Here is a 1,121,733-nt window from a genome sequence, read left to right on the forward strand (position 1 = left end):
GATGATATCAAAGATGCCAAGAAGCAAGCCCTCCTCTTGTTACTGGGCCTGTCTGCAGCCTTCGACCATGTATACATATTGAATAAATCAAAAAGGCAGCCTATGATCGAGCCAGCCAGGAGTCAACCTGGAATTAGTCAAATGTGTTATCCATTGCGCCACTGGACCGCTGCTACAGCGTGAGCAGGAGTCAGCACTTTTGTAACGAAACAGAAGTTTCCTGCTTGAGACACAGTGAGAAACGTACTTCTCATTTTTACAAGGAGAGGTAGAAAAAAACGCTACAAGCCCACAATGAGCAGGTGAGCGAGCGTGTGCCATCATGAGAAACTTAGTTCTCATTTTTCCCAGATGAGAGGTAGAAAAAACGCACTAACTACGAACAAACAATGTGCTTTTGTGTGCCATGCGTGACAAGGCTCATTTTTAAATACTTTCTAGAACAAAAAGGCAGCATGCGAACGAGCCAGCCAGGAGTCGAACCTGGAATCTTCTGCTCCGTAGGCAGACGCGTTATCCATTGCGCCACTGGCCCTCTGCTGCAGTGACTCTTGGAATCAGCACTTTTGTTACGACGCAGAGGCTCATCATGCGGATTGAGCCATCATGAGCAACTTAGTTCTCATTTTTATAAGGAGAGGTGGTTGAAAACACGCCTACGAACTGACAATGAGCAGGCGTGTGCCATGTGTTAGAGACATCATGAGAAATAACGTAGTTCCCATTTTTTCTCCCGAGTAGAGGTAGAAACACGCTGCAACAGTGACTACAAACACACAATGAGCTTTCGAGTGCCTTGCGTGAGAAGGCTCATTTTTAAATACAGAACAAAAAGGCAGCATTTGAACGAGCCAGCCAGGAGTCGAACCTGGAATCTTCTGCTCCGTAGGCAGACGCGTTATCCATTGCGCCACTGGCCCGCTGCTGCACTGTGAGCTGCATTCAGCACTTTTGTTACGAACCAGAGGCTCAGGTCGGGCTGCCTGAGACATCACGAGAAACTTTGTTCTCATTTTTACAGCGAGAGGTAGGAAAAACGCTACCAACACACAATAAGCAGGCGTGTGACATGTGTTAAAGAAGGCTCATTTTTAAATACTTTATTGAAAACAATACATACAAACATCTGACAAAGAACGCATTTGGCATCAGATACTGCCCGGATTGCAACTCTCTGCACGTATTTTCTGGCGAGTTTTACGGACCAAGCATCTCATTTATTGTACTATAGCACTCACATTTTCATGCGCAAATAACAGATTTAGACTGTTTTCACTTTTTAGTATTGTACCATTTTATGTGCTCGGTGCTCTTCAGTGTTAAATCCGCGGGAGAGGATGATCTGTACCCAGATCAACCCCAAAAGTGCCATACAGATATGAAACAGATAAGGCCTGAGTGATAGGCGTGCCAAGGAGTACTCAACGTGCATGCCACAGAAACGCGAAACATGCAACAAGTGAGAGACATAAAATGGGGTTTTTCACTTTAAGAAAATAACATATAATATATTGAATACAATTTTTTGTTTACTTCTTAAAAGGTGTTTTATTGAGCTGTAGCCTTTCTCTTAGAGAGCAGGACTAAGAAGCCCGGCTGGAGCATTTCAGCACATTTTTATTTCCTTTTGGCGATCGCTGTGTCAGGGTGTTGGGTTGGGGCTCCAAGATTGCCGAACACCAGGCGAGCAGTCTATCATGGGGAACAGTTTAGTATACAACACCGGTGCGATGAAGGCACATGGCCTACTGTGCATTTTAAGCACCACCTATAAGCCGAAACCGTTGCATTGAAGTACAGGTAGGAGGGAGATGACATGTGAAGAGGGACACACGACTTGTTTTTTTTTGGGTTATTTATTTGTTAAATATTGTTGGTTGTTTATCGTCTAATTGACTGCCTTGGGCCATGCTTACCTCTTTGGCCATTCCCACCCACTCCTTGCCCCTCCCACCCAAAACTCAACCCCTGGTATCTATGTTGTTTCTAAGCAGTCTGCTGTGAGTTAATGGCTTAATTGCCGCTGTAAATGGCTACCGGTATAATAACAAAAATCTTACCCAATTCTACCTGTCCTTAACTCACTACCCCACCCCCTCTATTCCCACCTCTCCCCTCTCACCCAATCTACCCTTATCCCCACCCTACTCTACCACCACTGACTATACCCCAAACCACTCTACACCTACCCCACTCTTCGCTACCCACAATATCCCACACCACTGTACACCTACCCTACCCACTGCCCCACCCCACTGTACCCCTATCCATCAAACCACTGTAGACTGGCAAGGTGACACGAGGTCCTTTGATCCCAATAGATTTCGCCCAGCCTTTCCATATCTTCAGATCACTACCGAGTTAAGGTACGTGTTTGTTGAGTCTTCAACTTACCCCAGACCTACGCTAGTTGTTCAAGATCAGACAGGCAGTCAAAGTGAACAGGCACGCCTTTGACAGTGTCTCTTCGGATGTAGGTAGATGCACAAAGTATTCTATTCTGAGGTCCATGCATTCTGCCATGTAAGCGCCAAACAGCCCTTTCACGGGAAGACCCTTCAAAAAGTAAAGACTCCGCTTTCTGTATGTTGGCATGTAGCACGTAGCCCATCTTGGCAGATAGCGTACATCACATTGCATCTAGTGGTGGCCCCATGTTGTGATTCTTCACTTGCCAAATCATAGCAGTGCTAAAAGGTCATGGCCAAGAGGCCTCAGCGGCAGGGGATCTGCGTCCAGTGCAAATTGGCACATGCCAAAACGTCCTGAACAATGGAGAAGGCAAAGAAGTTTCATTAGTGGTGTAATGGGAGGATAAATCGTGTTCCAGATGTTGGGGACATCCCTCAGACCTGTTAAGGGCCTCCATCACACCACTGAGGAATCATCCTTGTTTGTTACTGTTTGCAATGAATGATTGAAGGAGTTGCGTATCTTCAGATCTATAGATTCCTGCTATGATATGACATGATATTGTATTTGAATCGTACTCATACACGCGTGTTTCAGAGCGTGACGAGGCAAGGGAGGGGAAGAAGGGAGGACAAAACAGCGATCTTCCTAGGCCCAGTGACATTGAGAATGCTCAAGTGCAGGGGAGAGGGAGGGAGGAAAGTGCAAGGAGAGGGGCGAGGTGGAACGTGCCGAGGAAGGGATAAAAACAACAACAACTGGTAGCGCAGCCAGCAGGGTGGCAAGTTCGAGGTTTAAAGCGCAGACAAGGGGTGTCTGATAAGTGCCGGTAAGGGCACTGTAGGGTTACAGATACAGACCCAAGTGCAAGGATTGCGTGCAAGGGTTGCCAGGAGGCAGTGCAGGTGTGCGGCTGGGTGGGCAGGGACCTTGGCCCGAAATCAGAGGGTAGCCAGGTGCACGGAGCCGAAGCAGACAGATCAGCAGGGGAGCGGAAGAGCAAAGGCAGAAGCAAAGAGGAAGGTCTTGAGGTGCTTCCGGAAGCAGAGATGGTTCTCCTCAAGTTTCAGTGTGGCAGGCAGGCTGTTCCAGAGGGAGGCCCCAGCTGAGGAAAGAGATCTACCCCCAACTCGTTGCTTGGAGAAGCGACCGGCCCTGAGGGAGTTGGAGGTGGAGGAGAAAAGAGCTCAAGTGGGAAGGTATTTACGGAGGGAGAGTTGAAGGTATTTTGGACCCAGGCCCCAGTAAGCCTTGTGGACAATGCAGAGGGACTTGAATTTAACCCTTGCAGCCACTGGGAGCAATGAAAAGATTTCAGGGCTGGAGAGATACGATCCCTGGGCTTCAGACCAAGGAAACGTCTTGCAGTCCTGTTCTGGATGAGTTGCAGAGGACAGAGAGAAGAAGCAGGCAGATTTAGAAAGAGGCTGTTGCAGTAGTCTAGCCTAGAGAGAATCAGAGCTCTAGATACAGTAAGCTTCTGGGGGAAGGAGAGGAAAGGAACAATACCTCTGCAAATGTACAGTTGGTAGTTTGACTTCTTAGAGATGTCAGAGATGTGAGAAGAAAAGGAGAGTGTGGAGTCGAAGATGACCCCAAGGTTCTTAGCCTCAAAGGTGGGAGCAGGAAGAGGGCCAAGGGAGGCCGGCCAGAGAGTGGCAGGAAAGGAGGGTGCAGGTGTGCCGATGAGGAGAATCTCTGCCTAAATGGGATTAAGGCAGAGATCATTGGCGGCAGACCAGTCCTGGATGGCAGACAGACGGTCAGAGATGAGGGAGGGAAGCCTGAAAACAAGCAGAGTGTCATCCGCATAGCACTGAAAGTTGAAGCAGAGAGCTGCAATGCAGTGGGAAATGGGTGCCAGGTATTGGTTGAACAGCCAGGGAGAGAGGTTAGACCCGTGGGGAACACCACAAGTAGAGAATGAGATGGCGAAAAGGAAGGACCCAAGTTGGACCTGGGAGGGCCGATCAGAGTGGAAAGAGGTCATCCAGGCCAGGGCCTGATCAGTGATACCCGGCTTATCACGGAGACAGTTGAGCAGGATGGCATGGTTGACCGTGTCAAAGGCAGAAGAGAAATCGAGTAGGATGAGGACCCAAAAGGGATGTTAGAGTCATGGTTGGACAGCAGGTCTTCACAGGTGTTCAGGAGAGCAGTTTCCATGCTTCTGACAGCTCTGAAGCCAGGCTGATGGTCATGGAGACAACCAACAGAGTCGGTGTGAAGATTAAGCTGGGAGATGGTCAGCTTTTCCAAGAGTTTGCCCTGGAAAGGAGTGATAGAAACCTGCGAAGTTAGCCGGGCCGGAGGGGTCGGCTGTGGAATTTTTGAGAAGAGGGTGCACAAGAGAATGCTTCAGAGTGGAGGGGAAGATTCCACAGGTGATGGAATGGTTACAGAAGTCGGCCAGATTCAGAGCAAGGGTGTCAATGTGGTCCTTGATGGTTTTGGACGAACAGGGAAGAACCTGTTTTGACTGGAATCACACAATCTCCTGGGCTTGCGCCAATCTGGTTTCCAACCAAGCCACGGCACTGAATCGGCCTTACTGGACCTAAAGATTCAACAGGATGATATCAAAGATGCCAAGAAGCAAGCCCTCCTCTTGTTACTGGGCCTGTCTGCAGCCTTCGACCATGTATACATATTGAATAAATCAAAAAGGCAGCCTATGATCGAGCCAGCCAGGAGTCAACCTGGAATTAGTCAAATGTGTTATCCATTGCGCCACTGGACCGCTGCTACAGCGTGAGCAGGAGTCAGCACTTTTGTAACGAAACAGAAGTTTCCTGCTTGAGACACAGTGAGAAACGTACTTCTCATTTTTACAAGGAGAGGTAGAAAAAAACGCTACAAGCCCACAATGAGCAGGTGAGCGAGCGTGTGCCATCATGAGAAACTTAGTTCTCATTTTTCCCAGAGGAGAGGTAGAAAAAACGCACTAACTACGAACAAACAATGTGCTTTTGTGTGCCATGCGTGACAAGGCTCATTTTTAAATACTTTCTAGAACAAAAAGGCAGCATGCGAACGAGCCAGCCAGGAGTCGAACCTGGAATCTTCTGCTCCGTAGGCAGACGCGTTATCCATTGCGCCACTGGCCCTCTGCTGCAGTGACTCTTGGAATCAGCACTTTTGTTACGACGCAGAGGCTCATCATGCGGATTGAGCCATCATGAGCAACTTAGTTCTCATTTTTATAAGGAGAGGTGGTTGAAAACACGCCTACGAACTGACAATGAGCAGGCGTGTGCCATGTGTTAGAGACATCATGAGAAATAACGTAGTTCCCATTTTTTCTCCCGAGTAGAGGTAGAAACACGCTGCAACAGTGACTACAAACACACAATGAGCTTTCGAGTGCCTTGCGTGAGAAGGCTCATTTTTAAATACAGAACAAAAAGGCAGCATTTGAACGAGCCAGCCAGGAGTCGAACCTGGCATCTTCTGCTCCGTAGGCAGACGCGTTATCCATTGCGCCACTGGCCCGCTGCTGCACTGTGTGCTGCATTCAGCACTTTTGTTACGAACCAGAGGCTCAGGTCGGGCTGCCTGAGACATCACGAGAAACTTTGTTCTCATTTTTACAGCGAGAGGTAGGAAAAACGCTACCAACACACAATAAGCAGGCGTGTGACATGTGTTAAAGAAGGCTCATTTTTAAATACTTTATTGAAAACAATACATACAAACATCTGACAAAGAACGCATTTGGCATCAGATACTGCCCGGATTGCAACTCTCTGCACGTATTTTCTGGCGAGTTTTACGGACCAAGCATCTCATTTATTGTACTATAGCACTCACATTTTCATGCGCAAATAACAGATTTAGACTGTTTTCACTTTTTAGTATTGTACCATTTTATGTGCTCGGTGCTCTTCAGTGTTAAATCCGCGGGAGAGGATGATCTGTACCCAGATCAACCCCAAAAGTGCCATACAGATATGAAACAGGTAAGGCCTGAGTGATAGGCGTGCCAAGGAGTACTCGACGTGCATGCCACAGAAACGCGAAACATGCAACAAGTGAGAGACATAAAATGGGGTTTTTCACTTTAAGAAATAACATATAATATATTGAATACAATTTTTTGTTTACTTCTTAAAAGGTGTTTTATTGAGCTGTAGCCTTCCTCTTAGAGAGCAGGACTAAGAAGCCCGGCTGGAGCATTTCAGCACATTTTTATTTCCTTTTGGCGATCGCTGTGTCAGGGTGTTGGGTTGGGGCTCCAAGATTGCCGAACACCAGGCGAGCAGTCTATCATGGGGAACAGTTTAGTATACAACACCGGTGCGATGAAGGCACATGGCCTACTGTGCATTTTAAGCACCACCTATAAGCCGAAACCGTTGCATTGAAGTACAGGTAGGAGGGAGATGACATGTGAAGAGGGACACATGACTTGTTTTTTTTTGGGTTATTTATTTGTTAAATATTGTTGGTTGTTTATCGTCTAATTGACTGCCTTGGGCCATGCTTACCTCTTTGGCCATTCCCACCCACTCCTTGCCCCTCCCACCCAAAACTCAACCCCTGGTATCTATGTTGTTTCTAAGCAGTCTGCTGTGAGTTAATGGCTTAATTGCCGCTGTAAATGGCTACCGGTATAATAACAAAAATCTTACCCAATTCTACCTGTCCTTAACTCACTACCCCACCCCCTCTATTCCCACCTCTCCCCTCTCACCCAATCTACCCTTATCCCCACCCTACTCTACCACCACTGACTATACCCCAAACCACTCTACACCTACCCCACTCTTCGCTACCCACAATATCCCACACCACTGTACACCTACCCTACCCACTGCCCCACCCCACTGTACCCCTATCCATCAAACCACTGTAGACTGGCAAGGTGACACGAGGTCCTTTGATCCCAATAGATTTCGCCCAGCCTTTCCATATCTTCAGATCACTACCGAGTTAAGGTACGCGTTTGTTGAGTCTTCAACTTACCCCAGACCTACGCTAGTTGTTCAAGATCAGACAGGCAGTCAAAGTGAACAGGCACGCCTTTGACAGTGTCTCTTCGGATGTAGGTAGATGCACAAAGTATTCTATTCTGAGGTCCATGCATTCTGCCATGTAAGCGCCAAACAGCCCTTTCACGGGAAGACCCTTCAAAAAGTAAAGACTCCGCTTTCTGTATGTTGGCATGTAGCACGTAGCCCATCTTGGCAGATAGCGTACATCACATTGCATCTAGTGGTGGCCCCATGTTGTGATTCTTCACTTGCCAAATCATAGCAGTGCTAAAAGGTCATGGCCAAGAGGCCTCAGCGGCAGGGGATCTGCGTCCAGTGCAAATTGGCACATGCCAAAACGTCCTGAACAATGGAGAAGGCAAAGAAGTTTCATTAGTGGTGTAATGGGAGGATAAATCGTGTTCCAGATGTTGGGGACATCCCTCAGACCTGTTAAGGGCCTCCATCACACCACTGAGGAATCATCCTTGTTTGTTACTGTTTGCAATGAATGATTGAAGGAGTTGCGTATCTTCAGATCTATAGATTCCTGCTATGATATGACATGATATTGTATTTGAATCGTACTCATACACGCGTGTTTCAGAGCGTGACGAGGCAAGGGAGGGGAAGAAGGGAGGACAAAACAGCGATCTTCCTAGGCCCAGTGACATTGAGAATGCTCAAGTGCAGGGGAGAGGGAGGGAGGAAAGTGCAAGGAGAGGGGCGAGGTGGAACGTGCCGAGGAAGGGATAAAAACAACAACAACTGGTAGCGCAGCCAGCAGGGTGGCAAGTGCGAGGTTTAAAGCGCAGACAAGGGGTGTCTGATAAGTGCAGGTAAGGGCACTGTAGGGTTACAGATACAGACCCAAGTGCAAGGATTGCGTGCAAGGGTTGCCAGGAGGCAGTGCAGGTGTGCGGCTGGGTGGGCAGGGACCTTGGCCCGAAATCAGAGGGTAGCCAGGTGCACGGAGCCGAAGCAGACAGATCAGCAGGGGAGCGGAAGAGCAAAGGCAGAAGCAAAGAGGAAGGTCTTGAGGTGCTTCCGGAACCAGAGATGGTTCTCCTCAAGTTTCAGTGTGGCAGGCAGGCTGTTCCAGAGGGAGGCCCCAGCTGAGGAAAGAGATCTACCCCCAACTCGTTGCTTGGAGAAGCGACCGGCCCTGAGGGAGTTGGAGGTGGAGGAGAAAAGAGCTCGAGTGGGAAGGTATTTACGGAGGGAGAGTTGAAGGTATTTTGGACCCAGGCCCCAGTAAGCCTTGTGGACAATGCAGAGGGACTTGAATTTAACCCTTGCAGCCACTGGGAGCAATGAAAAGATTTCAGGGCTGGAGAGATACGATCCCTGGGCTTCAGACCAAGGAAACGTCTTGCAGTCCTTTTCTAGATGAGTTTCAGAGGACAGAGAGAAGAAGCAGGCAGATTTAGAAAGAGGCTGTTGCAGTAGTCTAGCCTAGAGAGAATCAGAGCTCTAGATACAGTAAGCTTCTGGGGGAAGGAGAGGAAAGGAACAATACCTCTGCAAATGTACAGTTGGTAGTTTGACTTCTTAGAGATGTCAGAGATGTGAGAAGAAAAGGAGAGTGTGGAGTCGAAGATGACCCCAAGGTTCTTAGCCTCAAAGGTGGGAGCAGGAAGAGGGCCAAGGGAGGCCGGCCAGAGAGTGGCAGGAAAGGAGGGTGCAGGTGTGCCGATGAGGAGAATCTCTGCCTAAATGGGATTAAGGCAGAGATCATTGGCGGCAGACCAGTCCTGGATGGCAGACAGACGGTCAGAGATGAGGGAGGGAAGCCTGAAAACAAGCAGAGTGTCATCCGCATAGCACTGAAAGTTGAAGCAGAGAGCTGCAATGCGGTGGGCAATGGGTGCCAGGTATTGGTTGAACAGCCAGGGAGAGAGGTTAGACCCGTGGGGAACACCACAAGTAGAGAATGAGATGGCGAAAAGGAAGGACCCAAGTTGGACCTGGGAGGGCTGTGGGTGCGATTTCTCGCCGTCCATAACCAGTACAAGAGGGACCCTGCAATAACTCAGACAGAAAAGAGCCAAGTTAACATTACTTTATTAATGCACAAGCATTCGCGAATGGGCAGCAAGTTCAAACGTCTCGCAAAGCAAGTCGTCAAAGTGCCGCGCTTTGCCCTGCACATCGTGGTCCTTTTATACCCATCTGTTTTACATTGTCATACATTGCTGCACATAGATTATGTCCACCACAAGGCGGTTCCTCCCAGTCATGACTTTGCATCAAGGTCAACAGTTCAACATCTGCTATTGTGGTTTCCTGTTATCTGTTATTCGCTCTCTCTCGTGCCCCTCTGTGTATCTCTGTGCACGAGGCTGTGCTTACTCATTCCTTCCCCACCCGTAATCTGCAGATAGTTTTAGCAGGCTCAACATGCTTCGACATACAGTGACCAAACACAATTCTTCTGTTAAAAACAAGTTCTTGCCAGGTCAGCAGGTCTCTTTCTAGTTTGCAATTGCTATTCATATATGGCCATTAAACGCCACCGTATAAAAGAGAAGGCCTCTTCTTTTAGCAAAAAGTACATTCTTTTAACGCATATGATGATTAGTACAAACTCCAAGTGTGAGCACAACATTACATATGTATGCGTACCTTCAATCCACCCTTTGCTCACACTTGAGCATCAATCTAAACCTTCCTAGCATAAGCAGATGGCAGGAAAGCAACATCATCACATACTGTATGTACCATAATCTTCTCCAGGCCTCCCATGTCAAAAAATTCCTGTTGTACATGGCTTTTATCCATTGGATTTAGGCGCGTTATGCTGGAAGAACACATGGAAACACAGCACGACACACATACCGGGAAACATTGGATGCAGAGACAAATACCTACAACTATTGCCGCTAGAACCAGTATAGGCGTAAGAAGTTGCCATCCAATTTCTTTCAGGAGCTTCATCCACCAGCTATCTCCTGACCCTTCCTCCTGGTGGATGCTATCCGCCACTTTATGCAGTTTGTTTACTCCATCCAGGATTCCTGTACTCCCTTCTGGTATGTAAACACAGCATTGGGATCCCACCAAAAAACAGACTCCGCCCCTTTCTGCAGTGAGTATGTCTAAGACATACCTATTTTGGAGAGCCACTAGCCGAATTGCTTTCATTTCATAAGTGATGTTTTCCATTAGGTCTGCAGATTCTTCGATTACGAACTCAAGGGCCCTGCTTAGCTTTTGGATTTCTTGACTGTTCATAAAGATGCCCGCTGGAGGAACCAGGACCCCCATCAGATCTATAAACGTTTCCCATCCTGTAGGTTGATACGTAGGAATTTTTGGGTTTACTGCTCGTTTATTTCTGCTGTGTATTTCTTTATGCAGAGTAGACGGGGCATATACCATCACAGCCGGCATTATTCTGGCTATGTAACATACCCCAACAAAATCTTTGGCTAACCACAAATAAGCCCTCTTGTTACAGACGTAGGCATGTCCTTCAATCTGTAACAATCCCTTTGTGTAGTTATTTAGATTCACCATTTGACTGCACCCCGAGATCATTCTTTGATTACCTCTTGCGCTCCTCTTAAAACATATATTCTTTGGCCTAAACTCTTGTGTGATGGTGATAGGGGGAGGAGGTTCTCTTACTATCTGTACCATAGCAGGTGCAAGCCCGATTCCCTCAGTTTTGATTTTATAGCGTATCTTTTCCTTTAGAAGGGTTTTGTTCTCTCCTCTAACATAACAAGCGGTATTCGGTATCATATATTGCTGTGCTGACACTATTCTCATGTAAATTAATGTACACCCCGCATCCTCAGTAACTGGCGATGCGTACACTGGGATGCCTTCACTGCTATGTCGGGGCATGTGGGTGCAGATCCAGCAATCAGTTTTATTCACTACCCCATATGTTGTGTTTATTATCTTCACGTATTCATTTTTAGCATAGTCTTCCGGGTCGTGTTGGTCATAGGCATCTCGATTCCTGCTCTTGACCCAATCTGTTCTCCCTGTTTCATTTGACTCGGGCAACAGGTTCTTTAATTCATATCTAGATGGATGTTCCAGATACCAGAATATTATGGCAAATGCTATTAGTACTACTATCGTGCATACAGAAAACAAAATTTTGCCTCTTGTGGTACAAACTGGTATTTTCCTCTTACCTTCTGTGTTTGAGGAGCATACACTTATCCGTTCAGGGACTAAACCAGCATACACGGGTGTAGACATAGTTCAGTATATGGCTCAGTATACAGCGTATATCAGTTGCAACCTAGCGATATAGCAATATCCCCTATTTAAAGCACCAGTGTCCTTATTACTCTAGTAGTGGTAGGTCTCACTGAAAACCTTCATCCGATCTGTCCCACGTCTCGTAGTGCCTGTCCCAGGAGGGGAACGCCGAAGGCCCTTCAGGCTACAAGCCCGTCGTCTTCAGTAAGGCACAATTCTGCTAAAACCAACAAGAGAGTCCAAATGTTCATCTCCCTAATGATCAAAGTTCAAAACAGTGTCCTTACACGTTGCTTGGCACATACACGTCACGGGATCGGAGGCGATGGGCACACCTGTCACTGGCATCTGGCAGTACACTTGCAACCTGCGGTTTGTCGGTTCCCTTTTCTGGAGGAATCAATAGTGGCAGCGTCTTCTTGACGTGATTCACGTGGTACCAGTGCGGTTTGCCATCAACTTTTACCGCAGTTTGTGTTGCGAGGAGAACCTGAAACGGGCCCCTCCATCTGGGTTGCAGTCCGCTGGTGCGATCGAAGGCTTTTATAACAACCCAGTCACCGGGCTGCACGTCGTGACCTTCTCCTATCAGAGGAGATGGAGCTACTGCGTTCACCTGTGCATTAATAGAAATCAGTCTATTAGTTAACCCAATACAGTACTGTTGTAATGCAGGCCATGCTTGCTCAGACAATCTCTTAGGTGATATGGGGGTCCCAATACTTGGTGGACGCCCCATAACAATTTCGAAAGGAGATAAACCATGTGTACGCTTAGGCATAGTACGCATACTCAATAATGCAATAGGCAATGCATCCGGCCATTTCAGTCCCGTTTCAGCACAAGCCTTTGCCAGTTTGTTCTTCAATACCTTATTTGTGCCCTCTATAATCCCAGCTGATTGAGGATGAAAAACTGCGTGGAAACGTTGATCAATACCAAGGGCCTTGCAAACTTTGCGTACTACTTCACCAGTAAAATGAGTCCCATTGTCAGACCATAGATATCTGGGGACCGTATACAAGGGCACCCAGTGTTTCAATATGCATTGTGCTGTGGAGGTGGCACTATTGTCCCGCAGGGGATATGCTTCCACCCATCCTGAGAACCCACATTTCATCACCAAACAGTAGGAATGTTTATTTACAGGCTCCAGCTGTATAAAGTCCATATACACCACCTCAAAAGGGCAGGTGGGTAACTTACTGTGGCCCGCCGGGGCCGGTACACCTTTCCCCACATTATATAAAACACATATTTCACATTGTTTTGCCCATTGGCGACAATACATTCCCAATCTTTTGTTGTACCACACAGTACTTAAAACTTCTTCCATAGTTCTTGCGTTAACGTGGGTTGGACCATGAGCCACGCTCACTATCACAGGTAAGTATGCGTCAGGTAGTACCCAGGTGTTCGTTTTGGTATGTGCCCATAGCCCATCTACCGTCTCCTCATATTGATCATCCTTGTGCCAAGATAGTCTTTCTTCAATGGTTGCATCTGCTTGGATTTCCTTTACGCGCTCCTTCGTCCCTTCCATAGTCACATCCCTCCCCACTATGAGCTGTCGGGCTTCCCACCGAGTGTCCCTTGTGGCAGCTAGTTTAGCCATCTGGTCAGCCAAAGAATTTCCCTGCGTGACATAATCCAGTGTTTTTTTATGCGCTGCGCACTTCACTACGGCCACCATTTTGGGCAGCGTAAGGGCTTGCAATAATTCAGCAATCAATCGGGCATGTTTAATAGTATCACCTTGAGAGGTTAAGAAGCCACGCTCTCCCCAGAGTTTACCAAAACTGGAAACCACCCCGTGCGCGTAGGCTGAATCAGTATAAATTGTCACTTTCATGCCGCTGCTTAACACTAATGCTCTAGTTAGCGCAATCAATTCTGCCGCCTGCGCCGATTTCTCACACACTTTCCCACTCTCAATCAACTGTTCCCCTGTAGTTACTGCATACCCTGCTGTTGTCTCCCCATTTGGCAGTTTGAAACAGGAACCATCACAGAATAATATACCCTCATTATCAACCAGCGGGGTGTCTTGCAGGTCTGCTCTACCCTTAGTGTGTTCTTCCATTTGAATCACACAATCATGCCTAATGTCATCAGGTGAGGTGGGCAAAGGAAGCAGTGTCGCTGGATTCAAAGTGTTACACCGTTCAATTTTTACATTACTGGCAAACAGGATCATCTCATACTGTGTGAGTCTAGCTGTAGTCAAATGCTGTGTATGCACTCTATTCAGAAGAACATCTACCGTATGTGGAACTTTTACTGTTACTTCACTCCCTAGGATGATACCTGCACTTTGTTTTAGGGCTGTCGCTGCTGCAGCTACTGCTCTCATGCATGGGGGTAGGCCTCGAGCTACTGAGTCCAGAGTGCTAGAAAAATATGCACATGGTCTCTGTTTACCCCCTTGTTCCTGTGTCAAGACTGACACAGCGCAACCTTCCTGTTCATCAACAAAAAGGCAAAATCTCTTAGTATAATCAGGTGTGCCTAAGGCCGGTGCGTGGCATAGAACATCTTTCATAGCTGTCAGGGCTTTTTCCATCTCAGGTGTCCATTCTAATGGGCCGTTTTCTTGTACTTCTTTTAAGGCTTTTAGCATGGGCTGGATCAATACAGAGAATTCAGGAATCCAGTGCCTACAGTAGGATAAAACACCAATTATCCTTCGGAGACCCTTTGCCGTGTCTGGACCTTTTATGGACTGTATCAAAGCAATGCGATCAGTAGACAGGGTTCGCCCCTCTTCGGACAGCTCAAAGCCTAAATAATGGACCTTTTGTTTTACATACTGCATTTTGGCTAGGGCTACCTTGTGCTTATTCTCTGCTAAGTGCATTAGCACCAATCTGGTCACATAATGGCATTCCTCTTCGGTGGCTGCACATAATAGCAAATCATCAACATATTGTATCAGAGCAGTGTTAGCGGGTAGGGCTAGGTTATCCATCTGTGTTTTTAGTGCTTGGCTGAATATGGCGGGACTTTCTGTATATCCCTGCGGGGCTCTAGTAAATCGATACTGTCTATCTCGAAGAGTAAAACTAAACAGGTACCTGCTTTCTTCGGCAATAGGAATGCTGAAGAAGGCATTTTTCAAATCAATTACCGTAAACCATTTTGCTGTTTTGGGAATTAAAGTGAGTACACTTGAAATATTAGGGACAACTGGATATCTGGGTTCTACTATTTTGTTTATTTCTCTTAAATCAATAATAAAACGATAGGGTACGGCTTCATCACCTTTCTTGTGTACTGGAAGGATCGGAGAGTTACAAGGGCTATCATTTGTTGGCTCTACCACCCCTAACCGTATCATGTCCTGTACTATTTGATATAGTGCCTGCTCTCCCTCGTGTGATATGCGATATTGTTTTATCCTGGGCAACCTGGCACCGGGCTTTAGTTTGATTACTACTGGGGAAACATCCAATACTCCTACATCATTCCCATGAGTGGCCCATAGTTCATTCGGGATGTCTTGGAGTTCCGGGGGCAGGGTTTGCATTACTCCTATCATACTCATAGGTTTGCTTATGGTCATTCTCACTCCCTGGGGGGAGCAATATATTGTGGCCCCTAGCGTTTTTAATGCATCAATACCTAACAAGTTTTCTGGGCAGTGATTGGTCAACAGCCACCCATTCTCCCATTTTACCCCATGAAGTTCCGCTTCTACTATTTCACTTACAGGAGTCTTTATTGGATTTCCCCCAAATCCAACTGATACCTTGCTTTTATCCGATAATGGGACAGCGGGGACGGCTCTGATATTCACGGAACTGTTTCCAGCTCCTGTGTCTACCAGACATCTCAAGTTTCGGTGGGGGCCGATCCTAATAGAGGCATAAGGCCCCCTTTGGTCTATAGGAACCTGCACCACTCCCGCTATCTCATTCCGGCATCCTCAGGACATATCGCTTGTGTTATCCTGAAAATCATCGCTATAGTATACCCCTTCTCCACATTCTTCACCCTGGCATACACCTTGTACTTGTGGTGTTTGTTGTGGCTGATACAGTAGATTGGGGGGAGGCGGGGCCGGCCAGGGAACATCCCCTCTTGCTTGTCCGTCAAAGGCATTGGGTTGAGGGGGTTTAAACATTCTATTGTCTTGGTTGCCGTACCCACCAGTCCTATTTCCTGGGGCAAATGTTGTCTGTGAAGGGGGCCGTACGCCCCTTCCTCTCCCACCACTCTGGGGACACTGGGATTTCCAGTGTCCGGGTCTCTTGCAGAAGGCACATACATCTTGGGGTAGCCCATCACTCCTCCCATATAGCGCACCTCCTTGCACTGTACCTCTTCCTGTCCCTTGGCCCCCTATCATGTTGCTGCTATAGCCCTGTGACGGGCCGTTATTATTGTAGTTATACCTGCCTTGGGGCCCTTGATGCAACTGTTGCATCAACACTTTGGTTTTTAAATCCTTCTCTTGTCGTGCCTTTTGTTGTCCCTTTACTCTTTCCCCTCTTTCATAATACCTGGCCATTTCGAGGAGATCCCGGGGGTTTCTAGTCATCCATGTACTTTCTGCCCTCCTAATGTTCTCCTGAATTGGCCCGTGGAGCCCCTCTACAAAGTTTGTGGCAAAGTACCGTTGGCCCGTTTCAGACCCTATCTCTAGCCCACTGTGCGCTTTGAATGCTGCTTCATAACGCAGAAAGTACTGTGCTACCTCCTCACTTGCACCCTGTATCACAGCGGACAGTTTCTCCACATTCACATCAAATGGGGGTAACACCTTTTCTAGAGCCCTCAGGACTGCCATGCCATGCCCCCTTAGGGGTTCAGGATATTCCTCATGCAGTTTTCTATTTTTGCTCGCATCCATTACATCTTTCCATTTTATTGTTTCATTGTCTTTGGCACGAAAGGGGGTCCATATTTCTTCTGGGACAATGGCTAACAATATGTTATCTACATCCTCTACGGTAAATAACCCTGGTCTGAATAACTTTCCCACTTCTTTGTAGAATCCTGCCGGGTCTATACGGGGGTCGGGGATGGACTTGGTGATATGCATTAATTCAATTCGGGATAAAGGGACATACACATAGGTGCGCATCATGTTACCAGTGGCTGCCTCTATGGTGGGTTGGCACTCTCTCATTGGCATTAATAGTGACTTTTCTGTATTTGTTTGTTCACTCACAAGGGCCTGCACTGGTGATGAAGCAGAGGACTGGTGACTAAGAGTTTTCTCTTTTATTTTTTTATAATCTTTTAATAGTTTCTCCACCTTAGCCATCCTCCATTCTTCCGCCCCTGAATCATCCACTCTTATATTAGATAGCAGTTTCTTATCCAATTCCGTCCTAATCCTATTCCACTGGGACACATATCTAGGCTCCTTTTCCTCTTCTATATCATCCACCCTAATAAGAAGATATTTAATTACGTTTACTTGTATAGGCCAGCCAAGGCCCTCCATCAGACTCACCAGGGTGGACATGGACTGCGAGTGTATGGATGCTATCATACGATTAGCTACGTTTTGGCCCGCCTGGTCTGCATCTTTGAGTTTAGCCTCTCTTTCCCTCACCTCTCTTTCCCATGCCCTCTTTTCCTTCTCCCATTCAACACTGCCCCTTATGACTTCCTCTATTATGTCTGACATACATCCCCATAACTGAACACTGGACGCAGTCACTGGTAGTAACGCGACAGCGTCCTGATATGCTGAGGGCAGATCCGCAGTACTCTGTCCTCTCAATTTACAGTTACCCTCATGAAAGGTATATAGTTTAGTGGCCACTGTCCTAAATTCCAAAGGTGTCAAACACCCCAATTGGTCCCGTAGGCTGTCATTGAGGGGTGTGCCATACAGCCCGGTCATAAGGATTTGCAAGTCTCCATCTCTATCCTTTTCTACAGTAGTCGTTCTCCTATGGTCTATCAACCTATCTGGGTCCCCATACTTCATTGGGAATTCCACCCTTTCACCCTCACTGTCTGCCGGTGGAGCTGTAGCTCCTGGAAACAATAATTCAGTCGTTGTTTGTTCTGCTTCTAGCCCTATCACATCTTCATATCGAGGCACCGGCACGGCAGGATACATACCCCCACTGTTCTTAATCATCATATGTCTATCCAACTGATCTAGCCTCTCACCCTTCTCTTTTATCTCTAGATCATGTAATTTTTGATTTACCGTTCTCTTCTGCTCCTTTGCTTTTTGTTTATTCTGAGCATTGCGCCTGCGCATTGCTTCTACCCTCCATAGTCGTATAGCCTCAAACTGTGCGGGTCTAACCCGTCTTTTTACTAACTCTATTTCTACTTTGGATATGCGGTCCACATCAAAGGACCCGGTGTCTGGCCATTTATGCTCAATCAAATCTTTTGTGTATTCGGACCATTCTTTTAAGAACAATGTTGAATTCAATCCATGTTTAATCAACATATCAAATGCAGGGGTTCCTTCAAGAGGGGCATAGTGTCTCTTGCCTATACCACTCTTGCTGGAAGCCGCTTGACCCATTTTGTTGGTATACCGCAATTGCCTAAAACACTCACCTTTCCCAAATATGCACCTATTGGTTAACAATAATAATACATCCTCCTGGCGTATCTAACATATCATATCATCATTTCAACATTACTTCTTCATAGACGGACTTACCACCGTCCTCTTCACAAACCCTGAATCATTATTCCCTTATTCCATCATGCATCCGTCCATACCACTTATCTTAAGGGTCCCGCCAGAGTGTTCCGGACCCGAAGGGCGACAGCCTGCTGTTCCACCGCCAACGGAGCCGGAAAAACAAGGATGACGCGTTGGTTGCAATCAAAGGTGCGGATTCAGTTGTTGGGGCCCCGTGATCAATTCCTTCTCCGGTTCCGCCGCGGCGTTCCTCACCCAGTGACGGACTGTCGCTCCTTCGCGTCCCACTTCTGACACCAAAATTGTGGGTGCGATTTCTCGCCGTCCATAACCAGTACAAGAGGGACCCTGCAATAACTCAGACAGAAAAGAGCCAAGTTAACATTACTTTATTAATGCACAAGCATTCGCGAATGGGCAGCAAGTTCAAACGTCTCGCAAAGCAAGTCGTCAAAGTGCCGCGCTTTGCCCTGCACATCGTGGTCCTTTTATACCCATCTGTTTTACATTGTCATACATTGCTGCACATAGATTATGTCCACCACAAGGCGGTTCCTCCCAGTCATGACTTTGCATCAAGGTCAACAGTTCAACATCTGCTATTGTGGTTTCCTGTTATCTGTTATTCGCTCTCTCTCGTGCCCCTCTGTGTATCTCTGTGCACGAGGCTGTGCTTACTCATTCCTTCCCCACCCGTAATCTGCAGATAGTTTTAGCAGGCTCAACATGCTTCGACATACAGTGACCAAACACAATTCTTCTGTTAAAAACAAGTTCTTGCCAGGTCAGCAGGTCTCTTTCTAGTTTGCAATTGCTATTCATATATGGCCATTAAACGCCACCGTATAAAAGAGAAGGCCTCTTCTTTTAGCAAAAAGTACATTCTTTTAACGCATATGATGATTAGTACAAACTCCAAGTGTGAGCACAACATTACATATGTATGCGTACCTTCAGGGCCGATCAGAGTGGAAAGAGGTCATCCAGGCCAGGGCCTGATCAGTGATACCCGGCTTATCACGGAGACAGTTGAGCAGGATGGCATGGTTGACCGTGTCAAAGGCAGAAGAGAAATCGAGTAGGATGAGGACCCAAAAGGGATGTTAGAGTCATGGTTGGACAGCAGGTCTTCACAGGTGTTCAGGAGAGCAGTTTCCATGCTTCTGACAGCTCTGAAGCCAGGCTGATGGTCATGGAGACAACCAACAGAGTCGGTGTGAAGATTAAGCTGGGAGATGGTCAGCTTTTCCAAGAGTTTGCCCTGGAAAGGAGTGATAGAAACCTGCGAAGTTAGCCGGGCCGGAGGGGTCGGCTGTGGAATTTTTGAGAAGAGGGTGCACAAGAGAATGCTTCAGAGTGGAGGGGAAGATTCCACAGGTGATGGAATGGTTACAGAAGTCGGCCAGATTCAGAGCAAGGGTGTCAATGTGGTCCTTGATGGTTTTGGACGAACAGGGAAGAACCTGTTTTGACTGGAATCACACAATCTCCTGGGCTTGCGCCAATCTGGTTTCCAACCAAGCCACGGCAATGAATCGGCCTTACTGGACCTAAAGATTCAACAGGATGATATCAAAGATGCCAAGAAGCAAGCCCTCCTCTTGTTACTGGGCCTGTCTGCAGCCTTCGACCATGTATACATATTGAATAAATCAAAAAGGCAGCCTATGATCGAGCCAGCCAGGAGTCAACCTGGAATTAGTCAAATGTGTTATCCATTGCGCCACTGGACCGCTGCTACAGCGTTAGCAGGAGTCAGCACTTTTGTAACGAAACAGAAGTTTCCTGCTTGAGACACAGTGAGAAACGTACTTCTCATTTTTACAAGGAGAGGTAGAAAAAAACGCTACAAGCCCACAATGAGCAGGTGAGCGAGCGTGTGCCATCATGAGAAACTTAGTTCTCATTTTTCCCAGATGAGAGGTAGAAAAAACGCACTAACTACGAACAAACAATGTGCTTTTGTGTGCCATGCGTGACAAGGCTCATTTTTAAATACTTTCTAGAACAAAAAGGCAGCATGCGAACGAGCCAGCCAGGAGTCGAACCTGGAATCTTCTGCTCCGTAGGCAGACGCGTTATCCATTGCGCCACTGGCCCTCTGCTGCAGTGACTCTTGGAATCAGCACTTTTGTTACGACGCAGAGGCTCATCATGCGGATTGAGCCATCATGAGCAACTTAGTTCTCATTTTTATAAGGAGAGGTGGTTGAAAACACGCCTACGAACTGACAATGAGCAGGCGTGTGCCATGTGTTAGAGACATCATGAGAAATAACGTAGTTCCCATTTTTTCTCCCGAGTAGAGGTAGAAACACGCTGCAACAGTGACTACAAACACACAATGAGCTTCGAGTGCCTTGCGTGAGAAGGCTCATTTTTAAATACAGAACAAAAAGGCAGCATTTGAACGAGCCAGCCAGGAGTCGAACCTGGAATCTTCTGCTCCGTAGGCAGACGCGTTATCGATTGCGCCACTGGCCCGCTGCTGCACTGTGAGCTGCATTCAGCACTTTTGTTACGAACCAGAGGCTCAGGTCGGGCTGCCTGAGACATCACGAGAAACTTTGTTCTCATTTTTACAGCGAGAGGTAGGAAAAACGCTACCAACACACAATAAGCAGGCGTGTGACATGTGTTAAAGAAGGCTCATTTTTAAATACTTTATTGAAAACAATACATACAAACATCTGACAAAGAACGCATTTGGCATCAGATACTGCCCGGATTGCAACTCTCTGCACGTATTTTCTGGCGAGTTTTACGGACCAAGCATCTCATTTATTGTACTATAGCACTCACATTTTCATGCGCAAATAACAGATTTAGACTGTTTTCACTTTTTAGTATTGTACCATTTTATGTGCTCGGTGCTCTTCAGTGTTAAATCCGCGGGAGAGGATGATCTGTACCCAGATCAACCCCAAAAGTGCCATACAGATATGAAACAGATAAGGCCTGAGTGATAGGCGTGCCAAGGAGTACTCAACGTGCATGCCACAGAAACGCGAAACATGCAACAAGTGAGAGACATAAAATGGGGTTTTTCACTTTAAGAAAATAACATATAATATATTGAATACAATTTTTTGTTTACTTCTTAAAAGGTGTTTTATTGAGCTGTAGCCTTCCTCTTAGAGAGCAGGACTAAGAAGCCCGGCTGGAGCATTTCAGCACATTTTTATTTCCTTTTGGCGATCGCTGTGTCAGGGTGTTGGGTTGGGGCTCCAAGATTGCCGAACACCAGGCGAGCAGTCTATCATGGGGAACAGTTTAGTATACAACACCGGTGCGATGAAGGCACATGGCCTACTCTGCATTTTAAGCACCACCTATAAGCCGAAACCGTTGCATTGAAGTACAGGTAGGAGGGAGATGACATGTGAAGAGGGACACACGACTTGTTTTTTTTTGGGTTATTTATTTGTTAAATATTGTTGGTTGTTTATCGTCTAATTGACTGCCTTGGGCCATGCTTACCTCTTTGGCCATTCCCACCCACTCCTTGCCCCTCCCACCCAAAACTCAACCCCTGGTATCTATGTTGTTTCTAAGCAGTCTGCTGTGAGTTAATGGCTTAATTGCCGCTGTAAATGGCTACCGGTATAATAACAAAAATCTTACCCAATTCTACCTGTCCTTAACTCACTACCCCACCCCCTCTATTCCCACCTCTCCCCTCTCACCCAATCTACCCTTATCCCCACCCTACTCTACCACCACTGACTATACCCCAAACCACTCTACACCTACCCCACTCTTCGCTACCCACAATATCCCACACCACTGTACACCTACCCTACCCACTGCCCCACCCCACTGTACCCCTATCCATCAAACCACTGTAGACTGGCAAGGTGACACGAGGTCCTTTGATCCCAATAGATTTCGCCCAGCCTTTCCATATCTTCAGATCACTACCGAGTTAAGGTACGTGTTTGTTGAGTCTTAAACTTACCCCAGACCTACGCTAGTTGTTCAAGATCAGACAGGCAGTCAAAGTGAACAGGCACGCCTTTGACAGTGTCTCTTCGGATGTAGGTAGATGCACAAAGTATTCTATTCTGAGGTCCATGCATTCTGCCATGTAAGCGCCAAACAGCCCTTTCACGGGAAGACCCTTCAAAAAGTAAAGACTCCGCTTTCTGTATGTTGGCATGTAGCACGTAGCCCATCTTGGCAGATAGCGTACATCACATTGCATCTAGTGGTGGCCCCATGTTGTGATTCTTCACTTGCCAAATCATAGCAGTGCTAAAAGGTCATGGCCAAGAGGCCTCAGCGGCAGGGGATCTGCGTCCAGTGCAAATTGGCACATGCCAAAACGTCCTGAACAATGGAGAAGGCAAAGAAGTTTCATTAGTGGTGTAATGGGAGGATAAATCGTGTTCCAGATGTTGGGGACATCCCTCAGACCTGTTAAGGGCCTCCATCACACCACTGAGGAATCATCCTTGTTTGTTACTGTTTGCAATGAATGATTGAAGGAGTTGCGTATCTTCAGATCTATAGATTCCTGCTATGATATGACATGATATTGTATTTGAATCGTACTCATACACGCGTGTTTCAGAGCGTGACGAGGCAAGGGAGGGGAAGAAGGGAGGACAAAACAGCGATCTTCCTAGGCCCAGTGACATTGAGAATGCTCAAGTGCAGGGGAGAGGGAGGGAGGAAAGTGCAAGGAGAGGGGCGAGGTGGAACGTGCCGAGGAAGGGATAAAAACAACAACAACTGGTAGCGCAGCCAGCAGGGTGGCAAGTGCGAGGTTTAAAGCGCAGACAAGGGGTGTCTGATAAGTGCAGGTAAGGGCACTGTAGGGTTACAGATACAGACCCAAGTGCAAGGATTGCGTGCAAGGGTTGCCAGGAGGCAGTGCAGGTGTGCGGCTGGGTGGGCAGGGACCTTGGCCCGAAATCAGAGGGTAGCCAGGTGCACGGAGCCGAAGCAGACAGATCAGCAGGGGAGCGGAAGAGCAAAGGCAGAAGCAAAGAGGAAGGTCTTGAGGTGCTTCCGGAACCAGAGATGGTTCTCCTCAAGTTTCAGTGTGGCAGGCAGGCTGTTCCAGAGGGAGGCCCCAGCTGAGGAAAGAGATCTACCCCCAACTCGTTGCTTGGAGAAGCGACCGGCCCTGAGGGAGTTGGAGGTGGAGGAGAAAAGAGCTCGAGTGGGAAGGTATTTACGGAGGGAGAGTTGAAGGTATTTTGGACCCAGGCCCCAGTAAGCCTTGTGGACAATGCAGAGGGACTTGAATTTAACCCTTGCAGCCACTGGGAGCAATGAAAAGATTTCAGGGCTGGAGAGATACGATCCCTGGGCTTCAGACCAAGGAAACGTCTTGCAGTCCTGTTCTGGATGAGTTGCAGAGGACAGAGAGAAGAAGCAGGCAGATTTAGAAAGAGGCTGTTGCAGTAGTCTAGCCTAGAGAGAATCAGAGCTCTAGATACAGTAAGCTTCTGGGGGAAGGAGAGGAAAGGAACAATACCTCTGCAAATGTACAGTTGGTAGTTTGACTTCTTAGAGATGTCAGAGATGTGAGAAGAAAAGGAGAGTGTGGAGTCGAAGATGACCCCAAGGTTCTTAGCCTCAAAGGTGGGAGCAGGAAGAGGGCCAAGGGAGGCCGGCCAGAGAGTGGCAGGAAAGGAGGGTGCAGGTGTGCCGATGAGGAGAATCTCTGCCTAAATGGGATTAAGGCAGAGATCATTGGCGGCAGACCAGTCCTGGATGGCAGACAGACGGTCAGAGATGAGGGAGGGAAGCCTGAAAACAAGCAGAGTGTCATCCGCATAGCACTGAAAGTTGAAGCAGAGAGCTGCAATGCGGTGGGAAATGGGTGCCAGGTATTGGTTGAACAGCCAGGGAGAGAGGTTAGACCCGTGGGGAACACCACAAGTAGAGAATGAGATGGCGAAAAGGAAGGACCCAAGTTGGACCTGGGAGGGCCGATCAGAGTGGAAAGAGGTCATCCAGGCCAGGGCCTGATCAGTGATACCCGGCTTATCACGGAGACAGTTGAGCAGGATGGCATGGTTGACCGTGTCAAAGGCAGAAGAGAAATCGAGTAGGATGAGGACCCAAAAGGGATGTTAGAGTCATGGTTGGACAGCAGGTCTTCACAGGTGTTCAGGAGAGCAGTTTCCATGCTTCTGACAGCTCTGAAGCCAGGCTGATGGTCATGGAGACAACCAACAGAGTCGGTGTGAAGATTAAGCTGGGAGATGGTCAGCTTTTCCAAGAGTTTGCCCTGGAAAGGAGTGATAGAAACCTGCGAAGTTAGCCGGGCCGGAGGGGTCGGCTGTGGAATTTTTGAGAAGAGGGTGCACAAGAGAATGCTTCAGAGTGGAGGGGAAGATTCCACAGGTGATGGAATGGTTACAGAAGTCGGCCAGATTCAGAGCAAGGGTGTCAATGTGGTCCTTGATGGTTTTGGACGAACAGGGAAGAACCTGTTTTGACTGGAATCACACAATCTCCTGGGCTTGCGCCAATCTGGTTTCCAACCAAGCCACGGCACTGAATCGGCCTTACTGGACCTAAAGATTCAACAGGATGATATCAAAGATGCCAAGAAGCAAGCCCTCCTCTTGTTACTGGGCCTGTCTGCAGCCTTCGACCATGTATACATATTGAATAAATCAAAAAGGCAGCCTATGATCGAGCCAGCCAGGAGTCAACCTGGTATTAGTCAAATGTGTTATCCATTGCGCCACTGGACCGCTGCTACAGCGTGAGCAGGAGTCAGCACTTTTGTAACGAAACAGAAGTTTCCTGCTTGAGACACAGTGAGAAACGTACTTCTCATTTTTACAAGGAGAGGTAGAAAAAAACGCTACAAGCCCACAATGAGCAGGTGAGCGAGCGTGTGCCATCATGAGAAACTTAGTTCTCATTTTTCCCAGAGGAGAGGTAGAAAAAACGCACTAACTACGAACAAACAATGTGCTTTTGTGTGCCATGCGTGACAAGGCTCATTTTTAAATACTTTCTAGAACAAAAAGGCAGCATGCGAACGAGCCAGCCAGGAGTCGAACCTGGAATCTTCTGCTCCGTAGGCAGACGCGTTATCCATTGCGCCACTGGCCCTCTGCTGCAGTGACTCTTGGAATCAGCACTTTTGTTACGACGCAGAGGCTCATCATGCGGATTGAGCCATCATGAGCAACTTAGTTCTCATTTTTATAAGGAGAGGTGGTTGAAAACACGCCTACGAACTGACAATGAGCAGGCGTGTGCCATGTGTTAGAGACATCATGAGAAATAACGTAGTCCCCATTTTTTCTCCCGAGTAGAGGTAGAAACACGCTGCAACAGTGACTACAAACACACAATGAGCTTTCGAGTGCCTTGCGTGAGAAGGCTCATTTTTAAATACAGAACAAAAAGGCAGCATTTGAACGAGCCAGCCAGGAGTCGAACCTGGAATCTTCTGCTCCGTAGGCAGACGCGTTATCCATTGCGCCACTGGCCCGCTGCTGCACTGTGAGCTGCATTCAGCACTTTTGTTACGAACCAGAGGCTCAGGTCGGGCTGCCTGAGACATCACGAGAAACTTTGTTCTCATTTTTACAGCGAGAGGTAGGAAAAACGCTACCAACACACAATAAGCAGGCGTGTGACATGTGTTAAAGAAGGCTCATTTTTAAATACTTTATTGAAAACAATACATACAAACATCTGACAAAGAACGCATTTGGCATCAGATACTGCCCGGATTGCAACTCTCTGCACGTATTTTCTGGCGAGTTTTACGGACCAAGCATCTCATTTATTGTACTATAGCACTCACATTTTCATGCGCAAATAACAGATTTAGACTGTTTTCACTTTTTAGTATTGTACCATTTTATGTGCTCGGTGCTCTTCAGTGTTAAATCCGCGGGAGAGGATGATCTGTACCCAGATCAACCCCAAAAGTGCCATACAGATATGAAACAGGTAAGGCCTGAGTGATAGGCGTGCCAAGGAGTACTCGACGTGCATGCCACAGAAACGCGAAACATGCAACAAGTGAGAGACATAAAATGGGGTTTTTCACTTTAAGAAATAACATATAATATATTGAATACAATTTTTTGTTTACTTCTTAAAAGGTGTTTTATTGAGCTGTAGCCTTCCTCTTAGAGAGCAGGACTAAGAAGCCCGGCTGGAGCATTTCAGCACATTTTTATTTCCTTTTGGCGATCGCTGTGTCAGGGTGTTGGGTTGGGGCTCCAAGATTGCCGAACACCAGGCGAGCAGTCTATCATGGGGAACAGTTTAGTATACAACACCGGTGCGATGAAGGCACATGGCCTACTGTGCATTTTAAGCACCACCTATAAGCCGAAACCGTTGCATTGAAGTACAGGTAGGAGGGAGATGACATGTGAAGAGGGACACATGACTTGTTTTTTTTTGGGTTATTTATTTGTTAAATATTGTTGGTTGTTTATCGTCTAATTGACTGCCTTGGGCCATGCTTACCTCTTTGGCCATTCCCACCCACTCCTTGCCCCTCCCACCCAAAACTCAACCCCTGGTATCTATGTTGTTTCTAAGCAGTCTGCTGTGAGTTAATGGCTTAATTGCCGCTGTAAATGGCTACCGGTATAATAACAAAAATCTTACCCAATTCTACCTGTCCTTAACTCACTACCCCACCCCCTCTATTCCCACCTCTCCCCTCTCACCCAATCTACCCTTATCCCCACCCTACTCTACCACCACTGACTATACCCCAAACCACTCTACACCTACCCCACTCTTCGCTACCCACAATATCCCACACCACTGTACACCTACCCTACCCACTGCCCCACCCCACTGTACCCCTATCCATCAAACCACTGTAGACTGGCAAGGTGACACGAGGTCCTTTGATCCCAATAGATTTCGCCCAGCCTTTCCATATCTTCAGATCACTACCGAGTTAAGGTACGTGTTTGTTGAGTCTTCAACTTACCCCAGACCTACGCTAGTTGTTCAAGATCAGACAGGCAGTCAAAGTGAACAGGCACGCCTTTGACAGTGTCTCTTCGGATGTAGGTAGATGCACAAAGTATTCTATTCTGAGGTCCATGCATTCTGCCATGTAAGCGCCAAACAGCCCTTTCACGGGAAGACCCTTCAAAAAGTAAAGACTCCGCTTTCTGTATGTTGGCATGTAGCACGTAGCCCATCTTGGCAGATAGCGTACATCACATTGCATCTAGTGGTGGCCCCATGTTGTGATTCTTCACTTGCCAAATCATAGCAGTGCTAAAAGGTCATGGCCAAGAGGCCTCAGCGGCAGGGGATCTGCGTCCAGTGCAAATTGGCACATGCCAAAACGTCCTGAACAATGGAGAAGGCAAAGAAGTTTCATTAGTGGTGTAATGGGAGGATAAATCGTGTTCCAGATGTTGGGGACATCCCTCAGACCTGTTAAGGGCCTCCATCACACCACTGAGGAATCATCCTTGTTTGTTACTGTTTGCAATGAATGATTGAAGGAGTTGCGTATCTTCAGATCTATAGATTCCTGCTATGATATGACATGATATTGTATTTGAATCGTACTCATACACGCGTGTTTCAGAGCGTGACGAGGCAAGGGAGGGGAAGAAGGGAGGACAAAACAGCGATCTTCCTAGGCCCAGTGACATTGAGAATGCTCAAGTGCAGGGGAGAGGGAGGGAGGAAAGTGCAAGGAGAGGGGCGAGGTGGAACGTGCCGAGGAAGGGATAAAAACAACAACAACTGGTAGCGCAGCCAGCAGGGTGGCAAGTGCGAGGTTTAAAGCGCAGACAAGGGGTGTCTGATAAGTGCAGGTAAGGGCACTGTAGGGTTACAGATACAGACCCAAGTGCAAGGATTGCGTGCAAGGGTTGCCAGGAGGCAGTGCAGGTGTGCGGCTGGGTGGGCAGGGACCTTGGCCCGAAATCAGAGGGTAGCCAGGTGCACGGAGCCGAAGCAGACAGATCAGCAGGGGAGCGGAAGAGCAAAGGCAGAAGCAAAGAGGAAGGTCTTGAGGTGCTTCCGGAACCAGAGATGGTTCTCCTCAAGTTTCAGTGTGGCAGGCAGGCTGTTCCAGAGGGAGGCCCCAGCTGAGGAAAGAGATCTACCCCCAACTCGTTGCTTGGAGAAGCGACCGGCCCTGAGGGAGTTGGAGGTGGAGGAGAAAAGAGCTCGAGTGGGAAGGTATTTACGGAGGGAGAGTTGAAGGTATTTTGGACCCAGGCCCCAGTAAGCCTTGTGGACAATGCAGAGGGACTTGAATTTAACCCTTGCAGCCACTGGGAGCAATGAAAAGATTTCAGGGCTGGAGAGATACGATCCCTGGGCTTCAGACCAAGGAAACATCTTGCAGTCCTGTTCTGGATGAGTTGCAGAGGACAGAGAGAAGAAGCAGGCAGATTTAGAAAGAGGCTGTTGCAGTAGTCTAGCCTAGAGAGAATCAGAGCTCTAGATACAGTAAGCTTCTGGGGGAAGGAGAGGAAAGGAACAATACCTCTGCAAATGTACAGTTGGTAGTTTGACTTCTTAGAGATGTCAGAGATGTGAGAAGAAAAGGAGAGTGTGGAGTCGAAGATGACCCCAAGGTTCTTAGCCTCAAAGGTGGGAGCAGGAAGAGGGCCAAGGGAGGCCGGCCAGAGAGTGGCAGGAAAGGAGGGTGCAGGTGTGCCGATGAGGAGAATCTCTGCCTAAATGGGATTAAGGCAGAGATCATTGGCGGCAGACCAGTCCTGGATGGCAGACAGACGGTCAGAGATGAGGGAGGGAAGCCTGAAAACAAGCAGAGTGTCATCCGCATAGCACTGAAAGTTGAAGCAGAGAGCTGCAATGCGGTGGGAAATGGGTGCCAGGTATTGGTTGAACAGCCAGGGAGAGAGGTTAGACCCGTGGGGAACACCACAAGTAGAGAATGAGATGGCGAAAAGGAAGGACCCAAGTTGGACCTGGGAGGGCCGATCAGAGTGGAAAGAGGTCATCCAGGCCAGGGCCTGATCAGTGATACCCGGCTTATCACGGAGACAGTTGAGCAGGATGGCATGGTTGACCGTGTCAAAGGCAGAAGAGAAATCGAGTAGGATGAGGACCCAAAAGGGATGTTAGAGTCATGGTTGGACAGCAGGTCTTCACAGGTGTTCAGGAGAGCAGTTTCCATGCTTCTGACAGCTCTGAAGCCAGGCTGATGGTCATGGAGACAACCAACAGAGTCGGTGTGAAGATTAAGCTGGGAGATGGTCAGCTTTTCCAAGAGTTTGCCCTGGAAAGGAGTGATAGAAACCTGCGAAGTTAGCCGGGCCGGAGGGGTCGGCTGTGGAATTTTTGAGAAGAGGGTGCACAAGAGAATGCTTCAGAGTGGAGGGGAAGATTCCACAGGTGATGGAATGGTTACAGAAGTCGGCCAGATTCAGAGCAAGGGTGTCAATGTGGTCCTTGATGGTTTTGGACGAACAGGGAAGAACCTGTTTTGACTGGAATCACACAATCTCCTGGGCTTGCGCCAATCTGGTTTCCAACCAAGCCACGGCACTGAATCGGCCTTACTGGACCTAAAGATTCAACAGGATGATATCAAAGATGCCAAGAAGCAAGCCCTCCTCTTGTTACTGGGCCTGTCTGCAGCCTTCGACCATGTATACATATTGAATAAATCAAAAAGGCAGCCTATGATCGAGCCAGCCAGGAGTCAACCTGGTATTAGTCAAATGTGTTATCCATTGCGCCACTGGACCGCTGCTACAGCGTGAGCAGGAGTCAGCACTTTTGTAACGAAACAGAAGTTTCCTGCTTGAGACACAGTGAGAAACGTACTTCTCATTTTTACAAGGAGAGGTAGAAAAAAACGCTACAAGCCCACAATGAGCAGGTGAGCGAGCGTGTGCCATCATGAGAAACTTAGTTCTCATTTTTCCCAGAGGAGAGGTAGAAAAAACGCACTAACTACGAACAAACAATGTGCTTTTGTGTGCCATGCGTGACAAGGCTCATTTTTAAATACTTTCTAGAACAAAAAGGCAGCATGCGAACGAGCCAGCCAGGAGTCGAACCTGGAATCTTCTGCTCCGTAGGCAGACGCGTTATCCATTGCGCCACTGGCCCTCTGCTGCAGTGACTCTTGGAATCAGCACTTTTGTTACGACGCAGAGGCTCATCATGCGGATTGAGCCATCATGAGCAACTTAGTTCTCATTTTTATAAGGAGAGGTGGTTGAAAACACGCCTACGAACTGACAATGAGCAGGCGTGTGCCATGTGTTAGAGACATCATGAGAAATAACGTAGTCCCCATTTTTTCTCCCGAGTAGAGGTAGAAACACGCTGCAACAGTGACTACAAACACACAATGAGCTTTCGAGTGCCTTGCGTGAGAAGGCTCATTTTTAAATACAGAACAAAAAGGCAGCATTTGAACGAGCCAGCCAGGAGTCGAACCTGGAATCTTCTGCTCCGTAGGCAGACGCGTTATCCATTGCGCCACTGGCCCGCTGCTGCACTGTGAGCTGCATTCAGCACTTTTGTTACGAACCAGAGGCTCAGGTCGGGCTGCCTGAGACATCACGAGAAACTTTGTTCTCATTTTTACAGCGAGAGGTAGGAAAAACGCTACCAACACACAATAAGCAGGCGTGTGACATGTGTTAAAGAAGGCTCATTTTTAAATACTTTATTGAAAACAATACATACAAACATCTGACAAAGAACGCATTTGGCATCAGATACTGCCCGGATTGCAACTCTCTGCACGTATTTTCTGGCGAGTTTTACGGACCAAGCATCTCATTTATTGTACTATAGCACTCACATTTTCATGCGCAAATAACAGATTTAGACTGTTTTCACTTTTTAGTATTGTACCATTTTATGTGCTCGGTGCTCTTCAGTGTTAAATCCGCGGGAGAGGATGATCTGTACCCAGATCAACCCCAAAAGTGCCATACAGATATGAAACAGGTAAGGCCTGAGTGATAGGCGTGCCAAGGAGTACTCGACGTGCATGCCACAGAAACGCGAAACATGCAACAAGTGAGAGACATAAAATGGGGTTTTTCACTTTAAGAAATAACATATAATATATTGAATACAATTTTTTGTTTACTTCTTAAAAGGTGTTTTATTGAGCTGTAGCCTTCCTCTTAGAGAGCAGGACTAAGAAGCCCGGCTGGAGCATTTCAGCACATTTTTATTTCCTTTTGGCGATCGCTGTGTCAGGGTGTTGGGTTGGGGCTCCAAGATTGCCGAACACCAGGCGAGCAGTCTATCATGGGGAACAGTTTAGTATACAACACCGGTGCGATGAAGGCACATGGCCTACTGTGCATTTTAAGCACCACCTATAAGCCGAAACCGTTGCATTGAAGTACAGGTAGGAGGGAGATGACATGTGAAGAGGGACACATGACTTGTTTTTTTTTGGGTTATTTATTTGTTAAATATTGTTGGTTGTTTATCGTCTAATTGACTGCCTTGGGCCATGCTTACCTCTTTGGCCATTCCCACCCACTCCTTGCCCCTCCCACCCAAAACTCAACCCCTGGTATCTATGTTGTTTCTAAGCAGTCTGCTGTGAGTTAATGGCTTAATTGCCGCTGTAAATGGCTACCGGTATAATAACAAAAATCTTACCCAATTCTACCTGTCCTTAACTCACTACCCCACCCCCTCTATTCCCACCTCTCCCCTCTCACCCAATCTACCCTTATCCCCACCCTACTCTACCACCACTGACTATACCCCAAACCACTCTACACCTACCCCACTCTTCGCTACCCACAATATCCCACACCACTGTACACCTACCCTACCCACTGCCCCACCCCACTGTACCCCTATCCATCAAACCACTGTAGACTGGCAAGGTGACACGAGGTCCTTTGATCCCAATAGATTTCGCCCAGCCTTTCCATATCTTCAGATCACTACCGAGTTAAGGTACGTGTTTGTTGAGTCTTCAACTTACCCCAGACCTACGCTAGTTGTTCAAGATCAGACAGGCAGTCAAAGTGAACAGGCACGCCTTTGACAGTGTCTCTTCGGATGTAGGTAGATGCACAAAGTATTCTATTCTGAGGTCCATGCATTCTGCCATGTAAGCGCCAAACAGCCCTTTCACGGGAAGACCCTTCAAAAAGTAAAGACTCCGCTTTCTGTATGTTGGCATGTAGCACGTAGCCCATCTTGGCAGATAGCGTACATCACATTGCATCTAGTGGTGGCCCCATGTTGTGATTCTTCACTTGCCAAATCATAGCAGTGCTAAAAGGTCATGGCCAAGAGGCCTCAGCGGCAGGGGATCTGCGTCCAGTGCAAATTGGCACATGCCAAAACGTCCTGAACAATGGAGAAGGCAAAGAAGTTTCATTAGTGGTGTAATGGGAGGATAAATCGTGTTCCAGATGTTGGGGACATCCCTCAGACCTGTTAAGGGCCTCCATCACACCACTGAGGAATCATCCTTGTTTGTTACTGTTTGCAATGAATGATTGAAGGAGTTGCGTATCTTCAGATCTATAGATTCCTGCTATGATATGACATGATATTGTATTTGAATCGTACTCATACACGCGTGTTTCAGAGCGTGACGAGGCAAGGGAGGGGAAGAAGGGAGGACAAAACAGCGATCTTCCTAGGCCCAGTGACATTGAGAATGCTCAAGTGCAGGGGAGAGGGAGGGAGGAAAGTGCAAGGAGAGGGGCGAGGTGGAACGTGCCGAGGAAGGGATAAAAACAACAACAACTGGTAGCGCAGCCAGCAGGGTGGCAAGTGCGAGGTTTAAAGCGCAGACAAGGGGTGTCTGATAAGTGCAGGTAAGGGCACTGTAGGGTTACAGATACAGACCCAAGTGCAAGGATTGCGTGCAAGGGTTGCCAGGAGGCAGTGCAGGTGTGCGGCTGGGTGGGCAGGGACCTTGGCCCGAAATCAGAGGGTAGCCAGGTGCACGGAGCCGAAGCAGACAGATCAGCAGGGGAGCGGAAGAGCAAAGGCAGAAGCAAAGAGGAAGGTCTTGAGGTGCTTCCGGAACCAGAGATGGTTCTCCTCAAGTTTCAGTGTGGCAGGCAGGCTGCTCCAGAGGGAGGCCCCAGCTGAGGAAAGAGATCTACCCCCAACTCGTTGCTTGGAGAAGCGACCGGCCCTGAGGGAGTTGGAGGTGGAGGAGAAAAGAGCTCGAGTGGGAAGGTATTTACGGAGGGAGAGTTGAAGGTATTTTGGACCCAGGCCCCAGTAAGCCTTGTGGACAATGCAGAGGGACTTGAATTTAACCCTTGCAGCCACTGGGAGCAATGAAAAGATTTCAGGGCTGGAGAGATACGATCCCTGGGCTCCAGACCAAGGAAACGTCTTGCAGTCCTTTTCTAGATGAGTTTCAGAGGACAGAGAGAAGAAGCAGGCAGATTTAGAAAGAGGCTGTTGCAGTAGTCTAGCCTAGAGAGAATCAGAGCTCTAGATACAGTAAGCTTCTGGGGGAAGGAGAGGAAAGGAACAATACCTCTGCAAATGTACAGTTGGTAGTTTGACTTCTTAGAGATGTCAGAGATGTGAGAAGAAAAGGAGAGTGTGGAGTCGAAGATGACCCCAAGGTTCTTAGCCTCAAAGGTGGGAGCAGGAAGAGGGCCAAGGGAGGCCGGCCAGAGAGTGGCAGGAAAGGAGGGTGCAGGTGTGCCGATGAGGAGAATCTCTGCCTAAATGGGATTAAGGCAGAGATCATTGGCGGCAGACCAGTCCTGGATGGCAGACAGACGGTCAGAGATGAGGGAGGGAAGCCTGAAAACAAGCAGAGTGTCATCCGCATAGCACTGAAAGTTGAAGCAGAGAGCTGCAATGCGGTGGGCAATGGGTGCCAGGTATTGGTTGAACAGCCAGGGAGAGAGGTTAGACCCGTGGGGAACACCACAAGTAGAGAATGAGATGGCGAAAAGGAAGGACCCAAGTTGGACCTGGGAGGGCCGATCAGAGTGGAAAGAGGTCATCCAGGCCAGGGCCTGATCAGTGATACCCGGCTTATCACGGAGACAGTTGAGCAGGATGGCATGGTTGACCGTGTCAAAGGCAGAAGAGAAATCGAGTAGGATGAGGACCCAAAAGGGATGTTAGAGTCATGGTTGGACAGCAGGTCTTCACAGGTGTTCAGGAGAGCAGTTTCCATGCTTCTGACAGCTCTGAAGCCAGGCTGATGGTCATGGAGACAACCAACAGAGTCGGTGTGAAGATTAAGCTGGGAGATGGTCAGCTTTTCCAAGAGTTTGCCCTGGAAAGGAGTGATAGAAACCTGCGAAGTTAGCCGGGCCGGAGGGGTCGGCTGTGGAATTTTTGAGAAGAGGGTGCACAAGAGAATGCTTCAGAGTGGAGGGGAAGATTCCACAGGTGATGGAATGGTTACAGAAGTCGGCCAGATTCAGAGCAAGGGTGTCAATGTGGTCCTTGATGGTTTTGGACGAACAGGGAAGAACCTGTTTTGACTGGAATCACACAATCTCCTGGGCTTGCGCCAATCTGGTTTCCAACCAAGCCACGGCAATGAATCGGCCTTACTGGACCTAAAGATTCAACAGGATGATATCAAAGATGCCAAGAAGCAAGCCCTCCTCTTGTTACTGGGCCTGTCTGCAGCCTTCGACCATGTATACATATTGAATAAATCAAAAAGGCAGCCTATGATCGAGCCAGCCAGGAGTCAACCTGGAATTAGTCAAATGTGTTATCCATTGCGCCACTGGACCGCTGCTACAGCGTTAGCAGGAGTCAGCACTTTTGTAACGAAACAGAAGTTTCCTGCTTGAGACACAGTGAGAAACGTACTTCTCATTTTTACAAGGAGAGGTAGAAAAAAACGCTACAAGCCCACAATGAGCAGGTGAGCGAGCGTGTGCCATCATGAGAAACTTAGTTCTCATTTTTCCCAGATGAGAGGTAGAAAAAACGCACTAACTACGAACAAACAATGTGCTTTTGTGTGCCATGCGTGACAAGGCTCATTTTTAAATACTTTCTAGAACAAAAAGGCAGCATGCGAACGAGCCAGCCAGGAGTCGAACCTGGAATCTTCTGCTCCGTAGGCAGACGCGTTATCCATTGCGCCACTGGCCCTCTGCTGCAGTGACTCTTGGAATCAGCACTTTTGTTACGACGCAGAGGCTCATCATGCGGATTGAGCCATCATGAGCAACTTAGTTCTCATTTTTATAAGGAGAGGTGGTTGAAAACACGCCTACGAACTGACAATGAGCAGGCGTGTGCCATGTGTTAGAGACATCATGAGAAATAACGTAGTTCCCATTTTTTCTCCCGAGTAGAGGTAGAAACACGCTGCAACAGTGACTACAAACACACAATGAGCTTCGAGTGCCTTGCGTGAGAAGGCTCATTTTTAAATACAGAACAAAAAGGCAGCATTTGAACGAGCCAGCCAGGAGTCGAACCTGGAATCTTCTGCTCCGTAGGCAGACGCGTTATCGATTGCGCCACTGGCCCGCTGCTGCACTGTGAGCTGCATTCAGCACTTTTGTTACGAACCAGAGGCTCAGGTCGGGCTGCCTGAGACATCACGAGAAACTTTGTTCTCATTTTTACAGCGAGAGGTAGGAAAAACGCTACCAACACACAATAAGCAGGCGTGTGACATGTGTTAAAGAAGGCTCATTTTTAAATACTTTATTGAAAACAATACATACAAACATCTGACAAAGAACGCATTTGGCATCAGATACTGCCCGGATTGCAACTCTCTGCACGTATTTTCTGGCGAGTTTTACGGACCAAGCATCTCATTTATTGTACTATAGCACTCACATTTTCATGCGCAAATAACAGATTTAGACTGTTTTCACTTTTTAGTATTGTACCATTTTATGTGCTCGGTGCTCTTCAGTGTTAAATCCGCGGGAGAGGATGATCTGTACCCAGATCAACCCCAAAAGTGCCATACAGATATGAAACAGATAAGGCCTGAGTGATAGGCGTGCCAAGGAGTACTCAACGTGCATGCCACAGAAACGCGAAACATGCAACAAGTGAGAGACATAAAATGGGGTTTTTCACTTTAAGAAAATAACATATAATATATTGAATACAATTTTTTGTTTACTTCTTAAAAGGTGTTTTATTGAGCTGTAGCCTTCCTCTTAGAGAGCAGGACTAAGAAGCCCGGCTGGAGCATTTCAGCACATTTTTATTTCCTTTTGGCGATCGCTGTGTCAGGGTGTTGGGTTGGGGCTCCAAGATTGCCGAACACCAGGCGAGCAGTCTATCATGGGGAACAGTTTAGTATACAACACCGGTGCGATGAAGGCACATGGCCTACTCTGCATTTTAAGCACCACCTATAAGCCGAAACCGTTGCATTGAAGTACAGGTAGGAGGGAGATGACATGTGAAGAGGGACACACGACTTGTTTTTTTTTGGGTTATTTATTTGTTAAATATTGTTGGTTGTTTATCGTCTAATTGACTGCCTTGGGCCATGCTTACCTCTTTGGCCATTCCCACCCACTCCTTGCCCCTCCCACCCAAAACTCAACCCCTGGTATCTATGTTGTTTCTAAGCAGTCTGCTGTGAGTTAATGGCTTAATTGCCGCTGTAAATGGCTACCGGTATAATAACAAAAATCTTACCCAATTCTACCTGTCCTTAACTCACTACCCCACCCCCTCTATTCCCACCTCTCCCCTCTCACCCAATCTACCCTTATCCCCACCCTACTCTACCACCACTGACTATACCCCAAACCACTCTACACCTACCCCACTCTTCGCTACCCACAATATCCCACACCACTGTACACCTACCCTACCCACTGCCCCACCCCACTGTACCCCTATCCATCAAACCACTGTAGACTGGCAAGGTGACACGAGGTCCTTTGATCCCAATAGATTTCGCCCAGCCTTTCCATATCTTCAGATCACTACCGAGTTAAGGTACGTGTTTGTTGAGTCTTAAACTTACCCCAGACCTACGCTAGTTGTTCAAGATCAGACAGGCAGTCAAAGTGAACAGGCACGCCTTTGACAGTGTCTCTTCGGATGTAGGTAGATGCACAAAGTATTCTATTCTGAGGTCCATGCATTCTGCCATGTAAGCGCCAAACAGCCCTTTCACGGGAAGACCCTTCAAAAAGTAAAGACTCCGCTTTCTGTATGTTGGCATGTAGCACGTAGCCCATCTTGGCAGATAGCGTACATCACATTGCATCTAGTGGTGGCCCCATGTTGTGATTCTTCACTTGCCAAATCATAGCAGTGCTAAAAGGTCATGGCCAAGAGGCCTCAGCGGCAGGGGATCTGCGTCCAGTGCAAATTGGCACATGCCAAAACGTCCTGAACAATGGAGAAGGCAAAGAAGTTTCATTAGTGGTGTAATGGGAGGATAAATCGTGTTCCAGATGTTGGGGACATCCCTCAGACCTGTTAAGGGCCTCCATCACACCACTGAGGAATCATCCTTGTTTGTTACTGTTTGCAATGAATGATTGAAGGAGTTGCGTATCTTCAGATCTATAGATTCCTGCTATGATATGACATGATATTGTATTTGAATCGTACTCATACACGCGTGTTTCAGAGCGTGACGAGGCAAGGGAGGGGAAGAAGGGAGGACAAAACAGCGATCTTCCTAGGCCCAGTGACATTGAGAATGCTCAAGTGCAGGGGAGAGGGAGGGAGGAAAGTGCAAGGAGAGGGGCGAGGTGGAACGTGCCGAGGAAGGGATAAAAACAACAACAACTGGTAGCGCAGCCAGCAGGGTGGCAAGTGCGAGGTTTAAAGCGCAGACAAGGGGTGTCTGATAAGTGCAGGTAAGGGCACTGTAGGGTTACAGATACAGACCCAAGTGCAAGGATTGCGTGCAAGGGTTGCCAGGAGGCAGTGCAGGTGTGCGGCTGGGTGGGCAGGGACCTTGGCCCGAAATCAGAGGGTAGCCAGGTGCACGGAGCCGAAGCAGACAGATCAGCAGGGGAGCGGAAGAGCAAAGGCAGAAGCAAAGAGGAAGGTCTTGAGGTGCTTCCGGAACCAGAGATGGTTCTCCTCAAGTTTCAGTGTGGCAGGCAGGCTGTTCCAGAGGGAGGCCCCAGCTGAGGAAAGAGATCTACCCCCAACTCGTTGCTTGGAGAAGCGACCGGCCCTGAGGGAGTTGGAGGTGGAGGAGAAAAGAGCTCGAGTGGGAAGGTATTTACGGAGGGAGAGTTGAAGGTATTTTGGACCCAGGCCCCAGTAAGCCTTGTGGACAATGCAGAGGGACTTGAATTTAACCCTTGCAGCCACTGGGAGCAATGAAAAGATTTCAGGGCTGGAGAGATACGATCCCTGGGCTTCAGACCAAGGAAACGTCTTGCAGTCCTGTTCTGGATGAGTTGCAGAGGACAGAGAGAAGAAGCAGGCAGATTTAGAAAGAGGCTGTTGCAGTAGTCTAGCCTAGAGAGAATCAGAGCTCTAGATACAGTAAGCTTCTGGGGGAAGGAGAGGAAAGGAACAATACCTCTGCAAATGTACAGTTGGTAGTTTGACTTCTTAGAGATGTCAGAGATGTGAGAAGAAAAGGAGAGTGTGGAGTCGAAGATGACCCCAAGGTTCTTAGCCTCAAAGGTGGGAGCAGGAAGAGGGCCAAGGGAGGCCGGCCAGAGAGTGGCAGGAAAGGAGGGTGCAGGTGTGCCGATGAGGAGAATCTCTGCCTAAATGGGATTAAGGCAGAGATCATTGGCGGCAGACCAGTCCTGGATGGCAGACAGACGGTCAGAGATGAGGGAGGGAAGCCTGAAAACAAGCAGAGTGTCATCCGCATAGCACTGAAAGTTGAAGCAGAGAGCTGCAATGCGGTGGGAAATGGGTGCCAGGTATTGGTTGAACAGCCAGGGAGAGAGGTTAGACCCGTGGGGAACACCACAAGTAGAGAATGAGATGGCGAAAAGGAAGGACCCAAGTTGGACCTGGGAGGGCCGATCAGAGTGGAAAGAGGTCATCCAGGCCAGGGCCTGATCAGTGATACCCGGCTTATCACGGAGACAGTTGAGCAGGATGGCATGGTTGACCGTGTCAAAGGCAGAAGAGAAATCGAGTAGGATGAGGACCCAAAAGGGATGTTAGAGTCATGGTTGGACAGCAGGTCTTCACAGGTGTTCAGGAGAGCAGTTTCCATGCTTCTGACAGCTCTGAAGCCAGGCTGATGGTCATGGAGACAACCAACAGAGTCGGTGTGAAGATTAAGCTGGGAGATGGTCAGCTTTTCCAAGAGTTTGCCCTGGAAAGGAGTGATAGAAACCTGCGAAGTTAGCCGGGCCGGAGGGGTCGGCTGTGGAATTTTTGAGAAGAGGGTGCACAAGAGAATGCTTCAGAGTGGAGGGGAAGATTCCACAGGTGATGGAATGGTTACAGAAGTCGGCCAGATTCAGAGCAAGGGTGTCAATGTGGTCCTTGATGGTTTTGGACGAACAGGGAAGAACCTGTTTTGACTGGAATCACACAATCTCCTGGGCTTGCGCCAATCTGGTTTCCAACCAAGCCACGGCACTGAATCGGCCTTACTGGACCTAAAGATTCAACAGGATGATATCAAAGATGCCAAGAAGCAAGCCCTCCTCTTGTTACTGGGCCTGTCTGCAGCCTTCGACCATGTATACATATTGAATAAATCAAAAAGGCAGCCTATGATCGAGCCAGCCAGGAGTCAACCTGGTATTAGTCAAATGTGTTATCCATTGCGCCACTGGACCGCTGCTACAGCGTGAGCAGGAGTCAGCACTTTTGTAACGAAACAGAAGTTTCCTGCTTGAGACACAGTGAGAAACGTACTTCTCATTTTTACAAGGAGAGGTAGAAAAAAACGCTACAAGCCCACAATGAGCAGGTGAGCGAGCGTGTGCCATCATGAGAAACTTAGTTCTCATTTTTCCCAGAGGAGAGGTAGAAAAAACGCACTAACTACGAACAAACAATGTGCTTTTGTGTGCCATGCGTGACAAGGCTCATTTTTAAATACTTTCTAGAACAAAAAGGCAGCATGCGAACGAGCCAGCCAGGAGTCGAACCTGGAATCTTCTGCTCCGTAGGCAGACGCGTTATCCATTGCGCCACTGGCCCTCTGCTGCAGTGACTCTTGGAATCAGCACTTTTGTTACGACGCAGAGGCTCATCATGCGGATTGAGCCATCATGAGCAACTTAGTTCTCATTTTTATAAGGAGAGGTGGTTGAAAACACGCCTACGAACTGACAATGAGCAGGCGTGTGCCATGTGTTAGAGACATCATGAGAAATAACGTAGTCCCCATTTTTTCTCCCGAGTAGAGGTAGAAACACGCTGCAACAGTGACTACAAACACACAATGAGCTTTCGAGTGCCTTGCGTGAGAAGGCTCATTTTTAAATACAGAACAAAAAGGCAGCATTTGAACGAGCCAGCCAGGAGTCGAACCTGGAATCTTCTGCTCCGTAGGCAGACGCGTTATCCATTGCGCCACTGGCCCTCTGCTGCAGTGACTCTTGGAATCAGCACTTTTGTTACGACGCAGAGGCTCATCATGCGGATTGAGCCATCATGAGCAACTTAGTTCTCATTTTTATAAGGAGAGGTGGTTGAAAACACGCCTACGAACTGACAATGAGCAGGCGTGTGCCATGTGTTAGAGACATCATGAGAAATAACGTAGTCCCCATTTTTTCTCCCGAGTAGAGGTAGAAACACGCTGCAACAGTGACTACAAACACACAATGAGCTTTCGAGTGCCTTGCGTGAGAAGGCTCATTTTTAAATACAGAACAAAAAGGCAGCATTTGAACGAGCCAGCCAGGAGTCGAACCTGGAATCTTCTGCTCCGTAGGCAGACGCGTTATCCATTGCGCCACTGGCCCGCTGCTGCACTGTCAGCTGCATTCAGCACTTTTGTTACGAACCAGAGGCTCAGGTCGGGCTGCCTGAGACATCACGAGAAACTTTGTTCTCATTTTTACAGCGAGAGGTAGGAAAAACGCTACCAACACACAATAAGCAGGCGTGTGACATGTGTTAAAGAAGGCTCATTTTTAAATACTTTATTGAAAACAATACATACAAACATCTGACAAAGAACGCATTTGGCATCAGATACTGCCCGGATTGCAACTCTCTGCACGTATTTTCTGGCGAGTTTTACGGACCAAGCATCTCATTTATTGTACTATAGCACTCACATTTTCATGCGCAAATAACAGATTTAGACTGTTTTCACTTTTTAGTATTGTACCATTTTATGTGCTCGGTGCTCTTCAGTGTTAAATCCGCGGGAGAGGATGATCTGTACCCAGATCAACCCCAAAAGTGCCATACAGATATGAAACAGGTAAGGCCTGAGTGATAGGCGTGCCAAGGAGTACTCGACGTGCATGCCACAGAAACGCGAAACATGCAACAAGTGAGAGACATAAAATGGGGTTTTTCACTTTAAGAAATAACATATAATATATTGAATACAATTTTTTGTTTACTTCTTAAAAGGTGTTTTATTGAGCTGTAGCCTTCCTCTTAGAGAGCAGGACTAAGAAGCCCGGCTGGAGCATTTCAGCACATTTTTATTTCCTTTTGGCGATCGCTGTGTCAGGGTGTTGGGTTGGGGCTCCAAGATTGCCGAACACCAGGCGAGCAGTCTATCATGGGGAACAGTTTAGTATACAACACCGGTGCGATGAAGGCACATGGCCTACTGTGCATTTTAAGCACCACCTATAAGCCGAAACCGTTGCATTGAAGTACAGGTAGGAGGGAGATGACATGTGAAGAGGGACACATGACTTGTTTTTTTTTGGGTTATTTATTTGTTAAATATTGTTGGTTGTTTATCGTCTAATTGACTGCCTTGGGCCATGCTTACCTCTTTGGCCATTCCCACCCACTCCTTGCCCCTCCCACCCAAAACTCAACCCCTGGTATCTATGTTGTTTCTAAGCAGTCTGCTGTGAGTTAATGGCTTAATTGCCGCTGTAAATGGCTACCGGTATAATAACAAAAATCTTACCCAATTCTACCTGTCCTTAACTCACTACCCCACCCCCTCTATTCCCACCTCTCCCCTCTCACCCAATCTACCCTTATCCCCACCCTACTCTACCACCACTGACTATACCCCAAACCACTCTACACCTACCCCACTCTTCGCTACCCACAATATCCCACACCACTGTACACCTACCCTACCCACTGCCCCACCCCACTGTACCCCTATCCATCAAACCACTGTAGACTGGCAAGGTGACACGAGGTCCTTTGATCCCAATAGATTTCGCCCAGCCTTTCCATATCTTCAGATCACTACCGAGTTAAGGTACGTGTTTGTTGAGTCTTCAACTTACCCCAGACCTACGCTAGTTGTTCAAGATCAGACAGGCAGTCAAAGTGAACAGGCACGCCTTTGACAGTGTCTCTTCGGATGTAGGTAGATGCACAAAGTATTCTATTCTGAGGTCCATGCATTCTGCCATGTAAGCGCCAAACAGCCCTTTCACGGGAAGACCCTTCAAAAAGTAAAGACTCCGCTTTCTGTATGTTGGCATGTAGCACGTAGCCCATCTTGGCAGATAGCGTACATCACATTGCATCTAGTGGTGGCCCCATGTTGTGATTCTTCACTTGCCAAATCATAGCAGTGCTAAAAGGTCATGGCCAAGAGGCCTCAGCGGCAGGGGATCTGCGTCCAGTGCAAATTGGCACATGCCAAAACGTCCTGAACAATGGAGAAGGCAAAGAAGTTTCATTAGTGGTGTAATGGGAGGATAAATCGTGTTCCAGATGTTGGGGACATCCCTCAGACCTGTTAAGGGCCTCCATCACACCACTGAGGAATCATCCTTGTTTGTTACTGTTTGCAATGAATGATTGAAGGAGTTGCGTATCTTCAGATCTATAGATTCCTGCTATGATATGACATGATATTGTATTTGAATCGTACTCATACACGCGTGTTTCAGAGCGTGACGAGGCAAGGGAGGGGAAGAAGGGAGGACAAAACAGCGATCTTCCTAGGCCCAGTGACATTGAGAATGCTCAAGTGCAGGGGAGAGGGAGGGAGGAAAGTGCAAGGAGAGGGGCGAGGTGGAACGTGCCGAGGAAGGGATAAAAACAACAACAACTGGTAGCGCAGCCAGCAGGGTGGCAAGTGCGAGGTTTAAAGCGCAGACAAGGGGTGTCTGATAAGTGCAGGTAAGGGCACTGTAGGGTTACAGATACAGACCCAAGTGCAAGGATTGCGTGCAAGGGTTGCCAGGAGGCAGTGCAGGTGTGCGGCTGGGTGGGCAGGGACCTTGGCCCGAAATCAGAGGGTAGCCAGGTGCACGGAGCCGAAGCAGACAGATCAGCAGGGGAGCGGAAGAGCAAAGGCAGAAGCAAAGAGGAAGGTCTTGAGGTGCTTCCGGAACCAGAGATGGTTCTCCTCAAGTTTCAGTGTGGCAGGCAGGCTGTTCCAGAGGGAGGCCCCAGCTGAGGAAAGAGATCTACCCCCAACTCGTTGCTTGGAGAAGCGACCGGCCCTGAGGGAGTTGGAGGTGGAGGAGAAAAGAGCTCGAGTGGGAAGGTATTTACGGAGGGAGAGTTGAAGGTATTTTGGACCCAGGCCCCAGTAAGCCTTGTGGACAATGCAGAGGGACTTGAATTTAACCCTTGCAGCCACTGGGAGCAATGAAAAGATTTCAGGGCTGGAGAGATACGATCCCTGGGCTTCAGACCAAGGAAACATCTTGCAGTCCTGTTCTGGATGAGTTGCAGAGGACAGAGAGAAGAAGCAGGCAGATTTAGAAAGAGGCTGTTGCAGTAGTCTAGCCTAGAGAGAATCAGAGCTCTAGATACAGTAAGCTTCTGGGGGAAGGAGAGGAAAGGAACAATACCTCTGCAAATGTACAGTTGGTAGTTTGACTTCTTAGAGATGTCAGAGATGTGAGAAGAAAAGGAGAGTGTGGAGTCGAAGATGACCCCAAGGTTCTTAGCCTCAAAGGTGGGAGCAGGAAGAGGGCCAAGGGAGGCCGGCCAGAGAGTGGCAGGAAAGGAGGGTGCAGGTGTGCCGATGAGGAGAATCTCTGCCTAAATGGGATTAAGGCAGAGATCATTGGCGGCAGACCAGTCCTGGATGGCAGACAGACGGTCAGAGATGAGGGAGGGAAGCCTGAAAACAAGCAGAGTGTCATCCGCATAGCACTGAAAGTTGAAGCAGAGAGCTGCAATGCGGTGGGAAATGGGTGCCAGGTATTGGTTGAACAGCCAGGGAGAGAGGTTAGACCCGTGGGGAACACCACAAGTAGAGAATGAGATGGCGAAAAGGAAGGACCCAAGTTGGACCTGGGAGGGCCGATCAGAGTGGAAAGAGGTCATCCAGGCCAGGGCCTGATCAGTGATACCCGGCTTATCACGGAGACAGTTGAGCAGGATGGCATGGTTGACCGTGTCAAAGGCAGAAGAGAAATCGAGTAGGATGAGGACCCAAAAGGGATGTTAGAGTCATGGTTGGACAGCAGGTCTTCACAGGTGTTCAGGAGAGCAGTTTCCATGCTTCTGACAGCTCTGAAGCCAGGCTGATGGTCATGGAGACAACCAACAGAGTCGGTGTGAAGATTAAGCTGGGAGATGGTCAGCTTTTCCAAGAGTTTGCCCTGGAAAGGAGTGATAGAAACCTGCGAAGTTAGCCGGGCCGGAGGGGTCGGCTGTGGAATTTTTGAGAAGAGGGTGCACAAGAGAATGCTTCAGAGTGGAGGGGAAGATTCCACAGGTGATGGAATGGTTACAGAAGTCGGCCAGATTCAGAGCAAGGGTGTCAATGTGGTCCTTGATGGTTTTGGACGAACAGGGAAGAACCTGTTTTGACTGGAATCACACAATCTCCTGGGCTTGCGCCAATCTGGTTTCCAACCAAGCCACGGCACTGAATCGGCCTTACTGGACCTAAAGATTCAACAGGATGATATCAAAGATGCCAAGAAGCAAGCCCTCCTCTTGTTACTGGGCCTGTCTGCAGCCTTCGACCATGTATACATATTGAATAAATCAAAAAGGCAGCCTATGATCGAGCCAGCCAGGAGTCAACCTGGTATTAGTCAAATGTGTTATCCATTGCGCCACTGGACCGCTGCTACAGCGTGAGCAGGAGTCAGCACTTTTGTAACGAAACAGAAGTTTCCTGCTTGAGACACAGTGAGAAACGTACTTCTCATTTTTACAAGGAGAGGTAGAAAAAAACGCTACAAGCCCACAATGAGCAGGTGAGCGAGCGTGTGCCATCATGAGAAACTTAGTTCTCATTTTTCCCAGAGGAGAGGTAGAAAAAACGCACTAACTACGAACAAACAATGTGCTTTTGTGTGCCATGCGTGACAAGGCTCATTTTTAAATACTTTCTAGAACAAAAAGGCAGCATGCGAACGAGCCAGCCAGGAGTCGAACCTGGAATCTTCTGCTCCGTAGGCAGACGCGTTATCCATTGCGCCACTGGCCCTCTGCTGCAGTGACTCTTGGAATCAGCACTTTTGTTACGACGCAGAGGCTCATCATGCGGATTGAGCCATCATGAGCAACTTAGTTCTCATTTTTATAAGGAGAGGTGGTTGAAAACACGCCTACGAACTGACAATGAGCAGGCGTGTGCCATGTGTTAGAGACATCATGAGAAATAACGTAGTCCCCATTTTTTCTCCCGAGTAGAGGTAGAAACACGCTGCAACAGTGACTACAAACACACAATGAGCTTTCGAGTGCCTTGCGTGAGAAGGCTCATTTTTAAATACAGAACAAAAAGGCAGCATTTGAACGAGCCAGCCAGGAGTCGAACCTGGAATCTTCTGCTCCGTAGGCAGACGCGTTATCCATTGCGCCACTGGCCCGCTGCTGCACTGTGAGCTGCATTCAGCACTTTTGTTACGAACCAGAGGCTCAGGTCGGGCTGCCTGAGACATCACGAGAAACTTTGTTCTCATTTTTACAGCGAGAGGTAGGAAAAACGCTACCAACACACAATAAGCAGGCGTGTGACATGTGTTAAAGAAGGCTCATTTTTAAATACTTTATTGAAAACAATACATACAAACATCTGACAAAGAACGCATTTGGCATCAGATACTGCCCGGATTGCAACTCTCTGCACGTATTTTCTGGCGAGTTTTACGGACCAAGCATCTCATTTATTGTACTATAGCACTCACATTTTCATGCGCAAATAACAGATTTAGACTGTTTTCACTTTTTAGTATTGTACCATTTTATGTGCTCGGTGCTCTTCAGTGTTAAATCCGCGGGAGAGGATGATCTGTACCCAGATCAACCCCAAAAGTGCCATACAGATATGAAACAGGTAAGGCCTGAGTGATAGGCGTGCCAAGGAGTACTCGACGTGCATGCCACAGAAACGCGAAACATGCAACAAGTGAGAGACATAAAATGGGGTTTTTCACTTTAAGAAATAACATATAATATATTGAATACAATTTTTTGTTTACTTCTTAAAAGGTGTTTTATTGAGCTGTAGCCTTCCTCTTAGAGAGCAGGACTAAGAAGCCCGGCTGGAGCATTTCAGCACATTTTTATTTCCTTTTGGCGATCGCTGTGTCAGGGTGTTGGGTTGGGGCTCCAAGATTGCCGAACACCAGGCGAGCAGTCTATCATGGGGAACAGTTTAGTATACAACACCGGTGCGATGAAGGCACATGGCCTACTGTGCATTTTAAGCACCACCTATAAGCCGAAACCGTTGCATTGAAGTACAGGTAGGAGGGAGATGACATGTGAAGAGGGACACATGACTTGTTTTTTTTTGGGTTATTTATTTGTTAAATATTGTTGGTTGTTTATCGTCTAATTGACTGCCTTGGGCCATGCTTACCTCTTTGGCCATTCCCACCCACTCCTTGCCCCTCCCACCCAAAACTCAACCCCTGGTATCTATGTTGTTTCTAAGCAGTCTGCTGTGAGTTAATGGCTTAATTGCCGCTGTAAATGGCTACCGGTATAATAACAAAAATCTTACCCAATTCTACCTGTCCTTAACTCACTACCCCACCCCCTCTATTCCCACCTCTCCCCTCTCACCCAATCTACCCTTATCCCCACCCTACTCTACCACCACTGACTATACCCCAAACCACTCTACACCTACCCCACTCTTCGCTACCCACAATATCCCACACCACTGTACACCTACCCTACCCACTGCCCCACCCCACTGTACCCCTATCCATCAAACCACTGTAGACTGGCAAGGTGACACGAGGTCCTTTGATCCCAATAGATTTCGCCCAGCCTTTCCATATCTTCAGATCACTACCGAGTTAAGGTACGTGTTTGTTGAGTCTTCAACTTACCCCAGACCTACGCTAGTTGTTCAAGATCAGACAGGCAGTCAAAGTGAACAGGCACGCCTTTGACAGTGTCTCTTCGGATGTAGGTAGATGCACAAAGTATTCTATTCTGAGGTCCATGCATTCTGCCATGTAAGCGCCAAACAGCCCTTTCACGGGAAGACCCTTCAAAAAGTAAAGACTCCGCTTTCTGTATGTTGGCATGTAGCACGTAGCCCATCTTGGCAGATAGCGTACATCACATTGCATCTAGTGGTGGCCCCATGTTGTGATTCTTCACTTGCCAAATCATAGCAGTGCTAAAAGGTCATGGCCAAGAGGCCTCAGCGGCAGGGGATCTGCGTCCAGTGCAAATTGGCACATGCCAAAACGTCCTGAACAATGGAGAAGGCAAAGAAGTTTCATTAGTGGTGTAATGGGAGGATAAATCGTGTTCCAGATGTTGGGGACATCCCTCAGACCTGTTAAGGGCCTCCATCACACCACTGAGGAATCATCCTTGTTTGTTACTGTTTGCAATGAATGATTGAAGGAGTTGCGTATCTTCAGATCTATAGATTCCTGCTATGATATGACATGATATTGTATTTGAATCGTACTCATACACGCGTGTTTCAGAGCGTGACGAGGCAAGGGAGGGGAAGAAGGGAGGACAAAACAGCGATCTTCCTAGGCCCAGTGACATTGAGAATGCTCAAGTGCAGGGGAGAGGGAGGGAGGAAAGTGCAAGGAGAGGGGCGAGGTGGAACGTGCCGAGGAAGGGATAAAAACAACAACAACTGGTAGCGCAGCCAGCAGGGTGGCAAGTGCGAGGTTTAAAGCGCAGACAAGGGGTGTCTGATAAGTGCAGGTAAGGGCACTGTAGGGTTACAGATACAGACCCAAGTGCAAGGATTGCGTGCAAGGGTTGCCAGGAGGCAGTGCAGGTGTGCGGCTGGGTGGGCAGGGACCTTGGCCCGAAATCAGAGGGTAGCCAGGTGCACGGAGCCGAAGCAGACAGATCAGCAGGGGAGCGGAAGAGCAAAGGCAGAAGCAAAGAGGAAGGTCTTGAGGTGCTTCCGGAACCAGAGATGGTTCTCCTCAAGTTTCAGTGTGGCAGGCAGGCTGCTCCAGAGGGAGGCCCCAGCTGAGGAAAGAGATCTACCCCCAACTCGTTGCTTGGAGAAGCGACCGGCCCTGAGGGAGTTGGAGGTGGAGGAGAAAAGAGCTCGAGTGGGAAGGTATTTACGGAGGGAGAGTTGAAGGTATTTTGGACCCAGGCCCCAGTAAGCCTTGTGGACAATGCAGAGGGACTTGAATTTAACCCTTGCAGCCACTGGGAGCAATGAAAAGATTTCAGGGCTGGAGAGATACGATCCCTGGGCTTCAGACCAAGGAAACGTCTTGCAGTCCTTTTCTAGATGAGTTTCAGAGGACAGAGAGAAGAAGCAGGCAGATTTAGAAAGAGGCTGTTGCAGTAGTCTAGCCTAGAGAGAATCAGAGCTCTAGATACAGTAAGCTTCTGGGGGAAGGAGAGGAAAGGAACAATACCTCTGCAAATGTACAGTTGGTAGTTTGACTTCTTAGAGATGTCAGAGATGTGAGAAGAAAAGGAGAGTGTGGAGTCGAAGATGACCCCAAGGTTCTTAGCCTCAAAGGTGGGAGCAGGAAGAGGGCCAAGGGAGGCCGGCCAGAGAGTGGCAGGAAAGGAGGGTGCAGGTGTGCCGATGAGGAGAATCTCTGCCTAAATGGGATTAAGGCAGAGATCATTGGCGGCAGACCAGTCCTGGATGGCAGACAGACGGTCAGAGATGAGGGAGGGAAGCCTGAAAACAAGCAGAGTGTCATCCGCATAGCACTGAAAGTTGAAGCAGAGAGCTGCAATGCGGTGGGCAATGGGTGCCAGGTATTGGTTGAACAGCCAGGGAGAGAGGTTAGACCCGTGGGGAACACCACAAGTAGAGAATGAGATGGCGAAAAGGAAGGACCCAAGTTGGACCTGGGAGGGCCGATCAGAGTGGAAAGAGGTCATCCAGGCCAGGGCCTGATCAGTGATACCCGGCTTATCACGGAGACAGTTGAGCAGGATGGCATGGTTGACCGTGTCAAAGGCAGAAGAGAAATCGAGTAGGATGAGGACCCAAAAGGGATGTTAGAGTCATGGTTGGACAGCAGGTCTTCACAGGTGTTCAGGAGAGCAGTTTCCATGCTTCTGACAGCTCTGAAGCCAGGCTGATGGTCATGGAGACAACCAACAGAGTCGGTGTGAAGATTAAGCTGGGAGATGGTCAGCTTTTCCAAGAGTTTGCCCTGGAAAGGAGTGATAGAAACCTGCGAAGTTAGCCGGGCCGGAGGGGTCGGCTGTGGAATTTTTGAGAAGAGGGTGCACAAGAGAATGCTTCAGAGTGGAGGGGAAGATTCCACAGGTGATGGAATGGTTACAGAAGTCGGCCAGATTCAGAGCAAGGGTGTCAATGTGGTCCTTGATGGTTTTGGACGAACAGGGAAGAACCTGTTTTGACTGGAATCACACAATCTCCTGGGCTTGCGCCAATCTGGTTTCCAACCAAGCCACGGCAATGAATCGGCCTTACTGGACCTAAAGATTCAACAGGATGATATCAAAGATGCCAAGAAGCAAGCCCTCCTCTTGTTACTGGGCCTGTCTGCAGCCTTCGACCATGTATACATATTGAATAAATCAAAAAGGCAGCCTATGATCGAGCCAGCCAGGAGTCAACCTGGAATTAGTCAAATGTGTTATCCATTGCGCCACTGGACCGCTGCTACAGCGTTAGCAGGAGTCAGCACTTTTGTAACGAAACAGAAGTTTCCTGCTTGAGACACAGTGAGAAACGTACTTCTCATTTTTACAAGGAGAGGTAGAAAAAAACGCTACAAGCCCACAATGAGCAGGTGAGCGAGCGTGTGCCATCATGAGAAACTTAGTTCTCATTTTTCCCAGATGAGAGGTAGAAAAAACGCACTAACTACGAACAAACAATGTGCTTTTGTGTGCCATGCGTGACAAGGCTCATTTTTAAATACTTTCTAGAACAAAAAGGCAGCATGCGAACGAGCCAGCCAGGAGTCGAACCTGGAATCTTCTGCTCCGTAGGCAGACGCGTTATCCATTGCGCCACTGGCCCTCTGCTGCAGTGACTCTTGGAATCAGCACTTTTGTTACGACGCAGAGGCTCATCATGCGGATTGAGCCATCATGAGCAACTTAGTTCTCATTTTTATAAGGAGAGGTGGTTGAAAACACGCCTACGAACTGACAATGAGCAGGCGTGTGCCATGTGTTAGAGACATCATGAGAAATAACGTAGTTCCCATTTTTTCTCCCGAGTAGAGGTAGAAACACGCTGCAACAGTGACTACAAACACACAATGAGCTTCGAGTGCCTTGCGTGAGAAGGCTCATTTTTAAATACAGAACAAAAAGGCAGCATTTGAACGAGCCAGCCAGGAGTCGAACCTGGAATCTTCTGCTCCGTAGGCAGACGCGTTATCGATTGCGCCACTGGCCCGCTGCTGCACTGTGAGCTGCATTCAGCACTTTTGTTACGAACCAGAGGCTCAGGTCGGGCTGCCTGAGACATCACGAGAAACTTTGTTCTCATTTTTACAGCGAGAGGTAGGAAAAACGCTACCAACACACAATAAGCAGGCGTGTGACATGTGTTAAGGAAGGCTCATTTTTAAATACTTTATTGAAAACAATACATACAAACATCTGACAAAGAACGCATTTGGCATCAGATACTGCCCGGATTGCAACTCTCTGCACGTATTTTCTGGCGAGTTTTACGGACCAAGCATCTCATTTATTGTACTATAGCACTCACATTTTCATGCGCAAATAACAGATTTAGACTGTTTTCACTTTTTAGTATTGTACCATTTTATGTGCTCGGTGCTCTTCAGTGTTAAATCCGCGGGAGAGGATGATCTGTACCCAGATCAACCCCAAAAGTGCCATACAGATATGAAACAGATAAGGCCTGAGTGATAGGCGTGCCAAGGAGTACTCAACGTGCATGCCACAGAAACGCGAAACATGCAACAAGTGAGAGACATAAAATGGGGTTTTTCACTTTAAGAAAATAACATATAATATATTGAATACAATTTTTTGTTTACTTCTTAAAAGGTGTTTTATTGAGCTGTAGCCTTCCTCTTAGAGAGCAGGACTAAGAAGCCCGGCTGGAGCATTTCAGCACATTTTTATTTCCTTTTGGCGATCGCTGTGTCAGGGTGTTGGGTTGGGGCTCCAAGATTGCCGAACACCAGGCGAGCAGTCTATCATGGGGAACAGTTTAGTATACAACACCGGTGCGATGAAGGCACATGGCCTACTCTGCATTTTAAGCACCACCTATAAGCCGAAACCGTTGCATTGAAGTACAGGTAGGAGGGAGATGACATGTGAAGAGGGACACACGACTTGTTTTTTTTTGGGTTATTTATTTGTTAAATATTGTTGGTTGTTTATCGTCTAATTGACTGCCTTGGGCCATGCTTACCTCTTTGGCCATTCCCACCCACTCCTTGCCCCTCCCACCCAAAACTCAACCCCTGGTATCTATGTTGTTTCTAAGCAGTCTGCTGTGAGTTAATGGCTTAATTGCCGCTGTAAATGGCTACCGGTATAATAACAAAAATCTTACCCAATTCTACCTGTCCTTAACTCACTACCCCACCCCCTCTATTCCCACCTCTCCCCTCTCACCCAATCTACCCTTATCCCCACCCTACTCTACCACCACTGACTATACCCCAAACCACTCTACACCTACCCCACTCTTCGCTACCCACAATATCCCACACCACTGTACACCTACCCTACCCACTGCCCCACCCCACTGTACCCCTATCCATCAAACCACTGTAGACTGGCAAGGTGACACGAGGTCCTTTGATCCCAATAGATTTCGCCCAGCCTTTCCATATCTTCAGATCACTACCGAGTTAAGGTACGTGTTTGTTGAGTCTTCAACTTACCCCAGACCTACGCTAGTTGTTCAAGATCAGACAGGCAGTCAAAGTGAACAGGCACGCCTTTGACAGTGTCTCTTCGGATGTAGGTAGATGCACAAAGTATTCTATTCTGAGGTCCATGCATTCTGCCATGTAAGCGCCAAACAGCCCTTTCACGGGAAGACCCTTCAAAAAGTAAAGACTCCGCTTTCTGTATGTTGGCATGTAGCACGTAGCCCATCTTGGCAGATAGCGTACATCACATTGCATCTAGTGGTGGCCCCATGTTGTGATTCTTCACTTGCCAAATCATAGCAGTGCTAAAAGGTCATGGCCAAGAGGCCTCAGCGGCAGGGGATCTGCGTCCAGTGCAAATTGGCACATGCCAAAACGTCCTGAACAATGGAGAAGGCAAAGAAGTTTCATTAGTGGTGTAATGGGAGGATAAATCGTGTTCCAGATGTTGGGGACATCCCTCAGACCTGTTAAGGGCCTCCATCACACCACTGAGGAATCATCCTTGTTTGTTACTGTTTGCAATGAATGATTGAAGGAGTTGCGTATCTTCAGATCTATAGATTCCTGCTATGATATGACATGATATTGTATTTGAATCGTACTCATACACGCGTGTTTCAGAGCGTGACGAGGCAAGGGAGGGGAAGAAGGGAGGACAAAACAGCGATCTTCCTAGGCCCAGTGACATTGAGAATGCTCAAGTGCAGGGGAGAGGGAGGGAGGAAAGTGCAAGGAGAGGGGCGAGGTGGAACGTGCCGAGTAAGGGATAAAAACAACAACAACTGGTAGCGCAGCCAGCAGGGTGGCAAGTGCGAGGTTTAAAGCGCAGACAAGGGGTGTCTGATAAGTGCAGGTAAGGGCACTGTAGGGTTACAGATACAGACCCAAGTGCAAGGATTGCGTGCAAGGGTTGCCAGGAGGCAGTGCAGGTGTGCGGCTGGGTGGGCAGGGACCTTGGCCCGAAATCAGAGGGTAGCCAGGTGCACGGAGCCGAAGCAGACAGATCAGCAGGGGAGCGGAAGAGCAAAGGCAGAAGCAAAGAGGAAGGTCTTGAGGTGCTTCCGGAACCAGAGATGGTTCTCCTCAAGTTTCAGTGTGGCAGGCAGGCTGTTCCAGAGGGAGGCCCCAGCTGAGGAAAGAGATCTACCCCCAACTCGTTGCTTGGAGAAGCGACCGGCCCTGAGGGAGTTGGAGGTGGAGGAGAAAAGAGCTCGAGTGGGAAGGTATTTATGGAGGGAGAGTTGAAGGTATTTTGGACCCAGGCCCCAGTAAGCCTTGTGGACAATGCAGAGGGACTTGAATTTAACCCTTGCAGCCACTGGGAGCAATGAAAAGATTTCAGGGCTGGAGAGATACGATCCCTGGGCTTCAGACCAAGGAAACGTCTTGCAGTCCTGTTCTGGATGAGTTGCAGAAGACAGAGAGAAGAAGCAGGCAGATTTAGAAAGAGGCTGTTGCAGTAGTCTAGCCTAGAGAGAATCAGAGCTCTAGATACAGTAAGCTTCTGGGGGAAGGAGAGGAAAGGAACAATACCTCTGCAAATGTACAGTTGGTAGTTTGACTTCTTAGAGATGTCAGAGATGTGAGAAGAAAAGGAGAGTGTGGAGTCGAAGATGACCCCAAGGTTCTTAGCCTCAAAGGTGGGAGCAGGAAGAGGGCCAAGGGAGGCCGGCCAGAGAGTGGCAGGAAAGGAGGGTGCAGGTGTGCCGATGAGGAGAATCTCTGCCTAAATGGGATTAAGGCAGAGATCATTGGCGGCAGACCAGTCCTGGATGGCAGACAGACGGTCAGAGATGAGGGAGGGAAGCCTGAAAACAAGCAGAGTGTCATCCGCATAGCACTGAAAGTTGAAGCAGAGAGCTGCAATGCGGTGGGAAATGGGTGCCAGGTATTGGTTGAACAGCCAGGGAGAGAGGTTAGACCCGTGGGGAACACCACAAGTAGAGAATGAGATGGCGAAAAGGAAGGACCCAAGTTGGACCTGGGAGGGCCGATCAGAGTGGAAAGAGGTCATCCAGGCCAGGGCCTGATCAGTGATACCCGGCTTATCACGGAGACAGTTGAGCAGGATGGCATGGTTGACCGTGTCAAAGGCAGAAGAGAAATCGAGTAGGATGAGGACCCAAAAGGGATGTTAGAGTCATGGTTGGACAGCAGGTCTTCACAGGTGTTCAGGAGAGCAGTTTCCATGCTTCTGACAGCTCTGAAGCCAGGCTGATGGTCATGGAGACAACCAACAGAGTCGGTGTGAAGATTAAGCTGGGAGATGGTCAGCTTTTCCAAGAGTTTGCCCTGGAAAGGAGTGATAGAAACCTGCGAAGTTAGCCGGGCCGGAGGGGTCGGCTGTGGAATTTTTGAGAAGAGGGTGCACAAGAGAATGCTTCAGAGTGGAGGGGAAGATTCCACAGGTGATGGAATGGTTACAGAAGTCGGCCAGATTCAGAGCAAGGGTGTCAATGTGGTCCTTGATGGTTTTGGACGAACAGGGAAGAACCTGTTTTGACTGGAATCACACAATCTCCTGGGCTTGCGCCAATCTGGTTTCCAACCAAGCCACGGCACTGAATCGGCCTTACTGGACCTAAAGATTCAACAGGATGATATCAAAGATGCCAAGAAGCAAGCCCTCCTCTTGTTACTGGGCCTGTCTGCAGCCTTCGACCATGTATACATATTGAATAAATCAAAAAGGCAGCCTATGATCGAGCCAGCCAGGAGTCAACCTGGTATTAGTCAAATGTGTTATCCATTGCGCCACTGGACCGCTGCTACAGCGTGAGCAGGAGTCAGCACTTTTGTAACGAAACAGAAGTTTCCTGCTTGAGACACAGTGAGAAACGTACTTCTCATTTTTACAAGGAGAGGTAGAAAAAAACGCTACAAGCCCACAATGAGCAGGTGAGCGAGCGTGTGCCATCATGAGAAACTTAGTTCTCATTTTTCCCAGAGGAGAGGTAGAAAAAACGCACTAACTACGAACAAACAATGTGCTTTTGTGTGCCATGCGTGACAAGGCTCATTTTTAAATACTTTCTAGAACAAAAAGGCAGCATGCGAACGAGCCAGCCAGGAGTCGAACCTGGAATCTTCTGCTCCGTAGGCAGACGCGTTATCCATTGCGCCACTGGCCCTCTGCTGCAGTGACTCTTGGAATCAGCACTTTTGTTACGACGCAGAGGCTCATCATGCGGATTGAGCCATCATGAGCAACTTAGTTCTCATTTTTATAAGGAGAGGTGGTTGAAAACACGCCTACGAACTGACAATGAGCAGGCGTGTGCCATGTGTTAGAGACATCATGAGAAATAACGTAGTCCCCATTTTTTCTCCCGAGTAGAGGTAGAAACACGCTGCAACAGTGACTACAAACACACAATGAGCTTTCGAGTGCCTTGCGTGAGAAGGCTCATTTTTAAATACAGAACAAAAAGGCAGCATTTGAACGAGCCAGCCAGGAGTCGAACCTGGAATCTTCTGCTCCGTAGGCAGACGCGTTATCCATTGCGCCACTGGCCCGCTGCTGCACTGTGAGCTGCATTCAGCACTTTTGTTACGAACCAGAGGCTCAGGTCGGGCTGCCTGAGACATCACGAGAAACTTTGTTCTCATTTTTACAGCGAGAGGTAGGAAAAACGCTACCAACACACAATAAGCAGGCGTGTGACATGTGTTAAAGAAGGCTCATTTTTAAATACTTTATTGAAAACAATACATACAAACATCTGACAAAGAACGCATTTGGCATCAGATACTGCCCGGATTGCAACTCTCTGCACGTATTTTCTGGCGAGTTTTACGGACCAAGCATCTCATTTATTGTACTATAGCACTCACATTTTCATGCGCAAATAACAGATTTAGACTGTTTTCACTTTTTAGTATTGTACCATTTTATGTGCTCGGTGCTCTTCAGTGTTAAATCCGCGGGAGAGGATGATCTGTACCCAGATCAACCCCAAAAGTGCCATACAGATATGAAACAGGTAAGGCCTGAGTGATAGGCGTGCCAAGGAGTACTCGACGTGCATGCCACAGAAACGCGAAACATGCAACAAGTGAGAGACATAAAATGGGGTTTTTCACTTTAAGAAATAACATATAATATATTGAATACAATTTTTTGTTTACTTCTTAAAAGGTGTTTTATTGAGCTGTAGCCTTCCTCTTAGAGAGCAGGACTAAGAAGCCCGGCTGGAGCATTTCAGCACATTTTTATTTCCTTTTGGCGATCGCTGTGTCAGGGTGTTGGGTTGGGGCTCCAAGATTGCCGAACACCAGGCGAGCAGTCTATCATGGGGAACAGTTTAGTATACAACACCGGTGCGATGAAGGCACATGGCCTACTGTGCATTTTAAGCACCACCTATAAGCCGAAACCGTTGCATTGAAGTACAGGTAGGAGGGAGATGACATGTGAAGAGGGACACATGACTTGTTTTTTTTTGGGTTATTTATTTGTTAAATATTGTTGGTTGTTTATCGTCTAATTGACTGCCTTGGGCCATGCTTACCTCTTTGGCCATTCCCACCCACTCCTTGCCCCTCCCACCCAAAACTCAACCCCTGGTATCTATGTTGTTTCTAAGCAGTCTGCTGTGAGTTAATGGCTTAATTGCCGCTGTAAATGGCTACCGGTATAATAACAAAAATCTTACCCAATTCTACCTGTCCTTAACTCACTACCCCACCCCCTCTATTCCCACCTCTCCCCTCTCACCCAATCTACCCTTATCCCCACCCTACTCTACCACCACTGACTATACCCCAAACCACTCTACACCTACCCCACTCTTCGCTACCCACAATATCCCACACCACTGTACACCTACCCTACCCACTGCCCCACCCCACTGTACCCCTATCCATCAAACCACTGTAGACTGGCAAGGTGACACGAGGTCCTTTGATCCCAATAGATTTCGCCCAGCCTTTCCATATCTTCAGATCACTACCGAGTTAAGGTACGTGTTTGTTGAGTCTTCAACTTACCCCAGACCTACGCTAGTTGTTCAAGATCAGACAGGCAGTCAAAGTGAACAGGCACGCCTTTGACAGTGTCTCTTCGGATGTAGGTAGATGCACAAAGTATTCTATTCTGAGGTCCATGCATTCTGCCATGTAAGCGCCAAACAGCCCTTTCACGGGAAGACCCTTCAAAAAGTAAAGACTCCGCTTTCTGTATGTTGGCATGTAGCACGTAGCCCATCTTGGCAGATAGCGTACATCACATTGCATCTAGTGGTGGCCCCATGTTGTGATTCTTCACTTGCCAAATCATAGCAGTGCTAAAAGGTCATGGCCAAGAGGCCTCAGCGGCAGGGGATCTGCGTCCAGTGCAAATTGGCACATGCCAAAACGTCCTGAACAATGGAGAAGGCAAAGAAGTTTCATTAGTGGTGTAATGGGAGGATAAATCGTGTTCCAGATGTTGGGGACATCCCTCAGACCTGTTAAGGGCCTCCATCACACCACTGAGGAATCATCCTTGTTTGTTACTGTTTGCAATGAATGATTGAAGGAGTTGCGTATCTTCAGATCTATAGATTCCTGCTATGATATGACATGATATTGTATTTGAATCGTACTCATACACGCGTGTTTCAGAGCGTGACGAGGCAAGGGAGGGGAAGAAGGGAGGACAAAACAGCGATCTTCCTAGGCCCAGTGACATTGAGAATGCTCAAGTGCAGGGGAGAGGGAGGGAGGAAAGTGCAAGGAGAGGGGCGAGGTGGAACGTGCCGAGGAAGGGATAAAAACAACAACAACTGGTAGCGCAGCCAGCAGGGTGGCAAGTGCGAGGTTTAAAGCGCAGACAAGGGGTGTCTGATAAGTGCAGGTAAGGGCACTGTAGGGTTACAGATACAGACCCAAGTGCAAGGATTGCGTGCAAGGGTTGCCAGGAGGCAGTGCAGGTGTGCGGCTGGGTGGGCAGGGACCTTGGCCCGAAATCAGAGGGTAGCCAGGTGCACGGAGCCGAAGCAGACAGATCAGCAGGGGAGCGGAAGAGCAAAGGCAGAAGCAAAGAGGAAGGTCTTGAGGTGCTTCCGGAACCAGAGATGGTTCTCCTCAAGTTTCAGTGTGGCAGGCAGGCTGTTCCAGAGGGAGGCCCCAGCTGAGGAAAGAGATCTACCCCCAACTCGTTGCTTGGAGAAGCGACCGGCCCTGAGGGAGTTGGAGGTGGAGGAGAAAAGAGCTCGAGTGGGAAGGTATTTACGGAGGGAGAGTTGAAGGTATTTTGGACCCAGGCCCCAGTAAGCCTTGTGGACAATGCAGAGGGACTTGAATTTAACCCTTGCAGCCACTGGGAGCAATGAAAAGATTTCAGGGCTGGAGAGATACGATCCCTGGGCTTCAGACCAAGGAAACGTCTTGCAGTCCTTTTCTAGATGAGTTTCAGAGGACAGAGAGAAGAAGCAGGCAGATTTAGAAAGAGGCTGTTGCAGTAGTCTAGCCTAGAGAGAATCAGAGCTCTAGATACAGTAAGCTTCTGGGGGAAGGAGAGGAAAGGAACAATACCTCTGCAAATGTACAGTTGGTAGTTTGACTTCTTAGAGATGTCAGAGATGTGAGAAGAAAAGGAGAGTGTGGAGTCGAAGATGACCCCAAGGTTCTTAGCCTCAAAGGTGGGAGCAGGAAGAGGGCCAAGGGAGGCCGGCCAGAGAGTGGCAGGAAAGGAGGGTGCAGGTGTGCCGATGAGGAGAATCTCTGCCTAAATGGGATTAAGGCAGAGATCATTGGCGGCAGACCAGTCCTGGATGGCAGACAGACGGTCAGAGATGAGGGAGGGAAGCCTGAAAACAAGCAGAGTGTCATCCGCATAGCACTGAAAGTTGAAGCAGAGAGCTGCAATGCGGTGGGCAATGGGTGCCAGGTATTGGTTGAACAGCCAGGGAGAGAGGTTAGACCCGTGGGGAACACCACAAGTAGAGAATGAGATGGCGAAAAGGAAGGACCCAAGTTGGACCTGGGAGGGCCGATCAGAGTGGAAAGAGGTCATCCAGGCCAGGGCCTGATCAGTGATACCCGGCTTATCACGGAGACAGTTGAGCAGGATGGCATGGTTGACCGTGTCAAAGGCAGAAGAGAAATCGAGTAGGATGAGGACCCAAAAGGGATGTTAGAGTCATGGTTGGACAGCAGGTCTTCACAGGTGTTCAGGAGAGCAGTTTCCATGCTTCTGACAGCTCTGAAGCCAGGCTGATGGTCATGGAGACAACCAACAGAGTCGGTGTGAAGATTAAGCTGGGAGATGGTCAGCTTTTCCAAGAGTTTGCCCTGGAAAGGAGTGATAGAAACCTGCGAAGTTAGCCGGGCCGGAGGGGTCGGCTGTGGAATTTTTGAGAAGAGGGTGCACAAGAGAATGCTTCAGAGTGGAGGGGAAGATTCCACAGGTGATGGAATGGTTACAGAAGTCGGCCAGATTCAGAGCAAGGGTGTCAATGTGGTCCTTGATGGTTTTGGACGAACAGGGAAGAACCTGTTTTGACTGGAATCACACAATCTCCTGGGCTTGCGCCAATCTGGTTTCCAACCAAGCCACGGCACTGAATCGGCCTTACTGGACCTAAAGATTCAACAGGATGATATCAAAGATGCCAAGAAGCAAGCCCTCCTCTTGTTACTGGGCCTGTCTGCAGCCTTCGACCATGTATACATATTGAATAAATCAAAAAGGCAGCCTATGATCGAGCCAGCCAGGAGTCAACCTGGAATTAGTCAAATGTGTTATCCATTGCGCCACTGGACCGCTGCTACAGCGTTAGCAGGAGTCAGCACTTTTGTAACGAAACAGAAGTTTCCTGCTTGAGACACAGTGAGAAACGTACTTCTCATTTTTACAAGGAGAGGTAGAAAAAAACGCTACAAGCCCACAATGAGCAGGTGAGCGAGCGTGTGCCATCATGAGAAACTTAGTTCTCATTTTTCCCAGATGAGAGGTAGAAAAAACGCACTAACTACGAACAAACAATGTGCTTTTGTGTGCCATGCGTGACAAGGCTCATTTTTAAATACTTTCTAGAACAAAAAGGCAGCATGCGAACGAGCCAGCCAGGAGTCGAACCTGGAATCTTCTGCTCCGTAGGCAGACGCGTTATCCATTGCGCCACTGGCCCTCTGCTGCAGTGACTCTTGGAATCAGCACTTTTGTTACGACGCAGAGGCTCATCATGCGGATTGAGCCATCATGAGCAACTTAGTTCTCATTTTTATAAGGAGAGGTGGTTGAAAACACGCCTACGAACTGACAATGAGCAGGCGTGTGCCATGTGTTAGAGACATCATGAGAAATAACGTAGTTCCCATTTTTTCTCCCGAGTAGAGGTAGAAACACGCTGCAACAGTGACTACAAACACACAATGAGCTTTCGAGTGCCTTGCGTGAGAAGGCTCATTTTTAAATACAGAACAAAAAGGCAGCATTTGAACGAGCCAGCCAGGAGTCGAACCTGGAATCTTCTGCTCCGTAGGCAGACGCGTTATCCATTGCGCCACTGGCCCGCTGCTGCACTGTGAGCTGCATTCAGCACTTTTGTTACGAACCAGAGGCTCAGGTCGGGCTGCCTGAGACATCACGAGAAACTTTGTTCTCATTTTTACAGCGAGAGGTAGGAAAAACGCTACCAACACACAATAAGCAGGCGTGTGACATGTGTTAAGGAAGGCTCATTTTTAAATACTTTATTGAAAACAATACATACAAACATCTGACAAAGAACGCATTTGGCATCAGATACTGCCCGGATTGCAACTCTCTGCACGTATTTTCTGGCGAGTTTTACGGACCAAGCATCTCATTTATTGTACTATAGCACTCACATTTTCATGCGCAAATAACAGATTTAGACTGTTTTCACTTTTTAGTATTGTACCATTTTATGTGCTCGGTGCTCTTCAGTGTTAAATCCGCGGGAGAGGATGATCTGTACCCAGATCAACCCCAAAAGTGCCATACAGATATGAAACAGATAAGGCCTGAGTGATAGGCGTGCCAAGGAGTACTCAACGTGCATGCCACAGAAACGCGAAACATGCAACAAGTGAGAGACATAAAATGGGGTTTTTCACTTTAAGAAAATAACATATAATATATTGAATACAATTTTTTGTTTACTTCTTAAAAGGTGTTTTATTGAGCTGTAGCCTTCCTCTTAGAGAGCAGGACTAAGAAGCCCGGCTGGAGCATTTCAGCACATTTTTATTTCCTTTTGGCGATCGCTGTGTCAGGGTGTTGGGTTGGGGCTCCAAGATTGCCGAACACCAGGCGAGCAGTCTATCATGGGGAACAGTTTAGTATACAACACCGGTGCGATGAAGGCACATGGCCTACTGTGCATTTTAAGCACCACCTATAAGCCGAAACCGTTGCATTGAAGTACAGGTAGGAGGGAGATGACATGTGAAGAGGGACACACGACTTGTTTTTTTTTGGGTTATTTATTTGTTAAATATTGTTGGTTGTTTATCGTCTAATTGACTGCCTTGGGCCATGCTTACCTCTTTGGCCATTCCCACCCACTCCTTGCCCCTCCCACCCAAAACTCAACCCCTGGTATCTATGTTGTTTCTAAGCAGTCTGCTGTGAGTTAATGGCTTAATTGCCGCTGTAAATGGCTACCGGTATAATAACAAAAATCTTACCCAATTCTACCTGTCCTTAACTCACTACCCCACCCCCTCTATTCCCACCTCTCCCCTCTCACCCAATCTACCCTTATCCCCACCCTACTCTACCACCACTGACTATACCCCAAACCACTCTACACCTACCCCACTCTTCGCTACCCACAATATCCCACACCACTGTACACCTACCCTACCCACTGCCCCACCCCACTGTACCCCTATCCATCAAACCACTGTAGACTGGCAAGGTGACACGAGGTCCTTTGATCCCAATAGATTTCGCCCAGCCTTTCCATATCTTCAGATCACTACCGAGTTAAGGTACGTGTTTGTTGAGTCTTCAACTTACCCCAGACCTACGCTAGTTGTTCAAGATCAGACAGGCAGTCAAAGTGAACAGGCACGCCTTTGACAGTGTCTCTTCGGATGTAGGTAGATGCACAAAGTATTCTATTCTGAGGTCCATGCATTCTGCCATGTAAGCGCCAAACAGCCCTTTCACGGGAAGACCCTTCAAAAAGTAAAGACTCCGCTTTCTGTATGTTGGCATGTAGCACGTAGCCCATCTTGGCAGATAGCGTACATCACATTGCATCTAGTGGTGGCCCCATGTTGTGATTCTTCACTTGCCAAATCATAGCAGTGCTAAAAGGTCATGGCCAAGAGGCCTCAGCGGCAGGGGATCTGCGTCCAGTGCAAATTGGCACATGCCAAAACGTCCTGAACAATGGAGAAGGCAAAGAAGTTTCATTAGTGGTGTAATGGGAGGATAAATCGTGTTCCAGATGTTGGGGACATCCCTCAGACCTGTTAAGGGCCTCCATCACACCACTGAGGAATCATCCTTGTTTGTTACTGTTTGCAATGAATGATTGAAGGAGTTGCGTATCTTCAGATCTATAGATTCCTGCTATGATATGACATGATATTGTATTTGAATCGTACTCATACACGCGTGTTTCAGAGCGTGACGAGGCAAGGGAGGGGAAGAAGGGAGGACAAAACAGCGATCTTCCTAGGCCCAGTGACATTGAGAATGCTCAAGTGCAGGGGAGAGGGAGGGAGGAAAGTGCAAGGAGAGGGGCGAGGTGGAACGTGCCGAGGAAGGGATAAAAACAACAACAACTGGTAGCGCAGCCAGCAGGGTGGCAAGTGCGAGGTTTAAAGCGCAGACAAGGGGTGTCTGATAAGTGCAGGTAAGGGCACTGTAGGGTTACAGATACAGACCCAAGTGCAAGGATTGCGTGCAAGGGTTGCCAGGAGGCAGTGCAGGTGTGCGGCTGGGTGGGCAGGGACCTTGGCCCGAAATCAGAGGGTAGCCAGGTGCACGGAGCCGAAGCAGACAGATCAGCAGGGGAGCGGAAGAGCAAAGGCAGAAGCAAAGAGGAAGGTCTTGAGGTGCTTCCGGAACCAGAGATGGTTCTCCTCAAGTTTCAGTGTGGCAGGCAGGCTGTTCCAGAGGGAGGCCCCAGCTGAGGAAAGAGATCTACCCCCAACTCGTTGCTTGGAGAAGCGACCGGCCCTGAGGGAGTTGGAGGTGGAGGAGAAAAGAGCTCGAGTGGGAAGGTATTTACGGAGGGAGAGTTGAAGGTATTTTGGACCCAGGCCCCAGTAAGCCTTGTGGACAATGCAGAGGGACTTGAATTTAACCCTTGCAGCCACTGGGAGCAATGAAAAGATTTCAGGGCTGGAGAGATACGATCCCTGGGCTTCAGACCAAGGAAACGTCTTGCAGTCCTGTTCTGGATGAGTTGCAGAGGACAGAGAGAAGAAGCAGGCAGATTTAGAAAGAGGCGGTTGCAGTAGTCTAGCCTAGAGAGAATCAGAGCTCTAGATACAGTAAGCTTCTGGGGGAAGGAGAGGAAAGGAACAATACCTCTGCAAATGTACAGTTGGTAGTTTGACTTCTTAGAGATGTCAGAGATGTGAGAAGAAAAGGAGAGTGTGGAGTCGAAGATGACCCCAAGGTTCTTAGCCTCAAAGGTGGGAGCAGGAAGAGGGCCAAGGGAGGCCGGCCAGAGAGTGGCAGGAAAGGAGGGTGCAGGTGTGCCGATGAGGAGAATCTCTGCCTAAATGGGATTAAGGCAGAGATCATTGGCGGCAGACCAGTCCTGGATGGCAGACAGACGGTCAGAGATGAGGGAGGGAAGCCTGAAAACAAGCAGAGTGTCATCCGCATAGCACTGAAAGTTGAAGCAGAGAGCTGCAATGCAGTGGGAAATGGGTGCCAGGTATTGGTTGAACAGCCAGGGAGAGAGGTTAGACCCGTGGGGAACACCACAAGTAGAGAATGAGATGGCGAAAAGGAAGGACCCAAGTTGGACCTGGGAGGGCCGATCAGAGTGGAAAGAGGTCATCCAGGCCAGGGCCTGATCAGTGATACCCGGCTTATCACGGAGACAGTTGAGCAGGATGGCATGGTTGACCGTGTCAAAGGCAGAAGAGAAATCGAGTAGGATGAGGACCCAAAAGGGATGTTAGAGTCATGGTTGGACAGCAGGTCTTCACAGGTGTTCAGGAGAGCAGTTTCCATGCTTCTGACAGCTCTGAAGCCAGGCTGATGGTCATGGAGACAACCAACAGAGTCGGTGTGAAGATTAAGCTGGGAGATGGTCAGCTTTTCCAAGAGTTTGCCCTGGAAAGGAGTGATAGAAACCTGCGAAGTTAGCCGGGCCGGAGGGGTCGGCTGTGGAATTTTTGAGAAGAGGGTGCACAAGAGAATGCTTCAGAGTGGAGGGGAAGATTCCACAGGTGATGGAATGGTTACAGAAGTCGGCCAGATTCAGAGCAAGGGTGTCAATGTGGTCCTTGATGGTTTTGGACGAACAGGGAAGAACCTGTTTTGACTGGAATCACACAATCTCCTGGGCTTGCGCCAATCTGGTTTCCAACCAAGCCACGGCACTGAATCGGCCTTACTGGACCTAAAGATTCAACAGGATGATATCAAAGATGCCAAGAAGCAAGCCCTCCTCTTGTTACTGGGCCTGTCTGCAGCCTTCGACCATGTATACATATTGAATAAATCAAAAAGGCAGCCTATGATCGAGCCAGCCAGGAGTCAACCTGGAATTAGTCAAATGTGTTATCCATTGCGCCACTGGACCGCTGCTACAGCGTGAGCAGGAGTCAGCACTTTTGTAACGAAACAGAAGTTTCCTGCTTGAGACACAGTGAGAAACGTACTTCTCATTTTTACAAGGAGAGGTAGAAAAAAACGCTACAAGCCCACAATGAGCAGGTGAGCGAGCGTGTGCCATCATGAGAAACTTAGTTCTCATTTTTCCCAGAGGAGAGGTAGAAAAAACGCACTAACTACGAACAAACAATGTGCTTTTGTGTGCCATGCGTGACAAGGCTCATTTTTAAATACTTTCTAGAACAAAAAGGCAGCATGCGAACGAGCCAGCCAGGAGTCGAACCTGGAATCTTCTGCTCCGTAGGCAGACGCGTTATCCATTGCGCCACTGGCCCTCTGCTGCAGTGACTCTTGGAATCAGCACTTTTGTTACGACGCAGAGGCTCATCATGCGGATTGAGCCATCATGAGCAACTTAGTTCTCATTTTTATAAGGAGAGCTGGTTGAAAACACGCCTACGAACTGACAATGAGCAGGCGTGTGCCATGTGTTAGAGACATCATGAGAAATAAGGTAGTTCCCATTTTTTCTCCCGAGTAGAGGTAGAAACACGCTGCAACAGTGACTACAAACACACAATGAGCTTTCGAGTGCCTTGCGTGAGAAGGCTCATTTTTAAATACAGAACAAAAAGGCAGCATTTGAACGAGCCAGCCAGGAGTCGAACCTGGAATCTTCTGCTCCGTAGGCAGACGCGTTATCCATTGCGCCACTGGCCCGCTGCTGCACTGTGTGCTGCATTCAGCACTTTTGTTACGAACCAGAGGCTCAGGTCGGGCTGCCTGAGACATCACGAGAAACTTTGTTCTCATTTTTACAGCGAGAGGTAGGAAAAACGCTACCAACACACAATAAGCAGGCGTGTGACATGTGTTAAAGAAGGCTCATTTTTAAATACTTTATTGAAAACAATACATACAAACATCTGACAAAGAACGCATTTGGCATCAGATACTGCCCGGATTGCAACTCTCTGCACGTATTTTCTGGCGAGTTTTACGGACCAAGCATCTCATTTATTGTACTATAGCACTCACATTTTCATGCGCAAATAACAGATTTAGACTGTTTTCACTTTTTAGTATTGTACCATTTTATGTGCTCGGTGCTCTTCAGTGTTAAATCCGCGGGAGAGGATGATCTGTACCCAGATCAACCCCAAAAGTGCCATACAGATATGAAACAGGTAAGGCCTGAGTGATAGGCGTGCCAAGGAGTACTCGACGTGCATGCCACAGAAACGCGAAACATGCAACAAGTGAGAGACATAAAATGGGGTTTTTCACTTTAAGAAATAACATATAATATATTGAATACAATTTTTTGTTTACTTCTTAAAAGGTGTTTTATTGAGCTGTAGCCTTCCTCTTAGAGAGCAGGACTAAGAAGCCCGGCTGGAGCATTTCAGCACATTTTTATTTCCTTTTGGCGATCGCTGTGTCAGGGTGTTGGGTTGGGGCTCCAAGATTGCCGAACACCAGGCGAGCAGTCTATCATGGGGAACAGTTTAGTATACAACACCGGTGCGATGAAGGCACATGGCCTACTGTGCATTTTAAGCACCACCTATAAGCCGAAACCGTTGCATTGAAGTACAGGTAGGAGGGAGATGACATGTGAAGAGGGACACATGACTTGTTTTTTTTTGGGTTATTTATTTGTTAAATATTGTTGGTTGTTTATCGTCTAATTGACTGCCTTGGGCCATGCTTACCTCTTTGGCCATTCCCACCCACTCCTTGCCCCTCCCACCCAAAACTCAACCCCTGGTATCTATGTTGTTTCTAAGCAGTCTGCTGTGAGTTAATGGCTTAATTGCCGCTGTAAATGGCTACCGGTATAATAACAAAAATCTTACCCAATTCTACCTGTCCTTAACTCACTACCCCACCCCCTCTATTCCCACCTCTCCCCTCTCACCCAATCTACCCTTATCCCCACCCTACTCTACCACCACTGACTATACCCCAAACCACTCTACACCTACCCCACTCTTCGCTACCCACAATATCCCACACCACTGTACACCTACCCTACCCACTGCCCCACCCCACTGTACCCCTATCCATCAAACCACTGTAGACTGGCAAGGTGACACGAGGTCCTTTGATCCCAATAGATTTCGCCCAGCCTTTCCATATCTTCAGATCACTACCGAGTTAAGGTACGTGTTTGTTGAGTCTTCAACTTACCCCAGACCTACGCTAGTTGTTCAAGATCAGACAGGCAGTCAAAGTGAACAGGCACGCCTTTGACAGTGTCTCTTCGGATGTAGGTAGATGCACAAAGTATTCTATTCTGAGGTCCATGCATTCTGCCATGTAAGCGCCAAACAGCCCTTTCACGGGAAGACCCTTCAAAAAGTAAAGACTCCGCTTTCTGTATGTTGGCATGTAGCACGTAGCCCATCTTGGCAGATAGCGTACATCACATTGCATCTAGTGGTGGCCCCATGTTGTGATTCTTCACTTGCCAAATCATAGCAGTGCTAAAAGGTCATGGCCAAGAGGCCTCAGCGGCAGGGGATCTGCGTCCAGTGCAAATTGGCACATGCCAAAACGTCCTGAACAATGGAGAAGGCAAAGAAGTTTCATTAGTGGTGTAATGGGAGGATAAATCGTGTTCCAGATGTTGGGGACATCCCTCAGACCTGTTAAGGGCCTCCATCACACCACTGAGGAATCATCCTTGTTTGTTACTGTTTGCAATGAATGATTGAAGGAGTTGCGTATCTTCAGATCTATAGATTCCTGCTATGATATGACATGATATTGTATTTGAATCGTACTCATACACGCGTGTTTCAGAGCGTGACGAGGCAAGGGAGGGGAAGAAGGGAGGACAAAACAGCGATCTTCCTAGGCCCAGTGACATTGAGAATGCTCAAGTGCAGGGGAGAGGGAGGGAGGAAAGTGCAAGGAGAGGGGCGAGGTGGAACGTGCCGAGGAAGGGATAAAAACAACAACAACTGGTAGCGCAGCCAGCAGGGTGGTAAGTGCGAGGTTTAAAGCGCAGACAAGGGGTGTCTGATAAGTGCAGGTAAGGGCACTGTAGGGTTACAGATACAGACCCAAGTGCAAGGATTGCGTGCAAGGGTTGCCAGGAGGCAGTGCAGGTGTGCGGCTGGGTGGGCAGGGACCTTGGCCCGAAATCAGAGGGTAGCCAGGTGCACGGAGCCGAAGCAGACAGATCAGCAGGGGAGCGGAAGAGCAAAGGCAGAAGCAAAGAGGAAGGTCTTGAGGTGCTTCCGGAACCAGAGATGGTTCTCCTCAAGTTTCAGTGTGGCAGGCAGGCTGTTCCAGAGGGAGGCCCCAGCTGAGGAAAGAGATCTACCCCCAACTCGTTGCTTGGAGAAGCGACCGGCCCTGAGGGAGTTGGAGGTGGAGGAGAAAAGAGCTCGAGTGGGAAGGTATTTACGGAGGGAGAGTTGAAGGTATTTTGGACCCAGGCCCCAGTAAGCCTTGTGGACAATGCAGAGGGACTTGAATTTAACCCTTGCAGCCACTGGGAGCAATGAAAAGATTTCAGGGCTGGAGAGATACGATCCCTGGGCTTCAGACCAAGGAAACGTCTTGCAGTCCTGTTCTGGATGAGTTTCAGAGGACAGAGAGAAGAAGCAGGCAGATTTAGAAAGAGGCTGTTGCAGTAGTCTAGCCTAGAGAGAATCAGAGCTCTAGATACAGTAAGCTTCTGGGGGAAGGAGAGGAAAGGAACAATACCTCTGCAAATGTACAGTTGGTAGTTTGACTTCTTAGAGATGTCAGAGATGTGAGAAGAAAAGGAGAGTGTGGAGTCGAAGATGACCCCAAGGTTCTTAGCCTCAAAGGTGGGAGCAGGAAGAGGGCCAAGGGAGGTCGGCCAGAGAGTGGCAGGAAAGGAGGGTGCAGGTGTGCCGATGAGGAGAATCTCTGCCTAAATGGGATTAAGGCAGAGATCATTGGCGGCAGACCAGTCCTGGATGGCAGACAGACGGTCAGAGATGAGGGAGGGAAGCCTGAAAACAAGCAGAGTGTCATCCGCATAGCACTGAAAGTTGAAGCAGAGAGCTGCAATGCGGTGGGCAATGGGTGCCAGGTATTGGTTGAACAGCCAGGGAGAGAGGTTAGACCCGTGGGGAACACCACAAGAAGAGAATGAGATGGCGAAAAGGAAGGACCCAAGTTGGACCTGGGAGGGCCGATCAGAGTGGAAAGAGGTCATCCAGGCCAGGGCCTGATCAGTGATACCCGGCTTATCACGGAGACAGTTGAGCAGGATGGCATGGTTGACCGTGTCAAAGGCAGAAGAGAAATCGAGTAGGATGAGGACCCAAAAGGGATGTTAGAGTCATGGTTGGACAGCAGGTCTTCACAGGTGTTCAGGAGAGCAGTTTCCATGCTTCTGACAGCTCTGAAGCCAGGCTGATGGTCATGGAGACAACCAACAGAGTCGGTGTGAAGATTAAGCTGGGAGATGGTCAGCTTTTCCAAGAGTTTGCCCTGGAAAGGAGTGATAGAAACCTGCGAAGTTAGCCGGGCCGGAGGGGTCGGCTGTGGAATTTTTGAGAAGAGGGTGCACAAGAGAATGCTTCAGAGTGGAGGGGAAGATTCCACAGGTGATGGAATGGTTACAGAAGTCGGCCAGATTCAGAGCAAGGGTGTCAATGTGGTCCTTGATGGTTTTGGACGAACAGGGAAGAACCTGTTTTGACTGGAATCACACAATCTCCTGGGCTTGCGCCAATCTGGTTTCCAACCAAGCCACGGCACTGAATCGGCCTTACTGGACCTAAAGATTCAACAGGATGATATCAAAGATGCCAAGAAGCAAGCCCTCCTCTTGTTACTGGGCCTGTCTGCAGCCTTCGACCATGTATACATATTGAATAAATCAAAAAGGCAGCCTATGATCGAGCCAGCCAGGAGTCAACCTGGAATTAGTCAAATGTGTTATCCATTGCGCCACTGGACCGCTGCTACAGCGTTAGCAGGAGTCAGCACTTTTGTAACGAAACAGAAGTTTCCTGCTTGAGACACAGTGAGAAACGTACTTCTCATTTTTACAAGGAGAGGTAGAAAAAAACGCTACAAGCCCACAATGAGCAGGTGAGCGAGCGTGTGCCATCATGAGAAACTTAGTTCTCATTTTTCCCAGATGAGAGGTAGAAAAAACGCACTAACTACGAACAAACAATGTGCTTTTGTGTGCCATGCGTGACAAGGCTCATTTTTAAATACTTTCTAGAACAAAAAGGCAGCATGCGAACGAGCCAGCCAGGAGTCGAACCTGGAATCTTCTGCTCCGTAGGCAGACGCGTTATCCATTGCGCCACTGGCCCTCTGCTGCAGTGACTCTTGGAATCAGCACTTTTGTTACGACACAGAGGCTCATCATGCGGATTGAGCCATCATGAGCAACTTAGTTCTCATTTTTATAAGGAGAGCTGGTTGAAAACACGCCTACGAACTGACAATGAGCAGGCGTGTGCCATGTGTTAGAGACATCATGAGAAATAACGTAGTTCCCATTTTTTCTCCCGAGTAGAGGTAGAAACACGCTGCAACACTGACTACAAACACACAATGAGCTTCGAGTGCCTTGCGTGAGAAGGCTCATTTTTAAATACAGAACAAAAAGGCAGCATTTGAACGAGCCAGCCAGGAGTCGAACCTGGAATCTTCTGCTCCGTAGGCAGACGCGTTATCCATTGCGCCACTGGCCCGCTGCTGCACTGTGAGCTGCATTCAGCACTTTTGTTACGAACCAGAGGCTCAGGTCGGGCTGCCTGAGACATCACGAGAAACTTTGTTCTCATTTTTACAGCGAGAGGTAGGAAAAACGCTACCAACACACAATAAGCAGGCGTGTGACATGTGTTAAAGAAGGCTCATTTTTAAATACTTTATTGAAAACAATACATACAAACATCTGACAAAGAACGCATTTGGCATCAGATACTGCCCGGATTGCAACTCTCTGCACGTATTTTCTGGCGAGTTTTACGGACCAAGCATCTCATTTATTGTACTATAGCACTCACATTTTCATGCGCAAATAACAGATTTAGACTGTTTTCACTTTTTAGTATTGTACCATTTTATGTGCTCGGTGCTCTTCAGTGTTAAATCCGCGGGAGAGGATGATCTGTACCCAGATCAACCCCAAAAGTGCCATACAGATATGAAACAGATAAGGCCTGAGTGATAGGCGTGCCAAGGAGTACTCAACGTGCATGCCACAGAAACGCGAAACATGCAACAAGTGAGAGACATAAAATGGGGTTTTTCACTTTAAGAAAATAACATATAATATATTGAATACAATTTTTTGTTTACTTCTTAAAAGGTGTTTTATTGAGCTGTAGCCTTCCTCTTAGAGAGCAGGACTAAGAAGCCCGGCTGGAGCATTTCAGCACATTTTTATTTCCTTTTGGCGATCGCTGTGTCAGGGTGTTGGGTTGGGGCTCCAAGATTGCCGAACACCAGGCGAGCAGTCTATCATGGGGAACAGTTTAGTATACAACACCGGTGCGATGAAGGCACATGGCCTACTCTGCATTTTAAGCACCACCTATAAGCCGAAACCGTTGCATTGAAGTACAGGTAGGAGGGAGATGACATGTGAAGAGGGACACACGACTTGTTTTTTTTTGGGTTATTTATTTGTTAAATATTGTTGGTTGTTTATCGTCTAATTGACTGCCTTGGGCCATGCTTACCTCTTTGGCCATTCCCACCCACTCCTTGCCCCTCCCACCCAAAACTCAACCCCTGGTATCTATGTTGTTTCTAAGCAGTCTGCTGTGAGTTAATGGCTTAATTGCCGCTGTAAATGGCTACCGGTATAATAACAAAAATCTTACCCAATTCTACCTGTCCTTAACTCACTACCCCACCCCCTCTATTCCCACCTCTCCCCTCTCACCCAATCTACCCTTATCCCCACCCTACTCTACCACCACTGACTATACCCCAAACCACTCTACACCTACCCCACTCTTCGCTACCCACAATATCCCACACCACTGTACACCTACCCTACCCACTGCCCCACCCCACTGTACCCCTATCCATCAAACCACTGTAGACTGGCAAGGTGACACGAGGTCCTTTGATCCCAATAGATTTCGCCCAGCCTTTCCATATCTTCAGATCACTACCGAGTTAAGGTACGTGTTTGTTGAGTCTTAAACTTACCCCAGACCTACGCTAGTTGTTCAAGATCAGACAGGCAGTCAAAGTGAACAGGCACGCCTTTGACAGTGTCTCTTCGGATGTAGGTAGATGCACAAAGTATTCTATTCTGAGGTCCGTGCATTCTGCCATGTAAGCGCCAAACAGCCCTTTCACGGGAAGACCCTTCAAAAAGTAAAGACTCCGCTTTCTGTATGTTGGCATGTAGCACGTAGCCCATCTTGGCAGATAGCGTACATCACATTGCATCTAGTGGTGGCCCCATGTTGTGATTCTTCACTTGCCAAATCATAGCAGTGCTAAAAGGTCATGGCCAAGAGGCCTCAGCGGCAGGGGATCTGCGTCCAGTGCAAATTGGCACATGCCAAAACGTCCTGAACAATGGAGAAGGCAAAGAAGTTTCATTAGTGGTGTAATGGGAGGATAAATCGTGTTCCAGATGTTGGGGACATCCCTCAGACCTGTTAAGGGCCTCCATCACACCACTGAGGAATCATCCTTGTTTGTTACTGTTTGCAATGAATGATTGAAGGAGTTGCGTATCTTCAGATCTATAGATTCCTGCTATGATATGACATGATATTGTATTTGAATCGTACTCATACACGGGTGTTTCAGAGCGTGACGAGGCAAGGGAGGGGAAGAAGGGAGGACAAAACAGCGATCTTCCTAGGCCCAGTGACATTGAGAATGCTCAAGTGCAGGGGAGAGGGAGGGAGGAAAGTGCAAGGAGAGGGGCGAGGTGGAACGTGCCGAGGAAGGGATAAAAACAACAACAACTGGTAGCGCAGCCAGCAGGGTGGCAAGTGCGAGGTTTAAAGCGCAGACAAGGGGTGTCTGATAAGTGCAGGTAAGGGCACTGTAGGGTTACAGATACAGACCCAAGTGCAAGGATTGCGTGCAAGGGTTGCCAGGAGGCAGTGCAGGTGTGCGGCTGGGTGGGCAGGGACCTTGGCCCGAAATCAGAGGGTAGCCAGGTGCACGGAGCCGAAGCAGACAGATCAGCAGGGGAGCGGAAGAGCAAAGGCAGAAGCAAAGAGGAAGGTCTTGAGGTGCTTCCGGAACCAGAGATGGTTCTCCTCAAGTTTCAGTGTGGCAGGCAGGCTGTTCCAGAGGGAGGCCCCAGCTGAGGAAAGAGATCTACCCCCAACTCGTTGCTTGGAGAAGCGACCGGCCCTGAGGGAGTTGGAGGTGGAGGAGAAAAGAGCTCGAGTGGGAAGGTATTTACGGAGGGAGAGTTGAAGGTATTTTGGACCCAGGCCCCAGTAAGCCTTGTGGACAATGCAGAGGGACTTGAATTTAACCCTTGCAGCCACTGGGAGCAATGAAAAGATTTCAGGGCTGGAGAGATACGATCCCTGGGCTTCAGACCAAGGAAACGTCTTGCAGTCCTGTTCTGGATGAGTTGCAGAGGACAGAGAGAAGAAGCAGGCAGATTTAGAAAGAGGCTGTTGCAGTAGTCTAGCCTAGAGAGAATCAGAGCTCTAGATACAGTAAGCTTCTGGGGGAAGGAGAGGAAAGGAACAATACCTCTGCAAATGTACAGTTGGTAGTTTGACTTCTTAGAGATGTCAGAGATGTGAGAAGAAAAGGAGAGTGTGGAGTCGAAGATGACCCCAAGGTTCTTAGCCTCAAAGGTGGGAGCAGGAAGAGGGCCAAGGGAGGCCGGCCAGAGAGTGGCAGGAAAGGAGGGTGCAGGTGTGCCGATGAGGAGAATCTCTGCCTAAATGGGATTAAGGCAGAGATCATTGGCGGCAGACCAGTCCTGGATGGCAGACAGACGGTCAGAGATGAGGGAGGGAAGCCTGAAAACAAGCAGAGTGTCATCCGCATAGCACTGAAAGTTGAAGCAGAGAGCTGCAATGCGGTGGGAAATGGGTGCCAGGTATTGGTTGAACAGCCAGGGAGAGAGGTTAGACCCGTGGGGAACACCACAAGTAGAGAATGAGATGGCGAAAAGGAAGGACCCAAGTTGGACCTGGGAGGGCCGATCAGAGTGGAAAGAGGTCATCCAGGCCAGGGCCTGATCAGTGATACCCGGCTTATCACGGAGACAGTTGAGCAGGATGGCATGGTTGACCGTGTCAAAGGCAGAAGAGAAATCGAGTAGGATGAGGACCCAAAAGGGATGTTAGAGTCATGGTTGGACAGCAGGTCTTCACAGGTGTTCAGGAGAGCAGTTTCCATGCTTCTGACAGCTCTGAAGCCAGGCTGATGGTCATGGAGACAACCAACAGAGTCGGTGTGAAGATTAAGCTGGGAGATGGTCAGCTTTTCCAAGAGTTTGCCCTGGAAAGGAGTGATAGAAACCTGCGAAGTTAGCCGGGCCGGAGGGGTCGGCTGTGGAATTTTTGAGAAGAGGGTGCACAAGAGAATGCTTCAGAGTGGAGGGGAAGATTCCACAGGTGATGGAATGGTTACAGAAGTCGGCCAGATTCAGAGCAAGGGTGTCAATGTGGTCCTTGATGGTTTTGGACGAACAGGGAAGAACCTGTTTTGACTGGAATCACACAATCTCCTGGGCTTGCGCCAATCTGGTTTCCAACCAAGCCACGGCACTGAATCGGCCTTACTGGACCTAAAGATTCAACAGGATGATATCAAAGATGCCAAGAAGCAAGCCCTCCTCTTGTTACTGGGCCTGTCTGCAGCCTTCGACCATGTATACATATTGAATAAATCAAAAAGGCAGCCTATGATCGAGCCAGCCAGGAGTCAACCTGGAATTAGTCAAATGTGTTATCCATTGCGCCACTGGACCGCTGCTACAGCGTGAGCAGGAGTCAGCACTTTTGTAACGAAATAGAAGTTTCCTGCTTGAGACACAGTGAGAAACGTACTTCTCATTTTTACAAGGAGAGGTAGAAAAAAACGCTACAAGCCCACAATGAGCAGGTGAGCGAGCGTGTGCCATCATGAGAAACTTAGTTCTCATTTTTCCCAGAGGAGAGGTAGAAAAAACGCACTAACTACGAACAAACAATGTGCTTTTGTGTGCCATGCGTGACAAGGCTCATTTTTAAATACTTTCTAGAACAAAAAGGCAGCATGCGAACGAGCCAGCCAGGAGTCGAACCTGGAATCTTCTGCTCCGTAGGCAGACGCGTTATCCATTGCGCCACTGGCCCTCTGCTGCAGTGACTCTTGGAATCAGCACTTTTGTTACGACGCAGATGCTCATCATGCGGATTGAGCCATCATGAGCAACTTAGTTCTCATTTTTATAAGGAGAGGTGGTTGAAAACACGCCTACGAACTGACAATGAGCAGGCGTGTGCCATGTGTTAGAGACATCATGAGAAATAACGTAGTTCCCATTTTTTCTCCCGAGTAGAGGTAGAAACACGCTGCAACAGTGACTACAAACACAATGAGCTTTCGAGTGCCTTGCGTGAGAAGGCTCATTTTTAAATACAGAACAAAAAGGCAGCATTTGAACGAGCCAGCCAGGAGTCGAACCTGGAATCTTCTGCTCCGTAGGCAGACGCGTTATCCATTGCGCCACTGGCCCGCTGCTGCACTGTGTGCTGCATTCAGCACTTTTGTTACGAACCAGAGGCTCAGGTCGGGCTGCCTGAGACATCACGAGAAACTTTGTTCTCATTTTTACAGCGAGAGGTAGGAAAAACGCTACCAACACACAATAAGCAGGCGTGTGACATGTGTTAAAGAAGGCTCATTTTTAAATACTTTATTGAAAACAATACATACAAACATCTGACAAAGAACGCATTTGGCATCAGATACTGCCCGGATTGCAACTCTCTGCACGTATTTTCTGGCGAGTTCTACGGACCAAGCATCTCATTTATTGTACGATAGCACTCACATTTTCATGCGCAAATAACAGATTTAGACTGTTTTCACTTTTTAGTATTGTACCATTTTATGTGCTCGGTGCTCTTCAGTGTTAAATCCGCGGGAGAGGATGATCTGTACCCAGATCAACCCCAAAAGTGCCATACAGATATGAAACAGATAAGGCCTGAGTGATAGGCGTGCCAAGGAGTACTCGACGTGCATGCTACAGAAACGCGAAACATGCAACAAGTGAGAGACATAAAATGGGGTTTTTCACTTTAAGAAATAACATATAATATATTGAATACAATTTTTTGTTTACTTCTTAAAAGGTGTTTTATTGAGCTGTAGCCTTCCTCTTAGAGAGCAGGACTAAGAAGCCCGGCTGGAGCATTTCAGCACATTTTTATTTCCTTTTGGCGATCGCTGTGTCAGGGTGTTGGGTTGGGGCTCCAAGATTGCCGAACACCAGGCGAGCAGTCTATCATGGGGAACAGTTTAGTATACAACACCGGTGCGATGAAGGCACATGGCCTACTGTGCATTTTAAGCACCACCTATAAGCCGAAACCGTTGCATTGAAGTACAGGTAGGAGGGAGATGACATGTGAAGAGGGACACACAACTTGTTTTTTTTTGGGTTATTTATTTGTTAAATATTGTTGGTTGTTTATCGTCTAATTGACTGCCTTGGGCCATGCTTACCTCTTTGGCCATTCCCACCCACTCCTTGCCCCTCCCACCCAAAACTCAACCCCTGGTATCTATGTTGTTTCTAAGCAGTCTGCTGTGAGTTAATGGCTTAATTGCCGCTGTAAATGGCTACCGGTATAATAACAAAAATCTTACCCAATTCTACCTGTCCTTAACTCACTACCCCACCCCCTCTATTCCCACCTCTCCCCTCTCACCCAATCTACCCTTATCCCCACCCTACTCTACCACCACTGACTATACCCCAAACCACTCTACACCTACCCCACTCTTCGCTACCCACAATAACCCACACCACTGTACACCTACCCTACCCACTGCCCCACCCCACTGTACCCCTATCCATCAAACCACTGTAGACTGGCAAGGTGACACGAGGTCCTTTGATCCCAATAGATTTCGCCCAGCCTTTCCATATCTTCAGATCACTACCGAGTTAAGGTACGTGTTTGTTGAGTCTTCAACTTACCCCAGACCTACGCTAGTTGTTCAAGATCAGACAGGCAGTCAAAGTGAACAGGCACGCCTTTGACAGTGTCTCTTCGGATGTAGGTAGATGCACAAAGTATTCTATTCTGAGGTCCATGCATTCTGCCATGTAAGCGCCAAACAGCCCTTTCACGGGAAGACCCTTCAAAAAGTAAAGACTCCGCTTTCTGTATGTTGGCACGTAGCCCATCTTGGCAGATAGCGTACATCACATTGCATCTAGTGGTGGCCCCATGTTGTGATTCTTCACTTGCCAAATCATAGCAGTGCTAAAAGGTCATGGCCAAGAGGCCTCAGCGGCAGGGGATCTGCGTCCAGTGCAAATTGGCACATGCCAAAACGTCCTGAACAATGGAGAAGGCAAAGAAGTTTCATTAGTGGTGTAATGGGAGGATAAATCGTGTTCCAGATGTTGGGGACATCCCTCAGACCTGTTAAGGGCCTCCATCACACCACTGAGGAATCATCCTTGTTTGTTACTGTTTGCAATGAATGATTGAAGGAGTTGCGTATCTTCAGATCTATAGATTCCTGCTATGATATGACATGATATTGTATTTGAATCGTACTCATACACGCGTGTTTCAGAGCGTGACGAGGCAAGGGAGGGGAAGAAGGGAGGACAAAACAGCGATCTTCCTAGGCCCAGTGACATTGAGAATGCTCAAGTGCAGGGGAGAGGGAGGGAGGAAAGTGCAAGGAGAGGGGCGAGGTGGAACGTGCCGAGGAAGGGATAAAAACAACAACAACTGGTAGCGCAGCCAGCAGGGTGGCAAGTGCGAGGTTTAAAGCGCAGACAAGGGGTGTCTGATAAGTGCAGGTAAGGGCACTGTAGGGTTACAGATACAGACCCAAGTGCAAGGATTGCGTGCAAGGGTTGCCAGGAGGCAGTGCAGGTGTGCGGCTGGGTGGGCAGGGACCTTGGCCTGAAATCAGAGGGTAGCCAGGTGCACGGAGCCGAAGCAGACAGATCAGCAGGGGAGCGGAAGAGCAAAGGCAGAAGCAAAGAGGAAGGTCTTGAGGTGCTTCCGGAACCAGAGATGGTTCTCCTCAAGTTTCAGTGTGGCAGGCAGGCTGTTCCAGAGGGAGGCCCCAGCTGAGGAAAGAGATCTACCCCCAACTCGTTGCTTGGAGAAGCGACCGGCCCTGAGGGAGTTGGAGGTGGAGGAGAAAAGAGCTCGAGTGGGAAGGTATTTACGGAGGGAGAGTTGAAGGTATTTTGGACCCAGGCCCCAGTAAGCCTTGTGGACAATGCAGAGGGACTTGAATTTAACCCTTGCAGCCACTGGGAGCAATGAAAAGATTTCAGGGCTGGAGAGATACGATCCCTGGGCTTCAGACCAAGGAAACGTCTTGCAGTCCTGTTCTGGATGAGTTGCAGAGGACAGAGAGAAGAAGCAGGCAGATTTAGAAAGAGGCTGTTGCAGTAGTCTAGCCTAGAGAGAATCAGAGCTCTAGATACAGTAAGCTTCTGGGGGAAGGAGAGGAAAGGAACAATACCTCTGCAAATGTACAGTTGGTAGTTTGACTTCTTAGAGATGTCAGAGATGTGAGAAGAAAAGGAGAGTGTGGAGTCGAAGATGACCCCAAGGTTCTTAGCCTCAAAGGTGGGAGCAGGAAGAGGGCCAAGGGAGGCCGGCCAGAGAGTGGCAGGAAAGGAGGGTGCAGGTGTGCCGATGAGGAGAATCTCTGCCTAAATGGGATTAAGGCAGAGATCATTGGCGGCAGACCAGTCCTGGATGGCAGACAGACGGTCAGAGATGAGGGAGGGAAGCCTGAAAACAAGCAGAGTGTCATCCGCATAGCACTGAAAGTTGAAGCAGAGAGCTGCAATGCAGTGGGAAATGGGTGCCAGGTATTGGTTGAACAGCCAGGGAGAGAGGTTAGACCCGTGGGGAACACCACAAGTAGAGAATGAGATGGCGAAAAGGAAGGACCCAAGTTGGACCTGGGAGGGCCGATCAGAGTGGAAAGAGGTCATCCAGGCCAGGGCCTGATCAGTGATACCCGGCTTATCACGGAGACAGTTGAGCAGGATGGCATGGTTGACCGTGTCAAAGGCAGAAGAGAAATCGAGTAGGATGAGGACCCAAAAGGGATGTTAGAGTCATGGTTGGACAGCAGGTCTTCACAGGTGTTCAGGAGAGCAGTTTCCATGCTTCTGACAGCTCTGAAGCCAGGCTGATGGTCATGGAGACAACCAACAGAGTCGGTGTGAAGATTAAGCTGGGAGATGGTCAGATTTTCCAAGAGTTTGCCCTGGAAAGGAGTGATAGAAACCTGCAAAGTTAGCCGGGCCGGAGGGGTCGGCTGTGGAATTTTTGAGAAGAGGGTGCACAAGAGAATGCTTCAGAGTGGAGGGGAAGATTCCACAGGTGATGGAATGGTTACAGAAGTCGGCCAGATTCAGAGCAAGGGTGTCAATGTGGTCCTTGATGGTTTTGGACGAACAGGGAAGAACCTGTTTTGACTGGAATCACACAATCTCCTGGGCTTGCGCCAATCTGGTTTCCAACCAAGCCACGGCACTGAATCGGCCTTACTGGACCTAAAGATTCAACAGGATGATATCAAAGATGCCAAGAAGCAAGCCCTCCTCTTGTTACTGGGCCTGTCTGCAGCCTTCGACCATGTATACATATTGAATAAATCAAAAAGGCAGCCTATGATCGAGCCAGCCAGGAGTCAACCTGGAATTAGTCAAATGTGTTATCCATTGCGCCACTGGACCGCTGCTACAGCGTGAGCAGGAGTCAGCACTTTTGTAACGAAACAGAAGTTTCCTGCTTGAGACACAGTGAGAAACGTACTTCTCATTTTTACAAGGAGAGGTAGAAAAAAACGCTACAAGCCCACAATGAGCAGGTGAGCGAGCGTGTGCCATCATGAGAAACTTAGTTCTCATTTTTCCCAGAGGAGAGGTAGAAAAAACGCACTAACTACGAACAAACAATGTGCTTTTGTGTGCCATGCGTGACAAGGCTCATTTTTAAATACTTTCTAGAACAAAAAGGCAGCATGCGAACGAGCCAGCCAGGAGTCGAACCTGGAATCTTCTGCTCCGTAGGCAGACGCGTTATCCATTGCGCCACTGGCCCTCTGCTGCAGTGACTCTTGGAATCAGCACTTTTGTTACAACGCAGAGGCTCATCATGCGGATTGAGCCATCATGAGCAACTTAGTTCTCATTTTTATAAGGAGAGGTGGTTGAAAACACGCCTACGAACTGACAATGAGCAGGCGTGTGCCATGTGTTAGAGACATCATGAGAAATAACGTAGTTCCCATTTTTTCTCCCGAGTAGAGGTAGAAACACGCTGCAACAGTGACTACAAACACACAATGAGCTTTCGAGTGCCTTGCGTGAGAAGGCTCATTTTTAAATACAGAACAAAAAGGCAGCATTTGAACGAGCCAGCCAGGAGTCGAACCTGGAATCTTCTGCTCCGTAGGCAGACGCGTTATCCATTGCGCCACTGGCCCGCTGCTGCACTGTGAGCTGCATTCAGCACTTTTGTTACGAACCAGAGGCTCAGGTCGGGCTGCCTGAGACATCACGAGAAACTTTGTTCTCATTTTTACAGAGAGGTAGGAAAAACGCTACCAACACACAATAAGCAGGCGTGTGACATGTGTTAAAGAAGGCTCATTTTTAAATACTTTATTGAAAACAATACATACACACATCTGACAAAGAACACATTTGGCATCAGATACTGCCCGGATTGCAACTGTCTGCACGTATTTTCTGGCGAGTTCTACGGACCAAGCATCTCATTTATTGTACGATAGCACTCACATTTTCATGCGCAAATAACAGATTTAGACTGTTTTCACTTTTTAGTATTGTACCATTTTATGTGCTCGGTGCTCTTCAGTGTTAAATCCGCGGGAGAGGATGATCTGTACCCAGATCAACCCCAAAAGTGCCATACAGATATGAAACAGATAAGGCCTGAGTGATAGGCGTGCCAAGGAGTACTCGACGTGCATTTCACAGAAACGCGAAACATGCAACAAGTGAGAGACATAAAATGGGGTTTTTCACTTTAAGAAAATAACATATAATATATTGAATACAATTTTTTGTTTACTTCTTAAAAGGTGTTTTATTGAGCTGTAGCCTTCCTCTTAGAGAGCAGGACTAAGAAGCCCGGCTGGAGCATTTCAGCACATTTTTATTTCCTTTTGGCGATCGCTGTGTCAGGGTGTTGGGTTGGGGCTCCAAGATTGCCGAACACCAGGCGAGCAGTCTATCATGGGGAACAGTTTAGTATACAACACCGGTGCGATGAAGGCACATGGCCTACTCTGCAGTTTAAGCACCACCTATAAGCCGAAACCGTTGCATTGAAGTACAGGTAGGAGGGAGATGACATGTGAAGAGGGACACACGACTTGTTTTTTTTTGGGTTATTTATTTGTTAAATATTGTTGGTTGTTTATCGTCTAATTGACTGCCTTGGGCCATGCTTACCTCTTTGGCCATTCCCACCCACTCCTTGCCCCTCCCACCCAAAACTCAACCCCTGGTATCTATGTTGTTTCTAAGCAGTCTGCTGTGAGTTAATGGCTTAATTGCCGCTGTAAATGGCTACCGGTATAATAACAAAAATCTTACCCAATTCTACCTGACCTTAACTCACTACCCCACCCCCTCTATTCCCACCTCTCCCCTCTCACCCAATCTACCCTTATCCCCACCCTACTCTACCACCACTGACTATACCCCAAACCACTCTACACCTACCCCACTCTTCGCTACCCACAATATCCCACACCACTGCACACCTACCCTACCCACTGCCCCACCCCACTGTACCCCTATCCATCAAACCACTGTAGACTGGCAAGGTGACACGAGGTCCTTTGATCCCAATAGATTTCGCCCAGCCTTTCCATATCTTCATATCACTACCGAGTTAAGGTACGTGTTTGTTGAGTCTTCAACTTACCCCAGACCTACGCTAGTTGTTCACGATCAGACAGGCAGTCAAAGTGAACAGGCACGCCTTTGACAGTGTCTCTTCGGATGTAGGTAGATGCACAAAGTATTCTATTCTGAGGTCCATGCATTCTGCCATGTAAGCGCCAAACAGCCCTTTCACAGGAAGACCCTTCAAAAAGTAAAGACTCCGCTTTCTGTATGTTGGCATGTAGCACGTAGCCCATCTTGGCAGATAGCATACATCACATTGCATCTAGTGGTGGCCCTATGTTGTGATTCTTCACTTGCCAAATCATAGCAGTGCTAAAAGGTCATGGCCAAGAGGCCTCAGCGGCAGGGGATCTGCGTCCAGTGCAAATTGGCACATGCCAAAACGTCCTGAACAATGGAGAAGGCAAAGAAGTTTCATTAGTGGTGTAATGGGAGGATAAATCGTGTTCCAGATGTTGGGGACATCCCTCAGACCTGTTAAGGGCCTCCATCACACCACTGAGGAATTATCCTTGTTTGTTACTGTTTGCAATGAATGATTGAAGGAGTTGCGTATCTTCAGATCTATAGATTCCTGCTATGATATGACATGATATTGTATTTGAATCGTACTCATACACGCGTGTTTCAGAGCGTGACGAGGCAAGGGAGGGGAAGAAGGGAGGACAAAACAGCGATCTTCCTAGGCCCAGTGACATTGAGAATGCTCAAGTGCAGGGGAGAGGGAGGGAGGAAAGTGCAAGGAGAGGGGCGAGGTGGAACGTGCCTAGGAAGGGATAAAAACAACAACAACTGGTAGCGCAGCCAGCAGGGTGGCAAGTGCGAGGTTTAAAGCGCAGACAAGGGGTGTCTGATAAGTGCAGGTAAGGGCACTGTAGGGTTACAGATACAGACCCAAGTGCAAGGATTGCGTGCAAGGGTTGCCAGGAGGCAGTGCAGGTGTGCGGCTGGGTGGGCAGGGACCTTGGCCCGAAATCAGAGGGTAGCCAGGTGCACGGAGCCGAAGCAGACAGATCAGCAGGGGAGCGGAAGAGCAAAGGCAGAAGCAAAGAGGAAGGTCTTGAGGTGCTTCCGGAACCAGAGATGGTTCTCCTCAAGTTTCAGTGTGGCAGGCAGGCTGTTCCAGAGGGAGGCCCCAGCTGAGGAAAGAGATCTACCCCCAACTCGTTGCTTGGAGAAGCGACCGGCCCTGAGGGAGTTGGAGGTGGATGAGAAAAGAGCTCGAGTGGGAAGGTATTTACGGAGGGAGAGTTGAAGGTATTTTGGACCCAGGCCCCAGTAAGCCTTGTGGACAATGCAGAGGGACTTGAATTTAACCCTTGCAGCCACTGGGAGCAATGAAAAGATTTCAGGGCTGGAGAGATACGATCCCTGGGCTTCAGACCAAGGAAACGTCTTGCAGTCCTGTTCTGGATGAGTTGCAGAGGACAGAGAGAAGAAGCAGGCAGATTTAGAAAGAGGCTGTTGCAGTAGTCTAGCCTAGAGAGAATCAGAGCTCTAGATACAGTAAGCTTCTGGGGGAAGGAGAGGAAAGGAACAATACCTCTGCAAATGTACAGTTGGTAGTTTGACTTCTTAGAGATGTCAGAGATGTGAGAAGAAAAGGAGAGTGTGGAGTCGAAGATGACCCCAAGGTTCTTAGCCTCAAAGGTGGGAGCAGGAAGAGGGCCAAGGGAGGCCGGCCAGAGAGTGGCAGGAAAGGAGGGTGCAGGTGTGCCGATGAGGAGAATCTCTGCCTAAATGGGATTAAGGCAGAGATCATTGGCGGCAGACCAGTCCTGGATGGCAGACAGACGGTCAGAGATGAGGGAGGGAAGCCTGAAAACAAGCAGAGTGTCATCCGCATAGCACTGAAAGTTGAAGCAGAGAGCTGCAATGCAGTGGGAAATGGGTGCCAGGTATTGGTTGAACAGCCAGGGAGAGAGGTTAGACCCGTGGGGAACACCACAAGTAGAGAATGAGATGGCGAAAAGGAAGGACCCAAGTTGGACCTGGGAGGGCCGATCAGAGTGGAAAGAGGTCATCCAGGCCAGGGCCTGATCAGTGATACCCGGCTTATCACGGAGACAGTTGAGCAGGATGGCATGGTTGACCTTGTCAAAGGCAGAAGAGAAATCGAGTAGGATGAGGACCCAAAAGGGATGTTAGAGTCATGGTTGGACAGCAGGTCTTCACAGGTGTTCAGGAGAGCAGTTTCCATGCTTCTGACAGCTCTGAAGCCAGGCTGATGGTCATGGAGACAACCAACAGAGTCGGTGTGAAGATTAAGCTGGGAGATGGTCAGCTTTTCCAAGAGTTTGCCCTGGAAAGGAGTGATAGAAACCTGCGAAGTTAGCCGGGCCGGAGGGGTCGGCTGTGGAATTTTTGAGAAGAGGGTGCACAAGAGAATGCTTCAGAGTGGAGGGGAAGATTCCACAGGTGATGGAATGGTTACAGAAGTCGGCCAGATTCAGAGCAAGGGTGTCAATGTGGTCCTTGATGGTTTTGGACGAACAGGGAAGAACCTGTTTTGACTGGAATCACACAATCTCCTGGGCTTGCGCCAATCTGGTTTCCAACCAAGCCACGGCACTGAATCGGCCTTACTGGACCTAAAGATTCAACAGGATGATATCAAAGATGCCAAGAAGCAAGCCCTCCTCTTGTTACTGGGCCTGTCTGCAGCCTTCGACCATGTATACATATTGAATAAATCAAAAAGGCAGCCTATGATCGAGCCAGCCAGGAGTCAACCTGGAATTAGTCAAATGTGTTATCCATTGCGCCACTGGACCGCTGCTACAGCGTGAGCAGGAGTCAGCACTTTTGTAACGAAACAGAAGTTTCCTGCTTGAGACACAGTGAGAAACGTACTTCTCATTTTTACAAGGAGAGGTAGAAAAAAACGCTACAAGCCCACAATGAGCAGGTGAGCGAGCGTGTGCCATCATGAGAAACTTAGTTCTCATTTTTCCCAGAGGAGAGGTAGAAAAAACGCACTAACTACGAACAAACAATGTGCTTTTGTGTGCCATGCGTGACAAGGCTCATTTTTAAATACTTTCTAGAACAAAAAGGCAGCATGCGAACGAGCCAGCCAGGAGTCGAACCTGGAATCTTCTGCTCCGTAGGCAGACGCGTTATCCATTGCGCCACTGGCCCTCTGCTGCAGTGACTCTTGGAATCAGCACTTTTGTTACGACGCAGAGGCTCATCATGCGGATTGAGCCATCGTGAGCAACTTAGTTATCATTTTTATAAGGAGAGGTGGTTGAAAACACGCCTACGAACTGACAATGAGCAGGCGTGTGCCATGTGTTAGAGACATCATGAGAAATAACGTAGTTCCCATTTTTTCTCCCGAGTAGAGGTAGAAACACGCTGCAACAGTGACTACAAACACACAATGAGCTTTCGAGTGCCTTGCGTGAGAAGGCTCATTTTTAAATACAGAACAAAAAGGCAGCATTTGAACGAGCCAGCCAGGAGTCGAACCTGGAATCTTCTGCTCCGTAGGCAGACGCGTTATCCATTGCGCCACTGGCCCGCTGCTGCACTGTGAGCTGCATTCAGCACTTTTGTTACGAACCAGAGGCTCAGGTCGGGCTGCCTGAGACATCACGAGAAACTTTGTTCTCATTTTTACAGCGAGAGGTAGGAAAAACGCTACCAACACACAATAAGCAGGCGTGTGACATGTGTTAAAGAAGGCTCATTTTTAAATACTTTATTGAAAACAATACATACAAACATCTGACAAAGAACGCATTTGGCATCAGATACTGCCCGGATTGCAACTCTCTGCACGTATTTTCTGGCGAGTTTTACGGACCAAGCATCTCATTTATTGTACTATAGCACTCACATTTTCATGCGCAAATAACAGATTTAGACTTTTTTCACTTTTTAGTATTGTACCATTTTATGTGCTCGGTGCTCTTCAGTGTTAAATCCGCGGGAGAGGATGATCTGTACCCAGATCAACCCCAAAAGTGCCATACAGATATGAAACAGATAAGGCCTGAGTGATAGGCGTGCCAAGGAGTACTCGACGTGCATGCCACAGAAACGCGAAACATGCAACAAGTGAGAGACATAAAATGGGGTTTTTCACTTTAAGAAAATAACATATAATATATTGAATACAATTTTTTGTTTACTTCTTAAAAGGTGTTTTATTGAGCTGTAGCCTTCCTCTTAGAGAGCAGGACTAAGAAGCCCGGCTGGAGCATTTCAGCACATTTTTATTTCCTTTTGGCGATCGCTGTGTCAGGGTGTTGGGTTGGGGCTCCAAGATTGCCGAACACCAGGCGAGCAGTCTATCATGGGGAACAGTTTAGTATACAACACCGGTGCGATGAAGGCACATGGCCTACTGTGCATTTTAAGCACCACCTATAAGCCGAAACCGTTGCATTGAAGTACAGGTAGGAGGGAGATGACATGTGAAGAGGGACACACAACTTGGTTTTTTTTGGGTTATTTATTTGTTAAATATTGTTGGTTGTTTATCGTCTAATTGACTGCCTTGGGCCATGCTTACCTCTTTGGCCATTCCCACCCACTCCTTGCCCCTCCCACCCAAAACTCAACCCCTGGTATCTATGTTGTTTCTAAGCAGTCTGCTGTGAGTTAATGGCTTAATTGCCGCTGTAAATGGCTACCGGTATAATAACAAAAATCTTACCCAATTCTACCTGTCCTTAACTCACTACCCCACCCCCTCTATTCCCACCTCTCCCCTCTCACCCAATCTACCCTTATCCCCACCCTACTCTACCACCACTGACTATACCCCAAACCACTCTACACCTACCCCACTCTTCGCTACCCACAATATCCCACACCACTGTAGACCTACCCTACCCACTGCCCCACCCCACTGTACCCCTATCCATCAAACCACTGTAGACTGGCAAGGTGACACGAGGTCCTTTGATCCCAATAGATTTCGCCCAGCCTTTCCATATCTTCAGATCACTACCGAGTTAAGGTACGTGTTTGTTGAGTCTTCAACTTACCCCAGACCTACGCTAGTTGTTCAAGATCAGACAGGCAGTCAAAGTGAACAGGCACGCCTTTGACAGTGTCTCTTCGGATGTAGGTAGATGCACAAAGTATTCTATTCTGAGGTCCATGCATTCTGCCATGTAAGCGCCAAACAGCCCTTTCACGGGAAGACCCTTCAAAAAGTAAAGACTCCGCTTTCTGTATGTTGGCATGTAGCACGTAGCCCATCTTGGCAGATAGCGTACATCACATTGCATCTAGTGGTGGCCCTATGTTGTGATTCTTCACTTGCCAAATCATAGCAGTGCTAAAAGGTCATGGCCAAGAGGCCTCAGCGGCAGGGGATCTGCGTCCAGTGCAAATTGGCACATGCCAAAACGTCCTGAACAATGGAGAAGGCAAAGAAGTTTCATTAGTGGTGTAATGGGAGGATAAATCGTGTTCCAGATGTTGGGGACATCCCTCAGACCTGTTAAGGGCCTCCATCACACCACTGAGGAATTATCCTTGTTTGTTACTGTTTGCAATGAATGATTGAAGGAGTTGCGTATCTTCAGATCTATAGATTCCTGCTATGATATGACATGATATTGTATTTGAATCGTACTCATACACGCGTGTTTCAGAGCGTGACGAGGCAAGGGAGGGGAAGAAGGGAGGACAAAACAGCGATCTTCCTAGGCCCAGTGACATTGAGAATGCTCAAGTGCAGGGGAGAGGGAGGGAGGAAAGTGCAAGGAGAGGGGCGAGGTGGAACGTGCCTAGGAAGGGATAAAAACAACAACAACTGGTAGCGCAGCCAGCAGGGTGGCAAGTGCGAGGTTTAAAGCGCAGACAAGGGGTGTCTGATAAGTGCAGGTAAGGGCACTGTAGGGTTACAGATACAGACCCAAGTGCAAGGATTGCGTGCAAGGGTTGCCAGGAGGCAGTGCAGGTGTGCGGCTGGGTGGGCAGGGACCTTGGCCCGAAATCAGAGGGTAGCCAGGTGCACGGAGCTGAAGCAGACAGATCAGCAGGGGAGCGGAAGAGCAAAGGCAGAAGCAAAGAGGAAGGTCTTGAGGTGCTTCCGGAACTAGAGATGGTTCTCCTCAAGTTTCAGTGTGGCAGGCAGGCTGTTCCAGAGGGAGGCCCCAGCTGAGGAAAGAGATCTACCCCCAACTCGTTGCTTGGAGAAGCGACCGGCCCTGAGGGAGTTGGAGGTGGAGGAGAAAAGAGCTCGAGTGGGAAGGTATTTACGGAGGGAGAGTTGAAGGTATTTTGGACCCAGGCCCCAGTAAGCCTTGTGGACAATGCAGAGGGACTTGAATTTAACCCTTGCAGCCACTGGGAGCAATGAAAAGATTTCAGGGCTGGAGAGATACGATCCCTGGGCTTCAGACCAAGGAAACGTCTTGCAGTCCTGATCTGGATGAGTTGCAGAGGACAGAGAGAAGAAGCAGGCAGATTTAGAAAGAGGCTGTTGCAGTAGTCTAGCCTAGAGAGAATCAGAGCTCTAGATACAGTAAGCTTCTGGGGGAAGGAGAGGAAAGGAACAATACCTCTGCAAATGTACAGTTGGTAGTTTGACTTCTTAGAGATGTCAGAGATGTGAGAAGAAAAGGAGAGTGTGGAGTCGAAGATGACCCCAAGGTTCTTAGCCTCAAAGGTGGGAGCAGGAAGAGGGCCAAGGGAGGCCGGCCAGAGAGTGGCAGGAAAGGAGGGTGCAGGTGTGCCGATGAGGAGAATCTCTGCCTAAATGGGATTAAGGCAGAGATCATTGGCGGCAGACCAGTCCTGGATGGCAGACAGACGGTCAGAGATGAGGGAGGGAAGCCTGAAAACAAGCAGAGTGTCATCCGCATAGCACTGAAAGTTGAAGCAGAGAGCTGCAATGCGGTGGGAAATGGGTGCCAGGTATTGGTTGAACAGCCAGGGAGAGAGGTTAGACCCGTGGGGAACACCACAAGTAGAGAATGAGATGGCGAAAAGGAAGGACCCAAGTTGGACCTGGGAGGGCCGATCAGAGTGGAAAGAGGTCATCCAGGCCAGGGCCTGATCAGTGATACCCGGCTTATCACGGAGACAGTTGAGCAGGATGGCATGGTTGACCGTGTCAAAGGCAGAAGAGAAATCGAGTAGGATGAGGACCCAAAAGGGATGTTAGAGTCATGGTTGGACAGCAGGTCTTCACAGGTGTTCAGGAGAGCAGTTTCCATGCTTCTGACAGCTCTGAAGCCAGGCTGATGGTCATGGAGACAACCAACAGAGTCGGTGTGAAGATTAAGCTGGGAGATGGTCAGCTTTTCCAAGAGTTTGCCCTGGAAAGGAGTGATAGAAACCTGCGAAGTTAGCCGGGCCGGAGGGGTCGGCTGTGGAATTTTTGAGAAGAGGGTGCACAAGAGAATGCTTCAGAGTGGAGGGGAAGATTCCACAGGTGATGGAATGGTTACAGAAGTCGGCCAGATTCAGAGCAAGGGTGTCAATGTGGTCCTTGATGGTTTTGGACGAACAGGGAAGAACCTGTTTTGACTGGAATCACACAATCTCCTGGGCTTGCGCCAATCTGGTTTCCAACCAAGCCACGGCACTGAATCGGCCTTACTGGACCTAAAGATTCAACAGGATGATATCAAAGATGCCAAGAAGCAAGCCCTCCTCTTGTTACTGGGCCTGTCTGCAGCCTTCGACCATGTATACATATTGAATAAATCAAAAAGGCAGCCTATGATCGAGCCAGCCAGGAGTCAACCTGGAATTAGTCAAATGTGTTATCCATTGCGCCACTGGACCGCTGCTACAGCGTGAGCAGGAGTCAGCACTTTTGTAACGAAATAGAAGTTTCCTGCTTGAGACACAGTGAGAAACGTACTTCTCATTTTTACAAGGAGAGGTAGAAAAAAACGCTACAAGCCCACAATGAGCAGGTGAGCGAGCGTGTGCCATCATGAGAAACTTAGTTCTCATTTTTCCCAGAGGAGAGGTAGAAAAAACGCACTAACTACGAACAAACAATGTGCTTTTGTGTGCCATGCGTGACAAGGCTCATTTTTAAATACTTTCTAGAACAAAAAGGCAGCATGCGAACAAGCCAGCCAGGAGTCGAACCTGGAATCTTCTGCTCCGTAGGCAGACGCGTTATCCATTGCGCCACTGGCCCTCTGCTGCAGTGACTCTTGGAATCAGCACTTTTGTTACGACGCAGATGCTCATCATGCGGATTGAGCCATCATGAGCAACTTAGTTCTCATTTTTATAAGGAGAGGTGGTTGAAAACACGCCTACGAACTGACAATGAGCAGGCGTGTGCCATGTGTTAGAGACATCATGAGAAATAACGTAGTTCCCATTTTTTCTCCCGAGTAGAGGTAGAAACACGCTGCAACAGTGACTACAAACACACAATGAGCTTTCGAGTGCCTTGCGTGAGAAGGCTCATTTTTAAATACAGAACAAAAAGGCAGCATTTGAACGAGCCAGCCAGGAGTCGAACCTGGAATCTTCTGCTCCGTAGGCAGACGCGTTATCCATTGCGCCACTGGCCCGCTGCTGCACTGTGTGCTGCATTCAGCACTTTTGTTACGAACCAGAGGCTCAGGTCGGGCTGCCTGAGACATCACGAGAAACTTTGTTCTCATTTTTACAGCGAGAGGTAGGAAAAACGCTACCAACACACAATAAGCAGGCGTGTGACATGTGTTAAAGAAGGCTCATTTTTAAATACTTTATTGAAAACAATACATACAAACATCTGACAAAGAACGCATTTGGCATCAGATACTGCCCGGATTGCAACTCTCTGCACGTATTTTCTGGCGAGTTTTACGGACCAAGCATCTCATTTATTGTACTATAGCACTCACATTTTCATGCGCAAATAACAGATTTAGACTGTTTTCACTTTTTAGTATTGTACCATTTTATGTGCTCGGTGCTCTTCAGTGTTAAATCCGCGGGAGAGGATGATCTGTACCCAGATCAACCCCAAAAGTGCCATACAGATATGAAACAGGTAAGGCCTGAGTGATAGGCGTGCCAAGGAGTACTCGACGTGCATGCTACAGAAACGCGAAACATGCAACAAGTGAGAGACATAAAATGGGGTTTTTCACTTTAAGAAAATAACATATAATATATTGAATACAATTTTTTGTTTACTTCTTAAAAGGTGTTTTATTGAGCTGTAGCCTTCCTCTTAGAGAGCAGGACTAAGAAGCCCGGCTGGAGCATTTCAGCACATTTTTATTTCCTTTTGGCGATCGCTGTGTCAGGGTGTTGGGTTGGGGCTCCAAGATTGCCGAACACCAGGCGAGCAGTCTATCATGGGGAACAGTTTAGTATACAACACCGGTGCGATGAAGGCACATGGCCTACTGTGCATTTTAAGCACCACCTATAAGCCGAAACCGTTGCATTGAAGTACAGGTAGGAGGGAGATGACATGTGAAGAGGGACACACGACTTGGTTTTTTTTGGGTTATTTATTTGTTAAATATTGTTGGTTGTTTATCGTCTAATTGACTGCCTTGGGCCATGCTTACCTCTTTGGCCATTCCCACCCACTCCTTGCCCCTCCCACCCAAAACTCAACCCCTGGTATCTATGTTGTTTCTAAGCAGTCTGCTGTGAGTTAATGGCTTAATTGCCGCTGTAAATGGCTACCGGTATAATAACAAAAATCTTACCCAATTCTACCTGGAGAGCAGTTTCCATGCTTCTGACAGCTCTGAAGCCAGGCTGATGGTCATGGAGACAACCAACAGAGTCGGTGTGAAGATTAAGCTGGGAGATGGTCAGCTTTTCCAAGAGTTTGCCCTGGAAAGGAGTGATAGAAACCTGCGAAGTTAGCCGGGCCGGAGGGGTCGGCTGTGGAATTTTTGAGAAGAGGGTGCACAAGAGAATGCTTCAGAGTGGAGGGGAAGATTCCACAGGTGATGGAATGGTTACAGAAGTCGGCCAGATTCAGAGCAAGGGTGTCAATGTGGTCCTTGATGGTTTTGGACGAACAGGGAAGAACCTGTTTTGACTGGAATCACACAATCTCCTGGGCTTGCGCCAATCTGGTTTCCAACCAAGCCACGGCACTGAATCGGCCTTACTGGACCTAAAGATTCAACAGGATGATATCAAAGATGCCAAGAAGCAAGCCCTCCTCTTGTTACTGGGCCTGTCTGCAGCCTTCGACCATGTATACATATTGAATAAATCAAAAAGGCAGCCTATGATCGAGCCAGCCAGGAGTCAACCTGGAATTAGTCAAATGTGTTATCCATTGCGCCACTGGACCGCTGCTACAGCGTGAGCAGGAGTCAGCACTTTTGTAACGAAATAGAAGTTTCCTGCTTGAGACACAGTGAGAAACGTACTTCTCATTTTTACAAGGAGAGGTAGAAAAAAACGCTACAAGCCCACAATGAGCAGGTGAGCGAGCGTGTGCCATCATGAGAAACTTAGTTCTCATTTTTCCCAGAGGAGAGGTAGAAAAAACGCACTAACTACGAACAAACAATGTGCTTTTGTGTGCCATGCGTGACAAGGCTCATTTTTAAATACTTTCTAGAACAAAAAGGCAGCATGCGAACGAGCCAGCCAGGAGTCGAACCTGGAATCTTCTGCTCCGTAGGCAGACGCGTTATCCATTGCGCCACTGGCCCTCTGCTGCAGTGACTCTTGGAATCAGCACTTTTGTTACGACGCAGATGCTCATCATGCGGATTGAGCCATCATGAGCAACTTAGTTCTCATTTTTATAAGGAGAGGTGGTTGAAAACACGCCTACGAACTGACAATGAGCAGGCGTGTGCCATGTGTTAGAGACATCATGAGAAATAACGTAGTTCCCATTTTTTCTCCCGAGTAGAGGTAGAAACACGCTGCAACAGTGACTACAAACACACAATGAGCTTCGAGTGCCTTGCGTGAGAAGGCTCATTTTTAAATACAGAACAAAAAGGCAGCATTTGAACGAGCCAGCCAGGAGTCGAACCTGGAATCTTCTGCTCCGTAGGCAGACGCGTTATCCATTGCGCCACTGGCCCGCTGCTGCACTGTGTGCTGCATTCAGCACTTTTGTTACGAACCAGAGGCTCAGGTCGGGCTGCCTGAGACATCACGAGAAACTTTGTTCTCATTTTTACAGCGAGAGGTAGGAAAAACGCTACCAACACACAATAAGCAGGCGTGTGACATGTGTTAAAGAAGGCTCATTTTTAAATACTTTATTGAAAACAATACATACAAACATCTGACAAAGAACGCATTTGGCATCAGATACTGCCCGGATTGCAACTCTCTGCACGTATTTTCTGGCGAGTTTTACGGACCAAGCATCTCATTTATTGTACTATAGCACTCACATTTTCATGCGCAAATAACAGATTTAGACTGTTTTCACTTTTTAGTATTGTACCATTTTATGTGCTCGGTGCTCTTCAGTGTTAAATCCGCGGGAGAGGATGATCTGTACCCAGATCAACCCCAAAAGTGCCATACAGATATGAAACAGGTAAGGCCTGAGTGATAGGCGTGCCAAGGAGTACTCGACGTGCATGCTACAGAAACGCGAAACATGCAACAAGTGAGAGACATAAAATGGGGTTTTTCACTTTAAGAAAATAACATATAATATATTGAATACAATTTTTTGTTTACTTCTTAAAAGGTGTTTTATTGAGCTGTAGCCTTCCTCTTAGAGAGCAGGACTAAGAAGCCCGGCTGGAGCATTTCAGCACATTTTTATTTCCTTTTGGCGATCGCTGTGTCAGGGTGTTGGGTTGGGGCTCCAAGATTGCCGAACACCAGGCGAGCAGTCTATCATGGGGAACAGTTTAGTATACAACACCGGTGCGATGAAGGCACATGGCCTACTGTGCATTTTAAGCACCACCTATAAGCCGAAACCGTTGCATTGAAGTACAGGTAGGAGGGAGATGACATGTGAAGAGGGACACACGACTTGTTTTTTTTTGGGTTATTTATTTGTTAAATATTGTTGGTTGTTTATCGTCTAATTGACTGCCTTGGGCCATGCTTACCTCTTTGGCCATTCCCACCCACTCCTTGCCCCTCCCACCCAAAACTCAACCCCTGGTATCTATGTTGTTTCTAAGCAGTCTGCTGTGAGTTAATGGCTTAATTGCCGCTGTAAATGGCTACCGGTATAATAACAAAAATCTTACCCAATTCTACCTGTCCTTAACTCACTACCCCACCCCCTCTATTCCCACCTCTCCCCTCTCACCCAATCTACCCTTATCCCCACCCTACTCTACCACCGCTGACTATACCCCAAACCACTCTACACCTACCCCACTCTTCGCTACCCACAATATCCCACACCACTGTAGACCTACCCTACCCACTGCCCCACCCCACTGTACCCCTATCCATCAAACCACTGTAGACTGGCAAGGTGACACGAGGTCCTTTGATCCCAATAGATTTCGCCCAGCCTTTCCATATCTTCAGATCACTACCGAGTTAAGGTACGTGTTTGTTGAGTCTCCAACTTACCCCAGACCTACGCTAGTTGTTCAAGATCAGACAGGCAGTCAAAGTGAACAGGCACGCCTTTGACAGTGTCTCTTCGGATGTAGGTAGATGCACAAAGTATTCTATTCTGAGGTCCATGCATTCTGCCATGTAAGCGCCAAACAGCCCTTTCACGGGAAGACCCTTCAAAAAGTAAAGACTCCGCTTTCTGTATGTTGGCATGTAGCACGTAGCCCATCTTGGCAGATAGCGTACATCACATTGCATCTAGTGGTGGCCCTATGTTGTGATTCTTCACTTGCCAAATCATAGCAGTGCTAAAAGGTCATGGCCAAGAGGCCTCAGCGGCAGGGGATCTGCGTCCAGTGCAAATTGGCACATGCCAAAACGTCCTGAACAATGGAGAAGGCAAAGAAGTTTCATTAGTGGTGTAATGGGAGGATAAATCGTGTTCCAGATGTTGGGGACATCCCTCAGACCTGTTAAGGGCCTCCATCACACCACTGAGGAATTATCCTTGTTTGTTACTGTTTGCAATGAATGATTGAAGGAGTTGCGTATCTTCAGATCTATAGATTCCTGCTATGATATGACATGATATTGTATTTGAATCGTACTCATACACGCGTGTTTCAGAGCGTGACGAGGCAAGGGAGGGGAAGAAGGGAGGACAAAACAGCGATCTTCCTAGGCCCAGTGACATTGAGAATGCTCAAGTGCAGGGGAGAGGGAGGGAGGAAAGTGCAAGGAGAGGGGCGAGGTGGAACGTGCCTAGGAAGGGATAAAAACAACAACAACTGGTAGCGCAGCCAGCAGGGTGGCAAGTGCGAGGTTTAAAGCGCAGACAAGGGGTGTCTGATAAGTGCAGGTAAGGGCACTGTAGGGTTACAGATACAGACCCAAGTGCAAGGATTGCGTGCAAGGGTTGCCAGGAGGCAGTGCAGGTGTGCGGCTGGGTGGGCAGGGACCTTGGCCCGAAATCAGAGGGTAGCCAGGTGCACGGAGCTGAAGCAGACAGATCAGCAGGGGAGCGGAAGAGCAAAGGCAGAAGCAAAGAGGAAGGTCTTGAGGTGCTTCCGGAACCAGAGATGGTTCTCCTCAAGTTTCAGTGTGGCAGGCAGGCTGTTCCAGAGGGAGGCCCCAGCTGAGGAAAGAGATCTACCCCCAACTCGTTGCTTGGAGAAGCGACCGGCCCTGAGGGAGTTGGAGGTGGAGGAGAAAAGAGCTCGAGTGGGAAGGTATTTACGGAGGGAGAGTTGAAGGTATTTTGGACCCAGGCCCCAGTAAGCCTTGTGGACAATGCAGAGGGACTTGAATTTAACCCTTGCAGCCACTGGGAGCAATGAAAAGATTTCAGGGCTGGAGAGATACGATCCCTGGGCTTCAGACCAAGGAAACGTCTTGCAGTCCTGTTCTGGATGAGTTGCAGAGGACAGAGAGAAGAAGCAGGCAGATTTAGAAAGAGGCTGTTGCAGTAGTCTAGCCTAGAGAGAATCAGAGCTCTAGATACAGTAAGCTTCTGGGGGAAGGAGAGGAAAGGAACAATACCTCTGCAAATGTACAGTTGGTAGTTTGACTTCTTAGAGATGTCAGAGATGTGAGAAGAAAAGGAGAGTGTGGAGTCGAAGATGACCCCAAGGTTCTTAGCCTCAAAGGTGGGAGCAGGAAGAGGGCCAAGGGAGGCCGGCCAGAGAGTGGCAGGAAAGGAGGGTGCAGGTGTGCCGATGAGGAGAATCTCTGCCTAAATGGGATTAAGGCAGAGATCATTGGCGGCAGACCAGTCCTGGATGGCAGACAGACGGTCAGAGATGAGGGAGGGAAGCCTGAAAACAAGCAGAGTGTCATCCGCATAGCACTGAAAGTTGAAGCAGAGAGCTGCAATGCGGTGGGAAATGGGTGCCAGGTATTGGTTGAACAGCCAGGGAGAGAGGTTAGACCCGTGGGGAACACCACAAGTAGAGAATGAGATGGCGAAAAGGAAGGACCCAAGTTGGACCTGGGAGGGCCGATCAGAGTGGAAAGAGGTCATCCAGGCCAGGGCCTGATCAGTGATACCCGGCTTATCACGGAGACAGTTGAGCAGGATGGCATGGTTGACCGTGTCAAAGGCAGAAGAGAAATCGAGTAGGATGAGGACCCAAAAGGGATGTTAGAGTCATGGTTGGACAGCAGGTCTTCACAGGTGTTCAGGAGAGCAGTTTCCATGCTTCTGACAGCTCTGAAGCCAGGCTGATGGTCATGGAGACAACCAACAGAGTCGGTGTGAAGATTAAGCTGGGAGATGGTCAGCTTTTCCAAGAGTTTGCCCTGGAAAGGAGTGATAGAAACCTGCGAAGTTAGCCGGGCCGGAGGGGTCGGCTGTGGAATTTTTGAGAAGAGGGTGCACAAGAGAATGCTTCAGAGTGGAGGGGAAGATTCCACAGGTGATGGAATGGTTACAGAAGTCGGCCAGATTCAGAGCAAGGGTGTCAATGTGGTCCTTGATGGTTTTGGACGAACAGGGAAGAACCTGTTTTGACTGGAATCACACAATCTCCTGGGCTTGCGCCAATCTGGTTTCCAACCAAGCCACGGCACTGAATCGGCCTTACTGGACCTAAAGATTCAACAGGATGATATCAAAGATGCCAAGAAGCAAGCCCTCCTCTTGTTACTGGGCCTGTCTGCAGCCTTCGACCATGTATACATATTGAATAAATCAAAAAGGCAGCCTATGATCGAGCCAGCCAGGAGTCAACCTGGAATTAGTCAAATGTGTTATCCATTGCGCCACTGGACCGCTGCTACAGCGTGAGCAGGAGTCAGCACTTTTGTAACGAAACAGAAGTTTCCTGCTTGAGACACAGTGAGAAACGTACTTCTCATTTTTACAAGGAGAGGTAGAAAAAAACGCTACAAGCCCACAATGAGCAGGTGAGCGAGCGTGTGCCATCATGAGAAACTTAGTTCTCATTTTTCCCAGAGGAGAGGTAGAAAAAACGCACTAACTACGAACAAACAATGTGCTTTTGTGTGCCATGCGTGACAAGGCTCATTTTTAAATACTTTCTAGAACAAAAAGGCAGCATGCGAACGAGCCAGCCAGGAGTCGAACCTGGAATCTTCTGCTCCGTAGACAGACGCGTTATCCATTGCGCCACTGGCCCTCTGCTGCAGTGACTCTTGGAATCAGCACTTTTGTTACGACGCAGAGGCTCATCATGCGGATTGAGCCATCATGAGCAACTTAGTTCTCATTTTTATAAGGAGAGGTGGTTGAAAACACGCCTACGAACTGACAATGAGCAGGCGTGTGCCATGTGTTAGAGACATCATGAGAAATAAGGTAGTTCCCATTTTTTCTCCCGAGTAGAGGTAGAAACACGCTGCAACAGTGACTACAAACACACAATGAGCTTTCGAGTGCCTTGCGTGAGAAGGCTCATTTTTAAATACAGAACAAAAAGGCAGCATTTGAACGAGCCAGCCAGGAGTCGAACCTGGAATCTTCTGCTCCGTAGGCAGACGCGTTATCCACTGCGCCACTGGCCCGCTGCTGCACTGTGAGCTGCATTCAGCACTTTTGTTACGAACCAGAGGCTCAGGTCGGGCTGCCTGAGACATCACGAGAAACTTTGTTCTCATTTTTACAGCGAGAGGTAGGAAAAACGCTACCAACACACAATAAGCAGGCGTGTGACATGTGTTAAAGAAGGCTCATTTTTAAATACTTTATTGAAAACAATACATACAAACATCTGACAAAGAACGCATTTGGCATCAGATACTGCCCGGATTGCAACTCTCTGCACGTATTTTCTGGCGAGTTTTACGGACCAAGCATCTCATTTATTGTACTATAGCACTCACATTTTCATGCGCAAATAACAGATTTAGAATGTTTTCACTTTTTAGTATTGTACCATTTTATGTGCTCGGTGCTCTTCAGTGTTAAATCCGCGGGAGAGGATGATCTGTACCCAGATCAACCCCAAAAGTGCCATACAGATATGAAACAGGTAAGGCCTGAGTGATAGGCGTGCCAAGGAGTACTCAACGTGCATGCCACAGAAACGCGAAACATGCAACAAGTGAGAGACATAAAATGGGGTTTTTCACTTTAAGAAATAACATATAATATATTGAATACAATTTTTTGTTTACTTCTTAAAAGGTGTTTTATTGAGCTGTAGCCTTCCTCTTAGAGAGCAGGACTAAGAAGCCCGGCTGGAGCATTTCAGCACATTTTTATTTCCTTTTGGCGATCGCTGTGTCAGGGTGTTGGGTTGGGGCTCCAAGATTGCTGAACACCAGGCGAGCAGTCTATCATGGGGAACAGTTTAGTATACAACACCGGTGCGATGAAGGCACATGGCCTACTGTGCATTTTAAGCACCACCTATAAGCCGAAACCGTTGCATTGAAGTACAGGTAGGAGGGAGATGACATGTGAAGAGGGACACACGACTTGGTTTTTTTTGGGTTATTTATTTGTTAAATATTGTTGGTTGTTTATCGTCTAATTGACTGCCTTGGGCCATGCTTACCTCTTTGGCCATTCCCACCCACTCCTTGCCCCTCCCACCCAAAACTCAACCCCTGGTATCTATGTTGTTTCTAAGCAGTCTGCTGTGAGTTAATGGCTTAATTGCCGCTGTAAATGGCTACCGGTATAATAACAAAAATCTTACCCAATTCTACCTGTCCTTAACTCACTACCCCACCCCCTCTATTCCCACCTCTCCCCTCTCACCCAATCTACCCTTATCCCCACCCTACTCTACCACCACTGACTATACCCCAAACCACTCTACACCTACCCCACTCTTCGCTACCCACAATATCCCACACCACTGTACACCTACCCTACCCACTGCCCCACCCCACTGTACCCCTATCCATCAAACCACTGTAGACTGGCAAGGTGACACGAGGTCCTTTGATCCCAATAGATTTCGCCCAGCCTTTCCATATCTTCAGATCACTACCGAGTTAAGGTACGTGTTTGTTGAGTCTTCAACTTACCCCAGACCTACGCTAGTTGTTCAAGATCAGACAGGAAGTCAAAGTGAACAGGCACGCCTTTGACAGTGTCTCTTCGGATGTAGGTAGATGCACAAAGTATTCTATTCTGAGGTCCATGCATTCTGCCATGTAAGCGCCAAACAGCCCTTTCACGGGAAGACCCTTCAAAAAGTAAAGACTCCGCTTTCTGTATGTTGGCATGTAGCACGTAGCCCATCTTGGCAGATAGCGTACATCACATTGCATCTAGTGGTGGCCCTATGTTGTGATTCTTCACTTGCCAAATCATAGCAGTGCTAAAAGGTCATGGCCAAGAGGCCTCAGCGGCAGGGGATCTGCGTCCAGTGCAAATTGGCACATGCCAAAACGTCCTGAACAATGGAGAAGGCAAAGAAGTTTCATTAGTGGTGTAATGGGAGGATAAATCGTGTTCCAGATGTTGGGGACATCCCTCAGACCTGTTAAGGGCCTCCATCACACCACTGAGGAATTATCCTTGTTTGTTACTGTTTGCAATGAATGATTGAAGGAGTTGCGTATCTTCAGATCTATAGATTCCTGCTATGATATGACATGATATTGTATTTGAATCGTACTCATACACGCGTGTTTCAGAGCGTGACGAGGCAAGGGAGGGGAAGAAGGGAGGACAAAACAGCGATCTTCCTAGGCCCAGTGACATTGAGAATGCTCAAGTGCAGGGGAGAGGGAGGGAGGAAAGTGCAAGGAGAGGGGCCAGGTGGAACGTGCCTAGGAAGGGATAAAAACAACAACAACTGGTAGCGCAGCCAGCAGGGTGGCAAGTGCGAGGTTTAAAGCGCAGACAAGGGGTGTCTGATAAGTGCAGGTAAGGGCATTGTAGGGTTACAGATACAGACCCAAGTGCAAGGATTGCGTGCAAGGGTTGCCAGGAGGCAGTGCAGGTGTGCGGCTGGGTGGGCAGGGACCTTGGCCCGAAATCAGAGGGTAGCCAGGTGCACGGAGCTGAAGCAGACAGATCAGCAGGGGAGCGGAAGAGCAAAGGCAGAAGCAAAGAGGAAGGTCTTGAGGTGCTTCCGGAACCAGAGATGGTTCTCCTCAAGTTTCAGTGTGGCAGGCAGGCTGTTCCAGAGGGAGGCCCCAGCTGAGGAAAGAGATCTACCCCCAACTCGTTGCTTGGAGAAGCGACCGGCCCTGAGGGAGTTGGAGGTGGAGGAGAAAAGAGCTCGAGTGGGAAGGTATTTACGGAGGGAGAGTTGAAGGTATTTTGGACCCAGGCCCCAGTAAGCCTTGTGGACAATGCAGAGGGACTTGAATTTAACCCTTGCAGCCACTGGGAGCAATGAAAAGATTTCAGGGCTGGAGAGATACGATCCCTGGGCTTCAGACCAAGGAAACGTCTTGCAGTCCTGTTCTGGATGAGTTGCAGAGGACAGAGAGAAGAAGCAGGCAGATTTAGAAAGAGGCTGTTGCAGTAGTCTAGCCTAGAGAGAATCAGAGCTCTAGATACAGTAAGCTTCTGGGGGAAGGAGAGGAAAGGAACAATACCTCTGCAAATGTACAGTTGGTAGTTTGACTTCTTAGAGATGTCAGAGATGTGAGAAGAAAAGGAGAGTGTGGAGTCGAAGATGACCCCAAGGTTCTTAGCCTCAAAGGTGGGAGCAGGAAGAGGGCCAAGGGAGGCCGGCCAGAGAGTGGCAGGAAAGGAGGGTGCAGGTGTGCCGATGAGGAGAATCTCTGCCTAAATGGGATTAAGGCAGAGATCATTGGCGGCAGACCAGTCCTGGATGGCAGACAGACGGTCAGAGATGAGGGAGGGAAGCCTGAAAACAAGCAGAGTGTCATCCGCATAGCACTGAAAGTTGAAGCAGAGAGCTGCAATGCGGTGGGAAATGGGTGCCAGGTATTGGTTGAACAGCCAGGGAGAGAGGTTAGACCCGTGGGGAACACCACAAGTAGAGAATGAGATGGCGAAAAGGAAGGACCCAAGTTGGACCTGGGAGGGCCGATCAGAGTGGAAAGAGGTCATCCAGGCCAGGGCCTGATCAGTGATACCCGGCTTATCACGGAGACAGTTGAGCAGGATGGCATGGTTGACCGTGTCAAAGGCAGAAGAGAAATCGAGTAGGATGAGGACCCAAAAGGGATGTTAGAGTCATGGTTGGACAGCAGGTCTTCACATGTGTTCAGGAGAGCAGTTTCCATGCTTCTGACAGCTCTGAAGCCAGGCTGATGGTCATGGAGACAACCAACAGAGTCGGTGTGAAGATTAAGCTGGGAGATGGTCAGCTTTTCCAAGAGTTTGCCCTGGAAAGGAGTGATAGAAACCTGCGAAGTTAGCCGGGCCGGAGGGGTCGGCTGTGGAATTTTTGAGAAGAGGGTGCACAAGAGAATGCTTCAGAGTGGAGGGGAAGATTCCACAGGTGATGGAATGGTTACAGAAGTCGGCCAGATTCAGAGCAAGGGTGTCAATGTGGTCCTTGATGGTTTTGGACGAACAGGGAAGAACCTGTTTTGACTGGAATCACACAATCTCCTGGGCTTGCGCCAATCTGGTTTCCAACCAAGCCACGGCACTGAATCGGCCTTACTGGACCTAAAGATTCAACAGGATGATATCAAAGATGCCAAGAAGCAAGCCCTCCTCTTGTTACTGGGCCTGTCTGCAGCCTTCGACCATGTATACATATTGAATAAATCAAAAAGGCAGCCTATGATCGAGCCAGCCAGGAGTCAACCTGGAATTAGTCAAATGTGTTATCCATTGCGCCACTGGACCGCTGCTACAGCGTGAGCAGGAGTCAGCACTTTTGTAACGAAACAGAAGTTTCCTGCTTGAGACACAGTGAGAAACGTACTTCTCATTTTTACAAGGAGAGGTAGAAAAAAACGCTACAAGCCCACAATGAGCAGGTGAGCGAGCGTGTGCCATCATGAGAAACTTAGTTCTCATTTTTCCCAGAGGAGAGGTAGAAAAAACGCACTAACTACGAACAAACAATGTGCTTTTGTGTGCCATGCGTGACAAGGCTCATTTTTAAATACTTTCTAGAACAAAAAGGCAGCATGCGAACGAGCCAGCCAGGAGTCGAACCTGGAATCTTCTGCTCCGTAGGCAGACGCGTTATCCATTGCGCCACTGGCCCTCTGCTGCAGTGACTCTTGGAATCAGCACTTTTGTTACGACGCAGATGCTCATCATGCGGATTGAGCCATCATGAGCAACTTAGTTCTCATTTTTATAAGGAGAGGTGGTTGAAAACACGCCTACGAACTGACAATGAGCAGGCGTGTGCCATGTGTTAGAGACATCATGAGAAATAAGGTAGTTCCCATTTTTTCTCCCGAGTAGAGGTAGAGACACGCTGCAACAGTGACTACAAACACACAATGAGCTTTCGAGTGCCTTGCGTGAGAAGGCTCATTTTTAAATACAGAACAAAAAGGCAGCATTTGAACGAGCCAGCCAGGAGTCGAACCTGGAATCTTCTGCTCCGTAGGCAGACGCGTTATCCATTGCGCCACTGGCCCGCTGCTGCACTGTGAGCTGCATTCAGCACTTTTGTTACGAACCAGAGGCTCAGGTCGGGCTGCCTGAGACATCACGAGAAACTTTGTTCTCATTTTTACAGCGAGAGGTAGGAAAAACGCTACCAACACACAATAAGCAGGCGTGTGACATGTGTTAAAGAAGGCTCATTTTTAAATACTTTATTGAAAACAATACATACAAACATCTGACAAAGAACGCATTTGGCATCAGATACTGCCCGGATTGCAACTCTCTGCACGTATTTTCTGGCGAGTTTTACGGACCAAGCATCTCATTTATTGTACTATAGCACTCACATTTTCATGCGCAAATAACAGATTTAGACTGTTTTCACTTTTTAGTATTGTACCATTTTATGTGCTCGGTGCTCTTCAGTGTTAAATCCGCGGGAGAGGATGATCTGTACCCAGATCAACCCCAAAAGTGCCATACAGATATGAAACAGGTAAGGCCTGAGTGATAGGCGTGCCAAGGAGTACTCGACGTGCATGCCACAGAAACGCGAAACATGCAACAAGTGAGAGACATAAAATGGGGTTTTTCACTTTAAGAAAATAACATATAATATATTGAATACAATTTTTTGTTTACTTCTTAAAAGGTGTTTTATTGAGCTGTAGCCTTCCTCTTAGAGAGCAGGACTAAGAAGCCCGGCTGGAGCATTTCAGCACATTTTTATTTCCTTTTGGCGATCGCTGTGTCAGGGTGTTGGGTTGGGGCTCCAAGATTGCCGAACACCAGGCGAGCAGTCTATCATGGGGAACAGTTTAGTATACAACACCGGTGCGATGAAGGCACATGGCCTACTGTGCATTTTAAGCACCACCTATAAGCCGAAACCGTTGCATTGAAGTACAGGTAGGAGGGAGATGACATGTGAAGAGGGACACACGACTTGGTTTTTTTTGGGTTATTTATTTGTTAAATATTGTTGGTTGTTTATCGTCTAATTGACTGCCTTGGGCCATGCTTACCTCTTTGGCCATTCCCACCCACTCCTTGCCCCTCCCACCCAAAACTCAACCCCTGGTATCTATGTTGTTTCTAAGCAGTCTGCTGTGAGTTAATGGCTTAATTGCCGCTGTAAATGGCTACCGGTATAATAACAAAAATCTTACCCAATTCTACCTGTCCTTAACTCACTACCCCACCCCCTCTATTCCCACCTCTCCCCTCTCACCCAATCTACCCTTATCCCCACCCTACTCTACCACCACTGACTATACCCCAAACCACTCTACACCTACCCCACTCTTCGCTACCCACAATATCCCACACCACTGTACACCTACCCTACCCACTGCCCCACCCCACTGTACCCCTATCCATCAAACCACTGTAGACTGGCAAGGTGACACGAGGTCCTTTGATCCCAATAGATTTCGCCCAGCCTTTCCATATCTTCAGATCACTACCGAGTTAAGGTACGTGTTTGTTGAGTCTTCAACTTACCCCAGACCTACGCTAGTTGTTCAAGATCAGACAGGCAGTCAAAGTGAACAGGCACGCCTTTGACAGTGTCTCTTCGGATGTAGGTAGATGCACAAAGTATTCTATTCTGAGGTCCATGCATTCTGCCATGTAAGCGCCAAACAGCCCTTTCACGGGAAGACCCTTCAAAAAGTAAAGACTCCGCTTTCTGTATGTTGGCATGTAGCACGTAGCCCATCTTGGCAGATAGCGTACATCACATTGCATCTAGTGGTGGCCCTATGTTGTGATTCTTCACTTGCCAAATCATAGCAGTGCTAAAAGGTCATGGCCAAGAGGCCTCAGCGGCAGGGGATCTGCGTCCAGTGCAAATTGGCACATGCCAAAACGTCCTGAACAATGGAGAAGGCAAAGAAGTTTCATTAGTGGTGTAATGGGAGGATAAATCGTGTTCCAGATGTTGGGGACATCCCTCAGACCTGTTAAGGGCCTCCATCACACCACTGAGGAATTATCCTTGTTTGTTACTGTTTGCAATGAATGATTGAAGGAGTTGCGTATCTTCAGATCTATAGATTCCTGCTATGATATGACATGATATTGTATTTGAATCGTACTCATACACGCGTGTTTCAGAGCGTGACGAGGCAAGGGAGGGGAAGAAGGGAGGACAAAACAGCGATCTTCCTAGGCCCAGTGACATTGAGAATGCTCAAGTGCAGGGGAGAGGGAGGGAGGAAAGTGCAAGGAGAGGGGCGAGGTGGAACGTGCCTAGGAAGGGATAAAAACAACAACAACTGGTAGCGCAGCCAGCAGGGTGGCAAGTGCGAGGTTTAAAGCGCAGACAAGGGGTGTCTGATAAGTGCAGGTAAGGGCATTGTAGGGTTACAGATACAGACCCAAGTGCAAGGATTGCGTGCAAGGGTTGCCAGGAGGCAGTGCAGGTGTGCGGCTGGGTGGGCAGGGACCTTGGCCCGAAATCAGAGGGTAGCCAGGTGCACGGAGCTGAAGCAGACAGATCAGCAGGGGAGCGGAAGAGCAAAGGCAGAAGCAAAGAGGAAGGTCTTGAGGTGCTTCCGGAACCAGAGATGGTTCTCCTCAAGTTTCAGTGTGGCAGGCAGGCTGTTCCAGAGGGAGGCCCCAGCTGAGGAAAGAGATCTACCCCCAACTCGTTGCTTGGAGAAGCGACCGGCCCTGAGGGAGTTGGAGGTGGAGGAGAAAAGAGCTCGAGTGGGAAGGTATTTACGGAGGGAGAGTTGAAGGTATTTTGGACCCAGGCCCCAGTAAGCCTTGTGGACAATGCAGAGGGACTTGAATTTAACCCTTGCAGCCACTGGGAGCAATGAAAAGATTTCAGGGCTGGAGAGATACGATCCCTGGGCTTCAGACCAAGGAAACGTCTTGCAGTCCTGTTCTGGATGAGTTGCAGAGGACAGAGAGAAGAAGCAGGCAGATTTAGAAAGAGGCTGTTGCAGTAGTCTAGCCTAGAGAGAATCAGAGCTCTAGATACAGTAAGCTTCTGGGGGAAGGAGAGGAAAGGAACAATACCTCTGCAAATGTACAGTTGGTAGTTTGACTTCTTAGAGATGTCAGAGATGTGAGAAGAAAAGGAGAGTGTGGAGTCGAAGATGACCCCAAGGTTCTTAGCCTCAAAGGTGGGAGCAGGAAGAGGGCCAAGGGAGGCCGGCCAGAGAGTGGCAGGAAAGGAGGGTGCAGGTGTGCCGATGAGGAGAATCTCTGCCTAAATGGGATTAAGGCAGAGATCATTGGCGGCAGACCAGTCCTGGATGGCAGACAGACGGTCAGAGATGAGGGAGGGAAGCCTGAAAACAAGCAGAGTGTCATCCGCATAGCACTGAAAGTTGAAGCAGAGAGCTGCAATGCGGTGGGAAATGGGTGCCAGGTATTGGTTGAACAGCCAGGGAGAGAGGTTAGACCCGTGGGGAACACCACAAGTAGAGAATGAGATGGCGAAAAGGAAGGACCCAAGTTGGACCTGGGAGGGCCGATCAGAGTGGAAAGAGGTCATCCAGGCCAGGGCCTGATCAGTGATACCCGGCTTATCACGGAGACAGTTGAGCAGGATGGCATGGTTGACCGTGTCAAAGGCAGAAGAGAAATCGAGTAGGATGAGGACCCAAAAGGGATGTTAGAGTCATGGTTGGACAGCAGGTCTTCACAGGTGTTCAGGAGAGCAGTTTCCATGCTTCTGACAGCTCTGAAGCCAGGCTGATGGTCATGGAGACAACCAACAGAGTCGGTGTGAAGATTAAGCTGGGAGATGGTCAGCTTTTCCAAGAGTTTGCCCTGGAAAGGAGTGATAGAAACCTGCGAAGTTAGCCGGGCCGGAGGGGTCGGCTGTGGAATTTTTGAGAAGAGGGTGCACAAGAGAATGCTTCAGAGTGGAGGGGAAGATTCCACAGGTGATGGAATGGTTACAGAAGTCGGCCAGATTCAGAGCAAGGGTGTCAATGTGGTCCTTGATGGTTTTGGACGAACAGGGAAGAACCTGTTTTGACTGGAATCACACAATCTCCTGGGCTTGCGCCAATCTGGTTTCCAACCAAGCCACGGCACTGAATCGGCCTTACTGGACCTAAAGATTCAACAGGATGATATCAAAGATGCCAAGAAGCAAGCCCTCCTCTTGTTACTGGGCCTGTCTGCAGCCTTCGACCATGTATACATATTGAATAAATCAAAAAGGCAGCCTATGATCGAGCCAGCCAGGAGTCAACCTGGAATTAGTCAAATGTGTTATCCATTGCGCCACTGGACCGCTGCTACAGCGTGAGCAGGAGTCAGCACTTTTGTAACGAAATAGAAGTTTCCTGCTTGAGACACAGTGAGAAACGTACTTCTCATTTTTACAAGGAGAGGTAGAAAAAAACGCTACAAGCCCACAATGAGCAGGTGAGCGAGCGTGTGCCATCATGAGAAATTTAGTTCTCATTTTTCCCAGAGGAGAGGTAGAAAAAACGCACTAACTACGAACAAACAATGTGCTTTTGTGTGCCATGCGTGACAAGGCTCATTTTTAAATACTTTCTAGAACAAAAAGGCAGCATGCGAACGAGCCAGCCAGGAGTCGAACCTGGAATCTTCTGCTCCGTAGGCAGACGCGTTATCCATTGCGCCACTGGCCCTCTGCTGCAGTGACTCTTGTAATCAGCACTTTTGTTACGACGCAGATGCTCATCATGCGGATTGAGCCATCATGAGCAACTTAGTTCTCATTTTTATAAGGAGAGGTGGTTGAAAACACGCCTACGAACTGACAATGAGCAGGCGTGTGCCATGTGTTAGAGACATCATGAGAAATAAGGTAGTTCCCATTTTTTCTCCCGAGTAGAGGTAGAAACACGCTGCAACAGTGACTACAAACACACAATGAGCTTCGAGTGCCTTGCGTGAGAAGGCTCATTTTTAAATACAGAACAAAAAGGCAGCATTTGAACGAGCCAGCCAGGAGTCGAACCTGGAATCTTCTGCTCCGTAGGCAGACGCGTTATCCATTGCGCCACTGGCCCGCTGCTGCACTGTGTGCTGCATTCAGCACTTTTGTTACGAACCAGAGGCTCAGGTCGGGCTGCCTGAGACATCACGAGAAACTTTGTTCTCATTTTTACAGCGAGAGGTAGGAAAAACGCTACCAACACACAATAAGCAGGCGTGTGACATGTGTTAAAGAAGGCTCATTTTTAAATACTTTATTGAAAACAATACATACAAACATCTGACAAAGAACGCATTTGGCATCAGATACTGCCCGGATTTCAACTCTCTGCACGTATTTTCTGGCGAGTTTTACGGACCAAGCATCTCATTTATTGTACTATAGCACTCACATTTTCATGCGCAAATAACAGATTTAGACTGTTTTCACTTTTTAGTATTGTACCATTTTATGTGCTCGGTGCTCTTCAGTGTTAAATCCGCGGGAGAGGATGATCTGTACCCAGATCAACCCCAAAAGTGCCATACAGATATGAAACAGATAAGGCCTGAGTGATAGGCGTGCCAAGGAGTACTCGACGTGCATGCTACAGAAACGCGAAACATGCAACAAGTGAGAGACATAAAATGGGGTTTTTCACTTTAAGAAATAACATATAATATATTGAATACAATTTTTTGTTTACTTCTTAAAAGGTGTTTTATTGAGCTGTAGCCTTCCTCTTAGAGAGCAGGACTAAGAAGCCCGGCTGGAGCATTTCAGCACATTTTTATTTCCTTTTGGCGATCGCTGTGTCAGGGTGTTGGGTTGGGGCTCCAAGATTGCCGAACACCAGGCGAGCAGTCTATCATGGGGAACAGTTTAGTATACAACACCGGTGCGATGAAGGCACATGGCCTACTGTGCATTTTAAGCACCACCTATAAGCCGAAACCGTTGCATTGAAGTACAGGTAGGAGGGAGATGACATGTGAAGAGGGACACACGACTTGTTTTTTTTTGGGTTATTTATTTGTTAAATATTGTTGGTTGTTTATCGTCTAATTGACTGCCTTGGGCCATGCTTACCTCTTTGGCCATTCCCACCCACTCCTTGCCCCTCCCACCCAAAACTCAACCCCTGGTATCTATGTTGTTTCTAAGCAGTCTGCTGTGAGTTAATGGCTTAATTGCCGCTGTAAATGGCTACCGGTATAATAACAAAAATCTTACCCAATTCTACCTGTCCTTAACTCACTACCCCACCCCCTCTATTCCCACCTCTCCCCTCTCACCCAATCTACCCTTATCCCCACCCTACTCTACCACCACTGACTATACCCCTAACCACTCTACACCTACCCCACTCTTCGCTACCCACAATATCCCACACCACTGTAGACCTACCCTACCCACTGCCCCACCCCACTGTACCCCTATCCATCAAACCACTGTAGACTGGCAAGGTGACACGAGGTCCTTTGATCCCAATAGATTTCGCCCAGCCTTTCCATATCTTCAGATCACTACCGAGTTAAGGTACGTGTTTGTTGAGTCTTCAACTTACCCCAGACCTACGCTAGTTGTTCAAGATCAGACAGGCAGTCAAAGTGAACAGGCACGCCTTTGACAATGTCTCTTCGGATGTAGGTAGATGCACAAAGTATTCTATTCTGAGGTCCATGCATTCTGCCATGTAAGCGCCAAACAGCCCTTTCACGGGAAGACCCTTCAAAAAGTAAAGACTCCGCTTTCTGTATGTTGGCATGTAGCACGTAGCCCATCTTGGCAGATAGCGTACATCACATTGCATCTAGTGGTGGCCCCATGTTGTGATTCTTCACTTGCCAAATCATAGCAGTGCTAAAAGGTCATGGCCAAGAGGCCTCAGCGGCAGGGGATCTGCGTCCAGTGCAAATTGGCACATGCCAAAACGTCCTGAACAATGGAGAAGGCAAAGAAGTTTCATTAGTGGTGTAATGGGAGGATAAATCGTGTTCCAGATGTTGGGGACATCCCTCAGACCTGTTAAGGGCCTCCATCACACCACTGAGGAATCATCCTTGTTTGTTACTGTTTGCAATGAATGATTGAAGGAGTTGCGTATCTTCAGATCTATAGATTCCTGCTATGATATGACATGATATTGTATTTGAATTGTACTCATACACGCGTGTTTCAGAGCGTGACGAGGCAAGGGAGGGGAAGAAGGGAGGACAAAACAGCGATCTTCCTAGGCCCAGTGACATTGAGAATGCTCAAGTGCAGGGGAGAGGGAGGGAGGAAAGTACAAGGAGAGGGGCGAGGTGGAACGTGCCGAGGAAGGGATAAAAACAACAACAACTGGTAGCGCAGCCAGCAGGGTGGCAAGTGCGAGGTTTAAAGCGCAGACAAGGGGTGTCTGATAAGTGCAGGTAAGGGCACTGTAGGGTTACAGATACAGACCCAAGTGCAAGGATTGCGTGCAAGGGTTGCCAGGAGGCAGTGCAGGTGTGCGGCTGGGTGGGCAGGGACCTTGGCCCGAAATCAGAGGGTAGCCAGGTGCACGGAGCCGAAGCAGACAGATCAGCAGGGGAGCGGAAGAGCAAAGGCAGAAGCAAAGAGGAAGGTCTTGAGGTGCTTCCGGAACCAGAGATGGTTCTCCTCAAGTTTCAGTGTGGCAGGCAGGCTGTTCCAGAGGGAGGCCCCAGCTGAGGAAAGAGATCTACCCCCAACTCGTTGCTTGGAGAAGCGACCGGCCCTGAGGGAGTTGGAGGTGGATGAGAAAAGAGCTCGAGTGGGAAGGTATTTACGGAGGGAGAGTTGAAGGTATTTTGGACCCAGGCCCCAGTAAGCCTTGTGGACAATGCAGAGGGACTTGAATTTAACCCTTGCAGCCACTGGGAGCAATGAAAAGATTTCAGGGCTGGAGAGATACGATCCCTGGGCTTCAGACCAAGGAAACGTCTTGCAGTCCTGTTCTGGATGAGTTGCAGAGGACAGAGAGAAGAAGCAGGCAGATTTAGAAAGAGGCTGTTGCAGTAGTCTAGCCTAGAGAGAATCAGAGCTCTAGATACAGTAAGCTTCTGGGGGAAGGAGAGGAAAGGAACAATACCTCTGCAAATGTACAGTTGGTAGTTTGACTTCTTAGAGATGTCAGAGATGTGAGAAGAAAAGGAGAGTGTGGAGTCGAAGATGACCCCAAGGTTCTTAGCCTCAAAGGTGGGAGCAGGAAGAGGGCCAAGGGAGGCCGGCCAGAGAGTGGCAGGAAAGGAGGGTGCAGGTGTGCCGATGAGGAGAATCTCTGCCTAAATGGGATTAAGGCAGAGATCATTGGCGGCAGACCAGTCCTGGATGGCAGACAGACGGTCAGAGATGAGGGAGGGAAGCCTGAAAACAAGCAGAGTGTCATCCGCATAGCACTGAAAGTTGAAGCAGAGAGCTGCAATGCGGTGGGAAATGGATGCCAGGTATTGGTTGAACAGCCAGGGAGAGAGGTTAGACCCGTGGGGAACACCACAAGTAGAGAATGAGATGGCGAAAAGGAAGGACCCAAGTTGGACCTGGGAGGGCCGATCAGAGTGGAAAGAGGTCATCCAGGCCAGGGCCTGATCAGTGATACCCGGCTTATCACGGAGACAGTTGAGCAGGATGGCATGGTTGACCGTGTCAAAGGCAGAAGAGAAATCGAGTAGGATGAGGACCCAAAAGGGATGTTAGAGTCATGGTTGGACAGCAGGTCTTCACAGGTGTTCAGGAGAGCAGTTTCCATGCTTCTGACAGCTCTGAAGCCAGGCTGATGGTCATGGAGACAACCAACAGAGTCGGTGTGAAGATTAAGCTGGGAGATGGTCAGCTTTTCCAAGAGGTTGCCCTGGAAAGGAGTGATAGAAACCTGCGAAGTTAGCCGGGCCGGAGGGGTCGGCTGTGGAATTTTTGAGAAGAGGGTGCACAAGAGAATGCTTCAGAGTGGAGGGGAAGATTCCACAGGTGATGGAATGGTTACAGAAGTCGGCCAGATTCAGAGCAAGGGTGTCAATGTGGTCCTTGATGGTTTTGGACGAACAGGGAAGAACCTGTTTTGACTGGAATCACACAATCTCCTGGGCTTGCGCCAATCTGGTTTCCAACCAAGCCACGGCACTGAATCGGCCTTACTGGACCTAAAGATTCAACAGGATGATATCAAAGATGCCAAGAAGCAAGCCCTCCTCTTGTTACTGGGCCTGTCTGCAGCCTTCGACCATGTATACATATTGAATAAATCAAAAAGGCAGCCTATGATCGAGCCAGCCAGGAGTCAACCTGGAATTAGTCAAATGTGTTATCCATTGCGCCACTGGACCGCTGCTACAGCGTGAGCAGGAGTCAGCACTTTTGTAACGAAACAGAAGTTTCCTGCTTGAGACACAGTGAGAAACGTACTTCTCATTTTTACAAGGAGAGGTAGAAAAAAACGCTACAAGCCCACAATGAGCAGGTGAGCGAGCGTGTGCCATCATGAGAAACTTAGTTCTCATTTTTCCCAGAGGAGAGGTAGAAAAAACGCACTAACTACGAACAAACAATGTGCTTTTGTGTGCCATGCGTGACAAGGCTCATTTTTAAATACTTTCTAGAACAAAAAGGCAGCATGCGAACGAGCCAGCCAGGAGTCGAACCTGGAATCTTCTGCTCCGTAGGCAGACGCATTATCCATTGCGCCACTGGCCCTCTGCTGCAGTGACTCTTGGAATCAGCACTTTTGTTACGACGCAGAGGCTCATCATGCGGATTGAGCCATCATGAGCAACTTAGTTCTCATTTTTATAAGGAGAGGTGGTTGAAAACACGCCTACGAACTGACAATGAGCAGGCGTGTGCCATGTGTTAGAGACATCATGAGAAATAACGTAGTTCCCATTTTTTCTCCCGAGTAGAGGTAGAAACACGCTGCAACAGTGACTACAAACACACAATGAGCTTTCGAGTGCCTTGCGTGAGAAGGCTCATTTTTAAATACAGAACAAAAAGGCAGCATTTGAACGAGCCAGCCAGGAGTCGAACCTGGAATCTTCTGCTACTTTTGTTACGAACCAGAGGCTCAGGTCGGGCTGCCTGAGACATCACGAGAAACTTTGTTCTCATTTTTACAGCGAGAGGTAGGAAAAACGCTACCAACACACAATAAGCAGGCGTGTGACATGTGTTAAAGAAGGCTCATTTTTAAATACTTTATTGAAAACAATACATACACACATCTGACAAAGAACACATTTGGCATCAGATACTGCCCGGATTGCAACTGTCTGCACGTATTTTCTGGCGAGTTTTACGGACCAAGCATCTCATTTATTGTACGATAGCACTCACATTTTCATGCGCAAATAACAGATTTAGACTGTTTTCACTTTTTAGTATTGTACCATTTTATGTGCTCGGTGCTCTTCAGTGTTAAATCCGCGGGAGAGGATGATCTGTACCCAGATCAACCCCAAAAGTGCCATACAGATATGAAACAGGTAAGGCCTGAGTGATAGGCGTGCCAAGGAGTACTCGACGTGCATGCCACAGAAACGCGAAACATGCAACAAGTGAGAGACATAAAATGGGGTTTTTCACTTTAAGAAATAACATATAATATATTGAATACAATTTTTTGTTTACTTCTTAAAAGGTGTTTTATTGAGCTGCAGCCTTCCTCTTAGAGAGCAGGACTAAGAAGCCCGGCTGGAGCATTTCAGCACATTTTTATTTCCTTTTGGCGATCGCTGTGTCAGGGTGTTGGGTTGGGGCTCCAAGATTGCCGAACACCAGGCGAGCAGTCTATCATGGGGAACAGTTTAGTATACAACACCGGTGCGATGAAGGTACATGGCCTACTGTGCATTTTAAGCACCACCTATAAGCCGAAACCGTTGCATTGAAGTACAGGTAGGAGGGAGATGACATGTGAAGAGGGACACACGACTTGTTTTTTTTGGGTTATTTATTTGTTAAATATTGTTGGTTGTTTATCGTCTAATTGACTGCCTTGGGCCATGCTTACCTCTTTGGCCATTCCCACCCACTCCTTGCCCCTCCCACCCAAAACTCAACCCCTGGTATCTATGTTGTTTCTAAGCAGTCTGCTGTGAGTTAATGGCTTAATTGCCGCTGTAAATGGCTACCGGTATAATAACAAAAATCTTACCCAATTCTACCTGACCTTAACTCACTACCCCACCCCCTCTATTCCCACCTCTCCCCTCTCACCCAATCTACCCTTATCCCCACCCTACTCTACCACCACTGACTATACCCCAAACCACTCTACACCTACCCCACTCTTCGCTACCCACAATATCCCACACCACTGTACACCTACCCTACCCACTGCCCCACCCCACTGTACCCCTATCCATCAAACCACTGTAGACTGGCAAGGTGACACGAGGTCCTTTGATCCCAATAGATTTCGCCCAGCCTTTCCATATCTTCATATCACTACCGAGTTAAGGTACGTGTTTGTTGAGTCTTCAACTTACCCCAGACCTACGCTAGTTGTTCAAGATCAGACAGGCAGTCAAAGTGAACAGGCACGCCTTTGACAGTGTCTCTTCGGATGTAGGTAGATGCACAAAGTATTCTATTCTGAGGTCCATGCATTCTGCCATGTAAGCGCCAAACAGCCCTTTCACAGGAAGACCCTTCAAAAAGTAAAGACTCCGCTTTCTGTATGTTGGCATGTAGCACGTAGCCCATCTTGGCAGATAGCGTACATCACATTGCATCTAGTGGTGGCCCTATGTTGTGATTCTTCACTTGCCAAATCATAGCAGTGCTAAAAGGTCATGGCCAAGAGGCCTCAGCGGCAGGGGATCTGCGTCCAGTGCAAATTGGCACATGCCAAAACGTCCTGAACAATGGAGAAGGCAAAGAAGTTTCATTAGTGGTGTAATGGGAGGATAAATCGTGTTCCAGATGTTGGGGACATCCCTCAGACCTGTTAAGGGCCTCCATCACACCACTGAGGAATTATCCTTGTTTGTTACTGTTTGCAATGAATGATTGAAGGAGTTGCGTATCTTCAGATCTATAGATTCCTGCTATGATATGACATGATATTGTATTTGAATCGTACTCATACACGCGTGTTTCAGAGCGTGACGAGGCAAGGGAGGGGAAGAAGGGAGGACAAAACAGCGATCTTCCTAGGCCCAGTGACATTGAGAATGCTCAAGTGCAGGGGAGAGGGAGGGAGGAAAGTGCAAGGAGAGGGGCGAGGTGGAACGTGCCTAGGAAGGGATAAAAACAACAACAACTGGTAGCGCAGCCAGCAGGGTGGCAAGTGCGAGGTTTAAAGCGCAGACAAGGGGTGTCTGATAAGTGCCGGTAAGGGCACTGTAGGGTTACAGATACAGACCCAAGTGCAAGGATTGCGTGCAAGGGTTGCCAGGAGGCAGTGCAGGTGTGCGGCTGGGTGGGCAGGGACCTTGGCCCGAAATCAGAGGGTAGCCAGGTGCACGGAGCCGAAGCAGACAGATCAGCAGGGGAGCGGAAGAGCAAAGGCAGAAGCAAAGAGGAAGGTCTTGAGGTGCTTCCGGAACCAGAGATGGTTCTCCTCAAGTTTCAGTGTGGCAGGCAGGCTGTTCCAGAGGGAGGCCCCAGCTGAGGAAAGAGATCTACCCCCAACTCGTTGCTTGGAGAAGCGACCGGCCCTGAGGGAGTTGGAGGTGGATGAGAAAAGAGCTCGAGTGGGAAGGTATTTACGGAGGGAGAGTTGAAGGTATTTTGGACCCAGGCCCCAGTAAGCCTTGTGGACAATGCAGAGGGACTTGAATTTAACCCTTGCAGCCACTGGGAGCAATGAAAAGATTTCAGGGCTGGAGAGATACGATCCCTGGGCTTCAGACCAAGGAAACGTCTTGCAGTCCTGTTCTGGATGAGTTGCAGAGGACAGAGAGAAGAAGCAGGCAGATTTAGAAAGAGGCTGTTGCAGTAGTCTAGCCTAGAGAGAATCAGAGCTCTAGATACAGTAAGCTTCTGGGGGAAGGAGAGGAAAGGAACAATACCTCTGCAAATGTACAGTTGGTAGTTTGACTTCTTAGAGATGTCAGAGATGTGAGAAGAAAAGGAGAGTGTGGAGTCGAAGATGACCCCAAGGTTCTTAGCCTCAAAGGTGGGAGCAGGAAGAGGGCCAAGGGAGGCCGGCCAGAGAGTGGCAGGAAAGGAGGGTGCAGGTGTGCCGATGAGGAGAATCTCTGCCTAAATGGGATTAAGGCAGAGATCATTGGCGGCAGACCAGTCCTGGATGGCAGACAGACGGTCAGAGATGAGGGAGGGAAGCCTGAAAACAAGCAGAGTGTCATCCGCATAGCACTGAAAGTTGAAGCAGAGAGCTGCAATGCGGTGGGAAATGGGTGCCAGGTATTGGTTGAACAGCCAGGGAGAGAGGTTAGACCCGTGGGGAACACCACAAGTAGAGAATGAGATGGCGAAAAGGAAGGACCCAAGTTGGACCTGGGAGGGCCGATCAGAGTGGAAAGAGGTCATCCAGGCCAGGGCCTGATCAGTGATACCCGGCTTATCACAGAGACAGTTGAGCAGGATGGCATGGTTGACCGTGTCAAAGGCAGAAGAGAAATCGAGTAGGATGAGGACCCAAAAGGGATGTTAGAGTCATGGTTGGACAGCAGGTCTTCACAGGTGTTCAGGAGAGCAGTTTCCATGCTTCTGACAGCTCTGAAGCCAGGCTGATGGTCATGGAGACAACCAACAGAGTCGGTGTGAAGATTAAGCTGGGAGATGGTCAGCTTTTCCAAGAGTTTGCCCTGGAAAGGAGTGATAGAAACCTGCGAAGTTAGCCGGGCCGGAGGGGTCGGCTGTGGAATTTTTGAGAAGAGGGTGCACAAGAGAATGCTTCAGAGTGGAGGGGAAGATTCCACAGGTGATGGAATGGTTACAGAAGTCGGCCAGATTCAGAGCAAGGGTGTCAATGTGGTCCTTGATGGTTTTGGACGAACAGGGAAGAACCTGTTTTGACTGGAATCACACAATCTCCTGGGCTTGCGCCAATCTGGTTTCCAACCAAGCCACGGCACTGAATCGGCCTTACTGGACCTAAAGATTCAACAGGATGATATCAAAGATGCCAAGAAGCAAGCCCTCCTCTTGTTACTGGGCCTTTCTGCAGCCTTCGACCATGTATACATATTGAATAAATCAAAAAGGCAGCCTATGATCGAGCCAGCCAGGAGTCAACCTGGAATTAGTCAAATGTGTTATCCATTGCGCCACTGGACCGCTGCTACAGCGTGAGCAGGAGTCAGCACTTTTGTAACGAAACAGAAGTTTCCTGCTTGAGACACAGTGAGAAACGTACTTCTCATTTTTACAAGGAGAGGTAGAAAAAAACGCTACAAGCCCACAATGAGCAGGTGAGCGAGCGTGTGCCATCATGAGAAACTTAGTTCTCATTTTTCCCAGAGGAGAGGTAGAAAAAACGCACTAACTACGAACAAACAATGTGCTTTTGTGTGCCATGCGTGACAAGGCTCATTTTTAAATACTTTCTAGAACAAAAAGGCAGCATGCGAACGAGCCAGCCAGGAGTCGAACCTGGAATCTTCTGCTCCGTAGGCAGACGCGTTATCCATTGCGCCACTGGCCCTCTGCTGCAGTGACTCTTGGAATCAGCACTTTTGTTACGACGCAGAGGCTCATCATGCGGATTGAGCCATCGTGAGCAACTTAGTTATCATTTTTATAAGGAGAGGTGGTTGAAAACACGCCTACGAACTGACAATGAGCAGGCGTGTGCCATGTGTTAGAGACATCATGAGAAATAACGTAGTTCCCATTTTTTCTCCCGAGTAGAGGTAGAAACACGCTGCAACAGTGACTACAAACACACAATGAGCTTTCGAGTGCCTTGCGTGAGAAGGCTCATTTTTAAATACAGAACAAAAAGGCAGCATTTGAACGAGCCAGCCAGGAGTCGAACCTGGAATCTTCTGCTCCGTAGGCAGACGCGTTATCCATTGCACCACTGGCCCGCTGCTGCACTGTGTGCTGCTTTCAGCACTTTTGTTACGAACCAGAGGCTCAGGTCGGGCTGCCTGAGACATCACGAGAAACTTTGTTCTCATTTTTACAGCGAGAGGTAGGAAAAACGCTACCAACACACAATAAGCAGGCGTGTGACATGTGTTAAAGAAGGCTCATTTTTAAATACTTTATTGAAAACAATACATACAAACATCTGACAAAGAACGCATTTGGCATCAGATACTGCCCGGATTGCAACTCTCTGCACGTATTTTCTGGCGAGTTTTACGGACCAAGCATCTCATTTATTGTACTATAGCACTCACATTTTCATGCGCAAATAACAGATTTAGACTGTTTTCACTTTTTAGTATTGTACCATTTTATGTGCTCGGTGCTCTTCAGTGTTAAATCCGCGGGAGAGGATGATCTGTACCCAGATCAACCCCAAAAGTGCCATACAGATATGAAACAGGTAAGGCCTGAGTAATAGGCGTGCCAAGGAGTACTCGACGTGCATGCTACAGAAACGCGAAACATGCAACAAGTGAGAGACATAAAATGGGGTTTTTCACTTTAAGAAAATAACATATAATATATTGAATACAATTTTTTGTTTACTTCTTAAAAGGTGTTTTATTGAGCTGTAGCCTTCCTCTTAGAGAGCAGGACTAAGAAGCCCGGCTGGAGCATTTCAGCACATTTTTATTTCCTTTTGGCGATCGCTGTGTCAGGGTGTTGGGTTGGGGCTCCAAGATTGCCGAACACCAGGCGAGCAGTCTATCATGGGGAACAGTTTAGTATACAACACCGGTGCGATGAAGGCACATGGCCTACTGTGCATTTTAAGCACCACCTATAAGCCGAAACCGTTGCATTGAAGTACAGGTAGGAGGGAGATGACATGTGAAGAGGGACACACGACTTGGTTTTTTTTGGGTTATTTATTTGTTAAATATTGTTGGTTGTTTATCGTCTAATTGACTGCCTTGGGCCATGCTTACCTCTTTGGCCATTCCCACCCACTCCTTGCCCCTCCCACCCAAAACTCAACCCCTGGTATCTATGTTGTTTCTAAGCAGTCTGCTGTGAGTTAATGGCTTAATTGCCGCTGTAAATGGCTACCGGTATAATAACAAAAATCTTACCCAATTCTACCTGGAGAGCAGTTTCCATGCTTCTGACAGCTCTGAAGCCAGGCTGATGGTCATGGAGACAACCAACAGAGTCGGTGTGAAGATTAAGCTGGGAGATGGTCAGCTTTTCCAAGAGTTTGCCCTGGAAAGGAGTGATAGAAACCTGCGAAGTTAGCCGGGCCGGAGGGGTCGGCTGTGGAATTTTTGAGAAGAGGGTGCACAAGAGAATGCTTCAGAGTGGAGGGGAAGATTCCACAGGTGATGGAATGGTTACAGAAGTCGGCCAGATTCAGAGCAAGGGTGTCAATGTGGTCCTTGATGGTTTTGGACGAACAGGGAAGAACCTGTTTTGACTGGAATCACACAATCTCCTGGGCTTGCGCCAATCTGGTTTCCAACCAAGCCACGGCACTGAATCGGCCTTACTGGACCTAAAGATTCAACAGGATGATATCAAAGATGCCAAGAAGCAAGCCCTCCTCTTGTTACTGGGCCTGTCTGCAGCCTTCGACCATGTATACATATTGAATAAATCAAAAAGGCAGCCTATGATCGAGCCAGCCAGGAGTCAACCTGGAATTAGTCAAATGTGTTATCCATTGCGCCACTGGACCGCTGCTACAGCGTGAGCAGGAGTCAGCACTTTTGTAACGAAATAGAAGTTTCCTGCTTGAGACACAGTGAGAAACGTACTTCTCATTTTTACAAGGAGAGGTAGAAAAAAACGCTACAAGCCCACAATGAGCAGGTGAGCGAGCGTGTGCCATCATGAGAAACTTAGTTCTCATTTTTCCCAGAGGAGAGGTAGAAAAAACGCACTAACTACGAACAAACAATGTGCTTTTGTGTGCCATGCGTGACAAGGCTCATTTTTAAATACTTTCTAGAACAAAAAGGCAGCATGCGAACGAGCCAGCCAGGAGTCGAACCTGGAATCTTCTGCTCCGTAGGCAGACGCGTTATCCATTGCGCCACTGGCCCTCTGCTGCAGTGACTCTTGGAATCAGCACTTTTGTTACGACGCAGATGCTCATCATGCGGATTGAGCCATCATGAGCAACTTAGTTCTCATTTTTATAAGGAGAGGTGGTTGAAAACACGCCTACGAACTGACAATGAGCAGGCGTGTGCCATGTGTTAGAGACATCATGAGAAATAACGTAGTTCCCATTTTTTCTCCCGAGTAGAGGTAGAAACACGCTGCAACAGTGACTACAAACACACAATGAGCTTCGAGTGCCTTGCGTGAGAAGGCTCATTTTTAAATACAGAACAAAAAGGCAGCATTTGAACGAGCCAGCCAGGAGTCGAACCTGGAATCTTCTGCTCCGTAGGCAGACGCGTTATCCATTGCGCCACTGGCCCGCTGCTGCACTGTGTGCTGCATTCAGCACTTTTGTTACGAACCAGAGGCTCAGGTCGGGCTGCCTGAGACATCACGAGAAACTTTGTTCTCATTTTTACAGCGAGAGGTAGGAAAAACGCTACCAACACACAATAAGCAGGCGTGTGACATGTGTTAAAGAAGGCTCATTTTTAAATACTTTATTGAAAACAATACATACAAACATCTGACAAAGAACGCATTTGGCATCAGATACTGCCCGGATTGCAACTCTCTGCACGTATTTTCTGGCGAGTTCTACGGACCAAGCATCTCATTTATTGTACGATAGCACTCACATTTTCATGCGCAAATAACAGATTTAGACTGTTTTCACTTTTTAGTATTGTACCATTTTATGTGCTCGGTGCTCTTCAGTGTTAAATCCGCGGGAGAGGATGATCTGTACCCAGATCAACCCCAAAAGTGCCATACAGATATGAAACAGATAAGGCCTGAGTGATAGGCGTGCCAAGGAGTACTCGACGTGCATGCTACAGAAACGCGAAACATGCAACAAGTGAGAGACATAAAATGGGGTTTTTCACTTTAAGAAATAACATATAATATATTGAATACAATTTTTTGTTTACTTCTTAAAAGGTGTTTTATTGAGCTGTAGCCTTCCTCTTAGAGAGCAGGACTAAGAAGCCCGGCTGGAGCATTTCAGCACATTTTTATTTCCTTTTGGCGATCGCTGTGTCAGGGTGTTGGGTTGGGGCTCCAAGATTGCCGAACACCAGGCGAGCAGTCTATCATGGGGAACAGTTTAGTATACAACACCGGTGCGATGAAGGCACATGGCCTACTGTGCATTTTAAGCACCACCTATAAGCCGAAACCGTTGCATTGAAGTACAGGTAGGAGGGAGATGACATGTGAAGAGGGACACACGACTTGTTTTTTTTTGGGTTATTTATTTGTTAAATATTGTTGGTTGTTTATCGTCTAATTGACTGCCTTGGGCCATGCTTACCTCTTTGGCCATTCCCACCCACTCCTTGCCCCTCCCACCCAAAACTCAACCCCTGGTATCTATGTTGTTTCTAAGCAGTCTGCTGTGAGTTAATGGCTTAATTGCCGCTGTAAATGGCTACCGGTATAATAACAAAAATCTTACCCAATTCTACCTGTCCTTAACTCACTACCCCACCCCCTCTATTCCCACCTCTCCCCTCTCACCCAATCTACCCTTATCCCCACCCTACTCTACCACCACTGACTATACCCCTAACCACTCTACACCTACCCCACTCTTCGCTACCCACAATATCCCACACCACTGTAGACCTACCCTACCCACTGCCCCACCCCACTGTACCCCTATCCATCAAACCACTGTAGACTGGCAAGGTGACACGAGGTCCTTTGATCCCAATAGATTTCGCCCAGCCTTTCCATATCTTCAGATCACTACCGAGTTAAGGTACGTGTTTGTTGAGTCTTCAACTTACCCCAGACCTACGCTAGTTGTTCAAGATCAGACAGGCAGTCAAAGTGAACAGGCACGCCTTTGACAATGTCTCTTCGGATGTAGGTAGATGCACAAAGTATTCTATTCTGAGGTCCATGCATTCTGCCATGTAAGCGCCAAACAGCCCTTTCACGGGAAGACCCTTCAAAAAGTAAAGACTCCGCTTTCTGTATGTTGGCATGTAGCACGTAGCCCATCTTGGCAGATAGCGTACATCACATTGCATCTAGTGGTGGCCCCATGTTGTGATTCTTCACTTGCCAAATCATAGCAGTGCTAAAAGGTCATGGCCAAGAGGCCTCAGCGGCAGGGGATCTGCGTCCAGTGCAAATTGGCACATGCCAAAACGTCCTGAACAATGGAGAAGGCAAAGAAGTTTCATTAGTGGTGTAATGGGAGGATAAATCGTGTTCCAGATGTTGGGGACATCCCTCAGACCTGTTAAGGGCCTCCATCACACCACTGAGGAATCATCCTTGTTTGTTACTGTTTGCAATGAATGATTGAAGGAGTTGCGTATCTTCAGATCTATAGATTCCTGCTATGATATGACATGATATTGTATTTGAATTGTACTCATACACGCGTGTTTCAGAGCGTGACGAGGCAAGGGAGGGGAAGAAGGGAGGACAAAACAGCGATCTTCCTAGGCCCAGTGACATTGAGAATGCTCAAGTGCAGGGGAGAGGGAGGGAGGAAAGTACAAGGAGAGGGGCGAGGTGGAACGTGCCGAGGAAGGGATAAAAACAACAACAACTGGTAGCGCAGCCAGCAGGGTGGCAAGTGCGAGGTTTAAAGCGCAGACAAGGGGTGTCTGATAAGTGCAGGTAAGGGCACTGTAGGGTTACAGATACAGACCCAAGTGCAAGGATTGCGTGCAAGGGTTGCCAGGAGGCAGTGCAGGTGTGCGGCTGGGTGGGCAGGGACCTTGGCCCGAAATCAGAGGGTAGCCAGGTGCACGTAGCCGAAGCAGACAGATCAGCAGGGGAGCGGAAGAGCAAAGGCAGAAGCAAAGAGGAAGGTCTTGAGGTGCTTCCGGAACCAGAGATGGTTCTCCTCAAGTTTCAGTGTGGCAGGCAGGCTGTTCCAGAGGGAGGCCCCAGCTGAGGAAAGAGATCTACCCCCAACTCGTTGCTTGGAGAAGCGACCGGCCCTGAGGGAGTTGGAGGTGGATGAGAAAAGAGCTCGAGTGGGAAGGTATTTACGGAGGGAGAGTTGAAGGTATTTTGGACCCAGGCCCCAGTAAGCCTTGTGGACAATGCAGAGGGACTTGAATTTAACCCTTGCAGCCACTGGGAGCAATGAAAAGATTTCAGGGCTGGAGAGATACGATCCCTGGGCTTCAGACCAAGGAAACGTCTTGCAGTCCTGTTCTGGATGAGTTGCAGAGGACAGAGAGAAGAAGCAGGCAGATTTAGAAAGAGGCTGTTGCAGTAGTCTAGCCTAGAGAGAATCAGAGCTCTAGATACAGTAAGCTTCTGGGGGAAGGAGAGGAAAGGAACAATACCTCTGCAAATGTACAGTTGGTAGTTTGACTTCTTAGAGATGTCAGAGATGTGAGAAGAAAAGGAGAGTGTGGAGTCGAAGATGACCCCAAGGTTCTTAGCCTCAAAGGTGGGAGCAGGAAGAGGGCCAAGGGAGGCCGGCCAGAGAGTGGCAGGAAAGGAGGGTGCAGGTGTGCCGATGAGGAGAATCTCTGCCTAAATGGGATTAAGGCAGAGATCATTGGCGGCAGACCAGTCCTGGATGGCAGACAGACGGTCAGAGATGAGGGAGGGAAGCCTGAAAACAAGCAGAGTGTCATCCGCATAGCACTGAAAGTTGAAGCAGAGAGCTGCAATGCGGTGGGAAATGGATGCCAGGTATTGGTTGAACAGCCAGGGAGAGAGGTTAGACCCGTGGGGAACACCACAAGTAGAGAATGAGATGGCGAAAAGGAAGGACCCAAGTTGGACCTGGGAGGGCCGATCAGAGTGGAAAGAGGTCATCCAGGCCAGGGCCTGATCAGTGATACCCGGCTTATCACGGAGACAGTTGAGCAGGATGGCATGGTTGACCGTGTCAAAGGCAGAAGAGAAATCGAGTAGGATGAGGACCCAAAAGGGATGTTAGAGTCATGGTTGGACAGCAGGTCTTCACAGGTGTTCAGGAGAGCAGTTTCCATGCTTCTGACAGCTCTGAAGCCAGGCTGATGGTCATGGAGACAACCAACAGAGTCGGTGTGAAGATTAAGCTGGGAGATGGTCAGCTTTTCCAAGAGGTTGCCCTGGAAAGGAGTGATAGAAACCTGCGAAGTTAGCCGGGCCGGAGGGGTCGGCTGTGGAATTTTTGAGAAGAGGGTGCACAAGAGAATGCTTCAGAGTGGAGGGGAAGATTCCACAGGTGATGGAATGGTTACAGAAGTCGGCCAGATTCAGAGCAAGGGTGTCAATGTGGTCCTTGATGGTTTTGGACGAACAGGGAAGAACCTGTTTTGACTGGAATCACACAATCTCCTGGGCTTGCGCCAATCTGGTTTCCAACCAAGCCACGGCACTGAATCGGCCTTACTGGACCTAAAGATTCAACAGGATGATATCAAAGATGCCAAGAAGCAAGCCCTCCTCTTGTTACTGGGCCTGTCTGCAGCCTTCGACCATGTATACATATTGAATAAATCAAAAAGGCAGCCTATGATCGAGCCAGCCAGGAGTCAACCTGGAATTAGTCAAATGTGTTATCCATTGCGCCACTGGACCGCTGCTACAGCGTGAGCAGGAGTCAGCACTTTTGTAACGAAACAGAAGTTTCCTGCTTGAGACACAGTGAGAAACGTACTTCTCATTTTTACAAGGAGAGGTAGAAAAAAACGCTACAAGCCCACAATGAGCAGGTGAGCGAGCGTGTGCCATCATGAGAAACTTAGTTCTCATTTTTCCCAGAGGAGAGGTAGAAAAAACGCACTAACTACGAACAAACAATGTGCTTTTGTGTGCCATGCGTGACAAGGCTCATTTTTAAATACTTTCTAGAACAAAAAGGCAGCATGCGAACGAGCCAGCCAGGAGTCGAACCTGGAATCTTCTGCTCCGTAGGCAGACGCATTATCCATTGCGCCACTGGCCCTCTGCTGCAGTGACTCTTGGAATCAGCACTTTTGTTACGACGCAGAGGCTCATCATGCGGATTGAGCCATCATGAGCAACTTAGTTCTCATTTTTATAAGGAGAGGTGGTTGAAAACACGCCTACGAACTGACAATGAGCAGGCGTGTGCCATGTGTTAGAGACATCATGAGAAATAACGTAGTTCCCATTTTTTCTCCCGAGTAGAGGTAGAAACACGCTGCAACAGTGACTACAAACACACAATGAGCTTTCGAGTGCCTTGCGTGAGAAGGCTCATTTTTAAATACAGAACAAAAAGGCAGCATTTGAACGAGCCAGCCAGGAGTCGAACCTGGAATCTTCTGCTACTTTTGTTACGAACCAGAGGCTCAGGTCGGGCTGCCTGAGACATCACGAGAAACTTTGTTCTCATTTTTACAGCGAGAGGTAGGAAAAACGCTACCAACACACAATAAGCAGGCGTGTGACATGTGTTAAAGAAGGCTCATTTTTAAATACTTTATTGAAAACAATACATACACACATCTGACAAAGAACACATTTGGCATCAGATACTGCCCGGATTGCAACTGTCTGCACGTATTTTCTGGCGAGTTTTACGGACCAAGCATCTCATTTATTGTACGATAGCACTCACATTTTCATGCGCAAATAACAGATTTAGACTGTTTTCACTTTTTAGTATTGTACCATTTTATGTGCTCGGTGCTCTTCAGTGTTAAATCCGCGGGAGAGGATGATCTGTACCCAGATCAACCCCAAAAGTGCCATACAGATATGAAACAGGTAAGGCCTGAGTGATAGGCGTGCCAAGGAGTACTCGACGTGCATGCCACAGAAACGCGAAACATGCAACAAGTGAGAGACATAAAATGGGGTTTTTCACTTTAAGAAATAACATATAATATATTGAATACAATTTTTTGTTTACTTCTTAAAAGGTGTTTTATTGAGCTGCAGCCTTCCTCTTAGAGAGCAGGACTAAGAAGCCCGGCTGGAGCATTTCAGCACATTTTTATTTCCTTTTGGCGATCGCTGTGTCAGGGTGTTGGGTTGGGGCTCCAAGATTGCCGAACACCAGGCGAGCAGTCTATCATGGGGAACAGTTTAGTATACAACACCGGTGCGATGAAGGTACATGGCCTACTGTGCATTTTAAGCACCACCTATAAGCCGAAACCGTTGCATTGAAGTACAGGTAGGAGGGAGATGACATGTGAAGAGGGACACACGACTTGTTTTTTTTGGGTTATTTATTTGTTAAATATTGTTGGTTGTTTATCGTCTAATTGACTGCCTTGGGCCATGCTTACCTCTTTGGCCATTCCCACCCACTCCTTGCCCCTCCCACCCAAAACTCAACCCCTGGTATCTATGTTGTTTCTAAGCAGTCTGCTGTGAGTTAATGGCTTAATTGCCGCTGTAAATGGCTACCGGTATAATAACAAAAATCTTACCCAATTCTACCTGACCTTAACTCACTACCCCACCCCCTCTATTCCCACCTCTCCCCTCTCACCCAATCTACCCTTATCCCCACCCTACTCTACCACCACTGACTATACCCCAAACCACTCTACACCTACCCCACTCTTCGCTACCCACAATATCCCACACCACTGTACACCTACCCTACCCACTGCCCCACCCCACTGTACCCCTATCCATCAAACCACTGTAGACTGGCAAGGTGACACGAGGTCCTTTGATCCCAATAGATTTCGCCCAGCCTTTCCATATCTTCATATCACTACCGAGTTAAGGTACGTGTTTGTTGAGTCTTCAACTTACCCCAGACCTACGCTAGTTGTTCAAGATCAGACAGGCAGTCAAAGTGAACAGGCACGCCTTTGACAGTGTCTCTTCGGATGTAGGTAGATGCACAAAGTATTCTATTCTGAGGTCCATGCATTCTGCCATGTAAGCGCCAAACAGCCCTTTCACAGGAAGACCCTTCAAAAAGTAAAGACTCCGCTTTCTGTATGTTGGCATGTAGCACGTAGCCCATCTTGGCAGATAGCGTACATCACATTGCATCTAGTGGTGGCCCTATGTTGTGATTCTTCACTTGCCAAATCATAGCAGTGCTAAAAGGTCATGGCCAAGAGGCCTCAGCGGCAGGGGATCTGCGTCCAGTGCAAATTGGCACATGCCAAAACGTCCTGAACAATGGAGAAGGCAAAGAAGTTTCATTAGTGGTGTAATGGGAGGATAAATCGTGTTCCAGATGTTGGGGACATCCCTCAGACCTGTTAAGGGCCTCCATCACACCACTGAGGAATTATCCTTGTTTGTTACTGTTTGCAATGAATGATTGAAGGAGTTGCGTATCTTCAGATCTATAGATTCCTGCTATGATATGACATGATATTGTATTTGAATCGTACTCATACACGCGTGTTTCAGAGCGTGACGAGGCAAGGGAGGGGAAGAAGGGAGGACAAAACAGCGATCTTCCTAGGCCCAGTGACATTGAGAATGCTCAAGTGCAGGGGAGAGGGAGGGAGGAAAGTGCAAGGAGAGGGGCGAGGTGGAACGTGCCTAGGAAGGGATAAAAACAACAACTGGTAGCGCAGCCAGCAGGGTGGCAAGTGCGAGGTTTAAAGCGCAGACAAGGGGTGTCTGATAAGTGCCGGTAAGGGCACTGTAGGGTTACAGATACAGACCCAAGTGCAAGGATTGCGTGCAAGGGTTGCCAGGAGGCAGTGCAGGTGTGCGGCTGGGTGGGCAGGGACCTTGGCCCGAAATCAGAGGGTAGCCAGGTGCACGAAGCCGAAGCAGACAGATCAGCAGGGGAGCGGAAGAGCAAAGGCAGAAGCAAAGAGGAAGGTCTTGAGGTGCTTCCGGAACCAGAGATGGTTCTCCTCAAGTTTCAGTGTGGCAGGCAGGCTGTTCCAGAGGGAGGCCCCAGCTGAGGAAAGAGATCTACCCCCAACTCGTTGCTTGGAGAAGCGACCGGCCCTGAGGGAGTTGGAGGTGGATGAGAAAAGAGCTCGAGTGGGAAGGTATTTACGGAGGGAGAGTTGAAGGTATTTTGGACCCAGGCCCCAGTAAGCCTTGTGGACAATGCAGAGGGACTTGAATTTAACCCTTGCAGCCACTGGGAGCAATGAAAAGATTTCAGGGCTGGAGAGATACGATCCCTGGGCTTCAGACCAAGGAAACGTCTTGCAGTCCTGTTCTGGATGAGTTGCAGAGGACAGAGAGAAGAAGCAGGCAGATTTAGAAAGAGGCTGTTGCAGTAGTCTAGCCTAGAGAGAATCAGAGCTCTAGATACAGTAAGCTTCTGGGGGAAGGAGAGGAAAGGAACAATACCTCTGCAAATGTACAGTTGGTAGTTTGACTTCTTAGAGATGTCAGAGATGTGAGAAGAAAAGGAGAGTGTGGAGTCGAAGATGACCCCAAGGTTCTTAGCCTCAAAGGTGGGAGCAGGAAGAGGGCCAAGGGAGGCCGGCCAGAGAGTGGCAGGAAAGGAGGGTGCAGGTGTGCCGATGAGGAGAATCTCTGCCTAAATGGGATTAAGGCAGAGATCATTGGCGGCAGACCAGTCCTGGATGGCAGACAGACGGTCAGAGATGAGGGAGGGAAGCCTGAAAACAAGCAGAGTGTCATCCGCATAGCACTGAAAGTTGAAGCAGAGAGCTGCAATGCGGTGGGAAATGGGTGCCAGGTATTGGTTGAACAGCCAGGGAGAGAGGTTAGACCCGTGGGGAACACCACAAGTAGAGAATGAGATGGCGAAAAGGAAGGACCCAAGTTGGACCTGGGAGGGCCGATCAGAGTGGAAAGAGGTCATCCAGGCCAGGGCCTGATCAGTGATACCCGGCTTATCACAGAGACAGTTGAGCAGGATGGCATGGTTGACCGTGTCAAAGGCAGAAGAGAAATCGAGTAGGATGAGGACCCAAAAGGGATGTTAGAGTCATGGTTGGACAGCAGGTCTTCACAGGTGTTCAGGAGAGCAGTTTCCATGCTTCTGACAGCTCTGAAGCCAGGCTGATGGTCATGGAGACAACCAACAGAGTCGGTGTGAAGATTAAGCTGGGAGATGGTCAGCTTTTCCAAGAGTTTGCCCTGGAAAGGAGTGATAGAAACCTGCGAAGTTAGCCGGGCCGGAGGGGTCGGCTGTGGAATTTTTGAGAAGAGGGTGCACAAGAGAATGCTTCAGAGTGGAGGGGAAGATTCCACAGGTGATGGAATGGTTACAGAAGTCGGCCAGATTCAGAGCAAGGGTGTCAATGTGGTCCTTGATGGTTTTGGACGAACAGGGAAGAACCTGTTTTGACTGGAATCACACAATCTCCTGGGCTTGCGCCAATCTGGTTTCCAACCAAGCCACGGCACTGAATCGGCCTTACTGGACCTAAAGATTCAACAGGATGATATCAAAGATGCCAAGAAGCAAGCCCTCCTCTTGTTACTGGGCCTTTCTGCAGCCTTCGACCATGTAAACATATTGAATAAATCAAAAAGGCAGCCTATGATCGAGCCAGCCAGGAGTCAACCTGGAATTAGTCAAATGTGTTATCCATTGCGCCACTGGACCGCTGCTACAGCGTGAGCAGGAGTCAGCACTTTTGTAACGAAACAGAAGTTTCCTGCTTGAGACACAGTGAGAAACGTACTTCTCATTTTTACAAGGAGAGGTAGAAAAAAACGCTACAAGCCCACAATGAGCAGGTGAGCGAGCGTGTGCCATCATGAGAAACTTAGTTCTCATTTTTCCCAGAGGAGAGGTAGAAAAAACGCACTAACTACGAACAAACAATGTGCTTTTGTGTGCCATGCGTGACAAGGCTCATTTTTAAATACTTTCTAGAACAAAAAGGCAGCATGCGAACGAGCCAGCCAGGAGTCGAACCTGGAATCTTCTGCTCCGTAGGCAGACGCGTTATCCATTGCGCCACTGGCCCTCTGCTGCAGTGACTCTTGGAATCAGCACTTTTGTTACGACGCAGAGGCTCATCATGCGGATTGAGCCATCGTGAGCAACTTAGTTCTCATTTTTATAAGGAGAGGTGGTTGAAAACACGCCTACGAACTGACAATGAGCAGGCGTGTGCCATGTGTTAGAGACATCATGAGAAATAACGTAGTTCCCATTTTTTCTCCCGAGTAGAGGTAGAAACACGCTGCAACAGTGACTACAAACACACAATGAGCTTTCGAGTGCCTTGCGTGAGAAGGCTCATTTTTAAATACAGAACAAAAAGGCAGCATTTGAACGAGCCAGCCAGGAGTCGAACCTGGAATCTTCTGCTCCGTAGGCAGACGCATTATCCATTGCGCCACTGGCCCGCTGCTGCACTGTGTGCTGCATTCAGCACTTTTGTTACGAACCAGAGGCTCAGGTCGGGCTGCCTGAGACATCACGAGAAACTTTGTTCTCATTTTTACAGCGAGAGGTAGGAAAAACGCTACCAACACACAATAAGCAGGCGTGTGACATGTGTTAAAGAAGGCTCATTTTTAAATACTTTATTGAAAACAATACATACAAACATCTGACAAAGAACGCATTTGGCATCAGATACTGCCCGGATTGCAACTCTCTGCACGTATTTTCTGGCGAGTTTTACGGACCAAGCATCTCATTTATTGTACTATAGCACTCACATTTTCATGCGCAAATAACAGATTTAGACTGTTTTCACTTTTTAGTATTGTACCATTTTATGTGCTCGGTGCTCTTCAGTGTTAAATCCGCGGGAGAGGATGATCTGTACCCAGATCAACCCCAAAAGTGCCATACAGATATGAAACAGGTAAGGCCTGAGTGATAGGCGTGCCAAGGAGTACTCGACGTGCATGCTACAGAAACGCGAAACATGCAACAAGTGAGAGACATAAAATGGGGTTTTTCACTTTAAGAAAATAACATATAATATATTGAATACAATTTTTTGTTTACTTCTTAAAAGGTGTTTTATTGAGCTGTAGCCTTCCTCTTAGAGAGCAGGACTAAGAAGCCCGGCTGGAGCATTTCAGCACATTTTTATTTCCTTTTGGCGATCGCTGTGTCAGGGTGTTGGGTTGGGGCTCCAAGATTGCCGAACACCAGGCGAGCAGTCTATCATGGGGAACAGTTTAGTATACAACACCGGTGCGATGAAGGCACATGGCCTACTGTGCATTTTAAGCACCACCTATAAGCCGAAACCGTTGCATTGAAGTACAGGTAGGAGGGAGATGACATGTGAAGAGGGACACACGACTTGGTTTTTTTTGGGTTATTTATTTGTTAAATATTGTTGGTTGTTTATCGTCTAATTGACTGCCTTGGGCCATGCTTACCTCTTTGGCCATTCCCACCCACTCCTTGCCCCTCCCACCCAAAACTCAACCCCTGGTATCTATGTTGTTTCTAAGCAGTCTGCTGTGAGTTAATGGCTTAATTGCCGCTGTAAATGGCTACCGGTATAATAACAAAAATCTTACCCAATTCTACCTGGAGAGCAGTTTCCATGCTTCTGACAGCTCTGAAGCCAGGCTGATGGTCATGGAGACAACCAACAGAGTCGGTGTGAAGATTAAGCTGGGAGATGGTCAGCTTTTCCAAGAGTTTGCCCTGGAAAGGAGTGATAGAAACCTGCGAAGTTAGCCGGGCCGGAGGGGTCGGCTGTGGAATTTTTGAGAAGAGGGTGCACAAGAGAATGCTTCAGAGTGGAGGGGAAGATTCCACAGGTGATGGAATGGTTACAGAAGTCGGCCAGATTCAGAGCAAGGGTGTCAATGTGGTCCTTGATGGTTTTGGACGAACAGGGAAGAACCTGTTTTGACTGGAATCACACAATCTCCTGGGCTTGCGCCAATCTGGTTTCCAACCAAGCCACGGCACTGAATCGGCCTTACTGGACCTAAAGATTCAACAGGATGATATCAAAGATGCCAAGAAGCAAGCCCTCCTCTTGTTACTGGGCCTGTCTGCAGCCTTCGACCATGTATACATATTGAATAAATCAAAAAGGCAGCCTATGATCGAGCCAGCCAGGAGTCAACCTGGAATTAGTCAAATGTGTTATCCATTGCGCCACTGGACCGCTGCTACAGCGTGAGCAGGAGTCAGCACTTTTGTAACGAAATAGAAGTTTCCTGCTTGAGACACAGTGAGAAACGTACTTCTCATTTTTACAAGGAGAGGTAGAAAAAAACGCTACAAGCCCACAATGAGCAGGTGAGCGAGCGTGTGCCATCATGAGAAACTTAGTTCTCATTTTTCCCAGAGGAGAGGTAGAAAAAACGCACTAACTACGAACAAACAATGTGCTTTTGTGTGCCATGCGTGACAAGGCTCATTTTTAAATACTTTCTAGAACAAAAAGGCAGCATGCGAACGAGCCAGCCAGGAGTCGAACCTGGAATCTTCTGCTCCGTAGGCAGACGCGTTATCCATTGCGCCACTGGCCCTCTGCTGCAGTGATTCTTGGAATCAGCACTTTTGTTACGACGCAGATGCTCATCATGCGGATTGAGCCATCATGAGCAACTTAGTTCTCATTTTTATAAGGAGAGGTGGTTGAAAACACGCCTACGAACTGACAATGAGCAGGCGTGTGCCATGTGTTAGAGACATCATGAGAAATAACGTAGTTCCCATTTTTTCTCCCGAGTAGAGGTAGAAACACGCTGCAACAGTGACTACAAACACACAATGAGCTTCGAGTGCCTTGCGTGAGAAGGCTCATTTTTAAATACAGAACAAAAAGGCAGCATTTGAACGAGCCAGCCAGGAGTCGAACCTGGAATCTTCTGCTCCGTAGGCAGACGCGTTATCCATTGCGCCACTGGCCCGCTGCTGCACTGTGTGCTGCATTCAGCACTTTTGTTACGAACCAGAGGCTCAGGTCGGGCTGCCTGAGACATCACGAGAAACTTTGTTCTCATTTTTACAGCGAGAGGTAGGAAAAACGCTACCAACACACAATAAGCAGGCGTGTGACATGTGTTAAAGAAGGCTCATTTTTAAATACTTTATTGAAAACAATACATACAAACATCTGACAAAGAACGCATTTGGCATCAGATACTGCCCGGATTGCAACTCTCTGCACGTATTTTCTGGCGAGTTCTACGGACCAAGCATCTCATTTATTGTACGATAGCACTCACATTTTCATGCGCAAATAACAGATTTAGACTGTTTTCACTTTTTAGTATTGTACCATTTTATGTGCTCGGTGCTCTTCAGTGTTAAATCCGCGGGAGAGGATGATCTGTACCCAGATCAACCCCAAAAGTGCCATACAGATATGAAACAGGTAAGGCCTGAGTGATAGGCGTGCCAAGGAGTACTCGACGTGCATGCTACAGAAACGCGAAACATGCAACAAGTGAGAGACATAAAATGGGGTTTTTCACTTTAAGAAATAACATATAATATATTGAATACAATTTTTTGTTTACTTCTTAAAAGGTGTTTTATTGAGCTGTAGCCTTCCTCTTAGAGAGCAGGACTAAGAAGCCCGGCTGGAGCATTTCAGCACATTTTTATTTCCTTTTGGCGATCGCTGTGTCAGGGTGTTGGGTTGGGGCTCCAAGATTGCCGAACACCAGGCGAGCAGTCTATCATGGGGAACAGTTTAGTATACAACACCGGTGCGATGAAGGCACATGGCCTACTGTGCATTTTAAGCACCACCTATAAGCCGAAACCGTTGCATTGAAGTACAGGTAGGAGGGAGATGACATGTGAAGAGGGACACACGACTTGTTTTTTTTTTGGGTTATTTATTTGTTAAATATTGTTGGTTGTTTATCGTCTAATTGACTGCCTTGGGCCATGCTTACCTCTTTGGCCATTCCCACCCACTCCTTGCCCCTCCCACCCAAAACTCAACCCCTGGTATCTATGTTGTTTCTAAGCAGTCTGCTGTGAGTTAATGGCTTAATTGCCGCTGTAAATGGCTACCGGTATAATAACAAAAATCTTACCCAATTCTACCTGGAGAGCAGTTTCCATGCTTCTGACAGCTCTGAAGCCAGGCTGATGGTCATGGAGACAACCAACAGAGTCGGTGTGAAGATTAAGCTTGGAGATGGTCAGCTTTTCCAAGAGTTTGCCCTGGAAAGGAGTGATAGAAACCTGCGAAGTTAGCCGGGCCGGAGGGGTCGGCTGTGGAATTTTTGAGAAGAGGGTGCACAAGAGAATGCTTCAGAGTGGAGGGGAAGATTCCACAGGTGATGGAATGGTTACAGAAGTCGGCCAGATTCAGAGCAAGGGTGTCAATGTGGTCCTTGATGGTTTTGGACGAACAGGGAAGAACCTGTTTTGACTGGAATCACACAATCTCCTGGGCTTGCGCCAATCTGGTTTCCAACCAAGCCACGGCACTGAATCGGCCTTACTGGACCTAAAGATTCAACAGGATGATATCAAAGATGCCAAGAAGCAAGCCCTCCTCTTGTTACTGGGCCTGTCTGCAGCCTTCGACCATGTATACATATTGAATAAATCAAAAAGGCAGCCTATGATCGAGCCAGCCAGGAGTCAACCTGGAATTAGTCAAATGTGTTATCCATTGCGCCACTGGACCGCTGCTACAGCGTGAGCAGGAGTCAGCACTTTTGTAACGAAATAGAAGTTTCCTGCTTGAGACACAGTGAGAAACGTACTTCTCATTTTTACAAGGAGAGGTAGAAAAAAACGCTACAAGCCCACAATGAGCAGGTGAGCGAGCGTGTGCCATCATGAGAAACTTAGTTCTCATTTTTCCCAGAGGAGAGGTAGAAAAAACGCACTAACTACGAACAAACAATGTGCTTTTGTGTGCCATGCGTGACAAGGCTCATTTTTAAATACTTTCTAGAACAAAAAGGCAGCATGCGAACGAGCCAGCCAGGAGTCGAACCTGGAATCTTCTGCTCCGTAGGCAGACGCGTTATCCATTGCGCCACTGGCCCTCTGCTGCAGTGACTCTTGGAATCAGCACTTTTGTTACGACGCAGATGCTCATCATGCGGATTGAGCCATCATGAGCAACTTAGTTCTCATTTTTATAAGGAGAGGTGGTTGAAAACACGCCTACGAACTGACAATGAGCAGGCGTGTGCCATGTGTTAGAGACATCATGAGAAATAACGTAGTTCCCATTTTTTCTCCCGAGTAGAGGTAGAAACACGCTGCAACAGTGACTACAAACACACAATGAGCTTCGAGTGCCTTGCGTGAGAAGGCTCATTTTTAAATACAGAACAAAAAGGCAGCATTTGAACGAGCCAGCCAGGAGTCGAACCTGGAATCTTCTGCTCCGTAGGCAGACGCGTTATCCATTGCGCCACTGGCCCGCTGCTGCACTGTGTGCTGCATTCAGCACTTTTGTTACGAACCAGAGGCTCAGGTCGGGCTGCCTGAGACATCACGAGAAACTTTGTTCTCATTTTTACAGCGAGAGGTAGGAAAAACGCTACCAACACACAATAAGCAGGCGTGTGACATGTGTTAAAGAAGGCTCATTTTTAAATACTTTATTGAAAACAATACATACAAACATCTGACAAAGAACGCATTTGGCATCAGATACTGCCCGGATTGCAACTCTCTGCACGTATTTTCTGGCGAGTTTTACGGACCAAGCATCTCATTTATTGTACTATAGCACTCACATTTTCATGCGCAAATAACAGATTTAGACTGTTTTCACTTTTTAGTATTGTACCATTTTATGTGCTCGGTGCTCTTCAGTGTTAAATCCGCGGGAGAGGATGATCTGTACCCAGATCAACCCCAAAAGTGCCATACAGATATGAAACAGGTAAGGCCTGAGTGATAGGCGTGCCAAGGAGTACTCGACGTGCATGCTACAGAAACGCGAAACATGCAACAAGTGAGAGACATAAAATGGGGTTTTTCACTTTAAGAAAATAACATATAATATATTGAATACAATTTTTTGTTTACTTCTTAAAAGGTGTTTTATTGAGCTGTAGCCTTCCTCTTAGAGAGCAGGACTAAGAAGCCCGGCTGGAGCATTTCAGCACATTTTTATTTCCTTTTGGCGATCGCTGTGTCAGGGTGTTGGGTTGGGGCTCCAAGATTGCCGAACACCAGGCGAGCAGTCTATCATGGGGAACAGTTTAGTATACAACACCGGTGCGATGAAGGCACATGGCCTACTGTGCATTTTAAGCACCACCTATAAGCCGAAACCGTTGCATTGAAGTACAGGTAGGAGGGAGATGACATGTGAAGAGGGACACACGACTTGTTTTTTTTTGGGTTATTTATTTGTTAAATATTGTTGGTTGTTTATCGTCTAATTGACTGCCTTGGGCCATGCTTACCTCTTTGGCCATTCCCACCCACTCCTTGCCCCTCCCACCCAAAACTCAACCCCTGGTATCTATGTTGTTTCTAAGCAGTCTGCTGTGAGTTAATGGCTTAATTGCCGCTGTAAATGGCTACCGGTATAATAACAAAAATCTTACCCAATTCTACCTGTCCTTAACTCACTACCCCACCCCCTCTATTCCCACCTCTCCCCTCTCACCCAATCTACCCTTATCCCCACCCTACTCTACCACCGCTGACTATACCCCAAACCACTCTACACCTACCCCACTCTTCGCTACCCACAATATCCCACACCACTGTAGACCTACCCTACCCACTGCCCCACCCCACTGTACCCCTATCCATCAAACCACTGTAGACTGGCAAGGTGACACGAGGTCCTTTGATCCCAATAGATTTCGCCCAGCCTTTCCATATCTTCAGATCACTACCGAGTTAAGGTACGTGTTTGTTGAGTCTCCAACTTACCCCAGACCTACGCTAGTTGTTCAAGATCAGACAGGCAGTCAAAGTGAACAGGCACGCCTTTGACAGTGTCTCTTCGGATGTAGGTAGATGCACAAAGTATTCTATTCTGAGGTCCATGCATTCTGCCATGTAAGCGCCAAACAGCCCTTTCACGGGAAGACCCTTCAAAAAGTAAAGACTCCGCTTTCTGTATGTTGGCATGTAGCACGTAGCCCATCTTGGCAGATAGCGTACATCACATTGCATCTAGTGGTGGCCCTATGTTGTGATTCTTCACTTGCCAAATCATAGCAGTGCTAAAAGGTCATGGCCAAGAGGCCTCAGCGGCAGGGGATCTGCGTCCAGTGCAAATTGGCACATGCCAAAACGTCCTGAACAATGGAGAAGGCAAAGAAGTTTCATTAGTGGTGTAATGGGAGGATAAATCGTGTTCCAGATGTTGGGGACATCCCTCAGACCTGTTAAGGGCCTCCATCACACCACTGAGGAATTATCCTTGTTTGTTACTGTTTGCAATGAATGATTGAAGGAGTTGCGTATCTTCAGATCTATAGATTCCTGCTATGATATGACATGATATTGTATTTGAATCGTACTCATACACGCGTGTTTCAGAGCGTGACGAGGCAAGGGAGGGGAAGAAGGGAGGACAAAACAGCGATCTTCCTAGGCCCAGTGACATTGAGAATGCTCAAGTGCAGGGGAGAGGGAGGGAGGAAAGTGCAAGGAGAGGGGCGAGGTGGAACGTGCCTAGGAAGGGATAAAAACAACAACAACTGGTAGCGCAGCCAGCAGGGTGGCAAGTGCGAGGTTTAAAGCGCAGACAAGGGGTGTCTGATAAGTGCAGGTAAGGGCACTGTAGGGTTACAGATACAGACCCAAGTGCAAGGATTGCGTGCAAGGGTTGCCAGGAGGCAGTGCAGGTGTGCGGCTGGGTGGGCAGGGACCTTGGCCCGAAATCAGAGGGTAGCCAGGTGCACGGAGCTGAAGCAGACAGATCAGCAGGGGAGCGGAAGAGCAAAGGCAGAAGCAAAGAGGAAGGTCTTGAGGTGCTTCCGGAACCAGAGATGGTTCTCCTCAAGTTTCAGTGTGGCAGGCAGGCTGTTCCAGAGGGAGGCCCCAGCTGAGGAAAGAGATCTACCCCCAACTCGTTGCTTGGAGAAGCGACCGGCCCTGAGGGAGTTGGAGGTGGAGGAGAAAAGAGCTCGAGTGGGAAGGTATTTACGGAGGGAGAGTTGAAGGTATTTTGGACCCAGGCCCCAGTAAGCCTTGTGGACAATGCAGAGGGACTTGAATTTAACCCTTGCAGCCACTGGGAGCAATGAAAAGATTTCAGGGCTGGAGAGATACGATCCCTGGGCTTCAGACCAAGGAAACGTCTTGCAGTCCTGTTCTGGATGAGTTGCAGAGGACAGAGAGAAGAAGCAGGCAGATTTAGAAAGAGGCTGTTGCAGTAGTCTAGCCTAGAGAGAATCAGAGCTCTAGATACAGTAAGCTTCTGGGGGAAGGAGAGGAAAGGAACAATACCTCTGCAAATGTACAGTTGGTAGTTTGACTTCTTAGAGATGTCAGAGATGTGAGAAGAAAAGGAGAGTGTGGAGTCGAAGATGACCCCAAGGTTCTTAGCCTCAAAGGTGGGAGCAGGAAGAGGGCCAAGGGAGGCCGGCCAGAGAGTGGCAGGAAAGGAGGGTGCAGGTGTGCCGATGAGGAGAATCTCTGCCTAAATGGGATTAAGGCAGAGATCATTGGCGGCAGACCAGTCCTGGATGGCAGACAGACGGTCAGAGATGAGGGAGGGAAGCCTGAAAACAAGCAGAGTGTCATCCGCATAGCACTGAAAGTTGAAGCAGAGAGCTGCAATGCGGTGGGAAATGGGTGCCAGGTATTGGTTGAACAGCCAGGGAGAGAGGTTAGACCCGTGGGGAACACCACAAGTAGAGAATGAGATGGCGAAAAGGAAGGACCCAAGTTGGACCTGGGAGGGCCGATCAGAGTGGAAAGAGGTCATCCAGGCCAGGGCCTGATCAGTGATACCCGGCTTATCACGGAGACAGTTGAGCAGGATGGCATGGTTGACCGTGTCAAAGGCAGAAGAGAAATCGAGTAGGATGAGGACCCAAAAGGGATGTTAGAGTCATGGTTGGACAGCAGGTCTTCACAGGTGTTCAGGAGAGCAGTTTCCATGCTTCTGACAGCTCTGAAGCCAGGCTGATGGTCATGGAGACAACCAACAGAGTCGGTGTGAAGATTAAGCTGGGAGATGGTCAGCTTTTCCAAGAGTTTGCCCTGGAAAGGAGTGATAGAAACCTGCGAAGTTAGCCGGGCCGGAGGGGTCGGCTGTGGAATTTTTGAGAAGAGGGTGCACAAGAGAATGCTTCAGAGTGGAGGGGAAGATTCCACAGGTGATGGAATGGTTACAGAAGTCGGCCAGATTCAGAGCAAGGGTGTCAATGTGGTCCTTGATGGTTTTGGACGAACAGGGAAGAACCTGTTTTGACTGGAATCACACAATCTCCTGGGCTTGCGCCAATCTGGTTTCCAACCAAGCCACGGCACTGAATCGGCCTTACTGGACCTAAAGATTCAACAGGATGATATCAAAGATGCCAAGAAGCAAGCCCTCCTCTTGTTACTGGGCCTGTCTGCAGCCTTCGACCATGTATACATATTGAATAAATCAAAAAGGCAGCCTATGATCGAGCCAGCCAGGAGTCAACCTGGAATTAGTCAAATGTGTTATCCATTGCGCCACTGGACCGCTGCTACAGCGTGAGCAGGAGTCAGCACTTTTGTAACGAAACAGAAGTTTCCTGCTTGAGACACAGTGAGAAACGTACTTCTCATTTTTACAAGGAGAGGTAGAAAAAAACGCTACAAGCCCACAATGAGCAGGTGAGCGAGCGTGTGCCATCATGAGAAACTTAGTTCTCATTTTTCCCAGAGGAGAGGTAGAAAAAACGCACTAACTACGAACAAACAATGTGCTTTTGTGTGCCATGCGTGACAAGGCTCATTTTTAAATACTTTCTAGAACAAAAAGGCAGCATGCGAACGAGCCAGCCAGGAGTCGAACCTGGAATCTTCTGCTCCGTAGGCAGACGCGTTATCCATTGCGCCACTGGCCCTCTGCTGCAGTGACTTTTGGAATCAGCACTTTTGTTACGACGCAGAGGCTCATCATGCGGATTGAGCCATCATGAGCAACTTAGTTCTCATTTTTATAAGGAGAGGTGGTTGAAAACACGCCTACGAACTGACAATGAGCAGGCGTGTGCCATGTGTTAGAGACATCATGAGAAATAACGTAGTTCCCATTTTTTCTCCCGAGTAGAGGTAGAAACACGCTGCAACAGTGACTACAAACACACAATGAGCTTCGAGTGCCTTGCGTGAGAAGGCTCATTTTTAAATACAGAACAAAAAGGCAGCATTTGAACGAGCCAGCCAGGAGTCGAACCTGGAATCTTCTGCTCCGTAGGCAGACGCGTTATCCATTGCGCCACTGGCCCGCTGCTGCACTGTGTGCTGCATTCAGCACTTTTGTTACGAACCAGAGGCTCAGGTCGGGCTGCCTGAGACATCACGAGAAACTTTGTTCTCATTTTTACAGCGAGAGGTAGGAAAAACGCTACCAACACACAATAAGCAGGCGTGTGACATGTGTTAAAGAAGGCTCATTTTTAAATACTTTATTGAAAACAATACATACAAACATCTGACAAAGAACGCATTTGGCATCAGATACTGCCCGGATTGCAACTCTCTGCACGTATTTTCTGGCGAGTTTTACGGACCAAGCATCTCATTTATTGTACTATAGCACTCACATTTTCATGCGCAAATAACAGATTTAGACTGTTTTCACTTTTTAGTATTGTACCATTTTATGTGCTCGGTGCTCTTCAGTGTTAAATCCGCGGGAGAGGATGATCTGTACCCAGATCAACCCCAAAAGTGCCATACAGATATGAAACAGGTAAGGCCTGAGTGATAGGCGTGCCAAGGAGTACTCGACGTGCATGCTACAGAAACGCGAAACATGCAACAAGTGAGAGACATAAAATGGGGTTTTTCACTTTAAGAAAATAACATATAATATATTGAATACAATTTTTTGTTTACTTCTTAAAAGGTGTTTTATTGAGCTGTAGCCTTCCTCTTAGAGAGCAGGACTAAGAAGCCCGGCTGGAGCATTTCAGCACATTTTTATTTCCTTTTGGCGATCGCTGTGTCAGGGTGTTGGGTTGGGGCTCCAAGATTGCCGAACACCAGGCGAGCAGTCTATCATGGGGAACAGTTTAGTATACAACACCGGTGCGATGAAGGCACATGGCCTACTGTGCATTTTAAGCACCACCTATAAGCCGAAACCGTTGCATTGAAGTACAGGTAGGAGGGAGATGACATGTGAAGAGGGACACACGACTTGTTTTTTTTTGGGTTATTTATTTGTTAAATATTGTTGGTTGTTTATCGTCTAATTGACTGCCTTGGGCCATGCTTACCTCTTTGGCCATTCCCACCCACTCCTTGCCCCTCCCACCCAAAACTCAACCCCTGGTATCTATGTTGTTTCTAAGCAGTCTGCTGTGAGTTAATGGCTTAATTGCCGCTGTAAATGGCTACCGGTATAATAACAAAAATCTTACCCAATTCTACCTGTCCTTAACTCACTACCCCACCCCCTCTATTCCCACCTCTCCCCTCTCACCCAATCTACCCTTATCCCCACCCTACTCTACCACCGCTGACTATACCCCAAACCACTCTACACCTACCCCACTCTTCGCTACCCACAATATCCCACACCACTGTAGACCTACCCTACCCACTGCCCCACCCCACTGTACCCCTATCCATCAAACCACTGTAGACTGGCAAGGTGACACGAGGTCCTTTGATCCCAATAGATTTCGCCCAGCCTTTCCATATCTTCAGATCACTACCGAGTTAAGGTACGTGTTTGTTGAGTCTCCAACTTACCCCAGACCTACGCTAGTTGTTCAAGATCAGACAGGCAGTCAAAGTGAACAGGCACGCCTTTGACAGTGTCTCTTCGGATGTAGGTAGATGCACAAAGTATTCTATTCTGAGGTCCATGCATTCTGCCATGTAAGCGCCAAACAGCCCTTTCACGGGAAGACCCTTCAAAAAGTAAAGACTCCGCTTTCTGTATGTTGGCATGTAGCACGTAGCCCATCTTGGCAGATAGCGTACATCACATTGCATCTAGTGGTGGCCCTATGTTGTGATTCTTCACTTGCCAAATCATAGCAGTGCTAAAAGGTCATGGCCAAGAGGCCTCAGCGGCAGGGGATCTGCGTCCAGTGCAAATTGGCACATGCCAAAACGTCCTGAACAATGGAGAAGGCAAAGAAGTTTCATTAGTGGTGTAATGGGAGGATAAATCGTGTTCCAGATGTTGGGGACATCCCTCAGACCTGTTAAGGGCCTCCATCACACCACTGAGGAATTATCCTTGTTTGTTACTGTTTGCAATGAATGATTGAAGGAGTTGCGTATCTTCAGATCTATAGATTCCTGCTATGATATGACATGATATTGTATTTGAATCGTACTCATACACGCGTGTTTCAGAGCGTGACGAGGCAAGGGAGGGGAAGAAGGGAGGACAAAACAGCGATCTTCCTAGGCCCAGTGACATTGAGAATGCTCAAGTGCAGGGGAGAGGGAGGGAGGAAAGTGCAAGGAGAGGGGCGAGGTGGAACGTGCCTAGGAAGGGATAAAAACAACAACAACTGGTAGCGCAGCCAGCAGGGTGGCAAGTGCGAGGTTTAAAGCGCAGACAAGGGGTGTCTGATAAGTGCAGGTAAGGGCACTGTAGGGTTACAGATACAGACCCAAGTGCAAGGATTGCGTGCAAGGGTTGCCAGGAGGCAGTGCAGGTGTGCGGCTGGGTGGGCAGGGACCTTGGCCCGAAATCAGAGGGTAGCCAGGTGCACGGAGCTGAAGCAGACAGATCAGCAGGGGAGCGGAAGAGCAAAGGCAGAAGCAAAGAGGAAGGTCTTGAGGTGCTTCCGGAACCAGAGATGGTTCTCCTCAAGTTTCAGTGTGGCAGGCAGGCTGTTCCAGAGGGAGGCCCCAGCTGAGGAAAGAGATCTACCCCCAACTCGTTGCTTGGAGAAGCGACCGGCCCTGAGGGAGTTGGAGGTGGAGGAGAAAAGAGCTCGAGTGGGAAGGTATTTACGGAGGGAGAGTTGAAGGTATTTTGGACCCAGGCCCCAGTAAGCCTTGTGGACAATGCAGAGGGACTTGAATTTAACCCTTGCAGCCACTGGGAGCAATGAAAAGATTTCAGGGCTGGAGAGATACGATCCCTGGGCTTCAGACCAAGGAAACGTCTTGCAGTCCTGTTCTGGATGAGTTGCAGAGGACAGAGAGAAGAAGCAGGCAGATTTAGAAAGAGGCTGTTGCAGTAGTCTAGCCTAGAGAGAATCAGAGCTCTAGATACAGTAAGCTTCTGGGGGAAGGAGAGGAAAGGAACAATACCTCTGCAAATGTACAGTTGGTAGTTTGACTTCTTAGAGATGTCAGAGATGTGAGAAGAAAAGGAGAGTGTGGAGTCGAAGATGACCCCAAGGTTCTTAGCCTCAAAGGTGGGAGCAGGAAGAGGGCCAAGGGAGGCCGGCCAGAGAGTGGCAGGAAAGGAGGGTGCAGGTGTGCCGATGAGGAGAATCTCTGCCTAAATGGGATTAAGGCAGAGATCATTGGCGGCAGACCAGTCCTGGATGGCAGACAGACGGTCAGAGATGAGGGAGGGAAGCCTGAAAACAAGCAGAGTGTCATCCGCATAGCACTGAAAGTTGAAGCAGAGAGCTGCAATGCGGTGGGAAATGGGTGCCAGGTATTGGTTGAACAGCCAGGGAGAGAGGTTAGACCCGTGGGGAACACCACAAGTAGAGAATGAGATGGCGAAAAGGAAGGACCCAAGTTGGACCTGGGAGGGCCGATCAGAGTGGAAAGAGGTCATCCAGGCCAGGGCCTGATCAGTGATACCCGGCTTATCACGGAGACAGTTGAGCAGGATGGCATGGTTGACCGTGTCAAAGGCAGAAGAGAAATCGAGTAGGATGAGGACCCAAAAGGGATGTTAGAGTCATGGTTGGACAGCAGGTCTTCACAGGTGTTCAGGAGAGCAGTTTCCATGCTTCTGACAGCTCTGAAGCCAGGCTGATGGTCATGGAGACAACCAACAGAGTCGGTGTGAAGATTAAGCTGGGAGATGGTCAGCTTTTCCAAGAGTTTGCCCTGGAAAGGAGTGATAGAAACCTGCGAAGTTAGCCGGGCCGGAGGGGTCGGCTGTGGAATTTTTGAGAAGAGGGTGCACAAGAGAATGCTTCAGAGTGGAGGGGAAGATTCCACAGGTGATGGAATGGTTACAGAAGTCGGCCAGATTCAGAGCAAGGGTGTCAATGTGGTCCTTGATGGTTTTGGACGAACAGGGAAGAACCTGTTTTGACTGGAATCACACAATCTCCTGGGCTTGCGCCAATCTGGTTTCCAACCAAGCCACGGCACTGAATCGGCCTTACTGGACCTAAAGATTCAACAGGATGATATCAAAGATGCCAAGAAGCAAGCCCTCCTCTTGTTACTGGGCCTGTCTGCAGCCTTCGACCATGTATACATATTGAATAAATCAAAAAGGCAGCCTATGATCGAGCCAGCCAGGAGTCAACCTGGAATTAGTCAAATGTGTTATCCATTGCGCCACTGGACCGCTGCTACAGCGTGAGCAGGAGTCAGCACTTTTGTAACGAAACAGAAGTTTCCTGCTTGAGACACAGTGAGAAACGTACTTCTCATTTTTACAAGGAGAGGTAGAAAAAAACGCTACAAGCCCACAATGAGCAGGTGAGCGAGCGTGTGCCATCATGAGAAACTTAGTTCTCATTTTTCCCAGAGGAGAGGTAGAAAAAACGCACTAACTACGAACAAACAATGTGCTTTTGTGTGCCATGCGTGACAAGGCTCATTTTTAAATACTTTCTAGAACAAAAAGGCAGCATGCGAACGAGCCAGCCAGGAGTCGAACCTGGAATCTTCTGCTCCGTAGACAGACGCGTTATCCATTGCGCCACTGGCCCTCTGCTGCAGTGACTTTTGGAATCAGCACTTTTGTTACGACGCAGAGGCTCATCATGCGGATTGAGCCATCATGAGCAACTTAGTTCTCATTTTTATAAGGAGAGGTGGTTGAAAACACGCCTACGAACTGACAATGAGCAGGCGTGTGCCATGTGTTAGAGACATCATGAGAAATAACGTAGTTCCCATTTTTTCTCCCGAGTAGAGGTAGAAACACGCTGCAACAGTGACTACAAACACACAATGAGCTTCGAGTGCCTTGCGTGAGAAGGCTCATTTTTAAATACAGAACAAAAAGGCAGCATTTGAACGAGCCAGCCAGGAGTCGAACCTGGAATCTTCTGCTCCGTAGGCAGACGCGTTATCCATTGCGCCACTGGCCCGCTGCTGCACTGTGTGCTGCATTCAGCACTTTTGTTACGAACCAGAGGCTCAGGTCGGGCTGCCTGAGACATCACGAGAAACTTTGTTCTCATTTTTACAGCGAGAGGTAGGAAAAACGCTACCAACACACAATAAGCAGGCGTGTGACATGTGTTAAAGAAGGCTCATTTTTAAATACTTTATTGAAAACAATACATACAAACATCTGACAAAGAACGCATTTGGCATCAGATACTGCCCGGATTGCAACTCTCTGCACGTATTTTCTGGCGAGTTCTACGGACCAAGCATCTCATTTATTGTACGATAGCACTCACATTTTCATGCGCAAATAACAGATTTAGACTGTTTTCACTTTTTAGTATTGTACCATTTTATGTGCTCGGTGCTCTTCAGTGTTAAATCCGCGGGAGAGGATGATCTGTACCCAGATCAACCCCAAAAGTGCCATACAGATATGAAACAGGTAAGGCCTGAGTGATAGGCGTGCCAAGGAGTACTCGACGTGCATGCTACAGAAACGCGAAACATGCAACAAGTGAGAGACATAAAATGGGGTTTTTCACTTTAAGAAATAACATATAATATATTGAATACAATTTTTTGTTTACTTCTTAAAAGGTGTTTTATTGAGCTGTAGCCTTCCTCTTAGAGAGCAGGACTAAGAAGCCCGGCTGGAGCATTTCAGCACATTTTTATTTCCTTTTGGCGATCGCTGTGTCAGGGTGTTGGGTTGGGGCTCCAAGATTGCCGAACACCAGGCGAGCAGTCTATCATGGGGAACAGTTTAGTATACAACACCGGTGCGATGAAGGCACATGGCCTACTGTGCATTTTAAGCACCACCTATAAGCCGAAACCGTTGCATTGAAGTACAGGTAGGAGGGAGATGACATGTGAAGAGGGACACACGACTTGTTTTTTTTTTGGGTTATTTATTTGTTAAATATTGTTGGTTGTTTATCGTCTAATTGACTGCCTTGGGCCATGCTTACCTCTTTGGCCATTCCCACCCACTCCTTGCCCCTCCCACCCAAAACTCAACACCTGGTATCTATGTTGTTTCTAAGCAGTCTGCTGTGAGTTAATGGCTTAATTGCCGCTGTAAATGGCTACCGGTATAATAACAAAAATCTTACCCAATTCTACCTGGAGAGCAGTTTCCATGCTTCTGACAGCTCTGAAGCCAGGCTGATGGTCATGGAGACAACCAACAGAGTCGGTGTGAAGATTAAGCTGGGAGATGGTCAGCTTTTCCAAGAGTTTGCCCTGGAAAGGAGTGATAGAAACCTGCGAAGTTAGCCGGGCCGGAGGGGTCGGCTGTGGAATTTTTGAGAAGAGGGTGCACAAGAGAATGCTTCAGAGTGGAGGGGAAGATTCCACAGGTGATGGAATGGTTACAGAAGTCGGCCAGATTCAGAGCAAGGGTGTCAATGTGGTCCTTGATGGTTTTGGACGAACAGGGAAGAACCTGTTTTGACTGGAATCACACAATCTCCTGGGCTTGCGCCAATCTGGTTTCCAACCAAGCCACGGCACTGAATCGGCCTTACTGGACCTAAAGATTCAACAGGATGATATCAAAGATGCCAAGAAGCAAGCCCTCCTCTTGTTACTGGGCCTGTCTGCAGCCTTCGACCATGTATACATATTGAATAAATCAAAAAGGCAGCCTATGATCGAGCCAGCCAGGAGTCAACCTGGAATTAGTCAAATGTGTTATCCATTGCGCCACTGGACCGCTGCTACAGCGTGAGCAGGAGTCAGCACTTTTGTAACGAAATAGAAGTTTCCTGCTTGAGACACAGTGAGAAACGTACTTCTCATTTTTACAAGGAGAGGTAGAAAAAAACGCTACAAGCCCACAATGAGCAGGTGAGCGAGCGTGTGCCATCATGAGAAACTTAGTTCTCATTTTTCCCAGAGGAGAGGTAGAAAAAACGCACTAACTACGAACAAACAATGTGCTTTTGTGTGCCATGCGTGACAAGGCTCATTTTTAAATACTTTCTAGAACAAAAAGGCAGCATGCGAACGAGCCAGCCAGGAGTCGAACCTGGAATCTTCTGCTCCGTAGGCAGACGCGTTATCCATTGCGCCACTGGCCCTCTGCTGCAGTGACTCTTGGAATCAGCACTTTTGTTACGACGCAGATGCTCATCATGCGGATTGAGCCATCATGAGCAACTTAGTTCTCATTTTTATAAGGAGAGGTGGTTGAAAACACGCCTACGAACTGACAATGAGCAGGCGTGTGCCATGTGTTAGAGACATCATGAGAAATAACGTAGTTCCCATTTTTTCTCCCGAGTAGAGGTAGAAACACGCTGCAACAGTGACTACAAACACACAATGAGCTTCGAGTGCCTTGCGTGAGAAGGCTCATTTTTAAATACAGAACAAAAAGGCAGCATTTGAACGAGCCAGCCAGGAGTCGAACCTGGAATTTTCTGCTCCGTAGGCAGACGCGTTATCCATTGCGCCACTGGCCCGCTGCTGCACTGTGTGCTGCATTCAGCACTTTTGTTACGAACCAGAGGCTCAGGTCGGGCTGCCTGAGACATCACGAGAAACTTTGTTCTCATTTTTACAGCGAGAGGTAGGAAAAACGCTACCAACACACAATAAGCAGGCGTGTGACATGTGTTAAAGAAGGCTCATTTTTAAATACTTTATTGAAAACAATACATACAAACATCTGACAAAGAACGCATTTGGCATCAGATACTGCCCGGATTGCAACTCTCTGCACGTATTTTCTGGCGAGTTTTACGGACCAAGCATCTCATTTATTGTACTATAGCACTCACATTTTCATGCGCAAATAACAGATTTAGACTGTTTTCACTTTTTAGTATTGTACCATTTTATGTGCTCGGTGCTCTTCAGTGTTAAATCCGCGGGAGAGGATGATCTGTACCCAGATCAACCCCAAAAGTGCCATACAGATATGAAACAGGTAAGGCCTGAGTGATAGGCGTGCCAAGGAGTACTCGACGTGCATGCTACAGAAACGCGAAACATGCAACAAGTGAGAGACATAAAATGGGGTTTTTCACTTTAAGAAAATAACATATAATATATTGAATACAATTTTTTGTTTACTTCTTAAAAGGTGTTTTATTGAGCTGTAGCCTTCCTCTTAGAGAGCAGGACTAAGAAGCCCGGCTGGAGCATTTCAGCACATTTTTATTTCCTTTTGGCGATCGCTGTGTCAGGGTGTTGGGTTGGGGCTCCAAGATTGCCGAACACCAGGCGAGCAGTCTATCATGGGGAACAGTTTAGTATACAACACCGGTGCGATGAAGGCACATGGCCTACTGTGCATTTTAAGCACCACCTATAAGCCGAAACCGTTGCATTGAAGTACAGGTAGGAGGGAGATGACATGTGAAGAGGGACACACGACTTGTTTTTTTTTGGGTTATTTATTTGTTAAATATTGTTGGTTGTTTATCGTCTAATTGACTGCCTTGGGCCATGCTTACCTCTTTGGCCATTCCCACCCACTCCTTGCCCCTCCCACCCAAAACTCAACCCCTGGTATCTATGTTGTTTCTAAGCAGTCTGCTGTGAGTTAATGGCTTAATTGCCGCTGTAAATGGCTACCGGTATAATAACAAAAATCTTACCCAATTCTACCTGTCCTTAACTCACTACCCCACCCCCTCTATTCCCACCTCTCCCCTCTCACCCAATCTACCCTTATCCCCACCCTACTCTACCACCGCTGACTATACCCCAAACCACTCTACACCTACCCCACTCTTCGCTACCCACAATATCCCACACCACTGTAGACCTACCCTACCCACTGCCCCACCCCACTGTACCCCTATCCATCAAACCACTGTAGACTGGCAAGGTGACACGAGGTCCTTTGATCCCAATAGATTTCGCCCAGCCTTTCCATATCTTCAGATCACTACCGAGTTAAGGTACGTGTTTGTTGAGTCTCCAACTTACCCCAGACCTACGCTAGTTGTTCAAGATCAGACAGGCAGTCAAAGTGAACAGGCACGCCTTTGACAGTGTCTCTTCGGATGTAGGTAGATGCACAAAGTATTCTATTCTGAGGTCCATGCATTCTGCCATGTAAGCGCCAAACAGCCCTTTCACGGGAAGACCCTTCAAAAAGTAAAGACTCCGCTTTCTGTATGTTGGCATGTAGCACGTAGCCCATCTTGGCAGATAGCGTACATCACATTGCATCTAGTGGTGGCCCTATGTTGTGATTCTTCACTTGCCAAATCATAGCAGTGCTAAAAGGTCATGGCCAAGAGGCCTCAGCGGCAGGGGATCTGCGTCCAGTGCAAATTGGCACATGCCAAAACGTCCTGAACAATGGAGAAGGCAAAGAAGTTTCATTAGTGGTGTAATGGGAGGATAAATCGTGTTCCAGATGTTGGGGACATCCCTCAGACCTGTTAAGGGCCTCCATCACACCACTGAGGAATTATCCTTGTTTGTTACTGTTTGCAATGAATGATTGAAGGAGTTGCGTATCTTCAGATCTATAGATTCCTGCTATGATATGACATGATATTGTATTTGAATCGTACTCATACACGCGTGTTTCAGAGCGTGACGAGGCAAGGGAGGGGAAGAAGGGAGGACAAAACAGCGATCTTCCTAGGCCCAGTGACATTGAGAATGCTCAAGTGCAGGGGAGAGGGAGGGAGGAAAGTGCAAGGAGAGGGGCGAGGTGGAACGTGCCTAGGAAGGGATAAAAACAACAACAACTGGTAGCGCAGCCAGCAGGGTGGCAAGTGCGAGGTTTAAAGCGCAGACAAGGGGTGTCTGATAAGTGCAGGTAAGGGCACTGTAGGGTTACAGATACAGACCCAAGTGCAAGGATTGCGTGCAAGGGTTGCCAGGAGGCAGTGCAGGTGTGCGGCTGGGTGGGCAGGGACCTTGGCCCGAAATCAGAGGGTAGCCAGGTGCACGGAGCTGAAGCAGACAGATCAGCAGGGGAGCGGAAGAGCAAAGGCAGAAGCAAAGAGGAAGGTCTTGAGGTGCTTCCGGAACCAGAGATGGTTCTCCTCAAGTTTCAGTGTGGCAGGCAGGCTGTTCCAGAGGGAGGCCCCAGCTGAGGAAAGAGATCTACCCCCAACTCGTTGCTTGGAGAAGCGACCGGCCCTGAGGGAGTTGGAGGTGGAGGAGAAAAGAGCTCGAGTGGGAAGGTATTTACGGAGGGAGAGTTGAAGGTATTTTGGACCCAGGCCCCAGTAAGCCTTGTGGACAATGCAGAGGGACTTGAATTTAACCCTTGCAGCCACTGGGAGCAATGAAAAGATTTCAGGGCTGGAGAGATACGATCCCTGGGCTTCAGACCAAGGAAACGTCTTGCAGTCCTGTTCTGGATGAGTTGCAGAGGACAGAGAGAAGAAGCAGGCAGATTTAGAAAGAGGCTGTTGCAGTAGTCTAGCCTAGAGAGAATCAGAGCTCTAGATACAGTAAGCTTCTGGGGGAAGGAGAGGAAAGGAACAATACCTCTGCAAATGTACAGTTGGTAGTTTGACTTCTTAGAGATGTCAGAGATGTGAGAAGAAAAGGAGAGTGTGGAGTCGAAGATGACCCCAAGGTTCTTAGCCTCAAAGGTGGGAGCAGGAAGAGGGCCAAGGGAGGCCGGCCAGAGAGTGGCAGGAAAGGAGGGTGCAGGTGTGCCGATGAGGAGAATCTCTGCCTAAATGGGATTAAGGCAGAGATCATTGGCGGCAGACCAGTCCTGGATGGCAGACAGACGGTCAGAGATGAGGGAGGGAAGCCTGAAAACAAGCAGAGTGTCATCCGCATAGCACTGAAAGTTGAAGCAGAGAGCTGCAATGCGGTGGGAAATGGGTGCCAGGTATTGGTTGAACAGCCAGGGAGAGAGGTTAGACCCGTGGGGAACACCACAAGTAGAGAATGAGATGGCGAAAAGGAAGGACCCAAGTTGGACCTGGGAGGGCCGATCAGAGTGGAAAGAGGTCATCCAGGCCAGGGCCTGATCAGTGATACCCGGCTTATCACGGAGACAGTTGAGCAGGATGGCATGGTTGACCGTGTCAAAGGCAGAAGAGAAATCGAGTAGGATGAGGACCCAAAAGGGATGTTAGAGTCATGGTTGGACAGCAGGTCTTCACAGGTGTTCAGGAGAGCAGTTTCCATGCTTCTGACAGCTCTGAAGCCAGGCTGATGGTCATGGAGACAACCAACAGAGTCGGTGTGAAGATTAAGCTGGGAGATGGTCAGCTTTTCCAAGAGTTTGCCCTGGAAAGGAGTGATAGAAACCTGCGAAGTTAGCCGGGCCGGAGGGGTCGGCTGTGGAATTTTTGAGAAGAGGGTGCACAAGAGAATGCTTCAGAGTGGAGGGGAAGATTCCACAGGTGATGGAATGGTTACAGAAGTCGGCCAGATTCAGAGCAAGGGTGTCAATGTGGTCCTTGATGGTTTTGGACGAACAGGGAAGAACCTGTTTTGACTGGAATCACACAATCTCCTGGGCTTGCGCCAATCTGGTTTCCAACCAAGCCACGGCACTGAATCGGCCTTACTGGACCTAAAGATTCAACAGGATGATATCAAAGATGCCAAGAAGCAAGCCCTCCTCTTGTTACTGGGCCTGTCTGCAGCCTTCGACCATGTATACATATTGAATAAATCAAAAAGGCAGCCTATGATCGAGCCAGCCAGGAGTCAACCTGGAATTAGTCAAATGTGTTATCCATTGCGCCACTGGACCGCTGCTACAGCGTGAGCAGGAGTCAGCACTTTTGTAACGAAACAGAAGTTTCCTGCTTGAGACACAGTGAGAAACGTACTTCTCATTTTTACAAGGAGAGGTAGAAAAAAACGCTACAAGCCCACAATGAGCAGGTGAGCGAGCGTGTGCCATCATGAGAAACTTAGTTCTCATTTTTCCCAGAGGAGAGGTAGAAAAAACGCACTAACTACGAACAAACAATGTGCTTTTGTGTGCCATGCGTGACAAGGCTCATTTTTAAATACTTTCTAGAACAAAAAGGCAGCATGCGAACGAGCCAGCCAGGAGTCGAACCTGGAATCTTCTGCTCCGTAGACAGACGCGTTATCCATTGCGCCACTGGCCCTCTGCTGCAGTGACTTTTGGAATCAGCACTTTTGTTACGACGCAGAGGCTCATCATGCGGATTGAGCCATCATGAGCAACTTAGTTCTCATTTTTATAAGGAGAGGTGGTTGAAAACACGCCTACGAACTGACAATGAGCAGGCGTGTGCCATGTGTTAGAGACATCATGAGAAATAAGGTAGTTCCCATTTTTTCTCCCGAGTAGAGGTAGAAACACGCTGCAACAGTGACTACAAACACACAATGAGCTTTCGAGTGCCTTGCGTGAGAAGGCTCATTTTTAAATACAGAACAAAAACGCAGCATTTGAACGAGCCAGCCAGGAGTCGAACCTGGAATCTTCTGCTCCGTAGGCAGACGCGTTATCCATTGCGCCACTGGCCCGCTGCTGCACTGTGAGCTGCATTCAGCACTTTTGTTACGAACCAGAGGCTCAGGTCGGGCTGCCTGAGACATCACGAGAAACTTTGTTCTCATTTTTACAGCGAGAGGTAGGAAAAACGCTACCAACACACAATAAGCAGGCGTGTGACATGTGTTAAAGAAGGCTCATTTTTAAATACTTTATTGAAAACAATACATACAAACATCTGACAAAGAACGCATTTGGCATCAGATACTGCCCGGATTGCAACTCTCTGCACGTATTTTCTGGCGAGTTTTACGGACCAAGCATCTCATTTATTGTACTATAGCACTCACATTTTCATGCGCAAATAACAGATTTAGAATGTTTTCACTTTTTAGTATTGTACCATTTTATGTGCTCGGTGCTCTTCAGTGTTAAATCCGCGGGAGAGGATGATCTGTACCCAGATCAACCCCAAAAGTGCCATACAGATATGAAACAGGTAAGGCCTGAGTGATAGGCGTGCCAAGGAGTACTCAACGTGCATGCCACAGAAACGCGAAACATGCAACAAGTGAGAGACATAAAATGGGGTTTTTCACTTTAAGAAATAACATATAATATATTGAATACAATTTTTTGTTTACTTCTTAAAAGGTGTTTTATTGAGCTGTAGCCTTCCTCTTAGAGAGCAGGACTAAGAAGCCCGGCTGGAGCATTTCAGCACATTTTTATTTCCTTTTGGCGATCGCTGTGTCAGGGTGTTGGGTTGGGGCTCCAAGATTGCCGAACACCAGGCGAGCAGTCTATCATGGGGAACAGTTTAGTATACAACACCGGTGCGATGAAGGCACATGGCCTACTGTGCATTTTAAGCACCACCTATAAGCCGAAACCGTTGCATTGAAGTACAGGTAGGAGGGAGATGACATGTGAAGAGGGACACACGACTTGGTTTTTTTTGGGTTATTTATTTGTTAAATATTGTTGGTTGTTTATCGTCTAATTGACTGCCTTGGGCCATGCTTACCTCTTTGGCCATTCCCACCCACTCCTTGCCCCTCCCACCCAAAACTCAACCCCTGGTATCTATGTTGTTTCTAAGCAGTCTGCTGTGAGTTAATGGCTTAATTGCCGCTGTAAATGGCTACCGGTATAATAACAAAAATCTTACCCAATTCTACCTGTCCTTAACTCACTACCCCACCCCCTCTATTCCCACCTCTCCCCTCTCACCCAATCTACCCTTATCCCCACCCTACTCTACCACCACTGACTATACCCCAAACCACTCTACACCTACCCCACTCTTCGCTACCCACAATATCCCACACCACTGTACACCTACCCTACCCACTGCCCCACCCCACTGTACCCCTATCCATCAAACCACTGTAGACTGGCAAGGTGACACGAGGTCCTTTGATCCCAATAGATTTCGCCCAGCCTTTCCATATCTTCAGATCACTACCGAGTTAAGGTACGTGTTTGTTGAGTCTTCAACTTACCCCAGACCTACGCTAGTTGTTCAAGATCAGACAGGCAGTCAAAGTGAACAGGCACGCCTTTGACAGTGTCTCTTCGGATGTAGGTAGATGCACAAAGTATTCTATTCTGAGGTCCATGCATTCTGCCATGTAAGCGCCAAACAGCCCTTTCACGGGAAGACCCTTCAAAAAGTAAAGACTCCGCTTTCTGTATGTTGGCATGTAGCACGTAGCCCATCTTGGCAGATAGCGTACATCACATTGCATCTAGTGGTGGCCCTATGTTGTGATTCTTCACTTGCCAAATCATAGCAGTGCTAAAAGGTCATGGCCAAGAGGCCTCAGCGGCAGGGGATCTGCGTCCAGTGCAAATTGGCACATGCCAAAACGTCCTGAACAATGGAGAAGGCAAAGAAGTTTCATTAGTGGTGTAATGGGAGGATAAATCGTGTTCCAGATGTTGGGGACATCCCTCAGACCTGTTAAGGGCCTCCATCACACCACTGAGGAATTATCCTTGTTTGTTACTGTTTGCAATGAATGATTGAAGGAGTTGCGTATCTTCAGATCTATAGATTCCTGCTATGATATGACATGATATTGTATTTGAATCGTACTCATACACGCGTGTTTCAGAGCGTGACGAGGCAAGGGAGGGGAAGAAGGGAGGACAAAACAGCGATCTTCCTAGGCCCAGTGACATTGAGAATGCTCAAGTGCAGGGGAGAGGGAGGGAGGAAAGTGCAAGGAGAGGGGCGAGGTGGAACGTGCCTAGGAAGGGATAAAAACAACAACAACTGGTAGCGCAGCCAGCAGGGTGGCAAGTGCGAGGTTTAAAGCGCAGACAAGGGGTGTCTGATAAGTGCAGGTAAGGGCATTGTAGGGTTACAGATACAGACCCAAGTGCAAGGATTGCGTGCAAGGGTTGCCAGGAGGCAGTGCAGGTGTGCGGCTGGGTGGGCAGGGACCTTGGCCCGAAATCAGAGGGTAGCCAGGTGCACGGAGCTGAAGCAGACAGATCAGCAGGGGAGCGGAAGAGCAAAGGCAGAAGCAAAGAGGAAGGTCTTGAGGTGCTTCCGGAACCAGAGATGGTTCTCCTCAAGTTTCAGTGTGGCAGGCAGGCTGTTCCAGAGGGAGGCCCCAGCTGAGGAAAGAGATCTACCCCCAACTCGTTGCTTGGAGAAGCGACCGGCCCTGAGGGAGTTGGAGGTGGAGGAGAAAAGAGCTCGAGTGGGAAGGTATTTACGGAGGGAGAGTTGAAGGTATTTTGGACCCAGGCCCCAGTAAGCCTTGTGGACAATGCAGAGGGACTTGAATTTAACCCTTGCAGCCACTGGGAGCAATGAAAAGATTTCAGGGCTGGAGAGATACGATCCCTGGGCTTCAGACCAAGGAAACGTCTTGCAGTCCTGTTCTGGATGAGTTGCAGAGGACAGAGAGAAGAAGCAGGCAGATTTAGAAAGAGGCTGTTGCAGTAGTCTAGCCTAGAGAGAATCAGAGCTCTAGATACAGTAAGCTTCTGGGGGAAGGAGAGGAAAGGAACAATACCTCTGCAAATGTACAGTTGGTAGTTTGACTTCTTAGAGATGTCAGAGATGTGAGAAGAAAAGGAGAGTGTGGAGTCGAAGATGACCCCAAGGTTCTTAGCCTCAAAGGTGGGAGCAGGAAGAGGGCCAAGGGAGGCCGGCCAGAGAGTGGCAGGAAAGGAGGGTGCAGGTGTGCCGATGAGGAGAATCTCTGCCTAAATGGGATTAAGGCAGAGATCATTGGCGGCAGACCAGTCCTGGATGGCAGACAGACGGTCAGAGATGAGGGAGGGAAGCCTGAAAACAAGCAGAGTGTCATCCGCATAGCACTGAAAGTTGAAGCAGAGAGCTGCAATGCGGTGGGAAATGGGTGCCAGGTATTGGTTGAACAGCCAGGGAGAGAGGTTAGACCCGTGGGGAACACCACAAGTAGAGAATGAGATGGCGAAAAGGAAGGACCCAAGTTGGACCTGGGAGGGCCGATCAGAGTGGAAAGAGGTCATCCAGGCCAGGGCCTGATCAGTGATACCCGGCTTATCACGGAGACAGTTGAGCAGGATGGCATGGTTGACCGTGTCAAAGGCAGAAGAGAAATCGAGTAGGATGAGGACCCAAAAGGGATGTTAGAGTCATGGTTGGACAGCAGGTCTTCACATGTGTTCAGGAGAGCAGTTTCCATGCTTCTGACAGCTCTGAAGCCAGGCTGATGGTCATGGAGACAACCAACAGAGTCGGTGTGAAGATTAAGCTGGGAGATGGTCAGCTTTTCCAAGAGTTTGCCCTGGAAAGGAGTGATAGAAACCTGCGAAGTTAGCCGGGCCGGAGGGGTCGGCTGTGGAATTTTTGAGAAGAGGGTGCACAAGAGAATGCTTCAGAGTGGAGGGGAAGATTCCACAGGTGATGGAATGGTTACAGAAGTCGGCCAGATTCAGAGCAAGGGTGTCAATGTGGTCCTTGATGGTTTTGGACGAACAGGGAAGAACCTGTTTTGACTGGAATCACACAATCTCCTGGGCTTGCGCCAATCTGGTTTCCAACCAAGCCACGGCACTGAATCGGCCTTACTGGACCTAAAGATTCAACAGGATGATATCAAAGATGCCAAGAAGCAAGCCCTCCTCTTGTTACTGGGCCTGTCTGCAGCCTTCGACCATGTATACATATTGAATAAATCAAAAAGGCAGCCTATGATCGAGCCAGCCAGGAGTCAACCTGGAATTAGTCAAATGTGTTATCCATTGCGCCACTGGACCGCTGCTACAGCGTGAGCAGGAGTCAGCACTTTTGTAACGAAATAGAAGTTTCCTGCTTGAGACACAGTGAGAAACGTACTTCTCATTTTTACAAGGAGAGGTAGAAAAAAACGCTACAAGCCCACAATGAGCAGGTGAGCGAGCGTGTGCCATCATGAGAAACTTAGTTCTCATTTTTCCCAGAGGAGAGGTAGAAAAAACGCACTAACTACGAACAAACAATGTGCTTTTGTGTGCCATGCGTGACAAGGCTCATTTTTAAATACTTTCTAGAACAAAAAGGCAGCATGCGAACGAGCCAGCCAGGAGTCGAACCTGGAATCTTCTGCTCCGTAGGCAGACGCGTTATCCATTGCGCCACTGGCCCTCTGCTGCAGTGACTCTTGGAATCAGCACTTTTGTTACGACGCAGATGCTCATCATGCGGATTGAGCCATCATGAGCAACTTAGTTCTCATTTTTATAAGGAGAGGTGGTTGAAAACACGCCTACGAACTGACAATGAGCAGGCGTGTGCCATGTGTTAGAGACATCATGAGAAATAACGTAGTTCCCATTTTTTCTCCCGAGTAGAGGTAGAAACACGCTGCAACAGTGACTACAAACACACAATGAGCTTTCGAGTGCCTTGCGTGAGAAGGCTCATTTTTAAATACAGAACAAAAAGGCAGCATTTGAACGAGCCAGCCAGGAGTCGAACCTGGAATCTTCTGCTCCGTAGGCAGACGCGTTATCCATTGCGCCACTGGCCCGCTGCTGCACTGTGAGCTGCATTCAGCACTTTTGTTACGAACCAGAGGCTCAGGTCGGGCTGCCTGAGACATCACGAGAAACTTTGTTCTCATTTTTACAGCGAGAGGTAGGAAAAACGCTACCAACACACAATAAGCAGGCGTGTGACATGTGTTAAAGAAGGCTCATTTTTAAATACTTTATTGAAAACAATACATACAAACATCTGACAAAGAACGCATTTGGCATCAGATACTGCCCGGATTGCAACTCTCTGCACGTATTTTCTGGCGAGTTTTACGGACCAAGCATCTCATTTATTGTACTATAGCACTCACATTTTCATGCGCAAATAACAGATTTAGACTGTTTTCACTTTTTAGTATTGTACCATTTTATGTGCTCGGTGCTCTTCAGTGTTAAATCCGCGGGAGAGGATGATCTGTACCCAGATCAACCCCAAAAGTGCCATACAGATATGAAACAGGTAAGGCCTGAGTGATAGGCGTGCCAAGGAGTACTCGACGTGCATGCCACAGAAACGCGAAACATGCAACAAGTGAGAGACATAAAATGGGGTTTTTCACTTTAAGAAAATAACATATAATATATTGAATACAATTTTTTGTTTACTTCTTAAAAGGTGTTTTATTGAGCTGTAGCCTTCCTCTTAGAGAGCAGGACTAAGAAGCCCGGCTGGAGCATTTCAGCACATTTTTATTTCCTTTTGGCGATCGCTGTGTCAGGGTGTTGGGTTGGGGCTCCAAGATTGCCGAACACCAGGCGAGCAGTCTATCATGGGGAACAGTTTAGTATACAACACCGGTGCGATGAAGGCACATGGCCTACTGTGCATTTTAAGCACCACCTATAAGCCGAAACCGTTGCATTGAAGTACAGGTAGGAGGGAGATGACATGTGAAGAGGGACACACGACTTGGTTTTTTTTGGGTTATTTATTTGTTAAATATTGTTGGTTGTTTATCGTCTAATTGACTGCCTTGGGCCATGCTTACCTCTTTGGCCATTCCCACCCACTCCTTGCCCCTCCCACCCAAAACTCAACCCCTGGTATCTATGTTGTTTCTAAGCAGTCTGCTGTGAGTTAATGGCTTAATTGCCGCTGTAAATGGCTACCGGTATAATAACAAAAATCTTACCCAATTCTACCTGTCCTTAACTCACTACCCCACCCCCTCTATTCCCACCTCTCCCCTCTCACCCAATCTACCCTTATCCCCACCCTACTCTACCACCACTGACTATACCCCAAACCACTCTACACCTACCCCACTCTTCGCTACCCACAATATCCCACACCACTGTACACCTACCCTACCCACTGCCCCACCCCACTGTACCCCTATCCATCAAACCACTGTAGACTGGCAAGGTGACACGAGGTCCTTTGATCCCAATAGATTTCGCCCAGCCTTTCCATATCTTCAGATCACTACCGAGTTAAGGTACGTGTTTGTTGAGTCTTCAACTTACCCCAGACCTACGCTAGTTGTTCAAGATCAGACAGGCAGTCAAAGTGAACAGGCACGCCTTTGACAGTGTCTCTTCAGATGTAGGTAGATGCACAAAGTATTCTATTCTGAGGTCCATGCATTCTGCCATGTAAGCGCCAAACAGCCCTTTCACGGGAAGACCCTTCAAAAAGTAAAGACTCCGCTTTCTGTATGTTGGCATGTAGCACGTAGCCCATCTTGGCAGATAGCGTACATCACATTGCATCTAGTGGTGGCCCTATGTTGTGATTCTTCACTTGCCAAATCATAGCAGTGCTAAAAGGTCATGGCCAAGAGGCCTCAGCGGCAGGGGATCTGCGTCCAGTGCAAATTGGCACATGCCAAAACGTCCTGAACAATGGAGAAGGCAAAGAAGTTTCATTAGTGGTGTAATGGGAGGATAAATCGTGTTCCAGATGTTGGGGACATCCCTCAGACCTGTTAAGGGCCTCCATCACACCACTGAGGAATTATCCTTGTTTGTTACTGTTTGCAATGAATGATTGAAGGAGTTGCGTATCTTCAGATCTATAGATTCCTGCTATGATATGACATGATATTGTATTTGAATCGTACTCATACACGCGTGTTTCAGAGCGTGACGAGGCAAGGGAGGGGAAGAAGGGAGGACAAAACAGCGATCTTCCTAGGCCCAGTGACATTGAGAATGCTCAAGTGCAGGGGAGAGGGAGGGAGGAAAGTGCAAGGAGAGGGGCGAGGTGGAACGTGCCTAGGAAGGGATAAAAACAACAACAACTGGTAGCGCAGCCAGCAGGGTGGCAAGTGCGAGGTTTAAAGCGCAGACAAGGGGTGTCTGATAAGTGCAGGTAAGGGCATTGTAGGGTTACAGATACAGACCCAAGTGCAAGGATTGCGTGCAAGGGTTGCCAGGAGGCAGTGCAGGTGTGCGGCTGGGTGGGCAGGGACCTTGGCCCGAAATCAGAGGGTAGCCAGGTGCACGGAGCTGAAGCAGACAGATCAGCAGGGGAGCGGAAGAGCAAAGGCAGAAGCAAAGAGGAAGGTCTTGAGGTGCTTCCGGAACCAGAGATGGTTCTCCTCAAGTTTCAGTGTGGCAGGCAGGCTGTTCCAGAGGGAGGCCCCAGCTGAGGAAAGAGATCTACCCCCAACTCGTTGCTTGGAGAAGCGACCGGCCCTGAGGGAGTTGGAGGTGGAGGAGAAAAGAGCTCGAGTGGGAAGGTATTTACGGAGGGAGAGTTGAAGGTATTTTGGACCCAGGCCCCAGTAAGCCTTGTGGACAATGCAGAGGGACTTGAATTTAACCCTTGCAGCCACTGGGAGCAATGAAAAGATTTCAGGGCTGGAGAGATACGATCCCTGGGCTTCAGACCAAGGAAACGTCTTGCAGTCCTGTTCTGGATGAGTTGCAGAGGACAGAGAGAAGAAGCAGGCAGATTTAGAAAGAGGCTGTTGCAGTAGTCTAGCCTAGAGAGAATCAGAGCTCTAGATACAGTAAGCTTCTGGGGGAAGGAGAGGAAAGGAACAATACCTCTGCAAATGTACAGTTGGTAGTTTGACTTCTTAGAGATGTCAGAGATGTGAGAAGAAAAGGAGAGTGTGGAGTCGAAGATGACCCCAAGGTTCTTAGCCTCAAAGGTGGGAGCAGGAAGAGGGCCAAGGGAGGCCGGCCAGAGAGTGGCAGGAAAGGAGGGTGCAGGTGTGCCGATGAGGAGAATCTCTGCCTAAATGGGATTAAGGCAGAGATCATTGGCGGCAGACCAGTCCTGGATGGCAGACAGACGGTCAGAGATGAGGGAGGGAAGCCTGAAAACAAGCAGAGTGTCATCCGCATAGCACTGAAAGTTGAAGCAGAGAGCTGCAATGCGGTGGGAAATGGGTGCCAGGTATTGGTTGAACAGCCAGGGAGAGAGGTTAGACCCGTGGGGAACACCACAAGTAGAGAATGAGATGGCGAAAAGGAAGGACCCAAGTTGGACCTGGGAGGGCCGATCAGAGTGGAAAGAGGTCATCCAGGCCAGGGCCTGATCAGTGATACCCGGCTTATCACGGAGACAGTTGAGCAGGATGGCATGGTTGACCGTGTCAAAGGCAGAAGAGAAATCGAGTAGGATGAGGACCCAAAAGGGATGTTAGAGTCATGGTTGGACAGCAGGTCTTCGCAGGTGTTCAGGAGAGCAGTTTCCATGCTTCTGACAGCTCTGAAGCCAGGCTGATGGTCATGGAGACAACCAACAGAGTCGGTGTGAAGATTAAGCTGGGAGATGGTCAGCTTTTCCAAGAGTTTGCCCTGGAAAGGAGTGATAGAAACCTGCGAAGTTAGCCGGGCCGGAGGGGTCGGCTGTGGAATTTTTGAGAAGAGGGTGCACAAGAGAATGCTTCAGAGTGGAGGGGAAGATTCCACAGGTGATGGAATGGTTACAGAAGTCGGCCAGATTCAGAGCAAGGGTGTCAATGTGGTCCTTGATGGTTTTGGACGAACAGGGAAGAACCTGTTTTGACTGGAATCACACAATCTCCTGGGCTTGCGCCAATCTGGTTTCCAACCAAGCCACGGCACTGAATCGGCCTTACTGGACCTAAAGATTCAACAGGATGATATCAAAGATGCCAAGAAGCAAGCCCTCCTCTTGTTACTGGGCCTGTCTGCAGCCTTCGACCATGTATACATATTGAATAAATCAAAAAGGCAGCCTATGATCGAGCCAGCCAGGAGTCAACCTGGAATTAGTCAAATGTGTTATCCATTGCGCCACTGGACCGCTGCTACAGCGTGAGCAGGAGTCAGCACTTTTGTAACGAAATAGAAGTTTCCTGCTTGAGACACAGTGAGAAACGTACTTCTCATTTTTACAAGGAGAGGTAGAAAAAAACGCTACAAGCCCACAATGAGCAGGTGAGCGAGCGTGTGCCATCATGAGAAATTTAGTTCTCATTTTTCCCAGAGGAGAGGTAGAAAAAACGCACTAACTACGAACAAACAATGTGCTTTTGTGTGCCATGCGTGACAAGGCTCATTTTTAAATACTTTCTAGAACAAAAAGGCAGCATGCGAACGAGCCAGCCAGGAGTCGAACCTGGAATCTTCTGCTCCGTAGGCAGACGCGTTATCCATTGCGCCACTGGCCCTCTGCTGCAGTGACTTTCGGAATCAGCACTTTTGTTACGACGCAGATGCTCATCATGCGGATTGAGCCATCATGAGCAACTTAGTTCTCATTTTTATAAGGAGAGGTGGTTGAAAACACGCCTACGAACTGACAATGAGCAGGCGTGTGCCATGTGTTAGAGACATCATGAGAAATAACGTAGTTCCCATTTTTTCTCCCGAGTAGAGGTAGAAACACGCTGCAACAGTGACTACAAACACACAATGAGCTTCGAGTGCCTTGCGTGAGAAGGCTCATTTTTAAATACAGAACAAAAAGGCAGCATTTGAACGAGCCAGCCAGGAGTCGAACCTGGAATCTTCTGCTCCGTAGGCAGACGCGTTATCCATTGCGCCACTGGCCCGCTGCTGCACTGTGTGCTGCATTCAGCACTTTTGTTACGAACCAGAGGCTCAGGTCGGGCTGCCTGAGACATCACGAGAAACTTTGTTCTCATTTTTACAGCGAGAGGTAGGAAAAACGCTACCAACACACAATAAGCAGGCGTGTGACATGTGTTAAAGAAGGCTCATTTTTAAATACTTTATTGAAAACAATACATACAAACATCTGACAAAGAACGCATTTGGCATCAGATACTGCCCGGATTGCAACTCTCTGCACGTATTTTCTGGCGAGTTTTACGGACCAAGCATCTCATTTATTGTACTATAGCACTCACATTTTCATGCGCAAATAACAGATTTAGACTGTTTTCACTTTTTAGTATTGTACCATTTTATGTGCTCGGTGCTCTTCAGTGTTAAATCCGCGGGAGAGGATGATCTGTACCCAGATCAACCCCAAAAGTGCCATACAGATATGAAACAGATAAGGCCTGAGTGATAGGCGTGCCAAGGAGTACTCGACGTGCATGCTACAGAAACGCGAAACATGCAACAAGTGAGAGACATAAAATGGGGTTTTTCACTTTAAGAAATAACATATAATATATTGAATACAATTTTTTGTTTACTTCTTAAAAGGTGTTTTATTGAGCTGTAGCCTTCCTCTTAGAGAGCAGGACTAAGAAGCCCGGCTGGAGTATTTCAGCACATTTTTATTTCCTTTTGGCGATCGCTGTGTCAGGGTGTTGGGTTGGGGCTCCAAGATTGCCGAACACCAGGCGAGCAGTCTATCATGGGGAACAGTTTAGTATACAACACCGGTGCGATGAAGGCACATGGCCTACTGTGCATTTTAAGCACCACCTATAAGCCGAAACCGTTGCATTGAAGTACAGGTAGGAGGGAGATGACATGTGAAGAGGGACACACGACTTGTTTTTTTTTGGGTTATTTATTTGTTAAATATTGTTGGTTGTTTATCGTCTAATTGACTGCCTTGGGCCATGCTTACCTCTTTGGCCATTCCCACCCACTCCTTGCCCCTCCCACCCAAAACTCAACCCCTGGTATCTATGTTGTTTCTAAGCAGTCTGCTGTGAGTTAATGGCTTAATTGCCGCTGTAAATGGCTACCGGTATAATAACAAAAATCTTACCCAATTCTACCTGTCCTTAACTCACTACCCCACCCCCTCTATTCCCACCTCTCCCCTCTCACCCAATCTACCCTTATCCCCACCCTACTCTACCACCACTGACTATACCCCAAACCACTCTACACCTACCCCACTCTTCGCTACCCACAATATCCCACACCACTGTAGACCTACCCTACCCACTGCCCCACCCCACTGTACCCCTATCCATCAAACCACTGTAGACTGGCAAGGTGACACGAGGTCCTTTGATCCCAATAGATTTCGCCCAGCCTTTCCATATCTTCAGATCACTACCGAGTTAAGGTACGTGTTTGTTGAGTCTTCAACTTACCCCAGACCTACGCTAGTTGTTCAAGATCAGACAGGCAGTCAAAGTGAACAGGCACGCCTTTGACAATGTCTCTTCGGATGTAGGTAGATGCACAAAGTATTCTATTCTGAGGTCCATGCATTCTGCCATGTAAGCGCCAAACAGCCCTTTCACGGGAAGACCCTTCAAAAAGTAAAGACTCCGCTTTCTGTATGTTGGCATGTAGCACGTAGCCCATCTTGGCAGATAGCGTACATCACATTGCATCTAGTGGTGGCCCCATGTTGTGATTCTTCACTTGCCAAATCATAGCAGTGCTAAAAGGTCATGGCCAAGAGGCCTCAGCGGCAGGGGATCTGCGTCCAGTGCAAATTGGCACATGCCAAAACGTCCTGAACAATGGAGAAGGCAAAGAAGTTTCATTAGTGGTGTAATGGGAGGATAAATCGTGTTCCAGATGTTGGGGACATCCCTCAGACCTGTTAAGGGCCTCCATCACACCACTGAGGAATCATCCTTGTTTGTTACTGTTTGCAATGAATGATTGAAGGAGTTGCGTATCTTCAGATCTATAGATTCCTGCTATGATATGACATGATATTGTATTTGAATTGTACTCATACACGCGTGTTTCAGAGCGTGACGAGGCAAGGGAGGGGAAGAAGGGAGGACAAAACAGCGATCTTCCTAGGCCCAGTGACATTGAGAATGCTCAAGTGCAGGGGAGAGGGAGGGAGGAAAGTACAAGGAGAGGGGCGAGGTGGAACGTGCCGAGGAAGGGATAAAAACAACAACAACTGGTAGCGCAGCCAGCAGGGTGGCAAGTGCGAGGTTTAAAGCGCAGACAAGGGGTGTCTGATAAGTGCAGGTAAGGGCACTGTAGGGTTACAGATACAGACCCAAGTGCAAGGATTGCGTGCAAGGGTTGCCAGGAGGCAGTGCAGGTGTGCGGCTGGGTGGGCAGGGACCTTGGCCCGAAATCAGAGGGTAGCCAGGTGCACGGAGCCGAAGCAGACAGATCAGCAAGGGAGCGGAAGAGCAAAGGCAGAAGCAAAGAGGAAGGTCTTGAGGTGCTTCCGGAACCAGAGATGGTTCTCCTCAAGTTTCAGTGTGGCAGGCAGGCTGTTCCAGAGGGAGGCCCCAGCTGAGGAAAGAGATCTACCCCCAACTCGTTGCTTGGAGAAGCGACCGGCCCTGAGGGAGTTGGAGGTGGATGAGAAAAGAGCTCGAGTGGGAAGGTATTTACGGAGGGAGAGTTGAAGGTATTTTGGACCCAGGCCCCAGTAAGCCTTGTGGACAATGCAGAGGGACTTGAATTTAACCCTTGCAGCCACTGGGAGCAATGAAAAGATTTCAGGGCTGGAGAGATACGATCCCTGGGCTTCAGACCAAGGAAACGTCTTGCAGTCCTGTTCTGGATGAGTTGCAGAGGACAGAGAGAAGAAGCAGGCAGATTTAGAAAGAGGCTGTTGCAGTAGTCTAGCCTAGAGAGAATCAGAGCTCTAGATACAGTAAGCTTCTGGGGGAAGGAGAGGAAAGGAACAATACCTCTGCAAATGTACAGTTGGTAGTTTGACTTCTTAGAGATGTCAGAGATGTGAGAAGAAAAGGAGAGTGTGGAGTCGAAGATGACCCCAAGGTTCTTAGCCTCAAAGGTGGGAGCAGGAAGAGGGCCAAGGGAGGCCGGCCAGAGAGTGGCAGGAAAGGAGGGTGCAGGTGTGCCGATGAGGAGAATCTCTGCCTAAATGGGATTAAGGCAGAGATCATTGGCGGCAGACCAGTCCTGGATGGCAGACAGACGGTCAGAGATGAGGGAGGGAAGCCTGAAAACAAGCAGAGTGTCATCCGCATAGCACTGAAAGTTGAAGCAGAGAGCTGCAATGCGGTGGGAAATGGATGCCAGGTATTGGTTGAACAGCCAGGGAGAGAGGTTAGACCCGTGGGGAACACCACAAGTAGAGAATGAGATGGCGAAAAGGAAGGACCCAAGTTGGACCTGGGAGGGCCGATCAGAGTGGAAAGAGGTCATCCAGGCCAGGGCCTGATCAGTGATACCCGGCTTATCACGGAGACAGTTGAGCAGGATGGCATGGTTGACCGTGTCAAAGGCAGAAGAGAAATCGAGTAGGATGAGGACCCAAAAGGGATGTTAGAGTCATGGTTGGACAGCAGGTCTTCACAGGTGTTCAGGAGAGCAGTTTCCATGCTTCTGACAGCTCTGAAGCCAGGCTGATGGTCATGGAGACAACCAACAGAGTCGGTGTGAAGATTAAGCTGGGAGATGGTCAGCTTTTCCAAGAGGTTGCCCTGGAAAGGAGTGATAGAAACCTGCGAAGTTAGCCGGGCCGGAGGGGTCGGCTGTGGAATTTTTGAGAAGAGGGTGCACAAGAGAATGCTTCAGAGTGGAGGGGAAGATTCCACAGGTGATGGAATGGTTACAGAAGTCGGCCAGATTCAGAGCAAGGGTGTCAATGTGGTCCTTGATGGTTTTGGACGAACAGGGAAGAACCTGTTTTGACTGGAATCACACAATCTCCTGGGCTTGCGCCAATCTGGTTTCCAACCAAGCCACGGCACTGAATCGGCCTTACTGGACCTAAAGATTCAACAGGATGATATCAAAGATGCCAAGAAGCAAGCCCTCCTCTTGTTACTGGGCCTGTCTGCAGCCTTCGACCATGTATACATATTGAATAAATCAAAAAGGCAGCCTATGATCGAGCCAGCCAGGAGTCAACCTGGAATTAGTCAAATGTGTTATCCATTGCGCCACTGGACCGCTGCTACAGCGTGAGCAGGAGTCAGCACTTTTGTAACGAAACAGAAGTTTCCTGCTTGAGACACAGTGAGAAACGTACTTCTCATTTTTACAAGGAGAGGTAGAAAAAAACGCTACAAGCCCACAATGAGCAGGTGAGCGAGCGTGTGCCATCATGAGAAACTTAGTTCTCATTTTTCCCAGAGGAGAGGTAGAAAAAACGCACTAACTACGAACAAACAATGTGCTTTTGTGTGCCATGCGTGACAAGGCTCATTTTTAAATACTTTCTAGAACAAAAAGGCAGCATGCGAACGAGCCAGCCAGGAGTCGAACCTGGAATCTTCTGCTCCGTAGGCAGACGCATTATCCATTGCGCCACTGGCCCTCTGCTGCAGTGACTCTTGGAATCAGCACTTTTGTTACGACGCAGAGGCTCATCATGCGGATTGAGCCATCATGAGCAACTTAGTTCTCATTTTTATAAGGAGAGGTGGTTGAAAACACGCCTACGAACTGACAATGAGCAGGCGTGTGCCATGTGTTAGAGACATCATGAGAAATAACGTAGTTCCCATTTTTTCTCCCGAGTAGAGGTAGAAACACGCTGCAACAGTGACTACAAACACACAATGAGCTTTCGAGTGCCTTGCGTGAGAAGGCTCATTTTTAAATACAGAACAAAAAGGCAGCATTTGAACGAGCCAGCCAGGAGTCGAACCTGGAATCTTCTGCTACTTTTGTTACGAACCAGAGGCTCAGGTCGGGCTGCCTGAGACATCACGAGAAACTTTGTTCTCATTTTTACAGCGAGAGGTAGGAAAAACGCTACCAACACACAATAAGCAGGCGTGTGACATGTTTTAAAGAAGGCTCATTTTTAAATACTTTATTGAAAACAATACATACACACATCTGACAAAGAACACATTTGGCATCAGATACTGCCCGGATTGCAACTGTCTGCACGTATTTTCTGGCGAGTTTTACGGACCAAGCATCTCATTTATTGTACGATAGCACTCACATTTTCATGCGCAAATAACAGATTTAGACTGTTTTCACTTTTTAGTATTGTACCATTTTATGTGCTCGGTGCTCTTCAGTGTTAAATCCGCGGGAGAGGATGATCTGTACCCAGATCAACCCCAAAAGTGCCATACAGATATGAAACAGGTAAGGCCTGAGTGATAGGCGTGCCAAGGAGTACTCGACGTGCATGCCACAGAAACGCGAAACATGCAACAAGTGAGAGACATAAAATGGGGTTTTTCACTTTAAGAAATAACATATAATATATTGAATACAATTTTTTGTTTACTTCTTAAAAGGTGTTTTATTGAGCTGCAGCCTTCCTCTTAGAGAGCAGGACTAAGAAGCCCGGCTGGAGCATTTCAGCACATTTTTATTTCCTTTTGGCGATCGCTGTGTCAGGGTGTTGGGTTGGGGCTCCAAGATTGCCGAACACCAGGCGAGCAGTCTATCATGGGGAACAGTTTAGTATACAACACCGGTGCGATGAAGGTACATGGCCTACTGTGCATTTTAAGCACCACCTATAAGCCGAAACCGTTGCATTGAAGTACAGGTAGGAGGGAGATGACATGTGAAGAGGGACACACGACTTGTTTTTTTTTGGGTTATTTATTTGTTAAATATTGTTGGTTGTTTATCGTCTAATTGACTGCCTTGGGCCATGCTTACCTCTTTGGCCATTCCCACCCACTCCTTGCCCCTCCCACCCAAAACTCAACCCCTGGTATCTATGTTGTTTCTAAGCAGTCTGCTGTGAGTTAATGGCTTAATTGCCGCTGTAAATGGCTACCGGTATAATAACAAAAATCTTACCCAATTCTACCTGACCTTAACTCACTACCCCACCCCCTCTATTCCCACCTCTCCCCTCTCACCCAATCTACCCTTATCCCCACCCTACTCTACCACCACTGACTATACCCCAAACCACTCTACACCTACCCCACTCTTCGCTACCCACAATATCCCACACCACTGTACACCTACCCTACCCACTGCCCCACCCCACTGTACCCCTATCCATCAAACCACTGTAGACTGGCAAGGTGACACGAGGTCCTTTGATCCCAATAGATTTCGCCCAGCCTTTCCATATCTTCATATCACTACCGAGTTAAGGTACGTGTTTGTTGAGTCTTCAACTTACCCCAGACCTACGCTAGTTGTTCAAGATCAGACAGGCAGTCAAAGTGAACAGGCACGCCTTTGACAGTGTCTCTTCGGATGTAGGTAGATGCACAAAGTATTCTATTCTGAGGTCCATGCATTCTGCCATGTAAGCGCCAAACAGCCCTTTCACAGGAAGACCCTTCAAAAAGTAAAGACTCCGCTTTCTGTATGTTGGCATGTAGCACGTAGCCCATCTTGGCAGATAGCGTACATCACATTGCATCTAGTGGTGGCCCTATGTTGTGATTCTTCACTTGCCAAATCATAGCAGTGCTAAAAGGTCATGGCCAAGAGGCCTCAGCGGCAGGGGATCTGCGTCCAGTGCAAATTGGCACATGCCAAAACGTCCTGAACAATGGAGAAGGCAAAGAAGTTTCATTAGTGGTGTAATGGGAGGATAAATCGTGTTCCAGATGTTGGGGACATCCCTCAGACCTGTTAAGGGCCTCCATCACACCACTGAGGAATTATCCTTGTTTGTTACTGTTTGCAATGAATGATTGAAGGAGTTGCGTATCTTCAGATCTATAGATTCCTGCTATGATATGACATGATATTGTATTTGAATCGTACTCATACACGCGTGTTTCAGAGCGTGACGAGGCAAGGGAGGGGAAGAAGGGAGGACAAAACAGCGATCTTCCTAGGCCCAGTGACATTGAGAATGCTCAAGTGCAGGGGAGAGGGAGGGAGGAAAGTGCAAGGAGAGGGGCGAGGTGGAACGTGCCTAGGAAGAGATAAAAACAACAACAACTGGTAGCGCAGCCAGCAGGGTGGCAAGTGCGAGGTTTAAAGCGCAGACAAGGGGTGTCTGATAAGTGCAGGTAAGGGCACTGTAGGGTTACAGATACAGACCCAAGTGCAAGGATTGCGTGCAAGGGTTGCCAGGAGGCAGTGCAGGTGTGCGGCTGGGTGGGCAGGGACCTTGGCCCGAAATCAGAGGGTAGCCAGGTGCACGGAGCCGAAGCAGACAGATCAGCAGGGGAGCGGAAGAGCAAAGGCAGAAGCAAAGAGGAAGGTCTTGAGGTGCTTCCGGAACCAGAGATGGTTCTCCTCAAGTTTCAGTGTGGCAGGCAGGCTGTTCCAGAGGGAGGCCCCAGCTGAGGAAAGAGATCTACCCCCAACTCGTTGCTTGGAGAAGCGACCGGCCCTGAGGGAGTTGGAGGTGGATGAGAAAAGAGCTCGAGTGGGAAGGTATTTACGGAGGGAGAGTTGAAGGTATTTTGGACCCAGGCCCCAGTAAGCCTTGTGGACAATGCAGAGGGACTTGAATTTAACCCTTGCAGCCACTGGGAGCAATGAAAAGATTTCAGGGCTGGAGAGATACGATCCCTGGGCTTCAGACCAAGGAAACGTCTTGCAGTCCTGTTCTGGATGAGTTGCAGAGGACAGAGAGAAGAAGCAGGCAGATTTAGAAAGAGGCTGTTGCAGTAGTCTAGCCTAGAGAGAATCAGAGCTCTAGATACAGTAAGCTTCTGGGGGAAGGAGAGGAAAGGAACAATACCTCTGCAAATGTACAGTTGGTAGTTTGACTTCTTAGAGATGTCAGAGATGTGAGAAGAAAAGGAGAGTGTGGAGTCGAAGATGACCCCAAGGTTCTTAGCCTCAAAGGTGGGAGCAGGAAGAGGGCCAAGGGAGGCCGGCCAGAGAGTGGCAGGAAAGGAGGGTGCAGGTGTGCCGATGAGGAGAATCTCTGCCTAAATGGGATTAAGGCAGAGATCATTGGCGGCAGACCAGTCCTGGATGGCAGACAGACGGTCAGAGATGAGGGAGGGAAGCCTGAAAACAAGCAGAGTGTCATCCGCATAGCACTGAAAGTTGAAGCAGAGAGCTGCAATGCGGTGGGAAATGGGTGCCAGGTATTGGTTGAACAGCCAGGGAGAGAGGTTAGACCCGTGGGGAACACCACAAGTAGAGAATGAGATGGCGAAAAGGAAGGACCCAAGTTGGACCTGGGAGGGCCGATCAGAGTGGAAAGAGGTCATCCAGGCCAGGGCCTGATCAGTGATACCCGGCTTATCACGGAGACAGTTGAGCAGGATGGCATGGTTGACCGTGTCAAAGGCAGAAGAGAAATCGAGTAGGATGAGGACCCAAAAGGGATGTTAGAGTCATGGTTGGACAGCAGGTCTTCGCAGGTGTTCAGGAGAGCAGTTTCCATGCTTCTGACAGCTCTGAAGCCAGGCTGATGGTCATGGAGACAACCAACAGAGTCGGTGTGAAGATTAAGCTGGGAGATGGTCAGCTTTTCCAAGAGTTTGCCCTGGAAAGGAGTGATAGAAACCTGCGAAGTTAGCCGGGCCGGAGGGGTCGGCTGTGGAATTTTTGAGAAGAGGGTGCACAAGAGAATGCTTCAGAGTGGAGGGGAAGATTCCACAGGTGATGGAATGGTTACAGAAGTCGGCCAGATTCAGAGCAAGGGTGTCAATGTGGTCCTTGATGGTTTTGGACGAACAGGGAAGAACCTGTTTTGACTGGAATCACACAATCTCCTGGGCTTGCGCCAATCTGGTTTCCAACCAAGCCACGGCACTGAATCGGCCTTACTGGACCTAAAGATTCAACAGGATGATATCAAAGATGCCAAGAAGCAAGCCCTCCTCTTGTTACTGGGCCTGTCTGCAGCCTTCGACCATGTATACATATTGAATAAATCAAAAAGGCAGCCTATGATCGAGCCAGCCAGGAGTCAACCTGGAATTAGTCAAATGTGTTATCCATTGCGCCACTGGACCGCTGCTACAGCGTGAGCAGGAGTCAGCACTTTTGTAACGAAATAGAAGTTTCCTGCTTGAGACACAGTGAGAAACGTACTTCTCATTTTTACAAGGAGAGGTAGAAAAAAACGCTACAAGCCCACAATGAGCAGGTGAGCGAGCGTGTGCCATCATGAGAAATTTAGTTCTCATTTTTCCCAGAGGAGAGGTAGAAAAAACGCACTAACTACGAACAAACAATGTGCTTTTGTGTGCCATGCGTGACAAGGCTCATTTTTAAATACTTTCTAGAACAAAAAGGCAGCATGCGAACGAGCCAGCCAGGAGTCGAACCTGGAATCTTCTGCTCCGTAGGCAGACGCGTTATCCATTGCGCCACTGGCCCTCTGCTGCAGTGACTTTCGGAATCAGCACTTTTGTTACGACGCAGATGCTCATCATGCGGATTGAGCCATCATGAGCAACTTAGTTCTCATTTTTATAAGGAGAGGTGGTTGAAAACACGCCTACGAACTGACAATGAGCAGGCGTGTGCCATGTGTTAGAGACATCATGAGAAATAACGTAGTTCCCATTTTTTCTCCCGAGTAGAGGTAGAAACACGCTGCAACAGTGACTACAAACACACAATGAGCTTCGAGTGCCTTGCGTGAGAAGGCTCATTTTTAAATACAGAACAAAAAGGCAGCATTTGAACGAGCCAGCCAGGAGTCGAACCTGGAATCTTCTGCTCCGTAGGCAGACGCGTTATCCATTGCGCCACTGGCCCGCTGCTGCACTGTGTGCTGCATTCAGCACTTTTGTTACGAACCAGAGGCTCAGGTCGGGCTGCCTGAGACATCACGAGAAACTTTGTTCTCATTTTTACAGCGAGAGGTAGGAAAAACGCTACCAACACACAATAAGCAGGCGTGTGACATGTGTTAAAGAAGGCTCATTTTTAAATACTTTATTGAAAACAATACATACAAACATCTGACAAAGAACGCATTTGGCATCAGATACTGCCCGGATTGCAACTCTCTGCACGTATTTTCTGGCGAGTTTTACGGACCAAGCATCTCATTTATTGTACTATAGCACTCACATTTTCATGCGCAAATAACAGATTTAGACTGTTTTCACTTTTTAGTATTGTACCATTTTATGTGCTCGGTGCTCTTCAGTGTTAAATCCGCGGGAGAGGATGATCTGTACCCAGATCAACCCCAAAAGTGCCATACAGATATGAAACAGATAAGGCCTGAGTGATAGGCGTGCCAAGGAGTACTCGACGTGCATGCTACAGAAACGCGAAACATGCAACAAGTGAGAGACATAAAATGGGGTTTTTCACTTTAAGAAATAACATATAATATATTGAATACAATTTTTTGTTTACTTCTTAAAAGGTGTTTTATTGAGCTGTAGCCTTCCTCTTAGAGAGCAGGACTAAGAAGCCCGGCTGGAGTATTTCAGCACATTTTTATTTCCTTTTGGCGATCGCTGTGTCAGGGTGTTGGGTTGGGGCTCCAAGATTGCCGAACACCAGGCGAGCAGTCTATCATGGGGAACAGTTTAGTATACAACACCGGTGCGATGAAGGCACATGGCCTACTGTGCATTTTAAGCACCACCTATAAGCCGAAACCGTTGCATTGAAGTACAGGTAGGAGGGAGATGACATGTGAAGAGGGACACACGACTTGTTTTTTTTTGGGTTATTTATTTGTTAAATATTGTTGGTTGTTTATCGTCTAATTGACTGCCTTGGGCCATGCTTACCTCTTTGGCCATTCCCACCCACTCCTTGCCCCTCCCACCCAAAACTCAACCCCTGGTATCTATGTTGTTTCTAAGCAGTCTGCTGTGAGTTAATGGCTTAATTGCCGCTGTAAATGGCTACCGGTATAATAACAAAAATCTTACCCAATTCTACCTGTCCTTAACTCACTACCCCACCCCCTCTATTCCCACCTCTCCCCTCTCACCCAATCTACCCTTATCCCCACCCTACTCTACCACCACTGACTATACCCCAAACCACTCTACACCTACCCCACTCTTCGCTACCCACAATATCCCACACCACTGTAGACCTACCCTACCCACTGCCCCACCCCACTGTACCCCTATCCATCAAACCACTGTAGACTGGCAAGGTGACACGAGGTCCTTTGATCCCAATAGATTTCGCCCAGCCTTTCCATATCTTCAGATCACTACCGAGTTAAGGTACGTGTTTGTTGAGTCTTCAACTTACCCCAGACCTACGCTAGTTGTTCAAGATCAGACAGGCAGTCAAAGTGAACAGGCACGCCTTTGACAATGTCTCTTCGGATGTAGGTAGATGCACAAAGTATTCTATTCTGAGGTCCATGCATTCTGCCATGTAAGCGCCAAACAGCCCTTTCACGGGAAGACCCTTCAAAAAGTAAAGACTCCGCTTTCTGTATGTTGGCATGTAGCACGTAGCCCATCTTGGCAGATAGCGTACATCACATTGCATCTAGTGGTGGCCCCATGTTGTGATTCTTCACTTGCCAAATCATAGCAGTGCTAAAAGGTCATGGCCAAGAGGCCTCAGCGGCAGGGGATCTGCGTCCAGTGCAAATTGGCACATGCCAAAACGTCCTGAACAATGGAGAAGGCAAAGAAGTTTCATTAGTGGTGTAATGGGAGGATAAATCGTGTTCCAGATGTTGGGGACATCCCTCAGACCTGTTAAGGGCCTCCATCACACCACTGAGGAATCATCCTTGTTTGTTACTGTTTGCAATGAATGATTGAAGGAGTTGCGTATCTTCAGATCTATAGATTCCTGCTATGATATGACATGATATTGTATTTGAATTGTACTCATACACGCGTGTTTCAGAGCGTGACGAGGCAAGGGAGGGGAAGAAGGGAGGACAAAACAGCGATCTTCCTAGGCCCAGTGACATTGAGAATGCTCAAGTGCAGGGGAGAGGGAGGGAGGAAAGTACAAGGAGAGGGGCGAGGTGGAACGTGCCGAGGAAGGGATAAAAACAACAACAACTGGTAGCGCAGCCAGCAGGGTGGCAAGTGCGAGGTTTAAAGCGCAGACAAGGGGTGTCTGATAAGTGCAGGTAAGGGCACTGTAGGGTTACAGATACAGACCCAAGTGCAAGGATTGCGTGCAAGGGTTGCCAGGAGGCAGTGCAGGTGTGCGGCTGGGTGGGCAGGGACCTTGGCCCGAAATCAGAGGGTAGCCAGGTGCACGGAGCCGAAGCAGACAGATCAGCAAGGGAGCGGAAGAGCAAAGGCAGAAGCAAAGAGGAAGGTCTTGAGGTGCTTCCGGAACCAGAGATGGTTCTCCTCAAGTTTCAGTGTGGCAGGCAGGCTGTTCCAGAGGGAGGCCCCAGCTGAGGAAAGAGATCTACCCCCAACTCGTTGCTTGGAGAAGCGACCGGCCCTGAGGGAGTTGGAGGTGGATGAGAAAAGAGCTCGAGTGGGAAGGTATTTACGGAGGGAGAGTTGAAGGTATTTTGGACCCAGGCCCCAGTAAGCCTTGTGGACAATGCAGAGGGACTTGAATTTAACCCTTGCAGCCACTGGGAGCAATGAAAAGATTTCAGGGCTGGAGAGATACGATCCCTGGGCTTCAGACCAAGGAAACGTCTTGCAGTCCTGTTCTGGATGAGTTGCAGAGGACAGAGAGAAGAAGCAGGCAGATTTAGAAAGAGGCTGTTGCAGTAGTCTAGCCTAGAGAGAATCAGAGCTCTAGATACAGTAAGCTTCTGGGGGAAGGAGAGGAAAGGAACAATACCTCTGCAAATGTACAGTTGGTAGTTTGACTTCTTAGAGATGTCAGAGATGTGAGAAGAAAAGGAGAGTGTGGAGTCGAAGATGACCCCAAGGTTCTTAGCCTCAAAGGTGGGAGCAGGAAGAGGGCCAAGGGAGGCCGGCCAGAGAGTGGCAGGAAAGGAGGGTGCAGGTGTGCCGATGAGGAGAATCTCTGCCTAAATGGGATTAAGGCAGAGATCATTGGCGGCAGACCAGTCCTGGATGGCAGACAGACGGTCAGAGATGAGGGAGGGAAGCCTGAAAACAAGCAGAGTGTCATCCGCATAGCACTGAAAGTTGAAGCAGAGAGCTGCAATGCGGTGGGAAATGGATGCCAGGTATTGGTTGAACAGCCAGGGAGAGAGGTTAGACCCGTGGGGAACACCACAAGTAGAGAATGAGATGGCGAAAAGGAAGGACCCAAGTTGGACCTGGGAGGGCCGATCAGAGTGGAAAGAGGTCATCCAGGCCAGGGCCTGATCAGTGATACCCGGCTTATCACGGAGACAGTTGAGCAGGATGGCATGGTTGACCGTGTCAAAGGCAGAAGAGAAATCGAGTAGGATGAGGACCCAAAAGGGATGTTAGAGTCATGGTTGGACAGCAGGTCTTCACAGGTGTTCAGGAGAGCAGTTTCCATGCTTCTGACAGCTCTGAAGCCAGGCTGATGGTCATGGAGACAACCAACAGAGTCGGTGTGAAGATTAAGCTGGGAGATGGTCAGCTTTTCCAAGAGGTTGCCCTGGAAAGGAGTGATAGAAACCTGCGAAGTTAGCCGGGCCGGAGGGGTCGGCTGTGGAATTTTTGAGAAGAGGGTGCACAAGAGAATGCTTCAGAGTGGAGGGGAAGATTCCACAGGTGATGGAATGGTTACAGAAGTCGGCCAGATTCAGAGCAAGGGTGTCAATGTGGTCCTTGATGGTTTTGGACGAACAGGGAAGAACCTGTTTTGACTGGAATCACACAATCTCCTGGGCTTGCGCCAATCTGGTTTCCAACCAAGCCACGGCACTGAATCGGCCTTACTGGACCTAAAGATTCAACAGGATGATATCAAAGATGCCAAGAAGCAAGCCCTCCTCTTGTTACTGGGCCTGTCTGCAGCCTTCGACCATGTATACATATTGAATAAATCAAAAAGGCAGCCTATGATCGAGCCAGCCAGGAGTCAACCTGGAATTAGTCAAATGTGTTATCCATTGCGCCACTGGACCGCTGCTACAGCGTGAGCAGGAGTCAGCACTTTTGTAACGAAACAGAAGTTTCCTGCTTGAGACACAGTGAGAAACGTACTTCTCATTTTTACAAGGAGAGGTAGAAAAAAACGCTACAAGCCCACAATGAGCAGGTGAGCGAGCGTGTGCCATCATGAGAAACTTAGTTCTCATTTTTCCCAGAGGAGAGGTAGAAAAAACGCACTAACTACGAACAAACAATGTGCTTTTGTGTGCCATGCGTGACAAGGCTCATTTTTAAATACTTTCTAGAACAAAAAGGCAGCATGCGAACGAGCCAGCCAGGAGTCGAACCTGGAATCTTCTGCTCCGTAGGCAGACGCATTATCCATTGCGCCACTGGCCCTCTGCTGCAGTGACTCTTGGAATCAGCACTTTTGTTACGACGCAGAGGCTCATCATGCGGATTGAGCCATCATGAGCAACTTAGTTCTCATTTTTATAAGGAGAGGTGGTTGAAAACACGCCTACGAACTGACAATGAGCAGGCGTGTGCCATGTGTTAGAGACATCATGAGAAATAACGTAGTTCCCATTTTTTCTCCCGAGTAGAGGTAGAAACACGCTGCAACAGTGACTACAAACACACAATGAGCTTTCGAGTGCCTTGCGTGAGAAGGCTCATTTTTAAATACAGAACAAAAAGGCAGCATTTGAACGAGCCAGCCAGGAGTCGAACCTGGAATCTTCTGCTACTTTTGTTACGAACCAGAGGCTCAGGTCGGGCTGCCTGAGACATCACGAGAAACTTTGTTCTCATTTTTACAGCGAGAGGTAGGAAAAACGCTACCAACACACAATAAGCAGGCGTGTGACATGTTTTAAAGAAGGCTCATTTTTAAATACTTTATTGAAAACAATACATACACACATCTGACAAAGAACACATTTGGCATCAGATACTGCCCGGATTGCAACTGTCTGCACGTATTTTCTGGCGAGTTTTACGGACCAAGCATCTCATTTATTGTACGATAGCACTCACATTTTCATGCGCAAATAACAGATTTAGACTGTTTTCACTTTTTAGTATTGTACCATTTTATGTGCTCGGTGCTCTTCAGTGTTAAATCCGCGGGAGAGGATGATCTGTACCCAGATCAACCCCAAAAGTGCCATACAGATATGAAACAGGTAAGGCCTGAGTGATAGGCGTGCCAAGGAGTACTCGACGTGCATGCCACAGAAACGCGAAACATGCAACAAGTGAGAGACATAAAATGGGGTTTTTCACTTTAAGAAATAACATATAATATATTGAATACAATTTTTTGTTTACTTCTTAAAAGGTGTTTTATTGAGCTGCAGCCTTCCTCTTAGAGAGCAGGACTAAGAAGCCCGGCTGGAGCATTTCAGCACATTTTTATTTCCTTTTGGCGATCGCTGTGTCAGGGTGTTGGGTTGGGGCTCCAAGATTGCCGAACACCAGGCGAGCAGTCTATCATGGGGAACAGTTTAGTATACAACACCGGTGCGATGAAGGTACATGGCCTACTGTGCATTTTAAGCACCACCTATAAGCCGAAACCGTTGCATTGAAGTACAGGTAGGAGGGAGATGACATGTGAAGAGGGACACACGACTTGTTTTTTTTTGGGTTATTTATTTGTTAAATATTGTTGGTTGTTTATCGTCTAATTGACTGCCTTGGGCCATGCTTACCTCTTTGGCCATTCCCACCCACTCCTTGCCCCTCCCACCCAAAACTCAACCCCTGGTATCTATGTTGTTTCTAAGCAGTCTGCTGTGAGTTAATGGCTTAATTGCCGCTGTAAATGGCTACCGGTATAATAACAAAAATCTTACCCAATTCTACCTGACCTTAACTCACTACCCCACCCCCTCTATTCCCACCTCTCCCCTCTCACCCAATCTACCCTTATCCCCACCCTACTCTACCACCACTGACTATACCCCAAACCACTCTACACCTACCCCACTCTTCGCTACCCACAATATCCCACACCACTGTACACCTACCCTACCCACTGCCCCACCCCACTGTACCCCTATCCATCAAACCACTGTAGACTGGCAAGGTGACACGAGGTCCTTTGATCCCAATAGATTTCGCCCAGCCTTTCCATATCTTCATATCACTACCGAGTTAAGGTACGTGTTTGTTGAGTCTTCAACTTACCCCAGACCTACGCTAGTTGTTCAAGATCAGACAGGCAGTCAAAGTGAACAGGCACGCCTTTGACAGTGTCTCTTCGGATGTAGGTAGATGCACAAAGTATTCTATTCTGAGGTCCATGCATTCTGCCATGTAAGCGCCAAACAGCCCTTTCACAGGAAGACCCTTCAAAAAGTAAAGACTCCGCTTTCTGTATGTTGGCATGTAGCACGTAGCCCATCTTGGCAGATAGCGTACATCACATTGCATCTAGTGGTGGCCCTATGTTGTGATTCTTCACTTGCCAAATCATAGCAGTGCTAAAAGGTCATGGCCAAGAGGCCTCAGCGGCAGGGGATCTGCGTCCAGTGCAAATTGGCACATGCCAAAACGTCCTGAACAATGGAGAAGGCAAAGAAGTTTCATTAGTGGTGTAATGGGAGGATAAATCGTGTTCCAGATGTTGGGGACATCCCTCAGACCTGTTAAGGGCCTCCATCACACCACTGAGGAATTATCCTTGTTTGTTACTGTTTGCAATGAATGATTGAAGGAGTTGCGTATCTTCAGATCTATAGATTCCTGCTATGATATGACATGATATTGTATTTGAATCGTACTCATACACGCGTGTTTCAGAGCGTGACGAGGCAAGGGAGGGGAAGAAGGGAGGACAAAACAGCGATCTTCCTAGGCCCAGTGACATTGAGAATGCTCAAGTGCAGGGGAGAGGGAGGGAGGAAAGTGCAAGGAGAGGGGCGAGGTGGAACGTGCCTAGGAAGAGATAAAAACAACAACAACTGGTAGCGCAGCCAGCAGGGTGGCAAGTGCGAGGTTTAAAGCGCAGACAAGGGGTGTCTGATAAGTGCAGGTAAGGGCACTGTAGGGTTACAGATACAGACCCAAGTGCAAGGATTGCGTGCAAGGGTTGCCAGGAGGCAGTGCAGGTGTGCGGCTGGGTGGGCAGGGACCTTGGCCCGAAATCAGAGGGTAGCCAGGTGCACGGAGCCGAAGCAGACAGATCAGCAGGGGAGCGGAAGAGCAAAGGCAGAAGCAAAGAGGAAGGTCTTGAGGTGCTTCCGGAACCAGAGATGGTTCTCCTCAAGTTTCAGTGTGGCAGGCAGGCTGTTCCAGAGGGAGGCCCCAGCTGAGGAAAGAGATCTACCCCCAACTCGTTGCTTGGAGAAGCGACCGGCCCTGAGGGAGTTGGAGGTGGATGAGAAAAGAGCTCGAGTGGGAAGGTATTTACGGAGGGAGAGTTGAAGGTATTTTGGACCCAGGCCCCAGTAAGCCTTGTGGACAATGCAGAGGGACTTGAATTTAACCCTTGCAGCCACTGGGAGCAATGAAAAGATTTCAGGGCTGGAGAGATACGATCCCTGGGCTTCAGACCAAGGAAACGTCTTGCAGTCCTGTTCTGGATGAGTTGCAGAGGACAGAGAGAAGAAGCAGGCAGATTTAGAAAGAGGCTGTTGCAGTAGTCTAGCCTAGAGAGAATCAGAGCTCTAGATACAGTAAGCTTCTGGGGGAAGGAGAGGAAAGGAACAATACCTCTGCAAATGTACAGTTGGTAGTTTGACTTCTTAGAGATGTCAGAGATGTGAGAAGAAAAGGAGAGTGTGGAGTCGAAGATGACCCCAAGGTTCTTAGCCTCAAAGGTGGGAGCAGGAAGAGGGCCAAGGGAGGCCGGCCAGAGAGTGGCAGGAAAGGAGGGTGCAGGTGTGCCGATGAGGAGAATCTCTGCCTAAATGGGATTAAGGCAGAGATCATTGGCGGCAGACCAGTCCTGGATGGCAGACAGACGGTCAGAGATGAGGGAGGGAAGCCTGAAAACAAGCAGAGTGTCATCCGCATAGCACTGAAAGTTGAAGCAGAGAGCTGCAATGCGGTGGGAAATGGGTGCCAGGTATTGGTTGAACAGCCAGGGAGAGAGGTTAGACCCGTGGGGAACACCACAAGTAGAGAATGAGATGGCGAAAAGGAAGGACCCAAGTTGGACCTGGGAGGGCCGATCAGAGTGGAAAGAGGTCATCCAGGCCAGGGCCTGATCAGTGATACCCGGCTTATCACAGAGACAGTTGAGCAGGATGGCATGGTTGACCGTGTCAAAGGCAGAAGAGAAATCGAGTAGGATGAGGACCCAAAAGGGATGTTAGAGTCATGGTTGGACAGCAGGTCTTCACAGGTGTTCAGGAGAGCAGTTTCCATGCTTCTGACAGCTCTGAAGCCAGGCTGATGGTCATGGAGACAACCAACAGAGTCGGTGTGAAGATTAAGCTGGGAGATGGTCAGCTTTTCCAAGAGTTTGCCCTGGAAAGGAGTGATAGAAACCTGCGAAGTTAGCCGGGCCGGAGGGGTCGGCTGTGGAATTTTTGAGAAGAGGGTGCACAAGAGAATGCTTCAGAGTGGAGGGGAAGATTCCACAGGTGATGGAATGGTTACAGAAGTCGGCCAGATTCAGAGCAAGGGTGTCAATGTGGTCCTTGATGGTTTTGGACGAACAGGGAAGAACCTGTTTTGACTGGAATCACACAATCTCCTGGGCTTGCGCCAATCTGGTTTCCAACCAAGCCACGGCACTGAATCGGCCTTACTGGACCTAAAGATTCAACAGGATGATATCAAAGATGCCAAGAAGCAAGCCCTCCTCTTGTTACTGGGCCTGTCTGCAGCCTTCGACCATGTATACATATTGAATAAATCAAAAAGGCAGCCTATGATCGAGCCAGCCAGGAGTCAACCTGGAATTAGTCAAATGTGTTATCCATTGCGCCACTGGACCGCTGCTACAGCGTGAGCAGGAGTCAGCACTTTTGTAACGAAACAGAAGTTTCCTGCTTGAGACACAGTGAGAAACGTACTTCTCATTTTTACAAGGAGAGGTAGAAAAAAACGCTACAAGCCCACAATGAGCAGGTGAGCGAGCGTGTGCCATCATGAGAAACTTAGTTCTCATTTTTCCCAGAGGAGAGGTAGAAAAAACGCACTAACTACGAACAAACAATGTGCTTTTGTGTGCCATGCGTGACAAGGCTCATTTTTAAATACTTTCTAGAACAAAAAGGCAGCATGCGAACGAGCCAGCCAGGAGTCGAACCTGGAATCTTCTGCTCCGTAGGCAGACGCGTTATCCATTGTGCCACTGGCCCTCTGCTGCAGTGACTCTTGGAATCAGCACTTTTGTTACGACGCAGAGGCTCATCATGCGGATTGAGCCATCATGAGCAACTTAGTTCTCATTTTTATAAGGAGAGGTGGTTGAAAACACGCCTACGAACTGACAATGAGCAGGCGTGTGCCATGTGTTAGAGACATCATGAGAAATAACGTAGTTCCCATTTTTTCTCCCGAGTAGAGGTAGAAACACGCTGCAACACTGACTACAAACACACAATGAGCTTTCGAGTGCCTTGCGTGAGAAGGCTCATTTTTAAATACAGAACAAAAAGGCAGCATTTGAACGAGCCAGCCAGGAGTCGAACCTGGAATCTTCTGCTCCGTAGGCAGACGCGTTATCCATTGCGCCACTGGCCCGCTGCTGCACTGTGTGCTGCATTCAGCACTTTTGTTACGAACCAGAGGCTCAGGTCGGGCTGCCTGAGACATCACGAGAAACTTTGTTCTCATTTTTACAGCGAGAGGTAGGAAAAACGCTACCAACACACAATAAGCAGGCGTGTGACATGTGTTAAAGAAGGCTCATTTTTAAATACTTTATTGAAAACAATACATACAAACATCTGACAAAGAACGCATTTGGCATCAGATACTGCCCGGATTGCAACTCTCTGCACGTATTTTCTGGCGAGTTTTACGGACCAAGCATCTCATTTATTGTACGATAGCACTCACATTTTCATGCGCAAATAACAGATTTAGACTGTTTTCACTTTTTAGTATTGTACCATTTTATGTGCTCGGTGCTCTTTTTTTTGGGTTATTTATTTGTTAAATATTGTTGGTTGTTTATCGTCTAATTGACTGCCTTGGGCCATGCTTACCTCTTTGGCCATTCCCACCCACTCCTTGCCCCTCCCACCCAAAACTCAACCCCTGGTATCTATGTTGTTTCTAAGCAGTCTGCTGTGAGTTAATGGCTTAATTGCCGCTGTAAATGGCTACCGGTATAATAACAAAAATCTTACCCAATTCTACCTGTCCTTAACTCACTACCCCACCCCCTCTATTCCCACCTCTCCCCTCTCACCCAATCTACCCTTATCCCCACCCTACTCTACCACCACTGACTATACCCCAAACCACTCTACACCTACCCCACTCTTCGCTACCCACAATATCCCACACCACTGTAGACCTACCCTACCCACTGCCCCACCCCACTGTACCCCTATCCATCAAACCACTGTAGACTGGCAAGGTGACACGAGGTCCTTTGATCCCAATAGATTTCGCCCAGCCTTTCCATATCTTCAGATCACTACCGAGTTAAGGTACGTGTTTGTTGAGTCTTCAACTTACCCCAGACCTACGCTAGTTGTTCAAGATCAGACAGGCAGTCAAAGTGAACAGGCACGCCTTTGACAGTGTCTCTTCGGATGTAGGTAGATGCACAAAGTATTCTATTCTGAGGTCCATGCATTCTGCCATGTAAGCGCCAAACAGCCCTTTCACGGGAAGACCCTTCAAAAAGTAAAGACTCCGCTTTCTGTATGTTGGCATGTAGCACGTAGCCCATCTTGGCAGATAGCGTACATCACATTGCATCTAGTGGTGGCCCTATGTTGTGATTCTTCACTTGCCAAATCATAGCAGTGCTAAAAGGTCATGGCCAAGAGGCCTCAGCGGCAGGGGATCTGCGTCCAGTGCAAATTGGCACATGCCAAAACGTCCTGAACAATGGAGAAGGCAAAGAAGTTTCATTAGTGGTGTAATGGGAGGATAAATCGTGTTCCAGATGTTGGGGACATCCCTCAGACCTGTTAAGGGCCTCCATCACACCACTGAGGAATTATCCTTGTTTGTTACTGTTTGCAATGAATGATTGAAGGAGTTGCGTATCTTCAGATCTATAGATTCCTGCTATGATATGACATGATATTGTATTTGAATCGTACTCATACACGCGTGTTTCAGAGCGTGACGAGGCAAGGGAGGGGAAGAAGGGAGGACAAAACAGCGATCTTCCTAGGCCCAGTGACATTGAGAATGCTCAAGTGCAGGGGAGAGGGAGGGAGGAAAGTGCAAGGAGAGGGGCGAGGTGGAACGTGCCTAGGAAGGGATAAAAACAACAACAACTGGTAGCGCAGCCAGCAGGGTGGCAAGTGCGAGGTTTAAAGCGCAGACAAGGGGTGTCTGATAAGTGCAGGTAAGGGCACTGTAGGGTTACAGATACAGACCCAAGTGCAAGGATTGCGTGCAAGGGTTGCCAGGAGGCAGTGCAGGTGTGCGGCTGGGTGGGCAGGGACCTTGGCCCGAAATCAGAGGGTAGCCAGGTGCACGGAGCCGAAGCAGACAGATCAGCAGGGGAGCGGAAGAGCAAAGGCAGAAGCAAAGAGGAAGGTCTTGAGGTGCTTCCGGAACCAGAGATGGTTCTCCTCAAGTTTCAGTGTGGCAGGCAGGCTGTTCCAGAGGGAGGCCCCAGCTGAGGAAAGAGATCTACCCCCAACTCGTTGCTTGGAGAAGCGACCGGCCCTGAGGGAGTTGGAGGTGGAGGAGAAAAGAGCTCGAGTGGGAAGGTATTTACGGAGGGAGAGTTGAAGGTATTTTGGACCCAGGCCCCAGTAAGCCTTGTGGACAATGCAGAGGGACTTGAATTTAACCCTTGCAGCCACTGGGAGCAATGAAAAGATTTCAGGGCTGGAGAGATACGATCCCTGGGCTTCAGACCAAGGAAACGTCTTGCAGTCCTGTTCTGGATGAGTTGCAGAGGACAGAGAGAAGAAGCAGGCAGATTTAGAAAGAGGCTGTTGCAGTAGTCTAGCCTAGAGAGAATCAGAGCTCTAGATACAGTAAGCTTCTGGGGGAAGGAGAGGAAAGGAACAATACCTCTGCAAATGTACAGTTGGTAGTTTGACTTCTTAGAGATGTCAGAGATGTGAGAAGAAAAGGAGAGTGTGGAGTCGAAGATGACCCCAAGGTTCTTAGCCTCAAAGGTGGGAGCAGGAAGAGGGCCAAGGGAGGCCGGCCAGAGAGTGGCAGGAAAGGAGGGTGCAGGTGTGCCGATGAGGAGAATCTCTGCCTAAATGGGATTAAGGCAGAGATCATTGGCGGCAGACCAGTCCTGGATGGCAGACAGACGGTCAGAGATGAGGGAGGGAAGCCTGAAAACAAGCAGAGTGTCATCCGCATAGCACTGAAAGTTGAAGCAGAGAGCTGCAATGCGGTGGGAAATGGGTGCCAGGTATTGGTTGAACAGCCAGGGAGAGAGGTTAGACCCGTGGGGAACACCACAAGTAGAGAATGAGATGGCGAAAAGGAAGGACCCAAGTTGGACCTGGGAGGGCCGATCAGAGTGGAAAGAGGTCATCCAGGCCAGGGCCTGATCAGTGATACCCGGCTTATCACGGAGACAGTTGAGCAGGATGGCATGGTTGACCGTGTCAAAGGCAGAAGAGAAATCGAGTAGGATGAGGACCCAAAAGGGATGTTAGAGTCATGGTTGGACAGCAGGTCTTCACAGGTGTTCAGGAGAGCAGTTTCCATGCTTCTGACAGCTCTGAAGCCAGGCTGATGGTCATGGAGACAACCAACAGAGTCGGTGTGAAGATTAAGCTGGGAGATGGTCAGCTTTTCCAAGAGTTTGCCCTGGAAAGGAGTGATAGAAACCTGCGAAGTTAGCCGGGCCGGAGGGGTCGGCTGTGGAATTTTTGAGAAGAGGGTGCACAAGAGAATGCTTCAGAGTGGAGGGGAAGATTCCACAGGTGATGGAATGGTTACAGAAGTCGGCCAGATTCAGAGCAAGGGTGTCAATGTGGTCCTTGATGGTTTTGGACGAACAGGGAAGAACCTGTTTTGACTGGAATCACACAATCTCCTGGGCTTGCGCCAATCTGGTTTCCAACCAAGCCACGGCACTGAATCGGCCTTACTGGACCTAAAGATTCAACAGGATGATATCAAAGATGCCAAGAAGCAAGCCCTCCTCTTGTTACTGGGCCTGTCTGCAGCCTTCGACCATGTATACATATTGAATAAATCAAAAAGGCAGCCTATGATCGAGCCAGCCAGGAGTCAACCTGGAATTAGTCAAATGTGTTATCCATTGCGCCACTGGACGGCTGCTACAGCGTGAGCAGGAGTCAGCACTTTTGTAACGAAATAGAAGTTTCCTGCTTGAGACACAGTGAGAAACGTACTTCTCATTTTTACAAGGAGAGGTAGAAAAAAACGCTACAAGCCCACAATGAGCAGGTGAGCGAGCGTGTGCCATCATGAGAAACTTAGTTCTCATTTTTCCAAGAGGAGAGGTAGAAAAAACGCACTAACTACGAACAAACAATGTGCTTTTGTGTGCCATGCGTGACAAGGCTCATTTTTAAATACTTTCTAGAACAAAAAGGCAGCATGCGAACGAGCCAGCCAGGAGTCAAACCTGGAATCTTCTGCTCCGTAGGCAGACGCGTTATCCATTGCGCCACTGGCCCTCTGCTGCAGTGACTCTTGGAATCAGCACTTTTGTTACGACGCAGATGCTCATCATGCGGATTGAGCCATCATGAGCAACTTAGTTCTCATTTTTATAAGGAGAGGTGGTTGAAAACACGCCTACGAACTGACAATGAGCAGGCGTGTGCCATGTGTTAGAGACATCATGAGAAATAACGTAGTTCCCATTTTTTCTCCCGAGTAGAGGTAGAAACACGCTGCAACAGTGACTACAAACACACAATGAGCTTTCGAGTGCCTTGCGTGAGAAGGCTCATTTTTAAATACAGAACAAAAAGGCAGCATTTGAACGAGCCAGCCAGGGAATCTTCTGCTCCGTAGGCAGACGCGTTATCCATTGCGCCACTGGCCCGCTGCTGCACTGTGTGCTGCATTCAGCACTTTTGTTACGAACCAGAGGCTCAGGTCGGGCTGCCTGAGACATCACGAGAAACTTTGTTCTCATTTTTACAGCGAGAGGTAGGAAAAACGCTACCAACACACAATAAGCAGGCGTGTGACATGTGTTAAAGAAGGCTCATTTTTAAATACTTTATTGAAAACAATACATACAAACATCTGACAAAGAACGCATTTGGCATCAGATACTGCCCGGATTGCAACTCTCTGCACGTATTTTCTGGCGAGTTTTACGGACCAAGCATCTCATTTATTGTACGATAGCACTCACATTTTCATGCGCAAATAACAGATTTAGAATGTTTTAACTTTTTAGTATTGTACCATTTTATGTGCTCGGTGCTCTTCAGTGTTAAATCCGCGGGAGAGGATGATCTGTACCCAGATCAACCCCAAAAGTGCCATACAGATATGAAACAGATAAGGCCTGAGTGATAGGCGTGCCAAGGAGTACTCGACGTGCATGCTACAGAAACGCGAAACATGCAACAAGTGAGAGACATAAAATGGGGTTTTTCACTTTAAGAAATAACATATAATATATTGAATACAATTTTTTGTTTACTTCTTAAAAGGTGTTTTATTGAGCTGTAGCCTTCCTCTTAGAGAGCAGGACTAAGAAGCCCGGCTGGAGCATTTCAGCACATTTTTATTTCCTTTTGGCGATCGCTGTGTCAGGGTGTTGGGTTGGGGCTCCAAGATTGCCGAACACCAGGCGAGCAGTCTATCATGGGGAACAGTTTAGTATACAACACCGGTGCGATGAAGGCACATGGCCTACTGTGCATTTTAAGCACCACCTATAAGCCGAAACCGTTGCATTGAAGTACAGGTAGGAGGGAGATGACATGTGAAGAGGGACACACGACTTGTTTTTTTTTGGGTTATTTATTTGTTAAATATTGTTGGTTGTTTATCGTCTAATTGACTGCCTTGGGCCATGCTTACCTCTTTGGCCATTCCCACCCACTCCTTGCCCCTCCCACCCAAAACTCAACCCCTGGTATCTATGTTGTTTCTAAGCAGTCTGCTGTGAGTTAATGGCTTAATTGCCGCTGTAAATGGCTACCGGTATAATAACAAAAATCTTACCCAATTCTACCTGTCCTTAACTCACTACCCCACCCCCTCTATTCCCACCTCTCCCCTCTCACCCAATCTACCCTTATCCCCACCCTACTCTACCACCACTGACTATACCCCAAACCACTCTACACCTACCCCACTCTTCGCTACCCACAATATCCCACACCACTGTACACCTACCCTACCCACTGCCCCACCCCACTGTACCCCTATCCATCAAACCACTGTAGACTGGCAAGGTGACACGAGGTCCTTTGATCCCAATAGATTTCGCCCAGCCTTTCCATATCTTCATATCACTACCGAGTTAAGGTACGTGTTTGTTGAGTCTTCAACTTACCCCAGACCTACGCTAGTTGTTCAAGATCAGACAGGCAGTCAAAGTGAACAGGCACGCCTTTGACAGTGTCTCTTCGGATGTAGGTAGATGCACAAAGTATTCTATTCTGAGGTCCATGCATTCTGCCATGTAAGCGCCAAACAGCCCTTTCACAGGAAGACCCTTCAAAAAGTAAAGACTCCGCTTTCTGTATGTTGGCATGTAGCACGTAGCCCATCTTGGCAGATAGCGTACATCACATTGCATCTAGTGGTGGCCCTATGTTGTGATTCTTCACTTGCCAAATCATAGCAGTGCTAAAAGGTCATGGCCAAGAGGCCTCAGCGGCAGGGGATCTGCGTCCAGTGCAAATTGGCACATGCCAAAACGTCCTGAACAATGGAGAAGGCAAAGAAGTTTCATTAGTGGTGTAATGGGAGGATAAATCGTGTTCCAGATGTTGGGGACATCCCTCAGACCTGTTAAGGGCCTCCATCACACCACTGAGGAATTATCCTTGTTTGTTACTGTTTGCAATGAATGATTGAAGGAGTTGCGTATCTTCAGATCTATAGATTCCTGCTATGATATGACATGATATTGTATTTGAATCGTACTCATACACGCGTGTTTCAGAGCGTGACGAGGCAAGGGAGGGGAAGAAGGGAGGACAAAACAGCGATCTTCCTAGGCCCAGTGACATTGAGAATGCTCAAGTGCAGGGGAGAGGGAGGGAGGAAAGTGCAAGGAGAGGGGCGAGGTGGAACGTGCCTAGGAAGGGATAAAAACAACAACAACTGGTAGCGCAGCCAGCAGGGTGGCAAGTGCGAGGTTTAAAGCGCAGACAAGGGGTGTCTGATAAGTGCAGGTAAGGGCACTGTAGGGTTACAGATACGACCCAAGTGCAAGGATTGCGTGCAAGGGTTGCCAGGAGGCAGTGCAGGTGTGCGGCTGGGTGGGCAGGGACCTTGGCCCGAAATCAGAGGGTAGCCAGGTGCACGGAGCCGAAGCAGACAGATCAGCAGGGGAGCGGAAGAGCAAAGGCAGAAGCAAAGAGGAAGGTCTTGAGGTGCTTCCGGAACCAGAGATGGTTCTCCTCAAGTTTCAGTGTGGCAGGCAGGCTGTTCCAGAGGGAGGCCCCAGCTGAGGAAAGAGATCTACCCCAACTCGTTGCTTGGAGAAGCGACCGGCCCTGAGGGAGTTGGAGGTGGATGAGAAAAGAGCTCGAGTGGGAAGGTATTTACGGAGGGAGAGTTGAAGGTATTTTGGACCCAGGCCCCAGTAAGCCTTGTGGACAATGCAGAGGGACTTGAATTTAACCCTTGCAGCCACTGGGAGCAATGAAAAGATTTCAGGGCTGGAGAGATACGATCCCTGGGCTTCAGACCAAGGAAACGTCTTGCAGTCCTGTTCTGGATGAGTTGCAGAGGACAGAGAGAAGAAGCAGGCAGATTTAGAAAGAGGCTGTTGCAGTAGTCTAGCCTAGAGAGAATCAGAGCTCTAGATACAGTAAGCTTCTGGGGGAAGGAGAGGAAAGGAACAATACCTCTGCAAATGTACAGTTGGTAGTTTGACTTCTTAGAGATGTCAGAGATGTGAGAAGAAAAGGAGAGTGTGGAGTCGAAGATGACCCCAAGGTTCTTAGCCTCAAAGGTGGGAGCAGGAAGAGGGCCAAGGGAGGCCGGCCAGAGAGTGGCAGGAAAGGAGGGTGCAGGTGTGCCGATGAGGAGAATCTCTGCCTAAATGGGATTAAGGCAGAGATCATTGGCGGCAGACCAGTCCTGGATGGCAGACAGACGGTCAGAGATGAGGGAGGGAAGCCTGAAAACAAGCAGAGTGTCATCCGCATAGCACTGAAAGTTGAAGCAGAGAGCTGCAATGCGGTGGGAAATGGGTGCCAGGTATTGGTTGAACAGCCAGGGAGAGAGGTTAGACCCGTGGGGAACACCACAAGTAGAGAATGAGATGGCGAAAAGGAAGGACCCAAGTTGGACCTGGGAGGGCCGATCAGAGTGGAAAGAGGTCATCCAGGCCAGGGCCTGATCAGTGATACCCGGCTTATCACGGAGACAGTTGAGCAGGATGGCATGGTTGACCGTGTCAAAGGCAGAAGAGAAATCGAGTAGGATGAGGACCCAAAAGGGATGTTAGAGTCATGGTTGGACAGCAGGTCTTCACAGGTGTTCAGGAGAGCAGTTTCCATGCTTCTGACAGCTCTGAAGCCAGGCTGATGGTCATGGAGACAACCAACAGAGTCGGTGTGAAGATTAAGCTGGGAGATGGTCAGCTTTTCCAAGAGTTTGCCCTGGAAAGGAGTGATAGAAACCTGCAAAGTTAGCCGGGCCGGAGGGGTCGGCTGTGGAATTTTTGAGAAGAGGGTGCACAAGAGAATGCTTCAGAGTGGAGGGGAAGATTCCACAGGTGATGGAATGGTTACAGAAGTCGGCCAGATTCAGAGCAAGGGTGTCAATGTGGTCCTTGATGGTTTTGGACGAACAGGGAAGAACCTGTTTTGACTGGAATCACACAATCTCCTGGGCTTGCGCCAATCTGGTTTCCAACCAAGCCACGGCACTGAATCGGCCTTACTGGACCTAAAGATTCAACAGGATGATATCAAAGATGCCAAGAAGCAAGCCCTCCTCTTGTTACTGGGCCTGTCTGCAGCCTTCGACCATGTATACATATTGAATAAATCAAAAAGGCAGCCTATGATCGAGCCAGCCAGGAGTCAACCTGGAATTAGTCAAATGTGTTATCCATTGCGCCACTGGACCGCTGCTACAGCGTGAGCAGGAGTCAGCACTTTTGTAACGAAACAGAAGTTTCCTGCTTGAGACACAGTGAGAAACGTACTTCTCATTTTTACAAGGAGAGGTAGAAAAAAACGCTACAAGCCCACAATGAGCAGGTGAGCGAGCGTGTGCCATCATGAGAAACTTAGTTCTCATTTTTCCCAGAGGAGAGGTAGAAAAAACGCACTAACTACGAACAAACAATGTGCTTTTGTGTGCCATGCGTGACAAGGCTCATTTTTAAATACTTTCTAGAACAAAAAGGCAGCATGCGAACGAGCCAGCCAGGAGTCGAACCTGGAATCTTCTGCTCCGTAGGCAGACGCGTTATCCATTGCGCAACTGGCCCTCTGCTGCAGTGACTCTTGGAATCAGCACTTTTGTTACGACGCAGAGGCTCATCATGCGGATTGAGCCATCATGAGCAACTTAGTTCTCATTTTTATAAGGAGAGGTGGTTGAAAACACGCCTACGAACTGACAATGAGCAGGCGTGTGCCATGTGTTAGAGACATCATGAGAAATAACGTAGTTCCCATTTTTTCTCCCGAGTAGAGGTAGAAACACGCTGCAACACTGACTACAAACACACAATGAGCTTTCGAGTGCCTTGCGTGAGAAGGCTCATTTTTAAATACAGAACAAAAAGGCAGCATTTGAACGAGCCAGCCAGGAGTCGAACCTGGAATCTTCTGCTCCGTAGGCAGACGCGTTATCCATTGCGCCACTGGCCCGCTGCTACACTGTGAGCTGCATTCAGCACTTTTGTTACGAACCAGAGGCTCAGGTCGGGCTGCCTGAGACATCACGAGAAACTTTGTTCTCATTTTTACAGCGAGAGGTAGGAAAAACGCTACCAACACACAATAAGCAGGCGTGTGACATGTGTTAAAGAAGGCTCATTTTTAAATACTTTATTGAAAACAATACATACAAACATCTGACAAAGAACGCATTTGGCATCAGATACTGCCCGTATTGCAACTCTCTGCACGTATTTTCTGGCGAGTTTTACGGACCAAGCATCTCATTTATTGTACGATAGCACTCACATTTTCATGCGCAAATAACAGATTTAGACTGTTTTCACTTTTTAGTATTGTACCATTTTATGTGCTCGGTGCTCTTCAGTGTTAAATCCGCGGGAGAGGATGATCTGTACCCAGATCAACCCCAAAAGTGCCATACAGATATGAAACAGGTAAGGCCTGAGTGATAGGCGTGCCAAGGAGTACTCGACGTGCATGCTACAGAAACGCGAAACATGCAATAAGTGAGAGACATAAAATGGGGTTTTTCACTTTAAGAAAATAACATATAATATATTGAATACAATTTTTTGTTTACTTCTTAAAAGGTGTTTTATTGAGCTGTAGCCTTCCTCTTAGAGAGCAGGACTAAGAAGCCCGGCTGGAGCATTTCAGCACATTTTTATTTCCTTTTGGCGATCGCTGTGTCAGGGTGTTGGGTTGGGGCTCCAAGATTGCCGAACACCAGGCGAGCAGTCTATCATGGGGAACAGTTTAGTATACAACACCGGTGCGATGAAGGCACATGGCCTACTGTGCATTTTAAGCACCACCTATAAGCCGAAACCGTTGCATTGAAGTACAGGTAGGAGGGAGATGACATGTGAAGAGGGACACACGACTTGGTTTTTTTTGGGTTATTTATTTGTTAAATATTGTTGGTTGTTTATCGTCTAATTGACTGCCTTGGGCCATGCTTACCTCTTTGGCCATTCCCACCCACTCCTTGCCCCTCCCACCCAAAACTCAACCCCTGGTATCTATGTTGTTTCTAAGCAGTCTGCTGTGAGTTAATGGCTTAATTGCCGCTGTAAATGGCTACCGGTATAATAACAAAAATCTTACCCAATTCTACCTGTCCTTAACTCACTACCCCACCCCCTCTATTCCCACCTCTCCCCTCTCACCCAATCTACCCTTATCCCCACCCTACTCTACCACCACTGACTATACCCCAAACCACTCTACACCTACCCCACTCTTCGCTACCCACAATATCCCACACCACTGTAGACCTACCCTACCCACTGCCCCACCCCACTGTACCCCTATCCATCAAACCACTGTAGACTGGCAAGGTGACACGAGGTCCTTTGATCCCAATAGATTTCGCCCAGCCTTTCCATATCTTCAGATCACTACCGAGTTAAGGTACGTGTTTGTTGAGTCTTCAACTTACCCCAGACCTACGCTAGTTGTTCAAGATCAGACAGGCAGTCAAAGTGAACAGGCACGCCTTTGACAGTGTCTCTTCGGATGTAGGTAGATGCACAAAGTATTCTATTCTGAGGTCCATGCATTCTGCCATGTAAGCGCCAAACAGCCCTTTCACGGGAAGACCCTTCAAAAAGTAAAGACTCCGCTTTCTGTATGTTGGCATGTAGCACGTAGCCCATCTTGGCAGATAGCGTACATCACATTGCATCTAGCGGTGGCCCTATGTTGTGATTCTTCACTTGCCAAATCATAGCAGTGCTAAAAGGTCATGGCCAAGAGGCCTCAGCGGCAGGGGATCTGCGTCCAGTGCAAATTGGCACATGCCAAAACGTCCTGAACAATGGAGAAGGCAAAGAAGTTTCATTAGTGGTGTAATGGGAGGATAAATCGTGTTCCAGATGTTGGGGACATCCCTCAGACCTGTTAAGGGCCTCCATCACACCACTGAGGAATTATCCTTGTTTGTTACTGTTTGCAATGAATGATTGAAGGAGTTGCGTATCTTCAGATCTATAGATTCCTGCTATGATATGACATGATATTGTATTTGAATCGTACTCATACACGCGTGTTTCAGAGCGTGACGAGGCAAGGGAGGGGAAGAAGGGAGGACAAAACAGCGATCTTCCTAGGCCCAGTGACATTGAGAATGCTCAAGTGCAGGGGAGAGGGAGGGAGGAAAGTGCAAGGAGAGGGGCGAGGTGGAACGTGCCTAGGAAGGGATAAAAACAACAACAACTGGTAGCGCAGCCAGCAGGGTGGCAAGTGCGAGGTTTAAAGCGCAGACAAGGGGTGTCTGATAAGTGCAGGTAAGGGCACTGTAGGGTTACAGATACAGACCCAAGTGCAAGGATTGCGTGCAAGGGTTGCCAGGAGGCAGTGCAGGTGTGCGGCTGGGTGGGCAGGGACCTTGGCCCGAAATCAGAGGGTAGCCAGGTGCACGGAGCCGAAGCAGACAGATCAGCAGGGGAGCGGAAGAGCAAAGGCAGAAGCAAAGAGGAAGGTCTTGAGGTGCTTCCGGAACCAGAGATGGTTCTCCTCAAGTTTCAGTGTGGCAGGCAGGCTGTTCCAGAGGGAGGCCCCAGCTGAGGAAAGAGATCTACCCCCAACTCGTTGCTTGGAGAAGCGACCGGCCCTGAGGGAGTTGGAGGTGGAGGAGAAAAGAGCTCGAGTGGGAAGGTATTTACGGAGGGAGAGTTGAAGGTATTTTGGACCCAGGCCCCAGTAAGCCTTGTGGACAATGCAGAGGGACTTGAATTTAACCCTTGCAGCCACTGGGAGCAATGAAAAGATTTCAGGGCTGGAGAGATACGATCCCTGGGCTTCAGACCAAGGAAACGTCTTGCAGTCCTGTTCTGGATGAGTTGCAGAGGACAGAGAGAAGAAGCAGGCAGATTTAGAAAGAGGCTGTTGCAGTAGTCTAGCCTAGAGAGAATCAGAGCTCTAGATACAGTAAGCTTCTGGGGGAAGGAGAGGAAAGGAACAATACCTCTGCAAATGTACAGTTGGTAGTTTGACTTCTTAGAGATGTCAGAGATGTGAGAAGAAAAGGAGAGTGTGGAGTCGAAGATGACCCCAAGGTTCTTAGCCTCAAAGGTGGGAGCAGGAAGAGGGCCAAGGGAGGCCGGCCAGAGAGTGGCAGGAAAGGAGGGTGCAGGTGTGCCGATGAGGAGAATCTCTGCCTAAATGGGATTAAGGCAGAGATCATTGGCGGCAGACCAGTCCTGGATGGCAGACAGACGGTCAGAGATGAGGGAGGGAAGCCTGAAAACAAGCAGAGTTTCATCCGCATAGCACTGAAAGTTGAAGCAGAGAGCTGCAATGCGGTGGGAAATGGGTGCCAGGTATTGGTTGAACAGCCAGGGAGAGAGGTTAGACCCGTGGGGAACACCACAAGTAGAGAATGAGATGGCGAAAAGGAAGGACCCAAGTTGGACCTGGGAGGGCCGATCAGAGTGGAAAGAGGTCATCCAGGCCAGGGCCTGATCAGTGATACCCGGCTTATCACGGAGACAGTTGAGCAGGATGGCATGGTTGACCGTGTCAAAGGCAGAAGAGAAATCGAGTAGGATGAGGACCCAAAAGGGATGTTAGAGTCATGGTTGGACAGCAGGTCTTCACAGGTGTTCAGGAGAGCAGTTTCCATGCTTCTGACAGCTCTGAAGCCAGGCTGATGGTCATGGAGACAACCAACAGAGTCGGTGTGAAGATTAAGCTGGGAGATGGTCAGCTTTTCCAAGAGTTTGCCCTGGAAAGGAGTGATAGAAACCTGCGAAGTTAGCCGGGCCGGAGGGGTCGGCTGTGGAATTTTTGAGAAGAGGGTGCACAAGAGAATGCTTCAGAGTGGAGGGGAAGATTCCACAGGTGATGGAATGGTTACAGAAGTCGGCCAGATTCAGAGCAAGGGTGTCAATGTGGTCCTTGATGGTTTTGGACGAACAGGGAAGAACCTGTTTTGACTGGAATCACACAATCTCCTGGGCTTGCGCCAATCTGGTTTCCAACCAAGCCACGGCACTGAATCGGCCTTACTGGACCTAAAGATTCAACAGGATGATATCAAAGATGCCAAGAAGCAAGCCCTCCTCTTGTTACTGGGCCTGTCTGCAGCCTTCGACCATGTATACATATTGAATAAATCAAAAAGGCAGCCTATGATCGAGCCAGCCAGGAGTCAACCTGGAATTAGTCAAATGTGTTATCCATTGCGCCACTGGACCGCTGCTACAGCGTGAGCAGGAGTCAGCACTTTTGTAACGAAATAGAAGTTTCCTGCTTGAGACACAGTGAGAAACGTACTTCTCATTTTTACAAGGAGAGGTAGAAAAAAACGCTACAAGCCCACAATGAGCAGGTGAGCGAGCGTGTGCCATCATGAGAAACTTAGTTCTCATTTTTCCAAGAGGAGAGGTAGAAAAAACGCACTAACTACGAACAAACAATGTGCTTTTGTGTGCCATGCGTGACAAGGCTCATTTTTAAATACTTTCTAGAACAAAAAGGCAGCATGCGAACAAGCCAGCCAGGAGTCGAACCTGGAATCTTCTGCTCCGTAGGCAGACGCGTTATCCATTGCGCCACTGGCCCTCTGCTGCAGTGACTCTTGGAATCAGCACTTTTGTTACGACGCAGATGCTCATCATGCGGATTGAGCCATCATGAGCAACTTAGTTCTCATTTTTATAAGGAGAGGTGGTTGAAAACACGCCTACGAACTGACAATGAGCAGGCGTGTGCCATGTGTTAGAGACATCATGAGAAATAACGTAGTTCCCATTTTTTCTCCCGAGTAGAGGTAGAAACACGCTGCAACAGTGACTACAAACACACAATGAGCTTTCGAGTGCCTTGCGTGAGAAGGCTCATTTTTAAATACAGAACAAAAAGGCAGCATTTGAACGAGCCAGCCAGGAGTCGAACCTGGAATCTTCTGCTCCGTAGGCAGACGCGTTATCCATTGCGCCACTGGCCCGCTGCTGCACTGTGTGCTGCATTCAGCACTTTTGTTACGAACCAGAGGCTCAGGTCGGGCTGCCTGAGACATCACGAGAAACTTTGTTCTCATTTTTACAGCGAGAGGTAGGAAAAACGCTACCAACACACAATAAGCAGGCGTGTGACATGTGTTAAAGAAGGCTCATTTTTAAATACTTTATTGAAAACAATACATACAAACATCTGACAAAGAACGCATTTGGCATCAGATACTGCCCGGATTGCAACTCTCTGCACGTATTTTCTGGCGAGTTTTACGGACCAAGCATCTCATTTATTGTACGATAGCACTCACATTTTCATGCGCAAATAACAGATTTAGAATGTTTTCACTTTTTAGTATTGTACCATTTTATGTGCTCGGTGCTCTTCAGTGTTAAATCCGCGGGAGAGGATGATCTGTACCCAGATCAACCCCAAAAGTGCCATACAGATATGAAACAGATAAGGCCTGAGTGATAGGCGTGCCAAGGAGTACTCGACGTGCATGCTACAGAAACGCGAAACATGCAACAAGTGAGAGACATAAAATGGGGTTTTTTACTTTAAGAAATAACATATAATATATTGAATACAATTTTTTGTTTACTTCTTAAAAGGTGTTTTATTGAGCTGTAGCCTTCCTCTTAGAGAGCAGGACTAAGAAGCCCGGCTGGAGCATTTCAGCACATTTTTATTTCCTTTTGGCGATCGCTGTGTCAGGGTGTTGGGTTGGGGCTCCAAGATTGCCGAACACCAGGCGAGCAGTCTATCATGGGGAACAGTTTAGTATACAACACCGGTGCGATGAAGGCACATGGCCTACTGTGCATTTTAAGCACCACCTATAAGCCGAAACCGTTGCATTGAAGTACAGGTAGGAGGGAGATGACATGTGAAGAGGGACACACGACTTGTTTTTTTTTGGGTTATTTATTTGTTAAATATTGTTGGTTGTTTATCGTCTAATTGACTGCCTTGGGCCATGCTTACCTCTTTGGCCATTCCCACCCACTCCTTGCCCCTCCCACCCAAAACTCAACCCCTGGTATCTATGTTGTTTCTAAGCAGTCTGCTGTGAGTTAATGGCTTAATTGCCGCTGTAAATGGCTACCGGTATAATAACAAAAATCTTACCCAATTCTACCTGTCCTTAACTCACTACCCCACCCCCTCTATTCCCACCTCTCCCCTCTCACCCAATCTACCCTTATCCCCACCCTACTCTACCACCACTGACTATACCCCAAACCACTCTACACCTACCCCACTCTTCGCTACCCACAATATCCCACACCACTGTACACCTACCCTACCCACTGCCCCACCCCACTGTACCCCTATCCATCAAACCACTGTAGACTGGCAAGGTGACACGAGGTCCTTTGATCCCAATAGATTTCGCCCAGCCTTTCCATATCTTCAGATCACTACCGAGTTAAGGTACGTGTTTGTTGAGTCTTCAACTTACCCCAGACCTACGCTAGTTGTTCAAGATCAGACAGGCAGTCAAAGTGAACAGGCACGCCTTTGACAGTGTCTCTTCGGATGTAGGTAGATGCACAAAGTATTCTATTCTGAGGTCCATGCATTCTGCCATGTAAGCGCCAAACAGCCCTTTCACGGGAAGACCCTTCAAAAAGTAAAGACTCCGCTTTCTGTATGTTGGCATGTAGCACGTAGCCCATCTTGGCAGATAGCGTACATCACATTGCATCTAGTGGTGGCCCCATGTTGTGATTCTTCACTTGCCAAATCATAGCAGTGCTAAAAGGTCATGGCCAAGAGGCCTCAGCGGCAGGGGATCTGCGTCCAGTGCAAATTGGCACATGCCAAAACGTCCTGAACAATGGAGAAGGCAAAGAAGTTTCATTAGTGGTGTAATGGGAGGATAAATCGTGTTCCAGATGTTGGGGACATCCCTCAGACCTGTTAAGGGCCTCCATCACACCACTGAGGAATCATCCTTGTTTGTTACTGTTTGCAATGAATGATTGAAGGAGTTGCGTATCTTCAGATCTATAGATTCCTGCTATGATATGACATGATATTGTATTTGAATCGTACTCATACACGCGTGTTTCAGAGCGTGACGAGGCAAGGGAGGGGAAGAAGGGAGGACAAAACAGCGATCTTCCTAGGCCCAGTGACATTGAGAATGCTCAAGTGCAGGGGAGAGGGAGGGAGGAGAGTGCAAGGAGAGGGGCGAGGTGGAACGTGCCGAGGAAGGGATAAAAACAACAACAACTGGTAGCGCAGCCAGCAGGGTGGCAAGTGCGAGGTTTAAAGCGCAGACAAGGGGTGTCTGATAAGTGCAGGTAAGGGCACTGTAGGGTTACAGATACAGACCCAAGTGCAAGGATTGCGTGCAAGGGTTGCCAGGAGGCAGTGCAGGTGTGCGGCTGGGTGGGCAGGGACCTTGGCCCGAAATCAGAGGGTAGCCAGGTGCACGGAGCCGAAGCAGACAGATCAGCAGGGGAGCGGAAGAGCAAAGGCAGAAGCAAAGAGGAAGGTCTTGAGGTGCTTCCGGAACCAGAGATGGTTCTCCTCAAGTTTCAGTGTGGCAGGCAGGCTGTTCCAGAGGGAGGCCCCAGCTGAGGAAAGAGATCTACCCCCAACTCGTTGCTTGGAGAAGCGACCGGCCCTGAGGGAGTTGGAGGTGGAGGAGAAAAGAGCTCGAGTGGGAAGGTATTTACGGAGGGAGAGTTGAAGGTATTTTGGACCCAGGCCCCAGTAAGCCTTGTGGACAATGCAGAGGGACTTGAATTTAACCCTTGCAGCCACTGGGAGCAATGAAAAGATTTCAGGGCTGGAGAGATACGATCCCTGGGCTTCAGACCAAGGAAACGTCTTGCAGTCCTGTTCTGGATGAGTTGCAGAGGACAGAGAGAAGAAGCAGGCAGATTTAGAAAGAGGCTGTTGCAGTAGTCTAGCCTAGAGAGAATCAGAGCTCTAGATACAGTAAGCTTCTGGGGGAAGGAGAGGAAAGGAACAATACCTCTGCAAATGTACAGTTGGTAGTTTGACTTCTTAGAGATGTCAGAGATGTGAGAAGAAAAGGAGAGTGTGGAGTCGAAGATGACCCCAAGGTTCTTAGCCTCAAAGGTGGGAGCAGGAAGAGGGCCAAGGGAGGCCGGCCAGAGAGTGGCAGGAAAGGAGGGTGCAGGTGTGCCGATGAGGAGAATCTCTGCCTAAATGGGATTAAGGCAGAGATCATTGGCGGCAGACCAGTCCTGGATGGCAGACAGACGGTCAGAGATGAGGGAGGGAAGCCTGAAAACAAGCAGAGTGTCATCCGCATAGCACTGAAAGTTGAAGCAGAGAGCTGCAATGCGGTGGGAAATGGGTGCCAGGTATTGGTTGAACAGCCAGGGAGAGAGGTTAGACCCGTGGGGAACACCACAAGTAGAGAATGAGATGGCGAAAAGGAAGGACCCAAGTTGGACCTGGGAGGGCCGATCAGAGTGGAAAGAGGTCATCCAGGCCAGGGCCTGATCAGTGATACCCGGCTTATCACGGAGACAGTTGAGCAGGATGGCATGGTTGACCGTGTCAAAGGCAGAAGAGAAATCGAGTAGGATGAGGACCCAAAAGGGATGTTAGAGTCATGGTTGGACAGCAGGTCTTCACAGGTGTTCAGGAGAGCAGTTTCCATGCTTCTGACAGCTCTGAAGCCAGGCTGATGGTCATGGAGACAACCAACAGAGTCGGTGTGAAGATTAAGCTGGGAGATGGTCAGCTTTTCCAAGAGTTTGCCCTGGAAAGGAGTGATAGAAACCTGCGAAGTTAGCCGGGCCGGAGGGGTCGGCTGTGGAATTTTTGAGAAGAGGGTGCACAAGAGAATGCTTCAGAGTGGAGGGGAAGATTCCACAGGTGATGGAATGGTTACAGAAGTCGGCCAGATTCAGAGCAAGGGTGTCAATGTGGTCCTTGATGGTTTTGGACGAACAGGGAAGAACCTGTTTTGACTGGAATCACACAATCTCCTGGGCTTGCGCCAATCTGGTTTCCAACCAAGCCACGGCACTGAATCGGCCTTACTGGACCTAAAGATTCAACAGGATGATATCAAAGATGCCAAGAAGCAAGCCCTCCTCTTGTTACTGGGCCTGTCTGCAGCCTTCGACCATGTATACATATTGAATAAATCAAAAAGGCAGTCTATGATCGAGCCAGCCAGGAGTCAACCTGGAATTAGTCAAATGTGTTATCCATTGCGCCACTGGACCGCTGCTACAGCGTGAGCAGGAGTCAGCACTTTTGTAACGAAACAGAAGTTTCCTGCTTGAGACACAGTGAGAAACGTATTTCTCATTTTTACAAGGAGAGGTAGAAAAAAACGCTACAAGCCCACAATGAGCAGGTGAGCGAGCGTGTGCCATCATGAGAAACTTAGTTCTCATTTTTCCCAGAGGACAGGTAGAAAAAACGCATTAACTACGAACAAACAATGTGCTTTTGTGTGCCATGCGTGACAAGGCTCATTTTTAAATACTTTCTAGAACAAAAAGGCAGCATGCGAACGAGCCAGCCAGGAGTCGAACCTGGAATCTTCTGCTCCGTAGGCAGACGCGTTATCCATTGCGCCACTGGCCCTCTGCTGCAGTGACTTTCGGAATCAGCACTTTTGTTACGACGCAGAGGCTCATCATGCGGATTGAGCCATCATGAGCAACTTAGTTCTCATTTTTATAAGGAGAGGTGGTTGAAAACACGCCTACGAACTGACAATGAGCAGGCGTGTGCCATGTGTTAGAGACATCATGAGAAATAAGGTAGTTCCCATTTTTTCTCCCGAGTAGAGGTAGAAACACGCTGCAACAGTGACTACAAACACACAATGAGCTTTCGAGTGCCTTGCGTGAGAAGGCTCATTTTTAAATACAGAACAAAAAGGCAGCATTGGAACGAGCCAGCCAGGCAGGAGTCGAACCTGGAATCTTCTGCTCCGTAGGCAGACGCGTTATCCATTGCGCCACTGGCCCGCTGCTGCACTGTGAGCTGCATTCAGCACTTTTGTTACGAACCAGAGGCTCAGGTCGGGCTGCCTGAGACATCACGAGAAACTTTGTTCTCATTTTTACAGCGAGAGGTAGGAAAAACGCTACCAACACACAATAAGCAGGCGTGTGACATGTGTTAAAGAAGGCTCATTTTTAAATACTTTATTGAAAACAATACATACACACATCTGACAAAGAACACATTTGGCATCAGATACTGCCCGGATTGCAACTGTCTGCACGTATTTTCTGGCGAGTTTTACGGACCAAGCATCTCATTTATTGTACGATAGCACTCACATTTTCATGCGCAAATAACAGATTTAGACTGTTTTCACTTTTTAGTATTGTACCATTTTATGTGCTCGGTGCTCTTCAGTGTTAAATCCGCGGGAGAGGATGATCTGTACCCAGATCAACCCCAAAAGTGCCATACAGATATGAAACAGGTAAGGCCTGAGTGATAGGCGTGCCAAGGAGTACTCGACGTGCATGCCACAGAAACGCGAAACATGCAACAAGTGAGAGACATAAAATGGGGTTTTTCACTTTAAGAAATAATATATAATATATTGAATACAATTTTTTGTTTACTTCTTAAAAGGTGTTTTATTGAGCTGTAGCCTTCCTCTTAGAGAGCAGGACTAAGAAGCCCGGCTGGAGCATTTCAGCACATTTTTATTTCCTTTTGGCGATCGCTGTGTCAGGGTGTTGGGTTGGGGCTCCAAGATTGCCGAACACCAGGCGAGCAGTCTATCATGGGGAACAGTTTAGTATACAACACCGGTGCGATGAAGGCACATGGCCTACTGTGCATTTTAAGCACCACCTATAAGCCGAAACCGTTGCATTGAAGTACAGGTAGGAGGGAGATGACATGTGAAGAGGGACACACGACTTGGTTTTTTTTGGGTTATTTATTTGTTAAATATTGTTGGTTGTTTATCGTCTAATTGACTGCCTTGGGCCATGCTTACCTCTTTGGCCATTCCCACCCACTCCTTGCCCCTCCCACCCAAAACTCAACCCCTGGTATCTATGTTGTTTCTAAGCAGTCTGCTGTGAGTTAATGGCTTAATTGCCGCTGTAAATGGCTACCGGTATAATAACAAAAATCTTACCCAATTCTACCTGTCCTTAACTCACTACCCCACCCCCTCTATTCGCACCTCTCCCCTCTCACCCAATCTACCCTTATCCCCACCCTACTCTACCACCACTGACTATACCCCAAACCACTCTACACCTACCCCACTCTTCGCTACCCACAATATCCCACACCACTGTAGACCTACCCTACCCACTGCCCCACCCCACTGTACCCCTATCCATCAAACCACTGTAGACTGGCAAGGTGACACGAGGTCCTTTGATCCCAATAGATTTCGCCCAGCCTTTCCATATCTTCAGATCACTACCGAGTTAAGGTACGTGTTTGTTGAGTCTTCAACTTACCCCAGACCTACGCTAGTTGTTCAAGATCAGACAGGCAGTCAAAGTGAACAGGCACGCCTTTGACAGTGTCTCTTCGGATGTAGGTAGATGCACAAAGTATTCTATTCTGAGGTCCATGCATTCTGCCATGTAAGCGCCAAACAGCCCTTTCACGGGAAGACCCTTCAAAAAGTAAAGACTCCGCTTTCTGTATGTTGGCATGTAGCACGTAGCCCATCTTGGCAGATAGCGTACATCACATTGCATCTAGCGGTGGCCCTATGTTGTGATTCTTCACTTGCCAAATCATAGCAGTGCTAAAAGGTCATGGCCAAGAGGCCTCAGCGGCAGGGGATCTGCGTCCAGTGCAAATTGGCACATGCCAAAACGTCCTGAACAATGGAGAAGGCAAAGAAGTTTCATTAGTGGTGTAATGGGAGGATAAATCGTGTTCCAGATGTTGGGGACATCCCTCAGACCTGTTAAGGGCCTCCATCACACCACTGAGGAATTATCCTTGTTTGTTACTGTTTGCAATGAATGATTGAAGGAGTTGCGTATCTTCAGATCTATAGATTCCTGCTATGATATGACATGATATTGTATTTGAATCGTACTCATACACGCGTGTTTCAGAGCGTGACGAGGCAAGGGAGGGGAAGAAGGGAGGACAAAACAGCGATCTTCCTAGGCCCAGTGACATTGAGAATGCTCAAGTGCAGGGGAGAGGGAGGGAGGAAAGTGCAAGGAGAGGGGCGAGGTGGAACGTGCCTAGGAAGGGATAAAAACAACAACAACTGGTAGCGCAGCCAGCAGGGTGGCAAGTGCGAGGTTTAAAGCGCAGACAAGGGGTGTCTGATAAGTGCAGGTAAGGGCACTGTAGGGTTACAGATACAGACCCAAGTGCAAGGATTGCGTGCAAGGGTTGCCAGGAGGCAGTGCAGGTGTGCGGCTGGGTGGGCAGGGACCTTGGCCCGAAATCAGAGGGTAGCCAGGTGCACGGAGCCGAAGCAGACAGATCAGCAGGGGAGCGGAAGAGCAAAGGCAGAAGCAAAGAGGAAGGTCTTGAGGTGCTTCCGGAACCAGAGATGGTTCTCCTCAAGTTTCAGTGTGGCAGGCAGGCTGTTCCAGAGGGAGGCCCCAGCTGAGGAAAGAGATCTACCCCCAACTCGTTGCTTGGAGAAGCGACCGGCCCTGAGGGAGTTGGAGGTGGAGGAGAAAAGAGCTCGAGTGGGAAGGTATTTACGGAGGGAGAGTTGAAGGTATTTTGGACCCAGGCCCCAGTAAGCCTTGTGGACAATGCAGAGGGACTTGAATTTAACCCTTGCAGCCACTGGGAGCAATGAAAAGATTTCAGGGCTGGAGAGATACGATCCCTGGGCTTCAGACCAAGGAAACGTCTTGCAGTCCTGTTCTGGATGAGTTGCAGAGGACAGAGAGAAGAAGCAGGCAGATTTAGAAAGAGGCTGTTGCAGTAGTCTAGCCTAGAGAGAATCAGAGCTCTAGATACAGTAAGCTTCTGGGGGAAGGAGAGGAAAGGAACAATACCTCTGCAAATGTACAGTTGGTAGTTTGACTTCTTAGAGATGTCAGAGATGTGAGAAGAAAAGGAGAGTGTGGAGTCGAAGATGACCCCAAGGTTCTTAGCCTCAAAGGTGGGAGCAGGAAGAGGGCCAAGGGAGGCCGGCCAGAGAGTGGCAGGAAAGGAGGGTGCAGGTGTGCCGATGAGGAGAATCTCTGCCTAAATGGGATTAAGGCAGAGATCATTGGCGGCAGACCAGTCCTGGATGGCAGACAGACGGTCAGAGATGAGGGAGGGAAGCCTGAAAACAAGCAGAGTGTCATCCGCATAGCACTGAAAGTTGAAGCAGAGAGCTGCAATGCGGTGGGAAATGGGTGCCAGGTATTGGTTGAACAGCCAGGGAGAGAGGTTGGACCCGTGGGGAACACCACAAGTAGAGAATGAGATGGCGAAAAGGAAGGACCCAAGTTGGACCTGGGAGGGCCGATCAGAGTGGAAAGAGGTCATCCAGGCCAGGGCCTGATCAGTGATACCCGGCTTATCACGGAGACAGTTGAGCAGGATGGCATGGTTGACCGTGTCAAAGGCAGAAGAGAAATCGAGTAGGATGAGGACCCAAAAGGGATGTTAGAGTCATGGTTGGACAGCAGGTCTTCACAGGTGTTCAGGAGAGCAGTTTCCATGCTTCTGACAGCTCTGAAGCCAGGCTGATGGTCATGGAGACAACCAACAGAGTCGGTGTGAAGATTAAGCTGGGAGATGGTCAGCTTTTCCAAGAGTTTGCCCTGGAAAGGAGTGATAGAAACCTGCGAAGTTAGCCGGGCCGGAGGGGTCGGCTGTGGAATTTTTGAGAAGAGGGTGCACAAGAGAATGCTTCAGAGTGGAGGGGAAGATTCCACAGGTGATGGAATGGTTACAGAAGTCGGCCAGATTCAGAGCAAGGGTGTCAATGTGGTCCTTGATGGTTTTGGACGAACAGGGAAGAACCTGTTTTGACTGGAATCACACAATCTCCTGGGCTTGCGCCAATCTGGTTTCCAACCAAGCCACGGCACTGAATCGGCCTTACTGGACCTAAAGATTCAACAGGATGATATCAAAGATGCCAAGAAGCAAGCCCTCCTCTTGTTACTGGGCCTGTCTGCAGCCTTCGACCATGTATACATATTGAATAAATCAAAAAGGCAGCCTATGATCGAGCCAGCCAGGAGTCAACATGGAATTAGTCAAATGTGTTATCCATTGCGCCACTGGACCGCTGCTACAGCGTGAGCAGGAGTCAGCACTTTTGTAACGAAACAGAAGTTTCCTGCTTGAGACACAGTGAGAAACGTACTTCTCATTTTTACAAGGAGAGGTAGAAAAAAACGCTACAAGCCCACAATGAGCAGGTGAGCGAGCGTGTGCCATCATGAGAAACTTAGTTCTCATTTTTCCCAGAGGACAGGTAGAAAAAACGCATTAACTACGAACAAACAATGTGCTTTTGTGTGCCATGCGTGACAAGGCTCATTTTTAAATACTTTCTAGAACAAAAAGGCAGCATGCGAACGAGCCAGCCAGGAGTCGAACCTGGAATCTTCTGCTCCGTAGGCAGACGCGTTATCCATTGCGCCACTGGCCCTCTGCTGCAGTGACTCTTGGAATCAGCACTTTTGTTACGACGCAGAGGCTCATCATGCGGATTGAGCCATCATGAGCAACTTAGTTCTCATTTTTATAAGGAGAGGTGGTTGAAAACACGCCTACGAACTGACAATGAGCAGGCGTGTGCCATGTGTTAGAGACATCATGAGAAATAAGGTAGTTCCCATTTTTTCTCCCGAGTAGAGGTAGAAACACGCTGCAACAGTGACTACAAACACACAATGAGCTTTCGAGTGCCTTGCGTGAGAAGGCTCATTTTTAAATACAGAACAAAAAGGCAGCATTTGAACGAGCCAGCCAGGAGTCGATCCTGGAATCTTCTGCTCCGTAGGCAGACGCGTTATCCATTGCGCCACTGGCCCGCTGCTGCACTGTGAGCTGCATTCAGCACTTTTGTTACGAACCAGAGGCTCAGGTCGGGCTGCCTGAGACATCACGAGAAACTTTGTTCTCATTTTTACAGCGAGAGGTAGGAAAAACGCTACCAACACACAATAAGCAGGCGTGTGACATGTGTTAAAGAAGGCTCATTTTTAAATACTTTATTGAAAACAATACATACACACATCTGACAAAGAACACATTTGGCATCAGATACTGCCCGGATTGCAACTGTCTGCACGTATTTTCTGGCGAGTTTTACGGACCAAGCATCTCATTTATTGTACGATAGCACTCACATTTTCATGCTCAAATAACAGATTTAGACTGTTTTCACTTTTTAGTATTGTACCATTTTATGTGCTCGGTGCTCTTCAGTGTTAAATCCGCGGGAGAGGATGATCTGTACCCAGATCAACTCCAAAAGTGCCATACAGATATGAAACAGGTAAGGCCTGAGTGATAGGCGTGCCAAGGAGTACTCGACGTGCATGCCACAGAAACGCGAAACATGCAACAAGTGAGAGACATAAAATGGGGTTTTTCACTTTAAGAAATAATATATAATATATTGAATACAATTTTTTGTTTACTTCTTAAAAGGTGTTTTATTGAGCTGTAGCCTTCCTCTTAGAGAGCAGGACTAAGAAGCCCGGCTGGAGCATTTCAGCACATTTTTATTTCCTTTTGGCGATCGCTGTGTCAGGGTGTTGGGTTGGGGCTCCAAGATTGCCGAACACCAGGCGAGCAGTCTATCATGGGGAACAGTTTAGTATACAACACCGGTGCGATGAAGGCACATGGCCTACTGTGCATTTTAAGCACCACCTATAAGCCGAAACCGTTGCATTGAAGTACAGGTAGGAGGGAGATGACATGTGAAGAGGGACACACGACTTGGTTTTTTTTGGGTTATTTATTTGTTAAATATTGTTGGTTGTTTATCGTCTAATTGACTGCCTTGGGCCATGCTTACCTCTTTGGCCATTCCCACCCACTCCTTGCCCCTCCCACCCAAAACTCAACCCCTGGTATCTATGTTGTTTCTATGCAGTCTGCTGTGAGTTAATGGCTTAATTGCCGCTGTAAATGGCTACCGGTATAATAACAAAAATCTTACCCAATTCTACCTGTCCTTAACTCACTACCCCACCCCCTCTATTCCCACCTCTCCCCTCTCACCCAATCTACCCTTATCCCCACCCTACTCTACCACCACTGACTATACCCCAAACCACTCTACACCTACCCCACTCTTCGCTACCCACAATATCCCACACCACTGTAGACCTACCCTACCCACTGCCCCACCCCACTGTACCCCTATCCATCAAACCACTGTAGACTGGCAAGGTGACACGAGGTCCTTTGATCCCAATAGATTTCGCCCAGCCTTTCCATATCTTCAGATCACTACCGAGTTAAGGTACGTGTTTGTTGAGTCTTCAACTTACCCCAGACCTACGCTAGTTGTTCAAGATCAGACAGGCAGTCAAAGTGAACAGGCACGCCTTTGACAGTGTCTCTTCGGATGTAGGTAGATGCACAAAGTATTCTATTCTGAGGTCCATGCATTCTGCCATGTAAGCGCCAAACAGCCCTTTCACGGGAAGACCCTTCAAAAAGTAAAGACTCCGCTTTCTGTATGTTGGCATGTAGCACGTAGCCCATCTTGGCAGATAGCGTACATCACATTGCATCTAGTGGTGGCCCTATGTTGTGATTCTTCACTTGCCAAATCATAGCAGTGCTAAAAGGTCATGGCCAAGAGGCCTCAGCGGCAGGGGATCTGCGTCCAGTGCAAATTGGCACATGCCAAAACGTCCTGAACAATGGAGAAGGCAAAGAAGTTTCATTAGTGGTGTAATGGGAGGATAAATCGTGTTCCAGATGTTGGGGACATCCCTCAGACCTGTTAAGGGCCTCCATCACACCACTGAGGAATTATCCTTGTTTGTTACTGTTTGCAATGAATGATTGAAGGAGTTGCGTATCTTCAGATCTATAGATTCCTGCTATGATATGACATGATATTGTATTTGAATCGTACTCATACACGCGTGTTTCAGAGCGTGACGAGGCAAGGGAGGGGAAGAAGGGAGGACAAAACAGCGATCTTCCTAGGCCCAGTGACATTGAGAATGCTCAAGTGCAGGGGAGAGGGAGGGAGGAAAGTGCAAGGAGAGGGGCGAGGTGGAACGTGCCTAGGAAGGGATAAAAACAACAACAACTGGTAGCGCAGCCAGCAGGGTGGCAAGTGCGAGGTTTAAAGCGCAGACAAGGGGTGTCTGATAAGTGCAGGTAAGGGCACTGTAGGGTTACAGATACAGACCCAAGTGCAAGGATTGCGTGCAAGGGTTGCCAGGAGGCAGTGCAGGTGTGCGGCTGGGTGGGCAGGGACCTTGGCCCGAAATCAGAGGGTAGCCAGGTGCACGGAGCCGAAGCAGACAGATCAGCAGGGGAGCGGAAGAGCAAAGGCAGAAGCAAAGAGGAAGGTCTTGAGGTGCTTCCGGAACCAGAGATGGTTCTCCTCAAGTTTCAGTGTGGCAGGCAGGCTGTTCCAGAGGGAGGCCCCAGCTGAGGAAAGAGATCTACCCCCAACTCGTTGCTTGGAGAAGCGACCGGCCCTGAGGGAGTTGGAGGTGGAGGAGAAAAGAGCTCGAGTGGGAAGGTATTTACGGAGGGAGAGTTGAAGGTATTTTGGACCCAGGCCCCAGTAAGCCTTGTGGACAATGCAGAGGGACTTGAATTTAACCCTTGCAGCCACTGGGAGCAATGAAAAGATTTCAGGGCTGGAGAGATACGATCCCTGGGCTTCAGACCAAGGAAACGTCTTGCAGTCCTGTTCTGGATGAGTTGCAGAGGACAGAGAGAAGAAGCAGGCAGATTTAGAAAGAGGCTGTTGCAGTAGTCTAGCCTAGAGAGAATCAGAGCTCTAGATACAGTAAGCTTCTGGGGGAAGGAGAGGAAAGGAACAATACCTCTGCAAATGTACAGTTGGTAGTTTGACTTCTTAGAGATGTCAGAGATGTGAGAAGAAAAGGAGAGTGTGGAGTCGAAGATGACCCCAAGGTTCTTAGCCTCAAAGGTGGGAGCAGGAAGAGGGCCAAGGGAGGCCGGCCAGAGAGTGGCAGGAAAGGAGGGTGCAGGTGTGCCGATGAGGAGAATCTCTGCCTAAATGGGATTAAGGCAGAGATCATTGGCGGCAGACCAGTCCTGGATGGCAGACAGACGGTCAGAGATGAGGGAGGGAAGCCTGAAAACAAGCAGAGTGTCATCCGCATAGCACTGAAAGTTGAAGCAGAGAGCTGCAATGCGGTGGGAAATGGGTGCCAGGTATTGGTTGAACAGCCAGGGAGAGAGGTTAGACCCGTGGGGAACACCACAAGTAGAGAATGAGATGGCGAAAAGGAAGGACCCAAGTTGGACCTGGGAGGGCCGATCAGAGTGGAAAGAGGTCATCCAGGCCAGGGCCTGATCAGTGATACCCGGCTTATCACGGAGACAGTTGAGCAGGATGGCATGGTTGACCGTGTCAAAGGCAGAAGAGAAATCGAGTAGGATGAGGACCCAAAAGGGATGTTAGAGTCATGGTTGGACAGCAGGTCTTCACAGGTGTTCAGGAGAGCAGTTTCCATGCTTCTGACAGCTCTGAAGCCAGGCTGATGGTCATGGAGACAACCAACAGAGTCGGTGTGAAGATTAAGCTGGGAGATGGTCAGCTTTTCCAAGAGTTTGCCCTGGAAAGGAGTGATAGAAACCTGCGAAGTTAGCCGGGCCGGAGGGGTCGGCTGTGGAATTTTTGAGAAGAGGGTGCACAAGAGAATGCTTCAGAGTGGAGGGGAAGATTCCACAGGTGATGGAATGGTTACAGAAGTCGGCCAGATTCAGAGCAAGGGTGTCAATGTGGTCCTTGATGGTTTTGGACGAACAGGGAAGAACCTGTTTTGACTGGAATCACACAATCTCCTGGGCTTGCGCCAATCTGGTTTCCAACCAAGCCACGGCACTGAATCGGCCTTACTGGACCTAAAGATTCAACAGGATGATATCAAAGATGCCAAGAAGCAAGCCCTCCTCTTGTTACTGGGCCTGTCTGCAGCCTTCGACCATGTATACATATTGAATAAATCAAAAAGGCAGCCTATGATCGAGCCAGCCAGGAGTCAACCTGGAATTAGTCAAATGTGTTATCCATTGCGCCACTGGACCGCTGCTACAGCGTGAGCAGGAGTCAGCACTTTTGTAACGAAATAGAAGTTTCCTGCTTGAGACACAGTGATAAACGTACTTCTCATTTTTACAAGGAGAGGTAGAAAAAAACGCTACAAGCCCACAATGAGCAGGTGAGCGAGCGTGTGCCATCATGAGAAACTTAGTTCTCATTTTTCCCAGAGGAGAGGTAGAAAAAACGCACTAACTACGAACAAACAATGTGCTTTTGTGTGCCATGCGTGACAAGGCTCATTTTTAAATACTTTCTAGAACAAAAAGGCAGCATGCGAACGAGCCAGCCAGGAGTCGAACCTGGAATCTTCTGCTCCGTAGGCAGACGCGTTATCCATTGCGCCACTGGCCCTCTGCTGCAGTGACTCTTGGAATCAGCACTTTTGTTACGACGCAGATGCTCATCATGCGGATTGAGCCATCATGAGCAACTTAGTTCTCATTTTTATAAGGAGAGGTGGTTGAAAACACGCCTACGAACTGACAATGAGCAGGCGTGTGCCATGTGTTAGAGACATCATGAGAAATAACGTAGTTCCCATTTTTTCTCCCGAGTAGAGGTAGAAACACGCTGCAACAGTGACTACAAACACACAATGAGCTTTCGAGTGCCTTGCGTGAGAAGGCTCATTTTTAAATACAGAACAAAAAGGCAGCATTTGAACGAGCCAGCCAGGGAATCTTCTGCTCCGTAGGCAGACGCGTTATCCATTGCGCCACTGGCCCGCTGCTGCACTGTGTGCTGCATTCAGCACTTTTGTTACGAACCAGAGGCTCAGGTCGGGCTGCCTGAGACATCACGAGAAACTTTGTTCTCATTTTTACAGCGAGAGGTAGGAAAAACGCTACCAACACACAATAAGCAGGCGTGTGACATGTGTTAAAGAAGGCTCATTTTTAAATACTTTATTGAAAACAATACATACAAACATCTGACAAAGAACGCATTTGGCATCAGATACTGCCCGGATTGCAACTCTCTGCACGTATTTTCTGGCGAGTTTTACGGACCAAGCATCTCATTTATTGTACTATAGCACTCACATTTTCATGCGCAAATAACAGATTTAGAATGTTTTCACTTTTTAGTATTGTACCATTTTATGTGCTCGGTGCTCTTCAGTGTTAAATCCGCGGGAGAGGATGATCTGTACCCAGATCAACCCCAAAAGTGCCATACAGATATGAAACAGATAAGGCCTGAGTGATAGGCGTGCCAAGGAGTACTCGACGTGCATGCTACAGAAACGCGAAACATGCAACAAGTGAGAGACATAAAATGGGGTTTTTCACTTTAAGAAATAACATATAATATATTGAATACAATTTTTTGTTTACTTCTTAAAAGGTGTTTTATTGAGCTGTAGCCTTCCTCTTAGAGAGCAGGACTAAGAAGCCCGGCTGGAGCATTTCAGCACATTTTTATTTCCTTTTGGCGATCGCTGTGTCAGGGTGTTGGGTTGGGGCTCCAAGATTGCCGAACACCAGGCGAGCAGTCTATCATGGGGAACAGTTTAGTATACAACACCGGTGCGATGAAGGCACATGGCCTACTGTGCATTTTAAGCACCACCTATAAGCCGAAACCGTTGCATTGAAGTACAGGTAGGAGGGAGATGACATGTGAAGAGGGACACACGACTTGTTTTTTTTTGGGTTATTTATTTGTTAAATATTGTTGGTTGTTTATCGTCTAATTGACTGCCTTGGGCCATGCTTACCTCTTTGGCCATTCCCACCCACTCCTTGCCCCTCCCACCCAAAACTCAACCCCTGGTATCTATGTTGTTTCTAAGCAGTCTGCTGTGAGTTAATGGCTTAATTGCCGCTGTAAATGGCTACCGGTATAATAACAAAAATCTTACCCAATTCTACCTGTCCTTAACTCACTACCCCACCCCCTCTATTCCCACCTCTCCCCTCTCACCCAATCTACCCTTATCCCCACCCTACTCTACCACCACTGACTATACCCCAAACCACTCTACACCTACCCCACTCTTCGCTACCCACAATATCCCACACCACTGTACACCTACCCTACCCACTGCCCCACCCCACTGTACCCCTATCCATCAAACCACTGTAGACTGGCAAGGTGACACGAGGTCCTTTGATCCCAATAGATTTCGCCCAGCCTTTCCATATCTTCAGATCACTACCGAGTTAAGGTACGTGTTTGTTGAGTCTTCAACTTACCCCAGACCTACGCTAGTTGTTCAAGATCAGACAGGCAGTCAAAGTGAACAGGCACGCCTTTGACAATGTCTCTTCGGATGTAGGTAGATGCACAAAGTATTCTATTCTGAGGTCCATGCATTCTGCCATGTAAGCGCCAAACAGCCCTTTCACGGGAAGACCCTTCAAAAAGTAAAGACTCCGCTTTCTGTATGTTGGCATGTAGCACGTAGCCCATCTTGGCAGATAGCGTACATCACATTGCATCTAGTGGTGGCCCCATGTTGTGATTCTTCACTTGCCAAATCATAGCAGTGCTAAAAGGTCATGGCCAAGAGGCCTCAGCGGCAGGGGATCTGCGTCCAGTGCAAATTGGCACATGCCAAAACGTCCTGAACAATGGAGAAGGCAAAGAAGTTTCATTAGTGGTGTAATGGGAGGATAAATCGTGTTCCAGATGTTGGGGACATCCCTCAGACCTGTTAAGGGCCTCCATCACACCACTGAGGAATCATCCTTGTTTGTTACTGTTTGCAATGAATGATTGAAGGAGTTGCGTATCTTCAGATCTATAGATTCCTGCTATGATATGACATGATATTGTATTTGAATTGTACTCATACACGCGTGTTTCAGAGCGTGACGAGGCAAGGGAGGGGAAGAAGGGAGGACAAAACAGCGATCTTCCTAGGCCCAGTGACATTGAGAATGCTCAAGTGCAGGGGAGAGGGAGGGAGGAAAGTACAAGGAGAGGGGCGAGGTGGAACGTGCCGAGGAAGGGATAAAAACAACAACAACTGGTAGCGCAGCCAGCAGGGTGGCAAGTGCGAGGTTTAAAGCGCAGACAAGGGGTGTCTGATAAGTGCAGGTAAGGGCACTGTAGGGTTACAGATACAGACCCAAGTGCAAGGATTGCGTGCAAGGGTTGCCAGGAGGCAGTGCAGGTGTGCGGCTGGGTGGGCAGGGACCTTGGCCCGAAATCAGAGGGTAGCCAGGTGCACGGAGCCGAAGCAGACAGATCAGCAGGGGAGCGGAAGAGCAAAGGCAGAAGCAAAGAGGAAGGTCTTGAGGTGCTTCCGGAACCAGAGATGGTTCTCCTCAAGTTTCAGTGTGGCAGGCAGGCTGTTCCAGAGGGAGGCCCCAGCTGAGGAAAGAGATCTACCCCCAACTCGTTGCTTGGAGAAGCGACCGGCCCTGAGGGAGTTGGAGGTGGAGGAGAAAAGAGCTCGAGTGGGAAGGTATTTACGGAGGGAGAGTTGAAGGTATTTTGGACCCAGGCCCCAGTAAGCCTTGTGGACAATGCAGAGGGACTTGAATTTAACCCTTGCAGCCACTGGGAGCAATGAAAAGATTTCAGGGCTGGAGAGATACGATCCCTGGGCTTCAGACCAAGGAAACGTCTTGCAGTCCTGTTCTGGATGAGTTGCAGAGGACAGAGAGAAGAAGCAGGCAGATTTAGAAAGAGGCTGTTGCAGTAGTCTAGCCTAGAGAGAATCAGAGCTCTAGATACAGTAAGCTTCTGGGGGAAGGAGAGGAAAGGAACAATACCTCTGCAAATGTACAGTTGGTAGTTTGACTTCTTAGAGATGTCAGAGATGTGAGAAGAAAAGGAGAGTGTGGAGTCGAAGATGACCCCAAGGTTCTTAGCCTCAAAGGTGGGAGCAGGAAGAGGGCCAAGGGAGGCCGGCCAGAGAGTGGCAGGAAAGGAGGGTGCAGGTGTGCCGATGAGGAGAATCTCTGCCTAAATGGGATTAAGGCAGAGATCATTGGCGGCAGACCAGTCCTGGATGGCAGACAGACGGTCAGAGATGAGGGAGGGAAGCCTGAAAACAAGCAGAGTGTCATCCGCATAGCACTGAAAGTTGAAGCAGAGAGCTGCAATGCGGTGGGAAATGGGTGCCAGGTATTGGTTGAACAGCCAGGGAGAGAGGTTAGACCCGTGGGGAACACCACAAGTAGAGAATGAGATGGCGAAAAGGAAGGACCCAAGTTGGACCTGGGAGGGCCGATCAGAGTGGAAAGAGGTCATCCAGGCCAGGGCCTGATCAGTGATACCCGGCTTATCACGGAGACAGTTGAGCAGGATGGCATGGTTGACCGTGTCAAAGGCAGAAGAGAAATCGAGTAGGATGAGGACCCAAAAGGGATGTTAGAGTCATGGTTGGACAGCAGGTCTTCACAGGTGTTCAGGAGAGCAGTTTCCATGCTTCTGACAGCTCTGAAGCCAGGCTGATGGTCATGGAGACAACCAACAGAGTCGGTGTGAAGATTAAGCTGGGAGATGGTCAGCTTTTCCAAGAGTTTGCCCTGGAAAGGAGTGATAGAAACCTGCGAAGTTAGCCGGGCCGGAGGGGTCGGCTGTGGAATTTTTGAGAAGAGGGTGCACAAGAGAATGCTTCAGAGTGGAGGGGAAGATTCCACAGGTGATGGAATGGTTACAGAAGTCGGCCAGATTCAGAGCAAGGGTGTCAATGTGGTCCTTGATGGTTTTGGACGAACAGGGAAGAACCTGTTTTGACTGGAATCACACAATCTCCTGGGCTTGCGCCAATCTGGTTTCCAACCAAGCCACGGCACTGAATCGGCCTTACTGGACCTAAAGATTCAACAGGATGATATCAAAGATGCCAAGAAGCAAGCCCTCCTCTTGTTACTGGGCCTGTCTGCAGCCTTCGACCATGTATACATATTGAATAAATCAAAAAGGCAGCCTATGATCGAGCCAGCCAGGAGTCAACCTGGAATTAGTCAAATGTGTTATCCATTGCGCCACTGGACCGCTGCTACAGCGTGAGCAGGAGTCAGCACTTTTGTAACGAAACAGAAGTTTCCTGCTTGAGACACAGTGAGAAACGTACTTCTCATTTTTACAAGGAGAGGTAGAAAAAAACGCTACAAGCCCACAATGAGCAGGTGAGCGAGCGTGTGCCATCATGAGAAACTTAGTTCTCATTTTTCCCAGAGGAGAGGTAGAAAAAACGCACTAACTACGAACAAACAATGTGCTTTTGTGTGCCATGCGTGACAAGGCTCATTTTTAAATACTTTCTAGAACAAAAAGGCAGCATGCGAACGAGCCAGCCAGGAGTCGAACCTGGAATCTTCTGCTCCGTAGGCAGACGCGTTATCCATTGCGCCACTGGCCCTCTGCTGCAGTGACTCTTGGAATCAGCACTTTTGTTACGACGCAGAGGCTCATCATGCGGATTGAGCCATCATGAGCAACTTAGTTCTCATTTTTATAAGGAGAGGTGGTTGAAAACACGCCTACGAACTGACAATGAGCAGGCGTGTGCCATGTGTTAGAGACATCATGAGAAATAACGTAGTTCCCATTTTTTCTCCCGAGTAGAGGTAGAAACACGCTGCAACAGTGACTACAAACACACAATGAGCTTTCGAGTGCCTTGCGTGAGAAGGCTCATTTTTAAATACAGAACAAAAAGGCAGCATTTGAACGAGCCAGCCAGGAGTCGAACCTGGAATCTTCTGCTACTTTTGTTACGAACCAGAGGCTCAGGTCGGGCTGCCTGAGACATCACGAGAAACTTTGTTCTCATTTTTACAGCGAGAGGTAGGAAAAACGCTACCAACACACAATAAGCAGGCGTGTGACATGTGTTAAAGAAGGCTCATTTTTAAATACTTTATTGAAAACAATACATACACACATCTGACAAAGAACACATTTGGCATCAGATACTGCCCGGATTGCAACTGTCTGCACGTATTTTCTGGCGAGTTTTACGGACCAAGCATCTCATTTATTGTACGATAGCACTCACATTTTCATGCGCAAATAACAGATTTAGACTGTTTTCACTTTTTAGTATTGTACCATTTTATGTGCTCGGTGCTCTTCAGTGTTAAATCCGCGGGAGAGGATGATCTGTACCCAGATCAACCCCAAAAGTACCATACAGATATGAAACAGGTAAGGCCTGAGTGATAGGCGTGCCAAGGAGTACTCGACGTGCATGCCACAGAAACGCGAAACATGCAACAAGTGAGAGACATAAAATGGGGTTTTTCACTTTAAGAAATAACATATAATATATTGAATACAATTTTTTGTTTACTTCTTAAAAGGTGTTTTATTGAGCTGCAGCCTTCCTCTTAGAGAGCAGGACTAAGAAGCCCGGCTGGAGCATTTCAGCACATTTTTATTTCCTTTTGGCGATCGCTGTGTCAGGGTGTTGGGTTGGGGCTCCAAGATTGCCGAACACCAGGCGAGCAGTCTATCATGGGGAACAGTTTAGTATACAACACCGGTGCGATGAAGGTACATGGCCTACTGTGCATTTTAAGCACCACCTATAAGCCGAAACCGTTGCATTGAAGTACAGGTAGGAGGGAGATGACATGTGAAGAGGGACACACGACTTGTTTTTTTTTGGGTTATTTATTTGTTAAATATTGTTGGTTGTTTATCGTCTAATTGACTGCCTTGGGCCATGCTTACCTCTTTGGCCATTCCCACCCACTCCTTGCCCCTCCCACCCAAAACTCAACCCCTGGTATCTATGTTGTTTCTAAGCAGTCTGCTGTGAGTTAATGGCTTAATTGCCGCTGTAAATGGCTACCGGTATAATAACAAAAATCTTACCCAATTCTACCTGACCTTAACTCACTACCCCACCCCCTCTATTCCCACCTCTCCCCTCTCACCCAATCTACCCTTATCCCCACCCTACTCTACCACCACTGACTATACCCCAAACCACTCTACACCTACCCCACTCTTCGCTACCCACAATATCCCACACCACTGTACACCTACCCTACCCACTGCCCCACCCCACTGTACCCCTATCCATCAAACCACTGTAGACTGGCAAGGTGACACGAGGTCCTTTGATCCCAATAGATTTCGCCCAGCCTTTCCATATCTTCATATCACTACCGAGTTAAGGTACGTGTTTGTTGAGTCTTCAACTTACCCCAGACCTACGCTAGTTGTTCAAGATCAGACAGGCAGTCAAAGTGAACAGGCACGCCTTTGACAGTGTCTCTTCGGATGTAGGTAGATGCACAAAGTATTCTATTCTGAGGTCCATGCATTCTGCCATGTAAGCGCCAAACAGCCCTTTCACAGGAAGACCCTTCAAAAAGTAAAGACTCCGCTTTCTGTATGTTGGCATGTAGCACGTAGCCCATCTTGGCAGATAGCGTACATCACATTGCATCTAGTGGTGGCCCTATGTTGTGATTCTTCACTTGCCAAATCATAGCAGTGCTAAAAGGTCATGGCCAAGAGGCCTCAGCGGCAGGGGATCTGCGTCCAGTGCAAATTGGCACATGCCAAAACGTCCTGAACAATGGAGAAGGCAAAGAAGTTTCATTAGTGGTGTAATGGGAGGATAAATCGTGTTCCAGATGTTGGGGACATCCCTCAGACCTGTTAAGGGCCTCCATCACACCACTGAGGAATTATCCTTGTTTGTTACTGTTTGCAATGAATGATTGAAGGAGTTGCGTATCTTCAGATCTATAGATTCCTGCTATGATATGACATGATATTGTATTTGAATCGTACTCATACACGCGTGTTTCAGAGCGTGACGAGGCAAGGGAGGGGAAGAAGGGAGGACAAAACAGCGATCTTCCTAGGCCCAGTGACATTGAGAATGCTCAAGTGCAGGGGAGAGGGAGGGAGGAAAGTGCAAGGAGAGGGGCGAGGTGGAACGTGCCTAGGAAGGGATAAAAACAACAACAACTGGTAGCGCAGCCAGCAGGGTGGCAAGTGCGAGGTTTAAAGCGCAGACAAGGGGTGTCTGATAAGTGCAGGTAAGGGCACTGTAGGGTTACAGATACAGACCCAAGTGCAAGGATTGCGTGCAAGGGTTGCCAGGAGGCAGTGCAGGTGTGCGGCTGGGTGGGCAGGGACCTTGGCCCGAAATCAGAGGGTAGCCAGGTGCACGGAGCCGAAGCAGACAGATCAGCAGGGGAGCGGAAGAGCAAAGGCAGAAGCAAAGAGGAAGGTCTTGAGGTGCTTCCGGAACCAGAGATGGTTCTCCTCAAGTTTCAGTGTGGCAGGCAGGCTGTTCCAGAGGGAGGCCCCAGCTGAGGAAAGAGATCTACCCCCAACTCGTTGCTTGGAGAAGCGACCGGCCCTGAGGGAGTTGGAGGTGGAGGAGAAAAGAGCTCGAGTGGGAAGGTATTTACGGAGGGAGAGTTGAAGGTATTTTGGACCCAGGCCCCAGTAAGCCTTGTGGACAATGCAGAGGGACTTGAATTTAACCCTTGCAGCCACTGGGAGCAATGAAAAGATTTCAGGGCTGGAGAGATACGATCCCTGGGCTTCAGACCAAGGAAACGTCTTGCAGTCCTGTTCTGGATGAGTTGCAGAGGACAGAGAGAAGAAGCAGGCAGATTTAGAAAGAGGCTGTTGCAGTAGTCTAGCCTAGAGAGAATCAGAGCTCTAGATACAGTAAGCTTCTGGGGGAAGGAGAGGAAAGGAACAATACCTCTGCAAATGTACAGTTGGTAGTTTGACTTCTTAGAGATGTCAGAGATGTGAGAAGAAAAGGAGAGTGTGGAGTCGAAGATGACCCCAAGGTTCTTAGCCTCAAAGGTGGGAGCAGGAAGAGGGCCAAGGGAGGCCGGCCAGAGAGTGGCAGGAAAGGAGGGTGCAGGTGTGCCGATGAGGAGAATCTCTGCCTAAATGGGATTAAGGCAGAGATCATTGGCGGCAGACCAGTCCTGGATGGCAGACAGACGGTCAGAGATGAGGGAGGGAAGCCTGAAAACAAGCAGAGTGTCATCCGCATAGCACTGAAAGTTGAAGCAGAGAGCTGCAATGCGGTGGGAAATGGGTGCCAGGTATTGGTTGAACAGCCAGGGAGAGAGGTTAGACCCGTGGGGAACACCACAAGTAGAGAATGAGATGGCGAAAAGGAAGGACCCAAGTTGGACCTGGGAGGGCCGATCAGAGTGGAAAGAGGTCATCCAGGCCAGGGCCTGATCAGTGATACCCGGCTTATCACGGAGACAGTTGAGCAGGATGGCATGGTTGACCGTGTCAAAGGCAGAAGAGAAATCGAGTAGGATGAGGACCCAAAAGGGATGTTAGAGTCATGGTTGGACAGCAGGTCTTCACAGGTGTTCAGGAGAGCAGTTTCCATGCTTCTGACAGCTCTGAAGCCAGGCTGATGGTCATGGAGACAACCAACAGAGTCGGTGTGAAGATTAAGCTGGGAGATGGTCAGCTTTTCCAAGAGTTTGCCCTGGAAAGGAGTGATAGAAACCTGCGAAGTTAGCCGGGCCGGAGGGGTCGGCTGTGGAATTTTTGAGAAGAGGGTGCACAAGAGAATGCTTCAGAGTGGAGGGGAAGATTCCACAGGTGATGGAATGGTTACAGAAGTCGGCCAGATTCAGAGCAAGGGTGTCAATGTGGTCCTTGATGGTTTTGGACGAACAGGGAAGAACCTGTTTTGACTGGAATCACACAATCTCCTGGGCTTGCGCCAATCTGGTTTCCAACCAAGCCACGGCACTGAATCGGCCTTACTGGACCTAAAGATTCAACAGGATGATATCAAAGATGCCAAGAAGCAAGCCCTCCTCTTGTTACTGGGCCTGTCTGCAGCCTTCGACCATGTATACATATTGAATAAATCAAAAAGGCAGCCTATGATCGAGCCAGCCAGGAGTCAACCTGGAATTAGTCAAATGTGTTATCCATTGCGCCACTGGACCGCTGCTACAGCGTGAGCAGGAGTCAGCACTTTTGTAACGAAATAGAAGTTTCCTGCTTGAGACACAGTGATAAACGTACTTCTCATTTTTACAAGGAGAGGTAGAAAAAAACGCTACAAGCCCACAATGAGCAGGTGAGCGAGCGTGTGCCATCATGAGAAACTTAGTTCTCATTTTTCCCAGAGGAGAGGTAGAAAAAACGCACTAACTACGAACAAACAATGTGCTTTTGTGTGCCATGCGTGACAAGGCTCATTTTTAAATACTTTCTAGAACAAAAAGGCAGCATGCGAACGAGCCAGCCAGGAGTCGAACCTGGAATCTTCTGCTCCGTAGGCAGACGCGTTATCCATTGCGCCACTGGCCCTCTGCTGCAGTGACTCTTGGAATCAGCACTTTTGTTACGACGCAGATGCTCATCATGCGGATTGAGCCATCATGAGCAACTTAGTTCTCATTTTTATAAGGAGAGGTGGTTGAAAACACGCCTACGAACTGACAATGAGCAGGCGTGTGCCATGTGTTAGAGACATCATGAGAAATAACGTAGTTCCCATTTTTTCTCCCGAGTAGAGGTAGAAACACGCTGCAACAGTGACTACAAACACACAATGAGCTTTCGAGTGCCTTGCGTGAGAAGGCTCATTTTTAAATACAGAACAAAAAGGCAGCATTTGAACGAGCCAGCCAGGGAATCTTCTGCTCCGTAGGCAGACGCGTTATCCATTGCGCCACTGGCCCGCTGCTGCACTGTGTGCTGCATTCAGCACTTTTGTTACGAACCAGAGGCTCAGGTCGGGCTGCCTGAGACATCACGAGAAACTTTGTTCTCATTTTTACAGCGAGAGGTAGGAAAAACGCTACCAACACACAATAAGCAGGCGTGTGACATGTGTTAAAGAAGGCTCATTTTTAAATACTTTATTGAAAACAATACATACAAACATCTGACAAAGAACGCATTTGGCATCAGATACTGCCCGGATTGCAACTCTCTGCACGTATTTTCTGGCGAGTTTTACGGACCAAGCATCTCATTTATTGTACTATAGCACTCACATTTTCATGCGCAAATAACAGATTTAGAATGTTTTCACTTTTTAGTATTGTACCATTTTATGTGCTCGGTGCTCTTCAGTGTTAAATCCGCGGGAGAGGATGATCTGTACCCAGATCAACCCCAAAAGTGCCATACAGATATGAAACAGATAAGGCCTGAGTGATAGGCGTGCCAAGGAGTACTCGACGTGCATGCTACAGAAACGCGAAACATGCAACAAGTGAGAGACATAAAATGGGGTTTTTCACTTTAAGAAATAACATATAATATATTGAATACAATTTTTTGTTTACTTCTTAAAAGGTGTTTTATTGAGCTGTAGCCTTCCTCTTAGAGAGCAGGACTAAGAAGCCCGGCTGGAGCATTTCAGCACATTTTTATTTCCTTTTGGCGATCGCTGTGTCAGGGTGTTGGGTTGGGGCTCCAAGATTGCCGAACACCAGGCGAGCAGTCTATCATGGGGAACAGTTTAGTATACAACACCGGTGCGATGAAGGCACATGGCCTACTGTGCATTTTAAGCACCACCTATAAGCCGAAACCGTTGCATTGAAGTACAGGTAGGAGGGAGATGACATGTGAAGAGGGACACACGACTTGTTTTTTTTTGGGTTATTTATTTGTTAAATATTGTTGGTTGTTTATCGTCTAATTGACTGCCTTGGGCCATGCTTACCTCTTTGGCCATTCCCACCCACTCCTTGCCCCTCCCACCCAAAACTCAACCCCTGGTATCTATGTTGTTTCTAAGCAGTCTGCTGTGAGTTAATGGCTTAATTGCCGCTGTAAATGGCTACCGGTATAATAACAAAAATCTTACCCAATTCTACCTGTCCTTAACTCACTACCCCACCCCCTCTATTCCCACCTCTCCCCTCTCACCCAATCTACCCTTATCCCCACCCTACTCTACCACCACTGACTATACCCCAAACCACTCTACACCTACCCCACTCTTCGCTACCCACAATATCCCACACCACTGTACACCTACCCTACCCACTGCCCCACCCCACTGTACCCCTATCCATCAAACCACTGTAGACTGGCAAGGTGACACGAGGTCCTTTGATCCCAATAGATTTCGCCCAGCCTTTCCATATCTTCAGATCACTACCGAGTTAAGGTACGTGTTTGTTGAGTCTTCAACTTACCCCAGACCTACGCTAGTTGTTCAAGATCAGACAGGCAGTCAAAGTGAACAGGCACGCCTTTGACAATGTCTCTTCGGATGTAGGTAGATGCACAAAGTATTCTATTCTGAGGTCCATGCATTCTGCCATGTAAGCGCCAAACAGCCCTTTCACGGGAAGACCCTTCAAAAAGTAAAGACTCCGCTTTCTGTATGTTGGCATGTAGCACGTAGCCCATCTTGGCAGATAGCGTACATCACATTGCATCTAGTGGTGGCCCCATGTTGTGATTCTTCACTTGCCAAATCATAGCAGTGCTAAAAGGTCATGGCCAAGAGGCCTCAGCGGCAGGGGATCTGCGTCCAGTGCAAATTGGCACATGCCAAAACGTCCTGAACAATGGAGAAGGCAAAGAAGTTTCATTAGTGGTGTAATGGGAGGATAAATCGTGTTCCAGATGTTGGGGACATCCCTCAGACCTGTTAAGGGCCTCCATCACACCACTGAGGAATCATCCTTGTTTGTTACTGTTTGCAATGAATGATTGAAGGAGTTGCGTATCTTCAGATCTATAGATTCCTGCTATGATATGACATGATATTGTATTTGAATTGTACTCATACACGCGTGTTTCAGAGCGTGACGAGGCAAGGGAGGGGAAGAAGGGAGGACAAAACAGCGATCTTCCTAGGCCCAGTGACATTGAGAATGCTCAAGTGCAGGGGAGAGGGAGGGAGGAAAGTACAAGGAGAGGGGCGAGGTGGAACGTGCCGAGGAAGGGATAAAAACAACAACAACTGGTAGCGCAGCCAGCAGGGTGGCAAGTGCGAGGTTTAAAGCGCAGACAAGGGGTGTCTGATAAGTGCAGGTAAGGGCACTGTAGGGTTACAGATACAGACCCAAGTGCAAGGATTGCGTGCAAGGGTTGCCAGGAGGCAGTGCAGGTGTGCGGCTGGGTGGGCAGGGACCTTGGCCCGAAATCAGAGGGTAGCCAGGTGCACGGAGCCGAAGCAGACAGATCAGCAGGGGAGCGGAAGAGCAAAGGCAGAAGCAAAGAGGAAGGTCTTGAGGTGCTTCCGGAACCAGAGATGGTTCTCCTCAAGTTTCAGTGTGGCAGGCAGGCTGTTCCAGAGGGAGGCCCCAGCTGAGGAAAGAGATCTACCCCCAACTCGTTGCTTGGAGAAGCGACCGGCCCTGAGGGAGTTGGAGGTGGAGGAGAAAAGAGCTCGAGTGGGAAGGTATTTACGGAGGGAGAGTTGAAGGTATTTTGGACCCAGGCCCCAGTAAGCCTTGTGGACAATGCAGAGGGACTTGAATTTAACCCTTGCAGCCACTGGGAGCAATGAAAAGATTTCAGGGCTGGAGAGATACGATCCCTGGGCTTCAGACCAAGGAAACGTCTTGCAGTCCTGTTCTGGATGAGTTGCAGAGGACAGAGAGAAGAAGCAGGCAGATTTAGAAAGAGGCTGTTGCAGTAGTCTAGCCTAGAGAGAATCAGAGCTCTAGATACAGTAAGCTTCTGGGGGAAGGAGAGGAAAGGAACAATACCTCTGCAAATGTACAGTTGGTAGTTTGACTTCTTAGAGATGTCAGAGATGTGAGAAGAAAAGGAGAGTGTGGAGTCGAAGATGACCCCAAGGTTCTTAGCCTCAAAGGTGGGAGCAGGAAGAGGGCCAAGGGAGGCCGGCCAGAGAGTGGCAGGAAAGGAGGGTGCAGGTGTGCCGATGAGGAGAATCTCTGCCTAAATGGGATTAAGGCAGAGATCATTGGCGGCAGACCAGTCCTGGATGGCAGACAGACGGTCAGAGATGAGGGAGGGAAGCCTGAAAACAAGCAGAGTGTCATCCGCATAGCACTGAAAGTTGAAGCAGAGAGCTGCAATGCGGTGGGAAATGGGTGCCAGGTATTGGTTGAACAGCCAGGGAGAGAGGTTAGACCCGTGGGGAACACCACAAGTAGAGAATGAGATGGCGAAAAGGAAGGACCCAAGTTGGACCTGGGAGGGCCGATCAGAGTGGAAAGAGGTCATCCAGGCCAGGGCCTGATCAGTGATACCCGGCTTATCACGGAGACAGTTGAGCAGGATGGCATGGTTGACCGTGTCAAAGGCAGAAGAGAAATCGAGTAGGATGAGGACCCAAAAGGGATGTTAGAGTCATGGTTGGACAGCAGGTCTTCACAGGTGTTCAGGAGAGCAGTTTCCATGCTTCTGACAGCTCTGAAGCCAGGCTGATGGTCATGGAGACAACCAACAGAGTCGGTGTGAAGATTAAGCTGGGAGATGGTCAGCTTTTCCAAGAGTTTGCCCTGGAAAGGAGTGATAGAAACCTGCGAAGTTAGCCGGGCCGGAGGGGTCGGCTGTGGAATTTTTGAGAAGAGGGTGCACAAGAGAATGCTTCAGAGTGGAGGGGAAGATTCCACAGGTGATGGAATGGTTACAGAAGTCGGCCAGATTCAGAGCAAGGGTGTCAATGTGGTCCTTGATGGTTTTGGACGAACAGGGAAGAACCTGTTTTGACTGGAATCACACAATCTCCTGGGCTTGCGCCAATCTGGTTTCCAACCAAGCCACGGCACTGAATCGGCCTTACTGGACCTAAAGATTCAATAGGATGATATCAAAGATGCCAAGAAGCAAGCCCTCCTCTTGTTACTGGGCCTGTCTGCAGCCTTCGACCATGTATACATATTGAATAAATCAAAAAGGCAGCCTATGATCGAGCCAGCCAGGAGTCAACCTGGAATTAGTCAAATGTGTTATCCATTGCGCCACTGGACCGCTGCTACAGCGTGAGCAGGAGTCAGCACTTTTGTAACGAAACAGAAGTTTCCTGCTTGAGACACAGTGAGAAACGTACTTCTCATTTTTACAAGGAGAGGTAGAAAAAAACGCTACAAGCCCACAATGAGCAGGTGAGCGAGCGTGTGCCATCATGAGAAACTTAGTTCTCATTTTTCCCAGAGGAGAGGTAGAAAAAACGCACTAACTACGAACAAACAATGTGCTTTTGTGTGCCATGCGTGACAAGGCTCATTTTTAAATACTTTCTAGAACAAAAAGGCAGCATGCGAACGAGCCAGCCAGGAGTCGAACCTGGAATCTTCTGCTCCGTAGGCAGACGCGTTATCCATTGCGCCACTGGCCCTCTGCTGCAGTGACTCTTGGAATCAGCACTTTTGTTACGACGCAGAGGCTCATCATGCGGATTGAGCCATCATGAGCAACTTAGTTCTCATTTTTATAAGGAGAGGTGGTTGAAAACACGCCTACGAACTGACAATGAGCAGGCGTGTGCCATGTGTTAGAGACATCATGAGAAATAACGTAGTTCCCATTTTTTCTCCCGAGTAGAGGTAGAAACACGCTGCAACAGTGACTACAAACACACAATGAGCTTTCGAGTGCCTTGCGTGAGAAGGCTCATTTTTAAATACAGAACAAAAAGGCAGCATTTGAACGAGCCAGCCAGGAGTCGAACCTGGAATCTTCTGCTACTTTTGTTACGAACCAGAGGCTCAGGTCGGGCTGCCTGAGACATCACGAGAAACTTTGTTCTCATTTTTACAGCGAGAGGTAGGAAAAACGCTACCAACACACAATAAGCAGGCGTGTGACATGTGTTAAAGAAGGCTCATTTTTAAATACTTTATTGAAAACAATACATACACACATCTGACAAAGAACACATTTGGCATCAGATACTGCCCGGATTGCAACTGTCTGCACGTATTTTCTGGCGAGTTTTACGGACCAAGCATCTCATTTATTGTACGATAGCACTCACATTTTCATGCGCAAATAACAGATTTAGACTGTTTTCACTTTTTAGTATTGTACCATTTTATGTGCTCGGTGCTCTTCAGTGTTAAATCCGCGGGAGAGGATGATCTGTACCCAGATCAACCCCAAAAGTACCATACAGATATGAAACAGGTAAGGCCTGAGTGATAGGCGTGCCAAGGAGTACTCGACGTGCATGCCACAGAAACGCGAAACATGCAACAAGTGAGAGACATAAAATGGGGTTTTTCACTTTAAGAAATAACATATAATATATTGAATACAATTTTTTGTTTACTTCTTAAAAGGTGTTTTATTGAGCTGCAGCCTTCCTCTTAGAGAGCAGGACTAAGAAGCCCGGCTGGAGCATTTCAGCACATTTTTATTTCCTTTTGGCGATCGCTGTGTCAGGGTGTTGGGTTGGGGCTCCAAGATTGCCGAACACCAGGCGAGCAGTCTATCATGGGGAACAGTTTAGTATACAACACCGGTGCGATGAAGGTACATGGCCTACTGTGCATTTTAAGCACCACCTATAAGCCGAAACCGTTGCATTGAAGTACAGGTAGGAGGGAGATGACATGTGAAGAGGGACACACGACTTGTTTTTTTTTGGGTTATTTATTTGTTAAATATTGTTGGTTGTTTATCGTCTAATTGACTGCCTTGGGCCATGCTTACCTCTTTGGCCATTCCCACCCACTCCTTGCCCCTCCCACCCAAAACTCAACCCCTGGTATCTATGTTGTTTCTAAGCAGTCTGCTGTGAGTTAATGGCTTAATTGCCGCTGTAAATGGCTACCGGTATAATAACAAAAATCTTACCCAATTCTACCTGACCTTAACTCACTACCCCACCCCCTCTATTCCCACCTCTCCCCTCTCACCCAATCTACCCTTATCCCCACCCTACTCTACCACCACTGACTATACCCCAAACCACTCTACACCTACCCCACTCTTCGCTACCCACAATATCCCACACCACTGTACACCTACCCTACCCACTGCCCCACCCCACTGTACCCCTATCCATCAAACCACTGTAGACTGGCAAGGTGACACGAGGTCCTTTGATCCCAATAGATTTCGCCCAGCCTTTCCATATCTTCATATCACTACCGAGTTAAGGTACGTGTTTGTTGAGTCTTCAACTTACCCCAGACCTACGCTAGTTGTTCAAGATCAGACAGGCAGTCAAAGTGAACAGGCACGCCTTTGACAGTGTCTCTTCGGATGTAGGTAGATGCACAAAGTATTCTATTCTGAGGTCCATGCATTCTGCCATGTAAGCGCCAAACAGCCCTTTCACAGGAAGACCCTTCAAAAAGTAAAGACTCCGCTTTCTGTATGTTGGCATGTAGCACGTAGCCCATCTTGGCAGATAGCGTACATCACATTGCATCTAGTGGTGGCCCTATGTTGTGATTCTTCACTTGCCAAATCATAGCAGTGCTAAAAGGTCATGGCCAAGAGGCCTCAGCGGCAGGGGATCTGCGTCCAGTGCAAATTGGCACATGCCAAAACGTCCTGAACAATGGAGAAGGCAAAGAAGTTTCATTAGTGGTGTAATGGGAGGATAAATCGTGTTCCAGATGTTGGGGACATCCCTCAGACCTGTTAAGGGCCTCCATCACACCACTGAGGAATTATCCTTGTTTGTTACTGTTTGCAATGAATGATTGAAGGAGTTGCGTATCTTCAGATCTATAGATTCCTGCTATGATATGACATGATATTGTATTTGAATCGTACTCATACACGCGTGTTTCAGAGCGTGACGAGGCAAGGGAGGGGAAGAAGGGAGGACAAAACAGCGATCTTCCTAGGCCCAGTGACATTGAGAATGCTCAAGTGCAGGGGAGAGGGAGGGAGGAAAGTGCAAGGAGAGGGGCGAGGTGGAACGTGCCTAGGAAGGGATAAAAACAACAACAACTGGTAGCGCAGCCAGCAGGGTGGCAAGTGCGAGGTTTAAAGCGCAGACAAGGGGTGTCTGATAAGTGCAGGTAAGGGCACTGTAGGGTTACAGATACAGACCCAAGTGCAAGGATTGCGTGCAAGGGTTGCCAGGAGGCAGTGCAGGTGTGCGGCTGGGTGGGCAGGGACCTTGGCCCGAAATCAGAGGGTAGCCAGGTGCACGGAGCCGAAGCAGACAGATCAGCAGGGGAGCGGAAGAGCAAAGGCAGAAGCAAAGAGGAAGGTCTTGAGGTGCTTCCGGAACCAGAGATGGTTCTCCTCAAGTTTCAGTGTGGCAGGCAGGCTGTTCCAGAGGGAGGCCCCAGCTGAGGAAAGAGATCTACCCCCAACTCGTTGCTTGGAGAAGCGACCGGCCCTGAGGGAGTTGGAGGTGGATGAGAAAAGAGCTCGAGTGGGAAGGTATTTACGGAGGGAGAGTTGAAGGTATTTTGGACCCAGGCCCCAGTAAGCCTTGTGGACAATGCAGAGGGACTTGAATTTAACCCTTGCAGCCACTGGGAGCAATGAAAAGATTTCAGGGCTGGAGAGATACGATCCCTGGGCTTCAGACCAAGGAAACGTCTTGCAGTCCTGTTCTGGATGAGTTGCAGAGGACAGAGAGAAGAAGCAGGCAGATTTAGAAAGAGGCTGTTGCAGTAGTCTAGCCTAGAGAGAATCAGAGCTCTAGATACAGTAAGCTTCTGGGGGAAGGAGAGGAAAGGAACAATACCTCTGCAAATGTACAGTTGGTAGTTTGACTTCTTAGAGATGTCAGAGATGTGAGAAGAAAAGGAGAGTGTGGAGTCGAAGATGACCCCAAGGTTCTTAGCCTCAAAGGTGGGAGCAGGAAGAGGGCCAAGGGAGGCCGGCCAGAGAGTGGCAGGAAAGGAGGGTGCAGGTGTGCCGATGAGGAGAATCTCTGCCTAAATGGGATTAAGGCAGAGATCATTGGCGGCAGACCAGTCCTGGATGGCAGACAGACGGTCAGAGATGAGGGAGGGAAGCCTGAAAACAAGCAGAGTGTCATCCGCATAGCACTGAAAGTTGAAGCAGAGAGCTGCAATGCGGTGGGAAATGGGTGCCAGGTATTGGTTGAACAGCCAGGGAGAGAGGTTAGACCCGTGGGGAACACCACAAGTAGAGAATGAGATGGCGAAAAGGAAGGACCCAAGTTGGACCTGGGAGGGCCGATCAGAGTGGAAAGAGGTCATCCAGGCCAGGGCCTGATCAGTGATACCCGGCTTATCACGGAGACAGTTGAGCAGGATGGCATGGTTGACCGTGTCAAAGGCAGAAGAGAAATCGAGTAGGATGAGGACCCAAAAGGGATGTTAGAGTCATGGTTGGACAGCAGGTCTTCACAGGTGTTCAGGAGAGCAGTTTCCATGCTTCTGACAGCTCTGAAGCCAGGCTGATGGTCATGGAGACAACCAACAGAGTCGGTGTGAAGATTAGGCTGGGTGATGGTCAGCTTTTCCAAGAGTTTGCCCTGGAAAGGAGTGATAGAAACCTGCGAAGTTAGCCGGGCCGGAGGGGTCGGCTGTGGAATTTTTGAGAAGAGGGTGCACAAGAGAATGCTTCAGAGTGGAGGGGAAGATTCCACAGGTGATGGAATGGTTACAGAAGTCGGCCAGATTCAGAGCAAGGGTGTCAATGTGGTCCTTGATGGTTTTGGACGAACAGGGAAGAACCTGTTTTGACTGGAATCACACAATCTCCTGGGCTTGCGCCAATCTGGTTTCCAACTAAGCCACGGCACTGAATCGGCCTTACTGGACATAAAGATTCAACAGGATGATATCAAAGATGCCAAGAAGCAAGCCCTCCTCTTGTTACTGGGCCTGTCTGCAGCCTTCGACCATGTATACATATTGAATAAATCAAAAAGGCAGCCTATGATCGAGCCAGCCAGGAGTCAACCTGGAATTAGTCAAATGTGTTATCCATTGCGCCACTGGACCGCTGCTACAGCGTGAGCAGGAGTCAGCACTTTTGTAACGAAACAGAAGTTTCCTGCTTGAGACACAGTGAGAAACGTACTTCTCATTTTTACAAGGAGAGGTAGAAAAAAACGCTACAAGCCCACAATGAGCAGGTGAGCGAGCGTGTGCCATCATGAGAAACTTAGTTCTCATTTTTCCCAGAGGAGAGGTAGAAAAAACGCACTAACTACGAACAAACAATGTGCTTTTGTGTGCCATGCGTGACAAGGCTCATTTTTAAATACTTTCTAGAACAAAAAGGCAGCATGCGAACGAGCCAGCCAGGAGTCGAACCTGGAATCTTCTGCTCCGTAGGCAGACGCGTTATCCATTGCGCCACTGGCCCTCTGCTGCAGTGACTCTTGGAATCAGCACTTTTGTTACGACGCAGAGGCTCATCATGCGGATTGAGCCATCATGAGCAACTTAGTTCTCATTTTTATAAGGAGAGGTGGTTGAAAACACGCCTACGAACTGACAATGAGCAGGCGTGTGCCATGTGTTAGAGACATCATGAGAAATAACGTAGTTCCCATTTTTTCTCCCGAGTAGAGGTAGAAACACGCTGCAACAGTGACTACAAACACACAATGAGCTTTCGAGTGCCTTGCGTGAGAAGGCTCATTTTTAAATACAGAACAAAAAGGCAGCATTTGAACGAGCCAGCCAGAAGTCGAACCTGGAATCTTCTGCTCCGTAGGCAGACGCGTTATCCATTGCGCCACTGGCCCGCTGCTGCACTGTGAGCTGCATTCAGCACTTTTGTTACGAACCAGAGGCTCAGGTCGGGCTGCCTGAGACATCACGAGAAACTTTGTTCTCATTTTTACAGCGAGAGGTAGGAAAAACGCTACCAACACCATAAGCAGGCGTGTGACATGTGTTAAAGAAGGCTCATTTTTAAATACTTTATTGAAAACAATACATACAAACATCTGACAAAGAACGCATTTGGCATCAGATACTGCCCGTATTGCAACTCTCTGCACGTATTTTCTGGCGAGTTTTATGGACCAAGCATCTCATTTATTGTACGATAGCACTCACATTTTCATGCGCAAATAACAGATTTAGACTGTTTTCACTTTTTAGTATTGTACCATTTTATGTGCTCGGTGCTCTTCAGTGTTAAATCCGCGGGAGAGGATGATCTGTACCCAGATCAACCCCAAAAGTGCCATACAGATATGAAACAGGTAAGGCCTGAGTGATAGGCGTACCAAGGAGTACTCGACGTGCATGCTACAGAAACGCGAAACATGCAATAAGTGAGAGACATAAAATGGGGTTTTTCACTTTAAGAAAATAACATATAATATATTGAATACAATTTTTTGTTTACTTCTTAAAAGGTGTTTTATTGAGCTGTAGCCTTCCTCTTAGAGAGCAGGACTAAGAAGCCCGGCTGGAGCATTTCAGCACATTTTAATTTCCTTTTGGCGATCGCTGTGTCAGGGTGTTGGGTTGGGGCTCCAAGATTGCCGAACACCAGGCGAGCAGTCTATCATGGGGAACAGTTTAGTATACAACACCGGTGCGATGAAGGCACATGGCCTACTGTGCATTTTAAGCACCACCTATAAGCCGAAACCGTTGCATTGAAGTACAGGTAGGAGGGAGATGACATGTGAAGAGGGACACACGACTTGGTTTTTTTTGGGTTATTTATTTGTTAAATATTGTTGGTTGTTTATCGTCTAATTGACTGCCTTGGGCCATGCTTACCTCTTTGGCCATTCCCACCCACTCCTTGCCCCTCCCACCCAAAACTCAACCCCTGGTATCTATGTTGTTTCTAAGCAGTCTGCTGTGAGTTAATGGCTTAATTGCCGCTGTAAATGGCTACCGGTATAATAACAAAAATCTTACCCAATTCTACCTGTCCTTAACTCACTACCCCACCCCCTCTATTCCCACCTCTCCCCTCTCACCCAATCTACCCTTATCCCCACCCTACTCTACCACCACTGACTATACCCCAAACCACTCTACACCTACCCCACTCTTCGCTACCCACAATATCCCACACCACTGTAGACCTACCCTACCCACTGCCCCACCCCACTGTACCCCTATCCATCAAACCACTGTAGACTGGCAAGGTGACACGAGGTCCTTTGATCCCAATAGATTTCGCCCAGCCTTTCCATATCTTCAGATCACTACCGAGTTAAGGTACGTGTTTGTTGAGTCTTCAACTTACCCCAGACCTACGCTAGTTGTTCAAGATCAGACAGGCAGTCAAAGTGAACAGGCACGCCTTTGACAGTGTCTCTTCGGATGTAGGTAGATGCACAAAGTATTGTATTCTGAGGTCCATGCATTCTGCCATGTAAGCGCCAAACAGCCCTTTCACGGGAAGACCCTTCAAAAAGTAAAGACTCCGCTTTCTGTATGTTGGCATGTAGCACGTAGCCCATCTTGGCAGATAGCGTACATCACATTGCATCTAGTGGTGGCCCTATGTTGTGATTCTTCACTTGCCAAATCATAGCAGTGCTAAAAGGTCATGGCCAAGAGGCCTCAGCGGCAGGGGATCTGCGTCCAGTGCAAATTGGCACATGCCAAAACGTCCTGAACAATGGAGAAGGCAAAGAAGTTTCATTAGTGGTGTAATGGGAGGATAAATCGTGTTCCAGATGTTGGGGACATCCCTCAGACCTGTTAAGGGCCTCCATCACACCACTGAGGAATTATCCTTGTTTGTTACTGTTTGCAATGAATGATTGAAGGAGTTGCGTATCTTCAGATCTATAGATTCCTGCTATGATATGACATGATATTGTATTTGAATCGTACTCATACACGCGTGTTTCAGAGCGTGACGAGGCAAGGGAGGGGAAGAAGGGAGGACAAAACAGCGATCTTCCTAGGCCCAGTTACATTGAGAATGCTCAAGTGCAGGGGAGAGGGAGGGAGGAAAGTGCAAGGAGAGGGGCGAGGTGGAACGTGCCTAGGAAGGGATAAAAACAACAACAACTGGTAGCGCAGCCAGCAGGGTGGCAAGTGCGAGGTTTAAAGCGCAGACAAGGGGTGTCTGATAAGTGCAGGTAAGGGCACTGTAGGGTTACAGATACAGACCCAAGTGCAAGGATTGCGTGCAAGGGTTGCCAGGAGGCAGTGCAGGTGTGCGGCTGGGTGGGCAGGGACCTTGGCCCGAAATCAGAGGGTAGCCAGGTGCACGGAGCCGAAGCAGACAGATCAGCAGGGGAGCGGAAGAGCAAAGGCAGAAGCAAAGAGGAAGGTCTTGAGGTGCTTCCGGAACCAGAGATGGTTCTCCTCAAGTTTCAGTGTGGCAGGCAGGCTGTTCCAGAGGGAGGCCCCAGCTGAGGAAAGAGATCTACCCCCAACTCGTTGCTTGGAGAAGCGACCGGCCCTGAGGGAGTTGGAGGTGGAGGAGAAAAGAGCTCGAGTGGGAAGGTATTTACGGAGGGAGAGTTGAAGGTATTTTGGACCCAGGCCCCAGTAAGCCTTGTGGACAATGCAGAGGGACTTGAATTTAACCCTTGCAGCCACTGGGAGCAATGAAAAGATTTCAGGGCTGGAGAGATACGATCCCTGGGCTTCAGACCAAGGAAACGTCTTGCAGTCCTGTTCTGGATGAGTTGCAGAGGACAGAGAGAAGAAGCAGGCAGATTTAGAAAGAGGCTGTTGCAGTAGTCTAGCCTAGAGAGAATCAGAGCTCTAGATACAGTAAGCTTCTGGGGGAAGGAGAGGAAAGGAACAATACCTCTGCAAATGTACAGTTGGTAGTTTGACTTCTTAGAGATGTCAGAGATGTGAGAAGAAAAGGAGAGTGTGGAGTCGAAGATGACCCCAAGGTTCTTAGCCTCAAAGGTGGGAGCAGGAAGAGGGCCAAGGGAGGCCGGCCAGAGAGTGGCAGGAAAGGAGGGTGCAGGTGTGCCGATGAGGAGAATCTCTGCCTAAATGGGATTAAGGCAGAGATCATTGGCAGCAGACCAGTCCTGGATGGCAGACAGACGGTCAGAGATGAGGGAGGGAAGCCTGAAAACAAGCAGAGTGTCATCCGCATAGCACTGAAAGTTGAAGCAGAGAGCTGCAATGCGGTGGGAAATGGGTGCCAGGTATTGGTTGAACAGCCAGGGAGAGAGGTTAGACCCGTGGGGAACACCACAAGTAGAGAATGAGATGGCGAAAAGGAAGGACCCAAGTTGGACCTGGGAGGGCCGATCAGAGTGGAAAGAGGTCATCCAGGCCAGGGCCTGATCAGTGATACCCGGCTTATCACGGAGACAGTTGAGCAGGATGGCATGGTTGACCGTGTCAAAGGCAGAAGAGAAATCGAGTAGGATGAGGACCCAAAAGGGATGTTAGAGTCATGGTTGGACAGCAGGTCTTCACAGGTGTTCAGGAGAGCAGTTTCCATGCTTCTGACAGCTCTGAAGCCAGGCTGATGGTCATGGAGACAACCAACAGAGTCGGTGTGAAGATTAAGCTGGGAGATGGTCAGCTTTTCCAAGAGTTTGCCCTGGAAAGGAGTGATAGAAACCTGCGAAGTTAGCCGGGCCGGAGGGGTCGGCTGTGGAATTTTTGAGAAGAGGGTGCACAAGAGAATGCTTCAGAGTGGAGGGGAAGATTCCACAGGTGATGGAATGGTTACAGAAGTCGGCCAGATTCAGAGCAAGGGTGTCAATGTGGTCCTTGATGGTTTTGGACGAACAGGGAAGAACCTGTTTTGACTGGAATCACACAATCTCCTGGGCTTGCGCCAATCTGGTTTCCAACCAAGCCACGGCACTGAATCGGCCTTACTGGACCTAAAGATTCAACAGGATGATATCAAAGATGCCAAGAAGCAAGCCCTCCTCTTGTTACTGGGCCTGTCTGCAGCCTTCGACCATGTATACATATTGAATAAATCAAAAAGGCAGCCTATGATCGAGCCAGCCAGGAGTCAACCTGGAATTAGTCAAATGTGTTATCCATTGCGCCACTGGACCGCTGCTACAGCGTGAGCAGGAGTCAGCACTTTTGTAACGAAACAGAAGTTTCCTGCTTGAGACACAGTGAGAAACGTACTTCTCATTTTTACAAGGAGAGGTAGAAAAAAACGCTACAAGCCCACAATGAGCAGGTGAGCGAGCGTGTGCCATCATGAGAAACTTAGTTCTCATTTTTCCAAGAGGAGAGGTAGAAAAAACGCACTAACTACGAACAAACAATGTGCTTTTGTGTGCCATGCGTGACAAGGCTCATTTTTAAATACTTTCTAGAACAAAAAGGCAGCATGCGAACGAGCCAGCCAGGAGTCGAACCTGGAATCTTCTGCTCCGTAGGCAGACGCGTTATCCATTGCGCCACTGGCCCTCTGCTGCAGTGACTCTTGGAATCAGCACTTTTGTTACGACGCAGATGCTCATCATGCGGATTGAGCCATCATGAGCAACTTAGTTCTCATTTTTATAAGGAGAGGTGGTTGAAAACACGCCTACGAACTGACAATGAGCAGGCGTGTGCCATGTGTTAGAGACATCATGAGAAATAACGTAGTTCCCATTTTTTCTCCCGAGTAGAGGTAGAAACACGCTGCAACAGTGACTACAAACACACAATGAGCTTTCGAGTGCCTTGCGTGAGAAGGCTCATATTTAAATACAGAACAGGCAGCATTTGAACGAGCCAGCCAGGGAATCTTCTGCTCCGTAGGCAGACGCGTTATCCATTGCGCCACTGGCCCGCTGCTGCACTGTGTGCTGCATTCAGCACTTTTGTTACGAACCAGAGGCTCAGGTCGGGCTGCCTGAGACATCACGAGAAACTTTGTTCTCATTTTTACAGCGAGAGGTAGGAAAAACGCTACCAACACACAATAAGCAGGCGTGTGACATGTGTTAAAGAAGGCTCATTTTTAAATACTTTATTGAAAACAATAAATACAAACATCTGACAAAGAACGCATTTGGCATCAGATACTGCCCGGATTGCAACTCTCTGCACGTATTTTCTGGCGAGTTTTACGGACCAAGCATCTCATTTATTGTACGATAGCACTCACATTTTCATGCGCAAATAACAGATTTAGAATGTTTTCACTTTTTAGTATTGTACCATTTTATGTGCTCGGTGCTCTTCAGTGTTAAATCCGCGGGAGAGGATGATCTGTACCCAGATCAACCCCAAAAGTGCCATACAGATATGAAACAGATAAGGCCTGAGTGATAGGCGTGCCAAGGAGTACTCGACGTGCATGCTACAGAAACGCGAAACATGCAACAAGTGAGAGACATAAAATGGGGTTTTTCACTTTAAGAAATAACATATAATATATTGAATACAATTTTTTGTTTACTTCTTAAAAGGTGTTTTATTGAGCTGTAGCCTTCCTCTTAGAGAGCAGGACTAAGAAGCCCGGCTGGAGCATTTCAGCACATTTTTATTTCCTTTTGGCGATCGCTGTGTCAGGGTGTTGGGTTGGGGCTCCAAGATTGCCGAACACCAGGCGAGCAGTCTATCATGGGGAACAGTTTAGTATACAACACCGGTGCGATGAAGGCACATGGCCTACTGTGCATTTTAAGCACCACCTATAAGCCGAAACCGTTGCATTGAAGTACAGGTAGGAGGGAGATGACATGTGAAGAGGGACACACGACTTGTTTTTTTTTGGGTTATTTATTTGTTAAATATTGTTGGTTGTTTATCGTCTAATTGACTGCCTTGGGCCATGCTTACCTCTTTGGCCATTCCCACCCACTCCTTGCCCCTCCCACCCAAAACTCAACCCCTGGTATCTATGTTGTTTCTAAGCAGTCTGCTGTGAGTTAATGGCTTAATTGCCGCTGTAAATGGCTACCGGTATAATAACAAAAATCTTACCCAATTCTACCTGTCCTTAACTCACTACCCCACCCCCTCTATTCCCACCTCTCCCCTCTCACCCAATCTACCCTTATCCCCACCCTACTCTACCACCACTGACTATACCCCAAACCACTCTACACCTACCCCACTCTTCGCTACCCACAATATCCCACACCACTGTACACCTACCCTACCCACTGCCCCACCCCACTGTACCCCTATCCATCAAACCACTGTAGACTGGCAAGGTGACACGAGGTCCTTTGATCCCAATAGATTTCGCCCAGCCTTTCCATATCTTCAGATCACTACCGAGTTAAGGTACGTGTTTGTTGAGTCTTCAACTTACCCCAGACCTACGCTAGTTGTTCAAGATCAGACAGGCAGTCAAAGTGAACAGGCACGCCTTTGACAGTGTCTCTTCGGATGTAGGTAGATGCACAAAGTATTCTATTCTGAGGTCCATGCATTCTGCCATGTAAGCGCCAAACAGCCCTTTCACGGGAAGACCCTTCAAAAAGTAAAGACTCCGCTTTCTGTATGTTGGCATGTAGCACGTAGCCCATCTTGGCAGATAGCGTACATCACATTGCATCTAGTGGTGGCCCCATGTTGTGATTCTTCACTTGCCAAATCATAGCAGTGCTAAAAGGTCATGGCCAAGAGGCCTCAGCGGCAGGGGATCTGCGTCCAGTGCAAATTGGCACATGCCAAAACGTCCTGAACAATGGAGAAGGCAAAGAAGTTTCATTAGTGGTGTAATGGGAGGATAAATCGTGTTCCAGATGTTGGGGACATCCCTCAGACCTGTTAAGGGCCTCCATCACACCACTGAGGAATCATCCTTGTTTGTTACTGTTTGCAATGAATGATTGAAGGAGTTGCGTATCTTCAGATCTATAGATTCCTGCTATGATATGACATGATATTGTATTTGAATCGTACTCATACACGCGTGTTTCAGAGCGTGACGAGGCAAGGGAGGGGAAGAAGGGAGGACAAAACAGCGATCTTCCTAGGCCCAGTGACATTGAGAATGCTCAAGTGCAGGGGAGAGGGAGGGAGGAAAGTGCAAGGAGAGGGGCGAGGTGGAACGTGCCTAGGAAGGGATAAAAACAACAACAACTGGTAGCGCAGCCAGCAGGGTGGCAAGTGCGAGGTTTAAAGCGCAGACAAGGGGTGTCTGATAAGTGCAGGTAAGGGCACTGTAGGGTTACAGATACAGACCCAAGTGCAAGGATTGCGTGCAAGGGTTGCCAGGAGGCAGTGCAGGTGTGCGGCTGGGTGGGCAGGGACCTTGGCCCGAAATCAGAGGGTAGCCAGGTGCACGGAGCCGAAGCAGACAGATCAGCAGGGGAGCGGAAGAGCAAAGGCAGAAGCAAAGAGGAAGGTCTTGAGGTGCTTCCGGAACCAGAGATGGTTCTCCTCAAGTTTCAGTGTGGCAGGCAGGCTGTTCCAGAGGGAGGCCCCAGCTGAGGAAAGAGATCTACCCCCAACTCGTTGCTTGGAGAAGCGACCGGCCCTGAGGGAGTTGGAGGTGGAGGAGAAAAGAGCTCGAGTGGGAAGGTATTTACGGAGGGAGAGTTGAAGGTATTTTGGACCCAGGCCCCAGTAAGCCTTGTGGACAATGCAGAGGGACTTGAATTTAACCCTTGCAGCCACTGGGAGCAATGAAAAGATTTCAGGGCTGGAGAGATACGATCCCTGGGCTTCAGACCAAGGAAACGTCTTGCAGTCCTGTTCTGGATGAGTTGCAGAGGACAGAGAGAAGAAGCAGGCAGATTTAGAAAGAGGCTGTTGCAGTAGTCTAGCCTAGAGAGAATCAGAGCTCTAGATACAGTAAGCTTCTGGGGGAAGGAGAGGAAAGGAACAATACCTCTGCAAATGTACAGTTGGTAGTTTGACTTCTTAGAGATGTCAGAGATGTGAGAAGAAAAGGAGAGTGTGGAGTCGAAGATGACCCCAAGGTTCTTAGCCTCAAAGGTGGGAGCAGGAAGAGGGCCAAGGGAGGCCGGCCAGAGAGTGGCAGGAAAGGAGGGTGCAGGTGTGCCGATGAGGAGAATCTCTGCCTAAATGGGATTAAGGCAGAGATCATTGGCGGCAGACCAGTCCTGGATGGCAGACAGACGGTCAGAGATGAGGGAGGGAAGCCTGAAAACAAGCAGAGTGTCATCCGCATAGCACTGAAAGTTGAAGCAGAGAGCTGCAATGCGGTGGGAAATGGGTGCCAGGTATTGGTTGAACAGCCAGGGAGAGAGGTTAGACCCGTGGGGAAAACCACAAGTAGAGAATGAGATGGCGAAAAGGAAGGACCCAAGTTGGACCTGGGAGGGCCGATCAGAGTGGAAAGAGGTCATCCAGGCCAGGGCCTGATCAGTGATACCCGGCTTATCACGGAGACAGTTGAGCAGGATGGCATGGTTGACCGTGTCAAAGGCAGAAGAGAAATCGAGTAGGATGAGGACCCAAAAGGGATGTTAGAGTCATGGTTGGACAGCAGGTCTTCACAGGTGTTCAGGAGAGCAGTTTCCATGCTTCTGACAGCTCTGAAGCCAGGCTGATGGTCATGGAGACAACCAACAGAGTCGGTGTGAAGATTAAGCTGGGAGATGGTCAGCTTTTCCAAGAGTTTGCCCTGGAAAGGAGTGATAGAAACCTGCGAAGTTAGCCGGGCCGGAGGGGTCGGCTGTGGAATTTTTGAGAAGAGGGTGCACAAGAGAATGCTTCAGAGTGGAGGGGAAGATTCCACAGGTGATGGAATGGTTACAGAAGTCGGCCAGATTCAGAGCAAGGGTGTCAATGTGGTCCTTGATGGTTTTGGACGAACAGGGAAGAACCTGTTTTGACTGGAATCACACAATCTCCTGGGCTTGCGCCAATCTGGTTTCCAACCAAGCCACGGCACTGAATCGGCCTTATTGGACCTAAAGATTCAACAGGATGATATCAAAGATGCCAAGAAGCAAGCCCTCCTCTTGTTACTGGGCCTGTCTGCAGCCTTCGACCATGTATACATATTGAATAAATCAAAAAGGCAGCCTATGATCGAGCCAGCCAGGAGTCAACCTGGAATTAGTCAAATGTGTTATCCATTGCGCCACTGGACCGCTGCTACAGCGTGAGCAGGAGTCAGCACTTTTGTAACGAAACAGAAGTTTCCTGCTTGAGACACAGTGAGAAACGTACTTCTCATTTTTACAAGGAGAGGTAGAAAAAAACGCTACAAGCCCACAATGAGCAGGTGAGCGAGCGTGTGCCATCATGAGAAACTTAGTTCTCATTTTTCCCAGAGGAGAGGTAGAAAAAACGCACTAACTACGAACAAACAATGTGCTTTTGTGTGCCATGCGTGACAAGGCTCATTTTTAAATACTTTCTAGAACAAAAAGGCAGCATGCGAACGAGCCAGCCAGGAGTCGAACCTGGAATCTTCTGCTCCGTAGGCAGACGCGTTATCCATTGCGCCACTGGCCCTCTGCTGCAGTGACTCTTGGAATCAGCACTTTTGTTACGACGCAGAGGCTCATCATGCGGATTGAGCCATCATGAGCAACTTAGTTCTCATTTTTATAAGGAGAGGTGGTTGAAAACACGCCTACGAACTGACAATGAGCAGGCGTGTGCCATGTGTTAGAGACATCATGAGAAATAACGTAGTTCCCATTTTTTCTCCCGAGTAGAGGTAGAAACACGCTGCAACAGTGACTACAAACACACAATGAGCTTTCGAGTGCCTTGCGTGAGAAGGCTCATTTTTAAATACAGAACAAAAAGGCAGCATTTGAACGAGCCAGCCAGGAGTCGAACCTGGAATCTTCTGCTCCGTAGGCAGACGCGTTATCCATTGCGCCACTGGCCCGCTGCTGCACTGTGAGCTGCATTCAGCACTTTTGTTACGAACCAGAGGCTCAGGTCAGGCTGCCTGAGACATCACGAGAAACTTTGTTCTCATTTTTACAGCGAGAGGTAGGAAAAACGCTACCAACACACAATAAGCAGGCGTGTGACATGTGTTAAAGAAGGCTCATTTTTAAATACTTTATTGAAAACAATACATACAAACATCTGACAAAGAACGCATTTGGCATCAGATACTGCCCGGATTGCAACTCTCTGCACGTATTTTCTGGCGAGTTTTACGGACCAAGCATCTCATTTATTGTACTATAGCACTCACATTTTCATGCGCAAATAACAGATTTAGACTGTTTTCACTTTTTAGTATTGTACCATTTTATGTGCTCGGTGCTCTTCAGTGTTAAATCCGCGGGAGAGGATGATCTGTACCCAGATCAACCCCAAAAGTGCCATACAGATATGAAATAGATAAGGCCTGAGTGATAGGCGTGCCAAGGAGTACTCGACGTGCATGCCACAGAAACGCGAAACATGCAACAAGTGAGAGACATAAAATGGGGTTTTTCACTTTAAGAAAATAACATATAATATATTGAATACAATTTTTTGTTTACTTCTTAAAAGGTGTTTTATTGAGCTGTAGCCTTCCTCTTAGAGAGCAGGACTAAGAAGCCCGGCTGGAGCATTTCAGCACATTTTTATTTCCTTTTGGCGATCGCTGTGTCAGGGTGTTGGGTTGGGGCTCCAAGATTGCCGAACACCAGGCGAGCAGTCTATCATGGGGAACAGTTTAGTATACAACACCGGTGCGATGAAGGCACATGGCCTACTGTGCATTTTAAGCACCACCTATAAGCCGAAACCGTTGCATTGAAGTACAGGTAGGAGGGAGATGACATGTGAAGAGGGACACACGACTTGGTTTTTTTTGGGTTATTTATTTGTTAAATATTGTTGGTTGTTTATCGTCTAAATGACTGCCTTGGGCCATGCTTACCTCTTTGGCCATTCCCACCCACTCCTTGCCCCTCCCACCCAAAACTCAACCCCTGGTATCTATGTTGTTTCTAAGCAGTCTGCTGTGATTTAATGGCTTAATTGCCGCTGTAAATGGCTACCGGTATGATAACAAAAATCTTACCCAATTCTACCTGTCCTTAACTCACTACCCCACCCCCTCTATTCCCACCTCTCCCCTCTCACCCAATCTACCCTTATCCCCACCCTACTCTACCACCACTGACTATACCCCAAACCACTCTACACCTACCCCACTCTTCGCTACCCACAATATCCCACACCACTGTAGACCTACCCTACCCACTGCCCCACCCCACTGTACCCCTATCCATCAAACCACTGTAGACTGGCAAGGTGACACGAGGTCCTTTGATCCCAATAGATTTCGCCCAGCCTTTCCATATCTTCAGATCACTACCGAGTTAAGGTACGTGTTTGTTGAGTTTTCAACTTACCCCAGACCTACGCTAGTTGTTCAAGATCAGACAGGCAGTCAAAGTGAACAGGCACGCCTTTGACAGTGTCTCTTCGGATGTAGGTAGATGCACAAAGTATTCTATTCTGAGGTCCATGCATTCTGCCATGTAAGCGCCAAACAGCCCTTTCACGGGAAGACCCTTCAAAAAGTAAAGACTCCGCTTACTGTATGTTGGCATGTAGCACGTAGCCCATCTTGGCAGATAGCGTACATCACATTGCATCTAGTGGTGGCCCTATGTTGTGATTCTTCACTTGCCAAATCATAGCAGTGCTAAAAGGTCATGGCCAAGAGGCCTCAGCGGCAGGGGATCTGCGTCCAGTGCAAATTGGCACATGCCAAAACGTCCTGAACAATGGAGAAGGCAAAGAAGTTTCATTAGTGGTGTAATGGGAGGATAAATCGTGTTCCAGATGTTGGGGACATCCCTCAGACCTGTTAAGGGCCTCCATCACACCACTGAGGAATTATCCTTGTTTGTTACTGTTTGCAATGAATGATTGAAGGAGTTGCGTATCTTCAGATCTATAGATTCCTGCTATGATATGACATGATATTGTATTTGAATCGTACTCATACACGCGTGTTTCAGAGCGTGACGAGGCAAGGGAGGGGAAGAAGGGAGGACAAAACAGCGATCTTCCTAGGCCCAGTGACATTGAGAATGCTCAAGTGCAGGGGAGAGGGAGGGAGGAAAGTGCAAGGAGAGGGGCGAGGTGGAACGTGCCTAGGAAGGGATAAAAACAACAACAACTGGTAGCGCAGCCAGCAGGGTGGCAAGTGCGAGGTTTAAAGCGCAGACAAGGGGTGTCTGATAAGTGCAGGTAAGGGCACTGTAGGGTTACAGATACAGACCCAAGTGCAAGGATTGCGTGCAAGGGTTGCCAGGAGGCAGTGCAGGTGTGCGGCTGGGTGGGCAGGGACCTTGGCCCGAAATCAGAGGGTAGCCAGGTGCACGGAGCTGAAGCAGACAGATCAGCAGGGGAGCGGAAGAGCAAAGGCAGAAGCAAAGAGGAAGGTCTTGAGGTGCTTCCGGAACCAGAGATGGTTCTCCTCAAGTTTCAGTGTGGCAGGCAGGCTGTTCCAGAGGGAGGCCCCAGCTGAGGAAAGAGATCTACCCCCAACTCGTTGCTTGGAGAAGCGACCGGCCCTGAGGGAGTTGGAGGTGGAGGAGAAAAGAGCTCGAGTGGGAAGGTATTTACGGAGGGAGAGTTGAAGGTATTTTGGACCCAGGCCCCAGTAAGCCTTGTGGACAATGCAGAGGGACTTGAATTTAACCCTTGCAGCCACTGGGAGCAATGAAAAGATTTCAGGGCTGGAGAGATACGATCCCTGGGCTTCAGACCAAGGAAACGTCTTGCAGTCCTGTTCTGGATGAGTTGCAGAGGACAGAGAGAAGAAGCAGGCAGATTTAGAAAGAGGCTGTTGCAGTAGTCTAGCCTAGAGAGAATCAGAGCTCTAGATACAGTAAGCTTCTGGGGGAAGGAGAGGAAAGGAACAATACCTCTGCAAATGTACAGTTGGTAGTTTGACTTCTTAGAGATGTCAGAGATGTGAGAAGAAAAGGAGAGTGTGGAGTCGAAGATGACCCCAAGGTTCTTAGCCTCAAAGGTGGGAGCAGGAAGAGGGCCAAGGGAGGCCGGCCAGAGAGTGGCAGGAAAGGAGGGTGCAGGTGTGCCGATGAGGAGAATCTCTGCCTAAATGGGATTAAGGCAGAGATCATTGGCGGCAGACCAGTCCTGGATGGCAGACAGACGGTCAGAGATGAGGGAGGGAAGCCTGAAAACAAGCAGAGTGTCATCCGCATAGCACTGAAAGTTGAAGCAGAGAGCTGCAATGCGGTGGGAAATGGGTGCCAGGTATTGGTTGAACAGCCAGGGAGAGAGGTTAGACCCGTGGGGAACACCACAAGTAGAGAATGAGATGGCGAAAAGGAAGGACCCAAGTTGGACCTGGGAGGGCCGATCAGAGTGGAAAGAGGTCATCCAGGCCAGGGCCTGATCAGTGATACCCGGCTTATCACGGAGACAGTTGAGCAGGATGGCATGGTTGACCGTGTCAAAGGCAGAAGAGAAATCGAGTAGGATGAGGACCCAAAAGGGATGTTAGAGTCATGGTTGGACAGCAGGTCTTCACAGGTGTTCAGGAGAGCAGTTTCCATGCTTCTGACAGCTCTGAAGCCAGGCTGATGGTCATGGAGACAACCAACAGAGTCGGTGTGAAGATTAAGCTGGGAGATGGTCAGCTTTTCCAAGAGTTTGCCCTGGAAAGGAGTGATAGAAACCTGCGAAGTTAGCCGGGCCGGAGGGGTCGGCTGTGGAATTTTTGAGAAGAGGGTGCACAAGAGAATGCTTCAGAGTGGAGGGGAAGATTCCACAGGTGATGGAATGGTTACAGAAGTCGGCCAGATTCAGAGCAAGGGTGTCAATGTGGTCCTTGATGGTTTTGGACGAACAGGGAAGAACCTGTTTTGACTGGAATCACACAATCTCCTGGGCTTGCGCCAATCTGGTTTCCAACCAAGCCACGGCACTGAATCGGCCTTACTGGACCTAAAGATTCAACAGGGTGATATCAAAGATGCCAAGAAGCAAGCCCTCCTCTTGTTACTGGGCCTCTCTGCAGCCTTCGACCATGTATACATATTGAATAAATCAAAAAGGCAGCCTATGATCGAGCCAGCCAGGAGTCAACCTGGAATTAGTCAAATGTGTTATCCATTGCGCCACTGGACCGCTGCTACAGCGTGAGCAGGAGTCAGCACTTTTGTAACGAAACAGAAGTTTCCTGCTTGAGACACAGTGAGAAACGTACTTCTCATTTTTACAAGGAGAGGTAGAAAAAAACGCTACAAGCCCACAATGAGCAGGTGAGCGAGCGTGTGCCATCATGAGAAACTTAGTTCTCATTTTTCCCAGAGGAGAGGTAGAAAAAACGCACTAACTACGAACAAACAATGTGCTTTTGTGTGCCATGCGTGACAAGGCTCATTTTTAAATACTTTCTAGAACAAAAAGGCAGCATGCGAACGAGCCAGCCAGGAGTCGAACCTGGAATCTTCTGCTCCGTAGGCAGACGCGTTATCCATTGCGCCACTGGCCCTCTGCTGCAGTGACTCTTGGAATCAGCACTTTTGTTACGACGCAGAGGCTCATCATGCGGATTGAGCCATCATGAGCAACTTAGTTCTCATTTTTATAAGGAGAGGTGGTTGAAAACACGCCTACGAACTGACAATGAGCAGGCGTGTGCCATGTGTTAGAGACATCATGAGAAATAACGTAGTTCCCATTTTTTCTCCCGAGTAGAGGTAGAAACACGCTGCAACAGTGACTACAAACACACAATGAGCTTTCGAGTGCCTTGCGTGAGAAGGCTCATTTTTAAATACAGAACAAAAAGGCAGCATTTGAATGAGCCAGCCAGGAGTCGAACCTGGAATCTTCTGCTCCGTAGGCAGACGCGTTATCCATTGCGCCACTGGCCCGCTGCTGCACTGTGCGCTGCATTCAGCACTTTTGTTACGAACCAGAGGCTCAGGTCAGGCTGCCTGAGACATCACGAGAAACTTTGTTCTCATTTTTACAGCGAGAGGTAGGAAAAACGCTACCAACACACAATAAGCAGGCGTGTGACATGTGTTAAAGAAGGCTCATTTTTAAATACTTTATTGAAAACAATACATACACACATCTGACAAAGAACACATTTGGCATCAGATACTGCCCGGATTGCAACTGTCTGCACGTATTTTCTGGCGAGTTTTACGGACCAAGCATCTCATTTATTGTACGATAGCACTCACATTTTCATGCGCAAATAACAGATTTAGACTGTTTTCACTTTTTAGTATTGTACCATTTTATGTGCTCGGTGCTCTCCAGTGTTAAATCCGCGGGAGAGGATGATCTGTACCCAGATCAACCCCAAAAGTGCCATACAGATATGAAACAGGTAAGGCCTGAGTGATAGGCGTGCCAAGGAGTACTCGACGTGCATGCTACAGAAACGCGAAACATGCAACACGTGAGAGACATAAAATGGGGTTTTTCACTTTAAGAAATAACATATAATATATTGAATACAATTTTTTGTTTACTTCTTAAAAGGTGTTTTATTGAGCTGCAGCCTTCCTCTTAGAGAGCAGGACTAAGAAGCCCGGCTGGAGCATTTCAGCACATTTTTATTTCCTTTTGGCGATCGCTGTGTCAGGGTGTTGGGTTGGGGCTCCAAGATTGCCGAACACCAGGCGAGCAGTCTATCATGGGGAACAGTTTAGTATACAACACCGGTGCGATGAAGGTACATGGCCTACTGTGCATTTTAAGCACCACCTATAAGCCGAAACCGTTGCATTGAAGTACAGGTAGGAGGGAGATGACATGTGAAGAGGGACACACGACTTGTTTTTTTTTGGGTTATTTATTTGTTAAATATTGTTGGTTGTTTATCGTCTAATTGACTGCCTTGGGCCATGCTTACCTCTTTGGCCATTCCCACCCACTCCTTGCCCCTCCCACCCAAAACTCAACCCCTGGTATCTATGTTGTTTCTAAGCAGTCTGCTGTGAGTTAATGGCTTAATTGCCGCTGTAAATGGCTACCGGTATAATAACAAAAATCTTACCCAATTCTACCTGACCTTAACTCACTACCCCACCCCCTCTATTCCCACCTCTCCCCTCTCACCCAATCTACCCTTATCCCCACCCTACTCTACCACCACTGACTATACCCCAAACCACTCTACACCTACCCCACTCTTCGCTACCCACAATATCCCACACCACTGTACACCTACCCTACCCACTGCCCCACCCCACTGTACCCCTATCCATCAAACCACTGTAGACTGGCAAGGTGACACGAGGTCCTTTGATCCCAATAGATTTCGCCCAGCCTTTCCATATCTTCATATCACTACCGAGTTAAGGTACGTGTTTGTTGAGTCTTCAACTTACCCCAGACCTACGCTAGTTGTTCAAGATCAGACAGGCAGTCAAAGTGAACAGGCACGCCTTTGACAGTGTCTCTTCGGATGTAGGTAGATGCACAAAGTATTCTATTCTGAGGTCCATGCATTCTGCCATGTAAGCGCCAAACAGCCCTTTCACAGGAAGACCCTTCAAAAAGTAAAGACTCCGCTTTCTGTATGTTGGCATGTAGCACGTAGCCCATCTTGGCAGATAGCGTACATCACATTGCATCTAGTGGTGGCCCTATGTTGTGATTCTTCACTTGCCAAATCATAGCAGTGCTAAAAGGTCATGGCCAAGAGGCCTCAGCGGCAGGGGATCTGCGTCCAGTGCAAATTGGCACATGCCAAAACGTCCTGAACAATGGAGAAGGCAAAGAAGTTTCATTAGTGGTGTAATGGGAGGATAAATCGTGTTCCAGATGTTGGGGACATCCCTCAGACCTGTTAAGGGCCTCCATCACACCACTGAGGAATTATCCTTGTTTGTTACTGTTTGCAATGAATGATTGAAGGAGTTGCGTATCTTCAGATCTATAGATTCCTGCTATGATATGACATGATATTGTATTTGAATCGTACTCATACACGCGTGTTTCAGAGCGTGACGAGGCAAGGGAGGGGAAGAAGGGAGGACAAAACAGCGATCTTCCTAGGCCCAGTGACATTGAGAATGCTCAAGTGCAGGGGAGAGGGAGGGAGGAAAGTGCAAGGAGAGGGGCGAGGTGGAACGTGCCTAGGAAGGGATAAAAACAACAACAACTGGTAGCGCAGCCAGCAGGGTGGCAAGTGCGAGGTTTAAAGCGCAGACAAGGGGTGTCTGATAAGTGCAGGTAAGGGCACTGTAGGGTTACAGATACAGACCCAAGTGCAAGGATTGCGTGCAAGGGTTGCCAGGAGGCAGTGCAGGTGTGCGGCTGGGTGGGCAGGGACCTTGGCCCGAAATCAGAGGGTAGCCAGGTGCACGGAGCCGAAGCAGACAGATCAGCAGGGGAGCGGAAGAGCAAAGGCAGAAGCAAAGAGGAAGGTCTTGAGGTGCTTCCGGAACCAGAGATGGTTCTCCTCAAGTTTCAGTGTGGCAGGCAGGCTGTTCCAGAGGGAGGCCCCAGCTGAGGAAAGAGATCTACCCCCAACTCGTTGCTTGGAGAAGCGACCGGCCCTGAGGGAGTTGGAGGTGGATGAGAAAAGAGCTCGAGTGGGAAGGTATTTACGGAGGGAGAGTTGAAGGTATTTTGGACCCAGGCCCCAGTAAGCCTTGTGGACAATGCAGAGGGACTTGAATTTAACCCTTGCGGCCACTGGGAGCAATGAAAAGATTTCAGGGCTCGAGAGATACGATCCCTGGGCTTCAGACCAAGGAAACGTCTTGCAGTCCTGTTCTGGATGAGTTGCAGAGGACAGAGAGAAGAAGCAGGCAGATTTAGAAAGAGGCTGTTGCAGTAGTCTAGCCTAGAGAGAATCAGAGCTCTAGATACAGTAAGCTTCTGGGGGAAGGAGAGGAAAGGAACAATACCTCTGCAAATGTACAGTTGGTAGTTTGACTTCTTAGAGATGTCAGAGATGTGAGAAGAAAAGGAGAGTGTGGAGTCGAAGATGACCCCAAGGTTCTTAGCCTCAAAGGTGGGAGCAGGAAGAGGGCCAAGGGAGGCCGGCCAGAGAGTGGCAGGAAAGGAGGGTGCAGGTGTGCCGATGAGGAGAATCTCTGCCTAAATGGGATTAAGGCAGAGATCATTGGCGGCAGACCAGTCCTGGATGGCAGACAGACGGTCAGAGATGAGGGAGGGAAGCCTGAAAACAAGCAGAGTGTCATCCGCATAGCACTGAAAGTTGAAGCAGAGAGCTGCAATGCGGTGGGAAATGGGTGCCAGGTATTGGTTGAACAGCCAGGGAGAGAGGTTAGACCCGTGGGGAACACCACAAGTAGAGAATGAGATGGCGAAAAGGAAGGACCCAAGTTGGACCTGGGAGGGCCGATCAGAGTGGAAAGAGGTCATCCAGGCCAGGGCCTGATCAGTGATACCCGGCTTATCACGGAGACAGTTGAGCAGGATGGCATGGTTGACCGTGTCAAAGGCAGAAGAGAAATCGAGTAGGATGAGGACCCAAAAGGGATGTTAGAGTCATGGTTGGACAGCAGGTCTTCACAGGTGTTCAGGAGAGCAGTTTCCATGCTTCTGACAGCTCTGAAGCCAGGCTGATGGTCATGGAGACAACCAACAGAGTCGGTGTGAAGATTAAGCTGGGAGATGGTCAGCTTTTCCAAGAGTTTGCCCTGGAAAGGAGTGATAGAAACCTGCGAAGTTAGCCGGGCCGGAGGGGTCGGCTGTGGAATTTTTGAGAAGAGGGTGCACAAGAGAATGCTTCAGAGTGGAGGGGAAGATTCCACAGGTGATGGAATGGTTACAGAAGTCGGCCAGATTCAGAGCAAGGGTGTCAATGTGGTCCTTGATGGTTTTGGACGAACAGGGAAGAACCTGTTTTGACTGGAATCACACAATCTCCTGGGCTTGCGCCAATCTGGTTTCCAACCAAGCCACGGCACTGAATTGGCCTTATTGGACCTAAAGATTCAACAGGATGATATCAAAGATGCCAAGAAGCAAGCCCTCCTCTTGTTACTGGGCCTGTCTGCAGCCTTCGACCATGTATACATATTGAATAAATCAAAAAGGCAGCCTATGATCGAGCCAGCCAGGAGTCAACCTGGAATTAGTCAAATGTGTTATCCATTGCGCCACTGGACCGCTGCTACAGCGTGAGCAGGAGTCAGCACTTTTGTAACGAAACAGAAGTTTCCTGCTTGAGACACAGTGAGAAACGTACTTCTCATTTTTACAAGGAGAGGTAGAAAAAAACGCTACAAGCCCACAATGAGCAGGTGAGCGAGCGTGTGCCATCATGAGAAACTTAGTTCTCATTTTTCCCAGAGGAGAGGTAGAAAAAACGCACTAACTACGAACAAACAATGTGCTTTTGTGTGCCATGCGTGACAAGGCTCATTTTTAAATACTTTCTAGAACAAAAAGGCAGCATGCGAACGAGCCAGCCAGGAGTCGAACCTGGAATCTTCTGCTCCGTAGGCAGACGCGTTATCCATTGCGCCACTGGCCCTCTGCTGCAGTTACTCTTGGAATCAGCACTTTTGTTACGACGCAGAGGCTCATCATGCGGATTGAGCCATCATGAGCAACTTAGTTCTCATTTTTATAAGGAGAGGTGGTTGAAAACACGCCTACGAACTGACAATGAGCAGGCGTGTGCCATGTGTTAGAGACATCATGAGAAATAAGGTAGTTCCCATTTTTTCTCCCGAGTAGAGGTAGAAACACGCTGCAACAGTGACTACAAACACACAATGAGCTTTCGAGTGCCTTGCGTGAGAAGGCTCATTTTTAAATACAGAACAAAAAGGCAGCATTTGAACGAGCCAGCCAGGAGTCGAACCTGGAATCTTCTGCTCCGTAGGCAGACGCGTTATCCATTGCGCCACTGGCCCGCTGCTGCACTGTGAGCTGCATTCAGCACTTTTGTTACGAACCAGAGGCTCAGGTCGGGCTGCCTGAGACATCACGAGAAACTTTGTTCTCATTTTTACAGCGAGAGGTAGGAAAAACGCTACCAACACACAATAAGCAGGCGTGTGACATGTGTTAAAGAAGGCTCATTTTTAAATACTTTATTGAAAACAATACATACAAACATCTGACAAAGAACGCATTTGGCATCAGATACTGCCCGGATTGCAACTCTCTGCACGTATTTTCTGGCGAGTTTTACGGACCAAGCATCTCATTTATTGTACTATAGCACTCACATTTTCATGCGCAAATAACAGATTTAGACTGTTTTCACTTTTTAGTATTGTACCATTTTATGTGCTTGGTGCTCTTCAGTGTTAAATCCGCGGGAGAGGATGATCTGTACCCAGATCAACCCCAAAAGTGCCATACAGATATGAAACAGGTAAGGCCTGAGTGATAGGCGTGCCAAGGAGTACTCGACGTGCATGCCACAGAAACGCGAAACATGCAACAAGTGAGAGACATAAAATGGGGTTTTTCACTTTAAGAAAATAACATATAATATATTGAATACAATTTTTTGTTTACTTCTTAAAAGGTGTTTTATTGAGCTGTAGCCTTCCTCTTAGAGAGCAGGACTAAGAAGCCCGGCTGGAGCATTTCAGCACATTTTTATTTCCTTTTGGCGATCGCTGTGTCAGGGTGTTGGGTTGGGGCTCCAAGATTGCCGAACACCAGGCGAGCATCTATCATGGGGAACAGTTTAGTATACAACACCGGTGCGATGAAGGCACATGGCCTACTGTGCATTTTAAGCACCACCTATAAGCCGAAACCGTTGCATTGAAGTACAGGTAGGAGGGAGATGACATGTGAAGAGGGACACACGACTTGTTTTTTTTTTTTTGGGTTATTTATTTGTTAAATATTGTTGGTTGTTTATCGTCTAATTGACTGCCTTGGGCCATGCTTACCTCTTTGGCCATTCCCACCCACTCCTTGCCCCACCCACCCAAATCTCAACCCCTGGTATCTATGTTGTTTCTAAGCAGTCTGCTGTGAGTTAATGGCTTAATTGCTGCTGTAAATGGCTACCGGTATAATAACAAAAATCTTACCCAATTCTACCTGACCTTAACTCACTACCCCACCCCCTCTATTCCCACCTCTCCCCTCTCACCCAATCTACCCTTATCCCCACCCAACTCTACCACCACTGACTATACCCCAAACCACTCTACACCTACCCCACTCTTCGCTACCCACAATATCCCACACCACTGTACACCGACCCTACCCACTGCCCCACCCCACTGTACCCCTATCCATCAAACCACTGTAGACTGGCAAGGTGACACGAGGTCATTTGATCCCAATAGATTTCGCCCAGCCTGCCCATATCGTCAGATCACTACCAAGTTAAGGTACGTGTTTGTTGAGTCTTCAACTTACCCCAGACCTACGCTAGTTGTTCAAGATCAGACAGGCAGTCAAAGTGAACAGGCACGCCTTTGACAGTGTCTCTTCGGATGTAGGTAGATGCATAAAGTATTCTATTCTGAGGTCCATCCATTCTGCCATGTAAGCGCCAAACAGCCCTTTCACGAGAAGACCCTTCAAAAAGTAAAGACTCCGCTTTCTGTATGATATGATATGATATGATAGTTTATTTATATAGCGCCTATACACAATGTGTTTCAAAGCGCTTCAAGGCAAGGGAGGGAACAAGGGAAAATACAACCACATTCTTACAGGCCATGAACAGTAAGGATGTGAAATTAACTATCGTACTCGGCCTGACGACATTTCAGATAGTGCAAGAGCTAAGACATAGATAAGGAAGGGAGGGGGAGAGTGGGAAGGAAATGGAAACAGACAGACGACTACCGTACTAGGCCTGACGCCATTTCTGGTAGAACCGGAGAAAAACAAAAGGTGAGGGAGAGGGGTGCAGAAAGGGAGGGGAGGAACAAAACAAGCGACTATCATACTAGGCCTGACGACATTTCAGATAGTGCTGGAGGGGCGGTGGGGAGGAAAAAAACAGTAATGGAAAGGTGGAGGAAACAGACGAGGTTGCTATCATATTAGGTCCAGGGACAATTCTGATAGATTAAGTGCATAGAAGAAAGTAAGGGGAGGAGATAGGAAAAGGGAGAAGGGAAAGGAGGAGAGAAAAGAGAGTAAGCAGTCAAAAAGAGTGGAGAAGCAAGAGTGGAGAGCGAATACAATTGCAGAAGTCAGTAGTAACACATAATGTTGCAAGCCAGGATACAAGATGAAGATGGGAACAGCATGATTCAGGGCCACCATGAGTACAAGATGCAAAGGAAGTCCAGCATGAGAGTTGAGAAAGAGTGTTGGCATGTAGCACGTAGCCCATCGTGGCAGATAGCGTACATCACATTGCATCTAGTGGTGGCCCCATGTTGTGATTCTTCACTTGCCAAATCATAGCAGTGCTAAAAGGTCATGGCCAAGAGGCCTCAGCGGCAGGGGATCTGCGTCCAGTGCAAATTGGCACATGCCAAAACGTCCTGAACAATGGAGAAGGCAAAGAAGTTTCATTAGTGATGTAATGGGAGGATAAATCGTGTTCCAGATGTTGGGAACATCACTCAGACCTGTTAAGGGCCTCCATCACACCACTGAGGAATCATCCTTGTTTGTTACTGTTTGCAATGAATGATTGAAGGAGTTGCGTATCTTCAGATCTATAGATTCCTGCTATGATATGACATGATATTGTATTTGAATCGTACTCATACACGCGTGTTTCAGAGCGTGACGAGGCAAGGGAGGGGAAGAAGGGAGGACAAAACAGCGATCTTCCTAGGCCCAGTGACATTGAGAATGCTCAAGTGCAGGGGAGAGGGAGGAAAGTGCAAGGGAGAGGGGCGAGGTGGAACGTGCTGAGGAAGGGATAAAAACAACAACAACTGGTAGCACAGCCAGCAGGGTGGCAAGTGCGAGGTTTAAAGCGCAGACAAGGGGTGTCTGATAAGTGCAGGTAAGGGCACTGTAGGGTTACAGATACAGACCCAAGTGCAAGGATTGCGTGCATGGGTTGCCATGAGGCAGTGCAGGTGTATGGCTGGGTGGGCAGGAACCTGGGCCCAAAATCAGAGGGTAGCCAGGTGCACGGAGCCGAAGCAGACAGATCAGCAGGGGAGCGGAAGAGCAAAGGCAGAAGCAAAGAGGAAGGTCTTGAGGTGCTTCCGGAACCAGAGATGGTTCTCCTCAAGTTTCAGTGTGGCAGGGAGGCTGTTCCAGAGGGAGGCCCCAGCTGAGGAAAGAGATCTACCCCCAACTCGTTGCTTGGAGAAGCGACTGGCCCTGAGCGAGTTGGAGGTGGAGGAGCGAAGAGCTCGAGTGGGAAGGTATTTACGGAGAGACAGTTGAAGGTATTTTGGACCCAGGCCCCAGTAAGCCTTGTGGACAATGCAGAGGGTCTTGACTTTAACCCTTGCAGAACCTGGGAGCAATGAAAAGATTTCAGGGCTGGAGAGATACGATCCCTGGGCTTCAGACCAAGGAAACGTCTTGCAGTCCTGTTCTGGACGAGTTGCAGAGGACGGAGAGTAGAAGCAGGCAGATTTAGAAAGAGGCTGTTGCAGTAGTCTAGCCTAGAGAGAACCAGAGCTCTAGATACAGTAAGCCTCTGGGGGAAGGAGAGGAAAGGAATAATACCTCTGCAAATGTGCAGTTGGTAGTTTGACTTCTTAGAGATGTCAGAGATGTGAGAAGAAAAGGAGAGTGTGGAGTCGAAGATGACCCCGAGGTTCTTAGCCTCACAGGTGGGAGCAGGAAGAGGGCCAAGGGAGGCCGGCCAGAGAGTGGCGGGAAAGGAGGGTGCAGGTGTGCCGACGAGGAGAATCTCTAACTGGGATTAAGGCAGAGATCATTGGCGGCACACCACTCCTGGATGGCAGACAGATGGTCAGAGATGAGGGAGGGAAGCCTGAAAACAAGCAGAGTGTCATCCGCATAGCACTGAAAGTTGAAGCAGAGAGCTGCAATGCGGTGGGCAATGGGTGCCAGGTATTGGTTAACAGCCAGGGAGAGAGGTTAGACCCCTGGGCAGTGGTCGAAGTGTACGAAAAGAAGTAGTGGAACTATGTTCCTACTGGCCTGCACCCACTCCCCACAAACCCCACCGCCACGCCCTCTCCCACACACAATACAAACCCCCAACCACTAACACCTGCTGTTTAAGGGAACGTTCAGTGCAGTGCACTGAAAGTGCAAGCTGCAACGTCTTCCTACACTTTTTTTTTAAAACGAAAGCATTCTGGAACGGTTTCTTTTTAAAATAACAGTACAGGAGCTGTAAAACGTAATTTAAAAAAGTAGAGGAGCACCGCTCCCGACCGCTCCCGCTCACTTCGACCACTGCCCCTGGGGAACACCACAAGTAGAGAATGAGATGGCGAAAAGGAAGGACCCAAGTTGGACCTGGGAAGGTCGAACAGAGAGGAAAGAGGTCATCCAGGGCCTGATCGGTGATACCCGGCTTATCACGGAGACAGTTGAGCAGGATGGCATGGTTGACCATGTCAAAGGCAGTAGAGAGATTGGGTAGGATGAGGACACAAAAGGGATGTTAGGGTCATGGTTGGAGAGCAGGTCTTCACGGGTGTTCAGGAGAGCAGTTTCCATGCTCCTGACAGCTCTTAAGCCAGGCTGATGGTCATGGAGACAACCAACAGAGTCGGTGTGAAGATTAAGCTGGGAGATGATCAGCTTTTCCAAGAGTTTGCCCTGGAAAGGAGTGATAGAAACCTCCGATAGTTAGCCGGGCCGGAGGGATCGGCTGTGGGATTTTTGAGAAGAGGGTGCACAAGAGAGTGCTTCAGAGTGGAGGGGAAGATTCCAGAGGTGAAGGAATGGTTACAGAAGTCGGCCAGATTCAGAGCAAGGGTGTCAATGTGGTCCTTGATGGTTTTGGACGAACAGGGAAGAACCTGTTTTGACTGGAATCACACAATCTCCTGGGTTTACGCCAATCTGGTTTCCAACCAAGCCACTTCACTGAATCGGCCTTACTGGACCTAAAGATTCAACTGGATGATATCAAAGATGCCAAGAAGTAAGCCCTCCTCTTGTTACTAGGCCTGTCTGCAGCCTTTGAATAAATCAAAAAGGCAGCCTATGACCGAGCCAGCCGGGAGTCAACCTGGAATTAGTCAAATGTGTTATCCATTGCGCCACTGGACCGCTGCTACAGCGTGAGCAGGAGTCAGCACTTTTGTAACGAAACGGAAGTTTGCTGCTTGAGACACCATGAGAAAGGTACTTCTCATTTTTACAATGAGAGGTAGAAAAAAACGCTACAAGCCCACAATGAGCAGGAATGAGCAGGTGAGCGAGCGTGTGCCATGCGTTAGAGACATCATGAGAAACTTAGTTCTCATTTTTCCCAGCGGAGAGGTAGAATAAACGCACTAACTACGAACAAACAATGTGCTCTTGTGTGCCATGCGTGACAAGGCTCCTTTTTAAATACTTTATAGAACAAAAAGGCAGCACTTGAACGAGCCAGCCAGGAGTCGAACCTAGAATCTTCTGCTCCGTAGGCAGACGCGTTATCCATTGCGCCACTGGCCCTCTGCTGCAGTGACTTTTGGAATCAGCACTTTTGTTACGACCCAGAGGCTCATCATGCGGATTGAGCCATCATGAGCAACTTAGTTCTCATTTTTATAAGGAGAGGTGGTTGAAAACACGCCTACGAACTGACAATGAGCAGGCGTGTGCCATGTGTTAGAGACATCTTGAGAAATAACGTAGTTCCCATTTTTTCTCCCGAGTAGAGGTAGAAACACGCTGCAACAGTGACTACAAACACACAATGAGCTTTCGAGTGCCTTGCGTGAGAAGGCTCATTTTTAAATACAGAACAAAAAGGCAGCATTTGAACGAGCCAGCCAGGAGTCGAACCTGGAATCTTCTGCTCCGTAGGCAGACGCGTTATCCATTGCGCCACTGGCCCGCTGCTGCACTGTGAGCTGCATTCAGCACTTTTGTTACGAACCAGAGGCTCAGGTCGGGCTGCCTGAGACATCACGAGAAACTTTGTTCTCATTTTTACAGCGAGAGGTAGGAAAAACGCTACCAACACACAATAAGCAGGCGTGTGACATGTGTTAAAGAAGGCTCATTTTTAAATACTTTATTGAAAACAATACATACAAACATCTGACAAAGAAAGCATTTGGCATCAGATACTGCCCGGATTGCAACTCTCCGCACGTATTTTCTGGCGAGTTTTACGGACCAAGCATCTCATTTATTGTACGATAGCACTCACATTTTCATGCGCAAATAACAGATTTAGACTGTTTTCACTTTTTAGTATTGTACCATTTTATGTGCTCGGTGCTCTTCAGTGTTAAATCCGCGGGACAGGGTGATCTGTACCCAGATCAACCCCAAAAGTGCCATACAGATATGAAACAGATAAGGCCTGAGTGATAGGCGTGCCAAGGAGTACTCGACGTGCATGCTACAGAAACGCGAAACATGCAACAAGTGAGAGACATAAAATGGGGTTTTTCACTTTAAGAAAATAACATATAATATATTGAATACAATTTTTTGTTTACTTCTTAAAAGGTGTTTTATTGAGCTGTAGCCTTCCTCTTAGAGAGCAGGACTAAGAAGCCCGGCTGGAGCATTTCAGCACATTTTTATTTCCTTTTGGCGATCGCTGTGTCAGGGTGTTGGGTTGGGGCTCCAAGATTGCCGAACACCAGGCGAGCAGTCTATCATGGGGAACAGTTTAGTATACAACACCGGTGCGATGAAGGCACATGGCCTACTCTGCATTTTAAGCACCACCTATAAGCCGAAACCGTTGCATTGAAGTACAGGTAGGAGGGAGATGACATGTGAAGAGGGACACACGACTTGTTTTTTTTTGGGTTATTTATTTGTTAAATATTGTTGGTTGTTTATCGTCTAATTGACTGCCTTGGGCCATGCTTACCTCTTTGGCCATTCCCACCCACTCCTTGCCCCTCCCACCCAAAACTCAACCCCTGGTATCTATGTTGTTTCTAAGCAGTCTGCTGTGAGTTAATGGCTTAATTGCCGCTGTAAATGGCTACCGGTATAATAACAAAAATCTTACCCAATTCTACCTGACCTTAACTCACTACCCCACCCCCTCTATTCCCACCTCTCCCCTCTCACCCAATCTACCCTTATCCCCACCCTACTCTACCACCACTGACTATACCCCAAACCACTCTACACCTACCCCACTCTTCGCTACCCACAATATCCCACACCACTGTACACCTACCCTACCCACTGCCCCACCCAACTGTACCCCTATCCATCAAACCACTGTAGACTGGCAAGGTGACACGAGGTCCTTTGATCCCAATAGATTTCGCCCAGCCTTTCCATATCTTCAGATCACTACCGAGTTAAGGTACGTGTTTGTTGAGTCTTCAACTTACCCCAGACCTAAGCTAGTTGTTCAAGATCAGACAGGCAGTCAAAGTGAACAGGCACGCCTTTGACAGTGTCTCTTCGGATGTAGGTAGATGCACAAAGTATTCTATTCTGAGGTCCATGCATTCTGCCATGTAAGCGCCAAACAGCCCTTTCACGGGAAGACCCTTCAAAAAGTAAAGACTCCGCTTTCTGTATGTTGGCATGTAGCACGTAGCCCATCTTGGCAGATAGCGTACATCACATTGCATCTAGTGGTGGCCCTATGTTGTGATTCTTCACTTGCCAAATCATAGCAGTGCTAAAAGGTCATGGCCAAGAGGCCTCAGCGGCAGGGGATCTGCGTCCAGTGCAAATTGGCACATGCCAAAACGTCCTGAACAATGGAGAAGGCAAAGAAGTTTCATTAGTGGTGTAATGGGAGGATAAATCGTGTTCCAGATGTTGGGGACATCCCTCAGACCTGTTAAGGGCCTCCATCACACCACTGAGGAATCATCCTTCTTTGCTACTGTTTGCAATGAATGATTGAAGGAGTTGCGTATCTTCAGATCTATAGATTCCTGCTATGATATGACATGATATTGTATTTGAATCGTACTCATACACGCGTGTTTCAGAGCGTGACGAGGCAAGGGAGGGGAAGAAGGGAGGACAAAACAGCGATCTTCCTAGGCCCAGTGACATTGAGAATGCTCAAGTGCAGGGGAGAGGGAGGGAGGAAAGTGCAAGGAGAGGGGCGAGGTGGAACGTGCCTAGGAAGGGATAAAAACAACAACAACTGGTAGCGCAGCCAGCAGGGTGGCAAGGGCGAGGTTTAAAGCGCAGACAAGGGGTGTCTGATAAGTGCAGGTAAGGGCACTGTAGGGTTACAGATACAGACCCAAGTGCAAGGATTGCGTGCAAGGGTTGCCAGGAGGCAGTGCAGGTGTGCGGCTGGGTGGGCAGGGACCTTGGCCCGAAATCAGAGGGTAGCCAGGTGCACGGAGCCGAAGCAGACAGATCAGCAGGGGAGCGGAAGAGCAAAGGCAGAAGCAAAGAGGAAGGTCTTGAGGTGCTTCCGGAACCAGAGATGGTTCTCCTCAAGTTTCAGTGTGGCAGGCAGGCTGTTCCAGAGGGAGGCCCCAGCTGAGGAAAGAGATCTACCCCCAACTCGTTGCTTGGAGAAGCGACCGGCCCTGAGGGAGTTGGAGGTGGATGAGAAAAGAGCTCGAGTGGGAAGGTATTTACGGAGGGAGAGTTGAAGGTATTTTGGACCCAGGCCCCAGTAAGCCTTGTGGACAATGCAGAGGGACTTGAATTTAACCCTTGCAGCCACTGGGAGCAATGAAAAGATTTCAGGGCTGGAGAGATACGATCCCTGGGCTTCAGACCAAGGAAACGTCTTGCAGTCCTGTTCTGGATGAGTTGCAGAGGACAGAGGGAAGAAGCAGGCAGATTTAGAAAGAGGCTGTTGCAGTAGTCTAGCCTAGAGAGAATCAGAGCTCAAGATACAGTAAGCTTCTGGGGGAAGGAGAGGAAAGGAACAATACCTCTGCAAATGTACAATTGGTAGTTTGACTTCTTAGAGATGTCAGAGATGTGAGAAGAAAAGGAGAGTGTGGAGTCGAAGATGACCCCAAGGTTCTTAGCCTCAAAGGTGGGAGCAGGAAGAGGGCCAAGGGAGGCCGGCCAGAGAGTGGCAGGAAAGGAGGGTGCAGGTGTGCCGATGAGGAGAATCTCTGCCTAAATGGGATTAAGGCAGAGATCATTGGCGGCAGACCAGTCCTGGATGGCAGACAGACGGTCAGAGATGAGGGAGGGAAGCCCGAAAACAAGCAGAGTGTCATCCGCATAGCACTGAAAGTTGAAGCAGAGAGCTGCAATGCGGTGGGAAATGGGTGCCAGGTATTGGTTGAACAGCCAGGGAGAGAGGTTAGACCCGTGGGGAACACCACAAGTAGAGAATGAGATGGCGAAAAGGAAGGACCCAAGTTGGACCTGGGAGGGCCGATCAGAGTGGAAAGAGGTCATCCAGGCCAGGGCCTGATCAGTGATACCCGGCTTATCACGGAGACAGTTGAGCAGGATGGCATGGTTGACCGTGTCAAAGGCAGAAGAGAAATCGAGTAGGATGAGGACCCAAAAGGGATGTTAGAGTCATGGTTGGACAGCAGGTCTTCACAGGTGTTCAGGAGAGCAGTTTCCATGCTTCTGACAGCTCTGAAGCCAGTCTGATGGTCATGGAGACAACCAACAGAGTCGGTGTGAAGATTAAGCTGGGAGATGGTCAGCTTTTCCAAGAGTTTGCCCTGGAAAGGAGTGATAGAAACCTGCGAAGTTAGCCGGGCCGGAGGGGTCGGCTGTGGAATTTTTGAGAAGAGGGTGCACAAGAGAATGCTTCAGAGTGGAGGGGAAGATTCCACAGGTGATGGAATGGTTACAGAAGTCGGCCAGATTCAGAGCAAGGGTGTCAATGTGGTCCTTGATGGTTTTGGACGAACAGGGAAGAACCTGTTTTGACTGGAATCACACAATCTCCTGGGCTTGCGCCAATCTGGTTTCCAACCAAGCCACGGCACTGAATCGGCCTTACTGGACCTAAAGATTCAACAGGATGATATCAAAGATGCCAAGAAGCAAGCCCTCCTCTTGTTACTGGGCCTGTCTGCAGCCTTCGACCATGTATACATATTGAATAAATCAAAAAGGCAGCCTATGATCGAGCCAGCCAGGAGTCAACCTGGAATTAGTCAAATGTGTTATCCATTGCGCCACTGGACCGCTGCTACAGCGTGAGCAGGAGTCAGCACTTTTGTAACGAAACAGAAGTTTCCTGCTTGAGACACAGTGAGAAACGTACTTCTCATTTTTACAAGGAGAGGTAGAAAAAAACGCTACAAGCCCACAATGAGCAGGTGAGCGAGCGTGTGCCATCATGAGAAACTTAGTTCTCATTTTTCCCAGAGGAGAGGTAGAAAAAACGCACTAACTACGAACAAACAATGTGCTTTTGTGTGCCATGCGTGACAAGGCTCATTTTTAAATACTTTCTAGAACAAAAAGGCAGCATGCGAACGAGCCAGCCAGAAGTCGAACCTGGAATCTTCTGCTCCGTAGGCAGACGCGTTATCCATTGCGCCACTGGCCCTCTGCTGCAGTTACTCTTGGAATCAGCACTTTTGTTACGACGCAGAGGCTCATCATGCGGATTGAGCCATCATGAGCAACTTAGTTCTCATTTTTATAAGGAGAGGTGGTTGAAAACACGCCTACGAACTGACAATGAGCAGGCGTGTGCCATGTGTTAGAGACATCATGAGAAATAACGTAGTTCCCATTTTTTCTCCCGAGTAGAGGTAGAAACACGCTGCAACAGTGACTACAAACACACAATGAGCTTTCGAGTGCCTTGCGTGAGAAGGCTCATTTTTAAATACAGAACAAAAAGGCAGCATTTGAACGAGCCAGCCAGGAGTCGAACCTGGAATCTTCTGCTCCGTAGGCAGACGCGTTATCCATTGCGCCACTGGCCCGCTGCTGCACTGTGAGCTGCATTCAGCACTTTTGTTACGAACCAGAGGCTCAGGTCGGGCTGCCTGAGACATCACGAGAAACTTTGTTCTCATTTTTACAGCGAGAGGTAGGAAAAACGCTACCAACACACAATAAGCAGGCGTGTGACATGTGTTAAAGAAGGCTCATTTTTAAATACTTTATTGAAAACAATACATACAAACATCTGACAAAGAACGCATTTGGCATCAGATACTGCCCGGATTGCAACTCTCTGCACGTATTTTCTGGCGAGTTCTACGGACCAAGCATCTCATTTATTGTACGATAGCACTCACATTTTCATGCGCAAATAACAGATTTAGACTGTTTTCACTTTTTAGTATTGTACCATTTTATGTGCTCGGTGCTCTTCAGTGTTAAATCCGCGGAGAGGATGATCTGTACCCAGATCAACCCCAAAAGTGCCATACTGATATGAAACAGATAAGGCCTGAGTGATAGGCGTGCCAAGGAGTACTCGACGTGCATGCCACAGAAACGCGAAACATGCAACAAGTGAGAGACATAAAATGGGGTTTTTCACTTTAAGAAAATAACATATAATATATTGAATACAATTTTTTGTTTACTTCTTAAAAGGTGTTTTATTGAGCTGTAGCCTTCCTCTTAGAGAGCAGGACTAAGAAGCCCAGCTGGAGCATTTCAGCACATTTTTATTTCCTTTTGGCGATCGCTGTGTCAGGGTGTTGGGTTGGGGCTCCAAGATTGCCGAACACCAGGCGAGCAGTCTATCATGGGGAACAGTTTAGTATACAACACCGGTGCGATGAAGGCACATGGCCTACTGTGCATTTTAAGCACCACCTATAAGCCGAAACCGTTGCATTGAAGTACAGGTAGGAGGGAGATGACATGTGAAGAGGGACACACGACTTGGTTTTTTTTGGGTTATTTATTTGTTAAATATTGTTGGTTGTTTATCGTCTAATTGACTGCCTTGGGCCATGCTTACCTCTTTGGCCATTCCCACCCACTCCTTGCCCCTCCCACCCAAAACTCAACCCCTGGTATCTATGTTGTTTCTAAGCAGTCTGCTGTGAGTTAATGGCTTAATTGCCGCTGTAAATGGCTACCGGTATAATAACAAAAATCTTACCCAATTCTACCTGTCCTTAACTCACTACCCCACCCCCTCTATTCCCACCTCTCCCCTCTCACCCAATCTACCCTTATCCCCACCCTACTCTACCACCACTGACTATACCCCAAACCACTCTACACCTACCCCACTCTTCGCTACCCACAATATCCCACACCACTGTAGACCTACCCTACCCACTGCCCCACCCCACTGTACCCCTATCCATCAAACCACTGTAGACTGGCAAGGTGACACGAGGTCCTTTGATCCCAATAGATTTCGCCCAGCCTTTCCATATCTTCAGATCACTACCGAGTTAAGGTACGTGTTTGTTGAGTCTTCAACTTACCCCAGACCTACGCTAGTTGTTCAAGATCAGACAGGCAGTCAAAGTGAACAGGCACGCCTTTGACAGTGTCTCTTCGGATGTAGGTAGATGCACAAAGTATTCTATTCTGAGGTCCATGCATTCTGCCATGTAAGCGCCAAACAGCCCTTTCACGGGAAGACCCTTCAAAAAGTAAAGACTCCGCTTTCTGTATGTTGGCATGTAGCACGTAGCCCATCTTGGCAGATAGCGTACATCACATTGCATCTAGTGGTGGCCCTATGTTGTGATTCTTCACTTGCCAAATCATAGCAGTGCTAAAAGGTCATGGCCAAGAGGCCTCAGCGGCAGGGGATCTGCGTCCAGTGCAAATTGGCACATGCCAAAACGTCCTGAACAATGGAGAAGGCAAAGAAGTTTCATTAGTGGTGTAATGGGAGGATAAATCGTGTTCCAGATGTTGGGGACATCCCTCAGACCTGTTAAGGGCCTCCATCACACCACTGAGGAATTATCCTTGTTTGTTACTGTTTGCAATGAATGATTGAAGGAGTTGCGTATCTTCAGATCTATAGATTCCTGCTATGATATGACATGATATTGTATTTGAATCGTACTCATACACGCGTGTTTCAGAGCGTGACGAGGCAAGGGAGGGGAAGAAGGGAGGACAAAACAGCGATCTTCCTAGGCCCAGTGACATTGAGAATGCTCAAGTGCAGGGGAGAGGGAGGGAGGAAAGTGCAAGGAGAGGGGCGAGGTGGAACGTGCCTAGGAAGGGATAAAAACAACAACAACTGGTAGCGCAGCCAGCAGGGTGGCAAGTGCGAGGTTTAAAGCGCAGACAAGGGGTGTCTGATAAGTGCAGGTAAGGGCACTGTAGGGTTACAGATACAGACCCAAGTGCAAGGATTGCGTGCAAGGGTTGCCAGGAGGCAGTGCAGGTGTGCGGCTGGGTGGGCAGGGACCTTGGCCCGAAATCAGAGGGTAGCCAGGTGCACGGAGCCGAAGCAGACAGATCAGCAGGGGAGCGGAAGAGCAAAGGCAGAAGCAAAGAGGAAGGTCTTGAGGTGCTTCCGGAACCAGAGATGGTTCTCCTCAAGTTTCAGTGTGGCAGGCAGGCTGTTCCAGAGGGAGGCCCCAGCTGAGGAAAGAGATCTACCCCCAACTCGTTGCTTGGAGAAGCGACCGGCCCTGAGGGAGTTGGAGGTGGAGGAGAAAAGAGCTCGAGTGGGAAGGTATTTACGGAGGGAGAGTTGAAGGTATTTTGGACCCAGGCCCCAGTAAGCCTAGTGGACAATGCAGAGGGACTTGAATTTAACCCTTGCAGCCACTGGGAGCAATGAAAAGATTTCAGGGCTGGAGAGATACGATCCCTGGGCTTCAGACCAAGGAAACGTCTTGCAGTCCTGTTCTGGATGAGTTGCAGAGGACAGAGAGAAGAAGCAGGCAGATTTAGAAAGAGGCTGTTGCAGTAGTCTAGCCTAGAGAGAATCAGAGCTCTAGATACAGTAAGCTTCTGGGGGAAGGAGAGGAAAGGAACAATACCTCTGCAAATGTACAGTTGGTAGTTTGACTTCTTAGAGATGTCAGAGATGTGAGAAGAAAAGGAGAGTGTGGAGTCGAAGATGACCCCAAGGTTCTTAGCCTCAAAGGTGGGAGCAGGAAGAGGGCCAAGGGAGGCCGGCCAGAGAGTGGCAGGAAAGGAGGGTGCAGGTGTGCCGATGAGGAGAATCTCTGCCTAAATGGGATTAAGGCAGAGATCATTGGCGGCAGACCAGTCCTGGATGGCAGACAGACGGTCAGAGATGAGGGAGGGAAGCCTGAAAACAAGCAGAGTGTCATCCGCATAGCACTGAAAGTTGAAGCAGAGAGCTGCAATGCGGTGGGAAATGGGTGCCAGGTATTGGTTGAACAGCCAGGGAGAGAGCTTAGACCCGTGGGGAACACCACAAGTAGAGAATGAGATGGCGAAAAGGAAGGACCCAAGTTGGACCTGGGAGGGCCGATCAGAGTGGAAAGAGGTCATCCAGGCCAGGGCCTGATCAGTGATACCCGGCTTATCACGGAGACAGTTGAGCAGGATGGCATGGTTGACCGTGTCAAAGGCAGAAGAGAAATCGAGTAGGATGAGGACCCAAAAGGGATGTTAGAGTCATGGTTGGACAGCAGGTCTTCACAGGTGTTCAGGAGAGCAGTTTCCATGCTTCTGACAGCTCTGAAGCCAGGCTGATGGTCATGGAGACAACCAACAGAGTCGGTGTGAAGATTAAGCTGGGAGATGGTCAGCTTTTCCAAGAGTTTGCCCTGGAAAGGAGTGATAGAAACCTGCGAAGTTAGCCGGGCCGGAGGGGTCGGCTGTGGAATTTTTGAGAAGAGGGTGCACAAGAGAATGCTTCAGAGTGGAGGGGAAGATTCCACAGGTGATGGAATGGTTACAGAAGTCGGCCAGATTCAGAGCAAGGGTGTCAATGTGGTCCTTGATGGTTTTGGACGAACAGGGAAGAACCTGTTTTGACTGGAATCACACAATCTCCTGGGCTTGCGCCAATCTGGTTTCCAACCAAGCCACGGCACTGAATCGGCCTTACTGGACCTAAAGATTCAACAGGATGATATCAAAGATGCCAAGAAGCAAGCCCTCCTCTTGTTACTGGGCCTGTCTGCAGCCTTCGACCATGTATACATATTGAATAAATCAAAAAGGCAGCCTATGATCGAGCCAGCCAGGAGTCAACCTGGAATTAGTCAAATGTGTTATCCATTGCGCCACTGGACCGCTGCTACAGCGTGAGCAGGAGTCAGCACTTTTGTAACGAAACAGAAGTTTCCTGCTTGAGACACAGTGAGAAACGTACTTCTCATTTTTACAAGGAGAGGTAGAAAAAAACGCTACAAGCCCACAATGAGCAGGTGAGCGAGCGTGTGCCATCATGAGAAACTTAGTTCTCATTTTTCCCAGAGGAGAGGTAGAAAAAACGCACTAACTACGAACAAACAATGTGCTTTTGTGTGCCATGCGTGACAAGGCTCATTTTTAAATACTTTCTAGAACAAAAAGGCAGCATGCGAACGAGCCGCCAGGAGTCGAACCTGGAATCTTCTGCTCCGTAGGCAGACGCGTTATCCATTGCGCCACTGGCCCTCTGCTGCACTTACTCTTGGAATCAGCACTTTTGTTACGACGCAGAGGCTCATCATGCGGATTGAGCCATCATGAGCAACTTAGTTCTCATTTTTATAAGGAGAGGTGGTTGAAAACACGCCTACGAACTGACAATGAGCAGGCGTGTGCCATGTGTTAGAGACATCATGAGAAATAACGTAGTTCCCATTTTTTCTCCCGAGTAGAGGTAGAAACACTGCTGCAACAGTGACTACAAACACACAATGAGCTTTCGAGTGCCTTGCGTGAGAAGGCTCATTTTTAAATACAGAACAAAAAGGCAGCATTTGAATGAGCCAGCCAGGAGTCGAACCTGGAATCTTCAGCTCCGTAGGCAGACGCGTTATCCATTGCGCCACTGGCCCGCTGCTGCACTGTGTGCTGCATTCAGCACTTTTGTTACGAACCAGAGGCTCAGGTCGGGCTGCCTGAGACATCACGAGAAACTTTGTTCTCATTTTTACAGCGAGAGGTAGGAAAAACGCTACCAACACACAATAAGCAGGCGTGTGACATGTGTTAAAGAAGGCTCATTTTTAAATACTTTATTGAAAACAATACATACAAACATCTGACAAAGAACGCATTTGGCATCAGATACTGCCCGGATTGCAACTCTCTGCACGTATTTTCTGGCGAGTTTTACGGACCAAGCATCTCATTTATTGTACTATAGCACTCACATTTTCATGCGCAAATAACAGATTTAGACTGTTTTCACTTTTTAGTATTGTACCATTTTATGTGCTCGGTGCTCTTCAGTGTTAAATCCGCGGGAGAGGATGATCTGTACCCAGATCAACCCCAAAAGTGCCATACAGATATGAAACAGGTAAGGCCTGAGTGATAGGCGTGCCAAGGAGTACTCGACGTGCATGCCACAGAAACGCGAAACATGCAACAAGTGAGAGACATAAAATGGGGTTTTTCACTTTAAGAAAATAACATATAATATATTGAATACAATTTTTTGTTTACTTCTTAAAAGGTGTTTTATTGAGCTGTAGCCTTCCTCTTAGAGAGCAGGACTAAGAAGCCCGGCTGGAGCATTTCAGCACATTTTTATTTCCTTTTGGCGATCGCTGTGTCAGGGTGTTGGGTTGGGGCTCCAAGATTGCCGAACACCAGGCGAGCAGTCTATCATGGGGAACAGTTTAGTATACAACACCGGTGCGATGAAGGCACATGGCCTACTCTGCATTTTAAGCACCACCTATAAGCCGAAACCGTTGCATTGAAGTACAGGTAGGAGGGAGATGACATGTGAAGAGGGACACACGACTTGTTTTTTTTTTTTTGGGTTATATATTTGTTAAATATTGTTGGTTGTTTATCGTCTAATTGACTGCCTTGGGCCATGCTTACCTCTTTGGCCATTCCCACCCACTCCTTGCCCCACCCACCCAAATCTCAACCCCTGGTATCTATGTTGTTTCTAAGCAGTCTGCTGTGAGTTAATGGCTTAATTGCTGCTGTAAATGGCTACCGGTATAATAACAAAAATCTTACCCAATTCTACCTGACCTTAACTCACTACCCCACCCCCTCTATTCCCACCTCTCCCCTCTCACCCAATCTACCCTTATCCCCACCCAACTCTACCACCACTGACTATACCCCAAACCACTCTACACCTACCCCACTCTTCGCTACCCACAATATCCCACACCACTGTACACCGACCCTACCCACTGCCCCACCCCACTGTACCCCTATCCATCAAACCACTGTAGACTGGCAAGGTGACACGAGGTCATTTGATCCCAATAGATTTCGCCCAGCCTGCCCATATCGTCAGATCACTACCAAGTTAAGGTACGTGTTTGTTGAGTCTTCAACTTACCCCAGACCTACGCTAGTTGTTCATGATCAGGCAGGCAGTCAAAGTGAACAGGCACGCCTTTGACAGTGTCTCTTCGGATGTAGGTAGATGCATAAAGTATTCTATTCTGAGGTCCATCCATTCTGCCATGTAAGCGCCAAACAGCCCTTTCACGAGAAGACCCTTCAAAAAGTAAAGACTCCGCTTTCTGTATGATATGATATGATATGATAGTTTATTTATATAGCGCCTATACACAATGTGTTTCAAAGCGCTTCAAGGCAAGGGAGGGAACAAGGGAAAATACAACCACATTCTTACAGGCCATGAACAGTAAGGATGTGAAATTAACTATCGTACTCGGCCTGACGACATTTCAGATAGTGCAAGAGCTAAGACATAGATAAGGAAGGGAGGGGGAGAGTGGGAAGGAAATGGAAACAGACAGACGACTACCGTACTAGGCCTGACGCCATTTCTGGTAGAACCGGAGAAAAACAAAAGGTGAGGGAGAGGGGTGCAGAAAGGGAGGGGAGGAACAAAACAAGCGACTATCATACTAGGCCTGACGACATTTCAGATAGTGCTGGAGGGGCGGTGGGGAGGAAAAAAACAGTAATGGAAAGGTGGAGGAAACAGACGAGGTTGCTATCATATTAGGTCCAGGGACAATTCTGATAGATTAAGTGCATAGAAGAAAGTAAGGGGAGGAGATAGGAAAAGGGAGAAGGGAAAGGAGGAGAGAAAAGAGAGTAAGCAGTCAAAAAGAGTGGAGAAGCAAGAGTGGAGAGCGAATACAATTGCAGAAGTCAGTAGTAACACATAATGTTGCAAGCCAGGATACAAGATGAAGATGGGAACAGCATGATTCAGGGCCACCATGAGTACAAGATGCAAAGGAAGTCCAGCATGAGAGTTGAGAAAGAGTGTTGGCATGTAGCACGTAGCCCATCGTGGCAGATAGCGTACATCACATTGCATCTAGTGGTGGCCCCATGTTGTGATTCTTCACTTGCCAAATCATAGCAGTGCTAAAAGGTCATGGCCAAGAGGCCTCAGCGGCAGGGGATCTGCGTCCAGTGCAAATTGGCACATGCCAAAACGTCCTGAACAATGGAGAAGGCAAAGAAGTTTCATTAGTGATGTAATGGGAGGATAAATCGTGTTCCAGATGTTGGGAACATCACTCAGACCTGTTAAGGGCCTCCATCACACCACTGAGGAATCATCCTTGTTTGTTACTGTTTGCAATGAATGATTGAAGGAGTTGCGTATCTTCAGATCTATAGATTCCTGCTATGATATGACATGATATTGTATTTGAATCGTACTCATACACGCGTGTTTCAGAGCGTGACGAGGCAAGGGAGGGGAAGAAGGGAGGACAAAACAGCGATCTTCCTAGGCCCAGTGACATTGAGAATGCTCAAGTGCAGGGGAGAGGGAGGAAAGTGCAAGGGAGAGGGGCGAGGTGGAACGTGCTGAGGAAGGGATAAAAACAACAACAACTGGTAGCACAGCCAGCAGGGTGGCAAGTGCGAGGTTTAAAGCGCAGACAAGGGGTGTCTGATAAGTGCAGGTAAGGGCACTGTAGGGTTACAGATACAGACCCAAGTGCAAGGATTGCGTGCAAGGGTTGCCATGAGGCAGTGCAGGTGTATGGCTGGGTGGGCAGGGACCTGGGCCCAAAATCAGAGGGTAGCCAGGTGCACGGAGCCGAAGCAGACAGATCAGCAGGGGAGCGGAAGAGCAAAGGCAGAAGCAAAGAGGAAGGTCTTGAGGTGCTTCCGGAACCAGAGATGGTTCTCCTCAAGTTTCAGTGTGGCAGGGAGGCTGTTCCAGAGGGAGGCCCCAGCTGAGGAAAGAGATCTACCCCCAACTCGTTGCTTGGAGAAGCGACTGGCCCTGAGCGAGTTGGAGGTGGAGGAGCGAAGAGCTCGAGTGGGAAGGTATTTACAGAGAGAGAGTTGAAGGTATTTTGGACCCAGGCCCCAGTAAGCCTTGTGGACAATGCAGAGGGTCTTGACTTTAACCCTTGCAGAACCTGGGAGCAATGAAAAGATTTCAGGGCTGGAGAGATACGATCCCTGGGCTTCAGACCAAGGAAACGTCTTGCAGTCCTGTTCTGGACGAGTTGCAGAGGACGGAGAGTAGAAGCAGGCAGATTTAGAAAGAGGCTGTTGCAGTAGTCTAGCCTAGAGAGAACCAGAGCTCTAGATACAGTAAGCCTCTGGGGGAAGGAGAGGAAAGGAATAATACCTCTGCAAATGTGCAGTTGGTAGTTTGACTTCTTAGAGATGTCAGAGATGTGAGAAGAAAAGGAGAGTGTGGAGTCGAAGATGACCCCGAGGTTCTTAGCCTCACAGGTGGGAGCAGGAAGAGGGCCAAGGGAGGCCGGCCAGAGAGTGGCGGGAAAGGAGGGTGCAGGTGTGCCGACGAGGAGAATCTCTAACTGGGATTAAGGCAGAGATCATTGGCGGCACACCACTCCTGGATGGCAGACAGATGGTCAGAGATGAGGGAGGGAAGCCTGAAAACAAGCAGAGTGTCATCCGCATAGCACTGAAAGTTGAAGCAGAGAGCTGCAATGCGGTGGGCAATGGGTGCCAGGTATTGGTTGAACAGCCAGGGAGAGAGGTTAGACCCCTGGGCAGTGGTCGAAGTGTACGAAAAGAAGTAGTGGAACTATGTTCCTACTGGCCTGCACCCACTCCCCACAAACCCCACCGCCACGCCCTCTCCCACACACAATACAAACCCCCAACCACTAACACCTGCTGTTTAAGGGAACGTTCAGTGCAGTGCACTGAAAGTGCAAGCTGCAACGTCTTCCTACACTTTTTTTTTAAAACGAAAGCATTCTGGAACGGTTTCTTTTTAAAATAACAGTACAGGAGCTGTAAAACGTAATTTAAAAAAGTAGAGGAGCACCGCTCCCGACCGCTCCCGCTCACTTCGACCACTGCCCCTGGGGAACACCACAAGTAGAGAATGAGATGGCGAAAAGGAAGGACCCAAGTTGGACCTGGGAAGGTCGAACAGAGAGGAAAGAGGTCATCCAGGGCCTGATCGGTGATACCCGGCTTATCACGGAGACAGTTGAGCAGGATGGCATGGTTGACCATGTCAAAGGCAGTAGAGAGATTGGGTAGGATGAGGACACAAAAGGGATGTTAGGGTCATGGTTGGAGAGCAGGTCTTCACGGGTGTTCAGGAGAGCAGTTTCCATGCTCCTGACAGCTCTTAAGCCAGGCTGATGGTCATGGAGACAACCAACAGAGTCGGTGTGAAGATTAAGCTGGGAGATGATCAGCTTTTCCAAGAGTTTGCCCTGGAAAGGAGTGATAGAAACCTCCGATAGTTAGCCGGGCCGGAGGGATCGGCTGTGGGATTTTTGAGAAGAGGGTGCACAAGAGAGTGCTTCAGAGTGGAGGGGAAGATTCCAGAGGTGAAGGAATGGTTACAGAAGTCGGCCAGATTCAGAGCAAGGGTGTCAATGTGGTCCTTGATGGTTTTGGACGAACAGGGAAGAACCTGTTTTGACTGGAATCACACAATCTCCTGGGTTTACGCCAATCTGGTTTCCAACCAAGCCACTTCACTGAATCGGCCTTACTGGACCTAAAGATTCAACTGGATGATATCAAAGATGCCAAGAAGTAAGCCCTCCTCTTGTTACTAGGCCTGTCTGCAGCCTTTGAATAAATCAAAAAGGCAGCCTATGACCGAGCCAGCCGGGAGTCAACCTGGAATTAGTCAAATGTGTTATCCATTGCGCCACTGGACCGCTGCTACAGCGTGAGCAGGAGTCAGCACTTTTGTAACGAAACGGAAGTTTGCTGCTTGAGACACCATGAGAAAGGTACTTCTCATTTTTACAAGGAGAGGTAGAAAAAAACGCTACAAGCCCACAATGAGCAGGAATGAGCGAGCGTGTGCCATGCGTTAGAGACATCATGAGAAACTTAGTTCTCATTTTTCCCAGCGGAGAGGTAGAATAAACGCACTAACTACGAACAAACAATGTGCTCTTGTGTGCCATGCGTGACAAGGCTCCTTTTTAAATACTTTATAGAACAAAAAGGCAGCACTTGAACGAGCTAGCCAGGAGTCGAACCTAGAATCTTCTGCTCTGTAGGCAGACGCGTTATCCATTGCGCCACTGGCCCTCTGCTGCAGTGACTCTTGGAATCAGCACTTTTGTTACGACCCAGAGGCTCATCATGCGGATTGAGCCATCATGAGCAACTTAGTTCTCATTTTTATAAGGAGAGGTGGTTGAAAACACGCCTACGAACTGACAATGAGCAGGCGTGTGCCATGTGTTAGAGACATCTTGAGAAATAACGTAGTTCCCATTTTTTCTCCCGAGTAGAGGTAGAAACACGCTGCAACACTGACTACAAACACACAATGAGCTTCGAGTGCCTTGCGTGAGAAGGCTCATTTTTAAATACAGAACAAAACGGCAGCACTTGAACGAGCCAGCCAGGAGTCGAACCTGGAATCTTCTGCTCCGTAGGCAGACGCGTTATCCATTGCGCCACTGGCCCGCTGCTGCACTGTGAGCTGCATTCAGCACTTTTGTTACGAACCAGAGGCTCAGGTCGGGCTGCCTGAGACATCACGAGAAACTTTGTTCTCATTTTTACAGCGAGAGGTAGGAAAAACGCTACCAACACACAATAAGCAGGCGTGTGACATGTGTTAAAGAAGGCTCATTTTTAAATACTTTATTGAAAACAATACATACAAACATCTGACAAAGAACGCATTTGGCATCAGATACTGCCCGGATTGCAACTCTCTGCACGTATTTTCTGGCGAGTTTTACGGACCAAGCATCTCATTTATTGTACGATAGCACTCACATTTTCATGCGCAAATAACAGATTTAGACTGTTTTCACTTTTTAGTATTGTACCATTTTATGTGCTCGGTGCTCTTCAGTGTTAAATCCGCGGGAGAGGATGATCTGTACCCAGATCAACCCCAAAAGTGCCATACAGATATGAAACAGATAAGGCCTGAGTGATAGGCGTGCCAAGGAGTACTCGACGTGCATGCTACAGAAACGCGAAACATGCAACAAGTGAGAGACATAAAATGGGGTTTTTCACTTTAAGAAAATAACATATAATATATTGAATACAATTTTTTGTTTACTTCTTAAAAGGTGTTTTATTGAGCTGTAGCCTTCCTCTTAGAGAGCAGGACTAAGAAGCCCGGCTGGAGCATTTCAGCACATTTTTATTTCCTTTTGGCGATCGCTGTGTCAGGGTGTTGGGTTGGGGCTCCAAGATTGCCGAACACCAGGTGAGCAGTCTATCATGGGGAACAGTTTAGTATACAACACCGGTGCGATGAAGGCACATGGCCTACTCTGCATTTTAAGCACCACCTATAAGCCGAAACCGTTGCATTGAAGTACAGGTAGGAGGGAGATGACATGTGAAGAGGGACACACGACTTGTTTTTTTTTGGGTTATTTATTTGTTAAATATTGTTGGTTGTTTATCGTCTAATTGACTGCCTTGGGCCATGCTTACCTCTTTGGCCATTCCCACCCACTCCTTGCCCCTCCCACCCAAAACTCAACCCCTGGTATCTATGTTGTTTCTAAGCAGTCTGCTGTGAGTTAATGGCTTAATTGCCGCTGTAAATGGCTACCGGTATAATAACAAAAATCTTACCCAATTCTACCTGACCTTAACTCACTACCCCACCCCCTCTATTCCCACCTCTCCCCTCTCACCCAATCTACCCTTATCCCCACCCTACTCTACCACCACTGACTATACCCCAAACCACTCTACACCTACCCCACTCTTCGCTACCCACAATATCCCACACCACTGTACACCTACCCTACCCACTGCCCCACCCCACTGTACCCCTATCCATCAAACCACTGTAGACTGGCAAGGTGACACGAGGTCCTTTGATCCCAATAGATTTCGCCCAGCCTTTCCATATCTTCAGATCACTACCGAGTTAAGGTACGTGTTTGTTGAGTCTTCAACTTACCCCAGACCTACGCTAGTTGTTCAAGATCAGACAGGCAGTCAAAGTGAACAGGCACGCCTTTGACAGTGTCTCTTCGGATGTAGGTAGATGCACAAAGTATTCTATTCTGAGGTCCATGCATTCTGCCATGTAAGCGCCAAACAGCCCTTTCACGGGAAGACCCTTCAAAAAGTAAAGACTCCGCTTTCTGTATGTTGGCATGTAGCACGTAGCCCATCTTGGCAGATAGCGTACATCACATTGCATCTAGTGGTGGCCCTATGTTGTGATTCTTCACTTGCCAAATCATAGCAGTGCTAAAAGGTCATGGCCAAGAGGCCTCAGCGGCAGGGGATCTGCGTCCAGGGCAAATTGGCACATGCCAAAACGTCCTGAACAATGGAGAAGGCAAAGAAGTTTCATTAGTGGTGTAATGGGAGGATAAATCGTGTTCCAGATGTTGGGGACATCCCTCAGACCTGTTAAGGGCCTCCATCACACCACTGAGGAATCATCCTTGTTTGCTACTGTTTGCAATGAATGATTGAAGGAGTTGCGTATCTTCAGATCTATAGATTCCTGCTATGATATGACATGATATTGTATTTGAATCGTACTCATACACGCGTGTTTCAGAGCGTGACGAGGCAAGGGAGGGGAAGAAGGGAGGACAAAACAGCGATCTTCCTAGGCCCAGTGACATTGAGAATGCTCAAGTGCAGGGGAGAGGGAGGGAGGAAAGTGCAAGGAGAGGGGCGAGGTGAAACCTGCTGGGGAAGGGATAAAAACAACAACAACTGGTAGCGCAGCCAGCAGGGTGGCAAGTGCGAGGTTTAAAGCGCAGACAAGGGGTGTCTGATAAGTGCAGGTAAGGGCACTCTAGGGTTACAGATACAGACCCAAGTGCAAGGATTGCGTGCAAGGGTTGCCAGGAGGCAGTGCAGGTGTGCGGCTGGGTGGGCAGGGACCTTGGCCCGAAATCAGAGGGTAGCCAGGTGCACGGAGCCGAAGCAGACAGATCAGCAGGGGAGCGGAAGAGCAAAGGCAGAAGCAAAGAGGAAGGTCTTGAGGTGCTTCCGGAACCAGAGATGGTTCTCCTCAAGTTTCAGTGTGGCAGGCAGGCTGTTCCAGAGGGAGGCCCCAGCTGAGGAAAGAGATCTACCCCCAACTCGTTGCTTGGAGAAGCGACCGGCCCTGAGGGAGTTGGAGGTGGAGGAGAAAAGAGCTCGAGTGGGAAGTTATTTACGGAGGGAGAGTTGAAGGTATTTTGGACCCAGGCCCCAGTAAGCCTTGTGGACAATGCAGAGGGACTTGAATTTAACCCTTGCAGCCACTGGGAGCAATGGAAAGATTTCAGGGCTGGAGAGATACGATCCCTGGGCTTCAGACCAAGGAAACGTCTTGCAGTCCTGTTCTGGATGAGTTGCAGAGGACAGAGAGAAGAAGCAGGCAGATTTAGAAAGAGGCTGTGTCAGTAGTCTAGCCTAGAGAGAATCAGAGCTCTAGATACAGTAAGCTTCTGGGGGAAGGAGAGGAAAGGAACAATACCTCTGCAAATGTACAGTTGGTAGTTTGACTTCTTAGAGATGTCAGAGATGTGAGAAGAAAAGGAGAGTGTGGAGTCGAAGATGACCCCAAGGTTCTTAGCCTCAAAGGTGGGAGCAGGAAGAGGGCCAAGGGAGGCCGGCCAGAGAGTGGCAGGAAAGGAGGGTGCAGGTGTGCCGATGAGGAGAATCTCTGCCTAAATGGGATTAAGGCAGAGATCATTGGCGGCAGACCAGTCCTGGATGGCAGACAGACGGTCAGAGATGAGGGAGGGAAGCCTGAAAACAAGCAGAGTGTCATCCGCATAGCACTGAAAGTTGAAGCAGAGAGCTGCAATGCGGTGGGCAATGGGTGCCAGGTATTGGTTGAACAGCCAGGGAGAGAGGTTAGACCCGTGGGGAACACCACAAGTAGAGAATGAGATGGCGAAAAGGAAGGACCCAAGTTGGACCTGGGAGGGCCGATCAGAGTGGAAAGAGGTCATCCAGGCCAGGGCCTGATCAGTGATACCCGGCTTATCACGGAGACAGTTGAGCAGGATGGCATGGTTGACCGTGTCAAAGGCAGAAGAGAAATCGAGTAGGATGAGGACCCAAAAGGGATGTTAGAGTCATGGTTGGACAGCAGGTCTTCACAGGTGTTCAGGAGAGCAGTTTCCATGCTTCTGACAGCTCTGAAGCCAGGCTGATGGTCATGGAGATAACCAACAGAGTCGGTGTGAAGATTAAGCTGGGAGATGGTCAGCTTTTCCAAGAGTTTGCCCTGGAAAGGAGTGATAGAAACCTGCGAAGTTAGCCGGGCCGGAGGGGTCGGCTGTGGAATTTTTGAGAAGAGGGTGCACAAGAGAATGCTTCAGAGTGGAGGGGAAGATTCCACAGGTGATGGAATGGTTACAGAAGTCGGCCAGATTCAGAGCAAGGGTGTCAATGTGGTCCTTGATGGTTTTGGACGAACAGGGAAGAACCTGTTTTGACTGGAATCACACAATCTCCTGGGCTTGCGCCAATCTGGTTTCCAACCAAGCCACGGCACTGAATCGGCCTTACTGGACCTAAAGATTCAACAGGATGATATCAAAGATGCCAAGAAGCAAGCCCTCCTCTTGTTACTGGGCCTGTCTGCAGCCTTCGACCATGTATACATATTGAATAAATCAAAAAGGCAGCCTATGATCGAGCCAGCCAGGAGTCAACCTGGAATTAGTCAAATGTGTTATCCATTGCGCCACTGGACCGCTGCTACAGCGTGAGCAGGAGTCAGCACTTTTGTAACGAAACAGAAGTTTCCTGCTTGAGACACAGTGAGAAACGTACTTCTCATTTTTACAAGGAGAGGTAGAAAAAAACGCTACAAGCCCACAATGAGCAGGTGAGCGAGCGTGTGCCATCATGAGAAACTTAGTTCTCATTTTTCCCAGAGGAGAGGTAGAAAAAACGCACTAACTACGAACAAACAATGTGCTTTTGTGTGCCATGCGTGACAAGGCTCATTTTTAAATACTTTCTAGAACAAAAAGGCAGCATGCGAACGAGCCGCCAGGAGTCGAACCTGGAATCTTCTGCTCCGTAGGCAGACGCGTTATCCATTGCGCCACTGGCCCTCTGCTGCACTTACTCTTGGAATCAGCACTTTTGTTACGACGCAGAGGCTCATCATGCGGATTGAGCCATCATGAGCAACTTAGTTCTCATTTTTATAAGGAGAGGTGGTTGAAAACACGCCTACGAACTGACAATGAGCAGGCGTGTGCCATGTGTTAGAGACATCATGAGAAATAACGTAGTTCCCATTTTTTCTCCCGAGTAGAGGTAGAAACACGCTGCAACAGTGACTACAAACACACAATGAGCTTTCGAGTGCCTTGCGTGAGAAGGCTCATTTTTAAATACAGAACAAAAAGGCAGCATTTGAACGAGCCAGCCAGGAGTCGAACCTGGAATCTTCTGCTCCGTAGGCAGACGCGTTATCCATTGCGCCACTGGCCCACTGCTGCACTGTGAGCTGCATTCAGCACTTTTGTTACGAACCAGAGGCTCAGGTCGGGCTGCCTGAGACATCACGAGAAACTTTGTTCTCATTTTTACAGCGAGAGGTAGGAAAAACGCTACCAACACACAATAAGCAGGCGTGTGACATGTGTTAAAGAAGGCTCATTTTTAAATACTTTATTGAAAACAATACATACAAACATCTGACAAAGAACGCATTTGGCATCAGATACTGCCCGGATTGCAACTCTCTGCACGTATTTTCTGGCGAGTTTTACGGACCAAGCATCTCATTTATTGTACGATAGCACTCACATTTTCATGCGCAAATAACAGATTTAGACTGTTTTCACTTTTTAGTATTGTACCATTTTATGTGCTCGGTGCTCTTCAGTGTTAAATCCGCGGGAGAGGATGATCTGTACCCAGATCAACCCCAAAAGTGCCATACAGATATGAAACAGGTAAGGCCTGAGTGATAGGCGTGCCAAGGAGTACTCGACGTGCATGCCACAGAAACGCGAAACATGCAACAAGTGAGAGACATAAAATGGGGTTTTTCACTTTAAGAAAATAACATATAATATATTGAATACAATTTTTTGTTTACTTCTTAAAAGGTGTTTTATTGAGCTGTAGCCTTCCTCTTAGAGAGCAGGACTAAGAAGCCCAGCTGGAGCATTTCAGCACATTTTTATTTCCTTTTGGCGATCGCTGTGTCAGGGTGTTGGGTTGGGGCTCCAAGATTGCCGAACACCAGGCGAGCAGTCTATCATGGGGAACAGTTTAGTATACAACACCGGTGCGATGAAGGCACATGGCCTACTCTGCATTTTAAGCACCACCTATAAGCCGAAACCGTTGCATTGAAGTACAGGTAGGAGGGAGATGACATTTGAAGAGGGACACACGACTTGTTTTTTTTTGGGTTATTTATTTGTTAAATATTGTTGGTTGTTTATCGTCTAATTGACTGCCTTGGGCCATGCTTACCTCTTTGGCCATTCCCACCCACTCCTTGCCCCACCCACCCAAAACTCAACCCCTGGTATCTATGTTGTTTCTAAGCAGTCTGCTGTGAGTTAATGGCTTAATTGCCGCTGTAAATGGCTACCGGTATAATAACAAAAATCTTACCCAATTCTACCTGACCTTAACTCACTACCCCACCCCCTCTATTCCCACCTCTCCCCTCTCACCCAATCTACCCTTATCCCCACCCTACTCTACCACCACTGACTATACCCCAAACCACTCTACACCTACCCCACTCTTCGCTACTGTAGGGGAGGACAGGCCTTAGGGCCCCCCTCTCCTACATTATTCTCCCCCGGTGAGGACCATGGCTCGCCGGGCGTTCCCTCATGCCACCCGGGCCCAGGTGGAGGAGGGCTTGCCCGCCGATGACATTGCCCCCACGTATCCAGCATACATACACACTAACGTTTAGACAGGCCTAGAAGCCTTTTTGCCCAGCAAAGATGGCGTGAGTTCAGCGCGCTGCGGTGCTGCCCCCACCTTTGGAGGGCTTTCCAAGTATCCCTGCCGCAGTAGCCCTGGTAGATCCGCTGCGAGCGCGTTCCCATGAGAAAGTCGGGTATGAGCTAAACCCGAGATGCCAACACTGTAACATTTTATCGTTCACAATGTAATATTGCACCCCGCATGACCTGGTCCGCGAGGCCGGGGTGACGGGGAAAAAGCTGAAGCATCACTATCTGAAGAAAGTAGAAAATAATTCAAGTATTGGTATTAACGAACTACCTCTGTTTAAACAGATCCTGTAAACTGTGAACAAACCATAAAGATGTAACGTTATATGATATCACCCCAGGTCTGGACTAGTGCTGCTATAACCACAGAGAAAGATGTCGACCAAACGTATAGCCTTTATCTGTATAAATGTTCTTTCAATTTTATGTAGAAACCTGAACTCGTATATGTTTTCTTAATCACCCAAAGCGGCGAGTATCAATCTCTGTAGGCCATAATCTAGAACTACCTCATGTAACGTCTAATGTACATAAAATAATCAAACTCTGTAGCAAATGTAATGTTAGGTAACGAAAAGGTACTTGGACTGAATATATTAACAGAATGTTTAATGAACTCGTAGAATATGTGTATGGTATAGTAGTTTAAAGAAGACCAATGATATAAAAGTTTTGTATTCAAAAATTAGACAACACACGAGGAAAATACCTTTTGTGAATATATGCAAGGCCATTCTCCCTCCTATCCTACGAAGCCTGCCAAGTAGAAAAAAGCTAAGGCCTGTGCCGTGCTCCCCCACCTCCCCCGACCAAGCTGGAACCGCTTCAGAGAGTCAGAGGCCCCAACGCAGCATCCAAGGCCACCGGCCGCCACCTGCGTTATTTACAGCACAGTAATAAACTTACGTTTGAATCCACTGATCTACCAGCCCCCTCTCGTAAATCCCACAATCCCCCAGACCACCCCAAGAAGCCTGACCCCGCACAAAGGCTACCCCCGACAATGAGACAAGACACAGAACCCCCCTTTATAGTAGAAAACATGTACCACCCGCCACAAGCCCCCAGAGCCCAGCCCCTCGACCTGGAATACCAGACGTCAGAACACCGGTAAATCCAACCGACGACCACCAGACCCCTCACAAGGTGCATTCCTCCTGTGTTGTATTGATTGAAAGATTTACTGTAGAAGTTAGATATGGGGTTTTAAGTAACTGCAATGTGCATGATCTAGGGCACCTAAGTCAGGGAAGGCATTCATCTTGGTCACAGGCTGCCCCAGCGTACCAACACCGCCCGGATGACCTCAAGCCGGCCTGCCAGGCCAAACCCAACCCACGAGGCTGACCAGTGACGTCCTTTCACCCGGACCAACCACGCTGCAGCAACACCTATAGTTAGTCGACGCCACCCAATCCCAATTAACTTGTGCCCCCTATAGTGTGTAGGTTCTGATGACGTTTTTTGTATTAGAAATACGCCTGCCTTTGCGATTGTCAGGCAGAGCGCTCTCGGAGGTTGCAGAGTTCTTTGCATGCCATATTCTTTTGATAAACTCCCACTTACGCTCACCCGCACTCTGTCTTGGCTTTATTCCCATTGCGGGAGTGTCCATTATTGTCTCCCATTGCGGGGAGGATCGTGCTAACTTGGGGGCGCTTCCACTCAGTGGTGACCCCGATAGCGTGATATTTCCTAATTTATTTTTCCTGAACTCCTTTTAACGACCCCCTTTTGGCACGAGAATCTCCGGTCAGAAAGGGAAACGCACGGTGGGCCGGCTCCGGGAAGCTACCCGCCAACGGCGACCGGTACGCTTAGAAGTGCGCACTCAAACTAGAAGGGGTACGGGATCCCGGTTGCAAAATCCCCTTTGAGTACCGCTCGCCGGAGCCGGGGCTGACTGTTGAGCAGAAAGGCAACACCGCCTGGACGGACCCAGTTTCGGAGACTATCGGTTCAAGACGGGCACGTGAGTACCGAGTGCGAGCGATCATAAAGGGAGAGGGAGGGGAACTTGTGAACAGGAGAACGTGAGCAGGTAGAGGAGAGAATAACGGGTGTCTACTAAAGACAGGTCTTAAAACTTTCTTTATCTTTTCTTTGCATATGGCCATTAGGAGTAAGAAATAAGTGAAGAGGTAGAAGTGACGGAAACCTAGCTCCGAAAGGGGGTGGAAGGCGGCGCCGCATAGTGCTATCTAAACTAGTACTGGGAATATATGAAGAAGTAAGAAATAAGTTATTGGTGTCTGGCAAAGGGAGACACCGGGAATATTTTTAGTGATTGCTACTCTTTCTATTTCTTTTTTCCATTCCACAGGGCAAGGGGTGAAAGCGAAAAGGGTATAAGGTAAATATACTTGTAGAAGAACTATAAAATAGGGAGCACATTTGGAGGAGTGGGGATTAAGTAGTGGCACGTACAGACGTGAACACAGTAACCTTAGCAGAAAAACAGAGACAGCTGGCCAGGGAGGAAAGGGAGGAAAAAAGACGAGGTGTGAGTGGGAAAGCATTGTGAGGGGTGCGCGCACCGTGTGAGTATTGGAGAAGAACGGTTGACCAAGAGGGGGTGCTAGAGAGTGTTGGCCATAACTAGTAATTGATTGGTTGTAAGAGAAATCACATGAGAGTGTGTGGGAATGGGAAGGGGATGAGTTGTGGTGAGTAAGAAAGGATCTGCGCAGTGAATAACTTTGGGTGATATTGTTGAGACGTCCGCTCTTGTCTGTGCCACAAAGATATAGATACATATATCTACACCTAACTAAAGGTAAAGGAGGTGGACACGGTTGTTGCTAGTGATTTAGAATATGGGGGCAGAAACTCCCTTGTCACATATTTGTAAGAGCTTACCGGGATACGCTGAACGAATAAATAAATATCACGATCAATGGGTAACAGAATTGAAAGGGGAGGGTCTGCCCCAGATTTGGCCCGAGGGAGGGTCTTTTGACAAAAGCGTTCTTGATATGGTACGAGCATGCATTAGCCTCAAGTATAAGGGGAAACAATGGCAAAATAGGAAGGAGATATTAGACCTCTGGAGATTGTTTGAGGAAGTACCCCCACCCAAAGATCCGGCACCAAATGTCGATCTGCCGTCCACAACAGACAACCCACTCATGATTCCAAGAGGGGAAAAGGACCAGTTAAATACAGAACAACCTACGGAGGTGATTAGCTTGTACCCACTATTAAACAAACCAGCCCCCGCAGCAGGATATAGCGACCCTACTTATGTGCCTCCCCCCACAACTGTTACACCACAAAGACCAACAGCCCCCCCGCCATACGAAAGCACCAGAGAGCGCGCCCAGGGAAGCACACAGAGGGTGGATATAGAGAAGTTAACGAGTGACTTAGAGTCGAGGCTTACTGTGGCAAGGGATGAACTCTCAAGAATAAAAGACATATGTGAGCGCACAGCGTGCGCCCCTACACAATCAGGACGCACGTCTAGAGCGTCAAGCGAAAGTAGACAAATTGAGGAAGGATGGAAAAAGGGGGAAATACTGTTCAGAATTGAGGAAGAGCCGACACGAATAATAGAGGTAGGAGCAGTAGAAGGGAGCATTGGTGATGTATCACGAGAGAGAGGGATCAGAGAGGACTTGTTATGTGATGTCAGAGGAGGGATGGATGAGAGTGATAGGTTGAGTATGGCAGTAGGAGGGGAAAGCGAGGAGGTGGACGGTGCATGCTCGCTAGGGACTATAGACGACGAATGGATGGGACGACTAAGAAATAGGGTGGGGAAGATGGCGTCATTGGAGTCAGCAGCGACTAAGGCAGGGGAGGGTGCAACTGCAAAAGGGAAGTTACAACTTCCATTGATACACAGAGGGGGGGGGAGACCAAACTATATACCGTGGGCCCAGATGGACAAGGCTAATTTAATGAAATTATTGCCCCAGCTGTCAGGAGGGGCGAGCAAGTGGATATATGCATTTGAGAAACATACCGCCGGCATACCGTTGGCAGTAGGCGATGTGAAAAGCCTACTAGTATCCGCAGTAGGAGATCAAGCGGACAGAGTATGGGCTAAGGCTGGTTTCCCGGCCGTGACGTTAGACTGTGATCGCCATGATGGGGCTTCCTTTAATACAGTACGAGCAAGGGTGTGGGACGCACTGCGGGAGACATTCCCAGATACCCCTGATTTACAGTCAGTAATGCAATGTACAATGAATGACGGGGAGGATGCTATGGATTACATTCTCCGGGTGCAGGAGATGTGGAGAGCGGAAACGGGCACGCCCTGGCATCAGTCAACGTCTCTGTTTTACTTTATCATCAAGAGAGGGCTCCCAAAAGAGGTGCAGAAGGCACTCGACAAAATAGCAGGTGTTGAGGCGAAGGGGTGGCCGGAGATCCAAAGCATAATAGTGCACCATTGCAAAAGAATAAAAGAAAGAGAGAAGGAAGTAGCACAGAAAAGGTTGGCAGACGAAGCGAAGTTGGTACAGTCAAAGTTAGTGAAGGTTACAGCAGCGGTAGCCGGACTCCCACTCATGAGGGAGGGAGACGAAGGAGAGGAGGGGCAGATAGCAATACAAGGGAGAATAGCAGCTAATTGGGCCGGACAAGGACAGCGACAGTGGAACGAACAAGAGCAGAACGGAGGTCTCGCGTGGCAAGAGTGGGCCCCAAGAGGGGGAAGAGGTGGGTACAGGGGCCGAAGAGGAGGACAAGGGTATGGAGGAATGGGAGGACATGGGTGGCAGGGTCCCAGAGGTCCACAGGGGAGCTGCTGGAATTGTGGGAGATGGGGGCATTACTCAAGAGAGTGCAGGAGCAGACAAAACAACGGGTTCCAGGAGACAGAGCAGTACGGTCACCCCCACCCAGGAAGCCCCTACGGCCTCCCCATGGGACAATACCAGCAACCAGAAAATGTAGGACAAAGAAGTAACGCACAACTACACGGACATCAGTACAGAACACAAAACCACCCACAGAATAATGACAATATGCAATACACGCCAGGTAACACTTTCGCCACAGTAGCTAATGGAGCGCCTGCCCCCGCACCTTATAGCGGGGTATCAGTAGTTTCGGGGAACATTTTTGATCAAGGGGGGGCAATGAGACACCCCGCATAGGACAGCCCACAGAGAGCACTTGCGTGTCCAGTACTATCTACGACCCACAATGCATCAGAGGAACCATTGATAGGAGCGCAGATAGGAGACAAGCAGTTCATATTCATGGTGGATTCGGGAGCGGAGAAATCATGTATTAGAGAGGGCCGGTTCCCGTTATCTAATAGAACGTTAGAGACGCAGGGGTTCTCTGGGGCTGTAATTGAAGTTCCTTACACAGAGGCATTGGATGTGACAGTGGGGGGTAAAACAGTGAAAGCACCCTTACTGTACTATGAACACTCTCCCATTAATTTGCTGGGGAGGGATCTCTTAAGCAAACTAAATATGACAATATCATTCACAGAGAGCGGTATCGTATGTTCGACACCAGGCATATGCCCCCTCCGCATATTAGCAGTAATACACGGCCACACAATCATGCAAGAGATCAGAGGGTTAACAAGAAACGAGGAGATGTTTGTTGAGGGCATGAGAACATTGGCTCTCATAGTACCAGAACTAAAAAGGATGGATTGGAGGATTCCAGCCGAATTCCTTTTCCGCCCCATAGTGAGCCCCGACACTGCTCCCGGGTCAGTGCTATCGTTGGATTTGCACGCAGTACACGTGTCAGCGAACAGAATATGTGTGATTGGCGTTGACATGGAAGGATGTGAGTGGCGGACAGTACTGTGTACAAATGCAAATATCCCACTGAGGGAGCTCTCGGACGAGGAGCTATTTTCTGACACTGAGACAGATGGCGAAATAGTGATGGAACTAGCAATGCCGTGCGACATTGTAGTTACAGCCAGAAAAACTAAAGTTGAATTAATGGCAGTAGTAGGAGCACCACATACATTTTTTGATGATGACATGAGGTTAGTACCCACTAACATATGGACAAATGGCCCCCACGATGTGGGGTTACTACATGGGGTTCAGCCTGTGGTAATAAAACTTAAACAGGGAGCAATTCTACCCCGGGTAAAACAATATCCATTGTCACGCGAAGCAGAAGAAGGGATCAGAGAGACAATAGATGCACTGCTAGCGCAAGGAATAATAGTGCCCTCAAACTCCCCATGTAACACATGCATTTACCCGATTAAAAAGGCGAAGGGAGGTTCCTGGAGGATGATACAAGATTTACGCCCACTAAATGATGTGATTCAGAAGGAGTTCCCTCTAGTGCCGAACCCGGCGACAATACTATGCAACATTCCGAAAACGGCATCCCACTTCACAGTTATTGACTTGAAAAATGCATTTTTCTCGATTCCCTTAGCAGAAGAGAGCAGGTACTTAACAGCGTTTACACTAGGGGGGAGGAGGTTCGAACACTGCAGACTACCACAAGGATATTGCGAGAGCCCAAGCATATTCAACAGGGTACTACATGAAGATCTGGGGAATTTGTCTGTAGAAAGCACAGTGATTCAGTACGTTGATGATTTATTGGTTTGTGCACAAACTGAGGAGGAGTGTAGAAAGGACTCAATAACACTCCTGACATTATTGGCCAATAAAGGGTACAAGGTGGACAAGGGGAAGTTACAATACTGTCTGACAGAGGTCCTATACTTGGGACAGCTGATATCAAAGGATGGCAAGCGGATCATACCAGACAGGGCACAGGCGATTAGAACAGTTGGGGAGCCCAAAACAGTAAAAGAGATGCAGAAATTTCTGGGTATGTGCAACTATTGCCGAGCATGGATATTGGATTATGCAGCGTACACAAGGCCCTTGTTACAGGCACTAAAAGAAGCACAGCAGGAAAACAAACACATAGAATGGACAGAAGAAATGAACACATCATTTAACTCACTAAAAGAGCTGATATCAAGCGCTCCAGTACTGGCAAATCCAGATTATGGGCGCGAATTCTTCTTATTTTCACACTGCAAAGGAACACTGATGACAGCAGTACTGACACAAAAGACATCGTTAGGGCACAAACCACTGGCTTACTATAGTGGCACCCTAGACGCAGTAATGCAAGGTCATTTCGCGTGCGAGCAATCCCTAGCTGCAGCCGCGTTCGCTATTGAAAAAAGTGCCACGATAGTAATGGGCTGTCCTGTGACACTGTTTGTGGAACACTCACTCTTTGCAATATTAGAGCGATCAAAGAGCACATTGACGACACAACGCGCCACAGCATATGAAATAATATTGTCCAGCGCAAACATCCATATAGTAAGATGTAAAACAGTGAACCCGGCCACATTCATCACAGAGGCGTGCACCATAGAGGACATGCAGAACCACAACTGCGCTACGTACACAGGTGACGAAGGTCAGGACCAAGTGATTTTTGAGAATGCCCTGAACGAGGGAGAGGTGTATTCCGTGGACGGGTCAGCATCAATAGACATGGAGACAGGAGAGAAACATGTGGGTATGGCAGTTGTACGATTAGAGGAAGATGAATACGAGACACTAGTGCAACACCGCCTCCCATCACACTATTCAGCCCAAGCAGCAGAACTAATAGCGCTAATAGAAGCATTGCATGCCGCCAAGGGGTGCGCAGTGACAATATATACAGACTCAGCATACATGACAACAACAGTACACGGCGGGTTGGCACGGTGGGGGCGGAGAGGGTTTCGACGAGCAGATGGAACACCGGTCCAGCATGCAGAATTATTGAAAGAACTGATTGAGGCCCTGCAAGACCCCACGGCAGTGGCCATCGTAAAATGCCAAGCCCACACCACAAATACAGATTTTATATCTTTGGGGAACGCGGCAGCAGACGCCGCTGCCAAAGAAGCTTCATATTTACAGAAAGGTGAAGTAGGAGAGTACATGTTGCACCACACAGCAAGCCAAGAGGTCCCCACAGGATACAACATGATGCCCACACAGGAAATAATAGAGCTGCAAGAGGGAGCTAGTGCAGAAGAAAAATTGCTGTGGACTAAGAGGGGATGCAGCAAATCGCCGACTGATTTATTGTGGCGACAAGAAAGTTCAGGAAAAGCGGTAATGCCAGTTACATTGTTAGAAATAGCATTTCAACAACTACACTTTCCCGCACATAATGCAAAGCAACACATAATGGCGGAGATACAAGAAGATTGGTTTGCACCTTGCCTCCAGGAACACATCACAAGGCTGGCTTTGGAATGCACGACATGTCAAATTTACAACTCAGGTATGACATTGCGCACACTAAGAGGTACGATACCAAAACCAAATGGCCCATTCAGAGAGCTCCACATTGATTATGTAGACATGGGAGAAAGATGTAACGGGGCTCGCTACATGATTGTGGTTGTATGTCCATTTTCGAGGTGGGTGGAGGCAGGCCCCTGTGCGCGCCCTGATGCGAAGGGCGCCGCAAAGTTCCTAGTGCGGGAAGTATTCCCGCGCTGGGGAATTTGCGAAGTTATTCGCTCAGACAACGGCACGCATTTTGTTAATGAACTATTCAAAGAAGTGACTACGTTATTGGGAATAAAGCACAAATTATGTTCGATTTATCATCCTCAAAGTAATGGCGTAGTGGAAAAGATGAACGGTCTGTTAAAAAGCAGATTGTCAAAACTGTGTTTTTCCCTTAAAAAGACCTGGATGTACTGCCTGCCTTTGGCCCTGTTCGAATTGCGAAATCAGCCAAGTAAAGACCACCATTTGTCCCCGCATGAGATCGTCACGGGAAGGAGAATGCACACAGCGCATTCGCCTCTCCGTGAACGTTCTGATGCACACAGAAGCGCAGCGATATTGGGAGAGGAGTTCACAGAGTACTTGAAAAAACTGACACGGGCAGCGCGCGTAATTGCGAAGCAACTAGCCCCCCCCTCTACAAGAGAGGAGGGGAACACAACAGAAACAGGGACACTGCCTGAAAAACCATCACAACTAATGCCTGGTGACTTTATATATGTCAGAAGTTTTGTGCGAAGGTGGAATGCGCCACGTTTCCATGGCCCTTATGAGGTAGTGTTTTGCACGCCCACGGCAGTAAAGGTGAAGGGCCTACGATACTGGGTGCATTTGACAGACGTACGCAGAGCCTATAGCGCCGTGGAAGGTGAGGTGCAGGACGAGGCACAGGCAACAGCGGACAGTGCAGTTGAGCAGAATGAGTGAAGGTGATTTTCTGTATGTGCAGCGATTGACAATGAATGCAAATGAGGACATGGCATTTGTGCGAAAAAAAAAAAAAAAAGAATATATTTTTTTGCTCTTTAAATTGAATGGGTTTTTTGATCTCACGGTTTTTGACGTTTTTTCTTTCTTTTTAACGAAGATTTTTCTATACAATGCACAATGATCTAAAAGTATTAATTGTAAATACCTGTGTCTGTGGAAACAAAACCCTTCCCCCACCCACGTCCATGTTTTTATGAAAGAGAAAAAAATAATAAAAAAAAAAAAAGGTTATGTTGACATGCCTGTACTTAATGCACTTTTGTATCTCAAACAGGAATCACCATGGCATCTAATGGGCAGCCTGCAACGAATAGATTTGTTAGGATTAAAGAAATGTTAATAGATAGACTTACATATTCATACGAATGTGGATTGTCAATTTGTATTATTGCATTTTTCATATCAATGTTTTGCCTGGTGACATATTGGGTTATAGCGCTCATCTCTATCGAGATGACCGAGGGGGGAGGGGGGATTAACATCACTCGAGCTCCTGGGAGCAACGCAACCACAAGTGTAAATATTAAAGAAGGTGATTTTCTGATATGGGATGGATCACATTTTGTATGGGGTTATTACACTGAACCACCAACTGTCGTCCTGTCTGATTCAAGAGGTATACAAACAGAAATGGAAAACAACACAATGTCCATACTTGAACTATATAACAGCCCCAACACCCTCCCCACCCCATCTGAAGGAAGTGACTTGTTGTTTATTGAAGAAGATGGGAATATTATAACCATTAAAGAACATAAGGAAACATATCAGAACTTTGACAAGGGGGGTGGGAAGGAGAAAGGGGGGCCCATTTTTTCATCTATTAAAAACAGCAGACGTAGGAGAAGAGAGACAAGCAGGAGGGGGTATGATGAGTACTATGGGTTAGGTCTAGACAAAATGGAAGACCCTCGGCACCCCCACCAAGCAAATAAATGGTATGCTGATATGAGTGCCACAGCCAAACAAACGACAAATGAGAGCTGTTATGTCTGCTCGCTCATTCCCCATGCATCAGGCACACCTAAAGTGTTGTTGCCCAGAGAATTGCCCATTGTAGATGCCCAGTGTCTCTTTCATCTCACGCTATGCCGAATAAAAAACACCTTCCAGGCACACGACGTCACTTTCAAGATTATACAGACTGAAAAAACGTGCTACCCAAAAGCAGCTGGAGTGGTATGTCTCAAAGAACCATTTTTTGCGATACAAGGGACACTGTTTTCTGAAAACAAATGGAAAGATGAAGAAGTACTGTGCAAAGCGGAAGCACTGAGAGGTGTCCAACCAGCCAGACTGCGATGGATGGAAGAAACATGCACACCAGTATGGAAGGAGCACATTTCCAAACTGACATGGGTAACAGCAATGGAAAAACCCTTCAAGCTACAAAGCGAGATCAAGAACGAACTATGTTTTAAGGGAGAAGGAAAAGTGGCGATAGGGACGAATAAAAACTGCAACAAAACCCTCACCATCCCAGAGATGAGAAAAGGAACAGCTGCATTGATGGACACATACTGGGTATGTGGGAACCAGGCCTACCTGCACCTTCCCCAGGCATGGAGTGGCAGCTGCTCGATGGCCACTCTGCACTCGGCCCTGATGGTGATTCCAGAAAGCCACGTTGACGGAAATAAAAAGATGCCAGGGAACATGCACCAGGGTGTGGTTCCTCCCACTGCAAAATCACACCTCTATGTCCTGTCCTCCGGAGAAAAGGGAGAAGAGCTATCACGGAACAGACGGGCATCAAATTACATATCTCAAGCTTCGTCTGATTTATTGGCACAGATTCCAGACAGGTACCGGCTGTTCAGCTCTGTAGAAACATTCTTTGCCTCGCTAATTTCAAGTGTCCAAGCAAGGGCAAACGCAAAATGGCTCCAGATAACACGGTGGGAACTGATTCAGTTAGCCAATGATACTGAAGAAGGGTTCAACATAATAAAAGTAGAACTGCGAGCTCTACGCCTAATGACCATGCAGAACAGGTATGTTCTGGACCTACTGACAGCGATGGACGGAGGTGTTTGCCGAAAAATAGGAAGTGCCTGCTGCACTTTCGTACCTTCTGAAGACGCGGAAAATGGGTCCTTATCCCACGTGATCGAAGCAGTACATAATCTGGGAGAGAAGATGAAGATGGAAGGTGGAGCAGAAGCCAGCACGTGGTTCGACAATATCTTCTCCTGGGTTCCCTCTTGGCTTGGAATGACGATGAAATTTCTGGTACCAGCTGTGGTGTTCCTCCTCGTGGCGTTCTGCCTGTGCCAGTTGGGCCTCCGATGTTGTGCAAATGCGGTCCCTAACGGCGCAATGATGATGGTGACAATGGGCAACTCTGGTGGTACAATGAGGGCAACACAAGAAGTACATGTGCAGACAGGAATAGACAACACCCCCCAGTACCGGTTAGTGCCTATGTACCGTGACAAGTACATAGTAGACAAGCTATGGCATACCACTATCAAGGAGCCCCGAGATGTGGAATTAGAATGGTACACAGAGGTCTGGGTAGATTTGGAGGAAAGTGGTGACTGTATATATTTAACGTGCACACCAGACGAATACGCTAGAAGAGGAGAGAGCTTAAGGGGTGTGTGTAGGGCATGGATGCCCATCAAGGGAACACCTGCATGGGATGACGCGATAGTTGAGGAGCAAGAGTGTAGAAGGTTGGAAGAGCTGAAGAATTCGTTACTTTAGTAACGAAAGGGGGGAAATGTAGGGGAGGACAGGCCTTAGGGCCCCCCTCTCCTACATTATTCTCCCCCAGTGAGGACCATGGCTCGCCGGGCGTTCCCTCATGCCACCCGGGCCCAGGTGGAGGAGGGCTTGCCCGCCGATGACATTGCCCCCACGTATCCAGCATACATACACACTAACGTTTAGACAGGCCTAGAAGCCTTTTTGCCCAGCAAAGATGGCGTGAGTTCAGCGCGCTGCGGTGCGGCCCCCACCTTTGGAGGGCTTTCCAAGTATCCCTGCCGCAGTAGCCCTGGTAGATCCGCTGCGAGCGCGTTCCCATGAGAAAGTCGGGTATGAGCTAAACCCGAGATGCCAACACTGTAACATTTTATCGTTCACAATGTAATATTGCACCCCGCATGACCTGGTCCGCGAGGCCGGGGTGACGGGGAAAAAGCTGAAGCATCACTATCTGAAGAAAGTAGAAAATAATTCAAGTATTGGTATTAACGAACTACCTCTGTTTAAACAGATCCTGTAAACTGTGAACAAACCATAAAGATGTAACGTTATATGATATCACCCCAGGTCTGGACTAGTGCTGCTATAACCACAGAGAAAGATGTCGACCAAACGTATAGCCTTTATCTGTATAAATGTTCTTTCAATTTTATGTAGAAACCTGAACTCGTATATGTTTTCTTAATCACCCAAAGCGGCGAGTATCAATCTCTGTAGGCCATAATCTAGAACTACCTCATGTAACGTCTAATGTACATAAAATAATCAAACTCTGTAGCAAATGTAATGTTAGGTAACGAAAAGGTACTTGGACTGAATATATTAACAGAATGTTTAATGAACTCGTAGAATATGTGTATGGTATAGTAGTTTAAAGAAGACCAATGATATAAAAGTTTTGTATTCAAAAATTAGACAACACACGAGGAAAATACCTTTTGTGAATATATGCAAGGCCATTCTCCCTCCTATCCTACGAAGCCTGCCAAGTAGAAAAAAGCTAAGGCCTGTGCCGTGCTCCCCCACCTCCCCCGACCAAGCTGGAACCGCTTCAGAGAGTCAGAGGCCCCAACGCAGCATCCAAGGCCACCGGCCGCCACCTGCGTTATTTACAGCACAGTAATAAACTTACGTTTGAATCCACTGATCTACCAGCCCCCTCTCGTAAATCCCACAATCCCCCAGACCACCCCAAGAAGCCTGACCCCGCACAAAGGCTACCCCCGACAATGAGACAAGACACAGAACCCCCCTTTATAGTAGAAAACATGTACCACCCGCCACAAGCCCCCAGAGCCCAGCCCCTCGACCTGGAATACCAGACGTCAGAACACCGGTAAATCCAACCGACGACCACCAGACCCCTCACAAGGTGCATTCCTCCTGTGTTGTATTGATTGAAAGATTTACTGTAGAAGTTAGATATGGGGTTTTAAGTAACTGCAATGTGCATGATCTAGGGCACCTAAGTCAGGGAAGGCATTCATCTTGGTCACAGGCTGCCCCAGCGTACCAACACCGCCCGGATGACCTCAAGCCGGCCTGCCAGGCCAAACCCAACCCATGAGGCTGACCAGTGACGTCCTTTCACCCGGACCAACCACGCTGCAGCAACACCTATAGTTAGTCGACGCCACCCAATCCCAATTAACTTGTGCCCCCTATAGTGTGTAGGTTCTGATGACGTTTTTTGTATTAGAAATACGCCTGCCTTTGCGATTGTCAGGCAGAGCGCTCTCGGAGGTTGCAGAGTTCTTTGCATGCCATATTCTTTTGATAAACTCCCACTTACGCTCACCCGCACTCTGTCTTGGCTTTATTCCCATTGCGGGAGTGTCCATTATTGTCTCCCATTGCGGGGAGGATCGTGCTAACTTGGGGGCGCTTCCACTCACTACCCACAATATCCCACCCCACTGTACACCTACCCTACCCACTGCCCCACCCCACTGTACCCCTATCCATCAAACCACTGTAGACTGGCAAGGTGACACGAGGTCCTTTGATCCCAATAGATTTCGCCCAGCCTTTCCATATCTTCAGATCACTACCGAGTTAAGGTACGTGTTTGTTGAGTCTTCAACTTACCCCAGACCTACGCTAGTTGTTCAAGATCAGACAGGCAGTCAAAGTGAACAGGCACGCCTTTGACAGTGTCTCTTCGGATGTAGGTAGATGCACAAAGTATTCTATTCTGAGGTCCATGCATTCTGCCATGTAAGCGCCAAACAGCCCTTTCACGGGAAGACCCTTCAAAAAGTAAAGACTCCGCTTTCTGTATGTTGGCATGTAGCACGTAGCCCATCTTGGCAGATAGCGTACATCACATTGCATCTAGTGGTGGCCCCATGTTGGGATTCTTCACTTGCCAAATCATAGCAGTGCTAAAAGGTCATGGCCAAGAGGCCTCAGCGGCAGGGGATCTGCGTCCAGTGCAAATTGGCACATGCCAAAACGTCCTGAACAATGGAGAAGGCAAAGAAGTTTCATTAGTGGTTTAATGGGAGGATAAATCGTGTTCCAGATGTTGGGGACATCCCTCAGACCTGTTAAGGGCCTCCATCACACCACTGAGGAATTATCCTTGTTTGTTACTGTTTGCAATGAATGATTGAAGGAGTTGCGTATCTTCAGATCTATAGATTCCTGCTATGATATGACATGATATTGTATTTGAATCGTACTCATACATGCGTGTTTCAGAGCGTGACGAGGCAAGGGAGGGGAAGAAGGAAGGCAAAACAGCGATCTTCCTAGGCCCAGTGACATTGAGAATGCTCATGTGCAGGGGAGAGGGAGGGAGGAAAGTGCAAGGAGAGGGGCGAGGTGGAACGTGCCGAGGAAGGGATAAAAACAACAACAACTGGTAGCGCAGCCAGCAGGGTGGCAAGTGCGAGGTTTAAAGCGCAGACAAGGGGTGTCTGATAAGTGCAGGTAAGAGCACTGTAGGGTTACAGATACAGACCCAAGTGCAAGGATTGCGTGCAAGGGTTGCCAGGAGGCAGTGCAGGTGTGCGGCTGGGTGGGCAGGGACCTTGGCCCGAAATCAGAGGGTAGCCAGGTGCACGGAGCCGAAGCAGACAGATCAGCAGGGGAGCGGAAGAGCAAAGGCAGAAGCAAAGAGGAAGGTCTTGAGGTGCTTCCGGAACCAGAGATGGTTCTCCTCAAGTTTCAGTGTGGCAGGCAGGCTGTTCCAGAGGGAGGCCTCAGCTGAGGAAAGAGATCTACCCCCAACTCGTTGCTTGGAGAAGCGACCGGCCCTGAGGGAGTTGGAGGTGGAGGAGAAAAGAGCTCGAGTGGGAAGGTATTTACGGAGGGAGAGTTGAAGGTATTTTGGACCCAGGCCCCAGTAAGCCTTGTGGACAATGCAGAGGGACTTGAATTTAACCCTTGCAGCCACTGGGAGCAATGAAAAGATTTCAGGGCTGGAGAGATACGATCCCTGGGCTTCAGACCAAGGAAACGTCTTGCAGTCCTGTTCTGGATGAGTTGCAGAGGACAGAGAGAAGAAGCAGGCAGATTTAGAAAGAGGCTGTTGCAGTAGTCTAGCCTAGAGAGAATCAGAGCTCTAGATACAGTAAGCTTCTGGGGGAAGGAGAGGAAAGGAACAATACCTCTGCAAATGTACAGTTGGTAGTTTGACTTCTTAGAGATGTCAGAGATGTGAGAAGAAAAGGAGAGTGTGGAGTCGAAGATCACCCCAAGGTTCTTAGCCTCAAAGGTGGGAGCAGGAAGAGGGCCAAGGGAGGCCGGCCAGAGAGTGGCAGGAAAGGAGGGTGCAGGTGTGCCGATGAGGAGAATCTCTGCCTAAATGGGATTAAGGCAGAGATCATTGGCGGCAGACCAGTCCTGGATGGCAGACAGACGGTCAGAGATGAGGGAGGGAAGCCTGAAAACAAGCAGAGTGTCATCCGCATAGCACTGAAAGTTGAAGCAGAGAGCTGCAATGCGGTGGGAAATGGGTGCCAGGTATTGGTTGAACAGCCAGGGAGAGAGGTTAGACCCGTGGGGAACACCACAAGTAGAGAATGAGATGGCGAAAAGGAAGGACCCAAGTTGGACCTGGGAGGGCCGATCAGAGTGGAAAGAGGTCATCCAGGCCAGGGCCTGATCAGTGATACCCGGCTTATCACGGAGACAGTTGAGCAGGATGGCATGGTTGACCGTGTCAAAGGCAGAAGAGAAATCGAGTAGGATGAGGACCCAAAAGGGATGTTAGAGTCATGGTTGGACAGCAGGTCTTCACAGGTGTTCAGGAGAGCAGTTTCCATGCTTCTGACAGCTCTGAAGCCAGGCTGATGGTCATGGAGACAACCAACAGAGTCGGTGTGAAGATTAAGCTGGGAGATGGTCAGCTTTTCCAAGAGTTTGCCCTGGAAAGGAGTGATAGAAACCTGCGAAGTTAGCCGGGCCGGAGGGGTCGGCTGTGGAATTTTTGAGAAGAGGGTGCACAAGAGAATGCTTCAGAGTGGAGGGGAAGATTCCACAGGTGATGGAATGGTTACAGAAGTCGGCCAGATTCAGAGCAAGGGTGTCAATGTGGTCCTTGATGGTTTTGGATGAACAGGGAAGAACCTGTTTTGACTGGAATCACACAATCTCCTGGGCTTGCGCCAATCTGGTTTCCAACCAAGCCACGGCACTGAATCGGCCTTACTGGACCTAAAGATTCAACAGGATGATATCAAAGATGCCAAGAAGCAAGCCCTCCTCTTGTTACTGGGCCTGTCTGCAGCCTTCGACCATGTATACATATTGAATAAATCAAAAAGGCAGCCTATGATCGAGCCAGCCAGGAGTCAACCTGGAATTAGTCAAATGTGTTATCCATTGCGCCACTGGACCGCTGCTACAGCGTGAGCAGGAGTCAGCACTTTTGTAACGAAACAGAAGTTTCCTGCTTGAGACACAGTGAGAAACGTACTTCTCATTTTTACAAGGAGAGGTAGAAAAAAACGCTACAAGCCCACAATGAGCAGGTGAGCGAGCGTGTGCCATCATGAGAAACTTAGTTCTCATTTTACCCAGAGGAGAGGTAGAAAAAACGCACTAACTACGAACAAACAATGTGCTTTTGTGTGCCATGCGTGACAAGGCTCATTTTTAAATACTTTCTAGAACAAAAAGGCAGCATGCGAACGAGCCAGCCAGGAGTCGAACCTGGAATCTTCTGCTCCGTAGGCAGACACGTTATCCATTGCGCCACTGGCCCTCTGCTGCAGTGACTCTTGGAATCAGCACTTTTGTTACGACGCAGAGGCTCATCATGCGGATTGAGCCATCATGAGCAACTTAGTTCTCATTTTTATAAGGAGAGGTGGTTGAAAACACGCCTACGAACTGACAATGAGCAGGCGTGTGCCATGTGTTAGAGACATCATGAGAAATAAGGTAGTTCCCATTTTTTCTCCCGAGTAGAGGTAGAAACACGCTGCAACAGTGACTACAAACACACAATGAGCTTTCGAGTGCCTTGCGTGAGAAGGCTCATTTTTAAATACAGAACAAAAAGGCAGCATTTGAACGAGCCAGCCAGGAGTCGAACCTGGAATCTTCTGCTCCGTAGGCAGACGCGTTATCCATTGCGCCACTGGCCCGCTGCTGCACTGTGAGCTGCATTCAGCACTTTTGTTACGAACCAGAGGCTCAGGTCGGGCTGCCTGAGACATCACGAGAAACTTTGTTCTCATTTTTACAGCGAGAGGTAGGAAAAACGCTACCAACACACAATAAGCAGGCGTGTGACATGTGTTAAAGAAGGCTCATTTTTAAATACTTTATTGAAAACAATACATACAAACATCTGACAAAGAACGCATTTGGCATCAGATACTGCCCGGATTGCAACTCTCTGCACGTATTTTCTGGCGAGTTCTACGGACCAAGCATCTCATTTATTGTACGATAGCACTCACATTTTCATGCGCAAATAACAGATTTAGAATGTTTTCACTTTTTAGTATTGTACCATTTTATGTGCTCGGTGCTCTTCAGTGTTAAATCCGCGGAGAGGATGATCTGTACCCAGATCAACCCCAAAAGTGCCATACAGATATGAAACAGGTAAGGCCTGAGTGATAGGCGTGCCAAGGAGTACTCGACGTGCATGCTACAGAAACGCGAAACATGCAACAAGTGAGAGACATAAAATGGGGTTTTTCACTTTAAGAAAATAACATATAATATATTGAATACAATTTTTTGTTTACTTCTTAAAAGGTGTTTTATTGAGCTGTAGCCTTCCTCTTAGAGAGCAGGACTAAGAAGCCCGGCTGGAGCATTTCAGCACATTTTTATTTCCTTTTGGCGATCGCTGTGTCAGGGTGTTGGGTTGGGGCTCCAAGATTGCCGAACACCAGGCGAGCAGTTTATCATGGGGAACAGTTTAGTATACAACACCGGTGCGATGAAGGTACATGGCCTACTCTGCATTTTAAGCACCACCTATAAGCCGAAACCGTTGCATTGAAGTACAGGTAGGAGGGAGATGACATGTGAAGAGGGACACACGACTTGTTTTTTTTTGGGTTATTTATTTGTTAAATATTGTTGGTTGTTTATCGTCTAATTGACTGCCTTGGGCCATGCTTACCTCTTTGGCCATTCCCACCCACTCCTTGCCCCACCCACCCAAAACTCAACCCCTGGTATCTATGTTGTTTCTAAGCAGTCTGCTGTGAGTTAATGGCTTAATTGCCGCTGTAAATGGCTACCGGTATAATAACAAAAATCTTACCCAATTCTACCTGTCCTTAACTCACTACCCCACCCCCTCTATTCCCACCTCTCCCCTCTCACCCAATCTACCCTTATCCCCACCCTACTCTACCACCACTGACTATACCCCAAACCACTCTACACCTACCCCACTCTTCGCTACCCACAATATCCCACACCACTGTACACCTACCCTACCCACTGCCCCACCCCACTGTACCCCTATCCATCAAACCACTGTAGACTGGCAAGGTGACACGAGGTCCTTTGATCCCAATAGATTTCGCCCAGCCTTTCCATATCTTCAGATCACTACCGAGTTAAGGTACGTGTTTGTTGAGTCTTCAACTTACCCCAGACCTACGCTAGTTGTTCAAGATCAGACAGGCAGTCAAAGTGAACAGGCACGCCTTTGACAGTGTCTCTTCGGATGTAGGTAGATGCACAAAGTATTCTATTCTGAGGTCCATGCATTCTGCCATGTAAGCGCCAAACAGCCCTTTCACGGGAAGACCCTTCAAAAAGTAAAGACTCCGCTTTCTGTATGTTGGCATGTAGCACGTAGCCCATCTTGGCAGATAGCGTACATCACATTGCATCTCGTGGTGGCCCCATGTTGTGATTCTTCACTTGCCAAATCATAGCAGTGCTAAAAGGTCATGGCCAAGAGGCCTCAGCGGCAGGGGATCTGCGTCCAGTGCAAATTGGCACATGCCAAAACGTCCTGAACAATGGAGAAGGCAAAGAAGTTTCATTAGTGGTGTAATGGGAGGATAAATCGTGTTCCAGATGTTGGGGACATCCCTCAGACCTGTTAAGGGCCTCCATCACACCACTGAGGAATTATCCTTGTTTGTTACTGTTTGCAATGAATGATTGAAGGAGTTGCGTATCTTCAGATCTATAGATTCCTGCTATGATATGACATGATATTGTATTTGAATCGTACTCATACACGCGTGTTTCAGAGCGTGACGAGGCAAGGGAGGGGAAGAAGGAAGGCAAAACAGCGATCTTCCTAGGCCCAGTGACATTGAGAATGCTCAAGTGCAGGGGAGAGGGAGGGAGGAAAGTGCAAGGAGAGGGGCGAGGTGGAACGTGCCGAGGAAGGGATAAAAACAACAACAACTGGTAGCGCAGCCAGCAGGGTGGCAAGTGCGAGGTTTAAAGCGCAGACAAGGGGTGTCTGATAAGTGCAGGTAAGGGCACTGTAGGGTTACAGATACAGACCCAAGTGCAAGGATTGCGTGCAAGGGTTGCCAGGAGGCAGTGCAGGTGTGCGGCTGGGTGGGCAGGGACCTTGGCCCGAAATCAGAGGGTAGCCAGGTGCACGGAGCCGAAGCAGACAGATCAGCAGGGGAGCGGAAGAGCAAAGGCAGAAGCAAAGAGGAAGGTCTTGAGGTGCTTCCGGAACCAGAGATGGTTCTCCTCAAGTTTCAGTGTGGCAGGCAGGCTGTTCCAGAGGGAGGCCCCAGCTGAGGAAAGAGATCTACCCCCAACTCGTTGCTTGGAGAAGCGACCGGCCCTGAGGGAGTTGGAGGTGGAGGAGAAAAGAGCTCGAGTGGGAAGGTATTTACGGAGGGAGAGTTGAAGGTATTTTGGACCCAGGCCCCAGTAAGCCTTGTGGACAATGCAGAGGGACTTGAATTTAACCCTTGCAGCCACTGGGAGCAATGAAAAGATTTCAGGGCTGGAGAGATACGATCCCTGGGCTTCAGACCAAGGAAACGTCTTGCAGTCCTGTTCTGGATGAGTTGCAGAGGACAGAGAGAAGAAGCAGGCAGATTTAGAAAGAGGCTGTTGCAGTAGTCTAGCCTAGAGAGAATCAGAGCTCTAGATACAGTAAGCTTCTGGGGGAAGGAGAGGAAAGGAACAATACCTCTGCAAATGTACAGTTGGTAGTTTGACTTCTTAGAGATGTCAGAGATGTGAGAAGAAAAGGAGAGTGTGGAGTCGAAGATGACCCCAAGGTTCTTAGCCTCAAAGGTGGGAGTAGGAAGAGGGCCAAGGGAGGCCGGCCAGAGAGTGGCAGGAAAGGAGGGTGCAGGTGTGCCGATGAGGAGAATCTCTGCCTAAATGGGATTAAGGCAGAGATCATTGGCGGCAGACCAGTCCTGGATGGCAGACAGACGGTCAGAGATGAGGGAGGGAAGCCTGAAAACAAGCAGAGTGTCATCCGCATAGCACTGAAAGTTGAAGCAGAGAGCTGCAATACGGTGGGAAATGGGTGCCAAGTATTGGTTGAACAGCCAGGGAGAGAGGTTAGACCCGTGGGGAACACCACAAGTAGAGAATGAGATGGCGAAAAGGAAGGACCCAAGTTGGACCTGGGAGGGCCGATCAGAGTGGAAAGAGGTCATCCAGGCCAGGGCCTGATCAGTGATACCCGGCTTATCACGGAGACAGTTGAGCAGGATGGCATGGTTGACTGTGTCAAAGGCAGAAGAGAAATCGAGTAGGATGAGGACCCAAAAGGGATGTTAGAGTCATGGTTGGACAGCAGGTCTTCACAGGTGTTCAGGAGAGCAGTTTCCATGCTTCTGACAGCTCTGAAGCCAGGCTGATGGTCATGGAGACAACCAACAGAGTCGGTGTGAAGATTAAGCTGGGAGATGGTCAGCTTTTCCAAGAGTTTGCCCTGGAAAGGAGTGATAGAAACCTGCGAAGTTAGCCGGGCCGGAGGGGTCGGCTGTGGAATTTTTGAGAAGAGGGTGCACAAGAGAATGCTTCAGAGTGGAGGGGAAGATTCCACAGGTGATGGAATGGTTACAGAAGTCGGCCAGATTCAGAGCAAGGGTGTCAATGTGGTCCTTGATGGTTTTGGACGAACAGGGAAGAACCTGTTTTGACTGGAATCACACAATCTCCTGGGCTTGCGCCAATCTGGTTTCCAACCAAGCCACGGCACTGAATCGGCCTTACTGGACCTAAAGATTCAACAGGATGATATCAAAGATGCTAAGAAGCAAGCCCTCCTCTTGTTACTGGGCCTGTCTGCAGCCTTCGACCATGTATACATATTGAATAAATCAAAAAGGCAGCCTATGATCGAGCCAGCCAGGAGTCAACCTGGAATTAGTCAAATGTGTTATCCATTGCACCACTGGACCGCTGCTACAGCGTGAGCAGGAGTCAGCACTTTTGTAACGAAACAGAAGTTTCCTGCTTGAGACACAGTGAGAAACGTACTTCTCATTTTTACAAGGAGAGGTAGAAAAAAACGCTACAAGCCCACAATGAGCAGGTGAGCGAGCGTGTGCCATCATGAGAAACTTAGTTCTCATTTTTCCCCAGAGGAGAGGTAGAAAAAACGCACTAACTACGAACAAACAATGTGCTTTTGTGTGCCATGCGTGACAAGGCTCATTTTTAAATACTTTCTAGAACAAAAAGGCAGCATGCGAACGAGCCAGCCAGGAGTCGAACCTGGAATCTTCTGCTCCGTAGGCAGACGCGTTATCCATTGCGCCACTGGCCCTCTGCTGCAGTTACTCTTGGAATCAGCACTTTTGTTACGACGCAGAGGCTCATCATGCGGATTGAGCCATCATGAGCAACTTAGTTCTCATTTTTATAAGGAGAGGTGGTTGAAAACACGCCTACGAACTGACAATGAGCAGGCGTGTGCCATGTGTTAGAGACATCATGAGAAATAACGTAGTTCCCATTTTTTCTCCCGAGTAGAGGTAGAAACACGCTGCAACAGTGACTACAAACACACACTGAGCTTTCGAGTGCCTTGCGTGAGAAGGCTCATTTTTAAATACAGAACAAAAAGGGAGCATTTGAACGAGCCAGCCAGGAGTCGAACCTGGAATCTTCTGCTCCGTAGGCAGACGCGTTATCCATTGCACCACTGGCCCGCTGCTGCACTGTGAGCTGCATTCAGCACTTTTGTTACGAACCAGAGGCTCAGGTCGGGCTGCCTGAGACATCACGAGAAACTTTGTTCTCATTTTTACAGCGAGAGGTAGGAAAAACGCTACCAACACACAATAAGCAGGCGTGTGACATGTGTTAAAGAAGGCTCATTTTTAAATACTTTATTGAAAACAATACATACAAACATCTGACAAAGAACGCATTTGGCATCAGATACTGCCCGGATTGCAACTCTCTGCACGTATTTTCTGGCGAGTTCTACGGACCAAGCATCTCATTTATTGTACGATAGCACTCACATTTTCATGCGCAAATAACAGATTTAGACTGTTTTCACTTTTTAGTATTGTACCATTTTATGTGCTCGGTGCTCTTCAGTGTTAAATCCGCGGGAGAGGATGATCTGTACCCAGATCAACCCCAAAAGTGCCATACAGATATGAAACAGGTAAGGCCTGAGTGATAGGCGTGCCAAGGAGTACTCGACGTGCATGCTACAGAAACGCGAAACATGCAACAAGTGAGAGACATAAAATGGGGTTTTTCACTTTAAGAAAATAACATATAATATATTGAATACAATTTTTTGTTTACTTCTTAAAAGGTGTTTTATTGAGCTGTAGCCTTCCTCTTAGAGAGCAGGACTAAGAAGCCCGGCTGGAGCATTTCAGCACATTTTTATTTCCTATTGGCGATCGCTGTGTCAGGGTGTTGGGTTGGGGCTCCAAGATTGCCGAACACCAGGCGAGCAGTCTATCATGGGGAACAGTTTAGTATACAACACCGGTGCGATGAAGGTACATGGCCTACTCTGCATTTTAAGCACCACCTATAAGCCGAAACCGTTGCATTGAAGTACAGGTAGGAGGGAGATGACATGTGAAGAGGGACACACGACTTGTTTTTTTTTGGGTTATTTATTTGTTAAATATTGTTGGTTGTTTATCGTCTAATTGACTGCCTTGGGCCATGCTTACCTCTTTGGCCATTCCCACCCACTCCTTGCCCCACCCACCCAAAACTCAACCCCTGGTATCTATGTTGTTTCTAAGCAGTCTGCTGTGAGTTAATGGCTTAATTGCCGCTGTAAATGGCTACCGGTATAATAACAAAAATCTTACCCAATTCTACCTGTCCTTAACTCACTACCCCACCCCCTCTATTCCCACCTCTCCCCTCTCACCCAATCTACCCTTATCCCCACCCTACTCTACCACCACTGACTATACCCCAAACCACTCTACACCTACCCCACTCTTCGCTACCCACAATATCCCACACCACTGTACACCTACCCTACCCACTGCCCCACCCCACTGTACCCCTATCCATCAAACCACTGTAGACTGGCAAGGTGACACGAGGTCCTTTGATCCCAATAGATTTCGCCCAGCCTTTCCATATCTTCAGATCACTACCGAGTTAAGGTACGTGTTTGTTGAGTCTTCAACTTACCCCAGACCTACGCTAGTTGTTCAAGATCAGACAGGCAGTCAAAGTGAACAGGCACGCCTTTGACAGTGTCTCTTCGGATGTAGGTAGATGCACAAAGTATTCTATTCTGAGGTCCATGCATTCTGCCATGTAAGCGCCAAACAGCCCTTTCACGGGAAGACCCTTCAAAAAGTAAAGACTCCGCTTTCTGTATGTTGGCATGTAGCACGTAGCCCATCTTGGCAGATAGCGTACATCACATTGCATCTAGTGGTGGCCCCATGTTGTGATTCTTCACTTGCCAAATCATAGCAGTGCTAAAAGGTCATGGCCAAGAGGCCTCAGCGGCAGGGGATCTGCGTCCAGTGCAAATTGGCACATGCCAAAACGTCCTGAACAATGGAGAAGGCAAAGAAGTTTCATTAGTGGTGTAATGGGGGGATAAATCGTGTTCCAGATGTTGGGGACATCCCTCAGACCTGTTAAGGGCCTCCATCACACCACTGAGGAATTATCCTTGTTTGTTACTGTTTGCAATGAATGATTGAAGGAGTTGCGTATCTTCAGATCTATAGATTCCTGCTATGATATGACATGATATTGTATTTGAATCGTACTCATACATGCGTGTTTCAGAGCGTGACGAGGCAAGGGAGGGGAAGAAGGAAGGCAAAACAGCGATCTTCCTAGGCCCAGTGACATTGAGAATGCTCAAGTGCAGGGGAGAGGGAGCGAGGAAAGTGCAAGGAGAGGGGGGAGGTGGAACGTGCCGAGGAAGGGATAAAAACAACAACAACTGGTAGCGCAGCCAGCAGGGTGGCAAGTGCGAGGTTTAAAGCGCAGACAAGGGGTGTCTGATAAGTGCAGGTAAGGGCACTGTAGGGTTACAGATACAGACCCAAGTGCAAGGATTGCGTGCAAGGGTTGCCAGGAGGCAGTGCAGGTGTGCGGCTGGGTGGGCAGGGACCTTGGCCCGAAATCAGAGGGTAGCCAGGTGCACGGAGCCGAAGCAGACAGATCAGCAGGGGAGCGGAAGAGCAAAGGCAGAAGCAAAGAGGAAGGTCTTGAGGTGCTTCCGGAACCAGAGATGGTTCTCCTCAAGTTTCAGTGTGGCAGGCAGGCTGTTCCAGAGGGAGGCCCCAGCTGAGGAAAGAGATCTACCCCCAACTCGTTGCTTGGAGACGCGACCGGCCCTGAGGGAGTTGGAGGTGGAGGAGAAAAGAGCTCGAGTGGGAAGGTATTTACGGAGGGAGAGTTGAAGGTATTTTGGACCCAGGCCCCAGTAAGCCTTGTGGACAATGCAGAGGGACTTGAATTTAACCCTTGCAGCCACTGGGAGCAATGAAAAGATTTCAGGGCTGGAGAGATACGATCCCTGGGCTTCAGACCAAGGAAACGTCTTGCAGTCCTGTTCTGGATGAGTTGCAGAGGACAGAGAGAAGAAGCAGGCAGATTTAGAAAGAGGCTGTTGCAGTAGTCTAGCCTAGAGAGAATCAGAGCTCTAGATACAGTAAGCTTCTGGGGGAAGGAGAGGAAAGGAACAATACCTCTGCAAATGTACAGTTGGTAGTTTGACTTCTTAGAGATGTCAGAGATGTGAGAAGAAAAGGAGAGCGTGGAGTCGAAGATGACCCCAAGGTTCTTAGCCTCAAAGGTGGGAGCAGGAAGAGGGCCAAGGGAGGCCGGCCAGAGAGTGGCAGGAAAGGAGGGTGCAGGTGTGCCGATGAGGAGGTTCTCTGCCTAAATGGGATTAAGGCAGAGATCATTGGCGGCAGACCAGTCCTGGATGGCAGACAGACGGTCAGAGATGAGGGAGGGAAGCCTGAAAACAAGCAGAGTGTCATCCGCATAGCACTGAAAGTTGAAGCAGAGAGCTGCAATGCGGTGGGCAATGGGTGCCAGGTATTGGTTGAACAGCCAGGGAGAGAGGTTAGACCCGTGGGGAACACCACAAGTAGAGAATGAGATGGCGAAAAGGAAGGACCCAAGTTGGACCTGGGAGGGCCGATCAGAGTGGAAAGAGGTCATCCAGGCCAGGGCCTGATCAGTGATACCCGGCTTATCACGGAGACAGTTGAGCAGGATGGCATGGTTGACCGTGTCAAAGGCAGAAGAGAAATCGAGTAGGATGAGGACCCAAAAGGGATGTTAGAGTCATGGTTGGACAGCAGGTCTTCACAGGTGTTCAGGAGAGCAGTTTCCATGCTTCTGACAGCTCTGAAGCCAGGCTGATGGTCATGGAGACAACCAACAGAGTCGGTGTGAAGATTAAGCTGGGAGATGGTCAGCTTTTCCAAGAGTTTGCCCTGGAAAGGAGTGATAGAAACCTGCGAAGTTAGCCGGGCCGGAGGGGTCGGCTGTGGAATTTTTGAGAAGAGGGTGCACAAGAGAATGCTTCAGAGTGGAGGGGAAGATTCCACAGGTGATGGAATGGTTACAGAAGTCGGCCAGATTCAGAGCAAGGGTGTCAATGTGGTCCTTGATGGTTTTGGACGAACAGGGAAGAACCTGTTTTGACTGGAATCACACAATCTCCTGGGCTTGCGCCAATCTGGTTTCCAACCAAGCCACGGCACTGAATCAGCCTTACTGGACCTAAAGATTCAACAGGATGGTATCAAAGATGCCAAGAAGCAAGCCCTCCTCTTGTTACTGGGCCTGTCTGCAGCCTTCGACCATGTATACATATTGAATAAATCAAAAAGGCAGCCTATGATCGAGCCAGCCAGGAGTCAACCTGGAATTAGTCAAATGTGTTATCCATTGCGCCACTGGACCGCTGCTACAGCGTGAGCAGGAGTCAGCACTTTTGTAACGAAACAGAAGTTTCCTGCTTGAGACACAGTGAGAAACGTACTTCTCATTTTTACAAGGAGAGGTAGAAAAAAACGCTACAAGCCCACAATGAGCAGGTGAGCGAGCGTGTGCCATCATGAGAAACTTAGTTCTCATTTTTCCCAGAGGAGAGGTAGAAAAAACGCACTAACTACGAACAAACAATGTGCTTTTGTGTGCCATGCGTGACAAGGCTCATTTTTAAATACTTTCTAGAACAAAAAGGCAGCATGCGAACGAGCCAGCCAGGAGTCGAACCTGGAATCTTCTGCTCCGTAGGCAGACGCGTTATCCATTGCGCCACTGGCCCTCTGCTGCAGTTACTCTTGGAATCAGCACTTTTGTTACGACGCAGAGGCTCATCATGCGGATTGAGCCATCATGAGCAACTTAGTTCTCATTTTTATAAGGAGAGGTGGTTGAAAACACGCCTACGAACTGACAATGAGCAGGCGTGTGCCATGTGTTAGAGACATCATGAGAAATAACGTAGTTCCCATTTTTTCTCCCGAGTAGAGGTAGAAACACGCTGCAACAGTGACTACAAACACACAATGAGCTTCGAGTGCCTTGCGTGAGAAGGCTCATTTTTAAATACAGAACAAAAAGGAAGCATTTGAACGAGCCAGCCAGGAGTCGAACCTGGAATCTTCTGCTCCGTAGGCAGACGCGTTATCCATTGCGCCACTGGCCCGCTGCTGCACTGTGAGCCGCATTCAGCACTTTTGTTACGAACCAGAGGCTCAGGTCGGGCTGCCTGAGACATCACGAGAAACTTTGTTCTCATTTTTACAGCGAGAGGTAGGAAAAACGCTACCAACACACAATAAGCAGGCGTGTGACATGTGTTAAAGAAGGCTCATTTTTAAATACTTTATTGAAAACAATACATACAAACATCTGACAAAGAACGCATTTGGCATCAGATACTGCCCGGATTGCAACTCTCTGCACGTATTTTCTGGCGAGTTCTACGGACCAAGCATCTCATTTATTGTACGATAGCACTCACATTTTCATGCGCAAATAACAGATTTAGAATGTTTTCACTTTTTAGTATTGTACCATTTTATGTGCTCGGTGCTCTTCAGTGTTAAATCCGCGGAGAGGATGATCTGTACCCAGATCAACCCCAAAAGTGCCATACAGATATGAAACAGGTAAGGCCTGAGTGATAGGCGTGCCAAGGAGTACTCGACGTGCATGCTACAGAAACGCGAAACATGCAACAAGTGAGAGACATAAAATGGGGTTTTTCACTTTAAGAAAATAACATATAATATATTGAATACAATTTTTTGTTTACTTCTTAAAAGGTGTTTTATTGAGCTGTAGCCTTCCTCTTAGAGAGCAGGACTAAGAAGCCCGGCTGGAGCATTTCAGCACATTTTTATTTCCTTTTGGCGATCGCTGTGTCAGGGTGTTGGGTTGGGGCTCCAAGATTGCCGAACACCAGGCGAGCAGTTTATCATGGGGAACAGTTTAGTATACAACACCGGTGCGATGAAGGTACATGGCCTACTCTGCATTTTAAGCACCACCTATAAGCCGAAACCGTTGCATTGAAGTACAGGTAGGAGGGAGATGACATGTGAAGAGGGACACACGACTTGTTTTTTTTTGGGTTATTTATTTGTTAAATATTGTTGGTTGTTTATCGTCTAATTGACTGCCTTGGGCCATGCTTACCTCTTTGGCCATTCCCACCCACTCCTTGCCCCACCCACCCAAAACTCAACCCCTGGTATCTATGTTGTTTCTAAGCAGTCTGCTGTGAGTTAATGGCTTAATTGCCGCTGTAAATGGCTACCGGTATAATAACAAAAATCTTACCCAATTCTACCTGTCCTTAACTCACTACCCCACCCCCTCTATTCCCACCTCTCCCCTCTCACCCAATCTACCCTTATCCCCACCCTACTCTACCACCACTGACTATACCCCAAACCACTCTACACCTACCCCACTCTTCGCTACCCACAATATCCCACACCACTGTACACCTACCCTACCCACTGCCCCACCCCACTGTACCCCTATCCATCAAACCACTGTAGACTGGCAAGGTGACACGAGGTCCTTTGATCCCAATAGATTTCGCCCAGCCTTTCCATATCTTCAGATCACTACCGAGTTAAGGTACGTGTTTGTTGAGTCTTCAACTTACCCCAGACCTACGCTAGTTGTTCAAGATCAGACAGGCAGTCAAAGTGAACAGGCACGCCTTTGACAGTGTCTCTTCGGATGTAGGTAGATGCACAAAGTATTCTATTCTGAGGTCCATGCATTCTGCCATGTAAGCGCCAAACAGCCCTTTCACGGGAAGACCCTTCAAAAAGTAAAGACTCCGCTTTCTGTATGTTGGCATGTAGCACGTAGCCCATCTTGGCAGATAGCGTACATCACATTGCATCTAGTGGTGGCCCCATGTTGTGATTCTTCACTTGCCAAATCATAGCAGTGCTAAAAGGTCATGGCCAAGAGGCCTCAGCGGCAGGGGATCTGCGTCCAGTGCAAATTGGCACATGCCAAAACGTCCTGAACAATGGAGAAGGCAAAGAAGTTTCATTAGTGGTGTAATGGGAGGATAAATCGTGTTCCAGATGTTGGGGACATCCCTCAGACCTGTTAAGGGCCTCCATCACACCACTGAGGAATTATCCTTGTTTGTTACTGTTTGCAATGAATGATTGAAGGAGTTGCGTATCTTCAGATCTATAGATTCCTGCTATGATATGACATGATATTGTATTTGAATCGTACTCATACACGCGTGTTTCAGAGCGTGACGAGGCAAGGGAGGGGAAGAAGGAAGGCAAAACAGCGATCTTCCTAGGCCCAGTGACATTGAGAATGCTCAAGTGCAGGGGAGAGGGAGGGAGGAAAGTGCAAGGAGAGGGGCGAGGTGGAACGTGCCGAGGAAGGGATAAAAACAACAACAACTGGTAGCGCAGCCAGCAGGGTGGCAAGTGCGAGGTTTAAAGCGCAGACAAGGGGTGTCTGATAAGTGCAGGTAAGGGCACTGTAGGGTTACAGATACAGACCCAAGTGCAAGGATTGCGTGCAAGGGTTGCCAGGAGGCAGTGCAGGTGTGCGGCTGGGTGGGCAGGGACCTTGGCCCGAAATCAGAGGGTAGCCAGGTGCACGGAGCCGAAGCAGACAGATCAGCAGGGGAGCGGAAGAGCAAAGGCAGAAGCAAAGAGGAAGGTCTTGAGGTGCTTCCGGAACCAGAGATGGTTCTCCTCAAGTTTCAGTGTGGCAGGCAGGCTGTTCCAGAGGGAGGCCCCAGCTGAGGAAAGAGATCTACCCCCAACTCGTTGCTTGGAGAAGCGACCGGCCCTGAGGGAGTTGGAGGTGGAGGAGAAAAGAGCTCGAGTGGGAAGGTATTTACGGAGGGAGAGTTGAAGGTATTTTGGACCCAGGCCCCAGTAAGCCTTGTGGACAATGCAGAGGGACTTGAATTTAACCCTTGCAGCCACTGGGAGCAATGAAAAGATTTCAGGGCTGGAGAGATACGATCCCTGGGCTTCAGACCAAGGAAACGTCTTGCAGTCCTGTTCTGGATGAGTTGCAGAGGACAGAGAGAAGAAGCAGGCAGATTTAGAAAGAGGCTGTTGCAGTAGTCTAGCCTAGAGAGAATCAGAGCTCTAGATACAGTAAGCTTCTGGGGGAAGGAGAGGAAAGGAACAATACCTCTGCAAATGTACAGTTGGTAGTTTGACTTCTTAGAGATGTCAGAGATGTGAGAAGAAAAGGAGAGTGTGGAGTCGAAGATGACCCCAAGGTTCTTAGCCTCAAAGGTGGGAGTAGGAAGAGGGCCAAGGGAGGCCGGCCAGAGAGTGGCAGGAAAGGAGGGTGCAGGTGTGCCGATGAGGAGAATCTCTGCCTAAATGGGATTAAGGCAGAGATCATTGGCGGCAGACCAGTCCTGGATGGCAGACAGACGGTCAGAGATGAGGGAGGGAAGCCTGAAAACAAGCAGAGTGTCATCCGCATAGCACTGAAAGTTGAAGCAGAGAGCTGCAATACGGTGGGAAATGGGTGCCAAGTATTGGTTGAACAGCCAGGGAGAGAGGTTAGACCCGTGGGGAACACCACAAGTAGAGAATGAGATGGCGAAAAGGAAGGACCCAAGTTGGACCTGGGAGGGCCGATCAGAGTGGAAAGAGGTCATCCAGGCCAGGGCCTGATCAGTGATACCCGGCTTATCACGGAGACAGTTGAGCAGGATGGCATGGTTGACTGTGTCAAAGGCAGAAGAGAAATCGAGTAGGATGAGGACCCAAAAGGGATGTTAGAGTCATGGTTGGACAGCAGGTCTTCACAGGTGTTCAGGAGAGCAGTTTCCATGCTTCTGACAGCTCTGAAGCCAGGCTGATGGTCATGGAGACAACCAACAGAGTCGGTGTGAAGATTAAGCTGGGAGATGGTCAGCTTTTCCAAGAGTTTGCCCTGGAAAGGAGTGATAGAAACCTGCGAAGTTAGCCGGGCCGGAGGGGTCGGCTGTGGAATTTTTGAGAAGAGGGTGCACAAGAGAATGCTTCAGAGTGGAGGGGAAGATTCCACAGGTGATGGAATGGTTACAGAAGTCGGCCAGATTCAGAGCAAGGGTGTCAATGTGGTCCTTGATGGTTTTGGACGAACAGGGAAGAACCTGTTTTGACTGGAATCACACAATCTCCTGGGCTTGCGCCAATCTGGTTTCCAACCAAGCCACGGCACTGAATCGGCCTTACTGGACCTAAAGATTCAACAGGATGATATCAAAGATGCCAAGAAGCAAGCCCTCCTCTTGTTACTGGGCCTGTCTGCAGCCTTCGACCATGTATACATATTGAATAAATCAAAAAGGCAGCCTATGATCGAGCCAGCCAGGAGTCAACCTGGAATTAGTCAAATGTGTTATCCATTGCACCACTGGACCGCTGCTACAGCGTGAGCAGGAGTCAGCACTTTTGTAACGAAACAGAAGTTTCCTGCTTGAGACACAGTGAGAAACGTACTTCTCATTTTTACAAGGAGAGGTAGAAAAAAACGCTACAAGCCCACAATGAGCAGGTGAGCGAGCGTGTGCCATCATGAGAAACTTAGTTCTCATTTTTCCCCAGAGGAGAGGTAGAAAAAACGCACTAACTACGAACAAACAATGTGCTTTTGTGTGCCATGCGTGACAAGGCTCATTTTTAAATACTTTCTAGAACAAAAAGGCAGCATGCGAACGAGCCAGCCAGGAGTCGAACCTGGAATCTTCTGCTCCGTAGGCAGACGCGTTATCCATTGCGCCACTGGCCCTCTGCTGCAGTTACTCTTGGAATCAGCACTTTTGTTACGACGCAGAGGCTCATCATGCGGATTGAGCCATCATGAGCAACTTAGTTCTCATTTTTATAAGGAGAGGTGGTTGAAAACACGCCTACGAACTGACAATGAGCAGGCGTGTGCCATGTGTTAGAGACATCATGAGAAATAACGTAGTTCCCATTTTTTCTCCCGAGTAGAGGTAGAAACACGCTGCAACAGTGACTACAAACACACACTGAGCTTTCGAGTGCCTTGCGTGAGAAGGCTCATTTTTAAATACAGAACAAAAAGGGAGCATTTGAACGAGCCAGCCAGGAGTCGAACCTGGAATCTTCTGCTCCGTAGGCAGACGCGTTATCCATTGCACCACTGGCCCGCTGCTGCACTGTGAGCTGCATTCAGCACTTTTGTTACGAACCAGAGGCTCAGGTCGGGCTGCCTGAGACATCACGAGAAACTTTGTTCTCATTTTTACAGCGAGAGGTAGGAAAAACGCTACCAACACACAATAAGCAGGCGTGTGACATGTGTTAAAGAAGGCTCATTTTTAAATACTTTATTGAAAACAATACATACAAACATCTGACAAAGAACGCATTTGGCATCAGATACTGCCCGGATTGCAACTCTCTGCACGTATTTTCTGGCGAGTTCTACGGACCAAGCATCTCATTTATTGTACGATAGCACTCACATTTTCATGCGCAAATAACAGATTTAGACTGTTTTCACTTTTTAGTATTGTACCATTTTATGTGCTCGGTGCTCTTCAGTGTTAAATCCGCGGGAGAGGATGATCTGTACCCAGATCAACCCCAAAAGTGCCATACAGATATGAAACAGGTAAGGCCTGAGTGATAGGCGTGCCAAGGAGTACTCGACGTGCATGCTACAGAAACGCGAAACATGCAACAAGTGAGAGACATAAAATGGGGTTTTTCACTTTAAGAAAATAACATATAATATATTGAATACAATTTTTTGTTTACTTCTTAAAAGGTGTTTTATTGAGCTGTAGCCTTCCTCTTAGAGAGCAGGACTAAGAAGCCCGGCTGGAGCATTTCAGCACATTTTTATTTCCTATTGGCGATCGCTGTGTCAGGGTGTTGGGTTGGGGCTCCAAGATTGCCGAACACCAGGCGAGCAGTCTATCATGGGGAACAGTTTAGTATACAACACCGGTGCGATGAAGGTACATGGCCTACTCTGCATTTTAAGCACCACCTATAAGCCGAAACCGTTGCATTGAAGTACAGGTAGGAGGGAGATGACATGTGAAGAGGGACACACGACTTGTTTTTTTTTGGGTTATTTATTTGTTAAATATTGTTGGTTGTTTATCGTCTAATTGACTGCCTTGGGCCATGCTTACCTCTTTGGCCATTCCCACCCACTCCTTGCCCCACCCACCCAAAACTCAACCCCTGGTATCTATGTTGTTTCTAAGCAGTCTGCTGTGAGTTAATGGCTTAATTGCCGCTGTAAATGGCTACCGGTATAATAACAAAAATCTTACCCAATTCTACCTGTCCTTAACTCACTACCCCACCCCCTCTATTCCCACCTCTCCCCTCTCACCCAATCTACCCTTATCCCCACCCTACTCTACCACGACTGACTATACCCCAAACCACTCTACACCTACCCCACTCTTCGCTACCCACAATATCCCACACCACTGTACACCTACCCTACCCACTGCCCCACCCCACTGTACCCCTATCCATCAAACCACTGTAGACTGGCAAGGTGACACGAGGTCCTTTGATCCCAATAGATTTCGCCCAGCCTTTCCATATCTTCAGATCACTACCGAGTTAAGGTACGTGTTTGTTGAGTCTTCAACTTACCCCAGACCTACGCTAGTTGTTCAAGATCAGACAGGCAGTCAAAGTGAACAGGCACGCCTTTGACAGTGTCTCTTCGGATGTAGGTAGATGCACAAAGTATTCTATTCTGAGGTCCATGCATTCTGCCATGTAAGCGCCAAACAGCCCTTTCACGGGAAGACCCTTCAAAAAGTAAAGACTCCGCTTTCTGTATGTTGGCATGTAGCACGTAGCCCATCTTGGCAGATAGCGTACATCACATTGCATCTAGTGGTGGCCCCATGTTGTGATTCTTCACTTGCCAAATCATAGCAGTGCTAAAAGGTCATGGCCAAGAGGCCTCAGCGGCAGGGGATCTGCGTCCAGTGCAAATTGGCACATGCCAAAACGTCCTGAACAATGGAGAAGGCAAAGAAGTTTCATTAGTGGTGTAATGGGGGGATAAATCGTGTTCCAGATGTTGGGGACATCCCTCAGACCTGTTAAGGGCCTCCATCACACCACTGAGGAATTATCCTTGTTTGTTACTGTTTGCAATGAATGATTGAAGGAGTTGCGTATCTTCAGATCTATAGATTCCTGCTATGATATGACATGATATTGTATTTGAATCGTACTCATACATGCGTGTTTCAGAGCGTGACGAGGCAAGGGAGGGGAAGAAGGAAGGCAAAACAGCGATCTTCCTAGGCCCAGTGACATTGAGAATGCTCAAGTGCAGGGGAGAGGGAGGGAGGAAAGTGCAAGGAGAGGGGGGAGGTGGAACGTGCCGAGGAAGGGATAAAAACAACAACAACTGGTAGCGCAGCCAGCAGGGTGGCAAGTGCGAGGTTTAAAGCGCAGACAAGGGGTGTCTGATAAGTGCAGGTAAGGGCACTGTAGGGTTACAGATACAGACCCAAGTGCAAGGATTGCGTGCAAGGGTTGCCAGGAGGCAGTGCAGGTGTGCGGCTGGGTGGGCAGGGACCTTGGCCCGAAATCAGAGGGTAGCCAGGTGCACGGAGCCGAAGCAGACAGATCAGCAGGGGAGCGGAAGAGCAAAGGCAGAAGCAAAGAGGAAGGTCTTGAGGTGCTTCCGGAACCAGAGATAGTTCTCCTCAAGTTTCAGTGTGGCAGGCAGGCTGTTCCAGAGGGAGGCCCCAGCTGAGGAAAGAGATCTACCCCCAACTCGTTGCTTGGAGACGCGACCGGCCCTGAGGGAGTTGGAGGTGGAGGAGAAAAGAGCTCGAGTGGGAAGGTATTTACGGAGGGAGAGTTGAAGGTATTTTGGACCCAGGCCCCAGTAAGCCTTGTGGACAATGCAGAGGGACTTGAATTTAACCCTTGCAGCCACTGGGAGCAATGAAAAGATTTCAGGGCTGGAGAGATACGATCCCTGGGCTTCAGACCAAGGAAACGTCTTGCAGTCCTGTTCTGGATGAGTTGCAGAGGACAGAGAGAAGAAGCAGGCAGATTTAGAAAGAGGCTGTTGCAGTAGTCTAGCCTAGAGAGAATCAGAGCTCTAGATACAGTAAGCTTCTGGGGGAAGGAGAGGAAAGGAACAATACCTCTGCAAATGTACAGTTGGTAGTTTGACTTCTTAGAGATGTCAGAGATGTGAGAAGAAAAGGAGAGCGTGGAGTCGAAGATGACCCCAAGGTTCTTAGCCTCAAAGGTGGGAGCAGGAAGAGGGCCAAGGGAGGCCGGCCAGAGAGTGGCAGGAAAGGAGGGTGCAGGTGTGCCGATGAGGAGGTTCTCTGCCTAAATGGGATTAAGGCAGAGATCATTGGCGGCAGACCAGTCCTGGATGGCAGACAGACGGTCAGAGATGAGGGAGGGAAGCCTGAAAACAAGCAGAGTGTCATCCGCATAGCACTGAAAGTTGAAGCAGAGAGCTGCAATGCGGTGGGCAATGGGTGCCAGGTATTGGTTGAACAGCCAGGGAGAGAGGTTAGACCCGTGGGGAACACCACAAGTAGAGAATGAGATGGCGAAAAGGAAGGACCCAAGTTGGACCTGGGAGGGCCGATCAGAGTGGAAAGAGGTCATCCAGGCCAGGGCCTGATCAGTGATACCCGGCTTATCACGGAGACAGTTGAGCAGGATGGCATGGTTGACCGTGTCAAAGGCAGAAGAGAAATCGAGTAGGATGAGGACCCAAAAGGGATGTTAGAGTCATGGTTGGACAGCAGGTCTTCACAGGTGTTCAGGAGAGCAGTTTCCATGCTTCTGACAGCTCTGAAGCCAGGCTGATGGTCATGGAGACAACCAACAGAGTCGGTGTGAAGATTAAGCTGGGAGATGGTCAGCTTTTCCAAGAGTTTGCCCTGGAAAGGAGTGATAGAAACCTGCGAAGTTAGCCGGGCCGGAGGGGTCGGCTGTGGAATTTTTGAGAAGAGGGTGCACAAGAGAATGCTTCAGAGTGGAGGGGAAGATTCCACAGGTGATGGAATGGTTACAGAAGTCGGCCAGATTCAGAGCAAGGGTGTCAATGTGGTCCTTGATGGTTTTGGACGAACAGGGAAGAACCTGTTTTGACTGGAATCACACAATCTCCTGGGCTTGCGCCAATCTGGTTTCCAACCAAGCCACGGCACTGAATCAGCCTTACTGGACCTAAAGATTCAACAGGATGGTATCAAAGATGCCAAGAAGCAAGCCCTCCTCTTGTTACTGGGCCTGTCTGCAGCCTTCGACCATGTATACATATTGAATAAATCAAAAAGGCAGCCTATGATCGAGCCAGCCAGGAGTCAACCTGGAATTAGTCAAATGTGTTATCCATTGCGCCACTGGACCGCTGCTACAGCGTGAGCAGGAGTCAGCACTTTTGTAACGAAACAGAAGTTTCCTGCTTGAGACACAGTGAGAAACGTACTTCTCATTTTTACAAGGAGAGGTAGAAAAAAACGCTACAAGCCCACAATGAGCAGGTGAGCGAGCGTGTGCCATCATGAGAAACTTAGTTCTCATTTTTCCCAGAGGAGAGGTAGAAAAAACGCACTAACTACGAACAAACAATGTGCTTTTGTGTGCCATGCGTGACAAGGCTCATTTTTAAATACTTTCTAGAACAAAAAGGCAGCATGCGAACGAGCCAGCCAGGAGTCGAACCTGGAATCTTCTGCTCCGTAGGCAGACGCGTTATCCATTGCGCCACTGGCCCTCTGCTGCAGTTACTCTTGGAATCAGCACTTTTGTTACGACGCAGAGGCTCATCATGCGGATTGAGCCATCATGAGCAACTTAGTTCTCATTTTTATAAGGAGAGGTGGTTGAAAACACGCCTACGAACTGACAATGAGCAGGCGTGTGCCATGTGTTAGAGACATCATGAGAAATAACGTAGTTCCCATTTTTTCTCCCGAGTAGAGGTAGAAACACGCTGCAACAGTGACTACAAACACACAATGAGCTTCGAGTGCCTTGCGTGAGAAGGCTCATTTTTAAATACAGAACAAAAAGGAAGCATTTGAACGAGCCAGCCAGGAGTCGAACCTGGAATCTTCTGCTCCGTAGGCAGACGCGTTATCCATTGCGCCACTGGCCCGCTGCTGCACTGTGAGCTGCATTCAGCACTTTTGTTACGAACCAGAGGCTCAGGTCGGGCTGCCTGAGACATCACGAGAAACTTTGTTCTCATTTTTACAGCGAGAGGTAGGAAAAACGCTACCAACACACAATAAGCAGGCGTGTGACATGTGTTAAAGAAGGCTCATTTTTAAATACTTTATTGAAAACAATACATACAAACATCTGACAAAGAACGCATTTGGCATCAGATACTGCCCGGATTGCAACTCTCTGCACGTATTTTCTGGCGAGTTCTACGGACCAAGCATCTCATTTATTGTACGATAGCACTCACATTTTCATGCGCAAATAACAGATTTAGAATGTTTTCACTTTTTAGTATTGTACCATTTTATGTGCTCGGTGCTCTTCAGTGTTAAATCCGCGGAGAGGATGATCTGTACCCAGATCATCCCCAAAAGTGCCATACAGATATGAAACAGATAAGGCCTGAGTGATAGGCGTGCCAAGGAGTACTCGACGTGCATGCTACAGAAACGCGAAACATGCAACAAGTGAGAGACATAAAATGGGGTTTTTCACTTTAAGAAAATAACATATAATATATTGAATACAATTTTTTGTTTACTTCTTAAAAGGTGTTTTATTGAGCTGCAGCCTTCCTCTTAGAGAGCAGGACTAAGAAGCCCGGCTGGAGCATTTCAGCACATTTTTATTTCCTTTTGGCGATCGCTGTGTCAGGGTGTTGGGTTGGGGCTCCAAGATTGCCGAACACCAGGCGAGCAGTCTATCATGGGGAACAGTTTAGTATACAACACCGGTGCGATGAAGGCACATGGCCTACTCTGCATTTTAAGCACCACCTATAAGCCGAAACCGTTGCATTGAAGTACAGGTAGGAGGGAGATGACATGTGAAGAGGGACACACGACTTGTTTTTTTTTGGGTTATTTATTTGTTAAATATTGTTGGTTGTTTATCGTCTAATTGACTGCCTTGGGCCATGCTTACCTCTTTGGCCATTCCCACCCACTCCTTGCCCCACCCACCCAAAACTCAACCCCTGGTATCTATGTTGTTTCTAAGCAGTCTGCTGTGAGTTAATGGCTTAATTGCCGCTGTAAATGGCTACCGGTATAATAACAAAAATCTTACCCAATTCTACCTGACCTTAACTCACTACCCCACCCCCTCTATTCCCACCTCTCCCCTCTCACCCAATCTACCCTTATCCCCACCCTACTCTACCACCACTGACTATACCCCAAACCACTCTACACCTACCCCACTCTTCGCTACCCACAATATCCCACACCACTGTACACCTACCCTACCCACTGCCCCACCCCACTGTACCCCTATCCATCAAACCACTGTAGACTGGCAAGGTGACACGAGGTCCTTTGATCCCAATAGATTTCGCCCAGCCTTTCCATATCTTCAGATCACTACCGAGTTAAGGTACGTGTTTGTTGAGTCTTCAACTTACCCCAGACCTACGCTAGTTGTTCAAGATCAGACAGGCAGTCAAAGTGAACAGGCACGCCTTTGACAGTGTCTCTTCGGATGTAGGTAGATGCACAAAGTATTCTATTCTGAGGTCCATGCATTCTGCCATGTAAGCGCCAAACAGCCCTTTCACGGGAAGACCCTTCAAAAAGTAAAGACTCCGCTTTCTGTATGTTGGCATGTAGCACGTAGCCCATCTTGGCAGATAGCGTACATCACATTGCATCTAGTGGTGGCCCCATGTTGTGATTCTTCACTTGCCAAATCATAGCAGTGCTAAAAGGTCATGGCCAAGAGGCCTCAGCGGCAGGGGATCTGCGTCCAGTGCAAATTGGCACATGCCAAAACGTCCTGAACAATGGAGAAGGCAAAGAAGTTTCATTAGTGGTGTAATGGGAGGATAAATCGTGTTCCAGATGTTGGGGACATCCCTCAGACCTGTTAAGGGCCTCCATCACACCACTGAGGAATTATCCTTGTTTGTTACTGTTTGCAATGAATGATTGAAGGAGTTGCGTATCTTCAGATCTATAGATTCCTGCTATGATATGACATGATATTGTATTTGAATCGTACTCATACACGCGTGTTTCAGAGCGTGACGAGGCAAGGGAGGGGAAGAAGGGAGGACAAAACAGCGATCTTCCTAGGCCCAGTGACATTGAGAATGCTCAAGTGCAGGGGAGAGGGAGGGAGGAAAGTGCAAGGAGAGGGGCGAGGTGGAACGTGCCGAGGAAGGGATAAAAACAACAAGAACTGGTAGCGCAGCAAGCAGGGTGGCAAGTGCGAGGTTTAAAGCGCAGACAAGGGGTGTCTGATAAGTGCAGGTAAGGGCACTGTAGGGTTACAGATACAGACCCAAGTGCAAGGATTGCGTGCAAGGGTTGCCAGGAGGCAGTGCAGGTGTGCGGCTGGGTGGGCAGGGACCTTGGCCCGAAATCAGAGGGTAGCCAGGTGCACGGAGCCGAAGCAGACAGATCAGCAGGGGAGCGGAAGAGCAAAGGCAGAAGCAAAGAGGAAGGTCTTGAGGTGCTTCCGGAACCAGAGATGGTTCTCCTCAAGTTTCAGTGTGGCAGGCAGGCTGTTCCAGAGGGAGGCCCCAGCTGAGGAAAGAGATCTACCCCCAACTCGTTGCTTGGAGAAGCGACCGGCCCTGAGGGAGTTGGAGGTGGAGGAGAAAAGAGCTCGAGTGGGAAGGTATTTACGGAGGGAGAGTTGAAGGTATTTTGGACCCAGGCCCCAGTAAGCCTTGTGGACAATGCAGAGGGACTTGAATTTAACCCTTGCAGCCACTGGGAGCAATGAAAAGATTTCAGGGCTGGAGAGATACGATCCCTGGGCTTCAGACCAAGGAAACGTCTTGCAGTCCTGTTCTGGATGAGTTGCAGAGGACAGAGAGAAGAAGCAGGCAGATTTAGAAAGAGGCTGTTGCAGTAGTCTAGCCTAGAGAGAATCAGAGCTCTAGATACAGTAAGCTTCTGGGGGAAGGAGAGGAAAGGAACAATGCCTCTGCAAATGTACAGTTGGTAGTTTGACTTCTTAGAGATGTCAGAGATGTGAGAAGAAAAGGAGAGTGTGGAGTCGAAGATGACCCCAAGGTTCTTAGCCTCAAAGGTGGGAGCAGGAAGAGGGCCAAGGGAGGCCGGCCAGAGAGTGGCAGGAAAGGAGGGTGCAGGTGTGCCGATGAGGAGAATCTCTGCCTAAATGGGATTAAGGCAGAGATCATTGGCGGCAGACCAGTCCTGGATGGCAGACAGACGGTCAGAGATGAGGGAGGGAAGCCTGAAAACAAGCAGAGTGTCATCCGCATAGCACTGAACGTTGAAGCAGAGAGCTGCAATGCGGTGGGAAATGGGTGCCAGGTATTGGTTGAACAGCCAGGGAGAGAGGTTAGACCCGTGGGGAACACCACAAGTAGAGAATGAGATGGCGAAAAGGAAGGACCCAAGTTGGACCTGGGAGGGCCGATCAGAGTGGAAAGAGGTCATCCAGGCCAGGGCCTGATCAGTGATACCCGGCTTATCACGGAGACAGTTGAGCAGGATGGCATGGTTGACCGTGTCAAAGGCAGAAGAGAAATCGAGTAGGATGAGGACCCAAAAGGGATGTTAGAGTCATGGTTGGACAGCAGGTCTTCACAGGTGTTCAGGAGAGCAGTTTCCATGCTTCTGACAGCTCTGAATCCAGGCTGATGGTCATGGAGACAACCAACAGAGTCGGTGTGAAGATTAAGCTGGGAGATGGTCAGCTTTTCCAAGAGTTTGCCCTGGAAAGGAGTGATAGAAACCTGCGAAGTTAGCCGGGCCGGAGGGGTCGGCTGTGGAATTTTTGAGAAGAGGGTGCACAAGAGAATGCTTCAGAGTGGAGGGGAAGATTCCACAGGTGATGGAATGGTTACAGAAGTCGGCCAGATTCAGAGCAAGGGTGTCAATGTGGTCCTTGATGGTTTTGGACGAGCAGGGAAGAACCTGTTTTGACTGGAATCACACAATCTCCTGGGCTTGCGCCAATCTGGTTTCCAACCAAGCCACGGCACTGAATCGGCCTTACTGGACCTAAAGATTCAACAGGATGATATCAAAGATGCCAAGAAGCAAGCCCTCCTCTTGTTACTGGGCCTGTCTGCAGCCTTCGACCATGTATACATATTGAATAAATCAAAAAGGCAGCCTATGATCGAGCCAGCCAGGAGTCAACCTGGAATTAGTCAAATGTGTTATCCATTGCGCCACTGGACCGCTGCTACAGCGTGAGCAGGAGTCAGCACTTTTGTAACGAAACAGAAGTTTCCTGCTTGAGACACAGTGAGAAACGTACTTCTCATTTTTACAAGGAGAGGTAGAAAAAAACGCTACAAGCCCACAATGAGCAGGTGAGCGAGCGTGTGCCATCATGAGAAACTTAGTTCTCATTTTTCCCAGAGGAGAGGTAGAAAAAACGCACTAACTACGAACAAACAATGTGCTTTTGTGTGCCATGCGTGACAAGGCTCATTTTTAAATACTTTCTAGAACAAAAAGGCAGCATGCGAACGAGCCAGCCAGGAGTCGAACCTGGAATCTTCTGCTCCGTAGGCAGACGCGTTATCCATTGCGCCACTGGCCCTCTGCTGCAGTGACTCTTGGAATCAGCACTTTTGTTACGACGCAGAGGCTCATCATGCGGATTGAGCCATCATGAGCAACTTAGTTCTCATTTTTATAAGGAGAGGTGGTTGAAAACACGCCTACGAACTGACAATGAGCAGGCGTGTGCCATGTGTTAGAGACATCATGAGAAATAACGTAGTTCCCATTTTTTCTCCCGAGTAGAGGTAGAAACACGCTGCAACAGTGACTACAAACACACAATGAGCTTTCGAGTGCCTTGCGTGAGAAGGCTCATTTTTAAATACAGAACAAAAAGGCAGCATTTGAACGAGCCAGCCAGGAGTCGAACCTGGAATCTTCTGCTCCGTAGGCAGACGCGTTATCCATTGCGCCACTGGCCCGCTGCTGCCCTGTGAGCTGCATTCAGCACTTTTGTTACGAACCAGAGGCTCAGGTCAGGCTGCCTGCGACATCACGAGAAACTTTGTTCTCATTTTTACAGCGAGAGGTAGGAAAAACGCTACCAACACACAATAAGCAGGCATGTGACATGTGTTAAAGAAGGCTCATTTTTAAATACTTTATTGAAAACAATACATACAAACATCTGACAAAGAACGCATTTGGCATCAGATACTGCCCGGATTGCAACTGTCTGCACGTATTTTCTGGCGAGTTCTACGGACCAAGCATCTCATTTATTGTACGATAGCACTCACATTTTCATGCGCAAATAACAGATTTAGACTGTTTTCACTTTTTAGTATTGTACCATTTTATGTGCTCGGTGCTCTTCAGTGTTAAATCCGCGGGAGAGGATGATCTGTACCCAGATCAAACCCAAAAGTGCCATACAGATATGAAACAGGTAAGGCCTGAGTGATAGGCGTGCCAAGGAGTACTCGACGTGCATGCCACAGAAACGCGAAACATGCAACAAGTGAGAGACATAAAATGGGGTTTTTCACTTTAAGAAATAACATATAATATATTGAATACAATTTTTTGTTTACTTCTTAAAAGGTGTTTTATTGAGCTGCAGCCTTCCTCTTAGAGAGCAGGACTAAGAAGCCCGGCTGGAGCATTTCAGCACATTTTTATTTCCTTTTGGCGATCGCTGTGTCAGGGTGTTGGGTTGGGGCTCCAAGATTGCCGAACACCAGGCGAGCAGACTATCATGGGGAACAGTTTAGTATACAACACCGGTGCGATGAAGGCACATGGCCTACTGTGCATTTTAAGCACCACCTATAAGCCGAAACCGTTGCATTGAAGTACAGGTAGGAGGGAGATGACATGTGAAGAGGGACACACGACTTGTTTTTTTTTGGGTTATTTATTTGTTAAATATTGTTGGTTGTTTATCGTCTAATTGACTGCCTTGGGCCATGCTTACCTCTTTGGCCATTCCCACCCACTCCTTGCCCCTCCCACCCAAAACTCAACCCCTGGTATCTATGTTGTTTCTAAGCAGTCTGCTGTGAGTTAATGGCTTAATTGCCGCTGTAAATGGCTACCGGTATAATAACAAAAATCTTACCCAATTCTACCTGACCTTAACTCACTACCCCACCCCCTCTATTCCCACCTCTCCCCTCTCACCCAATCTACCCTTATCCCCACCCTACTCTACCACCACTGACTATACCCCAAACCACTCTACACCTACCCCACTCTTCGCTACCCACAATATCCCACACCACTGTACACCTACCCTACCCACTGCCCCACACCACTGTACCCCTATCCATCAAACCACTGTAGACTGGCAAGGTGACACGAGGTCCTTTGATCCCAATAGATTTCGCCCAGCCTTTCCATATCTTCAGATCACTACCGAGTTAAGGTACGTGTTTGTTGAGTCTTCAACTTACCCCAGACCTACGCTAGTTGTTCAAGATCAGACAGGCAGTCAAAGTGAACAGGCACGCCTTTGACAGTGTCTCTTCGGATGTAGGTAGATGCACAAAGTATTCTATTCTGAGGTCCATGCATTCTGCCATGTAAGCGCCAAACAGCCCTTTCACGGGAAGACCCTTCAAAAAGTAAAGACTCCGCTTTCTGTATGTTGGCATGTAGCACGTAGCCCATTTTGGCAGATAGCGTACATCACATTGCATCTAGTGGTGGCCCCATGTTGTGATTCTTCACTTGCCAAATCATAGCAGTGCTAAAAGGTCATGGCCAAGAGGCCTCAGCGGCAGGGGATCTGCGTCCAGTGCAAATTGGCACATGCCAAAACGTCCTGAACAATGGAGAAGGCAAAGAAGTTTCATTAGTGGTGTAATGGGAGGATAAATCGTGTTCCAGATGTTGGGGACATCCCTCAGACCTGTTAAGGGCCTCCATCACACCACTGAGGAATCATCCTTGTTTGTTACTGTTTGCAATGAATGATTGAAGGAGTTGCGAACCTTCAGATCTATAGATTCCTGCTATGATATGACATGATATTGTATTTGAATCGTACTCATACACGCGTGTTTCAGAGCGTGACGAGGCAAGGGAGGGGAAGAAGGGAGGACAAAACAGCGATCTTCCTAGGCCCAGTGACATTGAGAATGCTCAAGTGCAGGGGAGAGGGAGCGAGGAAAGTGCAAGGAGAGGGGCGAGGTGGAACGTGCCGAGGAAGGGATAAAAACAACAACAACTGGTAGCGCAGCCAGCAGGGTGGCAAGTGCGAGGTTTAAAGCGCAGACAAGGGGTGTCTGATAAGTGCAGGTAAGGGCACTGTAGGGTTACAGATACAGACCCAAGTGCAAGGATTGCGTGCAAGGGTTGCCAGGAGGCAGTGCAGGTGTGCGGCTGGGTGGGCAGGGACCTTGGCCCGAAATCAGAGGGTAGCCAGGTGCACGGAGCCGAAGCAGACAGATCAGCAGGGGAGCGGAAGAGCAAAGGCAGAAGCAAAGAGGAAGGTCTTGAGGTGCTTCCGGAACCAGAGATGGTTCTCCTCAAGTTTCAGTGTGGCAGGCAGGCTGTTCCAGAGGGAGGCCCCAGCTGAGGAAAGAGATCTACCCCCAACTCGTTGCTTGGAGAAGCGACCGGCCCTGAGGGAGTTGGAGGTGGAGGAGAAAAGAGCTCGAGTGGGAAGGTATTTACGGAGGGAGAGTTGAAGGTATTTTGGACCCAGGCCCCAGTAAGCCTTGTGGACAATGCAGAGGGACTTGAATTTAACCCTTGCAGCCACTGGGAGCAATGAAAAGATTTCAGGGCTGGAGAGATACGATCCCTGGGCTTCAGACCAAGGAAACGTCTTGCAGTCCTGTTCTGGATGAGTTGCAGAGGACAGAGAGAAGAAGCAGGCAGATTTAGAAAGAGGCTGTTGCAGTAGTCTAGCCTAGAGAGAATCAGAGCTCTAGATACAGTAAGCTTCTGGGGGAAGGAGAGGAAAGGAACAATACCTCTGCAAATGTACAGTTGGTAGTTTGACTTCTTAGAGATGTCAGAGATGTGAGAAGAAAAGGAGAGTGTGGAGTCGAAGATGACCCCAAGGTTCTTAGCCTCAAAGGTGGGAGCAGGAAGAGGGCCAAGGGAGGCCGGCCAGAGAGTGGCAGGAAAGGAGGGTGCAGGTGTGCCGATGAGGAGAATCTCTGCCTAAATGGGATTAAGGTAGAGATCATTGGCGGCAGACCAGTCCTGGATGGCAGACAGACGGTCAGAGATGAGGGAGGGAAGCCTGAAAACAAGCAGAGTGTCATCCGCATAGCACTGAAAGTTGAAGCAGAGAGCTGCAATGCGGTGGGCAATGGGTGCCAGGTATTGGTTGAACAGCCAGGGAGAGAGGTTAGACCCGTGGGGAACACCACAAGTAGAGAATGAGATGGCGAAAAGGAAGGACCCAAGTTGGACCTGGGAGGGCCGATCAGAGTGGAAAGAGGTCATCCAGGCCAGGGCCTGATCAGTGATACCCGGCTTATCACGGAGACAGTTGAGCAGGATGGCATGGTTGACCGTGTCAAAGGCAGAAGAGAAATCGAGTAGGATGAGGACCCAAAAGGGATGTTAGAGTCATGGTTGGACAGCAGGTCTTCACAGGTGTTCAGGAGAGCAGTTTCCATGCTTCTGACAGCTCTGAAGCCAGGCTGATGGTCATGGAGACAACCAACAGAGTCGGTGTGAAGATTAAGCTGGGAGATGGTCAGCTTTTCCAAGAGTTTGCCCTGGAAAGGAGTGATAGAAACCTGCGAAGTTAGCCGGGCCGGAGGGGTCGGCTGTGGAATTTTTGAGAAGAGGGTGCACAAGAGAATGCTTCAGAGTGGAGGGGAAGATTCCACAGGTGATGGAATGGTTACAGAAGTCGGCCAGATTCAGAGCAAGGGTGTCAATGTGGTCCTTGGTGGTTTTGGACGAACAGGGAAGAACCTGTTTTGACTGGAATCACACAATCTCCTGGGCTTGCGCCAATCTGGTTTCCAACCAAGCCACGGCACTGAATCGGCCTTACTGGACCTAAAGATTCAACAGGATGATATCAAAGATGCCAAGAAGCAAGCCCTCCTCTTGTTACTGGGCCTGTCTGCAGCCTTCGACCATGTATACATATTGAATAAATCAAAAAGGCAGCCTATGATCGAGCCAGCCAGGAGTCAACCTGGAATTAGTCAAATGTGTTATCCATTGCGCCACTGGACCGCTGCTACAGCGTTAGCAGGAGTCAGCACTTTTGTAACGAAACAGAAGTTTCCTGCTTGAGACACAGTGAGAAACGTACTTCTCATTTTTACAAGGAGAGGTAGAAAAAAACGCTACAAGCCCACAATGAGCAGGTGAGCGAGCGTGTGCCATCATGAGAAACTTAGTTCTCATTTTTCCCAGATGAGAGGTAGAAAAAACGCACTAACTACGAACAAACAATGTGCTTTTGTGTGCCATGCGTGACAAGGCTCATTTTTAAATACTTTCTAGAACAAAAAGGCAGCATGCGAACGAGCCAGCCAGGAGTCGAACCTGGAATCTTCTGCTCCGTAGGCAGACGCGTTATCCATTGCGCCACTGGCCCTCTGCTGCAGTGACTCTTGGAATCAGCACTTTTGTTACGACGCAGAGGCTCATCATGCGGATTGAGCCATCATGAGCAACTTAGTTCTCATTTTTATAAGGAGAGGTGGTTGAAAACACGCCTACGAACTGACAATGAGCAGGCGTGTGCCATGTGTTAGAGACATCATGAGAAATAAGGTAGTTCCCATTTTTTCTCCCGAGTAGAGGTAGAAACACGCTGCAACACTGACTACAAACACACAATGAGCTTCGAGTGCCTTGCGTGAGAAGGCTCATTTTTAAATACAGAACAAAAAGGCAGCATTTGAACGAGCCAGCCAGGAGTCGAACCTGGAATCTTCTGCTCCGTAGGCAGACGCGTTATCCATTGCGCCACTGGCCCGCTGCTGCACTGTGAGCTGCATTCAGCACTTTTGTTACGAACCAGAGGCTCAGGTCGGGCTGCCTGAGACTTCACGAGAAACTTTGTTCTCATTTTTACAGCGAGAGGTAGGAAAAACGCTACCAACACACAATAAGCAGGCGTGTGACATGTGTTAAAGAAGGCTCATTTTTAAATACTTTATTGAAAACAATACATACACACATCTGACAAAGAACGCATTTGGCATCAGATACTGCCCGGATTGCAACTCTCTGCACGTATTTTCTGGCGAGTTTTACGGACCAAGCATCTCATTTATTGTACTATAGCACTCACATTTTCATGCGCAAATAACAGATTTAGACTGTTTTCACTTTTTAGTATTGTACCATTTTATGTGCTCGGTGCTCTTCAGTGTTAAATCCGCGGAGAGGATGATCTGTACCCAGATCAACCCCAAAAGTGCCATACAGATATGAAACAGATAAGGCCTGAGTGATAGGCGTGCCAAGGAGTACTCGACGTGCATGCCACAGAAACGTGAAACATGCAACAAGTGAGAGACATAAAATGGGGGTTTTCACTTTAAGAAAATAACATATAATATATTGAATACAATTTTTTGTTTACTTCTTAAAAGGTGTTTTATTGAGCTGTAGCCTTCCTCTTAGAGAGCAGGACTAAGAAGCCCGGCTGGAGCATTTCAGCACATTTTTATTTCCTTTTGGCGATCGCTGTGTCAGGGTGTTGGGTTGGGGCTCCAAGATTGCCGAACACCAGGCGAGCAGTCTATCATGGGGAACAGTTTAGTATACAACACCGGTGCGATGAAGGCACATGGCCTACTCTGCATTTTAAGCACCACCTATAAGCCGAAACCGTTGCATTGAAGTACAGGTAGGAGGGAGATGACATGTGAAGAGGGACACACGACTTTTTTTTTTTTGGGTTATTTATTTGTTAAATATTGTTGGTTGTTTATCGTCTAATTGACTGCCTTGGGCCATGCTTACCTCTTTGGCCATTCCCACCCACTCCTTGCCCCTCCCACCCAAAACTCAACCCCTGGTATCTATGTTGTTTCTAAGCAGTCTGCTGTGAGTTAATGGCTTAATTGCCGCTGTAAATGGCTACCGGTATAATAACAAAAATCTTACCCAATTCTACCTGTCCTTAACTCACTACCCCACCCCCTCTATTCCCACCTCTCCCCTCTCACCCAATCTACCCTTATCCCCACCCTACTCTACCACCACTGACTATACCCCAATCCACTCTACACCTACCCCACTCTTCGCTACCCACAATATCCCACACCACTGTACACCTACCCTACCCACTGCCCCACCCCACTGTACCCCTATCCATCAAACCACTGTAGACTGGCAAGGTGACACGAGGTCCTTTGATCCCAATAGATTTCGCCCAGCCTTTCCATATCTTCAGATCACTACCGAGTTAAGGTACGTGTTTGTTGAGTCTTCAACTTACCCCAGACCTACGCTAGTTGTTCAAGATCAGACAGGCAGTCAAAGTGAACAGGCACGCCTTTGACAGTGTCTCTTCGGATGTAGGTAGATGCACAAAGTATTCTATTCTGAGGTCCATGCATTCTGCCATGTAAGCGCCAAACAGCCCTTTCACGGGAAGACCCTTCAAAAAGTAAAGACTCCGCTTTCTGTATGTTGGCATGTAGCACGTAGCCCATCTTGGCAGATAGCGTACATCACATTGCATCTAGTGGTGGCCCCATGTTGTGATTCTTCACTTGCCAAATCATAGCAGTGCTAAAAGGTCATGGCCAAGAGGCCTCAGCGGCAGGGGATCTGCGTCCAGTGCAAATTGGCACATGCCAAAACGTCCTGAACAATGGAGAAGGCAAAGAAGTTTCATTAGTGGTGTAATGGGAGGATAAATCGTGTTCCAGATGTTGGGGACATCCCTCAGACCTGTTAAGGGCCTCCATCACACCACTGAGGAATCATCCTTGTTTGTTACTGTTTGCAATGAATGATTGAAGGAGTTGCGTATCTTCAGATCTATAGATTCCTGCTATGATATGACATGATATTGTATTTGAATCGTACTCATACACGCGTGTTTCAGAGCGTGACGAGGCAAGGGAGGGGAAGAAGGGAGGACAAAACAGCGATCTTCCTAGGACCAGTGACATTGAGAATGCTCAAGTGCAGGGGAGAGGGAGGGAGGAAAGTGCAAGGAGAGGGGCGAGGTGGAACGTGCCGAGGAAGGGATAAAAACAACAACAACTGGTAGCGCAGCCAGCAGGGTGGCAAGTGCGAGGTTTAAAGCGCAGACAAGGGGTGTCTGATAAGTGCAGGTAAGGGCACTGTAGGGTTACAGATACAGACCCAAGTGCAAGGATTGCGTGCAAGGGTTGCCAGGAGGCAGTGCAGGTGTGCGGCTGGGTGGGCAGGGACCTTGGCCCGAAATCAGAGGGTAGCCAGGTGCACGGAGCCGAAGCAGACAGATCAGCAGGGGAGCGGAAGAGCAAAGGCAGAAGCAAAGAGGAAGGTCTTGAGGTGCTTCCGGAACCAGAGATGGTTCTCCTCAAGTTTCAGTGTGGCAGGCAGGCTGTTCCAGAGGGAGGCCCCAGCTGAGGAAAGAGATCTACCCCCAACTCGTTGCTTGGAGAAGCGACCGGCCCTGAGGGAGTTGGAGGTGGAGGAGAAAAGAGCTCGAGTGGGAAGGTATTTACGGAGGGAGAGTTGAAGGTATTTTGGACCCAGGCCCCAGTAAGCCTTGTGGACAATGCAGAGGGACTTGAATTTAACCCTTGCAGCCACTGGGAGCAATGAAAAGATTTCAGGGCTGGAGAGATACGATCCCTGGGCTTCAGACCAAGGAAACGTCTTGCAGTCCTGTTCTGGATGAGTTGCAGAGGACAGAGAGAAGAAGCAGGCAGATTTAGAAAGAGGCTGTTGCAGTAGTCTAGCCTAGAGAGAATCAGAGCTCTAGATACAGTAAGCTTCTGGGGGAAGGAGAGGAAAGGAACAATACCTCTGCAAATGTACAGTTGGTAGTTTGACTTCTTAGAGATGTCAGAGATGTGAGAAGAAAAGGAGAGTGTGGAGTCGAAGATGACCCCAAGGTTCTTAGCCTCAAAGGTGGGAGCAGGAAGAGGGCCAAGGGAGGCCGGCCAGAGAGTGGCAGGAAAGGAGGGTGCAGGTGTGCCGATGAGGAGAATCTCTGCCTAAATGGGATTAAGGCAGAGATCATTGGCGGCAGACCAGTCCTGGATGGCAGACAGACGGTCAGAGATGAGGGAGGGAAGCCTGAAAACAAGCAGAGTGTCATCCGCATAGCACTGAAAGTTGAAGCAGAGAGCTGCAATGCAGTGGGAAATGGGTGCCAGGTATTGGTTGAACAGCCAGGGAGAGAGGTTAGACCCGTGGGGAACACCACAAGTAGAGAATGAGATGGCGAAAAGGAAGGACCCAAGTTGGACCTGGGAGGGCCGATCAGAGTGGAAAGAGGTCATCCAGGCCAGGGCCTGATCAGTGATACCCGGCTTATCACGGAGACAGTTGAGCAGGATGGCATGGTTGACCGTGTCAAAGGCAGAAGAGAAATCGAGTAGGATGAGGACCCAAAAGGGATGTTAGAGTCATGGTTGGACAGCAGGTCTTCACAGGTGTTCAGGAGAGCAGTTTCCATGCTTCTGACAGCTCTGAAGCCAGGCTGATGGTCATGGAGACAACCAACAGAGTCGGTGTGAAGATTAAGCTGGGAGATGGTCAGCTTTTCCAAGAGTTTGCCCTGGAAAGGAGTGATAGAAACCTGCGAAGTTAGCCGGGCCGGAGGGGTCGGCTGTGGAATTTTTGAGAAGAGGGTGCACAAGAGAATGCTTCAGAGTGGAGGGGAAGATTCCACAGGTGATGGAATGGTTACAGAAGTCGGCCAGATTCAGAGCAAGGGTGTCAATGTGGTCCTTGATGGTTTTGGACGAACAGGGAAGAACCTGTTTTGACTGGAATCACACAATCTCCTGGGCTTGCGCCAATCTGGTTTCCAACCAAGCCACGGCACTGAATCGGCCTTACTGGACCTAAAGATTCAACAGGATGATATCAAAGATGCCAAGAAGCAAGCCCTCCTCTTGTTACTGGGCCTGTCTGCAGCCTTCGACCATGTATACATATTGAATAAATCAAAAAGGCAGCCTATGATCGAGCCAGCCAGGAGTCAACCTGGAATTAGTCAAATGTGTTATCCATTGCGCCACTGGACCGCTGCTACAGCGTGAGCAGGAGTCAGCACTTTTGTAACGAAACAGAAGTTTCCTGCTTGAGACACAGTGAGAAACGTACTTCTCATTTTTACAAGGAGAGGTAGAAAAAAACGCTACAAGCCCACAATGAGCAGGTGAGCGAGCGTGTGCCATCATGAGAAACTTAGTTCTCGTTTTTCCCAGAGGAGAGGTAGAAAAAACGCACTAACTACGAACAAACAATGTGCTTTTGTGTGCCATGCGTGACAAGGCTCATTTTTAAATACTTTCTAGAACAAAAAGGCAGCATGCGAACGAGCCAGCCAGGAGTCGAACCTGGAATCTTCTGCTCCGTAGGCAGACGCGTTATCCATTGCGCCACTGGCCCTCTGCTGCAGTGACTCTTGGAATCAGCACTTTTGTTACGACGCAGAGGCTCATCATGCGGATTGAGCCATCATGAGCAACTTAGTTCTCATTTTTATAAGGAGAGGTGGTTGAAAACACGCCTACGAACTGACAATGAGCAGGCGTGTGCCATGTGTTAGAGACATCATGAGAAATAAGGTAGTTCCCATTTTTTCTCCCGAGTAGAGGTAGAAACACGCTGCAACAGTGACTACAAACACACAATGAGCTTTCGAGTGCCTTGCGTGAGAAGGCTCATTTTTAAATACAGAACAAAAAGGCAGCATTTGAACGAGCCAGCCAGGAGTCGAACCTGGAATCTTCTGCTCCGTAGGCAGACGCGTTATCCATTGCGCCACTGGCCCGCTGCTGCACTGTGAGCTGCATTCAGCACTTTTGTTACGAACCAGAGGCTCAGGTCGGGCTGCCTGAGACATCACGAGAAACTTTGTTCTCATTTTTACAGCGAGAGGTAGGAAAAACGCTACCAACACACAATAAGCAGGCGTGTGACATGTGTTAAAGAAGGCTCATTTTTAAATACTTTATTGAAAACAATACATACAAACATCTGACAAAGAACGCATTTGGCATCAGATACTGCCCGGATTGCAACTCTCTGCACGTATTTTCTGGCGAGTTTTACGGACCAAGCATCTCATTTATTGTACGATAGCACTCACATTTTCATGCGCAAATAACAGATTTAGACTGTTTTCACTTTTTAGTATTGTACCATTTTATGTGCTCGGTGCTCTTCAGTGTTAAATCCGCGGGAGAGGATGATCTGTACCCAGATCAACCCCAAAAGTGCCATACAGATATGAAACAGATAAGGCCTGAGGGATAGGCGTGCCAAGGAGTACTCGACGTGCATGCCACAGAAACGCGAAACATGCAACAAGTGAGAGACATAAAATGGGGTTTTTCACTTTAAGAAAATAACATATAATATATTGAATACAATTTTTTGTTTACTTCTTAAAAGGTGTTTTATTGAGCTGTAGCCTTCCTCTTAGAGAGCAGGACTAAGAAGCCCGGCTGGAGCATTTCAGCACATTTTTATTTCCTTTTGGCGATCGCTGTGTCAGGGTGTTGGGTTGGGGCTCCAAGATTGCCTAACACCAGGCGAGCAGTCTATCATGGGGAACAGTTTAGTATACAACACCGGTGCGATGAAGGCACATGGCCTACTCTGCAGTTTAAGCAGCACCTATAAGCCGAAACCGTTGCATTGAAGTACAGGTAGGAGGGAGATGACATGTGAAGAGGGACACACGACTTGGTTTTTTTTGGGTTATTTATTTGTTAAATATTGTTGGTTGTTTATCGTCTAATTGACTGCCTTGGGCCATGCTTACCTCTTTGGCCATTCCCACCCACTCCTTGCCCCTCCCACCCAAAACTCAACCCCTGGTATCTATGTTGTTTCTAAGCAGTCTGCTGTGAGTTAATGGCTTAATTGCGGCTGTAAATGGCTACCGGTATAATAACAAAAATCTTACCCAATTCTACCTGTCCTTAACTCACTACCCCACCCCCTCTATTCCCACCTCTCCCCTCTCACCCAATCTACCCTTATCCCCACCCTACTCTACCACCACTGACTATACCCCAAACCACTCTACACCTACCCCACTCTTCGCTACCCACAATATCCCACACCACTGTAGACCTACCCTACCCACTGCCCCACCCCACTGTACCCCTATCCATCAAACCACTGTAGACTGGCAAGGTGACACGAGGTCCTTTGATCCCAATAGATTTCGCCCAGCCTTTCCATATCTTCAGATCACTACCGAGTTAAGGTACGTGTTTGTTGAGTCTTCAACTTACCCCAGACCTACGCTAGTTGTTCAAGATCAGACAGGCAGTCAAAGTGAACAGGCACGCCTTTGACAGTGTCTCTTCGGATGTAGGTAGATGCACAACGTATTCTATTCTGAGGTCCATGCATTCTGCCATGTAAGCGCCAAACAGCCCTTTCACGGGAAGACCCTTCAAAAAGTAAAGACTCCGCTTTCTGTATGTTGGCATGTAGCACGTAGCCCATCTTGGCAGATAGCGTACATCACATTGCATCTAGTGGTGGCCCTATGTTGTGATTCTTCACTTGCCAAATCATAGCAGTGCTAAAAGGTCATGGCCAAGAGGCCTCAGCGGCAGGGGATCTGCGTCCAGTGCAAATTGGCACATGCCAAAACGTCCTGAACAATGGAGAAGGCAAAGAAGTTTCATTAGTGGTGTAATGGGAGGATAAATCGTGTTCCAGATGTTGGGGACATCCCTCAGACCTGTTAAGGGCCTCCATCACACCACTGAGGAATTATCCTTGTTTGTTACTGTTTGCAATGAATGATTGAAGGAGTTGCGTATCTTCAGATCTATAGATTCCTGCTATGATATGACATGATATTGTATTTGAATCGTACTCATACACGCGTGTTTCAGAGCGTGACGAGGCAAGGGAGGGGAAGAAGGGAGGACAAAACAGCGATCTTCCTAGGCCCAGTGACATTGAGAATGCTCAAGTGCAGGGGAGAGGGAGGGAGGAAAGTGCAAGGAGAGGGGCGAGGTGGAACGTGCCTAGGAAGGGATAAAAACAACAACAACTGGTAGCGCAGCCAGCAGGGTGGCAAGTGCGAGGTTTAAAGCGCAGACAAGGGGTGTCTGATAAGTGCAGGTAAGGGCACTGTAGGGTTACAGATACAGACCCAAGTGCAAGGATTGCGTGCAAGGGTTGCCAGGAGGCAGTGCAGGTGTGCGGCTGGGTGGGCAGGGACCTTGGCCCGAAATCAGAGGGTAGCCAGGTGCACGGAGCTGAAGCAGACAGATCAGCAGGGGAGCGGAAGAGCAAAGGCAGAAGCAAAGAGGAAGGTCTTGAGGTGCTTCCGGAACCAGAGATGGTTCTCCTCAAGTTTCAGTGTGGCAGGCAGGCTGTTCCAGAGGGAGGCCCCAGCTGAGGAAAGAGATCTACCCCCAACTCGTTGCTTGGAGAAGCGACCGGCCCTGAGGGAGTTGGAGGTGGAGGAGAAAAGAGCTTGAGTGGGAAGGTATTTACGGAGGGAGAGTTGAAGGTATTTTGGACCCAGGCCCCAGTAAGCCTTGTGGACAATGCAGAGGGACTTGAATTTAACCCTTGCAGCCACTGGGAGCAATGAAAAGATTTCAGGGCTGGAGAGATACGATCCCTGGGCTTCAGACCAAGGAAACGTCTTGCAGTCCTGTTCTGGATGAGTTGCAGAGGACAGAGAGAAGAAGCAGGCAGATTTAGAAAGAGGCTGTTGCAGTAGTCTAGCCTAGAGAGAATCAGAGCTCTAGATACAGTAAGCTTCTGGGGGAAGGAGAGGAAAGGAACAATACCTCTGCAAATGTACAGTTGGTAGTTTGACTTCTTAGAGATGTCAGAGATGTGAGAAGAAAAGGAGAGTGTGGAGTCGAAGATGACCCCAAGGTTCTTAGCCTCAAAGGTGGGAGCAGGAAGAGGGCCAAGGGAGGCCGGCCAGAGAGTGGCAGGAAAGGAGGGTGCAGGTGTGCCGATGAGGAGAATCTCTGCCTAAATGGGATTAAGGCAGAGATCATTGGCGGCAGACCAGTCCTGGATGGCAGACAGACGGTCAGAGATGAGGGAGGGAAGCCTGAAAACAAGCAGAGTGTCATCCGCATAGCACTGAAAGTTGAAGCAGAGAGCTGCAATGCGGTGGGAAATGGGTGCCAGGTATTGGTTGAACAGCCAGGGAGAGAGGTTAGACCCGTGGGGAACACCACAAGTAGAGAATGAGATGGCGAAAAGGAAGGACCCAAGTTGGACCTGGGAGGGCCGATCAGAGTGGAAAGAGGTCATCCAGGCCAGGGCCTGATCAGTGATACCCGGCTTATCACGGAGACAGTTGAGCAGGATGGCATGGTTGACCGTGTCAAAGGCAGAAGAGAAATCGAGTAGGATGAGGACCCAAAAGGGATGTTAGAGTCATGGTTGGACAGCAGGTCTTCACAGGTGTTCAGGAGAGCAGTTTCCATGCTTCTGACAGCTCTGAAGCCAGGCTGATGGTCATGGAGACAACCAACAGAGTCGGTGTGAAGATTAAGCTGGGAGATGGTCAGCTTTTCCAAGAGTTTGCCCTGGAAAGGAGTGATAGAAACCTGCGAAGTTAGCCGGGCCGGAGGGGTCGGCTGTGGAATTTTTGAGAAGAGGGTGCACAAGAGAATGCTTCAGAGTGGAGGGGAAGATTCCACAGGTGATGGAATGGTTACAGAAGTCGGCCAGATTCAGAGCAAGGGTGTCAATGTGGTCCTTGATGGTTTTGGACGAACAGGGAAGAACCTGTTTTGACTGGAATCACACAATCTCCTGGGCTTGCGCCAATCTGGTTTCCAACCAAGCCACGGCACTGAATCGGCCTTACTGGACCTAAAGATTCAACAGGATGATATCAAAGATGCCAAGAAGCAAGCCCTCCTCTTGTTACTGGGCCTGTCTGCAGCCTTCGACCATGTATACATATTGAATAAATCAAAAAGGCAGCCTATGATCGAGCCAGCCAGGAGTCAACCTGGAATTAGTCAAATGTGTTATCCATTGCGCCACTGGACCGCTGCTACAGCGTGAGCAGGAGTCAGCACTTTTGTAACGAAATAGAAGTTTCCTGCTTGAGACACAGTGAGAAACGTACTTCTCATTTTTACAAGGAGAGGTAGAAAAAAACGCTACAAGCCCACAATGAGCAGGTGAGCGAGCGTGTGCCATCATGAGAAACTTAGTTCTCATTTTTCCCAGAGGAGAGGTAGAAAAAACCCACTAACTACGAACAAACAATGTGCTTTTGTGTGCCATGCGTGACAAGGCTCATTTTTAAATACTTTCTAGAACAAAAAGGCAGCATGCGAACGAGCCAGCCAGGAGTCGAACCTGGAATCTTCTGCTCCGTAGGCAGACGCGTTATCCATTGCGCCACTGGCCCTCTGCTGCAGTGACTCTTGGAATCAGCACTTTTGTTACGACGCAGATGCTCATCATGCGGATTGAGCCATCATGAGCAACTTAGTTCTCATTTTTATAAGGAGAGGTGGTTGAAAACACGCCTACGAACTGACAATGAGCAGGCGTGTGCCATGTGTTAGAGACATCATGAGAAATAACGTAGTTCCGATTTTTTCTCCCGAGTAGAGGTAGAAACACGCTGCAACAGTGACTACAAACACACAATGAGCTTTCGAGTGCCTTGCGTGAGAAGGCTCATTTTTAAATACAGAACAAAAAGGCAGCATTTGAACGAGCCAGCCAGGAGTCGAACCTGGAATCTTCTGCTCCGTAGGCAGACGCGTTATCCATTGCGCCACTGGCCCGCTGCTGCACTGTGTGCTGCATTCAGCACTTTTGTTACGAACCAGAGGCTCAGGTCGGGCTGCCTGAGACATCACGAGAAACTTTGTTCTCATTTTTACAGCGAGAGGTAGGAAAAACGCTACCAACACACAATAAGCAGGCGTGTGACATGTGTTAAAGAAGGCTCATTTTTAAATACTTTATTGAAAACAATACATACAAACATCTGACAAAGAACGCATTTGGCATCAGATACTGCCCGGATTGCAACTCTCTGCACGTATTTTCTGGCGAGTTTTACGGACCAAGCATCTCATTTATTGTACTATAGCACTCACATTTTCATGCGCAAATAACAGATTTAGACTGTTTTCACTTTTTAGTATTGTACCATTTTATGTGCTCGGTGCTCTTCAGTGTTAAATCCGCGGGAGAGGATGATCTGTACCCAGATCAACCCCAAAAGTGCCATACAGATATGAAACAGATAAGGCCTGAGTGATAGGCGTGCCAAGGAGTACTCGACGTGCATGCCACAGAAACGCGAAACATGCAACAAGTGAGAGACATAAAATGGGGTTTTTCACTTTAAGAAAATAACATATAATATATTGAATACAATTTTTTGTTTACTTCTTAAAAGGTGTTTTATTGAGCTGTAGCCTTCCTCTTAGAGAGCAGGACTAAGAAGCCCGGCTGGAGCATTTCAGCACATTTTTATTTCCTTTTGGCGATCGCTGTGTCAGGGTGTTGGGTTGGGGCTCCAAGATTGCCGAACACCAGGCGAGCAGTCTATCATGGGGAACAGTTTAGTATACAACACCGGTGCGATGAAGGCACATGGCCTACTGTGCATTTTAAGCACCACCTATAAGCCGAAACCGTTGCATTGAAGTACAGGTAGGAGGGAGATGACATGTGAAGAGGGACACACGACTTGGTTTTTTTTGGGTTATTTATTTGTTAAATATTGTTGGTTGTTTATCGTCTAATTGACTGCCTTGGGCCATGCTTACCTCTTTGGCCATTCCCACCCACTCCTTGCCCCTCCCACCCAAAACTCAACCCCTGGTATCTATGTTGTTTCTAAGCAGTCTGCTGTGAGTTAATGGCTTAATTGCCGCTGTAAATGGCTACCGGTATAATAACAAAAATCTTACCCAATTCTACCTGTCCTTAACTCACTACCCCACCCCCTCTATTCCCACCTCTCCCCTCTCACCCAATCTACCCTTATCCCCACCCTACTCTACCACCACTGACTATACCCCAAACCACTCTACACCTACCCCACTCTTCGCTACCCACAATATCCCACACCACTGTAGACCTACCCTACCCACTGCCCCACCCCACTGTACCCCTATCCATCAAACCACTGTAGACTGGCAAGGTGACACGAGGTCCTTTGATCCCAATAGATTTCGCCCAGCCTTTCCATATCTTCAGATCACTACCGAGTTAAGGTACGTGTTTGTTGAGTCTTCAACTTACCCCAGACCTACGCTAGTTGTTCAAGATCAGACAGGCAGTCAAAGTGAACAGGCACGCCTTTGACAGTGTCTCTTCGGATGTAGGTAGATGCACAAAGTATTCTATTCTGAGGTCCATGCATTCTGCCATGTAAGCGCCAAACAGCCCTTTCACGGGAAGACCCTTCAAAAAGTAAAGACTCCGCTTTCTGTATGTTGGCATGTAGCACGTAGCCCATCTTGGCAGATAGCGTACATCACATTGCATCTAGTGGTGGCCCTATGTTGTGATTCTTCACTTGCCAAATCATAGCAGTGCTAAAAGGTCATGGCCAAGAGGCCTCAGCGGCAGGGGATCTGCGTCCAGTGCAAATTGGCACATGCCAAAACGTCCTGAACAATGGAGAAGGCAAAGAAGTTTCATTAGTGGTGTAATGGGAGGATAAATCGTGTTCCAGATGTTGGGGACATCCCTCAGACCTGTTAAGGGCCTCCATCACACCACTGAGGAATCATCCTTGTTTGTTACTGTTTGCAATGAATGATTGAAGGAGTTGCGTATCTTCAGATCTATAGATTCCTGCTATGATATGACATGATATTGTATTTGAATCGTACTCATACACGCGTGTTTCAGAGCGTGACGAGGCAAGGGAGGGGAAGAAGGGAGGACAAAACAGCGATCTTCCTAGGCCCAGTGACATTGAGAATGCTCAAGTGCAGGGGAGAGGGAGGGAGGAAAGTGCAAGGAGAGGGGCGAGGTGGAACGTGCCTAGGAAGGGATAAAAACAACAACAACTGGTAGCGCAGCCAGCAGGGTGGCAAGTGCGAGGTTTAAAGCGCAGACAAGGGGTGTCTGATAAGTGCAGGTAAGGGCACTGTAGGGTTACAGATACAGACCCAAGTGCAAGGATTGCGTGCAAGGGTTGCCAGGAGGCAGTGCAGGTGTGCGGCTGGGTGGGCAGGGACCTTGGCCCGAAATCAGAGGGTAGCCAGGTGCACGGAGCTGAAGCAGACAGATCAGCAGGGGAGCGGAAGAGCAAAGGCAGAAGCAAAGAGGAAGGTCTTGAGGTGCTTCCGGAACCAGAGATGGTTCTCCTCAAGTTTCAGTGTGGCAGGCAGGCTGTTCCAGAGGGAGGCCCCAGCTGAAGAAAGAGATCTACCCCCAACTCGTTGCTTGGAGAAGCGACCGGCCCTGAGGGAGTTGGAGGTGGAGGAGAAAAGAGCTCGAGTGGGAAGGTATTTATGGAGGGAGAGTTGAAGGTATTTTGGACCCAGGCCCCAGTAAGCCTTGTGGACAATGCAGAGGGACTTGATTTTAACCCTTGCAGCCACTGGGAGCAATGAAAAGATTTCAGGGCTGGAGAGATACGATCCCTGGGCTTCAGACCAAGGAAACGTCTTGCAGTCCTGTTCTGGATGAGTTGCAGAGGACAGAGAGAAGAAGCAGGCAGATTTAGAAAGAGGCTGTTGCAGTAGTCTAGCCTAGAGAGAATCAGAGCTCTAGATACAGTAAGCTTCTGGGGGAAGGAGAGGAAAGGAACAATACCTCTGCAAATGTACAGTTGGTAGTTTGACTTCTTAGAGATGTCAGAGATGTGAGAAGAAAAGGAGAGTGTGGAGTCGAAGATGACCCCAAGGTTCTTAGCCTCAAAGGTGGGAGCAGGAAGAGGGCCAAGGGAGGCCGGCCAGAGAGTGGCAGGAAAGGAGGGTGCAGGTGTGCCGATGAGGAGAATCTCTGCCTAAATGGGATTAAGGCAGAGATCATTGGCGGCAGACCAGTCCTGGATGGCAGACAGACGGTCAGAGATGAGGGAGGGAAGCCTGAAAACAAGCAGAGTGTCATCCGCATAGCACTGAAAGTTGAAGCAGAGAGCTGCAATGCGGTGGGAAATGGGTGCCAGGTATTGGTTGAACAGCCAGGGAGAGAGGTTAGACCCGTGGGGAACACCACAAGTAGAGAATGAGATGGCGAAAAGGAAGGACCCAAGTTGGACCTGGGAGGGCCGATCAGAGTGGAAAGAGGTCATCCAGGCCAGGGCCTGATCAGTGATACCCGGCTTATCACGGAGACAGTTGAGCAGGATGGCATGGTTGACCGTGTCAAAGGCAGAAGAGAAATCGAGTAGGATGAGGACCCAAAAGGGATGTTAGCGTCATGGTTGGACAGCAGGTCTTCACAGGTGTTCAGGAGAGCAGTTTCCATGCTTCTGACAGCTCTGAAGCCAGGCTGATGGTCATGGAGACAACCAACAGAGTCGGTGTGAAGATTAAGCTGGGAGATGGTCAGCTTTTCCAAGAGTTTGCCCTGGAAAGGAGTGATAGAAACCTGCGAAGTTAGCCGGGCCGGAGGGGTCGGCTGTGGAATTTTTGAGAAGAGGGTGCACAAGAGAATGCTTCAGAGTGGAGGGGAAGATTCCACAGGTGATGGAATGGTTACAGAAGTCGGCCAGATTCAGAGCAAGGGTGTCAATGTGGTCCTTGATGGTTTTGGACGAACAGGGAAGAACCTGTTTTGACTGGAATCACACAATCTCCTGGGCTTGCGCCAATCTGGTTTCCAACCAAGCCACGGCACTGAATCGGCCTTACTGGACCTAAAGATTCAACAGGATGATATCAAAGATGCCAAGAAGCAAGCCCTCCTCTTGTTACTGGGCCTGTCTGCAGCCTTCGACCATGTATACATATTGAATAAATCAAAAAGGCAGCCTATGATCGAGCCAGCCAGGAGTCAACCTGGAATTAGTCAAATGTGTTATCCATTGCGCCACTGGACCGCTGCTACAGCGTGAGCAGGAGTCAGCACTTTTGTAACGAAATAGAAGTTTCCTGCTTGAGACACAGTGAGAAACGTACTTCTCATTTTTACAAGGAGAGGTAGAAAAAAACGCTACAAGCCCACAATGAGCAGGTGAGCGAGCGTGTGCCATCATGAGAAACTTAGTTCTCATTTTTCCCAGAGGAGAGGTAGAAAAAACGCACTAACTACGAACAAACAATGTGCTTTTGTGTGCCATGCGTGACAAGGCTCATTTTTAAATACTTTCTAGAACAAAAAGGCAGCATGCGAACGAGCCAGCCAGGAGTCGAACCTGGAATCTTCTGCTCCGTAGGCAGACGCGTTATCCATTGCGCCACTGGCCCTCTGCTGCAGTGACTCTTGGAATCAGCACTTTTGTTACGACGCAGATGCTCATCATGCGGATTGAGCCATCATGAGCAACTTAGTTCTCATTTTTATAAGGAGAGGTGGTTGAAAACACGCCTACGAACTGACAATGAGCAGGCGTGTGCCATGTGTTAGAGACATCATGAGAAATAACGTAGTTCCCATTTTTTCTCCCGAGTAGAGGTAGAAACACGCTGCAACAGTGACTACAAACACACAATGAGCTTCGAGTGCCTTGCGTGAGAAGGCTCATTTTTAAATACAGAACAAAAAGGCAGCATTTGAACGAGCCAGCCAGGAGTCGAACCTGGAATCTTCTGCTCCGTAGGCAGACGCGTTATCCATTGCGCCACTGGCCCGCTGCTGCACTGTGTGCTGCATTCAGCACTTTTGTTACGAACCAGAGGCTCAGGTCGGGCTGCCTGAGACATCACGAGAAACTTTGTTCTCATTTTTACAGGGAGAGGTAGGAAAACGCTACCAACACACAATAAGCAGGCGTGTGACATGTGTTAAAGAAGGCTCATTTTTAAATACTTTATTGAAAACAATACATACAAACATCTGACAAAGAACGCATTTGGCATCAGATACTGCCCGGATTGCAACTCTCTGCACGTATTTTCTGGCGAGTTTTACGGACCAAGCATCTCATTTATTGTACTATAGCACTCACATTTTCATGCGCAAATAACAGATTTAGACTGTTTTCACTTTTTAGTATTGTACCATTTTATGTGCTCGGTGCTCTTCAGTGTTAAATCCGCGGGAGAGGATGATCTGTACCCAGATCAACCCCAAAAGTGCCATACAGATATGAAACAGGTAAGGCCTGAGTGATAGGCGTGCCAAGGAGTACTCGACGTGCATGCTACAGAAACGCGAAACATGCAACAAGTGAGAGACATAAAATGGGGTTTTTCACTTTAAGAAATAACATATAATATATTGAATACAATTTTTTGTTTACTTCTTAAAAGGTGTTTTATTGAGCTGCAGCCTTCCTCTTAGAGAGCAGGACTAAGAAGCCCGGCTGGAGCATTTCAGCACATTTTTATTTCCTTTTGGCGATCGCTGTGTCAGGGTGTTGGGTTGGGGCTCCAAGATTGCCGAACACCAGGCGAGCAGTCTATCATGGGGAACAGTTTAGTATACAACACCGGTGCGATGAAGGCACATGGCCTACTGTGCATTTTAAGCACCACCTATAAGCCGAAACCGTTGCATTGAAGTACAGGTAGGAGGGAGATGACATGTGAAGAGGGACACACGACTTGGTTTTTTTTGGGTTATTTATTTGTTAAATATTGTTGGTTGTTTATCGTCTAATTGACTGCCTTGGGCCATGCTTACCTCTTTGGCCATTCCCACCCACTCCTTGCCCCTCCCACCCAAAACTCAACCCCTGGTATCTATGTTGTTTCTAAGCAGTCTGCTGTGAGTTAATGGCTTAATTGCCGCTGTAAATGGCTACCGGTATAATAACAAAAATCTTACCCAATTCTACCTGTCCTTAACTCACTACCCCACCCCCTCTATTCCCACCTCTCCCCTCTCACCCAATCTACCCTTATCCCCACCCTACTCTACCACCACTGACTATACCCCAAACCACTCTACACCTACCCCACTCTTCGCTACCCACAATATCCCACACCACTGTACACCTACCCTACCCACTGCCCCACCCCACTGTACCCCTATCCATCAAACCACTGTAGACTGGCAAGGTGACACGAGGTCCTTTGATCCCAATAGATTTCGCCCAGCCTTTCCATATCTTCAGATCACTACCGAGTTAAGGTACGTGTTTGTTGAGTCTTCAACTTACCCCAGACCTACGCTAGTTGTTCAAGATCAGACAGGCAGTCAAAGTGAACAGGCACGCCTTTGACAGTGTCTCTTCGGATGTAGGTAGATGCACAAAGTATTCTATTCTGAGGTCCATGCATTCTGCCATGTAAGCGCCAAACAGCCCTTTCACGGGAAGACCCTTCAAAAAGTAAAGACTCCGCTTTCTGTATGTTGGCATGTAGCACGTAGCCCATCTTGGCAGATAGCGTACATCACATTGCATCTAGTGGTGGCCCCATGTTGTGATTCTTCACTTGCCAAATCATAGCAGTGCTAAAAGGTCATGGCCAAGAGGCCTCAGCGGCAGGGGATCTGCGTCCAGTGCAAATTGGCACATGCCAAAACGTCCTGAACAATGGAGAAGGCAAAGAAGTTTCATTAGTGGTGTAATGGGAGGATAAATCGTGTTCCAGATGTTGGGGACATCCCTCAGACCTGTTAAGGGCCTCCATCACACCACTGAGGAATCATCCTTGTTTGTTACTGTTTGCAATGAATGATTGAAGGAGTTGCGTATCTTCAGATCTATAGATTCCTGCTATGATATGACATGATATTGTATTTGAATTGTACTCATACACGCGTGTTTCAGAGCGTGACGAGGCAAGGGAGGGGAAGAAGGGAGGACAAAACAGCGATCTTCCTAGGCCCAGTGACATTGAGAATGCTCAAGTGCAGGGGAGAGGGAGGGAGGAAAGTACAAGGAGAGGGGCGAGGTGGAACGTGCCGAGGAAGGGATAAAAACAACAACAACTGGTAGCGCAGCCAGCAGGGTGGCAAGTGCGAGGTTTAAAGCGCAGACAAGGGGTGTCTGATAAGTGCAGGTAAGGGCACTGTAGGGTTACAGATACAGACCCAAGTGCAAGGATTGCGTGCAAGGGTTGCCAGGAGGCAGTGCAGGTGTGCGGCTGGGTGGGCAGGGACCTTGGCCCGAAATCAGAGGGTAGCCAGGTGCACGGAGCCGAAGCAGACAGATCAGCAGGGGAGCGGAAGAGCAAAGGCAGAAGCAAAGAGGAAGGTCTTGAGGTGCTTCCAGAACCAGAGATGGTTCTCCTCAAGTTTCAGTGTGGCAGGCAGGCTGTTCCAGAGGGAGGCCCCAGCTGAGGAAAGAGATCTACCCCCAACTCGTTGCTTGGAGAAGCGACCGGCCCTGAGGGAGTTGGAGGTGGAGGAGAAAAGAGCTCGAGTGGGAAGGTATTTACGGAGGGAGAGTTGAAGGTATTTTGGACCCAGGCCCCAGTAAGCCTTGTGGACAATGCAGAGGGACTTGAATTTAACCCTTGCAGCCACTGGGAGCAATGAAAAGATTTCAGGGCTGGAGAGATACGATCCCTGGGCTTCAGACCAAGGAAACATCTTGCAGTCCTGTTCTGGATGAGTTGCAGAGGACAGAGAGAAGAAGCAGGCAGATTTAGAAAGAGGCTGTTGGAGTAGTCTAGCCTAGAGAGAATCAGAGCTCTAGATACAGTAAGCTTCTGGGGGAAGGAGAGGAAAGGAACAATACCTCTGCAAATGTACAGTTGGTAGTTTGACTTCTTAGAGATGTCAGAGATGTGAGAAGAAAAGGAGAGTGTGGAGTCGAAGATGACCCCAAGGTTCTTAGCCTCAAAGGTGGGAGCAGGAAGAGGGCCAAGGGAGGCCGGCCAGAGAGTGGCAGGAAAGGAGGGTGCAGGTGTGCCGATGAGGAGAATCTCTGCCTAAATGGGATTAAGGCAGAGATCATTGGCGGCAGACCAGTCCTGGATGGCAGACAGACGGTCAGAGATGAGGGAGGGAAGCCTGAAAACAAGCAGAGTGTCATCCGCATAGCACTGAAAGTTGAAGCAGAGAGCTGCAATGCGGTGGGAAATGGGTGCCAGGTATTGGTTGAACAGCCAGGGAGAGAGGTTAGACCCGTGGGGAACACCACAAGTAGAGAATGAGATGGCGAAAAGGAAGGACCCAAGTTGGACCTGGGAGGGCCGATCAGAGTGGAAAGAGGTCATCCAGGCCAGGGCCTGATCAGTGATACCCGGCTTATCACGGAGACAGTTGAGCAGGATGGCATGGTTGACCGTGTCAAAGGCAGAAGAGAAATCGAGTAGGATGAGGACCCAAAAGGGATGTTAGAGTCATGGTTGGACAGCAGGTCTTCACAGGTGTTCAGGAGAGCAGTTTCCATGCTTCTGACAGCTCTGAAGCCAGGCTGATGGTCATGGAGACAACCAACAGAGTCGGTGTGAAGATTAAGCTGGGAGATGGTCAGCTTTTCCAAGAGTTTGCCCTGGAAAGGAGTGATAGAAACCTGCGAAGTTAGCCGGGCCGGAGGGGTCGGCTGTGGAATTTTTGAGAAGAGGGTGCACAAGAGAATGCTTCAGAGTGGAGGGGAAGATTCCACAGGTGATGGAATGGTTACAGAAGTCGGCCAGATTCAGAGCAAGGGTGTCAATGTGGTCCTTGATGGTTTTGGACGAACAGGGAAGAACCTGTTTTGACTGGAATCACACAATCTCCTGGGCTTGCGCCAATCTGGTTTCCAACCAAGCCACGGCACTGAATCGGCCTTACTGGACCTAAAGATTCAACAGGATGATATCAAAGATGCCAAGAAGCAAGCCCTCCTCTTGTTACTGGGCCTGTCTGCAGCCTTCGACCATGTATACATATTGAATAAATCAAAAAGGCAGCCTATGATCGAGCCAGCCAGGAGTCAACCTGGAATTAGTCAAATGTGTTATCCATTGCGCCACTGGACCGCTGCTACAGCGTGAGCAGGAGTCAGCACTTTTGTAACGAAACAGAAGTTTCCTGCTTGAGACACAGTGACAAACGTACTTCTCATTTTTACAAGGAGAGGTAGAAAAAAACGCTACAAGCCCACAATGAGCAGGTGAGCGAGCGTGTGCCATCATGAGAAACTTAGTTCTCATTTTTCCCAGAGGAGAGGTAGAAAAAACGCACTAACTACGAACAAACAATGTGCTTTTGTGTGCCATGCGTGACAAGGCTCATTTTTAAATACTTTCTAGAACAAAAAGGCAGCATGCGAACGAGCCAGCCAGGAGTCGAACCTGGAATCTTCTGCTCCGTAGGCAGACGCGTTATCCATTGCGCCACTGGCCCTCTGCTGCAGTGACTCTTGGAATCAGCACTTTTGTTACGACGCAGAGGCTCATCATGCGGATTGAGCCATCATGAGCAACTTAGTTCTCATTTTTATAAGGAGAGGTGGTTGAAAACACGCCTACGAACTGACAATGAGCAGGCGTGTGCCATGTGTTAGAGACATCATGAGAAATAAGGTAGTTCCCATTTTTTCTCCCGAGTAGAGGTAGAAACACGCTGCAACAATGACTACAAACACACAATGAGCTTTCGAGTGCCTTGCGTGAGAAGGCTCATTTTTAAATACAGAACAAAAAGGCAGCATTTGAACGAGCCAGCCAGGAGTCGAACCTGGAATCTTCTGCTCCGTAGGCAGACGCGTTATCCATTGCGCCACTGGCCCGCTGCTGCACTGTGAGCTGCATTCAGCACTTTTGTTACAAACCAGAGGCTCAGGTCGGGCTGCCTGAGACATCACGAGAAACTTTGTTCTCATTTTTACAGCGAGAGGTAGGAAAAACGCTACCAACACACAATAAGCAGGCGTGTGACATGTGTTAAAGAAGGCTCATTTTTAAATACTTTATTGAAAACAATACATACAAACATCTGACAAAGAACGCATTTGGCATCAGATACTGCCCGGATTGCAACTCTCTGCACGTATTTTCTGGCGAGTTCTACGGACCAAGCATCTCATTTATTGTACGTTAGCACTCACATTTTCATGCGCAAATAACAGATTTAGACTGTTTTCACTTTTTAGTATTGTACCATTTTATGTGCTCGGTGCTCTTCAGTGTTAAATCCGCGGAGAGGATGATCTGTACCCAGATCAACCCCAAAAGTGCCATACAGATATGAAACAGGTAAGGCCTGAGTGATAGGCGTGCCAAGGAGTACTCGACGTGCATGCTACAGAAACGCGAAACATGCAACAAGTGAGAGACATAAAATGGGGTTTTTCACTTTAAGAAAATAACATATAATATATTGAATACAATTTTTTGTTTACTTCTTAAAAGGTGTTTTATTGAGCTGTAGCCTTCCTCTTAGAGAGCAGGACTAAGAAGCCCGGCTGGAGCATTTCAGCACATTTTTATTTCCTTTTGGCGATCGCTGTGTCAGGGTGTTGGGTTGGGGCTCCAAGATTGCCGAACACCAGGCGAGCAGTCTATCATGGGGAACAGTTTAGTATACAACACCGGTGCGATGAAGGCACATGGCCTACTCTGCATTTTAAGCACCACCTATAAGCCGAAACCGTTGCATTGAAGTACAGGTAGGAGGGAGATGACATGTGAAGAGGGACACACGACTTGTTTTTTTTTGGGTTATTTATTTGTTAAATATTGTTGGTTGTTTATCGTCTAATTGACTGCCTTGGGCCATGCTTACCTCTTTGGCCATTCCCACCCACTCCTTGCCCCTCCCACCCAAAACTCAACCCCTGGTATCTATGTTGTTTCTAAGCAGTCTGCTGTGAGTTAATGGCTTAATTGCCGCTGTAAATGGCTACCGGTATAATAACAAAAATCTTACCCAATTCTACCTGTCCTTAACTCACTACCCCACCCCCTCTATTCCCACCTCTCCCCTCTCACCCAATCTACCCTTATCCCCACCCTACTCTACCACCACTGACTATACCCCAAACCACTCTACACCTACCCCACTCTTCGCTACCCACAATATCCCACACCACTGTAGACCTACCCTACCCACTGCCCCACCCCACTGTACCCCTATCCATCAAACCACTGTAGACTGGCAAGGTGACACGAGGTCCTTTGATCCCAATAGATTTCGCCCAGCCTTTCCATATCTTCAGATCACTACCGAGTTAAGGTACGTGTTTGTTGAGTCTTCAACTTACCCCAGACCTACGCTAGTTGTTCAAGATCAGACAGGCAGTCAAAGTGAACAGGCACGCCTTTGACAGTGTCTCTTCGGATGTAGGTAGATGCACAAAGTATTCTATTCTGAGGTCCATGCATTCTGCCATGTAAGCGCCAAACAGCCCTTTCACGGGAAGACCCTTCAAAAAGTAAAGACTCCGCTTTCTGTATGTTGGCATGTAGCACGTAGCCCATCTTGGCAGATAGCGTACATCACATTGCATCTAGTGGTGGCCCTATGTTGTGATTCTTCACTTGCCAAATCATAGCAGTGCTAAAAGGTCATGGCCAAGAGGCCTCAGCGGCAGGGGATCTGCGTCCAGTGCAAATTGGCACATGCCAAAACGTCCTGAACAATGGAGAAGGCAAAGAAGTTTCATTAGTGGTGTAATGGGAGGATAAATCGTGTTCCAGATGTTGGGGACATCCCTCAGACCTGTTAAGGGCCTCCATCACACCACTGAGGAATCATCCTTGTTTGTTACTGTTTGCAATGAATGATTGAAGGAGTTGCGTATCTTCAGATCTATAGATTCCTGCTATGATATGACATGATATTGTATTTGAATTGTACTCATACACGCGTGTTTCAGAGCGTGACGAGGCAAGGGAGGGGAAGAAGGGAGGACAAAACAGCGATCTTCCTAGGCCCAGTGACATTGAGAATGCTCAAGTGCAGGGGAGAGGGAGGGAGGAAAGTACAAGGAGAGGGGCGAGGTCGAACGTGCCGAGGAAGGGATAAAAACAACAACAACTGGTAGCGCAGCCAGCACGGTGGCAAGTGCGAGGTTTAAAGCGCAGACAAGGGGTGTCTGATAAGTGCAGGTAAGGGCACTGTAGGGTTACAGATACAGACCCAAGTGCAAGGATTGCGTGCAAGGGTTGCCAGGAGGCAGTGCAGGTGTGCGGCTGGGTGGGCAGGGACCTTGGCCCGAAATCAGAGGGTAGCCAGGTGCACGGAGCCGAAGCAGACAGATCAGCAGGGGAGCGGAAGAGCAAAGGCAGAAGCAAAGAGGAAGGTCTTGAGGTGCTTCCGGAACCAGAGATGGTTCTCCTCAAGTTTCAGTGTGGCAGGCAGGCTGTTCCAGAGGGAGGCCCCAGCTGAGGAAAGAGATCTACCCCCAACTCGTTGCTTGGAGAAGCGACCGGCCCTGAGGGAGTTGGAGGTGGAGGAGAAAAGAGCTCGAGTGGGAAGGTATTTACGGAGGGAGAGTTGAAGGTATTTTGGACCCAGGCCCCAGTAAGCCTTGTGGACAATGCAGAGGGACTTGAATTTAACCCTTGCAGCCACTGGGAGCAATGAAAAGATTTCAGGGCTGGAGAGATACGATCCCTGGGCTTCAGACCAAGGAAACGTCTTGCAGTCCTGTTCTGGATGAGTTGCAGAGGACAGAGAGAAGAAGCAGGCAGATTTAGAAAGAGGCTGTTGCAGTAGTCTAGCCTAGAGAGAATCAGAGCTCTAGATACAGTAAGCTTCTGGGGGAAGGAGAGGAAAGGAACAATACCTCTGCAAATGTACAGTTGGTAGTTTGACTTCTTAGAGATGTCAGAGATGTGAGAAGAAAAGGAGAGTGTGGAGTCGAAGATGACCCCAAGGTTCTTAGCCTCAAAGGTGGGAGCAGGAAGAGGGCCAAGGGAGGCCGGCCAGAGAGTGGCAGGAAAGGAGGGTGCAGGTGTGCCGATGAGGAGAATCTCTGCCTAAATGGGATTAAGGCAGAGATCATTGGCGGCAGACCAGTCCTGGATGGCAGACAGACGGTCAGAGATGAGGGAGGGAAGCCTGAAAACAAGCAGAGTGTCATCCGCATAGCACTGAAAGTTGAAGCAGAGAGCTGCAATGCGGTGGGAAATGGGTGCCAGGTATTGGTTGAACAGCCAGGGAGAGAGGTTAGACCCGTGGGGAACACCACAAGTAGAGAATGAGATGGCGAAAAGGAAGGACCCAAGTTGGACCTGGGAGGGCCGATCAGAGTGGAAAGAGGTCATCCAGGCCAGGGCCTGATCAGTGATACCCGGCTTATCACGGAGACAGTTGAGCAGGATGGCATGGTTGACCGTGTCAAAGGCAGAAGAGAAATCGAGTAGGATGAGGACCCAAAAGGGATGTTAGAGTCATGGTTGGACAGCAGGTCTTCACAGGTGTTCAGGAGAGCAGTTTCCATGCTTCTGACAGCTCTGAAGCCAGGCTGATGGTCATGGAGACAACCAACAGAGTCGGTGTGAAGATTAAGCTGGGAGATGGTCAGCTTTTCCAAGAGTTTGCCCTGGAAAGGAGTGATAGAAACCTGCGAAGTTAGCCGGGCCGGAGGGGTCGGCTGTGGAATTTTTGAGAAGAGGGTGCACAAGAGAATGCTTCAGAGTGGAGGGGAAGATTCCACAGGTGATGGAATGGTTACAGAAGTCGGCCAGATTCAGAGCAAGGGTGTCAATGTGGTCCTTGATGGTTTTGGACGAACAGGGAAGAACCTGTTTTGACTGGAATCACACAATCTCCTGGGCTTGCGCCAATCTGGTTTCCAACCAAGCCACGGCACTGAATCGGCCTTACTGGACCTAAAGATTCAACAGGATGATATCAAAGATGCCAAGAAGCAAGCCCTCCTCTTGTTACTGGGCCTGTCTGCAGCCTTCGACCATGTATACATATTGAATAAATCAAAAAGGCAGCCTATGATCGAGCCAGCCAGGAGTCAACCTGGAATTAGTCAAATGTGTTATCCATTGCGCCACTGGACCGCTGCTACAGCGTGAGCAGGAGTCAGCACTTTTGTAACGAAATAGAAGTTTCCTGCTTGAGACACAGTGAGAAACGTACTTCTCATTTTTACAAGGAGAGGTAGAAAAAAACGCTACAAGCCCACAATGAGCAGGTGAGCGAGCGTGTGCCATCATGAGAAACTTAGTTCTCATTTTTCCCAGAGGAGAGGTAGAAAAAACGCACTAACTACGAACAAACAATGTGCTTTTGTGTGCCATGCGTGACAAGGCTCATTTTTAAATACTTTCTAGAACAAAAAGGCAGCATGCGAACGAGCCAGCCAGGAGTCGAACCTGGAATCTTCTGCTCCGTAGGCAGACGCGTTATCCATTGCGCCACTGGCCCTCTGCTGCAGTCACTCTTGGAATCAGCACTTTTGTTACGACGCAGATGCTCATCATGCGGATTGAGCCATCATGAGCAACTTAGTTCTCATTTTTATAAGGAGAGGTGGTTGAAAACACGCCTACGAACTGACAATGAGCAGGCGTGTGCCATGTGTTAGAGACATCATGAGAAATAACGTAGTTCCCATTTTTTCTCCCGAGTAGAGGTAGAAACACGCTGCAACAGTGACTACAAACACACAATGAGCTTTCGAGTGCCTTGCGTGAGAAGGCTCATTTTTAAATACAGAACAAAAAGGCAGCATTTGAACGAGCCAGCCAGGAGTCGAACCTGGAATCTTCTGCTCCGTAGGCAGACGCGTTATCCATTGCGCCACTGGCCCGCTGCTGCACTGTGTGCTGCATTCAGCACTTTTGTTACGAACCAGAGGCTCAGGTCGGGCTGCCTGAGACATCACGAGAAACTTTGTTCTCATTTTTACAGCGAGAGGTAGGAAAAACGCTACCAACACACAATAAGCAGGCGTGTGACATGTGTTAAAGAAGGCTCATTTTTAAATACTTTATTGAAAACAATACATACAAACATCTGACAAAGAACGCATTTGGCATCAGATACTGCCCGGATTGCAACTCTCTGCACGTATTTTCTGGCGAGTTTTACGGACCAAGCATCTCATTTATTGTACTATAGCACTCACATTTTCATGCGCAAATAACAGATTTAGACTGTTTTCACTTTTTAGTATTGTACCATTTTATGTGCTCGGTGCTCTTCAGTGTTAAATCCGCGGGAGAGGATGATCTGTACCCAGATCAACCCCAAAAGTGCCATACAGATATGAAACAGATAAGGCCTGAGTGATAGGCGTGCCAAGGAGTACTCGACGTGCATGCTACAGAAACGCGAAACATGCAACAAGTGAGAGACATAAAATGGGGTTTTTCACTTTAAGAAATAATATATAATATATTGAATACAATTTTTTGTTTACTTCTTAAAAGGTGTTTTATTGAGCTGCAGCCTTCCTCTTAGAGAGCAGGACTAAGAAGCCCGGCTGGAGCATTTCAGCACATTTTTATTTCCTTTTGGCGATCGCTGTGTCAGGGTGTTGGGTTGGGGCTCCAAGATTGCCGAACACCAGGCGAGCAGTCTATCATGGGGAACAGTTTAGTATACAACACCGGTGCGATGAAGGCACATGGCCTACTGTGCATTTTAAGCACCACCTATAAGCCGAAACCGTTGCATTGAAGTACAGGTAGGAGGGAGATGACATGTGAAGAGGGACACACGACTTGGTTTTTTTTGGGTTATTTATTTGTTAAATATTGTTGGTTGTTTATCGTCTAATTGACTGCCTTGGGCCATGCTTACCTCTTTGGCCATTCCCACCCACTCCTTGCCCCTCCCACCCAAAACTCAACCCCTGGTATCTATGTTGTTTCTAAGCAGTCTGCTGTGAGTTAATGGCTTAATTGCCGCTGTAAATGGCTACCGGTATAATAACAAAAATCTTACCCAATTCTACCTGTCCTTAACTCACTACCCCACCCCCTCTATTCCCACCTCTCCCCTCTCACCCAATCTACCCTTATCCCCACCCTACTCTACCACCACTGACTATACCCCAAACCACTCTACACCTACCCCACTCTTCGCTACCCACAATATCCCACACCACTGTACACCTACCCTACCCACTGCCCCACCCCTCTGTACCCCTATCCATCAAACCACTGTAGACTGGCAAGGTGACACGAGGTCCTTTGATCCCAATAGATTTCGCCCAGCCTTTCCATATCTTCAGATCACTACCGAGTTAAGGTACGTGTTTGTTGAGTCTTCAACTTACCCCAGACCTACGCTAGTTGTTCAAGATCAGACAGGCAGTCAAAGTGAACAGGCACGCCTTTGACAGTGTCTCTTCGGATGTAGGTAGATGCACAAAGTATTCTATTCTGAGGTCCATGCATTCTGCCATGTAAGCGCCAAACAGCCCTTTCACGGGAAGACCCTTCAAAAAGTAAAGACTCCGCTTTCTGTATGTTGGCATGTAGCACGTAGCCCATCTTGGCAGATAGCGTACATCACATTGCATCTAGTGGTGGCCCTATGTTGTGATTCTTCACTTGCCAAATCATAGCAGTGCTAAAAGGTCATGGCCAAGAGGCCTCAGCGGCAGGGGATCTGCGTCCAGTGCAAATTGGCACATGCCAAAACGTCCTGAACAATGGAGAAGGCAAAGAAGTGTCATTAGTGGTGTAATGGGAGGATAAATCGTGTTCCAGATGTTGGGGACATCCCTCAGACCTGTTAAGGGCCTCCATCACACCACTGAGGAATTATCCTTGTTTGTTACTGTTTGCAATGAATGATTGAAGGAGTTGCGTATCTTCAGATCTATAGATTCCTGCTATGATATGACATGATATTGTATTTGAATCGTACTCATACACGCGTGTTTCAGAGCGTGACGAGGCAAGGGAGGGGAAGAAGGGAGGACAAAACAGCGATCTTCCTAGGCCCAGTGACATTGAGAATGCTCAAGTGCAGGGGAGAGGGAGGGAGGAAAGTGCAAGGAGAGTGGCGAGGTGGAACGTGCCTAGGAAGGGATAAAAACAACAACAACTGGTAGCGCAGCCAGCAGGGTGGCAAGTGCGAGGTTTAAAGCGCAGACAAGGGGTGTCTGATAAGTGCAGGTAAGGGCACTGTAGGGTTACAGATACAGACCCAAGTGCAAGGATTGCGTGCAAGGGTTGCCAGGAGGCAGTGCAGGTGTGCGGCTGGGTGGGCAGGGACCTTGGCCCGAAATCAGAGGGTAGCCAGGTGCACGGAGCTGAAGCAGACAGATCAGCAGGGGAGCGGAAGAGCAAAGGCAGAAGCAAAGAGGAAGGTCTTGAGGTGCTTCCGGAACCAGAGATGGTTCTCCTCAAGTTTCAGTGTGGCAGGCAGGCTGTTCCAGAGGGAGGCCCCAGCTGAGGAAAGAGATCTACCCCCAACTCGTTGCTTGGAGAAGCGACCGGCCCTGAGGGAGTTGGAGGTGGAGGAGAAAAGAGCTCGAGTGGGAAGGTATTTACGGAGGGAGAGTTGAAGGTATTTTGGACCCAGGCCCCAGTAAGCCTTGTGGACAATGCAGAGGGACTTGAATTTAACCCTTGCAGCCACTGGGAGCAATGAAAAGATTTCAGGGCTGGAGAGATACGATCCCTGGGCTTCAGACCAAGGAAACGTCTTGCAGTCCTGTTCTGGATGAGTTGCAGAGGACAGAGAGAAGAAGCAGGCAGATTTAGAAAGAGGCTGTTGCAGTAGTCTAGCCTAGAGAGAATCAGAGCTCTAGATACAGTAAGCTTCTGGGGGAAGGAGAGGAAAGGAACAATACCTCTGCAAATGTACAGTTGGTAGTTTGACTTCTTAGAGATGTCAGAGATGTGAGAAGAAAAGGAGAGTGTGGAGTCGAAGATGACCCCAAGGTTCTTAGCCTCAAAGGTGGGAGCAGGAAGAGGGCCAAGGGAGGCCGGCCAGAGAGTGGCAGGAAAGGAGGGTGCAGGTGTGCCGATGAGGAGAATCTCTGCCTAAATGGGATTAAGGCAGAGATCATTGGCGGCAGACCAGTCCTGGATGGCAGACAGACGGTCAGAGATGAGGGAGGGAAGCCTGAAAACAAGCAGAGTGTCATCCGCATAGCACTGAAAGTTGAAGCAGAGAGCTGCAATGCGGTGGGAAATGGGTGCCAGGTATTGGTTGAACAGCCAGGGAGAGAGGTTAGACCCGTGGGGAACACCACAAGTAGAGAATGAGATGGCGAAAAGGAAGGACCCAAGTTGGACCTGGGAGGGCCGATCAGAGTGGAAAGAGGTCATCCAGGCCAGGGCCTGATCAGTGATACCCGGCTTATCACGGAGACAGTTGAGCAGGATGGCATGGTTGACCGTGTCAAAGGCAGAAGAGAAATCGAGTAGGATGAGGACCCAAAAGGGATGTTAGAGTCATGGTTGGACAGCAGGTCTTCACAGGTGTTCAGGAGAGCAGTTTCCATGCTTCTGACAGCTCTGAAGCCAGGCTGATGGTCATGGAGACAACCAACAGAGTCGGTGTGAAGATTAAGCTGGGAGATGGTCAGCTTTTCCAAGAGTTTGCCCTGGAAAGGAGTGATAGAAACCTGCGAAGTTAGCCGGGCCGGAGGGGTCGGCTGTGGAATTTTTGAGAAGAGGGTGCACAAGAGAATGCTTCAGAGTGGAGGGGAAGATTCCACAGGTGATGGAATGGTTACAGAAGTCGGCCAGATTCAGAGCAAGGGTGTCAATGTGGTCCTTGATGGTTTTGGACGAACAGGGAAGAACCTGTTTTGACTGGAATCACACAATCTCCTGGGCTTGCGCCAATCTGGTTTCCAACCAAGCCACGGCACTGAATCGGCCTTACTGGACCTAAAGATTCAACAGGATGATATCAAAGATGCCAAGAAGCAAGCCCTCCTCTTGTTACTGGGCCTGTCTGCAGCCTTCGACCATGTATACATATTGAATAAATCAAAAAGGCAGCCTATGATCGAGCCAGCCAGGAGTCAACCTGGAATTAGTCAAATGTGTTATCCATTGCGCCACTGGACCGCTGCTACAGCGTGAGCAGGAGTCAGCACTTTTGTAACGAAATAGAAGTTTCCTGCTTGAGACACAGTGAGAAACGTACTTCTCATTTTTACAAGGAGAGGTAGAAAAAAACGCTACAAGCCCACAATGAGCAGGTGAGCGAGCGTGTGCCATCATGAGAAACTTAGTTCTCATTTTTCCCAGAGGAGAGGTAGAAAAAACGCACTAACTACGAACAAACAATGTGCTTTTGTGTGCCATGCGTGACAAGGCTCATTTTTAAATACTTTCTAGAACAAAAAGGCAGCATGCGAACGAGCCAGCCAGGAGTCGAACCTGGAATCTTCTGCTCCGTAGGCAGACGCGTTATCCATTGGGCCACTGGCCCTCTGCTGCAGTGACTCTTGGAATCAGCACTTTTGTTACGACGCAGATGCTCATCATGCGGATTGAGCCATCATGAGCAACTTAGTTCTCATTTTTATAAGGAGAGGTGGTTGAAAACACGCCTACGAACTGACAATGAGCAGGCGTGTGCCATGTGTTAGAGACATCATGAGAAATAACGTAGTTCCCATTTTTTCTCCCGAGTAGAGGTAGAAACACGCTGCAACAGTGACTACAAACACACAATGAGCTTTCGAGTGCCTTGCGTGAGAAGGCTCATTTTTAAATACAGAACAAAAAGGCAGCATTTGAACGAGCCAGCCAGGAGTCGAACCTGGAATCTTCTGCTCCGTAGGCAGACGCGTTATCCATTGCGCCACTGGCCCGCTGCTGCACTGTGTGCTGCATTCAGCACTTTTGTTACGAACCAGAGGCTCAGGTCGGGCTGCCTGAGACATCACGAGAAACTTTGTTCTCATTTTTACAGCGAGAGGTAGGAAAAACGCTACCAACACACAATAAGCAGGCGTGTGACATGTGTTAAAGAAGGCTCATTTTTAAATACTTTATTGAAAACAATACATACAAACATCTGGTCAAAGAACGCATTTGGCATCAGATACTGCCCGGATTGCAACTCTCTGCACGTATTTTCTGGCGAGTTTTACGGACCAAGCATCTCATTTATTGTACTATAGCACTCACATTTTCATGCGCAAATAACAGATTTAGACTGTTTTCACTTTTTAGTATTGTACCATTTTATGTGCTCGGTGCTCTTCAGTGTTAAATCCGCGGGAGAGGATGATCTGTACCCAGATCAACCCCAAAAGTGCCATACAGATATGAAACAGGTAAGGCCTGAGTGATAGGCGTGCCAAGGAGTACTCGACGTGCATGCTACAGAAACGCGAAACATGCAACAAGTGAGAGACATAAAATGGGGTTTTTCACTTTAAGAAATAATATATAATATATTGAATACAATTTTTTGTTTACTTCTTAAAAGGTGTTTTATTGAGCTGCAGCCTTCCTCTTAGAGAGCAGGACTAAGAAGCCCGGCTGGAGCATTTCAGCACATTTTTATTTCCTTTTGGCGATCGCTGTGTCAGGGTGTTGGGTTGGGGCTCCAAGATTGCCGAACACCAGGCGAGCAGTCTATCATGGGGAACAGTTTAGTATACAACACCGGTGCGATGAAGGCACATGGCCTACTGTGCATTTTAAGCACCACCTATAAGCCTAAACCGTTGCATTGAAGTACAGGTAGGAGGGAGATGACATGTGAAGAGGGACACACGACTTGGTTTTTTTTGGGTTATTTATTTGTTAAATATTGTTGGTTGTTTATCGTCTAATTGACTGCCTTGGGCCATGCTTACCTCTTTGGCCATTCCCACCCACTCCTTGCCCCTCCCACCCAAAACTCAACCCCTGGTATCTATGTTGTTTCTAAGCAGTCTGCTGTGAGTTAATGGCTTAATTGCCGCTGTAAATGGCTACCGGTATAATAACAAAAATCTTACCCAATTCTACCTGTCCTTAACTCACTACCCCACCCCCTCTATTCCCACCTCTCCCCTCTCACCCAATCTACCCTTATCCCCACCCTACTCTACCACCACTGACTATACCCCAAACCACTCTACACCTACCCCACTCTTCGCTACCCACAATATCCCACACCACTGTACACCTACCCTACCCACTGCCCCACCCCACTGTACCCCTATCCATCAAACCACTGTAGACTGGCAAGGTGACACGAGGTCCTTTGATCCCAATAGATTTCGCCCAGCCTTTCCATATCTTCAGATCACTACCGAGTTAAGGTACGTGTTTGTTGAGTCTTCAACTTACCCCAGACCTACGCTAGTTGTTCAAGATCAGACAGGCAGTCAAAGTGAACAGGCACGCCTTTGACAGTGTCTCTTCGGATGTAGGTAGATGCACAAAGTATTCTATTCTGAGGTCCATGCATTCTGCCATGTAAGCGCCAAACAGCCCTTTCACGGGAAGACCCTTCAAAAAGTAAAGACTCCGCTTTCTGTATGTTGCCATGTAGCACGTAGCCCATCTTGGCAGATAGCGTACATCACATTGCATCTAGTGGTGGCCCTATGTTGTGATTCTTCACTTGCCAAATCATAGCAGTGCTAAAAGGTCATGGCCAAGAGGCCTCAGCGGCAGGGGATCTGCGTCCAGTGCAAATTGGCACATGCCAAAACGTCCTGAACAATGGAGAAGGCAAAGAAGTTTCATTAGTGGTGTAATGGGAGGATAAATCGTGTTCCAGATGTTGGGGACATCCCTCAGAACTGTTAAGGGCCTCCATCACACCACTGAGGAATTATCCTTGTTTGTTACTGTTTGCAATGAATGATTGAAGGAGTTGCGTATCTTCAGATCTATAGATTCCTGCTATGATATGACATGATATTGTATTTGAATCGTACTCATACACGCGTGTTTCAGAGCGTGACGAGGCAAGGGAGGGGAAGAAGGGAGGACAAAACAGCGATCTTCCTAGGCCCAGTGACATTGAGAATGCTCAAGTGCAGGGGAGAGGGAGGGAGGAAAGTGCAAGGAGAGGGGCGAGGTGGAACGTGCCTAGGAAGGGATAAAAACAACAACAACTGGTAGCGCAGCCAGCAGGGTGGCAAGTGCGAGGTTTAAAGCGCAGACAAGGGGTGTCTGATAAGTGCAGGTAAGGGCACTGTAGGGTTACAGATACAGACCCAAGTGCAAGGATTGCGTGCAAGGGTTGCCAGGAGGCAGTGCAGGTGTGCGGCTGGGTGGGCAGGGACCTTGGCCCGAAATCAGAGGGTAGCCAGGTGCACGGAGCTGAAGCAGACAGATCAGCAGGGGAGCGGAAGAGCAAAGGCAGAAGCAAAGAGGAAGGTCTTGAGGTGCTTCCGGAACCAGAGATGGTTCTCCTCAAGTTTCAGTGTGGCAGGCAGGCTGTTCCAGAGGGAGGCCCCAGCTGAGGAAAGAGATCTACCCCCAACTCGTTGCTTGGAGAAGCGACCGGCCCTGAGGGAGTTGGAGGTGGAGGAGAAAAGAGCTCGAGTGGGAAGGTATTTACGGAGGGAGAGTTGAAGGTATTTTGGACCCAGGCCCCAGTAAGCCTTGTGGACAATGCAGAGGGACTTGAATTTAACCCTTGCAGCCACTGGGAGCAATGAAAAGATTTCAGGGCTGGAGAGATACGATCCCTGGGCTTCAGACCAAGGAAACGTCTTGCAGTCCTGTTCTGGATGAGTTGCAGAGGACAGAGAGAAGAAGCAGGCAGATTTAGAAAGAGGCTGTTGCAGTAGTCTAGCCTAGAGAGAATCAGAGCTCTAGATACAGTAAGCTTCTGGGGGAAGGAGAGGAAAGGAACAATACCTCTGCAAATGTACAGTTGGTAGTTTGACTTCTTAGAGATGTCAGAGATGTGAGAAGAAAAGGAGAGTGTGGAGTCGAAGATGACCCCAAGGTTCTTAGCCTCAAAGGTGGGAGCAGGAAGAGGGCCAAGGGAGGCCGGCCAGAGAGTGGCAGGAAAGGAGGGTGCAGGTGTGCCGATGAGGAGAATCTCTGCCTAAATGGGATTAAGGCAGAGATCATTGGCGGCAGACCAGTCCTGGATGGCAGACAGACGGTCAGAGATGAGGGAGGGAAGCCTGAAAACAAGCAGAGTGTCATCCGCATAGCACTGAAAGTTGAAGCAGAGAGCTGCAATGCGGTGGGAAATGGGTGCCAGGTATTGGTTGAACAGCCAGGGAGAGAGGTTAGACCTGTGGGGAACACCACAAGTAGAGAATGAGATGGCGAAAAGGAAGGACCCAAGTTGGACCTGGGAGGGCCGATCAGAGTGGAAAGAGGTCATCCAGGCCAGGGCCTGATCAGTGATACCCGGCTTATCACGGAGACAGTTGAGCAGGATGGCATGGTTGACCGTGTCAAAGGCAGAAGAGAAATCGAGTAGGATGAGGACCCAAAAGGGATGTTAGAGTCATGGTTGGACAGCAGGTCTTCACAGGTGTTCAGGAGAGCAGTTTCCATGCTTCTGACAGCTCTGAAGCCAGGCTGATGGTCATGGAGACAACCAACAGAGTCGGTGTGAAGATTAAGCTGGGAGATGGTCAGCTTTTCCAAGAGTTTGCCCTGGAAAGGAGTGATAGAAACCTGCGAAGTTAGCCGGGCCGGAGGGGTCGGCTGTGGAATTTTTGAGAAGAGGGTGCACAAGAGAATGCTTCAGAGTGGAGGGGAAGATTCCACAGGTGATGGAATGGTTACAGAAGTCGGCCAGATTCAGAGCAAGGGTGTCAATGTGGTCCTTGATGGTTTTGGACGAACAGGGAAGAACCTGTTTTGACTGGAATCACACAATCTCCTGGGCTTGCGCCAATCTGGTTTCCAACCAAGCCACGGCACTGAATCGGCCTTACTGGACCTAAAGATTCAACAGGATGATATCAAAGATGCCAAGAAGGAAGCCCTCCTCTTGTTACTGGGCCTGTCTGCAGCCTTCGACCATGTATACATATTGAATAAATCAAAAAGGCAGCCTATGATCGAGCCAGCCAGGAGTCAACCTGGAATTAGTCAAATGTGTTATCCATTGCGCCACTGGACCGCTGCTACAGCGTGAGCAGGAGTCAGCACTTTTGTAACGAAATAGAAGTTTCCTGCTTGAGACACAGTGAGAAACGTACTTCTCATTTTTACAAGGAGAGGTAGAAAAAAACGCTACAAGCCCACAATGAGCAGGTGAGCGAGCGTGTGCCATCATGAGAAACTTAGTTCTCATTTTTCCCAGAGGAGAGGTAGAAAAAACGCACTAACTACGAACAAACAATGTGCTTTTGTGTGCCATGCGTGACAAGGCTCATTTTTAAATACTTTCTAGAACAAAAAGGCAGCATGCGAACGAGCCAGCCAGGAGTCGAACCTGGAATCTTCTGCTCCGTAGGCAGACGCGTTATCCATTGCGCCACTGGCCCTCTGCTGCAGTGACTCTTGGAATCAGCACTTTTGTTACGACGCAGATGCTCATCATGCGGATTGAGCCATCATGAGCAACTTAGTTCTCATTTTTATAAGGAGAGGTGGTTGAAAACACGCCTACGAACTGACAATGAGCAGGCGTGTGCCATGTGTTAGAGACATCATGAGAAATAACGTAGTTCCCATTTTTTCTCCCGAGTAGAGGTAGAAACACGCTGCAACAGTGACTACAAACACACAATGAGCTTCGAGTGCCTTGCGTGAGAAGGCTCATTTTTAAATACAGAACAAAAAGGCAGCATTTGAACGAGCCAGCCAGGAGTCGAACCTGGACTCTTCTGCTCCGTAGGCAGACGCGTTATCCATTGCGCCACTGGCCCGCTGCTGCACTGTGAGCTGCATTCAGCACTTTTGTTACGAACCAGAGGCTCAGGTCGGGCTGCCTGAGACATCACGAGAAACTTTGTTCTCATTTTTACAGCGAGAGGTAGGAAAAACGCTACCAACACACAATAAGCAGGCGTGTGACATGTGTTAAAGAAGGCTCATTTTTAAATACTTTATTGAAAACAATACATACAAACATCTGACAAAGAACGCATTTGGCATCAGATACTGCCCGGATTGCAACTCTCTGCACGTATTTTCTGGCGAGTTTTACGGACCAAGCATCTCATTTATTGTACTATAGCACTCACATTTTCATGCGCAAATAACAGATTTAGAATGTTTTCACTTTTTAGTATTGTACCATTTTATGTGCTCGGTGCTCTTCAGTGTTAAATCCGCGGGAGAGGATGATCTGTACCCAGATCAACCCCAAAAGTGCCATACAGATATGAAACAGATAAGGCCTGAGTGATAGGCGTGCCAAGGAGTACTCGACGTGCATGCTACAGAAACGCGAAACATGCAACAAGTGAGAGACATAAAATGGGGTTTTTCACTTTAAGAAATAACATATAATATATTGAATACAATTTTTTGTTTACTTCTTAAAAGGTGTTTTATTGAGCTGTAGCCTTCCTCTTAGAGAGCAGGACTAAGAAGCCCGGCTGGAGCATTTCAGCACATTTTTATTTCCTTTTGGCGATCGCTGTGTCAGGGTGTTGGGTTGGGGCTCCAAGATTGCCGAACACCAGGCGAGCAGTCTATCATGGGGAACAGTTTAGTATACAACACCGGGGCGATGAAGGCACATGGCCTACTGTGCATTTTAAGCACCACCTATAAGCCGAAACCGTTGCATTGAAGTACAGGTAGGAGGGAGATGACATGTGAAGAGGGACACACGACTTGTTTTTTTTTGGGTTATTTATTTGTTAAATATTGTTGGTTGTTTATCGTCTAATTGACTGCCTTGGGCCATGCTTACCTCTTTGGCCATTCCCACCCACTCCTTGCCCCTCCCACCCAAAACTCAACCCCTGGTATCTATGTTGTTTCTAAGCAGTCTGCTGTGAGTTAATGGCTTAATTGCCGCTGTAAATGGCTACCGGTATAATAACAAAAATCTTACCCAATTCTACCTGTCCTTAACTCACTACCCCACCCCCTCTATTCCCACCTCTCCCCTCTCACCCAATCTACCCTTATCCCCACCCTACTCTACCACCACTGACTATACCCCAAACCACTCTACACCTACCCCACTCTTCGCTACCCACAATATCCCACACCACTGTACACCTACCCTACCCACTGCCCCACCCCACTGTACCCCTATCCATCAAACCACTGTAGACTGGCAAGGTGACACGAGGTCCTTTGATCCCAATAGATTTCGCCCAGCCTTTCCATATCTTCAGATCACTACCGAGTTAAGGTACGTGTTTGTTGAGTCTTCAACTTACCCCAGACCTACGCTAGTTGTTCAAGATCAGACAGGCAGTCAAAGTGAACAGGCACGCCTTTGACAGTGTCTCTTCGGATGTAGGTAGATGCACAAAGTATTCTATTCTGAGGTCCATGCATTCTGCCATGTAAGCGCCAAACAGCCCTTTCACGGGAAGACCCTTCAAAAAGTAAAGACTCCGCTTTCTGTATGTTGGCATGTAGCACGTAGCCCATCTTGGCAGATAGCGTACATCACATTGCATCTAGTGGTGGCCCCATGTTGTGATTCTTCACTTGCCAAATCATAGCAGTGCTAAAAGGTCATGGCCAAGAGGCCTCAGCGGCAGGGGATCTGCGTCCAGTGCAAATTGGCACATGCCAAAACGTCCTGAACAATGGAGAAGGCAAAGAAGTTTCATTAGTGGTGTAATGGGAGGATAAATCGTGTTCCAGATGTTGGGGACATCCCTCAGACCTGTTAAGGGCCTCCATCACACCACTGAGGAATCATCCTTGTTTGTTACTGTTTGCAATGAATGATTGAAGGAGTTGCGTATCTTCAGATCTATAGATTCCTGCTATGATATGACATGATATTGTATTTGAATTGTACTCATACACGCGTGTTTCAGAGCGTGACGAGGCAAGGGAGGGGAAGAAGGGAGGACAAAACAGCGATCTTCCTAGGCCCAGTGACATTGAGAATGCTCAAGTGCAGGGGAGAGGGAGGGAGGAAAGTACAAGGAGAGGGGCGAGGTGGAACGTGCCGAGGAAGGGATAAAAACAACAACAACTGGTAGCGCAGCCAGCAGGGTGGCAAGTGCGAGGTTTAAAGCGCAGACAAGGGGTGTCTGATAAGTGCAGGTAAGGGCACTGTAGGGTTACAGATACAGACCCAAGTGCAAGGATTGCGTGCAAGGGTTGCCAGGAGGCAGTGCAGGTGTGCGGCTGGGTGGGCAGGGACCTTGGCCCGAAATCAGAGGGTAGCCAGGTGCACGGAGCCGAAGCAGACAGATCAGCAGGGGAGCGGAAGAGCAAAGGCAGAAGCAAAGAGGAAGGTCTTGAGGTGCTTCCGGAACCAGAGATGGTTCTCCTCAAGTTTCAGTGTGGCAGGCAGGCTGTTCCAGAGGGAGGCCCCAGCTGAGGAAAGAGATCTACCCCCAACTCGTTGCTTGGAGAAGCGACCGGCCCTGAGGGAGTTGGAGGTGGAGGAGAAAAGAGCTCGAGTGGGAAGGTATTTACGGAGGGAGAGTTGAAGGTATTTTGGACCCAGGCCCCAGTAAGCCTTGTGGACAATGCAGAGGGACTTGAATTTAACCCTTGCAGCCACTGGGAGCAATGAAAAGATTTCAGGGCTGGAGAGATACGATCCCTGGGCTTCAGACCAAGGAAACGTCTTGCAGTCCTGTTCTGGATGAGTTGCAGAGGACAGAGAGAAGAAGCAGGCAGATTTAGAAAGAGGCTGTTGCAGTAGTCTAGCTTAGAGAGAATCAGAGCTCTAGATACAGTAAGCTTCTGGGGGAAGGAGAGGAAAGGAACAATACCTCTGCAAATGTACAGTTGGTAGTTTGACTTCTTAGAGATGTCAGAGATGTGAGAAGAAAAGGAGAGTGTGGAGTCGAAGATGACCCCAAGGTTCTTAGCCTCAAAGGTGGGAGCAGGAAGAGGGCCAAGGGAGGCCGGCCAGAGAGTGGCAGGAAAGGAGGGTGCAGGTGTGCCGATGAGGAGAATCTCTGCCTAAATGGGATTAAGGCAGAGATCATTGGCGGCAGACCAGTCCTGGATGGCAGACAGACGGTCAGAGATGAGGGAGGGAAGCCTGAAAACAAGCAGAGTGTCATCCGCATAGCACTGAAAGTTGAAACAGAGAGCTGCAATGCGGTGGGAAATGGGTGCCAGGTATTGGTTGAACAGCCAGGGAGAGAGGTTAGACCCGTGGGGAACACCACAAGTAGAGAATGAGATGGCGAAAAGGAAGGACCCAAGTTGGACCTGGGAGGGCCGATCAGAGTGGAAAGAGGTCATCCAGGCCAGGGCCTGATCAGTGATACCCGGCTTATCACGGAGACAGTTGAGCAGGATGGCATGGTTGACCGTGTCAAAGGCAGAAGAGAAATCGAGTAGGATGAGGACCCAAAAGGGATGTTAGAGTCATGGTTGGACAGCAGGTCTTCACAGGTGTTCAGGAGAGCAGTTTCCATGCTTCTGACAGCTCTGAAGCCAGGCTGATGGTCATGGAGACAACCAACAGAGTCGGTGTGAAGATTAAGCTGGGAGATGGTCAGCTTTTCCAAGAGTTTGCCCTGGAAAGGAGTGATAGAAACCTGCGAAGTTAGCCGGGCCGGAGGGGTCGGCTGTGGAATTTTTGAGAAGAGGGTGCACAAGAGAATGCTTCAGAGTGGAGGGGAAGATTCCACAGGTGATGGAATGGTTACAGAAGTCGGCCAGATTCAGAGCAAGGGTGTCAATGTGGTCCTTGATGGTTTTGGACGAACAGGGAAGAACCTGTTTTGACTGGAATCACACAATCTCCTGGGCTTGCGCCAATCTGGTTTCCAACCAAGCCACGGCACTGAATCGGCCTTACTGGACCTAAAGATTCAACAGGATGATATCAAAGATGCCAAGAAGCAAGCCCTCCTCTTGTTACTGGGCCTGTCTGCAGCCTTCAACCATGTATACATATTGAATAAATCAAAAAGGCAGCCTATGATCGAGCCAGCCAGGAGTCAACCTGGAATTAGTCAAATGTGTTATCCATTGCGCCACTGGACCGCTGCTACAGCGTGAGCAGGAGTCAGCACTTTTGTAACGAAACAGAAGTTTCCTGCTTGAGACACAGTGAGAAACGTACTTCTCATTTTTACAAGGAGAGGTAGAAAAAAACGCTACAAGCCCACAATGAGCAGGTGAGCGAGCGTGTGCCATCATGAGAAACTTAGTTCTCATTTTTCCCAGAGGAGAGGTAGAAAAAACGCACTAACTACGAACAAACAATGTGCTTTTGTGTGCCATGCGTGACAAGGCTCATTTTTAAATACTTTCTAGAACAAAAAGGCAGCATGCGAACGAGCCAGCCAGGAGTCGAACCTGGAATCTTCTGCTCCGTAGGCAGACGCGTTATCCATTGCGCCACTGGCCCTCTGCTGCAGTGACTCTTGGAATCAGCACTTTTGTTACGACGCAGAGGCTCATCATGCGGATTGAGCCATCATGAGCAACTTAGTTCTCATTTTTATAAGGAGAGGTGGTTGAAAACACGCCTACGAACTGACAATGAGCAGGCGTGTGCCATGTGTTAGAGACATCATGAGAAATAACGTAGTTCCCATTTTTTCTCCCGAGTAGAGGTAGAAACACGCTGCAACAGTGACTACAAACACACAATGAGCTTTCGAGTGCCTTGCGTGAGAAGGCTCATTTTTAAATACAGAACAAAAAGGCAGCATTTGAACGAGCCAGCCAGGAGTCGAACCTGGAATCTTCTGCTACTTTTGTTACGAACCAGAGGCTCAGGTCGGGCTGCCTGAGACATCACGAGAAACTTTGTTCTCATTTTTACAGCGAGAGGTAGGAAAAACGCTACCAACACACAATAAGCAGGCGTGTGACATGTGTTAAAGAAGGCTCATTTTTAAATACTTTATTGAAAACAATACATACACACATCTGACAAAGAACACATTTGGCATCAGATACTGCCCGGATTGCAACTGTCTGCACGTATTTTCTGGCGAGTTTTACGGACCAAGCATCTCATTTATTGTACGATAGCACTCACATTTTCATGCGCAAATAACAGATTTAGACTGTTTTCACTTTTTAGTATTGTACCATTTTATGTGCTTGGTGCTCTTCAGTGTTAAATCCGCGGAGAGGATGATCTGTACCCAGATCAACCCCAAAAGTGCCATACAGATATGAAACAGATAAGGCCTGAGAGATAGGCTTGCCAAGGAGTACTCGACGTGCATGCTACAGAAACGCGAAACATGCAAAAAGTGAGAGACATAAAATGGGGTTTTTCACTTTAAGAAATAACATATAATATATTGAATACAATTTTTTGTTTACTTCTTAAAAGGTGTTTTATTGAGCTGCAGCCTTCCTCTTAGAGAGCAGGACTAAGAAGCCCGGCTGGAGCATTTCAGCACATTTTTATTTCCTTTTGGCGATCGCTGTGTCAGGGTGTTGGGTTGGGGCTCCAAGATTGCCGAACACCAGGCGAGCAGTCTATCATGGGGAACAGTTTAGTATACAACACCGGTGCGATGAAGGTACATGGCCTACTGTGCATTTTAAGCACCACCTATAAGCTGAAACCGTTGCATTGAAGTACAGGTAGGAGGGAGATGACATGTGAAGAGGGACACACGACTTGTTTTTTTTTGGGTTATTTATTTGTTAAATATTGTTGGTTGTTTATCGTCTAATTGACTGCCTTGGGCCATGCTTACCTCTTTGGCCATTCCCACCCACTCCTTGCCCCTCCCACCCAAAACTCAACCCCTGGTATCTATGTTGTTTCTAAGCAGTCTGCTGTGAGTTAATGGCTTAATTGCCGCTGTAAATGGCTACCGGTATAATAACAAAAATCTTACCCAATTCTACCTGACCTTAACTCACTACCCCACCCCCTCTATTCCCACCTCTCCCCTCTCACCCAATCTACCCTTATCCCCACCCTACTCTACCACCACTGACTATACCCCAAACCACTCTACACCTACCCCACTCTTCGCTACCCACAATATCCCACACCACTGTACACCTACCCTACCCACTGCCCCACCCCACTGTACCCCTATCCATCAAACCACTGTAGACTGGCAAGGTGACACGAGGTCCTTTGATCCCAATAGATTTCGCCCAGCCTTTCCATATCTTCATATCACTACCGAGTTAAGGTACGTGTTTGTTGAGTCTTCAACTTACCCCAGACCTACGCTAGTTGTTCAAGATCAGACAGGCAGTCAAAGTGAACAGGCACGCCTTTGACAGTGTCTCTTCGGATGTAGGTAGATGCACAAAGTATTCTATTCTGAGGTCCATGCATTCTGCCATGTAAGCGCCAAACAGCCCTTTCACAGGAAGACCCTTCAAAAAGTAAAGACTCCGCTTTCTGTATGTTGGCATGTAGCACGTAGCCCATCTTGGCAGATAGCGTACATCACATTGCATCTAGTGGTGGCCCTATGTTGTGATTCTTCACTTGCCAAATCATAGCAGTGCTAAAAGGTCATGGCCAAGAGGCCTCAGCGGCAGGGGATCTGCGTCCAGTGCAAATTGGCACATGCCAAAACGTCCTGAACAATGGAGAAGGCAAAGAAGTTTCATTAGTGGTGTAATGGGAGGATAAATCGTGTTCCAGATGTTGGGGACATCCCTCAGACCTGTTAAGGGCCTCCATCACACCACTGAGGAATTATCCTTGTTTGTTACTGTTTGCAATGAATGATTGAAGGAGTTGCGTATCTTCAGATCTATAGATTCCTGCTATGATATGACATGATATTGTATTTGAATCGTACTCATACACGCGTGTTTCAGAGCGTGACGAGGCAAGGGAGGGGAAGAAGGGAGGACAAAACAGCGATCTTCCTAGGCCCAGTGACATTGAGAATGCTCAAGTGCAGGGGAGAGGGAGGGAGGAAAGTGCAAGGAGAGGGGCGAGGTGGAACGTGCCTAGGAAGGGATAAAAACAACAACAACTGGTAGCGCAGCCAGCAGGGTGGCAAGTGCGAGGTTTAAAGCGCAGACAAGGGGTGTCTGATAAGTGCAGGTAAGGGCACTGTAGGGTTACAGATACAGACCCAAGTGCAAGGATTGCGTGCAAGGGTTGCCAGGAGGCAGTGCAGGTGTGCGGCTGGGTGGGCAGGGACCTTGGCCCGAAATCAGAGGGTAGCCAGGTGCACGGAGCCGAAGCAGACAGATCAGCAGGGGAGCGGAAGAGCAAAGGCAGAAGCAAAGAGGAAGGTCTTGAGGTGCTTCCGGAACCAGAGATGGTTCTCCTCAAGTTTCAGTGTGGCAGGCAGGCTGTTCCAGAGGGAGGCCCCAGCTGAGGAAAGAGATCTACCCCCAACTCGTTGCTTGGAGAAGCGACCGGCCCTGAGGGAGTTGGAGGTGGATGAGAAAAGAGCTCGAGTGGGAAGGTATTTACGGAGGGAGAGTTGAAGGTATTTTGGACCCAGGCCCCAGTAAGCCTTGTGGACAATGCAGAGGGACTTGAATTTAACCCTTGCAGCCACTGGGAGCAATGAAAAGATTTCAGGGCTGGAGAGATACGATCCCTGGGCTTCAGACCAAGGAAACGTCTTGCAGTCCTGTTCTGGATGAGTTGCAGAGGACAGAGAGAAGAAGCAGGCAGATTTAGAAAGAGGCTGTTGCAGTAGTCTAGCCTAGAGAGAATCAGAGCTCTAGATACAGTAAGCTTCTGGGGGAAGGAGAGGAAAGGAACAATACCTCTGCAAATGTACAGTTGGTAGTTTGACTTCTTAGAGATGTCAGAGATGTGAGAAGAAAAGGAGAGTGTGGAGTCGAAGATGACCCCAAGGTTCTTAGCCTCAAAGGTGGGAGCAGGAAGAGGGCCAAGGGAGGCCGGCCAGAGAGTGGCAGGAAAGGAGGGTGCAGGTGTGCCGATGAGGAGAATCTCTGCCTAAATGGGATTAAGGCAGAGATCATTGGCGGCAGACCAGTCCTGGATGGCAGACAGACGGTCAGAGATGAGGGAGGGAAGCCTGAAAACAAGCAGAGTGTCATCCGCATAGCACTGAAAGTTGAAGCAGAGAGCTGCAATGCGGTGGGAAATGGGTGCCAGGTATTGGTTGAACAGCCAGGGAGAGAGGTTAGACCCGTGGGGAACACCACAAGTAGAGAATGAGATGGCGAAAAGGAAGGACCCAAGTTGGACCTGGGAGGGCCGATCAGAGTGGAAAGAGGTCATCCAGGCCAGGGCCTGATCAGTGATACCCGGCTTATCACGGAGACAGTTGAGCAGGATGGCATGGTTGACCGTGTCAAAGGCAGAAGAGAAATCGAGTAGGATGAGGACCCAAAAGGGATGTTAGAGTCATGGTTGGACAGCAGGTCTTCACAGGTGTTCAGGAGAGCAGTTTCCATGCTTCTGACAGCTCTGAAGCCAGGCTGATGGTCATGGAGACAACCAACAGAGTCGGTGTGAAGATTAAGCTGGGAGATGGTCAGCTTTTCCAAGAGTTTGCCCTGGAAAGGAGTGATAGAAACCTGCGAAGTTAGCCGGGCCGGAGGGGTCGGCTGTGGAATTTTTGAGAAGAGGGTGCACAAGAGAATGCTTCAGAGTGGAGGGGAAGATTCCACAGGTGATGGAATGGTTACAGAAGTCGGCCAGATTCAGAGCAAGGGTGTCAATGTGGTCCTTGATGGTTTTGGACGAACAGGGAAGAACCTGTTTTGACTGGAATCACACAATCTCCTGGGCTTGCGCCAATCTGGTTTCCAACCAAGCCACGGCACTGAATCGGCCTTACTGGACCTAAAGATTCAACAGGATGATATCAAAGATGCCAAGAAGCAAGCCCTCCTCTTGTTACTGGGCCTGTCTGCAGCCTTCGACCATGTATACATATTGAATAAATCAAAAAGGCAGCCTATGATCGAGCCAGCCAGGAGTCAACCTGGAATTAGTCAAATGTGTTATCCATTGCGCCACTGGACCGCTGCTACAGCGTGAGCAGGAGTCAGCACTTTTGTAACGAAATAGAAGTTTCCTGCTTGAGACACAGTGAGAAACGTACTTCTCATTTTTACAAGGAGAGGTAGAAAAAAACGCTACAAGCCCACAATGAGCAGGTGAGCGAGCGTGTGCCATCATGAGAAACTTAGTTCTCATTTTTCCAAGAGGAGAGGTAGAAAAAACGCACTAACTACGAACAAACAATGTGCTTTTGTGTGCCATGCGTGACAAGGCTCATTTTTAAATACTTTCTAGAACAAAAAGGCAGCATGCGAACGAGCCAGCCAGGAGTCGAACCTGGAATCTTCTGCTCCGTAGGCAGACGCGTTATCCATTGCGCCACTGGCCCTCTGCTGCAGTGACTCTTGGAATCAGCACTTTTGTTACGATGCAGAGGCTCATCATGCGGATTGAGCCATCATGAGCAACTTAGTTCTCATTTTTATAAGGAGAGGTGGTTGAAAACACGCCTACGAACTGACAATGAGCAGGCGTGTGCCATGTGTTAGAGACATCATGAGAAATAACGTAGTTCCCATTTTTTTCTCCCGAGTAGAGGTAGAAACACGCTGCAACAGTGACTACAAACACACAATGAGCTTTCGAGTGCCTTGCGTGAGAAGGCTCATTTTTAAATACAGAACAAAAAGGCAGCATTTGAACGAGCCAGCCAGGAGTCGAACCTGGAATCTTCTGCTCCGTAGGCAGACGCGTTATCCATTGCGCCACTGGCCCGCTGCTGCACTGTGAGCTGCATTCAGCACTTTTGTTACGAACCAGAGGCTCAGGTCGGGCTGCCTGAGACATCACGAGAAACTTTGTTCTCATTTTTACAGCGAGAGGTAGGAAAAACGCTACCAACACACAATAAGCAGGCGTGTGACATGTGTTAAAGAAGGCTCATTTTTAAATACTTTATTGAAAACAATACATACACACATCTGACAAAGAACACATTTGGCATCAGATACTGCCCGGATTGCAACTGTCTGCACGTATTTTCTGGCGAGTTTTACGGACCAAGCATCTCATTTATTGTACGATAGCACTCACATTTTCATGCGCAAATAACAGATTTAGACTGTTTTCACTTTTTAGTATTGTACCATTTTATGTGCTCGGTGCTCTTCAGTGTTAAATCCGCGGGAGAGGATGATCTGTACCCAGATCAACCCCAAAAGTGCCATACAGATATGAAACAGGTAAGGCCTGAGTGATAGGCGTGCCAAGGAGTACTCGACGTGCATGCCACAGAAACGCGAAACATGCAACAAGTGAGAGACATAAAATGGGGTTTTTCACTTTAAGAAAATAACATATAATATATTGAATACAATTTTTTGTTTACTTCTTAAAAGGTGTTTTATTGAGCTGCAGCCTTCCTCTTAGAGAGCAGGACTAAGAAGCCCGGCTGGAGCATTTCAGCACATTTTTATTTCCTTTTGGCGATCGCTGTGTCAGGGTGTTGGGTTGGGGCTCCAAGATTGCCGAACACCAGGCGAGCAGTCTATCATGGGGAACAGTTTAGTATACAACACCGGTGCGATGAAGGTACATGGCCTACTGTGCATTTTAAGCACCACCTATAAGCCGAAACCGTTGCATTGAAGTACAGGTAGGAGGGAGATGACATGTGAAGAGGGACACACGACTTGTTTTTTTTTGGGTTATTTATTTGTTAAATATTGTTGGTTGTTTATCGTCTAATTGACTGCCTTGGGCCATGCTTACCTCTTTGGCCATTCCCACCCACTCCTTGCCCCTCCCACCCAAAACTCAACCCCTGGTATCTATGTTGTTTCTAAGCAGTCTGCTGTGAGTTAATGGCTTAATTGCCGCTGTAAATGGCTACCGGTATAATAACAAAAATCTTACCCAATTCTACCTGACCTTAACTCACTACCCCACCCCCTCTATTCCCACCTCTCCTCTCTCACCCAATCTACCCTTATCCCCACCCTACTCTACCACCACTGACTATACCCCAAACCACTCTACACCTACCCCACTCTTCGCTACCCACAATATCCCACACCACTGTACACCTACCCTACCCACTGCCCCACCCCACTGTACCCCTATCCATCAAACCACTGTAGACTGGCAAGGTGACACGAGGTCCTTTGATCCCAATAGATTTCGCCCAGCCTTTCCATATCTTCATATCACTACCGAGTTAAGGTACGTGTTTGTTGAGTCTTCAACTTACCCCAGACCTACGCTAGTTGTTCAAGATCAGACAGGCAGTCAAAGTGAACAGGCACGCCTTTGACAGTGTCTCTTCGGATGTAGGTAGATGCACAAAGTATTCTATTCTGAGGTCCATGCATTCTGCCATGTAAGCGCCAAACAGCCCTTTCACAGGAAGACCCTTCAAAAAGTAAAGACTCCGCTTTCTGTATGTTGGCATGTAGCACGTAGCCCATCTTGGCAGATAGCGTACATCACATTGCATCTAGTGGTGGCCCTATGTTGTGATTCTTCACTTGCCAAATCATAGCAGTGCTAAAAGGTCATGGCCAAGAGGCCTCAGCGGCAGGGGATCTGCGTCCAGTGCAAATTGGCACATGCCAAAACGTCCTGAACAATGGAGAAGGCAAAGAAGTTTCATTAGTGGTGTAATGGGAGGATAAATCGTGTTCCAGATGTTGGGGACATCCCTCAGACCTGTTAAGGGCCTCCATCACACCACTGAGGAATTATCCTTGTTTGTTACTGTTTGCAATGAATGATTGAAGGAGTTGCGTATCTTCAGATCTATAGATTCCTGCTATGATATGACATGATATTGTATTTGAATCGTACTCATACACGCGTGTTTCAGAGCGTGACGAGGCAAGGGAGGGGAAGAAGGGAGGACAAAACAGCGATCTTCCTAGGCCCAGTGACATTGAGAATGCTCAAGTGCAGGGGAGAGGGAGGGAGGAAAGTGCAAGGAGAGGGGCGAGGTGGAACGTGCCTAGGAAGGGATAAAAACAACAACAACTGGTAGCGCAGCCAGCAGGGTGGCAAGTGCGAGGTTTAAAGCGCAGACAAGGGGTGTCTGATAAGTGCAGGTAAGGGCACTGTAGGGTTACAGATACAGACCCAAGTGCAAGGATTGCGTGCAAGGGTTGTCAGGAGGCAGTGCAGGTGTGCGGCTGGGTGGGCAGGGACCTTGGCCCGAAATCAGAGGGTAGCCAGGTGCACGGAGCCGAAGCAGACAGATCAGCAGGGGAGCGGAAGAGCAAAGGCAGAAGCAAAGAGGAAGGTCTTGAGGTGCTTCCGGAACCAGAGATGGTTCTCCTCAAGTTTCAGTGTGGCAGGCAGGCTGTTCCAGAGGGAGGCCCCAGCTGAGGAAAGAGATCTACCCCCAACTCGTTGCTTGGAGAAGCGACCGGCCCTGAGGGAGTTGGAGGTGGATGAGAAAAGAGCTCGAGTGGGAAGGTATTTACGGAGGGAGAGTTGAAGGTATTTTGGACCCAGGCCCCAGTAAGCCTTGTGGACAATGCAGAGGGACTTGAATTTAACCCTTGCAGCCACTGGGAGCAATGAAAAGATTTCAGGGCTGGAGAGATACGATCCCTGGGCTTCAGAGCAAGGAAACGTCTTGCAGTCCTGTTCTGGATGAGTTGCAGAGGACAGAGAGAAGAAGCAGGCAGATTTAGAAAGAGGCTGTTGCAGTAGTCTAGCCTAGAGAGAATCAGAGCTCTAGATACAGTAAGCTTCTGGGGGAAGGAGAGGAAAGGAACAATACCTCTGCAAATGTACAGTTGGTAGTTTGACTTCTTAGAGATGTCAGAGATGTGAGAAGAAAAGGAGAGTGTGGAGTCGAAGATGACCCCAAGGTTCTTAGCCTCAAAGGTGGGAGCAGGAAGAGGGCCAAGGGAGGCCGGCCAGAGAGTGGCAGGAAAGGAGGGTGCAGGTGTGCCGATGAGGAGAATCTCTGCCTAAATGGGATTAAGGCAGAGATCATTGGCGGCAGACCAGTCCTGGATGGCAGACAGACGGTCAGAGATGAGGGAGGGAAGCCTGAAAACAAGCAGAGTGTCATCCGCATAGCACTGAAAGTTGAAGCAGAGAGCTGCAATGCGGTGGGAAATGGGTGCCAGGTATTGGTTGAACAGCCAGGGAGAGAGGTTAGACCCGTGGGGAACACCACAAGTAGAGAATGAGATGGCGAAAAGGAAGGACCCAAGTTGGACCTGGGAGGGCCGATCAGAGTGGAAAGAGGTCATCCAGGCCAGGGCCTGATCAGTGATACCCGGCTTATCACAGAGACAGTTGAGCAGGATGGCATGGTTGACCGTGTCAAAGGCAGAAGAGAAATCGAGTAGGATGAGGACCCAAAAGGGATGTTAGAGTCATGGTTGGACAGCAGGTCTTCACAGGTGTTCAGGAGAGCAGTTTCCATGCTTCTGACAGCTCTGAAGCCAGGCTGATGGTCATGGAGACAACCAACAGAGTCGGTGTGAAGATTAAGCTGGGAGATGGTCAGCTTTTCCAAGAGTTTGCCCTGGAAAGGAGTGATAGAAACCTGCGAAGTTAGCCGGGCCGGAGGGGTCGGCTGTGGAATTTTTGAGAAGAGGGTGCACAAGAGAATGCTTCAGAGTGGAGGGGAAGATTCCACAGGTGATGGAATGGTTACAGAAGTCGGCCAGATTCAGAGCAAGGGTGTCAATGTGGTCCTTGATGGTTTTGGACGAACAGGGAAGAACCTGTTTTGACTGGAATCACACAATCTCCTGGGCTTGCGCCAATCTGGTTTCCAACCAAGCCACGGCACTGAATCGGCCTTACTGGACCTAAAGATTCAACAGGATGATATCAAAGATGCCAAGAAGCAAGCCCTCCTCTTGTTACTGGGCCTGTCTGCAGCCTTCGACCATGTATACATATTGAATAAATCAAAAAGGCAGCCTATGATCGAGCCAGCCAGGAGTCAACCTGGAATTAGTCAAATGTGTTATCCATTGCGCCACTGGACCGCTGCTACAGCGTGAGCAGGAGTCAGCACTTTTGTAACGAAACAGAAGTTTCCTGCTTGAGACACAGTGAGAAACGTACTTCTCATTTTTACAAGGAGAGGTAGAAAAAAACGCTACAAGCCCACAATGAGCAGGTGAGCGAGCGTGTGCCATCATGAGAAACTTAGTTCTCATTTTTCCCAGAGGAGAGGTAGAAAAAACGCACTAACTACGAACAAACAATGTGCTTTTGTGTGCCATGCGTGACAAGGCTCATTTTTAAATACTTTCTAGAACAAAAAGGCAGCATGCGAACGAGCCAGCCAGGAGTCGAACCTGGAATCTTCTGCTCCGTAGGCAGACGCGTTATCCATTGCGCCACTGGCCCTCTGCTGCAGTGACTCTTGGAATCAGCACTTTTGTTACGACGCAGAGGCTCATCATGCGGATTGAGCCATCATGAGCAACTTAGTTCTCATTTTTATAAGGAGAGGTGGTTGAAAACACGCCTACGAACTGACAATGAGCAGGCGTGTGCCATGTGTTAGAGACATCATGAGAAATAACGTAGTTCCCATTTTTTCTCCCGAGTAGAGGTAGAAACACGCTGCAACAGTGACTACAAACACACAATGAGCTTTCGAGTGCCTTGCGTGAGAAGGCTCATTTTTAAATACAGAACAAAAAGGCAGCATTTGAACGAGCCAGCCAGGAGTCGAACCTGGAATCTTCTGCTCCGTAGGCAGACGCGTTATCCATTGCGCCACTGGCCCGCTGCTGCACTGTGAGCTGCATTCAGCACTTTTGTTACGAACCAGAGGCTCAGGTCGGGCTGCCTGAGACATCACGAGAAACTTTGTTCTCATTTTTACAGCGAGAGGTAGGAAAAACGCTACCAACACACAATAAGCAGGCGTGTGACATGTGTTAAAGAAGGCTCATTTTTAAATACTTTATTGAAAACAATACATACAAACATCTGACAAAGAACGCATTTGGCATCAGATACTGCCCGTATTGCAACTCTCTGCACGTATTTTCTGGCGAGTTTTACGGACCAAGCATCTCATTTATTGTACGATAGCACTCACATTTTCATGCGCAAATAACAGATTTAGACTGTTTTCACTTTTTAGTATTGTACCATTTTATGTGCTCGGTGCTCTTCAGTGTTAAATCCGCGAGAGAGGATGATCTGTACCCAGATCAACCCCAAAAGTGCCATACAGATATGAAACAGGTAAGGCCTGAGTGATAGGCGTGCCAAGGAGTACTTGACGTGCATGCCACAGAAACGCGAAACATGCAACAAGTGAGAGACATAAAATGGGGTTTTTCACTTTAAGAAAATAACATATAATATATTGAATACAATTTTTTGTTTACTTCTTAAAAGGTGTTTTATTGAGCTGTAGCCTTCCTCTTAGAGAGCAGGACTAAGAAGCCCGGCTGGAGCATTTCAGCACATTTTTATTTCCTTTTGGCGATCGCTGTGTCAGGGTGTTGGGTTGGGGCTCCAAGATTGCCGAACACCAGGCGAGCAGTCTATCATGGGGAACAGTTTAGTATACAACACCGGTGCGATGAAGGCACATGGCCTACTGTGCATTTTAAGCACCACCTATAAGCCGAAACCGTTGCATTGAAGTACAGGTAGGAGGGAGATGACATGTGAAGAGGGACACACGACTTGGTTTTTTTTGGGTTATTTATTTGTTAAATATTGTTGGTTGTTTATCGTCTAATTGACTGCCTTGGGCCATGCTTACCTCTTTGGCCATTCCCACCCACTCCTTGCCCCTCCCACCCAAAACTCAACCCCTGGTATCTATGTTGTTTCTAAGCAGTCTGCTGTGAGTTAATGGCTTAATTGCCGCTGTAAATGGCTACCGGTATAATAACAAAAATCTTACCCAATTCTACCTGTCCTTAACTCACTACCCCACCCCCTCTATTCCCACCTCTCCCCTCTCACCCAATCTACCCTTATCCCCACCCTACTCTACCACCACTGACTATACCCCAAACCACTCTACACCTACCCCACTCTTCGCTACCCACAATATCCCACACCACTGTACACCTACCCTACCCACTGCCCCACCCCACTGTACCCCTATCCATCAAACCACTGTAGACTGGCAAGGTGACACGAGGTCCTTTGATCCCAATAGATTTCGCCCAGCCTTTCCATATCTTCATATCACTACCGAGTTAAGGTACGTGTTTGTTGAGTCTTCAACTTACCCCAGACCTACGCTAGTTGTTCAAGATCAGACAGGCAGTCAAAGTGAACAGGCACGCTTTTGACAGTGTCTCTTCGGATGTAGGTAGATGCACAAAGTATTCTATTCTGAGGTCCATGCATTCTGCCATGTAAGCGCCAAACAGCCCTTTCACAGGAAGACCCTTCAAAAAGTAAAGACTCCGCTTTCTGTATGTTGGCATGTAGCACGTAGCCCATCTTGGCAGATAGCGTACATCACATTGCATCTAGTGGTGGCCCTATGTTGTGATTCTTCACTTGCCAAATCATAGCAGTGCTAAAAGGTCATGGCCAAGAGGCCTCAGCGGCAGGGGATCTGCGTCCAGTGCAAATTGGCACATGCCAAAACGTCCTGAACAATGGAGAAGGCAAAGAAGTTTCATTAGTGGTGTAATGGGAGGATAAATCGTGTTCCAGATGTTGGGGACATCCCTCAGACCTGTTAAGGGCCTCCATCACACCACTGAGGAATTATCCTTGTTTGTTACTGTTTGCAATGAATGATTGAAGGAGTTGCGTATCTTCAGATCTATAGATTCCTGCTATGATATGACATGATATTGTATTTGAATCGTACTCATACACGCGTGTTTCAGAGCGTGACGAGGCAAGGGAGGGGAAGAAGGGAGGACAAAACAGCGATCTTCCTAGGCCCAGTGACATTGAGAATGCTCAAGTGCAGGGGAGAGGGAGGGAGGAAAGTGCAAGGAGAGGGGCGAGGTGGAACGTGCCTAGGAAGGGATAAAAACAACAACAACTGGTAGCGCAGCCAGCAGGGTGGCAAGTGCGAGGTTTAAAGCGCAGACAAGGGGTGTCTGATAAGTGCAGGTAAGGGCACTGTAGGGTTACAGATACAGACCCAAGTGCAAGGATTGCGTGCAAGGGTTGCCAGGAGGCAGTGCAGGTGTGCGGCTGGGTGGGCAGGGACCTTGGCCCGAAATCAGAGGGTAGCCAGGTGCACGGAGCCGAAGCAGACAGATCAGCAGGGGAGCGGAAGAGCAAAGGCAGAAGCAAAGAGGAAGGTCTTGAGGTGCTTCCGGAACCAGAGATGGTTCTCCTCAAGTTTCAGTGTGGCAGGCAGGCTGTTCCAGAGGGAGGCCCCAGCTGAGGAAAGAGATCTACCCCCAACTCGTTGCTTGGAGAAGCGACCGGCCCTGAGGGAGTTGGAGGTGGATGAGAAAAGAGCTCGAGTGGGAAGGTATTTACGGAGGGAGAGTTGAAGGTATTTTGGACCCAGGCCCCAGTAAGCCTTGTGGACAATGCAGAGGGACTTGAATTTAACCCTTGCAGCCACTGGGAGCAATGAAAAGATTTCAGGGCTGGAGAGATACGATCCCTGGGCTTCAGAGCAAGGAAACGTCTTGCAGTCCTGTTCTGGATGAGTTGCAGAGGACAGAGAGAAGAAGCAGGCAGATTTAGAAAGAGGCTGTTGCAGTAGTCTAGCCTAGAGAGAATCAGAGCTCTAGATACAGTAAGCTTCTGGGGGAAGGAGAGGAAAGGAACAATACCTCTGCAAATGTACAGTTGGTAGTTTGACTTCTTAGAGATGTCAGAGATGTGAGAAGAAAAGGAGAGTGTGGAGTCGAAGATGACCCCAAGGTTCTTAGCCTCAAAGGTGGGAGCAGGAAGAGGGCCAAGGGAGGCCGGCCAGAGAGTGGCAGGAAAGGAGGGTGCAGGTGTGCCGATGAGGAGAATCTCTGCCTAAATGGGATTAAGGCAGAGATCATTGGCGGCAGACCAGTCCTGGATGGCAGACAGACGGTCAGAGATGAGGGAGGGAAGCCTGAAAACAAGCAGAGTGTCATCCGCATAGCACTGAAAGTTGAAGCAGAGAGCTGCAATGCGGTGGGAAATGGGTGCCAGGTATTGGTTGAACAGCCAGGGAGAGAGGTTAGACCCGTGGGGAACACCACAAGTAGAGAATGAGATGGCGAAAAGGAAGGACCCAAGTTGGACCTGGGAGGGCCGATCAGAGTGGAAAGAGGTCATCCAGGCCAGGGCCTGATCAGTGATACCCGGCTTATCACAGAGACAGTTGAGCAGGATGGCATGGTTGACCGTGTCAAAGGCAGAAGAGAAATCGAGTAGGATGAGGACCCAAAAGGGATGTTAGAGTCATGGTTGGACAGCAGGTCTTCACAGGTGTTCAGGAGAGCAGTTTCCATGCTTCTGACAGCTCTGAAGCCAGGCTGATGGTCATGGAGACAACCAACAGAGTCGGTGTGAAGATTAAGCTGGGAGATGGTCAGCTTTTCCAAGAGTTTGCCCTGGAAAGGAGTGATAGAAACCTGCGAAGTTAGCCGGGCCGGAGGGGTCGGCTGTGGAATTTTTGAGAAGAGGGTGCACAAGAGAATGCTTCAGAGTGGAGGGGAAGATTCCACAGGTGATGGAATGGTTACAGAAGTCGGCCAGATTCAGAGCAAGGGTGTCAATGTGGTCCTTGATGGTTTTGGACGAACAGGGAAGAACCTGTTTTGACTGGAATCACACAATCTCCTGGGCTTGCGCCAATCTGGTTTCCAACCAAGCCACGGCACTGAATCGGCCTTACTGGACCTAAAGATTCAACAGGATGATATCAAAGATGCCAAGAAGCAAGCCCTCCTCTTGTTACTGGGCCTGTCTGCAGCCTTCGACCATGTATACATATTGAATAAATCAAAAAGGCAGCCTATGATCGAGCCAGCCAGGAGTCAACCTGGAATTAGTCAAATGTGTTATCCATTGCGCCACTGGACCGCTGCTACAGCGTGAGCAGGAGTCAGCACTTTTGTAACGAAACAGAAGTTTCCTGCTTGAGACACAGTGAGAAACGTACTTCTCATTTTTACAAGGAGAGGTAGAAAAAAACGCTACAAGCCCACAATGAGCAGGTGAGCGAGCGTGTGCCATCATGAGAAACTTAGTTCTCATTTTTCCCAGAGGAGAGGTAGAAAAAACGCACTAACTACGAACAAACAATGTGCTTTTGTGTGCCATGCGTGACAAGGCTCATTTTTAAATACTTTCTAGAACAAAAAGGCAGCATGCGAACGAGCCAGCCAGGAGTCGAACCTGGAATCTTCTGCTCCGTAGGCAGACGCGTTATCCATTGCGCCACTGGCCCTCTGCTGCAGTGACTCTTGGAATCAGCACTTTTGTTACGACGCAGAGGCTCATCATGCGGATTGAGCCATCATGAGCAACTTAGTTCTCATTTTTATAAGGAGAGGTGGTTGAAAACACGCCTACGAACTGACAATGAGCAGGCGTGTGCCATGTGTTAGAGACATCATGAGAAATAACGTAGTTCCCATTTTTTCTCCCGAGTAGAGGTAGAAACACGCTGCAACAGTGACTACAAACACACAATGAGCTTTCGAGTGCCTTGCGTGAGAAGGCTCATTTTTAAATACAGAACAAAAAGGCAGCATTTGAACGAGCCAGCCAGGAGTCGAACCTGGAATCTTCTGCTCCGTAGGCAGACGCGTTATCCATTGCGCCACTGGCCCGCTGCTGCACTGTGAGCTGCATTCAGCACTTTTGTTACGAACCAGAGGCTCAGGTCGGGCTGCCTGAGACATCACGAGAAACTTTGTTCTCATTTTTACAGCGAGAGGTAGGAAAAACGCTACCAACACACAATAAGCAGGCGTGTGACATGTGTTAAAGAAGGCTCATTTTTAAATACTTTATTGAAAACAATACATACAAACATCTGACAAAGAACGCATTTGGCATCAGATACTGCCCGTATTGCAACTCTCTGCACGTATTTTCTGGCGAGTTTTACGGACCAAGCATCTCATTTATTGTACGATAGCACTCACATTTTCATGCGCAAATAACAGATTTAGACTGTTTTCACTTTTTAGTATTGTACCATTTTATGTGCTCGGTGCTCTTCAGTGTTAAATCCGCGGGAGAGGATGATCTGTACCCAGATCAACCCCAAAAGTGCCATACAGATATGAAACAGGTAAGGCCTGAGTGATAGGCGTGCCAAGGAGTACTTGACGTGCATGCCACAGAAACGCGAAACATGCAACAAGTGAGAGACATAAAATGGGGTTTTTCACTTTAAGAAAATAACATATAATATATTGAATACAATTTTTTGTTTACTTCTTAAAAGGTGTTTTATTGAGCTGTAGCCTTCCTCTTAGAGAGCAGGACTAAGAAGCCCGGCTGGAGCATTTCAGCACATTTTTATTTCCTTTTGGCGATCGCTGTGTCAGGGTGTTGGTTGGGGCTCCAAGATTGCCGAACACCAGGCGAGCAGTCTATCATGGGGAACAGTTTAGTATACAACACCGGTGCGATGAAGGCACATGGCCTACTGTGCATTTTAAGCACCACCTATAAGCCGAAACCGTTGCATTGAAGTACAGGTAGGAGGGAGATGACATGTGAAGAGGGACACACGACTTGGTTTTTTTTGGGTTATTTATTTGTTAAATATTGTTGGTTGTTTATCGTCTAATTGACTGCCTTGGGCCATGCTTACCTCTTTGGCCATTCCCACCCACTCCTTGCCCCTCCCACCCAAAACTCAACCCCTGGTATCTATGTTGTTTCTAAGCAGTCTGCTGTGAGTTAATGGCTTAATTGCCGCTGTAAATGGCTACCGGTATAATAACAAAAATCTTACCCAATTCTACCTGTCCTTAACTCACTACCCCACCCCCTCTATTCCCACCTCTCCCCTCTCACCCAATCTACCCTTATCCCCACCCTACTCTACCACCACTGACTATACCCCAAACCACTCTACACCTACCCCACTCTTCGCTACCCACAATATCCCACACCACTGTACACCTACCCTACCCACTGCCCCACCCCACTGTACCCCTATCCATCAAACCACTGTAGACTGGCAAGGTGACACGAGGTCCTTTGATCCCAATAGATTTCGCCCAGCCTTTCCATATCTTCATATCACTACCGAGTTAAGGTACGTGTTTGTTGAGTCTTCAACTTACCCCAGACCTACGCTAGTTGTTCAAGATCAGACAGGCAGTCAAAGTGAACAGGCACGCCTTTGACAGTGTCTCTTCGGATGTAGGTAGATGCACAAAGTATTCTATTCTGAGGTCCATGCATTCTGCCATGTAAGCGCCAAACAGCCCTTTCACAGGAAGACCCTTCAAAAAGTAAAGACTCCGCTTTCTGTATGTTGGCATGTAGCACGTAGCCCATCTTGGCAGATAGCGTACATCACATTGCATCTAGTGGTGGCCCTATGTTGTGATTCTTCACTTGCCAAATCATAGCAGTGCTAAAAGGTCATGGCCAAGAGGCCTCAGCGGCAGGGGATCTGCGTCCAGTGCAAATTGGCACATGCCAAAACGTCCTGAACAATGGAGAAGGCAAAGAAGTTTCATTAGTGGTGTAATGGGAGGATAAATCGTGTTCCAGATGTTGGGGACATCCCTCAGACCTGTTAAGGGCCTCCATCACACCACTGAGGAATTATCCTTGTTTGTTACTGTTTGCAATGAATGATTGAAGGAGTTGCGTATCTTCAGATCTATAGATTCCTGCTATGATATGACATGATATTGTATTTGAATCGTACTCATACACGCGTGTTTCAGAGCGTGACGAGGCAAGGGAGGGGAAGAAGGGAGGACAAAACAGCGATCTTCCTAGGCCCAGTGACATTGAGAATGCTCAAGTGCAGGGGAGAGGGAGGGAGGAAAGTGCAAGGAGAGGGGCGAGGTGGAACGTGCCTAGGAAGGGATAAAAACAACAACAACTGGTAGCGCAGCCAGCAGGGTGGCAAGTGCGAGGTTTAAAGCGCAGACAAGGGGTGTCTGATAAGTGCAGGTAAGGGCACTGTAGGGTTACAGATACAGACCCAAGTGCAAGGATTGCGTGCAAGGGTTGCCAGGAGGCAGTGCAGGTGTGCGGCTGGGTGGGCAGGGACCTTGGCCCGAAATCAGAGGGTAGCCAGGTGCACGGAGCCGAAGCAGACAGATCAGCAGGGGAGCGGAAGAGCAAAGGCAGAAGCAAAGAGGAAGGTCTTGAGGTGCTTCCGGAACCAGAGATGGTTCTCCTCAAGTTTCAGTGTGGCAGGCAGGCTGTTCCAGAGGGAGGCCCCAGCTGAGGAAAGAGATCTACCCCCAACTCGTTGCTTGGAGAAGCGACCGGCCCTGAGGGAGTTGGAGGTGGATGAGAAAAGAGCTCGAGTGGGAAGGTATTTACGGAGGGAGAGTTGAAGGTATTTTGGACCCAGGCCCCAGTAAGCCTTGTGGACAATGCAGAGGGACTTGAATTTAACCCTTGCAGCCACTGGGAGCAATGAAAAGATTTCAGGGCTGGAGAGATACGATCCCTGGGCTTCAGAGCAAGGAAACGTCTTGCAGTCCTGTTCTGGATGAGTTGCAGAGGACAGAGAGAAGAAGCAGGCAGATTTAGAAAGAGGCTGTTGCAGTAGTCTAGCCTAGAGAGAATCAGAGCTCTAGATACAGTAAGCTTCTGGGGGAAGGAGAGGAAAGGAACAATACCTCTGCAAATGTACAGTTGGTAGTTTGACTTCTTAGAGATGTCAGAGATGTGAGAAGAAAAGGAGAGTGTGGAGTCGAAGATGACCCCAAGGTTCTTAGCCTCAAAGGTGGGAGCAGGAAGAGGGCCAAGGGAGGCCGGCCAGAGAGTGGCAGGAAAGGAGGGTGCAGGTGTGCCGATGAGGAGAATCTCTGCCTAAATGGGATTAAGGCAGAGATCATTGGCGGCAGACCAGTCCTGGATGGCAGACAGACGGTCAGAGATGAGGGAGGGAAGCCTGAAAACAAGCAGAGTGTCATCCGCATAGCACTGAAAGTTGAAGCAGAGAGCTGCAATGCGGTGGGAAATGGGTGCCAGGTATTGGTTGAACAGCCAGGGAGAGAGGTTAGACCCGTGGGGAACACCACAAGTAGAGAATGAGATGGCGAAAAGGAAGGACCCAAGTTGGACCTGGGAGGGCCGATCAGAGTGGAAAGAGGTCATCCAGGCCAGGGCCTGATCAGTGATACCCGGCTTATCACAGAGACAGTTGAGCAGGATGGCATGGTTGACCGTGTCAAAGGCAGAAGAGAAATCGAGTAGGATGAGGACCCAAAAGGGATGTTAGAGTCATGGTTGGACAGCAGGTCTTCACAGGTGTTCAGGAGAGCAGTTTCCATGCTTCTGACAGCTCTGAAGCCAGGCTGATGGTCATGGAGACAACCAACAGAGTCGGTGTGAAGATTAAGCTGGGAGATGGTCAGCTTTTCCAAGAGTTTGCCCTGGAAAGGAGTGATAGAAACCTGCGAAGTTAGCCGGGCCGGAGGGGTCGGCTGTGGAATTTTTGAGAAGAGGGTGCACAAGAGAATGCTTCAGAGTGGAGGGGAAGATTCCACAGGTGATGGAATGGTTACAGAAGTCGGCCAGATTCAGAGCAAGGGTGTCAATGTGGTCCTTGATGGTTTTGGACGAACAGGGAAGAACCTGTTTTGACTGGAATCACACAATCTCCTGGGCTTGCGCCAATCTGGTTTCCAACCAAGCCACGGCACTGAATCGGCCTTACTGGACCTAAAGATTCAACAGGATGATATCAAAGATGCCAAGAAGCAAGCCCTCCTCTTGTTACTGGGCCTGTCTGCAGCCTTCGACCATGTATACATATTGAATAAATCAAAAAGGCAGCCTATGATCGAGCCAGCCAGGAGTCAACCTGGAATTAGTCAAATGTGTTATCCATTGCGCCACTGGACCGCTGCTACAGCGTGAGCAGGAGTCAGCACTTTTGTAACGAAACAGAAGTTTCCTGCTTGAGACACAGTGAGAAACGTACTTCTCATTTTTACAAGGAGAGGTAGAAAAAAACGCTACAAGCCCACAATGAGCAGGTGAGCGAGCGTGTGCCATCATGAGAAACTTAGTTCTCATTTTTCCCAGAGGAGAGGTAGAAAAAACGCACTAACTACGAACAAACAATGTGCTTTTGTGTGCCATGCGTGACAAGGCTCATTTTTAAATACTTTCTAGAACAAAAAGGCAGCATGCGAACGAGCCAGCCAGGAGTCGAACCTGGAATCTTCTGCTCCGTAGGCAGACGCGTTATCCATTGCGCCACTGGCCCTCTGCTGCAGTGACTCTTGGAATCAGCACTTTTGTTACGACGCAGAGGCTCATCATGCGGATTGAGCCATCATGAGCAACTTAGTTCTCATTTTTATAAGGAGAGGTGTTTGAAAACACGCCTACGAACTGACAATGAGCAGGCGTGTGCCATGTGTTAGAGACATCATGAGAAATAACGTAGTTCCCATTTTTTCTCCCGAGTAGAGGTAGAAACACGCTGCAACAGTGACTACAAACACACAATGAGCTTTCGAGTGCCTTGCGTGAGAAGGCTCATTTTTAAATACAGAACAAAAAGGCAGCATTTGAACAAGCCAGCAGTCGAACCTGGAATCTTCTGCTCCGTAGGCAGACGCGTTATCCATTGCGCCACTGGCCCGCTGCTGCACTGTGAGCTGCATTCAGCACTTTTGTTACGAACCAGAGGCTCAGGTCGGGCTGCCTGAGACATCACGAGAAACTTTGTTCTCATTTTTACAGCGAGAGGTAGGAAAAACGCTACCAACACACAATAAGCAGGCGTGTGACATGTGTTAAAGAAGGCTCATTTTTAAATACTTTATTGAAAACAATACATACAAACATCTGACAAAGAACGCATTTGGCATCAGATACTGCCCGTATTGCAACTCTCTGCACGTATTTTCTGGCGAGTTTTACGGACCAAGCATCTCATTTATTGTACGATAGCACTCACATTTTCATGCGCAAATAACAGATTTAGACTGTTTTCACTTTTTAGTATTGTACCATTTTATGTGCTCGGTGCTCTTCAGTGTTAAATCCGCGGGAGAGGATGATCTGTACCCAGATCAACCCCAAAAGTGCCATACAGATATGAAACAGGTAAGGCCTGAGTGATAGGCGTGCCAAGGAGTACTTGACGTGCATGCCACAGAAACGCGAAACATGCAACAAGTGAGAGACATAAAATGGGGTTTTTCACTTTAAGAAAATAACATATAATATATTGAATACAATTTTTTGTTTACTTCTTAAAAGGTGTTTTATTGAGCTGTAGCCTTCCTCTTAGAGAGCAGGACTAAGAAGCCCGGCTGGAGCATTTCAGCACATTTTTATTTCCTTTTGGCGATCGCTGTGTCAGGGTGTTGGGTTGGGGCTCCAAGATTGCCGAACACCAGGCGAGCAGTCTATCATGGGGAACAGTTTAGTATACAACACCGGTGCGATGAAGGCACATGGCCTACTGTGCATTTTAAGCACCACCTATAAGCCGAAACCGTTGCATTGAAGTACAGGTAGGAGGGAGATGACATGTGAAGAGGGACACACGACTTGGTTTTTTTTGGGTTATTTATTTGTTAAATATTGTTGGTTGTTTATCGTCTAATTGACTGCCTTGGGCCATGCTTACCTCTTTGGCCATTCCCACCCACTCCTTGCCCCTCCCACCCAAAACTCAACCCCTGGTATCTATGTTGTTTCTAAGCAGTCTGCTGTGAGTTAATGGCTTAATTGCCGCTGTAAATGGCTACCGGTATAATAACAAAAATCTTACCCAATTCTACCTGTCCTTAACTCACTACCCCACCCCCTCTATTCCCACCTCTCCCCTCTCACCCAATCTACCCTTATCCCCACCCTACTCTACCACCACTGACTATACCCCAAACCACTCTACACCTACCCCACTCTTCGCTACCCACAATATCCCACACCACTGTACACCTACCCTACCCACTGCCCCACCCCACTGTACCCCTATCCATCAAACCACTGTAGACTGGCAAGGTGACACGAGGTCCTTTGATCCCAATAGATTTCGCCCAGCCTTTCCATATCTTTAGATCACTACCGAGTTAAGGTACGTGTTTGTTGAGTCTTCAACTTACCCCAGACCTACGCTAGTTGTTCAAGATCAGACAGGCAGTCAAAATGAACAGGCACGCCTTTGACAGTGTCTCTTCGGATGTAGGTAGATGCACAAAGTATTCTATTCTGAGGTCCATGCATTCTGCCATGTAAGCGCCAAACAGCCCTTTCACGGGAAGACCCTTCAAAAAGTAAAGACTCCGCTTTCTGTATGTTGGCATGTAGCACGTAGCCCATCTTGGCAGATAGCGTACATCACATTGCATCTAGTGGTGGCCCTATGTTGTGATTCTTCACTTGCCAAATCATAGCAGTGCTAAAAGGTCATGGCCAAGAGGCCTCAGCGGCAGGGGATCTGCGTCCAGTGCAAATTGGCACATGCCAAAACGTCCTGAACAATGGAGAAGGCAAAGAAGTTTCATTAGTGGTGTAATGGGAGGATAAATCGTGTTCCAGATGTTAGGGACATCCCTCAGACCTGTTAAGGGCCTCCATCACACCACTGAGGAATTATCCTTGTTTGTTACTGTTTGCAATGAATGATTGAAGGAGTTGCGTATCTTCAGATCTATAGATTCCTGCTATGATATGACATGATATTGTATTTGAATCGTACTCATACACGCGTGTTTCAGAGCGTGACGAGGCAAGGGAGGGGAAGAAGGGAGGACAAAACAGCGATCTTCCTAGGCCCAGTGACATTGAGAATGCTCAAGTGCAGGGGAGAGGGAGGGAGGAAAGTGCAAGGAGAGGGGCGAGGTGGAACGTGCCTAGGAAGGGATAAAAACAACAACAACTGGTAGCGCAGCCAGCAGGGTGGCAAGTGCGAGGTTTAAAGCGCAGACAAGGGGTGTCTGATAAGTGCAGGTAAGGGCACCGTAGGGTTACAGATACAGACCCAAGTGCAAGGATTGCGTGCAAGGGTTGCCAGGAGGCAGTGCAGGTGTGCGGCTGGGTGGGCAGGGACCTTGGCCCGAAATCAGAGGGTAGCCAGGTGCACGGAGCCGAAGCAGACAGATCAGCAGGGGAGCGGAAGAGCAAAGGCAGAAGCAAAGAGGAAGGTCTTGAGGTGCTTCCGGAACCAGAGATGGTTCTCCTCAAGTTTCAGTGTGGCAGGCAGGCTGTTCCAGAGGGAGGCCCCAGCTGAGGAAAGAGATCTACCCCCAACTCGTTGCTTGGAGAAGCGACCGGCCCTGAGGGAGTTGGAGGTGGAGGAGAAAAGAGCTCGAGTGGGAAGGTATTTACGGAGGGAGAGTTGAAGGTATTTTGGACCCAGGCCCCAGTAAGCCTTGTGGACAATGCAGAGGGACTTGAATTTAACCCTTGCAGCCACTGGGAGCAATGAAAAGATTTCAGGGCTGGAGAGATACGATCCCTGGGCTTCAGACCAAGGAAACGTCTTGCAGTCCTGTTCTGGATGAGTTGCAGAGGACAGAGAGAAGAAGCAGGCAGATTTAGAAAGAGGCTGTTGCAGTAGTCTAGCCTAGAGAGAATCAGAGCTCTAGATACAGTAAGCTTCTGGGGGAAGGAGAGGAAAGGAACAATACCTCTGCAAATGTACAGTTGGTAGTTTGACTTCTTAGAGATGTCAGAGATGTGAGAAGAAAAGGAGAGTGTGGAGTCGAAGATGACCCCAAGGTTCTTAGCCTCAAAGGTGGGAGCAGGAAGAGGGCCAAGGGAGGCCGGCCAGAGAGTGGCAGGAAAGGAGGGTGCAGGTGTGCCGATGAGGAGAATCTCTGCCTAAATGGGATTAAGGCAGAGATCATTGGCGGCAGACCAGTCCTGGATGGCAGACAGACGGTCAGAGATGAGGGAGGGAAGCCTGAAAACAAGCAGAGTGTCATCCGCATAGCACTGAAAGTTGAAGCAGAGAGCTGCAATGCGGTGGGAAATGGGTGCCAGGTATTGGTTGAACAGCCAGGGAGAGAGGTTAGACCCGTGGGGAACACCACAAGTAGAGAATGAGATGGCGAAAAGGAAGGACCCAAGTTGGACCTGGGAGGGCCGATCAGAGTGGAAAGAGGTCATCCAGGCCAGGGCCTGATCAGTGATACCCGGCTTATCACGGAGACAGTTGAGCAGGATGGCATGGTTGACCGTGTCAAAGGCAGAAGAGAAATCGAGTAGGATGAGGACCCAAAAGGGATGTTAGAGTCATGGTTGGACAGCAGGTCTTCACAGGTGTTCAGGAGAGCAGTTTCCATGCTTCTGACAGCTCTGAAGCCAGGCTGATGGTCATGGAGACAACCAACAGAGTCGGTGTGAAGATTAAGCTGGGAGATGGTCAGATTTTCCAAGAGTTTGCCCTGGAAAGGAGTGATAGAAACCTGCAAAGTTAGCCGGGCCGGAGGGGTCGGCTGTGGAATTTTTGAGAAGAGGGTGCACAAGAGAATGCTTCAGAGTGGAGGGGAAGATTCCACAGGTGATGGAATGGTTACAGAAGTCGGCCAGATTCAGAGCAAGGGTGTCAATGTGGTCCTTGATGGTTTTGGACGAACAGGGAAGAACCTGTTTTGACTGGAATCACACAATCTCCTGGGCTTGCGCCAATCTGGTTTCCAACCAAGCCACGGCACTGAATCGGCCTTACTGGACCTAAAGATTCAACAGGATGATATCAAAGATGCCAAGAAGCAAGCCCTCCTCTTGTTACTGGGCCTGTCTGCAGCCTTCGACCATGTATACATATTGAATAAATCAAAAAGGCAGCCTATGATCGAGCCAGCCAGGAGTCAACCTGGAATTAGTCAAATGTGTTATCCATTGCGCCACTGGACCGCTGCTACAGCGTGAGCAGGAGTCAGCACTTTTGTAACGAAACAGAAGTTTCCTGCTTGAGACACAGTGAGAAACGTACTTCTCATTTTTACAAGGAGAGGTAGAAAAAAACGCTACAAGCCCACAATGAGCAGGTGAGCGAGCGTGTGCCATCATGAGAAACTTAGTTCTCATTTTTCCCAGAGGAGAGGTAGAAAAAACGCACTAACTACGAACAAACAATGTGCTTTTGTGTGCCATGCGTGACAAGGCTCATTTTTAAATACTTTCTAGAACAAAAAGGCAGCATGCGAACGAGCCAGCCAGGAGTCGAACCTGGAATCTTCTGCTCCGTAGGCAGACGCGTTATCCATTGCGCCACTGGCCCTCTGCTGCAGTGACTCTTGGAATCAGCACTTTTGTTACGACGCAGAGGCTCATCATGCGGATTGAGCCATCATGAGCAACTTAGTTCTCATTTTTATAAGGAGAGGTGGTTGAAAACACGCCTACGAACTGACAATGAGCAGGCGTGTGCCATGTGTTAGAGACATCATGAGAAATAACGTAGTTCCCATTTTTTCTCCCGAGTAGAGGTAGAAACACGCTGCAACAGTGACTACAAACACACAATGAGCTTTCGAGTGCCTTGCGTGAGAAGGCTCATTTTTAAATACAGAACAAAAAGGCAGCATTTGAACGAGCCAGCCAGGAGTCGAACCTGGAATCTTCTGCTCCGTAGGCAGACGCGTTATCCATTGCGCCACTGGCCCGCTGCTGCACTGTGAGCTGCATTCAGCACTTTTGTTACGAACCAGAGGCTCAGGTCGGGCTGCCTGAGACATCACGAGAAACTTTGTTTTCATTTTTACAGCGAGAGGTAGGAAAAACGCTACCAACACACAATAAGCAGGCGTGTGACATGTGTTAAAGAAGGCTCATTTTTAAATACTTTATTGAAAACAATACATACAAACATCTGACAAAGAACGCATTTGGCATCAGATACTGCCCGGATTGCAACTCTCTGCACGTATTTTCTGGCGAGTTTTACGGACCAAGCATCTCATTTATTGTACGATAGCACTCACATTTTCATGCGCAAATAACAGATTTAGACTGTTTTCACTTTTTAGTATTGTACCATTTTATGTGCTCGGTGCTCTTCAGTGTTAAATCCGCGGGAGAGGATGATCTGTACCCAGATCAACCCCAAAAGTGCCATACAGATATGAAACAGATAAGGCCTGAGTGATAGGCGTGCCAAGGAGTACTCGACGTGCATGCCACAGAAACGCGAAACATGCAACAAGTGAGAGACATAAAATGGGGTTTTTCACTTTAAGAAATAACATATAATATATTGAATACAATTTTTTGTTTACTTCTTAAAAGGTGTTTTATTGAGCTGTAGCCTTCCTCTTAGAGAGCAGGACTAAGAAGCTCGGCTGGAGCATTTCAGCACATTTTTATTTCCTTTTGGCGATCGCTGTGTCAGGGTGTTGGGTTGGGGCTCCAAGATTGCCGAACACCAGGCGAGCAGTCTATCATGGGGAACAGTTTAGTATACAACACCGGTGCGATGAAGGCACATGGCCTACTCTGCATTTTAAGCACCACCTATAAGCCGAAACCGTTGCATTGAAGTACAGGTAGGAGGGAGATGACATGTGAAGAGGGACACACGACTTGTTTTTTTTTGGGTTATTTATTTGTTAAATATTGTTGGTTGTTTATCGTCTAATTGACTGCCTTGGGCCATGCTTACCTCTTTGGCCATTCCCACCCACTCCTTGCCCCTCCCACCCAAAACTCAACCCCTGGTATCTATGTTGTTTCTAAGCAGTCTGCTGTGAGTTAATGGCTTAATTGCCGCTGTAAATGGCTACCGGTATAATAACAAAAATCTTACCCAATTCTACCTGACCTTAACTCACTACCCCACCCCCTCTATTCCCACCTCTCCCCTCTCACCCAATCTACCCTTATCCCCACCCTACTCTACCACCACTGACTATACCCCAAACCACTCTACACCTACCCCACTCTTCGCTACCCACAATATCCCACACCACTGTACACCTACCCTACCCACTGCCCCACCCCACTGTACCCCTATCCATCAAACCACTGTAGACTGGCAAGGTGACACAAGGTCCTTTGATCCCAATAGATTTCGCCCAGCCTTTCCATATCTTCAGATGACTACCGAGTTAAGGTACGTGTTTGTTGAGTCTTCAACTTACCCCAGACCTACGCTAGTTGTTCAAGATCAGACAGGCAGTCAAAGTGAACAGGCACGCCTTTGACAGTGTCTCTTCGAATGTAGGTAGATGCACAAAGTATTCTATTCTGAGGTCCATGCATTCTGCCATGTAAGCGCCAAACAGCCCTTTCACGGGAAGACCCTTCAAAAAGTAAAGACTCCGCTTTCTGTATGTTGGCATGTAGCACGTAGCCCATCTTGGCAGATAGCGTACATCACATTGCATCTAGTGGTGGCCCTATGTTGTGATTCTTCACTTGCCAAATCATAGCAGTGCTAAAAGGTCATGGCCAAGAGGCCTCAGCGGCAGGGGATCTGCGTCCAGTGCAAATTGGCACATGCCAAAACGTCCTGAACAATGGAGAAGGCAAAGAAGTTTCATTAGTGGTGTAATGGGAGGATAAATCGTGTTCCAGATGTTGGGGACATCCCTCAGACCTGTTAAGGGCCTCCATCACACCACTGAGGAATTATCCTTGTTTGTTACTGTTTGCAATGAATGATTGAAGGAGTTGCGTATCTTCAGATCTATAGATTCCTGCTATGATATGACATGATATTGTATTTGAATCGTACTCATACACGCGTGTTTCAGAGCGTGACGAGGCAAGGGAGGGGAAGAAGGGAGGACAAAACAGCGATCTTCCTAGGCCCAGTGACATTGAGAATGCTCAAGTGCAGGGGAGAGGGAGGGAGGAAAGTGCAAGGAGAGGGGCGAGGTGGAACGTGCCGAGGAAGGGATAAAAACAACAACAACTGGTAGCGCAGCCAGCAGGGTGGCAAGTGCGAGGTTTAAAGCGCAGACAAGGGGTGTCTGATAAGTGCAGGTAAGGGCACTGTAGGGTTACAGATACAGACCCAAGTGCAAGGATTGCGTGCAAGGGTTGCCAGGAGGCAGTGCAGGTGTGCGGCTGGGTGGGCAGGGACCTTGGCCCGAAATCAGAGGGTAGCCAGGTGCACGGAGCCGAAGCAGACAGATCAGCAGGGGAGCGGAAGAGCAAAGGCAGAAGCAAAGAGGAAGGTCTTGAGGTGCTTCCGGAACCAGAGATGGTTCTCCTCAAGTTTCAGTGTGGCAGGCAGGCTGTTCCAGAGGGAGGCCCCAGCTGAGGAAAGAGATCTACCCCCAACTCGTTGCTTGGAGAAGCGACCGGCCCTGAGGGAGTTGGAGGTGGAGGAGAAAAGAGCTCGAGTGGGAAGGTATTTACGGAGGGAGAGTTGAAGGTATTTTGGACCCAGGCCCCAGTAAGCCTTGTGGACAATGCAGAGGGACTTGAATTTAACCCTTGCAGCCACTGGGAGCAATGAAAAGATTTCAGGGCTGGAGAGATACGATCCCTGGGCTTCAGACCAAGGAAACGTCTTGCAGTCCTGTTCTGGATGAGTTGCAGAGGACAGAGAGAAGAAGCAGGCAGATTTAGAAAGAGGCTGTTGCAGTAGTCTAGCCTAGAGAGAATCAGAGCTCTAGATACAGTAAGCTTCTGGGGGAAGGAGAGGAAAGGAACAATACCTCTGCAAATGTACAGTTGGTAGTTTGACTTCTTAGAGATGTCAGAGATGTGAGAAGAAAAGGAGAGTGTGGAGTCGAAGATGACCCCAAGGTTCTTAGCCTCAAAGGTGGGAGCAGGAAGAGGGCCAAGGGAGGCCGGCCAGAGAGTGGCAGGAAAGGAGGGTGCAGGTGTGCCGATGAGGAGAATCTCTGCCTAAATGGGATTAAGGCAGAGATCATTGGCGGCAGACCAGTCCTGGATGGCAGACAGACGGTCAGAGATGAGGGAGGGAAGCCTGAAAACAAGCAGAGTGTCATCCGCATAGCACTGAAAGTTGAAGCAGAGAGCTGCAATGCGGTGGGCAATGGGTGCCAGGTATTGGTTGAACAGCCAGGGAGAGAGGTTAGACCCGTGGGGAACACCACAAGTAGAGAATGAGATGGCGAAAAGGAAGGACCCAAGTTGGACCTGGGAGGGCCGATCAGAGTGGAAAGAGGTCATCCAGGCCAGGGCCTGATCAGTGATACCCGGCTTATCACGGAGACAGTTGAGCAGGATGGCATGGTTGACCGTGTCAAAGGCAGAAGAGAAATCGAGTAGGATGAGGACCCAAAAGGGATGTTAGAGTCATGGTTGGACAGCAGGTCTTCACAGGTGTTCAGGAGAGCAGTTTCCATGCTTCTGACAGCTCTGAAGCCAGGCTGATGGTCATGGAGACAACCAACAGAGTCGGTGTGAAGATTAAGCTGGGAGATGGTCAGCTTTTCCAAGAGTTTGCCCTGGAAAGGAGTGATAGAAACCTGCGAAGTTAGCCGGGCCGGAGGGGTCGGCTGTGGAATTTTTGAGAAGAGGGTGCACAAGAGAATGCTTCAGAGTGGAGGGGAAGATTCCACAGGTGATGGAATGGTTACAGAAGTCGGCCAGATTCAGAGCAAGGGTGTCAATGTGGTCCTTGATGGTTTTGGACGAACAGGGAAGAACCTGTTTTGACTGGAATCACACAATCTCCTGGGCTTGCGCCAATCTGGTTTCCAACCAAGCCACGGCACTGAATCGGCCTTACTGGACCTAAAGATTCAACAGGATGATATCAAAGATGCCAAGAAGCAAGCCCTCCTCTTGTTACTGGGCCTGTCTGCAGCCTTCGACCATGTATACATATTGAATAAATCAAAAAGGCAGCCTATGATCGAGCCAGCCAGGAGTCAACCTGGAATTAGTCAAATGTGTTATCCATTGCGCCACTGGACCGCTGCTATAGCGTGAGCAGGAGTCAGCACTTTTGTAACGAAATAGAAGTTTCCTGCTTGAGACACAGTGAGAAACGTACTTCTCATTTTTACAAGTAGAGGTAGAAAAAAACGCTACAAGCCCACAATGAGCAGGTGAGCGAGCGTGTGCCATCATGAGAAACTTAGCTCTCATTTTTCCCAGAGGAGAGGTAGAAAAAACGCACTAACTACGAACAAACAATGTGCTTTTGTGTGCCATGCGTGACAAGGCTCATTTTTAAATACTTTCTAGAACAAAAAGGCAGCATGCGAACGAGCCAGCCAGGAGTCGAACCTGGAATCTTCTGCTCCGTAGGCAGACGCGTTATCCATTGCGCCACTGGCCCTCTGCTGCAGTGACTCTTGGAATCAGCACTTTTGTTACGACGCAGAGGCTCATCATGCGGATTGAGCCATCATGAGCAACTTAGTTCTCATTTTTATAAGGAGAGGTGGTTGAAAACACGCCTACGAACTGACAATGAGCAGGCGTGTGCCATGTGTTAGAGACATCATGAGAAATAACGTAGTTCCCATTTTTTCTCCCGAGTAGAGGTAGAAACACGCTGCAACAGTGACTACAAACACACAATGAGCTTTCGAGTGCCTTGCGTGAGAAGGCTCATTTTTAAATACAGAACAAAAAGGCAGCATTTGAACGAGCCAGCCAGGAGTCGAACCTGGAATCTTCTGCTCCGTAGGCAGACGCGTTATCCATTGCGCCACTGGCCCGCTGCTGCACTGTGTGCTGCATTCAGCACTTTTGTTACGAACCAGAGGCTCAGGTCGGGCTGCCTGAGACATCACGAGAAACTTTGTTCTCATTTTTACAGCGAGAGGTAGGAAAAACGCTACCAACACACAATAAGCAGGCGTGTGACATGTGTTAAAGAAGGCTCATTTTTAAATACTTTATTGAAAACAATACATACAAACATCTGACAAAGAACGCATTTGGCATCAGATACTGCCCGGATTGCAACTCTCTGCACGTATTTTCTGGCGAGTTTTACGGACCAAGCATCTCATTTATTGTACTATAGCACTCACATTTTCATGCGCAAATAACAGATTTAGACTGTTTTCACTTTTTAGTATTGTACCATTTTATGTGCTCGGTGCTCTTCAGTGTTAAATCCGCGGGAGAGGATGATCTGTACCCAGATCAACCCCAAAAGTGCCATACAGATATGAAACAGGTAAGGCCTAAGTGATAGGCGTGCCAAGGAGTACTCGACGTGCATGCCACAGAAACGCGAAACATGCAACAAGTGAGAGACATAAAATGGGGTTTTTCACTTTAAGAAATAACATATAATATATTGAATACAATTTTTTGTTTACTTCTTAAAAGGTGTTTTATTGAGCTGTAGCCTTCCTCTTAGAGAGCAGGACTAAGAAGCCCGGCTGGAGCATTTCAGCACATTTTTATTTCCTTTTGGCGATCGCTGTGTCAGGGTGTTGGGTTGGGGCTCCAAGATTGCCGAACACCAGGCGAGCAGTCTATCATGGGGAACAGTTTAGTATACAACACCGGTGCGATGAAGGCACATGGCCTACTGTGCATTTTAAGCACCACCTATAAGCCGAAACCGTTGCATTGAAGTACAGGTAGGAGGGAGATGACATGTGAAGAGGGACACATGACTTGTTTTTTTTTGGGTTATTTATTTGTTAAATATTGTTGGTTGTTTATCGTCTAATTGACTGCCTTGGGCCATGCTTACCTCTTTGGCCATTCCCACCCACTCCTTGCCCCTCCCACCCAAAACTCAACCCCTGGTATCTATGTTGTTTCTAAGCAGTCTGCTGTGAGTTAATGGCTTAATTGCCGCTGTAAATGGCTACCGGTATAATAACAAAAATCTTACCCAATTCTACCTGTCCTTAACTCACTACCCCACCCCCTCTATTCCCACCTCTCCCCTCTCACCCAATCTACACTTATCCCCACCCTACTCTACCACCACTGACTATACCCCAAACCACTCTACACCTACCCCACTCTTCGCTACCCACAATATCCCACACCACTGTACACCTACCCTACCCACTGCCCCACCCCACTGTACCCCTATCCATCAAACCACTGTAGACTGGCAAGGTGACACGAGGTCCTTTGATCCCAATAGATTTCGCCCAGCCTTTCCATATCTTCAGATCACTACCGAGTTAAGGTACGTGTTTGTTGAGTCTTCAACTTACCCCAGACCTACGCTAGTTGTTCAAGATCAGACAGCCAGTCAAAGTGAACAGGCACGCCTTTGACAGTGTCTCTTCGGATGTAGGTAGATGCACAAAGTATTCTATTCTGAGGTCCATGCATTCTGCCATGTAAGCGCCAAACAGCCCTTTCACGGGAAGACCCTTCAAAAAGTAAAGACTCCGCTTTCTGTATGTTGGCATGTAGCACGTAGCCCATCTTGGCAGATAGCGTACATCACATTGCATCTAGTGGTGGCCCCATGTTGTGATTCTTCACTTGCCAAATCATAGCAGTGCTAAAAGGTCATGGCCAAGAGGCCTCAGCGGCAGGGGATCTGCGTCCAGTGCAAATTGGCACATGCCAAAACGTCCTGAACAATGGAGAAGGCAAAGAAGTTTCATTAGTGGTGTAATGGGAGGATAAATCGTGTTCCAGATGTTGGGGACATCCCTCAGACCTGTTAAGGGCCTCCATCACACCACTGAGGAATCATCCTTGTTTGTTACTGTTTGCAATGAATGATTGAAGGAGTTGCGTATCTTCAGATCTATAGATTCCTGCTATGATATGACATGATATTGTATTTGAATCGTACTCATACACGCGTGTTTCAGAGCGTGACGAGGCAAGGGAGGGGAAGAAGGGAGGACAAAACAGCAATCTTCCTAGGCCCAGTGACATTGAGAATGCTCAAGTGCAGGGGAGAGGGAGGGAGGAAAGTGCAAGGAGAGGGGCGAGGTGGAACGTGCCGAGGAAGGGATAAAAACAACAACAACTGGTAGCGCAGCCAGCAGGGTGGCAAGTGCGAGGTTTAAAGCGCAGACAAGGGGTGTCTGATAAGTGCAGGTAAGGGCACTGTAGGGTTACAGATACAGACCCAAGTGCAAGGATTGCGTGCAAGGGTTGCCAGGAGGCAGTGCAGGTGTGCGGCTGGGTGGGCAGGGACCTTGGCCCGAAATCAGAGGGTAGCCAGGTGCACGGAGCCGAAGCAGACAGATCAGCAGGGGAGCGGAAGAGCAAAGGCAGAAGCAAAGAGGAAGGTCTTGAGGTGCTTCCGGAACCAGAGATGGTTCTCCTCAAGTTTCAGTGTGGCAGGCAGGCTGTTCCAGAGGGAGGCCCCAGCTGAGGAAAGAGATCTACCCCCAACTCGTTGCTTGGAGAAGCGACCGGCCCTGAGGGAGTTGGAGGTGGAGGAGAAAAGAGCTCGAGTGGGAAGGTATTTACGGAGGGAGAGTTGAAGGTATTTTGGACCCAGGCCCCAGTAAGCCTTGTGGACAATGCAGAGGGACTTGAATTTAACCCTTGCAGCCACTGGGAGCAATGAAAAGATTTCAGGGCTGGAGAGATACGATCCCTGGGCTTCAGACCAAGGAAACGTCTTGCAGTCCTGTTCTGGATGAGTTGCAGAGGACAGAGAGAAGAAGCAGGCAGATTTAGAAAGAGGCTGTTGCAGTAGTCTAGCCTAGAGAGAATCAGAGCTCTAGATACAGTAAGCTTCTGGGGGAAGGAGAGGAAAGGAACAATACCTCTGCAAATGTACAGTTGGTAGTTTGACTTCTTAGAGATGTCAGAGATGTGAGAAGAAAAGGAGAGTGTGGAGTCGAAGATGACCCCAAGGTTCTTAGCCTCAAAGGTGGGAGCAGGAAGAGGGCCAAGGGAGGCCGGCCAGAGAGTGGCAGGAAAGGAGGGTGCAGGTGTGCCGATGAGGAGAATCTCTGCCTAAATGGGATTAAGGCAGAGATCATTGGCGGCAGACCAGTCCTGGATGGCAGACAGACGGTCAGAGATGAGGGAGGGAAGCCTGAAAACAAGCAGAGTGTCATCCGCATAGCACTGAAAGTTGAAGCAGAGAGCTGCAATGCGGTGGGCAATGGGTGCCAGGTATTGGTTGAACAGCCAGGGAGAGAGGTTAGACCCGTGGGGAACACCACAAGTAGAGAATGAGATGGCGAAAAGGAAGGACCCAAGTTGGACCTGGGAGGGCCGATCAGAGTGGAAAGAGGTCATCCAGGCCAGGGCCTGATCAGTGATACCCGGCTTATCACGGAGACAGTTGAGCAGGATAGCATGGTTGACCGTGTCAAAGGCAGAAGAGAAATCGAGTAGGATGAGGACCCAAAAGGGATGTTAGAGTCATGGTTGGACAGCAGGTCTTCACAGGTGTTCAGGAGAGCAGTTTCCATGCTTCTGACAGCTCTGAAGCCAGGCTGATGGTCATGGAGACAACCAACAGAGTCGGTGTGAAGATTAAGCTGGGAGATGGTCAGCTTTTCCAAGAGTTTGCCCTGGAAAGGAGTGATAGAAACCTGCGAAGTTAGCCGGGCCGGAGGGGTCGGCTGTGGAATTTTTGAGAAGAGGGTGCACAAGAGAATGCTTCAGAGTGGAGGGGAAGATTCCACAGGTGATGGAATGGTTACAGAAGTCGGCCAGATTCAGAGCAAGGGTGTCAATGTGGTCCTTGATGGTTTTGGACGAACAGGGAAGAACCTGTTTTGACTGGAATCACACAATCTCCTGGGCTTGCGCCAATCTGGTTTCCAACCAAGCCACGGCACTGAATCGGCCTTACTGGACCTAAAGATTCAACAGGATGATATCAAAGATGCCAAGAAGCAAGCCCTCCTCTTGTTACTGGGCCTGTCTGCAGCCTTCGACCATGTATACATATTGAATAAATCAAAAAGGCAGCCTATGATCGAGCCAGCCAGGAGTCAACCTGGAATTAGTCAAATGTGTTATCCATTGCGCCACTGGACCGCTGCTACAGCGTGAGCAGGAGTCAGCACTTTTGTAACGAAATAGAAGTTTCCTGCTTGAGACACAGTGAGAAACGTACTTCTCATTTTTACAAGGAGAGGTAGAAAAAAACGCTACAAGCCCACAATGAGCAGGTGAGCGAGCGTGTGCCATCATGAGAAACTTAGTTCTCATTTTTCCCAGAGGAGAGGTAGAAAAAACGCACTAACTACGAACAAACAATGTGCTTTTGTGTGCCATGCGTGACAAGGCTCATTTTTAAATACTTTCTAGAACAAAAAGGCAGCATGCGAACGAGCCAGCCAGGAGTCGAACCTGGAATCTTCTGCTCCGTAGGCAGACGCGTTATCCATTGCGCCACTGGCCCTCTGCTGCAGTGACTCTTGGAATCAGCACTTTTGTTACGACGCAGAGGCTCATCATGCGGATTGAGCCATCATGAGCAACTTAGTTCTCATTTTTATAAGGAGAGGTGGTTGAAAACACGCCTACGAACTGACAATGAGCAGGCGTGTGCCATGTGTTAGAGACATCATGAGAAATAAGGTAGTTCCCATTTTTTCTCCCGAGTAGAGGTAGAAACACGCTGCAACAGTGACTACAAACACACAATGAGCTTTCGAGTGCCTTGCGTGAGAAGGCTCATTTTTAAATACAGAACAAAAAGGCAGCATTTGAACGAGCCAGCCAGGAGTCGAACCTGGAATCTTCTGCTCCGTAGGCAGACGCGTTATCCATTGCGCCACTGGCCCGCTGCTGCACTGTGTGCTGCATTCAGCACTTTTGTTACGAACCAGAGGCTCAGGTCGGGCTGCCTGAGACATCACGAGAAACTTTGTTCTCATTTTTACAGCGAGAGGTAGGAAAAACGCTACCAACACACAATAAGCAGGCGTGTGACATGTGTTAAAGAAGGCTCATTTTTAAATACTTTATTGAAAACAATACATACAAACATCTGACAAAGAACGCATTTGGCATCAGATACTGCCCGGATTGCAACTCTCTGCCCGTATTTTCTGGCGAGTTTTACGGACCAAGCATCTCATTTATTGTACGATAGCACTCACATTTTCATGCGCAAATAACAGATTTAGACTGTTTTCACTTTTTAGTATTGTACCATTTTATGTGCTCGGTGCTCTCCAGTGTTAAATCCGCGGGAGAGGATGATCTGTACCCAGATCAACCCCAAAAGTGCCATACAGATATGAAACAGATAAGGCCTGAGTGATAGGCGTGCAAAGGAGTACTCGACGTGCATGCCACAGAAACGCGAAACATGCAACAAGTGAGAGACATAAAATGGGGTTTTTCACTTTAAGAAATAACATATAATATATTGAATACAATTTTTTGTTTACTTCTTAAAAGGTGTTTTATTGAGCTGTAGCCTTCCTCTTAGAGAGCAGGACTAAGAAGCCCGGCTGGAGCATTTCAGCACATTTTTATTTCCTTTTGGCGATCGCTGTGTCAGGGTGTTGGGTTGGGGCTCCAAGATTGCCGAACACCAGGCGAGCAGTCTATCATGGGGAACAGTTTAGTATACAACACCGGTGCGATGAAGGCACATGGCCTACTGTGCATTTTAAGCACCACCTATAAGCCGAAACCGTTGCATTGAAGTACAGGTAGGAGGGAGATGACATGTGAAGAGGGACACATGACTTGTTTTTTTTTGGGTTATTTATTTGTTAAATATTGTTGGTTGTTTATCGTCTAATTGACTGCCTTGGGCCATGCTTACCTCTTTGGCCATTCCCACCCACTCCTTGCCCCTCCCACCCAAAACTCAACCCCTGGTATCTATGTTGTTTCTAAGCAGTCTGCTGTGAGTTAATGGCTTAATTGCCGCTGTAAATGGCTACCGGTATAATAACAAAAATCTTACCCAATTCTACCTGTCCTTAACTCACTACCCCACCCCCTCTATTCCCACCTCTCCCCTCTCACCCAATCTACCCTTATCCCCACCCTACTCTACCACCACTGACTATACCCCAAACCACTCTACACCTACCCCACTCTTCGCTACCCACAATATCCCACACCACTGTACACCTACCCTACCCACTGCCCCACCCCACTGTACCCCTATCCATCAAACCACTGTAGACTGGCAAGGTGACACGAGGTCCTTTGATCCCAATAGATTTCGCCCAGCCTTTCCATATCTTCAGATCACTACCGAGTTAAGGTACGTGTTTGTTGAGTCTTCAACTTACCCCAGACCTACGCTAGTTGTTCAAGATCAGACAGGCAGTCAAAGTGAACAGGCACGCCTTTGACAGTGTCTCTTCGGATGTAGGTAGATGCACAAAGTATTCTATTCTGAGGTCCATGCATTCTGCCATGTAAGCGCCAAACAGCCCTTTCACGGGAAGACCCTTCAAAAAGTAAAGACTCCGCTTTCTGTATGTTGGCATGTAGCACGTAGCCCATCTTGGCAGATAGCGTACATCACATTGCATCTAGTGGTGGCCCCATGTTGTGATTCTTCACTTGCCAAATCATAGCAGTGCTAAAAGGTCATGGCCAAGAGGCCTCAGCGGCAGGGGATCTGCGTCCAGTGCAAATTGGCACATGCCAAAACGTCCTGAACAATGGAGAAGGCAAAGAAGTTTCATTAGTGGTGTAATGGGAGGATAAATCGTGTTCCAGATGTTGGGGACATCCCTCAGACCTGTTAAGGGCCTCCATCACACCACTGAGGAATCATCCTTGTTTGTTACTGTTTGCAATGAATGATTGAAGGAGTTGCGTATCTTCAGATCTATAGATTCCTGCTATGATATGACATGATATTGTATTTGAATCGTACTCATACACGCGTGTTTCAGAGCGTGACGAGGCAAGGGAGGGGAAGAAGGGAGGACAAAACAGCGATCTTCTTAGGCCCAGTGACATTGAGAATGCTCAAGTGCAGGGGAGAGGGAGGGAGGAAAGTGCAAGGAGAGGGGCGAGGTGGAACGTGCCGAGGAAGGGATAAAAACAACAACAACTGGTAGCGCAGCCAGCAGGGTGGCAAGTGCGAGGTTTAAAGCGCAGACAAGGGGTGTCTGATAAGTGCAGGTAAGGGCACTGTAGGGTTACAGATACAGACCCAAGTGCAAGGATTGCGTGCAAGGGTTGCCAGGAGGCAGTGCAGGTGTGCGGCTGGGTGGGCAGGGACCTTGGCCCGAAATCAGAGGGTAGCCAGGTGCACGGAGCCGAAGCAGACAGATCAGCAGGGGAGCGGAAGAGCAAAGGCAGAAGCAAAGAGGAAGGTCTTGAGGTGCTTCCGGAACCAGAGATGGTTCTCCTCAAGTTTCAGTGTGGCAGGCAGGCTGTTCCAGAGGGAGGCCCCAGCTGAGGAAAGAGATCTACCCCCAACTCGTTGCTTGGAGAAGCGACCGGCCCTGAGGGAGTTGGAGGTGGAGGAGAAAAGAGCTCGAGTGGGAAGGTATTTACGGAGGGAGAGTTGAAGGTATTTTGGACCCAGGCCCCAGTAAGCCTTGTGGACAATGCAGAGGGACTTGAATTTAACCCTTGCAGCCACTGGGAGCAATGAAAAGATTTCAGGGCTGGAGAGATACGATCCCTGGGCTTCAGACCAAGGAAACGTCTTGCAGTCCTTTTCTAGATGAGTTGCAGAGGACAGAGAGAAGAAGCAGGCAGATTTAGAAAGAGGCTGTTGCAGTAGTCTAGCCTAGAGAGAATCAGAGCTCTAGATACAGTAAGCTTCTGGGGGAAGGAGAGGAAAGGAACAATACCTCTGCAAATGTACAGTTGGTAGTTTGACTTCTTAGAGATGTCAGAGATGTGAGAAGAAAAGGAGAGTGTGGAGTCGAAGATGACCCCAAGGTTCTTAGCCTCAAAGGTGGGAGCAGGAAGAGGGCCAAGGGAGGCCGGCCAGAGAGTGGCAGGAAAGGAGGGTGCAGGTGTGCCGATGAGGAGAATCTCTGCCTAAATGGGATTAAGGCAGAGATCATTGGCGGCAGACCAGTCCTGGATGGCAGACAGACGGTCAGAGATGAGGGAGGGAAGCCTGAAAACAAGCAGAGTGTCATCCGCATAGCACTGAAAGTTGAAGCAGAGAGCTGCAATGCGGTGGGCAATGGGTGCCAGGTATTGGTTGAACAGCCAGGGAGAGAGGTTAGACCCGTGGGGAACACCACAAGTAGAGAATGAGATGGCGAAAAGGAAGGACCCAAGTTGGACCTGGGAGGGCCGATCAGAGTGGAAAGAGGTCATCCAGGCCAGGGCCTGATCAGTGATACCCGGCTTATCACGGAGACAGTTGAGCAGGATGGCATGGTTGACCGTGTCAAAGGCAGAAGAGAAATCGAGTAGGATGAGGACCCAAAAGGGATGTTAGAGTCATGGTTGGACAGCAGGTCTTCACAGGTGTTCAGGAGAGCAGTTTCCATGCTTCTGACAGCTCTGAAGCCAGGCTGATGGTCATGGAGACAACCAACAGAGTCGGTGTGAAGATTAAGCTGGAAGATGGTCAGCTTTTCCAAGAGTTTGCCCTGGAAAGGAGTGATAGAAACCTGCGAAGTTAGCCGGGCCGGAGGGGTCGGCTGTGGAATTTTTGAGAAGAGGGTGCACAAGAGAATGCTTCAGAGTGGAGGGGAAGATTCCACAGGTGATGGAATGGTTACAGAAGTCGGCCAGATTCAGAGCAAGGGTGTCAATGTGGTCCTTGATGGTTTTGGACGAACAGGGAAGAACCTGTTTTGACTGGAATCACACAATCTCCTGGGCTTGCGCCAATCTGGTTTCCAACCAAGCCACGGCACTGAATCGGCCTTACTGGACCTAAAGATTCAACAGGATGATATCAAAGATGCCAAGAAGCAAGCCCTCCTCTTGTTACTGGGCCTGTCTGCAGCCTTCGACCATGTATACATATTGAATAAATCAAAAAGGCAGCCTATGATCGAGCCAGCCAGGAGTCAACCTGGAATTAGTCAAATGTGTTATCCATTGCGCCACTGGACCGCTGCTACAGCGTGAGCAGGAGTCAGCACTTTTGTAACGAAACAGAAGTTTCCTGCTTGAGACACAGTGAGAAACGTACTTCTCATTTTTACAAGGAGAGGTAGAAAAAAACGCTACAAGCCCACAATGAGCAGGTGAGCGAGCGTGTGCCATCATGAGAAACTTAGTTCTCATTTTTCCCAGAGGAGAGGTAGAAAAAACGCACTAACTACGAACAAACAATGTGCTTTTGTGTGCCATGCGTGACAAGGCTCATTTTTAAATACTTTCTAGAACAAAAAGGCAGCATGCGAACGAGCCAGCCAGGAGTCGAACCTGGAATCTTCTGCTCCGTAGGCAGACGCGTTATCCATTGCGCCACTGGCCCTCTGTTGCAGTGACTCTTGGAATCAGCACTTTTGTTACGACGCAGATGCTCATCATGCGGATTGAGCCATCATGAGCAACTTAGTTCTCATTTTTATAAGGAGAGGTGGTTGAAAACACGCCTACGAACTGACAATGAGCAGGCGTGTGCCATATGTTAGAGAGATCATGAGAAATAACGTAGTTCCCATTTTTTCTCCCGAGTAGAGGTAGAAACACGCTGCAACACTGACTACAAACACACAATGAGCTTCGAGTGCCTTGCGTGAGAAGGCTCATTTTTAAATACAGAACAAAAAGGCAGCATTTGAACGAGCCAGCCAGGAGTCGAACCTGGAATCTTCTGCTCCGTAGGCAGACGCGTTATCCATTGCGCCACTGGCCCGCTGCTGCACTGTGAGCTGCATTCAGCACTTTTGTTACGAACCAGAGGCTCAGGTCGGGCTGCCTGAGACATCACGAGAAACTTTGTTCTCATTTTTACAGCGAGAGGTAGGAAAAACGCTACCAACACACAATAAGCAGGCGTGTGACATGTGTTAAAGAAGGCTCATTTTTAAATACTTTATTGAAAACAATACATACAAACATCTGACAAAGAACGCATTTGGCATCAGATACTGCCCGGATTGCAACTCTCTGCACGTATTTTCTGGCGAGTTTTACGGACCAAGCATCTCATTTATTGTACTATAGCACTCACATTTTCATGCGCAAATAACAGATTTAGACTGTTTTCACTTTTTAGTATTGTACCATTTTATGTGCTCGGTGCTCTTCAGTGTTAAATCCGCGGGAGAGGATGATCTGTACCCAGATCAACCCCAAAAGTGCCATACAGATATGAAACAGATAAGGCCTGAGTGATAGGCGTGCCAAGGAGTACTCAACGTGCATGCCACAGAAACGCGAAACATGCAACAAGTGAGAGACATAAAATGGGGTTTTTCACTTTAAGAAAATAACATATAATATATTGAATACAATTTTTTGTTTACTTCTTAAAAGGTGTTTTATTGAGCTGTAGCCTTCCTCTTAGAGAGCAGGACTAAGAAGCCCGGCTGGAGCATTTCAGCACATTTTTATTTCCTTTTGGCGATCGCTGTGTCAGGGTGTTGGGATGGGGCTCCAAGATTGCCGAACACCAGGCGAGCAGTCTATCATGGGGAACAGTTTAGTATACAACACCGGTGCGATGAAGGCACATGGCCTACTCTGCATTTTAAGCACCACCTATAAGCCGAAACCGTTGCATTGAAGTACAGGTAGGAGGGAGATGACATGTGAAGAGGGACACACGACTTGTTTTTTTTTGGGTTATTTATTTGTTAAATATTGTTGGTTGTTTATCGTCTAATTGACTGCCTTGGGCCATGCTTACCTCTTTGGCCATTCCCACCCACTCCTTGCCCCTCCCACCCAAAACTCAACCCCTGGTATCTATGTTGTTTCTAAGCAGTCTGCTGTGAGTTAATGGCTTAATTGCCGCTGTAAATGGCTACCGGTATAATAACAAAAATCTTACCCAATTCTACCTGTCCTTAACTCACTACCCCACCCCCTCTATTCCCACCTCTCCCCTCTCACCCAATCTACCCTTATCCCCACCCTACTCTACCACCACTGACTATACCCCAAACCACTCTACACCTACCCCACTCTTCGCTACCCACAATATCCCACACCACTGTACACCTACCCTACCCACTGCCCCACCCCACTGTACCCCTATCCATCAAACCACTGTAGACTGGCAAGGTGACACGAGGTCCTTTGATCCCAATAGATTTCGCCCAGCCTTTCCATATCTTCAGATCACTACCGAGTTAAGGTACGTGTTTGTTGAGTCTTAAACTTACCCCAGACCTACGCTAGTTGTTCAAGATCAGACAGGCAGTCAAAGTGAACAGGCACGCCTTTGACAGTGTCTCTTCGGATGTAGGTAGATGCACAAAGTATTCTATTCTGAGGTCCATGCATTCTGCCATGTAAGCGCCAAACAGCCCTTTCACGGGAAGACCCTTCAAAAAGTAAAGACTCCGCTTTCTGTATGTTGGCATGTAGCACGTAGCCCATCTTGGCAGATAGCGTACATCACATTGCATCTAGTGGTGGCCCCATGTTGTGATTCTTCACTTGCCAAATCATAGCAGTGCTAAAAGGTCATGGCCAAGAGGCCTCAGCGGCAGGGGATCTGCGTCCAGTGCAAATTGGCACATGCCAAAACGTCCTGAACAATGGAGAAGGCAAAGAAGTTTCATTAGTGGTGTAATGGGAGGATAAATCGTGTTCCAGATGTTGGGGACATCCCTCAGACCTGTTAAGGGCCTCCATCACACCACTGAGGAATCATCCTTGTTTGTTACTGTTTGCAATGAATGATTGAAGGAGTTGCGTATCTTCAGATCTATAGATTCCTGCTATGATATGACATGATATTGTATTTGAATCGTACTCATACACGCGTGTTTCAGAGCGTGACGAGGCAAGGGAGGGGAAGAAGGGAGGACAAAACAGCGATCTTCCTAGGCCCAGTGACATTGAGAATGCTCAAGTGCAGGGGAGAGGGAGGGAGGAAAGTGCAAGGAGAGGGGCGAGGTGGAACGTGCCGAGGAAGGGATAAAAACAACAACAACTGGTAGCGCAGCCAGCAGGGTGGCAAGTGCGAGGTTTAAAGCGCAGACAAGGGGTGTCTGATAAGTGCAGGTAAGGGCACTGTAGGGTTACAGATACAGACCCAAGTGCAAGGATTGCGTGCAAGGGTTGCCAGGAGGCAGTGCAGGTGTGCGGCTGGGTGGGCAGGGACCTTGGCCCGAAATCAGAGGGTAGCCAGGTGCACGGAGCCGAAGCAGACAGATCAGCAGGGGAGCGGAAGAGCAAAGGCAGAAGCAAAGAGGAAGGTCTTGAGGTGCTTCCGGAACCAGAGATGGTTCTCCTCAAGTTTCAGTGTGGCAGGCAGGCTGTTCCAGAGGGAGGCCCCAGCTGAGGAAAGAGATCTACCCCCAACTCGTTGCTTGGAGAAGCGACCGGCCCTGAGGGAGTTGGAGGTGGAGGAGAAAAGAGCTCGAGTGGGAAGGTATTTACGGAGGGAGAGTTGAAGGTATTTTGGACCCAGGCCCCAGTAAGCCTTGTGGACAATGCAGAGGGACTTGAATTTAACCCTTGCAGCCACTGGGAGCAATGAAAAGATTTCAGGGCTGGAGAGATACGATCCCTGGGCTTCAGACCAAGGAAACGTCTTGCAGTCCTGTTCTGGATGAGTTGCAGAGGACAGAGAGAAGAAGCAGGCAGATTTAGAAAGAGGCTGTTGCAGTAGTCTAGCCTAGAGAGAATCAGAGCTCTAGATACAGTAAACTTCTGGGGGAAGGAGAGGAAAGGAACAATACCTCTGCAAATGTACAGTTGGTAGTTTGACTTCTTAGAGATGTCAGAGATGTGAGAAGAAAAGGAGAGTGTGGAGTCGAAGATGACCCCAAGGTTCTTAGCCTCAAAGGTGGGAGCAGGAAGAGGGCCAAGGGAGGCCGGCCAGAGAGTGGCAGGAAAGGAGGGTGCAGGTGTGCCGATGAGGAGAATCTCTGCCTAAATGGGATTAAGGCAGAGATCATTGGCGGCAGACCAGTCCTGGATGGCAGACAGACGGTCAGAGATGAGGGAGGGAAGCCTGAAAACAAGCAGAGTGTCATCCGCATAGCACTGAAAGTTGAAGCAGAGAGCTGCAATGCGGTGGGAAATGGGTGCCAGGTATTGGTTGAACAGCCAGGGAGAGAGGTTAGACCCGTGGGGAACACCACAAGTAGAGAATGAGATGGCGAAAAGGAAGGACCCAAGTTGGACCTGGGAGGGCCGATCAGAGTGGAAAGAGGTCATCCAGGCCAGGGCCTGATCAGTGATACCCGGCTTATCACGGAGACAGTTGAGCAGGATGGCATGGTTGACCGTGTCAAAGGCAGAAGAGAAATCGAGTAGGATGAGGACCCAAAAGGGATGTTAGAGTCATGGTTGGACAGCAGGTCTTCACAGGTGTTCAGGAGAGCAGTTTCCATGCTTCTGACAGCTCTGAAGCCAGGCTGATGGTCATGGAGACAACCAACAGAGTCGGTGTGAAGATTAAGCTGGGAGATGGTCAGCTTTTCCAAGAGTTTGCCCTGGAAAGGAGTGATAGAAACCTGCGAAGTTAGCCGGGCCGGAGGGGTCGGCTGTGGAATTTTTGAGAAGAGGGTGCACAAGAGAATGCTTCAGAGTGGAGGGGAAGATTCCACAGGTGATGGAATGGTTACAGAAGTCGGCCAGATTCAGAGCAAGGGTGTCAATGTGGTCCTTGATGGTTTTGGACGAACAGGGAAGAACCTGTTTTGACTGGAATCACACAATCTCCTGGGCTTGCGCCAATCTGGTTTCCAACCAAGCCACGGCACTGAATCGGCCTTACTGGACCTAAAGATTCAACAGGATGATATCAAAGATGCCAAGAAGCAAGCCCTCCTCTTGTTACTGGGCCTGTCTGCAGCCTTCGACCATGTATACATATTGAATAAATCAAAAAGGCAGCCTATGATCGAGCCAGCCAGGAGTCAACCTGGAATTAGTCAAATGTGTTATCCATTGCGCCACTGGACCGCTGCTACAGCGTGAGCAGGAGTCAGCACTTTTGTAACGAAACAGAAGTTTCCTGCTTGAGACACAGTGAGAAACGTACTTCTCATTTTTACAAGGAGAGGTAGAAAAAAACGCTACAAGCCCACAATGAGCAGGTGAGCGAGCGTGTGCCATCATGAGAAACTTAGTTCTCATTTTTCCCAGAGGAGAGGTAGAAAAAACGCACTAACTACGAACAAACAATGTGCTTTTGTGTGCCATGCGTGACAAGGCTCATTTTTAAATACTTTCTAGAACAAAAAGGCAGCATGCGAACGAGCCGGCCAGGAGTCGAACCTGGAATCTTCTGCTCCGTAGGCAGACGCGTTATCCATTGCGCCACTGGCCCTCTGCTGCAGTGACTCTTGGAATCAGCACTTTTGTTACGACGCAGAGGCTCATCATGCGGATTGAGCCATCATGAGCAACTTAGTTCTCATTTTTATAAGGAGAGGTGGTTGAAAACACGCCTACGAACTGACAATGAGCAGGCGTGTGCCATGTGTTAGAGACATCATGAGAAATAAGGTAGTTCCCATTTTTTCTCCCGAGTAGAGGTAGAAACACGCTGCAACAGTGACTACAAACACACAATGAGCTTTCGAGTGCCTTGCGTGAGAAGGCTCATTTTTAAATACAGAACAAAAAGGCAGCATTTGAACGAGCCAGCCAGGAGTCGAACCTGGAATCTTCTGCTCCGTAGGCAGACGCGTTATCCATTGCGCCACTGGCCCGCTGCTCCACTGTGAGCTGCATTCAGCACTTTTGTTACGAACCAGAGGCTCAGGTCGGGCTGCCTGAGACATCACGAGAAACTTTGTTCTCATTTTTACAGCGAGAGGTAGGAAAAACGCTACCAACACACAATAAGCAGGCGTGTGACATGTGTTAAAGAAGGCTCATTTTTAAATACTTTATTGAAAACAATACATACAAACATCTGACAAAGAACGCATTTGCCATCAGATACTGCCCGGATTGCAACTCTCTGCACGTATTTTCTGGCGAGTTTTACGGACCAAGCATCTCATTTATTGTACTATAGCACTCACATTTTCATGCGCAAATAACAGATTTAGACTGTTTTCACTTTTTAGTATTGTACCATTTTATGTGCTCGGTGCTCTTCAGTGTTAAATCCGCGGGAGAGGATGATCTGTACCCAGATCAACCCCAAAAGTGCCATACAGATATGAAACAGATAAGGCCTGAGTGATAGGCGTGCCAAGGAGTACTCGACGTGCATGCCACAGAAACGCGAAACATGCAACAAGTGAGAGACATAAAATGGGGTTTTTCACTTTAAGAAAATAACATATAATATATTGAATACAATTTTTTGTTTACTTCTTAAAAGGTGTTTTATTGAGCTGTAGCCTTCCTCTTAGAGAGCAGGACTAAGAAGCCCGGCTGGAGCATTTCAGCACATTTTTATTTCCTTTTGGCGATCGCTGTGTCAGGGTGTTGGGTTGGGGCTCCAAGATTGCCGAACACCAGGCGAGCAGTCTATCATGGGGAACAGTTTAGTATACAACACCGGTGCGATGAAGGCACATGGCCTACTGTGCATTTTAAGCACCACCTATAAGCCGAAACCGTTGCATTGAAGTACAGGTAGGAGGGAGATGACATGTGAAGAGGGACACACGACTTGGTTTTTTTTGGGTTATTTATTTGTTAAATATTGTTGGTTGTTTATCGTCTAATTGACTGCCTTGGGCCATGCTTACCTCTTTGGCCATTCCCACCCACTCCTTGCCCCTCCCACCCAAAACTCAACCCCTGGTATCTATGTTGTTTCTAAGCAGTCTGCTGTGAGTTAATGGCTTAATTGCCGCTGTAAATGGCTACCGGTATAATAACAAAAATCTTACCCAATTCTACCTGTCCTTAACTCACTACCCCACCCCCTCTATTCCCACCTCTCCCCTCTCACCCAATCTACCCTTATCCCCACCCTACTCTACCACCACTGACTATACCCCAAACCACTCTACACCTACCCCACTCTTCGCTACCCACAATATCCCACACCACTGTAGACCTACCCTACCCACTGCCCCACCCCACTGTACCCCTATCCATCAAACCACTGTAGACTGGCAAGGTGACACGAGGTCCTTTGATCCCAATAGATTTCGCCCAGCCTTTCCATATCTTCAGATCACTACCGAGTTAAGGTACGTGTTTGTTGAGTCTTCAACTTACCCCAGACCTACGCTAGTTGTTCAAGATCAGACAGGCAGTCAAAGTGAACAGGCACACCTTTGACAGTGTCTCTTCGGATGTAGGTAGATGCACAAAGTATTCTATTCTGAGGTCCATGCATTCTGCCATGTAAGCGCCAAACAGCCCTTTCACGGGAAGACCCTTCAAAAAGTAAAGACTCCGCTTTCTGTATGTTGGCATGTAGCACGTAGCCCATCTTGGCAGATAGCGTACATCACATTGCATCTAGTGGTGGCCCTATGTTGTGATTCTTCACTTGCCAAATCATAGCAGTGCTAAAAGGTCATGGCCAAGAGGCCTCAGCGGCAGGGGATCTGCGTCCAGTGCAAATTGGCACATGCCAAAACGTCCTGAACAATGGAGAAGGCAAAGAAGTTTCATTAGTGGTGTAATGGGAGGATAAATCGTGTTCCAGATGTTGGGGACATCCCTCAGACCTGTTAAGGGCCTCCATCACACCACTGAGGAATTATCCTTGTTTGTTACTGTTTGCAATGAATGATTGAAGGAGTTGCGTATCTTCAGATCTATAGATTCCTGCTATGATATGACATGATATTGTATTTGAATCGTACTCATACACGCGTGTTTCAGAGCGTGACGAGGCAAGGGAGGGGAAGAAGGGAGGACAAAACAGCGATCTTCCTAGGCCCAGTGACATTGAGAATGCTCAAGTGCAGGGGAGAGGGAGGGAGGAAAGTGCAAGGAGAGGGGCGAGGTGGAACGTGCCTAGGAAGGGATAAAAACAACAACAACTGGTAGCGCAGCCAGCAGGGTGGCAAGTGCGAGGTTTAAAGCGCAGACAAGGGGTGTCTGATAAGTGCAGGTAAGGGCACTGTAGGGTTACAGATACAGACCCAAGTGCAAGGATTGCGTGCAAGGGTTGCCAGGAGGCAGTGCAGGTGTGCGGCTGGGTGGGCAGGGACCTTGGCCCGAAATCAGAGGGTAGCCAGGTGCACGGAGCTGAAGCAGACAGATCAGCAGGGGAGCGGAAGAGCAAAGGCAGAAGCAAAGAGGAAGGTCTTGAGGTTCTTCCGGAACCAGAGATGGTTCTCCTCAAGTTTCAGTGTGGCAGGCAGGCTGTTCCAGAGGGAGGCCCCAGCTGAGGAAAGAGATCTACCCCCAACCCGTTGCTTGGAGAAGCGACCGGCCCTGAGGGAGTTGGAGGTGGAGGAGAAAAGAGCTCGAGTGGGAAGGTATTTACGGAGGGAGAGTTGAAGGTATTTTGGACCCAGGCCCCAGTAAGCCTTGTGGACAATGCAGAGGGACTTGAATTTAACCCTTGCAGCCACTGGGAGCAATGAAAAGATTTCAGGGCTGGAGAGATACGATCCCTGGGCTTCAGACCAAGGAAACGTCTTGCAGTCCTGTTCTGGATGAGTTGCAGAGGACAGAGAGAAGAAGCAGGCAGATTTAGAAAGAGGCTGTTGCAGTAGTCTAGCCTAGAGAGAATCAGAGCTCTAGATACAGTAAGCTTCTGGGGGAAGGAGAGGAAAGGAACAATACCTCTGCAAATGTACAGTTGGTAGTTTGACTTCTTAGAGATGTCAGAGATGTGAGAAGAAAAGGAGAGTGTGGAGTCGAAGATGACCCCAAGGTTCTTAGCCTCAAAGGTGGGAGCAGGAAGAGGGCCAAGGGAGGCCGGCCAGAGAGTGGCAGGAAAGGAGGGTGCAGGTGTGCCGATGAGGAGAATCTCTGCCTAAATGGGATTAAGGCAGAGATCATTGGCGGCAGACCAGTCCTGGATGGCAGACAGACGGTCAGAGATGAGGGAGGGAAGCCTGAAAACAAGCAGAGTGTCATCCGCATAGCACTGAAAGTTGAAGCAGAGAGCTGCAATGCGGTGGGAAATGGGTGCCAGGTATTGGTTGAACAGCCAGGGAAAGAGGTTAGACCCGTGGGGAACACCACAAGTAGAGAATGAGATGGCGAAAAGGAAGGACCCAAGTTGGACCTGGGAGGGCCGATCAGAGTGGAAAGAGGTCATCCAGGCCAGGGCCTGATCAGTGATACCCGGCTTATCACGGAGACAGTTGAGCAGGATGGCATGGTTGACCGTGTCAAAGGCAGAAGAGAAATCGAGTAGGATGAGGACCCAAAAGGGATGTTAGAGTCATGGTTGGACAGCAGGTCTTCACAGGTGTTCAGGAGAGCAGTTTCCATGCTTCTGACAGCTCTGAAGCCAGGCTGATGGTCATGGAGACAACCAACAGAGTCGGTGTGAAGATTAAGCTGGGAGATGGTCAGCTTTTCCAAGAGTTTGCCCTGGAAAGGAGTGATAGAAACCTGCGAAGTTAGCCGGGCCGGAGGGGTCGGCTGTGGAATTTTTGAGAAGAGGGTGCACAAGAGAATGCTTCAGAGTGGAGGGGAAGATTCCACAGGTGATGGAATGGTTACAGAAGTCGGCCAGATTCAGAGCAAGGGTGTCAATGTGGTCCTTGATGGTTTTGGACGAACAGGGAAGAACCTGTTTTGACTGGAATCACACAATCTCCTGGGCTTGCGCCAATCTGGTTTCCAACCAAGCCACGGCACTGAATCGGCCTTACTGGACCTAAAGATTCAACAGGATGATATCAAAGATGCCAAGAAGCAAGCCCTCCTCTTGTTACTGGGCCTGTCTGCAGCCTTCGACCATGTATACATATTGAATAAATCAAAAAGGCAGCCTATGATCGAGCCAGCCAGGAGTCAACCTGGAATTAGTCAAATGTGTTATCCATTGCGCCACTGGACCGCTGCTACAGCGTGAGCAGGAGTCAGCACTTTTGTAACGAAACAGAAGTTTCCTGCTTGAGACACAGTGAGAAACGTACTTCTCATTTTTACAAGGAGAGGTAGAAAAAAACGCTACAAGCCCACAATGAGCAGGTGAGCGAGCGTGTGCCATCATGAGAAACTTAGTTCTCATTTTTCCCAGAGGAGAGGTAGAAAAAACGCACTAACTACGAACAAACAATGTGCTTTTGTGTGCCATGCGTGACAAGGCTCATTTTTAAATACTTTCTAGAACAAAAAGGCAGCATGCGAACGAGCCAGCCAGGAGTCGAACCTGGAATCTTCTGCTCCGTAGGCAGACGCGTTATCCATTGCGCCACTGGCCCTCTGCTGCAGTGACTCTTGGAATCAGCACTTTTGTTACGACGCAGATGCTCATCATGCGGATTGAGCCATCATGAGCAACTTAGTTCTCATTTTTATAAGGAGAGGTGGTTGAAAACACGCCTACGAACTGACAATGAGCAGGCGTGTGCCATGTGTTAGAGACATCATGAGAAATAACGTAGTTCCCATTTTTTCTCCCGAGTAGAGGTAGAAACACGCTGCAACAGTGACTACAAACACACAATGAGCTTCGAGTGCCTTGCGTGAGAAGGCTCATTTTTAAATACAGAACAAAAAGGCAGCATTTGAACGAGCCAGCCAGGAGTCGAACCTGGAATCTTCTGCTCCGTAGGCAGACGCGTTATCCATTGCGCCACTGGCCCGCTGCTGCACTGTGTGCTGCATTCAGCACTTTTGTTACGAACCAGAGGCTCAGGTCGGGCTGCCTGAGACATCACGAGAAACTTTGTTCTCATTTTTACAGCGAGAGGTAGGAAAAACGCTACCAACACACAATAAGCAGGCGTGTGACATGTGTTAAAGAAGGCTCATTTTTAAATACTTTATTGAAAACAATACATACAAACATCTGACAAAGAACGCATTTGGCATCAGATACTGCCCGGATTGCAACTCTCTGCAAGTATTTTCTGGCGAGTTTTACGGACCAAGCATCTCATTTATTGTACTATAGCACTCACATTTTCATGCGCAAATAACAGATTTAGACTGTTTTCACTTTTTAGTATTGTACCATTTTATGTGCTCGGTGCTCTTCAGTGTTAAATCCGCGGGAGAGGATGATCTGTACCCAGATCAACCCCAAAAGTGCCATACAGATATGAAACAGGTAAGGCCTGAGTGATAGGCGTGCCAAGGAGTACTCGACGTGCATGCTACAGAAACGCGAAACATGCAACAAGTGAGAGACATAAAATGGGGTTTTTCACTTTAAGAAATAACATATAATATATTGAATACAATTTTTTGTTTACTTCTTAAAAGGTGTTTTATTGAGCTGTAGCCTTCCTCTTAGAGAGCAGGACTAAGAAGCCCGGCTGGAGCATTTCAGCACATTTTTATTTCCTTTTGGCGATCGCTGTGTCAGGGTGTTGGGTTGGGGCTCCAAGATTGCCGAACACCAGGCGAGCAGTCTATCATGGGGAACAGTTTAGTATACAACACCGGTGCGATGAAGGCACATGGCCTACTGTGCATTTTAAGCACCACCTATAAGCCGAAACCGTTGCATTGAAGTACAGGTAGGAGGGAGATGACATGTGAAGAGGGACACACGACTTGTTTTTTTTTGGGTTATTTATTTGTTAAATATTGTTGGTTGTTTATCGTCTAATTGACTGCCTTGGGCCATGCTTACCTCTTTGGCCATTCCCACCCACTCCTTGCCCCTCCCACCCAAAACTCAACCCCTGGTATCTATGTTGTTTCTAAGCAGTCTGCTGTGAGTTAATGGCTTAATTGCCGCTGTAAATGGCTACCGGTATAATAACAAAAATCTTACCCAATTCTACCTGACCTTAACTCACTACCCCACCCCCTCTATTCCCACCTCTCCCCTCTCACCCAATCTACCCTTATCCCCACCCTACTCTACCACCACTGACTATACCCCAAACCACTCTACACCTACCCCACTCTTCGCTACCCACAATATCCCACACCACTGTACACCTACCCTACCCACTGCCCCACCCCACTGTACCCCTATCCATCAAACCACTGTAGACTGGCAAGGTGACACGAGGTCCTTTGATCCCAATAGATTTCGCCCAGCCTTTCCATATCTTCATATCACTACCGAGTTAAGGTACGTGTTTGTTGAGTCTTCAACTTACCCCAGACCTACGCTAGTTGTTCAAGATCAGACAGGCAGTCAAAGTGAACAGGCACGCCTTTGACAGTGTCTCTTCGGATGTAGGTAGATGCACAAAGTATTCTATTCTGAGGTCCATGCATTCTGCCATGTAAGCGCCAAACAGCCCTTTCACAGGAAGACCCTTCAAAAAGTAAAGACTCCGCTTTCTGTATGTTGGCATGTAGCACGTAGCCCATCTTGGCAGATAGCGTACATCACATTGCATCTAGTGGTGGCCCTATGTTGTGATTCTTCACTTGCCAAATCATAGCAGTGCTAAAAGGTCATGGCCAAGAGGCCTCAGCGGCAGGGGATCTGCGTCCAGTGCAAATTGGCACATGCCAAAACGTCCTGAACAATGGAGAAGGCAAAGAAGTTTCATTAGTGGTGTAATGGGAGGATAAATCGTGTTCCAGATGTTGGGGACATCCCTCAGACCTGTTAAGGGCCTCCATCACACCACTGAGGAATTATCCTTGTTTGTTACTGTTTGCAATGAATGATTGAAGGAGTTGCGTATCTTCAGATCTATAGATTCCTGCTATGATATGACATGATATTGTATTTGAATCGTACTCATACACGCGTGTTTCAGAGCGTGACGAGGCAAGGGAGGGGAAGAAGGGAGGACAAAACAGCGATCTTCCTAGGCCCAGTGACATTGAGAATGCTCAAGTGCAGGGGAGAGGGAGGGAGGAAAGTGCAAGGAGAGGGGCGAGGTGGAACGTGCCTAGAAAGGGATAAAAACAACAACAACTGGTAGCGCAGCCAGCAGGGTGGCAAGTGCGAGGTTTAAAGCGCAGACAAGGGGTGTCTGATAAGTGCAGGTAAGGGCACTGTAGGGTTACAGATACAGACCCAAGTGCAAGGATTGCGTGCAAGGGTTGCCAGGAGGCAGTGCAGGTGTGCGGCTGGGTGGGCAGGGACCTTGGCCCGAAATCAGAGGGTAGCCAGGTGCACGGAGCCGAAGCAGACAGATCAGCAGGGGAGCGGAAGAGCAAAGGCAGAAGCAAAGAGGAAGGTCTTGAGGTGCTTCCGGAACCAGAGATGGTTCTCCTCAAGTTTCAGTGTGGCAGGCAGGCTGTTCCAGAGGGAGGCCCCAGCTGAGGAAAGAGATCTACCCCCAACTCGTTGCTTGGAGAAGCGACCGGCCCTGAGGGAGTTGGAGGTGGAGGAGAAAAGAGCTCGAGTGGGAAGGTATTTACGGAGGGAGAGTTGAAGGTATTTTGGACCCAGGCCCCAGTAAGCCTTGTGGACAATGCAGAGGGACTTGAATTTAACCCTTGCAGCCACTGGGAGCAATGAAAAGATTTCAGGGCTGGAGAGATACGATCCCTGGGCTTCAGACCAAGGAAACGTCTTGCAGTCCTGTTCTGGATGAGTTGCAGAGGACAGAGAGAAGAAGCAGGCAGATTTAGAAAGAGGCTGTTGCAGTAGTCTAGCCTAGAGAGAATCAGAGCTCTAGATACAGTAAGCTTCTGGGGGAAGGAGAGGAAAGGAACAATACCTCTGCAAATGTACAGTTGGTAGTTTGACTTCTTAGAGATGTCAGAGATGTGAGAAGAAAAGGAGAGTGTGGAGTCGAAGATGACCCCAAGGTTCTTAGCCTCAAAGGTGGGAGCAGGAAGAGGGCCAAGGGAGGCCGGCCAGAGAGTGGCAGGAAAGGAGGGTGCAGGTGTGCCGATGAGGAGAATCTCTGCCTAAATGGGATTAAGGCAGAGATCATTAGCGGCAGACCAGTCCTGGATGGCAGACAGACGGTCAGAGATGAGGGAGGGAAGCCTGAAAACAAGCAGAGTGTCATCCGCATAGCACTGAAAGTTGAAGCAGAGAGCTGCAATGCGGTGGGAAATGGGTGCCAGGTATTGGTTGAACAGCCAGGGAGAGAGGTTAGACCCGTGGGGAACACCACAAGTAGAGAATGAGATGGCGAAAAGGAAGGACCCAAGTTGGACCTGGGAGGGCCGATCAGAGTGGAAAGAGGTCATCCAGGCCAGGGCCTGATCAGTGATACCCGGCTTATCACGGAGACAGTTGAGCAGGATGGCATGGTTGACCGTGTCAAAGGCAGAAGAGAAATCGAGTAGGATGAGGACCCAAAAGGGATGTTAGAGTCATGGTTGGACAGCAGGTCTTCACAGGTGTTCAGGAGAGCAGTTTCCATGCTTCTGACAGCTCTGAAGCCAGGCTGATGGTCATGGAGACAACCAACAGAGTCGGTGTGAAGATTAAGCTGGGAGATGGTCAGCTTTTCCAAGAGTTTGCCCTGGAAAGGAGTGATAGAAACCTGCGAAGTTAGCCGGGCCGGAGGGGTCGGCTGTGGAATTTTTGAGAAGAGGGTGCACAAGAGAATGCTTCAGAGTGGAGGGGAAGATTCCACAGGTGATGGAATGGTTACAGAAGTCGGCCAGATTCAGAGCAAGGGTGTCAATGTGGTCCTTGATGGTTTTGGACGAACAGGGAAGAACCTGTTTTGACTGGAATCACACAATCTCCTGGGCTTGCGCCAATCTGGTTTCCAACCAAGCCACGGCACTGAATCGGCCTTATTGGACCTAAAGATTCAACAGGATGATATCAAAGATGCCAAGAAGCAAGCCCTCCTCTTGTTACTGGGCCTGTCTGCAGCCTTCGACCATGTATACATATTGAATAAATCAAAAAGGCAGCCTATGATCGAGCCAGCCAGGAGTCAACCTGGAATTAGTCAAATGTGTTATCCATTGCGCCACTGGACCGCTGCTACAGCGTGAGCAGGAGTCAGCACTTTTGTAACGAAACAGAAGTTTCCTGCTTGAGACACAGTGAGAAACGTACTTCTCATTTTTACAAGGAGAGGTAGAAAAAAACGCTACAAGCCCACAATGAGCAGGTGAGCGAGCGTGTGCCATCATGAGAAACTTAGTTCTCATTTTTCCCAGAGGAGAGGTAGAAAAAACGCACTAACTACGAACAAACAATGTGCTTTTGTGTGCCATGCGTGACAAGGCTCATTTTTAAATACTTTCTAGAACAAAAAGGCAGCATGCGAACAAGCCAGCCAGGAGTCGAACCTGGAATCTTCTGCTCCGTAGGCAGACGCGTTATCCATTGCGCCACTGGCCCTCTGCTGCAGTTACTCTTGGAATCAGCACTTTTGTTACGACGCAGAGGCTCATCATGCGGATTCAGCCATCATGAGCAACTTAGTTCTCATTTTTATAAGGAGAGGTGGTTGAAAACACGCCTACGAACTGACAATGAGCAGGCGTGTGCCATGTGTTAGAGACATCATGAGAAATAACGTAGTTCCCATTTTTTCTCCCGAGTAGAGGTAGAAACACGCTGCAACAGTGACTACAAACACACAATGAGCTTTCGAGTGCCTTGCGTGAGAAGGCTCATTTTTAAATACAGAACAAAAAGGCAGCATTTGAACGAGCCAGCCAGGAGTCGAACCTGGAATCTTCTGCTCCGTAGGCAGACGCGTTATCCATTGCGCCACTGGCCCGCTGCTGCACTGTGAGCTGCATTCAGCACTTTTGTTACGAACCAGAGGCTCAGGTCGGGCTGCCTGAGACATCACGAGAAACTTTGTTCTCATTTTTACAGCGAGAGGTAGGAAAAACGCTACCAACACACAATAAGCAGGCGTGTGACATGTGTTAAAGAAGGCTCATTTTTAAATACTTTATTGAAAACAATACATACAAACATCTGACAAAGAACGCATTTGGCATCAGATACTGCCCGGATTGCAACTCTCTGCACGTATTTTCTGGCGAGTTTTACGGACCAAGCATCTCATTTATTGTACTATAGCACTCACATTTTCATGCGCAAATAACAGATTTAGAATGTTTTCACTTTTTAGTATTGTACCATTTTATGTGCTCGGTGCTCTTCAGTGTTAAATCCGCGGGAGAGGATGATCTGTACCCAGATCAACCCCAAAAGTGCCATACAGATATGAAACAGATAAGGCCTGAGTGATAGGCGTGCCAAGGAGTACTCGACGTGCATGCCACAGAAACGCGAAACATGCAACAAGTGAGAGACATAAAATGGGGTTTTTCACTTTAAGAAAATAACATATATTGAATACAATTTTTTGTTTACTTCTTAAAAGGTGTTTTATTGAGCTGTAGCCTTCCTCTTAGAGAGCAGGACTAAGAAGCCCCGCTGGAGCATTTCAGCACATTTTTATTTCCTTTTGGCGATCGCTGTGTCAGGGTGTTGGGTTGGGGCTCCAAGATTGCCGAACACCAGGCGAGCAGTCTATCATGGGGAACAGTTTAGTATACAACACCGGTGCGATGAAGGCACATGGCCTACTGTGCATTTTAAGCACCACCTATAAGCCGAAACCGTTGCATTGAAGTACAGGTAGGAGGGAGATGACATGTGAAGAGGGACACACGACTTGGTTTTTTTTGGGTTATTTATTTGTTAAATATTGTTGGTTGTTTATCGTCTAATTGACTGCCTTGGGCCATGCTTACCTCTTTGGCCATTCCCACCCACTCCTTGCCCCTCCCACCCAAAACTCAACCCCTGGTATCTATGTTGTTTCTAAGCAGTCTGCTGTGAGTTAATGGCTTAATTGCCGCTGTAAATGGCTACCGGTATAATAACAAAAATCTTACCCAATTCTACCTGTCCTTAACTCACTACCCCACCCCCTCTATTCCCACCTCTCCCCTCTCACCCAATCTACCCTTATCCCCACCCTACTCTACCACCACTGACTATACCCCAAACCACTCTACACCTACCCCACTCTTCGCTACCCACAATATCCCACACCACTGTACACCTACCCTACCCACTGCCCCACCCCACTGTACCCCTATCCATCAAACCACTGTAGACTGGCAAGGTGACACGAGGTCCTTTGATCCCAATAGATTTCGCCCAGCCTTTCCATATCTTCAGATCACTACCGAGTTAAGGTACGTGTTTGTTGAGTCTTCAACTTACCCCAGACCTACGCTAGTTGTTCAAGATCAGACAGGCAGTCAAAGTGAACAGGCACGCCTTTGACAGTGTCTCTTCGGATGTAGGTAGATGCACAAAGTATTCTATTCTGAGGTCCATGCATTCTGCCATGTAAGCGCCAAACAGCCCTTTCACGGGAAGACCCTTCAAAAAGTAAAGACTCCGCTTTCTGTATGTTGGCATGTAGCACGTAGCCCATCTTGGCAGATAGCGTACATCACATTGCATCTAGTGGTGGCCCTATGTTGTGATTCTTCACTTGCCAAATCATAGCAGTGCTAAAAGGTCATGGCCAAGAGGCCTCAGCGGCAGGGGATCTGCGTCCAGTGCAAATTGGCACATGCCAAAACGTCCTGAACAATGGAGAAGGCAAAGAAGTTTCATTAGTGGTGTAATGGGAGGATAAATCGTGTTCCAGATGTTGGGGACATCCCTCAGACCTGTTAAGGGCCTCCATCACACCACTGAGGAATTATCCTTGTTTGTTACTGTTTGCAATGAATGATTGAAGGAGTTGCGTATCTTCAGATCTATAGATTCCTGCTATGATATGACATGATATTGTATTTGAATCGTACTCATACACGCGTGTTTCAGAGCGTGACGAGGCAAGGGAGGGGAAGAAGGGAGGACAAAACAGCGATCTTCCTAGGCCCAGTGACATTGAGAATGCTCAAGTGCAGGGGAGAGGGAGGGAGGAAAGTGCAAGGAGAGGGGCGAGGTGGAACGTGCCTAGGAAGGGATAAAAACAACAACAACTGGTAGCGCAGCCAGCAGGGTGGCAAGTGCGAGGTTTAAAGCGCAGACAAGGGGTGTCTGATAAGTGCAGGTAAGGGCACTGTAGGGTTACAGATACAGACCCAAGTGCAAGGATTGCGTGCAAGGGTTGCCAGGAGGCAGTGCAGGTGTGCGGCTGGGTGGGCAGGGACCTTGGCCCGAAATCAGAGGGTAGCCAGGTGCACGGAGCTGAAGCAGACAGATCAGCAGGGGAGCGGAAGAGCAAAGGCAGAAGCAAAGAGGAAGGTCTTGAGGTGCTTCCGGAACCAGAGATGGTTCTCCTCAAGTTTCAGTGTGGCAGGCAGGCTGTTCCAGAGGGAGGCCCCAGCTGAGGAAAGAGATCTACCCCCAACTCGTTGCTTGGAGAAGCGACCGGCCCTGAGGGAGTTGGAGGTGGAGGAGAAAAGAGCTCGAGTGGGAAGGTATTTACGGAGGGAGAGTTGAAGGTATTTTGGACCCAGGCCCCAGTAAGCCTTGTGGACAATGCAGAGGGACTTGAATTTAACCCTTGCAGCCACTGGGAGCAATGAAAAGATTTCAGGGCTGGAGAGATACGATCCCTGGGCTTCAGACCAAGGAAACGTCTTGCAGTCCTGTTCTGGATGAGTTGCAGAGGACAGAGAGAAGAAGCAGGCAGATTTAGAAAGAGGCTGTTGCAGTAGTCTAGCCTAGAGAGAATCAGAGCTCTAGATACAGTAAGCTTCTGGGGGAAGGAGAGGAAAGGAACAATACCTCTGCAAATGTACAGTTGGTAGTTTGACTTCTTAGAGATGTCAGAGATGTGAGAAGAAAAGGAGAGTGTGGAGTCGAAGATGACCCCAAGGTTCTTAGCCTCAAAGGTGGGAGCAGGAAGAGGGCCAAGGGAGGCCGGCCAGAGAGTGGCAGGAAAGGAGGGTGCAGGTGTGCCGATGAGGAGAATCTCTGCCTAAATGGGATTAAGGCAGAGATCATTGGCGGCAGACCAGTCCTGGATGGCAGACAGACGGTCAGAGATGAGGGAGGGAAGCCTGAAAACAAGCAGAGTGTCATCCGCATAGCACTGAAAGTTGAAGCAGAGAGCTGCAATGCGGTGGGAAATGGGTGCCAGGTATTGGTTGAACAGCCAGGGAGAGAGGTTAGACCCGTGGGGAACACCACAAGTAGAGAATGAGATGGCGAAAAGGAAGGACCCAAGTTGGACCTGGGAGGGCCGATCAGAGTGGAAAGAGGTCATCCAGGCCAGGGCCTGATCAGTGATACCCGGCTTATCACGGAGACAGTTGAGCAGGATGGCATGGTTGACCGTGTCAAAGGCAGAAGAGAAATCGAGTAGGATGAGGACCCAAAAGGGATGTTAGAGTCATGGTTGGACAGCAGGTCTTCACAGGTGTTCAGGAGAGCAGTTTCCATGCTTCTGACAGCTCTGAAGCCAGGCTGATGGTCATGGAGACAACCAACAGAGTCGGTGTGAAGATTAAGCTGGGAGATGGTCAGCTTTTCCAAGAGTTTGCCCTGGAAAGGAGTGATAGAAACCTGCGAAGTTAGCCGGGCCGGAGGGGTCGGCTGTGGAATTTTTGAGAAGAGGGTGCACAAGAGAATGCTTCAGAGTGGAGGAGAAGATTCCACAGGTGATGGAATGGTTACAGAAGTCGGCCAGATTCAGAGCAAGGGTGTCAATGTGGTCCTTGATGGTTTTGGACGAACAGGGAAGAACCTGTTTTGACTGGAATCACACAATCTCCTGGGCTTGCGCCAATCTGGTTTCCAACCAAGCCACGGCACTGAATCGGCCTTACTGGACCTAAAGATTCAACAGGATGATATCAAAGATGCCAAGAAGCAAGCCCTCCTCTTGTTACTGGGCCTGTCTGCAGCCTTCGACCATGTATACATATTGAATAAATCAAAAAGGCAGCCTATGATCGAGCCAGCCAGGAGTCAACCTGGAATTAGTCAAATGTGTTATCCATTGCGCCACTGGACCGCTGCTACAGCGTGAGCAGGAGTCAGCACTTTTGTAACGAAATAGAAGTTTCCTGCTTGAGACACAGTGAGAAACGTACTTCTCATTTTTACAAGGAGAGGTAGAAAAAAACGCTACAAGCCCACAATGAGCAGGAGAGCGAGCGTGTGCCATCATGAGAAACTTAGTTCTCATTTTTCCCAGAGGAGAGGTAGAAAAAACGCACTAACTACGAACAAACAATGTGCTTTTGTGTGCCATGCGTGACAAGGCTCATTTTTAAATACTTTCTAGAACAAAAAGGCAGCATGCGAACGAGCCAGCCAGGAGTCGAACCTGGAATCTTCTGCTCCGTAGGCAGACGCGTTATCCATTGCGCCACTGGCCCTCTGCTGCAGTGACTCTTGGAATCAGCACTTTTGTTACGACGCAGATGCTCATCATGCGGATTGAGCCATCATGAGCAACTTAGTTCTCATTTTTATAAGGAGAGGTGGTTGAAAACACGCCTACGAACTGACAATGAGCAGGCGTGTGCCATGTGTTAGAGACATCATGAGAAATAACGTAGTTCCCATTTTTTCTCCCGAGTAGAGGTAGAAACACGCTGCAACAGTGACTACAAACACACAATGAGCTTCGAGTGCCTTGCGTGAGAAGGCTCATTTTTAAATACAGAACAAAAAGGCAGCATTTGAACGAGCCAGCCAGGAGTCGAACCTGGAATCTTCTGCTCCGTAGGCAGACGCGTTATCCATTGCGCCACTGGCCCGCTGCTGCACTGTGTGCTGCATTCAGCACTTTTGTTACGAACCAGAGGCTCAGGTCGGGCTGCCTGAGACATCACGAGAAACTTTGTTCTCATTTTTACAGCGAGAGGTAGGAAAAACGCTACCAACACACAATAAGCAGGCGTGTGACATGTGTTAAAGAAGGCTCATTTTTAAATACTTTATTGAAAACAATACATACAAACATCTGACAAAGAACGCATTTGGCATCAGATACTGCCCGGATTGCAACTCTCTGCACGTATTTTCTGGCGAGTTTTACGGACCAAGCATCTCATTTATTGTACTATAGCACTCACATTTTCATGCGCAAATAACAGATTTAGACTGTTTTCACTTTTTAGTATTGTACCATTTTATGTGCTCGGTGCTCTTCAGTGTTAAATCCGCGGGAGAGGATGATCTGTACCCAGATCAACCCCAAAAGTGCCATACAGATATGAAACAGATAAGGCCTGAGTGATAGGCGTGCCAAGGAGTACTCGACGTGCATGCTACAGAAACGCGAAACATGCAACAAGTGAGAGACATAAAATGGGGTTTTTCACTTTAAGAAATAACATATAATATATTGAATACAATTTTTTGTTTACTTCTTAAAAGGTGTTTTATTGAGCTGTAGCCTTCCTCTTAGAGAGCAGGACTAAGAAGCCCGGCTGGAGCATTTCAGCACATTTTTATTTCCTTTTGGCGATCGCTGTGTCAGGGTGTTGGGTTGGGGCTCCAAGATTGCCGAACACCAGGCGAGCAGTCTATCATGGGGAACAGTTTAGTATACAACACCGGTGCGATGAAGGCACATGGCCTACTGTGCATTTTAAGCACCACCTATAAGCCGAAACCGTTGCATTGAAGTACAGGTAGGAGGGAGATGACATGTGAAGAGGGACACACGACTTGTTTTTTTTTGGGTTATTTATTTGTTAAATATTGTTGGTTGTTTATCGTCTAATTGACTGCCTTGGGCCATGCTTACCTCTTTGGCCATTCCCACCCACTCCTTGCCCCTCCCACCCAAAACTCAACCCCTGGTATCTATGTTGTTTCTAAGCAGTCTGCTGTGAGTTAATGGCTTAATTGCCGCTGTAAATGGCTACCGGTATAATAACAAAAATCTTACCCAATTCTACCTGTCCTTAACTCACTACCCCACCCCCTCTATTCCCACCTCTCCCCTCTCACCCAATCTACCCTTATCCCCACCCTACTCTACCACCACTGACTATACCCCAAACCACTCTACACCTACCCCACTCTTCGCTACCCACAATATCCCACACCACTGTACACCTACCCTACCCACTGCCCCACCCCACTGTACCCCTATCCATCAAACCACTGTAGACTGGCAAGGTGACACGAGGTCCTTTGATCCCAATAGATTTCGCCCAGCCTTTCCATATCTTCAGATCACTACCGAGTTAAGGTACGTGTTTGTTGAGTCTTCAACTTACCCCAGACCTACGCTAGTTGTTCAAGATCAGACAGGCAGTCAAAGTGAACAGGCACGCCTTTGACAGTGTCTCTTCGGATGTAGGTAGATGCACAAAGTATTCTATTCTGAGGTCCATGCATTCTGCCATGTAAGCGCCAAACAGCCCTTTCACGGGAAGACCCTTCAAAAAGTAAAGACTCCGCTTTCTGTATGTTGGCATGTAGCACGTAGCCCATCTTGGCAGATAGCGTACATCACATTGCATCTAGTGGTGGCCCCATGTTGTGATTCTTCACTTGCCAAATCATAGCAGTGCTAAAAGGTCATGGCCAAGAGGCCTCAGCGGCAGGGGATCTGCGTCCAGTGCAAATTGGCACATGCCAAAACGTCCTGAACAATGGAGAAGGCAAAGAAGTTTCATTAGTGGTGTAATGGGAGGATAAATCGTGTTCCAGATGTTGGGGACATCCCTCAGACCTGTTAAGGGCCTCCATCACACCACTGAGGAATCATCCTTGTTTGTTACTGTTTGCAATGAATGATTGAAGGAGTTGCGTATCTTCAGATCTATAGATTCCTGCTATGATATGACATGATATTGTATTTGAATTGTACTCATACACGCGTGTTTCAGAGCGTGACGAGGCAAGGGAGGGGAAGAAGGGAGGACAAAACAGCGATCTTCCTAGGCCCAGTGACATTGAGAATGCTCAAGTGCAGGGGAGAGGGAGGGAGGAAAGTACAAGGAGAGGGGCGAGGTCGAACGTGCCGAGGAAGGGATAAAAACAACAACAACTGGTAGCGCAGCCAGCAGGGTGGCAAGTGCGAGGTTTAAAGCGCAGACAAGGGGTGTCTGATAAGTGCAGGTAAGGGCACTGTAGGGTTACAGATACAGACCCAAGTGCAAGGATTGCGTGCAAGGGTTGCCAGGAGGCAGTGCAGGTGTGCGGCTGGGTGGGCAGGGACCTTGGCCCGAAATCAGAGGGTAGCCAGGTGCACGGAGCCGAAACAGACAGATCAGCAGGGGAGCGGAAGAGCAAAGGCAGAAGCAAAGAGGAAGGTCTTGAGGTGCTTCCGGAACCAGAGATGGTTCTCCTCAAGTTTCAGTGTGGCAGGCAGGCTGTTCCAGAGGGAGGCCCCAGCTGAGGAAAGAGATCTACCCCCAACTCGTTGCTTGGAGAAGCGACCGGCCCTGAGGGAGTTGGAGGTGGAGGAGAAAAGAGCTCGAGTGGGAAGGTATTTACGGAGGGAGAGTTGAAGGTATTTTGGACCCAGGCCCCAGTAAGCCTTGTGGACAATGCAGAGGGACTTGAATTTAACCCTTGCAGCCACTGGGAGCAATGAAAAGATTTCAGGGCTGGAGAGATACGATCCCTGGGCTTCAGACCAAGGAAACGTCTTGCAGTCCTGTTCTGGATGAGTTGCAGAGGACAGAGAGAAGAAGCAGGCAGATTTAGAAAGAGGCTGTTGCAGTAGTCTAGCCTAGAGAGAATCAGAGCTCTAGATACAGTAAGCTTCTGGGGGAAGGAGAGGAAAGGAACAATACCTCTGCAAATGTACAGTTGGTAGTTTGACTTCTTAGAGATGTCAGAGATGTGAGAAGAAAAGGAGAGTGTGGAGTCGAAGATGACCCCAAGGTTCTTAGCCTCAAAGGTGGGAGCAGGAAGAGGGCCAAGGGAGGCCGGCCAGAGAGTGGCAGGAAAGGAGGGTGCAGGTGTGCCGATGAGGAGAATCTCTGCCTAAATGGGATTAAGGCAGAGATCATTGGCGGCAGACCAGTCCTGGATGGCAGACAGACGGTCAGAGATGAGGGAGGGAAGCCTGAAAACAAGCAGAGTGTCATCCGCATAGCACTGAAAGTTGAAGCAGAGAGCTGCAATGCGGTGGGAAATGGGTGCCAGGTATTGGTTGAACAGCCAGGGAGAGAGGTTAGACCCGTGGGGAACACCACAAGTAGAGAATGAGATGGCGAAAAGGAAGGACCCAAGTTGGACCTGGGAGGGCCGATCAGAGTGGAAAGAGGTCATCCAGGCCAGGGCCTGATCAGTGATACCCGGCTTATCACGGAGACAGTTGAGCAGGATGGCATGGTTGACCGTGTCAAAGGCAGAAGAGAAATCGAGTAGGATGAGGACCCAAAAGGGATGTTAGAGTCATGGTTGGACAGCAGGTCTTCACAGGTGTTCAGGAGAGCAGTTTCCATGCTTCTGACAGCTCTGAAGCCAGGCTGATGGTCATGGAGACAACCAACAGAGTCGGTGTGAAGATTAAGCTGGGAGATGGTCAGCTTTTCCAAGAGTTTGCCCTGGAAAGGAGTGATAGAAACCTGCGAAGTTAGCCGGGCCGGAGGGGTCGGCTGTGGAATTTTTGAGAAGAGGGTGCACAAGAGAATGCTTCAGAGTGGAGGGGAAGATTCCACAGGTGATGGAATGGTTACAGAAGTCGGCCAGATTCAGAGCAAGGGTGTCAATGTGGTCCTTGATGGTTTTGGACGAACAGGGAAGAACCTGTTTTGACTGGAATCACACAATCTCCTGGGCTTGCGCCAATCTGGTTTCCAACCAAGCCACGGCACTGAATCGGCCTTACTGGACCTAAAGATTCAACAGGATGATATCAAAGATGCCAAGAAGCAAGCCCTCCTCTTGTTACTGGGCCTGTCTGCAGCCTTCGACCATGTATACATATTGAATAAATCAAAAAGGCAGCCTATGATCGAGCCAGCCAGGAGTCAACCTGGAATTAGTCAAATGTGTTATCCATTGCGCCACTGGACCGCTGCTACAGCGTGAGCAGGAGTCAGCACTTTTGTAACGAAACAGAAGTTTCCTGCTTGAGACACAGTGAGAAACGTACTTCTCATTTTTACAAGGAGAGGTAGAAAAAAACGCTACAAGCCCACAATGAGCAGGTGAGCGAGCGTGTGCCATCATGAGAAACTTAGTTCTCATTTTTCCCAGAGGAGAGGTAGAAAAAACGCACTAACTACGAACAAACAATGTGCTTTTGTGTGCCATGCGTGACAAGGCTCATTTTTAAATACTTTCTAGAACAAAAAGGCAGCATGCGAACGAGCCAGCCAGGAGTCGAACCTGGAATCTTCTGCTCCGTAGGCAGACGCGTTATCCATTGCGCCACTGGCCCTCTGCTGCAGTGACTCTTGGAATCAGCACTTTTGTTACGACGCAGAGGCTCATCATGCGGATTGAGCCATCATGAGCAACTTAGTTCTCATTTTTATAAGGAGAGGTGGTTGAAAACACGCCTACGAACTGACAATGAGCAGGCGTGTGCCATGTGTTAGAGACATCATGAGAAATAACGTAGTTCCCATTTTTTCTCCCGAGTAGAGGTAGAAACACGCTGCAACAGTGACTACAAACACACAATGAGCTTTCGAGTGCCTTGCGTGAGAAGGCTCATTTTTAAATACAGAACAAAAAGGCAGCATTGGAACGAGCCAGCCAGGAGTCGAACCTGGAATCTTCTGCTCCGTAGGCAGACGCGTTATCCATTGCGCCACTGGCCCGCTGCTGCACTGTGAGCTGCATTCAGCACTTTTGTTACGAACCAGAGGCTCAGGTCGGGCTGCCTGAGACATCACGAGAAACTTTGTTCTCATTTTTACAGCGAGAGGTAGGAAAAACGCTACCAACACACAATAAGCAGGCGTGTGACATGTGTTAAAGAAGGCTCATTTTTAAATACTTTATTGAAAACAATACATACACACATCTGACAAAGAACACATTTGGCATCAGATACTGCCCGGATTGCAACTGTCTGCACGTATTTTCTGGCGAGTTTTACGGACCAAGCATCTCATTTATTGTACGATAGCACTCACATTTTCATGCGCAAATAACAGATTTAGACTGTTTTCACTTTTTAGTATTGTACCATTTTATGTGCTCGGTGCTCTTCAGTGTTAAATCCGCGGGAGAGGATGATCTGTACCCAGATCAACCCCAAAAGTGCCATACAGATATGAAATAGATAAGGCCTGAGTGATAGGCGTGCCAAGGAGTACTCGACGTGCATGCCACAGAAACGCGAAACATGCAACAAGTGAGAGACATAAAATGGGGTTTTTCACTTTAAGAAAATAACATATAATATATTGAATACAATTTTTTGTTTACTTCTTAAAAGGTGTTTTATTGAGCTGTAGCCTTCCTCTTAGAGAGCAGGACTAAGAAGCCCGGCTGGAGCATTTCAGCACATTTTTATTTCCTTTTGGCGATCGCTGTGTCAGGGTGTTGGGTTGGGGCTCCAAGATTGCCGAACACCAGGCGAGCAGTCTATCATGGGGAACAGTTTAGTATACAACACCGGTGCGATGAAGGTACATGGCCTACTGTGCATTTTAAGCACCACCTATAAGCCGAAACCGTTGCATTGAAGTACAGGTAGGAGGGAGATGACATGTGAAGAGGGACACACGACTTGTTTTTTTTTGGGTTATTTATTTGTTAAATATTGTTGGTTGTTTATCGTCTAATTGACTGCCTTGGGCCATGCTTACCTCTTTGGCCATTCCCACCCACTCCTTGCCCCTCCCACCCAAAACTCAACCCCTGGTATCTATGTTGTTTCTAAGCAGTCTGCTGTGAGTTAATGGCTTAATTGCCGCTGTAAATGGCTACCGGTATAATAACAAAAATCTTACCCAATTCTACCTGACCTTAACTCACTACCCCACCCCCTCTATTCCCACCTCTCCCCTCTCACCCAATCTACCCTTATCCCCACCCTACTCTACCACCACTGACTATACCCCAAACCACTCTACACCTACCCCACTCTTCGGTACCCACAATATCCCACACCACTGCACACCTACCCTACCCACTGCCCCACCCCACTGTACCCCTATCCATCAAACCACTGTAGACTGGCAAGGTGACACGAGGTCCTTTGATCCCAATAGATTTCGCCCAGCCTTTCCATATCTTCATATCACTACCGAGTTAAGGTACGTGTTTGTTGAGTCTTCAACTTACCCCAGACCTACGCTAGTTGTTCAAGATCAGACAGGCAGTCAAAGTGAACAGGCACGCCTTTGACAGTGTCTCTTCGGATGAAGGTAGATGCACAAAGTATTCTATTCTGAGGTCCATGCATTCTGCCATGTAAGCGCCAAACAGCCCTTTCACAGGAAGACCCTTCAAAAAGTAAAGACTCCGCTTTCTGTATGTTGGCATGTAGCACGTAGCCCATCTTGGCAGATAGCGTACATCACATTGCATCTAGTGGTGGCCCTATGTTGTGATTCTTCACTTGCCAAATCATAGCAGTGCTAAAAGGTCATGGCCAAGAGGCCTCAGCGGCAGGGGATCTGCGTCCAGTGCAAATTGGCACATGCCAAAACTTCCTGAACAATGGAGAAGGCAAAGAAGTTTCATTAGTGGTGTAATGGGAGGATAAATCGTGTTCCAGATGTTGGGGACATCCCTCAGACCTGTTAAGGGCCTCCATCACACCACTGAGGAATTATCCTTGTTTGTTACTGTTTGCAATGAATGATTGAAGGAGTTGCGTATCTTCAGATCTATAGATTCCTGCTATGATATGACATGATATTGTATTTGAATCGTACTCATACACGCGTGTTTCAGAGCGTGACGAGGCAAGGGAGGGGAAGAAGGGAGGACAAAACAGCGATCTTCCTAGGCCCAGTGACATTGAGAATGCTCAAGTGCAGGGGAGAGGGAGGGAGGAAAGTGCAAGGAGAGGGGCGAGGTGGAACGTGCCTAGGAAGGGATAAAAACAACAACAACTGGTAGCGCAGCCAGCAGGGTGGCAAGTGCGAGGTTTAAAGCGCAGACAAGGGGTGTCTGATAAGTGCAGGTAAGGGCACTGTAGGGTTACAGATACAGACCCAAGTGCAAGGATTGCGTGCAAGGGTTGCCAGGAGGCAGTGCAGGTGTGCGGCTGGGTGGGCAGGGACCTTGGCCCGAAATCAGAGGGTAGCCAGGTGCACGGAGCCGAAGCAGACAGATCAGCAGGGGAGCGGAAGAGCAAAGGCAGAAGCAAAGAGGAAGGTCTTGAGGTGCTTCCGGAACCAGAGATGGTTCTCCTCAAGTTTCAGTGTGGCAGGCAGGCTGTTCCAGAGGGAGGCCCCAGCTGAGGAAAGAGATCTACCCCCAACTCGTTGCTTGGAGAAGCGACCGGCCCTGAGGGAGTTGGAGGTGGATGAGAAAAGAGCTCGAGTGGGAAGGTATTTACGGAGGGAGAGTTGAAGGTATTTTGGACCCAGGCCCCAGTAAGCCTTGTGGACAATGCAGAGGGACTTGAATTTAACCCTTGCAGCCACTGGGAGCAATGAAAAGATTTCAGGGCTGGAGAGATACGATCCCTGGGCTTCAGACCAAGGAAACGTCTTGCAGTCCTGTTCTGGATGAGTTGCAGAGGACAGAGAGAAGAAGCAGGCAGATTTAGAAAGAGGCTGTTGCAGTAGTCTAGCCTAGAGAGAATCAGAGCTCTAGATACAGTAAGCTTCTGGGGGAAGGAGAGGAAAGGAACAATACCTCTGCAAATGTACAGTTGGTAGTTTGACTTCTTAGAGATGTCAGAGATGTGAGAAGAAAAGGAGAGTGTGGAGTCGAAGATGACCCCAAGGTTCTTAGCCTCAAAGGTGGGAGCAGGAAGAGGGCCAAGGGAGGCCGGCCAGAGAGTGGCAGGAAAGGAGGGTGCAGGTGTGCCGATGAGGAGAATCTCTGCCTAAATGGGATTAAGGCAGAGATCATTGGCGGCAGACCAGTCCTGGATGGCAGACAGACGGTCAGAGATGAGGGAGGGAAGCCTGAAAACAAGCAGAGTGTCATCCGCATAGCACTGAAAGTTGAAGCAGAGAGCTGCAATGCAGTGGGAAATGGGTGCCAGGTATTGGTTGAACAGCCAGGGAGAGAGGTTAGACCCGTGGGGAACACCACAAGTAGAGAATGAGATGGCGAAAAGGAAGGACCCAAGTTGGACCTGGGAGGGCCGATCAGAGTGGAAAGAGGTCATCCAGGCCAGGGCCTGATCAGTGATACCCGGCTTATCACGGAGACAGTTGAGCAGGATGGCATGGTTGACCGTGTCAAAGGCAGAAGAGAAATCGAGTAGGATGAGGACCCAAAAGGGATGTTAGAGTCATGGTTGGACAGCAGGTCTTCACAGGTGTTCAGGAGAGCAGTTTCCATGCTTCTGACAGCTCTGAAGCCAGGCTGATGGTCATGGAGACAACCAACAGAGTCGGTGTGAAGATTAAGCTGGGAGATGGTCAGCTTTTCCAAGAGTTTGCCCTGGAAAGGAGTGATAGAAACCTGCGAAGTTAGCCGGGCCGGAGGGGTCGGCTGTGGAATTTTTGAGAAGAGGGTGCACAAGAGAATGCTTCAGAGTGGAGGGGAAGATTCCACAGGTGATGGAATGGTTACAGAAGTCGGCCAGATTCAGAGCAAGGGTGTCAATGTGGTCCTTGATGGTTTTGGACGAACAGGGAAGAACCTGTTTTGACTGGAATCACACAATCTCCTGGGCTTGCGCCAATCTGGTTTCCAACCAAGCCACGGCACTGAATCGGCCTTACTGGACCTAAAGATTCAACAGGATGATATCAAAGATGCCAAGAAGCAAGCCCTCCTCTTGTTACTGGGCCTGTCTGCAGCCTTCGACCATGTATACATATTGAATAAATCAAAAAGGCAGCCTATGATCGAGCCAGCCAGGAGTCAACCTGGAATTAGTCAAATGTGTTATCCATTGCGCCACTGGACCGCTGCTACAGCGTGAGCAGGAGTCAGCACTTTTGTAACGAAACAGAAGTTTCCTGCTTGAGACACAGTGAGAAACGTACTTCTCATTTTTACAAGGAGAGGTAGAAAAAAACGCTACAAGCCCACAATGAGCAGGTGAGCGAGCGTTTGCCATCATGAGAAACTTAGTTCTCATTTTTCCCAGAGGAGAGGTAGAAAAAACGCACTAACTACGAACAAACAATGTGCTTTTGTGTGCCATGCGTGACAAGGCTCATTTTTAAATACTTTCTAGAACAAAAAGGCAACATGCGAACGAGCCAGCCAGGAGTCGAACCTGGAATCTTCTGCTCCGTAGGCAGACGCGTTATCCATTGCGCCACTGGCCCTCTGCTGCAGTGACTCTTGGAATCAGCACTTTTGTTACGACGCAGAGGCTCATCATGCGGATTGAGCCATCATGAGCAACTTAGTTCTCATTTTTATAAGGAGAGGTGGTTGAAAACACGCCTACGAACTGACAATGAGCAGGCGTGTGCCATGTGTTAGAGACATCATGAGAAATAAGGTAGTTCCCATTTTTTCTCCCGAGTAGAGGTAGAAACACGCTGCAACAGTGACTACAAACACACAATGAGCTTTCGAGTGCCTTGCGTGAGAAGGCTCATTTTTAAATACAGAACAAAAAGGCAGCATTTGAACGAGCCAGCCAGGAGTCGAACCTGGAATCTTCTGCTCCGTAGGCAGACGTGTTATCCATTGCGCCACTGGCCCGCTGCTGCACTGTGAGCTGCATTCAGCACTTTTGTTACGAACCAGAGGCTCAGGTCGGGCTGCCTGAGACATCACGAGAAACTTTGTTCTCATTTTTACAGCGAGAGGTAGGAAAAACGCTACCAACACACAATAAGCAGGCGTGTGACATGTGTTAAAGAAGGCTCATTTTTAAATACTTTATTGAAAACAATACATACACACATCTGACAAAGAACACATTTGGCATCAGATACTGCCCGGATTGCAACTGTCTGCACGTATTTTCTGGCGAGTTTTACGGACCAAGCATCTCATTTATTGTACGATAGCACTCACATTTTCATGCGCAAATAACAGATTTAGACTGTTTTCACTTTTTAGTATTGTACCATTTTATGTGCTCGGTGCTCTTCAGTGTTAAATCCGCGGGAGAGGATGATCTGTACCCAGATCAACCCCAAAAGTGCCATACAGATATGAAACAGGTAAGGCCTGAGTGATAGGCGTGCCAAGGAGTACTCGACATGCATGCCACAGAAACGCGAAACATGCAACAAGTGAGAGACATAAAATGGGGTTTTTCACTTTAAGAAAATAACATATAATATATTGAATACAATTTTTTGTTTACTTCTTAAAAGGTGTTTTATTGAGCTGTAGCCTTCCTCTTAGAGAGCAGGACTAAGAAGCCCGGCTGGAGCATTTCAGCACATTTTTATTTCCTTTTGGCGATCGCTGTGTCAGGGTGTTGGGTTGGGGCTCCAAGATTGCCGAACACCAGGCGAGCAGTCTATCATGGGGAACAGTTTAGTATACAACACCGGTGCGATGAAGGCACATGGCCTACTGTGCATTTTAAGCACCACCTATAAGCCGAAACCGTTGCATTGAAGTACAGGTAGGAGGGAGATGACATGTGAAGAGGGACACACGACTTGGTTTTTTTTGGGTTATTTATTTGTTAAATATTGTTGGTTGTTTATCGTCTAATTGACTGCCTTGGGCCATGCTTACCTCTTTGGCCATTCCCACCCACTCCTTGCCCCTCCCACCCAAAACTCAACCCCTGGTATCTATGTTGTTTCTAAGCAGTCTGCTGTGAGTTAATGGCTTAATTGCCGCTGTAAATGGCTACCGGTATAATAACAAAAATCTTACCCAATTCTACCTGTCCTTAACTCACTACCCCACCCCCTCTATTCCCACCTCTCCCCTCTCACCCAATCTACCCTTATCCCCACCCTACTCTACCACCACTGACTATACCCCAAACCACTCTACACCTACCCCACTCTTCGCTACCCACAATATCCCACACCACTGTAGACCTACCCTACCCACTGCCCCACCCCACTGTACCCCTATCCATCAAACCACTGTAGACTGGCAAGGTGACACAAGGTCCTTTGATCCCAATAGATTTCGCCCAGCCTTTCCATATCTTCAGATCACTACCGAGTTAAGGTACGTGTTTGTTGAGTCTTCAACTTACCCCAGACCTACGCTAGTTGTTCAAGATCAGACAGGCAGTCAAAGTGAACAGGCACGCCTTTGACAGTGTCTCTTCGGATGTAGGTAGATGCACAAAGTATTCTATTCTGAGGTCCATGCATTCTGCCATGTAAGCGCCAAACAGCCCTTTCACGGGAAGACCCTTCAAAAAGTAAAGACTCCGCTTTCTGTATGTTGGCATGTAGCACGTAGCCCATCTTGGCAGATAGCGTACATCACATTGCATCTAGTGGTGGCCCTATGTTGTGATTCTTCACTTGCCAAATCATAGCAGTGCTAAAAGGTCATGGCCAAGAGGCCTCAGCGGCAGGGGATCTGCGTCCAGTGCAAATTGGCACATGCCAAAACGTCCTGAACAATGGAGAAGGCAAAGAAGTTTCATTAGTGGTGTAATGGGAGGATAAATCGTGTTCCAGATGTTGGGGACATCCCTCAGACCTGTTAAGGGCCTCCATCACACCACTGAGGAATTATCCTTGTTTGTTACTGTTTGCAATGAATGATTGAAGGAGTTGCGTATCTTCAGATCTATAGATTCCTGCTATGATATGACATGATATTGTATTTGAATCGTACTCATACACGCGTGTTTCAGAGCGTGACGAGGCAAGGGAGGGGAAGAAGGGAGGACAAAACAGCGATCTTCCTAGGCCCAGTGACATTGAGAATGCTCAAGTGCAGGGGAGAGGGAGGGAGGAAAGTGAAAGGAGAGGGGCGAGGTGGAACGTGCCTAGGAAGGGATAAAAACAACAACAACTGGTAGCGCAGCCAGCAGGGTGGCAAGTGCGAGGTTTAAAGCGCAGACAAGGGGTGTCTGATAAGTGCAGGTAAGGGCACTGTAGGGTTACAGATACAGACCCAAGTGCAAGGATTGCGTGCAAGGGTTGCCAGGAGGCAGTGCAGGTGTGCGGCTGGGTGGGCAGGGACCTTGGCCCGAAATCAGAGGGTAGCCAGGTGCACGGAGCCGAAGCAGACAGATCAGCAGGGGAGCGGAAGAGCAAAGGCAGAAGCAAAGAGGAAGGTCTTGAGGTGCTTCCGGAACCAGAGATGGTTCTCCTCAAGTTTCAGTGTGGCAGGCAGGCTGTTCCAGAGGGAGGCCCCAGCTGAGGAAAGAGATCTACCCCCAACTCGTTGCTTGGAGAAGCGACCGGCCCTGAGGGAGTTGGAGGTGGAGGAGAAAAGAGCTCGAGTGGGAAGGTATTTACGGAGGGAGAGTTGAAGGTATTTTGGACCCAGGCCCCAGTAAGCCTTGTGGACAATGCAGAGGGACTTGAATTTAACCCTTGCAGCCACTGGGAGCAATGAAAAGATTTCAGGGCTGGAGAGATACGATCCCTGGGCTTCAGACCAAGGAAACGTCTTGCAGTCCTGTTCTGGATGAGTTGCAGAGGACAGAGAGAAGAAGCAGGCAGATTTAGAAAGAGGCTGTTGCAGTAGTCTAGCCTAGAGAGAATCAGAGCTCTAGATACAGTAAGCTTCTGGGCGAAGGAGAGGAAAGGAACAATACCTCTGCAAATGTACAGTTGGTAGTTTGACTTCTTAGAGATCTCAGAGATGTGAGAAGAAAAGGAGAGTGTGGAGTCGAAGATGACCCCAAGGTTCTTAGCCTCAAAGGTGGGAGCAGGAAGAGGGCCAAGGGAGGCCGGCCAGAGAGTGGCAGGTAAGGAGGGTGCAGGTGTGCCGATGAGGAGAATCTCTGCCTAAATGGGATTAAGGCAGAGATCATTGGCGGCAGACCAGTCCTGGATGGCAGACAGACGGTCAGAGATGAGGGAGGGAAGCCTGAAAACAAGCAGAGTGTCATCCGCATAGCACTGAAAGTTGAAGCAGAGAGCTGCAATGCGGTGGGAAATGGGTGCCAGGTATTGGTTGAACAGCCAGGGAGAGAGGTTAGACCCGTGGGGAACACCACAAGTAGAGAATGAGATGGCGAAAAGGAAGGACCCAAGTTGGACCTGGGAGGGCCGATCAGAGTGGAAAGAGGTCATCCAGGCCAGGGCCTGATCAGTGATACCCGGCTTATCACGGAGACAGTTGAGCAGGATGGCATGGTTGACCGTGTCAAAGGCAGAAGAGAAATCGAGTAGGATGAGGACCCAAAAGGGATGTTAGAGTCATGGTTGGACAGCAGGTCTTCACAGGTGTTCAGGAGAGCAGTTTCCATGCTTCTGACAGCTCTGAAGCCAGGCTGATGGTCATGGAGACAACCAACAGAGTCGGTGTGAAGATTAAGCTGGGAGATGGTCAGCTTTTCCAAGAGTTTGCCCTGGAAAGGAGTGATAGAAACCTGCGAAGTTAGCCGGGCCGGAGGGGTCGGCTGTGGAATTTTTGAGAAGAGGGTGCACAAGAGAATGCTTCAGAGTGGAGGGGAAGATTCCACAGGTGATGGAATGGTTACAGAAGTCGGCCAGATTCAGAGCAAGGGTGTCAATGTGGTCCTTGATGGTTTTGGACGAACAGGGAAGAACCTGTTTTGACTGGAATCACACAATCTCCTGGGCTTGCGCCAATCTGGTTTCCAACCAAGCCACGGCACTGAATCGGCCTTACTGGACCTAAAGATTCAACAGGATGATATCAAAGATGCCAAGAAGCAAGCCCTCCTCTTGTTACTGGGCCTGTCTGCAGCCTTCGACCATGTATACATATTGAATAAATCAAAAAGGCAGCCTATGATCGAGCCAGCCAGGAGTCAACCTGGAATTAGTCAAATGTGTTATCCATTGCGCCACTGGACCGCTGCTACAGCGTGAGCAGGAGTCAGCACTTTTGTAACGAAACAGAAGTTTCCTGCTTGAGACACAGTGAGAAACGTACTTCTCATTTTTACAAGGAGAGGTAGAAAAAAACGCTACAAGCCCACAATGAGCAGGTGAGCGAGCGTGTGCCATCATGAGAAACTTAGTTCTCATTTTTCCCAGAGGAGAGGTAGAAAAAACGCACTAACTACGAACAAACAATGTGCTTTTGTGTGCCATGCGTGACAAGGCTCATTTTTAAATACTTTCTAGAACAAAAAGGCAGCATGCAAACGAGCCAGCCAGGAGTCGAACCTGGAATCTTCTGCTCCGTAGGCAGACGCGTTATCCATTGCGCCACTGGCCCTCTGTTGCAGTGACTCTTGGAATCAGCACTTTTGTTACGACGCAGATGCTCATCATGCGGATTGAGCCATCATGAGCAACTTAGTTCTCATTTTTATAAGGAGAGGTGGTTGAAAACACGCCTACGAACTGACAATGAGCAGGCGTGTGCCATGTGTTAGAGACATCATGAGAAATAACGTAGTTCCCATTTTTTCTCCCGAGTAGAGGTAGAAACACGCTGCAACAGTGACTACAAACACACAATGAGCTTTCGAGTGCCTTGCGTGAGAAGGCTCATTTTTAAATACAGAACAAAAAGGCAGCATTTGAACGAGCCAGCCAGGAGTCGAACCTGGAATCTTCTGCTCCGTAGGCAGACGCGTTATCCATTGCGCCACTGGCCCGCTGCTGCACTGTGAGCTGCATTCAGCACTTTTGTTACGAACCAGAGGCTCAGGTCGGGCTGCCTGAGACATCACGAGAAACTTTGTTCTCATTTTTACAGCGAGAGGTAGGAAAAACGCTACCAACACACAATAAGCAGGCGTGTGACATGTGTTAAAGAAGGCTCATTTTTAAATACTTTATTGAAAACAATACATACACACATCTGATAAAGAACGCATTTGGCATCAGATACTGCCCGGATTGCAACTCTCTGCACGTATTTTCTGGCGAGTTCTACGGACCAAGCATCTCATTTATTGTACTATAGCACTCACATTTTCATGCGCAAATAACAGATTTAGACTGTTTTCACTTTTTAGTATTGTACCATTTTATGTGCTCGGTGCTCTTCAGTGTTAAATCCGCGGAGAGGATGATCTGTACCCAGATCAACCCCAAAAGTGCCATACAGATATGAAACAGGTAAGGCCTGAGTGATAGGCGTGCCAAGGAGTACTCGACGTGCATGCCACAGAAACGCGAAACATGCAACAAGTGAGAGACATAAAATGGGGTTTTTCACTTTAAGAAATAACATATAATATATTGAATACAATTTTTTGTTTACTTCTTAAAAGGTGTTTTATTGAGCTGTAGCCTTCCTCTTAGAGAGCAGGACTAAGAAGCCCGGCTGGAGCATTTCAGCACATTTTTATTTCCTTTTGGCGATCGCTGTGTCAGGGTGTTGGGTTGGGGCTCCAAGATTGCCGAACACCAGGCGAGCAGTCTATCATGGGGAACAGTTTAGTATACAACACCGGTGCGATGAAGGCACATGGCCTACTGTGCATTTTAAGCACCACCTATAAGCCGAAACCGTTGCATTGAAGTACAGGTAGGAGGGAGATGACATGTGAAGAGGGACGCACGACTTGGTTTTTTTGGGTTATTTATTTGTTAAATATTGTTGGTTGTTTATCGTCTAATTGACTGCCTTGGGCCATGCTTACCTCTTTGGCCATTCCCACCCACTCCTTGCCCCTCCCACCCAAAACTCAACCCCTGGTATCTATGTTGTTTCTAAGCAGTCTGCTGTGAGTTAATGGCTTAATTGCCGCTGTAAATGGCTACCGGTATAATAACAACAATCTTACCCAATTCTACCTGTCCTTAACTCACTACCCCACCCCCTCTATTCCCACCTCTCCCCTCTCACCCAATCTACCCTTATCCCCACCCTACTCTACCACCACTGACTATACCCCAAACCACTCTACACCTACCCCACTCTTCGCTACCCACAATATCCCACACCACTGTAGACCTACCCTACCCACTGCCCCACCCCACTGTACCCCTATCCATCAAACCACTGTAGACTGGCAAGGTGGCACGAGGTCCTTTGATCCCAATAGATTTCGCCCAGCCTTTCCATATCTTCAGATCACTACCGAGTTAAGGTACGTGTTTGTTGAGTCTTCAATTTACCCCAGACCTACGCTAGTTGTTCAAGATCAGACAGGCAGTCAAAGTGAACAGGCACGCCTTTGACAGTGTCTCTTCGGATGTAGGTAGATGCACAAAGTATTCTATTCTGAGGTCCATGCATTCTGCCATGTAAGCGCCAAACAGCCCTTTCACGGGAAGACCCTTCAAAAAGTAAAGACTCCGCTTTCTGTATGTTGGCATGTAGCACGTAGCCCATCTTGGCAGATAGCGTACATCACATTGCTTCTAGTGGTGGCCCCATGTTGTGATTCTTCACTTGCCAAATCATAGCAGTGCTAAAAGGTCATGGCCAAGAGGCCTCAGCGGCAGGGGATCTGCGTCCAGTGCAAATTGGCACATGCCAAAACGTCTTGAACAATGGAGAAGGCAAAGAAGTTTCATTAGTGGTGTAATGGGAGGATAAATCGTGTTCCAGATGTTGGGGACATCCCTCAGACCTGTTAAGGGCCTCCATCACACCACTGAGGAATTATCCTTGTTTGTTACTGTTTGCAATGAATGATTGAAGGAGTTGCGTATCTTCAGATCTATAGATTCCTGCTATGATATGACATGATATTGTATTTGAATCGTACTCATACACGCGTGTTTCAGAGCGTGACGAGGCAAGGGAGGGGAAGAAGGGAGGACAAAACAGCGATCTTCCTAGGCCCAGTGACATTGAGAATGCTCAAGTGCAGGGGAGAGGGAGGGAGGAAAGTGCAAGGAGAGGGGCGAGGTGGAACGTGCCTAGGAAGGGATAAAAACAACAACAACTGGTAGCGCAGCCAGCAGGGTGGCAAGTGTGAGGTTTAAAGCGCAGACAAGGGGTGTCTGATAAGTGCAGGTAAGGGCACTGTAGGGTTACAGATACAGACCCAAGTGCAAGGATTGCGTGCAAGGGTTGCCAGGAGGCAGTGCAGGTGTGCGGCTGGGTGGGCAGGGACCTTGGCCCGAAATCAGAGGGTAGCCAGGTGCACGGAGCCGAAGCAGACAGATCAGCAGGGGAGCGGAAGAGCAAAGGCAGAAGCAAAGAGGAAGGTCTTGAGGTGCTTCCGGAACCAGAGATGGTTCTCCTCAAGTTTCAGTGTGGCAGGCAGGCTGTTCCAGAGGGAGGCCCCAGCTGAGGAAAGAGATCTACCCCCAACTCGTTGCTTGGAGAAGCGACCGGCCCTGAGGGAGTTGGAGGTGGAGGAGAAAAGAGCTCGAGTGGGAAGGTATTTACGGAGGGAGAGTTGAAGGTATTTTGGACCCAGGCCCCAGTAAGCCTTGTGGACAATGCAGAGGGACTTGAATTTAACCCTTGCAGCCACTGGGAGCAATGAAAAGATTTCAGGGCTGGAGAGATACGATCCCTGGGCTTCAGACCAAGGAAACGTCTTGCAGTCCTGTTCTGGATGAGTTGCAGAGGACAGAGAGAAGAAGCAGGCAGATTTAGAAAGAGGCTGTTGCAGTAGTCTAGCCTAGAGAGAATCAGAGCTCTAGATACAGTAAGCTTCTGGGGGAAGGAGAGGAAAGGAACAATACCTCTGCAAATGTACAGTTGGTAGTTTGACTTCTTAGAGATGTCAGAGATGTGAGAAGAAAAGGAGAGTGTGGAGTCGAAGATGACCCCAAGGTTCTTAGCCTCAAAGGTGGGAGCAGGAAGAGGGCCAAGGGAGGCCGGCCAGAGAGTGGCAGGAAAGGAGGGTGCAGGTGTGCCGATGAGGAGAATCTCTGCCTAAATGGGATTAAGGCAGAGATCATTGGCGGCAGACCAGTCCTGGATGGCAGACAGACGGTCAGAGATGAGGGAGGGAAGCCTGAAAACAAGCAGAGTGTCATCCGCATAGCACTGAAAGTTGAAGCAGAGAGCTGCAATGCGGTGGGAAATGGGTGCCAGGTATTGGTTGAACAGCCAGGGAGAGAGGTTAGACCCGTGGGGAACACCACAAGTAGAGAATGAGATGGCGAAAAGGAAGGACCCAAGTTGGACCTGGGAGGGCCGATCAGAGTGGAAAGAGGTCATCCAGGCCAGGGCCTGATCAGTGATACCCGGCTTATCACGGAGACAGTTGAGCAGGATGGCATGGTTGACCGTGTCAAAGGCAGAAGAGAAATCGAGTAGGATGAGGACCCAAAAGGGATGTTAGAGTCATGGTTGGACAGCAGGTCTTCACAGGTGTTCAGGAGAGCAGTTTCCATGCTTCTGACAGCTCTGAAGCCAGGCTGATGGTCATGGAGACAACCAACAGAGTCGGTGTGAAGATTAAGCTGGGAGATGGTCAGCTTTTCCAAGAGTTTGCCCTGGAAAGGAGTGATAGAAACCTGCGAAGTTAGCCGGGCCGGAGGGGTCGGCTGTGGAATTTTTGAGAAGAGGGTGCACAAGAGAATGCTTCAGAGTGGAGGGGAAGATTCCACAGGTGATGGAATGGTTACAGAAGTCGGCCAGATTCAGAGCAAGGGTGTCAATGTGGTCCTTGATGGTTTTGGACGAACAGGGAAGAACCTGTTTTGACTGGAATCACACAATCTCCTGGGCTTGCGCCAATCTGGTTTCCAACCAAGCCACGGCACTGAATCGGCCTTACTGGACCTAAAGATTCAACAGGATGATATCAAAGATGCCAAGAAGCAAGCCCTCCTCTTGTTACTGGGCCTGTCTGCAGCCTTCGACCATGTATACATATTGAATAAATCAAAAAGGCAGCCTATGATCGAGCCAGCCAGGAGTCAACCTGGAATTAGTCAAATGTGTTATCCATTGCGCCACTGGACCGCTGCTACAGCGTGAGCAGGAGTCAGCACTTTTGTAACGAAATAGAAGTTTCCTGCTTGAGACACAGTGAGAAACGTACTTCTCATTTTTACAAGGAGAGGTAGAAAAAAACGCTACAAGCCCACAATGAGCAGGTGAGCGAGCGTGTGCCATCATGAGAAACTTAGTTCTCATTTTTCCCAGAGGAGAGGTAGAAAAAACGCACTAACTACGAACAAACAATGTGCTTTTGTGTGCCATGCGTGACAAGGCTCATTTTTAAATACTTTCTAGAACAAAAAGGCAGCATGCGAACGAGCCAGCCAGGAGTCGAACCTGGAATCTTCTGCTCCGTAGGCAGACGCGTTATCCATTGCGCCACTGGCCCTCTGCTGCAGTGACTCTTGGAATCAGCACTTTTGTTACGACGCAGATGCTCATCATGCGGATTGAGCCATCATGAGCAACTTAGTTCTCATTTTTATAAGGAGAGGTGGTTGAAAACACGCCTACGAACTGACAATGAGCAGGCGTGTGCCATGTGTTAGAGACATCATGAGAAATAACGTAGTTCCCATTTTTTCTCCCGAGTAGAGGTAGAAACACGCTGCAACAGTGACTACAAACACACAATGAGCTTTCGAGTGCCTTGCGTGAGAAGGCTCATTTTTAAATACAGAACAAAAAGGCAGCATTTGAACGAGCCAGCCAGGGAATCTTCTGCTCCGTAGGCAGACGCGTTATCCATTGCGCCACTGGCCCGCTGCTGCACTGTGTGCTGCATTCAGCACTTTTGTTACGAACCAGAGGCTCAGGTCGGGCTGCCTGAGACATCACGAGAAACTTTGTTCTCATTTTTACAGCGAGAGGTAGGAAAAACGCTACCAACACACAATAAGCAGGCGTGTGACATGTGTTAAAGAAGGCTCATTTTTAAATACTTTATTGAAAACAATACATACAAACATCTGACAAAGAACGCATTTGGCATCAGATACTGCCCGGATTGCAACTCTCTGCACGTATTTTCTGGCGAGTTTTACGGACCAAGCATCTCATTTATTGTACTATAGCACTCACATTTTCATGCGCAAATAACAGATTTAGACTGTTTTCACTTTTTAGTATTGTACCATTTTATGTGCTCGGTGCTCTTCAGTGTTAAATCCGCGGGAGAGGATGATCTGTACCCAGATCAACCCCAAAAGTGCCATACAGATATGAAACAGATAAGGCCTGAGTGATAGGCGTGCCAAGGAGTACTCGACGTGCATGCTACAGAAACGCGAAACATGCAACAAGTGAGAGACATAAAATGGGGTTTTTCACTTTAAGAAATAACATATAATATATTGAATACAATTTTTTGTTTACTTCTTAAAAGGTGTTTTATTGAGCTGTAGCCTTCCTCTTAGAGAGCAGGACTAAGAAGCCCGGCTGGAGCATTTCAGCACATTTTTATTTCCTTTTGGCGATCGCTGTGTCAGGGTGTTGGGTTGGGGCTCCAAGATTGCCGAACACCAGGCGAGCAGTCTATCATGGGGAACAGTTTAGTATACAACACCGGTGCGATGAAGGCACATGGCCTACTGTGCATTTTAAGCACCACCTATAAACCGAAACCGTTGCATTGAAGTACAGGTAGGAGGGAGATGACATGTGAAGAGGGACACACGACTTGTTTTTTTTTGGGTTATTTATTTGTTAAATATTGTTGGTTGTTTATCGTCTAATTGACTGCCTTGGGCCATGCTTACCTCTTTGGCCATTCCCACCCACTCCTTGCCCCTCCCACCCAAAACTCAACCCCTGGTATCTATGTTGTTTCTAAGCAGTCTGCTGTGAGTTAATGGCTTAATTGCCGCTGTAAATGGCTACCGGTATAATAACAAAAATCTTACCCAATTCTACCTGTCCTTAACTCACTACCCCACCCCCTCTATTCCCACCTCTCCCCTCTCACCCAATCTACCCTTATCCCCACCCTACTCTACCACCACTGACTATACCCCAAACCACTCTACACTTACCCCACTCTTCGCTACCCACAATATCCCACACCACTGTACACCTACCCTACCCACTGCCCCACCCCACTGTACCCCTATCCATCAAACCACTGTAGACTGGCAAGGTGACACGAGGTCCTTTGATCCCAATAGATTTCGCCCAGCCTTTCCATATCTTCAGATCACTACCGAGTTAAGGTACGTGTTTGTTGAGTCTTCAACTTACCCCAGACCTACGCTAGTTGTTCAAGATCAGACAGGCAGTCAAAGTGAACAGGCACGCCTTTGACAGTGTCTCTTCGGATGTAGGTAGATGCACAAAGTATTCTATTCTGAGGTCCATGCATTCTGCCATGTAAGCGCCAAACAGCCCTTTCACGGGAAGACCCTTCAAAAAGTAAAGACTCCGCTTTCTGTATGTTGGCATGTAGCACGTAGCCCATCTTGGCAGATAGCGTACATCACATTGCATCTAGTGGTGGCCCCATGTTGTGATTCTTCACTTGCCAAATCATAGCAGTGCTAAAAGGTCATGGCCAAGAGGCCTCAGCGGCAGGGGATCTGCGTCCAGTGCAAATTGGCACATGCCAAAACGTCCTGAACAATGGAGAAGGCAAAGAAGTTTCATTAGTGGTGTAATGGGAGGATAAATCGTGTTCCAGATGTTGGGGACATCCCTCAGACCTGTTAAGGGCCTCCATCACACCACTGAGGAATCATCCTTGTTTGTTACTGTTTGCAATGAATGATTGAAGGAGTTGCGTATCTTCAGATCTATAGATTCCTGCTATGATATGACATGATATTGTATTTGAATCGTACTCATACACGCGTGTTTCAGAGCGTGACGAGGCAAGGGAGGGGAAGAAGGGAGGACAAAACAGCGATCTTCCTAGGCCCAGTGACATTGAGAATGCTCAAGTGCAGGGGAGAGGGAGGGAGGAAAGTGCAAGGAGAGGGGCGAGGTGGAACGTGCCGAGGAAGGGATAAAAACAACAACAACTGGTAGCGCAGCCAGCAGGGTGGCAAGTGCGAGGTTTAAAGCGCAGACAAGGGGTGTCTGATAAGTGCAGGTAAGGGCACTGTAGGGTTACAGATACAGACCCAAGTGCAAGGATTGCGTGCAAGGGTTGCCAGGAGGCAGTGCAGGTGTGCGGCTGGGTGGGCAGGGACCTTGGCCCGAAATCAGAGGGTAGCCAGGTGCACGGAGCCGAAGCAGACAGATCAGCAGGGGAGCGGAAGAGCAAAGGCAGAAGCAAAGAGGAAGGTCTTGAGGTGCTTCCGGAACCAGAGATGGTTCTCCTCAAGTTTCAGTGTGGCAGGCAGGCTGTTCCAGAGGGAGGCCCCAGCTGAGGAAAGAGATCTACCCCCAACTCGTTGCTTGGAGAAGCGACCGGCCCTGAGGGAGTTGGAGGTGGAGGAGAAAAGAGCTCGAGTGGGAAGGTATTTACGGAGGGAGAGTTGAAGGTATTTTGGACCCAGGCCCCAGTAAGCCTTGTGGACAATGCAGAGGGACTTGAATTTAACCCTTGCAGCCACTGGGAGCAATGAAAAGATTTCAGGGCTGGAGAGATACGATCCCTGGGCTTCAGACCAAGGAAACGTCTTGCAGTCCTGTTCTGGATGAGTTGCAGAGGACAGAGAGAAGAAGCAGGCAGATTTAGAAAGAGGCTGTTGCAGTAGTCTAGCCTAGAGAGAATCAGAGCTCTAGATACAGTAAGCTTCTGGGGGAAGGAGAGGAAAGGAACAATACCTCTGCAAATGTACAGTTGGTAGTTTGACTTCTTAGAGATGTCAGAGATGTGAGAAGAAAAGGAGAGTGTGGAGTCGAAGATGACCCCAAGGTTCTTAGCCTCAAAGGTGGGAGCAGGAAGAGGGCCAAGGGAGGCCGGCCAGAGAGTGGCAGGAAAGGAGGGTGCAGGTGTGCCGATGAGGAGAATCTCTGCCTAAATGGGATTAAGGCAGAGATCATTGGCGGCAGACCAGTCCTGGATGGCAGACAGACGGTCAGAGATGAGGGAGGGAAGCCTGAAAACAAGCAGAGTGTCATCCGCATAGCACTGAAAGTTGAAGCAGAGAGCTGCAATGCGGTGGGAAATGGGTGCCAGGTATTGGTTGAACAGCCAGGGAGAGAGGTTAGACCCGTGGGGAACACCACAAGTAGAGAATGAGATGGCGAAAAGGAAGGACCCAAGTTGGACCTGGGAGGGCCGATCAGAGTGGAAAGAGGTCATCCAGGCCAGGGCCTGATCAGTGATACCCGGCTTATCACGGAGACAGTTGAGCAGGATGGCATGGTTGACCGTGTCAAAGGCAGAAGAGAAATCGAGTAGGATGAGGACCCAAAAGGGATGTTAGAGTCATGGTTGGACAGCAGGTCTTAACAGGTGTTCAGGAGAGCAGTTTCCATGCTTCTGACAGCTCTGAAGCCAGGCTGATGGTCATGGAGACAACCAACAGAGTCGGTGTGAAGATTAAGCTGGGAGATGGTCAGCTTTTCCAAGAGTTTGCCCTGGAAAGGAGTGATAGAAACCTGCGAAGTTAGCCGGGCCGGAGGGGTCGGCTGTGGAATTTTTGAGAAGAGGGTGCACAAGAGAATGCTTCAGAGTGGAGGGGAAGATTCCACAGGTGATGGAATGGTTACAGAAGTCGGCCAGATTCAGAGCAAGGGTGTCAATGTGGTCCTTGATGGTTTTGGACGAACAGGGAAGAACCTGTTTTGACTGGAATCACACAATCTCCTGGGCTTGCGCCAATCTGGTTTCCAACCAAGCCACGGCACTGAATCGGCCTTACTGGACCTAAAGATTCAACAGGATGATATCAAAGATGCCAAGAAGCAAGCCCTCCTCTTGTTACTGGGCCTGTCTGCAGCCTTCGACCATGTATACATATTGAATAAATCAAAAAGGCAGCCTATGATCGAGCCAGCCAGGAGTCAACCTGGAATTAGTCAAATGTGTTATCCATTGCGCCACTGGACCGCTGCTACAGCGTGAGCAGGAGTCAGCACTTTTGTAACGAAATAGAAGTTTCCTGCTTGAGACACAGTGAGAAACGTACTTCTCATTTTTACAAGGAGAGGTAGAAAAAAACGCTACAAGCCCACAATGAGCAGGTGAGCGAGCGTGTGCCATCATGAGAAACTTAGTTCTCATTTTTCCCAGAGGAGAGGTAGAAAAAACGCACTAACTACGAACAAACAATGTGCTTTTGTGTGCCATGCGTGACAAGGCTCATTTTTAAATACTTTCTAGAACAAAAAGGCAGCATGCGAACGAGCCAGCCAGGAGTCGAACCTGGAATCTTCTGCTCCGTAGGCAGACGCGTTATCCATTGCGCCACTGGCCCTCTGCTGCAGTGACTCTTGGAATCAGCACTTTTGTTACGACGCAGATGCTCATCATGCGGATTGAGCCATCATGAGCAACTTAGTTCTCATTTTTATAAGGAGAGGTGGTTGAAAACACGCCTACGAACTGACAATGAGCAGGCGTGTGCCATGTGTTAGAGACATCATGAGAAATAACGTAGTTCCCATTTTTTCTCCCGAGTAGAGGTAGAAACACGCTGCAACAGTGACTACAAACACACAATGAGCTTTCGAGTGCCTTGCGTGAGAAGGCTCATTTTTAAATACAGAACAAAAAGGCAGCATTTGAACGAGCCAGCCAGGAGTCGAACCTGGAATCTTCTTCTCCGTAGGCAGACGCGTTATCCATTGCGCCACTGGCCCGCTGCTGCACTGTGAGCTGCATTCAGCACTTTTGTTACGAACCAGAGGCTCAGGTCGGGCTGCCTGAGACATCACGAGAAACTTTGTTCTCATTTTTACAGCGAGAGGTAGGAAAAACGCTACCAACACACAATAAGCAGGCGTGTGACATGTGTTAAAGAAGGCTCATTTTTAAATACTTTATTGAAAACAATACATACAAACATCTGACAAAGAACGCATTTGGCATCAGATACTGCCCGGATTGCAACTCTCTGCACGTATTTTCTGGCGAGTTTTACGGACCAAGCATCTCATTTATTGTACTATAGCACTCACATTTTCATGCGCAAATAACAGATTTAGACTGTTTTCACTTTTTAGTATTGTACCATTTTATGTGCTCGGTGCTCTTCAGTGTTAAATCCGCGGGAGAGGATGATCTGTACCCAGATCAACCCCAAAAGTGCCATACAGATATGAAACAGATAAGGCCTGAGTGATAGGCGTGCCAAGGAGTACTCGACGTGCATGCCACAGAAACGCGAAACATGCAACAAGTGAGAGACATAAAATGGGGTTTTTCACTTTAAGAAATAACATATAATATATTGAATACAATTTTTTGTTTACTTCTTAAAAGGTGTTTTATTGAGCTGCAGCCTTCCTCTTAGAGAGCAGGACAAAGAAGCACGGCTGGAGCATTTCAGCACATTTTTATTTCCTTTTGGCGATCGCTGTGTCAGGGTGTTGGGTTGGGGCTCCAAGATTGCCGAACACCAGGCGAGCAGTCTATCATGGGGAACAGTTTAGTATACAACACCGGTGCGATGAAGGTACATGGCCTACTGTGCATTTTAAGCACCACCTATAAGCCGAAACCGTTGCATTGAAGTACAGGTAGGAGGGAGATGACATGTGAAGAGGGACACACGACTTGTTTTTTTTTGGGTTATTTATTTGTTAAATATTGTTGGTTGTTTATCGTCTAATTGACTGCCTTGGGCCATGCTTACCTCTTTGGCCATTCCCACCCACTCCTTGCCCCTCCCACCCAAAACTCAACCCCTGGTATCTATGTTGTTTCTAAGCAGTCTGCTGTGAGTTAATGGCTTAATTGCCGCTGTAAATGGCTACCGGTATAATAACAAAAATCTTACCCAATTCTACCTGACCTTAACTCACTACCCCACCCCCTCTATTCCCACCTCTCCCCTCTCACCCAATCTACCCTTATCCCCACCCTACTCTACCACCACTGACTATACCCCAAACCACTCTACACCTACCCCACTCTTCGCTACCCACAATATCCCACACCACTGTACACCTACCCTACCCACTGCCCCACCCCACTGTACCCCTATCCATCAAACCACTGTAGACTGGCAAGGTGACACGAGGTCCTTTGATCCCAATAGATTTCGCCCAGCCTTTCCATATCTTCATATCACTACCGAGTTAAGGTACGTGTTTGTTGAGTCTTCAACTTACCCCAGACCTACGCTAGTTGTTCAAGATCAGACAGGCAGTCAAAGTGAACAGGCACGCCTTTGACAGTGTCTCTTCGGATGTAGGTAGATGCACAAAGTATTCTATTCTGAGGTCCATGCATTCTGCCATGTAAGCGCCAAACAGCCCTTTCACAGGAAGACCCTTCAAAAAGTAAAGACTCCGCTTTCTGTATGTTGGCATGTAGCACGTAGCCCATCTTGGCAGATAGCGTACATCACATTGCATCTAGTGGTGGCCCTATGTTGTGATTCTTCACTTGCCAAATCATACAGTGCTAAAAGGTCATGGCCAAGAGGCCTCAGCGGCAGGGGATCTGCGTCCAGTGCAAATTGGCACATGCCAAAACGTCCTGAACAATGGAGAAGGCAAAGAAGTTTCATTAGTGGTGTAATGGGAGGATAAATCGTGTTCCAGATGCTGGGGACATCCCTCAGACCTGTTAAGGGCCTCCATCACACCACTGAGGAATTATCCTTGTTTGTTACTGTTTGCAATGAATGATTGAAGGAGTTGCGTATCTTCAGATCTATAGATTCCTGCTATGATATGACATGATATTGTATTTGAATCGTACTCATACACGCGTGTTTCAGAGCGTGACGAGGCAAGGGAGGGGAAGAAGGGAGGACAAAACAGCGATCTTCCTAGGCCCAGTGACATTGAGAATGCTCAAGTGCAGGGGAGAGGGAGGGAGGAAAGTGCAAGGAGAGGGGCGAGGTGGAACGTGCCTAGGAAGGGATAAAAACAACAACAACTGGTAGCGCAGCCAGCAGGGTGGCAAGTGCGAGGTTTAAAGCGCAGACAAGGGGTGTCTGATAAGTGCAGGTAAGGGCACTGTAGGGTTACAGATACAGACCCAAGTGCAAGGATTGCGTGCAAGGGTTGCCAGGTGGCAGTGCAGGTGTGCGGCTGGGTGGGCAGGGACCTTGGCCCGAAATCAGAGGGTAGCCAGGTGCACGGAGCCGAAGCAGACAGATCAGCAGGGGAGCGGAAGAGCAAAGGCAGAAGCAAAGAGGAAGGTCTTGAGGTGCTTCCGGAACCAGAGATGGTTCTCCTCAAGTTTCAGTGTGGCAGGCAGGCTGTTCCAGAGGGAGGCCCCAGCTGAGGAAAGAGATCTACCCCCAACTCGTTGCTTGGAGAAGCGACCGGCCCTGAGGGAGTTGGAGGTGGATGAGAAAAGAGCTCGAGTGGGAAGGTATTTACGGAGGGATTGTTGAAGGTATTTTGGACCCAGGCCCCAGTAAGCCTTGTGGACAATGCAGAGGGACTTGAATTTAACCCTTGCAGCCACTGGGAGCAATGAAAAGATTTCAGGGCTGGAGGGATACGATCCCTGGGCTTCAGACCAAGGAAACGTCTTGCAGTCCTGTTCTGGATGAGTTGCAGAGGACAGAGAGAAGAAGCAGGCAGATTTAGAAAGAGACTGTTGCAGTAGTCTAGCCTAGAGAGAATCAGAGCTCTAGATACAGTAAGTTTCTGGGGGAAGGAGAGGAAAGGAACAATACCTCTGCAAATGTACAGTTGGTAGTTTGACTTCTTAGAGATGTCAGAGATGTGAGAAGAAAAGGAGAGTGTGGAGTCGAAGATGACCCCAAGGTTCTTAGCCTCAAAGGTGGGAGCAGGAAGAGGGCCAAGGGAGGCCGGCCAGAGAGTGGCAGGAAAGGAGGGTGCAGGTGTGCCGATGAGGAGAATCTCTGCCTAAATGGGATTAAGGCAGAGATCATTGGCGGCAGACCAGTCCTGGATGGCAGACAGACGGTCAGAGATGAGGGAGGGAAGCCTGAAAACAAGCAGAGTGTCATCCGCATAGCACTGAAAGTTGAAGCAGAGAGCTGCAATGCGGTGGGAAATGGGTGCCAGGTATTGGTTGAACAGCCAGGGAGAGAGGTTAGACCCGTGGGGAACACCACAAGTAGAGAATGAGATGGCGAAAAGGAAGGACCCAAGTTGGACCTGGGAGGGCCGATCAGAGTGGAAAGAGGTCATCCAGGCCAGGGCCTGATCAGTGATACCCGGCTTATCACGGAGACAGTTGAGCAGGATGGCATGGTTGACCGTGTCAAAGGCAGAAGAGAAATCGAGTAGGATGAGGACCCAAAAGGGATGTTAGAGTCATGGTTGGACAGCAGGTCTTCACAGGTGTTCAGGAGAGCAGTTTCCATGCTTCTGACAGCTCTGAAGCCAGGCTGATGGTCATGGAGACAACCAACAGAGTCGGTGTGAAGATTAAGCTGGGAGATGGTCAGCTTTTCCAAGAGTTTGCCCTGGAAAGGAGTGATAGAAACCTGCGAAGTTAGCCGGGCCGGAGGGGTCGGCTGTGGAATCTTTGAGAAGAGGGTGCACAAGAGAATGCTTCAGAGTGGAGGGGAAGATTCCACAGGTGATGGAATGGTTACAGAAGTCGGCCAGATTCAGAGCAAGGGTGTCAATGTGGTCCTTGATGGTTTTGGACGAACAGGGAAGAACCTGTTTTGACTGGAATCACACAATCTCCTGGGCTTGCGCCAATCTGGTTTCCAACCAAGCCACGGCACTGAATCGGCCTTACTGGACCTAAAGATTCAACAGGATGATATCAAAGATGCCAAGAAGCAAGCCCTCCTCTTGTTACTGGGCCTGTCTGCAGCCTTCGACCATGTATACATATTGAATAAATCAAAAAGGCAGCCTATGATCGAGCCAGCCAGGAGTCAACCTGGAATTAGTCAAATGTGTTATCCATTGCGCCACTGGACCGCTGCTACAGCGTGAGCAGGAGTCAGCACTTTTGTAACGAAACAGAAGTTTCCTGCTTGAGACACAGTGAGAAACGTACTTCTCATTTTTACAAGGAGAGGTAGAAAAAAACGCTACAAGCCCACAATGAGCAGGTGAGCGAGCGTGTGCCATCATGAGAAACTTAGTTCTCATTTTTCCCAGAGGAGAGGTAGAAAAAACGCACTAACTACGAACAAACAATGTGCTTTTGTGTGCCATGCGTGACAAGGCTCATTTTTAAATACTTTCTAGAACAAAAAGGCAGCATGCGAACGAGCCAGCCAGGAGTCGAACCTGGAATCTTCTGCTCCGTAGGCAGACGCGTTATCCATTGCGCCACTGGCCCTCTGCTGCAGTGACTCTTGGAATCAGCACTTTTGTTACGACGCAGAGGCTCATCATGCGGATTGAGCCATCATGAGCAACTTAGTTCTCATTTTTATAAGGAGAGGTGGTTGAAAACACGCCTACGAACTGACAATGAGCAGGCGTGTGCCATGTGTTAGAGACATCATGAGAAATAACGTAGTTCCCATTTTTTCTCCCGAGTAGAGGTAGAAACACGCTGCAACAGTGACTACAAACACACAATGAGCTTTCGAGTGCCTTGCGTGAGAAGGCTCATTTTTAAATACAAAACAAAAAGGCAGCATTTGAACGAGCCAGCCAGGAGTCCAACCTGGAATCTTCTGCTCCGTAGGCAGACGCGTTATCCATTGCGCCACTGGCCCGCTGCTGCACTGTGAGCTGCATTCAGCACTTTTGTTACAACGCAGAGGCTCATCATGCTGATTGAGCCATCATGAGCAACTTAGTTCTCATTTTTATAAGGAGAGGTGGTTGAAAACACGCCTACGAACTGACAATGAGCAGGCGTGTGCCATGTGTTAGAGACATCATGAGAAATAAGGTAGTTCCCATTTTTTCTCCCGAGTAGAGGTAGAAACACGCTGCAACAGTGACTACAAACACACAATGAGCTTTCGAGTGCCTTGCGTGAGAAGGCTCATTTTTAAATACAGAACAAAAAGGCAGCATTTGAACGAGCCAGCCAGGAGTCGAACCTGGAATCTTCTGCTCCGTAGGCAGACGCGTTATCCATTGCGCCACTGGCCCGCTGCTGCACTGTGTGCTGCATTCAGCACTTTTGTTACGAACCAGAGGCTCAGGTCGGGCTGCCTGAGACATCACGAGAAACTTTGTTCTCATTTTTACAGCGAGAGGTAGGAAAAACGCTACCAACACACAATAAGCAGGCGTGTGACATGTGTTAAAGAAGGCTCATTTTTAAATACTTTATTGAAAACAATACATACACACATCTGACAAAGAACACATTTGGCATCAGATACTGCCCGGATTGCAACTCTCTGCACGTATTTTCTGGCGAGTTTTACGGACCAAGCATCTCATTTATTGTACTATAGCACTCACATTTTCATGCGCAAATAACAGATTTAGACTGTTTTCACTTTTTAGTATTGTACCATTTTATGTGCTCGGTGCTCTTCAGTGTTAAATCCGCGGAGAGGATGATCTGTACCCAGATCAACCCCAAAAGTGCCATACAGATATGAAACAGGTAAGGCCTGAGTGATAGGCGTGCCAAGGAGTACTCGACGTGCATGCCACAGAAACGCGAAACATGCAACAAGTGAGAGACATAAAATGGGGTTTTTCACTTTAAGAAAATAACATATAATATATTGAATACAATTTTTTGTTTACTTCTTAAAAGGTGTTTTATTGAGCTGTAGCCTTCCTCTTAGAGAGCAGGACTAAGAAGCCCGGCTGGAGCATTTCAGCACATTTTTATTTCCTTTTGGCGATCGCTGTGTCAGGGTGTTGGGTTGGGGCTCCAAGATTGCCGAACACCAGGCGAGCAGTCTATCATGGGGAACAGTTTAGTATACAACACCGGTGCGATGAAGGCACATGGCCTACTGTGCATTTTAAGCACCACCTATAAGCCGAAACCGTTGCATTGAAGTACAGGTAGGAGGGAGATGACATGTGAAGAGGGACACACGACTTGGTTTTTTTTGGGTTATTTATTTGTTAAATATTGTTGGTTGTTTATCGTCTAATTGACTGCCTTGGGCCATGCTTACCTCTTTGGCCATTCCCACCCACTCCTTGCCCCTCCCACCCAAAACTCAACCCCTGGTATCTATGTTGTTTCTAAGCAGTCTGCTGTGAGTTAATGGCTTAATTGCCGCTGTAAATGGCTACCGGTATAATAACAAAAATCTTACCCAATTCTACCTGTCCTTAACTCACTACCCCACCCCCTCTATTCCCACCTCTCCCCTCTCACCCAATCTACCCTTATCCCCACCCTACTCTACCACCACTGACTATACCCCAAACCACTCTACACCTACCCCACTCTTCGCTACCCACAATATCCCACACCACTGTAGACCTACCCTACCCACTGCCCCACCCCACTGTACCCCTATCCATCAAACCACTGTAGACTGGCAAGGTGACACGAGGTCCTTTGATCCCAATAGATTTCGCCCAGCCTTTCCATATCTTCAGATCACTACCGAGTTAAGGTACGTGTTTGTTGAGTCTTCAACTTACCCCAGACCTACGCTAGTTGTTCAAGATCAGACAGGCAGTCAAAGTGAACAGGCACGCCTTTGACAGTGTCTCTTCGGATGTAGGTAGATGCACAAAGTATTCTATTCTGAGGTCCATGCATTCTGCCATGTGAGCGCCAAACAGCCCTTTCACGGGAAGACCCTTCAAAAAGTAAAGACTCCGCTTTCTGTATGTTGGCATGTAGCACGTAGCCCATCTTGGCAGATAGCGTACATCACATTGCATCTAGTGGTGGCCCTATGTTGTGATTCTTCACTTGCCAAATCATAGCAGTGCTAAAAGGTCATGGCCAAGAGGCCTCAGCGGCAGGGGATCTGCGTCCAGTGCAAATTGGCACATGCCAAAACGTCCTGAACAATGGAGAAGGCAAAGAAGTTTCATTAGTGGTGTAATGGGAGGATAAATCGTGTTCCAGATGTTGGGGACATCCCTCAGACCTGTTAAGGGCCTCCATCACACCACTGAGGAATTATCCTTGTTTGTTACTGTTTGCAATGAATGATTGAAGGAGTTGCGTATCTTCAGATCTATAGATTCCTGCTATGATATGACATGATATTGTATTTGAATCGTACTCATACACGCGTGTTTCAGAGCGTGACGAGGCAAGGGAGGGGAAGAAGGGAGGACAAAACAGCGATCTTCCTAGGCCCAGTGACATTGAGAATGCTCAAGTGCAGGGGAGAGGGAGGGAGGAAAGTGCAAGGAGAGGGGCGAGGTGGAACGTGCCTAGGAAGGGATAAAAACAACAACAACTGGTAGCGCAGCCAGCAGGGTGGCAAGTGCGAGGTTTAAAGCGCAGACAAGGGGTGTCTGATAAGTGCAGGTAAGGGCACTGTAGGGTTACAGATACAGACCCAAGTGCAAGGATTGCGTGCAAGGGTTGCCAGGAGGCAGTGCAGGTGTGCGGCTGGGTGGGCAGGGACCTTGGCCCGAAATCAGAGGGTAGCCAGGTGCACGGAGCCGAAGCAGACAGATCAGCAGGGGAGCGGAAGAGCAAAGGCAGAAGCAAAGAGGAAGGTCTTGAGGTGCTTCCGGAACCAGAGATGGTTCTCCTCAAGTTTCAGTGTGGCAGGCAGGCTGTTCCAGAGGGAGGCCCCAGCTGAGGAAAGAGATCTACCCCCAACTCGTTGCTTGGAGAAGCGACCGGCCCTGAGGGAGTTGGAGGTGGAGGAGAAAAGAGCTCGAGTGGGAAGGTATTTACGGAGGGAGAGTTGAAGGTATTTTGGACCCAGGCCCCAGTAAGCCTCGTGGACAATGCAGAGGGACTTGAATTTAACCCTTGCAGCCACTGGGAGCAATGAAAAGATTTCAGGGCTGGAGAGATACGATCCCTGGGCTTCAGACCAAGGAAACGTCTTGCAGTCCTGTTCTGGATGAGTTGCAGAGGACAGAGAGAAGAAGCAGGCAGATTTAGAAAGAGGCTGTTGCAGTAGTCTAGCCTAGAGAGAATCAGAGCTCTAGATACAGTAAGCTTCTGGGGGAAGGAGAGGAAAGGAACAATACCTCTGCAAATGTACAGTTGGTAGTTTGACTTCTTAGAGATGTCAGAGATGTGAGAAGAAAAGGAGAGTGTGGAGTCGAAGATGACCCCAAGGTTCTTAGCCTCAAAGGTGGGAGCAGGAAGAGGGCCAAGGGAGGCCGGCCAGAGAGTGGCAGGAAAGGAGGGTGCAGGTGTGCCGATGAGGAGAATCTCTGCCTAAATGGGATTAAGGCAGAGATCATTGGCGGCAGACCAGTCCTGGATGGCAGACAGACGGTCAGAGATGAGGGAGGGAAGCCTGAAAACAAGCAGAGTGTCATCCGCATAGCACTGAAAGTTGAAGCAGAGAGCTGCAATGCGGTGGGAAATGGGTGCCAGGTATTGGTTGAACAGCCAGGGAGAGAGGTTAGACCCGTGGGGAACACCACAAGTAGAGAATGAGATGGCGAAAAGGAAGGACCCAAGTTGGACCTGGGAGGGCCGATCAGAGTGGAAAGAGGTCATCCAGGCCAGGGCCTGATCAGTGATACCCGGCTTATCACGGAGACAGTTGAGCAGGATGGCATGGTTGACCGTGTCAAAGGCAGAAGAGAAATCGAGTAGGATGAGGACCCAAAAGGGATGTTAGAGTCATGGTTGGATAGCAGGTCTTCACAGGTGTTCAGGAGAGCAGTTTCCATGCTTCTGACAGCTCTGAAGCCAGGCTGATGGTCATGGAGACAACCAACAGAGTCGGTGTGAAGATTAAGCTGGGAGATGGTCAGCTTTTCCAAGAGTTTGCCCTGGAAAGGAGTGATAGAAACCTGCGAAGTTAGCCGGGCCGGAGGGGTCGGCTGTGGAATTTTTGAGAAGAGGGTGCACAAGAGAATGCTTCAGAGTGGAGGGGAAGATTCCACAGGTGATGGAATGGTTACAGAAGTCGGCCAGATTCAGAGCAAGGGTGTCAATGTGGTCCTTGATGGTTTTGGACGAACAGGGAAGAACCTGTTTTGACTGGAATCACACAATCTCCTGGGCTTGCGCCAATCTGGTTTCCAACCAAGCCACGGCACTGAATCGGCCTTACTGGACCTAAAGATTCAACAGGATGATATCAAAGATGCCAAGAAGCAAGCCCTCCTCTTGTTACTGGGCCTGTCTGCAGCCTTCGACCATGTATACATATTGAATAAATCAAAAAGGCAGCCTATGATCGAGCCAGCCAGGAGTCAACCTGGAATTAGTCAAATGTGTTATCCATTGCGCCACTGGACCGCTGCTACAGCGTGAGCAGGAGTCAGCACTTTTGTAACGAAATAGAAGTTTCCTGCTTGAGACACAGTGAGAAACGTACTTCTCATTTTTACAAGGAGAGGTAGAAAAAAACGCTACAAGCCCACAATGAGCAGGTGAGCGAGCGTGTGCCATCATGAGAAACTTAGTTCTCATTTTTCCCAGAGGAGAGGTAGAAAAAACGCACTAACTACGAACAAACAATGTGCTTTTGTGTGCCATGCGTGACAAGGCTCATTTTTAAATACTTTCTAGAACAAAAAGGCAGCATGCGAACGAGCCAGCCAGGAGTCGAACCTGGAATCTTCTGCTCCGTAGGCAGACGCGTTATCCATTGCGCCACTGGCCCTCTGCTGCAGTGACTCTTGGAATCAGCACTTTTGTTACGACGCAGATGCTCATCATGCGGATTGAGCCATCATGAGCAACTTAGTTCTCATTTTTATAAGGAGAGGTGGTTGAAAACACGCCTACGAACTGACAATGAGCAGGCGTGTGCCATGTGTTAGAGACATCATGAGAAATAACGTAGTTCCCATTTTTTCTCCCGAGTAGAGGTAGAAACACGCTGCAACAGTGACTACAAACACACAATGAGCTTTCGAGTGCCTTGCGTGAGAAGGCTCATTTTTAAATACAGAACAAAAAGGCAGCATTTGAACGAGCCAGCCAGGAGTCGAACCTGGAATCTTCTGCTCCGTAGGCAGACGCGTTATCCATTGCGCCACTGGCCCGCTGCTGCACTGTGTGCTGCATTCAGCACTTTTGTTACGAACCAGAGGCTCAGGTCGGGCTGCCTGAGACATCACGAGAAACTTTGTTCTCATTTTTACAGCGAGAGGTAGGAAAAACGCTACCAACACACAATAAGCAGGCATGTGACATGTGTTAAAGAAGGCTCATTTTTAAATACTTTATTGAAAACAATACATACAAACATCTGACAAAGAACGCATTTGGCATCAGATACTGCCCGGATTGCAACTCTCTGCACGTATTTTCTGGCGAGTTTTACGGACCAAGCATCTCATTTATTGTACTATAGCACTCACATTTTCATGCGCAAATAACAGATTTAGACTGTTTTCACTTTTTAGTATTGTACCATTTTATGTGCTCGGTGCTCTTCAGTGTTAAATCCGCGGAGAGGATGATCTGTACCCAGATCAACCCCAAAAGTGCCATACAGATATGAAACAGATAAGGCCTGAGTGATAGGCGTGCCAAGGAGTACTCGACGTGCATGCCACAGAAACGCGAAACATGCAACAAGTGAGAGACATAAAATGGGGGTTTTCACTTTAAGAAAAAACATATAATATATTGAATACAATTTTTTGTTTACTTCTTAAAAGGTGTTTTATTGAGCTGTAGCCTTCCTCTTAGAGAGCAGGACTAAGAAGCCCGGCTGGAGCATTTCAGCACATTTTTATTTCCTTTTGGCGATCGCTGTGTCAGGGTGTTGGGTTGGGGCTCCAAGATTGCCGAACACCAGGCGAGCAGTCTATCATGGGGAACAGTTTAGTATACAACACCGGTGCGATGAAGGCACATGGCCTACTGTGCATTTTAAGCACCACCTATAAGCCGAAACCGTTGCATTGAAGTACAGGTAGGAGGGAGATGACATGTGAAGAGGGACACACGACTTGTTTTTTTTTGGGTTATTTATTTGTTAAATATTGTTGGTTGTTTATCGTCTAATTGACTGCCTTGGGCCATGCTTACCTCTTTGGCCATTCCCACCCACTCCTTGCCCCTCCCACCCAAAACTCAACCCCTGGTATCTATGTTGTTTCTAAGCAGTCTGCTGTGAGTTAATGGCTTAATTGCCGCTGTAAATGGCTACCGGTATAATAACAAAAATCTTACCCAATTCTACCTGTCCTTAACTCACTACCCCACCCCCTCTATTCCCACCTCTCCCCTCTCACCCAATCTACACTTATCCCCACCCTACTCTACCACCACTGACTATACCCCAAACCACTCTACACCTACCCCACTCTTCGCTACCCACAATATCCCACACCACTGTACACCTACCCTACCCACTGCCCCACCCCACTGTACCCCTATCCATCAAACCACTGTAGACTGGCAAGGTGACACGAGGTCCTTTGATCCCAATAGATTTCGCCCAGCCTTTCCATATCTTCAGATCACTACCGAGTTAAGGTACGTGTTTGTTGAGTCTTCAACTTACCCCAGACCTACGCTAGTTGTTCAAGATCAGACAGGCAGTCAAAGTGAACAGGCACGCCTTTGACAGTGTCTCTTCGGATGTAGGTAGATGCACAAAGTATTCTATTCTGAGGTCCATGCATTCTGCCATGTAAGCGCCAAACAGCCCTTTCACGGGAAGTCCCTTCAAAAAGTAAAGACTCCGCTTTCTGTATGTTGGCATGTAGCACGTAGCCCATCTTGGCAGATAGCGTACATCACATTGCATCTAGTGGTGGCCCCACGTTGTGATTCTTCACTTGCCAAATCATAGCAGTGCTAAAAGGTCATGGCCAAGAGGCCTCAGCGGCAGGGGATCTGCGTCCAGTGCAAATTGGCACATGCCAAAACGTCCTGAACAATGGAGAAGGCAAAGAAGTTTCATTAGTGGTGTAATGGGAGGATAAATCGTGTTCCAGATGTTGGGGACATCCCTCAGACCTGTTAAGGGCCTCCATCACACCACTGAGGAATCATCCTTGTTTGTTACTGTTTGCAATGAATGATTGAAGGAGTTGCGTATCTTCAGATCTATAGATTCCTGCTATGATATGACATGATATTGTATTTGAATCGTACTCATACACGCGTGTTTCAGAGCGTGACGAGGCAAGGGAGGGGAAGAAGGGAGGACAAAACAGCGATCTTCCTAGGCCCAGTGACATTGAGAATGCTCAAGTGCAGGAGAGAGGGAGGGAGGAAAGTGCAAGGAGAGGGGCGAGGTGGAACGTGCCGAGGAAGGGATAAAAACAACAACAACTGGTAGCGCAGCCAGCAGGGTGGCAAGTGCGAGGTTTAAAGCGCAGACAAGGGGTGTCTGATAAGTGCAGGTAAGGGCACTGTAGGGTTACAGATACAGACCCAAGTGCAAGGATTGCGTGCAAGGGTTGCCAGGAGGCAGTGCAGGTGTGCGGCTGGGTGGGCAGGGACCTTGGCCCGAAATCAGAGGGTAGCCAGGTGCACGGAGCCGAAGCAGACAGATCAGCAGGGGAGCGGAAGAGCAAAGGCAGAAGCAAAGAGGAAGGTCTTGAGGTGCTTCCGGAACCAGAGATGGTTCTCCTCAAGTTTCAGTGTGGCAGGCAGGCTGTTCCAGAGGGAGGCCCCAGCTGAGGAAAGAGATCTACCCCCAACTCGTTGCTTGGAGAAGCGACCGGCCCTGAGGGAGTTGGAGGTGGAGGAGAAAAGAGCTCGAGTGGGAAGGTATTTACGGAGGGAGAGTTGAAGGTATTTTGGACCCAGGCCCCAGTAAGCCTTGTGGACAATGCAGAGGGACTTGAATTTAACCCTTGCAGCCACTGGGAGCAATGAAAAGATTTCAGGGCTGGAGAGATACGATCCCTGGGCTTCAGACCAAGGAAACGTCTTGCAGTCCTGTTCTGGATGAGTTGCAGAGGACAGAGAGAAGAAGCAGGCAGATTTAGAAAGAGGCTGTTGCAGTAGTCTAGCCTAGAGAGAATCAGAGCTCTAGATACAGTAAGCTTCTGGGGGAAGGAGAGGAAAGGAACAATACCTCTGCAAATGTACAGTTGGTAGTTTGACTTCTTAGAGATCTCAGAGATGTGAGAAGAAAAGGAGAGTGTGGAGTCGAAGATGACCCCAAGGTTCTTAGCCTCAAAGGTGGGAGCAGGAAGAGGGCCAAGGGAGGCCGGCCAGAGAGTGGCAGGAAAGGAGGGTGCAGGTGTGCCGATGAGGAGAATCTCTGCCTAAATGGGATTAAGGCAGAGATCATTGGCGGCAGACCAGTCCTGGATGGCAGACAGACGGTCAGAGATGAGGGAGGGAAGCCTGAAAACAAGCAGAGTGTCATCCGCATAGCACTGAAAGTTGAAGCAGAGAGCTGCAATGCGGTGGGAAATGGGTGCCAGGTATTGGTTGAACAGCCAGGGAGAGAGGTTAGACCCGTGGGGAACACCACAAGTAGAGAATGAGATGGCGAAAAGGAAGGACCCAAGTTGGACCTGGGAGGGCCGATCAGAGTGGAAAGAGGTCATCCAGGCCAGGGCCTGATCAGTGATACCCGGCTTATCACGGAGACAGTTGAGCAGGATGGCATGGTTGACCGTGTCAAAGGCAGAAGAGAAATCGAGTAGGATGAGGACCCAAAAGGGATGTTAGAGTCATGGTTGGACAGCAGGTCTTCACAGGTGTTCAGGAGAGCAGTTTCCATGCTTCTGACAGCTCTGAAGCCAGGCTGATGGTCATGGAGACAACCAACAGAGTCGGTGTGAAGATTAAGCTGGGAGATGGTCAGCTTTTCCAAGAGTTTGCCCTGGAAAGGAGTGATAGAAACCTGCGAAGTTAGCCGGGCCGGAGGGGTCGGCTGTGGAATTTTTGAGAAGAGGGTGCACAAGAGAATGCTTCAGAGTGGAGGGGAAGATTCCACAGGTGATGGAATGGTTACAGAAGTCGGCCAGATTCAGAGCAAGGGTGTCAATGTGGTCCTTGATGGTTTTGGACGAACAGGGAAGAACCTGTTTTGACTGGAATCACACAATCTCCTGGGCTTGCGCCAATCTGGTTTCCAACCAAGCCACGGCACTGAATCGGCCTTACTGGACCTAAAGATTCAACAGGATGATATCAAAGATGCCAAGAAGCAAGCCCTCCTCTTGTTACTGGGCCTGTCTGCAGCCTTCGACCATGTATACATATTGAATAAATCAAAAAGGCAGCCTATGATCGAGCCAGCCAGGAGTCAACCTGGAATTAGTCAAATGTGTTATCCATTGCGCCACTGGACCGCTGCTACAGCGTGAGCAGGAGTCAGCACTTTTGTAACGAAACAGAAGTTTCCTGCTTGAGACACAGTGAGAAACGTACTTCTCATTTTTACAAGGAGAGGTAGAAAAAAACGCTACAAGCCCACAATGAGCAGGTGAGCGAGCGTGTGCCATCATGAGAAACTTAGTTCTCATTTTTTCCAGAGGAGAGGTAGAAAAAACGCACTAACTACGAACAAACAATGTGCTTTTGTGTGCCATGCGTGACAAGGCTCATTTTTAAATACTTTCTAGAACAAAAAGGCAGCATGCGAACGAGCCAGCCAGGAGTCGAACCTGGAATCTTCTGCTCCGTAGGCAGACGCGTTATCCATTGCGCCACTGGCCCTCTGCTGCAGTGACTCTTGGAATCAGCACTTTTGTTACGACGCAGAGGCTCATCATGCGGATTGAGCCATCATGAGCAACTTAGTTCTCATTTTTATAAGGAGAGGTGGTTGAAAACACGCCTACGAACTGACAATGAGCAGGCGTGTGCCATGTGTTAGAGACATCATGAGAAATAACGTAGTTCCCATTTTTTCTCCCGAGTAGAGGTAGAAACACGCTGCAACAGTGACTACAAACACACAATGAGCTTTCGAGTGCCTTGCGTGAGAAGGCTCATTTTTAAATACAGAACAAAAATGCAGCATTTGAACGAGCCAGCCAGGAGTCGAACCTGGAATCTTCTGCTCCGTAGGCAGACGCGTTATCCATTGCGCCACTGGCCTGCTGCTGCACTGTGAGCTGCATTCAGCACTTTTGTTACGAACCAGAGGCTCAGGTCGGGCTGCCTGAGACATCACGAGAAACTTTGTTCTCATTTTTACAGCGAGAGGTAGGAAAAACGCTACCAACACACAATAAGCAGGCGTGTGACATGTGTTAAAGAAGGCTCATTTTTAAATACTTTATTGAAAACAATACATACACACATCTGACAAAGAACGCATTTGGCATCAGATACTGCCCGGATTGCAACTCTCTGCACGTATTTTCTGGCGAGTTCTACGGACCAAGCATCTCATTTATTGTACGATAGCACTCACATTTTCATGCGCAAATAACAGATTTAGAATGTTTTCACTTTTTAGTATTGTACCATTTTATGTGCTCGGTGCTCTTCAGTGTTAAATCCGCGGAGAGGATGATCTGTACCCAGATCAACCCCAAAAGTGCCATACAGATATGAAACAGGTAAGGCCTGAGTGATAGGCGTGCCAAGGAGTACTCGACGTGCATGCCACAGAAACGCGAAACATGCAACAAGTGAGAGACATAAAATGGGGTTTTTCACTTTAAGAAAATAACATACAATATATTGAATACAATTTTTTGTTTACTTCTTAAAAGGTGTTTTATTGAGCTGTAGCCTTCCTCTTAGAGAGCAGGACTAAGAAGCCCGGCTGGAGCATTTCAGCACATTTTTATTTCCTTTTGGCGATCGCTGTGTCAGGGTGTTGGGTTGGGGCTCCAAGATTGCCGAACACCAGGCGAGCAGTCTATCATGGGGAACAGTTTAGTATACAACACCGGTGCGATGAAGGCACATGGCCTACTGTGCATTTTAAGCACCACCTATAAGCCGAAACCGTTGCATTGAAGTACAGGTAGGAGGGAGATGACATGTGAAGAGGGACACACGACTTGTTTTTTTTTGGGTTATTTATTTGTTAAATATTGTTGGTTGTTTATCGTCTAATTGACTGCCTTGGGCCATGCTTACCTCTTTGGCCATTCCCACCCACTCCTTGCCCCTCCCACCCAAAACTCAACCCCTGGTATCTATGTTGTTTCTAAGCAGTCTGCTGTGAGTTAATGGCTTAATTGCCGCTGTAAATGGCTACCGGTATAATAACAAAAATCTTACCCAATTCTACCTGACCTTAACTCACTACCCCACCCCCTCTATTCCCACCTCTCCCCTCTCACCCAATCTACCCTTATCCCCACCCTACTCTACCACCACTGACTATACCCCAAACCACTCTACACCTACCCCACTCTTCGCTACCCACAATATCCCACACCACTGTACACCTACCCTACCCACTGCCCCACCCCACTGTACCCCTATCCATCAAACCACTGTAGACTGGCAAGGTGACACGAGGTCCTTTGATCCCAATAGATTTCGCCCAGCCTTTCCATATCTTCAGATCACTACCGAGTTAAGGTACGTGTTTGTTGAGTCTTCAACTTACCCCAGACCTACGCTAGTTGTTCAAGATCAGACAGGCAGTCAAAGTGAACAGGCACGCCTTTGACAGTGTCTCTTCGGATGTAGGTAGATGCACAAAGTATTCTATTCTGAGGTCCATGCATTCTGCCATGTAAGCGCCAAACAGCCCTTTCACGGGAAGACCCTTCAAAAAGTAAAGACTCCGCTTTCTGTATGTTGGCATGTAGCACGTAGCCCATCTTGGCAGATAGCGTACATCACATTGCATCTAGTGGTGGCCCCATGTTGTGATTCTTCACTTGCCAAATCATAGCAGTGCTAAAAGGTCAAGGCCAAGAGGCCTCAGCGGCAGGGGATCTGCGTCCAGTGCAAATTGGCACATGCCAAAACGTCCTGAACAATGGAGAAGGAAAAGAAGTTTCATTAGTGGTGTAATGGGAGGATAAATCGTGTTCCAGATGTTGGGGACATCCCTCAGACCTGTTAAGGGCCTCCATCACACCACTGAGGAATCATCCTTGTTTGCTACTGTTTGCAATGAATGATTGAAGGAGTTGCGTATCTTCAGATCTATAGATTCCTGCTATGATATGACATGATATTGTATTTGAATCGTACTCATACACGCGTGTTTCAGAGCGTGACGAGGCAAGGGAGGGGAAGAAGGGAGGACAAAACAGCGATCTTCCTAGGCCCAGTGACATTGAGAATGCTCAAGTGCAGGGGAGAGGGAGGGAGGAAAGTGCAAGGAGAGGGGCGAGGTGGAACGTGCCTAGGAAGGGATAAAAACAACAACAACTGGTAGCGCAGCCAGCAGGGTGGCAAGTGCGAGGTTTAAAGCGCAGACAAGGGGTGTCTGATAAGTGCAGGTAAGGGCACTGTAGGGTTACAGATACAGACCCAAGTGCAAGGATTGCGTGCAAGGGTTGCCAGGAGGCAGTGCAGGTGTGCGGCTGGGTGGGCAGGGACCTTGGCCCGAAATCAGAGGGTAGCCAGGTGCACGGAGCCGAAGCAGACAGATCAGCAGGGGAGCGGAAGAGCAAAGGCAGAAGCAAAGAGGAAGGTCTTGAGGTGCTTCCGGAACCAGAGATGGTTCTCCTTAAGTTTCAGTGTGGCAGGCAGGCTGTTCCAGAGGGAGGCCCCAGCTGAGGAAAGAGATCTACCCCCAACTCGTTGCTTGGAGAAGCGACCGGCCCTGAGGGAGTTGGAGGTGGATGAGAAAAGAGCTCGAGTGGGAAGGTATTTACGGAGGGAGAGTTGAAGGTATTTTGGACCCAGGCCCCAGTAAGCCTTGTGGACAATGTAGAGGGACTTGAATTTAACCCTTGCAGCCACTGGGAGCAATGAAAAGATTTCAGGGCTGGAGGGATACGATCCCTGGGCTTCAGACCAAGGAAACGTCTTGCAGTCCTGTTCTGGATGAGTTGCAGAGGACAGAGAGAAGAAGCAGGCAGATTTAGAAAGAGGCTGTTGCAGTAGTCTAGCCTAGAGAGAATCAGAGCTCTAGATACAGTAAGCTTCTGGGGGAAGGAGAGGAAAGGAACAATACCTCTGCAAATGTACAGTTGGTAGTTTGACTTCTTAGAGATGTCAGAGATGTGAGAAGAAAAGGAGAGTGTGGAGTCGAAGATGACCCCAAGGTTCTTAGCCTCAAAGGTGGGAGCAGGAAGAGGGCCAAGGGAGGCCGGCCAGAGAGTGGCAGGAAAGGAGGGTGCAGGTGTGCCGATGAGGAGAATCTCTGCCTAAATGGGATTAAGGCAGAGATCATTGGCGGCAGACCAGTCCTGGATGGCAGACAGACGGTCAGAGATGAGGGAGGGAAGCCTGAAAACAAGCAGAGTGTCATCCGCATAGCACTGAAAGTTGAAGCAGAGAGCTGCAATGCGGTGGGAAATGGGTGCCAGGTATTGGTTGAACAGCCAGGGAGAGAGGTTAGACCCGTGGGGAACACCACAAGTAGAGAATGAGATGGCGAAAAGGAAGGACCCAAGTTGGACCTGGGAGGGCCGATCAGAGTGGAAAGAGGTCATCCAGGCCAGGGCCTGATCAGTGATACCCGGCTTATCACGGAGACAGTTGAGCAGGATGGCATGGTTGACCGTGTCAAAGGCAGAAGAGAAATCGAGTAGGATGAGGACCCAAAAGGGATGTTAGAGTCATGGTTGGACAGCAGGTCTTCACAGGTGTTCAGGAGAGCAGTTTCCATGCTTCTGACAGCTCTGAAGCCAGGCTGATGGTCATGGAGACAACCAACAGAGTCGGTGTGAAGATTAAGCTGGGAGATGGTCAGCTTTTCCAAGAGTTTGCCCTGGAAAGGAGTGATAGAAACCTGCGAAGTTAGCCGGGCCGGAGGGGTCGGCTGTGGAATTTTTGAGAAGAGGGTGCACAAGAGAATGCTTCAGAGTGGAGGGGAAGATTCCACAGGTGATGGAATGGTTACAGAAGTCGGCCAGATTCAGAGCAAGGGTGTCAATGTGGTCCTTGATGGTTTTGGACGAACAGGGAAGAACCTGTTTTGACTGGAATCACACAATCTCCTGGGCTTGCGCCAATCTGGTTTCCAACCAAGCCACGGCACTGAATCGGCCTTACTGGACCTAAAGATTCAACAGGATGATATCAAAGATGCCAAGAAGCAAGCCCTCCTCTTGTTACTGGGCCTGTCTGCAGCCTTCGACCATGTATACATATTGAATAAATCAAAAAGGCAGCCTATGATCGAGCCAGCCAGGAGTCAACCTGGAATTAGTCAAATGTGTTATCCATTGCGCCACTGGACCGCTGCTACAGCGTGAGCAGGAGTCAGCACTTTTGTAACGAAACAGAAGTTTCCTGCTTGAGACACAGTGAGAAACGTACTTCTCATTTTTACAAGGAGAGGTAGAAAAAAACGCTACAAGCCCACAATGAGCAGGTGAGCGAGCGTGTGCCATCATGAGAAACTTAGTTCTCATTTTTCCCAGAGGAGAGGTAGAAAAAACGCACTAACTACGAACAAACAATGTGCTTTTGTGTGCCATGCGTGACAAGGCTCATTTTTAAATACTTTCTAGAACAAAAAGGCAGCATGCGAACGAGCCAGCCAGGAGTCGAACCTGGAATCTTCTGCTCCGTAGGCAGACGCGTTATCCATTGCGCCACTGGCCCGCTGCTGCAGTGACTCTTGGAATCAGCACTTTTGTTACGACGCAGAGGCTCATCATGCGGATTGAGCCATCATGAGCAACTTAGTTCTCATTTTTATAAGGAGAGGTGGTTGAAAACACGCCTACGAACTGACAATGAGCAGGCGTGTGCCATGTGTTAGAGACATCATGAGAAATAACGTAGTTCCCATTTTTTCTCCCGAGTAGAGGTAGAAACACGCTGCAACAGTGACTACAAACACACAATGAGCTTTCGAGTGCCTTGCGTGAGAAGGCTCATTTTTAAATACAGAACAAAAAGGCAGCATTTGAACGAGCCAGCCAGGAGTCGAACCTGGAATCTTCTGCTCCGTAGGCAGACGCGTTATCCATTGCGCCACTGGCCCGCTGCTGCACTGTGTGCTGCATTCAGCACTTTTGTTACGAACCAGAGGCTCAGGTCGGGCTGCCTGAGACATCACGAGAAACTTTGTTCTCATTTTTACAGCGAGAGGTAGGAAAAACGCTACCAACACACAATAAGCAGGCATGTGACATGTGTTAAAGAAGGCTCATTTTTAAATACTTTATTGAAAACAATACATACAAACATCTGACAAAGAACGCATTTGGCATCAGATACTGCCCGGATTGCAACTCTCTGCACGTATTTTCTGGCGAGTTTTACGGACCAAGCATCTCATTTATTGTACTATAGCACTCACATTTTCATGCGCAAATAACAGATTTAGACTGTTTTCACTTTTTAGTATTGTACCATTTTATGTGCTCGGTGCTCTTCAGTGTTAAATCCGCGGAGAGGATGATCTGTACCCAGATCAACCCCAAAAGTGCCATACAGATATGAAACAGATAAGGCCTGAGTGATAGGCGTGCCAAGGAGTACTCGACGTGCATGCCACAGAAACGCGAAACATGCAACAAGTGAGAGACATAAAATGGGGGTTTTCACTTTAAGAAAAAACATATAATATATTGAATACAATTTTTTGTTTACTTCTTAAAAGGTGTTTTATTGAGCTGTAGCCTTCCTCTTAGAGAGCAGGACTAAGAAGCCCGGCTGGAGCATTTCAGCACATTTTTATTTCCTTTTGGCGATCGCTGTGTCAGGGTGTTGGGTTGGGGCTCCAAGATTGCCGAACACCAGGCGAGCAGTCTATCATGGGGAACAGTTTAGTATACAACACCGGTGCGATGAAGGCACATGGCCTACTGTGCATTTTAAGCACCACCTATAAGCCGAAACCGTTGCATTGAAGTACAGGTAGGAGGGAGATGACATGTGAAGAGGGACACACGACTTGGTTTTTTTTGGGTTATTTATTTGTTAAATATTGTTGGTTGTTTATCGTCTAATTGACTGCCTTGGGCCATGCTTACCTCTTTGGCCATTCCCACCCACTCCTTGCCCCTCCTACCCAAAACTCAACCCCTGGTATCTATGTTGTTTCTAAGCAGTCTGCTGTGAGTTAATGGCTTAATTGCCGCTGTAAATGGCTACCGGTATAATAACAAAAATCTTACCCAATTCTACCTGTCCTTAACTCACTACCCCACCCCCTCTATTCCCACCTCTCCCCTCTCACCCAATCTACCCTTATCCCCACCCTACTCTACCACCACTGACTATACCCCAAACCACTCTACACCTACCCCACTCTTCGCTACCCACAATATCCCACACCACTGTAGACCTACCCTACCCACTGCCCCACCCCACTGTACCCCTATCCATCAAACCACTGTAGACTGGCAAGGTGACACGAGGTCCTTTGATCCCAATAGATTTCGCCCAGCCTTTCCATATCTTCAGATCACTACCGAGTTAAGGTACGTGTTTGTTGAGTCTTCAACTTACCCCAGACCTACGCTAGTTGTTCAAGATCAGACAGGCAGTCAAAGTGAACAGGCACGCCTTTGACAGTGTCTCTTCGGATGTAGGTAGATGCACAAAGTATTCTATTCTGAGGTCCATGCATTCTGCCATGTGAGCGCCAAACAGCCCTTTCACGGGAAGACCCTTCAAAAAGTAAAGACTCCACTTTCTGTATGTTGGCATGTAGCACGTAGCCCATCTTGGCAGATAGCGTACATCACATTGCATCTAGTGGTGGCCCTATGTTGTGATTCTTCACTTGCCAAATCATAGCAGTGCTAAAAGGTCATGGCCAAGAGGCCTCAGCGGCAGGGGATCTGCGTCCAGTGCAAATTGGCACATGCCAAAACGTCCTGAACAATGGAGAAGGCAAAGAAGTTTCATTAGTGGTGTAATGGGAGGATAAATCGTGTTCCAGATGTTGGGGACATCCCTCAGACCTGTTAAGGGCCTCCATCACACCACTGAGGAATTATCCTTGTTTGTTACTGTTTGCAATGAATGATTGAAGGAGTTGCGTATCTTCAGATCTATAGATTCCTGCTATGATATGACATGATATTGTATTTGAATCGTACTCATACACGCGTGTTTCAGAGCGTGACGAGGCAAGGGAGGGGAAGAAGGGAGGACAAAACAGCGATCTTCCTAGGCCCAGTGACATTGAGAATGCTCAAGTGCAGGGGAGAGGGAGGGAGGAAAGTGCAAGGAGAGGGGCGAGGTGGAACGTGCCTAGGAAGGGATAAAAACAACAACAACTGGTAGCGCAGCCAGCAGGGTGGCAAGTGCGAGGTTTAAAGCGCAGACAAGGGGTGTCTGATAAGTGCAGGTAAGGGCACTGTAGGGTTACAGATACAGACCCAAGTGCAAGGATTGCGTGCAAGGGTTGCCAGGAGGCAGTGCAGGTGTGCGGCTGGGTGGGCAGGGACCTTGGCCCGAAATCAGAGGGTAGCCAGGTGCACGGAGCCGAAGCAGTCAGATCAGCAGGGGAGCGGAAGAGCAAAGGCAGAAGCAAAGAGGAAGGTCTTGAGGTGCTTCCGGAACCAGAGATGGTTCTCCTCAAGTTTCAGTGTGGCAGGCAGGCTGTTCCAGAGGGAGGCCCCAGCTGAGGAAAGAGATCTACCCCCAACTCGTTGCTTGGAGAAGCGACCGGCCCTGAGGGAGTTGGAGGTGGAGGAGAAAAGAGCTCGAGTGGGAAGGTATTTACGGAGGGAGAGTTGAAGGTATTTTGGACCCAGGCCCCAGTAAGCCTTGTGGACAATGCAGAGGGACTTGAATTTAACCCTTGCAGCCACTGGGAGCAATGAAAAGATTTCAGGGCTGGAGAGATACGATCCCTGGGCTTCAGACCAAGGAAACGTCTTGCAGTCCTGTTCTGGATGAGTTGCAGAGGACAGAGAGAAGAAGCAGGCAGATTTAGAAAGAGGCTGTTGCAGTAGTCTAGCCTAGAGAGAATCAGAGCTCTAGATACAGTAAGCTTCTGGGGGAAGGAGAGGAAAGGAACAATACCTCTGCAAATGTACAGTTGGTAGTTTGACTTCTTAGAGATGTCAGAGATGTGAGAAGAAAAGGAGAGTGTGGAGTCGAAGATGACCCCAAGGTTCTTAGCCTCAAAGGTGGGAGCAGGAAGAGGGCCAAGGGAGGCCGGCCAGAGAGTGGCAGGAAAGGAGGGTGCAGGTGTGCCGATGAGGAGAATCTCTGCCTAAATGGGATTAAGGCAGAGATCATTGGCGGCAGACCAGTCCTGGATGGCAGACAGACGGTCAGAGATGAGGGAGGGAAGCCTGAAAACAAGCAGAGTGTCATCCGCATAGCACTGAAAGTTGAAGCAGAGAGCTGCAATGCGGTGGGAAATGGGTGCCAGGTATTGGTTGAACAGCCAGGGAGAGAGGTTAGACCCGTGGGGAACACCACAAGTAGAGAATGAGATGGCGAAAAGGAAGGACCCAAGTTGGACCTGGGAGGGCCGATCAGAGTGGAAAGAGGTCATCCAGGCCAGGGCCTGATCAGTGATACCCGGCTTATCACGGAGACAGTTGAGCAGGATGGCATGGTTGACCGTGTCAAAGGCAGAAGAGAAATCGAGTAGGATGAGGACCCAAAAGGGATGTTAGAGTCATGGTTGGACAGCAGGTCTTTACAGGTGTTCAGGAGAGCAGTTTCCATGCTTCTGACAGCTCTGAAGCCAGGCTGATGGTCATGGAGACAACCAACAGAGTCGGTGTGAAGATTAAGCTGGGAGATGGTCAGCTTTTCCAAGAGTTTGCCCTGGAAAGGAGTGATAGAAACCTGCGAAGTTAGCCGGGCCGGAGGGGTCGGCTGTGGAATTTTTGAGAAGAGGGTGCACAAGAGAATGCTTCAGAGTGGAGGGGAAGATTCCACAGGTGATGGAATGGTTACAGAAGTCGGCCAGATTCAGAGCAAGGGTGTCAATGTGGTCCTTGATGGTTTTGGACGAACAGGGAAGAACCTGTTTTGACTGGAATCACACAATCTCCTGGGCTTGCGCCAATCTGGTTTCCAACCAAGCCACGGCACTGAATCGGCCTTACTGGACCTAAAGATTCAACAGGATGATATCAAAGATGCCAAGAAGCAAGCCCTCCTCTTGTTACTGGGCCTGTCTGCAGCCTTCGACCATGTATACATATTGAATAAATCAAAAAGGCAGCCTATGATCGAGCCAGCCAGGTGTCAACCTGGAATTAGTCAAATGTGTTATCCATTGCGCCACTGGACCGCTGCTACAGCGTGAGCAGGAGTCAGCACTTTTGTAACGAAACAGAAGTTTCCTGCTTGAGACACAGTGAGAAACGTACTTCTCATTTTTACAAGGAGAGGTAGAAAAAAACGCTACAAGCCCACAATGAGCAGGTGAGCGAGCGTGTGCCATCATGAGAAACTTAGTTCTCATTTTTCCCAGAGGAGAGGTAGAAAAAACGCACTAACTACGAACAAACAATGTGCTTTTGTGTGCCATGCGTGACAAGGCTCATTTTTAAATACTTTCTAGAACAAAAAGGCAGCATGCGAACGAGCCAGCCAGGAGTCGAACCTGGAATCTTCTGCTCCGTAGGCAGACGCGTTATCCATTGCGCCACTGGCCCTCTGCTGCAGTGACTTTTGGAATCAGCACTTTTGTTACGACGCAGAGGCTCATCATGCAGATTGAGCCATCATGAGCAACTTAGTTCTCATTTTTATAAGGAGAGGTGGTTGAAAACACGCCTACGAACTGACAATGAGCAGGCGTGTGCCATGTGTTAGAGACATCATGAGAAATAACGTAGTTCCCATTTTTTCTCCCGAGTAGAGGTAGAAACACGCTGCAACAGTGACTACAAACACACAATGAGCTTTCGAGTGCCTTGCGTGAGAAGGCTCATTTTTAAATACAGAACAAAAAGGCAGCATTTGAACGAGCCAGCCAGGAGTCGAACCTGGAATCTTCTGCTCCGTAGGCAGACGCGTTATCCATTGCGCCACTGGCCCGCTGCTGCACTGTGAGCTGCATTCAGCACTTTTGTTACGAACCAGAGGCTCAGGTCGGGCTGCCTGAGACATCACGAGAAACTTTGTTCTCATTTTTACAGCGAGAGGTAGGAAAAACGCTACCAACACACAATAAGCAGGCGTGTGACATGTGTTAAAGAAGGCTCATTTTTAAATACTTTATTGAAAACAATACATACACACATCTGACAAAGAACACATTTGGCATCAGATACTGCCCGGATTGCAACTGTCTGCACGTATTTTCTGGCGAGTTTTACGGACCAAGCATCTCATTTATTGTACGATAGCACTCACATTTTCATGCGCAAATAACAGATTTAGACTGTTTTCACTTTTTAGTATTGTACCATTTTATGTGCTCGGTGCTCTTCAGTGTTAAATCCGCGGGAGAGGATGATCTGTACCCAGATCAACCCCAAAAGTGCCATACAGATATGAAACAGGTAAGGCCTGAGTGATAGGCGTGCCAAGGAGTACTCGACATGCATGCCACAGAAACGCGAAACATGCAACAAGTGAGAGACATAAAATGGGGTTTTTCACTTTAAGAAAATAACATATAATATATTGAATACAATTTTTTGTTTACTTCTTAAAAGGTGTTTTATTGAGCTGTAGCCTTCCTCTTAGAGAGCAGGACTAAGAAGCCCGGCTGGAGCATTTCAGCACATTTTTATTTCCTTTTGGCGATCGCTGTGTCAGGGTGTTGGGTTGGGGCTCCAAGATTGCCGAACACCAGGCGAGCAGTCTATCATGGGGAACAGTTTAGTATACAACACCGGTGCGATGAAGGCACATGGCCTACTGTGCATTTTAAGCACCACCTATAAGCCGAAACCGTTGCATTGAAGTACAGGTAGGAGGGAGATGACATGTGAAGAGGGACACACGACTTGGTTTTTTTTGGGTTATTTATTTGTTAAATATTGTTGGTTGTTTATCGTCTAATTGACTGCCTTGGGCCATGCTTACCTCTTTGGCCATTCCCACCCACTCCTTGCCCCTCCCACCCAAAACTCAACCCCTGGTATCTATGTTGTTTCTAAGCAGTCTGCTGTGAGTTAATGGCTTAATTGCCGCTGTAAATGGCTACCGGTATAATAACAAAAATCTTACCCAATTCTACCTGTCCTTAACTCACTACCCCACCCCCTCTATTCCCACCTCTCCCCTCTCACCCAATCTACCCTTATCCCCACCCTACTCTACCACCACTGACTATACCCCAAACCACTCTACACCTACCCCACTCTTCGCTACCCACAATATCCCACACCACTGTAGACCTACCCTACCCACTGCCCCACCCCACTGTACCCCTATCCATCAAACCACTGTAGACTGGCAAGGTGACACGAGGTCCTTTGATCCCAATAGATTTCGCCCAGCCTTTCCATATCTTCAGATCACTACCGAGTTAAGGTACGTGTTTGTTGAGTCTTCAACTTACCCCAGACCTACGCTAGTTGTTCAAGATCAGACAGGCAGTCAAAGTGAACAGGCACGCCTTTGACAGTGTCTCTTCGGATGTAGGTAGATGCACAAAGTATTCTATTCTGAGGTCCATGCATTCTGCCATGTAAGCGCCAAACAGCCCTTTCACGGGAAGACCCTTCAAAAAGTAAAGACTCCGCTTTCTGTATGTTGGCATGTAGCACGTAGCCCATCTTGGCAGATAGCGTACATCACATTGCATCTAGTGGTGGCCCTATGTTGTGATTCTTCACTTGCCAAATCATAGCAGTGCTAAAAGGTCATGGCCAAGAGGCCTCAGCGGCAGGGGATCTGCGTCCAGTGCAAATTGGCACATGCCAAAACGTCCTGAACAATGGAGAAGGCAAAGAAGTTTCATTAGTGGTGTAATGGGAGGATAAATCGTGTTCCAGATGTTGGGGACATCCCTCAGACCTGTTAAGGGCCTCCATCACACCACTGTGGAATTATCCTTGTTTGTTACTGTTTGCAATGAATGATTGAAGGAGTTGCGTATCTTCAGATCTATAGATTCCTGCTATGATATGACATGATATTGTATTTGAATCGTACTCATACACGCGTGTTTCAGAGCGTGACGAGGCAAGGGAGGGGAAGAAGGGAGGACAAAACAGCGATCTTCCTAGGCCCAGTGACATTGAGAATGCTCAAGTGCAGGGGAGAGGGAGGGAGGAAAGTGAAAGGAGAGGGGCGAGGTGGAACGTGCCTAGGAAGGGATAAAAACAACAACAACTGGTAGCGCAGCCAGCAGGGTGGCAAGTGCGAGGTTTAAAGCGCAGACAAGGGGTGTCTGATAAGTGCAGGTAAGGGCACTGTAGGGTTACAGATACAGACCCAAGTGCAAGGATTGCGTGCAAGGTTTGCCAGGAGGCAGTGCAGGTGTGCGGCTGGGTGGGCAGGGACCTTGGCCCGAAATCAGAGGGTAGCCAGGTGCACGGAGCCGAAGCAGACAGATCAGCAGGGGAGCGGAAGAGCAAAGGCAGAAGCAAAGAGGAAGGTCTTGAGGTGCTTCCGGAACCAGAGATGGTTCTCCTCAAGTTTCAGTGTGGCAGGCAGGCTGTTCCAGAGGGAGGCCCCAGCTGAGGAAAGAGATCTACCCCCAACTCGTTGCTTGGAGAAGCGACCGGCCCTGAGGGAGTTGGAGGTGGAGGAGAAAAGAGCTCGAGTGGGAAGGTATTTACGGAGGGAGAGTTGAAGGTATTTTGGACCCAGGCCCCAGTAAGCCTTGTGGACAATGCAGAGGGACTTGAATTTAACCCTTGCAGCCACTGGGAGCAATGAAAAGATTTCAGGGCTGGAGAGATACGATCCCTGGGCTTCAGACCAAGGAAACGTCTTGCAGTCCTGTTCTGGATGAGTTGCAGAGGACAGAGAGAAGAAGCAGGCAGATTTAGAAAGAGGCTGTTGCAGTAGTCTAGCCTAGAGAGAATCAGAGCTCTAGATACAGTAAGCTTCTGGGGGAAGGAGAGGAAAGGAACAATACCTCTGCAAATGTACAGTTGGTAGTTTGACTTCTTAGAGATCTCAGAGATGTGAGAAGAAAAGGAGAGTGTGGAGTCGAAGATGACCCCAAGGTTCTTAGCCTCAAAGGTGGGAGCAGGAAGAGGGCCAAGGGAGGCCGGCCAGAGAGTGGCAGGAAAGGAGGGTGCAGGTGTGCCGATGAGGAGAATCTCTGCCTAAATGGGATTAAGGCAGAGATCATTGGCGGCAGACCAGTCCTGGATGGCAGACAGACGGTCAGAGATGAGGGAGGGAAGCCTGAAAACAAGCAGAGTGTCATCCGCATAGCACTGAAAGTTGAAGCAGAGAGCTGCAATGCGGTGGGAAATGGGTGCCAGGTATTGGTTGAACAGCCAGGGAGAGAGGTTAGACCCGTGGGGAACACCACAAGTAGAGAATGAGATGGCGAAAAGGAAGGACCCAAGTTGGACCTGGGAGGGCCGATCAGAGTGGAAAGAGGTCATCCAGGCCAGGGCCTGATCAGTGATACCCGGCTTATCACGGAGACAGTTGAGCAGGATGGCATGGTTGACCGTGTCAAAGGCAGAAGAGAAATCGAGTAGGATGAGGACCCAAAAGGGATGTTAGAGTCATGGTTGGACAGCAGGTCTTCACAGGTGTTCAGGAGAGCAGTTTCCATGCTTCTGACAGCTCTGAAGCCAGGCTGATGGTCATGGAGACAACCAACAGAGTCGGTGTGAAGATTAAGCTGGGAGATGGTCAGCTTTTCCAAGAGTTTGCCCTGGAAAGGAGTGATAGAAACCTGCGAAGTTAGCCGGGCCGGAGGGGTCGGCTGTGGAATTTTTGAGAAGAGGGTGCACAAGAGAATGCTTCAGAGTGGAGGGGAAGATTCCACAGGTGATGGAATGGTTACAGAAGTCGGCCAGATTCAGAGCAAGGGTGTCAATGTGGTCCTTGATGGTTTTGGACGAACAGGGAAGAACCTGTTTTGACTGGAATCACACAATCTCCTGGGCTTGCGCCAATCTGGTTTCCAACCAAGCCACGGCACTGAATCGGCCTTACTGGACCTAAAGATTCAACAGGATGATATCAAAGATGCCAAGAAGCAAGCCCTCCTCTTGTTACTGGGCCTGTCTGCAGCCTTCGACCATGTATACATATTGAATAAATCAAAAAGGCAGCCTATGATCGAGCCAGCCAGGTGTCAACCTGGAATTAGTCAAATGTGTTATCCATTGCGCCACTGGACCGCTGCTACAGCGTGAGCAGGAGTCAGCACTTTTGTAACGAAACAGAAGTTTCCTGCTTGAGACACAGTGAGAAACGTACTTCTCATTTTTACAAGGAGAGGTAGAAAAAAACGCTACAAGCCCACAATGAGCAGGTGAGCGAGCGTGTGCCATCATGAGAAACTTAGTTCTCATTTTTCCCAGAGGAGAGGTAGAAAAAACGCACTAACTACGAACAAACAATGTGCTTTTGTGTGCCATGCGTGACAAGGCTCATTTTTAAATACTTTCTAGAACAAAAAGGCAGCATGCGAACGAGCCAGCCAGGAGTCGAACCTGGAACCTTCTGCTCCGTAGGCAGACGCGTTATCCATTGCGCCACTGGCCCTCTGCTGCAGTGACTTTTGGAATCAGCACTTTTGTTACGACGCAGAGGCTCATCATGCGGATTGAGCCATCATGAGCAACTTAGTTCTCATTTTTATAAGGAGAGGTGGTTGAAAACACGCCTACGAACTGACAATGAGCAGGCGTGTGCCATGTGTTAGAGACATCATGAGAAATAACGTAGTTCCCATTTTTTCTCCCGAGTAGAGGTAGAAACACGCTGCAACAGTGACTACAAACACACAATGAGCTTTCGAGTGCCTTGCGTGAGAAGGCTCATTTTTAAATACAGAACAAAAAGGCAGCATTTGAACGAGCCAGCCAGGAGTCGAACCTGGAATCTTCTGCTCCGTAGGCAGACGCGTTATCCATTGCGCCACTGGCCCGCTGCTGCACTGTGAGCTGCATTCAGCACTTTTGTTACGAACCAGAGGCTCAGGTCGGGCTGCCTGAGACATCACGAGAAACTTTGTTCTCATTTTTACAGCGAGAGGTAGGAAAAACGCTACCAACACACAATAAGCAGGCGTGTGACATGTGTTAAAGAAGGCTCATTTTTAAATACTTTATTGAAAACAATACATACACACATCTGACAAAGAACACATTTGGCATCAGATACTGCCCGGATTGCAACTGTCTGCACGTATTTTCTGGCGAGTTTTACGGACCAAGCATCTCATTTATTGTACGATAGCACTCACATTTTCATGCGCAAATAACAGATTTAGACTGTTTTCACTTTTTAGTATTGTACCATTTTATGTGCTCGGTGCTCTTCAGTGTTAAATCCGCGGGAGAGGATGATCTGTACCCAGATCAACCCCAAAAGTGCCATACAGATATGAAACAGGTAAGGCCTGAGTGATAGGCGTGCCAAGGAGTACTCGACATGCATGCCACAGAAACGCGAAACATGCAACAAGTGAGAGACATAAAATGGGGTTTTTCACTTTAAGAAAATAACATATAATATATTGAATACAATTTTTTGTTTACTTCTTAAAAGGTGTTTTATTGAGCTGTAGCCTTCCTCTTAGAGAGCAGGACTAAGAAGCCCGGCTGGAGCATTTCAGCACATTTTTATTTCCTTTTGGCGATCGCTGTGTCAGGGTGTTGGGTTGGGGCTCCAAGATTGCCGAACACCAGGCGAGCAGTCTATCATGGGGAACAGTTTAGTATACAACACCGGTGCGATGAAGGCACATGGCCTACTGTGCATTTTAAGCACCACCTATAAGCCGAAACCGTTGCATTGAAGTACAGGTAGGAGGGAGATGACATGTGAAGAGGGACACACGACTTGGTTTTTTTTGGGTTATTTATTTGTTAAATATTGTTGGTTGTTTATCGTCTAATTGACTGCCTTGGGCCATGCTTACCTCTTTGGCCATTCCCACCCACTCCTTGCCCCTCCCACCCAAAACTCAACCCCTGGTATCTATGTTGTTTCTAAGCAGTCTGCTGTGAGTTAATGGCTTAATTGCCGCTGTAAATGGCTACCGGTATAATAACAAAAATCTTACCCAATTCTACCTGTCCTTAACTCACTACCCCACCCCCTCTATTCCCACCTCTCCCCTCTCACCCAATCTACCCTTATCCCCACCCTACTCTACCACCACTGACTATACCCCAAACCACTCTACACCTACCCCACTCTTCGCTACCCACAATATCCCACACCACTGTAGACCTACCCTACCCACTGCCCCACCCCACTGTACCCCTATCCATCAAACCACTGTAGACTGGCAAGGTGACACGAGGTCCTTTGATCCCAATAGATTTCGCCCAGCCTTTCCATATCTTCAGATCACTACCGAGTTAAGGTACGTGTTTGTTGAGTCTTCAACTTACCCCAGACCTACGCTAGTTGTTCAAGATCAGACAGGCAGTCAAAGTGAACAGGCACGCCTTTGACAGTGTCTCTTCGGATGTAGGTAGATGCACAAAGTATTCTATTCTGAGGTCCATGCATTCTGCCATGTAAGCGCCAAACAGCCCTTTCACGGGAAGACCCTTCAAAAAGTAAAGACTCCGCTTTCTGTATGTTGGCATGTAGCACGTAGCCCATCTTGGCAGATAGCGTACATCACATTGCATCTAGTGGTGGCCCTATGTTGTGATTCTTCACTTGCCAAATCATAGCAGTGCTAAAAGGTCATGGCCAAGAGGCCTCAGCGGCAGGGGATCTGCGTCCAGTGCAAATTGGCACATGCCAAAACGTCCTGAACAATGGAGAAGGCAAAGAAGTTTCATTAGTGGTGTAATGGGAGGATAAATCGTGTTCCAGATGTTGGGGACATCCCTCAGACCTGTTAAGGGCCTCCATCACACCACTGTGGAATTATCCTTGTTTGTTACTGTTTGCAATGAATGATTGAAGGAGTTGCGTATCTTCAGATCTATAGATTCCTGCTATGATATGACATGATATTGTATTTGAATCGTACTCATACACGCGTGTTTCAGAGCGTGACGAGGCAAGGGAGGGGAAGAAGGGAGGACAAAACAGCGATCTTCCTAGGCCCAGTGACATTGAGAATGCTCAAGTGCAGGGGAGAGGGAGGGAGGAAAGTGAAAGGAGAGGGGCGAGGTGGAACGTGCCTAGGAAGGGATAAAAACAACAACAACTGGTAGCGCAGCCAGCAGGGTGGCAAGTGCGAGGTTTAAAGCGCAGACAAGGGGTGTCTGATAAGTGCAGGTAAGGGCACTGTAGGGTTACAGATACAGACCCAAGTGCAAGGATTGCGTGCAAGGTTTGCCAGGAGGCAGTGCAGGTGTGCGGCTGGGTGGGCAGGGACCTTGGCCCGAAATCAGAGGGTAGCCAGGTGCACGGAGCCGAAGCAGACAGATCAGCAGGGGAGCGGAAGAGCAAAGGCAGAAGCAAAGAGGAAGGTCTTGAGGTGCTTCCGGAACCAGAGATGGTTCTCCTCAAGTTTCAGTGTGGCAGGCAGGCTGTTCCAGAGGGAGGCCCCAGCTGAGGAAAGAGATCTACCCCCAACTCGTTGCTTGGAGAAGCGACCGGCCCTGAGGGAGTTGGAGGTGGAGGAGAAAAGAGCTCGAGTGGGAAGGTATTTACGGAGGGAGAGTTGAAGGTATTTTGGACCCAGGCCCCAGTAAGCCTTGTGGACAATGCAGAGGGACTTGAATTTAACCCTTGCAGCCACTGGGAGCAATGAAAAGATTTCAGGGCTGGAGAGATACGATCCCTGGGCTTCAGACCAAGGAAACGTCTTGCAGTCCTGTTCTGGATGAGTTGCAGAGGACAGAGAGAAGAAGCAGGCAGATTTAGAAAGAGGCTGTTGCAGTAGTCTAGCCTAGAGAGAATCAGAGCTCTAGATACAGTAAGCTTCTGGGGGAAGGAGAGGAAAGGAACAATACCTCTGCAAATGTACAGTTGGTAGTTTGACTTCTTAGAGATGTCAGAGATGTGAGAAGAAAAGGAGAGTGTGGAGTCGAAGATGACCCCAAGGTTCTTAGCCTCAAAGGTGGGAGCAGGAAGAGGGCCAAGGGAGGCCGGCCAGAGAGTGGCAGGAAAGGAGGGTGCAGGTGTGCCGATGAGGAGAATCTCTGCCTAAATGGGATTAAGGCAGAGATCATTGGCGGCAGACCAGTCCTGGATGGCAGACAGACGGTCAGAGATGAGGGAGGGAAGCCTGAAAACAAGCAGAGTGTCATCCGCATAGCACTGAAAGTTGAAGCAGAGAGCTGCAATGCGGTGGGAAATGGGTGCCAGGTATTGGTTGAACAGCCAGGGAGAGAGGTTAGACCCGTGGGGAACACCACAAGTAGAGAATGAGATGGCGAAAAGGAAGGACCCAAGTTGGACCTGGGAGGGCCGATCAGAGTGGAAAGAGGTCATCCAGGCCAGGGCCTGATCAGTGATACCCGGCTTATCACGGAGACAGTTGAGCAGGATGGCATGGTTGACCGTGTCAAAGGCAGAAGAGAAATCGAGTAGGATGAGGACCCAAAAGGGATGTTAGAGTCATGGTTGGACAGCAGGTCTTCACAGGTGTTCAGGAGAGCAGTTTCCATGCTTCTGACAGCTCTGAAGCCAGGCTGATGGTCATGGAGACAACCAACAGAGTCGGTGTGAAGATTAAGCTGGGAGATGGTCAGCTTTTCCAAGAGTTTGCCCTGGAAAGGAGTGATAGAAACCTGCGAAGTTAGCCGGGCCGGAGGGGTCGGCTGTGGAATTTTTGAGAAGAGGGTGCACAAGAGAATGCTTCAGAGTGGAGGGGAAGATTCCACAGGTGATGGAATGGTTACAGAAGTCGGCCAGATTCAGAGCAAGGGTGTCAATGTGGTCCTTGATGGTTTTGGACGAACAGGGAAGAACCTGTTTTGACTGGAATCACACAATCTCCTGGGCTTGCGCCAATCTGGTTTCCAACCAAGCCACGGCACTGAATCGGCCTTACTGGACCTAAAGATTCAACAGGATGATATCAAAGATGCCAAGAAGCAAGCCCTCCTCTTGTTACTGGGCCTGTCTGCAGCCTTCGACCATGTATACATATTGAATAAATCAAAAAGGCAGCCTATGATCGAGCCAGCCAGGAGTCAACCTGGAATTAGTCAAATGTGTTATCCATTGCGCCACTGGACCGCTGCTACAGCGTGAGCAGGAGTCAGCACTTTTGTAACGAAACAGAAGTTTCCTGCTTGAGACACAGTGAGAAACGTACTTCTCATTTTTACAAGGAGAGGTAGAAAAAAACGCTACAAGCCCACAATGAGCAGGTGAGCGAGCGTGTGCCATCATGAGAAACTTAGTTCTCATTTTTCCCAGAGGAGAGGTAGAAAAAACGCACTAACTACGAACAAACAATGTGCTTTTGTGTGCCATGCGTGACAAGGCTCATTTTTAAATACTTTCTAGAACAAAAAGGCAGCATGCGAACGAGCCAGCCAGGAGTCGAACCTGGAATCTTCTGCTCCGTAGGCAGACGCGTTATCCATTGCGCCACTGGCCCGCTGCTGCAGTGACTCTTGGAATCAGCACTTTTGTTACGACGCAGAGGCTCATCATGCGGATTGAGCCATCATGAGCAACTTAGTTCTCATTTTTATAAGGAGAGGTGGTTGAAAACACGCCTACGAACTGACAATGAGCAGGCGTGTGCCATGTGTTAGAGACATCATGAGAAATAACGTAGTTCCCATTTTTTCTCCCGAGTAGAGGTAGAAACACGCTGCAACAGTGACTACAAACACACAATGAGCTTTCGAGTGCCTTGCGTGAGAAGGCTCATTTTTAAATACAGAACAAAAAGGCAGCATTTGAACGAGCCAGCCAGGAGTCGAACCTGGAATCTTCTGCTCCGTAGGCAGACGCGTTATCCATTGCGCCACTGGCCCGCTGCTGCACTGTGTGCTGCATTCAGCACTTTTGTTACGAACCAGAGGCTCAGGTCGGGCTGCCTGAGACATCACGAGAAACTTTGTTCTCATTTTTACAGCGAGAGGTAGGAAAAACGCTACCAACACACAATAAGCAGGCATGTGACATGTGTTAAAGAAGGCTCATTTTTAAATACTTTATTGAAAACAATACATACAAACATCTGACAAAGAACGCATTTGGCATCAGATACTGCCCGGATTGCAACTCTCTGCACGTATTTTCTGGCGAGTTTTACGGACCAAGCATCTCATTTATTGTACTATAGCACTCACATTTTCATGCGCAAATAACAGATTTAGACTGTTTTCACTTTTTAGTATTGTACCATTTTATGTGCTCGGTGCTCTTCAGTGTTAAATCCGCGGAGAGGATGATCTGTACCCAGATCAACCCCAAAAGTGCCATACAGATATGAAACAGATAAGGCCTGAGTGATAGGCGTGCCAAGGAGTACTCGACGTGCATGCCACAGAAACGCGAAACATGCAACAAGTGAGAGACATAAAATGGGGGTTTTCACTTTAAGAAAAAACATATAATATATTGAATACAATTTTTTGTTTACTTCTTAAAAGGTGTTTTATTGAGCTGTAGCCTTCCTCTTAGAGAGCAGGACTAAGAAGCCCGGCTGGAGCATTTCAGCACATTTTTATTTCCTTTTGGCGATCGCTGTGTCAGGGTGTTGGGTTGGGGCTCCAAGATTGCCGAACACCAGGCGAGCAGTCTATCATGGGGAACAGTTTAGTATACAACACCGGTGCGATGAAGGCACATGGCCTACTGTGCATTTTAAGCACCACCTATAAGCCGAAACCGTTGCATTGAAGTACAGGTAGGAGGGAGATGACATGTGAAGAGGGACACACGACTTGGTTTTTTTTGGGTTATTTATTTGTTAAATATTGTTGGTTGTTTATCGTCTAATTGACTGCCTTGGGCCATGCTTACCTCTTTGGCCATTCCCACCCACTCCTTGCCCCTCCTACCCAAAACTCAACCCCTGGTATCTATGTTGTTTCTAAGCAGTCTGCTGTGAGTTAATGGCTTAATTGCCGCTGTAAATGGCTACCGGTATAATAACAAAAATCTTACCCAATTCTACCTGTCCTTAACTCACTACCCCACCCCCTCTATTCCCACCTCTCCCCTCTCACCCAATCTACCCTTATCCCCACCCTACTCTACCACCACTGACTATACCCCAAACCACTCTACACCTACCCCACTCTTCGCTACCCACAATATCCCACACCACTGTAGACCTACCCTACCCACTGCCCCACCCCACTGTACCCCTATCCATCAAACCACTGTAGACTGGCAAGGTGACACGAGGTCCTTTGATCCCAATAGATTTCGCCCAGCCTTTCCATATCTTCAGATCACTACCGAGTTAAGGTACGTGTTTGTTGAGTCTTCAACTTACCCCAGACCTACGCTAGTTGTTCAAGATCAGACAGGCAGTCAAAGTGAACAGGCACGCCTTTGACAGTGTCTCTTCGGATGTAGGTAGATGCACAAAGTATTCTATTCTGAGGTCCATGCATTCTGCCATGTGAGCGCCAAACAGCCCTTTCACGGGAAGACCCTTCAAAAAGTAAAGACTCCACTTTCTGTATGTTGGCATGTAGCACGTAGCCCATCTTGGCAGATAGCGTACATCACATTGCATCTAGTGGTGGCCCTATGTTGTGATTCTTCACTTGCCAAATCATAGCAGTGCTAAAAGGTCATGGCCAAGAGGCCTCAGCGGCAGGGGATCTGCGTCCAGTGCAAATTGGCACATGCCAAAACGTCCTGAACAATGGAGAAGGCAAAGAAGTTTCATTAGTGGTGTAATGGGAGGATAAATCGTGTTCCAGATGTTGGGGACATCCCTCAGACCTGTTAAGGGCCTCCATCACACCACTGAGGAATTATCCTTGTTTGTTACTGTTTGCAATGAATGATTGAAGGAGTTGCGTATCTTCAGATCTATAGATTCCTGCTATGATATGACATGATATTGTATTTGAATCGTACTCATACACGCGTGTTTCAGAGCGTGACGAGGCAAGGGAGGGGAAGAAGGGAGGACAAAACAGCGATCTTCCTAGGCCCAGTGACATTGAGAATGCTCAAGTGCAGGGGAGAGGGAGGGAGGAAAGTGCAAGGAGAGGGGCGAGGTGGAACGTGCCTAGGAAGGGATAAAAACAACAACAACTGGTAGCGCAGCCAGCAGGGTGGCAAGTGCGAGGTTTAAAGCGCAGACAAGGGGTGTCTGATAAGTGCAGGTAAGGGCACTGTAGGGTTACAGATACAGACCCAAGTGCAAGGATTGCGTGCAAGGGTTGCCAGGAGGCAGTGCAGGTGTGCGGCTGGGTGGGCAGGGACCTTGGCCCGAAATCAGAGGGTAGCCAGGTGCACGGAGCCGAAGCAGTCAGATCAGCAGGGGAGCGGAAGAGCAAAGGCAGAAGCAAAGAGGAAGGTCTTGAGGTGCTTCCGGAACCAGAGATGGTTCTCCTCAAGTTTCAGTGTGGCAGGCAGGCTGTTCCAGAGGGAGGCCCCAGCTGAGGAAAGAGATCTACCCCCAACTCGTTGCTTGGAGAAGCGACCGGCCCTGAGGGAGTTGGAGGTGGAGGAGAAAAGAGCTCGAGTGGGAAGGTATTTACGGAGGGAGAGTTGAAGGTATTTTGGACCCAGGCCCCAGTAAGCCTTGTGGACAATGCAGAGGGACTTGAATTTAACCCTTGCAGCCACTGGGAGCAATGAAAAGATTTCAGGGCTGGAGAGATACGATCCCTGGGCTTCAGACCAAGGAAACGTCTTGCAGTCCTGTTCTGGATGAGTTGCAGAGGACAGAGAGAAGAAGCAGGCAGATTTAGAAAGAGGCTGTTGCAGTAGTCTAGCCTAGAGAGAATCAGAGCTCTAGATACAGTAAGCTTCTGGGGGAAGGAGAGGAAAGGAACAATACCTCTGCAAATGTACAGTTGGTAGTTTGACTTCTTAGAGATCTCAGAGATGTGAGAAGAAAAGGAGAGTGTGGAGTCGAAGATGACCCCAAGGTTCTTAGCCTCAAAGGTGGGAGCAGGAAGAGGGCCAAGGGAGGCCGGCCAGAGAGTGGCAGGAAAGGAGGGTGCAGGTGTGCCGATGAGGAGAATCTCTGCCTAAATGGGATTAAGGCAGAGATCATTGGCGGCAGACCAGTCCTGGATGGCAGACAGACGGTCAGAGATGAGGGAGGGAAGCCTGAAAACAAGCAGAGTGTCATCCGCATAGCACTGAAAGTTGAAGCAGAGAGCTGCAATGCGGTGGGAAATGGGTGCCAGGTATTGGTTGAACAGCCAGGGAGAGAGGTTAGACCCGTGGGGAACACCACAAGTAGAGAATGAGATGGCGAAAAGGAAGGACCCAAGTTGGACCTGGGAGGGCCGATCAGAGTGGAAAGAGGTCATCCAGGCCAGGGCCTGATCAGTGATACCCGGCTTATCACGGAGACAGTTGAGCAGGATGGCATGGTTGACCGTGTCAAAGGCAGAAGAGAAATCGAGTAGGATGAGGACCCAAAAGGGATGTTAGAGTCATGGTTGGACAGCAGGTCTTTACAGGTGTTCAGGAGAGCAGTTTCCATGCTTCTGACAGCTCTGAAGCCAGGCTGATGGTCATGGAGACAACCAACAGAGTCGGTGTGAAGATTAAGCTGGGAGATGGTCAGCTTTTCCAAGAGTTTGCCCTGGAAAGGAGTGATAGAAACCTGCGAAGTTAGCCGGGCCGGAGGGGTCGGCTGTGGAATTTTTGAGAAGAGGGTGCACAAGAGAATGCTTCAGAGTGGAGGGGAAGATTCCACAGGTGATGGAATGGTTACAGAAGTCGGCCAGATTCAGAGCAAGGGTGTCAATGTGGTCCTTGATGGTTTTGGACGAACAGGGAAGAACCTGTTTTGACTGGAATCACACAATCTCCTGGGCTTGCGCCAATCTGGTTTCCAACCAAGCCACGGCACTGAATCGGCCTTACTGGACCTAAAGATTCAACAGGATGATATCAAAGATGCCAAGAAGCAAGCCCTCCTCTTGTTACTGGGCCTGTCTGCAGCCTTCGACCATGTATACATATTGAATAAATCAAAAAGGCAGCCTATGATCGAGCCAGCCAGGTGTCAACCTGGAATTAGTCAAATGTGTTATCCATTGCGCCACTGGACCGCTGCTACAGCGTGAGCAGGAGTCAGCACTTTTGTAACGAAACAGAAGTTTCCTGCTTGAGACACAGTGAGAAACGTACTTCTCATTTTTACAAGGAGAGGTAGAAAAAAACGCTACAAGCCCACAATGAGCAGGTGAGCGAGCGTGTGCCATCATGAGAAACTTAGTTCTCATTTTTCCCAGAGGAGAGGTAGAAAAAACGCACTAACTACGAACAAACAATGTGCTTTTGTGTGCCATGCGTGACAAGGCTCATTTTTAAATACTTTCTAGAACAAAAAGGCAGCATGCGAACGAGCCAGCCAGGAGTCGAACCTGGAATCTTCTGCTCCGTAGGCAGACGCGTTATCCATTGCGCCACTGGCCCTCTGCTGCAGTGACTTTTGGAATCAGCACTTTTGTTACGACGCAGAGGCTCATCATGCAGATTGAGCCATCATGAGCAACTTAGTTCTCATTTTTATAAGGAGAGGTGGTTGAAAACACGCCTACGAACTGACAATGAGCAGGCGTGTGCCATGTGTTAGAGACATCATGAGAAATAACGTAGTTCCCATTTTTTCTCCCGAGTAGAGGTAGAAACACGCTGCAACAGTGACTACAAACACACAATGAGCTTTCGAGTGCCTTGCGTGAGAAGGCTCATTTTTAAATACAGAACAAAAAGGCAGCATTTGAACGAGCCAGCCAGGAGTCGAACCTGGAATCTTCTGCTCCGTAGGCAGACGCGTTATCCATTGCGCCACTGGCCCGCTGCTGCACTGTGAGCTGCATTCAGCACTTTTGTTACGAACCAGAGGCTCAGGTCGGGCTGCCTGAGACATCACGAGAAACTTTGTTCTCATTTTTACAGCGAGAGGTAGGAAAAACGCTACCAACACACAATAAGCAGGCGTGTGACATGTGTTAAAGAAGGCTCATTTTTAAATACTTTATTGAAAACAATACATACACACATCTGACAAAGAACACATTTGGCATCAGATACTGCCCGGATTGCAACTGTCTGCACGTATTTTCTGGCGAGTTTTACGGACCAAGCATCTCATTTATTGTACGATAGCACTCACATTTTCATGCGCAAATAACAGATTTAGACTGTTTTCACTTTTTAGTATTGTACCATTTTATGTGCTCGGTGCTCTTCAGTGTTAAATCCGCGGGAGAGGATGATCTGTACCCAGATCAACCCCAAAAGTGCCATACAGATATGAAACAGGTAAGGCCTGAGTGATAGGCGTGCCAAGGAGTACTCGACATGCATGCCACAGAAACGCGAAACATGCAACAAGTGAGAGACATAAAATGGGGTTTTTCACTTTAAGAAAATAACATATAATATATTGAATACAATTTTTTGTTTACTTCTTAAAAGGTGTTTTATTGAGCTGTAGCCTTCCTCTTAGAGAGCAGGACTAAGAAGCCCGGCTGGAGCATTTCAGCACATTTTTATTTCCTTTTGGCGATCGCTGTGTCAGGGTGTTGGGTTGGGGCTCCAAGATTGCCGAACACCAGGCGAGCAGTCTATCATGGGGAACAGTTTAGTATACAACACCGGTGCGATGAAGGCACATGGCCTACTGTGCATTTTAAGCACCACCTATAAGCCGAAACCGTTGCATTGAAGTACAGGTAGGAGGGAGATGACATGTGAAGAGGGACACACGACTTGGTTTTTTTTGGGTTATTTATTTGTTAAATATTGTTGGTTGTTTATCGTCTAATTGACTGCCTTGGGCCATGCTTACCTCTTTGGCCATTCCCACCCACTCCTTGCCCCTCCCACCCAAAACTCAACCCCTGGTATCTATGTTGTTTCTAAGCAGTCTGCTGTGAGTTAATGGCTTAATTGCCGCTGTAAATGGCTACCGGTATAATAACAAAAATCTTACCCAATTCTACCTGTCCTTAACTCACTACCCCACCCCCTCTATTCCCACCTCTCCCCTCTCACCCAATCTACCCTTATCCCCACCCTACTCTACCACCACTGACTATACCCCAAACCACTCTACACCTACCCCACTCTTCGCTACCCACAATATCCCACACCACTGTAGACCTACCCTACCCACTGCCCCACCCCACTGTACCCCTATCCATCAAACCACTGTAGACTGGCAAGGTGACACGAGGTCCTTTGATCCCAATAGATTTCGCCCAGCCTTTCCATATCTTCAGATCACTACCGAGTTAAGGTACGTGTTTGTTGAGTCTTCAACTTACCCCAGACCTACGCTAGTTGTTCAAGATCAGACAGGCAGTCAAAGTGAACAGGCACGCCTTTGACAGTGTCTCTTCGGATGTAGGTAGATGCACAAAGTATTCTATTCTGAGGTCCATGCATTCTGCCATGTAAGCGCCAAACAGCCCTTTCACGGGAAGACCCTTCAAAAAGTAAAGACTCCGCTTTCTGTATGTTGGCATGTAGCACGTAGCCCATCTTGGCAGATAGCGTACATCACATTGCATCTAGTGGTGGCCCTATGTTGTGATTCTTCACTTGCCAAATCATAGCAGTGCTAAAAGGTCATGGCCAAGAGGCCTCAGCGGCAGGGGATCTGCGTCCAGTGCAAATTGGCACATGCCAAAACGTCCTGAACAATGGAGAAGGCAAAGAAGTTTCATTAGTGGTGTAATGGGAGGATAAATCGTGTTCCAGATGTTGGGGACATCCCTCAGACCTGTTAAGGGCCTCCATCACACCACTGTGGAATTATCCTTGTTTGTTACTGTTTGCAATGAATGATTGAAGGAGTTGCGTATCTTCAGATCTATAGATTCCTGCTATGATATGACATGATATTGTATTTGAATCGTACTCATACACGCGTGTTTCAGAGCGTGACGAGGCAAGGGAGGGGAAGAAGGGAGGACAAAACAGCGATCTTCCTAGGCCCAGTGACATTGAGAATGCTCAAGTGCAGGGGAGAGGGAGGGAGGAAAGTGAAAGGAGAGGGGCGAGGTGGAACGTGCCTAGGAAGGGATAAAAACAACAACAACTGGTAGCGCAGCCAGCAGGGTGGCAAGTGCGAGGTTTAAAGCGCAGACAAGGGGTGTCTGATAAGTGCAGGTAAGGGCACTGTAGGGTTACAGATACAGACCCAAGTGCAAGGATTGCGTGCAAGGTTTGCCAGGAGGCAGTGCAGGTGTGCGGCTGGGTGGGCAGGGACCTTGGCCCGAAATCAGAGGGTAGCCAGGTGCACGGAGCCGAAGCAGACAGATCAGCAGGGGAGCGGAAGAGCAAAGGCAGAAGCAAAGAGGAAGGTCTTGAGGTGCTTCCGGAACCAGAGATGGTTCTCCTCAAGTTTCAGTGTGGCAGGCAGGCTGTTCCAGAGGGAGGCCCCAGCTGAGGAAAGAGATCTACCCCCAACTCGTTGCTTGGAGAAGCGACCGGCCCTGAGGGAGTTGGAGGTGGAGGAGAAAAGAGCTCGAGTGGGAAGGTATTTACGGAGGGAGAGTTGAAGGTATTTTGGACCCAGGCCCCAGTAAGCCTTGTGGACAATGCAGAGGGACTTGAATTTAACCCTTGCAGCCACTGGGAGCAATGAAAAGATTTCAGGGCTGGAGAGATACGATCCCTGGGCTTCAGACCAAGGAAACGTCTTGCAGTCCTGTTCTGGATGAGTTGCAGAGGACAGAGAGAAGAAGCAGGCAGATTTAGAAAGAGGCTGTTGCAGTAGTCTAGCCTAGAGAGAATCAGAGCTCTAGATACAGTAAGCTTCTGGGGGAAGGAGAGGAAAGGAACAATACCTCTGCAAATGTACAGTTGGTAGTTTGACTTCTTAGAGATCTCAGAGATGTGAGAAGAAAAGGAGAGTGTGGAGTCGAAGATGACCCCAAGGTTCTTAGCCTCAAAGGTGGGAGCAGGAAGAGGGCCAAGGGAGGCCGGCCAGAGAGTGGCAGGAAAGGAGGGTGCAGGTGTGCCGATGAGGAGAATCTCTGCCTAAATGGGATTAAGGCAGAGATCATTGGCGGCAGACCAGTCCTGGATGGCAGACAGACGGTCAGAGATGAGGGAGGGAAGCCTGAAAACAAGCAGAGTGTCATCCGCATAGCACTGAAAGTTGAAGCAGAGAGCTGCAATGCGGTGGGAAATGGGTGCCAGGTATTGGTTGAACAGCCAGGGAGAGAGGTTAGACCCGTGGGGAACACCACAAGTAGAGAATGAGATGGCGAAAAGGAAGGACCCAAGTTGGACCTGGGAGGGCCGATCAGAGTGGAAAGAGGTCATCCAGGCCAGGGCCTGATCAGTGATACCCGGCTTATCACGGAGACAGTTGAGCAGGATGGCATGGTTGACCGTGTCAAAGGCAGAAGAGAAATCGAGTAGGATGAGGACCCAAAAGGGATGTTAGAGTCATGGTTGGACAGCAGGTCTTCACAGGTGTTCAGGAGAGCAGTTTCCATGCTTCTGACAGCTCTGAAGCCAGGCTGATGGTCATGGAGACAACCAACAGAGTCGGTGTGAAGATTAAGCTGGGAGATGGTCAGCTTTTCCAAGAGTTTGCCCTGGAAAGGAGTGATAGAAACCTGCGAAGTTAGCCGGGCCGGAGGGGTCGGCTGTGGAATTTTTGAGAAGAGGGTGCACAAGAGAATGCTTCAGAGTGGAGGGGAAGATTCCACAGGTGATGGAATGGTTACAGAAGTCGGCCAGATTCAGAGCAAGGGTGTCAATGTGGTCCTTGATGGTTTTGGACGAACAGGGAAGAACCTGTTTTGACTGGAATCACACAATCTCCTGGGCTTGCGCCAATCTGGTTTCCAACCAAGCCACGGCACTGAATCGGCCTTACTGGACCTAAAGATTCAACAGGATGATATCAAAGATGCCAAGAAGCAAGCCCTCCTCTTGTTACTGGGCCTGTCTGCAGCCTTCGACCATGTATACATATTGAATAAATCAAAAAGGCAGCCTATGATCGAGCCAGCCAGGTGTCAACCTGGAATTAGTCAAATGTGTTATCCATTGCGCCACTGGACCGCTGCTACAGCGTGAGCAGGAGTCAGCACTTTTGTAACGAAACAGAAGTTTCCTGCTTGAGACACAGTGAGAAACGTACTTCTCATTTTTACAAGGAGAGGTAGAAAAAAACGCTACAAGCCCACAATGAGCAGGTGAGCGAGCGTGTGCCATCATGAGAAACTTAGTTCTCATTTTTCCCAGAGGAGAGGTAGAAAAAACGCACTAACTACGAACAAACAATGTGCTTTTGTGTGCCATGCGTGACAAGGCTCATTTTTAAATACTTTCTAGAACAAAAAGGCAGCATGCGAACGAGCCAGCCAGGAGTCGAACCTGGAATCTTCTGCTCCGTAGGCAGACGCGTTATCCATTGCGCCACTGGCCCTCTGCTGCAGTGACTTTTGGAATCAGCACTTTTGTTACGACGCAGAGGCTCATCATGCGGATTGAGCCATCATGAGCAACTTAGTTCTCATTTTTATAAGGAGAGGTGGTTGAAAACACGCCTACGAACTGACAATGAGCAGGCGTGTGCCATGTGTTAGAGACATCATGAGAAATAACGTAGTTCCCATTTTTTCTCCCGAGTAGAGGTAGAAACACGCTGCAACAGTGACTACAAACACACAATGAGCTTTCGAGTGCCTTGCGTGAGAAGGCTCATTTTTAAATACAGAACAAAAAGGCAGCATTTGAACGAGCCAGCCAGGAGTCGAACCTGGAATCTTCTGCTCCGTAGGCAGACGCGTTATCCATTGCGCCACTGGCCCGCTGCTGCACTGTGAGCTGCATTCAGCACTTTTGTTACGAACCAGAGGCTCAGGTCGGGCTGCCTGAGACATCACGAGAAACTTTGTTCTCATTTTTACAGCGAGAGGTAGGAAAAACGCTACCAACACACAATAAGCAGGCGTGTGACATGTGTTAAAGAAGGCTCATTTTTAAATACTTTATTGAAAACAATACATACACACATCTGACAAAGAACACATTTGGCATCAGATACTGCCCGGATTGCAACTGTCTGCACGTATTTTCTGGCGAGTTTTACGGACCAAGCATCTCATTTATTGTACGATAGCACTCACATTTTCATGCGCAAATAACAGATTTAGACTGTTTTCACTTTTTAGTATTGTACCATTTTATGTGCTCGGTGCTCTTCAGTGTTAAATCCGCGGGAGAGGATGATCTGTACCCAGATCAACCCCAAAAGTGCCATACAGATATGAAACAGGTAAGGCCTGAGTGATAGGCGTGCCAAGGAGTACTCGACATGCATGCCACAGAAACGCGAAACATGCAACAAGTGAGAGACATAAAATGGGGTTTTTCACTTTAAGAAAATAACATATAATATATTGAATACAATTTTTTGTTTACTTCTTAAAAGGTGTTTTATTGAGCTGTAGCCTTCCTCTTAGAGAGCAGGACTAAGAAGCCCGGCTGGAGCATTTCAGCACATTTTTATTTCCTTTTGGCGATCGCTGTGTCAGGGTGTTGGGTTGGGGCTCCAAGATTGCCGAACACCAGGCGAGCAGTCTATCATGGGGAACAGTTTAGTATACAACACCGGTGCGATGAAGGCACATGGCCTACTGTGCATTTTAAGCACCACCTATAAGCCGAAACCGTTGCATTGAAGTACAGGTAGGAGGGAGATGACATGTGAAGAGGGACACACGACTTGGTTTTTTTTGGGTTATTTATTTGTTAAATATTGTTGGTTGTTTATCGTCTAATTGACTGCCTTGGGCCATGCTTACCTCTTTGGCCATTCCCACCCACTCCTTGCCCCTCCCACCCAAAACTCAACCCCTGGTATCTATGTTGTTTCTAAGCAGTCTGCTGTGAGTTAATGGCTTAATTGCCGCTGTAAATGGCTACCGGTATAATAACAAAAATCTTACCCAATTCTACCTGTCCTTAACTCACTACCCCACCCCCTCTATTCCCACCTCTCCCCTCTCACCCAATCTACCCTTATCCCCACCCTACTCTACCACCACTGACTATACCCCAAACCACTCTACACCTACCCCACTCTTCGCTACCCACAATATCCCACACCACTGTAGACCTACCCTACCCACTGCCCCACCCCACTGTACCCCTATCCATCAAACCACTGTAGACTGGCAAGGTGACACGAGGTCCTTTGATCCCAATAGATTTCGCCCAGCCTTTCCATATCTTCAGATCACTACCGAGTTAAGGTACGTGTTTGTTGAGTCTTCAACTTACCCCAGACCTACGCTAGTTGTTCAAGATCAGACAGGCAGTCAAAGTGAACAGGCACGCCTTTGACAGTGTCTCTTCGGATGTAGGTAGATGCACAAAGTATTCTATTCTGAGGTCCATGCATTCTGCCATGTAAGCGCCAAACAGCCCTTTCACGGGAAGACCCTTCAAAAAGTAAAGACTCCGCTTTCTGTATGTTGGCATGTAGCACGTAGCCCATCTTGGCAGATAGCGTACATCACATTGCATCTAGTGGTGGCCCTATGTTGTGATTCTTCACTTGCCAAATCATAGCAGTGCTAAAAGGTCATGGCCAAGAGGCCTCAGCGGCAGGGGATCTGCGTCCAGTGCAAATTGGCACATGCCAAAACGTCCTGAACAATGGAGAAGGCAAAGAAGTTTCATTAGTGGTGTAATGGGAGGATAAATCGTGTTCCAGATGTTGGGGACATCCCTCAGACCTGTTAAGGGCCTCCATCACACCACTGTGGAATTATCCTTGTTTGTTACTGTTTGCAATGAATGATTGAAGGAGTTGCGTATCTTCAGATCTATAGATTCCTGCTATGATATGACATGATATTGTATTTGAATCGTACTCATACACGCGTGTTTCAGAGCGTGACGAGGCAAGGGAGGGGAAGAAGGGAGGACAAAACAGCGATCTTCCTAGGCCCAGTGACATTGAGAATGCTCAAGTGCAGGGGAGAGGGAGGGAGGAAAGTGAAAGGAGAGGGGCGAGGTGGAACGTGCCTAGGAAGGGATAAAAACAACAACAACTGGTAGCGCAGCCAGCAGGGTGGCAAGTGCGAGGTTTAAAGCGCAGACAAGGGGTGTCTGATAAGTGCAGGTAAGGGCACTGTAGGGTTACAGATACAGACCCAAGTGCAAGGATTGCGTGCAAGGTTTGCCAGGAGGCAGTGCAGGTGTGCGGCTGGGTGGGCAGGGACCTTGGCCCGAAATCAGAGGGTAGCCAGGTGCACGGAGTCGAAGCAGACAGATCAGCAGGGGAGCGGAAGAGCAAAGGCAGAAGCAAAGAGGAAGGTCTTGAGGTGCTTCCGGAACCAGAGATGGTTCTCCTCAAGTTTCAGTGTGGCAGGCAGGCTGTTCCAGAGGGAGGCCCCAGCTGAGGAAAGAGATCTACCCCCAACTCGTTGCTTGGAGAAGCGACCGGCCCTGAGGGAGTTGGAGGTGGAGGAGAAAAGAGCTCGAGTGGGAAGGTATTTACGGAGGGAGAGTTGAAGGTATTTTGGACCCAGGCCCCAGTAAGCCTTGTGGACAATGCAGAGGGACTTGAATTTAACCCTTGCAGCCACTGGGAGCAATGAAAAGATTTCAGGGCTGGAGAGATACGATCCCTGGGCTTCAGACCAAGGAAACGTCTTGCAGTCCTGTTCTGGATGAGTTGCAGAGGACAGAGAGAAGAAGCAGGCAGATTTAGAAAGAGGCTGTTGCAGTAGTCTAGCCTAGAGAGAATCAGAGCTCTAGATACAGTAAGCTTCTGGGGGAAGGAGAGGAAAGGAACAATACCTCTGCAAATGTACAGTTGGTAGTTTGACTTCTTAGAGATCTCAGAGATGTGAGAAGAAAAGGAGAGTGTGGAGTCGAAGATGACCCCAAGGTTCTTAGCCTCAAAGGTGGGAGCAGGAAGAGGGCCAAGGGAGGCCGGCCAGAGAGTGGCAGGAAAGGAGGGTGCAGGTGTGCCGATGAGGAGAATCTCTGCCTAAATGGGATTAAGGCAGAGATCATTGGCGGCAGACCAGTCCTGGATGGCAGACAGACGGTCAGAGATGAGGGAGGGAAGCCTGAAAACAAGCAGAGTGTCATCCGCATAGCACTGAAAGTTGAAGCAGAGAGCTGCAATGCGGTGGGAAATGGGTGCCAGGTATTGGTTGAACAGCCAGGGAGAGAGGTTAGACCCGTGGGGAACACCACAAGTAGAGAATGAGATGGCGAAAAGGAAGGACCCAAGTTGGACCTGGGAGGGCCGATCAGAGTGGAAAGAGGTCATCCAGGCCAGGGCCTGATCAGTGATACCCGGCTTATCACGGAGACAGTTGAGCAGGATGGCATGGTTGACCGTGTCAAAGGCAGAAGAGAAATCGAGTAGGATGAGGACCCAAAAGGGATGTTAGAGTCATGGTTGGACAGCAGGTCTTCACAGGTGTTCAGGAGAGCAGTTTCCATGCTTCTGACAGCTCTGAAGCCAGGCTGATGGTCATGGAGACAACCAACAGAGTCGGTGTGAAGATTAAGCTGGGAGATGGTCAGCTTTTCCAAGAGTTTGCCCTGGAAAGGAGTGATAGAAACCTGCGAAGTTAGCCGGGCCGGAGGGGTCGGCTGTGGAATTTTTGAGAAGAGGGTGCACAAGAGAATGCTTCAGAGTGGAGGGGAAGATTCCACAGGTGATGGAATGGTTACAGAAGTCGGACAGATTCAGAGCAAGGGTGTCAATGTGGTCCTTGATGGTTTTGGACGAACAGGGAAGAACCTGTTTTGACTGGAATCACACAATCTCCTGGGCTTGCGCCAATCTGGTTTCCAACCAAGCCACGGCACTGAATCGGCCTTACTGGACCTAAAGATTCAACAGGATGATATCAAAGATGCCAAGAAGCAAGCCCTCCTCTTGTTACTGGGCCTGTCTGCAGCCTTCGACCATGTATACATATTGAATAAATCAAAAAGGCAGCCTATGATCGAGCCAGCCAGGAGTCAACCTGGAATTAGTCAAATGTGTTATCCATTGCGCCACTGGACCGCTGCTACAGCGTGAGCAGGAGTCAGCACTTTTGTAACGAAACAGAAGTTTCCTGCTTGAGACACAGTGAGAAACGTACTTCTCATTTTTACAAGGAGAGGTAGAAAAAAACGCTACAAGCCCACAATGAGCAGGTGAGCGAGCGTGTGCCATCATGAGAAACTTAGTTCTCATTTTTTCCAGAGGAGAGGTAGAAAAAACGCACTAACTACGAACAAACAATGTGCTTTTGTGTGCCATGCGTGACAAGGCTCATTTTTAAATACTTTCTAGAACAAAAAGGCAGCATGCAAACGAGCCAGCCAGGAGTCGAACCTGGAATCTTCTGCTCCGTAGGCAGACGCGTTATCCATTGCGCCACTGGCCCTCTGCTGCAGTGACTCTTGGAATCAGCACTTTTGTTACGACGCAGATGCTCATCATGCGGATTGAGCCATCATGAGCAACTTAGTTCTCATTTTTATAAGGAGAGGTGGTTGAAAACACGCCTACGAACTGACAATGAGCAGGCGTGTGCCATGTGTTAGAGACATCATGAGAAATAACGTAGTTCCCATTTTTTCTCCCGAGTAGAGGTAGAAACACGCTGCAACAGTGACTACAAACACACAATGAGCTTTCGAGTGCCTTGCGTGAGAAGGCTCATTTTTAAATACAGAACAAAAAGGCAGCATTTGAACGAGCCAGCCAGGAGTCGAACCTGGAATCTTCTGCTCCGTAGGCAGACGCGTTATCCATTGCGCCACTGGCCCGCTGCTGCACTGTGAGCTGCATTCAGCACTTTTGTTACGAACCAGAGGCTCAGGTCGGGCTGCCTGAGACATCACGAGAAACTTTGTTCTCATTTTTACAGCGAGAGGTAGGAAAAACGCTACCAACACACAATAAGCAGGCGTGTGACATGTGTTAAAGAAGGCTCATTTTTAAATACTTTATTGAAAACAATACATACACACATCTGACAAAGAACACATTTGGCATCAGATACTGCCCGGATTGCAACTGTCTGCACGTATTTTCTGGCGAGTTTTACGGACCAAGCATCTCATTTATTGTACGATAGCACTCACATTTTCATGCGCAAATAACAGATTTAGACTGTTTTCACTTTTTAGTATTGTACCATTTTATGTGCTCGGTGCTCTTCAGTGTTAAATCCGCGGGAGAGGATGATCTGTACCCAGATCAACCCCAAAAGTGCCATACAGATATGAAACAGGTAAGGCCTGAGTGATAGGCGTGCCAAGGAGTACTCGACATGCATGCCACAGAAACGCGAAACATGCAACAAGTGAGAGACATAAAATGGGGTTTTTCACTTTAAGAAAATAACATATAATATATTGAATACAATTTTTTGTTTACTTCTTAAAAGGTGTTTTATTGAGCTGTAGCCTTCCTCTTAGAGAGCAGGACTAAGAAGCCCGGCTGGAGCATTTCAGCACATTTTTATTTCCTTTTGGCGATCGCTGTGTCAGGGTGTTGGGTTGGGGCTCCAAGATTGCCGAACACCAGGCGAGCAGTCTATCATGGGGAACAGTTTAGTATACAACACCGGTGCGATGAAGGCACATGGCCTACTGTGCATTTTAAGCACCACCTATAAGCCGAAACCGTTGCATTGAAGTACAGGTAGGAGGGAGATGACATGTGAAGAGGGACACACGACTTGGTTTTTTTTGGGTTATTTATTTGTTAAATATTGTTGGTTGTTTATCGTCTAATTGACTGCCTTGGGCCATGCTTACCTCTTTGGCCATTCCCACCCACTCCTTGCCCCTCCCACCCAAAACTCAACCCCTGGTATCTATGTTGTTTCTAAGCAGTCTGCTGTGAGTTAATGGCTTAATTGCCGCTGTAAATGGCTACCGGTATAATAACAAAAATCTTACCCAATTCTACCTGTCCTTAACTCACTACCCCACCCCCTCTATTCCCACCTCTCCCCTCTCACCCAATCTACCCTTATCCCCACCCTACTCTACCACCACTGACTATACCCCAAACCACTCTACACCTACCCCACTCTTCGCTACCCACAATATCCCACACCACTGTAGACCTACCCTACCCACTGCCCCACCCCACTGTACCCCTATCCATCAAACCACTGTAGACTGGCAAGGTGACACGAGGTCCTTTGATCCCAATAGATTTCGCCCAGCCTTTCCATATCTTCAGATCACTACCGAGTTAAGGTACGTGTTTGTTGAGTCTTCAACTTACCCCAGACCTACGCTAGTTGTTCAAGATCAGACAGGCAGTCAAAGTGAACAGGCACGCCTTTGACAGTGTCTCTTCGGATGTAGGTAGATGCACAAAGTATTCTATTCTGAGGTCCATGCATTCTGCCATGTAAGCGCCAAACAGCCCTTTCACGGGAAGACCCTTCAAAAAGTAAAGACTCCGCTTTCTGTATGTTGGCATGTAGCACGTAGCCCATCTTGGCAGATAGCGTACATCACATTGCATCTAGTGGTGGCCCTATGTTGTGATTCTTCACTTGCCAAATCATAGCAGTGCTAAAAGGTCATGGCCAAGAGGCCTCAGCGGCAGGGGATCTGCGTCCAGTGCAAATTGGCACATGCCAAAACGTCCTGAACAATGGAGAAGGCAAAGAAGTTTCATTAGTGGTGTAATGGGAGGATAAATCGTGTTCCAGATGTTGGGGACATCCCTCAGACCTGTTAAGGGCCTCCATCACACCACTGTGGAATTATCCTTGTTTGTTACTGTTTGCAATGAATGATTGAAGGAGTTGCGTATCTTCAGATCTATAGATTCCTGCTATGATATGACATGATATTGTATTTGAATCGTACTCATACACGCGTGTTTCAGAGCGTGACGAGGCAAGGGAGGGGAAGAAGGGAGGACAAAACAGCGATCTTCCTAGGCCCAGTGACATTGAGAATGCTCAAGTGCAGGGGAGAGGGAGGGAGGAAAGTGAAAGGAGAGGGGCGAGGTGGAACGTGCCTAGGAAGGGATAAAAACAACAACAACTGGTAGCGCAGCCAGCAGGGTGGCAAGTGCGAGGTTTAAAGCGCAGACAAGGGGTGTCTGATAAGTGCAGGTAAGGGCACTGTAGGGTTACAGATACAGACCCAAGTGCAAGGATTGCGTGCAAGGTTTGCCAGGAGGCAGTGCAGGTGTGCGGCTGGGTGGGCAGGGACCTTGGCCCGAAATCAGAGGGTAGCCAGGTGCACGGAGCCGAAGCAGACAGATCAGCAGGGGAGCGGAAGAGCAAAGGCAGAAGCAAAGAGGAAGGTCTTGAGGTGCTTCCGGAACCAGAGATGGTTCTCCTCAAGTTTCAGTGTGGCAGGCAGGCTGTTCCAGAGGGAGGCCCCAGCTGAGGAAAGAGATCTACCCCCAACTCGTTGCTTGGAGAAGCGACCGGCCCTGAGGGAGTTGGAGGTGGAGGAGAAAAGAGCTCGAGTGGGAAGGTATTTACGGAGGGAGAGTTGAAGGTATTTTGGACCCAGGCCCCAGTAAGCCTTGTGGACAATGCAGAGGGACTTGAATTTAACCCTTGCAGCCACTGGGAGCAATGAAAAGATTTCAGGGCTGGAGAGATACGATCCCTGGGCTTCAGACCAAGGAAACGTCTTGCAGTCCTGTTCTGGATGAGTTGCAGAGGACAGAGAGAAGAAGCAGGCAGATTTAGAAAGAGGCTGTTGCAGTAGTCTAGCCTAGAGAGAATCAGAGCTCTAGATACAGTAAGCTTCTGGGGGAAGGAGAGGAAAGGAACAATACCTCTGCAAATGTACAGTTGGTAGTTTGACTTCTTAGAGATCTCAGAGATGTGAGAAGAAAAGGAGAGTGTGGAGTCGAAGATGACCCCAAGGTTCTTAGCCTCAAAGGTGGGAGCAGGAAGAGGGCCAAGGGAGGCCGGCCAGAGAGTGGCAGGAAAGGAGGGTGCAGGTGTGCCGATGAGGAGAATCTCTGCCTAAATGGGATTAAGGCAGAGATCATTGGCGGCAGACCAGTCCTGGATGGCAGACAGACGGTCAGAGATGAGGGAGGGAAGCCTGAAAACAAGCAGAGTGTCATCCGCATAGCACTGAAAGTTGAAGCAGAGAGCTGCAATGCGGTGGGAAATGGGTGCCAGGTATTGGTTGAACAGCCAGGGAGAGAGGTTAGACCCGTGGGGAACACCACAAGTAGAGAATGAGATGGCGAAAAGGAAGGACCCAAGTTGGACCTGGGAGGGCCGATCAGAGTGGAAAGAGGTCATCCAGGCCAGGGCCTGATCAGTGATACCCGGCTTATCACGGAGACAGTTGAGCAGGATGGCATGGTTGACCGTGTCAAAGGCAGAAGAGAAATCGAGTAGGATGAGGACCCAAAAGGGATGTTAGAGTCATGGTTGGACAGCAGGTCTTCACAGGTGTTCAGGAGAGCAGTTTCCATGCTTCTGACAGCTCTGAAGCCAGGCTGATGGTCATGGAGACAACCAACAGAGTCGGTGTGAAGATTAAGCTGGGAGATGGTCAGCTTTTCCAAGAGTTTGCCCTGGAAAGGAGTGATAGAAACCTGCGAAGTTAGCCGGGCCGGAGGGGTCGGCTGTGGAATTTTTGAGAAGAGGGTGCACAAGAGAATGCTTCAGAGTGGAGGGGAAGATTCCACAGGTGATGGAATGGTTACAGAAGTCGGCCAGATTCAGAGCAAGGGTGTCAATGTGGTCCTTGATGGTTTTGGACGAACAGGGAAGAACCTGTTTTGACTGGAATCACACAATCTCCTGGGCTTGCGCCAATCTGGTTTCCAACCAAGCCACGGCACTGAATCGGCCTTACTGGACCTAAAGATTCAACAGGATGATATCAAAGATGCCAAGAAGCAAGCCCTCCTCTTGTTACTGGGCCTGTCTGCAGCCTTCGACCATGTATACATATTGAATAAATCAAAAAGGCAGCCTATGATCGAGCCAGCCAGGTGTCAACCTGGAATTAGTCAAATGTGTTATCCATTGCGCCACTGGACCGCTGCTACAGCGTGAGCAGGAGTCAGCACTTTTGTAACGAAACAGAAGTTTCCTGCTTGAGACACAGTGAGAAACGTACTTCTCATTTTTACAAGGAGAGGTAGAAAAAAACGCTACAAGCCCACAATGAGCAGGTGAGCGAGCGTGTGCCATCATGAGAAACTTAGTTCTCATTTTTCCCAGAGGAGAGGTAGAAAAAACGCACTAACTACGAACAAACAATGTGCTTTTGTGTGCCATGCGTGACAAGGCTCATTTTTAAATACTTTCTAGAACAAAAAGGCAGCATGCGAACGAGCCAGCCAGGAGTCGAACCTGGAATCTTCTGCTCCGTAGGCAGACGCGTTATCCATTGCGCCACTGGCCCTCTGCTGCAGTGACTTTTGGAATCAGCACTTTTGTTACGACGCAGAGGCTCATCATGCGGATTGAGCCATCATGAGCAACTTAGTTCTCATTTTTATAAGGAGAGGTGGTTGAAAACACGCCTACGAACTGACAATGAGCAGGCGTGTGCCATGTGTTAGAGACATCATGAGAAATAACGTAGTTCCCATTTTTTCTCCCGAGTAGAGGTAGAAACACGCTGCAACAGTGACTACAAACACACAATGAGCTTTCGAGTGCCTTGCGTGAGAAGGCTCATTTTTAAATACAGAACAAAAAGGCAGCATTTGAACGAGCCAGCCAGGAGTCGAACCTGGAATCTTCTGCTCCGTAGGCAGACGCGTTATCCATTGCGCCACTGGCCCGCTGCTGCACTGTGAGCTGCATTCAGCACTTTTGTTACGAACCAGAGGCTCAGGTCGGGCTGCCTGAGACATCACGAGAAACTTTGTTCTCATTTTTACAGCGAGAGGTAGGAAAAACGCTACCAACACACAATAAGCAGGCGTGTGACATGTGTTAAAGAAGGCTCATTTTTAAATACTTTATTGAAAACAATACATACACACATCTGACAAAGAACACATTTGGCATCAGATACTGCCCGGATTGCAACTGTCTGCACGTATTTTCTGGCGAGTTTTACGGACCAAGCATCTCATTTATTGTACGATAGCACTCACATTTTCATGCGCAAATAACAGATTTAGACTGTTTTCACTTTTTAGTATTGTACCATTTTATGTGCTCGGTGCTCTTCAGTGTTAAATCCGCGGGAGAGGATGATCTGTACCCAGATCAACCCCAAAAGTGCCATACAGATATGAAACAGGTAAGGCCTGAGTGATAGGCGTGCCAAGGAGTACTCGACATGCATGCCACAGAAACGCGAAACATGCAACAAGTGAGAGACATAAAATGGGGTTTTTCACTTTAAGAAAATAACATATAATATATTGAATACAATTTTTTGTTTACTTCTTAAAAGGTGTTTTATTGAGCTGTAGCCTTCCTCTTAGAGAGCAGGACTAAGAAGCCCGGCTGGAGCATTTCAGCACATTTTTATTTCCTTTTGGCGATCGCTGTGTCAGGGTGTTGGGTTGGGGCTCCAAGATTGCCGAACACCAGGCGAGCAGTCTATCATGGGGAACAGTTTAGTATACAACACCGGTGCGATGAAGGCACATGGCCTACTGTGCATTTTAAGCACCACCTATAAGCCGAAACCGTTGCATTGAAGTACAGGTAGGAGGGAGATGACATGTGAAGAGGGACACACGACTTGGTTTTTTTTGGGTTATTTATTTGTTAAATATTGTTGGTTGTTTATCGTCTAATTGACTGCCTTGGGCCATGCTTACCTCTTTGGCCATTCCCACCCACTCCTTGCCCCTCCCACCCAAAACTCAACCCCTGGTATCTATGTTGTTTCTAAGCAGTCTGCTGTGAGTTAATGGCTTAATTGCCGCTGTAAATGGCTACCGGTATAATAACAAAAATCTTACCCAATTCTACCTGTCCTTAACTCACTACCCCACCCCCTCTATTCCCACCTCTCCCCTCTCACCCAATCTACCCTTATCCCCACCCTACTCTACCACCACTGACTATACCCCAAACCACTCTACACCTACCCCACTCTTCGCTACCCACAATATCCCACACCACTGTAGACCTACCCTACCCACTGCCCCACCCCACTGTACCCCTATCCATCAAACCACTGTAGACTGGCAAGGTGACACGAGGTCCTTTGATCCCAATAGATTTCGCCCAGCCTTTCCATATCTTCAGATCACTACCGAGTTAAGGTACGTGTTTGTTGAGTCTTCAACTTACCCCAGACCTACGCTAGTTGTTCAAGATCAGACAGGCAGTCAAAGTGAACAGGCACGCCTTTGACAGTGTCTCTTCGGATGTAGGTAGATGCACAAAGTATTCTATTCTGAGGTCCATGCATTCTGCCATGTAAGCGCCAAACAGCCCTTTCACGGGAAGACCCTTCAAAAAGTAAAGACTCCGCTTTCTGTATGTTGGCATGTAGCACGTAGCCCATCTTGGCAGATAGCGTACATCACATTGCATCTAGTGGTGGCCCTATGTTGTGATTCTTCACTTGCCAAATCATAGCAGTGCTAAAAGGTCATGGCCAAGAGGCCTCAGCGGCAGGGGATCTGCGTCCAGTGCAAATTGGCACATGCCAAAACGTCCTGAACAATGGAGAAGGCAAAGAAGTTTCATTAGTGGTGTAATGGGAGGATAAATCGTGTTCCAGATGTTGGGGACATCCCTCAGACCTGTTAAGGGCCTCCATCACACCACTGTGGAATTATCCTTGTTTGTTACTGTTTGCAATGAATGATTGAAGGAGTTGCGTATCTTCAGATCTATAGATTCCTGCTATGATATGACATGATATTGTATTTGAATCGTACTCATACACGCGTGTTTCAGAGCGTGACGAGGCAAGGGAGGGGAAGAAGGGAGGACAAAACAGCGATCTTCCTAGGCCCAGTGACATTGAGAATGCTCAAGTGCAGGGGAGAGGGAGGGAGGAAAGTGAAAGGAGAGGGGCGAGGTGGAACGTGCCTAGGAAGGGATAAAAACAACAACAACTGGTAGCGCAGCCAGCAGGGTGGCAAGTGCGAGGTTTAAAGCGCAGACAAGGGGTGTCTGATAAGTGCAGGTAAGGGCACTGTAGGGTTACAGATACAGACCCAAGTGCAAGGATTGCGTGCAAGGTTTGCCAGGAGGCAGTGCAGGTGTGCGGCTGGGTGGGCAGGGACCTTGGCCCGAAATCAGAGGGTAGCCAGGTGCACGGAGCCGAAGCAGACAGATCAGCAGGGGAGCGGAAGAGCAAAGGCAGAAGCAAAGAGGAAGGTCTTGAGGTGCTTCCGGAACCAGAGATGGTTCTCCTCAAGTTTCAGTGTGGCAGGCAGGCTGTTCCAGAGGGAGGCCCCAGCTGAGGAAAGAGATCTACCCCCAACTCGTTGCTTGGAGAAGCGACCGGCCCTGAGGGAGTTGGAGGTGGAGGAGAAAAGAGCTCGAGTGGGAAGGTATTTACGGAGGGAGAGTTGAAGGTATTTTGGACCCAGGCCCCAGTAAGCCTTGTGGACAATGCAGAGGGACTTGAATTTAACCCTTGCAGCCACTGGGAGCAATGAAAAGATTTCAGGGCTGGAGAGATACGATCCCTGGGCTTCAGACCAAGGAAACGTCTTGCAGTCCTGTTCTGGATGAGTTGCAGAGGACAGAGAGAAGAAGCAGGCAGATTTAGAAAGAGGCTGTTGCAGTAGTCTAGCCTAGAGAGAATCAGAGCTCTAGATACAGTAAGCTTCTGGGGGAAGGAGAGGAAAGGAACAATACCTCTGCAAATGTACAGTTGGTAGTTTGACTTCTTAGAGATCTCAGAGATGTGAGAAGAAAAGGAGAGTGTGGAGTCGAAGATGACCCCAAGGTTCTTAGCCTCAAAGGTGGGAGCAGGAAGAGGGCCAAGGGAGGCCGGCCAGAGAGTGGCAGGAAAGGAGGGTGCAGGTGTGCCGATGAGGAGAATCTCTGCCTAAATGGGATTAAGGCAGAGATCATTGGCGGCAGACCAGTCCTGGATGGCAGACAGACGGTCAGAGATGAGGGAGGGAAGCCTGAAAACAAGCAGAGTGTCATCCGCATAGCACTGAAAGTTGAAGCAGAGAGCTGCAATGCGGTGGGAAATGGGTGCCAGGTATTGGTTGAACAGCCAGGGAGAGAGGTTAGACCCGTGGGGAACACCACAAGTAGAGAATGAGATGGCGAAAAGGAAGGACCCAAGTTGGACCTGGGAGGGCCGATCAGAGTGGAAAGAGGTCATCCAGGCCAGGGCCTGATCAGTGATACCCGGCTTATCACGGAGACAGTTGAGCAGGATGGCATGGTTGACCGTGTCAAAGGCAGAAGAGAAATCGAGTAGGATGAGGACCCAAAAGGGATGTTAGAGTCATGGTTGGACAGCAGGTCTTCACAGGTGTTCAGGAGAGCAGTTTCCATGCTTCTGACAGCTCTGAAGCCAGGCTGATGGTCATGGAGACAACCAACAGAGTCGGTGTGAAGATTAAGCTGGGAGATGGTCAGCTTTTCCAAGAGTTTGCCCTGGAAAGGAGTGATAGAAACCTGCGAAGTTAGCCGGGCCGGAGGGGTCGGCTGTGGAATTTTTGAGAAGAGGGTGCACAAGAGAATGCTTCAGAGTGGAGGGGAAGATTCCACAGGTGATGGAATGGTTACAGAAGTCGGACAGATTCAGAGCAAGGGTGTCAATGTGGTCCTTGATGGTTTTGGACGAACAGGGAAGAACCTGTTTTGACTGGAATCACACAATCTCCTGGGCTTGCGCCAATCTGGTTTCCAACCAAGCCACGGCACTGAATCGGCCTTACTGGACCTAAAGATTCAACAGGATGATATCAAAGATGCCAAGAAGCAAGCCCTCCTCTTGTTACTGGGCCTGTCTGCAGCCTTCGACCATGTATACATATTGAATAAATCAAAAAGGCAGCCTATGATCGAGCCAGCCAGGAGTCAACCTGGAATTAGTCAAATGTGTTATCCATTGCGCCACTGGACCGCTGCTACAGCGTGAGCAGGAGTCAGCACTTTTGTAACGAAACAGAAGTTTCCTGCTTGAGACACAGTGAGAAACGTACTTCTCATTTTTACAAGGAGAGGTAGAAAAAAACGCTACAAGCCCACAATGAGCAGGTGAGCGAGCGTGTGCCATCATGAGAAACTTAGTTCTCATTTTTTCCAGAGGAGAGGTAGAAAAAACGCACTAACTACGAACAAACAATGTGCTTTTGTGTGCCATGCGTGACAAGGCTCATTTTTAAATACTTTCTAGAACAAAAAGGCAGCATGCAAACGAGCCAGCCAGGAGTCGAACCTGGAATCTTCTGCTCCGTAGGCAGACGCGTTATCCATTGCGCCACTGGCCCTCTGCTGCAGTGACTCTTGGAATCAGCACTTTTGTTACGACGCAGATGCTCATCATGCGGATTGAGCCATCATGAGCAACTTAGTTCTCATTTTTATAAGGAGAGGTGGTTGAAAACACGCCTACGAACTGACAATGAGCAGGCGTGTGCCATGTGTTAGAGACATCATGAGAAATAACGTAGTTCCCATTTTTTCTCCCGAGTAGAGGTAGAAACACGCTGCAACAGTGACTACAAACACACAATGAGCTTTCGAGTGCCTTGCGTGAGAAGGCTCATTTTTAAATACAGAACAAAAAGGCAGCATTTGAACGAGCCAGCCAGGAGTCGAACCTGGAATCTTCTGCTCCGTAGGCAGACGCGTTATCCATTGCGCCACTGGCCCGCTGCTGCACTGTGAGCTGCATTCAGCACTTTTGTTACGAACCAGAGGCTCAGGTCGGGCTGCCTGAGACATCACGAGAAACTTTGTTCTCATTTTTACAGCGAGAGGTAGGAAAAACGCTACCAACACACAATAAGCAGGCGTGTGACATGTGTTAAAGAAGGCTCATTTTTAAATACTTTATTGAAAACAATACATACACACATCTGATAAAGAACGCATTTGGCATCAGATACTGCCCGGATTGCAACTCTCTGCACGTATTTTCTGGCGAGTTCTACGGACCAAGCATCTCATTTATTGTACTATAGCACTCATATTTTCATGCGCAAATAACAGATTTAGACTGTTTTCACTTTTTAGTATTGTACCATTTTATGTGCTCGGTGCTCTTCAGTGTTAAATCCGCGGAGAGGATGATCTGTACCCAGATCAACCCCAAAAGTGCCATACAGATATGAAACAGGTAAGGCCTGAGTGATAGGCGTGCCAAGGAGTACTCGACGTGCATGCCACAGAAACGCGAAACATGCAACAAGTGAGAGACATAAAATGGGGTTTTTCACTTTAAGAAATAACATATAATATATTGAATACAATTTTTTGTTTACTTCTTAAAAGGTGTTTTATTGAGCTGTAGCCTTCCTCTTAGAGAGCAGGACTAAGAAGCCCGGCTGGAGCATTTCAGCACATTTTTATTTCCTTTTGGCGATCGCTGTGTCAGGGTGTTGGGTTGGGGCTCCAAGATTGCCGAACACCAGGCGAGCAGTCTATCATGGGGAACAGTTTAGTATACAACACCGGTGCGATGAAGGCACATGGCCTACTGTGCATTTTAAGCACCACCTATAAGCCGAAACCGTTGCATTGAAGTACAGGTAGGAGGGAGATGACATGTGAAGAGGGACGCACGACTTGGTTTTTTTGGGTTATTTATTTGTTAAATATTGTTGGTTGTTTATCGTCTAATTGACTGCCTTGGGCCATGCTTACCTCTTTGGCCATTCCCACCCACTCCTTGCCCCTCCCACCCAAAACTCAACCCCTGGTATCTATGTTGTTTCTAAGCAGTCTGCTGTGAGTTAATGGCTTAATTGCCGCTGTAAATGGCTACCGGTATAATAACAAAAATCTTACCCAATTCTACCTGTCCTTAACTCACTACCCCACCCCCTCTATTCCCACCTCTCCCCTCTCACCCAATCTACCCTTATCCCCACCCTACTCTACCACCACTGACTATACCCCAAACCACTCTACACCTACCCCACTCTTCGCTACCCACAATATCCCACACCACTGTAGACCTACCCTACCCACTGCCCCACCCCACTGTACCCCTATCCATCAAACCACTGTAGACTGGCAAGGTGACACGAGGTCCTTTGATCCCAATAGATTTCGCCCAGCCTTTCCATATCTTCAGATCACTACCGAGTTAAGGTACGTGTTTGTTGAGTCTTCAATTTACCCCAGACCTACGCTAGTTGTTCAAGATCAGACAGGCAGTCAAAGTGAACAGGCACGCCTTTGACAGTGTCTCTTCGGATGTAGGTAGATGCACAAAGTATTCTATTCTGAGGTCCATGCATTCTGCCATGTAAGCGCCAAACAGCCCTTTCACGGGAAGACCCTTCAAAAAGTAAAGACTCCGCTTTCTGTATGTTGGCATGTAGCACGTAGCCCATCTTGGCAGATAGCGTACATCACATTGCTTCTAGTGGTGGCCCCATGTTGTGATTCTTCACTTGCCAAATCATAGCAGTGCTAAAAGGTCATGGCCAAGAGGCCTCAGCGGCAGGGGATCTGCGTCCAGTGCAAATTGGCACATGCCAAAACGTCTTGAACAATGGAGAAGGCAAAGAAGTTTCATTAGTGGTGTAATGGGAGGATAAATCGTGTTCCAGATGTTGGGGACATCCCTCAGACCTGTTAAGGGCCTCCATCACACCACTGAGGAATTATCCTTGTTTGTTACTGTTTGCAATGAATGATTGAAGGAGTTGCGTATCTTCAGATCTATAGATTCCTGCTATGATATGACATGATATTGTATTTGAATCGTACTCATACACGCGTGTTTCAGAGCGTGACGAGGCAAGGGAGGGGAAGAAGGGAGGACAAAACAGCGATCTTCCTAGGCCCAGTGACATTGAGAATGCTCAAGTGCAGGGGAGAGGGAGGGAGGAAAGTGCAAGGAGAGGGGCGAGGTGGAACGTGCCTAGGAAGGGATAAAAACAACAACAACTGGTAGCGCAGCCAGCAGGGTGGCAAGTGTGAGGTTTAAAGCGCAGACAAGGGGTGTCTGATAAGTGCAGGTAAGGGCACTGTAGGGTTACAGATACAGACCCAAGTGCAAGGATTGCGTGCAAGGGTTGCCAGGAGGCAGTGCAGGTGTGCGGCTGGGTGGGCAGGGACCTTGGCCCGAAATCAGAGGGTAGCCAGGTGCACGGAGCCGAAGCAGACAGATCAGCAGGGGAGCGGAAGAGCAAAGGCAGAAGCAAAGAGGAAGGTCTTGAGGTGCTTCCGGAACCAGAGATGGTTCTCCTCAAGTTTCAGTGTGGCAGGCAGGCTGTTCCAGAGGGAGGCCCCAGCTGAGGAAAGAGATCTACCCCCAACTCGTTGCTTGGAGAAGCGACCGGCCCTGAGGGAGTTGGAGGTGGAGGAGAAAAGAGCTCGAGTGGGAAGGTATTTACGGAGGGAGAGTTGAAGGTATTTTGGACCCAGGCCCCAGTAAGCCTTGTGGACAATGCAGAGGGACTTGAATTTAACCCTTGCAGCCACTGGGAGCAATGAAAAGATTTCAGGGCTGGAGAGATACGATCCCTGGGCTTCAGACCAAGGAAACGTCTTGCAGTCCTGTTCTGGATGAGTTGCAGAGGACAGAGAGAAGAAGCAGGCAGATTTAGAAAGAGGCTGTTGCAGTAGTCTAGCCTAGAGAGAATCAGAGCTCTAGATACAGTAAGCTTCTGGGGGAAGGAGAGGAAAGGAACAATACCTCTGCAAATGTACAGTTGGTAGTTTGACTTCTTAGAGATGTCAGAGATGTGAGAAGAAAAGGAGAGTGTGGAGTCGAAGATGACCCCAAGGTTCTTAGCCTCAAAGGTGGGAGCAGGAAGAGGGCCAAGGGAGGCCGGCCAGAGAGTGGCAGGAAAGGAGGGTGCAGGTGTGCCGATGAGGAGAATCTCTGCCTAAATGGGATTAAGGCAGAGATCATTGGCGGCAGACCAGTCCTGGATGGCAGACAGACGGTCAGAGATGAGGGAGGGAAGCCTGAAAACAAGCAGAGTGTCATCCGCATAGCACTGAAAGTTGAAGCAGAGAGCTGCAATGCGGTGGGAAATGGGTGCCAGGTATTGGTTGAACAGCCAGGGAGAGAGGTTAGACCCGTGGGGAACACCACAAGTAGAGAATGAGATGGCGAAAAGGAAGGACCCAAGTTGGACCTGGGAGGGCCGATCAGAGTGGAAAGAGGTCATCCAGGCCAGGGCCTGATCAGTGATACCCGGCTTATCACGGAGACAGTTGAGCAGGATGGCATGGTTGACCGTGTCAAAGGCAGAAGAGAAATCGAGTAGGATGAGGACCCAAAAGGGATGTTAGAGTCATGGTTGGACAGCAGGTCTTCACAGGTGTTCAGGAGAGCAGTTTCCATGCTTCTGACAGCTCTGAAGCCAGGCTGATGGTCATGGAGACAACCAACAGAGTCGGTGTGAAGATTAAGCTGGGAGATGGTCAGCTTTTCCAAGAGTTTGCCCTGGAAAGGAGTGATAGAAACCTGCGAAGTTAGCCGGGCCGGAGGGGTCGGCTGTGGAATTTTTGAGAAGAGGGTGCACAAGAGAATGCTTCAGAGTGGAGGGGAAGATTCCACAGGTGATGGAATGGTTACAGAAGTCGGCCAGATTCAGAGCAAGGGTGTCAATGTGGTCCTTGATGGTTTTGGACGAACAGGGAAGAACCTGTTTTGACTGGAATCACACAATCTCCTGGGCTTGCGCCAATCTGGTTTCCAACCAAGCCACGGCACTGAATCGGCCTTACTGGACCTAAAGATTCAACAGGATGATATCAAAGATGCCAAGAAGCAAGCCCTCCTCTTGTTACTGGGCCTGTCTGCAGCCTTCGACCATGTATACATATTGAATAAATCAAAAAGGCAGCCTATGATCGAGCCAGCCAGGAGTCAACCTGGAATTAGTCAAATGTGTTATCCATTGCGCCACTGGACCGCTGCTACAGCGTGAGCAGGAGTCAGCACTTTTGTAACGAAATAGAAGTTTCCTGCTTGAGACACAGTGAGAAACGTACTTCTCATTTTTACAAGGAGAGGTAGAAAAAAACGCTACAAGCCCACAATGAGCAGGTGAGCGAGCGTGTGCCATCATGAGAAACTTAGTTCTCATTTTTCCCAGAGGAGAGGTAGAAAAAACGCACTAACTACGAACAAACAATGTGCTTTTGTGTGCCATGCGTGACAAGGCTCATTTTTAAATACTTTCTAGAACAAAAAGGCAGCATGCGAACGAGCCAGCCAGGAGTCGAACATGGAATCTTCTGCTCCGTAGGCAGACGCGTTATCCATTGCGCCACTGGCCCTCTGCTGCAGTGACTCTTGGAATCAGCACTTTTGTTACGACGCAGATGCTCATCATGCGGATTGAACCATCATGAGCAACTTAGTTCTCATTTTTATAAGGAGAGGTGGTTGAAAACACGCCTACGAACTGACAATGAGCAGGCGTGTGCCATGTGTTAGAGACATCATGAGAAATAACGTAGTTCCCATTTTTTCTCCCGAGTAGAGGTAGAAACACGCTGCAACAGTGACTACAAACACACAATGAGCTTTCGAGTGCCTTGCGTGAGAAGGCTCATTTTTAAATACAGAACAAAAAGGCAGCATTTGAACGAGCCAGCCAGGGAATCTTCTGCTCCGTAGGCAGACGCGTTATCCATTGCGCCACTGGCCCGCTGCTGCACTGTGTGCTGCATTCAGCACTTTTGTTACGAACCAGAGGCTCAGGTCGGGCTGCCTGAGACATCACGAGAAACTTTGTTCTCATTTTTACAGCGAGAGGTAGGAAAAACGCTACCAACACACAATAAGCAGGCGTGTGACATGTGTTAAAGAAGGCTCATTTTTAAATACTTTATTGAAAACAATACATACAAACATCTGACAAAGAACGCATTTGGCATCAGATACTGCCCGGATTGCAACTCTCTGCACGTATTTTCTGGCGAGTTTTACGGACCAAGCATCTCATTTATTGTACTATAGCACTCACATTTTCATGCGCAAATAACAGATTTAGACTGTTTTCACTTTTTAGTATTGTACCATTTTATGTGCTCGGTGCTCTTCAGTGTTAAATCCGCGGGAGAGGATGATCTGTACCCAGATCAACCCCAAAAGTGCCATACAGATATGAAACAGATAAGGCCTGAGTGATAGGCGTGCCAAGGAGTACTCGACGTGCATGCTACAGAAACGCGAAACATGCAACAAGTGAGAGACATAAAATGGGGTTTTTCACTTTAAGAAATAACATATAATATATTGAATACAATTTTTTGTTTACTTCTTAAAAGGTGTTTTATTGAGCTGTAGCCTTCCTCTTAGAGAGCAGGACTAAGAAGCCCGGCTGGAGCATTTCAGCACATTTTTATTTCCTTTTGGCGATCGCTGTGTCAGGGTGTTGGGTTGGGGCTCCAAGATTGCCGAACACCAGGCGAGCAGTCTATCATGGGGAACAGTTTAGTATACAACACCGGTGCGATGAAGGCACATGGCCTACTGTGCATTTTAAGCACCACCTATAAACCGAAACCGTTGCATTGAAGTACAGGTAGGAGGGAGATGACATGTGAAGAGGGACACACGACTTGTTTTTTTTTGGGTTATTTATTTGTTAAATATTGTTGGTTGTTTATCGTCTAATTGACTGCCTTGGGCCATGCTTACCTCTTTGGCCATTCCCACCCACTCCTTGCCCCTCCCACCCAAAACTCAACCCCTGGTATCTATGTTGTTTCTAAGCAGTCTGCTGTGAGTTAATGGCTTAATTGCCGCTGTAAATGGCTACCGGTATAATAACAAAAATCTTACCCAATTCTACCTGTCCTTAACTCACTACCCCACCCCCTCTATTCCCACCTCTCCCCTCTCACCCAATCTACCCTTATCCCCACCCTACTCTACCACCACTGACTATACCCCAAACCACTCTACACTTACCCCACTCTTCGCTACCCACAATATCCCACACCACTGTACACCTACCCTACCCACTGCCCCACCCCACTGTACCCCTATCCATCAAACCACTGTAGACTGGCAAGGTGACACGAGGTCCTTTGATCCCAATAGATTTCGCCCAGCCTTTCCATATCTTCAGATCACTACCGAGTTAAGGTACGTGTTTGTTGAGTCTTCAACTTACCCCAGACCTACGCTAGTTGTTCAAGATCAGACAGGCAGTCAAAGTGAACAGGCACGCCTTTGACAGTGTCTCTTCGGATGTAGGTAGATGCACAAAGTATTCTATTCTGAGGTCCATGCATTCTGCCATGTAAGCGCCAAACAGCCCTTTCACGGGAAGACCCTTCAAAAAGTAAAGACTCCGCTTTCTGTATGTTGGCATGTAGCACGTAGCCCATCTTGGCAGATAGCGTACATCACATTGCATCTAGTGGTGGCCCCATGTTGTGATTCTTCACTTGCCAAATCATAGCAGTGCTAAAAGGTCATGGCCAAGAGGCCTCAGCGGCAGGGGATCTGCGTCCAGTGCAAATTGGCACATGCCAAAACGTCCTGAACAATGGAGAAGGCAAAGAAGTTTCATTAGTGGTGTAATGGGAGGATAAATCGTGTTCCAGATGTTGGGGACATCCCTCAGACCTGTTAAGGGCCTCCATCACACCACTGAGGAATCATCCTTGTTTGTTACTGTTTGCAATGAATGATTGAAGGAGTTGCGTATCTTCAGATCTATAGATTCCTGCTATGATATGACATGATATTGTATTTGAATCGTACTCATACACGCGTGTTTCAGAGCGTGACGAGGCAAGGGAGGGGAAGAAGGGAGGACAAAACAGCGATCTTCCTAGGCCCAGTGACATTGAGAATGCTCAAGTGCAGGGGAGAGGGAGGGAGGAAAGTGCAAGGAGAGGGGCGAGGTGGAACGTGCCGAGGAAGGGATAAAAACAACAACAACTGGTAGCGCAGCCAGCAGGGTGGCAAGTGCGAGGTTTAAAGCGCAGACAAGGGGTGTCTGATAAGTGCAGGTAAGGGCACTGTAGGGTTACAGATACAGACCCAAGTGCAAGGATTGCGTGCAAGGGTTGCCAGGAGGCAGTGCAGGTGTGCGGCTGGGTGGGCAGGGACCTTGGCCCGAAATCAGAGGGTAGCCAGGTGCACGGAGCCGAAGCAGACAGATCAGCAGGGGAGCGGAAGAGCAAAGGCAGAAGCAAAGAGGAAGGTCTTGAGGTGCTTCCGGAACCAGAGATGGTTCTCCTCAAGTTTCAGTGTGGCAGGCAGGCTGTTCCAGAGGGAGGCCCCAGCTGAGGAAAGAGATCTACCCCCAACTCGTTGCTTGGAGAAGCGACCGGCCCTGAGGGAGTTGGAGGTGGAGGAGAAAAGAGCTCGAGTGGGAAGGTATTTACGGAGGGAGAGTTGAAGGTATTTTGGACCCAGGCCCCAGTAAGCCTTGTGGACAATGCAGAGGGACTTGAATTTAACCCTTGCAGCCACTGGGAGCAATGAAAAGATTTACGGCTGGAGAGATACGATCCCTGGGCTTCAGACCAAGGAAACGTCTTGCAGTCCTGTTCTGGATGAGTTGCAGAGGACAGAGAGAAGAAGCAGGCAGATTTAGAAAGAGGCTGTTGCAGTAGTCTAGCCTAGAGAGAATCAGAGCTCTAGATACAGTAAGCTTCTGGGGGAAGGAGAGGAAAGGAACAATACCTCTGCAAATGTACAGTTGGTAGTTTGACTTCTTAGAGATGTCAGAGATGTGAGAAGAAAAGGAGAGTGTGGAGTCGAAGATGACCCCAAGGTTCTTAGCCTCAAAGGTGGGAGCAGGAAGAGGGCCAAGGGAGGCCGGCCAGAGAGTGGCAGGAAAGGAGGGTGCAGGTGTGCCGATGAGGAGAATCTCTGCCTAAATGGGATTAAGGCAGAGATCATTGGCGGCAGACCAGTCCTGGATGGCAGACAGACGGTCAGAGATGAGGGAGGGAAGCCTGAAAACAAGCAGAGTGTCATCCGCATAGCACTGAAAGTTGAAGCAGAGAGCTGCAATGCGGTGGGAAATGGGTGCCAGGTATTGGTTGAACAGCCAGGGAGAGAGGTTAGACCCGTGGGGAACACCACAAGTAGAGAATGAGATGGCGAAAAGGAAGGACCCAAGTTGGACCTGGGAGGGCCGATCAGAGTGGAAAGAGGTCATCCAGGCCAGGGCCTGATCAGTGATACCCGGCTTATCACGGAGACAGTTGAGCAGGATGGCATGGTTGACCGTGTCAAAGGCAGAAGAGAAATCGAGTAGGATGAGGACCCAAAAGGGATGTTAGAGTCATGGTTGGACAGCAGGTCTTCACAGGTGTTCAGGAGAGCAGTTTCCATGCTTCTGACAGCTCTGAAGCCAGGCTGATGGTCATGGAGACAACCAACAGAGTCGGTGTGAAGATTAAGCTGGGAGATGGTCAGCTTTTCCAAGAGTTTGCCCTGGAAAGGAGTGATAGAAACCTGCGAAGTTAGCCGGGCCGGAGGGGTCGGCTGTGGAATTTTTGAGAAGAGGGTGCACAAGAGAATGCTTCAGAGTGGAGGGGAAGATTCCACAGGTGATGGAATGGTTACAGAAGTCGGCCAGATTCAGAGCAAGGGTGTCAATGTGGTCCTTGATGGTTTTGGACGAACAGGGAAGAACCTGTTTTGACTGGAATCACACAATCTCCTGGGCTTGCGCCAATCTGGTTTCCAACCAAGCCACGGCACTGAATCGGCCTTACTGGACCTAAAGATTCAACAGGATGATATCAAAGATGCCAAGAAGCAAGCCCTCCTCTTGTTACTGGGCCTGTCTGCAGCCTTCGACCATGTATACATATTGAATAAATCAAAAAGGCAGCCTATGATCGAGCCAGCCAGGAGTCAACCTGGAATTAGTCAAATGTGTTATCCATTGCGCCACTGGACCGCTGCTACAGCGTGAGCAGGAGTCAGCACTTTTGTAACGAAACAGAAGTTTCCTGCTTGAGACACAGTGAGAAACGTACTTCTCATTTTTACAAGGAGAGGTAGAAAAAAACGCTACAAGCCCACAATGAGCAGGTGAGCGAGCATGTGCCATCATGAGAAACTTAGTTCTCATTTTTCCCAGAGGAGAGGTAGAAAAAACGCACTAACTACGAACAAACAATGTGCTTTTGTGTGCCATGCGTGACAAGGCTCATTTTTAAATACTTTCTAGAACAAAAAGGCAGCATGCGAACGAGCCAGCCAGGAGTCTAACCTGGAATCTTCTGCTCCGTAGGCAGACGCGTTATCCATTGCGCCACTGGCCCTCTGCTGCAGTGACTCTTGGAATCAGCACTTTTGTTACGACGCAGGGGCTCATCATGCGGATTGAGCCATTATGAGCAACTTAGTTCTCATTTTTATAAGGAGAGGTGGTTGAAAACACGCCTACGAACTGACAATGAGCAGGCGTGTGCCATGTGTTAGAGACATCATGAGAAATAACGTAGTTCCCATTTTTTCTCCCGAGTAGAGGTAGAAACACGCTGCAACAGTGACTACAAACACACAATGAGCTTTCGAGTGCCTTGCGTGAGAAGGCTCATTTTTAAATACAGAACAAAAAGGCAGCATTTGAACGAGCCAGCCAGGAGTCGAACCTGGAATCTTCTGCTCCGTAGGCAGACGCGTTATCCATTGCGCCACTGGCCCGCTGCTGCACTGTGAGCTGCATTCAGCACTTTTGTTACGAACCAGAGGCTCAGGTCGGGCTGCCTGAGACATCACGAGAAACTTTGTTCTCATTTTTACAGCGAGAGGTAGGAAAAACGCTACCAACACACAATAAGCAGGCGTGTGACATGTGTTAAAGAAGGCTCATTTTTAAATACTTTATTGAAAACAATACATACAAACATCTGACAAAGAACGCATTTGGCATCAGATACTGCCCGGATTGCAACTCTCTGCACGTATTTTCTGGCGAGTTTTACGGACCAAGCATCTCATTTATTGTACTATAGCACTCACATTTTCATGCGCAAATAACAGATTTAGACTGTTTTCACTTTTTAGTATTGTACCATTTTATGTGCTCGGTGCTCTTCAGTGTTAAATCCGCGGGAGAGGATGATCTGTACCCAGATCAACCCCAAAAGTGCCATACAGATATGAAACAGATAAGGCCTGAGTGATAGGCGTGCCAAGGAGTACTCGACGTGCATGCCACAGAAACGCGAAACATGCAACAAGTGAGAGACATAAAATGGGGTTTTTCACTTTAAGAAATAACATATAATATATTGAATACAATTTTTTGTTTACTTCTTAAAAGGTGTTTTATTGAGCTGCAGCCTTCCTCTTAGAGAGCAGGACAAAGAAGCACGGCTGGAGCATTTCAGCACATTTTTATTTCCTTTTGGCGATCGCTGTGTCAGGGTGTTGGGTTGGGGCTCCAAGATTGCCGAACACCAGGCGAGCAGTCTATCATGGGGAACAGTTTAGTATACAACACCGGTGCGATGAAGGTACATGGCCTACTGTGCATTTTAAGCACCACCTATAAGCCGAAACCGTTGCATTGAAGTACAGGTAGGAGGGAGATGACATGTGAAGAGGGACACACGACTTGTTTTTTTTTGGGTTATTTATTTGTTAAATATTGTTGGTTGTTTATCGTCTAATTGACTGCCTTGGGCCATGCTTACCTCTTTGGCCATTCCCACCCACTCCTTGCCCCTCCCACCCAAAACTCAACCCCTGGTATCTATGTTGTTTCTAAGCAGTCTGCTGTGAGTTAATGGCTTAATTGCCGCTGTAAATGGCTACCGGTATAATAACAAAAATCTTACCCAATTCTACCTGACCTTAACTCACTACCCCACCCCCTCTATTCCCACCTCTCCCCTCTCACCCAATCTACCCTTATCCCCACCCTACTCTACCACCACTGACTATACCCCAAACCACTCTACACCTACCCCACTCTTCGCTACCCACAATATCCCACACCACTGTACACCTACCCTACCCACTGCCCCACCCCACTGTACCCCTATCCATCAAACCACTGTAGACTGGCAAGGTGACACGAGGTCCTTTGATCCCAATAGATTTCGCCCAGCCTTTCCATATCTTCATATCACTACCGAGTTAAGGTACGTGTTTGTTGAGTCTTCAACTTACCCCAGACCTACGCTAGTTGTTCAAGATCAGACAGGCAGTCAAAGTGAACAGGCACGCCTTTGACAGTGTCTCTTCGGATGTAGGTAGATGCACAAAGTATTCTATTCTGAGGTCCATGCATTCTGCCATGTAAGCGCCAAACAGCCCTTTCACAGGAAGACCCTTCAAAAAGTAAAGACTCCGCTTTCTGTATGTTGGCATGTAGCACGTAGCCCATCTTGGCAGATAGCGTACATCACATTGCATCTAGTGGTGGCCCTATGTTGTGATTCTTCACTTGCCAAATCATAGCAGTGCTAAAAGGTCATGGCCAAGAGGCCTCAGCGGCAGGGGATCTGCGTCCAGTGCAAATTGGCACATGCCAAAACGTCCTGAACAATGGAGAAGGCAAAGAAGTTTCATTAGTGGTGTAATGGGAGGATAAATCGTGTTCCAGATGCTGGGGACATCCCTCAGACCTGTTAAGGGCCTCCATCACACCACTGAGGAATTATCCTTGTTTGTTACTGTTTGCAATGAATGATTGAAGGAGTTGCGTATCTTCAGATCTATAGATTCCTGCTATGATATGACATGATATTGTATTTGAATCGTACTCATACACGCGTGTTTCAGAGCGTGACGAGGCAAGGGAGGGGAAGAAGGGAGGACAAAACAGCGATCTTCCTAGGCCCAGTGACATTGAGAATGCTCAAGTGCAGGGGAGAGGGAGGGAGGAAAGTGCAAGGAGAGGGGCGAGGTGGAACGTGCCTAGGAAGGGATAAAAACAACAACAACTGGTAGCGCAGCCAGCAGGGTGGCAAGTGCGAGGTTTAAAGCGCAGACAAGGGGTGTCTGATAAGTGCAGGTAAGGGCACTGTAGGGTTACAGATACAGACCCAAGTGCAAGGATTGCGTGCAAGGGTTGCCAGGTGGCAGTGCAGGTGTGCGGCTGGGTGGGCAGGGACCTTGGCCCGAAATCAGAGGGTAGCCAGGTGCACGGAGCCGAAGCAGACAGATCAGCAGGGGAGCGGAAGAGCAAAGGCAGAAGCAAAGAGGAAGGTCTTGAGGTGCTTCCGGAACCAGAGATGGTTCTCCTCAAGTTTCAGTGTGGCAGGCAGGCTGTTCCAGAGGGAGGCCCCAGCTGAGGAAAGAGATCTACCCCCAACTCGTTGCTTGGAGAAGCGACCGGCCCTGAGGGAGTTGGAGGTGGATGAGAAAAGAGCTCGAGTGGGAAGGTATTTACGGAGGGATTGTTGAAGGTATTTTGGACCCAGGCCCCAGTAAGCCTTGTGGACAATGCAGAGGGACTTGAATTTAACCCTTGCAGCCACTGGGAGCAATGAAAAGATTTCAGGGCTGGAGGGATACGATCCCTGGGCTTCAGACCAAGGAAACGTCTTGCAGTCCTGTTCTGGATGAGTTGCAGAGGACAGAGAGAAGAAGCAGGCAGATTTAGAAAGAGACTGTTGCAGTAGTCTAGCCTAGAGAGAATCAGAGCTCTAGATACAGTAAGCTTCTGGGGGAAGGAGAGGAAAGGAACAATACCTCTGCAAATGTACAGTTGGTAGTTTGACTTCTTAGAGATGTCAGAGATGTGAGAAGAAAAGGAGAGTGTGGAGTCGAAGATGACCCCAAGGTTCTTAGCCTCAAAGGTGGGAGCAGGAAGAGGGCCAAGGGAGGCCGGCCAGAGAGTGGCAGGAAAGGAGGGTGCAGGTGTGCCGATGAGGAGAATCTCTGCCTAAATGGGATTAAGGCAGAGATCATTGGCGGCAGACCAGTCCTGGATGGCAGACAGACGGTCAGAGATGAGGGAGGGAAGCCTGAAAACAAGCAGAGTGTCATCCGCATAGCACTGAAAGTTGAAGCAGAGAGCTGCAATGCGGTGGGAAATGGGTGCCAGGTATTGGTTGAACAGCCAGGGAGAGAGGTTAGACCCGTGGGGAACACCACAAGTAGAGAATGAGATGGCGAAAAGGAAGGACCCAAGTTGGACCTGGGAGGGCCGATCAGAGTGGAAAGAGGTCATCCAGGCCAGGGCCTGATCAGTGATACCCGGCTTATCACGGAGACAGTTGAGCAGGATGGCATGGTTGACCGTGTCAAAGGCAGAAGAGAAATCGAGTAGGATGAGGACCCAAAAGGGATGTTAGAGTCATGGTTGGACAGCAGGTCTTCACAGGTGTTCAGGAGAGCAGTTTCCATGCTTCTGACAGCTCTGAAGCCAGGCTGATGGTCATGGAGACAACCAACAGAGTCGGTGTGAAGATTAAGCTGGGAGATGGTCAGCTTTTCCAAGAGTTTGCCCTGGAAAGGAGTGATAGAAACCTGCGAAGTTAGCCGGGCCGGAGGGGTCGGCTGTGGAATCTTTGAGAAGAGGGTGCACAAGAGAATGCTTCAGAGTGGAGGGGAAGATTCCACAGGTGATGGAATGGTTACAGAAGTCGGCCAGATTCAGAGCAAGGGTGTCAATGTGGTCCTTGATGGTTTTGGACGAACAGGGAAGAACCTGTTTTGACTGGAATCACACAATCTCCTGGGCTTGCGCCAATCTGGTTTCCAACCAAGCCACGGCACTGAATCGGCCTTACTGGACCTAAAGATTCAACAGGATGATATCAAAGATGCCAAGAAGCAAGCCCTCCTCTTGTTACTGGGCCTGTCTGCAGCCTTCGACCATGTATACATATTGAATAAATCAAAAAGGCAGCCTATGATCGAGCCAGCCAGGAGTCAACCTGGAATTAGTCAAATGTGTTATCCATTGCGCCACTGGACCGCTGCTACAGCGTGAGCAGGAGTCAGCACTTTTGTAACGAAACAGAAGTTTCCTGCTTGAGACACAGTGAGAAACGTACTTCTCATTTTTACAAGGAGAGGTAGAAAAAAACGCTACAAGCCCACAATGAGCAGGTGAGCGAGCGTGTGCCATCATGAGAAACTTAGTTCTCATTTTTCCCAGAGGAGAGGTAGAAAAAACGCACTAACTACGAACAAACAATGTGCTTTTGTGTGCCATGCGTGACAAGGCTCATTTTTAAATACTTTCTAGAACAAAAAGGCAGCATGCGAACGAGCCAGCCAGGAGTCGAACCTGGAATCTTCTGCTCCGTAGGCAGACGCGTTATCCATTGCGCCACTGGCCCTCTGCTGCAGTGACTCTTGGAATCAGCACTTTTGTTACGACGCAGAGGCTCATCATGCGGATTGAGCCATCATGAGCAACTTAGTTCTCATTTTTATAAGGAGAGGTGGTTGAAAACACGCCTACGAACTGACAATGAGCAGGCGTGTGCCATGTGTTAGAGACATCATGAGAAATAACGTAGTTCCCATTTTTTCTCCCGAGTAGAGGTAGAAACACGCTGCAACAGTGACTACAAACACACAATGAGCTTTCGAGTGCCTTGCGTGAGAAGGCTCATTTTTAAATACAAAACAAAAAGGCAGCATTTGAACGAGCCAGCCAGGAGTCCAACCTGGAATCTTCTGCTCCGTAGGCAGACGCGTTATCCATTGCGCCACTGGCCCGCTGCTGCACTGTGAGCTGCATTCAGCACTTTTGTTACAACGCAGAGGCTCATCATGCTGATTGAGCCATCATGAGCAACTTAGTTCTCATTTTTATAAGGAGAGGTGGTTGAAAACACGCCTACGAACTGACAATGAGCAGGCGTGTGCCATGTGTTAGAGACATCATGAGAAATAAGGTAGTTCCCATTTTTTCTCCCGAGTAGAGGTAGAAACACGCTGCAACAGTGACTACAAACACACAATGAGCTTTCGAGTGCCTTGCGTGAGAAGGCTCATTTTTAAATACAGAACAAAAAGGCAGCATTTGAACGAGCCAGCCAGGAGTCGAACCTGGAATCTTCTGCTCCGTAGGCAGACGCGTTATCCATTGCGCCACTGGCCCGCTGCTGCACTGTGTGCTGCATTCAGCACTTTTGTTACGAACCAGAGGCTCAGGTCGGGCTGCCTGAGACATCACGAGAAACTTTGTTCTCATTTTTACAGCGAGAGGTAGGAAAAACGCTACCAACACACAATAAGCAGGCGTGTGACATGTGTTAAAGAAGGCTCATTTTTAAATACTTTATTGAAAACAATACATACACACATCTGACAAAGAACACATTTGGCATCAGATACTGCCCGGATTGCAACTCTCTGCACGTATTTTCTGGCGAGTTTTACGGACCAAGCATCTCATTTATTGTACTATAGCACTCACATTTTCATGCGCAAATAACAGATTTAGACTGTTTTCACTTTTTAGTATTGTACCATTTTATGTGCTCGGTGCTCTTCAGTGTTAAATCCGCGGAGAGGATGATCTGTACCCAGATCAACCCCAAAAGTGCCATACAGATATGAAACAGGTAAGGCCTGAGTGATAGGCGTGCCAAGGAGTACTCGACGTGCATGCCACAGAAACGCGAAACATGCAACAAGTGAGAGACATAAAATGGGGTTTTTCACTTTAAGAAAATAACATATAATATATTGAATACAATTTTTTGTTTACTTCTTAAAAGGTGTTTTATTGAGCTGTAGCCTTCCTCTTAGAGAGCAGGACTAAGAAGCCCGGCTGGAGCATTTCAGCACATTTTTATTTCCTTTTGGCGATCGCTGTGTCAGGGTGTTGGGTTGGGGCTCCAAGATTGCCGAACACCAGGCGAGCAGTCTATCATGGGGAACAGTTTAGTATACAACACCGGTGCGATGAAGGCACATGGCCTACTGTGCATTTTAAGCACCACCTATAAGCCGAAACCGTTGCATTGAAGTACAGGTAGGAGGGAGATGACATGTGAAGAGGGACACACGACTTGGTTTTTTTTGGGTTATTTATTTGTTAAATATTGTTGGTTGTTTATCGTCTAATTGACTGCCTTGGGCCATGCTTACCTCTTTGGCCATTCCCACCCACTCCTTGCCCCTCCCACCCAAAACTCAACCCCTGGTATCTATGTTGTTTCTAAGCAGTCTGCTGTGAGTTAATGGCTTAATTGCCGCTGTAAATGGCTACCGGTATAATAACAAAAATCTTACCCAATTCTACCTGTCCTTAACTCACTACCCCACCCCCTCTATTCCCACCTCTCCCCTCTCACCCAATCTACCCTTATCCCCACCCTACTCTACCACCACTGACTATACCCCAAACCACTCTACACCTACCCCACTCTTCGCTACCCACAATATCCCACACCACTGTAGACCTACCCTACCCACTGCCCCACCCCACTGTACCCCTATCCATCAAACCACTGTAGACTGGCAAGGTGACACGAGGTCCTTTGATCCCAATAGATTTCGCCCAGCCTTTCCATATCTTCAGATCACTACCGAGTTAAGGTACGTGTTTGTTGAGTCTTCAACTTACCCCAGACCTACGCTAGTTGTTCAAGATCAGACAGGCAGTCAAAGTGAACAGGCACGCCTTTGACAGTGTCTCTTCGGATGTAGGTAGATGCACAAAGTATTCTATTCTGAGGTCCATGCATTCTGCCATGTGAGCGCCAAACAGCCCTTTCACGGGAAGACCCTTCAAAAAGTAAAGACTCCGCTTTCTGTATGTTGGCATGTAGCACGTAGCCCATCTTGGCAGATAGCGTACATCACATTGCATCTAGTGGTGGCCCTATGTTGTGATTCTTCACTTGCCAAATCATAGCAGTGCTAAAAGGTCATGGCCAAGAGGCCTCAGCGGCAGGGGATCTGCGTCCAGTGCAAATTGGCACATGCCAAAACGTCCTGAACAATGGAGAAGGCAAAGAAGTTTCATTAGTGGTGTAATGGGAGGATAAATCGTGTTCCAGATGTTGGGGACATCCCTCAGACCTGTTAAGGGCCTCCATCACACCACTGAGGAATTATCCTTGTTTGTTACTGTTTGCAATGAATGATTGAAGGAGTTGCGTATCTTCAGATCTATAGATTCCTGCTATGATATGACATGATATTGTATTTGAATCGTACTCATACACGCGTGTTTCAGAGCGTGACGAGGCAAGGGAGGGGAAGAAGGGAGGACAAAACAGCGATCTTCCTAGGCCCAGTGACATTGAGAATGCTCAAGTGCAGGGGAGAGGGAGGGAGGAAAGTGCAAGGAGAGGGGCGAGGTGGAACGTGCCTAGGAAGGGATAAAAACAACAACAACTGGTAGCGCAGCCAGCAGGGTGGCAAGTGCGAGGTTTAAAGCGCAGACAAGGGGTGTCTGATAAGTGCAGGTAAGGGCACTGTAGGGTTACAGATACAGACCCAAGTGCAAGGATTGCGTGCAAGGGTTGCCAGGAGGCAGTGCAGGTGTGCGGCTGGGTGGGCAGGGACCTTGGCCCGAAATCAGAGGGTAGCCAGGTGCACGGAGCCGAAGCAGACAGATCAGCAGGGGAGCGGAAGAGCAAAGGCAGAAGCAAAGAGGAAGGTCTTGAGGTGCTTCCGGAACCAGAGATGGTTCTCCTCAAGTTTCAGTGTGGCAGGCAGGCTGTTCCAGAGGGAGGCCCCAGCTGAGGAAAGAGATCTACCCCCAACTCGTTGCTTGGAGAAGCGACCGGCCCTGAGGGAGTTGGAGGTGGAGGAGAAAAGAGCTCGAGTGGGAAGGTATTTACGGAGGGAGAGTTGAAGGTATTTTGGACCCAGGCCCCAGTAAGCCTTGTGGACAATGCAGAGGGACTTGAATTTAACCCTTGCAGCCACTGGGAGCAATGAAAAGATTTCAGGGCTGGAGAGATACGATCCCTGGGCTTCAGACCAAGGAAACGTCTTGCAGTCCTGTTCTGGATGAGTTGCAGAGGACAGAGAGAAGAAGCAGGCAGATTTAGAAAGAGGCTGTTGCAGTAGTCTAGCCTAGAGAGAATCAGAGCTCTAGATACAGTAAGCTTCTGGGGGAAGGAGAGGAAAGGAACAATACCTCTGCAAATGTACAGTTGGTAGTTTGACTTCTTAGAGATGTCAGAGATGTGAGAAGAAAAGGAGAGTGTGGAGTCGAAGATGACCCCAAGGTTCTTAGCCTCAAAGGTGGGAGCAGGAAGAGGGCCAAGGGAGGCCGGCCAGAGAGTGGCAGGAAAGGAGGGTGCAGGTGTGCCGATGAGGAGAATCTCTGCCTAAATGGGATTAAGGCAGAGATCATTGGCGGCAGACCAGTCCTGGATGGCAGACAGACGGTCAGAGATGAGGGAGGGAAGCCTGAAAACAAGCAGAGTGTCATCCGCATAGCACTGAAAGTTGAAGCAGAGAGCTGCAATGCGGTGGGAAATGGGTGCCAGGTATTGGTTGAACAGCCAGGGAGAGAGGTTAGACCCGTGGGGAACACCACAAGTAGAGAATGAGATGGCGAAAAGGAAGGACCCAAGTTGGACCTGGGAGGGCCGATCAGAGTGGAAAGAGGTCATCCAGGCCAGGGCCTGATCAGTGATACCCGGCTTATCACGGAGACAGTTGAGCAGGATGGCATGGTTGACCGTGTCAAAGGCAGAAGAGAAATCGAGTAGGATGAGGACCCAAAAGGGATGTTAGAGTCATGGTTGGACAGCAGGTCTTCACAGGTGTTCAGGAGAGCAGTTTCCATGCTTCTGACAGCTCTGAAGCCAGGCTGATGGTCATGGAGACAACCAACAGAGTCGGTGTGAAGATTAAGCTGGGAGATGGTCAGCTTTTCCAAGAGTTTGCCCTGGAAAGGAGTGATAGAAACCTGCGAAGTTAGCCGGGCCGGAGGGGTCGGCTGTGGAATTTTTGAGAAGAGGGTGCACAAGAGAATGCTTCAGAGTGGAGGGGAAGATTCCACAGGTGATGGAATGGTTACAGAAGTCGGCCAGATTCAGAGCAAGGGTGTCAATGTGGTCCTTGATGGTTTTGGACGAACAGGGAAGAACCTGTTTTGACTGGAATCACACAATCTCCTGGGCTTGCGCCAATCTGGTTTCCAACCAAGCCACGGCACTGAATCGGCCTTACTGGACCTAAAGATTCAACAGGATGATATCAAAGATGCCAAGAAGCAAGCCCTCCTCTTGTTACTGGGCCTGTCTGCAGCCTTCGACCATGTATACATATTGAATAAATCAAAAAGGCAGCCTATGATCGAGCCAGCCAGGAGTCAACCTGGAATTAGTCAAATGTGTTATCCATTGCGCCACTGGACCGCTGCTACAGCGTGAGCAGGAGTCAGCACTTTTGTAACGAAATAGAAGTTTCCTGCTTGAGACACAGTGAGAAACGTACTTCTCATTTTTACAAGGAGAGGTAGAAAAAAACGCTACAAGCCCACAATGAGCAGGTGAGCGAGCGTGTGCCATCATGAGAAACTTAGTTCTCATTTTTCCCAGAGGAGAGGTAGAAAAAACGCACTAACTACGAACAAACAATGTGCTTTTGTGTGCCATGCGTGACAAGGCTCATTTTTAAATACTTTCTAGAACAAAAAGGCAGCATGCGAACGAGCCAGCCAGGAGTCGAACCTGGAATCTTCTGCTCCGTAGGCAGACGCGTTATCCATTGCGCCACTGGCCCTCTGCTGCAGTGACTCTTGGAATCAGCACTTTTGTTACGACGCAGATGCTCATCATGCGGATTGAGCCATCATGAGCAACTTAGTTCTCATTTTTATAAGGAGAGGTGGTTGAAAACACGCCTACGAACTGACAATGAGCAGGCGTGTGCCATGTGTTAGAGACATCATGAGAAATAACGTAGTTCCCATTTTTTCTCCCGAGTAGAGGTAGAAACACGCTGCAACAGTGACTACAAACACACAATGAGCTTTCGAGTGCCTTGCGTGAGAAGGCTCATTTTTAAATACAGAACAAAAAGGCAGCATTTGAACGAGCCAGCCAGGAGTCGAACCTGGAATCTTCTGCTCCGTAGGCAGACGCGTTATCCATTGCGCCACTGGCCCGCTGCTGCACTGTGTGCTGCATTCAGCACTTTTGTTACGAACCAGGGGCTCAGGTCGGGCTGCCTGAGACATCACGAGAAACTTTGTTCTCATTTTTACAGCGAGAGGTAGGAAAAACGCTACCAACACACAATAAGCAGGCATGTGACATGTGTTAAAGAAGGCTCATTTTTAAATACTTTATTGAAAACAATACATACAAACATCTGACAAAGAACGCATTTGGCATCAGATACTGCCCGGATTGCAACTCTCTGCACGTATTTTCTGGCGAGTTTTACGGACCAAGCATCTCATTTATTGTACTATAGCACTCACATTTTCATGCGCAAATAACAGATTTAGACTGTTTTCACTTTTTAGTATTGTACCATTTTATGTGCTCGGTGCTCTTCAGTGTTAAATCCGCGGAGAGGATGATCTGTACCCAGATCAACCCCAAAAGTGCCGTACAGATATGAAACAGATAAGGCCTGAGTGATAGGCGTGCCAAGGAGTACTCGACGTGCATGCCACAGAAACGCGAAACATGCAACAAGTGAGAGACATAAAATGGGGGTTTTCACTTTAAGAAAAAACATATAATATATTGAATACAATTTTTTGTTTACTTCTTAAAAGGTGTTTTATTGAGCTGTAGCCTTCCTCTTAGAGAGCAGGACTAAGAAGCCCGGCTGGAGCATTTCAGCACATTTTTATTTCCTTTTGGCGATCGCTGTGTCAGGGTGTTGGGTTGGGGCTCCAAGATTGCCGAACACCAGGCGAGCAGTCTATCATGGGGAACAGTTTAGTATACAACACCGGTGCGATGAAGGCACATGGCCTACTGTGCATTTTAAGCACCACCTATAAGCCGAAACCGTTGCATTGAAGTACAGGTAGGAGGGAGATGACATGTGAAGAGGGACACACGACTTGTTTTTTTTTGGGTTATTTATTTGTTAAATATTGTTGGTTGTTTATCGTCTAATTGACTGCCTTGGGCCATGCTTACCTCTTTGGCCATTCCCACCCACTCCTTGCCCCTCCCACCCAAAACTCAACCCCTGGTATCTATGTTGTTTCTAAGCAGTCTGCTGTGAGTTAATGGCTTAATTGCCGCTGTAAATGGCTACCGGTATAATAACAAAAATCTTACCCAATTCTACCTGTCCTTAACTCACTACCCCACCCCCTCTATTCCCACCTCTCCCCTCTCACCCAATCTACCCTTATCCCCACCCTACTCTACCACCACTGACTATACCCCAAACCACTCTACACCTACCCCACTCTTCGCTACCCACAATATCCCACACCACTGTACACCTACCCTACCCACTGCCCCACCCCACTGTACCCCTATCCATCAAACCACTGTAGACTGGCAAGGTGACACGAGGTCCTTTGATCCCAATAGATTTCGCCCAGCCTTTCCATATCTTCAGATCACTACCGAGTTAAGGTACGTGTTTGTTGAGTCTTCAACTTACCCCAGACCTACGCTAGTTGTTCAAGATCAGACAGGCAGTCAAAGTGAACAGGCACGCCTTTGACAGTGTCTCTTCGGATGTAGGTAGATGCACAAAGTATTCTATTCTGAGGTCCATGCATTCTGCCATGTAAGCGCCAAACAGCCCTTTCACGGGAAGTCCCTTCAAAAAGTAAAGACTCCGCTTTCTGTATGTTGGCATGTAGCACGTAGCCCATCTTGGCAGATAGCGTACATCACATTGCATCTAGTGGTGGCCCCATGTTGTGATTCTTCACTTGCCAAATCATAGCAGTGCTAAAAGGTCATGGCCAAGAGGCCTCAGCGGCAGGGGATCTGCGTCCAGTGCAAATTGGCACATGCCAAAACGTCCTGAACAATGGAGAAGGCAAAGAAGTTTCATTAGTGGTGTAATGGGAGGATAAATCGTGTTCCAGATGTTGGGGACATCCCTCAGACCTGTTAAGGGCCTCCATCACACCACTGAGGAATCATCCTTGTTTGTTACTGTTTGCAATGAATGATTGAAGGAGTTGCGTATCTTCAGATCTATAGATTCCTGCTATGATATGACATGATATTGTATTTGAATCGTACTCATACACGCGTGTTTCAGAGCGTGACGAGGCAAGGGAGGGGAAGAAGGGAGGACAAAACAGCGATCTTCCTAGGCCCAGTGACATTGAGAATGCTCAAGTGCAGGAGAGAGGGAGGGAGGAAAGTGCAAGGAGAGGGGCGAGGTGGAACGTGCCGAGGAAGGGATAAAAACAACAACAACTGGTAGCGCAGCCAGCAGGGTGGCAAGTGCGAGGTTTAAAGCGCAGACAAGGGGTGTCTGATAAGTGCAGGTAAGGGCACTGTAGGGTTACAGATACAGACCCAAGTGCAAGGATTGCGTGCAAGGGTTGCCAGGAGGCAGTGCAGGTGTGCGGCTGGGTGGGCAGGGACCTTGGCCCGAAATCAGAGGGTAGCCAGGTGCACGGAGCCGAAGCAGACAGATCAGCAGGGGAGCGGAAGAGCAAAGGCAGAAGCAAAGAGGAAGGTCTTGAGGTGCTTCCGGAACCAGAGATGGTTCTCCTCAAGTTTCAGTGTGGCAGGCAGGCTGTTCCAGAGGGAGGCCCCAGCTGAGGAAAGAGATCTACCCCCAACTCGTTGCTTGGAGAAGCGACCGGCCCTGAGGGAGTTGGAGGTGGAGGAGAAAAGAGCTCGAGTGGGAAGGTATTTACGGAGGGAGAGTTGAAGGTATTTTGGACCCAGGCCCCAGTAAGCCTTGTGGACAATGCAGAGGGACTTGAATTTAACCCTTGCAGCCACTGGGAGCAATGAAAAGATTTCAGGGCTGGAGAGATACGATCCCTGGGCTTCAGACCAAGGAAACGTCTTGCAGTCCTGTTCTGGATGAGTTGCAGAGGACAGAGAGAAGAAGCAGGCAGATTTAGAAAGAGGCTGTTGCAGTAGTCTAGCCTAGAGAGAATCAGAGCTCTAGATACAGTAAGCTTCTGGGGGAAGGAGAGGAAAGGAACAATACCTCTGCAAATGTACAGTTGGTAGTTTGACTTCTTAGAGATGTCAGAGATGTGAGAAGAAAAGGAGAGTGTGGAGTCGAAGATGACCCCAAGGTTCTTAGCCTCAAAGGTGGGAGCAGGAAGAGGGCCAAGGGAGGCCGGCCAGAGAGTGGCAGGAAAGGAGGGTGCAGGTGTGCCGATGAGGAGAATCTCTGCCTAAATGGGATTAAGGCAGAGATCATTGGCGGCAGACCAGTCCTGGATGGCAGACAGACGGTCAGAGATGAGGGAGGGAAGCCTGAAAACAAGCAGAGTGTCATCCGCATAGCACTGAAAGTTGAAGCAGAGAGCTGCAATGCGGTGGGAAATGGGTGCCAGGTATTGGTTGAACAGCCAGGGAGAGAGGTTAGACCCGTGGGGAACACCACAAGTAGAGAATGAGATGGCGAAAAGGAAGGACCCAAGTTGGACCTGGGAGGGCCGATCAGAGTGGAAAGAGGTCATCCAGGCCAGGGCCTGATCAGTGATACCCGGCTTATCACGGAGACAGTTGAGCAGGATGGCATGGTTGACCGTGTCAAAGGCAGAAGAGAAATCGAGTAGGATGAGGACCCAAAAGGGATGTTAGAGTCATGGTTGGACAGCAGGTCTTCACAGGTGTTCAGGAGAGCAGTTTCCATGCTTCTGACAGCTCTGAAGCCAGGCTGATGGTCATGGAGACAACCAACAGAGTCGGTGTGAAGATTAAGCTGGGAGATGGTCAGCTTTTCCAAGAGTTTGCCCTGGAAAGGAGTGATAGAAACCTGCGAAGTTAGCCGGGCCGGAGGGGTCGGCTGTGGAATTTTTGAGAAGAGGGTGCACAAGAGAATGCTTCAGAGTGGAGGGGAAGATTCCACAGGTGATGGAATGGTTACAGAAGTCGGCCAGATTCAGAGCAAGGGTGTCAATGTGGTCCTTGATGGTTTTGGACGAACAGGGAAGAACCTGTTTTGACTGGAATCACACAATCTCCTGGGCTTGCGCCAATCTGGTTTCCAACCAAGCCACGGCACTGAATCGGCCTTACTGGACCTAAAGATTCAACAGGATGATATCAAAGATGCCAAGAAGCAAGCCCTCCTCTTGTTACTGGGCCTGTCTGCAGCCTTCGACCATGTATACATATTGAATAAATCAAAAAGGCAGCCTATGATCGAGCCAGCCAGGAGTCAACCTGGAATTAGTCAAATGTGTTATCCATTGCGCCACTGGACCGCTGCTACAGCGTGAGCAGGAGTCAGCACTTTTGTAACGAAACAGAAGTTTCCTGCTTGAGACACAGTGAGAAACGTACTTCTCATTTTTACAAGGAGAGGTAGAAAAAAACGCTACAAGCCCACAATGAGCAGGTGAGCGAGCGTGTGCCATCATGAGAAACTTAGTTCTCATTTTTCCCAGAGGAGAGGTAGAAAAAACGCACTAACTACGAACAAACAATGTGCTTTTGTGTGCCATGCGTGACAAGGCTCATTTTTAAATACTTTCTAGAACAAAAAGGCAGCATGCGAACGAGCCAGCCAGGAGTCGAACCTGGAATCTTCTGCTCCGTAGGCAGACGCGTTATCCATTGCGCCACTGGCCCTCTGCTGCAGTGACTCTTGGAATCAGCACTTTTGTTACGACGCAGAGGCTCATCATGCGGATTGAGCCATCATGAGCAACTTAGTTCTCATTTTTATAAGGAGAGGTGGTTGAAAACACGCCTACGAACTGACAATGAGCAGGCGTGTGCCATGTGTTAGAGACATCATGAGAAATAACGTAGTTCCCATTTTTTCTCCCGAGTAGAGGTAGAAACACGCTGCAACAGTGACTACAAACACACAATGAGCTTTCGAGTGCCTTGCGTGAGAAGGCTCATTTTTAAATACAGAACAAAAAGGCAGCATTTGAACGAGCCAGCCAGGAGTCGAACCTGGAATCTTCTGCTCCGTAGGCAGACGCGTTATCCATTGCGCCACTGGCCCGCTGCTGCACTGTGATCTGCATTCAGCACTTTTGTTACGAACCAGAGGCTCAGGTCGGGCTGCCTGAGACATCACGAGAAACTTTGTTCTCATTTTTACAGCGAGAGGTAGGAAAAACGCTACCAACACACAATAAGCAGGCGTGTGACATGTGTTAAAGAAGGCTCATTTTTAAATACTTTATTGAAAACAATACATACACACATCTGACAAAGAACGCATTTGGCATCAGATACTGCCCGGATTGCAACTCTCTGCACGTATTTTCTGGCGAGTTCTACGGACCAAGCATCTCATTTATTGTACGATAGCACTCACATTTTCATGCGCAAATAACAGATTTAGAATGTTTTCACTTTTTAGTATTGTACCATTTTATGTGCTCGGTGCTCTTCAGTGTTAAATCCGCGGAGAGGATGATCTGTACCCAGATCAACCCCAAAAGTGCCATACAGATATGAAACAGGTAAGGCCTGAGTGATAGGCGTGCCAAGGAGTACTCGACGTGCATGCCACAGAAACGCGAAACATGCAACAAGTGAGAGACATAAAATGGGGTTTTTCACTTTAAGAAAATAACATACAATATATTGAATACAATTTTTTGTTTACTTCTTAAAAGGTGTTTTATTGAGCTGTAGCCTTCCTCTTAGAGAGCAGGACTAAGAAGCCCGGCTGGAGCATTTCAGCACATTTTTATTTCCTTTTGGCGATCGCTGTGTCAGGGTGTTGGGTTGGGGCTCCAAGATTGCCGAACACCAGGCGAGCAGTCTATCATGGGGAACAGTTTAGTATACAACACCGGTGCGATGAAGGCACATGGCCTACTGTGCATTTTAAGCACCACCTATAAGCCGAAACCGTTGCATTGAAGTACAGGTAGGAGGGAGATGACATGTGAAGAGGGACACACGACTTGTTTTTTTTGGGTTATTTATTTGTTAAATATTGTTGGTTGTTTATCGTCTAATTGACTGCCTTGGGCCATGCTTACCTCTTTGGCCATTCCCACCCACTCCTTGCCCCTCCCACCCAAAACTCAACCCCTGGTATCTATGTTGTTTCTAAGCAGTCTGCTGTGAGTTAATGGCTTAATTGCCGCTGTAAATGGCTACCGGTATAATAACAAAAATCTTACCCAATTCTACCTGACCTTAACTCACTACCCCACCCCCTCTATTCCCACCTCTCCCCTCTCACCCAATCTACCCTTATCCCCACCCTACTCTACCACCACTGACTATACCCCAAACCACTCTACACCTACCCCACTCTTCGCTACCCACAATATCCCACACCACTGTACACCTACCCTACCCACTGCCCCACCCCACTGTACCCCTATCCATCAAACCACTGTAGACTGGCAAGGTGACACGAGGTCCTTTGATCCCAATAGATTTCGCCCAGCCTTTCCATATCTTCAGATCACTACCGAGTTAAGGTACGTGTTTGTTGAGTCTTCAACTTACCCCAGACCTACGCTAGTTGTTCAAGATCAGACAGGCAGTCAAAGTGAACAGGCACGCCTTTGACAGTGTCTCTTCGGATGTAGGTAGATGCACAAAGTATTCTATTCTGAGGTCCATGCATTCTGCCATGTAAGCGCCAAACAGCCCTTTCACGGGAAGACCCTTCAAAAAGTAAAGACTCCGCTTTCTGTATGTTGGCATGTAGCACGTAGCCCATCTTGGCAGATAGCGTACATCACATTGCATCTAGTGGTGGCCCCATGTTGTGATTCTTCACTTGCCAAATCATAGCAGTGCTAAAAGGTCAAGGCCAAGAGGCCTCAGCGGCAGGGGATCTGCGTCCAGTGCAAATTGGCACATGCCAAAACGTCCTGAACAATGGAGAAGGCAAAGAAGTTTCATTAGTGGTGTAATGGGAGGATAAATCGTGTTCCAGATGTTGGGGACATCCCTCAGACCTGTTAAGGGCCTCCATCACACCACTGAGGAATCATCCTTGTTTGCTACTGTTTGCAATGAATGATTGAAGGAGTTGCGTATCTTCAGATCTATAGATTCCTGCTATGATATGACATGATATTGTATTTGAATCGTACTCATACACGCGTGTTTCAGAGCGTGACGAGGCAAGGGAGGGGAAGAAGGGAGGACAAAACAGCGATCTTCCTAGGCCCAGTGACATTGAGAATGCTCAAGTGCAGGGGAGAGGGAGGGAGGAAAGTGCAAGGAGAGGGGCGAGGTGGAACGTGCCTAGGAAGGGATAAAAACAACAACAACTGGTAGCGCAGCCAGCAGGGTGGCAAGTGCGAGGTTTAAAGCGCAGACAAGGGGTGTCTGATAAGTGCAGGTAAGGGCACTGTAGGGTTACAGATACAGACCCAAGTGCAAGGATTGCGTGCAAGGGTTGCCAGGAGGCAGTGCAGGTGTGCGGCTGGGTGGGCAGGGACCTTGGCCCGAAATCAGAGGGTAGCCAGGTGCACGGAGCCGAAGCAGACAGATCAGCAGGGGAGCGGAAGAGCAAAGGCAGAAGCAAAGAGGAAGGTCTTGAGGTGCTTCCGGAACCAGAGATGGTTCTCCTCAAGTTTCAGTGTGGCAGGCAGGCTGTTCCAGAGGGAGGCCCCAGCTGAGGAAAGAGATCTACCCCCAACTCGTTGCTTGGAGAAGCGACCGGCCCTGAGGGAGTTGGAGGTGGATGAGAAAAGAGCTCGAGTGGGAAGGTATTTACGGAGGGAGAGTTGAAGGTATTTTGGACCCAGGCCCCAGTAAGCCTTGTGGACAATGTAGAGGGACTTGAATTTAACCCTTGCAGCCACTGGGAGCAATGAAAAGATTTCAGGGCTGGAGGGATACGATCCCTGGGCTTCAGACCAAGGAAACGTCTTGCAGTCCTGTTCTGGATGAGTTGCAGAGGACAGAGAGAAGAAGCAGGCAGATTTAGAAAGAGGCTGTTGCAGTAGTCTAGCCTAGAGAGAATCAGAGCTCTAGATACAGTAAGCTTCTGGGGGAAGGAGAGGAAAGGAACAATACCTCTGCAAATGTACAGTTGGTAGTTTGACTTCTTAGAGATGTCAGAGATGTGAGAAGAAAAGGAGAGTGTGGAGTCGAAGATGACCCCAAGGTTCTTAGCCTCAAAGGTGGGAGCAGGAAGAGGGCCAAGGGAGGCCGGCCAGAGAGTGGCAGGAAAGGAGGGTGCAGGTGTGCCGATGAGGAGAATCTCTGCCTAAATGGGATTAAGGCAGAGATCATTGGCGGCAGACCAGTCCTGGATGGCAGACAGACGGTCAGAGATGAGGGAGGGAAGCCTGAAAACAAGCAGAGTGTCATCCGCATAGCACTGAAAGTTGAAGCAGAGAGCTGCAATGCGGTGGGAAATGGGTGCCAGGTATTGGTTGAACAGCCAGGGAGAGAGGTTACCTCCGTGGGGAACACCACAAGTAGAGAATGAGATGGCGAAAAGGAAGGACCCAAGTTGGACCTGGGAGGGCCGATCAGAGTGGAAAGAGGTCATCCAGGCCAGGGCCTGATCAGTGATACCCGGCTTATCACGGAGACAGTTGAGCAGGATGGCATGGTTGACCGTGTCAAAGGCAGAAGAGAAATCGAGTAGGATGAGGACCCAAAAGGGATGTTAGAGTCATGGTTGGACAGCAGGTCTTCACAGGTGTTCAGGAGAGCAGTTTCCATGCTTCTGACAGCTCTGAAGCCAGGCTGATGGTCATGGAGACAACCAACAGAGTCGGTGTGAAGATTAAGCTGGGAGATGGTCAGCTTTTCCAAGAGTTTGCCCTGGAAAGGAGTGATAGAAACCTGCGAAGTTAGCCGGGCCGGAGGGGTCGGCTGTGGAATTTTTGAGAAGAGGGTGCACAAGAGAATGCTTCAGAGTGGAGGGGAAGATTCCACAGGTGATGGAATGGTTACAGAAGTCGGCCAGATTCAGAGCAAGGGTGTCAATGTGGTCCTTGATGGTTTTGGACGAACAGGGAAGAACCTGTTTTGACTGGAATCACACAATCTCCTGGGCTTGCGCCAATCTGGTTTCCAACCAAGCCACGGCACTGAATCGGCCTTACTGGACCTAAAGATTCAACAGGATGATATCAAAGATGCCAAGAAGCAAGCCCTCCTCTTGTTACTGGGCCTGTCTGCAGCCTTCGACCATGTATACATATTGAATAAATCAAAAAGGCAGCCTATGATCGAGCCAGCCAGGAGTCAACCTGGAATTAGTCAAATGTGTTATCCATTGCGCCACTGGACCGCTGCTACAGCGTGAGCAGGAGTCAGCACTTTTGTAACGAAACAGAAGTTTCCTGCTTGAGACACAGTGAGAAACGTACTTCTCATTTTTACAAGGAGAGGTAGAAAAAAACGCTACAAGCCCACAATGAGCAGGTGAGCGAGCGTGTGCCATCATGAGAAACTTAGTTCTCATTTTTCCCAGAGGAGAGGTAGAAAAAACGCACTAACTACGAACAAACAATGTGCTTTTGTGTGCCATGCGTGACAAGGCTCATTTTTAAATACTTTCTAGAACAAAAAGGCAGCATGCGAACGAGCCAGCCAGGAGTCGAACCTGGAATCTTCTGCTCCGTAGGCAGACGCGTTATCCATTGCGCCACTGGCCCTCTGCTGCAGTGACTCTTGGAATCAGCACTTTTGTTACGACGCAGAGGCTCATCATGCGGATTGAACCATCATGAGCAACTTAGTTCTCATTTTTATAAGGAGAGGTGGTTGAAAACACGCCTACGAACTGACAATGAGCAGGCGTGTGCCATGTGTTAGAGACATCATGAGAAATAACGTAGTTCCCATTTTTTCTCCCGAGTAGAGGTAGAAACACGCTGCAACAGTGACTACAAACACACAATGAGCTTTCGAGTGCCTTGCGTGAGAAGGCTCATTTTTAAATACAGAACAAAAAGGCAGCATTTGAACGAGCCAGCCAGGAGTCGAACCTGGAATCTTCTGCTCCGTAGGCAGACGCGTTATCCATTGCGCCACTGGCCCGCTGCTGCACTGTGTGCTGCATTCAGCACTTTTGTTACGAACCAGAGGCTCAGGTCGGGCTGCCTGAGACATCACGAGAAACTTTGTTCTCATTTTTACAGCGAGAGGTAGGAAAAACGCTACCAACACACAATAAGCAGGCATGTGACATGTGTTAAAGAAGGCTCATTTTTAAATACTTTATTGAAAACAATACATACAAACATCTGACAAAGAACGCATTTGGCATCAGATACTGCCCGGATTGCAACTCTCTGCACGTATTTTCTGGCGAGTTTTACGGACCAAGCATCTCATTTATTGTACTATAGCACTCACATTTTCATGCGCAAATAACAGATTTAGACTGTTTTCACTTTTTAGTATTGTACCATTTTATGTGCTCGGTGCTCTTCAGTGTTAAATCCGCGGAGAGGATGATCTGTACCCAGATCAACCCCAAAAGTGCCATACAGATATGAAACAGATAAGGCCTGAGTGATAGGCGTGCCAAGGAGTACTCGACGTGCATGCCACAGAAACGCGAAACATGCAACAAGTGAGAGACATAAAATGGGGGTTTTCACTTTAAGAAAAAACATATAATATATTGAATACAATTTTTTGTTTACTTCTTAAAAGGTGTTTTATTGAGCTGTAGCCTTCCTCTTAGAGAGCAGGACTAAGAAGCCCGGCTGGAGCATTTCAGCACATTTTTATTTCCTTTTGGCGATCGCTGTGTCAGGGTGTTGGGTTGGGGCTCCAAGATTGCCGAACACCAGGCGAGCAGTCTATCATGGGGAACAGTTTAGTATACAACACCGGTGCGATGAAGGCACATGGCCTACTGTGCATTTTAAGCACCACCTATAAGCCGAAACCGTTGCATTGAAGTACAGGTAGGAGGGAGATGACATGTGAAGAGGGACACACGACTTGGTTTTTTTTGGGTTATTTATTTGTTAAATATTGTTGGTTGTTTATCGTCTAATTGACTGCCTTGGGCCATGCTTACCTCTTTGGCCATTCCCACCCACTCCTTGCCCCTCCCACCCAAAACTCAACCCCTGGTATCTATGTTGTTTCTAAGCAGTCTGCTGTGAGTTAATGGCTTAATTGCCGCTGTAAATGGCTACCGGTATAATAACAAAAATCTTACCCAATTCTACCTGTCCTTAACTCACTACCCCACCCCCTCTATTCCCACCTCTCCCCTCTCACCCAATCTACCCTTATCCCCACCCTACTCTACCACCACTGACTATACCCCAAACCACTCTACACCTACCCCACTCTTCGCTACCCACAATATCCCACACCACTGTACACCTACCCTACCCACTGCCCCACCCCACTGTACCCCTATCCATCAAACCACTGTAGACTGGCAAGGTGACACGAGGTCCTTTGATCCCAATAGATTTCGCCCAGCCTTTCCATATCTTCAGATCACTACCGAGTTAAGGTACGTGTTTGTTGAGTCTTCAACTTACCCCAGACCTACGCTAGTTGTTCAAGATCAGACAGGCAGTCAAAGTGAACAGGCACGCCTTTGACAGTGTCTCTTCGGATGTAGGTAGATGCACAAAGTATTCTATTCTGAGGTCCATGCATTCTGCCATGTGAGCGCCAAACAGCCCTTTCACGGGAAGACCCTTCAAAAAGTAAAGACTCCGCTTTCTGTATGTTGGCATGTAGCACGTAGCCCATCTTGGCAGATAGCGTACATCACATTGCATCTAGTGGTGGCCCTATGTTGTGATTCTTCACTTGCCAAATCATAGCAGTGCTAAAAGGTCATGGCCAAGAGGCCTCAGCGGCAGGGGATCTGCGTCCAGTGCAAATTGGCACATGCCAAAACGTCCTGAACAATGGAGAAGGCAAAGAAGTTTCATTAGTGGTGTAATGGGAGGATAAATCGTGTTCCAGATGTTGGGGACATCCCTCAGACCTGTTAAGGGCCTCCATCACACCACTGAGGAATTATCCTTGTTTGTTACTGTTTGCAATGAATGATTGAAGGAGTTGCGTATCTTCAGATCTATAGATTCCTGCTATGATATGACATGATATTGTATTTGAATCGTACTCATACACGCGTGTTTCAGAGCGTGACGAGGCAAGGGAGGGGAAGAAGGGAGGACAAAACAGCGATCTTCCTAGGCCCAGTGACATTGAGAATGCTCAAGTGCAGGGGAGAGGGAGGGAGGAAAGTGCAAGGAGAGGGGCGAGGTGGAACGTGCCTAGGAAGGGATAAAAACAACAACAACTGGTAGCGCAGCCAGCAGGGTGGCAAGTGCGAGGTTTAAAGCGCAGACAAGGGGTGTCTGATAAGTGCAGGTAAGGGCACTGTAGGGTTACAGATACAGACCCAAGTGCAAGGATTGCGTGCAAGGGTTGCCAGGAGGCAGTGCAGGTGTGCGGCTGGGTGGGCAGGGACCTTGGCCCGAAATCAGAGGGTAGCCAGGTGCACGGAGCCGAAGCAGTCAGATCAGCAGGGGAGCGGAAGAGCAAAGGCAGAAGCAAAGAGGAAGGTCTTGAGGTGCTTCCGGAACCAGAGATGGTTCTCCTCAAGTTTCAGTGTGGCAGGCAGGCTGTTCCAGAGGGAGGCCCCAGCTGAGGAAAGAGATCTACCCCCAACTCGTTGCTTGGAGAAGCGACCGGCCCTGAGGGAGTTGGAGGTGGAGGAGAAAAGAGCTCGAGTGGGAAGGTATTTACGGAGGGAGAGTTGAAGGTATTTTGGACCCAGGCCCCAGTAAGCCTTGTGGACAATGCAGAGGGACTTGAATTTAACCCTTGCAGCCACTGGGAGCAATGAAAAGATTTCAGGGCTGGAGAGATACGATCCCTGGGCTTCAGACCAAGGAAACGTCTTGCAGTCCTGTTCTGGATGAGTTGCAGAGGACAGAGAGAAGAAGCAGGCAGATTTAGAAAGAGGCTGTTGCAGTAGTCTAGCCTAGAGAGAATCAGAGCTCTAGATACAGTAAGCTTCTGGGGGAAGGAGAGGAAAGGAACAATACCTCTGCAAATGTACAGTTGGTAGTTTGACTTCTTAGAGATGTCAGAGATGTGAGAAGAAAAGGAGAGTGTGGAGTCGAAGATGACCCCAAGGTTCTTAGCCTCAAAGGTGGGAGCAGGAAGAGGGCCAAGGGAGGCCGGCCAGAGAGTGGCAGGAAAGGAGGGTGCAGGTGTGCCGATGAGGAGAATCTCTGCCTAAATGGGATTAAGGCAGAGATCATTGGCGGCAGACCAGTCCTGGATGGCAGACAGACGGTCAGAGATGAGGGAGGGAAGCCTGAAAACAAGCAGAGTGTCATCCGCATAGCACTGAAAGTTGAAGCAGAGAGCTGCAATGCGGTGGGAAATGGGTGCCAGGTATTGGTTGAACAGCCAGGGAGAGAGGTTAGACCCGTGGGGAACACCACAAGTAGAGAATGAGATGGCGAAAAGGAAGGACCCAAGTTGGACCTGGGAGGGCCGATCAGAGTGGAAAGAGGTCATCCAGGCCAGGGCCTGATCAGTGATACCCGGCTTATCACGGAGACAGTTGAGCAGGATGGCATGGTTGACCGTGTCAAAGGCAGAAGAGAAATCGAGTAGGATGAGGACCCAAAAGGGATGTTAGAGTCATGGTTGGACAGCAGGTCTTTACAGGTGTTCAGGAGAGCAGTTTCCATGCTTCTGACAGCTCTGAAGCCAGGCTGATGGTCATGGAGACAACCAACAGAGTCGGTGTGAAGATTAAGCTGGGAGATGGTCAGCTTTTCCAAGAGTTTGCCCTGGAAAGGAGTGATAGAAACCTGCGAAGTTAGCCGGGCCGGAGGGGTCGGCTGTGGAATTTTTGAGAAGAGGGTGCACAAGAGAATGCTTCAGAGTGGAGGGGAAGATTCCACAGGTGATGGAATGGTTACAGAAGTCGGCCAGATTCAGAGCAAGGGTGTCAATGTGGTCCTTGATGGTTTTGGACGAACAGGGAAGAACCTGTTTTGACTGGAATCACACAATCTCCTGGGCTTGCGCCAATCTGGTTTCCAACCAAGCCACGGCACTGAATCGGCCTTACTGGACCTAAAGATTCAACAGGATGATATCAAAGATGCCAAGAAGCAAGCCCTCCTCTTGTTACTGGGCCTGTCTGCAGCCTTCGACCATGTATACATATTGAATAAATCAAAAAGGCAGCCTATGATCGAGCCAGCCAGGTGTCAACCTGGAATTAGTCAAATGTGTTATCCATTGCGCCACTGGACCGCTGCTACAGCGTGAGCAGGAGTCAGCACTTTTGTAACGAAACAGAAGTTTCCTGCTTGAGACACAGTGAGAAACGTACTTCTCATTTTTACAAGGAGAGGTAGAAAAAAACGCTACAAGCCCACAATGAGCAGGTGAGCCAGCGTGTGCCATCATGAGAAACTTAGTTCTCATTTTTCCCAGAGGAGAGGTAGAAAAAACGCACTAACTACGAACAAACAATGTGCTTTTGTGTGCCATGCGTGACAAGGCTCATTTTTAAATACTTTCTAGAACAAAAAGGCAGCATGCGAACGAGCCAGCCAGGAGTCGAACCTGGAATCTACTGCTCCGTAGGCAGACGCGTTATCCATTGCGCCACTGGCCCTCTGCTGCAGTGACTCTTGGAATCAGCACTTTTGTTACGACGCAGATGCTCATCATGCGGATTGAGCCATCATGAGCAACTTAGTTCTCATTTTTATAAGGAGAGGTGGTTGAAAACACGCCTACGAACTGACAATGAGCAGGCGTGTGCCATGTGTTAGAGACATCATGAGAAATAAGGTAGTTCCCATTTTTTCTCCCGAGTAGAGGTAGAAACACGCTGCAACAGTGACTACAAACACACAATGAGCTTTCGAGTGCCTTGCGTGAGAAGGCTCATTTTTAAATACAGAACAAAAAGGCAGCATTTGAACGAGCCAGCCAGGAGTCGAACCTGGAATCTTCTGCTCCGTAGGCAGACGCGTTATCCATTGCGCCACTGGCCCGCTGCTGCACTGTGGGCTGCATTCAGCACTTTTGTTACGAACCAGAGGCTCAGGTCGGGCTGCCTGAGACATCACGAGAAACTTTGTTCTCATTTTTACAGCGAGAGGTAGGAAAAACGCTACCAACACACAATAAGCAGGCGTGTGACATGTGTTAAAGAAGGCTCATTTTTAAATACTTTATTGAAAACAATACATACACACATCTGACAAAGAACACATTTGGCATCAGATACTGCCCGGATTGCAACTGTCTGCACGTATTTTCTGGCGAGTTTTACGGACCAAGCATCTCATTTATTGTACGATAGCACTCACATTTTCATGCGCAAATAACAGATTTAGACTGTTTTCACTTTTTAGTATTGTACCATTTTATGTGCTCGGTGCTCTTCAGTGTTAAATCCGCGGGAGAGGATGATCTGTACCCAGATCAACCCCAAAAGTGCCATACAGATATGAAACAGGTAAGGCCTGAGTGATAGGCGTGCCAAGGAGTACTCGACGTGCATGCCACAGAAACGCGAAACATGCAACAAGTGAGAGACATAAAATGGGGTTTTTCACTTTAAGAAAATAACATATAATATATTGAATACAATTTTTTGTTTACTTCTTAAAAGGTGTTTTATTGAGCTGCAGCCTTCCTCTTAGAGAGCAGGACTAAGAAGCCCGGCTGGAGCATTTCAGCACATTTTTATTTCCTTTTGGCGATCGCTGTGTCAGGGTGTTGGGTTGGGGCTCCAAGATTGCCGAACACCAGGCGAGCAGTCTATCATGGGGAACAGTTTAGTATACAACACCGGTGCGATGAAGGTACATGGCCTACTCTGCAGTTTAAGCACCACCTATAAGCCAAAACCGTTGCATTGAAGTACAGGTAGGAGGGAGATGACATGTGAAGAGGGACACACGACTTGTTTTTTTTTGGGTTATTTATTTGTTAAATATTGTTGGTTGTTTATCGTCTAATTGACTGCCTTGGGCCATGCTTACCTCTTTGGCCATTCCCACCCACTCCTTGCCCCTCCCACCCAAAACTCAACCCCTGGTATCTATGTTGTTTCTAAGCAGTCTGCTGTGAGTTAATGGCTTAATTGCCGCTGTAAATGGCTACCGGTATAATAACAAAAATCTTACCCAATTCTACCTGACCTTAACTCACTACCCCACCCCCTCTATTCCCACCTCTCCCCTCTCACCCAATCTACCCTTATCCCCACCCTACTCTACCACCACTGACTATACCCCAAACCACTCTACACCTACCCCACTCTTCGCTACCCACAATATCCCACACCACTGTACACCTACCCTACCCACTGCCCCACCCCACTGTACCCCTATCCATCAAACCACTGTAGACTGGCAAGGTGACACGAGGTCCTTTGATCCCAATAGATTTCGCCCAGCCTTTCCATATCTTCATATCACTACCGAGTTAAGGTACGTGTTTGTTGAGTCTTCAACTTACCCCAGACCTACGCTAGTTGTTCAAGATCAGACAGGCAGTCAAAGTGAACAGGCACGCCTTTGACAGTGTCTCTTCGGATGTAGGTAGATGCACAAAGTATTCTATTCTGAGGTCCATGCATTCTGCCATGTAAGCGCCAAACAGCCCTTTCACAGGAAGACCCTTCAAAAAGTAAAGACTCCGCTTTCTGTATGTTGGCATGTAGCACGTAGCCCATCTTGGCAGATAGCGTACATCACATTGCATCTAGTGGTGGCCCTATGTTGTGATTCTTCACTTGCCAAATCATAGCAGTGCTAAAAGGTCATGGCCAAGAGGCCTCAGCGGCAGGGGATCTGCGTCCAGTGCAAATTGGCACATGCCAAAACGTCCTGAACAATGGAGAAGGCAAAGAAGTTTCATTAGTGGTGTAATGGGAGGATAAATCGTGTTCCAGATGTTGGGGACATCCCTCAGACCTGTTAAGGGCCTCCATCACACCACTGAGGAATCATCCTTGTTTGTTACTGTTTGCAATGAATGATTGAAGGAGTTGCGTATCTTCAGATCTATAGATTCCTGCTATGATATGACATGATATTGTATTTGAATCGTACTCATACACGCGTGTTTCAGAGCGTGACGAGGCAAGGGAGGGGAAGAAGGGAGGACAAAACAGCGATCTTCCTAGGCCCAGTGACATTGAGAATGCTCAAGTGCAGGGGAGAGGGAGGGAGGAAAGTGCAAGGAGAGGGGCGAGGTGGAACGTGCCGAGGAAGGGATAAAAACAACAACAACTGGTAGCGCAGCCAGCAGGGTGGCAAGTGCGAGGTTTAAAGCGCAGACAAGGGGTGTCTGATAAGTGCAGGTAAGGGCACTGTAGGGTTACAGATACAGACCCAAGTGCAAGGATTGCGTGCAAGGGTTGCCAGGAGGCAGTGCAGGTGTGCGGCTGGGTGGGCAGGGACCTTGGCCCGAAATCAGAGGGTAGCCAGGTGCACGGAGCCGAAGCAGACAGATCAGCAGGGGAGCGGAAGAGCAAAGGCAGAAGCAAAGAGGAAGGTCTTGAGGTGCTTCCGGAACCAGAGATGGTTCTCCTCAAGTTTCAGTGTGGCAGGCAGGCTGTTCCAGAGGGAGGCCCCAGCTGAGGAAAGAGATCTACCCCCAACTCGTTGCTTGGAGAAGCGACCGGCCCTGAGGGAGTTGGAGGTGGAGGAGAAAAGAGCTCGAGTGGGAAGGTATTTACGGAGGGAGAGTTGAAGGTATTTTGGACCCAGGCCCCAGTAAGCCTTGTGGACAATGCAGAGGGACTTGAATTTAACCCTTGCAGCCACTGGGAGCAATGAAAAGATTTCAGGGCTGGAGAGATACGATCCCTGGGCTTCAGACCAAGGAAACGTCTTGCAGTCCTGTTCTGGATGAGTTGCAGAGGACAGAGAGAAGAAGCAGGCAGATTTAGAAAGAGGCTGTTGCAGTAGTCTAGCCTAGAGAGAATCAGAGCTCTAGATACAGTAAGCTTCTGGGGGAAGGAGAGGAAAGGAACAATACCTCTGCAAATGTACAGTTGGTAGTTTGACTTCTTAGAGATGTCAGAGATGTGAGAAGAAAAGGAGAGTGTGGAGTCGAAGATGACCCCAAGGTTCTTAGCCTCAAAGGTGGGAGCAGGAAGAGGGCCAAGGGAGGCCGGCCAGAGAGTGGCAGGAAAGGAGGGTGCAGGTGTGCCGATGAGGAGAATCTCTGCCTAAATGGGATTAAGGCAGAGATCATTGGCGGCAGACCAGTCCTGGATGGCAGACAGACGGTCAGAGATGAGGGAGGGAAGCCTGAAAACAAGCAGAGTGTCATCCGCATAGCACTGAAAGTTGAAGCAGAGAGCTGCAATGCGGTGGGAAATGGGTGCCAGGTATTGGTTGAACAGCCAGGGAGAGAGGTTAGACCCGTGGGGAACACCACAAGTAGAGAATGAGATGGCGAAAAGGAAGGACCCAAGTTGGACCTGGGAGGGCCGATCAGAGTGGAAAGAGGTCATCCAGGCCAGGGCCTGATCAGTGATACCCGGCTTATCACGGAGACAGTTGAGCAGGATGGCATGGTTGACCGTGTCAAAGGCAGAAGAGAAATCGAGTAGGATGAGGACCCAAAAGGGATGTTAGAGTCATGGTTGGACAGCAGGTCTTCACAGGTGTTCAGGAGAGCAGTTTCCATGCTTCTGACAGCTCTGAAGCCAGGCTGATGGTCATGGAGACAACCAACAGAGTCGGTGTGAAGATTAAGCTGGGAGATGGTCAGCTTTTCCAAGAGTTTGCCCTGGAAAGGAGTGATAGAAACCTGCGAAGTTAGCCGGGCCGGAGGGGTCGGCTGTGGAATTTTTGAGAAGAGGGTGCACAAGAGAATGCTTCAGAGTGGAGGGGAAGATTCCACAGGTGATGGAATGGTTACAGAAGTCGGCCAGATTCAGAGCAAGGGTGTCAATGTGGTCCTTGATGGTTTTGGACGAACAGGGAAGAACCTGTTTTGACTGGAATCACACAATCTCCTGGGCTTGCGCCAATCTGGTTTCCAACCAAGCCACGGCACTGAATCGGCCTTACTGGACCTAAAGATTCAACAGGATGATATCAAAGATGCCAAGAAGCAAGCCCTCCTCTTGTTACTGGGCCTGTCTGCAGCCTTCGACCATGTATACATATTGAATAAATCAAAAAGGCAGCCTATGATCGAGCCAGCCAGGAGTCAACCTGGAATTAGTCAAATGTGTTATCCATTGCGCCACTGGACCGCTGCTACAGCGTGAGCAGGAGTCAGCACTTTTGTAACGAAACAGAAGTTTCCTGCTTGAGACACAGTGAGAAACGTACTTCTCATTTTTACAAGGAGAGGTAGAAAAAAACGCTACAAGCCCACAATGAGCAGGTGAGCGAGCGTGTGCCATCATGAGAAACTTAGTTCTCATTTTTCCCAGAGGAGAGGTAGAAAAAATGCACTAACTACGAATAAACAATGTGCTTTTGTGTGCCATGCGTGACAAGGCTCATTTTTAAATACTTTCTAGAACAAAAAGGAAGCATGCGAACGAGCCAGCCAGGAGTCGAACCTGGAATCTTCTGCTCCGTAGGCAGACGCGTTATCCATTGCGCCACTGGCCCTCTGCTGCAGTGACTCTTGGAATCAGCACTTTTGTTACGACGCAGAGGCTCATCATGCGGATTGAGCCATCATGAGCAACTTAGTTCTCATTTTTATAAGGAGAGGTGGTTGAAAACATGCCTACGAACTGACAATGAGCAGGCGTGTGCCATGTGTTAGAGACATCATGAGAAATAACGTAGTTCCCATTTTTTCTCCCGAGTAGAGGTAGAAACACGCTGCAACAGTGACTACAAACACACAATGAGCTTTCGAGTGCCTTGCGTGAGAAGGCTCATTTTTAAATACAGAACAAAAAGGCAGCATTTGAACGAGCCAGCCAGGAGTCGAACCTGGAATCTTCTGCTCCGTAGGCAGACGCGTTATCCATTGCGCCACTGGCCCGCTGCTGCACTGTGAGCTGCATTCAGCACTTTTGTTACGAACCAGAGGCTCAGGTCGGGCTGCCTGAGACATCACGAGAAACTTTGTTCTCATTTTTACAGCGAGAGGTAGGAAAAACGCTACCAACACACAATAAGCAGGCGTGTGACATGTGTTAAAGAAGGCTCATTTTTAAATACTTTATTGAAAACAATACATACACACATCTGACAAAGAACGCATTTGGCATCAGATACTGCCCGGATTGCAACTCTCTGCACGTATTTTCTGGCGAGTTCTACGGACCAAGCATCTCATTTATTGTACGATAGCACTCACATTTTCATGCGCAAATAACAGATTTAGACTGTTTTCACTTTTTAGTATTGTACCATTTTATGTGCTCGGTGCTCTTCAGTGTTAAATCCGCGGGAGAGGATGATCTGTACCCAGATCAACCCCAAAAGTGCCATACAGATATGAAACAGATAAGGCCTGAGTGATAGGCGTGCCAAGGAGTACTCGACGTGCATGCCACAGAAACGCGAAACATGCAACAAGTGAGAGACATAAAATGGGGGTTTTCACTTTAAGAAATAACATATAATATATTGAATACAATTTTTTGTTTACTTCTTAAAAGGTGTTTTATTGAGCTGCAGCCTTCCTCTTAGAGAGCAGGACTAAGAAGCCCGGCTGGAGCATTTCAGCACATTTTTATTTCCTTTTGGCGATCGCTGTGTCAGGGTGTTGGGTTGGGGCTCCAAGATTGCCGAACACCAGGCGAGCAGTCTATCATGGGGAACAGTTTAGTATACAACACCGGTGCGATGAAGGTACATGGCCTACTGTGCATTTTAAGCACCACCTATAAGCCGAAACCGTTGCATTGAAGTACAGGTAGGAGGGAGATGACATGTGAAGAGGGACACACGACTTGTTTTTTTTTGGGTTATTTATTTGTTAAATATTGTTGGTTGTTTATCGTCTAATTGACTGCCTTGGGCCATGCTTACCTCTTTGGCCATTCCCACCCACTCCTTGCCCCTCCCACCCAAAACTCAACCCCTGGTATCTATGTTGTTTCTAAGCAGTCTGCTGTGAGTTAATGGCTTAATTGCCGCTGTAAATGGCTACCGGTATAATAACACAAATCTTACCCAATTCTACCTGACCTTAACTCACTACCCCACCCCCTCTATTCCCACCTCTCCCCTCTCACCCAATCTACCCTTATCCCCACCCTACTCTACCACCACTGACTATACCCCAAACCACTCTACACCTACCCCACTCTTCGCTACCCACAATATCCCACACCACTGTACACCTACCCTACCCACTGCCCCACCCCACTGTACCCCTATCCATCAAACCACTGTAGACTGGCAAGGTGACACGAGGTCCTTTGATCCCAATAGATTTCGCCCAGCCTTTCCATATCTTCATATCACTACCGAGTTAAGGTACGTGTTTGTTGAGTCTTCAACTTACCCCAGACCTACGCTAGTTGTTCAAGATCAGACAGGCAGTCAAAGTGAACAGGCACGCCTTTGACAGTGTCTCTTCGGATGTAGGTAGATGCACAAAGTATTCTATTCTGAGGTCCATGCATTCTGCCATGTAAGCGCCAAACAGCCCTTTCACAGGAAGACCCTTCAAAAAGTAAAGACTCCGCTTTCTGTATGTTGGCATGTAGCACGTAGCCCATCTTGGCAGATAGCGTACATCACATTGCATCTAGTGGTGGCCCTATGTTGTGATTCTTCACTTGCCAAATCATAGCAGTGCTAAAAGGTCATGGCCAAGAGGCCTCAGCGGCAGGGGATCTGCGTCCAGTGCAAATTGGCACATGCCAAAACGTCCTGAACAATGGAGAAGGCAAAGAAGTTTAATTAGTGGTGTAATGGGAGGATAAATCGTGTTCCAGATGTTGGGGACATCCCTCAGACCTGTTAAGGGCCTCCATCACACCACTGAGGAATTATCCTTGTTTGTTACTGTTTGCAATGAATGATTGAAGGAGTTGCGTATCTTCAGATCTATAGATTCCTGCTATGATATGACATGATATTGTATTTGAATCGTACTCATACACGCGTGTTTCAGAGCGTGACGAGGCAAGGGAGGGGAAGAAGGGAGGACAAAACAGCGATCTTCCTAGGCCCAGTGACATTGAGAATGCTCAAGTGCAGGGGAGAGGGAGGGAGGAAAGTGCAAGGAGAGGGGCGAGGTGGAACGTGCCTAGGAAGGGATAAAAACAACAACAACTGGTAGCGCAGCCAGCAGGGTGGCAAGTGCGAGGTTTAAAGCGCAGACAAGGGGTGTCTGATAAGTGCAGGTAAGGGCACTGTAGGGTTACAGATACAGACCCAAGTGCAAGGATTGCGTGCAAGGGTTGCCAGGAGGCAGTGCAGGTGTGCGGCTGGGTGGGCAGGGACCTTGGCCCGAAATCAGAGGGTAGCCAGGTGCACGGAGCCGAAGCAGACAGATCAGCAGGGGAGCGGAAGAGCAAAGGCAGAAGCAAAGAGGAAGGTCTTGAGGTGCTTCCGGAACCAGAGATGGTTCTCCTCAAGTTTCAGTGTTGCAGGCAGGATGTTCCAGAGGGAGGCCCCAGCTGAGGAAAGAGATCTACCCCCAACTCGTTGCTTGGAGAAGCGACCGGCCCTGAGGGAGTTGGAGGTGGAGGAGAAAAGAGCTCGAGTGGGAAGGTATTTACGGAGGGAGAGTTGAAGGTATTTTGGACCCAGGCCCCAGTAAGCCTTGTGGACAATGCAGAGGGACTTGAATTTAACCCTTGCAGCCACTGGGAGCAATGAAAAGATTTCAGGGCTGGAGAGATACGATCCCTGGGCTTCAGACCAAGGAAACGTCTTGCAGTCCTGTTCTGGATGAGTTGCAGAGGACAGAGAGAAGAAGCAGGCAGATTTAGAAAGAGGCTGTTGCAGTAGTCTAGCCTAGAGAGAATCAGAGCTCTAGATACAGTAAGCTTCTGGGGGAAGGAGAGGAAAGGAACAATACCTCTGCAAATGTACAGTTGGTAGTTTGACTTCTTAGAGATGTCAGAGATGTGAGAAGAAAAGGAGAGTGTGGAGTCGAAGATGACCCCAAGGTTCTTAGCCTCAAAGGTGGGAGCAGGAAGAGGGCCAAGGGAGGCCGGCCAGAGAGTGGCAGGAAAGGAGGGTGCAGGTGTGCCGATGAGGAGAATCTCTGCCTAAATGGGATTAAGGCAGAGATCATTGGCGGCAGACCAGTCCTGGATGGCAGACAGACGGTCAGAGATGAGGGAGGGAAGCCTGAAAACAAGCAGAGTGTCATCCGCATAGCACTGAAAGTTGAAGCAGAGAGCTGCAATGCGGTGGGAAATGGGTGCCAGGTATTGGTTGAACAGCCAGGGAGAGAGGTTAGACCCGTGGGGAACACCACAAGTAGAGAATGAGATGGCGAAAAGGAAGGACCCAAGTTGGACCTGGGAGGGCCGATCAGAGTGGAAAGAGGTCATCCAGGCCAGGGCCTGATCAGTGATACCCGGCTTATCACGGAGACAGTTGAGCAGGATGGCATGGTTGACCGTGTCAAAGGCAGAAGAGAAATCGAGTAGGATGAGGACCCAAAAGGGATGTTAGAGTCATGGTTGGACAGCAGGTCTTCACAGGTGTTCAGGAGAGCAGTTTCCATTCTTCTGACAGCTCTGAAGCCAGGCTGATGGTCATGGAGACAACCAACAGAGTCGGTGTGAAGATTAAGCTGGGAGATGGTCAGCTTTTCCAAGAGTTTGCCCTGGAAAGGAGTGATAGAAACCTGCGAAGTTAGCCGGGCCGGAGGGGTCGGCTGTGGAATTTTTGAGAAGAGGGTGCACAAGAGAATGCTTCAGAGTGGAGGGGAAGATTCCACAGGTGATGGAATGGTTACAGAAGTCGGCCAGATTCAGAGCAAGGGTGTCAATGTGGTCCTTGATGGTTTTGGACGAACAGGGAAGAACCTGTTTTGACTGGAATCACACAATCTCCTGGGCTTGCGCCAATCTGGTTTCCAACCAAGCCACGGCACTGAATCGGCCTTACTGGACCTAAAGATTCAACAGGATGATATCAAAGATGCCAAGAAGCAAGCCCTCCTCTTGTTACTGGGCCTGTCTGCAGCCTTCGACCATGTATACATATTGAATAAATCAAAAAGGCAGCCTATGATCGAGCCAGCCAGGAGTCAACCTGGAATTAGTCAAATGTGTTATCCATTGCGCCACTGGACCGCTGCTACAGCGTGAGCAGGAGTCAGCACTTTTGTAACGAAACAGAAGTTTCCTGCTTGAGACACAGTGAGAAACGTACTTCTCATTTTTACAAGGAGAGGTAGAAAAAAACGCTACAAGCCCACAATGAGCAGGTGAGCGAGCGTGTGCCATCATGAGAAACTTAGTTCTCATTTTTCCCAGAGGAGATGTAGAAAAAACGCACTAACTACGAACAAACAATGTGCTTTTGTGTGCCATGCGTGACAAGGCTCATTTTTAAATACTTTCTAGAACAAAAAGGCAGCATGCGAACGAGCCAGCCAGGAGTAGAACCTGGAATCTTCTGCTCCGTAGGCAGATGCGTTATCCATTGCGCCACTGGCCCTCTGCTGCAGTGACTCTTGGAATCAGCACTTTTGTTACGACGCAGAGGCTCATCATGCGGATTGAGCCATCATGAGCAACTTAGTTCTCATTTTTATAAGGAGAGGTGGTTGAAAACACGCCTACGAACTGACAATGAGCAGGCGTGTGCCATGTGTTAGAGACATCATGAGAAATAACGTAGTTCCCATTTTTTCTCCCGAGTAGAGGTAGAAACACGCTGCAACAGTGACTACAAACACACAATGAGCTTTCGAGTGCCTTGCGTGAGAAGGCTAATTTTTAAATACAAAACAAAAAGGCAGCATTTGAACGAGCCAGCCAGGAGTCGAACCTGGAATCTTCTGCTCCGTAGGCAGACGCGTTATCCATTGCGCCACTGGCCCGCTGCTGCACTGTGAGCTGCATTCAGCACTTTTGTTACAACGCAGAGGCTCATCATGCGGATTGAGCCATCATGAGCAACTTAGTTCTCATTTTTATAAGGAGAGGTGGTTGAAAACACGCCTACGAACTGACAATGAGCAGGCGTGTGCCATGTGTTAGAGACATCATGAGAAATAACGTCGTTCCCATTTTTTCTCCCGAGTAGAGGTAGAAACACGCTGCAACAGTGACTACAAACACACAATGAGCTTTCGAGTGCCTTGCGTGAGAAGGCTCATTTTTAAATACAGAACAAAAAGGCAGCATTTGAACGAGCCAGCCAGGAGTCGAACCTGGAATCTTCTGCTCCGTAGGCAGACGCGTTATCCATTGCGCCACTGGCCCGCTGCTGCACTGTGAGCTGCATTCAGCACTTTTGTTACGAACCAGAGGCTCAGGTCGGGCTGCCTGAGACATCACGAGAAACTTTGTTCTCATTTTTACAGCGAGAGGTAGGAAAAACGCTACCAACACACAATAAGCAGGCGTGTGACATGTGTTAAAGAAGGCTCATTTTTAAATACTTTATTGAAAACAATACATACACACATCTGACAAAGAACGCATTTGGCATCAGATACTGCCCGGATGGCAACTCTCTGCACGTATTTTCTGGCGAGTTCTACGGACCAAGCATCTCATTTATTGTACGATAGCACTCACATTTTCATGCGCAAATAACAGATTTAGACTGTTTTCACTTTTTAGTATTGTACCATTTTATGTGCTCGGTGCTCTTCAGTGTTAAATCCGCGGGAGAGGATGATCTGTACCCAGATCAACCCCAAAAGTGCCATACAGATATGAAACAGATAAGGCCTGAGTGATAGGCGTGCCAAGGAGTACTCGACGTGCATGCCACAGAAACGCGAAACATGCAACAAGTGAGAGACATAAAATGGGGGTTTTCACTTTAAGAAATAACATATAATATATTGAATACAATTTTTTGTTTACTTCTTAAAAGGTGTTTTATTGAGCTGCAGCCTTCCTCTTAGAGAGCAGGACTAAGAAGCCCGGCTGGAGCATTTCAGCACATTTTTATTTCCTTTTGGCGATCGCTGTGTCAGGGTGTTGGGTTGGGGCTCCAAGATTGCCGAACACCAGGCGAGCAGTCTATCATGGGGAACAGTTTAGTATACAACACCGGTGCGATGAAGGTACATGGCCTACTGTGCATTTTAAGCACCACCTATAAGCCGAAACCGTTGCATTGAAGTACAGGTAGGAGGGAGATGACATGTGAAGAGGGACACACGACTTGTTTTTTTTTGGGTTATTTATTTGTTAAATATTGTTGGTTGTTTATCGTCTAATTGACTGCCTTGGGCCATGCTTACCTCTTTGGCCATTCCCACCCACTCCTTGCCCCTCCCACCCAAAACTCAACCCCTGGTATCTATGTTGTTTCTAAGCAGTCTGCTGTGAGTTAATGGCTTAATTGCCGCTGTAAATGGCTACCGGTATAATAACACAAATCTTACCCAATTCTACCTGACCTTAACTCACTACCCCACCCCCTCTATTCCCACCTCTCCCCTCTCACCCAATCTACCCTTATCCCCACCCTACTCTACCACCACTGACTATACCCCAAACCACTCTACACCTACCCCACTCTTCGCTACCCACAATATCCCACACCACTGTACACCTACCCTACCCACTGCCCCACCCCACTGTACCCCTATCCATCAAACCACTGTAGACTGGCAAGGTGACACGAGGTCCTTTGATCCCAATAGATTTCGCCCAGCCTTTCCATATCTTCATATCACTACCGAGTTAAGGTACGTGTTTGTTGAGTCTTCAACTTACCCCAGACCTACGCTAGTTGTTCAAGATCAGACAGGCAGTCAAAGTGAACAGGCACGCCTTTGACAGTGTCTCTTCGGATGTAGGTAGATGCACAAAGTATTCTATTCTGAGGTCCATGCATTCTGCCATGTAAGCGCCAAACAGCCCTTTCACAGGAAGACCCTTCAAAAAGTAAAGACTCCGCTTTCTGTATGTTGGCATGTAGCACGTAGCCCATCTTGGCAGATAGCGTACATCACATTGCATCTAGTGGTGGCCCTATGTTGTGATTCTTCACTTGCCAAATCATAGCAGTGCTAAAAGGTCATGGCCAAGAGGCCTCAGCGGCAGGGGATCTGCGTCCAGTGCAAATTGGCACATGCCAAAACGTCCTGAACAATGGAGAAGGCAAAGAAGTTTAATTAGTGGTGTAATGGGAGGATAAATCGTGTTCCAGATGTTGGGGACATCCCTCAGACCTGTTAAGGGCCTCCATCACACCACTGAGGAATTATCCTTGTTTGTTACTGTTTGCAATGAATGATTGAAGGAGTTGCGTATCTTCAGATCTATAGATTCCTGCTATGATATGACATGATATTGTATTTGAATCGTACTCATACACGCGTGTTTCAGAGCGTGACGAGGCAAGGGAGGGGAAGAAGGGAGGACAAAACAGCGATCTTCCTAGGCCCAGTGACATTGAGAATGCTCAAGTGCAGGGGAGAGGGAGGGAGGAAAGTGCAAGGAGAGGGGCGAGGTGGAACGTGCCTAGGAAGGGATAAAAACAACAACAACTGGTAGCGCAGCCAGCAGGGTGGCAAGTGCGAGGTTTAATGCGCAGACAAGGGGTGTCTGATAAGTGCAGGTAAGGGCACTGTAGGGTTACAGATACAGACCCAAGTGCAAGGATTGCGTGCAAGGGTTGCCAGGAGGCAGTGCAGGTGTGCGGCTGGGTGGGCAGGGACCTTGGCCCGAAATCAGAGGGTAGCCAGGTGCACGGAGCCGAAGCAGACAGATCAGCAGGGGAGCGGAAGAGCAAAGGCAGAAGCAAAGAGGAAGGTCTTGAGGTGCTTCCGGAACCAGAGATGGTTCTCCTCAAGTTTCAGTGTTGCAGGCAGGATGTTCCAGAGGGAGGCCCCAGCTGAGGAAAGAGATCTACCCCCAACTCGTTGCTTGGAGAAGCGACCGGCCCTGAGGGAGTTGGAGGTGGAGGAGAAAAGAGCTCGAGTGGGAAGGTATTTACGGAGGGAGAGTTGAAGGTATTTTGGACCCAGGCCCCAGTAAGCCTTGTGGACAATGCAGAGGGACTTGAATTTAACCCTTGCAGCCACTGGGAGCAATGAAAAGATTTCAGGGCTGGAGAGATACGATCCCTGGGCTTCAGACCAAGGAAACGTCTTGCAGTCCTGTTCTGGATGAGTTGCAGAGGACAGAGAGAAGAAGCAGGCAGATTTAGAAAGAGGCTGTTGCAGTAGTCTAGCCTAGAGAGAATCAGAGCTCTAGATACAGTAAGCTTCTGGGGGAAGGAGAGGAAAGGAACAATACCTCTGCAAATGTACAGTTGGTAGTTTGACTTCTTAGAGATGTCAGAGATGTGAGAAGAAAAGGAGAGTGTGGAGTCGAAGATGACCCCAAGGTTCTTAGCCTCAAAGGTGGGAGCAGGAAGAGGGCCAAGGGAGGCCGGCCAGAGAGTGGCAGGAAAGGAGGGTGCAGGTGTGCCGATGAGGAGAATCTCTGCCTAAATGGGATTAAGGCAGAGATCATTGGCGGCAGACCAGTCCTGGATGGCAGACAGACGGTCAGAGATGAGGGAGGGAAGCCTGAAAACAAGCAGAGTGTCATCCGCATAGCACTGAAAGTTGAAGCAGAGAGCTGCAATGCGGTGGGAAATGGGTGCCAGGTATTGGTTGAACAGCCAGGGAGAGAGGTTAGACCCGTGGGGAACACCACAAGTAGAGAATGAGATGGCGAAAAGGAAGGACCCAAGTTGGACCTGGGAGGGCCGATCAGAGTGGAAAGAGGTCATCCAGGCCAGGGCCTGATCAGTGATACCCGGCTTATCACGGAGACAGTTGAGCAGGATGGCATGGTTGACCGTGTCAAAGGCAGAAGAGAAATCGAGTAGGATGAGGACCCAAAAGGGATGTTAGAGTCATGGTTGGACAGCAGGTCTTCACAGGTGTTCAGGAGAGCAGTTTCCATTCTTCTGACAGCTCTGAAGCCAGGCTGATGGTCATGGAGACAACCAACAGAGTCGGTGTGAAGATTAAGCTGGGAGATGGTCAGCTTTTCCAAGAGTTTGCCCTGGAAAGGAGTGATAGAAACCTGCGAAGTTAGCCGGGCCGGAGGGGTCGGCTGTGGAATTTTTGAGAAGAGGGTGCACAAGAGAATGCTTCAGAGTGGAGGGGAAGATTCCACAGGTGATGGAATGGTTACAGAAGTCGGCCAGATTCAGAGCAAGGGTGTCAATGTGGTCCTTGATGGTTTTGGACGAACAGGGAAGAACCTGTTTTGACTGGAATCACACAATCTCCTGGGCTTGCGCCAATCTGGTTTCCAACCAAGCCACGGCACTGAATCGGCCTTACTGGACCTAAAGATTCAACAGGATGATATCAAAGATGCCAAGAAGCAAGCCCTCCTCTTGTTACTGGGCCTGTCTGCAGCCTTCGACCATGTATACATATTGAATAAATCAAAAAGGCAGCCTATGATCGAGCCAGCCAGGAGTCAACCTGGAATTAGTCAAATGTGTTATCCATTGCGCCACTGGACCGCTGCTACAGCGTGAGCAGGAGTCAGCACTTTTGTAACGAAACAGAAGTTTCCTGCTTGAGACACAGTGAGAAACGTACTTCTCATTTTTACAAGGAGAGGTAGAAAAAAACGCTACGAGCCCACAATGAGCAGGTGAGCGAGCGTGTGCCATCATGAGAAACTTAGTTCTCATTTTTCCCAGAGGAGATGTAGAAAAAACGCACTAACTACGAACAAACAATGTGCTTTTGTGTGCCATGCGTGACAAGGCTCATTTTTAAATACTTTCTAGAACAAAAAGGCAGCATGCGAACGAGCCAGCCAGGAGTAGAACCTGGAATCTTCTGCTCCGTAGGCAGATGCGTTATCCATTGCGCCACTGGCCCTCTGCTGCAGTGACTCTTGGAATCAGCACTTTTGTTACGACGCAGAGGCTCATCATGCGGATTGAGCCATCATGAGCAACTTAGTTCTCATTTTTATAAGGAGAGGTGGTTGAAAACACGCCTACGAACTGACAATGAGCAGGCGTGTGCCATGTGTTAGAGACATCATGAGAAATAACGTAGTTCCCATTTTTTCTCCCGAGTAGAGGTAGAAACACGCTGCAACAGTGACTACAAACACACAATGAGCTTTCGAGTGCCTTGCGTGAGAAGGCTAATTTTTAAATACAAAACAAAAAGGCAGCATTTGAACGAGCCAGCCAGGAGTCGAACCTGGAATCTTCTGCTCCGTAGGCAGACGCGTTATCCATTGCGCCACTGGCCCGCTGCTGCACTGTGAGCTGCATTCAGCACTTTTGTTACAACGCAGAGGCTCATCATGCGGATTGAGCCATCATGAGCAACTTAGTTCTCATTTTTATAAGGAGAGGTGGTTGAAAACACGCCTACGAACTGACAATGAGCAGGCGTGTGCCATGTGTTAGAGACATCATGAGAAATAACGTCGTTCCCATTTTTTCTCCCGAGTAGAGGTAGAAACACGCTGCAACAGTGACTACAAACACACAATGAGCTTTCGAGTGCCTTGCGTGAGAAGGCTCATTTTTAAATACAGAACAAAAAGGCAGCATTTGAACGAGCCAGCCAGGAGTCGAACCTGGAATCTTCTGCTCCGTAGGCAGACGCGTTATCCATTGCGCCACTGGCCCGCTGCTGCACTGTGAGCTGCATTCAGCACCTTTGTTACGAACCAGAGGCTCAGGTCAGGCTGCCTGAGACATCACGAGAAACTTTGTTCTCATTTTTACAGCGAGAGGTAGGAAAGACGCTACCAACACACAATAAGCAGGCGTGTGACATGTGTTAAAGAAGGCTCATTTTTAAATACTTTATTGAAAACAATACATACACACATCTGACAAAGAACACATTTGGCATCAGATACTGCCCGGATTGCAACTGTCTGCACGTATTTTCTGGCGAGTTTTACGGACCAAGCATCTCATTTATTGTATGATAGCACTCACATTTTCATGCGCAAATAACAGATTTAGACTGTTTTCACTTTTTAGTATTGTACCATTTTATGTGCTCGGTGCTCTTCAGTGTTAAATCCGCGGGAGAGGATGATCTGTACCCAGATCAACCCCAAAAGTGCCATACAGATATGAAACAGATAAGGCCTGAGTGATAGGCGTGCCAAGGAGTACTCGACGTGCATGCTACAGAAACGCGAAACATGCAACAAGTGAGAGACATAAAATGGGGTTTTTCACTTTAAGAAATAACATATAATATATTGAATACAATTTTTTGTTTACTTCTTAAAAGGTGTTTTATTGAGCTGCAGCCTTCCTCTTAGAGAGCAGGACTAAGAAGCCCGGCTGGAGCATTTCAGCACATTTTTATTTCCTTTTGGCGATCGCTGTGTCAGGGTGTTGGGTTGGGGCTCCAAGATTGCCGAACACCAGGCGAGCAGTCTATCATGGGGAACAGTTTAGTATACAACACCGGTGCGATGAAGGTACATGGCCTACTGTGCATTTTAAGCACCACCTATAAGCCGAAACCGTTGCATTGAAGTACAGGTAGGAGGGAGATGACATGTGAAGAGGGACACACGACTTGTTTTTTTTTGGGTTATTTATTTGTTAAATATTGTTGGTTGTTTATCGTCTAATTGACTGCCTTGGGCCATGCTTACCTCTTTGGCCATTCCCACCCACTCCTTGCCCCTCCCACCCAAAACTCAACCCCTGGTATCTATGTTGTTTCTAAGCAGTCTGCTGTGAGTTAATGGCTTAATTGCCGCTGTAAATGGCTACCGGTATAATAACAAAAATCTTACCCAATTCTACCTGACCTTAACTCACTACCCCACCCCCTCTATTCCCACCTCTCCCCTCTCACCCAATCTACCCTTATCCCCACCCTACTCTACCACCACTGACTATACCCCAAACCACTCTACACCTACCCCACTCTTCGCTACCCACAATATCCCACACCACTGTACACCTACCCTACCCACTGCCCCACCCCACTGTACCCCTATCCATCAAACCACTGTAGACTGGCAAGGTGACACAAGGTCCTTTGATCCCAATAGATTTCGCCCAGCCTTTCCATATCTTCATATCACTACCGAGTTAAGGTACGTGTTTGTTGAGTCTTCAACTTACCCCAGACCTACGCTAGTTGTTCAAGATCAGACAGGCAGTCAAAGTGAACAGGCACGCCTTTGACAGTGTCTCTTCGGATGTAGGTAGATGCACAAAGTATTCTATTCTGAGGTCCATGCATTCTGCCATGTAAGCGCCAAACAGCCCTTTCACAGGAAGACCCTTCAAAAAGTAAAGACTCCGCTTTCTGTATGTTGGCATGTAGCACGTAGCCCATCTTGGCAGATAGCGTACATCACATTGCATCTAGTGGTGGCCCTATGTTGTGATTCTTCACTTGCCAAATCATAGCAGTGCTAAAAGGTCATGGCCAAGAGGCCTCAGCGGCAGGGGATCTGCGTCCAGTGCAAATTGGCACATGCCAAAACGTCCTGAACAATGGAGAAGGCAAAGAAGTTTCATTAGTGGTGTAATGGGAGGATAAATCGTGTTCCAGATGTTGGGGACATCCCTCAGACCTGTTAAGGGCCTCCATCACACCACTGAGGAATTATCCTTGTTTGTTACTGTTTGCAATGAATGATTGAAGGAGTTGCGTATCTTCAGATCTATAGATTCCTGCTATGATATGACATGATATTGTATTTGAATCGTACTCATACACGCGTGTTTCAGAGCGTGACGAGGCAAGGGAGGGGAAGAAGGGAGGACAAAACAGCGATCTTCCTAGGCCCAGTGACATTGAGAATGCTCAAGTGCAGGGGAGAGGGAGGGAGGAAAGTGCAAGGAGAGGGGCGAGGTGGAACGTGCCTAGGAAGGGATAAAAACAACAACAACTGGTAGCGCAGCCAGCAGGGTGGCAAGTGCGAGGTTTAAAGCGCAGACAAGGGGTGTCTGATAAGTGCAGGTAAGGGCACTGTAGGGTTACAGATACAGACCCAAGTGCAAGGATTGCGTGCAAGGGTTGCCAGGAGGCAGTGCAGGTGTGCGGCTGGGTGGGCAGGGACCTTGGCCCGAAATCAGAGGGTAGCCAGGTGCACGGAGCCGAAGCAGACAGATCAGCAGGGGAGCGGAAGAGCAAAGGCAGAAGCAAAGAGGAAGGTCTTGAGGTGCTTCCGGAACCAGAGATGGTTCTCCTCAAGTTTCAGTGTGGCAGGCAGGCTGTTCCAGAGGGAGGCCCCAGCTGAGGAAAGAGATCTACCCCCAACTCGTTGCTTGGAGAAGCGACCGGCCCTGAGGGAGTTGGAGGTGGATGAGAAAAGAGCTCGAGTGGGAAGGTATTTACGGAGGGAGAGTTGAAGGTATTTTGGACCCAGGCCCCAGTAAGCCTTGTGGACAATGCAGAGGGACTTGAATTTAACCCTTGCAGCCACTGGGAGCAATGAAAAGATTTCAGGGCTGGAGAGATACGATCCCTGGGCTTCAGACCAAGGAAACGTCTTGCAGTCCTGTTCTGGATGAGTTGCAGAGGACAGAGAGAAGAAGCAGGCAGATTTAGAAAGAGGCTGTTGCAGTAGTCTAGCCTAGAGAGAATCAGAGCTCTAGATACAGTAAGCTTCTGGGGGAAGGAGAGGAAAGGAACAATACCTCTGCAAATGTACAGTTGGTAGTTTGACTTCTTAGAGATGTCAGAGATGTGAGAAGAAAAGGAGAGTGTGGAGTCGAAGATGACCCCAAGGTTCTTAGCCTCAAAGGTGGGAGCAGGAAGAGGGCCAAGGGAGGCCGGCCAGAGAGTGGCAGGAAAGGAGGGTGCAGGTGTGCCGATGAGGAGAATCTCTGCCTAAATGGGATTAAGGCAGAGATCATTGGCGGCAGACCAGTCCTGGATGGCAGACAGACGGTCAGAGATGAGGGAGGGAAGCCTGAAAACAAGCAGAGTGTCATCCGCATAGCACTGAAAGTTGAAGCAGAGAGCTGCAATGCGGTGGGAAATGGGTGCCAGGTATTGGTTGAACAGCCAGGGAGAGAGGTTAGACCCGTGGGGAACACCACAAGTAGAGAATGAGATGGCGAAAAGGAAGGACCCAAGTTGGACCTGGGAGGGCCGATCAGAGTGGAAAGAGGTCATCCAGGCCAGGGCCTGATCAGTGATACCCGGCTTATCACGGAGACAGTTGAGCAGGATGGCATGGTTGACCGTGTCAAAGGCAGAAGAGAAATCGAGTAGGATGAGGACCCAAAAGGGATGTTAGAGTCATGGTTGGACAGCAGGTCTTCACAGGTGTTCAGGAGAGCAGTTTCCATGCTTCTGACAGCTCTGAAGCCAGGCTGATGGTCATGGAGACAACCAACAGAGTCGGTGTGAAGATTAAGCTGGGAGATGGTCAGCTTTTCCAAGAGTTTGCCCTGGAAAGGAGTGATAGAAACCTGCGAAGTTAGCCGGGCCGGAGGGGTCGGCTGTGGAATTTTTGAGAAGAGGGTGCACAAGAGAATGCTTCAGAGTGGAGGGGAAGATTCCACAGGTGATGGAATGGTTACAGAAGTCGGCCAGATTCAGAGCAAGGGTGTCAATGTGGTCCTTGATGGTTTTGGACGAACAGGGAAGAACCTGTTTTGACTGGAATCACACAATCTCCTGGGCTTGCGCCAATCTGGTTTCCAACCAAGCCACGGCACTGAATCGGCCTTATTGGACCTAAAGATTCAACAGGATGATATCAAAGATGCCAAGAAGCAAGCCCTCCTCTTGTTACTGGGCCTGTCTGCAGCCTTCGACCATGTATACATATTGAATAAATCAAAAAGGCAGCCTATGATCGAGCCAGCCAGGAGTCAACCTGGAATTAGTCAAATGTGTTATCCATTGCGCCACTGGACCGCTGCTACAGCGTGAGCAGGAGTCAGCACTTTTGTAACGAAACAGAAGTTTCCTGCTTGAGACACAGTGAGAAACGTACTTCTCATTTTTACAAGGAGAGGTAGAAAAAAACGCTACAAGCCCACAATGAGCAGGTGAGCGAGCGTGTGCCATCATGAGAAACTTAGTTCTCATTTTTCCCAGAGGAGAGGTAGAAAAAACGCACTAACTACGAACAAACAATGTGCTTTTGTGTGCCATGCGTGACAAGGCTCATTTTTAAATACTTTCTAGAACAAAAAGGCAGCATGCGAACGAGCCAGCCAGGAGTCGAACCTGGAATCTTCTGCTCCGTAGGCAGACGCGTTATCCATTGCGCCACTGGCCCTCTGCTGCAGTTACTCTTGGAATCAGCACTTTTGTTACGACGCAGAGGCTCATCATGCGGATTGAGCCATCATGAGCAACTTAGTTCTCATTTTTATAAGGAGAGGTGGTTGAAAACACGCCTACGAACTGACAATGAGCAGGCGTGTGCCATGTGTTAGAGACATCATGAGAAATAACGTAGTTCCCATTTTTTCTCCCGAGTAGAGGTAGAAACACGCTGCAACAGTGACTACAAACACACAATGAGCTTTCGAGTGCCTTGCGTGAGAAGGCTCATTTTTAAATACAGAACAAAAAGGCAGCATTTGAACGAGCCAGCCAGGAGTCGAACCTGGAATCTTCTGCTCCGTAGGCAGACGCGTTATCCATTGCGCCACTGGCCCGCTGCTGCACTGTGCGCTGCATTCAGCACTTTTGTTACGAACCAGAGGCTCAGGTCGGGCTGCCTGAGACATCACGAGAAACTTTGTTCTCATTTTTACAGCGAGAGGTAGGAAAAACGCTACCAACACACAATAAGCAGGCGTGTGACATGTGTTAAAGAAGGCTCATTTTTAAATACTTTATTGAAAACAATACATACAAACATCTGACAAAGAACGCATTTGGCATCAGATACTGCCCGGATTGCAACTCTCTGCACGTATTTTCTGGCGAGTTTTACGGACCAAGCATCTCATTTATTGTACTATAGCACTCACATTTTCATGCGCAAATAACAGATTTAGACTGTTTTCACTTTTTAGTATTGTACCATTTTATGTGCTCGGTGCTCTTCAGTGTTAAATCCGCGGGAGAGGATGATCTGTACCCAGATCAACCCCAAAAGTGCCATACAGATATGAAATAGATAAGGCCTGAGTGATAGGCGTGCCAAAGAGTACTCGACGTGCATGCCACAGAAACGCGAAACATGCAACAAGTGAGAGACATAAAATGGGGTTTTTCACTTTAAGAAAATAACATATAATATATTGAATACAATTTTTTGTTTACTTCTTAAAAGGTGTTTTATTGAGCTGTAGCCTTCCTCTTAGAGAGCAGGACTAAGAAGCCCGGCTGGAGCATTTCAGCACATTTTTATTTCCTTTTGGCGATCGCTGTGTCAGGGTGTTGGGTTGGGGCTCCAAGATTGCCGAACACCAGGCGAGCAGTCTATCATGGGGAACAGTTTAGTATACAACACCGGTGCGATGAAGGCACATGGCCTACTGTGCATTTTAAGCACCACCTATAAGCCGAAACCGTTGCATTGAAGTACAGGTAGGAGGGAGATGACATGTGAAGAGGGACACACGACTTGGTTTTTTTTGGGTTATTTATTTGTTAAATATTGTTGGTTGTTTATCGTCTAATTGACTGCCTTGGGCCATGCTTACCTCTTTGGCCATTCCCACCCACTCCTTGCCCCTCCCACCCAAAACTCAACGCCTGGTATCTATGTTGTTTCTAAGCAGTCTGCTGTGAGTTAATGGCTTAATTGCCGCTGTAAATGGCTACCGGTATAATAACAAAAATCTTACCCAATTCTACCTGTCCTTAACTCACTACCCCACCCCCTCTATTCCCACCTCTCCCCTCTCACCCAATCTACCCTTATCCCCACCCTACTCTACCACCACTGACTATACCCCAAACCACTCTACACCTACCCCACTCTTCGCTACCCACAATATCCCACACCACTGTAGACCTACCCTACCCACTGCCCCACCCCACTGTACCCCTATCCATCAAACCACTGTAGACTGGCAAGGTGACACGAGGTCCTTTGATCCCAATAGATTTCGCCCAGCCTTTCCATATCTTCAGATCACTACCGAGTTAAGGTACGTGTTTGTTGAGTCTTCAACTTACCCCAGACCTACGCTAGTTGTTCAAGATCAGACAGGCAGTCAAAGTGAACAGGCACGCCTTTGACAGTGTCTCTTCGGATGTAGGTAGATGCACAAAGTATTCTATTCTGAGGTCCATGCATTCTGCCATGTAAGCGCCAAACAGCCCTTTCACGGGAAGACCCTTCAAAAAGTAAAGACTCCGCTTTCTGTATGTTGGCATGTAGCACGTAGCCCATCTTGGCAGATAGCGTACATCACATTGCATCTAGTGGTGGCCCTATGTTGTGGTTCTTCACTTGCCAAATCATAGCAGTGCTAAAAGGTCATGGCCAAGAGGCCTCAGCGGCAGGGGATCTGCGTCCAGTGCAAATTGGCACATGCCAAAACGTCCTGAACAATGGAGAAGGCAAAGAAGTTTCATTAGTGGTGTAATGGGAGGATAAATCGTGTTCCAGATGTTGGGGACATCCCTCAGACCTGTTAAGGGCCTCCATCACACCACTGAGGAATTATCCTTGTTTGTTACTGTTTGCAATGAATGATTGAAGGAGTTGCGTATCTTCAGATCTATAGATTCCTGCTATGATATGACATGATATTGTATTTGAATCGTACTCATACACGCGTGTTTCAGAGCGTGACGAGGCAAGGGAGGGGAAGAAGGGAGGACAAAACAGCGATCTTCCTAGGCCCAGTGACATTGAGAATGCTCAAGTGCAGGGGAGAGGGAGGGAGGAAAGTGCAAGGAGAGGGGCGAGGTGGAACGTGCCTAGGAAGGGATAAAAACAACAACAACTGGTAGCGCAGCCAGCAGGGTGGCAAGTGCGAGGTTTAAAGCGCAGACAAGGGGTGTCTGATAAGTGCAGGTAAGGGCACTGTAGGGTTACAGATACAGACCCAAGTGCAAGGATTGCGTGCAAGGGTTGCCAGGAGGCAAGGCAGGTGTGCGGCTGGGTGGGCAGGGACCTTGGCCCGAAATCAGAGGGTAGCCAGGTGCACGGAGCCGAAGCAGACAGATCAGCAGGGGAGCGGAAGAGCAAAGGCAGAAGCAAAGAGGAAGGTCTTGAGGTGCTTCCGGAACCAGAGATGGTTCTCCTCAAGTTTCAGTGTGGCAGGCAGGCTGTTCCAGAGGGAGGCCCCAGCTGAGGAAAGAGATCTACCCCCAACTCGTTGCTTGGAGAAGCGACCGGCCCTGAGGGAGTTGGAGGTGGATGAGAAAAGAGCTCGAGTGGGAAGGTATTTACGGAGGGAGAGTTGAAGGTATTTTGGACCCAGGCCCCAGTAAGCCTTGTGGACAATGCAGAGGGACTTGAATTTAACCCTTGCAGCCACTGGGAGCAATGAAAAGATTTCAGGGCTGGAGAGATACGATCCCTGGGCTTCAGACCAAGGAAACGTCTTGCAGTCCTGTTCTGGATGAGTTGCAGAGGACAGAGAGAAGAAGCAGGCAGATTTAGAAAGAGGCTGTTGCAGTAGTCTAGCCTAGAGAGAATCAGAGCTCTAGATACAGTAAGCTTCTGGGGGAAGGAGAGGAAAGGAACAATACCTCTGCAAATGTACAGTTGGTAGTTTGACTTCTTAGAGATGTCAGAGATGTGAGAAGAAAAGGAGAGTGTGGAGTCGAAGATGACCCCAAGGTTCTTAGCCTCAAAGGTGGGAGCAGGAAGAGGGCCAAGGGAGGCCGGCCAGAGAGTGGCAGGAAAGGAGGGTGCAGGTGTGCCGATGAGGAGAATCTCTGCCTAAATGGGATTAAGGCAGAGATCATTGGCGGCAGACCAGTCCTGGATGGCAGACAGACGGTCAGAGATGAGGGAGGGAAGCCTGAAAACAAGCAGAGTGTCATCCGCATAGCACTGAAAGTTGAAGCAGAGAGCTGCAATGCGGTGGGAAATGGGTGCCAGGTATTGGTTGAACAGCCAGGGAGAGAGGTTAGACCCGTGGGGAACACCACAAGTAGAGAATGAGATGGCGAAAAGGAAGGACCCAAGTTGGACCTGGGAGGGCCGATCAGAGTGGAAAGAGGTCATCCAGGCCAGGGCCTGATCAGTGATACCCGGCTTATCACGGAGACAGTTGAGCAGGATGGCATGGTTGACCGTGTCAAAGGCAGAAGAGAAATCGAGTAGGATGAGGACCCAAAAGGGATGTTAGAGTCATGGTTGGACAGCAGGTCTTCACAGGTGTTCAGGAGAGCAGTTTCCATGCTTCTGACAGCTCTGAAGCCAGGCTGATGGTCATGGAGACAACCAACAGAGTCGGTGTGAAGATTAAGCTGGGAGATGGTCAGCTTTTCCAAGAGTTTGCCCTGGAAAGGAGTGATAGAAACCTGCGAAGTTAGCCGGGCCGGAGGGGTCGGCTGTGGAATTTTTGAGAAGAGGGTGCACAAGAGAATGCTTCAGAGTGGAGGGGAAGATTCCACAGGTGATGGAATGGTTACAGAAGTCGGCCAGATTCAGAGCAAGGGTGTCATTGTGGTCCTTGATGGTTTTGGACGAACAGGGAAGAACCTGTTTTGACTGGAATCACACAATCTCCTGGGCTTGCGCCAATCTGGTTTCCAACCAAGCCACGGCACTGAATCGGCCTTATTGGACCTAAAGATTCAACAGGATGATATCAAAGATGCCAAGAAGCAAGCCCTCCTCTTGTTACTGGGCCTGTCTGCAGCCTTCGACCATGTATACATATTGAATAAATCAAAAAGGCAGCCTATGATCGAGCCAGCCAGGAGTCAACCTGGAATTAGTCAAATGTGTTATCCATTGCGCCACTGGACCGCTGCTACAGCGTGAGCAGGAGTCAGCACTTTTGTAACGAAACAGAAGTTTCCTGCTTGAGACACAGTGAGAAACGTACTTCTCATTTTTACAAGGAGAGGTAGAAAAAAACGCTACAAGCCCACAATGAGCAGGTGAGCGAGCGTGTGCCATCATGAGAAACCTAGTTCTCATTTTTCCCAGAGGAGAGGTAGAAAAAACGCACTAACTACGAACAAACAATGTGCTTTTGTGTGCCATGCGTGACAAGGCTCATTTTTAAATACTTTCTAGAACAAAAAGGCAGCATGCGAACGAGCCAGCCAGGAGTCGAACCTGGAATCTTCTGCTCCGTAGGCAGACGCGTTATCCATTGCGCCACTGGCCCTCTGCTGCAGTTACTCTTGGAATCAGCACTTTTGTTACGACGCAGAGGCTCATCATGCGGATTGAGCCATCATGAGCAACTTAGTTCTCATTTTTATAAGGAGAGGTGGTTGAAAACACGCCTACGAACTGACAATGAGCAGGCGTGTGCCATGTGTTAGAGACATCATGAGAAATAACGTAGTTCCCATTTTTTCTCCCGAGTAGAGGTAGAAACACGCTGCAACAGTGACTACAAACACACAATGAGCTTTCGAGTGCCTTGCGTGAGAAGGCTCATTTTTAAATACAGAACAAAAAGGCAGCATTTGAACGAGCCAGCCAGGAGTCGAACCTGGAATCTTCTGCTCCGTAGGCAGACGCGTTATCCATTGCGCCACTGGCCCGCTGCTGCACTGTGCGCTGCATTCAGCACTTTTGTTACGAACCAGAGGCTCAGGTCGGGCTGCCTGAGACATCACGAGAAACTTTGTTCTCATTTTTACAGCGAGAGGTAGGAAAAACGCTACCAACACACAATAAGCAGGCGTGTGACATGTGTTAAAGAAGGCTCATTTTTAAATACTTTATTGAAAACAATACATACAAACATCTGACAAAGAACGCATTTGGCATCAGATACTGCCCGGATTGCAACTCTCTGCACGTATTTTCTGGCGAGTTTTACGGACCAAGCATCTCATTTATTGTACTATAGCACTCACATTTTCATGCGCAAATAACAGATTTAGACTGTTTTCACTTTTTAGTATTGTACCATTTTATGTGCTCGGTGCTCTTCAGTGTTAAATCCGCGGGAGAGGATGATCTGTACCCAGATCAACCCCAAAAGTGCCATACAGATATGAAATAGATAAGGCCTGAGTGATAGGCGTGCCAAAGAGTACTCGACGTGCATGCCACAGAAACGCGAAACATGCAACAAGTGAGAGACATAAAATGGGGTTTTTCACTTTAAGAAAATAACATATAATATATTGAATACAATTTTTTGTTTACTTCTTAAAAGGTGTTTTATTGAGCTGTAGCCTTCCTCTTAGAGAGCAGGACTAAGAAGCCCGGCTGGAGCATTTCAGCACATTTTTATTTCCTTTTGGCGATCGCTGTGTCAGGGTGTTGGGTTGGGGCTCCAAGATTGCCGAACACCAGGCGAGCAGTCTATCATGGGGAACAGTTTAGTATACAACACCGGTGCGATGAAGGCACATGGCCTACTGTGCATTTTAAGCACCACCTATAAGCCGAAACCGTTGCATTGAAGTACAGGTAGGAGGGAGATGACATGTGAAGAGGGACACACGACTTGGTTTTTTTTGGGTTATTTATTTGTTAAATATTGTTGGTTGTTTATCGTCTAATTGACTGCCTTGGGCCATGCTTACCTCTTTGGCCATTCCCACCCACTCCTTGCCCCTCCCACCCAAAACTCAACGCCTGGTATCTATGTTGTTTCTAAGCAGTCTGCTGTGAGTTAATGGCTTAATTGCCGCTGTAAATGGCTACCGGTATAATAACAAAAATCTTACCCAATTCTACCTGTCCTTAACTCACTACCCCACCCCCTCTATTCCCACCTCTCCCCTCTCACCCAATCTACCCTTATCCCCACCCTACTCTACCACCACTGACTATACCCCAAACCACTCTACACCTACCCCACTCTTCGCTACCCACAATATCCCACACCACTGTAGACCTACCCTACCCACTGCCCCACCCCACTGTACCCCTATCCATCAAACCACTGTAGACTGGCAAGGTGACACGAGGTCCTTTGATCCCAATAGATTTCGCCCAGCCTTTCCATATCTTCAGATCACTACCGAGTTAAGGTACGTGTTTGTTGAGTCTTCAACTTACCCCAGACCTACGCTAGTTGTTCAAGATCAGACAGGCAGTCAAAGTGAACAGGCACGCCTTTGACAGTGTCTCTTCGGATGTAGGTAGATGCACAAAGTATTCTATTCTGAGGTCCATGCATTCTGCCATGTAAGCGCCAAACAGCCCTTTCACGGGAAGACCCTTCAAAAAGTAAAGACTCCGCTTTCTGTATGTTGGCATGTAGCACGTAGCCCATCTTGGCAGATAGCGTACATCACATTGCATCTAGTGGTGGCCCTATGTTGTGATTCTTCACTTGCCAAATCATAGCAGTGCTAAAAGGTCATGGCCAAGAGGCCTCAGCGGCAGGGGATCTGCGTCCAGTGCAAATTGGCACATGCCAAAACGTCCTGAACAATGGAGAAGGCAAAGAAGTTTCATTAGTGGTGTAATGGGAGGATAAATCGTGTTCCAGATGTTGGGGACATCCCTCAGACCTGTTAAGGGCCTCCATCACACCACTGAGGAATTATCCTTGTTTGTTACTGTTTGCAATGAATGATTGAAGGAGTTGCGTATCTTCAGATCTATAGATTCCTGCTATGATATGACATGATATTGTATTTGAATCGTACTCATACACGCGTGTTTCAGAGCGTGACGAGGCAAGGGAGGGGAAGAAGGGAGGACAAAACAGCGATCTTCCTAGGCCCAGTGACATTGAGAATGCTCAAGTGCAGGGGAGAGGGAGGGAGGAAAGTGCAAGGAGAGGGGCGAGGTGGAACGTGCCTAGGAAGGGATAAAAACAACAACAACTGGTAGCGCAGCCAGCAGGGTGGCAAGTGCGAGGTTTAAAGCGCAGACAAGGGGTGTCTGATAAGTGCAGGTAAGGGCACTGTAGGGTTACAGATACAGACCCAAGTGCAAGGATTGCGTGCAAGGGTTGCCAGGAGGCAGTGCAGGTGTGCGGCTGGGTGGGCAGGGACCTTGGCCCGAAATCAGAGGGTAGCCAGGTGCACGGAGCCGAAGCAGACAGATCAGCAGGGGAGCGGAAGAGCAAAGGCAGAAGCAAAGAGGAAGGTCTTGAGGTGCTTCCGGAACCAGAGATGGTTCTCCTCAAGTTTCAGTGTGGCAGGCAGGCTGTTCCAGAGGGAGGCCCCAGCTGAGGAAAGAGATCTACCCCCAACTCGTTGCTTGGAGAAGCGACCGGCCCTGAGGGAGTTGGAGGTGGATGAGAAAAGAGCTCGAGTGGGAAGGTATTTACGGAGGGAGAGTTGAAGGTATTTTGGACCCAGGCCCCAGTAAGCCTTGTGGACAATGCAGAGGGACTTGAATTTAACCCTTGCAGCCACTGGGAGCAATGAAAAGATTTCAGGGCTGGAGAGATACGATCCCTGGGCTTCAGACCAAGGAAACGTCTTGCAGTCCTGTTCTGGATGAGTTGCAGAGGACAGAGAGAAGAAGCAGGCAGATTTAGAAAGAGGCTGTTGCAGTAGTCTAGCCTAGAGAGAATCAGAGCTCTAGATACAGTAAGCTTCTGGGGGAAGGAGAGGAAAGGAACAATACCTCTGCAAATGTACAGTTGGTAGTTTGACTTCTTAGAGATGTCAGAGATGTGAGAAGAAAAGGAGAGTGTGGAGTCGAAGATGACCCCAAGGTTCTTAGCCTCAAAGGTGGGAGCAGGAAGAGGGCCAAGGGAGGCCGGCCAGAGAGTGGCAGGAAAGGAGGGTGCAGGTGTGCCGATGAGGAGAATCTCTGCCTAAATGGGATTAAGGCAGAGATCATTGGCGGCAGACCAGTCCTGGATGGCAGACAGACGGTCAGAGATGAGGGAGGGAAGCCTGAAAACAAGCAGAGTGTCATCCGCATAGCACTGAAAGTTGAAGCAGAGAGCTGCAATGCGGTGGGAAATGGGTGCCAGGTATTGGTTGAACAGCCAGGGAGAGAGGTTAGACCCGTGGGGAACACCACAAGTAGAGAATGAGATGGCGAAAAGGAAGGACCCAAGTTGGACCTGGGAGGGCCGATCAGAGTGGAAAGAGGTCATCCAGGCCAGGGCCTGATCAGTGATACCCGGCTTATCACGGAGACAGTTGAGCAGGATGGCATGGTTGACCGTGTCAAAGGCAGAAGAGAAATCGAGTAGGATGAGGACCCAAAAGGGATGTTAGAGTCATGGTTGGACAGCAGGTCTTCACAGGTGTTCAGGAGAGCAGTTTCCATGCTTCTGACAGCTCTGAAGCCAGGCTGATGGTCATGGAGACAACCAACAGAGTCGGTGTGAAGATTAAGCTGGGAGATGGTCAGCTTTTCCAAGAGTTTGCCCTGGAAAGGAGTGATAGAAACCTGCGAAGTTAGCCGGGCCGGAGGGGTCGGCTGTGGAATTTTTGAGAAGAGGGTGCACAAGAGAATGCTTCAGAGTGGAGGGGAAGATTCCACAGGTGATGGAATGGTTACAGAAGTCGGCCAGATTCAGAGCAAGGGTGTCATTGTGGTCCTTGATGGTTTTGGACGAACAGGGAAGAACCTGTTTTGACTGGAATCACACAATCTCCTGGGCTTGCGCCAATCTGGTTTCCAACCAAGCCACGGCACTGAATCGGCCTTATTGGACCTAAAGATTCAACAGGATGATATCAAAGATGCCAAGAAGCAAGCCCTCCTCTTGTTACTGGGCCTGTCTGCAGCCTTCGACCATGTATACATATTGAATAAATCAAAAAGGCAGCCTATGATCGAGCCAGCCAGGAGTCAACCTGGAATTAGTCAAATGTGTTATCCATTGCGCCACTGGACCGCTGCTACAGCGTGAGCAGGAGTCAGCACTTTTGTAACGAAACAGAAGTTTCTTGCTTGAGACACAGTGAGAAACGTACTTCTCATTTTTACAAGGAGAGGTAGAAAAAAACGCTACAAGCCCACAATGAGCAGGTGAGCGAGCGTGTGCCATCATGAGAAACTTAGTTCTCATTTTTCCCAGAGGAGAGGTAGAAAAAACGCACTAACTACGAACAAACAATGTGCTTTTGTGTGCCATGCGTGACAAGGCTCATTTTTAAATACTTTCTAGAACAAAAAGGCAGCATGCGAACGAGCCAGCCAGGAGTCGAACCTGGAATCTTCTGCTCCGTAGGCAGACGCGTTATCCATTGCGCCACTGGCCCTCTGCTGCAGTTACTCTTGGAATCAGCACTTTTGTTACGACGCAGAGGCTCATCATGCGGATTGAGCCATCATGAGCAACTTAGTTCTCATTTTTATAAGGAGAGGTGGTTGAAAACACGCCTACGAACTGACAATGAGCAGGCGTGTGCCATGTGTTAGAGACATCATGAGAAATAACGTAGTTCCCATTTTTTCTCCCGAGTAGAGGTAGAAACACGCTGCAACAGTGACTACAAACACACAATGAGCTTTCGAGTGCCTTGCGTGAGAAGGCTCATTTTTAAATACAGAACAAAAAGGCAGCATTTGAACGAGCCAGCCAGGAGTCGAACCTTGAATCTTCTGCTCCGTAGGCAGACGCGTTATCCATTGCGCCACTGGCCCGCTGCTGCACTGTGAGCTGCATTCAGCACTTTTGTTACGAACCAGAGGCTCAGGTCGGGCTGCCTGAGACATCACGAGAAACTTTGTTCTCATTTTTACAGCGAGAGGTAGGAAAAACGCTACCAACACACAATAAGCAGGCGTGTGACATGTGTTAAAGAAGGCTCATTTTTAAATACTTTATTGAAAACAATACATACAAACATCTGACAAAGAACGCATTTGGCATCAGATACTGCCCGGATTGCAACTCTCTGCACGTATTTTCTGGCGAGTTTTACGGACCAAGCATCTCATTTATTGTACTATAGCACTCACATTTTCATGCGCAAATAACAGATTTAGACTGTTTTCACTTTTTAGTATTGTACCATTTTATGTGCTCGGTGCTCTTCAGTGTTAAATCCGCGGGAGAGGATGATCTGTACCCAGATCAACCCCAAAAGTGCCATACAGATATGAAATAGATAAGGCCTGAGTGATAGGCGTGCCAAGGAGTACTCGACGTGCATGCCACAGAAACGCGAAACATGCAACAAGTGAGAGACATAAAATGGGGTTTTTCACTTTAAGAAAATAACATATAATATATTGAATACAATTTTTTGTTTACTTCTTAAAAGGTGTTTTATTGAGCTGTAGCCTTCCTCTTAGAGAGCAGGACTAAGAAGCCCGGCTGGTGCATTTCAGCACATTTTTATTTCCTTTTGGCGATCGCTGTGTCAGGGTGTTGGGTTGGGGCTCCAAGATTGCCGAACACCAGGCGAGCAGTCTATCATGGGGAACAGTTTAGTATACAACACCGGTGCGATGAAGGCACATGGCCTACTGTGCATTTTAAGCACCACCTATAAGCCGAAACCGTTGCATTGAAGTACAGGTAGGAGGGAGATGACATGTGAAGAGGGACACACGACTTGGTTTTTTTTGGGTTATTTATTTGTTAAATATTGTTGGTTGTTTATCGTCTAATTGACTGCCTTGGGCCATGCTTACCTCTTTGGCCATTCCCACCCACTCCTTGCCCCTCCCACCCAAAACTCAACCCCTGGTATCTATGTTGTTTCTAAGCAGTCTGCTGTGAGTTAATGGCTTAATTGCCGCTGTAAATGGCTACCGGTATAATAACAAAAATCTTACCCAATTCTACCTGTCCTTAACTCACTACCCCACCCCCTCTATTCCCACCTCTCCCCTCTCACCCAATCTACCCTTATCCCCACCCTACTCTACCACCACTGACTATACCCCAAACCACTCTACACCTACCCCACTCTTCGCTACCCACAATATCCCACACCACTGTAGACCTACCCTACCCACTGCCCCACCCCACTGTACCCCTATCCATCAAACCACTGTAGACTGGCAAGGTGACACGAGGTCCTTTGATCCCAATAGATTTCGCCCAGCCTTTCCATATCTTCAGATCACTACCGAGTTAAGGTACGTGTTTGTTGAGTCTTCAACTTACCCCAGACCTACGCTAGTTGTTCAAGATCAGACAGGCAGTCAAAGTGAACAGGCACGCCTTTGACAGTGTCTCTTCGGATGTAGGTAGATGCACAAAGTATTCTATTCTGAGGTCCATGCATTCTGCCATGTAAGCGCCAAACAGCCCTTTCACGGGAAGACCCTTCAAAAAGTAAAGACTCCGCTTTCTGTATGTTGGCATGTAGCACGTAGCCCATCTTGGCAGATAGCGTACATCACATTGCATCTAGTGGTGGCCCTATGTTGTGATTCTTCACTTGCCAAATCATAGCAGTGCTAAAAGGTCATGGCCAAGAGGCCTCAGCGGCAGGGGATCTGCGTCCAGTGCAAATTGGCACATGCCAAAACGTCCTGAACAATGGAGAAGGCAAAGAAGTTTCATTAGTGGTGTAATGGGAGGATAAATCGTGTTCCAGATGTTGGGGACATCCCTCAGACCTGTTAAGGGCCTCCATCACACCACTGAGGAATTATCCTTGTTTGTTACTGTTTGCAATGAATGATTGAAGGAGTTGCGTATCTTCAGATCTATAGATTCCTGCTATGATATGACATGATATTGTATTTGAATCGTACTCATACACGCGTGTTTCAGAGCGTGACGAGGCAAGGGAGGGGAAGAAGGGAGGACAAAACAGCGATCTTCCTAGGCCCAGTGACATTGAGAATGCTCAAGTGCAGGGGAGAGGAAGGGAGGAAAGTGCAAGGAGAGGGGCGAGGTGGAACGTGCCTAGGAAGGGATAAAAACAACAACAACTGGTAGCGCAGCCAGCAGGGTGGCAAGTGCGAGGTTTAAAGCGCAGACAAGGGGTGTCTGATAAGTGCAGGTAAGGGCACTGTAGGGTTACAGATACAGACCCAAGTGCAAGGATTGCGTGCAAGGGTTGCCAGGAGGCAGTGCAGGTGTGCGGCTGGGTGGGCAGGGACCTTGGCCCGAAATCAGAGGGTAGCCAGGTGCACGGAGCTGAAGCAGACAGATCAGCAGGGGAGCGGAAGAGCAAAGGCAGAAGCAAAGAGGAAGGTCTTGAGGTGCTTCCGGAACCAGAGATGGTTCTCCTCAAGTTTCAGTGTGGCAGGCAGGCTGTTCCAGAGGGAGGCCCCAGCTGAGGAAAGAGATCTACCCCCAACTCGTTGCTTGGAGAAGCGACCGGCCCTGAGGGAGTTGGAGGTGGAGGAGAAAAGAGCTCGAGTGGGAAGGTATTTACGGAGGGAGAGTTGAAGGTATTTTGGACCCAGGCCCCAGTAAGCCTTGTGGACAATGCAGAGGGACTTGAATTTAACCCTTGCAGCCACTGGGAGCAATGAAAAGATTTCAGGGCTGGAGAGATACGATCCCTGGGCTTCAGACCAAGGAAACGTCTTGCAGTCCTGTTCTGGATGAGTTGCAGAGGACAGAGAGAAGAAGCAGGCAGATTTAGAAAGAGGCTGTTGCAGTAGTCTAGCCTAGAGAGAATCAGAGCTCTAGATACAGTAAGCTTCTGGGGGAAGGAGAGGAAAGGAACAATACCTCTGCAAATGTACAGTTGGTAGTTTGACTTCTTAGAGATGTCAGAGATGTGAGAAGAAAAGGAGAGTGTGGAGTCGAAGATGACCCCAAGGTTCTTAGCCTCAAAGGTGGGAGCAGGAAGAGGGCCAAGGGAGGCCGGCCAGAGAGTGGCAGGAAAGGAGGGTGCAGGTGTGCCGATGAGGAGAATCTCTGCCTAAATGGGATTAAGGCAGAGATCATTGGCGGCAGACCAGTCCTGGATGGCAGACAGACGGTCAGAGATGAGGGAGGGAAGCCTGAAAACAAGCAGAGTGTCATCCGCATAGCACTGAAAGTTGAAGCAGAGAGCTGCAATGCGGTGGGAAATGGGTGCCAGGTATTGGTTGAACAGCCAGGGAGAGAGGTTAGACCCGTGGGGAACACCACAAGTAGAGAATGAGATGGCGAAAAGGAAGGACCCAAGTTGGACCTGGGAGGGCCGATCAGAGTGGAAAGAGGTCATCCAGGCCAGGGCCTGATCAGTGATACCCGGCTTATCACGGAGACAGTTGAGCAGGATGGCATGGTTGACCGTGTCAAAGGCAGAAGAGAAATCGAGTAGGATGAGGACCCAAAAGGGATGTTAGAGTCATGGTTGGACAGCAGGTCTTCACAGGTGTTCAGGAGAGCAGTTTCCATGCTTCTGACAGCTCTGAAGCCAGGCTGATGGTCATGGAGACAACCAACAGAGTCGGTGTGAAGATTAAGCTGGGAGATGGTCAGCTTTTCCAAGAGTTTGCCCTGGAAAGGAGTGATAGAAACCTGCGAAGTTAGCCGGGCCGGAGGGGTCGGCTGTGGAATTTTTGAGAAGAGGGTGCACAAGAGAATGCTTCAGAGTGGAGGGGAAGATTCCACAGGTGATGGAATGGTTACAGAAGTCGGCCAGATTCAGAGCAAGGGTGTCAATGTGGTCCTTGATGGTTTTGGACGAACAGGGAAGAACCTGTTTTGACTGGAATCACACAATCTCCTGGGCTTGCGCCAATCTGGTTTCCAACCAAGCCACGGCACTGAATCGGCCTTACTGGACCTAAAGATTCAACAGGATGATATCAAAGATGCCAAGAAGCAAGCCCTCCTCTTGTTACTGGGCCTGTCTGCAGCCTTCGACCATGTATACATATTGAATAAATCAAAAAGGCAGCCTATGATCGAGCCAGCCAGGAGTCAACCTGGAATTAGTCAAATGTGTTATCCATTGCGCCACTGGACCGCTGCTACAGCGTGAGCAGGAGTCAGCACTTTTGTAACGAAACAGAAGTTTCCTGCTTGAGACACAGTGAGAAACGTACTTCTCATTTTTACAAGGAGAGGTAGAAAAAAACGCTACAAGCCCACAATGAGCAGGTGAGCGAGCGTGTGCCATCATGAGAAACCTAGTTCTCATTTTTCCCAGAGGAGAGGTAGAAAAAACGCACTAACTACGAACAAACAATGTGCTTTTGTGTGCCATGCGTGACAAGGCTCATTTTTAAATACTTTCTAGAACAAAAAGGCAGCATGCGAACGAGCCAGCCAGGAGTCGAACCTGGAATCTTCTGCTCCGTAGGCAGACGCGTTATCCATTGCGCCACTGGCCCGCTGCTGCACTGTGAGCTGCATTCAGCACTTTTGTTACGAACCAGAGGCTCAGGTCAGGCTGCCTGAGACATCACGAGAAACTTTGTTCTCATTTTTACAGCGAGAGGTAGGAAAAACGCTACCAACACACAATAAGCAGGCGTGTGACATGTGTTAAAGAAGGCTCATTTTTAAATACTTTATTGAAAACAATACATACACACATCTGACAAAGAACACATTTGGCATCAGATACTGCCCGGATTGCAACTGTCTGCACGTATTTTCTGGCGAGTTCTACGGACCAAGCATCTCATTTATTGTACTATAGCACTCACATTTTCATGCGCAAATAACAGATTTAGACTGTTTTCACTTTTTAGTATTGTACCATTTTATGTGCTCGGTGCTCTTCAGTGTTAAATCCGCGGGAGAGGATGATCTGTACCCAGATCAACCCCAAAAGTGCCATACAGATATGAAACAGGTAAGGCCTGAGTGATAGGCGTGCCAAGGAGTACTCGACGTGCATGCTACAGAAACGCGAAACATGCAACAAGTGAGAGACATAAAATGGGGTTTTTCACTTTAAGAAATAACATATAATATATTGAATACAATTTTTTGTTTACTTCTTAAAAGGTGTTTTATTGAGCTGCAGCCTTCCTCTTAGAGAGCAGGACTAAGAAGCCCGGCTGGAGCATTTCAGCACATTTTTATTTCCTTTTGGCGATCGCTGTGTCAGGGTGTTGGGTTGGGGCTCCAAGATTGCCGAACACCAGGCGAGCAGTCTATCATGGGGAACAGTTTAGTATACAACACCGGTGCGATGAAGGTACATGGCCTACTGTGCATTTTAAGCACCACCTATAAGCCGAAACCGTTGCATTGAAGTACAGGTAGGAGGGAGATGAGATGACATGTGAAGAGGGACACACGACTTGTTTTTTTTTGGGTTATTTATTTGTTAAATATTGTTGGTTGTTTATCGTCTAATTGACTGCCTTGGGCCATGCTTACCTCTTTGGCCATTCCCACCCACTCCTTGCCCCTCCCACCCAAAACTCAACCCCTGGTATCTATGTTGTTTCTAAGCAGTCTGCTGTGAGTTAATGGCTTAATTGCCGCTGTAAATGGCTACCGGTATAATAACAAAAATCTTACCCAATTCTACCTGACCTTAACTCACTACCCCACCCCCTCTATTCCCACCTCTCCCCTCTCACCCAATCTACCCTTATCCCCACCCTACTCTACCACCACTGACTATACCCCAAACCACTCTACACCTACCCCACTCTTCGCTACCCACAATATCCCACACCACTGTACACCTACCCTACCCACTGCCCCACCCCACTGTACCCCTATCCATCAAACCACTGTAGACTGGCAAGGTGACACGAGGTCCTTTGATCCCAATAGATTTCGCCCAGCCTTTCCATATCTTCATATCACTACCGAGTTAAGGTACGTGTTTGTTGAGTCTTCAACTTACCCCAGACCTACGCTAGTTGTTCAAGATCAGACAGGCAGTCAAAGTGAACAGGCACGCCTTTGACAGTGTCTCTTCGGATGTAGGTAGATGCACAAAGTATTCTATTCTGAGGTCCATGCATTCTGCCATGTAAGCGCCAAACAGCCCTTTCACAGGAAGACCCTTCAAAAAGTAAAGACTCCGCTTTCTGTATGTTGGCATGTAGCACGTAGCCCATCTTGGCAGATAGCGTACATCACATTGCATCTAGTGGTGGCCCTATGTTGTGATTCTTCACTTGCCAAATCATAGCAGTGCTAAAAGGTCATGGCCAAGAGGCCTCAGCGGCAGGGGATCTGCGTCCAGTGCAAATTGGCACATGCCAAAACGTCCTGAACAATGGAGAAGGCAAAGAAGTTTCATTAGTGGTGTAATGGGAGGATAAATCGTGTTCCAGATGTTGGGAACATCCCTCAGACCTGTTAAGGGCCTCCATCACACCACTGAGGAATTATCCTTGTTTGTTACTGTTTGCAATGAATGATTGAAGGAGTTGCGTATCTTCAGATCTATAGATTCCTGCTATGATATGACATGATATTGTATTTGAATCGTACTCATACACGCGTGTTTCAGAGCGTGACGAGGCAAGGGAGGGGAAGAAGGGAGGACAAAACAGCGATCTTCCTAGGCCCAGTGACATTGAGAATGCTCAAGTGCAGGGGAGAGGGAGGGAGGAAAGTGCAAGGAGAGGGGCGAGGTGGAACGTGCCTAGGAAGGGATAAAAACAACAACAACTGGTAGCGCAGCCAGCAGGGTGGCAAGTGCGAGGTTTAAAGCGCAGACAAGGGGTGTCTGATAAGTGCAGGTAAGGGCACTGTAGGGTTACAGATACAGACCCAAGTGCAAGGATTGCGTGCAAGGGTTGCCAGGAGGCAGTGCAGGTGTGCGGCTGGGTGGGCAGGGACCTTGGCCCGAAATCAGAGGGTAGCCAGGTGCACGGAGCCGAAGCAGACAGATCAGCAGGGGAGCGGAAGAGCAAAGACAGAAGCAAAGAGGAAGGTCTTGAGGTGCTTCCGGAACCAGAGATGGTTCTCCTCAAGTTTCAGTGTGGCAGACAGGCTGTTCCAGAGGGAGGCCCCAGCTGAGGAAAGAGATCTACCCCCAACTCGTTGCTTGGAGAAGCGACCGGCCCTGAGGGAGTTGGAGGTGGAGGAGAAAAGAGCTCGAGTGGGAAGGTATTTACGGAGGGAGAGTTGAAGGTATTTTGGACCCAGGCCCCAGTAAGCCTTGTGGACAATGCAGAGGGACTTGAATTTAACCCTTGCAGCCACTGGGAGCAATGAAAAGATTTCAGGGCTGGAGAGATACGATCCCTGGGCTTCAGACCAAGGAAACGTCTTGCAGTCCTGTTCTGGATGAGTTGCAGAGGACAGAGAGAAGAAGCAGGCAGATTTAGAAAGAGGCTGTTGCAGTAGTCTAGCCTAGAGAGAATCAGAGCTCTAGATACAGTAAGCTTCTGGGGGAAGGAGAGGAAAGGAACAATACCTCTGCAAATGTACAGTTGGTAGTTTGACTTCTTAGAGATGTCAGAGATGTGAGAAGAAAAGGAGAGTGTGGAGTCGAAGATGACCCCAAGGTTCTTAGCCTCAAAGGTGGGAGCAGGAAGAGGGCCAAGGGAGGCCGGCCAGAGAGTGGCAGGAAAGGAGGGTGCAGGTGTGCCGATGAGGAGAATCTCTGCCTAAATGGGATTAAGGCAGAGATCATTGGCGGCAGACCAGTCCTGGATGGCAGACAGACGGTCAGAGATGAGGGAGGGAAGCCTGAAAACAAGCAGAGTGTCATCCGCATAGCACTGAAAGTTGAAGCAGAGAGCTGCAATGCGGTGGGAAATGGGTGCCAGGTATTGGTTGAACAGCCAGGGAGAGAGGTTAGACCCGTGGGGAACACCACAAGTAGAGAATGAGATGGCGAAAAGGAAGGACCCAAGTTGGACCTGGGAGGGCCGATCAGAGTGGAAAGAGGTCATCCAGGCCAGGGCCTGATCAGTGATACCCGGCTTATCACGGAGACAGTTGAGCAGGATGGCATGGTTGACCGTGTCAAAGGCAGAAGAGAAATCGAGTAGGATGAGGACCCAAAAGGGATGTTAGAGTCATGGTTGGACAGCAGGTCTTCACAGGTGTTCAGGAGAGCAGTTTCCATGCTTCTGACAGCTCTGAAGCCAGGCTGATGGTCATGGAGACAACCAACAGAATCGGTGTGAAGATTAAGCTGGGAGATGGTCAGCTTTTCCAAGAGTTTGCCCTGGAAAGGAGTGATAGAAACCTGCGAAGTTAGCCGGGCCGGAGGGGTCGGCTGTGGAATTTTTGAGAAGAGGGTGCACAAGAGAATGCTTCAGAGTGGAGGGGAAGATTCCACAGGTGATGGAATGGTTACAGAAGTCGGCCAGATTCAGAGCAAGGGTGTCAATGTGGTCCTTGATGGTTTTGGACGAACAGGGAAGAACCTGTTTTGACTGGAATCACACAATCTCCTGGGCTTGCGCCAATCTGGTTTCCAACCAAGCCACGGCACTGAATCGGCCTTACTGGACCTAAAGATTCAACAGGATGATATCAAAGATGCCAAGAAGCAAGCCCTCCTCTTGTTACTGGGCCTGTCTGCAGCCTTCGACCATGTATACATATTGAATAAATCAAAAAGGCAGCCTATGATCGAGCCAGCCAGGAGTCAACCTGGAATTAGTCAAATGTGTTATCCATTGCGCCACTGGACCGCTGCTACAGCGTGAGCAGGAGTCAGCACTTTTGTAACGAAACAGAAGTTTCCTGCTTGAGACACAGTGAGAAACGTACTTCTCATTTTTACAAGGAGAGGTAGAAAAAAACGCTACAAGCCCACAATGAGCAGGTGAGCGAGCGTGTGCCATCATGAGAAACCTAGTTCTCATTTTTCCCAGAGGAGAGGTAGAAAAAACGCACTAACTACGAACAAACAATGTGCTTTTGTGTGCCATGCGTGACAAGGCTCATTTTTAAATACTTTCTAGAACAAAAAGGCAGCATGCGAACGAGCCAGCCAGGAGTCGAACCTGGAATCTTCTGCTCCGTAGGCAGACGCGTTATCCATTGCGCCACTGGCCTGCTGCTGCACTGTGAGCTGCATTCAGCACTTTTGTTACGAACCAGAGGCTCAGGTCAGGCTGCCTGAGACATCACGAGAAACTTTGTTCTCATTTTTACAGCGAGAGGTAGGAAAAACGCTACCAACACACAATAAGCAGGCGTGTGACATGTGTTAAAGAAGGCTCATTTTTAAATACTTTATTGAAAACAATACATACACACATCTGACAAAGAACACATTTGGCATCAGATACTGCCCGGATTGCAACTGTCTGCACGTATTTTCTGGCGAGTTCTACGGACCAAGCATCTCATTTATTGTACTATAGCACTCACATTTTCATGCGCAAATAACAGATTTAGACTGTTTTCACTTTTTAGTATTGTACCATTTTATGTGCTCGGTGCTCTTCAGTGTTAAATCCGCGGGAGAGGATGATCTGTACCCAGATCAACCCCAAAAGTGCCATACAGATATGAAACAGGTAAGGCCTGAGTGATAGGCGTGCCAAGGAGTACTCGACGTGCATGCTACAGAAACGCGAAACATGCAACAAGTGAGAGACATAAAATGGGGTTTTTCACTTTAAGAAATAACATATAATATATTGAATACAATTTTTTGTTTACTTCTTAAAAGGTGTTTTATTGAGCTGCAGCCTTCCTCTTAGAGAGCAGGACTAAGAAGCCCGGCTGGAGCATTTCAGCACATTTTTATTTCCTTTTGGCGATCGCTGTGTCAGGGTGTTGGGTTGGGGCTCCAAGATTGCCGAACACCAGGCGAGCAGTCTATCATGGGGAACAGTTTAGTATACAACACCGGTGCGATGAAGGTACATGGCCTACTGTGCATTTTAAGCACCACCTATAAGCCGAAACCGTTGCATTGAAGTACAGGTAGGAGGGAGATGACATGTGAAGAGGGACACACGACTTGTTTTTTTTTGGGTTATTTATTTGTTAAATATTGTTGGTTGTTTATCGTCTAATTGACTGCCTTGGGCCATGCTTACCTCTTTGGCCATTCCCACCCACTCCTTGCCCCTCCCACCCAAAACTCAACCCCTGGTATCTATGTTGTTTCTAAGCAGTCTGCTGTGAGTTAATGGCTTAATTGCCGCTGTAAATGGCTACCGGTATAATAACAAAAATCTTACCCAATTCTACCTGACCTTAACTCACTACCCCACCCCCTCTATTCCCACCTCTCCCCTCTCACCCAATCTACCCTTATCCCCACCCTACTCTACCACCACTGACTATACCCCAAACCACTCTACACCTACCCCACTCTTCGCTACCCACAATATCCCACACCACTGTACACCTACCCTACCCACTGCCCCACCCCACTGTACCCCTATCCATCAAACCACTGTAGACTGGCAAGGTGACACGAGGTCCTTTGATCCCAATAGATTTCGCCCAGCCTTTCCATATCTTCATATCACTACCGAGTTAAGGTACGTGTTTGTTGAGTCTTCAACTTACCCCAGACCTACGCTAGTTGTTCAAGATCAGACAGGCAGTCAAAGTGAACAGGCACGCCTTTGACAGTGTCTCTTCGGATGTAGGTAGATGCACAAAGTATTCTATTCTGAGGTCCATGCATTCTGCCATGTAAGCGCCAAACAGCCCTTTCACAGGAAGACCCTTCAAAAAGTAAAGACTCCGCTTTCTGTATGTTGGCATGTAGCACGTAGCCCATCTTGGCAGATAGCGTACATCACATTGCATCTAGTGGTGGCCCTATGTTGTGATTCTTCACTTGCCAAATCATAGCAGTGCTAAAAGGTCATGGCCAAGAGGCCTCAGCGGCAGGGGATCTGCGTCCAGTGCAAATTGGCACATGCCAAAACGTCCTGAACAATGGAGAAGGCAAAGAAGTTTCATTAGTGGTGTAATGGGAGGATAAATCGTGTTCCAGATGTTGGGGACATCCCTCAGACCTGTTAAGGGCCTCCATCACACCACTGAGGAATTATCCTTGTTTGTTACTGTTTGCAATGAATGATTGAAGGAGTTGCGTATCTTCAGATCTATAGATTCCTGCTATGATATGACATGATATTGTATTTGAATCGTACTCATACACGCGTGTTTCAGAGCGTGACGAGGCAAGGGAGGGGAAGAAGGGAGGACAAAACAGCGATCTTCCTAGGCCCAGTGACATTGAGAATGCTCAAGTGCAGGGGAGAGGGAGGGAGGAAAGTGCAAGGAGAGGGGCGAGGTGGAACGTGCCTAGGAAGGGATAAAAACAACAACAACTGGTAGCGCAGCCAGCAGGGTGGCAAGTGCGAGGTTTAAAGCGCAGACAAGGGGTGTCTGATAAGTGCAGGTAAGGGCACTGTAGGGTTACAGATACAGACCCAAGTGCAAGGATTGCGTGCAAGGGTTGCCAGGAGGCAGTGCAGGTGTGCGGCTGGGTGGGCAGGGACCTTGGCCCGAAATCAGAGGGTAGCCAGGTGCACGGAGCCGAAGCAGACAGATCAGCAGGGGAGCGGAAGAGCAAAGGCAGAAGCAAAGAGGAAGGTCTTGAGGTGCTTCCGGAACCAGAGATGGTTCTCCTCAAGTTTCAGTGTGGCAGGCAGGCTGTTCCAGAGGGAGGCCCCAGCTGAGGAAAGAGATCTACCCCCAACTCGTTGCTTGGAGAAGCGACCGGCCCTGAGGGAGTTGGAGGTGGATGAGAAAAGAGCTCGAGTGGGAAGGTATTTACGGAGGGAGAGTTGAAGGTATTTTGGACCCAGGCCCCAGTAAGCCTTGTGGACAATGCAGAGGGACTTGAATTTAACCCTTGCAGCCACTGGGAGCAATGAAAAGATTTCAGGGCTGGAGAGATACGATCCCTGGGCTTCAGACCAAGGAAACGTCTTGCAGTCCTGTTCTGGATGAGTTGCAGAGGACAGAGAGAAGAAGCAGGCAGATTTAGAAAGAGGCTGTTGCAGTAGTCTAGCCTAGAGAGAATCAGAGCTCTAGATACAGTAAGCTTCTGGGGGAAGGAGAGGAAAGGAACAATACCTCTGCAAATGTACAGTTGGTAGTTTGACTTCTTAGAGATGTCAGAGATGTGAGAAGAAAAGGAGAGTGTGGAGTCGAAGATGACCCCAAGGTTCTTAGCCTCAAAGGTGGGAGCAGGAAGAGGGCCAAGGGAGGCCGGCCAGAGAGTGGCAGGAAAGGAGGGTGCAGGTGTGCCGATGAGGAGAATCTCTGCCTAAATGGGATTAAGGCAGAGATCATTGGCGGCAGACCAGTCCTGGATGGCAGACAGACGGTCAGAGATGAGGGAGGGAAGCCTGAAAACAAGCAGAGTGTCATCCGCATAGCACTGAAAGTTGAAGCAGAGAGCTGCAATGCGGTGGGAAATGGGTGCCAGGTATTGGTTGAACAGCCAGGGAGAGAGGTTAGACCCGTGGGGAACACCACAAGTAGAGAATGAGATGGCGAAAAGGAAGGACCCAAGTTGGACCTGGGAGGGCCGATCAGAGTGGAAAGAGGTCATCCAGGCCAGGGCCTGATCAGTGATACCCGGCTTATCACGGAGACAGTTGAGCAGGATGGCATGGTTGACCGTGTCAAAGGCAGAAGAGAAATCGAGTAGGATGAGGACCCAAAAGGGATGTTAGAGTCATGGTTGGACAGCAGGTCTTCACAGGTGTTCAGGAGAGCAGTTTCCATGCTTCTGACAGCTCTGAAGCCAGGCTGATGGTCATGGAGACAACCAACAGAGTCGGTGTGAAGATTAAGCTGGGAGATGGTCAGCTTTTCCAAGAGTTTGCCCTGGAAAGGAGTGATAGAAACCTGCGAAGTTAGCCGGGCCGGAGGGGTCGGCTGTGGAATTTTTGAGAAGAGGGTGCACAAGAGAATGCTTCAGAGTGGAGGGGAAGATTCCACAGGTGATGGAATGGTTACAGAAGTCGGCCAGATTCAGAGCAAGGGTGTCAATGTGGTCCTTGATGGTTTTGGACGAACAGGGAAGAACCTGTTTTGACTGGAATCACACAATCTCCTGGGCTTGCGCCAATCTGGTTTCCAACCAAGCCACGGCACTGAATCGGCCTTATTGGACCTAAAGATTCAACAGGATGATATCAAAGATGCCAAGAAGCAAGCCCTCCTCTTGTTACTGGGCCTGTCTGCAGCCTTCGACCATGTATACATATTGAATAAATCAAAAAGGCAGCCTATGATCGAGCCAGCCAGGAGTCAACCTGGAATTAGTCAAATGTGTTATCCATTGCGCCACTGGACCGCTGCTACAGCGTGAGCAGGAGTCAGCACTTTTGTAACGAAACAGAAGTTTCCTGCTTGAGACACAGTGAGAAACGTACTTCTCATTTTTACAAGGAGAGGTAGAAAAAAAACGCTACAAGCCCACAATGAGCAGGTGAGCGAGCGTGTGCCATCATGAGAAACTTAGTTCTCATTTTTCCCAGAGGAGAGGTAGAAAAAACGCACTAACTACGAACAAACAATGTGCTTTTGTGTGCCATGCGTGACAAGGCTCATTTTTAAATACTTTCTAGAACAAAAAGGCAGCATGCGAACGAGCCAGCCAGGAGTCGAACCTGGAATCTTCTGCTCCGTAGGCAGACGCGTTATCCATTGCGCCACTGGCCCTCTGCTGCAGTTACTCTTGGAATCAGCACTTTTGTTACGACGCAGAGGCTCATCATGCGGATTGAGCCATCATGAGCAACTTAGTTCTCATTTTTATAAGGAGAGGTGGTTGAAAACACGCCTATGAACTGACAATGAGCAGGCGTGTGCCATGTGTTAGAGACATCATGAGAAATAACGTAGTTCCCATTTTTTCTCCCGAGTAGAGGTAGAAACACGCTGCAACAGTGACTACAAACACACAATGAGCTTTCGAGTGCCTTGCGTGAGAAGGCTCATTTTTAAATACAGAACAAAAAGGCACCATTTGAACGAGCCAGCCAGGAGTCGAACCTGGAATCTTCTGCTCCGTAGGCAGACGCGTTATCCATTGCGCCACTGGCCCGCTGCTGCACTGTGAGCTGCATTCAGCACTTTTGTTACGAACCAGAGGCTCAGGTCGGGCTGCCTGAGACATCACGAGAAACTTTGTTCTCATTTTTACAGCGAGAGGTAGGAAAAACGCTACCAACACACAATAAGCAGGCGTGTGACATGTGTTAAAGAAGGCTCATTTTTAAATACTTTATTGAAAACAATACATACAAACATCTGACAAAGAACGCATTTGGCATCAGATACTGCCCGGATTGCAACTCTCTGCACGTATTTTCTGGCGAGTTTTACGGACCAAGCATCTCATTTATTGTACGATAGCACTCACATTTTCATGCGCAAATAACAGATTTAGACTGTTTTCACTTTTTAGTATTGTACCATTTTATGTGCTCGGTGCTCTTCAGTGTTAAATCCGCGGGAGAGGATGATCTGTACCCAGATCAACCCCAAAAGTGCCATACAGATATGAAACAGATAAGGCCTGAGTGATAGGCGTGCCAAGGAGTACTCGACGTGCATGCCACAGAAACGCGAAACATGCAACAAGTGAGAGACATAAAATGGGGTTTTTCACTTTAAGAAAATAACATATAATATATTGAATACAATTTTTTGTTTACTTCTTAAAAGGTGTTTTATTGAGCTGTAGCCTTCCTCTTAGAGAGCAGGACTAAGAAGCCCGGCTGGAGCATTTCAGCACATTTTTATTTCCTTTTGGCGATCGCTGTGTCAGGGTGTTGGGTTGGGGCTCCAAGATTGCCGAACACCAGGCGAGCAGTCTATCATGGGGAACAGTTTAGTATACAACACCGGTGCGATGAAGGCACATGGCCTACTGTGCATTTTAAGCACCACCTATAAGCCGAAACCGTTGCATTGAAGTACAGGTAGGAGGGAGATGACATGTGAAGAGGGACACACGACTTGGTTTTTTTTGGGTTATTTATTTGTTAAATATTGTTGGTTGTTTATCGTCTAATTGACTGCCTTGGGCCATGCTTACCTCTTTGGCCATTCCCACCCACTCCTTGCCCCTCCCACCCAAAACTCAACCCCTGGTATCTATGTTGTTTCTAAGCAGTCTGCTGTGAGTTAATGGCTTAATTGCCGCTGTAAATGGCTACCGGTATAATAACAAAAATCTTACCCAATTCTACCTGTCCTTAACTCACTACCCCACCCCCTCTATTCCCACCTCTCCCCTCTCACCCAATCTACCCTTATCCCCACCCTACTCTACCACCACTGACTATACCCCAAACCACTCTACACCTACCCCACTCTTCGCTACCCACAATATCCCACACCACTGTAGACCTACCCTACCCACTGCCCCACCCCACTGTACCCCTATCCATCAAACCACTGTAGACTGGCAAGGTGACACGAGGTCCTTTGATCCCAATAGATTTCGCCCAGCCTTTCCATATCTTCAGATCACTACCGAGTTAAGGTACGTGTTTGTTGAGTCTTCAACTTACCCCAGACCTACGCTAGTTGTTCAAGATCAGACAGGCAGTCAAAGTGAACAGGCACCCCTTTGACAGTGTCTCTTCGGATGTAGGTAGATGCACAAAGTATTCTATTCTGAGGTCCATGCATTCTGCCATGTAAGCGCCAAACAGCCCTTTCACGGGAAGACCCTTCAAAAAGTAAAGACTCCGCTTTCTGTATGTTGGCATGTAGCACGTAGCCCATCTTGGCAGATAGCGTACATCACATTGCATCTAGTGGTGGCCCTATGTTGTGATTCTTCACTTGCCAAATCATAGCAGTGCTAAAAGGTCATGGCCAAGAGGCCTCAGCGGCAGGGGATCTGCGTCCAGTGCAAATTGGCACATGCCAAAACGTCCTGAACAATGGAGAAGGCAAAGAAGTTTCATTAGTGGTGTAATGGGAGGATAAATCGTGTTCCAGATGTTGGGGACATCCCTCAGACCTGTTAAGGGCCTCCATCACACCACTGAGGAATTATCCTTGTTTGTTACTGTTTGCAATGAATGATTGAAGGAGTTGCGTATCTTCAGATCTATAGATTCCTGCTATGATATGACATGATATTGTATTTGAATCGTACTCATACACGCGTGTTTCAGAGCGTGACGAGGCAAGGGAGGGGAAGAAGGGAGGACAAAACAGCGATCTTCCTAGGCCCAGTGACATTGAGAATGCTCAAGTGCAGGGGAGAGGAAGGGAGGAAAGTGCAAGGAGAGGGGCGAGGTGGAACGTGCCTAGGAAGGGATAAAAACAACAACAACTGGTAGCGCAGCCAGCAGGGTGGCAAGTGCGAGGTTTAAAGCGCAGACAAGGGGTGTCTGATAAGTGCAGGTAAGGGCACTGTAGGGTTACAGATACAGACCCAAGTGCAAGGATTGCGTGCAAGGGTTGCCAGGAGGCAGTGCAGGTGTGCGGCTGGGTGGGCAGGGACCTTGGCCCGAAATCAGAGGGTAGCCAGGTGCACGGAGCTGAAGCAGACAGATCAGCAGGGGAGCGGAAGAGCAAAGGCAGAAGCAAAGAGGAAGGTCTTGAGGTGCTTCCGGAACCAGAGATGGTTCTCCTCAAGTTTCAGTGTGGCAGGCAGGCTGTTCCAGAGGGAGGCCCCAGCTGAGGAAAGAGATCTACCCCCAACTCGTTGCTTGGAGAAGCGACCGGCCCTGAGGGAGTTGGAGGTGGAGGAGAAAAGAGCTCGAGTGGGAAGGTATTTACGGAGGGAGAGTTGAAGGTATTTTGGACCCAGGCCCCAGTAAGCCTTGTGGACAATGCAGAGGGACTTGAATTTAACCCTTGCAGCCACTGGGAGCAATGAAAAGATTTCAGGGCTGGAGAGATACGATCCCTGGGCTTCAGACCAAGGAAACGTCTTGCAGTCCTGTTCTGGATGAGTTGCAGAGGACAGAGAGAAGAAGCAGGCAGATTTAGAAAGAGGCTGTTGCAGTAGTCTAGCCTAGAGAGAATCAGAGCTCTAGATACAGTAAGCTTCTGGGGGAAGGAGAGGAAAGGAACAATACCTCTGCAAATGTACAGTTGGTAGTTTGACTTCTTAGAGATGTCAGAGATGTGAGAAGAAAAGGAGAGTGTGGAGTCGAAGATGACCCCAAGGTTCTTAGCCTCAAAGGTGGGAGCAGGAAGAGGGCCAAGGGAGGCCGGCCAGAGAGTGGCAGGAAAGGAGGGTGCAGGTGTGCCGATGAGGAGAATCTCTGCCTAAATGGGATTAAGGCAGAGATCATTGGCGGCAGACCAGTCCTGGATGGCAGACAGACGGTCAGAGATGAGGGAGGGAAGCCTGAAAACAAGCAGAGTGTCATCCGCATAGCACTGAAAGTTGAAGCAGAGAGCTGCAATGCGGTGGGAAATGGGTGCCAGGTATTGGTTGAACAGCCAGGGAGAGAGGTTAGACCCGTGGGGAACACCACAAGTAGAGAATGAGATGGCGAAAAGGAAGGACCCAAGTTGGACCTGGGAGGGCCGATCAGAGTGGAAAGAGGTCATCCAGGCCAGGGCCTGATCAGTGATACCCGGCTTATCACGGAGACAGTTGAGCAGGATGGCATGGTTGACCGTGTCAAAGGCAGAAGAGAAATCGAGTAGGATGAGGACCCAAAAGGGATGTTAGAGTCATGGTTGGACAGCAGGTCTTCACAGGTGTTCAGGAGAGCAGTTTCCATGCTTCTGACAGCTCTGAAGCCAGGCTGATGGTCATGGAGACAACCAACAGAGTCGGTGTGAAGATTAAGCTGGGAGATGGTCAGCTTTTCCAAGAGTTTGCCCTGGAAAGGAGTGATAGAAACCTGCGAAGTTAGCCGGGCCGGAGGGGTCGGCTGTGGAATTTTTGAGAAGAGGGTGCACAAGAGAATGCTTCAGAGTGGAGGGGAAGATTCCACAGGTGATGGAATGGTTACAGAAGTCGGCCAGATTCAGAGCAAGGGTGTCAATGTGGTCCTTGATGGTTTTGGACGAACAGGGAAGAACCTGTTTTGACTGGAATCACACAATCTCCTGGGCTTGCGCCAATCTGGTTTCCAACCAAGCCACGGCACTGAATCGGCCTTACTGGACCTAAAGATTCAACAGGATGATATCAAAGATGCCAAGAAGCAAGCCCTCCTCTTGTTACTGGGCCTGTCTGCAGCCTTCGACCATGTATACATATTGAATAAATCAAAAAGGCAGCCTATGATCGAGCCAGCCAGGAGTCAACCTGGAATTAGTCAAATGTGTTATCCATTGCGCCACTGGACCGCTGCTACAGCGTGAGCAGGAGTCAGCACTTTTGTAACGAAACAGAAGTTTCCTGCTTGAGACACAGTGAGAAACGTACTTCTCATTTTTACAAGGAGAGGTAGAAAAAAACGCTACAAGCCCACAATGAGCAGGTGAGCGAGCGTGTGCCATCATGAGAAACCTAGTTCTCATTTTTCCCAGAGGAGAGGTAGAAAAAACGCACTAACTACGAACAAACAATGTGCTTTTGTGTGCCATGCGTGACAAGGCTCATTTTTAAATACTTTCTAGAACAAAAAGGCAGCATGCGAACGAGCCAGCCAGGAGTCGAACCTGGAATCTTCTGCTCCGTAGGCAGACGCGTTATCCATTGCGCCACTGGCCCGCTGCTGCACTGTGAGCTGCATTCAGCACTTTTGTTACGAACCAGAGGCTCAGGTCAGGCTGCCTGAGACATCACGAGAAACTTTGTTCTCATTTTTACAGCGAGAGGTAGGAAAAACGCTACCAACACACAATAAGCAGGCGTGTGACATGTGTTAAAGAAGGCTCATTTTTAAATACTTTATTGAAAACAATACATACACACATCTGACAAAGAACACATTTGGCATCAGATACTGCCCGGATTGCAACTGTCTGCACGTATTTTCTGGCGAGTTCTACGGACCAAGCATCTCATTTATTGTACTATAGCACTCACATTTTCATGCGCAAATAACAGATTTAGACTGTTTTCACTTTTTAGTATTGTACCATTTTATGTGCTCGGTGCTCTTCAGTGTTAAATCCGCGGGAGAGGATGATCTGTACCCAGATCAACCCCAAAAGTGCCATACAGATATGAAACAGGTAAGGCCTGAGTGATAGGCGTGCCAAGGAGTACTCGACGTGCATGCTACAGAAACGCGAAACATGCAACAAGTGAGAGACATAAAATGGGGTTTTTCACTTTAAGAAATAACATATAATATATTGAATACAATTTTTTGTTTACTTCTTAAAAGGTGTTTTATTGAGCTGCAGCCTTCCTCTTAGAGAGCAGGACTAAGAAGCCCGGCTGGAGCATTTCAGCACATTTTTATTTCCTTTTGGCGATCGCTGTGTCAGGGTGTTGGGTTGGGGCTCCAAGATTGCCGAACACCAGGCGAGCAGTCTATCATGGGGAACAGTTTAGTATACAACACCGGTGCGATGAAGGTACATGGCCTACTGTGCATTTTAAGCACCACCTATAAGCCGAAACCGTTGCATTGAAGTACAGGTAGGAGGGAGATGAGATGACATGTGAAGAGGGACACACGACTTGTTTTTTTTTGGGTTATTTATTTGTTAAATATTGTTGGTTGTTTATCGTCTAATTGACTGCCTTGGGCCATGCTTACCTCTTTGGCCATTCCCACCCACTCCTTGCCCCTCCCACCCAAAACTCAACCCCTGGTATCTATGTTGTTTCTAAGCAGTCTGCTGTGAGTTAATGGCTTAATTGCCGCTGTAAATGGCTACCGGTATAATAACAAAAATCTTACCCAATTCTACCTGACCTTAACTCACTACCCCACCCCCTCTATTCCCACCTCTCCCCTCTCACCCAATCTACCCTTATCCCCACCCTACTCTACCACCACTGACTATACCCCAAACCACTCTACACCTACCCCACTCTTCGCTACCCACAATATCCCACACCACTGTACACCTACCCTACCCACTGCCCCACCCCACTGTACCCCTATCCATCAAACCACTGTAGACTGGCAAGGTGACACGAGGTCCTTTGATCCCAATAGATTTCGCCCAGCCTTTCCATATCTTCATATCACTACCGAGTTAAGGTACGTGTTTGTTGAGTCTTCAACTTACCCCAGACCTACGCTAGTTGTTCAAGATCAGACAGGCAGTCAAAGTGAACAGGCACGCCTTTGACAGTGTCTCTTCGGATGTAGGTAGATGCACAAAGTATTCTATTCTGAGGTCCATGCATTCTGCCATGTAAGCGCCAAACAGCCCTTTCACAGGAAGACCCTTCAAAAAGTAAAGACTCCGCTTTCTGTATGTTGGCATGTAGCACGTAGCCCATCTTGGCAGATAGCGTACATCACATTGCATCTAGTGGTGGCCCTATGTTGTGATTCTTCACTTGCCAAATCATAGCAGTGCTAAAAGGTCATGGCCAAGAGGCCTCAGCGGCAGGGGATCTGCGTCCAGTGCAAATTGGCACATGCCAAAACGTCCTGAACAATGGAGAAGGCAAAGAAGTTTCATTAGTGGTGTAATGGGAGGATAAATCGTGTTCCAGATGTTGGGGACATCCCTCAGACCTGTTAAGGGCCTCCATCACACCACTGAGGAATTATCCTTGTTTGTTACTGTTTGCAATGAATGATTGAAGGAGTTGCGTATCTTCAGATCTATAGATTCCTGCTATGATATGACATGATATTGTATTTGAATCGTACTCATACACGCGTGTTTCAGAGCGTGACGAGGCAAGGGAGGGGAAGAAGGGAGGACAAAACAGCGATCTTCCTAGGCCCAGTGACATTGAGAATGCTCAAGTGCAGGGGAGAGGGAGGGAGGAAAGTGCAAGGAGAGGGGCGAGGTGGAACGTGCCTAGGAAGGGATAAAAACAACAACAACTGGTAGCGCAGCCAGCAGGGTGGCAAGTGCGAGGTTTAAAGCGCAGACAAGGGGTGTCTGATAAGTGCAGGTAAGGGCACTGTAGGGTTACAGATACAGACCCAAGTGCAAGGATTGCGTGCAAGGGTTGCCAGGAGGCAGTGCAGGTGTGCGGCTGGGTGGGCAGGGACCTTGGCCCGAAATCAGAGGGTAGCCAGGTGCACGGAGCCGAAGCAGACAGATCAGCAGGGGAGCGGAAGAGCAAAGACAGAAGCAAAGAGGAAGGTCTTGAGGTGCTTCCGGAACCAGAGATGGTTCTCCTCAAGTTTCAGTGTGGCAGACAGGCTGTTCCAGAGGGAGGCCCCAGCTGAGGAAAGAGATCTACCCCCAACTCGTTGCTTGGAGAAGCGACCGGCCCTGAGGGAGTTGGAGGTGGAGGAGAAAAGAGCTCGAGTGGGAAGGTATTTACGGAGGGAGAGTTGAAGGTATTTTGGACCCAGGCCCCAGTAAGCCTTGTGGACAATGCAGAGGGACTTGAATTTAACCCTTGCAGCCACTGGGAGCAATGAAAAGATTTCAGGGCTGGAGAGATACGATCCCTGGGCTTCAGACCAAGGAAACGTCTTGCAGTCCTGTTCTGGATGAGTTGCAGAGGACAGAGAGAAGAAGCAGGCAGATTTAGAAAGAGGCTGTTGCAGTAGTCTAGCCTAGAGAGAATCAGAGCTCTAGATACAGTAAGCTTCTGGGGGAAGGAGAGGAAAGGAACAATACCTCTGCAAATGTACAGTTGGTAGTTTGACTTCTTAGAGATGTCAGAGATGTGAGAAGAAAAGGAGAGTGTGGAGTCGAAGATGACCCCAAGGTTCTTAGCCTCAAAGGTGGGAGCAGGAAGAGGGCCAAGGGAGGCCGGCCAGAGAGTGGCAGGAAAGGAGGGTGCAGGTGTGCCGATGAGGAGAATCTCTGCCTAAATGGGATTAAGGCAGAGATCATTGGCGGCAGACCAGTCCTGGATGGCAGACAGACGGTCAGAGATGAGGGAGGGAAGCCTGAAAACAAGCAGAGTGTCATCCGCATAGCACTGAAAGTTGAAGCAGAGAGCTGCAATGCGGTGGGAAATGGGTGCCAGGTATTGGTTGAACAGCCAGGGAGAGAGGTTAGACCCGTGGGGAACACCACAAGTAGAGAATGAGATGGCGAAAAGGAAGGACCCAAGTTGGACCTGGGAGGGCCGATCAGAGTGGAAAGAGGTCATCCAGGCCAGGGCCTGATCAGTGATACCCGGCTTATCACGGAGACAGTTGAGCAGGATGGCATGGTTGACCGTGTCAAAGGCAGAAGAGAAATCGAGTAGGATGAGGACCCAAAAGGGATGTTAGAGTCATGGTTGGACAGCAGGTCTTCACAGGTGTTCAGGAGAGCAGTTTCCATGCTTCTGACAGCTCTGAAGCCAGGCTGATGGTCATGGAGACAACCAACAGAATCGGTGTGAAGATTAAGCTGGGAGATGGTCAGCTTTTCCAAGAGTTTGCCCTGGAAAGGAGTGATAGAAACCTGCGAAGTTAGCCGGGCCGGAGGGGTCGGCTGTGGAATTTTTGAGAAGAGGGTGCACAAGAGAATGCTTCAGAGTGGAGGGGAAGATTCCACAGGTGATGGAATGGTTACAGAAGTCGGCCAGATTCAGAGCAAGGGTGTCAATGTGGTCCTTGATGGTTTTGGACGAACAGGGAAGAACCTGTTTTGACTGGAATCACACAATCTCCTGGGCTTGCGCCAATCTGGTTTCCAACCAAGCCACGGCACTGAATCGGCCTTACTGGACCTAAAGATTCAACAGGATGATATCAAAGATGCCAAGAAGCAAGCCCTCCTCTTGTTACTGGGCCTGTCTGCAGCCTTCGACCATGTATACATATTGAATAAATCAAAAAGGCAGCCTATGATCGAGCCAGCCAGGAGTCAACCTGGAATTAGTCAAATGTGTTATCCATTGCGCCACTGGACCGCTGCTACAGCGTGAGCAGGAGTCAGCACTTTTGTAACGAAACAGAAGTTTCCTGCTTGAGACACAGTGAGAAACGTACTTCTCATTTTTACAAGGAGAGGTAGAAAAAAACGCTACAAGCCCACAATGAGCAGGTGAGCGAGCGTGTGCCATCATGAGAAACCTAGTTCTCATTTTTCCCAGAGGAGAGGTAGAAAAAACGCACTAACTACGAACAAACAATGTGCTTTTGTGTGCCATGCGTGACAAGGCTCATTTTTAAATACTTTCTAGAACAAAAAGGCAGCATGCGAACGAGCCAGCCAGGAGTCGAACCTGGAATCTTCTGCTCCGTAGGCAGACGCGTTATCCATTGCGCCACTGGCCTGCTGCTGCACTGTGAGCTGCATTCAGCACTTTTGTTACGAACCAGAGGCTCAGGTCAGGCTGCCTGAGACATCACGAGAAACTTTGTTCTCATTTTTACAGCGAGAGGTAGGAAAAACGCTACCAACACACAATAAGCAGGCGTGTGACATGTGTTAAAGAAGGCTCATTTTTAAATACTTTATTGAAAACAATACATACACACATCTGACAAAGAACACATTTGGCATCAGATACTGCCCGGATTGCAACTGTCTGCACGTATTTTCTGGCGAGTTCTACGGACCAAGCATCTCATTTATTGTACTATAGCACTCACATTTTCATGCGCAAATAACAGATTTAGACTGTTTTCACTTTTTAGTATTGTACCATTTTATGTGCTCGGTGCTCTTCAGTGTTAAATCCGCGGGAGAGGATGATCTGTACCCAGATCAACCCCAAAAGTGCCATACAGATATGAAACAGGTAAGGCCTGAGTGATAGGCGTGCCAAGGAGTACTCGACGTGCATGCTACAGAAACGCGAAACATGCAACAAGTGAGAGACATAAAATGGGGTTTTTCACTTTAAGAAATAACATATAATATATTGAATACAATTTTTTGTTTACTTCTTAAAAGGTGTTTTATTGAGCTGCAGCCTTCCTCTTAGAGAGCAGGACTAAGAAGCCCGGCTGGAGCATTTCAGCACATTTTTATTTCCTTTTGGCGATCGCTGTGTCAGGGTGTTGGGTTGGGGCTCCAAGATTGCCGAACACCAGGCGAGCAGTCTATCATGGGGAACAGTTTAGTATACAACACCGGTGCGATGAAGGTACATGGCCTACTGTGCATTTTAAGCACCACCTATAAGCCGAAACCGTTGCATTGAAGTACAGGTAGGAGGGAGATGACATGTGAAGAGGGACACACGACTTGTTTTTTTTTGGGTTATTTATTTGTTAAATATTGTTGGTTGTTTATCGTCTAATTGACTGCCTTGGGCCATGCTTACCTCTTTGGCCATTCCCACCCACTCCTTGCCCCTCCCACCCAAAACTCAACCCCTGGTATCTATGTTGTTTCTAAGCAGTCTGCTGTGAGTTAATGGCTTAATTGCCGCTGTAAATGGCTACCGGTATAATAACAAAAATCTTACCCAATTCTACCTGACCTTAACTCACTACCCCACCCCCTCTATTCCCACCTCTCCCCTCTCACCCAATCTACCCTTATCCCCACCCTACTCTACCACCACTGACTATACCCCAAACCACTCTACACCTACCCCACTCTTCGCTACCCACAATATCCCACACCACTGTACACCTACCCTACCCACTGCCCCACCCCACTGTACCCCTATCCATCAAACCACTGTAGACTGGCAAGGTGACACGAGGTCCTTTGATCCCAATAGATTTCGCCCAGCCTTTCCATATCTTCATATCACTACCGAGTTAAGGTACGTGTTTGTTGAGTCTTCAACTTACCCCAGACCTACGCTAGTTGTTCAAGATCAGACAGGCAGTCAAAGTGAACAGGCACGCCTTTGACAGTGTCTCTTCGGATGTAGGTAGATGCACAAAGTATTCTATTCTGAGGTCCATGCATTCTGCCATGTAAGCGCCAAACAGCCCTTTCACAGGAAGACCCTTCAAAAAGTAAAGACTCCGCTTTCTGTATGTTGGCATGTAGCACGTAGCCCATCTTGGCAGATAGCGTACATCACATTGCATCTAGTGGTGGCCCTATGTTGTGATTCTTCACTTGCCAAATCATAGCAGTGCTAAAAGGTCATGGCCAAGAGGCCTCAGCGGCAGGGGATCTGCGTCCAGTGCAAATTGGCACATGCCAAAACGTCCTGAACAATGGAGAAGGCAAAGAAGTTTCATTAGTGGTGTAATGGGAGGATAAATCGTGTTCCAGATGTTGGGGACATCCCTCAGACCTGTTAAGGGCCTCCATCACACCACTGAGGAATTATCCTTGTTTGTTACTGTTTGCAATGAATGATTGAAGGAGTTGCGTATCTTCAGATCTATAGATTCCTGCTATGATATGACATGATATTGTATTTGAATCGTACTCATACACGCGTGTTTCAGAGCGTGACGAGGCAAGGGAGGGGAAGAAGGGAGGACAAAACAGCGATCTTCCTAGGCCCAGTGACATTGAGAATGCTCAAGTGCAGGGGAGAGGGAGGGAGGAAAGTGCAAGGAGAGGGGCGAGGTGGAACGTGCCTAGGAAGGGATAAAAACAACAACAACTGGTAGCGCAGCCAGCAGGGTGGCAAGTGCGAGGTTTAAAGCGCAGACAAGGGGTGTCTGATAAGTGCAGGTAAGGGCACTGTAGGTTTACAGATACAGACCCAAGTGCAAGGATTGCGTGCAAGGGTTGCCAGGAGGCAGTGCAGGTGTGCGGCTGGGTGGGCAGGGACCTTGGCCCGAAATCAGAGGGTAGCCAGGTGCACGGAGCCGAAGCAGACAGATCAGCAGGGGAGCGGAAGAGCAAAGGCAGAAGCAAAGAGGAAGGTCTTGAGGTGCTTCCGGAACCAGAGATGGTTCTCCTCAAGTTTCAGTGTGGCAGGCAGGCTGTTCCAGAGGGAGGCCCCAGCTGAGGAAAGAGATCTACCCCCAACTCGTTGCTTGGAGAAGCGACCGGCCCTGAGGGAGTTGGAGGTGGAGGAGAAAAGAGCTCGAGTGGGAAGGTATTTACGGAGGGAGAGTTGAAGGTATTTTGGACCCAGGCCCCAGTAAGCCTTGTGGACAATGCAGAGGGACTTGAATTTAACCCTTGCAGCCACTGGGAGCAATGAAAAGATTTCAGGGCTGGAGAGATACGATCCCTGGGCTTCAGACCAAGGAAACGTCTTGCAGTCCTGTTCTGGATGAGTTGCAGAGGACAGAGAGAAGAAGCAGGCAGATTTAGAAAGAGGCTGTTGCAGTAGTCTAGCCTAGAGAGAATCAGAGCTCTAGATACAGTAAGCTTCTGGGGGAAGGAGAGGAAAGGAACAATACCTCTGCAAATGTACAGTTGGTAGTTTGACTTCTTAGAGATGTCAGAGATGTGAGAAGAAAAGGAGAGTGTGGAGTCGAAGATGACCCCAAGGTTCTTAGCCTCAAAGGTGGGAGCAGGAAGAGGGCCAAGGGAGGCCGGCCAGAGAGTGGCAGGAAAGGAGGGTGCAGGTGTGCCGATGAGGAGAATCTCTGCCTAAATGGGATTAAGGCAGAGATCATTGGCGGCAGACCAGTCCTGGATGGCAGACAGACGGTCAGAGATGAGGGAGGGAAGCCTGAAAACAAGCAGAGTGTCATCCGCATAGCACTGAAAGTTGAAGCAGAGAGCTGCAATGCGGTGGGAAATGGGTGCCAGGTATTGGTTGAACAGCCAGGGAGAGAGGTTAGACCCGTGGGGAACACCACAAGTAGAGAATGAGATGGCGAAAAGGAAGGACCCAAGTTGGACCTGGGAGGGCCGATCAGAGTGGAAAGAGGTCATCCAGGCCAGGGCCTGATCAGTGATACCCGGCTTATCACGGAGACAGTTGAGCAGGATGGCATGGTTGACCGTGTCAAAGGCAGAAGAGAAATCGAGTAGGATGAGGACCCAAAAGGGATGTTAGAGTCATGGTTGGACAGCAGGTCTTCACAGGTGTTCAGGAGAGCAGTTTCCATGCTTCTGACAGCTCTGAAGCCAGGCTGATGGTCATGGAGACAACCAACAGAGTCGGTGTGAAGATTAAGCTGGGAGATGGTCAGCTTTTCCAAGAGTTTGCCCTGGAAAGGAGTGATAGAAACCTGCGAAGTTAGCCGGGCCGGAGGGGTCGGCTGTGGAATTTTTGAGAAGAGGGTGCACAAGAGAATGCTTCAGAGTGGAGGGGAAGATTCCACAGGTGATGGAATGGTTACAGAAGTCGGCCAGATTCAGAGCAAGGGTGTCAATGTGGTCCTTGATGGTTTTGGACGAACAGGGAAGAACCTGTTTTGACTGGAATCACACAATCTCCTGGGCTTGCGCCAATCTGGTTTCCAACCAAGCCACGGCACTGAATCGGCCTTATTGGACCTAAAGATTCAACAGGATGATATCAAAGATGCCAAGAAGCAAGCCCTCCTCTTGTTACTGGGCCTGTCTGCAGCCTTCGACCATGTATACATATTGAATAAATCAAAAAGGCAGCCTATGATCGAGCCAGCCAGGAGTCAACCTGGAATTAGTCAAATGTGTTATCCATTGCGCCACTGGACCGCTGCTACAGCGTGAGCAGGAGTCAGCACTTTTGTAACGAAACAGAAGTTTCCTGCTTGAGACACAGTGAGAAACGTACTTCTCATTTTTACAAGGAGAGGTAGAAAAAAAACGCTACAAGCCCACAATGAGCAGGTGAGCGAGCGTGTGCCATCATGAGAAACTTAGTTCTCATTTTTCCCAGAGGAGAGGTAGAAAAAACGCACTAACTACGAACAAACAATGTGCTTTTGTGTGCCATGCGTGACAAGGCTCATTTTTAAATACTTTCTAGAACAAAAAGGCAGCATGCGAACGAGCCAGCCAGGAGTCGAACCTGGAATCTTCTGCTCCGTAGGCAGACGCGTTATCCATTGCGCCACTGGCCCTCTGCTGCAGTTACTCTTGGAATCAGCACTTTTGTTACGACGCAGAGGCTCATCATGCGGATTGAGCCATCATGAGCAACTTAGTTCTCATTTTTATAAGGAGAGGTGGTTGAAAACACGCCTATGAACTGACAATGAGCAGGCGTGTGCCATGTGTTAGAGACATCATGAGAAATAACGTAGTTCCCATTTTTTCTCCCGAGTAGAGGTAGAAACACGCTGCAACAGTGACTACAAACACACAATGAGCTTTCGAGTGCCTTGCGTGAGAAGGCTCATTTTTAAATACAGAACAAAAAGGCACCATTTGAACGAGCCAGCCAGGAGTCGAACCTGGAATCTTCTGCTCCGTAGGCAGACGCGTTATCCATTGCGCCACTGGCCCGCTGCTGCACTGTGAGCTGCATTCAGCACTTTTGTTACGAACCAGAGGCTCAGGTCGGGCTGCCTGAGACATCACGAGAAACTTTGTTCTCATTTTTACAGCGAGAGGTAGGAAAAACGCTACCAACACACAATAAGCAGGCGTGTGACATGTGTTAAAGAAGGCTCATTTTTAAATACTTTATTGAAAACAATACATACAAACATCTGACAAAGAACGCATTTGGCATCAGATACTGCCCGGATTGCAACTCTCTGCACGTATTTTCTGGCGAGTTTTACGGACCAAGCATCTCATTTATTGTACGATAGCACTCACATTTTCATGCGCAAATAACAGATTTAGACTGTTTTCACTTTTTAGTATTGTACCATTTTATGTGCTCGGTGCTCTTCAGTGTTAAATCCGCGGGAGAGGATGATCTGTACCCAGATCAACCCCAAAAGTGCCATACAGATATGAAACAGATAAGGCCTGAGTGATAGGCGTGCCAAGGAGTACTCGACGTGCATGCCACAGAAACGCGAAACATGCAACAAGTGAGAGACATAAAATGGGGTTTTTCACTTTAAGAAAATAACATATAATATATTGAATACAATTTTTTGTTTACTTCTTAAAAGGTGTTTTATTGAGCTGTAGCCTTCCTCTTAGAGAGCAGGACTAAGAAGCCCGGCTGGAGCATTTCAGCACATTTTTATTTCCTTTTGGCGATCGCTGTGTCAGGGTGTTGGGTTGGGGCTCCAAGATTGCCGAACACCAGGCGAGCAGTCTATCATGGGGAACAGTTTAGTATACAACACCGGTGCGATGAAGGCACATGGCCTACTGTGCATTTTAAGCACCACCTATAAGCCGAAACCGTTGCATTGAAGTACAGGTAGGAGGGAGATGACATGTGAAGAGGGACACACGACTTGGTTTTTTTTGGGTTATTTATTTGTTAAATATTGTTGGTTGTTTATCGTCTAATTGACTGCCTTGGGCCATGCTTACCTCTTTGGCCATTCCCACCCACTCCTTGCCCCTCCCACCCAAAACTCAACCCCTGGTATCTATGTTGTTTCTAAGCAGTCTGCTGTGAGTTAATGGCTTAATTGCCGCTGTAAATGGCTACCGGTATAATAACAAAAATCTTACCCAATTCTACCTGTCCTTAACTCACTACCCCACCCCCTCTATTCCCACCTCTCCCCTCTCACCCAATCTACCCTTATCCCCACCCTACTCTACCACCACTGACTATACCCCAAACCACTCTACACCTACCCCACTCTTCGCTACCCACAATATCCCACACCACTGTAGACCTACCCTACCCACTGCCCCACCCCACTGTACCCCTATCCATCAAACCACTGTAGACTGGCAAGGTGACACGAGGTCCTTTGATCCCAATAGATTTCGCCCAGCCTTTCCATATCTTCAGATCACTACCGAGTTAAGGTACGTGTTTGTTGAGTCTTCAACTTACCCCAGACCTACGCTAGTTGTTCAAGATCAGACAGGCAGTCAAAGTGAACAGGCACCCCTTTGACAGTGTCTCTTCGGATGTAGGTAGATGCACAAAGTATTCTATTCTGAGGTCCATGCATTCTGCCATGTAAGCGCCAAACAGCCCTTTCACGGGAAGACCCTTCAAAAAGTAAAGACTCCGCTTTCTGTATGTTGGCATGTAGCACGTAGCCCATCTTGGCAGATAGCGTACATCACATTGCATCTAGTGGTGGCCCTATGTTGTGATTCTTCACTTGCCAAATCATAGCAGTGCTAAAAGGTCATGGCCAAGAGGCCTCAGCGGCAGGGGATCTGCGTCCAGTGCAAATTGGCACATGCCAAAACGTCCTGAACAATGGAGAAGGCAAAGAAGTTTCATTAGTGGTGTAATGGGAGGATAAATCGTGTTCCAGATGTTGGGGACATCCCTCAGACCTGTTAAGGGCCTCCATCACACCACTGAGGAATTATCCTTGTTTGTTACTGTTTGCAATGAATGATTGAAGGAGTTGCGTATCTTCAGATCTATAGATTCCTGCTATGATATGACATGATATTGTATTTGAATCGTACTCATACACGCGTGTTTCAGAGCGTGACGAGGCAAGGGAGGGGAAGAAGGGAGGACAAAACAGCGATCTTCCTAGGCCCAGTGACATTGAGAATGCTCAAGTGCAGGGGAGAGGAAGGGAGGAAAGTGCAAGGAGAGGGGCGAGGTGGAACGTGCCTAGGAAGGGATAAAAACAACAACAACTGGTAGCGCAGCCAGCAGGGTGGCAAGTGCGAGGTTTAAAGCGCAGACAAGGGGTGTCTGATAAGTGCAGGTAAGGGCACTGTAGGGTTACAGATACAGACCCAAGTGCAAGGATTGCGTGCAAGGGTTGCCAGGAGGCAGTGCAGGTGTGCGGCTGGGTGGGCAGGGACCTTGGCCCGAAATCAGAGGGTAGCCAGGTGCACGGAGCTGAAGCAGACAGATCAGCAGGGGAGCGGAAGAGCAAAGGCAGAAGCAAAGAGGAAGGTCTTGAGGTGCTTCCGGAACCAGAGATGGTTCTCCTCAAGTTTCAGTGTGGCAGGCAGGCTGTTCCAGAGGGAGGCCCCAGCTGAGGAAAGAGATCTACCCCCAACTCGTTGCTTGGAGAAGCGACCGGCCCTGAGGGAGTTGGAGGTGGAGGAGAAAAGAGCTCGAGTGGGAAGGTATTTACGGAGGGAGAGTTGAAGGTATTTTGGACCCAGGCCCCAGTAAGCCTTGTGGACAATGCAGAGGGACTTGAATTTAACCCTTGCAGCCACTGGGAGCAATGAAAAGATTTCAGGGCTGGAGAGATACGATCCCTGGGCTTCAGACCAAGGAAACGTCTTGCAGTCCTGTTCTGGATGAGTTGCAGAGGACAGAGAGAAGAAGCAGGCAGATTTAGAAAGAGGCTGTTGCAGTAGTCTAGCCTAGAGAGAATCAGAGCTCTAGATACAGTAAGCTTCTGGGGGAAGGAGAGGAAAGGAACAATACCTCTGCAAATGTACAGTTGGTAGTTTGACTTCTTAGAGATGTCAGAGATGTGAGAAGAAAAGGAGAGTGTGGAGTCGAAGATGACCCCAAGGTTCTTAGCCTCAAAGGTGGGAGCAGGAAGAGGGCCAAGGGAGGCCGGCCAGAGAGTGGCAGGAAAGGAGGGTGCAGGTGTGCCGATGAGGAGAATCTCTGCCTAAATGGGATTAAGGCAGAGATCATTGGCGGCAGACCAGTCCTGGATGGCAGACAGACGGTCAGAGATGAGGGAGGGAAGCCTGAAAACAAGCAGAGTGTCATCCGCATAGCACTGAAAGTTGAAGCAGAGAGCTGCAATGCGGTGGGAAATGGGTGCCAGGTATTGGTTGAACAGCCAGGGAGAGAGGTTAGACCCGTGGGGAACACCACAAGTAGAGAATGAGATGGCGAAAAGGAAGGACCCAAGTTGGACCTGGGAGGGCCGATCAGAGTGGAAAGAGGTCATCCAGGCCAGGGCCTGATCAGTGATACCCGGCTTATCACGGAGACAGTTGAGCAGGATGGCATGGTTGACCGTGTCAAAGGCAGAAGAGAAATCGAGTAGGATGAGGACCCAAAAGGGATGTTAGAGTCATGGTTGGACAGCAGGTCTTCACAGGTGTTCAGGAGAGCAGTTTCCATGCTTCTGACAGCTCTGAAGCCAGGCTGATGGTCATGGAGACAACCAACAGAGTCGGTGTGAAGATTAAGCTGGGAGATGGTCAGCTTTTCCAAGAGTTTGCCCTGGAAAGGAGTGATAGAAACCTGCGAAGTTAGCCGGGCCGGAGGGGTCGGCTGTGGAATTTTTGAGAAGAGGGTGCACAAGAGAATGCTTCAGAGTGGAGGGGAAGATTCCACAGGTGATGGAATGGTTACAGAAGTCGGCCAGATTCAGAGCAAGGGTGTCAATGTGGTCCTTGATGGTTTTGGACGAACAGGGAAGAACCTGTTTTGACTGGAATCACACAATCTCCTGGGCTTGCGCCAATCTGGTTTCCAACCAAGCCACGGCACTGAATCGGCCTTACTGGACCTAAAGATTCAACAGGATGATATCAAAGATGCCAAGAAGCAAGCCCTCCTCTTGTTACTGGGCCTGTCTGCAGCCTTCGACCATGTATACATATTGAATAAATCAAAAAGGCAGCCTATGATCGAGCCAGCCAGGAGTCAACCTGGAATTAGTCAAATGTGTTATCCATTGCGCCACTGGACCGCTGCTACAGCGTGAGCAGGAGTCAGCACTTTTGTAACGAAACAGAAGTTTCCTGCTTGAGACACAGTGAGAAACGTACTTCTCATTTTTACAAGGAGAGGTAGAAAAAAACGCTACAAGCCCACAATGAGCAGGTGAGCGAGCGTGTGCCATCATGAGAAACCTAGTTCTCATTTTTCCCAGAGGAGAGGTAGAAAAAACGCACTAACTACGAACAAACAATGTGCTTTTGTGTGCCATGCGTGACAAGGCTCATTTTTAAATACTTTCTAGAACAAAAAGGCAGCATGCGAACGAGCCAGCCAGGAGTCGAACCTGGAATCTTCTGCTCCGTAGGCAGACGCGTTATCCATTGCGCCACTGGCCCGCTGCTGCACTGTGAGCTGCATTCAGCACTTTTGTTACGAACCAGAGGCTCAGGTCAGGCTGCCTGAGACATCACGAGAAACTTTGTTCTCATTTTTACAGCGAGAGGTAGGAAAAACGCTACCAACACACAATAAGCAGGCGTGTGACATGTGTTAAAGAAGGCTCATTTTTAAATACTTTATTGAAAACAATACATACACACATCTGACAAAGAACACATTTGGCATCAGATACTGCCCGGATTGCAACTGTCTGCACGTATTTTCTGGCGAGTTCTACGGACCAAGCATCTCATTTATTGTACTATAGCACTCACATTTTCATGCGCAAATAACAGATTTAGACTGTTTTCACTTTTTAGTATTGTACCATTTTATGTGCTCGGTGCTCTTCAGTGTTAAATCCGCGGGAGAGGATGATCTGTACCCAGATCAACCCCAAAAGTGCCATACAGATATGAAACAGGTAAGGCCTGAGTGATAGGCGTGCCAAGGAGTACTCGACGTGCATGCTACAGAAACGCGAAACATGCAACAAGTGAGAGACATAAAATGGGGTTTTTCACTTTAAGAAATAACATATAATATATTGAATACAATTTTTTGTTTACTTCTTAAAAGGTGTTTTATTGAGCTGCAGCCTTCCTCTTAGAGAGCAGGACTAAGAAGCCCGGCTGGAGCATTTCAGCACATTTTTATTTCCTTTTGGCGATCGCTGTGTCAGGGTGTTGGGTTGGGGCTCCAAGATTGCCGAACACCAGGCGAGCAGTCTATCATGGGGAACAGTTTAGTATACAACACCGGTGCGATGAAGGTACATGGCCTACTGTGCATTTTAAGCACCACCTATAAGCCGAAACCGTTGCATTGAAGTACAGGTAGGAGGGAGATGAGATGACATGTGAAGAGGGACACACGACTTGTTTTTTTTTGGGTTATTTATTTGTTAAATATTGTTGGTTGTTTATCGTCTAATTGACTGCCTTGGGCCATGCTTACCTCTTTGGCCATTCCCACCCACTCCTTGCCCCTCCCACCCAAAACTCAACCCCTGGTATCTATGTTGTTTCTAAGCAGTCTGCTGTGAGTTAATGGCTTAATTGCCGCTGTAAATGGCTACCGGTATAATAACAAAAATCTTACCCAATTCTACCTGACCTTAACTCACTACCCCACCCCCTCTATTCCCACCTCTCCCCTCTCACCCAATCTACCCTTATCCCCACCCTACTCTACCACCACTGACTATACCCCAAACCACTCTACACCTACCCCACTCTTCGCTACCCACAATATCCCACACCACTGTAGACCTACCCTACCCACTGCCCCACCCCACTGTACCCCTATCCATCAAACCACTGTAGACTGGCAAGGTGACACGAGGTCCTTTGATCCCAATAGATTTCGCCCAGCCTTTCCATATCTTCAGATCACTACCGAGTTAAGGTACGTGTTTGTTGAGTCTTCAACTTACCCCAGACCTACGCTAGTTGTTCAAGATCAGACAGGCAGTCAAAGTGAACAGGCACGCCTTTGACAGTGTCTCTTCGGATGTAGGTAGATGCACAAAGTATTCTATTCTGAGGTCCATGCATTCTGCCATGTAAGCGCCAAACAGCCCTTTCACGGGAAGACCCTTCAAAAAGTAAAGACTCCGCTTTCTGTATGTTGGCATGTAGCACGTAGCCCATCTTGGCAGATAGCGTACATCACATTGCATCTAGTGGTGGCCCTATGTTGTGATTCTTCACTTGCCAAATCATAGCAGTGCTAAAAGGTCATGGCCAAGAGGCCTCAGCGGCAGGGGATCTGCGTCCAGTGCAAATTGGCACATGCCAAAACGTCCTGAACAATGGAGAAGGCAAAGAAGTTTCATTAGTGGTGTAATGGGAGGATAAATCGTGTTCCAGATGTTGGGGACATCCCTCAGACCTGTTAAGGGCCTCCATCACACCACTGAGGAATTATCCTTGTTTGTTACTGTTTGCAATGAATGATTGAAGGAGTTGCGTATCTTCAGATCTATAGATTCCTGCTATGATATGACATGATATTGTATTTGAATCGTACTCATACACGCGTGTTTCAGAGCGTGACGAGGCAAGGGAGGGGAAGAAGGGAGGACAAAACAGCGATCTTCCTAGGCCCAGTGACATTGAGAATGCTCAAGTGCAGGGGAGAGGGAGGGAGGAAAGCGCAAGGAGAGGGGCGAGGTGGAACGTGCCTAGGAAGGGATAAAAACAACAACAACTGGTAGCGCAGCCAGCAGGGTGGCAAGTGCGAGGTTTAAAGCGCAGACAAGGGGTGTCTGATAAGTGCAGGTAAGGGCACTGTAGGGTTACAGATACAGACCCAAGTGCAAGGATTGCGTGCAAGGGTTGCCAGGAGGCAGTGCAGGTGTGCGGCTGGGTGGGCAGGGACCTTGGCCCGAAATCAGAGGGTAGCCAGGTGCACGGAGCTGAAGCAGACAGATCAGCAGGGGAGCGGAAGAGCAAAGGCAGAAGCAAAGAGGAAGGTCTTGAGGTGCTTCCGGAACCAGAGATGGTTCTCCTCAAGTTTCAGTGTGGCAGGCAGGCTGTTCCAGAGGGAGGCCCCAGCTGAGGAAAGAGATCTACCCCCAACTCGTTGCTTGGAGAAGCGACCGGCCCTGAGGGAGTTGGAGGTGGAGGAGAAAAGAGCTCGAGTGGGAAGGTATTTACGGAGGGAGAGTTGAAGGTATTTTGGACCCAGGCCCCAGTAAGCCTTGTGGACAATGCAGAGGGACTTGAATTTAACCCTTGCAGCCACTGGGAGCAATGAAAAGATTTCAGGGCTGGAGAGATACGATCCCTGGGCTTCAGACCAAGGAAACGTCTTGCAGTCCTGTTCTGGATGAGTTGCAGAGGACAGAGAGAAGAAGCAGGCAGATTTAGAAAGAGGCTGTTGCAGTAGTCTAGCCTAGAGAGAATCAGAGCTCTAGATACAGTAAGCTTCTGGGGGAAGGAGAGGAAAGGAACAATACCTCTGCAAATGTACAGTTGGTAGTTTGACTTCTTAGAGATGTCAGAGATGTGAGAAGAAAAGGAGAGTGTGGAGTCGAAGATGACCCCAAGGTTCTTAGCCTCAAAGGTGGGAGCAGGAAGAGGGCCAAGGGAGGCCGGCCAGAGAGTGGCAGGAAAGGAGGGTGCAGGTGTGCCGATGAGGAGAATCTCTGCCTAAATGGGATTAAGGCAGAGATCATTGGCGGCAGACCAGTCCTGGATGGCAGACAGACGGTCAGAGATGAGGGAGGGAAGCCTGAAAACAAGCAGAGTGTCATCCGCATAGCACTGAAAGTTGAAGCAGAGAGCTGCAATGCGGTGGGAAATGGGTGCCAGGTATTGGTTGAACAGCCAGGGAGAGAGGTTAGACCCGTGGGGAACACCACAAGTAGAGAATGAGATGGCGAAAAGGAAGGACCCAAGTTGGACCTGGGAGGGCCGATCAGAGTGGAAAGAGGTCATCCAGGCCAGGGCCTGATCAGTGATACCCGGCTTATCACGGAGACAGTTGAGCAGGATGGCATGGTTGACCGTGTCAAAGGCAGAAGAGAAATCGAGTAGGATGAGGACCCAAAAGGGATGTTAGAGTCATGGTTGGACAGCAGGTCTTCACAGGTGTTCAGGAGAGCAGTTTCCATGCTTCTGACAGCTCTGAAGCCAGGCTGATGGTCATGGAGTCAACCAACAGAGTCGGTGTGAAGATTAAGCTGGGAGATGGTCAGCTTTTCCAAGAGTTTGCCCTGGAAAGGAGTGATAGAAACCTGCGAAGTTAGCCGGGCCGGAGGGGTCGGCTGTGAAATTTTTGAGAAGAGGGTGCACAAGAGAATGCTTCAGAGTGGAGGGGAAGATTCCACAGGTGATGGAATGGTTACAGAAGTCGGCCAGATTCAGAGCAAGGGTGTCAATGTGGTCCTTGATGGTTTTGGACGAACAGGGAAGAACCTGTTTTGACTGGAATCACACAATCTCCTGGGCTTGCGCCAATCTGGTTTCCAACCAAGCCACGGCACTGAATCGGCCTTACTGGACCTAAAGATTCAACAGGATGATATCAAAGATGCCAAGAAGCAAGCCCTCCTCTTGTTACTGGGCCTGTCTGCAGCCTTCGACCATGTATACATATTGAATAAATCAAAAAGGCAGCCTATGATCGAGCCAGCCAGGAGTCAACCTGGAATTAGTCAAATGTGTTATCCATTGCGCCACTGGACCGCTGCTACAGCGTGAGCAGGAGTCAGCACTTTTGTAACGAAACAGAAGTTTCCTGCTTGAGACACAGTGAGAAACGTACTTCTCATTTTTACAAGGAGAGGTAGAAAAAAACGCTACAAGCCCACAATGAGCAGGTGAGCGAGCGTGTGCCATCATGAGAAACTTAGTTCTCATTTTTCCCAGAGGAGAGGTAGAAAAAACGCACTAACTACGAACAAACAATGTGCTTTTGTGTGCCATGCGTGACAAGGCTCATTTTTAAATACTTTCTAGAACAAAAAGGCAGCATGCGAACGAGCCAGCCAGGAGTCGAACCTGGAATCTTCTGCTCCGTAGGCAGACGCGTTATCCATTGCGCCACTGGCCCTCTGCTGCAGTGACTCTTGGAATCAGCACTTTTGTTACGACGCAGAGGCTCATCATGCGGATTGAGCCATCATGAGCAACTTAGTTCTCATTTTTATAAGGAGAGGTGGTTGAAAACACGCCTACGAACTGACAATGAGCAGGCGTGTGCCATGTGTTAGAGACATCATGAGAAATAACGTAGTTCCCATTTTTTCTCCCGAGTAGAGGTAGAAACACGCTGCAACAGTGACTACAAACACACAATGAGCTTTCGAGTGCCTTGCGTGAGAAGGCTCATTTTTAAATACAGAACAAAAAGGCAGCATTTGAACGAGCCAGCCAGGATTCGAACCTGGAATCTTCTGCTCCGTAGGCAGACGCGTTATCCATTGCGCCACTGGCCCGCTGCTCCACTGTGAGCTGCATTCAGCACTTTTGTTACGAACCAGAGGCTCAGGTCGGGCTGCCTGAGACATCACGAGAAACTTTGTTCTCATTTTTACAGCGAGAGGTAGGAAAAACGCTACCAACACACAATAAGCAGGCGTGTGACATGTGTTAAAGAAGGCTCATTTTTAAATACTTTATTGAAAACAATACATACAAACATCTGACAAAGAACGCATTTGGCATCAGATACTGCCCGGATTGCAACTCTCTGCACGTATTTTCTGGCGAGTTTTACGGACCAAGCATCTCATTTATTGTACGATAGCACTCACATTTTCATGCGCAAATAACAGATTTAGACTGTTTTCACTTTTTAGTATTGTACCATTTTATGTGCTCGGTGCTCTTCAGTGTTAAATCCGCGGGAGAGGATGATCTGTACCCAGATCAACCCCAAAAGTGCCATACAGATATGAAACAGATAAGGCCTGAGTGATAGGCGTGCCAAGGAGTACTCGACGTGCATGCCACAGAAACGCGAAACATGCAACAAGTGAGAGACATAAAATGGGGTTTTTCACTTTAAGAAAATAACATATAATATATTGAATACAATTTTTTGTTTACTTCTTAAAAGGTGTTTTATTGAGCTGTAGCCTTCCTCTTAGAGAGCAGGACTAAGAAGCCCGGCTGGAGCATTTCAGCACATTTTTATTTCCTTTTGGCGATCGCTGTGTCAGGGTGTTGGGTTGGGGCTCCAAGATTGCCGAACACCAGGCGAGCAGTCTATCATGGGGAACAGTTTAGTATACAACACCGGTGCGATGAAGGCACATGGCCTACTGTGCATTTTAAGCACCACCTATAAGCCGAAACCGTTGCATTGAAGTACAGGTAGGAGGGAGATGACATGTGAAGAGGGACACACGACTTGGTTTTTTTTGGGTTATTTATTTGTTAAATATTGTTGGTTGTTTATCGTCTAATTGACTGCCTTGGGCCATGCTTACCTCTTTGGCCATTCCCACCCACTCCTTGCCCCTCCCACCCAAAACTCAACCCCTGGTATCTATGTTGTTTCTAAGCAGTCTGCTGTGAGTTAATGGCTTAATTGCCGCTGTAAATGGCTACCGGTATAATAACAAAAATCTTACCCAATTCTACCTGTCCTTAACTCACTACCCCACCCCCTCTATTCCCACCTCTCCCCTCTCACCCAATCTACCCTTATCCCCACCCTACTCTACCACCACTGACTATACCCCAAACCACTCTACATCTACCCCACTCTTCGCTACCCACAATATCCCACACCACTGTAGACCTACCCTACCCACTGCCCCACCCCACTGTACCCCTATCCATCAAACCACTGTAGACTGGCAAGGTGACACGAGGTCCTTTGATCCCAATAGATTTCGCCCAGCCTTTCCATATCTTCAGATCACTACCGAGTTAAGGTACGTGTTTGTTGAGTCTTCAACTTACCCCAGACCTACGCTAGTTGTTCAAGATCAGACAGGCAGTCAAAGTGAACAGGCACGCCTTTGACAGTGTCTCTTCGGATGTAGGTAGATGCACAAAGTATTCTATTCTGAGGTCCATGCATTCTGCCATGTAAGCGCCAAACAGCCCTTTCACGGGAAGACCCTTCAAAAAGTAAAGACTCCGCTTTCTGTATGTTGGCATGTAGCACGTAGCCCATCTTGGCAGATAGCGTACATCACATTGCATCTAGTGGTGGCCCTATGTTGTGATTCTTCACTTGCCAAATCATAGCAGTGCTAAAAGGTCATGGCCAAGAGGCCTCAGCGGCAGGGGATCTGCGTCCAGTGCAAATTGGCACATGCCAAAACGTCCTGAACAATGGAGAAGGCAAAGAAGTTTCATTAGTGGTGTAATGGGAGGATAAATCGTGTTCCAGATGTTGGGGACATCCCTCAGACCTGTTAAGGGCCTCCATCACACCACTGAGGAATTATCCTTGTTTGTTACTGTTTGCAATGAATGATTGAAGGAGTTGCGTATCTTCAGATCTATAGATTCCTGCTATGATATGACATGATATTGTATTTGAATCGTACTCATACACGCGTGTTTCAGAGCGTGACGAGGCAAGGGAGGGGAAGAAGGGAGGACAAAACAGCGATCTTCCTAGGCCCAGTGACATTGAGAATGCTCAAGTGCAGGGGAGAGGGAGGGAGGAAAGTGCAAGGAGAGGGGCGAGGTGGAACGTGCCTAGGAAGGGATAAAAACAACAACAACTGGTAGCGCAGCCAGCAGGGTGGCAAGTGCGAGGTTTAAAGCGCAGACAAGGGGTGTCTGATAAGTGCAGGTAAGGGCACTGTAGGGTTACAGATACAGACCCAAGTGCAGGGATTGCGTGCAAGGGTTGCCAGGAGGCAGTGCAGGTGTGCGGCTGGGTGGGCAGGGACCTTGGCCCGAAATCAGAGGGTAGCCAGGTGCACGGAGCTGAAGCAGACAGATCAGCAGGGGAGCGGAAGAGCAAAGGCAGAAGCAAAGAGGAAGGTCTTGAGGTGCTTCCGGAACCAGAGATGGTTCTCCTCAAGTTTCAGTGTGGCAGGCAGGCTGTTCCAGAGGGAGGCCCCAGCTGAGGAAAGAGATCTACCCCCAACTCGTTGCTTGGAGAAGCGACCGGCCCTGAGGGAGTTGGAGGTGGAGGAGAAAAGAGCTCGAGTGGGAAGGTATTTACGGAGGGAGAGTTGAAGGTATTTTGGACCCAGGCCCCAGTAAGCCTTGTGGACAATGCAGAGGGACTTGAATGTAACCCTTGCAGCCACTGGGAGCAATGAAAAGATTTCAGGGCTGGAGAGATACGATCCCTGGGCTTCAGACCAAGGAAACGTCTTGCAGTCCTGTTCTGGATGAGTTGCAGAGGACAGAGAGAAGAAGCAGGCAGATTTAGAAAGAGGCTGTTGCAGTAGTCTAGCCTAGAGAGAATCAGAGCTCTAGATACAGTAAGCTTCTGGGGGAAGGAGAGGAAAGGAACAATACCTCTGCAAATGTACAGTTGGTAGTTTGACTTCTTAGAGATGTCAGAGATGTGAGAAGAAAAGGAGAGTGTGGAGTCGAAGATGACCCCAAGGTTCTTAGCCTCAAAGGTGGGAGCAGGAAGAGGGCCAAGGGAGGCCGGCCAGAGAGTGGCAGGAAAGGAGGGTGCAGGTGTGCCGATGAGGAGAATCTCTGCCTAAATGGGATTAAGGCAGAGATCATTGGCGGCAGACCAGTCCTGGATGGCAGACAGACGGTCAGAGATGAGGGAGGGAAGCCTGAAAACAAGCAGAGTGTCATCCGCATAGCACTGAAAGTTGAAGCAGAGAGCTGCAATGCGGTGGGAAATGGGTGCCAGGTATTGGTTGAACAGCCAGGGAGAGAGGTTAGACCCGTGGGGAACACCACAAGTAGAGAATGAGATGGCGAAAAGGAAGGACCCAAGTTGGACCTGGGAGGGCCGATCAGAGTGGAAAGAGGTCATCCAGGCCAGGGCCTGATCAGTGATACCCGGCTTATCACGGAGACAGTTGAGCAGGATGGCATGGTTGACCGTGTCAAAGGCAGAAGAGAAATCGAGTAGGATGAGGACCCAAAAGGGATGTTAGAGTCATGGTTGGACAGCAGGTCTTCACAGGTGTTCAGGAGAGCAGTTTCCATGCTTCTGACAGCTCTGAAGCCAGGCTGATGGTCATGGAGACAACCAACAGAGTCGGTGTGAAGATTAAGCTGGGAGATGGTCAGCTTTTCCAAGAGTTTGCCCTGGAAAGGAGTGATAGAAACCTGCGAAGTTAGCCGGGCCGGAGGGGTCGGCTGTGAAATTTTTGAGAAGAGGGTGCACAAGAGAATGCTTCAGAGTGGAGGGGAAGATTCCACAGGTGATGGAATGGTTACAGAAGTCGGCCAGATTCAGAGCAAGGGTGTCAATGTGGTCCTTGATGGTTTTGGACGAACAGGGAAGAACCTGTTTTGACTGGAATCACACAATCTCCTGGGCTTGCGCCAATCTGGTTTCCAACCAAGCCACGGCACTGAATCGGCCTTACTGGACCTAAAGATTCAACAGGATGATATCAAAGATGCCAAGAAGCAAGCCCTCCTCTTGTTACTGGGCCTGTCTGCAGCCTTCGACCATGTATACATATTGAATAAATCAAAAAGGCAGCCTATGATCGAGCCAGCCAGGAGTCAACCTGGAATTAGTCAAATGTGTTATCCATTGCGCCACTGGACCGCTGCTACAGCGTGAGCAGGAGTCAGCACTTTTGTAACGAAACAGAAGTTTCCTGCTTGAGACACAGTGAGAAACGTACTTCTCATTTTTACAAGGAGAGGTAGAAAAAAACGCTACAAGCCCACAATGAGCAGGTGAGCGAGCGTGTGCCATCATGAGAAACTTAGTTCTCATTTTTCCCAGAGGAGAGGTAGAAAAAACGCACTAACTACGAACAAACAATGTGCTTTTGTGTGCCATGCGTGACAAGGCTCATTTTTAAATACTTTCTAGAACAAAAAGGCAGCATGCGAACGAGCCAGCCAGGAGTCGAACCTGGAATATTCTGCTCCGTAGGCAGACGCGTTATCCATTGCGCCACTGGCCCTCTGCTGCAGTGACTCTTGGAATCAGCACTTTTGTTACGACGCAGAGGCTCATCATGCGGATTGAGCCATCATGAGCAACTTAGTTCTCATTTTTATAAGGAGAGGTGGTTGAAAACACGCCTACGAACTGACAATGAGCAGGCGTGTGCCATGTGTTACAGACATCATGAGAAATAACGTAGTTCCCATTTTTTCTCCCGAGTAGAGGTAGAAACACGCTGCAACAGTGACTACAAACACACAATGAGCTTTCGAGTGCCTTGCGTGAGAAGGCTCATTTTTAAATACAGAACAAAAAGGCAGCATTTGAACGAGCCAGCCAGGAGTCGAACCTGGAATCTTCTGCTCCGTAGGCAGACGCGTTATCCATTGCGCCACTGGCCCGCTGCTGCACTGTGAGCTGCATTCAGCACTTTTGTTACGAACCAGAGGCTCAGGTCGGGCTGCCTGAGACATCACGAGAAACTTTGTTCTCATTTTTACAGCGAGAGGTAGGAAAAACGCTACCAACACACAATAAGCAGGCGTGTGACATGTGTTAAAGAAGGCTCATTTTTAAATACTTTATTGAAAACAATACATACAAACATCTGACAAAGAACGCATTTGGCATCAGATACTGCCCGGATTGCAACTGTCTGCACGTATTTTCTGGCGAGTTTTACGGACCAAGCATCTCATTTATTGTACGATAGCACTCACATTTTCATGCCAAATAACAGATTTAGACTGTTTTCACTTTTTAGTATTGTACCATTTTATGTGCTCGGTGCTCTTCAGTGTTAAATCCGCGGGAGAGGATGATCTGTACCCAGATCAACCCCAAAAGTGCCATACAGATATGAAACAGGTAAGGCCTGAGTGATAGGCGTGCCAAGGAGTACTCGACGTGCATGCCACAGAAACGCGAAACATGCAACAAGTGAGAGACATAAAATGGGGTTTTTCACTTTAAGAAAATAACATATAATATATTGAATACAATTTTTTGTTTACTTCTTAAAAGGTGTTTTATTGAGCTGTAGCCTTCCTCTTAGAGAGCAGGACTAAGAAGCCCGGCTGGAGCATTTCAGCACATTTTTATTTCCTTTTGGCGATCGCTGTGTCAGGGTGTTGGGTTGGGGCTCCAAGATTGCCGAACACCAGGCGAGCAGTCTATCATGGGGAACAGTTTAGTATACAACACCGGTGCGATGAAGGCACATGGCCTACTGTGCATTTTAAGCACCACCTATAAGCCGAAACCGTTGCATTGAAGTACAGGTAGGAGGGAGATGAGATGACATGTGAAGAGGGACACACGACTTGTTTTTTTTTGGGTTATTTATTTGTTAAATATTGTTGGTTGTTTATCGTCTAATTGACTGCCTTGGGCCATGCTTACCTCTTTGGCCATTCCCACCCACTCCTTGCCCCTCCCACCCAAAACTCAACCCCTGGTATCTATGTTGTTTCTAAGCAGTCTGCTGTGAGTTAATGGCTTAATTGCCGCTGTAAATGGCTACCGGTATAATAACAAAAATCTTACCCAATTCTACCTGTCCTTAACTCACTACCCCACCCCCTCTATTCCCACCTCTCCCCTCTCACCCAATCTACCCTTATCCCCACCCTACTCTACCACCACTGACTATACCCCAAACCACTCTACACCTACCCCACTCTTCGCTACCCACAATATCCCACACCACTGTAGACCTACCCTACCCACTGCCCCACCCCACTGTACCCCTATCCATCAAACCACTGTAGACTGGCAAGGTGACACGAGGTCCTTTGATCCCAATAGATTTCGCCCAGCCTTTCCATATCTTCAGATCACTACCGAGTTAAGGTACGTGTTTGTTGAGTCTTCAACTTACCCCAGACCTACGCTAGTTGTTCAAGATCAGACAGGCAGTCAAAGTGAACAGGCACGCCTTTGACAGTGTCTCTTCGGATGTAGGTAGATGCACAAAGTATTCTATTCTGAGGTCCATGCATTCTGCCATGTAAGCGCCAAACAGCCCTTTCACGGGAAGACCCTTCAAAAAGTAAAGACTCCGCTTTCTGTATGTTGGCATGTAGCACGTAGCCCATCTTGGCAGATAGCGTACATCACATTGCATCTAGTGGTGGCCCTATGTTGTGATTCTTCACTTGCCAAATCATAGCAGTGCTAAAAGGTCATGGCCAAGAGGCCTCAGCGGCAGGGGATCTGCGTCCAGTGCAAATTGGCACATGCCAAAACGTCCTGAACAATGGAGAAGGCAAAGAAGTTTCATTAGTGGTGTAATGGGAGGATAAATCGTGTTCCAGATGTTGGGGACATCCCTCAGACCTGTTAAGGGCCTCCATCACACCACTGAGGAATTATCCTTGTTTGTTACTGTTTGCAATGAATGATTGAAGGAGTTGCGTATCTTCAGATCTATAGATTCCTGCTATGATATGACATGATATTGTATTTGAATCGTACTCATACACGCGTGTTTCAGAGCGTGACGAGGCAAGGGAGGGGAAGAAGGGAGGACAAAACAGCGATCTTCCTAGGCCCAGTGACATTGAGAATGCTCAAGTGCAGGGGAGAGGGAGGGAGGAAAGTGCAAGGAGAGGGGCGAGGTGGAACGTGCCTAGGAAGGGATAAAAACAACAACAACTGGTAGCGCAGCCAGCAGGGTGGCAAGTGCGAGGTTTAAAGCGCAGACAAGGGGTGTCTGATAAGTGCAGGTAAGGGCACTGTAGGGTTACAGATACAGACCCAAGTGCAGGGATTGCGTGCAAGGGTTGCCAGGAGGCAGTGCAGGTGTGCGGCTGGGTGGGCAGGGACCTTGGCCCGAAATCAGAGGGTAGCCAGGTGCACGGAGCTGAAGCAGACAGATCAGCAGGGGAGCGGAAGAGCAAAGGCAGAAGCAAAGAGGAAGGTCTTGAGGTGCTTCCGGAACCAGAGATGGTTCTCCTCAAGTTTCAGTGTGGCAGGCAGGCTGTTCCAGAGGGAGGCCCCAGCTGAGGAAAGAGATCTACCCCCAACTCGTTGCTTGGAGAAGCGACCGGCCCTGAGGGAGTTGGAGGTGGAGGAGAAAAGAGCTCGAGTGGGAAGGTATTTACGGAGGGAGAGTTGAAGGTATTTTGGACCCAGGCCCCAGTAAGCCTTGTGGACAATGCAGAGGGACTTGAATTTAACCCTTGCAGCCACTGGGAGCAATGAAAAGATTTCAGGGCTGGAGAGATACGATCCCTGGGCTTCAGACCAAGGAAACGTCTTGCAGTCCTGTTCTGGATGAGTTGCAGAGGACAGAGAGAAGAAGCAGGCAGATTTAGAAAGAGGCTGTTGCAGTAGTCTAGCCTAGAGAGAATCAGAGCTCTAGATACAGTAAGCTTCTGGGGGAAGGAGAGGAAAGGAACAATACCTCTGCAAATGTACAGTTGGTAGTTTGACTTCTTAGAGATGTCAGAGATGTGAGAAGAAAAGGAGAGTGTGGAGTCGAAGATGACCCCAAGGTTCTTAGCCTCAAAGGTGGGAGCAGGAAGAGGGCCAAGGGAGGCCGGCCAGAGAGTGGCAGGAAAGGAGGGTGCAGGTGTGCCGATGAGGAGAATCTCTGCCTAAATGGGATTAAGGCAGAGATCATTGGCGGCAGACCAGTCCTGGATGGCAGACAGACGGTCAGAGATGAGGGAGGGAAGCCTGAAAACAAGCAGAGTGTCATCCGCATAGCACTGAAAGTTGAAGCAGAGAGCTGCAATGCGGTGGGAAATGGGTGCCAGGTATTGGTTGAACAGCCAGGGAGAGAGGTTAGACCCGTGGGGAACACCACAAGTAGAGAATGAGATGGCGAAAAGGAAGGACCCAAGTTGGACCTGGGAGGGCCGATCAGAGTGGAAAGAGGTCATCCAGGCCAGGGCCTGATCAGTGATACCCGGCTTATCACGGAGACAGTTGAGCAGGATGGCATGGTTGACCGTGTCAAAGGCAGAAGAGAAATCGAGTAGGATGAGGACCCAAAAGGGATGTTAGAGTCATGGTTGGACAGCAGGTCTTCACAGGTGTTCAGGAGAGCAGTTTCCATGCTTCTGACAGCTCTGAAGCCAGGCTGATGGTCATGGAGACAACCAACAGAGTCGGTGTGAAGATTAAGCTGGGAGATGGTCAGCTTTTCCAAGAGTTTGCCCTGGAAAGGAGTGATAGAAACCTGCGAAGTTAGCCGGGCCGGAGGGGTCGGCTGTGAAATTTTTGAGAAGAGGGTGCACAAGAGAATGCTTCAGAGTGGAGGGGAAGATTCCACAGGTGATGGAATGGTTACAGAAGTCGGCCAGATTCAGAGCAAGGGTGTCAATGTGGTCCTTGATGGTTTTGGACGAACAGGGAAGAACCTGTTTTGACTGGAATCACACAATCTCCTGGGCTTGCGCCAATCTGGTTTCCAACCAAGCCACGGCACTGAATCGGCCTTACTGGACCTAAAGATTCAACAGGATGATATCAAAGATGCCAAGAAGCAAGCCCTCCTCTTGTTACTGGGCCTGTCTGCAGCCTTCGACCATGTATACATATTGAATAAATCAAAAAGGCAGCCTATGATCGAGCCAGCCAGGAGTCAACCTGGAATTAGTCAAATGTGTTATCCATTGCGCCACTGGACCGCTGCTACAGCGTGAGCAGGAGTCAGCACTTTTGTAACGAAACAGAAGTTTCCTGCTTGAGACACAGTGAGAAACGTACTTCTCATTTTTACAAGGAGAGGTAGAAAAAAACGCTACAAGCCCACAATGAGCAGGTGAGCGAGCGTGTGCCATCATGAGAAACTTAGTTCTCATTTTTCCCAGAGGAGAGGTAGAAAAAACGCACTAACTACGAACAAACAATGTGCTTTTGTGTGCCATGCGTGACAAGGCTCATTTTTAAATACTTTCTAGAACAAAAAGGCAGCATGCGAACGAGCCAGCCAGGAGTCGAACCTGGAATCTTCTGCTCCGTAGGCAGACGCGTTATCCATTGCGCCACTGGCCCTCTGCTGCAGTGACTCTTGGAATCAGCACTTTTGTTACGACGCAGAGGCTCATCATGCGGATTGAGCCATCATGAGCAACTTAGTTCTCATTTTTATAAGGAGAGGTGGTTGAAAACACGCCTACGAACTGACAATGAGCAGGCGTGTGCCATGTGTTACAGACATCATGAGAAATAACGTAGTTCCCATTTTTTCTCCCGAGTAGAGGTAGAAACACGCTGCAACAGTGACTACAAACACACAATGAGCTTTCGAGTGCCTTGCGTGAGAAGGCTCATTTTTAAATACAGAACAAAAAGGCAGCATTTGAACGAGCCAGCCAGGAGTCGAACCTGGAATCTTCTGCTCCGTAGGCAGACGCGTTATCCATTGCGCCACTGGCCCGCTGCTGCACTGTGAGCTGCATTCAGCACTTTTGTTACGAACCAGAGGCTCAGGTCGGGCTGCCTGAGACATCACGAGAAACTTTGTTCTCATTTTTACAGCGAGAGGTAGGAAAAACGCTACCAACACACAATAAGCAGGCGTGTGACATGTGTTAAAGAAGGCTCATTTTTAAATACTTTATTGAAAACAATACATACAAACATCTGACAAAGAACGCATTTGGCATCAGATACTGCCCGGATTGCAACTGTCTGCACGTATTTTCTGGCGAGTTTTACGGACCAAGCATCTCATTTATTGTACGATAGCACTCACATTTTCATGCCAAATAACAGATTTAGACTGTTTTCACTTTTTAGTATTGTACCATTTTATGTGCTCGGTGCTCTTCAGTGTTAAATCCGCGGGAGAGGATGATCTGTACCCAGATCAACCCCAAAAGTGCCATACAGATATGAAACAGGTAAGGCCTGAGTGATAGGCGTGCCAAGGAGTACTCGACGTGCATGCCACAGAAACGCGAAACATGCAACAAGTGAGAGACATAAAATGGGGTTTTTCACTTTAAGAAAATAACATATAATATATTGAATACAATTTTTTGTTTACTTCTTAAAAGGTGTTTTATTGAGCTGTAGCCTTCCTCTTAGAGAGCAGGACTAAGAAGCCCGGCTGGAGCATTTCAGCACATTTTTATTTCCTTTTGGCGATCGCTGTGTCAGGGTGTTGGGTTGGGGCTCCAAGATTGCCGAACACCAGGCGAGCAGTCTATCATGGGGAACAGTTTAGTATACAACACCGGTGCGATGAAGGCACATGGCCTACTGTGCATTTTAAGCACCACCTATAAGCCGAAACCGTTGCATTGAAGTACAGGTAGGAGGGAGATGAGATGACATGTGAAGAGGGACACACGACTTGTTTTTTTTTGGGTTATTTATTTGTTAAATATTGTTGGTTGTTTATCGTCTAATTGACTGCCTTGGGCCATGCTTACCTCTTTGGCCATTCCCACCCACTCCTTGCCCCTCCCACCCAAAACTCAACCCCTGGTATCTATGTTGTTTCTAAGCAGTCTGCTGTGAGTTAATGGCTTAATTGCCGCTGTAAATGGCTACCGGTATAATAACAAAAATCTTACCCAATTCTACCTGACCTTAACTCACTACCCCACCCCCTCTATTCCCACCTCTCCCCTCTCACCCAATCTACCCTTATCCCCACCCTACTCTACCACCACTGACTATACCCCAAACCACTCTACACCTACCCCACTCTTCGCTACCCACAATATCCCACACCACTGTACACCTACCCTACCCACTGCCCCACCCCACTGTACCCCTATCCATCAAACCACTGTAGACTGGCAAGGTGACACGAGGTCCTTTGATCCCAATAGATTTCGCCCAGCCTTTCCATATCTTCATATCACTACCGAGTTAAGGTACGTGTTTGTTGAGTCTTCAACTTACCCCAGACCTACGCTAGTTGTTCAAGATCAGACAGGCAGTCAAAGTGAACAGGCACGCCTTTGACAGTGTCTCTTCGGATGTAGGTAGATGCACAAAGTATTCTATTCTGAGGTCCATGCATTCTGCCATGTAAGCGCCAAACAGCCCTTTCACAGGAAGACCCTTCAAAAAGTAAAGACTCCGCTTTCTGTATGTTGGCATGTAGCACGTAGCCCATCTTGGCAGATAGCGTACATCACATTGCATCTAGTGGTGGCCCTATGTTGTGATTCTTCACTTGCCAAATCATAGCAGTGCTAAAAGGTCATGGCCAAGAGGCCTCAGCGGCAGGGGATCTGCGTCCAGTGCAAATTGGCACATGCCAAAACGTCCTGAACAATGGAGAAGGCAAAGAAGTTTCATTAGTGGTGTAATGGGAGGATAAATCGTGTTCCAGATGTTGGGGACATCCCTCAGACCTGTTAAGGGCCTCCATCACACCACTGAGGAATTATCCTTGTTTGTTACTGTTTGCAATGAATGATTGAAGGAGTTGCGTATCTTCAGATCTATAGATTCCTGCTATGATATGACATGATATTGTATTTGAATCGTACTCATACACGCGTGTTTCAGAGCGTGACGAGGCAAGGGAGGGGAAGAAGGGAGGACAAAACAGCGATCTTCCTAGGCCCAGTGACATTGAGAATGCTCAAGTGCAGGGGAGAGGGAGGGAGGAAAGTGCAAGGAGAGGGGCGAGGTGGAACGTGCCTAGGAAGGGATAAAAACAACAACAACTGGTAGCGCAGCCAGCAGGGTGGCAAGTGCGAGGTTTAAAGCGCAGACAAGGGGTGTCTGATAAGTGCAGGTAAGGGCACTGTAGGGTTACAGATACAGACCCAAGTGCAAGGATTGCGTGCAAGGGTTGCCAGGAGGCAGTGCAGGTGTGCGGCTGGGTGGGCAGGGACCTTGGCCCGAAATCAGAGGGTAGCCAGGTGCACGGAGCCGAAGCAGACAGATCAGCAGGGGAGCGGAAGAGCAAAGGCAGAAGCAAAGAGGAAGGTCTTGAGGTGCTTCCGGAACCAGAGATGGTTCTCCTCAAGTTTCAGTGTGGCAGGCAGGCTGTTCCAGAGGGAGGCCCCAGCTGAGGAAAGAGATCTACCCCCAACTCGTTGCTTGGAGAAGCGACCGGCCCTGAGGGAGTTGGAGGTGGATGAGAAAAGAGCTCGAGTGGGAAGGTATTTACGGAGGGAGAGTTGAAGGTATTTTGGACCCAGGCCCCAGTAAGCCTTGTGGACAATGCAGAGGGACTTGAATTTAACCCTTGCAGCCACTGGGAGCAATGAAAAGATTTCAGGGCTGGAGAGATACGATCCCTGGGCTTCAGACCAAGGAAACGTCTTGCAGTCCTGTTCTGGATGAGTTGCAGAGGACAGAGAGAAGAAGCAGGCAGATTTAGAAAGAGGCTGTTGCAGTAGTCTAGCCTAGAGAGAATCAGAGCTCTAGATACAGTAAGCTTCTGGGGGAAGGAGAGGAAAGGAACAATACCTCTGCAAATGTACAGTTGGTAGTTTGACTTCTTAGAGATGTCAGAGATGTGAGAAGAAAAGGAGAGTGTGGAGTCGAAGATGACCCCAAGGTTCTTAGCCTCAAAGGTGGGAGCAGGAAGAGGGCCAAGGGAGGCCGGCCAGAGAGTGGCAGGAAAGGAGGGTGCAGGTGTGCCGATGAGGAGAATCTCTGCCTAAATGGGATTAAGGCAGAGATCATTGGCGGCAGACCAGTCCTGGATGGCAGACAGACGGTCAGAGATGAGGGAGGGAAGCCTGAAAACAAGCAGAGTGTCATCCGCATAGCACTGAAAGTTGAAGCAGAGAGCTGCAATGCGGTGGGAAATGGGTGCCAGGTATTGGTTGAACAGCCAGGGAGAGAGGTTAGACCCGTGGGGAACACCACAAGTAGAGAATGAGATGGCGAAAAGGAAGGACCCAAGTTGGACCTGGGAGGGCCGATCAGAGTGGAAAGAGGTCATCCAGGCCAGGGCCTGATCAGTGATACCCGGCTTATCACGGAGACAGTTGAGCAGGATGGCATGGTTGACCGTGTCAAAGGCAGAAGAGAAATCGAGTAGGATGAGGACCCAAAAGGGATGTTAGAGTCATGGTTGGACAGCAGGTCTTCACAGGTGTTCAGGAGAGCAGTTTCCATGCTTCTGACAGCTCTGAAGCCAGGCTGATGGTCATGGAGACAACCAACAGAGTCAGTGTGAAGATTAAGCTGGGAGATGGTCAGCTTTTCCAAGAGTTTGCCCTGGAAAGGAGTGATAGAAACCTGCGAAGTTAGCCGAACCGGAGGGGTCGGCTGTGGAATTTTTGAGAAGAGGGTGCACAAGAGAATGCTTCAGAGTGGAGGGGAAGATTCCACAGGTGATGGAATGGTTACAGAAGTCGGCCAGATTCAGAGCAAGGGTGTCAATGTGGTCCTTGATGGTTTTGGACGAACAGGGAAGAACCTGTTTTGACTGGAATCACACAATCTCCTGGGCTTGCGCCAATCTGGTTTCCAACCAAGCCACGGCACTGAATCGGCCTTATTGGACCTAAAGATTCAACAGGATGATATCAAAGATGCCAAGAAGCAAGCCCTCCTCTTGTTACTGGGCCTGTCTGCAGCCTTCGACCATGTATACATATTGAATAAATCAAAAAGGCAGCCTATGATCGAGCCAGCCAGGAGTCAACCTGGAATTAGTCAAATGTGTTATCCATTGCGCCACTGGACCGCTGCTACAGCGTGAGCAGGAGTCAGCACTTTTGTAACGAAACAGAAGTTTCCTGCTTGAGACACAGTGAGAAACGTACTTCTCATTTTTACAAGGAGAGGTAGAAAAAAACGCTACAAGCCCACAATGAGCAGGTGAGCGAGCGTGTGCCATCATGAGAAACTTAGTTCTCATTTTTCCCAGAGGAGAGGTAGAAAAAACGCACTAACTACGAACAAACAATGTGCTTTTGTGTGCCATGCGTGACAAGGCTCATTTTTAAATACTTTCTAGAACAAAAAGGCAGCATGCGAACGAGCCAGCCAGGAGTCGAACCTGGAATCTTCTGCTCCGTAGGCAGACGCGTTATCCATTGCGCCACTGGCCCTCTGTTGCAGTTACTCTTGGAATCAGCACTTTTGTTACGACGCAGAGGCTCATCATGCGGATTGAGCCATCATGAGCAACTTAGTTCTCATTTTTATAAGGAGAGGTGGTTGAAAACACGCCTATGAACTGACAATGAGCAGGCGTGTGCCATGTGTTAGAGACATCATGAGAAATAACGTAGTTCCCATTTTTTCTCCCGAGTAGAGGTAGAAACACGCTGCAACAGTGACTACAAACACACAATGAGCTTTCGAGTGCCTTGCGTGAGAAGGCTCATTTTTAAATACAGAACAAAAAGGCAGCATTTGAACGAGCCAGCCAGGAGTCGAACCTGGAATCTTCTGCTCCGTAGGCAGACGCGTTATCCATTGCGCCACTGGCCCGCTGCTGCACTGTGAGCTGCATTCAGCACTTTTGTTACGAACCAGAGGCTCAGGTCGGGCTGCCTGAGACATCACGAGAAACTTTGTTCTCATTTTTACAGCGAGAGGTAGGAAAAACGCTACCAACACACAATAAGCAGGCGTGTGACATGTGTTAAAGAAGGCTCATTTTTAAATACTTTATTGAAAACAATACATACAAACATCTGACAAAGAACGCATTTGGCATCAGATACTGCCCGGATTGCAACTCTCTGCACGTATTTTCTGGCGAGTTTTACGGACCAAGCATCTCATTTATTGTACTATAGCACTCACATTTTCATGCGCAAATAACAGATTTAGACTGTTTTCACTTTTTAGTATTGTACCATTTTATGTGCTCGGTGCTCTTCAGTGTTAAATCCGCGGGAGAGGATGATCTGTACCCAGATCAACCCCAAAAGTGCCATACAGATATGAAACAGATAAGGCCTGAGTGATAGGCGTGCCAAGGAGTACTCGACGTGCATGCCACAGAAACGCGAAACATGCAACAAGTGAGAGACATAAAATGGGGTTTTTCACTTTAAGAAAATAACATATAATATATTGAATACAATTTTTTGTTTACTTCTTAAAAGGTGTTTTATTGAGCTGTAGCCTTCCTCTTAGAGAGCAGGACTAAGAAGCCCGGCTGGAGCATTTCAGCACATTTTTATTTCCTTTTGGCGATCGCTGTGTCAGGGTGTTGGGTTGGGGCTCCAAGATTGCCGAACACCAGGCGAGCAGTCTATCATGGGGAACAGTTTAGTATACAACACCGGTGCGATGAAGGCACATGGCCTACTGTGCATTTTAAGCACCACCTATAAGCCGAAACCGTTGCATTGAAGTACAGGTAGGAGGGAGATGACATGTGAAGAGGGACACACGACTTGGTTTTTTTTGGGTTATTTATTTGTTAAATATTGTTGGTTGTTTATCGTCTAATTGACTGCCTTGGGCCATGCTTACCTCTTTGGCCATTCCCACCCACTCCTTGCCCCTCCCACCCAAAACTCAACCCCTGGTATCTATGTTGTTTCTAAGCAGTCTGCTGTGAGTTAATGGCTTAATTGCCGCTGTAAATGGCTACCGGTATAATAACAAAAATCTTACCCAATTCTACCTGTCCTTAACTCACTACCCCACCCCCTCTATTCCCACCTCTCCCCTCTCACCCAATCTACCCTTATCCCCACCCTACTCTACCACCACTGACTATACCCCAAACCACTCTACACCTACCCCACTCTTCGCTACCCACAATATCCCACACCACTGTAGACCTACCCTACCCACTGCCCCACCCCACTGTACCCCTATCCATCAAACCACTGTAGACTGGCAAGGTGACACGAGGTCCTTTGATCCCAATAGATTTCGCCCAGCCTTTCCATATCTTCAGATCACTACCGAGTTAAGGTACGTGTTTGTTGAGTCTTCAACTTACCCCAGACCTACGCTAGTTGTTCAAGATCAGACAGGCAGTCAAAGTGAACAGGCACGCCTTTGACAGTGTCTCTTCGGATGTAGGTAGATGCACAAAGTATTCTATTCTGAGGTCCATGCATTCTGCCATGTAAGCGCCAAACAGCCCTTTCACGGGAAGACCCTTCAAAAAGTAAAGACTCCGCTTTCTGTATGTTGGCATGTAGCACGTAGCCCATCTTGGCAGATAGCCTACATCACATTGCATCTAGTGGTGGCCCTATGTTGTGATTCTTCACTTGCCAAATCATAGCAGTGCTAAAAGGTCATGGCCAAGAGGCCTCAGCGGCAGGGGATCTGCGTCCAGTGCAAATTGGCACATGCCAAAACGTCCTGAACAATGGAGAAGGCAAAGAAGTTTCATTAGTGGTGTAATGGGAGGATAAATCGTGTTCCAGATGTTGGGGACATCCCTCAGACCTGTTAAGGGCCTCCATCACACCACTGAGGAATTATCCTTGTTTGTTACTGTTTGCAATGAATGATTGAAGGAGTTGCGTATCTTCAGATCTATAGATTCCTGCTATGATATGACATGATATTGTATTTGAATCGTACTCATACACGCGTGTTTCAGAGCGTGACGAGGCAAGGGAGGGGAAGAAGGGAGGACAAAACAGCGATCTTCCTAGGCCCAGTGACATTGAGAATGCTCAAGTGCAGGGGAGAGGGAGGGAGGAAAGTGCAAGGAGAGGGGCGAGGTGGAACGTGCCTAGGAAGGGATAAAAACAACAACAACTGGTAGCGCAGCCAGCAGGGTGGCAAGTGCGAGGTTTAAAGCACAGACAAGGGGTGTCTGATAAGTGCAGGTAAGGGCACTGTAGGGTTACAGATACAGACCCAAGTGCAAGGATTGCGTGCAAGGGTTGCCAGGAGGCAGTGCAGGTGTGCGGCTGGGTGGGCAGGGACCTTGGCCCGAAATCAGAGGGTAGCCAGGTGCACGGAGCTGAAGCAGACAGATCAGCAGGGGAGCGGAAGAGCAAAGGCAGAAGCAAAGAGGAAGGTCTTGAGGTGCTTCCGGAACCAGAGATGGTTCTCCTCAAGTTTCAGTGTGGCAGGCAGGCTGTTCCAGAGGGAGGCCCCAGCTGAGGAAAGAGATCTACCCCCAACTCGTTGCTTGGAGAAGCGACCGGCCCTGAGGGAGTTGGAGGTGGAGGAGAAAAGAGCTCGAGTGGGAAGGTATTTACGGAGGGAGAGTTGAAGGTATTTTGGACCCAGGCCCCAGTAAGCCTTGTGGACAATGCAGAGGGACTTGAATTTAACCCTTGCAGCCACTGGGAGCAATGAAAAGATTTCAGGGCTGGAGAGATACGATCCCTGGGCTTCAGACCAAGGAAACGTCTTGCAGTCCTGTTCTGGATGAGTTGCAGAGGACAGAGAGAAGAAGCAGGCAGATTTAGAAAGAGGCTGTTGCAGTAGTCTAGCCTAGAGAGAATCAGAGCTCTAGATACAGTAAGCTTCTGGGGGAAGGAGAGGAAAGGAACAATACCTCTGCAAATGTACAGTTGGTAGTTTGACTTCTTAGAGATGTCAGAGATGTGAGAAGAAAAGGAGAGTGTGGAGTCGAAGATGACCCCAAGGTTCTTAGCCTCAAAGGTGGGAGCAGGAAGAGGGCCAAGGGAGGCCGGCCAGAGAGTGGCAGGAAAGGAGGGTGCAGGTGTGCCGATGAGGAGAATCTCTGCCTAAATGGGATTAAGGCAGAGATCATTGGCGGCAGACCAGTCCTGGATGGCAGACAGACGGTCAGAGATGAGGGAGGGAAGCCTGAAAACAAGCAGAGTGTCATCCGCATAGCACTGAAAGTTGAAGCAGAGAGCTGCAATGCGGTGGGAAATGGGTGCCAGGTATTGGTTGAACAGCCAGGGAGAGAGGTTAGACCCGTGGGGAACACCACAAGTAGAGAATGAGATGGCGAAAAGGAAGGACCCAAGTTGGACCTGGGAGGGCCGATCAGAGTGGAAAGAGGTCATCCAGGCCAGGGCCTGATCAGTGATACCCGGCTTATCACGGAGACAGTTGAGCAGGATGGCATGGTTGACCGTGTCAAAGGCAGAAGAGAAATCGAGTAGGATGAGGACCCAAAAGGGATGTTAGAGTCATGGTTGGACAGCAGGTCTTCACAGGTGTTCAGGAGAGCAGTTTCCATGCTTCTGACAGCTCTGAAGCCAGGCTGATGGTCATGGAGACAACCAACAGAGTCGGTGTGAAGATTAAGCTGGGAGATGGTCAGCTTTTCCAAGAGTTTGCCCTGGAAAGGAGTGATAGAAACCTGCGAAGTTAGCCGGGCCGGAGGGGTCGGCTGTGAAATTTTTGAGAAGAGGGTGCACAAGAGAATGCTTCAGAGTGGAGGGGAAGATTCCACAGGTGATGGAATGGTTACAGAAGTCGGCCAGATTCAGAGCAAGGGTGTCAATGTGGTCCTTGATGGTTTTGGACGAACAGGGAAGAACCTGTTTTGACTGGAATCACACAATCTCCTGGGCTTGCGCCAATCTGGTTTCCAACCAAGCCACGGCACTGAATCGGCCTTACTGGACCTAAAGATTCAACAGGATGATATCAAAGATGCCAAGAAGCAAGCCCTCCTCTTGTTACTGGGCCTGTCTGCAGCCTTCGACCATGTATACATATTGAATAAATCAAAAAGGCAGCCTATGATCGAGCCAGCCAGGAGTCAACCTGGAATTAGTCAAATGTGTTATCCATTGCGCCACTGGACCGCTGCTACAGCGTGAGCAGGAGTCAGCACTTTTGTAACGAAACAGAAGTTTCCTGCTTGAGACACAGTGAGAAACGTACTTCTCATTTTTACAAGGAGAGGTAGAAAAAAACGCTACAAGCCCACAATGAGCAGGTGAGCGAGCGTGTGCCATCATGAGAAACTTAGTTCTCATTTTTCCCAGAGGAGAGGTAGAAAAAACGCACTAACTACGAACAAACAATGTGCTTTTGTGTGCCATGCGTGACAAGGCTCATTTTTAAATACTTTCTAGAACAAAAAGGCAGCATGCGAACGAGCCAGCCAGGAGTCGAACCTGGAATCTTCTGCTCCGTAGGCAGACGCGTTATCCATTGCGCCACTGGCCCTCTGCTGCAGTGACTCTTGGAATCAGCACTTTTGTTACGACGCAGAGGCTCATCATGCGGATTGAGCCATCATGAGCAACTTAGTTCTCATTTTTATAAGGAGAGGTGGTTGAAAACACGCCTACGAACTGACAATGAGCAGGCGTGTGCCATGTGTTAGAGACATCATGAGAAATAACGTAGTTCCCATTTTTTCTCCCGAGTAGAGGTAGAAACACGCTGCAACAGTGACTACAAACACACAATGAGCTTTCGAGTGCCTTGCGTGAGAAGGCTCATTTTTAAATACAGAACAAAAAGGCAGCATTTGAACGAGCCAGCCAGGAATCTTCTGCTCCGTAGGCAGACGCGTTATCCATTGCGCCTCTGGCCCGCTGCTGCACTGTGAGCTGCATTCAGCACTTTTGTTACGAACCAGAGGCTCAGGTCGGGCTGCCTGAGACATCACGAGAAACTTTGTTCTCATTTTTACAGCGAGAGGTAGGAAAAACGCTACCAACACACAATAAGCAGGCGTGTGACATGTGTTAAAGAAGGCTCATTTTTAAATACTTTATTGAAAACAATACATACAAACATCTGACAAAGAACGCATTTGGCATCAGATACTGCCCGGATTGCAACTGTCTGCACGTATTTTCTGGCGAGTTTTACGGACCAAGCATCTCATTTATTGTACGATAGCACTCACATTTTCATGCGCAAATAACAGATTTAGACTGTTTTCACTTTTTAGTATTGTACCATTTTATGTGCTCGGTGCTCTTCAGTGTTAAATCCGCGGGAGAGGATGATCTGTACCCAGATCAACCCCAAAAGTGCCATACAGATATGAAACAGGTAAGGCCTGAGTGATAGGCGTGCCAAGGAGTACTCGACGTGCATGCCACAGAAACGCGAAACATGCAACAAGTGAGAGACATAAAATGGGGTTTTTCACTTTAAGAAAATAACATATAATATATTGAATACAATTTTTTGTTTACTTCTTAAAAGGTGTTTTATTGAGCTGTAGCCTTCCTCTTAGAGAGCAGGACTAAGAAGCCCGGCTGGAGCATTTCAGCACATTTTTATTTCCTTTTGGCGATCGCTGTGTCAGGGTGTTGGGTTGGGGCTCCAAGATTGCCGAACACCAGGCGAGCAGTCTATCATGGGGAACAGTTTAGTATACAACACCGGTGCGATGAAGGCACATGGCCTACTGTGCATTTTAAGCACCACCTATAAGCCGAAACCGTTGCATTGAAGTACAGGTAGGAGGGAGATGACATGTGAAGAGGGACACACGACTTGTTTTTTTTTGGGTTATTTATTTGTTAAATATTGTTGGTTGTTTATCGTCTAATTGACTGCCTTGGGCCATGCTTACCTCTTTGGCCATTCCCACCCACTCCTTGCCCCTCCCACCCAAAACTCAACCCCTGGTATCTATGTTGTTTCTAAGCAGTCTGCTGTGAGTTAATGGCTTAATTGCCGCTGTAAATGGCTACCGGTATAATAACAAAAATCTTACCCAATTCTACCTGACCTTAACTCACTACCCCACCCCCTCTATTCCCACCTCTCCCCTCTCACCCAATCTACCCTTATTCCCACCCTACTCTACCACCACTGACTATACCCCAAACCACTCTACACCTACCCCACTCTTCGCTACCCACAATATCCCACACCACTGTACACCTACCCTACCCACTGCCCCACCCCACTGTACCCCTATCCATCAAACTACTGTAGACTGGCAAGGTGACACGAGGTCCTTTGATCCCAATAGATTTCGCCCAGCCTTTCCATATCTTCATATCACTACCGAGTTAAGGTACGTGTTTGTTGAGTCTTCAACTTACCCCAGACCTACGCTAGTTGTTCAAGATCAGACAGGCAGTCAAAGTGAACAGGCACGCCTTTGACAGTGTCTCTTCGGATGTAGGTAGATGCACAAAGTATTCTATTCTGAGGTCCATGCATTCTGCCATGTAAGCGCCAAACAGCCCTTTCACAGGAAGACCCTTCAAAAAGTAAAGACTCCGCTTTCTGTATGTTGGCATGTAGCACGTAGCCCATCTTGGCAGATAGCGTACATCACATTGCATCTAGTGGTGGCCCTATGTTGTGATTCTTCACTTGCCAAATCATAGCAGTGCTAAAAGGTCATGGCCAAGAGGCCTCAGCGGCAGGGGATCTGCGTCCAGTGCAAATTGGCACATGCCAAAACGTCCTGAACAATGGAGAAGGCAAAGAAGTTTCATTAGTGGTGTAATGGGAGGATAAATCGTGTTCCAGATGTTGGGGACATCCCTCAGACCTGTTAAGGGCCTCCATCACACCACTGAGGAATTATCCTTGTTTGTTACTGTTTGCAATGAATGATTGAAGGAGTTGCGTATCTTCAGATCTATAGATTCCTGCTATGATATGACATGATATTGTATTTGAATCGTACTCATACACGCGTGTTTCAGAGCGTGACGAGGCAAGGGAGGGGAAGAAGGGAGGACAAAACAGCGATCTTCCTAGGCCCAGTGACATTGAGAATGCTCAAGTGCAGGGGAGAGGGAGGGAGGAAAGTGCAAGGAGAGGGGCGAGGTGGAACGTGCCTAGGAAGGGATAAAAACAACAACAACTGGTAGCGCAGCCAGCAGGGTGGCAAGTGCGAGGTTTAAAGCGCAGACAAGGGGTGTCTGATAAGTGCAGGTAAGGGCACTGTAGGGTTACAGATACAGACCCAAGTGCAAGGATTGCGTGCAAGGGTTGCCAGGAGGCAGTGCAGGTGTGCGGCTGGGTGGGCAGGGACCTTGGCCCGAAATCAGAGGGTAGCCAGGTGCACGGAGCCGAAGCAGACAGATCAGCAGGGGAGCGGAAGAGCAAAGGCAGAAGCAAAGAGGAAGGTCTTGAGGTGCTTCCGGAACCAGAGATGGTTCTCCTCAAGTTTCAGTGTGGCAGGCAGGCTGTTCCAGAGGGAGGCCCCAGCTGAGGAAAGAGATCTACCCCCAACTCGTTGCTTGGCAGAAGCGACCGGCCCTGAGGGAGTTGGAGGTGGATGAGAAAAGAGCTCGAGTGGGAAGGTATTTACGGAGGGAGAGTTGAAGGTTTTTGGACCCAGGCCCCAGTAAGCCTTGTGGACAATGCAGAGGGACTTGAATTTAACCCTTGCAGCCACTGGGAGCAATGAAAAGATTTCAGGGCTGGAGAGATACGATCCCTGGGCTTCAGACCAAGGAAACGTCTTGCAGTCCTGTTCTGGATGAGTTGCAGAGGACAGAGAGAAGAAGCAGGCAGATTTAGAAAGAGGCTGTTGCAGTAGTCTAGCCTAGAGAGAATCAGAGCTCTAGATACAGTAAGCTTCTGGGGGAAGGAGAGGAAAGGAACAATACCTCTGCAAATGTACAGTTGGTAGTTTGACTTCTTAGAGATGTCAGAGATGTGAGAAGAAAAGGAGAGTGTGGAGTCGAAGATGACCCCAAGGTTCTTAGCCTCAAAGGTGGGAGCAGGAAGAGGGCCAAGGGAGGCCGGCCAGAGAGTGGCAGGAAAGGAGGGTGCAGGTGTGCCGATGAGGAGAATCTCTGCCTAAATGGGATTAAGGCAGAGATCATTGGCGGCAGACCAGTCCTGGATGGCAGACAGACGGTCAGAGATGAGGGAGGGAAGCCTGAAAACAAGCAGAGTGTCATCCGCATAGCACTGAAAGTTGAAGCAGAGAGCTGCAATGCGGTGGGAAATGGGTGCCAGGTATTGGTTGAACAGCCAGGGAGAGAGGTTAGACCCGTGGGGAACACCACAAGTAGAGAATGAGATGGCGAAAAGGAAGGACCCAAGTTGGACCTGGGAGGGCCGATCAGAGTGGAAAGAGGTCATCCAGGCCAGGGCCTGATCAGTGATACCCGGCTTATCACGGAGACAGTTGAGCAGGATGGCATGGTTGACCGTGTCAAAGGCAGAAGAGAAATCGAATAGGATGAGGACCCAAAAGGGATGTTAGAGTCATGGTTGGACAGCAGGTCTTCACAGGTGTTCAGGAGAGCAGTTTCCATGCTTCTGACAGCTCTGAAGCCAGGCTGATGGTCATGGAGACAACCAACAGAGTCGGTGTGAAGATTAAGCTGGGAGATGGTCAGCTTTTCCAAGAGTTTGCCCTGGAAAGGAGTGATAGAAACCTGCGAAGTTAGCTGGGCCGGAGGGGTCGGCTGTGGAATTTTTGAGAAGAGGGTGCACAAGAGAATGCTTCAGAGTGGAGGGGAAGATTCCACAGGTGATGGAATGGTTACAGAAGTCGGCCAGATTCAGAGCAAGGGTGTCAATGTGGTCCTTGATGGTTTTGGACGAACAGGGAAGAACCTGTTTTGACTGGAATCACACAATCTCCTGGGCTTGCGCCAATCTGGTTTCCAACCAAGCCACGGCACTGAATCGGCCTTACTGGACCTAAAGATTCAACAGGATGATATCAAAGATGCCAAGAAGCAAGCCCTCCTCTTGTTACTGGGCCTGTCTGCAGCCTTCGACCATGTATACATATTGAATAAATCAAAAAGGCAGCCTATGATCGAGCCAGCCAGGAGTCAACCTGGAATTAGTCAAATGTGTTATCCATTGCGCCACTGGACCGCTGCTACAGCGTGAGCAGGAGTCAGCACTTTTGTAACGAAACAGAAGTTTCCTGCTTGAGACACAGTGAGAAACGTACTTCTCATTTTTACAAGGAGAGAGGTAGAAAAAACGCACTAACTACGAACAAACAATGTGCTTTTGTGTGCCATGCGTGACAAGGCTCATTTTTAAATACTTTCTAGAACAAAAAGGCAGCATGCGAACGAGCCAGCCAGGACTCAAACCTGGAATCTTCTGCTCCGTAGGCAGACGCGTTATCCATTGCGCCACTGGCCCTCTGCTGCAGTGACTCTTGGAATCAGCACTTTTGTTACGACGCAGAGGCTCATCATGCGGATTGAGCCATCATGAGCAACTTAGTTCTCATTTTTATAAGGAGAGGTGGTTGAAAACACGCCTACGAACTGACAATGAGCAGGCGTGTGCCATGTGTTAGAGACATCATGAGAAATAACGTAGTTCCCATTTTTTCTCCCGAGTAGAGGTAGAAACACGCTGCAACAGTGACTACAAACACACAATGAGCTTTCGAGTGCCTTGCGTGAGAAGGCTCATTTTTAAATACAGAACAAAAAGGCAGCATTTGAACGAGCCAGCCAGGAGTCGAACCTGGAATCTTCTGCTCCGTAGGCAAACGCGTTACCCATTGCGCCACTGGCCCGCTGCTGCACTGTGAGCTGCATTCAGCACTTTTGTTACGAACCAGAGGCTCAGGTCGGGCTGCCTGAGACATCACGAGAAACTTTGTTCTCATTTTTACAGCGAGAGGTAGGAAAAACGCTACCAACACACAATAAGCAGGCGTGTGACATGTGTTAAAGAAGGCTCATTTTTAAATACTTTATTGAAAACAATACATACAAACATCTGACAAAGAACGCATTTGGCATCAGATACTGCGCGGATTGCAACTCTCTGCACGTATTTTCTGGCGAGTTTTACGGACCAAGCATCTCATTTATTGTACTATAGCACTCACATTTTCATGCGCAAATAACAGATTTAGACTGTTTTCACTTTTTAGTATTGTACCATTTTATGTGCTCGGTGCTCTTCAGTGTTAAATCCGCGGGAGAGGATGATCTGTACCCAGATCAACCCCAAAAGTGCCATACAGATATGAAACAGATAAGGCCTGAGTGATAGGCGTGCCAAGGAGTACTCGACGTGCATGCCACAGAAACGCGAAACATGCAACAAGTGAGAGACATAAAATGGGGTTTTTCACTTTAAGAAAATAACATATAATATATTGAATACAATTTTTTGTTTACTTCTTAAAAGGTGTTTTATTGAGCTGTAGCCTTCCTCTTAGAGAGCAGGACTAAGAAGCCCGGCTGGAGCATTTCAGCACATTTTTATTTCCTTTTGGCGATCGCTGTGTCAGGGTGTTGGGTTGGGGCTCCAAGATTGCCGAACACCAGGCGAGCAGTCTATCATGGGGAACAGTTTAGTATACAACACCGGTGCGATGAAGGCACATGGCCTACTGTGCATTTTAAGCACCACCTATAAGCCGAAACCGTTGCATTGAAGTACAGGTAGGAGGGAGATGACATGTGAAGAGGGACACACGACTTGGTTTTTTTTGGGTTATTTATTTGTTAAATATTGTTGGTTGTTTATCGTCTAATTGACTGCCTTGGGCCATGCTTACCTCTTTGGCCATTCCCACCCACTCCTTGCCCCTCCCACCCAAAACTCAACCCCTGGTATCTATGTTGTTTCTAAGCAGTCTGCTGTGAGTTAATGGCTTAATTGCCGCTGTAAATGGCTACCGGTATAATAACAAAAATCTTACCCAATTCTACCTGTCCTTAACTCACTACCCCACCCCCTCTATTCCCACCTCTCCCCTCTCACCCAATCTACCCTTATCCCCACCCTACTCTACCACCACTGACTATACCCCAAACCACTCTACAACTACCCCACTCTTCGCTACCCACAATATCCCACACCACTGTAGACCTACCCTACCCACTGCCCCACCCCACTGTACCCCTATCCATCAAACCACTGTAGACTGGCAAGGTGACACGAGGTCCTTTGATCCCAATAGATTTCGCCCAGCCTTTCCATATCTTCAGATCACTACCGAGTTAAGGTACGTGTTTGTTGAGTCTTCAACTTACCCCAGACCTACGCTAGTTGTTCAAGATCAGACAGGCAGTCAAAGTGAACAGGCACGCCTTTGACAGTGTCTCTTCGGATGTAGGTAGATGCACAAAGTATTCTATTCTGAGGTCCATGCATTCTGCCATGTAAGCGCCAAACAGCCCTTTCACGGGAAGACCCTTCAAAAAGTAAAGACTCCGCTTTCTGTATGTTGGCATGTAGCACGTAGCCCATCTTGGCAGATAGCGTACATCACATTGCATCTAGTGGTGGCCCTATGTTGTGATTCTTCACTTGCCAAATCATAGCAGTGCTAAAAGGTCATGGCCAAGAGGCCTCAGCGGCAGGGGATCTGCGTCCAGTGCAAATTGGCACATGCCAAAACGTCCTGAACAATGGAGAAGGCAAAGAAGTTTCATTAGTGGTGTAATGGGAGGATAAATCGTGTTCCAGATGTTGGGGACATCCCTCAGACCTGTTAAGGGCCTCCATCACACCACTGAGGAATTATCCTTGTTTGTTACTGTTTGCAATGAATGATTGAAGGAGTTGCGTATCTTCAGATCTATAGATTCCTGCTATGATATGACATGATATTGTATTTGAATCGTACTCATACACGCGTGTTTCAGAGCGTGACGAGGCAAGGGAGGGGAAGAAGGGAGGACAAAACAGCGATCTTCCTAGGCCCAGTGACATTGAGAATGCTCAAGTGCAGGGGAGAGGGAGGGAGGAAAGTGCAAGGAGAGGGGCGAGGTGGAACGTGCCTAGGAAGGGATAAAAACAACAACAACTGGTAGCGCAGCCAGCAGGGTGGCAAGTGCGAGGTTTCAAGCGCAGACAAGGGGTGTCTGATAAGTGCAGGTAAGGGCACTGTAGGGTTACAGATACAGACCCAAGTGCAAGGATTGCGTGCAAGGGTTGCCAGGAGGCAGTGCAGGTGTGCGGCTGGGTGGGCAGGGACCTTGGCCCGAAATCAGAGGGTAGCCAGGTGCACGGAGCTGAAGCAGACAGATCAGCAGGGGAGCGGAAGAGCAAAGGCAGAAGCAAAGAGGAAGGTCTTGAGGTGCTTCCGGAACCAGAGATGGTTCTCCTCAAGTTTCAGTGTGGCAGGCAGGCTGTTCCAGAGGGAGGCCCCAGCTGAGGAAAGAGATCTACCCCCAACTCGTTGCTTGGAGAAGCGACCGGCCCTGAGGGAGTTGGAGGTGGAGGAGAAAAGAGCTCGAGTGGGAAGGTATTTACGGAGGGAGAGTTGAAGGTATTTTGGACCCAGGCCCCAGTAAGCCTTGTGGACAATGCAGAGGGACTTGAATTTAACCCTTGCAGCCACTGGGAGCAATGAAAAGATTTCAGGGCTGGAGAGATACGATCCCTGGGCTTCAGACCAAGGAAACGTCTTGCAGTCCTGTTCTGGATGAGTTGCAGAGGACAGAGAGAAGAAGCAGGCAGATTTAGAAAGAGGCTGTTGCAGTAGTCTAGCCTAGAGAGAATCAGAGCTCTAGATACAGTAAGCTTCTGGGGGAAGGAGAGGAAAGGAACAATACCTCTGCAAATGTACAGTTGGTAGTTTGACTTCTTAGAGATGTCAGAGATGTGAGAAGAAAAGGAGAGTGTGGAGTCGAAGATGACCCCAAGGTTCTTAGCCTCAAAGGTGGGAGCAGGAAGAGGGCCAAGGGAGGCCGGCCAGAGAGTGGCAGGAAAGGAGGGTGCAGGTGTGCCGATGAGGAGAATCTCTGCCTAAATGGGATTAAGGCAGAGATCATTGGCGGCAGACCAGTCCTGGATGGCAGACAGACGGTCAGAGATGAGGGAGGGAAGCCTGAAAACAAGCAGAGTGTCATCCGCATAGCACTGAAAGTTGAAGCAGAGAGCTGCAATGCGGTGGGAAATGGGTGCCAGGTATTGGTTGAACAGCCAGGGAGAGAGGTTAGACCCGTGGGGAACACCACAAGTAGAGAATGAGATGGCGAAAAGGAAGGACCCAAGTTGGACCTGGGAGGGCCGATCAGAGTGGAAAGAGGTCATCCAGGCCAGGGCCTGATCAGTGATACCCGGCTTATCACGGAGACAGTTGAGCAGGATGGCATGGTTGACCGTGTCAAAGGCAGAAGAGAAATCGAGTAGGATGAGGACCCAAAAGGGATGTTAGAGTCATGGTTGGACAGCAGGTCTTCACAGGTGTTCAGGAGAGCAGTTTCCATGCTTCTGACAGCTCTGAAGCCAGGCTGATGGTCATGGAGACAACCAACAGAGTCGGTGTGAAGATTAAGCTGGGAGATGGTCAGCTTTTCCAAGAGTTTGCCCTGGAAAGGAGTGATAGAAACCTGCGAAGTTAGCCGGGCCGGAGGGGTCGGCTGTGGAATTTTTGAGAAGAGGGTGCACAAGAGAATGCTTCAGAGTGGAGGGGAAGATTCCACAGGTGATGGAATGGTTACAGAAGTCGGCCAGATTCAGAGCAAGGGTGTCAATGTGGTCCTTGATGGTTTTGGACGAACAGGGAAGAACCTGTTTTGACTGGAATCACACAATCTCCTGGGCTTGCGCCAATCTGGTTTCCAACCAAGCCACGGCACTGAATCGGCCTTACTGGACCTAAAGATTCAACAGGATGATATCAAAGATGCCAAGAAGCAAGCCCTCCTCTTGTTACTGGGCCTGTCTGCAGCCTTCGACCATGTATACATATTGAATAAATCAAAAAGGCAGCCTATGATCGAGCCAGCCAGGAGTCAACCTGGAATTAGTCAAATGTGTTATCCATTGCGCCACTGGACCGCTGCTACAGCGTGAGCAGGAGTCAGCACTTTTGTAACGAAACAGAAGTTTCCTGCTTGAGACACAGTGAGAAACGTACTTCTCATTTTTACAAGGAGAGGTAGAAAAAAACGCTACAAGCCCACAATGAGCAGGTGAGCGAGCGTGTGCCATCATGAGAAACTTAGTTCTCATTTTTCCCAGAGGAGAGGTAGAAAAAACGCACTAACTACGAACAAACAATGTGCTTTTGTGTGCCATGCGTGACAAGGCTCATTTTTAAATACTTTCTAGAACAAAAAGGCAGCATGCGAACGAGCCAGCCAGGAGTCGAACCTGGAATCTTCTGCTCCGTAGGCAGACGCGTTATCCATTGCGCCACTGGCCCTCTGCTGCAGTGACTCTTGGAATCAGCACTTTTGTTACGACGCAGAGGCTCATCATGCGGATTGAGCCATCATGAGCAACTTAGTTCTCATTTTTATAAGGAGAGGTGGTTGAAAACACGCCTACGAACTGACAATGAGCAGGCGTGTGCCATGTGTTAGAGACATCATGAGAAATAACGTAGTTCCCATTTTTTCTCCCGAGTAGAGGTAGAAACACGCTGCAACAGTGACTACAAACACACAATGAGCTTTCGAGTGCCTTGCGTGAGAAGGCTCATTTTTAAATACAGAACAAAAAGGCAGCATTTGAACGAGCCAGCCAGGAGTCGAACCTGGAATCTTCTGCTCCGTAGGCAGACGCGTTATCCATTGCGCCACTGGCCCGCTGCTGCACTGTGAGCTGCATTCAGCACTTTTGTTACGAACCAGAGGCTCAGGTCGGGCTGCCTGAGACATCACGAGAAACTTTGTTCTCATTTTTACAGCGAGAGGTAGGAAAAACGCTACCAACACACAATAAGCAGGCGTGTGACATGTGTTAAAGAAGGCTCATTTTTAAATACTTTATTGAAAACAATACATACAAACATCTGACAAAGAACGCATTTGGCATCAGATACTGCCCGGATTGCAACTGTCTGCACGTATTTTCTGGCGAGTTTTACGGACCAAGCATCTCATTTATTGTACGATAGCACTCACATTTTCATGCGCAAATAACAGATTTAGACTGTTTTCACTTTTTAGTATTGTACCATTTTATGTGCTCGGTGCTCTTCAGTGTTAAATCCGCGGGAGAGGATGATCTGTACCCAGATCAACCCCAAAAGTGCCATACAGATATGAAACAGGTAAGGCCTGAGTGATAGGCGTGCCAAGGAGTACTCGACGTGCATGCCACAGAAACGCGAAACATGCAACAAGTGAGAGACATAAAATGGGGTTTTTCACTTTAAGAAAATAACATATAATATATTGAATACAATTTTTTGTTTACTTCTTAAAAGGTGTTTTATTGAGCTGTAGCCTTCCTCTTAGAGAGCAGGACTAAGAAGCCCGGCTGGAGCATTTCAGCACATTTTTATTTCCTTTTGGCGATCGCTGTGTCAGGGTGTTGGGTTGGGGCTCCAAGATTGCCGAACACCAGGCGAGCAGTCTATCATGGGGAACAGTTTAGTATACAACACCGGTGCGATGAAGGCACATGGCCTACTGTGCATTTTAAGCACCACCTATAAGCCGAAACCGTTGCATTGAAGTACAGGTAGGAGGGAGATGACATGTGAAGAGGGACACACGACTTGTTTTTTTTTGGGTTATTTATTTGTTAAATATTGTTGGTTGTTTATCGTCTAATTGACTGCCTTGGGCCATGCTTACCTCTTTGGCCATTCCCACCCACTCCTTGCCCCTCCCACCCAAAACTCAACCCCTGGTATCTATGTTGTTTCTAAGCAGTCTGCTGTGAGTTAATGGCTTAATTGCCGCTGTAAATGGCTACCGGTATAATAACAAAAATCTTACCCAATTCTACCTGACCTTAACTCACTACCCCACCCCCTCTATTCCCACCTCTCCCCTCTCACCCAATCTACCCTTATCCCCACCCTACTCTACCACCACTGACTATACCCCAAACCACTCTACACCTACCCCACTCTTCGCTACCCACAATATCCCACACCACTGTACACCTACCCTACCCACTGCCCCACCCCACTGTACCCCTATCCATCAAACCACTGTAGACTGGCAAGGTGACACGAGGTCCTTTGATCCCAATAGATTTCGCCCAGCCTTTCCATATCTTCATATCACTACCGAGTTAAGGTACGTGTTTGTTGAGTCTTCAACTTACCCCAGACCTACGCTAGTTGTTCAAGATCAGACAGGCAGTCAAAGTGAACAGGCACGCCTTTGACAGTGTCTCTTCGGATGTAGGTAGATGCACAAAGTATTCTATTCTGAGGTCCATGCATTCTGCCATGTAAGCGCCAAACAGCCCTTTCACGGGAAGACCCTTCAAAAAGTAAAGACTCCGCTTTCTGTATGTTGGCATGTAGCACGTAGCCCATCTTGGCAGATAGCGTACATCACATTGCATCTAGTGGTGGCCCTATGTTGTGATTCTTCACTTGCCAAATCATAGCAGTGCTAAAAGGTCATGGCCAAGAGGCCTCAGCGGCAGGGGATCTGCGTCCAGTGCAAATTGGCACATGCCAAAACGTCCTGAACAATGGAGAAGGCAAAGAAGTTTCATTAGTGGTGTAATGGGAGGATAAATCGTGTTCCAGATGTTGGGGACATCCCTCAGACCTGTTAAGGGCCTCCATCACACCACTGAGGAATTATCCTTGTTTGTTACTGTTTGCAATGAATGATTGAAGGAGTTGCGTATCTTCAGATCTATAGATTCCTGCTATGATATGACATGATATTGTATTTGAATCGTACTCATACACGCGTGTTTCAGAGCGTGACGAGGCAAGGGAGGGGAAGAAGGGAGGACAAAACAGCGATCTTCCTAGGCCCAGTGACATTGAGAATGCTCAAGTGCAGGGGAGAGGGAGGGAGGAAAGTGCAAGGAGAGGGGCGAGGTGGAACGTGCCTAGGAAGGGATAAAAACAACAACAACTGGTAGCGCAGCCAGCAGGGTGGCAAGTGCGAGGTTTAAAGCGCAGACAAGGGGTGTCTGATAAGTGCAGGTAAGGGCACTGTAGGGTTACAGATACAGACCCAAGTGCAAGGATTGCGTGCAAGGGTTGCCAGGAGGCAGTGCAGGTGTGCGGCTGGGTGGGCAGGGACCTTGGCCCGAAATCAGAGGGTAGCCAGGTGCACGGAGCTGAAGCAGACAGATCAGCAGGGGAGCGGAAGAGCAAAGGCAGAAGCAAAGAGGAAGGTCTTGAGGTGCTTCCGGAACCAGAGATGGTTCTCCTCAAGTTTCAGTGTGGCAGGCAGGCTGTTCCAGAGGGAGGCCCCAGCTGAGGAAAGAGATCTACCCCCAACTCGTTGCTTGGAGAAGCGACCGGCCCTGAGGGAGTTGGAGGTGGAGGAGAAAAGAGCTCGAGTGGGAAGGTATTTACGGAGGGAGAGTTGAAGGTATTTTGGACCCAGGCCCCAGTAAGCCTTGTGGACAATGCAGAGGGACTTGAATTTAACCCTTGCAGCCACTGGGAGCAATGAAAAGATTTCAGGGCTGGAGAGATACGATCCCTGGGCTTCAGACCAAGGAAACGTCTTGCAGTCCTGTTCTGGATGAGTTGCAGAGGACAGAGAGAAGAAGCAGGCAGATTTAGAAAGAGGCTGTTGCAGTAGTCTAGCCTAGAGAGAATCAGAGCTCTAGATACAGTAAGCTTCTGGGGGAAGGAGAGGAAAGGAACAATACCTCTGCAAATGTACAGTTGGTAGTTTGACTTCTTAGAGATGTCAGAGATGTGAGAAGAAAAGGAGAGTGTGGAGTCGAAGATGACCCCAAGGTTCTTAGCCTCAAAGGTGGGAGCAGGAAGAGGGCCAAGGGAGGCCGGCCAGAGAGTGGCAGGAAAGGAGGGTGCAGGTGTGCCGATGAGGAGAATCTCTGCCTAAATGGGATTAAGGCAGAGATCATTGGCGGCAGACCAGTCCTGGATGGCAGACAGACGGTCAGAGATGAGGGAGGGAAGCCTGAAAACAAGCAGAGTGTCATCCGCATAGCACTGAAAGTTGAAGCAGAGAGCTGCAATGCGGTGGGAAATGGGTGCCAGGTATTGGTTGAACAGCCAGGGAGAGAGGTTAGACCCGTGGGGAACACCACAAGTAGAGAATGAGATGGCGAAAAGGAAGGACCCAAGTTGGACCTGGGAGGGCCGATCAGAGTGGAAAGAGGTCATCCAGGCCAGGGCCTGATCAGTGATACCCGGCTTATCACGGAGACAGTTGAGCAGGATGGCATGGTTGACCGTGTCAAAGGCAGAAGAGAAATCGAGTAGGATGAGGACCCAAAAGGGATGTTAGAGTCATGGTTGGACAGCAGGTCTTCACAGGTGTTCAGGAGAGCAGTTTCCATGCTTCTGACAGCTCTGAAGCCAGGCTGATGGTCATGGAGACAACCAACAGAGTCGGTGTGAAGATTAAGCTGGGAGATGGTCAGCTTTTCCAAGAGTTTGCCCTGGAAAGGAGTGATAGAAACCTGCGAAGTTAGCCGGGCCGGAGGGGTCGGCTGTGGAATTTTTGAGAAGAGGGTGCACAAGAGAATGCTTCAGAGTGGAGGGGAAGATTCCACAGGTGATGGAATGGTTACAGAAGTCGGCCAGATTCAGAGCAAGGGTGTCAATGTGGTCCTTGATGGTTTTGGACGAACAGGGAAGAACCTGTTTTGACTGGAATCACACAATCTCCTGGGCTTGCGCCAATCTGGTTTCCAACCAAGCCACGGCACTGAATCGGCCTTACTGGACCTAAAGATTCAACAGGATGATATCAAAGATGCCAAGAAGCAAGCCCTCCTCTTGTTACTGGGCCTGTCTGCAGCCTTCGACCATGTATACATATTGAATAAATCAAAAAGGCAGCCTATGATCGAGCCAGCCAGGAGTCAACCTGGAATTAGTCAAATGTGTTATCCATTGCGCCACTGGACCGCTGCTACAGCGTGAGCAGGAGTCAGCACTTTTGTAACGAAACAGAAGTTTCCTGCTTGAGACACAGTGAGAAACGTACTTCTCATTTTTACAAGGAGAGGTAGAAAAAAACGCTACAAGCCCACAATGAGCAGGTGAGCGAGCGTGTGCCATCATGAGAAACTTAGTTCTCATTTTTCCCAGAGGAGAGGTAGAAAAAACGCACTAACTACGAACAAACAATGTGCTTTTGTGTGCCATGCGTGACAAGGCTCATTTTTAAATACTTTCTAGAACAAAAAGGCAGCATGCGAACGAGCCAGCCAGGAGTCGAACCTGGAATCTTCTGCTCCGTAGGCAGACGCGTTATCCATTGCGCCACTGGCCCTCTGCTGCAGTGACTCTTGGAATCAGCACTTTTGTTACGACGCAGAGGCTCATCATGCGGATTGAGCCATCATGAGCAACTTAGTTCTCATTTTTATAAGGAGAGGTGGTTGAAAACACGCCTACGAACTGACAATGAGCAGGCGTGTGCCATGTGTTAGAGACATCATGAGAAATAACGTAGTTCCCATTTTTTCTCCCGAGTAGAGGTAGAAACACGCTGCAACAGTGACTACAAACACACAATGAGCTTTCGAGTGCCTTGCGTGAGAAGGCTCATTTTTAAATACAGAACAAAAAGGCAGCATTTGAACGAGCCAGCCAGGAGTCGAACCTGGAATCTTCTGCTCCGTAGGCAGACGCGTTATCCATTGCGCCACTGGCCCGCTGCTGCACTGTGAGCTGCATTCAGCACTTTTGTTACGAACCAGAGGCTCAGGTCGGGCTGCCTGAGACATCACGAGAAACTTTGTTCTCATTTTTACAGCGAGAGGTAGGAAAAACGCTACCAACACACAATAAGCAGGCGTGTGACATGTGTTAAAGAAGGCTCATTTTTAAATACTTTATTGAAAACAATACATACAAACATCTGACAAAGAACGCATTTGGCATCAGATACTGCCCGGATTGCAACTGTCTGCACGTATTTTCTGGCGAGTTTTACGGACCAAGCATCTCATTTATTGTACGATAGCACTCACATTTTCATGCGCAAATAACAGATTTAGACTGTTTTCACTTTTTAGTATTGTACCATTTTATGTGCTCGGTGCTCTTCAGTGTTAAATCCGCGGGAGAGGATGATCTGTACCCAGATCAACCCCAAAAGTGCCATACAGATATGAAACAGGTAAGGCCTGAGTGATAGGCGTGCCAAGGAGTACTCGACGTGCATGCCACAGAAACGCGAAACATGCAACAAGTGAGAGACATAAAATGGGGTTTTTCACTTTAAGAAAATAACATATAATATATTGAATACAATTTTTTGTTTACTTCTTAAAAGGTGTTTTATTGAGCTGTAGCCTTCCTCTTAGAGAGCAGGACTAAGAAGCCCGGCTGGAGCATTTCAGCACATTTTTATTTCCTTTTGGCGATCGCTGTGTCAGGGTGTTGGGTTGGGGCTCCAAGATTGCCGAACACCAGGCGAGCAGTCTATCATGGGGAACAGTTTAGTATACAACACCGGTGCGATGAAGGCACATGGCCTACTGTGCATTTTAAGCACCACCTATAAGCCGAAACCGTTGCATTGAAGTACAGGTAGGAGGGAGATGACATGTGAAGAGGGACACACGACTTGTTTTTTTTTGGGTTATTTATTTGTTAAATATTGTTGGTTGTTTATCGTCTAATTGACTGCCTTGGGCCATGCTTACCTCTTTGGCCATTCCCACCCACTCCTTGCCCCTCCCACCCAAAACTCAACCCCTGGTATCTATGTTGTTTCTAAGCAGTCTGCTGTGAGTTAATGGCTTAATTGCCGCTGTAAATGGCTACCGGTATAATAACAAAAATCTTACCCAATTCTACCTGACCTTAACTCACTACCCCACCCCCTCTATTCCCACCTCTCCCCTCTCACCCAATCTACCCTTATCCCCACCCTACTCTACCACCACTGACTATACCCCAAACCACTCTACACCTACCCCACTCTTCGCTACCCACAATATCCCACACCACTGTACACCTACCCTACCCACTGCCCCACCCCACTGTACCCCTATCCATCAAACCACTGTAGACTGGCAAGGTGACACGAGGTCCTTTGATCCCAATAGATTTCGCCCAGCCTTTCCATATCTTCATATCACTACCGAGTTAAGGTACGTGTTTGTTGAGTCTTCAACTTACCCCAGACCTACGCTAGTTGTTCAAGATCAGACAGGCAGTCAAAGTGAACAGGCACGCCTTTGACAGTGTCTCTTCGGATGTAGGTAGATGCACAAAGTATTCTATTCTGAGGTCCATGCATTCTGCCATGTAAGCGCCAAACAGCCCTTTCACAGGAAGACCCTTCAAAAAGTAAAGACTCCGCTTTCTGTATGTTGGCATGTAGCACGTAGCCCATCTTGGCAGATAGCGTACATCACATTGCATCTAGTGGTGGCCCTATGTTGTGATTCTTCACTTGCCAAATCATAGCAGTGCTAAAAGGTCATGGCCAAGAGGCCTCAGCGGCAGGGGATCTGCGTCCAGTGCAAATTGGCACATGCCAAAACGTCCTGAACAATGGAGAAGGCAAAGAAGTTTCATTAGTGGTGTAATGGGAGGATAAATCGTGTTCCAGATGTTGGGGACATCCCTCAGACCTGTTAAGGGCCTCCATCACACCACTGAGGAATTATCCTTGTTTGTTACTGTTTGCAATGAATGATTGAAGGAGTTGCGTATCTTCAGATCTATAGATTCCTGCTATGATATGACATGATATTGTATTTGAATCGTACTCATACACGCGTGTTTCAGAGCGTGACGAGGCAAGGGAGGGGAAGAAGGGAGGACAAAACAGCGATCTTCCTAGGCCCAGTGACATTGAGAATGCTCAAGTGCAGGGGAGAGGGAGGGAGGAAAGTGCAAGGAGAGGGGCGAGGTGGAACGTGCCTAGGAAGGGATAAAAACAACAACAACTGGTAGCGCAGCCAGCAGGGTGGCAAGTGCGAGGTTTAAAGCGCAGACAAGGGGTGTCTGATAAGTGCAGGTAAGGGCACTGTAGGGTTACAGATACAGACCCAAGTGCAAGGATTGCGTGCCAGGGTTGCCAGGAGGCAGTGCAGGTGTGCGGCTGGGTGGGCAGGGACCTTGGCCCGAAATCAGAGGGTAGCCAGGTGCACGGAGCCGAAGCAGACAGATCAGCAGGGGAGCGGAAGAGCAAAGGCAGAAGCAAAGAGGAAGGTCTTGAGGTGCTTCCGGAACCAGAGATGGTTCTCCTCAAGTTTCAGTGTGGCAGACAGGCTGTTCCAGAGGGAGGCCCCAGCTGAGGAAAGAGATCTACCCCCAACTCGTTGCTTGGAGAAGCGACCGGCCCTGAGGGAGTTGGAGGTGGATGAGAAAAGAGCTCGAGTGGGAAGGTATTTACGGAGGGAGAGTTGAAGGTATTTTGGACCCAGGCCCCAGTAAGCCTTGTGGACAATGCAGAGGGACTTGAATTTAACCCTTGCAGCCACTGGGAGCAATGAAAAGATTTCAGGGCTGGAGAGATACGATCCCTGGGCTTCAGACCAAGGAAACGTCTTGCAGTCCTGTTCTGGATGAGTTGCAGAGGACAGAGAGAAGAAGCAGGCAGATTTAGAAAGAGGCTGTTGCAGTAGTCTAGCCTAGAGAGAATCAGAGCTCTAGATACAGTAAGCTTCTGGGGGAAGGAGAGGAAAGGAACAATACCTCTGCAAATGTACAGTTGGTAGTTTGGCTTCTTAGAGATGTCAGAGATGTGAGAAGAAAAGGAGAGTGTGGAGTCGAAGATGACCCCAAGGTTCTTAGCCTCAAAGGTGGGAGCAGGAAGAGGGCCAAGGGAGGCCGGCCAGAGAGTGGCAGGAAAGGAGGGTGCAGGTGTGCCGATGAGGAGAATCTCTGCCTAAATGGGATTAAGGCAGAGATCATTGGCGGCAGACCAGTCCTGGATGGCAGACAGACGGTCAGAGATGAGGGAGGGAAGCCTGAAAACAAGCAGAGTGTCATCCGCATAGCACTGAAAGTTGAAGCAGAGAGCTGCAATGCGGTGGGAAATGGGTGCCAGGTATTGGTTGAACAGCCAGGGAGAGAGGTTAGACCCGTGGGGAACACCACAAGTAGAGAATGAGATGGCGAAAAGGAAGGACCCAAGTTGGACCTGGGAGGGCCGATCAGAGTGGAAAGAGGTCATCCAGGCCAGGGCCTGATCAGTGATACCCGGCTTATCGCGGAGACAGTTGAGCAGGATGGCATGGTTGACCGTGTCAAAGGCAGAAGAGAAATCGAGTAGGATGAGGACCCAAAAGGGATGTTAGAGTCATGGTTGGACAGCAGGTCTTCACAGGTGTTCAGGAGAGCAGTTTCCATGCTTCTGACAGCTCTGAAGCCAGGCTGATGGTCATGGAGACAACCAACAGAGTCGGTGTGAAGATTAAGCTGGGAGATGGTCAGCTTTTCCAAGAGTTTGCCCTGGAAAGGAGTGATAGAAACCTGCGAAGTTAGCCGGGCCGGAGGGGTCGGCTGTGGAATTTTTGAGAAGAGGGTGCACAAGAGAATGCTTCAGAGTGGAGGGGAAGATTCCACAGGTGATGGAATGGTTACAGAAGTCGGCCAGATTCAGAGCAAGGGTGTCAATGTGGTCCTTGATGGTTTTGGACGAACAGGGAAGAACCTGTTTTGACTGGAATCACACAATCTCCTGGGCTTGCGCCAATCTGGTTTCCAACCAAGCCACGGCACTGAATCGGCCTTATTGGACCTAAAGATTCAACAGGATGATATCAAAGATGCCAAGAAGCAAGCCCTCCTCTTGTTACTGGGCCTGTCTGCAGCCTTCGACCATGTATACATATTGAATAAATCAAAAAGGCAGCCTATGATCGAGCCAGCCAGGAGTCAACCTGGAATTAGTCAAATGTGTTATCCATTGCGCCACTGGACCGCTGCTACAGCGTGAGCAGGAGTCAGCACTTTTGTAACGAAACAGAAGTTTCCTGCTTGAGACACAGTGAGAAACGTACTTCTCATTTTTACAAGGAGAGGTAGAAAAAAACGCTACAAGCCCACAATGAGCAGGTGAGCGAGCGTGTGCCATCATGAGAAACTTAGTTCTCATTTTTCCCAGAGGAGAGGTAGAAAAAACACACTAACTACGAACAAACAATGTGCTTTTGTGTGCCATGCGTGACAAGGCTCATTTTTAAATACTTTCTAGAACAAAAAGGCAGCATGCGAACGAGCCAGCAAGGAGTCGAACCTGGAATCTTCTGCTCCGTAGGCAGACGCGTTATCCATTGCGCCACTGGCCCTCTGCTGCAGTTACTCTTGGAATCAGCACTTTTGTTACGACGCAGAGGCTCATCATGCGGATTGAGCCATCATGAGCAACTTAGTTCTCATTTTTATAAGGAGAGGTGGTTGAAAACACGCCTACGAACTGACAATGAGCAGGCGTGTGCCATGTGTTAGAGACATCATGAGAAATAACGTAGTTCCCATTTTTTCTCCCGAGTAGAGGTAGAAACACGCTGCAACAGTGACTACAAACACACAATGAGCTTTCGAGTGCCTTGCGTGAGAAGGCTCATTTTTAAATACAGAACAAAAAGGCAGCATTTGAACGAGCCAGCCAGGAGTCGAACCTGGAATCTTCTGCTCCGTAGGCAGACGCGTTATCCATTGCGCCACTGGCCCGCTGCTGCACTGTGAGCTGCATTCAGCACTTTTGTTACGAACCAGAGGCTCAGGTCGGGCTGCCTGAGACATCACGAGAAACTTTGTTCTCATTTTTACAGCGAGAGGTAGGAAAAACGCTACCAACACACAATAAGCAGGCGTGTGACATGTGTTAAAGAAGGCTCATTTTTAAATACTTTATTGAAAACAATACATACAAACATCTGACAAAGAACGCATTTGGCATCAGATACTGCCCGGATTGCAACTCTCTGCACGTATTTTCTGGCGAGTTTTACGGACCAAGCATCTCATTTATTGTACGATAGCACTCACATTTTCATGCGCAAATAACAGATTTAGACTGTTTTCACTTTTTAGTATTGTACCATTTTATGTGCTCGGTGCTCTTCAGTGTTAAATCCGCGGGAGAGGATGATCTGTACCCAGATCAACCCCAAAAGTGCCATACAGATATGAAATAGATAAGGCCTGAGTGATAGGCGTGCCAAGGAGTACTCGACGTGCATGCCACAGAAACGCGAAACATGCAACAAGTGAGAGACATAAAATGGGGTTTTTCACTTTAAGAAAATAACATATAATATATTGAATACAATTTTTTGTTTACTTCTTAAAAGGTGTTTTATTGAGCTGTAGCCTTCCTCTTAGAGAGCAGGACTAAGAAGCCCGGCTGGAGCATTTCAGCACATTTTTATTTCCTTTTGGCGATCGCTGTGTCAGGGTGTTGGGTTGGGGCTCCAAGATTGCCGAACACCAGGCGAGCAGTCTATCATGGGGAACAGTTTAGTATACAACACCGGTGCGATGAAGGCACATGGCCTACTGTGCATTTTAAGCACCACCTATAAGCCGAAACCGTTGCATTGAAGTACAGGTAGGAGGGAGATGACATGTGAAGAGGGACACACGACTTGGTTTTTTTTGGGTTATTTATTTGTTAAATATTGTTGGTTGTTTATCGTCTAATTGACTGCCTTGGGCCATGCTTACCTCTTTGGCCATTCCCACCCACTCCTTGCCCCTCCCACCCAAAACTCAACCCCTGGTATCTATGTTGTTTCTAAGCAGTCTGCTGTGAGTTAATGGCTTAATTGCCGCTGTAAATGGCTACCGGTATAATAACAAAAATCTTACCCAATTCTACCTGTCCTTAACTCACTACCCCACCCCCTCTATTCCCACCTCTCCCCTCTCACCCAATCTACCCTTATCCCCACCCTACTCTACCACCACTGACTATACCCCAAACCACTCTTCACCTACCCCACTCTTCGCTACCCACAATATCCCACACCACTGTAGACCTACCCTACCCACTGCCCCACCCCACTGTACCCCTATCCATCAAACCACTGTAGACTGGCAAGGTGACACGAGGTCCTTTGATCCCAATAGATTTCGCCCAGCCTTTCCATATCTTCAGATCACTACCGAGTTAAGGTACGTGTTTGTTGAGTCTTCAACTTACCCCAGACCTACGCTAGTTGTTCAAGATCAGACAGGCAGTCAAAGTGAACAGGCACGCCTTTGACAGTGTCTCTTCGGATGTAGGTAGATGCACAAAGTATTCTATTCTGAGGTCCATGCATTCTGCCATGTAAGCGCCAAACAGCCCTTTCACGGGAAGACCCTTCAAAAAGTAAAGACTCCGCTTTCTGTATGTTGGCATGTAGCACGTAGCCCATCTTGGCAGATAGCGTACATCACATTGCATCTAGTGGTGGCCCTATGTTGTGATTCTTCACTTGCCAAATCATAGCAGTGCTAAAAGGTCATGGCCAAGAGGCCTCAGCGGCAGGGGATCTGCGTCCAGTGCAAATTGGCACATGCCAAAACGTCCTGAACAATGGAGAAGGCAAAGAAGTTTCATTAGTGGTGTAATGGGAGGATAAATCGTGTTCCAGATGTTGGGGACATCCCTCAGACCTGTTAAGAGCCTCCATCACACCACTAAGGAATTATCCTTGTTTGTTACTGTTTGCAATGAATGATTGAAGGAGTTGCGTATCTTCAGATCTATAGATTCCTGCTATGATATGACATGATATTGTATTTGAATCGTACTCATACACGCGTGTTTCAGAGCGTGACGAGGCAAGGGAGGGGAAGAAGGGAGGACAAAACAGCGATCTTCCTAGGCCCAGTGACATTGAGAATGCTCAAGTGCAGGGGAGAGGGAGGGAGGAAAGTGCAAGGAGAGGGGCGAGGTGGAACGTGCCTAGGAAGGGATAAAAACAACAACAACTGGTAGCGCAGCCAGCAGGGTGGCAAGTGCGAGGTTTAAAGCGCAGACAAGGGGTGTCTGATAAGTGCAGGTAAGGGCACTGTAGGGTTACAGATACAGACCCAAGTGCAAGGATTGCGTGCAAGGGTTGCCAGGAGGCAGTGCAGGTGTGCGGCTGGGTGGGCAGGGACCTTGGCCCGAAATCAGAGGGTAGCCAGGTGCACGGAGCCGAAGCAGACAGATCAGCAGGGGAGCGGAAGAGCAAAGGCAGAAGCAAAGAGGAAGGTCTTGAGGTGCTTCCGGAACCAGAGATGGTTCTCCTCAAGTTTCAGTGTGGCAGGCAGGCTGTTCCAGAGGGAGGCCCCAGCTGAGGAAAGAGATCTACCCCCAACTCGTTGCTTGGAGAAGCGACCGGCCCTGAGGGAGTTGGAGGTGGAGGAGAAAAGAGCTCGAGTGGGAAGGTATTTACGGAGGGAGAGTTGAAGGTATTTTGGACCCAGGCCCCAGTAAGCCTTGTGGACAATGCAGAGGGACTTGAATTTAACCCTTGCAGCCACTGGGAGCAATGAAAAGATTTCAGGGCTGGAGAGATACGATCCCTGGGCTTCAGACCAAGGAAACGTCTTGCAGTCCTGTTCTGGATGAGTTGCAGAGGACAGAGAGAAGAAGCAGGCAGATTTAGAAAGAGGCTGTTGCAGTAGTCTAGCCTAGAGAGAATCAGAGCTCTAGATACAGTAAGCTTCTGGTGGAAGGAGAGGAAAGGAACAATACCTCTGCAAATGTACAGTTGGTAGTTTGACTTCTTAGAGATGTCAGAGATGTGAGAAGAAAAGGAGAGTGTGGAGTCGAAGATGACCCCAAGGTTCTTAGCCTCAAAGGTGGGAGCAGGAAGAGGGCCAAGGGAGGCCGGCCAGAGAGTGGCAGGAAAGGAGGGTGCAGGTGTGCCGATGAGGAGAATCTCTGCCTAAATGGGATTAAGGCAGAGATCATTGGCGGCAGACCAGTCCTGGATGGCAGACAGACGGTCAGAGATGAGGGAGGGAAGCCTGAAAACAAGCAGAGTGTCATCCGCATAGCACTGAAAGTTGAAGCAGAGAGCTGCAATGCGGTGGGAAATGGGTGCCAGGTATTGGTTGAACAGCCAGGGAGAGAGGTTAGACCCGTGGGGAACACCACAAGTAGAGAATGAGATGGCGAAAAGGAAGGACCCAAGTTGGACCTGGGAGGGCCGATCAGAGTGGAAAGAGGTCATCCAGGCCAGGGCCTGATCAGTGATACCCGGCTTATCACGGAGACAGTTGAGCAGGATGGCATGGTTGACCGTGTCAAAGGCAGAAGAGAAATCGAGTAGGATGAGGACCCAAAAGGGATGTTAGAGTCATGGTTGGACAGCAGGTCTTCACAGGTGTTCAGGAGAGCAGTTTCCATGCTTCTGACAGCTCTGAAGCCAGGCTGATGGTCATGGAGACAACCAACAGAGTCGGTGTGAAGATTAAGCTGGGAGATGGTCAGCTTTTCCAAGAGTTTGCCCTGGAAAGGAGTGATAGAAACCTGCGAAGTTAGCCGGGCCGGAGGGGTCGGCTGTGGAATTTTTGAGAAGAGGGTGCACAAGAGAATGCTTCAGAGTGGAGGGGAAGATTCCACAGGTGATGGAATGGTTACAGAAGTCGGCCAGATTCAGAGCAAGGGTGTCAATGTGGTCCTTGATGGTTTTGGACGAACAGGGAAGAACCTGTTTTGACTGGAATCACACAATCTCCTGGGCTTGCGCCAATCTGGTTTCCAACCAAGCCACGGCACTGAATCGGCCTTACTGGACCTAAAGATTCAACAGGATGATATCAAAGATGCCAAGAAGCAAGCCCTCCTCTTGTTACTGGGCCTGTCTGCAGCCTTCGACCATGTATACATATTGAATAAATCAAAAAGGCAGCCTATGATCGAGCCAGCCAGGAGTCAACCTGGAATTAGTCAAATGTGTTATCCATTGCGCCACTGGACCGCTGCTACAGCGTGAGCAGGAGTCAGCACTTTTGTAACGAAACAGAAGTTTCCTGCTTGAGACACAGTGAGAAACGTACTTCTCATTTTTACAAGGAGAGGTAGAAAAAAACGCTACAAGCCCACAATGAGCAGGTGAGCGAGCGTGTGCCATCATGAGAAACTTAGTTCTCATTTTTCCCAGAGGAGAGGTAGAAAAAACGCACTAACTACGAACAAACAATGTGCTTTTGTGTGCCATGCGTGACAAGGCTCATTTTTAAATACTTTCTAGAACAAAAAGGCAGCATGCGAACGAGCCAGCCAGGAGTCGAACCTGGAATCTTCTGCTCCGTAGGCAGACGCGTTATCCATTGCGCCACTGGCCCTCTGCTGCAGTGACTCTTGGAATCAGCACTTTTGTTACGACGCAGAGGCTCATCATGCGGATTGAGCCATCATGAGCAACTTAGTTCTCATTTTTATAAGGAGAGGTGGTTGAAAACACGCCTACGAACTGACAATGAGCAGGCGTGTGCCATGTGTTAGAGACATCATGAGAAATAACGTAGTTCCCATTTTTTCTCCCGAGTAGAGGTAGAAACACGCTGCAACAGTGACTACAAACACACAATGAGCTTTCGAGTGCCTTGCGTGAGAAGGCTCATTTTAAAATACAGAACAAAAAGGCAGCATTTGAACGAGCCAGCCAGGAGTCGAACCTGGAATCTTTGGCTCCGTAGGCAGACGCGTTATCCATTGCGCCACTGGCCCGCTGCTGCACTGTGAGCTGCATTCAGCACTTTTGTTACGAACCAGAGGCTCAGGTCGGGCTGCCTGAGACATCACGAGAAACTTTGTTCTCATTTTTACAGCGAGAGGTAGGAAAAACGCTACCAACACACAATAAGCAGGCGTGTGACATGTGTTAAAGAAGGCTCATTTTTAAATACTTTATTGAAAACAATACATACACACAAAGAACGCATTTGGCATCAGATACTGCCCGGATTGCAACTCTCTGCACGTATTTTCTGGCGAGTTCTACGGACCAAGCATCTCATTTATTGTACGATAGCACTCACATTTTTATGCGCAAATAACAGATTTAGACTGTTTTCACTTTTTAGTATTGTACCATTTTATGTGCTCGGTGCTCTTCAGTGTTAAATCCGCGGGAGAGGATGATCTGTACCCAGATCAACCCCAAAAGTGCCATACAGATATGAAACAGGTAAGGCCTGAGTGATAGGCGTGCCAAGGAATACTCGACGTGCATGCCACAGAAACGCGAAACATGCAACAAGTGAGAGACATAAAATGGGGTTTTTCACTTTAAGAAAATAACATATAATATATTGAATACAATTTTTTGTTTACTTCTTAAAAGGTGTTTTATTGAGCTGTAGCCTTCCTCTTAGAGAGCAGGACTAAGAAGCCCGGCTGGAGCATTTCAGCACATTTTTATTTCCTTTTGGCGATCGCTGTGTCAGGGTGTTGGGTTGGGGCTCCAAGATTGCCGAACACCAGGCGAGCAGTCTATCATGGGGAACAGTTTAGTATACAACACCGGTGCGATGAAGGCACATGGCCTACTGTGCATTTTAAGCACCACCTATAAGCCGAAACCGTTGCATTGAAGTACAGGTAGGAGGGAGATGACATGTGAAGAGGGACACACGACTTGTTTTTTTTTGGGTTATTTATTTGTTAAATATTGTTGGTTGTTTATCGTCTAATTGACTGCCTTGGGCCATGCTTACCTCTTTGGCCATTCCCACCCACTCCTTGCCCCTCCCACCCAAAACTCAACCCCTGGTATCTATGTTGTTTCTAAGCAGTCTGCTGTGAGTTAATGGCTTAATTGCCGCTGTAAATGGCTACCGGTATAATAACAAAAATCTTACCCAATTCTACCTGACCTTAACTCACTACCCCACCCCCTCTATTCCCACCTCTCCCCTCTCACCCAATCTACCCTTATCCCCACCCTACTCTACCACCACTGACTATACCCCAAACCACTCTACACCTACCCCACTCTTCGCTACCCACAATATCCCACACCACTGTAGACCTACCCTACCCACTGCCCCACCCCACTGTACCCCTATCCATCAAACCACTGTAGACTGGCAAGGTGACACGAGGTCCTTTGATCCCAATAGATTTCGCCCAGCCTTTCCATATCTTCAGATCACTACCGAGTTAAGGTACGTGTTTGTTGAGTCTTCAACTTACCCCAGACCTACGCTAGTTGTTCAAGATCAGACAGGCAGTCAAAGTGAACAGGCACGCCTTTGACAGTGTCTCTTCGGATGTAGGTAGATGCACAATGTATTCTATTCTGAGGTCCATGCATTCTGCCATGTAAGCGCCAAACAGCCCTTTCACGGGAAGACCCTTCAAAAAGTAAAGACTCCGCTTTCTGTATGTTGGCATGTAGCACGTAGCCCATCTTGGCAGATAGCGTACATCACATTGCATCTAGTGGTGGCCCTATGTTGTGATTCTTCACTTGCCAAATCATAGCAGTGCTAAAAGGTCATGGCCAAGAGGCCTCAGCGGCAGGGGATCTGCGTCCAGTGCAAATTGGCACATGCCAAAACGTCCTGAACAATGGAGAAGGCAAAGAAGTTTCATTAGTGGTGTAATGGGAGGATAAATCGTGTTCCAGATGTTGGGGACATCCCTCAGACCTGTTAAGGGCCTCCATCACACCACTGAGGAATTATCCTTGTTTGTTACTGTTTGCAATGAATGATTGAAGGAGTTGCGTATCTTCAGATCTATAGATTCCTGCTATGATATGACATGATATTGTATTTGAATCGTACTCATACACGCGTGTTTCAGAGCGTGACGAGGCAAGGGAGGGGAAGAAGGGAGGACAAAACAGCGATCTTCCTAGGCCCAGTGACATTGAGAATGCTCAAGTGCAGGGGAGAGGGAGGGAGGAAAGTGCAAGGAGAGGGGCGAGGTGGAACGTGCCTAGGAAGGGATAAAAACAACAACAACTGGTAGCGCAGCCAGCAGGGTGGCAAGTGCGAGGTTTCAAGCGCAGACAAGGGGTGTCTGATAAGTGCAGGTAAGGGCACTGTAGGGTTACAGATACAGACCCAAGTGCAAGGATTGCGTGCAAGGGTTGCCAGGAGGCAGTGCAGGTGTGCGGCTGGGTGGGCAGGGACCTTGGCCCGAAATCAGAGGGTAGCCAGGTGCACGGAGCTGAAGCAGACAGATCAGCAGGGGAGCGGAAGAGCAAAGGCAGAAGCAAAGAGGAAGGTCTTGAGGTGCTTCCGGAACCAGAGATGGTTCTCCTCAAGTTTCAGTGTGGCAGGCAGGCTGTTCCAGAGGGAGGCCCCAGCTGAGGAAAGAGATCTACCCCCAACTCGTTGCTTGGAGAAGCGACCGGCCCTGAGGGAGTTGGAGGTGGAGGAGAAAAGAGCTCGAGTGGGAAGGTATTTACGGAGGGAGAGTTGAAGGTATTTTGGACCCAGGCCCCAGTAAGCCTTGTGGACAATGCAGAGGGACTTGAATTTAACCCTTGCAGCCACTGGGAGCAATGAAAAGATTTCAGGGCTGGAGAGATACGATCCCTGGGCTTCAGACCAAGGAAACGTCTTGCAGTCCTGTTCTGGATGAGTTGCAGAGGACAGAGAGAAGAAGCAGGCAGATTTAGAAAGAGGCTGTTGCAGTAGTCTAGCCTAGAGAGAATCAGAGCTCTAGATACAGTAAGCTTCTGGGGGAAGGAGAGGAAAGGAACAATACCTCTGCAAATGTACAGTTGGTAGTTTGACTTCTTAGAGATGTCAGAGATGTGAGAAGAAAAGGAGAGTGTGGAGTCGAAGATGACCCCAAGGTTCTTAGCCTCAAAGGTGGGAGCAGGAAGAGGGCCAAGGGAGGCCGGCCAGAGAGTGGCAGGAAAGGAGGGTGCAGGTGTGCCGATGAGGAGAATCTCTGCCTAAATGGGATTAAGGCAGAGATCATTGGCGGCAGACCAGTCCTGGATGGCAGACAGACGGTCAGAGATGAGGGAGGGAAGCCTGAAAACAAGCAGAGTGTCATCCGCATAGCACTGAAAGTTGAAGCAGAGAGCTGCAATGCGGTGGGAAATGGGTGCCAGGTATTGGTTGAACAGCCAGGGAGAGAGGTTAGACCCGTGGGGAACACCACAAGTAGAGAATGAGATGGCGAAAAGGAAGGACCCAAGTTGGACCTGGGAGGGCCGATCAGAGTGGAAAGAGGTCATCCAGGCCAGGGCCTGATCAGTGATACCCGGCTTATCACGGAGACAGTTGAGCAGGATGGCATGGTTGACCGTGTCAAAGGCAGAAGAGAAATCGAGTAGGATGAGGACCCAAAAGGGATGTTAGAGTCATGGTTGGACAGCAGGTCTTCACAGGTGTTCAGGAGAGCAGTTTCCATGCTTCTGACAGCTCTGAAGCCAGGCTGATGGTCATGGAGACAACCAACAGAGTCGGTGTGAAGATTAAGCTGGGAGATGGTCAGCTTTTCCAAGAGTTTGCCCTGGAAAGGAGTGATAGAAACCTGCGAAGTTAGCCGGGCCGGAGGGGTCGGCTGTGGAATTTTTGAGAAGAGGGTGCACAAGAGAATGCTTCAGAGTGGAGGGGAAGATTCCACAGGTGATGGAATGGTTACAGAAGTCGGCCAGATTCAGAGCAAGGGTGTCAATGTGGTCCTTGATGGTTTTGGACGAACAGGGAAGAACCTGTTTTGACTGGAATCACACAATCTCCTGGGCTTGCGCCAATCTGGTTTCCAACCAAGCCACAGCACTGAATCGGCCTTACTGGACCTAAAGATTCAACAGGATGATATCAAAGATGCCAAGAAGCAAGCCCTCCTCTTGTTACTGGGCCTGTCTGCAGCCTTCGACCATGTATACATATTGAATAAATCAAAAAGGCAGCCTATGATCGAGCCAGCCAGGAGTCAACCTGGAATTAGTCAAATGTGTTATCCATTGCGCCACTGGACCGCTGCTACAGCGTGAGCAGGAGTCAGCACTTTTGTAACGAAACAGAAGTTTCCTGCTTGAGACACAGTGAGAAACGTACTTCTCATTTTTACAAGGAGAGGTAGAAAAAAACGCTACAAGCCCACAATGAGCAGGTGAGCGAGCGTGTGCCATCATGAGAAACTTAGTTCTCATTTTTCCCAGAGGAGAGGTAGAAAAAACGCACTAACTACGAACAAACAATGTGCTTTTGTGTGCCATGCGTGACAAGGCTCATTTTTAAATACTTTCTAGAACAAAAAGGCAGCATGCGAACGAGCCAGCCAGGAGTCGAACCTGGAATCTTCTGCTCCGTAGGCAGACGCGTTATCCATTGCGCCATTGGCCCTCTGCTGCAGTGACTCTTGGAATCAGCACTTTTGTTACGACGCAGAGGCTCATCATGCGGATTGAGCCATCATGAGCAACTTAGTTCTCATTTTTATAAGGAGAGGTGGTTGAAAACACGCCTACGAACTGACAATGAGCAGGCGTGTGCCATGTGTTAGAGACATCATGAGAAATAACGTAGTTCCCATTTTTTCTCCCGAGTAGAGGTAGAAACACGCTGCAACAGTGACTACAAACACACAATGAGCTTTCGAGTGCCTTGCGTGAGAAGGCTCATTTTTAAATACAGAACAAAAAGGCAGCATTTGAACGAGCCAGCCAGGAGTCGAACCTGGAATCTTCTGCTCCGTAGGCAGACGCGTTATCCATTGCGCCACTGGCCCGCTGCTGCACTGTGAGCTGCATTCAGCACTTTTGTTACGAACCAGAGGCTCAGGTCGGGCTGCCTGAGACATCACGAGAAACTTTGTTCTCATTTTTACAGCGAGAGGTAGGAAAAACGCTACCAACACACAATAAGCAGGCGTGTGACATGTGGTAAAGAAGGCTCATTTTTAAATACTTTATTGAAAACAATACATACAAACATCTGACAAAGAACGCATTTGGCATCAGATACTGCCCGGATTGCAACTGTCTGCACGTATTTTCTGGCGAGTTTTACGGACCAAGCATCTCATTTATTGTACGATAGCACTCACATTTTCATGCGCAAATAACAGATTTAGACTGTTTTCACTTTTTAGTATTGTACCATTTTATGTGCTCGGTGCTCTTCAGTGTTAAATCCGCGGGAGAGGATGATCTGTACCCAGATCAACCCCAAAAGTGCCATACAGATATGAAACAGGTAAGGCCTGAGTGATAGGCGTGCCAAGGAGTACTCGACGTGCATGCCACAGAAACGCGAAACATGCAACAAGTGAGAGACATAAAATGGGGTTTTTCACTTTAAGAAAATAACATATAATATATTGAATACAATTTTTTGTTTACTTCTTAAAAGGTGTTTTATTGAGCTGTAGCCTTCCTCTTAGAGAGCAGGACTAAGAAGCCCGGCTGGAGCATTTCAGCACATTTTTATTTCCTTTTGGCGATCGCTGTGTCAGGGTGTTGGGTTGGGGCTCCAAGATTGCCGAACACCAGGCGAGCAGTCTATCATGGGGAACAGTTTAGTATACAACACCGGTGCGATGAAGGCACATGGCCTACTGTGCATTTTAAGCACCACCTATAAGCCGAAACCGTTGCATTGAAGTACAGGTAGGAGGGAGATGACATGTGAAGAGGGACACACGACTTGTTTTTTTTTGGGTTATTTATTTGTTAAATATTGTTGGTTGTTTATCGTCTAATTGACTGCCTTGGGCCATGCTTACCTCTTTGGCCATTCCCACCCACTCCTTGCCCCTCCCACCCAAAACTCAACCCCTGGTATCTATGTTGTTTCTAAGCAGTCTGCTGTGAGTTAATGGCTTAATTGCCGCTGTAAATGGCTACCGGTATAATAACAAAAATCTTACCCAATTCTACCTGACCTTAACTCACTACCCCACCCCCTCTATTCCCACCTCTCCCCTCTCACCCAATCTACCCTTATCCCCACCCTACTCTACCACCACTGACTATACCCCAAACCACTCTACACCTACCCCACTCTTCGCTACCCACAATATCCCACACCACTGTACACCTACCCTACCCACTGCCCCACCCCACTGTACCCCTATCCATCAAACCACTGTAGACTGGCAAGGTGACACGAGGTCCTTTGATCCCAATAGATTTCGCCCAGCCTTTCCATATCTTCATATCACTACCGAGTTAAGGTACGTGTTTGTTGAGTCTTCAACTTACCCCAGACCTACGCTAGTTGTTCAAGATCAGACAGGCAGTCAAAGTGAACAGGCACGCCTTTGACAGTGTCTCTTCGGATGTAGGTAGATGCACAAAGTATTCTATTCTGAGGTCCATGCATTCTGCCATGTAAGCGCCAAACAGCCCTTTCACAGGAAGACCCTTCAAAAAGTAAAGACTCCGCTTTCTGTATGTTGGCATGTAGCACGTAGCCCATCTTGGCAGATAGCGTACATCACATTGCATCTAGTGGTGGCCCTATGTTGTGATTCTTCACTTGCCAAATCATAGCAGTGCTAAAAGGTCATGGCCAAGAGGCCTCAGCGGCAGGGGATCTGCGTCCAGTGCAAATTGGCACATGCCAAAACGTCCTGAACAATGGAGAAGGCAAAGAAGTTTCATTAGTGGTGTAATGGGAGGATAAATCGTGTTCCAGATGTTGGGGACATCCCTCAGACCTGTTAAGGGCCTCCATCACACCACTGAGGAATTATCCTTGTTTGTTACTGTTTGCAATGAATGATTGAAGGAGTTGCGTATCTTCAGATCTATAGATTCCTGCTATGATATGACATGATATTGTATTTGAATCGTACTCATACACGCGTGTTTCAGAGCGTGACGAGGCAAGGGAGGGGAAGAAGGGAGGACAAAACAGCGATCTTCCTAGGCCCAGTGACATTGAGAATGCTCAAGTGCAGGGGAGAGGGAGGGAGGAAAGTGCAAGGAGAGGGGCGAGGTGGAACGTGCCTAGGAAGGGATAAAAACAACAACAACTGGTAGCGCAGCCAGCAGGGTGGCAAGTGCGAGGTTTAAAGCGCAGACAAGGGGTGTCTGATAAGTGCAGGTAAGGGCACTGTAGGGTTACAGATACAGACCCAAGTGCAAGGATTGCGTGCAAGGGTTGCCAGGAGGCAGTGCAGGTGTGCGGCTGGGTGGGCAGGGACCTTGGCCCGAAATCAGAGGGTAGCCAGGTGCACGGAGCCGAAGCAGACAGATCAGCAGGGGAGCGGAAGAGCAAAGGCAGAAGCAAAGAGGAAGGTCTTGAGGTGCTTCCGGAACCAGAGATGGTTCTCCTCAAGTTTCAGTGTGGCAGGCAGGCTGTTCCAGAGGGAGGCCCCAGCTGAGGAAAGAGATCTACCCCCAACTCGTTGCTTGGAGAAGCGACCGGCCCTGAGGGAGTTGGAGGTGGATGAGAAAAGAGCTCGAGTGGGAAGGTATTTACGGAGGGAGAGTTGAAGGTATTTTGGACCCAGGCCCCAGTAAGCCTTGTGGACAATGCAGAGGGACTTGAATTTAACCCTTGCAGCCACTGGGAGCAATGAAAAGATTTCAGGGCTGGAGAGATACGATCCCTGGGCTTCAGACCAAGGAAACGTCTTGCAGTCCTGTTCTGGATGAGTTGCAGAGGACAGAGAGAAGAAGCAGGCAGATTTAGAAAGAGGCTGTTGCAGTAGTCTAGCCTAAAGAGAATCAGAGCTCTAGATACAGTAAGCTTCTGGGGGAAGGAGAGGAAAGGAACAATACCTCTGCAAATGTACAGTTGGTAGTTTGGCTTCTTAGAGATGTCAGAGATGTGAGAAGAAAAGGAGAGTGTGGAGTCGAAGATGACCCCAAGGTTCTTAGCCTCAAAGGTGGGAGCAGGAAGAGGGCCAAGGGAGGCCGGCCAGAGAGTGGCAGGAAAGGAGGGTGCAGGTGTGCCGATGAGGAGAATCTCTGCCTAAATGGGATTAAGGCAGAGATCATTGGCGGCAGACCAGTCCTGGATGGCAGACAGACGGTCAGAGATGAGGGAGGGAAGCCTGAAAACAAGCAGAGTGTCATCCGCATAGCACTGAAAGTTGAAGCAGAGAGCTGCAATGCGGTGGGAAATGGGTGCCAGGTATTGGTTGAACAGCCAGGGAGAGAGGTTAGACCCGTGGGGAACACCACAAGTAGAGAATGAGATGGCGAAAAGGAAGGACCCAAGTTGGACCTGGGAGGGCCGATCAGAGTGGAAAGAGGTCATCCAGGCCAGGGCCTGATCAGTGATACCCGGCTTATCGCGGAGACAGTTGAGCAGGATGGCATGGTTGACCGTGTCAAAGGCAGAAGAGAAATCGAGTAGGATGAGGACCCAAAAGGGATGTTAGAGTCATGGTTGGACAGCAGGTCTTCACAGGTGTTCAGGAGAGCAGTTTCCATGCTTCTGACAGCTCTGAAGCCAGGCTGATGGTCATGGAGACAACCAACAGAGTCGGTGTGAAGATTAAGCTGGGAGATGGTCAGCTTTTCCAAGAGTTTGCCCTGGAAAGGAGTGATAGAAACCTGCGAAGTTAGCCGGACCGGAGGGGTCGGCTGTGGAATTTTTGAGAAGAGGGTGCACAAGAGAATGCTTCAGAGTGGAGGGGAAGATTCCACAGGTGATGGAATGGTTACAGAAGTCGGCCAGATTCAGAGCAAGGGTGTCAATGTGGTCCTTGATGGTTTTGGACGAACAGGGAAGAACCTGTTTTGACTGGAATCACACAATCTCCTGGGCTTGCGCCAATCTGGTTTCCAACCAAGCCACGGCACTGAATCGGCCTTATTGGACCTAAAGATTCAACAGGATGATATCAAAGATGCCAAGAAGCAAGCCCTCCTCTTGTTACTGGGCCTGTCTGCAGCCTTCGACCATGTATACATATTGAATAAATCAAAAAGGCAGCCTATGATCGAGCCAGCCAGGAGTCAACCTGGAATTAGTCAAATGTGTTATCCATTGCGCCACTGGACCGCTGCTACAGCGTGAGCAGGAGTCAGCACTTTTGTAACGAAACAGAAGTTTCCTGCTTGAGACACAGTGAGAAACGTACTTCTCATTTTTACAAGGAGAGGTAGAAAAAAACGCTACAAGCCCACAATGAGCAGGTGAGCGAGCGTGTGCCATCATGAGAAACTTAGTTCTCATTTTTCCCAGAGGAGAGGTAGAAAAAACGCACTAACTACGAACAAACAATGTGCTTTTGTGTGCCATGCGTGACAAGGCTCATTTTTAAATACTTTCTAGAACAAAAAGGCAGCATGCGAACGAGCCAGCAAGGAGTCGAACCTGGAATCTTCTGCTCCGTAGGCAGACGCGTTATCCATTGCGCCACTGGCCCTCTGCTGCAGTTACTCTTGGAATCAGCACTTTTGTTACGACGCAGAGGCTCATCATGCGGATTGAGCCATCATGAGCAACTTAGTTCTCATTTTTATAAGGAGAGGTGGTTGAAAACACGCCTACGAACTGACAATGAGCAGGCGTGTGCCATGTGTTAGAGACATCATGAGAAATAACGTAGTTCCCATTTTTTCTCCCGAGTAGAGGTAGAAACACGCTGCAACAGTGACTACAAACACACAATGAGCTTTCGAGTGCCTTGCGTGAGAAGGCTCATTTTTAAATACAGAACAAAAAGGCAGCATTTGAACGAGCCAGCCAGGAGTCGAACCTGGAATCTTCTGCTCCGTAGGCAGACGCGTTATCCATTGCGCCACTGGCCCGCTGCTGCACTGTGAGCTGCATTCAGCACTTTTGTTACGAACCAGAGGCTCAGGTCGGGCTGCCTGAGACATCACGAGAAACTGTGTTCTCATTTTTACAGCGAGAGGTAGGAAAAACGCTACCAACACACAATAAGCAGGCGTGTGACATGTGTTAAAGAAGGCTCATTTTTAAATACTTTATTGAAAACAATACATACAAACATCTGACAAAGAACGCATTTGGCATCAGATACTGCCCGGATTGCAACTCTCTGCACGTATTTTCTGGCGAGTTTTACGGACCAAGCATCTCATTTATTGTACGATAGCACTCACATTTTCATGCGCAAATAACAGATTTAGACTGTTTTCACTTTTTAGTATTGTACCATTTTATGTGCTCGGTGCTCTTCAGTGTTAAATCCGCGGGAGAGGATGATCTGTACCCAGATCAACCCCAAAAGTGCCATACAGATATGAAATAGATAAGGCCTGAGTGATAGGCGTGCCAAGGAGTACTCGACGTGCATGCCACAGAAACGCGAAACATGCAACAAGTGAGAGACATAAAATGGGGTTTTTCACTTTAAGAAAATAACATATAATATATTGAATACAATTTTTTGTTTACTTCTTAAAAGGTGTTTTATTGAGCTGTAGCCTTCCTCTTAGAGAGCAGGACTAAGAAGCCCGGCTGGAGCATTTCAGCACATTTTTATTTCCTTTTGGCGATCGCTGTGTCAGGGTGTTGGGTTGGGGCTCCAAGATTGCCGAACACCAGGCGAGCAGTCTATCATGGGGAACAGTTTAGTATACAACACCGGTGCGATGAAGGCACATGGCCTACTGTGCATTTTAAGCACCACCTATAAGCCGAAACCGTTGCATTGAAGTACAGGTAGGAGGGAGATGACATGTGAAGAGGGACACACGACTTGGTTTTTTTTGGGTTATTTATTTGTTAAATATTGTTGGTTGTTTATCGTCTAATTGACTGCCTTGGGCCATGCTTACCTCTTTGGCCATTCCCACCCACTCCTTGCCCCTCCCACCCAAAACTCAACCCCTGGTATCTATGTTGTTTCTAAGCAGTCTGCTGTGAGTTAATGGCTTAATTGCCGCTGTAAATGGCTACCGGTATAATAACAAAAATCTTACCCAATTCTACCTGTCCTTAACTCACTACCCCACCCCCTCTATTCCCACCTCTCCCCTCTCACCCAATCTACCCTTATCCCCACCCTACTCTACCACCACTGACTATACCCCAAACCACTCTTCACCTACCCCACTCTTCGCTACCCACAATATCCCACACCACTGTAGACCTACCCTACCCACTGCCCCACCCCACTGTACCCCTATCCATCAAACCACTGTAGACTGGCAAGGTGACACGAGGTCCTTTGATCCCAATAGATTTCGCCCAGCTTTTCCATATCTTCAGATCACTACCGAGTTAAGGTACGTGTTTGTTGAGTCTTCAACTTACCCCAGACCTACGCTAGTTGTTCAAGATCAGACAGGCAGTCAAAGTGAACAGGCACGCCTTTGACAGTGTCTCTTCGGATGTAGGTAGATGCACAAAGTATTCTATTCTGAGGTCCATGCATTCTGCCATGTAAGCGCCAAACAGCCCTTTCACGGGAAGACCCTTCAAAAAGTAAAGACTCCGCTTTCTGTATGTTGGCATGTAGCACGTAGCCCATCTTGGCAGATAGCGTACATCACATTGCATCTAGTGGTGGCCCTATGTTGTGATTCTTCACTTGCCAAATCATAGCAGTGCTAAAAGGTCATGGCCAAGAGGCCTCAGCGGCAGGGGATCTGCGTCCAGTGCAAATTGGCACATGCCAAAACGTCCTGAACAATGGAGAAGGCAAAGAAGTTTCATTAGTGGTGTAATGGGAGGATAAATCGTGTTCCAGATGTTGGGGACATCCCTCAGACCTGTTAAGAGCCTCCATCACACCACTAAGGAATTATCCTTGTTTGTTACTGTTTGCAATGAATGATTGAAGGAGTTGCGTATCTTCAGATCTATAGATTCCTGCTATGATATGACATGATATTGTATTTGAATCGTACTCATACACGCGTGTTTCAGAGCGTGACGAGGCAAGGGAGGGGAAGAAGGGAGGACAAAACAGCGATCTTCCTAGGCCCAGTGACATTGAGAATGCTCAAGTGCAGGGGAGAGGGAGGGAGGAAAGTGCAAGGAGAGGGGCGAGGTGGAACGTGCCTAGGAAGGGATAAAAACAACAACAACTGGTAGCGCAGCCAGCAGGGTGGCAAGTGCGAGGTTTAAAGCGCAGACAAGGGGTGTCTGATAAGTGCAGGTAAGGGCACTGTAGGGTTACAGATACAGACCCAAGTGCAAGGATTGCGTGCAAGGGTTGCCAGGAGGCAGTGCAGGTGTGCGGCTGGGTGGGCAGGGACCTTGGCCCGAAATCAGAGGGTAGCCAGGTGCACGGAGCCGAAGCAGACAGATCAGCAGGGGAGCGGAAGAGCAAAGGCAGAAGCAAAGAGGAAGGTCTTGAGGTGCTTCCGGAACCAGAGATGGTTCTCCTCAAGTTTCAGTGTGGCAGGCAGGCTGTTCCAGAGGGAGGCCCCAGCTGAGGAAAGAGATCTACCCCCAACTCGTTGCTTGGAGAAGCGACCGGCCCTGAGGGAGTTGGAGGTGGAGGAGAAAAGAGCTCGAGTGGGAAGGTATTTACGGAGGGAGAGTTGAAGGTATTTTGGACCCAGGCCCCAGTAAGCCTTGTGGACAATGCAGAGGGACTTGAATTTAACCCTTGCAGCCACTGGGAGCAATGAAAAGATTTCAGGGCTGGAGAGATACGATCCCTGGGCTTCAGACCAAGGAAACGTCTTGCAGTCCTGTTCTGGATGAGTTGCAGAGGACAGAGAGAAGAAGCAGGCAGATTTAGAAAGAGGCTGTTGCAGTAGTCTAGCCTAGAGAGAATCAGAGCTCTAGATACAGTAAGCTTCTGGTGGAAGGAGAGGAAAGGAACAATACCTCTGCAAATGTACAGTTGGTAGTTTGACTTCTTAGAGATGTCAGAGATGTGAGAAGAAAAGGAGAGTGTGGAGTCGAAGATGACCCCAAGGTTCTTAGCCTCAAAGGTGGGAGCAGGAAGAGGGCCAAGGGAGGCCGGCCAGAGAGTGGCAGGAAAGGAGGGTGCAGGTGTGCCGATGAGGAGAATCTCTGCCTAAATGGGATTAAGGCAGAGATCATTGGCGGCAGACCAGTCCTGGATGGCAGACAGACGGTCAGAGATGAGGGAGGGAAGCCTGAAAACAAGCAGAGTGTCATCCGCATAGCACTGAAAGTTGAAGCAGAGAGCTGCAATGCGGTGGGAAATGGGTGCCAGGTATTGGTTGAACAGCCAGGGAGAGAGGTTAGACCCGTGGGGAACACCACAAGTAGAGAATGAGATGGCGAAAAGGAAGGACCCAAGTTGGACCTGGGAGGGCCGATCAGAGTGGAAAGAGGTCATCCAGGCCAGGGCCTGATCAGTGATACCCGGCTTATCACGGAGACAGTTGAGCAGGATGGCATGGTTGACCGTGTCAAAGGCAGAAGAGAAATCGAGTAGGATGAGGACCCAAAAGGGATGTTAGAGTCATGGTTGGACAGCAGGTCTTCACAGGTGTTCAGGAGAGCAGTTTCCATGCTTCTGACAGCTCTGAAGCCAGGCTGATGGTCATGGAGACAACCAACAGAGTCGGTGTGAAGATTAAGCTGGGAGATGGTCAGCTTTTCCAAGAGTTTGCCCTGGAAAGGAGTGATAGAAACCTGCGAAGTTAGCCGGGCCGGAGGGGTCGGCTGTGGAATTTTTGAGAAGAGGGTGCACAAGAGAATGCTTCAGAGTGGAGGGGAAGATTCCACAGGTGATGGAATGGTTACAGAAGTCGGCCAGATTCAGAGCAAGGGTGTCAATGTGGTCCTTGATGGTTTTGGACGAACAGGGAAGAACCTGTTTTGACTGGAATCACACAATCTCCTGGGCTTGCGCCAATCTGGTTTCCAACCAAGCCACGGCACTGAATCGGCCGTACTGGACCTAAAGATTCAACAGGATGATATCAAAGATGCCAAGAAGCAAGCCCTCCTCTTGTTACTGGGCCTGTCTGCAGCCTTCGACCATGTATACATATTGAATAAATCAAAAAGGCAGCCTATGATCGAGCCAGCCAGGAGTCAACCTGGAATTAGTCAAATGTGTTATCCATTGCGCCACTGGACCGCTGCTACAGCGTGAGCAGGAGTCAGCACTTTTGTAACGAAACAGAAGTTTCCTGCTTGAGACACAGTGAGAAACGTACTTCTCATTTTTACAAGGAGAGGTAGAAAAAAACGCTACAAGCCCACAATGAGCAGGTGAGCGAGCGTGTGCCATCATGAGAAACTTAGTTCTCATTTTTCCCAGAGGAGAGGTAGAAAAAACGCACTAACTACGAACAAACAATGTGCTTTTGTGTGCCATGCGTGACAAGGCTCATTTTTAAATACTTTCTAGAACAAAAAGGCAGCATGCGAACGAGCCAGCCAGGAGTCGAACCTGGAATCTTCTGCTCCGTAGGCAGACGCGTTATCCATTGCGCCACTGGCCCTCTGCTGCAGTGACTCTTGGAATCAGCACTTTTGTTACGACGCAGAGGCTCATCATGCGGATTGAGCCATCATGAGCAACTTAGTTCTCATTTTTATAAGGAGAGGTGGTTGAAAACACGCCTACGAACTGACAATGAGCAGGCGTGTGCCATGTGTTAGAGACATCATGAGAAATAACGTAGTTCCCATTTTTTCTCCCGAGTAGAGGTAGAAACACGCTGCAACAGTGACTACAAACACACAATGAGCTTTCGAGTGCCTTGCGTGAGAAGGCTCATTTTAAAATACAGAACAAAAAGGCAGCATTTGAACGAGCCAGCCAGGAGTCGAACCTGGAATCTTCGGCTCCGTAGGCAGACGCGTTATCCATTGCGCCACTGGCCCGCTGCTGCACTGTGAGCTGCATTCAGCACTTTTGTTACGAACCAGAGGCTCAGGTCGGGCTGCCTGAGACATCACGAGAAACTTTGTTCTCATTTTTACAGCGAGAGGTAGGAAAAACGCTACCAACACACAATAAGCAGGCGTGTGACATGTGTTAAAGAAGGCTCATTTTTAAATACTTTATTGAAAACAATACATACACACAAAGAACGCATTTGGCATCAGATACTGCCCGGATTGCAACTCTCTGCACGTATTTTCTGGCGAGTTCTACGGACCAAGCATCTCATTTATTGTACGATAGCACTCACATTTTTATGCGCAAATAACAGATTTAGACTGTTTTCACTTTTTAGTATTGTACCATTTTATGTGCTCGGTGCTCTTCAGTGTTAAATCCGCGGGAGAGGATGATCTGTACCCAGATCAACCCCAAAAGTGCCATACAGATATGAAACAGGTAAGGCCTGAGTGATAGGCGTGCCAAGGAATACTCGACGTGCATGCCACAGAAACGCGAAACATGCAACAAGTGAGAGACATAAAATGGGGTTTTTCACTTTAAGAAAATAACATATAATATATTGAATACAATTTTTTGTTTACTTCTTAAAAGGTGTTTTATTGAGCTGTAGCCTTCCTCTTAGAGAGCAGGACTAAGAAGCCCGGCTGGAGCATTTCAGCACATTTTTATTTCCTTTTGGCGATCGCTGTGTCAGGGTGTTGGGTTGGGGCTCCAAGATTGCCGAACACCAGGCGAGCAGTCTATCATGGGGAACAGTTTAGTATACAACACCGGTGCGATGAAGGCACATGGCCTACTGTGCATTTTAAGCACCACCTATAAGCCGAAACCGTTGCATTGAAGTACAGGTAGGAGGGAGATGACATGTGAAGAGGGACACACGACTTGTTTTTTTTTGGGTTATTTATTTGTTAAATATTGTTGGTTGTTTATCGTCTAATTGACTGCCTTGGGCCATGCTTACCTCTTTGGCCATTCCCACCCACTCCTTGCCCCTCCCACCCAAAACTCAACCCCTGGTATCTATGTTGTTTCTAAGCAGTCTGCTGTGAGTTAATGGCTTAATTGCCGCTGTAAATGGCTACCGGTATAATAACAAAAATCTTACCCAATTCTACCTGACCTTAACTCACTACCCCACCCCCTCTATTCCCACCTCTCCCCTCTCACCCAATCTACCCTTATCCCCACCCTACTCTACCACCACTGACTATACCCCAAACCACTCTACACCTACCCCACTCTTCGCTACCCACAATATCCCACACCACTGTACACCTACCCTACCCACTGCCCCACCCCACTGTACCCCTATCCATCAAACCACTGTAGACTGGCAAGGTGACACGAGGTCCTTTGATCCCAATAGATTTCGCCCAGCCTTTCCATATCTTCATATCACTACCGAGTTAAGGTACGTGTTTGTTGAGTCTTCAACTTACCCCAGACCTACGCTAGTTGTTCAAGATCAGACAGGCAGTCAAAGTGAACAGGCACGCCTTTGACAGTGTCTCTTCGGATGTAGGTAGATGCACAATGTATTCTATTCTGAGGTCCATGCATTCTGCCATGTAAGCGCCAAACAGCCCTTTCACAGGAAGACCCTTCAAAAAGTAAAGACTCCGCTTTCTGTATGTTGGCATGTAGCACGTAGCCCATCTTGGCAGATAGCGTACATCACATTGCATCTAGTGGTGGCCCTATGTTGTGATTCTTCACTTGCCAAATCATAGCAGTGCTAAAAGGTCATGGCCAAGAGGCCTCAGCGGCAGGGGATCTGCGTCCAGTGCAAATTGGCACATGCCAAAACGTCCTGAACAATGGAGAAGGCAAAGAAGTTTCATTAGTGGTGTAATGGGAGGATAAATCGTGTTCCAGATGTTGGGGACATCCCTCAGACCTGTTAAGGGCCTCCATCACACCACTGAGGAATTATCCTTGTTTGTTACTGTTTGCAATGAATGATTGAAGGAGTTGCGTATCTTCAGATCTATAGATTCCTGCTATGATATGACATGATATTGTATTTGAATCGTACTCATACACGCGTGTTTCAGAGCGTGACGAGGCAAGGGAGGGGAAGAAGGGAGGACAAAACAGCGATCTTCCTAGGCCCAGTGACATTGAGAATGCTCAAGTGCAGGGGAGAGGGAGGGAGGAAAGTGCAAGGAGAGGGGCGAGGTGGAACGTGCCGAGGAAGGGATAAAAACAACAACAACTGGTAGCGCAGCCAGCAGGGTGGCAAGTGCGAGGTTTAAAGCGCAGACAAGGGGTGTCTGATAAGTGCAGGTAAGGGCACTGTAGGGTTACAGATACAGACCCAAGTGCAAGGATTGCGTGCAAGGGTTGCCAGGAGGCAGTGCAGGTGTGCGGCTGGGTGGGCAGGGACCTTGGCCCGAAATCAGAGGGTAGCCAGGTGCACGGAGCCGAAGCAGACAGATCAGCAGGGGAGCGGAAGAGCAAAGGCAGAAGCAAAGAGGAAGGTCTTGAGGTGCTTCCAGAACCAGAGATGGTTCTCCTCAAGTTTCAGTGTGGCAGGCAGGCTGTTCCAGAGGGAGGCCCCAGCTGAGGAAAGAGATCTACCCCCAACTCGTTGCTTGGAGAAGCGACCGGCCCTGAGGGAGTTGGAGGTGGAGGAGAAAAGAGCTCGAGTGGGAAGGTATTTACGGAGGGAGAGTTGAAGGTATTTTGGACCCAGGCCCCAGTAAGCCTTGTGGACAATGCAGAGGGACTTGAATTTAACCCTTGCAGCCACTGGGAGCAATGAAAAGATTTCAGGGCTGGAGAGATACGATCCCTGGGCTTCAGACCAAGGAAACGTCTTGCAGTCCTGTTCTGGATGAGTTGCAGAGGACAGAGAGAAGAAGCAGGCAGATTTAGAAAGAGGCTGTTGCAGTAGTCTAGCCTAGAGAGAATCAGAGCTCTAGATACAGTAAGCTTCTGGGGGAAGGAGAGGAAAGGAACAATACCTCTGCAAATGTACAGTTGGTAGTTTGACTTCTTAGAGATGTCAGAGATGTGAGAAGAAAAGGAGAGTGTGGAGTCGAAGATGACCCCAAGGTTCTTAGCCTCAAAGGTGGGAGCAGGAAGAGGGCCAAGGGAGGCCGGCCAGAGAGTGGCAGGAAAGGAGGGTGCAGGTGTGCCGATGAGGAGAATCTCTGCCTAAATGGGATTAAGGCAGAGATCATTGGCGGCAGACCAGTCCTGGATGGCAGACAGACGGTCAGAGATGAGGGAGGGAAGCCTGAAAACAAGCAGAGTGTCATCCGCATAGCACTGAAAGTTGAAGCAGAGAGCTGCAATGCGGTGGGAAATGGGTGCCAGGTATTGGTTGAACAGCCAGGGAGAGAGGTTAGACCCGTGGGGAACACCACAAGTAGAGAATGAGATGGCGAAAAGGAAGGACCCAAGTTGGACCTGGGAGGGCCGATCAGAGTGGAAAGAGGTCATCCAGGCCAGGGCCTGATCAGTGATACCCGGCTTATCACGGAGACAGTTGAGCAGGATGGCATGGTTGACCGTGTCAAAGGCAGAAGAGAAATCGAGTAGGATGAGGACCCAAAAGGGATGTTAGAGTCATGGTTGGACAGCAGGTCTTCACAGGTGTTCAGGAGAGCAGTTTCCATGCTTCTGACAGCTCTGAAGCCAGGCTGATGGTCATGGAGACAACCAACAGAGTCGGTGTGAAGATTAAGCTGGGAGATGGTCAGCTTTTCCAAGAGTTTGCCCTGGAAAGGAGTGATAGAAACCTGCGAAGTTAGCCGGGCCGGAGGGGTCGGCTGTGGAATTTTTGAGAAGAGGGTGCACAAGAGAATGCTTCAGAGTGGAGGGGAAGATTCCACAGGTGATGGAATGGTTACAGAAGTCGGCCAGATTCAGAGCAAGGGTGTCAATGTGGTCCTTGATGGTTTTGGACGAACAGGGAAGAACCTGTTTTGACTGGAATCACACAATCTCCTGGGCTTGCGCCAATCTGGTTTCCAACCAAGCCACGGCACTGAATCGGCCTTATAGGACCTAAAGATTCAACAGGATGATATCAAAGATGCCAAGAAGCAAGCCCTCCTCTTGTTACTGGGCCTGTCTGCAGCCTTCGACCATGTATACATATTGAATAAATCAAAAAGGCAGCCTATGATCGAGCCAGCCAGGAGTCAACCTGGAATTAGTCAAATGTGTTATCCATTGCGCCACTGGACCGCTGCTACAGCGTGAGCAGGAGTCAGCACTTTTGTAACGAAACAGAAGTTTCCTGCTTGAGACACAGTGAGAAACGTACTTCTCATTTTTACAAGGAGAGGTAGAAAAAAACGCTACAAGCCCACAATGAGCAGGTGAGCGAGCGTGTGCCATCATGAGAAACTTAGTTCTCATTTTTCCCAGAGGAGAGGTAGAAAAAACGCACTAACTACGAACAAACAATGTGCTTTTGTGTGCCATGCGTGACAAGGCTCATTTTTAAATACTTTCTAGAACAAAAAGGCAGCATGCGAACGAGCCAGCAGTCGAACCTGGAATCTTCTGCTCCGTAGGCAGACGCGTTATCCATTGCGCCACTGGCCCTCTGCTGCAGTGACTCTTGGAATCAGCACTTTTGTTACGACGCAGAGGCTCATCATGCGGATTGAGCCATCATGAGCAACTTAGTTCTCATTTTTATAAGGAGAGGTGGTTGAAAACACGCCTACGAACTGACAATGAGCAGGCGTGTGCCATGTGTTAGAGACATCATGAGAAATAACGTAGTTCCCATTTTTTCTCCCGAGTAGAGGTAGAAACACGCTGCAACAGTGACTACAAACACACAATGAGCTTTCGAGTGCCTTGCGTGAGAAGGCTCATTTTTAAATACAGAACAAAAAGGCAGCATTTGAACGAGCCAGCCAGGAGTCGAACCTGGAATCTTCTGCTCCGTAGGCAGACGCGTTATCCATTGCGCCACTGGCCCGCTGCTGCACTGTGAGCTGCATTCAGCACTTTTGTTACGAACCAGAGGCTCAGGTCGGGCTGCCTGAGACATCACGAGAAACTTTGTTCTCATTTTTACAGCGAGAGGTAGGAAAAACGCTACCAACACACAATAAGCAGGCGTGTGACATGTGTTAAAGAAGGCTCATTTTTAAATACTTTATTGAAAACAATACATACAAACATCTGACAAAGAACGCATTTGGCATCAGATACTGCCCGGATTGCAACTCTCTGCACGTATTTTCTGGCGAGTTTTACGGACCAAGCATCTCATTTATTGTACGATAGCACTCACATTTTCATGCGCAAATAACAGATTTAGACTGTTTTCACTTTTTAGTATTGTACCATTTTATGTGCTCGGTGCTCTTCAGTGTTAAATCCGCGGGAGAGGATGATCTGTACCCAGATCAACCCCAAAAGTGCCATACAGATATGAAACAGATAAGGCCTGAGTGATAGGCGTGCCAAGGAGTACTCGACGTGCATGCCACAGAAACGCGAAACATGCAACAAGTGAGAGACATAAAATGGGGTTTTTCACTTTAAGAAAATAACATATAATATATTGAATACAATTTTTTGTTTACTTCTTAAAAGGTGTTTTATTGAGCTGTAGCCTTCCTCTTAGAGAGCAGGACTAAGAAGCCCGGCTGGAGCATTTCAGCACATTTTTATTTCCTTTTGGCGATCGCTGTGTCAGGGTGTTGGGTTGGGGCTCCAAGATTGCCGAACACCAGGCGAGCAGTCTATCATGGGGAACAGTTTAGTATACAACACCGGTGCGATGAAGGCACATGGCCTACTGTGCATTTTAAGCACCACCTATAAGCCGAAACCGTTGCATTGAAGTACAGGTAGGAGGGAGATGACATGTGAAGAGGGACACACGACTTGTTTTTTTTTGGGTTATTTATTTGTTAAATATTGTTGGTTGTTTATCGTCTAATTGACTGCCTTGGGCCATGCTTACCTCTTTGGCCATTCCCACCCACTCCTTGCCCCTCCCACCCAAAACTCAACCCCTGGTATCTATGTTGTTTCTAAGCAGTCTGCTGTGAGTTAATGGCTTAATTGCCGCTGTAAATGGCTACCGGTATAATAACAAAAATCTTACCCAATTCTACCTGTCCTTAACTCACTACCCCACCCCCTCTATTCCCACCTCTCCCCTCTCACCCAATCTACCCTTATCCCCACCCTACTCTACCACCACTGACTATACCCCAAACCACTCTACACCTACCCCACTCTTCGCTACCCACAATATCCCACACCACTGTACACCTACCCTACCCACTGCCCCACCCCACTGTACCCCTATCCATCAAACCACTGTAGACTGGCAAGGTGACACGAGGTCCTTTGATCCCAATAGATTTCGCCCAGCCTTTCCATATCTTCAGATCACTACCGAGTTAAGGTACGTGTTTGTTGAGTCTTCAACTTACCCCAGACCTACGCTAGTTGTTCAAGATCAGACAGGCAGTCAAAGTGAACAGGCACGCCTTTGACAGTGTCTCTTCGGATGTAGGTAGATGCACAAAGTATTCTATTCTGAGGTCCATGCATTCTGCCATGTAAGCGCCAAACAGCCCTTTCACGGGAAGACCCTTCAAAAAGTAAAGACTCCGCTTTCTGTATGTTGGCATGTAGCACGTAGCCCATCTTGGCAGATAGCGTACATCACATTGCATCTAGTGGTGGCCCCATGTTGTGATTCTTCACTTGCCAAATCATAGCAGTGCTAAAAGGTCATGGCCAAGAGGCCTCAGCGGCAGGGGATCTGCGTCCAGTGCAAATTGGCACATGCCAAAACGTCCTGAACAATGGAGAAGGCAAAGAAGTTTCATTAGTGGTGTAATGGGAGGATAAATCGTGTTCCAGATGTTGGGGACATCCCTCAGACCTGTTAAGGGCCTCCATCACACCACTGAGGAATCATCCTTGTTTGTTACTGTTTGCAATGAATGATTGAAGGAGTTGCGTATCTTCAGATCTATAGATTCCTGCTATGATATGACATGATATTGTATTTGAATCGTACTCATACACGCGTGTTTCAGAGCGTGACGAGGCAAGGGAGGGGAAGAAGGGAGGACAAAACAGCGATCTTCCTAGGCCCAGTGACATTGAGAATGCTCAAGTGCAGGGGAGAGGGAGGGAGGAAAGTGCAAGGAGAGGGGCGAGGTGGAACGTGCCGAGGAAGGGATAAAAACAACAACAACTGGTAGCGCAGCCAGCAGGGTGGCAAGTGCGAGGTTTAAAGCGCAGACAAGGGGTGTCTGATAAGTGCAGGTAAGGGCACTGTAGGGTTACAGATACAGACCCAAGTGCAAGGATTGCGTGCAAGGGTTGCCAGGAGGCAGTGCAGGTGTGCGGCTGGGTGGGCAGGGACCTTGGCCCGAAATCAGAGGGTAGCCAGGTGCACGGAGCCGAAGCAGACAGATCAGCAGGGGAGCGGAAGAGCAAAGGCAGAAGCAAAGAGGAAGGTCTTGAGGTGCTTCCGGAACCAGAGATGGTTCTCCTCAAGTTTCAGTGTGGCAGGCAGGCTGTTCCAGAGGGAGGCCCCAGCTGAGGAAAGAGATCTACCCCCAACTCGTTGCTTGGAGAAGCGACCGGCCCTGAGGGAGTTGGAGGTGGAGGAGAAAAGAGCTCGAGTGGGAAGGTATTTACGGAGGGAGAGTTGAAGGTATTTTGGACCCAGGCCCCAGTAAGCCTTGTGGACAATGCAGAGGGACTTGAATTTAACCCTTGCAGCCACTGGGAGCAATGAAAAGATTTCAGGGCTGGAGAGATACGATCCCTGGGCTTCAGACCAAGGAAACGTCTTGCAGTCCTGTTCTGGATGAGTTGCAGAGGACAGAGAGAAGAAGCAGGCAGATTTAGAAAGAGGCTGTTGCAGTAGTCTAGCCTAGAGAGAATCAGAGCTCTAGATACAGTAAGCTTCTGGGGGAAGGAGAGGAAAGGAACAATACCTCTGCAAATGTACAGTTGGTAGTTTGACTTCTTAGAGATGTCAGAGATGTGAGAAGAAAAGGAGAGTGTGGAGTCGAAGATGACCCCAAGGTTCTTAGCCTCAAAGGTGGGAGCAGGAAGAGGGCCAAGGGAGGCCGGCCAGAGAGTGGCAGGAAAGGAGGGTGCAGGTGTGCCGATGAGGAGAATCTCTGCCTAAATGGGATTAAGGCAGAGATCATTGGCGGCAGACCAGTCCTGGATGGCAGACAGACGGTCAGAGATGAGGGAGGGAAGCCTGAAAACAAGCAGAGTGTCATCCGCATAGCACTGAAAGTTGAAGCAGAGAGCTGCAATGCGGTGGGAAATGGGTGCCAGGTATTGGTTGAACAGCCAGGGAGAGAGGTTAGACCCGTGGGGAACACCACAAGTAGAGAATGAGATGGCGAAAAGGAAGGACCCAAGTTGGACCTGGGAGGGCCGATCAGAGTGGAAAGAGGTCATCCAGGCCAGGGCCTGATCAGTGATACCCGGCTTATCACGGAGACAGTTGAGCAGGATGGCATGGTTGACCATGTCAAAGGCAGAAGAGAAATCGAGTAGGATGAGGACCCAAAAGGGATGTTAGAGTCATGGTTGGACAGCAGGTCTTCACAGGTGTTCAGGAGAGCAGTTTCCATGCTTCTGACAGCTCTGAAGCCAGGCTGATGGTCATGGAGACAACCAACAGAGTCGGTGTGAAGATTAAGCTGGGAGATGGTCAGCTTTTCCAAGAGTTTGCCCTGGAAAGGAGTGATAGAAACCTGCGAAGTTAGCCGGGCCGGAGGGGTCGGCTGTGGAATTTTTGAGAAGAGGGTGCACAAGAGAATGCTTCAGAGTGGAGGGGAAGATTCCACAGGTGATGGAATGGTTACAGAAGTCGGCCAGATTCAGAGCAAGGGTGTCAATGTGGTCCTTGATGGTTTTGGACGAACAGGGAAGAACCTGTTTTGACTGGAATCACACAATCTCCTGGGCTTGCGCCAATCTGGTTTCCAACCAAGCCACGGCACTGAATCGGCCTTATAGGACCTAAAGATTCAACAGGATGATATCAAAGATGCCAAGAAGCAAGCCCTCCTCTTGTTACTGGGCCTGTCTGCAGCCTTCGACCATGTATACATATTGAATAAATCAAAAAGGCAGCCTATGATCGAGCCAGCCAGGAGTCAACCTGGAATTAGTCAAATGTGTTATCCATTGCGCCACTGGACCGCTGCTACAGCGTGAGCAGGAGTCAGCACTTTTGTAACGAAACAGAAGTTTCCTGCTTGAGACACAGTGAGAAACGTACTTCTCATTTTTACAAGGAGAGGTAGAAAAAAACGCTACAAGCCCACAATGAGCAGGTGAGCGAGCGTGTGCCATCATGAGAAACTTAGTTCTCATTTTTCCCAGAGGAGAGGTAGAAAAAACGCACTAACTACGAACAAACAATGTGCTTTTGTGTGCCATGCGTGACAAGGCTCATTTTTAAATACTTTCTAGAACAAAAAGGCAGCATGCGAACGAGCCAGCCAGGAGTCGAACCTGGAATCTTCTGCTCCGTAGGCAGACGCGTTATCCATTGCGCCACTGGCCCTCTGCTGCAGTTACTCTTGGAATCAGCACTTTTGTTACGACGCAGAGGCTCATCATGCGGATTGAGCCATCATGAGCAACTTAGTTCTCATTTTTATAAGGAGAGGTGGTTGAAAACACGCCTACGAACTGACAATGAGCAGGCGTGTGCCATGTGTTAGAGACATCATGAGAAATAACGTAGTTCCCATTTTTTCTCCCGAGTAGAGGTATAAACACGCTGCAACAGTGACTACAAACACACAATGAGCTTTCGAGTGCCTTGCGTGAGAAGGCTCATTTTTAAATACAGAACAAAAAGGCAGCATTTGAACGAGCCAGCCAGGAGTCGAACCTGGAATCTTCTGCTCCGTAGGCAGACGCGTTATCCATTGCGCCACTGGCCCGCTGCTGCACTGTGTGCTGCATTCAGCACTTTTGTTACGAACCAGAGGCTCAGGTCGGGCTGCCTGAGACATCACGAGAAACTTTGTTCTCATTTTTACAGCGAGAGGTAGGAAAAACGCTACCAACACACAATAAGCAGGCGTGTGACATGTGTTAAAGAAGGCTCATTTTTAAATACTTTATTGAAAACAATACATACAAACATCTGACAAAGAACGCATTTGGCATCAGATACTGCCCGGATTGCAACTCTCTGCACGTATTTTCTGGCGAGTTTTACGGACCAAGCATCTCATTTATTGTACGATAGCACTCACATTTTCATGCGCAAATAACAGATTTAGACTGTTTTCACTTTTTAGTATTGTACCATTTTATGTGCTCGGTGCTCTTCAGTGTTAAATCCGCGGGAGAGGATGATCTGTACCCAGATCAACCCCAAAAGTGCCATACAGATATGAAACAGATAAGGCCTGAGTGATAGGCGTGCCAAGGAGTACTCGACGTGCATGCCACAGAAACGCGAAACATGCAACAAGTGAGAGACATAAAATGGGGTTTTTCACTTTAAGAAAATAACATATAATATATTGAATACAATTTTTTGTTTACTTCTTAAAAGGTGTTTTATTGAGCTGTAGCCTTCCTCTTAGAGAGCAGGACTAAGAAGCCCGGCTGGAGCATTTCAGCACATTTTTATTTCCTTTTGGCGATCGCTGTGTCAGGGTGTTGGGTTGGGGCTCCAAGATTGCCGAACACCAGGCGAGCAGTCTATCATGGGGAACAGTTTAGTATACAACACCGGTGCGATGAAGGCACATGGCCTACTGTGCATTTTAAGCACCACCTATAAGCCGAAACCGTTGCATTGAAGTACAGGTAGGAGGGAGATGACATGTGAAGAGGGACACACGACTTGTTTTTTTTTGGGTTATTTATTTGTTAAATATTGTTGGTTGTTTATCGTCTAATTGACTGCCTTGGGCCATGCTTACCTCTTTGGCCATTCCCACCCACTCCTTGCCCCTCCCACCCAAAACTCAACCCCTGGTATCTATGTTGTTTCTAAGCAGTCTGCTGTGAGTTAATGGCTTAATTGCCGCTGTAAATGGCTACCGGTATAATAACAAAAATCTTACCCAATTCTACCTGTCCTTAACTCACTACCCCACCCCCTCTATTCCCACCTCTCCCCTCTCACCCAATCTACCCTTATCCCCACCCTACTCTACCACCACTGACTATACCCCAAACCACTCTACACCTACCCCACTCTTCGCTACCCACAATATCCCACACCACTGTACACCTACCCTACCCACTGCCCCACCCCACTGTACCCCTATCCATCAAACCACTGTAGACTGGCAAGGTGACACGAGGTCCTTTGATCCCAATAGATTTCGCCCAGCCTTTCCATATCTTCAGATCACTACCGAGTTAAGGTACGTGTTTGTTGAGTCTTCAACTTACCCCAGACCTACGCTAGTTGTTCAAGATCAGACAGGCAGTCAAAGTGAACAGGCACGCCTTTGACAGTGTCTCTTCGGATGTAGGTAGATGCACAAAGTATTCTATTCTGAGGTCCATGCATTCTGCCATGTAAGCGCCAAACAGCCCTTTCACGGGAAGACCCTTCAAAAAGTAAAGACTCCGCTTTCTGTATGTTGGCATGTAGCACGTAGCCCATCTTGGCAGATAGCGTACATCACATTGCATCTAGTGGTGGCCCCATGTTGTGATTCTTCACTTGCCAAATCATAGCAGTGCTAAAACGTCATGGCCAAGAGGCCTCAGCGGCAGGGGATCTGCGTCCAGTGCAAATTGGCACATGCCAAAACGTCCTGAACAATGGAGAAGGCAAAGAAGTTTCATTAGTGGTGTAATGGGAGGATAAATCGTGTTCCAGATGTTGGGGACATCCCTCAGACCTGTTAAGGGCCTCCATCACACCACTGAGGAATCATCCTTGTTTGTTACTGTTTGCAATGAATGATTGAAGGAGTTGCGTATCTTCAGATCTATAGATTCCTGCTATGATATGACATGATATTGTATTTGAATCGTACTCATACACGCGTGTTTCAGAGCGTGACGAGGCAAGGGAGGGGAAGAAGGGAGGACAAAACAGCGATCTTCCTAGGCCCAGTGACATTGAGAATGCTCAAGTGCAGGGTAGAGGGAGGGAGGAAAGTGCAAGGAGAGGGGCGAGGTGGAACGTGCCGAGGAAGGGATAAAAACAACAACAACTGGTAGCGCAGCCAGCAGGGTGGCAAGTGCGAGGTTTAAAGCGCAGACAAGGGGTGTCTGATAAGTGCAGGTAAGGGCACTGTAGGGTTACAGATACAGACCCAAGTGCAAGGATTGCGTGCAAGGGTTGCCAGGAGGCAGTGCAGGTGTGCGGCTGGGTGGGCAGGGACCTTGGCCCGAAATCAGAGGGTAGCCAGGTGCACAGAGCCGAAGCAGACAGATCAGCAGGGGAGCGGAAGAGCAAAGGCAGAAGCAAAGAGGAAGGTCTTGAGGTGCTTCCGGAACCAGAGATGGTTCTCCTCAAGTTTCAGTGTGGCAGGCAGGCTGTTCCAGAGGGAGGCCCCAGCTGAGGAAAGAGATCTACCCCCAACTCGTTGCTTGGAGAAGCGACCGGCCCTGAGGGAGTTGGAGGTGGAGGAGAAAAGAGCTCGAGTGGGAAGGTATTTACGGAGGGAGAGTTGAAGGTATTTTGGACCCAGGCCCCAGTAAGCCTTGTGGACAATGCAGAGGGACTTGAAATTAACCCTTGCAGCCACTGGGAGCAATGAAAAGATTTCAGGGCTGGAGAGATACGATCCCTGGGCTTCAGACCAAGGAAACGTCTTGCAGTCCTGTTCTGGATGAGTTGCAGAGGACAGAGAGAAGAAGCAGGCAGATTTAGAAAGAGGCTGTTGCAGTAGTCTAGCCTAGAGAGAATCAGAGCTCTAGATACAGTAAGCTTCTGGGGGAAGGAGAGGAAAGGAACAATACCTCTGCAAATGTACAGTTGGTAGTTTGACTTCTTAGAGATGTCAGAGATGTGAGAAGAAAAGGAGAGTGTGGAGTCGAAGATGACCCCAAGGTTCTTAGCCTCAAAGGTGGGAGCAGGAAGAGGGCCAAGGGAGGCCGGCCAGAGAGTGGCAGGAAAGGAGGGTGCAGGTGTGCCGATGAGGAGAATCTCTGCCTAAATGGGATTAAGGCAGAGATCATTGGCGGCAGACCAGTCCTGGATGGCAGACAGACGGTCAGAGATGAGGGAGGGAAGCCTGAAAACAAGCAGAGTGTCATCCGCATAGCACTGAAAGTTGAAGCAGAGAGCTGCAATGCGGTGGGAAATGGGTGCCAGGTATTGGTTGAACAGCCAGGGAGAGAGGTTAGACCCGTGGGGAACACCACAAGTAGAGAATGAGATGGCGAAAAGGAAGGACCCAAGTTGGACCTGGGAGGGCCGATCAGAGTGGAAAGAGGTCATCCAGGCCAGGGCCTGATCAGTGATACCCGGCTTATCACGGAGACAGTTGAGCAGGATGGCATGGTTGACCGTGTCAAAGGCAGAAGAGAAATCGAGTAGGATGAGGACCCAAAAGGGATGTTAGAGTCATGGTTGGACAGCAGGTCTTCACAGGTGTTCAGGAGAGCAGTTTCCATGCTTCTGACAGCTCTGAAGCCAGGCTGATGGTCATGGAGACAACCAACAGAGTCGGTGTGAAGATTAAGCTGGGAGATGGTCAGCTTTTCCAAGAGTTTGCCCTGGAAAGGAGTGATAGAAACCTGCGAAGTTAGCCGGGCCGGAGGGGTCGGCTGTGGAATTTTTGAGAAGAGGGTGCACAAGAGAATGCTTCAGAGTGGAGGGGAAGATTCCACAGGTGATGGAATGGTTACAGAAGTCGGCCAGATTCAGAGCAAGGGTGTCAATGTGGTCCTTGATGGTTTTGGACGAACAGGGAAGAACCTGTTTTGACTGGAATCATACAATCTCCTGGGCTTGCGCCAATCTGGTTTCCAACCAAGCCACGGCACTGAATCGGCCTTACTGGACCTAAAGATTCAACAGGATGATATCAAAGATGCCAAGAAGCAAGCCCTCCTCTTGTTACTGGGCCTGTCTGCAGCCTTCGACCATGTATACATATTGAATAAATCAAAAAGGCAGCCTATGATCGAGCCAGCCAGGAGTCAACCTGGAATTAGTCAAATGTGTTATCCATTGCGCCACTGGACCGCTGCTACAGCGTGAGCAGGAGTCAGCACTTTTGTAACGAAACAGAAGTTTCCTGCTTGAGACACAGTGAGAAACGTACTTCTCATTTTTACAAGGAGAGGTAGAAAAAAACGCTACAAGCCCACAATGAGCAGGTGAGCGAGCGTGTGCCATCATGAGAAACTTAGTTCTCATTTTTCCCAGAGGAGAGGTAGAAAAAACGCACTAACTACGAACAAACAATGTGCTTTTGTGTGCCATGCGTGACAAGGCTCATTTTTAAATACTTTCTAGAACAAAAAGGCAGCATGCGAACGAGCCAGCCAGGAGTCGAACCTGGAATCTTCTGCTCCGTAGGCAGACGCGTTATCCATTGTGCCACTGGCCCGCTGCTGCAGTGACTCTTGGAATCAGCACTTTTGTTACGACGCAGATGCTCATCATGCGGATTGAGCCATCATGAGCAACTTAGTTCTCATTTTTATAAGGAGAGGTGGTTGAAAACACGCCTACGAACTGACAATGAGCAGGCGTGTGCCATGTGTTAGAGACATCATGAGAAATAACGTAGTTCCCATTTTTTCTCCCGAGTAGAGGTAGAAACACGCTGCAACAGTGACTACAAACACACAATGAGCTTTCGAGTGCCTTGCGTGAGAAGGCTCATTTTTAAATACAGAACAAAAAGGCAGCATTTGAATGAGCCAGCCAGGAGTCGAACCTGGAATCTTCTGCTCCGTAGGCAGACGCGTTATCCATTGCGCCACTGGCCCGCTGCTGCACTGTGTGCTGCATTCAGCACTTTTGTTACGAACCAGAGGCTCAGGTCGGGCTGCCTGAGACATCACGAGAAACTTTGTTCTCATTTTTACAGCGAGAGGTAGGAAAAACGCTACCAACACACAATAAGCAGGCGTGTGACATGTGTTAAAGAAGGCTCATTTTTAAATACTTTATTGAAAACAATACATACAAACATCTGACAAAGAACGCATTTGGCATCAGATACTGCCCGGATTGCAACTCTCTGCACGTATTTTCTGGCGAGTTTTACGGACCAAGCATCTCATTTATTGTACTATAGCACTCACATTTTCATGCGCAAATAACAGATTTAGACTGTTTTCACTTTTTAGTATTGTACCATTTTATGTGCTCGGTGCTCTTCAGTGTTAAATCCGCGGGAGAGGATGATCTGTACCCAGATCAACCCCAAAAGTGCCATACATATATGAAACAGGTAAGGCCTGAGTGATAGGCGTGCCAAGGAGTACTCGACGTGCATGCCACAGAAACGCGAAACATGCAACAAGTGAGAGACATAAAATGGGGTTTTTCACTTTAAGAAATAACATATAATATATTGAATACAATTTTTTGTTTACTTCTTAAAAGGTGTTTTATTGAGCTGTAGCCTTCCTCTTAGAGAGCAGGACTAAGAAGCCCGGCTGGAGCATTTCAGCACATTTTTATTTCCTTTTGGCGATCGCTGTGTCAGGGTGTTGGGTTGGGGCTCCAAGATTGCCGAACACCAGGCGAGCAGTCTATCATGGGGAACAGTTTAGTATACAACACCGGTGCGATGAAGGCACATGGCCTACTGTGCATTTTAAGCACCACCTATAAGCCGAAACCGTTGCATTGAAGTACAGGTAGGAGGGAGATGACATGTGAAGAGGGACACACGACTTGTTTTTTTTTGGGTTATTTATTTGTTAAATATTGTTGGTTGTTTATCGTCTAATTGACTGCCTTGGGCCATGCTTACCTCTTTGGCCATTCCCACCCACTCCTTGCCCCTCCCACCCAAAACTCAACCCCTGGTATCTATGTTGTTTCTAAGCAGTCTGCTGTGAGTTAATGGCTTAATTGCCGCTGTAAATGGCTACCGGTATAATAACAAAAATCTTACCCAATTCTACCTGTCCTTAACTCACTACCCCACCCCCTCTATTCCCACCTCTCCCCTCTCACCCAATCTACCCTTATCCCCACCCTACTCTACCACCACTGACTATACCCCAAACCACTCTACACCTACCCCACTCTTCGCTACCCACAATATCCCACACCACTGTACACCTACCCTACCCACTGCCCCACCCCACTGTACCCCTATCCATCAAACCACTGTAGACTGGCAAGGTGACACGAGGTCCTTTGATCCCAATAGATTTCGCCCAGCCTTTCCATATCTTCAGATCACTACCGAGTTAAGGTACGTGTTTGTTGAGTCTTCAACTTACCCCAGACCTACGCTAGTTGTTCAAGATCAGACAGGCAGTCAAAGTGAACAGGCACGCCTTTGACAGTGTCTCTTCGGATGTAGGTAGATGCACAAAGTATTCAATTCTGAGGTCCATGCATTCTGCCATGTAAGCGCCAAACAGCCCTTTCACGGGAAGACCCTTCAAAAAGTAAAGACTCCGCTTTCTGTATGTTGGCATGTAGCACGTAGCCCATCTTGGCAGATAGCGTACATCACATTGCATCTAGTGGTGGCCCCATGTTGTGATTCTTCACTTGCCAAATCATAGCAGTGCTAAAAGGTCATGGCCAAGAGGCCTCAGCGGCAGGGGATCTGCGTCCAGTGCAAATTGGCACATGCCAAAACGTCCTGAACAATGGAGAAGGCAAAGAAGTTTCATTAGTGGTGTAATGGGAGGATAAATCGTGTTCCAGATGTTGGGGACATCCCTCAGACCTGTTAAGGGCCTCCTTCACACCACTGAGGAATCATCCTTGTTTGTTACTGTTTGCAATGAATGATTGAAGGAGTTGCGTATCTTCAGATCTATAGATTCCTGCTATGATATGACATGATATTGTATTTGAATCGTACTCATACACGCGTGTTTCAGAGCGTGACGAGGCAAGGGAGGGGAAGAAGGGAGGACAAAACAGCGATCTTCCTAGGCCCAGTGACATTGAGAATGCTCAAGTGCAGGGTAGAGGGAGGGAGGAAAGTGCAAGGAGAGGGGCGAGGTGGAACGTGCCGAGGAAGGGATAAAACAACAACAACTGGTAGCGCAGCCAGCAGGGTGGCAAGTGCGAGGTTTAAAGCGCAGACAAGGGGTGTCTGATAAGTGCAGGTAAGGGCACTGTAGGGTTACAGATACAGACCCAAGTGCAAGGATTGCGTGCAAGGGTTGCCAGGAGGCAGTGCAGGTGTGCGGCTGGGTGGGCAGGGACCTTGGCCCGAAATCAGAGGGTAGCCAGGTGCACAGAGCCGAAGCAGACAGATCAGCAGGGGAGCGGAAGAGCAAAGGCAGAAGCAAAGAGGAAGGTCTTGAGGTGCTTCCGGAACCAGAGATGGTTCTCCTCAAGTTTCAGTGTGGCAGGCAGGCTGTTCCAGAGGGAGGCCCCAGCTGAGGAAAGAGATCTACCCCCAACTCGTTGCTTGGAGAAGCGACCGGCCCTGAGGGAGTTGGAGGTGGAGGAGAAAAGAGCTCGAGTGGGAAGGTATTTACGGAGGGAGAGTTGAAGGTATTTTGGACCCAGGCCCCAGTAAGCCTTGTGGACAATGCAGAGGGACTTGAATTTAACCCTTGCAGCCACTGGGAGCAATGAAAAGATTTCAGGGCTGGAGAGATACGATCCCTGGGCTTCAGACCAAGGAAACGTCTTGCAGTCCTGTTCTGGATGAGTTGCAGAGGACAGAGAGAAGAAGCAGGCAGATTTAGAAAGAGGCTGTTGCAGTAGTCTAGCCTAGAGAGAATCAGAGCTCTAGATACAGTAAGCTTCTGGGGGAAGGAGAGGAAAGGAACAATACCTCTGCAAATGTACAGTTGGTAGTTTGACTTCTTAGAGATGTCAGAGATGTGAGAAGAAAAGGAGAGTGTGGAGTCGAAGATGACCCCAAGGTTCTTAGCCTCAAAGGTGGGAGCAGGAAGAGGGCCAAGGGAGGCCGGCCAGAGAGTGGCAGGAAAGGAGGGTGCAGGTGTGCCGATGAGGAGAATCTCTGCCTAAATGGGATTAAGGCAGAGATCATTGGCGGCAGACCAGTCCTGGATGGCAGACAGACGGTCAGAGATGAGGGAGGGAAGCCTGAAAACAAGCAGAGTGTCATCCGCATAGCACTGAAAGTTGAAGCAGAGAGCTGCAATGCGGTGGGAAATGGGTGCCAGGTATTGGTTGAACAGCCAGGGAGAGAGGTTAGACCCGTGGGGAACACCACAAGTAGAGAATGAGATGGCGAAAAGGAAGGACCCAAGTTGGACCTGGGAGGGCCGATCAGAGTGGAAAGAGGTCATCCAGGCCAGGGCCTGATCAGTGATACCCGGCTTATCACGGAGACAGTTGAGCAGGATGGCATGGTTGACCGTGTCAAAGGCAGAAGAGAAATCGAGTAGGATGAGGACCCAAAAGGGATGTTAGAGTCATGGTTGGACAGCAGGTCTTCACAGGTGTTCAGGAGAGCAGTTTCCATGCTTCTGACAGCTCTGAAGCCAGGCTGATGGTCATGGAGACAACCAACAGAGTCGGTGTGAAGATTAAGCTGGGAGATGGTCAGCTTTTCCAAGAGTTTGCCCTGGAAAGGAGTGATAGAAACCTGCGAAGTTAGCCGGGCCGGAGGGGTCGGCTGTGGAATTTTTGAGAAGAGGGTGCACAAGAGAATGCTTCAGAGTGGAGGGGAAGATTCCACAGGTGATGGAATGGTTACAGAAGTCGGCCAGATTCAGAGCAAGGGTGTCAATGTGGTCCTTGATGGTTTTGGACGAACAGGGAAGAACCTGTTTTGACTGGAATCACACAATCTCCTGGGCTTGCGCCAATCTGGTTTCCAACCAAGCCACGGCACTGAATCGGCCTTACTGGACCTAAAGATTCAACAGGATGATATCAAAGATGCCAAGAAGCAAGCCCTCCTCTTGTTACTGGGCCTGTCTGCAGCCTTCGACCATGTATACATATTGAATAAATCAAAAAGGCAGCCTATGATCGAGCCAGCCAGGAGTCAACCTGGAATTAGTCAAATGTGTTATCCATTGCGCCACTGGACCGCTGCTACAGCGTGAGCAGGAGTCAGCACTTTTGTAACGAAACAGAAGTTTCCTGCTTGAGACACAGTGAGAAACGTACTTCTCATTTTTACAAGGAGAGGTAGAAAAAAACGCTACAAGCCCACAATGAGCAGGTGAGCGAGCGTGTGCCATCATGAGAAACTTAGTTCTCATTTTTCCCAGAGGAGAGGTAGAAAAAACGCACTAACTACGAACAAACAATGTGCTTTTGTGTGCCATGCGTGACAAGGCTCATTTTTAAATACTTTCTAGAACAAAAAGGCAGCATGCGAACGAGCCAGCCAGGAGTCGAACCTGGAATCTTCTGCTCCGTAGGCAGACGGGTTATCCATTGCGCCACTGGCCCTCTGCTGCAGTGACTCTTGGAATCAGCACTTTTGTTACGACGCAGAGGCTCATCATGCGGATTGAGCCATCATGAGCAACTTAGTTCTCATTTTTATAAGGAGAGGTGGTTGAAAACACGCCTACGAACTGACAATGAGCAGGCGTGTGCCATGTGTTAGAGACATCATGAGAAATAACGTAGTTCCCATTTTTTCTCCCGAGTAGAGGTAGAAACACGCTGCAACAGTGACTACAAACACACAATGAGCTTTCGAGTGCCTTGCGTGAGAAGGCTCATTTTTAAATACAGAACAAAAAGGCAGCATTTGAATGAGCCAGCCAGGAGTCGAACCTGGAATCTTCTGCTCCGTAGGCAGACGCGTTATCCATTGCGCCACTGGCCCGCTGCTGCACTGTGTGCTGCATTCAGCACTTTTGTTACGAACCAGAGGCTCAGGTCGGGCTGCCTGAGACATCACGAGAAACTTTGTTCTCATTTTTACAGCGAGAGGTAGGAAAAACGCTACCAACACACAATAAGCAGGCGTGTGACATGTGTTAAAGAAGGCTCATTTTTAAATACTTTATTGAAAACAATACATACACACAAAGAACGCATTTGGCATCCAATACTGCCCGGATTGCAACTCTCTGCACGTATTTTCTGGCGAGTTCTACGGACCAAGCATCTCATTTATTGTACTATAGCACTCACATTTTCATGCGCAAATAACAGATTTAGACTGTTTTCACTTTTTAGTATTGTACCATTTTATGTGCTCGGTGCTCTTCAGTGTTAAATCCGCGGGAGAGGATGATCTGTACCCAGATCAACCCCAAAAGTGCCATACAGATATGAAACAGATAAGGCCTGAGTGATAGGCGTGCCAAGGAGTACTCGACATGCATGCCACATAAACGCGAAACATGCAACAAGTGAGAGACATAAAATGGGGTTTTTCACTTTAAGAAATAACATATAATATATTGAATACAATTTTTTGTTTACTTCTTAAAAGGTGTTTTATTGAGCTGCAGCCTTCCTCTTAGAGAGCAGGACTAAGAAGCCCGGCTGGAGCATTTCAGCACATTTTTATTTCCTTTTGGCGATCGCTGTGTCAGGGTGTTGGGTTGGGGCTCCAAGATTGCCGAACACCAGGCGAGCAGTCTATCATGGGGAACAGTTTAGTATACAACACCGGTGCGATGAAGGTACATGGCCTACTGTGCATTTTAAGCACCACCTATAAGCCGAAACCGTTGCATTGAAGTACAGGTAGGAGGGAGATGACATGTGAAGAGGGACACACAACTTGTTTTTTTTTGGGTTATTTATTTGTTAAATATTGTTGGTTGTTTATCGTCTAATTGACTGCCTTGGGCCATGCTTACTCTTTGGCCATTCCCACCCACTCCTTGCCCCTCCCACCCAAAACTCAACCCCTGGTATCTATGTTGTTTCTAAGCAGTCTGCTGTGAGTTAATGGCTTAATTGCCGCTGTAAATGGCTACCGGTATAATAACAAAAATCTTACCCAATTCTACCTGACCTTAACTCACTACCCCACCCCCTCTATTCCCACCTCTCCCCTCTCACCCAATCTACCCTTATCCCCACCCTACTCTACCACCACTGACTATACCCCAAACCACTCTACACCTACCCCACTCTTCGCTACCCACAATATCCCACACCACTGTACACCTACCCTACCCACTGCCCCACCCCACTGTACCCCTATCCATCAAACCACTGTAGACTGGCAAGGTGACACGAGGTCCTTTGATCCCAATAGATTTCGCCCAGCCTTTCCATATCTTCATATCACTACCGAGTTAAGGTACGTGTTTGTTGAGTCTTCAACTTACCCCAGACCTACGCTAGTTGTTCAAGATCAGACAGGCAGTCAAAGTGAACAGGCACACCTTTGACAGTGTCTCTTCGGATGTAGGTAGATGCACAAAGTATTCTATTCTGAGGTCCATGCATTCTGCCATGTAAGCGCCAAACAGCCCTTTCACAGGAAGACCCTTCAAAAAGTAAAGACTCCGCTTTCTGTATGTTGGCATGTAGCACATAGCCCATCTTGGCAGATAGCGTACATCACATTGCATCTAGTGGTGGCCCTATGTTGTGATTCTTCACTTGCCAAATCATAGCAGTGCTAAAAGGTCATGGCCAAGAGGCCTCAGCGGCAGGGGATCTGCGTCCAGTGCAAATTGGCACATGCCAAAACGTCCTGAACAATGGAGAAGGCAAAGAAGTTTCATTAGTGGTGTAATGGGAGGATAAATCGTGTTCCAGATGTTGGGGACATCCCTCAGACCTGTTAAGGGCCTCCATCACACCACTGAGGAATTATCCTTGTTTGTTACTGTTTGCAATGAATGATTGAAGGAGTTGCGTATCTTCAGATCTATAGATTCCTGCTATGATATGACATGATATTGTATTTGAATCGTACTCATACACGCGTGTTTCAGAGCGTGACGAGGCAAGGGAGGGGAAGAAGGGAGGACAAAACAGCGATCTTCCTAGGCCCAGTGACATTGAGAATGCTCAAGTGCAGGGGAGAGGGAGGGAGGAAAGTGCAAGGAGAGGGGCGAGGTGGAACGTGCCTAGGAAGGGATAAAAACAACAACAACTGGTAGCGCAGCCAGCAGGGTGGCAAGTGCGAGGTTTAAAGCGCAGACAAGGGGTGTCTGATAAGTGCAGGTAAGGGCACTGTAGGGTTACAGATACAGACCCAAGTGCAAGGATTGCGTGCAAGGGTTGCCAGGAGGCAGTGCAGGTGTGCGGCTGGGTGGGCAGGGACCTTGGCCCGAAATCAGAGGGTAGCCAGGTGCACGGAGCCGAAGCAGACAGATCAGCAGGGGAGCGGAAGAGCAAAGGCAGAAGCAAAGAGGAAGGTCTTGAGGTGCTTCCGGAACCAGAGATGGTTCTCCTCAAGTTTCAGTGTGGCAGGCAGGCTGTTCCAGAGGGAGGCCCCAGCTGAGGAAAGAGATCTACCCCCAACTCGTTGCTTGGAGAAGCGACCGGCCCTGAGGGAGTTGGAGGTGGATGAGAAAAGAGCTCGAGTGGGAAGGTATTTACGGAGGGAGAGTTGAAGGTATTTTGGACCCAGGCCCCAGTAAGCCTTGTGGACAATGCAGAGGGACTTGAATTTAACCCTTGCAGCCACTGGGAGCAATGAAAAGATTTCAGGGCTGGAGAGATACGATCCCTGGGCTTCAGACCAAGGAAACGTCTTGCAGTCCTGTTCTGGATGAGTTGCAGAGGACAGAGAGAAGAAGCAGGCAGATTTAGAAAGAGGCTGTTGCAGTAGTCTAGCCTAGAGAGAATCAGAGCTCTAGATACAGTAAGCTTCTGGGGGAAGGAGAGGAAAGGAACAATACCTCTGCAAATGTACAGTTGGTAGTTTGACTTCTTAGAGATGTCAGAGATGTGAGAAGAAAAGGAGAGTGTGGAGTCGAAGATGACCCCAAGGTTCTTAGCCTCAAAGGTGGGAGCAGGAAGAGGGCCAAGGGAGGCCGGCCAGAGAGTGGCAGGAAAGGAGGGTGCAGGTGTGCCGATGAGGAGAATCTCTGCCTAAATGGGATTAAGGCAGAGATCATTGGCGGCAGACCAGTCCTGGATGGCAGACAGACGGTCAGAGATGAGGGAGGGAAGCCTGAAAACAAGCAGAGTGTCATCCGCATAGCACTGAAAGTTGAAGCAGAGAGCTGCAATGCGGTGGGAAATGGGTGCCAGGTATTGGTTGAACAGCCAGGGAGAGAGGTTAGACCCGTGGGGAACACCACAAGTAGAGAATGAGATGGCGAAAAGGAAGGACCCAAGTTGGACCTGGGAGGGCCGATCAGAGTGGAAAGAGGTCATCCAGGCCAGGGCCTGATCAGTGATACCCGGCTTATCACGGAGACAGTTGAGCAGGATGGCATGGTTGACCGTGTCAAAGGCAGAAGAGAAATCGAGTAGGATGAGGACCCAAAAGGGATGTTAGAGTCATGGTTGGACAGCAGGTCTTCACAGGTGTTCAGGAGAGCAGTTTCCATGCTTCTGACAGCTCTGAAGCCAGGCTGATGGTCATGGAGACAACCAACAGAGTCGGTGTGAAGATTAAGCTGGGAGATGGTCAGCTTTTCCAAGAGTTTGCCCTGGAAAGGAGTGATAGAAACCTGCGAAGTTAGCCGGGCCGGAGGGGTCGGCTGTGGAATTTTTGAGAAGAGGGTGCACAAGAGAATGCTTCAGAGTGGAGGGGAAGATTCCACAGGTGATGGAATGGTTACAGAAGTCGGCCAGATTCAGAGCAAGGGTGTCAATGTGGTCCTTGATGGTTTTGGACGAACAGGGAAGAACCTGTTTTGACTGGAATCACACAATCTCCTGGGCTTGCGCCAATCTGGTTTCCAACCAAGCCACGGCACTGAATCGGCCTTATTGGACCTAAAGATTCAACAGGATGATATCAAAGATGCCAAGAAGCAAGCCCTCCTCTTGTTACTGGGCCTGTCTGCAGCCTTCGACCATGTATACATATTGAATAAATCAAAAAGGCAGCCTATGATCGAGCCAGCCAGGAGTCAACCTGGAATTAGTCAAATGTGTTATCCATTGCGCCACTGGACCGCTGCTACAGCGTGAGCAGGAGTCAGCACTTTTGTAACGAAACAGAAGTTTCCTGCTTGAGACACAGTGAGAAACGTACTTCTCATTTTTACACGGAGAGGTAGAAAAAAACGCTACAAGCCCACAATGAGCAGGTGAGCGAGCGTGTGCCATCATGAGAAACTTAGTTCTCATTTTTCCCAGAGGAGAGGTAGAAAAAACGCACTAACTACGAACAAACAATGTGCTTTTGTGTGCCATGCGTGACAAGGCTCATTTTTAAATACTTTCTAGAACAAAAAGGCAGCATGCGAACGAGCCAGCCAGGAGTCGAACCTGGAATCTTCTGCTCCATAGGCAGACGAGTTATCCATTGCGCCACTGGCCCTCTGCTGCAGTTACTCTTGGAATCAGCACTTTTGTTACGACGCAGAGGCTCATCATGCGGATTGAGCCATCATGAGCAACTTAGTTCTCATTTTTATAAGGAGAGGTGGTTGAAAACACGCCTACGAACTGACAATGAGCAGGCGTGTGCCATGTGTTAGAGACATCATGAGAAATAACGTAGTTCCCATTTTTTCTCCCGAGTAGAGGTAGAAACACGCTGCAACAGTGACTACAAACACACAATGAGCTTTCAAGTGCCTTGCGTGAGAAGGCTCATTTTTAAATACAGAACAAAAAGGCAGCATTTGAACGAGCCAGCCAGGAGTCGAACCTGGAATCTTCTGCTCCGTAGGCAGACGCGTTATCCATTGCGCCACTGGCCCGCTGCTGCACTGTGAGCTGCATTCAGCACTTTTGTTACGAACCAGAGGCTCAGGTCGGGCTGCCTGAGACATCACGAGAAACTTTGTTCTCATTTTTACAGCGAGAGGTAGGAAAAACGCTACCAACACACAATAAGCAGGCGTGTGACATGTGTTAAAGAAGGCTCATTTTTAAATACTTTATTGAAAACATCTGACAAAGAACGCATTTGGCATCAGATACTGCCCGGATTGCAACTGTCTGCACGTATTTTCTGGCGAGTTCTACGGACCAAGCATCTCATTTATTGTACGATAGCACTCACATTTTCATGCGCAAATAACAGATTTAGACTGTTTTCACTTTTTAGTATTGTACCATTTTATGTGCTCGGTGCTCTTCAGTGTTAAATCCGCGGGAGAGGATGATCTGTACCCAGATCAACCCCAAAAGTGCCATACAGATATGAAACAGATAAGGCCTGAGTGATAGGCGTGCCAAGGAGTACTCGACGTGCATGCTACAGAAACGCGAAACATGCAACAAGTGAGAGACATAAAATGGGGTTTTTCACTTTAAGAAAATAACATATAATATATTGAATACAATTTTTTGTTTACTTCTTAAAAGGTGTTTTATTGAGCTGTAGCCTTCCTCTTAGAGAGCAGGACTAAGAAGCCCGGCTGGAGCATTTCAGCACATTTTTATTTCCTTTTGGCGATCGCTGTGTCAGGGTGTTGGGTTGGGGCTCCAAGATTGCCGAACACCAGGCGAGCAGTCTATCATGGGGAACAGTTTAGTATACAACACCGGTGCGATGAAGGCACATGGCCTACTGTGCATTTTAAGCACCACCTATAAGCCGAAACCGTTGCATTGAAGTACAGGTAGGAGGGAGATGACATGTGAAGAGGGACACACGACTTGGTTTTTTTTGGGTTATTTATTTGTTAAATATTGTTGGTTGTTTATCGTCTAATTGACTGCCTTGGGCCATGCTTACCTCTTTGGCCATTCCCACCCACTCCTTGCCCCTCCCACCCAAAACTCAACCCCTGGTATCTATGTTGTTTCTAAGCAGTCTGCTGTGAGTTAATGGCTTAATTGCCGCTGTAAATGGCTACCGGTATAATAACAAAAATCTTACCCAATTCTACCTGTCCTTAACTCACTACCCCACCCCCTCTATTCCCACCTCTCCCCTCTCACCCAATCTACCCTTATCCCCACCCTACTCTACCACCACTGACTATACCCCAAACCACTCTACACCTACCCCACTCTTCGCTACCCACAATATCCCACACCACTGTACACCTACCCTACCCACTGCCCCACCCCACTGTACCCCTATCCATCAAACCACTGTAGACTGGCAAGGTGACACGAGGTCCTTTGATCCCAATAGATTTCGCCCAGCCTTTCCATATCTTCATATCACTACCGAGTTAAGGTACGTGTTTGTTGAGTCTTCAACTTACCCCAGACCTACGCTAGTTGTTCAAGATCAGACAGGCAGTCAAAGTGAACAGGCACGCCTTTGACAGTGTCTCTTCGGATGTAGGTAGATGCACAAAGTATTCTATTCTGAGGTCCATGCATTCTGCCATGTAAGCGCCAAACAGCCCTTTCACAGGAAGACCCTTCAAAAAGTAAAGACTCCGCTTTCTGTATGTTGGCATGTAGCACGTAGCCCATCTTGGCAGATAGCGTACATCACATTGCATCTAGTGGTGGCCCTATGTTGTGATTCTTCACTTGCCAAATCATAGCAGTGCTAAAAGGTCATGGCCAAGAGGCCTCAGCGGCAGGGGATCTGCGTCCAGTGCAAATTGGCACATGCCAAAACGTCCTGAACAATGGAGAAGGCAAAGAAGTTTCATTAGTGGTGTAATGGGAGGATAAATCGTGTTCCAGATGTTGGGGACATCCCTCAGACCTGTTAAGGGCCTCCATCACACCACTGAGGAATTATCCTTGTTTGTTACTGTTTGCAATGAATGATTGAAGGAGTTGCGTATCTTCAGATCTATAGATTCCTGCTATGATATGACATGATATTGTATTTGAATCGTACTCATACACGCGTGTTTCAGAGCGTGACGAGGCAAGGGAGGACAAAACAGCGATCTTCCTAGGCCCAGTGACATTGAGAATGCTCAAGTGCAGGGGAGAGGGAGGGAGGAAAGTGCAAGGAGAGGGGCGAGGTGGAACGTGCCTAGGAAGGGATAAAAACAACAACAACTGGTAGCGCAGCCAGCAGGGTGGCAAGTGCGAGGTTTAAAGCGCAGACAAGGGGTGTCTGATAAGTGCAGGTAAGGGCACTGTAGGGTTACAGATACAGACCCAAGTGCAAGGATTGCGTGCAAGGGTTGCCAGGAGGCAGTGCAGGTGTGCGGCTGGGTGGGCAGGGACCTTGGCCCGAAATCAGAGGGTAGCCAGGTGCACGGAGCCGAAGCAGACAGATCAGCAGGGGAGCGGAAGAGCAAAGGCAGAAGCAAAGAGGAAGGTCTTGAGGTGCTTCCGGAACCAGAGATGGTTCTCCTCAAGTTTCAGTGTGGCAGGCAGGCTGTTCCAGAGGGAGGCCCCAGCTGAGGAAAGAGATCTACCCCCAACTCGTTGCTTGGAGAAGCGACCGGCCCTGAGGGAGTTGGAGGTGGAGGAGAAAAGAGCTCGAGTGGGAAGGTATTTACGGAGGGAGAGTTGAAGGTATTTTGGACCCAGGCCCCAGTAAGCCTTGTGGACAATGCAGAGGGACTTGAATTTAACCCTTGCAGCCACTGGGAGCAATGAAAAGATTTCAGGGCTGGAGAGATACGATCCCTGGGCTTCAGACCAAGGAAACGTCTTGCAGTCCTGTTCTGGATGAGTTGCAGAGGACAGAGAGAAGAAGCAGGCAGATTTAGAAAGAGGCTGTTGCAGTAGTCTAGCCTAGAGAGAATCAGAGCTCTAGATACAGTAAGCTTCTGGGGGAAGGAGAGGAAAGGAACAATACCTCTGCAAATGTACAGTTGGTAGTTTGACTTCTTAGAGATGTCAGAGATGTGAGAAGAAAAGGAGAGTGTGGAGTCGAAGATGACCCCAAGGTTCTTAGCCTCAAAGGTGGGAGCAGGAAGAGGGCCAAGGGAGGCCGGCCAGAGAGTGGCAGGAAAGGAGGGTGCAGGTGTGCCGATGAGGAGAATCTCTGCCTAAATGGGATTAAGGCAGAGATCATTGGCGGCAGACCAGTCCTGGATGGCAGACAGACGGTCAGAGATGAGGGAGGGAAGCCTGAAAACAAGCAGAGTGTCATCCGCATAGCACTGAAAGTTGAAGCAGAGAGCTGCAATGCGGTGGGAAATGGGTGACAGGTATTGGTTGAACAGCCAGGGAGAGAGGTTAGACCCGTGGGGAACACCACAAGTAGAGAATGAGATGGCGAAAAGGAAGGACCCAAGTTGGACCTGGGAGGGCCGATCAGAGTGGAAAGAGGTCATCCAGGCCAGGGCCTGATCAGTGATACCCGGCTTATCACGGAGACAGTTGAGCAGGATGGCATGGTTGACCGTGTCAAAGGCAGAAGAGAAATCGAGTAGGATGAGGACCCAAAAGGGATGTTAGAGTCATGGTTGGACAGCAGGTCTTCACAGGTGTTCAGGAGAGCAGTTTCCATGCTTCTGACAGCTCTGAAGCCAGGCTGATGGTCATGGAGACAACCAACAGAGTCGGTGTGAAGATTAAGCTGGGAGATGGTCAGCTTTTCCAAGAGTTTGCCCTGGAAAGGAGTGATAGAAACCTGCGAAGTTAGCCGGGCCGGAGGGGTCGGCTGTGGAATTTTTGAGAAGAGGGTGCACAAGAGAATGCTTCAGAGTGGAGGGGAAGATTCCACAGGTGATGGAATGGTTACAGAAGTCGGCCAGATTCAGAGCAAGGGTGTCAATGTGGTCCTTGATGGTTTTGGACGAACAGGGAAGAACCTGTTTTGACTGGAATCACACAATCTCCTGGGCTTGCGCCAATCTGGTTTCCAACCAAGCCACGGCACTGAATCGGCCTTACTGGACCTAAAGATTCAACAGGATGATATCAAAGATGCCAAGAAGCAAGCCCTCCTCTTGTTACTGGGCCTGTCTGCAGCCTTCGACCATGTATACATATTGAATAAATCAAAAAGGCAGCCTATGATCGAGCCAGCCAGGAGTCAACCTGGAATTAGTCGAATGTGTTATCCATTGCGCCACTGGACCGCTGCTACAGCGTGAGCAGGAGTCAGCACTTTTGTAACGAAACAGAAGTTTCCTGCTTGAGACACAGTGAGAAACGTACTTCTCATTTTTACAAGGAGAGGTAGAAAAAAACGCTACAAGCCCACAATGAGCAGGTGAGCGAGCGTGTGCCATCATGAGAAACTTAGTTCTCATTTTTCCCAGAGGAGAGGTAGAAAAAACGCACTAACTACGAACAAACAATGTGCTTTTGTGTGCCATGCGTGACAAGGCTCATTTTTAAATACTTTCTAGAACAAAAAGGCAGCATGCGAACGAGCCAGCCAGGAGTCGAACCTGGAATCTTCTGCTCCGTAGGCAGACGCGTTATCCATTGCGCCACTGGCCCTCTGCTGCAGTTACTCTTGGAATCAGCACTTTTGTTACGACGCAGAGGCTCATCATGCGGATTGAGCCATCATGAGCAACTTAGTTCTCATTTTTATAAGGAGAGGTGGTTGAAAACACGCCTACGAACTGACAATGAGCAGGCGTGTGCCATGTGTTAGAGACATCATGAGAAATAACGTAGTTCCCATTTTTTCTCCCGAGTAGAGGTAGAAACACGCTGCAACAGTGACTACAAACACACAATGAGCTTTCAAGTGCCTTGCGTGAGAAGGCTCATTTTTAAATACAGAACAAAAAGGCAGCATTTGAACGAGCCAGCCAGGAGTCGAACCTGGAATCTTCTGCTCCGTAGGCAGACGCGTTATCCATTGCGCCACTGGCCCGCTGCTGCACTGTCAGCTGCATTCAGCACTTTTGTTACGAACCAGAGGCTCAGGTCGGGCTGCCTGAGACATCACGAGAAACTTTGTTCTCATTTTTACAGCGAGAGGTAGGAAAAACGCTACCAACACACAATAAGCAGGCGTGTGACATGTGTTAAAGAAGGCTCATTTTTAAATACTTTATTGAAAACATCTGACAAAGAACGCATTTGGCATCAGATACTGCCCGGATTGCAACTGTCTGCACGTATTTTCTGGCGAGTTCTACGGACCAAGCATCTCATTTATTGTACGATAGCACTCACATTTTCATGCGCAAATAACAGATTTAGACTGTTTTCACTTTTTAGTATTGTACCATTTTATGTGCTCGGTGCTCTTCAGTGTTAAATCCGCGGGAGAGGATGATCTGTACCCAGATCAACCCCAAAAGCGCCATACAGATATGAAACAGATAAGGCCTGAGTGATAGGCGTGCCAAGGAGTACTCGACGTGCATGCTACAGAAACGCGAAACATGCAACAAGTGAGAGACATAAAATGGGGTTTTTCACTTTAAGAAAATAACATATAATATATTGAATACAATTTTTTGTTTACTTCTTAAAAGGTGTTTTATTGAGCTGTAGCCTTCCTCTTAGAGAGCAGGACTAAGAAGCCCGGCTGGAGCATTTCAGCACATTTTTATTTCCTTTTGGCGATCGCTGTGTCAGGGTGTTGGGTTGGGGCTCCAAGATTGCCGAACACCAGGCGAGCAGTCTATCATGGGGAACAGTTTAGTATACAACACCGGTGCGATGAAGGCACATGGCCTACTGTGCATTTTAAGCACCACCTATAAGCCGAAACCGTTGCATTGAAGTACAGGTAGGAGGGAGATGACATGTGAAGAGGGACACACGACTTGGTTTTTTTTGGGTTATTTATTTGTTAAATATTGTTGGTTGTTTATCGTCTAATTGACTGCCTTGGGCCATGCTTACCTCTTTGGCCATTCCCACCCACTCCTTGCCCCTCCCACCCAAAACTCAACCCCTGGTATCTATGTTGTTTCTAAGCAGTCTGCTGTGAGTTAATGGCTTAATTGCCGCTGTAAATGGCTACCGGTATAATAACAAAAATCTTACCCAATTCTACCTGACCTTAACTCACTACCCCACCCCCTCTATTCCCACCTCTCCCCTCTCACCCAATCTACCCTTATCCCCACCCTACTCTACCACCACTGACTATACCCCAAACCACTCTACACCTACCCCACTCTTCGCTACCCACAATATCCCACACCACTGTACACCTACCCTACCCACTGCCCCACCCCACTGTACCCCTATCCATCAAACCACTGTAGACTGGCAAGGTGACACGAGGTCCTTTGATCCCAATAGATTTCGCCCAGCCTTTCCATATCTTCATATCACTACCGAGTTAAGGTACGTGTTTGTTGAGTCTTCAACTTACCCCAGACCTACGCTAGTTGTTCAAGATCAGACAGGCAGTCAAAGTGAACAGGCACGCCTTTGACAGTGTCTCTTCGGATGTAGGTAGATGCACAAAGTATTCTATTCTGAGGTCCATGCATTCTGCCATGTAAGCGCCAAACAGCCCTTTCACAGGAAGACCCTTCAAAAAGTAAAGACTCCGCTTTCTGTATGTTGGCATGTAGCACGTAGCCCATCTTGGCAGATAGCGTACATCACATTGCATCTAGTGGTGGCCCTATGTTGTGATTCTTCACTTGCCAAATCATAGCAGTGCTAAAAGGTCATGGCCAAGAGGCCTCAGCGGCAGGGGATCTGCGTCCAGTGCAAATTGGCACATGCCAAAACGTCCTGAACAATGGAGAAGGCAAAGAAGTTTCATTAGTGGTGTAATGGGAGGATAAATCGTGTTCCAGATGTTGGGGACATCCCTCAGACCTGTTAAGGGCCTCCATCACACCACTGAGGAATTATCCTTGTTTGTTACTGTTTGCAATGAATGATTGAAGGAGTTGCGTATCTTCAGATCTATAGATTCCTGCTATGATATGACATGATATTGTATTTGAATCGTACTCATACACGCGTGTTTCAGAGCGTGACGAGGCAAGGGAGGGGAAGAAGGGAGGACAAAACAGCGATCTTCCTAGGCCCAGTGACATTGAGAATGCTCAAGTGCAGGGGAGAGGGAGGGAGGAAAGTGCAAGGAGAGGGGCGAGGTGGAACGTGCCTAATAAGGGATAAAAACAACAACAACTGGTAGCGCAGCCAGCAGGGTGGCAAGTGCGAGGTTTAAAGCGCAGACAAGGGGTGTCTGATAAGTGCAGGTAAGGGCACTGTAGGGTTACAGATACAGACCCAAGTGCAAGGATTGCGTGCAAGGGTTGCCAGGAGGCAGTGCAGGTGTGCGGCTGGGTGGGCAGGGACCTTGGCCCGAAATCAGAGGGTAGCCAGGTGCACGGAGCCGAAGCAGACAGATCAGCAGGGGAGCGGAAGAGCAAAGGCAGAAGCAAAGAGGAAGGTCTTGAGGTGCTTCCGGAACCAGAGATGGTTCTCCTCAAGTTTCAGTGTGGCAGGCAGGCTGTTGCAGAGGGAGGCCCCAGCTGAGGAAAGAGATCTACCCCCAACTCGTTGCTTGGAGAAGCGACCGGCCCTGAGGGAGTTGGAGGTGGATGAGAAAAGAGCTCGAGTGGGAAGGTATTTACGGAGGGAGAGTTGAAGGTATTTTGGACCCAGGCCCCAGTAAGCCTTGTGGACAATGCAGAGGGACTTGAATTTAACCCTTGCAGCCACTGGGAGCAATGAAAAGATTTCAGGGCTGGAGAGATACGATCCCTGGGCTTCAGACCAAGGAAACGTCTTGCAGTCCTGTTCTGGATGAGTTGCAGAGGACAGAGAGAAGAAGCAGGCAGATTTAGAAAGAGGCTGTTGCAGTAGTCTAGCCTAGAGAGAATCAGAGCTCTAGATACAGTAAGCTTCTGGGGGAAGGAGAGGAAAGGAACAATACCTCTGCAAATGTACAGTTGGTAGTTTGACTTCTTAGAGATGTCAGAGATGTGAGAAGAAAAGGAGAGTGTGGAGTCGAAGATGACCCCAAGGTTCTTAGCCTCAAAGGTGGGAGCAGGAAGAGGGCCAAGGGAGGCCGGCCAGAGAGTGGCAGGAAAGGAGGGTGCAGGTGTGCCGATGAGGAGAATCTCTGCCTAAATGGGATTAAGGCAGAGATCATTGGCGGCAGACCAGTCCTGGATGGCAGACAGACGGTCAGAGATGAGGGAGGGAAGCCTGAAAACAAGCAGAGTGTCATCCGCATAGCACTGAAAGTTGAAGCAGAGAGCTGCAATGCGGTGGGAAATGGGTGCCAGGTATTGGTTGAACAGCCAGGGAGAGAGGTTAGACCCGTGGGGAACACCACAAGTAGAGAATGAGATGGCGAAAAGGAAGGACCCAAGTTGGACCTGGGAGGGCCGATCAGAGTGGAAAGAGGTCATCCAGGCCAGGGCCTGATCAGTGATACCCGGCTTATCACGGAGACAGTTGAGCAGGATGGCATGGTTGACCGTGTCAAAGGCAGAAGAGAAATCGAGTAGGATGAGGACCCAAAAGGGATGTTAGAGTCATGGTTGGACAGCAGGTCTTCACAGGTGTTCAGGAGAGCAGTTTCCATGCTTCTGACAGCTCTGAAGCCAGGCTGATGGTCATGGAGACAACCAACAGAGTCGGTGTGAAGATTAAGCTGGGAGATGGTCAGCTTTTCCAAGAGTTTGCCCTGGAAAGGAGTGATAGAAACCTGCGAAGTTAGCCGGGCCGGAGGGGTCGGCTGTGGAATTTTTGAGAAGAGGGTGCACAAGAGAATGCTTCAGAGTGGAGGGGAAGATTCCACAGGTGATGGAATGGTTACAGAAGTCGGCCAGATTCAGAGCAAGGGTGTCAATGTGGTCCTTGATGGTTTTGGACGAACAGGGAAGAACCTGTTTTGACTGGAATCACACAATCTCCTGGGCTTGCGCCAATCTGGTTTCCAACCAAGCCACGGCACTGAATCGGCCTTATTGGACCTAAAGATTCAACAGGATGATATCAAAGATGCCAAGAAGCAAGCCCTCCTCTTGTTACTGGGCCTGTCTGCAACCTTCGACCATGTATACATATTGAATAAATCAAAAAGGCAGCCTATGATCGAGCCAGCCAGGCGTCAACCTGGAATTAGTCAAATGTGTTATCCATTGCGCCACTGGACCGCTGCTACAGCGTGAGCAGGAGTCAGCACTTTTGTAACGAAACAGAAGTTTCCTGCTTGAGACACAGTGAGAAACGTACTTCTCATTTTTACAAGGAGAGGTAGAAAAAAACGCTACAAGCCCACAATGAGCAGGTGAGCGAGCGTGTGCCATCATGAGAAACTTAGTTCTCATTTTTCCCAGAGGAGAGGTAGAAAAAACGCACTAACTACGAACAAACAATGTGCTTTTGTGTGCCATGCGTGACAAGGCTCATTTTTAAATACTTTCTAGAACAAAAAGGCAGCATGCGAACGAGCCAGCCAGGAGTCGAACCTGGAATCTTCTGCTCCGTAGGCAGACGCGTTATCCATTGCGCCACTGGCCCTCTGCTGCAGTGACTCTTGGAATCAGCACTTTTGTTACGACGCAGAGGCTCATCATGCGGATTGAGCCATCATGAGCAACTTAGTTCTCATTTTTATAAGGAGAGGTGGTTGAAAACACGCCTACGAACTGACAATGAGCAGGCGTGTGCCATGTGTTAGAGACATCATGAGAAATAACGTAGTTCCCATTTTTTCTCCCGAGTAGAGGTAGAAACACGCTGCAACAGTGACTACAAACACACAATGAGCTTTCGAGTGCCTTGCGTGAGAAGGCTCATTTTTAAATACAGAACAAAAAGGCAGCATTTGAACGAGCCAGCCAGGAGTCGAACCTGGAATCTTCTGCTCCGTAGGCAGACGCGTTATCCATTGCGCCACTGGCCCGCTGCTGCACTGTGTGCTGCATTCAGCACTTTTGTTACGAACCAGAGGCTCGGGTCGGGCTGCCTGAGACATCACGAGAAACTTTGTTCTCATTTTTACAGCGAGAGGTAGGAAAAACGCTACCAACACACAATAAGCAGGCGTGTGACATGTGTTAAAGAAGGCTCATTTTTAAATACTTTATTGAAAACAATACATACAAACATCTGACAAAGAACGCATTTGGCATCAGATACTGCCCGGATTGCAACTCTCTGCACGTATTTTCTGGCGAGTTTTACGGACCAAGCATCTCATTTATTGTACTATAGCACTCACATTTTCATGCGCAAATAACAGATTTAGACTGTTTTCACTTTTTAGTATTGTACCATTTTATGTGCTCGGTGCTCTTCAGTGTTAAATCCGCGGGAGAGGATGATCTGTACCCAGATCAACCCCAAAAGTGCCATACAGATATGAAACAGATAAGGCCTGAGTGATAGGCGTGCCAAGGAGTACTCGACGTGCATGCCACAGAAACGCGAAACATGCAACAAGTGAGAGACATAAAATGGGGTTTTTCACTTTAAGAAAATAACATATAATATATTGAATACAATTTTTTGTTTACTTCTTAAAAGGTGTTTTATTGAGCTGTAGCCTTCCTCTTAGAGAGCAGGACTAAGAAGCCCGGCTGGAGCATTTCAGCACATTTTTATTTCCTTTTGGCGATCGCTGTGTCAGGGTGTTGGGTTGGGGCTCCAAGATTGCCGAACACCAGGCGAGCAGTCTATCATGGGGAACAGTTTAGTATACAACACCGGTGCGATGAAGGCACATGGCCTACTGTGCATTTTAAGCACCACCTATAAGCCGAAACCGTTGCATTGAAGTACAGGTAGGAGGGAGATGACATGTGAAGAGGGACACACGACTTGGTTTTTTTTGGGTTATTTATTTGTTAAATATTGTTGGTTGTTTATCGTCTAATTGACTGCCTTGGGCCATGCTTACCTCTTTGGCCATTCCCACCCACTCCTTGCCCCTCCCACCCAAAACTCAACCCCTGGTATCTATGTTGTTTCTAAGCAGTCTGCTGTGAGTTAATGGCTTAATTGCCGCTGTAAATGGCTACCGGTATAATAACAAAAATCTTACCCAATTCTACCTGTCCTTAACTCACTACCCCACCCCCTCTATTCCCACCTCTCCCCTCTCACCCAATCTACCCTTATCCCCACCCTACTCTACCACCACTGACTATACCCCAAACCACTCTACACCTACCCCACTCTTCGCTACCCACAATATCCCACACCACTGTAGACCTACCCTACCCACTGCCCCACCCCACTGTACCCCTATCCATCAAACCACTGTAGACTGGCAAGGTGACACGAGGTCCTTTGATCCCAATAGATTTCGCCCAGCCTTTCCATATCTTCAGATCACTACCGAGTTAAGGTACGTGTTTGTTGAGTCTTCAACTTACCCCAGACCTACGCTAGTTGTTCAAGATCAGACAGGCAGTCAAAGTGAACAGGCACGCCTTTGACAGTGTCTCTTCGGATGTAGGTAGATGCACAAAGTATTCTATTCTGAGGTCCATGCATTCTGCCATGTAAGCGCCAAACAGCCCTTTCACGGGAAGACCCTTCAAAAAGTAAAGACTCCGCTTTCTGTATGTTGGCATGTAGCACGTAGCCCATCTTGGCAGATAGCGTACATCACATTGCATCTAGTGGTGGCCCTATGTTGTGATTCTTCACTTGCCAAATCATAGCAGTGCTAAAAGGTCATGGCCAAGAGGCCTCAGCGGCAGGGGATCTGCGTCCAGTGCAAATTGGCACATGCCAAAACGTCCTGAACAATGGAGAAGGCAAAGAAGTTTCATTAGTGGTGTAATGGGAGGATAAATCGTGTTCCAGATGTTGGGGACATCCCTCAGACCTGTTAAGGGCCTCCATCACACCACTGAGGAATTATCCTTGTTTGTTACTGTTTGCAATGAATGATTGAAGGAGTTGCGTATCTTCAGATCTATAGATTCCTGCTATGATATGACATGATATTGTATTTGAATCGTACTCATACACGCGTGTTTCAGAGCGTGACGAGGCAAGGGAGGGGAAGAAGGGAGGACAAAACAGCGATCTTCCTAGGCCCAGTGACATTGAGAATGCTCAAGTGCAGGGGAGAGGGAGGGAGGAAAGTGCAAGGAGAGGGGCGAGGTGGAACGTGCCTAGGAAGGGATAAAAACAACAACAACTGGTAGCGCAGCCAGCAGGGTGGCAAGTGCGAGGTTTAAAGCGCAGACAAGGGGTGTCTGATAAGTGCAGGTAAGGGCACTGTAGGGTTACAGATACAGACCCAAGTGCAAGGATTGCGTGCAAGGGTTGCCAGGAGGCAGTGCAGGTGTGCGGCTGGGTGGGCAGGGACCTTGGCCCGAAATCAGAGGGTAGCCAGGTGCACGGAGCCGAAGCAGACAGATCAGCAGGGGAGCGGAAGAGCAAAGGCAGAAGCAAAGAGGAAGGTCTTGAGGTGCTTCCGGAACCAGAGATGGTTCTCCTCAAGTTTCAGTGTGGCAGGCAGGCTGTTCCAGAGGGAGGCCCCAGCTGAGGAAAGAGATCTACCCCCAACTCGTTGCTTGGAGAAGCGACCGGCCCTGAGGGAGTTGGAGGTGGAGGAGAAAAGAGCTCGAGTGGGAAGGTATTTACGGAGGGAGAGTTGAAGGTATTTTGGACCCAGGCCCCAGTAAGCCTTGTGGACAATGCAGAGGGACTTGAATTTAACCCTTGCAGCCACTGGGAGCAATGAAAAGATTTCAGGGCTGGAGAGATACGATCCCTGGGCTTCAGACCAAGGAAACGTCTTGCAGTCCTGTTCTGGATGAGTTGCAGAGGACAGAGAGAAGAAGCAGGCAGATTTAGAAAGAGGCTGTTGCAGTAGTCTAGCCTAGAGAGAATCAGAGCTCTAGATACAGTAAGCTTCTGGGGGAAGGAGAGGAAAGGAACAATACCTCTGCAAATGTACAGTTGGTAGTTTGACTTCTTAGAGATGTCAGAGATGTGAGAAGAAAAGGAGAGTGTGGAGTCGAAGATGACCCCAAGGTTCTTAGCCTCAAAGGTGGGAGCAGGAAGAGGGCCAAGGGAGGCCGGCCAGAGAGTGGCAGGAAAGGAGGGTGCAGGTGTGCCGATGAGGAGAATCTCTGCCTAAATGGGATTAAGGCAGAGATCATTGGCGGCAGACCAGTCCTGGATGGCAGACAGACGGTCAGAGATGAGGGAGGGAAGCCTGAAAACAAGCAGAGTGTCATCCGCATAGCACTGAAAGTTGAAGCAGAGAGCTGCAATGCGGTGGGAAATGGGTGCCAGGTATTGGTTGAACATCCAGGGAGAGAGGTTAGACCCGTGGGGAACACCACAAGTAGAGAATGAGATGGCGAAAAGGAAGGACCCAAGTTGGACCTGGGAGGGCCGATCAGAGTGGAAAGAGGTCATCCAGGCCAGGGCCTGATCAGTGATACCCGGCTTATCACGGAGACAGTTGAGCAGGATGGCATGGTTGACCGTGTCAAAGGCAGAAGAGAAATCGAGTAGGATGAGGACCCAAAAGGGATGTTAGAGTCATGGTTGGACAGCAGGTCTTCACAGGTGTTCAGGAGAGCAGTTTCCATGCTTCTGACAGCTCTGAAGCCAGGCTGATGGTCATGGAGACAACCAACAGAGTCGGTGTGAAGATTAAGCTGGGAGATGGTCAGCTTTTCCAAGAGTTTGCCCTGGAAAGGAGTGATAGAAACCTGCGAAGTTAGCCGGGCCGGAGGGGTCGGCTGTGAAATTTTTGAGAAGAGGGTGCACAAGAGAATGCTTCAGAGTGGAGGGGAAGATTCCACAGGTGATGGAATGGTTACAGAAGTCGGCCAGATTCAGAGCAAGGGTGTCAATGTGGTCCTTGATGGTTTTGGACGAACAGGGAAGAACCTGTTTTGACTGGAATCACACAATCTCCTGGGCTTGCGCCAATCTGGTTTCCAACCAAGCCACGGCACTGAATCGGCCTTACTGGACCTAAAGATTCAACAGGATGATATCAAAGATGCCAAGAAGCAAGCCCTCCTCTTGTTACTGGGCCTGTCTGCAGCCTTCGACCATGTATACATATTGAATAAATCAAAAAGGCAGCCTATGATCGAGCCAGCCAGGAGTCAACCTGGAATTAGTCAAATGTGTTATCCATTGCGCCACTGGACCGCTGCTACAGCGTGAGCAGGAGTCAGCACTTTTGTAACGAAACAGAAGTTTCCTGCTTGAGACACAGTGAGAAACGTACTTCTCATTTTTACAAGGAGAGGTAGAAAAAAACGCTACAAGCCCACAATGAGCAGGTGAGCGAGCGTGTGCCATCATGAGAAACTTAGTTCTCATTTTTCCCAGAGGAGAGGTAGAAAAAACGCACTAACTACGAACAAACAATGTGCTTTTGTGTGCCATGCGTGACAAGGCTCATTTTTAAATACTTTCTAGAACAAAAAGGCAGCATGCGAACGAGCCAGCCAGGAGTCGAACCTGGAATCTTCTGCTCCGTAGGCAGACGCGTTATCCATTGCGCCACTGGCCCTCTGCTGCAGTGACTCTTGGAATCAGCACTTTTGTTACGACGCAGATGCTCATCATGCGGATTGAGCCATCATGAGCAACTTAGTTCTCATTTTTATAAGGAGAGGTGGTTGAAAACACGCCTACGAACTGACAATGAGCAGGCGTGTGCCATGTGTTAGAGACATCATGAGAAATAACGTAGTTCCCATTTTTTCTCCCGAGTAGAGGTAGAAACACGCTGCAACAGTGACTACAAACACACAATGAGCTTTCGAGTGCCTTGCGTGAGAAGGCTCATTTTTAAATACAGAACAAAAAGGCAGCATTTGAACGAGCCAGCCAGGAGTCGAACCTGGAATCTTCTGCTCCGTAGGCAGACGCGTTATCCATTGCGCCACTGGCCCGCTGCTGCACTGTGAGCTGCATTCAGCACTTTTGTTACGAACCAGATTCTCAGGTCGGGCTGCCTGAGACATCACGAGAAACTTTGTTCTCATTTTTACAGCGAGAGGTAGGAAAAACGCTACCAACACACAATAAGCAGGCGTGTGACATGTGTTAAAGAAGGCTCATTTTTAAATACTTTATTGAAAACAATACATACAAACATCTGACAAAGAACGCATTTGGCATCAGATACTGCCCGGATTGCAACTCTCTGCACGTATTTTCTGGCGAGTTTTACGGACCAAGCATCTCATTTATTGTACTATAGCACTCACATTTTCATGCGCAAATAACAGATTTAGACTGTTTTCACTTTTTAGTATTGTACCATTTTATGTGCTCGGTGCTCTTCAGTGTTAAATCCGCGGGAGAGGATGATCTGTACCCAGATCAACCCCAAAAGTGCCATACAGATATGAAATAGATAAGGCCTGAGTGATAGGCGTGCCAAAGAGTACTCGACGTGCATGCCACAGAAACGCGAAACATGCAACAAGTGAGAGACATAAAATGGGGTTTTTCACTTTAAGAAAATAACATATAATATATTGAATACAATTTTTTGTTTACTTCTTAAAAGGTGTTTTATTGAGCTGTAGCCTTCCTCTTAGAGAGCAGGACTAAGAAGCCCGGCTGGAGCATTTCAGCACATTTTTATTTCCTTTTGGCGATCGCTGTGTCAGGGTGTTGGGTTGGGGCTCCAAGATTGCCGAACACCAGGCGAGCAGTCTATCATGGGGAACAGTTTAGTATACAACACCGGTGCGATGAAGGCACATGGCCTACTGTGCATTTTAAGCACCACCTATAAGCCGAAACCGTTGCATTGAAGTACAGGTAGGAGGGAGATGACATGTGAAGAGGGACACACGACTTGGTTTTTTTTGGGTTATTTATTTGTTAAATATTGTTGGTTGTTTATCGTCTAATTGACTGCCTTGGGCCATGCTTACCTCTTTGGCCATTCCCACCCACTCCTTGCCCCTCCCACCCAAAACTCAACGCCTGGTATCTATGTTGTTTCTAAGCAGTCTGCTGTGAGTTAATGGCTTAATTGCCGCTGTAAATGGCTACCGGTATAATAACAAAAATCTTACCCAATTCTACCTGTCCTTAACTCACTACCCCACCCCCTCTATTCCCACCTCTCCCCTCTCACCCAATCTACCCTTATCCCCACCCTACTCTACCACCACTGACTATACCCCAAACCACTCTACACCTACCCCACTCTTCGCTACCCACAATATCCCACACCACTGTAGACCTACCCTACCCACTGCCCCACCCCACTGTACCCCTATCCATCAAACCACTGTAGACTGGCAAGGTGACACGAGGTCCTTTGATCCCAATAGATTTCGCCCAGCCTTTCCATATCTTCAGATCACTACCGAGTTAAGGTACGTGTTTGTTGAGTCTTCAACTTACCCCAGACCTACGCTAGTTGTTCAAGATCAGACAGGCAGTCAAAGTGAACAGGCACGCCTTTGACAGTGTCTCTTCGGATGTAGGTAGATGCACAAAGTATTCTATTCTGAGGTCCATGCATTCTGCCATGTAAGCGCCAAACAGCCCTTTCACGGGAAGACCCTTCAAAAAGTAAAGACTCCGCTTTCTGTATGTTGGCATGTAGCACGTAGCCCATCTTGGCAGATAGCGTACATCACATTGCATCTAGTGGTGGCCCTATGTTGTGATTCTTCACTTGCCAAATCATAGCAGTGCTAAAAGGTCATGGCCAAGAGGCCTCAGCGGCAGGGGATCTGCGTCCAGTGCAAATTGGCACATGCCAAAACGTCCTGAACAATGGAGAAGGCAAAGAAGTTTCATTAGTGGTGTAATGGGAGGATAAATCGTGTTCCAGATGTTGGGGACATCCCTCAGACCTGTTAAGGGCCTCCATCACACCACTGAGGAATTATCCTTGTTTGTTACTGTTTGCAATGAATGATTGAAGGAGTTGCGTATCTTCAGATCTATAGATTCCTGCTATGATATGACATGATATTGTATTTGAATCGTACTCATACACGCGTGTTTCAGAGCGTGACGAGGCAAGGGAGGGGAAGAAGGGAGGACAAAACAGCGATCTTCCTAGGCCCAGTGACATTGAGAATGCTCAAGTGCAGGGGAGAGGGAGGGAGGAAAGTGCAAGGAGAGGGGCGAGGTGGAACGTGCCTAGGAAGGGATAAAAACAACAACAACTGGTAGCGCAGCCAGCAGGGTGGCAAGTGCGAGGTTTAAAGCGCAGACAAGGGGTGTCTGATAAGTGCAGGTAAGGGCACTGTAGGGTTACAGATACAGACCCAAGTGCAAGGATTGCGTGCAAGGGTTGCCAGGAGGCAGTGCAGGTGTGCGGCTGGGTGGGCAGGGACCTTGGCCCGAAATCAGAGGGTAGCCAGGTGCACGGAGCTGAAGCAGACAGATCAGCAGGGGAGCGGAAGAGCAAAGGCAGAAGCAAAGAGGAAGGTCTTGAGGTGCTTCCGGAACCAGAGATGGTTCTCCTCAAGTTTCAGTGTGGCAGGCAGGCTGTTCCAGAGGGAGGCCCCAGCTGAGGAAAGAGATCTACCCCCAACTCGTTGCTTGGAGAAGCGACCGGCCCTGAGGGAGTTGGAGGTGGAGGAGAAAAGAGCTCGAGTGGGAAGGTATTTACGGAGGGAGAGTTGAAGGTATTTTGGACCCAGGCCCCAGTAAGCCTTGTGGACAATGCAGAGGGACTTGAATTTAACCCTTGCAGCCACTGGGAGCAATGAAAAGATTTCAGGGCTGGAGAGATACGATCCCTGGGCTTCAGACCAAGGAAACGTCTTGCAGTCCTGTTCTGGATGAGTTGCAGAGGACAGAGAGAAGAAGCAGGCAGATTTAGAAAGAGGCTGTTGCAGTAGTCTAGCCTAGAGAGAATCAGAGCTCTAGATACAGTAAGCTTCTGGGGGAAGGAGAGGAAAGGAACAATACCTCTGCAAATGTACAGTTGGTAGTTTGACTTCTTAGAGATGTCAGAGATGTGAGAAGAAAAGGAGAGTGTGGAGTCGAAGATGACCCCAAGGTTCTTAGCCTCAAAGGTGGGAGCAGGAAGAGGGCCAAGGGAGGCCGGCCAGAGAGTGGCAGGAAAGGAGGGTGCAGGTGTGCCGATGAGGAGAATCTCTGCCTAAATGGGATTAAGGCAGAGATCATTGGCGGCAGACCAGTCCTGGATGGCAGACAGACGGTCAGAGATGAGGGAGGGAAGCCTGAAAACAAGCAGAGTGTCATCCGCATAGCACTGAAAGTTGAAGCAGAGAGCTGCAATGCGGTGGGAAATGGGTGCCAGGTATTGGTTGAACAGCCAGGGAGAGAGGTTAGACCCGTGGGGAACACCACAAGTAGAGAATGAGATGGCGAAAAGGAAGGACCCAAGTTGGACCTGGGAGGGCCGATCAGAGTGGAAAGAGGTCATCCAGGCCAGGGCCTGATCAGTGATACCCGGCTTATCACGGAGACAGTTGAGCAGGATGGCATGGTTGACCGTGTCAAAGGCAGAAGAGAAATCGAGTAGGATGAGGACCCAAAAGGGATGTTAGAGTCATGGTTGGACAGCAGGTCTTCACAGGTGTTCAGGAGAGCAGTTTCCATGCTTCTGACAGCTCTGAAGCCAGGCTGATGGTCATGGAGACAACCAACAGAGTCGGTGTGAAGATTAAGCTGGGAGATGGTCAGCTTTTCCAAGAGTTTGCCCTGGAAAGGAGTGATAGAAACCTGCGAAGTTAGCCGGGCCGGAGGGGTCGGCTGTGGAATTTTTGAGAAGAGGGTGCACAAGAGAATGCTTCAGAGTGGAGGGGAAGATTCCACAGGTGATGGAATGGTTACAGAAGTCGGCCAGATTCAGAGCAAGGGTGTCAATGTGGTCCTTGATGGTTTTGGACGAACAGGGAAGAACCTGTTTTGACTGGAATCACACAATCTCCTGGGCTTGCGCCAATCTGGTTTCCAACCAAGCCACGGCACTGAATCGGCCTTACTGGACCTAAAGATTCAACAGGATGATATCAAAGATGCCAAGAAGCAAGCCCTCCTCTTGTTACTGGGCCTGTCTGCAGCCTTCGACCATGTATACATATTGAATAAATCAAAAAGGCAGCCTATGATCGAGCCAGCCAGGAGTCAACCTGGAATTAGTCAAATGTGTTATCCATTGCGCCACTGGACCGCTGCTACAGCGTGAGCAGGAGTCAGCACTTTTGTAACGAAACAGAAGTTTCCTGCTTGAGACACAGTGAGAAACGTACTTCTCATTTTTACAAGGAGAGGTAGAAAAAAACGCTACAAGCCCACAATGAGCAGGTGAGCGAGCGTGTGCCATCATGAGAAACTTAGTTCTCATTTTTCCCAGAGGAGAGGTAGAAAAAACGCACTAACTACGAACAAACAATGTGCTTTTGTGTGCCATGCGTGACAAGGCTCATTTTTAAATACTTTCTAGAACAAAAAGGCAGCATGCGAACGAGCCAGCCAGGAGTCGAACCTGGAATCTTCTGCTCCGTAGGCAGACGGGTTATCCATTGCGCCACTGGCCCTCTGCTGCAGTGACTCTTGGAATCAGCACTTTTGTTACTACGCAGAGGCTCATCATGCGGATTGAGCCATCATGAGCAACTTAGTTCTCATTTTTATAAGGAGAGGTGGTTGAAAACACGCCTACGAACTGACAATGAGCAGGCGTGTGCCATGTGTTAGAGACATCATGAGAAATAACGTAGTTCCCATTTTTTCTCCCGAGTAGAGGTAGAAACACGCTGCAACAGTGACTACAAACACACAATGAGCTTTCGAGTGCCTTGCGTGAGAAGGCTCATTTTTAAATACAGAACAAAAAGGCAGCATTTGAACGAGCCAGCCAGGAGTCGAACCTGGAATCTTCTGCTCCGTAGGCAGACGCGTTATCCATTGCGCCACTGGCCCGCTGCTGCACTGTGAGCTGCATTCAGCACTTTTGTTACGAACCAGAGGCTCAGGTCGGGCTGCCTGAGACATCACGAGAAACTTTGTTCTCATTTTTACAGCGAGAGGTAGGAAAAACGCTACCAACACACAATAAGCAGGCGTGTGACATGTGTTAAAGAAGGCTCATTTTTAAATACTTTATTGAAAACAATACATACACACAAAGAACGCATTTGGCATCAGATACTGCCCGGATTGCAACTCTCTGCACGTATTTTCTGGCGAGTTCTACGGACCAAGCATCTCATTTATTGTACTATAGCACTCACATTTTCATGCGCAAATAACAGATTTAGACTGTTTTCACTTTTTAGTATTGTACCATTTTATGTGCTCGGTGCTCTTCAGTGTTAAATCCGCGGGAGAGGATGATCTGTACCCAGATCAACCCCAAAAGTGCCATACAGATATGAAACAGATAAGGCCTGAGTGATAGGCGTGCCAAGGAGTACTCGACATGCATGCCACATAAACGCGAAACATGCAACAAGTGAGAGACATAAAATGGGGTTTTTCACTTTAAGAAATAACATATAATATATTGAATACAATTTTTTGTTTACTTCTTAAAAGGTGTTTTATTGAGCTGCAGCCTTCCTCTTAGAGAGCAGGACTAAGAAGCCCGGCTGGAGCATTTCAGCACATTTTTATTTCCTTTTGGCGATCGCTGTGTCAGGGTGTTGGGTTGGGGCTCCAAGATTGCCGAACACCAGGCGAGCAGTCTATCATGGGGAACAGTTTAGTATACAACACCGGTGCGATGAAGGTACATGGCCTACTGTGCATTTTAAGCACCACCTATAAGCCGAAACCGTTGCATTGAAGTACAGGTAGGAGGGAGATGACATGTGAAGAGGGACACACGACTTGTTTTTTTTTGGGTTATTTATTTGTTAAATATTGTTGGTTGTTTATCGTCTAATTGACTGCCTTGGGCCATGCTTACCTCTTTGGCCATTCCCACCCACTCCTTGCCCCTCCCACCCAAAACTCAACCCCTGGTATCTATGTTGTTTCTAAGCAGTCTGCTGTGAGTTAATGGCTTAATTGCCGCTGTAAATGGCTACCGGTATAATAACAAAAATCTTACCCAATTCTACCTGACCTTAACTCACTACCCCACCCCCTCTATTCCCACCTCTCCCCTCTCACCCAATCTACCCTTATCCCCACCCTACTCTACCACCACTGACTATACCCCAAACCACTCTACACCTACCCCCTCTTCGCTACCCACAATATCCCACACCACTGTACACCTACCCTACCCACTGCCCCACCCCACTGTACCCCTATCCATCAAACCACTGTAGACTGGCAAGGTGACACGAGGTCCTTTGATCCCAATAGATTTCGCCCAGCCTTTCCATATCTTCATATCACTACCGAGTTAAGGTACGTGTTTGTTGAGTCTTCAACTTACCCCAGACCTACGCTAGTTGTTCAAGATCAGACAGGCAGTCAAAGTGAACAGGCACACCTTTGACAGTGTCTCTTCGGATGTAGGTAGATGCACAAAGTATTCTATTCTGAGGTCCATGCATTCTGCCATGTAAGCGCCAAACAGCCCTTTCACAGGAAGACCCTTCAAAAAGTAAAGACTCCGCTTTCTGTATGTTGGCATGTAGCACATAGCCCATCTTGGCAGATAGCGTACATCACATTGCATCTAGTGGTGGCCCTATGTTGTGATTCTTCACTTGCCAAATCATAGCAGTGCTAAAAGGTCATGGCCAAGAGGCCTCAGCGGCAGGGGATCTGCGTCCAGTGCAAATTGGCACATGCCAAAACGTCCTGAACAATGGAGAAGGCAAAGAAGTTTCATTAGTGGTGTAATGGGAGGATAAATCGTGTTCCAGATGTTGGGGACATCCCTCAGACCTGTTAAGGGCCTCCATCACACCACTGAGGAATTATCCTTGTTTGTTACTGTTTGCAATGAATGATTGAAGGAGTTGCGTATCTTCAGATCTATAGATTCCTGCTATGATATGACATGATATTGTATTTGAATCGTACTCATACACGCGTGTTTCAGAGCGTGACGAGGCAAGGGAGGACAAAACAGCGATCTTCCTAGGCCCAGTGACATTGAGAATGCTCAAGTGCAGGGGAGAGGGAGGGAGGAAAGTGCAAGGAGAGGGGCGAGGTGGAACGTGCCTAGGAAGGGATAAAAACAACAACAACTGGTAGCGCAGCCAGCAGGGTGGCAAGTGCGAGGTTTAAAGCGCAGACAAGGGGTGTCTGATAAGTGCAGGTAAGGGCACTGTAGGGTTACAGATACAGACCCAAGTGCAAGGATTGCGTGCAAGGGTTGCCAGGAGGCAGTGCAGGTGTGCGGCTGGGTGGGCAGGGACCTTGGCCCGAAATCAGAGGGTAGCCAGGTGCACGGAGCCGAAGCAGACAGATCAGCAGGGGAGCGGAAGAGCAAAGGCAGAAGCAAAGAGGAAGGTCTTGAGGTGCTTCCGGAACCAGAGATGGTTCTCCTCAAGTTTCAGTGTGGCAGGCAGGCTGTTCCAGAGGGAGGCCCCAGCTGAGGAAAGAGATCTACCCCCAACTCGTTGCTTGGAGAAGCGACCGGCCCTGAGGGAGTTGGAGGTGGATGAGAAAAGAGCTCGAGTGGGAAGGTATTTACGGAGGGAGAGTTGAAGGTATTTTGGACCCAGGCCCCAGTAAGCCTTGTGGACAATGCAGAGGGACTTGAATTTAACCCTTGCAGCCACTGGGAGCAATGAAAAGATTTCAGGGCTGGAGAGATACGATCCCTGGGCTTCAGACCAAGGAAACGTCTTGCAGTCCTGTTCTGGATGAGTTGCAGAGGACAGAGAGAAGAAGCAGGCAGATTTAGAAAGAGGCTGTTGCAGTAGTCTAGCCTAGAGAGAATCAGAGCTCTAGATACAGTAAGCTTCTGGGGGAAGGAGAGGAAAGGAACAATACCTTTGCAAATGTACAGTTGGTAGTTTGACTTCTTAGAGATGTCAGAGATGTGAGAAGAAAAGGAGAGTGTGGAGTCGAAGATGACCCCAAGGTTCTTAGCCTCAAAGGTGGGAGCAGGAAGAGGGCCAAGGGAGGCCGGCCAGAGAGTGGCAGGAAAGGAGGGTGCAGGTGTGCCGATGAGGAGAATCTCTGCCTAAATGGGATTAAGGCAGAGATCATTGGCGGCAGACCAGTCCTGGATGGCAGACAGACGGTCAGAGATGAGGGAGGGAAGCCTGAAAACAAGCAGAGTGTCATCCGCATAGCACTGAAAGTTGAAGCAGAGAGCTGCAATGCGGTGGGAAATGGGTGCCAGGTATTGGTTGAACAGCCAGGGAGAGAGGTTAGACCCGTGGGGAACACCACAAGTAGAGAATGAGATGGCGAAAAGGAAGGACCCAAGTTGGACCTGGGAGGGCCGATCAGAGTGGAAAGAGGTCATCCAGGCCAGGGCCTGATCAGTGATACCCGGCTTATCACGGAGACAGTTGAGCAGGATGGCATGGTTGACCGTGTCAAAGGCAGAAGAGAAATCGAGTAGGATGAGGACCCAAAAGGGATGTTAGAGTCATGGTTGGACAGCAGGTCTTCACAGGTGTTCAGGAGAGCAGTTTCCATGCTTCTGACAGCTCTGAAGCCAGGCTGATGGTCATGGAGACAACCAACAGAGTCGGTGTGAAGATTAAGCTGGGAGATGGTCAGCTTTTCCAAGAGTTTGCCCTGGAAAGGAGTGATAGAAACCTGCGAAGTTAGCCGGGCCGGAGGGGTCGGCTGTGGAATTTTTGAGAAGAGGGTGCACAAGAGAATGCTTCAGAGTGGAGGGGAAGATTCCACAGGTGATGGAATGGTTACAGAAGTCGGCCAGATTCAGAGCAAGGGTGTCAATGTGGTCCTTGATGGTTTTGGACGAACAGGGAAGAACCTGTTTTGACTGGAATCACACAATCTCCTGGGCTTGCGCCAATCTGGTTTCCAACCAAGCCACGGCACTGAATCGGCCTTATTGGACCTAAAGATTCAACAGGATGATATCAAAGATGCCAAGAAGCAAGCCCTCCTCTTGTTACTGGGCCTGTCTGCAGCCTTCGACCATGTATACATATTGAATAAATCAAAAAGGCAGCCTATGATCGAGCCAGCCAGGAGTCAACCTGGAATTAGTCAAATGTGTTATCCATTGCGCCACTGGACCGCTGCTACAGCGTGAGCAGGAGTCAGCACTTTTGTAACGAAACAGAAGTTTCCTGCTTGAGACACAGTGAGAAACGTACTTCTCATTTTTACAAGGAGAGGTAGAAAAAAACGCTACAAGCCCACAATGAGCAGGTGAGCGAGCGTGTGCCATCATGAGAAACTTAGTTCTCATTTTTCCCAGAGGAGAGGTAGAAAAAACGCACTAACTACGAACAAACAATGTGCTTTTGTGTGCCATGCGTGACAAGGCTCATTTTTAAATACTTTCTAGAACAAAAAGGCAGCATGCGAACGAGCCAGCCAGGAGTCGAACCTGGAATCTTCTGCTCCGTAGGCAGACGCGTTATCCATTGCGCCACTGGCCCTCTGCTGCAGTTACTCTTGGAATCAGCACTTTTGTTACGACGCAGAGGCTCATCATGCGGATTGAGCCATCATGAGCAACTTAGTTCTCATTTTTATAAGGAGAGGTGGTTGAAAACACGCCTACGAACTGACAATGAGCAGGCGTGTGCCATGTGTTAGAGACATCATGAGAAATAACGTAGTTCCCATTTTTTCTCCCGAGTAGAGGTAGAAACACGCTGCAACAGTGACTACAAACACACAATGAGCTTTCGAGTGCCTTGCGTGAGAAGGTTCATTTTTAAATACAGAACAAAAAGGCAGCATTTGAACGAGCCAGCCAGGAGTCGAACCTGGAATCTTCTGCTCCGTAGGCAGACGCGTTATCCATTGCGCCACTGGCCCGCTGCTGCACTGTGAGCTGCATTCAGCACTTTTGTTACGAACCAGAGGCTCAGGTCGGGCTGCCTGAGACATCACGAGAAATTTTGTTCTCATTTTTACAGCGAGAGGTAGGAAAAACGCTACCAACACACAATAAGCAGGCGTGTGACATGTGTTAAAGAAGGCTCATTTTTAAATACTTTATTGAAAACATCTGACAAAGAACGCATTTGGCATCAGATACTGCCCGGATTGCAACTGTCTGCACGTATTTTCTGGCGAGTTCTACGGACCAAGCATCTCATTTATTGTACGATAGCACTCACATTTTCATGCGCAAATAACAGATTTAGACTGTTTTCACTTTTTAGTATTGTACCATTTTATGTGCTCGGTGCTCTTCAGTGTTAAATCCGCGGGAGAGGATGATCTGTACCCAGATCAACCCCAAAAGTGCCATACAGATATGAAACAGATAAGGCCTGAGTGATAGGCGTGCCAAGGAGTACTCGACGTGCATGCTACAGAAACGCGAAACATGCAACAAGTGAGAGACATAAAATGGGGTTTTTCACTTTAAGAAAATAACATATAATATATTGAATACAATTTTTTGTTTACTTCTTAAAAGGTGTTTTATTGAGCTGTAGCCTTCCTCTTAGAGAGCAGGACTAAGAAGCCCGGCTGGAGCATTTCAGCACATTTTTATTTCCTTTTGGCGATCGCTGTGTCAGGGTGTTGGGTTGGGGCTCCAAGATTGCCGAACACCAGGCGAGCAGTCTATCATGGGGAACAGTTTAGTATACAACACCGGTGCGATGAAGGCACATGGCCTACTGTGCATTTTAAGCACCACCTATAAGCCGAAACCGTTGCATTGAAGTACAGGTAGGAGGGAGATGACATGTGAAGAGGGACACACGACTTGGTTTTTTTTGGGTTATTTATTTGTTAAATATTGTTGGTTGTTTATCGTCTAATTGACTGCCTTGGGCCATGCTTACCTCTTTGGCCATTCCCACCCACTCCTTGCCCCTCCCACCCAAAACTCAACCCCTGGTATCTATGTTGTTTCTAAGCAGTCTGCTGTGAGTTAATGGCTTAATTGCCGCTGTAAATGGCTACCGGTATAATAACAAAAATCTTACCCAATTCTACCTGTCCTTAACTCACTACCCCACCCCCTCTATTCCCACCTCTCCCCTCTCACCCAATCTACCCTTATCCCCACCCTACTCTACCACCACTGACTATACCCCAAACCACTCTACACCTACCCCACTCTTCGCTACCCACAATATCCCACACCACTGTACACCTACCCTACCCACTGCCCCACCCCACTGTACCCCTATCCATCAAACCACTGTAGACTGGCAAGGTGACACGAGGTCCTTTGATCCCAATAGATTTCGCCCAGCCTTTCCATATCTTCATATCACTACCGAGTTAAGGTACGTGTTTGTTGAGTCTTCAACTTACCCCAGACCTACGCTAGTTGTTCAAGATCAGACAGGCAGTCAAAGTGAACAGGCACGCCTTTGACAGTGTCTCTTCGGATGTAGGTAGATGCACAAAGTATTCTATTCTGAGGTCCATGCATTCTGCCATGTAAGCGCCAAACAGCCCTTTCACAGGAAGACCCTTCAAAAAGTAAAGACTCCGCTTTCTGTATGTTGGCATGTAGCACGTAGCCCATCTTGGCAGATAGCGTACATCACATTGCATCTAGTGGTGGCCCTATGTTGTGATTCTTCACTTGCCAAATCATAGCAGTGCTAAAAGGTCATGGCCAAGAGGCCTCAGCGGCAGGGGATCTGCGTCCAGTGCAAATTGGCACATGCCAAAACGTCCTGAACAATGGAGAAGGCAAAGAAGTTTCATTAGTGGTGTAATGGGAGGATAAATCGTGTTCCAGATGTTGGGGACATCCCTCAGACCTGTTAAGGGCCTCCATCACACCACTGAGGAATTATCCTTGTTTGTTACTGTTTGCAATGAATGATTGAAGGAGTTGCGTATCTTCAGATCTATAGATTCCTGCTATGATATGACATGATATTGTATTTGAATCGTACTCATACACGCGTGTTTCAGAGCGTGACGAGGCAAGGGAGGGGAAGAAGGGAGGACAAAACAGCGATCTTCCTAGGCCCAGTGACATTGAGAATGCTCAAGTGCAGGGGAGAGGGAGGGAGGAAAGTGCAAGGAGAGGGGCGAGGTGGAACGTGCCTAATAAGGGATAAAAACAACAACAACTGGTAGCGCAGCCAGCAGGGTGGCAAGTGCGAGGTTTAAAGCGCAGACAAGGGGTGTCTGATAAGTGCAGGTAAGGGCACTGTAGGGTTACAGATACAGACCCAAGTGCAAGGATTGCGTGCAAGGGTTGCCAGGAGGCAGTGCAGGTGTGCGGCTGGGTGGGCAGGGACCTTGGCCCGAAATCAGAGGGTAGCCAGGTGCACGGAGCCGAAGCAGACAGATCAGCAGGGGAGCGGAAGAGCAAAGGCAGAAGCAAAGAGGAAGGTCTTGAGGTGCTTCCGGAACCAGAGATGGTTCTCCTCAAGTTTCAGTGTGGCAGGCAGGCTGTTCCAGAGGGAGGCCCCAGCTGAGGAAAGAGATCTACCCCCAACTCGTTGCTTGGAGAAGCGACCGGCCCTGAGGGAGTTGGAGGTGGAGGAGAAAAGAGCTCGAGTGGGAAGGTATTTACGGAGGGAGAGTTGAAGGTATTTTGGACCCAGGCCCCAGTAAGCCTTGTGGACAATGCAGAGGGACTTGAATTTAACCCTTGCAGCCACTGGGAGCAATGAAAAGATTTCAGGGCTGGAGAGATACGATCCCTGGGCTTCAGACCAAGGAAACGTCTTGCAGTCCTGTTCTGGATGAGTTGCAGAGGACAGAGAGAAGAAGCAGGCAGATTTAGAAAGAGGCTGTTGCAGTAGTCTAGCCTAGAGAGAATCAGAGCTCTAGATACAGTAAGCTTCTGGGGGAAGGAGAGGAAAGGAACAATACCTCTGCAAATGTACAGTTGGTAGTTTGACTTCTTAGAGATGTCAGAGATGTGAGAAGAAAAGGAGAGTGTGGAGTCGAAGATGACCCCAAGGTTCTTAGCCTCAAAGGTGGGAGCAGGAAGAGGGCCAAGGGAGGCCGGCCAGAGAGTGGCAGGAAAGGAGGGTGCAGGTGTGCCGATGAGGAGAATCTCTGCCTAAATGGGATTAAGGCAGAGATCATTGGCGGCAGACCAGTCCTGGATGGCAGACAGACGGTCAGAGATGAGGGAGGGAAGCCTGAAAACAAGCAGAGTGTCATCCGCATAGCACTGAAAGTTGAAGCAGAGAGCTGCAATGCGGTGGGAAATGGGTGCCAGGTATTGGTTGAACAGCCAGGGAGAGAGGTTAGACCCGTGGGGAACACCACAAGTAGAGAATGAGATGGCGAAAAGGAAGGACCCAAGTTGGACCTGGGAGGGCCGATCAGAGTGGAAAGAGGTCATCCAGGCCAGGGCCTGATCAGTGATACCCGGCTTATCACGGAGACAGTTGAGCAGGATGGCATGGTTGACCGTGTCAAAGGCAGAAGAGAAATCGAGTAGGATGAGGACCCAAAAGGGATGTTAGAGTCATGGTTGGACAGCAGGTCTTCACAGGTGTTCAGGAGAGCAGTTTCCATGCTTCTGACAGCTCTGAAGCCAGGCTGATGGTCATGGAGACAACCAACAGAGTCGGTGTGAAGATTAAGCTGGGAGATGGTCAGCTTTTCCAAGAGTTTGCCCTGGAAAGGAGTGATAGAAACCTGCGAAGTTAGCCGGGCCGGAGGGGTCGGCTGTGGAATTTTTGAGAAGAGGGTGCACAAGAGAATGCTTCAGAGTGGAGGGGAAGATTCCACAGGTGATGGAATGGTTACAGAAGTCGGCCAGATTCAGAGCAAGGGTGTCAATGTGGTCCTTGATGGTTTTGGACGAACAGGGAAGAACCTGTTTTGACTGGAATCACACAATCTCCTGGGCTTGCGCCAATCTGGTTTCCAACCAAGCCACGGCACTGAATCGGCCTTATTGGACCTAAAGATTCAACAGGATGATATCAAAGATGCCAAGAAGCAAGCCCTCCTCTTGTTACTGGGCCTGTCTGCAACCTTCGACCATGTATACATATTGAATAAATCAAAAAGGCAGCCTATGATCGAGCCAGCCAGGCGTCAACCTGGAATTAGTCAAATGTGTTATCCATTGCGCCACTGGACCGCTGCTACAGCGTGAGCAGGAGTCAGCACTTTTGTAACGAAACAGAAGTTTCCTGCTTGAGACACAGTGAGAAACGTACTTCTCATTTTTACAAGGAGAGGTAGAAAAAAACGCTACAAGCCCACAATGAGCAGGTGAGCGAGCGTGTGCCATCATGAGAAACTTAGTTCTCATTTTTCCCAGAGGAGAGGTAGATAAAACGCACTAACTACGAACAAACAATGTGCTTTTGTGTGCCATGCGTGACAAGGCTCATTTTTAAATACTTTCTAGAACAAAAAGGCAGCATGCGAACGAGCCAGCCAGGAGTCGAACCTGGAATCTTCTGCTCCGTAGGCAGACGCGTTATCCATTGCGCCACTGGCCCTCTGCTGCAGTGACTCTTGGAATCAGCACTTTTGTTACGACGCAGAGGCTCATCATGCGGATTGAGCCATCATGAGCAACTTAGTTCTCATTTTTATAAGGAGAGGTGGTTGAAAACACGCCTACGAACTGACAATGAGCAGGCGTGTGCCATGTGTTAGAGACATCATGAGAAATAACGTAGTTCCCATTTTTTCTCCCGAGTAGAGGTAGAAACACGCTGCAACAGTGACTACAAACACACAATGAGCTTTCGAGTGCCTTGCGTGAGAAGGCTCATTTTTAAATACAGAACAAAAAGGCAGCATTTGAACGAGCCAGCCAGGAGTCGAACCTGGAATCTTCTGCTCCGTAGGCAGACGCGTTATCCATTGCGCCACTGGCCCGCTGCTGCACTGTGAGCTGCATTCAGCACTTTTGTTACGAACCAGAGGCTCAGGTCGGGCTGCCTGAGACATCACGAGAAACTTTGTTCTCATTTTTACAGCGAGAGGTAGGAAAAACGCTACCAACACACAATAAGCAGGCGTGTGACATGTGTTAAAGAAGGCTCATTTTTAAATACTTTATTGAAAACAATACATACAAACATCTGACAAAGAACGCATTTGGCATCAGATACTGCCCGGATTGCAACTCTCTGCACGTATTTTCTGGCGAGTTTTACGGACCAAGCATCTCATTTATTGTACTATAGCACTCACATTTTCATGCGCAAATAACAGATTTAGACTGTTTTCACTTTTTAGTATTGTACCATTTTATGTGCTCGGTGCTCTTCAGTGTTAAATCCGCGGGAGAGGATGATCTGTACCCAGATCAACCCCAAAAGTGCCATACAGATATGAAACAGATAAGGCCTGAGTGATAGCCGTGCCAAGGAGTACTCGACGTGCATGCCACAGAAACGCGAAACATGCAACAAGTGAGAGACATAAAATGGGGTTTTTCACTTTAAGAAAATAACATATAATATATTGAATACAATTTTTTGTTTACTTCTTAAAAGGTGTTTTATTGAGCTGTAGCCTTCCTCTTAGAGAGCAGGACTAAGAAGCCCGGCTGGAGCATTTCAGCACATTTTTATTTCCTTTTGGCGATCGCTGTGTCAGGGTGTTGGGTTGGGGCTCCAAGATTGCCGAACACCAGGCGAGCAGTCTATCATGGGGAACAGTTTAGTATACAACACCGGTGCGATGAAGGCACATGGCCTACTGTGCATTTTAAGCACCACCTATAAGCCGAAACCGTTGCATTGAAGTACAGGTAGGAGGGAGATGACATGTGAAGAGGGACACACGACTTGGTTTTTTTTGGGTTATTTATTTGTTAAATATTGTTGGTTGTTTATCGTCTAATTGACTGCCTTGGGCCATGCTTACCTCTTTGGCCATTCCCACCCACTCCTTGCCCCTCCCACCCAAAACTCAACCCCTTGTATCTATGTTGTTTCTAAGCAGTCTGCTGTGAGTTAATGGCTTAATTGCCGCTGTAAATGGCTACCGGTATAATAACAAAAATCTTACCCAATTCTACCTGTCCTTAACTCACTACCCCACCCCCTCTATTCCCACCTCTCCCCTCTCACCCAATCTACCCTTATCCCCACCCTACTCTACCACCACTGACTATACCCCAAACCACTCTACACCTACCCCACTCTTCGCTACCCACAATATCCCACACCACTGTAGACCTACCCTACCCACTGCCCCACCCCACTGTACCCCTATCCATCAAACCACTGTAGACTGGCAAGGTGACACGAGGTCCTTTGATCCCAATAGATTTCGCCCAGCCTTTCCATATCTTCAGATCACTACCGAGTTAAGGTACGTGTTTGTTGAGTCTTCAACTTACCCCAGACCTACGCTAGTTGTTCAAGATCAGACAGGCAGTCAAAGTGAACAGGCACGCCTTTGACAGTGTCTCTTCGGATGTAGGTAGATGCACAAAGTATTCTATTCTGAGGTCCATGCATTCTGCCATGTAAGCGCCAAACAGCCCTTTCACGGGAAGACCCTTCAAAAAGTAAAGACTCCGCTTTCTGTATGTTGGCATGTAGCACGTAGCCCATCTTGGCAGATAGCGTACATCACATTGCATCTAGTGGTGGCCCTATGTTGTGATTCTTCACTTGCCAAATCATAGCAGTGCTAAAAGGTCATGGCCAAGAGCCCTCAGCGGCAGGGGATCTGCGTCCAGTGCAAATTGGCACATGCCAAAACGTCCTGAACAATGGAGAAGGCAAAGAAGTTTCATTAGTGGTGTAATGGGAGGATAAATCGTGTTCCAGATGTTGGGGACATCCCTCAGACCTGTTAAGGGCCTCCATCACACCACTGAGGAATTATCCTTGTTTGTTACTGTTTGCAATGAATGATTGAAGGAGTTGCGTATCTTCAGATCTATAGATTCCTGCTATGATATGACATGATATTGTATTTGAATCGTACTCATACACGCGTGTTTCAGAGCGTGACGAGGCAAGGGAGGGGAAGAAGGGAGGACAAAACAGCGATCTTCCTAGGCCCAGTGACATTGAGAATGCTCAAGTGCAGGGTAGAGGGAGGGAGGAAAGTGCAAGGAGAGGGGCGAGGTGGAACGTGCCTAGGAAGGGATAAAAACAACAACAACTGGTAGCGCAGCCAGCAGGGTGGCAAGTGCGAGGTTTAAAGCGCAGACAAGGGGTGTCTGATAAGTGCAGGTAAGGGCACTGTAGGGTTACAGATACAGACCCAAGTGCAAGGATTGCGTGCAAGGGTTGCCAGGAGGCAGTGCAGGTGTGCGGCTGGGTGGGCAGGGACCTTGGCCCGAAATCAGAGGGTAGCCAGGTGCACGGAGCCGAAGCAGACAGATCAGCAGGGGAGCGGAAGAGCAAAGGCAGAAGCAAAGAGGAAGGTCTTGAGGTGCTTCCGGAACCAGAGATGGTTCTCCTCAAGTTTCAGTGTGGCAGGCAGGCTGTTCCAGAGGGAGGCCCCAGCTGAGGAAAGAGATCTACCCCCAACTCGTTGCTTGGAGAAGCGACCGGCCCTGAGGGAGTTGGAGGTGGAGGAGAAAAGAGCTCGAGTGGGAAGGTATTTACGGAGGGAGAGTTGAAGGTATTTTGGACCCAGGCCCCAGTAAGCCTTGTGGACAATGCAGAGGGACTTGAATTTAACCCTTGCAGCCACTGGGAGCAATGAAAAGATTTCAGGGCTGGAGAGATACGATCCCTGGGCTTCAGACCAAGGAAACGTCTTGCAGTCCTGTTCTGGATGAGTTGCAGAGGACAGAGAGAAGAAGCAGGCAGATTTAGAAAGAGGCTGTTGCAGTAGTCTAGCCTAGAGAGAATCAGAGCTCTAGATACAGTAAGCTTCTGGGGGAAGGAGAGGAAAGGAACAATACCTCTGCAAATGTACAGTTGGTAGTTTGACTTCTTAGAGATGTCAGAGATGTGAGAAGAAAAGGAGAGTGTGGAGTCGAAGATGACCCCAAGGTTCTTAGCCTCAAAGGTGGGAGCAGGAAGAGGGCCAAGGGAGGCCGGCCAGAGAGTGGCAGGAAAGGAGGGTGCAGGTGTGCCGATGAGGAGAATCTCTGCCTAAATGGGATTAAGGCAGAGATCATTGGCGGCAGACCAGTCCTGGATGGCAGACAGACGGTCAGAGATGAGGGAGGGAAGCCTGAAAACAAGCAGAGTGTCATCCGCATAGCACTGAAAGTTGAAGCAGAGAGCTGCAATGCGGTGGGAAATGGGTGCCAGGTATTGGTTGAACAGCCAGGGAGAGAGGTTAGACCCGTGGGGAACACCACAAGTAGAGAATGAGATGGCGAAAAGGAAGGACCCAAGTTGGACCTGGGAGGGCCGATCAGAGTGGAAAGAGGTCATCCAGGCCAGGGCCTGATCAGTGATACCCGGCTTATCACGGAGACAGTTGAGCAGGATGGCATGGTTGACCGTGTCATAGGCAGAAGAGAAATCGAGTAGGATGAGGACCCAAAAGGGATGTTAGAGTCATGGTTGGACAGCAGGTCTTCACAGGTGTTCAGGAGAGCAGTTTCCATGCTTCTGACAGCTCTGAAGCCAGGCTGATGGTCATGGAGACAACCAACAGAGTCGGTGTGAAGATTAAGCTGGGAGATGGTCAGCTTTTCCAAGAGTTTGCCCTGGAAAGGAGTGATAGAAACCTGCGAAGTTAGCCGGGCCGGAGGGGTCGGCTGTGAAATTTTTGAGAAGAGGGTGCACAAGAGAATGCTTCAGAGTGGAGGGGAAGATTCCACAGGTGATGGAATGGTTACAGAAGTCGGCCAGATTCAGAGCAAGGGTGTCAATGTGGTCCTTGATGGTTTTGGACGAACAGGGAAGAACCTGTTTTGACTGGAATCACACAATCTCCTGGGCTTGCGCCAATCTGGTTTCCAACCAAGCCACGGCACTGAATCGGCCTTATTGGACCTAAAGATTCAGCAGGATGATATCAAAGATGCCAAGAAGCAAGCCCTCCTCTTGTTACTGGGCCTGTCTGCAACCTTCGACCATGTATACATATTGAATAAATCAAAAAGGCAGCCTATGATCGAGCCAGCCAGGCGTCAACCTGGAATTAGTCAAATGTGTTATCCATTGCGCCACTGGACCGCTGCTACAGCGTGAGCAGGAGTCAGCACTTTTGTAACGAAACAGAAGTTTCCTGCTTGAGACACAGTGAGAAACGTACTTCTCATTTTTACAAGGAGAGGTAGAAAAAAACGCTACAAGCCCACAATGAGCAGGTGAGCGAGCGTGTGCCATCATGAGAAACTTAGTTCTCATTTTTCCCAGAGGAGAGGTAGATAAAACGCACTAACTACGAACAAACAATGTGCTTTTGTGTGCCATGCGTGACAAGGCTCATTTTTAAATACTTTCTAGAACAAAAAGGCAGCATGCGAACGAGCCAGCCAGGAGTCGAACCTGGAATCTTCTGCTCCGTAGGCAGACGCGTTATCCATTGCGCCACTGGCCCTCTGCTGCAGTGACTCTTGGAATCAGCACTTTTGTTACGACGCAGAGGCTCATCATGCGGATTGAGCCATCATGAGCAACTTAGTTCTCATTTTTATAAGGAGAGGTGGTTGAAAACACGCCTACGAACTGACAATGAGCAGGCGTGTGCCATGTGTTAGAGACATCATGAGAAATAACGTAGTTCCCATTTTTTCTCCCGAGTAGAGGTAGAAACACGCTGCAACAGTGACTACAAACACACAATGAGCTTTCGAGTGCCTTGCGTGAGAAGGCTCATTTTTAAATACAGAACAAAAAGGCAGCATTTGAACGAGCCAGCCAGGAGTCGAACCTGGAATCTTCTGCTCCGTAGGCAGACGCGTTATCCATTGCGCCACTGGCCCGCTGCTGCACTGTGAGCTGCATTCAGCACTTTTGTTACGAACCAGAGGCTCAGGTCGGGCTGCCTGAGACATCACGAGAAACTTTGTTCTCATTTTTACAGCGAGAGGTAGGAAAAACGCTACCAACACACAATAAGCAGGCGTGTGACATGTGTTAAAGAAGGCTCATTTTTAAATACTTTATTGAAAACAATACATACACACAAAGAACGCATTTGGCATCAGATACTGCCCGGATTGCAACTCTCTGCACGTATTTTCTGGCGAGTTCTACGGACCAAGCATCTCATTTATTGTACTATAGCACTCACATTTTCATGCGCAAATAACAGATTTAGACTGTTTTCACTTTTTAGTATTGTACCATTTTATGTGCTCGGTGCTCTTCAGTGTTAAATCCGCGGGAGAGGATGATCTGTACCCAGATCAACCCCAAAAGTGCCATACAGATATGAAACAGATAAGGCCTGAGTGATAGGCGTGCCAAGGAGTACTCGACATGCATGCCACATAAACGCGAAACATGCAACAAGTGAGAGACATAAAATGGGGTTTTTCACTTTAAGAAATAACATATAATATATTGAATACAATTTTTTGTTTACTTCTTAAAAGGTGTTTTATTGAGCTGCAGCCTTCCTCTTAGAGAGCAGGACTAAGAAGCCCGGCTGGAGCATTTCAGCACATTTTTATTTCCTTTTGGCGATCGCTGTGTCAGGGTGTTGGGTTGGGGCTCCAAGATTGCCGAACACCAGGCGAGCAGTCTATCATGGGGAACAGTTTAGTATACAACACCGGTGCGATGAAGGTACATGGCCTACTGTGCATTTTAAGCACCACCTATAAGCCGAAACCGTTGCATTGAAGTACAGGTAGGAGGGAGATGACATGTGAAGAGGGACACACGACTTGTTTTTTTTTGGGTTATTTATTTGTTAAATATTGTTGGTTGTTTATCGTCTAATTGACTGCCTTGGGCCATGCTTACCTCTTTGGCCATTCCCACCCACTCCTTGCCCCTCCCACCCAAAACTCAACCCCTGGTATCTATGTTGTTTCTAAGCAGTCTGCTGTGAGTTAATGGCTTAATTGCCGCTGTAAATGGCTACCGGTATAATAACAAAAATCTTACCCAATTCTACCTGACCTTAACTCACTACCCCACCCCCTCTATTCCCACCTCTCCCCTCTCACCCAATCTACCCTTATCCCCACCCTACTCTACCACCACTGACTATACCCCAAACCACTCTACACCTACCCCCTCTTCGCTACCCACAATATCCCACACCACTGTACACCTACCCTACCCACTGCCCCACCCCACTGTACCCCTATCCATCAAACCACTGTAGACTGGCAAGGTGACACGAGGTCCTTTGATCCCAATAGATTTCGCCCAGCCTTTCCATATCTTCATATCACTACCGAGTTAAGGTACGTGTTTGTTGAGTCTTCAACTTACCCCAGACCTACGCTAGTTGTTCAAGATCAGACAGGCAGTCAAAGTGAACAGGCACACCTTTGACAGTGTCTCTTCGGATGTAGGTAGATGCACAAAGTATTCTATTCTGAGGTCCATGCATTCTGCCATGTAAGCGCCAAACAGCCCTTTCACAGGAAGACCCTTCAAAAAGTAAAGACTCCGCTTTCTGTATGTTGGCATGTAGCACATAGCCCATCTTGGCAGATAGCGTACATCACATTGCATCTAGTGGTGGCCCTATGTTGTGATTCTTCACTTGCCAAATCATAGCAGTGCTAAAAGGTCATGGCCAAGAGGCCTCAGCGGCAGGGGATCTGCGTCCAGTGCAAATTGGCACATGCCAAAACGTCCTGAACAATGGAGAAGGCAAAGAAGTTTCATTAGTGGTGTAATGGGAGGATAAATCGTGTTCCAGATGTTGGGGACATCCCTCAGACCTGTTAAGGGCCTCCATCACACCACTGAGGAATTATCCTTGTTTGTTACTGTTTGCAATGAATGATTGAAGGAGTTGCGTATCTTCAGATCTATAGATTCCTGCTATGATATGACATGATATTGTATTTGAATCGTACTCATACACGCGTGTTTCAGAGCGTGACGAGGCAAGGGAGGACAAAACAGCGATCTTCCTAGGCCCAGTGACATTGAGAATGCTCAAGTGCAGGGGAGAGGGAGGGAGGAAAGTGCAAGGAGAGGGGCGAGGTGGAACGTGCCTAGGAAGGGATAAAAACAACAACAACTGGTAGCGCAGCCAGCAGGGTGGCAAGTGCGAGGTTTAAAGCGCAGACAAGGGGTGTCTGATAAGTGCAGGTAAGGGCACTGTAGGGTTACAGATACAGACCCAAGTGCAAGGATTGCGTGCAAGGGTTGCCAGGAGGCAGTGCAGGTGTGCGGCTGGGTGGGCAGGGACCTTGGCCCGAAATCAGAGGGTAGCCAGGTGCACGGAGCCGAAGCAGACAGATCAGCAGGGGAGCGGAAGAGCAAAGGCAGAAGCAAAGAGGAAGGTCTTGAGGTGCTTCCGGAACCAGAGATGGTTCTCCTCAAGTTTCAGTGTGGCAGGCAGGCTGTTCCAGAGGGAGGCCCCAGCTGAGGAAAGAGATCTACCCCCAACTCGTTGCTTGGAGAAGCGACCGGCCCTGAGGGAGTTGGAGGTGGATGAGAAAAGAGCTCGAGTGGGAAGGTATTTACGGAGGGAGAGTTGAAGGTATTTTGGACCCAGGCCCCAGTAAGCCTTGTGGACAATGCAGAGGGACTTGAATTTAACCCTTGCAGCCACTGGGAGCAATGAAAAGATTTCAGGGCTGGAGAGATACGATCCCTGGGCTTCAGACCAAGGAAACGTCTTGCAGTCCTGTTCTGGATGAGTTGCAGAGGACAGAGAGAAGAAGCAGGCAGATTTAGAAAGAGGCTGTTGCAGTAGTCTAGCCTAGAGAGAATCAGAGCTCTAGATACAGTAAGCTTCTGGGGGAAGGAGAGGAAAGGAACAATACCTTTGCAAATGTACAGTTGGTAGTTTGACTTCTTAGAGATGTCAGAGATGTGAGAAGAAAAGGAGAGTGTGGAGTCGAAGATGACCCCAAGGTTCTTAGCCTCAAAGGTGGGAGCAGGAAGAGGGCCAAGGGAGGCCGGCCAGAGAGTGGCAGGAAAGGAGGGTGCAGGTGTGCCGATGAGGAGAATCTCTGCCTAAATGGGATTAAGGCAGAGATCATTGGCGGCAGACCAGTCCTGGATGGCAGACAGACGGTCAGAGATGAGGGAGGGAAGCCTGAAAACAAGCAGAGTGTCATCCGCATAGCACTGAAAGTTGAAGCAGAGAGCTGCAATGCGGTGGGAAATGGGTGCCAGGTATTGGTTGAACAGCCAGGGAGAGAGGTTAGACCCGTGGGGAACACCACAAGTAGAGAATGAGATGGCGAAAAGGAAGGACCCAAGTTGGACCTGGGAGGGCCGATCAGAGTGGAAAGAGGTCATCCAGGCCAGGGCCTGATCAGTGATACCCGGCTTATCACGGAGACAGTTGAGCAGGATGGCATGGTTGACCGTGTCAAAGGCAGAAGAGAAATCGAGTAGGATGAGGACCCAAAAGGGATGTTAGAGTCATGGTTGGACAGCAGGTCTTCACAGGTGTTCAGGAGAGCAGTTTCCATGCTTCTGACAGCTCTGAAGCCAGGCTGATGGTCATGGAGACAACCAACAGAGTCGGTGTGAAGATTAAGCTGGGAGATGGTCAGCTTTTCCAAGAGTTTGCCCTGGAAAGGAGTGATAGAAACCTGCGAAGTTAGCCGGGCCGGAGGGGTCGGCTGTGGAATTTTTGAGAAGAGGGTGCACAAGAGAATGCTTCAGAGTGGAGGGGAAGATTCCACAGGTGATGGAATGGTTACAGAAGTCGGCCAGATTCAGAGCAAGGGTGTCAATGTGGTCCTTGATGGTTTTGGACGAACAGGGAAGAACCTGTTTTGACTGGAATCACACAATCTCCTGGGCTTGCGCCAATCTGGTTTCCAACCAAGCCACGGCACTGAATCGGCCTTATTGGACCTAAAGATTCAACAGGATGATATCAAAGATGCCAAGAAGCAAGCCCTCCTCTTGTTACTGGGCCTGTCTGCAGCCTTCGACCATGTATACATATTGAATAAATCAAAAAGGCAGCCTATGATCGAGCCAGCCAGGAGTCAACCTGGAATTAGTCAAATGTGTTATCCATTGCGCCACTGGACCGCTGCTACAGCGTGAGCAGGAGTCAGCACTTTTGTAACGAAACAGAAGTTTCCTGCTTGAGACACAGTGAGAAACGTACTTCTCATTTTTACAAGGAGAGGTAGAAAAAAACGCTACAAGCCCACAATGAGCAGGTGAGCGAGCGTGTGCCATCATGAGAAACTTAGTTCTCATTTTTCCCAGAGGAGAGGTAGAAAAAACGCACTAACTACGAACAAACAATGTGCTTTTGTGTGCCATGCGTGACAAGGCTCATTTTTAAATACTTTCTAGAACAAAAAGGCAGCATGCGAACGAGCCAGCCAGGAGTCGAACCTGGAATCTTCTGCTCCGTAGGCAGACGCGTTATCCATTGCGCCACTGGCCCTCTGCTGCAGTTACTCTTGGAATCAGCACTTTTGTTACGACGCAGAGGCTCATCATGCGGATTGAGCCATCATGAGCAACTTAGTTCTCATTTTTATAAGGAGAGGTGGTTGAAAACACGCCTACGAACTGACAATGAGCAGGCGTGTGCCATGTGTTAGAGACATCATGAGAAATAACGTAGTTCCCATTTTTTCTCCCGAGTAGAGGTAGAAACACGCTGCAACAGTGACTACAAACACACAATGAGCTTTCGAGTGCCTTGCGTGAGAAGGTTCATTTTTAAATACAGAACAAAAAGGCAGCATTTGAACGAGCCAGCCAGGAGTCGAACCTGGAATCTTCTGCTCCGTAGGCAGACGCGTTATCCATTGCGCCACTGGCCCGCTGCTGCACTGTGAGCTGCATTCAGCACTTTTGTTACGAACCAGAGGCTCAGGTCGGGCTGCCTGAGACATCACGAGAAATTTTGTTCTCATTTTTACAGCGAGAGGTAGGAAAAACGCTACCAACACACAATAAGCAGGCGTGTGACATGTGTTAAAGAAGGCTCATTTTTAAATACTTTATTGAAAACATCTGACAAAGAACGCATTTGGCATCAGATACTGCCCGGATTGCAACTGTCTGCACGTATTTTCTGGCGAGTTCTACGGACCAAGCATCTCATTTATTGTACGATAGCACTCACATTTTCATGCGCAAATAACAGATTTAGACTGTTTTCACTTTTTAGTATTGTACCATTTTATGTGCTCGGTGCTCTTCAGTGTTAAATCCGCGGGAGAGGATGATCTGTACCCAGATCAACCCCAAAAGTGCCATACAGATATGAAACAGATAAGGCCTGAGTGATAGGCGTGCCAAGGAGTACTCGACGTGCATGCTACAGAAACGCGAAACATGCAACAAGTGAGAGACATAAAATGGGGTTTTTCACTTTAAGAAAATAACATATAATATATTGAATACAATTTTTTGTTTACTTCTTAAAAGGTGTTTTATTGAGCTGTAGCCTTCCTCTTAGAGAGCAGGACTAAGAAGCCCGGCTGGAGCATTTCAGCACATTTTTATTTCCTTTTGGCGATCGCTGTGTCAGGGTGTTGGGTTGGGGCTCCAAGATTGCCGAACACCAGGCGAGCAGTCTATCATGGGGAACAGTTTAGTATACAACACCGGTGCGATGAAGGCACATGGCCTACTGTGCATTTTAAGCACCACCTATAAGCCGAAACCGTTGCATTGAAGTACAGGTAGGAGGGAGATGACATGTGAAGAGGGACACACGACTTGGTTTTTTTTGGGTTATTTATTTGTTAAATATTGTTGGTTGTTTATCGTCTAATTGACTGCCTTGGGCCATGCTTACCTCTTTGGCCATTCCCACCCACTCCTTGCCCCTCCCACCCAAAACTCAACCCCTGGTATCTATGTTGTTTCTAAGCAGTCTGCTGTGAGTTAATGGCTTAATTGCCGCTGTAAATGGCTACCGGTATAATAACAAAAATCTTACCCAATTCTACCTGTCCTTAACTCACTACCCCACCCCCTCTATTCCCACCTCTCCCCTCTCACCCAATCTACCCTTATCCCCACCCTACTCTACCACCACTGACTATACCCCAAACCACTCTACACCTACCCCACTCTTCGCTACCCACAATATCCCACACCACTGTACACCTACCCTACCCACTGCCCCACCCCACTGTACCCCTATCCATCAAACCACTGTAGACTGGCAAGGTGACACGAGGTCCTTTGATCCCAATAGATTTCGCCCAGCCTTTCCATATCTTCATATCACTACCGAGTTAAGGTACGTGTTTGTTGAGTCTTCAACTTACCCCAGACCTACGCTAGTTGTTCAAGATCAGACAGGCAGTCAAAGTGAACAGGCACGCCTTTGACAGTGTCTCTTCGGATGTAGGTAGATGCACAAAGTATTCTATTCTGAGGTCCATGCATTCTGCCATGTAAGCGCCAAACAGCCCTTTCACAGGAAGACCCTTCAAAAAGTAAAGACTCCGCTTTCTGTATGTTGGCATGTAGCACGTAGCCCATCTTGGCAGATAGCGTACATCACATTGCATCTAGTGGTGGCCCTATGTTGTGATTCTTCACTTGCCAAATCATAGCAGTGCTAAAAGGTCATGGCCAAGAGGCCTCAGCGGCAGGGGATCTGCGTCCAGTGCAAATTGGCACATGCCAAAACGTCCTGAACAATGGAGAAGGCAAAGAAGTTTCATTAGTGGTGTAATGGGAGGATAAATCGTGTTCCAGATGTTGGGGACATCCCTCAGACCTGTTAAGGGCCTCCATCACACCACTGAGGAATTATCCTTGTTTGTTACTGTTTGCAATGAATGATTGAAGGAGTTGCGTATCTTCAGATCTATAGATTCCTGCTATGATATGACATGATATTGTATTTGAATCGTACTCATACACGCGTGTTTCAGAGCGTGACGAGGCAAGGGAGGGGAAGAAGGGAGGACAAAACAGCGATCTTCCTAGGCCCAGTGACATTGAGAATGCTCAAGTGCAGGGGAGAGGGAGGGAGGAAAGTGCAAGGAGAGGGGCGAGGTGGAACGTGCCTAATAAGGGATAAAAACAACAACAACTGGTAGCGCAGCCAGCAGGGTGGCAAGTGCGAGGTTTAAAGCGCAGACAAGGGGTGTCTGATAAGTGCAGGTAAGGGCACTGTAGGGTTACAGATACAGACCCAAGTGCAAGGATTGCGTGCAAGGGTTGCCAGGAGGCAGTGCAGGTGTGCGGCTGGGTGGGCAGGGACCTTGGCCCGAAATCAGAGGGTAGCCAGGTGCACGGAGCCGAAGCAGACAGATCAGCAGGGGAGCGGAAGAGCAAAGGCAGAAGCAAAGAGGAAGGTCTTGAGGTGCTTCCGGAACCAGAGATGGTTCTCCTCAAGTTTCAGTGTGGCAGGCAGGCTGTTCCAGAGGGAGGCCCCAGCTGAGGAAAGAGATCTACCCCCAACTCGTTGCTTGGAGAAGCGACCGGCCCTGAGGGAGTTGGAGGTGGAGGAGAAAAGAGCTCGAGTGGGAAGGTATTTACGGAGGGAGAGTTGAAGGTATTTTGGACCCAGGCCCCAGTAAGCCTTGTGGACAATGCAGAGGGACTTGAATTTAACCCTTGCAGCCACTGGGAGCAATGAAAAGATTTCAGGGCTGGAGAGATACGATCCCTGGGCTTCAGACCAAGGAAACGTCTTGCAGTCCTGTTCTGGATGAGTTGCAGAGGACAGAGAGAAGAAGCAGGCAGATTTAGAAAGAGGCTGTTGCAGTAGTCTAGCCTAGAGAGAATCAGAGCTCTAGATACAGTAAGCTTCTGGGGGAAGGAGAGGAAAGGAACAATACCTCTGCAAATGTACAGTTGGTAGTTTGACTTCTTAGAGATGTCAGAGATGTGAGAAGAAAAGGAGAGTGTGGAGTCGAAGATGACCCCAAGGTTCTTAGCCTCAAAGGTGGGAGCAGGAAGAGGGCCAAGGGAGGCCGGCCAGAGAGTGGCAGGAAAGGAGGGTGCAGGTGTGCCGATGAGGAGAATCTCTGCCTAAATGGGATTAAGGCAGAGATCATTGGCGGCAGACCAGTCCTGGATGGCAGACAGACGGTCAGAGATGAGGGAGGGAAGCCTGAAAACAAGCAGAGTGTCATCCGCATAGCACTGAAAGTTGAAGCAGAGAGCTGCAATGCGGTGGGAAATGGGTGCCAGGTATTGGTTGAACAGCCAGGGAGAGAGGTTAGACCCGTGGGGAACACCACAAGTAGAGAATGAGATGGCGAAAAGGAAGGACCCAAGTTGGACCTGGGAGGGCCGATCAGAGTGGAAAGAGGTCATCCAGGCCAGGGCCTGATCAGTGATACCCGGCTTATCACGGAGACAGTTGAGCAGGATGGCATGGTTGACCGTGTCAAAGGCAGAAGAGAAATCGAGTAGGATGAGGACCCAAAAGGGATGTTAGAGTCATGGTTGGACAGCAGGTCTTCACAGGTGTTCAGGAGAGCAGTTTCCATGCTTCTGACAGCTCTGAAGCCAGGCTGATGGTCATGGAGACAACCAACAGAGTCGGTGTGAAGATTAAGCTGGGAGATGGTCAGCTTTTCCAAGAGTTTGCCCTGGAAAGGAGTGATAGAAACCTGCGAAGTTAGCCGGGCCGGAGGGGTCGGCTGTGGAATTTTTGAGAAGAGGGTGCACAAGAGAATGCTTCAGAGTGGAGGGGAAGATTCCACAGGTGATGGAATGGTTACAGAAGTCGGCCAGATTCAGAGCAAGGGTGTCAATGTGGTCCTTGATGGTTTTGGACGAACAGGGAAGAACCTGTTTTGACTGGAATCACACAATCTCCTGGGCTTGCGCCAATCTGGTTTCCAACCAAGCCACGGCACTGAATCGGCCTTATTGGACCTAAAGATTCAACAGGATGATATCAAAGATGCCAAGAAGCAAGCCCTCCTCTTGTTACTGGGCCTGTCTGCAACCTTCGACCATGTATACATATTGAATAAATCAAAAAGGCAGCCTATGATCGAGCCAGCCAGGCGTCAACCTGGAATTAGTCAAATGTGTTATCCATTGCGCCACTGGACCGCTGCTACAGCGTGAGCAGGAGTCAGCACTTTTGTAACGAAACAGAAGTTTCCTGCTTGAGACACAGTGAGAAACGTACTTCTCATTTTTACAAGGAGAGGTAGAAAAAAACGCTACAAGCCCACAATGAGCAGGTGAGCGAGCGTGTGCCATCATGAGAAACTTAGTTCTCATTTTTCCCAGAGGAGAGGTAGATAAAACGCACTAACTACGAACAAACAATGTGCTTTTGTGTGCCATGCGTGACAAGGCTCATTTTTAAATACTTTCTAGAACAAAAAGGCAGCATGCGAACGAGCCAGCCAGGAGTCGAACCTGGAATCTTCTGCTCCGTAGGCAGACGCGTTATCCATTGCGCCACTGGCCCTCTGCTGCAGTGACTCTTGGAATCAGCACTTTTGTAACGACGCAGAGGCTCATCATGCGGATTGAGCCATCATGAGCAACTTAGTTCTCATTTTTATAAGGAGAGGTGGTTGAAAACACGCCTACGAACTGACAATGAGCAGGCGTGTGCCATGTGTTAGAGACATCATGAGAAATAACGTAGTTCCCATTTTTTCTCCCGAGTAGAGGTAGAAACACGCTGCAACAGTGACTACAAACACACAATGAGCTTTCGAGTGCCTTGCGTGAGAAGGCTCATTTTTAAATACAGAACAAAAAGGCAGCATTTGAACGAGCCAGCCAGGAGTCGAACCTGGAATCTTCTGCTCCGTAGGCAGACGCGTTATCCATTGCGCCACTGGCCCGCTGCTGCACTGTGAGCTGCATTCAGCACTTTTGTTACGAACCAGAGGCTCAGGTCGGGCTGCCTGAGACATCACGAGAAACTTTGTTCTCATTTTTACAGCGAGAGGTAGGAAAAACGCTACCAACACACAATAAGCAGGCGTGTGACATGTGTTAAAGAAGGCTCATTTTTAAATACTTTATTGAAAACAATACATACAAACATCTGACAAAGAACGCATTTGGCATCAGATACTGCCCGGATTGCAACTCTCTGCACGTATTTTCTGGCGAGTTTTACGGACCAAGCATCTCATTTATTGTACTATAGCACTCACATTTTCATGCGCAAATAACAGATTTAGACTGTTTTCACTTTTTAGTATTGTACCATTTTATGTGCTCGGTGCTCTTCAGTGTTAAATCCGCGGGAGAGGATGATCTGTACCCAGATCAACCCCAAAAGTGCCATACAGATATGAAACAGATAAGGCCTGAGTGATAGCCGTGCCAAGGAGTACTCGACGTGCATGCCACAGAAACGCGAAACATGCAACAAGTGAGAGACATAAAATGGGGTTTTTCACTTTAAGAAAATAACATATAATATATTGAATACAATTTTTTGTTTACTTCTTAAAAGGTGTTTTATTGAGCTGTAGCCTTCCTCTTAGAGAGCAGGACTAAGAAGCCCGGCTGGAGCATTTCAGCACATTTTTATTTCCTTTTGGCGATCGCTGTGTCAGGGTGTTGGGTTGGGGCTCCAAGATTGCCGAACACCAGGCGAGCAGTCTATCATGGGGAACAGTTTAGTATACAACACCGGTGCGATGAAGGCACATGGCCTACTGTGCATTTTAAGCACCACCTATAAGCCGAAACCGTTGCATTGAAGTACAGGTAGGAGGGAGATGACATGTGAAGAGGGACACACGACTTGGTTTTTTTTGGGTTATTTATTTGTTAAATATTGTTGGTTGTTTATCGTCTAATTGACTGCCTTGGGCCATGCTTACCTCTTTGGCCATTCCCACCCACTCCTTGCCCCTCCCACCCAAAACTCAACCCCTGGTATCTATGTTGTTTCTAAGCAGTCTGCTGTGAGTTAATGGCTTAATTGCCGCTGTAAATGGCTACCGGTATAATAACAAAAATCTTACCCAATTCTACCTGTCCTTAACTCACTACCCCACCCCCTCTATTCCCACCTCTCCCCTCTCACCCAATCTACCCTTATCCCCACCCTACTCTACCACCACTGACTATACCCCAAACCACTCTACACCTACCCCACTCTTCGCTACCCACAATATCCCACACCACTGTAGACCTACCCTACCCACTGCCCCACCCCACTGTACCCCTATCCATCAAACCACTGTAGACTGGCAAGGTGACACGAGGTCCTTTGATCCCAATAGATTTCGCCCAGCCTTTCCATATCTTCAGATCACTACCGAGTTAAGGTACGTGTTTGTTGAGTCTTCAACTTACCCCAGACCTACGCTAGTTGTTCAAGATCAGACAGGCAGTCAAAGTGAACAGGCACGCCTTTGACAGTGTCTCTTCGGATGTAGGTAGATGCACAAAGTATTCTATTCTGAGGTCCATGCATTCTGCCATGTAAGCGCCAAACAGCCCTTTCACGGGAAGACCCTTCAAAAAGTAAAGACTCCGCTTTCTGTATGTTGGCATGTAGCACGTAGCCCATCTTGGCAGATAGCGTACATCACATTGCATCTAGTGGTGGCCCTATGTTGTGATTCTTCACTTGCCAAATCATAGCAGTGCTAAAAGGTCATGGCCAAGAGCCCTCAGCGGCAGGGGATCTGCGTCCAGTGCAAATTGGCACATGCCAAAACGTCCTGAACAATGGAGAAGGCAAAGAAGTTTCATTAGTGGTGTAATGGGAGGATAAATCGTGTTCCAGATGTTGGGGACATCCCTCAGACCTGTTAAGGGCCTCCATCACACCACTGAGGAATTATCCTTGTTTGTTACTGTTTGCAATGAATGATTGAAGGAGTTGCGTATCTTCAGATCTATAGATTCCTGCTATGATATGACATGATATTGTATTTGAATCGTACTCATACACGCGTGTTTCAGAGCGTGACGAGGCAAGGGAGGGGAAGAAGGGAGGACAAAACAGCGATCTTCCTAGGCCCAGTGACATTGAGAATGCTCAAGTGCAGGGTAGAGGGAGGGAGGAAAGTGCAAGGAGAGGGGCGAGGTGGAACGTGCCTAGGAAGGGATAAAAACAACAACAACTGGTAGCGCAGCCAGCAGGGTGGCAAGTGCGAGGTTTAAAGCGCAGACAAGGGGTGTCTGATAAGTGCAGGTAAGGGCACTGTAGGGTTACAGATACAGACCCAAGTGCAAGGATTGCGTGCAAGGGTTGCCAGGAGGCAGTGCAGGTGTGCGGCTGGGTGGGCAGGGACCTTGGCCCGAAATCAGAGGGTAGCCAGGTGCACGGAGCCGAAGCAGACAGATCAGCAGGGGAGCGGAAGAGCAAAGGCAGAAGCAAAGAGGAAGGTCTTGAGGTGCTTCCGGAACCAGAGATGGTTCTCCTCAAGTTTCAGTGTGGCAGGCAGGCTGTTCCAGAGGGAGGCCCCAGCTGAGGAAAGAGATCTACCCCCAACTCGTTGCTTGGAGAAGCGACCGGCCCTGAGGGAGTTGGAGGTGGAGGAGAAAAGAGCTCGAGTGGGAAGGTATTTACGGAGGGAGAGTTGAAGGTATTTTGGACCCAGGCCCCAGTAAGCCTTGTGGACAATGCAGAGGGACTTGAATTTAACCCTTGCAGCCACTGGGAGCAATGAAAAGATTTCAGGGCTGGAGAGATACGATCCCTGGGCTTCAGACCAAGGAAACGTCTTGCAGTCCTGTTCTGGATGAGTTGCAGAGGACAGAGAGAAGAAGCAGGCAGATTTAGAAAGAGGCTGTTGCAGTAGTCTAGCCTAGAGAGAATCAGAGCTCTAGATACAGTAAGCTTCTGGGGGAAGGAGAGGAAAGGAACAATACCTCTGCAAATGTACAGTTGGTAGTTTGACTTCTTAGAGATGTCAGAGATGTGAGAAGAAAAGGAGAGTGTGGAGTCGAAGATGACCCCAAGGTTCTTAGCCTCAAAGGTGGGAGCAGGAAGAGGGCCAAGGGAGGCCGGCCAGAGAGTGGCAGGAAAGGAGGGTGCAGGTGTGCCGATGAGGAGAATCTCTGCCTAAATGGGATTAAGGCAGAGATCATTGGCGGCAGACCAGTCCTGGATGGCAGACAGACGGTCAGAGATGAGGGAGGGAAGCCTGAAAACAAGCAGAGTGTCATCCGCATAGCACTGAAAGTTGAAGCAGAGAGCTGCAATGCGGTGGGAAATGGGTGCCAGGTATTGGTTGAACAGCCAGGGAGAGAGGTTAGACCCGTGGGGAACACCACAAGTAGAGAATGAGATGGCGAAAAGGAAGGACCCAAGTTGGACCTGGGAGGGCCGATCAGAGTGGAAAGAGGTCATCCAGGCCAGGGCCTGATCAGTGATACCCGGCTTATCACGGAGACAGTTGAGCAGGATGGCATGGTTGACCGTGTCATAGGCAGAAGAGAAATCGAGTAGGATGAGGACCCAAAAGGGATGTTAGAGTCATGGTTGGACAGCAGGTCTTCACAGGTGTTCAGGAGAGCAGTTTCCATGCTTCTGACAGCTCTGAAGCCAGGCTGATGGTCATGGAGACAACCAACAGAGTCGGTGTGAAGATTAAGCTGGGAGATGGTCAGCTTTTCCAAGAGTTTGCCCTGGAAAGGAGTGATAGAAACCTGCGAAGTTAGCCGGGCCGGAGGGGTCGGCTGTGAAATTTTTGAGAAGAGGGTGCACAAGAGAATGCTTCAGAGTGGAGGGGAAGATTCCACAGGTGATGGAATGGTTACAGAAGTCGGCCAGATTCAGAGCAAGGGTGTCAATGTGGTCCTTGATGGTTTTGGACGAACAGGGAAGAACCTGTTTTGACTGGAATCACACAATCTCCTGGGCTTGCGCCAATCTGGTTTCCAACCAAGCCACAGCACTGAATCGGCCTTACTGGACCTAAAGATTCAACAGGATGATATCAAAGATGCCAAGAAGCAAGCCCTCCTCTTGTTACTGGGCCTGTCTGCAGCCTTCGACCATGTATACATATTGAATAAATCAAAAAGGCAGCCTATGATCGAGCCAGCCAGGAGTCAACCTGGAATTAGTCAAATGTGTTATCCATTGCGCCACTGGACCGCTGCTACAGCGTGAGCAGGAGTCAGCACTTTTGTAACGAAACAGAAGTTTCCTGCTTGAGACACAGTGAGAAACGTACTTCTCATTTTTACAAGGAGAGGTAGAAAAAAACGCTACAAGCCCACAATGAGCAGGTGAGCGAGCGTGTGCCATCATGAGAAACTTAGTTCTCATTTTTCCCAGAGGAGAGGTAGAAAAAACGCACTAACTACGAACAAACAATGTGCTTTTGTGTGCCATGCGTGACAAGGCTCATTTTTAAATACTTTCTAGAACAAAAAGGCAGCATGCGAACGAGCCAGCCAGGAGTCGAACCTGGAATCTTCTGCTCCGTAGGCAGACGCGTTATCCATTGCGCCACTGGCCCTCTGCTGCAGTGACTCTTGGAATCAGCACTTTTGTTACGACGCAGAGGCTCATCATGCGGATTGAGCCATAATGAGCAACTTAGTTCTCATTTTTATAAGGAGAGGTGGTTGAAAACACGCCTACGAACTGACAATGAGCAGGCGTGTGCCATGTGTTAGAGACATCATGAGAAATAACGTAGTTCCCATTTTTTCTCCCGAGTAGAGGTAGAAACACGCTGCAACAGTGACTACAAACACACAATGAGCTTTCGAGTGCCTTGCGTGAGAAGGCTCATTTTTAAATACAGAACAAAAAGGCAGCATTTGAACGAGCCAGCCAGGAGTCGAACCTGGAATCTTCTGCTCCGTAGGCAGACGCGTTATCCATTGCGCTACTGGCCCGCTGCTGCACTGTGAGCTGCATTCAGCACTTTTGTTACGAACCAGAGGCTCAGGTCGGGCTGCCTGAGACATCACGAGAAACTTTGTTCTCATTTTTACAGCGAGAGGTAGGAAAAACGCTACCAACACACAATAAGCAGGCGTGTGACATGTGTTAAAGAAGGCTCATTTTTAAATACTTTATTGAAAACAATACATACAAACATCTGACAAAGAACGCATTTGGCATCAGATACTGCCCAGATTGCAACTCTCTGCACGTATTTTCTGGCGAGTTCTACGGACCAAGCATCTCATTTATTGTACTATAGCACTCACATTTTCATGCGCAAATAACAGATTTAGACTGTTTTCACTTTTTAGTATTGTACCATTTTATGTGCTCGGTGCTCTTCAGTGTTAAATCCGCGGGAGAGGATGATCTGTACCCAGATCAACCCCAAAAGTGCCATACAGATATGAAACAGATAAGGCCTGAGTGATAGGCGTGCCAAGGAGTACTCGACGTGCATGCCACAGAAACGCGAAACATGCAACAAGTGAGAGACATAAAATGGGGTTTTTCACTTTAAGAAATAACATATAATATATTGAATACAATTTTTTGTTTACTTCTTAAAAGGTGTTTTATTGAGCTGTAGCCTTCCTCTTAGAGAGCAGGACTAAGAAGCCCGGCTGGAGCATTTCAGCACATTTTTATTTCCTTTTGGCGATCGCTGTGTCAGGGTGTTGGGTTGGGGCTCCAAGATTGCCGAACACCAGGCGAGCAGTCTATCATGGGGAACAGTTTAGTATACAACACCGGTGCGATGAAGGCACATGGCCTACTGTGCATTTTAAGCACCACCTATAAGCCGAAACCGTTGCATTGAAGTACAGGTAGGAGGGAGATGACATGTGAAGAGGGACACACGACTTGTTTTTTTTTGGGTTATTTATTTGTTAAATATTGTTGGTTGTTTATCGTCTAATTGACTGCCTTGGGCCATGCTTACCTCTTTGGCCATTCCCACCCACTCCTTGCCCCTCCCACCCAAAACTCAACCCCTGGTATCTATGTTGTTTCTAAGCAGTCTGCTGTGAGTTAATGGCTTAATTGCCGCTGTAAATGGCTACCGGTATAATAACAAAAATCTTACCCAATTCTACCTGTCCTTAACTCACTACCCCACCCCCTCTATTCCCACCTCTCCCCTCTCACCCAATCTACCCTTATCCCCACCCTACTCTACCACCACTGACTATACCCCAAACCACTCTACACCTACCCCACTCTTCGCTACCCACAATATCCCACACCACTGTACACCTACCCTACCCACTGCCCCACCCCACTGTACCCCTATCCATCAAACCACTGTAGACTGGCAAGGTGACACGAGGTCCTTTGATCCCAATAGATTTCGCCCAGCCTTTCCATATCTTCAGATCACTACCGAGTTAAGGTACGTGTTTGTTGAGTCATCAACTTACCCCAGACCTACGCTAGTTGTTCAAGATCAGACAGGCAGTCAAAGTGAACAGGCACGCCTTTGACAGTGTCTCTTCGGATGTAGGTAGATGCACAAAGTATTCTATTCTGAGGTCCATGCATTCTGCCATGTAAGCGCCAAACAGCCCTTTCACGGGAAGACCCTTCAAAAAGTAAAGACTCCGCTTTCTGTATGTTGGCATGTAGCACGTAGCCCATCTTGGCAGATAGCGTACATCACATTGCATCTAGTGGTGGCCCCATGTTGTGATTCTTCACTTGCCAAATCATAGCAGTGCTAAAAGGTCATGGCCAAGAGGCCTCAGCGGCAGGGGATCTGCGTCCAGTGCAAATTGGCACATGCCAAAACGTCCTGAACAATGGAGAAGGCAAAGAAGTTTCATTAGTGGTGTAATGGGAGGATAAATCGTGTTCCAGATGTTGGGGACATCCCTCAGACCTGTTAAGGGCCTCCATCACACCACTGAGGAATCATCCTTGTTTGTTACTGTTTGCAATGAATGATTGAAGGAGTTGCGTATCTTCAGATCTATAGATTCCTGCTATGATATGACATGATATTGTATTTGAATCGTACTCATACACGCGTGTTTCAGAGCGTGACGAGGCAAGGGAGGGGAAGAAGGGAGGACAAAACAGCGATCTTCCTAGGCCCAGTGACATTGAGAATGCTCAAGTGCAGGGTAGAGGGAGGGAGGAAAGTGCAAGGAGAGGGGCGAGGTGGAACGTGCCGAGGAAGGGATAAAAACAACAACAACTGGTAGCGCAGCCAGCAGGGTGGCAAGTGCGAGGTTTAAAGCGCAGACAAGGGGTGTCTGATAAGTGCAGGTAAGGGCACTGTAGGGTTACAGATACAGACCCAAGTGCAAGGATTGCGTGCAAGGGTTGCCAGGAGGCAGTGCAGGTGTGCGGCTGGGTGGGCAGGGACCTTGGCCCGAAATCAGAGGGTAGCCAGGTGCACGGAGCCGAAGCAGACAGATCAGCAGGGGAGCGGAAGAGCAAAGGCAGAAGCAAAGAGGAAGGTCTATAGGTGCTTCCGGAACCAGAGATGGTTCTCCTCAAGTTTCAGTGTGGCAGGCAGGCTGTTCCAGAGGGAGGCCCCAGCTGAGGAAAGAGATCTACCCCCAACTCGTTGCTTGGAGAAGCGACCGGCCCTGAGGGAGTTGGAGGTGGAGGAGAAAAGAGCTCGAGTGGGAAGGTATTTACGGAGGGAGAGTTGAAGGTATTTTGGACCCAGGCCCCAGTAAGCCTTGTGGACAATGCAGAGGGACTTGAATTTAACCCTTGCAGCCACTGGGAGCAATGAAAAGATTTCAGGGCTGGAGAGATACGATCCCTGGGCTTCAGACCAAGGAAACGTCTTGCAGTCCTGTTCTGGATGAGTTGCAGAGGACAGAGAGAAGAAGCAGGCAGATTTAGAAAGAGGCTGTTGCAGTAGTCTAGCCTAGAGAGAATCAGAGCTCTAGATACAGTAAGCTTCCGGGGGAAGGAGAGGAAAGGAACAATACCTCTGCAAATGTACAGTTGGTAGTTTGACTTCTTAGAGATGTCAGAGATGTGAGAAGAAAAGGAGAGTGTGGAGTCGAAGATGACCCCAAGGTTCTTAGCCTCAAAGGTGGGAGCAGGAAGAGGGCCAAGGGAGGCCGGCCAGAGAGTGGCAGGAAAGGAGGGTGCAGGTGTGCCGATGAGGAGAATCTCTGCCTAAATGGGATTAAGGCAGAGATCATTGGCGGCAGACCAGTCCTGGATGGCAGACAGACGGTCAGAGATGAGGGAGGGAAGCCTGAAAACAAGCAGAGTGTCATCCGCATAGCACTGAAAGTTGAAGCAGAGAGCTGCAATGCGGTGGGAAATGGGTGCCAGGTATTGGTTGAACAGCCAGGGAGAGAGGTTAGACCCGTGGGGAACACCACAAGTAGAGAATGAGATGGCGAAAAGGAAGGACCCAAGTTGGACCTGGGAGGGCCGATCAGAGTGGAAAGAGGTCATCCAGGCCAGGGCCTGATCAGTGATACCCGGCTTATCACGGAGACAGTTGAGCAGGATGGCATGGTTGACCGTGTCAAAGGCAGAAGAGAAATCGAGTAGGATGAGGACCCAAAAGGGATGTTAGAGTCATGGTTGGACAGCAGGTCTTCACAGGTGTTCAGGAGAGCAGTTTCCATGCTTCTGACAGCTCTGAAGCCAGGCTGATGGTCATGGAGACAACCAACAGAGTCGGTGTGAAGATTAAGCTGGGAGATGGTCAGCTTTTCCAAGAGTTTGCCCTGGAAAGGAGTGATAGAAACCTGCGAAGTTAGCCGGGCCGGAGGGGTCGGCTGTGGAATTTTTGAGAAGAGGGTGCACAAGAGAATGCTTCAGAGTGGAGGGGAAGATTCCACAGGTGATGGAATGGTTACAGAAGTCGGCCAGATTCAGAGCAAGGGTGTCAATGTGGTCCTTGATGGTTTTGGACGAACAGGGAAGAACCTGTTTTGACTGGAATCACACAATCTCCTGGGCTTGCGCCAATCTGGTTTCCAACCAAGCCACGGCACTGAATCGGCCTTACTGGACCTAAAGATTCAACAGGATGATATCAAAGATGCCAAGAAGCAAGCCCTCCTCTTGTTACTGGGCCTGTCTGCAGCCTTCGACCATGTATACATATTGAATAAATCAAAAAGGCAGCCTATGATCGAGCCAGCCAGGAGTCAACCTGGAATTAGTCAAATGTGTTATCCATTGCGCCACTGGACCGCTGCTACAGCGTGAGCAGGAGTCAGCACTTTTGTAACGAAACAGAAGTTTCCTGCTTGAGACACAGTGAGAAACGTACTTCTCATTTTTACAAGGAGAGGTAGAAAAAAACACTACAAGCCCACAATGAGCAGGTGAGCGAGCGTGTGCCATCATGAGAAACTTAGTTCTCATTTTTCCCAGAGGAGAGGTAGAAAAAACGCACTAACTACGAACAAACAATGTGCTTTTGTGTGCCATGCGTGACAAGGCTCATTTTTAAATACTTTCTAGAACAAAAAGGCAGCATGCGAACGAGCCAGCCAGGAGTCGAACCTGGAATCTTCTGCTCCGTAGGCAGACGCGTTATCCATTGCGCCACTGACCCTCTGCTGCAGTGACTCTTGGAATCAGCACTTTTGTTACGACGCAGAGGCTCATCATGCGGATTGAGCCATCATGAGCAACTTAGTTCTCATTTTTATAAGGAGAGGTGGTTGAAAACACGCCTACGAACTGACAATGAGCAGGCGTGTGCCATGTGTTAGAGACATCATGAGAAATAACGTAGTTCCCATTTTTTCTCCCGAGTAGAGGTAGAAACACGCTGCAACAGTGACTACAAACACACAATGAGCTTTCGAGTGCCTTGCGTGAGAAGGCTCATTTTTAAATACAGAACAAAAAGGCAGCATTTGAACGAGCCAGCCAGGAGTCGAACCTGGAATCTTCTGCTCCGTAGGCAGACGCGTTATCCATTGCGCCACTGGCCCGCTGCTGCACTGTGTGCTGCATTCAGCACTTTTGTTACGAACCAGAGGCTCAGGTCGGGCTGCCTGAGACATCACGAGAAACTTTGTTCTCATTTTTACAGCGAGAGGTAGGAAAAACGCTACCAACACACAATAAGCAGGCGTGTGACATGTGTTAAAGAAGGCTCATTTTTAAATACTTTATTGAAAACAATACATACACACATCTGACAAAGAACACATTTGGCATCAGATACTGCCCGGATTGCAACTCTCTGCACGTATTTTCTGGCGAGATTTACGGACCAAGCATCTCATTTATTGTACGATAGCACTCACATTTTCATGCGCAAATAACAGATTTAGACTGTTTTCACTTTTTAGTATTGTACCATTTTATGTGCTCGGTGCTCTTCAGTGTTAAATCCGCGGGAGAGGATGATCTGTACCCAGATCAACCCCAAAAGTGCCATACAGATATGAAACAGGTAAGGCCTGAGTGATAGGCGTGCCAAGGAGTACTCGACGTGCATGCCACAGAAACGCGAAACATGCAACAAGTGAGAGACATAAAATGGGGTTTTTCACTTTAAGAAAATAACATATAATATATTGAATACAATTTTTTGTTTACTTCTTAAAAGGTGTTTTATTGAGCTGTAGCCTTCCTCTTAGAGAGCAGGACTAAGAAGCCCGGCTGGAGCATTTCAGCACATTTTTATTTCCTTTTGGCGATCGCTGTGTCAGGGTGTTGGGTTGGGGCTCCAAGATTGCCGAACACCAGGCGAGCAGTCTATCATGGGGAACAGTTTAGTATACAACACCGGTGCGATGAAGGTACATGGCCTACTGTGCATTTTAAGCACCACCTATAAGCCGAAACCGTTGCATTGAAGTACAGGTAGGAGGGAGATGACATGTGAAGAGGGACACACGACTTGTTTTTTTTTGGGTTATTTATTTGTTAAATATTGTTGGTTGTTTATCGTCTAATTGACTGCCTTGGGCCATGCTTACCTCTTTGGCCATTCCCACCCACTCCTTGCCCCTCCCACCCAAAACTCAACCCCTGGTATCTATGTTGTTTCTAAGCAGTCTGCTGTGAGTTAATGGCTTAATTGCCGCTGTAAATGGCTACCGGTATAATAACAAAAATCTTACCCAATTCTACCTGTCCTTAACTCACTACCCCACCCCCTCTATTCCCACCTCTCCCCTCTCACCCAATCTACCCTTATCCCCACCCTACTCTACCACCACTGACTATACCCCAAACCACTCTACACCTACCCCACTCTTCGCTACCCACAATATCCCACACCACTGTAGACCTACCCTACCCACTGCCCCACCCCACTGTACCCCTATCCATCAAACCACTGTAGACTGGCAAGGTGACACGAGGTCCTTTGATCCCAATAGATTTCGCCCAGCCTTTCCATATCTTCAGATCACTACCGAGTTAAGGTACGTGTTTGTTGAGTCTTCAACTTACCCCAGACCTACGCTAGTTGTTCAAGATCAGACAGGCAGTCAAAGTGAACAGGCACGCCTTTGACAGTGTCTCTTCGGATGTAGGTAGATGCACAAAGTATTCTATTCTGAGGTCCATGCATTCTGCCATGTAAGCGCCAAACAGCCCTTTCACGGGAAGACCCTTCAAAAAGTAAAGACTCCGCTTTCTGTATGTTGGCATGTAGCACGTAGCCCATCTTGGCAGATAGCGTACATCACATTGCATCTAGTGGTGGCCCTATGTTGTGATTCTTCACTTGCCAAATCATAGCAGTGCTAAAAGGTCATGGCCAAGAGGCCTCAGCGGCAGGGGATCTGCGTCCAGTGCAAATTGGCACATGCCAAAACGTCCTGAACAATGGAGAAGGCAAAGAAGTTTCATTAGTGGTGTAATGGGAGGATAAATCGTGTTCCAGATGTTGGGGACATCCCTCAGACCTGTTAAGGGCCTCCATCACACCACTGAGGAATTATCCTTGTTTGTTACTGTTTGCAATGAATGATTGAAGGAGTTGCGTATCTTCAGATCTATAGATTCCTGCTATGATATGACATGATATTGTATTTGAATCGTACTCATACACGCGTGTTTCAGAGCGTGACGAGGCAAGGGAGGGGAAGAAGGGAGGACAAAACAGCGATCTTCCTAGGCCCAGTGACATTGAGAATGCTCAAGTGCAGGGGAGAGGGAGGGAGGAAAGTGCAAGGAGAGGGGCGAGGTGGAACGTGCCTAGGAAGGGATAAAAACAACAACAACTGGTAGCGCAGCCAGCAGGGTGGCAAGTGCGAGGTTTAAAGCGCAGACAAGGGGTGTCTGATAAGTGCAGGTAAGGGCACTGTAGGGTTACAGATACAGACCCAAGTGCAAGGATTGCGTGCAAGGGTTGCCAGGAGGCAGTGCAGGTGTGCAGCTGGGTGGGCAGGGACCTTGGCCCGAAATCAGAGGGTAGCCAGGTGCACGGAGCTGAAGCAGACAGATCAGCAGGGGAGCGGAAGAGCAAAGGCAGAAGCAAAGAGGAAGGTCTTGAGGTGCTTCCGGAACCAGAGATGGTTCTCCTCAAGTTTCAGTGTGGCAGGCAGGCTGTTCCAGAGGGAGGCCCCAGCTGAGGAAAGAGATCTACCCCCAACTCGTTGCTTGGAGAAGCGACCGGCCCTGAGGGAGTTGGAGGTGGAGGAGAAAAGAGCTCGAGTGGGAAGGTATTTACGGAGGGAGAGTTGAAGGTATTTTGGACCCAGGCCCCAGTAAGCCTTGTGGACAATGCAGAGGGACTTGAATTTAACCCTTGCAGCCACTGGGAGCAATGAAAAGATTTCAGGGCTGGAGAGATACGATCCCTGGGCTTCAGACCAAGGAAACGTCTTGCAGTCCTGTTCTGGATGAGTTGCAGAGGACAGAGAGAAGAAGCAGGCAGATTTAGAAAGAGGCTGTTGCAGTAGTCTAGCCTAGAGAGAATCAGAGCTCTAGATACAGTAAGCTTCTGGGGGAAGGAGAGGAAAGGAACAATACCTCTGCAAATGTACAGTTGGTAGTTTGACTTCTTAGAGATGTCAGAGATGTGAGAAGAAAAGGAGAGTGTGGAGTCGAAGATGACCCCAAGGTTCTTAGCCTCAAAGGTGGGAGCAGGAAGAGGGCCAAGGGAGGCCGGCCAGAGAGTGGCAGGAAAGGAGGGTGCAGGTGTGCCGATGAGGAGAATCTCTGCCTAAATGGGATTAAGGCAGAGATCATTGGCGGCAGACCAGTCCTGGATGGCAGACAGACGGTCAGAGATGAGGGAGGGAAGCCTGAAAACAAGCAGAGTGTCATCCGCATAGCACTGAAAGTTGAAGCAGAGAGCTGCAATGCGGTGGGAAATGGGTGCCAGGTATTGGTTGAACAGCCAGGGAGAGAGGTTAGACCCGTGGGGAACACCACAAGTAGAGAATGAGATGGCGAAAAGGAAGGACCCAAGTTGGACCTGGGAGGGCCGATCAGAGTGGAAAGAGGTCATCCAGGCCAGGGCCTGATCAGTGATACCCGGCTTATCACGGAGACAGTTGAGCAGGATGGCATGGTTGACCGTGTCAAAGGCAGAAGAGAAATCGAGTAGGATGAGGACCCAAAAGGGATGTTAGAGTCATGGTTGGACAGCAGGTCTTCACAGGTGTTCAGGAGAGCAGTTTCCATGCTTCTGACAGCTCTGAAGCCAGGCTGATGGTCATGGAGACAACCAACAGAGTCGGTGTGAAGATTAAGCTGGGAGATGGTCAGCTTTTCCAAGAGTTTGCCCTGGAAAGGAGTGATAGAAACCTGCGAAGTTAGCCGGGCCGGAGGGGTCGGCTGTGGAATTTTTGAGAAGAGGGTGCACAAGAGAATGCTTCAGAGTGGAGGGGAAGATTCCACAGGTGATGGAATGGTTACAGAAGTCGGCCAGATTCAGAGCAAGGGTGTCAATGTGGTCCTTGATGGTTTTGGACGAACAGGGAAGAACCTGTTTTGACTGGAATCACACAATCTCCTGGGCTTGCGCCAATCTGGTTTCCAACCAAGCCACGGCACTGAATCGGCCTTACTGGACCTAAAGATTCAACAGGATGATATCAAAGATGCCAAGAAGCAAGCCCTCCTCTTGTTACTGGGCCTGTCTGCAGCCTTCGACCATGTATACATATTGAATAAATCAAAAAGGCAGCCTATGATCGAGCCAGCCAGGAGTCAACCTGGAATTAGTCAAATGTGTTATCCATTGCGCCACTGGACCGCTGCTACAGCGTGAGCAGGAGTCAGCACTTTTGTAACGAAACAGAAGTTTCCTGCTTGAGACACAGTGAGAAACGTACTTCTCATTTTTACAAGGAGAGGTAGAAAAAAACGCTACAAGCCCACAATGAGCAGGTGAGCGAGCGTGTGCCATCATGAGAAACTTAGTTCTCATTTTTCCCAGAGGAGAGGTAGAAAAAACGCACTAACTACGAACAAACAATGTGCTTTTGTGTGCCATGCGTGACAAGGCTCATTTTTAAATACTTTCTAGAACAAAAAGGCAGCATGCGAACGAGCCAGCCAGGAGTCGAACCTGGAATCTTCTGCTCCGTAGGCAGACGGGTTATCCATTGCGCCACTGGCCCTCTGCTGCAGTGACTCTTGGAATCAGCACTTTTGTTACGACGCAGAGGCTCATCATGCGGATTGAGCCATCATGAGCAACTTAGTTCTCATTTTTATAAGGAGAGGTGGTTGAAAACACGCCTACGAACTGACAATGAGCAGGCGTGTGCCATGTGTTAGAGACATCATGAGAAATAACGTAGTTCCCATTTTTTCTCCCGAGTAGAGGTAGAAACACGCTGCAACAGTGACTACAAACACACAATGAGCTTTCGAGTGCCTTGCGTGAGAAGGCTCATTTTTAAATACAGAACAAAAAGGCAGCATTTGAACGAGCCAGCCAGGAGTCGAACCTGGAATCTTCTGCTCCGTAGGCAGACGCGTTATCCATTGCGCCACTGGCCCGCTGCTGCACTGTGAGCTGCATTCAGCACTTTTGTTACGAACCAGAGGCTCAGGTCGGGCTGCCTGAGACATCACGAGAAACTTTGTTCTCATTTTTACAGCGAGAGGTAGGAAAAACGCTACCAACACACAATAAGCAGGCGTGTGACATGTGTTAAAGAAGGCTCATTTTTAAATACTTTATTGAAAACAATACATACACACAAAGAACGCATTTGGCATCAGATACTGCCCGGATTGCAACTCTCTGCACGTATTTTCTGGCGAGTTCTACGGACCAAGCATCTCATTTATTGTACTATAGCACTCACATTTTCATGCGCAAATAACAGATTTAGACTGTTTTCACTTTTTAGTATTGTACCATTTTATGTGCTCGGTGCTCTTCAGTGTTAAATCCGCGGGAGAGGATGATCTGTACCCAGATCAACCCCAAAAGTGCCATACAGATATGAAACAGATAAGGCCTGAGTGATAGGCGTGCCAAGGAGTACTCGACATGCATGCCACATAAACGCGAAACATGCAACAAGTGAGAGACATAAAATGGGGTTTTTCACTTTAAGAAATAACATATAATATATTGAATACAATTTTTTGTTTACTTCTTAAAAGGTGTTTTATTGAGCTGCAGCCTTCCTCTTAGAGAGCAGGACTAAGAAGCCCGGCTGGAGCATTTCAGCACATTTTTATTTCCTTTTGGCGATCGCTGTGTCAGGGTGTTGGGTTGGGGCTCCAAGATTGCCGAACACCAGGCGAGCAGTCTATCATGGGGAACAGTTTAGTATACAACACCGGTGCGATGAAGGTACATGGCCTACTGTGCATTTTAAGCACCACCTATAAGCCGAAACCGTTGCATTGAAGTACAGGTAGGAGGGAGATGACATGTGAAGAGGGACACACGACTTGTTTTTTTTTGGGTTATTTATTTGTTAAATATTGTTGGTTGTTTATCGTCTAATTGACTGCCTTGGGCCATGCTTACCTCTTTGGCCATTCCCACCCACTCCTTGCCCCTCCCACCCAAAACTCAACCCCTGGTATCTATGTTGTTTCTAAGCAGTCTGCTGTGAGTTAATGGCTTAATTGCCGCTGTAAATGGCTACCGGTATAATAACAAAAATCTTACCCAATTCTACCTGACCTTAACTCACTACCCCACCCCCTCTATTCCCACCTCTCCCCTCTCACCCAATCTACCCTTATCCCCACCCTACTCTACCACCACTGACTATACCCCAAACCACTCTACACCTACCCCACTCTTCGCTACCCACAATATCCCACACCACTGTACACCTACCCTACCCACTGCCCCACCCCACTGTACCCCTATCCATCAAACCACTGTAGACTGGCAAGGTGACACGAGGTCCTTTGATCCCAATAGATTTCGCCCAGCCTTTCCATATCTTCATATCACTACCGAGTTAAGGTACGTGTTTGTTGAGTCTTCAACTTACCCCAGACCTACGCTAGTTGTTCAAGATCAGACAGGCAGTCAAAGTGAACAGGCACACCTTTGACAGTGTCTCTTCGGATGTAGGTAGATGCACAAAGTATTCTATTCTGAGGTCCATGCATTCTGCCATGTAAGCGCCAAACAGCCCTTTCACAGGAAGACCCTTCAAAAAGTAAAGACTCCGCTTTCTGTATGTTGGCATGTAGCACATAGCCCATCTTGGCAGATAGCGTACATCACATTGCATCTAGTGGTGGCCCTATGTTGTGATTCTTCACTTGCCAAATCATAGCAGTGCTAAAAGGTCATGGACAAGAGGCCTCAGCGGCAGGGGATCTGCGTCCAGTGCAAATTGGCACATGCCAAAACGTCCTGAACAATGGAGAAGGCAAAGAAGTTTCATTAGTGGTGTAATGGGAGGATAAATCGTGTTCCAGATGTTGGGGACATCCCTCAGACCTGTTAAGGGCCTCCATCACACCACTGAGGAATTATCCTTGTTTGTTACTGTTTGCAATGAATGATTGAAGGAGTTGCGTATCTTCAGATCTATAGATTCCTGCTATGATATGACATGATATTGTATTTGAATCGTACTCATACACGCGTGTTTCAGAGCGTGACGAGGCAAGGGAGGGGAAGAAGGGAGGACAAAACAGCGATCTTCCTAGGCCCAGTGACATTGAGAATGCTCAAGTGCAGGGGAGAGGGAGGGAGGAAAGTGCAAGGAGAGGGGCGAGGTGGAACGTGCCTAGGAAGGGATAAAAACAACAACAACTGGTAGCGCAGCCAGCAGGGTGGCAAGTGCGAGGTTTAAAGCGCAGACAAGGGGTGTCTGATAAGTGCAGGTAAGGGCACTGTAGGGTTACAGATACAGACCCAAGTGCAAGGATTGCGTGCAAGGGTTGCCAGGAGGCAGTGCAGGTGTGCAGCTGGGTGGGCAGGGACCTTGGCCCGAAATCAGAGGGTAGCCAGGTGCACGGAGCCGAAGCAGACAGATCAGCAGGGGAGCGGAAGAGCAAAGGCAGAAGCAAAGAGGAAGGTCTTGAGGTGCTTCCGGAACCAGAGATGGTTCTCCTCAAGTTTCAGTGTGGCAGGCAGGCTGTTCCAGAGGGAGGCCCCAGCTGAGGAAAGAGATCTACCCCCAACTCGTTGCTTGGAGAAGCGACCGGCCCTGAGGGAGTTGGAGGTGGATGAGAAAAGAGCTCGAGTGGGAAGGTATTTACGGAGGGAGAGTTGAAGGTATTTTGGACCCAGGCCCCAGTAAGCCTTGTGGACAATGCAGAGGGACTTGAATTTAACCCTTGCAGCCACTGGGAGCAATGAAAAGATTTCAGGGCTGGAGAGATACGATCCCTGGGCTTCAGACCAAGGAAACGTCTTGCAGTCCTGTTCTGGATGAGTTGCAGAGGACAGAGAGAAGAAGCAGGCAGATTTAGAAAGAGGCTGTTGCAGTAGTCTAGCCTAGAGAGAATCAGAGCTCTAGATACAGTAAGCTTCTGGGGGAAGGAGAGGAAAGGAACAATACCTTTGCAAATGTACAGTTGGTAGTTTGACTTCTTAGAGATGTCAGAGATGTGAGAAGAAAAGGAGAGTGTGGAGTCGAAGATGACCCCAAGGTTCTTAGCCTCAAAGGTGGGAGCAGGAAGAGGGCCAAGGGAGGCCGGCCAGAGAGTGGCAGGAAAGGAGGGTGCAGGTGTGCCGATGAGGAGAATCTCTGCCTAAATGGGATTAAGGCAGAGATCATTGGCGGCAGACCAGTCCTGGATGGCAGACAGACGGTCAGAGATGAGGGAGGGAAGCCTGAAAACAAGCAGAGTGTCATCCGCATAGCACTGAAAGTTGAAGCAGAGAGCTGCAATGCGGTGGGAAATGGGTGCCAGGTATTGGTTGAACAGCCAGGGAGAGAGGTTAGACCCGTGGGGAACACCACAAGTAGAGAATGAGATGGCGAAAAGGAAGGACCCAAGTTGGACCTGGGAGGGCCGATCAGAGTGGAAAGAGGTCATCCAGGCCAGGGCCTGATCAGTGATACCCGGCTTATCACGGAGACAGTTGAGCAGGATGGCATGGTTGACCGTGTCAAAGGCAGAAGAGAAATCGAGTAGGATGAGGACCCAAAAGGGATGTTAGAGTCATGGTTGGACAGCAGGTCTTCACAGGTGTTCAGGAGAGCAGTTTCCATGCTTCTGACAGCTCTGAAGCCAGGCTGATGGTCATGGAGACAACCAACAGAGTCGGTGTGAAGATTAAGCTGGGAGATGGTCAGCTTTTCCAAGAGTTTGCCCTGGAAAGGAGTGATAGAAACCTGCGAAGTTAGCCGGGCCGGAGGGGTCGGCTGTGAAATTTTTGAGAAGAGGGTGCACAAGAGAATGCTTCAGAGTGGAGGGGAAGATTCCACAGGTGATGGAATGGTTACAGAAGTCGGCCAGATTCAGAGCAAGGGTGTCAATGTGGTCCTTGATGGTTTTGGACGAACAGGGAAGAACCTGTTTTGACTGGAATCACACAATCTCCTGGGCTTGCGCCAATCTGGTTTCCAACCAAGCCACAGCACTGAATCGGCCTTACTGGACCTAAAGATTCAACAGGATGATATCAAAGATGCCAAGAAGCAAGCCCTCCTCTTGTTACTGGGCCTGTCTGCAGCCTTCGACCATGTATACATATTGAATAAATCAAAAAGGCAGCCTATGATCGAGCCAGCCAGGAGTCAACCTGGAATTAGTCAAATGTGTTATCCATTGCGCCACTGGACCGCTGCTACAGCGTGAGCAGGAGTCAGCACTTTTGTAACGAAACAGAAGTTTCCTGCTTGAGACACAGTGAGAAACGTACTTCTCATTTTTACAAGGAGAGGTAGAAAAAAACGCTACAAGCCCACAATGAGCAGGTGAGCGAGCGTGTGCCATCATGAGAAACTTAGTTCTCATTTTTCCCAGAGGAGAGGTAGAAAAAACGCACTAACTACGAACAAACAATGTGCTTTTGTGTGCCATGCGTGACAAGGCTCATTTTTAAATACTTTCTAGAACAAAAAGGCAGCATGCGAACGAGCCAGCCAGGAGTCGAACCTGGAATCTTCTGCTCCGTAGGCAGACGCGTTATCCATTGCGCCACTGGCCCTCTGCTGCAGTGACTCTTGGAATCAGCACTTTTGTTACGACGCAGAGGCTCATCATGCGGATTGAGCCATAATGAGCAACTTAGTTCTCATTTTTATAAGGAGAGGTGGTTGAAAACACGCCTACGAACTGACAATGAGCAGGCGTGTGCCATGTGTTAGAGACATCATGAGAAATAACGTAGTTCCCATTTTTTCTCCCGAGTAGAGGTAGAAACACGCTGCAACAGTGACTACAAACACACAATGAGCTTTCGAGTGCCTTGCGTGAGAAGGCTCATTTTTAAATACAGAACAAAAAGGCAGCATTTGAACGAGCCAGCCAGGAGTCGAACCTGGAATCTTCTGCTCCGTAGGCAGACGCGTTATCCATTGCGCTACTGGCCCGCTGCTGCACTGTGAGCTGCATTCAGCACTTTTGTTACGAACCAGAGGCTCAGGTCGGGCTGCCTGAGACATCACGAGAAACTTTGTTCTCATTTTTACAGCGAGAGGTAGGAAAAACGCTACCAACACACAATAAGCAGGCGTGTGACATGTGTTAAAGAAGGCTCATTTTTAAATACTTTATTGAAAACAATACATACAAACATCTGACAAAGAACGCATTTGGCATCAGATACTGCCCAGATTGCAACTCTCTGCACGTATTTTCTGGCGAGTTCTACGGACCAAGCATCTCATTTATTGTACTATAGCACTCACATTTTCATGCGCAAATAACAGATTTAGACTGTTTTCACTTTTTAGTATTGTACCATTTTATGTGCTCGGTGCTCTTCAGTGTTAAATCCGCGGGAGAGGATGATCTGTACCCAGATCAACCCCAAAAGTGCCATACAGATATGAAACAGATAAGGCCTGAGTGATAGGCGTGCCAAGGAGTACTCGACGTGCATGCCACAGAAACGCGAAACATGCAACAAGTGAGAGACATAAAATGGGGTTTTTCACTTTAAGAAATAACATATAATATATTGAATACAATTTTTTGTTTACTTCTTAAAAGGTGTTTTATTGAGCTGTAGCCTTCCTCTTAGAGAGCAGGACTAAGAAGCCCGGCTGGAGCATTTCAGCACATTTTTATTTCCTTTTGGCGATCGCTGTGTCAGGGTGTTGGGTTGGGGCTCCAAGATTGCCGAACACCAGGCGAGCAGTCTATCATGGGGAACAGTTTAGTATACAACACCGGTGCGATGAAGGCACATGGCCTACTGTGCATTTTAAGCACCACCTATAAGCCGAAACCGTTGCATTGAAGTACAGGTAGGAGGGAGATGACATGTGAAGAGGGACACACGACTTGTTTTTTTTTGGGTTATTTATTTGTTAAATATTGTTGGTTGTTTATCGTCTAATTGACTGCCTTGGGCCATGCTTACCTCTTTGGCCATTCCCACCCACTCCTTGCCCCTCCCACCCAAAACTCAACCCCTGGTATCTATGTTGTTTCTAAGCAGTCTGCTGTGAGTTAATGGCTTAATTGCCGCTGTAAATGGCTACCGGTATAATAACAAAAATCTTACCCAATTCTACCTGTCCTTAACTCACTACCCCACCCCCTCTATTCCCACCTCTCCCCTCTCACCCAATCTACCCTTATCCCCACCCTACTCTACCACCACTGACTATACCCCAAACCACTCTACACCTACCCCACTCTTCGCTACCCACAATATCCCACACCACTGTACACCTACCCTACCCACTGCCCCACCCCACTGTACCCCTATCCATCAAACCACTGTAGACTGGCAAGGTGACACGAGGTCCTTTGATCCCAATAGATTTCGCCCAGCCTTTCCATATCTTCAGATCACTACCGAGTTAAGGTACGTGTTTGTTGAGTCATCAACTTACCCCAGACCTACGCTAGTTGTTCAAGATCAGACAGGCAGTCAAAGTGAACAGGCACGCCTTTGACAGTGTCTCTTCGGATGTAGGTAGATGCACAAAGTATTCTATTCTGAGGTCCATGCATTCTGCCATGTAAGCGCCAAACAGCCCTTTCACGGGAAGACCCTTCAAAAAGTAAAGACTCCGCTTTCTGTATGTTGGCATGTAGCACGTAGCCCATCTTGGCAGATAGCGTACATCACATTGCATCTAGTGGTGGCCCCATGTTGTGATTCTTCACTTGCCAAATCATAGCAGTGCTAAAAGGTCATGGCCAAGAGGCCTCAGCGGCAGGGGATCTGCGTCCAGTGCAAATTGGCACATGCCAAAACGTCCTGAACAATGGAGAAGGCAAAGAAGTTTCATTAGTGGTGTAATGGGAGGATAAATCGTGTTCCAGATGTTGGGGACATCCCTCAGACCTGTTAAGGGCCTCCATCACACCACTGAGGAATCATCCTTGTTTGTTACTGTTTGCAATGAATGATTGAAGGAGTTGCGTATCTTCAGATCTATAGATTCCTGCTATGATATGACATGATATTGTATTTGAATCGTACTCATACACGCGTGTTTCAGAGCGTGACGAGGCAAGGGAGGGGAAGAAGGGAGGACAAAACAGCGATCTTCCTAGGCCCAGTGACATTGAGAATGCTCAAGTGCAGGGTAGAGGGAGGGAGGAAAGTGCAAGGAGAGGGGCGAGGTGGAACGTGCCGAGGAAGGGATAAAAACAACAACAACTGGTAGCGCAGCCAGCAGGGTGGCAAGTGCGAGGTTTAAAGCGCAGACAAGGGGTGTCTGATAAGTGCAGGTAAGGGCACTGTAGGGTTACAGATACAGACCCAAGTGCAAGGATTGCGTGCAAGGGTTGCCAGGAGGCAGTGCAGGTGTGCGGCTGGGTGGGCAGGGACCTTGGCCCGAAATCAGAGGGTAGCCAGGTGCACGGAGCCGAAGCAGACAGATCAGCAGGGGAGCGGAAGAGCAAAGGCAGAAGCAAAGAGGAAGGTCTATAGGTGCTTCCGGAACCAGAGATGGTTCTCCTCAAGTTTCAGTGTGGCAGGCAGGCTGTTCCAGAGGGAGGCCCCAGCTGAGGAAAGAGATCTACCCCCAACTCGTTGCTTGGAGAAGCGACCGGCCCTGAGGGAGTTGGAGGTGGAGGAGAAAAGAGCTCGAGTGGGAAGGTATTTACGGAGGGAGAGTTGAAGGTATTTTGGACCCAGGCCCCAGTAAGCCTTGTGGACAATGCAGAGGGACTTGAATTTAACCCTTGCAGCCACTGGGAGCAATGAAAAGATTTCAGGGCTGGAGAGATACGATCCCTGGGCTTCAGACCAAGGAAACGTCTTGCAGTCCTGTTCTGGATGAGTTGCAGAGGACAGAGAGAAGAAGCAGGCAGATTTAGAAAGAGGCTGTTGCAGTAGTCTAGCCTAGAGAGAATCAGAGCTCTAGATACAGTAAGCTTCCGGGGGAAGGAGAGGAAAGGAACAATACCTCTGCAAATGTACAGTTGGTAGTTTGACTTCTTAGAGATGTCAGAGATGTGAGAAGAAAAGGAGAGTGTGGAGTCGAAGATGACCCCAAGGTTCTTAGCCTCAAAGGTGGGAGCAGGAAGAGGGCCAAGGGAGGCCGGCCAGAGAGTGGCAGGAAAGGAGGGTGCAGGTGTGCCGATGAGGAGAATCTCTGCCTAAATGGGATTAAGGCAGAGATCATTGGCGGCAGACCAGTCCTGGATGGCAGACAGACGGTCAGAGATGAGGGAGGGAAGCCTGAAAACAAGCAGAGTGTCATCCGCATAGCACTGAAAGTTGAAGCAGAGAGCTGCAATGCGGTGGGAAATGGGTGCCAGGTATTGGTTGAACAGCCAGGGAGAGAGGTTAGACCCGTGGGGAACACCACAAGTAGAGAATGAGATGGCGAAAAGGAAGGACCCAAGTTGGACCTGGGAGGGCCGATCAGAGTGGAAAGAGGTCATCCAGGCCAGGGCCTGATCAGTGATACCCGGCTTATCACGGAGACAGTTGAGCAGGATGGCATGGTTGACCGTGTCAAAGGCAGAAGAGAAATCGAGTAGGATGAGGACCCAAAAGGGATGTTAGAGTCATGGTTGGACAGCAGGTCTTCACAGGTGTTCAGGAGAGCAGTTTCCATGCTTCTGACAGCTCTGAAGCCAGGCTGATGGTCATGGAGACAACCAACAGAGTCGGTGTGAAGATTAAGCTGGGAGATGGTCAGCTTTTCCAAGAGTTTGCCCTGGAAAGGAGTGATAGAAACCTGCGAAGTTAGCCGGGCCGGAGGGGTCGGCTGTGGAATTTTTGAGAAGAGGGTGCACAAGAGAATGCTTCAGAGTGGAGGGGAAGATTCCACAGGTGATGGAATGGTTACAGAAGTCGGCCAGATTCAGAGCAAGGGTGTCAATGTGGTCCTTGATGGTTTTGGACGAACAGGGAAGAACCTGTTTTGACTGGAATCACACAATCTCCTGGGCTTGCGCCAATCTGGTTTCCAACCAAGCCACGGCACTGAATCGGCCTTACTGGACCTAAAGATTCAACAGGATGATATCAAAGATGCCAAGAAGCAAGCCCTCCTCTTGTTACTGGGCCTGTCTGCAGCCTTCGACCATGTATACATATTGAATAAATCAAAAAGGCAGCCTATGATCGAGCCAGCCAGGAGTCAACCTGGAATTAGTCAAATGTGTTATCCATTGCGCCACTGGACCGCTGCTACAGCGTGAGCAGGAGTCAGCACTTTTGTAACGAAACAGAAGTTTCCTGCTTGAGACACAGTGAGAAACGTACTTCTCATTTTTACAAGGAGAGGTAGAAAAAAACGCTACAAGCCCACAATGAGCAGGTGAGCGAGCGTGTGCCATCATGAGAAACTTAGTTCTCATTTTTCCCAGAGGAGAGGTAGAAAAAACGCACTAACTACGAACAAACAATGTGCTTTTGTGTGCCATGCGTGACAAGGCTCATTTTTAAATACTTTCTAGAACAAAAAGGCAGCATGCGAACGAGCCAGCCAGGAGTCGAACCTGGAATCTTCTGCTCCGTAGGCAGACGGGTTATCCATTGCGCCACTGGCCCTCTGCTGCAGTGACTCTTGGAATCAGCACTTTTGTTACGACGCAGAGGCTCATCATGCGGATTGAGCCATCATGAGCAACTTAGTTCTCATTTTTATAAGGAGAGGTGGTTGAAAACACGCCTACGAACTGACAATGAGCAGGCGTGTGCCATGTGTTAGAGACATCATGAGAAATAACGTAGTTCCCATTTTTTCTCCCGAGTAGAGGTAGAAACACGCTGCAACAGTGACTACAAACACACAATGAGCTTTCGAGTGCCTTGCGTGAGAAGGCTCATTTTTAAATACAGAACAAAAAGGCAGCATTTGAACGAGCCAGCCAGGAGTCGAACCTGGAATCTTCTGCTCCGTAGGCAGACGCGTTATCCATTGCGCCACTGGCCCGCTGCTGCACTGTGAGCTGCATTCAGCACTTTTGTTACGAACCAGAGGCTCAGGTCGGGCTGCCTGAGACATCACGAGAAACTTTGTTCTCATTTTTACAGCGAGAGGTAGGAAAAACGCTACCAACACACAATAAGCAGGCGTGTGACATGTGTTAAAGAAGGCTCATTTTTAAATACTTTATTGAAAACAATACATACACACAAAGAACGCATTTGGCATCAGATACTGCCCGGATTGCAACTCTCTGCACGTATTTTCTGGCGAGTTCTACGGACCAAGCATCTCATTTATTGTACTATAGCACTCACATTTTCATGCGCAAATAACAGATTTAGACTGTTTTCACTTTTTAGTATTGTACCATTTTATGTGCTCGGTGCTCTTCAGTGTTAAATCCGCGGGAGAGGATGATCTGTACCCAGATCAACCCCAAAAGTGCCATACAGATATGAAACAGATAAGGCCTGAGTGATAGGCGTGCCAAGGAGTACTCGACATGCATGCCACATAAACGCGAAACATGCAACAAGTGAGAGACATAAAATGGGGTTTTTCACTTTAAGAAATAACATATAATATATTGAATACAATTTTTTGTTTACTTCTTAAAAGGTGTTTTATTGAGCTGCAGCCTTCCTCTTAGAGAGCAGGACTAAGAAGCCCGGCTGGAGCATTTCAGCACATTTTTATTTCCTTTTGGCGATCGCTGTGTCAGGGTGTTGGGTTGGGGCTCCAAGATTGCCGAACACCAGGCGAGCAGTCTATCATGGGGAACAGTTTAGTATACAACACCGGTGCGATGAAGGTACATGGCCTACTGTGCATTTTAAGCACCACCTATAAGCCGAAACCGTTGCATTGAAGTACAGGTAGGAGGGAGATGACATGTGAAGAGGGACACACGACTTGTTTTTTTTTGGGTTATTTATTTGTTAAATATTGTTGGTTGTTTATCGTCTAATTGACTGCCTTGGGCCATGCTTACCTCTTTGGCCATTCCCACCCACTCCTTGCCCCTCCCACCCAAAACTCAACCCCTGGTATCTATGTTGTTTCTAAGCAGTCTGCTGTGAGTTAATGGCTTAATTGCCGCTGTAAATGGCTACCGGTATAATAACAAAAATCTTACCCAATTCTACCTGACCTTAACTCACTACCCCACCCCCTCTATTCCCACCTCTCCCCTCTCACCCAATCTACCCTTATCCCCACCCTACTCTACCACCACTGACTATACCCCAAACCACTCTACACCTACCCCACTCTTCGCTACCCACAATATCCCACACCACTGTACACCTACCCTACCCACTGCCCCACCCCACTGTACCCCTATCCATCAAACCACTGTAGACTGGCAAGGTGACACGAGGTCCTTTGATCCCAATAGATTTCGCCCAGCCTTTCCATATCTTCATATCACTACCGAGTTAAGGTACGTGTTTGTTGAGTCTTCAACTTACCCCAGACCTACGCTAGTTGTTCAAGATCAGACAGGCAGTCAAAGTGAACAGGCACACCTTTGACAGTGTCTCTTCGGATGTAGGTAGATGCACAAAGTATTCTATTCTGAGGTCCATGCATTCTGCCATGTAAGCGCCAAACAGCCCTTTCACAGGAAGACCCTTCAAAAAGTAAAGACTCCGCTTTCTGTATGTTGGCATGTAGCACATAGCCCATCTTGGCAGATAGCGTACATCACATTGCATCTAGTGGTGGCCCTATGTTGTGATTCTTCACTTGCCAAATCATAGCAGTGCTAAAAGGTCATGGACAAGAGGCCTCAGCGGCAGGGGATCTGCGTCCAGTGCAAATTGGCACATGCCAAAACGTCCTGAACAATGGAGAAGGCAAAGAAGTTTCATTAGTGGTGTAATGGGAGGATAAATCGTGTTCCAGATGTTGGGGACATCCCTCAGACCTGTTAAGGGCCTCCATCACACCACTGAGGAATTATCCTTGTTTGTTACTGTTTGCAATGAATGATTGAAGGAGTTGCGTATCTTCAGATCTATAGATTCCTGCTATGATATGACATGATATTGTATTTGAATCGTACTCATACACGCGTGTTTCAGAGCGTGACGAGGCAAGGGAGGGGAAGAAGGGAGGACAAAACAGCGATCTTCCTAGGCCCAGTGACATTGAGAATGCTCAAGTGCAGGGGAGAGGGAGGGAGGAAAGTGCAAGGAGAGGGGCGAGGTGGAACGTGCCTAGGAAGGGATAAAAACAACAACAACTGGTAGCGCAGCCAGCAGGGTGGCAAGTGCGAGGTTTAAAGCGCAGACAAGGGGTGTCTGATAAGTGCAGGTAAGGGCACTGTAGGGTTACAGATACAGACCCAAGTGCAAGGATTGCGTGCAAGGGTTGCCAGGAGGCAGTGCAGGTGTGCAGCTGGGTGGGCAGGGACCTTGGCCCGAAATCAGAGGGTAGCCAGGTGCACGGAGCCGAAGCAGACAGATCAGCAGGGGAGCGGAAGAGCAAAGGCAGAAGCAAAGAGGAAGGTCTTGAGGTGCTTCCGGAACCAGAGATGGTTCTCCTCAAGTTTCAGTGTGGCAGGCAGGCTGTTCCAGAGGGAGGCCCCAGCTGAGGAAAGAGATCTACCCCCAACTCGTTGCTTGGAGAAGCGACCGGCCCTGAGGGAGTTGGAGGTGGATGAGAAAAGAGCTCGAGTGGGAAGGTATTTACGGAGGGAGAGTTGAAGGTATTTTGGACCCAGGCCCCAGTAAGCCTTGTGGACAATGCAGAGGGACTTGAATTTAACCCTTGCAGCCACTGGGAGCAATGAAAAGATTTCAGGGCTGGAGAGATACGATCCCTGGGCTTCAGACCAAGGAAACGTCTTGCAGTCCTGTTCTGGATGAGTTGCAGAGGACAGAGAGAAGAAGCAGGAAGATTTAGAAAGAGGCTGTTGCAGTAGTCTAGCCTAGAGAGAATCAGAGCTCTAGATACAGTAAGCTTCTGGGGGAAGGAGAGGAAAGGAACAATACCTTTGCAAATGTACAGTTGGTAGTTTGACTTCTTAGAGATGTCAGAGATGTGAGAAGAAAAGGAGAGTGTGGAGTCGAAGATGACCCCAAGGTTCTTAGCCTCAAAGGTGGGAGCAGGAAGAGGGCCAAGGGAGGCCGGCCAGAGAGTGGCAGGAAAGGAGGGTGCAGGTGTGCCGATGAGGAGAATCTCTGCCTAAATGGGATTAAGGCAGAGATCATTGGCGGCAGACCAGTCCTGGATGGCAGACAGACGGTCAGAGATGAGGGAGGGAAGCCTGAAAACAAGCAGAGTGTCATCCGCATAGCACTGAAAGTTGAAGCAGAGAGCTGCAATGCGGTGGGAAATGGGTGCCAGGTATTGGTTGAACAGCCAGGGAGAGAGGTTAGACCCGTGGGGAACACCACAAGTAGAGAATGAGATGGCGAAAAGGAAGGACCCAAGTTGGACCTGGGAGGGCCGATCAGAGTGGAAAGAGGTCATCCAGGCCAGGGCCTGATCAGTGATACCCGGCTTATCACGGAGACAGTTGAGCAGGATGGCATGGTTGACCGTGTCAAAGGCAGAAGAGAAATCGAGTAGGATGAGGACCCAAAAGGGATGTTAGAGTCATGGTTGGACAGCAGGTCTTCACAGGTGTTCAGGAGAGCAGTTTCCATGCTTCTGACAGCTCTGAAGCCAGGCTGATGGTCATGGAGACAACCAACAGAGTCGGTGTGAAGATTAAGCTGGGAGATGGTCAGCTTTTCCAAGAGTTTGCCCTGGAAAGGAGTGATAGAAACCTGCGAAGTTAGCCGGGCCGGAGGGGTCGGCTGTGGAATTTTTGAGAAGAGGGTGCACAAGAGAATGCTTCAGAGTGGAGGGGAAGATTCCACAGGTGATGGAATGGTTACAGAAGTCGGCCAGATTCAGAGCAAGGGTGTCAATGTGGTCCTTGATGGTTTTGGACGAACAGGGAAGAACCTGTTTTGACTGGAATCACACAATCTCCTGGGCTTGCGCCAATCTGGTTTCCAACCAAGCCACGGCACTGAATCGGCCTTATTGGACCTAAAGATTCAACAGGATGATATCAAAGATGCCAAGAAGCAAGCCCTCCTCTTGTTACTGGGCCTGTCTGCAGCCTTCGACCATGTATACATATTGAATAAATCAAAAAGGCAGCCTATGATCGAGCCAGCCAGGAGTCAACCTGGAATTAGTCAAATGTGTTATCCATTGCGCCACTGGACCGCTGCTACAGCGTGAGCAGGAGTCAGCACTTTTGTAACGAAACAGAAGTTTCCTGCTTGAGACACAGTGAGAAACGTACTTCTCATTTTTACAAGGAGAGGTAGAAAAAAACGCTACAAGCCCACAATGAGCAGGTGAGCGAGCGTGTGCCATCATGAGAAACTTAGTTCTCATTTTTCCCAGAGGAGAGGTAGAAAAAACGCACTAACTACGAACAAACAATGTGCTTTTGTGTGCCATGCGTGACAAGGCTCATTTTTAAATACTTTCTAGAACAAAAAGGCAGCATGCGAACGAGCCAGCCAGGAGTCGAACCTGGAATCTTCTGCTCCGTAGGCAGACGCGTTATCCATTGCGCCACTGGCCCTCTGCTGCAGTTACTCTTGGAATCAGCACTTTTGTTACGACGCAGAGGCTCATCATGCGGATTGAGCCATCATGAGCAACTTAGTTCTCATTTTTATAAGGAGAGGTGGTTGAAAACACGCCTACGAACTGACAATGAGCAGGCGTGTGCCATGTGTTAGAGACATCATGAGAAATAACGTAGTTCCCATTTTTTCTCCCGAGTAGAGGTAGAAACACGCTGCAACAGTGACTACAAACACACAATGAGCTTTCGAGTGCCTTGCGTGAGAAGGTTCATTTTTAAATACAGAACAAAAAGGCAGCATTTGAACGAGCCAGCCAGGAGTCGAACCTGGAATCTTCTGCTCCGTAGGCAGACGCGTTATCCATTGCGCCACTGGCCCGCTGCTGCACTGTGAGCTGCATTCAGCACTTTTGTTACGAACCAGAGGCTCAGGTCGGGCTGCCTGAGACATCACGAGAAACTTTGTTCTCATTTTTACAGCGAGAGGTAGGAAAAACGCTACCAACACACAATAAGCAGGCGTGTGACATGTGTTAAAGAAGGCTCATTTTTAAATACTTTATTGAAAACATCTGACAAAGAACGCATTTGGCATCAGATACTGCCCGGATTGCAACTGTCTGCACGTATTTTCTGGCGAGTTCTACGGACCAAGCATCTCATTTATTGTACGATAGCACTCACATTTTCATGCGCAAATAACAGATTTAGACTGTTTTCACTTTTTAGTATTGTACCATTTTATGTGCTCGGTGCTCTTCAGTGTTAAATCCGCGGGAGAGGATGATCTGTACCCAGATCAACCCCAAAAGTGCCATACAGATATGAAACAGATAAGGCCTGAGTGATAGGCGTGCCAAGGAGTACTCGACGTGCATGCTACAGAAACGCGAAACATGCAACAAGTGAGAGACATAAAATGGGGTTTTTCACTTTAAGAAAATAACATATAATATATTGAATACAATTTTTTGTTTACTTCTTAAAAGGTGTTTTATTGAGCTGTAGCCTTCCTCTTAGAGAGCAGGACTAAGAAGCCCGGCTGGAGCATTTCAGCACATTTTTATTTCCTTTTGGCGATCGCTGTGTCAGGGTGTTGGGTTGGGGCTCCAAGATTGCCGAACACCAGGCGAGCAGTCTATCATGGGGAACAGTTTAGTATACAACACTGGTGCGATGAAGGCACATGGCCTACTGTGCATTTTAAGCACCACCTATAAGCCGAAACCGTTGCATTGAAGTACAGGTAGGAGGGAGATGACATGTGAAGAGGGACACACGACTTGGTTTTTTTTGGGTTATTTATTTGTTAAATATTGTTGGTTGTTTATCGTCTAATTGACTGCCTTGGGCCATGCTTACCTCTTTGGCCATTCCCACCCACTCCTTGCCCCTCCCACCCAAAACTCAACCCCTGGTATCTATGTTGTTTCTAAGCAGTCTGCTGTGAGTTAATGGCTTAATTGCCGCTGTAAATGGCTACCGGTATAATAACAAAAATCTTACCCAATTCTACCTGTCCTTAACTCACTACCCCACCCCCTCTATTCCCACCTCTCCCCTCTCACCCAATCTACCCTTATCCCCACCCTACTCTACCACCACTGACTATACCCCAAACCACTCTACACCTACCCCACTCTTCGCTACCCACAATATCCCACACCACTGTACACCTACCCTACCCACTGCCCCACCCCACTGTACCCCTATCCGTCAAACCACTGTAGACTGGCAAGGTGACACGAGGTCCTTTGATCCCAATAGATTTCGCCCAGCCTTTCCATATCTTCATATCACTACCGAGTTAAGGTACGTGTTTGTTGAGTCTTCAACTTACCCCAGACCTACGCTAGTTGTTCAAGATCAGACAGGCAGTCAAAGTGAACAGGCACGCCTTTGACAGTGTCTCTTCGGATGTAGGTAGATGCACAAAGTATTCTATTCTGAGGTCCATGCATTCTGCCATGTAAGCGCCAAACAGCCCTTTCACAGGAAGACCCTTCAAAAAGTAAAGACTCCGCTTTCTGTATGTTGGCATGTAGCACGTAGCCCATCTTGGCAGATAGCGTACATCACATTGCATCTAGTGGTGGCCCTATGTTGTGATTCTTCACTTGCCAAATCATAGCAGTGCTAAAAGGTCATGGCCAAGAGGCCTCAGCGGCAGGGGATCTGCGTCCAGTGCAAATTGGCACATGCCAAAACGTCCTGAACAATGGAGAAGGCAAAGAAGTTTCATTAGTGGTGTAATGGGAGGATAAATCGTGTTCCAGATGTTGGGGACATCCCTCAGACCTGTTAAGGGCCTCCATCACACCACTGAGGAATTATCCTTGTTTGTTACTGTTTGCAATGAATGATTGAAGGAGTTGCGTATCTTCAGATCTATAGATTCCTGCTATGATATGACATGATATTGTATTTGAATCGTACTCATACACGCGTGTTTCAGAGCGTGACGAGGCAAGGGAGGGGAAGAAGGGAGGACAAAACAGCGATCTTCCTAGGCCCAGTGACATTGAGAATGCTCAAGTGCAGGGGAGAGGGAGGGAGGAAAGTGCAAGGAGAGGGGCGAGGTGGAACGTGCCTAATAAGGGATAAAAACAACAACAACTGGTAGCGCAGCCAGCAGGGTGGCAAGTGCGAGGTTTAAAGCGCAGACAAGGGGTGTCTGATAAGTGCAGGTAAGGGCACTGTAGGGTTACAGATACAGACCCAAGTGCAAGGATTGCGTGCAAGGGTTGCCAGGAGGCAGTGCAGGTGTGCGGCTGGGTGGGCAGGGACCTTGGCCCGAAATCAGAGGGTAGCCAGGTGCACGGAGCCGAAGCAGACAGATCAGCAGGGGAGCGGAAGAGCAAAGGCAGAAGCAAAGAGGAAGGTCTTGAGGTGCTTCCGGAACCAGAGATGGTTCTCCTCAAGTTTCAGTGTGGCAGGCAGGCTGTTCCAGAGGGAGGCCCCAGCTGAGGAAAGAGATCTACCCCCAACTCGTTGCTTGGAGAAGCGACCGGCCCTGAGGGAGTTGGAGGTGGATGAGAAAAGAGCTCGAGTGGGAAGGTATTTACGGAGGGAGAGTTGAAGGTATTTTGGACCCAGGCCCCAGTAAGCCTTGTGGACAATGCAGAGGGACTTGAATTTAACCCTTGCAGCCACTGGGAGCAATGAAAAGATTTCAGGGCTGGAGAGATACGATCCCTGGGCTTCAGACCAAGGAAACGTCTTGCAGTCCTGTTCTGGATGAGTTGCAGAGGACAGAGAGAAGAAGCAGGCAGATTTAGAAAGAGGCTGTTGCAGTAGTCTAGCCTAGAGAGAATCAGAGCTCTAGATACAGTAAGCTTCTGGGGGAAGGAGAGGAAAGGAACAATACCTTTGCAAATGTACAGTTGGTAGTTTGACTTCTTAGAGATGTCAGAGATGTGAGAAGAAAAGGAGAGTGTGGAGTCGAAGATGACCCCAAGGTTCTTAGCCTCAAAGGTGGGAGCAGGAAGAGGGCCAAGGGAGGCCGGCCAGAGAGTGGCAGGAAAGGAGGGTGCAGGTGTGCCGATGAGGAGAATCTCTGCCTAAATGGGATTAAGGCAGAGATCATTGGCGGCAGACCAGTCCTGGATGGCAGACAGACGGTCAGAGATGAGGGAGGGAAGCCTGAAAACAAGCAGAGTGTCATCCGCATAGCACTGAAAGTTGAAGCAGAGAGCTGCAATGCGGTGGGAAATGGGTGCCAGGTATTGGTTGAACAGCCAGGGAGAGAGGTTAGACCCGTGGGGAACACCACAAGTAGAGAATGAGATGGCGAAAAGGAAGGACCCAAGTTGGACCTGGGAGGGCCGATCAGAGTGGAAAGAGGTCATCCAGGCCAGGGCCTGATCAGTGATACCCGGCTTATCACGGAGACAGTTGAGCAGGATGGCATGGTTGACCGTGTCAAAGGCAGAAGAGAAATCGAGTAGGATGAGGACCCAAAAGGGATGTTAGAGTCATGGTTGGACAGCAGGTCTTCACAGGTGTTCAGGAGAGCAGTTTCCATGCTTCTGACAGCTCTGAAGCCAGGCTGATGGTCATGGAGACAACCAACAGAGTCGGTGTGAAGATTAAGCTGGGAGATGGTCAGCTTTTCCAAGAGTTTGCCCTGGAAAGGAGTGATAGAAACCTGCGAAGTTAGCCGGGCCGGAGGGGTCGGCTGTGGAATTTTTGAGAAGAGGGTGCACAAGAGAATGCTTCAGAGTGGAGGGGAAGATTCCACAGGTGATGGAATGGTTACAGAAGTCGGCCAGATTCAGAGCAAGGGTGTCAATGTGGTCCTTGATGGTTTTGGACGAACAGGGAAGAACCTGTTTTGACTGGAATCACACAATCTCCTGGGCTTGCGCCAATCTGGTTTCCAACCAAGCCACGGCACTGAATCGGCCTTATTGGACCTAAAGATTCAACAGGATGATATCAAAGATGCCAAGAAGCAAGCCCTCCTCTTGTTACTGGGCCTGTCTGCAGCCTTCGACCATGTATACATATTGAATAAATCAAAAAGGCAGCCTATGATCGAGCCAGCCAGGAGTCAACCTGGAATTAGTCAAATGTGTTATCCATTGCGCCACTGGACCGCTGCTACAGCGTGAGCAGGAGTCAGCACTTTTGTAACGAAACAGAAGTTTCCTGCTTGAGACACAGTGAGAAACGTACTTCTCATTTTTACAAGGAGAGGTAGAAAAAAACGCTACAAGCCCACAATGAGCAGGTGAGCGAGCGTGTGCCATCATGAGAAACTTAGTTCTCATTTTTCCCAGAGGAGAGGTAGAAAAAACGCACTAACTACGAACAAACAATGTGCTTTTGTGTGCCATGCGTGACAAGGCTCATTTTTAAATACTTTCTAGAACAAAAAGGCAGCATGCGAACGAGCCAGCCAGGAGTCGAACCTGGAATCTTCTGCTCCGTAGGCAGACGCGTTATCCATTGCGCCACTGGCCCTCTGCTGCAGTTACTCTTGGAATCAGCACTTTTGTTACGACGCAGAGGCTCATCATGCGGATTGAGCCATCATGAGCAACTTAGTTCTCATTTTTATAAGGAGAGGTGGTTGAAAACACGCCTACGAACTGACAATGAGCAGGCGTGTGCCATGTGTTAGAGACATCATGAGAAATAACGTAGTTCCCATTTTTTCTCCCGAGTAGAGGTAGAAACACGCTGCAACAGTGACTACAAACACACAATGAGCTTTCAAGTGCCTTGCGTGAGAAGGCTCATTTTTAAATACAGAACAAAAAGGCAGCATTTGAACGAGCCAGCCAGGAGTCGAACCTGGAATCTTCTGCTCCGTAGGCAGACGCGTTATCCATTGCGCCACTGGCCCGCTGCTGCACTGTGAGCTGCATTCAGCACTTTTGTTACGAACCAGAGGCTCAGGTCGGGCTGCCTGAGACATCACGAGAAACTTTGTTCTCATTTTTACAGCGAGAGGTAGGAAAAACGCTACCAACACACAATAAGCAGGCGTGTGACATGTGTTAAAGAAGGCTCATTTTTAAATACTTTATTGAAAACATCTGACAAAGAACGCATTTAGCATCAGATACTGCCCGGATTGCAACTGTCTGCACGTATTTTCTGGCGAGTTCTACGGACCAAGCATCTCATTTATTGTACGATAGCACTCACATTTTCATGCGCAAATAACAGATTTAGACTGTTTTCACTTTTTAGTATTGTACCATTTTATGTGCTCGGTGCTCTTCAGTGTTAAATCCGCGGGAGAGGATGATCTGTACCCAGATCAACCCCAAAAGTGCCATACAGATATGAAACAGATAAGGCCTGAGTGATAGGCGTGCCAAGGAGTACTCGACGTGCATGCTACAGAAACGCGAAACATGCAACAAGTGAGAGACATAAAATGGGGTTTTTCACTTTAAGAAAATAACATATAATATATTGAATACAATTTTTTGTTTACTTCTTAAAAGGTGTTTTATTGAGCTGTAGCCTTCCTCTTAGAGAGCAGGACTAAGAAGCCCGGCTGGAGCATTTCAGCACATTTTTATTTCCTTTTGGCGATCGCTGTGTCAGGGTGTTGGGTTGGGGCTCCAAGATTGCCGAACACCAGGCGAGCAGTCTATCATGGGGAACAGTTTAGTATACAACACCGGTGCGATGAAGGCACATGGCCTACTGTGCATTTTAAGCACCACCTATAAGCCGAAACCGTTGCATTGAAGTACAGGTAGGAGGGAGATGACATGTGAAGAGGGACACACGACTTGGTTTTTTTTGGGTTATTTATTTGTTAAATATTGTTGGTTGTTTATCGTCTAATTGACTGCCTTGGGCCATGCTTACCTCTTTGGCCATTCCCACCCACTCCTTGCCCCTCCCACCCAAAACTCAACCCCTGGTATCTATGTTGTTTCTAAGCAGTCTGCTGTGAGTTAATGGCTTAATTGCCGCTGTAAATGGCTACCGGTATAATAACAAAAATCTTACCCAATTCTACCTGTCCTTAACTCACTACCCCACCCCCTCTATTCCCACATCTCCCCTCTCACCCAATCTACCCTTATCCCCACCCTACTCTACCACCACTGACTATACCCCAAACCACTCTACACCTACCCCACTCTTCGCTACCCACAATATCCCACACCACTGTACACCTACCCTACCCACTGCCCCACCCCACTGTACCCCTATCCGTCAAACCACTGTAGACTGGCAAGGTGACACGAGGTCCTTTGATCCCAATAGATTTCGCCCAGCCTTTCCATATCTTCATATCACTACCGAGTTAAGGTACGTGTTTGTTGAGTCTTCAACTTACCCCAGACCTACGCTAGTTGTTCAAGATCAGACAGGCAGTCAAAGTGAACAGGCACGCCTTTGACAGTGTCTCTTCGGATGTAGGTAGATGCACAAAGTATTCTATTCTGAGGTCCATGCATTCTGCCATGTAAGCGCCAAACAGCCCTTTCACAGGAAGACCCTTCAAAAAGTAAAGACTCCGCTTTCTGTATGTTGGCATGTAGCACGTAGCCCATCTTGGCAGATAGCGTACATCACATTGCATCTAGTGGTGGCCCTATGTTGTGATTCTTCACTTGCCAAATCATAGCAGTGCTAAAAGGTCATGGCCAAGAGGCCTCAGCGGCAGGGGATCTGCGTCCAGTGCAAATTGGCACATGCCAAAACGTCCTGAACAATGGAGAAGGCAAAGAAGTTTCATTAGTGGTGTAATGGGAGGATAAATCGTGTTCCAGATGTTGGGGACATCCCTCAGACCTGTTAAGGGCCTCCATCACACCACTGAGGAATTATCCTTGTTTGTTACTGTTTGCAATGAATGATTGAAGGAGTTGCGTATCTTCAGATCTATAGATTCCTGCTATGATATGACATGATATTGTATTTGAATCGTACTCATACACGCGTGTTTCAGAGCGTGACGAGGCAAGGGAGGGGAAGAAGGGAGGACAAAACAGCGATCTTCCTAGGCCCAGTGACATTGAGAATGCTCAAGTGCAGGGGAGAGGGAGGGAGGAAAGTGCAAGGAGAGGGGCGAGGTGGAACGTGCCTAATAAGGGATAAAAACAACAACAACTGGTAGCGCAGCCAGCAGGGTGGCAAGTGCGAGGTTTAAAGCGCAGACAAGGGGTGTCTGATAAGTGCAGGTAAGGGCACTGTAGGGTTACAGATACAGACCCAAGTGCAAGGATTGCGTGCAAGGGTTGCCAGGAGGCAGTGCAGGTGTGCGGCTGGGTGGGCAGGGACCTTGGCCCGAAATCAGAGGGTAGCCAGGTGCACGGAGCCGAAGCAGACAGATCAGCAGGGGAGCGGAAGAGCAAAGGCAGAAGCAAAGAGGAAGGTCTTGAGGTGCTTCCGGAACCAGAGATGGTTCTCCTCAAGTTTCAGTGTGGCAGGCAGGCTGTTCCAGAGGGAGGCCCCAGCTGAGGAAAGAGATCTACCCCCAACTCGTTGCTTGGAGAAGCGACCGGCCCTGAGGGAGTTGGAGGTGGATGAGAAAAGAGCTCGAGTGGGAAGGTATTTACGGAGGGAGAGTTGAAGGTATTTTGGACCCAGGCCCCAGTAAGCCTTGTGGACAATGCAGAGGGACTTGAATTTAACCCTTGCAGCCACTGGGAGCAATGAAAAGATTTCAGGGCTGGAGAGATACGATCCCTGGGCTTCAGACCAAGGAAACGTCTTGCAGTCCTGTTCTGGATGAGTTGCAGAGGACAGAGAGAAGAAGCAGGCAGATTTAGAAAGAGGCTGTTGCAGTAGTCTAGCCTAGAGAGAATCAGAGCTCTAGATACAGTAAGCTTCTGGGGGAAGGAGAGGAAAGGAACAATACCTCTGCAAATGTACAGTTGGTAGTTTGACTTCTTAGAGATGTCAGAGATGTGAGAAGAAAAGGAGAGTGTGGAGTCGAAGATGACCCCAAGGTTCTTAGCCTCAAAGGTGGGAGCAGGAAGAGGGCCAAGGGAGGCCGGCCAGAGAGTGGCAGGAAAGGAGGGTGCAGGTGTGCCGATGAGGAGAATCTCTGCCTAAATGGGATTAAGGCAGAGATCATTGGCGGCAGACCAGTCCTGGATGGCAGACAGACGGTCAGAGATGAGGGAGGGAAGCCTGAAAACAAGCAGAGTGTCATCCGCATAGCACTGAAAGTTGAAGCAGAGAGCTGCAATGCGGTGGGAAATGGGTGCCAGGTATTGGTTGAACAGCCAGGGAGAGAGGTTAGACCCGTGGGGAACACCACAAGTAGAGAATGAGATGGCGAAAAGGAAGGACCCAAGTTGGACCTGGGAGGGCCGATCAGAGTGGAAAGAGGTCATCCAGGCCAGGGCCTGATCAGTGATACCCGGCTTATCACGGAGACAGTTGAGCAGGATGGCATGGTTGACCGTGTCAAAGGCAGAAGAGAAATCGAGTAGGATGAGGACCCAAAAGGGATGTTAGAGTCATGGTTGGACAGCAGGTCTTCACAGGTGTTCAGGAGAGCAGTTTCCATGCTTCTGACAGCTCTGAAGCCAGGCTGATGGTCATGGAGACAACCAACAGAGTCGGTGTGAAGATTAAGCTGGGAGATGGTCAGCTTTTCCAAGAGTTTGCCCTGGAAAGGAGTGATAGAAACCTGCGAAGTTAGCCGGGCCGGAGGGGTCGGCTGTGGAATTTTTGAGAAGAGGGTGCACAAGAGAATGCTTCAGAGTGGAGGGGAAGATTCCACAGGTGATGGAATGGTTACAGAAGTCGGCCAGATTCAGAGCAAGGGTGTCAATGTGGTCCTTGATGGTTTTGGACGAACAGGGAAGAACCTGTTTTGACTGGAATCACACAATCTCCTGGGCTTGCGCCAATCTGGTTTCCAACCAAGCCACGGCACTGAATCGGCCTTATTGGACCTAAAGATTCAACAGGATGATATCAAAGATGCCAAGAAGCAAGCCCTCCTCTTGTTACTGGGCCTGTCTGCAACCTTCGACCATGTATACATATTGAATAAATCAAAAAGGCAGCCTATGATCGAGCCAGCCAGGCGTCAACCTGGAATTAGTCAAATGTGTTATCCATTGCGCCACTGGACCGCTGCTACAGCGTGAGCAGGAGTCAGCACTTTTGTAACGAAACAGAAGTTTCCTGCTTGAGACACAGTGAGAAACGTACTTCTCATTTTTACAAGGAGAGGTAGAAAAAAACGCTACAAGCCCACAATGAGCAGGTGAGCGAGCGTGTGCCATCATGAGAAACTTAGTTCTCATTTTTCCCAGAGGAGAGGTAGAAAAAACGCACTAACTACGAACAAACAATGTGCTTTTGTGTGCCATGCGTGACAAGGCTCATTTTTAAATACTTTCTAGAACAAAAAGGCAGCATGCGAACGAGCCAGCCAGGAGTCGAACCTGGAATCTTCTGCTCCGTAGGCAGACGCGTTATCCATTGCGCCACTGGCCCTCTGCTGCAGTGACTCTTGGAATCAGCACTTTTGTTACGACGCAGAGGCTCATCATGCGGATTGAGCCATCATGAGCAACTTAGTTCTCATTTTTATAAGGAGAGGTGGTTGAAAACACGCCTACGAACTGACAATGAGCAGGCGTGTGCCATGTGTTAGAGACATCATGAGAAATAACGTAGTTCCCATTTTTTCTCCCGAGTAGAGGTAGAAACACGCTGCAACAGTGACTACAAACACACAATGAGCTTTCGAGTGCCTTGCGTGAGAAGGCTCATTTTTAAATACAGAACAAAAAGGCAGCATTTGAACGAGCCAGCCAGGAGTCGAACCTGGAATCTTCTGCTCCGTAGGCAGACGCGTTATCCATTGCGCCACTGGCCCGCTGCTGCACTGTGAGCTGCATTCAGCACTTTTGTTACGAACCAGAGGCTCAGGTCGGGCTGCCTGAGACATCACGAGAAACTTTGTTCTCATTTTTACAGCGAGAGGTAGGAAAAACGCTACCAACACACAATAAGCAGGCGTGTGACATGTGTTAAAGAAGGCTCATTTTTAAATACTTTATTGAAAACAATACATACAAACATCTGACAAAGAACGCATTTGGCATCAGATACTGCCCGGATTGCAACTCTCTGCACGTATTTTCTGGCGAGTTTTACGGACCAAGCATCTCATTTATTGTACTATAGCACTCACATTTTCATGCGCAAATAACAGATTTAGACTGTTTTCACTTTTTAGTATTGTACCATTTTATGTGCTCGGTGCTCTTCAGTGTTAAATCCGCGGGAGAGGATGATCTGTACCCAGATCAACCCCAAAAGTGCCATACAGATATGAAACAGATAAGGCCTGAGTGATAGGCGTGCCAAGGAGTACTCGACGTGCATGCCACAGAAACGCGAAACATGCAACAAGTGAGAGACATAAAATGGGGTTTTTCACTTTAAGAAAATAACATATAATATATTGAATACAATTTTTTGTTTACTTCTTAAAAGGTGTTTTATTGAGCTGTAGCCTTCCTCTTAGAGAGCAGGACTAAGAAGCCCGGCTGGAGCATTTCAGCACATTTTTATTTCCTTTTGGCGATCGCTGTGTCAGGGTGTTGGGTTGGGGCTCCAAGATTGCCGAACACCAGGCGAGCAGTCTATCATGGGGAACAGTTTAGTATACAACACCGGTGCGATGAAGGCACATGGCCTACTGTGCATTTTAAGCACCACCTATAAGCCGAAACCGTTGCATTGAAGTACAGGTAGGAGGGAGATGACATGTGAAGAGGGACACACGACTTGGTTTTTTTTGGGTTATTTATTTGTTAAATATTGTTGGTTGTTTATCGTCTAATTGACTGCCTTGGGCCATGCTTACCTCTTTGGCCATTCCCACCCACTCCTTGCCCCTCCCACCCAAAACTCAACCCCTGGTATCTATGTTGTTTCTAAGCAGTCTGCTGTGAGTTAATGGCTTAATTGCCGCTGTAAATGGCTACCGGTATAATAACAAAAATCTTACCCAATTCTACCTGTCCTTAACTCACTACCCCACCCCCTCTATTCCCACCTCTCCCCTCTCACCCAATCTACCCTTATCCCCACCCTACTCTACCACCACTGACTATACCCCAAACCACTCTACACCTACCCCACTCTTCGCTACCCACAATATCCCACACCACTGTAGACCTACCCTACCCACTGCCCCACCCCACTGTACCCCTATCCATCAAACCACTGTAGACTGGCAAGGTGACACGAGGTCCTTTGATCCCAATAGATTTCGCCCAGCCTTTCCATATCTTCAGATCACTACCGAGTTAAGGTACGTGTTTGTTGAGTCTTCAACTTACCCCAGACCTACGCTAGTTGTTCAAGATCAGACAGGCAGTCAAAGTGAACAGGCACGCCTTTGACAGTGTCTCTTCGGATGTAGGTAGATGCACAAAGTATTCTATTCTGAGGTCCATGCATTCTGCCATGTAAGCGCCAAACAGCCCTTTCACGGGAAGACCCTTCAAAAAGTAAAGACTCCGCTTTCTGTATGTTGGCATGTAGCACGTAGCCCATCTTGGCAGATAGCGTACATCACATTGCATCTAGTGGTGGCCCTATGTTGTGATTCTTCACTTGCCAAATCATAGCAGTGCTAAAAGGTCATGGCCAAGAGGCCTCAGCGGCAGGGGATCTGCGTCCAGTGCAAATTGGCACATGCCAAAACGTCCTGAACAATGGAGAAGGCAAAGAAGTTTCATTAGTGGTGTAATGGGAGGATAAATCGTGTTCCAGATGTTGGGGACATCCCTCAGACCTGTTAAGGGCCTCCATCACACCACTGAGGAATTATCCTTGTTTGTTACTGTTTGCAATGAATGATTGAAGGAGTTGCGTATCTTCAGATCTATAGATTCCTGCTATGATATGACATGATATTGTATTTGAATCGTACTCATACACGCGTGTTTCAGAGCGTGACGAGGCAAGGGAGGGGAAGAAGGGAGGACAAAACAGCGATCTTCCTAGGCCCAGTGACATTGAGAATGCTCAAGTGCAGGGGAGAGGGAGGGAGGAAAGTGCAAGGAGAGGGGCGAGGTGGAACGTGCCTAGGAAGGGATAAAAACAACAACAACTGGTAGCGCAGCCAGCAGGGTGGCAAGTGCGAGGTTTAAAGCGCAGACAAGGGGTGTCTGATAAGTGCAGGTAAGGGCACTGTAGGGTTACAGATACAGACCCAAGTGCAAGGATTGCGTGCAAGGGTTGCCAGGAGGCAGTGCAGGTGTGCGGCTGGGTGGGCAGGGACCTTGGCCCGAAATCAGAGGGTAGCCAGGTGCACGGAGCCGAAGCAGACAGATCAGCAGGGGAGCGGAAGAGCAAAGGCAGAAGCAAAGAGGAAGGTCTTGAGGTGCTTCCGGAACCAGAGATGGTTCTCCTCAAGTTTCAGTGTGGCAGGCAGGCTGTTCCAGAGGGAGGCCCCAGCTGAGGAAAGAGATCTACCCCCAACTCGTTGCTTGGAGAAGCGACCGGCCCTGAGGGAGTTGGAGGTGGAGGAGAAAAGAGCTCGAGTGGGAAGGTATTTACGGAGGGAGAGTTGAAGGTATTTTGGACCCAGGCCCCAGTAAGCCTTGTGGACAATGCAGAGGGACTTGAATTTAACCCTTGCAGCCACTGGGAGCAATGAAAAGATTTCAGGGCTGGAGAGATACGATCCCTGGGCTTCAGACCAAGGAAACGTCTTGCAGTCCTGTTCTGGATGAGTTGCAGAGGACAGAGAGAAGAAGCAGGCAGATTTAGAAAGAGGCTGTTGCAGTAGTCTAGCCTAGAGAGAATCAGAGCTCTAGATACAGTAAGCTTCTGGGGGAAGGAGAGGAAAGGAACAATACCTCTGCAAATGTACAGTTGGTAGTTTGACTTCTTAGAGATGTCAGAGATGTGAGAAGAAAAGGAGAGTGTGGAGTCGAAGATGACCCCAAGGTTCTTAGCCTCAAAGGTGGGAGCAGGAAGAGGGCCAAGGGAGGCCGGCCAGAGAGTGGCAGGAAAGGAGGGTGCAGGTGTGCCGATGAGGAGAATCTCTGCCTAAATGGGATTAAGGCAGAGATCATTGGCGGCAGACCAGTCCTGGATGGCAGACAGACGGTCAGAGATGAGGGAGGGAAGCCTGAAAACAAGCAGAGTGTCATCCGCATAGCACTGAAAGTTGAAGCAGAGAGCTGCAATGCGGTGGGAAATGGGTGCCAGGTATTGGTTGAACAGCCAGGGAGAGAGGTTAGACCCGTGGGGAACACCACAAGTAGAGAATGAGATGGCGAAAAGGAAGGACCCAAGTTGGACCTGGGAGGGCCGATCAGAGTGGAAAGAGGTCATCCAGGCCAGGGCCTGATCAGTGATACCCGGCTTATCACGGAGACAGTTGAGCAGGATGGCATGGTTGACCGTGTCAAAGGCAGAAGAGAAATCGAGTAGGATGAGGACCCAAAAGGGATGTTAGAGTCATGGTTGGACAGCAGGTCTTCACAGGTGTTCAGGAGAGCAGTTTCCATGCTTCTGACAGCTCTGAAGCCAGGCTGATGGTCATGGAGACAACCAACAGAGTCGGTGTGAAGATTAAGCTGGGAGATGGTCAGCTTTTCCAAGAGTTTGCCCTGGAAAGGAGTGATAGAAACCTGCGAAGTTAGCCGGGCCGGAGGGGTCGGCTGTGGAATTTTTGAGAAGAGGGTGCACAAGAGAATGCTTCAGAGTGGAGGGGAAGATTCCACAGGTGATGGAATGGTTACAGAAGTCGGCCAGATTCAGAGCAAGGGTGTCAATGTGGTCCTTGATGGTTTTGGACGAACAGGGAAGAACCTGTTTTGACTGGAATCACACAATCTCCTGGGCTTGCGCCAATCTGGTTTCCAACCAAGCCACGGCACTGAATCGGCCTTACTGGACCTAAAGATTCAACAGGATGATATCAAAGATGCCAAGAAGCAAGCCCTCCTCTTGTTACTGGGCCTGTCTGCAGCCTTCGACCATGTATACATATTGAATAAATCAAAAAGGCAGCCTATGATCGAGCCAGCCAGGAGTCAACCTGGAATTAGTCAAATGTGTTATCCATTGCGCCACTGGACCGCTGCTACAGCGTGAGCAGGAGTCAGCACTTTTGTAACGAAACAGAAGTTTCCTGCTTGAGACACAGTGAGAAACGTACTTCTCATTTTTACAAGGAGAGGTAGAAAAAAACGCTACAAGCCCACAATGAGCAGGTGAGCGAGCGTGTGCCATCATGAGAAACTTAGTTCTCATTTTTCCCAGAGGAGAGGTAGAAAAAACGCACTAACTACGAACAAACAATGTGCTTTTGTGTGCCATGCGTGACAAGGCTCATTTTTAAATACTTTCTAGAACAAAAAGGCAGCATGCGAACGAGCCAGCCAGGAGTCGAACCTGGAATCTTCTGCTCCGTAGGCAGACGCGTTATCCATTGCGCCACTGGCCCTCTGCTGCAGTGACTCTTGGAATCAGCACTTTTGTTACGACGCAGAGGCTCATCATGCGGATTGAGCCATAATGAGCAACTTAGTTCTCATTTTTATAAGGAGAGGTGGTTGAAAACACGCCTACGAACTGACAATGAGCAGGCGTGTGCCATGTGTTAGAGACATCATGAGAAATAACGTAGTTCCCATTTTTTCTCCCGAGTAGAGGTAGAAACACGCTGCAACAGTGACTACAAACACACAATGAGCTTTCGAGTGCCTTGCGTGAGAAGGCTCATTTTTAAATACAGAACAAAAAGGCAGCATTTGAACGAGCCAGCCAGGAGTCGAACCTGGAATCTTCTGCTCCGTAGGCAGACGCGTTATCCATTGCGCTACTGGCCCGCTGCTGCACTGTCAGCTGCATTCAGCACTTTTGTTACGAACCAGAGGCTCAGGTCGGGCTGCCTGAGACATCACGAGAAACTTTGTTCTCATTTTTACAGCGAGAGGTAGGAAAAACGCTACCAACACACAATAAGCAGGCGTGTGACATGTGTTAAAGAAGGCTCATTTTTAAATACTTTATTGAAAACAATACATACAAACATCTGACAAAGAACGCATTTGGCATCAGATACTGCCCAGATTGCAACTCTCTGCACGTATTTTCTGGCGAGTTCTACGGACCAAGCATCTCATTTATTGTACTATAGCACTCACATTTTCATGCGCAAATAACAGATTTAGACTGTTTTCACTTTTTAGTATTGTACCATTTTATGTGCTCGGTGCTCTTCAGTGTTAAATCCGCGGGAGAGGATGATCTGTACCCAGATCAACCCCAAAAGTGCCATACAGATATGAAACAGATAAGGCCTGAGTGATAGGCGTGCCAAGGAGTACTCGACGTGCATGCCACAGAAACGCGAAACATGCAACAAGTGAGAGACATAAAATGGGGTTTTTCACTTTAAGAAATAACATATAATATATTGAATACAATTTTTTGTTTACTTCTTAAAAGGTGTTTTATTGAGCTGTAGCCTTCCTCTTAGAGAGCAGGACTAAGAAGCCCGGCTGGAGCATTTCAGCACATTTTTATTTCCTTTTGGCGATCGCTGTGTCAGGGTGTTGGGTTGGGGCTCCAAGATTGCCGAACACCAGGCGAGCAGTCTATCATGGGGAACAGTTTAGTATACAACACCGGTGCGATGAAGGCACATGGCCTACTGTGCATTTTAAGCACCACCTATAAGCCGAAACCGTTGCATTGAAGTACAGGTAGGAGGGAGATGACATGTGAAGAGGGACACACGACTTGTTTTTTTTTGGGTTATTTATTTGTTAAATATTGTTGGTTGTTTATCGTCTAATTGACTGCCTTGGGCCATGCTTACCTCTTTGGCCATTCCCACCCACTCCTTGCCCCTCCCACCCAAAACTCAACCCCTGGTATCTATGTTGTTTCTAAGCAGTCTGCTGTGAGTTAATGGCTTAATTGCCGCTGTAAATGGCTACCGGTATAATAACAAAAATCTTACCCAATTCTACCTGTCCTTAACTCACTACCCCACCCCCTCTATTCCCACCTCTCCCCTCTCACCCAATCTACCCTTATCCCCACCCTACTCTACCACCACTGACTATACCCCAAACCACTCTACACCTACCCCACTCTTCGCTACCCACAATATCCCACACCACTGTACACCTACCCTACCCACTGCCCCACCCCACTGTACCCCTATCCATCAAACCACTGTAGACTGGCAAGGTGACACGAGGTCCTTTGATCCCAATAGATTTCGCCCAGCCTTTCCATATCTTCAGATCACTACCGAGTTAAGGTACGTGTTTGTTGAGTCATCAACTTACCCCAGACCTACGCTAGTTGTTCAAGATCAGACAGGCAGTCAAAGTGAACAGGCACGCCTTTGACAGTGTCTCTTCGGATGTAGGTAGATGCACAAAGTATTCTATTCTGAGGTCCATGCATTCTGCCATGTAAGCGCCAAACAGCCCTTTCACGGGAAGACCCTTCAAAAAGTAAAGACTCCGCTTTCTGTATGTTGGCATGTAGCACGTAGCCCATCTTGGCAGATAGCGTACATCACATTGCATCTAGTGGTGGCCCCATGTTGTGATTCTTCACTTGCCAAATCATAGCAGTGCTAAAAGGTCATGGCCAAGAGGCCTCAGCGGCAGGGGATCTGCGTCCAGTGCAAATTGGCACATGCCAAAACGTCCTGAACAATGGAGAAGGCAAAGAAGTTTCATTAGTGGTGTAATGGGAGGATAAATCGTGTTCCAGATGTTGGGGACATCCCTCAGACCTGTTAAGGGCCTCCATCACACCACTGAGGAATCATCCTTGTTTGTTACTGTTTGCAATGAATGATTGAAGGAGTTGCGTATCTTCAGATCTATAGATTCCTGCTATGATATGACATGATATTGTATTTGAATCGTACTCATACACGCGTGTTTCAGAGCGTGACGAGGCAAGGGAGGGGAAGAAGGGAGGACAAAACAGCGATCTTCCTAGGCCCAGTGACATTGAGAATGCTCAAGTGCAGGGTAGAGGGAGGGAGGAAAGTGCAAGGAGAGGGGCGAGGTGGAACGTGCCGAGGAAGGGATAAAAACAACAACAACTGGTAGCGCAGCCAGCAGGGTGGCAAGTGCGAGGTTTAAAGCGCAGACAAGGGGTGTCTGATAAGTGCAGGTAAGGGCACTGTAGGGTTACAGATACAGACCCAAGTGCAAGGATTGCGTGCAAGGGTTGCCAGGAGGCAGTGCAGGTGTGCGGCTGGGTGGGCAGGGACCTTGGCCCGAAATCAGAGGGTAGCCAGGTGCACGGAGCCGAAGCAGACAGATCAGCAGGGGAGCGGAAGAGCAAAGGCAGAAGCAAAGAGGAAGGTCTATAGGTGCTTCCGGAACCAGAGATGGTTCTCCTCAAGTTTCAGTGTGGCAGGCAGGCTGTTCCAGAGGGAGGCCCCAGCTGAGGAAAGAGATCTACCCCCAACTCGTTGCTTGGAGAAGCGACCGGCCCTGAGGGAGTTGGAGGTGGAGGAGAAAAGAGCTCGAGTGGGAAGGTATTTACGGAGGGAGAGTTGAAGGTATTTTGGACCCAGGCCCCAGTAAGCCTTGTGGACAATGCAGAGGGACTTGAATTTAACCCTTGCAGCCACTGGGAGCAATGAAAAGATTTCAGGGCTGGAGAGATACGATCCCTGGGCTTCAGACCAAGGAAACGTCTTGCAGTCCTGTTCTGGATGAGTTGCAGAGGACAGAGAGAAGAAGCAGGCAGATTTAGAAAGAGGCTGTTGCAGTAGTCTAGCCTAGAGAGAATCAGAGCTCTAGATACAGTAAGCTTCCGGGGGAAGGAGAGGAAAGGAACAATACCTCTGCAAATGTACAGTTGGTAGTTTGACTTCTTAGAGATGTCAGAGATGTGAGAAGAAAAGGAGAGTGTGGAGTCGAAGATGACCCCAAGGTTCTTAGCCTCAAAGGTGGGAGCAGGAAGAGGGCCAAGGGAGGCCGGCCAGAGAGTGGCAGGAAAGGAGGGTGCAGGTGTGCCGATGAGGAGAATCTCTGCCTAAATGGGATTAAGGCAGAGATCATTGGCGGCAGACCAGTCCTGGATGGCAGACAGACGGTCAGAGATGAGGGAGGGAAGCCTGAAAACAAGCAGAGTGTCATCCGCATAGCACTGAAAGTTGAAGCAGAGAGCTGCAATGCGGTGGGAAATGGGTGCCAGGTATTGGTTGAACAGCCAGGGAGAGAGGTTAGACCCGTGGGGAACACCACAAGTAGAGAATGAGATGGCGAAAAGGAAGGACCCAAGTTGGACCTGGGAGGGCCGATCAGAGTGGAAAGAGGTCATCCAGGCCAGGGCCTGATCAGTGATACCCGGCTTATCACGGAGACAGTTGAGCAGGATGGCATGGTTGACCGTGTCAAAGGCAGAAGAGAAATCGAGTAGGATGAGGACCCAAAAGGGATGTTAGAGTCATGGTTGGACAGCAGGTCTTCACAGGTGTTCAGGAGAGCAGTTTCCATGCTTCTGACAGCTCTGAAGCCAGGCTGATGGTCATGGAGACAACCAACAGAGTCGGTGTGAAGATTAAGCTGGGAGATGGTCAGCTTTTCCAAGAGTTTGCCCTGGAAAGGAGTGATAGAAACCTGCGAAGTTAGCCGGGCCGGAGGGGTCGGCTGTGGAATTTTTGAGAAGAGGGTGCACAAGAGAATGCTTCAGAGTGGAGGGGAAGATTCCACAGGTGATGGAATGGTTACAGAAGTCGGCCAGATTCAGAGCAAGGGTGTCAATGTGGTCCTTGATGGTTTTGGACGAACAGGGAAGAACCTGTTTTGACTGGAATCACACAATCTCCTGGGCTTGCGCCAATCTGGTTTCCAACCAAGCCACGGCACTGAATCGGCCTTACTGGACCTAAAGATTCAACAGGATGATATCAAAGATGCCAAGAAGCAAGCCCTCCTCTTGTTACTGGGCCTGTCTGCAGCCTTCGACCATGTATACATATTGAATAAATCAAAAAGGCAGCCTATGATCGAGCCAGCCAGGAGTCAACCTGGAATTAGTCAAATGTGTTATCCATTGCGCCACTGGACCGCTGCTACAGCGTGAGCAGGAGTCAGCACTTTTGTAACGAAACAGAAGTTTCCTGCTTGAGACACAGTGAGAAACGTACTTCTCATTTTTACAAGGAGAGGTAGAAAAAAACACTACAAGCCCACAATGAGCAGGTGAGCGAGCGTGTGCCATCATGAGAAACTTAGTTCTCATTTTTCCCAGAGGAGAGGTAGAAAAAACGCACTAACTACGAACAAACAATGTGCTTTTGTGTGCCATGCGTGACAAGGCTCATTTTTAAATACTTTCTAGAACAAAAAGGCAGCATGCGAACGAGCCAGCCAGGAGTCGAACCTGGAATCTTCTGCTCCGTAGGCAGACGTTATCCATTGCGCCACTGACCCTCTGCTGCAGTGACTCTTGGAATCAGCACTTTTGTTACGACGCAGAGGCTCATCATGCGGATTGAGCCATCATGAGCAACTTAGTTCTCATTTTTATAAGGAGAGGTGGTTGAAAACACGCCTACGAACTGACAATGAGCAGGCGTGTGCCATGTGTTAGAGACATCATGAGAAATAACGTAGTTCCCATTTTTTCTCCCGAGTAGAGGTAGAAACACGCTGCAACAGTGACTACAAACACACAATGAGCTTTCGAGTGCCTTGCGTGAGAAGGCTCATTTTTAAATACAGAACAAAAAGGCAGCATTTGAACGAGCCAGCCAGGAGTCGAACCTGGAATCTTCTGCTCCGTAGGCAGACGCGTTATCCATTGCGCCACTGGCCCGCTGCTGCACTGTGTGCTGCATTCAGCACTTTTGTTACGAACCAGAGGCTCAGGTCGGGCTGCCTGAGACATCACGAGAAACTTTGTTCTCATTTTTACAGCGAGAGGTAGGAAAAACGCTACCAACACACAATAAGCAGGCGTGTGACATGTGTTAAAGAAGGCTCATTTTTAAATACTTTATTGAAAACAATACATACACACATCTGACAAAGAACACATTTGGCATCAGATACTGCCCGGATTGCAACTCTCTGCACGTATTTTCTGGCGAGATTTACGGACCAAGCATCTCATTTATTGTACGATAGCACTCACATTTTCATGCGCAAATAACAGATTTAGACTGTTTTCACTTTTTAGTATTGTACCATTTTATGTGCTCGGTGCTCTTCAGTGTTAAATCCGCGGGAGAGGATGATCTGTACCCAGATCAACCCCAAAAGTGCCATACAGATATGAAACAGGTAAGGCCTGAGTGATAGGCGTGCCAAGGAGTACTCGACGTGCATGCCACAGAAACGCGAAACATGCAACAAGTGAGAGACATAAAATGGGGTTTTTCACTTTAAGAAAATAACATATAATATATTGAATACAATTTTTTGTTTACTTCTTAAAAGGTGTTTTATTGAGCTGTAGCCTTCCTCTTAGAGAGCAGGACTAAGAAGCCCGGCTGGAGCATTTCAGCACATTTTTATTTCCTTTTGGCGATCGCTGTGTCAGGGTGTTGGGTTGGGGCTCCAAGATTGCCGAACACCAGGCGAGCAGTCTATCATGGGGAACAGTTTAGTATACAACACCGGTGCGATGAAGGTACATGGCCTACTGTGCATTTTAAGCACCACCTATAAGCCGAAACCGTTGCATTGAAGTACAGGTAGGAGGGAGATGACATGTGAAGAGGGACACACGACTTGTTTTTTTTTGGGTTATTTATTTGTTAAATATTGTTGGTTGTTTATCGTCTAATTGACTGCCTTGGGCCATGCTTACCTCTTTGGCCATTCCCACCCACTCCTTGCCCCTCCCACCCAAAACTCAACCCCTGGTATCTATGTTGTTTCTAAGCAGTCTGCTGTGAGTTAATGGCTTAATTGCCGCTGTAAATGGCTACCGGTATAATAACAAAAATCTTACCCAATTCTACCTGACCTTAACTCACTACCCCACCCCCTCTATTCCCACCTCTCCCCTCTCACCCAATCTACCCTTATCCCCACCCTACTCTACCACCACTGACTATACCCCAAACCACTCTACACCTACCCCACTCTTCGCTACCCACAATATCCCACACCACTGTACACCTACCCTACCCACTGCCCCACCCCACTGTACCCCTATCCATCAAACCACTGTAGACTGGCAAGGTGACACGAGGTCCTTTGATCCCAATAGATTTCGCCCAGCCTTTCCATATCTTCATATCACTACCGAGTTAAGGTACGTGTTTGTTGAGTCTTCAACTTACCCCAGACCTACGCTAGTTGTTCAAGATCAGACAGGCAGTCAAAGTGAACAGGCACGCCTTTGACAGTGTCTCTTCGGATGTAGGTAGATGCACAAAGTATTCTATTCTGAGGTCCATGCATTCTGCCATGTAAGCGCCAAACAGCCCTTTCACAGGAAGACCCTTCAAAAAGTAAAGACTCCGCTTTCTGTATGTTGGCATGTAGCACGTAGCCCATCTTGGCAGATAGCGTACATCACATTGCATCTAGTGGTGGCCCTATGTTGTGATTCTTCACTTGCCAAATCATAGCAGTGCTAAAAGGTCATGGCCAAGAGGCCTCAGCGGCAGGGGATCTGCGTCCAGTGCAAATTGGCACATGCCAAAACGTCCTGAACAATGGAGAAGGCAAAGAAGTTTCATTAGTGGTGTAATGGGAGGATAAATCGTGTTCCAGATGTTGGGGACATCCCTCAGACCTGTTAAGGGCCTCCATCACACCACTGAGGAATTATCCTTGTTTGTTACTGTTTGCAATGAATGATTGAAGGAGTTGCGTATCTTCAGATCTATAGATTCCTGCTATGATATGACATGATATTGTATTTGAATCGTACTCATACACGCGTGTTTCAGAGCGTGACGAGGCAAGGGAGGGGAAGAAGGGAGGACAAAACAGCGATCTTCCTAGGCCCAGTGACATTGAGAATGCTCAAGTGCAGGGGAGAGGGAGGGAGGAAAGTGCAAGGAGAGGGGCGAGGTGGAACGTGCCTAGGAAGGGATAAAAACAACAACAACTGGTAGCGCAGCCAGCAGGGTGGCAAGTGCGAGGTTTAAAGCGCAGACAAGGGGTGTCTGATAAGTGCAGGTAAGGGCACTGTAGGGTTACAGATACAGACCCAAGTGCAAGGATTGCGTGCAAGGTTTGCCAGGAGGCAGTGCAGGTGTGCGGCTGGGTGGGCAGGGACCTTGGCCCGAAATCAGAGGGTAGCCAGGTGCACGGAGCCGAAGCAGACAGATCAGCAGGGGAGCGGAAGAGCAAAGGCAGAAGCAAAGAGGAAGGTCTTGAGGTGCTTCCGGAACCAGAGATGGTTCTCCTCAAGTTTCAGTGTGGCAGGCAGGCTGTTCCAGAGGGAGGCCCCAGCTGAGGAAAGAGATCTACCCCCAACTCGTTGCTTGGAGAAGCGACCGGCCCTGAGGGAGTTGGAGGTGGATGAGAAAAGAGCTCGAGTGGGAAGGTATTTACGGAGGGAGAGTTGAAGGTATTTTGGACCCAGGCCCCAGTAAGCCTTGTGGACAATGCAGAGGGACTTGAATTTAACCCTTGCAGCCTCTGGGAGCAATGAAAAGATTTCAGGGCTGGAGAGATACGATCCCTGGGCTTCAGACCAAGGAAACGTCTTGCAGTCCTGTTCTGGATGAGTTGCAGAGGACAGAGAGAAGAAGCAGGCAGATTTAGAAAGAGGCTGTTGCAGTAGTCTAGCCTAGAGAGAATCAGAGCTCTAGATACAGTAAGCTTCTGGGGGAAGGAGAGGAAAGGAACAATGCCTCTGCAAATGTACAGTTGGTAGTTTGACTTCTTAGAGATGTCAGAGATGTGAGAAGAAAAGGAGAGTGTGGAGTCGAAGATGACCCCAAGGTTCTTAGCCTCAAAGGTGGGAGCAGGAAGAGGGCCAAGGGAGGCCGGCCAGAGAGTGGCAGGAAAGGAGGGTGCAGGTGTGCCGATGAGGAGAATCTCTGCCTAAATGGGATTAAGGCAGAGATCATTGGCGGCAGACCAGTCCTGGATGGCAGACAGACGGTCAGAGATGAGGGAGGGAAGCCTGAAAACAAGCAGAGTGTCATCCGCATAGCACTGAAAGTTGAAGCAGAGAGCTGCAATGCGGTGGGAAATGGGTGCCAGGTATTGGTTGAACAGCCAGGGAGAGAGGTTAGACCCGTGGGGAACACCACAAGTAGAGAATGAGATGGCGAAAAGGAAGGACCCAAGTTGGACCTGGGAGGGCCGATCAGAGTGGAAAGAGGTCATCCAGGCCAGGGCCTGATCAGTGATACCCGGCTTATCACGGAGACAGTTGAGCAGGATGGCATGGTTGACCGTGTCAAAGGCAGAAGAGAAATCGAGTAGGATGAGGACCCAAAAGGGATGTTAGAGTCATGGTTGGACAGCAGGTCTTCACAGGTGTTCAGGAGAGCAGTTTCCATGCTTCTGACAGCTCTGAAGCCAGGCTGATGGTCATGGAGACAACCAACAGAGTCGGTGTGAAGATTAAGCTGGGAGATGGTCAGCTTTTCCAAGAGTTTGCCCTGGAAAGGAGTGATAGAAACCTGCGAAGTTAGCCGGGCCGGAGGGGTCGGCTGTGGAATTTTTGAGAAGAGGGTGCACAAGAGAATGCTTCAGAGTGGAGGGGAAGATTCCACAGGTGATGGAATGGTTACAGAAGTCGGCCAGATTCAGAGCAAGGGTGTCAATGTGGTCCTTGATGGTTTTGGACGAACAGGGAAGAACCTGTTTTGACTGGAATCACACAATCTCCTGGGCTTGCGCCAATCTGGTTTCCAACCAAGCCACGGCACTGAATCGGCCTCACTGGACCTAAAGATTCAACAGGATGATATCAAAGATGCCAAGAAGCAAGCCCTCCTCTTGTTACTGGGCCTGTCTGCAGCCTTCGACCATGTATACATATTGAATAAATCAAAAAGGCAGCCTATGATCGAGCCAGCCAGGAGTCAACCTGGAATTAGTCAAATGTGTTATCCATTGCGCCACTGGACCGCTGCTACAGCGTGAGCAGGAGTCAGCACTTTTGTAACGAAACAGAAGTTTCCTGCTTGAGACACAGTGAGAAACGTACTTCTCATTTTTACAAGGAGAGGTAGAAAAAAACACTACAAGCCCACAATGAGCAGGTGAGCGAGCGTGTGCCATCATGAGAAACTTAGTTCTCATTTTTCCCAGAGGAGAGGTAGAAAAAACGCACTAACTACGAACAAACAATGTGCTTTTGTGTGCCATGCGTGACAAGGCTCATTTTTAAATACTTTCTAGAACAAAAAGGCAGCATGCGAACGAGCCAGCCAGGAGTCGAACCTGGAATCTTCTGCTCCGTAGGCAGACGCGTTATCCATTGCGCCACTGACCCTCTGCTGCAGTGACTCTTGGAATCAGCACTTTTGTTACGACGCAGAGGCTCATCATGCGGATTGAGCCATCATGAGCAACTTAGTTCTCATTTTTATAAGGAGAGGTGGTTGAAAACACGCCTACGAACTGACAATGAGCAGGCGTGTGCCATGTGTTAGAGACATCATGAGAAATAACGTAGTTCCCATTTTTTCTCCCGAGTAGAGGTAGAAACACGCTGCAACAGTGACTACAAACACACAATGAGCTTTCGAGTGCCTTGCGTGAGAAGGCTCATTTTTAAATACAGAACAAAAAGGCAGCATTTGAACGAGCCAGCCAGGAGTCGAACCTGGAATCTTCTGCTCCGTAGGCAGACGCGTTATCCATTGCGCCACTGGCCCGCTGCTGCACTGTGTGCTGCATTCAGCACTTTTGTTACGAACCAGAGGCTCAGGTCGGGCTGCCTGAGACATCACGAGAAACTTTGTTCTCATTTTTACAGCGAGAGGTAGGAAAAACGCTACCAACACACAATAAGCAGGCGTGTGACATGTGTTAAAGAAGGCTCATTTTTAAATACTTTATTGAAAACAATACATACACACATCTGACAAAGAACACATTTGGCATCAGATACTGCCCGGATTGCAACTCTCTGCACGTATTTTCTGGCGAGATTTACGGACCAAGCATCTCATTTATTGTACGATAGCACTCACATTTTCATGCGCAAATAACAGATTTAGACTGTTTTCACTTTTTAGTATTGTACCATTTTATGTGCTCGGTGCTCTTCAGTGTTAAATCCGCGGGAGAGGATGATCTGTACCCAGATCAACCCCAAAAGTGCCATACAGATATGAAACAGGTAAGGCCTGAGTGATAGGCGTGCCAAGGAGTACTCGACGTGCATGCCACAGAAACGCGAAACATGCAACAAGTGAGAGACATAAAATGGGGTTTTTCACTTTAAGAAAATAACATATAATATATTGAATACAATTTTTTGTTTACTTCTTAAAAGGTGTTTTATTGAGCTGTAGCCTTCCTCTTAGAGAGCAGGACTAAGAAGCCCGGCTGGAGCATTTCAGCACATTTTTATTTCCTTTTGGCGATCGCTGTGTCAGGGTGTTGGGTTGGGGCTCCAAGATTGCCGAACACCAGGCGAGCAGTCTATCATGGGGAACAGTTTAGTATACAACACCGGTGCGATGAAGGTACATGGCCTACTGTGCATTTTAAGCACCACCTATAAGCCGAAACCGTTGCATTGAAGTACAGGTAGGAGGGAGATGACATGTGAAGAGGGACACACGACTTGTTTTTTTTTGGGTTATTTATTTGTTAAATATTGTTGGTTGTTTATCGTCTAATTGACTGCCTTGGGCCATGCTTACCTCTTTGGCCATTCCCACCCACTCCTTGCCCCTCCCACCCAAAACTCAACCCCTGGTATCTATGTTGTTTCTAAGCAGTCTGCTGTGAGTTAATGGCTTAATTGCCGCTGTAAATGGCTACCGGTATAATAACAAAAATCTTACCCAATTCTACCTGACCTTAACTCACTACCCCACCCCCTCTATTCCCACCTCTCCCCTCTCACCCAATCTACCCTTATCCCCACCCTACTCTACCACCACTGACTATACCCCAAACCACTCTACACCTACCCCACTCTTCGCTACCCACAATATCCCACACCACTGTACACCTACCCTACCCACTGCCCCACCCCACTGTACCCCTATCCATCAAACCACTGTAGACTGGCAAGGTGACACGAGGTCCTTTGATCCCAATAGATTTCGCCCAGCCTTTCCATATCTTCATATCACTACCGAGTTAAGGTACGTGTTTGTTGAGTCTTCAACTTACCCCAGACCTACGCTAGTTGTTCAAGATCAGACAGGCAGTCAAAGTGAACAGGCACGCCTTTGACAGTGTCTCTTCGGATGTAGGTAGATGCACAAAGTATTCTATTCTGAGGTCCATGCATTCTGCCATGTAAGCGCCAAACAGCCCTTTCACAGGAAGACCCTTCAAAAAGTAAAGACTCCGCTTTCTGTATGTTGGCATGTAGCACGTAGCCCATCTTGGCAGATAGCGTACATCACATTGCATCTAGTGGTGGCCCTATGTTGTGATTCTTCACTTGCCAAATCATAGCAGTGCTAAAAGGTCATGGCCAAGAGGCCTCAGCGGCAGGGGATCTGCGTCCAGTGCAAATTGGCACATGCCAAAACGTCCTGAACAATGGAGAAGGCAAAGAAGTTTCATTAGTGGTGTAATGGGAGGATAAATCGTGTTCCAGATGTTGGGGACATCCCTCAGACCTGTTAAGGGCCTCCATCACACCACTGAGGAATTATCCTTGTTTGTTACTGTTTGCAATGAATGATTGAAGGAGTTGCGTATCTTCAGATCTATAGATTCCTGCTATGATATGACATGATATTGTATTTGAATCGTACTCATACACGCGTGTTTCAGAGCGTGACGAGGCAAGGGAGGGGAAGAAGGGAGGACAAAACAGCGATCTTCCTAGGCCCAGTGACATTGAGAATGCTCAAGTGCAGGGGAGAGGGAGGGAGGAAAGTGCAAGGAGAGGGGCGAGGTGGAACGTGCCTAGGAAGGGATAAAAACAACAACAACTGGTAGCGCAGCCAGCAGGGTGGCAAGTGCGAGGTTTAAAGCGCAGACAAGGGGTGTCTGATAAGTGCAGGTAAGGGCACTGTAGGGTTACAGATACAGACCCAAGTGCAAGGATTGCGTGCAAGGTTTGCCAGGAGGCAGTGCAGGTGTGCGGCTGGGTGGGCAGGGACCTTGGCCCGAAATCAGAGGGTAGCCAGGTGCACGGAGCCGAAGCAGACAGATCAGCAGGGGAGCGGAAGAGCAAAGGCAGAAGCAAAGAGGAAGGTCTTGAGGTGCTTCCGGAACCAGAGATGGTTCTCCTCAAGTTTCAGTGTGGCAGGCAGGCTGTTCCAGAGGGAGGCCCCAGCTGAGGAAAGAGATCTACCCCCAACTCGTTGCTTGGAGAAGCGACCGGCCCTGAGGGAGTTGGAGGTGGATGAGAAAAGAGCTCGAGTGGGAAGGTATTTACGGAGGGAGAGTTGAAGGTATTTTGGACCCAGGCCCCAGTAAGCCTTGTGGACAATGCAGAGGGACTTGAATTTAACCCTTGCAGCCTCTGGGAGCAATGAAAAGATTTCAGGGCTGGAGAGATACGATCCCTGGGCTTCAGACCAAGGAAACGTCTTGCAGTCCTGTTCTGGATGAGTTGCAGAGGACAGAGAGAAGAAGCAGGCAGATTTAGAAAGAGGCTGTTGCAGTAGTCTAGCCTAGAGAGAATCAGAGCTCTAGATACAGTAAGCTTCTGGGGGAAGGAGAGGAAAGGAACAATGCCTCTGCAAATGTACAGTTGGTAGTTTGACTTCTTAGAGATGTCAGAGATGTGAGAAGAAAAGGAGAGTGTGGAGTCGAAGATGACCCCAAGGTTCTTAGCCTCAAAGGTGGGAGCAGGAAGAGGGCCAAGGGAGGCCGGCCAGAGAGTGGCAGGAAAGGAGGGTGCAGGTGTGCCGATGAGGAGAATCTCTGCCTAAATGGGATTAAGGCAGAGATCATTGGCGGCAGACCAGTCCTGGATGGCAGACAGACGGTCAGAGATGAGGGAGGGAAGCCTGAAAACAAGCAGAGTGTCATCCGCATAGCACTGAAAGTTGAAGCAGAGAGCTGCAATGCGGTGGGAAATGGGTGCCAGGTATTGGTTGAACAGCCAGGGAGAGAGGTTAGACCCGTGGGGAACACCACAAGTAGAGAATGAGATGGCGAAAAGGAAGGACCCAAGTTGGACCTGGGAGGGCCGATCAGAGTGGAAAGAGGTCATCCAGGCCAGGGCCTGATCAGTGATACCCGGCTTATCACGGAGACAGTTGAGCAGGATGGCATGGTTGACCGTGTCAAAGGCAGAAGAGAAATCGAGTAGGATGAGGACCCAAAAGGGATGTTAGAGTCATGGTTGGACAGCAGGTCTTCACAGGTGTTCAGGAGAGCAGTTTCCATGCTTCTGACAGCTCTGAAGCCAGGCTGATGGTCATGGAGACAACCAACAGAGTCGGTGTGAAGATTAAGCTGGGAGATGGTCAGCTTTTCCAAGAGTTTGCCCTGGAAAGGAGTGATAGAAACCTGCGAAGTTAGCCGGGCCGGAGGGGTCGGCTGTGGAATTTTTGAGAAGAGGGTGCACAAGAGAATGCTTCAGAGTGGAGGGGTAGATTCCACAGGTGATGGAATGGTTACAGAAGTCGGCCAGATTCAGAGCAAGGGTGTCAATGTGGTCCTTGATGGTTTTGGACGAACAGGGAAGAACCTGTTTTGACTGGAATCACACAATCTCCTGGGCTTGCGCCAATCTGGTTTCCAACCAAGCCACGGCACTGAATCGGCCTTACTGGACCTAAAGATTCAACAGGATGATATCAAAGATGCCAAGAAGCAAGCCCTCCTCTTGTTACTGGGCCTGTCTGCAGCCTTCGACCATGTATACATATTGAATAAATCAAAAAGGCAGCCTATGATCGAGCCAGCCAGGAGTCAACCTGGAATTAGTCAAATGTGTTATCCATTGCGCCACTGGACCGCTGCTACAGCGTGAGCAGGAGTCAGCACTTTTGTAACGAAACAGAAGTTTCCTGCTTGAGACACAGTGAGAAACGTACTTCTCATTTTTACAAGGAGAGGTAGAAAAAAACGCTACAAGCCCACAATGAGCAGGTGAGCGAGCGTGTGCCATCATGAGAAACTTAGTTCTCATTTTTCCCAGAGGAGAGGTAGAAAAAACGCACTAACTACGAACAAACAATGTGCTTTTGTGTGCCATGCGTGACAAGGCTCATTTTTAAATACTTTCTAGAACAAAAAGGCAGCATGCGAACGAGCCAGCCAGGAGTCGAACCTGGAATCTTCTGCTCCGTAGGCAGACGCGTTATCCATTGCGCCACTGGCCCTCTGCTGCAGTGACTCTTGGAATCAGCACTTTTGTTACGACGCAGAGGCTCATCATGCGGATTGAGCCATCATGAGCAACTTAGTTCTCATTTTTATAAGGAGAGGTGGTTGAAAACACGCCTACGAACTGACAATGAGCAGGCGTGTGCCATGTGTTAGAGACATCATGAGAAATAACGTAGTTCCCATTTTTTCTCCCGAGTAGAGGTAGAAACACGCTGCAACAGTGACTACAAACACACAATGAGCTTTCGAGTGCCTTGCGTGAGAAGGCTCATTTTAAAATACAGAACAAAAAGGCAGCATTTGAACGAGCCAGCCAGGAGTCGAACCTGGAATCTTCGGCTCCGTAGGCAGACGCGTTATCCATTGCGCCACTGGCCCGCTGCTGCACTGTGAGCTGCATTCAGCACTTTTGTTACGAACCAGAGGCTCAGGTCGGGCTGCCTGAGACATCACGAGAAACTTTGTTCTCATTTTTACAGCGAGAGGTAGGAAAAACGCTACCAACACACAATAAGCAGGCGTGTGACATGTGTTAAAGAAGGCTCATTTTTAAATACTTTATTGAAAACAATACATACACACAAAGAACGCATTTGGCATCAGATACTGCCCGGATTGCAACTCTCTGCACGTATTTTCTGGCGAGTTCTACGGACCAAGCATCTCATTTATTGTACGATAGCACTCACATTTTCATGCGCAAATAACAGATTTAGACTGTTTTCACTTTTTAGTATTGTACCATTTTATGTGCTCGGTGCTCTTCAGTGTTAAATCCGCGGGAGAGGATGATCTGTACCCAGATCAACCCCAAAAGTGCCATACAGATATGAAACAGGTAAGGCCTGAGTGATAGGCGTGCCAAGGAGTACTCGACGTGCATGCCACAGAAACGCGAAACATGCAACAAGTGAGAGACATAAAATGGGGTTTTTCACTTTAAGAAAATAACATATAATATATTGAATACAATTTTTTGTTTACTTCTTAAAAGGTGTTTTATTGAGCTGTAGCCTTCCTCTTAGAGAGCAGGACTAAGAAGCCCGGCTGGAGCATTTCAGCACATTTTTATTTCCTTTTGGCGATCGCTGTGTCAGGGTGTTGGGTTGGGGCTCCAAGATTGCCGAACACCAGGCGAGCAGTCTATCATGGGGAACAGTTTAGTATACAACACCGGTGCGATGAAGGTACATGGCCTACTGTGCATTTTAAGCACCACCTATAAGCCGAAACCGTTGCATTGAAGTACAGGTAGGAGGGAGATGACATGTGAAGAGGGACACACGACTTGTTTTTTTTTGGGTTATTTATTTGTTAAATATTGTTGGTTGTTTATCGTCTAATTGACTGCCTTGGGCCATGCTTACCTCTTTGGCCATTCCCACCCACTCCTTGCCCCTCCCACCCAAAACTCAACCCCTGGTATCTATGTTGTTTCTAAGCAGTCTGCTGTGAGTTAATGGCTTAATTGCCGCTGTAAATGGCTACCGGTATAATAACAAAAATCTTACCCAATTCTACCTGACCTTAACTCACTACCCCACCCCCTCTATTCCCACCTCTCCCCTCTCACCCAATCTACCCTTATCCCCACCCTACTCTACCACCACTGACTATACCCCAAACCACTCTACACCTACCCCACTCTTCGCTACCCACAATATCCCACACCACTGTACACCTACCCTACCCACTGCCCCACCCCACTGTACCCCTATCCATCAAACCACTGTAGACTGGCAAGGTGACACGAGGTCCTTTGATCCCAATAGATTTCGCCCAGCCTTTCCATATCTTCATATCACTACCGAGTTAAGGTACGTGTTTGTTGAGTCTTCAACTTACCCCAGACCTACGCTAGTTGTTCAAGATCAGACAGGCAGTCAAAGTGAACAGGCACGCCTTTGACAGTGTCTCTTCGGATGTAGGTAGATGCACAAAGTATTCTATTCTGAGGTCCATGCATTCTGCCATGTAAGCGCCAAACAGCCCTTTCACAGGAAGACCCTTCAAAAAGTAAAGACTCCGCTTTCTGTATGTTGGCATGTAGCACGTAGCCCATCTTGGCAGATAGCGTACATCACATTGCATCTAGTGGTGGCCCTATGTTGTGATTCTTCACTTGCCAAATCATAGCAGTGCTAAAAGGTCATGGCCAAGAGGCCTCAGCGGCAGGGGATCTGCGTCCAGTGCAAATTGGCACATGCCAAAACGTCCTGAACAATGGAGAAGGCAAAGAAGTTTCATTAGTGGTGTAATGGGAGGATAAATCGTGTTCCAGATGTTGGGGACATCCCTCAGACCTGTTAAGGGCCTCCATCACACCACTGAGGAATTATCCTTGTTTGTTACTGTTTGCAATGAATGATTGAAGGAGTTGCGTATCTTCAGATCTATAGATTCCTGCTATGATATGACATGATATTGTATTTGAATCGTACTCATACACGCGTGTTTCAGAGCGTGACGAGGCAAGGGAGGGGAAGAAGGGAGGACAAAACAGCGATCTTCCTAGGCCCAGTGACATTGAGAATGCTCAAGTGCAGGGGAGAGGGAGGGAGGAAAGTGCAAGGAGAGGGGCGAGGTGGAACGTGCCTAGGAAGGGATAAAAACAACAACAACTGGTAGCGCAGCCAGCAGGGTGGCAAGTGCGAGGTTTAAAGCGCAGACAAGGGGTGTCTGATAAGTGCAGGTAAGGGCACTGTAGGGTTACAGATACAGACCCAAGTGCAAGGATTGCGTGCAAGGTTTGCCAGGAGGCAGTGCAGGTGTGCGGCTGGGTGGGCAGGGACCTTGGCCCGAAATCAGAGGGTAGCCAGGTGCACGGAGCCGAAGCAGACAGATCAGCAGGGGAGCGGAAGAGCAAAGGCAGAAGCAAAGAGGAAGGTCTTGAGGTGCTTCCGGAACCAGAGATGGTTCTCCTCAAGTTTCAGTGTGGCAGGCAGGCTGTTCCAGAGGGAGGCCCCAGCTGAGGAAAGAGATCTACCCCCAACTCGTTGCTTGGAGAAGCGACCGGCCCTGAGGGAGTTGGAGGTGGATGAGAAAAGAGCTCGAGTGGGAAGGTATTTACGGAGGGAGAGTTGAAGGTATTTTGGACCCAGGCCCCAGTAAGCCTTGTGGACAATGCAGAGGGACTTGAATTTAACCCTTGCAGCCTCTGGGAGCAATGAAAAGATTTCAGGGCTGGAGAGATACGATCCCTGGGCTTCAGACCAAGGAAACGTCTTGCAGTCCTGTTCTGGATGAGTTGCAGAGGACAGAGAGAAGAAGCAGGCAGATTTAGAAAGAGGCTGTTGCAGTAGTCTAGCCTAGAGAGAATCAGAGCTCTAGATACAGTAAGCTTCTGGGGGAAGGAGAGGAAAGGAACAATGCCTCTGCAAATGTACAGTTGGTAGTTTGACTTCTTAGAGATGTCAGAGATGTGAGAAGAAAAGGAGAGTGTGGAGTCGAAGATGACCCCAAGGTTCTTAGCCTCAAAGGTGGGAGCAGGAAGAGGGCCAAGGGAGGCCGGCCAGAGAGTGGCAGGAAAGGAGGGTGCAGGTGTGCCGATGAGGAGAATCTCTGCCTAAATGGGATTAAGGCAGAGATCATTGGCGGCAGACCAGTCCTGGATGGCAGACAGACGGTCAGAGATGAGGGAGGGAAGCCTGAAAACAAGCAGAGTGTCATCCGCATAGCACTGAAAGTTGAAGCAGAGAGCTGCAATGCGGTGGGAAATGGGTGCCAGGTATTGGTTGAACAGCCAGGGAGAGAGGTTAGACCCGTGGGGAACACCACAAGTAGAGAATGAGATGGCGAAAAGGAAGGACCCAAGTTGGACCTGGGAGGGCCGATCAGAGTGGAAAGAGGTCATCCAGGCCAGGGCCTGATCAGTGATACCCGGCTTATCACGGAGACAGTTGAGCAGGATGGCATGGTTGACCGTGTCAAAGGCAGAAGAGAAATCGAGTAGGATGAGGACCCAAAAGGGATGTTAGAGTCATGGTTGGACAGCAGGTCTTCACAGGTGTTCAGGAGAGCAGTTTCCATGCTTCTGACAGCTCTGAAGCCAGGCTGATGGTCATGGAGACAACCAACAGAGTCGGTGTGAAGATTAAGCTGGGAGATGGTCAGCTTTTCCAAGAGTTTGCCCTGGAAAGGAGTGATAGAAACCTGCGAAGTTAGCCGGGCCGGAGGGGTCGGCTGTGGAATTTTTGAGAAGAGGGTGCACAAGAGAATGCTTCAGAGTGGAGGGGTAGATTCCACAGGTGATGGAATGGTTACAGAAGTCGGCCAGATTCAGAGCAAGGGTGTCAATGTGGTCCTTGATGGTTTTGGACGAACAGGGAAGAACCTGTTTTGACTGGAATCACACAATCTCCTGGGCTTGCGCCAATCTGGTTTCCAACCAAGCCACGGCACTGAATCGGCCTTACTGGACCTAAAGATTCAACAGGATGATATCAAAGATGCCAAGAAGCAAGCCCTCCTCTTGTTACTGGGCCTGTCTGCAGCCTTCGACCATGTATACATATTGAATAAATCAAAAAGGCAGCCTATGATCGAGCCAGCCAGGAGTCAACCTGGAATTAGTCAAATGTGTTATCCATTGCGCCACTGGACCGCTGCTACAGCGTGAGCAGGAGTCAGCACTTTTGTAACGAAACAGAAGTTTCCTGCTTGAGACACAGTGAGAAACGTACTTCTCATTTTTACAAGGAGAGGTAGAAAAAAACGCTACAAGCCCACAATGAGCAGGTGAGCGAGCGTGTGCCATCATGAGAAACTTAGTTCTCATTTTTCCCAGAGGAGAGGTAGAAAAAACGCACTAACTACGAACAAACAATGTGCTTTTGTGTGCCATGCGTGACAAGGCTCATTTTTAAATACTTTCTAGAACAAAAAGGCAGCATGCGAACGAGCCAGCCAGGAGTCGAACCTGGAATCTACTGCTCCGTAGGCAGACGCGTTATCCATTGCGCCACTGGCCCTCTGCTGCAGTTACTCTTGGAATCAGCACTTTTGTTACGACGCAGAGGCTCATCATGCGGATTGAGCCATCATGAGCAACTTAGTTCTCATTTTTATAAGGAGAGGTGGTTGAAAACACGCCTACGAACTGACAATGAGCAGGCGTGTGCCATGTGTTAGAGACATCATGAGAAATAACGTAGTTCCCATTTTTTCTCCCGAGTAGAGGTAGAAACACGCTGCAACAGTGACTACAAACACACAATGAGCTTTCGAGTGCCTTGCGTGAGAAGGCTCATTTTTAAATACAGAACAAAAAGGCAGCATTTGAAAGAGCCAGCCAGGAGTCGAACCTGGAATCTTCTGCTCCGTAGGCAGACGCGTTATCCATTGCGCCACTGGCCCGCTGCTGCACTGTGTGCTGCATTCAGCACTTTTGTTACGAACCAGAGGCTCAGGTCGGGCTGCCTGAGACATCACGAGAAACTTTGTTCTCATTTTTACAGCGAGAGGTAGGAAAAACGCTACCAACACACAATAAGCAGGCGTGTGACATGTGTTAAAGAAGGCTCATTTTTAAATACTTTATTGAAAACAATACATACACACATCTGACAAAGAACACATTTGGCATCAGATACTGCCCGGATTGCAACTCTCTGCACGTATTTTCTGGCGAGATTTACGGACCAAGCATCTCATTTATTGTACGATAGCACTCACATTTTCATGCGCAAATAACAGATTTAGACTGTTTTCACTTTTTAGTATTGTACCATTTTATGTGCTCGGTGCTCTTCAGTGTTAAATCCGCGGGAGAGGATGATCTGTACCCAGATCAACCCCAAAAGTCCCATACAGATATGAAACAGATAAGGCCTGAGTGATAGGCGTGCCAAGGAGTACTCGACATGCATGCCACAGAAACGCGAAACATGCAACAAGTGAGAGACATAAAATGGGGTTTTTCACTTTAAGAAATAACATATAATATATTGAATACAATTTTTTGTTTACTTCTTAAAAGGTGTTTTATTGAGCTGCAGCCTTCCTCTTAGAGAGCAGGACTAAGAAGCCCGGCTGGAGCATTTCAGCACATTTTTATTTCCTTTTGGCGATCGCTGTGTCAGGGTGTTGGGTTGGGGCTCCAAGATTGCCGAACACCAGGCGAGCAGTCTATCATGGGGAACAGTTTAGTATACAACACCGGTGCGATGAAGGTACATGGCCTACTGTGCATTTTAAGCACCACCTATAAGCCGAAACCGTTGCATTGAAGTACAGGTAGGAGGGAGATGACATGTGAAGAGGGACACACGACTTGTTTTTTTTTGGGTTATTTATTTGTTAAATATTGTTGGTTGTTTATCGTCTAATTGACTGCCTTGGGCCATGCTTACCTCTTTGGCCATTCCCACCCACTCCTTGCCCCTCCCACCCAAAACTCAACCCCTGGTATCTATGTTGTTTCTAAGCAGTCTGCTGTGAGTTAATGGCTTAATTGCCGCTGTAAATGGCTACCGGTATAATAACAAAAATCTTACCCAATTCTACCTGACCTTAACTCACTACCCCACCCCCTCTATTCCCACCTCTCCCCTCTCACCCAATCTACCCTTATCCCCACCCTACTCTACCACCACTGACTATACCCCAAACCACTCTACACCTACCCCACTCTTCGCTACCCACAATATCCCACACCACTGTACACCTACCCTACCCACTGCCCCACCCCACTGTACCCCTATCCATCAAACCACTGTAGACTGGCAAGGTGACACGAGGTCCTTTGATCCCAATAGATTTCGCCCAGCCTTTCCATATCTTCATATCACTACCGAGTTAAGGTACGTGTTTGTTGAGTCTTCAACCTACCCCAGACCTACGCTAGTTGTTCAAGATCAGACAGGCAGTCAAAGTGAACAGGCACGCCTTTGACAGTGTCTCTTCGGATGTAGGTAGATGCACAAAGTATTCTATTCTGAGGTCCATGCATTCTGCCATGTAAGCGCCAAACAGCCCTTTCACAGGAAGACCCTTCAAAAAGTAAAGACTCCGCTTTCTGTATGTTGGCATGTAGCACGTAGCCCATCTTGGCAGATAGCGTACATCACATTGCATCTAGTGGTGGCCCTATGTTGTGATTCTTCACTTGCCAAATCATAGCAGTGCTAAAAGGTCATGGCCAAGAGGCCTCAGCGGCAGGGGATCTGCGTCCAGTGCAAATTGGCACATGCCAAAACGTCCTGAACAATGGAGAAGGCAAAGAAGTTTCATTAGTGGTGTAATGGGAGGATAAATCGTGTTCCAGATGTTGGGGACATCCCTCAGACCTGTTAAGGGCCTCCATCACACCACTGAGGAATTATCCTTGTTTGTTACTGTTTGCAATGAATGATTGAAGGAGTTGCGTATCTTCAGATCTATAGATTCCTGCTATGATATGACATGATATTGTATTTGAATCGTACTCATACACGCGTGTTTCAGAGCGTGACGAGGCAAGGGAGGGGAAGAAGGGAGGACAAAACAGCGATCTTCCTAGGCCCAGTGACATTGAGAATGCTCAAGTGCAGGGGAGAGGGAGGGAGGAAAGCGCAAGGAGAGGGGCGAGGTGGAACGTGCCTAGGAAGGGATAAAAACAACAACAACTGGTAGCGCAGCCAGCAGGGTGGCAAGTGCGAGGTTTAAAGCGCAGACAAGGGGTGTCTGATAAGTGCAGGTAAGGGCACTGTAGGGTTACAGATACAGACCCAAGTGCAAGGATTGCGTGCAAGGGTTGCCAGGAGGCAGTGCAGGTGTGCGGCTGGGTGGGCAGGGACCTTGGCCCGAAATCAGAGGGTAGCCAGGTGCACGGAGCCGAAGCAGACAGATCAGCAGGGGAGCGGAAGAGCAAAGGCAGAAGCAAAGAGGAAGGTCTTGAGGTGCTTCCGGAACCAGAGATGGTTCTCCTCAAGTTTCAGTGTGGCAGGCAGGCTGTTCCAGAGGGAGGCCCCAGCTGAGGAAAGAGATCTACCCCCAACTCGTTGCTTGGAGAAGCGACCGGCCCTGAGGGAGTTGGAGGTGGATGAGAAAAGAGCTCGAGTGGGAAGGTATTTACGGAGGGAGAGTTGAAGGTATTTTGGACCCAGGCCCCAGTAAGCCTTGTGGACAATGCAGAGGGACTTGAATTTAACCCTTGCAGCCACTGGGAGCAATGAAAAGATTTCAGGGCTGGAGAGATACGATCCCTGGGCTTCAGACCAAGGAAACGTCTTGCAGTCCTGTTCTGGATGAGTTGCAGAGGACAGAGAGAAGAAGCAGGCAGATTTAGAAAGAGGCTGTTGCAGTAGTCTAGCCTAGAGAGAATCAGAGCTCTAGATACAGTAAGCTTCTGGGGGAAGGAGAGGAAAGGAACAATGCCTCTGCAAATGTACAGTTGGTAGTTTGACTTCTTAGAGATGTCAGAGATGTGAGAAGAAAAGGAGAGTGTGGAGTCGAAGATGACCCCAAGGTTCTTAGCCTCAAAGGTGGGAGCAGGAAGAGGGCCAAGGGAGGCCGGCCAGAGAGTGGCAGGAAAGGAGGGTGCAGGTGTGCCGATGAGGAGAATCTCTGCCTAAATGGGATTAAGGCAGAGATCATTGGCGGCAGACCAGTCCTGGATGGCAGACAGACGGTCAGAGATGAGGGAGGGAAGCCTGAAAACAAGCAGAGTGTCATCCGCATAGCACTGAAAGTTGAAGCAGAGAGCTGCAATGCGGTGGGAAATGGGTGCCAGGTATTGGTTGAACAGCCAGGGAGAGAGGTTAGACCCGTGGGGAACACCACAAGTAGAGAATGAGATGGCGAAAAGGAAGGACCCAAGTTGGACCTGGGAGGGCCGATCAGAGTGGAAAGAGGTCATCCAGGCCAGGGCCTGATCAGTGATACCCGGCTTATCACGGAGACAGTTGAGCAGGATGGCATGGTTGACCGTGTCAAAGGCAGAAGAGAAATCGAGTAGGATGAGGACCCAAAAGGGATGTTAGAGTCATGGTTGGACAGCAGGTCTTCACAGGTGTTCAGGAGAGCAGTTTCCATGCTTCTGACAGCTCTGAAGCCAGGCTGATGGTCATGGAGACAACCAACAGAGTCGGTGTGAAGATTAAGCTGGGAGATGGTCAGCTTTTCCAAGAGTTTGCCCTGGAAAGGAGTGATAGAAACCTGCGAAGTTAGCCGGGCCGGAGGGGTCGGCTGTGGAATTTTTGAGAAGAGGGTGCACAAGAGAATGCTTCAGAGTGGAGGGGAAGATTCCACAGGTGATGGAATGGTTACAGAAGTCGGCCAGATTCAGAGCAAGGGTGTCAATGTGGTCCTTGATGGTTTTGGACGAACAGGGAAGAACCTGTTTTGACTGGAATCACACAATCTCCTGGGCTTGCGCCAATCTGGTTTCCAACCAAGCCACGGCACTGAATCGGCCTTACTGGACCTAAAGATTCAACAGGATGATATCAAAGATGCCAAGAAGCAAGCCCTCCTCTTGTTACTGGGCCTGTCTGCAGCCTTCGACCATGTATACATATTGAATAAATCAAAAAGGCAGCCTATGATCGAGCCAGCCAGGAGTCAACCTGGAATTAGTCAAATGTGTTATCCATTGCGCCACTGGACCGCTGCTACAGCGTGAGCAGGAGTCAGCACTTTTGTAACGAAACAGAAGTTTCCTGCTTGAGACACAGTGAGAAACGTACTTCTCATTTTTACAAGGAGAGGTAGAAAAAAACGCTACAAGCCCACAATGAGCAGGTGAGCGAGCGTGTGCCATCATGAGAAACTTAGTTCTCATTTTTCCCAGAGGAGAGGTAGAAAAAACGCACTAACTACGAACAAACAATGTGCTTTTGTGTGCCATGCGTGACAAGGCTCATTTTTAAATACTTTCTAGAACAAAAAGGCAGCATGCGAACGAGCCAGCCAGGAGTCGAACCTGGAATCTTCTGCTCCGTAGGCAGACGCGTTATCCATTGCGCCACTGGCCCTCTGCTGCAGTGACTCTTGGAATCAGCACTTTTGTTACGACGCAGAGGCTCATCATGCGGATTGAGCCATAATGAGCAACTTAGTTCTCATTTTTATAAGGAGAGGTGGTTGAAAACACGCCTACGAACTGACAATGAGCAGGCGTGTGCCATGTGTTAGAGACATCATGAGAAATAACGTAGTTCCCATTTTTTCTCCCGAGTAGAGGTAGAAACACGCTGCAACAGTGACTACAAACACACAATGAGCTTTCGAGTGCCTTGCGTGAGAAGGCTCATTTTTAAATACAGAACAAAAAGGCAGCATTTGAACGAGCCAGCCAGGAGTCGAACCTGGAATCTTCTGCTCCGTAGGCAGACGCGTTATCCATTGCGCTACTGGCCCGCTGCTGCACTGTCAGCTGCATTCAGCACTTTTGTTACGAACCAGAGGCTCAGGTCGGGCTGCCTGAGACATCACGAGAAACTTTGTTCTCATTTTTACAGCGAGAGGTAGGAAAAACGCTACCAACACACAATAAGCAGGCGTGTGACATGTGTTAAAGAAGGCTCATTTTTAAATACTTTATTGAAAACAATACATACAAACATCTGACAAAGAACGCATTTGGCATCAGATACTGCCCAGATTGCAACTCTCTGCACGTATTTTCTGGCGAGTTCTACGGACCAAGCATCTCATTTATTGTACTATAGCACTCACATTTTCATGCGCAAATAACAGATTTAGACTGTTTTCACTTTTTAGTATTGTACCATTTTATGTGCTCGGTGCTCTTCAGTGTTAAATCCGCGGGAGAGGATGATCTGTACCCAGATCAACCCCAAAAGTGCCATACAGATATGAAACAGATAAGGCCTGAGTGATAGGCGTGCCAAGGAGTACTCGACGTGCATGCCACAGAAACGCGAAACATGCAACAAGTGAGAGACATAAAATGGGGTTTTTCACTTTAAGAAATAACATATAATATATTGAATACAATTTTTTGTTTACTTCTTAAAAGGTGTTTTATTGAGCTGTAGCCTTCCTCTTAGAGAGCAGGACTAAGAAGCCCGGCTGGAGCATTTCAGCACATTTTTATTTCCTTTTGGCGATCGCTGTGTCAGGGTGTTGGGTTGGGGCTCCAAGATTGCCGAACACCAGGCGAGCAGTCTATCATGGGGAACAGTTTAGTATACAACACCGGTGCGATGAAGGCACATGGCCTACTGTGCATTTTAAGCACCACCTATAAGCCGAAACCGTTGCATTGAAGTACAGGTAGGAGGGAGATGACATGTGAAGAGGGACACACGACTTGTTTTTTTTTGGGTTATTTATTTGTTAAATATTGTTGGTTGTTTATCGTCTAATTGACTGCCTTGGGCCATGCTTACCTCTTTGGCCATTCCCACCCACTCCTTGCCCCTCCCACCCAAAACTCAACCCCTGGTATCTATGTTGTTTCTAAGCAGTCTGCTGTGAGTTAATGGCTTAATTGCCGCTGTAAATGGCTACCGGTATAATAACAAAAATCTTACCCAATTCTACCTGTCCTTAACTCACTACCCCACCCCCTCTATTCCCACCTCTCCCCTCTCACCCAATCTACCCTTATCCCCACCCTACTCTACCACCACTGACTATACCCCAAACCACTCTACACCTACCCCACTCTTCGCTACCCACAATATCCCACACCACTGTACACCTACCCTACCCACTGCCCCACCCCACTGTACCCCTATCCATCAAACCACTGTAGACTGGCAAGGTGACACGAGGTCCTTTGATCCCAATAGATTTCGCCCAGCCTTTCCATATCTTCAGATCACTACCGAGTTAAGGTACGTGTTTGTTGAGTCATCAACTTACCCCAGACCTACGCTAGTTGTTCAAGATCAGACAGGCAGTCAAAGTGAACAGGCACGCCTTTGACAGTGTCTCTTCGGATGTAGGTAGATGCACAAAGTATTCTATTCTGAGGTCCATGCATTCTGCCATGTAAGCGCCAAACAGCCCTTTCACGGGAAGACCCTTCAAAAAGTAAAGACTCCGCTTTCTGTATGTTGGCATGTAGCACGTAGCCCATCTTGGCAGATAGCGTACATCACATTGCATCTAGTGGTGGCCCCATGTTGTGATTCTTCACTTGCCAAATCATAGCAGTGCTAAAAGGTCATGGCCAAGAGGCCTCAGCGGCAGGGGATCTGCGTCCAGTGCAAATTGGCACATGCCAAAACGTCCTGAACAATGGAGAAGGCAAAGAAGTTTCATTAGTGGTGTAATGGGAGGATAAATCGTGTTCCAGATGTTGGGGACATCCCTCAGACCTGTTAAGGGCCTCCATCACACCACTGAGGAATCATCCTTGTTTGTTACTGTTTGCAATGAATGATTGAAGGAGTTGCGTATCTTCAGATCTATAGATTCCTGCTATGATATGACATGATATTGTATTTGAATCGTACTCATACACGCGTGTTTCAGAGCGTGACGAGGCAAGGGAGGGGAAGAAGGGAGGACAAAACAGCGATCTTCCTAGGCCCAGTGACATTGAGAATGCTCAAGTGCAGGGTAGAGGGAGGGAGGAAAGTGCAAGGAGAGGGGCGAGGTGGAACGTGCCGAGGAAGGGATAAAAACAACAACAACTGGTAGCGCAGCCAGCAGGGTGGCAAGTGCGAGGTTTAAAGCGCAGACAAGGGGTGTCTGATAAGTGCAGGTAAGGGCACTGTAGGGTTACAGATACAGACCCAAGTGCAAGGATTGCGTGCAAGGGTTGCCAGGAGGCAGTGCAGGTGTGCGGCTGGGTGGGCAGGGACCTTGGCCCGAAATCAGAGGGTAGCCAGGTGCACGGAGCCGAAGCAGACAGATCAGCAGGGGAGCGGAAGAGCAAAGGCAGAAGCAAAGAGGAAGGTCTATAGGTGCTTCCGGAACCAGAGATGGTTCTCCTCAAGTTTCAGTGTGGCAGGCAGGCTGTTCCAGAGGGAGGCCCCAGCTGAGGAAAGAGATCTACCCCCAACTCGTTGCTTGGAGAAGCGACCGGCCCTGAGGGAGTTGGAGGTGGAGGAGAAAAGAGCTCGAGTGGGAAGGTATTTACGGAGGGAGAGTTGAAGGTATTTTGGACCCAGGCCCCAGTAAGCCTTGTGGACAATGCAGAGGGACTTGAATTTAACCCTTGCAGCCACTGGGAGCAATGAAAAGATTTCAGGGCTGGAGAGATACGATCCCTGGGCTTCAGACCAAGGAAACGTCTTGCAGTCCTGTTCTGGATGAGTTGCAGAGGACAGAGAGAAGAAGCAGGCAGATTTAGAAAGAGGCTGTTGCAGTAGTCTAGCCTAGAGAGAATCAGAGCTCTAGATACAGTAAGCTTCCGGGGGAAGGAGAGGAAAGGAACAATACCTCTGCAAATGTACAGTTGGTAGTTTGACTTCTTAGAGATGTCAGAGATGTGAGAAGAAAAGGAGAGTGTGGAGTCGAAGATGACCCCAAGGTTCTTAGCCTCAAAGGTGGGAGCAGGAAGAGGGCCAAGGGAGGCCGGCCAGAGAGTGGCAGGAAAGGAGGGTGCAGGTGTGCCGATGAGGAGAATCTCTGCCTAAATGGGATTAAGGCAGAGATCATTGGCGGCAGACCAGTCCTGGATGGCAGACAGACGGTCAGAGATGAGGGAGGGAAGCCTGAAAACAAGCAGAGTGTCATCCGCATAGCACTGAAAGTTGAAGCAGAGAGCTGCAATGCGGTGGGAAATGGGTGCCAGGTATTGGTTGAACAGCCAGGGAGAGAGGTTAGACCCGTGGGGAACACCACAAGTAGAGAATGAGATGGCGAAAAGGAAGGACCCAAGTTGGACCTGGGAGGGCCGATCAGAGTGGAAAGAGGTCATCCAGGCCAGGGCCTGATCAGTGATACCCGGCTTATCACGGAGACAGTTGAGCAGGATGGCATGGTTGACCGTGTCAAAGGCAGAAGAGAAATCGAGTAGGATGAGGACCCAAAAGGGATGTTAGAGTCATGGTTGGACAGCAGGTCTTCACAGGTGTTCAGGAGAGCAGTTTCCATGCTTCTGACAGCTCTGAAGCCAGGCTGATGGTCATGGAGACAACCAACAGAGTCGGTGTGAAGATTAAGCTGGGAGATGGTCAGCTTTTCCAAGAGTTTGCCCTGGAAAGGAGTGATAGAAACCTGCGAAGTTAGCCGGGCCGGAGGGGTCGGCTGTGGAATTTTTGAGAAGAGGGTGCACAAGAGAATGCTTCAGAGTGGAGGGGAAGATTCCACAGGTGATGGAATGGTTACAGAAGTCGGCCAGATTCAGAGCAAGGGTGTCAATGTGGTCCTTGATGGTTTTGGACGAACAGGGAAGAACCTGTTTTGAATGGAATCACACAATCTCCTGGGCTTGCGCCAATCTGGTTTCCAACCAAGCCACGGCACTGAATCGGCCTTACTGGACCTAAAGATTCAACAGGATGATATCAAAGATGCCAAGAAGCAAGCCCTCCTCTTGTTACTGGGCCTGTCTGCAGCCTTCGACCATGTATACATATTGAATAAATCAAAAAGGCAGCCTATGATCGAGCCAGCCAGGAGTCAACCTGGAATTAGTCAAATGTGTTATCCATTGCGCCACTGGACCGCTGCTACAGCGTGAGCAGGAGTCAGCACTTTTGTAACGAAACAGAAGTTTCCTGCTTGAGACACAGTGAGAAACGTACTTCTCATTTTTACAAGGAGAGGTAGAAAAAAACACTACAAGCCCACAATGAGCAGGTGAGCGAGCGTGTGCCATCATGAGAAACTTAGTTCTCATTTTTCCCAGAGGAGAGGTAGAAAAAACGCACTAACTACGAACAAACAATGTGCTTTTGTGTGCCATGCGTGACAAGGCTCATTTTTAAATACTTTCTAGAACAAAAAGGCAGCATGCGAACGAGCCAGCCAGGAGTCGAACCTGGAATCTTCTGCTCCGTAGGCAGACGTTATCCATTGCGCCACTGACCCTCTGCTGCAGTGACTCTTGGAATCAGCACTTTTGTTACGACGCAGAGGCTCATCATGCGGATTGAGCCATCATGAGCAACTTAGTTCTCATTTTTATAAGGAGAGGTGGTTGAAAACACGCCTACGAACTGACAATGAGCAGGCGTGTGCCATGTGTTAGAGACATCATGAGAAATAACGTAGTTCCCATTTTTTCTCCCGAGTAGAGGTAGAAACACGCTGCAACAGTGACTACAAACACACAATGAGCTTTCGAGTGCCTTGCGTGAGAAGGCTCATTTTTAAATACAGAACAAAAAGGCAGCATTTGAACGAGCCAGCCAGGAGTCGAACCTGGAATCTTCTGCTCCGTAGGCAGACGCGTTATCCATTGCGCCACTGGCCCGCTGCTGCACTGTGTGCTGCATTCAGCACTTTTGTTACGAACCAGAGGCTCAGGTCGGGCTGCCTGAGACATCACGAGAAACTTTGTTCTCATTTTTACAGCGAGAGGTAGGAAAAACGCTACCAACACACAATAAGCAGGCGTGTGACATGTGTTAAAGAAGGCTCATTTTTAAATACTTTATTGAAAACAATACATACACACATCTGACAAAGAACACATTTGGCATCAGATACTGCCCGGATTGCAACTCTCTGCACGTATTTTCTGGCGAGATTTACGGACCAAGCATCTCATTTATTGTACGATAGCACTCACATTTTCATGCGCAAATAACAGATTTAGACTGTTTTCACTTTTTAGTATTGTACCATTTTATGTGCTCGGTGCTCTTCAGTGTTAAATCCGCGGGAGAGGATGATCTGTACCCAGATCAACCCCAAAAGTGCCATACAGATATGAAACAGGTAAGGCCTGAGTGATAGGCGTGCCAAGGAGTACTCGACGTGCATGCCACAGAAACGCGAAACATGCAACAAGTGAGAGACATAAAATGGGGTTTTTCACTTTAAGAAAATAACATATAATATATTGAATACAATTTTTTGTTTACTTCTTAAAAGGTGTTTTATTGAGCTGTAGCCTTCCTCTTAGAGAGCAGGACTAAGAAGCCCGGCTGGAGCATTTCAGCACATTTTTATTTCCTTTTGGCGATCGCTGTGTCAGGGTGTTGGGTTGGGGCTCCAAGATTGCCGAACACCAGGCGAGCAGTCTATCATGGGGAACAGTTTAGTATACAACACCGGTGCGATGAAGGTACATGGCCTACTGTGCATTTTAAGCACCACCTATAAGCCGAAACCGTTGCATTGAAGTACAGGTAGGAGGGAGATGACATGTGAAGAGGGACACACGACTTGTTTTTTTTTGGGTTATTTATTTGTTAAATATTGTTGGTTGTTTATCGTCTAATTGACTGCCTTGGGCCATGCTTACCTCTTTGGCCATTCCCACCCACTCCTTGCCCCTCCCACCCAAAACTCAACCCCTGGTATCTATGTTGTTTCTAAGCAGTCTGCTGTGAGTTAATGGCTTAATTGCCGCTGTAAATGGCTACCGGTATAATAACAAAAATCTTACCCAATTCTACCTGACCTTAACTCACTACCCCACCCCCTCTATTCCCACCTCTCCCCTCTCACCCAATCTACCCTTATCCCCACCCTACTCTACCACCACTGACTATACCCCAAACCACTCTACACCTACCCCACTCTTCGCTACCCACAATATCCCACACCACTGTACACCTACCCTACCCACTGCCCCACCCCACTGTACCCCTATCCATCAAACCACTGTAGACTGGCAAGGTGACACGAGGTCCTTTGATCCCAATAGATTTCGCCCAGCCTTTCCATATCTTCATATCACTACTGAGTTAAGGTACGTGTTTGTTGAGTCTTCAACTTACCCCAGACCTACGCTAGTTGTTCAAGATCAGACAGGCAGTCAAAGTGAACAGGCACGCCTTTGACAGTGTCTCTTCGGATGTAGGTAGATGCACAAAGTATTCTATTCTGAGGTCCATGCATTCTGCCATGTAAGCGCCAAACAGCCCTTTCACAGGAAGACCCTTCAAAAAGTAAAGACTCCGCTTTCTGTATGTTGGCATGTAGCACGTAGCCCATCTTGGCAGATAGCGTACATCACATTGCATCTAGTGGTGGCCCTATGTTGTGATTCTTCACTTGCCAAATCATAGCAGTGCTAAAAGGTCATGGCCAAGAGGCCTCAGCGGCAGGGGATCTGCGTCCAGTGCAAATTGGCACATGCCAAAACGTCCTGAACAATGGAGAAGGCAAAGAAGTTTCATTAGTGGTGTAATGGGAGGATAAATCGTGTTCCAGATGTTGGGGACATCCCTCAGACCTGTTAAGGGCCTCCATCACACCACTGAGGAATTATCCTTGTTTGTTACTGTTTGCAATGAATGATTGAAGGAGTTGCGTATCTTCAGATCTATAGATTCCTGCTATGATATGACATGATATTGTATTTGAATCGTACTCATACACGCGTGTTTCAGAGCGTGACGAGGCAAGGGAGGGGAAGAAGGGAGGACAAAACAGCGATCTTCCTAGGCCCAGTGACATTGAGAATGCTCAAGTGCAGGGGAGAGGGAGGGAGGAAAGTGCAAGGAGAGGGGCGAGGTGGAACGTGCCTAGGAAGGGATAAAAACAACAACAACTGGTAGCGCAGCCAGCAGGGTGGCAAGTGCGAGGTTTAAAGCGCAGACAAGGGGTGTCTGATAAGTGCAGGTAAGGGCACTGTAGGGTTACAGATACAGACCCAAGTGCAAGGATTGCGTGCAAGGTTTGCCAGGAGGCAGTGCAGGTGTGCGGCTGGGTGGGCAGGGACCTTGGCCCGAAATCAGAGGGTAGCCAGGTGCACGGAGCCGAAGCAGACAGATCAGCAGGGGAGCGGAAGAGCAAAGGCAGAAGCAAAGAGGAAGGTCTTGAGGTGCTTCCGGAACCAGAGATGGTTCTCCTCAAGTTTCAGTGTGGCAGGCAGGCTGTTCCAGAGGGAGGCCCCAGCTGAGGAAAGAGATCTACCCCCAACTCGTTGCTTGGAGAAGCGACCGGCCCTGAGGGAGTTGGAGGTGGATGAGAAAAGAGCTCGAGTGGGAAGGTATTTACGGAGGGAGAGTTGAAGGTATTTTGGACCCAGGCCCCAGTAAGCCTTGTGGACAATGCAGAGGGACTTGAATTTAACCCTTGCAGCCTCTGGGAGCAATGAAAAGATTTCAGGGCTGGAGAGATACGATCCCTGGGCTTCAGACCAAGGAAACGTCTTGCAGTCCTGTTCTGGATGAGTTGCAGAGGACAGAGAGAAGAAGCAGGCAGATTTAGAAAGAGGCTGTTGCAGTAGTCTAGCCTAGAGAGAATCAGAGCTCTAGATACAGTAAGCTTCTGGGGGAAGGAGAGGAAAGGAACAATGCCTCTGCAAATGTACAGTTGGTAGTTTGACTTCTTAGAGATGTCAGAGATGTGAGAAGAAAAGGAGAGTGTGGAGTCGAAGATGACCCCAAGGTTCTTAGCCTCAAAGGTGGGAGCAGGAAGAGGGCCAAGGGAGGCCGGCCAGAGAGTGGCAGGAAAGGAGGGTGCAGGTGTGCCGATGAGGAGAATCTCTGCCTAAATGGGATTAAGGCAGAGATCATTGGCGGCAGACCAGTCCTGGATGGCAGACAGACGGTCAGAGATGAGGGAGGGAAGCCTGAAAACAAGCAGAGTGTCATCCGCATAGCACTGAAAGTTGAAGCAGAGAGCTGCAATGCGGTGGGAAATGGGTGCCAGGTATTGGTTGAACAGCCAGGGAGAGAGGTTAGACCCGTGGGGAACACCACAAGTAGAGAATGAGATGGCGAAAAGGAAGGACCCAAGTTGGACCTGGGAGGGCCGATCAGAGTGGAAAGAGGTCATCCAGGCCAGGGCCTGATCAGTGATACCCGGCTTATCACGGAGACAGTTGAGCAGGATGGCATGGTTGACCGTGTCAAAGGCAGAAGAGAAATCGAGTAGGATGAGGACCCAAAAGGGATGTTAGAGTCATGGTTGGACAGCAGGTCTTCACAGGTGTTCAGGAGAGCAGTTTCCATGCTTCTGACAGCTCTGAAGCCAGGCTGATGGTCATGGAGACAACCAACAGAGTCGGTGTGAAGATTAAGCTGGGAGATGGTCAGCTTTTCCAAGAGTTTGCCCTGGAAAGGAGTGATAGAAACCTGCGAAGTTAGCCGGGCCGGAGGGGTCGGCTGTGGAATTTTTGAGAAGAGGGTGCACAAGAGAATGCTTCAGAGTGGAGGGGAAGATTCCACAGGTGATGGAATGGTTACAGAAGTCGGCCAGATTCAGAGCAAGGGTGTCAATGTGGTCCTTGATGGTTTTGGACGAACAGGGAAGAACCTGTTTTGACTGGAATCACACAATCTCCTGGGCTTGCGCCAATCTGGTTTCCAACCAAGCCACGGCACTGAATCGGCCTCACTGGACCTAAAGATTCAACAGGATGATATCAAAGATGCCAAGAAGCAAGCCCTCCTCTTGTTACTGGGCCTGTCTGCAGCCTTCGACCATGTATACATATTGAATAAATCAAAAAGGCAGCCTATGATCGAGCCAGCCAGGAGTCAACCTGGAATTAGTCAAATGTGTTATCCATTGCGCCACTGGACCGCTGCTACAGCGTGAGCAGGAGTCAGCACTTTTGTAACGAAACAGAAGTTTCCTGCTTGAGACACAGTGAGAAACGTACTTCTCATTTTTACAAGGAGAGGTAGAAAAAAACACTACAAGCCCACAATGAGCAGGTGAGCGAGCGTGTGCCATCATGAGAAACTTAGTTCTCATTTTTCCCAGAGGAGAGGTAGAAAAAACGCACTAACTACGAACAAACAATGTGCTTTTGTGTGCCATGCGTGACAAGGCTCATTTTTAAATACTTTCTAGAACAAAAAGGCAGCATGCGAACGAGCCAGCCAGGAGTCGAACCTGGAATCTTCTGCTCCGTAGGCAGACGCGTTATCCATTGCGCCACTGACCCTCTGCTGCAGTGACTCTTGGAATCAGCACTTTTGTTACGACGCAGAGGCTCATCATGCGGATTGAGCCATCATGAGCAACTTAGTTCTCATTTTTATAAGGAGAGGTGGTTGAAAACACGCCTACGAACTGACAATGAGCAGGCGTGTGCCATGTGTTAGAGACATCATGAGAAATAACGTAGTTCCCATTTTTTCTCCCGAGTAGAGGTAGAAACACGCTGCAACAGTGACTACAAACACACAATGAGCTTTCGAGTGCCTTGCGTGAGAAGGCTCATTTTTAAATACAGAACAAAAAGGCAGCATTTGAACGAGCCAGCCAGGAGTCGAACCTGGAATCTTCTGCTCCGTAGGCAGACGCGTTATCCATTGCGCCACTGGCCCGCTGCTGCACTGTGTGCTGCATTCAGCACTTTTGTTACGAACCAGAGGCTCAGGTCGGGCTGCCTGAGACATCACGAGAAACTTTGTTCTCATTTTTACAGCGAGAGGTAGGAAAAACGCTACCAACACACAATAAGCAGGCGTGTGACATGTGTTAAAGAAGGCTCATTTTTAAATACTTTATTGAAAACAATACATACACACATCTGACAAAGAACACATTTGGCATCAGATACTGCCCGGATAGCAACTCTCTGCACGTATTTTCTGGCGAGATTTACGGACCAAGCATCTCATTTATTGTACGATAGCACTCACATTTTCATGCGCAAATAACAGATTTAGACTGTTTTCACTTTTTAGTATTGTACCATTTTATGTGCTCGGTGCTCTTCAGTGTTAAATCCGCGGGAGAGGATGATCTGTACCCAGATCAACCCCAAAAGTGCCATACAGATATGAAACAGGTAAGGCCTGAGTGATAGGCGTGCCAAGGAGTACTCGACGTGCATGCCACAGAAACGCGAAACATGCAACAAGTGAGAGACATAAAATGGGGTTTTTCACTTTAAGAAAATAACATATAATATATTGAATACAATTTTTTGTTTACTTCTTAAAAGGTGTTTTATTGAGCTGTAGCCTTCCTCTTAGAGAGCAGGACTAAGAAGCCCGGCTGGAGCATTTCAGCACATTTTTATTTCCTTTTGGCGATCGCTGTGTCAGGGTGTTGGGTTGGGGCTCCAAGATTGCCGAACACCAGGCGAGCAGTCTATCATGGGGAACAGTTTAGTATACAACACCGGTGCGATGAAGGTACATGGCCTACTGTGCATTTTAAGCACCACCTATAAGCCGAAACCGTTGCATTGAAGTACAGGTAGGAGGGAGATGACATGTGAAGAGGGACACACGACTTGTTTTTTTTTGGGTTATTTATTTGTTAAATATTGTTGGTTGTTTATCGTCTAATTGACTGCCTTGGGCCATGCTTACCTCTTTGGCCATTCCCACCCACTCCTTGCCCCTCCCACCCAAAACTCAACCCCTGGTATCTATGTTGTTTCTAAGCAGTCTGCTGTGAGTTAATGGCTTAATTGCCGCTGTAAATGGCTACCGGTATAATAACAAAAATCTTACCCAATTCTACCTGACCTTAACTCACTACCCCACCCCCTCTATTCCCACCTCTCCCCTCTCACCCAATCTACCCTTATCCCCACCCTACTCTACCACCACTGACTATACCCCAAACCACTCTACACCTACCCCACTCTTCGCTACCCACAATATCCCACACCACTGTACACCTACCCTACCCACTGCCCCACCCCACTGTACCCCTATCCATCAAACCACTGTAGACTGGCAAGGTGACACGAGGTCCTTTGATCCCAATAGATTTCGCCCAGCCTTTCCATATCTTCATATCACTACCGAGTTAAGGTACGTGTTTGTTGAGTCTTCAACTTACCCCAGACCTACGCTAGTTGTTCAAGATCAGACAGGCAGTCAAAGTGAACAGGCACGCCTTTGACAGTGTCTCTTCGGATGTAGGTAGATGCACAAAGTATTCTATTCTGAGGTCCATGCATTCTGCCATGTAAGCGCCAAACAGCCCTTTCACAGGAAGACCCTTCAAAAAGTAAAGACTCCGCTTTCTGTATGTTGGCATGTAGCACGTAGCCCATCTTGGCAGATAGCGTACATCACATTGCATCTAGTGGTGGCCCTATGTTGTGATTCTTCACTTGCCAAATCATAGCAGTGCTAAAAGGTCATGGCCAAGAGGCCTCAGCGGCAGGGGATCTGCGTCCAGTGCAAATTGGCACATGCCAAAACGTCCTGAACAATGGAGAAGGCAAAGAAGTTTCATTAGTGGTGTAATGGGAGGATAAATCGTGTTCCAGATGTTGGGGACATCCCTCAGACCTGTTAAGGGCCTCCATCACACCACTGAGGAATTATCCTTGTTTGTTACTGTTTGCAATGAATGATTGAAGGAGTTGCGTATCTTCAGATCTATAGATTCCTGCTATGATATGACATGATATTGTATTTGAATCGTACTCATACACGCGTGTTTCAGAGCGTGACGAGGCAAGGGAGGGGAAGAAGGGAGGACAAAACAGCGATCTTCCTAGGCCCAGTGACATTGAGAATGCTCAAGTGCAGGGGAGAGGGAGGGAGGAAAGTGCAAGGAGAGGGGCGAGGTGGAACGTGCCTAGGAAGGGATAAAAACAACAACAACTGGTAGCGCAGCCAGCAGGGTGGCAAGTGCGAGGTTTAAAGCGCAGACAAGGGGTGTCTGATAAGTGCAGGTAAGGGCACTGTAGGGTTACAGATACAGACCCAAGTGCAAGGATTGCGTGCAAGGTTTGCCAGGAGGCAGTGCAGGTGTGCGGCTGGGTGGGCAGGGACCTTGGCCCGAAATCAGAGGGTAGCCAGGTGCACGGAGCCGAAGCAGACAGATCAGCAGGGGAGCGGAAGAGCAAAGGCAGAAGCAAAGAGGAAGGTCTTGAGGTGCTTCCGGAACCAGAGATGGTTCTCCTCAAGTTTCAGTGTGGCAGGCAGGCTGTTCCAGAGGGAGGCCCCAGCTGAGGAAAGAGATCTACCCCCAACTCGTTGCTTGGAGAAGCGACCGGCCCTGAGGGAGTTGGAGGTGGATGAGAAAAGAGCTCGAGTGGGAAGGTATTTACGGAGGGAGAGTTGAAGGTATTTTGGACCCAGGCCCCAGTAAGCCTTGTGGACAATGCAGAGGGACTTGAATTTAACCCTTGCAGCCTCTGGGAGCAATGAAAAGATTTCAGGGCTGGAGAGATACGATCCCTGGGCTTCAGACCAAGGAAACGTCTTGCAGTCCTGTTCTGGATGAGTTGCAGAGGACAGAGAGAAGAAGCAGGCAGATTTAGAAAGAGGCTGTTGCAGTAGTCTAGCCTAGAGAGAATCAGAGCTCTAGATACAGTAAGCTTCTGGGGGAAGGAGAGGAAAGGAACAATGCCTCTGCAAATGTACAGTTGGTAGTTTGACTTCTTAGAGATGTCAGAGATGTGAGAAGAAAAGGAGAGTGTGGAGTCGAAGATGACCCCAAGGTTCTTAGCCTCAAAGGTGGGAGCAGGAAGAGGGCCAAGGGAGGCCGGCCAGAGAGTGGCAGGAAAGGAGGGTGCAGGTGTGCCGATGAGGAGAATCTCTGCCTAAATGGGATTAAGGCAGAGATCATTGGCGGCAGACCAGTCCTGGATGGCAGACAGACGGTCAGAGATGAGGGAGGGAAGCCTGAAAACAAGCAGAGTGTCATCCGCATAGCACTGAAAGTTGAAGCAGAGAGCTGCAATGCGGTGGGAAATGGGTGCCAGGTATTGGTTGAACAGCCAGGGAGAGAGGTTAGACCCGTGGGGAACACCACAAGTAGAGAATGAGATGGCGAAAAGGAAGGACCCAAGTTGGACCTGGGAGGGCCGATCAGAGTGGAAAGAGGTCATCCAGGCCAGGGCCTGATCAGTGATACCCGGCTTATCACGGAGACAGTTGAGCAGGATGGCATGGTTGACCGTGTCAAAGGCAGAAGAGAAATCGAGTAGGATGAGGACCCAAAAGGGATGTTAGAGTCATGGTTGGACAGCAGGTCTTCACAGGTGTTCAGGAGAGCAGTTTCCATGCTTCTGACAGCTCTGAAGCCAGGCTGATGGTCATGGAGACAACCAACAGAGTCGGTGTGAAGATTAAGCTGGGAGATGGTCAGCTTTTCCAAGAGTTTGCCCTGGAAAGGAGTGATAGAAACCTGCGAAGTTAGCCGGGCCGGAGGGGTCGGCTGTGGAATTTTTGAGAAGAGGGTGCACAAGAGAATGCTTCAGAGTGGAGGGGTAGATTCCACAGGTGATGGAATGGTTACAGAAGTCGGCCAGATTCAGAGCAAGGGTGTCAATGTGGTCCTTGATGGTTTTGGACGAACAGGGAAGAACCTGTTTTGACTGGAATCACACAATCTCCTGGGCTTGCGCCAATCTGGTTTCCAACCAAGCCACGGCACTGAATCGGCCTTACTGGACCTAAAGATTCAACAGGATGATATCAAAGATGCCAAGAAGCAAGCCCTCCTCTTGTTACTGGGCCTGTCTGCAGCCTTCGACCATGTATACATATTGAATAAATCAAAAAGGCAGCCTATGATCGAGCCAGCCAGGAGTCAACCTGGAATTAGTCAAATGTGTTATCCATTGCGCCACTGGACCGCTGCTACAGCGTGAGCAGGAGTCAGCACTTTTGTAACGAAACAGAAGTTTCCTGCTTGAGACACAGTGAGAAACGTACTTCTCATTTTTACAAGGAGAGGTAGAAAAAAACGCTACAAGCCCACAATGAGCAGGTGAGCGAGCGTGTGCCATCATGAGAAACTTAGTTCTCATTTTTCCCAGAGGAGAGGTAGAAAAAACGCACTAACTACGAACAAACAATGTGCTTTTGTGTGCCATGCGTGACAAGGCTCATTTTTAAATACTTTCTAGAACAAAAAGGCAGCATGCGAACGAGCCAGCCAGGAGTCGAACCTGGAATCTTCTGCTCCGTAGGCAGACGCGTTATCCATTGCGCCACTGGCCCTCTGCTGCAGTGACTCTTGGAATCAGCACTTTTGTTACGACGCAGAGGCTCATCATGCGGATTGAGCCATCATGAGCAACTTAGTTCTCATTTTTATAAGGAGAGGTGGTTGAAAACACGCCTACGAACTGACAATGAGCAGGCGTGTGCCATGTGTTAGAGACATCATGAGAAATAACGTAGTTCCCATTTTTTCTCCCGAGTAGAGGTAGAAACACGCTGCAACAGTGACTACAAACACACAATGAGCTTTCGAGTGCCTTGCGTGAGAAGGCTCGTTTTAAAATACAGAACAAAAAGGCAGCATTTGAACGAGCCAGCCAGGAGTCGAACCTGGAATCTTCGGCTCCGTAGGCAGACGCGTTATCCATTGCGCCACTGGCCCGCTGCTGCACTGTGAGCTGCATTCAGCACTTTTGTTACGAACCAGAGGCTCAGGTCGGGCTGCCTGAGACATCACGAGAAACTTTGTTCTCATTTTTACAGCGAGAGGTAGGAAAAACGCTACCAACACACAATAAGCAGGCGTGTGACATGTGTTAAAGAAGGCTCATTTTTAAATACTTTATTGAAAACAATACATACACACAAAGAACGCATTTGGCATCAGATACTGCCCGGATTGCAACTCTCTGCACGTATTTTCTGGCGAGTTCTACGGACCAAGCATCTCATTTATTGTACGATAGCACTCACATTTTCATGCGCAAATAACAGATTTAGACTGTTTTCACTTTTTAGTATTGTACCATTTTATGTGCTCGGTGCTCTTCAGTGTTAAATCCGCGGGAGAGGATGATCTGTACCCAGATCAACCCCAAAAGTGCCATACAGATATGAAACAGGTAAGGCCTGAGTGATAGGCGTGCCAAGGAGTACTCGACGTGCATGCCACAGAAACGCGAAACATGCAACAAGTGAGAGACATAAAATGGGGTTTTTCACTTTAAGAAAATAACATATAATATATTGAATACAATTTTTTGTTTACTTCTTAAAAGGTGTTTTATTGAGCTGTAGCCTTCCTCTTAGAGAGCAGGACTAAGAAGCCCGGCTGGAGCATTTCAGCACATTTTTATTTCCTTTTGGCGATCGCTGTGTCAGGGTGTTGGGTTGGGGCTCCAAGATTGCCGAACACCAGGCGAGCAGTCTATCATGGGGAACAGTTTAGTATACAACACCGGTGCGATGAAGGTACATGGCCTACTGTGCATTTTAAGCACCACCTATAAGCCGAAACCGTTGCATTGAAGTACAGGTAGGAGGGAGATGACATGTGAAGAGGGACACACGACTTGTTTTTTTTTGGGTTATTTATTTGTTAAATATTGTTGGTTGTTTATCGTCTAATTGACTGCCTTGGGCCATGCTTACCTCTTTGGCCATTCCCACCCACTCCTTGCCCCTCCCACCCAAAACTCAACCCCTGGTATCTATGTTGTTTCTAAGCAGTCTGCTGTGAGTTAATGGCTTAATTGCCGCTGTAAATGGCTACCGGTATAATAACAAAAATCTTAACCAATTCTACCTGACCTTAACTCACTACCCCACCCCCTCTATTCCCACCTCTCCCCTCTCACCCAATCTACCCTTATCCCCACCCTACTCTACCACCACTGACTATACCCCAAACCACTCTACACCTACCCCACTCTTCGCTACCCACAATATCCCACACCACTGTACACCTACCCTACCCACTGCCCCACCCCACTGTACCCCTATCCATCAAACCACTGTAGACTGGCAAGGTGACACGAGGTCCTTTGATCCCAATAGATTTCGCCCAGCCTTTCCATATCTTCATATCACTACCGAGTTAAGGTACGTGTTTGTTGAGTCTTCAACTTACCCCAGACCTACGCTAGTTGTTCAAGATCAGACAGGCAGTCAAAGTGAACAGGCACGCCTTTGACAGTGTCTCTTCGGATGTAGGTAGATGCACAAAGTATTCTATTCTGAGGTCCATGCATTCTGCCATGTAAGCGCCAAACAGCCCTTTCACAGGAAGACCCTTCAAAAAGTAAAGACTCCGCTTTCTGTATGTTGGCATGTAGCACGTAGCCCATCTTGGCAGATAGCGTACATCACATTGCATCTAGTGGTGGCCCTATGTTGTGATTCTTCACTTGCCAAATCATAGCAGTGCTAAAAGGTCATGGCCAAGAGGCCTCAGCGGCAGGGGATCTGCGTCCAGTGCAAATTGGCACATGCCAAAACGTCCTGAACAATGGAGAAGGCAAAGAAGTTTCATTAGTGGTGTAATGGGAGGATAAATCGTGTTCCAGATGTTGGGGACATCCCTCAGACCTGTTAAGGGCCTCCATCACACCACTGAGGAATTATCCTTGTTTGTTACTGTTTGCAATGAATGATTGAAGGAGTTGCGTATCTTCAGATCTATAGATTCCTGCTATGATATGACATGATATTGTATTTGAATCGTACTCATACACGCGTGTTTCAGAGCGTGACGAGGCAAGGGAGGGGAAGAAGGGAGGACAAAACAGCGATCTTCCTAGGCCCAGTGACATTGAGAATGCTCAAGTGCAGGGGAGAGGGAGGGAGGAAAGTGCAAGGAGAGGGGCGAGGTGGAACGTGCCTAGGAAGGGATAAAAACAACAACAACTGGTAGCGCAGCCAGCAGGGTGGCAAGTGCGAGGTTTAAAGCGCAGACAAGGGGTGTCTGATAAGTGCAGGTAAGGGCACTGTAGGGTTACAGATACAGACCCAAGTGCAAGGATTGCGTGCAAGGTTTGCCAGGAGGCAGTGCAGGTGTGCGGCTGGGTGGGCAGGGACCTTGGCCCGAAATCAGAGGGTAGCCAGGTGCACGGAGCCGAAGCAGACAGATCAGCAGGGGAGCGGAAGAGCAAAGGCAGAAGCAAAGAGGAAGGTCTTGAGGTGCTTCCGGAACCAGAGATGGTTCTCCTCAAGTTTCAGTGTGGCAGGCAGGCTGTTCCAGAGGGAGGCCCCAGCTGAGGAAAGAGATCTACCCCCAACTCGTTGCTTGGAGAAGCGACCGGCCCTGAGGGAGTTGGAGGTGGATGAGAAAAGAGCTCGAGTGGGAAGGTATTTACGGAGGGAGAGTTGAAGGTATTTTGGACCCAGGCCCCAGTAAGCCTTGTGGACAATGCAGAGGGACTTGAATTTAACCCTTGCAGCCTCTGGGAGCAATGAAAAGATTTCAGGGCTGGAGAGATACGATCCCTGGGCTTCAGACCAAGGAAACGTCTTGCAGTCCTGTTCTGGATGAGTTGCAGAGGACAGAGAGAAGAAGCAGGCAGATTTAGAAAGAGGCTGTTGCAGTAGTCTAGCCTAGAGAGAATCAGAGCTCTAGATACAGTAAGCTTCTGGGGGAAGGAGAGGAAAGGAACAATGCCTCTGCAAATGTACAGTTGGTAGTTTGACTTCTTAGAGATGTCAGAGATGTGAGAAGAAAAGGAGAGTGTGGAGTCGAAGATGACCCCAAGGTTCTTAGCCTCAAAGGTGGGAGCAGGAAGAGGGCCAAGGGAGGCCGGCCAGAGAGTGGCAGGAAAGGAGGGTGCAGGTGTGCCGATGAGGAGAATCTCTGCCTAAATGGGATTAAGGCAGAGATCATTGGCGGCAGACCAGTCCTGGATGGCAGACAGACGGTCAGAGATGAGGGAGGGAAGCCTGAAAACAAGCAGAGTGTCATCCGCATAGCACTGAAAGTTGAAGCAGAGAGCTGCAATGCGGTGGGAAATGGGTGCCAGGTATTGGTTGAACAGCCAGGGAGAGAGGTTAGACCCGTGGGGAACACCACAAGTAGAGAATGAGATGGCGAAAAGGAAGGACCCAAGTTGGACCTGGGAGGGCCGATCAGAGTGGAAAGAGGTCATCCAGGCCAGGGCCTGATCAGTGATACCCGGCTTATCACGGAGACAGTTGAGCAGGATGGCATGGTTGACCGTGTCAAAGGCAGAAGAGAAATCGAGTAGGATGAGGACCCAAAAGGGATGTTAGAGTCATGGTTGGACAGCAGGTCTTCACAGGTGTTCAGGAGAGCAGTTTCCATGCTTCTGACAGCTCTGAAGCCAGGCTGATGGTCATGGAGACAACCAACAGAGTCGGTGTGAAGATTAAGCTGGGAGATGGTCAGCTTTTCCAAGAGTTTGCCCTGGAAAGGAGTGATAGAAACCTGCGAAGTTAGCCGGGCCGGAGGGGTCGGCTGTGGAATTTTTGAGAAGAGGGTGCACAAGAGAATGCTTCAGAGTGGAGGGGTAGATTCCACAGGTGATGGAATGGTTACAGAAGTCGGCCAGATTCAGAGCAAGGGTGTCAATGTGGTCCTTGATGGTTTTGGACGAACAGGGAAGAACCTGTTTTGACTGGAATCACACAATCTCCTGGGCTTGCGCCAATCTGGTTTCCAACCAAGCCACGGCACTGAATCGGCCTTACTGGACCTAAAGATTCAACAGGATGATATCAAAGATGCCAAGAAGCAAGCCCTCCTCTTGTTACTGGGCCTGTCTGCAGCCTTCGACCATGTATACATATTGAATAAATCAAAAAGGCAGCCTATGATCGAGCCAGCCAGGAGTCAACCTGGAATTAGTCAAATGTGTTATCCATTGCGCCACTGGACCGCTGCTACAGCGTGAGCAGGAGTCAGCACTTTTGTAACGAAACAGAAGTTTCCTGCTTGAGACACAGTGAGAAACGTACTTCTCATTTTTACAAGGAGAGGTAGAAAAAAACGCTACAAGCCCACAATGAGCAGGTGAGCGAGCGTGTGCCATCATGAGAAACTTAGTTCTCATTTTTCCCAGAGGAGAGGTAGAAAAAACGCACTAACTACGAACAAACAATGTGCTTTTGTGTGCCATGCGTGACAAGGCTCATTTTTAAATACTTTCTAGAACAAAAAGGCAGCATGCGAACGAGCCAGCCAGGAGTCGAACCTGGAATCTTCTGCTCCGTAGGCAGACGCGTTATCCATTGCGCCACTGGCCCTCTGCTGCAGTTACTCTTGGAATCAGCACTTTTGTTACGACGCAGAGGCTCATCATGCGGATTGAGCCATCATGAGCAACTTAGTTCTCATTTTTATAAGGAGAGGTGGTTGAAAACACGCCTACGAACTGACAATGAGCAGGCGTGTGCCATGTGTTAGAGACATCATGAGAAATAACGTAGTTCCCATTTTTTCTCCCGAGTAGAGGTAGAAACACGCTGCAACAGTGACTACAAACACACAATGAGCTTTCGAGTGCCTTGCGTGAGAAGGCTCATTTTTAAATACAGAACAAAAAGGCAGCATTTGAACGAGCCAGCCAGGAGTCGAACCTGGAATCTTCTGCTCCGTAGGCAGACGCGTTATCCATTGCGCCACTGGCCCGCTGCTGCACTGTGTGCTGCATTCAGCACTTTTGTTACGAACCAGAGGCTCAGGTCGGGCTGCCTGAGACATCACGAGAAACTTTGTTCTCATTTTTACAGCGAGAGGTAGGAAAAACGCTACCAACACACAATAAGCAGGCGTGTGACATGTGTTAAAGAAGGCTCATTTTTAAATACTTTATTGAAAACAATACATACACACATCTGACAAAGAACACATTTGGCATCAGATACTGCCCGGATTGCAACTCTCTGCACGTATTTTCTGGCGAGATTTACGGACCAAGCATCTCATTTATTGTACGATAGCACTCACATTTTCATGCGCAAATAACAGATTTAGACTGTTTTCACTTTTTAGTATTGTACCATTTTATGTGCTCGGTGCTCTTCAGTGTTAAATCCGCGGGAGAGGATGATCTGTACCCAGATCAACCCCAAAAGTCCCATACAGATATGAAACAGATAAGGCCTGAGTGATAGGCGTGCCAAGGAGTACTCGACATGCATGCCACAGAAACGCGAAACATGCAACAAGTGAGAGACATAAAATGGGGTTTTTCACTTTAAGAAATAACATATAATATATTGAATACAATTTTTTGTTTACTTCTTAAAAGGTGTTTTATTGAGCTGCAGCCTTCCTCTTAGAGAGCAGGACTAAGAAGCCCGGCTGGAGCATTTCAGCACATTTTTATTTCCTTTTGGCGATCGCTGTGTCAGGGTGTTGGGTTGGGGCTCCAAGATTGCCGAACACCAGGCGAGCAGTCTATCATGGGGAACAGTTTAGTATACAACACCGGTGCGATGAAGGTACATGGCCTACTGTGCATTTTAAGCACCACCTATAAGCCGAAACCGTTGCATTGAAGTACAGGTAGGAGGGAGATGACATGTGAAGAGGGACACACGACTTGTTTTTTTTTGGGTTATTTATTTGTTAAATATTGTTGGTTGTTTATCGTCTAATTGACTGCCTTGGGCCATGCTTACCTCTTTGGCCATTCCCACCCACTCCTTGCCCCTCCCACCCAAAACTCAACCCCTGGTATCTATGTTGTTTCTAAGCAGTCTGCTGTGAGTTAATGGCTTAATTGCCGCTGTAAATGGCTACCGGTATAATAACAAAAATCTTACCCAATTCTACCTGACCTTAACTCACTACCCCACCCCCTCTATTCCCACCTCTCCCCTCTCACCCAATCTACCCTTATCCCCACCCTACTCTACCACCACTGACTATACCCCAAACCACTCTACACCTACCCCACTCTTCGCTACCCACAATATCCCACACCACTGTACACCTACCCTACCCACTGCCCCACCCCACTGTACCCCTATCCATCAAACCACTGTAGACTGGCAAGGTGACACGAGGTCCTTTGATCCCAATAGATTTCGCCCAGCCTTTCCATATCTTCATATCACTACCGAGTTAAGGTACGTGTTTGTTGAGTCTTCAACTTACCCCAGACCTACGCTAGTTGTTCAAGATCAGACAGGCAGTCAAAGTGAACAGGCACGCCTTTGACAGTGTCTCTTCGGATGTAGGTAGATGCACAAAGTATTCTATTCTGAGGTCCATGCATTCTGCCATGTAAGCGCCAAACAGCCCTTTCACAGGAAGACCCTTCAAAAAGTAAAGACTCCGCTTTCTGTATGTTGGCATGTAGCACGTAGCCCATCTTGGCAGATAGCGTACATCACATTGCATCTAGTGGTGGCCCTATGTTGTGATTCTTCACTTGCCAAATCATAGCAGTGCTAAAAGGTCATGGCCAAGAGGCCTCAGCGGCAGGGGATCTGCGTCCAGTGCAAATTGGCACATGCCAAAACGTCCTGAACAATGGAGAAGGCAAAGAAGTTTCATTAGTGGTGTAATGGGAGGATAAATCGTGTTCCAGATGTTGGGGACATCCCTCAGACCTGTTAAGGGCCTCCATCACACCACTGAGGAATTATCCTTGTTTGTTACTGTTTGCAATGAATGATTGAAGGAGTTGCGTATCTTCAGATCTATAGATTCCTGCTATGATATGACATGATATTGTATTTGAATCGTACTCATACACGCGTGTTTCAGAGCGTGACGAGGCAAGGGAGGGGAAGAAGGGAGGACAAAACAGCGATCTTCCTAGGCCCAGTGACATTGAGAATGCTCAAGTGCAGGGGAGAGGGAGGGAGGAAAGCGCAAGGAGAGGGGCGAGGTGGAACGTGCCTAGGAAGGGATAAAAACAACAACAACTGGTAGCGCAGCCAGCAGGGTGGCAAGTGCGAGGTTTAAAGCGCAGACAAGGGGTGTCTGATAAGTGCAGGTAAGGGCACTGTAGGGTTACAGATACAGACCCAAGTGCAAGGATTGCGTGCAAGGGTTGCCAGGAGGCAGTGCAGGTGTGCGGCTGGGTGGGCAGGGACCTTGGCCCGAAATCAGAGGGTAGCCAGGTGCACGGAGCCGAAGCAGACAGATCAGCAGGGGAGCGGAAGAGCAAAGGCAGAAGCAAAGAGGAAGGTCTTGAGGTGCTTCCGGAACCAGAGATGGTTCTCCTCAAGTTTCAGTGTGGCAGGCAGGCTGTTCCAGAGGGAGGCCCCAGCTGAGGAAAGAGATCTACCCCCAACTCGTTGCTTGGAGAAGCGACCGGCCCTGAGGGAGTTGGAGGTGGATGAGAAAAGAGCTCGAGTGGGAAGGTATTTACGGAGGGAGAGTTGAAGGTATTTTGGACCCAGGCCCCAGTAAGCCTTGTGGACAATGCAGAGGGACTTGAATTTAACCCTTGCAGCCACTGGGAGCAATGAAAAGATTTCAGGGCTGGAGAGATACGATCCCTGGGCTTCAGACCAAGGAAACGTCTTGCAGTCCTGTTCTGGATGAGTTGCAGAGGACAGAGAGAAGAAGCAGGCAGATTTAGAAAGAGGCTGTTGCAGTAGTCTAGCCTAGAGAGAATCAGAGCTCTAGATACAGTAAGCTTCTGGGGGAAGGAGAGGAAAGGAACAATGCCTCTGCAAATGTACAGTTGGTAGTTTGACTTCTTAGAGATGTCAGAGATGTGAGAAGAAAAGGAGAGTGTGGAGTCGAAGATGACCCCAAGGTTCTTAGCCTCAAAGGTGGGAGCAGGAAGAGGGCCAAGGGAGGCCGGCCAGAGAGTGGCAGGAAAGGAGGGTGCAGGTGTGCCGATGAGGAGAATCTCTGCCTAAATGGGATTAAGGCAGAGATCATTGGCGGCAGACCAGTCCTGGATGGCAGACAGACGGTCAGAGATGAGGGAGGGAAGCCTGAAAACAAGCAGAGTGTCATCCGCATAGCACTGAAAGTTGAAGCAGAGAGCTGCAATGCAGTGGGAAATGGGTGCCAGGTATTGGTTGAACAGCCAGGGAGAGAGGTTAGACCCGTGGGGAACACCACAAGTAGAGAATGAGATGGCGAAAAGGAAGGACCCAAGTTGGACCTGGGAGGGCCGATCAGAGTGGAAAGAGGTCATCCAGGCCAGGGCCTGATCAGTGATACCCGGCTTATCACGGAGACAGTTGAGCAGGATGGCATGGTTGACCGTGTCAAAGGCAGAAGAGAAATCGAGTAGGATGAGGACCCAAAAGGGATGTTAGAGTCATGGTTGGACAGCAGGTCTTCACAGGTGTTCAGGAGAGCAGTTTCCATGCTTCTGACAGCTCTGAAGCCAGGCTGATGGTCATGGAGACAACCAACAGAGTCGGTGTGAAGATTAAGCTGGGAGATGGTCAGCTTTTCCAAGAGTTTGCCCTGGAAAGGAGTGATAGAAACCTGCGAAGTTAGCCGGGCCGGAGGGGTCGGCTGTGGAATTTTTGAGAAGAGGGTGCACAAGAGAATGCTTCAGAGTGGAGGGGAAGATTCCACAGGTGATGGAATGGTTACAGAAGTCGGCCAGATTCAGAGCAAGGGTGTCAATGTGGTCCTTGATGGTTTTGGACGAACAGGGAAGAACCTGTTTTGACTGGAATCACACAATCTCCTGGGCTTGCGCCAATCTGGTTTCCAACCAAGCCACGGCACTGAATCGGCCTTACTGGACCTAAAGATTCAACAGGATGATATCAAAGATGCCAAGAAGCAAGCCCTCCTCTTGTTACTGGGCCTGTCTGCAGCCTTCGACCATGTATACATATTGAATAAATCAAAAAGGCAGCCTATGATCGAGCCAGCCAGGAGTCAACCTGGAATTAGTCAAATGTGTTATCCATTGCGCCACTGGACCGCTGCTACAGCGTGAGCAGGAGTCAGCACTTTTGTAACGAAACAGAAGTTTCCTGCTTGAGACACAGTGAGAAACGTACTTCTCATTTTTACAAGGAGAGGTAGAAAAAAACGCTACAAGCCCACAATGAGCAGGTGAGCGAGCGTGTGCCATCATGAGAAACTTAGTTCTCATTTTTCCCAGAGGAGAGGTAGAAAAAACGCACTAACTACGAACAAACAATGTGCTTTTGTGTGCCATGCGTGACAAGGCTCATTTTTAAATACTTTCTAGAACAAAAAGGCAGCATGCGAACGAGCCAGCCAGGAGTCGAACCTGGAATCTTCTGCTCCGTAGGCAGACGCGTTATCCATTGCGCCACTGGCCCTCTGCTGCAGTGACTCTTGGAATCAGCACTTTTGTTACGACGCAGAGGCTCATCATGCGGATTGAGCCATCATGAGCAACTTAGTTCTCATTTTTATAAGGAGAGGTGGTTGAAAACACGCCTACGAACTGACAATGAGCAGGCGTGTGCCATGTGTTAGAGACATCATGAGAAATAACGTAGTTCCCATTTTTTCTCCCAAGTAGAGGTAGAAACACGCTGCAACAGTGACTACAAACACACAATGAGCTTTCGAGTGCCTTGCGTGAGAAGGCTCATTTTTAAATACAGAACAAAAAGGCAGCATTTGAACGAGCCAGCCAGGAGTCGAACCTGGAATCTTCTGCTCCGTAGGCAGACGCGTTATCCATTGCGCCACTGGCCCGCTGCTGCACTGTGAGCTGCATTCAGCACTTTTGTTACGAACCAGAGGCTCAGGTCGGGCTGCCTGAGACATCACGAGAAACTTTGTTCTCATTTTTACAGCGAGAGGTAGGAAAAACGCTACCAACACACAATAAGCAGGCGTGTGACATGTGTTAAAGAAGGCTCATTTTTAAATACTTTATTGAAAACAATACATACACACATCTGACAAAGAACACATTTGGCATCAGATACTGCCCGGATTGCAACTCTCTGCACGTATTTTCTGGCGAGATTTACGGACCAAGCATCTCATTTATTGTACGATAGCACTCACATTTTCATGCGCAAATAACAGATTTAGACTGTTTTCACTTTTTAGTATTGTACCATTTTATGTGCTCGGTGCTCTTCAGTGTTAAATCCGCGGGAGAGGATGATCTGTACCCAGATCAACCCCAAAAGTGCCATACAGATATGAAACAGGTAAGGCCTGAGTGATAGGCGTGCCAAGGAGTACTCGACGTGCATGCCACAGAAACGCGAAACATGCAACAAGTGAGAGACATAAAATGGGGTTTTTCACTTTAAGAAAATAACATATAATATATTGAATACAATTTTTTGTTTACTTCTTAAAAGGTGTTTTATTGAGCTGTAGCCTTCCTCTTAGAGAGCAGGACTAAGAAGCCCGGCTGGAGCATTTCAGCACATTTTTATTTCCTTTTGGCGATCGCTGTGTCAGGGTGTTGGGTTGGGGCTCCAAGATTGCCGAACACCAGGCGAGCAGTCTATCATGGGGAACAGTTTAGTATACAACACCGGTGCGATGAAGGTACATGGCCTACTGTGCATTTTAAGCACCACCTATAAGCCGAAACCGTTGCATTGAAGTACAGGTAGGAGGGAGATGACATGTGAAGAGGGACACACGACTTGTTTTTTTTTGGGTTATTTATTTGTTAAATATTGTTGGTTGTTTATCGTCTAATTGACTGCCTTGGGCCATGCTTACCTCTTTGGCCATTCCCACCCACTCCTTGCCCCTCCCACCCAAAACTCAACCCCTGGTATCTATGTTGTTTCTAAGCAGTCTGCTGTGAGTTAATGGCTTAATTGCCGCTGTAAATGGCTACCGGTATAATAACAAAAATCTTACCCAATTCTACCTGACCTTAACTCACTACCCCACCCCCTCTATTCCCACCTCTCCCCTCTCACCCAATCTACCCTTATCCCCACCCTACTCTACCACCACTGACTATACCCCAAACCACTCTACACCTACCCCACTCTTCGCTACCCACAATATCCCACACCACTGTACACCTACCCTACCCACTGCCCCACCCCACTGTACCCCTATCCATCAAACCACTGTAGACTGGCAAGGTGACACGAGGTCCTTTGATCCCAATAGATTTCGCCCAGCCTTTCCATATCTTCATATCACTACCGAGTTAAGGTACGTGTTTGTTGAGTCTTCAACTTACCCCAGACCTACGCTAGTTGTTCAAGATCAGACAGGCAGTCAAAGTGAACAGGCACGCCTTTGACAGTGTCTCTTCGGATGTAGGTAGATGCACAAAGTATTCTATTCTGAGGTCCATGCATTCTGCCATGTAAGCGCCAAACAGCCCTTTCACAGGAAGACCCTTCAAAAAGTAAAGACTCCGCTTTCTGTATGTTGGCATGTAGCACGTAGCCCATCTTGGCAGATAGCGTACATCACATTGCATCTAGTGGTGGCCCTATGTTGTGATTCTTCACTTGCCAAATCATAGCAGTGCTAAAAGGTCATGGCCAAGAGGCCTCAGCGGCAGGGGATCTGCGTCCAGTGCAAATTGGCACATGCCAAAACGTCCTGAACAATGGAGAAGGCAAAGAAGTTTCATTAGTGGTGTAATGGGAGGATAAATCGTGTTCCAGATGTTGGGGACATCCCTCAGACCTGTTAAGGGCCTCCATCACACCACTGAGGAATTATCCTTGTTTGTTACTGTTTGCAATGAATGATTGAAGGAGTTGCGTATCTTCAGATCTATAGATTCCTGCTATGATATGACATGATATTGTATTTGAATCGTACTCATACACGCGTGTTTCAGAGCGTGACGAGGCAAGGGAGGGGAAGAAGGGAGGACAAAACAGCGATCTTCCTAGGCCCAGTGACATTGAGAATGCTCAAGTGCAGGGGAGAGGGAGGGAGGAAAGTGCAAGGAGAGGGGCGAGGTGGAACGTGCCTAGGAAGGGATAAAAACAACAACAACTGGTAGCGCAGCCAGCAGGGTGGCAAGTGCGAGGTTTAAAGCGCAGACAAGGGGTGTCTGATAAGTGCAGGTAAGGGCACTGTAGGGTTACAGATACAGACCCAAGTGCAAGGATTGCGTGCAAGGTTTGCCAGGAGGCAGTGCAGGTGTGCGGCTGGGTGGGCAGGGACCTTGGCCCGAAATCAGAGGGTAGCCAGGTGCACGGAGCCGAAGCAGACAGATCAGCAGGGGAGCGGAAGAGCAAAGGCAGAAGCAAAGAGGAAGGTCTTGAGGTGCTTCCGGAACCAGAGATGGTTCTCCTCAAGTTTCAGTGTGGCAGGCAGGCTGTTCCAGAGGGAGGCCCCAGCTGAGGAAAGAGATCTACCCCGAACTCGTTGCTTGGAGAAGCGACCGGCCCTGAGGGAGTTGGAGGTGGATGAGAAAAGAGCTCGAGTGGGAAGGTATTTACGGAGGGAGAGTTGAAGGTATTTTGGACCCAGGCCCCAGTAAGCCTTGTGGACAATGCAGAGGGACTTGAATTTAACCCTTGCAGCCACTGGGAGCAATGAAAAGATTTCAGGGCTGGAGAGATACGATCCCTGGGCTTCAGACCAAGGAAACGTCTTGCAGTCCTGTTCTGGATGAGTTGCAGAGGACAGAGAGAAGAAGCAGGCAGATTTAGAAAGAGGCTGTTGCAGTAGTCTAGCCTAGAGAGAATCAGAGCTCTAGATACAGTAAGCTTCTGGGGGAAGGAGAGGAAAGGAACAATGCCTCTGCAAATGTACAGTTGGTAGTTTGACTTCTTAGAGATGTCAGAGATGTGAGAAGAAAAGGAGAGTGTGGAGTCGAAGATGACCCCAAGGTTCTTAGCCTCAAAGGTGGGAGCAGGAAGAGGGCCAAGGGAGGCCGGCCAGAGAGTGGCAGGAAAGGAGGGTGCAGGTGTGCCGATGAGGAGAATCTCTGCCTAAATGGGATTAAGGCAGAGATCATTGGCGGCAGACCAGTCCTGGATGGCAGACAGACGGTCAGAGATGAGGGAGGGAAGCCTGAAAACAAGCAGAGTGTCATCCGCATAGCACTGAAAGTTGAAGCAGAGAGCTGCAATGCGGTGGGAAATGGGTGCCAGGTATTGGTTGAACAGCCAAGGAGAGAGGTTAGACCCGTGGGGAACACCACAAGTAGAGAATGAGATGGCGAAAAGGAAGGACCCAAGTTGGACCTGGGAGGGCCGATCAGAGTGGAAAGAGGTCATCCAGGCCAGGGCCTGATCAGTGATACCCGGCTTATCACGGAGACAGTTGAGCAGGATGGCATGGTTGACCGTGTCAAAGGCAGAAGAGAAATCGAGTAGGATGAGGACCCAAAAGGGATGTTAGAGTCATGGTTGGACAGCAGGTCTTCACAGGTGTTCAGGAGAGCAGTTTCCATGCTTCTGACAGCTCTGAAGCCAGGCTGATGGTCATGGAGACAACCAACAGAGTCGGTGTGAAGATTAAGCTGGGAGATGGTCAGCTTTTCCAAGAGTTTGCCCTGGAAAGGAGTGATAGAAACCTGCGAAGTTAGCCGGGCCGGAGGGGTCGGCTGTGGAATTTTTGAGAAGAGGGTGCACAAGAGAATGCTTCAGAGTGGAGGGGAAGATTCCACAGGTGATGGAATGGTTACAGAAGTCGGCCAGATTCAGAGCAAGGGTGTCAATGTGGTCCTTGATGGTTTTGGACGAACAGGGAAGAACCTGTTTTGACTGGAATCACACAATCTCCTGGGCTTGCGCCAATCTGGTTTCCAACCAAGCCACGGCACTGAATCGGCCTTACTGGACCTAAAGATTCAACAGGATGATATCAAAGATGCCAAGAAGCAAGCCCTCCTCTTGTTACTGGGCCTGTCTGCAGCCTTCGACCATGTATACATATTGAATAAATCAAAAAGGCAGCCTATGATCGAGCCAGCCAGGAGTCAACCTGGAATTAGTCAAATGTGTTATCCATTGCGCCACTGGACCGCTGCTACAGCGTGAGCAGGAGTCAGCACTTTTGTAACGAAACAGAAGTTTCCTGCTTGAGACACAGTGAGAAACGTACTTCTCATTTTTACAAGGAGAGGTAGAAAAAAACGCTACAAGCCCACAATGAGCAGGTGAGCGAGCGTGTGCCATCATGAGAAACTTAGTTCTCATTTTTCCCAGAGGAGAGGTAGAAAAAACGCACTAACTACGAACAAACAATGTGCTTTTGTGTGCCATGCGTGACAAGGCTCATTTTTAAATACTTTCTAGAACAAAAAGGCAGCATGCGAACGAGCCAGCCAGGAGTCGAACCTGGAATCTTCTGCTCCGTAGGCAGACGCGTTATCCATTGCGCCACTGGCCCTCTGCTGCAGTGACTCTTGGAATCAGCACTTTTGTTACGACGCAGAGGCTCATCATGCGGATTGAGCCATCATGAGCAACTTAGTTCTCATTTTTATAAGGAGAGGTGGTTGAAAACACGCCTACGAACTGACAATGAGCAGGCGTGTGCCATGTGTTAGAGACATCATGAGAAATAACGTAGTTCCCATTTTTTCTCCCGAGTAGAGGTAGAAACACGCTGCAACAGTGACTACAAACACACAATGAGCTTTCGAGTGCCTTGCGTGAGAAGGCTCATTTTTAAATACAGAACAAAAAGGCAGCATTTGAACGAGCCAGCCAGGAGTCGAACCTGGAATCTTCTGCTCCGTAGGCAGACGCGTTATCCATTGCGCCACTGGCCCGCTGCTGCACTGTGTGCTGCATTCAGCACTTTTGTTACGAACCAGAGGCTCAGGTCGGGCTGCCTGAGACATCACGAGAAACTTTGTTCTCATTTTTACAGCGAGAGGTAGGAAAAACGCTACCAACACACAATAAGCAGGCGTGTGACATGTGTTAAAGAAGGCTCATTTTTAAATACTTTATTGAAAACAATACATACACACATCTGACAAAGAACACATTTGGCATCAGATACTGCCCGGATTGCAACTCTCTGCACGTATTTTCTGGCGAGATTTACGGACCAAGCATCTCATTTATTGTACGATAGCACTCACATTTTCATGCGCAAATAACAGATTTAGACTGTTTTCACTTTTTAGTATTGTACCATTTTATGTGCTCGGTGCTCTTCAGTGTTAAATCCGCGGGAGAGGATGATCTGTACCCAGATCAACCCCAAAAGTGCCATACAGATATGAAACAGATAAGGCCTGAGTGATAGGCGTGCCAAGGAGTACTCGACATGCATGCCACAGAAACGCGAAACATGCAACAAGTGAGAGACATAAAATGGGGTTTTTCACTTTAAGAAATAACATATAATATATTGAATACAATTTTTTGTTTACTTCTTAAAAGGTGTTTTATTGAGCTGCAGCCTTCCTCTTAGAGAGCAGGACTAAGAAGCCCGGCTGGAGCATTTCAGCACATTTTTATTTCCTTTTGGCGATCGCTGTGTCAGGGTGTTGGGTTGGGGCTCCAAGATTGCCGAACACCAGGCGAGCAGTCTATCATGGGGAACAGTTTAGTATACAACACCGGTGCGATGAAGGTACATGGCCTACTGTGCATTTTAAGCACCACCTATAAGCCGAAACCGTTGCATTGAAGTACAGGTAGGAGGGAGATGACATGTGAAGAGGGACACACGACTTGTTTTTTTTTGGGTTATTTATTTGTTAAATATTGTTGGTTGTTTATCGTCTAATTGACTGCCTTGGGCCATGCTTACCTCTTTGGCCATTCCCACCCACTCCTTGCCCCTCCCACCCAAAACTCAACCCCTGGTATCTATGTTGTTTCTAAGCAGTCTGCTGTGAGTTAATGGCTTAATTGCCGCTGTAAATGGCTACCGGTATAATAACAAAAATCTTACCCAATTCTACCTGACCTTAACTCACTACCCCACCCCCTCTATTCCCACCTCTCCCCTCTCACCCAATCTACCCTTATCCCCACCCTACTCTACCACCACTGACTATACCCCAAACCACTCTACACCTACCCCACTCTTCGCTACCCACAATATCCCACACCACTGTACACCTACCCTACCCACTGCCCCACCCCACTGTACCCCTATCCATCAAACCACTGTAGACTGGCAAGGTGACACGAGGTCCTTTGATCCCAATAGATTTCGCCCAGCCTTTCCATATCTTCATATCACTACCGAGTTAAGGTACGTGTTTGTTGAGTCTTCAACTTACCCCAGACCTACGCTAGTTGTTCAAGATCAGACAGGCAGTCAAAGTGAACAGGCACGCCTTTGACAGTGTCTCTTCGGATGTAGGTAGATGCACAAAGTATTCTATTCTGAGGTCCATGCATTCTGCCATGTAAGCGCCAAACAGCCCTTTCACAGGAAGACCCTTCAAAAAGTAAAGACTCCGCTTTCTGTATGTTGGCATGTAGCACGTAGCCCATCTTGGCAGATAGCGTACATCACATTGCATCTAGTGGTGGCCCTATGTTGTGATTCTTCACTTGCCAAATCATAGCAGTGCTAAAAGGTCATGGCCAAGAGGCCTCAGCGGCAGGGGATCTGCGTCCAGTGCAAATTGGCACATGCCAAAACGTCCTGAACAATGGAGAAGGCAAAGAAGTTTCATTAGTGGTGTAATGGGAGGATAAATCGTGTTCCAGATGTTGGGGACATCCCTCAGACCTGTTAAGGGCCTCCATCACACCACTGAGGAATTATCCTTGTTTGTTACTGTTTGCAATGAATGATTGAAGGAGTTGCGTATCTTCAGATCTATAGATTCCTGCTATGATATGACATGATATTGTATTTGAATCGTACTCATACACGCGTGTTTCAGAGCGTGACGAGGCAAGGGAGGGGAAGAAGGGAGGACAAAACAGCGATCTTCCTAGGCCCAGTGACATTGAGAATGCTCAAGTGCAGGGGAGAGGGAGGGAGGAAAGTGCAAGGAGAGGGGCGAGGTGGAACGTGCCTAGGAAGGGATAAAAACAACAACAACTGGTAGCGCAGCCAGCAGGGTGGCAAGTGCGAGGTTTAAAGCGCAGACAAGGGGTGTCTGATAAGTGCAGGTAAGGGCACTGTAGGGTTACAGATACAGACCCAAGTGCAAGGATTGCGTGCAAGGGTTGCCAGGAGGCAGTGCAGGTGTGCGGCTGGGTGGGCAGGGACCTTGGCCCGAAATCAGAGGGTAGCCAGGTGCACGGAGCCGAAGCAGACAGATCAGCAGGGGAGCGGAAGAGCAAAGGCAGAAGCAAAGAGGAAGGTCTTGAGGTGCTTCCGGAACCAGAGATGGTTCTCCTCAAGTTTCAGTGTGGCAGGCAGGCTGTTCCAGAGGGAGGCCCCAGCTGAGGAAAGAGATCTACCCCCAACTCGTTGCTTGGAGAAGCGACCGGCCCTGAGGGAGTTGGAGGTGGATGAGAAAAGAGCTCGAGTGGGAAGGTATTTACGGAGGGAGAGTTGAAGGTATTTTGGACCCAGGCCCCAGTAAGCCTTGTGGACAATGCAGAGGGACTTGAATTTAACCCTTGCAGCCACTGGGAGCAATGAAAAGATTTCAGGGCTGGAGAGATACGATCCCTGGGCTTCAGACCAAGGAAACGTCTTGCAGTCCTGTTCTGGATGAGTTGCAGAGGACAGAGAGAAGAAGCAGGCAGATTTAGAAAGAGGCTGTTGCAGTAGTCTAGCCTAGAGAGAATCAGAGCTCTAGATACAGTAAGCTTCTGGGGGAAGGAGAGGAAAGGAACAATGCCTCTGCAAATGTACAGTTGGTAGTTTGACTTCTTAGAGATGTCAGAGATGTGAGAAGAAAAGGAGAGTGTGGAGTCGAAGATGACCCCAAGGTTCTTAGCCTCAAAGGTGGGAGCAGGAAGAGGGCCAAGGGAGGCCGGCCAGAGAGTGGCAGGAAAGGAGGGTGCAGGTGTGCCGATGAGGAGAATCTCTGCCTAAATGGGATTAAGGCAGAGATCATTGGCGGCAGACCAGTCCTGGATGGCAGACAGACGGTCAGAGATGAGGGAGGGAAGCCTGAAAACAAGCAGAGTGTCATCCGCATAGCACTGAAAGTTGAAGCAGAGAGCTGCAATGCGGTGGGAAATGGGTGCCAGGTATTGGTTGAACAGCCAGGGAGAGAGGTTAGACCCGTGGGGAACACCACAAGTAGAGAATGAGATGGCGAAAAGGAAGGACCCAAGTTGGACCTGGGAGGGCCGATCAGAGTGGAAAGAGGTCATCCAGGCCAGGGCCTGATCAGTGATACCCGGCTTATCACGGAGACAGTTGAGCAGGATGGCATGGTTGACCGTGTCAAAGGCAGAAGAGAAATCGAGTAGGATGAGGACCCAAAAGGGATGTTAGAGTCATGGTTGGACAGCAGGTCTTCACAGGTGTTCAGGAGAGCAGTTTCCATGCTTCTGACAGCTCTGAAGCCAGGCTGATGGTCATGGAGACAACCAACAGAGTCGGTGTGAAGATTAAGCTGGGAGATGGTCAGCTTTTCCAAGAGTTTGCCCTGGAAAGGAGTGATAGAAACCTGCGAAGTTAGCCGGGCCGGAGGGGTCGGCTGTGGAATTTTTGAGAAGAGGGTGCACAAGAGAATGCTTCAGAGTGGAGGGGAAGATTCCACAGGTGATGGAATGGTTACAGAAGTCGGCCAGATTCAGAGCAAGGGTGTCAATGTGGTCCTTGATGGTTTTGGACGAACAGGGAAGAACCTGTTTTGACTGGAATCACACAATCTCCTGGGCTTGCGCCAATCTGGTTTCCAACCAAGCCACGGCACTGAATCGGCCTTACTGGACCTAAAGATTCAACAGGATGATATCAAAGATGCCAAGAAGCAAGCCCTCCTCTTGTTACTGGGCCTGTCTGCAGCCTTCGACCATGTATACATATTGAATAAATCAAAAAGGCAGCCTATGATCGAGCCAGCCAGGAGTCAACCTGGAATTAGTCAAATGTGTTATCCATTGCGCCACTGGACCGCTGCTACAGCGTGAGCAGGAGTCAGCACTTTTGTAACGAAACAGAAGTTTCCTGCTTGAGACACAGTGAGAAACGTACTTCTCATTTTTACAAGGAGAGGTAGAAAAAAACGCTACAAGCCCACAATGAGCAGGTGAGCGAGCGTGTGCCATCATGAGAAACTTAGTTCTCATTTTTCCCAGAGGAGAGGTAGAAAAAACGCACTAACTACGAACAAACAATGTGCTTTTGTGTGCCATGCGTGACAAGGCTCATTTTTAAATACTTTCTAGAACAAAAAGGCAGCATGCGAACGAGCCAGCCAGGAGTCGAACCTGGAATCTTCTGCTCCGTAGGCAGACGCGTTATCCATTGCGCCACTGGCCCTCTGCTGCAGTGACTCTTGGAATCAGCACTTTTGTTACGACGCAGAGGCTCATCATGCGGATTGAGCCATCATGAGCAACTTAGTTCTCATTTTTATAAGGAGAGGTGGTTGAAAACACGCCTACGAACTGACAATGAGCAGGCGTGTGCCATGTGTTAGAGACATCATGAGAAATAACGTAGTTCCCATTTTTTCTCCCAAGTAGAGGTAGAAACACGCTGCAACAGTGACTACAAACACACAATGAGCTTTCGAGTGCCTTGCGTGAGAAGGCTCATTTTTAAATACAGAACAAAAAGGCAGCATTTGAACGAGCCAGCCAGGAGTCGAACCTGGAATCTTCTGCTCCGTAGGCAGACGCGTTATCCATTGCGCCACTGGCCCGCTGCTGCACTGTGAGCTGCATTCAGCACTTTTGTTACGAACCAGAGGCTCAGGTCGGGCTGCCTGAGACATCACGAGAAACTTTGTTCTCATTTTTACAGCGAGAGGTAGGAAAAACGCTACCAACACACAATAAGCAGGCGTGTGACATGTGTTAAAGAAGGCTCATTTTTAAATACTTTATTGAAAACAATACATACACACATCTGACAAAGAACACATTTGGCATCAGATACTGCCCGGATTGCAACTCTCTGCACGTATTTTCTGGCGAGATTTACGGACCAAGCATCTCATTTATTGTACGATAGCACTCACATTTTCATGCGCAAATAACAGATTTAGACTGTTTTCACTTTTTAGTATTGTACCATTTTATGTGCTCGGTGCTCTTCAGTGTTAAATCCGCGGGAGAGGATGATCTGTACCCAGATCAACCCCAAAAGTGCCATACAGATATGAAACAGGTAAGGCCTGAGTGATAGGCGTGCCAAGGAGTACTCGACGTGCATGCCACAGAAACGCGAAACATGCAACAAGTGAGAGACATAAAATGGGGTTTTTCACTTTAAGAAAATAACATATAATATATTGAATACAATTTTTTGTTTACTTCTTAAAAGGTGTTTTATTGAGCTGTAGCCTTCCTCTTAGAGAGCAGGACTAAGAAGCCCGGCTGGAGCATTTCAGCACATTTTTATTTCCTTTTGGCGATCGCTGTGTCAGGGTGTTGGGTTGGGGCTCCAAGATTGCCGAACACCAGGCGAGCAGTCTATCATGGGGAACAGTTTAGTATACAACACCGGTGCGATGAAGGTACATGGCCTACTGTGCATTTTAAGCACCACCTATAAGCCGAAACCGTTGCATTGAAGTACAGGTAGGAGGGAGATGACATGTGAAGAGGGACACACGACTTGTTTTTTTTTGGGTTATTTATTTGTTAAATATTGTTGGTTGTTTATCGTCTAATTGACTGCCTTGGGCCATGCTTACCTCTTTGGCCATTCCCACCCACTCCTTGCCCCTCCCACCCAAAACTCAACCCCTGGTATCTATGTTGTTTCTAAGCAGTCTGCTGTGAGTTAATGGCTTAATTGCCGCTGTAAATGGCTACCGGTATAATAACAAAAATCTTACCCAATTCTACCTGACCTTAACTCACTACCCCACCCCCTCTATTCCCACCTCTCCCCTCTCACCCAATCTACCCTTATCCCCACCCTACTCTACCACCACTGACTATACCCCAAACCACTCTACACCTACCCCACTCTTCGCTACCCACAATATCCCACACCACTGTACACCTACCCTACCCACTGCCCCACCCCACTGTACCCCTATCCATCAAACCACTGTAGACTGGCAAGGTGACACGAGGTCCTTTGATCCCAATAGATTTCGCCCAGCCTTTCCATATCTTCATATCACTACCGAGTTAAGGTACGTGTTTGTTGAGTCTTCAACTTACCCCAGACCTACGCTAGTTGTTCAAGATCAGACAGGCAGTCAAAGTGAACAGGCACGCCTTTGACAGTGTCTCTTCGGATGTAGGTAGATGCACAAAGTATTCTATTCTGAGGTCCATGCATTCTGCCATGTAAGCGCCAAACAGCCCTTTCACAGGAAGACCCTTCAAAAAGTAAAGACTCCGCTTTCTGTATGTTGGCATGTAGCACGTAGCCCATCTTGGCAGATAGCGTACATCACATTGCATCTAGTGGTGGCCCTATGTTGTGATTCTTCACTTGCCAAATCATAGCAGTGCTAAAAGGTCATGGCCAAGAGGCCTCAGCGGCAGGGGATCTGCGTCCAGTGCAAATTGGCACATGCCAAAACGTCCTGAACAATGGAGAAGGCAAAGAAGTTTCATTAGTGGTGTAATGGGAGGATAAATCGTGTTCCAGATGTTGGGGACATCCCTCAGACCTGTTAAGGGCCTACATCACACCACTGAGGAATTATCCTTGTTTGTTACTGTTTGCAATGAATGATTGAAGGAGTTGCGTATCTTCAGATCTATAGATTCCTGCTATGATATGACATGATATTGTATTTGAATCGTACTCATACACGCGTGTTTCAGAGCGTGACGAGGCAAGGGAGGGGAAGAAGGGAGGACAAAACAGCGATCTTCCTAGGCCCAGTGACATTGAGAATGCTCAAGTGCAGGGGAGAGGGAGGGAGGAAAGTGCAAGGAGAGGGGCGAGGTGGAACGTGCCTAGGAAGGGATAAAAACAACAACAACTGGTAGCGCAGCCAGCAGGGTGGCAAGTGCGAGGTTTAAAGCGCAGACAAGGGGTGTCTGATAAGTGCAGGTAAGGGCACTGTAGGGTTACAGATACAGACCCAAGTGCAAGGATTGCGTGCAAGGTTTGCCAGGAGGCAGTGCAGGTGTGCGGCTGGGTGGGCAGGGACCTTGGCCCGAAATCAGAGGGTAGCCAGGTGCACGGAGCCGAAGCAGACAGATCAGCAGGGGAGCGGAAGAGCAAAGGCAGAAGCAAAGAGGAAGGTCTTGAGGTGCTTCCGGAACCAGAGATGGTTCTCCTCAAGTTTCAGTGTGGCAGGCAGGCTGTTCCAGAGGGAGGCCCCAGCTGAGGAAAGAGATCTACCCCGAACTCGTTGCTTGGAGAAGCGACCGGCCCTGAGGGAGTTGGAGGTGGATGAGAAAAGAGCTCGAGTGGGAAGGTATTTACGGAGGGAGAGTTGAAGGTATTTTGGACCCAGGCCCCAGTAAGCCTTGTGGACAATGCAGAGGGACTTGAATTTAACCCTTGCAGCCACTGGGAGCAATGAAAAGATTTCAGGGCTGGAGAGATACGATCCCTGGGCTTCAGACCAAGGAAACGTCTTGCAGTCCTGTTCTGGATGAGTTGCAGAGGACAGAGAGAAGAAGCAGGCAGATTTAGAAAGAGGCTGTTGCAGTAGTCTAGCCTAGAGAGAATCAGAGCTCTAGATACAGTAAGCTTCTGGGGGAAGGAGAGGAAAGGAACAATGCCTCTGCAAATGTACAGTTGGTAGTTTGACTTCTTAGAGATGTCAGAGATGTGAGAAGAAAAGGAGAGTGTGGAGTCGAAGATGACCCCAAGGTTCTTAGCCTCAAAGGTGGGAGCAGGAAGAGGGCCAAGGGAGGCCGGCCAGAGAGTGGCAGGAAAGGAGGGTGCAGGTGTGCCGATGAGGAGAATCTCTGCCTAAATGGGATTAAGGCAGAGATCATTGGCGGCAGACCAGTCCTGGATGGCAGACAGACGGTCAGAGATGAGGGAGGGAAGCCTGAAAACAAGCAGAGTGTCATCCGCATAGCACTGAAAGTTGAAGCAGAGAGCTGCAATGCGGTGGGAAATGGGTGCCAGGTATTGGTTGAACAGCCAAGGAGAGAGGTTAGACCCGTGGGGAACACCACAAGTAGAGAATGAGATGGCGAAAAGGAAGGACCCAAGTTGGACCTGGGAGGGCCGATCAGAGTGGAAAGAGGTCATCCAGGCCAGGGCCTGATCAGTGATACCCGGCTTATCACGGAGACAGTTGAGCAGGATGGCATGGTTGACCGTGTCAAAGGCAGAAGAGAAATCGAGTAGGATGAGGACCCAAAAGGGATGTTAGAGTCATGGTTGGACAGCAGGTCTTCACAGGTGTTCAGGAGAGCAGTTTCCATGCTTCTGACAGCTCTGAAGCCAGGCTGATGGTCATGGAGACAACCAACAGAGTCGGTGTGAAGATTAAGCTGGGAGATGGTCAGCTTTTCCAAGAGTTTGCCCTGGAAAGGAGTGATAGAAACCTGCGAAGTTAGCCGGGCCGGAGGGGTCGGCTGTGGAATTTTTGAGAAGAGGGTGCACAAGAGAATGCTTCAGAGTGGAGGGGAAGATTCCACAGGTGATGGAATGGTTACAGAAGTCGGCCAGATTCAGAGCAAGGGTGTCAATGTGGTCCTTGATGGTTTTGGACGAACAGGGAAGAACCTGTTTTGACTGGAATCACACAATCTCCTGGGCTTGCGCCAATCTGGTTTCCAACCAAGCCACGGCACTGAATCGGCCTTACTGGACCTAAAGATTCAACAGGATGATATCAAAGATGCCAAGAAGCAAGCCCTCCTCTTGTTACTGGGCCTGTCTGCAGCCTTCGACCATGTATACATATTGAATAAATCAAAAAGGCAGCCTATGATCGAGCCAGCCAGGAGTCAACCTGGAATTAGTCAAATGTGTTATCCATTGCGCCACTGGACCGCTGCTACAGCGTGAGCAGGAGTCAGCACTTTTGTAACGAAACAGAAGTTTCCTGCTTGAGACACAGTGAGAAACGTACTTCTCATTTTTACAAGGAGAGGTAGAAAAAAACGCTACAAGCCCACAATGAGCAGGTGAGCGAGCGTGTGCCATCATGAGAAACTTAGTTCTCATTTTTCCCAGAGGAGAGGTAGAAAAAACGCACTAACTACGAACAAACAATGTGCTTTTGTGTGCCATGCGTGACAAGGCTCATTTTTAAATACTTTCTAGAACAAAAAGGCAGCATGCGAACGAGCCAGCCAGGAGTCGAACCTGGAATCTTCTGCTCCGTAGGCAGACGCGTTATCCATTGCGCCACTGGCCCTCTGCTGCAGTGACTCTTGGAATCAGCACTTTTGTTACGACGCAGAGGCTCATCATGCGGATTGAGCCATCATGAGCAACTTAGTTCTCATTTTTATAAGGAGAGGTGGTTGAAAACACGCCTACGAACTGACAATGAGCAGGCGTGTGCCATGTGTTAGAGACATCATGAGAAATAACGTAGTTCCCATTTTTTCTCCCGAGTAGAGGTAGAAACACGCTGCAACAGTGACTACAAACACACAATGAGCTTTCGAGTGCCTTGCGTGAGAAGGCTCATTTTTAAATACAGAACAAAAAGGCAGCATTTGAACGAGCCAGCCAGGAGTCGAACCTGGAATCTTCTGCTCCGTAGGCAGACGCGTTATCCATTGCGCCACTGGCCCGCTGCTGCACTGTGTGCTGCATTCAGCACTTTTGTTACGAACCAGAGGCTCAGGTCGGGCTGCCTGAGACATCACGAGAAACTTTGTTCTCATTTTTACAGCGAGAGGTAGGAAAAACGCTACCAACACACAATAAGCAGGCGTGTGACATGTGTTAAAGAAGGCTCATTTTTAAATACTTTATTGAAAACAATACATACACACATCTGACAAAGAACACATTTGGCATCAGATACTGCCCGGATTGCAACTCTCTGCACGTATTTTCTGGCGAGATTTACGGACCAAGCATCTCATTTATTGTACGATAGCACTCACATTTTCATGCGCAAATAACAGATTTAGACTGTTTTCACTTTTTAGTATTGTACCATTTTATGTGCTCGGTGCTCTTCAGTGTTAAATCCGCGGGAGAGGATGATCTGTACCCAGATCAACCCCAAAAGTGCCATACAGATATGAAACAGATAAGGCCTGAGTGATAGGCGTGCCAAGGAGTACTCGACATGCATGCCACAGAAACGCGAAACATGCAACAAGTGAGAGACATAAAATGGGGTTTTTCACTTTAAGAAATAACATATAATATATTGAATACAATTTTTTGTTTACTTCTTAAAAGGTGTTTTATTGAGCTGCAGCCTTCCTCTTAGAGAGCAGGACTAAGAAGCCCGGCTGGAGCATTTCAGCACATTTTTATTTCCTTTTGGCGATCGCTGTGTCAGGGTGTTGGGTTGGGGCTCCAAGATTGCCGAACACCAGGCGAGCAGTCTATCATGGGGAACAGTTTAGTATACAACACCGGTGCGATGAAGGTACATGGCCTACTGTGCATTTTAAGCACCACCTATAAGCCGAAACCGTTGCATTGAAGTACAGGTAGGAGGGAGATGACATGTGAAGAGGGACACACGACTTGTTTTTTTTTGGGTTATTTATTTGTTAAATATTGTTGGTTGTTTATCGTCTAATTGACTGCCTTGGGCCATGCTTACCTCTTTGGCCATTCCCACCCACTCCTTGCCCCTCCCACCCAAAACTCAACCCCTGGTATCTATGTTGTTTCTAAGCAGTCTGCTGTGAGTTAATGGCTTAATTGCCGCTGTAAATGGCTACCGGTATAATAACAAAAATCTTACCCAATTCTACCTGACCTTAACTCACTACCCCACCCCCTCTATTCCCACCTCTCCCCTCTCACCCAATCTACCCTTATCCCCACCCTACTCTACCACCACTGACTATACCCCAAACCACTCTACACCTACCCCACTCTTCGCTACCCACAATATCCCACACCACTGTACACCTACCCTACCCACTGCCCCACCCCACTGTACCCCTATCCATCAAACCACTGTAGACTGGCAAGGTGACACGAGGTCCTTTGATCCCAATAGATTTCGCCCAGCCTTTCCATATCTTCATATCACTACCGAGTTAAGGTACGTGTTTGTTGAGTCTTCAACTTACCCCAGACCTACGCTAGTTGTTCAAGATCAGACAGGCAGTCAAAGTGAACAGGCACGCCTTTGACAGTGTCTCTTCGGATGTAGGTAGATGCACAAAGTATTCTATTCTGAGGTCCATGCATTCTGCCATGTAAGCGCCAAACAGCCCTTTCACAGGAAGACCCTTCAAAAAGTAAAGACTCCGCTTTCTGTATGTTGGCATGTAGCACGTAGCCCATCTTGGCAGATAGCGTACATCACATTGCATCTAGTGGTGGCCCTATGTTGTGATTCTTCACTTGCCAAATCATAGCAGTGCTAAAAGGTCATGGCCAAGAGGCCTCAGCGGCAGGGGATCTGCGTCCAGTGCAAATTGGCACATGCCAAAACGTCCTGAACAATGGAGAAGGCAAAGAAGTTTCATTAGTGGTGTAATGGGAGGATAAATCGTGTTCCAGATGTTGGGGACATCCCTCAGACCTGTTAAGGGCCTCCATCACACCACTGAGGAATTATCCTTGTTTGTTACTGTTTGCAATGAATGATTGAAGGAGTTGCGTATCTTCTGATCTATAGATTCCTGCTATGATATGACATGATATTGTATTTGAATCGTACTCATACACGCGTGTTTCAGAGCGTGACGAGGCAAGGGAGGGGAAGAAGGGAGGACAAAACAGCGATCTTCCTAGGCCCAGTGACATTGAGAATGCTCAAGTGCAGGGGAGAGGGAGGGAGGAAAGTGCAAGGAGAGGGGCGAGGTGGAACGTGCCTAGGAAGGGATAAAAACAACAACAACTGGTAGCGCAGCCAGCAGGGTGGCAAGTGCGAGGTTTAAAGCGCAGACAAGGGGTGTCTGATAAGTGCAGGTAAGGGCACTGTAGGGTTACAGATACAGACCCAAGTGCAAGGATTGCGTGCAAGGGTTGCCAGGAGGCAGTGCAGGTGTGCGGCTGGGTGGGCAGGGACCTTGGCCCGAAATCAGAGGGTAGCCAGGTGCACGGAGCCGAAGCAGACAGATCAGCAGGGGAGCGGAAGAGCAAAGGCAGAAGCAAAGAGGAAGGTCTTGAGGTGCTTCCGGAACCAGAGATGGTTCTCCTCAAGTTTCAGTGTGGCAGGCAGGCTGTTCCAGAGGGAGGCCCCAGCTGAGGAAGGAGATCTACCCCCAACTCGTTGCTTGGAGAAGCGACCGGCCCTGAGGGAGTTGGAGGTGGATGAGAAAAGAGCTCGAGTGGGAAGGTATTTACGGAGGGAGAGTTGAAGGTATTTTGGACCCAGGCCCCAGTAAGCCTTGTGGACAATGCAGAGGGACTTGAATTTAACCCTTGCAGCCACTGGGAGCAATGAAAAGATTTCAGGGCTGGAGAGATACGATCCCTGGGCTTCAGACCAAGGAAACGTCTTGCAGTCCTGTTCTGGATGAGTTGCAGAGGACAGAGAGAAGAAGCAGGCAGATTTAGAAAGAGGCTGTTGCAGTAGTCTAGCCTAGAGAGAATCAGAGCTCTAGATACAGTAAGCTTCTGGGGGAAGGAGAGGAAAGGAACAATGCCTCTGCAAATGTACAGTTGGTAGTTTGACTTCTTAGAGATGTCAGAGATGTGAGAAGAAAAGGAGAGTGTGGAGTCGAAGATGACCCCAAGGTTCTTAGCCTCAAAGGTGGGAGCAGGAAGAGGGCCAAGGGAGGCCGGCCAGAGAGTGGCAGGAAAGGAGGGTGCAGGTGTGCCGATGAGGAGAATCTCTGCCTAAATGGGATTAAGGCAGAGATCATTGGCGGCAGACCAGTCCTGGATGGCAGACAGACGGTCAGAGATGAGGGAGGGAAGCCTGAAAACAAGCAGAGTGTCATCCGCATAGCACTGAAAGTTGAAGCAGAGAGCTGCAATGCGGTGGGAAATGGGTGCCAGGTATTGGTTGAACAGCCAGGGAGAGAGGTTAGACCCGTGGGGAACACCACAAGTAGAGAATGAGATGGCGAAAAGGAAGGACCCAAGTTGGACCTGGGAGGGCCGATCAGAGTGGAAAGAGGTCATCCAGGCCAGGGCCTGATCAGTGATACCCGGCTTATCACGGAGACAGTTGAGCAGGATGGCATGGTTGACCGTGTCAAAGGCAGAAGAGAAATCGAGTAGGATGAGGACCCAAAAGGGATGTTAGAGTCATGGTTGGACAGCAGGTCTTCACAGGTGTTCAGGAGAGCAGTTTCCATGCTTCTGACAGCTCTGAAGCCAGGCTGATGGTCATGGAGACAACCAACAGAGTCGGTGTGAAGATTAAGCTGGGAGATGGTCAGCTTTTCCAAGAGTTTGCCCTGGAAAGGAGTGATAGAAACCTGCGAAGTTAGCCGGGCCGGAGGGGTCGGCTGTGGAATTTTTGAGAAGAGGGTGCACAAGAGAATGCTTCAGAGTGGAGGGGAAGATTCCACAGGTGATGGAATGGTTACAGAAGTCGGCCAGATTCAGAGCAAGGGTGTCAATGTGGTCCTTGATGGTTTTGGACGAACAGGGAAGAACCTGTTTTGACTGGAATCACACAATCTCCTGGGCTTGCGCCAATCTGGTTTCCAACCAAGCCACGGCACTGAATCGGCCTTACTGGACCTAAAGATTCAACAGGATGATATCAAAGATGCCAAGAAGCAAGCCCTCCTCTTGTTACTGGGCCTGTCTGCAGCCTTCGACCATGTATACATATTGAATAAATCAAAAAGGCAGCCTATGATCGAGCCAGCCAGGAGTCAACCTGGAATTAGTCAAATGTGTTATCCATTGCGCCACTGGACCGCTGCTACAGCGAGGAGTCAGCACTTTTGTAACGAAACAGAAGTTTCCTGCTTGAGACACAGTGAGAAACGTACTTCTCATTTTTACAAGGAGAGGTAGAAAAAAACGCTACAAGCCCACAATGAGCAGGTGAGCGAGCGTGTGCCATCATGAGAAACTTAGTTCTCATTTTTCCCAGAGGAGAGGTAGAAAAAACGCACTAACTACGAACAAACAATGTGCTTTTGTGTGCCATGCGTGACAAGGCTCATTTTTAAATACTTTCTAGAACAAAAAGGCAGCATGCGAACGAGCCAGCCAGGAGTCGAACCTGGAATCTTCTGCTCCGTAGGCAGACGCGTTATCCATTGCGCCACTGGCCCTCTGCTGCAGTGACTCTTGGAATCAGCACTTTTGTTACGACGCAGAGGCTCATCATGCGGATTGAGCCATCATGAGCAACTTAGTTCTCATTTTTATAAGGAGAGGTGGTTGAAAACACGCCTACGAACTGACAATGAGCAGGCGTGTGCCATGTGTTAGAGACATCATGAGAAATAACGTAGTTCCCATTTTTTCTCCCGAGTAGAGGTAGAAACACGCTGCAACAGTGACTACAAACACACAATGAGCTTTCGAGTGCCTTGCGTGAGAAGGCTCATTTTTAAATACAGAACAAAAAGGCAGCATTTGAACGAGCCAGCCAGGAGTCGAACCTGGAATCTTCTGCTCCGTAGGCAGACGCGTTATCCATTGCGCCACTGGCCCTCTGCTGCAGTGACTCTTGGAATCAGCACTTTTGTTACGACGCAGAGGCTCATCATGCGGATTGAGCCATCATGAGCAACTTAGTTCTCATTTTTATAAGGAGAGGTGGTTGAAAACACGCCTACGAACTGACAATGAGCAGGCGTGTGCCATGTGTTAGAGACATCATGAGAAATAACGTAGTTCCCATTTTTTCTCCCGAGTAGAGGTAGAAACACGCTGCAACAGTGACTACAAACACACAATGAGCTTTCGAGTGCCTTGCGTGAGAAGGCTCATTTTTAAATACAGAACAAAAAGGCAGCATTTGAACGAGCCAGCCAGGAGTCGAACCTGGAATCTTCTGCTCCGTAGGCAGACGCGTTATCCATTGCGCCACTGGCCCGCTGCTGCACTGTGTGCTGCATTCAGCACTTTTGTTACGAACCAGAGGCTCAGGTCGGGCTGCCTGAGACATCACGAGAAACTTTGTTCTCATTTTTACAGCGAGAGGTAGGAAAAACGCTACCAACACACAATAAGCAGGCGTGTGACATGTGTTAAAGAAGGCTCATTTTTAAATACTTTATTGAAAACAATACATACACACATCTGACAAAGAACACATTTGGCATCAGATACTGCCCGGATTGCAACTCTCTGCACGTATTTTCTGGCGAGATTTACGGACCAAGCATCTCATTTATTGTACGATAGCACTCACATTTTCATGCGCAAATAACAGATTTAGACTGTTTTCACTTTTTAGTATTGTACCATTTTATGTGCTCGGTGCTCTTCAGTGTTAAATCCGCGGGAGAGGATGATCTGTACCCAGATCAACCCCAAAAGTGCCATACAGATATGAAACAGATAAGGCCTGAGTGATAGGCATGCCAAGGAGTACTCGACATGCATGCCACAGAAACGCGAAACATGCAACAAGTGAGAGACATAAAATGGGGTTTTTCACTTTAAGAAATAACATATAATATATTGAATACAATTTTTTGTTTACTTCTTAAAAGGTGTTTTATTGAGCTGCAGCCTTCCTCTTAGAGAGCAGGACTAAGAAGCCCGGCTGGAGCATTTCAGCACATTTTTATTTCCTTTTGGCGATCGCTGTGTCAGGGTGTTGGGTTGGGGCTCCAAGATTGCCGAACACCAGGCGAGCAGTCTATCATGGGGAACAGTTTAGTATACAACACCGGTGCGATGAAGGTACATGGCCTACTGTGCATTTTAAGCACCACCTATAAGCCGAAACCGTTGCATTGAAGTACAGGTAGGAGGGAGATGACATGTGAAGAGGGACACACGACTTGTTTTTTTTTGGGTTATTTATTTGTTAAATATTGTTGGTTGTTTATCGTCTAATTGACTGCCTTGAGCCATGCTTACCTCTTTGGCCATTCCCACCCACTCCTTGCCCCTCCCACCCAAAACTCAACCCCTGGTATCTATGTTGTTTCTAAGCAGTCTGCTGTGAGTTAATGGCTTAATTGCCGCTGTAAATGGCTACCGGTATAATAACAAAAATCTTACCCAATTCTACCTGACCTTAACTCACTACCCCACCCCCTCTATTCCCACCTCTCCCCTCTCACCCAATCTACCCTTATCCCCACCCTACTCTACCACCACTGACTATACCCCAAACCACTCTACACCTACCCCACTCTTCGCTACCCACAATATCCCACACCACTGTACACCTACCCTACCCACTGCCCCACCCCACTGTACCCCTATCCATCAAACCACTGTAGACTGGCAAGGTGACACGAGGTCCTTTGATCCCAATAGATTTCGCCCAGCCTTTCCATATCTTCATATCACTACCGAGTTAAGGTACGTGTTTGTTGAGTCTTCAACTTACCCCAGACCTACGCTAGTTGTTCAAGATCAGACAGGCAGTCAAAGTGAACAGGCACGCCTTTGACAGTGTCTCTTCGGATGTAGGTAGATGCGCAAAGTATTCTATTCTGAGGTCCATGCATTCTGCCATGTAAGCGCCAAACAGCCCTTTCACAGGAAGACCCTTCAAAAAGTAAAGACTCCGCTTTCTGTATGTTGGCATGTAGCACGTAGCCCATCTTGGCAGATAGCGTACATCACATTGCATCTAGTGGTGGCCCTATGTTGTGATTCTTCACTTGCCAAATCATAGCAGTGCTAAAAGGTCATGGCCAAGAGGCCTCAGCGGCAGGGGATCTGCGTCCAGTGCAAATTGGCACATGCCAAAACGTCCTGAACAATGGAGAAGGCAAAGAAGTTTCATTAGTGGTGTAATGGGAGGATAAATCGTGTTCCAGATGTTGGGGACATCCCTCAGACCTGTTAAGGGCCTCCATCACACCACTGAGGAATTATCCTTGTTTGTTACTGTTTGCAATGAATGATTGAAGGAGTTGCGTATCTTCAGATCTATAGATTCCTGCTATGATATGACATGATATTGTATTTGAATCGTACTCATACACGCGTGTTTCAGAGCGTGACGAGGCAAGGGAGGGGAAGAAGGGAGGACAAAACAGCGATCTTCCTAGGCCCAGTGACATTGAGAATGCTCAAGTGCAGGGGAGAGGGAGGGAGGAAAGTGCAAGGAGAGGGGCGAGGTGGAACGTGCCTAGGAAGGGATAAAAACAACAACAACTGGTAGCGCAGCCAGCAGGGTGGCAAGTGCGAGGTTTAAAGCGCAGACAAGGGGTGTCTGATAAGTGCAGGTAAGGGCACTGTAGGGTTACAGATACAGACCCAAGTGCAAGGATTGCGTGCAAGGGTTGCCAGGAGGCAGTGCAGGTGTGCGGCTGGGTGGGCAGGGACCTTGGCCCGAAATCAGAGGGTAGCCAGGTGCACGGAGCCGAAGCAGACAGATCAGCAGGGGAGCGGAAGAGCAAAGGCAGAAGCAAAGAGGAAGGTCTTGAGGTGCTTCCGGAACCAGAGATGGTTCTCCTCAAGTTTCAGTGTGGCAGGCAGGCTGTTCCAGAGGGAGGCCCCAGCTGAGGAAGGAGATCTACCCCCAACTCGTTGCTTGGAGAAGCGACCGGCCCTGAGGGAGTTGGAGGTGGATGAGAAAAGAGCTCGAGTGGGAAGGTATTTACGGAGGGAGAGTTGAAGGTATTTTGGACCCAGGCCCCAGTAAGCCTTGTGGACAATGCAGAGGGACTTGAATTTAACCCTTGCAGCCACTGGGAGCAATGAAAAGATTTCAGGGCTGGAGAGATACGATCCCTGGGCTTCAGACCAAGGAAACGTCTTGCAGTCCTGTTCTGGATGAGTTGCAGAGGACAGAGAGAAGAAGCAGGCAGATTTAGAAAGAGGCTGTTGCAGTAGTCTAGCCTAGAGAGAATCAGAGCTCTAGATACAGTAAGCTTCTGGGGGAAGGAGAGGAAAGGAACAATGCCTCTGCAAATGTACAGTTGGTAGTTTGACTTCTTAGAGATGTCAGAGATGTGAGAAGAAAAGGAGAGTGTGGAGTCGAAGATGACCCCAAGGTTCTTAGCCTCAAAGGTGGGAGCAGGAAGAGGGCCAAGGGAGGCCGGCCAGAGAGTGGCAGGAAAGGAGGGTGCAGGTGTGCCGATGAGGAGAATCTCTGCCTAAATGGGATTAAGGCAGAGATCATTGGCGGCAGACCAGTCCTGGATGGCAGACAGACGGTCAGAGATGAGGGAGGGAAGCCTGAAAACAAGCAGAGTGTCATCCGCATAGCACTGAAAGTTGAAGCAGAGAGCTGCAATGCGGTGGGAAATGGGTGCCAGGTATTGGTTGAACAGCCAGGGAGAGAGGTTAGACCCGTGGGGAACACCACAAGTAGAGAATGAGATGGCGAAAAGGAAGGACCCAAGTTGGACCTGGGAGGGCCGATCAGAGTGGAAAGAGGTCATCCAGGCCAGGGCCTGATCAGTGATACCCGGCTTATCACGGAGACAGTTGAGCAGGATGGCATGGTTGACCGTGTCAAAGGCAGAAGAGAAATCGAGTAGGATGAGGACCCAAAAGGGATGTTAGAGTCATGGTTGGACAGCAGGTCTTCACAGGTGTTCAGGAGAGCAGTTTCCATGCTTCTGACAGCTCTGAAGCCAGGCTGATGGTCATGGAGACAACCAACAGAGTCGGTGTGAAGATTAAGCTGGGAGATGGTCAGCTTTTCCAAGAGTTTGCCCTGGAAAGGAGTGATAGAAACCTGTGAAGTTAGCCGGGCCGGAGGGGTCGGCTGTGGAATTTTTGAGAAGAGGGTGCACAAGAGAATGCTTCAGAGTGGAGGGGAAGATTCCACAGGTGATGGAATGGTTACAGAAGTCGGCCAGATTCAGAGCAAGGGTGTCAATGTGGTCCTTGATGGTTTTGGACGAACAGGGAAGAACCTGTTTTGACTGGAATCACACAATCTCCTGGGCTTGCGCCAATCTGGTTTCCAACCAAGCCACGGCACTGAATCGGCCTTACTGGACCTAAAGATTCAACAGGATGATATCAAAGATGCCAAGAAGCAAGCCCTCCTCTTGTTACTGGGCCTGTCTGCAGCCTTCGACCATGTATACATATTGAATAAATCAAAAAGGCAGCCTATGATCGAGCCAGCCAGGAGTCAACCTGGAATTAGTCAAATGTGTTATCCATTGCGCCACTGGACCGCTGCTACAGCGAGGAGTCAGCACTTTTGTAACGAAACAGAAGTTTCCTGCTTGAGACACAGTGAGAAACGTACTTCTCATTTTTACAAGGAGAGGTAGAAAAAAACGCTACAAGCCCACAATGAGCAGGTGAGCGAGCGTGTGCCATCATGAGAAACTTAGTTCTCATTTTTCCCAGAGGAGAGGTAGAAAAAACGCACTAACTACGAACAAACAATGTGCTTTTGTGTGCCATGCGTGACAAGGCTCATTTTTAAATACTTTCTAGAACAAAAAGGCAGCATGCGAACGAGCCAGCCAGGAGTCGAACCTGGAATCTTCTGCTCCGTAGGCAGACGCGTTATCCATTGCGCCACTGGCCCTCTGCTGCAGTGACTCTTGGAATCAGCACTTTTGTTACGACGCAGAGGCTCATCATGCGGATTGAGCCATCATGAGCAACTTAGTTCTCATTTTTATAAGGAGAGGTGGTTGAAAACACGCCTACGAACTGACAATGAGCAGGCGTGTGCCATGTGTTAGAGACATCATGAGAAATAACGTAGTTCCCATTTTTTCTCCCGAGTAGAGGTAGAAACACGCTGCAACAGTGACTACAAACACACAATGAGCTTTCGAGTGCCTTGCGTGAGAAGGCTCATTTTTAAATACAGAACAAAAAGGCAGCATTTGAACGAGCCAGCCAGGAGTCGAACCTGGAATCTTCTGCTCCGTAGGCAGACGCGTTATCCATTGCGCCACTGGCCCGCTGCTGCACTGTGTGCTGCATTCAGCACTTTTGTTACGAACCAGAGGCTCAGGTCGGGCTGCCTGAGACATCACGAGAAACTTTGTTCTCATTTTTACAGCGAGAGGTAGGAAAAACGCTACCAACACACAATAAGCAGGCGTGTGACATGTGTTAAAGAAGGCTCATTTTTAAATACTTTATTGAAAACAATACATACACACATCTGACAAAGAACACATTTGGCATCAGATACTGCCCGGATTGCAACTCTCTGCACGTATTTTCTGGCGAGATTTACGGACCAAGCATCTCATTTATTGTACGATAGCACTCACATTTTCATGCGCAAATAACAGATTTAGACTGTTTTCACTTTTTAGTATTGTACCATTTTATGTGCTCGGTGCTCTTCAGTGTTAAATCCGCGGGAGAGGATGATCTGTACCCAGATCAACCCCAAAAGTGCCATACAGATATGAAACAGATAAGGCCTGAGTGATAGGCATGCCAAGGAGTACTCGACATGCATGCCACAGAAACGCGAAACATGCAACAAGTGAGAGACATAAAATGGGGTTTTTCACTTTAAGAAATAACATATAATATATTGAATACAATTTTTTGTTTACTTCTTAAAAGGTGTTTTATTGAGCTGCAGCCTTCCTCTTAGAGAGCAGGACTAAGAAGCCCGGCTGGAGCATTTCAGCACATTTTTATTTCCTTTTGGCGATCGCTGTGTCAGGGTGTTGGGTTGGGGCTCCAAGATTGCCGAACACCAGGCGAGCAGTCTATCATGGGGAACAGTTTAGTATACAACACCGGTGCGATGAAGGTACATGGCCTACTGTGCATTTTAAGCACCACCTATAAGCCGAAACCGTTGCATTGAAGTACAGGTAGGAGGGAGATGACATGTGAAGAGGGACACACGACTTGTTTTTTTTTGGGTTATTTATTTGTTAAATATTGTTGGTTGTTTATCGTCTAATTGACTGCCTTGGGCCATGCTTACCTCTTTGGCCATTCCCACCCACTCCTTGCCCCTCCCACCCAAAACTCAACCCCTGGTATCTATGTTGTTTCTAAGCAGTCTGCTGTGAGTTAATGGCTTAATTGCCGCTGTAAATGGCTACCGGTATAATAACAAAAATCTTACCCAATTCTACCTGACCTTAACTCACTACCCCACCCCCTCTATTCCCACCTCTCCCCTCTCACCCAATCTACCCTTATCCCCACCCTACTCTACCACCACTGACTATACCCCAAACCACTCTACACCTACCCCACTCTTCGCTACCCACAATATCCCACACCACTGTACACCTACCCTACCCACTGCCCCACCCCACTGTACCCCTATCCATCAAACCACTGTAGACTGGCAAGGTGACACGAGGTCCTTTGATCCCAATAGATTTCGCCCAGCCTTTCCATATCTTCATATCACTACCGAGTTAAGGTACGTGTTTGTTGAGTCTTCAACTTACCCCAGACCTACGCTAGTTGTTCAAGATCAGACAGGCAGTCAAAGTGAACAGGCACGCCTTTGACAGTGTCTCTTCGGATGTAGGTAGATGCACAAAGTATTCTATTCTGAGGTCCATGCATTCTGCCATGTAAGCGCCAAACAGCCCTTTCACAGGAAGACCCTTCAAAAAGTAAAGACTCCGCTTTCTGTATGTTGGCATGTAGCACGTAGCCCATCTTGGCAGATAGCGTACATCACATTGCATCTAGTGGTGGCCCTATGTTGTGATTCTTCACTTGCCAAATCATAGCAGTGCTAAAAGGTCATGGCCAAGAGGCCTCAGCGGCAGGGGATCTGCGTCCAGTGCAAATTGGCACATGCCAAAACGTCCTGAACAATGGAGAAGGCAAAGAAGTTTCATTAGTGGTGTAATGGGAGGATAAATCGTGTTCCAGATGTTGGGGACATCCCTCAGACCTGTTAAGGGCCTCCATCACACCACTGAGGAATTATCCTTGTTTGTTACTGTTTGCAATGAATGATTGAAGGAGTTGCGTATCTTCAGATCTATAGATTCCTGCTATGATATGACATGATATTGTATTTGAATCGTACTCATACACGCGTGTTTCAGAGCGTGACGAGGCAAGGGAGGGGAAGAAGGGAGGACAAAACAGCGATCTTCCTAGGCCCAGTGACATTGAGAATGCTCAAGTGCAGGGGAGAGGGAGGGAGGAAAGTGCAAGGAGAGGGGCGAGGTGGAACGTGCCTAGGAAGGGATAAAAACAACAACAACTGGTAGCGCAGCCAGCAGGGTGGCAAGTGCGAGGTTTAAAGCGCAGACAAGGGGTGTCTGATAAGTGCAGGTAAGGGCACTGTAGGGTTACAGATACAGACCCAAGTGCAAGGATTGCGTGCAAGGGTTGCCAGGAGGCAGTGCAGGTGTGCGGCTGGGTGGGCAGGGACCTTGGCCCGAAATCAGAGGGTAGCCAGGTGCACGGAGCCGAAGCAGACAGATCAGCAGGGGAGCGGAAGAGCAAAGGCAGAAGCAAAGAGGAAGGTCTTGAGGTGCTTCCGGAACCAGAGATGGTTCTCCTCAAGTTTCAGTGTGGCAGGCAGGCTGTTCCAGAGGGAGGCCCCAGCTGAGGAAGGAGATCTACCCCCAACTCGTTGCTTGGAGAAGCGACCGGCCCTGAGGGAGTTGGAGGTGGATGAGAAAAGAGCTCGAGTGGGAAGGTATTTACGGAGGGAGAGTTGAAGGTATTTTGGACCCAGGCCCCAGTAAGCCTTGTGGACAATGCAGAGGGACTTGAATTTAACCCTTGCAGCCACTGGGAGCAATGAAAAGATTTCAGGGCTGGAGAGATACGATCCCTGGGCTTCAGACCAAGGAAACGTCTTGCAGTCCTGTTCTGGATGAGTTGCAGAGGACAGAGAGAAGAAGCAGGCAGATTTAGAAAGAGGCTGTTGCAGTAGTCTAGCCTAGAGAGAATCAGAGCTCTAGATACAGTAAGCTTCTGGGGGAAGGAGAGGAAAGGAACAATGCCTCTGCAAATGTACAGTTGGTAGTTTGACTTCTTAGAGATGTCAGAGATGTGAGAAGAAAAGGAGAGTGTGGAGTCGAAGATGACCCCAAGGTTCTTAGCCTCAAAGGTGGGAGCAGGAAGAGGGCCAAGGGAGGCCGGCCAGAGAGTGGCAGGAAAGGAGGGTGCAGGTGTGCCGATGAGGAGAATCTCTGCCTAAATGGGATTAAGGCAGAGATCATTGGCGGCAGACCAGTCCTGGATGGCAGACAGACGGTCAGAGATGAGGGAGGGAAGCCTGAAAACAAGCAGAGTGTCATCCGCATAGCACTGAAAGTTGAAGCAGAGAGCTGCAATGCGGTGGGAAATGGGTGCCAGGTATTGGTTGAACAGCCAGGGAGAGAGGTTAGACCCGTGGGGAACACCACAAGTAGAGAATGAGATGGCGAAAAGGAAGGACCCAAGTTGGACCTGGGAGGGCCGATCAGAGTGGAAAGAGGTCATCCAGGCCAGGGCCTGATCAGTGATACCCGGCTTATCACGGAGACAGTTGAGCAGGATGGCATGGTTGACCGTGTCAAAGGCAGAAGAGAAATCGAGTAGGATGAGGACCCAAAAGGGAAGTTAGAGTCATGGTTGGACAGCAGGTCTTCACAGGTGTTCAGGAGAGCAGTTTCCATGCTTCTGACAGCTCTGAAGCCAGGCTGATGGTCATGGAGACAACCAACAGAGTCGGTGTGAAGATTAAGCTGGGAGATGGTCAGCTTTTCCAAGAGTTTGCCCTGGAAAGGAGTGATAGAAACCTGCGAAGTTAGCCGGGCCGGAGGGGTCGGCTGTGGAATTTTTGAGAAGAGGGTGCACAAGAGAATGCTTCAGAGTGGAGGGGAAGATTCCACAGGTGATGGAATGGTTACAGAAGTCGGCCAGATTCAGAGCAAGGGTGTCAATGTGGTCCTTGATGGTTTTGGACGAACAGGGAAGAACCTGTTTTGACTGGAATCACACAATCTCCTGGGCTTGCGCCAATCTGGTTTCCAACCAAGCCACGGCACTGAATCGGCCTTACTGGACCTAAAGATTCAACAGGATGATATCAAAGATGCCAAGAAGCAAGCCCTCCTCTTGTTACTGGGCCTGTCTGCAGCCTTCGACCATGTATACATATTGAATAAATCAAAAAGGCAACCTATGATCGAGCCAGCCAGGAGTCAACCTGGAATTAGTCAAATGTGTTATCCATTGCGCCACTGGACCGCTGCTACAGCGAGGAGTCAGCACTTTTGTAACGAAACAGAAGTTTCCTGCTTGAGACACAGTGAGAAACGTACTTCTCATTTTTACAAGGAGAGGTAGAAAAAAACGCTACAAGCCCATAATGAGCAGGTGAGCGAGCGTGTGCCATCATGAGAAACTTAGTTCTCATTTTTCCCAGAGGAGAGGTAGAAAAAACGCACTAACTACGAACAAACAATGTGCTTTTGTGTGCCATGCGTGACAAGGCTCATTTTTAAATACTTTCTAGAACAAAAAGGCAGCATGCGAACGAGCCAGCCAGGAGTCGAACCTGGAATCTTCTGCTCCGTAGGCAGACGCGTTATCCATTGCGCCACTGGCCCTCTGCTGCAGTGACTCTTGGAATCAGCACTTTTGTTACGACGCAGAGGCTCATCATGCGGATTGAGCCATCATGAGCAACTTAGTTCTCATTTTTATAAGGAGAGGTGGTTGAAAACACGCCTACGAACTGACAATGAGCAGGCGTGTGCCATGTGTTAGAGACATCATGAGAAATAACGTAGTTCCCATTTTTTCTCCCGAGTAGAGGTAGAAACACGCTGCAACAGTGACTACAAACACACAATGAGCTTTCGAGTGCCTTGCGTGAGAAGGCTCATTTTTAAATACAGAACAAAAAGGCAGCATTTGAACGAGCCAGCCAGGAGTCGAACCTGGAATCTTCTGCTCCGTAGGCAGACGCGTTATACATTGCGCCACTGGCCCGCTGCTGCACTGTGTGCTGCATTCAGCACTTTTGTTACGAACCAGAGGCTCAGGTCGGGCTGCCTGAGACATCACGAGAAACTTTGTTCTCATTTTTACAGCGAGAGGTAGGAAAAACGCTACCAACACACAATAAGCAGGCGTGTGACATGTGTTAAAGAAGGCTCATTTTTAAATACTTTATTGAAAACAATACATACACACATCTGACAAAGAACACATTTGGCATCAGATACTGCCCGGATTGCAACTCTCTGCACGTATTTTCTGGCGAGATTTACGGACCAAGCATCTCATTTATTGTACGATAGCACTCACATTTTCATGCGCAAATAACAGATTTAGACTGTTTTCACTTTTTAGTATTGTACCATTTTATGTGCTCGGTGCTCTTCAGTGTTAAATCCGCGGGAGAGGATGATCTGTACCCAGATCAACCCCAAAAGTGCCATACAGATATGAAACAGATAAGGCCTGAGTGATAGGCATGCCAAGGAGTACTCGACATGCATGCCACAGAAACGCGAAACATGCAACAAGTGAGAGACATAAAATGGGGTTTTTCACTTTAAGAAATAACATATAATATATTGAATACAATTTTTTGTTTACTTCTTAAAAGGTGTTTTATTGAGCTGCAGCCTTCCTCTTAGAGAGCAGGACTAAGAAGCCCGGCTGGAGCATTTCAGCACATTTTTATTTCCTTTTGGCGATCGCTGTGTCAGGGTGTTGGGTTGGGGCTCCAAGATTGCCGAACACCAGGCGAGCAGTCTATCATGGGGAACAGTTTAGTATACAACACCGGTGCGATGAAGGTACATGGCCTACTGTGCATTTTAAGCACCACCTATAAGCCGAAACCGTTGCATTGAAGTACAGGTAGGAGGGAGATGACATGTGAAGAGGGACACACGACTTGTTTTTTTTTGGGTTATTTATTTGTTAAATATTGTTGGTTGTTTATCGTCTAATTGACTGCCTTGGGCCATGCTTACCTCTTTGGCCATTCCCACCCACTCCTTGCCCCTCCCACCCAAAACTCAACCCCTGGTATCTATGTTGTTTCTAAGCAGTCTGCTGTGAGTTAATGGCTTAATTGCCGCTGTAAATGGCTACCGGTATAATAACAAAAATCTTACCCAATTCTACCTGACCTTAACTCACTACCCCACCCCCTCTATTCCCACCTCTCCCCTCTCACCCAATCTACCCTTATCCCCACCCTACTCTACCACCACTGACTATACCCCAAACCACTCTACACCTACCCCACTCTTCGCTACCCACAATATCCCACACCACTGTACACCTACCCTACCCACTGCCCCACCCCACTGTACCCCTATCCATCAAACCACTGTAGACTGGCAAGGTGACACGAGGTCCTTTGATCCCAATAGATTTCGCCCAGCCTTTCCATATCTTCATATCACTACCGAGTTAAGGTACGTGTTTGTTGAGTCTTCAACTTACCCCAGACCTACGCTAGTTGTTCAAGATCAGACAGGCAGTCAAAGTGAACAGGCACGCCTTTGACAGTGTCTCTTCGGATGTAGGTAGATGCACAAAGTATTCTATTCTGAGGTCCATGCATTCTGCCATGTAAGCGCCAAACAGCCCTTTCACAGGAAGACCCTTCAAAAAGTAAAGACTCCGCTTTCTGTATGTTGGCATGTAGCACGTAGCCCATCTTGGCAGATAGCGTACATCACATTGCATCTAGTGGTGGCCCTATGTTGTGATTCTTCACTTGCCAAATCATAGCAGTGCTAAAAGGTCATGGCCAAGAGGCCTCAGCGGCAGGGGATCTGCGTCCAGTGCAAATTGGCACATGCCAAAACGTCCTGAACAATGGAGAAGGCAAAGAAGTTTCATTAGTGGTGTAATGGGAGGATAAATCGTGTTCCAGATGTTGGGGACATCCCTCAGACCTGTTAAGGGCCTCCATCACACCACTGAGGAATTATCCTTGTTTGTTACTGTTTGCAATGAATGATTGAAGGAGTTGCGTATCTTCAGATCTATAGATTCCTGCTATGATATGACATGATATTGTATTTGAATCGTACTCATACACGCGTGTTTCAGAGCGTGACGAGGCAAGGGAGGGGAAGAAGGGAGGACAAAACAGCGATCTTCCTAGGCCCAGTGACATTGAGAATGCTCAAGTGCAGGGGAGAGGGAGGGAGGAAAGTGCAAGGAGAGGGGCGAGGTGGAACGTGCCTAGGAAGGGATAAAAACAACAACAACTGGTAGCGCAGCCAGCAGGGTGGCAAGTGCGAGGTTTAAAGCGCAGACAAGGGGTGTCTGATAAGTGCAGGTAAGGGCACTGTAGGGTTACAGATACAGACCCAAGTGCAAGGATTGCGTGCAAGGGTTGCCAGGAGGCAGTGCAGGTGTGCGGCTGGGTGGGCAGGGACCTTGGCCCGAAATCAGAGGGTAGCCAGGTGCACGGAGCCGAAGCAGACAGATCAGCAGGGGAGCGGAAGAGCAAAGGCAGAAGCAAAGAGGAAGGTCTTGAGGTGCTTCCGGAACCAGAGATGGTTCTCCTCAAGTTTCAGTGTGGCAGGCAGGCTGTTCCAGAGGGAGGCCCCAGCTGAGGAAGGAGATCTACCCCCAACTCGTTGCTTGGAGAAGCGACCGGCCCTGAGGGAGTTGGAGGTGGATGAGAAAAGAGCTCGAGTGGGAAGGTATTTACGGAGGGAGAGTTGAAGGTATTTTGGACCCAGGCCCCAGTAAGCCTTGTGGACAATGCAGAGGGACTTGAATTTAACCCTTGCAGCCACTGGGAGCAATGAAAAGATTTCAGGGCTGGAGAGATACGATCCCTGGGCTTCAGACCAAGGAAACGTCTTGCAGTCCTGTTCTGGATGAGTTGCAGAGGACAGAGAGAAGAAGCAGGCAGATTTAGAAAGAGGCTGTTGCAGTAGTCTAGCCTAGAGAGAATCAGAGCTCTAGATACAGTAAGCTTCTGGGGGAAGGAGAGGAAAGGAACAATGCCTCTGCAAATGTACAGTTGGTAGTTTGACTTCTTAGAGATGTCAGAGATGTGAGAAGAAAAGGAGAGTGTGGAGTCGAAGATGACCCCAAGGTTCTTAGCCTCAAAGGTGGGAGCAGGAAGAGGGCCAAGGGAGGCCGGCCAGAGAGTGGCAGGAAAGGAGGGTGCAGGTGTGCCGATGAGGAGAATCTCTGCCTAAATGGGATTAAGGCAGAGATCATTGGCGGCAGACCAGTCCTGGATGGCAGACAGACGGTCAGAGATGAGGGAGGGAAGCCTGAAAACAAGCAGAGTGTCATCCGCATAGCACTGAAAGTTGAAGCAGAGAGCTGCAATGCGGTGGGAAATGGGTGCCAGGTATTGGTTGAACAGCCAGGGAGAGAGGTTAGACCCGTGGGGAACACCACAAGTAGAGAATGAGATGGCGAAAAGGAAGGACCCAAGTTGGACCTGGGAGGGCCGATCAGAGTGGAAAGAGGTCATCCAGGCCAGGGCCTGATCAGTGATACCCGGCTTATCACGGAGACAGTTGAGCAGGATGGCATGGTTGACCGTGTCAAAGGCAGAAGAGAAATCGAGTAGGATGAGGACCCAAAAGGGATGTTAGAGTCATGGTTGGACAGCAGGTCTTCACAGGTGTTCAGGAGAGCAGTTTCCATGCTTCTGACAGCTCTGAAGCCAGGCTGATGGTCATGGAGACAACCAACAGAGTCGGTGTGAAGATTAAGCTGGGAGATGGTCAGCTTTTCCAAGAGTTTGCCCTGGAAAGGAGTGATAGAAACCTGCGAAGTTAGCCGGGCCGGAGGGGTCGGCTGTGGAATTTTTGAGAAGAGGGTGCACAAGAGAATGCTTCAGAGTGGAGGGGAAGATTCCACAGGTGATGGAATGGTTACAGAAGTCGGCCAGATTCAGAGCAAGGGTGTCAATGTGGTCCTTGATGGTTTTGGACGAACAGGGAAGAACCTGTTTTGACTGGAATCACACAATCTCCTGGGCTTGCGCCAATCTGGTTTCCAACCAAGCCACGGCACTGAATCGGCCTTACTGGACCTAAAGATTCAACAGGATGATATCAAAGATGCCAAGAAGCAAGCCCTCCTCTTGTTACTGGGCCTGTCTGCAGCCTTCGACCATGTATACATATTGAATAAATCAAAAAGGCAGCCTATGATCGAGCCAGCCAGGAGTCAACCTGGAATTAGTCAAATGTGTTATCCATTGCGCCACTGGACCGCTGCTACAGCGAGGAGTCAGCACTTTTGTAACGAAACAGAAGTTTCCTGCTTGAGACACAGTGAGAAACGTACTTCTCATTTTTACAAGGAGAGGTAGAAAAAAACGCTACAAGCCCACAATGAGCAGGTGAGCGAGCGTGTGCCATCATGAGAAACTTAGTTCTCATTTTTCCCAGAGGAGAGGTAGAAAAAACGCACTAACTACGAACAAACAATGTGCTTTTGTGTGCCATGCGTGACAAGGCTCATTTTTAAATACTTTCTAGAACAAAAAGGCAGCATGCGAACGAGCCAGCCAGGAGTCGAACCTGGAATCTTCTGCTCCGTAGGCAGACGCGTTATCCATTGCGCCACTGGCCCTCTGCTGCAGTGACTCTTGGAATCAGCACTTTTGTTACGACGCAGAGGCTCATCATGCGGATTGAGCCATCATGAGCAACTTAGTTCTCATTTTTATAAGGAGAGGTGGTTGAAAACACGCCTACGAACTGACAATGAGCAGGCGTGTGCCATGTGTTAGAGACATCATGAGAAATAACGTAGTTCCCATTTTTTCTCCCGAGTAGAGGTAGAAACACGCTGCAACAGTGACTACAAACACACAATGAGCTTTCGAGTGCCTTGCGTGAGAAGGCTCATTTTTAAATACAGAACAAAAAGGCAGCATTTGAACGAGCCAGCCAGGAGTCGAACCTGGAATCTTCTGCTCCGTAGGCAGACGCGTTATCCATTGCGCTACTGGCCCGCTGCTGCACTGTGTGCTGCATTCAGCACTTTTGTTACGAACCAGAGGCTCAGGTCGGGCTGCCTGAGACATCACGAGAAACTTTGTTCTCATTTTTACAGCGAGAGGTAGGAAAAACGCTACCAACACACAATAAGCAGGCGTGTGACATGTGTTAAAGAAGGCTCATTTTTAAATACTTTATTGAAAACAATACATACACACATCTGACAAAGAACACATTTGGCATCAGATACTGCCCGGATTGCAACTCTCTGCACGTATTTTCTGGCGAGATTTACGGACCAAGCATCTCATTTATTGTACGATAGCACTCACATTTTCATGCGCAAATAACAGATTTAGACTGTTTTCACTTTTTAGTATTGTACCATTTTATGTGCTCGGTGCTCTTCAGTGTTAAATCCGCGGGAGAGGATGATCTGTACCCAGATCAACCCCAAAAGTGCCATACAGATATGAAACAGATAAGGCCTGAGTGATAGGCGTGCCAAGGAGTACTCGACATGCATGCCACAGAAACGCGAAACATGCAACAAGTGAGAGACATAAAATGGGGTTTTTCACTTTAAGAAATAACATATAATATATTGAATACAATTTTTTGTTTACTTCTTAAAAGGTGTTTTATTGAGCTGCAGCCTTCCTCTTAGAGAGCAGGACTAAGAAGCCCGGCTGGAGCATTTCAGCACATTTTTATTTCCTTTTGGCGATCGCTGTGTCAGGGTGTTGGGTTGGGGCTCCAAGATTGCCGAACACCAGGCGAGCAGTCTATCATGGGGAACAGTTTAGTATACAACACCGGTGCGATGAAGGTACATGGCCTACTGTGCATTTTAAGCACCACCTATAAGCCGAAACCGTTGCATTGAAGTACAGGTAGGAGGGAGATGACATGTGAAGAGGGACACACGACTTGTTTTTTTTTGGGTTATTTATTTGTTAAATATTGTTGGTTGTTTATCGTCTAATTGACTGCCTTGGGCCATGCTTACCTCTTTGGCCATTCCCACCCACTCCTTGCCCCTCCCACCCAAAACTCAACCCCTGGTATCTATGTTGTTTCTAAGCAGTCTGCTGTGAGTTAATGGCTTAATTGCCGCTGTAAATGGCTACCGGTATAATAACAAAAATCTTACCCAATTCTACCTGACCTTAACTCACTACCCCACCCCCTCTATTCCCACCTCTCCCCTCTCACCCAATCTACCCTTATCCCCATCCTACTCTACCACCACTGACTATACCCCAAACCACTCTACACCTACCCCACTCTTCGCTACCCACAATATCCCACACCACTGTACACCTACCCTACCCACTGCCCCACCCCACTGTACCCCTATCCATCAAACCACTGTAGACTGGCAAGGTGACACGAGGTCCTTTGATCCCAATAGATTTCGCCCAGCCTTTCCATATCTTCATATCACTACCGAGTTAAGGTACGTGTTTGTTGAGTCTTCAACTTACCCCAGACCTACGCTAGTTGTTCAAGATCAGACAGGCAGTCAAAGTGAACAGGCACGCCTTTGACAGTGTCTCTTCGGATGTAGGTAGATGCACAAAGTATTCTATTCTGAGGTCCATGCATTCTGCCATGTAAGCGCCAAACAGCCCTTTCACAGGAAGACCCTTCAAAAAGTAAAGACTCCGCTTTCTGTATGTTGGCATGTAGCACGTAGCCCATCTTGGCAGATAGCGTACATCACATTGCATCTAGTGGTGGCCCTATGTTGTGATTCTTCACTTGCCAAATCATAGCAGTGCTAAAAGGTCATGGCCAAGAGGCCTCAGCGGCAGGGGATCTGCGTCCAGTGCAAATTGGCACATGCCAAAACGTCCTGAACAATGGAGAAGGCAAAGAAGTTTCATTAGTGGTGTAATGGGAGGATAAATCGTGTTCCAGATGTTGGGGACATCCCTCAGACCTGTTAAGGGCCTCCATCACACCACTGAGGAATTATCCTTGTTTGTTACTGTTTGCAATGAATGATTGAAGGAGTTGCGTATCTTCAGATCTATAGATTCCTGCTATGATATGACATGATATTGTATTTGAATCGTACTCATACACGCGTGTTTCAGAGCGTGAAGAGGCAAGGGAGGGGAAGAAGGGAGGACAAAACAGCGATCTTCCTAGGCCCAGTGACATTGAGAATGCTCAAGTGCAGGGGAGAGGGAGGGAGGAAAGTGCAAGGAGAGGGGCGAGGTGGAACGTGCCTAGGAAGGGATAAAAACAACAACAACTGGTAGCGCAGCCAGCAGGGTGGCAAGTGCGAGGTTTAAAGCGCAGACAAGGGGTGTCTGATAAGTGCAGGTAAGGGCACTGTAGGGTTACAGATACAGACCCAAGTGCAAGGATTGCGTGCAAGGGTTGCCAGGAGGCAGTGCAGGTGTGCGGCTGGGTGGGCAGGGACCTTGGCCCGAAATCAGAGGGTAGCCAGGTGCACGGAGCCGAAGCAGACAGATCAGCAGGGGAGCGGAAGAGCAAAGGCAGAAGCAAAGAGGAAGGTCTTGAGGTGCTTCCGGAACCAGAGATGGTTCTCCTCAAGTTTCAGTGTGGCAGGCAGGCTGTTCCAGAGGGAGGCCCCAGCTGAGGAAAGAGATCTACCCCCAACTCGTTGCTTGGAGAAGCGACCGGCCCTGAGGGAGTTGGAGGTGGATGAGAAAAGAGCTCGAGTGGGAAGGTATTTACGGAGGGAGAGTTGAAGGTATTTTGGACCCAGGCCCCAGTAAGCCTTGTGGACAATGCAGAGGGACTTGAATTTAACCCTTGCAGCCACTGGGAGCAATGAAAAGATTTCAGGGCTGGAGAGATACGATCCCTGGGCTTCAGACCAAGGAAACGTCTTGCAGTCCTGTTCTGGATGAGTTGCAGAGGACAGAGAGAAGACGCAGGCAGATTTAGAAAGAGGCTGTTGCAGTAGTCTAGCCTAGAGACAATCAGAGCTCTAGATACAGTAAGCTTCTGGGGGAAGGAGAGGAAAGGAACAATGCCTCTGCAAATGTACAGTTGGTAGTTTGACTTCTTAGAGATGTCAGAGATGTGAGAAGAAAAGGAGAGTGTGGAGTCGAAGATGACCCCAAGGTTCTTAGCCTCAAAGGTGGGAGCAGGAAGAGGGCCAAGGGAGGCCGGCCAGAGAGTGGCAGGAAAGGAGGGTGCAGGTGTGCCGATGAGGAGAATCTCTGCCTAAATGGGATTAAGGCAGAGATCATTGGCGGCAGACCAGTCCTGGATGGCAGACAGACGGTCAGAGATGAGGGAGGGAAGCCTGAAAACAAGCAGAGTGTCATCCGCATAGCACTGAAAGTTGAAGCAGAGAGCTGCAATGCGGTGGGAAATGGGTGCCAGGTATTGGTTGAACAGCCAGGGAGAGAGGTTAGACCCGTGGGGAACACCACAAGTAGAGAATGAGATGGCGAAAAGGAAGGACCCAAGTTGGACCTGGGAGGGCCGATCAGAGTGGAAAGAGGTCATCCAGGCCAGGGCCTGATCAGTGATACCCGGCTTATCACGGAGACAGTTGAGCAGGATGGCATGGTTGACCGTGTCAAAGGCAGAAGAGAAATCGAGTAGGATGAGGACCCAAAAGGGATGTTAGAGTCATGGTTGGACAGCAGGTCTTCACAGGTGTTCAGGAGAGCAGTTTCCATGCTTCTGACAGCTCTGAAGCCAGGCTGATGGTCATGGAGACAACCAACAGAGTCGGTGTGAAGATTAAGCTGGGAGATGGTCAGCTTTTCCAAGAGTTTGCCCTGGAAAGGAGTGATAGAAACCTGCGAAGTTAGCCGGGCCGGAGGGGTCGGCTGTGGAATTTTTGAGAAGAGGGTGCACAAGAGAATGCTTCAGAGTGGAGGGGAAGATTCCACAGGTGATGGAATGGTTACAGAAGTCGGCCAGATTCAGAGCAAGGGTGTCAATGTGGTCCTTGATGGTTTTGGACGAACAGGGAAGAACCTGTTTTGACTGGAATCACACAATCTCCTGGGCTTGCGCCAATCTGGTTTCCAACCAAGCCACGGCACTGAATCGGCCTTATTGGACCTAAAGATTCAACAGGATGATATCAAAGATGCCAAGAAGCAAGCCCTCCTCTTGTTACTGGGCCTGTCTGCAGCCTTCGACCATGTATACATATTGAATAAATCAAAAAGGCAGCCTATGATCGAGCCAGCCAGGAGTCAACCTGGAATTAGTCAAATGTGTTATCCATTGCGCCACTGGACCGCTGCTACAGCGTGAGCAGGAGTCAGCACTTTTGTAACGAAACAGAAGTTTCCTGCTTGAGACACAGTGAGAAACGTACTTCTCATTTTACAAGGAGAGGTAGAAAAAAACGCTACAAGCCCACAATGAGCAGGTGAGCGAGCGTGTGCCATCATGAGAAACTTAGTTCTCATTTTTCCCAGAGGAGAGGTAGAAAAAACGCACTAACTACGAACAAACAATGTGCTTTTGTGTGCCATGCGTGACAAGGCTCATTTTTAAATACTTTCTAGAACAAAAAGGCAGCATGCGAACGAGCCCGCCAGGAGTCGAACCTGGAATCTTCTGCTCCGTAGGCAGACGCGTTATCCATTGCGCCACTGGCCCTCTGCTGCAGTTATTCTTGGAATCAGCACTTTTGTTACGACGCAGAGGCTCATCATGCGGATTGAGCCATCATGAGCAACTTAGTTCTCATTTTTATAAGGAGAGGTGGTTGAAAACACGCCTACGAACTGACAATGAGCAGGCGTGTGCCATGTGTTAGAGACATCATGAGAAATAACGTAGTTCCCATTTTTTCTCCCGAGTAGAGGTAGAAACACGCTGCAACAGTGACTACAAACACACAATGAGCTTCGAGTGCCTTGCGTGAGAAGGCTCATTTTTAAATACAGAACAAAAAGGCAGCATTTGAACGAGCCAGCCAGGAGTCGAACCTGGAATCTTCTGCTCCGTAGGCAGACGCGTTATCCATTGCGCCACTGGCCCGCTGCTGCACTGTGAGCTGCATTCAGCACTTTTGTTACGAACCAGAGGCTCAGGTCGGGCTGCCTGAGACATCACGAGAAACTTTGTTCTCATTTTTACAGCGAGAGGTAGGAAAAACGCTACCAACACACAATAAGCAGGCGTGTGACATGTGTTAAAGAAGGCTCATTTTTAAATACTTTATTGAAAACAATACATACAAACATCTGACAAAGAACGCATTTGGCATCAGATACTGCCCGGATTGCAACTCTCTGCACGTATTTTCTGGCGAGTTCTACGGACCAAGCATCTCATTTATTGTACGATAGCACTCACATTTTCATGCGCAAATAACAGATTTAGAATGTTTTCACTTTTTAGTATTGTACCATTTTATGTGCTCGGTGCTCTTCAGTGTTAAATCCGCGGAGAGGATGATCTGTACCCAGATCAACCCCAAAAGTGCCATACAGATATGAAACAGATAAGGCCTGAGTGATAGGCGTGCCAAGGAGTACTCGACGTGCATGCCACAGAAACGCGAAACATGCAATAAGTGAGAGACATAAAATGGGGTTTTTCACTTTAAGAAATAACATATAATATATTGAATACAATTTTTTGTTTACTTCTTAAAAGGTGTTTTATTGAGCTGCAGCCTTCCTCTTAGAGAGCAGGACTAAGAAGCCCGGCTGGAGCATTTCAGCACATTTTTATTTCCTTTTGGCGATCGCTGTGTCAGGGTGTTGGGTTGGGGCTCCAAGATTGCCGAACACCAGGCGAGCAGTCTATCATGGGGAACAGTTTAGTATACAACACCGGTGCGATGAAGGCACATGGCCTACTCTGCATTTTAAGCACCACCTATAAGCCGAAACCGTTGCATTGAAGTACAGGTAGGAGGGAGATGACATGTGAAGAGGGACACACGACTTGTTTTTTTTTGGGTTATTTATTTGTTAAATATTGTTGGTTGTTTATCGTCTAATTGACTGCCTTGGGCCATGCTTACCTCTTTGGCCATTCCCACCCACTCCTTGCCCCTCCCACCCAAAACTCAACCCCTGGTATCTATGTTGTTTCTAAGCAGTCTGCTGTGAGTTAATGGCTTAATTGCCGCTGTAAATGGCTACCGGTATAATAACAAAAATCTTACCCAATTCTACCTGTCCTTAACTCACTACCCCACCCCCTCTATTCCCACCTCTCCCCTCTCACCCAATCTACCCTTATCCCCACCCTACTCTACCACCACTGACTATACCCCAAACCACTCTACACCTACCCCACTCTTCGCTACCCACAATATCCCACACCACTGTACACCTACCCTACCCACTGCCCCACCCCACTGTACCCCTATCCATCAAACCACTGTAGACTGGCAAGGTGACACGAGGTCCTTTGATCCCAATAGATTTCGCCCAGCCTTTCCATATCTTCAGATCACTACCGAGTTAAGGTACGTGTTTGTTGAGTCATCAACTTACCCCAGACCTACGCTAGTTGTTCAAGATCAGACAGGCAGTCAAAGTGAACAGGCACGCCTTTGACAGTGTCTCTTCGGATGTAGGTAGATGCACAAAGTATTCTATTCTGAGGTCCATGCATTCTGCCATGTAAGCGCCAAACAGCCCTTTCACGGGAAGACCCTTCAAAAAGTAAAGACTCCGCTTTCTGTATGTTGGCATGTAGCACGTAGCCCATCTTGGCAGATAGCGTACATCACATTGCATCTAGTGGTGGCCCCATGTTGTGATTCTTCACTTGCCAAATCATAGCAGTGCTAAAAGGTCATGGCCAAGAGGCCTCAGCGGCAGGGGATCTGCGTCCAGTGCAAATTGGCACATGCCAAAACGTCCTGAACAATGGAGAAGGCAAAGAAGTTTCATTAGTGGTGTAATGGGAGGATAAATCGTGTTCCAGATGTTGGGGACATCCCTCAGACCTGTTAAGGGCCTCCATCACACCACTGAGGAATCATCCTTGTTTGTTACTGTTTGCAATGAATGATTGAAGGAGTTGCGTATCTTCAGATCTATAGATTCCTGCTATGATATGACATGATATTGTATTTGAATCGTACTCATACACGCGTGTTTCAGAGCGTGACGAGGCAAGGGAGGGGAAGAAGGGAGGACAAAACAGCGATCTTCCTAGGCCCAGTGACATTGAGAATGCTCAAGTGCAGGGTAGAGGGAGGGAGGAAAGTGCAAGGAGAGGGGCGAGGTGGAACGTGCCGAGGAAGGGATAAAAACAACAACAACTGGTAGCGCAGCCAGCAGGGTGGCAAGTGCGAGGTTTAAAGCGCAGACAAGGGGTGTCTGATAAGTGCAGGTAAGGGCACTGTAGGGTTACAGATACAGACCCAAGTGCAAGGATTGCGTGCAAGGGTTGCCAGGAGGCAGTGCAGGTGTGCGGCTGGGTGGGCAGGGACCTTGGCCCGAAATCAGAGGGTAGCCAGGTGCACGGAGCCGAAGCAGACAGATCAGCAGGGGAGCGGAAGAGCAAAGGCAGAAGCAAAGAGGAAGGTCTTGAGGTGCTTCCGGAACCAGAGATGGTTCTCCTCAAGTTTCAGTGTGGCAGGCAGGCTGTTCCAGAGGGAGGCCCCAGCTGAGGAAAGAGATCTACCCCCAACTCGTTGCTTGGAGAAGCGACCGGCCCTGAGGGAGTTGGAGGTGGAGGAGAAAAGAGCTCGAGTGGGAAGGTATTTACGGAGGGAGAGTTGAAGGTATTTTGGACCCAGGCCCCAGTAAGCCTTGTGGACAATGCAGAGGGACTTGAATTTAACCCTTGCAGCCACTGGGAGCAATGAAAAGATTTCAGGGCTGGAGAGATACGATCCCTGGGCTTCAGACCAAGGAAAAGTCTTGCAGTCCTGTTCTGGATGAGTTGCAGAGGACAGAGAGAAGAAGCAGGCAGATTTAGAAAGAGGCTGTTGCAGTAGTCTAGCCTAGAGAGAATCAGAGCTCTAGATACAGTAAGCTTCTGGGGGAAGGAGAGGAAAGGAACAATACCTCTGCAAATGTACAGTTGGTAGTTTGACTTCTTAGAGATGTCAGAGATGTGAGAAGAAAAGGAGAGTGTGGAGTCGAAGATGACCCCAAGGTTCTTAGCCTCAAAGGTGGGAGCAGGAAGAGGGCCAAGGGAGGCCGGCCAGAGAGTGGCAGGAAAGGAGGGTGCAGGTGTGCCGATGAGGAGAATCTCTGCCTAAATGGGATTAAGGCAGAGATCATTGGCGGCAGACCAGTCCTGGATGGCAGACAGACGGTCAGAGATGAGGGAGGGAAGCCTGAAAACAAGCAGAGTGTCATCCGCATAGCACTGAAAGTTGAAGCAGAGAGCTGCAATGCGGTGGGAAATGGGTGCCAGGTATTGGTTGAACAGCCAGGGAGAGAGGTTAGACCCGTGGGGAACACCACAAGTAGAGAATGAGATGGCGAAAAGGAAGGACCCAAGTTGGACCTGGGAGGGCCGATCAGAGTGGAAAGAGGTCATCCAGGCCAGGGCCTGATCAGTGATACCCGGCTTATCACGGAGACAGTTGAGCAGGATGGCATGGTTGACCGTGTCAAAGGCAGAAGAGAAATCGAGTAGGATGAGGACCCAAAAGGGATGTTAGAGTCATGGTTGGACAGCAGGTCTTCACAGGTGTTCAGGAGAGCAGTTTCCATGCTTCTGACAGCTCTGAAGCCAGGCTGATGGTCATGGAGACAACCAACAGAGTCGGTGTGAAGATTAAGCTGGGAGATGGTCAGCTTTTCCAAGAGTTTGCCCTGGAAAGGAGTGATAGAAACCTGCGAAGTTAGCCGGGCCGGAGGGGTCGGCTGTGGAATTTTTGAGAAGAGGGTGCACAAGAGAATGCTTCAGAGTGGAGGGGAAGATTCCACAGGTGATGGAATGGTTACAGAAGTCGGCCAGATTCAGAGCAAGGGTGTCAATGTGGTCCTTGATGGTTTTGGACGAACAGGGAAGAACCTGTTTTGACTGGAATCACACAATCTCCTGGGCTTGCGCCAATCTGGTTTCCAACCAAGCCACGGCACTGAATCGGCCTTATTGGACCTAAAGATTCAACAGGATGATATCAAAGATGCCAAGAAGCAAGCCCTCCTCTTGTTACTGGGCCTGTCTGCAGCCTTCGACCATGTATACATATTGAATAAATCAAAAAGGCAGCCTATGATCGAGCCAGCCAGGAGTCAACCTGGAATTAGTCAAATGTGTTATCCATTGCGCCACTGGACCGCTGCTACAGCGTGAGCAGGAGTCAGCACTTTTGTAACGAAACAGAAGTTTCCTGCTTGAGACACAGTGAGAAACGTACTTCTCATTTTTACAAGGAGAGGTAGAAAAAAACGCTACAAGCCCACAATGAGCAGGTGAGCGAGCGTGTGCCATCATGAGAAACTTAGTTCTCATTTTTCCCAGAGGAGAGGTAGAAAAAACGCACTAACTACGAACAAACAATGTGCTTTTGTGTGCCATGCGTGACAAGGCTCATTTTTAAATACTTTCTAGAACAAAAAGGCAGCATGCGAACGAGCCCGCCAGGAGTCGAACCTGGAATCTTCTGCTCCGTAGGCAGACGCGTTATCCATTGCGCCACTGGCCCTCTGCTGCAGTTACTCTTGGAATCAGCACTTTTGTTACGACGCAGAGGCTCATCATGCGGATTGAGCCATCATGAGCAACTTAGTTCTCATTTTTATAAGGAGAGGTGGTTGAAAACACGCCTACGAACTGACAATGAGCAGGCGTGTGCCATGTGTTAGAGACATCATGAGAAATAACGTAGTTCCCATTTTTTCTCCCGAGTAGAGGTAGAAACACGCTGCAACAGTGACTACAAACACACAATGAGCTTCGAGTGCCTTGCGTGAGAAGGCTCATTTTTAAATACAGAACAAAAAGGCAGCATTTGAACGAGCCAGCCAGGAGTCGAACCTGGAATCTTCTGCTCCGTAGGCAGACGCGTTATCCATTGCGCCACTGGCCCGCTGCTGCACTGTGAGCTGCATTCAGCACTTTTGTTACGAACCAGAGGCTCAGGTCGGGCTGCCTGAGACATCACGAGAAACTTTGTTCTCATTTTTACAGCGAGAGGTAGGAAAAACGCTACCAACACACAATAAGCAGGCGTGTGACATGTGTTAAAGAAGGCTCATTTTTAAATACTTTATTGAAAACAATACATACAAACATCTGACAAAGAACGCATTTGGCATCAGATACTGCCCGGATTGCAACTCTCTGCACGTATTTTCTGGCGAGTTCTACGGACCAAGCATCTCATTTATTGTACGATAGCACTCACATTTTCATGCGCAAATAACAGATTTAGAATGTTTTCACTTTTTAGTATTGTACCATTTTATGTGCTCGGTGCTCTTCAGTGTTAAATCCGCGGAGAGGATGATCTGTACCCAGATCAACCCCAAAAGTGCCATACAGATATGAAACAGATAAGGCCTGAGTGATAGGCGTGCCAAGGAGTACTCGACGTGCATGCCACAGAAACGCGAAACATGCAATAAGTGAGAGACATAAAATGGGGTTTTTCACTTTAAGAAATAACATATAATATATTGAATACAATTTTTTGTTTACTTCTTAAAAGGTGTTTTATTGAGCTGCAGCCTTCCTCTTAGAGAGCAGGACTAAGAAGCCCGGCTGGAGCATTTCAGCACATTTTTATTTCCTTTTGGCGATCGCTGTGTCAGGGTGTTGGGTTGGGGCTCCAAGATTGCCGAACACCAGGCGAGCAGTCTATCATGGGGAACAGTTTAGTATACAACACCGGTGCGATGAAGGCACATGGCCTACTCTGCATTTTAAGCACCACCTATAAGCCGAAACCGTTGCATTGAAGTACAGGTAGGAGGGAGATGACATGTGAAGAGGGACACACGACTTGTTTTTTTTTGGGTTATTTATTTGTTAAATATTGTTGGTTGTTTATCGTCTAATTGACTGCCTTGGGCCATGCTTACCTCTTTGGCCATTCCCACCCACTCCTTGCCCCTCCCACCCAAAACTCAACCCCTGGTATCTATGTTGTTTCTAAGCAGTCTGCTGTGAGTTAATGGCTTAATTGCCGCTGTAAATGGCTACCGGTATAATAACAAAAATCTTACCCAATTCTACCTGTCCTTAACTCACTACCCCACCCCCTCTATTCCCACCTCTCCCCTCTCACCCAATCTACCCTTATCCCCACCCTACTCTACCACCACTGACTATACCCCAAACCACTCTACACCTACCCCACTCTTCGCTACCCACAATATCCCACACCACTGTACACCTACCCTACCCACTGCCCCACCCCACTGTACCCCTATCCATCAAACCACTGTAGACTGGCAAGGTGACACGAGGTCCTTTGATCCCAATAGATTTCGCCCAGCCTTTCCATATCTTCAGATCACTACCGAGTTAAGGTACGTGTTTGTTGAGTCATCAACTTACCCCAGACCTACGCTAGTTGTTCAAGATCAGACAGGCAGTCAAAGTGAACAGGCACGCCTTTGACAGTGTCTCTTCGGATGTAGGTAGATGCACAAAGTATTCTATTCTGAGGTCCATGCATTCTGCCATGTAAGCGCCAAACAGCCCTTTCACGGGAAGACCCTTCAAAAAGTAAAGACTCCGCTTTCTGTATGTTGGCATGTAGCACGTAGCCCATCTTGGCAGATAGCGTACATCACATTGCATCTAGTGGTGGCCCCATGTTGTGATTCTTCACTTGCCAAATCATAGCAGTGCTAAAAGGTCATGGCCAAGAGGCCTCTGCGGCAGGGGATCTGCGTCCAGTGCAAATTGGCACATGCCAAAACGTCCTGAACAATGGAGAAGGCAAAGAAGTTTCATTAGTGGTGTAATGGGAGGATAAATCGTGTTCCAGATGTTGGGGACATCCCTCAGACCTGTTAAGGGCCTCCATCACACCACTGAGGAATCATCCTTGTTTGTTACTGTTTGCAATGAATGATTGAAGGAGTTGCGTATCTTCAGATCTATAGATTCCTGCTATGATATGACATGATATTGTATTTGAATCGTACTCATACACGCGTGTTTCAGAGCGTGACGAGGCAAGGGAGGGGAAGAAGGGAGGACAAAACAGCGATCTTCCTAGGCCCAGTGACATTGAGAATGCTCAAGTGCAGGGTAGAGGGAGGGAGGAAAGTGCAAGGAGAGGGGCGAGGTGGAACGTGCCGAGGAAGGGATAAAAACAACAACTGGTAGCGCAGCCAGCAGGGTGGCAAGTGCGAGGTTTAAAGCGCAGACAAGGGGTGTCTGATAAGTGCAGGTAAGGGCACTGTAGGGTTACAGATACAGACCCAAGTGCAAGGATTGCGTGCAAGGGTTGCCAGGAGGCAGTGCAGGTGTGCGGCTGGGTGGGCAGGGACCTTGGCCCGAAATCAGAGGGTAGCCAGGTGCACGGAGCCGAAGCAGACAGATCAGCAGGGGAGCGGAAGAGCAAAGGCAGAAGCAAAGAGGAAGGTCTTGAGGTGCTTCCGGAACCAGAGATGGTTCTCCTCAAGTTTCAGTGTGGCAGGCAGGCTGTTCCAGAGGGAGGCCCCAGCTGAGGAAAGAGATCTACCCCCAACTCGTTGCTTGGAGAAGCGACCGGCCCTGAGGGAGTTGGAGGTGGAGGAGAAAAGAGCTCGAGTGGGAAGGTATTTACGGAGGGAGAGTTGAAGGTATTTTGGACCCAGGCCCCAGTAAGCCTTGTGGACAATGCAGAGGGACTTGAATTTAACCCTTGCAGCCACTGGGAGCAATGAAAAGATTTCAGGGCTGGAGAGATACGATCCCTGGGCTTCAGACCAAGGAAACGTCTTGCAGTCCTGTTCTGGATGAGTTGCAGAGGACAGAGAGAAGAAGCAGGCAGATTTAGAAAGAGGCTGTTGCAGTAGTCTAGCCTAGAGAGAATCAGAGCTCTAGATACAGTAAGCTTCCGGGGGAAGGAGAGGAAAGGAACAATACCTCTGCAAATGTACAGTTGGTAGTTTGACTTCTTAGAGATGTCAGAGATGTGAGAAGAAAAGGAGAGTGTGGAGTCGAAGATGACCCCAAGGTTCTTAGCCTCAAAGGTGGGAGCAGGAAGAGGGCCAAGGGAGGCCGGCCAGAGAGTGGCAGGAAAGGAGGGTGCAGGTGTGCCGATGAGGAGAATCTCTGCCTAAATGGGATTAAGGCAGAGATCATTGGCGGCAGACCAGTCCTGGATGGCAGACAGACGGTCAGAGATGAGGGAGGGAAGCCTGAAAACAAGCAGAGTGTCATCCGCATAGCACTGAAAGTTGAAGCAGAGAGCTGCAATGCGGTGGGAAATGGGTGCCAGGTATTGGTTGAACAGCCAGGGAGAGAGGTTAGACCCGTGGGGAACACCACAAGTAGAGAATGAGATGGCGAAAAGGAAGGACCCAAGTTGGACCTGGGAGGGCCGATCAGAGTGGAAAGAGGTCATCCAGGCCAGGGCCTGATCAGTGATACCCGGCTTATCACGGAGACAGTTGAGCAGGATGGCATGGTTGACCGTGTCAAAGGCAGAAGAGAAATCGAGTAGGATGAGGACCCAAAAGGGATGTTAGAGTCATGGTTGGACAGCAGGTCTTCACAGGTGTTCAGGAGAGCAGTTTCCATGCTTCTGACAGCTCTGAAGCCAGGCTGATGGTCATGGAGACAACCAACAGAGTCGGTGTGAAGATTAAGCTGGGAGATGGTCAGCTTTTCCAAGAGTTTGCCCTGGAAAGGAGTGATAGAAACCTGCGAAGTTAGCCGGGCCGGAGGGGTCGGCTGTGGAATTTTTGAGAAGAGGGTGCACAAGAGAATGCTTCAGAGTGGAGGGGAAGATTCCACAGGTGATGGAATGGTTACAGAAGTCGGCCAGATTCAGAGCAAGGGTGTCAATGTGGTCCTTGATGGTTTTGGACGAACAGGGAAGAACCTGTTTTGACTGGAATCACACAATCTCCTGGGCTTGCGCCAATCTGGTTTCCAACCAAGCCACGGCACTGAATCGGCCTTACTGGACCTAAAGATTCAACAGGTTGATATCAAAGATGCCAAGAAGCAAGCCCTCCTCTTGTTACTGGGCCTGTCTGCAGCCTTCGACCATGTATACATATTGAATAAATCAAAAAGGCAGCCTATGATCGAGCCAGCCAGGAGTCAACCTGGAATTAGTCAAATGTGTTATCCATTGCGCCACTGGACCGCTGCTACAGCGTGAGCAGGAGTCAGCACTTTTGTAACGAAACAGAAGTTTCCTGCTTGAGACACAGTGAGAAACGTACTTCTCATTTTTACAAGGAGAGGTAGAAAAAAACGCTACAAGCCCACAATGAGCAGGTGAGCGAGCGTGTGCCATCATGAGAAACTTAGTTCTCATTTTTCCCAGAGGAGAGGTAGAAAAAACGCACTAACTACGAACAAACAATGTGCTTTTGTGTGCCATGCGTGGCAAGGCTCATTTTTAAATACTTTCTAGAACAAAAAGGCAGCATGCAAACGAGCCAGCCAGGAGTCGAAACTGGAATCTTCTGCTGCGTAGGCAGACGCGTTATCCATTGCGCCACTGGCCCTCTGCTGCAGTGACTCTTGGAATCAGCACTTTTGTTACGACGCAGAGGCTCATCATGCGGATTGAGCCATCATGAGCAACTTAGTTCTCATTTTTATAAGGAGAGGTGGTTGAAAACACGCCTACGAACTGACAATGAGCAGGCGTGTGCCATGTGTTAGAGACATCATGAGAAATAACGTAGTTCCCATTTTTTCTCCCGAGTAGAGGTAGAAACACGCTGCAACAGTGACTACAAACACACAATGAGCTTTCGAGTGCCTTGCGTGAGAAGGCTCATTTTTAAATACAGAACAAAAAGGCAGCATTTGAACGAGCCAGCCAGGAGTCGAACCTGGAATCTTCTGCTCCGTAGGCAGACACGTTATCCATTGCGCCACTGGCCCGCTGCTGCACTGTCCGCTGCATTCAGCACTTTTGTTACGAACCAGAGGCTCAGGTCGGGCTGCCTGAGACATCACGAGAAACTTTGTTCTCATTTTTACAGCGAGAGGTAGGAAAAACGCTACCAACACACAATAAGCAGGCGTGTGACATGTGTTAAAGAAGGCTCATTTTTAAATACTTTATTGAAAACAATACATACACACATCTGACAAAGAACACATTTGGCATCAGATACTGCCCGGATTGCAACTGTCTGCACGTATTTTCTGGCGAGTTTTACGGACCAAGCATCTCATTTATTGTACTATAGCACTCACATTTTCATGCGCAAATAACAGATTTAGACTGTTTTCACTTTTTAGTATTGTACCATTTTATGTGCTCGGTGCTCTTCAGTGTTAAATCCGCGGGAGAGGATGATCTGTACCCAGATCAACCCCAAAAGTGCCATACAGATATGAAACAGATAAGGCCTGAGTGATAGGCGTGCCAAGGAGTACTCGACGTGCATGCCACAGAAACGCGAAACATGCAACAAGTGAGAGACATAAAATGGGGTTTTTCACTTTAAGAAATAACATATAATATATTGAATACAATTTTTTGTTTACTTCTTAAAAGGTGTTTTATTGAGCTGCAGCCTTCCTCTTAGAGAGCAGGACTAAGAAGCCCGGCTGGAGCATTTCAGCACATTTTTATTTCCTTTTGGCGATCGCTGTGTCAGGGTGTTGGGTTGGGGCTCCAAGATTGCCGAACACCAGGCGAGCAGTCTATCATGGGGAACAGTTTAGTATACAACACCGGTGCAATGAAGGTACATGGCCTACTGTGCATTTTAAGCACCACCTATAAGCCGAAACCGTTGCATTGAAGTACAGGTAGGAGGGAGATGACATGTGAAGAGGGACACACGACTTGTTTTTTTTTGGGTTATTTATTTGTTAAATATTGTTGGTTGTTTATTGTCTAATTGACTGCCTTGGGCCATGCTTACCTCTTTGGCCATTCCCACCCACTCCTTGCCCCTCCCACCCAAAACTCAACCCCTGGTATCTATGTTGTTTCTAAGCAGTCTGCTGTGAGTTAATGGCTTAATTGCCGCTGTAAATGGCTACCGGTATAATAACAAAAATCTTACCCAATTCTACCTGACCTTAACTCACTACCCCACCCCCTCTATTCCCACCTCTCCCCTCTCACCCAATCTACCCTTATCCCCACCCTACTCTACCACCACTGACTATACCCCAAACCACTCTACACCTACCCCACTCTTCGCTACCCACAATATCCCACACCACTGTACACCTACCCTACCCACTGCCCCACCCCACTGTACCCCTATCCATCAAACCACTGTAGACTGGCAAGGTGACACGAGGTCCTTTGATCCCAATAGATTTCGCCCAGCCTTTCCATATCTTCATATCACTACCGAGTTAAGGTACGTGTTTGTTGAGTCTTCAACTTACCCCAGACCTACGCTAGTTGTTCAAGATCAGACAGGCAGTCAAAGTGAACAGGCGCCCCTTTGACAGTGTCTCTTCAGATGTAGGTAGATGCACAAAGTATTCTATTCTGAGGTCCATGCATTCTGCCATGTAAGCGCCAAACAGCCCTTTCACAGGAAGACCCTTCAAAAAGTAAAGACTCCGCTTTCTGTATGTTGGCATGTAGCACGTAGCCCATCTTGGCAGATAGCGTACATCACATTGCATCTAGTGGTGGCCCTATGTTGTGATTCTTCACTTGCCAAATCATAGCAGTGCTAAAAGGTCATGGCCAAGAGGCCTTAGCGGCAGGGGATCTGCGTCCAGTGCAAATTGGCACATGCCAAAACGTCCTGAACAATGGAGAAGGCAAAGAAGTTTCATTAGTGGTGTAATGGGAGGATAAATCGTGTTCCAGATGTTGGGGACATCCCTCAGACCTGTTAAGGGCCTCCATCACACCACTGAGGAATTATCCTTGTTTGTTACTGTTTGCAATGAATGATTGAAGGAGTTGCGTATCTTCAGATCTATAGATTCCTGCTATGATATGACATGATATTGTATTTGAATCGTACTCATACACGCGTGTTTCAGAGCGTGACGAGGCAAGGGAGGGGAAGAAGGGAGGACAAAACAGCGATCTTCCTAGGCCCAGTGACATTGAGAATGCTCAAGTGCAGGGGAGAGGGAGGGAGGAAAGTGCAAGGAGAGGGGCGAGGTGGAACGTGCCTAGGAAGGGATAAAAACAACAACAACTGGTAGCGCAGCCAGCAGGGTGGCAAGTGCGAGGTTTAAAGCGCAGACAAGGGGTGTCTGATAAGTGCAGGTAAGGGCACTGTAGGGTTACAGATACAGACCCAAGTGCAAGGATTGCGTGCAAGGGTTGCCAGGAGGCAGTGCAGGTGTGCGGCTGGGTGGGCAGGGACCTTGGCCCGAAATCAGAGGGTAGCCAGGTGCACGGAGCCGAAGCAGACAGATCAGCAGGGGAGCGGAAGAGCAAAGGCAGAAGCAAAGAGGAAGGTCTTGAGGTGCTTCCGGAACCAGAGATGGTTCTCCTCAAGTTTCAGTGTGGCAGGCAGGCTGTTCCAGAGGGAGGCCCCAGCTGAGGAAAGAGATCTACCCCCAACTCGTTGCTTGGAGAAGCGACCGGCCCTGAGGGAGTTGGAGGTGGAGGAGAAAAGAGCTCGAGTGGGAAGGTATTTACGGAGGGAGAGTTGAAGGTATTTTGGACCCAGGCCCCAGTAAGCCTTGTGGACAATGCAGAGGGACTTGAATTTAACCCTTGCAGCCACTGGGAGCAATGAAAAGATTTCAGGGCTGGAGAGATACGATCCCTGGGCTTCAGACCAAGGAAACGTCTTGCAGTCCTGTTCTGGATGAGTTGCAGAGGACAGAGAGAAGAAGCAGGCAGATTTAGAAAGAGGCTGTTGCAGTAGTCTAGCCTAGAGAGAATCAGAGCTCTAGATACAGTAAGCTTCTGGGGGAAGGAGAGGAAAGGAACAATACCTCTGCAAATGTACAGTTGGTAGTTTGACTTCTTAGAGATGTCAGAGATGTGAGAAGAAAAGGAGAGTGTGGAGTCGAAGATGACCCCAAGGTTCTTAGCCTCAAAGGTGGGAGCAGGAAGAGGGCCAAGGGAGGCCGGCCAGAGAGTGGCAGGAAAGGAGGGTGCAGGTGTGCCGATGAGGAGAATCTCTGCCTAAATGGGATTAAGGCAGAGATCATTGGCGGCAGACCAGTCCTGGATGGCAGACAGACGGTCAGAGATGAGGGAGGGAAGCCTGAAAACAAGCAGAGTGTCATCCGCATAGCACTGAAAGTTGAAGCAGAGAGCTGCAATGCGGTGGGAAATGGGTGCCAGGTATTGGTTGAACAGCCAGGGAGAGAGGTTAGACCCGTGGGGAACACCACAAGTAGAGAATGAGATGGCGAAAAGGAAGGACCCAAGTTGGACCTGGGAGGGCCGATCAGAGTGGAAAGAGGTCATCCAGGCCAGGGCCTGATCAGTGATACCCGGCTTATCACGGAGACAGTTGAGCAGGATGGCATGGTTGACCGTGTCAAAGGCAGAAGAGAAATCGAGTAGGATGAGGACCCAAAAGGGATGTTAGAGTCATGGTTGGACAGCAGGTCTTCACAGGTGTTCAGGAGAGCAGTTTCCATGCTTCTGACAGCTCTGAAGCCAGGCTGATGGTCATGGAGACAACCAACAGAGTCGGTGTGAAGATTAAGCTGGGAGATGGTCAGCTTTTCCAAGAGTTTGCCCTGGAAAGGAGTGATAGAAACCTGCGAAGTTAGCCGGGCCGGAGGGGTCGGCTGTGAAATTTTTGAGAAGAGGGTGCACAAGAGAATGCTTCAGAGTGGAGGGGAAGATTCCACAGGTGATGGAATGGTTACAGAAGTCGGCCAGATTCAGAGCAAGGGTGTCAATGTGGTCCTTGATGGTTTTGGACGAACAGGGAAGAACCTGTTTTGACTGGAATCACACAATCTCCTGGGCTTGCGCCAATCTGGTTTCCAACCAAGCCACGGCACTGAATCGGCCTTACTGGACCTAAAGATTCAACAGGATGATATCAAAGATGCCAAGAAGCAAGCCCTCCTCTTGTTACTGGGCCTGTCTGCAGCCTTCGACCATGTATACATATTGAATAAATCAAAAAGGCAGCCTATGATCGAGCCAGCCAGGAGTCAACCTGGAATTAGTCAAATGTGTTATCCATTGCGCCACTGGACCGCTGCTACAGCGTGAGCAGGAGTCAGCACTTTTGTAACGAAACAGAAGTTTCCTGCTTGAGACACAGTGAGAAACGTACTTCTCATTTTTACAAGGAGAGGTAGAAAAAAACGCTACAAGCCCACAATGAGCAGGTGAGCGAGCGTGTGCCATCATGAGAAACTTAGTTCTCATTTTTCCCAGAGGAGAGGTAGAAAAAACGCACTAATTACGAACAAACAATGTGCTTTTGTGTGCCATGCGTGACAAGGCTCATTTTTAAATACTTTCTAGAACAAAAAGGCAGCATGCGAACGAGCCAGCCAGGAGTCGAACCTGGAATCTTCTGCTCCGTAGGCAGACGCGTTATCCATTGCGCCACTGGCCCTCTGCTGCAGTGACTCTTGGAATCAGCACTTTTGTTACGACGCAGAGGCTCATCATGCGGATTGAGCCATCGTGAGCAACTTAGTTATCATTTTTATAAGGAGAGGTGGTTGAAAACACGCCTACGAACTGACAATGAGCAGGCGTGTGCCATGTGTTAGAGACATCATGAGAAATAACGTAGTTCCCATTTTTTCTCCCGAGTAGAGGTAGAAACACGCTGCAACAGTGACTACAAACACACAATGAGCTTTCGAGTGCCTTGCGTGAGAAGGCTCATTTTTAAATACAGAACAAAAAGGCAGCATTTGAACGAGTCAGCCAGGAGTCGAACCTTGAATCTTCTGCTCCGTAGGCAGACGCGTTATCCATTGCGCCACTGGCCCGCTGCTGCACTGTGAGCTGCATTCAGCACTTTTGTTACGAACCAGAGGCTCAGGTCGGGCTGCCTGAGACATCACGAGAAACTTTGTTCTCATTTTTACAGCGAGAGGTAGGAAAAACGCTACCAACACACAATAAGCAGGCGTGTGACATGTGTTAAAGAAGGCTTATTTTTAAATACTTTATTGAAAACAATACATACAAACATCTGACAAAGAACGCATTTGGCATCAGATACTGCCCGGATTGCAACTCTCTGCACGTATTTTCTGGCGAGTTTTACGGACCAAGCATCTCATTTATTGTACGATAGCACTCACATTTTCATGCGCAAATAACAGATTTAGACTGTTTTCACTTTTTAGTATTGTACCATTTTATGTGCTCGGTGCTCTTCAGTGTTAAATCCGCGGGAGAGGATGATCTGTACCCAGATCAACCCCAAAAGTGCCATACAGATATGAAACAGGTAAGGCCTGAGTGATAGGCGTGCCAAGGAGTACTCGACGTGCATGCTACAGAAACGCGAAACATGCAACAAGTGAGAGACATAAAATGGGGTTTTTCACTTTAAGAAAATAACATATAATATATGGAATACAATTTTTTGTTTACTTCTTAAAAGGTGTTTTATTGAGCTGCAGCCTTCCTCTTAGAGAGCAGGACTAAGAAGCCCGGCTGGAGCATTTCAGCACATTTTTATTTCCTTTTGGCGATCGCTGTGTCAGGGTGTTGGGTTGGGGCTCCAAGATTGCCGAACACCAGGCGAGCAGTCTATCATGGGGAACAGTTTAGTATACAACACCGGTGCGATGAAGGCACATGGCCTACTCTGCATTTTAAGCACCACCTATAAGCCGAAACCGTTGCATTGAAGTACAGGTAGGAGGGAGATGACATGTGAAGAGGGACACACGACTTGTTTTTTTTGGGTTATTTATTTGTTAAATATTGTTGGTTGTTTATCGTCTAATTGACTGCCTTGGGCCATGCTTACCTCTTTGGCCATTCCCACCCACTCCTTGCCCCTCCCACCCAAAACTCAACCCCTGGTATCTATGTTGTTTCTAAGCAGTCTGCTGTGAGTTAATGGCTTAATTGCCGCTGTAAATGGCTACCGGTATAATAACAAAAATCTTACCCAATTCTACCTGACCTTAACTCACTACCCCACCCCCTCTATTCCCACCTCTCCCCTCTCACCCAATCTACCCTTATCCCCACCCTACTCTACCACCACTGACTATACCCCAAACCACTCTACACCTACCCCACTCTTCGCTACCCACAATATCCCACACCACTGTACACCTACCCTACCCACTGCCCCCACCCACTGTACCCCTATCCATCAAACCACTGTAGACTGGCAAGGTGACACGAGGTCCTTTGATCCCAATATATTTCGCCCAGCCTGCCCATATCACCAGATCACTAGCAAGTTAAGGTACGTGTTTGTTGAGTCTTCAACATACCCCAGACCTACGCTAGTTGTTCAAGATCAGACAGGCAGTCAAAGAGAACAGGCACGCCTTTGACAGTGTCTCTTCGGATGTAGGTAGATGCACAAAGTATTCTATTCTGAGGTCCATCCATTCTGCCATGTAAGCGCCAAACAGCCCTTTCACGAGAAGACCCTTCGAAAAGTAAAGACTCCGCTTTCTGTATGTTGGCATGTAGCACGTAGCCCATCGTGGCAGATAGCGTACATCACATTGCATCTAGTGGTGGCCCCATGTTGTGATTATTCACTTGCCAAATCATAGCAGTGCTAAAAGGTCATGGCCAAGAGGCCTCAGCGGCAGGGGATCTGCGTCCAGTGCAAATTGGCACATGCCAAAACGTCCTGAACAATGGAGAAGGCAAAGAAGTTTCATTAGTGGTGTAATGGGAGGATAAATCGTGTTCCAGATGTTGGGGACATCCCTCAGACCTGTAAAGGGCCTCCATCACACCACTGAGGAATCATCCTTGTTTGTTACTGTTTGCAATGAATGATTGAAGGAGTTGCGTATCGTTAGATCTATAGATTCCTGCTATGATATGACATGATATTGTATTTGAATCGTACTCATACACGCGTGTTTCAGAGCGTGATGAGGCAAGGGAGGGGAAGAAGGGAGGACAAAACAGCGATCTTCCTAGGCCCAGTGACATTGAGAATGCTCAAGTGCAGGGGAGAGGGAGGGAGGAAAGTGCAAGGAGAGGGGCGAGGTGGAACGTGCTGAGGAAGGGATAAAAACAACAACAACTGGTAGCGCAGCCAGCAGGGTGGCAAGTGCGAGGTTTAAAGCGCAGACAAGGGGTGTCTGATAAGTGCAGGTAAGGGCACTGTACGGTTACAGATACAGACCCAAGTGCAAGGATTGCGTGCAAGGTTTGCCAGGAGGCAGTGCAGGTGTGCGGCTGGGTGGGCAGGGACCTTGGCCCGAAATGAGAGGGTAGCCAGGTGCACGGAGCCGAAGCAGACAGATCAGCAGGGGAGCGGAAGAGCAAAGGCAGAAGCAAAGAGGAAGGTCTTGAGGTGCTTCCGGAACCAGAGATGGTTCTCCTCAAGTTTCAGTGTGGCAGGGAGGCTGTTCCAGAGGGAGGCCCCAGCTGAGGAAAGAGATCTACCCCCAACTCGTTGCTTGGAGAAGCGACCGGCCCTGAGGGAGTTGGAGGTGGAGGAGAAAAGAGCTCGAGTGGGAAGGTATTTACGGAGGGAGAGTTGAAGGTATTTTGGACCCAGGCCCCAGTAAGCCTTGTGGACAATGCAGAGGGACTTGAATTTAACCCTTGCAGCCACTGGGAGCAATGGAAAGATTTCAGGGCTGGAGAGATACGATCCCTGGGCTTCAGACCAAGGAAACGTCTTGCAGTCCTGTTCTGGATGAGTTGCAGAGGACAGAGAGTAGAAGCAGGCAGATTTAGAAAGAGGCTGTTGCAGTAGTCTAGCCTAGAGAGAATCAGAGCTCTAGATACAGTAAGCTTCTGGGGGAAGGAGAGGAAAGGAACAATACCTCTGCAAATGTACAGTTGGTAGTTTGACTTCTTAGAGATGTCAGAGATGTGAGAAGAAAAGGAGAGTGTGGAGTCGAAGATGACCCCAAGGTTCTTAGCCTCAAAGGTGGGAGCAGGAAGAGGGCCAAGGGAGGCCGGCCAGAGAGTGGCAGGAAAGGAGGGTGCAGGTGTGCCGATGAGGAGAATCTCTGTCTAACTGGGATTAAGGCAGAGATCATTGGCGGCAGACCAGTCCTGGATGGCAGACAGACGGTCAGAGATGAGGGAGGGAAGCCTGAAAACAAGCAGAGTGTCATCCGCATAGCACTGAAAGTTGAAGCAGAGAGCTGCAATGCGGTGGGAAATGGGTGCCAGGTATTGGTTGAACAGCCAGGGAGAGAGGTTAGACCCGTGGGGAACACCACAAGTAGAGAATGAGATGGCGAAAAGGAAGGACCCAAGTTGGACCTGGGAGGGCCGATCAGAGTGGAAAGAGGTCATCCAGGCCAGGGCCTGATCAGGGATACCTGGCTTATCACAAAGACAGTTGAGCAGGATGGCATGGTTGACCGTGTCAAAGGCAGAAGAGAAATCGAGTAGGATGAGGACCCAAAAGGGATGTTAGAGTCATGGTTGGACAGCAGGTCTTCACAGGTGTTCAGGAGAGCAGTTTCCATGCTTCTGACAGCTCTGAAGCCAGGCTGATGGTCATGGAGACAACCAACAGAGTCGGTGTGAAGATTAAGCTGGGAGATGGTCAGCTTTTCCAAGAGTTTGCCCTGGAAAGGAGTGATAGAAACCTGCGAAGTTAGCCGGGCCGGAGGGGTCGGCTGTGGAATTTTTGAGAAGAGGGTGCACAAGAGAATGCTTCAGAGTGGAGGGGAAGATTCCACAGGTGATGGAATGGTTACAGAAGTCGGCCAGATTCAGAGCAAGGGTGTCAATGTGGTCCTTGATGGTTTTGGACGAACAGGGAAGAACCTGTTTTGACTGGAATCACACAATCTCCTGGGCTTGCGCCAATCTGGTTTCCAACCAAGCCACGGCACTGAATCGGCCTTACTGGACCTAAAGATTCAACAGGATGATATCAAAGATGCCAAGAAGCAAGCCCTCCTCTTGTTACTGGGCCTGTCTGCAGCCTTCGACCATGTATACATATTGAATAAATCAAAAAGGCAGTCTATGATCGAGCCAGCCAGGAGTCAACCTGGAATTAGTCAAATGTGTTATCCATTGCGCCACTGGACCGCTGCTACAGCGTGAGCAGGAGTCAGCACTTTTGTAACGAAACAGAAGTTTCCTGCTTGAGACACAGTGAGAAACGTACTTCTCATTTTTACAAGGAGAGGTAGAAAAAAACGCTACAAGCCCACAATGAGCAGGTGAGCGAGCGTGTGCCATCATGAGAAACTTAGTTCTCATTTTTCCCAGAGGAGAGGTAGAAAAAACGCACTAACTACGAACAAACAATGTGCTTTTGTGTGCCATGCGTGACAAGGCTCATTTTTAAATACTTTCTAGAACAAAAAGGCAGCATGCGAACGAGCCAGCGAGGAGTCGAACCTGGAATCTTCTGCTCCGTAGGCAGACGCGTTATCCATTGCGCCACTGGCCCTCTGCTGCAGTGACTTTTGGAATCAGCACTTTTGTTACGACGCAGAGGCTCATCATGCGGATTGAGCCATCATGAGCAACTTAGTTCTCATTTTTATAAGGAGAGGTGGTTGAAAACACGCCTACGAACTGACAATGAGCAGGCGTGTGCCATGTGTTAGAGACATCATGAGAAATAACGTAGTTCCCATTTTTTCTCCCGAGTAGAGGTAGAAACACGCTGCAACAGTGACTACAAACACACAATGAGCTTTCGAGTGCCTTGCGTGAGAAGGCTCATTTTTAAATACAGAACAAAAAGGCAGCTTTTGAACGAGCCAGCCAGGAGTCGAACCTGGAATCTTCTGCTCCGTAGGCAGACGTGTTATCCATTGCGCCACTGGCCCGCTGCTGCCCTGTGAGCTGCATTCAGCACTTTTGTTACGAACCAGAGGCTCAGGTCAGGCTGCCTGCGACGTCACGAGAAACTTTGTTCTCATTTTTACAGGGAGAGGTAGAAAAAACGCTACCAACACACAATAAGCAGGCGTGTGACATGTGTTAAAGAAGGCTCATTTTTAAATACTTTATTGAAAACAATACATACAAACATCTGACAAAGAACGCATTTGGCATCAGATACTGCCCGGATTGCAACTCTCTGCACGTATTTTCTGGCGAGTTCTACGGACCAAGCATCTCATTTATTGTACTATAGCACTCACATTTTCATGCGCAAATAACAGATTTAGAATGTTTTCACTTTTTAGTATTGTACCATTTTATGTGCTCGGTGCTCTTCAGTGTTAAATCCGCGGAGAGGATGATCTGTACCCAGATCAACCCCAAAAGTGCCATACAGATATGAAACAGATAAGGCCTGAGTGATAGGCGTGCCAAGGAGTACTCGACGTGCATGCTACAGAAACGCGAAACATGCAACAAGTGAGAGACATAAAATGGGGTTTTTCACTTTAAGAAATAACATATAATATATGGAATACAATTTTTTGTTTACTTCTTAAAAGGTGTTTTATTGAGCTGTAGCCTTCCTCTTAGAGAGCAGGACTAAGAAGCCCGGCTGGAGCATTTCAGCACATTTTTATTTCCTTTTGGCGATCGCTGTGTCAGGGTGTTGGGTTGGGGCTCCAAGATTGCCGAACACCAGGCGAGCAGTCTATCATGGGGAACAGTTTAGTATACAACACCGGTGCGATGAAGGCACATGGCCTACTCTGCATTTTAAGCACCACCTATAAGCCGAAACCGTTGCATTGAAGTACAGGTAGGAGGGAGATGACATGTGAAGAGGGACACACGACTTGTTTTTTTTTTTGGGTTATTTATTTGTTAAATATTGTTGGTTGTTTATCGTCTAATTGACTGCCTTGGGCCATGCTTACCTCTTTGGCCATTCCCACCCACTCCTTGCCCCTCCCACCCAAAACTCAACCCCTGGTATCTATGTTGTTTCTAAGCAGTCTGCTGTGAGTTAATGGCTTAATTGCCGCTGTAAATGGCTACCGGTATAATAACAAAAATCTTACCCAATTCTACCTGACCTTAACTCACTACCCCACCCCCTCTATTCCCACCTCTCCCCTCTCACCCAATCTACCCTTATCCCCACCCTACTCTACCACCACTGACTATACCCCAAACCACTCTACACCTACCCCACTCTTCGCTACCCACAATATCCCACACCACTGTACACCTACCCTACCCACTGCCCCACCACACTGTACCCCTATCCATCAAACCACTGTAGACTTGCAAGGTGACACGAGGTCCTTTGATCCCAATAGATTTCGCCCAGCCTTTCCATATCTTCAGATCACTACCGAGTTAAGGTACGTGTTTGTTGAGTCTTCAACTTACCCCAGACCTACGCTAGTTGTTCGAGATCAGACAGGCCGTCAAAGTGAACAGGCACGCCTTTGACAGTGTCTCTTCGGATGTAGGTAGATGCACAAAGTATTCTATTCTGAGGTCCATGCATTCTGCCATGTAAGCGCCAAACAGCCCTTTCACGGGAAGACCCTTCAAAAAGTAAAGACTCCGCTTTCTGTATGTTGGCATGTAGCACGTAGCCCATCTTGGCAGATAGCGTACATCACATTGCATCTAGTGGTGGCCCCATGTTGTGATTCTTCACTTGCCAAATCATAGCAGTGCTAAAAGGTCATGGCCAAGAGGCCTCAGCGGCAGGGGATCTGCGTCCAGTGCAAATTGGCACATGCCAAAACGTCCTGAACAATGGAGAAGGCAAAGAAGTTTCATTAGTGGTGTAATGGGAGGATAAATCGTGTTCCAGATGTTGGGGACATCCCTCAGACCTGTTAAGGGCCTCCATCACACCACTGAGGAATCATCCTTGTTTGTTACTGTTTGCAATGAATGATTGAAGGAGTTGCGTATCTTCAGATCTATAGATTCCTGCTATGATATGACATGATATTGTATTTGAATCGTACTCATACACGCGTGTTTCAGAGCGTGACGAGGCAAGGGAGGGGAAGAAGGGAGGACAAAACAGCGATCTTCCTAGGCCCAGTGACATTGAGAATGCCCAAGTGCAGGGGAGAGGGAGGGAGGAAAGTGCAAGGAGAGGGGCGAGGTGGAACGTGCTGAGGAAGGGATAAAAACAACAACAACTGGTAGCGCAGCCAGCAGGGTGGCAAGTGCGAGGTTTAAAGCGCAGACAAGGGGTGTCTGATAAGTGCAGGTAAGGGCACTGTAGGGTTACAGATACAGACCCAAGTGCAAGGATTGCGTGCAAGGGTTGCCAGGAGGCAGTGCAGGTGTGCGGCTGGGTGGGCAGGGACCTTGGCCCGAAATCAGAGGGTAGCCAGGTGCACGGAGCCGAAGCAGACAGATCAGCAGGGGAGCGGAAGAGCAAAGGCAGAAGCAAAGAGGAAGGTCTTGAGGTGCTTCCGGAACCAGAGATGGTTCTCCTCAAGTTTCAGTGTGGCAGGCAGGCTGTTCCAGAGGGAGGCCCCAGCTGAGGAAAGAGATCTACCCCCAACTCGTTGCTTGGAGAAGCGACCGGCCCTGAGGGAGTTGGAGGTGGAGGAGAAAAGAGCTTGAGTGGGAAGGTATTTACGGAGGGAGAGTTGAAGGTATTTTGGACCCAGGCCCCAGTAAGCCTTGTGGACAATGCAGAGGGACTTGAATTTAACCCTTGCAGCCACTGGGAGCAATGAAAAGATTTCAGGGCTGGAGAGATACGATCCCTGGGCTTCAGACCAAGGAAACGTCTTGCAGTCCTGTTCTCGATGAGTTGCAGAGGACAGAGAGAAGAAGCAGGCAGATTTAGAAAGAGGCTGTTGCAGTAGTCTAGCCTAGAGAGAATCAGAGCTCTAGATACAGTAAGCTTCTGGGGGAAGGAGAGGAAAGGAACAATACCTCTGCAAATGTACAGTTGGTAGTTTGACTTCTTAGAGATGTCAGAGATGTGAGAAGAAAAGGAGAGTGTGGAGTCGAAGATGACCCCAAGGTTCTTAGCCTCAAAGGTGGGAGCAGGAAGAGGGCCAAGGGAGGCCGGCCAGAGAGTGGCAGGAAAGGAGGGTGCAGGTGTGCCGATGAGGAGAATCTCTGCCTAAATGGGATTAAGGCAGAGATCATTGGCGGCAGACCAGTCCTGGATGGCAGACAGACGGTCAGAGATGAGGGAGGGAAGCCTGAAAACAAGCAGAGTGTCATCCGCATAGCACTGAAAGTTGAAGCAGAGAGCTGCAATGCGGTGGGAAATGGGTGCCAGGTATTGGTTGAACAGCCAGGGAGAGAGGTTAGACCCGTGGGGAACACCACAAGTAGAGAATGAGATGGCGAAAAGGAAGGACCCAAGATGGACCTGGGAGGGCCGATCAGAGTGGAAAGAGGTCATCCAGGCCAGGGCCTGATCAGTGATACCCGGCTTATCACGGAGACAGTTGAGCAGGATGGCATGGTTGACCGTGTCAAAGGCAGAAGAGAAATCGAGTAGGATGAGGACCCAAAAGGGATGTTAGAGTCATGGTTGGACAGCAGGTCTTCACAGGTGTTCAGGAGAGCAGTTTCCATGCTTCTGACAGCTCTGAAGCCAGGCTGATGGTCATGGAGACAACCAACAGAGTCGGTGTGAAGATTAAGCTGGGAGATGGTCAGCTTTTCCAAGAGTTTGCCCTGGAAAGGAGTGATAGAAACCTGCGAAGTTAGCCGGGCCGGAGGGGTCGGCTGTGGAATTTTTGAGAAGAGGGTGCACAAGAGAATGCTTCAGAGTGGAGGGGAAGATTCCACAGGTGATGGAATGGTTACAGAAGTCGGCCAGATTCAGAGCAAGGGTGTCAATGTGGTCCTTGATGGTTTTGGACGAACAGGGAAGAACCTGTTTTGACTGGAATCACACAATCTCCTGGGCTTGCGCCAATCTGGTTTCCAACCAAGCCACGGCACTGAATCGGCCTTACTGGACCTAAAGATTCAACAGGATGATATCAAAGATGCCAAGAAGCAAGCCCTCCTCTTGTTACTGGGCCTGTCTGCAGCCTTCGACCATGTATACATATTGAATAAATCAAAAAGGCAGTCTATGATCGAGCCAGCCAGGAGTCAACCTGGAATTAGTCAAATGTGTTATCCATTGCGCCACTGGACCGCTGCTACAGCGTGAGCAGGAGTCAGCACTTTTGTAACGAAACAGAAGTTTCCTGCTTGAGACACAGTGAGAAACGTACTTCTCATTTTTACAAGGAGAGGTAGAAAAAAACGCTACAAGCCCACAATGAGCAGGTGAGCGAGCGTGTGCCATCATGAGAAACTTAGTTCTCATTTTTCCCAGAGGAGAGGTAGAAAAAACGCACTAACTACGAACAAACAATGTGCTTTTGTGTGCCATGCGTGACAAGGCTCATTTTTAAATACTTTCTAGAACAAAAAGGCAGCATGCGAACGAGCCAGCCAGGAGTCGAACCTGGAATCTTCTGCTCCGAAGGCAGACGCGTTATCCATTGCGCCACTGGCCCCCTGCTGCACTGTGAGCTGCATTCAGCACTTTTGTTACGAACCAGAGGCTCAGGTCAGGCTGCCCGCGACATCACGAGAAACTTTGTTCTCATTTTTACAGGGAGAGGTAGAAAAAACGCTACCAACACACAATAAGCAGGCGTGTGACATGTGTTAAAGAAGGCTCATTTTTAAATACTTTATTGAAAACATCTGACAAAGAACGCATTTGGCATCAGATACTGCCCGGATTGCAACTCTCTGCACGTATTTTCTGGCGAGTTCTACGGACCAAGCATCTCATTTATTGTACTATAGCACTCACATTTTCATGCGCAAATAACAGATTTAGACTGTTTTCACTTTTTAGTATTGTACCATTTTATGTGCTCGGTGTTCTTCAGTGTTAAATCCGCGGGAGAGGATGATCTGTACCCAGATCAACCCCAAAAGTGCCATACAGATATGAAACAGATAAGGCCTGAGTGATAGGCGTGCCAAGGAGTACTCGACGTGCATGCCACAGAAACGCGAAACATGCAACAAGTGAGAGACATAAAATGGGGTTTTTCACTTTAAGAAAATAACATATAATATATTGAATACAATTTTTTGTTTACTTCTTAAAAGGTGTTTTATTGAGCTGTAGCCTTCCTCTTAGAGAGCAGGACTAAGAAGCCCGGCTGGAGCATTTCAGCACATTTTTATTTCCTTTTGGCGATCGCTGTGTCAGGGTGTTGGGTTGGGGCTCCAAGATTGCCGAACACCAGGCGAGCAGTCTATCATGGGGAACAGTTTAGTATACAACACCGGTGCGATGAAGGCACATGGCCTACTCTGCATTTTAAGCACCACCTATAAGCCGAAACCGTTGCATTGAAGTACAGGTAGGAGGGAGATGACATGTGAAGAGGGACACACGACTTGTTTTTTTTTTTGGGTTATTTATTTGTTAAATATTGTTGGTTGTTTATCGTCTAATTGACTGCCTTGGGCCATGCTTACCTCTTTGGCCATTCCCACCCACTCCTTGCCCCTCCCACCCAAAACTCAACCCCTGGTATCTATGTTGTTTCTAAGCAGTCTGCTGTGAGTTAATGGCTTAATTGCCGCTGTAAATGGCTACCGGTATAATAACAAAAATCTTACACAATTCTACCTGACCTTAACTCACTACCCCACCCCCTCTATTCCCACCTCTCCCCTCTCACCCAATCTACCCTTATCCCCACCCTACTCTACCACCACTGACTATACCCCAAACCACTCTACACCTACCCCACTCTTCGCTACCCACAATATCCCACACCACTGTACACCTACCCTACCCACTGCCCCACCCCACTGTACCCCTATCCATCAAACCACTGTAGACTGGCAAGGTGACACGAGGTCCTTTGATCCCAATAGATTTCGCCCAGCCTTTCCATATCTTCAGATCACTACCGAGTTAAGGTACGTGTTTGTTGAGTCTTCAACTTACCCCAGACCTACGCTAGTTGTTCGAGATCAGACAGGCCGTCAAAGTGAACAGGCACGCCTTTGACAGTGTCTCTTCGGATGTAGGTAGATGCACAAAGTATTCTATTCTGAGGTCCATGCATTCTGCCATGTAAGCGCCAAACAGCCCTTTCACGGGAAGACCCTTCAAAAAGTAAAGACTCCGCTTTCTGTATGTTGGCATGTAGCACGTAGCCCATCTTGGCAGATAGCGTACATCACATTGCATCTAGTGGTGGCCCCATGTTGTGATTCTTCACTTGCCAAATCATAGCAGTGCTAAAAGGTCATGGCCAAGAGGCCTCAGCGGCAGGGGATCTGCGTCCAGTGCAAATTGGCACATGCCAAAACGTCCTGAACAATGGAGAAGGCAAAGAAGTTTCATTAGTGGTGTAATGGGAGGATAAATCGTGTTCCAGATGTTGGGGACATCCCTCAGACCTGTTAAGGGCCTCCATCACACCACTGAGGAATCATCCTTGTTTGTTACTGTTTGCAATGAATGATTGAAGGAGTTGCGTATCTTCAGATCTATAGATTCCTGCTATGATATGACATGATATTGTATTTGAATCGTACTCATACACGCGTGTTTCAGAGCGTGACGAGGCAAGGGAGGGGAAGAAGGGAGGACAAAACAGCGATCTTCCTAGGCCCAGTGACATTGAGAATGCCCAAGTGCAGGGGAGAGGGAGGGAGGAAAGTGCAAGGAGAGGGGCGAGGTGGAACGTGCTGAGGAAGGGATAAAAACAACAACAACTGGTAGCGCAGCCAGCAGGGTGGCAAGTGCGAGGTTTAAAGCGCAGACAAGGGGTGTCTGATAAGTGCAGGTAAGGGCACAGTAGGGTTACAGATACAGACCCAAGTGCAAGGATTGCGTGCAAGGGTTGCCAGGAGGCAGTGCAGGTGTGCGGCTGGGTGGGCAGGGACCTTGGCCCGAAATCAGAGGGTAGCCAGGTGCACGGAGCCGAAGCAGACAGATCAGCAGGGGAGCGGAAGAGCAAAGGCAGAAGCAAAGAGGAAGGTCTTGAGGTGCTTCCGGAACCAGAGATGGTTCTCCTCAAGTTTCAGTGTGGCAGGCAGGCTGTTCCAGAGGGAGGCCCCAGCTGAGGAAAGAGATCTACCCCCAACTCGTTGCTTGGAGAAGCGACCGGCCCTGAGGGAGTTGGAGGTGGAGGAGAAAAGAGCTTGAGTGGGAAGGTATTTACGGAGGGAGAGTTGAAGGTATTTTGGACCCAGGCCCCAGTAAGCCTTGTGGACAATGCAGAGGGACTTGAACTTAACCCTTGCAGCCACTGGGAGCAATGAAAAGATTTCAGGGCTGGAGAGATACGATCCCTGGGCTTCAGACCAAGGAAACGTCTTGCAGTCCTGTTCTCGATGAGTTGCAGAGGACAGAGAGAAGAAGCAGGCAGATTTAGAAAGAGGCTGTTGCAGTAGTCTAGCCTAGAGAGAATCAGAGCTCTAGATACAGTAAGCTTCTGGGGGAAGGAGAGGAAAGGAACAATACCTCTGCAAATGTACAGTTGGTAGTTTGACTTCTTAGAGATGTCAGAGATGTGAGAAGAAAAGGAGAGTGTGGAGTCGAAGATGACCCCAAGGTTCTTAGCCTCAAAGGTGGGAGCAGGAAGAGGGCCAAGGGAGGCCGGCCAGAGAGTGGCAGGAAAGGAGGGTGCAGGTGTGCCGATGAGGAGAATCTCTGCCTAAATGGGGTTAAGGCAGAGATCATTGGCGGCAGACCAGTCCTGGATGGCAGACAGACGGTCAGAGATGAGGGAGGGAAGCCTGAAAACAAGCAGAGTGTCATCCGCATAGCACTGAAAGTTGAAGCAGAGAGCTGCAATGCGGTGGGAAATGGGTGCCAGGTATTGGTTGAACAGCCAGGGAGAGAGGTTAGACCCGTGGGGAACACCACAAGTAGAGAATGAGATGGCGAAAAGGAAGGACCCAAGATGGACCTGGGAGGGCCGATCAGAGTGGAAAGAGGTCATCCAGGCCAGGGCCTGATCAGTGATACCCGGCTTATCACGGAGACAGTTGAGCAGGATGGCATGGTTGACCGTGTCAAAGGCAGAAGAGAAATCGAGTAGGATGAGGACCCAAAAGGGATGTTAGAGTCATGGTTGGACAGCAGGTCTTCACAGGTGTTCAGGAGAGCAGTTTCCATGCTTCTGACAGCTCTGAAGCCAGGCTGATGGTCATGGAGACAACCAACAGAGTCGGTGTGAAGATTAAGCTGGGAGATGGTCAGCTTTTCCAAGAGTTTGCCCTGGAAAGGAGTGATAGAAACCTGCGAAGTTAGCCGGGCCGGAGGGGTCGGCTGTGGAATTTTTGAGAAGAGGGTGCACAAGAGAATACTTCAGAGTGGAGGGGAAGATTCCACAGGTGATGGAATGGTTACAGAAGTCGGCCAGATTCAGAGCAAGGGTGTCAATGTGGTCCTTGATGGTTTTGGACGAACAGGGAAGAACCTGTTTTGACTGGAATCACACAATCTCCTGGGCTTGCGCCAATCTGGTTTCCAACCAAGCCACGGCACTGAATCGGCCTTACTGGACCTAAAGATTCAACAGGATGATATCAAAGATGCCAAGAAGCAAGCCCTCCTCTTGTTACTGGGCCTGTCTGCAGCCTTCGACCATGTATACATATTGAATAAATCAAAAAGGCAGTCTATGATCGAGCCAGCCAGGAGTCAACCTGGAATTAGTCAAATGTGTTATCCATTGCGCCACTGGACCGCTGCTACAGCGTGAGCAGGAGTCAGCACTTTTGTAACGAAAAAGAAGTTTCCTGCTTGAGACACAGTGAGAAACGTACTTCTCATTTTTACAAGGAGAGGTAGAAAAAAACGCTACAAGCCCACAATGAGCAGGTGAGCGAGCGTGTGCCATCATGAGAAACTTAGTTCTCATTTTTCCCAGAGGAGAGGTAGAAAAAACGCACTAACTACGAACAAACAATGTGCTTTTGTGTGCCATGCGTGACAAGGCTCATTTTTAAATACTTTCTAGAACAAAAAGGCAGCATGCGAACGAGCCAGCCAGGAGTCGAACCTGGAATCTTCTGCTCCGTAGGCAGACGCGTTATCCATTGCGCCACTGGCCCGCTGCTGCACTGTGAGCTGCATTCAGCACTTTTGTTACGAACCAGAGGCTCAGGTCAGGCTGCCTGCCACATCACGAGAAACTTTGTTCTCATTTTTACAGGGAGAGGTAGAAAAAACGCTACCAACACACAATAAGCAGGCGTGTGACATGTGTTAAAGAAGGCTCATTTTTAAATACTTTATTGAAAACATCTGACAAAGAACGCATTTGGCATCAGATACTGCCCGGATTGCAACTCTCTGCACGTATTTTCTGGCGAGTTTTACGGACCAAGCATCTCATTTATTGTACGATAGCACTCACATTTTCATGCGCAAATAACAGATTTAGACTGTTTTCACTTTTTAGTATTGTACCATTTTATGTGCTCGGTGCTCTTCAGTGTTAAATCCGCGGAGAGGATGATCTGTACCCAGATCAACCCCAAAAGTGCCATACAGATATGAAACAGGTAAGGCCTGAGTGATAGGCGTGCCAAGGAGTACTCGACGTGCATGCCACAGAAACGCGAAACATGCAACAAGTGAGAGACATAAAATGGGGTTTTTCACTTTAAGAAAATAACATATAATATATTGAATACAATTTTTTGTTTACTTCTTAAAAGGTGTTTTATTGAGCTGCAGCCTTCCTCTTAGAGAGCAGGACTAAGAAGCCCGGCTGGAGCATTTCAGCACATTTTTATTTCCTTTTGGCGATCGCTGTGTCAGGGTGTTGGGTTGGGGCTCCAAGATTGCCGAACACCAGGCGAGCAGTCTATCATGGGGAACAGTTTAGTATACAACACCGGTGCGATGAAGGCACATGGCCTACTCTGCATTTTAAGCACCACCTATAAGCCGAAACCGTTGCATTGAAGTAGAGGTAGGAGGGAGATGACATGTGAAGAGGGACACACGACTTGTTTTTTTTGGGTTATTTATTTGTTAAATATTGTTGGTTGTTTATCGTCTAATTGACTGCCTTGGGCCATGCTTACCTCTTTGGCCATTCCCACCCACTCCTTGCCCCTCCCACCCAAAACTCAACCCCTGGTATCTATGTTGTTTCTAAGCAGTCTGCTGTGAGTTAATGGCTTAATTGCCGCTGTAAATGGCTACCGGTATAATAACAAAAATCTTACCCAATTCTACCTGACCTTAACTCACTACCCCACCCCCTCTATTCCCACCTCTCCCCTCTCACCCAATCTACCCTTATCCCCACCCTACTCTACCACCACTGACTATACCCCAAACCACTCTACACCTACCCCACTCTTCGCTACCCACAATATCCCACACCACTGTACACCTACCCTACCCACTGCCCCACCCCACTGTACCCCTATCCATCAAACCACTGTAGACTGGCAAGGTGACACGAGGTCCTTTGATCCCAATAGATTTCGCCCAGCCTTTCCATATCTTCAGATCACTACCGAGTTAAGGTACGTGTTTGTTGAGTCTTCAACTTACCCCAGACCTACGCTAGTTGTTCAAGATCAGACAGGCAGTCAAAGTGAACAGGCACGCCTTTGACAGTGTCTCTTCGGATGTAGGTAGATGCACAAAGTATTCTATTCTGAGGTCCATGCATTCTGCCATGTAAGCGCCAAACAGCCCTTTCACGGGAAGACCCTTCAAAAAGTAAAGACTCCGCTTTCTGTATGTTGGCATGTTGCACTTAGCCCATCGTGGCAGATAGCGTACATCACATTGCATCTAGTGGTGGCCCCATGTTGTGATTCTTCACTTGCCAAATCATAGCAGTGCTAAAAGGTCATGGCCAAGAGGCCTCAGCGGCAGGGGATCTGCGTCCAGTGCAAATTGGCACATGCCAAAACGTCCTGAACAATGGAGAAGGCAAAGAAGTTTTATTAGTGGTGTAATGGGAGGATAAATCGTGTTCCAGATGTTGGGGACATCCCTCAGACCTGTTAAGGGCCTCCATCACACCACTGAGGAATCATCCTTGTTTGTTACTGTTTGCAATGAATGATTGAAGGAGTTGCGTATCTTCAGATCTATAGATTCCTGCTATGATATGACATGATATTGTATTTGAATCGTACTCATACACGCGTGTTTCAGAGCGTGACGAGGCAAGGGAGGGGAAGAAGGGAGGACAAAACAGCGATCTTCCTAGGCCCAGTGACATTGAGAATGCTCAAGTGCAGGGGAGAGGGAGGGAGGAAAGTGCAAGGAGAGGGGCGAGGTGGAACGTGCTGAGGAAGGGATAAAAACAACAACAACTGGTAGCGCAGCCAGCAGGGTGGCAAGTGCGAGGTTTAAAGCGCAGACAAGGGGTGTCTGATAATTGCAAGTAAGGGCACTGTAGGGTTACAGATACAGACCCAAGTGCAAGGATTGCGTGCAAGGGTTGCCAGGAGGCAGTGCAGGTGTGCGGCTGGGTGGGCAGGGACCTTGGCCCGAAATCAGAGGGTAGCCAGGTGCACGGAGCCGAAGCAGACAGATCAGCAGGGGAGCGGAAGAGCAAAGGCAGAAGCAAAGAGGAAGGTCTTGAGGTGCTTCCGGAACCAGAGATGGTTCTCCTCAAGTTTCAGTGTGGCAGGCAGGCTGTTCCAGAGGGAGGCCCCAGCTGAGGAAAGAGATCTACCCCCAACTCGTTGCTTGGAGAAGCGACCGGCCCTGAGGGAGTTGGAGGTGGAGGAGAAAAGAGCTCGAGTGGGAAGGTATTTACGGAGGGAGAGTTGAAGGTATTTTGGACCCAGGCCCCAGTAAGCCTTGTGGACAATGCAGAGGGACTTGAATTTAACCCTTGCAGCCACTGGGAGCAATGGAAAGATTTCAGGGCTGGAGAGATACGATCCCTGGGCTTCAGACCAAGGAAACGTCTTGCAGTCCTGTTCTGGATGAGTTGCAGAGGACAGAGAGAAGAAGCAGGCAGATTTAGAAAGAGGCTGTTGCAGTAGTCTAGCCTAGAGAGAATCAGAGCTCTAGATACAGTAAGCTTCTGGGGGAAGGAGAGGAAAGGAACAATACCTCTGCAAATGTACAGTTGGTAGTTTGACTTCTTAGAGATGTCAGAGATGTGAGAAGAAAAGGAGAGTGTGGAGTCGAAGATGACCCCAAGGTTCTTAGCCTCAAAGGTGGGAGCAGGAAGAGGGCCAAGGGAGGCCGGCCAGAGAGTGGCAGGAAAGGAGGGTGCAGGTGTGCCGATGAGGAGAATCTCTGCCTAAATGGGATTAAGGCAGAGATCATTGGCGGCAGACCAGTCCTGGATGGCAGACAGACGGTCAGAGATGAGGGAGGGAAGCCTGAAAACAAGCAGAGTGTCATCCGCATAGCACTGAAAGTTGAAGCAGAGAGCTGCAATGCGGTGGGAAATGGGTGCCAGGTATTGGTTGAACAGCCAGGGAGAGAGGTTAGACCCGTGGGGAACACCACAAGTAGAGAATGAGATGGCGAAAAGGAAGGACCCAAGTTGGACCTGGGAGGGCCGATCAGAGTGGAAAGAGGTCATCCAGGCCAGGGCCTGATCAGTGATACCCGGCTTATCACGGAGACAGTTGAGCAGGATGGCATGGTTGACCGTGTCAAAGGCAGAAGAGAAATCGAGTAGGATGAGGACCCAAAAGGGATGTTAGAGTCATGGTTGGACAGCAGGTCTTCACAGGTGTTCAGGAGAGCAGTTTCCATGCTTCTGACAGCTCTGAAGCCAGGCTGATGGTCATGGAGACAACCAACAGAGTCGGTGTGAAGATTAAGCTGGGAGATGGTCAGCTTTTCCAAGAGTTTGCCCTGGAAAGGAGTGATAGAAACCTGTGAAGTTAGCCGGGCCGGAGGGGTCGGCTGTGGAATTTTTGAGAAGAGGGTGCACAAGAAAATGCTTCAGAGTGGAGGGGAAGATTCCACAGGTGATGGAATGGTTACAGAAGTCGGCCAGATTCAGAGCAAGGGTGTCAATGTGGTCCTTGATGGTTTTGGACGAACAGGGAAGAACCTGTTTTGACTGGAATCACACAATCTCCTGGGCTTGCGCCAATCTGGTTTCCAACCAAGCCACGGCACTGAATCGGCCTTACTGGACCTAAAGATTCAACAGGATGATATCAAAGATGCCAAGAAGCAAGCCCTCCTCTTGTTACTGGGCCTGTCTGCAGCCTTCGACCATGTATACATATTGAATAAATCAAAAAGGCAGCCTATGATCGAGCCAGCCAGGAGTCAACCTGGAATTAGTCAAATGTGTTATCCATTGCGCCACTGGACCGCTGCTACAGCGTGAGCAGGAGTCAGCACTTTTGTAACGAAACAGAAGTTTCCTGCTTGAGACACAGTGAGAAACGTACTTCTCATTTTTACAAGGAGAGGTAGAAAAAAACGCTACAAGCCCACAATGAGCAGGTGAGCGAGCGTGTGCCATCATGAGAAACTTAGTTCTCATTTTTCCCAGAGGAGAGGTAGAAAAAACGCACTAACTACGAACAAACAATGTGCTTTTGTGTGCCATGCGTGACAAGGCTCATTTTTAAATACTTTCTAGAACAAAAAGGCAGCATGCGAACGAGCCAGCCAGGAGTCGAACCTGGAATCTTCTGCTCCGTAGGCAGACGCGTTATCCATTGCGCCACTGGCCCTCTGCTGCAGTGACTCTTGGAATCAGCACTTCTGTTACGACCCAGAGGCTCATCATGCGGATTGAGCCATCATGAGCAACTTAGTTCTCATTTTTATAAGGAGAGGTGGTTGAAAACACGCCTACGAACTGACAATGAGCAGGCGTGTGCCATGTGTTAGAGACATCATGAGAAATAACGTAGTTCCCATTTTTTCTCCCGAGTAGAGGTAGAAACACGCTGCAACAGTGACTACAAACACACAATGAGCTTTCGAGTGCCTTGCGTGAGAAGGCTCATTTTTAAATACAGAACAAAAAGACAGCACTTGAACGAGCCAGCCAGGAGTCGAACCTGGAATCTTCTGCTCCGTAGGCAGACGCGTTATCCATTGCGCCACTGGCCCGCTGCTGCACTGTGTGCTGCATTCAGCACTTTTGTTACGAACCAGAGGCTCAGGTCGGGCTGCCTGCCACATCACGAGAAACTTTGTTCTCATTTTTACAGCGAGAGGTAGGAAAAACGCTACCAACACACAATAAGCAGGCGTGTGACATGTGTTAAAGAAGGCTCATTTTTAAATACTTTATTGAAAACAATACATACAAACATCTGACAAAGAACGCATTTGGCATCAGATACTGCCCGGATTGCAACTCTCTGCACGTATTTTCTGGCGAGTTCTACGGACCAAGCATCTCATTTATTGTACGATAGCACTCACATTTTCATGCGCAAATAACAGATTTAGACTGTTTTCACTTTTTAGTATTGTACCATTTTATGTGCTCGGTGCTCTTCAGTGTTAAATCCGCGGGAGAGGATGATCTGTACCCAGATCAACCCCAAAAGTGCCATACAGATATGAAACAGGTAAGGCCTGAGTGATAGGCGTGCCAAGGAGTACTCGACGTGCATGCCACAGAAACGCGAAACATGCAACAAGTGAGAGACATAAAATGGGGTTTTTCACTTTAAGAAAATAACATATAATATATTGAATACAATTTTTTGTTTACTTCTTAAAAGGTGTTTTATTGAGCTGTAGCCTTCCTCTTAGAGAGCAGGACTAAGAAGCCCGGCTGGAGCATTTCAGCACATTTTTATTTCCTTTTGGCGATCGCTGTGTCAGGGTGTTGGGTTGGGGCTCCAAGATTGCCGAACACCAGGCGAGCAGTCTATCATGGGGAACAGTTTAGTATACAACACCGGTGCGATGAAGGCACATGGCCTACTCTGCATTTTAAGCACCACCTATAAGCCGAAACCGTTGCATTGAAGTACAGGTAGGAGGGAGATGACATCTGAAGAGGGACACACGACTTGTTTTTTTTTGGGGTTATTTATTTGTTAAATATTGTTGGTTGTTTATCGTCTAATTGACTGCCTTGGGCCATGCTTACCTCTTTGGCCATTCCCACCCACTCCTTGCCCCTCCCACCCAAAACTCAACCCCTGGTATCTATGTTGTTTCTAAGCAGTCTGCTGTGAGTTAATGGCTTAATTGCCGCTGTAAATGGCTACCGGTATAATAACAAAAATCTTACCCAATTCTACCTGACCTTAACTCACTACCCCACCCCCTCTATTCCCACCTCTCCCCTCTCACCCAATCTACCCTTATCCCCACCCTACTCTACCACCACTGACTATACCCCAAACCACTCTACACCTACCCCACTCTTCGCTACCCACAATATCCCACACCACTGTACACCTACCCTACCCACTGCCCCACCCCACTGTACCCCTATCCATCAAACCACTGTAGACTGGCAAGGTGACACGAGGTCCTTTGATCCCAATAGATTTCGCCCAGCCTTTCCATATCTTCAGATCACTACCGAGTTAAGGTACGTGTTTGTTGAGTCTTCAACTTACCCCAGACCTACGCTAGTTGTTCAAGATCAGACAGGCAGTCAAAGTGAACAGGCACGCCTTTGACAGTGTCTCTTCGGATGTAGGTAGATGCACAAAGTATTCTATTCTGAGGTCCATGCATTCTGCCATGTAAGCGCCAAACAGCCCTTTCACGGGAAGACCCTTCAAAAAGTAAAGACTCCGCTTTCTGTATGTTGGCATGTAGCACGTAGCCCATCGTGGCAGATAGCGTACATCACATTGCATCTAGTGGTGGCCCCATGTTGTGATTCTTCACTTGCCAAATCATAGCAGTGCTAAAAGGTCATGGCCAAGAGGCCTCAGCGGCAGGGGATCTGCGTCCAGTGCAAATTGGCACATGCCAAAACGTCCTGAACAATGGAGAAGGCAAAGAAGTTTCATTAGTGGTGTAATGGGAGGATAAATCGTGTTCCAGATGTTGGGGACATCCCTCAGACCTGTTAAGGGCCTCCATCACACCACTGAGGAATCATCCTTGTTTGTTACTGTTTGCAATGAATGATTGAAGGAGTTGCGTATCTTCAGATCTATAGATTCCTGCTATGATATGACATGATATTGTATTTGAATCGCACTCATACACGCGTGTTTCAGAGCGTGACGAGGCAAGGGAGGGGAAGAAGGGAGGACAAAACAGCGATCTTCCTAGGCCCAGTGACATTGAGAATGCTCAAGTGCAGGGGAGAGGGAGGGAGGAAAGTGCAAGGAGAGGGGCGAGGTGGAACGTGCTGAGGAAGGGATAAAAACAACAACAACTGGTAGCGCAGCCAGCAGGGTGGCAAGTGCGAGGTTTAAAGCGCAGAAAAGGGGTGTCTGATAAGTGCAAGTAAGGGCACTGTAGGGTTACAGATACAGACCCAAGTGCAAGGATTGCGTGCAAGGGTTGCCAGGAGGCAGTGCAGGTGTGCGGCTGGGTGGGCAGGGACCTTGGCCCGAAATCAGAGGGTAGCCAGGTGCACGGAGCCGAAGCAGACAGATCAGCAGGGGAGCGGAAGAGCAAAGGCAGAAGCAAAGAGGAAGGTCTTGAGGTGCTTCCGGAACCAGAGATGGTTCTCCTCAAGTTTCAGTGTGGCAGGCAGGCTGTTCCAGAGGGAGGCCCCAGCTGAGGAAAGAGATCTACCCCCAACTCGTTGCTTGGAGAAGCGACCGGCCCTGAGGGAGTTGGAGGTGGAGGAGAAAAGAGCTCGAGTGGGAAGGTATTTACGGAGGGAGAGTTGAAGGTATTTTGGACCCAGGCCCCAGTAAGCCTTGTGGACAATGCAGAGGGACTTGAATTTAACCCTTGCAGCCACTGGGAGCAATGAAAAGATTTCAGGGCTGGAGAGATACGATCCCTGGGCTTCAGACCAAGGAAACGTCTTGCAGTCCTGTTCTGGATGAGTTGCAGAGGACAGAGAGAAGAAGCAGGCAGATTTAGAAAGAGGCTGTTGCAGTAGTCTAGCCTAGAGAGAATCAGAGCTCTAGATACAGTAAGCTTCTGGGGGAAGGAGAGGAAAGGAACAATACCTCTGCAAATGTACAGTTGGTAGTTTGACTTCTTAGAGATGTCAGAGATGTGAGAAGAAAAGGAGAGTGTGGAGTCGAAGATGACCCCAAGGTTCTTAGCCTCAAAGGTGGGAGCAGGAAGAGGGCCAAGGGAGGCCGGCCAGAGAGTGGCAGGAAAGGAGGGTGCAGGTGTGCCGATGAGGAGAATCTCTGCCTAAATGGGATTAAGGCAGAGATCATTGGCGGCAGACCAGTCCTGGATGGCAGACAGACGGTCAGAGATGAGGGAGGGAAGCCTGAAAACAAGCAGAGTGTCATCCGCATAGCACTGAAAGTTGAAGCAGAGAGCTGCAATGCGGTGGGAAATGGGTGCCAGGTATTGGTTGAACAGCCAGGGAGAGAGGTTAGACCCGTGGGGAACACCACAAGTAGAGAATGAGATGGCGAAAAGGAAGGACCCAAGTTGGACCTGGGAGGGCCGATCAGAGTGGAAAGAGGTCATCCAGGCCAGGGCCTGATCAGTGATACCCGGCTTATCACGGTGACAGTTGAGCAGGATGGCATGGTTGACCGTGTCAAAGGCAGAAGAGAAATCGAGTAGGATGAGGACCCAAAAGGGATGTTAGAGTCATGGTTGGACAGCAGGTCTTCACAGGTGTTCAGGAGAGCAGTTTCCATGCTTCTGACAGCTCTGAAGCCAGGCTGATGGTCATGGAGACAACCAACAGAGTCGGTGTGAAGATTAAGCTGGGAGATGGTCAGCTTTTCCAAGAGTTTGCCCTGGAAAGGAGTGATAGAAACCTGTGAAGTTAGCCGGGCCGGAGGGGTCGGCTGTGGAATTTTTGAGAAGAGGGTGCACAAGAGAATGCTTCAGAGTGGAGGGGAAGATTCCACAGGTGATGGAATGGTTACAGAAGTCGGCCAGATTCAGAGCAAGGGTGTCAATGTGGTCCTTGATGGTTTTGGACGAACAGGGAAGAACCTGTTTTGACTGGAATCACACAATCTCCTGGGCTTGCGCCAATCTGGTTTCCAACCAAGCCACGGCACTGAATCGGCCTTACTGGACCTAAAGATTCAACAGGATGATATCAAAGATGCCAAGAAGCAAGCCCTCCTCTTGTTACTGGGCCTGTCTGCAGCCTTCGACCATGTATACATATTGAATAAATCAAAAAGGCAGCCTATGATCGAGCCAGCCAGGAGTCAACCTGGAATTAGTCAAATGTGTTATCCATTGCGCCACTGGACCGCTGCTACAGCGTGAGCAGGAGTCAGCACTTTTGTAACGAAACAGAAGTTTCCTGCTTGAGACACAGTGAGAAACGTACTTCTCATTTTTACAAGGAGAGGTAGAAAAAAACGCTACAAGCCCACAATGAGCAGGTGAGCGAGCGTGTGCCATCATGAGAAACTTAGTTCTCATTTTTCCCAGAGGAGAGGTAGAAAAAACGCACTAACTACGAACAAACAATGTGCTTTTGTGTGCCATGCGTGACAAGGCTCATTTTTAAATACTTTCTAGAACAAAAAGGCAGCATGCGAACGAGCCAGCCAGGAGTCGAACCTGGAATCTTCTGCTCCGTAGGCAGACGCGTTATCCATTGCGCCACTGGCCCTCTGCTGCAGTGACTCTTGGAATCAGCACTTTTGTTACGACGCACAGGCTCATCATGCGGATTGAGCCATCATGAGCAACTTAGTTCTCATTTTTATAAGGAGAGGTGGTTGAAAACACGCCTACGAACTGACAATGAGCAGGCGTGTGCCATGTGTTAGAGACATCATGAGAAATAACGTAGTTCCCATTTTTTCTCCCGAGTAGAGGTAGAAACACGCTGCAACACTGACTACAAACACACAATGAGCTTCGAGTGCCTTGCGTGAGAAGGCTCATTTTTAAATACAGAACAAAAAGGCAGCATTTGAACGAGCCAGCCAGGAGTCGAACCTGGAATCTTCTGCTCCGTAGGCAGACGCGTTATCCATTGCGCCACTGGCCCGCTGCTGCACTGTGAGCTGCATTCAGCACTTTTGTTACGAACCAGAGGCTCAGGTCAGGCTGCCTGCCACATCACGAGAAACTTTGTTCTCATTTTTACAGGGAGAGGTAGAAAAAACGCTACCAACACACAATAAGCAGGCGTGTGACATGTGTTAAAGAAGGCTCATTTTTAAATACTTTATTGAAAACATCTGACAAAGAACGCATTTGGCATCAGATACTGCCCGGATTGCAACTCTCTGCACGTATTTTCTGGCGAGTTTTACGGACCAAGCATCTCATTTATTGTACGATAGCACTCACATTTTCATGCGCAAATAACAGATTTAGACTGTTTTCACTTTTTAGTATTGTACCATTTTATGTGCTCGGTGCTCTTCAGTGTTAAATCCGCGGGAGAGGATGATCTGTACCCAGATCAACCCCAAAAGTGCCATACAGATATGAAACAGATAAGGCCTGAGTGATAGGCGTGCCAAGGAGTACTCGACGTGCATGCCACAGAAACGCGCAAACATGCAACAAGTGAGAGGCATAAAATGGGGTTTTTCACTTTAAGAAAATAACATATAATATATTGAATACAATTTTTTGTTTACTTCTTAAAAGGTGTTTTATTGAGCTGCAGCCTTCCTCTTAGAGAACAGGACTAAGAAGCCCGGCTGGAGCATTTCAGCACATTTTTATTTCCTTTTGGCGATCGCTGTGTCAGGGTGTTGGGTTGGGGCTCCAAGATTGCCGAACACCAGGCGAGCAGTCTATCATGGGGAACAGTTTAGTATACAACACCGGTGCGATGAAGGCACATGGCCTACTCTGCATTTTAAGCACCACCTATAAGCCGAAACCGTTGCATTGAAGTACAGGTAGGAGGGAGATGACATGTGAAGAGGGACACACGACTTGTTTTTTTTTGGGTTATTTATTTGTTAAATATTGTTGGTTGTTTATCGTCTAATTGACTGCCTTGGGCCATGCTTACCTCTTTGGCCATTCCCACCCACTCCTTGCCCCTCCCACCCAAAACTCAACCCCTGGTATCTATGTTGTTTCTAAGCAGTCTGCTGTGAGTTAATGGCTTAATTGCCGCTGTAAATGGCTACCGGTATAATAACAAAAATCTTACCCAATTCTACCTGACCTTAACTCACTACCCCACCCCCTCTATTCCCACCTCTCCCCTCTCACCCAATCTACCCTTATCCCCACCCTACTCTACCACCACTGACTATACCCCAAACCACTCTACACCTACCCCACTCTTCGCTACCCACAATATCCCACACCACTGTACACCTACCCTACCCACTGCCCCACCCCACTGTACCCCTATCCATCAAACCACTGTAGACTGGCAAGGTGACACGAGGTCCTTTGATCCCAATAGATTTCGCCCAGCCTTTCCATATCTTCAGATCACTACCGAGTTAAGGTACGTGTTTGTTGAGTCTTCAACTTACCCCAGACCTACGCTAGTTGTTCAAGATCAGACAGGCAGTCAAAGTGAACAGGCACGCCTTTGACAGTGTCTCTTCGGATGTAGGTAGATGCACAAAGTATTCTATTCTGAGGTCCATGCATTCTGCCATGTAAGCGCCAAACAGCCCTTTCACGGGAAGACCCTTCAAAAAGTAAAGACTCCGCTTTCTGTATGTTGGCATGTTGCACGTAGCCCATCGTGGCAGATAGCGTACATCACATTGCATCTAGTGGTGGCCCCATGTTGTGATTCTTCACTTGCCAAATCATAGCAGTGCTAAAAGGTCATGGCCAAGAGGCCTCAGCGGCAGGGGATCTGCGTCCAGTGCAAATTGGCACATGCCAAAACGTCCTGAACAATGGAGAAGGCAAAGAAGTTTTATTAGTGGTGTAATGGGAGGATAAATCGTGTTCCAGATGTTGGGGACATCCCTCAGACCTGTTAAGGGCCTCCATCACACCACTGAGGAATCATCCTTGTTTGTTACTGTTTGCAATGAATGATTGAAGGAGTTGCGTATCTTCAGATCTATAGATTCCTGCTATGATATGACATGATATTGTATTTGAATCGTACTCATACACGCGTGTTTCAGAGCGTGACGAGGCAAGGGAGGGGAAGAAGGGAGGACAAAACAGCGATCTTCCTAGGCCCAGTGACATTGAGAATGCTCAAGTGCAGGGGAGAGGGAGGGAGGAAAGTGCAAGGAGAGGGGCGAGGTGGAACGTGCTGAGGAAGGGATAAAAACAACAACAACTGGTAGCGCAGCCAGCAGGGTGGCAAGTGTGAGGTTTAAAGCGCAGACAAGGGGTGTCTGATAATTGCAAGTAAGGGCACTGTAGGGTTACAGATACAGACCCAAGTGCAAGGATTGCGTGCAAGGGTTGCCAGGAGGCAGTGCAGGTGTGCGGCTGGGTGGGCAGGGACCTTGGCCCGAAATCAGAGGGTAGCCAGGTGCACGGAGCCGAAGCAGACAGATCAGCAGGGGAGCGGAAGAGCAAAGGCAGAAGCAAAGAGGAAGGTCTTGAGGTGCTTCCGGAACCAGAGATGGTTCTCCTCAAGTTTCAGTGTGGCAGGCAGGCTGTTCCAGAGGGAGGCCCCAGCTGAGGAAAGAGATCTACCCCCAACTCGTTGCTTGGAGAAGCGACCGGCCCTGAGGGAGTTGGAGGTGGAGGAGAAAAGAGCTCGAGTGGGAAGGTATTTACGGAGGGAGAGTTGAAGGTATTTTGGACCCAGGCCCCAGTAAGCCTTGTGGACAATGCAGAGGGACTTGAATTTAACCCTTGCAGCCACTGGGAGCAATGGAAAGATTTCAGGGCTGGAGAGATACGATCCCTGGGCTTCAGACCAAGGAAACGTCTTGCAGTCCTGTTCTGGATGAGTTGCAGAGGACAGAGAGAAGAAGCAGGCAGATTTAGAAAGAGGCTGTTGCAGTAGTCTAGCCTAGAGAGAATCAGAGCTCTAGATACAGTAAGCTTCTGGGGGAAGGAGAGGAAAGGAACAATACCTCTGCAAATGTACAGTTGGTAGTTTGACTTCTTAGAGATGTCAGAGATGTGAGAAGAAAAGGAGAGTGTGGAGTCGAAGATGACCCCAAGGTTCTTAGCCTCAAAGGTGGGAGCAGGAAGAGGGCCAAGGGAGGCCGGCCAGAGAGTGGCAGGAAAGGAGGGTGCAGGTGTGCCGATGAGGAGAATCTCTGCCTAAATGGGATTAAGGCAGAGATCATTGGCGGCAGACCAGTCCTGGATGGCAGACAGACGGTCAGAGATGAGGGAGGGAAGCCTGAAAACAAGCAGAGTGTCATCGGCATAGCACTGAAAGTTGAAGCAGAGAGCTGCAATGCGGTGGGAAATGGGTGCCAGGTATTGGTTGAACAGCCAGGGAGAGAGGTTAGACCCGTGGGGAACACCACAAGTAGAGAATGAGATGGCGAAAAGGAAGGACCCAAGTTGGACCTGGGAGGGCCGATCAGAGTGGAAAGAGGTCATCCAGGCCAGGGCCTGACCAGTGATACCCGGCTTATCACGGAGACAGTTGAGCAGGATGGCATGGTTGACCGTGTCAAAGGCAGAAGAGAAATCGAGTAGGATGAGGACCCAAAAGGGATGTTAGAGTCATGGTTGGACAGCAGGTCTTCACAGGTGTTCAGGAGAGCAGTTTCCATGCTTCTGACAGCTCTGAAGCCAGGCTGATGGTCATGGAGACAACCAACAGAGTCGGTGTGAAGATTAAGCTGGGAGATGGTCAGCTTTTCCAAGAGTTTGCCCTGGAAAGGAGTGATAGAAACCTGTGAAGTTAGCCGGGCCGGAGGGGTCGGCTGTGGAATTTTTGAGAAGAGGGTGCACAAGAGAATGCTTCAGAGTGGAGGGGAAGATTCCACAGGTGATGGAATGGTTACAGAAGTCGGCCAGATTCAGAGCAAGGGTGTCAATGTGGTCCTTGATGGTTTTGGACGAACAGGGAAGAACCTGTTTTGACTGGAATCACACAATCTCCTGGGCTTGCGCCAATCTGGTTTCCAACCAAGCCACAGCACTGAATCGGCCTTACTGGACCTAAAGATTCAACAGGATGATATCAAAGATGCCAAGAAGCAAGCCCTCCTCTTGTTACTGGGCCTGTCTGCAGCCTTCGACCATGTATACATATTGAATAAATCAAAAAGGCAGCCTATGATCGAGCCAGCCAGGAGTCAACCTGGAATTAGTCAAATGTGTTATCCATTGCGCCACTGGACCGCTGCTACAGCGTGAGCAGGAGTCAGCACTTTTGTAACGAAACAGAAGTTTCCTGCTTGAGACACAGTGAGAAACGTACTTCTCATTTTTACAAGGAGAGGTAGAAAAAAACGCTACAAGCCCACAATGAGCAGGTGAGCGAGCGTGTGCCATCATGAGAAACTTAGTTCTCATTTTTCCCAGAGGAGAGGTAGAAAAAACGCACTAACTACGAACAAACAATGTGCTTTTGTGTGCCATGCGTGACAAGGCTCATTTTTAAATACTTTCTAGAACAAAAAGGCAGCATGCGAACGAGCCAGCCAGGAGTCGAACCTGGAATCTTCTGCTCCGTAGGCAGACGCGTTATCCATTGCGCCACTGGCCTTCTTCTGCAGTGAGTCTTGGAATCAGCACTTTTGTTACGACGCAGAGGCTCATCATGCGGATTGAGCCATCGTGAGCAACTTAGTTCTCATTTTTATAAGGAGAGGTGGTTGAAAACACGCCTACGAACTGACAATGAGCAGGCGTGTGCCATGTGTTAGAGACATCATGAGAAATAACGTAGTTCCCATTTTTTCTCCCGAGTAGAGGTAGAAACACGCTGCAACACTGACTACAAACACACAATGAGCTTCGAGTGCCTTGCGTGAGAAGGCTCATTTTTAAATACAGAACAAAAAGGCAGCATTTGAACGAGCCAGCCAGGAGTCGAACCTGGAATCTTCTGCTCCGTAGGCAGACGCGTTATCCATTGCGCCACTGGCCCGCTGCTGCACTGTGAGCTGCATTCAGCACTTTTGTTACGAACCAGAGGCTCAGGTCGGGCTGCCTGAGACATCACGAGAAACTTTGTTCTCATTTTTACAGCGAGAGGTAGGAAAAACGCTACCAACACACAATAAGCAGGCGTGTGACATGTGTTAAAGAAGGCTCATTTTTAAATACTTTATTGAAAACAATACATACAAACATCTGACAAAGAACGCATTTGGCATCAGATACTGCCCGGATTGCAACTCTCTGCACGTATTTTCTGGCGAGTTTTACGGACCAAGCATCTCATTTATTGTACGATAGCACTCACATTTTCATGCGCAAATAACAGATTTAGACTGTTTTCACTTTTTAGTATTGTACCATTTTATGTGCTCGGTGCTCTTCAGTGTTAAATCCGCGGAGAGGATGATCTGTACCCAGATCAACCCCAAAAGTGCCATACAGATATGAAACAGATAAGGCCTGAGTGATAGGCGTGCCAAGGAGTACTCGACGTGCATGCCACAGAAACGCGAAACATGCAACAAGTGAGAGACATAAAATGGGGTTTTTCACTTTAAGAAAATAACATATAATATATGGAATACAATTTTTTGTTTACTTCTAAAAAGGTGTTTTATTGAGCTGCAGCCTTCCTCTTAGAGAGCAGGACTAAGAAGCCCGGCTGGAGCATTTCAGCACATTTTTATTTCCTTTTGGCGATCGCTGTGTCAGGGTGTTGGGTTGGGGCTCCAAGATTGCCGAACACCAGGCGAGCAGTCTATCATGGGGAACAGTTTAGTATACAACACCGGTGCGATGAAGGCACATGGCCTACTCTGCATTTTAAGCACCACCTATAAGCCGAAACCGTTGCATTGAAGTACAGGTAGGAGGGAGATGACATGTGAAGAGGGACACACGACTTGTTTTTTTTTGGGTTATTTATTTGTTAAATATTGTTGGTTGTTTATCGTCTAATTGACTGCCTTGGGCCATGCTTACCTCTTTGGCCATTCCCACCCACTCCTTGCCCCTCCCACCCAAAACTCAACCCCTGGTATCTATGTTGTTTCTAAGCAGTCTGCTGTGAGTTAATGGCTTAATTGCCGCTGTAAATGGCTACCGGTATAATAACAAAAATCTTACCCAATTCTACCTGACCTTAACTCACTACCCCAGCCCCTCTATTCCCACCTCTCCCCTCTCACCCAATCTACCCTTATCCCCACCCTACTCTACCACCACTGACTATACCCCAAACCACTCTACACCTACCCCACTCTTCGCTACCCACAATATCCCACACCACTGTACACCTATCCTACCCACTGCCCCCACCCACTGTACCCCTATCCATCAAACCACTGTAGACTGGCAAGGTGACACAAGGTCCTTTGATCCCAATATATTTCGCCCAGCCTGCCCATATCGCCAGATCACTACCAAGTTAAGGTACGTGTTTGTTGAGTCTTCAACATACCCCAGACCTACGCTAGTTGTTCAAGATCAGACAGGCAGTCAAAGAGAACAGGCACGCCTTTGACAGTGTCTCTTCGGATGTAGGTAGATGCACATAGTATTCTATTCTGAGGTCCATCCATTCTGCCATGTAAGCGCCAAACAGCCCTTTCACGAGAAGACCCTTCGAAAAGTAAAGACTCCGCTTTCTGTATGTTGGCATGTAGCACGTAGCCCATCGTGGCAGATAGCGTACATCACATTGCATCTAGTGGTGGCCCCATGTTGTGATTATTCACTTGCCAAATCATAGCAGTGCTAAAAGGTCATGGCCAAGAGGCCTCAGCGGCAGGGGATCTGCGTCCAGTGCAAATTGGCACATGCCAAAACGTCCTGAACAATGGAGAAGGCAAAGAAGTTTCATTAGTGGTGTAATGGGAGGATAAATCGTGTTCCAGATGTTGGGGACATCCCTCAGACCTGTAAAGGGCCTCCATCACACCACTGAGGAATCATCCTTGTTTGTTACTGTTTGCAATGAATGATTGAAGGAGTTGTGTATCTTCAGATCTATAGATTCCTGCTATGATATGACATGATATTGTATTTGAATCGTACTCATACACGCGTGTTTCAGAGCGTGACAAGGCAAGGGAGGGGAAGAAGGGAGGACAAAACAGCGATCTTCCTAGGCCCAGTGACATTGAGAATGCTCAAGTGCAGGGGAGAGGGAGGGAGGAAAGTGCAAGGAGAGGGGCGAGGTGGAACGTGCTGAGGAAGGGATAAAAACAACAACAACTGGTAGCGCAGCCAGCAGGGTGGCAAGTGCGAGGTTTAAAGCGCAGACAAGGGGTGTCTGATAAGTGCAGGTAAGGGCACTGTACGGTTACAGATACAGACCCAAGTGCAAGGATTGCGTGCAAGGGTTGCCAGGAGGCAGCGCAGGTGTGCGGCTGGGTGGGCAGGGACCTTGGCCCGAAATCAGAGGGTAGCCAGGTGCACGGAGCCGAAGCAGACAGATCAGCAGGGGGGCGGAAGAGCAAAGGCAGAAGCAAAGAGGAAGGTCTTGAGGTGCTTCCGGAACCAGAGATGGTTCTCCTCAAGATTCAGTGTGGCAGGGAGGCTGTTCTAGAGGGAGGCCCCAGCTGAGGAAAGAGATCTACCCCCAACTCGTTGCTTGGAGAAGCGACTGGCCCTGAGGGAGTTGCAATGATAGTGCAAATGAACCGTAAAAACATTACGTAGAATGTATATATATCACGTTTATTAATGTCGTCTCAGCAGAGCATGACCATCACAGCTTAGTCAATGGTTTACATACCACCACTTGACCTGCAAAGGTCTAATTAAACTGTGCTACCAATAATAAATAGTAACTTCTTTTACTACTTTTCTTTTTATTCGGCTTCTCCACAAATTAAAGTGCATCCACAGATCAGCATATGTTCAGCTTCATAGCGGTTCAGTCCTTCACATTTATGGAGAATTTTGATTGTCATCTGCAAAAAAGTAAACAAAATGCCACATTTCGGTCACTATTACTTTAACTGATCATCAATTGTGTAACATGATAGCACAGAACAATGCTCTCCGGGCCGCTCTTATTATCCCAAGAATATCACCCATGCCAGGCACTCAGCCCAATGGCTCCCAGTCAAAGAGCGGATCACTCTCAAAATCCTCACACTCACTCACAAATGCCTCTCCCTCTCCGCCCCGTCCTATCTATCAGAAACCATCTTCAAACCATCCTCCTCCCGTCCCACCACAACGAAATACTCCAACCTACTCTGCATCCCAAGCATCAAAAAAGCCAAAGCCGGAGGTCTAGGTTTCCCCTACATTGTAGCCAAGACCTGGAACGCTCTTCCTGCAAACATCAGAGCCGAAAACTCACTCCCTATTTTTCGCAGGAAACTGAAAACCGCATTCCTTGCAAAATAACATGAAACCCTCAGGATTCCATGTAAATATTTACGCATAGCTAATGTGTACATGTCTACTGTAAATATTGTATTTGTATGCAAATATTGTATCCTATGTAACTAAGACATTGTCTGTAACAAGCGCCACGATGCCCCCGGGCTGACATGCGCTCTACAAATTTGAATAAATAAATAAATAAACATTGTAAACATACAAATAACCTGAATATGGCCCGCAGACTGCTAGGGGAAGTGCAACACTCACAACAATGCCATGAAAAGACTCACAGACAGACAAGAGTGTGACATGCGTCCACAACGGAGTGCTGGCTTAAAACAGGTAATTGTCTTTGGAGGTTGGCGGCATGGCATGGGTGTGGATGGGAGTGTGTCGGCGGTGTCAGCACAGTGGGGTGGTTGGTGCACATGTCCCTCAAAAGTGCAAAGGGGCGGCTTGAGATCAACAAAGCGGCCTAGAACATAGCAGCGTTATGCAGCCAGTCTTTCAACCCTACCTCTCTGATATCTGTGCATTGAGGATATGCATCTGTCATTTTCAATCCCCAGCAGTGAGTACTCAAAGCTAGTGGTACATTTTCACATGTAAATCTAACCAAGAGCGCCCTTGCTAACTCAGGACCATGTCAGTCCAGATACTGTTCATAACCATTGGACAATTTGAGTCCCAGTACAAACCTATTGAGCGGAATCCCTCTCCCATGGCAATAACATCCTCCTGGGTCTTCTGGTGGATTTCATGTGTCATTGTTCGTCTATCCCTGCCGAATGATGTTATGTGAGTTTGTCCAAAGCTGCTGGCAGCCTAGTTCAATTAAGCAGTTTTTCACATGCTTGCACCAAGGGAGCTTATAGATATCAATTACAGGCCTAAGGGCTGCCACCCACAACCCTTTTTATGGTTTAGCTGTATCTGCCTAAAATAGCTTTCTCAGTCTGGCTGAACTACTTTCCAGTGTGTGAGCCTCAGGCAGAAACAGTCAAAGGATTTGACCTGTTTGATTGTATTTCCCTCGATCTAAATGGTTTGCTTCACGTACTTGCTTCTTGGTGGCCTAAACACCATGCACTTTGTTTTTGAACGATTCAGCATCAGTCCATGGCCATCAAATGTAAATGGAATTGTTTTCGTAGTACTGATGGAGTCAAGGAGATGAGCATTACATTTCTGGCATACATCAATACAGGGAACTTATCTATGCCAAATGATTGTTTATCAGTCTTGGCAGGTACCAGTAACCCAATAGCTGAAATAGGCTCTCCTAGGCACCTGAATGGAATTGGGGGAGGCAACTCCTCTCTCGGTTCGGATAAAACAATACAGCAGGTAACTGCCCACACACGGCACCACTCCAATCATCCTAGGCATTTTTTAAGAACGCTTTGACAGTTTTTTAATAAAAAGCTGTGGTTAATTATTTTACATTCATGTATCACCTTACCTCTGGTATTAACACATCGACCATGAGTGATGTATTTCTACAGGACAATGAAAATGTCAAAGCTTTTTTAATTGCTTCCATCAAACTTCTTGTCTACAATAAAATATAGTACATTTAACTAATTCTCAGTTAGGGTTTTTTTTTAACAATTACAAGACAAAGGGTTTTTCAAAACAATAACGTTTTTTACTCACATCACTTTCGCTGAATATAGTCATCCTCATTTTCAGTTTCTGTTTTAATTTTGGCATATATGTTGGATTTGAGAAGAGAAACATTCGGTTTGATTTCTTTCTACCTTTGATAATATTAGATGCATGTTCCTGTTTAAGATAAAAGAACATAGAATTTTGGTTAGGTTTCACATTTGTTAACAGTTATCATTCACAGTCTACACCCCCATCATTTGTCATCACATTAAGAGGTGGTCTTCCTCAGTTTGCAATTTAAATATACCTGTATTCTTCATAAACATTCATTAACAAAACAGACTGTGGTTTTCACAACCAGCAATTTCATTATTTCACAGTCTCCTATACAAATTGTACTGCAATGTATTAGAAAATCATATTTTGTTCATGTGTAATATTATGTGGCGCTTGATTGGCATGGTCATCTTTATTAAGTTTAATTATCAATCTTGCAGCTCTGTTTTGCACTCTCTGAAGTAGTGTGATAGCGTATTTTGGGAACCACAAGGTAGCAGGAGTTTCCATATTCCGCATGAGAGCAGATGAAGTTTATAACCATTAACTGGAGAGAGAGAAAAAAGAGATAGAAACTGAAGGATATAGCAGATGTTTCCTATTAACGTGAAGCATAATTTAGTTATTGATGAGGTTTGACTCTTTAAAGTAGCTTAAAATCAATATAAATGCCTAGGTTCTTAACTACACATTTCTGTTTTCGCAAGTTACCCAAGGAGGTTGTCCAGCAGAGGGTTCTTCAACTTTTAGGCTTTTCATTTTCTGCAAACATTTTGGATTTGCTTTTATTGATCTTTAATGAGTTAGAGTGCTTCACTCTATAACAGAGACTAGTCAGTATTTTGACAGGTGGTTTCATCACCCCCTTTTAAGTCAACCATAATAAGGTTATTGCATTATTAAATAAGGATACCTCAGTTTCATGTAAAAGATCAATTTGTGGATGGTAGAAAGGGTTTAACCCTGTTAGACATCACATCTCATGGCATGCGCTTGAGATAAGTAGGGACCGACACTGATTTGTTTAGAACAATTGGTAAGAAAAGACTGGATCCATGTAATTGCTGTGAAAACATTGAGGACTGACTGTTTTGCTTGTCCTCCCAAAATATTAATGTTCAAGGAAGTATGAAATACAGCTATCATATTGAGATTAATTCTTTTTTAAAATAATTAAAATCTACTATATCAGTAAAGTACATTTCCTTGCATGTAGAAAATAACTATCTTATTTTTACTTTTAATCAACATTTACAGTACACTTTTCAAACAATTCCAATACTTAAGCAATAAATATGACAATTCTTTTATACATGCCTTTATTTCATCTTTGTTCAGTAAATTCTTTATGCCTTCATTTTCAAGGTTTTCTTTTAGCCTTGTAAAATTGAATTTGCAAATCAATACATTTCTGAGACATTTCTTATTTCATAGTGATAGATAAATGCATTTCAATAATCAGATTCCAGCTACAAGCTTTAAAGCAAGTACATATTCCATATATGTTTACATTAGTATGTCCAGGGTTCGAAAGACATTTCACTATGAACTTTATTCTTAATAATTCTCTTCACTCTTTGTAATCCATACAAACGGTGATCTAATACCATGAATTATCATCCACATTTAATGGTTAAATAAAATATTTATATACTATTTGTTACATCGCACTAGAATCAGTTTGTACCACCAATGCCATGTCAATGCTAAACAATTTAACTGCGCTGGGACAATAGCACATGGCCAACAAGCTTGTTGTTATGATATGGGGAGCGCCGGCCCCTCCTGGGATCACCTCCTGGGACATCAACACTTACCCGTTATCATGTCCGGAGCCGTTCAGCCAGACATGGCACATTTCTATCTCACAGAATACAGCGCTTTGCGGCCCCATTTCATAGAAGCTGGAGGTTACAGCAATATGCGTTGTAATGTGGAAGAACTAAGTTTCCCATCATTCTTGCGCTTTTGGGAAGTTTCATCCAATGGGAAACGTGGAGCCTCGCATTGACTCGTATTTTACGTTCTACCTAATGCAGAAGTTTGCTTCCTATCAAAGTTATTACAGTGGTTTTGTTCAGAACCTTGTTTCATTGTAGTAAACTTTGTCTGCTATTGAGGATTCCGTAACTGGTTCCTCCTTCTTTACAAGTTCCCGGTTGTTCCATAACCGCGGTAGTCCTTTTCTCACCTTTTGTACTTCCTTGTTATAATCAGTCTTCCTGTGTACCGAACCTTCAGCCTGCCTACGGACTACTCTCCTAGAATCTGCATTTGTCACCGGTCTCTCCTTCCTGTGTACCGGACCTTCAGCCTGCCCATGGACTACTCTCCTTGAATCTGTATTTGTCACTGGTCTCTCCTTCCTGTGTACCGGACCTGAGTTGTTAAACGGATTGGCTTTGGACATTCCTTCTCTGCTGCGGTTTCTGCCACATCGCAAGTATTTCTTTACCTGGGTAACCTCATACTTTCTTTCCGTGTTTACACTTTACTTTACTGTTATCCTTGTCACCTACAAGTCTGGTTGTGTTCTCTTACGCGCCTGATACTTACCTTTTCCTCGTGCACGAGAACGCTCTGCAGGGACGTGCACCACCCCGACTCTAGTGTGATCCGCGTGCCGTCAGGGTTAGTCCCCTTACTAACCTTACCTATTTGTTGTTTTGCACCAGTCGTTGTGGACTTTCTCATATCCTTCTTAAATTCTTCATACGCCTTTCACACGGTAAGACTATAGGCTCATTCCTAGTTACCAGACATTCATTGACCCTGTTCTGTTTAGTTGAGCTTACAACTTTCTCATTGTTATCTCTGTCCCCAGGGTCAGGTTACATAGAAGAGTTAGCTGCTATTTAGTGCAGGTATTATTATTTGTGATATATCTCTGTTTTAACCATTATCATTACCTGATAGCAAAACCTTGTTGTTTCCATTACAGCCGGTGTCTATAGCGGTGTGTGTTCCCGCTCTTTTGAGCGATCGGTCTCCTTCACTGTCTGTTCTGAACAGTCTTGGGACATAGTGCTAAAAAGAGTTATTTTCCCTCAACAGAGAGGAGGCCCTTGGTTTAGGTCTAACTAAGGGCTCTACTATCAAGTCACGGGCCAGGTTCTGCAGTATCACCAGGATTACCACCCGGTGAGTGACACTTGTCTTCGCAGCACTGCAAAGCATAAAGTGCCAAATAAGAACTGAATTCAACTTATGGTGTAACTACTTTATAAAAAATAACTTAGTAGCTCTTCTGTTCAAATGTCTTCATCTTTTGTAATTCCATTTCTGACAAAGCACAGGATAGAAAACGTGTCATTATTAATGCATGACATGGCACTGTTAACCGTGTCATACTTTAAAAGTATTCCATTATCCGCAATTGCAGTTTTGTCTGTAATTGCTTACTGTTTGGTTTACCAAGACTAAACAGGTCAATTACCTGTACTTCAGTTTTAATTAAGGTTTGTGATCAATTTGTGTCCTGCATGCATCTTCTCTCTTTACTAAACTATTCAAGCTGTAGCACCCACATTATTTTCAGCTCATTATTTTAGACATTCTTGTACAATATATACATATGTATACACCACAAAGATTATGTTGTGATCGAACGTATAATGAAAAAATGGGTCTTCTTTCCTTTATCCATATCTGTTTGCAACACCTCAGAAATGGGCCATATAAATATCAACAAACATCACCATTTTGATACATCAATATATATATATATATATATGTTTACACAATATAATATTATACCGCAATATTAACCTCTCCAATGGTAATGGAAATTATTTGTGACAACCACAGTGAAATTTCATGTCCAAAATATTCCCAGTTACTGCTAAATCTGTACAGTCCAAATGCAACCACTTTTTGCACTTCTCGCATTCAATCCACTGAAGTGTTTGTTCTTTGGGGTACAATGACCTACACATGGAAATACATAGAAAAATATAAGTTAACCATCAACCATTACTGGTATAATGTACAACATTTGAAGTCAATTCCAAATGTATTTTACATAGTATTTAGCAATGGTATTACAAAGGATAACATTTGTACATCAAGCACCTGTGAAAATGCACCATAGTAGTATAAACCTTGAAGAACAGCATGTTGGATAACATTACATGCAATGCAACCTCTCTACCAAGGTTACCTTCGGTAGCTAACAATGTATTTCACATCAGGATTTGACCATTATGGATAGTTCCTTACGTTTTTTCATCTCCATATCGATCTAAACCCATCCTATGGTACATGCATCCCAGCTAGTGCTTCCAGCCATTGCCCATGTTATCCTCCCTTCCCTTTGTCACCTTTGTCTTATGGTTTATCATCGACTTTACCCCACTGTTTCCAATTCCTTCTTGCCTGTATCCTCATTTCCTTCTCACCCCACAGACCACGGTCTGCTTTGCGCCCTGGGCGGTGACATAGTTCATTCACACTGACAAGGTTGCAATGCTTTAAGACCCTAAGGTGGTGAGGTGCACAGTATGAAAGCTAATTAACATAACATCACTTGATGCACATTACATTTTCGAAAACCTTTTGTTCTAAAATATATCATATAGTACACTTTAATTTGCTCTCAAAAGTCACCTAATGAAAATATTTACACTACTTACATTAATAGGAATTCTGATTTATTAAATGTCTTACTTATTTTTTGAAGTTTCATTTTCTTGATAAATGCAGGCCATGTGTGCAGCTGCCATACATTCAGTGCCAGATACTATTTTTGGCTTCCTCTCTTCTTTCAGTGGTTGCAAAATTAATTCTGCTTGAGCAATTAAAGTTGGTCTATTTCCTACTGCATCCTCAGTTGACTTTAACACCACATTGCTCAGTTTACTCTCTTCGTGAACAGAAGTTACATTTCTGTTTTGTATTTCCTACAATATATATTTAGTTAATATAAAAAATGTAAAAGCCACTTGACAACAAACTGCACTTCCCGACATCATATTGAATTAAAAGCAACACTCCCCACAAAATATAATGTAGTTACATATATAGTATACAGTATATAGACTATAATGTAACAAACTGTAAACAAGTTTCAGAAAGACTGCAACCGCTTAATTTGGCTATAATTATATTTTTGAATCTTTCATGGCAACAGATAAGTACTTTATGGTGCTAATATATAAACATTACGCTCAGGAGCTTGGCTTAAATCATCAAGCTCATTAACCAATTCTCATGCTTAAGGGTTACAAATGGGACAAGGACGACCCTGGGAGCTGGGGGGCTGCCGCTGCCACCCACACTGGTATGCTGGCACTGGAGAAGGTAGACTGTGGATTCCCTAAGTTACCCAGCCAGGACACCTACTCTAGGAAAAAGGTTGGACAATTTGTCTCCCATAATCACTCATTCCCAACAGATGATAAACCAGAATGGACGAGAAAATATGCTTACAGATTTGGAATCAGGAAGCTAATTGGGAAGGCCAAGATCACCCACTGAATTTATTTCCACTCCTCCACCCCGGTGAATCTGCAACACACACCACTCCCCCATTCAATATCCAGAGTGGCAGAAGGAAGCCTAGTCCTCAACCATAGATATAATGGACACACATACAAGCACACTTCATTCTTACATTCCTAATAAGGTTAATATCTCATACTTGCTGTTGCAGAATAGTCATAAGACATGAAGCATGATATCGTCGTAAGTGGCATAGGTTATCCTGCGATAGTTCTTCTAACGCCATTTCTATTCCTCGAATTGTAGTATCAGTTGTTTATTAATGAAAATACTAATTAATGGTTATCGGTTAAGCCCATGTAACATGTTTATTATCACCCCACCCTCCAAGGCCTTCCCTCCACCCCCAGGGGAGTGTCCAAGACCGCCCCAGCAGAGGATGTGGTAGCAGTAGGGGTATGGAAAAACATACACACGTCACTGTGCATCAGTAATGGGAGTAGGAAACAACCCCTGCAGTAGGCGGCTAATCTCTTTCACCTGACCAGGATGGGTTTACCAAAGTCACATATATTATATCGATAGTCCACTGCTCTCACCTTCCAGTAACCCTTCATATGTGTCTAAAAAACATGTACTATATATAACACATCAATACACAATACATTTAAATAGATGCCCCACACGTTGTTCATGTTCAAATGCTTATCATAAAACAATGAGTAATGAACACTTAATGAATGCTTCATACACTCTCATGTATGAAATAAGTCTTTTAATTATGAGAAAAAAATAATAAAGAAACATTGTTACTATAATGGGCAAATGGTCTCTACGCACAACACCCTTAACATGAAAATAGTCACTAAAGCATCAATCATTGTCATTGCCTCTCATTTCTGCTACATCTACTTAGGATTTAAGACTTGTCCACCATCTCCAAGATATCATAGTCCTCAAAAAACATCGACCTGCCTCATAAAGGTCTCATCTCACCATTAATGCTAGGTAATCTTCATAGAAGCACCTAAAAGCACTTCCCCTTTCAATACCTCAATACCTTTCTCAATGTGATATCAATAGGGGACAAAACTCCACATACTCACTATCTTAGCTCATCTCTAGCCGTCATCAGCTTAAAGCTGTTGAGGGAGGTATGTAGTCTTTCTGCGGTTTTGTAGTTCCTTCATATTGCTATCTCTTTTTTACTATTTATCAGAACACTTGGTGCTTGTCCCAGAAAAGCCTGGAGAGCAGGGAACTGCTTTATTATAATAGAAGACTGCAGCATTCTAACTTCAAGGTTACTGGCACTCATCACAGATTCTTGCAAAAGAAAACTGATGTAATTTAATGTAACTTTGTTAAGGGAAATCTGTCAGCTTTCTTTTTACTAAATGTGAACACATTTGCATCGAGTCTGGGTCTATGACTCAAATATGCCGCTTAAAGCATGGCCTAGCCCTAGCTATAACTGAGGTTACACATCACATGAAGTTTTGAAAACATCTACAAATATAATATTAGACCTACGGTGCAGACAAAAACACCACAGCTCTCACGGTCCTTCTGTATCCATTGTGTTGGGATCTCAATTTTCCACTTCTTTAGATCCCATATGTGACTGAAAATATTGCTATATCAAAGTAAAAAGGAAAAATACAACAACCATGTATTAATAACTTAAATATTAGTACCATGTTTATTTTACAATGTTTTCATCTGGCACAGTTAAATCATGCATTCATGAACATGAACACTACATATATAAAAAATGTAACAGTTGAAACTCATACCCCTCTAATAAAGACAAACTTTAATTGCAATACATAACATTTATACATCACGTATACATTTAACAACATTGAACCTAAATATCTCGAGAGGATAGCTTAGAAACCTCTGGGTATTAAGTGCATTATAAATAACCCATTACAATAAAATATCACATTTTTAAAAATATTTTTCTTACCTAATGATTTCCATCTCCTCCTCATTAATATTTAGATATGTTCCCAAAGAATCAAATATTTCTATCATTTTCCTCTTACCATTGAAAATCTGAAAGTATCATGTGTAGGAAATTACATATACAATATTACTTGCTGTGAAAAAGCCACACAGTACATTATCTATGTTCCCTATTTTATAGCTTGTAAATAGATTTAAACACATGTAAATTAATTCTACACAATCCAAGAAATATATATGTTGTTAGCTCCTAATGACTTTAACAGCTTACAGAAAATGAAATACCTATTTTATTTCTTTTTTAAGTCCTGCCTTCTTGAATAAAATAAATAGTTCAGTCATGAATATTAGCCAGATGAATTAATTTAGCTGAAAACCACTATAAACATCTTAGAAATCAAACCAGTATAAGGTGTACATAAGGAAAAGATATTTGTCATGGGCTTGAAGGGGTACATGAAATTATCTGCTACACGGTAAGCAGATAAAGTCCTTTAATTAGGTAATCAAGTAAACCTCACCAAATACATCCGTACATATCTATTGCTACAGCCAACTGACAGCCAATGCTGCATCTTTCTCCCAAGGATCCAAATTGTACATTCTGTTCTAGTACACAACATATTCCAGCTAGAACACTCTATAGGGAGTAGGATGCTATAGTACAGTACCCACAAAGCTGAAACTATAAGGGTATATTGGATACAGGAATGAGAACAGTCTTGCAGATAGTAAATGATAGGCTTTAGGTATAGACAAGCACCGATGACAGTGATTACAAAAGGGCAGGTACTCCAATTAAGAAAAACATGTTTTGTTCATATTTCTTCTGTACACCGAATGGCTGTAGGGATTCCCACAATGTCACTGCAAGCTCTAGCCTACTGGGCAGGTTGCTATTACAGGGGTTCACACTCATTGTCCATGCAAAATGAACAGCAGAAATGCATTAGTGTGACTGGACCCTAAGGCTAATTACAATACAAAATGTGTTACAGGACTGAAACATGTATGTCTCTATCAGGAACATAAGAGTGACAGACAGTCTCCTAAAACAGGAACCAACACACTGTAAATGAATATGGTATACGCGACACTACTGCCATGCACCTATTGCCAGAGACAGATTGCCTGCTGTAAATCACAGCAGCCAAATTCTGGAATAATGAATTACATAAGCACAAGTGAGCACAGGACCTGTAATACAAAACTTCAATGAAATATCCAGTGAAAGAACAGGAATTCTAAGTAAGCAAGGATCAAGAGGACAGGAGCCCAGTTAGAGTGCACTGAAAATACATAGTGGAAACTATGCACTATCATAAAAAAAATGCCATAGTTAATAATAGACAAGTAAATAAGACTGGACAAAACTGTCACACTAGAATAAAAGGGACTGAACTGCAGACTGTCAACAAGGAAACTAGAACCAGAAATTCTAGACAGGAGCAACCATACTGTTAACAAGCAAGCTCTTGACTATAATTAATCAAACTACAGGTGATAATAAGAACTACAAGCCACAATGAACAAGAGAACTGGAAACATAAAGTAAGTGGTGCAGACAGAACACTGACAACTGCAGTTAAAGAAGCAGAAGAACTGCAGTCAGATAACATAGGATTGCAGTCAGGGTATTAGGCAGAGAATTCATGGTTTCAGGGTAGAAAGCACAGTACTTCAGTCTGATATCACATGGCTACAGGGCAGAGGAGCAGGTGAACTGTAGCCAAACACCACAAGCAGAGAAAGCACAGTTTTGCAAGTTATTCATGAATTTTGGTGAAGTGCGAGACTCCTCTGATCCACTATAGGGTTCTGCTGCTGTTTGACTCGTGTATTCATGACAAGGATACACAATACTGTCAAGATGTCTCTTACCTATTTGAAAAGTCTAAAATACATTTTATAAATACAAATTGCAAGTATTAAAGCAAAAATCTAATGTATTGTCTTATGAAATATTCTTTAATTTTAAATGTTTCTTTTTAAAGATAAATTAACTTACCCACAAAATAAAATGATTTCCAATTTCTGGAGAATTCCCACCAACAACTCGAGGAAAATAGACAATATTCTCTTCATGAATGCCCTACAAAAATAGCAATGTATGTTACTTTTAATCTCCCTTATTCTGTTTAAACAAGTTCAGAATATTTATTGGTGCTTCACTCTTATGAAAGCACATCCATTGAGAATTTAAATACTTGAATTTAACATTGATAACATGTCAGCATGGGTCACTTGTTTGTGCCGAAATCTCAGTCTGTTAATAACAAGTCTGCTAACTGCAACCTGCTAATTTTATAGCATAATTATCTTGTCATGTGTACTTAGCTCTGTGTCTTTCCTTGAGGGTCAAAGGTGCATGGTAGTACAAGCTGTGCAACAATCCCAAGGCTCACCAGTATGGTATATTAGACAGGGGGCCTCATTAGGAGTTTAGAGGTAAGCATGGCGCTATTAGTGCCATGGCTGCCTCCAAACCCTTACCGACTCCGCCCATGTGAATGGAGCTATTACCGCCCCATTCCAAGGTTGGCGGGGGCGGTAATTCCCCATTTACCAGGGCCCTTCCCCATTCCCATTGAGCCCCCAGAGGGCTCAATGGGAATGGGGAAGGCGCTAATAAGGCGCAAATTGTGGTACCGTTATTAGCTCTAAAGTCCCTGTACGGGTCCCGTCCTTAACGCCTGGAAAAACCAGGCGTTAAGGGAGGACCCCCAAAGGGAACTCGTAGTAGGGCGGTAAGGGATTACCGGTGCCGGTAATCCCTTTCCGCCCGCCTCCTAATGAGGCCCAGGGTCTTAAATGACACCTCCCGGGTGGTGGTGGTGTCAAGAACAGGAACCCATGGCAACAGTAATTTACTTAACTAATCAAGGAATATGATATATGCAGTTTAATTAGTACTATCAAAATTGCAATCTTTTTTATTAACGGGTTACCTTCATGCTTTCGCATTCATTACACGTTGTATATTTTGTCTTTCACCCATCGTTAGACATGGTATGTTTTGTTGTAGTGGTCTTCCAGCACGTACTTCTCTCCAACACCAAACATAATGAAATGTTTCTATCATGTGGTGCTAAAAACAGAAAAAAATATTAACAACAATGTAGATAACAATTGTTTGCATACTAAGAAATAAATATAGTTTTCTAGCTATCTTTATACATTGGTGCTTATATAAAGCCAGATTTAGAAATTAGTTCTTAGTGGCATTTTACCACTGAAGAACACTTTTCTAAATAAATCCCAATAAATCTGATTTCGACAATCAACTATAGTTATGACGTTATGGCTGTGAAACTAATATTAGCAGTACATTAATCTTTATTTTTTTACACACGTTTTTAAAAATAATTCCTTCAAAAACTCAAGTAAGTGGAAAAATACTCCTAAGTATGTAAAAGAAATTATGGTAATTTCACAGATTTGTGCATTATGTTTAAATTGATAATGTGGCATGTTAATAAGATTATAATGACTTCTATTTCCCTACTGCATACATTGTTTGCATTATAAAAGTATCAAAATGTTTAATACAAAACAAATAGAATGAATTCAACTTACATCCTTTTTGTCCGAAACTATCTGATAAATTTGTGCATTGAGAACCTTAAATAAAAATATTGTACAGGTGAATAATTAAAAATGTCAATATTGTCAAATAATCTACATTATGAAATACGATTGGTGTGGCATGTCACATCTTTGCTTTCTTACATCATCTGTTAGCCAGTTTCCTAATGCAGGTTGTGTCTTAGATTTGTCTTCCAAAAGCATGCTAACGGTGCAAAGGCTCTTCAAACCCTTTCGGTTCAGTGGGCTGTTACCCACTAATGCTAATCTTTCCTCTTCATCACCACCGTCATTCAGAATTTTCTTCAGATGCTCCTTTTATGAAAGAAGCAATGTTTAGGTTAAATATACTTACATGTGAAATGTTTAGGTAGTCTATCGCTCAAAAAGTTATACAATCACATATTGAAAGATATTGATTTGGATCTTTTTTTATTATTCGCCCACATTCTATATAGTCAATAGCACGTAGCAAGTATCAAGCACATTTTAACATATCGCAAAAATAAAAAAATTTAAGTATAATGACATCTTGATTAATACTTTTTTTCTCCTATGAATTATGTTGCAAATTCACACATGCATGGTATTATCTTCTTTATGAAAATCAAAATTGAAAAATGTAGCTAATAGTCTACACTACACCTTTTGATCATAACCTCAGGTACACCAGGAAGCTAACAACACCAAAAAGAACTGTGCAAGATTGTGAAGACATTCTGCCCACTTGCATGTTACTTGTGCAGCGGAAAATTGTCAAAACTTCAGCATGTTGTAGGCAGGGGGTGATAATGACCAATGAATCCTAATGTAAAAAATTCATTTGCATGGGTATATGAATTGTGTGAATAATCTCAAATGAAAAGTGTGGGCTGATGATGGCCTGTCATAGACAAAAAGGCCTCACAATTCACAACAAGATGCACTTTAGGCATAATATTTGCACAGTTTCCAACTTTGTCTGGTCTCCTCTATCACAGACCAGACCCAGGGAACAAGTATATTGATATGTGGACACTTATTATTATAAATGACATATCATAAGTGCCTAGCTAACAATATTCTGAAAAGACCCCTGACAGCAATGATCTGTTGAAAATACAAGTGCTCATGTGCTTTTTCGTGCGCACTCCCTAACTTTTCAGCTCCTTGATGCCGGTGGAAACGTAAAAAATGCATTTTTATTGATAGGCTCTTCACAGCTAACCCTATGATACCACCCACATCTAACCAGTGAACCATAAATAAACAGGAAACTTCATAGCGAACATTTGGATTTGCCTAGTTGATCTAGCTGAAGGTGCCTTGTACCAACTGTCAGATCCTTTTTTGCTTCATAAGTTCTCTACTTGGACTGAGGTCCTCAGAGAAGACATCTGTATCACAGAATGATGCAACTTGTAATCACATCTCTGTCCCCACTGATCTGTATGAATTGGCCTATCGTTTATTAGATTTATCGTCTATCACTCAAACAGTGTTGCTATTCTGTAATAATAGATGTTTCATTTGTTCATAATAAGAGGACATTTATATTTCTGCTCACCTCATTTTTTGAATTTATTGGAAATGTATCAGCCAAAAAAGCTTCAAATGTTTTCACTTTGGTGATTTTTTGATTTTGTATTTGTAATTCCATTTCAGTTTCAGTGTGATCTTTTTCAAACGCATTTTGAAGCATTTTTTCATCTAACAAGAAAGATTTCATTTTTATTCATTGAATAACTAACCATAGCTCTATATAAATCATATCAAGTTACATATAGGACTGAACAATAACTTACACATACACATGGGTTATAATACTTTGTGAATGGCTAAGAACAAAACATGAAGACAGGAAAGGCAATCAGGATTTAAAACTGGATAATAATGTGTTATATATTTCCATTTACCTGTTTTCTGAAGTGCAATCCTTCCATCGAGAAGCAAAGTAAAATTAGCTGATGTAATTTTTTTCATTCGGTTTTCAAATGTGCGATTTATTTTTTCATTGTGTAAATGAAATAAAAGGCGGATTGAAAACACAAAATGTAAGTCTTTCATGTCACAGACAAAGTATCGGTTGGATGCAAGCGCTCTATTCATTTGTTCAGCTTCAGCAGTATTCACAAATCCCAACAAGTCAGAAATTAACATGATGCTCTGTAACTTTTCCTCTGGTCTTGTCTGTTTTTTTTCATGAAAACGATCATATAAAGATAATATTTCACTTGTGCCCGATATGGGATGCTGTTTCTGGCACCATTTCCCTTTAGAACTCTGCCTGCATTGCATGGGATTGTTAGATTTTAGATTTGTCAGCCATGGGATTTTAATATTGAGAGTCTTATCTGCAGCTTTCTTAATATTTGCCTCAGTTGGTTCACAAAGTCTTCCATCATTAGGCTGGAAGAATTCTTGCTGTGTTCTGTTGTTTGTATGTCTAGCAACCTGACCAGCAATGTCAGAAAAGTAAATACTAGGCGGGTATAAAAAACTCAATAGCCCATCAGAATGATCTCTTGCTGATTCTTGCCACCATAACGGGGAACTATAATATATTACTGAATGAATGCAACCCGTGTGAAGAACGCCTCTTGCAACAACATAAAATCCACACATGATTGTAGTACATAATCTCATAATTTTATTCAGCGGACTATGTATGGCCCTTTTTTGTAAAGTATCCTGTCCAAACCTCAAATAGAATATAACATGAAACATTGTAAACTAAAAGTTAAACATTAAAGACATGGCAAAAATATCATCATGTACAATTATATCTCATTTGAACATGCCATAACAAGTGCCATAAGCAATACTAAAGATTTGTTTGGAGGCATCATTCGTGAGACTAAAATAGATTTCTTATTTAATGTTAACTTACAAGAACAACACAAATTTGACATACTTTTTTGCATTTCGATATGTCTAAAATGTTTCTAAAATCTAATTAGTAAAGCATTTTATTTCTTTTTAAGACATACCTCCGGTTTTCTGAAGTTTAGAAAACATTTTTGGGTAAATTTCTTTGTAGAGAACAAGCTCTTGAAGTCGGTTTATAAGGTCTGTTCTGGATCCTATCCCAGATACACCCAAGGTTTGGCAAGCACTAACCAATTCCTCTTCAGATGCCTGAGAAAAATGTTTATTGAAGCATATTATGCCATCTCTAGTGTAACGAGAGCTTGCATTTAATATGAAAACAATTTCAAAACAATGATATTAATAAAAAAAAAACAGATGAATGATGTGAGAGTTTAAATAACTGGATTTAAATATACATGTGCTATTTAAAAAATCGGAAGAGATTATTGTGAAAAAACAAAAAACCTAGTCCCAGGGATCCCGTACTCAGGTGTCAAGGAAAAGGCAATAGCTTTTGGATCCTGACGCTGGGGGTGGACAAGCGAGGGAGGATCACCTGCAGAGGGGTCCTCGGGGAGTGGGGGAGAAGCACCCAATGGTGAGACATGGTATGCCCCTTTATCCACACCCCATCTAAGCCCTAACCCTGCTTATTGTATGTGAAACTACAGCTCCCATAATTCCACCCCACTTTACATTGACAACAGTACTTAGCCAAGGAAGATGAGTAATGAGGTCAGAAAGATTACCTCCACTGACTTTCATTGGCTCTGTCCCTGCAATGGGGCCAAGCAGAGTCAGGCACGTAGTCCTAACAATACACACCTGCCACTTGTTAACACTCCGTGTGAGAATAAAAGGTGGCACGCACAGGGACACTTTGAGCGAGGCTGAGTACGAGAAGGAACAGCTATTTGGGGGCAGACCAGGCTGTGAACATTCTTTAACAAAACTGATGAATGGTTCTTAGACTAACCTTAAAAAGGCAATTGAAATAATTATAAACAATTATTCAATATCATGTTTACTGTATTGTAAAATGATCCTTTTGAATCTTTAACAAACAATTTAAGTGGCACTGTAACAGGTATATTCTCCAGCGGAAATACATTTGAGAAAATTGTAAGTAATTTGAATTGATACCTCTGACGATTCCAAAAGAAATAAAACCTTATCTTCATCAATTGTTTTTTCTTCTTTATGAACAATTTCTTCTCTATGCTTTAATGGCAGTCCTTTCTTCACTTCAGTTTTTGGCACTAGGTCTCCCAATCTGCCTGAACTCCCAATCCAAGGCACAAAATTAGAATAGTTTAATTCAGTGTAGTATGGGTTTTCTTTTTCATTCCCTTGAATAATACAAAGGGGAAAACAAAAACAATTTTATTTAATTAAAATCATAATCATTTCTTTGGGTGGTAATTCAAAATGCTCACATTACACAGTATAAATAAATGTAATTAAATATCTAATTAGCAGTTTTGTTTTTAAAATTCAAAGCATAAACATCATAAACCAAAGCATTCAACAGAAATCACTCTTAAAATTAACAATTGCATGGAACAAATTAAAAGTACAATATTGATGTTGTAAAGCACAAGTAATTGGATATTTCTCATTGATAGTTACTGTCATATAAAAAGGTAAGTGTCATATCCCCATAGAAATGGTGTGATAGTCCAAAAGAAGAGATAATAGCATCAAAGAGTAAGTGTAGAGGGGGACAAGGAGGGGAACCAGGACAAAAACTTGAGGATCACTGTGACAATCAGGAAAAGCTGGAGAGACATTGTATGACCTAGAGACAGAGTAGGTGAAATTCGAAACTTAGGAATTCAACTATTTAAGTAGAAAACCAGAAAAACCCACAGATGAAACACAATAAAATAGGAGAGAGTGACAAATAGTATCAAAGGCTGCTGATCAATTAAAGCTAATTAAGAGTGAAGAAAGAAGAGAGTTACAGACTGAAAGAAAAACATTCTCAGAGTAATGATCAGGGCGAAAGGCAGATTGGAAATGAGGAAGCATTGTGATGAAGGTAATAAAGGATAGCATTTGAAAGTAGGAGAAACGCTCCAAGACCTCAGAAAGGAAAGGAAGAAGGTAACAATTGTACTGACTTTTCCAAAATCTGTAAGGAGCTGGCCAATGCTGCTGCAGTCTCTACCTCTCCGGTCCCCTCCCAGAGCCTCTGCATGGCCTTGTCCTCTCATTTGACTACTAAAATTCAGGACATCTTGTCCACCCTCTCTTCCTCTACCTCTTCTTCCTCCTCCTCTGACACTCCTGGCCCGTATGAGGGCAGCTCTCCTCCTCCTTTCTCCTCCTTTCCCCTGTTCATCCTTGACAATGTTTCTAGACAAGTCTGATCTATGAAAGTCTCATCAAAGCAGGTTGTAGGAGGACTTTGGATATTGGATATAGATAGAATCAGCTGGTGCATTAGCAAATGATAAGGGTCAAGTCCACTCCATGATGTGTGAGCATGGATCTTATTAGGATTGTATGAACTATTCAACACCCAATGAGGTATTCAATGAGAGTCATATCTTCAGCACCATTGAATGTTTAATAGACACTCATTAAAAAACAGCCGAGCAATTTGTTTTAGAATGGGCTACTAGCTGAATTTATATTGTATTGCAATGTAATAAAATGACTCTGCCTCTGGCTGTACATCCAAATTACACACCTGAGTTTATCAGAATTCAGAACCTAATGCACACCACTGTATACTGCATTACAAAACACTAACTTTGATTTCAGTTAGAAATTAACTAAATATTTTAAATATGAAATATTTTAGCAGTCAACTGAATAAAATCATACCTTCGAAAAAGACCACATGCAATTATTTTGTACTCCACATTTTCCCAAGCATTTTTAATGTTGACTTTTAAGTCCTCTTCTTTATCACGACACAGTGTCGGCCTTTTAAATAAATGCACTATTAAAAATGTAGAGAAAAGTAAATATTGTTTGCTTGCTAGAAATAAATTTGTTTTTACACACATTATTTTTCAATTGTGTGCAGTGAGAAAATATAACAAGGCATGTGATATATTTAGCAAGTTATAGGCAGAAAGAACTGTATACAATTGCTTCCTTGAGGTCATCATATAATTACAAGGAGGAAGGAAAGGCAACGCGAAAAATTAAATATGGATATTTCTTCACATAATTTAGCCAGATTAAATTAACAGTTTTGGAAGTAATGATGTTACCCTTTCTGAAGTCGAAGCAGAATAAGTATGTATGGCCAAGAAAGTTCATAGAGCAAAACAAATAGTAATTAATGTACATAGAATAATTAAGAATATACCTTGAAGCATAAATGAGTTCAGTAAACAATTGTTTATTATAACAATTAAACATCAACCTTTGTGCCGATAAGACCGATATTTAAATTCCGTAACAGTTACACTATGTCTATGCTTGCTATTTTCATAAAAAAGAGTACATTGAAAAACATCGAGATTGTGTCAGGAAAGCTCCCGCTTGGCATCTCGCTGTGTCTGCATACGTATGGTGGCGATGGAAGGGCCTACAGCCATTTCCAAGATGGCGCAGTCATGGCATCAAAATGGCGTCTGCTGTCATGAATACGTGTACACCGGGACTACAAAGGATGACCGGATTAGGTAAGTGGTGCATCGCAATATACATGCCATGATTGTACCAATGCTTCTCTATCTCTTGCTCTCTCTCTCTCTCTCTGCCTTTCTCTCTCCTTGTCTTCCCTGGTCGCACCTGCCGTTGTACCCGTTGTACATCTTTTCTCCTCCTTGGCTCCTTCAGGGCGTTGTTTTGCCTTGGACTGTTCCCTTAGAGCCCTGACCTTGTCCCGCTTTTGCTCGTGCACATTGTTTCAGTCTCCTTACCACTACTACTTCTTCACCATTCGCTCCTGCGGGGACTGCTGTTCTTCTGTTCCAGCGATAGTCATTTGCTTCGCCTACTATTTTCAATGATCTGCACATTGTTTTGTGGATCCTGCATCATACAGGCTTCTGCATGATTTTGAAGGTTGTTCTCCCAGATTTTGGGTTTGCTCATGCTTTGGAAATGGACTCTGAAAGTAGCTTTCAAGCCCATGTTTACAATCTGAGATGGTGAGTTGGATTCTTGGGGATACAGGCCTTACCTCTTCACCACAAAGCACCGTGAGATTCCCTGGGCAAGGGCTGTCATGGATAGATTGATTAAGACAAAAAATGGGCCAAATGTTCAAAGAAATTGAAGAAAACATAATATATAGTAATTAAATTGCACAAAAGCTGATGGCATTAAATTTTGTTATAAAAAAAAGTTAAAAATAGGCTGCTGTAAATGGAATTAAATTCAAATGAATTATGAGAAATACTGTCACGGAGAAATAAAACTATTATATAGTAAACATGTACTCACTGGGAATATCAAATGAAAGTTTCCAGTTTGCATCTGCTATTAAAATAGCAGGATGGTGACCACATCGGATGCAGAAGTTGTAGGAATAGTCTCTCATTGCAGAAAAATGAAAGAAAGCCTTCCTAAGTGTATCATGATGGCATCTTATCCCCATAAAATCCTCCATTGTTGTTAGGAATCGTCCAATAGCAGTGTGGTTCTAGTGAAGATAGAGTATTAATTAAATAACTGACATTATAATATTACCAAAAAAGCATACGTTACACTATTCAATAAACATACTGCACATCTTTTTAATAATAATGTAGTAATCTTTATGAAAGTGAAATAAAAACACAACTCCATTGCCAATGAATCCATGCCCTACTGTGATGTTGATGCTGAGTGTACCAATGTGATGCATGTCTCGCTGTGATTTTGCACCAGAGTAGTACAGTATGGATCATACCAAACTGTACATTTGCTCACAGAAGCCGGATTATCTAACATGTGCACCTATGCAATAAACAGATGATAAAATGTGAATCAGTTATGCTAACTAGTTAATGAATAACCTGGTTTTGTTACAAATACTGTTGCCTAAAACACATTTGCAGTATGGCATACATGACTCTAGTTGTTTGTAATGTAATGCAAACAGAATGAATACATGTGTGAACTTATTGTTATTCTTGTGCAATAAACAATTAATATATGGCCTGAAATAATGCTGCATACACATACACCCAAGGGAATCAATATGCTGTTTGTAATCTCTATGCATGCAGAGGTTTTGTGTATTTTCATGATGGAAAGTGGAGAAATTATTATGACAAGATAGGAAAATAAATGGGGTGCATGCAAAACAAAAATGTGTCAGTTAGGGTGAAAAGGGCATTAGGATGACTACAGAAAAGGTTATGAGAAGAAATAAAGTGCTTAAATGCTACTGCCAGGTTGCTTACTTTTAAGTGTTTAAGTTAGTATGACTAGCAAGTTGTGGTTTAAAAAAAAGATTTTGCAATTGTTCTTTTAGTCTTTGAGTGTGTGCTCCTGGCATTAAATCGTTGTTGACAGACAATGTACCATCATTGTCAATGACACAAATTAACTACTAGCTTGTAATTCAGGACACACTATACAGCAAACACTAGGTATCCATTACACTTGCTAACTTAAAGAAATGCACCTGAATATGTGTTGAAAATACACAATTACTCAAACAGACATACAGTGCATGCGAGAGTCTGAACTACATTTTTTTCTGACTTAAAAAATATAAAACAATTAATAAATTAATAAAAATCAATTTAGAAGCGTCCAAAAAAATATACTAAACTACTGAAAAGTACATTCAGTTGGTGCATATATGAATACAGGACATGTCGCTAGATGGCTAATTTCATACAATATGAAAGCTAGATTTTGCTCCTCTTGCTCAATGTCCTGATAAATAACTTAAACTGGCTTCTACAAATAATTCTTCGTGATACATATATCTTTTGAAAACGTTATGAGAATTAAAATAACAAACCTGAAATGAAGTGGTTAAAAGAATGCACAGAGGAATTGTCAAAAATACCTGTCATTCAAATTGTGGAAGCCTGTAGTATATTCCTGGAATCGTACTGGAGTACAGCAAATTGGGCAAATCTTCACACAAACATGAATACCTAGTTAAATGACAGAAATCGTAATGAAATTCTTGGTATACAGATTAATACCAATATTACAAGTACACTGTGGGGTGCTAAAAGTTGGAGAATACAAATTAATTTGTATTTCACAAATCATAGTTAGAATTTTGTCTTGATGTTTATAATCAATCTAAAATTATTTTTATCCTGTATTGTACGGAGAATAGACTGATGAAGCAGAGTAAGGATTTAACCATCTTTCCCATGTCATTACCATTATGTCAAAGACAGCAAGCACTCCATCTGCCAGGGAGAGGTCTGTTGAAGAAACAAGTCGCACTCCAATGAGCTCAAAATATAGCACCTAATCAGTCACCTCAATAAAAGTCGGCTACCTCCTTACATTACACTTAAAAATGAAAGAGTCAGCCTGAAAAATCAGAGCTGCATTTAAAGCAATGCAATGGAGCAACAATCCTCTACCTGAACAACAAATGACACAATGAGTGAAGAAAGGCAACGCCATGAAAGTTTTTGTTATTGCCAAAATCCCCAAAATCAGGGAACTGATTGAAGAGACTGCACTTTCTAAAGAACCATCAAAACCAAATACAAAATGTAATGTAAAGCATTGCTCAAAATTAAAACCCATCTCATCCAAGAAGCTTTGCGCCATCTGTAAATCCTTTGTGCCCACCACATGTGTGCATGATGTTCTCCAATCCACAGTCAGCAAACCAATCAAGGTGAACTGCTGATGGCCTCCGCTACATCATCAATGCACCACTATCATAATGGACCTTCTCCACATTCATAAAAACATGCTTAATAGCTTTCTTCTAAAAAATCTGAATGTAGAACCAAAATGTACAACAAAAAAATCAAAAAATGCTCACCTTTGCCTTACTGTTAAAAGTTATTAAAATAACCATATGATATGCAACCGCATGATATCATATGATATAAGTCATTTATAATGCGCCTGTACACAAGTGTTTCTATGCGCAACAAGACAAGGGAGGGAACACAGAGGGAGGACAAGACAACGATCATACTAGGCCTTGTGTCATTCAGATTGTGCAAGTGCGAGAATTAGAAGTTTAAGGGTAAAGGGAGGGGGGAGTGCAAGGGAGAGGGGAGGGGAAAAAAGGGCAGCAATGCTCTGTGTCAGTGCAGCCAGGGCAGCACGGCTCTGGGTAGTGAAGGGAGAACAAGGGACTGTAGGGTTACAGTTACAGCCCCTAAGAGCATGGAAGGCCCGGTGGCAGCGCAAGGGTGACATATCAAGAGAGAGTCTGGTACCTAGTGAGACACTGATGGTGGCCAAGCAACCAGTCAGTACAGCAGACAGGTATGTCAGCAGGGGAGAGAGGGAGAGAAAGCAGAGAAGAGGAAGGTTTTAAGCTGCTTCTGGAACTTTAGGGGTCCAGCACAAGTTTGAGATGGGCACGGAGGCCATTGCAGAGGGAGGCAACGGCAGAAGAGAGAGATCTACCCCCCACTCTCTGCCTGGAGTAGTGTCTAACCCTTAGAGAGTTGGAGGTAGCTGAGGAAGGTATTTTGGAAGAGAGCGTTGGATGTAGTGCGGGCCCCGGCCCCAGAAAGCTTTGTAGACAATGCAAAGGGTCTTGAACTTGATCCGTGCAGTCACCGGGAGCCAGTGGAGATATTTCATGGCTTGAGAGATATGGTGCCAGGACTTGAGGCAAAGGATAAGTCTCGCAGTCCTGTTCTGGATAAGTTGAAGAGGGCGGAGAGTAGAGGAATGCAGATTGAGACAGAGGCTGTTGCAGTAGTCCAGCCTAGAGAGAACTAGGGCTCTGAAGACAGTGATCCTCTGAGGCAAAGTGAGAAAGGGAAGAGTCCCTTTGAGGAGGATTTGCTGATAATGGGAATTCTTGGCGACGTCCGAGATGTGAGCAGAGAAAGAGAGAGTGGAGTCGAAGAAGACACCAAGGTTTTTAGACTCACAGGAAAGCGAAGGAAGAGGGCCCAAGGAGGGCAGCCAGAGTGAGAGAGGGAAAGCGGGAGCAGGGGTCCCAATGAGAAGGATGTCCGGTTTACTGGTATTAAGGCACAGACCATTGGAGGCGCACCAAACCTGAATCATGGATAGACAATCAGGAATGAGCGATAGATGAGAGGAGGCTGAGGGGAGCCTGAAGGAAAGCTGAGTGTCATCCACATAACACTGAAAGTTAGAGGAAAAGGTAGAGATGAGGTCGGCCAAAGGGGCCAAGTAGAGGTTAAAAAACGAGGGTGAGAGGATAGAGTCCTGGGGAACGCCACAGGTAAAGAGAGAGGTGGCGGAGAGAAGGGGACCAAGTTGGCAACACATGAGCAACGTGACCTCATAAAAGACGAGTAATATCAGTTCAGTACTAATGTTACCATGCAAAATAAATCCATTGCAACAACCCCTGAAGATAATGACAGGTGTACAATGATTGTCAATATCACATTTGAATGTGGATAAGCACACACCGTGGGCATTCACAGTACAACCCTTGTACCACTCAAACAGATACATAGAATTGCACCTAGACTAATCAATGGCACCAAAACATGTGAATAAAATGGCCCTACATTTAGAAACTTACACTGGTTACCAATAAAAACTTGTAACATAATCAAGAAAGCTTAGATGGGATAAAAACCTGTCGGAACGTATGTGCTGCCTTGACTAGCAGAAGAAATTGTGAAATTGGAGGTATTTCACAATTACCAAAGACACATAATGGAGAGATCAACAAATTAAATGGGCGAAGAAAGAATACTTTTTTGGCTATTATTAGCTCAGTGTTTGGGACAGCCGCCCATCTATGATCGGGAAGGCATCATCGGTTTTGCAGTTTAGGAAACATGATAAGTGGCTGGTCAAATCATTTCTGAAATAAGTTTCTGAAGCTAGACATGGAGCAGGTAATTACAACCATGTACCCATACTATGCCAATGTGTCACATACATACATACATAGATATACATTCATACAGAGAGGAGATAATATTTTAAATATGATTATTTTGAAATTACCTTTATGGATCTTAAACATTGCATACACAGTTGCATTTTTTGTAATGAGTTTTGGCTGAAGAAGTAAAGGCGCTGTCGGTCCTGGACAGTATGGACAATGTGTTTCCAGTGGAACAAACTTTAATGGTGGTTTTTTGTCTTCCAAAGTCAAATTCTGAGGGAGTTCTTCTGGAATTCTTTTTTTTATATGTAAATATTCAACCATTTTCTTTACGTGCATACTGTTTGGTGGGTATTCACTGCCTTCCAACAATGAATCGACAGTATTTAGATCATCTTTATCATCTGAGGGATCATCATCACTGTCAATACCAGGAATATTGTTGTTGATATTTTCATGGTCTTTACCTTCCATTCACTTTGGATGTTCCTGGAAAAGCCACCACATTGAAAGGTATCTGTGAACGCAGGTAGGAACCTTACGGCTGCCTTTACACTGACAGTGCCAATTTCCGGTTTTTGTATCAAATGTGGCACGGGTTCTTTTGAAAATGCACCAGTAGTCTTGCTTGCCAGTGTACACAGAGAAATATACAAATTGAGCTGAAAACCCTTGATCTTTATAAAAAACTGGGTACACAACACAAACCCCTGCATCACTCGCAGCTGAAACTATTTCCGGGCATTCTTTTTCTCTTGTTGAGGAAATAAGGTTTTTGTTCTTCATTTCTTTTAATGAGTTTACCTGCAGTTCATTAGGGAACTGAAATGGGTCTGCTTTTTTTGCCATTTCCAAATGTTTGCACTCTAATGCTGGATGTCCACTGCGGCAAGCCATTGCCATAAATTCCCTACATTCAGAAATTTCACATGCCAGAAGTTGTTTGCCAGATGTTTTTTGTATGTGTATTGGTGCTCTTTGTCCACTTTTAGCACGCGGCAAAAAATATATTCCATTTTTGTAATCCACACAGTGAACAGGATCTGAGGTAATACCATGGGTTTGCTGCTGGTGTCGTCTCAGTGAAGACTGCATGGAAAATTGAGTATCACAATGCTCACACTGTATTGTTTTCGAAGATTGTTCCCGCCGATTTGTTTCAATAGGGGTATCTTCCTGTTTCCCTGATTCATGTGACGAGTGTATGTGATCCACTGGAATTAAAATAGGAATAATGGTTATTGGAAGCCTGTTATTGCTGATGAATTAGGCTAAGTTAATTCCACAAGATACTAAGGCATATTTATAAATGATGAAAAAACATAAACTTAAACATAACAGCATAATGGGTAAATGTACATATGGTAGCCGATTTAAGTGCAAGGTTTGACATTCTTATATTGTAGAAATGTTCATTAGGTCAAAAGTAACCATTTTTAGACAGTTTTGAGCATTACAGTAAAACAATGAAATGTAAGATGCTAATTTAAATTAAACCTTGCCTTGTTTGGAATGATTTTCTCTCAATGTGTAACCTGTAAAACAAAGTGTTACATATTTTTACATTCAGATAATATTAAGAAAACGTTTTGAAATCATTATTTCCTACAATTTTGTGACACTGAATGATATCTACACCTGGCATCCAAAAGCTACAGACTGAACATGTGTATTTTTAATAGACCTTGGATAGGCACTTTTTGATGTTATGGGATTGATGTGTGGTAGATGGGATGCGGATTGCCTGACAAGCTCTGTCTATGGGAATGAATTACAGCCCTGGTGGAAGACTTGGGATTGCCTTGTGTGGAGCTGCTTGTGCATAAAATACTGTAACACTGCCTTCCCTTCTCTCTGTTTGTTAAGAGAAGCAATGTGTGCTGGTTTGATATAGGGAACTTGGGAGACATAGTTTCCTGATTTTGGGTGGGTATGTAATGTCAGCTGTACTGCAGCTTCAGGAAACACACCTGACGTGTTGGTGCTCATAATTTGCTCTTTTTTCATGTTGCTGGTGTGGAGACAGCTTTTCCGGCAACCACACAGGGGCACCTGAGCGTACTGTAACTGCCGGCTCTGCAGTAACACCCCTCCTGCTTTGTCTTAAAGGGATGAGTGGCAAAGGCCTGGCTGCTCAGGGGGTCGGGGGGAGCAGGTCAAAAATGTTTGAAGACCACTGGCTTAGTGCATTTACAATGTGAGGCAACATCTTTGATTGGCATGCTCGTCAGAGTCTCATATACAAAACAATCCAGTGTGCTTGTGTATGGACATCACACATTTCGCAGCTATCTCTATAAAAAAATTAACACCAACACAGATGGGCGGGGCAGGGGGATCTCGAACAATTTATTGTTTGCTTGGGGGGGCCTTGGCACAAAGAGTTTGAAGACCACTGGTCTAGAGTGACTTAAAGGAATGGGGTTTCTGGGTTCTACAATAAGGAGGATTTGTGGAGTGGCAACAAACCATCACAAACTTGGGTATTATAAGATCTTCTTCAGTGGGAAGTGGAGAATACGGTCTCTCATCCGATGGAGTCACCACCTTCACAGTTCTTAAAGCCATCTGTGACAGGCTTCAAACTTAAATGTGATGGGTTTACATCTAGTGCATGCAAAGGTTGTTGCTAAACTTTGCAGAAGCAATATGATTTGAATAGCCAAATAAATAATGAAAAGCAATGACAAGAAAAAGGGTTGGGCAAGTGGATGATGAAATGTAATAGTCACATTTTAAGCAATATTTAATTGAGTCAATTGTAAAGTTTCTGATTGCTGGGGAGGAACACAACCACTGACATACGATTTGCAATCCTTAATTATGATATGAATTTGTGTTACATTTAAATATGTGGCGTGAACAAACAATGTATAGCATGTATCCGAAAACTACCATTCGGTCACAATTCGTCTGCTGCAAAGAACAATTTGAAGGTGCATTGCTATTCACCAGGAGTCATATAGGCAAACAAAAAATGTGGGTGTGTCACAAGTTATATCCACAAACCTCTGATTAAATAAAAATTAAGTCAATTCACAGGCACATTTCTGAGTAATGAAAACGCAGTGGTGGTGATTTTAAATTAAATGATAATTGTACTGGATGGGATGGCAAGATTAGCACTTAAATAGTGTCGGGTACCCTGCATGCAAACTTTTACTTTTTCAAGGCACAGTCCAAAGGTAATAATTAAAGCATGTGACCATGTAATGTGCACAGTTTTGAAGGACATGTAAATGCTGCCTGCAATTACACTTTGCAGGCACCATTTACAATGTATTCTTATGGAATCTACCTGCTATGAGCAGGTGCTAAATGGAAAAGGATGCCATAGAAATCCATTGGTTAAGCACATGCATGAAATTGTGTTATGCAGGAAAACAAAGTGTACTTTCGCGAGATGAGAGAAAGCACAGAGGTGATATTAATTGTGTTCAATGCTTTTTGTCCATACTGGGGTCAGGCCAGTAAATTAAAGCATAAAAACATTAAGAATTGCTTTGATGCCCTGCTTTCATGCCCTGATTTAAAAAACGCTTATATAAAAATGGAAACCAGTGTGTAATAAAATAATTCAAGAATTCTAATAGCCAATTAGTCCCTGAAAGTGGTGTAAAACATAACCCATTTAAGGAAAAAAGATTTTAAACAAAGAAATATTGATGAAGCACGATTGCATCTGTTAAAAGTTTGACTTGTATTAGCTAAGTGAACAGGTTTGGCATTGTTTGGGTGAATATGTTTTCACCTTTGCCAAACACAAACGGATGCTCACATTTTACACATGCAAAGTGGAGAATGCTAATTTTTTCTGCATTCTTTTAGCCTCTATTTTGGAATTATAAAACATGATGGATTGCATTGCAGGAGCATGGAAATTTGACCGAATTACCCCCATCCTATGCGAACTACATTGGCTTACACTACAAGCCAGCATACTTTTGAAGACTACATATATCATGTACAAAGCAGTCATGAGTAGCACACCCGCATAACTCGAGGCTAAGCACCACATATATGGTTGCACACCCTTCTCATGCAGAAAATCAACCAACCAGGTTGAATCACAACTTGTGCACAGATGACCAGCAAACAATCCTTCCCTTGTCATGCACCCACACTCTGTAACTTGATCGAGGTGTCAGCTCTGAATGACTACACAATTCTACAATTTCGCAAATCTATCAAAAAATGGCTCTTTCAACGACACCTGAACAAGGACTAATCCCAATGGATGCATATACCGACGCACAGACCTCAGACTTAAGAGCTACTATTACAAAGTGGCAGCCCAAATGCCGGCTACCCACACTCTGTACAGCTCTGCCCTGCACTCAGGGTAGGTCAGCGCTTTAAAACAATAAAATAAAATAAAATAAATAGAACCTTTCGGTGAATCAGTAGCAAATTGAGCGAGGTGCATTTTGCTCCTTTCAAGAAAGGGACATATATTTGCGGATGCAAAAACTGCTTTCTCACTTGTCATCAATGACTTTGCCAGATGCAGATGCAGTATAATATGGAACTTATTGCAATTTGAGATAACATATTGATATTGTTAGCAGAAAAAAACATGTAATAAAGTGAGTTTTACACTTGAACAATAACAGCTGATTACATTTGTTGAATCTATTTGATAGAATGTAATGTAATAAATGAAGCAGTATTTTTTATTTAATCAATTCTGCTTAGTATATATTAAAAAAAACTTACCATGTTTTGTTCGCAAGTGGTTTCTAAAGTTGAATGAGCGGGTTATTAGGATAAAGCAAATAGGACAGTGCCAATGGTTTCGATTTTTTGTCTGTAGTTGTAATTGTGGACAATTGCAAGGAATTATGTATCCATCTGTAGAATTTAAAATAATACATGTGCATTACGAAAACAACATAAACACAGCGAGACATAGTTGATTAAAATGAAAAATTGCTTTTCAATGATGTGATTCGGAAAAAAAAGAGGAATAGGTATAATTGTTTCAGTACTTGTTGATACTCATTGGTGCCACAGTCCTTCTGTAACTCTCGAAAAAATGGAAGGGGGATTTAGTCTTTTAATACACAATACTGGATGGGGTTGTGTATGATCAATATAGCGCAGCTGTTAAAGCGGTAGCACCATGACACGAGACAGGATACACCTACACAAGCAGTGGACAAATATGAAGCGTAAAAGGGGCTAGCAGATTTAAAAGGACCAAGAGGCACTGAACTCTGACAAATGGGAAACAGCCACCATCTGGACAGCAGAGGAGGAAAAGGTGCAGCCAATTATTGAAATGGAGCGGTTGACTGGCTTACAGAGGGGTTGTGATACTTGTGCGACAAATGCATTTGACAAGCCCATGACAAAAAAGAAAGCATGTATGGCATGCAGCCAAAAGTGTCTACTCAATGCAGGCACAACATGTGAGTACATACAGAAAGGAGTCATTCATCAATGACTATGGAAACAGGATCAATCAGGTAGGCATACAACAGATGTGTACCATTGTAACTGTACACAGCATGTACAACATGTAAATATACACACACACACGACAAAAGCAAAGAGAGCACCTGCTGTGATGAATGTGGACTATTCGTCCATTTTCTGTAGAGGGGAGCCACCACCTTTAAAGCTAGTGATGTAAGCAGACTAAGCAAGACCCACTTTAGGAGGCAGGGAAATTGCGACCACACTGAGAGTGACTCCCCTTTTGGGGACAAGCACACACATTCATGTAAGCAATTCCCTGCACAGAGTACAATGTGTGCCTACATGTGAATCGGGAAGACTGTTGTTACTTCTGTTTTGGACTCTACAAATAGTTACCTTTCTTCAATCGCTTTGGCTTCAGGTAATGCTGCACTAAACAGTTAAAGAGCAGCAACAATCCCCTTTTGATTATCATGACATACTGTGAGAAACCCTGGGTATTCTCCCAGTTAGACCCCGGGAATCCCTTATTCAGGTGGCCAGGACACGGCCATCGCTGCTGGATAAGTTCCTGGGGGTCGACCAGTGGGGGAGGGTCATCTGGGTAGGGGATCCCAGGGTTATACTCTGGGAAATGCCCCAGGTGAGATGCGGTATTATACCGGAGAAAGGGACGAGGACCACAAGGTCCCCGAGGCTTTTATGGGCTGTAGTAAATTGACCTACCTTCCACCCGATAAAATTCCCTTTCGAGAATCCATCATCCCCTCCACCTCTGTTGAATATATTACAAACCCTGTTGTATTCAGAAACAATATTTCTAGGAATCCTTGCTTTCCTGTTCCCTATTCAAATGCTCCCCATCATTTTCCTTCACATTCCTCTAATTATTATTTCCCGAAACCCCAGTATACTGCATTGACAAAACACTGCGATTCCCACAATCCCCTTTGTTCATTTCCCCAGCCCAGCCAATCCCGTCCTTCTGATTATTGTTTCCGGAAAATCCCAATCTCCTGGAACAGAGTACTATCATTCCCACAATTTCCTATGTGCTGTTCTATATCCGGGTCATTTTTGTCCAATTTGCAAACCTTCCCTATCATACCCCGTAGTACACGCAGGTACTATACCACCCTCCTTTTCCACTCTGAACCTTTCATCCCAGTGTGACATACAACAGACTTGTAATGTTAAACCTGTGTACCTGGCAGGTCCCAACCAGAGGGTCAGGCAAAGTCAGGAGATTAACTTGAACCACACACACCTGATGGCCCTTCCTTTTACCAACAGGGATGAAAGGTGGAGCAGAAGAGTGCAGTACAAGCAAGGCGAGAAAGACAAGCCTAGCAGACATCACGACAAGACGGCTAACACGCGGATGTTCAAACCAAGGAGAAAGGTGGCAGAAAGCGAGAGGGTGGCGAGGCAGAAGGTAAACTTGCACTTTTCGTTCCAGACCCACAGAACCTTCACTGACTTGTCCTGAAAAAAATGTGAACGGTACACAGGGCAAACCTATGGCGATAACCAGGAGCAAGGGAAGCTCCCGCGCCTGTGGTACCGTCCTTGACTCAATGATAGCCGAAACCAAGCGGTGCAACACAGCTGATGAGTCGAGGGGAGAATCGATAAGCACCTGGCTGTGTTGAGTGAAAAGCGACAAGTGGCAAGTTTAAGCATATTAAATTGAATTGTGATTGAACTGTAAAAGCTGGTTAAGGGGAGTTCAGCTGAAGAGGGAAACCAGCACCATGTGGGTGCTAACTCGAGAAGTGCTGTTTACTCCCTGCTAGAATAGAGCTACAGAAACCAGAAGGCCATAGGAAGGCCACAAAAAGAAAGTGGTCATACGTGAGGGTTGAGCAAAAGCCCCGTATAATCGAAAGACTTTGATTCGTAAGTTGGCTAAAAGTAAGGGAAGTGAGTCCCGAATTGTGAATGAAGGAAAGGAACGTGAATCCTGCAAACATTTCAAACCAGTAGAAAGTTTTGAAAAGGCAATAATGAACACGGAGGGGGGATGCCGGAGGAGGGGGACAAAGTCTAAAAGTCCCGAGAAACAGAGTGTTAAAGTGAACCCAAAAAAAAGGAGGTCCACTGAACTGTTTGACAAAGATTAAGAAACTAAGAAGAGTCTGAGCCTGGATGAGAGAGATCCGGGGGAAGCTAAAGTCAGCAATGGAAGTTGAGAGATGCCCGAGCCCGAACGAGGGAGATCCAAGGAGTGAAGCTATCATCCAAAGTTAAATGAGAAAAGAATAAGAGATACAAAGAAATACAATTGTGAATGGGTCAGCCCAGAAGAGGCAGACAAAGGGGTGAAGTTGCCACCCTATCTGAATCTCGGATTACAATTGAGAAGGGCCAGCCCACAAGAGGGGGACCCAGGGGTGAGCCCATCACCCAGTGTATATTGAGAACACACTTTTATTTGTTAAACAAACATTTATTTGTTAAAGGAAGTTTTGTTTTTGTTGTTTGAATACATCAAACCCTGAAGGCATTAGACTTTCAGAGGAAACGATACTTGGAAATTGACAGTCCTGAGAACAGCCATTGGAACTTTCATCTCATGACAGAGAATCCCGAGAATGTACTGTACTGCAAGCTGCCATCTTATTCCCTGTCTAAAACATGGGAAAGGGAGACCCAAACAACCGCATACTGATGTATCATTTTGAGCACACTTGTTTCTTTTGATGAGAACTATCTCACACACCCTTTTGGTATTAGTTGTGAGGTTTGGCAATAGGTTTCTTAGTATAGGCCACTTTGATTTGACACAACACCACTAGGACTGCCTTATTTGTCATTTGATGGTCGACACTTGTCCCCATCTTAGATTTATGTTTAGATTAGGTGTTTTTCCAACCATCACACCACTTTCATTGTTCAATAAACACCCTTGAACTGTGATCATTTTTGTTCTTTTTTAATTGTTGTCACCATGAGTTCTTCACAGTACATAACTCAAAAGAGAGAGAGAGAGAGCGAATCCTATGCAGAGGTAATCCTACGATGAGACGATGTCATGGACGGGCAGAGCCAAACTAGATGCGGACCCGGCGTTAGCGCGGGACGTGAGATGATCACTAGCAAGATACTAGAAGACTGGCGTCCTGAATGGAAATTAGGCCAAAGTAGAGAGAGTGAGACGGAGATGCTAAAGCAAAGGCCCGCTCGGTGCAGCATCCACACAGAAGTCGTGGTGGCCCTGGGGCCCGTTACAAAAACGGAGTCCAGACCGCAGCAGTGATTGGTTCCCCTATCGGCGCATGAAAGGCGCATCAGCTGACGAGCAGGGTTGAAACAGTAGAGAAGATTCTCCCGAAGAGGTAATGCCGCTGAGAGGGCCAAACAGATGTATGCACATCTGTGAGAGCCTAAAAGGTTATGGAATACATGAACAAATTGAACAGACAGACATCCACCAGAGACAATGATAAAGCAGGTGTTTTGGAGAAAAAAAAGGGCTTTGGGGAAAACCCGGAAAGCGAGACATTGTTTAGTACTATCAGGCATAGAGGTATGATTGTCCTAAAACACTCTCTTTGGGAGATGGGTGCCCATTATGCATGTATGGTATGACTATTTTGGACAGTTGTATGACAAAGGTGCTGAGAAAGTTGCTCTCATACCAATATTGGGAGAATCTATTAAGGGTGCAGGATAGTGGTGGGATAGGGCATTAGATACACTACACACCTCTTACATACTAAGCACCCATAGCAGGAGTGGTCACTTGGCACCTGTGGGTACCTCACAATACCCTCCTAGACTTACCATTGGACTTCATGACATAGAGAAGAGCATATTGTGATATAAAAATACACAAACAGCAATAATGAAGAAAACACCTTGATGTGTTATGCTATTTATAGAGTTTTGTTACTAATGGGATAACAATGGTAAGGGTTGCCTCAGGAATGGCGCACTGCGACCAAGTGTGGAATCTACAGACCTTAGTCTCCAGGGGGGTGGAAAATGAGACAGATCAGAGGAGGGATAAAGATGGATCTGTTTTATTTTAAAAAATATTACAGAGAGTGAATAATGTGTGATGTCAAAACAGACCCACAATAAATGTTATGAAAATGTAATCTGTTGCAATACTATACCCTCTGAACCATTGGTAAAGAGCACTGCTAATTTCCAATGTTGAGTAATTAGATGTTGCTCAGTACATTGTACTTTCTTCTTGCAAAATGTGCAGATGTCGCTTTTGCTGCAGATGAAGATGAAATCATGTTGGTCTGAAAATCCAAACTTCATGTTTCTTTTTTTATCTGTTGATCTGTGAATGACATGCAATATTTAAAATATAATTAAATAACAAAAAGAAAACACCATGAATACAAATCTAAATAAAATTAAACCTATAATTCATGTGCATTGCCAATGCAGCATTTCCTTTTAACTTTGCAAAAGCACCTCTATAAGGCCTAAAAGGAACACACTAGAACCCTTGCCTTATTAACTACAATCCGCCTTCTGAAGACTGATGGAGGCATTGATGATGTTTTAGGCCTTTGGCATGCAAAGAAAGACAAAAGTAGTAAATATAGCATGAGATATTTAGTGGCATCTATCCTTCTATGAGAGCCGTTCTTTAATAATTTGTTTTGGACAAATAATTAAGCGTGGTGTCAAATTCAAAGCTTAGCCTTGAAAAACGATGTGACTCTTCCTCTATAATCTTAACAACACATTTGGAATGAGTTATTTAAAGCTATCCATTCTTTCAGATGCACTACAGAAATAATCTAGTCACATATGTTCTGTATAACAAATAGATGATTTAGGAAAAACGGAGCAAGGCATGTGTAACATCCACAACACCTGCTTGGAGGGGATTAGCATTTTCTAAGAAAGAGGGAGAGTACCTTTTTCCTTTTGGTGGTGTTCCTTTGTCACGTGCTAGCAACACTACTTTGTATCTGCACAGATCCCGGAAAAAGGTTTGAATCTTAAATACCAAATGGATTGTGCCATAAAACCTGTTTTTGTAATTAAATAATTGTAGTACTATGTGCCCAAAAAAGGGTACCGTATTGGTACTTGCCTACGTTCCTAGCCATTTAGCATTGTGGACAAATGCTAGTTAAAATTATGAGTAAATATTACTAAGAATACTTCAGCCAGTGCACAATATATGTGTAGCCCTAGAAAACACTTTGTTAAAATGTGATCATGTTTCAAATCATACAGAATGCAACGTGGGACATCTAGTACAGCGGTGTATTATATTTACGAACTAAAAGACTGTTTTCTTTTCATTGCTTTTCAAGCACATTATGGGATTTAATGTGTAAATAGAGCAAATGAGTGATTGCTAAAAGTTTTTGAATTAATCGTAACCTCTGGCATTGCTCGAGGAAACACTCTAGGCAATCATTCTTCGGTTTGCCAAGCCTTTACAGAAGGGGAGAAAAACATGTACAAATAAAATATTTTTCCACAAAAAAGGGGAAGTCTATCCAGGACACATTTTTAAAATCCATTGACAACAAGCAACCACAGACATATTTCAGACTCATTCTGCGTCATCATCAAGGTATTACATGGGTCTCTAGGCACAACATGTTCTGGACCCACATCTGGGCTGAAACATGTGTGGGATTGATTACATTTCTGTGCAGAGGGGTGGTCTGCAATTCAGGCTGCACCGCTTACATTAATGGTAGGACCAAAGCAAATGTAAATATAGCTGGTTCCTTTTTGCAACAGTGAACACATGCTTAATATATGGTGTGGAAAGTTGCACAGAGCAATGTCAGTGGTTAACATCATTTCATAATGCCCCACCCCTCACATGTTTTGGTTAAAGTATGTATGAATATATCAACATTTGGGGAAACAATTGCAATCAATCATTGCTTCACTGCACACTTAATTTTAGGGAACACGTATAAAGAAATATTCATTAAATAATAACATAAAGGTAACAGAGTAATTAGGCACTGGGTGGGAATTAATATATTTAGGAAGACTTCAAAAAACACTCACTCAATGGATTACTGTAGGTACTTGGAAATAATTACTTGGTGTAGTCACCTGAAAAGTGCTAATAAGATCATTATACTGATTGATGATGTCTGTTCCTCTGTGCGATAGAAATCCTAACTGACCAAAAGTGCAAAAATATTTAAGAACTGTTAGGTAGTAGAAGTAGAAGCGGGACAAAAAGGTGGCATGTTTGTTGGCCTAAACTCATATTTACCAAAAGAATTACAAAAAACCCTATCTGTCCCTAAAACTAAGAGGGGTTTGTTTCCCTGTATCAAATAACAATAAGGATGATGTTAGAATGTCAATCAAAAGCAAATAGTTAAATGTCCTGTGCCCAAAACCTATTTCCGACCTTTACACTCCAAAGAAAACTGTAACATAAGTGATACACTGTTTTCAGAAGGATGGATCCACCCTCCACAAATTTCATACCCTGCTCCTTTATTTGCTCTGCACCCACCCACCCCTACTGGGGCACAACCAGGGTATTCCCTTCCCAGCCCTCCACACCCACCCCCACAAGCCCTATTTGGCCCACATCTCCGGGGCAAACACCACTTGTCCCCTGCTTACTTTCATGCATACTCATTAACACAAAATCTGCTGGCAAAAAGAAACACATCATATACAACTTAATTCCCTCGGAAAGTCCAGACTTCACTTTCATCACAGAAACCTGGTTCTCTGATGTCTTCTCATCCATCGCACACGAGGCATTCCCCCAGGCTACACACAGCAGCCATAACAGAACTAGCAGAGCAGGCTGGATTGCATCCTCCACAAACCAAACCTCTTCATTTCACACTCCACAAAACAAGCCTGGAACACAGACTGCAAACCCTTCCTTGTGACATTTCCCATCAACCCATATCTTACACACAGTTTTTACTCATCTACAGACATCCAGCAAACACCTCCTACTCAAGGCAGGAAAAACAGATATCATAATTTGCGGGAAGATAGCTCTCTTCCCCCAAACCACCCCTTGGTCATCCCCCAAAACACTGCAGCTACGCTCCTACTGGACCTTGGCCAAAGAGAGCACATGACGCCCACCGACCGTGCCCTCCCTGGCTTTCTATAGGGTGACAAGCCACTTTAAAACAATGAGCATCACCTACCATGCCCTCCACAAGACAGGCCCAGAATACCTCCAAAAGAACCTCATCAATTACCAACCCAAAAAAAACTTGCAATCAGGCAACAAGTCCATGATTCACATTGGGTTAGTGTTAGGAGAGGATCCAACCTATGTGGATCTCTCCATGTAAACATGCCGTATATAGTTCTTTCACATTGATTTCTATTGTAAGCCTCATCTTAGGGGCCTGTTTGTTCTTAGAATACTTGGTGCCTAACTACGGTCTCCATGTATACTTGTTGTGATTCGGAATGTGGAATGGTGGGGGGTTGGAGGTTGAAGCTCTGCAGGGAGTTTGTGTCTGGCTTCCTGCTGGGGTTTGTCTTACCCTGTCTCTTGAACTAAACATCCTCGAAGTTTCTTCTTGGTGTGGCGTACTTTATTGGTGGGGCCCTCCACAACAGTTATTCAACCACCTCTGAGGTAAGCCAGGGCAGCAATGAACCTGCAAATAAATTGTAACAGGCGACAGAGAAAATAAAGTCCAGCAGAAAACAGGACAGAATGCACACAACATTTGCGAAACCAGGAAAACAGCCGAAACACAAGAGTAGGTATCAAATTCCATGCTCATGGAAAATAACCGATGGCAACGCCACCAACTCACACACATCTGCCAACACACAACACTCTTAAGATACAACACACAGCATATCTGCCATAAAAATACAGCTTTCACTTACGACAAACATTCAGTCTAGATGGACACATAATGAATCTGCCGCGCCTGCATACTATACCGATGATCGTACTGCACCCATCCACATGCCACCTTGATATTGGTAGGTAGTAGGGACTTGACTACCCCTATCCTACTTTGTATTGACCATAATACACAAAACCATTCTAAAATCATCAGAACAAATGTCTCATACCTTGGACTCTGCTCCATCAGGGGCGTTCACCATTTGCGAAAAGGCAGGGCTATACAAATGACAAATTACATCACATTATATGACCTTTCGAGAGGCTCTGAAAACTTTCATGGGGCAAGCTTGAATGTGTTATATCTAAGGGCTGTTTAAACTAAATCTGAATATTTAGCAACATTTGTAAATGATGTTTTCATGATCATGCATATACTCAGAAATAAAAGTTATAAATATTATCAGTAGGATATGGTTGTTTTGTATTTATCATAGTTCGTACAGTCAAGTGTGAAATGCATGAATTAATGTACAACAACACACACTTTAATATTGCTACCATACTGTTTTTGAAAAATGTACACAATACAATTGACATTTAAAGCATTAAACAATAACAGATTTAGGATTGAACTGTTTTTTAAGTTTAGTACTATTCAAGAAAAGCACAAGATGCAAATACTTACATTAAATTGTTTCGATCCTGCAAACTTTCAGAATAGCACGTGCAGTTTGTTTAAAGATGTAACTCAAAATAGAAAAGGGACCATCACTGAACCATGTGACCGTTCACGTTAGAGGAAGAATTTGAAGAACTCATAATTACATGTGCAGTTTACGAATCCAACTCAAACTAGAAAAGAGACCATCACTAAAACACATGAAAGTTCACACTAGCGTCTGAACAACTGATTTCCATGGGATGTGTTGGTCTGGTGGTTAAGGAGCTAACCCCGACATCGGGAAGGCTTGTTATCGAATCCCCTTAAAGGATAGTTCCGGGACTTTTTTTTATTGTTCCTATGGTTCGGCCATGTGTTTTTAAGCATAAATCGGTAGATCGTAGAAAACTTTCCTATGGACCTTACCCGACTTTTCGTCCATTAACGCACTCGAAATCAGCCGCCATTTTCTGATAATCCTATCATTTCCCCCCATCGCCCTGGCTCACCTGCTTTTGCGGCACTAAATCAAATCCCCCGCCCCTGAAACAGACTTGATCAAAACATTCATATTCCCCGCCTCTATCCGTGACGTGACTGAGCTGCGTAGGCAAACGCGCCCAGGCGTCTTCTAAGCGACTCCACACAGAACCAGGAAATCAACACAGATGAGCTCACACAACACAGCGCGCCACAATTGGGAATATGAAACTGTACTTTTAAATTAAACCGCAAGATTGTAAATTTGGTAAAGTACATTTATTTGACATCAAATGTTTTGAGAATATTCAGCGATTTGCATTTTTATTTGCTCACGTTCCAAAAAGTTTGTTTTGAGGCACGCGATGTTCCTTTGCTGTACACAGGGTCTTAGATCATCTCACAATACAGCGCCACAATTCGGAATATGAAACTGTGGTTTAAAAGCAAACGGCAAGATTGTACATTTGGCAAAGTACATTTATTTGACATCAAATGTTTTGAGAATATTCAGCGATTTGCATTTTTATTTGCTCTCGATCCAAAATAGTTTGTCTTGAGGCAAGCGATGTTCGTGTGCAGTACACAGGGTGTTGGTTTACGATAAAATAAGCTCTTCGGTCGCACTGATAATCGCATGGCTGTTCCAACAACGAGGCACTAGGCCACCACAACGGTCTGTATGTTGCATCTAGCCGTTAGTACCGCGTAAGGGCATACTTGTACTTGGCGATCGTCCCATAAAATGGTCAGGGTGGTAACGTTGTTCACGCGGAGAAGCAACTGGCGGTTGAAAAACCCATCCGCCGGTGTCTGGTACTCGTGACACATGCAATAATGGATGATGTACCTGTTTGAAAAACATAAAAAATGAAATTAGTCTCACCATCAGATCTTTATTAAAATTATTCATTTTATATATTAGGTCGGGAAATTATTTCATAGCTAGGACAGTGCAACTGGGTATTATACGTCAAGGGGGGGCTGTAGGATACTGAGACAGTCCCCCAGTGCAGGGGTTGACAGGGAGGCAGTGCAGGTGGAGAGTGGAAGGGCCCAGGACCGAGGTCGCAGACAGTGGACCAGTTGTAGCAGGGGAGAGGGAGAGAGAAAGCAGAAACAAAGAGGAAGGTTTTGAGGTGCTTCCGTAAAAGGAGATGGTTCTCCTCAAGATAGTGCGCGGTACAAAACAATATGCCACATAGAACGAACAAGTACAACTTAACCCATCTTTAAAGCTACTGTATAGTAATTAAATTGCGGTATAAACTCATCTAAAGAGTTACTTACATTATATTTGCATTTTCCATTGTGTCTGTGCGTAGGGCAGCCCCGAAATACCACTCCTTCTATGCCGACGTTATTTCTTCTAATGAACGAACATGGAATGGCTTTCGTTTCTGAAATTATATTCATTATCGTTTCTTACGTTATTGCCCCACACCCCCAAAAAGAAGTCTTTCGGGATGGTCCCGGCCTGTCAAGGTCAAATAACAATAGAACCTTATACTGAGTCGTGGGCCATTCCGGCACCCGAGCAAAAAATCAAAGCAGCTGACCTTCACTTTGAACGAGCACACATTCCTAGTTAGCTACATTCAGTGTAAGGCCATCTCACAGGACTTGAAATTTACACTCCATCTTTGCATTTTGTCTGCGTGCTTTGCAGCCCCAGAGAACCATAAATACGGAGACATTCTATATTTTTTGAAAAATGATTTATAATACTGTTTGGTTTAATTTAATGTGCAAATGAACAAGGTTGGATAGACACATTGCATGTACACTGAGCAATCACTTTTATTTACACATTACATAGATACACATATTCAATGGGCCTGCGACATGAGGAGACTCGAGAGAACAGACAATCAAATTACAATCATTTAAACCGTGATGTGTATTTCTCAATGAGCTCTTCTTTAGGTGGACATGGAACAGAGGCAATGTTGGGTGGCAATGCAGTTGTCCCCTGCACAGGTTCGTTCACAACTCCATTTATGTGCCTATCTAGGACGTCAACAATAAGTCTCTCAATAAACTCATATTGCATATCCTCAAACACTGGTTAGATCACCCATTGTTTACTTCTTTTAGTGAAGGCCTTATTGTAGCGAAGCGTCCCTAAAGTTCCGGTCGTCCTAATTTGTTGACGGCCAACATTATGGTTATGTGCCAAGACCGCTAGAAGAGTCCGATTTATCATGCCCTCCATGCCAAAATGCAATCGTTTTGGCCTGTACTTTAGGCACATATTGTGGAACACCTCCAAATCTCCTGTGTGGCAGAATTCCGTGAGTCCCCTCAAATCTCTTGTTATAGTTTTATCAAATACAATCTTTTCAATGGCTTTGTGAGTGGGTGATGAAGGAATCAACCACTTCTTCTTCCGTGCCTCCTCTGTGGACAAATGGCCATGTTCACAATTGTGGAAATGTTGGTTTGTGTTCCAACGGTGAACGTTGGTACAGTGTAGCATTTCTGACCGCCATTTTTCCAGTAGTATTTCCAGCGACCCTCCACATGTTTTTGAGCTCCACCAAAGATGGTTACTGATTGACTTGGACCACTGTGAAATACCTTGCATTTCTTTTTTTTTACCTGCAGCCGACATTTTTTATTGATTGTTTTTGCAAGATGCCAAACGTCAAATTGGTGATTTATATTTTTGTACTCTTCTCTCATTGTCTTGGCAATTGAAACGTGTCTGTCCGTGGCTATCAGGTCGATCACCATTCCCCGCGATTGTAGTTCTTGCAATGATGCTACAAAGCCAACTTTCTCCATGGCCACTGAGGATGTACTTTGTGACACCTGCACGACCACCGAACTCACAATTTTCTTACTTTCCATGTCCTGAAAGTGGTAGGTGCAGTACTTGGCTGAAAATCCTGGCCTGTCGCACTGTCCATCACCGGCTAGCCTGAACCGTTTGCCCGCGAATGTACTATCAATAGACATTTTTTCCATTCTCCAAGCTTCGCTAATGGCTGGAAATAGATAATCGGTTTGGTATTTGTAGAACTGAGTTTTCGCAGTGAAATGGATTCCCACAAACTGAAAGAAAGACTCTAACTTTTTAAAACTTGAACCACTAAAAAGTGCAGCCGCTGCACAAAGTAGATTGCCTGCTGGCAGTTGTCCCAGCATGGGTTGTGCAGACCATGAGAAAGGATGATATTTTGTACAGGTGGCATGTATTTTAAGGTTAGTGCCTCGAATTGCATGAGTCACATTAATCAATGGCTCCCCACATACTTCCCCACCTACCGAATGCCCACATTTCAACCGAATAATAATATCAATCAAACAACTATCGAATACAATGAATTTGGCCTCTTTCCTTATACTGTCACTCTGCATCCCAGCTGGTTCGGCCTGTAACGTTGAGGACATGTCACTCACATGAAAGGTAGAATCTCTGATATCGTCCTCCGCTATGTTCAGTGATATTGATGGTGTTTCATTGTAGTCCACTTCATTCTCTTCCATTGCAACATCTGTTCCTTCTCCGGCGATGGGTGAATAAGACAATTTCTTCAACTTTCTCGCGGTCTTAGTTTTTGCGGGTGTGGATTCTGTGAATTGATCTCCGACTGCATCCGAACTACCAGGAGGACATTCACTATCAATGGCTGGTGGTGGTATAGCTCCGTTGTCAATCACTTCATATTCTTCCCATTGGCACGATGCATCTCCAGTCTCAAGTCCCTGCCAAAAGGTTTGACAAGCAACATCTCTCGTTTGCTTCACTGTCTGTGTAGATCTAGTTTGTACACCCACTCGCAACTAGAGGACAGATTGGAAAAGGGATGTTCAGTTTAAACACAACTTACAGTATTGAACTATTAACAGTGAAAAACAACATAATATAGTGACCAGGACACTAACCTTCTTTTGCTTTCTTTTCTTTGAAACTTTCTTGCCTCGAACTTCAACATCAGGACGCTGTTGCCCCGACTCGTGTGTGCATGTCTCCACTTCCTCTTGCGCTGCAACGACTATATTTTCATGATAAGCACATCCGTCACGCACTGACGCTCCATCGACTCCCTGAAACATAGAACTTTCATTAGTATGTATAATAATATTGAAAACACAAAATGTACTTGGGGACCAATACCCACGTACATCTCAATAGCAAAACACGAATGAACGTTTTGTGTAGAACATTCAAATGACAATTATTCACGCATTGTTGATCTAGTTAGATGGAACTGTCAAGATTCATACCTCGGGCTCCTCATAGACTTCCATTGATGATATTATTGAAGATGATGCTTCAGTAACTCCCTGAAACACAGTTATTGCATTAGTATAGTTTTCTATTTTGTTAAAAAGAACAAACATTTTGTGCAGGCGTCAACCGCTCATCTAAATAGACCTGCACAAATGATCAGTTGTCTAAAATAAATAATGGATATCTAAATATGATTCGATTTGCTCGATCGTTGGAAGTGTCACCACCCAGAGATCTGCATCAACTACTAGGGGTGATGTTCTTGTAGAAGAAGCTCTGTCATCTCCCTGAAACATAGTACTTGCGTTAATAAAGAAGGAAGTATAGCGGATGTAATCACGTCATATGATTTCGCTTGATCGAACTGTCAGTATCCATACCTCGAAATGCATAAGAACATCAAGGGACGATGTAACTGCGGTGCACACTTCTGCAAGTTGTTGCGCCGACCCGTAACTGCATGCTCCCCCTTCTTCTTGGACTAATGCTCCATCGACTCCCTGAAACATAGGACTTTCATTAGTAATGAACACAATATTGAAAAAAGAAGACACATAGGAGGGCGACGACAGAAGGACATATCAATGGCTAAAAACGAAAGAAACATTGTGTGTAACAATCACGCTACAAGAATGCAAGATCTGATGATCTCCATCGATGGAACTGTCCGGAAACGTACCTCGAGCATCTGAGTGACATCAACGGTAGTCGTCAATACGTTGGACTCCTCAGCATCTCCCTGAAAGACAGTACTTGCATTATTTTGGATAACAATAATTATAACTGAAAACAAAGACTAGAGGACGAGTACAAGGGTGTACCATTAGGTAAAATAATTACACGATAAATTAAAACTATTGATTTACATGCCTAAAACAAGTCAGTGGCAGAATAGCCAAGTAAGATTACCCGATAGGCGCTTGAAGTGGCTGATGACTGCAATAACGACACGGATGGAGAATCTTCCGCCTTCATATTGAGTGGATACATAAATGGGGAAATTATTGATAGCTAATGCTACATACTACCGCAAGGCCGAGAGATAAATACGTAAACTTGACTCACCAGTGGAGGGATGTGGACGAATAGAGTGGGAATAGCGGTTGAGAGCAATTTTCGCCTCGCTCGCGGTGTGTTCTTCTTTATTAGCAATGATGTGGAGTACATGTCAGAGGTAAAGTGCCTGCTGCAGATGCGGTATCGATCACCCCTCTTGTCCGCAAAGACTTCTAGGACTCTACTTTCAAGCTCAGACGGTGGATATCCGCAATATCGGACCCATTCTCTTATCTGATCTATTGTCTTAGGGAAAACATGCATTACAGTACCTTCAGATTTATTATGGGTCTTCGAAGGGCAACCGCCAATGGAACAGGCAGGCATTGTGGAAAGTTCTGAAAAGTAAAGATCAACAATTCTCTATGAATACCAATGTAAACTCAGAACATGTGACTAGTTCCTTGCATGTACTGTCTTGAACGAAAAGAAATTGGACGCAAAATGATTATGGTACATGGCCTTACCTTGACGAACAAACAGTTAGATGCAGGGATCAGAGTAGTTTCTTGTCGTAGAACAGGGAGCAGTTCACAGGTTGCAAACTGAGGAGTTTCCTCGAAGTGGTCACGGAAGTTCACAGAGACGAAGAGCAGATAACCAGCACCTTCACGGGTTGACTAGCAAAGCGCAAAGAAGTGCTCATTAGAAATATGAAGTGGGTTATAAAGGATTCGAAACAGGGGTGTGTTTGTGAATGAATGACGTGTATATGTCGTGGCATTATGCGGTTTGCAGGGGGGCGTCCAGCGTGAGGGGGATGCTTGGCAGGAGACACGGGGTCTGGAGGTAGACATGGGAACAACAACCCATGCTCTATAGACCACTTTGAAGTGTACATGGTCTTTGGCACCTCTTGGCCTTTATCGCTCCCTGACAGCTCCACTTGCCAGCACAAGTACCCCGGTGCGAACTGCCTTTGATAGGGCGGGGGGTGGATTGGGGCGGTGGTCGTGCAGACAAGACACAGGAAGACTTGTGAATGGAGACACACTTATGTGGATTGCAGGGGGGCGTCCAGCGTGAGGGGGGATGCTTGGCAGGAGACACGGGGTCTGGAGGTAGACATGGGAACAACAACCCATGCTCTATAGACCACTTTGAAGTGTACATGGTCTTTGGCACCTCTTGGCCTTTATCGCTCCCTGACAGCTCCACTTGCCAGCGCAAGTACCCCGGTGCGAACTGCCTTTGATAGGGCGGGGGGGGTGTGGATTGGGACGGTGGTCGTGCAGACAAGACTCGTTTGCCGCAGGGCCTCACCAAGGAGAGGCCATCTAACTGCATGTAAGAGGCAGGCTGCAGGATCTAGTACATGGAAGGCAGGGGGTGAGTTTATAAATACCTCACCCTCCCAGGAGAATGTATGGGTGCAGTTCACCCTGGAGACCCTGGATGCCTAGGCAGTTAGTCAGCAGCAGGCTGGCCTGTGGTGGCAATGCGGCATGGGCCAGAGGGGGTCATCTCTGTACCCGGTGCCCAAAAGGAAGATTTATTATGATCAACCATATTGATTATTTACCTATAACCATGTTTTGTGTCAATAAAATCCAACGGCCTTCCTTTTATTGCCAACGCTTGAACAAAGTGGTGTGGTAAGTATTTTTGGGGGAGGAGGCAAGGCCGGGAGGCTTGATGCCAACCCGCAAAATAACATATGTATGTCTGCTGCATATGGGTTCAACGGTTATGTGGATTGAAGGTGGGCGGCCTGCGTGAGGGAGGATGCTGGCCGGAGACATGTGGTGTGACAAGACAAGGCACAGGAAGACTATTCAATGGAGACACACTAGATTCATTTAAAAAATCAAAACAACCATTGTTAAAATATATGTTGGGTTTTATTTTAGATCTTAATTTCAATTGAACATAAATAATAAACATTACACATTGTAAAGTTCCGGTTGCAGCACATCCAGGGAAAATCCGCGGTATTGTCCACTGTCGCTGGGGAAATGTTGTCTAATGGCAAGTACCGCACAGGCAGGTATTACTCGCCGAACGCGGTGTCCGAGCCTCCCGTGAAGCCACCAAGTGAAGCAACGATAGGCCACCAGCCTGTACCACCTGTGAAAATGAAAGATGCAAACTGTATTAAAATGACAAAACTTTCTTATCACTGTCGATTCAGGTAAAAAATGTCATTCTGCTTTGAAAAAAATTCTATCTAGAAAATGCACAATATGGAACCAATTTACATGCGTTCGAATGATATGTAGATGTAATTTTATATGTGGGAGACGACCATGACATAGTAGTGGCATCACTGACATCACAACCAGAGTATACTTACTCGTTACTCGGATTACGCGGACGAACAGTGCCGCGAAGTTCGTGCATAAGCACCATCATCATCCTCAACACGGTCCGTGAGAGGCAGGCTTCCCTGAACTCTGGCAGCTCGGTGATGCATTGCGGACTTGGCTCGCCTTCCGAAATGTAGGCCAAGCACCCGGAATTTTCACGGCAGCAGCAGTTCTCCTCCTCAGTTGGCATTAGCTCGCACCGATTGCACGTGCACCAGGTGGAGACGCCGTCCATGCGACATGGTCCAGGCTCTTCATCCGTTGACTGGTCCTCCCAACTGCCGTCCGAATCCCCATCGTTTCCGCGTGCTTGCCTTTCCAGTAGTTCCTCCTCGGTGTACTTGGGCTCGTACATATACGGCATTATTGTAGCCATTGTGTGGTAAAGAAAGTAAAATAATTTACAGAGATGGTACAGGTGTTCACAAGGCCTAGAAGCGGCGAAGGTAGCTGACCAGAGCACAGAAACGAGTCACAGAATACTCAAAGTAACACAGAGAGAGGAATGGAATCAAAAATCTGCTGCTGTGTGTTGTGAAACGGTGTGTTTATACTTATTGAGGAAAGAGGCGTCCTGCCATTTCCATGGCGACACTTCATTAGCTGAGGCGCAGCGATTGTTGACACGAAACGTGCTTTGGCGTTGGGAAATGGGCGGTACGCGTCTGCTGATGTCAGGCTCAGGGGTGGGGGATTTGATTTAGTGCCGCAAAAGCAGGTGAGCCAGGGCGATGGGGGGAAATGATAGGATTATCAGAAAATGGCGGCTGATTTCGAGTGCGTTAATGGACGAAAAGTCGGGTAAGGTCCATAGGAAAGTTTTCTACGATCTACCGATTTATGCTTAAAAACACATGGCCGAACCATAGGAACAATAAAAAAAAAGTCCCGGAACTATCCTTTAAGAGCTTTCCATTTTTATTTTTAAAATAGGATTATAATTAATTGGAGCTTCCCATTTTTATTTTGAAAACAGAGGATTACATTTTAAAAACGAAGCGACATCGGGACATCTATTTGTTTTGCTGTGGAAGCGACACGCGGGACATATATTTGTTTTGCCCGGCATGTGACACCTGTTACTTACTTTAAGTTAGAGGAAATAAACTCCTGCCACGAGCGTGATAGTCTAGTGGAGAAAGAGCTAGTTTCAACACCACGAGGTCTTCTGATCGAATTCAACAAGGAGCTTCTCATTTTTTTTTTTTAAATTGGAGGTTCACGTTTTTATTTTTAAAAAAGAGGATTATAATTTGAAAAACAAACAAATATGAGGTACATCTCATATTTGTGGGGCCTGGCATGTGGCACCTGCCAGTAGCACGTGTCACTTGCCAGTGGCACGTGTCACTTGTAGTAGTGACATGCAGTGGCACGTGTCACTGGCACATGACACATGCCATATTCGGCTCCAACCCCTACTGCTCTCTTTGCCAGTGCCACGGCCCGGCGGGGGACAGAATGTTTGCTGCACCGTTGCCCCTTTGAAGCCACAGGAGTCACGGCAGACGAGCTGCACCGTACAGTGCAAGGCGCAGACTGGTGACGCAGCCTGCCTGGGGGGCTCACACCGTTTTAATAAACATTAGAGGGCAGTGCTGACGGTTTTGTCGCGGCAAGGCCACATCATTGCAGCCCTACCCGCATCACCCCCCCCCCCCAAGAAGCAGCAGAAACAAAGGCAGCAGCTAGAAAAGGTGCCCAACCCTGCCCAGGGCCGCGAGCAGTAGGGGCCGAATATGGCATGTGTCTTGTGCCAGTGTCACACGTGCCACTGCATGTCACTACTACAAGTTACACGGGCCACTAGCACGTGTCACATGCCATGCACCCAAAAGGTTTCACATGCTAAATATCAGATGTGCTGCCTGTCTGCTGCTTTTTCAAATTATAATCCTCTTTTAAAAAAATAAAAATGGGAAGCTACAATTAGAACCCTTTTAAAAAAAATAAAATGTTAGGCTCCACAGTGGATTCGATAACAAGACCTCACAATATCCGGCCTAGTTCCTTAACCACTACCCCACCTTGTCTGACGAAAGTGAAAGGCTCACATTCGACTTCAAATGTGAACTACCACATGGTTCAGTGATGGTTCCTTTTTTAAGTTACATCTTAAAATAAACTGCATCTGCGATTCTGAAAGTTTGCAGGATAGAAACAATTTACTGTAAGTATTTGCATCGTGCTTTTCTTGCATAATACCACATTTAAAAAACAGTTCAATCCAAAATCTGTTACTGTGTAATGCTTTAAATGTCAATTGTATTGTGTACGTGTTTTCTAAAGTGTGTGTGTTTGTACATTAATTCATGCATTTCACACTTGACTTAACGAACTGTGATAAATACAGCACAACCATATCCTACTGATAATATTTATAACTTATGTATCAGAGCCCAATTCATAACATCCAGCGCAGAAGCAGAGCAAATGGATTTTCCGAGGCATCAGTAGCCGTGGCGCAATGAACACCAAGCAGCGCCAGTAACGCCCCCAACACACCCCCTTGTGCAGGCAAAAGTCAGTGAAATGCCCAATGCGGCACAAGACCCGCTCCATCCGTGACCCAGCACACAGCCCCCCATCGTGATTGCATGAAAAATCAGAGCGTAACCCGCTTGCACCAGCCAAATCGCGGGAAACGGCCTGTGCGTAACCCATCCGCGCCCCAGCCAAATCGCGTACCCCGCTCGCACCAGCCAAATCGCGACGGAAGGCCCGCGCGTACCCCATCCGCACCCCATTGAACTCACATACCCTGCCCGCACCAGCCAAATCGCATGGGAAGGGCCGTGCGTACCCCGTCCGCACCCCAACAAAATCATGTACCCCACTTGCATTAGCAAAATCACGCGGAAAGGCCTGCGCGTACCCCGTCCGCGCCCCAGCCAAATCGCGTACCCCGCTCGCACCGGCCAAAATCACGTGGGAAGGCCCGCGTGCACCCCGTGATACACGCACAACACCGCTGGAAGCAGACACCTCCTCACGGGACAGCCAGACCCCAACAGTGGACCATACCCTGCAGGCAGCCCACAGCACATGGCCCCCCATCACCCGTGACCACACCCTGCAGGCAGCCCAAACCACATGGGATCTCCACCATCACCCTTGAACATACCCTGCAGGCAGCCCACACCACATGGCCACCCCATCACCCGTGACCACACCCCGCAGGAGCAGGAAGAGGGGCAAGGGAGGCCAGCCAGAGAATGGCAGGAAAGGAGGGTGCAGGTGTGCCGATGAGGAGAATCTCTTTCTTACTGGCATTAATGCAGATATCATTGGTGGCACACCACTCCTGGATGGCAGACAGACAGTCAGAGATGAGGGAGGGAGAAGAGGTGGCGGAGGGAAGCCTAAAAACAACCTGAGTGTCATCTGCATAGCACTGAAAGTTCGAGCAGAGAGCGGCAATGCAGTGGGCAAGGGGTGCGAGGTATTGGTTCAACAGCCAGGAACAGAGGTTAGACCCTGGGGGAACAGCACAAGTTGAGAATGAGATGGAGGAAAGGAAGTACCCAAGTTGGACCTGGGAGGGTCGATCAGAGGGGAAAGCGGTCAGCAAGTCCAGGGCTTGATCGGTGATACCCAGGTTATCACGGAGACGGTTGAGCAGAATAGGATGGTTGACCGTGTCAAAGGCAGAAGAGAGATCGAGTAGGATAAGGACACACAAGGGATGTTAGAGTCAAGGTTGGAGAGCAGGTCTTCATGGATGTTCAGGACAGCAGTTTCCATGCTTCTGGCAGCTCTGAAGCCAGACTGATGGTCATGGAGACAACCAACAGAGTCAGTTTGAAGATTAAGCTGGGAGATTGTCAGCTCTTCCAAGAGTTTGCCCAGGAAAGGAGTGATAGAAATTGGTGATAGTTAACCGGGCAGGAGGGGTCGGCTGTGGGTTTTTTGAGAAGAGGGGAAGACTCCAGAGGTGAAGGAATGGTTACAGAAGTCGGCCAGATTCAGAGCAAGGGTGTCAATGTGGTCCTTGATGGTTTTGGACGAACAGGGAAGAAACTGTTTTGACTGGAATCACACAATCTCCTGGGTTTACGCCAATCTTGTTTCACCAGGCCACGGCACTGAATCAGCCTTACTGGACCTAAAGATTCAACTAGATGATTTCAAAGATGCCAAGAAGTAGGCCCTCCTCTTGTTACTGGGCCTGTCTGCAGCCTTCGACCATGTATACATATTGAATAAATCAAAAAGGCAGCCTATGATCAAGCCAGCCAGGAGTCAACCTGGAATTAGTCAGATGTGTTATCCATTGCACCACTGGCCCCCTGCTACAACGTGAACAGGAGTCAGCACTTTTGTTACGAAACATAAGTTTTCTGCTTGAGACACCATGAGAAACGTATTTCTGATTTTTAGAGGGAGAGGTAGAAAAAAACGCTACAAACCCACAATCAGCAGGTATGAGCAGGTGAGCGAGAGTGTGCCATGCGTTAGAGACATCATGAGAAACGTAGTTCTCATTTTTCCCAGAGGAGAGGTAGAAAAAAAGCACTAATTACGAACAAACAAAGATTTAACTACGAACAAACAAAAAAGCACTAACTACGAACAAACAATGTGGTTTTTTGTGCCATGCGTGACAAGGCTCATTTTTAAATACTTTATAGAACAAAAAGGGAGCACACGAACGAGCAGTAGGGGTAGGAACCGAATATGGCATGTGTCATATGCCAGTGACACGTGCCACTTCATGTCACCACTACAAGTGACACGTGCCACTGGCAGGTGTCACATGCCATGCCCCAAAAAAGGTTTCACATGTCACAGTAAGCCTGTCTCTTCGTTTTTCAAATTATAATCCTCCTTTTTAAAAATAAAAATACGAAGCGCCAATTATAATCCTTCTTTAAAAATAAAATTGAAAGGCTCCACGGCGGATTCGAACTCAGGATCTCATCTTTTCAAGCTTAACTCCATTAAGCACTACACCACTATGTCTCAGGCCATATAACTGTCAAATTCTATCTCTAATGTGAACTGTCGCATGGTTCAATTATGCTCTCTTTTTTTATTTTAAGTTACATCTTAAAATAAACTGCATGTGCGATTCTGAAAGTTTGTAGGATAGAAACAATTTACTGAAAGTATTTGCATCTTGTGCTTTTCTTGCATAATACTACATTTTAAAAACAACTCAATCCAAAACCTATTACTGTGTAATGCTTTAAATGTCAAACATGTATTGTGTACATGATTTCCAAAACAGTATGGACGCAATATTAAAGTGTGTGTGTTTGTACATTAATTCATGCGTTTCACACTTGACTGTACGAACTGTGATAAATACAGTACAACCATATCCTACTGATAATATATATAACTTATATATCAGAGTATATGCACGATCATGAAAACATCATTTACAAATGTTGCTAAATCTTCCGATTTAGGGCCAAATTCACAAAATCCAGCGCAGAAGCAGAGCAAGTAGATTTTCCGAGGCATCAGTAGCCGTGGCGCAATGAACACCAAGTAGCGCCAGTAACGCCTTCAACACACCCCCTTGCGCAGACAAAAGCCAGTGAAATGCCCAATGCGGCACAAGGCCCGCGCCATCCATGACCCAGCACACAGCCCCCCATCGTGATCGCATGAAAAATCAGAGCGTAACCTGCTCGCACCAGCCAAATTGCGTGAAAAGGCCTGTGCGTAACCCATCCGCGCCCCAGCCAAATCGCGTACCCCGCTCGCACCAGCCAAATCGCGTGGAAAGGCCCGCGTGTACCCCATCTGCACCCCATCGAACTCACATACCCTGCCCGCACCAGCCAAATCGCATGGGAAGGGGCGTGCGTACCCCGTCCGCACCCCAGCAAAATCATGTACCAATCATGTACCCCACTCGCATTAGCAAAATCGTGTGGAAAGGCCTGTGCGTACCCCGTCCACGCCCCAGCCAAATCGGGTACCCCGCTTGCACCGGCCAAATCACTTGGGAAGGCCTGCGTGCACCCCGTGATACACGCACAACTCCCCTGGAAGCAAACGCCTCCTCACGGGACAGCCAGACCCCAACAGTGGACCATACCCTGCAGGCACCCCACACCACATGGCCCCCCATCACCCGTGACCACACACCCTGCAGGCAGCCCAAACCACATGGGATCTCCACCATCACCCTTGAACATACCCTGCAGGCAGCCCACACCACACGGCCACCCCATCACCCGTGACCACACCCCGCAGGCAGCCCACATCCCATGGGGCCCCCACCATCACCTGTGAACATACCCAGCAGGCAGCCCACACCACATTGGGCCCCCACCATCACATGTGAACATACCCTGCAGGCAGCCCACACCACATGGGGCCCCCACCATCACCTGTGAACATACCCCGCAGGCAGCCATCACCACATGGGACACCACCATCACCCGTGAACATACACCGCAGGCAGCCCACACCACATGGGACCACCACCATCACCTGTGAACATACCCCGCAGGCAGCCCACACCACATGGGACCACCACCATCACCCGTAACCATACCCCACAGGCAGGCTCCGCCTCATGTCCCCATCCACCACCAGTGACTGCAACCTGCAGGTAGACCGGCCACATGTCCCCACCCCCCACCAGTGATGGCAACCTGCAAGCAGGCCCCGCCTCATGTCCCCAATCCCGCACCAGAGACAGCAACCTGCAGGCAGGCTCCGCCACATGTCCCCACCTGTGACGGCAACCTGCAGAAAGGCCCTGCCTCATGTCCCCACCCACCACCAGTGACGGCAACCTGCAGGCAGGCCCGCCACATGTCCCCGGCCCCAACCCCAAAACACATTGGACCAACATACAATCATGCAGCACATGCCAACTAAAATGCCACCACACGCTGCATCCCTCTGGTGCACCTCAACACCCATCCATTGGTCATGTTCCCTATGTCATGTGAATCCTAACATCACACATGCATGCATGTGCACACACATGAACAACATTGGTGAACAGCAGAGACACACAAATGAGTCATGGAGGAGTGAAACATGCACTAAACCGTTGAGACCAGATACCACTTCGATTTCAATGTCAAAAAATTATATTAAAATACAAGTATTTAAGTCACACACAGTAAAAACAACAAATTAAACATGCATGACCAAATCAAAAACCAAAAGAAAGTGAAAACCAAAATCAATGGCCCTCATTACAACTCAGGCGTTAAGGGTTTAACGGCGCCGTCGGCGCCGTTACCCCTTAACACCTGATTACAAGTGTCCCTTTGCGGGTTGGTGTTTAATGCCTGCTTTTAGCAGGCGTTAAAAATCCAACCCGCAAAGGGACTTTGGAGCTAATTATGGTAGCGTAATTAGCGCCTTCCCCATTCCCATTATGCCCTATGGGGGCAAAAATGGGAATGGGGAAGGGCAAATGGTGAATGGGGAATTACCGCCCCACTCACCTTGGAACGGGGCGGTAATTCCGCCATCCACCATGGCGGAATCGTAACCTTAGCGGCATGGACCATGGTGCTAATAGCACCATGGTCCTCCGCCAAGGTTGTAATGAGGGCCAATGTGATGTAAAAAATTGAAAGAGTCAAAAATGTGGTCCTTGTTCATTAACGTATGTGCAAATGAAATCACATATCATGTGAAAACCATTCCTCCATGGTTAAAAAAAACTGTTCAAATTAAAATCCAAATATTTACAAGGATCCAGGGTCCGTGGTCCCAAAACATGTAGAAAATCCTAAAAATACTATTACAAAAATAACTATATGCAAGATGCGGAGCAAAGTCCAGGAACTCCAAATAAAAAGAAAAAACAAATGAAACCTACTCCTAAAGCAGTGTATACAAAGGCAGCGGGCTAGTCCATCTCCTAACCATGCTCTCTCATAGACTCCGCCAGGGCATCATCGAACACTGTGTCTACTTCCAGTAGGCGTGCCTCGGCTTTCCCCACGAGGGCTTGCAGGGACTCCTCAATGCTCCTCTTGAACTCCCTGCTAGTCTCCTCGAGGACCTCTGCCCGCCTCTCTGCCCAATGCAGTGAATTCTCCGCCCTGGCCATGGTGAGGTGCGCCTACTGTGCTCGCTGCCGCTCTGCCCCGATTTGCTGGCCCAAACGCTCCAACACAGAAGACATCCTTGTCGTAAGGTCCACGTTTGCCTCCTGCCCGATGGCCCATACCTTCCCCTCTGATGATGAACGCCCGAGTCCTGTTGCATCCTACCCTGAGCCTGCTGCTGCCAAAATGCCTGGTGCCTGCGCCACAAGGACAGCCTCCGGGATGATGACACCACCCGGGGCCGTCGTGCACGTGCCCTGCTGCTTGGTGCCTGCACTTCCTCCATTGCCATAGCTCCTGTCGCTGCAGTGACAATCTCTGCTGATCCTCCTTCGACTCCCGACTGTGGCAGGGATGTGATCTCCACCAGACGGGCTGCCAGGGTTAGGACAGGAACACAGGAGGCCCTTGTGGTATCTGGGGCAGAAGACGGTAGGGAGGACGACTGACGCACAGAGGAGGAAAAGGAGGAGGGGGGGTTGCAGCAGTGGGCAGCACACGTACCAGATTTGTGATCAGGAACTGAGCTAGCCAGTTAATGAGGCAACAGACGTCATCTTGATGATGTGCAAGCCCCCACATCATCACGAATGCTGGCTGTACGCCTCGCAATACCGGCTAGCAACGGTCCCACCCTGTCACGAATTGCTTCATCCGCAGGTAGTGGAAGATCCATTTGTGTGGATACATCCGCCACATGTGGATGGGTCCGGCCTGAGGCATGCCCACAGGTGCATACTGGGGCAGTCGCAGTTCCAGGGACAAGATCAGTCACAGGCCCCTCCACAGTGACCTGCACTGCCTCCAGCCCCTGATCCTGGACTGCACCAGTCACACCTACCTCATCACCCCTGCCAGGCCCCATGGGCTGGGCTGATATGGCCGCCTCCTCCTCCACCACCACCAACCTGGATGACTCCCCACTCTCTTCTGCATCGGACTGCCCTGTGTGGGCTCACCTGTCCCTCCCACTGCCGAAGTGCCCACAACCAACTTCACCCTCTTGGGCCTCCCATCAGCAGCTGCGGCCGTTATCGTGGACACAGCACCAGTCTCCTCGCTACCGGCAAATAACGGTACCTGGGAGGAGGACTGGGCCCTGCGTCTGTGTCTGGTGGAGGCATCCCGTGTTGCGGTGCTCCACAGCACCTTCTCCGCCCTCTTCTTCCATCGTTACTCTGGATAGGGAAACATAGAACACAAACATCAGGCTACTGAACATATGTGGGTATGTGTGTTTGTCACAGTGCAAATGTACATCAGTGGCACTGTCAAAGGTCACAACCATCATCACCCTCCAATACACACAGGGAAGTGCCATTCACACACATTCACAAACATGTCTGTCATTCACAACAGACATTCACATCCATGGACAAGGCACTGACACAAGATCATAATTGTGTATTCAGATCACACACATCATGGGACATACATGTCTCATTCACACATATCACCTGACAGTCCTGAGGGAGGCCATGGAGCTATCACGTCACAGTCCACTCAATGGCAAATTGGTAGCGGGAGGCAATCACAAATCAAGAACTCAAGTAACATACGTGCGGAGTGTTGGGCAGTCATACACACTCACTACTCAGACACATGCACATGTACACCATGCATGTCCATGATGGTGACATAAGCACTCATGTGTCACACCTCTCGCATGCCCCAGACCAGACACAGGTATGCAAACATGTGCGCGTTGTTACATGCCGGTGCGCTTCACGCTTTGCAACACAGACACCATCGATGTGGGACACGCTTGAATGTACTCACATGCAGCAATGTCAGGGACATGCACACAGACATCTGTACAGGATGCATTCCAGACATAAGGCCAAGGTGCACACTCCAGCGACACATCAACATGCACATGCACTATGGTGGACAAGAACACATGAACACTTACCAGTCGACTCCAGACAGAGCACCAACTCCAAGACCTGGGGGTACAGCGCTGGGTAAAAGTGCTCCAGGACCCTCATCACGTTGGTGGTCAACTGGCCCGGGCGCCTCGCTCGATCATCAACTGCCTTGAGGAGGCATTGGGCCTTGTTGTGGGTCCTGGACTTGAAGTCTTCCCAGAGCTTGTGGACATGATGGGAGTGGCAGGGTGCCACTCCCTCCACGTTGATGGCACCCACAATGTCCCCCCAGATCTTCTTCCGTCCTTCATTGCCGACTTGCGATGGGCCGTGGAAGAGGGCATCATGATGCCCCAGGACTTGCTGCACCAGGATGCCAACTTCCCTGGGTGAGAAGCTGACAGCCCTCTGCCTCTCTGCCGGGGGGTTGCCACTTGCCTCAGATGGTGTGGTGTCAGACATGGCAACACCCGAGGAAGGTGTGGGTGGGCAAGGTGGTCCTGGGGTTGGGCTGTGGAGTGGTGGTATGGCAGTCGGGAGTCGGGAGTCTTCAGGATCAGCATAGGTGGTCACAACAACAGGATCTCTGGCAATGGCAGATGAGCAGGCGCCAAACTGCAGGCATGTGGGCAGCAGGCACACAGAGTGGGCTAGCAGTAGCAGATGGCTCGTAGGAGGCAGCTCGGGAAGTTGGAGGCAGGTAAATAGCCTTGTAGGCTGGAGCGTGGGTTTTCCGTATTCTTTTGCGTGGCTGGCTGGAAACAGAGTGACTCTGCACGTGCGGATACAGTGCGTTGGCGTGTAATCAGGGGAAAGGCCCTAAGCGCATAAGTTATGAGACACTCGCTGGATGTCGGGCGTTGCCGTTCAGTATCGGGTTAAAGGTCTGCATAGGACAACAGTGCATGTATGTATGTGCTTTTCGTGGGGACAGACGCGTGAACCTCATATATTTGTGGGTTCACAAACGAATAGTTCACTACTATGGCAGTGCATACTTCTTGTTTTGGGAGAGGAGTTGCCTACACGCGTGTGATTTCTATCATTGTACGAGACAGAAGGTGAGGCGTGCATGCATTTTTCCCACTGTGGTTGCCCCTTTGTGTCACGTACCCCATTTTCGAGTTCATAGTAGCCTACATGTTCCTCGTATATGCATTTTTTGTGTTGCTGGGTGACACAGCGTATTGCAGGATGTTTTTTACACACACGTGGGCTACCGAGCAGTCGTGTACATGTTGATGTTTGTTTTTGTGGTGCCTGGGCGTTGCACGGCCTGTTATTTTTTCACCAGGGGTCACATAGAGCCTTTCTGGAGCACAGTGGTACGTTTTCCATCATGTACCCTGCCCCCTCGCTCCAATTGCCCAGGACAATTGTTGGCTGCACCTCCCATTGCGCTAGTCCATCAGTGCCATGACTGGGAGGGCAACAAGTGGGAAAGGAGGCAAAGGTGGGTGATTTGGCCAGGGTGGCCAAGCAGGCCCAGGTGTGCGACGTGGCCAGGGTGGTCAAGGTGGTCCACGTGGGCAAGGTGTCCAGCACCATGCAGGGAGAACTATGCCCCCCACCCAGCCGGGCAGGGAGATTCAGCAGCTGCTGACATACCCAGCACCCGTGGTTCCGGACAAGCAGTGCCATCTGCTGTCCAGAGCAGCCAGGGTGTGGAAGCTGCAGGGGCAGTTGCGGCTACCACTACCCAGGCTCAGGGTCAGCCAGCCCAGACTGTAGTTGTCCCGGCACAGGGACATGGTGACTCAGTGGCTGATTTCCATGTCCCGAAGGCCAAGACACGTGCGGTGCAAGTTCCAGGCACCGGCACCCGGGGATCTGGAGCAGCGGTGTCATCTGCTGTTCACACCGGCCAGGGTCTGGAAGCTGCAGGGGCAGCTGTAGCAACTGGCACCCTGGCGCTGGGTCACCCAGCCAGGACTGGATTGGTCCCGGCCCAGTGTGACTCAGGGGCCAAGTCCCTTGTCACTAAGGCCAAGACACGTGTGGCGCAGAAGCTGACCTTCTGTAGTTACATTGGTGGCTGATTCCATAGGCCAGTCCACCTGTACTCCAGCCCCTACTGACCAGAGTGGTACAAGCCACTCAGGGTGTGCACCACCTCACAAGACGCAGAAGCATGCTCCAGCTGTACAGGCTAAGACCCCAGACACGGCACAGGAGTCCCACACGTCGAGAAAGAGGAGTTTCTGTGATGAGGCCTTGGACATGCTCGTGGACTACATGTTGGAACATGGCTGTGACATGCTAGTGCAGGCAAGGAGCACACATACACCTGCTCAGCGTATGACCCACTGGCAGTGCCTCACGGACCATATTAACGCCTTGGGCTATGAGACGCGCACAGCTGGTGATGTTGTGAAGCGTTGGAATGACCTCCGACACCGAGCAAAAGACATGCTGGCTGCAAAGTTCGCCTCTACTCTGGTGACTGGAGGTGGGTCACCACCAGAGGACGATGAACTCACTGGACATGAGGAGATCACTAGTGATTTTATTGCAGTGGAGCAGATCCCAGGAGTGGGAGACCTGCCAATGTATGAGGGAATTGTCATGGTGCATGCTCCCAAACATCTGGAGCTGGCAGGCCTTCACCAGTCACTGACACCAATAAGGGCTTATAAAGCCCCAAAGGGTTGCCCAAGGACTTCCTGGTCTCAGTCCTGGTACCGTTGGCACCAGGCTCATAATTTTCCATCTGGTGGTGCACTGCATGGGACTACATACAGCCCATCCTTATGGTCTGAGCCATCCAGCCTATCCTGGGTGTGGCTGAGGGACTACTTTACCTGAGATTGCAGAAAGTGGCTGAAGGGACTATTTTATTGGAACTACTTAGAAGGCTATTTAAGCCACACCCTACAGTCAGAACACGCTTCGCATTATTCTGCACTCCTGCAGCGTAACGCTCACTGTGTCTGCTTAGCTCCAGTACCCGAACTCCAGCAGCCACGCCCGTTCTGGAATCTCGATCCATCGGCACCTGAGAAGAGAAGAAGAGAAGAAAGGAACAGGAATTAATACAGCAGTTGAGGCCTTACCTGAAGGATTCCATCTGCGCGGCTGCTCCTTCAGCTGCTCTTCGGCTTGTCGCACCTGCAGAGAAGAAAGCATCAGCAAGTACAGCCGATACTCACCCAGAGACCGCTTCCATCTGGGATTCCTCTGAAGCGGTTCTTCCACTCGCCCCTCCGGAGCCGCGCTGCACCTGCATAGCAGAAAAGAAAAGAAGACAGCAGGTTAGTCGCGCATGGTAAAGTATTAGAGACTTTTGGCGCCACGCACAAGCGCTATACTCACCCGCAGGAAATCTGCTCAGCGTTGTAGGACGAGCCAAATCTTCATTTGAAAACTGCTCAAGACCGCGCCTGAAAGAAAAGTGAAAACAAGGTCAACACTTGGGTAATAAAGACATTAAGCAACTATTCTAAGCATCTATTGGCATAGAGACTTACCTGCTGAGTCAAGCTATTCAAGACTCCGCTACAGCCCCATAGGATCAGTGAAGGAACTCGATCCCGGGAAAGACTATCATATTGCGCCCCTGCAAGAGATCGTAGGATGGAGAGTCCACCATTAATAAACCCAAGGTGAGGCTGAAGCGGAGAGGGGGCATTAGGAGGTTACGGGAGGTGGGAACCAAACCCGCTCCTCACTGCTGTTAACATCCTATTTCTCCCTTTTAGGCAAACCCTTCCTGGGAAGTGACAGTGAGGGAGAAGTCGCGTGCAAGCCTCTCCATCCAGCCCTGTGTAACGCCAGTGCAGACATCATTCCTGCAGCTTCGAGCAACGACCCCTTGGAGACCAGGTGAGCGTGACAGGAATGTCCAGTGAGTGGTGATGCGTGTGTGTACAGGCCATGTGTATGTTGCTTGGGTGATGTGTTATGATTGTCTGCCAGTTCAGGCTACTTTGTCATGACTGCCATGTGTGACCCATGTGATGTTGGACTGATATGTGCTTGTTGTCATGCAGACTGCATACAAACCATGTGCTGCACACAGAGGCAATCCTCATCACCACACCTGCTCCCTCCTTCCATGACACTCTGTCCAGCCTCTCTTGGCCCTATTCTTGCTCCAACCTGTGGTCGCGGATAGCCTGTGATGATCTTCCACTCAACAGTCGCCTTCTATCGTCACCTGACTGACGTCTCTGTAAGATCACCCTGCAAGTTACTCCTCCTCAGAGGCATTCTTCCTTTCATTTCCATCCCCCAGCAGCTCACTGTCTCCAGAGGACTGGTAATTCCTATGGTGGACTACTGCAACAGGCTTTACCAGTATTTCTGTGATTCTACACTCTTCCCTCTGCAATTCTGCCAGTCCTGAGCTGTGTGGAAAGTCCTTTAGGCTTGGTGCAAGGTATCTCTCTAGGACTGTGATGATGGCACAGGCTCACAGTGGCTATGAGTGTTCATTCCTGAACCCTGTGCATTCTTGGCAAGTCCCTATGGACCTGGGCCAGCAATTCCTTCAACTCCACCTCCAGTATTTACTTCATTATCCTGGTCTTTGATCATCCCTTGCTTACTCCCTCAGGGTCAGATGCTCCTCATGGAAATTAGTTTGTGGTGCACGTCTGTTTTGAGCTGGGGCCTCCCTCTGGTACAGCCTCCCTGCCTTTTTGTAACTGGAGGTGTAGCTTCTCCGGGTCTGCAGGCACTTCTGATGCTTCCTCATGTGTTGTGGTTTCTGTCCTCCTCTCCCCTGCTGTAGTCCCAGATGACTCAGAGAATGTGCTTGCCACCTGCCCACACTGTCTGCTATGACACGGTCCTCTGAGCAACCATTTTAACCTGTGCACTGCCTCCCAGCCACCCCCCGCCCTTGGGGGTGGGGTTTACTGTATCCCTACAACCCACTACTAACACTTTACACATGATGACTGCACTTAACCTTACAGTGCCATCAGGCCACGACATTGACATTACTGGATCTGTGTTTTTATTCATAGTTGAGGCCGTACCCATGTACTGCACTGCACCCACACACTTCTAAACCCTGTTATCCCCTTCAATATGCCTATTCACTTGTGTGATGTCAATGTGACCTAGCATTATTGAATCTGTATTCCTGCCCTCACTGTATTACAACATCCTAGCGTTGTTGCACCCTGTGACACATGTGTGTTTTCTAATAGTGAATTCCATGAAATGTCATCTGACATACGTTGTACATGGCTCATGGTTAGTAGTATTCAACTTCCATCTGAGGCTGGTTGACAATTCTGGCATGGCTATGCTATGTGCCAATTGTGTATTGGCATCAGTCATGTTTGTGGAAGGACTATGCCCATCACATGCTTCTGTGTGATGCAGGTGCTATGCAGTATATGTGTTATTTTGCCCTTTGACACACATCCATGTCTGCTTACAGGCTCCCCTTCCCTTTCATTGACACTGCGTACAGGCCTGACTTTGTGTCATGTGTGAATTGGCAGGTTCATGTGTTGGCTGACAACATTGTAATACCTAGGTGTGTGGCCTATGCTATTAACATTTGTAGTCATGTTTTCTTTATATTTGTGCAGGTGATGAGGCACTGGATGCATTGGAGGAGGACGTGGTGTGGTAGCCCATGAGAATCCATTGGTGCTACAGACCATCCTGGCTAGGGGTGTCTCTGAGTACACCTCTGAGGAAGCCTAAGCCTCTGCTGCTGAATAGGACATGAAACCCTCATTGCTGTCGCAGGTGATTGATTCTACTGTGGATGCTGTTCAGAGTTCGTTTGGAGCACACCACAACTGAAATGCAGCCAGACAGTCAGGTATTAGTGAGGAAGAGGAAGAGGTGGAGTGTAGACTGAAGAAGAGCTGTGTGTCATCCGTGTAACACTGAACGTTGGAGATGAAGGCGGCTGTCATACGGGGCAGGAGGGCCATGTAGCCATTGAAAATCCAGGAGGGTAGGTCAGATCCCTGGGGGAAAACGCAAGTAGAGGGAGTGATAGGGGAGAGGAAAGACCCCAGTTCCACCTGGGATGGGCTGTCAGAGTGAAAGGAGGTTAGCCATGCCACGGCCTGATCAATGATGACCAGGGTATCACAGAGACGTGCAATTAGTGTGTTGTGGTTCACCGTATTGAAGGCAGAGGAGAGGTCAAGTAGAATGAGGACAGAGGGAGAATTAGAACCAAGATTTGAGCGCACATCTTCCCGGGTGTTCAGAAGAGCAGTTTCCATGCCTCTGGATGGTCAAAAACCAGACTGGTGGTTGTGGAAGGAGTCAACAGATTCAGTCCAGAGGGTAAGCTGGGAAACAGCAAACTTCTCCAGGAGTGTGCCCAGGAAAGGAGTGATAGAGATCAGGTGACAGTTTTCCAGGAGAGGATGCACAAGGGAGTGCTTAAGAGCAGTGGTGGGGAAAACTCCAGTGGCGAAGGAGAGGTTGCAGAGGTCAGCCAAGGCTGGAGCGAGAGAGTCAATGTTGTCCTTGATGAATTTGGAGGGACAGGGGTCCACCTGTTTGGAGGAGGCTTTGATATACCAGACTTGTCTAGTTACCTCCTCAGGTGTGACAGGGGAGACAGAAGGGAAAAGAAGGGGAGGGGTTGTGGTGGCCAAGGGTGCTACAAGAGATGGTGCTACATGAGGTGGTGAGGAAGAGCTGGAGGATAGGATATCCACTGTTTTTGAGGTGAGTGTGCAGCCAGGGCCGAGCAAATTGCCTGGGTGTGTGCAATGGTGGAGGAGGCTGCGGTAGGGTTGGCTAATTCCTTGCAGACTTTGAAAAGTGTTTCTGTGTTATTGGATACCGCAGAGATGCAGGCTTGTATAAAGACTATTTTCTGGGAGCAGATGCAGAGTCTATCCTGCCTTTGGAGGAGGCGGCAGGCCAGTTTGTCAGAGGGTGTGCCAGAGGAATCCCATTTACATTTGGCTGCCCGGCACTTGTGTTTAACAGAAGCTGATTTGGAGTCATACCAAGAGTTGCACTTTTTGGTAGGCTTCAGTCGTACCCTCATGACAGAGGCAAGAAGATAAAGGGTATTGGAAACAGAGAGGTTAAAGTTTGAGAGGGCTGTGGCAGGGTGGGAGTCAGTCCCAGGAGTGGAAGGAGCATAATAGGTGGAGGCAAAGGCAGCTACTGAGACTCTTTTCATGGGTCGGATGACCTTGTAGACAGGAGGCAGTGCCAAGCTTACCTATGCAAGTGGAGAAGAGAGCTTTAAGTGAGAAGAGAGGAGAAAATGATCAGTCCGGGAGAGAGACGTAGTGAGAGGGATAGATAGCGAAATGTCAGTTGAGAAGAGAGCATCCAAGGTGTGGCCAGCGCTGTGCATTGGGCCAGACGGTCAGATGGAAAGAAAGGGAGAGTCGCAAAGGTTGCATAAAGGTCTTAAGGAATCAGGTGAGTCGAGATGGATGTTGGGATCATCACCCAGTAGGAGGAGATGAGAAGAGGAGAGAGGAGGCCAGGTCAGCCCATTACGAAAGGAAGAGGGGGGGCTGACCATGTGGCTGATAGAACGTGGCCAGCAGGAGTGAAGAGCTAGGAGAGAGGCAGAGCCTGCATACCAGTCATTCAAAGGATGAATAGGCCTGAGTGGAATGACAGACACAGGGATACACTCAGGAGAGATCAATGCTACTCCCCCACCTGGTCTGTTTGGTCTAGGAAGAGAGAGTATTGTGTAGCCTTCTGGGAGAAGTGTGTCCAAACTTGTGACAGAGCAATCCTTGAACCAGGTTTCAGTGATGGCAAGAACATCACAATCCAGGAGTTCAAAGAGGTTGCAAATGTCAGAGGAGTGTTTGACAGCTGAGCGAGTGCTTACCATGGCAATGTGGAGCAGATTGCAATCAGTGAAAGACTTACGGAGGGAGTGGGCCCCCCTAATTGACGATAGTGCCTGAGGGACAGAGGTAGAAGGGGGCAGAGGAGCCAGGGCCGATAAGGGAGCAGGGACCATAATGGGTGAGGAGGGAGCCAGTGAGGGAGGCACCACAGGGGGCAAGGGAGCCCCAGATACAGTGTTAGTATGTGACTGGATCATCCAAGAGGAGAAGACAGACAGGGTTGTCAATGTGTGGGGTGGTGTCAAGAAAGCCATGGCGAGGGTATAAGGGTGGTTAAGAGGTGACAAGGGAGCCAACGTGGGCACAGCTGGCATGGGAGCCAGGGCAGCTGAAGGAGCTGGTGCAGAAGACAGAGAGTAGTTGATAAAGCGGGGGAGGAGCCTATCAAAGAGTAGAAGGTTTGGGTTGAGGACCCTGGACCATGATGGTACCATTGCAGTAGACATTGATGAGGACCGTGGAGGTGGAGAGGGAAAGAAAGACCTCCCAGCGGGTGCCACCATTGATGGGCGAAGAAGGGAAAGGAGAGAGAAGAGCAATCATATGGAGAGTCTATAGGACGGGTGAGGGAACGACATAGAGTATGTCTGTGAGAGTCTCTCTGGCAGAGGCAATGACGTAGGTGCCTGCAATTGGAAGGCCTGGGTTAGAGCTCAGTATGACCTTCTTGAGGTTCTTCCTTATAGACTTAGTAAGGGGTGAAGGATAAAAGATAGAGAAGCACTTTGAGAAGATAGGAGAGATGGATAGCACCATAGCAGACTGCAGAGAGTGAGGTACACTTAACCAGGCTGAGGCCACAGAGGCTCAGCGAGAGCAGAAGGTAGAGGGGGGAGACAGGGAACAAGACTGGGAGAAAAACAATGGGATCTGGCGGAGGTAATATGCACAGAAAAACAGTGAACACACAGAGGAAGGGGAGGTAGCGGGTGTAGGGCTGAGGGCAATAACAGCAGAGAGGGACAATGGGACTGAGGAAGGGTGATGGAACCGGTGGCAGACTAGACAGAGTACAGAGGGGTGGACTTGTTAACACATTCTCATGAAGAGCAGGTTATGCACAAAGCTAAAGACAAATGTAAAAAGGAGCAGGACAATCAAGAGGACACACAGCTGAAAACGAATTTAAATAGCAGCAGGACAATCAAAGTGACATATATTTTAGAGGAGTCATCGATCTGAACATGCTAACCAGAGCTTTTGCCTAAACTTCCACTGCCTTCGATGTCAATGCCCGAACACCTGGATAACCTAGCAGGTAGTCCATGGGGTTGCCAGCCACTGCATCAAAATGGACAGTGACCATGTAAGTAATCTGACAGTTGCAATTAAGAGCTCTAATGGGAGTGGTGTGCAAAGAAATGACCCTTGGAAAATTGGCATTAGGGGTTTTGGGTCCATCACGATCATGATAGGATGATGAAAAATGTAAAGGTGGACATGACGACACCACAACAGACCAAGGAACACCTCACACTATATTTTTGAATGTCGCATTTCTGTTCGTATCAATGCTTTGGGAGCCCAGACTCTCTGCACCCCCTATTCCAGGGTAAAGGGCCTTCCCTCTTTCCTTATGTAGCACCTGAAATGTCTGGCCGGTTTAATATACCAGGGGACCCCAGGCTCCATCTAGCCCATGTGTCTCTGGAAATATTGTTTTTAACTAAACCCTGTCATGCTTTTCTTCTATTCTTTGACTCACTGCTGAGATCCCACACAGTAACATGTAAAATGTGACTCAGAAGCAATCGGCCTCACAAAATGAACGACTTATCAAAATGCAACACATCACACACATCTATGACTCCAAGAAATCAACAGCCTACAGAAGGACAAACATATGATACATAGATTTTAAGACAAAGACAATGGGCCTGCAGTATAAGAATATTGTTACTCTCTTGCCAACATGCTGCCATTTCTTCCATAAAGCTGTGGCCCTGAGGGCAGTTGTCCATTTCATGCATGCCTTTGAAGGACAATAGAGGTCGGGCAGAGTGTGAGACATATGAGCCACAGCGACATTCAGAGGGACCAGTCTGTTGGGAAGTGTCTGGATTTTCCACGGGCTGAGGCTTAAGGAAAGTAGACATTAAGATGAAGTAGTCCATCCATGAAGCCTATCCCTTGACGTTGACCGGGGTCCGCAGCAACGACCTGGTAGTGATGAACTTTCACATTAAATCAATAAGAGAATTGCAAAGTCCTCTCCTTTCTTGATGTAAAATTAAAAAACGAAAGGTTTGTTTTAGAAACCCTAAACTGTGCTTCATATGAGACTGCAGGATGTGGTTTCTAATCAAATTTAGAAGCAAAGCAAGAATATGTCCTGTCAGACACTACAGTCATGTTTGTGTGCCAGAATATGCATGTCAGACCATCACATGGGCTGTGTAGCCTCTCGCACACCACCTGTGCTGAAATTACACACATGATCATCTTATCTATCCCATTTATCCCTCTTTATCCAAAGTTGCCACTGAGATCAGCTGGAAATTCAGCAGTTGAGGAGTACAGGACACAGCTTAGCACCAGTCAGACCAGCATGTGCTGTTGAGTGCTGTGTTCAGCAGTGTGTTACTTACTTCAACCCAGTGTTGCCACAAACAAAAGGGACTGTCTGAGGCACAGCTGAAGATCTTTGCAGATGTAGAAAGAAAATCCTGCTCAAATACGAGAGTGCTGCTGTCTGGCTCCTTTCGCTAGAGACTCCCACGATTTTAGGGAGACTTGGCAGCTCTGTTGACAGAGAAATGTAGGGGACACTCCATGACACGATATGGAATACATTGCCAGAAAAAAGGGACTAGCCAGAAATGCTGTCTGATGGTAAACTCCGAGGCAGTTAGTACTGTGGTAGAGTCCAGATTTTCCATACTTACTTTTAGGGAAGTCATGATTCTATTAAAATCAACAAACGAATGAGCAAGGTCAGGTCGATCTCTGCTGAAGAGTAACCACTGCTACACCTTGAGTGGGTAACCCCTTGTGTGGGTGGTCACAGAATTCTCATGAAACTGTTATTCTGCACAAAAGGGTTTTATTTTGTAGTGCAGTGGTGTAGTAATACACTGGTCTTTTTCAAAAACGTAGGACATTCACATTTGAGGACATACAAGGTGCAGTACCTAAGTACGAATGATCAAGTAGTCAATATTTGAGACATCTACTTGTACAGTTTGTTCATTCTCTATAGGTCCCTTGGGAAGGAAGCTTGGAGAATTCAGTGGAATCATAGACAGGTAGAGGGTCCGTAGAGTGTGGGCACAATCAAGGGTTGAACAACAGAAGAACAGTTTCATGAGAATTCTGTGACCACCCACACCAGGGGTTACCCACTCACGGTGTAGCAGTGGTTACTCTTCAGCAGTGAGCGACCTGACCCTGCTCATTCGTTTGTTGATAGTATTGTACCGACCTGGGCAGAGCAAGACAGTAACCAGGTACCCTTCCGAATACTATGATTCTATTAAAGACACAGAGGCTTGTACTATGCGTACTTTTCTTTATTAAAACTCAAGCAGCAATCTTAAAAAAGAAAAATAACATTACACAAAAATCAAAGAAAAAAGATTTCCTGTGACAATGTAGTCTTTGCAGTTTGAAACTCTATTGCCCTCAGGCATGACAATTGTCCTAGTCCATGAATCACAACGTTATGTTCCTATCACCTCACAATTTCCCATATCCAATTCCTCTTTCTTTTTCACTGTCTCGCTGTAGCTTCCTAATGAATGACTCCATCTCGAACAGGGTATAACGAAGAATAAAACATGCAATGAACTACTTCCAAATCCGGCATGGAACCGCCCTGTGTTGTCTGCCTGTTTAGTGTCCGCACCTGCTGTCAGGTTCCCTTGGAGGTTCAGCAGATTCCTTCTTAGATAAGTGACTGTAAAATGACTGATGAATGTAACTTGTTATGACATATGATTGATGGAAAATTGATCAGTTAGTTAAAATAGCTTTTAAACAGAAGAGGTGATTGAGCAAACATAAGACTGTCAAGTAAAGTTTAGTCTTTAATGGAAAGTCAATACTGTGATGCTTCAAAGGGTCGTTCATTTTCTACAGGAGCAGAGTTAATGCCCCAGCTTTGAGTCTGTGATAAACCGCAGGAACTCCATTACCTGCTGTGGCCTGGTCTCAGATTTCTCCCAATTGATGAGAAACCCCAGCTTTTCTAGGAGACCCGTCATTGGGTCCATTTGCTCTGGCAGCCGCATCAGATTCTGCGCCATGAGACAAATATCCTCGATGTATAAAATCAGTCTGACTCCTGAGTAGCTTTGTGAAGCACCACAGTGCTGAAGTTAGTCTGAAAAGGGAGGCACATAAACTCCCACCTTTGCCATCGCCAGAGGAATTCTAAAAATTGCTGGTGCATCTCAGGAATGGGTACTGCTAGATAGGCATCCCTCAAATTCAGTGCCCTTTCTGCAAAATGTCCCTGAGGAGATGGATTTTCTCCATCTTGCAGTGTCGGTACACGAGAAAGACGTTAAATTGTCTGAGATTATCTCCGGCCTGACCTTTTGCTTCTGTTTCACCAGTAAGATATTGCTGTGCTGGCCTTATCGACATTTTCTTTAGAAACTCTCCTACTTCCTTGTCCATGAGGCTTTGTTCCTCCCCTGTGTTAGGGGGGATTCTCAAAATGTGCTAATTTCCCTTACCTTTTGAGACCCCAAGCAACTTTGCTGGATTTCTAGGATTTGATTTTTCTACCTGGGAAGAGTGTGAGCCTTTTTTCCCCACTCTTTCATGTATTTTGATGTGTGTTTTACTTTTGTGATCTTTGGTTATGGTGTTTCTTTGTGTCACACAACACCTTCAGTGCAGTGGCACAGGGGTGTCTTTCAGACTCCCCAAGGTTTAAACACTTTCTGTGGGACTGACTACCGTCTCCCAGAGCATGTAAAGTTCTGGGAGACTTCTGCTGGTTGTAGTTAACTGAAACCCTTTTCCCTACCTATGAATGCATTTGGGCTGCATTTCCTATAACCTTGTCTTTTTACCCCTTTTTAAAGTAACTGAAGTGCCATTTTGCTCCCAATTCAGGGGAGCGGAACTAGTTCAGTAACTTATTGGTTGTGTATTGTGATGTATTAGTGTATGATATTAAGCTGCTTTTGCTAGTGTAATGTTTTCTAATTGACTGTGTAAATAAATGTATATTCTTTTACCAAGAAACCTTGAGTAAGTGTTTGTTTGAACCACTGTATTTGTTGGTCCCTTTGTGTAACTTGCTCTACTGCTCACTTAAACTCTTGAGATATGTCTGGCTGCTCAGCCAATGCTACCACATAACTGTGTAGTACAGGCTTGTACCAAAGGTGAAATTGTACTGACACTTGTAGTCTTAATTGCATGTAGTGTTCCCAAAGGGTACTGCATGTGATTCTACCTAACACTCTGAAATTGCAAAAGGTTGCTGTAGTTTCATTTGTCTGTGATCTTAAAAAATTACAGACAACTCCCCTGCACAGTCTCTATGACCCAAGAGTCCACGGTAAGCTCCTCCCAAGCGCTTAGGTGCATCGCTAGCCTACCACCAACCGCTGAAATTGCATTGCTTGCTGCTGCGCTGTGTGCATACAACTGTACTCTAACCTGCTGCTGCAGTGCCAGCCCCAACGCCTGCCTCTTACATGGGAGGAGAAGGAAGGATTCAGCCTTCTGTCTTCCTGCTGTCACCAGTTGTTTCCTCTATAGGGCCTCTGGCCCCCTCAGCGGCTGGCAGAGACGCCTCTGCTTCTGCCGCCCTGACGTATACACAGGGCACAAACACTCTTTTTAACTATGTCTGACCTTTGTCCAGAGCAGCAAAGGTGCTAAAAAATCTTGACATGTGTTTGACAAAAGCTTCTCCAAACAAAAGCCTTTTAGCTGCTGCAGTGGCTTCAGAGGATGCCAACTTCCTACGTTTCAGATCGATCTTTACTTAAATCGATCGGCTGCACTCCGCTGCTATCGTACAGTTTGTATTACTTATTAAACAAACTGCTCTTTGTGCCCAATTAGCCAGAATATGCACATCCATAGGCAGGGCCTCTTTGGTCTCTTATACCATTTTAATGATCTTGGCCAATGGACCTATGGAATCGGGGAGCGTGTCCTGGCATGTTATCCATGAGCGGTCAATGCCCTTTTCAGGTCCTTGGTGTGCTTCACCATGAATGAGTCCACCTCCAGAGTGTCCGTTACTTTATCCGGCAGAGAAGGTCTGGGATATTGTGCCTTCAATTAGACTCTCACCTCCTTATTTAGACGCGTGCGCAGTCGCTTGCTCAAGTATCTTTTGTCCTTAAGTGGGGGCTTAGCCTCCATGGATCCCGGGTGGAGTAGCAGGTCTGGATGAAAGGGGTCGACCAGGGAACGTGTAGGCATTTCTAAACGCTCTTATTGTGCCTTTTGCACGGTTCTCCTTCCTGAGGAGTGGCCACGCTCACAGAAAAGTGAGAACTCTCAATGCTGCTGGAATCCCATTCAGTGCCCTCTTGGTCTTTCTGTGGGCTAAGGGGTATGCATAGCTCTCAACCATTTGTTTTTCAAAGGTGGGTGAAATCACCCGATTTTGTTTTTGGCGGGTCAGACGCCTATTTGAATGAATGGGCGCGTAGGAGGCTTGGCGGGTGAGTCAGCCCTTTAGAGTTGAGAGCTATGGGTATGTCACCTTGTCCCTTCCATCACGCCTTTCCCTTAGCACGCCACTATTTTGTGTGTCCTTTGCATGATTTGGACAGTGGTTTGCCACTGGCCTTATGTTCCTCCTGCCATTGTCTCTTGCAGGCTCTGGGCCTCACAGCTGTCGGCCCTTGCGAAAAGGCGACACAGCCCAGGAGAAAATCCAGCTTATAGGATAACAGCCCTACCCCTGCCCATGCTGCTTTCTCCATCGGCTGTCCCTGAGAGGTGTCCTGCAGAATGCTAGCAGCCGCAAAGTGAAGCACAGGCTTTTTATTACTAAATTTGATTTATAACATCTAACAATGGTTGTGAGGCTATTTCTTCACTTGTTTAATGTCTTTGAAGTCATTTAAACTGCACATTTTATATCAGCTAGCCCCGAGATTGGTGGCATGCTGGAGTTCCAAGTGCTTTCAACCATTCAATTACTTTAAGTTATGAAATATAAGGCAAGAGCCTAAGAGGTGAGATGCCTGAAGTCATTTTGAAGCAATGAAAAAACGGATTTGAAGCAGATATAAAGAAATATTTAGGTGGCTTGCCATGTTAGAGTTGACACTGAAAAGGGACTTGCAGGCCCTGCTGTCTGATTAGGTCATAAGAGCTAGCACCAGAAATTTCCCATCTGAAGTGTTGGTGCAGTGGTAGAACGTCCTACACCCCATGAGGTTGTGAGCTCAAGGGAGCTGTCCGAATATAATTAATTTCCTTTTAAATTTGATTTATAACATCTCACAATGTTTGTGAGGCTTTATATTCACTTGTTTAATGTCTTTTAAGTTATTTAAACAGTAAATTTGCCATCGGCTAGTCCCGGGAGTGGTGACATTTTGCGGCATGATAAGGGCTTAAACTATGCATTTGCTGAAAGTGTTTTAATATAAAACAATCCGACAGTGATTGAGAGGGTATTTTTCACTTGTTGAATGTGTTTGAAATCCCTTAAACTGTACATTTTACATCAGCCAGTCCAGAGATTGGTGGCATGCTGTGGCATGTGCCACATGTCACATTCGGCTCCTACCCCTTCTCCGAACGAGCCAGCCTGGAGCCGCATCTGGAATCTTCTGCTCCATAGGCAGCAGGGGTGCCGAGTACGGGGGGGCTCTGGGGCCCGAGCCCCTCCTGGCAAAATCAAGTCGGGGCTGAGTCCCCCCAGCCGGAGAGAAGTGATGCAGCATCGATGGCCCTTTCCATCGACACTGCATCACTTCTCTCCGGCTGGGTATAATCGCGAAAAATGTGCGATTAAGCCCTCCCCTCTAGGACTCCTTGGTGTATGGTCCTGGAGGGGAGAGTTTAGGCGCAGCGGTAATCAAACTGTGGGGTGCGCCCCTCTGGTGTGCCGCAGCCTCATGCCCAGGGGAGGCGCGCATCCACAGTTTGAAAAAAAAAAGAGGTTAAATGACCAAAGGGTTGGGCTGTTGCTTCATTAACAAGCAGCAGCCCGATCCACGGCCCCTGCCACACATGCTTAGTGCGACAGGGGCCGGGCCTTTGTGAGGTCTCAGGCTCCAAGACAAAAGAAAAAGCGCACACCTTCTTTTGCCTTGATGATGGTCATTGCGGCAAAAGAATGTGTGTGCTTTTTTTGTCTTCATGAATAGGCTCCTAATGGAGCCTGAGGCTCCACAAAGGCCCGGCCTCTTTCGCACTATGGGTGGTGGCAGCATGGTCGGATTGGCCCCTGGCCGGGCTGAAATCGTCCCTGGGGAGTAGGGGCCAGTTTCAGGCTATGCTTGGGCCGGTCTGAAAACATTTTTGGGGAAAAATTCATTTTTTTCAAATTTTTTATTTTTCAAAAACCTTTCATCCTTCTTGGGTCGATATGAGTACCAACACAGGTTGGGTGATATTGTATGCATATTTGTTCTATAAAAAAGAGCTTCATGCTAAGTGCTATATAATACCATATTATCATGTGGCCTTGGACGTCTGCTTGGAGTCACAGTAATTTGACAATATGGATCTATACACACAGATATTAATGATACGTATGGTGATCCATTCTTGTATGAAATGTATATCACCTTAGTGAAATCATAACCATATTTTTCGTAATGTAGTTTACTTAGGAACAATGCTATTTTATGCCACTTCCTATTTTGTCAAGGGGTGAAAGGTTGTGTTTCATCGGTTCCCTGGATGTCACTTTGGTGTGGGGTCAAATTACATCACTTTCCGTGATATCATCAGAGGTCAAGTGTCGTGAGGCGAGGGGTGGGCCACTTTTTTTTGGGTGACCGGGCTTATTTCTTGTCCCAGTCCGACCCTGGGTGGCAGCAGTGGTGTGGAACTGCCCAAGTGTCACAGAAGTGCTAGAAAATATTTGGGCAAAGGCACCTACTGTTTTACAAACTAAGCACTTGGTATACACATGCAGTTGCAATTAAATGTTCATTAAAAAAGTATGCCCTCAAGAGTATGCTATCACAGAGAAACGGGGACCCCAAAGCCAGTTCAACTACCCACTCCCAGGTGTGCTACTGAACAGGTAGATGTAAGTCGAGAGCCAACCAACCTCTTTCTCCTGTCTGTGCTACTGTACCATACAAATAAGGGTGAATCGCTCTCCTGCAGCCTCTCTCACAGTCAACGATTCTTGATGATTTACTGGTGCAGTCACAAAAAAAAGATTTTTTGGGGGTTCATTTTGTTTACAAAAGTAGTGCATTGCTAAAACCCCCTGGCTGCCAGTTTATTGTCCTTGGAGCGTCCCAGGCTCCCTACCACCTGAGAGCCACCAACCTTGGGTGCTGTTTTAAAACAAATGAAAGACGCAGACAGAACATTAACTGTGTGAGTCAACTGAGAAATGAATGCACTCATGCTCCATTCAGAGAGAGGCTTTGAAAATGTAGCTCTGACAAATCAGAGAATCGGGGGGGCAAAGAAGCACTGCACATCTCTGCTCCCTCTTCATGGGTTTACGGTTGCCACCTGAAAGGTTGCCAGCAGCTAACCTGCCAACCTGTCCCAACTCCATGCCTCGTGTCCTATTCCCTGGTCAAACAAACCCTGTGAACTCATTGGCCGCATACGACCCACAGAAGTCTTTTTACCGCCCGTCCTGAACGTCTGTTTCTTGCACTAGTGCTATTAACGCATGCAGCTCCAAGGTATAATATTAACAAACAGTGTTTGTGGCTAAAGGGCCGGCATAAAGTCTCTATTTCAGAGCCAGAGTCAAATGATAAGGTGCTTGTGGCAGTATGGAGTTCCAGGCCTCTGCTTGGACGCTGGGAACTGCAACCTTTAGCTCTGCAGATGCTTTGGACTACAATGCTCATCAGCCCCAGCCAGCATAGTCAGTGGTGATGGATCATAGGAGTCGTAGTCAAAACATCTGGAGAGCCACATGTTTAAGACCCCTGGGTTTAAGGAACAGGAAGTAAAATAATCCATGAAAGTAACAGGGGTATGACGTTCCTGGATCTACATGGGTAGAATAAAAGTAGACTAGAAGATCAACAGCCTGGGGGTATCAAGTTTGTGTAGGATGGAATGGTGGGGGTCTGAGTCATCTGAGGAGACAGGGGTATTTTACAGGTCTGACACCTGGTAATCCACTTAACAATAAAAGACAACATGGAGAGAGGTGATGTCTCTGTGTGGCCTGTAAATCTGCCGAGATACCACCAAACTGTACTATCATTACTGCAACTTGGTCTGGCGGTATTACTGCCGGATTACAAGTGGTGGTAGGCAGTGTTAATCCCCATTAATTGGAGTCCATAGGACTCCATAGGGGATTTCAGCGGTATTACTGCTGGTAGTAATTTTGCTGGTGGTAATATCCCAAATTGTTCTATTTTGGGCGGTCTGGTGGAGGAAATACCTCCAGCTTCTTGCTGGAGGATTTTCCTCCACCTTTGCCCTCAAACTCATAGTTGGGCGGTGTGATAATGTGGCTCTATACGGTATTATCAGTGTTGCCAGTCAGAACTCATTTACCTCAGCAATGTATTCAGTTCTCTGTTTTTTGTCCTGATGCTTAAAATGTGCAACTTGCATTACAAGCTGTGTGCCGCAGACTGCTTCGACTCTAAGCGGGGGAGAAGTTAGGACTGTGGGGACTGAGACGGCAGGACTTTTCAACCTTTTGACACAAGGGGCCTTCACTGAGTCTTGGGGGGCATCACCTCCCACGGGATATGGTACAGTATAATTACCTCATTGCTTTCTAACACTGGCTCCTCTACATCAGCCTCTTGCTGACATAGAAGGGTTTATAGCTGTTCAGTGGGCATTCAGTGGTTAAGATCTATGCTGGCCTGCCATCTTGTGATAAAAGGTAAATATTAACCTTAAATGTGTCGCCATTGCAAGTCTCACTTCTCCCACAGCAACAGCAGAGCCAGCTTGCCAGTGCCTGATAATCCCAAAATTCTCTGTAATTTTATGCAAAGATGCATTTTATTATTATAAGGTTATTTTACTCACTGAAAGCTGATCAAGTGTTTTAAGTCTGGACTTTATTAACTGGGTGCGTGTAATTGCAGCACAAGCACTCTTTACAATCTAAACTAGAGGTGTGTTTACAATGTTGATTGTTCCAAAATACATCTCCTAGTGTGCTGCTTTGGGTCAGGTGGCCCCCTTTAAGCTGTACACAATGATACAGATTCAAAACTACCTTGAACTGCACAAACTACTAGGATCTAGACAATCTGGCTTCCGCCCACTACACGGAACGGAAACAGCCCTGATTGACTTAAAGGCCCAAATAGACGAACTGAGAGATCAGGGTAAGACAGCCCTCCTCCTCCTACTAGATCTCTCAGCTGCGTTTGATCTTGTGGACCACAAAGTCCTCTGCAAACACCTGGACGTTGCCGCTCACTTCTCCACCCAAGCCATCAGTTGGATAGAATCCTTTCTGAGTGAGAGAACTATGAGAGTCTTTTCCCCTTCGGCAGCAGCTGACCCTATACCCATTACTTGTGGTGTCCCTCAGGGATCCTGCGTCTCTCCGACCCTTTACAATATATTCACCAAACCTCTGTTCGATGATTTGGACAATCTCGGTATCACCTACACTAACTATGCAGATGATACACAGATTCTCTTCCCACTTTCTGGGGATCACAGTGAGGATGGGGAGTTGGTGAATAGAGTGTATCTCATCATTCAGGCATGGATGGCCACTCACGGTCTTTGCCTGAATGATGATAAGACAGAGTTGATCATTCTGGGCACACAAGCCAATATTAACAAATTGGGCCCAGATTACTCAGCCTTCAGCATAGACGGAAATGTCATTAAAGTCTCGAGGGAAGTAAAAACACTTGGTTTTTATCTCGACTCTACCCTGTCCTTCACTAAACAGGTAAACTCCCTAGCCTCCACCACTGCTTACACCTGTAAATTGATCAGAGCAGGCAAGCCCTTCCTGTCCAATACCAGCTGCCTAATCCTGGCTAGAGCCTTAATTCTTTCCCGACTTGATTACTGTAATGCCCTATACAGTAGCGCCAATAAAGCCACTACCCTAAGACTTCAAACTCTACAAAATAATGCTCTCAGAGCTGCATTAGGAATAAGAAAGAGGGAGCATATCTCCTCGACTAGGCGGCAACATAAATGGCTTTCTACTGAAAATAAAATCCAGCTAAAAATGATCTCATTAACCCATAAGGCCTTAAATAATGCTGCTCCTAGCTACTTGATGGACAAAATAAAAAGAAAAACTTCCAATAGACCCATGAGACTCGCCAACTCCAATTGTTTGGCAGTACCTAGATTCAGACTTGCCAAAATTGGTGGCGTTTGCTTCCCTGTGAAAGCTGCTAACCTGTGGAACGCCCTGCCACCTAACCTTAGAGCTGACCAACCCTTCCCCCATTTCAGAAGGAACCTTATCAAACACATTATCGCCAACAATGACTTAACACCCGAACACTCACAAGCGTAGTCCTACCTAATGCACCCCGACGCGACATCAACCTTTATGTTTATTACTGCTAATCATGTATATTGTTAACTGTACATTCATGTAAATACGGCAACTCTTTATCTGTACATTCTAGTAATTTGTGTAATATGGCGTAATATTGTAAATTCATTTATATAACATTGTAACATTGTAAGCTTCGCATATACTTGTTGCTGCGCCCGGTAACCTAAGGGTCTGGTGCGCAATATAAATAAATAAACAAACAAACAAACAAACAAACAAACATTGTCTGGTTGACATACTATGTGATTTGTGTATTTTATAAAGGAAACTAAGACCACTAGAACTCACCACCCCAGAAACTCCCAATCCCACCTTTGGGGGCATTCCTGTGGACATGGGAACACAGAGGAAAGAATGAATAAAAAACTATTTGCCTTCAAGTGGAAGCTAGACCTTTGCAAAAGAACAGTTGGAGGTGGGCAAGCCACCTAGCAACATTGAGGTCCAGCTTTGATGAATACTTCCCTGAAGTAAATGCTGGCATTAATGACTGGGTGATGCAGACTTTTCTGGCAGAGGAGGTGGTGCATCATCCATTTGATGCCCAGGAAGAGCTGATTGAGGTTCGGTCGGACACTACTCTGCAATCTGAACTTAGGAACATTGCAGTGGGTGAATTTTGACTGAAGGTAATCCTGAAGAATCCTACATTGGCATGGTCTGCTATACAGTCGCTCTTACTCTTTGGGTCTTACTACTTGTGCGAAATAGGCTTTTCAGCGTTGGCTTTTTTACTGACTCCTTCATTTTTTGAATAAGGGCTGTTTCAAATGAATGTTGAAAAACCGGAAAGTGGGAGTTTTTGAAACATGGAGACAACCATGGCTACAACATTTAGACGGAGTGCTTCCATCAGTCCCAAACATCACCTGGGTGCAGGGTGAGCCTGGGTAACTGCTTTTTAACATTGTACACTACTTTGCCAGAATTTCTGGTAAACTACAATGTTAAAAGCAGTTAACACTCTTCCCCCCCCCCAAGTCTGAAACCACACTGGATTGCATTATACTTCAGCAGCACATCTGATGTGTCCACTGAAAGGTTTAAGATTAAGCTACATCCCTAACTCTATCTGGTTACCCAGAGGTAACATCTTAGCAAATTTCACTTGGGGCTGGTAAGTTTGAATTGTTGATGTTTTACTGAACTATGGCACCACACACGTCTTGCTTGGTAGGTTTTAATCGGGAAACGTCTTTACTTGTCGTTTCCCTTGAATTGGGAACTTTTTTTTGGTGGTGGTACTCCACCTTGCAGCTGTACCTTCTGTTTAGCAAGCATTTCATTCTCCCATCCTAGTTGTGTTGCTGAACGATTATAGAGTGGTGGAGTAGGGGCAGTGATGTCTTACTGGAATGCAACTCGAAGGCTTAAATCTCCTTCTTTCTTGACTTTAGTATATGCAGTGCATGCTGCCAACAACACCCGCCCCCTGCGCCATGTTGGCGACTACATGCAAATTTGCGGTCATATAACTGCCAGTGATGTCACTTCCAATATTTGCCCCCCCATCCCCCCGAAATTCATAATTCGGCTCCCCTGATAGGTAGACGCTTTATTCGCTGCGCCACTGCCCCGCTGTTGCAGTGTACTCAGGAATCAGCACTTTTGTTACGAACAAGAGGCTCATCAAGCTACGAACTCACAATGAGCAGGCATGTGCCACGGGTTGGAGACATCATGAGAAACAAAGTAGTTCTCATTTTTCCCCGAGGAAAAGTAGAAACACGCTGCAGCACTAACTACAAACACACAATTAGCTTTCGTGAGCCATGCGTAAGAAGGCACATTTTTAAATACTTTATAGAACAAAAAAAAGAAGCATTTGACCGAGCCAGCCAGGAGTCGAACCTGGAATCTTCTGCTCCGTAGGCAGACGCGTTATCCATTGCGCCACTGGCCCGCTGCTGCATTGTGAGCTGCATTCAGCCCTTTTGTTACGAACCAGAGGCTCATCATGCGGATTGAGCCATCATGAGAAACTTAAAACACGCCTACGAACTAACAATGAGCAGGCGTGTGCCACGCGTTAGAGACATCATGAGAAACAACGTAGTTCTCATTTTTTCCCGAGGAAAAGTAGAAACACGCTGCAGCACTGACTACAAACACACATGAGCTTTCGAGTGCTTTGCATGAATAGGCTCATTTTTAAATATAGAACAAAAAGGCAGCATTTGAACGAGCCAGCCAGGACTCGAACCTGGAATCTTCTGCTCCGTAGGCAGACGCGTTATCCATTGCGCCACTGGCCCGCTGCTGCACTGTGAGCTGCATTCAGCACTTTTGTTGCGACCCAGAGGCTCATCATGCGAACTGAGCCATCATGAGCAACTTAGTTCTCATTTTCACAAGGAGAGGTGGTTGAAAAAACGCCTACGAACTCACAATGAGCAGGTGTGTGCCATGTGTTAGAGACATCATGAGAAATGACGTAGTTCCCATTTTTCCTCCCGATCCCGAGTAGAGTTAGAAACTGCAACACTGACTACAAACACACAATGAGCTTCGAGTGCCTTGGGTGAGAAGGCTCATTTTTAGATACAGAACAAAAAGGCAGCATGCGAACGAGCCAGCCAGGACTCGAACCTGGAATCTTCTGCTCCGTAGGCAGACGCGTTATCCATTGCGCCACTGGCCCTCTGCTGCACTGCACGTTGGAATCAGCCCTTTTCTGAAGTAGCACTTTTGTTATGAACCAGAGGCTCATCACGCTGCTTAAGACAATGCACACCCGCCCCCCTCCCCCCCCCCCAAGCTAGAAGGCCCAGGGGCCTAAGATGGGAGGTGGGTTGCAGGGGAAGTGGACATGGGCAGCACGTCTCAGGTGCTGGCCCATTTGCACCCGTGTGCGCAGGGTAGGTCACCAGGCTCCAAAAAACAAAAGGGACCCAGACTACTGGGCGCCTGAGCAGGCTGAAGGTGGCAGGGACAAGTAGTCCACCCACTCCTGTCATACAGGAGGTCCCAGCCACGGACAGCTACATCAAAGGCCCTCCTCCCCTCCGGACGGAAGGGAGGACTCGGGGCCTTTGATCTAACAAGGAGGGGGCTGCCTGCCCTCAGGCCCCTTTGTGGGGCTATAACAGAGGAGGGCAAGGCAGCCCTCACTGCGAAGACCCTGTGAAACCAGCCCTACTGTGACAAGACCACACAGACCAAGAAGAATACAAAACCACGACTACACACTCAACCTGAGAAGATGGAGTAATGAGGCTCAAGCCTCGGTATCCAAAAATCACCGCTGATGGATAGAAATCTATCATCAAGAAGAAGAACAAGCACCCCTTCCATTGCTTCCCTTTCCCCTGCACTACTGGTACTTCCAAGGGAATGGATTCCCAGTAACCCCGCTCCACTGGTTGGGAGCATTTCCATAGCAAAGAATGGCGCAATGGAAGAAAAACGGAAGAACGGGCCTGTATTCTCCAGCAAGAGACTTTGTGAGCAGCAAGCCAGCAGCGGATGTTCGTGCTCTTCACAGGGCGAATAATTAGGAGCAGTGTGAAGCAGGAGAAGGCATGCGAGTGACACGCCCAGGGAGCAGTATCGGGCCAGCGTAAGAGCACAGCAGGCCAGGGATGGAGCGTAAAGCTGCCATCAGAATGCCAGTAGCTGATTTCCCTACTCGTTGTAAAAGCAAGTTGTCCAGAGCGCAGCGTTCATGAGCGAAGATCACCGACCGAGTGCAACAATTACTAAGTAGGAAGGGCGGAAGTCCATTCAGACTTCTTCTGAGCAGGCACAAGTACAGCAGTGACTTGGGGGCGCACAAGGCCATATGTAGTACTACAGGCGGCCGCGGAAACACAGTGAAATTTGCATCTGTCAGTGGTTTTGCCAGGACTCTGAAGTGCAGCTGCAGACAAGCCCTCCTTGGGTCGAGCAAGGCTGGAGACTGGGACGGTGTGGCACAAACTTATTCAAAAGCAAGCCAAGCACCAGCAAATTATTCTTTCTGAGTTGGCAGCAGCACAGATCGTGTCTTTTGGTTATAAGCAGGGGCCATTATTTAAGCGGCCTCTCTTTGCCAGTGCCACGGCCCGGTGGGGGACATAATGTTTGCTGCACCATTGCCCCTTTGAAGCCACAGGAGTCACGGCAGACGAGCTGCACCGTGCAGTGCAAGGCGCAGACTGGTGACGCAGCCTGCCTTGGGGGCTCACACCCTTTTAATAAACATTAGAGGGCAGTGCTGACGCTTTTGTCGCGGCAAGGCAATATCATTGCAGCCCTACCCGCATTGTGGCGTTGGCCCTTTAAGGGCACGCACGCGACGGGGTGACGTTCACTCCGTCGCGTGCGCAGTTAAATAAACGGGGCGTGCCCGGTGACATCACAACCACCGGGGAGCCCACACTAGCAGGATCGCTGTCTCCGTGTCTCTGTGTCACATGGGGTGGGGGGCTCACGGACGGCGGAGTCCGGACACCGCCAACAGTGGCGACGAGTGCCGGGATCACTTCCTGGAACAGGCGGAGACATTCGCTCGTAGCGTAGATGATCCTATGTGAGCGCTTCAGCGAATTCTGACCGCGGAGAGGGGGGAGACGCACGCGGCCGGCGGCCATTTTGATGAATAGGCCTCGGATACTCACGGCTTCATAACGAAGCGCCGGTGAGCCATCCGGACATAATTTTTGGACATTCCAGCGGCAGACAGCCACTGGAAACAGCACGTGTCAATTTTAAAATGAATCATTGACATTTTCACTGTTTTTCACCGAGTAGATGGGTGAGACTCCATTGGAAGCCTCCTGAATGCACTCGGGGTCTTCCCCCTGCTCAATTTTTGGACGCTTCATTGTCCTGCCTGCTGGCTGGAGCGGTACATCCACGAGGGGCGCATCTGGAGAGAGGCAGAATTTAGACCGTATCAGGAGGCTGCTTGCTGGTGGTGAGTTGCGGCCCATTAATCATATCATCTGGGGTGTCTGTGCGCTATCCACCATGAGTCAAGCTGCTGCTGCTGCTCCTGCTGCTCAGCCTCCGCCCGCCCTCCCGCTGAAACCACCTGGGTCCCTACAGCCAATGCCTGAGTTTGATACCTCGGGCGCTCCATCAAGCCTGGGACAGAGGTGGAAGATGTGGATGGATAGACTCGAGATGTACTTCAGGGTCACGATGGAGACGAGCGACGACAGCAAGCTGGCCACTCTCCTGTACTCTGCTGGCCCGGCAGTGCATGAGATTTTTCTGTCCCTGCAGCCAGCGGATGGGTCGTTTGCGGCGGCAAAGGATGCACTTCATAATCATTTTCTGCCAATGGCCAATGCAGAATATGAACGTTTTCTCATGGGGACGGCTCGACAGAAGGATGACGAGACTCTAGATGTATTCTACGGGCGGCTGCGGAGACTGGCGGCGCCATGTGCGTGGAACGACCCTGAAGTCATGATTCGCAATCAACTCATTCAGGGGTGCGCCTCTGGGAAACTGCGGCGCCAGATATTGCGCGAGCCGGGTATCACCCTTCCCCGCATCTTAGAACTGGGAAGATGCCACGAAGTGTCTGAACTGTGGGCGACCTGAATAGAAGCTAGTGCCCGCCCAGGCAAGGTGGAGGAGGTCTGCGCAGTCGGAAGAGGCCGTGGAGCGAGGCGCCCCATGAACACCCAGGGCCCGCGCCCGCCTGGGACTACCTCCTCGTGCCCAAAGTGTGGGTACGATCTCCCGCACCCGGCTGAATGCCCTGCGACTGGGGTGAAGTGTGGTAGGTGTGGAGGCGCGGACCATTTCGCCAGGATGTGCCGATCTGCAGCTCCCAAGGTAGTGCCTAGGGGGGCTGTTCGAGCCGGTTTCTTCCGACCCCAAAGGGCGTCCAACGTTGCTCAAGTGGACCAGGGTGACGAAGGGGCCCCTCAGGAGGGGGAGGAGGAGGAAGAGGATGATGAAAACATTTTCTTTGTGTCCAGTGTGAGCAGGCTGAAATCCCGCTCCAAGAGACAGCCCAGGTGCAATGTGCTGGTCAATGGAGACTCTATACCAATGCTAGTAGACACCGGTGCGTCCGTGAATGTGATGGCCAGACAGCACTATGATACCATGCAGGCCCCGCCCACGCTGACCGCGCCGAGAGCACGCATTTTCGCTTTCTGCGGCGACCAGCCCCTTACCTTGCACGGCGTGTTTGTGGCTGATTTTCAATATGGCGACTCACATATCCGGGCCAGGTTCTATGTCACACCGGTGAGCGACAACACACTGCTGTGCTGTGCTGCGGCCGAAGCTCTGGGAATTGCAACATTCGCATATTCAGTGTACCTAGACGACTTTCAGGTACTCCTGGCCAAACACAGCTCCCTGTTCGAAGGCATTGGACAGTTGGTGGGTGAGCCGGTCCGGCTCCACATCGATGAGTCGATCCAACCAGTGGCGCTGAAGCACCGGCGAGTTCCCTTTCATCTCAGGGATCTGGTGGATCGAGAGCTGGACAATCTTGTAGGGCTGGACATTATTGAAAAGGTTGAGGGCCCCACCCCATGGGTGTCTCCCATTGTCATCGCACGCAAGCCCAAACAGCCCGACGAGGTGAGGATCTGCGTGGACATGCGACTCCCCAATAAGGCCATAAAGAGAGAACGGCACTTGACCCCTACCATCGATGATATTATAGCGGAACTGCAAGGGGCGAGGTTCTTTTCCAAACTGGATCTGAGAGCAGGCTATCACTAGGTGGTCCTGCACCCCGAGTCCCGCTACATCACAACGTTTACCACTCATCGAGGTCTTTACTGATATAAGAGGTTGAGTTTTGGGGTGTCTTCCGCGGTGGAGGTGTTCCAAAACATCATAAGAGGAGCACTGGCTGATCTGGATGGAGTCCTTAACATCAGCAACGACATCCTGGTGTATGCCAGGTCAGAGACGGAGCATCTGGCACGCCTGGCCAAGACCTTTGAACGCCTTCGCTCGCTGGGACTCACCCTGCACAAGGACAAGTGCGAATTCCTGAAAACAACGATTGAGTTTTTTGGATTCGTATTTAGGGCGGATGGGGTGTCGCCGGACCCCCGCAAAGTGAGGGACATAAAGGAGGCGCGTGCGCCAGAAAATGTTGCGGAGGTGAGGAGCTTTTTGGGCATGGTCACTTACTGTGGCCGTTTCATCAGGAATCTGGCGTCCCGTTCAGAGCCGCTGAGATCTCTCACAAAGAAGGACACCGTCTGGCAGTGGGGCCCCCTTGAGCAGGCGGCATTCGATGATATCAGAAGTGCCTTGGCGGCGGACGACACCATGGCGTTCTTCGATCCGAGCCTGCAGACGGAGATCGTAGTGGATGCCAGCCCCTATGGCCTGGGGGCAGTGCTTACACAAGTGGGGAGTGACCAGGAGATTCGACCCATAGCATATGCCAGCAAGGCGCTCTCTGACAGCGAGCAAAGATACTCCCAGATTGAGAGGGAAGCCCTGGCGGTGCTGTGGGGTTGCAGACATTTTCACCTCTACATTCTGGGGCGCCCCGTGACTGTGGTCACGGACCACACACCGCTGTTGCCGATCATGGCGGGCTCATCATCCCGCCACCAGTGAGAATAGAGCGCTGGATGCTCGCCCTGCTCGAGTATGGAGTGTCGTTGACATATCGTCCAGGGGCTAACAACGCGGCGGACTATCTCTCTCGACACCCAAGAGGGGACTCGCAGGAGTCTACGTCAGCTGAAGATGCCGACGAACATGTCCGCCTGGTCGTGGAAACGGCAACCCCAAACTCCATGCAGGTGGAGGAGCTGGAGCTCGCGTCAAAGAGCGACGAGTGTTTTGCCATCCTGAGGGAAGCAATGCAGCAGGGCACCTGGAAGACGGTACTGGAGGCGGTGGAACGCAGGACATGTAAAGCCATAGTGGCTCTCGAGCAGTTATGGAGAGTGAGAGAAGAACTGTCATTCTCGGAGTCGGGGCTGCTACTAAGGGGTGAGAGGATCGTGGTGCCCTAGGCCAAAGTTGCACAGGTCATCGCCTTGGCGCACCAGGGCCACCAAGTGGCGCCCAAAACAAAAGCTCGCCTCCGCCAGAAGGTGGAAGCATTTGTGGCGTCTTGCGTATGGTGCCAGGCTGCGGCACCGGCCCAGCGGGAACCATCCATTGAAACGATGCCAAGAGGGACCAGGCCATGGGAAGTAGTGCACGCAGACTCCGGGTCCACGTCGAGAGGCACTCACTTCCTAGTTGTGGTGGACGAGTGGTCTCGATACCCGGAGGTCGAGTTCATAGAGTCCGTCGCATTTGAGAACGTGGTGGTGGTGCTGGAGAAGATTTTCGCCACCCATGGCCTGCCCTCCATGCTGTGCTCCGACAACGGGGCACCATTCCAAGGTGAGAGTTTTGCCGAGCTCATGAGGGAGTATGGCATTCAGCACCGGCGGGTAACCCCACTGTGGCCTCGGGCCAACAGTGAAGCAGAGCGCATGATGCGCACCCTTAACAAAGTCTTCAGGATTGCCCACGGAAAAGGCGAGTGCTTGCAGAGGGCCCTGTATGTCTTCCTGCGGGGATATCGGACCACACCTCACTCCTCAACGGGTGTAGCACCGGCGGAGGCTCACTTCCAAAGATGCCCGAGAGACGTCATACCGGAGGTGGGGGACAGAGACCCCGCCGTCATTGACAATGAACAGGTCGAGGAGGACAGATGAACAAGGACGCAGATGGAAAACATCCGGAGGGGCCTGAGACCCCCACACATCGCGCTGGGGGATGAGGTGCTGGTGAGGAATCGCCACCCACAAGGCAAGTTATCCCTCACATGTGAACCTGCCCCCCTAGATGTCGTGGCGGTGAAGGGCTCTATGGTGACAGCCTCTGATGGGACGCCGTCCGTGACTAGGAATGCTTCCTTCTTCAGGAGAATCGGCGACCCGAGAGTGGACAGCCCGGACAACCGAGAGGGTGAGGATGCCTTGGATGAAGGTGGTGGTGATAGTCCCGCCGGGGACTCTCCTACCCGAGGCAGACCAGGTCAAGAGACACCGGCCAGAGACGTTGGCAGGAGGTACCCCCTGAGAACAGGGCGTGGGAAACCTGCCCGTCTCACAGACTATGTAACGGACTGAGCTGGGGAGGCTGACCTGGGGACAATGGTCAGGCCGTGACAGGCACCCTTGGGGGATCCAGGGTGGCTGTTAATAAATGGGGGTTTTGGTATATACATAGTTGCGTGCTTTATAAATGTGTGATAGTTAGTCCCTCCTGTTTCCAATTTGTTGTTATAGAAAAGGAGGAGTGTGGCGTTGGCCCTTTAAGGGCACGCACGCGACGGGGTGACGTTCACTGCGTTGCGTGCGCAGTTAAATAAACGGGGCATGCCCGGTGACATCACAACCACCGGGGAGCCCACCCTAGCAAGATCGCTGTCTTCGTATCTCTGTGTCACGGGGGGTAGGGAGCTCACGGACGGCGGAGTCCGGACACCGCCAACACGCATCACCCCCTCCCCCAAGAAGCAGCTTAAACAAAGGCAGCAGCTAGAAAAGGTGCCCGACCCTGCCCAGGCCCACGAGTAGTAGGGGCCGAATATGGCATGTGTCTTGTGCCAGTGTAACACGCGCCACTGCATGTCACTACTACAAGTTACACGGGCCACTGGCACGTGTCACATGCCATACACCCAAAAAGGTTTCACATGCTAAATATCAGATGTGCTGCCTGTCTGCTGCTTTTTCAAATTATAATCCTCTTTTAAAAAAATAAAAATGAGAAGCTCCAATTATAACCCTTTTTTAATAAAAATAAAAATGTTACGTTCCACAGTGGATTCGATAACAAGACGTCACGAGAACTGAACCAGTTCCTTAACCATCACACCACCTTGTCTAACAGAAGGAATGCGTTCACATTCTACCTCAAATGCGAGCTGCTACATGGTTCAGTGATGGTTCCTTTTTACAGTTACACCTTAAAACAAACTGCATGTGCGATTCTGAAAGTTTGCAAGTTAGAAACAATTTACTGTAAGTATTTGCATCTTGTGCTTTTCTTGCATAATACTACATTTAAAAAACAGTTCAATCCAAAATATGTTATAGTGTAATGCTTTAAATGTCAATTGTATTGTGTACATGTTTTCTAAAGTGTGTGTGTTTGTACATTAATTAATGCGTTTCACACTTGACTTTACGAACTGTGATAAATACAGTACAACCATATCGTACTGATAATATTTATAACTTATATGTCAGAGTATATGCACGATCATGAAAACATCCTTTACAAATGTTGCTAAATTTTCAGATTTAGTTTAAACAGCACTTACATATAGCATTCAGTCATGGCCCATGAAAGTTTTCAGAGCCTCTGCAAGGTCATATAATGTAATGTAATTTGTCATTTGTATAGCTCTGCCTTTTCCCATTGGTGTGGCCTGAAAGTGCTGTAGGTGAACGCCCCTGGTGAACCAGAGTCCAAGGTATGAGACATTGTTTCAGATGATTTTAGAATGTGTTTGTGTATTATGGTCAATACAAAGGAGGGTAGGTGTTAGGTAAAGATTTGGGGTAGAATGGGGACTCGGGCTGCAAGAATACTTGTTCAAAATCATACACCATCAGGGGAAAGAAAACAACCCGGCGGACTTCCTGTCCAGGTACCCACTTCCAGCTCGCGATGAGCGCCAGTACATCAGAGTGAACCAGTACATACATTACTTAATAAACAACGCACTCCCCAAGTCCATCACAAGAGCTCAACTGGCTGAAGCTCCGAATAAGGACCACATACTCCTACATATACTAGAATGCCTGAGATCAGGTTAATGGCACGTCAAAAGCAATCATGGACAAACCCTGTCTGCAACTGAAGAGAGACACTTTCACACCTTCAAACTCATCAGATACACACTGTCCATTTCACCAGACGGGCTACTGCTGAAAGAAAATAGAATCGTCATCCCTTCAAGTCTGGAAGAACATCTGCTTGCACTAGCAAACTCGGGCTATAGGGGGATAGGGGAATCATATCGACGAAACAACAGCTTAGGATCAAGGTGTGGTTCCCCCAGATGGGCGAAAAAATGTATCAACTATTAGGCCAGTGCATCGCGTGCAAGGCAGTTGCCCTACGCACTTTTCCACAGCCGCTCAAGGTGTCATCAATGCCGGGGCAAGTATGGGACGAAGTGGCTATTGGCATGTTTGGTCCGCTGGCCAATGGCAAATACGTGCTGGTGTTCATTGCCGAAATGTCCAGGTTCCCCGAGTACAGCTCATTCACTCAACCAGTGCCCAAGCAGTAATACCGGCTCTAGACAAGACGTTTGCAGACTATAGGATACCATCCACAGGGAAATCTAAAACGCACGCTCCAAGTCTGCTCAATTACCAACATGAAGAGGAGGTCCCCAATATGGCCTGGACTCCAACCACCCATTTTGAGATACCAGAAGCATACTCGCCAAGATATGTGACATATAAGGAGCAAATAAACCAACAGAGAGCTACAGTGGGGCTCTGTCTAGTACCCATCAGAAGGACTTGTATACCTATTGAAGCGCCAATAACCATACAACCATGGGCTGCACGGTACCCATTGAGACAACCATACCAGCAGCTGACGTGAAATGAAGACTACTTACAAACTATCCCTGAAGAGACCCAAAGGACCCTTATTGAAAGCGAATGGTGACGACACAAAGGCCCGGACAGACGCACATACGAACAAAATGCTGATCAAAAGAAGTCACACAAAGATGAAATGTTACGAATAATGACGTAACGAACACAGAAGAAGAGACGATATTGAAATATAAAGAGACGTAACCAGGATTGAAATATGCATCTGACTAAATGCCTGTAAATAGGCTTGGAATGCAAGGAGCTAAGGAAACAATACTGCGTGCAATGCTTAGGAGGATAGAGCAGCAAGCGCCAACTATATATCTACCTCAAGAAGCACATTATACAAGTGCAACTCCATTTTACAAAAGCAGAATTAAGCCTAGGATGATGGAGGACAAACAGGCCAGTATTCATAAACTAGCTGAAAGTCAGACAAAAGAGTGGAATCTAAACTCAGTAAGAAGCAGCTCATGGCTAGGAATTTGAGGTCAAGCCAAGGAAGGGAGGAGAGAAGCAACTCCGAAGAATCGAAACGTAAGAGCATATAAGCCTGCCCCATGAAGCTCGAGATAAGGAGGGTCAGGCAGGTGGCGAGGCCGAACAAAGAATCAAATAAACAAATAGAGGGAAAATGAAGTCAATTCACGGTATACTGACACGTGACCAGCCAGGCGCGAAGAGGCACCAACGTCTGATGTCACCCAGAACCCGAGGATGCCATAAATTTTCCTGATAAGAAGCTACAGTTTCGAGGCCATCCTCAGCCAACCAATTGACACATCGCCCTAAAGTGCTGATTGATGGAAGGGAGGCAGGGTGAATCTTGGGGCACTCCGCATCTGGGTGTCCATTCCGCATGCTGCTAATTAAAGTGGAGATTTATGCCTACGGGTGTAACCCACCCAATCCCAATGGACCAAATAATCTAAGGTCCTATAGCTAGTAGAACCAATGAGATGTCGTACTTGTAGTGATGTCTATCACGAGTGATGTAGAAGGATGGGCGTAGACGCCCACCCGATAAGAATTATCCAATCCTCACACTCTGTTACCATATACAGATATAGCACCTATACTTAAGTTACCTTTTCCGACCAATAGAATCGCATGACAAACTTTGCAGTGTTATACGTGAATGATGACGAGAATGTACTATAACTATTGCTGTCTGAATGAAGATTTTGGAAGTTGAAGCGAGACGGGCGATCGCATCACTGCTGATTTCCATTTGTTTCCCCATTTTTTGTACTTGTCATTAAACGGACTTCCCTTTGCCAAACCATTGACTTGTCCTTATTGATTGGTGTTGGAGTAAGAGAATCCTGCACCCCATCCTCCTCAAGGTGCTGCTAATTAAAGTGGAGATTTATGCCTACGGGTGTAACCCACCCAATCCCAATGGACCAAATAATCTAAGGTCCTATAGCTAGTAGAACCAATGAGATGTCGTACTTGTAGTGATGTCTATCACGAGTGATGTAGAAGGATGGGCGTAGACGCCCACCCGATAAGAATTATCCAATCCTCACACTCTGTTACCATATACAGATATAGCACCTATACTTAAGTTACCTTTTCCGACCAATAGAATCGCATGACAAACTTTGCAGTGTTATACGTGAATGATGACGAGAATGTACTATAACTATTGCTGTCTGAATGAAGATTTTGGAAGTTGAAGCGAGACGGGCGATCGCATCACTGCTGATTTCCATTTGTTTCCCCATTTTTTGTACTTGTCATTAAACGGACTTCCCTTTGCCAAACCATTGACTTGTCCTTATTGATTGGTGTTGGAGTAAGAGAATCCTGCACCCCATCCTCCTCAAGGTGCAGCTATCTCGTCTTAAAGTACTTGAGGGTGAGCTCTGATCCCATGGGCCTGTCAGAGGTCGCTCCGCCCTCCTGTACACTTGGTAGCGGTGAGGATGGTTTCGACCATCAACTATTGAATTTTTATTATTGATAAGACACCTATTGACCGTCGACACAAAGTAACTCTAGGTCTTCGGAAATATCACGAGTCCTTCGCCATTTTGGCTGACTAGACTGTGAAGCTTCCTGTGGACAATGATAGCTTAATACCGTCCAAAAACTGCAGTGGGTTGAAGGCACCCATTTTACAAACACAAGCCCTTCCATTCCTACGGGCAGTGTATCAGACGAAAGACAAAAAAAAGGCGGTAACGAAGGCGGTGATCCCGAGGGTCCAGAGAGGAAAGATGCGAGTGGTGAATGAAATGAAAATTGATGCTTTGGCAAATGTCACTAGGCATTAGAACAATTAAGGGGAAAGGTAACGGTGGAAGGTGGAGAAAACAAAATAGTCAGAAGTAGAGAAGACTGCATATATATAGGGGGATAATAACTCGAGAATAACTGAATAAAGAGAGAGAATACCGGGGTGGACACGCGAGATAAAGAGAGAGGATACCGGGGTAGACACCCGAGAGAGGATCCGCCTCGTTCCTGTGCTTTAATATAGCGGTCAGAAGAAACGTGAACTCATAGTCCCACATAATAGGGAAAGACTACACTACTACAACGATTAAAGACGTCGTAAAAGGAGTTTGTTTAAACTCCATGTAGGGGTATTGATTAGAAGGCAGAGATATCTGGTGTCTCTCTAGGCTGTTTAATGTGTGTCACATGTAAGAACATTTGTCTCCTTGTTGTTTGAAATTGATCAAGGGGTTTTACGCGATTCTATAGTTGAGAGGGAATCGCACAAGAATTGATGTCCTTGAGTAAATTGGTGAGAAAGAAAATTTTGCGGGAAACGATTAGATTGGAGCTTGCGATATTTGGTGCTCGCTCATATTGTTGGGCGTGGTGAAGTTGCATGAAAGTATTGCTAGAACAGATTTAAACATGGAAGATATTACTCCGCTAGCACACTTATTTAAACAATTGTTTAAACATGCACCCAAGCTTTAGAAATACAGTAGAGAGTGGGTTAAGGGTACCGCCCACAAGATCTTCATGCCTTGGCCACAGAACGGGTCCTTATCTAAAGCCCTCTTACAACACATGATGACTTATTTGCATGCCACTTATACAGGAAAAACCTAGAGAAACGCCTTGCTGTTCTAGCACTTTGGAAAATGTTTGAACAGTCGAAAGAGGAAGAGCCACCTGCAGACTGGATATTAAATGTGTGCACGCAGGAGGGTGAGACGCCTACCGCGCCACCTGCCCTGCCTGAACCAGAAACCGAGGGAAGTAAGACAGAGGGACTCTACCCATTAAGAGAGCTCAAGGCAGCTATGGGGTACAGCAAGCCCGCATATGAGTCACCTACATACAGTAGTGACGAAATTAAGGGGAAGGACCAGGATAAAAATCTTACCTCCGCAGTCCCGAGGGACAAGAAGAGATGCGATAATGAGAGGAAGGATCAGGCACAGGCAAGTGCTCCTCTCGATAAGGAGCGAGAGGGAATGAAATGGAAAGGAAGTGAAGACAGAACTGATGAGATAGCATTCGCGAAAGACGAATGGATGGGAGGACAGATATTGTTGAAACTCGATGGAAAAGGAAGTGATGATGTGAGACAAAGGGAGAGGTCTGATGAGACACAGAGAAGGGAGAAAGAGAAGGAAAGGGAAATAAGGGACAAAAGGATAAAAAGGAAAGATAGGCTAAGGCAAGAACATCTAAATCGCGAAGAGCAAGCAAAGCAGCTCAGTCGCAAACAGAGCGCAGCCTATGACCAGTACAGGCAGAACCTGGAAAAACTGGAAGAAGATCAAAGAGTACCTGAAAAAAAGGATAAAGAGACGAGAAGATGAGGAAGTTCGAAGGGCAAATGAACGTAGAAATGAAAGGAAAAGGGAAGAAGATAAGGTCAGAGAAGAGGCGAGGAAGCGCAAAGAATTTGATGATGTTGAACGTAAGCGTAGACAGAGAGCACGCAATCTCGAATATCTGGAGCGGGAAGTTAAAAAACCCAATCCTGTTGTAGAATGGGAAGACATTGAAGAATTCTTCCCTGCGTACGAATCAGTACCAGGCACGAATGAGGCAAATATTGAAGATGACTTTGACACCAGAAGCATCGGGGAAAGGATTGATAAGATATATGGTGAGATGGGGTTAGAACGAATATCTCAAGGAGGGGGGAAGACAAGCGCTTGGAAAGCACTAAACTGTACAACGCAGAGGACGTCACCTGAAGCAGTGGGAGCAGGAGACTGTCCTTGGACAGACTAGAAATCAGTAAAACTGATGATGACGCAAGAAGTTGCGTGAATTGGGAATGATCGATGTCCGACTCCAGAGAGGATATGGAGTGCGAGACAAATGAAGAAGGGGGACAGTGCAAAAAGCGGCTCCCAAGGGACACAGGGGTGAGATGGTCAGACGCTAGCGAGTCTGCACCAAGGGCATTAGAATCTACATCGCAGTCTGACCGACACAAAGGAACACCCAATGGTCAGAGGGGGGTGTCAGCGCCAGCCTATGTGGACAGGTTAAGGACATTGCCAGGTAGACGACAATGCAGGAATATTACCCCAGCAATAGACAGGAGAGCTATGGGGAAACAGAAGGGAGTCTGCGCATTCCAATTTCCGCTTCTAGAAAAGGGGGGAGCAAGACCGCAATATATTCCATGGCCACACATGGATCGAAAGAACTTGAAAAACAAGCTTCCAATGCTGACATCGGGAGCTGGGAAGTGGATACACGAGTTAGAAAAGATGACAGGGGATGTCACGTTAGCTATAGGGAACATTAAAGGTCTCCTGCTTGCCATACTCGGTGAGAGAGCAGACGATGTATGGGCACGGGCCGGGTACCCTGGTGCTACCATAATTAACACTGCCCACGACGGAGCACCATTCAACAATTGCAGAGCAGCAGTATGGAAAGCGCTACGAGTGCTCTACCCAGACACTTCCGATATGGTAGCTATAATGACTCGCAAAATGAAGGATTCAGAAGATCCGTTAATTTACATCCAGAATTTCCAAGACGCGTTGGTGCTCGAAACGCATGAATCTTGGACAAAATCCATACCTGTGTTTTACCACATTTTATGCCAAGGGTTGCCAGAACCAGTGCAGAAACAACTCAAGAAATTGGTAGGAGTTGAGGCCAAACCTTGGGCTGAAATACAGCTAACTATCGCACACTACTGTAGATTGTTGAAAGAAAAGAATCGGAAAAAGGAGGCAACTCGAAAAAGTGAGGAAGCAAAGCTAATGCAAAAGAAGTTATCCAAGTAAGCTCTTGAATGAGCCATGCTAACTAGCCCAGCTGAACAGAACACACAACAGGTTGCTATCCCACAGCAGAATACCCAGGGTATCGTAGGACAATACCAAAGGGGAAGGGGATTTAGAGGAAGAGGATGGCAGTGTAATCAGGGAGGTTTCCAAAGTAATCAAGGAGGCTGTCAAAACATTCAAATGGGCGGTCCAGATATGTCAAATGGACAAATACTTTGACCACTGCCAGTGTATTGGCTGTGTGAATTGACAGGGCATTTGGCGTGCTCGTGCAGAAGCCAAGGCGCGTGGCAAAATGGCCAAGGAATGGGAGCAGGCACAGTGAATCCACCTGCAATCTCCCAGCAGGGCGGTGCACAGAATCACACAATTCAGCAGCAAGCACAAGGCATGCAGCAAGGTGTGACACAAGGGGTTCAACCCCCTAATGTGGGGAACTTGCCGCAAGGGCAATTCCAACAGGCACCACCGCACACTTCTCAGGGCACAAACTCCGCTAGGGGAGGCAACCCCGGGAATGGAGAAAATCCACAAGTGTACAATGGACCGAACTTATACATGAACTAGGACAGCTCACTGGGAACCCTGATGTGCTCTACCCTATCGGTGACACCAGACCCTAATAGGGAAGCTAGGGTGAATGTCGCCATAGGGGGTAAAGAATATTCCTTCTTAGTTGACACAGGGGCAACACGCTTGTGCATACGAGAAGGTAAGTTTTCCTTGTCCAGCGAGACTATAGATACTCAGAGTTTTACAGGAGCTCACAGTCGAGTTCCCTTTACAAACGCACTCCCAGTCTCCATAGGGGAATGCGAAATGAATGTACCTTTGTTGTATTCGCGTCAGGCCTCAGTAAACATTTTGGATCGAGATTTAATGGCAAATTGAATTTGACCATCTCGTTTACAGAGGAGGGCATAGTATGCTCTACTCCGGGAATTAATTATTCAAATGTGTGCAATATGATCAGAGCCTATTCAGGACATAGAGCCATGAGAGCTATACCGCTGGAACCTGAGGTTTTCACATATGGCATATATGTACTTATGGCGGGATAACCAGGCCTTGCGGACAAGGTCAGGAGAACGCCTGATGAATTTCTATTCAGTCCGAGAATACCAATGCATGAAGAGGAGGGACAAATATTCCCCTTGATGATACATGCTGCAGCAGTGCGAGGTAAGATAGCATTAGTTGAAGGCTACGATGATGAAGGCAGACAATGGTGTGCGTTTATCGCCATTGAAGAAGGGTATCGAGTGACTGACGTCACCGATGACGATCTGTTTGAAGAACAGCCTGACTCAGAGGAGACGAGGCTAGAAGTGAGTCTCATATTTTGGGTAAAAATTATCAGAAGAGAAGTGCCCCAGAGAATGATGTTGGCACTAGTACGTCCGGAATACTTTGATGATGACATGGCCCAGGTGCCTGCCTCAGTATGGACTACAGTACCATATGACATAGGCCTCCTGAAGGGGGTGGGAGAAGTGAAAATTAAACTGAAACCAGGAGCAATTTTACCAAGAGTGCAACAATATCCCATGTCCAGGGAGGCGGATGATGGCATCGCAAATACAATTTCCCCCATGATGGACCAGGGCATCTTAGTGACATCAGAGTCACCATTTAATACAGTGATTTATCATGTCAAGAAATCAAAGGGAGGGTCTTGGCGTTTAATCCAAGATTTAAGAGCATTAAACGATACTGTTGAAGCTGAGTTCCCTCTAGTCCCTAATCCCTCTACAATCCCATGTAACATACCCGTCGAGGCAAAATATTTCACGGTGATTGACTTGAAAAATGCCTTTTTCTCAATCCCGCTGCACCGTGATTCACAAGATCTGACGTCGTTCACATTCAGACAAATGCATCTGAAAAGCACGAGGTTGCCACATGGGTACTGCGAGTCCCCATCCATCTTTAACAGAGTCCTTCAGATGGACCTGAGTAATATTGCAGTAGAAAGTGTCGTCTTGCAGTATGTGGATGACATTCTGATCTGCAGCACAAGAGAAGAACAATGCAGGCGCGATTCTGTTCAGCTACTGACCATACTGGCTGAGAAAGGCTATAAGGTTGACAAGGAAAAACTGCAATATTGTCAACAGGCGGTGCTGTACATAGGCCAGCTAATTTCGCATGAGGGGAAAAAGCTAACCCCGGAAAGGGCTGAAGCTATCATGAACATGGCAAAGCCACTCACGGGAAAGCACATGCACAGCTTTTTAGGCCTTTGCAATTATGTTAGAGCATGGGTCTTCGATTACAGCTCATATTCCAAACCCTTGCACTAGGCCCGAAAGACGGCCCAGGTGACAAAAGAAAAGACTGAATGGACTGAGACAATGGAAAAGGGGGGTTAAAGAACTCAAGAGAGCGATTTGTACGGCTCCAGTTCTTGGAATTCCTAATTATGCTGAGGAATTCTACCTGTTCTCGCACTCAAATGGCAGCGTTATGACGGCAGTGCTCGCTCAAAGAACCTCGTTGGGGTACAAGCCCCTGGCGTATTACAGTGGGAATCTGGACCCAGTAATGAGAAGCCAGTTCCTGTGCGACCAAAGCTTAGCTGCCGCAGCGTTCGCCATAGAGAAAGCTACAACCATTGTAATGGGATGCTCTATACCGTTATACGTCGAGCACTCATTATTTGCCATTTTACAGAAGCCAAAGGTTACGTTGACATATCAAAGAGCTTCTGCCCATGAGGTAATCATATCTAATCCATCGATCAAAATAATTTGATGTAAAACAGTGAACCCAGCTATGTTCATAGCCGAGCCAGTCACTGAAGAAGAACCGACACATGACTGCGCAAATTACAAAGAATTCTATGATGAAATCCCCAGGGTAAAAGAAAATGCCCTAGCAGGAGGAGAGATTGTTTTCATTGACAGTTCTTCAAGAATCGACCAAGAAGACAGACACAGATACACAGGCGTTGCTGTGATGAAACACATAGCAAACGGATAATTTTGAGTACTCGTCAGTGCACAAATACCATCTGATTATTCAGCACAGGCTGCAGAATTATTGGCGTTGATACTCGCCATTGAGAATCACGCAGACCAGGAAGTAACGGTATACAGTGACTGCGCCTATGTGACATCCACACTGCACGCAGGCCTAGCGTGCTGGAAAAGGAGGGGCTACCTCCGAGCGGACGGCACGCCAGTACAGCACACAGCCTTATTGGACAGGCTGATTAAGGCACTACAGCTCCCAGTGGGCATAGCGGTCGTGAAATGCGCTGGCCATACCCATGCGACAGATTTTGTGCTGCGCGGAAGTCACGCAGCAGACACGGAAGCCAAGCATATGGCATCCAAGAGTGAGACGATAATGGAAGTCGAAGTGGCGTTCACTCAGGAAAGAATGATGGTAGCACAAACCACACAAGAAGCCTATAGTAATATGGGGCAGAAGCAACTAATGGAGCTTCAAGGGGAGGCACCGCAAGATGAAAAGAACCTTTGGAAACTTTGAGGGTGTTCTTTAAACCCGTCTGACGGATTGTGGCGGTAAGACAGCACTGGTAAACCAGTCATACCTGTAGCCCTACTAAGAATAGCATTGGAGCAGTTGCATTACCCATTACATATGTCAAAAGAGAATTTGGCGGCAAAGCTTGTGGAAGACTGGTTTATACCGAATTTAGCAGAGCATGTTGCATTCTTTATGGTGAACTGTATAATCTGCCAGCAATTCACCGCAGGGCACACATTAAAAGTAGTAAGAGGAATCATCCCCGGCCAAATGGGCCTTTTCACCACTTACCTATCGACTATGTCGACATGATTCAAGTGTGTAACGGGTACAGGTACTTAATTGTAGTGGTGTGTCCATTCTCTAGATGGATAGAAGCAGGTCCTTGTACACACCCAGACTCAACCTGTGCAGCCAAATTCCTGGGGAGGGAAGTGTTCCCTAGATGGGGGTGTGTGAGGTGATGAGGTCAGACAACAGGGCTCATTTTGTTGGCTCAGTCTTTGAGCAGATCAGCTTGTTGCTTGGTATAAAGCACAAATTCTCATTGGCGTATGATCTGGAAGGTAATGGCATATGCGAGAGGCTCAACGGCTTGTTAAAGGAAAGGATAGCCAAGTTGAAGCTTACTCTAAAAGAGGGGATGGCTGCACTGCCTTCCATTGGCATTGAATGCTCTTCGGAACCAACCAGGCTCTGACCATCATCTTACGCCGCACAAGATAGTCACAGAAAGAAGAATGAATACTCCCCTTACCCCACGAGATAGAGCTAGATGTGATGCCCAGCCAACCCGAGAGGTCCTGGGAACCGATTTATCAAAGTACCTGAACTGTATGACATCCAGCCTTACTGTAATTTCAGACCAGCTGCAGCGGCGATGAAAAGGGTGCAGCACAGCACAAAGCATTGCAGGAGACGCTGAAACAGACGCAGTTCAAAGTCTACGTGCTCCACTCATCTTCCCTGGAGACGCCGTGTTGGTGAAAAACCACACGAGGAAAAGGTGGGACGAGCCAAGATTCAATGGTCCTTTCATCGTAGAAGACTGCACTCCATCAGCAGTAAAATTGCAGGGCAGGAGAGCATGGATTTTTCTCAATGACATTAAGCCCTATATCAGAGAAAGCCCTCAAGCTGCACCCCACCACAAAGAAATTACAGACAACTGGGAAGAACCTCAGCATGTGCAGACGAGATCCATGGCGAAGAAGAAGGATGCATGAGCAGCAAAGCCAAGACAAATAACCAGTTTGCAAGTTGTGGCTTAAACTGGACAGTTCCTCTAAGCAAAAAAGGGGATAAGGATATAACAGACACTCTATGCATCTCAGTTGTAGGTTGAAGAAGACAATTGCGCATCTAAGCCACAACACGTTTGTTGACACAAACTTGTAAATCAATCACACTGAAGCGTTGGTGAGAACAAGACTCAAACAGATTGTGAAACAGAGACATTTTCCTAAAGAGATAAACACAGCATCCTGACTCAGTGAAGAGCAAGATGTCGCTTTGCAGCATTTATGGTGTCACCTAGCAGAAATATCACAAGGGATGTGCAATCCTGTTTCCAATTAGTGCTAGAGACATATCCGTCACTTGTAGGGAGAATCTCCAGTGTCACAGACTTCATCCAAGATCCTGCCAACAAGAAAGTAATTTGGCAACTGCTTACTGTCATTGCTGAAGCCTTAATTGTGTTGCCAGAATACAGTGATAAGGACACCAATGCTTCCACCGCAGGCAATTATAGATGAACTCGTCAATACACGCTTCTTTCGCATCTTAGAGGAGAGCACAGCTATTGTGGGAAGAACCACAGACACGCTAACCTTCATTAGAAATCCAGCAAACTCTGAACATTTGAGTCAACTGTGGACTAAACTAAACTACTTAGTAGCAATCCACGCAGGTGGAAAGTACAGGGACTGTACACGTCAAGGGAAAGGCCTGTGATCCAGAACCCAGCAAAGCAGGACAAATGTCCCTGTCATCTGAGGACAGCCGACTAGCGCACAACGTCCTGTTTCGCCTAGTCACTGACTTTCCAGAAATGGTGGGGAGACCTGCCGAGGTTGATGTCATCACCTTCATCAGAGATCCAGCTAATGTTGCGCATACAGGAACGCTCCTCCACGGTATCATGCTCCAAGTGGAGCTGCCCAACATTCAAAGAGAGTACCTGAGGAGATTCCAGTGAACTTTCCGTCGAGGGACAGATCGTAGAGACAGAGGCAAGATCACCTCACCTTTCCGCCGAGGGACAGATCGAGGGAACAGCGACAAGAACTCCAGCTTTTTCACCTTTTGATTTTAACTAAGGGCCATTTTCCATTTCTCCATTTTGCATCACATTGAACAGATTTCAGCATGTCCTCAGGATTGAAGCAGATTCGGGGGGTGGACTGGGAACTCACCTATTTTGAATATGCACAATGAATGTGACTCACCAAAGGTGTTAGTCTAATCTATTTTCCATACACTAGCAAGGAAACTGTACCCCGTATCCAGAGACAATCATCACCGTAAGAGGGGGGACAGTTGCGAAGCACCAGACACTTTATGATATGAACTTTTTGAGAGACAATAATGGAGTAAGCCAAAAGAATAAAACATTGACATTGTGTTATGATTGAAATCTGGAAGGAAATGCTGCCACCTGTCATACCGTACGTTTATATGTATATGCATGGTGATTATCATTGTCTTTCTGTTATTAACAATCAGGACTGAATTCTTTATTGGTGCACGTGTAGAGGAGGTCCCAGATATGTCCTGCACTCCAGCCAACCATTTTGAGGTACCAGAAGTATACCCGCCAAGATATGTGACGTATAAGGAGCAAATAAACCAACACAGAGCCAAAGTGGGGCTCTGTCCAGTACCCATTAGAAGGACGTGTATACCTATTGAAGCGCCAATAACCAGACAACCATGGGCTGCACGATACCCATTGAGACAACCATACCAGCAGCTGACACGAAATGAAGACTACTTACAAGCTGTCCCCGAAGAGACCCAAAGGGCCTTAATCGAAAGCAAATGGTGAGCAAAACAAGGGCCCGGACAGACGCACAGACAAACAAAACGTGGATCAAAAAGAAGTCTCACATAGATGACGGGTTATGAATGATGACGTAACGAACAGTGAAGACGAGACGATATGGAAATAAAAGGAGATGTAACCAGGATTGAATTATGCAACTGGCTAAATGCCTGTAAATAGGCTTGGAACGCAAGAAGCGAAGGAAACGATACTGCTTGAAATGCTTAGTAGAAGGATAGAGCGGCAAGCGCCAACTATATATCTACCTCAAGAAGCACATTATACAAGTGCAACTCCATTTTGTAAAAGCAGAATTAAGCCCAGGCTGCAAGGGGCCAACAAGGCCGAGATTCATTTTCCAGCTAAAACCACAAGGAAAGAGCAGAATCGAAACTGAGCACGAAGCAGCTCATGCCTGGGAATTCAAGGTAAATCCAAGGAAGGGAGGAGAGCGGCAACTTTGAAGAAACAAAACTTAAAAGAATAGCAGTGAAGGTCGAGATAAGGAGGCCCCAGCCAGGTGGCAAGGCCGAAGGGGAATCAAACACACAAAAGAAGGAAAATGAAGCAGATCCACAGTGAACGGACACGTGACCAGCCAGGCGCGAAGAGGTACCAACGTCTGATGTCACCCAGAACCCGAGCATGCCATATCTTTTCCTGATAAGAGGCTACAGTTTCGGGGCCAACCTCAGCCAACTAATTGACACATAGCCCTAAAGTGCTGATTGATGGAGGGGAGGCAGGGTGAATCGTGGGGCATTCCGCATCTGGGTGTCCATTCTGCATGCTGCTAATTAAAGTGGAGATTTATGCTTAGAGGTGTAAACCACCCAATCACAATGGACCAAATAATTTATGGTCATATAGCTAGTAGAACCAATGAGACGTCGTACTTGTAGTGACGTCTATCACGCGTGATATAGAGGGATGGGTGTAGACACCCACCCGATAAGAGTTATTCAATCCTCGCTCTATTCCCATATACAGATATAGTACCTATACTTAAGTTACCTTTTCCGACCAATAGAATTGCATGACAATTTTGGGGTGTAACACGTCAATGATGACGAGTTTTGCCTATAAGAATTGCTGCCTGAATGTAGAAGTTGGAAGTTGAAGCAAGACAGGCGATCGCACCACTGTTGATTTCCATTTGTTTCCCTGTTTTTTGTACTTGTCATTAAACGGACTTCCCTTTGCCAAACCATTGACTTGTCCTTATTGATTGGTGTTGGAGTAAGAGAATCCTGCACCCCATCCTCCTCTAGGTGCAGCTATCTCGTCTTAAGGTACGGGAGGGGGAGCTCTGAATCTCATGGGCCCGTTCAGAGGTCGCACCGTCCTCCTGTACACTTGGTAGCGGTGAGAATGGTTTTGACCATCAACTAGTGAATTTATTTTTGATAAAACACCTATTGACCGTTGACACAAAGTAACTCTAAGTCTTCGGCAATATCACAAGACCTTCGCCATTCGGCTGAGTAGACTGAAAAGCTTCCAGTGGACAATGATATTGTAAGACCATCTAAAAACTGCAGTCGGTCTGAAGGAACATGCCTTACAAAGCATAACCCTTCTCATTCCTACGGACAGCCAATCGGACGAAAAGACCGAAGGAGGCCGTAAAGGAGGCGGTGATCCCGAGGATTCAGAGAGGAACGATGTGGGCGGTGAGTGAAACAAAAATTGATGCTTTGGCAAATGTTCTTAGGCATTAGAACAAGTAAGGGAAAAGGTAACGGAGGGAGGAGGAGAAAACCAAAATAGTCAGAAGTAGAGAAGACTGTATATATATATATAAGGGGTAATGACTCTAGAATAACTGAATAAAAAGAGAGTATACCGGGGTAAACACCTGAGATAAAGGGAAAGTATACCGGGGTAAACACCCGAGAGAAAAGAGAGAGGATACCGGGGCGGACACCCGAGAAGAGAGAGGATACGCCTTGTTCCTACGCTTTAATATAGCAGTCAAAAGAAATGTGAACTCATAGTCCTACATAATAGGGAAAGACTAGGCTACTGCGATGATTAAAGATGTTGCAAAAGGAGTTTGTTTAAACTCCATGTCGGGGTATTGAATAGAAGGCAGAGCTATATGTGTCCAGCTGGTGTCTGTCTTGTCTGTTTAACCGTTTGTCATACATGTTGTGTTGATGTGTCATATGTATGGAAGGTTGTTTCCTTGATGTTTAAAATTGATTAGGGGTTTTTACGCTATTCTATAGTAAAAAGGGAATCGCACATGAATTGATGTCCTTGAATGAATTTGTGAGAAAGAAATTTGGCATGAAAAGATTGGGTTGGAGCTTGCGACATTTGGTGCTCGCTCATATTGTTGGGTGTGGTAAAGTTGTATTAAGTATTGCTAGAGCAGATTTAAGGATGGAAGATATTACTTTGTTAGCTCATTTATGTAAACAATTGCCTAAACATGCACCTAAGCTTAAGAAATACAGTACAGAGTGGGTTAAGGGTACAGCCCACAAGATGTTTATGCCGTGGCCACAAAACGGGTCCTCATCTAAAGCCGTCTTACAACATATGACGACTTATTTGCATGCCACATATACAGGCAAAAAACTAGAGAAACGCCTTGCTGTTCTAGAACTATGGAAAATGTTTGAACAGCCGAAGGATGAAGAGCCACCCGCTGACTGGATATTAAACATATGCACAGAGGGGAGTGAGACGCCTGCCGCGCCACCTGCCCCACCTGAAATAGAAACCCAGGGAAGTAAGGCAGAGGGACTCTATCCACTAAAAGAGCTCAAGGCAGCTACAGAGTACAGTAACCCTGCATATGAGTCACCTACGCACAGTAGTGACGAAATCAAGGGGAAGGATCAGGATAAAAATCTTGCCTCTGCAGTGCCGAGGGACAAGGAGAGACGCGATGATGAGAGAAAGGATCAGGCACAGACAAGTGCACCTCTCGATAAAGAGAGAGAGGGAACGATATGGAAAGGAAGTGAAGACAGAGCTGATGAGATAGCGCTCACGAAAGACGAATGGGTAGTAGGACAGATATTGTTGAAACTCGATGGAAAAGGAAGTGATGATGTGAGACCAAGGGAGAGGTCTGATGAGACACAGAAAAGGGAGAAGGAGAAGGAAAGGGAAATAAGGGATGAAAGGATAAAAAGGAAAGATAGGCTGAGGCGAGAACAGCTATATCCGAAGAGCAAGGAAAGCAGCTCAGTCGCAAACAGATAGCAACCTATGACCAGTACAGACAGAACCTGCAAAGGTTGGAAGAAGAGCAAAGAGTACGTGAAAAAAGAATAAAGAGACGAGAAGATGAGGAAGTTAGAAGGGCAAATGAACGTAGAAATGAAAGGAGAAGGGAAGAAGATAAGGTCAGAGAAGAAGCGAGGAAGCGTAAAGAATTCGATGATGACATTGAACGCAAGCGTAGATAGAGGGCACGTGATCTCAAATATCTGGAGCGGGAAGTTAAAAAACCCAATCCTGTTGTAGAATGGGAAGACATAGAAGAATTCTTCCCAGCGTACGATTCAGTACCAGGAACGAGTGGGGCAAGTATTAAAGATGACTTTGACACCAGAAGCATCAGGGAAACGATCGATAAGATATATGATGAAATGGGGTTAGAACAAATATTTCAAGAAGAGGGGGAAGATGAGCGCTTGGAAAGCACTTAACTGTATGACAGGGAGGACGTCACCCGAAGCAGTGGAAGCAAGAGACTGTCCTTGGACAGACTAGAAATCAGTAAAACCAATGATGATGCAAGAAGTTGCATAAATTGGGAACGATCAACATCCAACTCCAGAGAGGATATGGAGTGCGAGGCCAATGAAGAAGAGAGACGGCGTGAAAATCGGCTTCCAAGGAACACAGGGGTGAGATGGTCAGACACTAGCGAGTCCGCTCCAAGGGCATCAGAATCTACATCACAGTCCGACCGACACAAAGGAACACCCTATGGTCAGAGGGGGGTGTCAGCACCCGCCTATGTGGACAGGATGAGGGCATTGCCAGGTAGACGGTGAGACAGGAGAGCTATGGGGAAAGAGGAGGCAGTCTGCACATTCCAATTTCTGCTTCTAGAAAAGGGGGGAGAAAGACCGCAATATATTACATGGTCACAACTTGTTGGGTGTCCTGACCCACGTTTGGAGTATTATGCTGCAACATTTGGTGCTGTGGGCTTAAGAAATCCAAGAGGGTGGAAAAGCCCACATTTGCGCCAGAATCCAGGAGAACCGTGCAGTTTTGCGAACACCAAAATGGTCCCCTGACCTGCCACCCACCAGTGAAAAGAAAGATGGTTCTGTTCAAAACCCGCTTTTATTAATATCAAAAATTGCTAAGATCATGGGCCCGGAACCACCAAACAAAAATCCAACAATGGTTGAGTGTTTTACTTTACTCTACCACAGATTCACACACATCAATGCCATGTCAAGCAAAGATCATATACTATCAAGTAAAATCCTTTCCTTTTGAAATGTATTAATTCAAGACAGCTGTCAAAAATAGGTGCAGTACCGGCATTGGACACTGACCGGCACTGGTGCTCTATAAATCCTGACAGGAGAACTGTCTTCCAGAACTGTGCAGTGAACAGAGGGGGTTGTAACGCTCACCTGATTCTCGCAGAGGCGCCGGTCTTGACTGGGCGACTACCGTATCTTCAAAGGTGATGTGTAGCACCCGGTTGGCTCTTTGGGCTGGACCTCTGTGCACTGTATGCCTGACGTGTAGAGTAAGATGTCTTAGGTAAGTGAATGCCGAGCTCTCCATCTGCCTCGGGGCAGGGTGATGTAACCAGTTTCTTCACTGGATAGGTAGCGCAGGCCTCTTGACTTCAGAGGACTGCTGTCCGTCGTTTACTGCACGAACGGTAAGTTTTGAGTCATTCAAATGTCTGTAAAGTCTTTAGTAATGATGTCTCTTGTTTTGCAGGGTTCCGGCGATGGCGGATGACGGGCTGAAGTGAGTTGAAGATGGAGCCCGTGTGATGAATAGAAGCGCCTGGAAGCACGTAAGTAAGCGCTTGTTGCCTGCTTCACGATGCGCTCTAACTGTCTTTTTATTTTGCAGGTACGAGTTCGGAGCGGCTGCAGGGTGCCGGAATACCCACTGGATTAGATGTGGAAAGGAGTAATGGCACGTGAGTATTAAAGTTCCCCAATGTCTTAAACGCACCTTGTTTTGTCTTTCAGATGCGGGATGCAGCGCCGAAGGCCTCCGGAGCGTGCGAAGAGTTGGTAAGCTTTTGTCTTTCAGATGCCGGAATGCAGTGTGAAGACCTCCGGAGCGCACAAAGAGTAGGTAAGCCTTTGCCTTTCAGATGCCGGAATGCTAACCTGTTCTTCCTTGTCTTTATAGGTGTTGCTGAAGACTGGATTCAGGATGGTAAGCCTTTGCCTTTCAGATGCCGGAATGCTAACCTGTTCTTTCTTGTCTTTATAGGTGTTGCTGAAGACTGGATTCAGGATGGTAAGCCTTTTTCCTTAGGCCCAGGACCGGATGCAGAAGACACGATGAGCGTTCTGCTGCAGAGGTTGCAGAATAACGCAAAGCAAGATTCATCCACCGGGTGTGGTTTAAATAGCCTCCTGTAGTGCTTCGGTGTCTCCTTCCACAGCCACGCCTAGGTAAGAAAAGAGTTCCTGCTTTCCAGAAGAGTTCCAGTGTTCTGAATCTAGGGAGTGGCTCCAGCCCCACCCAACAAGAAAAGTAGTTCCAAACAGAAGGGGATCAGAGGCTCTACTGGCAGGCAAGTAAGCAGCATGGTCTGCTGCAGGTAAGTCCACCCAAGCATTATGAGCCCGGCACTTCCAGCGCTGGGACTGGGCATATTTATGAGCCTGGTGCCACTGGCGCCAGGACTGGGTCCAAAAGGTCCCAATTGGGACTGGTTGGCACTCGGAACCTGGGTTATGGATCTGCTTCCAAGGGAGTTGGGAAAACCCTGACCTTTTGGAAGCAGAGATCATGACAGTACCCCCCCTCAAGGCCCCTCCCAAACCGGGCTTCTCCGGGGGTTTTGGCTTGTCAGGAAATGTTCGGTGAAATCTTTTGATTAGGCGAGGAGCGTGGACATATTCAGCAGGTTCCCAGGATCTCTCTTGGGGGCCGTAGCCTTTCCAGTCAATTAGGTAGAATAGTTTAGATTTGGAGATCTTGGAGTCCAGAATGCTTTTGACTTCAAACTCGAGTTCTCCATCAACTAGGATAGGTTTTGGAGATTTGGTTAGTCGGGTTTGAGGTTGCACGGGTTTTAATAGAGAGACGTGGAAGACCGGATGTATCTTCATGTGCGGGGGCAAGTCCAACTTGACCGCTACTGGGTTTACTATGGTAGTGATGGAATAGGGACCAAGGTATCTTGGGTTGAATGTGCGTGGCCCTTTTAGAGATAGATATTTGGTGGATAACCAGACTTGATCCCGTACTTGATAGTGAGGGGCTTCCTTCCGATGTTGATCTGCTCCTTTCTTATATTGTTCTTTAGCCCTTTGAAGGTGAGAAACAGCTTCCTTAAAGGCTTGGGTGATTGTAGAATGCAGGTAGTCTACTGCTGGTGTTTCAAGATCTTGGAGGGGATCCAACTCCGAGGTTCGAGGGTGACTGCCGTACAAAAGAAAAAACGGGGTTTTCCCAGTTCCCGAATGGACAGAGTTAATGTAGGCATATTCGGCTATCCAAAGGATATCTTTCCAAGTTTTTTCAGTTTGTTGCAGCATGCAGCGTAAATACTGTTCCAGAGTTTGATTGGTCCTCTCGGTTTGTCCGTCGGTCTGAGGGTGGTGACTGGTCGATAGTCTCACATCAATTTGAGCCGACCGACAGCAACTTCGCCAAAAATGAGAAATAAATTGACTACCTCGATCCGAAATTAGAACCGAAGGAAAACCGTGCAGTCGGACGATGTTTTCGATAAATTCTCGGGCCAGAGTTGCTACTGTTGGCAAGCCTTTGAGCGGAATGAAATGCGCCATCTTGGAGAATAAGTCCACGATTACTAGAATCGTATTGTATCCGGAGCATGGAGGTAGATCGGTGATGAAGTCCATAGAAAGCGTATGCCAAGGGCGAGGTGGGATGTCATTAGGGTGTAAGAGGCCTGCTGGTCTTTCCTTTTGACTCTTGTTTTGGGCGCATACTCCACAGGACATTATAAAGTCTCTGATATCTTTCTTCCAAGACGGCCACCAGAAGTAGCGCTTGATCTTTTCTGAGGTCTTGGCCATACCGGGATGACCTTCCATTAAAGAGTCGTGATAACAAGAGATTACTTTTTTCTGTAAATCTGTGCTGGGTAGGTATAATCGTTCTTGGAAATACAATAAGTTGTCCTTTACTGCAAAGTCCTTTCCCTGCAGATGCCAATTCTGTATGTCTGCTGGAGTTACAAGTTGCCTGGCTTTATCCTTAACTTCCTCTATGGATTCGGTGGCGATTACACCCAGAATTCTTTGTTCGGGAATGATTGGTACAGGTTTAGGGTTGATCAAGTGTTCTTCCACTCCCATCCGAGAAAGGGCATCAGCTTTACCGTTCTTTGTACCAGGTCGATAGGTAATTATGAAGTCAAACTCGGCAAAGAATAATGCCCAACGGAGTTTCTAGAGGATTGGGCTTTTGCGGTTTTCAAATATTGCAGGTTTCGGTGATCCGTAATCACAGTAACGGTGTGTCGGGCCCCCAGCAGATAATGCCGCCAAGCCTTAAAGGCAGACTTGATAGCCAGAAGTTCCTTGTCAGTAATCGTGTAATTGATTTCAGGAGGCGAGAATTTGCGGGACCAAAATGCCATGGGATGCAACTGATTGGTTACCGGGTCCTTTTGTGATAGAACTGCCCCCATGGCAAGGCTTGAAGCATCAGTTTCCACGATGTAGGGGAGTTCGGGGTGAGGGTGTTTTTGGTGCAGAGATAAATTTAGTCTTCAAATCCTGGAAAGCTTGTTCCGCCTCGGCAGACCATTCAAAACGTTTGTTTTTCTTTAACAAGGCAGTGATGGGCTGGACTATTCGAGAGAATTTGGGGATAAACCTGCGGTAAAAGTTAGCGAAGCCTAACATGCTTTGCACACCTTTTACGGAGGATGGTGATGGCCATTTGAGAACTGCATCGACCTTCTTTGAATCCATACGCACTCCGCCAGGTGATAATATGAATCCCAAGAATTCAACTTCAGTCACGTTGAAAACACATTTTTCCAACTTAGCGAAAAGTTTGTGTTGACGCAATCTTTCGAGGACCATTTTCACGTGTTTCCGATGTTCAGATTCCGATGAAGAATAAACGAGGATGTCGTCAATGTAAACAACAACACATACATCTATGAGCTCTCTGAGGACATCGTTCATAAAATATTGAAAGGCGGCCGGGGCATTGCAAAGTCCGAAGGGCATGACCTGATATTCAAATAGCCCATACTTGGTGCGGAAGGCCGTTTTCCATTCATCGCCCTCTTTTACTCGTACCAAGTGGTAAGCTCCTCTAAGATCCAGCTTTGTATATATGCATGCTTTTCTGACTTGGTCCAGGAGTTCAGGGATCAAAGGTAACGGATATCTATTCTTAACGGTGATCTGGTTCAGGGAGCGATAATCGATACAAGTTCTAAGGTCTCCTTCCTTTTTTGGAACGAAGAACAAAGCTGAAGAAGCAGGGGACTTGGAAGGACGAATAAACCCATTTGCCAGGTATTGATCCAGGTATTGTCGAAGGTGAAGGTTCTCAGGCTCGGTGAGGGCATAAATTCTACTACAAGGAGGAGTAGATCCAGGTATCAGGTCTATCTGGCAGTCATAAGACCTATGAGGAGGTAGAGAGTTAGCCTGATCCTTCCGGAAAACATCTTGGTATTCTAGGTATTCGGGAGGTAACTGGGGAGTCTCTGAAGAAATTGCGGCCAGTGCAACACCAGGTGGAGGGTGACAAGTAGAGACACATTCTGGAAACTGGACCGTTCTTGCTCGCCAATCGATCAGAGGATTGTGTTTCTCTAACCAAGGTATTCCTAGAATAATCTGAAACTGAGGGGCCTTGATCACATCGAACACGATCTTCTCATGGTGTCCATCTTGACTTACTAGTGTCACCTCTTGAGTGGTATGCGTTACTGGCCTGGAGGCTATCTCCGTACCATCCACCGTAGTAATGACGTCTTTTACAGCCTTGGGACAAAGAGTTAGATTCATCCTCAAAACCATTTCATGATCCACATAATTGCTGATGGCACCGCTGTCGACGTAAGCTTCAATTGCATGTAATCGATCCGGATTATCAGGGCTAATGAGGACCATCGGTATCACGAAATGCGAGGTCACGGAACTGGTTTTCACGCTCGGCAAGAGGACCTCTATTCTTGTCGGGCGAGGTCGTTTCCCTGCTCAGAGTTTGTAACTTTGGTAACTGCAGCTCCTACTGCCTTCTTGGCAGGTTTCACCGGACAGTCTCGAAGAAAGTGTCCTGAGTTTCCGCAATATAGGCATAATTGCAACTGTTTCCTCCTTTCCCGCTCCATTTGTGTTAGAGGACCTTTCAGACCCCCTATTTGCATGGGTTCCCCGGAGTCTACTCCTTTGGAAGGAGTTGGCGGTTTGGAAAATACTCGAGCATCAAACTTGGAACGATCGGCCTTCCTGTTCTGCAGCCTGTGATCTATTTGAACGACCAAGTTTATATAATCCGAACAGTCTTGTGGGGGATTCACTACTTGGGCTAAAACGTCTTTGAGCTCTCCACGTAGACCTCTATAAAACAGCGTAATCCTTTTGTCCTCAGGCCATTGAGTTTCCACTATTAGTCTATTGAAAGATGCAATATAAGCCAAAAGGTCTTGATTACCCTGTCGCAACGAAAGAAGCTCATTGTCCAAGGCCTGCCCCTGTGAATGTCTTGCGAACAGTTTTTCCATACTAAGCTGAAAGGCTTGAAAATCATGGAGAACCGGATCATCTTGATTAACTAGAGGGATCGACCAGTCTGCCGCATTGCCACTAAGGTACGAAAGTACAAAAGCTACTTTTGCTTGATCAGTTGGAAAGGCTGCTGGCCGGCATAAGAAGTGCAACCGGCACTGATTGATAAATACTGCAAACCTCTTTGGGTCACCAGAAAATCGTTCGGGCGGAGCCAGAGGTACATTCCCAGGTAGGTTGATCTGCACTGGATTCATAGAGGAGGTTGAAGGAAGATTTGCCCCTGATGCGGGTAACGGGGTCTGTCCGGCTTGTGACTGTAGCACTTGTCTAGCAAGATTGTCTGTTCTCTCCTTGGAAATAATTAGTTCCCTTCTTAGAGCATTCGTTTCCTGACGAGCTGCATGCACTTCTGCCCTTAGTTCCCCAAGTAACCGGGCTAGGGGGTCAGTATCCGAGGTTTCCATAGCGCCTGGGCGAGAGTTTTGCGGTAGGCTTTGCGTTCTGTAACGCTCCCCTGATTCTCGCAGAGGCGCCGGTCTTGACTGGGCGACTACCGTATCTTCAAAGGTGATGTGTAGCACCCGGTTGGCTCTTTGGGCTGGACCTCTGTGCACTGTATGCCTGACGTGTAGAGTAAGATGTCTTAGGTAAGTGAATGCCGAGCTCTCCATCTGCCTCGGGGCAGGGTGCTGTAACCAGTTTCTTCACTGGATAGGTAGCGCAGGCCTCTTGACTTCAGAGGACTGCTGTCCGTCGTTTACTGCACGAACGTTAAGTTTCGAGTCATTCAAATGTCTGTAAAGTCTTTAGTAATGATGTCTCTTGTTTTGCAGGGTTCCGGCGATGGCGGATGACGGGCTGAAGTGAGTTGAGGATGGAGCCCGTGTGATGAATAGAAGCGCCTGGAAGCACGTAAGTAAGCGCTTGTTGCCTGCTTCACGATGCGCTCTAACTGTCTTTTTATTTTGCAGGTACGAGTTCGGAGCGGCTGCAGGGTGCCGGAATACCCACTGGATTAGATGTGGAAAGGAGTAATGGCACGTGAGTATTAAAGTTCCCCAATGTCTTAAACGCACCTTGTTTTGTCTTTCAGATGCGGGATGCAGCGCCGAAGGCCTCCGGAGCGTGCGAAGAGTTGGTAAGCTTTTGTCTTTCAGATGCCGGAATGCAGTGTGAAGACCTCCGGAGCGCACAAAGAGTAGGTAAGCCTTTGCCTTTCAGATGCCGGAATGCTAACCTGATCTTCCTTGTCTTTATAGGTGTTGCTGAAGACTGGATTCAGGATGGTAAGCCTTTGCTTTCAGATGCCGGAATGCTAACCTGTTCTTTCTTGTCTTTATAGGTGTTTCTGAAGACTGGATTCAGGATGGTAAGCCTTTTTCCTTAGGCCCAGGACCGGATGCAGAAGACACGATGAGCGTTCTGCTGCAGAGGTTGCAGAATAACGCAAAGCAAGATTCATCCACCGGGTGTGGTTTAAATAGCCTCCTGTAGTGCTTCGGTATCTCCTTCCACAGCCACGCCTAGGTAAGAAAAGAGTTCCTGCTTTCCAGAAGAGTTCCAGTGTTCTGAATCTAGGGAGTGGCTCCAGCCCCACCCAACAAGAAAAGTAGTTCCAAACAGAAGGGGATCAGAGGCTCAACTGGCAGGCAAGTAAGCAGCATGGTCTGCTGCAGGTAAGTCCACCCAAGCATTATGAGCCCGGCGCTTCCAGCGCTGGGACTGGGCATATTTATGAGCCTGGTGCCCCTGGCGCCAGGACTGGGTCCAAAAGGTCCCAATTGGGACTGGTTGGCACTCGGAACCTGGGTTATGGATCTGCTTCCAAGGGAGTTGGGAAAACCCTGACCTTTTGGAAGCAGAGATCATGACAGGGGTCTTATGTAATTAAAAGTTCAAAAGACATGCCTTTCCTGAGAACTCTTAACACCCCAGAGACCCACACCAGGAGGCAGGATATCACATGGCCCTGTTGATTGAGAGGGAGGGGACCTCGCTGCAGCCTGCTGGACCCAACACAATAGACCCTTTCAATTGAATGGAGTATGCTGATTTGGGTGTGGACTGTAAACAGAGCTCTGCCTGAAAGGAGAGACATGTGATCCCTGACTCCCCTAGTTCCTAGGGTCGGGCCAGACAGGACTGTGGATTCATATTGCAGCAAATATATGTTTAAGTTAAATGCTTCTAAAATCTTGTATTAAGCTCACAGAAATGTACAATTTGGGGATCCTGAAAATGAAAAATGCCCTCACGATTTGAGCCCGAATTCCACTTTGTACGGTGTTCTGGGACCGAACCCCGCTATTTATTAATATTGCAGACACTGTGTTTAGGATAGAGACATAGTAATTTCCAGTAATATGCTCAGGGAAGGGGTGCAGGTCTGTGTAAAATTTGAGGAAAAACCAATATGGCGAAAGTCACTAAAAAGCACAAAATGTTGCCATTTGTGAAACCAGGCTCTGAGGGGAATCAGAGTTGGGCGAGAGTGTATCTTAAATTAATCTGTGAAATGTGTATGTTATTTCAACAACGTGTGTATTTGGGAAACCTGTTAGTTATGAAAAAATAATTTTCTAAGTAAAAGCAAAGGGGCGTTTCTTCAATAGACTGTAAGACTCTGACTCACTCTGACTCACTGCTCCCTTCTCAAATCAGGTCAAAGAGAAATCCTTGACCTATCAAGTCGTGAGTGGGTTGTGCATAGAAAGTTAGCATCCACACCCATTTTCAAAAGAGATAAAAAGAGCCACTGGAAGCCAGACAGGGACATTCATTTTCCAATCTTCAACTGAATTCCTGCGCAGCACGCTGACGGAGAACTCCAGAATCCAGAACAGAACCAGTACCCAGAAAGCAGTGCTGTATCCAGAGAGACCAGACCAGATCGCTGTGAGCAGAACCAGAGATCCAGACCAGACCAGCAGTGCAGAGCTGACCCAGATAGCTGTGACTTCAGAACCAACCGCCTGGAGTCCAGTCCCAACCTGACCAGACCCTGACGGCCTATTTCAAATTCATAGTGTGAGTACTTAGCCAGAACTGTGCAAAACCAATCTCTTAGCTTAAAATAATCTGATTCAAAACATTTGAACCTGTCCAGAACTGCATCATAGGAATCGTGTGTTCATTCTCCGATTTTAAACCTGCAAAAGTGTCATTTTGCCATTTTGATTCATTATTTCATTTCTGAAAATCCACCTTCACAAAATTGTCTGTATCTCTTGAACCGTTTATGCTAGAAGGGAGATTTCCATTTTAAAGGTAAGATTCTAGGCTTTCCAACGAACCCAGAATCGACTTTCTATTCATTATATTTTTTTCGTAATCGCGCTCGACACACTCGGAAAAAGTTCAGCGATTTGCGATTTGGCTCAAATTTCTTCACTTGTCAAAATAGCAGCTTCTTGCTTTCCTTTGCTGAAATTCGTTTGCAACCTGACAATCATTCATAGAGCATTGCTAAAGTGATCCTGAACTAGTTTAAAGTAGCTATCACCCACCCTGAATCTCTTATAGGGAATTAAAATCATTTTTAGCATATTTTTCCCTTCTTTGCATACCACATTTAAAGTACTTTGCCTGCATTTAAAATCATCCCTGTTTCTCTAAGCTTGCTGGGGGGGAATTGGAACTTTATATTGTATTTTTGTTTGTATTCTTGAAGACTGTGTGCTCTCCTTCCATTTCCTTATATTGCATAAAGGGGGAAGTGAATTGTCAAAAGGAAAAGTGGTCACATTATCTCTTGTTGAAATCATATCAATTTATTTCTGTGTTGCATTCTGTCCCACCTTGCATTTCCTTAAACCATATAAAGCATTCTCTGCTACCTTAGTCCTCTGTTCCTATTCATAAGTAACCAAGAACTGTGCTACTGTAGGATTACCTATTGCTGATTACTGCTCATATTCATAAGTGTGCTATCAATTATCAATGTATTTATAAAAGTGTGATATATATCTATTGTTTAATTTTTCAAATAAACCTTTTTAATTTGCAAAACAAACCTACTTCTTGGCTCAGTGGGGTCAGGGGGATTCTAAGAGAGGGGCGTTATACAAGGGTTCATCATCCAGATTATAACTTGTCATAAAAATATATAAATAAGGGCTTCCCTTGGGCGTCCCAGACGAGGCCCTGATTTAGTGGGATTGCTGAATTGAAGTCACTTAACAACATGGATCGAGAGAACTTGAAAAACAAGCTTCCAATGCTGACATCGGGAGCTGGGAAGTGGATGCACGAATTAGAAAAGATGACAGGGGATGTCACGCTAGCTATAGGGGACATTAAAAGCCTCCTGATTGCCATACTCGGTGAGAGATCAAATGATGTATGGGCACGGGCTGGGTACCCTGGTGTTACTACAATTAACACTACCCACGATGGAGCGCCTTTTAACAATTGCAGAGCAGCAGTATGGAAAACGCTACGAATGCTTTACCCAGACACATCTGACATGGGCGCTATAATGACTCACAAAATGAAGGAGTCAGAAGATCCGCTGATTTATATGCAGAATTTCCAAGACGCGTGGATGCTCGAAACGCATGAATCTTGGACAAAATCCATACCTGTGTTCTACCTCATTTTATGCCAAGGGTTGCCAGAACCAGTGCAGAAGCAAATCAATAAGTTGGTAGGAGTTGAGGCCAAACCTTGGGCTGAAATACAACTGACTATCGCACACTACTGTAGATTGCTGCAAGAAAAGAATCGGAAAAAAGAGGCAACTCAAAAAGGTGAGGAAGCGAAGCTGGTGCAAAGGAAATTATCAAAGTATGCTCTCGAAGGAGCCATGTTAACTAACCCAGCTGAACAGAATGCACAACAGGTAGCTATCCCACCACAAAACAATCAGAGCAGCACTGGGTTTTACCCCAGGGGAAGAGGGTTTAGAGGAAGGGGATGGCAGAGTAATCAGGAGGATTCCAAGGGAATCAAGGAGGTTTTCAAAACGTGCAGATGGGCAATCCAGATATGTCAAATGGACAAATAGCCAGACCACCGCCAGTGTGTTGGCTGTGTGGAATGACAGGGCATTTGGTGCGCTCGTGCAGAAGCCAAAGTGCGTGGCAAAATGGCCAAGGAATGGGAACAGGCACAGTGAATCCGCCTGCAATCCCACAACAGGGCGGTGCCAGAATCACACAGTGCAGCAGCAAGCACCAGGCTTGCAGCAAAATGCACAACAAGGGGTCCAACCCATGAACATGGGAAACTTGCAGCAAGGGCAATTCCAACAGGCACCACCGCAACCTCTGCAGGGCATAGACTCCGTTAGGGGAGGCAACCCCGGGAATGGAGAGAATCCACATGTGTACAGTGGAACGAACTTATATATGAACTAGGACAGCTCACTGGGGACCCTGATGTGCTCTAGCCTATCAGTGACACCAGACCCTAACAGGGAACCAAGGGTGAATGTCGTCAGAGGGGGTAAAGAATATTCCTTCTTAGTTGACACGGGTGCAACACGCTCGTGCATACAAGAAGGCAAGTTTTCTTTGTCCGGCGAGGCCATATATACTCAGAGTTTTACAGGAGCTCACAGTTGAGTTCCCTTTACAGACGCACTTCCAGTCTCCGTAGGGGAGTGGGAAATGAATGTACCTTTGTGGTATTCGCGCCAGACCCCAGTAAATATTTTGGGTCGAGATTTAATGACATAGTTGAATATGACCATCTCGTTCACGGAGGAAGGCATAGTATGCTCCATTCCAGGAATGCACTACTGGAACGTGTGCGATATGATCAGGGCATACTCAGGACACATAGCCATGAGAGCTATACCATTAGAACCAGGAGTTTTCGCATATGGCATGCGTGTGCATATGGCAGGACTGCCAGGCCTCGCAGATAGAACTATGAGAACCCCAGATGAGTTTCTATTCAGACCAAGAATACCTATGCACAAAGAGGAGGGACAAGTATTTCCCTTGATGATACATGCCGCAGCAGTACGAGGAAAGGTAGCATTGGTCGAAGGCTACGATGATGAAGGCAGACAATGGTGCGCGATTATCACCATTGAAGAAGGGTATCGAGTGACTGACGTCACCGATGACAACCTGTTTGAAGAACTACCTGACTCAGAAGAAACGAGGGTGGAAGTAAGTCTCATATTTTGGGTAAAAATAATCAAAAGAGAGGTGCCTCAGAGAATGATGTTGGTACTGGTACGTCTGGAATACTTTGATGATGACATGGCCCAAGTGCCTGTCTCAGTATGGACTACAGGACCTTATGACGTAGGCCTCCTGAAGGAGGTAGGAGAAGTGAAAATTAAACTGAAACCAGGAGCAATTTTACTAAAAGCACGACAATATCCCATGTCCAGAGAGGCGGATGAAGGGATTGCGAAGACAATTTCTGCCATGATGGACCAGGGCATCCTAGTGACATCAGAGTCACCCTGTAACACAGTGATTTATCCTGTCAAGAAGTTAAAGGGAGGGTCTTGGCGTTTAATCCAAGATTTAGGAGCATTAAATGATATTGTTGAAGCCGAGTTCCCTCTGGTCCCTAATCCATCTACAATCCTATGTAACATACCCATTGAGGCAAAATATTTCACAGTGATAGGCCTGAAAAATGCCTTTTTCTCAATCCCATTGCACCGTGGCTCTCAAGATCTGACGCCATTCACATTCAGACAAATGCGTCTGAAAATCACAAGATTGCCACAAGGGTACTGTGAGTCCCCGTCCATCTTTAACAGAGTCCTTCAGATGGACCTGAGCAATATTGCAGTAGAAAGTCTCGTCTTGCAGTATGTAGATGACATTTTAATCTGCAGCACAACAGAAGAACAATGCAGGCGCAATTCTGTCCAGCTACTGACTATACTGGCTGAGAAAGGCTATAAGGTTGACAAGGAAAAACTGCAAAATTGTCAAAGGAGGTGCTGTACATAGGCCAGCTAATTTCGCATGAGGGGAAAAAGGTAACCCCAGAAAGGGCTGAAGCTATGCGAAGCCACTCACGATAAAGCAAATGCAGACCTTTCTAGGCCTATGCAATTATGTCAGAGCATGGGTCTTCGATTACAGCTTGTATACCAAGCCCTTGCTCCAGGCCCTAAAGAAGGCCCAGGTGACAAAGGAAAAGATTGAATGGATTGAGACAATGGAAAAAGGGTTTACAGAACTCAAGAGAGCCATTTGTACGGCTCCAGTTCTCAGGATTCCTAATTATGCAGAGGAATTCTACCTATTTTCGCACACGAATGGCAGCATTATGACGGAGGTGCTCGCTCAAAGAACCTTGTTGGCGTACAAGCCCCTGGCGTATTAGAGTGGGAATCTGGACCCAGTAATGAGAGGCCAGTTCCCATGCAAACAAAGCTTAGCTGCCGCGGCGTTCGCCATAGAGAAGGCGACAATCATTGTAATGGGATGTTACATGATGTTATACGTCGAGCACTCATTATTCGCCATCTTGGAGAAACCAAAGGGTACATTAACATCTCAAAGAGCGTCCGCCTATGAAGTGATCATATGTAACCCATCGATCAGAATAGTCCGATATAAAACAGTGAACCCAGCTACGTTCATAGCTGAGCCAGTCACTGAAGGAGAGCCGATAGATCCTGTGCAAACTATGAGGAATTCTATGAGGAAATCCCCAGGGTGAAAGAAAATGCCCTGGTGGGAGGCGAGATCGTTTTCATTGATGGTTCTTCAAGAATCGACCAAGAAGACGGACAAAGATATACAGGCGTTGCCGTAATGAAACACATAGCAAACAGAGAGTTTAAAGCACTCATCAGTGCACCAATACCATCTCATTATTCAGCACAGGCTGCAGAATTATTGGCGCTGATACTCGCCATTTAGAATCATGCAGACCAGGAAGTAACGGTGTACAGTGACTCTGCCTATGTGACGTCCAGAGTGCACGCAGGACTAGCACGCTGGAAAAGGAGGGGCTACATCCGAGCAGACGGCACGCCAGTACAGCACACAGCCTTATTGGACAGACTGATTAAGGCACTATATCTCCCAGTGGGCATAGCGGTCGTGAAATGCGCTGCCCATACTCATGGGACAGATTTCGTGTCACGCGGAAACCATGCAGCAGACACGGAAGCCAAGCGTATTGCATGCAAGAGTGAAACGATCATGGAAGTAGAGGTGGCGTGCACCCATGAACGGATGATGATAGCATGAGCCTCACCAGAAGCCTATAGAAATATGGGACAGACACAATTGATGGAGCTTCAAGGGAAGGCACCCCAGGACGAAAAGAACCTGTGGAAACGTCGAGGGTGTTCTCTAAACCCCTCTGACGGATTGTGGTGGCAAGACAGCACTGGTAAACCAGTAATGACTGTAGCCCTACTAAAAATAGCATTGGAACAGTTGCATTACCCATTTCACATGTCAAAAGAGAATCTAACAGCAACGCTCGCAAAGTCTGGTTTATACCGAATTTAGCTGGCCTAGCGCGCTGGAAAAGGAGGGGCTACCTCTGAGCCGACGGCACACCAGTACAGCACGGAGCCTTGTTGGACAGGCTGATTAAGGCACTACAGCTCCCAGTGGGCATAGCGGTCGTGAAATGCGCTGCCCATACCCATGGGACAAATTTTGTATTGCGCGGAAGTCACGCAGCAGACACAGAAGCCAAGTGTATGGCATCCAAGAGTGAGACGATAATGGAAGTAGAAGTGGCGTTCACTCAGAAAGAATGATGGTAGCACGAACCACACAAGAAGCCTATAGTAATATGGGGCAGACACAACTAATGGAGCTTCAAGGGGAGGCAACGCAAGATGAAAAGAACCTTTGGAAACGTCGAGGGTGTTCTCTAAACCCCTCTGACGGATTGTGGCGGTAAGACAACACTGGTAAACCAGTCATGCCTGTAGCCCTACTAAGAATAGCATTGGAGCAGTTGCATTACTCATTACATATGTCAAAAGAGAATCTGGCGGCAACGCTCGTGGAAGACTGGTTTATACCGAATTTAGCAGAGCATGTTGCATTCTTTATGGTGAACTGTATAATCTGCCAGCAATTCACCGCAGGGCACACATTAAAAGTAGTAAGAGGAATCATCCCCCGGCCAAATGGGCCTTTTCAGCACTTACATATCGACTATGTCGACATGATTCAAGTGTGTAACGGGTACAGGTACTTAATTGTAGTGGTGTGTCCAGTCTCTAGGTGGATAGAAGCAGGTCCTTGTACACACCCAGACTCAACCTGCGCTGCCAAATTTCTGGTGAGGGAAGTATTCCCTAGATGGGGGGTGTGTGAGGTGATGAGGTCAGACAATGGGGCTCATTTTGTTAACACAGTCTTTGAGCAGATCAGCTTGTTGCTTGGTATAAAGCACAAGTTCTCATCGGCGTATCATCCGGAAGGTAATGGCATATGCGAGAGGCTCAACGGCTTGTTAAAGGAAAGGATAGCCAAGTTGAAGCTTACTCTAAAGAGGAGATGGTTGCACTGCCTTCCACTGGCATTGTATGCTCTTCGGAACCAACCAGGCTCTGACTATCATCTTATGCCGCACGAGATAGTCACAGGAAGAAGAATGAGTACCCATCTTACCCCTCGAAATTGAGCTAGATTTGATGCCCAGTCAACCCGATAGGTCCTGGGAACCGAGTTACAAGAGTACCTGAACTACATGACATCCAGCCTTACTGTAATTTCAGACCAACTACAGCAACAATGAAAAGGGTGCACCACAGCACAAAACACAGCAGGAGATGCTGAAACAGACCCAGTTCAAGGTCTACATATGCCACTTATCTTCCCTGGAGACGCCGTGTTGGTGAAAAACCACACGAGGAAAAGGTGGGCTGAGCCAAGATTCAATGGCCCTTTCATCGTAGAGGACTGCACTCCATCAGCGGTAAAATTGCAGGGCAGGAGAGCATGGATTTTTCTAAATGACATTAAGCCCTATATCAGAGAAAGCCGTCAAGCTGCACCCCACCATTGAGAAACTACAGACAACGGGGAAGAACCTCAGCACGTGCAGACGAGATCCATGAGGAGGAAGAAGGACGCATGAGCAGCAAAGCCAAGACAAAGAACCCTTGTGAAAAGGTGTGGCTTAAAACTGGACATTTCCTCTAAACAAAAAGGGGATAAGGACATAAAAACGGACACTCGGTGCATCCTAGTTGCAGGGTGAAGAAGAAAATTGCGCATTTAAGCCACAACGGTTTTTGACACGAACTTGTAAATCAATCACACTAAGGCGTTGTTGAGAAACAGGACTCAAATCGATTGTGAACAAAGACTTTTGCTTAAAGAGCTAAACGCAGCATCCTGAATCTTCAAAAGCTTTGCAGCATTCATGGTACCACCTAGCAGAAATATCAGAAGGGATGTTCTTTCCTGTTTCCAACTAGTGCTAGAGACATATCCGTCACTTGTAGGGAGAGTCACCAGTGTCACAGACTTTAACCAAGATCCTTCCAACAAGAAAGTAATCCGGAAACTGCTTACTGTCATCACAGAAGCCTTCATTGTGTTACCAGAATACAGTGATAAGGACACAAATGCTTCCACCACAGGTGATAGTAGATGAACTCACATATACGTTTTTCTTTCGCATAATAGAGGAGTGCCCAGCAAGGGTCGGAAGAACCACTGACACTCTTACTTTCATTAGAGATCCAAGAAACACTGAACATTTGAACCAGCTGTGGGCCAAACTGAACTACGTGGTTGCAATCCACGTGGCAGGAAAGTGCAAGGACTGTTCACGTCAAAAGAAGGGCCTGTGATCCAGAACCCAGCAAGGCAGGACAAATGTCCATGTCACCCAAGGACAGCCGACTGGCACACAACGTCCTCTTTCGTCTAGTCACTGACTTTCCGGAAATGGTGGGGAGACCTGCCGAGGTCACAATAGTGAACGTCCACGTTCCCGCACTAGTAATCCCAAAAAGTGACCTAAATATTGACAGTTTCCCGAAAGCAGATGCTCACCTGAGGAAAAGGAGATCTGTGGAACTGGTATCCCGTATGAAGAGAGAGAATTACTTTTCTGCCAAATCAGAAGAAGCATTTCTTGCAATCCCATATGAACACAGGCTGTTTAGTGTCACCTCATCAGTGTTCACAACAATCTTCATGCCAAGAATCCAAGTTGGAGTAAATACCAAATGGTTGCAGATAACCAGATGGGAGTTATTGCAGACCATCAACACCACCATAAAAGGATTCAACGCGATTAAAGAAGAACTAAGAGCAATCCGATTGATGACCCTCCAGAACAGATTTGTACTCGACATGATCACTGCGATGGATGGAGGTGTTTTTTGTGCAAAAATTGGAGAATCATGTTGCACATTTATACCCTCATATGATGAAGAAAATGGAACCTTAACAGAAGCCATAAGTATGCTGACAAACCTACAGAACCAGATGATTGATGAAACTCACGAAGTAGATGATGACAGCTGGTTTGGAACTGTATTCTCATGGGTCCCACAATGGATGGCAGATATATTCAAGTTTCTGGGAGCCCTACTATTGATGATACTGCTAGGGTTTTGTTTTATCAAGATAATCATCACACAATGCCAGAAAACAGCGAAGAAAGCCATTGGGATGAAGATCATGATCGACGTCAAACCAGGATGGAAGCCGAGAGACCTGACTGATGAAGAAATAAGAGACTTTGTGAAAGCCATCGAATTTGCGCCAGAAGGAACAAAGTTTGCGTACCCCAGGAACCGGAGAAGATATGAAGGGAAATGGATCTATTGCAGCCCAAATGGACAGTGTCAGCTTATGATCTGGAACAAAGACGAACATGTAAAAACAGCAGGAAGTCTGAAAGGAGTGATAAAAATATGGAATCCAAAGGAACACACATTCACACCATCATGTACGAGCCCAGAAGATTATGAACAAGATGTAGAAGAACCAAGTAAGATAAATCCAAAAGAGGAAGCAGAAGTGGTCGATGAACCGACCAGAGGGGGGAGTGTAGAGGAGGTCCCAGATATGGCCTGCACTCCAGCCAACCATTTTGAGGAACCAGAAGTATACCCGCCAAGATATTTGACTTATAAGGAGCAAATAAACCAACAGAGAGCCACAGTGGGGCTCTGTCCAGTACCCATCAGAAGGATGTGTATACCTATTGAAGCGTCAATAACCTGACAACCATGGGCTGCACGAGACGCTAAGAATCAAGAGAAGCCCACATGAAGATGACAATGAACTGAACGATTACCTGGACAGCACAGCACACCTGGGGAACTACATTTGGTACAAGCACATGAAGGAAGTCGGGAGACGAAATTCAGAAGGGGAATGCTTTGTCTGTGCGCTTCTACCATACAGCATGGGAAAATCCAAGATGTTCGTGGTAGTAGAAATTGATGTCCCGACAGCACACTGTCTCTCACACGTAGGAATGTGCAACACCAGAGGACAATTCATGGGGAGAGATGCCTCATTGATATGGGCAACAGAACCAAATTACCCCGATGAAGATGGCTATGTCCAGGACATTAAGACGAGAAATAGAGCTCATACTAGGAATCACATGTTCAGGTATTAAAAGCCAGATGTGAAGGGAGCAGGAATAAGATGGGAGATTAACCCGAGACTGAACGTTCAAGGAAAACCTCCAGAAGAAGCCCAAATTTGGAAGAACAGAGGTCAAATGCAGATCTGGGGAACAGTGCTGTCACCAGACGGATGGGAATCAGGAGTAGTGATGTGCCGAGCATGGATGGTCTATGGAGCCTGCAAAGAAGCAGTAGAAAAACTCACAGAAGTTGTGCAAACCTCTATGGCCAAAACTCACAAAATTACTGACATGGGTTGAGGACAGAGGAGGATCCTTGCAGATAGTGCCACTGGAAAGCCCAAAGTTATGCTTCAGAAACAATGGCACGAGGAAGATGGGAGAGAATCAGAACTGCGGGCGCATCTTTGAAGCTCCAGGTATGACCCACGGAACCGCAGTAATTATGGATCATTACTGGGCGTGTGGATCCAAAGCATGTATAAGGCTGCCGAGAAACTGGGGAGGCATATGCACAATAGTGAACGTCCACGTTCCTGCACTAGTGATCCGAAAAGTGACCTGAACATCGACAGCTTCCCGAAAGCAGATGCTCACCTGAGGAAAAGGAGATCTGTGGAACTGGTATCCTGTATGAAGAGAGAGAATTACTTTTCTGCCAAATCAGAAGAAACATTTCTTGCAATCCCTTATGAACACAGGCTGTTTAGTGTCACCTCATCAGTGTTCACAACAATCTTCATGCCAAGAATCCAAGTTGGAGTAAATACCAAATGGTTGCAGATAACCAGATGGGAGTTATTGCAGACCATCAACACCACCATAAAAGGATTCAACGCGATTAAAGAAGAACTAAGAGCAATCCGATTGATGACCCTCCAGAACAGATTTGTACTCGACATGATCACTGCGATGGATGGAGGTGTTTTTTGTGCAAAAATTGGAGAATCATGTTGCACATTTATACCCTCACATGATGAAGAAAATGGAACCTTAACAGAAGCCATAAGTATGCTGACAAACCTACAGAACCAGATGATTGATGAAACTCACGAAGTAGATGATGACAGCTGGTTTGGAACTGTATTCTCATGGGTCCCACAATGGATGGCAGATATATTCAAGTTTCTGGGAGCCCTACTATTGATGATACTGCTAGGGTTTTGTTTTATCAAGATAATCATCACACAATGCCAGAAAACAGCGAAGAAAGCCATTGGGATGAAGATCATGATCGACGTCAAACCAGGATGGAAGCCGAGAGACCTGACTGATGAAGAAATAAGAGACTTTGTGAAAGCCAGCGAATTTGCGCCAGAAGGAACTAAGTTTGCGTACCCCAGGAATCGGAGAAGATATGAAGGGAAATGGATCTATTGCAGCCCAAATGGACAGTGTCAGCTTATGATCTGGAACAAAGACGAACATGTAAAAACAGCAGGAAGTCTGAAAGGAGTGATAAAAATATGGAATCCAAAGGAACACACATTCACACCATCATGTACGAGCCCAAAAGATTATGAACAAGATGTAGAAGAACCAAGTAAGATAAATCCAAAAGAGGAAGCAGAAGTGGTCAATGAACCGACCAGAGGGGGGTGTGTAGAGGAGGTCCCAAATATGGCCTGCACTCCAGCCACCCATTTTGAGATACCAGAAGCATACTTGCGAAGATACGTGACGTATAAGGAGCAAATAAACCAACAAAGAGCCACAGTGGGGCTCTGTCCAGTACCCATCAGAAGGACTTGTATACCTATTGAAGCGCCAATAAGCATACAACCATGGGCTGCACGGTACCCATTGAGACAACCATACCAGCAGCTGACGCGAAATAAAGACTACTTACAAACTGTCCCTGAAGAGACCCAAAGGACCCTTATTGAAGGTGAATGGTGACGACACAAGGGCCCGGACAGACGCACAGACGAACAAAACGCTGATAAAAAGAAGTCACATAAAGATGAAATGTTACGAATAATGACGTAATTAACATAGAATAAGAGACGATATTGAAATATAAAGAGACGTAACCAGGATTGAAATTTGCATCTGGCTAAATGCCTGTATATAGGCTTGGAACGCAAGAAGCTAAGGAAACGATACTGCTTGCAGTGCTTAGTAGGAGGATAGAGCGGCAAGCCCCAAGTATATATCTACCTCAAGAAGTTCATTATACAAGTGCGACTCCATTTTACAAAAGCAGAATCAAGCCTAGGATGATGGAGGACAAACAGGCCAGGATTCATAAACTAGCTGGAAGTCAGACGAAAGAGCGGAATCGAAACTCAGTAAGAAGCAGCCCATGGCTAGGAATTCGAGGTGAACCCAAGGAAGGGAGGAGAGCAGCAACTCCAAAGAATCGAAACTTAAGAGCATAGAAGCCTGCCCCGTGAAGGTCGAGATAAGGAGGCCCAGGCAGGTGGCGAGGCCGAACAAAGAATCAAATACACAAATAGAGGGAAAATTAAATCGATTCACGGTATACTGACACATGACCAGCCCGGCGCGAAGAGGTACCAACGACTGATGTCACCCAGAACCCGAGGATGCCATAACTTTTCCTGATAAGAAGCTACAGTTTCAAGGCCATCCTCAGCCAACTAATTGACACATCGCCCTAAAGTGCCCTAAAGTGCTGATTGATGAAAGGGAGGCAGGGTGAATCTTGGGGCACTCCACAACTGGGTGTCCATTCTGCATGCTGCTAATTAAAGTGGAGATGTATACCTAGGGGTGTAACCCACCCAATCACAATGGACCAAATAATCTAAGGTCCTATAGCTAGTAGAACCAATGAGACGTCGTACTTGTAGTGACGTCTATCACGAGTGATGTAGAAGGATGGGCGTAGACGCCCACCCGATAAGAATTATCCAATCCTCACACTCTGTTACCATATACAGATATAGCACCTATACTTAAGTTACCTTTTCCAACCAATAGAATTGCATGACAAACTTTGGAGTGTTACATGTCAATGATGACGAGAATGTACTATAACTATTGCTGTCTGAATGAAGATTTTGGAAGTTGAAGCGAGACGGGCAATTACATCACTGCTGATTTCCCCGTTTTTTGTACTTGCCATTAAACGGACTTCCCTTTGCCAAACCATTGACTTATCCTTATTGATTGGTGTTGGAGTAAGAGAATCCTGCACCCCATCCTCCTCAAGGTGCAGCTATCTCCTCTTGAAGCACTTGAGGGTGAGCTCTGATCCCAGGGGCCCGTCAGAGGTCGCTCCGCCCTCCTGTACAAATGGATCATTCAGGCAGGCCATATGCACTCTGCTAAGAGACTACAGAAACACACCACACACCTTGACAGGGGCACGTCCCTCAGATCTAATGTTTGGACGAGTGGTAAGAACCACACTGCCACACAATCCAAATGCCTTTCTTCCCAACACCTATGTCAACATGGCAAGAGCAAAGAAAAAAGAGAGCAAAACCAGGATGAAAGAATATGCCGATCAAAGAAGGAGGGCAAAACCGAGCAACATCCAAATAGGAGATCAGGTGCTGGTAAGACAATCCCAAGATGCCAAAGACGTCCCTGCATTTAAGCCCGAGCCAATGACTGTGACACAGTCCATGATAACCGCTGCAGTCTGGAAAAGACCCGGGGCTACGCTAATGTCGGAACTGTTGGGACTGGGGGCTAGCTAGCCTTTTGGCTGTAGCTCCTGAGATTCTATCCGGGGCTACAACCAAAAGACCAGGGGCTATAGCCCCTTGAGCACCCCCCCTAGCAACGCCTCTGTTTGGAGGTGACCCAAGTCAGGAAACCACCAACCCCACTCGAGAAGAGGGCTCTCCCGATCTGCATTCAGAATACAGAGACGCTTATGACAGAGACAGTGACTGCATTGTGAGGAGCGTTCCAACTGAACGCAGCCCCTCGCGAAGAGGGGTGCGTAAAACCTCAAGGTGGATAGAAGAAATGAACTAATGAACCCCAGGTTTTATGTTAAGGAAGGGGGAGATGCAATGTCCTATTTGTATTGTCTTGGAAAGGAGCTGGGTCTCCTTTCCATTGTTATTTTTTGCGGGTCGTTAACCCACGTGCTCAATCTGAGCGGGTTTCCATCTAACGCCAGTTTGCGCTTCAGATTAAAGAAGACTAGGCATGGCGACATTGTCTCCGTGTTTTATTTGAATTCAGTGTCAGCACTGATCTGCGTTCGATTGCATGAATATAATTGTCTAAACATAACACAAACATTTGGCAAATAACGCATTTGGCATCAGATACTGCCCGTATTGCAACTCTCTGCGTGTATTGTCTAGCGATTTTTACGGACCAAGCATCGCATTTCTTGTCCCATAGCACTCACATTTTCATGCGCAAATAACAGATTTAGAATGTTTTCACTTTTTAGTATTGTACCATTTTATGTGCTCGGTGCGCTTCAGTGTTAAATCCGCGGAGAGAATGATCTGTACCCAGATCAACCCCAAAAGTGCCATACAGATATGAAACAGAGAATGCCTGAGTGATAGGCGTGCCAAGGAGTACTCGACGTGCATTCCACAAAAACGCGAAACATGCAACAAGTGAGAGACATAAAATGGGGGTTTTCACTTTAAGAAAATAACTTATAATATATTGAATACCATTTTTTGTTTACTTCTTAAAAGGTGTTTTATTGAGCTGTAGCCTTCCTCTTAGAGAGCAGGACTAAGAAGCCCGGCTGGAGCATTTCAGCACATTTTTATTTCCTTTTGGCGATCGCTGTGTCAGGGTGTTGGGTTGGGGCTCCAAGATTGCCGAACACCAGGCGAGCAGTCTATCATGGGGAACAGTTTAGTATACAACACCGGTGTGATGAAGGCACATGGCCTACTCTGCATTTTAAGCACCACCTATAAGCCGAAACCGTTGCATTGAAGTACAGGTAGGAGGGAGATGACATGTGAAGAGGGACACACGACTTGTTTTTTTTGTGGTTATTTATTTGTACATTATTTTTGGTTGTTTATCATTTAATTGACTGCCTATGGGCCATGCTTACCTCTTTGGCCATTCCCACCCACTCCTTGCCCCTCCCACCCAAAACTCAACCCCTGGTATCTATGTTGTTTCTAAGCAGTCTGCTGTGAGTTAATGGCTTAATTGCCGCTGTAAATGGCTACCGGTATAATAACAAAAATCTTACCCAATTCTACCTGACCTTAACTCACTACCCCACCCCCTCTATTCCCACCTCTCCCCTCTCACCCAATCTACCCTTATCCCCACCCTACTCTACCACCACTGACTATACCCCAAACCACTCTACACCTACCCCACTCTTCGCTACCCACAATATCCCACACCACTGTACACCTACCCTACCCACTGCCCCACCCCACTGTACCCCTATCCATCAAACCACTGTAGACTGGCAAGGTGACACGAGGTCCTTTGATCCCAATAGATTTCGCCCAGCCTGCCCATAACGTCAGATCACTACCAAGTTAAGGTACGTGTTTGTTGAGTCTTCAACTTACCCCAGACCTACGCTAGTTGTTCAAGATCAGACAGGCAGTCAAAGTGAGCAGGCACGCCTTTGACAGTGTCTCTTCGGATGTAGGTAGATGCACAAAGTATTCTATTCTGAGGTCCATCCATTCTGCCATGTAAGTGCCAAACAGCCCTTTCACGAGAAGACCCTTCAAAAAGTAAAGACTCAGCTTTCTGTATGTTGGCTTGTAGCACGTAGCCCATCGTGGCAGATAGCGTACATCACATTGCATCTAGTGGTGGCCCCATGTTGTGATTCTTCACTTGCCAAATCATAGCAGTGCTAAAAGGTCATGGCCAAGAGGCCTCAGCGGCAGACGATCTGCGTCCAGTGCAAATTGGCACATGCCAAAACGTCCTGAACAATGGAGAAGGCAAATAAGTTTCATTAGTGGTGTAATGGGAGGATAAATCGTGTTCCAGATGTTGGGGACATCCCTCAGACCTGTTAAGGGCCTCCATCACACCACTGAGGAATCATCCTTGTTTGTTACTGTTTGCAATGAATGATTGAAGGAGTTGCGTATCTTCAGATCTAGAGATTCCTGCTATGATATGACATGATATTGTATTTGAATCGTACTCATACACGCGTGTTTCAGAGCGTGACGAGGCAAGGGAGGGGAAGAAGGGAGGCCAAAACAGCGCTCTTCCTAGGCCCAGTGACATTGAGAATGCTCAAGTGCAGGAGGGAGGGAGGAAAGTGCAAGGAGAGGGGCGAGGTGGAACGTGCTGAGGAAGGGATAAAAACAACAACTGGTAGCGCAGCCAGCAGGGTGGCAAGTGCGAGGTTTAAAGCGCAGACAAGGGGTGTCTGATAAGTGCAGGTAAGGGGACTGCATGGTTACAGATACAGACCCAAGTGCAAGGGTTGCGTGCAAAGGTTGCTAGGAGGAAGTGCGGTGTGTGGCTGAGTGGGCAGGGACCTGGGCCAGAAATCAGAGGGTAGCCAGGTGCACTGAGCCAAAGCAGACAGATTAGCAGGGGAAAGGAAGAGCGAAGGCAGGGGCACAGAGAAAGGTCTTGAGGTGCCAGAGATGGATCTCCACAAGTTTCAGAGTGGCAGGGAGGCTGTTCCAGGGGGAAGCCCCAGCCGACGAAAGAGATCTACCCCCAACTCGTTGCTTGGAGAAGAAACTGACCCTGAGGGAATTGTAGGTGGAGGAGCGAAGAGCTCGGGTGGGAATGTATTTACGGAGGGAGAGTTAAAGGTATTTTGGACCCAGGCCCCAGAAAGCCTTGTGCACAATGCAGAGGGTCTTGAATTTAACCCTTGCAGCCACTGGGAGCCAATGAAAATATTTCTGGGCTGGAGAGATACGATCCCAGGGCTTGAGTCCAAGGGAAAGTCTTGGAGTCCTGTTCTGGATGAGTTGCAGAGGGCAGAGAATAGAAGCAGGCAGATTTAGAAAGAGGCTGTTGCAGTAGTCTAGCCTAGAAAGAACCAGAGCTCTAGAGACAGTAAGCTTCTTCTGGGGGAAGGAGAGGAAAGGAAGAATACCTCTGAGGACGTGCAGTTGGTAGTTTGACTTCTTAGAGACGTCAGAGATGTGAGGAGAAAAGGAGAGTGTGGAGTTGAAGATGACCCTGAGGTTCTCAGCCTCACAGGTGGGAGCAGGAAGAGGGGCAAGGGAGGCCAGCCAGAGAGTGGCAGGAAAGGAGGGTGCAGGTGTGCCAATGAGGAGAATAGTTCGAGCAGGAATAGCGGCAATGCAGTGGGCAAGGGGTGCCAGGTATTGGTTCAAAAGCCAGGGAGAGAGGTTAGACCCCTGGGGAACACCACAAGTTGAGAATGAGATGGAGGAAAGGAAGTACGCAAGTTGGACCTGGGAGGGTCGATCAGAGAGGAAAGTGGTCAGCAAGTCCAGGGGTTGATCGGTGATACCCAGGTTATCACGGAGACGGTTGAGCAGGATGGGATGGTTGACAGTGTCAAAGGCAGAAGAGAGATCGAGTAGGATAATGACACAAAAGGGATGGTAGAGTCAAGGTTGGAGAGCAGGTCTTCACGGATGTTCAGGACAGCAGTTTCCATGCTTCTGGCAGCTCTGAAGCCAGACTGATGGTCATGGAGACAACCAACAGAGTTGGTGTGAAGATTAAGCTGCACTGAATCAGCCTTACTGGACCTAAAGATTCAACTAGATGATATCAAAGATGCCAAGAAATAAGCCCTCCTCTTGTTACTGGGCCTGTCTGCAGCCTTCGACCATGTATACATATTGAATAAAATAAAAAAGGCAGCCTATGATCCAGCAAGCCAGGAGTCAACCCTGGAATTAGTCAAATATGTTATCCATTACGCCACTGGACCGCTGCTACAGCGTGAGCAGGAGTCAGCACTTTTGTTACGAAACAGAAGTTTGCTGCTTGAAACACCTTGAGAAAAGTACTTCTCATTTTTACAAGGAGAGGTAGAAAAAAACGCTACAAATCCACAACGAGCGGGAATGAGCAGGTGAGCGAGCGTGTGCCATGCGTTAGAGACATCATGAGAAACTTAGTTCTCATTTTTCCCAGAGGATAGGTAGAAAAAACGCACTAACTACGAACAAACAATGTGCTTTTGTGTGCCATGCGTGACAAGGCTCATTTTAAAATACTTTATAGAACAAAAAGGCAGCATGCGAATGAGCCAGCCAGGAGTTGAACCTGGAATCTTCTGCTCCATAGGCAGACGCGTTATTTGCTCCACCACTGGCCCGCTGTTGCAGTGTAGGCAGTAATCAGCATTTTTGTTACGAACCAGTGGCTCATCATGCTGCTTGAAACATCATGAGAAACTTAAAAAACGCTACGAACAGACAATGAGCAGGCATGTGCCACGCGTTAGAGACATCATGAGGAACAACGTAGTTCTCATTTTCTCCCAAGGAAAGGTAGAAACAGACTTCAACACTGACTACAAACACACAATGAGCTTTCGTGGGCCATGCGTGAGAAGGCCCATTTTTAAATACTTTATGGAACAAAGCATTCAACCGAACCAGCCAGGACTCAAACCCGGAATCTTCTGCTCTGTAGACAGACTCGTTATCCATTGCGCCATAGGCTGAGTAGTGTGGACTCCCGTTTGCTCTTGTTACCTATCCCCTAAACTGTGGAATGAATGACAGTTTTGTTGTGTAAGAATTATAGGCCGTAGGCATTTATTTTCCCACAGAAAATACATCAACAAAAATAATCACAATAATATGCTTTTGGGCACTTTGTGTCCAGGGTTGGAGATGCCAAGCCTTCTCCTCAGCAAGTCTTTGTTACCCTTGGGCATCCGTTCCCGGACACGTGCCGCCTACGACTTTCTTCTACTGTGTACCGAAGAAAGTACTCGGCGTTCCGGCTTCTCCTTGTTCTTCTTCTTTTGTTTTTTGCAGGGTGGGTTGGGTGGCAAAACATTTCTTTCTTCCCCTTTTCCAGGCCCTAGGAGCTTACCCGAATGAGGTGAGCTCCTTACCTGGTTTGTGCTTCCCCTTCCTTCTAGGGAACTACTTATACCTACATGCCCCTTTGTTATTCCCTTGGGGGGGCCGGACTTCCCCCGGCCCCCCTCTTGCTTCCCCTCACACCTTTCCCTGGTGTTGTGGCTTGTTTCCTGGCGGGCCCAGTGGCATAGGCTGAGTAGTGTGGGCTCCCCTTTGCTCTTGTTACCTATCCCCTAAACTGTGGAATGAATGACAGACAGTATTGTTGTGGAAAAATTATAGGCCGTAGGCATTTATTTTCTACTGAAAATACATCAACAAAAATAATCACAATAATATGCTTTTGGGCACTTCGTGTCCAGGGTTGGAGATGCCAAGCCTTCTCCTCAGCAAGTCTTTGTTACCCTTGGGCATCCGTTCCCGGACACGTGCCGCCACACCTGAGTGGGCGTTGCTTCGGCCGCTCAGGTCCCCCTCAAAAGCGCCTCTAACTGCATCCCCGCTCCTCTAAAGCCCTGAAAATATTATCTGAAAAAAAAACATCCCTTTGCTAGACAGGTGCACGCCATCCTGATGAAACATCTCTGGGTTATTTTGTGACAGACCGTGCTTTATAAAGTGGAGCCCTGTGCTCCTGCAATATTTCTCCACTGCTTTATTCAGCTTTCTCCTTGCTGTTTCGATGGCCTGCCTCCGATGTTCCCCATACCAGATTCTACGTGGTATAATTTCCGACATGAAAATTTCAGTTTTCCACCAGCAGAGAGCTATGCCCTGCAGGGACTCACAAATGTTTCTCTGTAATTTTCCCCTATCTGTGCTGACCAGATCGTTTCTCCCGAGGTGTATTACCAGGTACTCGGGTGAGTCCCTGAAGCCGATTAAGTCAGATAACCTGTCGTGAATGTCCTCCCAGTGCATCCTCGGGAGGCCCCACCAGGCTGTTATTGTCTTCTTGAAATGGAGTCCCTCTTTGACCTCTTCGATCCACCTGCCTGCCCGGGTCATGAAGGATTGCCCCACGATCGATGCCGACTTGTAGGGGCTCGTATCTGTTGGAGTGTAGGGGAGAGAGGTTCATATCAGTTCCTCCCTTACATATTTTTTGAAACATTGTGATTTCCACCACCCAATTTTCTTCACACCTTTTGCTCCCAGGCCCCCTGCCCATGCTGACGTGGCTGCTCCTATTCTGAAAGAGTGGGTCCCAAATTCAGCTGGATCCCACCCTGCCTTGGCTTCTGTCTTCTTTAATACTGCCTGGAACTGATATATGCTCAGCACCCCGCCGTCCCTGTGTATTAGTAATTGCCCGCCGACCTCCGGTCGTATCTCTAGAAATGCTTGGGTGATGCATCTGGGACAGTGGTCCTTCTCTCTGATGCAGTTCAGTTCTATTGCTCTCCCCTTCCCCGCCTGGTCGGTTTTGGATTTTCTCAACAGTATGGACATGCCTTTGGACCCTATGCTAACATCGCTTCTTGCTAAGCCACCCCCTGCTATCGTGTTTCGGGCTACTAGCTCTCCTATCCTGAAAGCCCCATAGTACGCTAGAGAAAATGCTGCTCTAAACAGAGCTGTCTCATATTCGTTGTTACATGTGCTTTGTAATACTTTTAGCAGGATCACCAATTTTCCAAAATTCGGAGGTCTCCTGCTCTCTGGCTTCTTTCCTTCCAACTTTGCCCAACCCTTCATCGCATACTTTATTAGCGGGCTGTTTGTTGGATCCATCACACCGGCTACCTTTGCGGTGTATGCGACTACGGACAAATGAGCTGCTGCCCAGCTTTTCCTTTTCCCTTTGGCAAATGCCCCTTCTAAGAATTCACACATTTTGGCCGTTGTAACTTTACCCACATCTTGTACTCTTGTTTCCGTCAACACATTATTTACATGCTTTCCGTACTGCTTAACCGTTTTGTATGTTAGGGTGTTCCTGGCCAGTTTTTCTATGACTCGTCCTGGTTCCTGTGGCTTTTCCTTTTCTGTTGAGTTAACCTTGTAGTCAACCGTTCTTTTTCCTCCAGCGCTTTCAATGGAACCCATGCCTTTTTTGGTGTGGGCGTTTTTCTCTTTTCTGTGTCCGGCCTCAGCTCCCTGAACCTGTCCCACTGAAAACGAGACAAGGCGTCAGCAACCACATTTGATTCTCCAGCGATGTGCCTTGCCCTTATGCATACATTGTTTTTTAAGCATTCTAGTGTGATGGCTCTCATCAATTCCAATACCACTGGACATGATGCACTCCCTTTATTTAGCACGTGCACCACCGCCATGTTGTCTGACCAAACCTTCAATTCTTTGTTATTTAGCTCTGTTTCCCATGCACACAGTACTACCCCGAATGGAAAAAGCTCCAGCAGCGTGATATTTATAGTCCACGCTGCCTCCTGCCATGACTTTGGCCATTTTTCTGCGCACCACTCACTACCAAGTATTGCCCCAAAACCAAACCCCCGGCTGCATCCGTGAACAACACTCTTTTCTCCTCTTTGTTGATGGGCGAGCGCCAGATCACTGACCCATTGAATTACCTCAGGAATTCACCCCACACTTCCATGTCCTTTTTGATTCCCCCTCCTATCCTGACTGTGTGGTGCCCCATCTTGGCCCCTCTTGTACTTAGCTCAATGCTCCTTTGAAAGATTTTACCTTGTGGTATGACCCTTCCTGCAAAATTAAGCTTTCCCGCTAATGCTTGCAATTCTCTTACGGTAACCTTGTTTCTCCCTCTTAGGTTATTGATTGTTTCCAGCAGGTCTGCCACTTTCTCCTCTGGGATCCGGCAAACCCCTTCCCCTGAGTCAATTTCTATCCCCAAAAACTGTACTGTCTGTGTTGGGCCCATAGTTTTTTCGTCTGCCAGCAGGAAACCCCATTCCTTTGTTATCTCTACAAATTTGTTCAAAGCTGCCTCGCACAGTTTCGACCCTTGGGGCCCTAGAAATAAAAAATCGTCCAGTCAGTGCACCACCCTGGCCTTGTTCATTTCTTTTGTGAGCGCCCATTGCAGGAATGAGCTCACTCTTTCAAAATGTGCACAGGAGATGGCACATCCCATGGGGAGGCATTTGTCAATAAAATATTTCCCCTCCCATTGCATACATAGCCATTTCTGTGACTCTTTGTTGACCGGTAACAATCGGAAGGCTGCTTTTATATCGGCCTTTGCCATCCATGCCCCCTTGCCTGCCTTCCTGACTATTTCTACCGCTTCCTGGAAATCTGAATAAGTTACTGTGGCCTCATTTTGTGGGATGCCATCATTTACCGATGCCCCAGGGGGTTATGAAAGATAGTGGATAAGTCTGAATTCCCCTTTTTCCTTCTTTAGGACTAGCCCCAATGGTGAACATATGTATTCTTTGAATGGCAGGGATGTGTTAGGGCCCCCGATCCTTCCTAGTTCCACTTCTTTCTTGATTTCTTTGCTTACTATGCCTCTGTTTTCCATGGCTGACTTCAAATTCTTTGGGATGGTCTGCGACCCTCGCCCTTCAAAAGGAATGTTGAAACCTTCCTGAAAACCTCTTCTAATCACATTGGCAGCCTCTTTGTCAGGGAATGCGCAGAGCCATTTTTCATTTTTTTCAATCTTAACTGGTGTGGCCCCCTTCTCACCCCAGCCCCTAGTTCCGCTTCTCATTGCCTTTATTGCTGTTTGATGTTGCCCTGGTGCACTTGGCGCTGGTATGGTCTCCTCTACATTTCTCGCACTTGTGCCTGAAATTGCACTTCATACCCCAGCTGCATGGTACCAAATTTTCGAAATTCCTGCATTGTGCAGACTCTGCCCGTGGTGGCCAAGTATTTCCTCTACCGCCCCCCTGGGGCATTAGTGGTATGCTGCTCTGCCATCTTCTCTGTGAGCTGTATTGCCTGTTCTGAAAACTGATCCCTTGATCTGTCATAGCTGTTTTCGTATCTTCTGTTATCACATATATCTGTAATCACTTCTATAGTCGTTCTGCCAATATTGCCTTTTCTGCTGTCCTCCTGAACTCTGCTCCCTGGTGTCCCATTTTTCTTTCAATACATTAAATATGTACAGGTTAAAGTTTTCTTCATCCCACCCTATATCTGGGAAGCAATCCATTTCTTTTCTAAACTCGTGGTCGTATTCTTTCCATGCACCCCCCCAATGATTTGTACACTTTCAACATGATTTGTACTTTTTCAACACCCTCTGCTGATATGTGACCAATGATACCCCGTCTATGAACTCCTTTCTCCAGATATTTTACTTTACGTTGTCATTTATATACCATGCCATTGCCCTCATGGACCAGCACTGTGCATCCTTTCCCATTGTTGTCCTGCCATATTTTGTCATGGCTGGCTCTCCTTCATTGACTGCTGTGACTGTGGTAGCTACTCCTGTTGGAACCGCCCATTGAGGGGTGTTCCCTGCCATTGGTAATGGTATGGGCCCTGCGAGTGCCACTGGTGGGCTGGGTGTAATCCCCTGTGGACTGGCCCCCGGCGGGACCCCTTGTGGACTGAGTACCACTGGTACCCCTTGAAGTGTGGGGACCAGGTTATCGTGTGGTTCTGGCCCCCTCCATCCTGTGCCTTTACCAGCTCCCTCTAGCCCAGAGCCCTTCCGCTTTTCCTTGCTCACTACCCCTTTCCATTTCACCCATGCCTGCAGGTGGTCCCTTTCTTCATCCTCGCTGTTCTCTGTTTCTGTTGTAGAAAACCCTTGCTCTTCCCTGTGCCTTTTGTGCTTTCTACCCCTCCTGTCACTGGTTCTGGGCGACTTACCCGGAACCGTGATGCAGGTTTTCAACATATTTACAATTTTCCTCCCAATTTTGTCATCACTTTTTACAGTACCTTTTTTGTTTTCTTTCTTCTTCTTTTTGGGCGCCTCTGTCTGGTCTTGGGTCCTTCTTGGCTCTTCTCTCCCCCTCTTCTGTCCTCGTTGTATTGCCTCCTGTTTCGCTGTTGCTGGATTCATCAATTAGCAAAGGCGACATTTCCTTTGCCCTCTCCACCTTTTGTATGATATCCAGGACCCATTGTGCCCCATACTCCTTCTCTGCCTTCCTGGCCAATTCGCTGAATTCTTGTGCTCTTTTTGCTCTTTCCTCTGCCATGCTTCTTGTCTGAATGCTTTCTGTTTGTTGTACTCCTTCAAATATTAGGTGATTGTTCTGTCTCACGTGTATCCCCTCCTGTTTCTATTGTTGTTTTTCCTTTTACTTTGTTTTCTTTTTTTACCAGTCGTGATAAAAGTCACTGGGCCTCATTACACGGATGGCGGAGAACCATGGCGCTATTAGCGCCATGGTTCATGCCGGTAAAATACCGGCACCGCCTTGGCGGAAAGGGGAATTACCGCCCCATTCCAAGGTTGGCGGGGCGGTAATTCCCCCTTCCACCATTGACCTTCCCCATTCCCATTTTTGCCCCATAGGGCATGATGGGAATAGGGAAGGCGCTAATTACGGTACCGCATATTGCGGTACCGTAATTAGCTCCCTGGGTCCCTTTGCGGGTTGGTTTTTAACGCCTGCAAAAAGCAGGCGTTAAATCCCCCAACCCGCAAAGGGACCTCGTAGTAAAGCGGTAAGGATTTACCGGTACCGGTATTTTACCGGTACCGGTAAATCCTTACCGCCATCCGTGTAAAGAGGCCCACTGTCCCTTTAAAAAAGCTCCTTCCTGGCTTCCTCTCCAGCCGGGCCTGCCGCGTGTTGCAGCCCCTTTAAGACTTGTCTCTTATTCCTCCCCCAACGGGCCTCCGTATGACGTGCCTGCAGTGTTTTGGCTCCCTCTCTGGGATGGCCCCTCCTTCCGGGTCTTGTTGACCGTGATGTTAGATGTGCTTGTTTTCTCCTTTGATGTCACGTGGGAGACCCGCTGTCGAGGATTGCCCCTCCTCCCGGCACCTGTTTCTTGCTTGCCTGGCTTCGATCGAGCATGTCCTGCTCTCGGTTCTGCCTCCCGATGCAGCGGCCTTCTCCTTTCCTCAGTGGTGCTCCTCCGTGGTATTGTTTACCGCTCCTGCACCTGGCTCTGGCTCCCGAGCAGTGGCCTGCTCCCGATGCACGTCCTGGGCCTCTCTGTGTCCTGGTTCTTTGCGGCAAGATCTCCTGCGATGTTGTGGTCATCCGTGTGCGGTCCTTCAGCTGGGCGTACGCAGGCTCCTGCTCTCGGCTCTGATGCCGCGGCCCCTGGAAAAAGGTAGGGTTTCCTGATCCTCTGTTGTAACGGCTAACGCAAGTTTGGCCGTATGAAAACAACAACGAGAGAAAAAACAAAAACATTTACTCGCAAGAGCAAAACGTTTCTTTCTCCTCCCTAGGAGTTTACCCGAATAAGGTGAGCTTGTTACCTGGTTTGTGCTTCCCCTTCCTTCTGGGGGACTACTTATACCTACATACCCCTTTGTTATTCCCTTGGGGGGGGCGGACTTCCCCCAGCCCCCCTGTTGCTTCCCCTCACAACTTTCCCTGGTGTTGTGCCACCTGGCTGCCCCTCCCCTTGGTTTTTGCGCCGTTTTTCACCCACCCCGCGCCTAACCCCCCAGGGCCTCCATTGTGCCCCCCCCAAGCTAGAAGGCCCAGGGACATAAGATGAGTTGCAGGGGAAGCGGACATGGGCAGAACTTCTCAGTTGCTGGCCCATTTGCACCTGTGTGCGCAGGGTAGGTCACCAGGCCGTAAGAACAAAAGGGTTGGCTGAAGGTGGCAGGGACAAGTAGCCCACCCACTCCTGTCATACAGGAGGTCCCTGCCACGGACAGCTACATCAAAGGCCCTCCTCCCCTCCAGACGGAAGGGGGGACTCGGGGCCTTTGATCTAACAAGGAGGGGGCTGCCTGCCCTCAGGCCCCTTTGTGGGGCTATAACAGAGGCGGGCAAGGCAGCCCCTTCCATTGCTTCCCTTTCCCCGTGCACTGGCGCTCCGTGCACTACTGGCACTTCCAAGGGAATGGATTCCCAGTAACCCCGCTTCACTGGTTGGGAGCGTTGCCCCAGCAAAGAATGGCGCAATAGAAGAAAAACGGAAGAACAGGCCTGTATTCACCAGCAAGAGACTTTGTGAGTGTTGGGGGCGGGTCAGAGCCCCCACGCGGTCCCGTAAGCCCCTCCACACAAAGGACTCACACGGGCACCAGTCCTTTCAGTTCGGGCTTCCCGGTCGCTCTGCTGCGGCCGGGAACGCCCCCTTTATTTATACACACTGCGGCGGCGTGATACGTCACGCCGCCGCGTGAGCCCGTCATCGGGCAGCACCACACTCCTCCTTTTCCGGGAGGAACAACAGAACACAATAACATTAACTTTATTAACTAGAAAACCCCACATCTACTGTAAACACTACTGCACACCCAAAGAAACCCCTTTAATGTCATCCACCCAGATCCGCTCATCCCAGTTCACTAGCCAATTGTCCCACGACATATTCGCTGAGGTAGGCGGGTTTCCCTCGCCCAGTCCTCTGGGGGTACCTCCCGCCTACCTCCGGCGCGTGACGTCCTTCCGCCGCCTCTCCCCGGACTGGGGATTCGGGCACCTCGTCACAGAGACCTCCGTCAGCAGGCATGTCTGGTGGATCCGGTTCGGGCGGGGTGTCAGTTCGTGGATCACCCAGCTTCTTGAAGAAGCTCACGTTTCGGGTGACAGCTGATCGTCCATCCGAGGCCGTCACCATGGACCCCTTCACCACCACTACATCCAAGGGTTCCGGTTCATAGGGGAGTGATAGCTTCCCGTGGGGGTGTCGATTGCGGATGAGGACCTCATCCCCTCGTTCAAGTCTCTGAGGGCGGAGACCCCGGCGCAGGTTTTCTTGTTCAATTCGGACTCGCCTTTGAGCCTCCACCCGCTCATTATCGATGACCCCCGGCTCTTTCTCCCCAACTTCCGGCAACAACCCCCGGGGGCATCTCTTGAATAACACCTCTGCCGGAGCCACTCCCGTGGCTGCATGTGGGGTGGTTCGGTACACCCAAAGGAACTGATAGAGGGCACGTTGTAAAGATTGACCCTGCCCCTGAGCAATTCGGAAGGTTTTGTTCAGGGTCCGCATCAGTCTCTCCGCATCCCCGTTCGCTCGGGGCCACAGGGGGGATATCTTCCAGTGTTGTATTCCGCAGCTCTCCAGCAACCTGGAGAATCGCTCACTTTGGAAGGGTGATCCGTTGTCGGAGCATAGGGTGTGGGGAAAGCCATGGGCCGCAAATATTTTCTCCATCGCTACCACCACATGCTCAAAGGCCACTGAGTCAACAAACTCGACTTCCGGGTATCTTGAGTGTTCATCTACTATCACCAGGAAATGGGTGCCCACTGATGTTGAGCCAAAGTCGGCGTGGACGATCTCCCACGGCCTCGTGCCTCGGGGCATTGCCTCAATGGCAGGTTCTCGCTGCAGAGGGGAGGCCGCCTGACACCATACGCAGGCCGCCACGAAGTCATCCACCCTTCTCTCTAACTCTGGAAACCAGACTTTCGACCGGAGCCGCGCCTTGGTCTTGGCGGCGCCCTGATGTCCATGGTGGGCGAGATGGATCACATCGCTCACCTTTGATTGCGGAACAACAATCCTGTCACCCCGGAGTAGCAGCCCAGAGTCCGAGAACGACAGCTCCTCCTTCACCTTCCACAACTGCTCCAATACTGTTTTGGCTTCTTGCGTGCGCCCGGCCACCGCTTCGAGGATGGACTTCCACGACCCATTACGCATTGAGTCTTTTAGAATTCGAAAGCACTCATCCTCAGCCGCCGCAGCCTCCAACTCCTCTAGGGACATCGCATTTGGTGTTGCCGCTTCCACCACCATACGAACATGACTGTCCGCTTCTTCTCCGCAGGTGTCATACCCCTCTCCCCCGCCCACTCCCGGATGACGAGAGAGGTAGTCCGCGGCATTGTTGGCCCCTGGCCTGTACACCAGGGTAACAGAATATTCCAGGAGGGCGAGCATCCACCTCTCGATTCTCGCCGGTGGTTTCGAAGAGGAGCCCACCAGTATCGGAAGCAGTGGTTTATGGTCAGTAACCACTGTCACCGGACGTCCCAAGACGTGGAGCCGGAAATGTCTGCAGCCCCACAGCACCGCCAAGGCCTCCCGCTCGATCTGGGAGTACCTCTGTTCAGTCTCGGTGCGGGCTTTGCTAGCATATGCCACAGGTCGAACACTCCCGTTGCGGTGCACCTGCGTCAGCACCGCTCCCAACCCGAAAGGACTTGCATCGACCACGATCTCAGATTCTAATGCGGGGTCGAAAAACGCCATAGTGTCCTCCGCTGTGAGGGCACCCTTAATGTCCTCGAAGGCGGCCTGTTCAAGGGGGCCCCACTGCCATCGTGATTCCTTCTTGGTCAGCGCCCGGAGTGGTTCAGATCTCGACGCTAAGTTCTGGATGAACCACCCACAGTAGGTTACCATCCCCAGGAAACTCCTCACGTTGGTCACCGACTCGGGGGCTTTCGCCGCTTTGATGTCCTGGACCTTTTTCGGGTCTGGCGACACCCCCCCCTCCTTGAGTATGAAGCCGAAGAACTCAATGGAGGAGCGCATGAATTCACACTTTTCCCGGTGAAGGGTGAGGCCCAGAGATTGAAGTCGTTCCAAAGTCTTTCCCAGCCTCTTCATGTGATCCACTTCGGTTTTGGCGAACACCAAAATGTCGTCGCTAATGTTAAGGACGCCCTCCAGATCTGCTAGGGCGCCCCTGATGATATTTTGGAACACTTCAGCGGCAGACGACACTCCGAAGCTCAACCGCTTGTATCGATACAGACCCCGGTGGGTGGTGAAAGTTGTTATGTACCGGGACTCTGGATGAAGGACGACCTGGTGATAGCCGGCTCGGAGGTCCAGTTTGGAGAAAAATCGAGCCCCTTGAACATCAGCAATGATGTCATCGATCGTTGGCGTAAGATGCCACTCCCGTCTGATCGCTTTGTTCGGGAGCCTCATGTCCACACATATGCGTACTGAGTCAGGTTGCTTGGGCTTTCTGGCCACCACGATCGGAGACACCCACGGGGTTGGGCCTTCCACTTTCTCGATGATATCCAGGCTCACCAAATTGGCCAGTTCCTTATCTACCAGTACCCTTAGGTGAAAGGGTACTCAGCGGTGTTTCAGTGCGATGGGCTGTACCGACTCATCGATGTGTAGTCGAATGGGTTCCCCCGTCATCTTTCCGATGCCGCTGAAGAGGGCAGCATACTTGTCCAGGAGATCATGGATATCCTCCAGGTGGACGGAGTATGCGAAACTTACGATCCCTAATGCCTCTGCAGCCACACAGCTGAGCAAGGTATTGCTGCTCACCGGGGTCACGTAGAATCGAGCCTTGATATGTGAGCCATCATGTTCCACATTAGCCACGAAGGCACTGTCTAGCGGTATCGGTTCCTGGCCCCCAAACGCAAATATGCGGGCCTTCGGTGTGGCCAGACCCGGGAGGGGTTTGAGAGAGTCAAAATGTCCTCTGGCCATCACGTTGACGGAGGCGCCAGTGTCCACGAGCACCGGGACTGGGGAGTGGTTGATCTCCACTACACATCTCGGCTGTCTCCTGCTTTTTTTCTTGAGTGTTTCTACGCTGGAGACAAAAAAGACGTTCTCTTCGTCTTCCTCCTCAGCTCCCTCAGCCTGGGGCTCGGCCTCACCCTGTTCCACCTGCGCTACACTGGGCGGTTGGCTCTGGCGCGGAGTCCACATCCGTGCCTGACCCCTCGCCACCATCACTGGCATGGCCGCGCGACATACCCTCGAGAAGTGATCGGCCAGTCCACACCTCCCGCAGGTTTTTCCAACCGCAGGGCACTCTGTCATGTGAGGGAGGTCGTACCCGCACTTCTGGCACGACTCCCCCCCTCTTCCTGCCCTGTCTCGGGGTCCTCCACCTGGGCGTCTCACACCTCGGCCACCTCGCCACACAACACACACTTCCTCTGATCTCACCGACCGAGACCCTGCTTCCATCTTGCTGGCTCGGGCCTCCGCTACCTCGTGGCATCTGCCCAGCTCCAGTATGCGTGAGGCCTGGCTCTCTCAGGACTTGCCTCCTTAGCTTGCCAGAGGAGCATGCCTGGATCAGCATCGTACGCATCATGTAGTCTGCGTCTCCCCATGCACATCCGAGGGAGAGGCGGCGTAAGCGACCGTAGAAAGTGTCCAGTGTCTCCTCTTCCTTCTGCTTAGCCGAGAGCATGACGAACCTCTCATAATCCACGTTTGCAAGGGGGAGGAAGTGCGCAAGGAGTGACGCCTTGGCCGCATCATAAGAGTTATTAATGGGCGTAAGTGATTCAAATATTTCCTGGACTGCAGGTCCTGCCGAGTACAGCATGGTGGCAATTCTGCTGTCGTCATCCGTCACCTGTGCAGCCCTGAAATACATGTCGAGGCGACTCACCCATCTTCTCCATCGGGGCCCCATGCTCGAGGGTGGGCGCGATGCGTCGAACTCGGGAATGGGCTGCAGGGCGGCATGGGCCGCGGGTGCTCGTGCTTGGGCCATGATGGGAAGCCCTGGTTGTCCAGGTAGCAGTCCTGCAGGGGCTTGGATCACCGGAGGTAGGACAGCCTGTTGTTGAGCAGCTGCCTGGCCACGGTCGCGGGGAAGTGACGCAGCTGCAACACCACTGTCCGAATCATCAGAGTCACCCATGGGTTTGAGCGCACAGGCACCCCCCACCTATTGTCCTGAGGGCCGCAACTCAAACTCCTTCCTTTCCAGGCAGGGCACCAATGGAGGTACAGCATGCAGCCAAACCTGATGATGAAGGAACCAACGAAGAAGCTACAGCGCTTTGATGATGAAGGAGACAAAGAGAAAACAGTGGATTCACCTTGCCGAAGTCCAGATAGACCTGGGAGCTCCAAAAATTGAGCCTAGGCAATGGATGGGCCTGGACAGGCCCTGTGATGTTGGTCCTTCTCCTGGCCTTCACACGACGTAAGAGTCCCAAAACTGGGTAGAAATGCACAAAACCGGCATGGGCGTGCAGGTTATATTTCCCACTTTGAGTTTTTCCAAAAATTAGGCCCGTGTTGTCTTCACGCTCCAAACCGGAGCCTTGTGAAGTTTCACGGCCTACAAGACAAAATGGCCGCCGGCCGCGTGTGCGTCCCGCGACCCGGCATGAAGCGAAGCGACGCTTCGTTCCGCTTCCATTCAAAAATTTGGTCAGAATGATTTCACCGCCGGGCCCGGGTCTCCCTCACCACTCGTCGCCACTGTTGGGGGCGGGTCAGAGCCCCCACGCGGTCCCGTAAGCCCCTCCACACAAAGAACTCACAGGGGCACCAGTCCTTTCAGTTCGGGCTTCCCGGTCGCTCTGCTGCGGCCGGGAACGCCCCCTTTATTTATACACACTGCGGCGGCATGATACGTCACGCCGCCGCGTGAGCCCGTCATCGGGCAGCGCCACAGTGAGCAGCAAGCCAGCAGCGGATGTTCATGCTCTTCACAGAGGCAAATAATTAGGAGCAGTGTGAAGCAGCAGAAGGCATGCGAGTGATACACTGAGGGAGCAGTATCGGGCCAGCGTAAGAGCACAGAAGGCCAGGGAAGGAGTGTAAAGCTGCCATCAGAATGCCAGTAGCTGATTTCCCTACTCGTTGTAAAAGCAAGTTGTCCAGAGCGCAGCTTTCATGAGCGAAGATCACCGACCGAGTGCAACAATTACGAAGTAGGAAGGGCGGAAGTCCATTAAAAGAAGCTACATTCTAATTTTTAAAGTACCTATACTGATCATTCCCCAGCCCTTCAGACATCTCCTGAGCAGGCACTAGCACAGCAGTGACTTGGGGGCGCCCAAGGCCATATGTAGTACTACAGGCGGACGCGGAAACACACAGTAAACTTGACATCTGTCAATGGTTTTACAAGGACTCTGAAGTGGAGCTGCATGTGACGTCTTTAACTAACGGCGCGCATGCAAGCCTCGGTTTGGGCCGCGCATGCGCGGAATCAATAAAGACGGTCCGTATGGCAGTTGCAGCCGGGACCCTGGAAGACACGGACGTGTGCATCATTGGCTCAGTGAATGTACGCGTGTGTGTTAGTACAGGGCGGCCCGAGGCACAGGCTCGTCCATCACACTGCAGACAAGCTCCCCTTGGGTCGAGCAAGGCTGGAGACTGGGACGGTGTGGCACAAACTTATTCAAAAGCAAGCCAAGCACCAGCAAATTATTTTTAAGTTGGCAGCAGCACAGATTGTGTCTTTTGGTTATAAGCAGGGGTCAGTATTTCAGCGGCCTCTCTTTACCAGTGCCACGGCCCGGCGGGGGACAGAATGTTTGCTGCACCATTGCCCCTTTGATGCCACAGGAGTCACGGCAGCAGTAGGGGTAGGAGCCGAATATAGCATGTGTCATATGCCAGTGACACGTGCCACTGCATGTCACCACTACAAGTGACACGTGCTACTTGCAGGTGTCACATGCCATACCCCAAAAAAGGTTTCACGTGTCACGGTAAGTCTGTCTCTTCCTTTTTCAAATTATAATCCTCCTTTAAAAAAAAAAAATATGAAGCGCCAATTATAATCCTTCTTTAAAAATAAAATTGAGAGGTTCCATGGAGGACAACCATATCCTACTGATAATATTTATAACATATATCAGAGTATATGCACAATCATGAAAACATAATTTACAAATGTTGCTAAATCTTCCGATTTAGGGCCCAATTCATAGAATCCAACGCAGAAGCAGAGCAAGTGCCGCCGCCGAGAAGGAGCGTGTGCCACGCGTGCACCAGCTGTGGCACAAACCAGCAATTGCGCGGCACACGTATTCATGGATTTTCCGAGGCATCAGTAGCTGTGGCGCAATGAACACCAAGCTGCGCCAGTAACACCTCCAACACACCCCTTTGCGCAGGCAAAAGCCAGTGAAATGGCAAATACGGCACAAGGCACACACCATCCGTGACCCAGCACACAGCCCCCCCATCGTGATCGCGTGAAAAATCAGAGCGTAACCCGCTCGCACCAGCCAAATCGCGTGAAAAGGCCTGTGCGTAACCCGTCCGTGCCCCAGCCAAATCGCGTACCCCGCTCGCACCAGCCAAATCGCGTGGGAAGGCCCAGCGCGTACCCAATCCGCACCCCATTGAACTCACATACCCCGCTCGCACCAGCCAAATCGCATGGGAAGGGCTGTGCGTACCCCGTCCACACCCTAGCAAAATCATGTACCCCACTCGCATTAGCAAAATCGCGTGGGAAGGCCCACACGTACCCCGTCTGCACCCCAGCGAAATCACGTACCCCGCTCGCACCAGCCAAATCACGTGGGAAGGCCCGCGTGCACCCCGTGATACACGCACAACTCCCCTGGAAGCAGACGCCTCCTCACGGGACAGCCAGACCCCAACAGTGGACCATACCCCGCAGGCAGCCCACACCACATGGCCCCCCATCATCCGTGACCACACCCCGCAGGCAGCTCACACCACATGGGATCTCCACCATCACCTGAGAACATACCCTGCCGGCATCCCACACCACATGGCCACCCATCACCCGTGACCACACACCACAGGCAGCCCACACCATATGGGACCCCCGCCATCACCCATGACCATACCTTGCAGGCAGCCCACACCACATGGGACCCTCACCATCACCTTTGAACATACGCTGCAGGCAGCCCACACCACATGGGACCCCCACCATCACCTTTGAACATACCCCACAGGCAGGCCCCGCCTCATGTCCCCACCCCCGACCAGTGACGGCAACCTGCAGGCAGACCCTGCTTCATGTCCGCAACTTGCAGGCAGGCCCCGCCACATGTCCCCACCTGTGATGGCAACTTGCAGGCAGGCCCCGCCTCATGTCACCACCCCCACCAGTGATGACAAACTGCAGGCTGGCCCCGCCAGATGTCCTTGGCCCCCACCCCAAAACACATTGTATCTAAGTCACACACAGTAAAAACAACAAATTAAACATGCATGAACCAAATCAAAAACCAAAAGAAAGAGAAAACCAAAATCAATGTGATGTAAAAAATGAAAGAGTCAAAAATGTGGTCCTTGCCCATTAACGTATGTGCAAATGAAATCACATATCATGTGAAAACCATTCCTTCATGGTTAAAAATACTGTTCAAATTAAAATCCAAATATTTACAAAGATCCAGGGTCCATGGTCTCAAAACATGTAGAAAAATCCTAAAAATACAATACAAAAATAACTATATACAAGATGCGTAGCAAAGTCCAGGAACTCCAAATAAAAAGAAAAAACAAATGAAACCTACTCCTAAAGAACTGTATACAAAGGCAGCGGGCTAGTCCATCCCCTCACCATGCTCTCTCATAGTCTCCGCCAGGGGCATCATCGAACACTGTGTCCACTTCCAGTAGGCGTGCCTCGGCTTCCCCCTCGAGGGCTTGCAGGGACTCCTCCATGCTCCTCTCGAACTCCTTGCTAGTCTCCTCGAGGACCTCTGCCTGCCTCTCTGCCCGACGCAGTGAATTTTCCACCCTAGCCATGGTGAGGTGCGCCTCCTGTGCCCACTGCCGCTCTGCCCCGATTTGCTGGCCCAAACGCTCCAACACGGAAGACATCCCTGTTGTAAGGTCCATGTTTGCCTCCTGACCGATGGCCCATACCTGCCCCTCTGATGATGAACGCCCTGAGTCCTGTTGCATCCTACCCTGAGCCTGCTGCTGCCAAAATGCCTCGTGCCTGCGCCGCAAGGACAGCCTCCGGTATGATGACACCACCCAGGGCCGTCGTGCATGTGCCCTGCTGCTTGGTGCATGCACTTCCTCCATTGCCATAGCTCCTGATGCTGCGGTGACAACCTCTGCTGATCCTCCTTCGACTCCCACTGTGGCAGGGATGTGATCTCCACCAGACGGGCTGCCTGGGCTGGGACAGGAACACAGGAGGCCCTGGTGGTATCTGGGGCAGAAGACGGCAGGGAGGACGACTGACGCACAGAGGAGGAAAAGGAGGAGGGGGGGTTGCAGCAGTGGCCAGCACACGTACCAGATTCGTGATCAGGAACTGAGCTAGCCAGTTAATGAGGCGACATCATGATGATGTACAAGCCCCCGATTGGAAGCCTGCACATTATCACAAATGCTGGCTGTACGCCTCACAATACCGGATAGCAATTGGTCCACCCTGTCACAAATTGCTTCATCCGCAGGTAGTGGAAGATCCATTTGCGTGGATACATCCGCCACATGCGGATGGGTCCGGCCAGAGGCATGCCCGCAGGTGCATACTGGTGCAGTCGCAGTTCCAGGGACAAGATCAGTCACAGGCCCCTCCACGGTGACCTGCACTGCCTCCGGCCCCTGATCCTGGACTGCACCAGTCACACCTACCTCATTACCTCTGCCGGGCCCCATATGCTGGGCTGATGTGGCCTCCTCCTCCTCCTCCTCCACGACCACCAACCTGGATGACTCCCCAATGTCTTCTGCATCAGACTGCCCCTGTGTGGGCTCACCTGTCCCTCCCACTGCCGAGGTGCCCACAACCAACTTCACCCTCTTGTGCCTCCCCTCAGCCGCTGCGGCCGTTGTCGTGGACGCAGCACCAGTCTCCTCGCTACCAGAAGATAACGGTACCTGGAGGAGGGCTGGGCCCTGCGTCTGTGCCTGGTGGAGGCATCCCTGCTGCGGTGCTCCACAGCGCCTTCTCCTCCCTCTTCTTCCAACGTTGCTGTGGATAGGGAAACAGAACACAAACATCAGGCTACTGAACATATGTGGGTATGTGTGTTTGTCACAATTCAAATGTACATCAGTGGCACTGTCAAAGGTCACAACCATCATCACCCTCCAATACACACAGGGAAGTGCCATTCACAAACATGTCTGTCATTCACAACAGACATTCACATCCATGGACAAGGCACTGACACAAGATCATAATTCTGTATTCAGATCACACACATCATGGGACATACACATCTCATTCACACACATCACCTGATAGTCATGAGGCAGGCCATGGAGCTATCACGTCACAGTGCACTCGAGGGCAAATTGGCAGTGGGAGGAAATCAAGAACTCAAGTAACATACGTGCGGAGTGTTGGGCAGTCACACACACTCACTACTCAGACACACACACGTATACCATGCATGTCCATGGTGGTGATATAAGCACCCATGTGTCACACCTCTCGCATGCCCAAGACCAGACACAGGTATACAAACATGTGAGCGTCATTACATGCTGGTGCGCTTCACGCATTGCATCACAGACACCATCGATGTGGGACACACTTGAATGGACTCAAATGCAGCACTGTCAGGGACATGCACACAGACATCTGTACAGGAGGCATGCCAGACATAAGGCCAAGGTGCACACTCCAGCCACTCGTCAACATTCACATGCACTATGGTGGACAAGAACAAATGAACACTTACCAGTCGACTCCAGATGGAGCACCAACTCCTAGACCTGGTGGTACAGCGCTGGGTAGAAGCGCTCCAGGACCCTCATCTCATCGGTGGTCAACCGGCCCGGCACCTCACTCGATCATCACCAGCCTTGATGAGGAACCAGGCCTTGTTGTGTGTCCTGGACTTGAAGTCTTCCCAGAGCTTGTGCACATGATAGTAGTCGCGAGGTGCCACCCCCTCCGCGTTGATGGCACCCACAATGTCCCCCAAGATCTTCTTCCGTCCTCCATTGCCGACTTGCGATGGGCCGTGGAAGAGGGCATCATGATGCCCCAGGCCTTGCTCCACCAGGATGCCAACTTCACTGGTGAGAAGCTGACAGCCCTCTGCCTCTCTTCCGGGGGGTTGCCACTTGCCTCAGATGGTGTGGTGTCAGACATGGCAACACCCGAGACAGGTGTGGGTGGGCAAGGTGGTCCTGGGGTTGGGCTGTGGAGCGGTGGTATGGCAGTCGGGAGTCTTCAGGATCAGCAGAGCTGGTCACAACAACAAGATCACTGGCAATGGCTGATGAGAAGGCACCAAACTGCGGGGCATGTGGGCAGCAAGCACAGAGAGTGGGCTGGCAGGCAGCAGCAGATGGCTCGTAGGAGGCAGCTCGGGAAGCTGGAGGGAGGTAAATGGCCTTGTAGGCAGGAGTGTGGGTTTTCCATGTTCTTTTGCGTGGCCGGCTGGAAACAGAGTGACTCCGCACATATGGAAACAGCGCATTAGCGTGTAATCAGAGGAAAGGCCATAAGCGCGTAAGTTATGAGACACTCGCTGGACGTTGGGCGTTGCCGTTCAGTATCGGGTTAAAGGTCTGCATAGGACAACAGTGCACTGTATGTGCTTTTTCGTGGGGACGGACGTGTGAACTTCATATGTTTGTGGGTTCACATGCAAATAGTTCACTACTATGGCAGTACGTACTTCTTGTTTTGGGAGGGGAGTTGCCTACGTGCACATGTGCGTGTGATTTTTTTCATTCTACGAGACAGTGAGTCGTGCATGCATTTTTCCCACTGTGGTTGCCTCTTTGTGTCGAGTACCCCATTTTCGAGCTCATAGTAGTCTATGTGTTCCTGGCGTATGCCTTTTTTGTGTTGCTGGGTGACACAGTGTATTGCAGGATGTTTTATACTCACACCTGGGCTACCGAGGGGCCGCATACATGTTGATTTTTGTTTTTGGGGTGCCTGGGCATTACCCGACCCGTTATTTTTTCACCAGGGGTCACATAGAGCCTTTCTGGAGCAAAGTGGTACGTTTTCCATCACATACCCTGCCCCCTCACTCCAATTGCCCAGGACAATTGTTGGCTGCACCTCCCATTGCGCTATTCCATAAGTGCCCTGACTGGGAGGGCAACGGGTGGGAAGGGAGGCAAAGGTGGGCGACTTGCCAGAGGTGGCCAAGGTGGGCGACGTGGCAAGGGTGGCCAAGGTGGCCAAGGTGGGTGACGTGGCCAGGGTGGCCAAGCTGGCCAAGGTGGGTGACGTGGCCAGGTGGCCAAGGTGGTCCACGTGGGCAAGGTGTCCAGGCCCATGCAGGAAGAACTATGTCCCCCACCCAACTGGGGCAGGGAGATGCAGCAGCTGCTGACATACCCAGCACCCGTGGTCCCGGACAAGCAGTGCCATCTGCTGTCCAGAGCAGCCAGGGTGTGGAAGCTGCAGGGGCAGTTGCAGTTACTACTACCCAGGCTCAGGGTCAGCCAGCCCGGACTGTAGTGATCCCTGCACAGGGACAGGGTGACTCAATGGCCGATTTCCATGTCACGAAGGCCAAGACACGTGCAGTGCAAGTTCCAGGCACCGGCACACCGGGGATCTGGAGCAGCAGTGTCATCTGCTGATCACACCGGCCAGGGTCTGGAGGCTGCAGGGGCAGCTGAGCAACCGGCACCCTGGCTCAGGGTCACCCAGCCAGGACTGGATTGGTCCCGGCCCAGTGTGACTCAGGGGCCAAGTCTCTTGCCACTAAGGCCAAGATACGTGTGGTGCAGAAGCTGACCTTCTGTAGTTACATTGGTGGCTGATTCCATAGGCCAGTCCACCTGTACTCCAGCCCCTACTGACCAGAGCGGTACAAGCCACTCAGGGTGTGCATCACCTCACAAGAAGCAGAAGCATGCTCCAGCGGTACAGGCTAAGACCCCAGACACGGCACAGGAGTCCCACACATCGAGAAAGAGGAGTTTCTGTGATGAGGAACTGGACATGCTTGTGGACTACATGTTGGAACACGGCCGTGACATGCTGGTGCAGGCAGGCAGCACACATACACCTGCTCAGCGTATGAACCACTGACAGTGCCTCGCGGACCATATTAGCGCCTTGGGCTATGAGAGGCGCACAGCTGGTGATGTTGTGAAGCGTTGGAATTACCTCCGACACCGAGCAAAAGACAAGCTGGCTGCAAAGTTCGCCTCTACTCTGGTGACTAGCAGTGGGTCACCACCAGAGGACGATGAACTCACTGGACATGAGGAGATCGTCAGTGATTCCATTACAGTGGAGCAGATCCAAGGCGTGGGAGACCTGCCAATGTATGAGGGAATGTCCAGTGAGTGGTGATGCGTGTGTGTACAGGCCATGTGTATGTTGCTTGGGTGATGTGTTATGATTGTCTGCCAGTTCAGGCTACATTGTCATGATGCCATGTGTGACCCATGTGATGTTGGACTGATACGTGCTTGTTGTCATGCAGACTGCATACAAACCATGTGCTGCACACAGAGGCAATCCTCATCACCACACCTGCTCCCTCCTTCCATCACACTCTCTGTCCAGCCTCTCTTGGCCCTATTCTTGCTCCAACCTGTGCTTGCGGATAGCCTGTGATGATCTTCCACTCAACAGTCGTCTTCTATCGTCACATGACTGACATCTCTGTAAGATCACCCTGCAAGTTATTCCTCCTCAGAGGCATTCTTCCTTTCATCTCCATCCCCCAGCAGCTCACTGTTTCCAGAGGACTGGTAATTCCTATTGTGGACTATTGCAACGGGCTTTATCGGGATTTCTGTGATTCTACACTCTTTCCTCTGCAACTCTGGTAGTCGTGGACTGTGTGAAAAGTCCTTTAGTTTTGGTGCAAGGTATCTCTCTAGCACTGTGATGATAGCACAGGCTCACAGTGGCTATGAGTGACCATTCCTGAACCCTGTGCATTCTTAGCAAGTCCCTATGGGTCCTGGGCCAGCAATTCCTTCAACTCCACCTCCAGTATTTACTTCATTCTCATGGTCTTTGATCATCCCTTTCTTACTCCCTCAGAGTCAGTTGCTCCTCATAAATAATAATAATAATAGTTTGGCATTTATATAGCGCTACGAACCCTCAGGCATCTGAGCGCTGCTTATTATTACCCACGGTGTGTGGTGCTCATTTATCGACCTCGGAAGGATGAAACGCTGAGTTTGGCGCTGCCGGGATTCGAACCTGCATCAGCAGGCTCTGCACAGATGTCAAAGTGAGTGCTCTACTCGCTGTGCCACTTGACCGGCATAATGGAAATTAGTTTGTGGTTCACGTCTGTGTTGAGCTGGGGCCTCCCTCTAGTACAGCCTCACTGCCTCTATGTTACTGGAGGTGTAGCTTCTCCAGGTCTGCAGGCACTTCTGATGCTTCCTCATGTGTTGTTGTGCTGTCTGTCCTCCTCTCCCCTGCTGTAGTCCCAGATGACTGAGAGAATGCACTTGCCACCTGCCCACACTGTCTGCTACGACACAGTACTCTGAGCAACCATTTAAACCCATGCACTGCCTCCCAGCCACCCCTGCCTTTGGGGGTGGGGTTTACTGTATCCCTACAACCCACTACCAACACTTTACACATGATGACGGCACTTACCCTTACACTGCCATCAGGCCACGACATTGACATTGCTGGATCTGTGTTTTTATTCATAGTTGAGGTCGTACCCATGTACTGCACTGGACCCACATACTTCTAAACCCTGTTATCCCCTTCAATATGCCTATTCACTTGCGTGATGTCAATGTGACCTAGCATTATTGAATCTGTATGCCTGCCCTCACTGTATTACAACACCCTCATGTTGTTGCACCCTGTGACACGTGTGTGTTTTCTAATAGTGAATGCCATGAAATGTCATCTGACATGCATTGTACATGGCTCATGGTCAGTAGTATTCAACTTCCATCTGAGGCTGGTTGACAATTCTGGCATGGCTATGCTACGTGCCATCTGTGTATTGGCATCAGTCATGTTTGTGGAAGGACTATGCCAGTCACATGCTTGTTTGTGATGCAGGTGCTATGCAGTATATGTGTTATTTTGCCCTTTGACACGCATCCATGTCTGCTTTCAGGCTCCCTTCCCTTTCATTGACACTGCGTGCATGCCTGACTTTGTGTCATGTGTGACATGGCAGGTTCATGTGTTGGCTGACAACATTGTAATGCCTATTTGTGTGGCCTATGCTATTAACATTTGTAGTCATGTTTTTTTTTATTTGTGCAGGTGATGAGGCACTGGATGCAGTGGAGGAGGACGTGGTGTGATAGCCCATGAGAATCTATTGGTGCTACAGACCATCCTGGCCAGGGGTGTCTCTTAATACACCTCTGAGGAAGCCTAAGCCTCTGCTGCTGAAACGGACATGAAACCCTCATTTCTGTCGCAAGTGAGTGATTCTACTGTGGATGCTGTTCAGAGGTCGTTTGGAGCACACCACGACTGAATTGCGGCCAGACAGTCAGGTATTAGTGAGGAAGAGGAAGAGGCCGAGGGTAGCCTGAAGGAGAGCTGTGTGTCATCCATGTAACACTGAACGAAGGAGGTGAAGGTGGCTATCATACGGGACAGCAGGGCCATGTTGCCATTGAAAATCCATGGGGGTTGGTCAGATCCCTGGGGGAAAACGCAAGTAGAGGGAGTGATAGGGGAGAGGAAAGACTCCAGTTCCACCTGGGAGGGGCTGTCGGAGTGAAAGGAGGTTAGCCATGCCACGACCTGATCAATGATGACCAGGGTATCACAGAGACGTGCAATGAGTGTGTTGTGGTTCACCGTATCGAAGGCAGAGGAGAGGTCAAGTAGAATGAGGACAGAGGGAGAATTTGAGAGCATATCTTCACGGGTGTTCAGAAGAGCAGTTTCCATGCCTCTGGATGGTCTAAAACCAGACTGGTGGTCGTGGAAGGAGCCAACAGATTCAGTGCGGAGGGTAAGCTGGGAAATAGCAAACTTCTCCAGGAGTTTGCCCAGGAAAGGAGTGATAGAGAACGGGCAATAGTTTTCCAGGAGAGGGTGCACAAGGGAGTGCTTAAGAGCAGTGGTGGGGAAAACTCCAGTGGCGAAGGAGAGGTTGCAGAGGTCAGCCAAGGCTGGAGCGTGACAGTCAATGTTGTCCTTGATGATTTTGGAGTCACAGGGGTCCACCTGTGTGGAGAAGGCTTTCATAGACCAGATCTGTCTAGTAACCTCCTCAGGTGTGACAGGGGAGACAGAAGGGAGAAGAAGGGGAGAGGTGGAGGTGGCCAAGGGTGGTACAAGAGATGTTGCTACATGAGGTGGTGAGGAAGAGAGGGGGATAGGATATCCAATGTTTTTGAGGTGACTGTGCAGCCAGGGCCGAGCAAATTACCTGGGTGGGTGCAATGGTGGAGGAGGCTGTAGTAGGGTTGGCTAATTCCTTGCAGAATTTGAAAAGTGTGTCCGTGTTATTGGATACCGCAGAGATGCAGGCTTGTATAAAGACTATTTTCTGGAAGCAGATGCAGAGTCTATACTGCCTTTGGAGGAGTCAGAGGGTGCGCCAGAGGAATCCCATTTCCATTTCACTGCCCTGCTCTTGTGTTTAACGGAAGCCGATTTGGAGTCATACCAAGAGTTTCGCTTTTTGGTAGGCTTCAGTCGTACCCTCATGACAGAGGCAAGAATATAAAGAGTATTGGAAACAGAGAGGTTAAAGTTTGAGAGGGCTGTGGCAGGGTGGGAGTCAGTCGCAGGAGTGGAAGGAGCATAATAGGTGGAGGCAAAGGCAGCTACTGAGACTCTTTTCATTGGTCGGATGACCTTGTAGACGGGAGGCAGTGCCGGGCTTACCTATGCAAGGGGAGAAGAGAGCTTCAAGTGAGAAGAGAGGAGAAAATGATCAGTCCAGGAGAGGGAAGTAGTGAGAGGGATAGATAGCAGAATGTCAGTTGAGAAGAGAGCATCCAAGGTGTGGCCAGCGCTGTGCGTTGGGCCAGACGGTAAGATGGAAAGAAAGGGAGAGTCGCAAAGTTTGCATAAAGGTTTTAAGGAATCAGGTTAGTCGAGATGGATGTTGGGATCACCCAGTAGGAGGAGATGAGAAGAGGAGGAAAGGAGAGAGGATGTCAGGTCAGCCCATTACGAAAGGAAGAGGGAGGGCTGATCAGGTGGCCGATAGAAGGTGGACAGCAGCAGTGAAGAGCTTGGAGAGAGGGACAGCCTGCAGATCAGGCACTCAAAGGATGAGTAGGCCTGAGTGGGAATGACAGACACAGGGATACACTCAGGGAAGATCAATGCTACTCCCCCCACCTGGTCTGTTTGATCTAGGAAGAGCCTTCTGGGAGAGGTGTATCAAAACTTGTGACAGAGCAATCCTTGAACAAGGTTTCAGTGATGGCAACAACATCACAATCCAGGAGTTCAATGAGGTTGCAGATGTCAGAGGAGTGTTTGACAGCTGAGTGAGTGCTTACCATGGCAATGTGGAACAGATTGGAATCAGTAAAAGACTTACGGGGGAGCAGGGGACAGTGGGCCCCCCAAAGTGACAATAGTGCCTGAGGGGCAGAGGTAGAAGGGGGCAGAGGAGCCAAGGCCGGTAAGGGTGCTGGGACCATAATGGGTGAGGAGGGAGCCAGTGAGGGAGGCATCACAGAGGGCAAGGGAGCCCCAGATACAGTGTTAGTGGGTGACTGGTTCACCCAAGAGGAGAAGGCAGACGGGTTGTCAATGTGTGGGGGGGTGGCAAGAAAGCCATGGCGAGGGTAGAAGGGTAGTTAGGAGGTGGTAACGGAGCCAAGGTGGGCACAGCGTAAGGAGCTGGTGCAGAAGGCGGAGGGAGGTTGACAAGGCGGGGTAGGAGCCTATCAAAGAGTAGAAAGTTGGGTTGAGGACCCTGGACCATGATAGTACCATTGCAGTAGACATTGATGATGACCCTGGAGGTGGAGAGGGCAAGAAAGACCTCCCAGCGGGTGCCACCAATGATGGGCGAAGAAGAGAAAGGAGAGAGAAGAGCAATCATATGGAGAGTCCATAGGACGGGTGAGGGGATGACATAGAGTATGTCTGTGGGAGTCTCTCTGGCAGAGGCAATGACGTAGGTAACTGCAATTGGAAGGCCTGGGTTAGAGCTCAGTATGTCCTTCTTGAGGTTCTTCCTGACAGTGTTACTAAGGGGTGAAGGATAAGAGATAGAGAAGCAGTTTGAGAAGAATGAAGAGATAGATAGCGGCGTAGCAAACTGCAGAGAGTGAGGTACACTTAATCAGGCTGAGGCCACAGAGGCGCAGTGAGAGCAGAAGGTATAGGGGGGAGACAGGGAACAAGACTGGGAGAAAAACAATGGGAGCCGGGGGAGGTAATATGCACAGAAAAACAGTGAACACGCAGAGGAAGGGGGGTAGCGGGTGTAGGGCTGAGGGGAATAGCAGCACAGAGGGACAATGGGACTGAGGAAGGGTGAGGGAACCGGTAGCAGACTAGACAGAGTACAGAGGGGTGGACTTGTTAACACATTCTCATAAAAAGCAGGTTATGCAAACAGCTAAAAACAAATGTAAACAGGAGCAGGACAATCAAGATGGGCACACAGCTGAAAAAGAATTTAAAAACTAGCAGGACAATCAAGATGTGCACACAGCTAAACACGAATTTAAACAGCAGCAGGACAATCAAGATGTGCACACAGCTGAAAATGAATTTAAACACCAGAAAGACGATCACGATGTGCACACAGCTGAAAACGAATTTAAATAGCAGCAGGACGAGTCATCGATCTGACCATGCTAACCAGAGCTTTCGCCTCAACTTCCACTGCCTCCGTTGTCGACGCCCGAAGACCTGTATAACCCAGCAGGTAGTCCATGGGGTTGCCAGCCACTGCATCGAAATGGACAGTGACCATGTAATCCGACAGTTGCAATCAAGTGCTCTAATGGGAGTGGTGTGCGAAGAAATGACCCTTGGAAAATTGGCAGTAGGGGTTTTGGGTCCATCACGATCATGATAGGATGATGAAAAATGTAAAGGTGGACATGACGACACCACAACAGACCAAGGAACACCTCACACTCTATTTGTGAATGTCGCATTTCTGTTTGTATCAATACTTTAGGAGCCCCCAATCTCTGCACCCCCTAATTCAGGGTAAAGGGCCTTCCTTCTTTCCTTATGTAGCTCCTGAAATGCCTGGCCTGTTTAATATACCAGGGGACCCCAGTCTCCATCTAGCCTGTGTGTCTCTGGAAATATTGTTTTTAACTAAACCCTGTCATGCTTTTCTTCTATTTGTTGACCCACTGCTGAGATCCCACACAGTAACATGTAAAATGTGACTCAGAAGCAATGGGCCTCACAAAATGAACGATTTATCAAAATGCAACACATCACACACATCTATGACTCCAAGAAATTAACAGCCTACAGAAGGACAGACATATGATACATAGATTTTAAGACAAAGGACCTCATTACAACTCAGGCGTTAAGGGTTAACGCCACCGTTAACCCTTAACGCCTGATTCCCACCTTAACGCCTGCTTTTTGCAGGCGTTAAGTTCCATGGTGCTAAGGCACCTTGGTGCTAATTACGGCACCGTAATTTACGGTGCTGTAATTAGCGCCTTCCCCACTCCCATTATGCCCTATGGGGCAAAAATGGGAATGGGGAAGGGAAAATGGGAAATGGGGATTTACCGCCCCACTCACCTTGTAATGGGGCGGTAAATCCGCCATCCACCATGGTGTAAACGGAGTTTACACCATGGTGGTAAAGTTGGTGCACTTAGCACCAAGGTTGTAATGAGGCCCATAGCCATATTTCACATGGGCCTGCAGTATAAGAATATTTTTACTCTCTTGCCAACATAGACTAGGGGAAAAGCCATATAATTGCTGCCATTTCTTCCATAAAGCTGTGGCCCTGAGGGCAGTTGTCCATTTCATGCATGCCTTTGAAGGACAATAGAGGTCGGGCAGAGTGTGAGACATATGAGCCACAGCAACATTCAGAGGGACCAGTCTGTTGGGAAGTGTTTGGATTTTCCTCGGGCTGAGGCTTAAGGAAAGTAGACATTAAGGTGAAGTAGTCCCTCCGTGAAGCCTATCCCTTGACGTTGACCGGGGTCCGCAGCACCGACCTGGTAGTGATGAACTTGCACATGAAATCAATAAGAGAATTGCAAGGTCCTCTCCTTTCCTGATGTAACATTAAAACACGAAAGGTCTGGCTTAGAAACCCTAAACTGTGCTTCATATGAGACTGCAGGATGTGGTTTCTAATCAAATTTAGAAGCAAAGCAAGAATATGTCCTGTCAGACACTACAGTCATGTTTGTGTGCCAGAATATGCATGTCAGACCATCACATGGGCTGTGTAGCCTCTCACACACCACCTGTGCTGAAATTACACACATGATCAGCTTATCTATCCCATTTATCCCTCTTTAGCCAAAGTTGTCACTGAGATCAGCTGGAAATTCAGCAGTTGAGGTGTACAGGATACAGCTTAGCCCCAGTCAGACCAGCATGTGCTGTTGAGTGCTGTGTTCAGCAGTGTGTTACTTACTTCAACCCAGTGTTGCCACAAACAAAGGGACTGTCTGAGGCTCAGCTGAAGATCTTTGCAGATGTAGAAAGAAAATCCTGCTCAAATACGAGAGTGTAGGTGTCTGTCGCCTTTTACTAGAGACTCCCACGATTTTAGGGAGACTCTGCAGCTCTGTTGACAGAAAAATGTAGGGGGCACTCCATGACACGATATGGAATGCATTGCCAGAAAAAAGGGACTAGGCAGAAATGCTGTCTGATGGTAAACTCCATTGAGGCAGTTAGTACTGTGGTAGAGTCCAGATTGTCCATACTTTCAGGAAAGTCATGATTCTATTAAAGACACAGAGGCTTGTATTATGCATATTCTTCTTTATTAAAACTCAAGCAGCAATCTTAAAAAAGAAAAAAAAACATTAAACAAAAATAAAAACAAATAAACATTTGCTGTATCAAGGTAGTCTTTGCAGTTTGAAACTCTATTGCCCTCAGGCATGACACTTGTCCAAGTCCATGAATCACAACGTTATGGTCCTATCACCTCACAATTCCTCATCCCCAATTCCTCTTTCTTTCACTGTCTTGTTGTAGCTTCCTAATGAATGACTCCATCTCGAACAGGGTATAGCGAAGAACAAAACCTGTAATGAACCGCCTCCAAATCCGGCAGGGATCCGCCCTGTGTTGTCTGCCTGTTTAGTGTCCGCACCTGCTGTCAGGTTCCCTTGGCGGTTCAGCAGATTCCTTCTTAGATAAGTCACTGTAAAATTACTGACGAATGCAACTTGTTATGACATATGATTGATGGAAAATTGATCAGTTAGTTAAAAGAACTTTTAAAAAGAAGAGGTGATTAAGCAAACATAAGACTGTCAAGTAAAGTTTAGTCTTTAATGGAAACTCAATACTGTGATGTTTCAAAGGGTCATTCATTTTCTACAGGGGCAGAGACAGTGCTCCAACTTTGAGTCTGTGATAAACCGCAGGAACTCCATTCTCTGCTGTGGCCTGGTCTCGGATTTCTCCCAATTGATGAGAAACCCCAGCTTCTCTAGGAGACCCGTCATTGGGACCATTTGCTCTAACAGCCATATCGGATACTGCGCCATGAGACAAATATCCTCGATGTATAAAATCAGTCTCACTCCTGAGTAGCTTTGTGAAGTACCACAGTGCTGAAGTTAGTCCGAAAAGGGAGACACATAAACTCCCACCTTTGCCATCACCAGAGGAATTCTAAAAATTGCTGGTGCATCTCAGGAATGGGTACTGCTAGATAGGCATCCCTCAAATCTATGCAGGTTAGCCAGTGCCCTTTCTGCAAAATGTCCTTGAAGAGATGGATTTCCTCCATCTTGCATGTGTCGGTACACGAGAAAGGCGTTAAATTGTCTGAGATTATCACCAGCCTGACCTTTTGCTTCTGTTTCACCAGTAAGACATTGCTTAGGAAGTGTTGCGCCACCTGCTACGCTGGCCTTATCGCCCTTTTCTTTAGAAACTCTCGTACTTCCTTGTCCATGAGGCGTTGTTCCTCATCTGTGTTAGGGGGAATTCTCAAAATGTTCTCATTTCCCTTACCTTTTGAGACCCCCAGCAACTTTGCTGGATTTCTAGAATTTGATTTTTCTACCTGGGAAGAGTGTGAGCCTTTTTTCCCACTCTTCCATGTATTTTGGTGTGTGTTTTACTTTTGTGTTCTTTGGTTATGGTGTTTTAAAACAACTCCATAAGCATCATCATTTTCTTTGTGTCCCACAGCACCTTCAGTGCAGTGGCACAGGGGTGTCTTTCAGACTCCACAAGGTTTAAACACTTTTTCTTGGACTGACTACTGTCTCCCAGAGCATGTAAAGTTAAATTGACTTTTCTAGTCTCTTTATATTTACTGGCCCAGCACACACTATCTTCCTTTAGAGTGCTGGAGGGGTTGTCTAGCATCCCCTGAGTCAAAACACTCATGTAACAGTCAAATGTTACCCTTTTCATACTTTAAATGGCTGGTGGCAGTAGTTTAGATCAAACTACCATGATTTTACCCGACCGCGAACAACGGTAGCACAAAATTGGGTCAAAAACAGACTTCGGTCGACTTTTTTCGCTGTTTCTTTTAGGAAAGATCCTTCTTGTGTATAACTCTGCGTGCCAAACCAGGTTTGGTCCCTTTGTTCATTGGCCTTTGGCGGGTTTCAGCGCTGAAGCCCTCCTATGGCGCCTGAGTGCCTGGGGTGGACAGGATGTGAGGGAGGTGCCGAAACTCCCTGTGCTTAGTCTCCTAGGAGACCTGAATGCACTCTGGTGTGATTGGCTGGCTGGCTGTCTGGCAAGGACAGCCACCCTGCTGTGTGAGTGACAGCCAGGCTGGAATGAATGGGGGAAAACTGTTTAAAAGCAGGTCTCTGGGACTGGAAAGCAGAGTCGACCACTGGAACGAAAGAACCGAAGATGAGCTGAAGGTAGAGGACTGCTGCAACTCCTGGACGACCGGTGAAGCCCTGCTGCAGGTCCGAATTGCCTGAAACTCCATCGACAGAGAAGCCCTTCAAGGTTAACTTCTTCCCTTGAGTTTGGTGGGACCAACCAACTCACAAGCCACCTGGAAACCGTCCCCTCCTGGTCGAATTTTCTACAGAGTCCTGTGGAAAACCGGATAGCCAGTGGGAAGGATACCAGTTTGTGGTCTTTAAGGCACTCACACCTTAAACCGACGTTTATCCAAGCTTGTGGCCTCTTCCCTGGGGGCAGTGCAGGAACCTCCCGATGTCCTCCTTCTTGTCCCCACGACTGAAGCACAGGAACAGCGAGGTCTGCTCAAACTGCCAGGAACAACTGCCTCCGCTACAGCTCTTCTTCACTTTAAAAGTACTGTGCAAATGCGGCCCGGAAATTTTTTCGACCACAGAGAAAATGTGTGAAACTTTCCCCTCTTTGAAGGCTGGTCCTTCCCTAAAAATTCATCTAACTTTTTGCTTAGTCAAATTATTCTAAAAACCTTGGCAAAGACTTAACCGTTATCTACAAGAACTGTGCTATCCTATACAAAGACTCTGAACCATTGACTTTGGCCCAGGCCTATCAAATTGTATTGCTGGTTGTAGTTAACTGAAACCCTTTACCCTACCTATGAATGTATTTTGGCTACATTTCTTATAGCCTTGTCTTTTTACCCCTTTTTAAAGTAACTGGATTGCCATTTTGCTCCCACTTCAGGGAGCTGAACTTGTTCAGTAACTTATTGGTTATGTATTGTGGTGTATAAGTGTATTATATTAAGCTGCTTTTGCTAGTGTAATGTTTTCTGATTGACTGTGTAAATAAATGTATATTCTTTTAACAAGAAACCTTGAGTAAGTGTTTGTTTGAACCACTGTATTTGTTGGTCCCTTTGTGTAACTTGTTCTACTGCTCACTTACACTCTTGAGATAAGTCTGGCTGCTCAGCCAATGCTACCACATAACTGTGTAGTATACACTTGTACCAAAGGTGAAATTGCACTGACACTTGTAGTCTTAACTGCATGTAGGGTTCCCAAAGGGTACTGCATGTGATTCTGCCTAACACTCTGAAATTGCAAAAGGTTTCTGCAGTTTCGTTTGTCTGTGCTCTTTAGAAATTACAGGCAACACCCCTGCACAGTCTCTGTGACCCAAGAGCCCACAGTAAGCTCCACCCAAGAGCTTAGGTGCATCGCTAGCCTACCACCTATCGCGGGAATTGCTTTGCTTGCTGCTGCGCTGTGTGCATACGCCTGTACTCTCACCTGCTGCTGCAGTGCCAGCCCTGACGCCTGTGTCTTCCACGGGAGGGGAAGGAAGGATTCAGCCTTCTGTCTTCCTGCTGTCACCAGTTGTTTCCTCTATAGGGCCTCTGGCCTCCTCAGCGGCTGGCGGAGACGCCTCTGTTTCTGCTGCCCTGGCGGATAAACAGGGCACAAACACTCTTTTTAACAATGTCTGACCTTTGTCCAGAGCAGCAAAGGTGCTAACAAATCTGGACATGTCTTTGACAAAAGCTTCTCCAAACAAAAGCCCTTTAGCTGCTGCAGCGGCCTCAGAGGGTGCTGAGTTTCAGGTCGATCTTTACTAAAAATCGATCGTCTGCACTCCGCTGCTATCGTACAGTTGGTATTACTTATTAAACAAACTGTGCCCAATTAGCCAGAATATGCACATCCATAGGCAGGGCCTCTTTGGTCTCTTCCACCATTTTAATGATCTTGGCCAATGGGCCTATGGAATCGGGGAGCGTGTCCTGGCATGCTATCCATGAGCGTTCAATGCTCTTTTCAGGTCATTGGTGTGCTTCACCATGAATGAGTCCACCTCCAGAGTGTCCGCTACTTTATCCTGCAGAGAAGGTCTGGGATATTGTGCCTTCAATTAGACTCTCACCTCCTTATTTAGAGGCGTGCGCAGTCGCTTGCTCAAGTACCCTTTGGCCTTAAGTGGGGGCTTAGCCTCCATGGATCTCGGGTCGAGTAGCAGGTCTGGATGAAAGGGGTCGACCAGGGAACGTGTAGGCATTTCTAAACGCTCTTATTGTGCCTTTTGCACGGTTCTCCTTCATGATGAGTGGCCACGCTCACAGAAAGGTGAGAACTCCCAGTGCTGCTGGAATCCCATTCAGTGCCCTCTTGGTGTTCCTGTGGGATAAGGGGTATGCATAGCTCTCAACCATTTGTTTTGCAAAGGAGGGTGAATTCACCGATTTTGTTTTTGGCGTGTGAGACGCCCATTCGAATGAATGAGCTTGCAGGAGGTTTGGCGGGCGAATCAGCCCTTTACAAAGTGGGTGACACCCGCCAAAAACATGTGAGTTGAGAGATATGGGTATGTCACCTTGTTCCTTCCATCACGCCTTTCCCTTAGCATGCCACTATTTTGTGTGTCCTTTGCATGATTCGGACAGTGGTTTGCCACTGGCCTTATGTTCCTCCTGCCATTGTCTCTTGCAGGCTCTGGGCCTCACAGTTGTCAGCCCTTGCAAAAAGGCGACCCAGCCCAGGAGAAAGTCCAGTTTGTGGGATAATGGCCCTAGACCTGCCCATGCTGCTTTCTCCATCAGATGTCCCAGAGAGGGGTCCTGCAGAATGTTTGAAGGCCCTTCTCTGCTTTACTTGCTGTCAGAGGATTCTACTTCTACCCAGGCCATATTGTGTAATGCACAGGAGACAGACAGCTAGCAGCCGCAAGGTGACGCACAGACTCTTTATTACTAAATTTGATTTATAACATCTCACAATGGTTGTGAGGCTATTTCTTCACTTGTTTAATGTCTTTGAAGTCATTTAAACAGCACATTTTACATCAGTTAGTCCTGAGATTGGTGGCATGCTGTGGCATGCTGGAGTTCCAAGTGCTTTCAACCATTCAATTGCTGAAAGTTATGAAATATAAGGAAAGAGCCTAAGGGCCTGATTCTCATCATGGTGCAGTGAATGTGCTAAATAGCACGATTCACTGTGCCATTTCGTGACGCCCAGGCACCACTGCTATTCTGAAGTGGGCTTGGGCGTCATCGCAAAGCACAACAGTGCTTTCGCTGTAATCCGCCTGTTTCTAATGGAAAAAGGCGGATTGCAGAATCTCGGCAGCATTTTCATTAAATAACGAGGGAATCGTTATTTAACGAAAATGCTGCCGATCCTATACACCAAAGTGAGCAGCTTCAACATTGCAGGATGTTGAAGCTGCTTACTGCGGTGTATAGGAAAGTGTTCATATACACCCGTGTGGTGTATATGAACACTTTCATTTAAAGCAAGCAGCTTCAATGTTGAATCCTGCAACCTTGAAGCTGCTTGCTTTGGTGTAAATGAAAGTGTTCATATACACTCGTGCAGTGTATATGAACACTTTCATTTACACCAAAGCGAGCAGCTTCAACGTTGCAGGATGCAACGTTGAAGCTGCTCGCTTTGGTGTAAATGAAAGTGTTCATATACACCCGTGTGTTGTATATGAACACTTTCATGTACACCAAAGCAAGCAGCTTCAACGTTGCAGCAACGTTGAAGCTCCTTGTTTGGTGTACATGAAAGTGTCCATATACAACACGGGTGTATGAACACTTCCATTTACACTGGCGGCACTCCTCCAGTTTAACGGCAACAAAAGGGTACCGTAAATGTGCGCTAGTTTAGCGCACATATTAAACTGGAGGAATGCCACAAGAATAGGCTTCCAAAAAGCCAGTTTACGAATGTGGCGGTTGCTAGGTTGGTTTCCAAACCATCCTGGCATCCGTCACATGTATTCCGAAAGTGGCGCAATCCTTCCAACTTTGGAAGAATGCGCCACCTTTAGATTAGGTCTTAAGTACCGAAAAGGTCGGGAGGCGCTGTTGCGCACGAGGAAAATGGCTGCCTAGTCCCGGCGCTCCTGCACCACCACAATATCCTGTGCTAAAAGATCTGTTCTCAGGCCGTCTGGAAAACTACAAACCTGCGGGAGCGGCTGCCTGTTGGTCCGCCCACAGCCAGCGGAAGTCTGGACCTCCGGCTGCATCGGACCGCTGAGATCTCCCCGTGCAAAGATTTGCCGACACGCGCTGCTGTGTCGGGCCGACCCGCGGCACCAGGAGTGTTCACCCGGGAGCCATGGCTGCTGGGAACTGCGGGCCGTGATTGGGCGGGGCCTACGCTGGTGGTCCGCGCCTTGCCCTGCTGTGCAGCCTGCGTGCTTCGTGCGGTGGTGTGTGGAGGTGCCTGGTTCCTTCTTCGGGTGCTTGGCTCTGTCCGAGCCCCTAGGTGCCGACTTGCTGAATACTCGCCCCCCTCCTCCCCCCGAGCACGGAGTTGCGGATCTCCCGCCCGCTCATGGGCCTTAAGAAGACGTAGCCAAGACTCAAGTAAGCGGCCATTGAGCGCGGGGCCAGGGAGAGCGGTGTATTTGAGCGGCCGCGGAGTCGGATCCTGACGGCGCCTTGCCGCGCTCCATTATTTGGTGCGCTTCTACGCGCTGGATGCCCAGGCGGGTACATCACTCAGATGCACATGGACTCTGTGCCACAATTCATTCTATAGGATACGTGATCACTCTAGAGGTGTTCTGCTGGTTCACAATAAACATCGGATGCGTTGTATATTGTGATGACTGTGTGGGATTGATTCCCTGTGTATTGCGCACGTCTTCTACCACACCTGCAAACAATTTGTGTGATCAAGTGAGACATACCTAATAGCCCGGCGGATTACACTCTGTTTCGACTGTGGGGGTGTTGCACAGCCACCATACGGCTGCCACATGGCCTCTCTCTAAGCGCCCTGTACACTCAGATAAACCCGGTGACGCTGCGAGCTAGACGGGGCGCCTGGGAGTGCTGTGGGCTCGTTTGACACTATGTACATGGGAGGACACAATGTATTTGTGTACTACGGACCCGCACTGGTGACCTGCTATTTTGAGGCTGCAGATTTCCCGGGCCCCTAGCCACCGTTTGAGGCCTGCAAAACATTGCGTATGATCAAGTGAGGCACATCCAATAGCCTGACGGATTGCACTCTGTGTTGACTGTGGGGTGGTACCCGGCCACCATACGGCTGCCACGGGCCTCTCTCTAGGCACCCTGCATACTCAGATACACCTGGTGATGCTGCAAAACTAGATGGGGCGCCCGGAAGTGCAGCGGGGCTCGCTTGACACTGTGCACGTGGGAGGGCACAGTACATTCGTGTATTGCGGACCCGCACTGGTGGCCTGCTACTTTGGGGCTGCGGATTACCTGGCCCTTACCCTCCCTTTGAGGCTACGTCTATACAGAGCCTCTGAAGCATACTCAATACACACACGCGATTCGGCGGCAGCATGGGGGAACCAAGCAAAGCAAACAGGGCATCCAAAAATCCTGGAGATAAGAAGAAGGGCCCTATGGACACGGTGGACACACATCCGGAGGCAAATGTGCCTGGCGAACTGGAGGAGATGGACCAAGAAGATAAACTGGCTGCACTAGTCCAAAATGGGTTCCTGGCTGTAAACACCAAGCTGGACGAAATAGTGGCCACCATCGGCTCCATGAGGGCCAGAATTGACAAAGAAAGTGCACGTGTCACAGAGACTGAGAACAGGATAAGCGTGAACGAGGATGCTATTGCCCACCACAGCCGAGACATCTCCTGCTTAAAAGACATGATGAGCAAGCTACAGAGCAAGTGTGAGGATCTTGAATCCAGATCGTGAAGAAACAACGTCCGCGTGGTCGGAGTGGCGGAGTCCTTTGGCAAGGGCCAAATGGAAAAACATGTGGAGGAGCTATTCAGATCCTTATTTGGACCGGAATCGCTCTCAGAACATTTCCTGGTAGAAAGAGCGCACCGCACCCTAGCACCGGTACCCAAACCAGGAGCCCCGTCACGTACGATAATTGCTCGCCTCCTGAACTATAGGGACAGAGACACAATCCTTCGTTTGGCAAGGGAGGCTGGTACACTACACTATGAGCGGAATCGAATACACATATATCCGGATTTCTCCGCCTCACGTATGCCCTGATGTTCTTGGCCAAAATGAGGATTCAACATGCAGGAAGAGCTCACTTTTTTGAAAATCCGGCTGAAGCCTTATCTTATATTGAGTCCTCTATACCCCTTCCTCCTAGAGGAGACCGACCAGTGCCAAACAACAGACCCCGTCTGGCAGACTAAAATATACGTTCTTTGCAGAATTGTTTGAAGCGATCGAGGGCCTTGCCTTACGGTCCGTGAAAGGCTGATACCGCAGACAGTCATTATTTGTGATTTGGTGGTTGCTAGGAACCGGGTGTGGCCGTCATGTGAGGCAACATGACTACCCCTGGAATACTCCACAAGTTAAGGGGCAGACATCGTCAAGTTGGGGGTGACGGTGAGGGAGGTGGGCTGGTTAAGGGGTATGGAATGGGTTGTTGTTGTTATAACAACTTGTGGTTTGAAGTGGGAAAGGGCCCCCACCTTATGGCACTTAGCCCTGAGGTAGTTATGGGGGGAGTTGGTTATTGGTTAAACAAGTGGTCTCAGAGATTCTGACAAGATCTATGGTATATGAAAGATGCATCGAAGAGGTTGGTGATGATATTCGAACATTTCTATGTAAGACTTTGCTCACGCATTGATGGTTAAACTGCTGTCGTGGAATGTAAGGGGGTTGAACAATCAGTTGAAAACTAAGAAGGTGGGAAATTACATTGTCAGACACGGTGCTCAAATTGTTATGCTACAGGAAACACATGCATTGGACGCTAGTAATGAATGCATATTGCCTAGTTAGGGCAAGTCAAGGTTTTACACAAATTATTCGTCTCAGTCCTGGGGGGTCATCACGCTTATTCACCCCAGTTTGGGATTCCGGCCTGAAGGCCACAAAACTGACACCCATGGTAGATATTTTCTGGTGTGGGGCTCGATTGCAGGACAACAGATCCTGCTGGTCAACACATATGGCCCGAAAATTGACGACCCAGCCTTTTATACAAATGTATACCAACTAATTACTGCCATTGATGTTCCTAATATACTGTGGGGTGGGGATTTCAACGTTGCTATGGATCCTATATTAGACAGATCCAGTACAATCATTAGGGCACCTAGCAGGGCTGTTCTTACCTTGAAACACATACTACCTCAGCTCTCCCTCGAGGACGCTGCACCCGAATGGAAAGGGTAACACATACTATTCCTCGGTTCACGATTCCGAATCCAGAATTAATTCTTGGTTTGTATCCCCTGCCATGATTACTGCAATTAAGTTGTGTGAAATACTGTCCTCGCACTGTCTGACCACTCCCCGGTAATACTTGAGGCTACATTTCATAATTGCCCCAGACCGCTCAGATGATGGAGAATGCCTGGGGGGTTGCAGGCCGATTCTGGAGTGGTGGAAGGATTACACATTGAAATTGCGGAGTTCCTTGACAATAACATGGACTCAGTTGATAGATGTTCCACAGTCTGGGAATCCCTTAAGGTCTGGGCTAGGGGGCTCTGCTATCCAAATCTGTGGGTCTTCTGAAAGGGGTCAGAGCTGAACTAACCCAAACTGAAGATGAATTAGGGAAGCTGAAGGAGGCCTATACTCGTACCCAGGATAAGGCCACACTAGCTGGGATACAGGTACATCTCCAAGAATTTGGCAGGCTAGCTGCTAGGGAAATTCAGTATATGGCGGCCCAGGTCCGCGCCCGTAGATATGGCGAGGGCAACAAGGCGGGCAGGACACTATCCAACTTACTGAAACAAGACAGGCACCCCAACTGCATTACTAGCATACAAACATCAAGTGGTGAGATTCTGAGTGAACGAGAGATCAATGATGAGTTTGCCAAATTTTACCAGCAGCTATATAGTAATAGGGACACTAAGTCAATCACTGAAATTAAGGCGTACCTAGAGACGCTGACGATGCCGAAACTCTCTGAGGAGACCCGTCTGGCAATGGACCAGCCTGTCACTGCCGAGGAAATTGATGAAGCGATTAAGGACTTGGTATCCAATAAAACCCCAGGGTCAGACGGCTTAGGCGCAGAATTCTACAAGGAGTTCCACCAAGAACTCGTTCCACTGTTGTTGCAGGTTTGGGAAGAAGCCCTCCAGTGTAAAATACTGCCCCCATCAATGTGAGATTCTTTGATAACTGTGCTCCCTAAACGGCGCCGCCCACCCGAGGACATGTCGTCCTATAGGCCACTTTCTCTTATTAACACGGATGCTAAGATATTTGCCAAAGTGTTGGCCAATAGGCTTTTGCCGGCAGTCCCCACACTTGTTCACCCTAACCAGAATGGGTTTATCCCCGCTAGATCCACGGCCCTCAATCTTCGCAGACTTTTCGGTATCATGGCCCAAATAGACCCGGTAGGAATGCATTTGCTATATCATTAGATGCTGAGAAGGCCTTCGATTCTGTGTCATGGGCTTGCTTGCTAGAGGTATTGGAGGCATTTGGTGTTGGCCCTAATTTCATTAGATATGTGGAACTACTGTACACAGAACCTGGGGTTCGAGTATTGACCAATCAATCCATATCTGATCTGTTCCTATTGGGGAGGGGAACCAGGCAGGGTTGCCCATTTTCGCCCCATACTGTTTATCTTGACAATAGAACCAATGGCGATTGCAATCAGGCTTAGACACTCAAACAGGGGTATAAATCTGAAGGGCGCTACTCAACTAATCTCCCTATATGCGGACGACACGCTTTTATATGTCTGTGAATCAGAAAACAACATAGCACCTATTATGGCGGAGATCCAGGCATTCACTGCACACTCAAGATACTCCATAAATACAGCCAAATCGGGAATTTTCCCTCTCACATCGGCAACCAGATGCCCTGGGTCTCTATGTGGTCTAAAGTGGTCGGAAAAGACTGTTCGATATCTGGGGATACTTGTCTCACGAGAAAAAACACACACTGTACACAGATAATTATGATAACACACTACAAGCCTTGACTACTAAACTACTGCTATGGGACCGCCTGCCGATATCATTACATGGTAGAATAGCGGTTCTTAAAATGATAGTCCTGCCCAAACTATTATACCTATTCCTTAACATCCCGATATGGCCGGGACGACCCTTCTTTAATAAACTTAGGTCAATGGTCACGACCTTTCTTTGGAATGGGAAAACTCCAAGAATAGGATGGGGAAGAATGACTGAACCATACTCCTCAGGCGGCATAGCGGCACCTGACTTTGAACTATACTATTATACTGCCCAAGCCCAATTCTCGAAATACTGGTACTGCAAAGGCGAGGCCCCCCCCATGTGGCGATATAAGAATTTACCACTTCCCCCACTAATATACAGTCCGTAATTTTTGACGAGCATTACAGAGACACATGTGACTTTAACCCGGTGAGCCGGACGGTTGGTGCGTGGAGAGCTATATTTAGAAGACTGGGAGTGTTGTCCCCCTACAACCCTGAAATTCCCCTCTGGAATTACCCTGACATGCCACCAACACATGACAGCAGCTTGTGCGAGGCCTGGGATCCCAATGAAGAGATGAAACTGGGCGACATGTTTGTTGACGGGAAATTTGCGATCCTTCAGATTATCACGGGGACATTCGGTAGGGGTCCACTTAGGACACTGCAATACTATCGCATGAGATCTGCCTTCCAGAAACACTGGGCGTCCTTTGCTGATGAACCCCCTACACACCCTTGTATACAGTTGATAACATCTGGAGACCGTCTGAGGATTTCTAGTCTGTACGCTGCGGTACAAACACATTCCCCCACGACTAACCTAGTCAAAAATAAATGGGAAAAGGATCTTCAAATCCCCATAGATGACAAGACCTGGGACAGATACTGTTCCCTCACCAAGAAGGTTTCCCTGAATGCTGGATTGCGCCTGATTCAGTTTAAAATTCTAAACAGATTACACTACACCCTGGCTAAAATAGCCAAGTTTGTGCCAGATAGTCCCGGTGAATGTCCCAAATGCAAGACGGATCAGGCTGGTTCGTTCCACATGTACTGGGGATGTCCGATGGTGGCTAGGTTCTGGAGGGAGGTGGCGGATATCCTAGAAGAAATTACACAAATCCCTCCTACATTAACCCCGCAGAACTATTTGTTTGGGGACATAGGCAAGTGCTCTGAAAAGATCAGGAGACTATTTAACGTTTCATGTGCAGTGGCCAAAAAATGCATCTTACAACAATGGAAGAGTACTGCGCCACCCACAATGAAACATTTCCTTCGGGAACTGACGTATGTCAATGTGGCCGAAGAACAGTTTGTCCTCACCTGCCCAGCGGCGAGCAGACCTAAAGATATTTGGGGACCCTTCAGAATGTACTTGTGTGACATGATTTCTGATGATGATGAAACTATGTAAGCACACTACCTTGAGGAGATATATACCATGTAAATTGTTTTCCTCCTTTCTTTTGTTTATTTCTGCCTGAAATGTGAAGATGTAACGGTGTTATATATCTTTGTGGCCATTTTATAAAAAAGAGTGTTAAAAAAAAAGTACCGAAAAGGTTATTAAGCCTTTTAAAGTCCTTTTCGGTACTTAACACCTACATGAGAATCGGGCCCTCAGAGGTGAGATGCCTGAAGTAATTTTGAAGCAATGAAAAAACAAATTTGAAGCAGATATAAAGAGATATCTAGGTGGCATGCCACCTTACAATTGACACTGAAAAGGGACATGCAGGCCCTGCTGTCTGACTAGGTCATAAGAACTAGCACCAGAAAGTTCCCATCCAAAGCATTAGTGCAACGCTAGAACGAGTTTGTGAGCTCAAGGGAGCTGTTGGAATTATTTTTACAACATCTCACAATGGTTGTGAGGCTTTATATTCACGTGTTTAATGTCTTTGAAGTCATTTAAACAGTAAATTTGCCATCAGCTAGTCCCGAGAGTAGTGACATGCTGTGGCATGATGAAGTTCCAAGTGCTTTAAACCATTCAATTGCTGTAAGTTAGGAAACATAAGACAAGAGCCTAAAAGGCGAGATGCCTGAAGTAATTTTGAAGCAATGAAAAAACTGATTTGAAGCAGATATAAAGAAATATCTAGGTGGCATGCCACGCTAGAATTGACACTGAAAAGGGACATGCAAGCACTGCTGTCTGATTAGGTCATAAGAACTAGCACCAGAAATGTCCCATCCGAAATGTCCCATCCAAAGCATTGGTGCAATGGTAGAACTTCCAACTACTGCTGGATTTCCAAGTGCTTTAAACCATTCAATTGCTGTAAGTTAGGAAAATCAAAACAAGAGCCTAAGAGGTGAGATGCCTGAAGTAATTTTGAAGCAATGAAAAAACGGATTTGAAGCAGATATGAAGAAATATCTAGGTGGCATGCCACGTTAGAATTGACAGCAGGCCCTGCTGTCTGATTAGGTCATAAGAACTAGCACCAAAAACTTCCCATATAAAGCATTGGTGCAGTGGCAGGACGTAAGACTACAGTCCATGAGGTCATGAGCTCAAGGGAGCTAGCGAAATTTAATTTTTTTATTATTTTATTTGATTTATAACATCTCACAATGGTTGTGGGAGTTATATTCACTTCTTTAATGTCTTTGAAGTCATTTAAACAGTAAATTTGACATCAGCTAGTCCCGAGATTGGTGACATGCTGGGGCATGATAAGTGCTTAATCTATGCATTTGCTGAAAGTTTTTTAATATTAAAAAATCCCACAATGATTGAGAGGGTATTTTTCACTTGTTGAATGTGTTTGAAATCCCTTAAAATGTACATTTTACATCAGCCAGTCCAGAGATTGGTGGCATGCTGTGGCACGCTATGGCATGTGCCACATGTCACATTCGGCTCCTAACCCTTCTCCGCGGCAGACTCAACGACATTGGCCTGCGCCCGGATCGAGCAACACCGTGCAGTGCAAGGCGCAGACTGGTGACGCAGCCTGCCTGGGGAGCTCACAACGGTTTTATAAACATTAGAGGGCAGTGCTGACGCTTTTGTCGCGGCAAGGCCACAGCATTACTAGCCTACCCGCATCATTCTCCCCCTCTCCCATAGAAGAATCTGCAGAAACAAAGGCAGCTGCTAGAAAAGGTGCCCAACCCTGCCAAGACCCGCGAGCAGAGGGGGCCGAATATGGCATGTGTCTTGTGCCAGTGTCACACGTGCCACTGCATGTCACTACTACTAGTTACACGGGCCACTAGCACGTGTCACATGCCATGCACCCAAAAGGTTTCACATGTTATGGCGAACTAAATATCAGATATGCTGCCTCTCTCCTGGTTTTTCAAATTATAATCCTCTTTTAAAAAAATAAAAATGGGAAGCTCCAATTATAACTCTTTTTTTAAATAAAAATAAAAATGTTAAGCTCCACAGTGGACTCGATACCAAGACCTCACAATATCTGACCTAGTTCCTTAACCACTAGATTACCTTGTCTAACAAAAGTAATCTGTTCACATTCTCTACCTCAAATGCGAACTGCCACTCAGGTCAGTGATGGTTCCTTTTTTAAGTTACATCTTAAAACAAACTGCATGTGCGATTCTGAAAGTTTGCACGATAGAAACAATTTACTGTAAGTATTTGCATCTTGTGCTTTTTTTGCATACTACTATATTTAAAAAACAGTTCAATCCAAAATATGTTACTTTGTAATGCTTTAAATGTCAATTGTACTGTATACATGTTTTCTAAAGTGTGTGCGTTTGTACATTAATTCAGGCATTTCACACTTGACTTTACGAACTGTGATTAATACAGTACAACCATATCCTACTGATAATATGTATAACTTATGTAAAAGAGTATATGCACGATCATGAAAACATCCTTTACAAATGTTGCTAAATTTTCAGATTTAGTTTAAACAGCACTTACATATAGCATTCAGTCATGGCCCATGAAAGTTTTCAGAACCTCAGCAAGGTGATACAATGTAATGTAATTTGTCAATTATATAGCTCTGCCTTTTCCCATTGGTGTGGCCTGAAAGTGCTGTAGGTGAACGTCCCTGGTGAACCAGAGTCCAAGGTATGAGACATTTTTTCAGATGATTGTAGAATGTGTTTGTGTATTATGGTCAATACGAAGGTGGGTAGGTGTTAGGTAAAGATTTGGGGTAGTATGGGAACTCAGGCAGCAAGAATACTCGTTCAAAATCATACACCATCCGGGGAAGGAAAACAACCCGGCGGACTTCCTGAAAAATTGGATCAACTATTAGGCCAGTGCATCGCGTGCAAGGCAGTTGCCCCACGTACTTTTCCACAGCCGCTCAAGGTGTCATCAATGCCGGGGCAAGTATGGGACGAAGTGCCTATTGGCATGTTTGGTCCGCTGGCCACTGGCAAGTACGTGCTGGTGATCATTGCCGAAATGTCCAGGTTCCCCGAGTACACCTCATTCCCTCCACCAGTGCCCAAGCAGTAATACCGGCACTAGACAAGACGTTTGCAGACTATAGGATCCCATCCACAGTGAAATCGGACAATGGTCCACCGTTCAGCGGACACAACTTCGCCATGTTTGCCGAACATCTGGGCTTTCAACAGCGCAAGATTACGCAACTGTGGCCACAGGCCAATGGAACGGTGGAAAGATTCATGGGAAATCTCAAACGCATGCTCCAAGTCTGCTCAATTACCAATGGATCATTCGTGCAGGCCATATGACTCTGCTAAGAGACTACAGAAACACACCACACAGCTCGACAGGGGCATGTCCCTCAGATCTAATGTTTGGACGAGTGGTAAGAACCACACTGCCACACAATCCAAATGCCTTTCTTCCCAACACCTATGTCGACATGGCAAGAGCAAAGGAAAAAGAGAGCAAAACCAGGATGAAAGAATATGCCGATCAAAGAAGGAGGGCAAAACCGAGCAACATCCAGATAGGAGATCAGGTACTGGTAAGAAAATCCCAAGATGCCAAAGACGACCCTGCATTTAACCCCGAGCCAATGACTGTGACACACATACAATTGTCTATGATAACCTCTGCAAGCCCACAAGGCACCATCACACGGAACTCATCATTCATCAGAACCTTCGGAGGTGACCGAAGTCAGGAAACCACCAACCCCACTCGAGAAGAGGACTCTCCTGATCTGGACTCAGAATACTGATGACAGCGACAGTGACTGCATTGTGAGTGGCCTTCCAACTGCACGCAGCCCCTCGCGAAGAGTGGTGCGTCGCGAAGAGTGGTGCGTAAACCCTCAAGGTGGATAGAAGAAATTAACTAATGAACCCCAGGTTTTATGTTAAGGAAGGGGGAGATGTAATGTCCTATTTCTATTGTCTTGGAAAGGAGCTGGGTCTCCTTTCCATTGTTATTGTTTGCGGGTCGTTAACCCACGTGCTCAATCGGAGCGGGGTTCCCACCTAACGCTAGTTTGCGCTTCAGATTAAAGAAGACTGGGCATAGCGACATTGTCTCCGTGTTTTATTTCAATTCAGTGTCAGCACTGATCTGCGTTCATCTGCATGAATATAATTGTCTAAACATAACACAAACATTTGACAAACAACGCATTTGGCATCAGATACTGCCCGGATTGCAACTCTCTGCGTGTATTGTCTAGCGAGTTTTACGGACCAAGCATCTCATTTATTGTACGGTAGCACTCACATTTTCATGCGCAAATAACAGATTTCGACTGTTTTCACTTTTTAGTATTGTACCATTTTATGTGCTCGGTGCTCTTCAGTGTTAAATCCGCGGGAGAGGATGATCTGTACCCAGATCAACCCCAAAAGTGCCATACAGATATGAAACAGATAAGGCCTGAGTGATAGGCGTGCCAAGGAGTACTCGACGTGCATGCCACAGAAACGCGAAACATGCAACAAGTGAGAGACATAAAATGGGGTTTTTTCACTTTAAGAAAATAACATATAATATATTGAATACCATTTTTTGTTTACTTCTTAAAAGGTGTTTTATTGAGCTGTAGCCTTCCTCTTAGAGAGCAGGACTAAGAAGCCCGGCTGGAGCATTTCAGCACATTTTTATTTCCTTTTGGCGATCGCTGTGTCAGGGTGTTGGGTTGGGGCTCCAAGATTGCCGAACACCAGGCGAGCAGTCTATCATGGGGAACAGTTTAGTATACAACACCGGTGCGATGAAGGCACATGGCCTACTCTGCATTTTAAGCACCACCTATAAGCCGAAACCGTTGCATTGAAGTACAGGTAGGAGGGAGATGACATGTGAAGAGGGACACACGACTTGTTTTTTTGTGTTTCTTTTTATTTGTACATTATTTTTGGTTGTTTTTCATATAATTGACTGCCTATGGCCATGCTTATCTCTATGGCCATCCCCACCCACTCCTTGCCCATCTCCCCCACCCAAAACTCAACCCCTGGTATCTATGTTGTTTCCAAGCAGTCTGCTGTGAGTTAATGGCTTAATTGCCGCTGTAAATGGCTACCAGTATAATAACAAAATCGTAACCAATTCTACCTGACCTTAACTCACTACCCCACCCCCTCTATTCCCACCTCTCCCCTCTCACCCAATCTACCCTTATCCCCACCCTACTCTACCACCACTGACTATACCCCAAACCACTCTACACCTACCCCACTCTTCGATATCCACAATATCCCACACCACTGTACACCTACCCTACCCACTGCCCCACCCCACTGTACCCCTATCCATCAAACCACTGTAGACTGGCAAGGTGACACAAGGTCCTTTGGTCCCAATAGATTTCGCCCAGCCTTTCCATATCTTCATATCACTACCACGTTAAGGTACGTGTTTGTTGAGTCTTCAATTTACCCCAGACCTACACTAGTTTGTTCAAGATCAGACAGGCTGTCAAAGTGAACAGGCACGCCTTTTACAGTGTCTCATCGGTTGTAGGTAAATGCATGAAGTGTTCTATTCTGAGGTCCATACATTCTGCCATGTAAGCACCAAACAGCCCTTTCAAAAGAAGACCATTCAAAAAGTAAAGACTCCACTTTCTGTATGTTGGCATGTAGCACGTAGCCCATCGTGGCAGATAGCGTACATCACATTGTATCTATTGGTGGCCCTATGTTGTGATTCTTCACGTGCAAAAACATAGCGGTGCTAAAAGGTCCCTACATACTACTGGCCATGGCCAACAGGCCACAGCGGCAGGGGATATGAGTCCAATGCAAATTGGCACATGCCAAAACGTCCTGAACGATGTAGTAGGCAAATAAGTTTCCTTAGTGGTGTAATGCGAGGATAAATCTTGTTCCAGATGTTGGGGACATCACTCAGAACACCTAGCCAATCAAACAAGAGTGCGACTTGGGTTTCAAAGTAGACCTTGTGCATGGGGCCTCAAACCACTCCCTCACATCCAGTCCACCCCAGACACTCAGGCGCCTAAGGAGGGCTTCTGTGCAGAAGCCTGCCAAAGGACAGCGAACAAAGGAACCAAACCTGGTTTGGCACGCAGAGTAAAACACAAGAAAGACCTTTACAAAATGAAATGGGGAATAAACCCGACCGGAACCGAATAAAAATAAAACGGGTCTAGCGGGTTAGAGTTTGAGGCTACCACCATAGCCTCTAACAGTACCAAGGCTATTTTCATAGTCTGCAGTAGAATAAAAATGGTAGATACCACTGCCACCAGCCAAATCATAGAGAAAGGGGAACATAATAATGTCCCATGAGAACTAGACAAAAAGGCATAACTATTAACCCTTCCCGTACTCTATTGGAAGATAGGATGTACTGGGTCTGTACATTTAAAAAGACTAGTAAAGTCAATGGCAACTTTACATGTTTTGAGAGACAGTAGTCAGTCACAGAAAATGGAGTTTAAAGTGGGAAGTCTAAAAAGACAACCCTGTATCACTGCACTAAAGGTGCTGGGTGACACACAGTAAAACGATGATGCCTATGGAGTGGGTAAGACTTCATAGTCCATGAGCACACACATGTACAACACACAGCAAAACACATGTAAGAGTGGGAAAAAGGCTCACACTCTTACCAGGTGAAAAAAGAAACCCTAGAAATACAGCAAAGCTGCTGAGGGACTCAAAAGGTAAGGGAAATTAGCCATTCTGGGGAATTCTCCCTTACAATGGTTGTGGAGGTCACCAACACGTTCAGTGTGAGAGTTAAGTTGGGGAAAAGCCAGCTTCTCAAGTAGCTTCCCCAGGAAGGGGGTGATAGAGATAGGGTGATAACTGACAGGGCAGTTAGGGTCAGAGGATGTTTTTTTCAGCAGTGGGCACTTAAGGGAGTGCTTGAGAAGCGAGGGGAAAGATCCAGTCGCAAAAAAGTGATTGCAGAAGTCACCTAGAGCAGGTGCAAGAGAGCCAATGTTATCATTGATGGTCCTGGATGAGCAAGGGGAGAACTGTTTAGAAGAGACCTTCGTGGAGCAGACAGTTCTGGTAACCTCTTTCGCTTTTTCATTTTTTTTCATTTCTGCATGCAGGTAATGAACTTATAAAGGATAGTCTGACGTGAGGATCACGCTCCACAACTTCGCATGGGACTTTCCAAAACGCCTCTCCAATTTCAAGGGACTCCGCTCATGCGCCCACCTACTTCAAGGTATTATTCAACGCAATCCTTATTAAAACATACAACATACCTACTTAATATAGGTCAGGAGAGTAGCTCGATAACAGTTCAGGGCTCTTCCCATGTTTATGCACTTAACATGGAGAGATGTGTATGTAACAACATACTTTTCTTCTCTCTCTCTCCGCCTCCCCCTCTCATCCCTCCCCCTTCTCCCTGTCCTCTCTCCCCTTCTTTCTGTAGGGTGGGTTGCCAGGTTCGAATCACAACCACAGTATTTTCGCCCTCTACCACCAGTGGTACCCGACGGGGACGCGGGTTTCTTTTTCAATTTGATATCCTGATTTGGATGCAGTTGCCTGACAGAAGAGCGGGCCCCAACAAGAGGCAGCTTGCAGGATATTTGTGGTGAGTCAATACAAGTTAGATGTATGCCGACCACACTGGGCCAGAGGCAGTTTAATTTTAGGTTTTCTGCTCTGACCATCTCCTATTCCTAGCCCAACTACGGAAATATATTTTTAAAACATTTGTTTGCAATACTTTCATTGCATTCACTGCATGTCTCCATTACTAGCTGCCTAAAATGTCCAGCAAGAAAACACACAATTTGTCTCCAAAAGGACAACTCTTGTCACTTATTATATTTTTCCACTTTTTTTGGTTTCTTTTTGTTACAGGAGCCAATAATTTGCACCCTGAAGAAGGCGGCTGCCATGTTCAACTAGAAACTATTTTTCGGTTGACACTAGGACGTGATTGCCGCCGAAATGTAAAAACTTCTTGCAAGGGGGATTAACAAGCCCAACTAGAGGGATCTCAGACCGACACCTGGCATATGTTTTACAACTATCCACAAACTGAACCAGGATCCCACCCCTTGCAGCGTTGGCACCTATATTTTGGCCAATGCACACTAAGGCATCTGTTTTTGGCCGATGCAAATTAGATGTTTACAAGCATTAGACAATTGCCGTCCATTGACTGAAGGTGTGACATTTGATGATTAGATTTCTCACTGCCGCAATCTAAGTGACATTGTATTATATATATTACATATATATTTTTTCATTCTTTTTCTTGCTTTTTTTGCTAAATTCAGGTTGTATTTCACTAATAATACATAAAGAGACTCATTATTTGTTTGACGCACTGGTTGTCCTGTTTGTTTTTGGCTTCCCTAGTTAACCACATTCGTTTAGGGACTCACTGTAATGTGTATGTTTTTTTCTTGTGTTAATGCTTACTATACTCATTTTCTGTTGAAAACACACCCCTTCTTGATATGTACAAGTGTATACAAGAGAATCATTTGCTTTTTTTCATTACAATTAACTTGATTTACTATGCAGACTTTTCTTGTATGTTTCTTTCTGGACATCATTATAGGCTATGTATGTTTGGATAAGTTCCACTAGTAATCAAAAAAGTTTCCCGAGAATACAAATCTTTTTTCTCAGAATTTGAATCTGTTTTGGTAGAACCCCCACGTAGCAGTACTTCCTTTATGGTATATGGTTTTTGATTGCCCAAGTCTGCCACCAGTCATCATGGGCAAACTGAACTTTTGTTGCCAACTTCTTCAGGTGTGACAGGGGAGAAGGAGGAAAAGGAGGAAGGAGGCGGGAGGGTGTGGTGGAGGGGGAGTGGGAAAGGTTGTGAGGGGTGTAGAGAGGGAGGACAACATTTCCTGAGTTTTGGTGGTAAAGTGTGAGGCCAGTGCATTGCAGAGGGCATGGGAAGGAGAAGGGGAGGAGGAGACTGTGGAGGGGTTGGCTAGATCCCTGCAGATTTCGAAAGTTCTGAAGTGTTAATGCATGCGCCGGAGACCCGTGCCTGAATGTGGGCTCTTTTCTTTGTATGGATGGCGAATATGTATTGCCTTTGAAACAGGCGGCAGCCTAGTTTGTCAGAGGTTGAGCCTGAGGTTTGCCACTTTCTATTTACTGCCCTGCATCTTCGCTTCAGGGCTGCAAGTTCAGTGTCGTACCAAGTATTAGGCTTTGAAGCAGGTTTCAGACAAATCCTCATGACTGGGGCAAGAATGTTGAGAGTGTTAGTGATGGAAAGATGGAGGTTGGTAAGTGAAGAGTCAGAGGTAGAGTCAGAGGAGGAGGGGTGAAGGTGGAGGCGAAAGGCAGCCACTGTCACATGTTTCATTGGATGGGTGTTAGTGAATGAGGTTGGTGCGACTTTTGGTGGGGCGGTCAGAGGGCCAATGGAACCCAGATGGGAGGAGAGGAGAGAGTTATCTGACCAGGAGAGAGGGATGACTAGCGGTGGGGAGAGAGAGAGGTTAGAGTGTATGAGGGCATCCAGAAAATCAATAGGCTTTGATATCTGTAGCAGTAGAGAGGCTACTATCCCTCCTCGTAAAAGAGGAATAATTCCCACAGACTTAGTTTTGATACCCCCTCCTGGGTGTGATATAAGATTGGCCCCAAACTCTGGCCTGGCTTGGAAGTTTGGTATAGAAGTTCTAGCAGGCGTCATAGATCCTGACTTCTGGGGAGACATAAAGGTTCTCCTACAGAACCATGGTGAAATCCCATTTGAAGTACATCGTGGGGACAAAATTGCCCAAGGGATTCTTGAAAAAGCTCTATTTCCTCATTTTAGAGAAAGTGAACAGAAGAAACAGAGAGAGGTAACTTAGGCTTTGGGGAAGCTGATGAACCATCTACCACTGAAGGGAAAAAGGCTGAAGAGCCTAACATCTATCCTGACTTGGCCTTCGACCAGTGAAATTATCCAGCCCTCAATGAAGCTTTCTTACAAGCAGTTCCCAAAGGAGAGGGTGTAGAGGTAAGAGGTAAAAGGAGGTATGATCAAAGCTAATAGAACGCTGGGGGAAATTGAAACAAGGGTTTTTGTGAACCCTCATTGTCCACCTCTGCTTGCATACCACCAATTGGGGACTGGCAGGCTTTAACCAGCCCCCTCTCCAAAGGCCCACTTCCTGGGCCCCATTCACTCAGCTGTATTTCCTGACTCCATCAGAGCTTTTTCATCTGCTCCTGACCATCACGAGCGCTCGCCTGGAGGCCGCTCTGCTGCCAACTCCTTCATGCAAAGAGGTATGTTCTAACCTCTGAAGAATTAACGCATCACCCGTTTTTCGTTTTTTGGATGAAAAGAAAGAAAAAAGAAAGAAACAATTTATTTGCTCATTTATTCTGGCAAAATCATTTTAATTTATTGTGCACCTGCCACATTGCACTCAGTGCCAGTTTCTGCCCATTTCCTTTGATGGGCCCTGAGGTCCTTTGTTCAACACTGTGTGTGGTTCTACATTGCCGCAATTTGAAGATGGCTGACACCTTGATGCATGCTCTGAGTCCTGCCTAAGGGCTCACCCATTGGCCAGCTCTGCCTACATACCACCAATCGGGGACCGGCAGACTTTAGCTGGCCCCCTCTCCAAAGGCCCACTTCCTGGGCCCATTCACTCAGCTGTATTTCCTGACTCCATCAGAGCTTTTTCATCTGCTCCTGACCATCACAAGAGATCGCCTAGAGGCCGCGCTGCTGCCAACTCCTTCATGCAAAGAGGTATGTTCTAACCTTTGAAGAATTAACGCATCACCCGTTTTTCGTTTTTTGGATGAAAAGAAAGAAAAAAGAAACAATTTATTTGTTCATTTATTCTGGCAAAATCATTTAAATGTATTGTGCACCTGCCGCATTGCACGCAGTGCCAGTTTCTTCCCATATCCCTTGATGGGCCCTGAGGTCCTTTGTTCAACATTGTGTGGAGTTCTACATTGCTGCAATTTGAAGATGGCCGCCACCTTGATGCATGTTCTGAGCCCTGCCTAAGGGCTCACCCATTGGCCAGCTCTGCCTACATACCACCAATTGGGGACCGGCAGGCTTTAGCCGGGCCCCTGTCTGCTCCCTGTCTGCTCCCTGTATGCTGTTAGGGGATTTCTTGCACCCCCCTACTTGAGCATTCAGGATGTTGCTTCCACACTCGTCAGTGGAACATGGACTATCATGACTTTCTCACCTCCATAACAATGGGTTAGTCCCCTCCAACTGGACACATTCCTGCCACTTTAACTTTCCCTCCTTCTCTTCATCTCACCTTGCCTCCCATGCTTACAACCTGTGATTGCACTGTGTTTTCACCCACTGCTACCAATTTGAATTTAGCTGTGTTTTCACCTACTGCTACCAATTTGAATTTAGCTGTGTTTTCACCTACTGCAACCAATTTGAATTTAGCTGTGTTTTCACCTACTGCTATCAATTTGAATTTAGCTGTGTACTTGTGGTTGTATTGCATGCTTTTTCTCTTGAACTCGGTTGGCCCAGTGACTGCATTGTGATACTCTGCCACGCTGGTCCCACCCTAACCCCCCCCCCCTGATCCTCCCCTCTCTCTACCTCACCCTTGGCGCTCTCTGTTTCTCCTATCTTCTCTAACTGTTTCTTCATTGACTATCCTTAACTTCTTACTAAGTCTGGAAGGAAGAAGTTCAAAAGGATATCTTGATCTCTAACCCTGGTCTACCTATCAATGACACTTATACCAGCGCTTTGTCCAGACAAACCCTCACCGACATCCTCTTTGTTGTTCCCTCGCCAGATCTATGGACTCTTCATATGGTCTATGTGCCTTCTCCGCTCTCCTCTTCTCCCATTAATGATGGCACCCGCTGGGACACTCTCCTGGCCCTCTTTCACTCCTCTAAGGTCATCATTAATTTCTACCTGAATGGCACTGTCTTGGTCCCAGGCCCTCAGGCCAACCTCCTCCTCTTTGATAGACGGTTCCCACGCCTCATCAATTTCCTTTCATCTCCTGCTGTCCCCTCTCTCCCTTCCTCCGCTTCCTTGCCTCCCTCCTCTGCCACCCCCTTGGCTACCTTGCCCTCTCCTCTTTCCTCTCCTGCCCCCACCCTCGGGCTCCGTCTACACCTCCGCAGGGCGTACCTCTGATCTGTACCCCTACCCAGAAGTGCTTTAAAGATGGCAACCTTCTCTATATTGCCACTCTCAACTCTCACTCAGCCGTCAAACACTCCTCTGACATCTGCCGCCTCCTGGAAGAACTTGACCTCGAAGTCCTCAGTCTCACAGAGACATGGTTCCCAGCCTCCACCGACTTGCCCCCACCCTTCATCACCCAGAGCCCGCTGACACCCTACCTCCCCACTACCCCTGAGCTCCCCCCTCACTCACCCACTATCCCCCAAGCACCTCCTACTCACACCCCAACAATCTCCATGTCCACGCCCCACTCCGAAGTCAAGTGCATCCTTTTTAATGGCCGCTCTGTAGCAAAAAACAGACACGACATCTTTGACATCCTCTCCTCTGACAAACCCGATCTAGCCTTTATCCCTGAAACCTGGTTCTCTGATGACTGTTCCCTGTTGCACATGAGGCATTCCCCCCCGGCTACTCACTCATCCCGCTGAACAGACCCTCAAGAGGAGGCGGCGTGGCAGTCCCCTTCAAATCTCACTTCTCACTCACTTCTCCGTCTGACTCGTTGATTCTCAGACATGCATTCCATCATGTGAATCCCTTCTTGTTAAACTCTCACTACCTCTGACTTTCTCCTACAGCTTCCTAATCATTTACAGACCTCCCGGTTACGACAGACATTTCACAACCAACCTCTGTGACTCTATAGCTACCATTCAAGTAAATCACCCCTCCTTGACTCTCCTAGGAGACTTCAATATCTGGTTGGACATTCCCACCAACCCCATGACCCATTCACTGGTCGACAGTCGTGATGCGCTCAACCGCTCCCTTCACATGAATGGTGCAACCCACACTAAAGGGCACACCCTAGATGCTATCTTCAGCTCCCATGACCTGATACATCTAGCCAACCCCTTACCATTCATCTGGTCTGACCACTTTGTCGTCTCTTTCTCCATCCTCTCCCCTGCTCCTCTCCCTGCCCTCCACCCGCCTCCCCCCTTCATCGCAAATGCTGGAACAAAGTAAAGATCGTTCCTGACCTAGCTGAAGCCCTTCTTCTTAGACCCCCTACAACACATGTTTATGGAATTGATGGAATGGAATGGATGGAGTGGATGGAACTGATGGAATGGATAGATGGAATGGAAGTGATGAAGTGTTGGAAGTGATGGAAGGCATCAGATCGATGGAACGAATGGATGGAATGAATAGATGAAGAAATGGAAGAAATGGATGAATGCATTGATGGAATGGATGGGTGGAATGAATGGATGAATAAATGGAAGACATGGATGGATGCATTGATGGAATGGATGGATGGAATGAATGGATGAAGAAATGGATGGATGCATTGATGGAATGGATGGATGGAATGAATGAAGAAATGGATAGATGCATCGATGGAAGGGATGGATAGATGAAATGAATGGATGAAGAAATGGAAGAAAAGGACGGATGCATTGATAGAATGGATGGATTGATGGAATGGATGGAATTACCCTACCTTCTAGCCCACCGTCCATGTCCCTCAGTGTACCCTGCTTTCTTGTTCCCCATGCAGTTGTTGTATATCACTATGTCCCCGTCCTATTGCTGTAAGCCCAGGACCATGTTGCTGTTTGTCCATGTGTCGCTATGCTCCCTGCCATCCTGTTCCTGTGATGTCGCTATGTATCCCAATGTATTACCCAACCCTCTCGTCACCATGTGTGCCCACCGTACCTGTGTGTCACTCTGTACACTGATTTCATATTCCCTGTGCTGTTGCTATATATCCATATGCCCCCCTCCTTTTGCCGTAAACCCAGCCCCCTGTCACTGTGTGTCCGTGTGTCAATTTGTTCCCTGCCATCCTGTTCACGTGCCTTGTCTCCGGCGCCTTATAGATGAACCATCATATCATATCACATCACTACGCCAACTCTCTACTATACATCATCACACAATTAGAACACAGCTATACCCCTGATAAATTCGGCCTAGCTGTTAACATACGAACACTACCTCATGACCCTAATAAAACGCAACTATCCTATGTCTTTCCAGCCTAGCTGCAAACCCAGTCTGGATGTCCACCCACCAGACTGCACACATCCAACGGATATCCTCAACACCACACCTAACGCTAGGATGCAGCTGCCATCCGGCAATTACATCAGCTGCACACATAACTGGTGCAGCCACGCACCCTATGACACCTCTCTCTCTACTGACCTGAACTACGTTTCCCGAGGGCGTTCAACCTACCAGTGCATTGAGATCGTATCAATGATATATAGAGTGCTATATAAATGCCAAGTAACATAACATAGCGCACGTTGGATGTTTTGATCTCCTCTGACCTCCCCCTCTCCATCCCTCTGACCACCTCTCTCTCCTGGAGTGGTCACTCTCTCCTTTCCTCCCATCTCTCCCTCTCTACCCCTCAGGCCATGCCAACTCCAACACTGCCACTTACCTTCTCGGTCATCCGACCCATGAAATGTGTATCAGCTGATGCTTTTACCGCCCCTTTCTCTCCCCCTCCTCCTCCTCTGGCTGACTCACATCTTGACACAGCCCTTTCCATGCTCTACTCCTCTATCTCTGATACTCTGGATGTTCTTGCCCCTGTCATGAAGATCCGCTTGAAGCCCAAAGCCAAGTGCAACTCTTCGTACGACTCCGACCTAGCTACCCTTAAACGCGAGTGTAGGGCGGCTGAGAGGAAATGGCGGGCTTCTTGTACATCCTCTGACAAACTGGCCTGCCGCCTGCTTCAAAGGCAATACCGGCTCCTTGTCCTAACTAAGAAAAGAGCCCACATCCATGCCTGTGTCTCTGCGGTATCTAACAACTCGGCCAAACTCTTTAAAATCTGCACAGAGCTGGCTAACCCTGCTGCAGTCTCTACCTTTCCTGTTGCCTCCGAGGCCGTTTGCACGGTCCTTGCCTCTCATTTCATCTAAATAAAACAGGACATCCTGTCCCCCTCTCATCCCCTCCTTCTCTTCTCTCTTCTCTATCGGCTAACTCTGGCCCTCCTGCAGCCGCACCTCCTCCCTCTTTCCCTTACTTTCCTCTGTTCTCCCCTGATGAGGTTTCTAGACAAGTCCAATCTATGAAAGTCTCATAAAACAGGTTCTTCCCTGTTCGTCTAAAACCATCAAGGACCACAGTGACGCCCTTGCTCCTGCTCTGGCCAACTTCTGCAAACTTTCCTTCGCCTCCAGAGCCTTCTCATCCCCTGTGAAGCACTCTCTTGTGCACCCTCTTCTCAAGAAACCCACAGCCGACCCCTCATGCCCGGCTAACTATCACCCAATCTCCATCACTACTTTCCTGGGCAAACACCTGGAAAAGCTGGCCATTTCCCAGCTTAATCTTCACACTGATTCTGTTGGCTGGCTCCATGACCATCAGTATGTCTTTAGAGCTCACAGAAGCATGGAAACTGCTCTCCTGAGCATCCATGAAGACCTGCTCACCAACCTTGACTCTAACATCCCTTCTGTCCTCATCCTACTCAATCTCTCTTCTACCTTTGACATGGTCAACCATGCCATCCTGCTCAACCGTCTCTGTGATAACTTGGGTATCACTGATTAGGCCCTGGCCTGGCTGTCCTCTTTCCTCTCTGATCGACCCTCCCAGGTCCAACTTGGGTCCTTCCTTTTCTCTATCTCACTCTCTACCTGTGGTGTTCCCCAAGGGTCTTACCTCTCTCCCTGGCTGTTCAGCCAATACCTAGCACTCCGTGCCCACCGCATTGCCGCTCTCTGCTCCAACTTTCAGTGCTATGCGGATGACACTCGTTTTCAGGCTTCCGTCCGCCACCTCTTCTCCTTCTCTCATCTCTGTCTGTCTGCTATCCAGAAATGGTGTGCCCCCAATTATCTCTGCCTTAATGCCAGTAAAACAGAGATTCTCTTCATCGGCACACCTGCACCCTCCTTTCCTGTCACTCTCTGTCCGGCCTCCCTTGGCACTCTTCCTGCTCCCAGCTGTGAGGCTAAAAACCTCAGGGTCATCTTCGACTCAACACTCTCCTTTTCTCATCACATCGCTGACGTCCCTAAGAAGTCAAACTACCAACTGTACATCCTCAAAGGTACTCTTCCTTTCCTCTCCTTCTCCCAGAAGCTTGCTGTCTCTAGAACTCTGGTTCTCTCTAGGCTGGATTACTGCAAGCACCTCTTTCTAAATCTGCCTGCTTCTACTCTCCGCCCTCTGCAACTCATACAGAACAGGGCTGCCAGACTTGTCCTTGGCCCCAAGCCCTGGGATTGTATCTCTCCAGCTCTGAAATCTCTTCATTGGCCCCCAATGGCTGCAAGGATTAAATGCAAGACCCTTTGCATTGTCCACAAGGCGTTCTGGGGCCTGCTGGGTCCAAATCACCTTCAACTATCCCTTATGTATGATCGCAATATAAATAAAATATCATATCATATCATAACCGCTAGCAGTGTTACCCATTGGAATTGGTGTTACATTTGTGTTACTTCCAGCGAATATTTGTACTGAATTCCTGAAGGTTACTGAATTGAAGCAGCGAGAGAAAGCACTTGCAACAGGTTTATATTAAACCTGTGTGTCATCTGCAGAGTATGCTCTGCATAGAGAAACTACATTTCCCAAGAACCACGCACAGCATTTCAGGAAAGTGTCATGTGCTTCAGTGCCAGCGCTTCAGGGGCAAGCCAGTTGTCGCCAGTCCCGCCGTCCCTAATTAATGCACTAGGCAGGCAAGCCATCTAACGGAGGTAAGATCAAAGGTAATAGAACGCTGGGGGAAATTTAAACAAGAGTTTTTAGTATTGGAATCAGCAAGCACTTCTGCAAAGCCTACTTTTTTACTCATTGGAATTGGTTTTACATTTGTGTTACTTGCAGCGAATATTTGTACTGAATTCCTGAAGGTTACTGAATTGAAGCAGCGAGAGAAAGCACTTGCAACAAGTTTATATTAAACCTGCGTGTCATCTGCAGAGTACGCTGTGCATACGGAAATGTTACGGGTTTTGTCATAGGGCTATTACATAATCTGGGTGGTATTTAGATTTGTGGTAAAATGGCACTATTTTAGTGTTGTAGTATAATAGTGGTATTTTAGGATTGTTGTAAAAATAATGGTGAGCTTATTTATGGTAATGCCCTATGCGATGAAACAAACCTCCCCCTCCATTTTATTTATATTCTGTTTAGGGTTGACTGTAAGTGTAGACTAATGGACTTCACACTAATAGGAACAGAGCAGCATCAGCTGTTTTGCCAGTTACTTATTTACGAAACCAGCCTACCATCTTTGATGGATCTGCTCAGCTACCAGCATGCGCAGCTGAGACACACTCACACACACCCATGTATTACAGGGTTTCTAGCTTGCTAGTTGGTTCTCCAACCTTTTCCTCCCACTTTACCACATGAGGTAAATATTTTACAGCCTTTGCAGTGCACTATGACCCTTTCTTATTATTTTCACTTTTAAAATGATTGACGTAGACCCAATAAAACAATCCCACTAATTCAGTTTTTGCAATTTTTATGCATGTGTTATAATGTCAAAATAGTTTTGTTGCAATGCACATGTTAAAACCAGTTAAAATAGATACATGTCATCTTTGTTCATAGTGAAAAACATTCATTTATCTTACCAAGACCTTGAAAATCGATGCGGTTACAGAGTGTACTTGTCTAAGAGAAAATATATGCACACAGCTCAAACATGTAAACTTTCCCTTCATCACATTTCAGAGATTCCCCATTACACATGCAAAAGAAAGACAACAACTTTGTTAAAAATAACTATTTAATACTGACTACCTAACTGACAGAAAATGCAAACTCTCATCTGCGCGCTGCTCAAAATTCCACCATAGTCACATATAATGTGTAGAATTTCTGTGCTGAAAGAGCCCCTCTCTGGATCGTCTTATCTGCGAGCAGAATGTTGCAAATGTCCTAGCTTTTGGCAGCCCAGTTAGAAGTTGGCGACCTCACCCTGCCCTCTTTCGGACTGCTGCCTTGTATTTTGCTCTCTCTTGCACAGCTTGGTTATGCCCACATGCACAGCCCAGCTGCAGACTTGGGGCCTCATCACGAGTCTGGCGGTAACCCTTAAATGCAGCGGTAGCGCTATTACCGCCGCATTTAAGGGTCCACCAGATCATGGCTTTGGCGGATTTCCCCCCAGCTATCAGCTGGGGGGAAATCTGCGTCAAAATTGCCGATTTTCGGCGCGATTACCGCCGGTGGGAAATCTGCCGGCGGTAATAGCGCAAATTTTCCCCATTGGGCCCAATGGGGAATGGGCAATAACCCTTCCGCCAAACCCGTGATCCGGCGCTAATAGCGCCGGGGGTTTGGCGGTAGGGCTATTAGCGCCGGCGCTAATAGCACCGGCGTTAGTGCCCAACTCGTGATGAGGCCCTTGATCTCTTCTCTACGCGAAATGATGACTGAATCTCCACCCCGTCTTCTAGCGAGATTTATACCATAAGCCTGTCAATCTTTACTTATCCTGTCTTTTTTCTGACATCTCCTGGCACCCCATCTCCCTTCTAGAATTCTGGCATTTCTCTCTCCCAACACGCAGCAAGGGCCTACATGTATCAATTTTGCTTCCTGCAGCACACAATGCCTGTTTGAATGGAAAAGACAGCCCATTCATTTTGCATGGATGTTTAAATTTCCACTGAAAAACAAACAGAATCTGCGATCTGAGATATTTGCACTGCAATGTTAAAGGCTACATTAATTAATTACTAGGGAAATGTTATTTAATAGGGAATAGTTAGTTGATTTATCTGGGTTAGCTTATTCAATGCAAACTATACAGATGACAGATTCACTATAATATAGAACATTTTATACGTGCTTAGCACATTGCCATTTGCTGTCTTTGCATTCATTTCACTGCCTTCATTGAAGGTAATGTAATGTCATGTACTACTCCACATACGAGTTTTGTAATGTCATGTATCATTCTACAGAAACTACATTTCCCAAGCACCTCGCACAGCATTTCAGGAAAAGTCAGGCACTTCAGTGCCGGCGCTTCAGGGGCAAGCTGTTCTTTGCCAGTCCTCGATGACATCGGCGTCAGAGGCCTGGAAGACACGACACTTTTACATCCATACTACGGAGTGGCGTGCTGTCAAAGTAAGTTATGGGATACGTAAAATGTGTAAAGCTACTGCTGGACTTTCAAAGAGTGCATCGCACAACGATTATGCAGCAGTATGTGCAGACGTTCCTGAAGGATGGGAGGTTGAATGCAGCCAACAATAACACACTGGGTAGACCATCACATATTGATGAACATACCACTCCCACCTCAGACATTGGCGAGGTGGACATTGCAGAGGTAGGGGAAGGTGAAGGCACGCTGACATCGGAGTAAGGGATAACCAAGCAGGGATCACAGGAGGAATCCAAAACACTTAACCAAAAAGAACAAATAAATGCCCAACATGGAAAGGCAATAGTAACAACATTACAGGAGGGGAATAGCAACAAAGAAATACAAATGTGCCTACTTAACACAAGATCTTTGAACAATCATGCAAAGTGTATACACGATTTCATCATAGAGGACAGCATAGATATACTCTGCCTCACAGAAACGTGGCTGCGTGACTCAAGCGTGCCTATGGTGGAGATGGCAGTACCTGTAGGTTGCACAGTTTACTGTAAAAACAGAGAGCAGGGGCAAGGAGGAGGTGTGGCAACTATAGCAAGAGATAACATTCACATGTTTGTATCTCCAAGCTATTGCCAGGGATGTGAAATCCTCCATTTAAAACATACTCCCACAAATAACAGCTGTATGAATATCATTGTGATTTATAGACCCCTGTCACTGATGAAGGAATTCAATAATGAAATAATTCAGTTACTTAGCAATCTCAGGGGCCCCAACACAGCCACTTTGTTCTTGGGAGACCTCAATAGATGGAGGGGAGACACCAAAGACAAAGAGGCTTTGAAATTGGAAAAAGCCCTGGATGACATTGATTTTAAGGTTTGCAACAAGGAACCCACCACACCTAATAATAACCAGCTGGACTGGGTGGTAACATGCAACCGAAACATCAGAATGGAAAATACCATACCATGTATATGGTCAGACCATCACAAGGTACATTTTGCAATAACTCTGCAAAATTCTATGCCCAAATGGAATAATAAACGCAAAAGGATCCAGAATAGGAATTTAAAAGAAAGTGCAACAGAACAATTAGAACAGTGTTTACAGAACATCATGACTCGCACAACTGAGGCAGACTCATGTGAAAAAATAGTACAGACATACAATTCACAAGTACAAGATCTTGTAGATCAGATGGCCCTGCTAAAGTGTAAACTAGTTAGGGCCCATATAAACCATCAAAAATGGTTTAACCCCAAATAGCCAGTTTAAAGAGGGAGAAGAGAACATTGGTAGCCAGATGGTTAAAGCAACCTACGACTGACAATAAGAATAAATGGAAGGGAATTGAGCTGCACTATAAACAAAGCATTGTTGAGGTAAATTAAATGTTTTTAATGAGAAAATAACAACAGCATCTAACTCGACAAATAAACTGTTCGAGATCTTGAAATCTTTAGAAAAACCTAAGACTCTGTCTCTCCCCATCCAAATATCGCAAGAAGAATGCAAAAAGGTTCAGGAGGCGTTCACGTCAAAAGTCTTGAAAGCACGAGAGGTAATTAGAACCTCTCAGGTTATTATATCCGACCAACAAAATCCACCTGTAGCTCTGCAGACGCAAAGAGTGGCAGAAAAATGTGAGTTTCCTTCCGTTACTACAGAGGACATAAGGGCCCTTTTGACAACTATGAGACCCACGTTGTGTGCAGAAAACATAATACCACCGAAGTTAATCCTAGAACACAGAGACATTTTTATACCTCTACTTACTAGGATGGTAAATGCATCATTCAGAGACTGTCAAATACCTGAGACCATCAAGAGAGTCACAGTCACACCATTAGTAAAAAAAACTAGGTTTGGACCAGAAGGACCCAAACAACCTGCGTTCTATAACCAACTGTAACTTTCTGTTGAAAATATTGTACAAGGTGGCTGCATCCCAACTGCAAGCGTTTGTGGAATCAAACAATATACTTCATGAACAACAGTCAGATTTTAGAATGGCCCACAGCACAAAAATGGCCATGCTGGACCTCCAGACCCACATGCTCGGCATTATGGACAAGGGCAAAGCGGGCATGTTCGTGTTACTGGACTTTTCCGTGGCCTTTGATCTGCTGGACCATAAACAGTTCCACTGGTCATTGGAACACATGGGTGGCTGCTCGACAAAAGCTACAAGTTGGGTTGTCTCGTTCCTGGCAGACCGGAGATCAAAAATTCATTGGAGAGACAAATGCTCACGCCCAACACCCATCAATTGTGGAGCCCCGCAATGGGCAAATTTGTCTCCCCCGCTGATTAATCTGTATCTTGGGTGTTTATGCACAGTGCTCGATAAAATCAGAGCCTATTTTATGAACTATGGAGTCGACACACAGTTGGTGGTGGAATTGAGTGGCTGTTTTGATACAGATAATAGTAAGGTGGCAACTATTTACAATCAGAAGTATTGGGGCAGATTGTATGCCCACCTTTTAAACGATCAAATGGTCTAGGCAGATCGTTCCCAGTAAGAGCTGCACATATTTGGAGGCGAGAGAATAACCACATAGACTTCAGGACAGCACTGAAGACAGTTATCTTCAAATAGTGAGCTGACACATAACAAAATGAGGTAGTACCTGGTGTCCTATTACAATATGTTTGTCCTTGTCTAAGTGTATGCACCCTGATGCCTGTGGGTTGTGGCGCAATATAAATAAATAAATAAAATAGAGAAGGGAAGTCCTTTTTTCTTCTTAAAGCAGGTTTTGCTATATAGAAAAGAAACATCCACAGAAGGCTTAAGTAAAACTCAGTTAGTAATCCCCCAAACCCACTGGAAGATCGTAGTAGAGATTGCGCATTGCCATTTGACAGGAGAACACTTAGGACAATCGAAAAGCCAGGCGCACATCAGTGGGATGTTTTACTGGCCAGGTATCCATGTTGATCTAAAAACCTTTATTCAGACGTGTGAAATATGTCAGAAATCCAGTACCCACATCCCATTGCCTGCCCATCTGAAACCGTTACCAATAATAGAATTCCCTTTCTCAAGAATTGG

The 1,121,733-nt window shown here is 48.1% G+C and overlaps 1 long non-coding RNA gene and 348 other non-coding genes across 349 annotated transcripts; all 349 read right to left on the minus strand.

Moving 5' to 3' along the window:
* Positions 1 to 462: 462 nt before the first annotated feature.
* On the minus strand, positions 463 to 535 carry TRNAR-ACG (transfer RNA arginine (anticodon ACG)). The gene has a single exon. It is a non-coding gene; the product is annotated as a tRNA-Arg (tRNA).
* Positions 536 to 847: 312 nt separating this feature from the next.
* Positions 848 to 920, minus strand: TRNAR-ACG (transfer RNA arginine (anticodon ACG)). Its single transcript has one exon. It is a non-coding gene; the product is annotated as a tRNA-Arg (tRNA).
* A 4,526-nt stretch (positions 921 to 5,446) lies between these two features.
* On the minus strand, positions 5,447 to 5,519 carry TRNAR-ACG (transfer RNA arginine (anticodon ACG)). The gene has a single exon. It is a non-coding gene; the product is annotated as a tRNA-Arg (tRNA).
* Positions 5,520 to 5,831: 312 nt separating this feature from the next.
* On the minus strand, positions 5,832 to 5,904 carry TRNAR-ACG (transfer RNA arginine (anticodon ACG)). The gene has a single exon. It is a non-coding gene; the product is annotated as a tRNA-Arg (tRNA).
* A 14,357-nt stretch (positions 5,905 to 20,261) lies between these two features.
* TRNAR-ACG (transfer RNA arginine (anticodon ACG)) lies at positions 20,262 to 20,334 on the minus strand. Its single transcript has one exon. It is a non-coding gene; the product is annotated as a tRNA-Arg (tRNA).
* A 311-nt stretch (positions 20,335 to 20,645) lies between these two features.
* Positions 20,646 to 20,718, minus strand: TRNAR-ACG (transfer RNA arginine (anticodon ACG)). The gene has a single exon. It is a non-coding gene; the product is annotated as a tRNA-Arg (tRNA).
* Positions 20,719 to 25,244: 4,526 nt separating this feature from the next.
* Positions 25,245 to 25,317, minus strand: TRNAR-ACG (transfer RNA arginine (anticodon ACG)). Its single transcript has one exon. It is a non-coding gene; the product is annotated as a tRNA-Arg (tRNA).
* A 312-nt stretch (positions 25,318 to 25,629) lies between these two features.
* Positions 25,630 to 25,702, minus strand: TRNAR-ACG (transfer RNA arginine (anticodon ACG)). Its single transcript has one exon. It is a non-coding gene; the product is annotated as a tRNA-Arg (tRNA).
* A 4,525-nt stretch (positions 25,703 to 30,227) lies between these two features.
* TRNAR-ACG (transfer RNA arginine (anticodon ACG)) lies at positions 30,228 to 30,300 on the minus strand. The gene has a single exon. It is a non-coding gene; the product is annotated as a tRNA-Arg (tRNA).
* Positions 30,301 to 30,612: 312 nt separating this feature from the next.
* Positions 30,613 to 30,685, minus strand: TRNAR-ACG (transfer RNA arginine (anticodon ACG)). The gene has a single exon. It is a non-coding gene; the product is annotated as a tRNA-Arg (tRNA).
* Positions 30,686 to 35,210: 4,525 nt separating this feature from the next.
* Positions 35,211 to 35,283, minus strand: TRNAR-ACG (transfer RNA arginine (anticodon ACG)). Its single transcript has one exon. It is a non-coding gene; the product is annotated as a tRNA-Arg (tRNA).
* A 311-nt stretch (positions 35,284 to 35,594) lies between these two features.
* TRNAR-ACG (transfer RNA arginine (anticodon ACG)) lies at positions 35,595 to 35,667 on the minus strand. Its single transcript has one exon. It is a non-coding gene; the product is annotated as a tRNA-Arg (tRNA).
* Positions 35,668 to 40,193: 4,526 nt separating this feature from the next.
* Positions 40,194 to 40,266, minus strand: TRNAR-ACG (transfer RNA arginine (anticodon ACG)). Its single transcript has one exon. It is a non-coding gene; the product is annotated as a tRNA-Arg (tRNA).
* Positions 40,267 to 40,578: 312 nt separating this feature from the next.
* TRNAR-ACG (transfer RNA arginine (anticodon ACG)) lies at positions 40,579 to 40,651 on the minus strand. The gene has a single exon. It is a non-coding gene; the product is annotated as a tRNA-Arg (tRNA).
* Positions 40,652 to 40,963: 312 nt separating this feature from the next.
* On the minus strand, positions 40,964 to 41,036 carry TRNAR-ACG (transfer RNA arginine (anticodon ACG)). The gene has a single exon. It is a non-coding gene; the product is annotated as a tRNA-Arg (tRNA).
* Positions 41,037 to 45,561: 4,525 nt separating this feature from the next.
* Positions 45,562 to 45,634, minus strand: TRNAR-ACG (transfer RNA arginine (anticodon ACG)). The gene has a single exon. It is a non-coding gene; the product is annotated as a tRNA-Arg (tRNA).
* A 312-nt stretch (positions 45,635 to 45,946) lies between these two features.
* TRNAR-ACG (transfer RNA arginine (anticodon ACG)) lies at positions 45,947 to 46,019 on the minus strand. Its single transcript has one exon. It is a non-coding gene; the product is annotated as a tRNA-Arg (tRNA).
* Positions 46,020 to 50,544: 4,525 nt separating this feature from the next.
* TRNAR-ACG (transfer RNA arginine (anticodon ACG)) lies at positions 50,545 to 50,617 on the minus strand. Its single transcript has one exon. It is a non-coding gene; the product is annotated as a tRNA-Arg (tRNA).
* A 311-nt stretch (positions 50,618 to 50,928) lies between these two features.
* Positions 50,929 to 51,001, minus strand: TRNAR-ACG (transfer RNA arginine (anticodon ACG)). Its single transcript has one exon. It is a non-coding gene; the product is annotated as a tRNA-Arg (tRNA).
* Positions 51,002 to 55,527: 4,526 nt separating this feature from the next.
* On the minus strand, positions 55,528 to 55,600 carry TRNAR-ACG (transfer RNA arginine (anticodon ACG)). Its single transcript has one exon. It is a non-coding gene; the product is annotated as a tRNA-Arg (tRNA).
* Positions 55,601 to 55,912: 312 nt separating this feature from the next.
* On the minus strand, positions 55,913 to 55,985 carry TRNAR-ACG (transfer RNA arginine (anticodon ACG)). Its single transcript has one exon. It is a non-coding gene; the product is annotated as a tRNA-Arg (tRNA).
* A 4,525-nt stretch (positions 55,986 to 60,510) lies between these two features.
* On the minus strand, positions 60,511 to 60,583 carry TRNAR-ACG (transfer RNA arginine (anticodon ACG)). Its single transcript has one exon. It is a non-coding gene; the product is annotated as a tRNA-Arg (tRNA).
* A 312-nt stretch (positions 60,584 to 60,895) lies between these two features.
* Positions 60,896 to 60,968, minus strand: TRNAR-ACG (transfer RNA arginine (anticodon ACG)). The gene has a single exon. It is a non-coding gene; the product is annotated as a tRNA-Arg (tRNA).
* A 4,526-nt stretch (positions 60,969 to 65,494) lies between these two features.
* On the minus strand, positions 65,495 to 65,567 carry TRNAR-ACG (transfer RNA arginine (anticodon ACG)). The gene has a single exon. It is a non-coding gene; the product is annotated as a tRNA-Arg (tRNA).
* A 312-nt stretch (positions 65,568 to 65,879) lies between these two features.
* On the minus strand, positions 65,880 to 65,952 carry TRNAR-ACG (transfer RNA arginine (anticodon ACG)). The gene has a single exon. It is a non-coding gene; the product is annotated as a tRNA-Arg (tRNA).
* Positions 65,953 to 70,477: 4,525 nt separating this feature from the next.
* TRNAR-ACG (transfer RNA arginine (anticodon ACG)) lies at positions 70,478 to 70,550 on the minus strand. Its single transcript has one exon. It is a non-coding gene; the product is annotated as a tRNA-Arg (tRNA).
* A 311-nt stretch (positions 70,551 to 70,861) lies between these two features.
* Positions 70,862 to 70,934, minus strand: TRNAR-ACG (transfer RNA arginine (anticodon ACG)). The gene has a single exon. It is a non-coding gene; the product is annotated as a tRNA-Arg (tRNA).
* A 4,526-nt stretch (positions 70,935 to 75,460) lies between these two features.
* Positions 75,461 to 75,533, minus strand: TRNAR-ACG (transfer RNA arginine (anticodon ACG)). Its single transcript has one exon. It is a non-coding gene; the product is annotated as a tRNA-Arg (tRNA).
* Positions 75,534 to 75,843: 310 nt separating this feature from the next.
* On the minus strand, positions 75,844 to 75,916 carry TRNAR-ACG (transfer RNA arginine (anticodon ACG)). Its single transcript has one exon. It is a non-coding gene; the product is annotated as a tRNA-Arg (tRNA).
* A 4,518-nt stretch (positions 75,917 to 80,434) lies between these two features.
* TRNAR-ACG (transfer RNA arginine (anticodon ACG)) lies at positions 80,435 to 80,507 on the minus strand. The gene has a single exon. It is a non-coding gene; the product is annotated as a tRNA-Arg (tRNA).
* A 312-nt stretch (positions 80,508 to 80,819) lies between these two features.
* Positions 80,820 to 80,892, minus strand: TRNAR-ACG (transfer RNA arginine (anticodon ACG)). The gene has a single exon. It is a non-coding gene; the product is annotated as a tRNA-Arg (tRNA).
* Positions 80,893 to 85,416: 4,524 nt separating this feature from the next.
* On the minus strand, positions 85,417 to 85,489 carry TRNAR-ACG (transfer RNA arginine (anticodon ACG)). Its single transcript has one exon. It is a non-coding gene; the product is annotated as a tRNA-Arg (tRNA).
* A 312-nt stretch (positions 85,490 to 85,801) lies between these two features.
* TRNAR-ACG (transfer RNA arginine (anticodon ACG)) lies at positions 85,802 to 85,874 on the minus strand. The gene has a single exon. It is a non-coding gene; the product is annotated as a tRNA-Arg (tRNA).
* A 4,526-nt stretch (positions 85,875 to 90,400) lies between these two features.
* On the minus strand, positions 90,401 to 90,473 carry TRNAR-ACG (transfer RNA arginine (anticodon ACG)). The gene has a single exon. It is a non-coding gene; the product is annotated as a tRNA-Arg (tRNA).
* A 312-nt stretch (positions 90,474 to 90,785) lies between these two features.
* Positions 90,786 to 90,858, minus strand: TRNAR-ACG (transfer RNA arginine (anticodon ACG)). The gene has a single exon. It is a non-coding gene; the product is annotated as a tRNA-Arg (tRNA).
* Positions 90,859 to 92,894: 2,036 nt separating this feature from the next.
* TRNAR-ACG (transfer RNA arginine (anticodon ACG)) lies at positions 92,895 to 92,967 on the minus strand. The gene has a single exon. It is a non-coding gene; the product is annotated as a tRNA-Arg (tRNA).
* A 311-nt stretch (positions 92,968 to 93,278) lies between these two features.
* Positions 93,279 to 93,351, minus strand: TRNAR-ACG (transfer RNA arginine (anticodon ACG)). The gene has a single exon. It is a non-coding gene; the product is annotated as a tRNA-Arg (tRNA).
* A 4,526-nt stretch (positions 93,352 to 97,877) lies between these two features.
* Positions 97,878 to 97,950, minus strand: TRNAR-ACG (transfer RNA arginine (anticodon ACG)). The gene has a single exon. It is a non-coding gene; the product is annotated as a tRNA-Arg (tRNA).
* Positions 97,951 to 98,262: 312 nt separating this feature from the next.
* Positions 98,263 to 98,335, minus strand: TRNAR-ACG (transfer RNA arginine (anticodon ACG)). The gene has a single exon. It is a non-coding gene; the product is annotated as a tRNA-Arg (tRNA).
* A 4,525-nt stretch (positions 98,336 to 102,860) lies between these two features.
* On the minus strand, positions 102,861 to 102,933 carry TRNAR-ACG (transfer RNA arginine (anticodon ACG)). The gene has a single exon. It is a non-coding gene; the product is annotated as a tRNA-Arg (tRNA).
* A 312-nt stretch (positions 102,934 to 103,245) lies between these two features.
* Positions 103,246 to 103,318, minus strand: TRNAR-ACG (transfer RNA arginine (anticodon ACG)). The gene has a single exon. It is a non-coding gene; the product is annotated as a tRNA-Arg (tRNA).
* Positions 103,319 to 107,844: 4,526 nt separating this feature from the next.
* On the minus strand, positions 107,845 to 107,917 carry TRNAR-ACG (transfer RNA arginine (anticodon ACG)). The gene has a single exon. It is a non-coding gene; the product is annotated as a tRNA-Arg (tRNA).
* A 311-nt stretch (positions 107,918 to 108,228) lies between these two features.
* TRNAR-ACG (transfer RNA arginine (anticodon ACG)) lies at positions 108,229 to 108,301 on the minus strand. Its single transcript has one exon. It is a non-coding gene; the product is annotated as a tRNA-Arg (tRNA).
* Positions 108,302 to 112,826: 4,525 nt separating this feature from the next.
* Positions 112,827 to 112,899, minus strand: TRNAR-ACG (transfer RNA arginine (anticodon ACG)). Its single transcript has one exon. It is a non-coding gene; the product is annotated as a tRNA-Arg (tRNA).
* Positions 112,900 to 117,744: 4,845 nt separating this feature from the next.
* TRNAR-ACG (transfer RNA arginine (anticodon ACG)) lies at positions 117,745 to 117,817 on the minus strand. Its single transcript has one exon. It is a non-coding gene; the product is annotated as a tRNA-Arg (tRNA).
* Positions 117,818 to 118,129: 312 nt separating this feature from the next.
* On the minus strand, positions 118,130 to 118,202 carry TRNAR-ACG (transfer RNA arginine (anticodon ACG)). The gene has a single exon. It is a non-coding gene; the product is annotated as a tRNA-Arg (tRNA).
* Positions 118,203 to 120,238: 2,036 nt separating this feature from the next.
* Positions 120,239 to 120,311, minus strand: TRNAR-ACG (transfer RNA arginine (anticodon ACG)). The gene has a single exon. It is a non-coding gene; the product is annotated as a tRNA-Arg (tRNA).
* A 311-nt stretch (positions 120,312 to 120,622) lies between these two features.
* On the minus strand, positions 120,623 to 120,695 carry TRNAR-ACG (transfer RNA arginine (anticodon ACG)). The gene has a single exon. It is a non-coding gene; the product is annotated as a tRNA-Arg (tRNA).
* A 4,525-nt stretch (positions 120,696 to 125,220) lies between these two features.
* On the minus strand, positions 125,221 to 125,293 carry TRNAR-ACG (transfer RNA arginine (anticodon ACG)). The gene has a single exon. It is a non-coding gene; the product is annotated as a tRNA-Arg (tRNA).
* A 4,842-nt stretch (positions 125,294 to 130,135) lies between these two features.
* On the minus strand, positions 130,136 to 130,208 carry TRNAR-ACG (transfer RNA arginine (anticodon ACG)). Its single transcript has one exon. It is a non-coding gene; the product is annotated as a tRNA-Arg (tRNA).
* Positions 130,209 to 130,520: 312 nt separating this feature from the next.
* TRNAR-ACG (transfer RNA arginine (anticodon ACG)) lies at positions 130,521 to 130,593 on the minus strand. The gene has a single exon. It is a non-coding gene; the product is annotated as a tRNA-Arg (tRNA).
* A 2,036-nt stretch (positions 130,594 to 132,629) lies between these two features.
* Positions 132,630 to 132,702, minus strand: TRNAR-ACG (transfer RNA arginine (anticodon ACG)). The gene has a single exon. It is a non-coding gene; the product is annotated as a tRNA-Arg (tRNA).
* Positions 132,703 to 133,013: 311 nt separating this feature from the next.
* TRNAR-ACG (transfer RNA arginine (anticodon ACG)) lies at positions 133,014 to 133,086 on the minus strand. Its single transcript has one exon. It is a non-coding gene; the product is annotated as a tRNA-Arg (tRNA).
* A 2,036-nt stretch (positions 133,087 to 135,122) lies between these two features.
* TRNAR-ACG (transfer RNA arginine (anticodon ACG)) lies at positions 135,123 to 135,195 on the minus strand. The gene has a single exon. It is a non-coding gene; the product is annotated as a tRNA-Arg (tRNA).
* A 311-nt stretch (positions 135,196 to 135,506) lies between these two features.
* On the minus strand, positions 135,507 to 135,579 carry TRNAR-ACG (transfer RNA arginine (anticodon ACG)). The gene has a single exon. It is a non-coding gene; the product is annotated as a tRNA-Arg (tRNA).
* Positions 135,580 to 140,105: 4,526 nt separating this feature from the next.
* On the minus strand, positions 140,106 to 140,178 carry TRNAR-ACG (transfer RNA arginine (anticodon ACG)). The gene has a single exon. It is a non-coding gene; the product is annotated as a tRNA-Arg (tRNA).
* A 311-nt stretch (positions 140,179 to 140,489) lies between these two features.
* On the minus strand, positions 140,490 to 140,562 carry TRNAR-ACG (transfer RNA arginine (anticodon ACG)). Its single transcript has one exon. It is a non-coding gene; the product is annotated as a tRNA-Arg (tRNA).
* A 4,526-nt stretch (positions 140,563 to 145,088) lies between these two features.
* On the minus strand, positions 145,089 to 145,161 carry TRNAR-ACG (transfer RNA arginine (anticodon ACG)). Its single transcript has one exon. It is a non-coding gene; the product is annotated as a tRNA-Arg (tRNA).
* Positions 145,162 to 145,472: 311 nt separating this feature from the next.
* Positions 145,473 to 145,545, minus strand: TRNAR-ACG (transfer RNA arginine (anticodon ACG)). The gene has a single exon. It is a non-coding gene; the product is annotated as a tRNA-Arg (tRNA).
* A 2,036-nt stretch (positions 145,546 to 147,581) lies between these two features.
* TRNAR-ACG (transfer RNA arginine (anticodon ACG)) lies at positions 147,582 to 147,654 on the minus strand. The gene has a single exon. It is a non-coding gene; the product is annotated as a tRNA-Arg (tRNA).
* Positions 147,655 to 147,965: 311 nt separating this feature from the next.
* On the minus strand, positions 147,966 to 148,038 carry TRNAR-ACG (transfer RNA arginine (anticodon ACG)). Its single transcript has one exon. It is a non-coding gene; the product is annotated as a tRNA-Arg (tRNA).
* Positions 148,039 to 152,564: 4,526 nt separating this feature from the next.
* TRNAR-ACG (transfer RNA arginine (anticodon ACG)) lies at positions 152,565 to 152,637 on the minus strand. Its single transcript has one exon. It is a non-coding gene; the product is annotated as a tRNA-Arg (tRNA).
* A 312-nt stretch (positions 152,638 to 152,949) lies between these two features.
* On the minus strand, positions 152,950 to 153,022 carry TRNAR-ACG (transfer RNA arginine (anticodon ACG)). The gene has a single exon. It is a non-coding gene; the product is annotated as a tRNA-Arg (tRNA).
* Positions 153,023 to 157,547: 4,525 nt separating this feature from the next.
* Positions 157,548 to 157,620, minus strand: TRNAR-ACG (transfer RNA arginine (anticodon ACG)). The gene has a single exon. It is a non-coding gene; the product is annotated as a tRNA-Arg (tRNA).
* A 312-nt stretch (positions 157,621 to 157,932) lies between these two features.
* TRNAR-ACG (transfer RNA arginine (anticodon ACG)) lies at positions 157,933 to 158,005 on the minus strand. The gene has a single exon. It is a non-coding gene; the product is annotated as a tRNA-Arg (tRNA).
* Positions 158,006 to 162,531: 4,526 nt separating this feature from the next.
* Positions 162,532 to 162,604, minus strand: TRNAR-ACG (transfer RNA arginine (anticodon ACG)). The gene has a single exon. It is a non-coding gene; the product is annotated as a tRNA-Arg (tRNA).
* A 311-nt stretch (positions 162,605 to 162,915) lies between these two features.
* TRNAR-ACG (transfer RNA arginine (anticodon ACG)) lies at positions 162,916 to 162,988 on the minus strand. Its single transcript has one exon. It is a non-coding gene; the product is annotated as a tRNA-Arg (tRNA).
* Positions 162,989 to 167,513: 4,525 nt separating this feature from the next.
* On the minus strand, positions 167,514 to 167,586 carry TRNAR-ACG (transfer RNA arginine (anticodon ACG)). The gene has a single exon. It is a non-coding gene; the product is annotated as a tRNA-Arg (tRNA).
* Positions 167,587 to 172,432: 4,846 nt separating this feature from the next.
* TRNAR-ACG (transfer RNA arginine (anticodon ACG)) lies at positions 172,433 to 172,505 on the minus strand. Its single transcript has one exon. It is a non-coding gene; the product is annotated as a tRNA-Arg (tRNA).
* A 311-nt stretch (positions 172,506 to 172,816) lies between these two features.
* On the minus strand, positions 172,817 to 172,889 carry TRNAR-ACG (transfer RNA arginine (anticodon ACG)). Its single transcript has one exon. It is a non-coding gene; the product is annotated as a tRNA-Arg (tRNA).
* Positions 172,890 to 177,414: 4,525 nt separating this feature from the next.
* Positions 177,415 to 177,487, minus strand: TRNAR-ACG (transfer RNA arginine (anticodon ACG)). The gene has a single exon. It is a non-coding gene; the product is annotated as a tRNA-Arg (tRNA).
* A 4,846-nt stretch (positions 177,488 to 182,333) lies between these two features.
* Positions 182,334 to 182,406, minus strand: TRNAR-ACG (transfer RNA arginine (anticodon ACG)). The gene has a single exon. It is a non-coding gene; the product is annotated as a tRNA-Arg (tRNA).
* Positions 182,407 to 182,718: 312 nt separating this feature from the next.
* Positions 182,719 to 182,791, minus strand: TRNAR-ACG (transfer RNA arginine (anticodon ACG)). Its single transcript has one exon. It is a non-coding gene; the product is annotated as a tRNA-Arg (tRNA).
* Positions 182,792 to 186,788: 3,997 nt separating this feature from the next.
* Positions 186,789 to 186,861, minus strand: TRNAR-ACG (transfer RNA arginine (anticodon ACG)). The gene has a single exon. It is a non-coding gene; the product is annotated as a tRNA-Arg (tRNA).
* A 4,897-nt stretch (positions 186,862 to 191,758) lies between these two features.
* TRNAR-ACG (transfer RNA arginine (anticodon ACG)) lies at positions 191,759 to 191,831 on the minus strand. Its single transcript has one exon. It is a non-coding gene; the product is annotated as a tRNA-Arg (tRNA).
* A 312-nt stretch (positions 191,832 to 192,143) lies between these two features.
* TRNAR-ACG (transfer RNA arginine (anticodon ACG)) lies at positions 192,144 to 192,216 on the minus strand. The gene has a single exon. It is a non-coding gene; the product is annotated as a tRNA-Arg (tRNA).
* Positions 192,217 to 196,742: 4,526 nt separating this feature from the next.
* TRNAR-ACG (transfer RNA arginine (anticodon ACG)) lies at positions 196,743 to 196,815 on the minus strand. Its single transcript has one exon. It is a non-coding gene; the product is annotated as a tRNA-Arg (tRNA).
* A 312-nt stretch (positions 196,816 to 197,127) lies between these two features.
* Positions 197,128 to 197,200, minus strand: TRNAR-ACG (transfer RNA arginine (anticodon ACG)). The gene has a single exon. It is a non-coding gene; the product is annotated as a tRNA-Arg (tRNA).
* Positions 197,201 to 201,725: 4,525 nt separating this feature from the next.
* Positions 201,726 to 201,798, minus strand: TRNAR-ACG (transfer RNA arginine (anticodon ACG)). The gene has a single exon. It is a non-coding gene; the product is annotated as a tRNA-Arg (tRNA).
* A 312-nt stretch (positions 201,799 to 202,110) lies between these two features.
* TRNAR-ACG (transfer RNA arginine (anticodon ACG)) lies at positions 202,111 to 202,187 on the minus strand. The gene has a single exon. It is a non-coding gene; the product is annotated as a tRNA-Arg (tRNA).
* A 4,525-nt stretch (positions 202,188 to 206,712) lies between these two features.
* Positions 206,713 to 206,785, minus strand: TRNAR-ACG (transfer RNA arginine (anticodon ACG)). The gene has a single exon. It is a non-coding gene; the product is annotated as a tRNA-Arg (tRNA).
* A 312-nt stretch (positions 206,786 to 207,097) lies between these two features.
* TRNAR-ACG (transfer RNA arginine (anticodon ACG)) lies at positions 207,098 to 207,170 on the minus strand. Its single transcript has one exon. It is a non-coding gene; the product is annotated as a tRNA-Arg (tRNA).
* Positions 207,171 to 211,695: 4,525 nt separating this feature from the next.
* Positions 211,696 to 211,768, minus strand: TRNAR-ACG (transfer RNA arginine (anticodon ACG)). Its single transcript has one exon. It is a non-coding gene; the product is annotated as a tRNA-Arg (tRNA).
* Positions 211,769 to 216,667: 4,899 nt separating this feature from the next.
* On the minus strand, positions 216,668 to 216,740 carry TRNAR-ACG (transfer RNA arginine (anticodon ACG)). Its single transcript has one exon. It is a non-coding gene; the product is annotated as a tRNA-Arg (tRNA).
* Positions 216,741 to 221,586: 4,846 nt separating this feature from the next.
* On the minus strand, positions 221,587 to 221,659 carry TRNAR-ACG (transfer RNA arginine (anticodon ACG)). The gene has a single exon. It is a non-coding gene; the product is annotated as a tRNA-Arg (tRNA).
* A 4,899-nt stretch (positions 221,660 to 226,558) lies between these two features.
* Positions 226,559 to 226,631, minus strand: TRNAR-ACG (transfer RNA arginine (anticodon ACG)). The gene has a single exon. It is a non-coding gene; the product is annotated as a tRNA-Arg (tRNA).
* Positions 226,632 to 231,477: 4,846 nt separating this feature from the next.
* On the minus strand, positions 231,478 to 231,550 carry TRNAR-ACG (transfer RNA arginine (anticodon ACG)). The gene has a single exon. It is a non-coding gene; the product is annotated as a tRNA-Arg (tRNA).
* A 312-nt stretch (positions 231,551 to 231,862) lies between these two features.
* Positions 231,863 to 231,935, minus strand: TRNAR-ACG (transfer RNA arginine (anticodon ACG)). Its single transcript has one exon. It is a non-coding gene; the product is annotated as a tRNA-Arg (tRNA).
* Positions 231,936 to 236,459: 4,524 nt separating this feature from the next.
* On the minus strand, positions 236,460 to 236,532 carry TRNAR-ACG (transfer RNA arginine (anticodon ACG)). The gene has a single exon. It is a non-coding gene; the product is annotated as a tRNA-Arg (tRNA).
* Positions 236,533 to 241,427: 4,895 nt separating this feature from the next.
* TRNAR-ACG (transfer RNA arginine (anticodon ACG)) lies at positions 241,428 to 241,500 on the minus strand. Its single transcript has one exon. It is a non-coding gene; the product is annotated as a tRNA-Arg (tRNA).
* Positions 241,501 to 241,812: 312 nt separating this feature from the next.
* TRNAR-ACG (transfer RNA arginine (anticodon ACG)) lies at positions 241,813 to 241,885 on the minus strand. The gene has a single exon. It is a non-coding gene; the product is annotated as a tRNA-Arg (tRNA).
* A 4,526-nt stretch (positions 241,886 to 246,411) lies between these two features.
* TRNAR-ACG (transfer RNA arginine (anticodon ACG)) lies at positions 246,412 to 246,484 on the minus strand. Its single transcript has one exon. It is a non-coding gene; the product is annotated as a tRNA-Arg (tRNA).
* A 312-nt stretch (positions 246,485 to 246,796) lies between these two features.
* TRNAR-ACG (transfer RNA arginine (anticodon ACG)) lies at positions 246,797 to 246,869 on the minus strand. Its single transcript has one exon. It is a non-coding gene; the product is annotated as a tRNA-Arg (tRNA).
* A 4,525-nt stretch (positions 246,870 to 251,394) lies between these two features.
* TRNAR-ACG (transfer RNA arginine (anticodon ACG)) lies at positions 251,395 to 251,467 on the minus strand. Its single transcript has one exon. It is a non-coding gene; the product is annotated as a tRNA-Arg (tRNA).
* Positions 251,468 to 251,779: 312 nt separating this feature from the next.
* On the minus strand, positions 251,780 to 251,852 carry TRNAR-ACG (transfer RNA arginine (anticodon ACG)). Its single transcript has one exon. It is a non-coding gene; the product is annotated as a tRNA-Arg (tRNA).
* A 5,559-nt stretch (positions 251,853 to 257,411) lies between these two features.
* TRNAR-ACG (transfer RNA arginine (anticodon ACG)) lies at positions 257,412 to 257,484 on the minus strand. Its single transcript has one exon. It is a non-coding gene; the product is annotated as a tRNA-Arg (tRNA).
* Positions 257,485 to 257,796: 312 nt separating this feature from the next.
* On the minus strand, positions 257,797 to 257,869 carry TRNAR-ACG (transfer RNA arginine (anticodon ACG)). The gene has a single exon. It is a non-coding gene; the product is annotated as a tRNA-Arg (tRNA).
* Positions 257,870 to 262,395: 4,526 nt separating this feature from the next.
* Positions 262,396 to 262,468, minus strand: TRNAR-ACG (transfer RNA arginine (anticodon ACG)). Its single transcript has one exon. It is a non-coding gene; the product is annotated as a tRNA-Arg (tRNA).
* A 312-nt stretch (positions 262,469 to 262,780) lies between these two features.
* TRNAR-ACG (transfer RNA arginine (anticodon ACG)) lies at positions 262,781 to 262,853 on the minus strand. The gene has a single exon. It is a non-coding gene; the product is annotated as a tRNA-Arg (tRNA).
* Positions 262,854 to 267,763: 4,910 nt separating this feature from the next.
* Positions 267,764 to 267,836, minus strand: TRNAR-ACG (transfer RNA arginine (anticodon ACG)). Its single transcript has one exon. It is a non-coding gene; the product is annotated as a tRNA-Arg (tRNA).
* Positions 267,837 to 273,389: 5,553 nt separating this feature from the next.
* On the minus strand, positions 273,390 to 273,462 carry TRNAC-ACA (transfer RNA cysteine (anticodon ACA)). Its single transcript has one exon. It is a non-coding gene; the product is annotated as a tRNA-Cys (tRNA).
* Positions 273,463 to 273,773: 311 nt separating this feature from the next.
* On the minus strand, positions 273,774 to 273,846 carry TRNAR-ACG (transfer RNA arginine (anticodon ACG)). Its single transcript has one exon. It is a non-coding gene; the product is annotated as a tRNA-Arg (tRNA).
* Positions 273,847 to 278,756: 4,910 nt separating this feature from the next.
* On the minus strand, positions 278,757 to 278,829 carry TRNAR-ACG (transfer RNA arginine (anticodon ACG)). Its single transcript has one exon. It is a non-coding gene; the product is annotated as a tRNA-Arg (tRNA).
* Positions 278,830 to 297,436: 18,607 nt separating this feature from the next.
* TRNAR-ACG (transfer RNA arginine (anticodon ACG)) lies at positions 297,437 to 297,509 on the minus strand. Its single transcript has one exon. It is a non-coding gene; the product is annotated as a tRNA-Arg (tRNA).
* A 312-nt stretch (positions 297,510 to 297,821) lies between these two features.
* Positions 297,822 to 297,894, minus strand: TRNAR-ACG (transfer RNA arginine (anticodon ACG)). Its single transcript has one exon. It is a non-coding gene; the product is annotated as a tRNA-Arg (tRNA).
* A 4,525-nt stretch (positions 297,895 to 302,419) lies between these two features.
* On the minus strand, positions 302,420 to 302,492 carry TRNAR-ACG (transfer RNA arginine (anticodon ACG)). The gene has a single exon. It is a non-coding gene; the product is annotated as a tRNA-Arg (tRNA).
* A 312-nt stretch (positions 302,493 to 302,804) lies between these two features.
* Positions 302,805 to 302,877, minus strand: TRNAR-ACG (transfer RNA arginine (anticodon ACG)). Its single transcript has one exon. It is a non-coding gene; the product is annotated as a tRNA-Arg (tRNA).
* Positions 302,878 to 307,402: 4,525 nt separating this feature from the next.
* On the minus strand, positions 307,403 to 307,475 carry TRNAR-ACG (transfer RNA arginine (anticodon ACG)). The gene has a single exon. It is a non-coding gene; the product is annotated as a tRNA-Arg (tRNA).
* A 311-nt stretch (positions 307,476 to 307,786) lies between these two features.
* Positions 307,787 to 307,859, minus strand: TRNAR-ACG (transfer RNA arginine (anticodon ACG)). Its single transcript has one exon. It is a non-coding gene; the product is annotated as a tRNA-Arg (tRNA).
* A 4,525-nt stretch (positions 307,860 to 312,384) lies between these two features.
* TRNAR-ACG (transfer RNA arginine (anticodon ACG)) lies at positions 312,385 to 312,457 on the minus strand. The gene has a single exon. It is a non-coding gene; the product is annotated as a tRNA-Arg (tRNA).
* Positions 312,458 to 312,769: 312 nt separating this feature from the next.
* TRNAR-ACG (transfer RNA arginine (anticodon ACG)) lies at positions 312,770 to 312,842 on the minus strand. The gene has a single exon. It is a non-coding gene; the product is annotated as a tRNA-Arg (tRNA).
* A 4,525-nt stretch (positions 312,843 to 317,367) lies between these two features.
* Positions 317,368 to 317,440, minus strand: TRNAR-ACG (transfer RNA arginine (anticodon ACG)). The gene has a single exon. It is a non-coding gene; the product is annotated as a tRNA-Arg (tRNA).
* A 311-nt stretch (positions 317,441 to 317,751) lies between these two features.
* On the minus strand, positions 317,752 to 317,824 carry TRNAR-ACG (transfer RNA arginine (anticodon ACG)). The gene has a single exon. It is a non-coding gene; the product is annotated as a tRNA-Arg (tRNA).
* Positions 317,825 to 322,349: 4,525 nt separating this feature from the next.
* Positions 322,350 to 322,422, minus strand: TRNAR-ACG (transfer RNA arginine (anticodon ACG)). The gene has a single exon. It is a non-coding gene; the product is annotated as a tRNA-Arg (tRNA).
* A 312-nt stretch (positions 322,423 to 322,734) lies between these two features.
* On the minus strand, positions 322,735 to 322,807 carry TRNAR-ACG (transfer RNA arginine (anticodon ACG)). Its single transcript has one exon. It is a non-coding gene; the product is annotated as a tRNA-Arg (tRNA).
* Positions 322,808 to 327,332: 4,525 nt separating this feature from the next.
* Positions 327,333 to 327,405, minus strand: TRNAR-ACG (transfer RNA arginine (anticodon ACG)). Its single transcript has one exon. It is a non-coding gene; the product is annotated as a tRNA-Arg (tRNA).
* A 311-nt stretch (positions 327,406 to 327,716) lies between these two features.
* On the minus strand, positions 327,717 to 327,789 carry TRNAR-ACG (transfer RNA arginine (anticodon ACG)). The gene has a single exon. It is a non-coding gene; the product is annotated as a tRNA-Arg (tRNA).
* A 4,525-nt stretch (positions 327,790 to 332,314) lies between these two features.
* Positions 332,315 to 332,387, minus strand: TRNAR-ACG (transfer RNA arginine (anticodon ACG)). Its single transcript has one exon. It is a non-coding gene; the product is annotated as a tRNA-Arg (tRNA).
* Positions 332,388 to 332,699: 312 nt separating this feature from the next.
* Positions 332,700 to 332,772, minus strand: TRNAR-ACG (transfer RNA arginine (anticodon ACG)). Its single transcript has one exon. It is a non-coding gene; the product is annotated as a tRNA-Arg (tRNA).
* Positions 332,773 to 337,298: 4,526 nt separating this feature from the next.
* Positions 337,299 to 337,371, minus strand: TRNAR-ACG (transfer RNA arginine (anticodon ACG)). Its single transcript has one exon. It is a non-coding gene; the product is annotated as a tRNA-Arg (tRNA).
* Positions 337,372 to 337,683: 312 nt separating this feature from the next.
* Positions 337,684 to 337,756, minus strand: TRNAR-ACG (transfer RNA arginine (anticodon ACG)). Its single transcript has one exon. It is a non-coding gene; the product is annotated as a tRNA-Arg (tRNA).
* A 4,526-nt stretch (positions 337,757 to 342,282) lies between these two features.
* Positions 342,283 to 342,355, minus strand: TRNAR-ACG (transfer RNA arginine (anticodon ACG)). Its single transcript has one exon. It is a non-coding gene; the product is annotated as a tRNA-Arg (tRNA).
* A 311-nt stretch (positions 342,356 to 342,666) lies between these two features.
* Positions 342,667 to 342,739, minus strand: TRNAR-ACG (transfer RNA arginine (anticodon ACG)). Its single transcript has one exon. It is a non-coding gene; the product is annotated as a tRNA-Arg (tRNA).
* Positions 342,740 to 347,263: 4,524 nt separating this feature from the next.
* TRNAR-ACG (transfer RNA arginine (anticodon ACG)) lies at positions 347,264 to 347,336 on the minus strand. Its single transcript has one exon. It is a non-coding gene; the product is annotated as a tRNA-Arg (tRNA).
* Positions 347,337 to 347,648: 312 nt separating this feature from the next.
* Positions 347,649 to 347,721, minus strand: TRNAR-ACG (transfer RNA arginine (anticodon ACG)). Its single transcript has one exon. It is a non-coding gene; the product is annotated as a tRNA-Arg (tRNA).
* A 4,525-nt stretch (positions 347,722 to 352,246) lies between these two features.
* On the minus strand, positions 352,247 to 352,319 carry TRNAR-ACG (transfer RNA arginine (anticodon ACG)). Its single transcript has one exon. It is a non-coding gene; the product is annotated as a tRNA-Arg (tRNA).
* Positions 352,320 to 352,631: 312 nt separating this feature from the next.
* TRNAR-ACG (transfer RNA arginine (anticodon ACG)) lies at positions 352,632 to 352,704 on the minus strand. The gene has a single exon. It is a non-coding gene; the product is annotated as a tRNA-Arg (tRNA).
* A 4,525-nt stretch (positions 352,705 to 357,229) lies between these two features.
* TRNAR-ACG (transfer RNA arginine (anticodon ACG)) lies at positions 357,230 to 357,302 on the minus strand. Its single transcript has one exon. It is a non-coding gene; the product is annotated as a tRNA-Arg (tRNA).
* A 312-nt stretch (positions 357,303 to 357,614) lies between these two features.
* Positions 357,615 to 357,687, minus strand: TRNAR-ACG (transfer RNA arginine (anticodon ACG)). The gene has a single exon. It is a non-coding gene; the product is annotated as a tRNA-Arg (tRNA).
* Positions 357,688 to 362,213: 4,526 nt separating this feature from the next.
* TRNAR-ACG (transfer RNA arginine (anticodon ACG)) lies at positions 362,214 to 362,286 on the minus strand. The gene has a single exon. It is a non-coding gene; the product is annotated as a tRNA-Arg (tRNA).
* Positions 362,287 to 362,597: 311 nt separating this feature from the next.
* TRNAR-ACG (transfer RNA arginine (anticodon ACG)) lies at positions 362,598 to 362,670 on the minus strand. Its single transcript has one exon. It is a non-coding gene; the product is annotated as a tRNA-Arg (tRNA).
* A 4,525-nt stretch (positions 362,671 to 367,195) lies between these two features.
* TRNAR-ACG (transfer RNA arginine (anticodon ACG)) lies at positions 367,196 to 367,268 on the minus strand. The gene has a single exon. It is a non-coding gene; the product is annotated as a tRNA-Arg (tRNA).
* A 4,845-nt stretch (positions 367,269 to 372,113) lies between these two features.
* On the minus strand, positions 372,114 to 372,186 carry TRNAR-ACG (transfer RNA arginine (anticodon ACG)). Its single transcript has one exon. It is a non-coding gene; the product is annotated as a tRNA-Arg (tRNA).
* Positions 372,187 to 372,499: 313 nt separating this feature from the next.
* TRNAR-ACG (transfer RNA arginine (anticodon ACG)) lies at positions 372,500 to 372,572 on the minus strand. The gene has a single exon. It is a non-coding gene; the product is annotated as a tRNA-Arg (tRNA).
* Positions 372,573 to 377,098: 4,526 nt separating this feature from the next.
* Positions 377,099 to 377,171, minus strand: TRNAR-ACG (transfer RNA arginine (anticodon ACG)). Its single transcript has one exon. It is a non-coding gene; the product is annotated as a tRNA-Arg (tRNA).
* A 312-nt stretch (positions 377,172 to 377,483) lies between these two features.
* On the minus strand, positions 377,484 to 377,556 carry TRNAR-ACG (transfer RNA arginine (anticodon ACG)). The gene has a single exon. It is a non-coding gene; the product is annotated as a tRNA-Arg (tRNA).
* A 4,526-nt stretch (positions 377,557 to 382,082) lies between these two features.
* Positions 382,083 to 382,155, minus strand: TRNAR-ACG (transfer RNA arginine (anticodon ACG)). The gene has a single exon. It is a non-coding gene; the product is annotated as a tRNA-Arg (tRNA).
* Positions 382,156 to 382,467: 312 nt separating this feature from the next.
* On the minus strand, positions 382,468 to 382,540 carry TRNAR-ACG (transfer RNA arginine (anticodon ACG)). Its single transcript has one exon. It is a non-coding gene; the product is annotated as a tRNA-Arg (tRNA).
* A 4,525-nt stretch (positions 382,541 to 387,065) lies between these two features.
* TRNAR-ACG (transfer RNA arginine (anticodon ACG)) lies at positions 387,066 to 387,138 on the minus strand. Its single transcript has one exon. It is a non-coding gene; the product is annotated as a tRNA-Arg (tRNA).
* Positions 387,139 to 392,045: 4,907 nt separating this feature from the next.
* TRNAR-ACG (transfer RNA arginine (anticodon ACG)) lies at positions 392,046 to 392,118 on the minus strand. Its single transcript has one exon. It is a non-coding gene; the product is annotated as a tRNA-Arg (tRNA).
* A 312-nt stretch (positions 392,119 to 392,430) lies between these two features.
* On the minus strand, positions 392,431 to 392,503 carry TRNAR-ACG (transfer RNA arginine (anticodon ACG)). The gene has a single exon. It is a non-coding gene; the product is annotated as a tRNA-Arg (tRNA).
* Positions 392,504 to 397,028: 4,525 nt separating this feature from the next.
* TRNAR-ACG (transfer RNA arginine (anticodon ACG)) lies at positions 397,029 to 397,101 on the minus strand. Its single transcript has one exon. It is a non-coding gene; the product is annotated as a tRNA-Arg (tRNA).
* Positions 397,102 to 397,413: 312 nt separating this feature from the next.
* On the minus strand, positions 397,414 to 397,486 carry TRNAR-ACG (transfer RNA arginine (anticodon ACG)). Its single transcript has one exon. It is a non-coding gene; the product is annotated as a tRNA-Arg (tRNA).
* Positions 397,487 to 402,011: 4,525 nt separating this feature from the next.
* On the minus strand, positions 402,012 to 402,084 carry TRNAR-ACG (transfer RNA arginine (anticodon ACG)). The gene has a single exon. It is a non-coding gene; the product is annotated as a tRNA-Arg (tRNA).
* Positions 402,085 to 402,396: 312 nt separating this feature from the next.
* TRNAR-ACG (transfer RNA arginine (anticodon ACG)) lies at positions 402,397 to 402,469 on the minus strand. The gene has a single exon. It is a non-coding gene; the product is annotated as a tRNA-Arg (tRNA).
* Positions 402,470 to 406,994: 4,525 nt separating this feature from the next.
* Positions 406,995 to 407,067, minus strand: TRNAR-ACG (transfer RNA arginine (anticodon ACG)). Its single transcript has one exon. It is a non-coding gene; the product is annotated as a tRNA-Arg (tRNA).
* Positions 407,068 to 407,378: 311 nt separating this feature from the next.
* TRNAR-ACG (transfer RNA arginine (anticodon ACG)) lies at positions 407,379 to 407,451 on the minus strand. The gene has a single exon. It is a non-coding gene; the product is annotated as a tRNA-Arg (tRNA).
* Positions 407,452 to 411,977: 4,526 nt separating this feature from the next.
* On the minus strand, positions 411,978 to 412,050 carry TRNAR-ACG (transfer RNA arginine (anticodon ACG)). The gene has a single exon. It is a non-coding gene; the product is annotated as a tRNA-Arg (tRNA).
* Positions 412,051 to 412,362: 312 nt separating this feature from the next.
* Positions 412,363 to 412,435, minus strand: TRNAR-ACG (transfer RNA arginine (anticodon ACG)). Its single transcript has one exon. It is a non-coding gene; the product is annotated as a tRNA-Arg (tRNA).
* Positions 412,436 to 416,961: 4,526 nt separating this feature from the next.
* On the minus strand, positions 416,962 to 417,034 carry TRNAR-ACG (transfer RNA arginine (anticodon ACG)). The gene has a single exon. It is a non-coding gene; the product is annotated as a tRNA-Arg (tRNA).
* Positions 417,035 to 417,345: 311 nt separating this feature from the next.
* TRNAR-ACG (transfer RNA arginine (anticodon ACG)) lies at positions 417,346 to 417,418 on the minus strand. Its single transcript has one exon. It is a non-coding gene; the product is annotated as a tRNA-Arg (tRNA).
* A 4,525-nt stretch (positions 417,419 to 421,943) lies between these two features.
* Positions 421,944 to 422,016, minus strand: TRNAR-ACG (transfer RNA arginine (anticodon ACG)). Its single transcript has one exon. It is a non-coding gene; the product is annotated as a tRNA-Arg (tRNA).
* Positions 422,017 to 422,328: 312 nt separating this feature from the next.
* TRNAR-ACG (transfer RNA arginine (anticodon ACG)) lies at positions 422,329 to 422,401 on the minus strand. The gene has a single exon. It is a non-coding gene; the product is annotated as a tRNA-Arg (tRNA).
* Positions 422,402 to 426,922: 4,521 nt separating this feature from the next.
* TRNAR-ACG (transfer RNA arginine (anticodon ACG)) lies at positions 426,923 to 426,995 on the minus strand. The gene has a single exon. It is a non-coding gene; the product is annotated as a tRNA-Arg (tRNA).
* Positions 426,996 to 427,306: 311 nt separating this feature from the next.
* On the minus strand, positions 427,307 to 427,379 carry TRNAR-ACG (transfer RNA arginine (anticodon ACG)). The gene has a single exon. It is a non-coding gene; the product is annotated as a tRNA-Arg (tRNA).
* A 4,525-nt stretch (positions 427,380 to 431,904) lies between these two features.
* Positions 431,905 to 431,977, minus strand: TRNAR-ACG (transfer RNA arginine (anticodon ACG)). Its single transcript has one exon. It is a non-coding gene; the product is annotated as a tRNA-Arg (tRNA).
* A 312-nt stretch (positions 431,978 to 432,289) lies between these two features.
* Positions 432,290 to 432,362, minus strand: TRNAR-ACG (transfer RNA arginine (anticodon ACG)). Its single transcript has one exon. It is a non-coding gene; the product is annotated as a tRNA-Arg (tRNA).
* Positions 432,363 to 436,888: 4,526 nt separating this feature from the next.
* On the minus strand, positions 436,889 to 436,961 carry TRNAR-ACG (transfer RNA arginine (anticodon ACG)). The gene has a single exon. It is a non-coding gene; the product is annotated as a tRNA-Arg (tRNA).
* Positions 436,962 to 437,273: 312 nt separating this feature from the next.
* Positions 437,274 to 437,346, minus strand: TRNAR-ACG (transfer RNA arginine (anticodon ACG)). The gene has a single exon. It is a non-coding gene; the product is annotated as a tRNA-Arg (tRNA).
* A 4,526-nt stretch (positions 437,347 to 441,872) lies between these two features.
* Positions 441,873 to 441,945, minus strand: TRNAR-ACG (transfer RNA arginine (anticodon ACG)). The gene has a single exon. It is a non-coding gene; the product is annotated as a tRNA-Arg (tRNA).
* Positions 441,946 to 442,257: 312 nt separating this feature from the next.
* TRNAR-ACG (transfer RNA arginine (anticodon ACG)) lies at positions 442,258 to 442,330 on the minus strand. Its single transcript has one exon. It is a non-coding gene; the product is annotated as a tRNA-Arg (tRNA).
* A 4,523-nt stretch (positions 442,331 to 446,853) lies between these two features.
* Positions 446,854 to 446,926, minus strand: TRNAR-ACG (transfer RNA arginine (anticodon ACG)). Its single transcript has one exon. It is a non-coding gene; the product is annotated as a tRNA-Arg (tRNA).
* A 4,899-nt stretch (positions 446,927 to 451,825) lies between these two features.
* Positions 451,826 to 451,898, minus strand: TRNAR-ACG (transfer RNA arginine (anticodon ACG)). Its single transcript has one exon. It is a non-coding gene; the product is annotated as a tRNA-Arg (tRNA).
* A 312-nt stretch (positions 451,899 to 452,210) lies between these two features.
* Positions 452,211 to 452,283, minus strand: TRNAR-ACG (transfer RNA arginine (anticodon ACG)). The gene has a single exon. It is a non-coding gene; the product is annotated as a tRNA-Arg (tRNA).
* Positions 452,284 to 456,807: 4,524 nt separating this feature from the next.
* TRNAR-ACG (transfer RNA arginine (anticodon ACG)) lies at positions 456,808 to 456,880 on the minus strand. The gene has a single exon. It is a non-coding gene; the product is annotated as a tRNA-Arg (tRNA).
* Positions 456,881 to 457,192: 312 nt separating this feature from the next.
* Positions 457,193 to 457,265, minus strand: TRNAR-ACG (transfer RNA arginine (anticodon ACG)). Its single transcript has one exon. It is a non-coding gene; the product is annotated as a tRNA-Arg (tRNA).
* Positions 457,266 to 457,577: 312 nt separating this feature from the next.
* TRNAR-ACG (transfer RNA arginine (anticodon ACG)) lies at positions 457,578 to 457,650 on the minus strand. Its single transcript has one exon. It is a non-coding gene; the product is annotated as a tRNA-Arg (tRNA).
* Positions 457,651 to 462,175: 4,525 nt separating this feature from the next.
* Positions 462,176 to 462,248, minus strand: TRNAR-ACG (transfer RNA arginine (anticodon ACG)). The gene has a single exon. It is a non-coding gene; the product is annotated as a tRNA-Arg (tRNA).
* A 312-nt stretch (positions 462,249 to 462,560) lies between these two features.
* On the minus strand, positions 462,561 to 462,633 carry TRNAR-ACG (transfer RNA arginine (anticodon ACG)). Its single transcript has one exon. It is a non-coding gene; the product is annotated as a tRNA-Arg (tRNA).
* A 4,524-nt stretch (positions 462,634 to 467,157) lies between these two features.
* TRNAR-ACG (transfer RNA arginine (anticodon ACG)) lies at positions 467,158 to 467,230 on the minus strand. The gene has a single exon. It is a non-coding gene; the product is annotated as a tRNA-Arg (tRNA).
* A 312-nt stretch (positions 467,231 to 467,542) lies between these two features.
* Positions 467,543 to 467,615, minus strand: TRNAR-ACG (transfer RNA arginine (anticodon ACG)). Its single transcript has one exon. It is a non-coding gene; the product is annotated as a tRNA-Arg (tRNA).
* Positions 467,616 to 472,140: 4,525 nt separating this feature from the next.
* On the minus strand, positions 472,141 to 472,213 carry TRNAR-ACG (transfer RNA arginine (anticodon ACG)). The gene has a single exon. It is a non-coding gene; the product is annotated as a tRNA-Arg (tRNA).
* Positions 472,214 to 472,525: 312 nt separating this feature from the next.
* Positions 472,526 to 472,598, minus strand: TRNAR-ACG (transfer RNA arginine (anticodon ACG)). Its single transcript has one exon. It is a non-coding gene; the product is annotated as a tRNA-Arg (tRNA).
* Positions 472,599 to 477,122: 4,524 nt separating this feature from the next.
* On the minus strand, positions 477,123 to 477,195 carry TRNAR-ACG (transfer RNA arginine (anticodon ACG)). Its single transcript has one exon. It is a non-coding gene; the product is annotated as a tRNA-Arg (tRNA).
* A 312-nt stretch (positions 477,196 to 477,507) lies between these two features.
* TRNAR-ACG (transfer RNA arginine (anticodon ACG)) lies at positions 477,508 to 477,580 on the minus strand. The gene has a single exon. It is a non-coding gene; the product is annotated as a tRNA-Arg (tRNA).
* A 4,526-nt stretch (positions 477,581 to 482,106) lies between these two features.
* On the minus strand, positions 482,107 to 482,179 carry TRNAR-ACG (transfer RNA arginine (anticodon ACG)). The gene has a single exon. It is a non-coding gene; the product is annotated as a tRNA-Arg (tRNA).
* A 312-nt stretch (positions 482,180 to 482,491) lies between these two features.
* On the minus strand, positions 482,492 to 482,564 carry TRNAR-ACG (transfer RNA arginine (anticodon ACG)). The gene has a single exon. It is a non-coding gene; the product is annotated as a tRNA-Arg (tRNA).
* A 4,526-nt stretch (positions 482,565 to 487,090) lies between these two features.
* Positions 487,091 to 487,163, minus strand: TRNAR-ACG (transfer RNA arginine (anticodon ACG)). The gene has a single exon. It is a non-coding gene; the product is annotated as a tRNA-Arg (tRNA).
* A 312-nt stretch (positions 487,164 to 487,475) lies between these two features.
* TRNAR-ACG (transfer RNA arginine (anticodon ACG)) lies at positions 487,476 to 487,548 on the minus strand. The gene has a single exon. It is a non-coding gene; the product is annotated as a tRNA-Arg (tRNA).
* A 4,524-nt stretch (positions 487,549 to 492,072) lies between these two features.
* TRNAR-ACG (transfer RNA arginine (anticodon ACG)) lies at positions 492,073 to 492,145 on the minus strand. Its single transcript has one exon. It is a non-coding gene; the product is annotated as a tRNA-Arg (tRNA).
* A 312-nt stretch (positions 492,146 to 492,457) lies between these two features.
* On the minus strand, positions 492,458 to 492,530 carry TRNAR-ACG (transfer RNA arginine (anticodon ACG)). Its single transcript has one exon. It is a non-coding gene; the product is annotated as a tRNA-Arg (tRNA).
* A 4,526-nt stretch (positions 492,531 to 497,056) lies between these two features.
* On the minus strand, positions 497,057 to 497,129 carry TRNAR-ACG (transfer RNA arginine (anticodon ACG)). The gene has a single exon. It is a non-coding gene; the product is annotated as a tRNA-Arg (tRNA).
* Positions 497,130 to 497,441: 312 nt separating this feature from the next.
* TRNAR-ACG (transfer RNA arginine (anticodon ACG)) lies at positions 497,442 to 497,514 on the minus strand. Its single transcript has one exon. It is a non-coding gene; the product is annotated as a tRNA-Arg (tRNA).
* Positions 497,515 to 502,040: 4,526 nt separating this feature from the next.
* Positions 502,041 to 502,113, minus strand: TRNAR-ACG (transfer RNA arginine (anticodon ACG)). Its single transcript has one exon. It is a non-coding gene; the product is annotated as a tRNA-Arg (tRNA).
* Positions 502,114 to 502,425: 312 nt separating this feature from the next.
* On the minus strand, positions 502,426 to 502,498 carry TRNAR-ACG (transfer RNA arginine (anticodon ACG)). The gene has a single exon. It is a non-coding gene; the product is annotated as a tRNA-Arg (tRNA).
* A 4,526-nt stretch (positions 502,499 to 507,024) lies between these two features.
* On the minus strand, positions 507,025 to 507,097 carry TRNAR-ACG (transfer RNA arginine (anticodon ACG)). The gene has a single exon. It is a non-coding gene; the product is annotated as a tRNA-Arg (tRNA).
* Positions 507,098 to 507,409: 312 nt separating this feature from the next.
* TRNAR-ACG (transfer RNA arginine (anticodon ACG)) lies at positions 507,410 to 507,482 on the minus strand. Its single transcript has one exon. It is a non-coding gene; the product is annotated as a tRNA-Arg (tRNA).
* A 4,526-nt stretch (positions 507,483 to 512,008) lies between these two features.
* On the minus strand, positions 512,009 to 512,081 carry TRNAR-ACG (transfer RNA arginine (anticodon ACG)). The gene has a single exon. It is a non-coding gene; the product is annotated as a tRNA-Arg (tRNA).
* Positions 512,082 to 512,393: 312 nt separating this feature from the next.
* On the minus strand, positions 512,394 to 512,466 carry TRNAR-ACG (transfer RNA arginine (anticodon ACG)). The gene has a single exon. It is a non-coding gene; the product is annotated as a tRNA-Arg (tRNA).
* Positions 512,467 to 516,989: 4,523 nt separating this feature from the next.
* Positions 516,990 to 517,062, minus strand: TRNAR-ACG (transfer RNA arginine (anticodon ACG)). The gene has a single exon. It is a non-coding gene; the product is annotated as a tRNA-Arg (tRNA).
* Positions 517,063 to 521,960: 4,898 nt separating this feature from the next.
* TRNAR-ACG (transfer RNA arginine (anticodon ACG)) lies at positions 521,961 to 522,033 on the minus strand. Its single transcript has one exon. It is a non-coding gene; the product is annotated as a tRNA-Arg (tRNA).
* Positions 522,034 to 522,345: 312 nt separating this feature from the next.
* TRNAR-ACG (transfer RNA arginine (anticodon ACG)) lies at positions 522,346 to 522,418 on the minus strand. Its single transcript has one exon. It is a non-coding gene; the product is annotated as a tRNA-Arg (tRNA).
* A 4,525-nt stretch (positions 522,419 to 526,943) lies between these two features.
* Positions 526,944 to 527,016, minus strand: TRNAR-ACG (transfer RNA arginine (anticodon ACG)). The gene has a single exon. It is a non-coding gene; the product is annotated as a tRNA-Arg (tRNA).
* A 312-nt stretch (positions 527,017 to 527,328) lies between these two features.
* On the minus strand, positions 527,329 to 527,401 carry TRNAR-ACG (transfer RNA arginine (anticodon ACG)). The gene has a single exon. It is a non-coding gene; the product is annotated as a tRNA-Arg (tRNA).
* Positions 527,402 to 527,713: 312 nt separating this feature from the next.
* Positions 527,714 to 527,786, minus strand: TRNAR-ACG (transfer RNA arginine (anticodon ACG)). The gene has a single exon. It is a non-coding gene; the product is annotated as a tRNA-Arg (tRNA).
* A 4,525-nt stretch (positions 527,787 to 532,311) lies between these two features.
* Positions 532,312 to 532,384, minus strand: TRNAR-ACG (transfer RNA arginine (anticodon ACG)). Its single transcript has one exon. It is a non-coding gene; the product is annotated as a tRNA-Arg (tRNA).
* A 312-nt stretch (positions 532,385 to 532,696) lies between these two features.
* TRNAR-ACG (transfer RNA arginine (anticodon ACG)) lies at positions 532,697 to 532,769 on the minus strand. The gene has a single exon. It is a non-coding gene; the product is annotated as a tRNA-Arg (tRNA).
* Positions 532,770 to 537,293: 4,524 nt separating this feature from the next.
* TRNAR-ACG (transfer RNA arginine (anticodon ACG)) lies at positions 537,294 to 537,366 on the minus strand. Its single transcript has one exon. It is a non-coding gene; the product is annotated as a tRNA-Arg (tRNA).
* Positions 537,367 to 537,678: 312 nt separating this feature from the next.
* Positions 537,679 to 537,751, minus strand: TRNAR-ACG (transfer RNA arginine (anticodon ACG)). Its single transcript has one exon. It is a non-coding gene; the product is annotated as a tRNA-Arg (tRNA).
* A 4,524-nt stretch (positions 537,752 to 542,275) lies between these two features.
* On the minus strand, positions 542,276 to 542,348 carry TRNAR-ACG (transfer RNA arginine (anticodon ACG)). The gene has a single exon. It is a non-coding gene; the product is annotated as a tRNA-Arg (tRNA).
* Positions 542,349 to 542,660: 312 nt separating this feature from the next.
* TRNAR-ACG (transfer RNA arginine (anticodon ACG)) lies at positions 542,661 to 542,733 on the minus strand. Its single transcript has one exon. It is a non-coding gene; the product is annotated as a tRNA-Arg (tRNA).
* Positions 542,734 to 547,257: 4,524 nt separating this feature from the next.
* On the minus strand, positions 547,258 to 547,330 carry TRNAR-ACG (transfer RNA arginine (anticodon ACG)). The gene has a single exon. It is a non-coding gene; the product is annotated as a tRNA-Arg (tRNA).
* Positions 547,331 to 547,642: 312 nt separating this feature from the next.
* On the minus strand, positions 547,643 to 547,715 carry TRNAR-ACG (transfer RNA arginine (anticodon ACG)). The gene has a single exon. It is a non-coding gene; the product is annotated as a tRNA-Arg (tRNA).
* A 4,526-nt stretch (positions 547,716 to 552,241) lies between these two features.
* TRNAR-ACG (transfer RNA arginine (anticodon ACG)) lies at positions 552,242 to 552,314 on the minus strand. Its single transcript has one exon. It is a non-coding gene; the product is annotated as a tRNA-Arg (tRNA).
* Positions 552,315 to 552,626: 312 nt separating this feature from the next.
* TRNAR-ACG (transfer RNA arginine (anticodon ACG)) lies at positions 552,627 to 552,699 on the minus strand. The gene has a single exon. It is a non-coding gene; the product is annotated as a tRNA-Arg (tRNA).
* Positions 552,700 to 557,224: 4,525 nt separating this feature from the next.
* Positions 557,225 to 557,297, minus strand: TRNAR-ACG (transfer RNA arginine (anticodon ACG)). The gene has a single exon. It is a non-coding gene; the product is annotated as a tRNA-Arg (tRNA).
* A 312-nt stretch (positions 557,298 to 557,609) lies between these two features.
* On the minus strand, positions 557,610 to 557,682 carry TRNAR-ACG (transfer RNA arginine (anticodon ACG)). The gene has a single exon. It is a non-coding gene; the product is annotated as a tRNA-Arg (tRNA).
* Positions 557,683 to 557,994: 312 nt separating this feature from the next.
* TRNAR-ACG (transfer RNA arginine (anticodon ACG)) lies at positions 557,995 to 558,067 on the minus strand. The gene has a single exon. It is a non-coding gene; the product is annotated as a tRNA-Arg (tRNA).
* A 4,525-nt stretch (positions 558,068 to 562,592) lies between these two features.
* Positions 562,593 to 562,665, minus strand: TRNAR-ACG (transfer RNA arginine (anticodon ACG)). The gene has a single exon. It is a non-coding gene; the product is annotated as a tRNA-Arg (tRNA).
* A 312-nt stretch (positions 562,666 to 562,977) lies between these two features.
* Positions 562,978 to 563,050, minus strand: TRNAR-ACG (transfer RNA arginine (anticodon ACG)). Its single transcript has one exon. It is a non-coding gene; the product is annotated as a tRNA-Arg (tRNA).
* Positions 563,051 to 563,362: 312 nt separating this feature from the next.
* On the minus strand, positions 563,363 to 563,435 carry TRNAR-ACG (transfer RNA arginine (anticodon ACG)). Its single transcript has one exon. It is a non-coding gene; the product is annotated as a tRNA-Arg (tRNA).
* A 4,525-nt stretch (positions 563,436 to 567,960) lies between these two features.
* Positions 567,961 to 568,033, minus strand: TRNAR-ACG (transfer RNA arginine (anticodon ACG)). The gene has a single exon. It is a non-coding gene; the product is annotated as a tRNA-Arg (tRNA).
* Positions 568,034 to 568,345: 312 nt separating this feature from the next.
* TRNAR-ACG (transfer RNA arginine (anticodon ACG)) lies at positions 568,346 to 568,418 on the minus strand. The gene has a single exon. It is a non-coding gene; the product is annotated as a tRNA-Arg (tRNA).
* A 4,526-nt stretch (positions 568,419 to 572,944) lies between these two features.
* Positions 572,945 to 573,017, minus strand: TRNAR-ACG (transfer RNA arginine (anticodon ACG)). Its single transcript has one exon. It is a non-coding gene; the product is annotated as a tRNA-Arg (tRNA).
* Positions 573,018 to 573,329: 312 nt separating this feature from the next.
* On the minus strand, positions 573,330 to 573,402 carry TRNAR-ACG (transfer RNA arginine (anticodon ACG)). The gene has a single exon. It is a non-coding gene; the product is annotated as a tRNA-Arg (tRNA).
* A 4,526-nt stretch (positions 573,403 to 577,928) lies between these two features.
* Positions 577,929 to 578,001, minus strand: TRNAR-ACG (transfer RNA arginine (anticodon ACG)). Its single transcript has one exon. It is a non-coding gene; the product is annotated as a tRNA-Arg (tRNA).
* Positions 578,002 to 578,313: 312 nt separating this feature from the next.
* TRNAR-ACG (transfer RNA arginine (anticodon ACG)) lies at positions 578,314 to 578,386 on the minus strand. The gene has a single exon. It is a non-coding gene; the product is annotated as a tRNA-Arg (tRNA).
* Positions 578,387 to 582,912: 4,526 nt separating this feature from the next.
* Positions 582,913 to 582,985, minus strand: TRNAR-ACG (transfer RNA arginine (anticodon ACG)). Its single transcript has one exon. It is a non-coding gene; the product is annotated as a tRNA-Arg (tRNA).
* Positions 582,986 to 587,515: 4,530 nt separating this feature from the next.
* TRNAR-ACG (transfer RNA arginine (anticodon ACG)) lies at positions 587,516 to 587,588 on the minus strand. Its single transcript has one exon. It is a non-coding gene; the product is annotated as a tRNA-Arg (tRNA).
* A 4,526-nt stretch (positions 587,589 to 592,114) lies between these two features.
* On the minus strand, positions 592,115 to 592,187 carry TRNAR-ACG (transfer RNA arginine (anticodon ACG)). Its single transcript has one exon. It is a non-coding gene; the product is annotated as a tRNA-Arg (tRNA).
* Positions 592,188 to 592,499: 312 nt separating this feature from the next.
* TRNAR-ACG (transfer RNA arginine (anticodon ACG)) lies at positions 592,500 to 592,572 on the minus strand. The gene has a single exon. It is a non-coding gene; the product is annotated as a tRNA-Arg (tRNA).
* Positions 592,573 to 597,098: 4,526 nt separating this feature from the next.
* TRNAR-ACG (transfer RNA arginine (anticodon ACG)) lies at positions 597,099 to 597,171 on the minus strand. The gene has a single exon. It is a non-coding gene; the product is annotated as a tRNA-Arg (tRNA).
* Positions 597,172 to 601,701: 4,530 nt separating this feature from the next.
* Positions 601,702 to 601,774, minus strand: TRNAR-ACG (transfer RNA arginine (anticodon ACG)). The gene has a single exon. It is a non-coding gene; the product is annotated as a tRNA-Arg (tRNA).
* A 4,526-nt stretch (positions 601,775 to 606,300) lies between these two features.
* Positions 606,301 to 606,373, minus strand: TRNAR-ACG (transfer RNA arginine (anticodon ACG)). Its single transcript has one exon. It is a non-coding gene; the product is annotated as a tRNA-Arg (tRNA).
* Positions 606,374 to 606,685: 312 nt separating this feature from the next.
* TRNAR-ACG (transfer RNA arginine (anticodon ACG)) lies at positions 606,686 to 606,758 on the minus strand. Its single transcript has one exon. It is a non-coding gene; the product is annotated as a tRNA-Arg (tRNA).
* Positions 606,759 to 611,284: 4,526 nt separating this feature from the next.
* TRNAR-ACG (transfer RNA arginine (anticodon ACG)) lies at positions 611,285 to 611,357 on the minus strand. The gene has a single exon. It is a non-coding gene; the product is annotated as a tRNA-Arg (tRNA).
* Positions 611,358 to 615,887: 4,530 nt separating this feature from the next.
* Positions 615,888 to 615,960, minus strand: TRNAR-ACG (transfer RNA arginine (anticodon ACG)). Its single transcript has one exon. It is a non-coding gene; the product is annotated as a tRNA-Arg (tRNA).
* Positions 615,961 to 616,272: 312 nt separating this feature from the next.
* Positions 616,273 to 616,345, minus strand: TRNAR-ACG (transfer RNA arginine (anticodon ACG)). Its single transcript has one exon. It is a non-coding gene; the product is annotated as a tRNA-Arg (tRNA).
* A 4,526-nt stretch (positions 616,346 to 620,871) lies between these two features.
* TRNAR-ACG (transfer RNA arginine (anticodon ACG)) lies at positions 620,872 to 620,944 on the minus strand. Its single transcript has one exon. It is a non-coding gene; the product is annotated as a tRNA-Arg (tRNA).
* A 312-nt stretch (positions 620,945 to 621,256) lies between these two features.
* TRNAR-ACG (transfer RNA arginine (anticodon ACG)) lies at positions 621,257 to 621,329 on the minus strand. The gene has a single exon. It is a non-coding gene; the product is annotated as a tRNA-Arg (tRNA).
* A 4,530-nt stretch (positions 621,330 to 625,859) lies between these two features.
* On the minus strand, positions 625,860 to 625,932 carry TRNAR-ACG (transfer RNA arginine (anticodon ACG)). The gene has a single exon. It is a non-coding gene; the product is annotated as a tRNA-Arg (tRNA).
* Positions 625,933 to 626,244: 312 nt separating this feature from the next.
* TRNAR-ACG (transfer RNA arginine (anticodon ACG)) lies at positions 626,245 to 626,317 on the minus strand. Its single transcript has one exon. It is a non-coding gene; the product is annotated as a tRNA-Arg (tRNA).
* Positions 626,318 to 630,847: 4,530 nt separating this feature from the next.
* TRNAR-ACG (transfer RNA arginine (anticodon ACG)) lies at positions 630,848 to 630,920 on the minus strand. Its single transcript has one exon. It is a non-coding gene; the product is annotated as a tRNA-Arg (tRNA).
* Positions 630,921 to 631,232: 312 nt separating this feature from the next.
* On the minus strand, positions 631,233 to 631,305 carry TRNAR-ACG (transfer RNA arginine (anticodon ACG)). The gene has a single exon. It is a non-coding gene; the product is annotated as a tRNA-Arg (tRNA).
* Positions 631,306 to 635,831: 4,526 nt separating this feature from the next.
* TRNAR-ACG (transfer RNA arginine (anticodon ACG)) lies at positions 635,832 to 635,904 on the minus strand. Its single transcript has one exon. It is a non-coding gene; the product is annotated as a tRNA-Arg (tRNA).
* Positions 635,905 to 640,715: 4,811 nt separating this feature from the next.
* Positions 640,716 to 640,788, minus strand: TRNAR-ACG (transfer RNA arginine (anticodon ACG)). Its single transcript has one exon. It is a non-coding gene; the product is annotated as a tRNA-Arg (tRNA).
* Positions 640,789 to 641,100: 312 nt separating this feature from the next.
* Positions 641,101 to 641,173, minus strand: TRNAR-ACG (transfer RNA arginine (anticodon ACG)). The gene has a single exon. It is a non-coding gene; the product is annotated as a tRNA-Arg (tRNA).
* Positions 641,174 to 645,699: 4,526 nt separating this feature from the next.
* Positions 645,700 to 645,772, minus strand: TRNAR-ACG (transfer RNA arginine (anticodon ACG)). Its single transcript has one exon. It is a non-coding gene; the product is annotated as a tRNA-Arg (tRNA).
* Positions 645,773 to 646,084: 312 nt separating this feature from the next.
* On the minus strand, positions 646,085 to 646,157 carry TRNAR-ACG (transfer RNA arginine (anticodon ACG)). The gene has a single exon. It is a non-coding gene; the product is annotated as a tRNA-Arg (tRNA).
* Positions 646,158 to 650,683: 4,526 nt separating this feature from the next.
* Positions 650,684 to 650,756, minus strand: TRNAR-ACG (transfer RNA arginine (anticodon ACG)). The gene has a single exon. It is a non-coding gene; the product is annotated as a tRNA-Arg (tRNA).
* A 312-nt stretch (positions 650,757 to 651,068) lies between these two features.
* Positions 651,069 to 651,141, minus strand: TRNAR-ACG (transfer RNA arginine (anticodon ACG)). The gene has a single exon. It is a non-coding gene; the product is annotated as a tRNA-Arg (tRNA).
* Positions 651,142 to 655,667: 4,526 nt separating this feature from the next.
* On the minus strand, positions 655,668 to 655,740 carry TRNAR-ACG (transfer RNA arginine (anticodon ACG)). Its single transcript has one exon. It is a non-coding gene; the product is annotated as a tRNA-Arg (tRNA).
* Positions 655,741 to 656,052: 312 nt separating this feature from the next.
* TRNAR-ACG (transfer RNA arginine (anticodon ACG)) lies at positions 656,053 to 656,125 on the minus strand. Its single transcript has one exon. It is a non-coding gene; the product is annotated as a tRNA-Arg (tRNA).
* Positions 656,126 to 660,651: 4,526 nt separating this feature from the next.
* TRNAR-ACG (transfer RNA arginine (anticodon ACG)) lies at positions 660,652 to 660,724 on the minus strand. Its single transcript has one exon. It is a non-coding gene; the product is annotated as a tRNA-Arg (tRNA).
* A 4,904-nt stretch (positions 660,725 to 665,628) lies between these two features.
* On the minus strand, positions 665,629 to 665,701 carry TRNAR-ACG (transfer RNA arginine (anticodon ACG)). The gene has a single exon. It is a non-coding gene; the product is annotated as a tRNA-Arg (tRNA).
* Positions 665,702 to 666,013: 312 nt separating this feature from the next.
* TRNAR-ACG (transfer RNA arginine (anticodon ACG)) lies at positions 666,014 to 666,086 on the minus strand. The gene has a single exon. It is a non-coding gene; the product is annotated as a tRNA-Arg (tRNA).
* Positions 666,087 to 670,612: 4,526 nt separating this feature from the next.
* TRNAR-ACG (transfer RNA arginine (anticodon ACG)) lies at positions 670,613 to 670,685 on the minus strand. The gene has a single exon. It is a non-coding gene; the product is annotated as a tRNA-Arg (tRNA).
* Positions 670,686 to 670,997: 312 nt separating this feature from the next.
* TRNAR-ACG (transfer RNA arginine (anticodon ACG)) lies at positions 670,998 to 671,070 on the minus strand. Its single transcript has one exon. It is a non-coding gene; the product is annotated as a tRNA-Arg (tRNA).
* Positions 671,071 to 675,596: 4,526 nt separating this feature from the next.
* Positions 675,597 to 675,669, minus strand: TRNAR-ACG (transfer RNA arginine (anticodon ACG)). The gene has a single exon. It is a non-coding gene; the product is annotated as a tRNA-Arg (tRNA).
* A 312-nt stretch (positions 675,670 to 675,981) lies between these two features.
* TRNAR-ACG (transfer RNA arginine (anticodon ACG)) lies at positions 675,982 to 676,054 on the minus strand. Its single transcript has one exon. It is a non-coding gene; the product is annotated as a tRNA-Arg (tRNA).
* A 4,900-nt stretch (positions 676,055 to 680,954) lies between these two features.
* TRNAR-ACG (transfer RNA arginine (anticodon ACG)) lies at positions 680,955 to 681,027 on the minus strand. The gene has a single exon. It is a non-coding gene; the product is annotated as a tRNA-Arg (tRNA).
* A 4,526-nt stretch (positions 681,028 to 685,553) lies between these two features.
* Positions 685,554 to 685,626, minus strand: TRNAR-ACG (transfer RNA arginine (anticodon ACG)). The gene has a single exon. It is a non-coding gene; the product is annotated as a tRNA-Arg (tRNA).
* Positions 685,627 to 685,938: 312 nt separating this feature from the next.
* On the minus strand, positions 685,939 to 686,011 carry TRNAR-ACG (transfer RNA arginine (anticodon ACG)). Its single transcript has one exon. It is a non-coding gene; the product is annotated as a tRNA-Arg (tRNA).
* A 4,526-nt stretch (positions 686,012 to 690,537) lies between these two features.
* Positions 690,538 to 690,610, minus strand: TRNAR-ACG (transfer RNA arginine (anticodon ACG)). The gene has a single exon. It is a non-coding gene; the product is annotated as a tRNA-Arg (tRNA).
* A 312-nt stretch (positions 690,611 to 690,922) lies between these two features.
* Positions 690,923 to 690,995, minus strand: TRNAR-ACG (transfer RNA arginine (anticodon ACG)). Its single transcript has one exon. It is a non-coding gene; the product is annotated as a tRNA-Arg (tRNA).
* Positions 690,996 to 695,519: 4,524 nt separating this feature from the next.
* On the minus strand, positions 695,520 to 695,592 carry TRNAR-ACG (transfer RNA arginine (anticodon ACG)). The gene has a single exon. It is a non-coding gene; the product is annotated as a tRNA-Arg (tRNA).
* Positions 695,593 to 695,904: 312 nt separating this feature from the next.
* TRNAR-ACG (transfer RNA arginine (anticodon ACG)) lies at positions 695,905 to 695,977 on the minus strand. Its single transcript has one exon. It is a non-coding gene; the product is annotated as a tRNA-Arg (tRNA).
* Positions 695,978 to 700,494: 4,517 nt separating this feature from the next.
* TRNAH-AUG (transfer RNA histidin (anticodon AUG)) lies at positions 700,495 to 700,567 on the minus strand. The gene has a single exon. It is a non-coding gene; the product is annotated as a tRNA-His (tRNA).
* Positions 700,568 to 700,879: 312 nt separating this feature from the next.
* TRNAR-ACG (transfer RNA arginine (anticodon ACG)) lies at positions 700,880 to 700,952 on the minus strand. Its single transcript has one exon. It is a non-coding gene; the product is annotated as a tRNA-Arg (tRNA).
* Positions 700,953 to 705,452: 4,500 nt separating this feature from the next.
* Positions 705,453 to 705,525, minus strand: TRNAR-ACG (transfer RNA arginine (anticodon ACG)). The gene has a single exon. It is a non-coding gene; the product is annotated as a tRNA-Arg (tRNA).
* A 312-nt stretch (positions 705,526 to 705,837) lies between these two features.
* TRNAR-ACG (transfer RNA arginine (anticodon ACG)) lies at positions 705,838 to 705,910 on the minus strand. The gene has a single exon. It is a non-coding gene; the product is annotated as a tRNA-Arg (tRNA).
* Positions 705,911 to 710,423: 4,513 nt separating this feature from the next.
* TRNAR-ACG (transfer RNA arginine (anticodon ACG)) lies at positions 710,424 to 710,496 on the minus strand. Its single transcript has one exon. It is a non-coding gene; the product is annotated as a tRNA-Arg (tRNA).
* Positions 710,497 to 710,808: 312 nt separating this feature from the next.
* TRNAR-ACG (transfer RNA arginine (anticodon ACG)) lies at positions 710,809 to 710,881 on the minus strand. The gene has a single exon. It is a non-coding gene; the product is annotated as a tRNA-Arg (tRNA).
* Positions 710,882 to 715,407: 4,526 nt separating this feature from the next.
* On the minus strand, positions 715,408 to 715,480 carry TRNAR-ACG (transfer RNA arginine (anticodon ACG)). Its single transcript has one exon. It is a non-coding gene; the product is annotated as a tRNA-Arg (tRNA).
* Positions 715,481 to 715,792: 312 nt separating this feature from the next.
* Positions 715,793 to 715,865, minus strand: TRNAR-ACG (transfer RNA arginine (anticodon ACG)). Its single transcript has one exon. It is a non-coding gene; the product is annotated as a tRNA-Arg (tRNA).
* A 4,526-nt stretch (positions 715,866 to 720,391) lies between these two features.
* TRNAR-ACG (transfer RNA arginine (anticodon ACG)) lies at positions 720,392 to 720,464 on the minus strand. Its single transcript has one exon. It is a non-coding gene; the product is annotated as a tRNA-Arg (tRNA).
* Positions 720,465 to 720,776: 312 nt separating this feature from the next.
* TRNAR-ACG (transfer RNA arginine (anticodon ACG)) lies at positions 720,777 to 720,849 on the minus strand. The gene has a single exon. It is a non-coding gene; the product is annotated as a tRNA-Arg (tRNA).
* A 4,504-nt stretch (positions 720,850 to 725,353) lies between these two features.
* TRNAR-ACG (transfer RNA arginine (anticodon ACG)) lies at positions 725,354 to 725,426 on the minus strand. The gene has a single exon. It is a non-coding gene; the product is annotated as a tRNA-Arg (tRNA).
* Positions 725,427 to 725,738: 312 nt separating this feature from the next.
* TRNAR-ACG (transfer RNA arginine (anticodon ACG)) lies at positions 725,739 to 725,811 on the minus strand. The gene has a single exon. It is a non-coding gene; the product is annotated as a tRNA-Arg (tRNA).
* A 4,513-nt stretch (positions 725,812 to 730,324) lies between these two features.
* On the minus strand, positions 730,325 to 730,397 carry TRNAR-ACG (transfer RNA arginine (anticodon ACG)). Its single transcript has one exon. It is a non-coding gene; the product is annotated as a tRNA-Arg (tRNA).
* A 312-nt stretch (positions 730,398 to 730,709) lies between these two features.
* TRNAR-ACG (transfer RNA arginine (anticodon ACG)) lies at positions 730,710 to 730,782 on the minus strand. The gene has a single exon. It is a non-coding gene; the product is annotated as a tRNA-Arg (tRNA).
* A 4,526-nt stretch (positions 730,783 to 735,308) lies between these two features.
* On the minus strand, positions 735,309 to 735,381 carry TRNAR-ACG (transfer RNA arginine (anticodon ACG)). Its single transcript has one exon. It is a non-coding gene; the product is annotated as a tRNA-Arg (tRNA).
* A 312-nt stretch (positions 735,382 to 735,693) lies between these two features.
* TRNAR-ACG (transfer RNA arginine (anticodon ACG)) lies at positions 735,694 to 735,766 on the minus strand. Its single transcript has one exon. It is a non-coding gene; the product is annotated as a tRNA-Arg (tRNA).
* Positions 735,767 to 740,270: 4,504 nt separating this feature from the next.
* On the minus strand, positions 740,271 to 740,343 carry TRNAR-ACG (transfer RNA arginine (anticodon ACG)). The gene has a single exon. It is a non-coding gene; the product is annotated as a tRNA-Arg (tRNA).
* Positions 740,344 to 740,655: 312 nt separating this feature from the next.
* Positions 740,656 to 740,728, minus strand: TRNAR-ACG (transfer RNA arginine (anticodon ACG)). Its single transcript has one exon. It is a non-coding gene; the product is annotated as a tRNA-Arg (tRNA).
* Positions 740,729 to 745,241: 4,513 nt separating this feature from the next.
* Positions 745,242 to 745,314, minus strand: TRNAR-ACG (transfer RNA arginine (anticodon ACG)). Its single transcript has one exon. It is a non-coding gene; the product is annotated as a tRNA-Arg (tRNA).
* Positions 745,315 to 745,626: 312 nt separating this feature from the next.
* TRNAR-ACG (transfer RNA arginine (anticodon ACG)) lies at positions 745,627 to 745,699 on the minus strand. The gene has a single exon. It is a non-coding gene; the product is annotated as a tRNA-Arg (tRNA).
* Positions 745,700 to 750,225: 4,526 nt separating this feature from the next.
* TRNAR-ACG (transfer RNA arginine (anticodon ACG)) lies at positions 750,226 to 750,298 on the minus strand. Its single transcript has one exon. It is a non-coding gene; the product is annotated as a tRNA-Arg (tRNA).
* Positions 750,299 to 750,610: 312 nt separating this feature from the next.
* TRNAR-ACG (transfer RNA arginine (anticodon ACG)) lies at positions 750,611 to 750,683 on the minus strand. Its single transcript has one exon. It is a non-coding gene; the product is annotated as a tRNA-Arg (tRNA).
* Positions 750,684 to 755,208: 4,525 nt separating this feature from the next.
* On the minus strand, positions 755,209 to 755,281 carry TRNAR-ACG (transfer RNA arginine (anticodon ACG)). The gene has a single exon. It is a non-coding gene; the product is annotated as a tRNA-Arg (tRNA).
* A 312-nt stretch (positions 755,282 to 755,593) lies between these two features.
* On the minus strand, positions 755,594 to 755,666 carry TRNAR-ACG (transfer RNA arginine (anticodon ACG)). Its single transcript has one exon. It is a non-coding gene; the product is annotated as a tRNA-Arg (tRNA).
* A 4,526-nt stretch (positions 755,667 to 760,192) lies between these two features.
* On the minus strand, positions 760,193 to 760,265 carry TRNAR-ACG (transfer RNA arginine (anticodon ACG)). Its single transcript has one exon. It is a non-coding gene; the product is annotated as a tRNA-Arg (tRNA).
* A 312-nt stretch (positions 760,266 to 760,577) lies between these two features.
* On the minus strand, positions 760,578 to 760,650 carry TRNAR-ACG (transfer RNA arginine (anticodon ACG)). The gene has a single exon. It is a non-coding gene; the product is annotated as a tRNA-Arg (tRNA).
* Positions 760,651 to 765,168: 4,518 nt separating this feature from the next.
* Positions 765,169 to 765,241, minus strand: TRNAR-ACG (transfer RNA arginine (anticodon ACG)). The gene has a single exon. It is a non-coding gene; the product is annotated as a tRNA-Arg (tRNA).
* Positions 765,242 to 765,553: 312 nt separating this feature from the next.
* TRNAR-ACG (transfer RNA arginine (anticodon ACG)) lies at positions 765,554 to 765,626 on the minus strand. The gene has a single exon. It is a non-coding gene; the product is annotated as a tRNA-Arg (tRNA).
* Positions 765,627 to 770,151: 4,525 nt separating this feature from the next.
* Positions 770,152 to 770,224, minus strand: TRNAR-ACG (transfer RNA arginine (anticodon ACG)). The gene has a single exon. It is a non-coding gene; the product is annotated as a tRNA-Arg (tRNA).
* Positions 770,225 to 770,536: 312 nt separating this feature from the next.
* TRNAR-ACG (transfer RNA arginine (anticodon ACG)) lies at positions 770,537 to 770,609 on the minus strand. Its single transcript has one exon. It is a non-coding gene; the product is annotated as a tRNA-Arg (tRNA).
* A 4,518-nt stretch (positions 770,610 to 775,127) lies between these two features.
* On the minus strand, positions 775,128 to 775,200 carry TRNAR-ACG (transfer RNA arginine (anticodon ACG)). Its single transcript has one exon. It is a non-coding gene; the product is annotated as a tRNA-Arg (tRNA).
* A 312-nt stretch (positions 775,201 to 775,512) lies between these two features.
* Positions 775,513 to 775,585, minus strand: TRNAR-ACG (transfer RNA arginine (anticodon ACG)). The gene has a single exon. It is a non-coding gene; the product is annotated as a tRNA-Arg (tRNA).
* A 4,513-nt stretch (positions 775,586 to 780,098) lies between these two features.
* On the minus strand, positions 780,099 to 780,171 carry TRNAR-ACG (transfer RNA arginine (anticodon ACG)). Its single transcript has one exon. It is a non-coding gene; the product is annotated as a tRNA-Arg (tRNA).
* Positions 780,172 to 780,483: 312 nt separating this feature from the next.
* On the minus strand, positions 780,484 to 780,556 carry TRNAR-ACG (transfer RNA arginine (anticodon ACG)). The gene has a single exon. It is a non-coding gene; the product is annotated as a tRNA-Arg (tRNA).
* Positions 780,557 to 785,069: 4,513 nt separating this feature from the next.
* TRNAR-ACG (transfer RNA arginine (anticodon ACG)) lies at positions 785,070 to 785,142 on the minus strand. The gene has a single exon. It is a non-coding gene; the product is annotated as a tRNA-Arg (tRNA).
* Positions 785,143 to 785,454: 312 nt separating this feature from the next.
* TRNAR-ACG (transfer RNA arginine (anticodon ACG)) lies at positions 785,455 to 785,527 on the minus strand. The gene has a single exon. It is a non-coding gene; the product is annotated as a tRNA-Arg (tRNA).
* A 4,526-nt stretch (positions 785,528 to 790,053) lies between these two features.
* On the minus strand, positions 790,054 to 790,126 carry TRNAR-ACG (transfer RNA arginine (anticodon ACG)). The gene has a single exon. It is a non-coding gene; the product is annotated as a tRNA-Arg (tRNA).
* A 312-nt stretch (positions 790,127 to 790,438) lies between these two features.
* Positions 790,439 to 790,511, minus strand: TRNAR-ACG (transfer RNA arginine (anticodon ACG)). The gene has a single exon. It is a non-coding gene; the product is annotated as a tRNA-Arg (tRNA).
* A 4,908-nt stretch (positions 790,512 to 795,419) lies between these two features.
* TRNAR-ACG (transfer RNA arginine (anticodon ACG)) lies at positions 795,420 to 795,492 on the minus strand. The gene has a single exon. It is a non-coding gene; the product is annotated as a tRNA-Arg (tRNA).
* A 4,526-nt stretch (positions 795,493 to 800,018) lies between these two features.
* Positions 800,019 to 800,091, minus strand: TRNAR-ACG (transfer RNA arginine (anticodon ACG)). Its single transcript has one exon. It is a non-coding gene; the product is annotated as a tRNA-Arg (tRNA).
* A 312-nt stretch (positions 800,092 to 800,403) lies between these two features.
* TRNAR-ACG (transfer RNA arginine (anticodon ACG)) lies at positions 800,404 to 800,476 on the minus strand. Its single transcript has one exon. It is a non-coding gene; the product is annotated as a tRNA-Arg (tRNA).
* A 4,526-nt stretch (positions 800,477 to 805,002) lies between these two features.
* TRNAR-ACG (transfer RNA arginine (anticodon ACG)) lies at positions 805,003 to 805,075 on the minus strand. The gene has a single exon. It is a non-coding gene; the product is annotated as a tRNA-Arg (tRNA).
* A 312-nt stretch (positions 805,076 to 805,387) lies between these two features.
* On the minus strand, positions 805,388 to 805,460 carry TRNAR-ACG (transfer RNA arginine (anticodon ACG)). Its single transcript has one exon. It is a non-coding gene; the product is annotated as a tRNA-Arg (tRNA).
* A 4,519-nt stretch (positions 805,461 to 809,979) lies between these two features.
* TRNAR-ACG (transfer RNA arginine (anticodon ACG)) lies at positions 809,980 to 810,052 on the minus strand. The gene has a single exon. It is a non-coding gene; the product is annotated as a tRNA-Arg (tRNA).
* A 312-nt stretch (positions 810,053 to 810,364) lies between these two features.
* TRNAR-ACG (transfer RNA arginine (anticodon ACG)) lies at positions 810,365 to 810,437 on the minus strand. The gene has a single exon. It is a non-coding gene; the product is annotated as a tRNA-Arg (tRNA).
* Positions 810,438 to 814,962: 4,525 nt separating this feature from the next.
* On the minus strand, positions 814,963 to 815,035 carry TRNAR-ACG (transfer RNA arginine (anticodon ACG)). Its single transcript has one exon. It is a non-coding gene; the product is annotated as a tRNA-Arg (tRNA).
* A 312-nt stretch (positions 815,036 to 815,347) lies between these two features.
* Positions 815,348 to 815,420, minus strand: TRNAR-ACG (transfer RNA arginine (anticodon ACG)). The gene has a single exon. It is a non-coding gene; the product is annotated as a tRNA-Arg (tRNA).
* Positions 815,421 to 820,328: 4,908 nt separating this feature from the next.
* TRNAR-ACG (transfer RNA arginine (anticodon ACG)) lies at positions 820,329 to 820,401 on the minus strand. Its single transcript has one exon. It is a non-coding gene; the product is annotated as a tRNA-Arg (tRNA).
* A 4,526-nt stretch (positions 820,402 to 824,927) lies between these two features.
* Positions 824,928 to 825,000, minus strand: TRNAR-ACG (transfer RNA arginine (anticodon ACG)). Its single transcript has one exon. It is a non-coding gene; the product is annotated as a tRNA-Arg (tRNA).
* Positions 825,001 to 825,312: 312 nt separating this feature from the next.
* Positions 825,313 to 825,385, minus strand: TRNAR-ACG (transfer RNA arginine (anticodon ACG)). Its single transcript has one exon. It is a non-coding gene; the product is annotated as a tRNA-Arg (tRNA).
* A 4,526-nt stretch (positions 825,386 to 829,911) lies between these two features.
* TRNAR-ACG (transfer RNA arginine (anticodon ACG)) lies at positions 829,912 to 829,984 on the minus strand. Its single transcript has one exon. It is a non-coding gene; the product is annotated as a tRNA-Arg (tRNA).
* A 312-nt stretch (positions 829,985 to 830,296) lies between these two features.
* TRNAR-ACG (transfer RNA arginine (anticodon ACG)) lies at positions 830,297 to 830,369 on the minus strand. Its single transcript has one exon. It is a non-coding gene; the product is annotated as a tRNA-Arg (tRNA).
* A 4,519-nt stretch (positions 830,370 to 834,888) lies between these two features.
* TRNAR-ACG (transfer RNA arginine (anticodon ACG)) lies at positions 834,889 to 834,961 on the minus strand. Its single transcript has one exon. It is a non-coding gene; the product is annotated as a tRNA-Arg (tRNA).
* A 312-nt stretch (positions 834,962 to 835,273) lies between these two features.
* On the minus strand, positions 835,274 to 835,346 carry TRNAR-ACG (transfer RNA arginine (anticodon ACG)). The gene has a single exon. It is a non-coding gene; the product is annotated as a tRNA-Arg (tRNA).
* Positions 835,347 to 839,871: 4,525 nt separating this feature from the next.
* On the minus strand, positions 839,872 to 839,944 carry TRNAR-ACG (transfer RNA arginine (anticodon ACG)). The gene has a single exon. It is a non-coding gene; the product is annotated as a tRNA-Arg (tRNA).
* A 312-nt stretch (positions 839,945 to 840,256) lies between these two features.
* Positions 840,257 to 840,329, minus strand: TRNAR-ACG (transfer RNA arginine (anticodon ACG)). Its single transcript has one exon. It is a non-coding gene; the product is annotated as a tRNA-Arg (tRNA).
* A 4,526-nt stretch (positions 840,330 to 844,855) lies between these two features.
* TRNAR-ACG (transfer RNA arginine (anticodon ACG)) lies at positions 844,856 to 844,928 on the minus strand. The gene has a single exon. It is a non-coding gene; the product is annotated as a tRNA-Arg (tRNA).
* A 312-nt stretch (positions 844,929 to 845,240) lies between these two features.
* Positions 845,241 to 845,313, minus strand: TRNAR-ACG (transfer RNA arginine (anticodon ACG)). The gene has a single exon. It is a non-coding gene; the product is annotated as a tRNA-Arg (tRNA).
* A 4,525-nt stretch (positions 845,314 to 849,838) lies between these two features.
* TRNAR-ACG (transfer RNA arginine (anticodon ACG)) lies at positions 849,839 to 849,911 on the minus strand. Its single transcript has one exon. It is a non-coding gene; the product is annotated as a tRNA-Arg (tRNA).
* Positions 849,912 to 850,223: 312 nt separating this feature from the next.
* TRNAR-ACG (transfer RNA arginine (anticodon ACG)) lies at positions 850,224 to 850,296 on the minus strand. The gene has a single exon. It is a non-coding gene; the product is annotated as a tRNA-Arg (tRNA).
* A 4,526-nt stretch (positions 850,297 to 854,822) lies between these two features.
* Positions 854,823 to 854,895, minus strand: TRNAR-ACG (transfer RNA arginine (anticodon ACG)). Its single transcript has one exon. It is a non-coding gene; the product is annotated as a tRNA-Arg (tRNA).
* A 312-nt stretch (positions 854,896 to 855,207) lies between these two features.
* TRNAR-ACG (transfer RNA arginine (anticodon ACG)) lies at positions 855,208 to 855,280 on the minus strand. Its single transcript has one exon. It is a non-coding gene; the product is annotated as a tRNA-Arg (tRNA).
* Positions 855,281 to 859,800: 4,520 nt separating this feature from the next.
* TRNAR-ACG (transfer RNA arginine (anticodon ACG)) lies at positions 859,801 to 859,873 on the minus strand. Its single transcript has one exon. It is a non-coding gene; the product is annotated as a tRNA-Arg (tRNA).
* A 312-nt stretch (positions 859,874 to 860,185) lies between these two features.
* Positions 860,186 to 860,258, minus strand: TRNAR-ACG (transfer RNA arginine (anticodon ACG)). Its single transcript has one exon. It is a non-coding gene; the product is annotated as a tRNA-Arg (tRNA).
* A 312-nt stretch (positions 860,259 to 860,570) lies between these two features.
* On the minus strand, positions 860,571 to 860,643 carry TRNAR-ACG (transfer RNA arginine (anticodon ACG)). Its single transcript has one exon. It is a non-coding gene; the product is annotated as a tRNA-Arg (tRNA).
* Positions 860,644 to 865,163: 4,520 nt separating this feature from the next.
* On the minus strand, positions 865,164 to 865,236 carry TRNAR-ACG (transfer RNA arginine (anticodon ACG)). The gene has a single exon. It is a non-coding gene; the product is annotated as a tRNA-Arg (tRNA).
* Positions 865,237 to 865,548: 312 nt separating this feature from the next.
* Positions 865,549 to 865,621, minus strand: TRNAR-ACG (transfer RNA arginine (anticodon ACG)). The gene has a single exon. It is a non-coding gene; the product is annotated as a tRNA-Arg (tRNA).
* Positions 865,622 to 870,141: 4,520 nt separating this feature from the next.
* Positions 870,142 to 870,214, minus strand: TRNAR-ACG (transfer RNA arginine (anticodon ACG)). The gene has a single exon. It is a non-coding gene; the product is annotated as a tRNA-Arg (tRNA).
* Positions 870,215 to 870,526: 312 nt separating this feature from the next.
* Positions 870,527 to 870,599, minus strand: TRNAR-ACG (transfer RNA arginine (anticodon ACG)). The gene has a single exon. It is a non-coding gene; the product is annotated as a tRNA-Arg (tRNA).
* A 4,520-nt stretch (positions 870,600 to 875,119) lies between these two features.
* Positions 875,120 to 875,192, minus strand: TRNAR-ACG (transfer RNA arginine (anticodon ACG)). Its single transcript has one exon. It is a non-coding gene; the product is annotated as a tRNA-Arg (tRNA).
* A 312-nt stretch (positions 875,193 to 875,504) lies between these two features.
* Positions 875,505 to 875,577, minus strand: TRNAR-ACG (transfer RNA arginine (anticodon ACG)). The gene has a single exon. It is a non-coding gene; the product is annotated as a tRNA-Arg (tRNA).
* A 4,524-nt stretch (positions 875,578 to 880,101) lies between these two features.
* TRNAR-ACG (transfer RNA arginine (anticodon ACG)) lies at positions 880,102 to 880,174 on the minus strand. The gene has a single exon. It is a non-coding gene; the product is annotated as a tRNA-Arg (tRNA).
* A 311-nt stretch (positions 880,175 to 880,485) lies between these two features.
* TRNAR-ACG (transfer RNA arginine (anticodon ACG)) lies at positions 880,486 to 880,558 on the minus strand. Its single transcript has one exon. It is a non-coding gene; the product is annotated as a tRNA-Arg (tRNA).
* Positions 880,559 to 885,082: 4,524 nt separating this feature from the next.
* TRNAR-ACG (transfer RNA arginine (anticodon ACG)) lies at positions 885,083 to 885,155 on the minus strand. The gene has a single exon. It is a non-coding gene; the product is annotated as a tRNA-Arg (tRNA).
* Positions 885,156 to 885,466: 311 nt separating this feature from the next.
* TRNAR-ACG (transfer RNA arginine (anticodon ACG)) lies at positions 885,467 to 885,539 on the minus strand. The gene has a single exon. It is a non-coding gene; the product is annotated as a tRNA-Arg (tRNA).
* A 4,906-nt stretch (positions 885,540 to 890,445) lies between these two features.
* On the minus strand, positions 890,446 to 890,518 carry TRNAR-ACG (transfer RNA arginine (anticodon ACG)). Its single transcript has one exon. It is a non-coding gene; the product is annotated as a tRNA-Arg (tRNA).
* Positions 890,519 to 895,043: 4,525 nt separating this feature from the next.
* On the minus strand, positions 895,044 to 895,116 carry TRNAR-ACG (transfer RNA arginine (anticodon ACG)). Its single transcript has one exon. It is a non-coding gene; the product is annotated as a tRNA-Arg (tRNA).
* Positions 895,117 to 895,428: 312 nt separating this feature from the next.
* TRNAR-ACG (transfer RNA arginine (anticodon ACG)) lies at positions 895,429 to 895,501 on the minus strand. Its single transcript has one exon. It is a non-coding gene; the product is annotated as a tRNA-Arg (tRNA).
* Positions 895,502 to 900,026: 4,525 nt separating this feature from the next.
* TRNAR-ACG (transfer RNA arginine (anticodon ACG)) lies at positions 900,027 to 900,099 on the minus strand. The gene has a single exon. It is a non-coding gene; the product is annotated as a tRNA-Arg (tRNA).
* A 312-nt stretch (positions 900,100 to 900,411) lies between these two features.
* TRNAR-ACG (transfer RNA arginine (anticodon ACG)) lies at positions 900,412 to 900,484 on the minus strand. The gene has a single exon. It is a non-coding gene; the product is annotated as a tRNA-Arg (tRNA).
* A 4,526-nt stretch (positions 900,485 to 905,010) lies between these two features.
* On the minus strand, positions 905,011 to 905,083 carry TRNAR-UCG (transfer RNA arginine (anticodon UCG)). Its single transcript has one exon. It is a non-coding gene; the product is annotated as a tRNA-Arg (tRNA).
* Positions 905,084 to 909,598: 4,515 nt separating this feature from the next.
* TRNAR-ACG (transfer RNA arginine (anticodon ACG)) lies at positions 909,599 to 909,671 on the minus strand. The gene has a single exon. It is a non-coding gene; the product is annotated as a tRNA-Arg (tRNA).
* A 4,511-nt stretch (positions 909,672 to 914,182) lies between these two features.
* TRNAR-ACG (transfer RNA arginine (anticodon ACG)) lies at positions 914,183 to 914,255 on the minus strand. Its single transcript has one exon. It is a non-coding gene; the product is annotated as a tRNA-Arg (tRNA).
* Positions 914,256 to 914,567: 312 nt separating this feature from the next.
* TRNAR-ACG (transfer RNA arginine (anticodon ACG)) lies at positions 914,568 to 914,640 on the minus strand. The gene has a single exon. It is a non-coding gene; the product is annotated as a tRNA-Arg (tRNA).
* A 4,527-nt stretch (positions 914,641 to 919,167) lies between these two features.
* TRNAR-ACG (transfer RNA arginine (anticodon ACG)) lies at positions 919,168 to 919,240 on the minus strand. The gene has a single exon. It is a non-coding gene; the product is annotated as a tRNA-Arg (tRNA).
* Positions 919,241 to 919,551: 311 nt separating this feature from the next.
* Positions 919,552 to 919,624, minus strand: TRNAR-ACG (transfer RNA arginine (anticodon ACG)). Its single transcript has one exon. It is a non-coding gene; the product is annotated as a tRNA-Arg (tRNA).
* A 4,514-nt stretch (positions 919,625 to 924,138) lies between these two features.
* Positions 924,139 to 924,211, minus strand: TRNAR-ACG (transfer RNA arginine (anticodon ACG)). Its single transcript has one exon. It is a non-coding gene; the product is annotated as a tRNA-Arg (tRNA).
* A 311-nt stretch (positions 924,212 to 924,522) lies between these two features.
* TRNAR-ACG (transfer RNA arginine (anticodon ACG)) lies at positions 924,523 to 924,595 on the minus strand. The gene has a single exon. It is a non-coding gene; the product is annotated as a tRNA-Arg (tRNA).
* A 37,378-nt stretch (positions 924,596 to 961,973) lies between these two features.
* Positions 961,974 to 966,157, minus strand: LOC138520138 (uncharacterized). The gene is made up of 3 exons (XR_011282805.1): positions 965,873 to 966,157; positions 965,326 to 965,442; positions 961,974 to 962,141 (listed from the first exon to the last, which is right to left on the minus strand). It is a non-coding gene; the product is annotated as an uncharacterized lncRNA (long non-coding RNA).
* A 40,434-nt stretch (positions 966,158 to 1,006,591) lies between these two features.
* TRNAR-ACG (transfer RNA arginine (anticodon ACG)) lies at positions 1,006,592 to 1,006,664 on the minus strand. The gene has a single exon. It is a non-coding gene; the product is annotated as a tRNA-Arg (tRNA).
* A 279-nt stretch (positions 1,006,665 to 1,006,943) lies between these two features.
* Positions 1,006,944 to 1,007,016, minus strand: TRNAR-ACG (transfer RNA arginine (anticodon ACG)). Its single transcript has one exon. It is a non-coding gene; the product is annotated as a tRNA-Arg (tRNA).
* Positions 1,007,017 to 1,007,329: 313 nt separating this feature from the next.
* TRNAR-ACG (transfer RNA arginine (anticodon ACG)) lies at positions 1,007,330 to 1,007,402 on the minus strand. The gene has a single exon. It is a non-coding gene; the product is annotated as a tRNA-Arg (tRNA).
* Positions 1,007,403 to 1,121,733: the final 114,331 nt, after the last annotated feature.

The sequence above is a fragment of the Ambystoma mexicanum genome, chromosome 13, assembly GCF_040938575.1.
Source record: "Ambystoma mexicanum isolate Mex_15411 chromosome 13, UKY_AmexF1_1, whole genome shotgun sequence".
In the NCBI taxonomy this organism is placed as follows: domain Eukaryota; kingdom Metazoa; phylum Chordata; class Amphibia; order Caudata; family Ambystomatidae; genus Ambystoma; species Ambystoma mexicanum.